At 37.7% G+C, this 1,153,433-nt stretch overlaps 32 protein-coding genes, 9 long non-coding RNA genes and 2 other non-coding genes across 94 annotated transcripts; 24 read left to right on the forward strand and 19 right to left on the reverse strand.

Moving 5' to 3' along the window:
• Positions 1 to 4,741: 4,741 nt before the first annotated feature.
• Positions 4,742 to 9,802, reverse strand: LOC135165101 (uncharacterized). The gene is made up of 2 exons (XM_064126053.1): positions 9,645 to 9,802; positions 4,742 to 9,143 (listed from the first exon to the last, which is right to left on the reverse strand). The coding sequence occupies exon 2, from the start codon at positions 9,130 to 9,132 to the stop codon at positions 7,054 to 7,056; it is 2,079 nt and encodes a 692-aa protein (XP_063982123.1). The 5' UTR covers positions 9,133 to 9,143; positions 9,645 to 9,802; the 3' UTR covers positions 4,742 to 7,053.
• A 100-nt stretch (positions 9,803 to 9,902) lies between these two features.
• Positions 9,903 to 14,780, forward strand: LOC135165081 (vacuolar protein sorting-associated protein 51 homolog). 3 transcript variants are annotated; one of them, XM_064126042.1, is made up of 8 exons: positions 9,903 to 10,108; positions 10,378 to 10,512; positions 10,797 to 10,916; positions 11,066 to 11,962; positions 12,165 to 12,655; positions 13,182 to 13,362; positions 13,628 to 13,740; positions 14,579 to 14,780. In XM_064126042.1, exons 1-8 carry the CDS (start codon positions 10,028 to 10,030, stop codon positions 14,685 to 14,687), a joined length of 2,127 nt encoding a protein of 708 aa, XP_063982112.1. In that variant the 5' UTR covers positions 9,903 to 10,027; the 3' UTR covers positions 14,688 to 14,780. The 3 variants fall into 3 exon arrangements, with proteins under 3 accessions (XP_063982112.1, XP_063982097.1, XP_063982106.1); XM_064126027.1 differs by having other exon boundaries at positions 9,904 to 10,108; positions 10,695 to 10,916; XM_064126036.1 differs by having other exon boundaries at positions 9,905 to 10,108; positions 10,695 to 10,916; positions 13,188 to 13,362; positions 14,579 to 14,779.
• A 5,710-nt stretch (positions 14,781 to 20,490) lies between these two features.
• On the forward strand, positions 20,491 to 23,181 carry LOC135165185 (uncharacterized). Its single transcript, XR_010299448.1, has 2 exons — positions 20,491 to 20,905; positions 21,780 to 23,181. It is a non-coding gene; the product is annotated as an uncharacterized LOC135165185 (long non-coding RNA).
• A 1,259-nt stretch (positions 23,182 to 24,440) lies between these two features.
• Positions 24,441 to 33,196, reverse strand: LOC135165175 (rhomboid-related protein 2-like). Of its 5 annotated transcripts, none has more exons than XM_064126236.1 (5): positions 33,176 to 33,196; positions 27,572 to 27,650; positions 27,087 to 27,275; positions 26,426 to 26,763; positions 24,441 to 26,160 (listed from the first exon to the last, which is right to left on the reverse strand). In XM_064126236.1, exons 2-5 carry the CDS (start codon positions 27,629 to 27,631, stop codon positions 25,659 to 25,661), a joined length of 1,089 nt encoding a protein of 362 aa, XP_063982306.1. In that variant the 5' UTR covers positions 27,632 to 27,650; positions 33,176 to 33,196; the 3' UTR covers positions 24,441 to 25,658. The 5 variants fall into 5 exon arrangements, with proteins under 5 accessions (XP_063982306.1, XP_063982266.1, XP_063982286.1 ...); XM_064126196.1 differs by lacking the exon at positions 33,176 to 33,196 and adding an exon at positions 32,245 to 32,722; XM_064126216.1 differs by lacking the exon at positions 33,176 to 33,196 and adding an exon at positions 29,457 to 29,583.
• LOC135165166 (tectonic-like complex member MKS1) lies at positions 29,512 to 34,355 on the forward strand. Its single transcript, XM_064126187.1, has 4 exons — positions 29,512 to 29,648; positions 30,664 to 31,351; positions 33,118 to 33,473; positions 33,869 to 34,355. The coding sequence occupies exons 1-4, from the start codon at positions 29,569 to 29,571 to the stop codon at positions 34,272 to 34,274; spliced, it is 1,530 nt and encodes a 509-aa protein (XP_063982257.1). The 5' UTR covers positions 29,512 to 29,568; the 3' UTR covers positions 34,275 to 34,355.
• A 1,313-nt stretch (positions 34,356 to 35,668) lies between these two features.
• Smr (Smrter) lies at positions 35,669 to 125,598 on the reverse strand. Of its 11 annotated transcripts, none has more exons than XM_064126119.1 (17): positions 125,408 to 125,598; positions 100,768 to 101,314; positions 89,303 to 89,558; positions 71,480 to 71,804; positions 66,571 to 66,969; positions 64,777 to 65,076; positions 63,370 to 63,789; positions 61,507 to 61,551; positions 60,966 to 61,322; positions 59,223 to 59,674; positions 56,855 to 57,063; positions 43,269 to 43,586; positions 41,880 to 42,505; positions 40,753 to 41,200; positions 38,456 to 40,500; positions 38,106 to 38,299; positions 35,669 to 38,019 (listed from the first exon to the last, which is right to left on the reverse strand). In XM_064126119.1, exons 3-17 carry the CDS (start codon positions 89,536 to 89,538, stop codon positions 37,389 to 37,391), a joined length of 7,005 nt encoding a protein of 2,334 aa, XP_063982189.1. In that variant the 5' UTR covers positions 89,539 to 89,558; positions 100,768 to 101,314; positions 125,408 to 125,598; the 3' UTR covers positions 35,669 to 37,388. The 11 variants fall into 11 exon arrangements, with proteins under 11 accessions (XP_063982189.1, XP_063982154.1, XP_063982207.1 ...); XM_064126084.1 differs by lacking the exon at positions 125,408 to 125,598 and adding an exon at positions 124,745 to 124,886; XM_064126137.1 differs by lacking the exon at positions 125,408 to 125,598 and adding an exon at positions 124,384 to 124,878 and having other exon boundaries at positions 40,753 to 41,197.
• Positions 48,077 to 55,543, forward strand: LOC135165152 (uncharacterized). 2 transcript variants are annotated; one of them, XM_064126168.1, is made up of 5 exons: positions 48,077 to 48,276; positions 49,074 to 49,267; positions 52,798 to 53,027; positions 53,104 to 53,485; positions 54,356 to 55,543. In XM_064126168.1, the coding sequence occupies exons 2-5, from the start codon at positions 49,095 to 49,097 to the stop codon at positions 55,161 to 55,163; spliced, it is 1,593 nt and encodes a 530-aa protein (XP_063982238.1). In that variant the 5' UTR covers positions 48,077 to 48,276; positions 49,074 to 49,094; the 3' UTR covers positions 55,164 to 55,543. The 2 variants fall into 2 exon arrangements, with proteins under 2 accessions (XP_063982238.1, XP_063982247.1); XM_064126177.1 differs by lacking the exons at positions 48,077 to 48,276; positions 49,074 to 49,267 and having other exon boundaries at positions 51,280 to 53,027.
• Positions 112,551 to 114,789, forward strand: LOC135165190 (uncharacterized). The gene is made up of 3 exons (XR_010299450.1): positions 112,551 to 112,817; positions 112,876 to 112,946; positions 114,230 to 114,789. It is a non-coding gene; the product is annotated as an uncharacterized LOC135165190 (long non-coding RNA).
• A 12,773-nt stretch (positions 125,599 to 138,371) lies between the features above and the next one.
• LOC135166119 (uncharacterized) lies at positions 138,372 to 140,939 on the forward strand. Its single transcript, XR_010299627.1, has 2 exons — positions 138,372 to 138,507; positions 139,253 to 140,939. It is a non-coding gene; the product is annotated as an uncharacterized LOC135166119 (long non-coding RNA).
• On the reverse strand, positions 140,778 to 143,857 carry LOC135166085 (large ribosomal subunit protein mL44). Its single transcript, XM_064128059.1, has 5 exons — positions 143,636 to 143,857; positions 142,699 to 143,065; positions 142,260 to 142,344; positions 141,390 to 141,693; positions 140,778 to 141,303 (listed from the first exon to the last, which is right to left on the reverse strand). The coding sequence occupies exons 1-5, from the start codon at positions 143,703 to 143,705 to the stop codon at positions 141,110 to 141,112; spliced, it is 1,020 nt and encodes a 339-aa protein (XP_063984129.1). The 5' UTR covers positions 143,706 to 143,857; the 3' UTR covers positions 140,778 to 141,109.
• A 179-nt stretch (positions 143,858 to 144,036) lies between these two features.
• Positions 144,037 to 145,644, forward strand: LOC135166106 (uncharacterized). Of its 3 annotated transcripts, none has more exons than XM_064128114.1 (3): positions 144,037 to 144,510; positions 144,589 to 144,748; positions 145,314 to 145,644. In XM_064128114.1, exons 1-3 carry the CDS (start codon positions 144,341 to 144,343, stop codon positions 145,365 to 145,367), a joined length of 384 nt encoding a protein of 127 aa, XP_063984184.1. In that variant the 5' UTR covers positions 144,037 to 144,340; the 3' UTR covers positions 145,368 to 145,644. The 3 variants fall into 3 exon arrangements, with proteins under 3 accessions (XP_063984184.1, XP_063984174.1, XP_063984193.1); XM_064128104.1 differs by lacking the exon at positions 145,314 to 145,644 and adding an exon at positions 144,809 to 145,301; XM_064128123.1 differs by lacking the exon at positions 145,314 to 145,644 and adding an exon at positions 144,847 to 145,300.
• Positions 145,645 to 148,285: 2,641 nt separating this feature from the next.
• LOC135166095 (uncharacterized) lies at positions 148,286 to 157,675 on the reverse strand. 3 transcript variants are annotated; one of them, XM_064128081.1, is made up of 5 exons: positions 157,446 to 157,675; positions 156,653 to 156,767; positions 156,055 to 156,192; positions 154,638 to 155,220; positions 148,286 to 153,928 (listed from the first exon to the last, which is right to left on the reverse strand). In XM_064128081.1, the coding sequence occupies exons 1-4, from the start codon at positions 157,456 to 157,458 to the stop codon at positions 155,025 to 155,027; spliced, it is 462 nt and encodes a 153-aa protein (XP_063984151.1). In that variant the 5' UTR covers positions 157,459 to 157,675; the 3' UTR covers positions 148,286 to 153,928; positions 154,638 to 155,024. The 3 variants fall into 3 exon arrangements, with proteins under 3 accessions (XP_063984151.1, XP_063984141.1, XP_063984161.1); XM_064128071.1 differs by lacking the exon at positions 157,446 to 157,675 and adding an exon at positions 157,119 to 157,395; XM_064128091.1 differs by lacking the exon at positions 157,446 to 157,675 and adding an exon at positions 157,200 to 157,387.
• On the forward strand, positions 150,394 to 154,284 carry LOC135166082 (uncharacterized protein). Its single transcript, XM_064128056.1, has 5 exons — positions 150,394 to 150,534; positions 151,619 to 151,753; positions 152,377 to 152,849; positions 152,931 to 153,042; positions 153,599 to 154,284. Exons 1-5 carry the CDS (start codon positions 150,471 to 150,473, stop codon positions 153,955 to 153,957), a joined length of 1,143 nt encoding a protein of 380 aa, XP_063984126.1. The 5' UTR covers positions 150,394 to 150,470; the 3' UTR covers positions 153,958 to 154,284.
• A 2,651-nt stretch (positions 157,676 to 160,326) lies between the features above and the next one.
• Positions 160,327 to 162,351, reverse strand: LOC135166124 (general odorant-binding protein 56d-like). Its single transcript, XM_064128144.1, has 5 exons — positions 162,193 to 162,351; positions 161,909 to 162,073; positions 161,565 to 161,673; positions 161,443 to 161,501; positions 160,327 to 160,594 (listed from the first exon to the last, which is right to left on the reverse strand). The coding sequence occupies exons 1-5, from the start codon at positions 162,265 to 162,267 to the stop codon at positions 160,571 to 160,573; spliced, it is 432 nt and encodes a 143-aa protein (XP_063984214.1). The 5' UTR covers positions 162,268 to 162,351; the 3' UTR covers positions 160,327 to 160,570.
• A 579-nt stretch (positions 162,352 to 162,930) lies between these two features.
• On the reverse strand, positions 162,931 to 164,573 carry LOC135166153 (uncharacterized). The gene is made up of 4 exons (XM_064128202.1): positions 164,322 to 164,573; positions 164,084 to 164,257; positions 163,397 to 163,505; positions 162,931 to 163,311 (listed from the first exon to the last, which is right to left on the reverse strand). Exons 1-4 carry the CDS (start codon positions 164,382 to 164,384, stop codon positions 163,184 to 163,186), a joined length of 474 nt encoding a protein of 157 aa, XP_063984272.1. The 5' UTR covers positions 164,385 to 164,573; the 3' UTR covers positions 162,931 to 163,183.
• Positions 164,574 to 165,121: 548 nt separating this feature from the next.
• LOC135166166 (general odorant-binding protein 56a-like) lies at positions 165,122 to 167,118 on the reverse strand. The gene is made up of 5 exons (XM_064128228.1): positions 166,992 to 167,118; positions 166,191 to 166,358; positions 166,000 to 166,108; positions 165,393 to 165,451; positions 165,122 to 165,309 (listed from the first exon to the last, which is right to left on the reverse strand). Exons 1-5 carry the CDS (start codon positions 167,040 to 167,042, stop codon positions 165,292 to 165,294), a joined length of 405 nt encoding a protein of 134 aa, XP_063984298.1. The 5' UTR covers positions 167,043 to 167,118; the 3' UTR covers positions 165,122 to 165,291.
• Positions 167,119 to 168,775: 1,657 nt separating this feature from the next.
• Positions 168,776 to 171,863, forward strand: LOC135166183 (uncharacterized). 2 transcript variants are annotated; one of them, XR_010299631.1, is made up of 4 exons: positions 168,776 to 168,916; positions 171,216 to 171,306; positions 171,582 to 171,759; positions 171,823 to 171,863. It is a non-coding gene; the product is annotated as an uncharacterized LOC135166183 (long non-coding RNA). The 2 variants fall into 2 exon arrangements; XR_010299630.1 differs by lacking the exon at positions 168,776 to 168,916 and having other exon boundaries at positions 170,822 to 171,306.
• Positions 171,864 to 174,434: 2,571 nt separating this feature from the next.
• Positions 174,435 to 178,976, forward strand: LOC135167193 (uncharacterized). Its single transcript, XM_064130136.1, has 10 exons — positions 174,435 to 174,594; positions 175,146 to 175,227; positions 175,484 to 175,572; positions 175,661 to 175,766; positions 175,861 to 175,928; positions 176,687 to 176,896; positions 177,480 to 177,561; positions 178,371 to 178,459; positions 178,545 to 178,650; positions 178,737 to 178,976. Exons 1-10 carry the CDS (start codon positions 174,547 to 174,549, stop codon positions 178,808 to 178,810), a joined length of 954 nt encoding a protein of 317 aa, XP_063986206.1. The 5' UTR covers positions 174,435 to 174,546; the 3' UTR covers positions 178,811 to 178,976.
• Positions 178,977 to 179,551: 575 nt separating this feature from the next.
• LOC135166172 (general odorant-binding protein 56d-like) lies at positions 179,552 to 181,276 on the forward strand. Its single transcript, XM_064128242.1, has 5 exons — positions 179,552 to 179,709; positions 179,989 to 180,070; positions 180,265 to 180,353; positions 180,441 to 180,546; positions 180,634 to 181,276. Exons 1-5 carry the CDS (start codon positions 179,662 to 179,664, stop codon positions 180,705 to 180,707), a joined length of 399 nt encoding a protein of 132 aa, XP_063984312.1. The 5' UTR covers positions 179,552 to 179,661; the 3' UTR covers positions 180,708 to 181,276.
• A 351-nt stretch (positions 181,277 to 181,627) lies between these two features.
• On the reverse strand, positions 181,628 to 229,217 carry LOC135166132 (potassium voltage-gated channel subfamily KQT member 1-like). Of its 5 annotated transcripts, XR_010299629.1 has the most exons (15): positions 223,705 to 229,216; positions 213,909 to 214,452; positions 202,876 to 202,966; positions 199,552 to 199,678; positions 198,562 to 198,737; positions 197,876 to 198,016; positions 197,485 to 197,595; positions 196,460 to 196,666; positions 194,788 to 194,808; positions 192,186 to 192,415; positions 191,615 to 191,707; positions 189,536 to 189,692; positions 188,361 to 188,483; positions 186,698 to 186,948; positions 181,628 to 186,590 (listed from the first exon to the last, which is right to left on the reverse strand). XR_010299629.1 is itself a non-coding variant. In XM_064128171.1 (14 exons), the coding sequence occupies exons 1-14, from the start codon at positions 224,009 to 224,011 to the stop codon at positions 186,847 to 186,849; spliced, it is 2,415 nt and encodes an 804-aa protein (XP_063984241.1). In that variant the 5' UTR covers positions 224,012 to 229,217; the 3' UTR covers positions 181,628 to 186,846. The 5 variants fall into 5 exon arrangements, 4 of the variants coding, with proteins under 4 accessions (XP_063984241.1, XP_063984228.1, XP_063984260.1 ...); XM_064128171.1 differs by having other exon boundaries at positions 181,628 to 186,948; positions 192,186 to 192,400; positions 223,705 to 229,217; XM_064128158.1 differs by having other exon boundaries at positions 181,628 to 186,948.
• An 11,722-nt stretch (positions 229,218 to 240,939) lies between these two features.
• Positions 240,940 to 262,951, reverse strand: LOC135166161 (potassium voltage-gated channel subfamily KQT member 1-like). Its single transcript, XM_064128215.1, has 4 exons — positions 262,331 to 262,951; positions 252,864 to 253,254; positions 246,525 to 246,701; positions 240,940 to 241,121 (listed from the first exon to the last, which is right to left on the reverse strand). The coding sequence occupies exons 2-4, from the start codon at positions 252,949 to 252,951 to the stop codon at positions 240,940 to 240,942; spliced, it is 447 nt and encodes a 148-aa protein (XP_063984285.1). The 5' UTR covers positions 252,952 to 253,254; positions 262,331 to 262,951.
• Positions 262,952 to 289,408: 26,457 nt separating this feature from the next.
• Ten-a (Tenascin accessory) lies at positions 289,409 to 794,511 on the forward strand. 4 transcript variants are annotated; one of them, XM_064132440.1, is made up of 24 exons: positions 289,409 to 289,478; positions 442,843 to 442,878; positions 474,821 to 474,873; positions 486,188 to 486,427; positions 500,263 to 500,460; positions 500,586 to 500,756; positions 505,599 to 505,625; positions 509,081 to 509,257; positions 611,010 to 611,085; positions 750,470 to 750,744; positions 762,569 to 762,688; positions 763,387 to 764,045; positions 765,357 to 765,570; positions 767,683 to 767,947; positions 772,298 to 772,428; positions 772,584 to 772,730; positions 773,619 to 773,826; positions 778,328 to 778,354; positions 782,160 to 782,279; positions 783,619 to 783,803; positions 784,647 to 784,798; positions 784,873 to 789,066; positions 790,195 to 790,378; positions 790,524 to 794,511. In XM_064132440.1, exons 4-24 carry the CDS (start codon positions 486,199 to 486,201, stop codon positions 791,477 to 791,479), a joined length of 8,715 nt encoding a protein of 2,904 aa, XP_063988510.1. In that variant the 5' UTR covers positions 289,409 to 289,478; positions 442,843 to 442,878; positions 474,821 to 474,873; positions 486,188 to 486,198; the 3' UTR covers positions 791,480 to 794,511. The 4 variants fall into 4 exon arrangements, with proteins under 4 accessions (XP_063988510.1, XP_063988500.1, XP_063988492.1 ...); XM_064132430.1 differs by lacking the exons at positions 289,409 to 289,478; positions 442,843 to 442,878; positions 778,328 to 778,354; XM_064132422.1 differs by lacking the exons at positions 289,409 to 289,478; positions 442,843 to 442,878; positions 505,599 to 505,625.
• On the forward strand, positions 305,490 to 306,555 carry LOC135167505 (uncharacterized). Its single transcript, XR_010299870.1, has 3 exons — positions 305,490 to 305,696; positions 305,954 to 305,993; positions 306,098 to 306,555. It is a non-coding gene; the product is annotated as an uncharacterized LOC135167505 (long non-coding RNA).
• LOC135161605 (uncharacterized) lies at positions 346,606 to 348,337 on the forward strand. The gene is made up of 3 exons (XR_010298837.1): positions 346,606 to 346,766; positions 347,642 to 347,702; positions 348,180 to 348,337. It is a non-coding gene; the product is annotated as an uncharacterized LOC135161605 (long non-coding RNA).
• Positions 767,961 to 771,059, forward strand: LOC135168404 (uncharacterized). 3 transcript variants are annotated; one of them, XM_064132537.1, is made up of 5 exons: positions 767,961 to 768,258; positions 768,380 to 768,548; positions 769,065 to 769,327; positions 769,512 to 769,636; positions 769,883 to 769,898. In XM_064132537.1, exons 1-4 carry the CDS (start codon positions 768,188 to 768,190, stop codon positions 769,519 to 769,521), a joined length of 513 nt encoding a protein of 170 aa, XP_063988607.1. In that variant the 5' UTR covers positions 767,961 to 768,187; the 3' UTR covers positions 769,522 to 769,636; positions 769,883 to 769,898. The 3 variants fall into 3 exon arrangements, with proteins under 3 accessions (XP_063988607.1, XP_063988615.1, XP_063988623.1); XM_064132545.1 differs by lacking the exon at positions 769,512 to 769,636 and having other exon boundaries at positions 769,883 to 771,059; XM_064132553.1 differs by lacking the exons at positions 769,512 to 769,636; positions 769,883 to 769,898 and adding an exon at positions 768,892 to 768,955 and having other exon boundaries at positions 769,065 to 769,236.
• Positions 794,498 to 800,704, reverse strand: LOC135168385 (CD151 antigen-like). 3 transcript variants are annotated; one of them, XM_064132510.1, is made up of 8 exons: positions 800,576 to 800,704; positions 799,486 to 800,515; positions 796,546 to 796,717; positions 796,181 to 796,450; positions 795,726 to 795,908; positions 795,476 to 795,646; positions 794,938 to 795,027; positions 794,498 to 794,844 (listed from the first exon to the last, which is right to left on the reverse strand). In XM_064132510.1, the coding sequence occupies exons 4-8, from the start codon at positions 796,376 to 796,378 to the stop codon at positions 794,581 to 794,583; spliced, it is 906 nt and encodes a 301-aa protein (XP_063988580.1). In that variant the 5' UTR covers positions 796,379 to 796,450; positions 796,546 to 796,717; positions 799,486 to 800,515; positions 800,576 to 800,704; the 3' UTR covers positions 794,498 to 794,580. The 3 variants fall into 3 exon arrangements, with proteins under 3 accessions (XP_063988580.1, XP_063988596.1, XP_063988587.1); XM_064132526.1 differs by having other exon boundaries at positions 794,498 to 794,658; positions 794,725 to 794,844; positions 796,181 to 796,717; XM_064132517.1 differs by lacking the exons at positions 799,486 to 800,515; positions 800,576 to 800,704 and adding an exon at positions 798,027 to 798,137 and having other exon boundaries at positions 796,181 to 796,717.
• Positions 798,097 to 808,079, forward strand: LOC135168366 (proton-coupled zinc antiporter SLC30A1). 5 transcript variants are annotated; one of them, XM_064132463.1, is made up of 8 exons: positions 798,097 to 798,235; positions 802,634 to 802,994; positions 803,130 to 803,243; positions 804,851 to 805,152; positions 805,991 to 806,253; positions 806,355 to 806,533; positions 807,105 to 807,191; positions 807,568 to 808,079. In XM_064132463.1, the coding sequence occupies exons 2-8, from the start codon at positions 802,806 to 802,808 to the stop codon at positions 807,901 to 807,903; spliced, it is 1,470 nt and encodes a 489-aa protein (XP_063988533.1). In that variant the 5' UTR covers positions 798,097 to 798,235; positions 802,634 to 802,805; the 3' UTR covers positions 807,904 to 808,079. The 5 variants fall into 5 exon arrangements, with proteins under 5 accessions (XP_063988533.1, XP_063988567.1, XP_063988547.1 ...); XM_064132497.1 differs by having other exon boundaries at positions 804,854 to 805,152; XM_064132477.1 differs by lacking the exon at positions 798,097 to 798,235 and adding an exon at positions 798,317 to 798,404.
• Positions 808,080 to 811,705: 3,626 nt separating this feature from the next.
• On the forward strand, positions 811,706 to 813,534 carry LOC135163691 (uncharacterized). Its single transcript, XM_064123372.1, has 3 exons — positions 811,706 to 811,854; positions 812,516 to 812,749; positions 813,143 to 813,534. The coding sequence occupies exons 1-3, from the start codon at positions 811,775 to 811,777 to the stop codon at positions 813,456 to 813,458; spliced, it is 630 nt and encodes a 209-aa protein (XP_063979442.1). The 5' UTR covers positions 811,706 to 811,774; the 3' UTR covers positions 813,459 to 813,534.
• Positions 813,535 to 815,508: 1,974 nt separating this feature from the next.
• LOC135160049 (alpha-tocopherol transfer protein-like) lies at positions 815,509 to 822,004 on the forward strand. Of its 2 annotated transcripts, none has more exons than XM_064116210.1 (7): positions 815,509 to 815,574; positions 818,580 to 818,721; positions 819,401 to 819,560; positions 819,753 to 819,933; positions 820,318 to 820,503; positions 820,807 to 820,912; positions 821,412 to 822,004. In XM_064116210.1, exons 2-7 carry the CDS (start codon positions 818,583 to 818,585, stop codon positions 821,570 to 821,572), a joined length of 933 nt encoding a protein of 310 aa, XP_063972280.1. In that variant the 5' UTR covers positions 815,509 to 815,574; positions 818,580 to 818,582; the 3' UTR covers positions 821,573 to 822,004. The 2 variants fall into 2 exon arrangements, with proteins under 2 accessions (XP_063972280.1, XP_063972270.1); XM_064116200.1 differs by lacking the exon at positions 815,509 to 815,574 and adding an exon at positions 815,666 to 816,314.
• LOC135160057 (uncharacterized) lies at positions 819,490 to 823,536 on the reverse strand. Its single transcript, XM_064116223.1, has 3 exons — positions 823,222 to 823,536; positions 822,328 to 823,000; positions 819,490 to 819,633 (listed from the first exon to the last, which is right to left on the reverse strand). The coding sequence occupies exons 1-2, from the start codon at positions 823,244 to 823,246 to the stop codon at positions 822,366 to 822,368; spliced, it is 660 nt and encodes a 219-aa protein (XP_063972293.1). The 5' UTR covers positions 823,247 to 823,536; the 3' UTR covers positions 819,490 to 819,633; positions 822,328 to 822,365.
• Positions 823,537 to 837,685: 14,149 nt separating this feature from the next.
• Positions 837,686 to 838,309, reverse strand: LOC135168174 (uncharacterized). Its single transcript, XM_064132118.1, has one exon. It carries the CDS (start codon positions 838,307 to 838,309, stop codon positions 837,686 to 837,688), a length of 624 nt encoding a protein of 207 aa, XP_063988188.1.
• Positions 838,310 to 848,538: 10,229 nt separating this feature from the next.
• LOC135168600 (zinc finger protein 423-like) lies at positions 848,539 to 852,665 on the reverse strand. The gene is made up of 3 exons (XM_064132976.1): positions 852,416 to 852,665; positions 851,635 to 852,311; positions 848,539 to 851,436 (listed from the first exon to the last, which is right to left on the reverse strand). Exons 1-3 carry the CDS (start codon positions 852,440 to 852,442, stop codon positions 851,058 to 851,060), a joined length of 1,083 nt encoding a protein of 360 aa, XP_063989046.1. The 5' UTR covers positions 852,443 to 852,665; the 3' UTR covers positions 848,539 to 851,057.
• Positions 852,666 to 853,311: 646 nt separating this feature from the next.
• On the forward strand, positions 853,312 to 861,610 carry LOC135168585 (tetratricopeptide repeat protein 5-like). Of its 4 annotated transcripts, none has more exons than XM_064132943.1 (9): positions 853,312 to 853,590; positions 853,699 to 854,049; positions 854,620 to 854,862; positions 855,210 to 855,263; positions 855,862 to 856,047; positions 857,023 to 857,195; positions 857,684 to 857,828; positions 857,919 to 858,042; positions 858,997 to 861,610. In XM_064132943.1, the coding sequence occupies exons 1-8, from the start codon at positions 853,507 to 853,509 to the stop codon at positions 858,036 to 858,038; spliced, it is 1,356 nt and encodes a 451-aa protein (XP_063989013.1). In that variant the 5' UTR covers positions 853,312 to 853,506; the 3' UTR covers positions 858,039 to 858,042; positions 858,997 to 861,610. The 4 variants fall into 4 exon arrangements, with proteins under 4 accessions (XP_063989013.1, XP_063989023.1, XP_063989033.1 ...); XM_064132953.1 differs by having other exon boundaries at positions 859,091 to 861,610; XM_064132963.1 differs by having other exon boundaries at positions 859,809 to 861,610.
• LOC135168607 (torso-like protein) lies at positions 859,411 to 861,570 on the reverse strand. The gene is made up of 2 exons (XM_064132987.1): positions 860,941 to 861,570; positions 859,411 to 860,156 (listed from the first exon to the last, which is right to left on the reverse strand). The coding sequence occupies exons 1-2, from the start codon at positions 861,568 to 861,570 to the stop codon at positions 859,761 to 859,763; spliced, it is 1,026 nt and encodes a 341-aa protein (XP_063989057.1). The 3' UTR covers positions 859,411 to 859,760.
• A 16,589-nt stretch (positions 861,611 to 878,199) lies between the features above and the next one.
• LOC135169987 (5S ribosomal RNA) lies at positions 878,200 to 878,318 on the forward strand. Its single transcript, XR_010300298.1, has one exon. It is a non-coding gene; the product is annotated as a 5S ribosomal RNA (ribosomal RNA).
• Positions 878,319 to 878,673: 355 nt separating this feature from the next.
• Positions 878,674 to 878,792, forward strand: LOC135169939 (5S ribosomal RNA). Its single transcript, XR_010300280.1, has one exon. It is a non-coding gene; the product is annotated as a 5S ribosomal RNA (ribosomal RNA).
• Positions 878,793 to 897,981: 19,189 nt separating this feature from the next.
• Positions 897,982 to 903,325, reverse strand: LOC135160070 (uncharacterized). Its single transcript, XR_010298497.1, has 3 exons — positions 903,031 to 903,325; positions 902,772 to 902,838; positions 897,982 to 898,358 (listed from the first exon to the last, which is right to left on the reverse strand). It is a non-coding gene; the product is annotated as an uncharacterized LOC135160070 (long non-coding RNA).
• Positions 903,326 to 907,597: 4,272 nt separating this feature from the next.
• LOC135160063 (neprilysin-21-like) lies at positions 907,598 to 922,511 on the forward strand. Its single transcript, XM_064116237.1, has 16 exons — positions 907,598 to 907,756; positions 907,868 to 908,124; positions 908,795 to 908,878; positions 908,973 to 909,181; positions 915,984 to 916,151; positions 916,269 to 916,382; positions 916,864 to 917,002; positions 917,064 to 917,139; positions 917,697 to 917,787; positions 918,355 to 918,531; positions 918,603 to 918,700; positions 918,774 to 918,832; positions 918,918 to 918,969; positions 920,326 to 920,393; positions 920,463 to 920,749; positions 921,595 to 922,511. The coding sequence occupies exons 1-16, from the start codon at positions 907,734 to 907,736 to the stop codon at positions 921,793 to 921,795; spliced, it is 2,103 nt and encodes a 700-aa protein (XP_063972307.1). The 5' UTR covers positions 907,598 to 907,733; the 3' UTR covers positions 921,796 to 922,511.
• A 36,667-nt stretch (positions 922,512 to 959,178) lies between these two features.
• On the reverse strand, positions 959,179 to 966,277 carry LOC135173104 (uncharacterized). Of its 2 annotated transcripts, none has more exons than XR_010301248.1 (3): positions 964,593 to 966,277; positions 963,288 to 963,579; positions 959,179 to 959,854 (listed from the first exon to the last, which is right to left on the reverse strand). It is a non-coding gene; the product is annotated as an uncharacterized LOC135173104 (long non-coding RNA). The 2 variants fall into 2 exon arrangements; XR_010301250.1 differs by lacking the exon at positions 959,179 to 959,854 and adding an exon at positions 961,965 to 963,211.
• A 14,747-nt stretch (positions 966,278 to 981,024) lies between these two features.
• On the reverse strand, positions 981,025 to 1,058,262 carry LOC135167256 (ankyrin repeat and SAM domain-containing protein 1A-like). 5 transcript variants are annotated; one of them, XR_010299826.1, is made up of 19 exons: positions 1,058,016 to 1,058,262; positions 1,041,951 to 1,042,031; positions 1,041,024 to 1,041,180; positions 1,040,794 to 1,040,939; positions 1,040,560 to 1,040,682; positions 1,034,598 to 1,034,824; positions 1,034,298 to 1,034,514; positions 1,031,570 to 1,031,782; positions 1,030,937 to 1,031,204; positions 1,029,728 to 1,030,399; positions 1,024,454 to 1,024,628; positions 997,173 to 997,487; positions 996,960 to 997,087; positions 996,079 to 996,453; positions 991,060 to 991,374; positions 989,941 to 990,099; positions 989,373 to 989,510; positions 987,714 to 988,663; positions 981,025 to 984,034 (listed from the first exon to the last, which is right to left on the reverse strand). XR_010299826.1 is itself a non-coding variant. In XM_064130289.1 (18 exons), exons 1-18 carry the CDS (start codon positions 1,058,117 to 1,058,119, stop codon positions 988,085 to 988,087), a joined length of 4,383 nt encoding a protein of 1,460 aa, XP_063986359.1. In that variant the 5' UTR covers positions 1,058,120 to 1,058,262; the 3' UTR covers positions 981,025 to 988,084. The 5 variants fall into 5 exon arrangements, 4 of the variants coding, with proteins under 4 accessions (XP_063986359.1, XP_063986349.1, XP_063986338.1 ...); XM_064130289.1 differs by having other exon boundaries at positions 981,025 to 988,663; positions 1,031,570 to 1,031,773; XM_064130279.1 differs by having other exon boundaries at positions 981,025 to 988,663; positions 991,060 to 991,371.
• A 50-nt stretch (positions 1,058,263 to 1,058,312) lies between these two features.
• On the forward strand, positions 1,058,313 to 1,074,239 carry LOC135167275 (transmembrane 7 superfamily member 3-like). Of its 3 annotated transcripts, none has more exons than XM_064130307.1 (8): positions 1,058,313 to 1,058,554; positions 1,060,238 to 1,060,579; positions 1,062,245 to 1,062,513; positions 1,069,176 to 1,069,347; positions 1,069,425 to 1,069,592; positions 1,070,348 to 1,070,500; positions 1,073,070 to 1,073,330; positions 1,073,412 to 1,074,239. In XM_064130307.1, the coding sequence occupies exons 1-8, from the start codon at positions 1,058,467 to 1,058,469 to the stop codon at positions 1,073,594 to 1,073,596; spliced, it is 1,638 nt and encodes a 545-aa protein (XP_063986377.1). In that variant the 5' UTR covers positions 1,058,313 to 1,058,466; the 3' UTR covers positions 1,073,597 to 1,074,239. The 3 variants fall into 3 exon arrangements, with proteins under 3 accessions (XP_063986377.1, XP_063986386.1, XP_063986395.1); XM_064130316.1 differs by having other exon boundaries at positions 1,060,241 to 1,060,579; XM_064130325.1 differs by having other exon boundaries at positions 1,060,247 to 1,060,579.
• Positions 1,074,240 to 1,076,100: 1,861 nt separating this feature from the next.
• On the reverse strand, positions 1,076,101 to 1,121,826 carry LOC135167291 (paired box protein Pax-6). Of its 4 annotated transcripts, none has more exons than XM_064130346.1 (10): positions 1,121,172 to 1,121,826; positions 1,116,632 to 1,116,872; positions 1,103,069 to 1,103,315; positions 1,099,271 to 1,099,451; positions 1,095,562 to 1,095,838; positions 1,091,821 to 1,091,985; positions 1,089,907 to 1,089,989; positions 1,084,660 to 1,084,886; positions 1,084,297 to 1,084,553; positions 1,076,101 to 1,079,020 (listed from the first exon to the last, which is right to left on the reverse strand). In XM_064130346.1, the coding sequence occupies exons 2-10, from the start codon at positions 1,116,642 to 1,116,644 to the stop codon at positions 1,078,932 to 1,078,934; spliced, it is 1,539 nt and encodes a 512-aa protein (XP_063986416.1). In that variant the 5' UTR covers positions 1,116,645 to 1,116,872; positions 1,121,172 to 1,121,826; the 3' UTR covers positions 1,076,101 to 1,078,931. The 4 variants fall into 4 exon arrangements, with proteins under 4 accessions (XP_063986416.1, XP_063986436.1, XP_063986408.1 ...); XM_064130366.1 differs by having other exon boundaries at positions 1,089,919 to 1,089,989; positions 1,116,632 to 1,116,875; XM_064130338.1 differs by having other exon boundaries at positions 1,116,632 to 1,116,875.
• Positions 1,121,827 to 1,122,064: 238 nt separating this feature from the next.
• Positions 1,122,065 to 1,131,414, forward strand: LOC135161463 (uncharacterized). Its single transcript, XR_010298780.1, has 3 exons — positions 1,122,065 to 1,122,421; positions 1,130,365 to 1,130,469; positions 1,130,698 to 1,131,414. It is a non-coding gene; the product is annotated as an uncharacterized LOC135161463 (long non-coding RNA).
• Positions 1,131,415 to 1,153,433: the final 22,019 nt, after the last annotated feature.

Genomic DNA, 1,153,433 nt, shown 5'->3' on the forward strand with positions numbered 1-1,153,433 from the left:
GAATTTTTCCTAACAGCTTATTGGAAAAGTGCGTAACTTCTCCGTCATTTTCATCGAATTTTATTTTAACTGGCACATTACGGAACAAGCACGTAATTTTTAAAAAATGTTTACTTTCCGTGCAATTTCTGAACTTATTCGATAATTTCTCCGATACTTATTCCCCTACCTCTCCCTGATTGCGCCTACTTTCTCTCATATTATCTAAATACTTTGTTTAATCCTCGAAACAACAAATGCTCGTCTCATCCCGTCTTATCTCTCCAATAACTCCTAAAAATTTTCAAAAAAAGAACCAAGTTGGCAAAATTCAAGAATTATTCACTCTCGTTCAACCTAAAATCCATGCTGACCGATAACTTTATCGTTCTCCAGATATCTCAAGATTGTCAAGAACGTTCTGCACTATCTCGTATCGTATTTGAAAGGGGCTCACAAGAAGTGGAAAAACCTCCGAAAATCCGAGAATACGTATCATCGGCTGTTTGCTCACCCATACGTGTAAGTAGATAGCGCAGTTTTACTTATTCCTCGTACATCCATAAATGTTTCCTCCGCGGGAATAAAAGGGAGAGGCGTTGCATGATAAAGAGCGAGTGGGTTTTAGAAAAGCCACCGACTACCCAGGGATGTCCGATGATCTCTGGGCTTAGATGGACAAGAAAAAAAAAGAAATAAGGAAGATAGAAAACTCGTTTGTGCATAATGGGCTTTGTAGGATTTAGGAGGCATCAACCTTTCCTTACACACATACGAATTGACTGCATTCGAAGGCCATTGACCGGTGGACAGGTACTCCTCGCCGATCGATGCCCCTCTACCTGCCTCGATGGCAGTGTCAAGTTTTGGCTGCAGGGTGGATCTGTATCTATGGGATTTTTATATTTCCATCGGCTTACCCACTGACTGCATTCTTTTGTTCAAGAAATTTTTTTTTACCTAAAAAGTGGGAAAAATAATCCTGAATTGGACGATTGGTCTACCAGCTAATAATAGAATTAGTACACAGGTCAATAGGGGGAACAATAGATCGTGAAAATTCATGTATTTCACGTTAATTATTATGGCGTTGGATAAATAAATAAGCTAGTCATCACAGTTGAATTTTAGCGAATGAAATCGCTAAATTTGGATAAAGATGGAAGCATTTGGTAATAATCGATGAATTTTTCCGGACATGTTCATTAAAATTATGCAAACAACCCGCATAAAGTATGTAGGCTGAGCGAATGGTATTTGTGCAGAAATGCTTGAATATATGAAAAAATTGTAATTTTATAATGAAAAGAGCCGAAGCAATTGAGTGAATTTGATCTGTACTCTCGTGGTTGGAATAATTTTTCGCTTCTGCCTAATACAAGATACACTTTTTTGTTCTATTCGAGAGCGCAGCGACCTCGACTTTTCCCCGGGCCACGTAGTACGTGGACCGGTTGCAATAAAAAAAAATGTATAAAACCCGGTGGGGGAAGGTGTCGAGGCGAGTGAGGCTAGACAAAAAAATGTTTTAGAGGAGGAAAAAAAAGCGAGGAATAGACGTGAGTCGAAAAAGACGGGCCAAAAAAAAGGCGGACGGCGGGGGTGGGGAGAGGCTTATCTGCGTTTGAAGAACGTTAGAGTGTCGGGTAGGCTGCAAACCGGTCGCCCCCCTTCCTCTATTTTACCGCACTCTGCCCTTCTCACCCTCACGGTCATATGGAATGTAGGACCCGCGATGTTGCCACACGCATGCACAACATGTGTTGCCGACTCTACCCCTCACTTTTTTTTACTGTGACTCCTGGCCATCTCGTCTCTTTGTCTCACCGCGGTTTCTAGGGTCATCGAACAAAAAACTGCATCGCGTTGAGAGAGTTAAAACCACTTTTCACCCAGCCATGTTGAATATGACTAAAAAGGATTCAATTTCGAATTTTAGTTTAAAAGTTTTCTCTTGAAAATTTCATCACTCGTATTTTAATTGTCAGAGGTTGCCACTCATGGTGTCAATGGAGAAATGTAACAGATTAGGAATTATTGGGCAATGATTTTGGGGATATTGAGGTATGGGTGATACTGACAATCAATTTTAGTAATTTGGCAGTGAAACGGTAAAATTGTTCAAGTCGATTAGGAGTTATTGGGCCGCTTTCGATGAAAATCGGAGGACTTGAGACAGTGAGAACTGGGTAATGACCTTTTCTCTGGAGCAAATTGAGAGCTTCGGATATGTCACCATTTTAATTTTCATCTCTCCGTTTGTTTCGAAGATATTTAATCGTTTCACGGCTTCATCGCCAATTTGAAGTGCATTTGAAAGATTTTTCGTTATTCGATATTGGAATATTGGCGGTGGACAATTGCTGATTCATTAATTTATTATATTATGACAAGGTCGCAAGCATTTTACCATTTTTTATCGACATATCATCGATCCATTTTCCCCGAAAAATAAATCAGTTCATTGTCTCAGTTTTTTCGAAATGTTTGCCAACGATAAAAACCGAGAACCCCCCAAAAAAAAAAGGGCTAAATCCCTTGGCTCTCCTCGCACCTCAACATCTGCACGAGAAAAAAAAAGAATCAAACATAAAATCGAGTTAAAACTTTCCCCACGAAACTTTCATAATCATATTTTAATATTCAACTTGCTAATGTTACACGGTTCCCCCAATAGGCAAATTTAAACATCCAATGATTGTTGGGCAATATCTCACAAGCCTCTACGCTTTCTCCGCCGCCAAAATTACTCACATTTCGAAAGTCCAAAGTTTGCCCTTTCATTCTTCGCACATTAGTTCCAAACAACTCCAAAACAATTCGATAAAAATCACCGTCTAATCTACTAAAAAATGTAGAAATCACATGAGCCCTAATCACGGTAATTATCCAGACTAATCATCACGAATGGAGTCTCCCATTACTGTAAATACTTCTCTCACGAGTTTGGTGGCTCATTAGTGGCGAAACTTCTCTATTTCCAGACGTCATATCGTATTCCATTCCCGTTCCTTCCAGCAAAATACAAAAAAAAGCAAAGTACATGAATGAAAGGAGTACCGTTATGCGAATCCCCTTGTCCTTCGATCTTTCTGCCCTTCTCCAAAATTCCCTCCCCCCTCTATATCCTAGGGCCAGAACAAAGGGTTATAAATGCAATGGGAGAAAGTTTTGCGTTGTGAAACCTCATCAGAGAATAGAAGACGAGAATCGGCATAAGAATCGGTGCCAAGGTGTAACAGGTGCTGACACAGACAAGTTTTTCCTCGGTATTTTAGTAAAAACCCAGGGGCATCTGAAAAAAAACCCTTCAGGCACATGATCCAACCATTAAAAAAACCTAACATAAAAGGAGAAGGGAATTGACCTTGGTGAGTAGGGGTGTACAGTTTTAGAACGCAATGCCCTGCTAATGCACAAAAATCCTCTAGCTAAGATCGTCCCCTCTTCTTTTTTTTTACTCTCATCTAGCTTCTCTATTCAAGTTAAAAGTCTAGGCAAGATGGACTAGGGGTATAGCTGAGGAAGGAAAGAGGGGAGGAAAATTGTGGGCGGTCACTCCCTTCACAGCATACTAAGATGCAGCTGAGTAGGGGATTCTCATTTGGTGGCTCTTGTCTTGTTCCTTCGTTTGGAAAGAAAAACCTCTCTAACATCCACTTAATGCCAGACTACTGCGATTCCCCCTGTGTCTTTCATTCTCGTACAGTTAAGAATTAGAGAGATAACTCTTTAGATTAGAGAGACTAAAAAATCATTGGAGTTGAAATCAAGGGACAGGATATTGATTATCGATGAATTAATCAATGGAAGTCGTATTTTATATTTTTTTAGGATAGAGAGAAACTTTGTGACGGTTGACAATGAAGAATTAACTTTATATTTTTGAGATAACAGTTTGGAAGATCATTCTTGGGTGAGAGAGAGTAAAATATAATTTGCGATCGAATGGGGAATTTAATCAACAAAATGGTAAATTTTGCAGACGCCAAAATATTTTTTCGGGGTAAAAAATGGGGTTTGGTGATTGAAAATGAATAAGCACTTTGAAATTTTTACCCTGAGGTCAAATGTAGCATTAATTGAACTTCGACTATAAATGTAAAAACGAGTCGACTCGCTATTTGGTCTCTTATCAGTTAACAATTAAGGAGATACCTCGTTAGATTAGACAATAACAGGAACTCATTTCAGAAGATACGAATAAAGTGCCAAATTCTTCCGTAAAAAAATAATTTCTTGAGATAAAAAATATGTTTTAACCATTAAAAACAAATAACGTCACATCAATTCAGGGTCAAGGGGAGCTTTAATTGAGGTTTTTAAATATCACTAAAAATGTAGAAACGCATTTCACATTTTTATTCTATGACAATGACCGATTCAGGAAATAATTTTTTTAATCAGAAACAAAACATTTGATCTCTCATACAAACAGAATATTAATTCACGAAGGCGTCACAAGTCAAATACCAAATTGTGAAAATTAAAAACTCTTTTTTTTAAGTGCAGAAACTTTGTTAACATACAAAATTGAAGAATCAACCTTACGCCTCCAGCCCAAGGTCAAGTAGGGTATAAATTAACGTCTTAAACTTCATGTAGAGACATAGAAAACGATTCCACTTTTGTTTTATTCGTTAACTCTTAAAAATTGAGGAGATAATACGTCAAATTAAGAACAATAAAAACTAATTCCAGTCCCTTCACGAGTGAATGGAGCATTAATTCTCAGGGAAACAATCAATGATGAAATGCCAAATTTTATATTACAAAAATCGTTTTTTATTCACAAAAAAAATCAACATCTGCTTTCATTTCTATACAATTCTCCTGCACATTCACCCAAGTGCTAAGAACTATAAACATCGTAAAGATACCTGCAGTACAATCGGATAAAGCGTAAAAACCATTCGCGTTTAACAGTCGACTTTCGGTGTGTTCGTTGATCTTGGTGTACAGCTCGAGGGCGCGTTTTTCCCTTACAAAAATACATCCACCGGCTATAAATATAGGAGAGACTGCAAAGCCAGGAGGGTTCATGTTCCCACACTCTAACGCAGGCGAAATAAGAAAAAAAATCAGAAGAAAAACGCCACCCTCCCTCGTATACCTGCCTAACGGGTCATCCCCCTTTTTTTTCTTCACATCTTCTTTCATTGGATTTTTTTTTCTTTTCTTAATGCAGAAACCCTTATGAACGGGACTAAGACGCCAACAGCTCGCGAATCCCCCAAAGTTTTCCAAGGGGGGAGGAATAACAGAAATTTTTACGACTTTCCTTATTTATTTCGAATGAGTAGGAGGGGGATGAGAAATCATTTGGCTCAAATGGATATACCAGTCCAGATGGCTTTCCCATTCGCCCATTCTTATCCACATACGGATTTAAAATACCACCCACACACGCGCCATGTCCCATATAAAAGTATTTCGTGTTCGCGATGCCGAAAGTTTCAACGTAAACGTCCTTATTCCGTGTTACCCAATTTCACATGGGAGCAGGGGCAAGGGAAAGCGGAAACGAAAAAAAAAAATACGGAAAATCGTTAAACTCCCCCCCGACGGAAGTTGGCACGCCATTTTGTGATAATTTTCCCTCTTGTTTTTCTCTACTGAGATCGATAAAAAAAAATTGCTGCGTAAAAGTAGTCCCTAAAGCTTCTTAACCTCCGGTATTTTTCTATTACGATTACAATTTTTAAGGCTAGAAACTTCAGAGAAATTAGAAGCAATTTTCTTGCTCTTCAATGCACTCCAACTGAAATTTAACGAGGAAATAAAAAAAAAAACGGCATTTTCAGTGCTTGGTTTTCGTTTGCTCGACAGCTTTTTATTCTTAAGGTTCACGGAAATTGCGGGTGAAAACTTGGAATGAACCACTAGTTGATGTCAAACACAAAGAAAAGTTAAATGAAAATCCCGGGTAATTGGCTAGACAATTTTGGTGAAATGTTCAATACAAAATATGATAGAGATAAGTTAATAGAATTTGATTTTTACTTTAGAATTTCCTGGGCTTAAATTTTCATTGATAAATTGCTTTTAAATTTTGACGAACAAATTTTGTAAAAATCTACCCAAAACGGTTCAACCGAAATCCTATAAGTTGTCTACGAAATTCGGTAGATTTTTCAATTAAATTTTTTCATTATTCCGATCTTTTTTCTTATTGATTTCTCGTGAGCCAAAGATGAGTAAACCTCATCCGGTAGTGTGTGATAGACACTCTGCATTAAATTGTCTTCAATTTCCCCCTGAATATCCTCTTTGCAATGATGACCATTTTCAATTTGTCACTCGTATTCTTCGCAATAGACTCAACAGAATTCCCACGCTGTCCTCCCCCTCATTTTACCGCTAGCGGCTTCCGCCAAATCAATAGAATATAATTTACCCATATAAACGATCATGTTAATTTCCCCGGAGTCGAATTGGCAGACAATTTTATAACGAAGGAAACTTTTCCTCTTCACGTAATCCAGTTACAATTTTTCAGATTAAAAACTTTGTAGAAATTAAAATCAATCTTTTTGCGTATCCTGGTGCGTTCAGTCCTTGATTTGTATTTGCTCATCAAATTTTCGCCTCCAAGTTCCTCGAAAATTGTTTGCAAAACTTAGGATCAACCACAAGTAGATAGATTGTCTTTCCTGTTGATTTCTCGTCGTTCGAGGATGAGTAATCGTCTTCCGGTAGTAAGTCATACACTCTGCATCAAATTACCTTGAACTTTCTCTTGAATTTCCTCTTAGCAATAATTACTCCTATTTCCCATTTCTCCAGCATAACCATCACTCTGATCATCCGAAGTGGACTCAACCGAATTCTCTAAACTGTCACTCCCCTCATGAAGCTCATCATTCCCCCTATCACCACTCCCCAAATCAATAGGGTCGCATTTCTAGACATCATCTCCAGGACATCTTCAACCATCCCCAATTTTCCTGACGTCCTGTACAACATTAATTCAACTTTCCCTTTGCCTTGATCCGTTTGTATTTTCATTAGTTCTTATTACACAGTGTTTCCCTCGAAATCAATTTAAAAAAATGTCTATCTAACAAAATAATTCTAAACTCTCTTAATTTTCGGTACCTTCCTGTTACGATTACGATTTTTAACATTAAAAACTTCATAGAAATTAGATCCAATCTTCTTGCGCTTACTAGCCCGCTCAATGCTTCGTTTTTGTTTGCTCGTCAAATTTTTTCCCTTAAGTTTCTCGGAAATTGCTGGCGAAACTTGGAACGAACCACTAGTAGATGTGATTGTCTTTCTTGTTGATTTCTCGTCGTCCGAGGATGAGTACTCCTCCTCCTCCGGCAGTGTGTCATACACACTCTGCATCAAATTGTCTTTAACTTCTCCCTGAATTTTCTCATCGCAATCATTTCCCCCATTTTCCATTTTTTCAGTATCAGTCTTCTCCTCCAAAATGGATTCAGCCGAATTCTCTACACTGTCATTCCCCTCATCATCTTCATCATCGTCCTCAACATTCTCATCATCCCCCTTATCCTTACCGTTCAAGTCAATAGGATCTAATGTCTTAACATCGTCCCCAACATAACTCAAAGCAACCCGAATTTTCCTAAAGTCCTGTACAACACCAATTCGTTTCTCACTCTCTCCATTAATCTCCCTCGTCATCTCAACTTCACCCAAATCAAGTGTCTCTGTCTGTCTCGGGTTATCCTCAACAGACGTACCCTGATGAGAAAGAGGCGCTTCATATCCCACTGGTGCAACAAAGAACGGCAACTTGCCACGTTGCCAATCATTCAAAACCATGCGGGCAACGGCCCCCGTATCCGGTTCTGCCTTCTTCAATAATTTTCCAGTTCTACGTGCGAGTTTCTCGAGAAAATCAACGTGATCAGTCCACTCCTCAATCTTGTACGTCTTCCTCATGTACTCAGCTTTAACACGTTCAAGGACGGCTTCAACATAGTCCTCAGGATTTTGTACGAGTTCCACACGTACAACACCTTTTAAAACCTTCTCAGTATCGGTTTCAGCTGATGGATAAACAACTCCAGGGCAATCGATCAGATAAATACGTTTCATAAGTGTAATGTACTGCCAAACTTTTGTCTCACCCGCAATTGGTGCAACTTTGCACACCTTCTTAGATCTCAATGTGTTGATTATCGAGCTCTTTCCAGTATTGGGATATCCAATGAACCCTACACTTATCTGTTTCTTGTCGGTGTGAAGTTTGGCGAATTGTCTCAAAAGATTGATCAACGATCCTTTGCCAAAGGGATGAGTCAGAGAAGCGTGAAAAGCTACTGTGGGATATTCACGATTCAGAATGGCAACCCAACGCTGAGTCACCCACGTTGGAACAAGATCTACTTTATTGAGAATAAATATCAAGTGTTTGTAGGCCTTTTCCTGTTTGAGGTATTTCTCAACGGGGGGTGATCGTGTACCCATTGGATCTCTGGCGTCGAGTATCTGGAGAATGACATCTGATGAGTCGATGACTTTGTACAGTTCATTCCAGATCCTCTTGCTTTGACCAGCTGCCATGATCCAGTCACGAGCAGCGTCCTTTACTCCTTCGTCAGGGCGAATCAAATCCGTGTCTTTTGTGTCCTTTTCATTGTTGTAATTCTCCTCTCTCTCCTCAATTGTCTTCTGCAATTCGTCGTAAGATGACACTGTCAAGTTGGGACGCTTTCGGTGCTTTTTGGGACCAAAAGTTGTCTCAAAACTCTCCGTGTCTAGGAGGTGAACCCTCGCCTGAACGGCTTTTTGCTCCAAGAGAGTGACGGGAAGCTGTGTTGGCTTCATCACCACTTGATAGGGATTTTTCATGACTGCACCCAATTCACTTTGAAATTTCTGGAGAGCGTTTTGGGATATTACCCGGGAATTACCAAACCATCGCTGAGAGGGCTCAACACGGGACATTGTCCCTGATGGGTGCCAACCTTGGAAGGGTGCTGGTGTCAAAATTTTACCAGTTTTGTCGCGCTTTGCCTTGGAACATCGGTACATCTGGAGTCGCTTGATGGTGGCTTTTGTACGTACCTTGGCAACGCCTTTTAACCCCTCGGTGGGGCGTTCCGGGTTCATGCTGTGGCCTGAACGATTGAAGCCCTCTTTGCGAGGTCGCTTCGTCGCTGCTGATGTCTTTGGCATCTTGGAGATTTCTGTGGGGAAGAAGTTGGTTACTCGAGAGAATGTGGAGTGAATTATATGTGAGATAGGCTCAAGCAATAAGATGAAGCATTCGGTAGAAATTTATGAACATTGTTAGTGCAAATTCTATTGATGTTTCACAGATTTGGTTGTACGAAAAATATTTAATAACAATTTTTGCAGGGAAAAAATACGGGAAATTTTAGCGTTAATTCTTTAATAATTGAAGTGTTCTAACAATCCCATGCAATTTTCCAGCGAATGAGGGCACGTTTTTAATTTTGTTTTCTTCCAGAACAGAGCTATCAACATGATCACGTAAAAAGTTAAATGTTTAGAAATTTAATGAGAGGACGAGGGCGATGTTAATCAATAAAATTCTAACATGCACTTCTGAAATAATTCTACTTATGTGGAAGTGTTGTGACAACAGGATTCAATCGCCTGAGAGTTTCAGACTACCATGAAGAAATGATTTGCTCGATATTGAGAAAATAAAATTTCATAATTACCTTAGAACAGACGAGTATTGAAATAAAGAATTAAATATTCTTTTTATTCAGTGATGAAGTTCTTCTGTATTTACTCCTAATGGAATAATTTCCCGAGACAGAGGTTATAAACGAATGTTTCCATAGACCTCTTGCTGCTGCACGTGGTCTCAGGCGTGTTAGCGACCTAACCTATATTTATGTAAATTTATTTATCGGCTGAGGGACCGTCGATGCACTGGTAAAAAAGAACTCTGCATTAGCAGTGATGAATATCTCTAATCTGTCAATTGTGTGGTGGGTGTCATCCACTAGTATTACTACTAACCGCTCTAACAGAGTTATTTTGGTTAATAAGATTATTTTAATTAATTAGTGGAAAACGAGATTATTTGGTTTGCACAATGGCCGAGAATACGAATAATCCTTATGATATCAATGGACAGCATTTTAATTCAGAGATGTATCTACAAAAATTAACGAAGGTAGGGGATAATAAAATGGGAGAATGTGACAATATGGACAATTGACGGTCTCTGAAATAATTTTTCCATTTGCGAGATATTTTTTCAATTGTAAAGTCATATTCCACCTCTTCGTCATGGGACAATAATAAACTTCATTGATGAATTCTGTATTTTGGTTATAAACATTTTTTACCAGTCAACACCGCCATTTTTTATTCACATTCCTCTGTGGTTTGTGTTGGACAAATGATTTGTTGTTGTTGATATTCCTGATAATCTAATTTCAGGATTATCGATTGAAACAAATCATTGATCATGAGGAGGAGATAAAGAGAAATACTCAAGTTCTTCACTCGGAAATGCAAACACTGGTGTATGAAAATTATAACAAATTCATCGCTGCAACTGATACGATAAGAAAGGTAAGTTAATGAATGTAGGGGACAACATATGAAATCTCCGAAATTTATTATTTCAAGCGATATGATTTTATGAAAGCACCTATTTTGCGTAAATAAAAGACATCATACACAATTTATAATATTCAGCAGGACTTGTGTACCCCAAATTATTCTGTATGAACCATATAAAATACTCATTGCAGATGAAGAGTGATTTCAAAAAGATGGAAGACAGCATGGACTGTCTAGCCACAAACATGGACAGCATAACATCATTCTCGGATAAAATTTCTTCGACATTGCAGGGCACCCGGCAACAAATATCTCGTTTGTCGTCAATTCATACTCATCTCAAGAGACTACAGTTTTTGTTTAAACTACCAGGAAATTTGAAGGAGAGAATGAACGAGGGGAATTATACACAAGTACGAAACTAATCACATAGATATGCTTCATCACGATGTGGTGACTAGATAAAAATGTTACGAATCTAACGAGTGAAAATTCCAACACCATCATAATCAAATCTAAGGATATTTATATAATTTGGCAATTTGCTCTCTTGCACTTTCAGGCCGTTCAGGACTATATCCATGCTCGCCGTGTCCTGAACCAATACGGAAACATGCCATCCTTTCATGGAATCCAAAAAGATTGCGAGGAGATCGTAAATGAATTGAAAAGCCACTTGCGAATGCAGTTCCACAAGCATGATGCAACAACCAAGACCCTTGCAGAGAGTGTGGACTTGCTCCTGCGTCTGAACGAGCCTGCTGATTCCCTCTGCGAGGAATTCCTGAAACACGCTGATAATCGTCTCTCCGAGCAGTTAGAAATCCTTCAGGATATGTGTGAGAACGACGTCATCGAATTTGTTGACTCAGCAAGTTCAGGATTCATGAGTGATCTCTCCCTCGTTGTCGCCTCGTACAACGATATGTTCATCAACAGACCCATTCCTACCCACCCTCATGACCTAGAGATCCCTGATAACTTGGAGTTCGAGAGAAATGTCACGATCCGTCTCGACAAATTCATTACCAATAACATGGACAAATACTTCAAGCTGACGAAAAAAAGAATGGAAAATGTGTCAGACACTGCAGTTCTCGTTCGTGCACTGGACAAATTCCATAGGCGTCTCCAGGCCATGAACATCCTCTGTGAATCCACAGATTTCAGTATCACTGGAACTGTAATTGTGAAGAATGCAGGCAGAAAACAATGCAGAAGCCACTTGAATTCTCTGAAACAACATTTGAATGAGACGCTCGTCAAAGTTAGGCAGACATTAGCTACTAAGGTGACATCAGATAATAACGATGGAGGATTGGCCGAACTCCAAGCCCATCTGGTGATGCCTATTATTGAGAAAATCAAGGGAGTCTTGCAGGATCTGTCAGCCTTTCTTCAATCGGATTTATCGTTCAACTTGAAAGCCCAGTTTTTCGAGTCTTTCTGCGTTGAAGAGGTACAACTTTCTCTTATTAAATAATTTTATTAATTCTATTCATTTTTTAATGAATCAGAAAGCATAATTTTATCTGATATTACTTCTTATTCCAAAGTTATCTATCATTGCTAGGGCTTTAACGTTTAGTTTGGAAAGAAAAGTTTTAATAAGTTTCTGGATAAAGGAAATTAATGATAAAAGTATTGTTACATGCTTTCAGGTTCGTGAGGGTTTGCTCATTGGATTTTTGCACCACCTGACAGCAGTAGCAGCTGGATTCTGCACGAGTTCCGATGTTCCTAAGTATCCCCCCACATTACTCTTGCTCCTCAGCAAGATGTGCATCGAGTTCAAGGAGAGCAGCATTCATTATCTCCTGGGGACAGTTGACGAGATGTTCAGTGTTCAGGATTTTTCAGCCTCTGTCCACGCTTTAACATCTGAGGAGGACATTTGTGTGGAGTTTCATCGAGCTGCCCAGGATCTTCTCAATCATTACGTGCGTTTGCAGGGGCTTGCGGTCTCGCAGATGCTGAGGAAATCCGTTGAGACTCGAGATTGGCTCCATACAATTGAACCGAGAACGGTTAGGGCCGTTATGAAGAGAGTCGTTGAAGATGTCACGGCTATTGACTCGCAAATTGCGGCGCTTTATGATGATAGTGATGGGCAGGTTGATAGAAGCAGTGATAGCAGTCGAAAAACTCACAGGTACGTGAAGGGACATCCACAATATGTTTTTAGAAATCCACGTGGATTTCAAAATCCCTCATTCAGTAGTGAAGTGTAAAATGATTTAAGGACATCCAAGTATCTGTGATAGTGTGTAGTCTTTTCTTTTTTCTCTACGAAAATTATGAGCCAAACAAACAGAAAAAAATACGTGAGAAATCTGTGATAAAAAAAATTATAGAAAAACTAACATCGATTCATTTTTGTGTACTTACTAATTGCTCAAAACTTGATAGAACATTCCAAAAAACCGAAAACGTGTAGTTTCCTCAAGTTTCCGAGCATCCAAGTAATTTATCGTGATGGTGGATGATTTAAGTATAAATTTCATGAAACATTATTCTTATGAAATTCAATTGACTACAACGAAGGTCTGTTGACCCTCAACCGACCCGTTTCCGCGATAATTAGACAATTAGCTGAATGATCATTTTGAATTATTACGTTATGCCACTTCACTACTGATTTGAATAGCGACGAGGCCAATGGGAGATTAATTTCGCAGTATTAGTGTTTCAAGGCACCAGTATCGTTCCAATTGGTCATCGTACAGTCATCCCAGTCATCTGGACTCATCTCTAGTCACCAACATCCACAAATTATTCTCGGAGAGAATTGAGATCTTCGCACCTGTGCAATTCAATAAAGCTTCGATTATCACTGGAATCATAAAAATTAGCCTCAAGGTAATTTAAAGAGTTTTGAGAGAATGATTATTGGATAGACACATCACTTCTGGCACGTGATGTACTTGTGTAACAGGGTGCAGGTGCTGTACCGTTGTTTGATTCACAATGACAAAATAACTTGGCCATTATTCACTTTGCAACGTGAACGAAGTAATCGCAGATGTAATCTTCTACTCTCATGTGTTGAACCAATTGAATTATTATATTTTATCGTATATAAGGATTGTGAGTATATATTTTTTCTCTTCATGCCTATTTCCAGACGTTTTTGGAGTGCGTGAGGCTTCGAACATTCAGCAAATATGGACTACAGCAGATTCAAGTAGATACGCATTATCTGCAATTATATCTGTGGCGTTTTGTTTCAGATGAAAAGTAAGTTTTTTCATTGATTTAGTTTAATAAGTAATTTTCGAAAAGTTTTCGTTGCTAAAGGGTGAGACAATCTGACGTTATTCAGTCACACGCTGTTGAATAATAGCTTTATGATGCATTAACAGTAATTTAAGTTAATCTAGGGGAATTTTTTTCCAAATATATTGGCCTCTAATGGTGAGGCATTTGTTGTTTAATTAACTGGATTGTAAATGATCGAATTGATTAATTCAGTAGTTGGTTGATAACATAAGAAGATATCAACTTTCATGAGAAATATTTAATGATCTTCGTAACGAGTGATTTTAACGAAGAATTTTTCACCAACAGTGATTCATTATTGGAATAAATAGATATTTTTTCTGTAATGAAGTAGTAATACAACTTCAAATCAATGTTTGCGATTTACAACTTCATTTCTGGATTCGGTTCATTAGCGTTTTTCAGGTTGAGATGACTTTTTTCTTTTGTATAATTGTACTGATGGCGTTTTCTCACAGATGACAAGTTATTTCTTTCGTTTATTCGAATTAACGACACTCTGCATAATTGAGATAATCAATTCAGTAGCGGAATAGAAAAACATGACACTACAATTTACTTTTCATGTTCACTACTTAATCTGCTGGATGATTAGTGACTCTAAAGCACTTTAGTTTAGCACTGAAATAACTATTTTAATAGTGATATTCCACTTGTGAACAAGTAGCAGAACACTAATTTGCATGCAACTTATGAAAGATACCTCAAAATCTAAGAGTAACAGTTCAAGATTGTCTGATTGAGATTCACAACTTTCTTTTTCAGTTCGTTCAATTTCTTATTCTTGTTTTTCTAGCTTGGTACACTTTCTCCTCGATGAAATATTGGGAAGTGCAGTCCACAGATGTTTGGAGCCAGTTCTCATGGAGCCCAGTGTGGTTGACATTATCTGCGAGAGAGGATAAACGGAATGAAAAACCCCTGAATTTATTGGCCTTCAAATCATGTGAATTAATGTACTATAGTTTAAATAAAAGTTTAAGAACTATATTTTGGTGCTCCATTGGTGTTTCCTTCACGTCTTTTACCAGGTGTTGCAAGTTTTTGACATTTGTTATTTTTTCATTCCATTAATTCCTTTCAATAGTTATAATAAGTGATTTCGAAATAATAATAATATTGTTATTAAAAAATGATCAAAAAATCCCTTGTCCCCAGAACGTGATGGAAAAACTCAAATCATTTGAGTAATGAGGATGGAAGCAAATTTCAAGTTGTCCATTACATAGTTTTGTATCTCGACAAGTCCTGAAAAATTAAAAATGGTCAATCTCAAATTTCTAAACGCAGCGTAAATTGAAATATAATAGAATACAAAAGGATATCCAAAATACAAAATAAATTCAATGAATTTTCATCTCCCCCTATATCGATTATAATGATCCCTGTAATGATTAATTAGAGTTGATAGGTCGACGGAGGTTGTGCGTGGCGTCCCAGTAGCAACAGCGTACGTGTCCCCAGTGTCATCGTGTCCTCATCGAATCCGTCCATTCCACTGTAAAATCATCTCCGTCCCTTTTCTCTCGTTTGTCCTCACACCCACGAGTGTGTTCGAATTGCCCGGCCATTTGTACAGACTGGTACATGTCGAGATGAAGCGTGTATTGTGACCCCGTCGGCCGGTGTAATCCGCGGGGTCAAACGGTTTTAAAGCGACCATCAGCTTCACCTACCCCAGGACTCATTACCCTCGACAAATTTTATATGCATTTATTTTTTTAGGTATTCATTGACAGTTCGCTGAATTAAGTTGAACATCTGGAGCATTGAGGATTTCACGTACGAATAAAAAATTGAAAAATAAAGGGAGAGATTCGTATACGACGGAAGATTTGTATTTTATTTTAAATCCAAATAAAAAACTCAAATTTTACCACTGCATTCTCTACTATTTAAATGAAATTTCATGAAATATGGATCAAATGAGTAATAAAATTGATTGAAAAAATTAGGATTTTGAATATACTTAAATTTTATCTTAATTTGTTGCAGCATTTAATTATCGTCTAATTTACTCAAATTGTAAATGGCTGCTAAGATATTACAATGGCAAATTAGCTACTTTAAACGTCCAGCAATTGTCATGTTCACAGTTTTCATCTATTTCTCTAATATTATATTATATCACTTTGCTGAATATTTCTTTCAGGGCTTTATGGTTGATCGAGGGATATTGTTGGGAAATCAGCTCCAACAAGACGAATGACGTGTAGGTCCCCTCCAGTGACTCCGAGCTTGATGTTGGCTCGAGTTAATTCGAACTTCCTCCCACTGGGATGAGATTCATTCGGCGTGTATCCGGCCGGCTATGCCTACGCACCACATTCTATCCAATTTAATAAAATTCGAATCGAGTCCTCTTCTCGGCTACACGTTAACATGTTCTACTTCGGTTCAAATAATTCACCATTCTGTTGATTTTCATGAGAGAATAGCTCTTCCAAGGACGAAGAATTATTCAGGTTGAAGGGGAGAAATTTCTTGAGATTTTATATTTGCTGGGGAGGGTGGGCTACGGGTGATAGATTGGGGCGATCTGGCTGTTTCTACATATGTGCAATTCAATCGGAAAACTTAACAAATTTGATAGAAACTTTTAAGGTCCAAACATTTTATATTTCCATTCAAGTTAAGCAGTGGAAAACAGTTAAATGTAAAATCCTTAAATGTAGGTATCATTGAGCGCTCTCAAGTGGTATTCAATCAAATTCCCTTCATCTATAGCCCATAATATTTCGTCTAATGTGCTTATTAACGCATTTTAAAATTCTCATCGAGTCCGCTCCTTTTTTTTCCACTTCTCTTAAAATAAATTTATTTTTATTTTCCCGATAGAATGACTGAAGGAGGAAAAAATTATTTGGATTTGAAGGAAAGAAGTTATTTGGGTTTCGATACAGTACTCGTGTATGAGACATCATAATATCTGGTCTAATGTATTCATTGACACATCAACCGAAAGAAGCATCTGTGTAACGAACTCCATATGCGATTCTGTCTCACGTGATCGAGCTAAAAACACCTGTGCATGTGTAAACTGATGTAAACTCTGTTTAGTTTTTATTTTTTTTTTCTGTATTTTTTCACTCGCAGTGGCTTTGCTATCGAAGCAATTGGTTTAGTCTTCCATGAGGTACATTTGGATCATTCTGGGCGCCTTCTCAATGCTCGTGGGGATGGGAAAAATAATTATTGGAATTTTATTCACTTCAGTGGTCTTTGAAATACCTTTTACAAGGTAAGATGTCTTTTAGTTGTCTCATTTTTTTGAGGAGTGTAATGTGAAAAGTGCAGTTCAGATACGTCTATCACTGACTCGTTTATTCAGTTTCGATTGTTGTTGAATGATAATTTGATTGTGAAGTGGTAACGAGGAGATGAGTAACGAAAGATTTTAAAAAATTATTTCACAATATGGCCATGAGTCCACTAAATAAAATGAAATAAAATGGTGTAAAGTAAATCCAATAAAACAATCTCATATCTAATGTGATATTAAAAAATGAATTTCTCAATTAAATTTAAAAAAACAAATAAAAGATATTATTCTCGGGTCTGAGGTTGATTATTCGCCTGCAACAGGTTTTATAATTAAAAAAAAAATTTTAACTGTAGAATTTTCCAATAGAATTGACGGAAGACTTTTAATATAAAATGCTAATAAATTCACGTTCCAATATTCTTTTTCGTATGCAGGACTTGAAAAATAGTCCCCAGAAGAATTACTGGATTTATTACACTTGAAAAATTGTTTTCAAAGTGGTATGGACCTTTTATCACTACCCACTAGTAAATTGTAATATTTCATATGGGTTTTGTAATCCCCCTTGTGAGAAATATACTCTGACGCAGTCTGAGATCCATTCTGACACCTCTCCAATTCCTCTCGAATTAGTCCCTGTGTGTTACATTGAGTGGACCCGCATGGTGGTTTTGAGCTAAAAAGATGTGCATCCAATGAAGTTTCTCATTCACGCGAAGGCCAATTGTGCATTCGATACTCCACCCTCATTTTCCAGATGACATTCATAAGCGCATTCTTTGTAAAAGTTTGTCTCATAAGCAGGGGCAGTGGGGATCGGATAAAAGGGATAGTTCTTGTTTATCTTTCAAACCGCATTAACGTGATGCATTATTGATCAATAAATAAAAATAATGCAGGAGAAATTCGATTTTTTGTTTTTCTTTTCTAGAAAAAATGTCGATAATTTTTTCTTTTACTATAGAACCGATTCTGTTAAAACACTTTTTATAACAAATAGTAGTATTTTTTATGGAGTTTCATTGCATTTTTTTTCTTTCAATGAAACAAATTAATGAGATGGAAAATGCTATTCTATTTCAATGCGTTGAAACCCAAACGCTCAAGGGTAGTTTCCCTAAGAATCAGAATAAATTTGTAAAAAACATGCGAATTCGCCGCAGAGTTTCCTCTACGGATTTCCAGATCATTCTTTGATGGCGATAGTAGCTGTTTCAAATACAATTACTAAAATTTTTTGAAGAACTTGTCACTGAGTATGACATCAGACCGCTTCACAACCACGGAATGCAGTTAGAATAGAAAAAACTCTAGTAAAGATAAGACATCGTTATGAAGAACGACAGATAATCAGTTACACAAACAATAATGAGTCAGGAATTTTGGAGCTGTTTCGATTTGTGACCGCAATAATGGGCGATGATTTAGAAGCGCTCGTTGATGTGTTCACAAGTTGAACCTGCGGTTTTCCAACGTTTCTATCGAAAATTTAACCATCGGACTTCGATCATATGACACATGGCGGACTCCGTGCAGAGAGCAATGTTTCATCCAGTGATTCGTCAGCACTAGAAATTTTGGAAAATCCTTATCTCCAAACCGCGGTATAAATCCAGGAGCTTTCGTCGCCCTGTCCAGTCAGAATGTGGATCTGCGTGCTAAGTAGTAGTGCCGTAGGTGATTTAATCAATTGTATTCACCTTGGCACAATTACTTTTCATGTTGGGGCATAATATCGTCGTGATGATGAGGAAACTAAGTTCGATAATTCCATCGATGGTGAGTGTCAAGGAGGCGACACCGTTAAACCGACGATTTTTGTAATTAATATGAATACAGAATTCATTAAAAAATCTGCAACTGTATAAAAATCTATTTTACTGGATTTCAATACATATTTCTTAAAATATTCAATAGCAATGCCACTGGTCCTCTATAATTGTCTCTGGGGTAAGGAGTAAGAAAAATATTCGATCAATTTTTTCGGCACAAAAGACAGGAGACGGATTATTTTTTCACTAGCCTTTAGGCGAAAAGTGCAGTAAGTAATATCCGGGTACATTTACCCTCAATTGCAGATCACAAAGTACCTCCAAATTGATACTTCCGCTTTCATCGTCTCCAATGGTGTATTATCATTGATTTATTTGTCAATAATAGCCACAGGAACTCTCCCAGCCAAAAAATTTTGGATAAAAAAAATCTCTACAACATGTCTTTATGTATCAATCACTGAAGATCTCGATGCAAACAAATCTTGCAGATTAAGACGCAATGCTGTTTTTGTCATTAATTAAATTTTTGTGATGAATATTGGATGTTAAACGACAACTGAGATAGCGAATGTTGGAATTTTGTACAATATTTGTAAATATCCTCCAAATATTAGAAAGTATAAATAAGATGAAATAAAAATTCGAAAATGATTGACATTATAGTTGTATGACCCAGAGAGACCTGTTCGTATCAAATGCAAACAAATTTCTATCTTATTAACTCATTTTTTGTGTCTAATTCATATTTTTGTTGTTGCAGTGATAAAAACTCATTTCCTCCGACAAAAAATCCCCAAAATACAGAAACATTCTTAATGACACTCTTCGCAGTCTCCAATCTCTTCAAGTCCTCACGAATAATCCTCACCATGATACACGAAAAATGAATAACAATACAATAACATGAAAATCACTTCAAGAATCCCCAAAACCTCATCTAAAAATATCTGAAAACCCCACCCCGACAATTGACCCATGAAAAACTGCCAACCAATAAATCACAAGCTACAACAACCTCACCCGATTTAATCCTCCTAATTGTATAATAAAATAACGTTGACAATACACCATTTCATGAACGATAATTTGACGTTTCTTAGTCATTGAAGATCATCTCCCAGCTCCGGAGACTGTGATTTCAATTGGTAAATTGATTTGAAGCCGGCACCCATCTCTAAAAGAAGAAAAAAAATAATAATAAAAGGAACGAGTAGGTATTTGTAATATCTTCAGTGGATGTTTGTGTATCACGGAAGGAGAAGACTCAACACATCGGGGGGGTAAGGAATACTTCAATGTTGTCTGCTCACTCATGTCTCAGTTTGTGACTCTTGTGCGACGATCATATGTGCCTGAACCGTTAATAGAGAGTGAACGTCGTTTGAATGCTTAATGTATCGCGCTGGGCTTCTAGGATTAAATTGACCAATCATTTCCCGCGCGGCTAAGAGCGACCAATTAGAGTAACCGACGGACTATATTAAGCCAATCAAGACTAGTTTATCATTCAGTCGAGTGTCTGACGTCGGCTCGTCAGCGCGATGAATTCTATTGCACAATGTGAACACGTTTTATATTAAATATTATTCGTAATACGACATTTGTCATTTTCCACACCAGCAAATTTTTTATTACCTCATCAGTCCCCTGAATATGCATTTGTACGCGCTCCCCAGTGTTTTGTGATTTTTTTTATTCACTTTTTGTTGAGAAAATATTGAATGCCAACGTGATCTTGAGAGGCTGACGGCCAAGAGTGATACACAGAACAGAGCATATCTCCCCCACCCCTTCATCAAACTCAAGCTCCTTTTTTACACGCGTCTTCAAGACACCCCTTGTACCCCCTCCCCCATCGCTCTTCTCCACCATAATCTTCCGTTGACTTTTTTTCACGAGGAGTCAGTCGCTCACTGTCGCCAATTCAATCCCGTGCTCGGTCAAGTCTCACGTTTTGCTTCAATTTCTATAATTTTACCTGTATTTTTTTCATCGAACATATTTATTTATTTATCACCGGGCCTTTCCCATCGACTGATGATCGAGCTAAATCAGTGGGGAGTGAGGGGAGGATAACAACAAGGTAATATACTTTTATTTTCTCTTCTGGTTCAAAAAGTCGTGGGACTTCCGGTTATTGTGACGTTTTTTTGGTTTTTCGATTTTTATCCGCTCGATTTCCAAATTTTTCAAGATATTCAGGGACACGAATTTGGGATGAAAAATGATTTTTTCTGATGATGAAGACAGATCGATGATTATCTGTAGGATGTTAAGTTGACACCGCAGGTTCTTCAATTTAAAGAATTGAATTTGAAAAGTGATGGTTTCTTGTCGCTACTAAAAATACATTTTGTTATCTCATTGACTTCCTGACCCCTTGGCATTCAATGGTTCACGATAGGAACATATATATTACCACTCAAAACAAGCACTGAGTGGTGTACTCCCGATACATTCAGTAACAAATAATCCCTGTGACAAATATTTTCAATTGTTCCTGGTGAGTGAGAGCCCCTATTCACTTAAAAAAAAATTGCAACTAATTTCATCGCTACTCTTGTTAAACTGTTGAGACCGCCCGAAGATCCGGCGAAATTCAATGGACATTCTCCAGTTCAGTTGTGGAGAGAGGGAAGAGTTGCATTAGCGAGAATTAGTGTTAATTGAAGTTCTGCCTCTGAAAGTTTTTTTTTACTCTGGGCCCACTCACCTCCCCGCCCCTCGACCTCTCACGCATTGGCCTTTTTTTTTATTTTCTCTGCTCTCCATTTCTCGCTAAAAAAATTACAGCAAACGAGGGAGAAGAAAGAAGAGAAGAGAGAACAGAACAGACGAGTGATTACTTAATCCGCTTGTTTTTCAATGACGAATTAAACAAATTGTATTTATCAGAACTTTGTCGTCAGGCTTAAATTGACAATTGGAGAATTATCTAATAATAATTTTTATTGCAGGATGAGGGGATACGGGAGGCAGGCGATTGACTTCTTTGAGAGATGGTGATGAAAAAATTTATTCGAGGCATAAAGAATGCATTTTGCAGTGGTTGCACAGTGGGAGTTACTGAGGATGGGGGTCTCGGTGGTGATGACAGAAGGAAACGAGTACAGAGAGGTCCATTCAGGGGAATATCTCACTGGGTACCATTTACTGACATTCATCACGGGTTATTGCATATTATATTTTGAGGGAAATTGCGGTCATTCTTTTCAATGTTTCATTTATGTTTGTGGAATATCTAGGGTGAAAGAGGAAATTGTAACAGCAGAATTTTCATACATATGAAGGTATTTGGGAAAATGGAATTAGTGAGTAGAAATTAGTTTGTTGCAATAATTGAGGGGCGGATCTTTTCAGGGGAATCGAATCTATTAGATTTATTAATTTTATTGAAAATCATGGTTCCACTGATGTCACAGGTTCTTTTGTGTCTCGGGAATAATTGCCTTTTTGACAGTCTCGGATGATATAATTACTTTTGTGGCGGAAATTAAAAGGAAATATTACTAATAAAGTTATCGTTAGATATTAAATGATTGTAGGAGAAACCGAAATTCCTGGAGGGGGAATTCCACTTGTATGAAATTATTTAGAATTTCAGAAAAATGTACATTATTTTTTCGAAAAAGGAATCCATAAGTGGAGATTTTTCATCACGATTTATTCGTTAAGATTTATTCTATAACATTTTGAAGGTTTAAAATGCAAAATTTACATTAGAATATTCTCATAAATTTGTAATAATGTAATAGTGAGCATAGTATACATTTGATGGGAAAATTTGGAGTGAAGATTTCTCATAAAAAATTCCAACAGATTAAATTATACAGAAAAACAAACCATATAAGCGAAAATCAACTGACGAGAGTGGATAAATGAACGAGGAATAAAATGGTAAAATGAATGAAAAGATGTAGGCGGGTGTTCAATGGCCAGCCGAGGTCGGTTCAATGAGGGCCCGGAGTGTCCACTACTTATTCGTCCCTCACGATTGGATTTCTACCTGCGCACATCTCGTTCAGTATCCATGCCATTCTGGTGACGATTAATCCGTCGATTGTGTCACAGAATATTTCTAATATTCGCGGAGTGACTGATCCTGCCCTGTTCCTAAGTACTAGTGCCGCAGGAGTGACTAGACTGGGCTAGAAATTACCATGTCTCCTGCTGCTCAAGTGCTTATCAATGGGTCGGGACGTGCATCTGTAAACAAGTGGTTGACGTCGAATGCTATCGAGACTTGGATATATTCTTAAAGCGTTACTCACGAAACGATACGGGCTTATTTACTGTCACAAAATAAGGTTTTGTACTTTAATTTTTTTTATTGTTAGGAAATAAAAAAAATACTGAAGATTTTCTAGTACTATTTATTGAAAAGTTGGTGAACTGACAATCTATGTTTTTTACTTTCAAATGGAAGTCGTTTTATAATTAAACTTGAAGTGTTTTATTGTCTGTGTTATGTGAAGCATTTAGAATCCAAAACTCCAAAATTGATTTTTTAAATAGCATCCCGTTGGTAATTTGGTAAATAACAAACTTTTTCTTCAATTTTTGAGTAATGAATAAATGTTAAGCCATTTTTTCTTGAAAGTAGGTACACCGAACCCTATCCATTGTCCATAATGAAAAAGTAATTGATTTACATTTTTTAATTTACTAGATTTTCAAAATTAATTTGTAACAGTAAATTGAGAACGACGTTCAGGATTCAGGGAACAATAGTTTGAAAACTTTCAAAATGACCTCATTCTAATTGATAGAAAATCGGAAATGGAGCAAGAATTCTACTTCTGCTCAAATTTTAGAGAATAATGAATTGGACGTTACGTATGGAGATAGCCAACAGGTGATTGCTTTGCAAAATGAACAAATTCTATCGCTTGAACTAGGGTTGTACCCGTTTGCAGTGCGTTTAAAATTTGTCAGGAAATCACCTGTTGATTATCTACATTCGAATTTCTCTGTGTCGCTGTCAACCGCCAAAATCAATGGTAGCGCCGCCGACGGCCGGGGTCATTACTAACAGTAGCGTGAGTTTACTATAGTGCATTCTCTTTAATCAAAATCGTAGACAAGTACCTCGGGAAACCGTGCGCGGCGCTGTGAGTCACCCCCGAATTTTAGTAATAACCCCGGCGCTGGTAGACGCCACAGTAGATTATCCACAGATCATTGCTAATTTTATCATTTGTACCATGTTTGCACCCGTTTGAGCGTAGTGTTTGATTAATTTCTTATTCATTTTTAAATAAATAATTGAAAATCCCGCCTGACTTCGGCCAAAAGATTAATAAAAATTGATATTTTTTGAGATTCGTAAATTTTTTTTACAAAATTAAATTATTTCTGGGTGAAAGACATTACACGCACTATCAAACAATTGAAAAAACCTTGAGCAAATTATTTTGACATTCCTGCACCTCCTAGAAAATACTTAATTCATTCGAAATTTAACAAATAGTAGTTGCAGGTTAAAATCCGTTATTTTAGCCTGTTAGAACAAAAAACTCATTTCAACTGAATTCTTTATTTTCTAACTTTTTTGGTTTGTTTGATATTTCGTGAATCTTCTCCATTTACGATTTTATTTAACTTCTTCAAACTGTGAATCTTCTCCAAACGATTTTATTTAACTTGTATCATAAAAAACAATATATCTTCGTTGTAAAATAAATACATAACTTAGATAATGAGAGCATTATTAATATGAAATGAATTGACACAGTGTGTTGGAAACTACGATGGCAGTAAAATAGTGTAATTTTTCAATACAACTGATATTTTATAAAAAGTTTTGACAACACCAGCTCATTCCCAACACTCTGTGCATGATTTCTATCCATTAAATACAGTAATAAAAATTGTACTCTTTCACAGTGAACACACCACTCTCAATCTCCTTCCACACCATAAATACGTGTCATAAAAATTCATAGAGAATAAATGCATCTTCTTTCGTATCTTCCGTACAAAAGTTTATACTTATCAAAAAAATAATAATTAATACTCTGTTATACCCAATCCTGCTCGTTGTCATTGTTTCAAGAGAGTGATTAATTTCAGTGAATTCATCATATGGCGTCGTGATATAATTTTGTACTACACTAAAGTATAAAATAAACTTATATAGAACTCGGTTCATTAAATCGAATATTTATTTATTCGTAGCTGCCAATAATTAAATACTGAGCGAATTATGGATTAATTCTAGCCTCAACGCGCAAAAAGTGTAATAAAAATCACTAGCAAATTTGTGGAAAAATTATCTTGGACTCCTATTAAAATTTTAAATAAAAAACATTCAATCTATCAAATCAACGGAATCCACCGACGCTCTATTATTATTTCTTTCGGACACTTTCTACAAATTTTTTTTTTGCTGAAATAACCAAGTTTTTTTACTCTTTTTTGTTTTTTCTTCGCATCAAAAACGTCAAATAAAAGAATAGAATTTTAATCAAGGGAATTCCATAGAGAAGGTCTTGATAAAAGAAATTGTATAGAAAGATCGAATTCGCTAGGTCTTCCTATCAAATATTGTCATCCATAAATATACAGAAGTGATTCGTAGTAAAAGGACGCTGAACACATTTATAGATCCTTTCTGAAGTATGATTGTAAGGAAAAGTCAAATGTATCTGAGAAAAATTGGTCAGGCGATAAGTTGAAAACTTGTAAGCTCTAAAAGGGCGCGTGTTAATATCTTCTACTAACCCTTACACTTTCGAATATATTTACAAAATAGTGAATATTTTAACTAATTTTTCCCATAATCTCCTCTTACTGTTTCCACAGTCATAGCTTATTCTAATGACAAAACATCTGTCCTAATCCATTCCAAAGATATTCCACAGAATGGCAGCTGCCATGAGAGCAGTATACGTAAAGATACTAGCCCACCAAAGTGCTTTCTCCCATGTTTGTACTTCAAGATTACGAAGAACGTTAATCCCAACTAATAGACCAGCAATAGCACCTGCCAAGTGCGCCACATACCCAATTTGATCCTGTGTACCGAGAACGTACCGATTGTAAACAGCTTGGCCGACGTCAACAGTCGTTATAACAACGAATACACATAATTGGAGCACAGCAAACTCCATTTGTTGCCAATTCATTAAGATTGTTGCAACATGGGCTGTTATGAGTGCGTATACACCACCAGATGCGCCAGCGAGGTAGACATTTGGATCTGATACTGATGTCCCAAGAGAGCCAGCTACTACTCCAGCGAGGTAGATGATTAGTACGCGCCACCATTTGTGAACCATCTCTAAAGGTATTCCCAGCATTACTTGCACTAATAGGTTTACCAGTAAATGGAACACTCTGAAATGCATAAAAATGAGGAATTCAATGATGATTGTCACGGAAATATTCCAGAGGACTGAACTTGTTAAATTGTGAAGATAACGTTATGCAAGTGCACATGTAAAACATTGAATTAGTTTTCGCAATATAACTGAATAAACTTAAATTGATTGAATTGAATTCTAAAATCGCAGTGTTGTTAAAAAACTATTGGCGAAATTTTTTCTTTGATGTTTCCTCTATAGATTCTCTTTGGAGTTTTTAATGTAAGTAATAGACTCACCCAACATGTACAAACATATATGTCACATATCTCCATGCCTCGTATCTTTGATGAGGATTGTAAATAAATAACTCAGCGGCTGGTCCCTCAATAAGTGATGCTTTTTTCGGCACTGTGACAATATCGTAAACGTATAAAATAATTTCGATGATTGATATGATGATCATGGCTACTGGAGGGGGTCTACAACTGTACTCCTCCTCATACTGGCCATCGGGAAAGTCCGTAGAAATTCTCGCACTCAATTGAGTCGATAGGGTGGGCCTGCATGGCACCATCGTGTGTACATAGCGATTAATGAAGTGCCCAAAGACACCCTGCATGTCTTTCCTGTGGATCTGTAATTTGAATCAGCATTTCAGAGACAATGCGGGGGACTTTCGAGATTTTTGCTGACCTTGCAAATGGCAGAAGGAATTTAATGAGAACAACAATCTGTGGTTGAGGTGGGATAGGGGTTAATTATAAAAATTTAGTTGTAGTTACTATTAAAAAAAAAACCAAGTTTTTTTGTGGACCTTTTGATGAATCTGAAAAGCATCCTTTTAATTTTACATTAAAGGTTACTTCAGCGTTGTTGTCACGAAAAAACAAACTTAAGATCACTATCAAAATGATTTAAATAAAATTATCACATATTAATCGAAGCCAGTTATCTTACCATAGCAATAAATTCCGGATACTCCAAATACCCTGACTCGTCCAAGTCAGCTTTGTGCATTATGAGTCTCACAACTCTAGGTGGTATGTCATCAGTGCAGCTGGATCCCCGGACCATTGCCTTCAGTTCGTTGTAGGAGATTTTACCATCGCCATCCAGATCGTACTTCTCGAAAATTCCCTTCCAGTGCTGCAAAAGCGAAATTAACGATCAGACAATATTCACTGATTAAGCCATTGCTGGGTAATTGTAAATACCTTGGCCAAAATAGAGCCCAATTAAAAATGGTTCCACACTTAATGATTCATATCATGTTATTAAAAAAAAAACAATAAAAAAAAGAATTGGAAAATTGGAGATGAGAAAATTCTGCAGCACATGTACAGATAAATAAATAGAACACGTTAAATAAAAAATGAATTTACTAGATTCTGCTACCAAATATTTTACTACATATTATTAACAAAAAATTGATAAACACTCACCGCATCATTGTACTGTAGGGGAATTGTCACATGTCCCTCTCTGTCCTGTCCACTGGCCATTCTGATGAGTTTGAAACCTCTGAAACCGGCGAACAAAAAAAAAATTAAATAATGCTCTCTTGACGTGACCTCTTATCTCTCCCCCCATTCGCAGAAATACCTCTACAGAACGTTAACAGGCTATCAACCTGTCGAAAGCACTTTATTTATTCAGAAAATAATCTGAATAAATTCTGAACTCAACGGCTGAACAAATCCCTCTACAAGATCAATGAGCATCAATTACTAGAAATTCCCGGAGATTTTTTTAATCTCAAGAAACCGTCGAGAAAAACGCGAATTTGAGCCAGCGGTCATGCGACAGGTGTCATAACAGTCCAACAGGTGAGACCCGACTGGAATCCCCATTACTCATCGACAAAATTGTAGTAATCCTTGGTTTTTTTGTATCAACTAGCACTGAGATAACAGCAGATAACACGAGGAAATGGTCTGTTCCCACCGCGAGAAACATAAAGGTGCGAAAAAAAAGGGGTGAACACATCGGTGTACCGTTATCATGTGTCTCAACCTGAGGTTCAGGTTAAGGTTGAGTGCATATACCCACTCGTTATCTCGAATAAACACAAAATATTGAGTTTACCTTCGCCAGATCGATGTTTTGTGCGTCTCCTGGAGATGAGGAATGAGGGAACGAATGATTATTACTTGATGATCCAAACGTGAGTCATTATGAATTCGTGAGTGGTAATGGAAAAAGGAAAATAATGTACTTCCCGGTTAGTTGGGGACCGAATAACTCGCGTCATTCCACGATCCGCGTCTCTCGTCCTTGTTTACTGTTATCCTGGTACGCGCACGCGGACTGGTTTGCGCGGGGAAGTAATGACGGTTTGAAAGTGAGCGAACATTTCGGAAAACACCGAAGAGGAATTGGGGCTTTCTAGAGAGTTTGGGAAGTGAATTGTTTTTTATATATGAGGAGTAAATTTATTGAGGAATTTCCGACGCGGGGGCGGTTCGTCAGGGGCGTATTTGGAGTATTGCGGTTGTCCGAAAAAATGTAGGAGTGTCGCAAAGTGAATGGTTGCCAGGTAACGGTATGTGTAAACATTTGGTTGGGGCTCAACCATCATGAGACGTTGAAAAAAAATTCTACCGTCCAACCACAATTTTTATTCTTCTGAATTTTTAATTTTTGATTTCAATAAAAATGTTATTTGTTATACATGATCCTCTTTCAAAGAATTTTTTCGATTTTGGTGGCAAATTGCGATAATTTTTGGTTTTACTTTTCATTTATTTTCATTAATTTTCATTCATTTTATCAATATCTCTCCAACAGTAACCATTCTCATTTCTTTAAATCTTAAGATGTTTAATTTTGACTTTACCGTCAAGCTTGACATTTAGAAGTGCAACATTTAATAATAATACAGGAATAATAATAGAATTATTAAAAAATATCTGGAAATTGAGAAAAAATCCTGAGAAAGTAGTACAAGATCTTTCAAAGAATAAAGAAACCCATTTGAATGTTTTGGTCACACGGTCAGTGGGTACCCTAATTTTTTAGAATCAGGCCCAAAATTGTCATGTATAGAAACACCGTATCAGGGATTTTGTTAATGATAAATGTGAATGGAAAGTTCGATTATTCCTGTAAATTTGCATTTCCGTGAGTGGGAGGTCACATAAAAAAGGAACGCAATAAACGATAATTTCATTTATGAATTCGTCTCCAGAAGACGAACATTTTCATTCAACATTCTAGTTGTATAATTCAATGATTATCACATAGCAATACTCATCAGAAAGATTTGTCCCTAAAATGAAGCTGATAATATTCAATAATTTTTCAGAAAATCAACAACTTCGTGTTCACCTCGCTCTGTTGATATCCCCCGGAGTGAAACCGGTTGCCAAGTAACGAGCGATATAAACATTGCACCACTGACATCCTCCACAGTGTTGTACAGTAGAAAACACCGTCAATTATGTTCATAAGAAATCCTGGAAGATTAAAAATTGCAGGAAATTATCGAATTAATCAACCGATAGAGAATTTCAAATTGAGGTAATTTATCCTTGTTCGTCATGGAATATATCCCCATGCGATTCGAGATCCACAACGATTATCACCAATTATCGAAGTGACTGCCAACGACTAAACGATAATATTAGAAGTTCCCGGACTGATTTCGCCTGATTCACTGCCTATTATTACCGATCCACGTGAATAAGAATAGTTGATACATTTTTCCGGGAAGAGTGGGTGTTCACCAACACAAACATTTAATTTTAAAATCCACAAAACAGTGAGTTTACGCTGATTGACTTTCCTGGGCCATGTGTTTCCGAATGTGCGATAGTCATCCACCGAAAACAGTCTATTTCATTTATTTTTTTTACTTAAGCTGACTTAAGTCCGAAGGTTTACATTATCCAGCTACCAAAGTTCATTACAAATGTCTATATGCAAATAGAAACGGGTAAAAAATAATTTCCAAATGTGCTCGAGGTTTTAGAAACGAGTTGAAGTTAATAAAGACAAAGTGTATTATTTTTTAGTTCTTATAATTTTTTGCCAGTTGTCCACTAATTTTCGAGTGTTACATGCTGGTCATAAATAGAGCAGTGCTGGAGGACATGATCCAGATCTTCATTTGGATGCTTTACGCATAAGGCGACGTTGCTTGACTACTTTTTCTTCAGTAACATAATTTTCTACATGTACAGTCGGACATGGCAACTTTTTTCTAAATTCCATTCGAAGTGAGATCCCAGATCTGAGATCTTTTATACTGATTTCATTTTTGAAACTTGACAAATCTAAATTTAAACCGTGATATAAAAAACTCAAGACTTCATTTGGAGGGAAGTTTAGTGATTAGCGACGATTGAATCTGGTGTTGTCTGTCCCAAAATATAACAGATAATTGTGGATCTCTAAATGGAGAACCTGATATCTGATTCTCGGGAGCTCTGGGGAACCAAAAATTAAAAAATCGAGCCAGGTTCCAATGATTAAACAAAAATCTTTATTTCTAGAATTACTAATTGCTTCGTTCGTCTCATTCATGTTGCTCCAGAGTAAAGATCGTCCAGCAGACGTCCCTATTGTCGGAATTATTCGAGTCAGAGTGCGAAACTAGGGACTCAAATTTTCTGGAAACTGAGGAGAGAACCTTCACCTGGCAAGAGAAAGTCCTGAGTCCCTTTGAAGTTAATTTCTACAAAGAGGAGAAGAATTGCATCAAGGATACCCACAAGAAATATCGCGAGAGAATAATCAAAGATGATATCAAAGGCTCACGACTATTCACCTACACAGCTGATGATTCCTACCATCGAAGTGCGACTCCAACAACGAAGGAAGGATATAAATCTTATCTATCATCAAAGAATGAAACGGCTCTTCCAGCGATGCGAAATCGAAAGCCATTTGCCAAACGATACAACAAAAAAATCATTGAGTCGCGCCCATCCACGAATACGATAAGGACGAATCATTATTTGTACAGGAACATGAAGACGATGTACATAATAGCTGATCTCACCTCCAAGGACGAAGCCCTTGGTATCTGTGAAGACTCCGAGAGTCTTTTGTGCACGATAACACTCGATGAAGCTGGAAAACTCCTCACTGTCGATCCGGATTTCAGCAACGAGTGCTACACCATTGATGCCACTGGAATGAGCTATGACTTCTGGATCGAACACATCTCCGAAGGACAAACAGAGGATGAGAAACAAATGCAGAGAGAGCTGCTTCGTCACGTGAGTAGCAAAGTAATCCTAATCGCGACAAGATAGGGCCGAGTAGTGATAAGGAAATAGCAACAGGTAGTTGCGTATGATGATGAAAATATATTGTAAAAGTGATTTTTTTTTGCTTCCGAGGAATTATATGACTCATGATTTTGTGAAGACACTGAGAAGCGGTGAATCATTGGTTTCTGATACTTCTGTGCAATTTCTTTTTCTATCAACACGTCTTACATTTTTATGGAAAAATCAGCGCGAATGCTCCAATTATATTTTTCCCTTCTTTCTCAGGAAAAATTAGATGGAAGAATTTGAAAATTTTGTTATATAATTAATTGAGTGGAAGGAAATAGAAATTTGGAATGATATTCCACTAATTTTTTTGAAGCTTCTCTCACCAATCATGGATATGTGATAATGATCAAGTGCTGTGAATCACTGGTGTATAATATTTCAGTACAATTTTCCTGGTGGATTATCTGTTACAAAAATGTCTCGAGGCGAATTTTCCAACTTCTTCATTCAATTTTCCTCCTTTTTTCAGTGAAAAATTGCACTGGAACTTGTCAATATTTTTGTAAAAACGATCTCACAATCAGTGAAATTAAATTGGATATTGCAAAGAAAATATAGTCTGTACAATATTTCGTATTGAATATTATTTTTTAAAAATGGGCTGGTAAGCTGCTGATATTTTCGCCAAAGTCGACAAAAACCTAATAAAAAGTGAAAGTAAAATTCATTAAAATATTCATCTTATCCCTTTTCATGACTATTTATTAACAATTCCCTTCCATTTGGAAATCTTAGTTAAAAAAAATTCATGACCGAACCAATATCAATCGCCCACACTTCAACTGAATTAACGAATTCATCTTAATCATAATTAATGACTCATAACTCACCCCACATAGGAGATTTCCGAAATTTGTCTCATCATCTTCACATGAAACATGACTGTAATTTGAACTGCTCACCAGTTCCTGCGACTCTGAATCCCGTCAATTGATTAACAACCCCATCAACTTTCCGTCCATCACAATTTTAAATCACAGAACTCTAAATGAACTGTCCAGAACTACAAATATCTTTTCCCAGGCTCTCGAATAAATTTTCAAATTCTTCGACGAGATGTAAAATTTGATTGTATGACTAGTGCGGAAAAGAATGCCACTGATAAAGTGGCACCACGCACATGTTAACTTCCTCAGAAATAAAAAGACCTATTGCGTCGACTTTCTCGTGTTTGTTCACTTCACCGCACTGGCCCGCAGATGACTGAAATCAACTTGTCTTCCCACCCTGGATTGAACTGAACCAGAGATATGGAAAAGTTAAACGCATGGCGCGCACGCCAATCGCGTGTCGTCTCATTTCAATTAACTCCCGATTGCATGATTCTTTGTGTACAGGAAGAAATAATACGTAAATAACACTGATAATACACCAACAATATTGTATTGCCTTCTTTATGCTCGAATGCCTTGCGTATTGATTGTATAATTACGCAAGTTGGTATCACCATCGTAGCCTTTGAAATATTTATGCGGATTTTAAATTTCACCTATAAACTGCCCCTGGACTTGATTGATTTTTTTTCTCACAGTTGAAAGTGTACTAGTATATAAAGCTAGTTCATGATTTTTCATTTATTTATTTAGTTTATTTATTTATTATTTATCGCTCATGAGCTGATTATGAGGGGGTGAAATCCGACCTCTGCCACTAAAATTACGTCTCTAATGAAGAGAGATAATACAAAGCATATTTTTTTACAGGAATTAAACGAGAAACTACTGTACAAAGAAGCAGAAATGTTTTCTGAAATTAACTTACCACCACCTCACGTACTCCGGCTTTACCTGACGTTGGATATGACAAGAGCTCGTGGTTTCCCGTATGATGCCCTGTTCCTCACCTATTTGATTGATCTCCCGAAATATTGGAGTACGAGTGAAGCGAATAAACTGTCAGGGAGGACACAGAGATGCAGAATGATGAATGGCATTGCTAATTTTAGCTTTGTTACCGAACTGACGCTTGATTTCGATTTGAATTGTTTGGATGATGAAAATGTGATACCTGCATGGCCACAGGTGCTCATTGCTGCTGCGTCACTCGATAAGTGGACCAGGTAACGTAAAAAAAATTTAACTATCCGGAGTTTAAAGATCTGTTCTTCATTTTCATGATGACGAAATGATGTTGTACAAAGTCCGATAAATTTACTGCATTTTTCCGCAGACATTAGTTGTAATGATTTTTGTTCAGATTACAAAAAAATTCTTTATTAAATTTCTAACATGACTATTGAAAAAAATATATATTCAAAATACTGATGGATAAAATAAAATTAGTCTTATAATAAATAAGAAGGAAAAAATAATTCTGCAGGTCTCAAGCTTGAGATTAGACCTTGAAAAAAATCGTATGAGTTTTTCTACTATCTTGCCTTACCGCTTCACTACTAACTATAATCTTGAAAAAAATTATCTAACACCTGTCACATTTGTTATTGATCGATTTCAGATATAGAATTGAAGGATATGCAACTCAAGCCCTATCTCCAACTCCAGGCAGGTATATCTATCAATTAAAAACGTGGCGACCAGTGGCTGGATTTATCAACACTTTGCGACGTTTTTTCACCGGGGGAATAGCGGAATTAGAAGATCTCACCTATTGTGGAATTCCCCGAGGCGAGAACGGCCCGATAGTCGATAAATCACAGTTGAAAGCTGTGCCAGGTGGTTTCATCGACATTGAGATGAACATCGTTCATCAGAGTAGAGATTTTTCGAAGAATCGAAGGATTTCCAGGGATACACTCGACAGATTATCAGCAGGGACACTCATTAACACAGTGGATACTGTTCTCGAGCAGTTTAAAGCAGCCAGGGAACGTATGATTCGTGCAAGAGCCATGTGCTCGTAATGGCAGTGATTTCCTCAATCCTATGGCCCTGTTCATGTAATGATTTTTTATTTTGCTTGTTAATAAAAAAAGTCTAGAAAACTTGTCAATTCCAGTTACTGAACGAACGCTGTCATAACGGAGGTGATTTTATTTCAACAAAAATAACAATTTACATTGAATTATTTTGTTTTTTCTTTATCGATAATAGTATTATCGTGTATGCTACACTTGTAATGTTTTTTTATTTACTGTAGGCATGGTATACGCTCGCTTGCTATTAGTTGTAATTTATTTTATCCATTTGTTTAATCAGTAGTGTATTCATCCACCAGCTGCGTTTCTCAGCTTCACTGTTTATTCATCATCCAAATTTGTCTATTATACAATTCAATTGATTTATTTTCAGTTTTTCTTTATTTCCAAGTGAGGGGACGAGTGCCTCGGTATTATCTTATCTCAGATTTATTTTATCAATATTTATGTTCTTTATTTATTTATAATACAGCCTTTGTTTTCCACGATTTCATGAATGTGAGTTGTCCCAATTGTTCGTCCAGACTCAAGTTTTTCATCGAAATAGGTACATTTGTTTACAATTGCGTCTCTCTAATCTAAGGTATTGTTCTTAATTTGCGGGTTTTTTTTCGTTCATCTCGGTTGGAGAAGTAGCAGTGATCAAATCGTTTTTTTTGTATTCTTATTCTATGATCCAGTGATTTTGAGTGATCGGATGGGCCACAATGACAGGACGTGCATTCAGGGTTTTTATGAAAGAAATAATCGTCTCATTGGGGAAGTATTTACGATTTTTGCAACGATATTTGTTCAATTCAGTCGTGAAGTTTTAAAACAAATTTAATACTATCCTGGCTTCGAGAAATTGAAATTTTCCTGGAGATTCAGAGATGGTGAATAGGAAGCGAGCTTCAAGGAAACAAAAATACTCATTGGTGAGTGTTGCGCCACTGCACAAAGAGACTGTGGGGTAAAATGGGTATTTTTATCATTCTCGATATTGCTGATTTATTCAGTTAGTGAGATACAATCATCTGCTCTGGCGAGGATATTTTTAATTTAAGCTCAAAAATGCTTTATTGCCTAATCCATTTTTTTTAAGATAATTAAAAATCACCATCTTGCCCCACTGACTAGATTTTTTTGTTTAAACTGAAGATGGAGATGATCTCATCTCATATGTTTTCGCGAGTGAAATGACTTCTGTGAGTGTTGAGTCCTGAAAATTGTGAAAATTCGTGAAATAGTGAAATTTATTAAATACACGTATTTAGAATTTGATCAATAATCCGATGTAAAATGGGGGCGGGTAATTGTCAGTTGACAAAGTTTGTAAATATCGAGACGAATATCGCATTAAAAAGTACTGAGTGAATTCGAGCATGAAGAAGAAGGGGTTTTCATGATACACATATTATTTATTCGATAATAATACATCTTCAAAGGCACCGGTCTCCTTGTGTTCGAATTCGAAATGATCCAGCGATTCACAATAATCGCAGTTACAAAAGGAAATAAGCTAAAGAGTTGAAAAAACGACAATTTGATTATTTAAAAATAATCTTGACCTTTACATTTTTCCTCGCCTTCCATTTGGATCTGAAGCCGGAAATAATGATGATTTGAGGCGCATGTCTCCCAGCAATTCAAATTCACGTACAAATATAAAATTAGGCTGTATAAAAAAAAATGAGTGTTCATCCATTGGTTTAAACAAATGTGAATGCACATGGGCATGGATAAATGTTTTTTTCTCTCATCTGAAAAAAAAGAGGAAAATAAGAAATTTTCAGTTAATTTAATGACTCAAATAAAATTCACATTCATTCTTCCATTGATAATTCATATTATTATTATTAATGTTTTCATAATTTGTTGTTTCGTCTGCAATTTGTCGTTTTCAATTATTCATTTTATTTCTCATGAAGAGAACGTAGTCTTGAGAGAAGTTCCCTAGTCAGTTTTGTGAATTATTTTGTTGTTTTTCATTAATTTTTTTTAATTTCTACCTTCTATAATGCTACCTAAACTTTTTTTCATCTTACATACTAAAAACTTCTAGCCACTTATCATTATTAATATAATCTAGTAATTATATAATTACTTGCTCGTCTTAAAATGTAAATATTATGTACTATATACAACGCTTACATATTACAAATTTATCAACCACTTTTACCAAAGAAAATGAAAATTAATTGAACAGAATAGGGATGATTTTCATTTCATAGACGTAAATTCATCACACAATCGTACGAGATCTCTCGTTCTTTCTGTACCCTCAGAAATGTGTGGTAAACCTTCATTTGCATACTCGGTCATATTTTTTTTTTCACCAAAATGTTTGTCAAATGGGATTCTAAAACACAGTATTAACTTTTTAATATCTCACACTGGTACTCATCACAGACTCATTCAAAATAAAAACACACACACCTTTAACGTCGTATCATTTTTTCGTCGTTTGAACGATTCTCCATTTATAATATATACAAAAGAAAATATTATTACCATTCATTTTGCACAAAACACGACAATCCAAATATATCATTATCAACCTTTCACTGTTGGTCAATAACTCATCAATTTAAGTTGTCCATCGGGTAATTGCAAATAAGCGTCGATGCCATGCACTAGCAAGCTGGCATTTTGTTAATTTCATTAAATCTCTTTATCCACATCAATGTTTATCCTCTCGTTGGACTTGTCCACCTTATAATCTTCCTCATTACAAAACAAAAAAAAAAAAGGAATGACTCAGATTTTTAATAATCCACGCACTTGATCATTCCGAGAAAAAAAAATTTCGACACAAAGTTATGAAAATTTTCATCCTAAAATTCAATAAAAAAAAGTGCAGAGTCGACTGGAATGACATATCGATAAAAAAAAATCATGTACAACGCTAAATTTATAAAATCATAAATTTCCCTATAGTCCTTTAGCATTCAAATTCACGTAAAAATGATATTTATAAAAAAGAATTGAAGAAATTATCTTCATTAATGATTTCTTCCCAAATAAGAAGACCCTTGAAAGATTGATAAAAAAAAATCATTTTTAAGCAAGCCGCTAGACAGCGAGACATCAAAGATGGAGATGGCACCAGGTGTTCGGTCAATCCTCATCGGAGAGTGGTTCGTACTGGGCTGAGAGAAGGGGTGTTGACTCCATCTGTTCGCTTTTTGTTACAGTGGTGGAGCCAGCAGTGGGTGGAGGAGGTGCTGGTGGTGGTCCTGTGTGAACTCCTAGCGCACTAAATGGATAAAAGGTCGTTGATGCTGGTGGTGGCTGTTGAGTCTGTGGATTTGGGCTCTCATCGATGACCATATCACCTGAGGGGCTCTCGGCAGGTTTATCATCTTTATCACCAGTTCCATTGCCACTGCCTCTCTCTCCACTACCACCTGTTTTATCGTCTTCGGAGGTCCTCATCACCTCAACTATTTTATTCTTCACGTAGTCCAAGGGGGACAGGTGAGGCTTGGGAGGCGTTCCTGATGTCGTTGTCGCGGTTGTGGACTCATAAAATCGTCTGGCATAGTGATTTTGAGTTGTCTCTGGTGGAGATACAGGTTCTACACTGTGAAATTGCTTTGCAACAGACGATGGGGCCTGCTGGGATTGAGGAGGGGGCTGTGACTGCTGTTGCCCTTGGGATACACGGATTATCTGGCGCTCGTCACCAGGCTTGCCAGGTTCAGGATCCGCCTCACGACGCTTCCATTGATCGTCAGCCAATGGATAACTGGAATCAGAGACATTATGTCAATGATGTGCCGGAGTTTTATGGAAATGATTTTAGGTTTTTAGTTTGATGGAAGTGATAATTACCCTGGGTACGAACGGTAGGATGCATGTGGTGGGCCATAATCCTTCGTAACGATGTGCTCGATGTGTTCGCCAAGGGTTATTGTTTTTCCTTCCCTCGGGGGTTCACTGGGTGGGCCACTGTTGGCCACAGAACTCTCAGCTGCTGGACTGTGGGCTACACCGTTTGGTTCAGCTTGAGTATCACGATGGAATCCCTGTTGAAGTGAAGATGTAATTAATATCATAAGAATTTGAATATGAAATTAGGCAATCAAATCCAATCAACGGAACAAATAAAAATGATAGAAAATCTGGGCGGAGTTTAAAACTTTTGTAGCAATGAATGAATGAATGAAAAAAAAATTTCCCACCTGGAACAGTCTATCACCCGGTCTAGTAGGCTGATTATTAGCAGCAGGTGTTCCACTAGTGCTTTTAAAGCTCTGATTGATCTGATGAGTGATAATCGCATCAATCAGACTGGCTGCAGTGAGTGTAGATGAATTATCTCCAGACTGGGAATTCGAAGAAGCAGGACTAGGCCTCGAAGATGCTGACGGTTGTTGAGAAGGTGGTTGTTGCGATTGCTGAGACCTCGAAGATTGTGAGAAACTACTGCCAAGGAGCCTTCCAGACTCCCTATCAATATGCTGATGCTGCTGATCCCTATAAATCTGAGCCATGTGTCGTCTCTCAGCCTCCATTCTCTGTCCCAGCATGTGCTGTTGCATCTGTTGCTGTTCTTGCATCCTCTGGTGTTGATGGAGATGCACCATTTCTCTTTCTCTCTGCACAAACATTCTATGCTCCTGCTTCTCCCTCATCTCCTTCTCCCTCTGATGCACAGCCAGCTGTTCCCTCTGATGTTGAATCTCCTTCTCCCTTTGCTGTGCCATCCTGTGCTCCTGATGTTCCTTTTCTCTTTGATGCACAGCAATTTGCTCTCTCTGATGTTGAATCTCCTTCTCCCTTAGCCTCTCCTCCTTCTCCCTTTGCTGCATCATATGCTCATGTTGCAATTGCTTTTCCCTGTCTATCCTCTCCTGTTGGATGTCTTTCTCCCTCTGATGATGTTGCACAGCTAACCTGTGCTCCAATTGCTGTAACTCCTTCTCCCTTTGCAATCTGTGCTCCTCCTTCTCACGTATATGCGCCAAATCTCGTTCTCTGTCCCTCTGTTGTTGATGTGCAGCAGCCATTCTCCAACCGTGCTCCTGAATTCTCAGCTCTTGCTCACGATAAGCGCGATTATTATCTACATATCTATCAGCGAGCAATCGATCTGCCATCGTTTTACCGAGGCCCTCGTGGCTACTTCCTGAAGGAGGATGATTATGAGGATGAGGTACAGGTAAGCTGGGTTGTTGAACAGCAACATCAACTAAACTTGAAAAAGCCTCAAGCCCTGCAGGTGGTGGATGATAATGCATTTGCTTCTGGGGATTGTGCCTTTGGATCACACCCTGTCGCGCTTGTGTGTGAGATTGAGGAGGGGCTGGAGGTGGTGGGGTACTCGTGTAGTAGAGAGTAGCTGGTTGTTGCTCTGTTTTACTTGCACTCTCGTTGCTAGCACTTGTGCCTCTACGCTGGTGCATCTGCTGACTCGTAATGTAGTCGTTCATGATTATCTGGCGTGAAGACAGCTGCTGCTCCATTGTATAACTTGGTGGCGGAGGTCTTGGTGCGTAGGAATTGTAATTGCTGTGGGTAACGACGACACCCTGATTGGGGCTCTGAGGTGGAGCATTCGTTGTTGCTGGTGAGTGTCTTATGGGACGGTGATAATCATACATAGAACGTTTCTCCACGGGGAAGGGGAGAACTGGAGTGCCCTGAGTGATGGAGCCAGATTCTTTTGGAGGTGGTGGATTTGCTGATGACGATGATGTACCTGGCGGTGTCATCTGACGAAGGAGACCTTCGTATCTTGCACCTGAGACTGGTGTTCCATGGGTTATTGAACCACCTTTGTGGGGGGTTCCCATATTTGCTAATTTTGGGGAGAGTTTCGGATGAGATGGGGGTACTGTCACTTTGTTCATCTTCGGGGTGATTGGCGCCTGGGGACGAGGAGATGAGACGTACACTAACGGGCTCTTTGCTCCTCGACCCTGTTCGTGAGCGTGCGGATGGTAGTAAGCACCTGGTGGGGGCTCTGAACGATACATTGTTATCTGGGGAGTTTTATGAGGTTGTTGGAGAGCGTGGTTGTAGTCCGGGGGCGGAGGCTGAGATTGAGGTGGAAGAGGTTGCTGTCGGGGCTTCTTTATGCTGAGGTCGAGAGTACCCTCCGTTTCGCGAAGGGCCTGCTGGACTTGCATCACTACGAGACCCTCTTTTGGTAGGAGATCCGCTGAGGGGGGCTGGTTTGGTGGGGGCGCTGGGGGCATTGGTGTTATTGTCGCCTGCATTTGACCTGGGGAAAAAATTGTATTTTTAGTTTTTTGAAATAGAATGAGTCGTTTTCGTGCTCGTTTTATTTTATTTTCAAAAATCTTTGCTCATTTTGGAAAAGTATAAATGGTAAAATCATTGCCTGCCGCTCAAATGAAGGCTTTGATGTTCGGCTACAAACGTAAGACAACAATTCAGGGCTGAGAAAGTCATATCCATAAAATCAGAATTTCTGTCTCTATTTAAAGGTACGTACGTAAAATTGAATCTTTACCAATTTGTTGAGGACTCGGGGCTGATCTATGATGGGGTACAGAAACGACTGACAGTGTTGCCAAATTCGAGTCCCTATTGGACATGGCAGTAGAGGGTAAACTCGACGATGGCTTAAATTCACGAACAAATGTGATATCGTTTCTGTGATCTGTCTTCAAAATACTGGATATCGTAGGTGTCACAGAACTCGTTGATGTACTATTAGGATTTCGTTTGAGCTGCATCTCAATAACATCGAACATAAGATCCTTGACAGTTAGTGGATTGGCATTGCTTGTTGTTGGTGGTGAATGCCCTGGTGGTGGTTGTTCTCGTTGCGTTGGTTGTTGCAACTGTGAGGCCGTTTGTGATTGTAATATTGTACTTGTACTTGTTGATGTTGTTAATGGTGCTGTTGAATTTGCATTTTCCACATCTGCCCCACCCTGACCCTCGTCCGCCGTCTCCTGGAACAATTACCAATAGAAATATCTATCAAGGTAAGGCCGAAAATAAAAGACAAACTTCGGAAAAGAAGGAAAATCATGAGATATTCGCGAAAAAACCCGACATGTTAGTGTTCAATGAATCATTGGATAAATGCGAGTTACTGATTATGTTGTTCTTGTTAATCAATAAATTAATTAGATAAAAATGAGAAATTAATAGAATTTCTTTCTCACTTAACATAAATAATTAATGCTGTTTTTTAGTGTGCAGTGAAATCAATAAATTTAACAACCAAAATTTTGATATTAATTACAAGGGAAAACGAAAATATTTTACGAATGGGTTGAAATTTTAATTATGGGACTTGATCGCGAAATTCCATTAAACAAAAATTTTAGACAGATTATTTGACAAATATCTCGGAAACTAATTGGATTAATAATAAATATGTGCAATTTTTTCATTGAAAATTCAATTGAAATGAAAAACATTCAACCATATGAAGAAAAATTTGAAAATTTATTGAACTTTCAGATAACGCCCAAATTTCATGTTTTATTTTTATTTAATAACTAAACTAATAGCTATAATACATGCTTGTTGGTACCTCAAAAAAATACTAAAATGAATGTTCGGTCAAGGTCAAACAAGAGGAAACTGACCGAATTGATGATGTTGAGATGTAACGACGCTTACCGTAGCAGAACTATCGTAATCCTCTCGACTATTGGTCGCTTGTCCAGGAACAGCCGTGGATTGTTGTGAGCCAGTAGGAGCAGGGGCAGGGGGAACAAGAGAAATTCTTATATCGGCTGTACTCTCTTGTGCAAATCCCCCAACTTTAATTGTTCCAGTGCCCGTCGATGGCCCTACGGGGCCAGGTGTACTGCTTGATATTGTGTTAGCAGGACTACCAGCACTAGCAGTATCACTCGAATCATGCACAGCCATTTCGTCACAGCTGCTTGTACTACTACCACTCTCCTCCTCATCCGTCAAACATGGCCGTCTCTCTTCACCGAGAGACTGATAGTACTCAGCCACTACCTGATCCAGGCCTAATTTCTTACGATAAGTAAGATAGTAATTTTTGCACTGGTGATTGGATTTACCAGGTATTTGTTCTGATATTTTTGACCAATTTGTTCCAAGCTCACGCAGGGCACGTCTCATTTGTTTGAGTTCATCTTCGGTCCATTGTCGGGCTATAGATTCAGATGCTTCATCAAATGCATCAACACCGCCCGACAAATGAGGCGCCAAACGACGGGATATTCGGTTGAAACAGGCTGAACAGCATTTTGTGGTATTGCTTGGTATTTCTGAATGAAAATATGGAATATTACGATAATTATTATCATGTAAATGATAGTGAAAGTCAATGACAATTGTAGCAGTGGTAGCAGATGGATAAATACATAAAGAATGAATTATTCATAGTCAAGTAAGTTTGGTAGAGTCTAGTTTGGTAACGACAATTCACTATTTTCTGGTGGCATTTTAATTACCAAACTTGATTAAATTCCGTATGAAAAATTAAATTAAGTTTTCGTACTGAATATTCATTGGTCATAAACCTAGTACATAAATTTCTGATAAAACTTTGAAGATGAATAAATTCGTTCTGATTATGTTCTGAAAAATTATCCTTTTGGCAAAAGATTTCTGCAATTTTAACTTTGTTCTACTCTTCCCAAAGACTTGTGTTTTAGATTGAAGATAATTCTGATATATCATAAATGTTTAATATCAATCATAGTCCTCAAAAAGACGCGTAGAAGGGAGTGGGATTAAATAGTCACTATCGGCTTTGTTTTCAATCATTCAGATTCATTAAGTTTTTGGACGAGACTGAATAATTTGTGGTGTGCTGAGAAAATCGAATATTTCTGGATGCTATCTTTATCTCTATAAGCTTTTAAGGAGAAATACCAAGTATCCATTTCGACATCTGTGTACATTGTTTGCTGAAAATATAACTAATGTTAAACCGAAAATTAGCTTTAACAGTTCGATTACATTGTGGCATTCAATTTCACCTTTGATTATTAATATCCCTTCACATCGAAAAATATTTAAACTTACGAAATTCTTGAATAACAGGATCCCTTATTTCTGAGGGTAATTCCATCCATTTTGGTGGCAGTGCCCTGAGTCTTTTAACTCTCGTCTTATTATTGGCATTATTGACATTTGGACAGCCCGGAAGGGGACAGGCAGTGTAACGACCCCGGACAGCTTTGCACCTGCATGTGTTGCATACACGTGCACCAGACTGCACCTGATCCTCCCTGAGACCATACTGAGATGCCTGGCTGCGTGATAATGCACGCGACTGGTTGCCACCCTCGACGACATTTTGGCATATTGCACATGCATGAGGACCCAGCTGTCTCCCACTCTCTGAAACGACAGAATATCAACAAATCAAAATTTGAAAGAAAAAGAAAATCAATTAAAATTCATTTGCATAAAAAAAAACACAACGCTTTGGAGTTTTCAAAATCAACTAATCAAGTTGTCAACTCCATACGATTCCTCTACTCGGAATAAACATCGCCGAATTAATGGAGAGAGAATCATTCAGTGAAATATAAATTTGAAAAATCCTCACAAATCTGTACGTCAACGATTGGACCATTACTTTTTATTCCCTTTTATTTCCATAAATGTTCATTGACTGATTACAATATCCATGAAACACCAAATGAAAACAAAAGTAATATGACTCCCTCTGGTCTGTCTATCGCATGAAAATCGCAATTTGACAAAGTGCCATATCCCCATATACACAGGTACCATATACCTGTCGTGAATTGACTACTGTACTTTTAAATGCTATTGCTGTCTACTAACACACGTACGAATAAATATCCATCAGACTGTTTTCATTCCCCTTATAAAAACAGGTTTTTTTCACACATATGTTGTTATGGAGGATTCGACAGTGACGTCACGCGATTCTTCGAGCAGTGATAAAAATCAAATTGAGGTATGAAAGGAGCGAATGGCCTAACTCGCTCGACGATCGCCAAATGCAGGGAAGGTTTCTGACACCAGAGGTTCTATTTTTATTGAAGAACATTATTTATGGTTATACTGATAAAGATGACATGATTTGTATTTGTGGGTATTATTTTTTATCAAATTTTCAACGACACGCATGCATTGAATACTTAATTAAGACTGGATAATATGACTGAGAATACCGAAATCGTTAATTCGCTAATAAAAATGGTTGATTGTTCATTGTTGATTACCTCGAAGCATTATTGATTGCTGACTCACAATTAGTTAGATCATCCAAGATTGATGCAGTGAATGATCTCACTCTCAAACGTCGGATAACAATCATTTTTTTTCCATTATAAATATTGTAATGATATCGAATGTTCAATTTGTCGATCCTCGGTGTTTATATCTGGAGGAATAAATAATGACTTTTTGTTGAAATCATCATTTATTAATTGAAGTACATATACTCGATGTGTAAATATTATAAATTTACCGAAGAATTCCCAATTTTCTAACTAAAGAACTCTAAAATTGGCATGAAGAATACTCCGGATATTGAGATATTTTTTTTGGGCAGTGTCATATCTAATAAAACAAATATAGGCACTAATAATGAATATTCGGTATCAACAAATTGGACGAGATGATTCAGAACAATAAAATAAGAATAAAAAGAATCATGGGGTTGGGAATTTGTAGAAAACGACGGTGGAAACAGAATAATTATGGAGATACTCGTTGGTTAACCAATTAAGGGTAGCCAATTAAAAAGTTCTCGCTGGCTTGTCACTGGCTCTACCGGCAGTCTGTGTGCATGAACCTGAGGGAAAAATGAGTAAAGAGAGAATATGAAATATACTTTTTTCCCCGGCATAATTTCACCTCAATCGTTTAAGCTTATTCTCGTGTACTTACAATCAGCAATTACAATTCTCATGAACTATCCTCGACTTTTTTTTATAGGAAATTATCTCGATGGTAGTCCACACGGTCCAATAATGACATAACAAAATACAGATCAAGTATAAACATTGGTTTTTTAAATTGTGGAGATTGATGGTTGAATAATCGACATTTGTAAGCCGTTAAGTTTGATTGAATGATACGTATGAGGCCACGAGGGCATGGGGTGGGCAATGGAAAAACGTGAAAATCCCATACTGGGACAGTAAAGTGAACAAGCAGGCGTGATACCAGAGCCAAACAATAATTGACAGTTTGATTCGTTCCACCCTTGGGATCACCACATCCATTTACATTCTTTCTATCTTCATTTATCGATTTGGGGAAACGGTAGTGTATCATTCAGCGGTTGTAGGAGTAAGATTCGAAGAACCAGTACCAGAATGAATGACAGTTAATGATGATTTGAACATTAGAGAGTATCATAAGATTTTATTGAATTGATCCGGCGTATGAAATTGTCATCCCCTGTCCGTAAAGTGAAATATTTTCTACACATTGTGACGAAAAATAGGGTAGTATAGGGGCCTGATGGGTAAAGGGTTTTTTGACCCTAGAGAGGTTAAAACTTGATACCGATGGGTAAAATACAATTGCTAAATTAAAATCGCGATTTTCTCAACAAAAAAATTCTTCGATATATTCGATGATTGGAGTGAACTCTCCTATTTTATATATCTACCCTTCCTCATTTTATATAATTTCTATCAGTCGACAATTTTTCAGAAATCCTCAGCAGAATCATCGAAAAATCTGCGAAAGATCCTGATGATCCCAAAAGATTCTTCGAAAAATTTTCGCAAGACAATATTTCTCTCTTAAGCTATTCTGAATTTGACTTTGGACAATATTCTTAAAAAACTGTTGCCCCAACACATCTGCAAACAAAAATTGTCATCAATGAGATCTTGCCAAGATCTTTCGATGATTCATCGGAAGGATTCAAATCCATCATTTCCATATTCTCCATCAAAGAATATTTTTTTGTTGGTCAGAATTCAGGTGTGAAAATGCCCCGAGGTAATCTCGTGCGAATAAGCTTGTTTCATGTCCTCAAACAGCCCCCACCCCTTTCTTCTTGATTCAAAATCTCTAATATACCGCTAATGACGAAACAAAGGAAGTTTTTCTTTACAAAAAATGAGGCTTGTTAAGGGCATAAATGGATGAAGCAAAATGCACTGGGAGATTCTACTAATTAAGCTAGCACCGTTGAGTGCGCGTAGAGTGAAAAAGCACGTCCTAAAAGAGCGAAACGGGGGGTTGAGTAAGAGGGGGTCGGCGGTAGAAAACCCACCACTGCTCTGAATGTTTTATAAAGTAGAAGTGGAGAACTTAACCGGCCTTTGAGTATACTGTATCGTCGAAACATCGACTTTACGCTTACAGCCCTTCGTTAATTAATCAACAAAATTTGTACCCATCAGGAGAAAAAAATTCAATTGAGTTATTTCGTCGACAATTTTCCAAATAAATATGTTTTCTTATTTTTTTAAAATTCGAATATACCAATCGTCCGTAATGTTCAATTGACGAATATGAGAGAAATTCACAAAATCCGTCAATATAACAAGGCTACAGAAAGCTCGACTGAAGTGAAAATTTTCGCTAATTACCAGTGGTAAAAGCGTGAGGATTAGTCGCTGGTAATTGGCGATTCCAGCTGGGTGGAGAGTTTGGTGAGTGGACTCCCTCGATCCCCTCCCCCTCACCAATAAAATATTCCCTTTGACTCACTTGTATGATGTGAAACAAGCGGGGCTTTTGCGAAACATAATGCAACAGTGAAGTCGCAAATAAGGCAACGCTGAGTTGTTAAGTGAATTGATCGTTTGCCTGCGAGGGACTCTTTTTTTTTGTTTCCCCGGGAAGACAGTGGAACCGTAAATTTGATGTATTAAAATCGACCCCTTTTTTCGGTATTTATATATTTATGACATTTGCACTCAGTCAACGTACGGGGAAAATGATTAAATGCAAATACACGTTTTCAGGCTTTTTCGACGCAACTTCAGTGGAGATAGAGTAAATGAATGATATTTTTTTCACTATCTCTGATTTTGTGAACTTTAATTTGAGTGATGAATGAACCAAAGGGAAAAAGAACATCGACGGGTACATAATATAAAAATAAAGATCATACTCCCAATGATCTCTTATATTTATTATAATAATTGCAATTTTTTACTAAATCGTATGAGGACTTTCAGCCAGGGAATAATAATTGGAGTGGATTTTTTTGAGTTGGTGCACCAGTGGAATATTCAGTTTGAAAATTATGAGGAATTTCCGGCTGTTAGTCTGGAAATTGTGATGAAAAATCGGGGTGGAATTTCAACTAGCCAGAGGTGAACCTCAGCGCTTATGGGTGTCAATCTCATGTTGCTACCAAGTGCCACACAGCCCGATTGACCGTTTTATTTTCCAAGAAAAGACACATTGTCTAACAATTGCATAGTCTAACTAAAAAAACATTCTATATAGTTTCGTAAAAAAATAAGAATTGAGTTCCCTAGTTTCGGAGCGAAATTTAGTTGCTGAAAATTTTCCGGTACAATGACGGAATTTTTATCTATAATAGCGGTATTTTTCAAGAGTATTCCATATTTTTTATTGAAGATCTTCCTTCAACTAAAAATGTTCTAATACCATCATTAGGAAAAATTTCAAATTCTGAACGGGTACAAGAACAAAAAGCGGCATAGTAACATTTACATTAATCATCAGATAAATATTTTTGGCTGTGTAAACGTTTGAGGGATGGAAGATGATTAATTTGGGTGAGTGCAGCTAAAAATCAAAATGAAAAATCAACAAAACTGTCGATGAATAAAAAAATTAAATGATCAAACAAGTGAAGTTCATGTTATTCTCATTAATTACTATCTTCACACAAGGCAACAATGTTTATCAATTAATGTTTCCTTGATTACATTCATAAAAATTAATCCTGCAACGCAATTTTGAATGAGCCTCGCTAGTTTAATGTACCATTGGAAGGGCAGAAATAATTGATTAATTCGTAACAACGAATATTGAGATTGAAAATGATGCCAGAGTGTCGCAGGCTGTGTACGGATGGACGAGATTGGACATCGAATGGTTTGATCGTTGGGTAATGCTCTAACGGCTGATTGCCCACTGTTTCTCGCTGGGTAATACCCTTTTCCCATTATACACATGTGTTTGGGTAATACTCAAATAACATCTGTCAATTAGGGGCCAAATTCTCGTGTCCGTTTATCGAGGATCTATTGAAAAATTGTAATTAATTTTGTGGGGATATTTTATATGCACACAAACACATTCAGTATTGATTTTCATGAATAACAAAATTCCAACGCAGTTAAAATTCACAGAGAAATGAATGATTGAAATCAATTTTTAATTATATTTAGCGACAAAAGTTTTGGAGAACATCCAGAGACTTTTTTCAGATGAATTTCAATTGCGAGGAGACAGAATTTTCACCATATTTTTCTGAATCCACTAATTGTAGGAATATTGCAGTAAAATATTTGCGGATTAATTCGTTTGATTCGCATGTTAATAAAATTAAATCTTTTCCTATTTATCGTAATTTTAAAAAACATTTGGTTTTTTTTTTTAATGACTGAAAAAGGAAACATTATTGAAGGGATTTTTAGAGTCCATGAATCCATCCTAGCATGAAACCCCCCGAAAGTTATTAATATTTTCCCATTTGTCTTTTTTCGAAACGTTCAAAAATGCCCACCCTCGGCTGTTTGGCCACATAAATTTGACGTGAATCTGCTCAAATGCTGCCTTTGACCTCCCAAAAAATATAATCTCTATCTCCACTCACCCCCTGCATCCAAACACCATGATTTACCCCAGTTTATCATGTAACCACACCTACATAACCGTTATTTGCTCAATGAAACGCTGTAGGTGAATCCCAAGCTACATCAAATGCACCCGAAACAGCAAGACGAGAGTTGGACCGAGACACTCTGCTTTTTGGGGGGTAGTATCTACACATTGAGTGAGAGTGAGTCAAACTGTAGCAAGTTGGAGGGCTCAGCAGGAGGCACAGAGGGAGCTAGGCTGGTGTGGGCTTCAGCTCGGGCATTAATTGGGATTAAGTAAATCAAGACGCTAATTAGCTCGTCCGTTTCCCTGCCTCTACACCTCTCTCCCTCCCTCCCTCCCTCCCAAAACCATCTCTCCTGAATCGTCCACTACTCCATTTAATTTTCCCACCAATTTGCCACGTTTCCTCTTCCCTCTCTAAATCCTCATATTTATTCCTACCAAATGCCAACGTTAAATACCATACCATCGAACATTTCCACATTCCCTCAAACAGAATAAAAATCATTCCGGGAATTTCTCAACCAACGAAAATTGATGCAGAACAATTTCATCCCCAAACATTTCCTGGAGCATTGCCCTGAAACATGATTGAATAAAATGAGTAACGAATGAAAAATAATTCCTGCCCCGAAAACAAAAAATATGGAATGGCTTTGTTTTTTTTTTTTATCGCGAAAAAAACCCTTCGAAGGCCAGCAGCACTCTGGCCCTGGTAATATCGTGAAAAGTGTTTGCTCAGCTTGTCTCAACGCTGGGGCATTAAACCAAGCGTTCTGTACCCCAGTGCTGGATAACCCCCGGGCACTTTATCCTTGTGTATGCTCACTCTCCACCATCTCCTCTCCTTATCCCTCAATTGTTCCACCAGCTATTCCATACCCCTGACTCCGTAGAAACTATCAAACAAGTTAAAAAAACGTGAAGGAGAAAAAGCATTGAGATCATTAAAAAAAAAACTCATTCATGGAGCTTTATTTGTTAATCCGTCCCAATGCTCTTTAAATCCATTGATCAGCATTGTTCCTTTGTTTTGAAATGGGCAAAGAACAATTGGAGCGACTTGAGGCTGTCATTATCAATAGATAATAGATATGGCTATCTCAAAAGGGTGACAGTGTATTTATGCCACTATTATTGGTGGAATAAGAGGAGGGAGGAAGGTGCATGGAATGGAGTTGAGTTTGAAGCATTGGATTGTCTCCTGGGAAATGTGCGTAATCGCTGGGTTCTATTCTGCTTCCTCCCTGGCGTTTGTTTATTGGCCAATGCACAGATGTATATAAACCCGAGGACAATTCGTGAAATACAAATACATGTGCATTGATAAATCGTCTCTGACGACAGTGGGCTTGTACCTGTTCGATTGGATGTCCCTCATTATCGCTTCGGTACGGTAGATTGAATGGCTAAATACGAGAGTATCTTATGATGCAAGGTTAATTCATAAATTGTATAATCAATAATGTTCTGATGCTTCAGTATTACAAATGGATTTTTTATCTCTGAGGATGGGTTAAATATACTGATCGAAGTTGAAAAACAATAAAATAATTTATGGCTTAAATGTTCCATTGATGTCTACTTAAGGTATATCTGTGGAAAAGACGTTTTTTTAGATCGTTTCTAAGATTCGCCATTAATAATATTGATAATCATCTGCAACGATTGAAACAATTTTATTAAGCTACGCCAGACTGAAAATTATTCGCGGAATTTTCAAGGGTTATGAGTAGAAATTTTTTGCAAAAAGAAATGAATATTTAACTTGATAAGTACTACGATGATTGGAAATTTAGGAGTGGAATTAACAGCTCATAAATTTAAAATTTTAAATTAAGTCTAATTTATGGATAAGACTATCCCTGATTGATAATTCAATGGGGACAAGTTTAATCATTCACTGAGGGAATTCTGTAGAGATAAGTGGAGATGGCTGAGTGGAAAAATATTGAGGATTCGAGTTGATCTAATGGGGGGGTAACAAGAGGGTGAGGAAAATGGAAAAGGTGAGAGGGAAATTGTGGAGAGAGGCTGGTACGTATGAAATGAAAATATTCTTATGTTTGCTGAGGAGTCGAGCTGGAAAGAGCAAGAAGGGGCATCGCTCAATTTCCCTTTTAAGTTGGAAAATTGAGAGGGAGAAGGGGGAAAACGAGTAAAAGTTGAAATCCAGAGAGGAGAAATGTTATAACTGGCTATAACGGTTATAACGAGGAATAAAGAGGGAATGAGTTGAACGAGAGTTGAATTATGAACGATATTATGCAAATACCATACGAGGGACGGCGAGTGAAGATGAGGAGTTTGGAGGTAACGTAGGGGGGAGGTTGAATTAATTTGATGAAAAAATATGAAGAGGTGTAAGGCAGCGGAAAACTCTCCCAGAAAATGTTTCTGTCACTGCAGATTTATTTTCTGCAGTTTTGCAGGAATTTTTTAATTACATAGTTTTTTTTTCTGTAAATATCCTAAAAAGAATCAATTTTTCAGTGAATTATTTGGTCACGACGGTTAAAAAATTTTAACCATGGGTTATAAACAACGAGTGTATAATATCTAAGAATCCCGTGAAAAAATGAACAATGTCATTGATAAATTTAATTATTGAAAACGACTGAATTTAGTCTATTCAGTAGAAAACAGTAAAAGATACTTTATCGGCTCAATATGTGAATGAAATACGTTTGCACATGAATGATAATAACTTCAGAAAAAAAAACAATTCTAAAAATTTATACTGACGCAGACGTTTCGCTTGCCCTTTTAGGGTGGTAGAAGGTCATCGCTTTATCAAAATTCTTCGACAAATCTGTGTTCAAAATTGTTCATATTTTTCACCCTAAAGATACGTTGATCTTCATTGTCGTCTCATACCGATTAATGTCCTTTGATTTCTGAATATATCGATAGTGTTCAGCACACAGAGTTGATAAACCCTCTCGCAGTACAATTTATTCAAGAATGAAAATATTTCCGATATGAGAAATTGAAGAAGATGAATGTCAAATAACGATAGATCGCAAGTATTAACCATGGAAAATAGCTATCGCGTCGTCGGGTACGAGCAAGTCAGAGGGGCACGTGTCACCCCAACTGGCCAATCTGCTTTCATCAGGGGCGGAGTTCTCACCCGCAAAACCGCTGCGCGGGTTTTGCGGCCAACTGGCGCGCAACGGTGGGGTTGAAAATTCTCTATATCGCGAATATCACCTACCCCTGTTCCTGCTTCCACTACCGGCGTTCAAATCACAAACGTCAAAGTATTGCGACGATTCTCACCACTTTGCCGAGCTTTAAAAAAAAATCGGTCCAACGATTCAAAAGCTAAAAACCACGTGAATAATTTGTAATATAAAAAAACATTCTCTTTTGAAAAAATCTACAATCAAAGTTCTCAAACATAGTGATGTAATTGCCAAGAAAAAATTTAATTAAATTTAATTTAACCTTCAACTGCTTAAATAGATATCAAAATTCCTCAAATTCCCCTAAAACAAGACATTCGCACTGATGAAACTAAAATTTTCCGAACGTAGTGGAATCATCGCAGGAAAATAGAAAATGATGTGATTGTAAATTTGAAATTAAGTCAATGAAGTATTGATCAGCAAACTATTAGAAAAATCCTAGGGAAAGCGCATTTACGAATTTAAAATCTCTCAAAGATAACACAATCATTATTAATAAATCCCCAATTATGTGATTTTTTAATTGAAATAATTTCATTAAAACAGTGGAAAGAAATGTTTGACTGCTAACCAAAATCTCCAACGCGATTAAAAACCCTAAAAATGTACAGTTTATACAGAGCTTGGTTCGGTGAAGAGAGTTATCCTCGACTGGAGAGCCTGTCACCCCCAGATACAGTGGTGCGAGTGGGAAACGAGGGTGAGCACCAATTTGTGGCGCACCGAGGTGTTCTCGCAGCGCACAGTGGTTACCTAAAAGCCCTTCTCGCTACAACCGGAAGTACCTCTTCCAGTCGCGAGGGTCCAGGAAATGTGACATCAGTGTCAGTCTCATCAATTGGTAAATGATCTTCCTTTCCCCTCTCTCCACCAACCTCTGACAAATCACCCTAACAAATTACAATATTTTGATCCAGGTGGTGAAGCATTCGCCCCACTCCTGAACTATATGTACACCGGTCGTCTTGAGGTAACCCTGGAGAACATCTACAGTGTCCTATTAGCCACCCACTTGCTACACATGCCGGGTGCCCTTGAGCAATGCCGTGCGGCTCTCCTGAGACTCCGTGGTCCTCCACCACCCCCTCCCCACTTACCCCCAGCTCACACAAATACAACTGTTCTCAGACCAGTGCCCAGCAGACTCGTGGGACCACCAATTTGTTGGCCTCAATCAGGACTCTACTCACCAACCGTCGGACTCACTCATTTGCCTAATCTTCAGTTACCACCTGGATTACCAGTTTTACAAGCACCAAATATCATTCATGAAACAGCAACCTCTGCTACTGTATGCAGGTTTGTTGGATATGTCATTTATTTATTCTGTCAATAGTCCATTAACACAATTAGAGAGGGGAAAATAGAAAGAAAGGTGAGGCCAACAACTCAATTCCTGAACGATTTTAAAATCTATTAAATATTCCTTGAATAATAAAACAAGACTTGTGCTAATTATGTCTCTTTAGTGGGATGAATTCTTCACGTCGAATGAATCGTCGAATACGAATGATCGAAAGATCGAATTGTCAGAGTTTTTTATTGATTTTTAATGAGTTTATGAAATTGTTTCCGATGGTTCTGAAAACAATCAGATCCTGATTGAAGGAATTAATTTATTTTATGTCATATCCCGGCTTAAGTAATTTAGTGGGAAAAGTTGAGAGGACATTAATTGACACGGTTAAAATTTTATAAAGGAAGAAATTGACCAATGATTCTGAAGTTTGATATAAAAATACCTTGGACAAGATTGTTCATTTTTATGCCGTCAAATCAGAGGTTCGATTGTCAGAAAAATAACGATTGTCGATAAACAACGAGGAAAATTTCAAAAAGTATTCGAGCTCTAGAGATGACATTGAGTTCACTTGATAAGGAATAGAAGTCATAATAACTTTGATATTTTCATTATTAATATTCTCATTATTAATTCACTAATGAAGCGGTGAACCTTAATTCATCATATTCGCTCTGGAAATTCGTTATTTCACAAGAGAATGCCCTTACTAAAATAAAACCAACGATTTCATTATATAACCTCATAAAATATGTTTTAATTTTGTTCGAAGTTCTCCACAATTCGGCGAGAAATTTAAGGGAAATATTCTATAAAAAAAGATAATCAATTCAAATGACTATAGCTGTTATTCATCTGATGCATTTCAGAAGGATTTCTCCATCACCGCGACCGCCAACACCCCAACCACTGAAGCATCCTAAGAAGTCTCACGCCCGGACGAAAAGTCCATCAGCAAAGAAAGAAAAGCGAGAGCAGGTGAAAGCAACTGAATCTGAAAAGGAAACTCCCGAGAAGCCCCAAAATCAATCACCAAACGTCTGTCACCATCCTCCAGAGTTTGACGAGAGGACGTCAGTCCCCTCAGTTGAGTCCTTGTCCCAGAGACCCAGTGGAAGAATTTCAGGACTGAGCACCGATCAGGGCTCAACCAGCGCCACAGGGGTCGTCCTGGACATTGCCTGCTGCGATGGACCAGTGAAGTTTCACCGAGTACTCAATGAGAACTACACAACTCCAGTGGGTGATCTAACCACCTACCCCCCAGCCCCCCGAGACCACCCGGAGAGGCCTGAATCAGTCAGTGAGAATGATGAGAATGGAAGGCCAGATCGAAGTTCTGATTCTATCGGTGAATCGAGTGGGCACGGTTGTTACACCTGTGAATACTGTCAACACACCTTCAAATCCCACTATTGCTACAAAAAGCACGCAAGAAGACACCTATTGCCAACTGAAAACGAGACTAATGCGAGGACAGATGGTAAACGAAGAGAAGTTCGTTTATTGGATCTCAATGTGCAGTATTATCCGTGTAAAATATGTGGAAGTAAATTTCCGAGTTACTATTTCGTTCACAAACACAAAAAAATGTGCCATCCAAACGAAGTGGAGCGCAACTCGGAGGGAGAAAATAGCCAGAGTATTCCAGCAACTAGCAACTTGGCTAAAACGTAAATTGCAATGTAATTTAGTTGAATTATTAATCGAAGATTTTAAGATTCGATGGTAGAGGAGAAAATACAACGTAGAAGAAATCAAATTCTGATGAACTGTATCTCGATGAGAAATTTTAGAGCTTCATTGCTGATTAATCTGTACAGATTATTGAAGAATAAAATATTATAGTAACAAAATGTCTTGTCGTTAGTTAAGAACTTAAATTGTCACTCATGAATTGATGAATAAATTGATTTGAATCGAGGCCAAACATCATTTGTCGAATTGCATTGAATATACATTTAATCAACGATTAATTCGTTTGGTAATTTTTTGTGTCTTCATTGTTTCAATATTAAAAAATGGATAACATATCGCAACTACCTCCTCCATATTCGGTAATTTTTGTCCATCGAATATTATGTAAATACATCGAAAATACAACTTGTGGATTTCACGTGAATTATTATTTATTTCGATACAGAACTGGGAATTTTCGTAACTAGACTCGATGTAACTGGTTTTCAAACTGTTTATGTTCTTACTGGAGTTGCAACTTGTATATAAAAATAAAATATAATAAAAATGTATGATATAGCGATAAAATTACAAGCAGCACTCTCATTAGAGTGAATCTGAACACCCAGAGAAAAGTCCCTTTAAAATCTCTTGCTATCCCAGATATTTGGCAAAGTAAGAGGCTTATAAGTTATTAATTTCTTTCTTTTTAGTACTCCACAATAAAAATCATTGCGAAATAGACAAATATAACGTCACTGCAAATTACAACGATTATGAACATTAAATTCGAATCATTGTTAAATAATCCAGCGATAGCCCAACCCTTTCGAGCTAAATCTCTGAATAAAGCTCTTGGAAAGGATAAATAAATAAATTTTAATCGACTATTCGTCATTTTCACTATTGTAATCCCATATTCGATCATGTTCTTCTCCTTTGAAATAATATCGCAATCCCTCAGCAGAAAAATGGCTATCAATTAGAGAGTGATGATGTCAGAACTGGTACCGCTCAACACGTCGATTGCATTGTAATTTTATTGAATTATCAATGTTTAAAAAAATCACTGGTAATAGAAGAAAATATAACGGAGGAGCAAATCGATTTCCAGGAACTGCATAAATGCTGGTTCACTTCGGTAATGATAGATTCTAGAGTTTCGCTACTGATTGAGATATGAAGATGATTGAGGAATAAAATATGTCATTTTTTAAAGCCCCTAATTATCGTTTGTGAATTATCGCTGATGAAATTAAATCCATTCGAAACGTCAGCTATTAAATTAAATCAAATGTGCAGTTCATCAACGATTGATAAGTACCAGTGGCTCCATTGTATTTCTATTGCTTAAACATTGCAAAATCGATAATCCATTGCAACTACCATAATACTCGTTGATTATTGTTGATTGAATATTGTGCAAATACATCAAAAACATAAACTGCATATTACGGGCGGCCTGGGTTACAATGACTATGTTCATGGAGACTCAATGATATTCATTATATCACCTGACACGAGTAATATTGGTATCTGTCCACTTGTCCCGATGAATACTACATTGAACATAGAATCCCAGGGAGCAAAATATATTTCATTCCGATGAAAGTGCAGGTTCATCCCACTGTTTAATATTTCATAAATAGAACATTTCATGCATTGGATGATAATAGAACTGAATGACTTACCAATTGGATCGACTGTCTGGGCCTCCTCGTCACTGGTTTCCATTGGTGCTGCATGATTCTCCTTTTTCTTGTCCTTCGTTCGATTACTCGCGACATTGGCCGTTGCTGCAGCAGCTTGCTTCTTCTTATCCTTCGTTTCAAATGTTTGTACCACTGTTTCATTTGCACCCACCACACTCGCGCACGAATTACCACCCGAATTTTCCACCCTGTGAACAATAAATTTTACTACTTTATATTTACTTTAGTGAAAGTTGACATAATTCTTTTTATTACTTCAATTGTAATGGGAAACGACGTTCTTATCAGGGTATTTTGCCAATTAACGATATGTAAGTGAATCAGATCATTTTTTCTGGGGGAAATCCTATTCAGTGGTAACCGAATAGACTAGTGATCCTTATATCTTCCTCACCCCTGGGTACACGAAAGGGTGCGTATCAGTTTAATTGCATTTTATGATTTTGGGGTTGCTGATTCTGCATTTGTTGGTAATCACCTCGAAAAACTAATGATTTAATTGGAATTATTTGAAATGATGTATCTATTAAACTTCTAGGCAATGAAATTGTTTTCAATGAAAAAGATTTTTCTACAAACTATTCAATGGATCCCAAGACCCATTGACGGCTTTCATTGAAGACTCGATTTTTGCTGACGTCTCTCCCCAATGTAAATAACTCACAATTGAGTAAAATAATAAATTTCATATTTTTTTACCCAGATTCCGGTTTAGTCAATATTGTTATCAATAATGTGATCTAAATATTCATGGATAGATGAAATTTACATGAAGACGACTGATGACAATGAAATGCCAGGGACTGGGGTCAATTAAGATGATGAACGACGAATGGATAACCGAACAAACACAACTCCCACCCTCCAACCACTAGTACCTATCGATTTCTATTACAATCATACCAATAATCGATCAGCCTCATTCTCCAATTCATATTTTTGCCCTCTTAATATCCCTCCGGTCCACTTGAAACTCATCCTCATTTCAGCAACACTTGTAATATTAGAGTGAATTTTTCCCACATTTAATTACAGTGTACTCACAGGTTTGAGTAATGCAATCGTTAAACGGATACCCAAAATGAAAGAGGGTGGTAATGTATGTGACTGTGTGAATTCGGTGATTGTGTAGATGCGAAAACGATGAAGGGGAGAAACTGACGGGGGAGAGAGGCATTGAGCGAGGATTGTTTGAACAATGATTATCTTCCGGTGGTTGGACACGCGGTTCAACCAATCTCGACGCACTTTTATGCCAATTAAAATGGAACCAGTCAATCGATGTATGATTTCTCAACTTCCATGACGAAAATTGGATTGGCATACAGAGATAATCCTATCAGCGATGTTAATCTGTGCAATAGATATTCTCGAGATTATTGAATCTGTTCTCTAATATGATGATCACTAATCAAACAAAGAAAGAAATGAGAAGTCAACACAAAGGTTGAAGAGAACGTTGAAATGAATTGAAAATTCCTACAGCATTCAAGTATTCCAAATATGTCATAATTTATTTCAGTGAATTATTTTCGATTGATTGGGATGAAATCGTTGAAAAATATAAAGATAATGAATTTGGGTGAAATGTGATCTCTCAGGACGTCCAATACTTTTGCTGTTGGATTATTGGAATTGTAAAAACTTGCTAGATAAGTTAAAATGTATCGGATAAATTTGAAAATTTCATCTGCCTTCAGCAATAGATGAAATCACGTTGTGAAAATAATTTTTTTGTATGCGTTACATTCTTATAAATCATAGTGATAGTTTGAATTAATAAGTTAATTGGAATATGCGGAAATAACGAGAGGTTAACTAAATAATTTTCAACTGTTTTCATAATGCACGTAATGAGTTCTATTAGAATGAATTATTGAAAAATGTTTTTCCAGAGCACCTTATAAATTGTTAATTCATGCTGATTTGATAAAATAATTTCACGAAGTTTTAGCTCATAACTGAATTCAAATGTGAACGAACAACGTGTGTGTAACTAAATAATTCGACCGTTTTGTTCTGGATATCTAGGGGAAATATTCATTCCATTCATCGAACTGAAAAATGTTCGAAAAAATTCTGAAATGTTCTGATAAATATTCACATTAGAGCTTATAAACATTTAAGCTCTCAAACTGAATAAATTGATGAATAAAATCAGCAGTGAACTGTTAATGCCTGACTTTCTATAACGCTACAACTGAGATAATCGATAATATCATCCCCTTAATGCCCCAAAATTGTAAGATATTTTCAAATCATTCACTTAACTCGAGATTATTCAAGTCACTTGTGAATCCTTAAATAACGAAAAGTATAAATATACGTAAAATATGAATGAACGTACGACTTGGTGTCCTTCCTCGTTGTAGAATCTCCACTGGGCTCCTCCTTGATGTCCTTCACCACTGACTCCTTGGTGTCATTTTTATTCTCTTTATTCTCCTTGTTAGCTTCTCTCGCCTCTTTGGCGCTCGACGTTGACGTTGTCAAGACAGTTGTCGTCGATGCTGTCGTACTCTGGACGGAGGCAGCAGTTGTCACTATTCCTGTATCACTCGCTGTACTACTACTTGTGGTTAGCGATGTAGTTGATTGTGAAGAACTAGATGCACTGGTTGTTATTGTTGTTGTTGTTGGGGGTGTGTTCGTAGTAGTTGTTGTGGACGAGGTAGTGGTTGACGTTGAATTATTTTGGGGATTTTCTTGGGTCTTCTGTTGCTGCTCACGTTGCAGTCTCGTCGTTACACCTGTCGTTAATATATCTATCGGTCCAATGCTAGAATTACTATTGTTTACCTGTAACAATAGAAGAGAAATTAATTAATTGAGATTGCAAGTAGATTGTATTCTAATAATAGTCAGATAGTAGAGGTAAAGTTCTTCATATTGTTTCACAATGGAAGTTCTGTCGTTCAAATTTGTGTAGTTCAGTAATTACCGTTCTCTAGATTCATCTATTTTCAATTATCAAAGCTGTCAATTAAACTGTCTGCTCGGAATTATTATTTACTTGGCCTTTCGCTGTTTATAAACGAATAACTGACAGTAGTCAAACTTATTTTGTTTAAATTGGAAATTGATTTCGGATCCAATTTTTAATATGAATCTTTTTTTTTTCAATTCCAATCACATGATTGTTATATTGTACGATTAATGGTCCACAAATCATTGATAAAGAACGACCTAACTTTTCAAAAATTACATTTTTAAGGGATCTGTCAATAGCCCTTCAAAAATAAACATTTTAAATTTCTTTTCAAATTAAAAAAAAATTTCCCAACAGTTTACTGTCGAGATTGAAAGGCAGACCTGCTAAATTTAAATAACAAAACCATTGTAGGCTGTCTAAAAACTCAGAGTAAAAGAGGGGTGAAATGAAAAAGCACTTGAGGATAACCCAGAATTCTCGATATTTTTTCTCGTAAAATGTCTCTCGGCCTCACCCCGCTGTCGAAAGTTTCTTTTGAAACCCATTTTTCAGTCACTTTAAAATCTAATTGGGTTGGGCTTTGTCGTATATCAATACTACCATTGGGTAATTTACATAGCTGTGTACGCATACATTGTTTTCTTATAGGCCTGATAGTATACACATCCGTCTTATTACATTCTGAGTTCGTTACATCGGCATTTGGTTCGTTAGAACGTTCTCTATTGAGTCACCGCAGGTATTCTCATTTTTCTCGGTTGATTTTAATAGCAGTCTATTCACAGGACAAAATCAATGGACTTTCAAAGAAATAATTATGAGTTTTCATTATGTTACTTATCCATTAAAATCTCTCACGTCCCAAGGAGAGACGTTTTTTTGTGGCATTATATTTTTCGTCTCAGAACTGGATTTGTCGGAAATAAAACTGAATATTTTAAATTTTTAACTTAAATTTGAATGATAAGCGTACCTCTATTCATACTTGTTCAGTGATTGAACAAATTTTGCTATTTGATGTAGATCAATTTCTATATCATATTTATGGATTTTCATCTCTAAACCATCAACTTTTGATGAATTTAATTGATTCAAATATTGGACAATTTATCCCATTATTTCATTGCATAAAACACCAAACAATAAATAAATATTTACCTTATTGTTAGGATTATTTCGAGAACTGCGCGTTCTCTGTCGCGACTTTCGCAATAATTGTTTATAATTTTCAGCTTTTTTAGTGAGGTAGTAATGATGCACGCAGTCAGGAACTGATTTGTGTTCTAAGTTTTGAGCTATTGCTCCAAAATTCTTGGGATGCTGTAGATATTTTTCTTTGAACAATTCATGCTCAACAGCACTCCAAACATTTATCAATTTTCTCTCGCTGTGAAGTGCCTCCAGCTCCTCAGGTTGTAGTAAACCATTTCTATTTTGAAATGCAATTCTCCTTTGTTTGGCATCGAGGAGCAAGGGTGGAATAACAGCATACGAACGCATCTTCTTATCCTCCATCTGGAAAAATGTCATTGAACAGATTTATTACTCATGAGTTTTTTCATTAATCAGTTTTTTTTTAATCTCTAACCCTGCCATTGCTTCACATCCTTTGATTTTTATTTTTATTTTTTACGATAGAGAACCTTTTTTATTCCGCTTATAATGAAAAAGTGAAAGAAGAAAATAGCACGTTACTAACCTGACGGATTGCAATAGCTTTTTTTAACTCTGCCGATACCTCTTCCTGGGGAAATCAGTAAAGGTAGTAAAGGAATCTTCCAGTGAAGCATTCGCAAAGTGTCATTACGGTAAGTGTTGAAATATAACATAACTATTATGTGTAGAGAATTGACAAACGTGAATAGAGTTCGTTGTGCCAGCACTGATAAACATTTTTATCAACATTTTTTTTTTCGTCAATATTGTGTTACGAGTAAATGAGAAAATTGTTTTTCTTGTTATGTGTCATCAACAGAAACATTGATAATGTCATTCATGAATTTGTTACAATTTTACTTTGGTTTTTCGTCAACGAAAGGTTCCCAGCTGAAGCTCTATCCTCACTCTGATTTCGTCCAGTGGAAATGCAATCAGTGCACTGAATCTCCCGAACATTTGCCAAAAAATTTTCATTAGAAATTATACTGCAATGAACCAATACAAGCCAAATATAACGTGAATTCATTGTTTAGTTTAGTTCTCTCAAACGTCATTTCACACAACTGATGATGTGAACTAATGTTAATTTTAATGTGAACAATTGTGGGGTCAATGTGAAATATAAGCGTGAGTAGTTTGTTAACGAATCGAAAATTGTTATAGTAGCTCTACCCTTAGGGTAGTACATTAAGAAATTGTGGGGAATATTAATTATTTAATGTATTTTTTTCTGAATCTAACTAATGTAATACGATATTAAAGAATGAGTTTTTATAGCAGTAGATTGACAAGTTCAATATCTTTCTTGTCACTTGATAACAACTGTTTAACAAACATCTGTTAGTTATTTATAGAACATAAATGAGTGAAAATTTTTAATATATTATAACATTTAATTTCAATAATATTACTCTGGTGTTTTTTTGTTTTTTCTTATGCAATTTAGTTGGTAATTAAACGAATTTAATGTTCACAGAGAGTGAAGCTCGGTTGGAGGGTAGAGCTACCTTAAAGCAAGTTCATTTAGCACCAGAAGTTTTTCAGGATTGTGAGAGGGGGTAAGGAGGTGGTGGAAAGGATCAGGTATACAGCCAAGTGTCATTAAGAATCAAGTAACGTGCTTGTTTCTTTTCACTTTCTCAAAAATGATCTCTCACCAGGAAAAAAATCATTAAAGCGAATTGTACTAGGCGAAGCAGCTCGATTGATTTTAGTATTTGAATATATTTACTGCTCTGAAGTTATTTCAAACACTTTCGAGAAAAAAATCTCTTCAATTCAAAGTGTTGAGTTCATAAGATTGAATTGCTGAACCGAGCATTATGGAGAAAGGAGAAAATCCCATCTCTTAGTACCAAAATACTGAATTTAGTGAAAATACGAACAACAAAAATACATTCTGGACCCCCATTTACAAAAATCAGTATCGAAAATGTATTGATTTTAAGTGTGAAATGTCAATGAAGAAATTTTTGTATTTCTGAATCAAAAATTTTCAAAATGTCTTAAATTCAGAAATAATTGAATATTAATTTTGCGTTAATTAAGGAAAGTATGTCCGACTTGTTCATATCCATAAGCATGGGCTTTTAAACTAAACACTTTTGCTTGTAATTGAAAATAGCAAATCGAGCTTGCGACCCTTTGAGACCGAATTAAAAAAGCTAACATTCGGTGGATTAAATCACTCAAAAATTGCCAAAACATTGCTAATGGACGTTTAATTTCGTCAAAATTAATGAATTTATCAGAAATCCTTTCTGCCTGACTTAATGAACTCTTCTCAGGTCTTCTCAGGCTCCTCAAAAATATCACCACCCTTATAGAGAAATTGTTATCAAAGTGAGTAGTAAATTAAATACTAAAAACCGAGTGAGCTCTATTATATTGTTAGACCGCATACCTCTTGTTCCTGAAGCCCATCCATAATCTCCTCAAGATCAGCCTCGCTCTTTATACGAGCACCAACCCTGTTGAAACGCTCCTTGTCCTCCCGTTGTTTCCGCAACTCCGGGAATACCTTCTCGAAAAATTCTCGATTTTTCGTCTCCTTAGATTTTCTCTTCTGCGCTGACTCTAGTCGCTCAACCTTGCGATGCCACTCTTGAACAAGTATCGCATAAGTCTGGGCCTGTTGTCGATGGAGTGAGGCACGTTCTGAGTGCTCCCTACGTAATCTAGCAATAAGTCGTGTTCTCATGCACGTCTGATGCCTCGTTTTGTTCTCTTGATAGACATTGGTGTCTGACGGCTGATTGTACAATGGCAGCTCTACCTTCTGCCCTAGCCTATCTAATAGCCGATGCGCCTCTTCCGCTTTTTTCTGTTGAAACAGATAATGCATTAAATATTAGATGACGTGGAATTTTAATGGAACCGATTTTTTTGTAAGTCCAGAATCGGTTTCATGGTTAAATAAAAAGGTGAATTTTATCTCATTGCAGGGCACAAAATATTTGTATAGGGGAACCTGATGAAGTCGATGGAAAATTCTGTTCAATTTCGGCTGAAAATATTATAAGTTTTCCACCGGCGTTATCGAAAGATGGGACGGTATCACTGCAGCCTTTCTTAGAAAATGGGAAATGGATACTATTGATATTGAAATAATAGCAAAATTGCATATTGCCATACAATTTGTTGTATCAAGACATTTTCTACATGAATACCTCGGTATGAATATTTCAAGTGCTTTCAGTCGAATTTTTCTTCTGGTTAAAAAGCGAACAATAAATCTTGAGAATTTCAATGGCAAGCGATTTTCATTGATTTTTATCCGCAGGATATTTGCCATTGATTCATCAGTGGATGTCATATATTTTAAAAAATCGTAGTAATAATTAAATATAAGAAGATAAGCCCAGCTTTCTAGAACTGAAAGAGAGGAGTGATCACAATTCATTCAACACATAAGTTAGTCATGTGTAAAAATGTTTGCACATCCCTATTAACGATAACAGTAGGATGATAATTAATGCCAATATATAGTACCCAGGAGTACTAATAATATATCCACAGAGAATCAATTGAGCACGATTGAGTGAAGAAGACGAGGAAGATATGAACATTTTTCTTTGAATTTCAAGCTCAAAATAACGTAATTCTCGATGTACACCAGGAACACGTCTAAATTACTCCTTCGAAGTGAGATAATTAAGCTCCGTTTCCTCCAGTAGATACAATTTTCCATTTCCCATTTCCTGAGATTGTCTCTTATATCTTAATTTCATTCAACTTGCACGTATACCTCACCATGTAATCCAATTTTCAAGGCAGTTTAATCATTTTCAAATGAAATTCATGAGCTTACTCTATTTTCAGCATAAATTTTCTGGGCCGGTGACTGATGCTTCGGTTGTGATTGCTCCTCAACCGGTCGTTTTAATCCACTCGGCTCGAGGGGTTTATTTGCTGTCTCCTCCAATGTCTTGAGCTTTTTCCTACGCGTCGTTATTTCACCCTCTCGTTTAGCAATTTCACGATCAACTTTGCCAATTTGCTGAAGCAATTCATCCTTGGTAACACGAAATGCTGCATCTTCTTGAATTGTTGGCTCGGGTAGGGTAGGTGATATGGCCTCTGTCTGTGGTGTGTAGGCACCTGCTGTCGGCTAGAAAATTTTTTTAATCGTTAAAAATTTTATTTCATTACCAACTGGAGATAGCATTATATCAGAAAATACACAGATGATCAGGAAGGACTCTAGGCGAACATTGAGGGGTGGAAAATCAATAGAGGGAGAATAGCCAGCGAGGGATGATGGGGTAAACTGTTCTACCGACTGCTGTCGAAGCTTGAACAACTCTGAAACCCGTTGCCAATTACCGTGAACCAGTAATAAACTTTAATATCTGAGAATTGATTGAAAATAATTTTGAAAATATTGAAAAATAAATGTTGTGTAAGGAATCGTCGAAAAACCACTGAAAATTTCCAAGCAAGTGAAGTCTTGACGTCAAATGAAAAATCCTGTGATGAGAAAAGGAAAAAATAAAATTCCTTAAAGAAGCTTTGAAAATGCGATTTCAAGGTACTGAAAATCCCAGCTGATTCTGCTATCACAAATGGAAATTTCCCAGTATTTCTCAATGTCACAGACAGATTCTCCCTTTAAGCTTCAATAAGTAGATTTTTCCCTTCTCAAAAACCGCTTGGAAATGAAAAATGTGGAAATAAGACAACTAGATGCTGTGGGCTATTCAGAGATAAATGGAATAACAATATACTGCCTTTATATTGTTAGAAAATTACTCGTGAAATTTTAGATGATTTTGAATTTTTCAATTATCCCTTACTCACACGAAATTTTGACACACTCAATTTTCAAATAGCAGCTGAATTCTGGAATATTTAAGAGGACAATAACACTCAGATACATATGATAAAGCCAATTATGAAATAATTCGGAAATTCAATAAACAATTTCCTTAAAGTTTCAACCTGAATGAGAATTTTCATAAACGGTTTGATCGTAGAAATATCCAACTATTTATTACGGTTTGATACAGACCGCACTATAGATTCCATGATTTGTTCGTTTGAGCTTTCGGAACCTCTTTTTTCAGGCACTATATTGATTCGTGTTGTCTGAACATGAATAAATTTGTGGCGATTGTGAATAAGTGATATTTATGAGAGACATTTGTATGTTTATGTATGAAATTCACGATGGACCCTAGATCATTCGCTGTAACATTTCTTCTAGACTAAATGTATAAAATGCTAATTCCTAAAATGTCAATATTTTCCTCAAATTGACTAAAAAATTTTGGCTGAAAGTAACGTCAGCTGACTCAAAAAAAAAAACTACTCCTAAATTGAAAAAAATCCAAGTTCGTAATAATGTCATCGGTCTCTTGCTAAATTTTAACTTTATATGTTTTTTGTTAATTTGCAAATATGTTTTAACGGTTCAATATTGATGTTTAAATCACGGCTGACAAATGTTTCATAATAAAACCGCCCACGAACATGCCTAGAACCTTAGAGTCAAGGTCTCAAATGAAAGCTGTAAAGTTCAATTACAGAAGGACGCAAATATTTCATTAGATGAAATACAGTCAATGTAATAATTTCTAAGAGCATATCTAACAACGATACCCACCCGTGTGTCTATCCTGAGTGGTTGAGGCAGCTGTGCATGATCCTGTTTAATGCACACATCGGCCGGTGAAATAGTCTGACACGATGGTTGTTGCTGGGGCTGACCAAGACGTATCTTCTTGAAGGGCGGTGCCTCCTGTAACGTTGCCATTTCCACTTGTCTGCCATACTGGTCAGCACCGAGTATTGGCATTAATACCCGTTGGTTCCTATTACTCGTAACATGATAATCAGCATTTGTTGGTGATTGTGATGGTGCTACTGATGCTGGTGGTAACAGGGATATTCGTGGACGGTCACCCCGGCTATTCGGAGGATATTCATTAGCGCCAACACCAACACCCACACCCACTTGGCTTACTGGACTACTGCTGACACTTATTGCCACCCTCTCCGACACCTGAATAGAAATAATTCATTATCGATTTTACACTTTGAAACATTCATTTGGGTGGAATTTGGGGAAGAAACGGTTGTGGAAGAGCTGACAATTATTCCACTGTCTCTCGTATACTTTTATTGAATGTCGATACTTCCAGACACATGTCTCAGTTATTTCAATGGAGATACTGCAAAGGGACGAAAATAACGATCAAACCTTCATAATCACTGGTGAGACTCTGAACACGCCCACGGAATTTTCGAGGGTGGCGGGAGAGAGAGAGAGAGAGAGGGGGGGGGGGTGGTTCACTGCTGGGTATCACGCGAATTTTGCTGATTTTTCTCTTTTGAAGATCGTTATTTAAATTTTATTCCGAGCAGACACTGTTCCACAATATTCTGAAAGTGAGGAAAAGGCTTCCAATTATGAGGCAATGGAGCATTTGATGTTATCTCTCGGCAGAAATTTACACATTGAATTAATCATCTTGTAGAATTTTAGGTATTAAAATTGTATTTTTATAAGGAAGGACTAATTTATTTCGCAAAATAAATTTTCTTGATGCTAATGGTTGAGTGGGAATCATGGAGGGAGATTAGAGAAATTTATTATTGAACGACATATGTTTCAGTAAAAACGAGAACTGATTTTGTTGTTTCAATCTGATAGGATGAAAAATTGGGTTCTGCTATGGTTTTACATCTAAATTCTTAGTTCATTACTTTTTTTTACAATAAAAAATGAATCCCAGGGAAAATCTCAATTAAAGAGTTATGAATAAGTATGAAGCCAAATATGGGGTCTGAAATATTATATTTGTAATGAATCTAAAATTCATCCTGTTAAACTAATCTTCTTTATAGTAACTGTTGAATAGAGATCTTCGAGGGAGATTTGGGGAATTCATGATTGAAGAAAACATTTCCTTGCTCAAAATGAAAATCCATTTCGTTTTCCCAACTCGATAAGAAATGAAACAGGAATTGTGTATTGTTAAGAATACGTATTATGTTCATTTTCAAAAGAAACTAATTCATACATTATAAAAAATACTGAATTCTTTTCATCTGAAAGCCTTGCACCATTATTTTTACACTAAATGCATTCCGATCCAGACCTCAATTGAAGAATTATTCGAACTTTTCACCAATGAAAAGGGAAATTAAGTAATGAAAATCTGTGCATTGAATAGACGTCTTCGTGTGCTAACTATTGCTCTCAAAATTTTGTTTTTGCTTTGAAGGAGATATTTAAATATTAAAGTAATTTCCTTTATGCTATTGTTCGAACAGAGCTCTTGTCGATAAATTTCCAGAATTCATTATCGAAAAAAACATTTCATCAATTAAAAATGTAAACTAATAATTCATTTTCATCCAAAACTATTGTGTCACCATTTTTTACAATAATATAATTCCCCAAACACTCCCAATGACCGAATCATTAAAATTCCACTTTAATAACAAATGGATCCAAATAAAACAGATGATATTTGAGATAAAAAATAAATGGTAAATACTCAGGGAAAAGCCTCATTATCCGAACAAAGACCTGCATTTATAATTTTCATTCTAACGAGAGAGCCCATCTTTTTTTTTGAGAGTCTATTAACTCAACGCAGAATGGAATGTGAATTGGGCTAGGAATACAGAAAAGTGAAAAAAAACGAGAAGATAGAATTGACTGTGTTCCAGATATGCGAAAAAAAATCTGGTACAACGAATGAATGTGGAGATTCCTCGTGGGTTGAAAGTTACCCCTCGAGATGCTCCAACGACTAGGGATGTCGAAAAAATATCGATACATCGTTATATCGATATAATTTTTTCAATGTCTCGATATTTTTGAGCAATATTTATTTTTTCGATATATCGAGGTATCGATATAATATTACAACTATCGAAAAGGTATAAAAATGGATATTTTTATGATCACGAAATTCTAAATCCTTTTTTATACTAAGATTTTTTAACTTTTTTTTTATTTATGGTCGACTCGATTTCCTGCTTTTGTCATGTCCTGAGCTTGATAGCCAGTAGATGTCACTATATATGATTAATCTTAGTCCGCGAAATTTAAATTAATCTTAATTTTTTAATTTTAATCAGTGTCAAAATACGCAGAAAATAAGTAGATACAATGGACAATGGGCAACGAACAATGAAAACAACACCACCAGTGTGGGAAAAATCGTTACGCATAACTATAAATCTTGACCTCTTGAGTTGAAACTGTCTCATTTATTTACCCGTAAAATTCGTTGGATAAACAGTTTCTCCAAACCCGAAACTTGAGAAGGAAATCATAAATCTTCAAATCAATTCAGTCTAAGTCATAAATACCAGTTCTGTTTTTGCTCAAGTTTTGTTTCAACACATGTGAGGCCTTCTTTGTCTATTGTGTCGAAAGCTGAGGGCCTAAGTCCCTTGACAGAGAAAACGCGATGTCACGTGTTTTCCTTTTCACCGCTTTCCTTATTCTACCCCTCTTTCCTTTTCTTCTTCCGATATATCGACATATCGATATTTTTAAATAAAAATATCAATGTCGATATCGATATATTAAAAAATTATCGATACAATATATATCGATACTTTATTCCATTTCCGACATCCCTACCAACGACCGCCACTGCGACGATTGAGTGTCATGGAAGGGTCGGTTGAGGAGGAAAGGAAGCCGAGGAAGGGGCTAGGGAGGTGAAGTTGAACGTAGGAGAGGCAAAGTAAAGCGAGAAACGTGAATGCAGGGATGGTAGAGAAGTAAGGGGAGTGAGCCACACGGGGAAAGACAACTTTCACCCGCCCACGCGACCGTCCTGAACGTTGTAAACGCCAGGTCTATTAGTTGTAGCCTCACGGCCCACTGTCGTAATGGGTCAGAATTTTACTTCAACGCCGGTTCCGAATCTCAATTCCAATTCGTTTCATAAATTTATTTTCTGAGTATAAAATAGCCATCAATTCACAGTGACACGACATCATTAATTTCAAGTTCAGTCAGATTTAATTTTTTCTGGCTGAGAATTTTTAAACTTCACTGTACTGTGAATGGTACTGAGAGAAAAAATTAACTATGGTTATTTCAATATTGGTTATGGTTGAATTTATTTAATCGGATAATGATTCGGAAACTTGACGTTTATTCGCTTGGTGACATAGGACATAGTTAATGTGAAAAATGAATAATTTAGTTGTTAATTTGATATTGAAAAGGATTTGCTTGTATAATATCTGAACCAGAACTTTCATGTCTCAATGTTTTTTTAGATGAATTAAAAAATTGCGTACGATGAAAATGAAGGAAATTCAGTACAATAAATTAGATCTAAATTTTCTATTTTTCTGTTGAAAGTTTAAATTCTTTTGGGAAACTTTCTGACATTTCGAGCAAAAATTCAATTGTTGTTGAAGATATTTTGAATAAATAAGATTTTTTTTGATCGAATATTCTTATGTCAAAAATAGTTCTTTGGCAGAGTTTATTCTTTCTCTCAGTGTATTCATTAATTCCAAAGTAAATGTGGCAAAGAAATTGTCAGTACTTTGCGGATGAGTAAACAAATGTTTAAAGTTTTTTTTTTCAGTGAAACGACCATTTGCAATCGGAGACGTCTCGAATAAAAAGCGTGGGGGGACAATCACTTTCCTAAGATTCATCGATTTGTTCAATATTCACTAGCATCGATCGAGGTTGCAAAATCTTAATAGATATTCTGTCTATAGGCTTTTTTCAAGGTGAAAATTCTCTGTTTAAATGCACGCTGTCTTTGATTTTTACAGGAGTATTTTCGCGTAACGGCGTCCATGAACTTTTAAACAAATAGTCATTAAACTTTGGAACAAACAATCTCGTGAAGAGACCTTAAAAGAGATAATTTATAGTTGAGGTTTTATGATGCCAATAACGGAAACTGTTTATTCCATCGATTATATCTAGTTCTATAACGGAGTGATGAACTAGGATAAGGAATTGAAAAAAAAATTCTATTGCTTGAATTATAAGTTTTCTCGAACTCTGTCAAATTTTTAACGAATTAAAAATTAACATTAACCTTAACATTAACATTAACTTATCTCCATTTTCATCATATAAGAAAAACTCTCCACTATACGATGTAGTCCACTGAATCTATTGATATTGTTTTCGATATGTCAAATATCAAAAGTTTTGACACTTCAAATTAAGACAGCAATTTAATGGCAACGCCATAGGAATTAGTTAAAATCCTAACAACCCCTTCATGCGATGTGATCGATTATCAGGAACATTTAAATAAAAATAAATTATTATAAATTGTACAAAGTAAAATTATTGCAAAAAAGTCATGAGCTGTTTCAAAAAGTGAATTTGTTTTTTCAATTTTTAGATTTTCAAATTTCGACATTCGTTCTCGCATAGCAATTTGAAAAAAAAATCGAAAATATAGAGAAAATTCAATGCCAACTAATCAGCCACCTGGATACTATAGAGTTCTATCGATTATGATAATCGTTACGAATTATTCAACTAATGAAAAAGTACATACATTAGATGTTGCATTTCTGTATGGATCCCTGGTGTAAGCGGCGGCTGCACCGGGTGGTGGTGGTGTTTGATTGACGGGGGCGGATGGTACCGGTGGTGGTTGATAAGAATGCACATATCTAAGACCACTTGGTACTGGTACGGTTACGTAATTACCACCGCCAGAGCCTGTAACCCCAACAGTTGATCCAGTGCCACTGTTACCTGGTGGACCTACACCAGCAACCGACGGTGTACCTGTTCCACCCTGTCCATAACTACTGACAGCTACAGTGCGCGGTGGTACTGGACTGTTGCTCTTGATGTTTATGTAGTTCTGATTTGGACTGTAACAATAAACAAATTGATCAAAATTATATAACAATAAAAAACGACAACTTACTATGACAATTTGTGAATTCCGTAATTCATGAATCTCTTGAGATATATACAACATATTGCAGATTTTTTAAACATAATATTGAAATAATAATATAGCGTGAAATAAAATATAAATATGTATCAGACATCCAATCACAGGTCCGATACATGTTTAGATTATTTTTTTATTTATTAACGATTAGTTTCGAATTTCCCTGGCGATAAATCTCTGACGGATCACAGTAATTTATCCGAGTAATATAATAGAGTTATTTCTGATCATTCGAAAAATTTTCAACATTTTCATGATTAATCTGGATGATAATGACAAGAAGAACGCCGTTCTCCGAACCTTGAGCTAATTAAATTCCTTCCCGCTCCGTCATCTAACAAAGAAAACAATTTTCGATAATCAACAAGATGAGGAAGAGCTAAATAATGCCTCTCCCAGTGATTTCTTCGCCAATAATTTTCATCATTGATTAATCCCAGAATTGTAAACCGAATATTCTCCAATTAACAAATTCCCTCCAAACCAAATACCTCCCCTAAAAAAAACTCGATAATGAACGAAATAACCCAGAGTTAATAATCAAAATTCCTGAATTCTCAATCGAAAATCCTTCTCACAATAGAACAAACCGCACGCATCATGTGCGTTCCAAACAATGAAAAATACACCCTCAGCCCTCCCCACTCGCCGCCTTAATAACTAAAAAAATCACAAACATGGGCTCATCCCGTTTCTTTCAACGTAGAAATAATTTGCATGACCCGGATAGCGGACAGAACAAAAGGCCAACATGAAAAGAAAATAACATAGGATCCGAACCAGAGCATAAACAAAAATTCCACCCCAAAAAATGAACATCAAAGGACCATTACATGCAAATACCCCTTTCCCCCAATCGCCCATTCAGCTCCTCCTCATCATTGAACCGTAGATTCCAGCGGTGTCAATGATATCCATATCCACTTTCTACAAATTCTTTTCCCTCTTTCTCCAGCCAACCAATAATTTTTTCACGTGGCCCCTGACGCGTGACCTTTATTGTCTATGAAGGTCGCGCCACACCCCGAATATTGTTCCGCGAAGGCGCACAACCGGTGTTTCTGTATACACTTGTAGTATATACAAGCGGCACCTGCGTCTGGCCAGGCAAAGGTCAATGATCGTGATGAGGGAGGTGGCAAAGGGGTGGGGTGGGCGAGGGGTGAAGGGGATATGGGAGGGGGAGGAGGAAAGTGACGTGAAGAGAAAAACTCAAGGGGGAGGTGTAGATAGATCATGATTGAGGTTGTGGTGGGGGTTGGTGGGGGTGAGAGAGGAAAACGAATGCGAGTGAAAAGGTACGAGAAAAATAAGAAAAAAAAAAACGTAATAGCACAGACTGGAAGAGTCCGATGACTTCACCGCGCATTTCACATTGGGGAGTGACTCGGCAATTATCTTGGCAACAGAGATAATTTCACGATAATCGGCCTGAAGCCAGTTGGGGATTTATCGTAACGATGAAAGGGCGGCATTCCTGGTATTATCGTTTGATGACTGCAGATTGGTTTCGATTTCATCGAATGGCAATAGGATTTTTTCAACTTCTTGAGTATGACGGAGATAGAGGTAATTAATCGGAAAAATTGAGAGGGATATTTATATTATTTAAATATGGTTCATAAATCTTTGGATTAACGAAATATAGGTCGCGGATGACAGTTTGATTTATGAGATTTACCAAACAAATGAATTGATTTTTTTCGTTCAATTAGTTTTTTAATGCGGAAAATTTATTAAGAATAATCATAGGATTTGTTTTTTAGATGCGATTGTAGCATCAGAATGTGATTCGAATTCCATTGGGTTTGGACTAAAATCCGCTGAATCGATTTCTCGTTATTAGACTGAGAATTAAAAAAAAAGTCTTTGTTAAACCGAAAAATAGAAATTGATCGGAAAGTTATTGATTTGACGTGTAGTAGGTGACACCCATTTCAGCCATAATTGTATTCCTCCAGGATTTTCGCAATTATCTTTTCCTAATGTGACAGTAGAATCAATTCGCATGCACATAAACAATGATAAGGGTCACATACGATTAAATTAAAAATATATCATCTAATTTTCGCATATAATACCACAAGAGCTCCGAAATTATCGGATATTTCCCGATAGGTTCGTTGCAAACAAATGAACGTGTCAAGTTTTCCAGTTTAAAAATCACGAGCGCGAAGCGCGAGTGATTTTTCTGGAAAACTTGACGAGCTTATTTGTTTGCAGGGAACCTTGAGGGAAATATCAGATAATTTCGAAGTTCGAGTGGTATTCGGGGGATTATTTTTTGCATCCAAATCTTGGCCGATAGAATTGCACCATGAGACATAATTTTCAACGAATTGCCATTTAATCTGTCAGATACAATTGAGGGTTACTTCAACATTTGTTTTTTTTTATATATATCAACATGCAAAATTTCCAGTGAAATTTCCAAGAATATCCGCTGAAATACCGTGTTGACTATACAAAATAACGTCGAATGGTGCAATCCTATTGGCCAAGATTTGGATGGGAAAAATAATCGCATGTAATACCACAAGAGCTCCGAAATTATCGGATATTTCCCGATAGGTTCGTTGCAAACAAATGAACGTGTCAAGTTTTCCAGTTTAAAAATCACGAGCGCGAAGCGCGAGTGATTTTTCTGGAAAACTTGACGAGCTTATTTGTTTGCAGGGAACCTTGAGGGAAATATCAGATAATTTCGAAGTTCGAGTGGTATTCGGGGGATTATTTTTTGCATCCAAATCTTGGCCGATAGAATTGCACCATGAGACATAATTTTCAACGAATTGCCATTTAATCTGTCAGATACAATTGAGGGTTACTTCAACATTTGTTTTTTTTTATATATATCAACATGCAAAATTTCCAGTGTAATTTTCAAGAATATCCGCTGAAATACCGTGTTGACTATACAAAATAACGTCGAATGGTGCAATCCTATTGGCCAAGATTTGGATGGGAAAAATAATCCCAAAAATTTTCCATAATCACGAGTACAACCGGAAATTTCTCCCTCCCTTCTTTGGGATCGCTGATTTCCTGCTTATTTTACAAACGAGTGGTCTAATGATATCCTAAGTGACCAGCGCCTCACCCCCGACCTCCTCGAATATATTTCACTAGCAAAAAGGGTTTGGGAAAAGGTGGCTTATCGACAAACCCGTACATCATGTCCCGGCTCCCGCGAGGTCTGAACTTTGATTAACGTGTGAGTCACGCTCAAATGTATCGATCGGCATTTCTCCAACAAATTTGACCCCCAAGGGATCTCCAGAGGGGGAGAACTTTCAAACAAAAAAACGAACATTGCAAAACAATTTCACATTCTCGTGTTGGAATCACCCCCTCTTTCTCTCTCTCTCCCTCTACCACCCTTGTAGCTAGCGCGCCGAGATGTCTCACTGATGCGCAAATATATTCGGTTGACCCGACCCGATAAACTTTGCACCCAGTTCTCGCGCAAACGCCCAACACGTGAGAAGAATGTATGAGGGGTATATATACCCTGGAAATCGTCTCGTGTTGCCAAACGACTTTTTTGGTGAATTTTCCAAAGAGCCTACCCCCTCCCCCTCCCAACCCTTTCTTCTTTTTCTTCCACGAAAAATGCATTTTTCATTCGTTAATAAAATAACGAAAAAATATACCGGTTACCGCTGGCTTGCGATTGGAAAAATATTCAGATTACTCGGCATATAGAGTATCATCCAATTCAAATAGCTAGAATTACGTATCCCCGGGAGATGTCCCCCCTCGGGGGTAAGAGTTCGACGGCAGCAGTTTTCATTTCTCCCTTTTATATCACCGATAGTAGGGGGTGAGGGTCTGCCTATCGTTTTCATCTGCAACAACAATCGAATCTGAAGCCAAACCAACACGCAAACGTAGATTCCAAATTGGGGATAAGGTGAAATTCGTTGTAATCTTAGTGGTTGAGTGGCGCCTCGACTAAGCCCTGCTGTTTTTACGAAAATGCTCCACGAAATTCTCCACAAAAACCTTTCGAAAAAAGAAAAAAAAATTGGCCAACCATACCCCAGAGTTAGACCCGGTAATTGCCAAGTCATGTGGGGGTAAAATGGTGATAGTGGAGAAAGAGAATTGTAAAATGCAGGGAAAGAGCGAGATGAGAAAAGGGGACTTCCCAACGGTTTCGAAATTAGATCTGTACAGTTGGTGCGGTGGCCGGTGATAGCGGTCTCACTCTGTCTGGCGTGGGAAGTTGGAAAAATAAATAAATAAAAATAAATATAAAAAAAAAAGAAAAAGCGGACCCGGAGGAATCGGGAATGACCCAGGCGGTAGTTTAGCGCTCTCGGCCAATCCGACATAAAATGAGAATTGGGGAGTGGGAGATTAAATAGTAACAACAGACCGACTGAGGATGCGCAGTAATTCTTAAATCCAATTGGTTGAGAATTATTTCAACGGTATAATGGCGGTCGTAGTGTGCGCGCGCATATACGCTAGTAAAGTAGCGCCAGTTTCCCAAGGCACGTGGCATAGTGATCAAGTTCTGTGATGCGGGAGATAGAATGTCTGGTGTGTAGTACGACGTACAACTACCAGTGAAGTCACTTGTGTGCCATTGCATTTTACTGAAGGGATTTTTTTAAATGCAGTGTTGCCAGGTTGTCTGGCGACGTTGCACGATAGGGGCCCCCGGGGGGGAGGGCTGGCCGGTTCTTGTAATGACAAAAATGATGTTGCATGGATGATGGATTTGAATAATGAAAAGAAGAGAAGACTTTTCTTTCAGCTGACGAATTGTTTTATTTCATTGAGACGGGAACTAAAATTTACTTGAAAGGTGAAGAATTCGGGAACAAAGACATGAGACTTTTCGGGCGATCATTGTTGACATGGAAATAAAGAATGTACATATGATTTTTGAAATTTTGGATAGCGTTTGTACTCAATTTTCAATGACACGATTCAAAGAAATGGTTATTCGTATGGAAAAATTTAAGGAAATTACTTAGTTTTGGCAAATTTTAACTTTTTCATGATAAACTATCGATCCTTTTGATGCTGAAAAAATATATTGTTTATATGGTTCAATAATTCTTGAAGTTTTATCGTGCGCAAGCATATCAATATTTTGTAAAAATAGTAAACAATAAAAACGCGCGCACAGGGATGAAACGTTGTCGGATATTACGTCGATGAACATTATGAAATTTTGGAACTGTGGCGGGAACTCAGAGGAATTACAAACACGTTGAACTACAGAAAAAAATGGATAAAACCAATTCATGCTCTATTGCTGTCCGAATACCAATTGAAGGAAATATTTACTTAAATTTTCTTGATTTCTAGGAATTCCCATGGAGCAATTGAACTAAATTCGATAATTTTGATTGGATTAACTAAATAATTCTCTTTTTTAATCCATAAATTGCTTGAAATTTCAGTGAAGCTGTAAAGTGATAAAAAATTCTAAGAAATGTAAAGACTTTCCAAGTGGAATATCACCTTTTTCAGTATTTCTCGTGATTTTTCTGCTGACCTCACGTTATTTCCCACGGTTGAGGTGTTTGCGTATTAATTTTTTATGGAAATATTTTTTCATGTGCAATGACCTCTGAATTTTCCCTTTATTTCTTCACCGTTCATGGATGAATGAGTCAATAACGTTTTAACATTATCAACTTTTCAAATGAATAATGTTGTTTTTATGATTTGTTTCAATTGGATTCTCAATGGATTTGCATGACTCTATGCACTGATATATAAAACAGAGTTAATGCGATGTATGGGCTTGAAGTGAAGCCCATTGAGGTCATTATCGACGTCCGGCATTTCAAGAGATTCGAAAATAGAAGTTATCTGTGTTGAAGAAATCTATTTTTCTGGCTCCCCGACCCGAAAGTGCGGTCTTCCCGGCGCGATTTCGCTCCGGGAACAAGGCCTTTTGTGGCCCGCGTTACCCATATGTTTTTTCTGGCTCCCCGACCCGAAAGTGCGGTCTTCCCGAGGACTGTTGCGAGGACTGTACACAAATGTGACAGGTTCTCTGTTAGAATATAGCCTCAGTTTTCTGAGAATTAATTTTATGATTTAGTTTTACTAACATGCATCACGAACCTGAAAATATTTGATATTAATTCAGTAATTATTTGATGGATTAACGTCATTGTTTCGTTCGACTCTACTTGAATTCCAATGAATTTAAGTTCTAAACGAGAACATTTGGTTAAGTACATGATGCACCTCATGAAGTACATGATATTCCCATTGTTTGAAGAATGTAAAATGAAATTGAAATTATGTACGCGCATTAATTTAACCAATATCTGCAAGAGAATTTTCAGTCCCTGAACGACGTATAAGATTGTAACAAAGACATATCATAAAGAAAAATGAGAAAAAAAAATATTAGTAAAATTGCCTGACAATTTTACTAATATTTTTTTAGTATTTCTCGATGTGATTGTGATAAGGAGAATAATTAGCAAAATAAATGAAAAAATCATATATATTTATAAATAGTCATTTTCTGGATTTCACTTTTTCTGCAGCAATTATAGGAAATTTTTTGAATGCAATTCTCACTTTTCGCCCGCCCCGACCAGCAAAACCTCGGCTTCGCCTCGGTTTTGCAAAAGTCGGGCGGGCTCCCATTGATTGTGTTACCACTTATTAAATATTAAGATATTTATGGTCTACCGCACTTTCGGGTGGGGAGCAAGAAAAATAGTATACGACACACGGCCAGGAAGTCGGATTCACTGGCGTACGTGCTATGCGGGCCTCGGCTTCGCCTCGGCCCTCTATCACGCACGCCAGGAAATCCAACTTTCTGGCCTTGTGTCGTAATATACTATCTATTACACAATTTATCCCCAATCAATAGAAATCTCGAGGAGTGGAGGAATTGAGCTGCAAAACCCTCAATGAACTTTCCATTCTTCATTATTTTCCCTTACTTTTTATACACAATTGTTATGAAATTACTGGACAAAGGAGTGGCACGCGGGTGTTTGATTGTATTCGCCTGAGTGAGAGAGTGTGTCCGGTTTCGTTGTTGACAGGAAAAATACAATTTGTGATGGAAGGTAAATGAAGAATAGATGATTTCATTTTCATGTATTATCACGACAACTCATGTACCAATCCCATTCTAGTCTTTATTTTCAATCAATTTTTATGTGGGCATAACCCAGTTGTATTTTTCTCCATCAACGAAAACTAACTTGACACAATCGATTGGAATGACAAGTTAAGCTCGGGAGATTGTTAAACAAAGATATGGTCGATATAACCTGGATATGACTGAACATTTTACAAATATTAAATATATAATTGAGTGTGTTACATTCGTTTGATCTGACGGGATCTTCATGGTATTTGTACCACCGGAAGAATATTAACGAAACAATGATATATTATTATTATTCTCTCTTTCCGACTGTAGTGTTCATCAAAATCAGGTAGGAAATCGAAAATCAAATCAAAGACGGAGAAAAATAAAAGATCAGACAAACAAACGAATTAGTTGCAGGATTTCTCAAAGTCAATTTAGATTAAATTGATTCATTCGGAATTCTGTTCAGTCCAGAAAAGTGGAATTGACTTCTTGAAAAAAAACTTGATTTCCAGAAAAATTTGCCAGATGACATCAAATCCCATTGCAGTTATACAGAACATATATATTTTGTTATTCAACGTTGATCACAAATCAATAGACTGGACGAAATACGTCATCATGTGTGATAGGAGAGATTACTGAAGACAAAAAAAATTTAAAAAAGTAGGCCAAAAAAAAATCTCCAAATATCTTCTTTGAAATACCCATGATTATCCAAGATAGGGATCTCAATTTGAATAAATGGGAAATATGTTCAACACTTTGATTTGAAATTGAATTCGAGCTCAGAACATTGGAAAATTGAAGCGACACGTGACTGACATTTTAAATAATACATTTTTCGTGTCACAAAATTTTGTCACACGTCGAAAGGAAAAAATTGCTTTCTCGAAAAATTGTAGGTTGCACGTGAGAATATGTGATTTCATCGCGTTCCAGGTTGTTGGTTATTTACACTGCCCTTACATCTCCCACAAATTTTCCACAAAATCCTGACATATCAATCACGAAATTTCTTCCCATTTCAATGAGACTGAAGTACTATAAATTTTTCCAGAAATGTATCGGAAAAAATGGAAAAACTATCTGGACTATCCGTTTCTTCACTAAAATTGTCTTGTAAATTAGATCGAGAATAATACTGGTTCTCTTCCTACCTAATCCAAAAATCCTATCCTATCCTGTCCTATTTCTTGTGTTATCCCAAGATGTGAAATGCTATATCAATTTCCTATCTCACATGTGAAAAATCCACTTCCAAAAGCCACACTTTCCAAAATAAACCGATTCGAAAAATATTTAATCGTTTAATAGAGTATCTCCACAACTGCACTTCGCACATGGTACAACAGAGAATAACCCAGAAATTATTCCCTACAATAACGAGCCATAATCTTCCGACATTCACTGAGACCCTCAAAAAAATTCCAGATTTTCATGCTGATTTTGGCCTCGTGAAAATTCTCCACCCTTGCCGCTATACCAAACACCTGCCTTGACACGTTCATTGAAAAAAAAATCACTGAAAGGTGGAGAGAAAAAAAATGAGGGAATGCGATATAGGCGGCGTGGACGCTCTCGCACCTGTCATCGGAGACGTAATCGATAATCGAAGCTCGTCTTCAAACGTCCCAGGGTTGCCGAGGGAGGGGGTAAAAGTATGTAGGAGCGTTATCTGGGAAATTCCACGGGTGAGAGAAAGGTCGACGTACCCGATCACGAAAGCAACGGATGATGGATTAGTCGTGGCGTTGCTATCCAATTTCGCGTTATTGCTCCGTTACGATTGCCTTCCTCCCTCCCGCCCTTCATCACCACTACGTCTATCTTTTCATTCTTATGCTCCAATTATCCCACAGTACTTCATGAAAGTGAAAAAAAACCAGACAATGAAGAAATTAAAAAGAGCGAGCGAATAAAGAAGGAATTTGAAATATGTGGGAAATTGCATACGGTTTTATTACTCTGGTTAATAAATTAGCAATATGCTGCCGGATATTTATTTTGCACATCATTACCTTTTGCCGTATGTAATTAATTAATTATTCCACTGTATTAATTAATTAACCGACTTCAATCATCGTCATTAATCTTATTATCCTTTTGCTCTGTACTACCTAATGTACTCAGAGGGAAAAGTTCAGTAGAAATTACCTGATCGTTTGGTGATCTTCGTGGTATTTTTATGGCTTTTTGAAAACTACTGTATTGTTCAGTAAAATTTATTGAGCGGTTAGTAAAACACGGAGAGAAATTTTTTTTTTAATTACATACATGATCCATAATCTGCCAGACGAAAAAGTAATAAATAAAAATAACGGAACAGTTACGCATATTTTCACTAAGCGTTTCCTACTTTTTCTGAAACGTTTTGGGCCTTTTCCTAAAAATTTATTGAAGAAGTGCGTGACTGTCCAGTATTTTTGATTGACTATTGTCTCGACAGGGAGATTACGGATCAGGCACGTTATTTTTCAAGAATTTTTCTCTCCATGACATTAGCAAGCTGGTCGGAAATAGTTACCCATAATTTTTGCTGACACCTGTGGTAGTTTTTTCGCAAAAGTCCAGGCACAACATAATTATCAAACGTTTGAGTAATTTCTACACTGAAAAAAAAAATTACTCTGTCAAAAAGCTTCGCATTCGTCTGTATACAATTTTCTCCTCGTGAAATTGTTATTTCTCTCGAAAAACTATTCTTTAGGGAAAAATTGATCCTTTGGAGCCGAAAATTACATAATTGTACATGAGTATGTAAACATATTATTTCGAGTAAATATCCATGATTGAAATATCATGATCAATAATAAGGCGTTATCTGGAAATCAAAAGATTTCTCCCGAAGCTCAAATTTGACCTGTTTTTTCACTTCAAAACAGTTCAGGCAACGAATTGTTTGTTTATATCAAACTAGATGGTGTCTGAACGTATATTATATTACTATAGAAAATTATCTTGATGTTTTTGAACGGAATAAATATACTTTTAACAAAAATATTGTTTATTCTTAGGACATGTGGTTTTTACTATTCCATCTCTACCCTGAATCTCTACCAATCCACTGAAAAATGTCAAACGAGACGTTTTATACATATACATATAGCTAGACTCGTTACATTTGAACAAATGATCTGAAACTTCTTCGGGAAAAATTCATTAAAATATCTGATTTCTCGGCAATCGCCATAAAAAACAAATTAAGTAATATAACTATCATAATCATATCTTAACTTCGACTTAGTGACATTGAAAGAAGTAATTCAAGCTATAATTTTATTTTAAAAATACTAACACGTCAATTTGAACGATAAATCGGTGGTTGGATTGAGGAAGATTCATCACCGGTCATGTGACCTCATTTCATTGACGGTTACATGACGAGGCATTTATAGCGTTTGCAACAATTCGTCTCTCCCTCCTCTATGGACATTATTATTTCAAAAAAAATAGGACAATTATTTTGCATCTATAGATGATTTTGCCCCGTCCGTCGACAAGTCCCACGACAAATATCAATACCTCCTTTTTTCAATTTTACTCCAATCGCCAAAATTGAGCTGTTACCTCCTCAAAAAATTTTCGTTTAGCCCCCGAGTGATGGAAGCTATTTTTCTTTCAAACTCTGACCATCAGTTAGAATGAAAAAATTTCCCCGTGACATAACCATAATTGTCTGGTCATAAGATGTAAATTAAAAAATGAGCGCAATTTTACATCTCTAAGGACAATTCAGTGAGCAATGTCGGGGTTTAACTTATCGTTGACTGTAGCCCGACGCCACAATACCGGCTGCGTGTCGTTGATGACGTAACGGTCGCTGACCCCCACTTGGCTTGCGAAAGCACTGGTGTCCGCTTCCTCCCTCCACGGCCCCCTCAGCCTCACCATCAGTCGCACCTCACCGACCCTTGACTCATATAAATGTGGACACGAGAAAGTGGAAGATGAGGCGACCAGAGACAAATGAAAAAATTATTGCTCCGAGGAGAATGAAAAAGTGAGAAAAAAAATATTTATGCTCTCGATCAAGTCAGATGTACTCCATTGATGTGTCGTCTGCACATGTGATAATATAATTCAGTGTGAAAAAATGATGAGACATCGTGAGGAGAAACAATGACGGCAATTGCTGGGTGGTTGGAATGATAGAGTGAGAGGAATCGACGATATTGTTGGATTGCACTTTTACATGTGCACGTGTGAATAAGAGAGAGGGAGAGAGAGAAAGAGAGAATCGTTGAGCCGTGGACTTGGAGGCCGTGGCTAGGACAAAAGCTGTTGCACGACGATGAGAAGGGCCAATTGTGAATCACATTTGAGAAGTACACACTTCTACACTACTTTTTGTTTACATGTGTGCGCGCATGCGCAGCCCGGGAGAATAACTACATAGGTTTAACTCCGACGGCGACTAACTAAAATACCGGTTGAGAACGGTCTTTTGCTCTAAATTGGTAGCTGAAGTATGAGGATAGGTTAGGGGCAGATGTGACTCATCGTTTTATAGAATTGAAAGGAGAATAATTTCAATCATTAATGGGGAGAAAATATTCTAACTGTCCGACTTTTTTTAGATAAAAAATCGTCAATGGTAGAGGCATAATTACCGGAATATTTTGATATTTTATTGGTACTTTATCGTCAATTCCCTCGGTTTTGTTGAGTGGAAGAGATTGGAATTTACGTCTCTTCATATCGCGGAATTTATTTTTCAACTTTTTGATCTGTTGTTATATGCTAAAAGGTTGACGAAGAGGTGCTTTATTTGTTTTTGTATTTGCCGTTCGCAAATTGAAGGAGCTAAAATATTTAGCAAATTCGTACATTTATGACTTTTTAACCAATGTTATTGTATAATTTTTCAACTTTTTTGTTAAACTGAATTCAATATTGATGATGTATTTCACTTTTAATCTAAAACCTGATTTTCCCCGAAATAATTCAACGGTTGCTCACTATCCAAGGAAAGGCGAGTGATGTGTAGACATGTGGTAAAGAAAATTAAATCCCATCATTATGCCCGGAAAACTATTAAATTTTCCAAGAAATTATAAAACTCGAAAAAAATAACTCATGGAAAACGTAACTCACAGAAAAAATAGCCCATCGAAAGAAGAGTCTGTGGGCCCTTCACATTCTCCCCATCATGGTGGGGGAAGAAAAAACTGGAAAAAAAACCCCACACATCCAAAACCCATTAAAAACCATCCAACTCGGGAAATTTACATTGGTAATTTTTTCCCGAATTCGCTAACTGTTCTATAAATTATTTTTTCCATTAAATATCATTTCATTGTCCATTTTTTTTCTGGACAATTTTTTGTGGGTCGATTTTTTAATGAGCTATTCCTTCAGGGAATATTCACTTCCGCCACGTTTTCATCGCACAATCTAATCAACGAATTCGATAATTGAACATACTTTAATCGAGCGAAAAATCTATACTAAACTGAAGAGGATGTTTGGATATTCCAGAGTTGAAAAGACGTCCGTGTGTGTCATCGAAAGTTCTGGAATTTGAATTTCTCTGGAATTCCCCAGTTTCCATCTATAAAACTCCTTCATTAACTCAATCAAACAGTGATCGAGTCGATAAAACATTTCTATCCGAAAACCATCAATACTTATAGTCGAAAAATATCCTCAAAATTCATTTTGACAGAGAAGCTAATTTTCCTGTAACCAATAATGAATGATTCAATTCACTGATCAACCTGAATATTTCGTCATGACCGGAGAATCCCTCACATGATCCCTACCTCATCTCCCCCCTAAATCCCTTATTTGCGAGTATATTTAATTAGAAAGAAACTCTGGGCAGTTAATCGATGCATGACACACCGAACACGTTGGAGATCTCTCATTGTTATATCGGTCAATAATCCGTGGAAATAATTGAGTCACGCTTCATTAGTATGTAGACACGATACTTTCCCCCTACTAACGGAATATCATTTAATTTCAGCGTAATGATCGCTATTGAGCATTGAATTCGCACCAGAGTGCTCACGTCCAGTCGTGTGTTGATTCACCAAAGAGGAATTAAAAAATGAAATTGTCAACGAGACCGAGTGAAAATGATAAAACGAAAGCGACGAAAAAGTATGAAAAAGTGTTGGAGCTCGCAATATTTTCATACAGGTTCTCCAAATTAATTGGATTGAGGAGTTGTGGAGCAACTCGATAAAGCCATTATTCCACTTCCATCGAAAAATTTCGGGAGTCCAACGTGCAAAAATATAAACAACATAGTTTTTATCGACAATGGAATTGATTTCCGAGTTTAACGAATGCTCCAATAGTTGAAAAAATTAATTTAACGATTAACTTACTACATAATTTGACTGCAGGTGTTGAAACCACAATGCGATGACTACAGGCACATTTCCAGGCAATAATTCCATGCCAATTGAAATGTTGAAGGAAATCCAATCAGCAACATATAAAACAGCACTTTCCGATGCACCGGTTGGACAATGTAATTGATTCCATTGGAGGGCGATTAAAAAATTTTTTTTTACCCCACGAGCACGAGTGAACGAGTTAAAAAAAAAACGGAGCCAACGCACACTCATGAATTTGGCCACGCGATAGGCTAGAAAAACCTGCGCACTGGGATTTGAGGTTAGAATCGACAGGTAGCACTAGTCGTGCTCTCGCGACCGTTATTACGCATGCGCGAATGTGAGGAAAAATAGAGAGAGAGAATAAAAAAAAGTGGAAAAAGAAAGAAATGTTGATCTGTGAGACTTGTTGAGAAACACGATTTGAAAGACACGCTGATTGCCCACGACCCTCAGGGCTTTCCAAGCACGAATTTACTAGTTTCTTTTATTTATTCTTATGTATTATTTCCTTTGTGACTCAAGTCCCGGAGAATTTTATTTGGACAGAGAAGAAGAAGATTGTGACTCGACGTGAATTCAACATAAACAGTGATTCGTTGTGAATAAGCGGACTTTTGAATAGTCGTGGATAAACACTGAGATGATACAAAAATTCTCACTGAGGTGCAAACAGTTTGGTGCTAACATTCCTGGTAATAATCAATAATCAACAAATAACAGTTTCTCGGTATATCGTGCCCTTGGGAGAGTCTGGTGAACATGGATACTTGACCTGTCCATTTAAATTCATTTTAATCACTGTGGGAGAGGTGCGAAGAGGGAATTAGTCTGCGTTATCGACGATGGATAAGGCCATTTGATTTTAATGAAATCAGCAATGTGAATTATTAGGAAATGAAGATGGGTATTGGGGAAATTCTAGGGCACTTCCACGAGTATGAGGAGTGCATGTGATAAGGGAAAAATACCAGATTGTTCAAAGAATATTTACTTGCCTCCCATAAATTGTTTTTTTTTTTAACTGTTGAAAAGATATTATTTGCATACGGGAAACAAGATGGAAAATGTTGTACTTCATGTTTCATTGAGGCACAACGTGGTAATGCTGTTGGGGGATCGATAGTAGTAATGATGATGAGAAGAAAAAAAAAGTCCACGTGACCCCAGGGAAAAAGGTGATTGCCACGATGACCCCTCGCAATGCTTTGCCCCATGAATTCAGGTAGGCCAAGATCCAGACTGTCGGGGTATCAGACAAGAGAGGGAGAGAAGGAGATAAAATGGGGTAGAGGGAGATTGAAAATAATGATAGATGAGGGGAAAAAAGAAACCTGAAAATGAGGCATCTCATGTTTCGCTTCGTGCCCAGAAATTCACCCACACAAATACTGTACAACTATTGGTGAACACATACACAGAGTACGTGAGCGAGGGACCGCGAATATTTCGCAACCGGTGGCCGTTACAAACTTGGTCTGTTTTTCCCCACCTCTTGAAATACGAAATCAGTGGAAGTGGAATGAATACACATATGCCCATGGCCGTGACCACCATGGTACAATTCCCAATGGTACACGGTCATCGACATTGTCATTATTTTTACGAGAATCGATGGAGAGCTTGAGAATTTTCAAGTTCATTAAAAATGCATAAAGTCCCTGATTGAATTCCTCCTATTTTTTGCTCGGAGAGTCAGATATTCTGGGGGAAATTATGGTTTATGTTTCGAGCTAACGACCTCTCACGATTGAAAACCTGAAAATAATTTCATTACATTTCTAATATTCTCGCATATGCTGATGTTAATGGAGTCTCAACTCTTTGAAATTGAAGAAAAGCCTTTGTTCTCTGGGAGGAAATCATAAATTCTAATTTAATCTCAAGATTCGCGAGATACTCATGAGAACCTTAACATTCAGGCATTAAGAATAAACCGTTCATTCTAATGGGCAATAAAAGAGTTTACGTAAGTGAACGAGTGTTCGAAAAATGTCAATTACGTGTCTATCTGTGTACGACAATATTTTAGTGAGTATTTTGTTTAAAACTCCAAAGCCGTGAGTGCATTTCTGTGAGAGACGAGAATAACGGGGGACTCAGACGAGTACAATTAGGAAGATTGATGTTTCAGGGATATTTTTTCACCCACATTCTGTGGTAAATTTGCAGGGGTGAAGGAAGAGTTTTAGAAAAAAAAACGAGAAAGCAACGTCACATATTTCTCCGAGAAATGTTTTACGGTTCAAAGAATTTATTTTTATTGAAAGTTCGCAATCTTCAAGCATAGGAATTCTTCCCTTATTTCTGCTTCCGAATAAAAGCTTTTTTGTATATTATTTTTATTAATTAATTATCAGTTTGGTAGCTGTGAGAACATTGAATATGATATCGGAAGGGGCGTTGAGATTGGCATTTCCAAGTTTAATTAGTAAAACTATTGGATATTGTCGAAATATCTAGAGCTAAAGGCAGCTTGAATGGAAATCATCAGTTATTCTGTCTGACAATGAACAACTTAAATATTCATTTGAATATATCTGCCAGATTTACTATGGAAGTTTTGTAGAGGGACAAGAACATTAGATGAGCCACATGAGCACAGGAAAATTAACGTTTTGGCAACAGTCGGTATTGGTATTTAATCATAAATTCGCGAAGAGGATCCCAATTCCGAAGAATTGCACAGAAAAAAATGTCACGGGAGCGCAAATTGTCAGCTGAAATTATAATCTTCGAAGTCGGCCGTTCATTGATTATTGTGTTAAACCAACTTCGCAAGGTCAATAAGCAAAAATCAACGATGTCCTTTCAAATTTAAGATAAAAAAACTCTTACAAATATTCTGAATACATGGGATCGAAGGGTGCCTTAAATGGAGACTCTCGTGTACGAGGAAATAAATATTTAACAAACTTTACGGAATCCAGAGTTCGCTGATGGATTACGGAATCGATCCGGAGTATTACAGTGACGATATCGTAATTTTTCAGTTCACTCAGGAAAACAAAATAAAACACGTCGGAAAAGTTCGATGGCCTTATCTACGTAATTTTCATTGATTATTTTTCCCACCCAAATTTCAGCCAATAGAATTGCACCATTTGTTGATATTTTGTATAGCCTACCTCGAATATCAGCGATAATTTTTTGAATATTTTGGTAAACAAACGACACTTAACCAAATAAACCTCTTTTCATGTCATGGCACAATTCTCTTGGCCGAAATTTGGATAGGAAAAATAATCCCCTGAATACCACTCGAGCTTCAAAATTATAGAATATTTCCCTCTAGGTTCCCTGTATACAAATGAAGTCGTCAAGTTTTTCAGGAAAAATCACTCGTGCTTCGCACTCGTGATTTTTTAGCCTGAAAAACTTGACTCCTTCATTTGTTTGCAACGAATCTATCGGGAAATATTCGATAATTTTGAACCACTTGTGGTATTATATGTGAATATTTCTGTCTCTGATATCAAGCAAAAATGACGTTATCCTTCGTATATCATCAATGATGATAAACAAATCCAATATCTTTTAATGTTTAATGTATCTTTTAATGTCCTTAAGGTGTACTTTTCACACACATTCCATTGTGAATTTAGAGTGAAATCATAAGTCCACAAAAATCACAGAAAAAAATCTTTCATGAGAATTACCCTGGGTTTCCTCGAGGTTCACGTAAATCGGACTCAACATCACTCCGAAAAAAAATCCTTCACATCACCGTCACTTGATGATGATGACGCAATGGCGTATGTTCTCGCAGGAAATTCTAATGAGGCAACGGGAAACCCAGAGGGTAATTACGTCGCGGAAGTGAAATTTAAGACATGACGAAGTGCTTATCGAATTCAGCCTTGAATCTGATGATTTCGTTCATTGTCCCCGTGGATTTGATGTCCGAAAGCCGCGAAAGGGATTTGAATTCCCTATTCCAAGATAAAAATAAATGATGAATTGACTTACCGGTGCAGCTGTCCGGGTGTGGATCTCGCTGGTAAATGCTGATTGTGCGAGGGCGGTGGCGGTTGACCCTGATGTGTTTGGGCCTGCACGCGAGCGGGGGTGGATGCACCGCCAACTAGGGAGTGTCCATGCCCCCCGTGGGGGTGGGGGTGGTGATGATGGTGAAGATCTCCCCCCACCGGACCCCCCACCCCCAGTCCACTCACTACCTGGACTTGCTTGCCCACTGTCTCCATCACCCTTGGAGCATTATGTACTGAAAAATACCCAACCGAAATATAAAAATTATGTAAAAAGTGCTCAGTCATTCATGACATCAAATCATGCGAGAGAAACATATTAAATTAGTTGTCTACTCTAACTGATTTTTTTCAGGGTCGTTTCGGGTGTTTTTACTCTGTCACGATTGGCTCCGAGTAATTATTATTTTGTTAAATCATTGTTCCAAAATATCTTTCCTCGAGTGCAATTTCCACTTCTTTTTCTACTGTAAAAATCCAGTTCAAACCAGAGACCCTTTACGTCCAAGTGAAAATAATTTGTTATTGTAACAAAGCAATTTTCATCATCTCAAATATTTTCAATATTTTTCAACCCAAGATTCAATTAATAACGCCCCTAATGAGTCTTGATTCAGACTAAATTATTCAGAGCTCAATTGCGAGGATTATTTTTCATATTACAACTGCTAATAAACAGCATCTAGACCAGATTGTTCCGACATTATTTTTCTTTTTTTAAGTGGCTGAACATCACGTGAAACACTCTTACACTGGCGTGCAGTCACTAACTCTTAGATCTAAAGGATGATTGGCCAATGTAGGTTAATGATACGAGTGTTAGATGTTGCACACTGGGGATCCATCGAGGGTGACTGTTATTATTATTTTATACAAGTGTAACGAATGACTGAGGGTATCCTGTATTGCTCAAAACACTCTGACCCGTGAGATCAGATTTACAGGTGAAAATAACCGATTGCCCTCCGGCTTTCCTTCGTCTCAACCACCTGATGATCGAAATGAATCAGTATGAATATATGAAAATGGGTGGAATAACATTGTTGTATGTAATATGAGTAATAGTAGCAGGAAAATTCTTATCAGCTGAAGGACGTGGAAGATTATTCTGTCGTGACTTACTTTGTGGAGTGATAAGCAGCCATGTGATTATGAATGTGCATCGACTTTTAACAAATCCTAATATCTCTGGCGTGTTTATTTATACATATTGCATACGACTTGCCTATTTTTACGCATCGTTTTTCAATGGCAGTGGTGCTGCAATTGTTGCAATATTTGCTATGAGAGCCAACTGCAGAGTAATAACAAATACTCGTGTTTTTTTTTTAATAATCTAAAGAAAAACACGACAGGTAAAATTAAATGTATGGAATTTTCGAAAAGTCGTACAAATGAATGAAATCTTTTGCAGTGTGAAACCATTATTAAAGGACTGTCGATGAAAAATGGGAAGAAATTCTCGTTTTTGAATTGATTTTCCAATTTTAGAATTCATCGACTGATGTTTGGCTCTTTCACTACACAAAGAGAAATTTTAAACAAAAATGACGTATATTTTCCGTAATTTCGGAGAGAAATTTCAGAGGACTGTTACAGATTTTTTTTGGCTATTTCATCATTTTTATCTAAATGTTCGGTGAAAAATTGCAATATCGTCACGTAAAGTTTGTTAGTCACTATTGTGATCGATAAGTGAACTTAAGGTCCGTAATTTTTACTGAATATTTCTCTCTGTGTACCTGTACCGTTAGAATGAAAAAACAATATCAAAAATTACACTTCGTTGTTCTCAATTGAGAATTGACAGAAAGACATCTTCTTGAGTAATTGTACACATCATTTTTCAATGGGACTTACACTACAATGATTGCAATATGTTTCCCAGGTGGCAGCCGACGAGGCGATCGCCAAATGCACAAAAATATACATTACAGGGAATGGCAATACATCGTTGCATAAAACAGAATCGATATATAACGTGTTTCCCTGCGGAGAGAATTATTTCGTAAAAATTACGAGACTTATATTCACTTACCGATTACAAAAGTAACTGAGAGAATTTACGTGACGATATTGTATTTTTTCACGGAAAATGTTGAAAAAAATTACAAAAGGCTGCCTAATATTTATTGAATATTTCTCTTTGTGTGGAAATTGGGAAATATTCACACGCATGACCGGTACTACCTGTGAAAATTGTTTTTCTGCATCTAATGGGTACTTTTTGACCTCAATTCCTCGATCGGCAAATATCAAACAAATATTTTCGTCAAACGATTTTATGAGGTACATTTTTTTGATTCTTCGCTTTCCTAGAATTCATATTTTCAGGTAAGCAAAGTGCCCGGCGAGTGGAATTGGCAATTTATTCCACTTCTAAGCGCTCAGGTTAATTTAAATAGTGAAATGTCATGGATATTTTCATATTTTACGAAATTCAATATTATTTCCAACTTTCTGGAAAGTAACGGTCAAGTTGATGATGAGAATGCTCTTTCAATTCGTCTCTATCGTTTCCTGTCTCGTTGAGTGTAGTTAATCTCGATATTCTCGTTCGACCGGTTGTCGGCAAAAAGCGAATATTCTTGTATACGATTTTCAACATTTGAGCTATGGAATAATTTAGCAGTCCTTTGTAAAATAGAAAATCGAGGGAGTTAATGTTCACCAACAGAGGTCTGATGAATGAATAAAGAATGAAGGTAGAGTGCAGTACATCGAGTGGAAGGAAAATAATTGTAATAATCGATTTGTGTCGTGCGAGTACTATGCACTAAATAACGGGAATCAATTTACGGTGAAATTTATTTTATGCCAAAAGGGTCTCTCTCTCATTCGGGGCTATCTAAAGACACCAGGAGAACACGATCGTAATGAATAATTTATCGTTACCCTAGACCATTGCAAGGTGTACATAAAACTCTATGGTCTGTCTGTAAACTTTGAGTTACCGCATGAAGTAGAGACAAAAAAAATTCAATAAAAGTGAAAATTATTACTGTAGTTTTGTCATGCTGGATATTGAATTAACTAATCGGCAGATAAACGGGTTCGCAAAATTACAAAAAAGTGGACATGACGTTTTGTGCGTATTTCAATCGTGTGTAAGCCAAATTTTACTTTAGCCGGTGAAAAATGGTCTGTAAAAAATTACGGAACTGACAATTCACTCACGCGATTACGAAATCAAATCAGAAAATCTAAGTGACAATCGTATCTTGATTTTTCCCAGGTTATTCAGTTAGAAATTACTGAACGCTTCGGAAAAGCGCATTTTTCTGCGGAAAAGTTATCCCATTTTTGTTAAATGGTTGCCTCAGTGCGGAAGCTTCCGAAAAAGTCGTAGTTATTTTTTTTTTGGCTTTTTTTTTTCTTTTGCTTGTAATTCCTATAAAGCGCAATTAAAAAATTGCGAATACAGATTTTTAAAATCATATTTAATGACTCCAATCCCCCAATAAATGAAAAGGTTTAAGTGTAAACAAATTGCAGAACTTCCATACGGAAGTAAACGAGTCAAGGGGTGGATAACAATGAAATGAGGATCAGCTAAAAATAGTTTTGGTAAATGAAGTCGGTAGAAAGCCTCTAGACACTTGAATATCTTTCGAATTTTTTGGAGATAAAATGATATAATGGAATGAAAAATGGCATGGGGTTACGTGGTTCGTTGATCCAGAGTAGTGAGAACAACTGAGAAAAGTCCACCCCCTCCTTAAACCCTCCAGCGACTAGAGGGCTAGTTAAAGCTGAACTACTAACGGAGCTTCCGCCCCACCAAATCGTATTCTCGCATACCGCAGATCGAATATTATGGATTACCGGCCATTTCCAATGGGCATTATTGTGCACATGTTATGTAGAGTATGTGGATTAATCTATTTCCGATGAGATTCAACATCAATTCCATGAAATGTGGTGATGATGGAATAGTAGGGCAATTGATGGTTTGAATGAAATATTCTAATTCCGGGTGAAAAATCATTGAATATATATTTTCTATTTTTAAAAATAACTGATAAGAAATAAGTCGTGTGAATGAGGCAATCGAGACTGTAATATGTCTCTGAACGCCCCATGGGCAAGTCATGGTGACGTCGGAGTATAGATTTCTTATGGGAATTGATGCCGAGGTATATGCAATGGGTCTCTCATATAATTGGATGTAGTTTCTTGGCATTTCATTATTTTAAAAATAGAAATCGGAGATAACTACCTTCGTAAATGATCTTCTGAATGATTTTATCAATCAATAATTTTGTTAGAAAATTGACCATTACTTAGTCAATTGAAAGTGCTTCATAAAATCAGTTTGAGATTATTTACTTGATGGGAAATTTCCAGTTTCTTATCGTCAAATATTCAATGAATCGGCAATCGAGGATTTTTTATTTTAATTACTATAATATTATGATATTTTAATCAGCGCATTTTTGATGGACAAGATTGATGACAATTTTGTACATAAATTTTTTACATATGAATCTAATTGTTTTTCAAACCCCACAACATTCGTAAAGTATAGTTACATTTGTCAATAAATAAACAATATAATTATGATTGGTCCTGTTTTACGTAATTCTCTCCTATTACGTAAATTTTATTGAATTGCATATGACATCAAAATTCCAATTCAATAAAATTTCGCCCTTAAATTGCATTCATGAAATCTATATATTTTTCCGTTGGGGACGAAGGATTTGCAACTAGAAAAGAGATATATCTCATGCGTGAGATCACCTCCACATCATTCGAAGCATATAAAAAAGTTAAGAGATAAAATTTGAGTCATCATGTAATATTGGTCTTCCCTGCATGTTAGCCAGCTGAAAAGTTATATTATTCCCCTCGAGAAAAAGGGCAAAAAGAAAATAATCGTGACTCGTAACAAGGCAAACTATCCCCGTTGATGTTGCATTAAAATATCGCAACTCCATGAAGAACCGGATTGTCAAGGATAAGAAGTGAGGAGCAAGAAGAAGTCCTATGCATCATAAATATCTTGACAATTTCCGTGTCTTTTTCCTCGGAAACTATCCCACAACTGAGTATTTTCGAATGGCCCATGATTTATCCGTGGAAACGAAAATATCGAAGATGCCCACAAGGAATATGAATATCCCTGTTACATTCGACAGAGAGTGGAATAAACCGACACTGGGATTATCTCGTCAGCGATAAATTTCAGTTTGAAACACCATCATCATCCTCCTCAATCATGCCCCATCCCTCTACCTCCCATCCAACTCCACCCTGAGAGATCGCCCCCTTCCATGACCTCAATCCCCAAAAGCAATACAAAAACAAATGTATAATTGCATTGTTCGTAATTAATACTAGGTACTATTGGTAATTAGGTAATAAAGTGCCCTACCACGCAACCAACCCCGATTCTATTACCGAAATTACAAAAAAATTGCAAACACATTCTACTACACACACTCAAGTCCGCAGGAAGAGGGCTCTTCGTGTTGGAGGGATTTGTTTATTTTCCGAGGCACTCGGGTTTCACTGTTCAGAGCTTGAATTATCATTCTTTAATTTTTCATATGAGATTAGATTAGTCTGTTAAAAATTTTTCTCTGAATTTCGCGTAGTAAATTTTGTAAACTTTTATTGTGTTAGATATCTATGGAAATTTCCGGCGATTTCGGCACTGAAAAATTTAGAATTTCGGGAACAGCTCAGGCCGAACAGGAAATTCGGGCTCCTTTCTTCGTTGACTCTGGATTAAAAGTTCGAAAGTTCTGATAAGCATAATCTTGAATTTGACGGATAGTGGTACTGAATGTAATTTCGCAGGCAAAAAAGACATTTGCAGATTCCCCTAGAAAGTCAACATAACTGGAAATTGAAAATTCAAACTCAAAACTTCATTTTAAAGTCTAGAATTTTACAAAATTTTTAGTGAGCCTTCAAATGTTACGATTTTCACTCCGAAATCGCGTTACATATGTACAAATTATTATTCATCAAACAGCTCCATTAACATCTAATTAGAAACTGCGTCATTCCAAAAGTTTGAAAAACAGAACAAAACCTGTTGTCAAACGCTGAACATCTAGACGAACTACAAACTTCTTACACCTAAGAAGTCAAGTTTTTCAAGCCGCTTGAATTTCCAATTAAAATCATGAATATTCAATCCCGAATTACGCGGAATTGAAGCTCCAATGATGAATTCCCACTGCAACTACAACTTGGTAACAAAAACCAAGAAATGTATAAACAACGACTGATGAATTGAATTTTAATTGGTGTTAATGGATGGCTCATTGACGCCTCCTCTCACATTAAAAAATCATGACATCATTTCTCAAATCCATAGAAAAATTCATACATTCCAATATTTAGCCCACATTCCAGAATCATAATTATCGACAAAGTGCACAGTATTATCAATCGAAGGAGAACCGGAAGAGAACACAAAAAATATATATAAGTGAACAAAGAAATGGCGTGAGGTCTAGTGGAAGCGATTATATATAACCATAACACCGTCACCGCAGCTTGCTTACAAAAGCCCCCCCCCCCTCCCCTTCCTCGCCGCCTTCCCTACCACTCGTGATATATATAGCTCGTATTTATCGATCAGCACACGGGGTGAAACATTCGAGCTATACATTTACGTCGAAGGAGACAGACAACAACACGTCGGATAGACATAGAGGTCTAAAGGTATTGGGAAAGGTGAGAGACGTTGACACGACACAAAGGGATGCGAGAGAAAAATACCGAATAAGGGTGGCAAAGAGGAAATGGCATGGGGAAAGGTTGAAGGAAAAAAAAAAGAAAGTGGAGAAATCAACGACCCCCTTCCGCATTGGAGAGCGTAAAAAATCGTTCGCACACTTTGCAGTTCCCATTTTTTCCCCTTCTTTGTGCCCTATTCTATTCAACCCTGTTGAATTGACAATAATCCTCAGACGACACGGGGGGTATAGGTGTAGATGAAGTCCTGTAATTGAGATGGGAGACAAAATTTCAATTGTAACAGTATCACATTAATTCGAGAAGAGAAAGAGAAAGAGGTGGAAAGGGGTGACGGGGTGGAGGGAGACCTAGGGGATACTGAACTCTGGTGTCGTGGAGACACCCAAATACATTACGTCACCCTGAGTCGTCGTTTTCACTCGATATGTACGACAGTATACGGCGGAGGGATCAATAATTAATTTTAAGGGTAGTTTTTGGTCACTGATTGAAACACTTGACATGTTTCGCATGAAGAAATTGGGGATTTATGGATAATTTGAGAGGATGGGACGTACTCGTAATTTGATGAAGTCAATGGAAACTATATTTCAGTTCGATTATTTGATAAATTGTTGGAGATATTATGCGTTTGGGGTTTCAATGTCAATAGAAAATGAAGAGCATTGGGGTATTCAATATTTTTGGGACACGGGAAAAAAGCAGATGAATTTTCCAGAGAACATTCCTGATTTTTAAAAACAGCTTCTAAATCTGATGATAACAAATGTGAAACATAAGTGTCATTGTTCCTAATATTTGACTCAATATTGAAATTCATGTAAAAAATTGCGATTTAAGAGCTTCTGCAGTGGATTCGAGATGATTTTGCTGACCACTTTATTACCCTATCCTCGAAGATTTAATAAAATTTTTTTCAAATTCCTTGTGGACTTTAAACTAAACATGGGATCATTATGAAGAGAGCAAAGTTTAATCAAATAGAAGCTTATTTTTGTGTTCAATGTGTGACTCAACACATTGCATTGTGTTGTGTGACTCAATTGGGTAAGATCGATCAATCAGAATCAATTCGTTGAAACTCTTCCATGTAATGAAATAATTTCATGTATGAGGTCTACAAATCCCTTTCTGACCGTAGAAACAAGGTTAGAATCACAATTTGTCGGACTCAGTGACATAATAGTACATTATGTCATCATATGATAAAAATATTATCTGACGAGTAGGACTTTCGCCCGAGCCGAAGGCAAGAATTATAATTACCTGAGTCAGATAATACTTTTATCGCCGTGGGACATACAATATCTTATGTCATTGATTCTCAGTTCGTGGAGTTAGATCACGATTTTCGGTCCCACCGACTTCAAAATTTCGTTTCGAAAATACCGATTCTTTTAGCTCGTTGTTCACAGAACTTCTATTTGCTAAATTCGTATAAGAAAAATTCCGAGATTTCAGGACAAAGTTAATTGTTTTGAGAAATCTATCCACAAAGTTTCCAAATAATAATCTTCAAATCCGAATATCATCAATTTACTTAAATAGACGAGTTTTTTAATTAAGAAGAGCCGAGTTTTTCGTTCATTGTATTCAGGTGTCGTCTTCCTCTCACAACAAAGAAGTTATTGTATTCCCCACTATGTCCACGACATCCTTCCGTCCAAGCATCTTTTGTGTCTACCAAATATCTCCAACTGGAGGGCCCTTCTGCTTACGTTTTACTATCCTCTTACAATAAAATTTAGTACTGCAAAATTCAAAATCCTCTCGAATCTACTTGAATACCCTCTCGGTCCCAAAATCTTGATCTCTTCTTTCGTTACATTCCCAAACCCAGAGAAATACCTTGGCTAATCTCTCTCGAGAGTCCTTTAAGGACAACTGCCCCCCCACTAAACTTCGGCATCCATTTTCGTCCTTGAGACTTATTCCCTGTATTTTCCAGCGCCCTAACTCCAACCGTAATTCTTCAAATAAATAAACTACGGGTATTAATAGAGCGTCAAATTATTTTCTCAATTAGTATCCAACATTATAAATTACCTGTAGAGATTCCTGATTAGTGACTATAGAGAGAGACTCCAAAGTTCAGTTTTATGCATAAATTAAGTTCTCAATGGGAAAAAAGCCTCAATGAATGAGATCGTTTGCTCACATTCGTCAATTCAACACTCATGATTTTCAGAAGTTAATCCCAAATTTGCGTTAATTAAGGTCCAATTATGCTCGATTTTCGACAACAATGGGCTGAGAATCGTAATTTGCGTAGCCGACTTGCAAAAAAAAAATATATATATATATATATTTACAATTGTACTAGAATCGTAATAAAAAGGCAGAATAAAAACCTAAAACGAGACATAACTGTTTCCATACCCGTAAAAAGGTTTCAAGTCTCAAAAACACCAACTTAAACTCGAAATATCTAAACACATAATAATTCTGTGGTGAAGTGGTAAAATGAGGTAATTTAGCTTATCTCCAACCTCGTTTCCTGATGAATATCTAAAAAATGACGGGAGATGGCGTCATTCTCATAATAACTATTTTTGCCGGGAAAAATACGGTCGACAAAAAGTTTTCTATGAAATTTGTATCATTGTTTCAATATTTTGAGATATATTCATTAGAAACTACGGTTGGAGATAAGTCGACTTACCCGATTTTACCACATCCCAACGAAATTAAGTTAAGAACCCTTGGACCTCATGTTTTTAACTATTAAATATTGACCACTAGACAACAACCACTGACTACATGGTTATGGACAGGTAATATAATTGAAAGGTCAACTAATCAATAAAATTTTCAATTTCTTATTTATGAAGTGGGTAGTGAAATGCAAAACCATTCAGATATTCATCTGCTCTCCCTAGTTCGTTAATGACCCCATATAGTTATTGAAATTATCAAATGTTTGTTTCCAGAGAAAAAAATAGTTCTGAAAGTCACATATTTTCGCTAGTAATGAGAAACTTTTTTTTCTCTGTGTATTAGTATCCCATTAATTCTAGACACGAATGAAAAAGTAGAGTTGAGGGTTGATTCCGGAATTGAAGGGGAGGTCTCGTGCTAGGATACTGAACTCTAGTGCCGTGGAGACACTCCAAATGTATTACGTCATCCTGAGCCTTCGTTTTCTCCCCCTACCCTCCCGCCACACTGTTACATCACCCCGGAAGGATCCTCGACCTCGGTTTATCCTATAGCGAAAGGAAGTCTCCCATAAATATGTTAATTACCGAGTCCATTCATTTATATCGATAATTCAGTTTACATCGTCGTGCTGACTCTTCCACCTTCGCAATCTTAATTAAAATCTAGAGGAAAACAAATTGCAACCCTGAGCTGGGATATCGCGAGTGAGACATTGAGGAATTTTTTTTTCTTGAATCAGTGAAACGATGGAAGATTGATTCGGTTTTTTTACACTTGATTTTTTTACGGGTTCAGCGATTACTTTTTTTGTCAGAGTTATTTTAAACATCGGTGATGTGGGATGTATGATTCATTCATAATAATCGAATACCTACATCAATTGTACTGGCATATGAAAGTCTGCGACACGAGGGCACATGGTAAACTGAGTTGACTAAGTCACGCTTCGTATGACTAATATGTGCGGAATAAAAAAATGAGGAAAAAAGTGAAAAATTATAGGCAATCCTAGGCTTATTCATGTACTTTAACGGAAACTCAATGTTCTACAATGTCAATTTATAATCACTTGAGTACTGAATCTTTTAATTTTGCAAAACTGAGTGATAGGAGGAAGAATGTTATCGAAATGAGAATCCATTCCTATTGATTAATTAAAAAGCGGTGAGATAATTTTCGAATGACTTGAACTCCTCGAGGTAATTTATTCGGAAAATCCTGGCAGGAATCGAAAAGGATTTTTTTTATGGCGATTTTCACGTTTATAAGATGGGGGAAAAGCCAAAATCGCAATTTTTAATAATCTTCGAAAAGGTTTTTCCTTCGTATAATTGTATTGTTCCAAAAATAGCATGATTTTTTTTTTAATTTTCAAGAATTTAGATGAATTGCGAATTGAAGGAGCGATTCTTCTCAATTTTTTACTAACTTTTCAAGAATAATTCAACAAAAATCTTCAGTACCTGTAGAATTATTTATAAAATTTAAAATTTATAATGATAGAGTTTCTTGAAATTTCAAATGGTGCTGTGGACTAGCCAGACATTGCACGAGTCATGACACTTGTATAACTTTTTTATCAATTCTTGGCTATTCGGCCTGTCCCAACCTGCTATTTTAGCAAACCTAGGGCGATAAGTGGCTACTTATCTTGCTGGAGTAATTTATCGGCTCAATTTTTCTAACGTATTCTGATAATCGGGATTTCCTAACATATCGTAGTGAATCTCACATGGTCTGAACAGCATTTCTGGGATACATTTAATTACCCACGCCAACAGTGAAGTGGAATAATAATAAAATATATTCCATAATATTTTCCAGGCCTAGTAACATCATCGTTCGATAATCCCGAACTTTCTGAGGGGAACATGACCAACTCTTGTGCGAAAAACGATTGTTTCTTGGTTTTTTTATAAAATTCGAGACCATTTCCAATTAAAATGTAATTACAAAACTACAAAATTTAGCATAAATTACTATACCGTTTAATAATTTTTCGGATTTATCATTTGAAATGTGAATAATTCTCAAGGCGCGTATAATTCTCAAAAATTTTCAACTCACCAGTAATGACGTCATCCGCTGCAGGAAGAACACGAATTTCCCGCGTTAAATCCTCCCAAGTCACGAGGATTCACAAACACAAATGAATGCCCACACTGATGCACTTTGTATAGTCACGCGTTTGCACGCGCGTCCGTGCATCCGCACCAATTTTCTCGTGATTACCTGAAGTTGAATATTGAACTGACTTTTGTGACAAATAAATTCAGTTTGAAATGAAGTTGAGAACACTGGTATTGATGAGAGAAGGAAGTTGCACTTTTATCGAGCACGAAAATTCACTTATTTATCATCCCTCCGTGTTATCCCTCTACACTTGACACTTCTTCTCAGCTTCATATACATTCACGTTACATATATAACATCTATACATACAACTTGTAAATCGCCATTAACCTTTAAATTTTTTTACAATTACTCTCCTCTCTTTTAATGCTTTACTCGTATTTTTTTTTACACACGCGCACCAATAAACTCAGACATGATCCCCGTCGTCGCTTTTCTCCCACGTTCTTGATGCTCTACCACGCCTCGGTGCTCAGGGTCTCTGTAAAGAAAACGAGAAAAAAGTTAAACGCTTTAGTAATAATAAGAGACATGGAAATGAAAGTAGAGCGAATGGATTGGACGGGGCTGAAATGACAAAAATCACTCCAATCAAATGCATCGACGTAATCATTAAATTCCGATTCATCGGTCCGCATATTGATGAGAGAGCAGACACCGGCAGGCATTTCATAATTCAAAGTTTAATTGTTGGGTTATAGCAGTCGAAACACGGGGACGTGTTTATCCTCAGGAAACTGTTCAATTAATGATATCGAATGGGGTGATTCTTCCTATAAACATGCGGTACAATAATCATAAATTGGGGGGGACTTTGTGAATTCTTTTGATGAATTCTGGACAAGGATATTTGCACTAGAATTTCAGAGAGTTTTGACGTCGACAAACTCATATCTTCCATTTATTCACTTAATGAACAAGCCATGAATGAATATGATGCGTGAAAGCTCAGTCGATACTAAATAAATATGGCCGACTGAAGGTTTCACGTATGCGCTAATTCGAAAGTGCTGCTCATTAACTGCGAAATTTCCTGTGAATTAATTGTATTTTTTTCTTTCAATGATATTTATAAATGAATGAAACAATTGGAGTTGGAAATGAATGGAGTATTTTTTTAAATTTTTGTAAATTTCTAATTTTACTCAAAATATCAAGAATATATACATTCAAGAAAAAATTTTAAGCGCATGGAGAACAAATGAATAATAAACAATTAATTTTGTTGCGTTTATTATACATTTAGACAAAATAGTAGTCTCTCTTTACTTGAAAACTCAAATAAGTTTTGAAATTCCCGCCTCATCGTTAGCAAAAATCTACAATAAAAACAATAATTAATTCCGAAATATAGAGGAAGATTTGAATAAATATAATAAATAACTCTGCCACAAGTGTAGACATCTGGGTTCTCAAAAATAAATGAATCATTGATCAATCCGGAGAATATCAGAGACATCCACAGAAATTAGCATAAGTAAAAAAAAATTCTATTGATTATGTGTTACATTGCCGTGACACACCTTCACACTCACACAAATAACTAGTGAATAACGTTGTGTATGAATTCGAAAATTGAATTGCCGTGAAATTTCAGTCTATGGGTCGTTGTAACGCCGTGTATCCGGTGAGTGAAAAAGAGTGAGAGAGTTTACAACGAAGAGGAGTGATGTGATTCACGGGTTGGTAGCCAAGGGGGTGATGAAGGTGGGGGGGGGGTGGAGGTGCGCGAGGAGGGAAGGTCAGTGGCTCGGCCATACCCGTCGTCTACTTGACTCCACAACACCGAGGGAGATTCGTAGACCGTAGGAATATACTTTCCCCACTTCATGTTATAGGCCACTAATTGCCACTACGTGACTTTACCATTACACAGTTTTAACCAATACACATAAATAGCCGATGCATTCGCGAAAGTAAAACGTACGTCTGCGGAAATTATTTTCCTGCAGAGGGCGAATACTAAGTGGAGCAACTTATCGAAGGTGAAGCGAATGCCGATTAGAAGGAGACGGAAAAATACCGCAGTAAAGGGCATAAATGTCTTACAAAAACGAATGGATAAATATTTTTACCCCTAAATTGGTCACCCTGTGAGAAAACCCCCCGCAGGGTTTTCTTTTGACCCTCTTTAGGAATTGGTTGATTGAAAAATTTCAGAAGAAAAAATTGGCTTTTCCCTTTAAAGTGTCTAGAAAACTATCGGGGCTTGCGAACAACGTAATTTTCCGAATTATTGAAGAAAAAAATTTATTTTCGAGACGGAAATGGTCCGTCTCGCGCCGAATGAAAAAACGCGCGATGCGACGTTGCCGGAACCTCGCTAAAGGCGCTCGGACTCGGTAGAGTAGATTTGGCAACGTTTTTGGGGAAAATCACACGCGTAACGTTCCACCGCAGAGACGACCAATCGTCGGAGGGTTAAGGAAGACACTTTTTTATGCCCAGACGTGGCGTCACATGTGGTACCTCGCCAGGTGTTTTTCCTCGATTCTTTTTTCGCATTACTTTGCCTTTTTGTTAGGCTCATGTGTACCCGTCCGGGAATACATAATTATCTGCGCACGGAGATGTGAGGTGAACTGCGGTCGCGGGGACAAAGGCGAAATAACGGAGAGTAGGTGTGAAAGCATGTGAACGTGATTTTTTTCCCCCTGTCCATCCACGGTTATTTATCGAGTGGTGAGAATTGCCGAGTTAATGGAGAAAAATCATTCGACAAAATGAGACGTAAAAAAGTGAGATAGAGTGTTTGTGACTGATCAGTTGACACGTCATTTTCGAAACTCAGTTTCAACTCGACGCTCGATAATTTTTCTTGTTTTCAGTGTTTCACTTGTCGCAGAATGTAGTCGGTCCTTTTGACCGGAGATCTCATTATCCTCTTCCTGAGACCCATTTTTCACCTTGTATTTTCTCTTGATCATCCTCGCGTACTGTTCTCATGGAAAACTTTCATCTCATTATTATTCCCTTTAATACTACTTATTACTTTTTTCTCATCGTCCCCTGGCCGTGGGGGGTTTCTCTTTCAAAACTCCTTGACCCCTTCCTCTTGATGAATTCATTTTTCCTTGGGACTCCGTGTAGAGTCACTACTTTTTATCATCAAGAGTAGTGCAATGTGATACTCGGTGAACTTTGTAATCCACGGCGCATTAACAAACTGAAAAGTATATCAAAAACTCGGAAACAACCCTCAACTGCAGTGCAAAAAAATTTGGTCTCAATTTTCCGTGTCAAATGTTTGAACTTTTCATGAAATTACATTTTCGCTAAAATTTCCGACTTTTGAGGACGCATTTAATGTGGCTCCTAAAAAATTATTGCATTAATAGAATTTAAGCTGCAATTGACGGGCAATTTTTGATAAATTTTTCTCAAATGATACTGTTGCAGAAAATTAAAGAAATTCTGATATTAAATATTCATAATTTATGTTAAAAAATCAATAGAAAAAGTCCATTTTCATCCAATTAAATAATGGAAACGGATAATCCGCAAAACCACATAAATATCTTTTTAAATCTTCAATTAAATAAAGGTCAAGCAACATTCGGAGTTGATTATTTGATTGAAACTTCATATAGGGGAATTTTTATCCACGTACTGGTTTAAAATTAGGAATTTCATTGAATTTTCAACCGTCAGAATATGCCGAGTGTTCTAAAATTGTCGATGTTTTTTCAATAATTTTGTGGCACAGTTCCGACCGAAAAAAGGAGAAAAATTTCTCTCAATTGTTGCTGTGCACGAAACCTTTCGGAAAATATCGAATAATTTTTTCACCGTGAGATGTATTTGGGGATATTATTCGTTTCTAATTCAATGTTATCCGTTTTGTAACAATCCAGCAATCGACGGGAGATAAATTTAATTCAAGATTAAATTATTCAAGGGATCTTTCATCCAGGCTATCGATTCAGTATTATTTAATATTCCATATTAGACTATCAATGAAATTTTCCAAAAATCGGAGCTGGAATCTTTACATGATTCAATGATTTTGAGTCATCTAAACTTGAAAATTGTGATGCCATTGAATACTCCGAAACACAACTGATGTTTCACAGGCAAAATATATAAAAAATTTAGTGCAAATAAATGGTTTTCAAAAATTCCATGACTTTTAACTTGAATTATTCACATAATTTGCTAACAGTGTTGCTGCGTTCGGGTGACCCCTTTCACGAAAATGTGGGTCATATTTGTCAAACCCATCGACAATTGACAGGCTACGAGGAAATTATCAGACCGATGATTTCCCTACCACCGGTAAAATTATCAGCGTGAAAGCATGATGTGACCCTCCCTAACGAACTCCAATTGGTTGAGGTCAAATTGTAGGAAATAATTCAAGCAAAACTACCTCCCCCCCCCCTCGGAAACGCACAAACTCTATTTCGATCAATTGACAATCAGATAGAGTAATAATTATAAAAATTCTTAATTTCATAATCCCCCCATCCCAAACCGAATCCACCGCTCTTCACCCGAAAGCAACCATCGAAATTTCAGCCTCCCACCCCCAATTGAAACGGTACAGAAACTCTAAACTCTCTGAGAAAAAAAATGCCTTCATTTACCCATTCACCCCGCAAACTCTCCTCTCGCAGACGAAAAAATGAAAAAAAAAATCGTAGCCACCGGCGAGGACGAGCTCAATGGCTGAGAGAATACAAAGAAAGGGAGCGGCGAGAGAAAGTGAAAAGATGAGGGCAAATTGGTACAAGCATATGGCTTCTCATCATGGTTTTTGGCACTGCTAGCGTGACCTCACCACTGCCAGACGTGAAGCCGAGATAAAAAAAAAGTAATTTCACCCTCCCTTACCCATTCCAATAAAAATACTTCCTCCCACCGAGCGACAGTTCCCCGATTATCTCCATCTAAAAACTTTGTAAAAAAAGTTGAGAGAATTTGCAAATGCATCCGCAGTTTTCATTCAAAGTACTCTCTTCTTGTCTCTCCTTTATTTTCTTTCAAGCAACGCGAAAAAGAAGAAAGAGCGGTTGGGGAGAGACAGAACAGAGAGACGCAAAAGAGAAAGAAAAAAAAATATCTTTTCGGACATTGAGCATTGTGATGGGGGCTATTCAGTCTTATTTTCTGTCTTGCACATATATCTATCCAGAGTGGAGCGACCTACTATCCTTCTGCGGAACCTCGTACACTTTTTTTTCTTTTAATTCGTATCCCCCCCCCCTCTCACACACACACACCTCACACAAAACACACGTCTGGATGGCATTCGCACGTGTAAAAAGCCTCCCCAGCCACGGTGTCTTTAGAGGATTTGTGTGTAAAGAGGGGGGGGGGGAGGGCTCGAGAGGGTTTAAACTCGCAATCGGGGAGAGTGGGTGGTTGCTAACTGATTAATCGATCCCGTTAATTTTCAACATTCCACGATCTTACACGCAAACGATTGAAACATGCCTGGTACACTTGCACCCCTCCGCAAATCCCCCACCACTGCCCCTTTGTCAGCCATCGTGACGATTTTATTTCTTATTTTTAAAGAGACAATTGAAAACTGGTCTCTTCCGCGGTCGTCGAGGGCAATTTTTTTTACTTCGCTCCCTCTTTCCAATTGTTATTTTTTTTTCTCTTCATTGTTATCATCCCCTCTTCATTCTGGGACGATTAACGAAGAAAGGATTCACGATTCAGGGGGACTCGCAGTGAGGGAGGAAATGGGCCGGCTTCGAATGAAAATAAACAACGATGCGATGGTATTTGCGCATGTGTGTGGTAGATCCTAGATGTCCTCCACCCAACCACCCCCCTTCGCCCTTTTTTTGTTGACACGAACGGACGCTTTAGTTTTCTTTACTCCTTCCGTTTCACCCCCCCCCCTCCCCTCCCCTCCTCGCCACGAGCTTTGCCGTTTCAGTTGTCCGCAATTACGCTTTTTAGGATAAGAAAAATAAAGGGGCGATATTAATGTGGTGGAGAGTGACATATACGATAGTTTAACTGTTTGAGTAATTTCAGAGAATCGAAATCATCACTTTCTGGTGGTGATGGCGTGCTGCATCGCTGTGTGCGGTCCATATGGTGGAAGAATTGTAAATAATCGTTTTATTAACTTCACCGAGTGAGGAAAGTTATTGTAATAACTCTGAATATCGTATGTTCGTCTAATTCTGGTGGCTTTATCGCCAAAATCTGGCAGGGACCCCAATGTTCGACTGACAATGAGTTGTTACTAAGTTGCTTTGCAACTTGGTACGCTCCCATTGCGTGTGGGCTGGAGTAGGTGTGATCCATTACAAGTGGAATTTGAATTGTTTAAACATTCAGAAATTATAGGTTTTTTAAGGTATTAAAAATATTTCTTTAGAAGAAATTAATCGTTTTTCGTTTGGATGGTATTTGCGATATTTGAATAGAAAAAATTGTGCAAACGGATGACAATAAATTGCAAAAATACTAATTTGGATTGAACTTGGAAAATATTTATTTGTTATGATTTTTATGACGTTTCCAAATGATTGATGCGTTATATTCGTCATTTGAAAGAGGACATTTCTTACTGATTTCATTAATTTTGATCCACAAATAACATTTTTATAGCATTTCAAATGGCTCCTCTGAAGTTTCACTACAAAATTGAAAAAGGATTTCACTGGAGTAGAAGTTACCAAATATTTGACTGAATTGTTGAGTACTACCTGACCGATGTCCAAAGTAATTGAGACGATTTCAGTTGGTATTTAATCAAAATACAATGGCATATAGATAAATCGATAGTACCAGAAAGTAAATTCCATTATTTCGTGTCATAACTGAGGAAATTTTATAGAAACCCAAATTTCATATGGTTTTCTGACACGTTTTATGTGAATAATGGAGTCGTTCCAGTATTATACGCGAGCAAATTTTTGTCACGCTATGTCAGCATATTCGCCACATTGATAACACGCACTATAACGTTGCTCACATAATATTTGAATATCTTCTAACAAATGACTAACATTACCATTGTACAAAATTAATCAATTTAAATCAATTGACATTTAAATGATTTTTTTTTCACCTGGAAAAGTAGAAGAACAAGTGAAGAAATGGTAATTTTCACTTTTCTTCGTGTTTTTCTTTTGTAATTTACAACGAAATTGTTTTGACAATCTTCACAAATTAATCCCTTCTAGGGTAATTGGAGATTAACCGCCAGAAAAGAAAGAATTTTGTGAATTTATTTGTTTATCGTGAACAATATTTTGCCTACATAAATACATAGACAGAAACCAGATTAATTTTAGGGACTGTAAAACGTCGAAAAATCATAAAAATTGCCCTTTTGATTTTCCTATTAATTGCAACAACTTCCTCTCTGAACATCGGAAAGTTAAAAAAGTGAAAGCTTCATGATATGTACACATGGGGTAACCCTTTGAGAACTTCTCTCATGTTTTTCCAGTGCCGTCTGTGTGGGAATATCCGTGGACTTGTATATGAGCAAAATCTGTACTACGATTTGTCTAGAAGAAACAATGGAATTTAGTGCTCCTTATGCAATGGGTCTTCATGCACTTCAGAATTTTTTTGAGACTTTAGTAGCAGCTGAATATGAGTTTTCAAATGTGGAAAGTTTATGAGGAAGGTTTAGATTTATTTATTGCAATTGCTGCATCTTGCTGAAATGCAATTCTGATTGAATGTTGAGTAAAACAGTCGTTACGGTTTTGCTCATAAATAAATAAAATTTCCAGAGATAAACATTAAACGAAAAATATGAAACAGCTATCTCGTAAACTCAACGAATAGGAAAAACTCGATAAGGTAGGGACAACTCAAAATCCATTTCGACAAAATCTCTGATGACAATGATCTTCTTGATAAATAATAAATAAATTTTATTACATGCAGATCATTTGTTTGAAATCATCAGAAACGTTTCCATATCCATAAGTTTAGAAATCAATTTCTTCTCTCAAAAATGAGATTTCAAATAGCGTAAACAATGTCAATACTTAAATACAATTAAAAAATCATTGAATCCAGATTGCGACACTGAATATTGTTCAAATTAAAAACCGTTCAGTAGAAAAAAGAATTAGTCATAAATTCCTTGATTCGACAAGTAACAATCGCAGCCTAACAAGTACAAGTAATCGGTCTTATTCCTTTGATTCTTCATTCTCATTTGTGTGCGAATTAAGAGTGAATGAGTACCACTGCACATCCAGTTAGGAGACCCATACGGAAAGTAGAACGGTGGGATGAAGTGACGCGTACTTTTCGCGACTAATTAGAAGCGCTAGGATTGACGCTAATAAGTGAAAAAAAAAAAACAAGTTTTGAGACTGAATTATCTGAGTCACGTATGTATGTAGTGTTTTTTTTCTCTTGCACGCGGTTCAACGTCCTCGGTATTTTTATTGGTAAGACTCAGGGAAATTGTTTTTATTTGAATACTGAATATTTTTTGTGCTCACGGAGAAAGAGTTTGTAACGGTGTGCGTTGAGTTTGCGGCTTTATCATTGAGAGTTGCGATTTTGATCGTCAGAAGCGTGGGTAAATACGTAGGTGAACTCCCACGAACGGGAGGAGGTAGTTGGATACGTCCGTCCAACAACGCGGATACGTATCTCCATGGGTATGGGTATGGGTATGGGTATGTTGCAAAACTCAGTATTATGTGCACACAAACACCAGCTGCGCCCCCTATCCCCTTGTCTATTTGTCGTTTTTATTTTGCAATAACATTAATGCTAGGAAAACACACGCACCTAGGAGAGTCGCTTGAGTTTCCCAGAGGATAAGCGATTTGCCGTTGACGTTTATTTTTTGCAATCTCATTAGAGAAAGAAATTCAAAATGCACTATTCATCGTTGATATTGCGAGAAAAAAAAATTGCCAGGGGAAGGAGAAATATTCCGACAATGATTTATTGTTGGGGGTACCAACAAAGAACATATTCTCTGATGTTTCTCCTCAACTTTTCAAAGGAGACACTTTTGACGAGTGATTTTTCGCCGAAATTGTGAAAGTCCACAATCTTTAGATCTCGACTCGATTATACCGGAAATGAGTGACGATCAAAAGGAGGTGAACATATTTTTACCGTGAGTTGATCGCAAATTATGACTGAAAAATCGCATTCACTTGAGAATTCAAGTGGGTTGTAAAATTTCCGTCTCATTTCTACTTCGGACTATGAAATTTTATGAGCTGTTTCGCACAGAATTCAATTTCATTCTTCTCAAAATTACTGTCTGACTGGCCCTGACATTCCAACTTTTTCTTGACACATTTATTCTCATTATTTTGCAATGATCTTATGGTTCAAAACTTGAACTTTCAAATGGAATTTGGCATTTTGCGTCAACGAGAAATATATTTAAAATTCTGCACCTTCACGTGTCAATCCTACACGCTAACCACACAGTCACCGCAGGCGATTGTTTCCTAAATAATGTATAAACGATTAATTATCTATTCTGCACATCAATGACATATTATTGCTATTTTGTTCTGTAAAATTATGACCAATTTATCCATTTCTCCAAATCATCGTCGTAATCTTATTTTTTATTCCCTAATTAGAAATTTCGAAAACTACATTTTCTTCTTATAAAAGCAGCTAGTTTTCACAATAATCCACGGACTTATCGCTCGATAATATTATTTTAAAAATGATTAATTTTTGTTCAAAAATAACCATAAAAAAGATATGATTGCGTCCGATAAACCAATCCCCTGTCGATAAAATTAGATCGAAGGTTCGAAGGTTTTATTAGTTTTTAATTCACCAAAGAGAAGAATTTTCAGAAGGAAAATTACTCTTGAATTTTACGAGCTATTTAATTATAAAATTAAACGATTGATAATCGCCTTATAGCGACTTCTGATACAGTCTTTATTACAAGACTGTAAAGTTAATATGGCTGTCTCCGACACCAATGACTGTCACTTGGTCTTGGCTACTGGCACGAGAAAGGACTGCATAAAAATGCGAAGGGAAAATAAAAAATCTTTGTCGAAAGAAGAAGGCAGAGGAACGCGAGTCGAATAATTTCGTCTCCTCGTTTCCGGTGGATGGAATCGCAGAAAGAACGGGAAGGCTCGGCTTTGATGGCCGAATGAGACGTGTCTGTTCGTGCGACACGTCGTTACGAAACGGCCTAAAATCCCCGTCACGATCACACTCATATCCAATACTAGGAAGTTGAAGCAAAATTTTTTGGCACCCAGGGTAACAATTTTCAAAGAAGAAATCAAAGAATGCCAACAATTGCAACAGCCCATGAAAGCGTTATTATCAACAATGATTCCATTTCATCTCGATATTTGTAGACGGCTGAACCCGTGGTATGGCCATCGTTTGAAGTTTTATGAGCGTGGTGATGTGTGCCTTGGAGGAAATTCTCATGGCTTTTCCCCACGGGCGAGGCCACGGGTTATCGATTTCGCCAACGGCGATGCCACCACCGGAAAGCCGGAAGCCTCTGAATCTGGACGACATTATACGACGGCCTTATTGCCAAGTTGCACACATTCCACGGGCTTGGATATATTTATGACACTGTCGCCTCAGTTCGATTATCGTTTGTCCAATGACTGTATCCATTAACAAATAGTACAAAATGCCATCAGTGTGAACTAATAAATTAGTTACAATGATACCCGTCCCTATATGGGCCAACAAAAAGTTGTACAGAAACCAACTTTTCTTGCAGATATTTTGGTATTCTGTATTCTACAATAAAAATCAACTTCAAATACAATCGATTTACCAATTATTGTTAGACAAGACTCGTCACCTATTTATTGGAATTTTCGAGAAATTAATCTGCGCGGTTTGAGAAGATTTTTTTTTACAGAAGATCTTTTTCAGAAAACGTCAAGAGAATCATTTTAAAAATCTTCTGGTCTCATTGATGACCTAAGGAGAGCATCTGGAAGATCTTTCGGAATCAATATCTGTCGATATGTTTTATTTATCTACACGCATATGCAAACAATTAAACAAATATAATTTTACGTGGCTAGAAAGCTACAGCGACTTCCGAACTAATATTGCATTTGTCAATAACAATATCTATAGAAATTCAACGAAGATCTATAATTATTGAAAGTTTAAAGATTATTCCATCAAAGTTTCTGAAGTACTTTTCGATCAGTCTATATATCGCATGTTATACATATACCAGAGCCGGCTTTATCCCCTAGTTATAAAAGGGTAAAGAATATCCTCAAAAAAGGCAAGAGTGGAACAGCGACGGATTTTCATTTTTTTTTGCTGTACTTGTGAAATATAGCTTTCCAAATTTGGAATTTTCATCTGACCCGGTTGTGCGTATTTATAAGGGTAGAGATGAGTGGAGAAGACTCGGTCGATTTTCGTGGGGGGGCGAAGAGAAGACAGCAAAAGAGAGGGAGAGAGATGAGTGAAACTAGACAATTTCAGAGAACTAACCATCTGACGGTGCCAAGACGGTCGATATCTGCGACGAACCGTGGAAAATCGCGGGAGTTTGCGACTCTTGGAAGTTAACTCCTGTGCCAAACGTGGCTATAAGACCGGTTGTTGTTGTCTCTGAAGAGGGGAAAGATGAGAGACTGGTCGAGGAGGCACGTGAAGTAACCGAAGCGGTTTTCGTGCCCTCCTTACTCCTTTATTTCTCTTCACCGCTGTTCATTCTTTCTCTTTCTTCCCGTGATTTCTTGTTATTCGACCGTCCTTTCATCCACCACCGATGGCCACGCCGTGAGCACAAGATGGCGGTCAGAGGGGCCACAGAGCCCCAAGTAGAAATTTCACTGTTTCTCTGAGCCTAAATCAGTTTTAGATCATAACTGAACGTTTATGAGGAACGAATAAAATGTGACAAGGGGAATTCGGCCTGTTCTAGTTCCTTCACAACATTTGAAATCAATTTTAGACTGTACACTCGGATTGATAATGAAAGTGTTCGTCATGCAATTGCATGATAAATTATTCAGTTGGAAATGAAGAGTGATCAGATAGGGAAAGTATGAATTTTCACAATCCATATTGCAAGACTTATGCTAATACGTGGAAATTTTTTAGATAATTTCAGGACTAGATAATCTCATTTTGATAAAAGACTTCCTTCTCAGTGTGAGCGCAAAATTATTTTGGTGAGTACCAAATTTTTATTATAGTCTGAGCTAAAATATTAAGGTCAAGTATATGTAAATAATTTTCTTTCAAGTAAAATGAAGGGTTGGTATAAATACCTCTTTGACTTGCAAGAAGCTGCAAATACCTTGCGTTTCTACATATCGAAATTCAGATGGGAGAGTAACGCTCATCGTAAGCCTCTTGTACTCTAATATTGTGAGAAATTTTTCCCCAGTTTTCCTGCATATCAAAGATCGGGATAAGTAGGCGCTGCACGCTTGGAATTTTAATGTAAAAAACTTCTCCCTCTCGTTGCTATACAATATAAATTTATTTTCTTATAAATATCTATATTTTTTGCTTCAAAAGTAATGATAATTTTCTATGGGAGACGCCGAATGGTAGAAGAAATGAGAGAACTTTGAGCGAAGGTTATTAAATTTCCGTGAACTAATCTGAAATCAATTGGGAAAATTTTAAATCATAATTTTTCAACTGGTTTTCACGAGGTAAATTTTTCACAAAATTATTTTAAAACATGTATAACCTAATTTAGTATATATTGCACATAAATTAGGACAATTCCACATATAGAATCAAATTTTCGAAAATTTAATTTTAGAAATGTTTCTCCGGACTGAAACTGCTTCCTCTCTGGGTAACATGAATATTGACTACCTAACTGATCTGCATTTCCAGTTCAAATTGAGCTTCAGAATATATTTACCTCAATTTTTAATGAATAATTGAACTGAAATTTAATTTTCATTCATTTCCTCATCAAATTACGAGTAATCGATATGTGGAAAACTGATGTGTAATGAAATTTTCCCCATCAGCATTAGAGAATATCTCCAAGTATAATTTTGCGCTCCTTTTCTGGCCCGCCAGGACTTTATTTAAAAACCTACTCTCTATCGATCCGATTGGTCAGACATCGATCCCCCCTCCGTTATATTTCTGGTCCAAAACTGATGAAAAATCAGTTTTCACCGGTAACTGTCTTATTCTATCCTGATTCGAGTTTCCACTCGGGGATTCCGTAAGGAAAGGAACGGATGGCCACCGGCCAACATCGAGACCCAGGGATTTTCCACATTTCGACTCGAGTCCGCTGTTCCCCTCGAATATGGTTTGAACGCGATCGATCGGCTCCGCGCACCCTGCGGCCTTTTGTCCTTCTGTTCCATTTCCCTTTTTCCCTGTCTCTCTCTCCCTGTTCATTTTATTCAGCTCCCACCTTTCTTTTGCCTCTTTTCTCTTTCTTCATCTTTCAAGGCTTTTTAACCTTCTTCGATAGGACCAGTGTGATGAGGAGAGCCCCGGACAAACATCCGTGCCGATATTGCGGGAAATGAGGGTAAATATTTTTCATCGGGTTTTCCGCGATATCGCTGAGGAAATATAAACCCTCGGGGAAAGTGGAGTTACTTTTTTCTAATTTCAATCACATGTATGACTCCGCAGAAATATCGTCATCAATCCGAAGTGAATACACAGGTGGGTAGTCTGTCTATTTATTTATCAGGGATTTGACAAATACGATTTATATAACATCATGCAGGACAATCTTATCTACCGAAATCAGAATGAAAGAACTAGGTCTCCGCATACCCAGCGACCTTCGAAATTCGTCGGATAATTCCCTGAAGCTCTCCCACATGACAATAATCGGGATAAGTTTCGTAATAAAACCACATGCGCCAGTTAATGCACAAAATTGATCCTTCTCGTGGCTGTGTAACGAAACTATCGAGAGATATTCCGCAATTTTGAAGGTCCTGGGGTGTTAGAGCTGATAATAAACCGGATTATGAGTGAATTATTAAACTGATAATTCCACAATACCCTATCAATTATTTTCCCTCCTTCTCAAACACACATCCCATATTTTGGTGAAAAGCACTAGGTGAGTTCGAAATACCGTATTCTCTTTAACCAAAATACGAATGGGAAAAATGATTAAGTATTGCATCCTCAGCGCATTAAATATACCGGCGCTATTTTCCGAAAGTTTCGTTTCCCAGGAACCAGAGGAGTCAGTTTTGTAGAGAACAATTCTGAATATACAGAAGGTTTTACTGCAAAACTTATCAGTACGGTATATAAATTTAATAGGAAGTTCCCCCTGTGTAATAAATTCCGAACACATAATCATGAAAAATGAGTGTAAATATTTCTCATCGAGGTTTTCTCGTTATCCTCAAAGAGATGAAAACCCCCGATAAAAAATTGGAAATATATTTTTGATGACACCTTAATTCCCCTCTCCTATTACTTCAACAAGAAACATTAATAGTCCGAAAAACTGATGGTTAGCCTAAAATGGATCGTCGAATAATTGAAATTGAATTGATGATTTTTTTTCTCCCTCTCACGTTTCATTCGATTTTTTTTTAACCGCAGAGATGAGAGAAATAGCCAGTAAAAATTACGGAACGCAAATGCACTTATTGGTTAACAAAGTGACTGAGAAAATTTCTGTGATGGTATCGCAATTTTTCATGCAATATTTTGATCAAAATTACGGAACACGGGGAGAAAAAAATCTTGAAAAATTACGTGCGTATTCCGTGATCTGCCAATCAAAACAACATTCAGTAAAAATTAGGGAACAGTAAGGCAGCTTCTCATTAAACGTTCCATATTTTTTCTTGAAAATTCACTGAAAAAGTGCGGAACTGTTACGTAATTTTTCCCGAATTTGAGTTTTTCTCCCCATGAAGGCCTTGGGGCCTTCGAAAACACAAGTTTCGTCAAATTTGTCTCGCTCTATGTCGCTCCAGAATTACGGACAAGATACGTCATTTTTATGGAACATTTTTTGCCTTGCGCGAATACAAAGAAACGAGTCCAAAGAAACGTGGAAAACTTAAAGAGCCCGACCAGCTGGCGAAGCATTTTCCGGTATCTCAAGTGTACCACTTCACTGATATACATATACAACACTCCCTTTTACAATTTCAATCCCTGTGATTACGATGCTCTATGGGCTGTTAGCGGTTTTGGTGAATGTTTGTCGTATTCGGTCATTGGACTAAGTATGGAAAATAATTCGACTCCTGGAGAGGTGAGTCAAGTGTTGGTGTGATACTATCCAGTCGAGAGAAGTTTCAACTTTTCACGTATATAGCAACCACCACGAATCCGAAATGAATTTTCGTGTGCGCATTTTTTTCCCTCGGATTTTCTCTTTTTCTAACCGCGATACGTCTCCAGGATTAACTTTGCTCGTAAATTATTTCAGGGAGTGCTCCACTTTTTCGCAGAATAGAGGAGGAGTTATGAGGAAGTGGCGGGGGAGGAGGGGCTTGAAAAGGATAGGAGATGGCGAAAAAAGTCAATATTTCCACGGCAACTGATAATAGCTGAGGATAATCTGAGGAGATGAAAATACTCTATGAAGATTGAATTTTGACGTCTGACTCAGGCCGGATGTTATCAAGACACCATTGGATGATGAAAAAAATGGGGAGAAACGAATTGCGTGATGAATCCCGAGTGACAAGAAAATACGTTCAATTTTTCAATTAATCTGGTGGAGAATGACAACTTCATGTCAGTTGGTATAAACTTCCAATGGTATTAGCCGTAAAATTTTGTTGGACTGCACGTGCACCAGTGGCAATTTACATTTCTGGGGATTGAAAATGGAATTTCACTCGGTTGAATTTTCAGGATAAAATGGAATAATGGATTACAAAGAGAATAGAATTTCAAGAGATAAAATTTGAAGCTCACTGGAATTGTTGGAATGATAATAGAATGGGTTTCTCTACTTCGAGGATGAGCATGAAGTTTAATTTTAATTTTACGAAAAATATACCGAGTATGAAATATTCACGTGGGACTAAATGTTGACCGTCATTTTTCACTGAAAATATTGTAATGCGGAGGAACGGAAGAGTTTAATTATAGGATGGTTCATTTTTCATTAATGAAAAAAAATTAAATATTTCCTGCTGCTGTCGGTAGTTCCAATAACGAATTAATATTTTATAGATATCGGTTGGAGTATTAAATAAGTAAGCAAACTCGAATCTCATGAAAGCTCTTCGCAATAATTATCAACAATATACAGTCCGAAATGCCCCGTAGAATTTTCCACCTCGGCAACTCGACAAAATTCGCATAGTTTCGACCCGGACCCCCCCGGAAAATCCCTCAATCCTAATAACTCCGACACAAGACGAAAATCCTCAAACTTGCCAAAATGAAAAAAAACCCCACCCCAAACCTGGGAAAACGTCAATGCATTACTCACCAACTGGAGTTACAAGAATTCACATGACCGAACGCAAATGCGTGTGCCCAACCAAGAGAATAGACAAGATAATTTTAGATAGCAACCGTGAATAAATACAAGACATAGAATAGCGTGAATCGTACATCATAGCACTAATGTCAGTCGGTATTTGCTGGCTCATATATCCAGTAAGTAGGAGCAAAGAGACGCGTTTATCCTGGTAACCCACGTGCCAACGAATTTTTCGCCCCAAAAGATTCTCCACAAAATGGCTGAACCAAAAACCCCACGAATTTTCACACTGACACAATATTTCTTTCGCTGGAAAAAATTTTTCCTACATCGAGAATTACTCTGGAATATTCAAAAGAACTAAAAAAAAAAAATAAAACGCACGAAATGCAAAAAAATGATATACGGCTTCCTGGTGGTAGGGATAGGGATCGTAGGTGAAATAAAAAAATTGCTCCCTCAGACTGTGCCCTCACACACCGACAATTTTATGTTCATGAAGGGCTGGTGAAAGTGCACACTTATTCCCTGGAATTACACTGCGTGTATCGTGCAACGTGTTTACCAGGAGAATACTGTACCTGAACGAGAGAAAAAAAAAAAAAAGAACCAGGCCAGAGTCACAGAAGCGAATGAGAACCCACATATATGCTTGAGGGGATAAGAGAGAGAAGGGTACCGGTGAAAAAGAGCGAGAGAGGCCCCAACAAAGCCCTGCGCTCGCTTTCACGTCTAAGGCACATGGCAACATATATCCACGGATGCGCGCAAAAATTTTTCGGCACGTCCATTACTCTAGCTGTTGGTGAGTGCCAAGGTACTACTCTCCTCCTACCCCAGCTCTCTCCCCCTTTTCCTTTCTGTCCACTCCTTTCAGTACGAGTTTGCATGTATTTTTGATCGTCTCGTGGCCTGGATGCAGCTACAAGCCAAAGGGGTATGAGTGCACAATGTGAAATGTTTTCAAGATGACACTTGTGACGATGAAGAGAGAACTGAAAATCATTTTTAGACGTCAATCATTTTCCCTCGAATTCTCTCTTCCTCATCTTCTGTGAGTTCGGGACAAAAGTTGAAGGGAATTGATGGGCAGATAAATCGAGAGAACGAGCCTCGGAAAATTTGAAACGTGGATTTGAGGATAAAATTGGAGAAATTTTGGTGAGGAGATGAATATTCAGGAAAAGTTTTTTTTATGAATTTATAGAGGGGACCGGCCTTGTTGATGGATGAGAATAACTGATTTAAAATTATGTTGTTGAGATGAGTTTGGTCATTCGATTAGTTGATGCGTCATTTTTGTGTTAATGAACTTGTTTTCTACAATCATTTGGAGTAGGGGAGGTAAAAGTTATTGTGAGACTATCAGAATAAAGAAATTTTTATGTCACTGAAAAATTCTCTTCGAGTTATTTGTGAAGTCGAAAGCTCAGGCTGATTTTCAGACGCCATTTATACTTATCCACTGACTCTTATCTCGGGGCTGAAGCTGAAGAGGGTTCATCAACATGTTTTGAAATTGAGTTTGAAATGATAATTTTGAAAATTGATAATTGTGACAATGAGCCCTAAAGAAGATCATCAAGCCTCAATCATATTTCTTTAGCTTTTGCTCCGACTGTGAAGCAAAAATAGAAAAAGATGGCAAATATAAATTCAAAGAATTTGCATTTGAATTATTGAGAACTTAAGTTTGAGAAATTTCCTATAGTTTTTTGAAAAGCAAAGAGCAGTTTAACCTGCGACCGGGCAAATTCTGGAGTTCCGATTCACCGACAGCCATTTTTATAACGTTTTGTGTAAATGTGTCCATAATGTAATTGGGACGACGACCGGGGAACTAAATTATTTTTAGACCTCAATAATCTCCCCCCTCTTCTTCAAGTTAAAGAAAAAAAATAGAGTGAAGTGATTTCGGAAATAAATTAGAACCAATATATTGTAAATACTTCAGGTGATAATGACCATATGGCATGTCACTAGGACAGTTGAAAATTTTGTTTTACGTCAAATACCATATCAATTGACATGTAAATTTTTTCTGAGATATTAATTTTAGGAATGGAGAGATTAAAAATTATTTCTGAACATCAATAATTTCCCTATTTTCGTGTCTAACTTTAGGGCAAGCGTTTGAGTGTATTAATGGACATATAAATCAAGAGAAAGAGAGTTTTGAAAATCTTAAGCTCCGACTTACTGACAAAATTGTAAAAAATCCCGCTAAGAAGACAATGATAAATAATACAGAACGAGACCAGAGTGAAGGGGCTAATTTTACACATTCTTATCAACAATCCTATATTTTTAACAGTCAAAAATCTTTCCAAAAGACCTATAGTTTCCCCTTTTTTGCCATGAAATAAAAAGTTGAAGTGAAGTGATTCCGGACATAAATAAGAACGAATGTATTTTCAATATTTTGAAAGATAGTAGCAATGTGGAATGGCACTAAAAAACTCGGAGAATCTCAGCTAACCCGTGGTGTGGCAATTTAAGTGTGGCCCTAACAATTATTTTTGAGCATCACCCTTTTTTGCGTGATACCGAATTTGTGAATTGTCCAACATCCATCCAAAATCAATGTAACGTCGATTTAGAACAAACATGAAAGACTAGTTTCACCACATTCCTATCGAAAACCACATATTTTTTCAACACCCTGAAATATTGAAATAAAGCGATATTTTTTTATCTTCAACTCAAACGAAAAAATTTGGGGCAAAGTGATTAAAAAAATAAATAAGAATGAATGCATTTTAAATCCTTTGATAGATCATCACGATGTGACATACCATCAGATCAATTCGATAATATGGATTTAGATGTGAAGGGTTTACAATTTCGAAAATGAAGCAGTCTAAAATCTGTTTATAGCATTAATAACTTGTCCATTTCATCGTCTAACCTTAGAACAAACGCGCCCAGGAATTGATATTTCCATAACTTAAGAGAACGAGAATTTCCAAACATCTTAATCGTGAATTTGAGTGTAATATTGTGAGAACGTTTCTCAAAAATAAAATAAATAACCTCGAACGACGAAAACCAAACGACTAGTTTCCCACATTCCTCAAGATAACCACGTGTATTTTCAAAAGTTAAAAATATTGATACGCGACGATAGGGCACTGTATGCGCCTGAGAATGTCGTCTAATCGAACGCCATTTTGATATCAAACTCAGTTACGCCATATTGACAATAGTCTTTCATCGGGTTTGCTGATAAATATAATATTTTTTTTCACCCACTCATTTTACACACTTGCGATCAAAGTACTACCCTGATAATCGGCACTAATGACGATTGTTTCATGTTCACATATTTTTACCAACGATTTATCTCCCCATTTTCCGTTACTCTCAATGACTACAGTTTCAAGGAATGAGTACTAGACTATGTTGCATTTAATCTCTAGTAAGGGAGATAGTTCGTTAAGTCAATTGATAAATTTGATTTTCAAATTGTCCTTCAATACCCCGGCGACAATTTAAATTGCCAAGTAGTTTTTTTTCTCATTTTCGTTTTCCAATCAACGACTGAATTTTGCGAGACAAGCCCCTGGTGACGTGGCCCACCCGCTCCTTCAAATTAAATTCATAAATAAAATATTTCACAAAAGAAACAAAAAAAATTGCATGTCAATTCCCAAATGGATGTTTTCCAAATATATTCGATAAGCACGAAATCGATAATAATTGCTAAGCAATAAGAAGGTCGACGGAGTACAAATAATTGATGACTTGTAAATTACGTGATTATTTAACACAAATTCAACCGTTTTCCCGGAACTTCATAGTTGCACTCAATGCGATGCTCCAATGAATTATCCATTCATGGGTAATATTTGAAAGTAATTTGCTTTAATTGATACCATTGACAGACAAAGGGAATGAAATAATAAAATTTTACAGAAACAAAAAAAGTAATGAGAAGGAAAAAAAACACTCACCACAAAAATAAAAACCCTCCCATGGATGTAAAAATAGTGGAAACACGTCTGTGGAAATGAGCAGTGAAGGAAGGAGAAATAAAAATTGAATTTTTACGCTAACCCGTATTCCCAAGGCACTCCTGACGAGTTGCATCACCTTTCTAACGCTTCCACGTCATCGTGCAAAGGCTTGTTACCCGTTAAATATATCACAAATGCTATCAATCACACAGAGATCCGAGAGAGTAACCGCTGAATTCCCTTGAATATCACTCGTCAATTAAGAATTCCATGACTAACAGGGAAAAACTTTGAATTTCGTTCGACCGTCGGCAAAAACATGTCATCAAGAATTTGCTAATCGCAAAAGTTCGAACTCACGATGGAAAAAAAACCTCCCCACCCACATCCTCACGACATCATTTTTTCCTGCAGCAATTCACCGCGAGAAGAATAAAAACTTCATTCACAGAACAATGAGAAAAAAAAAATCTGAATTCGTCGGTTCCACGTTGAAAAATGAGGACAATCAATAATTCCCAGATGTCACACTAACGCAACGTTCGCAATCGCACCCACAACACAACAATTCATTGCAAATTCACCAAATAGATTTGCAATTATTTCACGACAATTCGAATCATTAAATAATCCCATGAAATACGGCATCAACGATAAACCAATAAACTCATTTTATTTCATCTGTAATCGATGACTTCAAACCAATAACATCACCCCATCACTCCCTCACTGTGTCCCAAAAATTGTTTTCCCGATTGTTTCACAAAGCACGTAAAACCCACCTCAAATTGTGCGATTATAATTCATAAACGAACGAAATCAATTGAAAATACGTTTAACCAATCGGTAATCACGCGACTCACTTGAATGATAATCCTCACAAAATTCACATCTACATTTCCTTCAAATCGCCCCCGATGGACCGTCTCCTCGATTAAACTCCTTCGACAGACCCCGTAAACCCAAAACTCATCACTTTGACTTTCAAATCCATCCAGCTCGAAAAATACCACGTACACCGACGCGTTGGTAACGCACCCAGAGTCTACACAAGCCTTCGCGAATATCAATTCAAACGCAACACTGTGCATCGTCGCACCCGCGTCACGCTCCAACGAGGACGCACCATTTCGATGCATTATCACCATCCCCGAACGCATCTAGGCATCACACCATTCGTCACACTCCCATCATCATCCTAAAAACAAAAAAATAATAATAACTCGAATAAAAACTCTCAAAACACCACGATCAAGCCCCAACGACATCCCAAGAGCCCAAGGGCTAGGTGTAAATCTCCCAACAAAAAAAACCTAAATCATGCCAAGTCCCCTGATTTCGTTGAAAAAGAGATTGTAAAAATTTTCCACAGCAGAAAGAACACGAGGGCTCACCTCATCATCACCCGGATTACGTGAAAAATATGTATCTCTCGCATTATACACCATTGCACGTCTCCAGATAAACCATTTGCAGACATATTCCGCAGAGTACACTCACACACTCGTTAGGCTTCAGCATCCCGCCCCCCAGGCTCAGCAAAGCCCTCGCCGAGGAATAAAAATCCTCAAAACAACGATAAAAAAAACTGCACCTCACGTTACGTTTGCTCAAACAAAAGGACCACGAGCCACGTACACACACGCATACGCACACAAACACACACACACACACACAATTTGATTATTTTTAACCAAGAACAGATTTAGATGCAACTTTAATACGTACACCTCGTGCCTATTAATGCACCGTCGGCTGGAGGGTGACCAAAGTTCACCAAAAAGTCTCCCGAATCAAAGTTAAACCCGAAAAATGCATCGTCCACATCACCAGTAAAAAAGGGAAAAAAAAAATGCCAAACTATTCTCGCTATGTTCACCGAAATCACTGTTCCCCACTCGCGTCTCACTCGAACTAATTTTCTCCCGTCTACCCAACACAAAGTTTTAACATTTGTGCATCATACAACGTATCGAACTCAAACACCAAATTCAGTTCACAGTGACGGGAAACAGGGATCCGTACACGACTGCAAAGTAAACACAATCGTTTGTACCTCAACATTGTACACATTGCGTGTCCCCAATTCTCGGAACTAAAGACAAAAATGTTCAACGATTTTTTTGAAAACACGGGGCGTTACACAGAGAATAACGTAACCATTTTGCCTCGTCTTTCTCCACCACTCTCACCAACACCATTCTCTCCCTCAGTCGGTAAACCCGTACACCATTTCGTGGCACAGAAAAACATTACCCCAACCACCGATACATCATAATAAAGAATAATCAAAATAATTGGAATAAATGGTGATGGTGAAACGTTGCGAACCTGAAGTATTCCATATGATTCCCTAATTAATCATTCCCGTATGTCGTCCGTACACTGACCGATCCAAAGCTCTCTCCCAAATATACGTTATTTATTGTTTAATAAAAAGCGTTACGTTGTTGCTCGGGCGTTCTCGCCGGGTCAACGTGCACTACTGGAGACAGAAACACCGTTTTCTGATGGAACAGAGCTAGTTCGCGCACAAGGAGACGGCGTAGTCGCCGCGTACTACGATGAACAAAAAAAAATTGGAAACTTTATTTTCTTAATTTCCACTGTCGCCGATTCATTCACCATTTCTATTGTCTACGAGCAATGAGAAGAGACTGAGCACTGGATTTTTCATTATTCATCGCCAAAACATTGAACATATTGTTCATAGCACATTGGCGATGTACATTCCACCGTAATTCTCTTCAATTTCTTCCATTAATTCAACTTGTGCTGCTCACCAAACTCACTCACTGATCAGTGATAAACGATAATAAACGTTATGTCCGCGATAGTTGTCCGACTATTGACCTATGAACGAGAAAAAAGGTGAGATTAACCAAGAATCACTTGGGCCTGTGACTTCTGTCTGTTAGAACCGCATTCATGACTCAAAATTTTAATAAATGTTTACTCGCCCCCCGCAATTCCCTGATAATACTCAACGCCAAATCCGAATTCACAGGAAGATAAACCCTGGAATTCAAGATGCAGAATCATCAATGCAATGACTCTGCATGTGTTAGTGATGGAGGGGGTGGTACAGAAGAAGCATCAATCCTTCTGCCACAAGAAAGACAAATAATCCACGAACATAACCATAAAAAATCTTCACAAACACCCGCCCCACCCGGATAATTCATTGAAATAATCGCACATAAAATAAGAGGACGCGCCCAGGGCGTTGAAAATCCTTACCACGTTAACTCTTCCGTCGGTAACACTCACTATTCCACACAAACCACCTCAATCTAAAATTCTCAATAACCACGTTTTCATACATTTAAATTAATTCAGATGATATATCGAACAGTGAGAATAAAATGGAAGGCATCAAACGATCACCAGGGCATTTCAGCACAAATATACAACACGTTGATTTGGGCATTGAAACACAAAAAAAACGAAATCACACACTGTACACGAAATAATACCCGGAGACTCCAGACCGCTCGTACACGACAACTTCGTGTACTCTCGATATATTCATTTAATGAATTTTTAAAAATATCTATTCACAATATAAACGTGTATATTATTCTTTAAAAAGTCACCGTACGTGTATTTCTAGTTGATGGTGGCCGAATTCGGTGCGTAAACGGTCCCGTGGCGTTTTCAGGGCCGCCAGGTTAACGTCACGGAGGGAGAATACACACCGACACAACCATAGATCGAAACACCGTGGACGGACGGACGTAAGGACGGACGGTTGGCCGGGCGCAGAGCGAGGCGCGGTACAACAGAGACGAAAGAGGGGCTAAGTGGGGAGGGGGGAGTTCGTTGGAGCGTCGGCAGGGGGAGGGGGGTTTTGGTGCGAGAGAAAGGGAGCATTGAGGAGGGTTAAGGCTGAAACGACGTCGACGTTGTCTCATGGCGAGGGACGCCGGCGCGGTGGGGAGTGGATGTACCGCTATAGCAAACGAGCACGAGAAAGAGCCATATCGCGGCGGAGGGCGGGCGAAAATGTTGGAGTGCCAGAGAAGGGGAGTTGCGGCAGGACAGGGATGCATCACGACGGGGCCCCCGGTGGGGTTTGAATTTCATGCTTAAAGGGAATTTATTTATGGATGAGGTGGGGTAAATGTTATTTTAAATAATTTTTTGGTGGCTCTTTCAGGGGATGAAGGGAATTGTTTAAGATAATTTTTACTATTTTTGAAGGCGGTGAACGCAAGAGGGATAGAAAAGAGAGAAAGAGAGAGAGAGAGAGAGGGGTATGCACCTGTTTTGAATTCCTGATGAAAGGTTTTTTGCTTCCTTCTGGGTGAGTGTTTTGATGATTTTTAACCCCTCCGGGTGCTGGAGGATGTCGATGATGAGGCGATGCCCTGAGTAAGGTTTTAGAACGACAAGTACCTCGTGTTTTTCTTATTTTTCGTTCTCAGAATTACACCGCCAGGTTTTGAAACAGGTACGGAGTTTAGAAGTTGAAGATGAGTTTCTTTTTTTTTCGTGGAATATTCACCCGACTGAGGTGTATTTGCATCTCGTGTTTTTGTTGTATTGTTGAACACTTGCACGTAACACTGGTTATTATATATTCGTGTAACTGTATTCAGGGGGGGGGGGATTTTAATACCGAGTGGTAGATGTACTTGGATGAGTACATACGTTATATTTGATAAAGATGAATTTGTTCAATTGGTTGTAATTGACGATATTCTTGGGGATAAAAATTTATCGATGCAACACTGGTGAAATCATAAAGCAATACACACACGATGTTGTTTTATGAAGGAGAGAAGTTTTGCACAAGAACGGGTCGCAAGCAACGTTATACCCAAGTACTTCGGCCGTTCGTTCGCTCCGAACGGCCGTGCTGTGTGTAGCTCTCCCCGACTTAAAGGGGATGGATCGTTTGAGGGATATTTCATAATGGACGATGTTTCGTTGAAATTGTGCATTATGACTTGAAACATAAAAAATTCAGCTACATCATTGGACTTTATCGCTTCCCTCTCTGACCAAAAACAATTTTGCCCTTTGGCTGTGGAGTACTCAGATGAATATTTCTTTTTTTATTTCAATTGTTATGCATTTCAGTGTATGCATGAGAGAGACGGACCCTGGGGCATTGCAGGCCACATCTCGTCGTCATGATCAATGAAAAAGTCTCGTCAATGACGATCGACGCTGAATGTACTTTGGCTAGTTTATTCATATAGAATTTTTTTAATTTCTCAATTTTACCATTTTTTTTCATAACGAGCACTATTCGTTATGCTCAGTACAGTCAACTTTGACGCGTAGTTATTTTTTATTAGATTTATACTCGGCTACAAGCCATTTTGCGTGTCCAAGCAAAAATAACCTGCCACGACCTCGAAATCTAAGTGTTTCTTCGAGTCTAGTGTATCCGGATCACTTTGGAGGGAAATTTTTTTCGGAGGAAGTACTTTTTCACGATTTTTTTCATTTATTTATAGCACGAATAACTTATTTATACCTGTGGGCATGTGTGAGTCTAGTTCATGGATAAAATTTTGAGACAGACGATGATTTCGAGATCTGCCTGTCCCGGGGCAATGGGGATAAAAAAAAGAAAAATCATCGAGGGGAGAGGGAAAGGCATTTTGACTCGGTCCAATGAAGCAGCAAAACGTTGCTTCAGTCTTCACTAAATTTTCTCTATCTCCAGTTCCTCCACTATTCGTTTATCATTTCAATGTTTTTTCCTCTCTATCTCATTTCTTTTTTCTTCATTCAAGTTGAAATTTTTTTTCGCCACGTACTCTCGCAATACGAGAGTACGCGTAGAACGCCAGTGGATACCCGGATATAACTTCATCGATCCAACTGCTCGTGTCTGCTGGATATAAAGTCACGGGATCGTGGCTACATACACAAACACAAACACACACGCACGCACGCGCGCGCGCGCGCCAACACACACATACATATTACTCTCCTCTTCTCTACCCCAGTAACCATCCTCTTGTCCTCCTTCATTCGCTCTATATCTATTTCCATTCTATCATGAACTTTCAGCGAAAGTTTTCAAACAATCGAAAAATTTCGTGCAACAATTCATTCGACGATGGGAAAATTGTCCAAAAATTCACTTCCACAATAGCCCCATTCTCATCACCCTGAATTAACCGAGTTGAACAAGCCATACTACCTGATAAAAAAAAATCCCCTCTTCAGGGAAAACTTTTATCGGCCATCGGGGTGTTGAAATTTTTACGAAAAACCCAACTTTCAAAAATGGGTAAATCAGTGCCGCTGCAGCGCTAAAGGCTTTTTGTTATAAAACTTGAGGGGAGAGAGAAAAAAATATTTCAAGCACCCCAGAATGGAGTGTACGGTCCTGAGGCACTCGGGTCTCGTATACAGTCGAGCTGGCAGCGCGGCTCCGTGGGCCATGCAGTGGAGTGAGGAGAGGTGAAACGAGCTGATTCCAGTTCGCGATCGTGATGAGCGAGAGAGAGAAAGCACGAGGGTAGAAATGCGAGGACAGAGAGGGAGGGATAACCTACGCCTTGGAGTTTGTACGTACGCGAGGGGTGCATGGAGGGTGAAGGGAGAGGTGGAATGAGGAGGAAGAGAGACGAGCGAAAAGCGAGGCGAGTAGTGGCGAAATGCTCGAAGCCGAGAGTAAAGGGGTTGCAGAAGGGTCGGTAGAAGGGGGGGGGGTGGCTAGAGGGAGATATATCGTGAGAGAGATGTTGAGCGACGCGCGCAACCAACACAGGGCATGGTAAGCCCAAACGGTGACATGACAACCCTGTCGGCTTTCGAGTTTAAAATCGGCAACACTGCTGAGCAATACGAAACTACCGTCAGCAATGCTGGTTGCTGCTTGGCTGCGGGCTGGCCTGTGCTGGCTTCATGGACGCCAGGCAATCGACCAACACAGAAAACATACAGCGCCCCTGTGAACGGCGAATTGAAGAAGGAAAGAATCCCGTTTCTGATGGTGCGATGAGGATGATGCCAACTGTTTGGGTTTTGAGGGAGTGAGATGGCGCGATGAATTGAGAGACGGGGAGAGAATGAGAGCGATCCGAGAAGATGAAATGGGAGAGAGAGAGATAGAACTCAGCGCGAAGTCTAAGGAGAAGTCTCTGTACGTGAAACGAAGTTCTTCATCGACTCCCTCTTCCCCTTGTCGTGGAATTTTTGAGGATAAAGTTTGGGGGGGAAGTAAATGGAGAGAGAAAATTTTATTTCGAAGATTCTGGCTGACGGTCTCCGGAGATTCTGAGGATCCGGAGTGGAGTTGTGATGATTAGTTTCAGGAATTTATTTGCCGTTTTTTTTGTGAGGGAGTTGTGCGGGGAAAGGTGAGGTGTCTGTCACACAAGCCCGAAGGACACGACAGTGTGATGATAATTGCTGCCACGCACGACGATTGTATTACGATCGTTCTCATGTTCTCGCCTGGCCTCCTCCAGTGTTTTACTCCGTATTTTTTGGCATCATTTTCACAACTGCAATCGGGGAGATGGAGATTAGGCGGTGCTGGCACTTTTGGAGGTGTCTGGTTGGTGGAGGGAGGGCAGTAGCCAGCGACAGTGCTCCCAGTTGAATAGTCGATAGACTCTGGGGGCCGATGCATTATATCTGGTAACTGAGGAAAATAACGATGTCTCGGGAGAGAGAGAGAGAGAGAGAAAGAGAGAGAGATAGAGAAAGACAGAGGACGCCGAATTTCGGTCTCTATGGTAAAATCCTCGTACATCCACACAAAATACAATCCGAAAAATCTCATTCCAGCAGTGGAGGGGGAAAAAATGGATTAAACCGCTGGAACAAAAAGCAAAGTGACGGTATATATTTTTGGATTGGAATGTTTATGCCCAGCCGGAGTGAAAATAAAATGAAATACTGGATTGAAACAGCTGAGTAAAAATTTTTCAGGAATTTACAATGTAATTGTTCATGAATCCCCTGATTAATCTTGAAAAATGAGTATCACGGGAATTTAATTTTGGATGAATTACAAGGGCGGAATAACAATTACGTGAATTCTCTCACTAACTCGGACCTTTCATCCACGCGTCAAATTTAAATTTCCAGTGGAATATGAAATTTTTTTAATGAAAGTTTCTTCGGTGAGAACATTACAATTTCACGTAAATTTTTTTTTTTGCTTCAAAAATGGTTTACAATATGCTTTTGCAAGTTCACGTGTAAATTCTCCCTGTACTAACCATACCTTATGCTTCATTAATAATAAGTAACAAACAATCCACCTTCTAAATTGAGAGCATTACCACATTCAGCATGAAAATAAATTCAATAATCAATATAACCAGCGCACGTTGCACATCGTCGATATAATTATCACAACCATCATACACGTTGCTTGTCATTATTATTGTGATTTATTCGTTTGGGGAGTTGGCGTTGCTCGTTAGAGGTACTGACAAGGACAGAGAAAATTTTCATAGAGACGATAATGTACAAATAGCGTGCCAGAAGGGGCCGCACCTCAGAAAGACGATGATCCGCTGCATCAACTTCATAAATGCATCGGATACGAGAATTGAGAAAGAAGACCTGAGGATAAAAGGAAAGGACATATCCAATTTCTTATCAAAAGGAATGAGGAAGAACTTCAATCAATTGTCATCTGCAATTCCATTGTTGGCAACCGTTTTCAACTTAACTTTATGGTACACTTCTCGTTAATTCTCAATTATTCAAACAAAATTGAAACAATTAGAAAATAAGGGGAATCTATTCCTCAATTTTTTGACCATTTCAAATTCGGCTGCATTAGAAAAGTCTTGTCACTACAAAATCTGATTTTAACTTCACTTATTCCATGCAAAGTGAAGGAAATCAGAAAAATTCGGCTGAATATTTTTTCGAAATAAGATATTGTGATTCGAGAGTAAAAAAGTAGTTTTTTTCGTCCTCGACTGGTGCTATAACCCTTTCACGGGCCCATAACTAGCTTCATCACAAGTATCGAACGATTTTTTTCATCGTAACGTCTGCAAAAAGAACGTTTTCGACATTTGAAAAGGTATTTTCTCGCACAGTAGGACAACAAGTCCCTATTGTTTATTTTCAGTATCGAAAGTCTTTCCGGGCTCGTTACAAAAATCGTACATTAAAGCACTAGACCACACATATCGTTTTCAACCACTGGGAGTTCGACAAACCGAGCCGAAGGCCAGGTCTGTATTCAGATTCATTGGAAAAAAAAATTTATGGTCGAGTGTTCCGCACTATTTTATGTCACTACATCCAGCAAGTCGATAAACGAGGCTCATTGCTCGGTGCGACATAATTGTATTTATTATCTCCTAATCTGTATAGTCGAGCTACTTGGCATTTTTTTCACTAGCTGCGGAATATTACAAGCATGATCCATGAAAAAAAATCTTGGGAAAAATCTGTTTTCCATCTGTATATCTGAAAATCCAACTGAAGCTTGGAATTCTTCTATTTCCACTGCGGAAAAACAGCAATTGCCATGGATTTACTAAGTCTATTCCAAAATTTCACGATTTTCCTTCCTGCATGTAAGGTAACCACTCTGAAGTGACCTCCAAGTCTTCCAAAAATTTCAGTTTTTCCGCTGACCAACGAGTGTGTTTATCAGTCAATATAGGGAGAGAAAAATTCTTGAAAAATCACGTGCCTGTTCGTAATCTGCCAGTCAAAACAATATTCGGTCAAAATTACGGAACAATAACGCACTTTTTCAGTGAACTTTCAGGAAAAAATCCAAAACGTTACAGAATAATTATGGAACACTCATTAAAAAATGCGTAACTGTTCCGTAAATTGTACTACATACTGTTTTGACTGGCAGATTACAAAACAGCTATCCACATACTCTAGACTCATTGATGGCGTTTGTTCTTTCTCGTCCGACATATTCGCTATCAATTTTCTTTTCGCCAGGCGTTCTTGACAGAGCACATAGATCCAAACGATCGTGCGCGGACGCAGCCCCTTCTCTATCAACCATCAACCCCTTTCCCAGTCCATTATTCTCCTAAAACTAAAAGGTTCGTACTCTGTATGCGCCTACGCATCGCGCGGACAAGCAATTCGGTGCCAAAAGCACCACAACATTGCCAGAAATATTTTCCACATGAATAATGAAATGGCCAAGTACTTTTCCGAACCCTTACAAAATTCGATTTCGGGCTGGGACCAAAGACGCTGCGGGGTCCATCAACACTAGTGCATAAACCTACCGAAAAAATACCTGGGACTAGGGCGATTTCACCTACCATTGTTTTATCTACACAAACAACGAATGCTGAGTTGGAGCCCTCCACCAGGAAGTGGAGATCAACTGCAATGGGCCTGGTAACGCGGGCGAGAGCACAACAGTCGTCTTCCGACGATTATTTATTAAAATCAATGCAATCATCTTTGCGTTTATCTTCATTAATATTTTGTTTATTGATATTTTGGAATTATTTCAGTACTTCCACAAAGTTTTATAATATTCACTACAGATTTTAATATTGAAACATTTGTTTTTATAATTCATTTTTTACAAGTTCTTCTCCGTTTTTCGTCATTACTCCTTGGTACATAGATACACAGGTTTACACTTAACATTGGTATATGGTCTTAGGAGCATCGTGTGACTCAGCATGTAGTTCTCGTCGTGGGAGAAGAGTAATTAAATGCGCTCGAGCAAAGAGTAGTTCCAAGAAGGGAGACAGTGTGTGCGTGTGTGTGCGTGTGAGAGAGAGAGAGAGAGAGAGAGAGAGCTTGGAGATGGGGTTTTAGGATGGACAATGCAATGATGATGGTTGGCTTGGGTGTATGTATTTTTGAGAAGCTTCTTCAAAGGAACCTGGCGAAGGCTCTCGAAAGATCCTTGTGTGTATTGAGAAATGTTGACTGTGATGAATTAACCGCAACTCACTTCGCTATTCTATTTCAGATTGTTTTTTTTTCACTTAAATTTTTTTTCATTTTGTTGCGCTTGTGTTGTTGACGCAAATACATGGGTGGATTGAATTAGTTGTGTTGTACTGGGAGGGGTAAAAATAATTGAAATAAAAAGGCGTTGGAGGGGATATGATGGAAATTTATTCAATTGAGAAATTCAGAAAACTAATTTATATTCGCTGCCGTGGGGCATATTCCCCACTCGCATTCCACACTGGCATCATTAATGTTGATTCACGTCTCGTGGAATCAAAAATAGCGTTTCTATCTATCTTCAAGAAGGGATGACCAAGTCTCAAACTCCGATTGGATCGCATGATTCCGTTTGGCCAATCGACCTGTGACCCCTTGTACGTTTTCTATTCTTGTAATAATACAAAAGTTTGTTCTGAAAATGCAATTCAAGTGGAGAGGATGGAAAAGTCGGCGTAAATAAAGTTAAAAGACCATAGTGGAGCATAAACTGAGTCCTTGGAGATTGGATGGACGATATAACAGAGGGTAATTGTTATACATTGGCGTTTGAGTTGATTGGAGGTGATGCTGGACTATAACACGAACTTGAAAGTCAAACAGAGTTATACAATCGTTATCAGTGAAGCGTATGGTAATTCCATATTTAATTCGTTATCGCACGAATTTACGTGATTTAATACATCATCGCGCGATTTATGATACATCAGAGGTGTAACAAATTAAATGAATTCAGGAGTTTTTTTCGTTGGAAATTTTTTCGATGGGGAAGATGGAGATCCGCCATTTCTTTGACGATATGAGCTTCCGGGTGCTGAAAGGAGAGCGGACATGTTTTTAGGAAGTTTTGTTGTGATCAATAAAATTACCCGTTGAAAATTGTGAAAAAAGAATTAGTTGAGTGGCATTTGAACGTCTCAAAAATGTGAGATAAGAATGGAATAGTTGACTTAAGCGGCGGATATTCACCCGAGACGTTGGCTTCTTTGGAAACAAATATTTCGTTCTAAATTACGAGATTGTCAGTAAGGCCGAAACAAAAAGTCTCTATCTTGAACTTTTTTCTGCAAAAGAAAAATATACATCGGAATATCGAATAACGAAGAAGTTGTGCGAAGAATATTTTTTGTGTAAAGAATCCGATGTTTTTCGAAAATTGAGAGTCTACTTTGACGACAAATTTTTCTTTTATTTGTGATATATTATATTCTATCATATTATATAATTAATTTTAATCATTTTTGAGATATACTATCTGGGGAGATTCATGGTGCCAAGGAAATGGCGGACCGATATTTGAGCAATTAGAAATTCATCGAATTGGTTTCACCTTTCATCTGCTCTTTAAGAAAAAATCCTCCAAGAGCAATTTTTTATTGTGGGCAGAACGGTTCTAACTCATTTTGAGATATGAGCCCTATAATTTATCGTGAGTTCATTTTTTTACTCCAGAGGATCTCTTTCTATATAATTTAAGCTGCCTGTTTCTACGCAAACTCACCTAAGTCCTTGAAAATTCAAAAAAAATCTGGAACAGCAGAGAATTCTCCGGAGAAAACGAAAATCACCGGACAAATTCTTTAGCTCTCGAATTTTCTAAGAGAACAGAATTCTACAAATCTTTAGAAATTCTGTGATTATTTTTCCAACTGTGGTTGCTTCAGGTCTGGTCTTCTCAAAGTATTCACGAAATGTTATGAAACACAGCAACGAATGAATTCAATAAATTTCCATTTAATTTTCTGCCTATGGATTCCTGAGTAGGGAAATCATAAATGTTTCCCGTAATAAAATGAAGTTAAAAAAGTTGTGAAAAAACAATTTTTTGGGAAATACGTCTCTATTTATTATAGCGAATTTATTATTCGAAAATTAATAAGTAAGAAATTTATTGTCAGAAAAAAAAAATATTGGCGAAGTGATTTCCCATTGGTCCCAAAGATGAGCGATAATCTGTTCCCACTAAGAGAATGCGCTAAGGAAATAAATGTTGAATACTTGAATATTTATCCACTACAAGAAAATTTACTTGGCATTAGCACGTCGTATGAAAATATTTGCATAGATTTAGATAGATTGTTAGAAGAATTTCTTGTTGTCAGTGTGTCGTCGCGAGTATGTCACGTAGTTTTTGCAATAAAATATTTTAGATTTGATACCAAAACACATTAATACATCTAAATTTGGTTCATAAAATCACTTTATTCTTGTCTTAGAGACAACTAAAAAATTTCTGGCCGCAACTTTTTATCTTCTTAATATGACATTCTCTTTGTTAATTTTCAATCCATGAGTTTCTTGAAACATGAAAAGATGTACGTCTTAATTTTTTTCTTCAATGTGCTGAGAACATCTGTCGTTTTCTCGACTTGTCAAGTCACACTCAAGTGGATCATTCCTCTGTTTAAAATTAAAAAACGCTGAAGGACGTCACTAAATGAGAGGTAAAAGAGCCGCTTGCAGTCAGTCTTTTTGGGGAATTTAGAAAAGATGGGAGAAGACCACAAGCTTGAAGGAACATGACCTTTCTTACAAGCATCGAATTTTCCACAACAAAAATTTCCAATTTCATCGAACGAAAACATTTTCAGCTACCTGACACCATCCACCATTTTGTTGACGGTTTTCATGCATCGCAAAATGGATGCCTTTCCTTCAGAGTTCTTAGTATGAGTGTTTGATAGTTTTTCTTAGTATCATAATTTAGGTGAATCGAAAGAAAGAGGAAAAAATGACGAAGGGCCTTTCATCAAGTGAGTCTCGACCCCGAAAGCTTTGATTGCTATAAATTAGTTGATCTGAGGAGGTTATAAAAGAAGGATTACCTTCTGGGTCGGTTTAAATTATTTTTTACATTATTCAACTTGGAATTAATTGACGCCAAAAGGTGGTTAAACAGTGTTTCTGTTCAATTTGAGAGCAAATTTCTTTGGTATTCGGTAGCTCGGTCGGTAAGAGTGCCAGGTGCGATACTGGGAGACTCCCGGATATCGGGTTCGAATTGAAATTGAAAAAAATGTATTTCCTAAGAAGAATGCCTCCTCTCCAGAATTCGACTTTAACGTTGACCCTGCCTGGGATGTATATGACTGCAGTCACTGGGTAAAACGTAGAAGTGCCCTTGCCAGTCTCGGGTGCTTCCCTATCGTTTGTCCCGCCTCGTCCTATCCTAACTGCGCGCCACAGAACTTCGGACTCAAGGGCGACCAAGTGAGAGCGACTCAGTAATAAAGACAAAGATAGAGTGAGAAATCTCGCAGTGAGGAAGGGAACAAAAATAAAATAAATGCATATTTTGCGTCTCGGAATTTTGTACAAAAAAATAGGGTAAAGTGGACGGTAATACGGGGCCGAGAAAAACGGGTTACAACTTCTGTTATCTATCGTGCTTGTGGCTAAACAAGAAAAAAGTCTCTTCCGGATGGAATCCTCAACCAACACCCCACAAACATTGCTATTTTTTATTACACCCGGCTGTAACAAACCACCTGCATGCTGCAAAGAAAAATGAGACAAAACATTTCCATTTTTATCCATAAATGTTACTTTTATTTGTTCCTCGCTCGTCGACAAACATTTATATTGTTTTTCTGCGGCAAGATTAAAATGCAACAATCCACCGTGCCAATGACAATATTCATTGTCATTTTAAGGGTGAATCTAGAATCTTATACCCTTTAGTCCAGGCTGAACATTTAACGATTTTCGCGTATCAAACTGATCGACTGAATTAGATGAGAAAATATTGTTAAACGACATTAATAAACGACAATTTTATTCGGATTATGTTTAGCAGAAAATTATTTATTTCTTAATTTGATTGTTATGAATAAGCTATTAGAATTGTAAGTCGATTTTCCTTCCGAATGGAGTCTTTGTAGCGGTTTAAATTGAAGTTTTGAAATTCAAACGTAATACTGGTGCAGTATATCATTCAAAATATTTGGGGGAATTTTCCATAACAGGAATTCATTTCTTGTAAAATCCTAAAAATGATTGAAATAATCACGAATCCGAAAGAACGATTTCCGTGTCGAAAAATTGTTTACTTTGTGAATTATTCATAGAAAATTTTCGTAATTTCCAAAAATAGTCTTCTAATTCTTTGCCCAAAGTTCTTTCACAAATAAACCTTTCAATTTTCATTTCATATTTTGAATTTCTGTTAACGATTCAATATCGAGATTCCAATTTAGACCTGCAAAGTTTAACCCAAGCTGGTCAATTGACGTGAACTTCCCCTTGGTCGCCCCCGCCTAGTTATTTAGCCTCCAGTGTTGCCGAATTCATTCGGTACGACTCCGGGCGCGTTTACCGAATTTCCGGGGAAGTCGCGCAACGGGGACTATCATTTAACATAAAAAAATGGTTAAACTCTATGAGCTCTTTAAGGTGTTCAAAAACTTGCGATGTTAAATATTTCCGTCCGAAAATTTTACAGATGTGTACTGAACCGGTAAAATAATCGTTAATGAATTATTTACAATAATAATTATTAGTATCCGCACTTGACGTAAAATTATATTCTCTTTAGGTTCGAATAGGACTCTATGTAAAGCTTTCATATTTATTTATCTTTATTTTTACTGAAATTCGTTGCAAGTTAATGCAAGACTTTGCAATTGGCCATCGCCCGAGGGCCTTTAGCCAAGTTATTTACCTACTTGTATACAATGTATATGACCGCTGTACATGATCGATGATGCGAGTGAGTGCAAAAAAATGTGAATTCACTTTTAGTGAGTAAAGATAGAGAAAGTAACGATAGTGTTTACAAGATTTCCTGTGCGGCGAGATGGTACAATACAAAGGGATGAAATTATGTGAGATGAGTTACAGAATTTTACAACTTATTGTTGAAAATGAACAGGACGTCCAAGCCCCATTTGACTGAAAAACAAGGATGGAAAAGCACTTGAATATCCTTAACCCGTAATCTCCCTGAAATTATAACCATCGTAATATTCGTTTATAGGAATGTTGAAAAACGAGTTTGTTCCTTGATATATTATCGGTGACAGTAACTTCCTATCCTATCCACTCATATTTCCGTGTGTATGTGTGTTTGTTAACCATATCAGCAGTGGTTTTTCACATGCACACGTCTACCATAGAGATCTTTAATTCGTCATCTTCAACGTGACCGAAGCTCATCCAATGTTTGTAGTTATGCTTTACGTTTCCTCTCTGGTAGTCGTTGAAATAAAACAAGAAATTGCTGAGGGTGAGATGCCGAGTTTATTGACAATTAAAATGGACGAGTGAAGTTAGGACGATGGGGATGAAAACATTCAGAGGATTATTTTTTTCATCCCGGTGGATCTTCCTCATAGGGATGAATATCTCTCCAACGTCGGTCTGTCCGAGGGAAAATTTCCCGCTGATCTCATGAACAACAAGCAGAACTGAACCAAAAGTTGAAACAACAATAGCGCTGATTACTGGACGGTGAAAGGGTGTGGCAGCGCCATTGAGTCGTTACATGCAGGAACTGAGGAGGGAAGAGTGAGAGATGTGTAGGAGCATCGCAACGGGTGAGTAAGGGGGTGGATGGCAAGAAAGAGGGATTGAAGTCCGACGGGGATGAGGGACGGAGAGAAGAACATCTGAAGGGCGGGGGAGACGCAATGTGCAGAGCAAGAGAGAAAATGAGAGAAGCGAAGCTGAAATGGTGGGGAGGGTTTTGCACCCATGGGCGAGACGCCGGAGGGGTGGAACAAGGATGAACCCAACCTTAAAGGGGATAGATTCAACCGTAAATAATCAATATATCTATGGCTTGATGTACACTGCTTTCGATGGACCTGAAATTTAATGAATTCAGTTTATATCAAGCTGAATCGATATATTTTTTACGAATTACAAATGACGAACTTACTGTAATTCCGAATGAAAATGAGTTTTTGAGGTGCGTGGAGCAGCACGAGGTCGACGCTTCTTTTATTTTTTTGAATGAAAATCTAGCGGAAGATTCACATGAAATGATTCAGCATGAATGCTTTGTTAACCTTGGTTATTCGTGTGGGTGAACTTGTATGGAATAAAAAAGAGGAGAATATTTTGAGGGAGAAATGGATAAAAAAAGAGGATGAGGTAATAGAGCGGCTGGGCATATGCTGATTATGTTTGGTGGGAATATTGTGAGGACGATGGAAATATGTGTGTAATCAGTTGGTCATGCGAAGATGGGACAAGTGGAATATAGTGGGACAAAAGTGACTTTGAATCTTTGGAGGTCTCAACGATCAAATCAAGATGAGAAAGAGTTGGTTGTCGGGGAATGGGTGGGTTGAACATTTGCCATTTATTTGGCAGTACGAGAATAAAGCTGACTGTGTGTATAAAGCCGTGTGCTGATAAGCTTTAGGCTCCCCTCAGATAAGAAACGATATACCTGGTTGGAATGAGAGTGAGGAGGAGGAGGAAGGGGGTCGAAGTAACTAGAGGTTGTTTTACCTCTATCTCGAGTCACTGGTGAGAAAAAATTTTTGTAAAACGGAACGATTATTTTGTGACTCAACTACTCGGTCTTGTTCAATAGAGACAACGGAATAATTCATTGATGCAAATAAATATGTCGGCACTGTATCCAAACATGAACCTCATGCTTCGATTAAATGAGGGTTCCAATCTACTGGTTGGCATTCCCTGAATATTTCATCGAATTTGAATCGTTATTTGAATGTATCGCCTTTTGTTCATCTGAAAACTTATTGTAGGCGACATCAATGGAATCGCATGCAATAAGATGTTTTCAATGGAATAATGACCCATTTTCAACGGAATATTTCATTATCTACGTTCTGTTGTAAATTCACTGTGAAAATGAAGGCTTGACACGCTTAAGCAATAGAATTCTATATTGATACGAAATAATATGGATCCGACAAAATATATTTCGTCAAATCTAAGATATTTTTCTCTCAGTGCGGAATTATACAGAAAAAGGAAACGACTGAGATGGAGTGAACTCGGTGTCTAATGCGACTATTCATGTGTAATTCAACTCCGGTCTTATTGTTGTTGATGTGAATCTTGATCAATAATAATTTTATGATGTATCGTAAATAATTGTATTTGGTGATTGTGAGTTACAATCAATCAAATCATTGGGTGTAATAACCCAGACGCTGAGGATGAGGAAAAGTTACGAATGGTGCATCTTCGTTGGGAAGATGGTTGCAAGTGGTATATTACCTTTAAGCATTTTTGTTGCCAGGACTGATGGTTGAGCGAGGGGGAGGGACGGTTGGATGAATAAAAAGAGGCACTTGGGGCCGGATATAGGGTTTTTGGACTTAAATGGCGTGCGGTGGTGAGGCTCGATGTTCTCGACTGACGGCCCTGTCGGTTGAAGTCACATGAACTGCTGCCAGTGAAGTTGAAGTGGAAAGGGAACGGTTACTGGGTGAATTCCACGAGGCGATTGAAGCGACGTGATATGGAAAAAATGAGAAAAAAAATACTGATTCCAGCGACACCGGATACTATGAACGTCCATTGGGGAAAGGTGGTATTCGCGGGAGAATTTAAACACGCGGAGAAATGGAGGCGTTTGAATATTTATCAACGTTATTATGTAATTATTCTTGTAACCGCTTCATCGCCGAAGTTGTTAAGCTATTTTTTAGAACATTCGAGTGATTTTCGATTTCTAATGTCATACGGAACAGATAAACACAAGCAATGGCGAGGGTTGAGGCGAAAACTTTTCTGAAATCTCATTTGATTGAAAATTTAATTCTTTGGGATTTTGATGTTTTGGAAGGAGTTGGAAAATTCAAACTTCAAATGACAAAATAATGATTGTTCAACATGAAAACCCAGTTTTCTTAAAGTTTTAAGAGGAATTCAAACCACGTTCGGACTGAAATTTCAAAAAACTTCTAGCCGAGTTTCGATTTTTTTCTATGAAAGTTCTTTTGCAGGTTTATAAATTATTAGTTTGTCCACAAAAATAGTATAGATGAAAGGAGGGGAGAAATATTGGAAGACATCGAATTAAAATACGGAATAGAAACCAACATAATACTCATTCAAATTCCAGAGAGAAGTTTTTGAAAAAAAGAAAGAAAAATGTAAATACGGTGGAGGGCAATTGTTATACAATTCGCAACATTACCCTCCCCGGTGGATGGAAGATTGTAATCTCAACAATCAGTAAAACTTATCGAGAGCGACGGAAATATTAGAAACCTTAATGAACTGAGATGCGAGTTATCAGCCCCCCATATATTTCGTTCTCTCTGGACGTATCCGTGGGAACACATCGCAATATATGTGATAAGTAGGCTTCATATATCGTAAGTATATACACGAATATATGTTATGTAGGGACCACATGCCTCGCTATATAGCCATTCTATTCCAATCATCTATCAATTTTCATGGAGGGAACATGAATTAAAATTATTTTAGCATTCAAACATTGAAGGTGTAAATTTCATGTCTTAGTTTGAAATATATGCACCATTGCTTCTTGAGGAAGACAGCCATTCTTCGGAGGCTGGGACTTCCTTTTAAAATGACTTTCTTTAGTTTACTCAAGCGCACCCCTTGACAAGGGCAGAGAAAATTCCATATTAATTTTTTTCATGCTCACAATTCTATCAAAAGATCACTTCAGGCAAAAATCATGTTTTCAAAAGGTTGAACAGCTTCGATGAGTTAATTTTAAAAAAAGATCTTTGAACATAGAGTAAGATCTCAATTACTTAATGTGTTGTTAATAAATATACTCCAGATTGAATATTCATATTTATTTATTTTAAAATTTATAGTCAATTTACGTCGACACGTTTTGTAGAAGGTAGTGGATAAGGGGTAGACAGTAATTTGGTAGTAGTTGGTGACCGTTCTGACCGGTAACTTCTTGATAAGATGAGTGGTTTGTTCGATGTTTTAAATTGATAATTGTGAGATATTCATTGAAAATCATATAAAAAATTGTATGAAAAATAGCGTAGTAATCGTGTCTATAAGAAATACGCGATGAATATATTTTCTTAATACTTAACCATTTACATTGGCTTCCTTTATTTAATTCTAAAAAATAGAGATAATGCAAGACTGTATATTAATTCCTTTGCATAAGTTTTTCAATATTGGCTGTACACCACTGTTCCAGTGGTAGACATTTCACCTGATCAGTGGATGGATCAATAGTGAGATTGAATTTTATAGGTTTACTTGACTGAGATAGGTCAAACAGATCGTTGAGTGCATTTATCGCTGCAATTTTTACAGCCGCCTCGACGTTATCCTCGGTGCCTGTGAAAAGGGAATATTATTGTAATATCATGAAAAATAATATCGAATTAGGTAATTTTAGTGTGGAATGTAAGATGAAAAATTACCTGCGCCTAAAAATTCCTTTTTTGAATACAACCCAACTTGGTAAACGGGTAATACAGTATTTACTCCACTCTGAGCAATTAGTCGAGGCTCTGCGGGCTCTCTTCCGTCTCTCGTTAAAATCTCGTTTAAAATTTTAAGAGGCTCCACTGGATACCATAGCTCACTGAGATCTCGTTCAGCCAGTGTTGCAATTAAAAAATCTCGAATGAACTTGCTAGTATGAATTTCATCTACACTTCGCGATAGAGCACTGACCAGAGCCAGGAATGTGTTGGCTAGGGTTTCTGTTGATGGTGGATATTCCTGATGGAAAAATAAATAATTTAACGTTGAATATGAGTCTGACGTATAAATAGAAATGTCACCGTCCATTTTCAAGAAATGTTATCATTTTTAAGATAAACTTATTTAGTTATTCGACATATTTAGTCATTTTACACTGTTTACATTAATTGAGATTTGTCACATTAATGACTACTTTTATATTCAATATTAATTAGTCAAAAATTATTTTTTGAATTCCAATCGATCGAATCCCATAGCCGAGGAATGGTTGAACTTTGCACAAGGGAAAACATTTCCTTTCATGACAGTTACAGAATTTTAATTAAGTACGTTAATATTTTTTCTAAACTCCAAAGTGTTCAGAAGAAGACATCAAAGGGTTTCATCGCTACGTAAAATGGGAATTCTTATTTCTGTTTAATCGGCAACCGTTTCTATAGTAAATTCTATGGAAATTGCATGTAGGTTGATTTATGCTGATTTAGTGATAAATTTAAATTTGAAATTTCCCAGAAGAAAGCTCAATCTAAACGGAGAATATAGTATTGAAAATAATTGTTTTCTACATTCAAAGTATACTCTACCTCACTCAAAATCAAGTCTTTAGTCCCAATGAGAGATGCGCTATTTGCCAGCACTTCTTCCGATAGCAGATGATCATGTATAGCTCTGAAACGAATTTTAAAAACACAATTATTTCGATAAAAGTCTGAAAAAAAATCAAACTTCACTTCTCTTCCCCTTTATTGTGGAATCCAATGCAATTCGTTAAAATGATTTTTAATTAAATTGTTAATTACCTCTGAGTTTAAATAAACTAATTAACATATAATATGCAATATATTGAGCAAACAGTTGATATAGGCCGTACACTATTAATCATTTTCAGGTCTGTGCCAGTTGAAAAGAAATTCTTCAAGATTTCTGAAAATCCCTTAATAACCGATGATTCTACATCACTTATGAAACATTAGTTTTAATGGCTACAAATCTGGGGAAGTTTGAATAAAGTTCTCCACTCACAGAATACATTCTTCTGGAGCTCTGGGAAGGGTTGTACTCAGATAAATTTCCACAATTTTCGACGTCAGATGTCTTCCGTTGTCAATCAATTCCCTGTTGTCCTCGATATTCAGCTCAGAATCACCGAGCCCGGCCTTTTCTCTTTGCATTTCTTCCTGGATGACATAGGATCTATGTGTCAAAGCTCGTGTTAGAATATTCATGTCAAAGTTCTCTTTGAGCCTCTGATTGAATGCCCATATCTCGGCCTCTCTGTTCCACTCCAGGAATCCACGTCGTGGCTCTGGGGATGACGGTTCCAACTTACGCTTACGACGTGTGATCTCCTTCAGCATTGGGAAAACATACCGTCTAATACCTCTCTTGCCTGTGAAACAAAATGGGATGAAAAAAAATACTTCGGACCAAGACCCTAGCGGATCAGTCTTCCAGAAAGTTGGTTCAATGAAATTGGATTTAGAACACAACCCAGTGGAGTTACACTCTATATATTATATTTATTCTCCCTATTTATTTTCTTTTCTACCTATGTTCTCTTTTTATTTACTTCATTTACAAAAAACCGACAAAATTATAAGTCCATTTTCTCATTTTTGCAGGATTTTTGATTGTTCATAGTTGATACTCTTTAAGAAAACACATGAGTAAAACTGATCATCATTTTAATTAATGTCAAGGTGTTCATCACTTTTGATATGTCCTCATTGTTTTTCCTCTAGGAGGAATTTATAATAGTTAACATTATTTGTCGTTAGAGAACATTGGAAAATAGGCTCATATTGAAAATATTGGAATGGAAAAATTATTAATTATACCGAAAAACACTAGCTAAGAAAATTGTGACAATGATTACAATGTTTAAAACTATCCAAGAATGTGAGAGTAAATATTACAAAAATACTAACAGACTGAATGCATTCAATAGTTTCAATCTTACCAACAAAAGTAACGGAATTTATTGTCTGCAAATGAATAGCAGTACGAGAGCACGACCTCAACACATTCATTTTGTTCCCTTGGTATGGCACAAGAATAATCACTAATCAGATTAAAAAATCATGAGATGAAAATCAACATTTGTGTTCTGATATTCGTAAATTTCTTTCACCCCAGAAAGTGAGGTTAAGCGTTGGCGTAAAGGCAAACTCCGAATCTGCGTATTCTGCGTTTCGATGGCCGACAATTTCCACGTGCGCGACGACTAATTTTTCTCTAAAGAGCGCAATTCGTTGGCAATCATCTTGTTCTCTGATTGGCTGAGGCAACCCCCACTCCCTCCAAATCGTTGGTCAATGCCAATGGCTGAGTGACATTTCCATTTGCTTTGTTTTTTTTTTTAATACCGCGCAAGAGGTGATGGTCTGTGATCAAAATACAATACAAGTAAAAAAAATGAGATATTGAGTGGTTGAAATAATAAAAGTTCTCTATGTTTGGGATTTCCTTGATTCAGTCGATTGTTTTAAACGCCATTGTGGGTAGTAGCCCGTATCTACTCCGTAGAGGCGTTACATTGTGCACCGAAAAGTCAATGGTAAGACGACAAGTGCGACTGTGATTGATCGACGCAAAACAAGAACAATAGCAAAGAAAATTGACTTTTGAAAGTGCAAGAAAACCAAATAATTTTAATGAAATAAGGATGACGCATCCGGGAATGGCTTTTGTACTCGTTGTTGGAGTTGGTTTAGCAACAATATTGTATTACATGTTTGCGGATTCAAGCAATACACATAATTCACACAATCCTCATGGGGCTGATGTTGGGATACAACCGGATCCACCGAATAATTCGTGGACACCTCGTGACAGGTAAATACGATGTTTGGGATGATATAAATACATTTGATTGTCGCTCGGTCTGTCATTATTTTTGGAATTTAATTTTAGATCGAGATGTAGAAAGAAGGATTCTAGTGCTGGCAATGAAAAAGCTAGGTGCACGATTTGTCTGAATGATATTGGGGTACAACAGATTGTTTATGTTCATCCATGTAGGCATCACTTTCATGAGTCTTGTATTCAGGAGTGGAGAGATCAGAGACAAATGGTAATTTTTATATTATTTATTTAGCTCTATATTTTTAGAATGTCGAATGGTCACTTACAGGTTGGTGCTGATCGCGCCATGTATTCAAATATTTTCAGTCATTCAATTGGACTATTAAGGTGTTTGGCAAAAGGAAATGGCTAAAGATTTGACCACTGATTCAGAGTGATATAACAGAGGGCATGTTGTGGGGTGATACCGCATAAACGATCAGTGAGAGGTGGTAGAATTTTTCTGTTTATTTCCTGGGAGTTAATATCCGTTTATTTTCCAACGGGGGTTCCTGGATTCTCCAAGAATTTTGTCACCGATTTGCCAACTTCACCGCCAAATTCATTCTCAGTTGGATAATTTAAGTTGGATACGTTTATCCTTTAAAAATATTGACACGCGGAAATCACTTTTTTATTTAGTAACTCTGTTCTAAGTGAGATAAAGGAAAGAATTATTGTCTGATTCGGTTTTATTCTTCTTCAGCGTACATAACTAATAACAAGTGTAGAGTAATTGAAACATGAATGAAACTTGAATAGGAGCTAAATCATTCTGTACTTTGTGTTCACAGGAAAGTCACAACCTATGTCCAAACTGTCGGAAAAAGATTGAATCTGTTCGTTGAACACAGGAGTCAACTATTGTATCTATTAATTTTTTATTCAAAGATGGCATCACTTTCATGCGATTAGATCAACGTCATTTTTTATGATTTACACATGCCATGCTATGATTTCAGAATTATGACCTACGAAGCTGAATGTGTTAGGTCAATTGTTAAACAACCTAGTGATTCATGACAAAAAAATCCGAATGATGATATTTGATACTATCAGAATCAGTATATGGATAAGCCTGAGTCAAGAATAAAGTATACGGCGTATACAGATTTTTTTATATCAGCTTGGGTTGTATCAAGTCCTCTTAACTGCAAAATAAATATAAGGCGCTAAAAATCAAAAGATAAATATGAAGGAGTGGAGATTTACAAATGAGGGTCGGGACTTACAAATGTAATCCTCAAAAACTGAGGGCCCGGATGTAAAAATGAAAGGATGAGGGTCAAAATATAAATGTATAAAGTGAGTCAAGTAATCAGGGTTTTAATTGATTATTTTTCCCATCCAAATCTTGGCCAATAGGATTGCACCATTCGACGTTATTTTGTATAGTCAACACGGTATTTCAGCGGATATTCTTGGAAATTTCACTGGAAATTTTGCATGTTGATATATATAAAAAAAAACAAATGTTGAAGTAACCCTCAATTGTATCTGACAGATTAAATGGCAATTCGTTGAAAATTATGTCTCATGGTGCAATTCTATCGGCCAAGATTTGGATGCAAAAAATAATCCCCCGAATACCACTCGAACTTCGAAATTATCTGATATTTCCCTCAAGGTTCCCTGCAAACAAATAAGCTCGTCAAGTTTTCCAGAAAAATCACTCGCGCTTCGCGCTCGTGATTTTTAAACTGGAAAACTTGACACGTTCATTTGTTTGCAACGAACCTATCGGGAAATATCCGATAATTTCGGAGCTCTTGTGGTATTACATGCGAAAATTGAAAACGCCGCTCGTACGTGATTTATGGCACATTTCCACAATCACACGCTGATCATTGAGTTTTAAAATGTCAATCATTCACAAGGTGGTCCTCTCGAATGAGTAGTGTAGACCGGAACTTTGCTCTCAATTTTTAGACTTTAAATTCTATTAAGAAGGGAGATATGAGCAATTCTTTCAATAATGTTTTGACACTGCCTGATAATTTTCTATAATTTCTTGAATGATAACTGTGATCTTTTAATAAGCATAGGGGATGATGGTTTCTTTTAATTTACAGTGACTTCCATAATTTATGGTAGTTTCTGACAGCTCCTGGATTTTAAGAAATCACTGGATAAGTCATTTTTCAACCAAAGTAGGATATCCGCTGATAATCGTATGTGGGTAGAATTTGGAGATTCAAGAATTATACGAGAGCCTTATGCAATGTGATAGTAATAAATCAAGTAACATATTCACAAAACGATCATGGGGGTCAGACAGAATTGTACGAGTGAACTCGAATAAAAATTTGGAGTATCACTAGTGGCAATGAATTATAATTATTTCTGAAGTCATCTAATTTCTTTATGATTTCGGAATGGGAAATAATTGCATTTTTTAGGAATTTGTCGTGATGTTCCTTGATTTCCAATCGATTAGTCCAGTCGTTTCAAGTGTCCAGGCTCTTGACTTGGTATAACCCGGGCTAATAACAAGGAATTAATCATTCCCTTTTCGAGCATAAAATACGTTTATGTGAAACATACTATAGATTCACATAAAAAATAATATATATGAGTATAAATTATTCTTAATTCAGGTACATAGTTTTTTCGTTACCTCAATTCAGAATTTTTTTATGGGAAAAAATTCATCTCAATGGAGAAATATCAGTCACGAGAATTGCTGAAACTGAAAGCTATTGTTCTTCCTTTATTATTTCAGTGTATCATTGTGGCAATACATTATTGTTAGAGGTTTAAAAGTTTGGCTCTACAAGACGAAATTTTTCTAGAAAACATGAAAGAACGGTAAAATTGAAAACAAAAATAATATTCTAAGAACTTATCAATCGTACAAAGTTATAATTATTGATAGACGGAGAAATATATCATCCTCACGATTGATGAAATTGAAATTCACACAGGCACATTCATCATTAGTTCAACGGTTGATGAATTTCTTAACGTTCATTAAGTCATTCCGGCACCATCGTCGGCCACACTCTGGTGCTAGGCGCAATTTGGCGGGCGTACGTTGGAACATCATTCAAAAACTATAGGCTCTTGTCGTTAAGGCATTTCATTTTCATTTTCAGGTATTTTATTTTTCTTTACACATACATTTTCAAGAACAATTTGCTAGGATTAATCACCTCCTATTTCTGAAGGAGTGATTATTGACGATAATATTCGAAGTGAATATTTATCAAAAAGAATTGTTGTTAGTTAATCGATTGGTATTGACAAATACGAAAACATTTAGATTTGTCCTTGGAATAAGAAATTTATTGATATTCATTGAAGGATTTCTTCCCAACTCATTCGTTATTTATTTAGTTGCACATACATCATCAACAATTGAACGATTCGTTTCATCAATCTCAATTATTTTTACAATTCATCGTTATTATTAGTAAGAGTTATATTTCAATCAGATCAGCAATTTTGTTTTGAGATATTGAAGCTCGTGAAAGACGATAATAAGGCGTCCAGCTGTATTTAAATATCCTGGTTACCTATTCCCCCTCCGTGCTCGCACCGATACGTTTCATCATTTTGGTGCCGGAATGAATTAAATCGTAGCTTATGCTTTGATACGAATAACGGAACGAATCGACCGACAATTTATAGTGAAGTGAGACAATTTGTGTGGTTATCACAAGTGAGAAAAAAATCAACCAAGAGACTGACGTGTTTTACAACAAACATAACTGAAGAAAGAAAACAAGAGTAATCACGCTCGTGTAACTTGACCACATCTAGTGGCTTTGTTTTTTTTTTAATTAGAAAATAATATATTTTGCTTGTTAGCCATGGCTGTTAATCTGACATCGAAAACGACCACAGAGACTGCACTTTTTAACAGTCAGAGGCAAAAACAACTGGTCGTGTTGTTAGATATTTACGTTCAATTATACAATAATAATCAAACTGTTCATTCACGCCGTACTGAGAGAAAAACAGCGAAGTGATTAAACGAGTCCTATTTGTACCAAATAAACCGTTTGTTAAGAGTAATAAAATTTCTTTGTACAAAATATGCGAAGCGTGCGACGAGATTGAAAATTTTTACTGGAGAAATAGATTACATTTTACAGAAAAAAATTATTCTTTGTGCAGGCAAGAAACATAACTGTGAGTAACGAATACTCCTTTCTTTGTAAATAAGGAATAGTAGTCGATCGTTTTCGCTATTCAATAACTATTGATTCTAAAATCAATTTTTAAATTAAATAATAATTACGTGGTAGCAATTTTGTAATTCAGAGTTGCATTTTTTCTGGATAAACCTCCCATTATACAAGATATTTTGATTCCGAGAAATGGACCAACTTGGGACATGTACATTAATTATGATTGGCCACAGGAGTGGGGGTGGAATATCTTAATGAATCTAACTTGTATTTTTTCAAAGGAGACTATTTTTTAATTGAGTCACTCACAATTTTGTAATTCGTATCGAATCATTTTTTTTAGTGACTTTCTATTCATGATTTTACTAGTGGAAACACGACTCGTTTGGGAGTTCATTCGTTTTTCTCTCAGATTCCAATCGAAATAAAAGTGGGAGAATGAATATTCCACAGTGATAATAGCGTTGACAATTTTTCCTCATGATTTTTAATCCCAAAAAATCGTGTTTTAATCACTCTTAACGATATTTCTGGACGGATATTATTAACCGAAATATCTGAGGTGAATCGCTAAAGAATAAAACGTATGCAAAAATCAATTCTAATTAATCTAGTTGTACAGATTGTGATTTGTCAAGTTAACAGTACCAGAATCACCTTGAAATATATTCTATGTGACCTCCAGTTTCTAATATAAAGTCTATAAAGGAATAAAAAAAAGTTTTAAATAAAAATAATTCACCGAAATAATCATTGCTTAAATCTGTTACAAATGTTTGAGTGGTAACAAAACGAGAAATAAAAAGGATAACGATCTTGAAGGAATGTAATTGCTATTATTATTCCGAGCATTATTTTCCCGCGTCATCAAGTGCCTCAGAACATCGGATGTCTCGTAACGCTTTCCATGGGCACTTGAGGTACTGAGGTAGTACTAAAGAAATATCTTTGGCAATCACCGGTCCTATTACGGTCCTGTTACGTTCTTACTCGCCTCCCTCATGACTGTCTACATTGAGACATTAGAATATCCTCTGGTTCTTTCGCATGTACGTGCCACATTCCACTAAAAAAATCTTGCATAGTTGGACTTGGAGAACTCGTTCGTGTTGACATCACGCATACAGACTTATCTCGGATTGGTGTCTGTGGCCTCTTGTGGGGAGCTCCAAATTTTTTTAAACTTTAATTTACCGAGAAAGGGGGGAAATTTGACATTGATAATTAAATTCAATGAAATGAATAGAAATAAATTGAATTTCTATCAGCATATAATATAAATATACAGAAGAAAACTATTATAACCGATAATGAATAATTTAATTACACTTTATAATTTAAATTCGGTTTTAATTATAAATAATCAACGTGTTGTCAATTTGGCTGAAGCGAGGAGGCAAATTTTAAGTTATGATGAATATAAGGTGTAGTTAAATGAAATTTGGATAACAATAGGAATGTTTAACACAACTCTTCCTTTTTCAGTCTAAATTCTATCCAAAAATATTCACTACTGTACACGTATGATTCCGTTTAGCACTGTGATGATCGTGTTTGTATCATACACGACCCTAATGCGCGTTCTGCTGGTGAACGGCTTGTGGGAATGTTTGGATACATGCGGTCAGTCACTAGCAGACGTTGCACCCGGAGGACCAAGTCGGCTCATTGTTCTCGTGCTCCTTGCACTGAAGTGTCAAATTCCTTTATATTAACTACAAATACAAAGACAGTGTCCTAAAAATGACTGATCATCATGACATATTATTTTGAAAAATTCAAATTTATGTTAAACGAGCAAAATGCATTTACGGAAATATGCTGCGGCCGGTGGTGATGATTCTGCTGATTGTACAGAGGGTGACGAGCGATGGAAGCGGGGGTGAGTTAATCATTTACCGCAATTCACTGTTTTTAAATTTTTTGTCAATTGCCCTCACATGTTACTGAACCTTCAATACCCTTCGGTCAATCCAATGTACATCTGATAGCATTGAGGATTATTCGGGTCATTGGGTTAGCCGAGAAATCGATTTTTTTCGTCAAGATATTTCTTTCCTTCAACCCGCCAGAGGAAAAAAAAAATGTCAACTCGTCCTCCTTCACAGCACCGGTCTAATGAAACCTGTACGATTGTTAACTTCAACTGTGTATCGAATAATTCACAAGTGCGCCACTTAAATTCTCTCCGGCGTTCTATCAGGGGGTCTTGCAACGGTCAATATCATCGAATACTGTATCGATGAACTCGTTTCATCCAGCCGGAAGCTCATCATTTACCGATTTCCTCAATACCTAATGGGGTTACGGTGTGGAAAGGGGAAGATTGACTTGTGCACAAATCATTGCCAGTCAAATTCATTCAAATAGTTGATAACGATGTCCTGAAATAATAAGATCAATCGATGTGACGAAAAAAAATGAGCAACTGTGTAATCCTCGCGTTTTCGCGATTAGAAAAAAAATGCAACAAATGATTGGCAGTAAAGATCGATTAAAACAGTTGTTTACGATGTCCTAAAATAAAAAGATCAATCGATGTGGCGAAAAAACAAATGATCAACAGTGTAATCTCCTCGTGTTCGCGATTAGAAAAAAAATTCAACAAATGATCGGAAGTAAAGATGTAGATGCAGTCCACCACTTTCATTCCTTTTATAAGCTCCTAGTCTTATTATTTACGTAATGGCTGTAATTGAAGTGAGGTAGAAAGTGTAGTGGCAATGAATTGCGTGCTGCCGAGATACGATAAATTTTTTTTCCATTTTCTTGTCTAACGGTCTTATTTCGGTGAATGCACGAAAGAAAATTGCATGCACAAAGGCGCCAATCTGCACGGCTAATTCAAGAAGATACACGAGACCAGAGAATTATTTACGGTGCATGCAGACACCTGTCTTCCTGCTTCCACCCCCCCCCCCCATCAATCATTTCCAACATATATGAGGTTTTTGATTGTCCTGCAGTGAGAGAACTTGTAAAGTCATGGGCACCATTAGTCTGGCTAGCACCTGGGGAAAGATTCATGCCCCTTGGAGTACCGGAGTTCCTCGAGCACGTGCAAGCCGGTGACAATTACCTCCGCACGCGCACTGATGTTGGTGAGCAATTTCCCTCACTTCCTATTTTTTTTCACTTCTCCAGCTTTCATTGGATGAAGATTCTCATTAAATTTTCGTTGACTTTCCCAAAACGAATATTGAAAATTTTTCCGATGAATGTTTACCGTTTGAATAGTCGATTACTCCTAAATTAAAGTATATAAGATCGGCTGGGCTTCTCTGCATTGGAATATTTACAGTCAAATTCTAGAGAAAAATATAAAAAAATTATACCCAATCGGTATTATCTAAATTGAATTCCGTAAAATATTAATTTTCCTTCAAATATTTATTTTGATTGAATTATTGTCTTACGGCTGCTTCTCTTCCCGCACATTGTGTTGAAAAATAGTGTTCGATACTCGTGAGAAAAGTGTTTTTAGACTCGTGGGAGGTTCTTAGAACGAGCCGAAGGCGAAATCGCATTGAAATGTATGTTAATTCCCCCAAATTTGCTTTATAATAATCTTAAAACCAAAAATGATGTACCTGAGAAATTTAATAGTCGAATTTAGTAGTCAAGGGCAGCATTTTTTTGCAATGGAATGTTATGACCTTTCGCCTCCAATAAATTTCCAATCGAAAAATATTAATTGCGGAAGTAAATTTTCACTTTAAATCAGTGACGTTGCTGAGGAATGAATCATCGTTTTTATACGGAAAGCAGCCGGCTGGTAAAGTCCCAATCTATGCCCTGGTGAAGACCTGTGAGGAGACAAGTGACTCGTCGAACTCCATCGAGAGATCAAAAAGAAGGCGCGAGATATTGTCTTCTGACCTCTACCAATCGCTTCAGATTAATGAAATGCCATTGGGCATTAAGAAAAGCATCATTAAAATGACAACATCAATGCCAGAAGCCAATAATGACGATGGAAAAGTCATTAATAATGACAACGGATTGAGGAAGCGAATGCACTTTCACGTGACCTATTGGATGTTTTATCCTTTCAGCGAGGGAAAGGCCGTTTGCGTTCTGGATCTTGGATTTTTTGGTACGTGGCCTATTCCAACAGTCGGGGGAACTTGTCTAGGTCGGCTCAAGGAGTATGGTAATCATGTGGGTGATTGGGAACACATGAGTCTCTACTTCAAGGTAATAATCCTCGGATTTTCACTCTTGGAGTCACGATTTTCATGATTGTCTTATGATGATTGGTGTTTCCGGGGAAAAAAGGGAGATGATCATCCCGTTGCCATGTACGTGTCCGCTCATGATACTGGGGCATTCTATCGGTATGATGTGAGGACTGGAACTTTCGTTTATGAGAGTCAGGAGACGCGGAAAGGTAATGTATCGTTGAAAATGAGTTCTTCAGGGCTGCGGAATTAATTTCCCTTCCGATTGCCACTCTCAATGCGAATCATTTGGAAGTAAAGAGAAATATAGTGATCGATTGCTTAGAAAAATTGTTGAATAGTAAGATAGGCCAGGAGAATTTAGCTGAACATTTTGCGTAGTTGAAGAAAGTTTCATGGACCATTCACAGAATTTTTCATGTCCATCTGTAATTTTGATGTGAATCACCTCTACAAAATTATGATACCAACACCTTAAATTGTCCTTGTCCCTTCTGCAATTAGTGAGCGAAATTGAGGTCCGCAATTTTTACTGAATATTTCTCTTCGTATGAGTAAATCTTTCTGTATGATACGCAGCAAATATGTAACCAATAGAAACAATATTTCTGGCAACAGCAATGTTCCTCTGTCAAAATCTAGAGGGTCGTTTCCGTCGCCATTTTTCTCTTAAATTTCGGTGTTTAGATTTACGTCACTGTTTTTCCCCCTTTTCTTGGCATCGTTTTGTGAAAATTGAATTTTCATTAATTTACGACGAAACAGGTATCTTCCAAAAGCCCATTTTCCCGGAGTACGTATTCACTTCTGCTGGATCACATCCTGTGTTATTTAGTGCGAAGGGATCTCATGGGCTGTGGACAGCACCGGGTAAACACAAATTTGTTAGACTACCGAGATTGTACGACGAGAGTGGATTTGGAATCGCCTGGCCCACGTGGAAGAGGCTGGAGGTGCTTCCTGATGAGGAGACGGGGGGCACTCCTGCCTGGATGAGCTTCAGAGGTAGATGGGGGAATCCCAGGAGCAATTGCCATCCTCTCGTCAGACTTGGGTTTAACATATGTGAGTTCGTTGATGGGCCGACTGGTATTCCTACCAAAAAAGGACGATTTCAGTGTTGAGCAGCATTTTGGGAGATATTTTGTTGATTATTTCATTAGTCTTTGTTTTCTATTATAATAATGATTTATCAGTCATAGAAAATGAATTACAGGACGGGTTATTGTTGCAAAAGACTTGGCAAGGCAGATGCTGATGTGAAGATGAAGTTCTGGACAGATGTGGTGAATCGACAAAAAAAAAATTGTGCTCAAGAGAGAGAGAGAGAGAGAGAGAGTGTTGAGAGAATTTTTGTTGACTCTTTTCTTAAGTCATTATTTCTATGTAATAAATAGTGATTTTTTTGTCACGAATAATAAATTACAGTCTTTGTTGTTGTTGGAAAAGAACTTGTGCAATTGGAGATGGATTTGAGTGTTTCGGAACTAAAATTTGTGAAGGTGATACAACTTAAGGAGCAAGTTTCATTTGAGAATAAACAACAATTTCCCTACTGAGGCGAATTTGATGGAATATCTGGGCAAACACATGTCACGAAACAATAGCTATGATTTTGATAATTGAATAAATGCAAATTGAATATGAGATCAATCTCTTTTGATTGCTCTCTATTGTTTTTCAAAAATAGTGAAAGTAGTGATGAATAATAAATTGAAAAACAATTGACAGTTACACAAGAAGCTCAACAGTTGCACCAGGAGAGTTTTGAGATTTGGGGATTAATCTTAAGAATAAAAGTTACCCTTTTTATAGACTTGTTTCGATCACTCTTTATTTTCTGCTATAAATAGTGTGGATTTCAATGAAGACTGATAGACTCTCTCTGAATATAATTATTATTTGTTATTACAAAAAGAATGGTTAAACAAATGAAAAAAAATTGCATGACTGTTTTTTACATTACAAACTTGATGTTGATAAGGATGGTGGGTGATCACATCGCCGGAAATAATCGAGACTCATATCTCAGATGCGATTACATCGTGAAAGTGTTTCACTCACTGCATCCCAATGAAATCTTCGAGATAAGATAAAATGCATTTGTATGAAGGCCCCTAGACGCTCTTTCGCTCATAGACACAGCCTATTTCCAATTGAATCACTTTTGATGGGTTTTAATGTTTGAAAGTCACTCAGACATATCATCGTCGTCGTCTGCCTCAATGGCAATACTGCGAACACCGTTTTTGAGGACCGGCGTTCCTTTATCTTTCCCTAAAACTCTTCCTTTCAGAGTAACTGTTAATGGTGCTCCAGATTCACAGCATTTCACTCGAATGGCTTCTCTCAGGAACTCTTGGTAGGCCAGCAATTCCACCTTAAGTCTGAACAAATGCATATTTTTCTTAAGAACGTTGTTTCGCTAATGAATGCAATACTTTTAACAGGACTTTACGATGAGCAGATGAAAAGATATTAAAAAAATAATTTTACTGTATTTATCGACGGTTATAATAGATTACGCAACAAGTGAGGTAAGGATTTTATGAGTTGTGATTATAAAACTCATCTACCACTCGTTTTCTAACTCTCACACTTGTGAATTTCGTTTTGACCGACCTTGTTGCATAATGTATCATTGAACTCTTTTAAATTCTATAATTTCTAGTTCAATCTCTTTATTGAGAGTCGACGTGGGCGGTTTTTGGTTTCGAAGGATTGAGGGGTTTTTGGTTTCGTGGCAGTGTTCCCGTATCACTAAAACCAGAAAGAAGCTTTTTTGCGACCTTGTAAGGGCTTAAGCTAAATAAAAAAGTTGAATAGATGTATACGAAATATCAACGTGAATAACAAAATAAATGAAATACATTTTCAAAATGAGTAAGAAGATGAAAATTGATAATTGGAGTTACTTATATATTATCAATAATAAATAGTGTATTCACATTGAATTTCTTTCGTTCAATTTTGCAGAATTTCTACAGTTAACTATTCACAACAATGAGGAAAAGCAAAATCTATTTAGCAAAATAGGAAAAGACCATTGGTAAGCTGCTATGAAATTATTAATGTGAAACTGATCTGAACGCCTCATGTGACCCAGAAACCTGAACTCTAAATGGTCGAAATGAAAATTGAGGAAATTATCCCTGCAAAACCCCCTACAACCGCAATTCCTCGCTGAATCTAGAAGCAAGAATCCAATAAAAGGTCATTACTTTAGGTCATCTTTTTCCGCTGCAATATCAATGATTTTGCAGTTTGGATTTCCGGTGTCCTCGATAATGGCCGCTGGCTTTGTTTTACTCTCATTGTGGATACACCTATTCCAGGGTATTGAAAACTCCATATGATATCTGAAAACAAAGGAAGAATCAGAGAAAAGTGCACAGGGAAGGCAGTTTCAACATTGAGAAGTTGAGCGAATGGACCAATTGCCGGATGGCTGAGGAAAATTTAAGTTTCGTGATGGCACAAAAATTAAAATAACCACCTGAATGGAGATATGATGCCTCTGGGAGTTTACATTCTATGAAGACGCATATTAATTGTGGTGGACCAATCTTTTGTTCAAAATCATACATTTTTAATAATAATTTCGGTATCTTTGAGAATAATTTAGATAGAAAAGAAACTATTGGAAGTTCAAATGAGAAAACAAATAATGAAGTTCAGTAAAAAAAATAATTGATCACATGATAACCCATCAGAATTACTCTTGAAAGACTGAAAACTGCCTACAACATTCATTTTATGTTTTAAGGATTCACAAAGCATCAGAGTTTAACCCGTTGACTCAATGATTTGACACATCACCTGTGATGGAGTTGAAGAAATCCCAGATGAGCGTCTAAAAATCCATGACGTTGTGGTTGTATCATAATATTGTTAAAGGTGAGGCCACTGCCACCGCTGAAGTGCACGTGATGCTCTGAAAATATTTAAAAATCGCATTCAGTAATTACGTATAATTAAGTTTGAAATAAACCCCTTGATGGTGCCTTGTAGAGGTTCCGAGGGTTCTACTGCATAATAATGTCGTTGGTGAATCTTATGAACTCAATATTTGCTGTCTAAGTAATCCCATGGCAATACAAAAGATAATTAACTCCCAAGAATGTACGTTATCAGCGTTCAATTGTCCTCATTTCAAACATCATTCACCACGTGGTCCTCATCGTTGCATAAACTATTTTTGGAAGTTTTTCGATTCTATTGATCCGCTCAGGTGAAGTACATACTGATGCTCTTAATGAGTTCCCTAATTTCAAACCGTATTTACGAATTATCCGGAAACTCCTCTCAACATCATCTTGAACATTCTTTGGATATTGCCAGGGCCTAAGAGGCGATATTTGCATACGTTCTATTGGGAATTAGTCCAAACTGGAGCACTTTGGAGACACACAAGTGCTGAAACATCTCTCCCTCCATTTCCTGGGTCAAATTCGAACATGGGTGACAGTTATTGGAGTAACTGGACGTCAAACACTTGGATGGTGATACTCAGATGGTATACTACTAGCAGCATGACACTTATCTTATCACAATCGTCGCGAGGATCAATTACCTATGAATAATAATGGATTTATGAGTGAAGTGTACTTACCCTTATCGCCCATTTTTATTGGCCAGAATTTAGGGATTCAGCCGGTCTCATGCTATTGTTCTAGGAATATTATTCACAGGTAAGTGAATTCGTTGCAAGCAGAGTACTTCTAATCGCTGTGAGGTTTATAGCTGAATATTGTTAGACAGGTGCAGCAGGGCGCTGTTGTTGCAGCTGATATGGAAAGATTGTGATAGTTGGGTGGGTTCACACTACATGGCGCCACATGCTTGGTTGAGAATGTCGATGAAGAAGAATACTAGGTTTTTTTAGCGAGACATCGACCATAATGTGTACTGAGCCGTAGGTGGGCTGCAAATGGCAAAACTAAAGAATTTACCTCATGGCACATGCTTGTTAATACATTTATTGATTTTGTTTGTAGTTTCGTGGATAATTAATCATCGTCATTTTAATTTTTTCCGTCAAGTTGACCGGTTCGTACTTGTTCAAGTGTATAAATGGTCAACTGTACACAGAATTTTCAGGCGGTGAGAGCACCACTGTGCAGGGATTCAACTGTCGAGAGAAAAAACTATCAATCTTTACCTTGTCCACGCTGTTTAACCGACCCAGCGCCACATATACAGCCTAGCTTTTTGTCTCGACAGTTGAATCCCTGCACAGTGGTGCTCTCACCGTTTGAAAATTCTCTGTATAGTTGAACAAGTACGAACGGAGCCCCCCCCCGCAATTTTTTTGCGGTGGCGCATGAACTACGATGGTGAACATGCCTGCTGGTAAGGCATTATCACGGAGTACGTGGCATGCCATTCGGGGCAGCCCCTTTGTCACTCTTCTAGCAAAAGAGGCCCGGACTTGCGATCACTCCGTTTTTCGTCCATTCCTTTGGAAATATTTTGGGAATAAATCATTGTGCATTAAATAAGAATTTTTCCAAACATTCAAAACTTTACAAACTGTTTACTAAATTTTTCATTCGGAATAGGGCTCGTCTATTGTAGAGATAGTTAATAAAATACTTGTTAAGATGAACGCAAACAGGATTGTATTGATTTTAATGAATAATCGATGGAAGTTCCTAGGCGAACTGCCTCCATTTCCATCCCGTCATAGAGATGTGGCCAAAGGTATCTGACGCAGGGTTCTGGAATAGCACTGGTGGTCCAGGCGCATAGAGCCGCCTTCAATAACGTTTCGACACTAAGAAAAAGGCCCTGTTGCCAATCCGAAAAAAATTTCCGCCACACAGGAAATCATTGGTTACAGTTCACATTTAAGTTCATTTTATCGCGGCACTGCAATAAAATTATCGCTTTCGAAAATACACACGGAAATAATACAACAAGTGTGTCCACTAATCTGCCAGAGGCTGTTATATTGTTTGAAGCACTTTGATAAGATGGAGTGAACGGGTTATCAAGGAAGATGATGAAAAAGTGCCGCTGTACTAGTTTACGTAATCAATCATCAGTTAGGGAAAGGTAGTCCAAACCGGAGTAGTAGCGCAAAATGGATGGGAACAAATAAAAATGACATTGGCTCGAACAAGCGACCCCTTGTAAATGTCGTCAGGAAATACGGTGAACACTTCGGCCGTTTATGACATAAAGAACCCAACACATGGAGAACTCAATAGACAAAAGGGCCTTGTCTCTCAGTCAGACCTCTCAGCCTGGCCGAATCGAGGGCTAGGGGACTCTCGAGTAAACCACATCGAATTATCCACTCCCCTAGTTTTATATCGAGTCTTTCTCTAAACCGTATATGTTAAAAACAGAATAAAGATCATGTCGTATAATTAAATAGTGGGGGATATTTATGTCTTACAATTCAAACGTTTTGTAGATCGAATTTAATGTCCAGAATGATCATTTGAGATTATCATGTGAATATCACTTTAATCTATATCTTTCTAAGGGAGATCTAAGGGAAATGCCCGAATTTTTATAAAAGTCTGTCTGGGCAGCATTTTAAGGACTATGAACCAGATTATTGAAGAAATAAATTATAGGATAGATAAAAAATATATATTCCTTTGATATAATACAGATGACGTAATATTTATGACAACCTCACTTGTAAATTATCTAAAGGGCTGCAACAAAGTCGGAAAATGAAAAACACCCGGGTAATTTTTTCTGGGCCCTGGCCATCCCCCATCAATCAGACGAAGGAGAGAGTTGACAACCAACCGGGTGTAGAATATTTCTTTTTTCCTGCTATCTTAGTCTGATGTAACTATTACGTCGGATTTCATTTGAATAATCGTATTCTCCCCGCCGACATGTTTACGATATCACCAATAAAATTAACAATTCTTTAATGCATTCAATCGACAGTGAACTTGAACAGAGAAAAATGAATTACTGAAGATAATCCGATTTAGAACCGGAACGTGAGCAGCCTCGAAGGATGTTATGGTCGACTGATTGCGCATCATTAGCAGAACAGCCTAATGGGGATATGAACAATGTTTGAATAAATTCAGAGTGTTTCTGCATAATAGAAGCATCGTAATTAGCATGGATTATGGCACATGTCGCCTCAACCCCATTGTTTATCTTCATTGTTTGACATTTTTCAAGTGAGATTAATGATTTTTGTTCAACTTATAGAGAGGGATAGGTGTTAGTTAGTTTCGGACTTCATGTAGTAATTTGTGGCTGAGTAGAAGAATATGGAGGTAGATTTGTCCCTCCACAAAATTATTTCAATCGTCCAATGGTTGGTAACTTGATATTTGATTCAGTGTACTTCGTCGGGGCTCACCCAATAAAAATCAGCAAGTTTATGATCAAAGGAGTAGAGGTTTTGTAGTGATAAAGCTCCTCCGTCGGTAATTTTTTATATCTATAGTAATTAATAAGACTAATCGTGCGGATTGATACGACGATAATCATCAAGAATAGATTCAGCATAACTTTAAAGGCGGATAATTTATTGTGTGTGTTGCCATGCCAGAAAAGGTTTCCATTCATAATTTGGCAATGTACACGTTTTTGGAATTTAAAACATTTTTCGGCATTGATTGATTAATTGATTGAGGAATTTTCCATTGAGCCATTGCGTTGCCACTGATTAATGATCCTTTCCGTTGAGGAGGACAAAGCAGCTACGCTACTATTTGTTGACATTGAGTTTTGCTCAGTATATTGTTGGTCTTACCCGAAAAGCAGAGTTGGAATCTGGAAAAATAAATATATTCATCAGCTGTCTATTAATACAATCATAAATTGGTACAAGGATAGATGTAGTTTTTTTGGAAACTGTACTTTGCTTGGTAAATAACTTTATAACAACGTGTAGAATGGATTTGAATAGTTTTTCAAGTTTTTGACGACGTCATCTGAGACGATGAAAAACGTCAGGATCTTGATAATTTTTTATAAATCCGTTCTTTGATTTATTAAAAAAAACGTAATCAATCTCAGATCACTTCGGAGAATTACACAAACTACAAGAATTTCTAAAGTCATTAGTTATGCATGAGGTTAAACGTAATGTTAATAATTTCACAATGTCCCTACATTACCGCTGCAATATAGGAAAATATTGGATTTTTACTGTTTGATCTGATTTTATGCATAAAATTTTTCAGTGAATTTGTTCTGCAAAATTATATCGTGATTAATTTTGATTTCCTGGTTGTCTAAATCAAAATCTTATCTAACGATTTTCTGTGACATCACAGGATGTGAAACGCTATATAAATTTCCCGTCTTCTGTATAAAAAAGTGAGGCCCATGCAATAGTCCTTGAAACTATTTTATTTCTATTTTCTTCCTCCTTAAAAATGTTGATTAATTGTAATCAATTCAAAATGTCATAATATTAAATTAAAGTTTGTACTGGAAATTAAATTAAATACCGCAATCATCTGGGTATATTGGAAAATTTACCCGATCTTATTGAGATTTAAATACAGACAATGCAAAATTAGCAAGTTCAGAGGAGAAACTTGTTAATAGTTGTTAATAGACTTATTTTAATTAACAAATTCATGCCAAATTATAGACTGACTTTCATTACTTACATTGTTCTCGTACATGCAGACGAATAGCAAATGAGCTGTTGTGCATTTATCAGGATCTCCTAAAATATGAGAATTTATTTGTACAACTGTCGCATCAAATTTTGATAAACACTGTTACTTACTTCTAGCACTGCACGTTTTGATAGCATCTGTCAGCTGTTGTGCGAAGTCAGCGTCCTGCGGTATTTTAGTTACAGCCAATTCATCATTGAATGAACCATCTGGCTTTAGCTGTGAGATTTCATGTAGTTAGATTAAATTTTAAAATTACTATGCTAGAGAAATATCTATAGAATTGGAATGATTACCACTGAAAAACAATCTTATCATTCCAAAGCTTCAGCTTTAGGGTCATAAAAATGATTTTCGAAATTCTTCCAATGACAGATTCAGCAGAAAAATCCATATGTTGTGTACTGAACAGTGTTCATAGTATTTATCGTAGGAATAAAATGCACATAATTACCAATTGGAATTCTTCAAGGAGACAAGCAGCAAAGCAGTTGAAATGTGGATCATCAACAATTTCTCCATTCAACACACGCTCAAGTACTTCATCACTAACATCCTCACTGATTCTACATTTTTCTACTGCCCTCTGAAAGCGCACGATATCTGCAGGTCTGAAGGCCTGTGTAAACAATAATTATTCCCATTACCCTTCCATTGGAAGACAAACAAAAAATAACGCTGATTTACCGCAATATACAGATTTATTTTTATATGAATTTTAACGGCATTCCAACTCACCCCAGCTGCAAATGCAACGTGAAAGATCAGTAGAATCACGAGAAGTTTCATCTTCACTGTTTGCAATAAGCACATGATTTTCTTGTTGGAAAATCCTTCTTATATACCTGACGTTGGTATTTATCAAAATATTATCCGTCTCTTATTGAACAGAGAATTGATTGGATAACACTCCGTAATTCGAGGGATCATTTTCTGTTAAACTATTTGCAATTTATATCGTCATTTGATGCCCAGACGAAGCGTAATCTCATGATTGAGGCGCGTTTGATTATGTAACTATCAAAGCTAATTGAGTGCACTAATCCTCGGTTTTTTTTCGATTTCATTGAGTACTTGAAAAGCATAAGTATTATGATTATTATTATTATTATGATTATTATTATTATTGTAATTTCTACTTGTATACCCTCTCGGATTTTTTCATTTTGTTCTCCTCCAGTAAAATGTAAAATATACGAAATGGCCCTGAAAAATTACGTAATTTATTGGGCACTATTTACAAAGCATTTCATACTTTGACTGGTCCTTCCGTAATTTTTATTGAATATTTTCTCGCTGTGAAAGCATTTTTGTGGAGCGTTTTGCGCCCAAAAAACCTCAAATTTTATTATAAAAATTCCATGATCTTTGTTTGATTCGAAAATATTTCTGGAATCAATTGAATAAGAGATAATTTAATTTATCTCATTTGACTACTTCGCCACTGCATTGGGGTTTTCCAAAATAACGAATAACTGAGTTTTTTGTGGTTTATTAAGAATGATTACAATATCATGAATAAAATTAGAAATGCGATTCATATGTTGCTGCAGTTAATAATCTTTTCGATGCATAATTATCTGCAGGATACTGTGTATCTGGTTCTAGACGTTGGTCATATCCCATCACCATCAGAACATTCTCCAAGGACAGTTGCTGTATCATCAGTTAAATTATGAGAGGATGTGCATCAACTGGAATACAGATATGCTACCGGATGTTTGGGATCCTAAGCACCATTCACTGTAAATAAAATTCTCAAGATGCAGTCGTTTCTGTTTGGGCAATCTATCTTCTGTTTTAAGCAATCGAGGAGACGCTTTGTCGATTTGCAATCATCAACCCCTTCGGCGTTTCCTAGAAGCACAAGGGAATCCATGAACGAAGGTCGACGTGGAAGAGGAATATTAGATTAATGACTAACGATGATGACGTTACTAACTGTCTTTTGTGCAGGAAATCACGGCGGATTTTAGATGACTGTCTCCTGACGACTCTTTGGAAATCTTCTCAACCATTTCTTTGTCGGTGAACACTCCAGTTCTTGTCAGCTGGAAAAATTCGAAAGCAATATAATTTTTATAGTTTTTTGACAGGTGTGAATATGATAGAGGTCATATAGTGATTCTGGATCGCTCAGCGAGGAAATAATTTTTTTTTGGTGAGCACAAACTCATTTTTATGGGGGAATTCGGAGCTGGAAAGTTGAGAAGACCAAAATATTTTAGAATGAGAGAGAGAGAAAGCGCTGTAGGTGTGGGATAATAATGATCGTACAGTTATTTTTTGTAAATAGCACGCCTGATGTGCTATTCACATATCGTAGAATTTGACCTGTGAAGGGTTAAAGAAAATACAATTTGATTGAATAAAATCGCGAAGAGATCCACAAAAAAGAGTATTCAGTCTGGCATTGACACTTGAAAAAGAGAAACTTGCAGTTCGCTCATCGATTACCGAATCGATTGAGAAATTTTACGCGACAATAGGGATATTTTTGACATACAATGCAGAGAAAAATTCTGAAGCTTTCGGTAAAATTTAAAATTCCAACGGCATTTCATTCCGGAATTCGGGAAAAGATACGCCATTTTTACTGAGTATTTTTCTCCACATCTGCAGTACTTACATTTCCCCGCAATTCTTTGACACATGATTCCAGACAATTAGATCTTCCTTCAGTGACTTTATGATCACTCTTCTTGGCCTCTAATTGATGAGCAGTTGCGTTGTAATTTTGTACGCAGTCAATTAGGGTCTCCAATATATCGATATCTTTGTGTGGAACCTCAGTCGGTTGAGCCTGAAAATATTCAGCAAGATTTTGTCGCTTTCGATAATAAATCACTTTGATACGATGTACTCACAAAAATAGTCAGGAAGGTGAACCCAATAGTTAAGGCCTGAAGATACATACTTCTTTGACTCATGATAATCGCTCGCGAATTATGTTTCGACGAAGAATGAGAGGAGGCCTTCGCTTCGGCGACAGATCCAAATAAAAAATAAATTGTCAGAGATTGTTCTACGTTTCAGGACGTGATCTGAATGGTAACTGTCACGAGTGATGCGTTGTGGTGGTGAGGATGGTACGAGAGAAGTGGCCCTGTGGAATATTTTGTACTGACACTTTGCAGAGAAACACATCCGCACACGACGTGGGCGTATGAAAATTGGTAATTGCCATTTGGCCGTGTCAGTCAATGTTCAATTCAAACGTGATATAAAGCAGTGAAGTGAAAAATTATCTCATCGTTAGAACTATTATATTTGCATCTCTGGAATGATTTCCCTACTATTTTCAACAATAAATTAAAATTTTCCGGATGAAATTGAGTTGAGGGATAGGGTTAACGGCAGTGATACGTCAGCAGATTATGATTACTGCGTTATGATCATCTTTTCATATACTCAATTAACGATTTCCGAGACTCCTCTTCTGAAATTCGAAAACTTTTACCATACAGGCCAGGCTAGCGTATACATTCATACATACATACATACATATAGTATCTTGTCACCTCATATCATCTCTCAGGGTGGGCTAGTATTTCAATCCATAATATTGGCGAGAGTGAGCTCACACAGTAATAATTAACCTAATTGGTTCTAATCCCTCTTATAAGAATGATCAACGTTAGGATCAATAAAAAATTGACTAGTCTGATAAATTGGAAATGCTTATGGGATATGAATTTTATTAGAGATATTTTCTAAGTTATGTACATGTCGAAAATATTTGACACCAGAAAGTTGTGTATTCTGCAACTGTGATCTATCATTTTATATTCAGAGTATTCCACGAGTGACTGTAGGTTACTGTCGTCGTTCAATTCACTAATCCATGGGACCGACCTGGAAAATGGTAAACAATAATTCATCGATAAATTCTTGTCGTAGAATATATGATAGGTTCTTTTATCTATTAATTTTCTTACGTGTTTCTTGTGCATACACATGCCAATGGCGTGGGCTGTTTCGCAATCATTTGCTCCCTCTGCAATGTACCAAAAAATCAGTTATTAGTTTTTCTTCGTCGAATATTCATAGATAAATTTATTGTTGAAATATATAGTAGTTTTTCTTCGAAGTTCGTTATATAAGGTGACGAATATCAATTAACACATTTAGTTTTGTTACCGACAATGAATATGTGCCCTTTTTCGTGTCGTCATTCAGAAAAATGGCGATCGTCTTCTCGAATACGCAAATATCGAGGGATATTTGGAAATTTTACGGAGCGGAAGTTTTCCACAGTTTTGTAATTCCCGAATGAAAGGTTTGACAAAAATTACCAAGGGTTCAGTAAAAATGACGTAATTGCTGGTGTATTATTTCTGAAACATTCCGTAATTTTTACAGGACTTTCCGGCATTTTCATCGGGCTGTTTTTCTCGTTTTCCGAATTACGGAACTCCTACATAATTTTTGATCGAAATCTACTTTTTCGCGGAGCGTAATGAGAATGATTTTTTTCTCGCGACGGGCATAAGGCAAAATGGCAAAAAAATTACAATCTGTTAATAAAAGATATGAAATACTGACTTTCAGCGTGGCATTCTTCTACTGCGGCCAGAAGGGCATCGTGATCTGGAGCATCACTTGGAACAAGGGATTTTGCCTTGTCTAAATTTACAGTCCCATCCGCCGCCATCTGGAAGAAATGAAAAATCTCTTATATTCCTTTATCATCTGTTTGAAGTGATTGATAAATCGATTCGGTTACAGTCACTAACCACTCCAAGACCTTTCATGATACAGGCACCAAGACATTTTACGTTCTCATCAGCATTAGCTCCACCTGTTTCGTGTAGGCTCTTAAGTACACTTGGATCCACACCGGTTTCAATAATGCATTTTTCCACTTGGGCATGCATTTCGGCTTTCATGTCACCCCCCGAAACCTAAGGATATTCCTCCATTAATAATTGAACCATAAATTAAATTTCTTGTTGAAATTTCTTACATAAATTTCACTTGCAAAACGTGGCTTTTAAAACAGCGTTAAAATTCTCGAGGGGAATTGTTACTTGTTTAAATATACTTGATATAATATTGTACATGTATACTTGATCTGAGTTTAAAATATACTTCATTCAAGTGGGGAAAATTTATTAATAAAAATTCGGGAGCTCGACTTCTAGCTCGTGCAATTCAGTAAAATTCCTCAACTGCTCAGTAAAACGTTCAGTCGAAATTACCAAACTGTTAGATAATATTTCAAATTCGTGGATGAGTATCACCACGCAGTTGACAAATTTTGTTGGACGGTACGAAAATTTGTCCCAAGCGGTCCAAGCAGAGCACTATTACCAAAAGTTGGGTAATTTCTGCTGAATTTTTCTCTCCGCACACAGAATTAAAATTTTTAGTCTTATGATAATGAATAATCAAATAATATTTCGATCCTAAAATTTACTCTCATTTCCTAGAACTTGAATTGTCCATTTTCCTGGGCAATTTAGTTATACGGAATAATTACGGAGAAGTGTTATGGTAGATAGATTGTATTTTTGTAAATTGTAAAAATGACTCACGAAAGTGACAGCAAGAGCGCAGAAGACCAAGACGACGGTTGAGGTATTCATGTTGACTTTTCAATTTGCAACGGCACTAGCTAAGAAATCGCTAAATTCTGATCTTTATATACCTAAGAAGAGCAATTCTATTTCAGTTTTTTTAATGTTTTTCGCGATATGAGTCGATAAGTAGAAGGGGAACGTATAATTTTAGGTTTAAGTATAATTGGGCAATGATTCTCACAATCCACCTACTGCCTGAATCGCAGGTATTCTTCTAGGTAATTACTTCCTTCCTTCAGACATTGTTTATTTACAATAAATTACGAATACAGGTGGATTGGATGAGTGGTGAGGTTTATGACAATGTAGTTGATGAAGTTAGTGCCAGAGTGGCCTTCAATAATATTGAAGAAGAAAATCATTAACAATGACATAAAACGTTTCACCACATTTCCGATGCATATTTACATAACAATGAGCCTAATGCTCCTTTTGGGAGTGGACACATTGAATTATTAGTCTGAGAGAAAACATGAATGAAAATTACCTAAAAAATTGCGGCAAATTTTACTCTGCAAGAGGTAAACGTCGAGCGGAATAATTAAAGAATTTAAATAATTTAATCAATTTTAATTTTTGTCACTTGACCGTATCTTGGCATTTATGGACCTTCACGGAAATTTTACAATTGACTAAGAATTGTAATTTGCTTCATTACAATTTTTCATTTTCTAACCCATGTGTATACCCTCTCGGGTTTTTGCATTTTCTTTCCCCTCCCTCGTGACCCTCTTAGTACATATGTCGTAAACTAGAATTACAATTGTTTGCACACGTAAAAACCTATTTCCACAGACTACTCTTAATGTTAATTTGACATTGCGGCCTGTATTTCTTCAGTATCACAGACAACATATGAGTACAACAAAACAGACAAAAATTTTTAAACCTAATTTGAACAAAAGATGTTGACTAAAGTCTAAATGTAACTGCCCCAGGTCATGGTCTTTTTTCACCAGAAGATCCAGGGAGTTTGTTGGGTCCATCATGGTTTCAGCCACTGCTTACCGACCGAAGACCTATACGTTCCATCTTCCGTTGACTGATCAGTTGACAGGGGGTACCCTTAGATCGTGCCCTGGGTCCCGAGGCTTGACTTCCCCGCCCTCGCTAGCCCCCCCCACCCGCCCCAATGTCTTCCGGAGCCTAACCTTCTCCCTCCTGCCCCCTTTACCACCCACCCTTATGAGCTTGCAGCTTCATGCTTCTTTCCTTAATCGATTCGCACCCCAGGATTCACTCCAAGTCCTCCTGAGTCGCTTCATTGCATTCATTTAATTTATTTTTATTCAATTACTTTGAAGAAGTTTTTATTTAATTTTTATTGTACCTGCTCTATGTTTACATAAGACATTTAAACATGTTACCGAAATATTAAAAAAGAATGTGTATATAGATAATACTATAAATGGTGTCATCTCGAACTCTCAAGAGTCTAAACATTTAAGAAAAAAAAATTCAAATATGTAATAAAAAATCAACAATATCGAAGAAAAGTGAGTGAAAAGATGAGACAATTAGTCCAGAATTAACCTCGGATGTACCGAGGTTTTCAAATGCCCAGAAATATCAAGAGAAATCTGGAGAAATTTATGCTTGACTGCATTCGATTTTTTTATAACCGAGGGATTGGGATTGTTTCGAGTATAAGCAGAAGCACATGGGTTGCTTAATGCAACCTTGGGCGTGGACTTGGGATCCGTCACTGCAAATGATAATGACATTCGAAAGATAGTCTCAACGGCGCTTATCTGTTTTTGACATTGTTTATTGAAATGTACAGCAATTGTGGGTTGAAAATCACTGAATTACATGAAGAATAAAAAATAGAATGTGAACACAGAAGTTAAGAATCACACCGGAAGGCTAATTAATATCGGGTAATTTAACGTAATATTTGTGACGTGAAATTTCTTTTCATCATGCTATGTATAAAAGTAACTCTTTACCAACGTTTTCTTTGCATCGTGTCCCCAAAAAGTTTCCTTCCATCACATTTTGATGGAAAGTAGTGTTGAATGATCGTGAGAAAAGGAGTCTTTGGTTCTTGGGATTATTAATGAGAAAACAATATAACTCTGTCGGTCAAATATTGTTGTGATAAGTTTTTTAAGCGGAATTTCGGGCAGTTGGTTGTCCGAACCCAAAATGATTGAACAGAATTAAATTTTTTTTCTCAATATCGTGATCGTCTCGTGCTGATGTACTCTTCCGAGCCCAAAACTACTTTTCTGCACGCGCATCGAACTCCTATCGCGGAAAATTTTCTGAAAACCACTAAAATGCCTCATATTTCCGTTTTTATTATTAAACTTTGAAAACACTGGAATTGTACGGATGTTCCCAGGCTGATTGAATTTTTCTCTGATTAAAAACTTTGATAAACAACAAAATAATGATAGCAATTAGCATAAGTACACCGGAGGACGAGAACGTCGATTTTCAATTCTTGGAAATGATAATTCGTCAAGTTGGGGCAAAAATCACGTTTGACTCAATAAAAATGCAAGTCATAGTTCTGACTTTTTTCCGGGAACCAGAATTTTCTCTCAATGCAGATATATCATTGTCTAATGTGTTTGCAGTACTGGAAGCTACTTGCACCCGGTCATATCTTCCAGAAAACCACTGGGCCGATGAAAAATTGGGGAATTGGGGGGATATTGCTTGTGCATAGTGTGGCAGCTATCGTATTAATGAACAGTCTGATGAATCCCCTGAGTGACTATTATTCCTTCGTAGAATAAATTATCAACGACCTCGTTTGAATAACGTTATGCAACATCCATTGGATACAGACTAGATTCGTCATTATAATATTTCAGTGAATGCACATGATAAAGTCCAACTTCTCGAATTTTCTGCATTTCTGATAACCCCTCATCATTGTTTCCAACAATCTAGTATTTTTATACTAAATTTTCTAATTTGATTACACTATCTTGAGTTCTTGGAAATATGATTTATGACTGAGGCTTCACACTCAAGTAGCGAAGTGGTCAAATGGTTCAAGTCGGTCTCACTCTGCGGGCCATTTTTCCGCAAAGCTCTCTCAACATAAGGGAGACAGAAAAATTTTGTGTCATGACCATTTTAATAATTTTTGGAGCGCATACGCAGGGCCAAATTTATGATAAAAATGAAATTACCGTTCGGTAAAGTCATCGTTTCCTCATGAGTCCTCATATAAAGAAAATATAAATATAGGAAAAAATATAATAACAAATATAAATATAATAAAATATATAATAGAAATATAATAAAAATTAATATACGATTAATAATTTTCATTGTTGGTTAGAGAACTTTGGGTCTGAGCTGCTATTATTTATTATTATTGTTATGATTATTATGATTATTTTTTATAGTCACCTTTATATCTTGATGGTGTTATGAGGCATTTCAAGGAATGTTATTCACAGACGAGGTATCTTTTTGGAAGTCTGGTTGTTATTTAAAAATTTTGTTGGATATTAAATAATTATTCAAGGCTCGTAACAAGTGTAAAACTGGTTCTCGCTAATTTTATTCTTTCCTCGTTTTTCTCTAATCCTTACGCCTTCAGAGGTGTCGGCAATGTCCTCTTAAATTGAGACGTAAGGTAAATGTCAAGGTATACTGAGAGAAAAAATGAGTAAAACGGAACGATTATTTTGTGACTCAACCACTGGGTCTTGTTCAATAGTGGTAATGGAGTAAGTCATTGATGTAACGAAATATGTCAACACTTTTAAAAGACTAGAGGATTAAACGGTATGCTTTAGTCGTTGATTTTGAGGGCTTCAAACATGAACCTCATGCCTCGATGAAGTGAGGGTTCGAGTCTATCGTATATTGCCTATCCTAGGTTTCCTGAATATTTCAGTGAATTTTAATAGTTATTGGAACGGGGAGGCATTAATAAGAGGAAAGAAAATGAAAAAAAAAATCATCAATAATTTCTCCATCTTCACGAGTTTGCAGATAAACTGAAGAAAAATATATGAAAATTGTCTGTAAATATTTGAAAAATCGACATTTACAACTTTCAATCGAATTAGAATATCGGGGAAAATGTAAAAGATCTAGTGTAACATTCATGACAGTGTAAATAACCCATTAGACGTGTTACATAATTGCAAACAAATAAAAAAAGCAGTCTCCAAATTCCCGGGAATAATTAAATATTATTTGTTCAAGTATCACATGAGTCGGGATTTTCATAAACTGGCAGGGACCAGGGGGAAGGAAGGGGAAAGCCGTTGTCACGAAAAAGGAGAGGGAAACTTAAGTGAGTCATTATTCAAAATGATGGTAGTGAATAATTTTTTCCGTCAATTGATTACCGTGAAAAACAGGCAGAAAATTGCTTTTGTCACAACATAGTTTATATGTTTTTCCTAATAAATGAGCAATTTCCTTCCAAATGGATTTTTTATGATCATGTATGGGAAATTGAATCCAATCTTTTATGTCCTTGAGATATCATCGGACCAGAGTGTTCCCCGCATGTGCATACAATAACAACAAAAATGTAATTCTGTCAACTAAATATGTCTTAAGCAGGAATTTATGAGGGAATTATACGGCAAAGGGAGCGCGTGTAGTGATCTTTGTTTCCAATTTTTACCAATCACTCATTGTCCAATACACGATCTATGACATTTGCAAAAATACAAATTCTGCTTCAATGCTCTCCAGGAGTGAAGAACTCATCAAAATTCAAGCTCAGTATTTTGAGAAGGTAAATTCAGGTTTTCTTCTTCTGAATAAAATAGAGTTAATCTATGACGTACGTCTGTTTCAGGACAGCAAGGTCAATGATGCAGTGACAATGGTAAATATATCCACTTCACCTTCCTTCATTTCGATTCACTTCATGATCCACTGCCTCACCATCTTGATTGTTCCGATAAGTCGAGCGATAATATTCGCCATGTTGGGAATAAAAAAGATGGAGAACTTTCAATTTAATTTCCGTGGTTGAGTTGGTGACATTGAAATGATTGCTCTGAGTCAGCGGAGTCTATGAGGCTTCGAGATATCCCAATTGATTAACTGAGGATAATATGATTATCCAATATTGCATGATTCATACCGCATTCAGGTTATAGTAATCCAGATTGAATAATTGATATAATAATCGGTGATGCGAAACGGGAAAATGACGCGTCGTAGTATGGCGGTTCGACGGTTGGAAGTGAGTTAATCGATCGGGATTGACAAAAAATTATCAATTTGTGTCTGATGTGAATGACGAATCGCCAGTGATACTATCGTGGATGCTTTATTTTTGTGAACTATTCACTGATATACAGATTTGGTTGATGATGCCGAATAAATTCTGTCGAATCGGCTTGAATTGAATAAATATCCGATCGATTTACGAGAAGAAAAATTTTCTATGAAAATTCTCGTGGGTTTTGAAAAAAAAATATGATCCCTCGATTGTGAAAAAATTTAATTACTTTAATATAAAATTTTCCTGGCGTTAATATGAAACTATAAAAAACTTTTAGGGGATTTCATGAAAATTCTCAGATAAATTTGGAAAATATTTGCATTTAAGCCAATGAAATTTTCAGTGTCGCAATATTTTCCTGGCTGCAATTTTTGAACGTAGAAACGTTTTAAAATTCCAGTAGAAGAATGTGGTTAGAATTTTTAAAAAAGGCAGTCGGAAACTTCAACGTATTAATTTTTTTTCGGAGAAGTATTTTTTGATATCAGGCGATTCCTAATTTTGGGTAATTATTCGATTTCCGTGTCTGAATTTCGTGAGCTCTCGCAGTCTTTGCAAACTGGAAATTCACTGGGAGAATTTTTCATATTGTGTTTACCACACTGTGCGATTAATACTCATTTATCTCGAGGTTAAAAAATTATCGATAACCTCCAGAATGCAAACCCTAAGAAAAGCCTCATTACATAAAATACCATAATTGATCCATCATCTGACTGGAAACTCCGGTGAATTGTATGGAGCCGACCACAATAAATGGGTCTGATAATCATCATGATGCCTTGATTAGATTTAGATCATTATAGCATGTACTCCCAGCAGAATATGTGAATCCGACACATGGAAACGACTGCATGAAATTTAAAATGCCTGAGTAGGTTGTTACGCATGGACTGTGCACACTTTACACAGACTTAATGCATAGTTTATGTATATTTTACATCTAATTATTCTAGTGGGAATTCTAATTAGTCTATAGTACGGGAATATTTCAGTAGCGACTTGGTAAAACGAGATAAGTCACTTCTGCGTCCTGTTTTTGATGAATATCTCAGAATCTATGAAACTTTGAAAAATTTTCATTATGAGGTTTTTTGAGAGCCTAATTAACGTCTATAAGAAAGATAATTACAAAAATTTTGCTATCTCTCTTAGGTTGATAGATATCTCTCAAAAACTCGAGCGAGAGACAAGTCAACTTATTTCCGTTGACCACTTCATTACTGAATTCATAAAGAAATATCTCGATGAGCTTTCGATGAAAATGTTTTCATTTCATTTCTTCAGTTACTTTTCCAATTTACAGAAACGTACTATTAAATTAGAAAAATACGCTTATGATGTTGCTCTTATAAACTTGTTGTCATCTCCCAGTCTTCCTAATGTGCAAGAGAACATTTCATATAACTTAATGAAGTCGTTAAATATTTCTCTTGGATTTCTATTGAACTTCCTATCAGGCTTCGATTGACTATACTCAATTGATTAATATACAATAAGCAACAGAAGTCGATAGAATTCAATTTTTCAGACTTTTTTTGTGGGGTTTATTTTCTTCCAATTTCAAAGTTTTTTTTCATTTTATTTTCACTCTCTGCTTATGAAAAAACTTGAAGAACAAAAGTGGGACTCACATAGAAGTCTATTGACTTTATTTATAAAATATTTTTTAATAGAAACATTTTAATATAACCGTCCAAAACATTTTCTATAGTAAATTTACTAGATTTTTTCATTTTTATTTTTCGGAGAGACCACATTACATAGAATGAATATTTGTCATATACATCCCTCCACCCCCCTCCAGGCCCAATATCGATCAATGTCTCCCTGAAATTATTTAATTTTGTCACTTTCATAAAGTCTCAGAAGGACGATTTATGGAACATTGGTATTACTGGATATCAAATTATGCTTTTGACTCCCCTTTGCAATTAATTATTTTCTGCAAGTGATTATGTTGGGATGTCATCTGTGACTAGGTCGCTCACTCTTGCGTTGAAATTTGCTTGTATTGCCTCGACAAGCTGATACCGCTCTTGCCACCGGTCATTTCTCATTTCTTTGATGAAAAAAAAAATAATGTTTACTGATCGGACACTGGACGATCCCACTATGTTAGCTTCTTTGATGCGACCTTCACAACATAAAAAATCATCACGTTGCACATGGACGACCACTTCAGTAGAGGTATATAAAGACGAAGCCGTCTGGAGACAATATTCAGTAATCAGTACACTTTTGCAACTTGCTTTATCCTCCGAAAGCTATACAATTTAAAAAGTCAACATGAAAGTATTTGTGGTTATCCTCTCCACCTGTCTCATTGGTGCTCTGGTAAATCATGATTTTCGTCAAACTTTCATGACTTGATGTTTCATTAAAATTTATCGAACATTTGTTGATAACATCCATGAGAAAATTTGATGGAAAATTCGTTTCAAAACTCTGCGGGTTTTGGTGAAGTTTTTATTGTTTTTTGGCCGATTCTACGGAAATTTCTGTAGGAGATATGTGGGAGGAACAGTTTATTTGGACAAGGCTATAAAGATTCCTAGAAAAAATATGCAGAAGGGACAGTCAATGGAAGTTTTAAAAATGTTATTTTGTTATAAAAGATTTTTAGAAATATTTTGAATGGGGAAAGCCTGTGAATAACCTTTGAATGAGGTGAATAGAACAATAGTTTTCAAAACCAGTCAAAAGTTAATGGAAATTCAATTTGATGTTTTGCAAATTCACCTGGTTTTCATATCGAAGTTTTTCATCCATCAATATCAGCGTGAGATTTCTTTCCCTAATTAAGCCGATCGAATGTTACTCTTCCAAGAACTGGCACAGACTGTCTTAACATTATTTCAATAATTTTTATTCATTTACACGTGAAGGCCCAAGAATTGACGGAAGCGCAAAAGCAGAAAGTCAGGGAGAATAGAGACGCTTGCATTACCGAGACAGGTGCTGACAGAGGTAAAATGCATTAATTAACGCTACTTTAAGTCTATCAAAGAGATATGTAAATATTTAGAAACTCGTAATTAAAAAATTGAAAAGACTTAATAGTTTAAACTAAAACGATGCGCATGAAGCGTTAAATAGCGAAAGTGTGAATCCTCCAGCTCTGGATTTCCCGTCCTTTAAATAAATAAGAACTAAAAATGATTCTACCAATGTACTTAAATACTCCAATATAAAAAAATAATGTTTCCTCTTATTTTAATTGCAGAGGAGGTTAATAAGGCTAATAAGGGCGAATGGGCTGACAATGCAAAGATCCGTTGTTTCACCCTCTGTATGCTGAAGAAATGGGGCATGGTTTGTATATCCTCTGCTCATTGAATTTCTCCGTTGATTTGTTAATGACAAAAGTACTTGCTATAACCGTATCAATGGTTCATTACAGATGAATGATGCCGGTGTATTAGATGAAGCTGCAGCTCGCCAGAAGATGGGCTTGCAGATGAAGCCCGAGAAGGTCGAGGAGATCATGACCAAGTGCAAATATCTGAGTGAGTCATCAATACTAAAAATCATTGTGATGATAATATAATAGATCACCCGTTACTTCGATCACTATATTGATTGTTTTTCTGATTATTCCAGAGGGCGATACCGCTTGTGATACAGCATACATGATGATGAAGTGCTACACTGACAACAGAGCAGTCACCGTCTAAGATTAACCCGAAATTTCTACTATACAAACATCGATGATTTTACTGATTTTTTTTTGAGTGCACATGATTTAATCTGTTCAATAAAGTTTTGGATCTCTCAGTTTTCCATTGGATTCTTCAATTCATTGAAATACAACATTTATTGGCGATGATTGAAATTTTCTTGAGCTACAATTTCATCAAACTTGATGTCTGTGCAGATAAATAAATTTTGATTTTTAGAAATATTGTCGCTGAGGAGTTGGCCTCTGGCATAGTAATTAGATAGGCTATTGAGGCCCATCGGAAAAGTTGGTTGAACCAACCAGAGAAAATTCGCCATCGCTGATCAATTTTTGGACGGATAAATCGATATTGGGTTATGGATTTGAAATAATAAACACTTTCTACTTTGAGTTCTATTATTTATTACTCTATTTTTCTACTAGTCCACAAGTATTTTAATGCTTAGATAGGGAAAAAAGAGTAAAACTAGATTGAGAGACAAATATCAAAGATTGTACGAAATACATCTTGTTGAGATATGCCCAAGGATAGCATTCATTATTGCTATCGTTGGGCATGAAAGTCCGGTCAGACCTCTTGATCCATCCTCTGTGTCAAGGCCCCGTGAACTCAAGTTGAAATTTCCTTTAAATGCCTGCATGTAAAGTGACATTTTGCCTCGTCACCGGTCAGTGTTTCTTTTTTCTGAAGAATACTGAAAAATACTATTTCTACTGATCAAATACTGCGTGATCTCATTGCGTTAGCTCTTTGACATGAGACTTGCAATGAAAAAATCATCGCATTGCGTACGATTAGTTCCGGATGCGTATATAGGAGGACACTTTCTGCAGACAATATTCACTTATCAGCACGCATTTGCAACTGGTTCTAACTTTCGGGAGCTCAGAATAATCCAACAACTCATCATGAAATTCCTGGTGATTGCCGTCCTCGTCTGCATCGTTGGTGCTCTGGTGAGTAGTAATTATCATTCAATATTCAATACCGATATTTTTGGGGTAAATGTTTAATACTCGGTAATATCTGTGGATCTGTAATTCCACTAGAATTTTTACGACTTTTGACGGGGAAAATTACCAATTTGATGGAGAAATCCGTGGAACCTACTTGTTCTATGAAAATCAATTTAAATGTGAAAATTTGACATTATTATACTGTTCAATGTTCAATGCATTGAGAAGTTAGTGTAATTCGGTGGTAGTTTTTAATTTTTTTATTACGTACATGAATAACTCGGGAAATTTTTGGTATTCAAACGACTTGAAATTCTTCTCCAAATTGAATCGTAAGATTTTAATTCTAGGGGGCGGGAGGGGGGTGAAAGGAAGGGTCCCTGCTCATCTATAGAGTTATCAACTGGGTCGAAAGGGAGGTTGATGGAGACGGGTGGGACTACTTTACTTTACTTTACATCCCGCAAAATAAAATATAGTACAGTCCCCCTTAGAAGTAGAATTAAGTGCTGAGTGATTTTCAATTTAACTGTTTCGTGCAGATAATATTTTTCTGTTAATTCCATGTCTGTTACTTTTTTAGGCATCCGAGCAGAGAGAAACCCCGGAGGCGAGACGGCAGCGATACAGAGATGCTTGCCGTGCGGAGACAGGGGCTGATCAAGGTGAAATTAGTTAATTAACTGAAATAATGACTTTTCCAATGAATAATTATGTTTCCGATGATTTGGAAGCGACCAATTAAAAAGAACTCGAATATTTTCATTAAATGTCAGTCAAAATTCATGTTCTTCAGATGAGTGCCTTAATTTTTGACTGAATGAATCAATATTTGTTATCATATTAAAATAGTTAATGAAAGGACACTCATATTTCCACTTTTATCCGGTTACTCATTCCATGATTAAGTAACTCCATATGATTGCAGGATGATTGCAATTATTTCACAGATGACTTTCAGCCATTTGAATTTGAATAACCGAAACGGACGTACATACGTCAATTATTAAAAAGAGTCTGCGACTTCTTTTCCTTTATCGCCGCACAGTATCAACTGTGGCGTAAATTTTGCTGGAATTCCTGTTACCGAAAAGGTGCAAAATAATAGACAAACAAGAACCCATCGATTTCATTTAATACTTAATGAAAAATTCTGCTATTTTACATCGAGGGAAATTTTAGGAAAAAATTTGGTGTCAGGACAAAAAAAGAGGTGCAGAGTGATAAAAATTGAAGAAAAAAATCCAGCGTTTCAGTGAAAATTTTTCATAAATCCCTAAAAATTTTAGCAGAAATCTTCAGAGATATTACGTTGACATAATTAGATTTGAAATTTCTACTAGAATTTTTATAAAAATGTTTTCTCTTGGTTGAAAAGATATTTTGCGAAAGAAATAAATTTTTACCAACTCTTCCGGAATTTGTTAGTATCCAGAGCTCCAAATAATTCCCTTGACTTTGATTTTAATTCCAGCTGACATTGATAAGGCTCGCAAAGGCGAATGGGCTGATAAAGAGAACCTTCGTTGTTACACCCTTTGTATGCTGAAGAAAGGGAATCTGGTGTGTATTTTGATTTCTTATCAATCTTTCGGGATTATTTGTTACGGATAAGAATTGAATTTACTGTGTCGCTGTGCCATTACAGATGAATGATGAAGGTGTGCTCGATGAAATCGTCACACGCGACACGTTGGCCCGTAAATTGCCCGCTGAGCAGATCAATGATATCATGGCCAAGTGCAAAGATCTGAGTGAGTTATCGGAACAATGATCGTGATGTTAATTGCATGAATTCATTGTTAATTTGCTCGTTATATAATCGTTTTCATTGTTTCAGAGGGTTCCAACGCCTGTGGCACTGCGCAAAGGATAATGAAGTGTTATAATGAGCAGAAAACACACCTCATGTAAAAAATAATCCTGTGTTACTACAATGATGATCCCTATGATTTTGTTGATTATCGGCCAATGCATATGAACTGCTTTTGTGACTAAATTCCCACCATGTTTCGAAACATTATTTATCGGGGCTTTATCGTACGATTTGATTTATTGGAATAAAAAACTTGAAAATATAGTCACGAGAAATATTTTATGAGATCGATCACCTTTTCAGCCAATTTGATGAAAGTGCATGGAGAGAAAAATATAATTATTAATGAAAGATCATGCCGTCCGCGGTCTTAATGGTAAATTTAAATTGCGATTGATGGATTCCGCTCTTCGCCGCTACCAACATCTCATTATCTACATTATCGACGCCGATTTAGTTACCGTAGTTCGAGATGCGTTCCTGGTATTGTTGTAAATATCATGCATGATAAGGTATCGGGTACCATTTTGGTAGATTTATCTGAAATCATTTGGTGGTAAAATTGTTAAACTTCCGATACACAATAATTTTTCTCCGTAGATGATGGATTCCATATGTCACTCGTAAATAAGTCTTAATCTTAATTAAGCCCGTTAATCTTGACTTTATATTTGCTTGTATCATTTCAACAGACTGATACAATTTTTCCACTGTTTATTTCTCATTTCTTTGAAGAAAATTACAATGTTTACTCATCAGATATTGTACCATCGTGTTAGCTTTTTCGGCACGACCTTCACAACATAAAAAATCAGGCTTTTGCATCCGGACAGCCAGCTGATTGGGCAGGTATATAAACACGTAGCTGTCTGGAGATGATATTCAGTAATCAACACGATTTCATTACTTTCTCTAGCCTCCGGAGTCTATAACGATTGAAAAAAACAATATGAAATTCCTCGTCGTTGTGATTTTCGTCTGTCTCGCTGGTGCTCTGGTAAATACCAATTATCATTAACTTGTTCATAGATTAATATATTCTATCACTAGTGTGTAAAGAAATACTTTTCGCATCGGGCGATTGTAAGAGTATTTCGTATGAATGTGGTACGTTCAATCGAACGCGCATAATTGAAAGATGAACTTCCCCTAAATCAAATTTCCTTTTATCTCTTTAGTTAGAATTATTTCTAAATTATCCATTGATGTTTAGCCAGGTCCGCAATGCTTGATTTCCGTGACTGTCAAATTAATTTATATTCAATTATTTTTAAAGGCCCAGGAGTTAACCGAAGCCCAAAGACGGAGACTTAGAGAGCATAGAGATATTTGTATAAGAGAGACAGATGCTAACAGAGGTAAAATTACTTGACTAACACTCCTTAAAAGATTTTTTTAAATTCTGGTGGTAGTCTCATAAAAGAGGCGCCGATTGGTGGTCAATTCAAGGCGCCAATCGTTGGCCCCGGTGAGGTTTTAAACCTCCAGATCCATGGTATGAGTGATCATTCAGGATTTTAGATAATCTTTTTCATTCTTGCTATGATTACAGCCGAGGTCGACAGGGCTCGTCAGGGCCAATGGGCTGATAACCCTCAAATCCGTTGTTTCGCTTTGTGCATGATGAGGCGGTTACGTTTGGTTTGTACTGACTTCGCACATTGATTTCTCCTCATCATTTCTTACCGACAAGGATTGATTTCTTTTCGTCAATCTTTCTTTTCACAGATGAGTGAAGATGGTCAACTGAATGAAGCTGCGGCTCGGCAGAGATTGGCGTTGGTAGTTCCGCGTGAAAGGGTAGAAGAGATCATGACGAAGTGCAAGGATCTGAGTAAGTCCTCATGATAATTATTGCGATCTAATTGTAATACACCAATTATTGGTTAAATGGTAATATTTCTCATTCTCATTGTTGTAGAGGGCAACACTCCCTGTGATACTGGCTATTTGGTCCTGAAGTGCTATACTGATAACAGAGCAAACGTCGTCTAATACTAATTCGCAATCGCTGCTCTATTAATAATTGATAATTGGAATATCACCAGCGATGGGGATGATGTAGCGTAGGTTCTGCCATTTTTTCAAGCTGAGCAGCATTTATTTCGCTTAAAGTATTCGCCCGCAGGGAACAATATACAGCGAAGATTTTGGGCACATATTACTAAAAAAATATATAAAATATATCTTCCATATGTTATCTATATAGCCTATATATGGGGCAGATCATTTTGGGTTGATTGAAATATATGTCGAAGGATAAATCTCATATAGGCCTCAAATATATCATTTTATGATTGAAAAAGATGTGAAATATATGTATTTCCCTGACTTGTCATTTGTCACATATATTTTACAGATATTTTGCACACCACAGCGACATTATTGGTAGCTTTGTGTTTTCTGTGATGCTAATGTATATAAAATATATTTCGACATGTATTCCTGCCTCCTGTATGGATGTAGAATCAACAAGAGGAATAATGGAAAATCAAAAACGTTCTTCGATGTAGTAAGAAACCACCTAATAAACCTCTGACACCTTATGACAACCATAATAACAAGAGTAACTTCTAAAGTGGTTAATTATGCATGAGACTGAATGGGATATTGATAGTTCTATCTCTTTCCCTACCTTATCCACGTGTAGGTAATATAGGAAAAATTGGGGAAAAACCGACGTTCAAATAAAAATTTACTGAGGAATTTACTGGGAGTATTTCAATTTCAACTCCAATTTCAACATTATCACATTTTTCTAAAGAAAACTTTCGAAATATCACCGATTCCTGAGGCAAAAAAATGGTTATTTAGTTGACAATTTTTCGATTGTTGTGAGCACTAGCGGGTCTTGATCAATACGGGGGTAAATTTCTGTTAACAATGAAGAATAATTTGACAGATATTTCGAGATAATTGATATGATTTATTCAACTGTAAGTAGCTGTTTATAATTATTAGTAATAATTGTGTTTCGTTATGTATAACATGAAACGATGTTCACAAATGTACAATATTATCAGGCATAAATTACTCGGTATGTATAGTTAATTAAAATAATAGTAGCATTTTTTAAATATTAATTATCATTTATATTTATAAATTATTTATAATCTTTGGTCCATCCACAGTACTTACATTGATATCTAAACATGATATTTATCTATTGTGAAGACTTCAGACTGTCGTGGATATCTAAATTTCTCATCATACGGATGGACCGCTTATTTTCATTTATCTGCATGCGTCTTATCGTACTATTTTTGAAAGTATTATTTTTCATCGTCGTTAAATCTAAGAGTATCGTAAACCCTTCAGAGCGCGCTATCACGTTTACAATATTTGGAAGGACACTTGCAAAATACATTTGCTTTCGGAAATTTTTCAATATCATTATCGCAATTGGACAAGTTTCATGTGGTATATTATATATTCAATATCGATTAGTGACCTTCACATTCGATTTGTCGGGCAATGAAAATTGATAAAATTCATAATTATTTAACAATGGATTCTAATCCTTTCGGTCTACTCTCTATTTTCATGATCTCATGGAGGAGAACTTGGAATTTGATGTTCAGTAAATTGCGTCGGATTTGAGATGAATAATTCAGTAGTTAATTAAGTAAACTGGGTCAAGTTCATTTTTATTACATCGGCCAGTGTTCGATGAATAGTCCGGAATCTACAGCAGATGGAAAGAATTTTATCATTATCTTTTTCGTAGAACGTAACGGCAAAAAAGTCATGAAAAAATTTTCTCTCTGACCAAACGTCAAAATCGACTTAAAACAGTTCACCGCTTTGCTGCTGAATTAATTTTATTAATTAAATAATTCTAATTATTTGATAGATTAAGTAGCAGAGTTCTCTTCCACGATACGGAGAAATTTTAAAATGACTGATTTTTTAAATTCTTTAAAATTGAGGAAATTATTAATGCGCCTTATGAGCAGCACAACAGTTCAGTTGATATACTACTAGGTGGACAGTAATATAGGCAACTACGGTGATATGATTGATTTATCCTTCGCATCATAGTATTGATTCTTTCGGTGCATTAAACATATCCGATTGCTTCAGCTTCGAGAGTTTCGGGGATAGAGGATTACGTGCTCTTTACACTTTGACATTCTCCCCATTTCCTCTACATTGTCTGATTACCATCAGTCTCACAGCTGTCGTTGCAATTTACATATTATCACTAAAGATTGTCATCGTTGCGACACGTGCAAGAATTTTTGTATTCGTTATAGAGTAGAGTATTAAAATGTTGAGTTTAATATTCTGTTCAACCTATTTACTAAACGTTCGTGAAATTCTCTCGAAACCAAAGCACTCGTTGAAGCACAACCAAGAATATTCGGCGATGCGCACCGCTTATATAACATATTTATTGTTACTGATTTTCGAGTAAAGTACAGTCTAAATTTTGTCAGATGAGTGGAATTATTTATTCCAATATTAAGGTATAGTCTCAGACGAAATAATCTCTTAAAAGTCAAAGTTATCTCTGCTCGGAGAAAAAAAATCACTTTTTTAAGTCTAGTTTGCTTATTAAGCCATCTAATATAATGTTTATATATATTTCTATATAGGCAGTAGGTTCATGCTTGCAATAGTCGGAGGGAACATGGAATTAATTTGTAGGAGGAGCGTCTGAAAAACATTTTCTGGGTGTTAAGCGACAAGAAAATTTAGTTTTTCAGTTTTTCTGCGAGGAAAAATTTTGTTCAACCCTCGTCATGGAAAATATATCACCCCATGGGCTTTCTTGTAATACACTATTTTTATAGAATTACCTGTCCGATCCTGATCCAATTATTGTTTTTTTTAAATTACTGTGTTGAATAAAAACTTTAGGGTCTGGTGAGAATGACTCTGTGTCTGTTTGATGGTAAAGTCGATAAATATTCATGGTAATTTTTCTGAGGATATACCTTAATAATTTCATCGGGATTAATTTGGTCGGAAAGGATTTTTACAATTTCTCAAGGTGACTAAGTTGATCCACGGTTAAAATAAGGTCGTATCATTTGGTCATGAATATTATACGATTATTCAACAAAAACAGATTTGTCATCACTTTTACAGTTAACTTCGATGTCTCATCCATACACTCATCCTTTCTTCAAAAAATTCAATCCTCATGTTGCATTATTTCGTACCACATTCTTTCACAGAGCTATAAACAGGCTCGATTATATTGACTTTGTACAATATACAATTTAATTAAAATTTTGAAGATATAACGTTGGTCCAAATTATTGAATTTACAATTTTACCAATTCAAAGTGATTGTATTATCAAATATTATCAGATTGATGAGTCAAAGGACTAATGATATATTAAACATTTGGGACCGATCAACAGTAACAAGAAAAAGTAGGTACACAAGAAGCAGCGATAAAATACTCTGATTCTATTAATAATAAAAAATATCTGACCTTATTAAATGAAATATCATTTACAATGATAACAGTTTCATCAAACTTCTTCATTAAATATAAGTATTTATCATATTTGGTACTCAATATTTTTGTGCCCAAGTTGAGAACCAAATTCAAATGACTAGAAATATTATTATATTCGATTGATACAATTCATGGCTCGCACTGTCACGCTTATTTTCAGAAAAAAATTACTCTAAATTCCTAGTTACAGTAATTAAGTGATAGATATGTAACTATGTCAACTCGGAATGTGATTGGCTGATTCATTAATCAGTACTGGAGATAATCTGATAACAACTTTGATGAAATTTATAAATAACAGCCACGTTTTGCGTAGAAAAAGCTTAAGTAGTTTTCTGAGGTAGCTTGGACAAGGAATAATGAACATTTCATCGTTATTCAACAATCGGCTGAATTGAAAATTCATTGGTTCTATATCCTTTGACTGTAATAATATTCGTATGAGTATTTCCAAGCTTCCTCGGATTTGCATGTAATTTACCCGCTTCGTTCCTTTTCCTGTTGAACAATTAGCTATTTAAGGTATTTTATTTCAGTTCAAAATCACCTTCGTTTTTTTGTTTGTCTCGATACAGCAATGTACGGGGGGAGGGGAGTACTAATAAAAGAGGCAAACACGTGGTTGAATAAAAATTATTGACATTTTTGATAACTAGGTCGCGTGATATCACATTCTAAGCTGCGAGTAGCAGATTTTTTATAGCGAATTCTACTTTTACGCAAGTTGACTTAGATTTATAATTCTACGCCACTGTCCTTCCACTAATCACAAATCATTGGATAATTTCTCACCTCTACCAATATCAATTCACCATATTCACTTGAATATAATTTGAATTATTGCAAATTTCTAAATTGTGTTATTACATTTATCGATTCGTACGAAGTGATTCCGTATTTTCAATAATTTTCATAATAAAAATTGTAGTTGACGTTTAATTCTATATTTTTTTTCGGCCGATTCACGAACACTACTTGCCACTCGTTTTATATTTAACGCACGAGATTTACCGAACTTATGGGGTGCAAATTTACAATAGTGAAAATTACATGAGACAAGCTGTCACCTAGTCCAGCATTGGCTGCTGATTATCCGATAATTATTACGAAAAAAAATGGATTACAATTAAAAGTACAGTATCGATAATCCTCCACTGACAAGTGTCTGCATATAATTAATGAACTTTACAAATCTACTAGTCTTGCGGAAATAAAAAATAACTGATCAAGCGCATTAGTATAAAAAAATTCTGAATATTCAAGTTGTGAAACTCCCTTAAGCTATAAAATATTTATCTTACGATATAAAAACGACAATTGTCTAAAATCAATGATTGCAGATTATTTTTATTGGTGCTGAGGAAATTCACAAGCATAATATGTGAGTAATTTGTCAAAAAATTATTACCCATTATCAAGATAATTTATTGTAACTCCTTTAATGTCATCTATGTAATTCAATTATCCCATAGTGAAATAGAATGAGAGGCACCATAGAGTGTGCAAAGATGCACTTGTAGGCTCAAAGCACTGTTATTTATTTATTTATATTACAAGAGTACAATTCCTGCTGCTACCATTGGAAAAGAACAAAAATAATTAACCCTTTCATTATTATCTTTCTCATATGGTTGATCAATCCTTCGGTTCATTCGTCCGGACTATGCGCCGAAATGAATTTGCAACGATGCATTCTACGATTACATTATCCATATTATGGTGTACATCCAACGATCAAATCCACTCGTCTGTTCATTCAATTGAAATCCACACTAATATCACTGAATGACCCTCACGATTAATTTCACCCCGTACTTGTAAATTATCCCGCAGTCATAGATAATAATTTTCCACCATCTGCATTCATTTTGGAGTCCCACAAATTGCAGTAGATTCATCTATTCATTCCTTTATCGTTGAAAATATCCTCGATCGCATGTTTCCGAGAGCCTCCAGCTAATTATAGTTCAACAATATTATTTTGTTCAATGAATGTATTTACACAATTGATGAATTAGCTCACAGTGAATTAGCTTGATTGATTCTATTCACATGAGCGTTAAAAATTGAAAGAAAAATCTCTGGATTGCGTTGGACCGACGCTTCCCGATAACATTATCAAGTAATTTAAAAAATTTATTGGTAAAATATTTTATCGATGGCTCCTGTTCTCTCATAATGCTGTGCGATAAGATCCTATTGTAGTCGAAATATATTGATTTATTAATTTCCCCCTTGGATGATCAATGTATCGTGGAAACAGTCCATTCAACTTCTGATGAGATAAAAAATCATTGTCACTTGTACGTGAGTTATTCCTCATCTCTTGTTTATTGGTTGTTGCATCTCGTTCTGTGCGTATCATCCGTCTCTCAGTAATTAAACAACTTCATTATCGTGAAGCCTGTTAAATAAATCGAAAGAATTTATCGGCGGTATTGAGAGATCATTCATTTATCGGTAATTCAAGTGAGCATGAATCGTTTTATGACGATTATCAGTTAACAATACCACTGATTTCACCTCTCCCTAATTTGTCAGCGCAAGGTGGAGATCAATCAATGAGCTCTACTCAACATTTCTGGTACAACTGTGCTTATGGTTAATCGAGGTTGAGTATGATGACATATTGCACGTAGAAATTCATTGGGGGCGTTCTGTTACACGTCGTCCTCGATGCTCCTCAATGGGATTTGTTGTTTTTGGGCCACTGCGTTTAATACGTACACCAGTTGATCGAGCTTTTTATCCATTACGGAAAGCTGCACATAAAAATTCACGGCTAGTCATGCGTGATTATATAGTCCCGGACCAATGGTTTTTTTTTTATTATTTTGCAGTGTCACCAAATAGTGCATGAATGTGAAAAAATATCAGTAGTGAAATGCTAAAAGGAGATAAGTTGACTTATCTCTGGATCGAATTTATGAAAGATATCTTCGAATCTAAGAGAGATGGCGCAATTTTTATCATGACATTTTTTGTAGCTGTCAGTTCGTTCCACAAAACAGATTCTAATGAAATTTTTTCTAGCTCTCCTCAATTTCGAGATATTCATCAAAAAGTGATCGATAATCAGAAGTGGTTTAGGATAACTTAGGAAGTGGTTCACTTGTGAAGTGATAGCCAGCCTGGGATTAATTCGGATGAAATCAGCTGATATATGGTTTCACATACAATGATCTTGACCCCCACCAAATCTGTGGGATGAGAAATTATAGGTTGAAATGGATAGAAAAAAATATAAATGTGCTATCAAGTCAACGGAAATTTGAAGGAATATTTAAACAATGTTTAAACGATATTTAAGACATTAAAACACTTTGAAAGCACTTTTTAAATCCATTTATTTAAAAGGACTTGAAAACGGGTTTTCATGGTATTATGAGAGTCGATACTGAATAATCAGTCGGGGTTGTAATCATACTCATCAGGTAGAAACATATCTTTATATGCAAATGAAGTGTTTTTATGGTCAAACCGTTTCAAAGAATACACTTTGTGCACTTATGCCATAAAAAGTTTTTTTAAACAATTTTCGACATCAAAACGAGCGAATAATTGCATTGTTTTAGAGTCACTATAGCTGTTATTGATATAGAAAGCAGATGTTAAACTAAATAGGCACAAGTTCAAGCATATGTTTTATTTATTTTCAACTGATTGGTAAAACTACGTAACATTTACACATTTTTTGGATTATACTTCGAGAATTATTGCTTTAAGGTTCAAGGCAAAGGAACAAGAATTGTATATATGTTAATAATCGATTAAACAAATAATTAGTTTTCAGGGAAATAGAACCATTTGCATGAATTTTCTCCTTATTTTAAATGAATTTTTTTGAGTGTAATTTTATAGTGAGTTTTACTCTTTTGATGATGCTTATAGAAAATGTAAGACCTAAAATGAGATGTGACTCAGGTAGAGTGAAGGTAAAAGGTAGCATGAAAAAAGGAATGAAAGGGAGATGATGCAATGGATGGAAAAAGATAGGACACCTCTGGAAAATGAGGTGGTAGTAAAAATTATTTTCTTCCAGGAATAAAGGGGGTGACGAGTATTTAGCAGCTTTTCGCAAAGAGCCGAAGAATAAGATCGTGTTAAATGGAATAGGATGAAGAGAGGAGATGAAAACTTATATTTATCATGATATCAGCCGAGGGTCTCTCACCTGCTGTTCGACTCGATACAGACGGGCACCAATCGTCATGGGTTTTATGTTGCCAGCCCGGTCGATTCCTGCTAGGTAGCTTCCCGGCTTACCGAGGGTTTGATCCAATCTCCTCTGGAGCTCCTGGAAGACAAAAGAACCAATATTAGGGTTGAGACAGCTTTTCCATTTCTTTTTTGTTTTCGCGAGACAGATATTCGAGAGTAGCTACTCTATTTTTTTTACCCCTGGCTTTGTCTATTTTTATTATTTTTCCAATCTTTGTTTCACCTTCACGCCGACGTGGTATGTTGATAGGAGTGAGAGGGAGAAACAAAGACATATAGACAACTGGCTGACATTAAAGTTTTAACAATGGACGAATTGCTGTGGATTGAAGGGCAAAATTTCTCTGTTAATTGAATGGTTCCAGGGGAGTTTCGAATTTTCTAGAATAGCTGACATTCAAATGTCAGTAGTTGCATTGAAAAAATATTATTATCATGACACGAATGGTGGGAATGATGGAAGGGATTTTTTTTATGTGGTGAATGATGAGATTTAATTTATTGATTTCCAGTGAGAGTTTGGATGGAATTTAGAGAGCAAAAGTGCATGAGAAAATACAACACTAGTCATTATTTTCTCTTCTGGAATTTCAAACTTTGGGTTTTTAAACCTCAAAATTGGGGGATTGAGATAAAAATTATTAGAATAGATCCTCAATCATTCGCCTAATGAATGATCGTGATCCTCGACGACTGCACATAAACCACCTAAATATAAATTATGTATTCAAAGTAATCTATGATTTTGTAATTGTAAAATGATCGAATTCGAATGAAATAACAATTCAAAACGATAAAACATTGTGAAGAATGCAATATTTTAATTCTAACGAAAATTGTTTCCTCTTTCAATCTGCGATTTAATATTTTCGGGCAAATATATATTTTTAAAAGCAATTAACTCAACGACCCTGTCGCTTATAAAACACTTGTATTTACCCAATTCGTATTTCTTCTAGGGTGGGGGGTTTTGCCGTTGAATGTTCATCGGTGGTAGAGTAAAGTCAGGTAAATAAATGAGAAAGGACACTAAAAATAAACAGCAACTCGTTTAACCCGTAAATTGGAATTCATTTCTTGCTGCTTAAACATAATTAATTCAGTTCATTAAGGTGGCGCTGAGCTTACCTTAATTCTAACCATCATATTCAAATGCCCCTGGCTATACTGCTCGATTACATCGCGCACATCATAAGGTTTTCTTGCCTGTTGAAATTTCCTTCGTGCCACAAAATATTTTATCTTCCTGATTGCCCTTATCGCATTTCTGTGTGCCTCTGTTAGCCTGGAACATATGGTGGAAAAAATATGTATATCAGATGTATTCATTGGGAGCATTGAGCACAATGACGATTGATTTTTTTTCTCATCCCGAAACAAAGTTTTCTCCTTCTTGACGCAATACGTTAGGATGACGGGATAAAAAGTACGGAGAAAACGCGGACTGTCGGTCTTCACACTCCTATTCGACCTTTATCAACTGAAATTCTCCGTTCTTGCCATTCTAAAGCATCAAAGGGTTGAAGGATATTTTTGTGCAGCCTGAAAACTGACCAAGCGTTCGACAAAAAGACGGGCGTTGGTGGGGAATATTGAGAGGAGTCAAAAGGCAAAGGCCTCTTGGCATAGTTCACCGAACGATTCGTGTTACTATGGATGGTTTTTGTAGCACGATAAATCTAGGGCATCGTATAAAGCGAACTTATTTGTGAAATGCACGCGCGTGCATACGAGTAACAAAGAGGGGTGAGTTGCCTCTGGCTGTAACAATGCTGTGTACATTAATAAATCCAGATTCCGTTAGATGTGTTGGATTTATGGGAATCGGTGAAATAGTTGAGTCAACTATTTAGGGAACTTCTGAAGTTACGATGAAAATCAAGATTTTAGTATTTTATTTTATATTTTATTTGTAATATGTAATATGAAGAGAACTGTTTTACATAAATTATCCTATGGATCGATAGAAATATGTCATAAGTCATCATTATGTCATTTCAATCTTGAAACTTAGTAACCAATTAATTAATTTTTATTAAGTCATTAAATAGAAATGCTTCAAGATATTTTGATCTGGACGATATTCATTGATGTGTCTCTACTTTTTTAAAATAAGAATAATTACGAATTAAAGACTACCATCAATTTCATTGAAAATTCAACACAATCATCTATTTTCCTTCGATGTAATGATAAATAAATAATGTAGTAATATTATTGGTAAAAAAATTCACTTCGTTGGTCGTTGTATTTCTCATTAATATACTCAGAAAAAAATCATTATTCATTATTATTAATTAAAATCATGATAGCGATCTTTCAGTAACCATAGATATTAACGTGAAATTTTAATGGCGGCAATTATTTTCGTACTGATGTCAGTTCTTAATAAACATGACCTCAATATTTGATAACCAATTTGCGTGAAAATTTGAGCTTTCATATGTAGGGCTGACAAATGAGAAATTTTAATTGCCTTCTTTTTTCTAGAATCGGAACTGTTGTATCGATAATAAATTGAATGAGTCATGGGTTATGAGAATGTAAATTTTCATATATTGAACATCGATCACATACGCCTGACAAAAAATATGGCACTGAAAAGATAAAAATTGAATATTCAATTATTTGAATTCAAATTGAATCGTTAATTAATTGAATATTTTTTTTGAGGAACCATTTTTGGGAGAGGAATTCATTATTTTAGGATTTTTTTGTCAGGTCAGCTATTCCCTTGTGGTTCATAATAATTTGAAAAAATGTTATTTGTAATTTTCTTAGTTAGAAATTTTCATAAATGAAGTCATTAAGGTTTTTCTCAATTTTAAATGTTATCAATAGGTTTCATTAAAGGATATATATTAATAATTAAACATAATGGGGTTATTTACAAATAAAATACCGAAGAATGACTGACCCGGAGAAATATGTCAGTAAAAATTAATTCCTCGTTGAGGAAAACGATTATTTGGCACCAAAATTTTAATTAAATACTACTGAAATTATTTAGTGTACCTTAAGGGGAATTTGTATTATGGGGCACCGAAATTTTTCTAATATTAAAGAGAAATTTCATAAAAAAGTGTGGAATTTCCTTCCCACTTCAATATCATTGAATAATATCGAAAGATACAAAATTATCAAAATTCCTTTCAATTAATTTCTGACACAACAATTATCAATTACCATTTAAATATCGGTACTCACGTCGTCACTCGTTGTGGCTCATCGATGTCGATGTCAATTTCATCACTCGCCGCTTCTGTCACAGAGCTTGTCTGCGATGTGAATAAACTACCCCTGCAAATAAAAATATCCCTTCAATACTCCCGACGTTGACGAAGTTTATTCGACAAAATTATCTGTCACTCATTGAAGGAGAACGCACAATTTGTCAGGGAAAAAGTTTGTCAACTGATTGATTCAATCTACAACTATTATTGGAGTGAGTCAGGAGGGGGGGAAAAATATTTATTCTGTAAAATTCATCCCTCCCGTTGCATTGCAAAGAAGTTATCGAGAAATGCCCGATAATTTTGAAGGCCTCAGGACTTGAAAACTGAAAATAACTTCCCTTCCGCATTTCGTCCCTCTAATCCCCCAGAATCAAAAGGAAAATTTTCCCTCCATACAATCGCGTGATTGAAACGATGATTCACAATCTTCCGGTTGAGGTGTCCATCTTCCCCCTGACTCACCCCATCTTTATCGATCCACTCTTTCGTTGAGAAATATAAACGAAAATAATAATCAATACTAAAGCCGGAATAAAACTCACCGGTTATCTCGTCTCACTCGATTGGGTGTTCCCGATTTGGGTTCTTCCATATAAAAAACCACATCTCCTTCATTATCAATTCTACTGTCAGTCTGTGTTCCCGTTGTGCCACCCGATATAGGGACAGTCGGTTGGGATGGTGTTTGTTGTTGATTCTGCATTTCCATACGATTTCTCGATTTCCGTCTCTTCAGGACACTCGCCTTTTTAGCCACCTGGATCATCAGAGACTGAACCCCCGGTGCCCTCCCATTACAACACGTCGAACACAGCATGCACTAATACTACTGTCCCACTTGTTTTTATTTTTTCAATCGACAGAAAAAAGGATTTAACTCCTTTCAAGCCGTCGTTGTTAAGCGTGATGGTGGTACTCCGTCGAATCTCGTTCATATTTTTTCATTCCTCCACGAGAATAAAAAAAAAAAATTCCGAGAGTTTACAATGGAATACGTTATTCTTGATGGCAACAATGGAATGCTCCATTCGGGATAATAGAATCGAGAATTTTTCGCATTTTATCACTTCAAATATTTGGATTTTTCGGGGAACGAATTTATCCAGGGAAATCCCTTCGTTAAATATTTTCACTCTCCGGTCAGATTCACTCACGCGTATGTTGAAAACAATTTGCATTGTTTGGTTAGTGGATCGAAGATTCCAGTGAATATTGGCAATTTCCATTACAAACTTCCGATTTTTTTTTTTGGCAACGAAACTATGAAGCGTCTAAACAGTCTTGCAAAAAACCAAAGAATTTCCAGGTTTTTCATGTCTGTGATTTGAAGTATGCGAGATTGAGATTTTTAATGCTGTTCACACCCAACGGAATAATTATATTAATAATGAGGCATGCGCATGCAGCATAACGCGAAGCGGATACTTAAAACATGAGTGAATGCCGAGCAATTTTGCTGGGCAATATACACTGAGATAAGTATTGAATATCACAGTTCGAATATAATGAGTAAATATGAATTTGCGGCTTTCTAAGATGTAGTAAATGGGCGCCGGAGTTGCGCCCGTATTTAACTAGTTATTTCTAATAGTGAAGGTAGTTATTGTCGATTGAGATAATTTGGATTATCGAATCACACACAAACTGTCTAGCGTCGGTGGATATTTAAAGGATGTGGGATGACTTTCAGTGGAATGGAAATTCATCATGTTGATGATGAATTCTGATGAGTGAATTGGGTTGATCATCTATGGCTCTCATTGTCTATTAATAACTTCAAAGCCAGGCACGATGGATTTAAATGTAATTCACTGCGATGATGATACGGGTGTGTTGAGAGAGGATTTCAAAGTGACGTTTTATCGTGGTCCCCGTTGATTTAATAATAATAGTTGTCTCGTTTACGCGTCAAGAGTGATTTTCGTACATCGATAGTTGTGAAATTAATGTTCTGTATTTTGGAGATGGTTCCCATTCCATCTCCCCACCCCCTGGACGTGGGCAAAACTCACTCTGAGGGATAAACCTGCCCAGAAACCGGGATTAGAGCGCTACAAATTTTGACAGTCGTCCCCGGGAATCGAACCCGGATCAGTCCCACATTAGTCTAGTCCTTTTTTTTTGTTTCACTAGGCTTTTTATTCACAAAGAATATTGCTACTTATAATATTTGCAAACTTGAAGTTCTATAGTATTTTCATTCAATTTGAAAATTTTTGGCTTACGGAGACTCGAGTTTTTGGAGTAGTTGTGTTAACGATATGTTAAATATATAAATATATATTTTTCTTATTGAGATTAAGGTTTAATTTACTGCCTCCGTATATCATATAATAATTATGTATGTGCTAAAAAAAAGTTCTTTAAATGACATTACATTTAAAAAAAAGCACAACAATATTCACAAATAAGTCCAACACTAACTGCACGACTATTACCGTCGGTTGGAAAGTTCACGTGCTTTATTGTTTTGATTTTACACGTTTAAAAGGGATGTCAATTTCAATTGATTGAAAAGCTGTGTAAATCTCTTTGAGAATTCAGAGGCAGTGAGTGGTTTAAAATCGTACAAATCTCTTGGCAAATTTGAATTTAACGAACGGTTAAATGGTCTCGAAAAAAGGTTTAAAGTTTCCACATTTTCCCGGTGTATCTGACATTGATCCTTCATACTATCACGTAATATATCACATCGAACTATATTTTTCGGAGCATTAACTTATGAGAAAAATTCGAGGATGACCTGGTCATTTTCTGAGCAGGTTTACCCCATTTATTTGGAAGCGATTTTCGTTGAAGGCACCCCACGATGACGTTACTATTTTCCAATCGCATTCTCTCTTTTTCACTTAAAAATGAAGTTGCCCTCGTCATCCCCCGATGGCAGAGTCACCCTCAACGAAATTTCTACTCGAAAATTTGGGAACATTCTGAACGTATTTCATAGTATGACATTAAAGGATATTCCATCCATTATGGAGTAGGATGTATTGTCAGAGGATGATGAGTAAATTAGCAGAAATTGTCTCTCAGCAATGTGTTAATATTGAATAAGTTATGGTATTGAAAAATGTAATAAAAATGAAATAAAACATGCATAAATATTTTGAATAAATTTAAATAAATGTGAATCCATTTACATACCATCTTCTTTACACAAATCAACTGAAATACATTAGGGTTCATTGTATAAATACTGTCCTAGCATAAAGTAAATGTATTTAATAAATTTACAGTAATAATGTAAGGAGGAGTGATAATCAAATGATATTGATGGAAATTATTATTAGATTGTTATTTTTAAAAGCTGAACTGTCTCAGTGTTGCACTGTTACACTAGGGAAGTAATAGAAAGGGCTGACGTCTGTCGTGAGATTTACAACTCCTGCATTTATGCAGTATAGTTCCACTCGGATGTCTATTTGTGGATGGAATGAATAATAAAGTAAAGGAAATCACGGAAATCACGGAAAATCGTAGGGAATTTAAATAATTTATCGTTGCAGTTGCAGGAAGAAATGAAAACTTCGTCAAAAAATCTGGCTAAATCAACTTGGGAAAATGAAGGCCGGGTACATAATCAATATTCCTCATTCGGTTTTTTTAAACTTTTTGAACTTCAAATTGTTCACTTTTATTTCGTTACCAAATTTTTTGACCAAGTCACTTGAAAATGGATCCGGTATCAGCATTATTTTTGCCTGGATTGTATTGAATAAAAACAAATATTACTTCAAACGTTTACTGAAGTACAAAAATTTTGAATTTATAATGAAGTGAATAATTATGTGAATTAATCAAACGAAAGGAAGAGGCAGACTGCTTATTGAGTTTTTGAAATGTGTGAAACATCGGTTAATCTTCACATTTCGTATTTTTTCACAATGAAGATCATGAACCGTCGATAAAAATCGATATTTCTTCTACACAAACAATGTCACTCGGAAGATCGGGCCAAAGAAACATGAAATATGCACATATCCAGATTAATACGAAAACAACGAATACTCAAAACACTCAGTCAGGGCCTTGAGCCTGAGCGAGATGGAAATAAGTCATCTCTGCTGAATCAACACTAGCAAAATTGAAACGCCACATCGAGACCCATTAAGAGAGAAACGATTCAATAAGTGCATCAGCTGCAAAAATTACTAACAAAGCAAAGGGGATATTTTCCTAAAAATAACTTGGTATTCATCCACGAATATCAATTTAGGCATTGCACATTGATAAGTCTGTTAACTGAATAGCCAATAATTTTCCTTTTACAGAGGAACTACTGTGATAACTGATCCAGACTCTCCTGTTTTTTATTTTTTTCCCCCGGAACATTATTGCCCATTCGTAGTGGACATTTCTCCGCTGATGTGAGCTTTTTTTATGGTTATTGGCTATTTACCCTGTCGGTAACGATTGTTGCGCGGACAAAATGTAACTCGAGCCTTTGACAATTGCTATTATTTCATGTTTTTAACTCGTCCAATTTGGAAGGAAATAACCGATCCAAGAGAGAACTAAACTTGATATTGATAAAAAAATCCGATACCTCAATATCCATTAACGAAGTGAATGAAAATCTTGGTTGTTGATAAAGTTTAAATTGAAACACTGTCGAGCAATCACGCATTTCCATCAAAATTCATTGTGTACTTGGCAATATTCGTAGGTACGTTAAATTACAGTAGTTTATTTATATATTTTCCTTTCCTCAGTATATCAACGTTCAAAATAACATTGGAAGCAACTAAGGACATTGACAGTCAACAGCTAACGTCTACATTGACGAACGTCATTGACGCAACGTATTGTAGCTCACCTTTCCAAGTGGAGTGGATGGTTGACCCGGTGGTGCTGGGTCCTTTATGTAAATATTCCATGTTGCAACACTGTTGATGGCCTTGTCTGCCGCATAACATCGCCAAAGACATTGGATCAACATTGCTGCTGCTGGTATCTGACGGTTGAAGTGTTTCTGACGTTGTTTTTGTTGGACTTTGAGGGCGAAACCAGAACCGAGGATACCCTAGGGCGTGTTATTATGTCATTCAGATTAATTATGTTAATAGTTGTGGGATTAATAGGGGCTATACATATTTATATATATATTTTTACACAGGACTTTTTGTGGTTTGCTTGGTGGACGCGTGGCAGGTTAAAAATAAAAGAGGGTGAGAAAGGGGGTCAAATTTAGGGTTGAAAATTCTTGTTCCTCTTTGCGGCATGACCAATCACAGCATTGCTCCGCCCACTGGAGTAGTGATTCCTAAATCAATCTTTTCAACTGCGCGAAATGGGAGTCATGAAATCGCGTAAAAGATAAGGTACGTTATCGCTAAATTTAGTAAATAAAATGTAAAACAGTTTTGGTTAATTTCGAATTCTTTAAATTCTTCTTGCAATATACACATCTGTTCTATTTTCTCATACAATTTTCATACAGCATAATTAGTCGGAAAAATGGTAGAACCGCAATCGGAACTGATATTTTGCGCATTGGGAGGAATTTCTTCATCAACTCATTCGAGTGATCAATCTTAGACATGACATAAATTTACCGTAAACTTTGGCCGACGGCAGTACCGGGCTTACTTTGAATTTAAGACTTAACATTACCCCGTCAACACCTATGTTTACCTATATCATAGAGTTCACCAAAGTTTTCAGCCCTCTGACATATCCCCAGCACCCGAGTCCTCCATTTCAAATTTTAGGCCAGATATGCTCGAGCGTTAAAACTATCTTCGACGCTTGGCAAGATTGTCGGGAAGTTTCAGACAGGTGTGATTTATTGATGAAATCAGGTTATTGAAATTCACATTGGGGGGAATTATTGAAACTTACCGCTGGTAGTGCGAAGAACGATATGGCAAATACACTGAAACAGGAGGCGACTATTTTTCCCATCCACGTTTGAGGTACAGTGTCACCGTAACCTATAGTTGTTACTGTGATCTGAAAGTTATTTCGCAAATTTATCCACCGGATTTCCCAGCAAAATGTTCTAAAGATGCTATTATTTATCAACTCTTTGGGAGAGTATCTCAAATTTTCTCAATATTCTTTTAAACAGAAAAACATTAACGTTAATGTTATTGAAAAAAATTTCTTTTTGTTATATACGCTAGAAAAATGACCCGACGATGGGGAATCAAACCCACGATCCTTCTTAAATCTGATTCTCGAACCACTGGGCTATGTTTGAGGTGGACATTTTGAGTATTAAATCACTCACCACACCCCACCATAACGCATCAGCATAACTCGAAAAATCCGTTTTTCCATCGGGCCCAACAGCGTCTTTTTCTGCGAGGTATACAAAGTAACTGCTGAAAATAAGGCCGAGGAAGCCGATGTAGAGGGTTGTTATCAATTCCTGCAAGACAAACCCCCAATAAAAGAAATATTCTCCTACACCGAAAGAAATTTTAGGTAAAAATTAGACCTGTGCAGAGCAAAATGACGGACGAATATTAATTTTATCACAAAAATTAGCCTCTCAAGTCGAATTTTTCGAGAAAACCTTGACCTAAAAAGTGGTTGATTGTCATTTCCAAAAGTGAAAATTCCTTTCCATGTACTGCTGTGTTAATCGTAATTATTCTTTGAACTCGAGAGACATTAAGTTCATGAAAATAAAAAAAATATTTCTTCTAATAGGACCGACACAATATTCTCTTAAATCAATACAAAATTATGCGCTTCAATTTATTGTTATCAATTTTGAGAAATTTATTGCCATCAAATTACGGGAGTTCCCTAATTTTTACGTTCGATTATTCCGTATTATATTTCTCTCTGTATCGATATCGCTGTATCCCTTAAAGGGAAAAATATTTCGATTTAACTGACTATTAAGCGAAATAAATATTTATATAAAAGTATTTATTGCTATTACAGTAAAATTAATTTCTCTCCTACCTGTCGATGAATGAAGACAACAGATCCCAGCAATCGCCAAGTGCCACCCTGACGATCGACGTGGAGCATTCGTAAGATCTGTAGAAATCGAATACCACGAATTGCTGAAGTGGCAAATACCTGTCCATTGCTTCCCACTGACAGCACCACCATGGATGCAACAACTACGATTAAATCTGAAATGATAATATTCCATTGAGAGCGATGAACATTGAAATTTCCCGTGTGCCCATAAGTAGTTTCAATTTCATGGGTATTTGAGCGGATAGAATCTCTATCAAGTTGCGATTTGATTCAGTTTTGGCCCCGAGTAAGGCATCCTTTCTTCACTTTATCCGAGATGTACCACAACTGCCGAGAGGAAGTTATAAAACTTTTGAAATCTCGGTGGAGACGAGTGGAATAACTTTAGATGTCGTCAGGCTGCTTCGAGGGTTCATTTTCACGCGCTTCTGAGATTTCCGGGTTCCGTATTCCTCGGGGATAAACAAAATCGCGGTTTCTCCCTCACCTAGTACTTTGGAGAATTGTCTGGAGACTTTATGTAGATTTGTTATCGATTGAGGATGTGAAAATCGAGGGGACAACCTTTTAAGAGATTTCCTCCACTGCACGAACAGAAATCTTTCAGAAATTTTCGGCTAGATCATCGAAATATCTTCGGACCTTTGGATTTTTCCAAATGTTTTCCAAAGTCAAATGTAAAAGATTTTCAGAAAAAAAATTGCCTTCTGAAAATTTAACGGTTTTTTTTGGGTCACCAGAGAGATTTTTTGAAGACCTTTCGCTGATTCTTCTAAAGAATTCTGAAAGATCTTTGGCGGACAATAATTTTTCTATGAGGGAATTTTTTCCAAAAATTATAGGGCGAGTAGTTACAATAAAATAGAGGCAATTATGTAGAGCTTGTCGTTTTGGGATTATTTCGAAAGGTCAGGGAATTTTCACAGCGATATTTAACTAATCCAGATTTGTAAAATATAAATTTACCTATAATACAAATTGGTTTGCGTATGAATCGCAAACGGCCACAGCATCCCATGTACTTTGATCTGCAGCCGGCGCTCCATAGTCTCACTAAGTATTCGAATCCAAAAAAAAACACCAAACATATTTCCTGGAAAATGAATGAGATATACATATCATTCAAAGCCTCATCATACTTTTCACTTATTATAAATTAATAAGCTCTACGGGACGAGGAAAAAAAAAATTCTCGGTGAAAATGCAGTAGCGAAGTGGTAAAATGAGATACGTCAGTTCTGACTATTGACCAGTTTATGATGAATATCTCGAACTCTGGGAGAGATGGCATAATTTTCATTAGAACATTCTTTATGGAGCGAATTGAGCGTCACAACAATGTCATAATAAAAAGTTCACTATCTTGCTAAATCTTGGAGATATCGTTAAAAAGCTCGAGTCATAGATAAGTCTGAGCGTTATCTGGTTTTACTACTTCGCTACTGAATGATTATCCTTGCATTCATTCTAATATCTGAAGTAATGAAGGGACAATATAAAAGTGATCACTTTCGAGATAAATCGAGAGAACCAATACCACGAAATGTCTCATTAGACCATCTATATACATATAATTTTTTCCCCTGTCATCTCTAATTTCCTTCGATTGCCACCGTCGCCTCTCTTTTTACACTTTTTCTATTCCCTCACATCCCGAATGGACTCCACGTTAATGTTTTTTCTCGGTAGTGAATTGAGATCGATCGATGAATCAAATCTCCACTGAACACAAATCGCGGTAAAAAAATGAAGCAATGAGACTCCGGGGGCCATTGGGCTTCCTCTCTTGTTCCCATTTCATTTTCCAGCACAACTGCAGAACTGGCAGTATTACGCTTCAAGAAAAATCTCTCGTCTATTTTTTTTTATTTTATCGTTGGATTCACGTGATTAGGTCGTCAGACGCCATCGGGGAATATCCTAGAAGGGATTTTTCGAGTGGTCATCAGGCTATTCTCATGTTTTCCATTTCACCGGAAGCGGACTAATGGCAAGAGTAGAAAAATTACTTTCTTAATCTGCTCGGAAGAGAATCTATTCGTTCTTTAATGAGAAAATATACCTTTCACATTAGAAATATTATTCCTACTAACATTTAAGAACATTTTGACATGAGAATTTTATGTGAGAGAGCTTAATTTTTCACATTTGAACTCCCATGTTTGAATGTAGCAAAAAAAATTAAATCCTTTGAGCGTTTCCTTCATAAATTTCATAAATTTACATAATTAAAAATAGCTACAATAGAAAATATATACAGTTATATTTTAGCTGTCCAAACATTCTTAATTAACGTCCTAATTTATAGAGGAAATACTTTCATTTTCATCCACATAATAAGAAAGGAATTATGTACCGTCCAGGTAATTATGCATAAAACCTCACAACATTGCGATCAATTAATTAGTTCGTCAGTCACCATCAAATAATCCGGAATGATTCAGTAAATAATAATCAACAGTTAACACCTCAACGTTCGATAACGTTAGCTCCATCTCATCCGTCGATAATTATCAATTAGTAGCTATCCATTGTACGAGACTCGACGAACTTGATGTGTGATTGATAGTTCGCTAATCTAGTTGCGTTATTCAAATATGAATTAATGCACTTGTGTGTCATGAAATTCATTGGATTAACTTCACCTGTCGGGTGCATACACGTTGAAGGTACGTCCAGTGTTAGCTAGTCCAAAATGTTGAGTGGAACAGACACCACGAATAATTTCAAGAGAGAATACATAAAGCAGCAACACACGATAAGGATTGCGCTGAGGTAATGCCGGTTCACATTAACGCGAAGAACAGTTGATTAATTAGCCGGGATTTCCTGTGCCTTTATCTTTTGCCTGGCTACTACAGGGAGTGATAACCATCGAGTTTATGCATCAACCAAACATGCACACGAAAAACACATATTTTTGCGTCACGAGCGAGGAGAAAAATTAGTTCCGCTGAGAACTTATGTTCTCCGAAGGAGATTTTTTCTTTTCACTTTTAATTCATTTATTTGTGGAGAGAAAGGAAAATTTCCATCAGAAAATGGTCATTTTATTGTCGGAATTGTTTCTCGGTCGAGACTATATTTCTTGGGGGAAAATATCAGAAGAAAATTATGCCAATCATTGTAATGAATGCTCGTGATGATGGGTTACCTACTGGGAACGAACGAAGATCAGGCATTTGGTTTTTCGCTTTGAGGGATGTTAGGAGATAGAAATTTTTGGAAAAAATCCTCGTGCGATTACTGAAAAAAATACAAATTCCCGGGCTGCGAACAAATGTGATGTTATTAAGGTGAAATTCTTTGAAATTTCAGGTGAAATTTACCGCTCAGCCGATGAAATTCTCGCTGGGTAGTATCACCCTTTTCTGATGTTCCCATCAAAATGTTCTTCATAAATTTTTTTCCCTGTTCCCAAAAAATACGTTTTTCTTATAATGGTTCCGATAATTATCATGGATAATATTTATAATAATCCCCGACTGTTGCGAAAACTTGTAAATCGCTGTAGTCCGTAGTTGAGGAGATAATACATATTCAAATATCGGCTTTTAACTCCCGTGGTTAAGCCAAAAGAGGATTATGGCCTCCTCCCCCCAAATCGACGTTTCCATTTTACTATATTAGTTTTAATAAATTAAATTTTTTTAAATACCTAACTAAAATTAATATTTTGAAATAATTTTTCACCGCCAAAATTTAAAAGAGTTCCCTAACTAAAAAATTAGATGCTGAAATATTTTAAACATTTTCAGTACGTGGTGGCAATCGGATACAAAAACATTAATTTTCTTGGGTTTTCAAGTGATCAACGTCGTTAAATTAAACAAAATTGTGCGGGCTGGCTGTTGAGAGTATATTTTACAAAATGAGTGAGTGAAAAAACGGATCATTATTAGGACCCACTTTAGATACGTGTGAAAGAACTTTGCCAGAAAAATTCTAGTGTAAGTCTCTGAAAAGAGGCCTAAGATGCTGGCCAGAAAAAAAAATGCAACACTGACACTGAAAAGTTTATTGACTTAAGGATGACTTTTTCGCCAAGTTTTGTGAAAATTTGTCAGAAATTTTACAAAAAATTCTGGTAAATTTTGGCTCATCCATCCTAGATTTTTTCATGGCTGAGTTATTGCAATTTTTTCTATTACTGGCACTACAATTTTTATCCTAAAGTTTTCTCTGCGTACGTGGAAAATTCATTGTGAGAGTTCATGAGTGACATTTGATGAAATGAAATTCATTTGACAGCGATGGAATTTGTGAAAATTTCTCTGTGAATCTACTTACCATCCAAAACAAAGTTTCGTTTGCAAAATTACTGTATTGTTCTATCGTTGACAAAACGCTAAATATGAGGCACACCAACACCACCATGAACCTGTGAACAATGAAGAAAAGACGACGTGAGTGAGTGGATAAGTTCAATTAGAGCATTAATATTAATTTATATGACGCAGTCTCGGTGGGAGGGTTGAAGGAGGTAAAGTGTACTTTTCAATCAATTCATCTTACTGAAAGAGGTGGAGGCTATTCATGTTCAACGCATCAATCAATTAATTACTCTGAAGATAATTAATAGATGGTATTCATGGGAATGATAAATCTGTTGAAAATATCATCAATTTTTATTGAATATGTCAGAGCTAATGGTAAACCAATTTTCTGATACACAATGGAAGCTCATCATCACAGTCATAAAAAATCAAATCCGGGTCCGTTGTCGTTGACATCTTCAAGAGGATGAGGTGGCAGCAAATGTTGAGTGTTGAGTTATCGATTGCATCTTCAAAATGCACAGGAATACCCGAATAGTCGATACATCATTTACATGCGCATTTAATCTAGGATTCAATTGCATGCAAATAATAATCTGATGACCCTCATTGCAGTTTATAAATATTTATAGTTGTCAAAAAATCGTTATTCCGGAAAAATTTGAAAGTTTCTGTTCTTTTTTGTTAAATATTATTTGCATAAGACTTTGATGAAAAAAAACTAATTGATTTTAAAGCCTGAGAGGTGTTTAGCATTAGATGTTCAAGCGTTAAAATTTCCTCTTATTAATTATCAATTATTCCTATCAAATTAAAATTAACTTGAATTGATCACGCATGGATTACTGGTTACATGGTTTTTTTTCTCCTATTTTACTGCGTCTACCAAACCCGATGAATTTTACTTTCACATTCTCACATTGAATAATAACGATTTTTCGCTGACTCAACCCCTCAAATACCTGATAAAAATCGGAATAAATAAAAATCGGAAACTCCTCGCCAGCACATAATCCCAAAACACTCCGCACGTCCGCTCTAGTAATTGAAATTTAAGAAGTAATTTTCTAAATCCCTGCGTCACTGTTTTCTTGCGTTAAACTTATCCTGAATTGATCGACTACACGATCATTTTCTTAGCTCACGAATCTATTATTTTCCAGCAAGTAGTTTTTCATCTCAGTGTAGTTTGGCCTTGCTGTTGTTGACAGCCTCAAGAGTACGAAAAGTACCAAGGTGCTTTTACCAGGAGATCCAAGTTATCGATTCAATCATCAAATGGTTATACTCAGGCTTTGAAAAGGACTCCAAACATCTCTCTTTCCTCTCCCCTCACCCCACGTAATCTTATGACTCGTCCAATATTTTCCTTCCGCAAATGGAACTCCTAAAAATACCCCAGAGTCCAGAATCAACTTTCGTGAATGTCCCAGAAGACTTTCACATTACCTTCATGCCTCAACAATTCATCGCCGTCACAGCTCGATGTCTCAACAGTACGAAAACTGAGAGGGTCGTCTTGCACACAAGGGGGAGCTTACAACGACATACTAGATAATTTTACCATCATCCAGTGATTGGCTGACCAGTCTCCAGAGAATTTATGACGTGCCCCGGGAGAAATACGCAGGCGAGAGAAAAAGTAAAAGTTGTAATAATCAACAAAATACTTTTTTGATGACTATCAAGGGAGGAACTGTTGCACCTGAGTAGACGAAATTCCCTCAGAAGAGGGATGAATTTATTGAAGGAACTGGAGCCTTCCGGCTAGTTCAATATATTAAATGCGTGGGCTTTTTGATTTTACTGACCAAATATGTTATCGGAGGCAAAAAGTTGAGTGGAGTTTTTGAGCGATATCTGTGGATCTAAGAGAGATATCGGAATTTTCATCATAATATTTATTGGGGATCTTAATTCGCTCCATAAAAAAGGTTCTGATAAAAATTTTGGTATCTGTCCTCAATTTTGAGATATTCTTCAAAAACTGGTCAGATGTGACTTATCTCTTTTTACCCCTTCGCCAGGTATAGCGAATTGCAGTTACAGAAATAATTTTCAATAGATAAAATGTAATTACTGAACAGCTAATTAGTCTAGATTACCCAATGAATGTTAACAAAGAGCAATGCTACAGGTAACTTAAAAAAATCAATTGTTAAACTATGACGATCAATTGTCAATCAAAATATTGGCGGTTGAATTCAATTTCAATTGAAAACGTTCTCTAAATATCTCACTTGAAAAGTAGGAAAATTGGATTTTCAATATTGAATGATTATTGATCTTTCAATCAAACTCCCATTACTGGAAACGACATTTTTCAACATTATTAAGGATGTTTACTGGCCTACAGTTTAAAAAATAGAGCATTATTCTAATATCTCTGAAATTAATCGATTCATCAATGAAGTCTGTCAATTAAATTTCATGTAATTCCGCCGCTGTTAAGAATTTCAACAAATTTCCTTGAAATTCTAAATATGTAATTATATAATTCTGTAGCCATGATGGTCGGCTGTGAAGTAATGGAAGCATGAGATAGTTCTATAATAAATTAATTTAATACTCCGTTGGCTGTCAGTCTCTTCCAAGCGATCGTTAAAATGACTCTTATCGGATTTTCAAATGTGCGCTTCGTTGGAATACAGTTCATCTCTCGTAGAATGTAAGATGACAGAGAGCGTGATACGTACCACCGCCGACTTCATCCCTTTTGCTAATACTGCATACACTTAGTCTCAGTACTCACATGAAGCACGCCACGATCTTCATCTCGGTAATTTCCAGAGCTATTAACCGGTTCCATAAGCCATAACTCTCTTATCCCAGGGAGTGAAAATAAGAGGGTAAGGAAATGGATAGGGCTATACTTTCTATATTACAAAACTACTGATTACATTTTAATCACTTCGTGATTCAAGAAAAAAACCCTCTCGGTGGTGTTATTTATTGAGACAAGTTTGCCCGCTTTTCCCTTCACGGCCCAAAAGTATTGCCCGACACTAACGAAGGTACGGAATTATAAAGCTGTGTGGATAGCGTGTCGACCTACCATAATTCGAGTCTCTCCAGTGTAACCAAGGTACGGGGATTTACCACTGTTGGGTCACCTTCGCCGACCTACTCCCACCATAATTGTCTTCTTCATTTTTTTTTCTCTTCAAGTAGTACCGGAATCGCAGTTCTTGCTACTTTATTATTCATAGGGTCATTTTTAAAATTTTCAATTTGATGCTTTAATTGTCTTCCTCATTTTTTTTTCTCTGCATGTAGTACCGTTATCGCAGCTCTTCCTATTTTATTACTGATGGTAGTATTTTTTTTTATTATTGTCAAAATGATGCTTTAATTGTCTTATTTTTTTTATCTTCAGGTACTATCAAGAATGCAGCCCTTCTTACCTTATAATTCATGGGGGTATTTTTTCATTTGCAATCTGATCGTTTAATTTGAGAAATCATCAGGACTTTGTTTATAATTTTCCTTTCTTTTTGTGCACTCTTTCGGATTTTTAAGATTCACTCCCATTCCATCCTCCAACTCCGCGGTCGCCGAAGGTCAAGGGAAAACCTCACCCTGCGCGAAACACCGATCCAGGTACTGTGAAATACTATTGAAATGTGATTCGGTGATGGCTGGCTAGAATAATTATAATAAATTTTAGTGAACAGTGAACGTTAAAATTTTCAATTTAGTAAATTCTCGTTAGACAGGGCGTCTGCTAAATTTTGCCGTTTCGTTACAAACTACCCTCGCATATAGTAAAATTTACCGAGTCAGCGGAAAAAAAAACGTTGTCGGTCTTCGACTGTATTCCCGATAGGGGATGAATAGGCCTAAAAATGTATTCCACCACACGACTACTTGATTTGTTTACATCATAGATTTGTCTTTAATTTAAGACAGGAAAATATTCAGTAAAAGTTGTAGAAGAACTCTCCTAATGGCTGAGAAATTATTTTCCAAAAATTGTTATGGAAATCGAAGAGAGAAAATCTGAACTGCTGAGTGAATTCCTCTAAATGAAAGGGGATGCGATAGTACTTTTAGAAGGCTGGTTGATATTCAAATTAAGAAAATTCTCAATTTTGCCACAATCATTTTATGCTTGTCTTATTATAAAATAATCTCTAAATTAAAGACGTTTAACTTTGATTTTTATGAAGAGGAAAGAGACTTTCAAGGGATAGCCCCGTCTGTGATACGGACTAGGGATTCGCTTCACGAACACACGAGGAGAAATTTTCTATAAAAATTCTAATGCGAGTACTGAAAAAAATTTCAATCCCTCTGTTGTGAAAATATCTAGTGCCTCAAAGGTAAGATATCCGGAGATTTCTGAAAAATTTTCACAGAACCAACTGATATGGTAAAATCCCGGCACATTTCACGATTAAAAAATTTGTCGATGTACCTAATAAAAATCAAATTTATCAAATTTGCTATTAAATAATATAATAATAAATAAATTAATAACGAATTAAATTCAGGGAAGAGTGTAAAACAACTAGTGTAACTTTACTGATAGTGTAAATACCCATTTATAGGGTCTACATTACATTAAAAGCAAATTGAAAAATAAATAAATAAATAAATAAATCCGAAGAAAAATATTCAATATCTCCCAACATTCTCTACCACCTTAATATAGTTCTTATATGAATCTAGTAACTCGTAGATAATTCAACTACAGCCGAACTTTTATCCGAGATCCAGGTGAAAATTTTTAACAGGGTTAGGGCATTTTTATCGCAGGATCACGAGGCAAAGGGGTTCATCTCTCGCTTCGTGCTATCCACACAGCACGGGCTGATTTAATTACCAAGATTTTAATTGAACTGATAAACTCGGTTGCTGAGCACAAAGAATTCTCCATAACAAATATCCATAGGAGAGAATGGTTGTTATTCGGATATTCCACTCTGATCCCCCCAGCGGGCGAATATTTGCAGTATTCACCAATCTGATATTTTAGTCTGTATAACGTACATATTTGTCGATGCTATTGAATTCCAAATGGATTTTCCAATGTTCAATGGAAGAAAAAAGGATATGGACCACGAAAAGCCCCTCGACTTTGGTTCGCCTGTTCGGCAAGTCGACATTCGACTCGTCTCTAATCTTCTCTAATTTCCCAGGATTTGGTATCTCATGGTAATACAAATCCTGGAACTAAATCCAACCGTTGTCATATACAAGAGGACATGCGCACATGTGGAAATTGACGTGGGAATATAGTGTTGTAGTTGATGGGATCGTATAACGGGAAGTAATCTGGTTTGCAGGTCTATGAAAATTTTAACGAATTACTCTCGAAAGGACGCGATCAACCGTTTTAATAGATTTTTCTTGATTGGCAGTTTCAAAATTTATGTTCTACCCAGAAGTATTTTAAGGACATTCAAAGATACCTTTAATGGTTCGGTACAACGTGCACTATATTTTTAATGACGAAATCGGTCAATTGAACAAAATTGGAATATTGAGAGGTCACAATATTTATTTTTTCATAAATAAATGAATCATCTGTTAAAAAAACAATCAGTCGATCGATTGAATTACCAAATTATTATAATGTATTGTATGATTACGAGGACTGAATCTACATCGTTGATACATATATAATCATCTGATACATACATAATCAGTTAATAATCATATAATCAGCTTCATGTCAAACATTTACAAAACAACTTTTTCTTCAGCTGGAATTTAATTAGATTGTTATCGCCAAATAAGGTGATTTACATATATCCGAATTGCGTGTATTTCAACCTTTACGGAGATTCCTTCCAATTGCGTCTAAATCGACCCGAATAAGGGTTAAATTACTCTTCGCAGGAGTTGAATTACACTTAGTGGTGTTTCTCTATCCCCGCAGAAGTTTCTCACTATATTATATTGTCTTATCTCCTGTATGTATAACTTTGTAAAAACATTCAAGCAAAAGTTCTAACATGAACAAACATTTATCCACGTTTTCCTTTCGTCACGGAATTGAATTGACTCGTTGTCCTCTCATAGGGTGGGATATAAATCCAATTGAGGGAATTATTTTTAATTGAGTTCAACTCAAGAGTTTTGCCTAAAAGGAATTCAGGATTTTTATATTTTTCTGATGTCTTGTATTCACTTCAGTATCGTACAGAAGAGGCACTCGCACTGCAAATTTTACTGGGTTGAGCCTCATTTTTTCCTCAAATTATAGAAAAATTCCAGAAATTCCAATAAATTTTAATAGAGCTCTAAAGAAATTTCATCTCAAACCCTCTAGATATTTTTAGACCCCCGAAATTCAGATTTTGTCCAGTAATCGCATGAAAATAAAAAAAAAACAAAAATTAATCCCTCTAATTTTCTTCCCACAACATCACCTTTCGTTCTATCGAATCACGTTCTTTACTTTACTTCGACCTGAAAAACGAAAAACCTCCCTTCTAACTCACCCATTATTAATGCTAACCCGTGGTTACAGTCCCGGCAATTGATCTGGATGAGTGATACTTTAAAAAGTTATAAAATACTCCCCAGGAAACAGAGATAGTGTACACGTGATTTTGAATGTGTAGAATGCACTCGAGTGTAATCCTTTCATCCAAGGCCACATTGACACCACGCTGGGTTGATAAATGTAATGGACGGTGTTTACCCAGTGAATGCCCCATAAACCAAAAACCCCAGTACGATTTTTGACCTGGCGATAGCTTTTACAAGCGGCAGGGGTTACCTTGAGCTTCTAAAACACCTGTTCACTCGCCTACTGACGTATTACACGAAGCTTACACTATCGTCATGTGAAATTTAACACAGAGATTAGGGCCTCGGAGGGTAATAAGTGAATACATCAAACAGTATAAAATACGAAGAAGAATTGTGGGGTTAGTCCCAACGATCGATCGAGCTATTCGCTTTGCCCGCTGATTAAATTACAGGCTCCTTGCCAACGGCGATTTTCCCGAGTCAACTAATGTAGAATGTAGTATCGGAAATTTGTATGTAGCTGTTAGTTTTGGCGAAATACATTTTTAGAACTTGATGATTTTATTTTTTAAGATTAAGAGTAGTGGGATTAGGTTTTCTTATGTCTAAAGTTCTTAAGTCATAAATCTGTGTGTGTAACGTTAAAATTCATTAAACTCATATATCCCATAATAATGGGGCAAAACCGGAGAGGTAAGAGGTTCACGAAATGGTAAATGATGGAGTCGAGGATGTTGCAGCAAAATTGAATATTTTTGGTGAACGTTGGAGTCAAATAATGAATATTTTCAGTGCAATTTCAGGAGTATCTGACAGCCTCGCAGATCAACATCAAAAGAACGACTTTAATGCTCCCCATTCCTCACCCCTCACTTCCTTGCTTGACAAATTGAAGATGCTGCTGATGTACCTTAATATATATCTATAAACATTCAACTTCGTCAAAGGAAAACGCAAATTAAATAGATGGAGGGAATTTAATGTTTTCATCGAAGAAACATGAGTCCTTCCGTCGCTTTGGAGGAGAAATAGGTAAACTTGTATTTCTGATTCCACTGAGTTGATGTTCAGGGTAATAAACAGTAAAACGAAGAGGTATCGGGGGGAATTTTCAGTACAACCTGTGATGGCATCACAATGGCCTCGTTAAGCAACGACAAGGGCGATGAATGTTGAGAATGTTAGCCCTCTGAGATAAGAGAACTGAAATACTTATTTATTTGGTTTATTGCGACGTTGATGGTGTGGGATGAGAAGAGTTTGTAGAAATTACCGAGCCGTTTGGTAATCGGGGTGTTTTTGGTCGTTCCTCGGGAATTACCGTAATGCGGAGAATAATTCATCGCATGGGACGTAAAAGTTATTTACGTTTGGGAGATGTTACTCAACTGGTTGATAATTTTTCGCACATGGGGAGATGGCTTTTATCAGGTAATTCGAATAATTTTAGCCGGTGGTATGGTAATTTCATTGTAATGGATGGGATGTAACGCGATTACGAGGAGAAAAATATTCGGGAAAAGTTGTAGAATTTGTGGGTCACGAACTGATTACGGATTTGGGTGGAACAGTTTACATGAGGGCATCGTCATTTTTCAATGACGATTTAGATGGAAAAATTCCGATTTTCTCCGGCAGGAAACACTTAGTAATTTTTCTGTAAATTTTCTTTGCGCGCAGTGAAGAACATTATTTTCCAACTAAAAAGTATCTTTTGAATGAAGTTCTTTGTTTTCATGAATGAAATAATGACTCTTCGAGAAACGATATATTGTAGGCAGTTGAATCAATTAAACAATATGGAAATGCGTGTTTTAAGATACCTTTGATTGACAGAATTATATTTTTTCAACGAGTTTGTTTTTTTCCAAAGGGAATCCCCGAAGGAACAGCAAGAAACTGAAGGATAAAATTTTTTATGATTCTCAAGAGGACAAAGGATGTTTCCCTTGAAGTTCCATGCGGATGATTTTTTCATTGCACATTTTACGATTCAGTTTAGAGGAATATGACTGTAATATAAAAATGGCTACAGTGGTAGGTCAGAATGGAGAAAAAATTCAATACCGTTTAATTTTTCATCCACAGTTGACAGGGTTGGTCTTTTAGTTTGAATAATTGGTTGAAATATATGAGCAAGAGGATGCTGAGTCGATGGGGGATCAAACAATGCTCCCGCAGGCAAATATTAGCCAATTGCGGAAACTACTGATTGGGTAGAACGGGCAACCCGTTGGTTGCTGCAGAGTTATGGGTGATTTCGCCCCGTCAGACATAGAAACAGATCCCTCGGGGCAGTTTTTAAATTGCATGTGTCGATTGATTTTATGGTTGGTAAAAGGATTTTTCTTCGGGTTTCTCGTTTTGGAGTTTCTATATGATGTTACAAAATTTTATCTCAATTTTTTGTGATACGTTGCGGTGATTTTTATTGCATCGCAATTTTAATAGAATTCCCGAGCAATTTTTTTTGTAAAAAATTAATTGAATATTTATCGTTATTGAATGTTTATTTAATCAGCGTATGGTCTAATAAAATGTGAAATATTTTACATAGAATATTCAAAATTGACGTGGATGAGATTCTCGAAACTTTAAAAATTGTTTCAAAGTGTTCAACGATAGCCGATCCACCTTTTGCATCCACAGTAGGTCACGAATTTGAAATCCCTACAACCCAGAGACCAAAATGAATTGAAAACTGCAGAGGCTCTTTTTTAAAAATTCATGAAATTCATCAATTTTTCGACAAAGCAGAATGTGGGGCAGCGGGTTTTCCAGTAAAATCAGATGACAAATCGAGGAAAACACATGAAAAATGAATACAGGGCGCACCTAACTTACAGTATCACAACTGAATTTTTCAGTACAGGACAGCACTTTCTCAGTGTCAAGCTCGACTTCCTTATGCTCCCCTCCGTCCGATCTCGGAATTAAAGCTCGCGAATACCCACAGTCTAAGCTCAATCAGACGTTCCTGGGCCTCAAAATGATAATCTTGTTGTCAACTAGAGAACTTTAACAAATCTATAATCTCTCGGTCCAACTTCGGTAACCGAATCCGTTGGTAAGTGCTCTTCCAAAGACTGATTTCGAGGTAAATAACTCATTAGGTGAGGGATGACTTATCAGTCAGCTGCCTAGGTTAATTAATCGGAATGGCAATGTACATAATAATCACAATACTGACGCTAACACATGACCATCCGTATCTACTGCTCACTGACAGACATCCCCAGCGGGAATTCACAGCATCGCAAGGGGATTCATGAAATTCGACAGGTGTACAAAGACACAGGATCCCTCCCTGGGCTCAGCCATAATCTGTTATGGTATCATTTTCCTTCCCTCTTGCCTTCTCGCCACCGGTGGCTTGGCGCGATGAGTAAGTTAGCTGTCTCATGCAAAAAATTTAGATTTGAGAACCCGATGGGGTAGAATGGTCTGATCAAACTGTTTAAAGTTGAGGGTCAACGTAGGATATGCTAAACTAGGTGATGTGATGTGAAATGGAGATGAAAAAAAAAATTCTCTTCCTCGAACTGAAAATTATTACGAAACAATGTCATTCATGAGTAATTCCCTAGGGATTTTTAACTGCGGTTGTTAATCAGTGTATTTGTAGAAAAATAACGTTCATAACTAATGCCCTCCGGATTTTCGGTCACGTGGTATTGTCGCGATTAAAGGATCCTTATTACTCTTGACCTTTCCTTGTCCGGGGATCGGCACTGGCCCTTCCTACAACCCGAAAAAGGTTCACTCATTACGGAAGAATATCATTCATGACTAGTGGCCTAGGGATTTTTAATCGCATGGCATGACACCCCTGGCCTTCGGCTCACACGACAATACCACGTGACCGAAAATCCCTATGGCAGTCGGCAACATGAATTAATTAAATTTGAGTAAACGCTCACCGATTTAATGAATGGAATTGATTTTTGGGATAACTCTATCATCGATCAGGGGAGCAATATGTAAATGGTAATATATTGAATTTTGTGAACGAGCTTTCGTCAGTGTCGTGAAATTAACTATGAGGTCACAAGTGGCATGTCGGCCGTTAATTAATGGTTAGCTGATGAAAACAGAGGTCTGTTTGGCTCCCCTCCGGCTACTCCATATTTTATGCATGCACTCAGCGCTTTCTAAGCCTCATGATGTTGAAAATTCGTTATATTCACATCGCTGATTTATTGTAAACATGGCTTGAAGCTTTCAATGTTCTCAATGCCTGTGTTTGTATATTGTAAAAGTTATTTCAACCCGTGAACATACGAAGAATTACATGATTCACGCAGTTTCGTACTAAGATTTAATATGAAACGGTGCGTTTAATAGTGCTAAATCATTAGACTGGAAAATTAAGAATTTTATGGAGTTTTGAATGATCTCAAAAGACAAGAGCGATGCATAATTAATTTTCTTTCGATAAGATTTATTAAAATTTTTTCAAAATGAAAACGCGATGAAGAAAGCCCCCCTGAGAGGAGTGAAATATCAGTCCATCAATATTTAAAACGAAAAAAAAGTCGAAAGAAACGGTCAAAAAATACTTACACACTGCAATGATAAATGAAGCACAGCCACCCCCCAGGATGTTCAAGAAAAACGTACAGTCTCTCCTGAAATGTCTTCCCCTTTTTGTGATGAAACACATATTTAGCTTTGAATGCCTGATCAATGGGCAGATAAATTGGATAATAAGGATCTGGTACACCAGTTTGTACAGGAATTGCCGGCTCCTCCTCGACCTCATCATCAATAACATCATCACTAATAATGTCACTCTGGCTCTTCTTTCTCCGATGTTTTCTCTTCATCGGTGTTGGTACTCTCTTGTGATGCGCTTCGCCAAATCTTGGCGAACGAAAACGCCTTAAAAATGTGAATTTTGTTGGTGTTTCGGTAGTTGTACCGTTATCAGTGTCCTCGGTCTCACTACCCGGTGTTTTCAATGCAAAATCCTCGGATTCACCACCAACAAGCTCGTCCTCACTTCCCTGAAGTGCAGCATATGCTGCAGCAGCACTGTAACGCTTTTCCGATAGCCTCGTGCATTGGTCCTTACTCCTTGGAAGACTTTCGTTGTTGTACGCGTGACCTAAATGCCCAATTAACTATTGTAAATTGCATCTCTCCCCTCGCTCTCGCCCTTTTCACCCCACAACAATAATTCCCCCCCGTGTAATTACATTCGCTAAGATGGATCATGATTTAATGGTATCATTGAGAATCTTATAAAAAAACGACTCGGAAAAAACACAAATCGTCTGGGTTTTAGCACGTGTTCGGTGCGTGATGTTTTTTCCGATATTTTATTTTCGTTCATCGCTCCCCCACAATTTCGTAGACACTGTACCAGGAGAAGACGTTGAATTATGAAAAAGTATCGGAGAAATAATGCAATAATTATATTCTGATGTGATGATGCTTCGGCTAATGGAAATTTACGCCACAATTTTTCGTCCAAAGCAAAGAGGAAATTACGTTTGGAATGAGAGGAAAGAATTGGGAAATTCAATTTTATGACCTTGAGGTTATCTGTTGACTATTAATTATTTGAAACTGAGTTCAACGCATTAATTTGTTCATTATTACGACAAGTTATGTCCGATAGGAATTGAGTATTTACGAAAACTGTGCAGACAGTAAATTTCTCCAGTAAAAGTAGATCGGAAAGAAGTAAAATTTATAGTATACTATGAAAATTTTTACACAGCACGATTCCTACACTTTTGCGTCATTACGGAAATTGGTGACTGATAAAAACTACCGAAAGTCCTCTAGGAATTGTCTGAACTCTCAGTACTTTTCGTCAGAAACAAATTTCCTCGCGATTACGTAATACTTCTGCAATTTTTTGCCATGTTTTTTCTTCGTGGCGATCGTATTCTTTACGTTCCCGTCTAAAAATTATCTATAAAAGAGAAGTTTTTATTCAAAGACATTTCCCTTTAAGAGTGCGTTTGGGACAGAAATTGCTATATTAGCTTTTAGTCCTTTATTTTTACTACATCTGGGCTCCGGGTGCATCATTTTCATGTGACGATAATTTTTAACTTATTCCAGGGTAGTATTATATTGCACTTGCTGCAAAGTGAATTTTCGTTTTGAAAAACTGTAGGAATTGTATTTGATTGTAGATATTTTTCAGAATTTTAATCCTATTATTTTCAAATTTGGGACAATTCCACAAAAGGTGATTGAAGCCCTTTTCCGAATGACCACATGAGCATTTAATAATAGTTAATAATACAACAATTAGTGCTCTAATAGATATATTTGAAAACGAGAAGAAATTATTCCCGTTGAGCCAATAAATTCTGTATAGATTTGGAGAGCAATAAAAAAACCTGTAGCCCCCATTTTTCGTTGATCACTTCCTCGTTGATAGTCTTTACAAACAAGACCCTTATCAACATTCTCTTATCTCATGTTGATTATTCAATAAAAAATTCATGAACATTACATCTAAATGAGAAATTGATGAAACATTCAAGATTATTTGCCTTAAATTTAAAGTTATTTTCTATTGCGTCGCCCCTACCAATTGATAATTAACAAAACTTCGGAACTCAATATCTGACCCAACTACAAAAGACCCACATCACCCAATATTTTTTCCTATTTTTAATTCATACAATTGCGCACAATAGACTTCTGAAAACTGAAATCCATTTGAAATCGGACTTGTACGGTGCCATAAAAATCCTCGTGAAATCTGTCCATTTCGAAATAACCCACTTCGACTGAACAATAAACCGGAAAATTCTATCAGAAAGTACTTTGTCGATCAATGATTGTGAATAGCCCCATACGGTTCTGTCAAATTTATTCATTTGTGTAATCATTTATCATCCAATCTTGTGTTGACGAATGCTTTCGTCGTTCTCACCGAATTAAAGGGATGTCGAGGGTCAATCGAATGTCGTACACTGGGAGTGCATTAAATCGAAATACCATGTGACATTTCGTTGACTGCTGTGGTGAAGGAGAGTTTTGTGGTTTAGTGGTGGTCTACACTCACGAAATTAATGTAATCACGATAGCAACGGTAATAACTTGCTGAGAAAATTTGATTGTAGCAAGTGGTATTGTGCAATTTACGGTCACTGCCCGAACTTGGATTGCAAGCTCGGTTAAGATTGGCTGAGACGTTATCTTGAATGTGGTATCTTTGAGTTGAAGGAGTTCCTCTCACCCCATCCCCGCTCCATCCTCTCCTTGCCACCCATTGCGACCGTCGAACCACCCCCTTACCATACTGCCAACCCCCAGCGATTGCCAGACAGAACTGTACTCAACTCTTTGGAAAAGTTTTACCCCCAAGGCGACAGCTAACGGTGATGTCGTATTGTCCTTTATGAAGTTAGATTTCAAGGTATAACGAGCCGTGCACTACGACATTTAGGGTAGACTTGTGAGTCTCGTTGACAATGACCTCGGTTATTCCGGGAAAAAATTTTTCAGACTTGTGTTCTCTAGGTTATGAATTTTTTAACGAAAACTGAGGGATGCTGGGGATTAAAAACGTCGAGGATTTTCTTGAAATAGTGGAGAATTCTTTATATCTTCGCAAGGACAAATGGAGAGATCATACGTTGGAGAAAGGAGCATTGCGAAGATTTTGGAAAATTTTTCAAGGTTTTCGCAGAGGGTTTTAAATATTCAGATGGAGTGAGCAGTTTTTGTTGGTTTAATCGATAATAAGGGGCTTGAGAGGGAGAATTTTCAAAGAGCTTCACTTTTTACGCCTGAGTAAAACAACAATTGGCCCAAATTTCAGATGAACAGAGGCTTTGACGTTTTGATTCATGTTTGGAATTTGGACCAATTTGGATTTTATGTAGTTTTTTAGTATCCGAATAAGGCTTACAAATGGTGTGTCACATTCAGACACTCCTTTTTCTGTATTTCGCTGACGGCTCTGCTTTTGGCACAAAATGATAAATTGTATTTGAAAAAAAACAAGAGCTTGGATCATATATTTTTTAATTCTGACCTGTCACTGAGTGTCATAATAGCACCGGAAATGAATGGAATCATGGTTCAAAATTGATTACCGCAATAAATTGATACGTTCAATCATTTTCACTTTCAGGATATCAACATTTCTATGGAGTTTTTTCCGGCGAAACTACTTTCCAGAGTTTATAGAGTAGATCAAGAAACAATTCCTTAGGAATATTTTTGTGGCTTTCATGTCCAGGAAATTTGAGATTAGCAATTGATTAGATAATAACGATAAAATATAATAAGTTGCAATACGTTTTAATTTTGTCGAGATTAATTGGAAAAACTTGGTTCATGAATTAGAAATAATTTTTCTAGTGTATACTGATCCTCCCATAACTTTGGATGTTTCTGCTTCCTGTCATGGCGAGTTCGGCGATAATATCGTACTGTAGAAATGCAGGTACATACAATCTGCATACTATGTCGGAAGCAACGGAATCGATTTCACCACGTTCGACGTTCATCGAATATGTGGGAGATTTTGAATTTAGAATAATGGAAATTGTCACGCTATTGTCTGAATATCAGTACCAAACATGATGATGTACAGAAAAAGAAGATGGATTTCGCTATTGTGGGAAATGAAGCATTAATTTGAGGATTACAAAGCGGCTATTGGCTTTAACTGTTTAGATTACGTAAGTTTAAGATCATTTGTATTAAAAAATGTGCCGACATCCACGTCAATAACAAAATATTCAACACATTGAAGAATAATTTTTTTTAATTGATTTCTTCATTCTCCAAAATCCCAAAAATCTAAATACTTGAACAAAAAAAAAGTACGCCGCAAAAAATTCAAAATAGATCTCACGGTGATATATGTAATTCGAGAATCATGACCGTAAGACAGTTGCCAAGGTGACGGCAGCGGGGGTGGTGGTGGTGGTAAGGGACAGTTATAAGCGGTGCTAAAGTTTTGTAATTGCAAAGAAAGTTGAGGTAACTAGGAAAACGAGATGGGCTCATGCCAAGAGGTTAAACCATTTCGTAAATATTTAAAACGACAACCGAGAGCTGGTTAGCTGTATATGTTGGGGGTTATGAGTCTCTGTGCATTCAATTGCAACTTCAGACAAGAGAAGGAGAGGAAAAAAGGGAGAGCGAGAGAGAGGGAAACGTCATGACCTCGTGGAAAATTCTCGATGGCAGGGATGGCCCACATGGTTCTCATGACTTGAGCAGTAAACTACAAACTACTCGTGGAGAAGTTATATAATCCAATTTTAAAAATTCAATACATTGAGTTCTCGTGGAATTTATTCCTCTGTCGCATCGGTGCATACTTTAAAAGCATATGAAGACGTTTACTGGGCTTCTTGTTACACGTGTTTGCTCTTTTAAAAGATCCATTCTAAAAGTACCATTGAGAGAGAGGCTTGATGGGCACAATGGAGGTTTACACATGCAGCTTGTGCCTCATGATGTGCACTTGAAAGTCAGTGGTGTTTTATTGGGCGAGAGTTGGATGGAAAAAAGTTGAAGAGGGGAATGGTGGGCGGGGGGGGGGAAGAGGGTGAAGTTTCACGCATTATGAGTGTCACGGGGTAGTAGGGTGAGTGAAAGATGAGATTGTGAACATGGGATTGGGATTTTTGGATTAGTGTCGAACGTGTGATTAGATTTTCCGGGGGCTGCGTCGATTATACATATAATCAGGTAGTTCATGATATCGATTGATATGCGAGTGCACTTGTACCGTGGATCGGAAGCGAGTTCGACCGCAGATCCGGATTGAAGATCTACCCGAATGCTGAACAAATCGATTTCATAATCGACACGCGATCGAATCCCAATCGATTAATCTATTAATCTATTTCGACGTATAACAAATAATCGAAAAATTATTGAAGCTCGCATAAAGCTCTGCATACTAGAACCTACATTACATGTCTCCAATCTGTTTAATTTCCAAATCGTCACTTTGCCCTCGTAGTTTTCCATACATCACTAATCTATTCCGTAAATACCTATTCTATACAACTATTGGATAAATTAGTAAATAACAATGTGGATTAATAACTTCATCTTCAAAAATCGTAAATAGTACTGTTCAGCATTAAGTTGCAACGCTATTATTATCGAATAAAAACACGATTAATGACCGAAAAAATAACGAATTCATTAAATTACCAGTGTGGTGAATACAACAATTATTTTTAACGAACACAGCAGATGCATTTCATATTAGCAGTAATGTATATGCCCTTCGTACTAGTCGCTCATTTAATTCGCATGCGTAATCCCACGTACGAGTATCAAAAGTTAACAATGAGGACACGGTTTGAATATGTCCAAGATACCATCAGGATCATTCAAAACTAATAGTTAATTTAACAAAATTCAAATGCTCGAAATCATGGACTACGAAAAAATTGGCAAATGCCGTAATTACATGTTACATCGAAAACCATAATTACATCGAAGAGACATCTAAACTAAATATCTAAAAGCTCGTAAATAAAAAAATTGAGATAGTTAATATTCTAAATTAGTATAATGTGCATAAATTCTAAAATGAAGATAGTGTAAATAACCTAACTCTGGGGTTTCACCACTTTGAACAAATACGAAAGAAAGGTTTGGAGAGACTTTGTTTACTGAGGCTGAGTAACTTGGAGCTGTTTCAAGCTTGATTTCATTGTTGTGTAAGCCATGTGCGAGGGTTATTCATGTGGTTATTAGTGAGGATTAATTCAGGTCTTGCTGAGGGTGAAAATGATGAGGCTGAAGCTGCCAGGGCTGCTCAGGCGGCGGGCGGCGTCGCTGGTGTAAAACCTAGCGAACGCACGAAAATGAAACTTGACTTAAATCCCTCCAAATTGTTTTCTTATTCGGTAATAAATTTCTAAGCTTCTGTTACGAACAGTCAAATGTTCTGTAAAATATGTCCTTCATCTATATATCACCAGAGCCTCCAGAGTTCCTGGAAGCGAGTTTTCAAAATTGGAGAAAGAGAAAATCAGGTTCGGGGGATATTTATTTATTTATTTCAGATGAGGTTTATTAAAGATTAATGATTGGTAGAGTTGAATAGAACCCAATGAATATGCAATAATAGTTAGCGAAGGGCGTGTAAAACATACGTTTTTAGGTCCCGTAAAAAATACCATTGGCAGAGATATTATTGTTTATAAGCCCTCAGAGGGGTGCCCTCCGTATGTTTTTTTTCTTGAAAATTTTCTTTTTTCTTGAAAACACGCAATGAGATGATACTGAGAGGACTAAAAGTATCAGAAGAAGTCTCGAGAGAAAAGACAAACCAAAGAAACTGGGGGAAGAAGTTAATAGGCAGTCGGGCTGGCAAAGTAAATGTACTTCTGCTGGGTGTGAGGCAAACTAAGGGAGAGAAAGGGTGTCGAGTGTCTGTGGCTAAAGCAATCTTTAAACGATTCTCAATTGAACAGCCACTTAAATATTATTGTTGTATTATGATCATTCGTGTAGTACCAACGATACAACAATTTAATTAATTAGATTCAGACCATAAATTCCAGTTCCATTGTTCTGTGAAAGTTAATGGGAAACCAGAAAATTCTGGTACATTTGAACTTTTAGAACAGTAACATCGAATATGAACACTGAATTTCCCTGAGAATTAAGGGGAAATTGACGGTTAACTGCCAGTGAATATTCACTTTTATTTCTGACAGCGCATTTTTATCTGAATTATTTTTCCGGATGTAGAACGTCCTTCGGAAACGTTTATATTATAACCGAGTCACAACGTTTAGCAATAAAAGCTAGTATGCAGGCTTAATTGAGCTACATATAGTTTCATCATTGGTGGGGGTCATTCTCGGGGGTAGAAAGAACAATGTGAAACTCCCCACTCTAATTAATGAACGAATTTAATTTTTCAGTATGCTCTCCTTCACCTTCTCCCTCACCCCCATCCCTTTCCCTAACCCCCCAAAGCAATGGTTGAACACTTTTTTTTCTCCTGAACATTAACAAAAGTTTCGACCCTCTGATTAACTCCGACCCATTCGTAGTTTCGACATGACTCCTGAAGTGAATGAAAAAAAACCTCTCAGTTTGAATATTTGACCTATACGATTGGTAGATTAAATCTTCGTCCCTCGCCCTGACTCGATGAATAGACTAACGTAACAAAAAATCATATTTTATTGATAAATAATGGAATTCAGCGTAGCGTACAGACAGGTTGTTCAGCCACATGTTATTCCCTCGTAATCTGTACTTGTGTATTAATATTTCATTTTCTCATCGATCTTACTTTCTATTCCGAACCTTCAGTCATGCGGCATTGGATTCTAGAATGGGGGTAATCAAACGTATGATACAATGAATCGAAATTGAACAATGTGAACAAAAAAAATGAAAGAGCTGTAGTAGGAAACTTGAAACTTTCACGGCTTTGACAGTCCTTGTCGTCGTTATGGGTCTTGTGTTTTTGGTAAAATCAGAAGAATGGGAAATAGAATAAAAAGAAAAATATAGTATTTTTTACTGATTTTACTTTTGTCTGATGAAAAAAAAGTATTGTATCGGAATGGAAAATTTTTCAACTGCTCCTGAATTTTCGGTTTCATTTGAATAAACATTACTGGACTGGACGTGTAAAATTTACCTTACCTTCAAATTAAGTTTCTTCAATATAGAATAATGTAGTGAGAATTAATAATGATATATTAATGGTTCCTAATTTTCATCGGAAATGTCTTCGCTGGTAAATTTTGTCAACCTCCATCAAATTCTAGTGTCAATGATATTGTGAGAATTTTCTCATTTGGAATTCATAATTCAGTAAATCAAAATAGTATTGTAAGTTTCGATAAATTGTTATATTGTAATTAATAAAAATGAAGGACTTTTAGATAAAGTTACATTCAAATATTAAATTACACGACTCAGGAGAGTTGGAGGTGTCGGTTATTTGTAATGTTTTATTACGAATAAGAAGGGTTTCTCGGATTAGAATGTCACGTTATATTTTCCCTTTGGTTCTTTTTTAATTTCCCTGAATAGTATTCAATGTTCAAATACTTCATAGAAGGTTTAAAGCATTACAACGCAGAGGTGGAAATCCATTTTGACGACGACAGAGAAGAGATATTGAAATTTACGTTGCAGAGTTAGACAACGATTATTAACACAATTTACGATAGGAGGTCCAGTTTACGGTTCAATTTACGTTTAATTAAGGTCTCACCACTACTGGTTCTCATCAATCAGAGATCTCAGAGCGGAGTTAAATCGACTTTGAGATATGTGTAGAGACAATAACACCCAAAAGTTAGTTCGTATTGATTTTGAAAATGTGGTATGACGTTATTTATGGAATTCTCCTAAAATGTTGAGTTGTTGGATTCTACATCGATAAGTTATTTCCTGAGTTAATAAAGCCGGAGCAATCACCACAGCCCAGCAGAATACTGGCGCTAATCGAAATCAGCAACAATTTCTGTATTGGCATTGTTCAAATACGATTGTGGATAAGGACAATAAATTAATCATTCTTTTTGAAAATAATTGGAACATTATGAGAACAATACTATTTCCCGCCATATTGTGCTCCTCCCAGACTAGAACAAATTCCTCTTATTATTAGCCATAAATTTCTAGATAAATGTGCGATAAAAATATGACATTAATGTCACCTAAAGCTCATGTAAGAAAAATTGATTAATTTCTTGTTGTAAATTATACGTTAATTAACTTTGGGAAGTTTAAAAATGCTTAATAACATTTAAGGCAACTGGGGATGAAGGGCGTGAACGCCAGCAGTGAACTCGCCACCTCCCCCCATCGATTACTCTCCTCTACCTATTTATTCACGTGGTAAATAAAACAGAAATTTCGGAAGAAAACCAATAAAATCTGCCGATTGCAACTGTATTGTACATTGGTACTCCCCTAAGACTGAAAGCAAGCAGGGTCAATCGTCTAAAAATTTTAATTCTACCCCTATTTGATAAGTGCACCCTCTGTGACTCGTTAAAGATTCCCAAAGCATTCGCAGATGCTGTTGCCCCAGTTATTCTTAAAAAACCTCTGATAAACGCGTTCAAATAAAAAAACTTTGTTCCCGAGTTGTTGCGATAGTTTTAGTTTGCTCCTGTGGCTGGCCATCTCTCGCTTGTGGCTCACCTGCCAAAGCCACACGATTTCAAAACCTCATCGCGACACCCAACAAAAATACAATTTTCCCAGGTTCACCCCCCATCCCTCAAGGTCACAATCATCTCCACCCAATAAACCCCGTGTCCACAAATGATAGAGTCCATTATATCCATCCACCGAAAAAAGAAATGGAATGTAATTACACGTTTCATTGATCCATTAATCGATCATAAATTAGCCTGCTCTGTACCTGGTTGATTGATGCATCTTTTATGCGTTTGATGTGCTTGACAATTGACGTGATGCTCCTGTGGACTATGGGGATAATGTGAATGTTGAAATTGCGATTGTTGTTGGTTAATGGGTGCCTTGAGTACGCTTAAGACTAAATCCTCCCGAGACGGTACTATTCTCGTCAACTGTCGGCTCTGCCTGAACAGTGTTTCTTGTTCACCCCGGTTCATTCTGAATCGTGAACGACGATGTAAATAAAAACCGGGATAACGTTCACGTCTCCCACCACCCGGTCCACTACCTAGCATAACAGCCTGCAGCATAACGATGATTTTCCTTGTCCCGTTTCCATTGTTACACCGAAATTAAACCGGGTAACAATCGGGATAAACATGACGCCGATCATGGCCCACATTCTCGTCTACTTCGATACTAGATTATTCCACGTCTACTAGAATGAAATTTCCAAAGACAATCGACTTATTCCTCTGAACTCCGAGCCAGAAAACCAGAAAATCGATTGATAAACAATCGAAGGACTCCCTCGTGGGGAATCCCAAATTTCGACTGGAACCTAATCATTGGCAGTTGGAAGTTATAACTTTGAGCGGAGATTGTTAGACTGATAATGAAAAATCATCTCTTCGCGAAAACTTGTTCATCAGCGTCACAATTATTTCTTGGGTGATCCATATCCGAGTTGATTCTCTTTGCTGTTCCAATAATTTGCCAACTCAGTACTTATTCCGGTGATATTGCGAGTACAGCAACTTGCTAATTATGCACACAGCGCCCTCACCACTCAGTTAACCCAGGCCTACGTTAAATCTGGGACATGAGTGAATTAAGAAATTGCATTTTTTATTGACACCGTGAAATCACATTTAGGCGAACTTCAATCACTGCCAGCACAATTCTAGTTATTTAAATATTACAAGTTGTAACTTTAGTCTCATCACTTGTGGATATTTTCAAATATGTATTGATATCACAACCGATAGTGTCCACTTTGTGGACAATTCCTGATGTGAAAGGCAGTCCAATTCTCACCTCAAAACTTTCTTGAATAGCTCGGACCCGACAATGTACCGGGCATGTTTCGTTCTAGTTATTGGCATTCTCAGTGTGTACTGATTATTCGATTGTACGTAATCACCACTGGATAACATCCACTCTATCACTCTACTCTCTTACAGATATTTTTTCACCCCCTATTTTACCTCATTCATCGGTAATTCCATTTGTGGATAGGGTGAACAAAAGTTTTCCTTTTAATTCCACTAACCACCTCGATAATTCTCTATTCATAGAACAACTGAAGTTTTCGAATTGTTGTTTACACCCCTCATCGATATTCTTCACTCCACTTAAGGGTTTGCATTACGTAAAGCTCGCTGCTCTCTATTTCTGAATTTAGTCTCTCACTCGGATATTTACCAAGTCCTATTGCAGTTTAATGTTCTTAAAGTACCTCAAGGTAATTACATTAGCCGATAACAGACCTCACAAATATTCAGATTTATCCGTTGTCATTCGGTTTTCATCAGCCCCTTCATGTTCACCACAATTCAAAACTCCATTGGAGCCTTCGTCATACTCCAGTGACCCTCGAAAATCGGAGACTGAAGAAGGAGATGGAGAAAGTACAAATGACTTTGAGAAAAAAAATCTAGAGCACAGAAATTGATGAGCTTCGATACCCGCATCACATCAACCACAAATATTTTTCACTCAATTTCCCGAATATCCGGGCAAATGAATTCGGCTGAAGGAATCGGTGTCATCCCTCCACTCGGAGTGATTTAAGTGCAAAGGTGAGATCCGCATAGGGGATGACTGTCCGGGTTACTCAGTTCCACATCAACTCCAATGTACGAATTGCCCGCGGATTCTCTTGAATATCCTCTGACCTTTCATACGGGCGCACTATCGAGCCTCACATTCTAAACCGTAAATATTTCACTTCACTTTTTTTCATTTTCAATTCAAAGCTATTTTTAACCCCGGGCTTTTTGAATGATTTAAGATTTGAGAAATTGATTTGTCGTAGGAAATTTTTGAGATCGAGGAAGGACGGGTGAAGCCCGGCGATCCACACAGGACGACAGCTCGCAACCAACTGTGGCTCCTAGCCCTCTCTGTAGTTCCACCCTCTACCGCGATATAGGGGAGGGGGTTGACTATGGGTCTGTGGTCGTTCTCTGCGATTTCTTTCGTTCACTTACTCCGATACTTATGATAATAAATATGTCTACAGTTCCAGGCCAATCCCGTGATTCATTCGTGGGTCACAGATATTTTGTCTCAGGGCGATCTCCTGTGGGGAACGGGGGAGGGATGACTGCGTCATTTGATGATCATAAAGTGCGAATGTCGATTTACGGAATGGGTGAGTGATCGGGGGAGGATCGCTGAGTGAAGAGGGTATCCTGAAACAGTACACGCAAGTAATCCTTGGAGGATCGATGGCTAATGTGCCGGAGGGAATATGACTGTGGAGGGAAAAATGTTGGAATAAAAGGACCTCCTTTCAATTTATAGTCGTTCTCCATCGCATCTTTTTTAATTCAGAGGCAGTCAGAATGGCTGGAGAAAAATGTTGGCGGGATTTTTCTTTTAGATTATGAGATAATTAGGGGGGAAGGAGAGGAGATGTTGGGGGTATTTTGGTGGCAGAGGTTCGTTGAAAGTTTCGAGAAAGACGGTGTTTCGGGAAACAAGTTCGGAAAAAATTGTTGCAAGAATTGCTGTTAGGTTAATTCTTAATAAAAAGTAAAATGGAGAAATGGCTTTGGCAGCTAATTTTTATTTTTCAAATTTATAGTGGTTTCATTGAGAAATCTATTTGGCAAGGGAAGAAGGAGAATTGTTAGTTTAAATGTTACTGAAAATCATTTCAATAAACCTTGGACTTATGGACGTCGTAAAATTAAATTTTCTGACGCGCATTTGAGCGATTTATGGAGTGGTATAGTTTAGATGGTAAAAATCTGAATTTAATAATTTTTCAGCTAGTGGGGAAACTTTTTTTAACTGCAGTATTGGTGTCACTGAATAAAACTATTCTCTCTGTTTCGCAAAATGTTACAAAATGGGAGCCGTCGTCCACAGAATATTTCAGCTTTATTCCTTTTTCCTTTTTCACACAGATATGATTCAGGGTTTTGGAGTAATGGAAAAAATCCTAATCCCGTCATGAATCGTCATAAATTTATAGAAATTTTCCTTAAAGGGTTTTTAAACTATTCACCGGTATGAATTGGAATGCAATTTCAAATTGATGCGTTTACACAAAGTCAAACGCACCTTGAAAATAGAAGGAAATGGGGGTTTTCATGCTAAACAATCATTAATTCTTTAATGATAACTTGAGTTTCTACAGTTGTCGTGAAAATCGAACATTATGTTCCGTAGAAACGGACTATTCAAGACTGCTCATTAATCATTCATGAGAAATTTAAAAATATCGTACACACAAGAAATTGAATTGTCATGTTGTTCTTGTTGTTGAGTCATAAGTAAATAAGTAAATGCGTATACCCTGAGCACAGGAGTTAGAACACCTACAAATTACTTATTGTTATATAAAAACTTCCCGTAAATGCCAGGACCTCATTTTAATTCCTCATCCAGTTTATTGCAGTAAAAATGTTCATAAATAATCGATTCGCTCCGGAAATATCTCATCGGCTGTAGTATTTGCTACAATGATAATGATCATGAGCAATTATTGGATGATTCGTAATGAAACTAGGCTGATTATTCACTGAATTTCCAACTTAGTGTCGTATTCACTTCGATTCCAGAATAACTTCCGAATTTTCCATCTATAATTGTGTGTCGGGATTTCAATAACGAATTTATCAGACAAAATCTTGTCATTTTACACCACCACTGCGATTATCATTGAATATTCATTGCATCTACTGAATAAAAACCGCTTCTGACAATGGTCCGCAACTCGGCCCTTTGTTTTTTTTTAGTTTGCAGATTTTTGCGTCACGTTTTCACTTCAAAACAGCCCATATGGACTTTTATATTACAACAGAGGGATGAAATGACGTCAGTGCTCGGGGTAAGACATATACAGGACAAAACAGAATACTGGAAAATGTGGCTGAGAGTTTTACGGCTTTCGAAGTGACTTCCTCTTCCGCTCCACAATGCGTCTGTCCAGAAATGTCTCGTTCTCCTTTGTTCTACTCTGCCGACCACGCATTACTCACTCATTGCACACATATGCAGTCACCAGTTGGATACCTTACGCTCACGTACCTCTCTATTCGTCCTTTCTTTACTTCTTTCCATTTGGGTTCTTTTCACGCTCAACATTTTTGTCCGCATCACGTTATTACGCCCTGATATCGCTCATTTGCAATATGCCCCATGGAACATGTACGAACAAATTTCCACATTCACATGCGTTCGGTAGCAAAGGTCGATGCAGCTAATCGAATTTCAACTGTTAACGATGTTCATTACTTACGGGAATGCCTCCAATTATTTTCAGAATATAGATGAAATTTCTCGTTGTTGAGACTCTTTCGCTCTCTGCCCCTGGATGATTGATCGTTACACAGTGCGATATTTTTAATAGAAATTCAAGTGCGAGGATTGAAACAATCAATCTCTCGGCTGTGAAAAAATTTGGTAGGGAAATTGAGATCAAAAAGAGTGGGATAATATTTTTCGGGATTGTTGGTGGAATTGTTGAACATATCTGTGAAATTTCCAAGAATTACGGGAAAAATTGACGTCTGGGTAATTAAATTTCCAGGATCAACCTTGGAGTTGTCTTTCTGGACATCACTTTGCAGGTTTTCAGAGACTTAAACTCCGGGAATCTGTTCCCGGATATAAAATATTTTCAGATTTTTTTTTGTTAAACTTTCATTTTATCTTTTGAATAAACACTTTCATAGTTGTAGGGTTTTGGAATTTATCATCCGCATTTCCGACGTTTTACGCTATCAGAGATTATTTTGTGTGTTATTCACCTCCATTTTTAACATATTACCTCTCACACTATATAAATCTTCTCAGAATATTTCATGTTATATGTATCGTCTGCGTGAGAAAACATCGAAAAAAGTTATTTCTTTTAAAAAGTTTTCTGTAAAAGTTTCATTCCCCTAATGGATGTCCTGGTATTTCTCACACCAACGCTGCACCTCGATGGCGATATTCATAATTAATCTTTGTTTCATAATTCACGTCAATAGAATAATTTTCGTCCCGACGATCTGGAAAACGGTCCTTTTTTACGAATAATTTATCCGGGAAATCCTATTTTCGAAACTTTGTATCCAAAAGGATTTTTTGCGTGGGGGAGAGGGGAGGAATTTTTCGGAAAGTTCATTCCAGGAATAATATCCCTTAGCGGCCACTCCGCCCCATCCACCAAAAATCCAAATATTGCTGATTGAAATTTCCAGAAATTTCTAAAAATTCCGAAGCATTTTTTTTTTCTATTCTTTCCACGCACCCGCACTAAGACAAATGATTCTTCTTTCTCTCCGCCAAACCAGACTTCACATCTCAATTCCAGAGCCCCCACATCCCCAAACCCCATAATTGCTCCATAACCCCAACATCTTCGCAAAAAAAACCCCCAACTTTCTCCCCATTTATCCACATCATCACTTTTCACTCCCGCATGAGGAGTTCCAAATGGCCGCAAAAAGGGAAAGTGATGATCTTACGAAACATAAAACCCTCCGCTCTCATATTCAATTTATCCATTCAAAAATGTCAGGGTGTATGTGATACCCTCGAAGGGGAGAACATTGTTGTGGTTATGTCAATGAGTAAAATCTAATGAAAAATCCCCTCCCGAGAACTTGAAAATCCCCGGGGGGGATGTGAGGCCGTTTGTTGACGCTTTGACTTTAAGGTTTCAGGAACACAAATTCCCGGGTGAGTTTCCGAGTTTTGTGGGCTGCAGGCAATTTCCGTACTCCATCTTACGGACTCACTCACGATCCTCGACACTCACCCCTTCAACCCCGTTCAACTGTATTCATATATACCAAGGGCTAAAGTTTGTCATGAAATTCTAACTCAACCCTTTCCGTCCTGATCCTGACTAGCCGCCGGAAGTGCCCTCCCACACCACCCCAGGCCTATCCTTCTCATTTTTGCCATCCGCAGTTGCCTGGCGGATCTATTTATAGAGTCACGAACGGTCGATAGCGCATGGCAAAGTGGCGGCCCTCGCTTATGCATCGTTGCTCGCGTCAATTTCATCTTGCCATTTAAACTACTCAACTTGCCGTGAAAGGGCTGTTTACCCGCCCTTATCGGACGTTCGGGGAGAAACGTAGAATGAGGGAGTGGGGGGAGGAAAGGACCAGACGTATCTCCTTGCACGCGATAATCACGCAGGAGGAATCATCGTAGGAGATAAATAATACGTGATAATAGGTGATGATGTTTTTGTAGCAAAATTCTTTGTACAGAATGACAACATAGTTCAGGCGTCAGGGATTCTTTGAGTTGCAATATATTCGAGTAGAAGGTCTTTCTGTTTGTACGGCTTATAGTGATATTAAGGAAGATGCACAAGTTGTATTGGTGAGGGGGTTCAATGGAATATTAAAATCACTAGTCCGTTTCCATGTATACTTCGATGTTTTAGCTATACAATAATAGTTAGTTAACTAATATCTGGTTTAAATAAATTAATGAATCACTGTAAACCGCATTTTTAGCTCGACAGTTCGTAAAAATTAATATCATCGTAATTTGACTCTGAAATTAATGTTTGTTTCGTAGTTAGGGAAATTGGATCGTGATAATAATGAAAATTAATATAATAATAAAGGAAAATAAAACTCCGAAAAATTGGACTTAAATTTTCATAAATTGAATGAAATTTAGCCGTGAATATTGAGTTTAAATAAAAAGTTGATGTAAATTGGTGAATTTTAATGGTAGATGAAGTCTTATCCACCTTTTCCCTTGAAATTGAACTCAATAATTTTTGAGAATTCATTCAAATTTTATTTCAACTAAACCCTCGATTTAAAACTAACAATGAAGTCATGAGGTCATGTGTATTTCCGCAATCGCTTTCTCCTCTCATGTCATATTCAGATGTTCCTCGAAAGACTACAAGGGGACGACTTGATTTTCTACTCTTCTCTGCTTCAACACCAAAGTCATCCATTTTATTTGTATTTTCTCTTCTTTCAATTCCAGTGATGAACCTCATACAGCCGAATTCGTGGTGAAATGTTGAAACCAGTCCTGATGGAGATGAACACATTTCTCTTCACTCCCTTGAGTTTCCTTCTTCTTATCAAACATCTCGGAGCAAGTTCTGCTGCTATTCTGAATTTTGACGCTCGGTTTTCTCTGGAATAACGAGCCCCAGGCGATAACAAAAAAATAAATCGATTCTCCAGGTTCAAGTGCGTGAGTGACAATGAAATTCACACGGTCGATATGCCCCGACATCGTATGTCAGACAATGTGTCAGCTAGTTCGTCTGACCGCATATAGTATTTTTTCACTGTGACTCAACTATGTGAGCTCACAGACAATGATCTTGAATGCATTTTTATGGAGCCGAGGGACTCGCAGACGTCACATTATTCCTATTCAGATTTGTTTAGTCCTTTAGAGAATGAAAAGGAAAATAGGGAGTTCCTGTTAGTGCTTTGAACCCTAGGATAGAAAACACGTGGTAGAAAAGGGAATGATGTGCGAGGGTGTGGGACAGTAAAACGATATAAAAATAAACAAAAATTTCGCTGATACACTCGGACGTTTGGAGATGAGGAGTTGTTGTGCGGTTAGTGGATAAAAATGGTAAAATTTGTTCAGAATTGATTTGTAATTCGATTTCGATTCTATCAGACTCCACGTGAATTGTCAATTAGCGTCAGCATATTGCGTGGGGTGCGTTTTGTTTTCAATAGATGATTGAAGGATTGGAATTCTCATTGTGGATTGATTTTACGCGTAGTTTATTTTCGTTTGTCATAGTTTTGTGGCACATTGTAAAGATAATCCATTTCCCTATGATATTCAGCGAATAGATAGTACGCTGTTTGCAAAGATTCTGATGATTTTTCATTGGCTTATGAGAGTTTTCAGAAAATAATTAATTTTAAGGTTTCGCTGGGAACAGTCACTTTGGTATGAATTTGTCAAGTCCTATGTGAATTCTGCAGATATATCTATGGACCATTTTGAATAGACCAATTTCATGCAATTTTCGTCGAGTTATTACCGGATCTTTCTATTTTTACGTCATGTCAGATTTCAAAAATGCTAGTTTTGGCCAGTTTTTGAGATTTTTTATTCGACCAGCGGAGATATACCAAAACCTTATCAAAATCTTTAAATTGCAATTCTATAGCATTCCTTCCATCGATTAAGATAAATTTTATAATTGATAACGCCTGGATTTATGTCTGGAACATATATCAAATAACCCTCAATTGGACCCCTGAATTGTCCAATTATCACCTTTTTTCATCGCCGTATGAGAAATTTTAATAAAAAAGTTTCGTGCTTTTACTGGAAAACTTGATTTATTTTTCAATCCTCTGTTACTATCAGTTTGATCCTCTACATCTTGCACGTGTAGACAGCAGATTGTCCGAGGGTTGGCGCAAAATAAATGAATGACGTTGTCATGGATAAGAAGGACATGAGTTGTAACACGAGTGTAAAAATATGGGGATGAGAAATGACTATAGGGGTTTTCCCGCATTTTAACTTGACAGATGGAACGTACTACGTCGTGCAAAAAAAAACTATCGTAGTCGGTCTTCAAACTCTGTACAGGTGCACTCAAATGGCCTTGACCGCATCGTCTATTGTCCAGTCGTCGTGGAATATTTTTATACTCACCAAGTTTATTTCTCCTTCTGTCCCATGTATATCGGTTATTATTGATTTGCGTAACTTGGGGGGTTGTGACAGGGATGGCAGTCAATGTCATCGATAATGCCATGTTTCTTCCATTCGCAAATAATGTTAAGTTGGGTTCAACAACTCGGTTGGACTATCACGTGCTGAATTTATTGGTGTTATTTGTTCACAAATAAAGGGGTGCGTGCGAGGGTCAGTGGAATGGGAAAATTTGCGAAAGCCCGGGTGAAGAGTGCGACAAAGTTTATGGGCTTTGTAGACAGGGGTGAGTCATGCGCAGAAACATCTCGAGTGAAATGTGAACGATTTATTTATTCCAAACGAAATCCGTTAACTATCGACGAGCGAACGTTTGGCGAAACCAAATGGGGCGATAAACTACCACCAAAATTCACTCGTTTGTTGTAACTAATCCGGTTTATCAGTGAAAACTTGCATAGAGGGTAAATAGAAATTGTGGTTCGAGTCATTTCTGTCTGATCTTTCGGTAAATTACGATACTGTCATATGAATTTTGTCAGACTCTTTTGGAATCGTTGCGAGTTCGATTCCAAGAGTGCATTCAATTGCCTGGTAGATCGATTCAAAGGTCACTGATGGTAGCAGAAAAGAGGGAACAGTTTCCTCGATCACTGAATAAGAAGGAAACGCAACTGTGAATACTAGAGGATACCTTATGCTGAACTTTTTCCTCTTAAAGAAACACCACTCAGTTCTGAAGAACCTCCTCGAATTCAAGCAGAATGTTCATTGTTTATCGAGAGTGTCATCCTCCGATAACTTGTCCGGAAGTCTTCAATAGAAAATTTTATACATCAGAGCAACACTGATGACGCCATCAATTGTTTGAGTGAAATGGGCTAAACTTCAGCAGTCAAATGTTGGAGAATTCGAAAGCCATCGGATTTTTTTCATGCGGAGGAAAATAGGTTCATCAACTCTATTCCGTCGCCAATGGGGTATTTTAATTCGTCTAAAAATTATTCCCAATTTTGGGGAACACAAAATCGGTGATATTGAAAAAAGCCGCAACCTCTTAATTTCTAGAAAACATCTTTAACTTGTTTGCGGGTTTTGTTGTTGCTTTGACCTCGCGGTATTAGAGATAGACTTCCCCGTCGATAATAATAATTTCGTGTTTGATATCCAGACATTATAAAATAATTTCTCAGACATTCTTGATTTCTAGACGAAATAAAGTGAAAAAAGGAAAAAGTGATATCACAACGTTTTTCTAATTGACAACTGCCATTTTCAATTTCTTCCACAATGACCTCCTCACTATCCCGACATTGTACGAGTGAAAAAACTCGAATATTCGCCCACACCCCACCCGTAAAAGAAAATTTCAGTGAGGGGAAAATCAACTCAAGTGCAGTAGTTCCTTTCGTGATTCTCGACAATGAAATCATGAGATTTCGAGTGTCAGAGAATTTACCGCCCAGTCTGGGAATAAAAGTGGCGTCGATCCCTCTTAGGTGAATACCAACTCCCCATTTTAACCAGACGACCATTAACGGTTGCAAATGTCCACAAAATCATTATATTTTATGCATGAAGAGTGTTTTTGATATTCTCACGAGGGTTTTCCTTTCGGAAAATCCCGCTTTATCATTTTTTAATGCGTCATAAGAGTCAGTGTTGTCCCGGACCCCTGCGAATGCCTCATAACAATGAAAGTCATAAGCTGTCCCTTTAACGGCTCGGACTCCACACCCTCGTAGACTGAAGAGAATGGACAAACTACAATCGCCCATATATCTCGCACTTCGCTCCAGACAGTCAGCAAAAGACACTTCGGATAAGAGAGAGAGTGCAGGTGCCCTTGTTTTCTTACTGTGTAGCATACATTGTTACATACCAAAACCTTCTCGGGTAATCGATATTCACCGACGGATCGATATTCACCCGACAAGGCCATCGTATGGCCATTTTGCATTATTGATGTCGAAATGGATGGCTTTATATGAAATGAAATATTCTATCCTCGCGCTAATGTACAAATATTACAAACTATCAGAGTAAAGATCGTATGGATAATTTTTTATCGCTGTGCAATCGTCGTCTGCATCAATTACTCGGCAACCACACGGCAACATCGTCTATTATTTCACATTTTTCAGTTATCTATAGTTTTTGTGGGATCAGCTGAGGCACCTGTTTGCAGCGGTCACAATATTACTGAGAAAAAAAATTCATTTTGCTCAACTTTCATTTAGTTGAGAGAAGAGTTCCTTTTTTGTTTGTTTCTAGAGGGAGGACATTCGATGATTCTTGAGAAATGTAAATAGTTATGGAAGGAGTTCACTCGAAGCTATTATTGACACAGTCAGGGTCTAGAGTAATATGATTAATATAAATCAAACCTAATCAGAATTGTTCAGTAATGATTTGAGAAAGACAATAATGAAGTTCTGGAATTTTTATCGAAATTTTTTGTGAAAAATTACGATATTGTCACGGAAATTTTCTCAGCCACTTCTGTAATTGATAAGCAAACTTAAGTTCCGTAATTTTCCCAAGTATTTCTCTTCGTTCATCTTGACACCAAACAAAACAAATATCAATTTCCTTGAGCGCTTTGTGGGCGATTGAGCTCAATTTTAGGCTCTAATTCTCTTTTCAGAACATGGAAACATATTTTGTCCCCAACAAATGGTCAAAGTATTCGGATTTTTTGAAAAGTCGAACGGTGACACAACAGATCGGCCGAATATCGAATTTTTCAAGTTGAAATTTGACGGGTATTTGACGTCATCTGGGGAGTTTCGATGAGACGATGCATGAAGGAATGTAACATTATGAAACCCGCTGGACTGTTAAGGGAAATGGTGAAAGGGTGGCCTGGAGAAGTTTTTACTACATTCAAGCATTTACACTTGAATGCTTCAGAGGAGTTTGTCGTAAAACGATATATCGACTTTTATAAGGGTTTCCGCAAGTTGCAATTTGCGAGAGCACCTGAGACGTTTCTTTATCGCTTCCAGTTTGGAGAGTTTTTCTCTCTTAGTTGATGTTTTTTTTTGTATGAAGGCATGAGAAAGTTGAGGCTATAATTTGAATTGAACATGGGATGGACTTTTGATTTACGAAGGGTTGGGAGGAAAAAAATTTAATAATGCCGTAGGAGTTTCTGCGGTTGTTTTGATGATTAAATAGTTGCTGTTCAAGTATGCAAACATTGCGGTTCGAGGATTCTGAGATAATCGAGTGAGGAATCTTTAGTGGATATTTCGAAAATTCACATAGAATTGCAGGTCCAATTCGATTCAATGATGGCTCGAATAACACATTATGCCAGAGTATTTTATCTAGCTAGTACGTAAATCGAAAATGGAATAATGACTAATTGATTAGAAAATTTGGGTGATTAATTCTCTAGCAAAGTAGTACAACCAAATAAGTGAGTAAATAGATTTGGGAAAATAATTTTTTTTGGTCACGTGTTGTCATAAAATTTCACAGAGTTACAATGAACTTTTTCCGGAATCGTGAACTCCAATCCCTTTTCGCTGAACCGTTCATTTCCATCTGCATTTACCCAGAAAAATTTTTGCGTTTCTTTTTCTCTCGGTGAGTGAATCCATCCACTAATTAATAGTTTCATAGTATTCAACTCTCAATTTTTCTAGAATTTAAATGGAATGTGATTTGTTCAGTTCCCGTGACGAAATAAACCAGAGGCCGGATCGATTGTATCCCAGTTTCCTCCCAAAATAAACCCATACAGGAATACATACTATAGCTTGTTTCGGGCACTATTGTTAGAAAAAAAAGGGGCCGAAGAGAAGAACAGGCGAATTGAAAATTCATTAAATTTCAGAGGCTTTTATACGTCTGTATATTTCATCATCGCTGATGGATTTCTTCGGCCATTGTTTTGCTTACAAAAAAATAAATACTACCCTCCAGGTATTAAACACATGCATTTAAAATCCGAACTTTCCTCGTCGTCATTTAATCCGCTTCCAGTGAAATATACGAGCAAACTGTTGAATTAATTGGTTCATTAATTAGCTGAAGGAATAAATGTGGAAATGGCTTTGTTGATTCATTTCACCCCCTCCCCCCCCCTCCTCCGTCATCCCACAAATTATCATTTCAACTGGATGTATTAGCATTACCAGTGTCACGTCATTGTGCCATAAAAGCATTGAAAATAATAATTAAATGAAACATTTCCATTTCCGGAAATTAGTGCGTGATTTTTCGGTTCATGCATCAACTATTATTCCAGTGATCCGTGGAAAAGTGGGTCATGGGAGTACACAATCAGGAAATAAGGGGGAGGAACGAAAAAAAAAAACATCTGACTGTAAACTTCAGAAATGGTCATACATTATGCAAGCCATTATAAAAGTGAGAAAATCAATAGCACGGTCATGATGATAGTGTTCTTTTTCCCTCTACCTCTCTTATTTTCCTCCATTATGTTCACTCTATCTAAATATGTACAACGTCCAAACTGCTTTTTTGCCAGTCGCATAAAAACCCAGGTATCCTTGAACTTTTACGAAGTCATTAATCGAACTTTCTATTATGAGTTGTGGAGACTATGTTGCGAATGAAGGTAAATAGTGCAGGAGTGAAGGATAGGGATAGGATGCCTGATAAAAAATAGGTCGCCGAAGAAATAGTTCAAAAAAAAAGAAGATCCAGAAAAAATTGTCAAAAATATTCTGATTAATTACAGTATAAAAATCAAATTTCGAAGTAACATCCATGAAAATATATCCTCCATTGAAAACCAGCATCCAAGCCGGATGTTTACTTATCAAAATAATTGAAAATCAGTGAAGTCACAAATTAATTTGTGTCAGGCACGTGTATCAGATTCCCACCAAATTTATTTATTTATAGGTGCAGTTGCTTGGACCAAATGGTCCAGTTCATGGACATCAAAATTATTCAGCCACAGAAGTGAACATGAGGAAATTCTAATCCTTCACAATAGACCCTTGTCGTTGGGGTCAGGAGCTCATTAAGGCAGAATGATGATGGGAGGCAACGAAAGAGCCAAGTTAATTTTTAAGTTTTGGTCATCCTGAGTTCGCTAGTCTCTTCCACTTCACTTATACGACCATTTGGATCTCTTTCATTTGACCTTCATGATTGTTTCACTCATTCCTGTTCCCTGACCCTCATGAATTTTTCACTCATCTCTTTCGTTCAACCCTTAGGATCGTCCCACATACCCTTCCTTCCCATCCGACTATCATGGTTATGGTTATTCAAAATTAAAAGAGAGGGCCTCGGGTGAGCCGTCACTATTCTGTACATAAAACTCCTAAATAATGTATTTCTCACAAAAAAAAATAATGGGTTTTTTCTAATTATTCAAACGCTGGAATATTAAAAAAGATTTAATGTGATTGTTGTAAAAGCTCAAAGTATCCTGTGGTGACGTGAGAGACCGGAAATTTTACGCTGTCCACGAACTTTTTCAATTTTTTTTTAACTCTCAGAACCGAGAATTTATTGTTTGATCAATTTTACGACTGGCACATGTGAAACGAGTACTGGAAACTACAGGATTTTGTGACTTTTTCTTCTACTGTGAAGTGTTACAATTCAAAGAACCAATTTTTCGAATGAAATGAGAACTGCTTTATCAGAGGTCCTTTGAAAAGCGTTAAGGTTATTTCCCTAGTCTTGTGGAAAATGAAAATTCTAGTTTTTCTCAAAGTAACATCAAACATACCTGCAGAATAGAATGTGACTATCATGTGGTAATTTTTAATAAGTTTCGGAATGCAAATGAGATAACAAATACTTGTGATATATTTTTATAGTAGAAGAGATGAAAAATTCTTTCTGCGTAATAACCCTTTGTTTCACTTAAATAACTTAATCATTTTTTGATTAAATCGTGCGCCATCGGTGGCCGAAATTTAGGTAAAAAATCATGTATTAAATAACTCGAGAGGTACCAGGTCAGAGTGAACTATGTGATGGAATTTAATATTCTCGTCAATTGAATGTAATTCGACGGGATAAAAATATCAACTATTGTTGCATACGCTGACGATAACGCGTTCATCACAATGCAAATGAGATTGACCTTTTTAATATTCAAATGTAATTGACTCAACTGTACGGAAAATTGAATGATATTGTGCGCGTCAATGGTACGTTATTCAAAGATCCCTTCTCATGTGACCTTTCGCAAATTTTTTTTACATAATAAATAATTCATTTTGTGTTAAGGAAAGCCACCGAATTATTTCCGATTAGAGGTAATCTGTTCCATATCAAGCGTCTAACTACGCTCGATAAGTGGAAAAGGCAGGATACCGACCACCAGAAAGTGGTGCGAGTAAGCATAAGGGCCGCCATCTATTCGTCTCTGTCGAAGACTGTTCGATCGTCGAATGCGGGACTTCTCCATATATTGCAGTCTGCAATGTAATACAATTGATTCATGCACACTGAGGTGACGTGCGCACGTGTCAATCGATTCATGACTCAGAAGATATCCAGCCGTCAATTAGCCCCTTCAACGATTAATTTTCGTTTACGAGAGAATTATTTAATGCATGTTAAAGTTAACAAACTTGACACGTTTATTTCGAAGTATTTTCCGCTAAAAAAGCGCAATTTCATTACAAAAGTGAAATGGCACTGACATTCACATTCCCCACCTAAAAATCATCATTTGTTCCGGCAAAATTACTCGACCGTCTGATTACACATTAATGTAGAGACATGTCGTTCCGTAATTTGTCCTCAACGAGCGAGATGTTTTACGAAAGGGAACGGTAAAGTCGCTCATCAGATTAATTAAAATTGTGGCAAATTCAACGATTCTTCGTTTTATTTTTGAGTGATATCTTCGGATCTAAGAGAGATAGCAGAATTTTTATCAGGACATTTATTGTAGCTCTTAATTCGCTCCATAAAAATGGTCTTGATGAAAATTTTTCAATCTCCCCTAGATTTCGAGAGATTCATCAAAAACTGGTCACTTGGCAGAACTGACTTAATGAAAATTCGCCAGAACAGACTCTGGCTTTACTACTTCGCTTCGGATTTATTTGCGTGTCTAAAAACTGGAACAAATTTTTGTAGAACTACCTGGAGATGTTCGCAAAAAATCTACCGAAAAAGCGGCGAAAATTCATGTTTTTCCCTCCGTGTAATTATTCGTCTCCACAACAAAGAAAAACTCCCTCACGTAATTCCAAACTCTCCCCATCAATCACTTAATAATGGAAAGGCGCAAAAAAATTCACTGGAAAAGTGTTTCTCAATGCAAACTAGAAATTCATGTTATCCAGGTCAGCATGATCTATCGAGATGGCGAATGGCAGCGATAAAATCATATTTAATGGAAGTTTTATTGATATCGGTGTAGCGTGATTCAGTGCAGCAGATCGAATCACCTTGCGATCCCATCATACAGAAACGTGCATACAGAAGAACTATTGTTCATTGACGGCAAGCCCAACACACCCTAAATATTGATCAATGTATTTCATCGTGTTACGATGCAGGCGACAGCAGTTGATGCGCATTATGCAGTGATGATAGCTTGAAATTTGAATGTGCAAAAAAAAAATGAAAGTGCTTTTTTGTCTCTGGCACTGACATTTTTATACGCCTTCTGAATTCTGGGCTCAATCACTGCATAAAAGCCACCGGTGCTCGGAACTCTGGATTGAGGATGATAAACTGCAGAGAAAGACGATTATAATACCTTTCCAAGTATAAACTCATGAATTGTGTATTGTATGGAAAATTCCGACGATTTTTCTAGAATAGCTTTTCTCCCTGAGCTACGATACATTAAACCATCAATCTCGTCATGATGTTGACAATTACTTTTAGTATTAAACTCGATATGAAGATTGATTGAGCTGGCGGTTGACTGTAATCAAGTCGAGGTCTATGATCAGACTCGTCAGTGAAGATCTTGGCTGGAAAATTGTATACGCGGGGGTGAAAGATGTATCAAAGGAGGTGGAGATTAAAAAAGCTTCGCAAAGCTCACGAGGCAACTGGGGTTATTCAGCTTCAATGCTCGTGACTCAAGAGTGATGTTCAGGTACTGTTACTGTCCAGGTAACGATAATCATGGAGATGCCGAGGCTGGTGTGTTACGCTGAAACCAGTCTTGGCGACATTGTCAAATTAATGTTCACCAAAGATTGTTTATCCAGCTTCTAACCGATTCTGGGCCGACCCTTGGGCGAATATTGCTCCTATAACCAACTGTTTTCATCTTATGTCTATACTCGACTATCTAATTATAAGTTTCCAAGATAGGAATCCGTAAATTGACATTGTAACAAGAATTAGCATTGAAAGACTGGGATTATTGGAAGACAGTGAACATTTTGGTTGCATAAAGGATAAATTGGATGGGTACTCACACAGAGAAGTGATACAGGAAGCACTTCCAGCCAGTTGGTCGCTCAAGGAAGTTGTATACTTGACCCTGAAAAGTTGCCTTTCCAGCTCGGCGATGCTCCTTGACGTAGTAACGGCCTTCCCAGGCGCTACGATCTCCTGCACCACCCACTGCTCCCAGCAGAAGGCGAGGATCAACTCCTGAGGGGGAGCGTAAAAATGAACTATTTTTAGAGTTGGATTTGTTGGATCTACTTATAATACTATTGGGTCATACAATATATTGAGAAGGAATAAACCAATTTTCAAATGCGTTTTGTTTGGGCCCATTGAACGACTCGTTAAAATGATCAGAAATGAAATAATTTGTTGCCTCCTTGAAGCTTTGTCATTTTGAAATATTATCGGTTCTGAAATTTCGAACTAAATCACATGATAAATGTGACAAAAGATATCCCCCAACATTATCTCACACACACGTTACAAAATACTGATATTTTCTTTCAACATTTCTCTCTTTTAATTGAATAATAAGACTTTCTTACCATGTTATCCATTTCTATAAAAAAAACATTTCCCTTTAATGAATTTATAAGCTAAAAAAGCCATTTTTGTAATCGGTAATTACTTCCATTAGACGAACTAAAGTTCCGTCATTTTTACTCAATATTTCTCTTCGTGTGGCTCAATATATGTATAGAAAATCTTATATATGTTTATGTTTACCAACTTTGCAGCAAGATTGGCTAGACCTTGAGCCAAATTTATGAAAATAATTCACTACAGCCACAATTGGCGCCACCTTCGAACTCCGTCTGTATAATGTAAATCTCCGTTCGTAAATCATCTTTCCCCACGACTGGATTCCCTTTTACGAAACCCTCTTTCCATTTATAAAATCATTATTCAAAAAAATTTCCGGTTTATGAAACCTCGGCCTCCCCTCGGTTTTGAGTATATAATATATATTCTCAATGTTCATATGCTCTTTTGACACACTGACCCATATCCATATTACTTTATACAATAAAACCGTCGTTCCATTGATAGAAAATAGCATTCAAGAAAATATTGACGTACACAAGACTCTTCTTCTCTCGCCTCTCTAGTGAGGATCTAATGGACTATCCGTATATTCAGATCTTTTGACCCTTCTCCACATACATACTCGTACCCCCATATTCACAGCCACATACATACTCGTACCCCCATATTCACAGCCACATACATACTCGTACCCCCATATTCACAGCCCCCCACCCTGCTGGGCCACCGAGCTGGGCCATCCCTGGCTTAATGTTGGTCGGTCCTCATCTACCACTGCAGATCTAATTTTTCTGACAAAATTTACCTTGAATGGCCTTTCATCCCGTGTATCACCCTTTCGACGTCTAATTTTTATCCAAAAGTTTGTTCATTGCATAAATAATGATTTCGAAATTATACACTGATGGAACAATTCATTTATTCCAAGCAAAATTCGTTTACTCTTCACAAATGAACGTGTGGTGGAGCCAACTGGATCAACAACCAAAATCCATTCGTTTGTAATAACTGGGCCGTTCTCTTAGAAGAAGTAAAATTTGTAGAATGAATCGCCCAAAAAAATTATTATTGGTCCGTATTGCAAATAATTGGCATCACCAGAATAGTGTATTTCTCAGTCTCAACATTAAACAATATATTTATGTTGCCATTATTACTCTTGTGATCCCAATTATCGATCAATCGTACTTGACCGATTTTTCGATTCTTTACTTTTTTTCTCTCTCTTTGGAACGCTAAATACGTAAAATCAAATACAGACGTGTTGTTATCTCATTGTTATAAAACACGTTCTTTTGAGGGTAAAAAAAATTTCTCACAGTATATGATTCCAGGACGCGCCGAAGGACATTTATGGTATTCACCAGAAGAGTTCCGCCCGGCATTGTACCGAAATATCCCGAAACTGATCTGGAAATACATCGAGTGAAATACTTCAGGTGTTTCATTGAAAGTAAAAAAAAGATAGTGAAGCCTCTGAGGTATAATGGTCATGAGATTTGCAACTTCATTCGTATCATTGACCCTGCACATTGACTATTGAACATAACACTAAGCCTCTTATCAATCGATAACCGAAGATTTGTGGGTTCGTAACATGAAAGACAATGGGTATAATTTCCAGATTCTCTGCAAGTCATAAAAGTTTATTATCTCGGAAGTTTTTATCATCGCTAAGGGCTGTTTTTGGTACCATTGCTGCGCTGTTTCTTCCAATGCTCATCCGACAAACGAAAACGATTCTGCATTTGTTTACTCCGTATGCTCGAATTGCGTTGAAACGTCGAGGATTTACCACTGGACAAATTATTATTTCCATCGCTGTCACAATTCACAACAAATATTTCCGGTTTTTGTAAAAAATTTCGAGGACGCCACGTTCTATTTGATCTCATTTGTGAGTCGGAGTCACGTTGCACCGACATGACAAATCTTTTTCTTATTCAAGAATTATCCCTCATGGTCACAATCTCAAGGTCACAGTTTCAATTCACTTGCGGAAAATATTCGTGAATGCATATCGTCTAAAGGCCCTCTTTATTCTGCAAATCATGAAAAATATTTCCGATGAATTCACAATTTGAACAAATTCACGACCTCTTCGATCCACTGAACATTCCCGATTGTGGGTATCTTTTGACAAAAATCACGATAAATTTCACATGTCACCGCACTTCGGGAATGAACTGAAATAAATAGGATAAAATCCTCGATTGACATTCCTTTAGGTCCACTCCATTTCCTATTCACAATTTTTTGGAGTTGTTCGTCTCCAACGATGGGATCTTAACCTATTTCCGAACTGAACGAAAATATTTATAGTTTAAAGTAGCTCTGTAGTCACGCGTGGTACTAAATAAAACTATGCCGACACATTCGAAGACTCTAGAACCAAGTGTACGTGGAAAGGTAGCAAACAACTCCTATTAATCGGATTAGCTCGCCCATATATATGTTTTGCGGTGACCAGTTTAGTCAGCTTATGTCCAACCCTTCGGAATACCCAGTGAGAAATGTATCAGGATCACATGCGATTGATATTTGAATGGGGGGTAATTTCGGTACTTCCGTGATACTATTACAGTGATAGATCGACATTCACTGGTTGATATTCACCGTTTCCACTCCCTCAATCACCGAAAAATTTTGTATAAATTATCCTACACTGATAGAACGATTTGTTTATTCCAAAGGAAACTCGTTAACTATCAACTATTAGCGAATGGTAGAGTGGAATATGTATAAATGAATATTCGGTAATTGCCAACGAACGACTCAACTGGATGGCGGATGCCAAGTTAAATATGGTTTATTCAATAGATATTTGTTAACTATTAATGAATGAACTTTTGGTGAAATCGAATGAGCCATATTCTCATATAATAATAAATCCGTTATAATAATAATTAATCAGTCCTGTCAGCGTATTCGACATTACCTGAGTTCTGTCTTATTAAATCGTATCAAATACACAAAAGACAGAATGTTTGGGATAATTTTCATTTGGTGTCTGGTGTAATTAGTAATTAATTTAGAACACGATTTTCCCACCTTTCTCCTGCGCTTGCTACTTTTTTCGTCTGCAGAGGATAATGCCTGTCTTAAACCTGTCACCTCTTCCAAAATCTCAAAACTTTTCACCGAACATTCAACTTCCTATTAGACTTGCAAATAATTAACAGTAGAGAACAGAGGGTTGTCTTAAACTCCACTTCTACGAATCTCAGGCCATATATTTGTGTTTTAAGCTATTCCGCAGTTTACATTTCCTCTAAGAATACATAATGCAATTACAAAATTGACGAAAATATTTTTCACAACAAGTAAATTCATTTCTACAATAATTTTTTTAATGGATGCCCAGACATCCTGTATAAGATAATTCGTAATTGTAAATTTCATCCTGACTTGTGAAATTCAGTGGAAATTAAATGTTAAAACAATAAAAGTGAAATTTTATCGCTTCGACATTCAATTCCCATTATATTTTGAAGGAAATGTGAGGCAGAGAGTATTTATGGTTGACTTTCAGAGAAAGGCGAGATCATTTTTAGCGAATTTATCTCTTCGTGCTCAATCAATAAATCATAGGTTCGTCTTCTTTCAGTTGGCTCTCTCTTTACATCTTGTGGTGTTCATCAATATACCTCGTAATCCACACCCCGAAGCCATCTTGCCAGGCATTTCCGTCAGCAGGATGTGATATATTGCGACGGCTTAAAGATGTGTATGAAATAGAAGACATAACCGATAGGAAACTTTCAGATTCCCCGAATATCCTCGGGCATTTTCCCTTTCTAGAACCTAGGATTGCGATACTTATATCCTCAGCCGCATATATTTCTTTTCGCGATAAAGAAATATGCTCTGATTATTTTTTTAAATCGATTCTGTTTAAATAGACAAAAAAGTCAGATCCTCATTCGCTTATTCTGGTGAATGTTTAAAGAGGAATGCTTGATTGCATTTTTCCTACCAAAATTGATTTGTTAATTTTATATCGATATCAAATTATCGGAGTGAGGGAGAGCTGGCTGAATCAATAATTTTTAATTGACGAGTAATTAAGTAGAAAATCCGTTACACCTTGTTGGATTGAAATTAAATTCATGAGTGAGAGAATTTTTAAGCGATTTTCATGCAGATGTCCATGTATTACCACATTAATTGGAATTACCCTTAATGATTGCTCTATTGGGTGCATTAATTTTTGCCGGAAATTCTTTATGAATGAAGTGGATTTTCATCATAATCCTGTCGGATTTCATTGAGATTAATTTTCCAGCGAATTGTCTTTGGATTCAAAGTGTTTATCCAAAATTAATTTTCAATTGGATTGAATAGCTCTTTGTAAGGCTTGTATTTCTTTTATTCTCGAGTTTCCACTTCAGATAGGAAAATATTTTTTATGGATGAAAATTCTGAGAATTTTGGGGTATGATGGATATGCTCTGCTCGCTTGGGTCTAATCAGAGGTGCACGAGTGGGACCATTGTTAATATGAGTCATTAGGTCTAGGGTACGTGTTGTGGCCCTTTAGTCTTTTTAGTTAGTACCTTTCAGGAAACTAACCAGAGCGGTTGTGCCTTTCGAGCGTATAAATAAAAGAGAATAAATAACATTCACACGTTTAGAATCATTATAACTATCCCATTTCAGATACCGAGTGATATTAATTTTGCAACTCTGAAGTACTGCTTTTACTTGACAGCAATAGTTCAATTAAATAAAACTATTGATTAATCTGAATTATACTAAATACGAAACGTATGCTAACAACTGGAAAACAATTGAATTATATTTCAATTGTTCCAAATGAGGATGTAATCAATTATATACAACATTCATTGTGTATAATACATTATGTGTATAAAATTATCACCTCAAAACTTGAAATGATTTTTTTTCCATTCAGAAGTAGATTTTTTTCGAGAGAAATATGAGATCTCGAGTAAAATTTTGCACTGCCTCGGAAAATTAATGACAAGCTAAAATGGACTTCACTATTTTACCTCTCCCTCACCCAATGATTTATCAACGTCACGAAAATCTACTCACCACCCGTGAACGTGTCATTGTTGTCAGATGGTAGAGTAGTGCTGGTTTCAGAGAGCGGTGATGGGACAGGTCTTAACTCTGCCGCGTCCAGCCCAAGATACTCGTGTCCTCCGCCACTACCGTTGTTATTACTACCGCCCACCTGCACAATTGTCACATTCAACGGACCCCGGTTACCTGCGAACAGAACAACAGGTGCATTTCAATGCAGAACAACGGAGAACAAAAATAAATACATCAGCCCCCCACGCGCTATTTGAATTTCCCGCCACAACTATGCTCATCATGGGACGTTTACATTGACCAATGAGGTCAAGAGCTTACTGCCCCTGTTCAACTTAATTTACATGAAGGAATTATGAAGGTGATGAAAAGGGATTTTCATTGTGCAACAATATCGAATCATAATTGACATTTTAAAAATTAGATGAGCTTTGAATGCTAATTAGCCGCCTCAGACGGCTGAACCAATGAGGAATTATCCTGACAGACTTTTGATATACTCATGGTCTCGATGTTTGTTCTTTTTGTGATAGGATTAAGGAAATGCCACATTGGTGGCCATCTCTGGTGCACAGTTTTACGGGAAAAGTACAGAGACTATTGAGAGAAATGACCCTATTTTATTCGACTGTTGATCTGAGTTAGCGCAAAGGTACTATAACATCGCGTGACCCATATACGGAAGTTCCTGGAGCTGTCAGCGGTGAATCGATGTGCCAATGTGCACCACCCTCATATTTCTCCATAAGCCACTAAGGAGAATTTTAATTTGAGGTAAACACGCGATATTATGTACACGTTCGGCCATACAACACAGTGGGGTGGACCAACGACAGAGGGAGCGAGAAATTGCTTCATAATTCAGGTTTCGATTTAATTAGAGGTAAAACCACATTGTTTTATTCAAAAATAGTTGTCATGGGTATCGTAGCGAGTTCTGAAGGGGCTTTTTTAAATTGATTGCACTGAGAGAAAAATTTAGTAGACCTCATGTCTCATTTGACCAAACCATGAGTTCGAATCTAACGGTTCGTATTCCCTGAATTGAATTCATTGATTTGAAAACTTATTGTGGCCAACATCAATGGGATCGCCTGCAATAGGATATGTTTAATGGAATAATGACGCATTTTCAACGAAATATTTCATAATTTTCAGTCTATTAGGAACCCACTGTGAAAATGAATTAAAACGTCGAAACAACAGAATTCTATTTTTATACGAAAGAATAAACAAAATATATTTCGTCAAATCTACGATATTTTTCTCTCAGTGTAAAATTTCAAAAACAATTGCAACAAATATTGAATAAATTGTCAAACGTATTTTTAAGTGAACAGTATCGACAGAGGATGAAATCCACGTGGAAATAGCGTTGAAACTGTTATTGCAGTTCAATTGAAGCGTTCGTTCTTTATTCTGTTTGTGTATTTGGTTCAATGCAAACCAATGGCTAAAATGGGTACAAAGTGTTTGTGAATAAATATGAAATGTCAGCAAGTGAGTCATTACGCGATGTGTGTGACGGGAAATAAACATTCGGAGATATAACAGTTGGTGTTAGAAAATTCTGTCAGTCAGCTCAGTTAGAATGTCAGTTTAAAAAAGAATTGAGTCTTTGTGGTCAATACATTATTGAATTACCCCACATGAAAACAATTTATTCCAAGTTGATTCGTTTTTGTAACCATAATTTCTCTTTTAATGAATTCTATTAACTTAACTTAATAATCCAATAATAGCACTGAACGTATTGTTTTGTTAATGTGATTCAAGTTATTAACTATCGATTTTAATTCTGCTCTCTAATGAACAAACGTGAGATTCGATCTGTGAGGTAACAACTTTATCACTTCCGCCCTACTTCTCTAATTGACTTATATTTCCTGCTTTCGGTTCATTTTTTGTCTCACTGCTCCCTCCATTCATTTTTTACGCACCCTCTCTCTCTCTCCTCTGACGTAATCGTTCTTCCCTTTGCTACTGATAACGTAAACTGAATGAATACGTTCGCCGCAGACATATTTGGTAATATTTGCAGTATTATTGTGCCAATAATTCATCATAAATTAAAAAGAAATAAATCAGTTGGATTATACTTGAGATGTTTTTAACTTTTTAACTGTTTATTTGTGATAGATCAGGGATCCTCTCATGATTGCTATTTTGTTCTTACTTTGGATTATTTAAATTAAGAGAAATCAACAAGGCTCATTATTCAAATAAATAATTCCAGGCACGAGGTAGGAAAAAAGGTCCTCAGTCCTTCCTACAATATCTCATTGTTGAAATAATAATTAGAAGTTCGATCTCGTTGGAAAAAATTGGCGATAATCATTGGAAAACAATTTGTTTTGGCGCGTATCCAAAACAAATATTGATCAAAATCAAGACGTAAATGGATTGATCTAAATGAAAATTGGAATATTGGTCTGATCCTAGTCGATTTTTCTACTCAACTGAGACTTTCACTTTTGGAATAAACTTCTGATCAACCCTTTGTGGTCTGAAATAATCGACCTGATCCAAATTGAAAATTTGCTAGAAGATATTGACTTAGAATAGAATATAATACGTCTAGTTGAAACTTCTCTTGGTACAGTTAATTTGACGTAAATGTCCACTTGTGAGGGTACAACATTTTCAACTTCAAACAGTCCCAGAATTACAGACCTCACCGAAGATGAGATACTCACATTTGTTGAACACAAAGTTTATGCCCTGACGATCTATAATATTTTATACCATATGATGAAGAAAATAACTTGGCCTTATTGAACGGCGTAATATAAAAACTTTGTAATCATACTAACTTGCGCTACAGTCGAGATATCAACTTGAAATTTGAACAGCGAATATATAATCGCCCCGTTTCTACGAACTGAAATATTGGAATTTTTATAGCACCCATGGCACTGGCTGTAAACATCTGAAATTTTAGTTGATAGTTAGCATTGTAAAGCCGTAAAATTCTGGAATATTTCAGAGTATTCGGACACCGGCGATCAATGTCTGATGGTGCAAAAAAAATAAAACACCCCTCTGCACGTTGTGCATCAACCCCAGTCGAAATTTCGTTGGTTAGCATCGATAAAGATTGGGTAGCGGTGAATTTACACGCGGGTTATGCACACGATATCGAGGAAAAATCGATGGTTAATCGGCGAGAAATTCAGAAAAAAAATATTTCGCTATCAATTTATTGCTGTATTATTGTAACCTGACTGCTCCTTTCCTCTCTTCAATCAGTCGTCATTAGTACATTTCATCATCGATTATGATCGATTCTAATGAGTTTATTTGAAAATGACCCTTTCGCATTTCGAGAATATTCCCATTGGCATCATTCTTCCTCATCGCATCAATTACGAACGACTAAGTTTATCTAGAAAGACGAGCTACAATCGAGGTTGATTGCCGACGTTAAAGCTTTAGAGTCTCCGATTTTGTTGCTGAGAAAGAAAATTGAAAAATAGTTTCTCTTTGTACGGAGTTTTCATCAGCATTACTCCATTCTCCGTCTTATTCTCTTTCCCCACAATGCCGTCCACTTTGATATTCCCTCTCGCAATGATGTTAAATCCTCTCAGCTTTAATCCTCAGGAAATACATTTTATTTCTACTACTTTGCTAGAATTAAATCCCCATCCAAGTATTTTTTATTTTCTTGAAAAGTGCATAATTATCCGAGGTTCAGGAGTAACAAAGTTTTGAAATAGTTGGTGAATGCCTACCCCTCTTTATCAAATAACGCCAACAGGAAATGACGTCGGTGATCGTAGAAGAGGGGAAGATTATACGTGTAGTAAGTTTTCCAGAGTTTAAGCATAATGATAACCTCAACTTTTATGTTAACGGGAAAACTTACCCCTTCAATTTATTCTAAAAAACAGAATGCTACCCTCTCACGCTGAACGAGAATATTTTAAAATTCTCTTAAGTCTATGTCGATAATATACGTGATAATGACAAATCAATAATCCGTTGTCGTATCGATTATACACGAAACAACTCTTATGCACGCGTTCATTTATCAAGTGCCATTTCCAATTAGGTGGTAGTGAGACCTATCTACGATACTCGACTGCCTCGTTGTCATTGGCCTGTGCTAATTGGTTATTAACCTCTTGTTTGCGTACTGGATACATTAAACTAATTGTCATATTAATCTATTAAGGAATATTCTTCATTATTTAGATGAGGGAAACGAGAATCCTCACTCTCAGCACACTTTTCCATCTTCCATACTTTATGAAAAAATAGGTGAATCATTTTCACTAGGCAATCTACTTTGCTTCATTGAGGACTATGGAAGGTGTATCTTTGCGTATATCGGAGAAACACGGATTAATATATTAAAGGGATGACGTCGTAATACATAAAGTTTCTTATGAATTCGAAAGCTGAAATTATTCCGTAGATTTGAGATGAAGTGGGAATCGTTCTCAGACAGTTACAAAAATTCCTTACGTTGCACACTTCCAATTTATGAGGAACGAGAATCTCGAGATATAAGGCCCAACTGAGAATGGATGACTTCATTTTCAATATCCTCCGATGGCCAGTACAGCATTGGCTGAGACTATCGAAATTGATTACCGATGAAACGGTAGTTAGTTGAATATAGGCGAAAGGTTGGCTGAGTCGCGAATACGTAAATCTATTCTGGGTCCAATATTGGTCGAGTTTAGCTGAATCGAGAGTCAGTCAATCCATACTAGGTCTAATTTGGCCAATATTGGTTGAAGTTAATTGGTCAATATTGGTCAAGGTTAGCCGAATCGGACATCAGCGAATTATTTTGTGCTGAATATGACGTGAAACGAGCTGAATCAAGGCGCGGGGGAATGCATAGTGGGTCAAATGTGCCCAACCTATTAAAGTAGGAAATCCGGTTTGGCTATAAATCAATACAGGTGTACCGTAAAAGCGATAAATTGTCTTGTCATGCCGATTTGTCGCACTTTATACTAAATCGTACGTTAAATTTGTTGTCACTTCCATTATAACACATTTATCGTTTTTACGCGATTCTGATCATAATTTTGTCATTTAATAAAAATCATGATAAATTCGATCTGATAACCATCAGTGTCATGATATATGACAGATCATTGACCCGTCAGCTCATTTTTTCATGCTCGTAAAGTAAACAACAGAGGGAACTAGTAATGAAAGTGCACCGGAGATTTGATGTGGGCATTCCCATCTCTGACTCATTGATGCCATCTAATGATAAAGTATATGTACATTTCAGTGGGACAAAGAGCAATCACTCCTACAAAGAGGGACAAGAATGATGGAGATCCTCCGAAAATAAGATAGAGAGCAGTTATTATCGATTCAGTGGTGGGTAGTTGCGCATAAGCTGCTGGATCCCCGAAAGTAATTTATTCAGGTATTACCGAGGGAACTTAGAGGGGATTATAATTCGTATTAGTTGGAAGAATGTACTTAACCGCCAATGGACTCGTAAGAAATAGTGGATATGGATGAATTTTTAAGGTGCTTCTGTATCAATAATTGACTATGAAGGCGGAACTCCGAGAATCATTGAATTTTCTATGCCAATAAATAGTCATTGAGAGGGAATGGTTGTGAGTTAATGAGTTTCCAACTGCCGAAATATTGATATTTGAGTCAATCCTCATGGTTCAGAATTTCGGAGCATCATTCATTAGTAACTATCATTCTCGTACATTAATTATACGGAGGAATATTCGATGAATAACTCATATGGAATACGAAAAATTATACTTCTGTAAACTCACAATTTTTGCGAATAACAATTGTAGTGTCTAAAATGTTGATAAAATTGTGGAGAATTGCAAAAGACTGGCCTCAGGTTGGCCCAGGCTGGAGTTACTCAGACTGGGCCTGTCTGAAGCTGTGAGTGATAACAATTTTTCAACCCTGTGACGTCAGTCTTGAAGCAGGGTTGATAGTCAACCCTAAAATAATTCTTGATTAACGTAATTTATAGGGTTGAATCGATTTTGACATATCATCGAAGCAATGTGTTAGTTCGGCTTCAATCAGGATTGTCAATATGTTGCAGCATTATGTGATTAATCCACATAAATTATGTAAAATGGTATTATATATATTTATTGAACCTTATGGCCCTTTCAAGGACTTAAAAAACTGAAAATCACTACGGAAAAATATCGCTCGTCACCAGTGCCCTAGGGATTTTTATTCGTGACCTGTTGTCGTTCAAAGCGAAGGCGAGGAAAAGTCCCTATAGCTATTGTCCTGCAATATCCTACAACATTTTTTTTTCCAATATCAATATCCTACAACGTTTTTTTAATGAATTTTGCAGTAATAATTTACCTGTTCTGGAGGATGGCGGCAAGAGTCCCTGTATCTCGTCCAATGGCATCCCCTGATTGTGTTCGTGATGACGAGAACGATCTTTCATACCTATTCGTCGTTGTTAATCGATGAGTTATACTACTCGTACGGTACCGTGAATGACAGATATTTTTATTGTGAATCAGGAATGGGGATGGGTATGGGATAAGGAAATCGGTCGAGTCCTGAGGGACTCGTGGTGACGACGGCGGACGGTGATTGAGTGTCATCGCCCCGCCGTCTCACCTACCACCATACCCTAATTCACAATACGATGCAACTGGGAAGTCACCCAAAGTCCTTGACACGACGCGTCAGTTGCTTTGGCACTTGGAGTTTCCGCAAAATGTCTCGTCGGGGTTCGGTTCACCTGAAAACAGATGACATTTCATTAGTAGTAATGGAACAGCGGTAAATGGTGGAGGCGAAATTTCGACTGGGAACAATTCTGATGTAGAATATTGGTAAATTTATTATTGAAATAATACGAGGTAAAGAATGAGTAGCCAATCGAGTTTATAAGCGATATCTCAAAATGTAAGGGAGATAGTGAAATTTTTGTTATAACATTTATTGTAGCTTTCGATTCGCTCCATAAGAACGATTCTGATCAAAATTTTGCTATCTTTCCTAGATTTTGAAATATTTATCTAAAGCTGGTCAATAGTCTATTTTATCTTGTTTTACTACTTCGTTACTGAAGTTGGGAGACCAATGAAATGATGACAAACCAAATTACAATAATTCATTGTTCACATATTCAATTACTTTTATCTTCGTTTTTTATTCTGCTCACCCCTCACACCGCCGATTTTTTTTTGAGGAATTTATAATACTTCTATTAGAAATGGGATAGTTATAATGATTCAAATGTGTGAATGTCATTTTATTCTCTTTTATTTTATACGTTTGAAAGACACCGCCCACTCATGCACCTCTATTTAGACTCAAGAAAACCGAGTATACACGTCCTACCCCAAAATTCTCCGAATGTTCACCCATAAAAAATATTTTCCAATCTCAAGTGGAAACTCGAATAGAATAAAAGGAATAAAAATCTAAACTAAACTAAACTAAACTAAAGTAAACTAAGGTAAACTCCAGCTGCTCCAAAGGTTCAACTTTTTTAATTTCCATGAACATGTTTTAATTGTTGGGAATTCCCGAGGTTCGTTCTCGAAATTTTAATGGTAATCACAAATTTCACATGTCTGAAGCATGAAAGGCTCTCAAAATGATTGGACAGCCTCAGAAGACTAATGAGGGCTTTTAAAATTCCCATTGATTTTCATTTGGAGAATCGAAAAATCTTGGGGTAGTCAATGAAAAATTGTAGAACGCAAGTGGGAGGAGTGTAATTACTCGGTTGGAGCAGAAAAACGAAAAGAATTGATAGACGCATAATTGGGGGAGGTGACACACAGGTAGATGGACACCAGGGGTGAAAGGAACACGTTCCATTGCCGCACCCAAAACCGTACCTCTCTCGTTGAAAACCTCTCCCAATGTTAAAATGTATAAACACTCCCTCAATCATTAAACTCCCCATAATTATGATCTCCACAATTATTCTTCCCCTCGAACGCCTCACTATCCGCATAACCGTATCAAGGGAGAGTGAATAATGGGGGTTTTCAGAGTTTATGTGGTGAAAATTATACCTGGAAATCTCATCTGGCGTAACATTTGTGAAGTGACAGAAGAAAAAAACATGAATCTTCTACTTAAAATAAGGCTAATAATATATTTAAATGTTGCATAATATGAAGGTCGAGCTGTGCATTCAGTCGTGCGCTACTCAATGGCGATCAATTAGTCGATTATCGATCAATGATCACTGCGGTGTAGTGGTTTCCTGATGAAGTTTAAGGTGAGGTTGGGTAAGTTTTTGATAACATCTTGAATTTCAGTATACCCCAGAACGCAGTAAAGAAATCAATGAAGTCGAGAAAGGGGCGAGGCAACGAAGGTTTTTGGAGAAAAATTTGAAGCAAAGGCAATTCCAGGCATGAAAATTAGGTTGAATCACAAGATTATTGGGCAACAAATGACCTTTGATAACGATTCAATAACAATTATTAATATTTAGAATTATCCTGAAATATTTCACCCAAAAGAATTGGAAAACTTTGTTAAACCTCAAAAAATTTTGGTATTTATATTTTTGAAGTTTAATATATTTCGAAATGTAACAGCCAACGCTAACCGACTACTGGTACCTTCCGGTGGATCGGGCACGTTCACGTGAGCATGAAATTTTCAAAAATTCCCTGTTGTTTCATCTGCACTATTTTCCCATCTTCATGTTCCTTCCCCCACGTTCTCTCCCTTTTTTTGATTGAATAATTTATTCCTCATGCCCTCCAGGATGGCACGCGCAATTTCTCCGCAATTCTGTTTTCCTCACTACAATGCTCACATCATTCTACATATTTGAAGATCCACATCCATCCACCCACCCCTGGAATTTCATTCTGACGAAGTTATTTGGGCGGAATACATGATTGCCAATAAATGCACAGTATGGATTATTGATTATCCGTCGGAGTTCATTTGTAACAAGTGAGTATCTGCCAGGTGAACATAACGTCACATTGACATTCTTGAAACGAGTCAATTGAAGATTATCACATTGTGGACAGTGTCCATCCACTGTATCTCGAACACGTTCTGTGCAGAATGTCGCGGATGCTGTTAATGAAATTCACGGGTGAAGTATTCTTATCTCTTCGTAATGACCCATCTGTGAAAGACGTAAAGCCTGAGTAATACTCTGCTCATAAATACGAGGAGGATGAGTGACATCCATGAAGCTTTATGCAGAACCATATTTTTCCCAGAAATTTTGATTGATGCTGCCACGCAACCGGAGGGGATTATATTCTGTCATCCAGGTCTTAACGCCCAGATTAACCCACGGGCTCTTGATTTCAGTTTTATGGCTGTCGGTTTTCAATTAAATCGACCGAGAACTGAGAGCTAGCAGGCCTCTACTAAATAATTCTCGCGTAGTGGACATAAGACCTTTATTTCTGAGGCTTTCACAGTAAATTCATCACAATATGAGGTTATTATCCTCTCAATTAAAATTTACTGGTTAGTCCGAAAAGTCTCATCCTTGACTTGCCTTTTCCAGTTATGTTAATTAGTAAGAAATAAATTATCTTAAATGGTAAATCCTAAAACGTACGAACGTTTGGGGAATGCGGGGGATGTCCGTTCAATTTCATTCCATGAACAGTATTAACTTAAATATTCAGTGGTATCGCATTATTTTTTATGACATCGACGAGGGTATAACGAATATCTGAATTCCACCAGTTCCAGGGAAATGTCGGTATAATGTTGGTCCAGTTGAACTATACATGTATATGGGGCATAAGCAGATTATGGGACTGCCTGGTTTTTTGTGTCTATGAGGATGTGTTGCCGGGTTTTTAATTTTTTTCCCGTTGTTTCGCTAGTAATCCACAAAAAAGCTGGGTAAAAATCCGTGGTAATTGTACTTGTTGAGGGTGGTAAATATTTTAAAAGCAGGAGGGAACGTCGACATTATGGAAAAAAGAACAAATCCCTTGTTTCAGGGACAAAACGCTGGGGACAGATCAACCCTCGGTTATGGTATTTCACTTTTTCTCGAAAATATTCGTCGTAGATGTGTGAATAATTTATAACTCTTCAGTCGCAAAATACTTAAGCCCGACAGCGTCGCTTAATTTTTGTTTAATCAAAAAATTTTTTTTTTTGAAAATTAACGGGAGAACAGGATTTGGAAATTTTATTAGGTAATGGTAGAAGGGGTATTATTAAAATAGTATGCGAAAAGTCTAATCTTGTTGTTGTTTCCCACCGATTGATTCACTATTAAATAAAATAGTTATCGATTTATTTCTCCTAATACACTTCAAGTTGAATTAAAATATAAGAAATAGGATTAAATTAACATCTAATTAATTATTCAATTCAATTATTCTTCAATTTTTCATCAATATGAGTAGGTAAACATACAATTGATATCTGTCAATAATATTATGTTTTAAGATTTGGCAATTGATTCCATCTAATAACCCTCTTGTTACGGACAATTGAAGTATTTATTGTTCCCAATTTCGACGAAACGTTTTCCAAGTTCTCGCGAGAGTTGACAACCGGCCATTGCTCGGAGGTCTTCAGCCAATTATTTGCGTCCAATTATTAACTTCCTATGTGAATACTTCTATCTAATCAAATTATATGCTTGATCTGAGCACAGAAATTTTCTATTACGGAATCGCATCTCTTATTAATGCCACCTGAATGATAATTCATTTTTTGCTCCACCCTCACATCAGAAATATTGCAGCAACCGGGTCTGACTACGGAGCGGCTCACCCCCTGCGTCAGTCTCCACTCTTTCAGTCTGATTAAAATTAATGATAGATGCATTCGCTCGAAGAGAGAGAATTTTTATCATCCCCGAAACACGTTTTGTCCACATTCTCATGATTTATTAATTCACAATCGCAAGCTTGAGTGATTAAAACAGACCAAATTACTTTTTCAGCGATATTAGCCGAGTACACACACTATACTGTAAATAAAATGGCGCCTCAATTTAGAATGAGTGAGTGAGAGGGGAATAGAGGGGAGGTCGGGGGAGATTAATAGCACAATGTGTTGAGCGACTACTTTCGCGCATTTTTAAATACTGAATGAAATTCGTGAAAAAGCAGACCAAACGCATGTCAAATTTTGATTGTAGTGCGCCAGAGTATAGTAGACGTGGCAGCCATTTTTGTTTGATGCTGACAATTAAATTTATTTACGCAGACCATAAGAAATATTCTAGAGAATTAGAATTCTAATTCTATTTTTTTCTCGCCGGGGGTAAATACATTTCTTAAACTGTTTCAAGTTGTAATTTCAGTTATTGATTGAAATCAATAAATTCTTCAGTATCTGTAGAGCTGAGATGCTTGTGAGGCCGCCATCTGTTCGATGAAGACAGTCTTCGGCATGCGGTTACCTCTTTACGAAAGCGACGACTCCAGTCTAAATTCCTGAGGTATTGATCGTTGGTGATTACGGTCGGGACGAATTTAGCATTCGAAATTCCCTTGAAAAGATGAGAATGAAAAATACTCATTTAAATGTCATTAACGTCTCATTGACAAATAAAGTATTTAATGGCTGCGTACGGATGGAACATGTCAACCTGTTGATGACTCTCTGATCGAATTTTTTTGGATTATCAGAATGAGAAATGTCCATTATTCGCGTGGAATGAGATAAATTTAAAACTGAGGTTTTATAGCAGAGGTGACTTCGTGAATGCTATTTCAAAGCTGCTCATATAGGAAAAAGCGGAATGGAATGCGCCATCTTCATTCGTTATTCGCTGGAAAACCCGACGCTGGAATTTTCTATTGCGTTATTTTTTTTCATAGTCGAGGTTTTTCTTGCGGGCATTTGTACGGTGAAAAATGTTGGTTACAAATTACCGAACAAGGCGAGTAATTCATTGAGCAAACTCGATTCGCGGTACTTTTTATCCTCAATGTCGAGGAAAAAGTACGAGATTAATAGTAGATTTTAAGCCGATGGCCCGATACAGTTCATTCAATGAAGCCGCCCGTTCCGTTGAAATTTAAAAATGTACATTCCATGGTATTAAAAATCATTTCACTCAACGTCAATACTTAATACAATAGCCATTTTGAATTCATTTTTGGAAAATATGGTAAAAAGTCACTCTCCCCCGTCTTTGCGAGCGAATATCTTTCAGACATTAGAAATGATTTTTCTCCGTGAAAAAAAAATGAAAATTGAAAAGCATACATGCATATATACACATATTTATGGATATATATATTGTACAATTTATCGAAATATTGAGAAAAATAACACGCGAGAATATGCAAATGATTTGCCCTCAAATGCACTTAAAAATAATTAACTAAAGTTTAAAAAAAACTGCCATTTGTTTATCGCACTAAAACCTTCCGGTTTTACAAGTTGAAAATGCCCATTGTACCTTGACTTCTCTTTGAAGTAAAATTCCCTTGTTAATAATTTTCTAATGAAATTTATCCGGACAGTCGCCACGAAAATAGGCACTTCCTCTTTCCATCGCAATTTAATTCGACAAACGCTGCTTTGATTATTCACACATGCAATTGCACACCATCTGCGAAGTGTCTGCATAAAGCTGACGAAGTTGTATAGTTTGAAAACTTCATTTGAAATACACAAAGGAATACGACTCCATCCGGGAGAGTAACTCAGCGCGACAGCTTTTGCATTTTATTCCCTTGAGAAAGATCAGGTTAAAGTTGTTTGCCCCGAAGAACGGGCTCTCACCGTATCCCAAAAATTTGATAAAACCATATGATCCTTTGCATGCTCGAATAAAAGGCGCTCCGCATACTCAATTTTTCATATCTCCTTTCATGATGGATGCTTCCACTCCTGTGGATGTGAATGGAACAATAGTAAGTACCACCTATATGTATATCTATCCCCCTGAAGAATACGACTGACAACATGGATGACTGTGCAAATAATTTCAAATTTATTTATAACATCACAAATGGAGAGGAGGAATATTAAGTAAAAATTACGTGAAAGTTTCGTCATTTTCAAGGGAGAATAAAAGTCCGATAAAAATCGCGAATGGTCGCCATCAGGAACAAATGGACGTTGGTTGTAGATTGGAATCCATTTAGTTCCACCAAATATTCATTCATTCAATAGATAGCGAACGTACCGTGCGAGAAAAATTTAGTATAATGGATTGATTATTTTTTGCCTCAACCACGCGGTCTTGCTCGATAGTACCAACGGGACAATGCATTTATGTAACGAAATATGTATCTTCAATCGTTGATTCTGGAGGCTCCAAACATGAAATGAGAGTTTGAATTTATCATATATTCCCTGAATATTTCATCGAAGTTTAAAAGCTATTTAAATGTATCGTCTTTCGTTAAAAAAAAAACTTATTGTAGGCGATATCAATGGAATGGGGTGGATAAGATATTTTTAATGAAAAAATGACCCATTTTCAACGTAATATTTCATTATGTACGTGCTGTTGGGTATTCACTGTGACAATGAATAATTAAAATGTTGAAACAATAGAATTCTATTCTTATACGAAAGAATATCCCTCTAACAAGATAATTCTTTCGGTGGATATTTAATCAAAATTGTCGTGACATTCGCCATTTGTTAACTATTAAGGCGTATTCATCTGTTGATATTCAACTTTGATGTGATTTTTATTAAACTATTCTTCTGTGTGTAGCACTGGCGTTATGTATTATTACAGCTGTATTGTTGCAACTTGAAATTGCGACGTTGGCCAGTGCGAATCGGAATAATTCATGTCTTGTCTGGGGTGACTGGCTGTGAACTAGAATATCGTGTTATGTGAAAACGTGAAATCGCCAGCCCCACCATAACCATTTACCATATTGGAGATTAACGGTCACGCAAATCGAAGGAGAGAAAATATGGGTCACATCATGTGACCATTAGAAATCCTTAAATCATTTACCTGAGCACTTACATCATCTTGTGGAGAGAAAATCTATGGAAAAATAGCTCGTGCTTCGGGATAAATATCGTTTTATTAGCGATAGTCTTCATAGATTCATTTGACAGATCTAAACCAATAATTGAGTTTATTATTGATATTTTGTTGTGTCTTATTACATCTACAATTTCATCGAACCATATGCAATTAAAAATATTTCTAGACTAGGGCTTTTCCGGCACTTAAACACAAAAACTCTGATTTTTCTATGGATATTAATTTTCCAAATAAGAAACATTTCCAATCATAGTGGAATTGTTCCATTTTCCTAAAAAAATATTAGCAAATTACCGTTTTAATTCCCGTGAAATAAAAAGAATAGATTTTAGATTAAAAAGAGTCTTTGCAATTTTCAACCCAATCAATTCTGGAAAACGAGATTTTACGTTGGATAATTCAACATATATGTACTTTTCATCGAGCGAAAAAAAAACATTTGTGGAGGAGAAATTCGAAAAAATCAGATAAAAAACTCTTTCCTTAATGGAATTTAGCTGCAGTATCACCAAAATGATTGGGGTAAAATACGTCAAATTTCCTTGGCTTTAGTGAGAAAATCCCTTATCTCATGAATTTCTCTCCGATAACGTGCAATTCCACGAAGTTATCTAACAAAAGCAATTTCTTTTCAATGAAAAACCTCTAGGATTCACGACAGCCGTCTCATGGGAATTGTACATATCTCTAATTTATCTCTAGGATTAGTTGACAACAGAGCGTTGTAAGCTACAGATATTGATGTTGTAAAAGCCCAGACAATGAGGGGGAACCGCAAAGAAGACATTTATGAATGGAGTATATAGCCAGAGCTCTGATGGCTAATTCTGAGTGAAGTCAGTACATGTCTCCAACTCTGGTGACAACTGATGCGAGAGGACATTTGTGAATATGATAACGAGGAAACTGAACAATGTTGACTACAGTGTATGAACTACTATTATGACTTAATAGTCATTGTTCCAACGTTTGCATTCATGTACGTAAGTGGGTGAATAAATAGACTCTATTTCAGGATGATGGTTGTACCATTGGCAAATATTTCCTCTCTAATCAATAGAACATGCAGACGATCTTCGATATCAAACACTTTTAGTTCACCTGTCCGATCGATATTATTGTTCTAAATATAACTGTGCATATTTCACATCAGTCCTGCCCAATTATCATTGATGACAACTTAATTAATCATATTCATGGTATACGAAATGATGAAATAGCAAATCTTGGGATAGAAATTCTGTTTTATTAAAATCCTTTTGCCCCACTTGGAAATTATCTTTGAAATTCTCACCTTTTGGTGCAAAAAAATTCTTCGGGCAACTATTGTCCATTAAAATTAGTGGAAACAGACATTTTAACTTCTTTTCGCTCTATTTTGATTTGTAGTTCACAATCTCAGTAGAAATAAATGAGATTGTTCATAGGAAAATATGACGTCTACTGAGTTTTTCCTGTCGAATTCCAAATAAATCAAATTTAACAGAATTCCAATAGAACTTTCCAGCAAATCCCCGAAGTTTGTCCATTAACTTTTAAAATATTTTCTCTTTACATAACTTGGACATACCCAGTCCGAACAATGGACGAGATAATCTACAAACATTCGAATGAAATCACGATCTCCCATATCAAAGTCTCCCTCTAACTAGAATTCCATAAAATCCTGATTCGTCCGCATGCAAAAATTTAGAAGCAGTTCGTGACTGCATTCCCCAGTTTATAAAAGTTTTACGATAGTCGATACTATTGACTCCCCGAACAATGGAGTATTTCTCAGTCATGCCTAAGAAACTAGACCATTCTCCAACATCAAAAAACACCACCAACCAACCACCAAAAACCAAAAAAAATGAAAACAATTCTCACATACCTGTTGCAAGTAATTGGTTGACTCCCGTGATTTTCCAAACCAATCCCCTCTCAAAGCCTCTCACTCCCCATCACATTTCCCAACTCCCCACAAAACTCGATTCCCCACCAATAACTCCTTCCCGCCGCTTAAATCCAAAAACCGTCGTCATCCCCCCTGCACCGCACTCAATCAAAAAAACCTCTCTTCATTTCACCACCAGCTAATGACGACATAAGTTCACCCGAATGTCCGTTGCACACACGTGTCCTGAACTAATCATCGGTAACCGGCATCGACTGGCATTGAAAACCCCCGAAAATTTCCTTCAAAGCTTTCCTTGCACCCCACAACATTTAATCTCTCGATTACCGTCTTTTTTATTTTCTTTTAAGGCTTTTTATAACGGCGAAGAGAACATGACTGGTTGAGCCATTCGGCGGGGTTTTACAGTGAGGCCGAGGTCCTGCGGCGCTCGAGCGGCGTCAGTCCGGCAAGACCTACTACACGCGAGGCCAATATTTACTGCGCAACCACCACTGCGCGCCTATACACTATCTAATGATACCAAAAAGCTGTTGCTAACCTTTCAAGCAATGTGTATGTGCTTTCAAGTCATACCGGCAAATGTTGCACCGCGAAACGTCGCCGTTGTCTCGTCGTCTCCTCAACCTCCTACCCCTGCCATCCATCCACCCCTTTACCTCCCCACGGTTCTTTAGGCCGTCACTCTATCTCTTTTTCAAATGTACATATGCACCTGCATTTAGATTCATGCGCCGATTGCCACCATAAACACTTCTGCCCCACTTGCCCTCCCGGCTTTCCACATTTTGTTCAATTTCATGCCGTGACGTCATGCCTTCTGGTTATTGGGACAATGTTCATGACGTCACGCATGTATATTCCTGTGAACGAGTGATTCTGGCGGATTGAGAGCTGGCGTGACGCCGTTTCATTTCAATATTTTTTTTTACTGTGTTAGTTGGGGTGCTTTACAATGCCCTGATTTTCTTGGGCACAGGGGGTGCTTTTGCTCGGAGCATTGATTTTTATTGGGGAGTATTTAGGGTTTTTAATTGGGGGAATTGGGTGGTGGATTTTGAGAGGGGGTTTTTTAAGGGAGTAATGGCATTGATAGAGTGTTGGTGCGGATTGGGGGTGGGTTGGAGAACATAGGAGGACAGTAGGGGGGTTGGAAAATATTTATGAGTCGGGGACAGTGGAATTGGTGAGTGGTCAAGTACTGCAATTTCTAGTGAATGAGCTGAGGTACAAATAGATGAGATTGATAACGATGTATTGATTCTTGGAGATATTGATGGTTGGTTTGGGGTAATGTGGATAACTCTGTTGACAATTTTGTGTTGGGAATCGCACAACAGTAAAAGAAAAAAATTTTACTGTTTAGTAAAAGTAAAGTTTATGGGACATTCCATGAAAATTCGACCAGTTGAAGCGAAAATGAGGCATTCAAATATTTCACCGCTAATCAACTCTAGTATTTAAATTGTAATATTTCCCGAAAGCTACAATCATAACATCCTCCCAAAAAAATATTATCTTCCCTAAATCTTCAGAAATCTTGTGATGATCCTTCTGAATCATTCCGGAAGATCATTGACCGACAATAATCTTTCTCACAGGTAATTTCTATTCAAATTTTAACGCGTTGAAATTTGTCCTTCATTACAGTTCAACTGCGCTGTGATCAATACCTACGATGGGCTCGGAACGATTGACATTGTCTGATGAACTTATGGCAACAAGTGTATCCTTGTGCTGGTTGTGATAGTGTAGAGGTAGCGTTATGTCGCTGACGTCCAATATCGTTCATTTTTTTTCCCTATTTTTAAGTCTAAAATTCATCTATTTTCGAGGGCAGCCAGGGGTGAATATTTAATCAGGCTATCTAACAAAAATAGTTGATGAGCCTTGGGTGAATTCCAATGGAAATGTCATATGTATTCCAGCTCGTTAATGACATTCGGGATAGAGTACGATCAATCGACATTATCATTGTAATTTCATGAATTGAATTACATGCGGACAATGCGAGGAATTCGGAGAAAAGCGAATAGTATTAGATTTCGTATGAAGAATATTTCGCCAAGTTCCTCAGTTAGAATTGAATTGAGAGTAGGTAGTGACCCCTCGAGGCCCTTGGGAAGCTACTGTAATTTAATTTGCTGCGATATGACTTATTCAGTTGTTGAGGGGAGCCGACTATGAATTTTCAAAGTTTGGGCGGTCGAAGTGAGGCTTTTCATGTGATGGAAAGCGATTATAAATTTGAATAAATGAATAAATAATTATTGATGTTTAAAAATCAATTGTTCATTAGTTATTTCAACGCAATATGAGTATCATCTTTACAAAAAAACGGGACCTTTACGAGGTAGTTTTTTTCAATTCAATTTCTTCATATCATTTTTTTTTTTAATGAGAGAAATTGCATACTGCATATAAAATTGCAGGACACATTCATCTGAAAGAAGGCGAAATTTGTTTATTTGAGAATTTTTGTTGCTATTTAATAACAAACTACAGGTTCCAAGCCATCAACTAATGAGGTTTGAAGGTTTTTCCTCAATTTACCGGAGAAAAACCGATTTTTGATGAAATCCAACAATTCAAAATGTAATTTATGGATAGGGCCCCCTGATATCTGCATTAGATCTATAAAATTTCATTCAAATTCGAATTTCATCCATTAAGTAGCGGTCAATTAGAAGGAACCATTACTAACGAATTTCGTCTACATTTTCTGCGATAAATTGCGAAAATTTTTACTTTTCAAGTCAATTGCACGGGAATTGCCGAACATGTGACAATTCCATCCATATTTCACTATTGGAAATTCCTATTTTGTGTTCCATTCACCATGATTTTTTTTCTCAATAGCTGGCTGCATATAATACAAAAATGCAATTGTTTAAATTTTATTTACTATTCAATCGATAATCTAAAAATACATAACAAATCTATTGACTACAATTTGTCCATGAAGTAATAAACTGGTGAAAAGTTGAATGTGAAAGAAATTCCTTCATAATTGTTGTTTACACTGTCAACACTATTTGCACTGTCTACAGGTGAAGCTAATATTGAACAATTTATTTTTTATACTGTTTATTCATTGTCATATACATTCAATAGTTTTTTAATTGTTAATAATTTATGTGAAAGCTCACTTGAATGGTTTGTGAATTTAAAAATTCATGATGGTCTCCGATCAGGTATTTGGTTGGACAGCGGTAATGGATTCCTCGGCTATTTGAAATCGATCAGACTGGAGGTGTGCTTCAGGCGACACTGACTGTCAATTCGTGGGAGCTGTATCACCTGACGGGTCGTTAGTTTGTCCATCCAACGGTATTAAGTACCCGGATTAATGAATATTAAAGGTTGACAGAACGATGACAAAGCTTATACGGGAGTCATCACTTGGAGTTTTGCATGTGTCTTCTTTGTTATTGAATATGAGTGTATAATTAAAAAATGCTATTTTTCATCCATGATAAATAATTAGAAAATGTATTGTTATATCCCAAGGACGAAAAATCATCGCAGTACCTGATGTAATGCATTTTGCGTGATAAAGTCAGAAAAATTCTTGTGACGTTTGGGATAAAGTCTGGAGAATTTGAGGAAACGGTTACGGAATTTATTTGGAGGGTTTCGTAATTTTGATCTAACGTTTCTGGGAAAAATGACACCGCTGTCACGTCAATTTCCGTAGTCACTTTTGTAATCAGTAAGCAAACAGCTTCGTAATTTTTTCTGAATATTTCTCTGCGTGTGGTACTATTTGGATAAACTCGAAAATTCTAGGTTTGAGTAGTAAATTCCAACCTGAGCGGTACAGTAATTTATATAAAACGTTGGTTAGGTAATTTCTGTCCTATCGATACTGCGATAAATTTTACTATTCTGGACGGAAAAAGTTTACCAACCCAACCCAGAATTTTTTCGGAAATCTAGATAAAAATTCCTGGACTGGAAGGATAAAATTTCCCACATGTGTGACATTATTGATTCTCCCCAGGACGATATTTTTGAAACAAAAAAAAAGATTTTTCCATTCCAAATTCCTAGAAATACACGTTGACCAACCGAAATGATAATTTCTATGAAAAAATTCTCATTACTCTTTCTCTGTCCCTTTCTAGGCCTTCACACGGCGCGGTAATTTTTTTCTGAATTTCTTCAAGAAATTTCTGAAAGTTTTTTCTCTGCGTACAATTCGTGATGGTAAATAGAATTGCGCCCCGTGAAAATGGCAAATTGATCAGTTGGATGAACTGACAAGCATTGAATGATTGACCCACTTACCACCTCCGGTTGTAAAAACAGCTCATGTACTGCTCGCTTCGAACTCGAAGGACTAATATCTGAATTCACTGACGTCAATGTTTTATCTGTTATAATATCCCGTGTAAGTACTTGTAAATTGTAGGGGATTTATCGAAAGCTGTGTTGCTGAGCAACATGTGCATGTAGTTTGGTCTTATCAAAAACATCCAGGAGACTTGCGCAAAAGTTTCGGTGTCAGACTGTCATGCACATGTTGATCATCAAAGTGAACCATGGAAAATGGGGTTACGAAGAACTTCTAATATTAATTTATGAGGAAAAAATGTTTAAAAAACAACAATATTTGGGGAATTTAATTTAGATAGTTTTACGTTTTTTTAAAGCTGATAATATTATTTGGCCATTAATTTTTTTTTTAATTTTCTGCCAGCAGTTTAGGGGGAAATTCTTTTAATGTGGCACTTCCATTGAAATTTTAAGAATTATTGTTATTGAAAAATCAAATATTCTATTGCAACTGACCTCAAAATAAAAAAAATTTTCATCCCTCTGTTCCATTATTCTGCAAAAGTTTGAGAAAAATGAACAAATAATATTATGTCAAAAATGTTAATCGAGATCTGAAATTTTTATATTCCTCCTAACGAAAGAAAATAATTTTTCATAAATTATCTATTTGACATTGAGACCCGTCAGGCTGATCCACTCTCTGCGTTAATGCTTTCCCCATTACGTCAATATTTGAGGATCGACTGCGAGATCGATCACGGCGGAAGGTCTCACTTATTTCGATCATTCTCCTCACCCATCTCCTGAGTCTGACAGAGAAATATTGACAGAAAAGTGTTGATTTTTTTGTCATCCCTTGGAGGCGCCCAGGACATAGTGCTCTTCCCGGTGAATGCCATCCATTAACCGAAAACTTCCATTCCCGCCTTTCTTTACTTTCATCAGTAAGGAATAAAAAAAAACTGGTCATGTTTGCACAGTATGATTCGAGGCACTCGAAAATACAATCGTGTGCACGATGAATCAACTTTGAATCCAGGTCAATAGCATTCGTCAGGGGATTTTTCGTGTTGCAGAAACTTCTGCAGCAGTTTGATTTCATTACGGAAATCTCCAGTGATTGCGAAAAGTTGGCTGCATTGTTTTGAAAGCACGATTTGAGAGTGAAGGAAAAATTTCAATAAAGTCTTTTGCCGGAAAATGGAAATCGATGAAATTTGTTTCTGATTGTGGGTCAGCTTTGGCGGGAGAAGAATACGCGTCATTAGATGATGTCTGATTTATCGTTTAATATTCCGAGTTTTCAATATTTTAGTCCAAGGTTTTTGCAAAATTTTGAAAGATTTTTGTCGGTCATATTTTGTATTTCAACGCGTAAGTGACACTCTGATATATTATATTTGCAGGCATAAAAGTATTGATTGAAATGACGATTTCATGGATAGAGATGATCTGCTAGATTGGACAAATTATTCTGCAAGAAAATTTATTATAACCCGAGGTTAAGAAAAAAACGGTTGAGAGTATTTTAGATAATTCTGGTGTGGGATAAAAAAATTGCTCGGAGACTTTAAATAGAAATATATCATGTACATCTTCCTTATCTCATGCAAAACATGTAATTAATTTTGAAACATGTTCTCTCAGTATACTAAGTCGTCTAGAATATTTTAATCTGTAAATCTGCGGGTTGAAATCCCTCCTAGTAATGCAACTCCAGACTATCCCCGCCATGACCTTATTTCTAAAAATAAATGCAATTTCACTGAAAAAATTGCAGAATTTATGATGGATAAATCCTCACTTTTGATTGAAATTGCTTCCCTAATCTACCACGAGACATTTCTCCTATTGTTGGTTCTCAGATTCCTCAGCTCAACCGACGTGACGTAATTAATAATTGGGCTCACTAAATGTTGAAAAAAGATGAGAACCCCTTGACATATCCTCAAATCCTAATCTCTACTTTTGACCAAATATCAATTTTTGTATTACATCGTATTGGATATAATTTTATTTGTTTTCTTTTCTATAATTCTAATTTCTCTCAAATTTTTTTCTTTTTGTTTTACCATTAAATTTTAATAAATTAAAGATATTTTTACTGAGTATACTATTCAATTAGTGTGAATTAGGTTGATTTAATCCTTTCGCTTAATTCCACCCCATCTCTACTCTCGGTACACTCATCGTCGGTAGCAGTACAGAAGAGTATATCTGTGATTTACAACTGGAGGGAAGGCTTGACTTAAAAAGATCAGATTCAAATTGACTACCACATAAACTACCCGGTACATAATCTCCACTTTACAAGCAGTGTTTATTTATTTTCTCTATCCCGTGTTAAAAAAGACGAGTGGATTGAAGATTAAAAAAAAATGTCAAAGAAAATCAACCGCCATCTTCTAACAATCATCAACATCCGATAGAATTCCCGCTAGATAAAGCAGATTATTATCATCAACCGCTGTAATTCGTCTATCAAAATCCGGAACAACATTCACCGAATCAGGTAAACAACAGTCGGTAAAGCTCTACCCCCTGTGTTTCAACCCCTACGCGCCTCCCAGTCTTGTTCATAGGAGGCAACCTATTCCAACGGCATTAAATCACCCCAGCGAAACCCTCTTATCCACCCAATGACCAGCGAATAAAGTCGAATGAATAATAACATCAATTGAATTACAACTCCTGTAAATATTAATTAATAAAATCGCCATGAGTTTTGATAATTCCCAATGTCCCCAATTTTTTCCATCGAAGAGGCAGAATAATGAATAATTGGAAACGGAATAGCAGTTATAAATTGATCTTGGTACTTTTGAACCATCAATAAGTGATAAAACCGTTGGAATTCACCGCAACTAATGTTCACAGTTAATATTACACGCATGATATTCCATAATTATTGTACATTATGATGTGCATAAATGTACGTGCAGTGCTCTTGTTCGCTCAATACCCGGTAGCAATTAATTTACAATTTTTATTTAATTGTCCGTAGTGGTATACTCTATATCTAGCATTCCGTCACAATATATAACGGGTATGGTAACCGCAATTCGCCCGTTAAACGTCGAAACGACGGTGAAATGTTTCACTCGTGACCACTTGAGCGGTTGATTCAAATGGATTTGTATATACAGCTGTTCAAGTTTCTCCATTCGTCATTTATCTCTAACTTGAATGCACGTTAATGAATAGTTGTTTGATGCAAAAGGCAGTTTTGTGAATCATTGATGAGTGCATCGATTTGATGAGAGCTGGTGGTTGATGCTGATGGAACATTTGCTGCTGCAATGTGAGAGGAACGATATTTTTATTTATTGATTGACATCTCGCGCGGAAAAATTATTCTCCGCGAAAGATCTTTTTTTTCGAGAGATCTCTCCCGAACGGATCTTCAAACAAAAATTTTCTTTCGAAGATCTTCCGAAGAAGCTGTTGGGATTGTTAGGAAGAGGTTCCGAAGATCTTTCGATGAAAGAACGTCGGGGAACTGGGAAATTTTTCTACGCGGGATTTCACTCGTTTCACAGTTTTTGGGAAATTTAGGGATTTTTGGAATTTACTTCTTGGCAGTGCGGATTAAAATACGATTTGAGCATCATTAGTGCTCCACAATTATCGAATATTTTCCGATAGCCCGGTTGCCTAGGAATGATTCTGTCAATTTTGAAGGAAAGTCCTGAATTTTTCTGCAAAATTTCCCCCAATTTGGAATTTTCGGGTTCCAGCTCTCACACTCTCGGACCGATCAAGCGATAAATTAGATAACTTATCGATCGATCTGCAGGATTATTAGTAGTAATATACTTTTGAGTGAAGATTTCTCCCCTCATGGCATCAAAATTAGGATATTCATCTTAAAAAAAATATTTCTTTTTGTATTGTCGGGTTAGCGATACACATCCGCCAGAACCGTAAACTCCTTTCAATCTTCTCGATTATTAATCAGGCTAAATACCGAGATTACCCTCGAAAACAGTCAAAGAATACAATAACCAATGGCCCAACCAATCACCTCATCCAAATGACAATAATTGATCGATTATCCCCAGTACTGCAGTGGTAGCAGTCCCGGGTTTACATTCACAATGATCAACTGATCACATAAATATCGCCAACGCCGATAACGCCCAAACCGGAAGTACATGCGTGCAACATCGGGCCGCCTTATCTTCCATCACTAAGGCTCACGTAATTAGTTACACAATGTCACATTTCCTCTTTTTATTTCTCTTCCATTCGAAAAAAATGACTGCGAAATAAACGCTCAACTACCCCTACACTTTCTCGATGGCATCAGTCGCATCCGAGCTAAACGAACGCTATTCTCACGAGAAAAAAGCTTCCATCGGGAAGCAAAAAGGGGAAAAAAATATCAGATAAGTCCTACTCATGAGCTCTTTGATAAGCCATAAAACATACCCCATAAATTGATGGAGGTGCGTCAGATGGAGAGAGTTGCAGTGAAATCACCAGAACCACTTCATCATTTTTTCCTCCTTCGAGACCTGCCGTCAACTCTCCCACTTCTCCTTCAACTTCCCTTACGGTCTGTGCATAATCGAATTTTCCCCTTGGAGCACGGTAGTCGGCTTCCTGAATCTTATATCCGGTAGTATAATTTTTAGTCGCGTATTCTAGGCGACTCGGAGATGCTCTTCGAGAGTGGCTGACTGGAAAAAAAGCTCGACACCCGAGAGAAGGACCAGATGATTTGATGTTACCTTGATTTTATGACACGCTTTTATACGACAACATGCACTGCTTTATGTTTCCTCCGGGTGATGAGAGGAAGATCATGTATATACTGGTGAATGAACTATTTATCGGATAATTTCACGACAAATTACGGGCGAATGACATTAGGAGGCTCGAGAGTGTCACGGCCAGCGTCGCGTGTCGAAGACGGTAAGAAGCTCCTCCATATTTATTATCGTCAGAAGAAATATGTAGTGGGAAAACCATCGCGGATTGGCTGAGGTGCCCCCTATCCTTCGGTATATAATATACTTGTATCGAACGGAAGCCACTTCTGACCTGGCAATTAAGCTCATTCAGGAAATTTATGGCCAAGATGAGAGCTTTTTTGTGGTTGTTATGACGTCAGAACTATTTAAAGATGTAATTATTGCATGATTGAGTGGATGGGTTAAGTTGAGATCTTTTATTTACAACAATCTTTAGGAATATTATCATGATTTTTTTATTTTAACTTGAGACGTTGGGGGATTATTGATCGATAAGATTATGACATTCCTGCCCTCATCTGTGAAGGTGCCATAACTGGACGCGGATTACTCAGTCTTGAGCATAGCCTAAATTATCATGCCTACCCTACCAAGTCTTGTCCATCGAACCTGACCCAGTCTGATAACCGCAAAGCGCACCAGTTCAGGGCCCGAATGCAAAACTACCCTCGACCTATATTGGCAAATCTCCGGCCAGGTCCCGTTCCCGGCTGACCCATTTGTTCCCTCTTACCTGGGCATTCAACGTCTCCACTCATCTACATTACCCGATCCTCTTCCCTCTCATAACCTCCAACTGCATCCCGAACAATTCCTCTCATTCTCAACCTACCCGAGAATGCCACCCCCTCCCTCACAAACCAACATCAATCGAAAAAACAGTTTTAAACACCCAATAAGCCCAAAAAATCCCCAACATCCCCTACAGACTCCACATGCACCATTATCCTCCCAGCGACCCATTTGTCGTTGAATTCATGTAGCCCCGCGGCATCAATGTCTCGTTAAGGGCTCAACTACCTACGGCAGTTCTTTTTTCCCCCGAAATAAGGGTTACAAACGTATCGGATTTCCTTTGAATCACATTTTCGGCCTCCACCCGCCACGTTCCCAAACCCCCTGTACAGAAAAAAGACACCACAACTGGGGAGCAACCGAATGACAGCCAACTTGTCGTCCACCAGTTTCATCCTCCTGAATTTTATGAACCGCCCACGTACAGTTCTGTGACCCCGCACCCGGTGTATATTCATCGGTGTTGCAGGCACACAGAGACGCTCTCGCTGGATTGAGTTGAGAGATAATAATTCGATATTTCCCAAGGCAACGTGAGGGGTAACGTGATACGAATCGTGATGCTCGATTTGAAGTTTCGATTTATGGCTCCGTACCTCGGATTCCGAGGCGTGTACCTCATTAAGGAGACGAATTGAACACGAAAGGTGGATATACAAGGAGGAGGGGGAGGTGGAAGGAACATTTGATGATGCTACTACTACTATGTGCACATTGACTGTGCAAAGTAATGCGCAAGGTTGAGCAAGAGGTTCAACCATCGTCTTACCTGTTCATAACACAATTTCACAAGCTGTGTTGAAATTTGATCGAAATTTAGTGCCTTTACGGCTCGGCATATGCCCGTAGGAAATTTCTCGTTAATAGGTGCATGGCGGCTGGTTGAATTTATACTACGTGTATATATGCTCCTGGAATATTATTCACTGGCATATACAGGGGGATAGCGTAACGCAACACATACAAACGTCGTGGCACGCGGATAATGTTGCTAACACAGCAGACATTCTGAGGTATATGTATATGATATCCCAATGGAAAATACATTAAGAATGAACTGTGAATAGGACTGACGGCTATTTACTTTATGTTCAATGCGTTGGGGGAGGTTGAGGTTCAATGGGAGAGGATTGAGTGATTGAGAGGTGGGGGCGGTGTTTAATTTATTTGTTTGATTTCGTTGGATGAGGGAGGGTTTTACTTAGTTACGATAATTATAGGAAATAATGAGGTTGATGGTAATGAGGGGTAAATACCTGTGGGGTAGTTCTTATGGTTGTTCCAGTGAACGGGATTTAATGAATGATTTTTTTTTCGTTATTAGCTGGCAAGTAAATAGGGGGTTGTATACAATAAAAAATAAAAGATGAATGATATATAGTTGTGGAGACAGTTTCAGAGACTAATCATATCTTTTTTAAGATAAAGATTAAGATTAATTAAAGATAATTAAGAGTCGTGGAATTAGGTTTTCTTGAGTGTAGCGATAAAATTATATTGTAGGTATAGTAATAGGTATTTGTGGGGAAAGCCCGCCAATAGAGGTGGATAGTAAAGAGATGTAAGTCTGTAAAATAGAAGTACATAGACGGTGATATTTTGGGGGTTTGTGAGAGGCCCACAGATATAAGGAGGGGAAAATCGTTTTCGGCCAGCGAGATCCAGGGACGCTAGGATCACGTCACGCCGCTAGGGCCTACCCAGGACTGGGGTCGGGCCTAACTAAAAAACTGCCCTCCAGGGAAGAGAAAAACTCACAGTTTAGAAGAGAGAGTTTGAGTTCAGACGAGAGCCAGTGTTTAGACGAGGTTTAGAGTTTACACCAATGTACAATATTAATCCACACAGAAACACTCGCTCCTCTTGGAGATCGGATAATTCTCAAATTGTGACAGATGAACCAATTCCGTTAACGTCATTCAAAAACTGAATGTAGCAGCAAAGTTGGCGAGTAGTTTTAATATCATAATTGTTGGAATAAATAATATTGGCATAGAACTGGCGGATGAAATTCAAAACACATAAACTCGGATAAGCTACGATGTATTTATTTGAAACAACAGCTCGTGCTCCTTTTATTCAATTCCAGAGGTAGAATTTTCATCTCTTCGATTTTCAGGGAAAATTGTTAATTATAACATTGATCGCAGTTTTGCAACGTGTTTACTGTGTACGTAGAATGTATGGAGGAGGTAGCATGAGTGAAACGGGTGGAAAATCGAAGGGGTCGATGGGAGAATGAAAAATCCCAGGGAAAAGTAATTAAACGTTTGGAATAACCAATCTCTCTTGGATATAGAACTGATTGTTGAGAGTCGAATTTTATATCAGTGAAAAAAGAATCTATCTACCGGCTGGAGAAAAGTTTATCGTTTTTAATATAACAATGAAGTTGAGGGAGACTTTTACCACCGAATATTAGTATATTTCGGTCAAAGGGCGAATAAATGGTCGTTGAAATGTGAAATTTTAACTTCACCCGTTTTTATTTTTCGAATCATTGCGGAAATTAATTTATCCTATTTGTTCAATCAAATATTGAAATTTTACATGTTAGTCCAATGCACCCTCGCGGTAATATTCACATGAAATGAAATTTATTGAAACGAATAATTATAATCCGATACTGTTTATCCTTTGAGTTTTCAAATTGCCCGGCTTTAGCATATGTGATGTTGTAAACTATTGATAAACATAATTGATCGGAAAAAAATCAGCATATTAATTAAGTTCATTATTCACGGTTTATTAGAAAAAAGCGAAAAAGAATTGAGTCAATAATTAAAGGGGAGTAGGCCCTAGCGGCGTCACATGATCCTAGTGTCTCAGGATCTCGCAACAATTTTTTTTAAACCCAATTATATTATCCTGACTGACAACGTCAGTTTCATCGGAGGTAAATTAATTCCAAATTCACTTTCTCCTTCAATTAAATTCCTCCGGGGTCAGTTATTATTTTTCGAAATGGCGGCAGTCTCGGAGTGTCTCGAATAAGCAGACAACACTTTACGGTCCTGCAACATTTGGCAAGGACATGCTAGTCCCGAGTACTCTCTTACGACTGCAGCCCCACCTAAGTTAGCTTGGTATACTGCCAAATTTCCTTCACTATTATACAAGGATTAGCGCTAGCTCCACATTCACTGTATTCTGGTATGTAATTACGGTTTCCTACCCTTCTCACAAGTTTATAACCAGTATACTCGTGTATTTCAATCTTTATTGTCCAGTCTCTCGTGCAAGTATGCGCAGAAACGTGGAGTATTCATGGAGCAAATTCTCTCTCACTCTCTCAGCTCTTGTCCATCGAGAGAGACAGGCATTCTCGTGTGTCCCGTTGGGCCTCGTAAACTTAACCAGGGGATGGGTACAGTGTACTCCTACGTGTCCAGGGGGCTGTGCGTCCTCGTTGCTATCAATATATACTTCATTTACTGGTACGAATGCGGTTATCCCGATGTACTGTGCAGACTTACTGAGCCCAACTATACGACCACTTTACCCCGGTAATCAGCCAAAATAGGTCTGACGAAATGTTGAACAATACTCAATTCATGTGGAGCTTATGTGGAGCGTGAGGGTGCTGGTTCTCGGACGAGGAGGGATGTTCCACAAGTAAATACCACGTGAATTCATATTTTTAGGATAATTACGAAGTCAGACGTTAAAGGAGGCAATTATTATGCGAATAAATAGGGAAAAGTCTATTTTCTGCTGCGCATTTTTGGTGGTAGAATTTGTTTATAATAAAATTGGCACACTATTGGAAAAAAATAAACTTTCGTTGATAATTTACTTGCAATTTTGGGTTGCACTGATTTACGGATTTAAAACTGGGGGAGTCCCAGATTTTGCTGACAATTTTATGAAATTCTAGAGTTTTACGCGGTGCATGAATGATATATACTTACTTTATTTGGATTCATAATTTAATCTTATCACGTGCCATGAAATTATGTTGAATTTTCAGTGAAATTGGAAATCTCATAATCTTTTCCCCTTAAACTGCAGTTGATGTTACACTGTTGAGAAGATTTATTCCGTCCAAGTAAAATTTATTAACTTTCAATGAGTTGTACTGTTGAATATGACAAAACGAACATTCAACCAACATCCATCCATTTATAATAATTAAAAATGAATGACCTGAATTTTCTGGTGTCTGGAACAAAAATTTGTTGTTCTTGTTAATTTCCCCACGATATCCTGAACTTCCAGTGCTATTGACACGATAAAAATGTTCAGTAATTCCCAAAGAAAATAGAGAAAAATATTTTTGACGGTGGCCCCAATGAAAAATACTCTGCAAAAAAGTATAAATAGATTCAAAGGATATATTTTTGCTTAAACTTGAAACCGAAAATAACCCGGAATTCATGTTCGTGAACATGCAGAGAGAATTTACCCGCCATCTTAGTTCTACTCCCTCCAAAAAGTAAATTTGGAAAGACATATCTACTCTCGATGTTCGCTTTGTTAATGAATTTTCGTTGTTTTCCTTTCGCGTACGAAGTCACTTCCAAATCCCAAACGTAAGTGCGTACGTCTTTTTGCGACGCTTCCCCTATACGATCCCCACGTCGGACTTTTTATTGCTTTCCTCCACCATAACCTTGTGAGTGAGAGGCACTTCGCCTTCATCCACGAAATGAAAATTTACAGCTCCCCTTAGAATATTATGCATATGTGGTTATTTATGCCGTCGACGTTCTTTCTCTCCGATGGAGACAGTATTTTCGGAGGTTTCGAAAAAAGTCTGCAGATAATTCATTTGATAATAGGTAATCAATTATCACATATGCCAATAATAACTTCGACAGTGTCTGAGAATTCCTGAGCGATAATGACAAATTGAAAAATGAATTATTTTTAGAGAGTGATTAAATAACTGACATGATCTTCTTTGACTCTCGAATTAATCGTTGGAATCCTATGGTGATTTTCAATTTCAAGCTTCTGATATCAAATTTAATTAAAAATACACATTTCATGAGAGAAAAAATCTAGCGCAATCTTATTGGAGACCACGTTCCACCAAAGTCTAAGAACTATAATTGTTTAACTTTTGAATGTTGATTTAAAGTAATATAAGGAAATATCGTCCTCATACAAAACTACGGAGATGAACTGGAATTTCGTGATGTACTTGATTTTAGAAATTAATTGATTTGTCACTACCGTATCCTGAGACTGACGACGACGAACTGACTCATTTGAGCTTCCGAGGTCTGCTCATTCAACTACTGACCGTTAATTATCCACGTTTCAAACAATGTTTCAGTAAAAATTTTCCTATCTCCCCTAGATTTTGAGATATTTATCAAAAACTGGTCAATACTCAGAAGGGGTTTTTCTCTGTTAACCACATCGCTACTGAATTCTAATGCTCCGGTCTCATCATGTTCCTAAGGATGTCATATACTATAGTCGCATCTAATGCTGCCAGATATATCACAGTATTCATGAAAATACTTGGGGATGATTGATGCACCAAGACAGTGGAAATGATGCAGACGTAATTACACGCTCCTCTGAATGTTCTGTAATAACTCGACGCTATCTCTCGAAATGCAAATGCAGATGGTCCTTGTAAAAATACGACATCATTTATCAGCAAGACTGGATCACTTCATTCTTTTTCCCTCCGTAACTCTTAAATTCACTTACATCTGTACCAATGAGCGTCTTATGCTGTAGCACAGAACATCCAATGAATCTCCAAAATATTTTTAAAGTTCTTCTTGTTGGGTTGAAGATAAAACAGCTTCTGTAACATTTTTTTTTCGGCATAAAACTCGTTCGCGAAGAAGGGAAAACGAGGTACTTCGATCATCTCAAGGTGAGGCTTTACCGCCAAACGCGATAGTGATCGTTCATTCGGTTATACGTGCAAACCCCCACCGTACTGCAGTTTTTCATTTATGCCGGTACTGGAAAGCTCGATCTATAGCCCTGTTAGTCAATAATGGCACGGAATATGGCCCTCAACAAATAACGATCTTGGACCCGTTCGGGGTTACATCCCGCCGTAAATGGAAGATAAAAGGTCTATGTTCCCCTACATTATAATAGTCCCATTATCGAAGTTGTCAGAAGTCGCCTTCATATTCTTGCAGATTTCGAAATAGTTATGACAACGGATGTATAAATAAGTTCTCAAAAAATCAGAGTATATTGAACTGCAGTTGTCATTGTCACTGAAGCAAACGACACTTGTTTCTTAGAATTAGTCATTCGTATAAATAATTGGAGTAAATTCATTCGAGTTCATTTTATACTTAAGTCAAGTGTATTTGATTTCCGACGACAATATCGAGAAAAAAATCATTTTCTCACGAGGTGATTGTCTTCTACAAGTCTATTCAATTATGGAAATTATGGCGTATCAAGGTATTACTGAAAATCCTTCATGGCAAACGTTTTACTGATATTTTATTCGAAATTTCTCCGTCATCTATAAGAGATTGAGTGCACATACTAATGATAACCATTTCTGTGTTACTTGATCTATTCATACTATAGAATACAATGATGTGAAAACCAATTGGTTATCGATTTTACCATTAAAAATGCAATGTACTATCCTCAGGACTCACCGACTCTCATAGGTAAATTCAATCGATCATCCAATTATTACTTCAACTTTCTGACAAAAATCCTCTGACGTATCTACATGCCTCTGAATGATAAAATAACTGCCCCATTGGTTTATCTCTTCAGGAATATAAATTTTCAACGAAGGCGTTTATCATACAACGGATGAGTTAGATAAAATCTGTCAGATATCTTCAAGTAATAATTTGTGGACACAATCGAGGGAAAAGCTGGTGTGCTCCTGTCTTGTGTATCTACAAATTGGGAAAGTTGCCATGGGACAATCTTCACAGTGTTGCTCCTATCCATACACAATATGCAACGCTCCTCTACCCACGTACCTTTGCATTATCATCAAAACTCCCTGACATCTTCCAAGTTTCACAAAACTTTTGTTATGTGCACATTCAAAACTTGTCCCCACTACTCAAACCGTGCGGTCTGACGTCCCAGTTGTCATTGAATACACTTCATACATGTTACAACCGTACACAGAAATTATGTTAACATTTACTCAACTCTCTTTCACTATCACAACCCCACTCTGTACTCTCCAACCGAAAATATCGACACGGCTCCATTGGTAGTTTGTTAAACTTAAATTGAATTAGAAACTTAGTGTTTAGATTAATTTCGATTTATCTACGTGCATCCTTCGAGAATTAATGCCCACATGTGAGATAGAATTGAAATTGAATCAAATTGGATTACATAAATTTTGATAAGTTGATGATGATGAAATTGTTGCTAATCAAATATTTGAATTTTACTCAGTTGATGTCAGTCGCTGATACAACGTAGTTCACTCCCACACTCAATGTCAAGTTTTTTGATCAATTAATAATTTTTATAAATGAGTTTATTCATAACATCACGTGAGTTTTATCAATCTTCAGTCCTCGGGTCCTGTTATCCTGGGAAAAAGCTCGTCCCTGATTCTTTATGTCCAGTACCAACCAACATAAATCAATCGAACTACTTAATTGTTATTTTACTTGAAAAGTCGTTCATTGTGATAGAGCTCTTTCTGCAATAAAATACTTTAGAATAATCGAAATCATTTGTTGAATAATAATCCAATTTTTCGCCCACCATCGACTTTTATTGAAAACGTACAACTTTCAAGATTGAACTTCATTTATTTATTTCAAGGCGGGTTGCCCGCACCCCTCCCGCCACTCCCCCACCATCTCCCATACCCCCATCCCAATTATTTATTTATCCAGACTGGAGTATCCCCATTGCCGGCGTTTGCCCAGTGATTCCAAGTTGCGCTACGAAAATTGCGATGGGTTCGAGCACCAGAGAGAGAGAGAGAGAGAGAGAGAGATAAAATGATTTCGCTATGTACACAGCTATTCTCCGCGTTACTGCACGGATTTCACCCCATCCCTCGGTACTCCCTTCTTTCACCTACTCCACCCCTTGTCAATCCTCGGCCCACGGGTCCAAGCCGATTACCTTCTCATTGCAATACCTCATACCACTTTATTTCCGGGTTGGGTCACACGGAATTATCGAATTTATGGATATTCTCTCGGGTATTGATATGGAATGTACCTCATCGTCATCTAACTGGTTAAAGGCGCATGGTGAGGGGTGGCTGGTGGATGGGGGGTTAATATAAGCCCATGGGTTGCATGGGGGATGAGAAAGATGAGGCGAGAGCAGCATGAATGACAGGATAACGAAGACACGTATAACGAAAGCTCCACTGTGATACATCATGCATAGCAAGTACCCCTTCCCCTTCATTCCTCCCCATGCCACCCACCCTGGTATATGTGGGCCCATGTGCAATCACGTCATCCTGGAAATATACTCCAATAAATATAAGTTTAGTGGGGTACATGAGGATCATTATGATGCGATGTTTGAGTGGTGCTTGAGCTCATAGCGAAGAATGTCGCGAGGGCGGCGAGGGGGTGCAAGCATCGCTAGCTGCAGCGATGCTTGCTGTCTCCGGGGAATGACTCTTCGGGGATTATTCATACTCAGGTGCAAATGGACGATGGATTGAAGGTTGGGTGACGTTTGGTTGAGACTTGACCAAAGTGGATCGAGCCTATACTCTCAAGGTTGAACCAAGCTTGATAAAGTTTGGAAGCTTAGCAAGTGTCCAACCTGGTATTTTCAACCTCGATCGAGGCTTGACCGACATTCATCGATCGGCCGTTCGAATCGGCCGATAATTCCCCAATAATTAATTATCATTGATAACTCCCTGAAGTATTTTAGTGGGATATAATTGAGTACATTGACGTACGTCATTTACAAACCTAATAACTATATGCTCTGAATGGAAGATTTATGTCTGAGTTTGAATTAGTTTTGGATTTGACAATGACGTGAAGGTTCATTCTATCCTGGGCCCTCCAGTCTGGACGAATAAGACTCTTTCAAAATTAGATTGAGATTTGCGGGGCCATATACGGAACAAGGTGGATCAATATAGGATTCAAAGATGGAATGACGATTGCTTCGGCGCTGAATCTCATCGTCAGGATGGACATTTCTCATTTGGGTATTTTTGGGCACCGTTTTGGGGAGTTTCGCTGGTTCTAGTGGTTAAGAATGAAACGGGAGAGCACTTGGAGGGGGGCGGGGAAATATGAGGGATGATGAACGATGAACTGAAGGATGTGAAAAGGTCTTCAATTTTTGGGGTTTTAAAATAATTTCGGGAGAAGACTTGGTAGTGATTTTAATGTGACTATTGGATAATTATTCATAGAATACAAAGATGGAATGGTATTTGAAAATTCATGAATTTCCAAAACGAGTGGATTAATATTGGATGATTTGATGGCATTTCCGAGGAACTCAGAATAATGTACAGTAAAATCATGTCAATTTGAGATTTTCTTTCCATTTTGCCGGATTCTCCGAAATTGTCGAGCAACAATTGAACCGCAAAATCAAGAATTCTATCGTTTTCGTGAATTATTAATAGATGTTAGAGATAACAAATATTTCTGCAATTTGGGAGGAACAATTCATATTCTTATAAACATTAAATTTGAACAAAAATCATTGAATGTAATGGAAAAAATAAATAGAAGACATTGAGGTGAAATAGTTGAATATTTATCATTGAAATATCCATTTAATCCTTAAAAAGTGTGTAGATCTCGGTAAGTACAGTTCGTGTGCGATCTTAAATCGAATCTCCCAGTAACTGCCACCAATAAATAAGATGCCGCGAGATACGTAAGAACTCGAAGTAGACAACATTCATTTCCAGGTAAACTCCCGGAAAATTCGCTAAACTCGACTCAGTGAATTTTTTTATGTGATTTTTCTCCTGTTTATGTCTCCTTTATCCGGTCGCCGTTTATCTCCAATTCCATCACAATATTCTCAACACCGTCTGACCAAACTGCGGCGCCTCCACTTACAAAATTCCACCCATTCTATCACTGGATATTAATACTTTCCTCAGAGAAATTTGAACGAATAAACATTAACAATTGACGAAGGCCAATTCGTTTATTCCGAGGAGAGATAAACACCGATTTATTTGTCAATAATGAAAAAAATTTACTGAACGAATCTCCAGAGGGGTTGGGAATTCAGTAAATGAAGCAGAAATTCTCGGGATGTGCACACACGGATTTCCCCTCGTGGTAATCACAGCTTGCAGAGGAATACAAAAACAAAACTCAAAGATACGGGTGAGCAGGTAGGGGAGTAAATCGAATAATTTCAAGTCGAGTCACGACACTACCACAAAGTACAATAATTGCTTTGGAAGACCGTAAATATCGATACAGAGTGTAATTAGGTGCTGGGTGAAAACGTTTTCGGGGGGAATTCCAGTATTTCTTTTTTATCTGTTTCTTCCTCCTTCGATTATTTCAATATTGGGTCATTATGTTCATTGGTTTTACCCATTTATTTAAACTAATGACTTTTCATTGGTTTTGAATGATAATTCAGATCCTCCCCTTGTGTCTGGTACAATAAAATTTGTGATATCTAGTCAATAATGGAGTATAAATTTACTGGAAAAATCTGACACGTTTCCCTTCAAATACCGATCAAACATCGAATTGTAGGATGACATATTGACGCTAGCTTCTGTTCCCGCTTGCCAACCTGCCAAACTTTACCCCCATTACTCCATCTTTTTCTCCGGTAATCCATCGCGATAACTCGGTTCATCGCCCATCGTCGTACCCCGAATTCACTCAGGCACATTCACCTATTTGAGGACGTTATTTCGACGGAGTGCTGACCTCAAACTTGTACAGTAAAATCGGTGGCAGGGGTGGGGGTAAAACATGGTGGTAAGTACATACAGAGAATGTACTTTTCTCCAGTAAAGTAGGAACGACGCCCGTGGGTAGCCAAGGCCAAAGCGTATCCGCACGTATGTCCGTCCAAAGAGAGAAAGGAATATGTCTGTTTAGCCTTGGGAGATAGAGAATAAAGACGAAGATAGAACAAGAGATACAGCAAGGGATTACACCACCGGGTGATCAATGTTTCAAGTAGTTGACGGTACGTGGGGTGTTTTACCGGACAAAGGTCACTCCCGGGAGCATTTGAAATAGCTCATATTCAACGTTTATGGTGTAGCTGAAAATTTTCATGTGCAATTAAGCGATTCATGAATTTTACATTGACAAGAGAAACGCCCTGTGTAGGGTCGTATATAATGGCCACCCATTGGGCCAAAGTCCGCACCCAGTGAGCGGATGATCGGCACCGATGATTGGCCGATTATATGCCGGTCATTGGAAGGTAATCATTGATATTCGGGGAATACCATCAATAAATAATATAATAAAATCAATAAAATTTGTTTAATTACGGGTGATTTGAACGATATTTCCTTATTTTTATATTCATGAATGTACAAGCATGTCAATTAAATTAGACACCTAACACATGTGCTCAGTTCATGCGTAAGACTTTTTACTCACTGGTCAGTGTGTTCGAGGCGGGAAATTCAAATAGGAGGTGCGGAGCGCGCATTCGGTCTCATGTTAGATTAGAGTTTATTATCCATAGACCTGGTAATGAACTCATGATATATGCGACTATCGCTCTTCATTAGTGGTTAATTTTTCAAAAATTAATGTTGATATTAATAAAAAACCAGGATATCTTAGTTTCTTCTTCTTTTTATATGATTTTTTGCTTTTGTATGGGTTTAGATAATAGTATATGTAGGCACACGTACATATATCATTATATATCGACAATGTATATTTTTTAACAATTGAATTTCCTTAGAGTTGGTCCCAAAATTCAAAGTCAAAACATTTGGCCAACAAAACAAACATAAAAATAATAAACAAAATCGATACGCTCTTTTGCTAAATTTCCTACTTCTCCGATTACCAATGTTGGCCAAAAATCGGCGTTTTATCGGGCCCCGATGATCGGTGAAAGCATCATCGGCCAACGAACGGCCGTTCATCGGTCATCGGCCATCCGATTTGGACCGAATGATTAATCGTGTTGTCGAGGTCAGCCCTCTATGGTTCACTAATTCCAATGATCTAATATGAATTAAGTGGAATGTGGAGTATCATTCTGCTGGCACCAGCGTATTTACTCTCGTTTTACTGGGTCTTCAACCCTCTGGATAACAACTCTAATATTCAACAATTTCGATATATGACTTTAGACCGACTATTCAGGTACTGCACTGGTAAAATCTGTAACTACGTTGGGTGAATATACCGCGTAATTTAATATGGCGTGCGATACTGGCGCATCGTTTGTGGTTGTGTCTCTATAGCTAATGTACGTAGCCGTGAAAATAGATCCGTCCGGTTGGGGATGCTGGTGGTTAAACATTATTTGCGCCTCATGTCTCACTTTACGAACGAGTAATTGCACCAGTGTACTCACGTATTTCTAGGAATGGAAACTAAAAATAAGAAATAATTGGTCATTGTTTCTGGGTTATTACGATGGTATTGTGGTAGTGGTTTTCATGGTTTATTCGGGGCTCCTTTATGGTGCTTTATTCCTTTTTATTGAGCGTTGTAACTGGCCCTACGTTTGAGTTGACTAGAGTGGTATATTATTTTTTTTTCTTTCAACCTCTTCTGCATATTCGCCGCCCTCTCTACACCTTGAGGCCAATGGAATTTTCGTATACATTTATTTGTTACTCTCGGGCCACACGGATTTCGAGATGCCTTGGGGAACTTTTCATTCCTTCCGCCCCGTCGAGTTGGCGGATTATTAAATAACTTTGCGAAAACCCCCGTCTACAGCTGTACTCTTATTTACTTCTACTACGGATAACGTCGAGATGTTATATCCTTTTGTCTTGATCCCATCTGCATAGTTTTTTTTTTCTTTCTCGGTTTCTCTAGTCTATTTTTGGCTGGGTGAGACTTGAGAGGTGGGTGCACTGCGTCAAGTGGGGGGGGTGGATAGGGTTGTTAAAAATTCTGTAGTCATTTCAAATATTCCATTTAGCCATTTCACGTAATTATCGTTGATCGGTGTTCGAATTGTTGAGGAAATGAAAAAGAAAATCATTTTAATAAATGAAAATTCTTATGATCGTTCTGGTACTATTTTTTGAATCAATTCAACCCTAATGCAGAATGTCAGAGTGTTAAACGGGAGAAATGCTCTTTAAAATCATAATTCGAAGTACAACCAAATGTAATTGAGATAACGTTTTGTAGATAAAAAACTGATAATTTTCCAAATTTCCATTTTATTATTGTAGAGGAAAACAGGATGATGTAAATGGTTTTAGCTCTTCATTTATTTATCATTCACTTGTTTAAAAATTTTCTATCCACAACGTTCCGTTGTAGGTCCTAAAACGTAAAATTTCCAGGATTGTGATTGACAATCGAATTCCTCATTTTCCTCAATCAAGTCATTGCATCTATTCAATTAGTATTCGCCAAAACATGTCAAAATTCTCGGAATAGTCGATAAAGCGTTCTCACCCTCAAACCTCAAACATGAAAAATTAATTTGAAATAACGAGACAACTTTCCCAATTGAATTCCCCCCGGATTTACTCTCCAGACAGTCCAATAATAATTTATCCGGTCCACCGCCGGGAAAATCTTAACAAACCAAATTTCACCATTACCCGTCCATTCGCAATAAAAGAAACGTACCTAAAACGAGGGAAAAAACCTATTAATACCAAAATGGTCAGCTTTGAGGATTTTTATCTCCGGGAGCTGATTAGCTCCAGCGGTATTTTTACCAGGGGCTACGGGTGAGATGGAAAAGTGAGTCGCCGGTCGTCGATTAATGGAGCCGGATTAGATTCATGCCATACCTCTATATACAGATATATCCACCACCCTATTTTCTCCATCCACTGCCTCCTCTCTCAAGGGCCGGTGTGAGACAACATTTTCGTTTTCCTCGAATTTACCTTGGATCCATGGAGTTAATTTAATGGTGACTGGATTAGCCCCAGGAATATTCATTTCGTGGATAACGGCTGCGCTCAGCAAATCGAAGTCGCTTTTCCTTGACGACATTAAATAACATTTATATACACTCTCTCATATAATCCATCTCAAGATTTTATAGTGCTGCCACTTAAGGTGCAGCGAAGCTGTTCCTTTTGAAAACATCGGGAGTAAAAACGGAAGAACCCATTAAACTTATGCCGTGACCAGTGGAGAAAAATCATTAATCGTATTGGAATTTTCAATTTCTTATCTAGAGAGGAAAATTTATATCGTCAATATTTCAAAATATAAAATATATATCAAAACAATATCGTCATCTATCGTCAAAGAACTCTTATTATTTCTCTTTACGAAGTCATTGTTTATGTTTATATTAACTCTCCGGCTCTCTCCAATAAGCCCTATAATTCAATAATTTCACAGGAAATCCTGAGTAAATCCATCATAACCGCACTTTATTATTTTAAAACCGCGGAATTGTGATTTATCCGGTACGTTTTCATACTACAATTTTCATAGAATATTCCTCTCCCTCTAAATCGTTTTCGAAAAATCATACGAAACTCTTCCAATGTTACCGGTACCCACGGTAATTCTCCCCTAACACCACCTAAAAATAAAATTCATCTGCGAATTTTTCTCTCAAAATCATTTCGCTCCAGACTCAGCAAAAATTCGATAAATTTCTATCGACCTTTCCCGGTCCGTAAACGTGTACGATTACGAAGCAACTATTCTAACGCAAAAAAGAGAAAATCCTGTGAGGTTGTGAACCATGTGACAGTGAAGCAGAAACATCACGTGAGTGCGAGAAACTATGTTGCGGCTTCTGTTGTTCATCCCCATACACCACGTACACCACGTTCTCCACCAGGAGCCCAAGCAAGAGTGAAACAGCGAAATAGTTTGCCACGAGGGTGGAAAAAGGAGATAAGGTGAAGGCAGAGGGGTTAGTTCTGCATTTCCGCAGACACAGAATTCCATGTGCGACTGAGAGAGATATAAACATAAAAGCGAGAAGACGTATAAGCAGGAGAGAAGTGAAGAGAGTCGATGTTTTCCCCGGCGCGTTGGTGCGACGGCAGTGCCCGCGCGTCTATACTTTATATCCGGTAGTACCAGGCAACTCTCATCAGAGCGCAGACTCGAGTTTCACCGGTGTCGCTCGTCTAGCCAGTTACATTCCGCGATCCGTCGTGAGCGCACTATCCGGACAATAGATACGCACATTCTCACCTAAAAACCCCACATCAGAAGGTTAAATAACAAACAAAATTCCCGGCGACCAATCGTTATTATTATCCACCAGATTAACCGCATAAAAAGCTCCTCCAAAATATCACTAAACCATATTCGATTATTCCCCGGAGATCTCCCAAGATCGCGACAAAAACATTGCGCATCGACGTTTGGATTCTGTTGTGTCAACAATACCCCTCGACAAGTCCCGACAAAAGGCGAAAAATCAACAAAGGGAGGGGGGTGAAAAGTATCGGGTGAGGGAGCGTGAAAACCCCAGTGCTCAGGGATTTGAAAGAATATCCCCACGTGAGTGCTGCACTCGTTTGACACCTGTCTTACAGAGTTGAACAATCCGACCTTTGTCCTCATCATCCCACACCTCCATTCATCCCCGTTGAAGACACTTGACGAAGGATAGATTATTCGTCATTCACAGTGAGTATTAAAGTACAACTCCTGCGAGGCTGTACTCCAGTCTTTGGGCTCTCTTCTCCTCTTCCCCATTCGTGAACGAGGCAGAGAAAAAGACAATTGCAGAGAGGAAAACCAGGGGATTCTTCAATTTTAAATCCAACCTGGGGAGAGTGAGGAATAAAATAAGCAAGACGCCTTGGAAAAGGATCAAGAATACAACACGCGTTTCCACTCTCTCGTGAGGAGGCACTGTCAGTCGTGAAAGAGAAAGAGGGTATGAAATAAGGCAGTGGCAAAAGCACCAGTGCACACGCCAGTCTGTTTCTGAGTTATCCTCGTGGTCGTTTTTACTTTTATCTGGGATAATTTTTTTTTCCTCTCATTCCACCGCTTTGTTTTTTTTTTCTTTTTTCGTTTTCATTGTACTCTGAAGTGGGTACAAGAGGGCCAGTGTGAGAAGCCTCCAGTGGATTTGTTGGAAGTGGGTAAAGGGTAGGGGGAGAGAAAGGGAGAGGAGAGAACAAGGATAACAACATCTCGCGCTTACCTTGGAAGAGAGATTGATTAACGAGCTGTTCGAAGGCCGTTCAAACGACGACACGATAAACCGTTTGGAGATGCTACTTGGAAGTTAATCAAGAGCCGAAGGACAGAGAAATAAGTTCTGGCTCAAGTTTTTCAAGTCCAATATTGCGCCGAGGCGGAGCGTCGTGGAGGGTTGGGGTTGTGAGTAACGAGGGAGGGGATAATAAAGATTGATAAATAAATAAAGTACAGTTGGATATAAATTGTCAGAGTAAACTCGCACTACTACAACGCCGTGCTACATCGTGATTTAATGCTGTGTATGTGAGTTTATTAAATATAAAAACACCAGTGAAACGGTGAAATAATTTTTTTTATCGTCTGAGTGTGTATAAGCGCAATTTGGTGCGTTTCGGAGTGTTTCAGGGCAAATAGAATAGTCGATATTGCTTCAGAATTGGCTTTTGGATACACCAAAATCCTAGTAGCTATCTCTCTCTCTCCCTCTCTGTTGTACTCACTAACAACTACCAATAACATCGAATAACGAGGCACGTCGTTTCGTGATTGTCACAGAATTACGAGTTGGAAGATCGATGCTACGGGAAAACTATCGAATGCTGTGCGACGTTTGATGAATTCGTGAATTAATTGGATTTTATCCCGAGTTTGTTAATTATTGTTAGTTGACGAGATTTTGTTTTTTGACTTTCCAAATACACAAAACAGACGGGAAAATAGTGAAATATAAATAACTAATAGTATCAGCAAACACATAATTGTTTGTTGAGTCAGTTCCTCTGGCTTTGCAGTGATTTGTTTTTTTTTTTTTGGAAAATCAAACCGAAGGAGAATACTGCAATTCGTGATTGTGATAGATGCAATATTGCTGCGTTTTTCAGTGGCTGGCTATCAGTATTTTGTATGGTGATTAGTCGGCAGTGCGAATTTATCGCAATATCTATTTGTTAAACAGTGAACATAACGCGGCAAAGTGACTTCGACAAAGTGCAACTCCGACAAAACGACTCAACAACAGTATCCCCGTGACGTAATCGTCAGCATCAATGATAAGGGAAGTCCGGCGATCGAGTTGAGGTTCGTGCAAAGATCAAATAATTTTTATGTATTTAATTTTATTTATTTTTAACGGAATTTGTTGTAAAATCCTCGAAGAATTTGCCACTGGCCATCGCCCGAGGGCATTCAGCCAAATATTTTTCATTTCTGGATAAATTACAGACCCAGTGTCGATCTAATATCAATCCTTTTCATTGTTCCATCCACTTGTTCAGAATCACCCTCCCCCGACCCCCTCTGAGCTCTGACAGTGTTGCGAAAGGCTCTCACTCGACGATTAAAATCCGATTTGAGTTCGGGTACGATTTGATTTACTGTTCGCTGTACCTCCGGGGCCCTTCCCGGATTGAATATCAATTGTTGGGCAGGGGTTCTTTCCCCATGCTTCAACCACGTAGTCAGCAAAATTCTCCATGAAAAAGTGGATGAGCCTCTTCAACGGTTAGAATGAGTAATTAACGAGATTACTTCCCAGAAATTTCAATGATTTTGCCATTCAATCTGTTACAGTCACAATCTCCTCGTATTATTCGTCATAATTCCATCGGAGATATTTCAATGAATATTTTATTTCCTGCACCAGGAGGGGAGGGGGAATTCCGTGACGGTATTCAATGAACTTATTAAGGCCGTCATTTTCGAATAAAAAAGGAGTTATGGCAAAAATTTATCGTAATTTTGATTTAATTGTACGGTTTCATGTGACGTGTATTTTTTAAATGTATTTGTATCATTATTAGGGATGAAATAAAGATATTAAAAGGGGTGGGTTGTCTTTGCAACCCCAACCAGATCGAGAATTTGAATATCGCGTGAGGGAGTGAGCTAATCGAATTATAATTATGTTAAACCGTAATTGTTCACAATTATTTCCTCGACACCTGTTGAATGAATTCACTCCAGTGTTTTTGATTCTTGTAATTACAAGAATTTATTTATAATATGCGCGTTGTCAGTCAATTCTAGACATGAAATCCCGTGAATTTACATGATTGAGTTGAACTAAAATCACAAATTCCTCCCGGAGTGATTCATTTTCGTCCATTGAAAGCCCATTGCTACTTGAAAGAGGAAAAAATCGTGCTATTTATCGTAATGGCTGAATAATCTATCCATTTTCGATTCATTGGACATTTCGTTTCAATACAGTTAAACGATTTATACGCGTTTCGAGTACCAACGGAAGAGACGAGTGCAAATGCTATAATTTTGGTACTATCTGAACGTAAATGGTGCGGCGGTAGAGGGGATGCTGGGGGTGGAGGGGGCCGAGGAGGAGGAGGAAGGGAGGGATTATTGAAGGGGCGCAAATTGATGTGTGTGCGTTGTGTACGTGAAAATAGGGTAGAGTAGCTTTTCAGCATCTGAATTCCATTGCAAGCGTAGGAGCTATCAGATATGCCGTAAGCATACTTGCCCTCCAACCGTGGACGAAGAGAGAGTTTTAAAGCGCATCCGATCGTTGGGCATTAGCCGCAGCGTGCCACCACACTGCAAGCCCCATCTACCAACCCCCTCTCATTCCTCACCGAAAATGCCCCTGTCTCTTCTTTCCTCTTGGACTCGTTACATGCTTCGCTGGCTTGACGGTTTTTTTTTCCTCGTTTTTTTTCCAGCCAGTCGCACCCCGTCAGAGGAAGCTGCATGGGGGTGGGTGGGGGGTGGGGAGTGAGAGAGAGGGGTGGAAAGAGTTGCGGGTGAATTGATTATCGAGCCGCCTTGGCCCATGCCATCGGCCCGAGCGCACTCAGGATCGAATGCGTCTTGAGATCTGTTCGATTATAAATGACCGAATGCTAATTCGAAAATGGTAGTTAATGAATTTGGGGGGGGGGGGCAGGTTTTTTCTGGATTTTTAGGGATTTCGAGGGGAAGGTGGGAGAGGTGAGTGAAGGAGGATTATAATGGAAGAGCGTGAGAAGGTCCTCAAGATGCTCGCGGAGGCGGGTGAACATTATTTTTTGATCTCTGGGGGGTGAAAGTGATTTTTCGAGGTTAAGTTTTAGGGGGGAATTGTGGGGGAGGGAGAATTACGGGATAGGAACACGGAGGAGAGTATATGATCATATTTGTTTTGGGTAAACAAATGGCATAAGTTTGAATGGGAAAATGCGCGTTGAATTGTTGTCAGGAGAATGTTTAATTGATGAATTTGTGTTTTTCTGTCGGTGTATTGGTTTCGGAGAATTTATGGGGTTAGTTAGGGATATTGGGGTGTTTAGCGTAAGTTTCTGTTTGATTGAGAGGTTGATTATGTGATATGGTATTAATGGATTCGGAGGAATAAATACTAATGAATAAATAAATTGACTTTTACCAGAATTTTCCAATTTTTTGATTATTTTTAGAGAAAAATAAAAAGGACGTTGATCGTTCTGTTTTATTTTTCGGTAAAAATCTGAATTTTCAATGTCAAAATTCTCTGAAATTTCAGTGGAATTGAGAGAAGAGATAAATTTCGCGACTTCACCAGACGAAATTTAGACAAAATTGGTTGACAGAGTAGTGGAATCCAATAGCTTGCTGGTATTTCACTTTTTCCATTGATTTCCGATTTTCCAATAATGAGATGGTTAAATTCACCGGATTATTGTCTATGTGTCAAAATATACGGAGTTTTGCTTAGTATAATTCACGGTCGATTGAAGTTAATTCACATTTACAGCCAATATGATGTGGGGCAGCTGTTTTCCGTCATGCAAATGGGAGTGTCAGTTTCGAAAATGTGCCTTTTTACGATCAAAATAAAAACGTAAATTACGTTCAAATAAAACGTCTTTTATGTGTCACTATGGGTATTGCAGGTTTAAGGATGACCGGCCATGGAATAGCATTCAAATGGAGACGTATCCGTATAATCAATAAGGCCGTAACATTTTCCCACAAATTTTATTTGATCCACTTGCCTCTAATTGGTATACGCAGATGGGCCTTCGTGTCAATTTCATTCCATTAGCAAACACACTGAGGAGTCGTAAATTTATCTAATCGTAATAAAAGAGTATTTTACCATTTACTTGTGCTTAACTTGGGAAAAATAATAGTGTATTGCAGGCACAACGACAGTGTTGTTCACATATTGCAAAAATTATTTAGGATCTTCGGTAATTTATAGCATCATTCATTTCTTCGAGAGTAGCGAGTTTCACCCCGGATTAGAGATTAGAATCTTTAAGAAACAATTTAGACAATTTTGCTTATTAATTTTTGTAGGATCAAAATCAAGTTAAAGGATAAATGATTAATTTATTTTACGAAGGTTACAGAATAATATAAAATCAAACACAGTAAAAATTATCTTAGGAGGATGAGACGAATATCCTCACGCGTCCGCGGTCAGGTCACAACTTAAACTAAAAACACACTAAACTCATACCGCAGCTCACACCCGAAAATGCCCTGTCTTCTGTCCTTTTCTTCTATTGCGCGTTTTCTTCCCTGAGTCCTTAAACAATACAGGGTCTGTCCCATGAGTGATCCCACATGGCTGGACAACACTTCACCATTATCCTAGAAGAAATCCTCAAAACTCGAAACATAACTAACATAAATCTCTCATGTTCGAGACACGCGTCTCCATTTTCTCCCATTCCTTATTTTGAACAAATACATAAATTACACTAAAATCCTTACGTCTAAACAAATCTTAACGTCCACTAGAGTCATATTCTTTCACACGTGCACAAACATCTAATATAACAAAACACTCACTCATTCATTCTTTGTTTATTTCACACATTCCACATTTTTTTCAACATTTTTCACTCTTCAATATTTATGATTGAATTACATCCCCTATATCTGAACGTAACGTTATCCAAAAAAATGTTCCTCGCTCCGTGTGGACCTTTACTCACCTCATCACCGAGGTCAAAACAACCCTTACTCGCCAATTATATCACAGAAAATTTAGTTTTCCCTTCTCTCAAAATACTCCTCCCAACTGTCACTCTATTTCGGAAATTTTCTTCCTCACAACAGTTCAATTCAAAAATTCATTTAAATTTATGTGACAATCTTCTCACTGAAACATTCAACAATATTCAACAATCAAAACTAATCAATTTTATAGTTGTGATCTTCAAAAATATTTTGAAATCGTACAAAAATAACTCGAAGTCATCGAGTTGCTGAATGAAATAATAAAATTTTTTAAAAACAGCAAAATAGATGCCCAATTTCCAAAATAAACTCGTAAAAAAATTCGACACACAGTATCGATCCAATGAGGAATCGTCGATACATCCTGGACATCTCAGCTTTCAATTTTTCCCCTCATTGATGTTTTTTTTTCTCCACCGAATGCACTCTCCATGTTACATCAAGGAGATCACGCGTTCGAGTAACGTAATCCCTTCGTCGATGTTTCAGTATCGAAAGACGCCTTGACAAGCCCCCTCTCAGCTCCGGAAGATCCATTACTTTCTGTAATATCCGTTTGTCGAAACATACAAACTCGATTTCACGTGAACTTCTAGTCTAAGTACAATGGCACTGGCATCACAAGAGCACAACGTATTTGATACGTGTATTTCTTCACGAAAGCCAGAGTGAGGCCTTGTACTATATTCGGTCTTTCACTCGTCATCTCTATCTCGGCGGACCTTCTCCATTATTCAATACCCATTAATCTTAATGGGTTTCGCGGTCGCTTCAACACGTACCGTCCCTGGGATCCTCGACAATGGAGGCTTTCGTCTCGACAATTTAGCCATAGTAAATGTTAAGCACATCACTTTGTTCTGATGTTATATATATTTCGTTAACTGAATTTATGATATTTGTCAGGGAGGAGATATTTCATCCCAATGAAAATTCATTATTAAATCATTGGTGGAGGGGGGCTCTGGCTACGGCAGTTGGTCGCTATTTTATGTCATGAAGATTTACGAGTGATGCTTGTAATAATTAATGTGTGATAATACAATAAATTGCACTGCATCTGCAACAATAAATCAATTAAAATATTATATTAATGTTAATTAAACAGACTTCCTTCGAAATAAAGTAGTTGTGGGGGTGCAGCGCTTGGTCCTTGATTCGGATGTTCCGTGCTATTGTTGGATCCTTGTTTAATTATGTCGGGTATATTTCTAGAATGTGGTAAGTCTCTGTTTTCAGAGCCGAGGAATTCGATGGTGAAGTGGTTAAGCGAGATAAATTGACACATCGCTCAATCGAGTTTTTGAACGATACCGTCGAATCTAAGAGAGATAGCGAAATCTTTGTCATGGCATTTATTGTAGCTTTTAATTCACTCATTAAAAAAGGTACCTATTAAAATTTCGCTATCTCTTCTAGATTTCGAGATATTCATTGAAAACTGGTCGATAGTCAGAAGTGGCTTATCCCGATTCACCACTTCGCTACTAAATTTATGAATTAATGGATTGATAAATCATTTATACATTAATTTATTCATGAACAATTATTCATTGATTATCCCAGAGCTCAGCCAAGTGGTACAAAATCCAATTTTTCTGTTTTAAAAAGGATGTGAACCATAAGACTAAAATTTTTCGCAGTTAATAGACAAATTATAGTTGATTTGTGTCCACAACTGAGTCCAATTAATTATAATCATGACTCCTAACATTCTTGTGACTATTAAAATAGTCACGAAGTGATGAACTCATGATATCAAACGTTCATTTCGGTTCTCATAGACCAACTAAATGACTGAAAAAATCAATGATTGAAATATTCTCCAGTTGCGAAATTATGTTCGATTTTCGAAAGGTGATCTCCGATTTTTAATCTGTGAAATGTAGGGCAGCCTTTATCGGTGACTCCTATCATTGGAGGGTATACTGATGCCCTAGGAATCCCTTGAAAAGGTACGTCAGTTACTCGATCAGCACTGGACCGATAAAAGTTTCTCACTTTTCCCACGTATCCTACCACGATATACCGAACTCCTGATAGCATGACGTTGGCTTTTCCACTGGATAGCACTTCATGGCTTTTCCTCAATTCTCACTCGCCAGACGTTATTACGAGAAAAAAAAACGAAAATAGGGTAGAATAAGACACCCTGAAAACACTCGAGCAGTTAAGCCGCGTTATCAAATTTCTACAGTGTGGGCTTACGTGAAAAGAAAAAAATAATTGAATCAAATATATTTCATTATATTTTATACTTGATTTGAGTATAAAATATATTTTATTCAAGTAAAACCTATTTTGCTTGACTTAACAATATCATCATTTTTATTGTGAATATATTGGGTAGAGAATCATAATATATTGGATTTTCAATTAACATCGATGAAATAATTTTTCCACGCTTGTATTGTCTATTATGAATAGATTGAATAACATAAAAACGTTTATTGTCAATATGTGCACTCAATTACTAATAAATTATTGAAAAATTTCCAATGATTTGTCACTAAAAGCTTTTACAATTCATTCATTCATTATATTCGTAGTTGTTTGTGGTTTTGTCCATTTATTGCCAATTTAACTCTGCGCCCTTAATGAGTCTTAATAATCATTCCACTAAATTCAGTGATCCACAAAAAAATGATAAAAAAAAAAGGATTTTGTCGAGGAATCGTGACATTGAAAACGGTATCAAGAGGCTTATGAGGCTCTACGGTTCCTCTGGTTATTAGGAATCAAAATCCATTACAGCCATCTTGTGATCCTTTTCAACGTCGAAGTGTTCGATATTTTGTCGTCAGTTGTATATGCAAAGTATGTAAAAAAATCCACTTTTCGACACTTCGTCTTCGCCTCTGCTTCGGATCATTTTATCAATCTCCCCCAGCCCTATAACCACTTTGCCCACAAGTATTGAACACTATCTCCCAATACAATGTGCGAAAAACTCCGGTTTTCACACGTTCCGAGTGCGTAAAATTTCACTTTACGCATAGGATATAAATAAAAATATACGAAAATCGAGTATAAAATATAGTTAAACCAAATTTAAACTTATTTAACCACTAACTTAATCACGTGTAAAATATACTTGATTGAAGTATTATTTTTATCAATATCCGTTTCCCTGATATTTTCCAAATTTTTCGTAGTTTGTTCACGATGGTAACTGTCAATTGTCACCTGTCATTTCAATTCACTACAGTTCACTAGCATCATTCGTCCAATACCCATTAATTTTAATGATGACTGTGGTCAGTTTAGCACGCTTCCGATTTATACTAGTTGAGGTGGTTCTCACTATTGAATATGTGGACTGGGGTGAAGAGGGGGAGGGGATGGCTGAGGTATTATATATCGTGTTGACACTCGAGCGAGTACATTCCCGATGCAAATCCGAGATTATATTATTACCCCGTCCGGTTTTTCCTTTCCCTCATTAATGAAGGAAAGAGCGAATGAATTATTCAATCAATTGTGTCGTTTCAGGATTAATTATGAGGTATTTCATAGCAGAAAATGAGAGAATTATCAATCATGTAAAGGTATATTCAATTAGCATATTCATGTTTTGGAAATGGAGATGGAAGGATTAAATTTTCGAACATTCGTGTGTTGTGAACTCGAATGAATTCAGTTTTATTTCAGAAAAGAGTTTCATCCGGTTGCGTAATGGATAAATTTGATTGATATTAGATAGACTGAGGCGAAAATATCGTAGATTTTATGAAATCTGTCTTATTGGATAGATATTTTTCGTATAAAAATAGAACTCTATGGTTTCAACGTTTTGATTGAAGCGAGACGAGATCGAGTAGTCGAGTCAACGAATAGTCGCACCGTTTCACTGAATTCTTCTCTCAGTCTAATTAATAAAGGAACGTTTATTATTATTTATTCCATCATTGAGTAATACTCCACACCGTATATTATTATAGTTACTCAAGATTATAACCGCCATGATCATGTTCAGAATAATACAATTAACATCATGCAAAATTAATCAGAATTGTCTAGTAAGTACTAGTAAAGTCTAGTAAAATCATTTCGATAAAAATTATTGTGGTACCTTACAATCTCGGCACAAACTGCAGGTCTGAGAAAAATTACTATGAGACTGCTGCAACATTTACCATGACGAAGTGCAACGTCGGTAATAATCCGCTATATTCGGTGGTCATCATTAGCTATCACAATGAGTTACCGGAAAATTACTGTATGGTACAGTATGAAATGAAGGAGGACTCAATACAATCAGCTGACCTACATAGGAATTTTTGAAAGATTCCTACCATTTTTTGATTTAACCTCAAATACAAAATGATAGATCTTCATATTTCATAGTGCCGTTCAGTAAATTTTACCAAGCCCTATATCATTAACTACAAAATTTACGGTATTGATAGGAATTTTTATGTGTTAATAAAACACATTTCAGTATTCTAACATGTTGCACCTCGATTCTAGTGCCCAGCACAGTAATTTTTCATAGACTTTTTTCTCCGTTTCCAAAATTCAAAAAATAAACGTCTCTCTAAACTAAATCGAGATATGGCAATACCCTTTTTTTCTCAGTGTATCCTTTGGGTCAGTGTTATTAGACTCGATGTGTAGAGAAAAATCCATTTAGTAGAACAGCATGATAAAAATATTATCCAACTCATCTGACTATAATTGGAGCCGAAGGCAAGATGGAGCCTCGTCTCATGATACTGTTTCGTGTCGAGGAACTTAAAAGCCCCCATTTTCGTGGTGTTGGGCAATAGAAAATTAATATACACATCTCACCATGAACAACACATCACCCTCTCCCACATGCTTGCCATCCTCGCCTTCGTCTCGAAAAGCAATCTTAGATGTGGGGGACGGGTATCTGTTTTCCAAGGCTCAGACCTGTAATGTACTGTCATCACCTAATGACATTGCGTCACGCTACTGCAATAAAACTTCTCTAACGCATGGGAGGTATGGAAACCGCGGTGAAGCTAACACATGCAATCTTACGAGGCCGAAAACTTTTCTTCGGCCGAGTGAGGAACAAAATTTTCCTTCATAAGATGCGTAAACGGTGTTCGTTGGAAAAGAAGAGAACAAACTTCTCAGGATGAGATAATGTTTAAGATATGGAGATGTGTAGGCACATTATTCATTTCTGTGATAGATTTTTTAAATTGTTAGTTCTAGCATTTTGCGATACATTTGTGGAAAATGTGGAATTATTTAGTGCTCTCAACGTGACTTCTGTCATTGTACTTCAGCCAATCAATTTGGAATTTACTGCGATCATGATTGGAAATACTAGAGCCGTCAATGGGGCTTGAAATGACTCTTTATGTTGATAAAATTATCGGTTTGATTATTGGTTGACGCAATTATTGGTTTGATTGCTACAGTAGACATTCCTCAAATTATCGCATGTAATGTTGCCCCCATTATCGCGGATAATGTTAGGAAAATAATGTCAGCGAATGCTGTGATATTTAGATAACTATTGAACAATTCCATGGCTCATTAAATATTCAAATTCTATTGTCAATGGCTTATAGTCATACCATGCAGTGGGGTCAGTGAATTGAAGGGGAAAAAATAGGTCAAGTTTGCAAAGCTTTGATGCGTGAAAAATCCTATATAATTTTGTCATTATTGTAATATTCAGTTTTTTTAATCGCAATGGAAATTCCCTGATATGTCATACGATAACCCGACTACAAATAACATTCAGATGGTCTTGGTCTGGATCAGTTTTAGATCCAACACTTGTCTGGATTTTCTGAACTTTCTGAATTTTTAGAGCTCATCTCATCCTGATCAGTCAAAGTTGTTAAAATTAGATATAACACTCGAGTTCCAAGTGAAATAAAAAATACTAGAGTTCAACTTCGAGAGGATGTTTTAAAATATTCATCAGTTGAGAATCTAATCGTAGTATCTCAGGTTATTCTTGAAATTATGAGCGTTTTACCTCTCCTTTAAATTCAGAAGAGACTGAATGCGCACTCCACGGGCCCATTTTGTATTTCCCGCCTCGAGTGTGAACATTTCACCATTAGATTGATCAATGAGGAAAAAGTGTTAAACCTGGAGTGGCCTGATGACCTATGAGACTAAATTAATTAATGGACTTGTGCTTGTTTGAATAAGATTATCTTGAATGTTTAGAAATGTCTGAAATGTCGACTAATATAGAAAGAGAGGAAAATCTGATCATTTGTATAGTTTTATTTCAATAGAAATTACTGTGCTCCCTTACAATCTCGGCGTAAATTCGGGGCCTGAGAAAAATCAATATGAGACCAGAAACAGCTCAACCAATCACCGCCTTAGTCCCCCCGGATTTGAATTCCTATTCCGGATGCGCACTGTCCCAATATTTAATTTCCGAGCAGTCAATCAAATCCTATGATTTATAATTTCTTTCGTCGCTCCGAACCCGCTGAATTGTGTATGTACCAGCCCCAAATACACGCCGACAATTCTCCCCGGGTTATTCCTCCTGAAATTATGAAAAGCACTGGAAGGTGGGATATTCCAGTAGAAACTATGGAAAACTATAAACTTTCGTTAGTAGAATTCGCGACTGGCGAGGTGCACCCAAGGATTCTCAGCATGGCTTTGGCAGAAGACAAAGCTAGTGTGGAACGAGGGAATGAACGCTCCGGGGATGAGACTGTAGAAGGGGGACGGTGAGTGGTGAAATTATGAGGGGGTGGGTAGGCATCGTATAAATTGATGAGAGCTCCACACCAGGTGGCACGTGGACGAAAACGTTACGTGAAAAGCAAGCACGATACTCACATTATCAAATTAATTTTATCGTTATCAACCAAATTATGATTCTCCTTTGTCAATTGCAGAGAAGTCTACGTTCAATTATTCTACTTGCATGTGACAAGTAGAGACTGTTGTATAATACAGTCTATTTTTTGCAGACAAAAGACTATTGTGAGGGTGGAAATGAGGAAATTTACCGTGACATCATTGAGAATAAGGCCATTTCAACTGAAATTCTATACCTTTGGAATTGTTCATTAACCCCTCGTGTCCGGTCCCCATTAAATCTATTAATAGTTCGGTTGAGAATTAATTGTCTATGTGATATAACGTGTTATTTTTCTCCAACGTTCGAGGATTATTTGGAATTCCAGATGAGAAGTCAGATCATTGGCGAGGGGGGAGGCTACAATTAATTGATTTTTTGGGCACTTTTCCAATCGTTTTTGGTTCTGGAGTCATTTTTCATCGGTCATATGGACTATGTAGGGGAGTGGGGTTTGATCTTTGAGGGATTTAGCGGGGAATTGGAGACTCAGATGGTGAAATTTTGGAGGGGGGACTTCCCGGATTGATTTCAGAGGCCCGATAGTGGGTCAATGGATATTATTAATTTATTTACAGGTGTTGGTATTTTTGTCGGAAGGAGTAATCTCGCAGTTCATTCACTGATTACGGAATCGACTGGGAAATTTGATGGGACAGTATTGTAATTTGTCCCGCGAAAATTAGGACATGTTTTCACTCATTGAAATTTAGTTTTTTTTTTCAAAATTCAAAACCGGGCACCAATCCTAATGTATTAATTCGCGGCAACTCGTTACCCCGATTTCCCTGATGTTAGGAATTCTCCAGCAATAATGAAATCGTTATTCCCATCTACATTAACAATATTTTCCATCAAACCGTGAATTCCTAAAGAAATAAATTTTACAAATTGCACTAGAACCGCAAATTACTACAAAATTTCAAAAAGAGATCCTCACAATCCCCTATAGTTTTTCTCTATCACCCAAATCGAAATAAGACCTTAACGAATATAATATCAGAACCTAATTACAAATAAAAAATAATGATCATAAAATAATGCATTCGAATCCTCAAAATGCCCCAAAGAAATATCATTTCGATTTATCCAACGAACCGTGATAGGCCATAAGAAACGTATGTTTGACTTTTCATCGAAAAACCTCTTTCTTTCAATTCCGAGAATCAACCCCGATCATGATAAAACGAATAGGACTTGATAACATAGATGGTGCCACTGATAGTTGAGCTTGGATAGGTGAAATTGAAGGTGCGAGGTGAACCAAAAGTACATGTACGTTTCGTGCTACTGCTAGATTGGTGGTAAGTCTTTCCCATGGGGTTGAAGAAGGGGTGGGGGTGGGGGGTAGGGACAACTGAAAGGAAGTCTCAACGTTGTCGTTGTTGTCGCTCTCTCTAAGCCGACTATATATATTCCACCTCAGCGATGAGATCTTTAGTTTGTGTATCCAGTCCCACTGGTGAATTACGGCCAGTTTGATTACGACACGCTAGCTCCACTTTGAAAATGGCTGTAGATAGATACACTAGCATTGTGGGCCCGGGGGTGGGTGGTGAGGGAGGGAGAATGAGGCTTTATACGCAAATTCATGGCGATTAGCGAGAGTGCCGTTAGAACATGGCTACAATCAAGACGAATGGCTGTGACAATATTCTAATCTGAGTTTCGATTTTATGCTATTAAAAATCACATTATTCCGGTGCTATTGTTCATGACTATAGTCTAGGGTGCAATTTTGTACGTGGGGAGAAAAATTTTGAGAATAAAAACACGGAATTAAAATGAAAGATCATTGAAAAATGATTTATTCTCTGATCGGGCTGGAGTATAGCTGTTAATATTTGAGGATTTTGATTTTTTTTAATGTGTTGACTGAAGGAAAAAAATTCCACGTACTCAGAAGGGTCTGAAGTAAATTTAGCCAAATCGAGAATTTTTGTTTGATGATTTAAGTGGACTGTGCTAATAATAACTCTTTTTTTTAACTTCTCATTTCCAGGTTTATCTCCACCTCCCAAAAAAAAATCACCAAATGTCATTGTCAATTAGTCCGTCATGTAGAACGATGAACTATGATATTAATTGGTGAAATCAAAACTTACGTACTTCAATGTACAACATGTTCCAGACAAATATTCACTCATAATTTCCTTCTCTCTTTCATCCCGTCATGGTTTGAGTAATTGAAACTCTCGGGAATTGTAAACCAAAGGTACCAAAAATAATTCCATATCAAAAGCTATCTGATATTACACCGATTACAACCTCTGTACGTATGTAATCTGCTGTAAAATGGGAATAGTTCTTCTGTACAAAAATAATTGCTCTGGAAAACAATCACGAATGAGAGAATGGAATATAAAAAGCCGGCCAGATTTAATGATGTTTCCGTATTTTCAGTATTGTTGTATTGTATTCATACACAAAAAAAAATATTCACGTGATGTATGTCTGACCCAACAGCATCCGCGACTATTAAAAATATTGCCCCGCTCCATTGTTCCAAGTTCCGCAATTCATTCAAAAATTTACCTCACAAATATGCCAATATTCCCATCAAACAGGAAACCAAATTGATGATGCAAATCTCTAACAACCCCCCATCCCCCTCAAAAAATGATTTCTAATTCCCCCGAAATAATCTCCAACGTGAAAAAAGAATTTCCGAATTAATCCCGATGTGTATCGAGTACAAGAATAACGAGATACCCTCGAGGGACGATACTCGCGAGAAAGCTACAGCGGGGGATTTAACGAGACTATGAAAATATACGACAGAATCAGGCCAGGCAAATGCTATTATATATACTCAACCCGTTGGCCATCCACCGAATGCAAAAGTTTTCAGTGCATTCTGTATCACGAGAGGACTTACCATTAATTTTGTGAGCCAATAAAAAAAAAACTACCAAATGCACCTGTTAATATCCCTAATGCGCCAGTTGATGTATAAAAATCCTTGGAGTATAATCACAGCAACGATGAAAGATGTCACTTGAATATTAACAGGAATTCCTGAACATGAACCAGGTAAAAATAACCATGAATAACTATTGGTTCCATAGCCAGACTCACTCTAAAAATGGCAGAGCTGGTGTGGTACCATGAAACCAATCTGGGTGACATTGTCAAATCAATCTTCACCCAAGATGGTTTTATCTTGTCCATCAAGCCTGGCCCAGTCTGCCAGCCCCAAACTGCCCCAGTTAAGGGCCCAAATTCACAACAACCAAATCTAATTCCGATTCTGCTCATTTGTTCCTGTCCACCTAGAGAGACTCTTTCGAAAAAATGCCCAGACACAAAAAATGATACATCAAACATATTCGCAAGAGCCCCAGTATAGCAATATAAGCATGAAAAGCGTCACCCTATTCCCATCATCCCTCTCTCCCACAGATTAATTTGAGAAAGCTTCGTCTGAGGGATCAATAATTCCCGAGGATGGGATTCGTTAGTGCTTTTCAGGCAATGTGTTGCCCTGTGCACACACCTGAATTCATAAAAAGCCAAGTAGAGACACTCTTTTGGATCTTTCCCCCGACAAACACCGTTTATATTCATTTCCGTGACATTTCCAACGTGTGTGTCTTATTTTCAGTTGTCCCATTCCATGTTTCTCTATCTCACACACTCTTTCTGCCATCCAACTTCACTGACTAACCGTCCATTTCCACCGTGAACACGCACACTCGTGTATCGTTAAGACTGCTATTCCTTACACCCCCTATATTTTCTTTTCCATGTCACATCCCCACTACCACCAGTGCACGCACAGGGGTGTAGCGACGAATGTCCGTGTTATCATGGTTGTGTTGGTCGAGCTTATGACACAGAGTAGCTGGTGGGCTCATAATTCCCACCCCCTTCGTATGTAGGCCAGTGCTGTGGGTTAAGGAGAGACAGGGCAGAGGGTAAACTGCCCTCACCCCATTCCAACCCAAGACTACGCCCGACTTCCTGCAGGATAGATCACCGTACAAACACCTAGGCGATAAGCCTTACTCACATACACAAATCCCTCTCACGTCTCTCTTATCCACCAGACCACTGGCTTTTTAGACTTACTACGGTGTTCATGCGTGAGGGGTTGGGAAGGGTATCAAAAGTTTTAACGTCTTTTTGGCCCGGGATTATTATACTGGGAACTATCGATTTGACAGGAATAATGGAAGAGATTCTTTCAGCTAGTGATGTTCTATTTAGAGTGATAAAACGACGTTCAATGCTGACATTATTTTGGGGTTTTTTGGACGCTAGTGCTTGGAAACCACTTATGGACTTAGCAGTGGAAAAATGAATGGGGGAGAAAAATTATGTGCCAAGGATTTAAATAAATTTTCCGGGAATGATGAATACGTGTTCGGATTGGTTTGCGGGGGGTGTTTCGTGTTATCGGGAGGAAATCGCAAATTCCTCGGAGGGGGAAGTAGAGATTGGGGGGTAGACAGAGGGTGGGTGAAGAAAGAAGGGTCTAATTGAGAGTTGTAGATACAAAACACTTTTGTAACACAGCTCCAGGGAAAGCTCGTACTTTGGGGGGTGATGAGCGGGGACAGTGATTGCTTTTCACACGAGGACGGAAAGTACTTACTTTGCTTCCTTGGCAGGTGAGCAATTATTTTGAAAGTTGAAGTCCTGGGATTTTTTGGCAATTTTAATTCTGATAATAGACATGTTAAATATTCGTGAATATATTCTTTAACAGGAAAGAAAATCCTTATTTAGAACTCCATTACTCAATTTCTTGGCAAAAGCAATTAGAGTGCATGCACTTGCAAACACAATTCCTCACGTAGTCACCCGAGCATCTGAGTTTCTTTTTGTACGGGAACCGAAATATTCAGTAAAAATTACGGAACTCAAACTTCACTAATCGATTGCGAAATTGAATGGGAAATTTTACGTGACAGTATCGCAATATTCCACAGATGATTCATCTAAAATTTATGAAACTTTCAGGATAAATTTTGTGACAATTTCGTTGAACTTCCTACTACCCTTCACTTCAAAATTACGAAAAATATACGTAATTTTTATTGAATATTTCTCTTCGTGTTTCCAAAACTAGTTACGGAGTCTGCAAGTATTGAAAAAATTGAAATGAGGGCGAAAAATGTCACGTGAAAGCTTTGACAAACTTCTCAATATGAATACGTATTTACCTCATTTTTTTCACACGAGTTTTTATCTCACCCATTGGTACGCAGCAATGCCTCAAAGTGGGGCAAAAGGAGACTAGGTGAAGGACCATGAAGAGAGGAGAGATTTGAAGGCACATTTACGGGGGAATCAATACATATCTCCATATACAGCGGGACTTTTTATGTTGACTGAGGTAACAGTCGAGAGTCAAAGCTAACCAATACACCAGTAACTTTTTTGTTTTCACACATACACCATCCGCATCCCGTCAAATCCACCGCCATCACCAGTGAACTGGAGAACTTCCTGACAGGCAGTTTTATTCCAACGAATTCTGAAGAGGTTACAGTCTCGTACAATCATTCTCCACCAACTCGGGGAATAATGTAAGTGTTACAATTATGGATGAACACAGTAACACATATTCAGTTACTGGGTGATGTTGCTGTGACCCAGTAGAAAATCGTGACAAAGGGGAATAAACATTTCACCAATTACCGACCTCATTTTTCGGTTCCAGCCACATTCAAATAATCATCATAAGTTCAATCCACATATATTGCATCAATCCCTTCAATTTCGGGAATATGAGATATTCATTGACGTCACAAGCTAATTGATAACTTTTCAATAAATTTTTCAGGATAATAAAAATTTCAAATTCCAGTCAACCGATGGAAAATGTACGTGAAAAATCGATCAAAGTTGAATTATGTGATTCCAATATTAATGAGGTTTATCATCCACTGAGTGACGACATAAACTCCCTTTTTCGGTCAATATATAGGTCACCAGAATCATATAATATTGAGAATGTATCGTCTGAAGTTGGTAGAAGAAATAAGTGAAAAAGGAGAGAAGGAGGCAAAAGTTCAAATATTTGTTTTGGGTTTGACCCAAGGGATGGATACAATATTTCGAGTGAGCATCAGCCGAGACCCCCACAATTTCTCCCCAGACCTTTCTCCTGAACTTTCCCTCCTCTCCCTTTCTATTCTACTGTATGTGTAGAATTCACAAGCTGACGAGGACTCTGATTTATCTTTTATTTTTCTTGAGAAGATCTGAGAGAAAGACGACAAGGGATGAGCAGAAAAAACCCAGTCAGGAGTACAGTCTAGCGCATCAATCCTACCCTTACTATTGAGGGATGATTCAGTGTATCGTAGCTCTGACATTTGATGTGGCGATGGACTGCCCCCCCCCCTCAATACCTCTCATTCGCGACCTCACACAGAGATCAATATGGCGAACTTTGTGATTGACAATTGTATTTCTGTAAATGCAGACGAAGAACAAATTTTGTTAAATGAGTTGCTTTGTGTTGCATTTATTATTATATAAATGTTTCATAAAAATGTCATACAGATGACCATTGTACTGTTCGTATTTCCATAATGTACCTTTTCAACATCAAAAACCAACCCGATACACTCCAACATTGGCTTATTCTCCCTCGGAATGAGATGGTTTCTCGCATCGCTTGTGAATTCAAATTATTCGCTCCAAAAAATCCAACTGACCTCCCTGAATTTACGTTCCCCAATGTATTACCACGCACACGCTCGTCCATTTTTTTTTTCATTCTATACAAAAGTACTATTGAACATGTGTACCATGAGGATTAAAATAAAACTCGCTTGAAAAAACCCTTGAATTCCTCGGGACTGACCAGTGTAGCGTATGATGAAAAAAAAACACTTCAAATCAGTGTAACAGGAAAACGAGATGATGAATTGATACAGTATTTGATGCTGAACAAGCAAGAAATATTCAATATATTGGTGTTCGATCTCGTGTTTATCCCAACTTTTCACAGTAATACACGTCACAATACCACTTTCCATTACCCCTCACTGGTCTATCCGATGAATCTGGGCTTATCTCGTGGAGTATCGCATTTCTCAGAAATTCCCCAGTTGGTGTTACCGCATCGCTGCATTCTGCGATGCCTCGAGCAGCCTCCTCCACCCTAACTCGTCTAGCATCACTACCAGGAACCACAACCAGATTGATTTTCACTCACTTCATATCCTCAAGGAGATGAAGAATGTACAGTCGAGTGGTTGGCAAATACTGAAACACGAAAATATGAGTTTTTGGGATAAAAAAGTTTAATCAGAAAAACAACGATAGATTTATTGGGAATGAGGGACTTTCTCAGGAGATTTACAATTAGTAATCACGGAAGAATAACTCATCTGTCGATTTGAACGGTCTGTTGACTTGGTGTAATATTTACGAATAACAACGAAGTAATAAAACAAGATGAGTGAATGGATTTCAGAGTTGAGTTTTTAACGAATATCTGCGAATCTAGGAGAGATACCGTAATTTTTGCCATAACATTTGTTATAGTACTTAATTATTTTCATAACAAAGGTTTGTTTGAGGAGTTACTAAGTTTAGGGTCGATGTGGGATGGAAAAATCAGAGAAGGATGGAATATATTATTCCCTAGATTATTATCAGCTAAGTAAAAAAAATAATAATAATTCATCCCCCTCAGAATTTCTCCCTCTATTCCCTCTATTTGACTCCCCGACAAAGAGGAAATATGAAACATCTTGAACCTCAAGATGGATGATCGAAGCTCTCCAAATGGCGCTCACACTAGTGAAAAACTTCTCGAATCGATAATCGTTGTCCCCGAGAAAAAGGGAACCCGAGATGAAACGAATGTGTATACTCGAGGAACGAGTTTGGACCTGGGGAATAGGGTGTAGTGTGGTAGGGGCGATTGGAGCTGGTCCCCAGGAATGCACTGGGTTTGGAAATAAAAACTTTGGCAAACGGCATTCGGCGCCAGGGACCACGGTGAGTTCGGTCGAAATGGTCCGGTGGAAAATAATGGCAGGAACGTTGGTAGCGTCCGGGAAGCTATAATGTATCCTGGGTAGGTCACGGGGTTTTCCCTTGCTAGTTATTCCAGTCACATGCATACATCCCTCTCATCCCCCTACCCCATCAGCTTTATCCCATCTTGAGAACCCAACAGTTCGCCATCTGAAGGGAGAATATGACGTGAAACAACGACTTGCGATTGAAGAAGAACCAGATAGATAGCGAGAGGGATAAAAAAATCGATTCTGCAGATCCATAATGTTGTTGAATGTGCGGGAAAATGGAAATTGTTGATTCTCGCCATTGGCTCCCCCTCCCCGATTGCTCAGGACTTTGATACTAGAGCGCGTCCAAATATTTTGCTGAATTTCTCATTGAAATAATATGAGGAAAAAACTAAAGCTTATATTTTGCACTCGATGTTTATACTTGACAATGACGAAGATTTTTAATGAAGGAAAATCTGATGATATTTGTCTTTTTCGAATAATTTATGTTTCCCTCTTTAGTCTAAACAGAACTTCTGACATGAATAACTTTGTTGACAATCCACTCCGACCAAAATAGCCACATCGAACAAATTTTGAATAAATTAGAATTTCAACTCTGAATCATGTACTATTCCTGCCTCATCATTCAGTACACCACATGAATTATATAGCTAGCTACAGAAATATCTTCAAGGTTATCATACGAATTTATTCAGCAGAGCATAAATTTTCAATCACACAAAGTCCAATTATAATTGCACGGCAAAATGTGTATGTGACAAACGGGTTTATATTGGTTATGGGATAAGTTAAGAGAAGGAACTTGGGAAATAAATGAAATTATACTTTATTAGATGACGTGATGACTACGCTTGGAAGAAACATCCACTCAGTACGAATTCCCTAGCAGAACTGAATAAATAACAACGGGATGTGAGAATCTGAACCTCTTTCGCATATATGCACTTCCCTCCGGAATTACGGAACAAATACTTCATTTTTATTGAATATTTCTCCGCGTACCCTTCGAAATTACTTCGTCTATTTTTAATACCACTATGGCCATCGAAAAAGGAATATGTTGAGATGACCTGTTAAATATACTTGACATAAGTATTAAATGCATTTGCTACAAGTAGATTTTTTCGTTTAGGAGAAAGAGGAGGAAAAAAATGTAGACGTTTTCTAGTACCTTTTCTACGGGTTGGAGGGTCCTGCGGGAGATCGTAAAGTCCCTGATATCCGTGACAAACCCATGACCCTATTCTTCCCCACTCCCATGACCCAACGTTTCCCATAGGAGTGAAACGAACACCTACGAGTTGAGAGGTCACAGACTGGTGTGATACATGACTTGAACTTCAGGTAACTGTTTGTTCATTTCAAGGAACCTTTCAGGGGTCAGGATTGAACAGGGTGTAGTTGGGAATGAAAGACATTTGAGGTTCGGTGGGGATCTTTATGTGAATTTTCAACAACTGAGGGATCCTGTGCGGAAAGAAATATGTGGAGACTTATACATATATATGTATAAAAGAGTTGCCTTCTAAGCATCATTAAGATGATACCTTAGACAATGCTGTACCTCGCAATTGTATACCAGCATTTGTTTAGTTTCACCCCAATTTCAGCTGTGAAGTGCTAGTATTCTAAATTATTAGGGCGAATGGGGGGTTTAAGGATCAATTTGATCTTGAATCGGATTAGAGTAAAATATTTATTGTCGAAATAAATTGTAAGTATCTGTGGAACGGATTGGTGATTTTTTGCCGGGAAAGTCCCATATTTTTTATTGTTCACTCCACATTTAAGGCGATTCATCATGGAAATACGATATTCAGCAACCAATTGAAAATGGGTAGCCCAGATAAATAGACATTCGAGGTTCTCTGGCCAACCGTAGATTCATTTTAGGGTATTAATCGTCAGTCCAGTGCAACATCACAACATTGAGAACAAACATCCATTATACTGAAGTACTTAGCATAAGTATTCAGTCGTAATACCTGAAGAGCTTCAACATTATCGAGTATTCTCTCACAGTTTTGTTGCAAACAAGTGAGAATGTGAAGGTTGGCAGGTCAGGAAATCCCTGGGAATTTCTCTGTAAAATCTGGAGCGATTGTTTATTGACAACAGAGTTTAACGCTCGTCAGTGTCCGTCTAATTTTAAAGCATTAAAGCATTTGGAAACATTGGATTCATCAGATTATTTCAAAATTCGATTGAGCAAAAAACCTTTTGGGAGAAAGAATTAATGTCAGCTTGGAAGTCTTCTTCTGTTAAATTCTGCACAATTTTAGAAAATTGAAGTGAAAAACGTCGCCAATTGACATTTCGTCGATAATTGTCTTCTTAATTTGGATTGACCATGAGTTCAAATTGTTTATTTCAGTCAGCTTTTTAGCACTTCGCGGGAATGTTACAACGTAATTCTTTTACAGAAATTTGTGTTTGAGCAACTTCGACCTAGAACCCATATATATCATATAAAGAACTTATTTATTATGTATTCTTTGGCAATCGGCGCACATATGATCTTCGCGTACATATATATGTATGTATACCCTTCCATCCAGGGAGTTTAGTGCTCCTGAAGATGACTCTCTTGCGCATGAAGTTGAACGAGCTCTATTAACGTCTACTGATTTTGTCTTATCATTCATTAGGATGCCAAATGTAAAAAATTATCGGCATGTGACACAGATTTCCGAAAGCATTCATATGAAAACCGGACCCCGAAAGTATTGATCCAACCTTGTAATGCAACCAGCTCCGAGTCATCCCCCATCACAAGCGAGATGATTCGCTACCCTGATTACCTAGCACCCATATCCATCCTTTTGTGATCATTATCATTAAGCCCATTGGCATCATCCCATTAGCTACTCAATCATTCCAACAACCGCAGTATACAAGCCATGTTAAATAGTCCTCTCTGCAAAATGGTACCCTCATTATTATATTTACCCCAGCAGTACTATCCCAATTCTGGTGGTTTTACCTCGGACAACATTTGCAGTGACTCTTCATCTGGTCCATTTTCCATTATGTACCAGTGAAATATACCATTCACCAAAGGTAAATAACAATTCTTTGCAGATAAAATTGTATCGGGCAAACGCTGTAGATTCAGTTTACCGTACAACGGGTTATCGGACTCGAGGATTGATCGTTCACTCTCAGAGTTCTCCACATTCAGAATCAGTTGACAATTCCCTCGCCGACACGTAAACTGGAAAAAAAATATATTCACTGACCGAGTTAAGAGGAATAAACAGAAGAAGTAGAATTAAAAAAAAATGATCGCTGTGAGGAAGTCAAATAAAAAAGTAAATAAATTCAACTTAACATGAAATTTCCCAGAACGAAAAAATGTGTTGAGATGCATGCGCTAATTTTTTAAGCGTGCACCAATGAGATTAATTTTTTTTTTCCACCATCGTGATATTGTGACTCCGTAACGACCGCCGTATAATTACCACAAAAGTCTCCGACAGCACTACTGGCTCTCCCCCTTCCGCCAGTGCCACGCGACAATCCTACAGGTGTAGATGTCCAAAAAGATTTTGTAATACTTATAACGTGACTGTTAAGCCGCCATCATCACGCAAGCCAAGAGTTACAATACACCACTATGAAAGCCAAAACATGTAAACCCGTTGTAGTAACTTACACAGATGATCAAGTATCAACAGCTCGTGATCGCTGGCAACTCTCCATGTATATAACATTAATTTTCCTATGAGCGTTTTCATCGGCTTGTCATACGCTCCAGATTATCAAAATTGTTGATGGTGTGACGATAACTCTCGAAAACATCAGATATACCATCGGTATTTTGACTTATCCCTCACTCAAAACTTCAACAACCGGAGAAAACAAATTATGAGTATTCTCTGATGTTGTGAGTAGCTCTGAATGCTCGAAGCATGAGAACCCTTTCATCCCGAACTTCAGACCTAATTTACCCGCCTTTGAAGTTGTGAATGTTGTGTAACGGTTGAATTAACTCCTCATTAGCAGATCAAGATTCACTGAGAGAAATCTAAAAGCTGTCCATGCGTCCACAAGGGATCTGTAGTGAGACAGTTTATCGCACGATGTTACATCACAGAGAAATACTGACATATATGTATGTATATATATGGCACTGTCACTGTATTAGCTGATACACAGATGTATATAAATTCACACTAAATTCCAAGATCCATATTACCATGAACCACGTCATCTGTATATCTTACTGCGGCACAAACTCGAAAGGTGCAGAAGCCGTAACGGCAATGGGATGACCATGGAAGCCGCTTAATTTAATCCAGTCAATTATCGTTCTAGGTAATTTAACAGTCGACAGTCCCTTGGAGCTTTGGAGTACAGTTCACTCCCCCAAAGGATCTAGAACTGAAACTGGCCGTTTCCTATCTCTGTCTCACTTTATGTGAATAGAGATTACAGCTCCTTCAGATACCGAACTTTGACCCTTACGCTGAAAGCAAGGGCTCGGCAATTAGCCTTTTTGGGTGTATCTGGTCCGCCGGTGGAATTCTCAGAGTCAAAGTGAATTCTCAAGTGCCAATGAAAAAGATGGAGAAATACTGGTGAACACGTTTCTCGTTTCGTACATTGTTCGTGACGCGCATATTTGTCGATGAGAGGCTTTCATCTCGGGGGACAAAAAACATAACACACACTTCGGTCTTTCTATTTTATTCAGACAACGATTCGGGTGAAAAAATATGGAAAGGACGTACTCGAATTTCGTCGGAGGGACATTTCCATAATTATGGAGGCGCTACTAGGGGACCATTCATGGGAATCAATCATGGGTTCAATTTTAGGGGACAAGATTGCAAGATATTTTTGTTTCACGCTTTTTTCACTATATCTTTTTTAATAAATTACTTTGTCGATAATTTTTCGGTGTTGAATGATGGGGTCTCCTCGCATGTGCTAGTTTTTTAGGTTTCAAATAAATACCAATCTTTGACTTGTCAAGTTCGCTCACAATCGCTTTCTGATATTGTAAAATGTTTTTTATATTTTATGGTTTTCCATAGCCTTTGGATTTTTTTCACCCCGGTTTCATTTATCTGGACAGCGTTCATCAACCAGTTCAGTAGCTCATGGTTTTTTCTTTTGACCGATCGTTTGCCTGTTTTTTCTCGTTGATTTGAGCCCCACAAGGTTCAAGGGATCATTGATTGTATCCGTTGTTAGAAGTTCTTTGTAATCGTTCAGGTGCATTGGTCGGAATTTTAGTAATTTTTCAGATCTGTGATATCATCAGCTTTGAGAGAAGTATAATTGTGACAATGGAAAGTCAATGATGATTTTCTAGGAATGACTCGATTAGAGGAATGCAGCGTTTACAAAGTAAAGAGTTTACTGTAGTAGATGCATATTTTGAAGAATCATTTTTTGTCATTAAGTCAAAATTTTCTGAAATACGATTCTGTGAATTGTCGATTTTGCAATCTTTACAGAGTGTAGGTGTTGGAATATAGCCTCAGTCTTTTGAGACTTGATTTTATGAGTCTATGCTTTCAAAAATGCATCAACATGAAGAGAGAGAGAGAGAGATCTCTAGACATAAACATAGGCCATGAGATCATGTGGCAAGGGAACTGGGGATGCTTTGTCACATTATGACGATCTTTCTTTTTGGCCTGGTTGACCATTTTAGTCTGCTGTGGCATGTCGTAGGGCACAGACAGTTTTTCCTCGTGGTATTTTTCTTTCAATAAATAAATTATAAAAGTTAAGTCCACTGCATTAAAAGTTATTTATCTGTCCCCCATATTCCATTAGTAGGGACCACCGATAGTAATTATTTTTACATTCCATCAATATTCACAACGATTTGGAAGTCATATTAACCATAACATCGCGATTCCCATTAACGTTAAAAAATGATAAAATATATGATGATCTAAATTTGAAATTAATAAGAAATTAAATTATCAGTACGTCACCGTTAATGCAGTCCGAGTAAAACTAGCGTACCGAATTGATTTTTTCCAATTACCAACGACTAAAATATGTAGAACACAAATATGGAATCACTATGGCGCTTTAAATTTTATTGGTGATATTAATAATTCATAATTTGATTATAACATACCGGTATTTCTGATCACCGAATACGGCTGCGACACATAGAATCCATTTATTCGTCAATCTCCCAGGTAACTCTCGGTACTTCGCTAACGAAATTGCCAAAAATTCCAGTCGAAATATGATTATCTAAAAATTTCCACAATCGATTCGGAAACATCAGCCAAAAGTTTTCATTGATCTTCCCCAAGGTGTATCACGAAAAACTGACTCAAAGTATTTCCGTCAAAAAACACTAAAGTAAATACAAAATACTGTCCAAGGTGAACAGGAAAAATCTACCGGACAAAAGGTGGTGCTGGTACCGTGAAAAAGCCCGAAGCCAGTTATGCATATCCCGTATTCTCGCATTCTGTTGGTGCTTACCAGTGAGCTGGTAAGACCCGTGAGAGCAGACGCATTGCAGACCGGTGGGATTGTCCAACGATGGTATTCCATCCCCGTGGTATATCCAAAGTCGAAGGGATATGAAGCCTACCATCGTCAACGCTTTGTCTCCATCCCGTCGGCGATATACCTCCTCCACAGTATTTTCATCCCTCCCCCCCTCGCATCACTCCCGCAGTTGTTCTCATCCAAAAGCCTATTCTCATCCCCTCTCACCGGATATACATTTTCGTCACGTACCAGAAATGTCGTATTTCGACTACACTTAACTCCACAGCATTGAGAGATTATACGTCTGCCTCATGAACCTCTACGAGAGCTATTGTCTGTTCATAGTTTCAATTTCTCGTTTTTATATCATCTCCACCGATGTCTCGAGCACTTCAAGTATTCATTTCCTGGATTATTGGATATTTTCTATTGTCTAGCTGGAGAGATAGTTGCCCTTTCAGCTGTGGATTAAAAAATCGCTCTACCACCCCTCCCCCCTTCCCCCACTCGGGGATCACGATGAGCATGTGAAGAGATGAATCGTAAATTTTTCAGACTGAAAATTTGCATTTTAATGTCATTTCATGTGCATAAGTCTTTTTCTTTGATTAATGAGCTCTCGTGATAATTGATGCAAATCTCGGATTCGTTTAATTAAATATGTTACATTCGTGGGTGCGGAGAGAAATAGTCGGTAAGAAGTACACAGCGAGAAGTATTCCGTAAAAATTACTTATCCGTCTTACGATTCAGGGGGGGTTAGAGGGATTTGACGTATCTGCTTCGTGGGCAGATCTTTGCTGCGCCATTTTTATTTAATCAAAGAAAAACGTAACATGATGATTGCGGAATAAAATAGTTTTATTTGTACTTACCATTTTGCACACAATCCCTCATTACAACTTAAATTTTATTTGGCCATTTTCTTCTACATCGCACAATCCGATTTCCCGCCAACAGCCCCAGCGGTCAGGGTTCCCCCTCCCCTCAGACAGCCCGACAAGACCCGACGAGGGACTCGGTCCCCTCCGTTCGTGAAAATCTACCAGTTCCGCAAAAAGTATTCAGTGTTTGGAAATTTTGACATTCGGCGCCGCAACAATTTCCTAACTTCCAATTAAATTTTCCTCGTTCCGTAAAATTACGTATCCATTTCGTACTTTTTCCGTTATAGACCAGAAACATTTCCATAATTTTTACTGACTATATTTATCCTAGTAATGTTTTAAATTCAAATCGGATCTGCTCAGTCTCTTTGTTGATGTTTTTTACACTTTCGATCAATTATATCTTGTTTGGGAAATGCAATCCGCTCGAGGAAAATAATAAACGTGATTGGATAGCGCGTAGCGTAGTGGAATAGGGGTAGATAGGGGGGCGAAATGGGGGATCAGTAGCAGCGCATCATTCAGTAGTGGGAATTTTATATGTATGTGCAGAGGATACGGTATAAAATACGGGGGTTGCAGGTGGTTTTGTCCGACAGGATGCACAGCGGTTGTGGCCCGATGTCATGTTGAATTTTCACATTGACCTGGAATATAACTCGGAGTTTGGGGGGCGGGGAATGGTGGAGGGGCTTTTGATCGCCCGTCAGTATCATAGACGACACGATGCGGTTGTGGGTGATATGCTTTTTAAATGTCGCTTAAAAACGTTCTATCAATCGCTCGACGGTTCGTTGCCTATATTACTACTCGGTGTATTTTTTTTCGTGTTTTTCCATTTCTTTTTCCAGTGGGAATTATTATTCTGGTGCGCACTGGATGTGGGGAAAGTTTGATAGAAATTAGATTGATTGTGGGAAAGATTGGAAGAATTGACATTTACTTGATTAACTTGAGACGAGCAGCTCCTATTTAAATATTTAAAGGAAGGGCCATTGCGAGACGTTTTTTTTGAAGAAGAAAAAATATGTTAAATTCAGACGTGAAGTGGGGTAATGAGATAAGTTGACGTTCCTCAGTCCAGTTTTTGATGAATGTCTTCGAATCTAGGAGATACAACGAAAAATTTGTGGTGACGCTTGTTGGAGATTCCAAATCCCAGACTTAATTATAAAAACAGGAAAACATTTCAACTTAAGGCTAAACAGCTAAAAGATGCAATTGTTAAATTTGTCGATAAAAATTAAAAGTGGAAACTGGGAACTGCTACCAATTTTTAATGGTCTTCACCCCATCTTATTAAATAACAGTTTCACTAAAACTTCATTTTAGGAACTGCCTAATTTAATGCAAAATCATTGGCCCACTGATTTCTTGATGAAAACAAGAATCCAGCATTTTTCCAAGTATTTCTCTTCATTTTGCAGTATAATTCTCATCAAACTTTTCTCTGCCTCTATTGTATCTTCTGAATACGTCTTCAGTGTATTTTTCCTTCAAATTTTTCCATCTCCCGTGAGCCCATTGCCATCCTCTCTTCTTTATTGGAAAATTGAGTTGATGAAATTCTTCAAGTTTCCTTGGCACCAGATACCAATCCTTGGATATCAAAAAAAAAAAAAATGCGAAGTGGCGTGGAATAGAGGGGATTGGGCAAACAGAGCGGTAGTTTGGAGATTAGTTTACTGGTGCGGCAAAGTGTCACGGGTGGCAATAATTGTAAATTAAAGTCAATCACCCGAAGCCATTCGTGCAGAGTAAATAGTGCGCTTGGGTATTGGATGAAAACCGGTTTGATGCCCTCTAGTCTCTTGAGAGAGGTTGGTGAATATCTCCGATCAACCTGGGGAAGATTCCAGGAAATGAGATAGAGAGAATTGATAGGTGCGAAAGAGGAGGTGAGGAAGGTGTATAGGCATTCAGTTCACAGAGGATTTGGGGATTCTCTTTTACATTTAATCGTGTGGTGTCACCCTGACGATGGAGAAGGACAGTTGACTATTGAGGAGTTGCACGCCCCACCAACTTCTTGGTCCAGGTTATGCCAGAATTGCGGGGGCATCTCTAGAATTTCAGGCAGATGGAGAAGGAAAAACTAGCAATAAGAGAAATGATCTTACGCTTGTTTAGATAAGGAGCACATCAGCGGTCCAATATTTTTGATCGAAATGAGCCTCAAACTGGAAGGAATCAAATTGAATAGTAGATGAAAAAACCTTCAGACTTCGAATTCACTTATGTTATTTAGCATGAGGTGACAGCGATGTAGTCAATAGAGTTCAGTCAATTCTGATTTCCAATCATTCAGGAGTGAAGTGATAAAACTAGATAAATTGACTCATCTCAGAGTCTAGTTTTTGAGGAATAATTTCAAATCTAAGAGAGATAGCGAAATTTTTGTAATGACATTTTTAGTCGTCCTCAATTTGCTCCATAAAAAATCTTTTAATAAAAATTTTGGTATCTTCTATAGACTTTGAGACCATCAACGAAAACTAGTCAATAGTTAAAAGTCACTTATTTCTGTGACTGTTTCTTTTCTGTCACTGAATTCTTTGTAGAATTCATCAAGTTATTATTTAAAATATAATGGGGCGCAGAATTGAGCTGTCATTGGACGGTCCAATGGTTCAACAGTAATTTTCATCGTAAAGTGCACGAAGTATTTTCTCATCAATGTGACTTAATAGTCTGAGTTGAAAGCGGGACCAATTACATTCATCGAAAAATACTTTGTGGATTCCGTGGAGAATGTAATCTAATAGAGCGAGATCAAGGTAGAATCGCGGTTTATCGGGAAATGTGATAAAAATAATTCTTTTCATTTATTGAGTTCGTTATCAGTTGATGAACAGTCGCAAATGTGAGCGCTTGATCAATCCCACTTACCTTGAGCCCACCCACCTGAGAATTGGCTATTGGGTCCAGCTTCAACCACCCTGACGAACCCATCGATTATAAAATCGAGTAGTTCAGTACCTTGATTAACATTCGACTCAAGTTCGAATGTTAATTGAGTAATCGTCCATTAGGTATGACTCGACAGAAGATGTAAGTTCTATTATTCAATGAAAGGATGAGTTTCATAGTTTTAAACTTCTAATATATTATGACGATTGTTAAAATAATCAGAATGCGATGTAAGAAAAAGTATGAGTATAAGGGTATTTATCTCAGGGTGCAATCATCCGCTCAGACATATTTTCGCTGCGGAATCTCTCTCCTATGTAATGAAAATCCAATTCACTTATCACCTACCATTGACTAGCGCCATTCATCCATGAACAAAACTCATTGAATCGGGAAAAAACTCAAACCTTAAGTATTAATTCGGCTTGAATTGTCACGAATGAATTTTTATCTTTCAAATCCCTTTAATCCGCAATTAATCGTTGAAAGCGCACCAGAGAGGACACAAAAAAAAACGAGGAAAATGAAGAGTGGCGCCAGTTGCAACACTATTACAAACTTGTCTGTATATGCAGTTGCCACATGTTCCATTCGCATCAGGAGTTTCAATAAAAAAGATATTTTTTTTACTTTGTTCATTCCACTCGATCAACTCCACCGCGAGTTGAATGTATTGAAGGAAAAGGGGAAAATCGATGGATGAAATGAAAATAAAAAAATGAGTTTGATGGAATATCGAAGGGCAAATGTTCTTTATGCTTGAAACATTTGGATTTTTTATGACTGTAAAGTTTAACAATTCGTTGCGAATGGCAAATTCAGTTTTCAACATGTTAACTTACAATGAACAACTCTTAGGATAGTCCTGGCCTCTAGCGATCGTTAGCTTCCGAGACTTGAATAGTACGAAAATGACAATTTGGAATAGTTTAACGAGTGAAGGAGGGAAACAGTTATCCATCTCCTTTCATTAATAGTTTTCATGAGTTATAAACTATTGGTGACATTAATTGTCAAGAAAAATGACATGGCATGTATAGTATTAATATACCATATAATATCTGCCATATATATAATATACATAAAATAATATTTGGAGCAAAAAAAAGTGGAAAATCATAGCTCTTTAAATTTAATCTCATGATAACAAATCGATAGTAGGAAAAATTATTTATTTATTTATCGAATAAATTTACGGTTGAAATGAAAATTAAGACATTTCATGTTCACAAGAATTAATTGCGTACTTTACAGTGCGTTTATTTTATTATTTGATAGAACATTTTTCTGAACTCGCAGTATGAGAACTCCGTAGACGAATGTTTAGGCATTTACCTTTTCAGTCTAAACATAGAGATGAATATTCAGTAAAAATTATGCAGAAGCTCAGTAATTCGCGAGTGAGAATAAAGCGATCCGATAAAAATTACGGGCGGTCCAGTAAAAAGTATAGAACGCTCCGTAAATACTAAGAGCGAGTTACGTAATTTTTACGGAGCATTCTATGGGTTTTATTGAATTCTCCCCCTTTTTTTATCGAACCTTTGTCCCCACTCCGGAATCACAGAAGTTTCGCTTAATTTTTATTGAACTATTTCTCATCCCAGTGCATCTGCAAAATCCCACACACTTTTGTTGATCTGTCACCAAAGTCTCACATCTGTGATCATCATTTCACTCATTAATCCTTTCCATTATCTCGAAACCCGTAATTGTAAAAATAATTTTCCCCAAAAAAAGATCCCATCTCATCCCGATTGATTTTCCCTCAAAATCCCCCATTACCACCGAAAACTTTAAGCTTGACAATTTAATTTTAAAGCCAACTAAAATTATACACCACCTGCCCTCCAGTCGACACCCTACGAGCACCTAAAACCTCCTAAAATGAATAAATCAAAAACATAATTTATCGGAACATTAAAGGGGTTGCGACTTTCGGATCCTCAACAACAGGAAAGTTTCGCAATTAACTGCCGGGAATTTTGATTTTAGTTTCAAACCCGTTAACATACAATACACAACTACACCTTCACCTGTCCATCCGCGATCGTTTGTCTTGTGAAATACTTCAATACAACGAGAGAATGACGATATCAAATAGTTTGGGGGATGAAGAGAGATGGATAACTCATTGTCAAACAGTCGTCGTACTGGGAGGCCAACACCTTTGATGGCCAATATTATTCGTGAATTTCTCAATTTAAGGGCGTCAAGTTTGTCTAACCAACGTCGGCACTCATGTACATTCCCGATTGCAGAAGGGTGGAAGGAGTAATGGGTGCGGGAGGACGGGCAGCGAGGGATGCTTGAAAAGGGGTGGGGAGGGTGGGTAGATGGGGGTGGATGGGATCTTACCGTGAAACTACCGTGATAACTTTAGACCGAAGCTGCAGCTACGTTTCACGAACATATTCCGTGTATGTACTCTGCACTTGCCCTAAGCCTCGATCTCCCTCAACTGTATCTCTCGTATGATACCCAGCAGCCAGTATCAAACTGCTGCAGTATTCCCCCTGCCTTCAGGATAGATCCCTATCTATGGGAGTGACGCCAACTACCTCCATAACTCGATCGTACCGTTGATCCCTCCATTAACTTAAAGCGCACACATGTAACCGAGTTAACCCACCACTCTATGTAACTCATAGGTAGAATCGCATTATCGATACTGGCCTCTGTGCGATATTTTTATACATGCAAAAAAAGGGATGGGGGCGGGGGGAACTGGAAGAGGGTTTATTTGGTTGTTTTGGAGACAGGATTGCGGTAATTATTTCAGGTTCAAAATGGAGGCGGATTTCCGGAGGGATGCAGACGTTGATCCTGGGGGAAAAGCAGTAGCGAAGGGGTGAAAGGGGATGGGTAAAGTCATGTCTGAGTGGAGGATGTGAGGAATATCTTAAAATGTAGGAGAGATAGCGCAATTTTTGTTATGACTTTTGTTGTAGTACTCAATTCGCTTCATAAAAAACGTTGTGATGACAATTTTGATATCTTCTGTAGAATGTGAGATATTCGTCAAATACCGAGGGGTAGTTAAAAGTGAGTTATCTGGTTTGACCACTTCGGAAATGAATTGTCAGAGCGTTCGGTAATTGAGAGACATCTGTGGAAACTATGCCCGGTGAATAATTACTGAGAAGGGCGAGAGTGAGATTATGAGTTTGAACAGAACGTGTTCCAAAACTGTAGACCATTTGATCTGGCAACGGTGCGAAAAGATGAAATTATTTTACGTTGAAGATGTGAAATAGCCGAAAATACCTTTTGAACAAAATCCTTTCGAAGTCAATTTTCTTCGGCCAAAAATATCACATCTCGTCTGAACTAATGATATTTCAGTCCATGCGATGGTCTCCCACGGACCTGTTAAGTTTTTCTCTTCAAATATAAAATATCAGATTGGCATGGATTAATTTAACTGAAAATATCTCTCATAGAACTGAAGAAAATACCCTCCCATACTGAACTATTCCGGTCTTTTCATTCCAGAATCCGTTACCAATTCATTACAAATTGAAGATCCACGGCAGCCACCTATTGAACTTCATCCAAAACTGCAACAGTTTCGTCGAAAAATCCTGTCACCATCCACTCGCATTTCAAAACGGGAATCGGTTCCCGCCAAACACCTAAATAAACAAACTTATCGCTTTTCAGAATCACACATGGAAATATAAATCATTTCATATTGCCCGCTACGGTGACTATTGATACATCACGAAGAATACATAGAAAACCCTCTAGAATTTGTGATTTCCGTAAAAAGGATGCAAAAGCCCCCGGGCCATTACCTACTGTTCGAGCATATAGAATCTATCAATAAAAAAAAATAAAAGTACAGCGAGACTTTCCACCCAACAGCCACACGTGAGCGCACACATATGAGCGAATATCAGCGACTTATTGCTGATGGCCAAATGGGTGGAGAAGGGAGATGGGACTGATCGGAAAGAAAAGAAGACGCCTACCTTTTTTCTCTCTCTCTCCGCGATACACATATAAATGGTTTCGGGACAAATTTTATCGAGTGTAAATTTTAGCCCTGTCCTATATTCTCAGTGGACCATTAATCTTGCCTACCGGTCGCCAAGGTACACCCAGTACCTTGGTTGGACTCGAAGTAGTGAGATCCGGAATGAGAGAATACATGGGGGAGGGAGTGATAACGCGACATATACATGCCAGTGGGACAATGGAAAATACCGAGAAAAAGAACAGTGGTGAGAGAGAGATGCATAACAGAAAAAGATCGCTGACAATTTTGAGAGATTTCTGGTAGACAAAAGTCCTTTCTTTTCTCCGGTTCTCATAAACAACTGTACACGAAGGAAATTGTGCTTTCATTCTCATCCTCTGGCGTGCACGTATTCAATTTTCGTTTTGAACCCCCAACAATTCCCGAATTATATCCACATATTGTATTTGAAAGGGGTGAGCAGGAGCAGCTCGAATTCTTCCGGGGGTTAAACTGTAGATAAGGACGCCCGGTAGATCCGAATATTCCAGATGTTGATGGACCATGGAAGGAAGACTGGATCAAGCTTGAAAATGAATGGGCTGAAATGTGTCGATCAAGATCTTCAATTTTGAGATATTGAGGTGATGATCCAGCTGGGGTTGGGTGTTCCTCGAGTTCGATAAGAAACAACAGCTTCTTGAAATGATAGAATTTGTGTAAAATTCGTTTTTCCTGATTATCTCAGCAAATTGCCCGATTATTTCCCAATAATTAATTATCATTGATAACTTCTTGAAGTATTTTAGTAGATTATAATTGGGTACATCGAGGTACCTAATTTATGAACCTAGCAATGATATGAACTGAATGGAAGATTTACATCTGAGTTTGAATCAGTGGTAGAATTGACAATGAAATCAAGCTTCATCTTATTTTTGGCCCTTCAGCCTAGAAGAACAAGACTCTTCCAATATTGGATTGAGATTTGAAAGAGCATATACGGTTTACGTTGAACCAACATAGGATTCCGCGATGGAACATTGCTTTCACCTTGGGTCTCCCAGGCTCGATCTCCAACCTTAGATCCAGCGAGGACACCACCCACGACGACCTCTATAATAAATGGTCTGAAAAATGGCATCACAACCTGGAGACAGATATTCCAGTTCCCCCTCGGTTTTCATAACGTTTCGATAGCTGAGTTGTGTTGGGGTGTGTTCCAAGTCTCTCACCAGGCTTTTACAGTGAACTCAAATGCAATGCGACTGGGGTGGGGCATCAGTAAGGGGTTGAATAAGCTCCAGTAAGCTAACTAGGCCCATCTCCACGCATTCACCGCGGATGTTTCATTCCCTTTCACTGTCTCTCTCCCCCATCCCACCCATCCTCCCCATATCCTGCCCTATCAGCATTCGGATAAGCTTCATCCCCAGTATTATGTTCTCCAGCATCGCCAGCATTGTGGCTCTCCACTGGTCTAAAAAGTCCAATTGTGGTGTAAAGAGAATTCATAAGGGCATGAGAGGAAAAGAAAAAATCAAAAACTTTTCCAGCCCTCCTGTGTTGAATACAAATTGCCCTCCTAGTGGTATTCCACGGAAATGGTTGGGATGAAATGAGAGATAGAAATCGCACTAGGAGTGAACAGTTGACTGGTGGTCTATAACTTTGAACGTCTATACTTTCACCAACTACTCAATTGCCAAGGCACCTTAGCTTGAGAGTTCGACGTTGAATTAATTGGTTGAAGGGCAGAGATTAGTCGAGTTGGTACGAATCATTGGCCCCGACGGGACTTGCGCACTTGTCCAAATCACCCTGAGGGAGATGAATAAATTCACCAGATTGACGTTGCTCTGGTGAAGTTCATGAAGCCACTCACATTGAAATGCCAAACGTTGAAAAATCAATGGCGTTCTATTTATTCGTTAACCCTTTTTGCACTCTTTCAATATTGCGGCCGATGTTTCGATAGAGTCTCCACACGAAGAGACAGGGCAAAGGCGCATTGAATGCGACCCCATTCTGTCAGACAACGTTGCATCCCACTGTGTCCCATCTTTTTCCCTTTTCCCCTACTTTTTTTAACCCCCAAGCCCAGGGGGAAAAACCTCCAAGGAGAATTACTTAAAAGACGAATTTCTATCGTATCTCCTCCTGTCAACAGTATCTTTCACTTTACCTTGTTCCTCCCCATTCATTTTTCTTCAACTTGTGGCTATGGAAGGGCCAATGGGCACTCCCACCCCATCATCCCTTCGTCTTTCGTATGCATCTGGCAGGGTTGAGTGTTTCAGAGGTGAACTTTATTGAAATGCGATGATCGAAAACGATACAAGATATGACGACTCAGATCGATTTCCTCTGGAAAATAGTTGCCTTGGGAAGCCAACGGAGATCTCAAGCTTTTTTTTTCTTTCTTCATCCACTACCCTCACCCTCACGCGGCTGAATACAACAACCAATATCACTAGACCCCGAGGAACGATGGCTTTTCAGCCATCACTGCGATACTATCGTCGATCGCTATTTATTCTCACTTTTACTGAAAAGAGACCAGATCTGAAGGCAATGAAATGAGGAAAAAAAATGTGTCTTGAACATTCTTTTTCGTTGCACACAAAGAGAAACCGAGGAAAAACCAAAACTATGCACAATGTGTGAAATCGAAATAGAATTTTCGATGGAATCCAGTGATAGAACGACAGCTACATTGGATTTTGTGCGATGCAAACACTGGGAGATATCGTGGAAGGCAAAGTAATAGCACTGCAAGTCCGGATTGTGGGTGGGAGGGGGGGGGAGGAGGAAATCCCTGGGTTATGTCTCTCAACTCGGTTGCATTCATATGGCGCACAAATGAATGCGACCCAGACGTTCAAACGACGCGATTTTGGGAGATACGCTCAAACACGTATACGGCATTCCTCTCCAGGGTGTTGTACAGAGATGTGCGGTTTTCGGTGGAGGTAGATTAAAGCCCTCCCACCCTCTCGCCCCTATCCTACCCGTTAGAGCCAGTGGTTTCCAGTGTCCTACCATTCATGAAAAGACAATGGTCATCACATCACGGGGGATGTGCTAAATGAAGAGCATTATAGATACCGAAACCACACCATTTTCACATGTCCAGTGGAGTGGCAAGTCAAATCTGTTTGGAATTCTCATCTTATGGGGGGGGGGGGGGAGTAAGCACTAGCATTGTGGAAATTCATCAGTCTTGTTGGAGTACTTGGACCTGTCAGGAAGATGAGGACAGAGAGGGGAATTGCTTATTTGAATTGGGGAGGATTGACGTGAATATTGAGAAATGAAGGTTGAAACAATAAGATCAATAGGATTAGGAGGAGAATCTTTAATTATGTCAGCTGAACATAGGATAAGGGACTTGATTAATGGGTAATTGTGGAGGGGAGAATAGTTTGAGTGTTTTTGGATCGAATCATCCCAAGATGTTATAAATCTGACATTGGAACATATTCTCAAGGCACTCTTTTTTCGATATTTTCAAACAAAAATTATCTCTCGAGGATCTTTCGATGATTCTTCTAACGATTTCTGGAAGATCTTTGATACACTGACACTTTTCTATGTGGGAACTCGTAAAACTTGTAGAGCTTTAAGTGAAAAGTACGCTGGGGAACGTCCCGATACTCAATTTCCCGTAAATCTTACGCTACAAATACCGTTTGTTTTACGGTTCTGAGTATGTAAACTCGCCAATTGTGTTGACTGCTGTCAGTCTGTTGTGGTGATTCGCAACGCAGTAACAATGACGATAGTTAAGATCCCGCTCCCAGATGCCAGAGGTCGTTGATTCGAATCTCGGTGGGGCAAAAAAAAACGGTTTGGTAAATTTAACGCCACCGATTGGTAAAGTTTCCAACTCGTCTAGTATTTTATCCGATACCACATTTCGCCCCACGTCACGTTTTGGACGGTAATTTTTACGGAACTTTTCGCGTTTCTCTTCTAGTCTTTTCCCTCCGAGCGAAAAAAGTATTTTATTCAATTCAGATATTTTAGAGCTCAAACTAAATGAAAGCCATCAACACAAATAAGTTCATTATGACGTCATGTAATAATTACTGAGAGCTTTATAGGCATTACTTGAGACCTTTGAGGGAGGAAAAGAAACGGAAGGAAATCCGATTGCATTATTCCATTATCACCCTCGCCCAAATTTGATGAAATTCATGTTTAGAACGTCTTCTAAGGATTGTCGACCAGTTTTAGAACTAAATCCCATCCAAAACTCGTCAATCTGTTCTAAATTTTCTCCCGGGGAATCGATCAGCCCACATTGCAAGACCGTGAGAACCGGATACGTCAACCTCTTTCACTGTGAACTCATTCCAAGAATCAAAGCCCACCCTGAAAGTTTTCCAGTCCACAGTAATTTTACTGGATTCTCTTTCTTCGTGAGCGAAGATTAAACTGTCCCTGGATTTTATAACACTCAAAGGACATCTGGATGATTCAGCATCCCCCGGAGCACACCCACCCAGAGCATATATTTCGAAAATCCCTCACTATCACTGCTACGTTATCATTCCTTTGATAGTCGAATTGTAATTATCCTTCAAGTCCAGGCTCATTTCTCCATCACTAGTGCGCATCAATACCAGAAATAAAAAAGGGGACGATAACTCCTGATGGTTTGAATTATTTTTTCTCGTTCCATCCAGTACGAACCATGTCCACTCTGGATTCATTCTCCTGTGCGGAACTCAGGGATGAACTGAGGGAATGTGAATTTTCCCTTTGGACGGTAATCCCAGTACGTCAGATCAGAGACAGCGCACTCCGGATATCCCCTGCTGAGTGCGCTCGTCTGTGCTTCTCATCCCGAATCCCTCTTTTCTCTCCCTTTCCCTCACACCACTCCATCCTCTCCTGACGGGGGTGAGAACGTTGTTGGCCATCTTTTGGAATATTCTTTTTCCCCTTTCCATACACCTACATGAACACACTCACACCAGCACCGGCACGTCGGGCCTCCTGCGGATCTCTTGAAGGGGTTGAAAGCACCGAGGCAACTTGGGGTTAGAGTCGAATGAAGGAGGGGTGAGTACGTCCTGCTGAAATCCAACTCGCACACACCGATTGCCTGGAAGTCACGCACGAACACCCACGTTGTATGTACGGTTACGCGATATCCACTACAGCGTAAAGGACCTATCCTCGGGAATCGAGGCATTTACGGGAATTTTGTTTCAAGGTACAAGAAACTCCCGCTTGGATTTTACCAGGAGAGAGTACGAGTGAGTGGGAAACGAGTAAAAAAGGGGGGATGAAATGCTCGAGAATCCGATCGCCCTCACTAGCACCCGAGTGGGTTGAAGGGCGACAGGCGTAAGCGAAATTAGAAATCCTTCCGCCTCGACTATTTGGCGTGTCGAGAATTGAATTTGAACTTCAACCCCACCGCTACTCCACCTCCAGACTTTCAGCTTCTCTCCACTATCTTCTTCCTTTGGGAAAATATATATTTTTTCCATCCCCTCTGTCCTCCTCGTCGTGCCTCGTATACGTACACCTTTTACGATTCAACGTCACATGCTGTGCGCGCCCTCTGTATTTCATAAAATTTCTACGATATTAAATTGATCCTTCTTCCTGCCTTAACCCATAACTGATTTTCTCTCTTTTCTGTTGGGAACAAATCTCACCCTCTCCCTGGTCCCTCCTATCTGTGATCGTTGAAATGTCAGAAGGGTACTTACCGGTAAAATTACATTTTATAATGCTTGGCATTTAGTCGAATCGAGGGGCTAGGGGGAGGGAGAAATTTTTTCCATTATTGGGACGCCTCCAGGAGACGCTTGGGCTACCTACGGGGGAGGCGAACAGGGAGAAACGAAATGAGAGATCCAATGCCTAGGGCAAAGAGATATATTGTACCTCTGCAATATTGGAATATTGGAAAAGCATATTTCATTACCGCGTCAGGTCGCTAAGGCGTGTTTCACTCTATATATTCGAAAATTACCGATTGCATTTCCGGTGAGGAAATAAAGAGGAGTGACAATAAAAGTAAGACGAATTATGGTAAATCTTAATCGGGTGATTTATTGGGAGTAATGTGACAATGACGATGATGGGAGGGAAGTGATTATATCGGGAGTTTAATTGTTCTGCCGAAATGGACGTAAAGATGATGTGGATTTGGTATTTTACAGAATTCGATGACTACGATGTTAAATTAATCCATTCCATTCATTTCAAGTTTCACTCGTCGATTTGAATTGTGAATGTCTTTTTGTGTGTGAGGCGGGGTGTTCGAAGAGAAATATTCAATAAAAGAGACGTATCTTTTCCGGAATTCCAGAGCGAAGTGCAGTTGTAGAAAATTTTACAGAACTGGTACCGAATTGTTTCTGAACATTTCAGAATTTTTATCTGAATCGTCAGTAAAACATTTTGAGGCTGTCACGTAAAATTGGCCAGTCGATTCCGTAATCGGTGAGTGAACTGTGAGTTCCGTAATTTTTACTGAATATTTCTTTCTGCGTGTGGAATAAGTAAATGTGCATATGTATTGATATTGAAGAAATTGATTTTAAAAATTATTTACGATGGAGAATGAGTTCCCTCGGCAATATTATATAAAATTGAAAAGCTATTTTCGGGTATAATAGAACGACCCGTTAAATCACGAGTGATTATTAACTATTAACGAATATTCCTCCATCACATTCGACTCTACCATTCGTTGCAAATAAATCGTCTATCAGTGCAGTGAGTGGCTACCGCATAAGGCTTTATAATTTAATGAAAAAATGTATATTCCCTTCGTCCATATGATTCTACATTCCCCTTCACTTGGCGGTCCCCACAACGACGCGATTCTCAAAACTGTAAAAATGATTAAAATATGTGTTCACTTTACCACACAATTTTCCTTTCAATTCCAGGGGAATATTTGTTCCCCGATGGTCCTTGAATTTGTATTCAGAGCCGTCTCACTTACTTATTCGATAATTTTAATGACCACTTGGACCAGTGTAGTTTGATATACAACCGTCAGTTGCCCCGCTCTCCTCCACTCGTGAGATATATTCATGTACATGAAGAGAGAAGTGCGATATAAATTCACTCAGACGGTTGGGTAACGTACCTTGTGTGCATACGAAATTCCTTGGCCTTTCAGCCGCAGGTACAATCCACGAGTTCCTTCACCAACACACTGTACATTCTCCATGCATTTCACTTTCTCGCATATTCAGCAGAGACTATCCAACAGAAAAAAAAAACTCCCCCTCTCCCCACCCCCTTTCCTTTGCCACCCACACCTCACTCCTCTGCACACCCGTGTACACTCGCTTAAAGGCATACGCGAGGAACACGTAGCCCACGAGGACGAAGAGAAAAAAAAAAGCCAACCGTCGCGACTTCCTCGGTCTTCGTCAGACTCACCCCCTACCCTTTTTCCTGTGACTTCCCCTTCTCCAACGTCCTGTTTCACCGCTGGTGGTATTTTTATGTGAGCAAAACTCTCGTCGACAGAGTTTGCTATTTCTGAGTGTTTAGATAAAGCTCAAAGTGGCTGAAAATAATGGAGGAAAGGGACAATGTTTTCTGCGGCTTCCGAGGGGTAAGATCCACGTGTGATACGACAAACCAGGAAATTTCATTTGTATGAGGTGAGCAAGTGTTCGGGGAGTAGGTAATGGGGAAATACTAGGGTGTTTATGATTTATTATAAATGTCGGCGATAATGTGGTGTTTGAATGGAATATTTTTTCAAATTGATCCTGCTGTATTCGATTTTCAAGTCCAATGTTTAGGAAATAATGATTTTGTATTTGAAATTGTGCAATTGTGTACAAAGACAACCCTGCAGGTTATGGTTCTCGGATAAACCCCCTGCAGGGTATCCTCAGGTTGAAATTTCCCAAAGTCTCCTTGGTTTTCTTGCCTTTTGGGTTCTTCACCTCTATTATAGCATACAAATTGAGGTGCTATACTTCACATTCAAGACGAGACATTTCTATAGCATTCCACGTCTTCTGACGTCGCAGGATAGTGTTCAATAGGAGTTTGGATTAGGTAGGAAGGAAATCAGGATTATTCTCGATATAATTATGGAAGCAAAGTTCCCCAAAACACATTAGCATTGCTTTATCGTGTGATAAACTAGAAATCCCAATTGTACTATCAAGCCTCTCCCAAAGAAAAGGCGCGCCGAACTATTTAATTTTAAACTGACTTCAAATTCCCAGCACTCACGTGCAACTATTGCTCAACTAAAAAAAAACCTACCATTGACTGGATTTATTTTAACTCCATTGGGCGCGTAGTAGAAATTCAATCAGGAATTTTTACTACGTACAGTCTGTTGACAGTTTTTACGAATGTATCCAGAGCACCATAATCCCGGATATGATCGTGGTGATGGGGGTGGTAAAGAGTAAAGTTGGAATGAGGTGTGGGAAAATCATCACTTCGTTCATGAATTTCTATGATTGATCCATCAGGCCAATCACCAGAAACACTGGTGGATGAACGTGTCCACGAATCAACATGATCGTTTTGGATTTGGGGGAAAGATCTTCCGAACCAAGGGATGAATATAACTTTGTTCGGTACGTATCCCAAGTTTCTGGTTGGATTACAATAATCCCGGATTGAGTGAACCCATTCCTCCCTCCTCGACCTCCTTCCAGTACCACCAGTATCTGAGGTCCTCAGTTCATTCCTTCTCCGGCTCGTTCTCACGGGTATTCATATAGGACTCATGAGAGAATCAGTGACGGTGGTCCAGCCGAATGTACGATCGGGTAATGTCGATGCCAATGTTTGAACGTTTATGGGGCGGAGCGGATCCTCATAGCTAGCCGGGAAGTGGAGCCCCGAGGATTCGATAATGAGTTATTGAATGTCAGGCTTTGGCCAGGGATAACCTCTCCGCCATATCTTTCCTACGATACCAGCAGCCGAACTCACTCCGTGGATTTCGGGTTTCAATGATCCCGAGGCCCTTTTTGAATTCAATTTCGACAATTAAGATTTTACGATTGCTCGGGGGAGAAATTCGGGGAGAGTTGGACTTGATTGAGTGAGATAAGTTTCCAACGGGTGAATTAGTGAGTGAGAGGACAATCTCAAGTGTGGGATTGGGGGGAAAGAGGTTATTCGGATAAGTTGTCGGTGGATATTGAAAGAATCCACGGACGTTTGAGGGGGGGGGGTGGCTTTTGTTCCATTGTACAGTGGAATGGAAGTCTTGCAGTGAGTGAGGTCGTTGCCTCACAGCGGAGAGGTTCCAGGTTTGATTCCTGGGGGGGGCAGAATGATGAGATCTAATCATTTTTAAAGTCTTGATCAATCGCTACCTAAACATCATGGCTCGAAGCAATGTTTAATAAGTATAATATAAAAAGAATATGGAAGATGTGAATTTGATAGATTCGCCGCGTCGAGACGCCCCGTAGGGCATCGGCCAAGAGAAAGTTAAGACTCTGAATGTTCATCAGACTCAGGAATAGTGTTTAATAGAAATGTCAGTTGAGAATATATATGACTGTATTGAAATAACTTGTTAGTCTAAGTTAATGAATAAATGCCACGATCCTATAAGAGCAATTGAGCTATATTTTATTGAGATGTGTTCTCACTGCGAGAGCACTTGCCGAACTGAACAAGAGTCCAAGAAAAGTGATCTCATATTAGGATAAATTAAATTTATAAGAGTCTGTGATAAGATCGAAATGTTTTTGCCCCTTTCAATGCACATTAATCGGTAATGTCCAATCGCAACGTTATTTTTGGCATCGTCTCAATGAAGATCGATGCAGCTATTCTCAAATGAATTAATTTTTCAAATGATGTGAGACTAGTTTATACTGTTATGTATTTTGCTTGCGATTCGGCGAACGCGACCACAAATAAGCTCTCAGGGTGGACTCCCACAGGTAATGAATCAACACCTACGAGCTCAAATGTTCGGGTTCGAGATTAATTATTGTTATGAATATCAAGGCTGGCATTATTTCCTAGGATAATTGATTTGCCAATAACCTAAAATACCCAGGGAATCAACCCCCTCAAGTTATCTTTGAATGACCCGATCTGTCTCTGCCCACGTCCCGTCCCTATCTCTCAAGCTCTTCTCCAAAATTAAAAAAACAACGATCATGAATCGTAACAAGTAGTGGTCAAAATTACATAATCGATTGATTACCAATTGTCTCAATTACTAGAAAATTACTTTCAATGAGCAGTTATTAAATTGTTCTCGCAAAGCGTTGACTGAGTGGTTATCACGTCTCAAATAATTTAATTAGAAAAGGAAATTTGGTTAATTTAACAATATAATTAAATTATTAAACATGCTATTGTTATTCTTTTTCTTCGGTTAAACGGGTTTCACTTATGACTCGTTTCTCAGCAATATCTCAGAATTTCAAAGAGAATTTAATTCAGGTTCGCATCCGCAACACATTTTAGAAAACTTATGACTTTTTTAAGTGATGATTTTGTCTATTTTTATCGGATTCCAAGATATCTGACATTGTCTGTCAAAATATTATAACAGTCAAAATTAACTTGCCCCAGCTCACAGGTTCGGTATTGATCTCACCAACTGCACTGATGGAGCGGTTTAGCTGCACTAAATGTGGCTTCTCAATCATTACTTCGATTTATTAATAGTTCATTAATAGTCAACGAATTATTAGGACAGTTGAGTAGCGCATTCAAATATTCAGTTGTGAACATTCGCCAACTAATTCAATTTTTAATAACCCACGTACTTTGGCTGTTTTTTTCTCAATTCACTGAGAAAAAAAGTTTCTTTAGTCAAATATATTTATTTGCCACTTGTAAAGCTTTAGAAATATTTCCATAAGATGTGCTAAAGCTAAGTAAATTTACTTATCGTTAATAGTAATAAATATCCTTGGCGTCAGAACTTTTTTTCAGTGTTGAATGCTCGTCGATTTTTGGAATCGAGCGTTGGAGTTCATGAAAATATTGAACGTTGGAGCCTTCACTTGAGTGCGATTAAACTTTAAATTTTATTCGCACTTTACAAGTCTAAATTTGCATCTGAATATTACTCTCTCGGAGACTTCAGTTATTGATGCCATTGAAAAGCTTCTGGGAGGATGTTATCTAAAAATTTAATTCCTCACATTTACAGCACTCTAATTTGTATCTAGGCTTCAGCTAACAGACTTTGTACATAGGCTGCAGTATTTAATAAAAACAACGTTCAATAATTTTTAGCGAATGTTTATTAATTATTGAAGCCATACGGAAATGCGTCTAGAGTTAATAAACTCAGCAAGGGTTTTTTCTCTCTCGATTCCGCGGTTCGCCCTGGATCTTTCTTATGCTGCACGTTGCCATTCGATTCACGCGTCTGCGCGTGAAAGCGCAATGTCCCGAATCTCATAATTTTCCGAGTCATTTGTTCAAATAACTTCCTTAAAAAATTCGATAAATACGTGAAGCTTATAGGTGTCCCCAACAACGATTTATTTTATCGTCGACTATTTTTTTTTTCAGCAGTTGATTTTCTTTCGCTGCCATGGATATTTTTGTAATTGAAAGTAGAGTCGCCCGGAAATTAGTTGTGAAGACGAATTTTCTACAAAAATTCTAGTACAAGTACCGGAAACAAATCTCCATCTGTTGGCTGTGAAAAATTCAAGGGCTGTTAAAGTCAAATTGCTCATGATTTCTGGTCAATTTCCCAGGGGTTCCTGTGAATTTTAATAAAACTATAGGGAAAACCTGACGTTTTCTCGAATAAAATATCCAAAGTCAGTCGGGGAAATCAGATTACACCTTTTTCCTCGTTCTATCATTTCACGGAGACAAAATTTTGATAAAAATCACTCAAAAGCTGCATAAAACATATCATCAATCATCGTTATCTCATTTCTCTCTCAAAATTCAATAAAATTTAAGATAGAATAATCTAATTTTATTGGAGGTGGGAGAAATTATACCCTGATACCAACGAAAGCTCTGTTATCATCAACCAATGGTTCCATAATTTTCAGTCTAAAATTTCTCTAACTTAAAATATATCTCAATCATCACATATCAATTTTGACTGAATGTCAGGATGATAATGAGGCATCGCTGGTTCATGAGGAACTTTCATCGAGTCGTAGGATTAATTTTAAGAATAATTTCTCGCCACGTATAATATTTCCAACCCTTTTTCCTCGTTGTTAGTGGAGAGAAGTCTGAAAAAAATCAAGCGGTTGTGGGTAAAATTAGTTAAGCAGTATTGGCTGCTGAGCGATGCGGCAGTGCCCCTCCCCACCCCCACCCGTTGTTAAAAACAGAGAATTTCGGTACGAAAATTGAGAATGAAAAAAAAACAAGCTATATAGCGCAACTGCACCACACGCCGGTTTGCCGACGGTGGTTTCGTATTGGTGTAAAAAAGTTTTTTTCAAAGTTTTCGGATTAAAAAGTTTGCGAGAAGAATACGGCAGTATACCGTGACCTTACTAATTAGGAACCGTGGTTTTCCCATGGCGTACCAACTCTCCTCGTTCCTTCCACCAGTCCTGAGGGGGTAGAGAAGCTAGGGGGAGGGGGTAAGATGGTATTACCCGTTGGTTTCTAGTCCAGTCGGATTATTCTTAGGTTGAATTAGGTGGTGAGAGAGTTTGTGCCAGTGAATACTGGTCAACTATCTCTCTCTCAACTATAAATTCTTGAAACACGACAGGACTTGGCATCATTCTTTTATCCTCTCGGAGATCTGGAAGTGAGGCAAATGGAGATGATGAAAAACTACGTTTTGTGAACTTTCGTATTTCCATTGAAATGAAAGAGAAAATCCCAAGTAGCTGTTTATTTGGCCAAGTTGCTGCACAGGCTGGCTTTCAAAAAACTCTATCTCCCCGGACGGTCTAGGAATTATCGTCAACATCTACCGTAAACTAAAGACTTGTTTACGCTAAAAAAGAAATGACGTGCAGAGGGGCAGGTGGAGATTCGCAAATCTCTCTTAATGCTTCCGTAAAGGTTCTGTCGTGGCTCTCCGCATTTGAACTATCACAAAGTAATCCAAGTGAAAATTCAAAGTTTTAACAGACTCGAGAAAGGATGTCGAACGTGACAACGTTTCAAATTATAGCAGAGGCAGGCAAAAGCCCCAGTCGATTCGGATCGACGCCTCGAATAATTGCTATGGATGATGCAACCATACTCTTGCCGTATACTCGGCACCAGTGGCACGTGATTTTCACCTCTTGTCTGTATCGTCAAGCCTTGACGGCTTTCCACTCATCTGTCCCACCGCATTTTACAGCGGTCTATTCCTCTCTCGTGCGCCTCTTTTCGCTCACTGGGCCACATCCTTCATGCTTGTTCTTTATGATGAATAACGCATTCGTGTGCGATGTTAATGACGGATGGGGAGACGTTGTTAGTGAAGTGACGGTTTAACTCGAGTGAGATGGCTGGAGGACGATTGAAGGAGATGTTTTAAAGAGATGGGGATAATTGCAATCGTGGGGAGATTTTTACGAATTTTTCACGAGATTTTCACGTGGTGATGCCACTTTGTCGCGCATGTTCTCATGTTTTTAATCTCTAAAAAGTATGTCCTGAGTACCGTAATCTGCTGGTCAGACCAGTATTCAGTAAAAATTATAGAACAGTTATAGAACGTTTTGGCCTTTTTTCTCGAAGATCACAGGTCAATTTTTGCCGAATATTGTTTCACTCGTAGATTATGAAAGAGGCACGTAATTTTTAAAGAATTTTTCTCTCCGTGTACGAGACCAAATGCACGATGTAATTGTAAATAACATGTTTGAAAATTTTAAAATTAAATGAGTTTAAATCAACCGCCTCAAACGTGTAAATCAATAAGGAATAAGAGGGACAGACGTGGGACGAAGGATAATTTCATCACTCCGTAATCGGTGAACGAACCGCGAATTCCAAAATTTTGCCGGAACCCCTGTCTCTGTCTCTCTACGCGAAATATCTTGGGCTAAAGTTGCGGCTGATTTAGTCAACGAAGTTCCAAATATTCGTCAAAATTACTTCAAATGTATCGAACTATATGAAAAGTAAAAAACTCAACGTCGCCGCACCCTAAAAATTGTCCAACAAGAGAATAAAATCTCATTTGTCTCCAAGATTCAACAATATATCTCCAATAATATTTCCCAGGATCAACGACGAAGTGCAACGACCCAGAAATTTTCTAGCACCAGCACGAGACTCTTTTTCGTACTTTTCTCTCCGCTTTTAAAGTTCATACAACCAATAGTTACCTTCCCCAACAATGGATCACCAGTGATTGAGCTTTAACCTTTTAGCCTATCGAGGAAAATTGCGTCTATCAATATTTATTATTAATACAGAGTGAGTCGACTCGAAGGAAAGTTTCTCCATCGAAGAACAGGCAATTGCCCTCCCCCCCTAGACTTGACCAGCCACATTATCGTAATGGATAGGCGGATGAAGGTGAACAATCTGAGGATGTATAGTCAAGCTTTAGCGCGATATTGTGTTTCTAAGTGGCCATCAAGACCAAGACGTGCTTGCTTCGCCTTTGTTCCACCTTGCCCTGTCATAGACGAGTAAATCTATTGGGTTTATCCATTGTTGTGATAAGCGTATCGACATTTTCATACACGACAAATAACGTATAATACAACGGATATACAGACTTAATGGCATTGTTGAGATTGAAACTTTGTGTTTGATGCTAACAACAAACATCTCTCCCTCATTCATGAGGGACAAAACTTTACGAAATGAAAATCAAAGCTTTCAACTCTATGGGGAGATGATTAAATTGTAAATTTCATTAGTTCTTATGTGTATTCCATACATTTTCCATGTATGCAGAGTGGATACAATCATCCCGAGAGTATTTAATATTGTATGCCACCGGGGCCAAAGGGGCTTTTGATTTTACACAATCTAAGTGCTCTATTTTTCACATTCTTTTTTACCTTCGAAAGGATATTCATTCTTCCTGAATGATGTTTTAATATTTCAGCGTTATAAAACGTGGCTGTTAATTCGCGAGGGAATCATTCCACTGGTGCACTCTCTAAAAGACATTCCTTCACAACTATGCGATATGGGATGCATAAATGGGGAATACATTAATTGGTCTATCAGTGCACAAATAATTGATTCCATTGGCTTCAAACTGTCGCGACATTTGTCATCTCAGTGACGGAATCAATTATAACTGTACCACTGGATTTTTTAACACGTTAGACGGATGATGTTGAAGTCATCAGCAGTACCACTTATTCCAGGTAAATGTTGGATAAGCGTGAAGTTTGTAGTTGACTGCTCAGAGGGATCAGACAGGTTTGGGCAGTCCAGGCACTTCCGCCCTTCCTCAAAAAGTTGGCTTTTCAGTGGTGACGCTGAGACAGGTGTAATAAACTACTCGATGTAGCCAGAACATAAATGTAACGAAACGTGGCGGTGAGGTTTCCCCAAGGACACCACACCAACTGTGATGTAGAACGACACTGGTAAAAGTGAATGCGACACAAAACTCGTAAATACAACGATACTTCCGGATGCTCTTTTCTGTTTATCTTCGTGAAAAAATATAAATGCCGAGGGCTGAGGTAATGGTGAGAGGAGAAACATTTGAATGTCTTTGCAGTTATCATGTTATTGTTTCTGAATGGTTGTGGAAAGTTCAATTATTTATAAATAAATTCTGGGAAACTCGGTACGGGAAAAGTGGAATGAAGGAAAGTCTCAAGTTTTGAACGCACTCGATTCCAGGGGACCTCGAGGAGATGTCTGACTGAATCGGGCAATTGCTGAAGAACTTACTTCATTAGTTTAATAGGACGCGGTTAAATATTTTTTACTAAAGTTGATGGTGCGGTTTTGGGAGCGCTCTGGGAGGTGGCGGTAGCAGTGGAATTTTCAAGAATTTTTTACTCTGCCAAAACTCCATGAAATATTTACTGACGCTGAGATGTTTTAGTAAATAATGGCAAGCCCATATAGTGACAGAAAAATTGTATTTTGAAAAAGGGGTGTGTTGTGTTGAATTAAAAAATTTAGGGATGAACGAAAAATCGGGTCTCTCATCGAAAAAAGAAAGTTTTTATTAGGAAATTCAATTTTATCTTTATTGGAAAGGGCACGAGGAAGAAACGTCTGTTCCCTACGGATCTCTCGATGAGACTAAAAACTGATGACAAAGACCAAAAGAATATTCATCACCTAGATGAAAGAACTCTCTGTTCTTTCTCCCTATGAAATTATTTTTTATGTTTATATATAAATACTCGGGCGGCACTTCGCCGCCACCCACGTTGATTCGTTTTTGTAACCGTCATTTCTCTTTTAATTAATTCTATGAACTTGACTTAATAACCCAATAATTCTTTTTTCTTTCACACCTCATGTTACCCGATTTAAGCGACCACGGAAGCAATATTGTTTAATTAATTATGAATGAAACCGTCCGCAACTGACTTCGCTGATTGGATAAAAAAACCAACCGGAAGTCCTACGAGAAAATAAAGTTCGATCGAGTCTCCGTAAACCGGCCATATAATTGAAATATCCCTAATTGAACTAAACTACCACGAATTCCGGAAAATTATTTAATTAGCAAGATCGTGGGCAATCCAAAGTACCTAAAAAAAAAACCCCTCTTTAATAGTCTCCATGTCCTATAAACAGCGACGCTCACAATTTCCCCGGTGCTTATAATTTTTTGCCCCAGTGTCCTCTCATATGGGCCCATTTAGCGCACCCGTCGCGGTGGCGCAGAGAGAAATGGCTCAGCGAGAATTAGTTCTGTGGTTTCGAGCAGAGATTCAAACCACCTCTCATCCCCCTCCTTCAACTCCGAATTCCCACAACACGCAGAGTTTACCCTCAAGCTATATTTATATATTTTTACTGCGTTTTTTCCTACCCCGTTTCAGTTCACCCCTCGAGAATCGTATCTTACGTGGAGATTCGTCTGGACCCTAGATTGTGCTGAAGCACCAGCCCCGAAGCCCACTTTAGTTTCATCCCTTACCACCCCCTCTCCCGTCATCCTCCCACACTGTCTCCACTGTCTCAATAACCATTTTGTCCAGTCAACTCTTCTCAGTTGACCCTCAACGTTAAAGAAAAAATCCAGACGGAAAGAAAACATATTTATTTTCTCTTCTAAGTACAAGTCAAAATTCTTTTTCTTAACCCAAACGTTCTCTGAAAGTGTAACATGGAGAATCGTTACCTTACTTCCATCCCAATACTTGGTAAAAATAATACATCATAATCAAATTTCATCCTGGATTAGAGAAATATTTTTCTACGTTTAAGAAATTTGATCGTGATAAAGCAAAAAATGACTGTGCCGGTAGATTAAAAATTAATCGTCACCTACCATTTTTAAATAAATGTCGACGCACAGAATGACCTACCAATGACTCATGCTACGCTTTTCCGGACCAATAGGCTAATCATTATCAAAAATTTCTCCCCATCCTCAGCTCCCACAACAAAACATTTTCAAGCACCTTCTCCCCCCCCCCCACATTGACCTTCCAAAAAACCCCACATATCCAAAAGAAAAAACCCCGAAAGACGAAAAAATCAGTGAGATGATTTCCATAACTAAAAATAAAATGAAAAACCAAAAAAACATGAAAAACAAACCCCTTCTGACGAGATAGCCGTTAATGGTTCTGGTTGAGGTGCGAGGGATGTTAGCGCGGTTGTGGTTTTCACCAGGAAAAGGTGGCGAGGGGGTGGGAAAGGGGTAGGTCTGAGCCTCCGGTAGAAGATAGAGAGCGAGTTATGCGTTAACGAGGGACACCTATAGGACCTATAGGTATAGATAACCATGAGACTGTCATTTGGGGTTGGGGAAGGTGAAGGGGTGCGATAGTCGGATAGAACTAGGGGGTTTACTCCCGGTGAAACAAAACCCCGAGTGTGGGCTTTCTCTTCCCCTCAACTGACAGCTTAATTATGTGTCCAACGGACACGTTGCTGTCCAGAGTGTGGCCACTCTCGGTGCGATACAAGTGGGTGAGAATACTCAGGCCATCAGTATTGCAGAAAAGAGAGATAAAATCGTGCGAGGGTGCAACTAGAGATTGTACAACGTATACACCGTACTATGCAAAAGAGGGAATTGGAATTGCGCTTCTACATTCTCGTGTGCTGAGCCGTGTTAAACGACTAGAGTCAGTGTGTACTCATCTCTATCAACGTTGGCTTATATCTCCGCAAAACGTGCGCAGCCCTCTATATATTGTACACGGATGATTGACTCACTTCCCTCAAACACGGACAGTACTTATTGCTTGTGGAGCACATGGATGCCAAGGGGGAACACAAAGGGCTCATTGGAATTTATATATAGTACACACCAGTGCGTTTTTAATGTGGTAATTATTCACTGCATAGACGGGGAGTTCATTGGGGGGTTAATGGAATTTTTCTACTCGTCTTGAAAACAAGATTATTTACTTATTTTTAGACAGTGATTAACGGTTAATTAGACTGGTGAGTGGTGAACGCAGTTTTTAGGAGAGGAATGAATGGGGCAGCCAAGTGGGAAAACGAGATAAGTCACTATTGATCGGTTTTTGGTGAATAGTTTGAAGTCTAGGGGAGATGGGAAAATTTTTATTGAAACCGTTTTTGGGAAGCCAATCGCGGGTTACAATAAATGTCATGATGAATATTTCGATAGCTGTAGTAGATTCGGGGATATCGATTAAGAAGTGGACTTCGAGATGAGGCAAGTTTTGTTGGTGTATATTGGAATTTGTAATTAAATTATGGTTAGATTATTGGAGTTTGTCAAAAACGGTGATAAAAATAATTAGTGAAATTGAAAATTTCCTGACATAAAATAAAAACAGTTTGAAATGTAAAGTCGAATAAAAATTAAGGGCAAAAATTGTAACAGCAGTTGTCGTGCACTACATTAGTCGATTTGCGTTGTCTTTTGCAGAAAGAGAATGTAGCATTACACCGTTATTTTCATCCTGTACGGCTCAGACTCGGGATTAGCTGACAAATTGATAAATGGCTTTTACATAACTGTTTACTGGAGGGAATTAGGAACATTATTCCTTTGATGGCAACTAAGGTGGGGGTAATCTGGGTTCTTCCAGCGATTGGACTCCAACACAGGTGCACCGAGGCAGTGATAAAGAGAAGTAGAAGGGATACGGCACAGGGTACAGCTGGTTTTATACGTGAAGTTGTGTGTGGGTTGCATAACGGACGGTGAACGAGGTAGTTGAGAATGGCTGTTTATTCCACTCTTCTCACCCTTTCCCTTTTGCCACAACCACCAAGATGTCGCTCGGTCGACTGACTCTTGGGTCTTCGTCGAGACGTTGCAACGCCTCTTATCGTTGCCCGACGTAAGAGGCAGACCCAAGACGCTGTTCACTCCCTTTGGCCATCGCACCGAGACAATTTAACGCTGTTTGTAGGTGGATAGGATAAATTCACGGTTCGCCTGACACTGACGAACCCTTTATTACGGTGTACAACTTTACTGATGGACCAGTGCGGATAGGCTTAGACAGTACAGGCTTGTTTTCTATTTTTGGCATTGCTTCTGAGGATTTTTCTCGTCGTCGTTCGGGTGGAAATGTGAAGCTTCGTATTAAAAACTATACTCGAATGGTGCACTGAGAGAAAAATATAATTTTACCAATTAAATAATCTTCTGACAAGAATTTAAAGCGGATTTTTCGATGGAAATTTCGGACATTTGTTGGCACAAAATAAATATGAGTGGTCATTTATATGAAATAGGGGTAAAATCAATCCAAGTGTTTGAACTCTTCTAGTGATTTAGTTGCGTTGGATCATGAGATTAGGTTGTTGTAATGTCTGATAGAGTTACGTATATTGTTATTAAAAATTTTCTGTTTAGAAGTTGGGGAATTTACACTGTCAGTTTAGTTTCGCACACTTTTGCATAATTAAAGAAGACATCGATTGTATATCGAATAGGGTGGGTTCATCGAGATGCTCAATTATTTCGTTATGATCGATCATTTGATAATCGATCATTGGTTAGTGAAGACATGAGGTATTTTCATGAGTAAAAAATGTGTGACAATAAGAAATAGTTACTGATGGGCATTAGCATGTTAAGAGAATTTTATTTTCTCTGTATAATAACATAATTAAAAGATTAAACCACCTCGTTTTTGCACTCCATAAGGAGCTTAAGTCAGATATTCATTGCGCATTCAGTGTTATAAATTATGAGACAAAGTGCTGAAGACATTTGTATCTTCATTATTCCACTTATCGATGAACCTCCGCCTCAACATTGTGTATTAAAAATTTAGAAGAATCGGTGGAAAGCATTTAAAAATCCATTTTCCATCCACGGAGGGAAAACGCAGATCTTATTTATGAAAACCAACCAAATTAAGACAATTCTGGTTAATAATTTCATCGACCCATTGACATTCAAACGAATTTTATTGAGAAACAAAATTGACTTTCGTGGAAAACAAAAGAAATTATTAAATCCCACAGATGTCACGAACTCTCCTCTTTGTTCGGCTGATCGAATTCGAGTCATGCGAGCTCCTTCTATTGTTCTCAATGAGGTTGACCCCGTGGCTGACGGAGAAGTCTGCACGAGCCAACTGTACCAGAAAAACATCAAAATCGAGTTAAAAATGAAATAAAAAATAGAGAAAGACTGTGGAAAAGTTCACCGAGTGAGATTATCCCCTTGTACACACGTGCCAGTACCATATTTTTAAACTCCCGGTCTTTCCCTGCACACACTCATCTTTCCCACTTTTCGCACTCTATGAATATTACAGGACTACATGTATAGCACAGTCTGGTTGTCTGCCGTATACATACGATTTTGTGTAACCAAGCCAAAGACTGTATATTTGGAAAGGCAAGTATAAGTGTTTGGTGAAATTGCAACGTGGTTTGGCCCACCGAAAGGAGGTTAGATACACAAGTTGTGAAATGTTATTTTCTTGTGATAGACGATATATGTATACAAGAAACGAGGTAATGCTTCGTTACCTTTGAGATATCTACTCCGGGTATTGCACTCCACCAGTCACTTCACTGGTACATGATGCACAACTCTCTGAGCAAATGATATCTAATTCACCAATGAATGAATCAATTAAACCATTTGTAAAAAGAAATTAAATCATGTATATTTTATAGTTACTTGAAGTATATTGGATTTTCAACAGTAAAATTGATAACCAATTGATTTTAACAGCATTTTATTACGTACTGTGAATAGATCAAGTAACACGGACCGTTTATGTATCAAAAAAACAATTTGCACTTCAGCTTTTATAGATAACGAACAAATAAACTCGAATAAAATATTAGTAAAAGGGTTTCTCATGTTTGTCTTAAGCGACTCGGTGGAGAACATAAATTATTGCAAAACATATAGTTTTTGTTATAAGTATAAATATAAGATCACAGTAAAAAAAATGATAAAGAATTATTCTTAAATGGAATTCTCCAGTTTAATACTTTATAGGAATTTAATTATTTTGTCGGCACCCTGTTGGGTGGCCAAAATTTTTTTCTGATCTTGGGGAAGTGAGACTGCTCTTCTTTCTGAGTGGAGTTGATGACCATCTAGGGGTACATATTTGATGGAGATGGCTTTATTACATCTCTGGCACTATTTTGGGAGTTCCTTGGACATAAGATGACTATGACGAAGGTGCGAAGGTCCTATTCTGAATCTTCGAATAATTGATTCATCGTTCCCACCGAGAAGCAACGAGACAGATGATTGAGAGTGTCTATTCTGACTTGATGGAGTTTTGAATCCATTTCATTCTATTGTGAATCTAAGGAAACGAACCCGAGCGGTTGTCTCTTTCGAGCGTATAAAATAAAAAGAAATAAATAACATTTACACGTTTAGAATCATTATAACTATCCCATTTCCAATAATCGAAGTCCATTCTTTCCGCTCATGACCCAACGGCTGTGCGATTATGGCAAATGAAATAATTCACAGGACTGTCAGAGAATTTAAGATATAATTTCCCCTCACCACCACGAAAAGGGTATTATAACTTATTGTTCTTTCTTATCAAGTGCCAGACGAATTGAAATATTAACTTCCCCGGAAAGATCGTTAAGAAAATTTCTCCCCGCGAGACAAGAAAGTAGGATTATCAAAACTTTTATTCCCTTATTAGATCCCTCAAATTTTCCTCCTTTGAAAACAAAGTTTTTCATCATTAATAATAATTCCTATTCTCATTTTTATGATTGCAGGTAAGAAATTCACGGAGCTCTTGCGTGCGCGGTCCAGAGATCAAATGGTTGCGACTATTTCGTGTTGAGAGTTATTCTGTTTCGATGAAACTGAGGCCAAAAGACACGAAGTTTCACATCCCTCTGGAGATGTGTGTTAGGAGTCCTCGTGACTCTGTTATCTAATTTCGACGGCTTCTCCAATTACTTCACCAATTACACGTAAGAGAATGAGGGTCTTGCTGGTGCATGTAGAGGGTGAAAAAGTGAGCTGTTTCAGGTTAAACTGGGGGAGAGAGCTTGCTATGTAGGTCTTTCAAAGCTGCACGTGACGAGAAATTATGTTGGAAGGAGTATTTCCTTTATTCTAAAGTTAATGCTACCACTCTGAGGGTGCAAAACTTCATTAATTTGCCATTTTATGATTGACTAGCAGTGCAGAGTTGGTACTATTTTTAACCCCAAAAAACTCTCGTCGAGTGCAAAATTGTCGTGTAGTTTAGCTCCTCTACACATCTCTTGGCCAACTATTCAACCCAGGAAGGAAGTAGTTACGTTTTATAACCTCTGGGCAATAATCGTTTCCACACGGGTCTATGACACCGGATGTCTACATTTCAGACGTCTACGTGTGTAACCCCTTCTCATCCCACCATGTTCTCCATTTTTGTAGTTTCTCTGGTCTTTTGTCTTATACGACAAAAATGCATAACTTTCTGTAGCGGCACGCACAGTTTATACGACTGAACTTCTACCCAACAGTAAGAATATATTGGTTATAAAAACGATATATAAAAAAAACTCATGTGATATTGCTCTCGGTATTGCATGTTATACTGGCGTTTCGTGAGGGAAAGCTCCCTCGTTGTGCGACTATACGAGGGAAATTAATTTTTTTTTCTTTTCGCTAACATAGAGGAGAACTGAGAAAAAAGAAATGACAGAGTGGTCGAACAATACCGAACGAGATCAAAAGACTAAGCTTGGGGCAATCTTATGGATCGAGCCCGCTATGACAGGAAGTCAAAGTTTCCTGCGACGCATACATGTATATGGTTCATTAGGAGGCAGTTGATTGGCAATTTGAAGTGCTTTTGAAGTTATGTATGAAATTTCATATCATGTCTGGGTCTGGCGGGTGTAAAGCGCATAACCCGAAGATCACGGGTTCGAATCCCGGTCGGGAATATCAAGTTTTTTACGAAAAATTTCCTGAATATCTTACTTACATCTCAATGCCTGGCGATGTATCGGCCGATATTTTCGACTTTTAAGCGATTATTAATAGGGTAGAATGGAAATCGAACCCGGATCTTTCCATTTATGCATTAGGTGGCTTTTAGTTCGAAGCGCACTGAGAGAAAAATATAATTGTGTAAATCATATTTATTTTGGATAAAGAATTCCTGAAATATTCTTTGGAAAATGTGCTTTAAATTCATGTCAGGAGAATATTTATTTCACAAAATTAGATTTTTCCTTCTTCTTGTTCTTAAATTATATCGTTCGTGGTAACAAGCGCCAAAAAGTAAATATTCTAGATATAATTTTACGAACCAAAAATAAAATTTTCGAGGAGATAATGATGTTTCATTCCTGTTTAACAATTTGTACTTTAAACTATCTCAATTATATTGTATAGAATATCATAAATGACGTAGAAATCGATAGCATATAACATAGCACGCTCGATAATATTCCACAACAGGCCTTATCATATGTACAGTTCAATTTCCTTCATGCAGCAACTGGAATAACAACTCAGTATACTTTTTAATTATTATAAGGGGAAAAAATCATAAAATGACGCGATTGCTCATATTTTTTTACCGATTGCACGCAGCGAAGAGGAAAATCAGAAATATTTACGTCGTCTGTTTAATCAAGGTGTGTAAATATTCGGTTGAGAAAGAATGAAATTCGGTAAAATAAACTTTGCAATTAATTATGAAGAATATCTCTCGTATAAATTGGGCTCCTTCTTTAAACAGTCATCACTCGCATTTCAATTAATCGATTCTCAGAGTCTAGCTGCAGATAGAAAATTCCCTCATCATGAAATATCTTTATATCTTCACCGTAATTGCTATGGTCCTGGCGGCCGTTAGCGGTCAACGTTGCACAGGGCGCGGATTCCGGGTGAGTTTTCAAAATTAAAATATTGAAAAGTTATAATTTCATTGCGATAAACCTGCTCAACTTATGCACGAATAAACTTTAATCAATGGCCAGTCGACCCTGTTAGTGAATTTCATAGCTTTAGTATACATTCCACTAATTACAAAATATTGTACACAAAAAAAATTAGTAGATTTTTGCCACTCGGGATAATATGTTCTATCAAAATATTTTCTGCTGGATATTTTAAACATAATTTCGATGTGTATCGACTCGTTGATACTTCGTGTCTCATCGAAAATTAATTTGCGCTGATTAATTTTTATCCCGAGTTAGAGAAATTTTATTTTGATGTATAATAAATTTTTCTCTTCCAATCCAGTAGTTTTTGTGCAGGTAACAACTAAAATTTCAGATCTATGCGTACCTTGCATTCTACCGGTAGAGTAGTTTCCGTTTTTCTCAGGATAAGTTTCTCCAACCTAAAATAAATTTTTCCTGTTCTATATTCATTTTTACTAAGTGACTTATTCGAATAAAGTGTTTTATTAGATACATTAATTTTAATTGAAAATTTATCGGCGCATAAACATTATTTCCTGATGAATTTTGTAGATTTTTGTATGAAATTCTTTCGTCTGTGGATTTATAAACGTACACATTTCCAAAGAACTTCGATACACTACAAGATGAGTAACAAAACATGAAAAACGTATGATTGAAGATGAAAACTATAATTGAGATGGACTTTTCACATGAACGTGGGTGAATTATTTTGACACTCGCAAAAATCCCGATTAAAACTTGACGTAATATTCTGCATATCTGACACAAATTTTGTGATAGAATACGGAATGATAAATTATACATTATTAATGTGATTTATGTGGGTTCAGTGCTCTTCCAACCGACAGTGTTGCTCGCGTATCTGTAATGCTTGGAGGAGGAGATGTACATGTATGTATAAATAATCTCATACTACACTGTTAAAAATGGTTGTTTGAAATTTTTGCGTCAATTTCCAGGAATTTAAATCATATCTAATGTAGGCTGCTATTCGAGGCACTTTGATCATTGGAAATTCAAATTGATTCCCTGTTCATATGATCGAAAAATCAATAAATTACTTAATTGTCCCTGCAAATATTACCCAAAAATTTAAAAAATCCTGAAAATGCAGGCAAAACAGACGAGCTAATATAGTTATACTTCTAAATAGTATATTATATTGCATGAACTATACTGGGACGTCAACAAAACTGTTAAATTTCCCTTTCCACAAAAAATCATGAATTTAATTAAATTCTATCTAAATCGTGACTTTTTTTCTCTCGTGAAAGTGACTACCACGTTTTCCAGGAAATTTCTATAAATTTCTCACAGTCTAATGATAATGGATTAGTCACTATTATTAATCATCCGATGGATTTTCAGAAATAAATGTCTGGCAGATGACCTCGACGTTGCTAGAATACTCGAAGACAGCATTTTTTAAGGCTCTCATTTGGTATTAACTGGATCGTTATGTTGTACAAGTGCTCATTGTTAATTTGTATATCACGAATACAAGAAAATACAACTATTCAAGCATACGATTGATTTTTAACTCTGACTCTTCCTTTGGCGTTTTTTTTTTGTAAATTCATAATTTCTTCCACATATTCCAATTGAATATTCGAATATGTACAATTTTACATATTCCAATTGACTCCTTAATTGCATTTAGTACGACTGTTTTTAAAGTGGATGATTTGCACTATCATTCATGTGAAAATTAGGTATTTTATTTTTTTTTTGAAATATTTTAATTCAATTTAAATTTGTGAATGGCAGTCCTCTAAATATTTACAAATAAATTTGGTAAGGTTGCGATTTGAAACATCACATAGCGGATCGTCTCCTGCAGCGCGAATAACAAAATCATCTGTTCCAAGTGATGCGGTTTGGTCCGGAATTTTAATTATATTATTCTAAAAAATATAATATCGCCGAGGACTCAATAGAAAAACTGTATTTTTGGGGATGACATCATTGTTGTCGGTAGATCTATATTATATATTCCCATATATTCCCACTTTGGATCAGTGTAACGGCTATCGATCTCACGAGTTGAAATATGCTATTTTCAGATCATGATGTATGTACGTATTTACGTATGTATTACATGGATGAGCGTATGAAATCGATCGTTGGTCGACGGTTACTGAAAACTTAATTAGTTACAGAAGTTAAACTGTCATTCCAAACGTTCTTCCCAATGTGGTCTAGAACCAGATGAATTGTGAAATAAAACTGTTTCACCTGTTTCTGACAGAATTTAGCTTTAATCACGTGGAACTTTTTCTTTTATTTTAGTGCTGCACGGATACAAACATTGTTTCATCGTCTAGTAATCTCGTTGTAGTTAGGACATTCCCAGGCAATTACTGTACTATTCAGTAAAAGTCGTCGACTGCGTAGTAAACATCTGAAAAATATTATCCAAAATTTATTAGATCGAATATAGTTAATTAATGAGTTCAATTTATAATATGATAAAAGAAATTCCATTCCGAATCAAATTATTAATATATCATTAAAATTATTTCTGTGCTACGACGAAGACTATTTTTTATGTATTTCAATTACTGAAATCAATGCACAGAATTTATTTAAACTGTCCCCATTATTACACTCTGCGATATATTTTTCAGAATGGTGACTAATCCAGGGTAATATTTTCACAGTACATTAAATTAGATCGAAATCTGCTATTTTATTTAATCCACTATAATTACACAAGAATTAATTCGCAAGGTGCGATAATCTGATAGTTTGACATCAATTTTCTCCAATTATTTTTGGCTGCTTCCCCCAACGATAATTCAACTTTAAAAATATTTTATCTGCGAATATAGAAACGTAATTTGAATCTTCGACCCCTAAGTCTTCCCTCCCCCACCCTATGTACATAAATCACTCCCTAAAAAATTTGCCACCCCCCACTGAAAAAATCCAATTTTCAAAATGAATTCTCCACCTGTCCATAAATAATATTCATTCAAATTGACGCATTAAAAATATTCACCCACCAGAAGAAAGAATATTAATTGTTGAAAATCTATCGCCTGTACTCGTTGAAATGTTTCCAGCAAACAAGAATATAGTGCAAACCTATACATCGAAATTTCCCAACCACCCCTCTCCCTCCCCCAATCCCTTCACCCCTCGTTCTCGATTCCAAACATTGGCAATTAATTCTGGCCGTGCACCATCAATGTACAGTGTACTATACACTATCAGTTCCGTGAGTGCTCGAGGGAGTCGTGTTTGTGACAGTCGAACAGTGCTGCTGGTTTTCGGTCCACCCCTACCCCCACCCGCCCATTCCTTCCATCTCTTTTTCACATTCCCTCTACGTCAGCAGCCTCCACGAGCCCCAGCTCTCTCCCTTTTTCCTCCCTCCACCTTTACCCCTGAAAATCCCACACGAATTGTCGGGGTGGCACGGAGTTAGTACAGCGGTGCATTTCTGTTCTCGATAAAAAAAAAAAAAACTCCCTGGTCCCTCCTGAAACCCTCCACCCTTTGCCGCACTATACCTTTTCTACGCTCCTTCATTGCCCCGTGGTGCGGTCCCATTCCAAATGCCACCGTAGAGAATGCACGTCTATCATAACAAATGACTGCAGTCGTCGAACACATACACACACATACTCATAGAAAAATACGTATCCCTGGCCTCACACCCTCAACTCTACTCAGTATATCCTGTTTTTCCTCTCCTACCGCGTCCCCCAGCGTCCAAAGGTTTTTTCAATGTACATGGCTCCGAGAGTTTTTTTTTTCGGTGGTGTGAGGGTTGAAACAAAATTCATTGCCCGTTTTTTCTACCAATGTCGAAAAGTTGTTTCGGCCTGGCTCCCTCCCCCGATAAAACTACATCCATGGATTTCTAACGATGGTTATGTATCTGCTTTCTCATTCATCCGAATTTTCTAGCGAAGAAATGCTGAGCCACGCACAGTCCCCCCCTCCCCCTCGACGAACTGACTTCCGGTGGGGGTGAATTGGCCTTCGCCCCCTCCATTCGTATGTGCATCGTCTCGTGAACGATAGTAAGAAATGATAATGGCACTGTGAGATAGTCCGTGGACTCCTCGGTCAACTCCCTTAATGGCCCATTACGCCCGACCATTGAATGAATTTTCCACTAGTCACGACAGTAGTGTTGGACCGCCTGTGGTCAGACCGACACGCAGATTTCCCGGAAATTCAGTTTTCAAAGCAGTTGCAGAGTCCATGTACTCACCGGCCCCTCCTCGGACTTCGCCTGACTGTTTCATCCCCTAAATTTTCCGTACTTCCAAAATGTCTGGCACGAGGGACCATTTCGGACAATAAGCTGGAAGACATTGGCAGAAATGCTGTACCTTTTCCTCTGGAAATCATATAATTCTCGTCGATCCAATGCGGGGGGGGGACCTTTCCGGTTTGAAGAGTTACTCGAGACACCCCTAGTACTTATCTCTTTCGTTGGTTAACTGCGCTGAGGGGGAGGGGTTGCATTTGGGGATAAAGAGCACTGACAAAAATCCAGTCCCTCAAAACATTTTTATCCCCAATGGCTTTTACTTTCCACATCACTTCCTTTTGTCTGAACTCTGCTATTTTTACTTCAGCCATCCACTTTCCAGGGTCCAAGTACATAATTCACGGTGAAGGATTTTCTTACTGAGGATGTGAAAAAAACTCGGTGAGTCTATTCGCGATTGGAAAGAATCTCTGTCTCACTTCAAGCTGTAGAAGCCACTCAAACTGATACAGAGTAATCGTCATGGGGTCTCCACCTTTACCCTCAACCACTCCTACACGTATCAAGTCTTCTCCTTTCACCTGGTGGTGTACAACAGGGAGAAAGGTCGATAACCAACGGAGTAAAAGTAAGAGACTCCGATACTCCAGTGAAATACCTTTTATATCCGAGGTAAGAGGTTGAAGCAATTTGACCCTTTGGTGAAAACTAGCACGATGCTGTCGAAGTAAAAGAGCTGGCTTTTCACTGGCTTCAATGCCCTCTCTCTCATCCTCATCCCTGGCCATCAAGCTAATACCCATCCATGCCTTCTGCATGTGGGGTAAACAAAAAAAGTTGGGGGTGTAAAAATGGGATAAACTTCATGGGAATCATCATACGTGCTTTAGGGAAGAAGAAACTATTTACATAACATCACCAAGCGATGGCAATGGAGTTTGGATATTTTGGAACACTATCACAGGTCAGAAATGTCAATTCTGATGATCTAGCTAGTGGAAGTAATCTTGATTCCAGAGTTGAATCCAGGATTACTGGAAACTTGGTGAGTGTTAGAATTTTATCGAAGCTTGGTGCAACCTTGAGAATCTAGGCTCGATCCACCTTGGTCAATTCTCAATCAAGCCGGCTCACCTGGGGCTCTCTCATATCTGAAGAGACTACATGAAATCTAAATATAGCTCGTGGGGTAACGACTCTCTGAGCTTTATCTCCGTAAACGGATGAGAGAAAACGAGAAAAAAGGGTACGTCGAGGCTAAACGGAACCTCTTAAACTGTCGTTCACATAGCGATCTCGGTACAAAGTTTACGCCTGTGGAGTACATAATGGTCTTCTATTTTTGGGGTGAGTGGAGGTGAAGTTGGGTGGATTTTGTCGTTGAAATACAAAGGCGTTTATCAGACCCTGAAGCGAATGAATTTGAAAAAAAATCCATCGATTTTCAGGTGATTGTAATAATAGTTTCACGAGGTGGAGTTAATTTTCAATTAAGCCCTTCCCTCTGTGGTTACATTCTGGTGTGTAACATGGAAAAGAAATTTGAGGGTTTATCGAGAGTATTCAGGCTAATGGGTGGGGATGCATTGTTGGTTAGTCAACACTGGGCGAGTGTTCGTTCAGTGGTAATATTGGGGGATACGCATGATTACGTACGTCGTATTGTTCTCCATCGTGTATTCTGCATTAGGGTGGGATGTAGGCACGATATACGATGAAGTGAGGCTTGGTTCGTACAGTATAATTGAACATATACCTGGCTTCGTATAGTTGGATTATTCCGGTGGTATTTGTTTCGTGTTAATTCATTAATAATGACATCAACGGAACTCAGAATTACTCATCATCCCCATTCTTGTAATAGGTTTGGTGATCAGAGGAACTATTAATGGAAATTATAATCAACTTCAATGGTCATCATTGGAAAGTGTTAAGGGAGCCATATTTTCTCTTTAATTGTTCGTAATATTCAGTAGATTATTTGAAAATTTCGGACGATTTATTTATTAGCAAACTTCGATTTTTGATTTTTTTTGTTCGGGAGAATAAGAATAGAACATGAAATATGTTAGGGATTTTAATGTTCTTTCAAAGAAAAATCAGTTGCATATTTCATTTTCTTTGCAAGATGAATCCAAGTTCCTTAAGTTCGTATTTTGCATAATGTCACACTCAAAAAATGATGTTTTTGCCAGTTATTGAGATTTAATACTCACCCTGTGGGGATATATTATACGTCAGTTCCCGCATCACATTGAAATTTGCAAATTACCAGTCTTTATACCCCATTCCATTTTAGCATGTCACGTTTAAAAAATTCTCAGTTTTTCCTCTACTTTCAGTGAACAGTTCTGCTCTTTCCGATGGACATACATTAAATTATCCCTAATTTGACCTCTGAATTATAAAATTATAAGCATTTTTCATCGCCTTATGACAGATCTTAATGAGAAAATGAAGCTTCGTGCTTTTATTGACCACAATTTTGGAATCTATCACGTCCAATCGATTCAGTGCACCCCAACGCCGCGTCTCTCTAGTAATAAAAAATTTCGATGTGACACTTCGTCTTCATTTGCCGCACTGGCAAAAGCCTCGAATTAACCCGATATTCAGACCTTTAAAGAATGACTTTATGAAACTTTCATCACCTGTTTACCATAAAATGAGAATTCTTTTTCACCCGAGACAGAGGATTCAGCACTTTCAACTGGAAGATGCACGCTTTATTCCCTGAATTTTACCCCTCGGCAATATGGGCTTTTCACGACAGATGTATTAATCGCAGGAAAATTACGAGTAGAAAGTCTCGGAGAGTGTGTTTGAAAGTGGGACTAGCTCGGCGCTAGGAAGTTGGCCCCGAGACGGTGGGATAAATTTCCCGAACAGGAGATTACCCCCAATAGCAGTTCTCACTGCGTACCTACTACGTTATTACTGGACCAACCGTAGTGTAGCCCCCAAGCGAGTTCACCCTCGTCCTCTCCCTCTCTCTCACTCTCCATCGCATTTGTGCCGAAGAGCATAAATTCTTTTATTTCATTATTTATTCGTTTTTTAATTTACTCCGGGAGGGTGGGGACGGTGGCGAAGGGGAGGAAAAGAGGAGGAGATTGGGGGTTGCACATTAATCTCAGATATTGCGAACATATGCGAATTTCGCGCGACTGACAAACTTCGTAATTAAATGAAAGATTTTTTTTTATTGAGGCCCTGTTGAGGTCGTCTGAGGTAATTTCGATATTTGGGCATACGAAACTGTAGAGTGTCCAAGTAATTTTGACGACTTGGAATTGATGGTAAATATTAGTTGATATCTCCCCTAAATAGGATATATCATACCGTACCTGACATTTTAGGAATTAGTTCACGGTTGGAAATTCAAAAGGTGGATCGTATTTAGTCGATCGTGTTCTTACAATATTCAATCAAATATTAATAACATTTGAGTTTGAATTCAATTTAAGATAGTGTTGTTCATAGACTTCCGCACCGCTCAAAGTTCAAAATAACGCGATTTTCCAATTTCCAGAATTATAATTGGAATTCCAGGTCAGGTTGAAATGAATTTTCAAATAATAGGAAATTCAGAATAATGCCATTATCGTGTGAATCCAAAAATAGCAATTTGATCTATTATTCAATCAGTTTTTCCGTCCCAAAATCATTCAAAATTCTGTATAAACAAGTGCTTGTGGCCAATTCCAAAACATTTTAATCACAGCCACAACATTTCAACCACATTTTCATATTTTAGAACTTCAATAAATCAATAAAGTCACCAATAAATTAATTTGATGATTCTCTTTTGTGTTTTCCCCACAGCATAACTCCTTTAACTTCATTACAAAATCCATTTTTAATTCATCCATCTGTTCGTAAAGATTGGAATTTGTGCATTCACCTCAGACGTTCCCGAAATATGTAGATTTAGCAATGATTGACAAGCTTAATAATCGAATGGAATACGTTTGGGGACTTCATATCCCGCCCACGCGGATCTATTCATCCCTTACATAGATCACACATTGTTCGCTCCTTCGCATTCGGCATTTCATCCCTCTATCACTCAACGGATGTACCGTCACTCCAGAGATCGATCCAATTAACTTTTCTCTGCCACTGGCAAGCACAATTTTTTTTCCCACCACTCGTTCTTTTTTTTCATTCACTTTTTACCTTTTATTTTTTCCCCTGTCTTTTCCCTTTTTTTCCCTTAATTTGACTCCCGTTCGTTCGCTTCGGCACCTCTCCCCTACCAGCATTGGTTTAGATTCTAGAAAAGAGTTGTTACCAAAGTAGTGAGAGCGAGTGAAAGTGAGAGAGGGGTGCAAAAAGCGCTGTTGGACGCTTGAAAACAATTACGATGACAGCGCGGCATATCGGCTATCAGCCCTTATACTTTAACTCTCACTTCTCGCTCGATTAGGTTAATCAACCGAGCCAACGTTGCGCACCAATTATTTCTACGCGTCACACCAACACATTTTGTCACAGCGTCCAACACAAGTACATTATCGCCACACCTCTCTGTATCCCGTCACTCCCCTTTCCCTTTAGTAAATGAAGTTACCAAGGGTAAGAAAATAAAACAAGTGGAAAATAATGATTTTATTTTCACCAGTAATTCAAGTATCTTTCGAGGACATTTTCGGTAGGTGAGTACGACTGAGAGAAATTGTACAGTGCAGTGAGTTACGTCGTCATATAGTTGAAAGGATACTCAAGGTGACGGCGTTGGGTGCTCTTTTGGTGGAGGTGACGATGCCCTGAATACGTCCCGTTAAGTTTCCAAGTACCGAGAACTAGAGAGTGAGAAGCAAAATGAACAAGTGTGTGGGATGGGCTTTGCCGACGGTTTAGGGGTTGACGACGATGGAGGGGCGGGGGGGGGGGTGGACCTTTGAGAATGAAGATCTCACGATTGTGTGGGAGACCTACCAAGGCACAAACTCTGGAAAATTGTGAATGTAGGTGGAGAAGAGTCCCTAATTGTAACAAACAACCCCTTTTATCCATGACGTGGGTTGTACAGTCCGTCTCCCTTCCTCGGCTGTCCTTTCGTCCCCTCACGTTTTCAGGGAGGCAAGTGCACAGTTGGGGATATAGTTACATGTGCGATAGTTGTGTATGTACGGGGGCAAATGGGAGGTGAGTGGGAGGGGGAGGTATGGAGCAATGGCTTTGGTAGTGAGCTCTCAGCATTCCTCTTGGTTTTCACCATTCTACGGTTTGCCCCCTGGCATCGTTTGCCAGTCCTTTCTCTACGTAATGTTATTCTTCTTTTTCTTTTCTCCTGAGTCGATCTATTTTTTTCCCCTGTTCACCTCCTCCCCCCCCCCCCCACTTCATGGAGACATGAGAAAAATCGTTGACCCTGTATCCAACGACAATTTCAACTTCATTTCAAACTCCAACGAGCACACATCCTCAATGCCACATGTGGACGAGAGTTGACTGTGAAAAATATTAGATCGATGAAAAATTCAAACCCCTCATCCCTTCTGGCCTCCTCCTACCACTTGTTTTCCATCTTGGCACAGAGCTTTTGACCCTACGCAAGCATCCCTCAGCTTGTGTCCTCCAGGGGATTTCACCGGATAAACATGGTCCGGATTTCATTTCCAAGACACCTGTACCCAAGACTACGTTCGATACTACAATCTTTCATACAGAAATAAAAAAAAAATATGTTTGTGTATGGGAGGTGGGGATGAACATCTGTGTGAAGAATATACTGGGTTTTGTGCTTTATTTTGAGATACTGGGGGGTACCCAACTCTTTGCGCTTTCATATTTTCCTTAGCTCAGATTGCCTTGTACGAGCGTACGACAACGGCACGCGCAAAAGGTAATGCGAGACTCTGTCTCCCTGAGTCTGTCTACTCTTCTCCACTCCACTTCCATCCACTTTTTTCAGTTTTCAAGACCCTCCTTCTCTCTCTCTCTCTCTCTGTTTCATTCTGCAGGCCATCTTCAAGAGGACCTCGGCCCCGGAGCACAGACTTTGATTCAACTTTCATTTACTTTGTCAACCCTCCGGACGGGAAATATAATTATAATCGTAACACAAAAGGGGTGGAGGGGGGAGAACGAGGAGGAGGGGTGGTTAGGAGTTCGGCAAGAGGGGAATGGCTGAAAATAGAGGGGAATAAGAAAAGGACGAGTGGCTTTCGTGTACGTAACCGGGGATGCGGTCGTCGGCCTCTCGACGCTTTTGGATACCCTACGAAAAGGGGTGGGTTTTTTGTATTTCCCTTTTCTTCTCTCTTATTTCTTACTCGAGAGTTGAGACTGAAAGTAGTGAGAGTCCTTCGATCCACTTTTTATTCTCATTTTCTTTCATTCTGTGGCACGTTAAAGACTGAATGCGGAGAGTAGTTCAAAACCACCCTATCCACCCCCTTCTATTTTTCGTGGATTATTTGCAGTCCAACGATTCTTTCTACCCCCGTACCTCTCCCATCTTTTTCGTGGGCGGCATGTGAGAAAAGTTCTAATGTGTTTTAAATTATTTTTCGAATTTCGACTGTATGTTGCACGTTCGAATAATTTTCCCGGCGAATTTCTCGTTTTCGTGTGGGTAAAAGAGTGGAAAAAAAACCACCGACGCGACTCATTTCCCATCCACATACTACCTTTGGAGGGCTCATCTTTTTACTTTTTTTTCCCCTCATTTCAACCTCACTCTCGCGCCGTACAACCATTTGGCTCGAGGTCTTGTGGAGAAAAGTTTTTTTTTTTCGGAGTCACCGCTAACCGAAGAGCGATGCTTATTTATTGCCAAAGCTTTTCCCAGCGCAGTGCACAAACGCGACTGTGTCCCTTTCTGAATTTATTTCCTCAAGAAAAAAAATGTTCGCTGTTGAAAAAAAAAGGAGAGAGGAGAGAGGTAAGATGAAAAGAATGAGAAAAGAGATGGAATATTCGGTGAAGCTTTGCACTCAGAACTTTGCCTATATCCGCCTCGAAAGCAAATCTCTCTCATAATCTCAAAATTACCAAGTTCCACTTGGAGAGAGAAACAAAATAGAATTAACATTTCTCGCAGTTCAAATGTCCGCTTTGAAAAAAAATTCTCAACTATTCCCAAGTCCGGGATAACCGTTTAATTCGTTGATTTCGTTTATCTCCACGTCTGGACTTTTTCGTGAGAAAGAAAAAGGAAAATGGGTAAAAAATGGAATTCATAAACCCGAAGGGATGATTCCTTTTTTCTCCCTCATTGGATTAAAAAATGTTCGTGTATTCTGGGGGCAGTTTTTGCGTACACAATGGCAGACAAAGAGATGTCAGTTATGGGGGTAGTATAGATAGAGGAAAAAAAGATAGTAGAGTCGAGCGGTGGACGGGGCGATATCAAGGGGGTGGGGGTGGGTGAGTAAGAAGATGGTATGACAGTGGTGTGGCGATGGAAGTTATAGAGTGAGAACGAGGGACAATGGTTTGACATATCGTCCTGTCATCGCCACAGCGTCGACCAGTCCCATCTCTGAGAGCAATCGTCTTTCTCTGTGCTTACCTCGACACGCGAACGGGGAACGACGCGGGATCGAGTGAGAGATGTGCAACGAGCGGTGACGGGGTAGCGAATGGAGGGGGGATATACCTAACCCTGTCCTTACCTTATACACCACTTGCTCCCCCGACGATTCACTGGTCGTAAAAAAAAGAGACGTGTCATCGTTCTCCCGGAGACCGTTTCCTAAACGAGTCTGTGGGTATGTGTGGGTGTGTATGTATATGGGTGTATATGTGTGGAGGTGTGTCCAGGGGGTGAGGAAAGAATGTCTCAACTTCTGGATTAGACGCCATAGACATTCACATGTGCAAAGGACAAGTCTTACCCTGCAGACTGGTCGTTTGATTTGCAAGTTGAAAGGTTCAACGTTGGAAATTGTTCTGACCTTAATTGTCAAACGAGAGTGGAATCGTAAAAAAATTGAGTTTTACACTGTCACAGTTTTGGTGAATTTTTTTTTCTGGTTCGAGTACCATTCAGACAATTGTTCAGTCTCAATTTGTGGATTTGGCCAAATTGCTTGGATTGGATTTTTTTTTATTTTGCGGGTTCGGAGGGAATGGGAGGAAAAAAATCTGGGGATTACGAAATAAATAGAATATTTTAGAGAGAGGTACAACAATGCAGATGTATCATTCCCGAAATATCAATTTGACCGTTAACCACAATGCCGTGACAAGATTCAAGTCGTTCACATTTATGCATTCTCTTTCGATACAGTATCGAACATTTTCTTTTTTTTTTCGCTTTCAACCATTTATTTTTATTTCTTTCAAACATCAACCATATCGATATGTGGAGGCTTTACAACACTGCTCATAAAATTTTATGTTTCCGTGGTATTCAATTTTCATATCTCTTGTCCAACTCGTTTTGTTTTTTTTTTTATCATTTTTTGTTTCGGGTTTTTATGTCTCTCTGGTGGAACAATGTCGAGGGCATGAAGAGTGCCATCAGACCGAGGAGTAAAGCCAGATCTGAGCTTACCTATGATGATATCTATAAAGCTAGTGGCTCTATAAACACTAGTCCTTTGAATTTATTTTGAGGCGCATAGAATGGAACTTTAAGTTACGGTTTAATTGAATTTATTGGAAATGTGATTCACACTACTAGTACTATTATTATTGTTGTAATTTTTTATTATAAAAAGAAAGAAATATCGGTACTATTGACACCTCGAAAATCTACCTTGATTATTCATCATTGGTTCAACCACGTCTGGCGGCAAATTTAAATTCAAAACTTTTTAATTTTGTAATTATCAATCTTGAATGTTATAATTACAGCGCAATATCAAAAAAATATTTCGCTCCACTGTTACTTCATCAGTTAAATTATCTCATTCCTATCGTATTCCTGGTAATGTATGCATTACTTTATCTATTTAAGCTTTATCATGCCAATCGTGAACTGAATTTTTTGTTCTGCTAATAGTAAATACTCCCTCAGTTTTTTTTTCCTTTCTCTGTGCGACCTCCTAAAAGACGTTGTATATGGACTGCAAATAGAGGTATGAATGCACTCGGGAATGAGAACAACTGCATAAATGTTTTTTAAGCAGCTCGACTCCATTTCAATTAATATTATCTCCTGTTCAATGGATGTAAGTAAATGTAAACTAGTTTGTTTTCTTGTTGTACTTTAAATCGGGGTTTCAACTGCGCGAATTTTTATACTTCACGGAGATACCTGATTGACGTTGACTTCAGATAAGAATGTTGCAAATAATAATGTCAGCATTAATTATAGATATCAATTTTACATGTCACGTATGTGTACCCTCAGATCATTCTCAGTATAATAATTCTTTCATCAAAAATTTAAGTTACAGTTCACATGAATTTTCCAATATGTGAAGACTCCTGTGCATGTGATGTTTAATTATTCAACAAAATCGAGAGTTGTAGATAGAAATCATTGAAATATCAGCGATAATCCAATATGCGCAGTATCTAATCTTCATTCATTTTACCGTGACGCAGGCGATTTTTCCATTCCCACACGTCCTTAAAAAAAAACTAAAGAATTTAAAATTAAAAAGAAATAATTTCCGCTTCACCCCAATCGGGAGTCGAACCCCCATCTCCCAATTTTGCGCTGGGTATTGTTTTCTTATCTCACCAGCTTCTTGATAAAATAATAATTCTCTCCCACTCGTGTACACCGGAAACCACCCCCGCCATAAATTTACCCAAAAGTAAATTGTACATTTGACATTAATGATTCTTGCAGTGAAAACTCTTTCCAAACACTCGGTATAACTACCGCAGGTAATAAGAGCCCGCGTAATTATTGAAAGTGGTATTCTATAGGGCGGCTAGCGGGTGGTGTAGGGGTTGGATTGCATGCAACGCACAGTTCAAACCCGAGAGATCGGCAGGTAATGGTAATTGAAGAGAACCGTTGGTGGATAGGTCAACGAGGGCGTGCGCCCTCTTTCCATTTCTATGTATACATTCGAGGGTTAAATGTGTTGTTGTGGATGTGTTACAGAGAGAGGGAGAGAGAGAAAGAGAAAGACGGAGTCCTCAGCTCGATTGGAACTGGAACGATGTTGTTCACTGGGGGTATAATTAACATTATGAATTTACCGCTGGTCGACGAGTTTGGATACGTCTCGGGTACTGGTAAACATCCGTTTCGGAAATGGTTTAGCCGTTGGCTCTGCCCTTTCCCTTCTGCCCAACTTCCCCTCCACATAGAACGTAAACAGGGTGGGTACAAGGGGAGAGATGGAGAGTGGTGAAACAATGTGAGCATTACCAGCGAGGATAGATAATTGAAATTAGTGGACTGGGGGATTTAGGTGTTTCAGGGGTAATGTGTATATTAACAGGGATATTATACGCCAGTTGATTTACAAATGTAATACAATGTCCGGGGGTAAAAAGAATTCATTCCCAGATATCGGGGTTTATTAACTATTTATGACGAGGGGGGGGGGATTAATTCATTGACTCTTGATCCTAGATAAATGATTCTATCGAACGATTAATTCCCCACCCTCGGTTCATGCATTCTTGATCTAACGAAGTAGCCAGTGAGATATTGTACCGGAGTTCTAGGGGTAATGGGTGTCAATAACTGCTTGTGGTGGGGATGGATAATATGAATTGATGATGGGGATAAAAGTGGTGAGAGATTGAGGCGAGCATCAGTGGAAGTTGAGAGAAATCTGAGGAATTATTTTTGGAGCATCTGGTGGGACATTCGATACACTGAAATGACTTTCACTGTTACTGACCTTCACTGTAACACCCAGGCGCCTCCTGGCGTTTTTGTCGGCCAAACCATTAAAAATGGCAAAAGATCTGGAAAATATAGTGAATTTTGGGTGTTTCGTTATGGAGTATTGGAGTGTCATAATCATGGAAACAAAACCATTGAAAATGGTACCTCACTGAGTCCTGAATGCCATTAGACGTTTTTGATAATAAAACATCTGTCGTGGTCTTGGAAAATAGACCATTGAAGAGCAGTGTTCAGTGTTGTGAGGTCCTACACATCTGGGCACGTGCCCTGGACTGGTTCCCCGTGGGTGCAATGTCGGCATTTTGGAAAATGGTGGCGCCATGTCGGCGAAGGGTCCTCCCGCTTGCTGGCAGATCTGGATTCTTCCAAGACCGAAGAGACCCTGCAAGGGTATCATACATTTAGTAGGTTGTTTTCATATTCAAATTCAACTGCTACTGACTCCCGGTGAATATTCATCGGTTTTTCCTCCCTCACTGCCCCCGTTCCAATCATCGGTGGATAACGGGAAACATACAACTGAATACATTTATTCCTCACGGACGGAAATTTCACTCACCATGAAACTTTCCCCGGTTCCCATGATACGGTGAATGATTCAGGTGTTCAGTGGATGAAAAAAATAATCTCGGATAGTGGTATTTGATTCGAAACTAATACGCACTCGTCATCATTCATCTGCGATGTCGAGGGACATGAGAGTGTCCCATATGACGGGGTAAACTGAAAAAAAAAAAAATACCCCCGGATGATGTAGAGGCCATTGATCGCAAAGTATCAAAGTTGGAGGACTGTCACACCAGCGGGAGACGTCCCAACCGATACAGTACCATTCGTAACTACTTCCGAGTCTTTCGGAAAAGCCACCCAACCTCCCAAAGGGATATCGATATAATCTTCCGGTGTCACGTAACCCACCAGCGTGAAGGAGAATTTATTCTCACTCCCCTGCAACACGTAGACCTTGGAAACATTTTCCTGGATCCTTTGCGATATACAAGCAACCTGCACCTACCGTTTCCATAAGTTACAGAGACCAGTGGTGGATCGAAGTTTTGGCCAAGTTGCCAGCAAGTTGGATCGACCAGATCTCCGCTCTTGCTGTTATCCACCAGCGTTTCGTAAACTATATACAATGTATAGGTAACTAAACCAGTATCTCAGATGTTGGGGATAACTCATGGAATCGATAGTTGGATATATTTTCATCGACCAAAGGTGGATAGAATGATGTACGTTATATCTGTATTTGTTGGCAACAACTCAGTATCCTACCACGATCAATTGAATTATATTCCCAGTGTCAAAGTTCAACGGTGAAAAACTCACAGTTGGACGACCAGAAAATGCTTTTTACTTCTTTACGTACGTCCGTCGGGACGCGACCCTGATGTTGTTACATTTGGTTTATGATAGATTCAGTTTACTGGATAAATGGATCAAATCTGGGACTCGAGATAAGTTGAATATCGTGTTCTGGGTGGATTATTAAGGCCAATGGACATAAGGTGGAAAGTTTGATTGCCATGATGGTACAGTATTATATGGAAACTTGTTCGGTCCTACGGAAAAGATCACCGGAACAGTGTTGCAGACTGAGATGTAGGGTATTTTCAGACTTCAGAAGGTCTTAAAGTTACTTTGAGAGATCGCTCACAGGACTGAATGGTCGTCATTTATCAACGCCCTGGCGAAGTGCTTGCTGATAATCACTTGAGAGCTGCAATTAGTTGGTTATATTTAGGACGGATCATCCGGTTTTAATCCATTTTCAGTCGTGATCGTGTCCATCCTTTTGATATCTAGGGAATTTCTGAAAATGGGAGCTGTCCTTTGTCAATCCTCGAAGTGCTGCTTGGCAACGTATTGCTATATAAATATATAAGTATAAATATTGCTGGATAACTTATTTCTCGTTGGTCATTCTAATCCCCACATGTTCCTATTCAAGGCGGGCAATTCAAACTACAAATACAAACAACATGAAGTTAACTACGTTAGGAAAATAAGTGGATTGTGTAGATGTACATTGTGTACATTCAATCCCATTCATCTCAAGTCGTCCACGTCGACTTGAATCATGAATCTTTATTTGGGTGCAATAGGCATTTATGGATCCATACGTTACTCAAGTCGTTATCGGACTACATCTGTTTTAACGACTCAGCCTATAGCGTACACGTAAACAATAAAGGGAGTGTATCAGGATGGAGATCTTCCCGATGCAAATATTCCGCCCATTAACCGGGAGGTTGAAAATCGTTTTCTAAGAAGTTATTTCATATCTCGTCATTGATACATTCAGTATTCATGAATTTTCTGAACGAATTATTTGAGAATTAATGGACTGGGAGAAAATATTATATTTGGAAAACAATTTCCTTCTTTTGAGAAAAAAAATATTGGAGTCATTAAGTAGTTACGTAAAATTATTTTCCGGAAGAAATGACGGTCACAAAAAAGTTACAAAAAAAAGTAAACCTATTGCTGTTTGTGTTCAATTTAATCCCATTTCCAATAAGAAATTATTTTCCAGGTCTTTCATATCCCGCCTATATTCTCCAAATTAAGTTCCACGTTCTAAAATTACAAACTATTGTTAGATCTTATATTCTGCATAACCTGGAAGCAACTAGCGAATTTAGAGAGCTGTGAAATAATTTTGAGGCCACTGAACCCTGGAGCAGTACGAACATTGGCCACTGAGTAGAGTGCTGATCTTGGAAAGAACCTGAACCAAAAATTCTTTTCTATTATCCGGTTTTATATTAATTTTCGATGCAATACTAGTGAGAGCTTTTTTATTAGACTCCCGAATCCTGATGTGTTCCTTCTGAACAGAACATTTGACTCCAAAGTAATTGAGTGAATTTCACCTCTATTTTCATCAGTTGAAATTTAACAGGATCCAAACCGGATCCGTTCGAAAAATTACGTTAATTTAATTGGACAAGTGGATCCCACCGAACATGATATTTTCGATCCAAAACTTCTCGACAATAGTTTTCACCGATCACTGTCCATTTTAGTCTATCGCTAAGTGACCGAAGATTGCTAAGAATAAAAGGTTCGTGAAATATAAAACCCAAAATCGGCAAATATTCACAGCTATCGGTATCGAATTCATTACCAAAAATAATCTGGATCATTGGCAACATTGACATTAAATTGAATACTCATTTATTTAATCTATAAAGCGCAGTAATTCCAAAAATAATTAGCGTAACGGTATGACTGGAGTTTTTTGAGAGAAAATTTTTCATTGAAAAGCGCGCTTTTAGCAACGCTTTACTGGACGATGATGTCACAACACAATTCGGAAGTTACTGCGTTTATCACTCACTCTCCTAGCGGTGACTGTCGGCAGTGACACGGACCGTCTCTCTCATATGTTGGTAGCTTAATCTGACTGACCTGTCGTGACATATCGTTCTTGACAGCATATATCGCAGCATTCAACTTCGCATTTATCATCCACATTTGTAATTCATACAAAAAATGAAACGTAGATTATATTCATTAAAGAAAAATTACATTAGTCGCACAATTAATTAATTAATCTACAATTAATAGAATTTTCAGAGATGACGGATTTTTTTTTTAGTATTTGCGTTTGAATTTTCCTAAAAAATGTGTTTCCTTGGACAAAATTGGAAAAATCCTGATTCTCATTCTATTATATTAATAAAAATAATAAAACAATATTATTCTTCTATAATATTATTAATTGTAGAACCGAGACGATCCTGGGGTCACATCTCGGTCTGGACTATCGATTTTTATAGTAAAATTATATCGAGATTAATCCTGGTTTCCTTCCTATCTAATCCAATATCCTGTTCAACAATTTCCTGTGACGTCACAAGATATAGAAGGCTGTATAAATTTTCCGTTTTCCATGTGAATAGTGTTCACCTGAAAATTGTTACAAATAATGTCCGAAAGTTCTCTCTGAGTCTCCCGCAGGAGTGGTAAAACGGATCGTATAACTGAAGGGCTCGGCAAGCACGACATCCGAGCAATCTTCGACAGGATCCGATCTAAGAACACTCCTGAGCATATCAAGGATCCTTGTTCATGCAGAAAAAAGACATTTTACGGTGGCAAGATCAGTTCATAAGTTGAGGAACACCAACGGTGCTTTGAATAGCATCACTTAGACCAGTCTGCCTTGGTTGAATAATGGGGATACTATTCAGTACGATCAAGCTCGAAGCTCGAAGATTGCTCAAATTTCAAGGATATTTTGAAGGTAAATATCGAGCGAAGCCGGAATTTTCGGAGAATCCTGAGACCCTCAATACGACAGAGGATAAACTCGAGAAAATTACGGTGAATCTCATGGAATATCGTAGATCAATGTTTAATTATTGTTCAATAATTCGATGCTCTTTACGGATCAGTGAATGTTGTTATCGATCACCTGGAAAATTGTAAAATTCACTGAGATATGCGGAATCACTTGTCAAATGATATGATTTTATTTCAACATCTAGTTGCTCCCGGCATGCTCACGTATTACTCGAGAACGAAGCATCAATATTCAATCAGAACTCGGAAATTCATGGAAGCCTTACGTTTTATCAAGTCCTCTCTAGAAATTCTGCCAGTGATCCAGCGCAATTATGTGATCACAATCGGTTGCACAGGTCTCATTACAATTCCTTATTTCCTGTAGGATAACGATTCCACCGTTCGAACTGGTTTAATAATTGAACTAATTTGTTTATTCATCGTAGAACAAATGCTCAATGCGGTGAAATAGAAGTTTATCCTTTTTGGAAATCAATTTAATGTTCATGAAGTCGACGAGATGTAAGGTAAACTTTCTTAATTGCTGAATCTGGGTCTTTCGATCATTGACTCGGTCACTATCGATTCTTATTCGTTGGAATGGTGATGAGATGGCTCTGAATAGAGAAAATTATTTTGTGAATTTGAATGGAAAATGTGTTTTTTAAAGTTTTAAATGGAATATTACAGCAGTCGCTGAGGAGCTACAGTAATTTTCAAGGATAAATAGATCCATTTCATCCATCCCATATACATTTCATAAAATCTCCGATATTTATCTCTCAGTGTGATTCCAGAAGTCGTTGGAATTCACCAAATAACTTGTTCCCGTACATCAATGTTTGAATTCCATGTCGATTCATTATCATTTAGAAACCCAATTTCCCAGCGTACACAATCTATCTCCAAAGTGGAATTATGTTGGAATTAGGGTCAAAAGGACGATGCGCTGTTGATACAATGATGTAGCAGGGTTTACCTAAGAACCCTTAACACGCATTTTGTTTTTCTCCTTGTGCACTCGACTGATGACTCATCACAAGAGGCACTAGACACGCCCATTCCCTTTATCTTTTTCCTACCCCTCTCAACTAATGTGTAACACCTTTTTCTCTAGCATGCGATGTCACACATCTTCACACACGAGTGATTTACAGACTGAAATGAGAAGAATTTCTGAATATAGTCTCCCTTGTGATGCTCATTTCAAGGTATGCAAACGATTTCCTCTCTATGGAAAATAAAAAAAACTCTTTGCCGAGACAAAAAAGAGTAAAAAAATGGCGATTGTGAAAAATACAGCACAGGGTGGATTCACTGAAGCGTCAATATCTCTCTCGTTGGATTTTACTGGAGAACATATTACAGTAGAAAGCTGTACAGCCATCGATTCTTCAGAGATTTTTCATAAAGCTCAATGGAAATGCGTTCATATTATCACCGTATCACGTGTGTGTTGATTCAAACTATTGAACAAACCTGATGATTAAACGATACAAATATTGGTTATCAGTGGATAACTTTTATCTCGTTGCAGTATTTTTAAAAATTCAATCCCTCTGTGAATCAATTATTTGCACAAAATGAATTTCATCGGAATCAGATAATGAAATTCACCTGATTTTCATTGCAATTATCAAAGGAATTTCCCACCAATATCACCACCCCAGCAGATAAAAACGATTATTGAATGGCAATTTAAAAATTATCCCCCGGCGTGATTTATTCTCTGTTATTACTCTCCAAGATGATGGGGAAAAAATTATGAGAAATAGAATGTTTACTTCGGTCACATCGCGGGAAGAATATCAATATGTCGGTAGGTCTTACGGCTATTGGGGTTGGGTTGCCATCGTGAGGAAAATATTGTGACGGAACAAGTGGACGATCGATCGTACGAGACTGAATTGAATATCTTGGAAAAATAACGCATCAGAGGTAAAGTGCAGCTACGACAGGGTAATAAAAATACCTGAGAAGAATATCAAACGAGAATCATTTGTTCAAACGTTTCTTATTTTATTCGGTGTACAAGTCTTTTGTCGGGACTTTAACGTATCAGATGTATAAATCATTGTGATTTGATGGTAGCTGTTGGAGGAGGAATTGTAGCTTCAATTTCCTCCAGTCAATTTCCTAAAAATTTCTCTAAAGAGGAGAACAAGAATGAAGATAAACGGGTGACTGGAGGGGTGGATGGGGTGGTGGACTAGTGGGTTAAGAAAAGTCTGGCATTGAAGTGCTCCAGTGCAGTTCTCTCATTACTTTAGGCAACCCATCTCCTCCACCAGTGGCACGACTCTTGCAATTTTCCCGCAGCTTCGGCAATTCATGGGCTTGCGGTTGGAAAAACTGAGGGGAGAGGAGATGAAAAAAAAGGGAGAGAGAGAGAGAGACCTTTTCGCTTGGGCACGTCGCAGCAAAACGCCCCCCGAGAAAGCTCATTCTCAGCCGGAGAGATTCAACGAGTTTCTTGCTTCAGCTACGAGAATACCGGGAGGGGGAAAAGGGTTGATATCACATTAAAAATAGAGAGGCGTTAAAGAGAAGAAAAGATGAGGGGGAGTGACGGTAAAAGGAGGTGAGCAACTTCTTACTATTCTTTTTGCACCTTGGATTCTAGGGGGTTGAAAAAAAAACTGAGTGGAGTTTTAAACTGAGCGATTGAGAACGACGGTCAGAATTGAAAGAGACAAATTTCGCCCGGGCATCCCAAAGCTACAGTGGGAGAAAAATTTTGGGTGGGGAACGATTATTTTTTGACTCTAGTGGGGGTTATTGGTCAATAGTGACAATGCAGTAATTCATTGATGTAGCCAAACACATGGAGGGAAATTTCTTTAAAAATGGTCTTTCTATTTTGTAATCTGCCAGTCAAAAGAATATTCGGTAAAAATTAGGCAATATTTACGAATTTTTTCAGTGAACTTTCAAGAAAAAGCCCAAAACGTTCCAGAAAAAGTATGGAACGCTCAATGAAAAAATACATTCAAAAACCGTTTGTGAATACTGTTTTGAATGAGAGATTGGGAAACAGGGACGACATTTTTAAAGAATTATTCTCTCCGTGTATTGTATATCGGTAGCTCTAGAGGACTACTGCGTGATTAAGATGTGTAATTCAATCGGTGAACTTGAGGGTTCAAGACACGAACCTCATGCTTCGATCAAATGAGAGTTCGAATTCATCGGATATTGGCTTATATTCCCTGGATATTTCATCGAATTTTAACAGTTATTTGACTGTATCGCCTCTCGTTGATCTAACAAGTTATTGCCGGCGATATCAATGGGATCATATGCGATAAGATATTTTTAATGGAATAATGGCCCATTTCCAACGGGAAATTTCTTTATCTACGGTCTATTGGAAACCCACTGGGAAAATGAAGAATCGAAACGTTGAAACAATTGAATTCTATTTTTATACAAAAGAAATTGTGAAATCTACGATATTTTTCTTGCACTTTACACGGAGACAATAAAGATCCGACAAAAATTACGAAAGATCCAATAAAAGGCAGAAGATTTTGCAATAATTACGTAATTCGTTTCGTATATTTTTCCAGGACCTTCCGTAATTTTTATCGGATATTTCTGTCTACACATACCATGCACTCTCAATATTTCTACGTAATTTTTTGCTGAATGTTTCTCTCCGCATCGTGAAATACTGAAAATTTTTATCTTCTGTTTAGGATTTTTTTATGTTTTTCATTACCAGCATTCTCCGCAAGAGTATTTCACCCCTCCTCCCGCCAAGGTTTTTATTTCTTCTCCCTCCCTGCCACCTTCAATAATCTGTCTCTCACTACATCCACTTTCCTACGCTGCCGCCCATTTCCCAGTTTATCCGGAACGGAAGACTGCTACTCCGGATTCGGATCTAGTCCGTAAGATCGTGGCTCCCAAGAGACCGATGGGCTTCTCGATAATTGACTCTGTCTTCGACTACCAGACTCGGACCACCCCTGGCAGCATCCAATTTATCTCTGCTACGTGCTACCACCGCATATTTTTTCCCTCCCCACCCCCTAGCCAACCCGACAGACAACATTCGTGGTCATTCATTTTTTTTCCTCCTCCAGCCACATTCGCCTCAGGTCTTTCCATAAACACCCCAAACAAATTCACCTCGTCCATTTTTTACTGTTCGCACCACATGTGTATCAATTTATGCCCCCGAGGGCAGGGGTGGTGAATTGACAGGGGAAATAATAATTTCACAACATTGGAAAATTTGTCGAGTAATTCTCGCTCGATTTGCTGCCGACGATTTCATGCACGATTCGAACGTGTTTGGAAAGACAAATTTGGAATGATAATTTTTATGCAATAATGCGTTCGGTAGTGAATTGCAGTGGAGACTTGCTGCAAATGCACTCGGTACCGTGATGACATCCACGGATGTCGGCATTTCACACACCTTTTTAGACACTTTTCAGACAATCAAAAACGGGTGAATGAAATGAACCTATCTATCTGTCTGGTATTTCGCCGGATTTTAAATATTAATTTAAATGTTTACGCAACTGTTCAGCGAAATCGAAAATTCCCTGGACTGAATTCGTGTCTTAATACAAAAATTGTCGCCCCGTTAATTTCGTTGTTACTTTCAGTATTCGGTAAAAATTATGGAGCAGTTAACTTCCAGGAAAAAGCGTAACTGTTTCACTAAATAGTATTTTGACTGGCATATTACGGATCAGGTATGTAATTTTTAAAGAATTTTTCTCTTCGTGTACGATTACAATTCCAATGGAAACGGTGCGAATCACGATCCGAATAATTAACAACCAATTTTTCCCACGCATTCCGTGCATGACACACGTCAGTAATTATAATTTCATGAAGTCTTGTCATATCTGCTCAAACAACCGCATTCCATGACGAGAAAAATGCGGGTGCATTCGATATATCGCCCCGTTAATAAGTGTATATAGAAATACATAGGTAAAATGCGTGGCAATAAATATCGATAATCGATATTCCAGCACACCCCATTGGTTCTCTAGCGCCGCAGGCAGGGGACGCCCTTTTCCTGTGTTGTGAAGCTATCAGAATCAGTTGAAGCAACTTCTCTCATTTCAATTCAGGGGTCAATGAAAAAAAAAAGTCAACATATCCAATTGATTTCCAAATTTTTCCACTCTCTGTTCCTCACTGTCGAGTGTTCACTGCCTCTTTTTTCAAACTCAACTTAATTAATAAAAGCTGGAACCAATTTCACGTACATCTAACGGCTTTGAATATTCTGCAGTGAAAAAAAAAAATTTAATTTTCCCTAATTAAACTAGCACATTGGAAAACATCATGTGTTCATTATGAGCATGATTATGAGTCACGATCAATTAAGATGTAATTAGTTATTTGGAGGTGATAATGAGCTTAATTATGATGGAGGAGTGCTGTTATAAATGCCGTATAAAAAGAGAGAGAGTGCAGTCGTTTGGTTCATACGATATTCACTTCTTATCCAATTTTCCTCGTCTTCTTTGCTCTCTAATACCTCGATTTTGATGTTGACGGAGGATAGGGTTACAAATTACAACTCGCGACCGTGCTTTTCTCTTCCGCCCATACACGTGTATTTTTCTTTTCGTTACGTCTCTAATATACGTCTCTTTTCTGATGAAGTTGAGTGAAAGGAAAGCTTGGATTACAGCAAGTTAGCAGCCCCCTTTTCCACCCCCTGCCCGTCATTAATACACTCTAACGGTGGGAACCCTCGTCTCTTGTCTATTCAGTCGGGCTATCTGATGCTACCGACCGAATGTCCAGGATCCTCAGACTGTTTGGTTTTGAATTAATTTAATGAAAAGATACGGTACCCACACCCCATTTCCGTATTGTATCATGAACTCGGAATTGTGCATTTAATTAATTTGTACGCGAATCAGCATTCTCCAATGTAATTAAATACGTTTTAATTAATTTAATGAAAAACTTTCGAGAGAATTTTTGTGCAATGTCAATAAAAAGTACTGAGCCGATTACATTATGAGCTGGAGGAGTTAAAACTATGTAAAAATTTTAATGAATATTATGACTTTTGATATTTGATCTTAAATGATAAGTCTATAAATATAACTATTTATCATAATTTAATGAATACTTTCTTTTTATTGATACGAGTTTCAAATACTGCAACATCATTCGTGGAAAACAAATTAATATTTTTCGATTAATAGAAATGGGTCAAGGAACAATTATTTTAAAAAACGCAGTGAATTGAACTTTACTTTCTTTTATTATTAATATGGCGCGAGCAAGTGATGTCTGTACTCTACGGGCTGCTGAAGCAGACACAATACCGATTACTACGACCAAAAGAATATTGTTATCTATTGATAAAGAACTGTCAGTTCTTTCGCTCTATGAAGTTATAATTTATATCAAATTTATATCAAAATGTTCCGTGAAAAATTGCGATACCATCACGTAAATTTTCTCAATAACTTTGGAAATCGGTAAGCGAACTTACGTTCCGTAATTTTTACTGAATATTTTGACCCCTCGCAGACGTTGACTTTCACTTTTTGGTATGATTACTTCGCAAAAGGTGATAACAGAGCTAGACAAAGCTCGTCATGATTCTCATGAATGTCCCTATAAATTCGTAAAGTACATTAGTGAAAGTAAATTTCTAAAAAAAAGACTTTTTCACCGGCCCTCGGGGCTCCTGTAATTGTCACGATATTTGTCGTTTTCAGTCGCGCCCGGACAGCTGGCTTTGTTCCGTCGGGGGAAAGTTTTTAATTCCCTTCATTGTAGTTTGTAAGTTCTAAATCAGGTCTGAATGTTATTATAGTCTGTTCAAGAATAACCACAATAAAATATTATTATACGTTTCGGCATTAATTGTTACGTAATACTGATGTTTCCGTATTTTCCAAAGTTGCCTGTGCAATTTTCAAATAAATGAGTACATCGCGTAATAAGATATCATAGCTATGTATAACATCGAGTTATGTACGAAAATAGAGTTTTCAGGAAATTGGTATAATACGAGAATGGAAAATACGCCCCTTTAGTTCATACACTTACTCATCCCACAGTAGAAACGACGAGGAAATTTCAGTTAAATTCATGCAGTGGAAACATCGGGATGATACGCAGTACGTGCGTACGATGAGTTTGGTACTTGTGTGCGGAAGAGCAGTTGGAAATGAAGAGGGGAGGAAGTTGAATAAATACTGCGGGAGCGTAAGCTTTGTTGAAGAGGTAAATAAAAGATACTTCGTGTAATACATTTTTCAAATTTCCATGAGTGGTAATTACGCTGATAGAAGAATTGGTTGATGAAAAACGAAATAACAAACGAATTTCGTTAACTGTTAATGAATCGGCCAGTTGACTATGAGCAAACGAATATTCGTTAATAATTAACGAACGGTGCGGTTGCGAAATGGAAATTCAGTTAAATATATTATTCGTTAATCGTTAACGAATGACTTGTTGAAGCGATTAACCGACTTATTTTACTCACAAATAATGAGAATATTTTCAGGATATTATGGTAACATCTACTTCAATTGATTACAGCGAATCATAATTCAATGAAAATAAATACTTGAGGGGAATATCACCAAAAAAGGTCAGTAGTGGGATGAAGTGTGATCAGTGGTTACTGATAGGAAAGAATTAATACTCACATCGAACGAGTCTATAAAAAATACTCAGCAAAGTCGAATTCTCACTCATCAATAAATCGTCCTATCAGTGTTATAGATTGTAAATGAACGCTCATCAAATATCCAAGTGAATAGTTGAAATTTTATTAATGAAAACAACAACTGATGGATCACAACTAAGTCTAACACAATTGGTTACAAGTTTATAGTGAACCATTCTCATGTTACGCTACTATTAATTAAATATGGGTCGATATAGTATTAAAATTAGACCGCGAATTGGTCAGTATATTACCACCTGATGGGAACTGCCCATATGTCCGTACATCAATGAACAATCTCCCGATATTTATCTTCTTTCATCGCCCGAGTGATTATTGAAAATCCAAATATTCTCTCAGTAGTCAACTTGAATGAAGTTTTTTTCCTCCATTTTCTTGCAGAAGAAGGACAGCAGACAGCGGAAAAGTAAATAGAATATGGCGAAGCGGAACGAAAAACTTTGTTTCATAAAATAAAATACTCGATGAGTAAACATTACCCCACAGTTTGTTATATCGTATAAAAGAAGTAAACTGTCATCAGGCAGTTACGTAATTAAATGAAGTACTTCAACGTTATTAAGACCGAAGACAAACTAACTCGCGTGGAAAGTGTAATCACGTTACCTCTCGAGGAATAAACGTTTTTTTGGATGTTCATCTTTATTTGCATCACCTAATTCTTCGCTTGAAAATTAAAATTTACGGAGTATGGATTAAAAATGTCATGGACTGTATGATGGTAATTATTTAAAAAACAACATTTAATACCATTTGGAAAAAATAAATAAAATTTCTAGTTCTTTTGACGATTCCATGAAATTTTAGATTTTTGCGTTCCAGATAAATGAAAACTAGAGACGTGAGAGGGAAATACTGCACCCGCTGAAGCACAAACAGTGGATGCGTAGTAATGAAAAATGATGAACTGAAGAACTAATTACTAGGAATAATAAGAATTATTTTCAGTGAACGGTAATAACAGTTTTTTGCAATCGTTATGTCAATACTTCAACTGATTTGGTATACTCACGACAACCGCTGCAATTGAAATGATAATTTCCACTGCCTTTGTGAGCTTCTCATTCTCTTACAGTCAATTTTTCTAAAGAAGAAGCTCATTAGGCACAATCCGGGCTAAATTAGACCACGAGGTGAATTGAACAGCGAAACTGAAATAAGGACATTTTAAAATCTGCAATTTTAGGCGAATGATTAACTTTCCTGCAATTACCAGATGAAATACTCTGTTATTAGCAGATTTAAAAAAGTATAAACATAATTCGAAATCAATGATTACAATTCACGATAATGCTAATCAGCAGATGATAAGAATAGAATTCTGGTTAAGTTTGACAGTCAATTTATTCAATTGTTAGTCAAGCAATAGATAATAATCAATGAATGAGTACTGCAATGGTACAACATTTTATATCAATGAAAATTTGGTAGATTACACATTAGAAGAAAGACAGTTACTGCTGTTATTCAAAATAAATAATGAATCATTAATGACTGAATGAAAAAAAAATCAGTGCAGCTGTCATTTGACTAAACTTTTTCAGACACACATCGGAAATTATACTAAGAAATTATCTCGAGTGTTGAACATCTTCTATTCATCCATTCTGTCACAAAATTATTAAAACCGCGAAAATAATAATGATCTCAATATTTTCCTCTCACTCCATCGCATCCATTATTCCGAATGCTCGAAATGATCTCTCGGTAGGAAATTTCAATCTTATTTTTTTTCTTCATTTCCTTCTGAAAGCATCATTTCTAGGGAAGTCTGACATTAAAATAAACATTTCTCGTGAATGATTTGTAAACTCAACGAAAAGCTTGCAGAAGGGTTTAAAGGTATATGGGTGATGGTGAGATGGGGTGGGGGGGAGGTGGTGGTGGGATAAGGAGGAAGAAAAGGGTAGGTAAAGAGATGAATTCTGCTTTCGCCGCATCCCATTTAGAATGAGAGAGCTTGGATCTTGGATATCGCGTGTTTACTCACGTCTTCCGGTAAGTTGGGTTGAAAGCTACTGGCGCGATAGTGGACACTCCACTTAGAAGGGGGCTCCATCAGAAAGGGAAGCGGGGGAGGTTGGGGGAAAAAAAATTTAAGGAGCTTCCAGTGAGTAGTCGGCGGGAAGGAGAGTGGCCTGACACGGAAATCGCTGACGTCGGTTCTACTTCTTTGTATGAGGCTATTGTTTTGCATGAGATTGGGGACAAATGGAAATTCAATTCAATTGTTCGATGGTGGAAATTCAACAGCAGCAGTTGGGGAGAATTGCAAATCAATAATATCGGATTATACGATTTGCTTTCGTGTCTATTGATAAGTTGATGGAAGATTGTCAATAGATTACTCGCTACATCCGAAAAACGTCAGCTGGGATCGGACAGAAAATCGGTTGGAATCGAATGGACCTGAATCATCACAGAAATCGATTGGTTTTATATCGCATGGACAGTGCAAATCGAGTCGGACTCGGACAGATGTAAATCAAAGTGTCGAATGTGGGTCGCTTTAAGGCAATTTTTTCATTTTTTGTGTCTTCTCCTCGTCTCGAGACGTAAATTGTTGAAATTGATATATGAGAGAGACATCAGCTCCTGCCTCTTGTCACTCTCTACGTATTCTAGTTACAATCTTGACATTTATATCGCACAAAGGTGAGAAATATAAACTGCGTGACCGTTGCGTGACGTTTCACATGCGAACTTTGTAAATTTTCCCTCTCTCACTCACGAAAGTTCTATAAAAGCTATAGTGAATAAGCAGCCGTGCAATGTACAGTAGTTTGAAGGTGGAATGAAAGGGATACGTAAAATAGATGAGAGCACGTCAGCTGACTAGAGAGTAACTTCCACTGGGTTACTATCAGTGACTCGAGGAATGCATGAGACGAAGTATAGATATAACACAGTATGAACCGGGGGTACTACACTGGGCGTACAAGATTGGCAATTCGTTAAAAGTCCCGCGCTCAGCCAATTCTAGCTTCAATGTTCCTTTCCCCTCCAGTTCACTCTGGCCTGGGTTTGTTGGCCAGACTTTTACTTCAACTTCAATCGACCTCTTCTCATCAGTCCTCAAGCACTCCAAGTTAGGAAAATGAAAAATTGAAGAGGAGGAGAGAAGATAGTTAGTTACAGTAACACATTGACATTTAAATAACATTTTGCGAAAGATTTCTTTCGCATTATTTCCATATCACAAATTTAAAATTATTGCATCTCTGACTATTTTTTATCGATACTTTACATATCGGGTATAGTACACTGCGATGTTAATCAGGACATTGAATGATTAGATCGCACCATTATCATCGCCCGAGTTTGGCTCTCGGAACGTTTTGCATGTCAGGCAACGAACTTAGCCCTTGGCTAATTCCGGCCAACTTGGTTTATGATTTTCCATGAATGAATGATCTGAACCAAATTTGTTTTACTTCGGTAATTTGTGATTACGCCAATGAAATTTATAAAGAGACATAAAAGCGAAGAATTTCTCCTGTAAAGCTCGGAATGCCTAGAATATTCCATGTACTCGATTAATTCAATTAAAATTTGAACCCGTCAGGAGTATAAAAAACTCTTTCTCATGAATAATATCGGATCAAGGAGCCGAATTTTCACTCATGCCATTACCGATGACCATCTATATGTATATATGTATGACGATAGGTCAACTATCAATAGTAATAATAATTTAATTGTATGCTGTGATACTCCTTCCCTCGAATTTCAACTTGAAGTAAACTCAGGGTTTCGACTTGAAACAATAGTACGCTGCGATATAAAGGCGATAAGTGGCAGGTTATGACGAGTGTGAAGTTTGCTGCACGAGCTGAAGGCAAGTGCAATAAACACACGAGTCATAAACTGCCACTTATCGTCCGAATGTTACATACTATTTTATGTCCAGGCTGAAGTCAAAACAACCTTTAGGGGAAGGTAATATGGGGTTGCGAATCCAGGGAAGTAGATCCCCCTCCCAAAGTGTCCCTGGATATAAAAATAATTATTTTTTCATTGCCATAATCCTGTTAAAAGTACATGATTAAATTGACTGGAACAGAGTAACTCCATTGACATTTATTAATAATTTTATATTACAGAGATTGATTGATTGATGTTGGAAATGGGGCAATTTTGAACGATTGAAACGTTTGAATAAATGTTTTACTTCCTTTAGCAACCGCTCTGCTTATAGTTCAAAATGTAAACTCCAATAATTGATTTATACATATATCTATTAATTTATATCTAGAGATTTTACAATCCACTATTTTCCCCTTTTGTCTCTGAATTCAAATACAAACCGTTTGACTGAAGGGCAACTTTTTCAGCTGAAGAAAACAAAATTTTTCTCAGTGAATAGACAATTGACCCAGTTGTTGGAACAAGCAGGTCCGCCCAATATTGGGCACCACCAATCCCACGCTATCTGACAGCAAGCGACTGCCCTATCCATTCCCATCCCATGGATATCCCATTGATCCTTCATAACAATAAAGAAAAATTCAAATGATAAATCAAGGAAAGAAATATGCGAAATGCAGCAATCCGCTCTAAGATAGTGTAACATTGCGGGATGAGAAATGTTGATGGGACGGGTAGTGGGAGGTGCTCTCTTGTAGAATGTGGCGGGTCCCTGGTACCGAGGTCGAGATTGGCAATTTGTTACAGCTCGCGGACTCACAGCGCTAGGTAACTTTCCTTCCCAACTGAAAGCCCCACCAACCCTCCGACCCCCTCACCCGCGCTTTTACCTCCTACCGAGGGTCACATATACATTGTCATATGTGCTCTCATACACACATGGGCCAATGCGCAGCACCGCTGGTGGAGAAAACGGAAATTTATACGCAACCCCCGAAGTAAGAGTGTTACGATGCAGCACGACCTAATAGAAGAATGGATTGCGATGAGGGTTGGACTTTTGTGTATGGAAAATGGGTGTGGCTGGGGGTAAGACCCTGTGTACCATGAAAGTTAGATCTTGTAATTGAGACGAATGAAAGTATTGGCGCGCTTCATCCATGATATATAGTTGTGCCAGTTACCGTGATAGTTGAACTAGTAGAAAGTTTTGAGAACTGTGTCATCTGGAAAGTTGATGTATGAATTATGCTTTCGAGATATTCACCTTTTATGAAGTACTTGGGACCTATTACCGTGAACGACCTTTCCACGGTGCCGCTGTCACCGGCTCTCAACCTCTTCGTCCATTGACAAGTCCTCAGTAAATATTTGATCTTTTAACGTCCAATGGTCTGCAGCTTTCAGCCGGTCCTTTCAATCACATTTGGATTAGCTAGCGTTGGGCTTACTTAGGTTCCTCAGTAGTGTCAGGGCTCATCGGTGTGTTTATTTATTTCTGTGTTGTGATAAAAGTGTAGAATCTTAAAGGCTAGAAAATGGGGGAGGATTTGGAAAATTTCAAACTCCGATACCCGGGCGCCTCTTAGCGTTCGTGAAATGCACTTGATAATATAACGACGTTTACTTCGGTATCTTCTCATGGCTAAGCCATTCAAAATGGGTGCTCCATTATGGAACATTAGGGGTGTTATTAGAATCACGAAAACCAAACCTTTAAAAGTGATACCGCGCTGAGTCCGCCATCCCATGACATATCTTTGATAATAACACATCTGTTGGTTATGGGGTATATAAATGAATATAAAATGCAGTGGATTTAACTTTAACTTTATCTTTATTCGTAGGCGTGTGCCGGGGGCTAGCTCCCCGAGGTTCACCGCGGGTGCGATGTCAAAGAGATCTTACAAGCATTTCATAGATTTTTCCGAACACCATAATCTCAAAGGTTGTTTTCATATTCCAATTGCACGGACCCTTCTGTGTCACTTTCAAACGTATAATCGAGGGCGTATGATGGTATTGGTGTAAGGATGACGGCGAAGGAAGACGTTATGACGACACACGGATAACGATAAAGCGAGTGGAAGAAATCGAATGGTGTAAACCGAGAAAGAATGAGGGCGAATGGAAAAAAGGACACTCGAGGGTGTCGTTAACGTAGCAATCGAAAAATTTCTCACCCAGCCATGCAATCTTTACTGCCGATCGGAATCCCGATATATAAAATTCCTCCATGGCAATGGTCCAGCCGCTTGATAATGTTATTGAGAAGGTGACGGCAAAAAAATCTGAGATTTACGTGATTTTCAAGCGCTGTTATATCCAATGGATCCATAAAACAGAACTTCCAGGGAGGGACGAAAAATTCGAGTGATAGGATTTTTGCCAGTTGTGAGGTTTGGATTCTGATCAATGGATTTGAATAGTTGGATTCAATTCCCGGGAGGCGGATGGACGGAACTCGTAGAAAATATGTGGGAATGGACCCAGACACGAGAGGCGGATTAGCTGCAAGCTCGGCACAAGGTCACGACCGGCCATACCAATGACTGCAATCAAGATTTTGGACCTCTGGTATCCCTCGAAATTTCGATATAAAATTTTTCCGCGATCGGTGATAATGTTGATATTGATATGAGGACAAAAATCGGGAGTTTACGCGTTCATGTGTTGTGGTTTTCAAGAAATCCATACAATAGATACCTCGGGGTTGAAGAAAATTGGACTGCCAGGATTTCTTGAAGAAATGGTGTTTCGATTCTACTCGATGGATTAAAGTGGTGGGATTTAATTCCCGGGGAACGCAGAGACGCTCTGATACTCTTAGGAAATATCTTGATGCACGGGGGTGTATAAAGTTTTAAAACATTCTTGATCGATTGAATTTCAATTTCATTGAAAATGTAGCGGAGTGTTTAGTATAATTTGAAAAGTAGAATTGTTCAACATTACGAGTATCTCAATAAAACAAAATACAACCGTCAATTGTTCTTCAATCGGAAGCCCACAATTTTCATCCAAAAATTCTATTGAAATTTTTGTTAGAAGAATATTTGATGGGCAGGATTATTATTTTTATCATCAGGGTATGAATGTATTTATATTCAAAATCCTGTGAGGAATGCATTTCATGACTAAAGACACAGTATTCATGAGTAAAAACATTGTGTTTTTTCAATTGTCAGTACCGAATGGAAACGGATTTTATAAAAAGTAACGTCAATGCAACTTTGAGGTAAAGAAAAAATAATTCCGCGGTATTTCAATGATAACAAACACTGTTACTGATTTTTCAACACTCTTTCGAAGCCAATGTAACTGACTCATTTGACGATTGACAATTGAAAATTAATAAATGAAATGTTAGGTTAGAGAAATCCTCATATTAAAGAAAGTGACTCTACCGGTGGATCAAGATCTACTGTCCCGCCCGAATTAAAATTCCCTATAATCAAATTACAATTTCCTTGTCTTTGAATCAAAACGACTCATTATCTATCGATTTCTACCAACTTTCACACTATGAAATTAACAATGACTCATACTCCATCTTTATACGCCGTTAGAGTCATTTTCATCCCCTTTTCTCTTCATCTAGCCGCCAAGACCTAGATATCCTCTACGATTTTCATTTCTGCGCATACACCGGCAGTTCCGTCGGTCTGATAAATGCCTCTCCATATCTCCTAATTATTTTAATTCTCAGAAAAATGATAAATAAACTAAAGCCCAGTCTTCCTCAGATAACTTTTCTCGACTCCCCTTAAAATCACTCAAGGCCAGTACAACGAAAGGGAAAAAAAATCTTGACGCATGTGTTAGGTTGATACACTCTCATCGGGTAACTGACACGTTTTCCACCCTCAAGGCAGCGTGGGTAACGATCCAGGGGAAAAAACACCCTATGGGCTCTCACGCTGGGTTATGCTGCGGCACTGTTGCTGTTATACTACTGGATGCCTTCAACTTGGTTACTCGAGAGAGCCACGATAAAAATATTTTGATACCAGCCCTAGCCTTCATCCAGATTCATGAGACGCGTTTTACGCGGGGGTGAGCGCCATTCTTCGGGGTGCACTTTGCGCTGAAAATGGAAAATGAAAAGAGAGAGATAGAGAGCAACCGAAAGAGGAAAAGGGATAGTAATAAAAGCGTGACGCGAGAAGAGAGAGAGAGACGGAGTGAGAAGGGGAGGGAGCAAGGGGTGGATGAGGATAAAAAAAGAGGGGGAGGGGAAAAATACAGGCGCACGATAAACGAATTTATTAGTTAAATTTATTCCGCTGTTGAAATGAATTTTTCGGGGTTCATACCTTTCATTTATTATACATTTTTTTTTGTTCTCATTTTTATCCCCATTTTTGTTTTGCTGTCCTCCCTCAGCCGTATTTTCCACACGTTCTTTCATTAATCTAGGACAAAACGAATGCGTGTAAAATACGTTTAATATAGTTCCACGTATTTTCATTTTATCAGCACGAACGTTCTCTCGCATTCGGACTTGTGCCGACTGTGTGCCTTGTATCAGCAGGTATAAATTACTCTCAGCCGTTGACATGAATTTATGTTGCACGATGGCAAAACAGTATTTAATGTACGTTACACCAAATGTCTCGTTATGCCAGTCTAGTCGTAAGACACATTAGGTATTAGGGGATCTCTCTCTCTCTCTCTCGCTTTGTCACTACTGTTTTGACTCTGTTTGCTTGGTCAAAGGTGTTGACAAATGCTGAATGCTGGGGGTGAATTTTGGCGGATATGAGCGTGTGTTATGTGTTGTATGAGGCCGTTCGCTTAACAAGTGCGTCAGTCATTTTGGGGGTGAATTGAGTGCATTTGGATGGAGCATCAACTCATTTAATTAATGATCCGAAAATACTCAAGATCTGATTCCACATTTGCTTGGGAAAATGGTTGTAGAAGTTCTGTCGAGGTAAGTGGGCGACAGTGATGTAGTAATATTTTATCTTCGTAGACATTCATTCATGTATTTTTGGGAACCATAATTTTAGATCATTTATGTTATTGGATTCATTAGATGGTGCATACGAAATTTTTTCCCAAATTACTCAGATCATTGTCTTTATTCGTTATTACGAAACTCGGAACGATAATTACGTGAATGGATAAATTTAACTAGATTGAGCGTTCTCGGTTGAGTCAAGCGCTGGTAGACTGATAGAGCGATTTATTTATTATTGGGAAATCGATTTTGTTGAGCATTTTTTAGCGGTTCGTTCGATGGAATGCTAATGCTGATCACATTTAATTCAACTGCTAACCTTTTTTGGTGGTATTCTCCCCAAGTATATTATTTGTTTTCATTGAATGTAAAATTCGTGCCAACCAATTGAAGTAGATGTTACCATAAAAGGCCGCGATTCTGACTAAAACTCGCACATCGGTTCATGCGAGAGAGTTAGTTGTTTCATTCAAATGACCATTCGTTAATAGTTAGCGAATCATCTATGACTCGATACGCCATGTACTTGGCGCCAATCTCAGCCAATATGGCGGCTTCCCTCGGTGCGATAAACAATCAATAGAGAACATTTGCCAAAATCGGATAAATTATTCTTGATTTTTATCAGCATGTTTCCACTTCCAAATTGCGAAAGTGCTCCGTCTTTTTTATTGAATTAGTTCTCTCGCGGTGGTCTTTAAATATTATGGATTTTCAATAAATGCCACTCACGTTTCAATGGATATCAAATTTTATCAAATTGAAACGGAAATACACGCTGAATTAAATATTTGATAATTATATAAACTCAATGACACTCCAGCCTTGTTCGAAATAGATGTAAGTCCGGGATTTCGCGGGATAAATTTCCATGACCTCTTGATCATGTTTCAAAATTTGATTAACAGAAATATCATTTTATTAACCTCCTTCTAAATTATTTTTATACAATTAAAGAGGTTACCAGGTTTCTCTCAAAAGACATAGCAATGATGTTTAAATCAAGTTTCCAACTTTCGAAAATGGTGAAAAACAAAATCAATACGTCATACAAATCGAATCAGTAAGTTCATAGCCCCCTCCCACAGGTTGTGTTTGCCGAAATTTTCCCAGAATAAATCAGTTTTTTTTCTTGTGTCTGAAATGCACATGAATTGCGATAAAAAAATACCAACGATACGAGCCACTAATTAGATATTCACTCAGAATAAAACGAAAGTGCTTAGGTCGGAGAGCGAGGCTGCACAAAGAGAAAAAATTATTTTTGCCACATCTCCATTTACTTCAAAGGAATATTTATTGTTTCATAAATGTATTTCTTCGGTCTAATTACACTCGATGGCGATCGACTTAGGTTTAAATTATGATAATCATACTTCTCCAGAGGATGAGTATTTTGTACATGACCTTGAACAAAGCCCATTGATAATCATTTCGTTTTTTTATAGTTTTGATTTCCTTGACAGAAAAATTTCGATGGTTTATTTAATGGTTATAACAATTACGGGAGTGGAGTCCCCGTTATAATTGACATGATTATATTATTGAACCATGAAAATGACGTAGTTCAAACCTAATTACAATTGTCAGAGAATTACTCGATTTCAGAGATGAAGAGTTGAAAAAATCAATACTTTTCTGAAATAAATGGGTATTTGGTAAAAAAAAATTTTCGTGGACATAATATTGAAAATAACATTCCACCTCGACTATATTTACCGGTAAATGTGCTAATAGTCCCAACCCAGTTAATTTCGTCGACCCTCCTAATATAACGCTCAATATCCCCCAAGATTTATGATGAGTACCAACGAACCCGAAAGCGAAAATGTCATATAGTCCCCGTACACAAGCCCTAATTAAGACCTACCATGTGCAATTTAAAAACCTCCCACGTCTTGACAACTGACAAATTGATAAAATTGAACGAAACAAACTCTCGCTACAGCCCCGTACGATCCTGTAACCAAGAATTAGGGAATTAGCTCCCGCTAATTATCAAGTTCCCTAAATATACGAACTAATTTGCAGTTTAATTGGCGAAAGGCTACGATGAAATCAATACCTGATAGATACATCGTTCGCCGATTCTTTTCCATTAATATTTCTTGTTCATCGATACTCCAGGTTAAATTCGTTAATAGAGGATATCATTAATGACTAATTTATATGTTGATATTTGCACCCATTTATGCATGTTTGGTAGTTATAATGACAAGAGCGATAACAGAATAATATTTCACATTTCGGTGATAATGTTGCAATGCACATGGTCAATCCCCTAGCATCGGTGGGGTTATAGCAAATTTATTGGTGGTTGAATCCTAAATAATTCAATCGCTTGTTTACACCAGCTTCATTTGAGTCCAACGTTTGAATGTTGAATACCATGGGGCTTGGTAACTCTGGCACATCATTACTCCCTCATTCCCCATGAGAGTATGCCAGACCTCTGTCGTCCACAATATTACAGAAATTCTATGTGGTGTTTCTGCGTCTGTTGGCCCTTGTCTCTCCTAGTTTCCCCCTCATACTGCGTATCTGTGTACCCCCACGTGTATCACCACTCCCCTCCCCCCACTCCTGTCCAATATCATTGGGCCAACATACATGACCAATTGTATGGATCCCTTTTACCCCACTCCGTTTACCATCACTCGTGCACTAGGGACCTAACACGTTTGCATTCTGATATTGGTTCCGGTTGCTGCTGGGGAAATTGCATTGATGATGCTAATTAGACTGGCTTCGGTAATCGCTTGCATCGGTTGGAAATTTCAATTCGATGAACGTCTTTTGAATATTGAAGATGACATTTCAAAGGATTCCGAGGGGGAGAAGACTTGTTAAGGAATTAATTAGAGAATTTTGTTCACAACACTAATTAGCTTTAAACTATTCCGAGTTTTCAAAGTTGACGGGATGTTCGTTATGAATTTATTGGATGAGAGAAAATATCACGCGTGTACTCCGTGTGCGTGGGTACTGAGGAGAGTACATGATTGTTGAATTTTATGAAATTATTTTCAATAAGAATTGGCTTATCTTTATTGTGATTTTTCGTTTGGTTTTGTGGGAGACCATGTGGAATAAGAATTATTGAAAGATAGTTGAGTGATATTTCACTTGTTCCTAATGGGGGATTATTGATTATTTGGATGAAAATGTCATCTCAACAATGGAAATAATTCAATTTAATCAAAGCTCCCAAAAGCGTAAGATATAAAATAATCAAAAAGTTTATATATACTATTATCTTTTCCCCTTCTAATGTAAAAATTCTCGCCATCTGACATTTAATTGTGGAAAAATTTTGGTGATAAAAAAATGGCCTTTTTCTACATTTTCCATTTTACATGGTTCAATTTAATCTCTTCAATGTGAAGGAATACTGTCGTCCTGTGTCAGCTGACGTTGAGAAAGCTGAGAATATTTTTATCGCTGCAATTTCTTTCTCAGATAAGATTGCTAATAATAAAAACTAAATTTCCACTACAACACGTTGATTTGAAAATGGACCATTTCCCAAGTCGGTAATAAAAAAAATCACTTATATCGTAGCCCCAGGAGGGAAGGGGGTGAGAGCCAACGATAGAAATGATACTTGAAGCTGTCATAACGTTGAAACTTGTCACAAAGCAAACCCGAACTGCTGTGCACAGATAACGACAATTTTACGGGAAAATACATGAAAAGTCGTTGCAGCAGAGACAATACAATGGTTGACCTCGTTTTTCCTGAGCATTTGTGCTGTAATTGTACTTGTGAAGATGTTCACTGAGTAAATCCGCTATCATTCTGCTTGTGAAATTCGATATTTTCGAGTGCATCATCTGAAGAATAATGAATCTCTAGTCTGAGCGTTTATATTCCACTGAATTTTCCATTCATAAATTCAAACGAGTGAAATAGTGGAAAGCACCTCGTTATCGGAATTATTAAATGATAATTAGAAGTCATGCAAAGCTTTGAGTTCCTCGATTTATCTCAACGAGGACATTTTCGAAGAAAATTCAATTACAGCAGTTGTAACATTTGCTATGAGACTTTAACTAAATAATTTCCTTACGTCAGATGATAGCCGTTGCAATTCCTTCAGAGGGTACAATTTACTGTTGAAGGATGTTTCACCGAGTTGGCATTTTCCATCAAAACTAAAATCGTAGAAATTCACTCTCATCTCCACAAGTATTTTACGAGCAAAACGTGTGCGGTGAAGGGAGAAAAACTTTATTGAGAGATGAAGATTGGTGGCATAAAAGCAGGTGAAATTTTCAGTTCTAAAATTTACAAAAGTTGAAAGCCTAAAGAGAGAACTTTGCTGAAAAATACAGGGAAAAAAAAGTCTTCTCTCGCACGAGAGAAAAAGGAAAATGGGATTCTGGTTGAAACAAAAGTGTCCACTTTTGAGGTATTTTATCTTAACTACCCACAGGTTTTCTCGACTCAGCTAGGTTTGTTGGACTCAAGTTGGGGGTATAGAATAGGGGAAGGATAAGAAGGTAGTTAGTATGAGGAGACATTAGTGGTGGCAACTGGGACGAGCATTTGCTACGTTCAACGTTTTCGTCTCACTACGAGTCTTCGGGTCTTTGTCTGTACCGACATCAACGCTTTCAGTTCCCTCCACTCTTGGAGCTATCATAGCCACTCACAGAACGTGAATCAATAGTGAAACATGCGGGGATTATATGTATGTGCCGAGTTAGGCTTACTTGATTTTATTGTAACTAGGCATAATCGGTCGTATTTTATGGTATTTTATGATGCGTGGTGATGGATAAAGAAGTGTGGAATTGTTTTTCAAGAAATATCTGAGAAATTTCTCTTTAATGAAATTTGAAAGTTGAAAAAAAGTGCTTTGGTCAATCATCAATCGAAATTGATCCAATTTTTATATTCCTATATTTGGGAGTTTTTAAGGACCGCTGAGATGAAAAGCACTGAGTCTACTTTTACATCCGTCTCCTCGAAAGCTCGAGGATGGGAAGAACGCAGGATATACAGTGAGGCAGCAACGGACAGGTGAATGTTGGCTCGACGTTGAGCTAGCATACACGGAAGCCTCATGACTGCAAGAATGTGCAGTTGTTGGGAGGAATCAGTCAGTCTGAGGAACAAGTTTTTTTCAAGACTGAATGCGACATGTGAATTTTTCCGCTGAAGCTACCACGATAGCGCACAAACTCGCGCTTGCAATTTGATGGGCAATTTTCATTTCTCATTTTAAATTATTCAACTTTACGAAAAATGTTATCGTGCACCTTCTCATCTTCTGAAATATTTAAATTCTTGGATTCTGGAGGGGATCCTAGGGCATCAGTTACATGCTCGTATTTTTCTGCACGAAGAAAAAAATATTCAAAGAAAATTACGAATTTTTTTCGTAATTCCGGAGAAATTGCAATACCTCAGGGAAAGACAATTTAAATCAAGTATATTTTATATTTATTTCAGATATATTGCTTTTTCAATGGTAAGCTCGATACCCAATTGACTTTCTCAAAATTTTATGATCTACTGTGAATAGATCAAGTCACATAGAAACGTTTATCATTAATATGTGCGGTTGATCTCTTATAAATGACGAAAAAAATCGCGTGAAATATTACTAAAAGGGTTTTCCGTGGAGGATTTCCAGTAATGTTCAAATTTTGTTGATTGACTTTACATTTAGCATCTTCAAAATAATTCTGCTTCGTAAATTTTAAACTATTCTGTTACTACTAGTATGAACTAGTTCACCAAATTTGGTGACCAATTAAATAAACTTAAGAGTAACAATATTATTGTGGCATGGTGACCCACAAAACATGGGGAGGGGGGAGAACGTAATGAGCGATTAGAATTCCTCTGGTTATCAGTAAATAAAATCACACATATTGAAAATTAAAATCTTATTGAAAAAAAAATCAGCAGACAATACCCTCGTGAGAAAATGATTTTTTCTCAATATTATCGTTAAACATCGAAGATACTTGAATTGAGTATAAAATACACTTTAAACAAGTACATTATTCTACTTATTTTTATTATATAACCTTACTTAAATCAAATATGCAATGTACTTGACTCAAAAATATTTTTTCCGTACACTACATATATTTTCTTATTCACTTTTTCAATCAGTAAACGAATCACAGTTCCATAATTTTCACTGAATATTTCCTGCCGTGTGAACCTAGTAAAACTTCCTCATGTATTTAGTATTTATAATTAACCTCGTGTACACATATTGAACATGCAGGGATCATTTCAAGTTAACTCGATTGCTCGATTTTTCCGAAACTCTTCCCCGACTCACTACATGTCACATGACGCAGGAGTGAGGATCAATGCGTGTGCAGACACGGCGTACGTGTTGCAGTTGGTAAACAACGGAATCGACCTGTTGGCAATGTACTTTCAATCCATTAGTTACAAAATGCCGTGGAACAATCTAGAATATTCACAGGATGTGAAATTTTCCGGGCCACAAATCGTATGAGAACGTACATTGAATTTTCATTGGTGAAAATAGCAGGGGTGGAAGGGAGGAAGGTTTTATTCATCGAGTGGCTCGCAAAATTGCTGGAAAAGCATTTCATTTTGAAAAGTACAAAATGGTGGAAAAGGTTTTCACTGGTGATATGGAAATCCGCGAGGATGGGGTTCGATAATCGATGCGAGACTATTTCATTTCGCGTTATTTTTGTTTTATTGCTGTTCTCACAAATGATTCGAGGGTAATTTGATCATTGCGAATACCCAAGGCATCAAAAATTTATTGGACCTTGCGGAGTTCAAATGGAACTTTGTGTATTGAGGTATTAATATTTGGGTAGTCAGGTATTTATATATTTAGATTCAGATATGGATTTAGAAATTGGGGAAAGTGTTGATGAGACGGGCAGACAAAGGGGAGGAGAATTTAAATATTCGCGTAGTTTCTCGTTTGGTTTTACCTCGACTTATCATATCTTGTCAATGTAAACCGATAAGACTAAACAGGAAAAGAATCCAGAAGTATAAAAATCTCGTTTTTCCACATTTCTTCGATTTACATTTCAGCTGCTTCTCTTACTTAAACCTAAGAATTTTCAATGATATTTCTTATACCGTCCTACTCTAAAAAAAACAAACTTCCATACTATCGAGATCTCGAAAGTCCGTCACGCTTATCCCTCATTGGTTTAGACACTCAAGGCGGCTAAGTTACATTCAGAACTCATTTAATTTCCAAATTTTCATTCACGATTTATATAATTACCGTGCGCTACAACGCACGATCGATCTCGCGTCGAAAAAAAATGTGTTCACCACGTGAAAAAGAAAATTTAGTGACAATTGTAAATGTCGATGAGCTGTGTCGAGTGAGATAAATCGCTTGGGTCGGGGGATTTTAGGTTAATCATCGGTTGGCACGCCATCACGTTTACGTAGTTTGATGGTACCATCTATGGCTGGTGTTGCCAGTGTTTGGGTTATACCTTTTACTAACTGGACATTTTAGCACCTATAACAGTGATATGTATATTTAGTACGGCAATTTGTTCTCTTCAGCGTTATCAAACTATTTTTAACGAGCCATTATAAAGTTTTAGGGTTATGAGAGTGTATGGTACTTCTTGAAAATTTAAATTCACCTTTTTACTCTCCTCGATAGCCATTAGCTCACCATTACGTAGATATTAGAGAATATCTATTGAAGTAAAACATGTGATGTTCAGTGGTTTTATTCACAATATATTTCTCGAATATTTTAATTTGCTTATTAAAAACTGGTGACCAAAATCAAATTCGTGGGAAAATATTTTTTCGCCTGCAATTTTCCCTATCCTTCGCTAACAATGTACACTCTTATCATTTTTATCACCATTCAGATCGAAAAATTACCTAAAAATTATGAGGATCATACAAGTCTAACCTGCACCACTCAGAAGCACATAAGTAGCACCACTTTGTGATCGATCCCCTTTCTGAAACCATCATTGGGAATGCGACTAGTCCTATTTCTGTCTCCAACCCCTACCCATTCATGAATTCTCCGTGATTAAGCCAGCTTCCATTGACCGCAGTCCTATAAGCTCTGCGGTTTTCTCTCCACAAGGTGCCCCGGCATGACTCCAGATGTACTGCTGCTCCACGATTATACCCCCAGAGGAAATTACCTTCCATAATAACCCCAAAAATAGCTAAAGCTGATAAGCATTCACCTCAACCCCCTCAATTCTCCAAACTATCCCCAGTAATTATTCCAAATACTTCCCATCTCCCAATTTTAATTAACTATATCAAAGCTTGTAAATATAAAAATCCCTCCCCATGACTGCAAAGACAGTATTACAATACCCCACGGTATAATGAAATTCGTATTATCTCTCATCATCAGTGGTCGCCCCACTACATTTTTATTCCGCTAAAAAAAAATATGTTCAAGATGTGGCTGATGTTACATATTTCAAGCTCGGGAAACAGTAATCCTGCTGGATTAATCTTCCACCCCCCCCCTCTCTGTACATATTTCCACAGGGGACTAAACTCTTGGCAGAAATCATGAATAATGCAACAATAAAGAGGAGGAAAATACTTTCGGATGATTAAACACAGCGAACAAATGGACATCTGGATACAAAAATGTGACATTGAATTGCACAACAACTGGGCCAGTGTGTCATCGATTTTCTCTCGTGTATTTTTTTTATAATAATTCTAGAGTAAAATGGGGAGACAATCGGGGATTGTCTTGTGCATTTTTACTCGTCTTATTTCCAAGAAATGTCTCTTTCAATTTCCCCCTGTGGCTCACCATGACGCAGTCCCTCGAGTTGGAGATACACAATACCGTGGATAGATGTGTAACAAGTATGACTATATGATCGCCATTTTACCCCCTAGACTAGCGTATTCAACGTGTGCAAAGTGTATCATGAGGGTGCTTTACAACTCGTGTTATATCAACCGTGTATACACTGTTTCGTAACACAGACATTTGCGAGGTGGATAAGGTAGAGAACAGGGGAGGATGGTGGAAACCACGCGACCAGTATAATATATTATTCTCTCATTCAGGTAAGAGCACCATAAGCTTTGGACTTACTTACCTCGGTGTGGATGCTTTACCTGGAGAAACTCACTAAGCAACGATTAATTAATTTTCGAAGAAATAAGCCGGGAGTTAGTGCTATTGTGCAATACTATATTCCACGGGACCAATCGTCTTGCGTAAGATTATGGCTTTTGTGGATTATTGCAGGGCTTTGGGGGAGGGGGGAGGGAGAAATGTGCTGTATATTCTTAGCTTGAGTGCAAAGAGAAAAATTCAGTGGAAAGTGCCGAAAAAGTTCGGGAATTATTTTGGAATTAAGTAAGACCCGTAGGGAATTGTATGGATGCGACGATTATGTGCCCAGATTACCGAAGAAGATATAATATTCAAGTTATATATGTGATATATATGTAACGTGTATTTGTGACTCGAAATGAGGCATCGCCGACAGTCGGCCGAGGATCGGCCAACATTGTTCGAGCCTCGGCCCACCGTTGGCCATTCATCTCCTACTGAAGATATGGGTCCTGAAGAAGCTTTGAATCTAACTATGGTTTTCAGTTTCGAAAATAATGTTTTTTACTGAAAATCGGATTGTTTATTGATTGCTCATAATGAGGGATTTCATGACTCGATCAAGATTGATGAAAAAAAAGATTGTAGTGAGATAACAACCGGCAACAAAATGTTATGGAATGAAAGTTCATTCTCTTTATCACGTCGCTATTGAATTTCTCGTGTTTAAGAGGCCTCCGGAGTTGGGCAAGAAGAGAATGGGCGTGGGAGTAAGTAGAGTGTTAAATGTTTGAGATAGTGGGGTTTATTTTCGAAAGAGATGAATCGTTAAACGCGGCATATGTTGGATAATGGACATCACGCAAAGTGTAGGGGAATAACACTTTGTAGACTTAATGATAAGATTATTGAAATAATTAAAGACGTAAGGAATTGTTTTTAAAAAGTCTGCGGAGGGATCCTTTTGAGCGAAGAATAGAAGAAACGCGAAATAAGATTTTTACTATTAATTTATTTCTCATATTTTTCAACAATTTAAATGTTCTACTAATTGGTATCATCTAGGCGGAGTAGACTATAGATTCATTATTCCTCAGTGGTGAAATTTCGTAATTAAGTTGAGCAGGAAAATTTTTGGCGGAAATGACGAGTTTCAGACGTAATCCAAACAATATTTTCGATATAACTACGTTCGGAATAAATTACTATGCCGCCTAGTCAAATTTCTTTATCGATTTAGGAAAACTTCTATATCGGCCTCGTAGAAATTCGAGGTCTAACGGGCGACGAGAAGATGGACGCTAAATGCAACAGATTCCATGATGGACTGCAATGTCAGCAATAATCGTATATACAATTCGGTGCTCATCATCAACCAATGACAATGAGTTAACAAAAAATTGCTGTGTGGTGCAATAAAAAATGAAGAAAAGCACAATACAATGAGCTGATCTAAATAGTGAATTTTAAAAGATTCCTATCAGTTTTTTATTTAAAATCAAGTTTGATAGTACTATTTTATAAATTTTCCGAAGCCATACATCACCAATTACAAAATAGATCACAAAATTTATAGGAGGTTTTGCGTGAGAATAAAACACATTCCAGTATTCCAGCATTTTAAACCTCAACTCTAGGACTCGGCACCGTAATTTTCGTGTGACTTTTCTCTCCGTCCAAAAGTTGAACCCCATGTCAACGAAGTCAAAATTAAAAATCTATTAGCATTTGTAAACCCACTATTAACCCACAAACTTTGATACAACGACTAAGCTAAGCCCAACTCCGCTTCCAGCTGCCAATTCCGTCAAATTCACGACCACGAGAATTCATTCTGCATTTGATATGAGTTCTCCATCAGACATCAACCCTCTGGACCACATTAATCCCGGATTAATGGAATCAGTGTCATTATGATACCAATAACGGCAATCTCCTAGCCGAATATCAAGCACATGACAAATATCCCATCCTCCTCTCTTTATACCCTCAAAATATCCCTTGAAAATATGATCTCTATTAATATATGACAGCAAATACCCTACAGCATATTCTCTTAAATATTCCCATAACCACGCATTTACCTCTGACGCAAACAGCCTGGAAATTGAAATTAGACGTTGATCGACAGCCTCAAAGTCGCTTTTACCCAAAGCTTTGTATTTCATGTTTAGTAAACTAATGCCACTAACATGTACAGAGTTAGAAGATTATACATTCCCCTGGTAAAGCTCAACTGGAATAATTAAAGCCACTGATGGTATAAGTATTGGCGACATTCAGTTACCCCTGCGTTTACCTGTGATTACCGCTTAAACATAGACTTCGCAGAAGGGGCGCCTCTCGATAGTAGGCGTTCCACCCCCGCCCTTGTCCACCCACCCCTATCCGCCGACCACCGCTAACTGGAAAGGTCTGACCGCTGCAAACCTCTACCACTGTGCATGTACACTGTGGAAAATAGGGCACGTGATGGTAGTAGTTTGTGCAGAGCCTGGTGAAGGGTCACTTAACTATCCGACACGCGATTCCCTCCCACTTTTCATCGTACTCACACCCTCAAAAAATCTTCTACGAAACTGGGAAAGGTCGTGTTCGTTGATCACTGGAATGGGCCAAGGTACGTTGCACCGCAAAATGTTTAACCAGTGGAGACCCTGTGGCGCCTGCGTACGACACCACAACCAAGTTCACTATTCCGTGAAAACGTCGTCTTGCTTAATTAACCACTAATCACCCTACTTTTCATCTCTCACTGCATACCACCACTCGTTACATTTTCGCCTCGTGAAGTTCTCGCGATGAGACGAAACGACGATTTTTTCAAAATCAGTCGATTGTGAAATATAATTTAAGTTAATCATAATTATTTGAAGGGAAATGGCGTCAAGTTGGGGGATGCAGATGGGTGGGAATTCGGTTGGATTATACAGTTTTATTTTATATAATTTTGCGGTTTTTTTCGGAGATTTGTAACGGTAAATAATTTAAGAAATAATGGAGAGAAGGAAGGTGATCAGTAAGTATCAAGTGACAGCTTTCGTTGATGAAAACGAAATGAATGTATAAATAAAATTAACGAATAAATATCTAACATAAATAAATGAATAAATAGTAATGGACAAATTCTGTCTCATCTCACGTTAAATTCGGCCTTCCATCGAATTTTCCCGCCACCAACTGATGAATTTTGAAAATCATTTAGCACCCGAAATATAGGATACAATTAATTATTCAAATTAGCTCGGAGAATATCTAACGACTCGCCAGAATTTCCATTGTTCCCCTTTTTCCATGGTGGAAAACTTTTGCAATTTACGTGACAATGTGCCGGGCTTCATTGACTGAGAAGTGCTCCACTGCAGTGCGGAAAAGGGTTTAAAAAAAGCTACACTACCCTCGCTATAGTTTAGTATTTACACTGGCACTTATCCGTCAGTTGGTGCATATATTGGTAGTAAATCATGTGCGAATTTCCAACGTTAGTGGTACAGCACAGAAAGGCCCTGAAGTGTCCCACTCACCGTACCATATTTTTCTCGTATAATCGCTATCGTAAATAACCGGAAGACATCTATACATACGCGGATACGATGCTCTCGTTATTCTCAACTTAACAACGTTGGCATCTTTGACATTCATCACTCAGCTCCTTTTTCCCTTATTCCAATTCTATCGCGATGTAGATAGCGTCAAACAACGGAGCTCGTCACTCCTGGCAAAATAAATTAATTGCACATCCCTTGAACTCTGTTGATTTTTTTTTTCTTTACAGAAAAATATTTTTCATTCTTCACCGTCTTCACGAGAAAGCGTTCTCAGGTATCTTTGAATTTTTCATAAGAGAGTTTTCTTTATTTGTAAAGTTACATTCCTCCGAAGATTCTGAGGGTGCTCGTTAATTTCAGATGATTAGTGAGCCACACGGACAGAACGCCGAAGGGCCAACGCTCGATTTAGCACGAGATTATTCTCGATTTTAATGGTCGAAAGTCAATGTGAGGAATGAGCACGAAAATAAGCAGAAGATCGCCGCCAGAAGGGAGATGGATGAGGGATGAAAAAATACGGGTGAGAGAAAGTGGAGGGATGAGTGGAGGATGAAGAAGAGGAAAAGTTGAATAAAAAAAAATGTCCAGCGCTAACGAGGACGTCGTTGGAATAAGATCCGATTATCGATGATGGACGATATCCGAGTGATTGTGCCGACTGTTTGAGAGTCGCGGGGCGGGGGGGGGGGAGTCAATGATGATAAAGGAAAAAGTCGGGAAAACATAATTGCAATGGCTAAAGACTAATGTCGTTAGCCCAACCATTAAAACGATATGGTGGAGAAGAATGAATAAAAGATCGGTATCTCTTGACGAATAGCTGGATAATTATGGATAATTATGGATTGGGGTGTGAACAGTGAATGAGAGTTGAGATCACAAGGGCCCAAGAAGGGAATAAAATCACATGGTGAGTTAAAGAACAAATTGAGAATGAATTTTTTTTATAGATGACCATGTGGATTGCTGCACAAAAATTAGAAATTTGCTGCGAAACGATTGTTTGTAATGTGTCTAGGATTATTGACAAAAGTTTGTTTTATCTTTCGATTATCGATTATTATACGATCGATTATGGCCATTGACTAATCGATTATCTAGCATCAACAAACGCGATTCGCGCCCCACGCACTCTGAAGCTTCTACTCGATATGACGTTCGAGTCGAAAAAACAATCGATTCTCAAATCTCGAAATTCGATATTTCCACAATACCGCAGGCTCTTAATTAATGATATGTTTTATGATCTAGTTTACTAAAAAAAAAACAATGAGACCCTGATTGTAAGGGATTATGCTTCTATTCGGGAGCAATAGCGCAGAAGAACAGAACAAGTCGACTACAAGACAAATGATAGAATAAATATCTCTGAAAGCTTTTGGAGAATCGCGAAGTTTCTTGTTCATGGATTCTGCATGCAGAAGCACTCAAGAATGTTATGCGTGGCAGGAAAGGATAGGGGCTGGAAGGGACAGATTTGAAACGAAGGTTATCCTTGTACTTTTTACAAAAACCTCACAGGACAGCGATGAATATCATCTCATAGAGAATAAGAAAATACAAGATCAACTGAAATAAAAGAAAATGAAATTATTCATGAGAAAAATCGGCTGATGCCCGATGCGATGCTTTTCTCTCCCATTTCGATGTATTTTTACAAATCTCGTCGATATACGCGTTATGCTTTTTCCATGATCTCATGAATATATCCGGCGATATAAAAACGGATGAAAAGTAGTAGAATTGTATCCTTTCAAACTGAAAACTCCATTTTCCAAGGGACTTGCCCTTTCCCATCGACTCCGACTGGATTCAGTAAGAATATGTATATAAAGATACATCAAATAACTTTAATGAGAATACAAATAAGATTTCCAAATCCAGTTTTCACAGAAGCGGTTTCCATCGATTCAATCACATTACAATTTCTTTTTATTCACCCGGAGGACCGTGTTTCTTAAATTTTATTTATTTTCATTTTTTTTATCTACCACCGAGGGCAACAGTGGATTCGGGGATGTTCGAACCAAGGAGTTGGCTTCCAACGACGATCGATCAATCCTCTATGTGACGTACCCCACTTGATTCTTTTCATTCTTCACCAGGGATACCTAAACGGTACAAAAGTTGATATTTTTCATCGGATAATGCTGTTTATACAACGCTGGAAAATTCCTATGAAAGGTTTATGTACACAGACCCAACCCCCCGCCCTCCTCACCACAATGACAATGGATACAACAATATTGAGTCAGAAACCTTAAACTCGGAATGGGTTAGTGTCTGGACGTAGGAAGCGACTTTTCTCTGTCCTGTGGAAACTCTGCGGAGAAGTTTAAATTGACATCCCGTGACTCAAGAGTCGACACTGGCCGGACGTTGGGTGAATCAACGGTAGTCGACGACGATTCAGTTTCCACGTTATAAATCCGTCGACAAAGTTTCACTGGACTTTCTTGGTGTGTGGATGTATGTGTGTGTGTGTGTGTAGGTGCGGGTGGGTGGATGGGTGGATGTGTGCGTGTTGAAGAAGGGGAGGGGGGTCAATGTACTGGAGCTTCGAGGACATTGATGAATTCATTTTGAATCAATTGGGTTTGGCCTGTGAAGAAGAGATTTATCGTTAATGAGATTGGATTATTAATATTGATGAAAAATGGTTCTGACGAGGACTGTTATTGGAGATCAATGGGCTATTCAAATGAGATGGCGTGTGAGAGTCGCTGGATGCAATGGGTAAATCGGGGGATTAATTGTTGGAGAATTACGTGGTTATTACGTTTTGAGGGACAAATTTAATCAATGACGGGTTTTTGTTACACGCGATAATGTAATGGTGAAGGGGTGAAACTGATTTGAGGGAGGAAATGATTGAGATTTTGGGGATGAAAGCGTCAGCGTTTAAAATTTTCGAATAGGAATTTCTGAGTCGTGTTAGGTGTAATAAAAAAAGAATAACTAAATACCCAGCTTATAAAATGAAGCCGTAAAAAATTTTGAGGGAATTTAATTATTAGCCCCAAAGTATCGATCCTATCACGAATAGTCAATACACTTCCCCTCTTCTTCATTTCACCAACTGACAGTGATCGTGGTTATGGGGCATCGTGACACTAGATTTATGTTTTTACTTTAACGAATTACTAATGAATTCTGATTCTCCTGACCAGCACGTCGGCCTAATGAGTTGAGTTAGTCAGAATTCTTCACAAGAAGTTTATAATAAGTTTAATTATTTTTGTTCCACTGCGAAATGAGGATTGGCATTGGGAATCAATGGATCATTCAAATGAGATTGAATTTTCGAGTTGCTGGGTGCAATGAGTAAATCGGGGTTTAATTGCTGGAGGATTACGTGGCTATTGGACTTTGAGGCACAAATTCAATCCACATTTGCTTTTTTGTACTGTAGAGAATGCAGCGAATCGATTGAGTAAATTTTCCGGCTTTTTGTACGAGCATTTACGCTGTTTAAAACTTTTATTTGTGTGTTTTGGCCTTCCGGCGTTGGGGGTTACTTGACACCGTCACATTGATTCTAGTTTTATAATTCAGGGAGCAACTAGTGACATTATTTGATATCCGCTTCAAAATGATTTTGACATTGCATTTGCGTCATCAATAGATAAATTATTGAATTGAAATTCTCGAATTCTTTTCCAACGAATAAATAAATGTTAATTTTAATGATCAATTCATTTTGGATAGCTCTGGATTGCGATTAAAAATAACTTGTTTTAGTATAATTTTAGTAATGCGGAATACCATAATAAATTTATGGAAAGAATATTTAATTTATCATAAAATTAAATACTGTTTCATCTCTTAGTTTGAAAAGAAAAAGAAGAAATTAAGACATCGATTAATCCCCTAGAAAATTATAGTCAAAATTGAGTCTCCATTAAAATACAAAATTGCTAATTGAAAAACTCCGTGTTGTGTCTTTTTTCTCTCATTTAAAGATAATTAATAATTTTATAAAAATTTTAATTCAGTCCTAATAGTCTTTCGAGTGAAGTTAATTTCAACAGATCGAAAAGTGCATGTGATTAAACAAAAAATAATCATGGCATGCACAAATATTTTTCAGAAATTAAAAAAATACTCAAGACAACTGACGTTAGCCTAAAATAAAAAATACTAAGAGGTTTAGATACCTCTACAGATAAAGTTCCCACTCATCGTTATGTTATTTAAACTTTTTAGTCCCTATAAAATAACTGCGAACCGTGTGCTAAATTCGTACATCTCTAGTCACAGTATTCTGAAAACAACACCAGTTAGGAAAATAAGTTCACTGTTTTTACTTTATGATATTGACACTGCTGATGCCGCTTAATTTTCCAGTGAACGAAGAAATGTATTCTTAACAGAAATGTATTTTATGAGCTTTTTACAATGGTTTTGCGCCAGAAACGTTGTGTTTTACGCTCGCAATAACTTTCATTTCCGCATGGTTGACGATAGATGAGTAACCGTAAAATACAGAAAAAAAATACTGTAATTTACGAATACTAAATCGTAAATTACGACTACATAGTGATAACTTACCGCGATTTTGACCGTAATTTATCCTTCAACTTCACCCATAAAGATGCTCCAGCTTAAAAAACGACTTCGTAAACGTAACGTACGTTCAGGTTTTTCTGTCTCATTTTTCATAATCGCCAAAGTCTTCCGCATTTTCGGACGCAGTCGCTCGAGTATCATCACTAATGATTTAATTAAAGCGGATATATCCATTGATTACAACGATTCCTCTTCACGATATCGATGGTATTTGAGACAGTTCGGAATCCCTCGGATTCACTCCCACGGGCCAGGAGTATGACAGCTTTATGAACACTTCTATCCGGAGATACTTTATCAATTTGTCCCCCCGCCCCCCCGTCTTCCCATTTACTTATTCCACCCCCATTTTTTTCTACACTGGAGTATACTCCATTTAGCTTTGCACAAAAGTGTACAAGAAATCCTCACAGGCTGAGTGCATTACTACCATAAAAACCACAACTCCGCAACTTATGTGCTGAAAAAAGAATGAACGAGTGACGTGAGAAACCCAGGGCCGAGCCAGTGGTGCACTCATCCAAGTGGCTCACAATGAAAACGACAAAGGAAATAATATTCAACCCATTTCCAATACTTAATTCACCTACTGTACCTCTGTGCCATGCGCTCAGGAAGAAGAACGATATTTCTGTGTATATTGAACGGCCAGAGGATGGGGTGTGGGGTGTGTTTGCGTGTGCATGTGGGGGCGTCACAGAAAGTGCCGGGTGTAAGTGATGTATTCACCGTTATAAATATCGCCGTTCAGCGTTCATACCCGAGTGCCGTTGTGCGTTCTCTCTGCATCGTATCCGTTAATGCTACCGACGTTAAAAGAGTTTATGGTCCAAATTTACTGTTAAACAAAAAAAAAACAAATTTATAAACAAAAAAGGGGGAGTGGAATATTTACGCTTCCACGTGTCGATGTGTTCGCGGATGGCGCTCTCTGCACTTTTCCTGGTTGTATTCTATTCCAATTATAGTCATAATTTTTACACTCTAGTGTTCTACTCCCGGAGGAGCCCTGTTCATGATACATAACATTGATAAATTGGGGTGAAAGGGAAAGTATATAATTTTCGTGGTCCGCAGTCGGCGAGTGGACGGAGAGGCAACGATTTAGGGGGATGCGGTGGGGTGTTTCGAAATATTGGAATTTCGGGGATTGGAATGGGAAGAATTTTTTAAGAATAATGAATATTTAAAAATTGGACTCGTTTTGGGGGTTACTGGGTCTGAGGTTAATTGAAGTTGGTTATAACAAATGGCGAAAGTAGTTCTGGATTATACAGAAGCCCGAAAGTTTACACTCAGAGAACTACAATTTTGTCAATGTTATTTATTTTGGGCAAACACTGCCCGAAATTTCCGTTGGAAAATCTATTTTAAGATCCTATCAAAAGAATATTTAATTGGCAAAATTATAGTTTTTTCCAGAGTAAGGGCACATTTTGCAGCAGGATGGGACCATTTTTTTTTGTTTTTACAAATATGGCAGATTAAAATATAAAGCGATAAACTGTTAATGCCGCTCGGAATAACAGGAGAAACGTTTCAGAAATCCAACATTTATTTATTCGTTAATTATTGCAACACGAGTGAAATTCATGAATAACTTTAATGTTTGGGGTTATCTCATAATTACCAAGAATTAAAATTTTGTAGGATAAGGGAGTTATTTCCAATAACAACCCTCAGGATATGTGAGAGAAACAGAATGGAAACGTAAACATACTCTTCGCCAGACCAGCAATACATTCAACCTTTCAAAACCATTCTCCTGGGTAAAATACTCACATAAGTCTAATTTACTATTTTCCATGTACACTAAAATCCACAAATGTGTAATAGACTGCATTACTATTCATTAAGTCAAATTATGTATTATGTAAGCATTTTACTAAAACTTGTATATTCCCTTAAGCAAATAATTCTCAAAATCATGACAAAAAAATGGCTCAAAATAAATAAAATGAAATTAATAGTGGAATATCAGCAGAAAGTGTCGGTTAAATAATTAAACTCATAAATAAACAAATCTTTTGAAATCAATTATAAAACAATTAAAGATAATTATAAAGTCCTCAATGATCTGAACGAACTACTTTAGAACCTCAGCAGCGTCGATATATCAGTTATATATATTATATATAGTCTATATATCAGATATATGTTCTCCATATGGGTACCATGCCCGAGATTTATAGGTCTTTAATTTATCGGAACGTGGTTGCCAACTACCAATTGAAAGCTCTTTGGTGGCACATAATATAATGATGTCGTTACTCTTGAAACGTTCAGAGCTTTTCCGAACTATAAAATAGAAAAACCCCCTTTCTCCCTCAATTTTCGCATACACGAATAGAAATATCCCTTTAAAATTTCTCCAGATTCCCTAAATTCCTAGATAACGGACCCATCCCCTCTCACCCTTTCGCCCTGATTTTCCCCTCCTCTCACCCGCCCCGGAAAACCTCTTAATTTAATTAAGCCACAAGGAAAAATATTCGTCCGGCCATTTCACCCCATCTCTACGAATTCATAAATATTTCGTATTCGAATGCTGCCCCTGCGAATCGATTTATCGTATCCACCTCACTCCCCCCGGGAAGAGGGGGGGAGGATATACCAAAATTACTATGTTCATCGAAAGAGAAATGATAAAGGAGTAGCCATTGCAATTATTTTCTTTGATACCTTAATGCCACTTGTATTCTCAACTACATCATCACATATGTTATGAAATGGCAGAACTTTGTACATCTAGCCATATAATTCTCCACTTTGTCCTCGTTATCTTTTGTTTTAAATATGAATAGTGCCCTATTCCATTCTCCCCTTCGCCCAGTGTCGTGTATACTTCGTCGTACATTATTTAAAAAGAGAGTTGCTCATAAAAAAAAAATTGTACGAGCCATTTTCTGGAATGGCGAACTAGCCCCAAGCTCTCATCCACCGCAGACACGTTCTTTTTCATCATGATTATTTTTTTTTATATCTTTAATAAGTAACGTGATATGGCACAACTCCGAATGAACAATTCCCCCCCCCCCCACCACACCCCACCGTTTTATGTAATGAGGAAAGAGAAATTTCCGAGGGAGGGTGGAGGCAAGGGAGCTTAATCGATGTCACAGACTGTTCCGTTACGATCGTATAAATTTACATAAACGATGAATAAGCAATCATACCGCAATACTCACTATCGATATACGTAGTTGGCCGTGAAGGGATGGGAAAGGGTGGTGAGAGGGATGAGGGGTGCAGTGGCGACTGTAACGATAAAGTCCATGGCAAATATTGCTAAGTGGTCTGTCTTTCCCTGTAAGAACGCAGAGTGGTTCGTTCTCGTACCAGCATTAAGAGGGCTTTACCAACCCTCCACACACCCCCCCACAACCCTTGGCCATCCTATCCAACTGTAACACCATTTAAACCACGAACGATGGAGTGAATAAATATCGAATGTCTCTTTGTGCCGTCGTGTATTCCTATGGATTTACTTCTATCTTGAAATCAGAAATGCTGGAGGGGGAGGGGGCGGGCAGGTGGAGGAACTGCTGTTATCAGCTGAGAGGGTTGTTCAACATACTCCAAATTTCGTGAGTTCTTTACACATAAAATCACGCAATAATGCCGGAGGAAATATTCGTGTTCCAGCATAAATTATCATTAATTTATTGTTTAAAAAACGGGGGATTGTGTAGATTTTTTTATTTTAAGGAGGCCTTACCCATAAGTTTCTCAGGTACACGATATTACATTTTTGTTTTGTACATTAATGTTCGAAATTTGAGATTTCCAATTTTTTTTAGATATCTATACAAATATTTCTGCGATATATTTAAAGTCTTTTGGATCTGTATTTTTTGTGTGGCGAAAGGCGGCGAAATCTTTGAATTTTTGAATGAGTCGAGCGATTGTATTACTTTGGATTATGTTGGGAAAAATTATACTGGAGTGATGATGAGAAAATTGTAAACACAGATGTTAATGAATAATTTGGTTTATTAAATTTGTTTTTTTTTCGTCAGTTTCTGTAACATCTTAATTGGAATGAGATGTAAACTTGAAAAACACCTGGTATTTTTCATTCTGATTCGGTGAAGACCTAGGATTCAGTTAACTTGTGATGTTAGATGCATAATTTGTTTCAACATTTTCCGTTATTTGAAGTTCCTCTACAGAGGGGTTTCTACCGTTCTTCTATGTAAATTCACCGTTGGGAAATTGCACCCGTAATATTGGTGCTGTATAAATATTTGCGCTTGGATGGAAGACGATGAAACGATGTATAAATATATATGACGATATTTATCAGGTATACGGGGGAAATAATTATGGGCGAAGAGTATTTCTGGAATATCATAATCTATTAATGCATCGCTGAGTAATGTAATAACTGTCGGGCAAATCCAGGGGATTACTGTAATTTTTTATACATTTTTTTTGCTCCAGGTTTCAGGTCATTTCGCTGCATCGTCAAGACCGTCTTTTTGGTCCCTCGAACGTTCGCGTCGTATCTTCGACAATTGGCTTAAGCGTTGGCTCACTCATTCACCCAATTTTGTTTGTAACCGACGGAGTGCATCCCGTATGCTGATGCCTCATCTGCATTTTTGTCTTTCAAGAGGTAGTTCACAATATTCACGGGAAACGAGTGCCTGGAAGAGAGAGAAAAAAAATCAGCAACGAATCCAGCTCTCAATGCCTCATTTGCATATTACTGTATCGATGAAAATTCAGGAATACTCTTGTATAGCCCCTCAATGGGTGCATATTCTGCACACGATGTGAATTACGCCTGCAGAACAAAGATATTTAAATTAGAAATTTCGCATCAAATGAACGGAGAATATTATATACACGATACGGTGAATTGCTTGAAATCTGGGGCACCGATCATTAGTGAAATTGGATTAATATGCTGAGGAGCTTGTCACGGGACAAATTATTCTCACAATCGTTCCTGGAAGAATTAATATTGTAGATTTTTTTGTGTCTTGAAGTTAGAAAATTGCTGTAAATGCAAATGTAATTCACCCACAATGTTTCACCCAGCTTCTAACCGATTTTGGGCCGAAGTTCGGGCGAATATCATTCTTATGATCACCGATATTTCAGGACCTTCCTCACTCGGAAATATTTCACGTTTCGTCTATAAGGAGTGGCAGACCCTGATGCTCTGCGGTTCGGATTTAATATGTTATTTCTCTACGGATTAACCCTTTTGACTAGGAATTGAGGATTTTGCAAATAGTTCATGGGTTTCAAGGAATAATTGGAGGTATTTTGGGAAATTTGAATTATTATTGTCGTCAGCAATCTCCTGAACAGTTTGAAGTTTGTTTGCGGGGAAGCCGTTGAGCTCCCACTCTCTGGGATTTTGAATTGCTCGGAGGAGTGCTCAGAGTCACTGCACGAGATGGAGATTTCGAAGGTCCCAAACTTGCATTTCATCGCTCTTTAATTACGATACTTTTCCCATTTGTTTATTTATTTTTGCTTCGGGTCACCTTTGACGTGCCTTATCATAGAACTATGAAATTGATTCCAATATGGAACGAGAATTTATGTAATAATTATATATAAAACTCCACTGAGAGAAAAATATCGTAGATTTTACGAAATATATCTTATTGAATGCAGATTCTTTCATATAAACATATAATTTTATTGTTTCATCGTTTTAATTCTTCTTTTTCATGGTGGATTCCCAATAGATCGTAGATAATTAATTACGGTGAAAATGACTCATTATTTTATTAAAAATGTCTTGCGGCATGTGATTACTTTTCAGATTAACGAAAGGACCAACGATACATTCAAATAACTAGCAAAATTCGAATGAAATAATCAGCGAATACGAACTAATATACGATAGATTCGAACCCTCATTTGATCAAATCATGAGGTTCATGTTTGGAGCCCTCATTACCCTTAATTATTTTTATTCAGAGAAAGAAACGAAATACTGATATAAAGCTGTATTCGAGTAATCAAAATTTTCATTTCCGTTCTACATTCATTTCCACTGAACACAGTGAGAAATTTTCTGCGAAAATACCAACTCGGATTCTGGATATAACACAATATACTGGATATGAAGTATTTTAAGACTGTTAAAAACAAAATTCTCAGAAGTTCTCATAAAAATTCTCGAGATTTCTGTGTAATTTGCACAGAAGTGCGGGAAGAAAATTCACGTTCTCCCTCATAAAATTTCCAGCAGTAGAATTTTCCACTGAGAAAAATTCTCACCGCTCCTACAGTATATTCCATAACATGTGACCGGGGTGAATTGCATCATATATGACAAGGTAGCAGTATGGTGTGAGTCTAATACACAGCTGAAGTAGAAAGTCCTTGTAAATATCACTCACGCTTAAGTCGCATGATGTGAACAACGACTCATCAAATCACGTGCCTGAGAAAGAAATTTAACTACTTTATCACTAAGACCACTCCACTCTGAATATTTTGCTACATGTACAGACGTTTCGTTCAAATTAGTAATTGGACTGAACAAATTAACCCGTCAAAACAATTCCCTTTCAGTTTATTGTAAAATTTGGATTTTTTCGGCTAATTACCTGATGCTTTCACGTTAGTTGAAAAATTTAATTAGTAGAATATGCCGTAGTATATGAAGTGCGAACATTTTGTTGTCCTTTCCGCATTGTAATCGTCAACGGGCTTATCTTCAAAACTGAAAAACTCTCTTAAAGAATTCAAAATGTACTCTCCGAAAACTTGTCAAACTTTGAATGTTTCAAAAAACTTCACTTCATAGAATCTTGAAAGTGCTTATAAACTTTCATCACTATAAAATTTCAGTACATGATTTTCTCACCGGAGGAACGATAATCGGTAAAATTTCCCCAAAAACTTTATAATCTTTTCGAATCCGTCGAGCCGATGGAATAAATTATATTCTTCTATAACTCTCTTTCCCCTCTGTTTTTCGAAAAATTAAATGATGGTTAATTTTCGGGGAATGAAGTTTCTCACACCGTTGAAACAAAGTCACTCTATCCCAATGAAATGTCGCTTGCAATTACTGCAACTATGTTCCACCCAACTTCATCAGTTTCTCCGTCCGACTAAAGCGGACACTGAATTTTCTTCGAAAGACGGAACCGGGACAATCGTAGCCCAACAAATGTCCTTCCTGTCCCATGACCATAAATCTCAATAGGCCTTAAATCCGTGATCTCCAGCGAAAGTTGAATAAGCCATTATCGACTATTTATTTACCTCCAGACTGACTGTGAAGTCCGGGTCACTATTTAAATCACTCCCAAAGTCTCCACCACTTGCTTGCCGCATTTACATCCCTCTCCCGCCCTCCCAACACGTGATGTATTTCCAGATAACTCTCCAAGAGAATCCCTCCAAATGCCACGAATACTCTCAGAATAAAATTCCCCCATTTTCCCTGAATCCCTCACCTCGTCCAATCCCTCTGTTTTCTCTTTTACGCTATCCCACTTTTGTTTTTCCTACATTTTCTTCCTCTCCCTCCCAGAGTCCCCCTCACCAAACTCATACAGAAACCCACTAAAAAAATTTCTACCCATCAAGACCGGTGTGAGAACCGAATCGTGAAAATTAAAATATTAACGAATAAAATATCGACAGACTCCGTATCGATCTCATCATGAGTCTGTGTCACGAGTTCCGAAGATGAAGTGAATGCGGCACCAGCTGAGAAATGGGAAAAGCCGCGGTGAAGAGCAAGAGAAAGACAGACTGTCACATCGACTGTTGGGAATGTAGGTTTGTGTGTGGTGTTAGTATGGTTAGAATAGCTCGAGTGAGAGAACTAAGGTGTGACGACCTCGAAACGTGCCCCATCGGGACCACCTTTCTTCGTGACAAGTATATACAGTAGTTGAGGCTTCGAGGACATTCGATTTTATCTCGAGATTGCCAAACTCGATACACCCACAGAGTTGAAGGTGCCTTATCAAGATCTGACATTGATGAGGTAAAAGAAATACTAGACAGTTGTTTTTGTTTTTTTTTTTTAAACCACGAGAAACGACGAAGAGAGAAAATCAATTAACACTTATTCACAACTTTTTTTATGGGCTCTACGAGTACATTCAAAGTTTCCCTCGATAAGTGCGTGATAAGAGGCCATAGAAAAAATATGCGCTCCTCACGTCCTCTTCCACCCCTTCTTTTTTTTTTATTTCCCACGTTTTATGAAGCTAAACGCAGGTGAAGGAAGCTATACACCAGACATATGGTGAATTGGAGAACGATTGGTTCCCTTATTGCACAAGTTTTCTTCTCACACTGAAAGGAACTACGCCAGAAGTTTGACGGCGAGGGGGGGGCGATGGGTTGTAGGGAGTTCCTGAGTGAAGGTATTACGTGATATAGAAGCCCCCAAGAGCAAAAGATTCATATCGCAAGTAGGTCAATGCATTTCAAGTCCATAAAAATCGATTTTCAATAAATATTTTTACGGATGATTGGATGCTGATTTGTACTACTTACTCGTGATACTGGGTTGCGTGATAAAATGAATACAGTATCGGAGATAGTGCAACTGCAAGTTTTGCACGACTGAACCTCTCCCCCTCCACTGTCTCTACACCCTGTTTTCCTTCCCCCCCCCCCCGCCCCCACCCTTCCCACCGTTGATTCTCGTCGGGTAATTCGGTTAAAGTGCCCTACGACAGCAACGCAATGGAGGCAAAATGGATACGTGAGTTGAATATATATATTTTTTTATTCATTCAACGGAAATTGAAATAACGAAAAAGGAAAGGAGCGGGAAACCTTTGAACATTTTCAAGCGGTTTATCGATAATTCAAACTGAACGTGTTTTTCCTGAACCACTGATTGTAATGTCGTACTGGTGCTGGTGTACATATAGATTGTGCGTTTGAGCAGGAAAAAAAAACAATGGAATTGGGAGGAAAAAAAAAATTAAAAGGGACATTTGGAAAAAGAGAGAGTTGTACAGTTGGCCATGATTGCACCAACGAAAAGAAACGAATGAGGGAGTTTTTTTTTTATTTTGAATGAGACCAAATCCATGCAATGGTCGCGGCATGTATGTGCAATCATTCCGCGACGTGCCTGTGAAAGCTTATCATTGGGTGTAGCGGAAAAAGGGGACGAGGGTGAGGGAACAAAGAGTGAAGCGAGGGAAATGATGGGGGTGGCACGTCCACAGTACCACAGTGGCATCCAGAGACATTTTCAGGGCGCGTCAACTGGTTGTACACACGCGAGACAAGCGGTCATTTTTATGCATGGAATCACTCACACTGCTTTAAAGTCTAGTCATCTCTGTCTCTTGCCCATTGCCGTGAAAACATATAGTCAGATGTGGAAAATATTGAATGTAAATTGTGGATGAAAAGAGTCGCCTGTACTTTCGTGCATTGGGCCGGTACCAGGCTTGCACGGCACCCGATACCGCCGATAAATATTTACCCATCACCCGGCCACCCACTGACAACGTTTCCTGAAAACGCAAAGTTGCCCGTTCCATCTTCTTTATTCCTCGTTTTTAGTTTATTTTCAATTCAGTTTCTTTTTCCGTTTATTTTCGTGCTCGGGGGCGCTTAGTTGCTTTGGGATTTTCATATTTTTTATCCGTCCGGATGGTGACATAAATATTGCCGCTGTCCTTCGAAATGCGGTGGGGAAAATGTCAAGGAGTTGACGAGGGGGTTGTAAAATATACCCGCTCGTAAATTCAAGTTTGGAGAGTTAGTTTTAATTCCTGGAGAGGGAATGAATTTGGATGAGTAAACGGGGAGATCAGGGGGTTTTTAATAATTTTGAAGATGGAGGAAGATTGAGTGAGGTGTCTTGAGTCGTGTTATGCTGGTTCTAGGGGATATTTTTGGGGAGTTGGGCGATGGATGAACTGTCCGCACGTGTGGCACACGACTTTTTCCGACGCTGAGGGCGTTATGAAAGCGGATGTCACCTAATTTTTGGATATACAGGTTTTATCGAGAAAATTGCGTTTTTTAGGGGAAAAGTTGAGTTATGTGAGGGATCTATGAAAATGTTATACTGAATTCCAACGCCGATGAGTCTATGTTAAATCTCACTTCTGCAGCGATCGACCATGAAAATTTTTACTGAAAAATTTTCCTCTAGATAATGATCCATGTCCGCGAAGAAAGGTTTTTCTTTGATGTTTGGGCTCAAATTCGTTTCCCTATGGTATGATATGTACATATCTGGTATAATAGCTGGAAAGTTTATTGGATGGGTTTGAAACTGGCCCCTAACGCATTCAAGTCTGATCATTTTTGACTGACTTATAAGATTTTTAAGCGGAAAATTGATTTTAAGGTTTCTTTATTGATCACAAATTTGCAATCTATAACATGCAATCAACCTGCCCAACACTTAAAAAGTTCCACCTAAAAAATCGAAAGTGATTCGTGTTCAATTTTGACAAAAATGCGGAAAAGACAGACAATTTTAACAAATAAAATTCCCTAAACTAACATAAAAAAAAATTTCCCTACCCATCACCTTACCGTCTCTTATCCGCTGCAATCACGAAATTTTTTTCAAAAAGCTTCTCTCCGTGTGGAATTCATTCAGACGAGTAAATGGAGAAACAGTGGTGCATGCTTTCAACGTTCTCAACTCCGTTAAAAGTTTAACGATGGATCTCAAAACCTTGATCCTCAAGGCTAGTAACAGCTGGTCTACCGCAGTGGCAAAACCCACAGGTTCTGATTTCATTCGAAAAAGATTTTGTTGGGAGAGCGGCCGGGGGTGGAGAGGGAGGAGGGAAAAAAAGAATTTAGTAAGCCCGCAGACCCCGGATAATTCTCATAGCGTCCGTGCGAAAGCTTGCCAGTTGTAATGCGGTAACGGCAAACGTTGCAGGGAGCTTTGAGGCGCACCAAGCAAATAATTCACTCGGAGAGAAGCTCAACCTCTTTGCTGAATGATATAAGGTATAACTTCACCGCTGTGTGTTAAAGCACAGGAATAGTTGATTGCCAGTGGTTGACGATGAAATGTAGCGGTGAATTTTCCGCAATGATTGTTGATAACGAGAAGAGTTAGAATGAACGAAATGGATGGAAAGTTCCTTGGAATTCAAAAGAGATAGTTTTCACGAGGGGGACGTTGAGCGCAAATAATGTACGAGGATGGACTGAGCAATATGAATGTCCTGTAAATCCCTTACACGAGTTCTCAATCATCGCAATGTACAAGACGACTTGGAGACCGAAAACCCGAGGCGGGTGGGGGAGAATTGAAGATAGATAACTCGTGAATCAATTGGAGGGGTTGAACTCATTCGATGGAGATAGGAAGATTTGTTGAAAAATCTACAATACCATGTGACTAAAAATAATGAACCACATTTTTTCGTAGTAATTTTCACTTTTTCGAATTTAAGAATGGGCCAGTGCCGAGCTCCGCACGCGAAAAAATGAGGATTAGTATGGAAAAATTATTAAAGAAAAGAGAATTTTTAGTAATTTTCATGTAATTTGTCTTCTTTTATTGTATTTTTCTTATCACCTTGAGCTCGTGCGACAATGCCACGCGACCAAAAATCCCCATGGAACTCATTCCGGAATATCCTATTCCCCTCAGGGTGAGGTTTTTCCTTGCTCCATCGGGAATACGGTACAGCCGGGAGGGGGTAGCGGGTAGAGAGAGTGAGATGGAAACAAATCGTGAAAATCTAAAAGGGCATATGAATCACCCAAAAGTAGTTGGTTTATTTAAAATAAAATCATGCACCGTGTGCGAAAATTCTCCTATTGTGACGTGAATAAACTCCCTGACTGACGGGTTAAATGCCAAATAAGATATTTCATTCAATTAAATATAACCGGAGTGATGAAAATGATTAATTAGTTATCGTGAAGTGTTTAATTTATGTGAGATATGAACATAAATGAGTTTCTTTCACACACACTGACGATATGTGAATACATAAATTTTACTTCCAACTCGCTATACAGAATTTATCTTTACAGTAATCTTAAACAGGAGAAAACCTCATTGGAATGAATAATTAATACAATTTCTCAAGCCTTCAGATGACAAAATGATAAGAAAATAAGTGACCGATTGGTCATGTCAGAAGCTGGGAAGCAGGAGAGAGTGCTGTCGCGCGTCAGATGAGAAATTACTCGGCAAAACATAATTTATTAAATCATCTCAATTCTAGTTAATGAATCAATAACAGTATAATGAGCATCGTAGCACCCACTTTCGATTTTTTTTATGCAATGAGAGACAATAAGAATATCGAAAAAATAACCAGAATCATTCTCAATTGAGCTGAATTCAGTGGTAGGAAAACAATAAAAAATTCCGATCGATAGGAATCTTCGCGTCTACCCCCTAAAAATATCATTTAGCTCCAAAATCATATTGAATTTGACATTACATTATCTCGCTTATTCATTATTACCAGCCAATACTTCAAAATGATGTGAATCAAACAGTCGATTCACATCAGGACTTCTTCGTCTTCTAAGATGCAATAAATATTCTACATTCACTCGTTTCAATTTCAAGTCCATTACGAATTTTCGTGAGGTTAAAAATGGTTAAGAAGTGGATCACATAACCGTTGAACCTTTTTAACCAGTCCTTTTGTTTTGAGAATAATCGGGGCGAAAATAGACGTTCAGAAAAGGGACCAAAGGGCGATGGGGGCGAGAAGTAATAACGTGGATAAATAGATCCCGAGTCAATTGGGGGAGTTCAACTAATTGTACGAGACCAAGAAAGTTCATTGGGAGGCCTATTAATCGTTAAAGAGGACTGGATTGTCCCGAAAAGAAAGGATCGGTCAGCACTAGGACGACTCAGGGATGATATTATGAACCATCACACGGTGAGGGGATGGAAAGACAAATGTGAGTCTTGTCCATTTCCCTTTTCTTTTATTCACAGAAATTTTCTTGAAGGTAAACTTGAAAAATTTCAGTATTTCGTAATGAATTTTCCTGTATTTTTTCCCAATTCCTTGTTGATCGGTCCGAATGAATCGATTTACCCCTCCTTCAGATTAATCTTTCGTGTATTGTTCTCTCTGTGCACCTCAAATGACTTCTAAATCCATTACACGTTCTCTATCTCCAAATCGTACCGGAGGAAATGGAGTACGAAAAACGGAATTAGATGTTAGAGAGTGGAGATGAGGTAATATCGAAGATAAACCGTTTCCAAATCAATTGGCAGAGTTCAACTAATTATTCCCAATCGGGAACATTCGATGCTGAATTAATCGTCCAAAACTGAATGGAAGGAATGTACAATTGTGTTGTTCCGTATTAGGGAATACTGAAGTCACCGTATGTACAACTAGTCCACAGGGAGATATTAATTAGCCACAAATTTCCAATAGACCCTGGTGCATGGCAATCCTCCTGGACCAATAGGGGATCTGCCAAGTCGGCAATCTGTCACAGCACCCCCTTTGATCCAGTTAAGGGCCTCTTCGAATTTTCATTATTGGTAATGTGGGGGAGAAGATTTTTTATAGAAGTGATTCATACGCAGAAGCTAATACCAACATTGTTATACTGTAACAATAGAGCAACTCTGCACTATTTAAAAGGAAAGTTGAATAAGTGAGTATGGTATGGAGCTTGGATGTTGTCAAATCAATAGCATTGTTGTAAAATTAATAGTTTAATAATCGGTGCAATAATGAAAACAATAAAAGAATTTGGCAAATAGTTAATTGAATAATTTATTGATATTTACCCATTCGGTAAATGTTGATTGTGTTCAATAGAGACTCATAATTTCTAGGGAATAAATTGTAATCTCGGAAGGAAATTGTAATATTAAAAAAAAATTAGGTTGTTCACAAAATTAAAGAATTTGCTGACGGATAATTTTTTTTATGAAATAAGAATCTTCTCAATAACTCTGAGAATGCGGAATTGGCGTTTAAATTTTTTTACGCATTTTAAAGATTCTTTTGTTAAAAATGCGAAAATATGTGGATTTTTCCGACGGAAGAAGATTCACTTTTATTAAACAATTTCTTCATTTTCAACGAAAACTTATCTCATTTTGAATCACATGTTCAAGTAGTTTATAACAGTTTTGTAGGAGTCTATCGACTAAATTATCGGATCAACAAGATAAAAATTTACTCCAATCAAATGTCTCTATCTCATCATTTTTCAAATGAATTAAAAATTGCAGAGAATTTTTTTTTGTTGTACCTTATACTTTAAAAAAAAATCTGTCCTGAAACCTAGAGACATATTTTCTCTTAAAAAAAAGCCTTTCAATGTCGGCTAAAATTTCAGCGAGAAACACGAGACAAATTATGATGTTACCCTGATATTCCCTGTACTCTCCGGTATTGTTCACAAACTGTTTGAAATTTTCTCTTTGAACGTTTCGCGAGATTTTTTTACCACAACATTTGAGGTATTTTTTCGTCTAAATTTCCGTCTCCTGCACTCAACGAAGGTGAACAGGGTTTATTGCTATGATTGTTAAGCAATTTCCCTCGCAATATAACAGGGACTATGAACGAAGGGAGCTTTGTTGCTCTCTCATCGTTTCATCGCGTTTCCAAGGAACAAGTGGAAATGGGACAAGGAAATTCCGGTGCCCAACCAAGCGAACAGATCGGTAAACCACGAAGTGGTGAAACGTAGCGAAGGACTTGATGGATACGATGTAAAAGTGAGAGAAAAGATCGGATTATTCAGCGCTGTCAAACGGAAACTCCCGAAAATTCTTGTGCTCATCGAAATGTGAACATATCTGATCCATTACGCGCATTATTTCGTGGTGGGGTAAACGTCTGTTAAAATATTGCAACAAGGCCGCACCTGTGAAATCCGAACCTACAATTGACAGACATAATTTAATCTACAGGATTTTATCCCAGAAAGGTTCGATATTCGCCATAATAGAGCGTATGACGTGCCGCCATATTGAGCGTTTAAATCTGCACCATCGCGGGGTTGAATTTAATCCGTGAAAATTCCGGCAACACATGGAATATCCCGACGAGAATCGCCAATGGATAAAATCAATTTCCCCTAAATTCCGTGATATTTGATAAATTTCATAATTGATAATTGAATATCACTTCATTCCAACCCTCAATGCCTCTCCAATCCGTCATTGTCATGATAATATGCAATCAATCAACTAGTTCGATGGAGAATAGAGAAATGAATAGTTGAGCCGACCGCAAACAATATATATTGTTCAACAATTTATCACCCTTTTTGGTGCCCGTCTGTGGCCAATCTGTCTCTTACTTATTCATTAATGCCAGAGGATAATTCCGGTTTCATAATATTATCGACTAGGGAAATGTTGGTGAGAGGAAAACTAATAAAACAATCGATATGATGAGGGTCTTATGATCTAGGTGATAAATTAGATAAACAGGATATTGTTTAAATAATTGAATAATAGTGTGACAAGAAAATTCAGTAAACGGTCGCGATTATTTCAATAGTGCCAATGGAAAAATTAATTAATGTAACGAAATATGTCGGCACTTCTAGAGGATTGGGTGATTAAACCATATGCTTTAATCGATGATTAATATCAAGTCAAATCAAAGGTGTAGTTTTTAGAATATGCCATATATTAAAGTTTTGCGAAAGAAACAAATCAAAAACTTGAGAAATAAAAAGCATTCACCCCTTTTCGTAAACGAATTACGCTCGGTTTTTTCATTCAATATATTCCTTATTCGAAAGTTCTTGAACATTCCCAGTCATAAATTTTCATTTAATATTTAATTTCCAATCTGTAGAATGACAAAGAGAAAAATATTAGATCCAACGGTGAGCGTCACACATCGTTCAACAATTGCTGACTAATATTTATTCCAATCCCCAACCAATCTGTCTCCTATCCATTCATTAATGCCCCTCACTTTCCACATTTCCATCGACAACACCACCGAACGTGAAAGTATAAAAAACAACAAAAATATCCAACATATTCACACCGAAATACGAGAAATATAAATTTCTTGTCAGCCCTATCCGCGATCCTCAGCTCCAAATATTTAATATCCCAGAAAATTGATGCACGAAGATAAAATTCATCCTCAAAATTCACCCCATGCACTATTCAAACCACTCGTGTGTATCTGTGTAGACTCTCCACTCCCAAAAGCGAAAGACTTGAAAGCACGTGAAAAATGTAAATCACCTAAAATTGTAAAAAAACCTCCTCTAAAAATTCAAAAGTGATAACAATTTACCATTCACCAAATTGATGGTACAGCCTATTGGATCATCCCACTTTATATACAATTTAATTCTCATTTCACTGATTGACAACTGGGTACTACAGGTCTCAGGAAGATTGGAGTAGTGGCCCGGTTAGAAGCTCTTGAAACGTTAAAGCAGAGATTGCGCTGGCCTCAGCTAGATGTCTCAACTTAGCGCCGTAAACCTCGGCTTATCTGGAATTCATGGTAAAACGAGTCGTTTCTTCGAGGTACTTCTGAAGGACTGAGAGCTACACCGATACCATTAGGGGCGAAAGGGAGAGGCTGTATGTGGAACTAGAGGTGTAGAAAGAGAAAGAGAGGGAGTGAAATTCTCTGGTGCAATTCGCTTCGTGATGAAGGGGATGAGCAAGGGCGAGGGACATGCTTGCTGTGTTGATGCCAAAGGGTAAAAGAAGGGAGACATAGAAAAGCTTAAGACTGAATGGAAAGGGTTAGAATGGTGAACAAGGGAAGTCAGTTCACGTGGAGAATGCCCGTGTGAGAAATACGACAGGTATCTGCATACCACGGACTCTACACCGTGGGAGGTCTTCCCCTGCATTCCAAATTCCTTGGAAACGGGGTTACGTAAATCAAACGGGAGGGGGGTAGAGGGGGGAATTACTTATCGGTTGAGCTTGCTCGCCTCTGAACGGTTTACACAAAATTTACATGGTGCAATGCGGCCACGGGCAAGTGCATTCAGTATATCAAGGACATTTGAAGGGCACAGATTTCATGGAGGATGGAAGGGGGTGGGGTTTACTTATTTGAAATGGACTGATGGAAAGACAGTGGCCCATTGGATGTAGATGCTTTATTTCTGTGGTCTGATAGAGATATGGGACCTAAAAGGGAGGTGCAGGACCTAAAACCTTCGGCACCGGGATGACTCCTGGGGTTCGTGAAATGTGCTCTATGACGTAACGATGCTTCGTGTATTCCGTTGGGGGGTCTTGGCACCTTATGATGGCCAAACCATTTAAAATCACGCTCCGGCCACGTGACACAATTTCCATAAAAGATCTTGAAAATATACGGGATTTTGGGGGTTCAGGTGTGGAGCGTTGGGGGTGGTATTATAATCATGGAGCACAAACCATCAAAGATTGTACCTCGCTGAATTCTGCATCCCATGGGATGTTTTTGATTTGCGGAGAGGAATTTTGGATATAAATTAGTCCTTTAAAGAGTGAAACGTGGGACGAAATGATAATCAACTACTATTTAGGTCAAGTTTCGATGGAAAAGGTGGGCTGGGGAGGCTTTTTTTTGTGATAAAGCTAACCTTCGTCCTTCCTTTCGCCTCCTGGAGGTCTAATTTTTACCCAACACTTCTTTCCGTGTAATAACACATCTCCTGTGAATTGTGGAAATGGACGATTGAGGGGTGGTTTTCACTTCTGTGAGGTCCTACATATCTGGACGTATGCCACGGATAACCTCTCCGCGGTTTCCCGTGGGTGTGCTGTCGGGACTTTGGTAAAAGTGGTGACATCGTTGCGAAGTGTCCTCCAACTTGTTGGCAGATCTGGATTTCTTTGAGGCCATAGAGACCTCGCAGGAGTTTTGTGGATTTTCCTGAAAACCACAATCTGCGAGGTTCTTCTCGTACACAGAATATGATAGAAAGACAATTCGAGGTGAAGAGGCAGCAAAATCAAAATTCATGCATTACAGTTAGTAGCGTCATCGCAGTAGGTGGCGTTGATATCGGTTTTTCCCGGACTTTTACTCGTGAAAACGTCTCAAGTTTCCAGTAATCGACCATAAAATGTCTATCTAATCCATTATGAAATCCAGTAATTAACATAGATTTTCTAATCTCTTGCAAAATCCAGTAATCCATTATGACTATGTAATAATTAATTATCTTCACGAATCCGATGTCTTCGGTTAATCGCTTTTTCCATAGGACCAATATTATTGATGATATGACCTCATGATTCCTCTAAAGGATTTCAACTTTATTTTGCAGAGTTCTATATTAAAACGTTGAAAACAGGCCCCTTCATCTAATTGGGAAATTATCGAATGATTGGCCTCTTTCATGTGAACGTTTCCATTCCCACTTATTTTCCTTTAATTAATGATTTTTTTCCTTCTTATTCTGTCTTTCTCGGGGCTTTAATTCGGTGGTTCGTAGATAGCGTAATGAATAGTCTTGAGTACCCGATATTCATCGATTTCTCTCTCTCTCTCCAGAAATTAATGGATGGCCATGCAGCTATTATCGAACGCAGACAATTCTCCATGTCTACGTTCGTAATTGGATCGGCATTCCAATCGAGGTGTTTGAAGGGAGATGGAATAAGGGAACCACACCACTGCGGTTCACCATGTTATTTGCAATGGGGCATAGGTGAACTGATGAATCAATCTATTATATGTATATGCTTTACCCCATATTCCAAATGGCAACAAAATTTCCTCTCTCACTGACCTTTCACACTGATTGAGATGGTAATTTAATTCTCAATTATTCGAGATGCGAATAGTTTCGATAATTGTATCATCTGTACGTGGATTGTTCCTGAAATGAGGTGCATCTTCGTGCGGGCAATGTTCTCAGAATTGTTCCCTCCGATCAATTGACCTGATGATTACTTGCACTGAGAGAAAAATACAATTTTGCCAATTAAATATCCCTTCGACAAAAATTTAAAGTGGATTTTTCAATGGAAATTTCGGGCTTTGGTTTGTCTAAAACAAATATCATTTGCAAAAATTATATTTTTCTCTCAATCTACAAAGATGTTTGCAAGAATTCTAAAAGTGGATGACACCATAACATTTCAATAGACAAAATTATCGGTTATTTATATAACTAAAAGGCTCGAATAATTTTAGTCCAATCGAAATTTTCAATTTCAATAAAGTTGATTAACAGCTATGAAGATACACTGAAAGAAAAATATCGCAGATTTCACTTAATATATCTTGTTGGACACATATTCTTTCGTATTAAAGTAGAATTTTATTATTTCAACGTTTTAATTGTTTATTTTTACAGTGTGTTGCCAATATATGATATAATTCATTATTTACTTAGTTGATGAGGCAGAGGAGAGGTGGCGTGCTCAGGTATTTTTTTAAATGAAAAAAATCAGGTCAATGCAACCAGAGAACTATTTGGGCGCAGATGTACGAATGGCCAGGTCCTATAAATCCGGGGGGTCGAGATAACTGGGCCAGAGTAGTATCGATGCATTCAGCTGAAACCGCGTTCTCTTCCAGTTCAACTAACATCCTTCACCCTCTCTATCCTGTACCATTCTCACTGTCGACAAACTGCATACATCTCCTGTACTCATGACTCACCTTATTTCGAAATCCTTTTGGCGAAGATTGCACCTATCACGATAACAGCATATTCGGCTTTACAATGTACTATACACAAAGCTGTTACAACATTCTTCGGATAACATATACGTATGTATCTTTGTTGAGAGCTCAGTCGGTAATCTCAGTTTTTGCTTCGGTTGTGCGCCGGTCGAATTCGTATTTCATACCCTCAATTCAATTTAACGTGGAATTTCGGAGATGTTACAATGTCAGGAATTTTCGCGTTGGTTTTACCCTCGAAATCCCGTTTCTCGGAATTCTTTCTTTTCGTATCAGTTGTGTCGAGAGATGAGTTGAGGTGTTAGATAATACATCAGTTATATCCGGGGAGAGGAGGGGGGGATCAACGACAGAAATGATCGAATTCGAAATATTATGATAATATCTTGTGTAAATTGCATTGCTCGCGGTTCTACTGAAAACTACCGACGAATGTCCCTGAAATTTCCGGAGTTTTCTCTAACAATTCATAATGAATTTAGAGATGCATCTAACTGTGAAATAAAATTAGTCCTGACATAAATTTATTCCGAGGATTTACTTTGTAAACAGGGCTCACTGCAAACGCCCCGTTACCTTCAAAATTATGGCCCGGTCGCTTCAAGCCGGGTTAAGAAAATCCTGAGCTTAGAATCGCTGTAACTAATAAGGATCTACCGATCAATTTTAATCGGAAGTTCATTGATGTTATGCATGGAAAATCTTGTGTAACGATTGTAATAAATTCTTTCTATTTTCAATCCACTATCAATCAATTCATCTCTGCGACTTTTTGAGTAATATCTCCGAATCTAAAAAAGATAGCGATTTTTTTATAATAACATTTAATATAGTCCTCAACTCGCTCCACAAAAAAGGTTACAATAAAAATTTCTCTATCTCCTTTACTGAGATATTTATCAAAAACAGGTCAATAGTCAAGAGTGACTTATCTCATTTTAACACTCCGCTAGCGAACTATGTAGAGTCCAGGCTATAATTATGATAATAAAACATTTTTTATGGTAATTCAAAGATATATCCATAAATGAAAATAAACAAATAAATAAATGCATAAAATGAATAAATAAAATCAAATATAATACGGTATTCGGTTATTGTTTATCATCTTGTTTTGTTTCCATTGCGCACAAAAAAATGATTGGGTTAATAACCATTTTTTATCGATCTCTCCTCCCACATTTTTAAAATGTTTTTCTTATCCAACAATCGCCCAGGATACACGCGGTCAAATTTAATGGGTGTAGCCAGAGAGAAACACTTATCTTATCGGGCGCAAGTAGAGACAAGAGGCGGAGTCAATGTAGTAACTCTTCTCCTGGCCAATTTCCATAATTTGCGAACGCCCAATAAAATGAATTTTCCCTTCACGAAAATTTCTGTCAGTTAGCAGTAAAAATAGTATACCTCTCGCAGCTTATATTTTTGGATCTTGGCCTCTAATTTTTATTCATTTCGTCTACATCTTTATAAAAACACTGCTTTACTGCAGAGGTACCTTAATTATTCGCCCTGAATACTATTAATTTGAAATTTTTAGTGAATATTTACGGCTGAATAGCAAAATGTAAGCACTCAACAACGAATACCTAAAATTGTCTAATTGTGGAATAAATTAACTCGAGACATAAATTCATTCTGAGGATTTATATCTTTAACCGAGGCTGGTGCAGCCGGTGCTAGATGACGTGCAACAAAGGCTAAGTAAATATACTGGAATTTCATGATGAAATAAGTGGTTCCTCTACTACAACAATGACGCAATTTTTCTCATTGTTTTCTCGATGACTTGCGCCAATTGTTTCCTGATGTCGATTGGGTCGAGAGATGACGGAGGTGAGAAATGTTGATCCTGACGATGGAAACAAGATAGATCCAGGATTGGAAATCTAGCCTGAGGACCCAGGGTGGCAGTAAATCTTGATTCCATCGTTGAATCCTATATTGATCCTATATTCCAAGCAAATCTTGATTTGAGTCGTGTTCTTCCAGGCCCAGCATAGAAAGAAGCTTCATTCCATTATCGATTCCAAGACTGATTTAAACTCAGACATAAATCTGCAATTGAGCCCGTGTAATTATTAAGTTCATAAATTACGTACCTCAATGTATCCAATTCTATTTCACTAAAATATTTCAAGGAGTTATCAATGATAATTACTTATTGGGGAATTATCAGACAAATCGAAGGGTTGTTTCGACCTTCATCCAAGCTTAATGCAACCTTGAGAATCTAGGCTGGATCCACCTCGGTGAGTTCTCAACCAAGCTTGATCCAATCTTCATTCCATCGTCCATTCGCACCTGGCAAGTCCAGGTATCACAGAGAATACATCAGAGATATCAAGATGAATAAGAAATTGTGGAAAGGAATAATATGGGGTGCAGTGCCGTCTGACAAGGGTTTGCAACGCGAAGGGACATAATTCAGTCGAAACGTTGGCTCTGATATATGGAAGCCCGGGACAAACGAGATAGTCGTTTCCTCACCGGCCCCAATGGGGTGCCCTACAAGATGTGTCCAGTCTCGCCTTCGACGCAAACAGAAACAAAGCTGTGATTTATCGGGGGGTAGTAAACGCCAACGGACTTATTTTGAAACCCTCTCTGTAACCATTTGTAATGTCGTATGTGCAGCAAATTATGGTGGTGATACAGTCAATTGGCGAAGAATTATAAGCTCTGCTCGATGCTGCAGTCACTGTCATCGTTATTTTTATGCTTCGGAAGCTGCCGAGCAAATGTTACGGAATGATATCTCCATAAATGGTACCTGAGGGGTACAAAACAAATTGTTATCGTCACTTTCACCAAAGTTGTGGTGATTACTAATTTATTTTAATGACAAAAAGGAAATTGTTCATTTATTCAGATATTCTGGGAATATTTTTCAGTCAAAAAGTTCACATCAGTCCATTAGTTTTGAAGATGTGACAACCTCTCGTTTATGAAGATGTGAAATGTGGCAAATATGAACTATACCATTAGTTTCTATAGCAAATAGCAAATATTGAACGGAAGGGATATTTTGGATCGAATGACAATTCATGTTTATAATTACCTTTGAAATTGTTAATTCCGTCGACATTTGCTGATACTTATTATTTAATTTGGGTCTCTGTACAATAAATTTCAATGATTTCCAATTGTATTTGGATTTGCACCAATATTCCTGAGTTATTAAATAATCATCCGTAATACTAATTACTGGCGAATTTCCACTTTATCATTCCAATAATAACGAAATAACCGAATGAATAATTAAATTGACAGAATCGATCAATTGGCAATCGCTTACGGTTGTTAAACATCCTAACAAGTTTGAGTATTTCAAACAGGATTTTTATTTAATCGAAATAAATCAATCGGATCATAATATTGTAATGAGAAAAATTCTTGTGAAAAGAATATTTGATTGGCAGAATTATATTTTTTCTCAGTCTACCTAGAATCCTGATTTCGAATGCCCCGGATGAAAAAAATGATTAAAAAATCAAGATCGAATACAGTATTTCACATAAAAATGTTCAAGAAGTTCTAAAATATAAATAAATAAATAAAAATCCGAACTTTCCATCGTCACATGACCTCAATTTTAGAAGAATCGTTCACCACTCAGCAAACAAATTTGTTCATTCGCACGAAAATAATAAATATACGAAAAGTTTCAAGCAAATTGCAAATTTTCAAAATTTAATTGAAATAATACTGATTGACTACGAGTTTATAAAATAATTCCTGATGAAATTGGATTGGCAAAATATTAAAAACTAATATAGCCTCTGGACAGATCTGCCTTAAGTAGATGAAGACAATCTATCGTCAGACTACACTAACACAGTTCTTATTCTCGCTGTCGGTGAGTATGATCCCCAGGAAGATTTAATATCCTCATAATTTACCTATCAGCTTTTCGGTAATCAGATTACTAAATTCTTCATTCGACCTTCCCCATTCTCGCCATCCGATAATTCATTCGATCAATTGTTCTCATTTCGCAATCACTTTAAGCCGCTGAAAATCGTCAATCGATCTTGTCCCGAAGTGACAAGTTATGGAGAGAGAAAAATATCGTAGATGTCACGAAATATATGCTCTTGGACGCATATTCTTTCGTATCAAAATGGAATTTTATTTTTTCAACGTCTTAATTCTTCATTTGCACTTCAATTCCCAGTAGATCCTAGATAATGAATTATTCCATTGAAAATAGGTCATTATTACATTAAAAAATCATATTCCCTGACGATTTCATTGAAATAACTATTAAAATTTAAATGAAATCATCAGGGAATACGAATCAATAGCCCATGGATTCGAACCCTTATTTGATCGAAGCATGAGAGGTTCATGTTTGGATCCCTCAAAATCACCAATCGATGCACCCAGATTAATCACACAGTTCTCCGAAAGTCCCGATATATTTCATCGAATCAATGAATTATTTGGTAGCCACTATGGAACAAGACCGAGTGCTTGAATGAAAAATAAATCGTTTCCTTTTACTAAATTTTTCCCTGAGTCTATGTATTCCCATACTGTTGTAGTACATTAGCCGAAGGTAGGGCCATGGGAGAATTCAAAATGTCCATGTGAAAGCGTTTGAAACATTCTTGTCTGCTCTCCAACGCGACCAACAATTATTCCCGTACCTTCTGGGAGGTTGAAAATGTCAGTGCTGACGTTACCAGGCGCCTGTCGACTTTGGATTTTCTGGCACGAAGCGAAAATTCCACCTTTCCATGGCCTCCACTCTAGGTTGAAACACGTCTGGAAAGAAGCGAGGATATTAACTCCAGGGAAGACTTTGAGAGGGTCAGAGCACATTTGTTTAATCGATCCACACGTACCTTCACCTCTCCATTACTCTCCATTGCATAAGCACAGCGACCCAGTTCACGAAATAGTGAAGCACCTTGCAACCTCAAATCCCTATCTCTCCCTCCAAGATATGCATAATGCGACAAGCTGCTGCCATTGATATCAAGGTGAGATGGGTTTTATCAAAATAGATGTTTGATGCAGTAATTACTAGAATACCTACCTACTCCATAGTTAATTAGCCTAGGAAAGAAGGGAGGGCGAATTCTTATTAAAGGTGTCTTGATGTCGCTGAAAATGTCAAGTTAAGTATTTGAAAATAGTAACCAGAGCATTGGATAAAGTTGTGATAAAGTGTGTGTTAGGATAAAGAAGGAAAGTCTCCGAATCAACGGTCATCAATAAACAAATTAAAAATTAATCATCGATAATTTCCATTCCACCTCAGACCAAGAACCGCCTCCTGATCTCCACTCCGGACATTATCGAGCAGTGATTATCCCAATAATCATCTGAGTTGCGCTTGATCCCACATGATTTACCACTCGATTGGTAATTTTGCAAGATCTCCCTTCACCACACATCCGTCTTGCATCTGCGACACATTGGGTGGATTACATATCGCTCGAATACATCGCTGACGGACGTCTCACTGGGGTTCATAGTCGCAGCACATCCTGCAAGGCAAGTTGAGGCAATTGTCTGTAAATGATGGATGCCCCTGTTGGAGGATGAGAAGCGACGTAGGCACAAGCGAAACTACGTTGGAGGTTAGTCGGGATCAAATGACAATTACCACCGCAGAACGCCCGGTCGGACAATGATGTATGTACCAGGTTCACGTTCAGCAAAGAGGTGATGGAACAGGCGAGAAAGGTGGAAAAGCCGAGGATAGTCGGAACAAGGAAAGGGCCAACGACAGTGAATATTCCCCGGGTACTACAAGGGAATAATGAGCGTGAGCCATATGTTAGAAACTCGAAACTCTTGGAAAACAGAAAGCACCCAGTGGAATAACCAAGACGGTGCTTGTAAACTTTGAAGATCCGGTTTATTACGCTTTTGCAAATGACACCAAATTCTTCGCTCCTCCGATCTTCCAATTCCTCTGGGATGTCTATAACGAAAGGAGCTGCGGGAGTTAATTCGATGAATATCATCAATTCAATATTGAAACCCTTTCACAAGGTATGATTGGCCCGCGGCCGTTCAAAACCAATTAATTCTCAGAACTGTCTCCGCTCTTCCAATCCATTTGCAACCCCATCTCAATTTCCATTCAAACGAAAAGCTCTTATTTACCCGGTAATTCATTTTCACATTCTCTTCATAATTCGTTATATATAGTTTTGTTGATTTTTTTTCTTTTTCTTTTTTGTGGTGACTGCTTTATTTTTCATCCCCCGGCGGCGCGGCGTCTCATACATCAAGCGCTATTCAATCAAGCTATCTTGTTCTAAGCCTGGGCTACAAACCTGCCCTAAGCACCAATCATGTCGAGTCGGCTTGATAGATGGATTCAATTCACGTTAAAGCGATGGCCCTTCGGAGATCTTGAAATTCCGATACCATGGCGCCATGCTCAGTGAACGTAAAAAGTACATAATCCCCTCCCCTCGCCCCGTTCTCCTGACATCAATCAATTCCATCGATTCGTATCGCGACGTCGCTGGTCGGAGCATAGAAATGAAATAAAAAAAATTGTTGGTATGGAGTGTGGGGTGGGCTATGGTACAAGGGGGAGAAAAATGCGGTGGTAAGCGACAGGACAGACAGAACAAGCCATGCGACGATGTGTGACATTTCCGTTTCTGGGAATTCACATTGGCATTCATGCCCTGTCACATCAGCTGATCGTTTACCACTCCGAGTTATTTCCATCCTCTTTCCTCGATACTTCTGGTTGATATCTAAAGGGAATATTAATATAATTGAATCAATTCTTCAGAGGCAAAAGGGGTTGTGGGGATACTTTTTTGAAAAGATGAAAAGGTTTGTCGTCTAGACATCCGGATAATTCAAATCCAAGACTATATTAAACTAGAGGTGACAAAGTACTTAAGGCCCATTTAGAAAGGGCAACATCATCATAAATAAACTGTTGAAATAATGATTTCATTACAATCAAATGGAATTATCAGCGTGAGGGAACATTAAGGGTGGAATTGGCATTCTGGTGGCAATCTCTAATGGCACTTAGTGGTTATGTATCGATAATTCAAATTTGAATTCTTGGGGGTCTACAATCAAGTAAACAATACGTCTAAGTCCTAACAATCTTGGTCTATCGTCTACACGTCTATCTCCTCGACTATCTCTTTCTCTCTCTCTCAATTTTTACGACACTGACTGGATGTCTTGAGGCCGATGTTCCAAAGGGACTTTTCAATTTGATCACAGTGGTAGATAATTTTTTCCGAGGAGAAATACTGACGCGCTTTCAGTCCCGGAATCCCTAACGAATTATTTTTCTTTGATGAGAAAAATTGCCGAGAGCTGGACTCGAACCGAGTTCGCTTCAACCAACTTGTTTTTGAAGTCACTCCTCTAACTCAACTCAATCTCATCTACTTCCTAATTCTAACCATGATCCCTCGACACACCCAACTCCTTCCACTCAGCCCCTTTCCCCACCACTATCAGTGGGCCCTGCTCGTCAGTATACGTCCCTGGGAAATTCCCTAGACTTGGCGAGGCGAGCCGGTAGTGGCCGGTGCGTCATCAATGCGAGTGATTACGTTTCACCTCAGTAAAGTCCTAAAACTACGTCCTAAATTCAATCCTACATCATGTCCTAATCCTACCTTAATAAAATATCGCTATAAAGCCGCCATAAACGTAGATATTTCTCTGCTATATATAGAAGGTCACTCAGACTTTCATTTTATACCGGAAAGACTTTTACCGAAAGTTTGCTGCGAAACTACAGACGTCCTCAATGGGTTCATATCAATTGCTAATTGTTCCACGAGGCTATTCCTTATTTTGACTGAGTCTTGATTACAAAGCAATTATGGTTAATGGCGAGGCGTTGGTCTTCATCCCTATATCATATCACCAACATCAACGCCATATTTATCTGCCAACCATTTGATCCGACATAACCCCTCTGGCCCTCTCACGTTATCAATCTAGCAACCATATCATGCCACCCCACCCTTCCCAACTACTCATCAATGTAATCTACTCACCTAACCATTGCATATCCATATGGCGCAAACATCACCATTGTGTATATCTGTTAAACTGGTATTGCCCGATCCACTCAGGGTAACAGCATTGAAAATGATTCCATATCTCGGTAATAACGATACACAAACGACTCCGTGATATTGACCACGATATGAGGCAATCATCAAACTTTTCATAGCCACCATTTTCTTACCCATAATAACCAAGACCACAGTGGAGTGTGATATGTTATGGTCAGTGGAGAAACTGAAAATTAACGATTCGTTACACGACCAGTATGTGAGCAATATAATGCACCAGTCCAACGCCTCCATCTTGGCAATCTCCGTTGGGGTAATTTTTTTTCCCCCTCCCATCTGACCACAAAACTTACCTACTGCTTTATCCCCGACAGAGGGTGCCAACAATATAAATGGTTTTTGCTCACTCCCTTTATCCACCAAATGTTTCCTGCGTTGTGCAGTCAGCTGGTAAATTGTTTTGAGATCGTTGATGCGTTATTTGATAACCAGACCGATGAAGAAGATGGCCATGTGCCACGATAAGTGAATAATCGATATTAATCGAGTTGAGAATATTCGAGAAATTATTGGACTGCGTTCTGCAGGAGGGAAATTAAATCGGCAATTATAAATTCAAAAGATAAGGGGGATTAACTTCATTAGCAAACAAAAGTGAATACACAAGTGAATTCAAACAATATTTCCAAATAATTGTACGAATACATGGGTGAGCACGTACAATTCACATTTCATTTTGTTTCGGGGAAATGGTAAAGGGTAACAAGATTATGAACATTAGCTCTTTCTACCGACATTCAGTTCTACTGGTGTTTCCACGTACTTTCATTCCTTTACGCGCCATCTAATTTTGTGCTGCAGAATCATTCTCGTACTTTTTTCCTAGTTGTTAACAAGACAACGGGGTCATTGGATGAGGGATATTCGGTTCTAGTTTATGTTTCACTACGCAATAATGCTGCGAGTTATACGGACATTTATTTATATAATCGTTCCATATTTTTTAGGAGACACTGGAGAGTTCAATGGCATTCAGCACCCAGAGGAAATTAGTGGAAACTAGTTGACCCGATTCGTTTGAGCGACACTACTCACGCCATTGTGTTTATATTTGCCCGGCTCTCGTTTTTTATGCTATTGGGGACAATTTGGAATTCATTTCTTTTAATGTTCTGGGAAATTTATTCATTGAAAAATTTGCTTTAAGGTGAATTACCGTTTCTTTGACTGACGCCTGACACTCGATGTCTGAATAATCGATTGAGATGCACTTTGAGATGGCACCGGGAGTGTGAATTTAATTTACATTCAATGGGGATGAGTGTTTCGTTTTCTTTGTGTTGGGTGAACGCTCAGAGAGAAAAACATTGATAATTAAATCAATAATTCCTGATATTATGAGGGGAGAGCGGATACATATATTTCGAAGGAATGACTAATGACTTATGTCGATTGTTAATGAATCGTAGACTTTCTGTCACTTGACAGTTTTCCCTTCTAGCGATTCTCGTCTGACGTAATACTACTATTAGAGTTTACATTTCCAACTATTTATTCAAAATTAATTTACAGTTGGACTGAATAGGTTTTTGTACGCTTTGTATTTCTTTTATTCTCATGTTTCCACTTGAAATTTGAAAACATTTTTTATGGGTGAAAATTCTAAGAATTTCTAAGCAAATTCTAAAAGAAGCAGGGTAAGGAGGTAAAACCCGAGTGGAACTCCTGGTCAGACCACTTTGAGGCAATGCGCAGTAGTTGACGTCAGAACTTGATCAGACATGTAACGTACCAGAAACGAATTTCCGGTCGGGCAACGGACATTTCCCCGGGTGAAATGTGAGTTACTCCCCGAATTTTTCGGAAAATTCTCCAAGCATCAGCAACAATGTTACCAAAAATTCATCTTAACAATATCCGTTTCTGCCACAACCGAGCGATTCTGATTTTATCCAGCCTGAATTTCAAAACTTCCGTAGAAAATTTCTTTTCAACCAACGATATCAGTAGCGGACTGATGAACAGAGAGAAATTCCCTGTGAATTTTGTTAAGTTTATGGGAGAATCTTATTTGGAAATGGGGAAGATAAATGAATACTAAAAGAAGGGGCTTAAACGTTATTTCTTTTATTCATTTTAAATGTCACAAGAAAGAAACTTGTACACTCTACGTTTCTCTCCAGGCGACTAAAAGCTAATCCCAAAGACCAAAAGAAAATTTGTCACATAATGAAAGAACGCTCTCCTTTCCTCCTCAGGAAATATCGTTTATGCAGAATCGTGAGTCGATTAGTTTTCGTAACAATTATTTGCAATAACTCATTAAACGCAACAATCAACCTATCTCGTTTTACCACATCACTACCGCTATATTTGGCCCAGCAAAAACTGTTTATGGTCCCAGAATGTTTCTCCCGATGAACCATTTATCATGAGGATTATGGCGATTGAATTCCACACCGAGGAATTTAATCCCCCCGATTGATGTCATGGCGGTTGTCATTAAAATTCCAATGCCACGCAGTGAAACTGGCACTGTCCATCGAGTTTGACACACTGCCACGATATCGTGTAAACGTGCCGGCTCAAGGTGCATCAAGCACCGATTCCACAGTTAAATCACTCAGTATGTCCACATGACAGAGAGAAATCCAGGTGAGGTGGCCAATGTGGCAACAGACATGGTACAAGGAGGTGGAGATTGAGACGACGTTTGTAGTCAGCACACAGGGGAGTAGAAGCTAATGAAGATGTTTGTCAATACTGGCAGCTTGCCGTATGCACTTCTGTTCACCAACACTCCGAGCTACCTATCCTTCCCCCTCTAGTTCTCTATCCGGTCTAATATAGACCTCATTCGATGTATCCATGTGTTGGATCTAATGGGCAAATTCAGGGCTGTCTGTGTGGATCGCTGAGATGTATGTACACGATCTCAGACTAAAGGGGGCCCTTGGTTATCATGGGATAGTCGACTCAACACTGAGCAAGACATCCTTCGTTAAGCTTAATATCCCGTTATAACCGAATCATGGACACCTGAGAGGTTTGGGTCGAACCTTTCTCAAAATTTATGACGAGAGAGGTGCCAATTGAGTGTGAAGCCGGCGAAGATTGTCTAGCGTCTAATCAGTTTTAATGATTACGATAATGGAAGTCAATATTGAGGTTCGAAATTACTTTGATGGATATAAAACCATCAGGGGGTTATTTTAAGGATAGCAAGCAAATAGAGATGGCTGGGGAGGTACATTCATGTTTGTCATTTTTGGGAATTCAATTGATTAGTGTTCGCTGAGCGAAACGATTATCAACCGCGAACTGTTGAAAAGGCGAAAAGTCCTTGGAATTAGATTAAAAACACAGATCACGAAAAATTATACTTATGAGACTAATTTTTGTGATAAAACTAGCCTTCGTCCCTCGTTTCACCTCCTGAAGGTCTAATTTTTACTTAAAATCTCTTTCCGTCAACGATTTCATTTTCCATGAAAAAATTACGTATCAATGGGGTGTCTTTATCGAAGAGAAACTCGAGAAATGAATGAACGTTCGAGACTTCGTCTCTTCAATTCGCAAAAAAAAATCTGAAAACGATTCCGCATTGGATTTACGGGAAATTATTCCATAATTTTTTCAGAAATATATCTCTCCATGTGATGTCGGATTTAGTATTTTCCGTGGAAATTCTCCTCTTTCATCGAAGCGTAGTTCAAATAGTTTTGATCTCGTATGTGAAAGATTACCTCAATATTTGAAGGTTTTTCCCACACGGTGACTGTATATTGGCGTCAATATAAAGCCCACAGACTCCACTGTATTACCACTGCGGATATATTCTTGTGTACGCCAGCGATCATCAATTTCAAAGTTACACAAGTAAAGTTTATTTGGAGGGCAGTGAGGAAGAAGTATGAACATATATGAGACTGGAGCGGTAGTGGTAGCTGAAAAGTCGACTATTGTGAAGTTGTTGAACCTAGACCTCTGTCTCTCTCTCTCTCCCTCTCTCCATCTCATTCCATCCCCCGCGCCACTTTCTCAATTCATAGGGTGCTTTTAGGGGTGTTGCGCGTGCCCCGTAGGCGGATGGCAGGAAATAGAGAAAGATGAAACGCGGAAAGCAAAAAGAAGTACAGAGCTATGTCTCATGCATAGTTCACTGCTTCGTGGATACATACATCAAGGAGGAATGAGAGGTCCAACGGGGACAGGTCACCTCCGGGTCGTGTGTCTATTACTTCCGGAAAATGGCTATCCCAAAGTCGTCGGCCAAATTCCAGAGTTCTCCGCCTTCGTTTCCACGAAGAAAAAGCTACAAAAAATACTCTTGTCATCAAATGTAATTCATTTTAAGATTTATTTCCTTCGTAATGGGAGGTTTGGTGGTCGATTTAACTTTCGATTGTTGATCATTCAAAATGCTGGGAAATGGAGGGGAGTTATGCTTTTAAATGGGATGGAATTTGTGGTTTGGGATTCCTTTAGTCCGATAAGAATCAACAGCTTCTTGAAATGAAGGAATTTGCATAAACTTGTTTTTCCTGATTATCTCGGCAACCTTTGTAGTTAAGTGGGAAAATAAGTTGACTCGAGTGACGGAACAGTTTGAAACATAACCGAGTGTGACTGTGAAGGCTCAAATTCCCAGTCTCGTAATAATTACAGATAATTTCCCAATAATCAATTATCATTGAGAACTCCTTGAGGGGTAATATAGTTAGGTACATGGAGGTACGTAATTTATGCTTCATTCTATCCTGGGTTCTCCAGCTTGGAAGAACATGACTCTTACGATATTGGATTGAGATTCGAAAGAGCATATGCCGCTCAAGGCGGATCAATATAGGATTCCACGATGGAATCAAGACTGCTTCCAAGCAGAGTCTCTCAGACTTGAGCTCGAATCCTGGATCGACCTTCTTTCCATCGTCAGAATGAACATTTTTCACCTGGGTAGACTGAGACTTGGATTGAACTGCAAAATGTATTCGATGTGAATCAAGTCATTGTATCAGTTTGGAATCTTTTAAGTTAGACTTCATCCGAATCTGTGATCGCCTGGTAAAAGAAATCGATTCCACTTCCTTGACTCGAACCTACCCATCGCTGGTCGCAGTGTTCGATTTCAATTACATCTTTTTTGGGTACCAGTTATTAATAATCCCGAAGATTTTCTATTCTCTGATACTTTCTATTAAGAATTAATACAAAACACTTGTACATCATGATGATGAAACCAATACCCAATACTTCAATAATTCTTTTATAATTCTTAAATCCTTAAATTACCAATTTGTCAATTTTTCTGGTAATTTTCTAACAATTAATACTGGTTATGAGGATATTGGCGTGCGTTGTCTCATAAAAAATTAAGTTCTCAGAATCCTAGGACGAACCAAATTTCATCCGATCCCCCTCTTCCGTGTGTTATTTGCCATTCCTTTCGTGCCTCCCTTCGCTCTCACAACGTTTCATCTCCAGAAAAGTTTCAAGTTGAGGAACAAAAAGAAGCGAAACAATTTATGAGAAAGATGTGCGGTCCATACCGTTCGTAGATCACCAAAGATGAAAATATAAACGGGGATAGGAGGGAGAAGGTCACAAGGGGCTGTTGAGAAATTTCTCAACCCACGATATTACATTTTTTTCAAAGCGTAGGGGCGGGGGGGGGGAGTGATACAGAGGGATATACCGAGCATCGTTTGCCTTACCAAATATAATGGTTTTTAGGACGGGATCTTCATTGGGGTGAATGTGCAGAAATTTGTTATACATTTTTTTTTCATTTCCCTCTTCACAATACGCCACTCTCACCAAACCACTTCTCCCACGGGCGCCTCTAAAAACAATTTTGCTTTAGCTGAAGTTCTGGATGAGTCTTCCACTTTGACGTCAATTCTTAAAGAAACGAAAAAAACGATGGCTTCATTTTCTGAGACGTAGGATTACCCTCAAGTACAACAAAATGTTAAAAAGTAAACATCTGGTTACAAAGTAATAGGTCTGATTGAACGAAGGTTTAGGTGCTTAAATAAAATAAATATAAATAAATAACTGTCGTTGTTGAATTATAATTCTTCAAAATAGTCCCGCTAATTTTGACGGTGGAAAATACTTGAGCGATAGAATGGCCCTGAAGTTCCCCAATGAATTGATAGAAATACTAAATAACAAAAAAATGTAGATAAAATGATGAAATTGTTAAATACAATGAATTTGCATCATATTATTTACAAAACTCAAGCCACATATACCAATACTAATAAAGTCGCTAAAGACCTTTTTGTCCATACGACTTAATAAATTAATTTTAAAAAATGGTGATTATCTTTTGAAGTAAAAAATCAACTGAAGGACTCAAAAATTATTCAGAATTTGTTGAACATTATTTCATCAATTTTAATTGAAAAATGAAATCAGTCTTTTTATCAGGTTGAGGCAAGACTCAAATCACAGCTTTGAAATTCAAGTACAAATGTTAAAAATTATCTTATGAAAATCTCAAAGTCCTACGAATAAATGGGATCAAGTTTTATTGATTTTTCCTATCGAATTTCATGAATTTTCATTTCAAAATGAGCCTAACGTTTTATTTTATGTTGGAACATTCTGGCCAAATGATCAAAAGTTTTAAACTTATAAAGCAGATAAGTTTCAGACAAACATTCCCATTCATTTGGTTAATTTCCATTATATTTTTTTACATAAAATTTTAACACTTAAATTATCAGTCGAGGGAAAACTTCTACCAGCATAAAACCAATGTAAGTCCATTCTTCAAGGGAAATTCATAAAAAGCCATTAAAAATTCATGAATAATCGATTTTATCGATGCAATAAAACCGGTAGTTATGCGTCATTCGACGCGTAAAGCCATTGCAGAGGCTTTTCATGGTGGATTTGGGTGGGCAACAAACACTTATTATTCCAACATTGGCACTAATGTACACCGGACAGGGCCAATAACACTGGCCACCTGGCTTTGCCCTATAATGCAGTCATTTCACAGGATTACGATTGATCCATATACACGACGCGTTCAGCTTACAGTCCACATTCTGCATCACATTTGCATCGTGTGTCGCAGAATCCTACTGCTGAATTCACGCCACTTGTGAACTTTGCTTCCGTTTATAGTGAAAGCCAATTCCATGGGGGAGTAGGAGAAGGGCTGAAAATGCTGTAGTACTCCAAACGCCATGGGCATATAATGGCTCGTGCCTCTAGTACACCCTCCTCATTTGAATAGAATATTGACACCGATACTAACCCTTTGATAGTATTGAAAATGTTGCAAAACAGGAGAACAGCGTTGGAAAATAATAAATTATGGGTTTTTCGAAAATGCACTGGAATATTTCTTGGATATATTTGTCCGTGTATAATATTTGTATCAACATCACATATAAATATAGATCGATTTATAATATAAGACATTTGTAAATGTGCAATGTAAACAAAGTATTTATAATCAGACATGAACGAACTTGAAGTATTTTAGTGGAATAGAATTGCTTCCACGTTGCGTCTCCCAGGCTCGATCTCCAATCCTAGATGTACCGTATCTCCATCGTCAGGATGGACATCTCTCACCTCCAAAATTATAAAAAAGCATGAAAATTCCACGGAGCTGCGCATTACTAGCTAAATTACATTAAAGACGTTAACTTCACATGCAAAATTAACTCAACTCAAATCGATTAATCACTGTGCTACAGAATTTTATCGCATGTCATCATGTTTTACCCGTACAGACCAGTTTTTCCCACTATCCCATATTATCCCACTTTTCCCTGTTAACGCTAAAAAATTTTATGTTTGTAGCAGCATGAATATGGCGCATCGTCCTGGGTCTTTATGATTTTCATTACTTTTTTATGCTCTCATATAAAAAAATAGTTTCAAAGCCGAGAGGAAAAATAATATTTATTGTCCCATGTGGTTCTTCACTTTTGCATGGTTTTCGAGAGTGGAATTTCTGATTAAAATTGTTACCGAATAGTTTCGTCATGTATATTTCATGGAACATAGCTGCTGAATAAGCAGACAGGGAGCAGTGAATCATTCCTGGCAGTCACAATTTGTCAAGCTTATTATCACTAATGATCGTCATAAACGATATAGTTCAGAAGAATGACGTGGAATACAAAGTGTCATTGATCGTTTCTTGTTACGTCTTAGCGTTATATTGAGGGTTGACAGCTTGTTAGAGAACGGTCCCGAGGGGCGTACAAACCTACCGACAACACCCACTCGCAGCGATTATTCAGACCATCCAATTTGTATCAGTACGATAAGAAAGGCATGAAAATTCTACCCTCGGGACATGTGACTCCCTCGAATTAACCGGACACACCCTAAAGGAGTACTTTTATCCCGACGATTCAACCATTATCGTTACTGTTTGTCCAGTCGTTGCGATAAGGATCGATGCTAAAAATTTCTCATCTCTCGGTTTTGTTTTGCGACGATTAAAAGTGTCTGGAATCATCCCCCGCCCCTGTGTCATTTTGCTGGTCTACCAATTGACGGGACGAAGGGTCTTTGAGCGGAGTATCGTTCCACCTTACGGCCACTAGACAATTTGTGTCTATCTTGCAGTAACTGCAACTTCGGGTATTAGCATTTACCTAGACCCCCGAAACACCCGAAAATTGTGATTGTTGCCACAAGTTGTGATTAAAGTTCCTCGCAGGACGGTAGATCCTTTGAACCTCCCTCAGAACTTTTATAGCCCATTAGAATCTCTGACAAACAACAAGAAAATGGCTGTATGCAAATCTTACATTGATCTCTTTTGCATACTCCAATTAAGAGCCATATAAATCAATCTCATCCATTCATTCTGACATTTGGGGTCATTCGAAAATGTATGAAGCACAGTAACAGAATGACACTGGTCTCAGAGCACACTCATAGAATAACTCATTTATTCCAAAGAAAATTAGTTAATTATTAACGAATGGGTCATCAGTTGAACATTAACACAGGCATATTCGTTAATGATTAACGACTGTGGGAATTGCGAGGTGAGAACTCAGTCAAATATATCATTTGTTAATAGTTAACGAATGACTAGTTGAGACAATTAATTGACTTCTTACTCACAAATAATAAAAATCATTTCAGGAGAAGTCGCGCCAGTTTTTAGGTGAATCTGTCAAGTGAAAGAGGTTAGAGTAGTAGTTGATGTCTAGTGGGGCCGACTGATTTAGATTTAGATCCTTCCTCTAGTAACTCTTTCATATCTGTGAAATGCTGATAAAAATCAATAATAATTGATCCGATTCTGGCGCATGTTCACTATTGGTTGTTTATCACACCGAGGGATGCCGCCATATTGGCTGAGATTGGTGCCAAGTAGATGGCGTATCGAACGTTTTGTGCTGAGGTACCTTGACGCTTAATTTCAGGGATTGGGAACCTCATGTAATCTCTGCTACATCACCAGAATTAGAATTCAATATATGTCGCTCATAAGCGACAATATTTTCACATTTTCGATATGCGAGTTCAGGTCATAGAACATCAATAGCCCCACGCTACAGTATTTAAACTGTAAAATAGTTTTTTTTAACTTTGACATTTATATTGGATAGTTACTGGAATGGCTTGAATTGGCAAAAATTGAAACTGCCAATTTCGTGATATCTGCGCATTTCATGGTCGCTAAAAGTTTCTGTAAAATTTTTAATAGGACGGTCTTGTTTATGGATGTGGATGGTTATGTACGAGAAATATGTTCGCTCATTGATTGCTTCGGAACGACGAGTTCGATTCAATTTATATTTTAGTGACATTCCATCACTGGGTTTTTTTTAGTAATTCGTAAACTTAGTGAAAAAATCTCAAAAGAAGTACAGACGATTGGAAATTAGTGTAGTAAAAGTGTAATTAAATTTTGAAGAAGAATTATCTCATTAATGGTGGAGTTGGAGTCAAATATTAGTCGAATGTTAATGTTCAAAGTTGGGTAACTTTTGGCAGATAAATGAAAATCAAAGAGATAATTAATCGGGAAGTTGTTGGCTCGAACTGTAATGGGCCACACCTATTTCAATTCGCCTCTTCCAGTCACACCCTGGTCTCCGATTTGATATTCTACGGTAACGGTTTCATCAATAGAAAACTGATGGTGGTATTATCGGGGGAGAAATATCATTCCTTCCTTGTTACCTTTCCTACAACATCGGCCAAACAACCTATGCATATCAAATCAAAGTTTTCCTCACCAGGAAGTTTGACCCTCGTGACTCTTGTAAACACTTGGTCAAACTTCTCGAGGGGTAATATGATCGTTTTTTACGTTTTTACAAAAATCGATACAAATTATTAAAGATCTTTTATAAAACTGATGTGTCAAATGCTTCTAATTTCAGTCCCGCGAGGACTTTCGAGTAAAAATTACCCCACCATAAAACGAAGATCTCGCAAAAAACAAAAATCCTTTGAAACTTTTGTAAAGTCCTCACAACATCGTGTGGGTAAAATATGATTTTTATTGTGATGATAACATGGTATTTTTTCTGATCTAATAAAATCGCAAATTACTATTCTAATACTTTTAGACTTCACTCATTATTTTTCCCCTTTTTTTGATTTATTGGAGTCAAACTAAGGTTTCATTTGATGAGATAAACAGTTGTAGTCACGACTTTTCGGCTATTTAGAGAATATCATTTGGGGAGAAATTAAGTTTTTAGTTTTTTCAAGAGAAAGCATTTCATAATATTCCATAGATAACTTATTAATTTCCAATGATTGATTTTTCCAATAAAACTAGGAACGATTTATTTATTGCAAATGAATAGTTCCACTATTTTAAGAACCTCATATTTTCATGTATTATATAAAAGAAAGAAAAAGACTTGAGATATCTGGAATCATTTTTATCTTTTTTATTACATCTTTTATTGCAGCATATAAAACCTTTCCTACCTTTTTCAATATTCTTTCAATATAAGAAGCCCATTTATTTTACACAACGAAAAAATCTCCTTCAATCAGATGAACCATTTACAAGATTTATTTGATCAAAAAAAGAAAGTTATTGAATAATAAATTCACTAAAAAAATTTTAAAATATTTTATAAATATTAAAAATTAAACGAGATATTGGCTAAACCTTTTCCTACATTTGCACAAAACGAGAAGTTTTAAAGCCCAATTATTATTTTTTTAATTACAGTTTATTATTTTTTTGAGTGAAAAAATCATCTGTGTAAATCCGATTGACAGGATCTCACCGCTGGCACGTCATGATAGTCAAACGGAGATATAATTCTTTTTCGATATTTTTATACTGTCCGTTATATCCTGACCCAGTTCCACTCAATTATACAGTATCGATCTTCCCATGAAAGGAAAGAACCAATTCCCGGGAATAATGTAAGAGTAATCGTGTGAAGTGATCATCCCCCGGTTGCAGGGTGTGTTCAATCTACCAGAGTCTTCTTTCCATGTGGCTCCTATGTATATTACGTATGGGCATGGATAATTAATTATGCACGTACCTGAAATTCAGTGGAGAACCGGAGGGAATATTCCATGGCTTGCGATACTCTAGAGCTCAACGGATTTGTGAACAGATACGATGAAATCCGTAGCTCATATCCCCTCCGAAGGTATATTCCCTTCATTTTTTTCAAACCACCCACGATCGATAAACAGCCACTTATTCATTCCTACCGTTCAATAATACCCTAATGTTGACAAGTGTACAGGCACCACAAACAGAAGGGGGTAGACATAACTATTACGGTGGTGGACAAATAGACGGGGGAAACTACCGTACGATGATGAATTGAAAAGTGAATGACTGGCACTTTAATATCTCGATTGAGTTTCGATGAAATTGTTATTGCACGAACCAATCCCTCGGGGCATAACTCAGTGGTTTTCGCAGAATTTTTTAATTTATTTCCTTCGTTTTATTCAGCCTCGGTTTTTTTCATATGTGCGGAGGCGAGTGTATTTGCTCATTTGAGAACGACTCGATGCGCGTCAACGTATCTACCGCTTCGTACCATTTGTCAACCCATACATATACAGCTACTGCACAAACGTATCGAATAAACAAACGGGACTAATCATTCTGGAAATTGAATAGTTGGCTCGACGACCGTTTGTTTCATTTCATTCGATTTTTGGTTTAGTTCGAGAAGCCGGACGGATGAATTCATTCACTTTTATCGAATGCAATCTTAATTTGAAAACCGGGGATTGGGGAATATTTGAATCGTGAACGTGAGTTGAATAATAGACTGCGGAGAAGAAATATTTTTAGGAAAAATTTATGATTTTTTATGCAGTATTGGACGTACGAGATGACAGGGATATCTTCTCGGAATTCATTTCTTCGGGCCAGTTATTTCCAGATCGCCCAAATGCAATTTCAGGTATCAGAATTATGTTGAGAGAGAAGATTATTGTTGTGGATGCACATCATTTGTTTTTGTCCCTTTATTTCGAGGTTTGTTTTACGTTTATCGAATGCAATCTTCATTTGAAAACGCGGGATGGAGCAATATTTGAATCGTGAGGAATGAAAATAAGTTAATGTGGTATATGTTATTCTTTATTCAAGTATATGAATTGCACTTAAAGTAAATTAAATTATACATTGACAAGAACGATATTTTTAGAAAGAATAACTTCTGATATTGTTTTGTAAATATAATCAGAACGAACTTGAAGATTATTATTCAACAAATATTTTTGGATAACAATTATTTGTATGTTGAATTATTCTGAAATATTTTAATCCAGAAAATCTAATAGTCGAAATCTCAGGAAAATAATATGGAGTTTATGGTGAAGTTCCATACAACATGGTAATTAAATCATTTAACATAACTACAATATTTAAAACTGAATTTGGATCATCTGAGAATATCTATCAATACTTGACTAAAATAAATGTGTGGATCACCGTATAAAGGAATTTTAACAAATCTTAATGGTAACGATCAAAATTTCTGGTTCAATGGGTCAATTAACGTGAAAATAACATCCTAATGTCAATATTGTTACTTGACATGATAAGCCCGATGATAACCTTCAATCTTTCAATTCACTTCCTATATTTATCGTTACTATGTATAACTTCCTTAACGATTCTCTTGTGATTCAAATTTCCAATGAAATTCTTTTCAGTGCAGAGATTACTGCATGGACTAGATTCCTTGGTAATTTATTCTACAAACATATGAGCATTTTCATTTATAAAATGAAAATTCTGGAAGTACTTCATCATGCGATTGATTCAATAATCCCAACAAGAGAGTCAAAAGCAATGCATTATATTTAGAATTTCAATTAAAAATACTGGGGTGAAGGCTTCTGAACTAATTCAACATCGAGACAATTAACTTGATGAGACGATAATTATATAAGTCTAATTACGTAATGCAAGAAATTCATTGATAATTCGCGATCCTTGAAGAACTTCGTGATTAACGAATATCAATAACCCATGCTTCGTGAACAACTCATTATAATCCACTAGAAGGCATTTATTTCGGGATGCATAAATTCCCAGAGTAATAAACGTTCACTGAACTGGCACACAAATGAGCAGATATATGCGGTAAATATTCAATTTTTTTTAACAGACTGGGTTCCATGTTTATGCATTTCTGGAAGGACAAAAATATTGTTTTATTCGGTAAAAATTCAAGTTACTTCACTGCATTTCATCCTAATCATCTCGTTAATTTTTTAGATGAATATGGAAATGTGAATGCTAACGACTTGACCGACTTAATGTTGCATAATCAAGTCTAATTGAAATTTTCATCCTGGCTAGTTACGCGAACATGACGGTGTTTTGAAATGTTGGAGTCGATTCATCGGTTGAGTTGGCTGCAAACAAGTACGAGATGGTGTGTCACTCAATGTGGTGGGATCTGGTGTACCACGCACGAGGTACTCCCTCGTTTCTCTTTATCTCTCTGTACACTGTGATGCTCTCACCAGCGAGGGTTGGGACTGATATTCGTAATTAGTTTGTTACGCAAGCCATATTGCCGGCTAATTAAATTTACTGAGTTCGGCCGTGTGTGATTAGCGCAGAACAGCGAATGAGTGAGTGAGCATGAGGGAGAAACAAAGGGATGACTGCTATTGCTCATTTCCCCTGTCTTTTTTATATCGCTGATGTTATTAAAGTAGTTCACGATTATTATGAATTTTATGATGAAACGTTTTAAGGAGATTATTTCCTCGCGAAATTAACTGATTTTTCCAAGGCACTTGGGTGGAAAATTATGGGGATTCAGTTGTAATTGCCCTTTGGGTTAGGTTCGAACAAAATACTTACTGATGGTCTCTCTTTCGGGTCAAAGGAACAATATGCTATTTACTCCAGGGACTGAGACCCGGGTCTCATCTTCTTCAGACGCGTTAATGCCTTTAGATGATCCCAATTTATTAAGGTGGAATTGGATGAGTATCAGGTTGGTTGTAATGAAATTGCCGAAGAATAAAATATTTTACGATTTATTAATTAAAATGCTTTGCAGAATTCTCCGTTTGCAAATCGGTATATATAATCTCTTTGTCAACTGCGTATATTGCTTGCCCCTACGCATGTTATGATGACAACCTCCCTTGATAATCGATGAACTCTGTTTTTAACGTTTCTTATTCTTCTTCTTGTCCTTATTCACACTCCAACTAATTTGATTTTAGAGAATTGATTTATCGTTTGACGGATTTAATCGTTTCATAGAATATTTTCGCGATTAATCCCAGGCTTTTACGGCCATAGAAGCAGATTTAAATGTATTAATTTTATCAAATTACTTTTATTGAATTTAGTCGCTAATGGGGGTTGCAGACAATTCGTTAAAAATTTAACTGAAAGTGACGTTGCTTGTCAGATGCGCTTCCTTTTATAGACCTAATACAAGGTCGTTCGTAACCGCGTGATGTGGTGATCATGTCTAGGAAAATATTTTCTAAGAATTTTCCCAGTGTTCGCTATTTTAAACTCTGGTCAGTTTGTCGCGATGTGAATAAGACTCATCGAAAAATAAATAAAAGCAACAACAAGAAAATGAAAATGTATGTCACCCTCGACAACGGCGCCCTTTCATTCGTACTTAAAACAGTCCCATATTTTCTGCAAAAAGTTGCACAATTATGAGTTTAAAACTGGAAACAATAATTCGTCGAAAATTTCTACATAAAAAATGTTTTTTTCCATTCGATGTAAAAGCGACAAAAAAAACTCGTACAATCTCCAAAAATTGTTCAACCCCCTGATTATCGCTCAACAAATAATGAAATATTCTTACTCCCTGAAAATAAAAAACAACCCCCCAAAACTGACATTCAATCCAACCATTTTGTCTATACGCCCCAATAAATCATCCCCCATCAATCACACCATCAAGTTCATTCATCAATATTTTTTCTTCACTTTGTTTCAGGACAATCGCTGATTTGTCCTCACCCAACCTTGACGGGTGAGTCTCATATCCATTTTACAAAAGCAGAAAAAAAGCCGATATCATCATTCCATATGCACATGAAAACCAACAAGGTAGAAATTCACACGTATAAAAGAGTAAAATATTACAGAGCGGAGGTGCATGTTATCTTTTGTTACGCCAGGTAGATTACACCATCCCGTCACCATGTATATTTTTCACATCCCATCGTAGACACAACGAGCTTCATATTTTTTTCAACAACTAATCCATTTTCCATTGTATCAAGCATCATTTATTTATTATTATTCTCATCCCGCATTCATGTTTATTCACATGAAAAAAAAAATGGAGCAGCGAGACAGGGAGTGATGCAACACGATCCTCCTCCCTCCCACCCACCCCCTTCAACTCTTCCTCATTCGTTGTCGACGGTAGCATACAGATGCTTCACTATCGATGCTATCTTTTGTTCTCCTCATGCATCTGTACCAGATAATACATTTTTCTTCGGTTCACATTTGTACTCACAGTTATACCTCCCTTTCCCCCCTTTTTTTCCCCCTCCCTGAATTTCACCTGTTCGCAGCCCGAAGGCTACACTGTAGCTCACAGTCCACTGTTTATCTTCAGCTGTGAGCTTTTGTGTTTGAACAATTCTCTGTCGTTTTCTGGATTCTATGGGGCACCTTCTCTATCAGTCCTTCAAGGTAAGATGCCCTACGGCGATGGCCCAACTTGTCTTCAGACTTTCACGTGAGTTTAGAGACCTTTTCTTTCTCTGTCCCTTCTGCATCGTTGCAACCCCCTCTGACCATCTATTTATTTAGTTTTTACACACAGTTTGTGGATTGCCTACAAACCAGTTGTTTAATCACCGCTCCCTTGCCCTCTGCATCGTTGATTCACTTCCTCGTACTGGACAACTGGCTCGTACTCCACAGTCACAGAAAAAACCGGATGGAAGGAAACGAATAAAGTAAAGCTGGATAAAGGATTAAAAAAAAATCGTATCCCTGTGGACACAGGGGTTTTCAACCGGAAAATTCGATGGCCAAGTTAACCTTCGTTTCCATCAGAGTTTTTGGTTTTCATGTCGTTGGTTTCATGTCTTTTTGATGGAACAGAGAGGTTTTAATCTGGGATTCATTATATTTGCACAACGGTACAATTCGGTACGGGGATGTTTAAAAAGGGATGGGTGCGTGTAAATATTGTAACATCGTCTATGATTCAAGGGAATATTCGTCCATCGCCGAAGCCACAATCAAAAGCAATTCCCTGGAAGCTGCTTTGGGCCTGTTAGAGGTATCGACAAAAGCTCATGATGTTCTGTCACGTATTCAGGGGATTATGGTAAGGCAAATGTCATAAACCCAAGGCCTGATGGTTCTCCATGAAAAAAGTTCTGTTCTTGAATTTGAACAACTCAATATTCGTTAATGGATACCGATTCAGTCGGGGAGTGACGTGTTCACCCCGAATGAACCGTTCAGTAATAGTCCTCGATAGTCAGTTGGCATGAAATATTCCTTGATTTTTTATGATTCATGAGGATTACATGGAGAATTTTGGGTTTCGAGAGAGATTTCAACTTTCATGGAACACCGAGGTACCGTAAAACAAGAAAAAAAGTGGTTGTTTAACGTTACGAATTCATTAGATTTTTTAATAATATACTATTTTTGGAAGTTGAACGATTGGACTTTCTCACCTTTTTTGATAGTGGGTGTGGTTATTTTTTTTACATTTTTACTGCCTGTCAGTTCATCGAAAAGAACTCATTAAACTTGACAGTTCAGGAGAGAAACAGATATTTTAATCACTGCCAACGGGGACCGAGTTAGCTTTAAGTTACGATACTGATATTACTCTAGAGGATGAGTATTTTGTATTGACCTTGAATGAACTCTATTAACAAATATTTGATTTTCTAAATTTTTGTTTTTGTTGAAGGAAGAATTACAATGAATTATTTAATGCCCTTAATTGATAGCAGGAGTTCACTCAAAGTTATAATTAACAGGGTCATGTTCTAGTACAATATAATTGACACAATTTCCACTTAATTAGAATCGTCAGGAATTTACTCGATTTCACAAAAATGAAGGATCCAAAAAATAAAGGCTTGCCTGATGTAAATCGATAGTTGGCAAAAATATTTTGTTTTCAGTACACTATCAACAACTTATCCCCTACAGTAATTCAATAATTTCTTCTCCACCACCCCCCGCCCTCCCACAAAAAACAAAAAAACCCCAAAAAAGTGGATTTTAAAAACAGCGCAGATCAAAAACGGCCCATTCGCGAAAAAGTGTGAAAGTGCCACTGAGCCACGAACAGGGGTTCAAACGCAATACATTGAACCGAGGGGCGCAAGAAGTCACAGCAGGGGTGAACAATGCTAGAAGGGTAGATCGCGATGTGCAGTGTTTGCACGCTGGTTTTTGCAATTAGCGATATCGGCAACGTCACCTGACACCGGAACCCGACCGAGCCCAACACCAATACACCCAACTACTCCAGTCAGAAGGATGCGGGGATGGTAGTGGCCCTCCCCAGAGGGGCTTACTACCGTCGAAACAACGTCAGAGGACCCCAGTGTACCCCACCAGTAACCAATATATATCGTCGTATACCGCTTTGCCTGGCGGTCTGAATTGCTGGCTTCCACCCAAATTTCCCTACAATATATCGACGCCCCGGGGGCCCGGGGGTGGGCACCACTGCCATCACGAGTCACGGGGAAGGGGTACGAGCGGGCGTTATCAAACGATTTATATCGGTGTTTTCGTAAATTTGTGGAGGGCCAGGCGGGGGTGAGGTGGGTGTCGAGCTCGATTGTGTGGTGTCACACTGACTACCTCATATAGGTGAGAATACCGGTAAAGCAGCCACAATCAAATAGATAAACCATAAGAGAGTCTCGTCGTGTGAATTTTGCCGTGTGTGTTTCAACTGTGTTCGACTATGGTGTACATCCACTGGTCGAATATCCAACTACCAAGTGGGGGATGATATTTGCTGGTGCGATTTCACTGGGGTGCGCCAGGTGGTGGTACACAACCGCATCGGTATCCAAAAAGATATTCACCGACGACTTTAATCTTCTGGGGCGGGGGGGTGGACTGCATAGTGTTGGCATGTTTTTAGGTTTTTTTTTTTTTTTGTTTGGGTTGTCTGGTTTTTTCGGTCTCGTTGCTTTTCTTGGGGTCTCCATTTTGTTTTTTCCTCGTTCCGGTGACCCCGAGGGCATACAGCCGGCTTTGACTATAATGCATCGATGCTACCAGCCGGTGTACTCGACTAGATTGCACCGACTAAAATACAACTCAGGTTTCTCATTTTATATTTATTGTATTAGGTATCTTGTTTTCGTTTGGGAGCGGCTTTTTCCGGTGTTCGGGGAGGGCATTGTTTTCCTCGTTGGGGGGGGGGGATTATATTACTTGGAGACCTGAGGAATTAATAGGCGCGACACCGAAGGTGAATGGGGAAGTGGAGTTCTTCCTTTGTAAGGTGATGTTTGAGAGGATTTTTCGGTTGTTCGAGGAAAGAATTGTGAGTGCAGTGATGTCTGTGGAGGGATGACATGAAAATTAGAGGGCGCCGGGGGAGGCAGCTTTGTTGTATGCTTTGAAATTCAAGATGATGAGTTTGGCTTTTGTTCTTATTTAAAGTGGATTCGAGGGACTTTGGGAAAAGCGAGAGAAATTGGGTTGCACTGAGTGAAAAATGTCATTTTGTCAGTGACATTTATTTTGGAAAAACAAATGCCCGAAATTTGCATTGGAAAATTCGCTTTAAATTCTTGTCGGAAGAATTATATTTTTCGTTCAGTGTGGATAACTGGGTTTGGCGATGTATTTGGGAATAATTGGTGAACTTTTGATTTTTCAGGTTTTTTGGATATGGTAATTAACGGAAATTGGGAAATGTTCGGAGGCGAGGAATTCACAGATATTTTCAATTTTAGGTATGAATTTGCGATAATTTTCTGTTTTGAGTGGGACGTGGAACCTGGAACGTGGGGCTCAAATTTACTACTAGTTTCTTAATTCATTGAGATCTCCATCACAATGCAATATTCGCTATTGGTGGTGAGCTGCGAAAAGTTAAATTCTTTTGTTGGCCCGTGAGTTCAAATAATGCATCTTGCATGACTGTACTCCATTCTCAAGGAATAAATTCACGAATAGCCGCCGAACTTCGAAATTACCCAATATTTCCTCTAATCTTTCCTTCAACCAAACGAACGTCTCAAGTTTTACCACAAAATCTTAATTCCAATTTTACCACAAGCACTGGAGATTTTTCAAGCCACAAGAACCAATAGCCTCGTTCGTTCCTTCACATCGAGACTACTGGAAAATAGGCGATGAATTCAAATCGATATTATTATCGATTATTCCCCGAAAACAAATCGCACCAAATCTACCTATGGCAGTTAGAGTCACGTGATGAGCTGAAAATCTATTCATCGACTCCCACGAATGAATTTATCCAAAGAGTAACGGTAATTATAATTCTCTAAAAGCCCCTTGAGCTTGAAAATCAATCCGAGTAATTCCCTCAAACTTTTCCGGCATCAAACGAATGCATCAAATTCCGCATGAAAAATCCCCTGTCCAATCGTTTGGGAATTTTTTAATCTCTGAAACTTGACACCATCATTTGTTTGTACCGAAGCTTCCGTAAAATATCCAATAACGTTGAAATCCTCGTGGTATTACAACTGATGAATTCCAAAATTCAAATTACAATGGAGGCTCTGGAATTCCTTTGAATGCGAAAAAAACTCAATTTTCATGGGCCCTCAACACGAATAATAATTTCATGAATAATTTGATCTCGCATCCAATTTCCGGCCTCGACCAAGCGTCAATAAAATTTTAATAAATCTCTATCAGTGTAATTCAATCCTTTTCATCTCCATTTGAGTGTCAAGTGTCGTCGAATGAATCTCTGAAATATATTGAAAAAAAAAATATTCTGTGACGTACATTGTGCTGTGCAAGCGAATCCGGAAAATCTCGAATACAGGGGAGTGTACCAGGGCGTGAAGAGAAGAATGAGAATTGAGGGTGTTATAAAAGACAGAAAATTCCACGGATTCTTTCTGGAGAATCTCGGGCACAATCGTAGACAATTGTATGCGGCATTGTGAACAAAGCGCCAAGGCGACTGGAAATAATTGGCAATTATACCGACGGCAGTATGATATTAAGGTTATCATGGTTTTTTGACCCAGCAAGAGCATGCCGCGGTAAAATCGTTAATGCGGGAGGTGATATCCACATCCGCACCGAAGAAAAACATACGTCAAAGTATATGCATCATCCTTTCAGGAAAAAAATTCACCGAAATTGAATTATTATTACTATATTGTAGACTCGAATGAGCGAATACAGAAAGAAGATTTTTTCAACGTCTCTTGGAAAATGTCCCTCACTTTCCTCCTAATCAACTTCCACTTTCGTCAAAATTATTTCTAAATATCATGCAGTCACATAACTGTCATCGTGTGCACAACTTTCGAGGGTAAAAAAATTCCCTTTAATATTTTTTACAACTTAATTCCCTACAAACCGTCCTCAACTTTACGAATCGTTCACAGGGCCACGTTTACCACACCACAGGAGGTGATTTGCGCCTTAAATCCAAGGAGAAACAGAAAAGTGAAATATTAAGTAAAAATTACGGAACTTAAGTTTGATTACCGCCTTCGAAAGTGAATAAAAAGAATTAATGCCACGGTATCCCAATTGTTCACTGAAACTTTCCCTAAAAAATACGGAACGCATTGTAAAAATTCGATGACAGCTTCATAAAATTTTCCTCCCCTTCATATCACTCCGAAATATCGAAAAAAAAAACATAATTTTTATCCGACCATCAGCGGAAGTTCTTGTTCAATAATTTCTTTCCTCTCTCACTCCTCTATCTCGCATTATATTTCACATTATTGTCCAGGCTTGTTTTATTACCAATGGCATGATACGCTATTGGAAACTGAAGTCGTAGATGTCGGTCATGAAATTCAATGCTACTATCACATTGTGTTAGAGAAACGAGATATACCTGTGTAAAGAGGAAAAGTCTGTCGGAGTCATCTGACATTTCATTTACTCTCTGATAAAGTTCTGTAAATGCCTTGTGCGCCTGATTTCTCTTCAGTTGAAAGAAAAACGAGGAGCACGAAAAAAGAAGGAGCGCAGGGGGGGAGGGGGTGGGAGAGGTAGCAAATAAAACGAAGAAAAGCAAGTTAAATAGAAAAAAAAACAGAAACTCCGAAGGCCAGTTTGCTAACCCAATTTCAACAGCTCCCCCGGCTTTCAAGTTCTCTACGTTTACCCCGTGATCTCATCTATACCGATAAATTATCCCTTCCCTTTTTGTTTTCGTATTCACTGTTCGTCATTCTATCAATTCTAGTTTTGAAGTGGTGAATAGTGAATTAAATTTATCAGGAGAAAATGCTGTCAAGTTTATTCTCGACGTGAATAAAAATCGAATATAGTAAAAGGCCGCGATTGTATTGTTGAAAATCACTAGGGGCTGACATTTTTTTTCCCCCTCACCCATTCCACTGAACGATCTCGTCTTACGCGTACAATGCGGCCATGTCGGATTTGTATTAATTAGGAAGTGATTAAACAGTATTAAATTGACTTAAACGCCAGCGAATGGAATGCAGATTTTCCCGACAGTTTTCCGGTCCAATGAATAATGCGCGTTATCTGAAGGAGACTGTCAATATTCAATCGGGGGTGAGTTCATTTCGAATGGGGAGGGTAATTAAAATAGCTCAGTGCTGTCTAGGTCTTGATGAATTAAAAATTGTAATGACAGTTGAGGGCTCTTTGGAGTTATAATTATGTTGAGATGATTGAAGTGCAAACAATCCTTTGCGCAGCTCAACGAAGGAGTGGACTGATAGAAATGAACGTAATTAGATGATTAGATGATGGAAGAGGACTCCTCGTTGATTTATTAACGTGGGGCAGATGTCAAAGTTGAGGGTGGTAGTGGTGTACCGTAGACGCCGACTTGCGAAGTTGTGAATGCGAGTGTTAACGAACATTATTGACGTCTATCCTGGAGTTTGATGGCCACATTTTTACTTTTGGATCTTGATTTATACGGAGAGAGAAGTTTGGGGGGGGGGGCAGATATAAGAGGAGAGACAACGAACGGGTAATTTCGTTCGGTATTATTTCAGGAAAATAAATCATCTGTCTGGCGGGTGGAGCATTTTATGGTACCTCGGGCTCTTGTTCTCATCTGAGAAATGAGGAGCTCAAAATAAACATCAGGAAATAAATAATGAGTAATTAAGTTGATGATTTATCATCTTATTGATGTCGAGTTTATACAGAATGATGGGAAGGCTTTCGATAAATAACGGGCTGAATGCTGCCCAATTGAGCAGTTGGTGCCTTTTATATTATAGAGAGAGAAATCATGGAACTCGCAGTTCGCTCGACGATTACCGAATCGATTTCGAAATTTCACACGATAGCCAATTGATTATGAATATTTTTTTTAATATAACTGACAAAAGGTTTCTTCTATAGTTATTATTAGAAATGGGATAGTCATAATAATTTAGACATGTCAATATTATTTCATTCTCTTTTATTTTATACGCTCAAAAGGCACAACCGCTCTGGTTCATTTCCTTAGGTGAACTAACTAAAAATACTAAGGCCACAACACCCTGGGCCTGATGACTCACATTAACAATGGCCCCACTAGTGCACCTCTGTTTAAACCCATGAAAAAAGAGCCCAAACTTCTCAGAATTTTCACCCTTAAAAATGTTTTCCAATCTCAAATGAAAACACGAAAATAAAAGAAATACACATCGTACAAAGACCTATTCAATCCAACTGAAAATTAATTTTTGATAAACAATTTGAAATGTAAACTCCAATAGTTATCCTTCTAGCTTTAAAATTTTCGTTTAAAATATATTTTAAAATATTTCAATCAGGAGATAATCTCAATTCGAATGAGTAATATAAATTTAATGAACACTGTGCGAATCATTAAATCAGATGTCGTTAAATAATATCAATAAAACAATCGCGCTGGAATTGGAATTGCAAAATCGACAGTTACGAAATGGAAAAATTTTTCTTTTACTCATATTTTAGGTCTTGTACTAGTACAGTTTTATCGGCTCTAACTTCGTATACTGTGCCTCTCCTATTATCTTATTCATGTGCACCCCCATTGGCGATACTATATTCAAGATCCTATAGGACTGATAAGGGACCTATGGAAAATTCAGTCGGTAAGACCTAACTTACCATCAAGATTAACTACAAAGGACTTGAAATTTTGAATAAACTAGACGAGCCACTAGTTCGACTACTCCAGGTCTACTCTTCTATATCTTGTGAATTAAAAAAAAAATATATATCACTGCTGTCATTATCAGTTCGGGTCGAGAAGTGCCTTTTCGTTTTCTAGTACAGGAAACATGAAAATTTATGAACGAAAAGACTTTTCGGCTACTTAACAATGAAGAAGGAAACCGTTCGTAACAAAACAATTTAACGTCCGGATTTACGTGCAAGGGGGTGATAACGAGTGTGAAGTTGGTAGCTAGTCATCAAGATAATATCATCTGTCACAATTCAGTTTTGATAAAGTAATTTATGCTAATAAATAAATTATCCATTTCATATATCGTTGAAGGGAATTTGAAAAAATTTCAAGGAAAGGAAAAATTCTTCTTTTTCAATTTTTTGGTGACTTGAATACGCCATTTATTAGATGTAATTTGTGTCAGAGGGAGACTCAGGGTTGTGACCGATGGTTAATAAAGGAGATGAATGACTTCCAAGTGTACACTCACGATGAAAAATGACTTTCGTCGAAAAATCATTTTTTGGGCAGAACAGCTTCTCTTTCTTCTAGAGCTTATTCTTCCGTGTCAGTAATACCCAAGTGGTCCATGTTGAATTCGGAATATTACAATTCTGTTTAATTAGTGATATGTAAACGCCATCAACACGTATTACTAGTTAGAAATATTCTAAAATATTTGAGATTCAGAAAATCAAAGGTGAAAGAATGAAAAAAAAACGAAATTCATTTCCATTGAAAGTTCAGCCTTTTTTGTTTTTAAAAAATCTGAAATACCTGGAAATATGATAAACATGAATTACAAATCCATTCTTTCGTGAAAATTAATGGAAAACCACAACATTCTAATACATATTGACTACAATTCCTGAAAAAAATATGAAATTCTCATTTTCATGCGATTTCCCAGAATCCCTAGTGACACCTGAAATTTACCGATTTCCCTCTCTAAATCCTATTCAATATCCCACCCCCCAAAATTATTATTCACTCGTCTGTTGAACTGAAAATGAATTTTTTTTTCTACCAGTGCAGCAAAAAAAAACTAACTCCCAAAATTAAATTTGTTCTCAGTGCATAATTTTCATTAACAACAAATGACGATTCGGAATAAAATACTCCCCGTTTGGCACTAAAACAGAATAACAAGATTTCCTTGACAGCTCGCCTCAGATCGCAATTCAAGTACCAGTCGGTGGTCAGGGGTAAGAGACCATGAAAATTAAATCCCAAGCGGTAAGTTTTTGATTAAACGACGGACAAAATCGGTGAAATGGCGGAGACATATCTTCCCCCAACCGGGCAACATCGAAAGAAGAGGGGCCTGGCAGGGGGTTGAAAATTAATGGGTGCAAAGTGTTGGGAAAATCGAGGTTGAGGATAGCAGTGGATAGAGGGGGAGAGAGAGAAAATGAGAAGGGTTTAGCAAATGGAGCGTAGCTGGGGTTGCGCTTCTCGTGTCGCGAGACACTCGAAAGGCTCTCTCGCGAAGCCAAGTGTTTCCTCGTTAATGACGAGACCAACCCCTACCGGTACAATGGGAGTTACGTTGGTATGCCGCAAACCAGTTGGACAAGAAGGTCGTGTTGCACGGATGCTGGTGGCAGTGGCTGTCGGATAATTATGCAGGAGTTTCCAATTACGAATAACACCTAACACCCACCCGATCTCACCCTCTTTACCCTTGCCCCCATCACCTCCCTCTTGACGTTCACCTCCACCCACTTAAAATCATCCCATAGGTGTCCTATTTGGAATACATTTTCCGTGTAATGTGCGACCTGAACCTCCCAACTTCATGACACTTCATGGGATCCTCTGTGCAACCGATTTCGCTGAGTTTACATTTCACCCCCTTGTGAGGACCACTTGTCATATCAGATACGCCAAGTGTCGAAAAAAATCAGTCGAGGGAATTCAGAATATCACTTACAGTCGGACAAAAGTTGAGCCTTTAAATTACTAATTAATTTTTTAATTCCTCATATTGATCGGTATAAATTATAAATTATACTTTGGTTTGGGAATAATTTACCAGTAGGCGAATGTTAATTTTTTATCATCATGGAAACGGTAGAGAATTTTTTACCACACGAAATTTGAAAATTTCGCCAGAAAACCGTCACGTCCAGGAAATTCTTCAGGGCTGACGGAATACAGGATTTACTACTTATTTGTCGGTTGAGAAATACAGATAAATTGATTTACGTAAATAACGAAATAAATTTTCTAATCACAATTGCGCATTTTTAACATCAATATTCAAGTATCTAGTGAGGTGCACTCTATTTAGCCTCTGGCATCTAAACAACATATTTCAAAGGATCCAGACTACTCAAACTATTGAGCATCTTCAACGGCACAGGCACTACAATCACCATGTTTAGAGCAGCGAGTTACCCGGGGCTCATTGTATTCAGTTAAACTGTCGCGACGTCGAGTAGACAAGAAATAGGTACAAAATAGGGGGAAAGAGGGGAAGGGGGCGGCTGCGAAAGCAAAGTCTCGAGGTATTTTACTAAAACACACTATGCAGCAATAAGGCGGGCTAGTGCATTCCATTGTACGAATGCATGATATGAATTAAATTCCCCATACTTCCTCGAGTTCTCTGGATATTTACGAACAATTGGCGAAAGGAGCAGATGAGAATAATCAACCGTGTTCAAGATCTTTTAATTAAATTATTTGCCGTCAAATAAACATCGCAAATCCTCGACTCAGAAGTCCTCTGTTAATGATGAAATTGCATTTGACTGTACATAAAGTTGTTTCTGTTTGAGATTCCATGGATTCATGATGATAATTCAGTAATTTCAAGTGAATTATTATTAAACAAGAGGAGAATTTTTGTATTTAAACAAATGAATTCCATCCAGTCATTTTGGAGATATTCTATATAATTATTTTACATTAAAAACTGATGGTTTCAGGAACTAATTATTTAATTGAGCTCGACGGACGGAAGACGACGGACAATGTTTTTTCCAAAACAGAAAAATGACAATAACTATGATTTCTCACAGGGTTCACTTTCCAATTTTTGATCAATTCCAATAGATCCAATCATGATGAAAAGATAAAAAAAAGAAATAACTTGTTTAGTTTTCGAGATATTTCGAAAAACCATTTATCAACAAATACCGATGTTTAAAAAATGGCTGGACCGATCGAGTTGAAATTGCGTTCTGAGTTAGCCTTCATTCTTAACGACTATCTGCCGATATTCTAGATTTTTTGGAGTTTTTTTCCTCACTTAGATCTCTTTTAACTAAAAAATAACTCCTGGGTAAGAGGGATCACTCTGACATCTTGAATAATTTTCGTATCTTTACTTTTCAGAACATTTTACATCGTTTCCACACACGAATAAAAATTTTTTTAGATCGGGATTGGACAATTGCAATGTGTCATATGCCCTCCATTAAAATGGTTTCAATCTGCACCTCGACTTCTTCTCAATTGTAAAAAAACATTTGGAAATTCTTAAATGCATAATTAACCTTAAATGGATAAATAACCCTCAACTGCAGAAAACAATAATTTCAATTAGAAATTATGATACCCATCAGTTGGACAACTATTCGAAGTCTGGAGATGTAGGCAAGTGGAAACAGTCTGTTCGTGACAGACCAGTTCATGCCAAACGGATACTCAATGCACTAACCCGTCTCCCTTGAGCGCGTTAAGAGACTTTCCGGACCTACGAAATTCAGTTGAATTGCAAAGTAAGATAGTTGAGTCTCGAGTTTGGACAAGGAGTTGGCCGTAGTCCAGCTCATTAAGGTGGTGGGCATTATTTTTAGTGCTGCGTTGGAAAATTTCATGTGCTGTACGAGCCGGCCCGGTTATCTCCCCTCATTCACGCTGTATAATTGTGGTGTTCATTTAACCGTCCGACGGTTTGCCACTCTGCTCACAAAATGTTAATGCAAAGCGGTAATTCACTGGTAAATGCAAAAAAAAATAATGAAGTGTATACCCAGGAATAGAAAAAATTATGTTCATAGAGATGTCTTTCTCTACTTTTAGCGGGATAAAATCTTCTGTTGAATATGAATTACTTGTTGAACATATTTATTTAGAAAGAAGTAAATACCTCCGGGTGATTACTCACATGTATTCACGACAAAAACGGAAAAATTCTCTTTTGGTAATTTTATGTAATTGTTGGATACCGCCTCAACTATTTATACAAGTAATCAACGGTATTGGAACTACGTATGAAGACATACCGATTCTTAGTAAATAATCTTTATTATCTATCAACCGAAGTACATTAGTTCTTCGATATTTTCAAAAAAGGAACACTTAAATGCTCTTAGCCTCTCTCTACGATTTCCCAAATAAATATTCTAATAAATAATTATTCCAACCATGCAAAACAACATAATCTTTATTTGAAAATTTTCCGGAAATAGCCAGAAAATTAATGAGAAATCTCCAAAAATTTCACCTCAACAACATCAGACTTTTTCTAATTCCAATTCGTTTTCGATACTTTCACCAGAATTTTGCTAGACGTCACCTGTGCCCTAAAAGTCGATATGCCAATTGGAAAAAAAAACAATTTGCTTTTAAGTTAAATACCTGAATCACCTTAATTCCATAAACAAAAATCAAATTCATGGATTCGATTTTCAATGAGGTATCCAATTATACTAGTAACATACAAGAGCATAACATAAATACCATAAAATGATTCTTCTAATAAAATTACCGTTCATTAATGCACTCGTAGTGCAATCAATCGAATGAAAACAATAGACTGAATCAGGTCAATCTATTTATATTGAAGAGATTTCATTCCCTAACGAAGAGGCTTCTTAAGACCTTTCAAGTTTTCTCCAATACTTGAACTTTTCCCGTGGTACACTCAAGTGTACAACGGACAATTCAGGATAGAAGCCAGTTTCAATAGACAGAGAGTGGCAAGGAAAATAAGAAAGAGAGAGGAAAAAAAATAAATGAAATGTATGCTGAGTTGTGTGTGAAAGCTCGAGTGAGAAGTGAAAACGAAAGAGGAAAAAAACTAGAAAAAAGAGGAGAGGTGAGGTTGAATTGGAGGAGTGAGAAGAGGGAGGATGAGGAGGGGTGGAAGCTGGCGTAGATCCGGCTCTTCAAGCCATCTAGGGGTTGGAGAGCGTAAGGAAGATCCAGGGGATACATAACGCAAGGGATGGACAGGTAAACTAAGGGCTGAATAGGTAAGGCTATACCATGAAGCTAAACTACTTTGGCCTGGAAGCACACGATGGGCTTTGGGGGTGAGGCTTGAGTGCTACCCGCTTGTTCTGTAATCCAATAGAGATCCCCAGAACCTTTTCCATCTCCCATCTCTCCTATTCCCTTCGGTTTTCTCTATTCGATGAATCTACACATGGGTATTCCACAGTTTACCTGTATCACGTGCTCGATAATATGGAAATTTCAATATGGTGGGTGATGAGAGGTGAAGTTGGGAGCAAGTTGATAGGCGTTTCATGACAGAATGTAGGGAAAAAAATATTTTTGCAGAATATTCATTTTTTTTAATTTAGAAAGCTAAAATCCGCTGATTAGGTTATTCACACTCTCATCGGGTAGTTAATATTAATTTCGCTTCACATTAAAAAAATCTCTTAACTATTTCCTCTCACATAACATTTCTCACATAGAAAGATGATGTATCGTAAAAATTAATTGTTCAAGTGCATAATTTTCGATTGAAGAAAAAAAATCTTGGTCATATATAGACACCTGTCGAAATGGCTTTCATGTGTTACGAAATTGTTCACATGGGAAATTCAATGAAAACAGTTGAGTTGTGAGTGAGGTGGGAATAGGGGTAGTTTGTTTTGACATACATTCATTGGCCTCTTTGGCTACACTCATGCAAATTTCACAAAGCTATTATGTTCAAAACCCCCTCATCCCCAACCATCTCCTTCGGCATTTGAACGCGCAAACGTAATTACCGTTTCGTTAGTGACATGTCACCCATTACGCTCCAATAGGAGGTAAATGCAAGGATAAAGCGACGTGCGGCTGGTGGATGGGGGTTGAAGTGTGTCAGTGACACGAGTGATTGTCGTTAGTGTGCACATGGTGATTGTTTTTTTTTCGGGAGTTTCAAACTGGTCGTTCGTCACATCATGTTCAATCCCCATGTATTTCCCATTTCTCAATTTTCAAGGGGGTGGACGAGGGGCGGGCTGGGGGTGGAGGACGGCTCTCTGTGTCCAATACTTCGCATCAGTTACTGGGAGCGATTCAACTTTTCAAAGTCAACTGGCTTTTCAGTTATCCGTGATTTTTTATTAACAGCGGCGTACACACAACTATTGACGGACAAAGGGTGGAAATTTTTTAGGTAAATTTCCCGAAAACAAAAATTGAGGTCCATTCAACTGGGAAATGTCACGAGAGTCGGAAGTTGGTCTACAAATTGAGGAATTTAATAATGAATATGATTTAAAAAATTTTTGCTCAATTTTCTGGGTTGAAACTATACGCGAAAATTTAGATTTTGAAAAATATCGAAAAACATATTGAATACCCGTAATTTTGATAATAAAAATATAAAGGAAATATATCTGAAATTCTTTTATTGTTTATCAGTATTGGCAAATGTTTTAAAAATAATAAATTGGTTGACTTGAAGAATATATGGAACTACCCCAGTTATGTATATTAGTTTATTAATTTTGTCATGTTAGAAGAGTCATTTTTAAGAAGAATCCAATTGTACGGACATAGAAACACAGAGTATTGGCCAGAAAAAAAACAAGGGTTGTCCTGGACAATTTAATTGGCGTAAATATCCATTTTTCATTTCCAATATCCATTTTAAATGAATTACAGGCAACAGTGTTAATAATAAATTGAGGAATCCGTACATATGTGGAACTTGGTTGAATTTACCGGAAAATTTTGCATCGGTAAAACAGTTTCTATGGTTTTGGTTACCACCGGCCAGTTACGATTAGCGGTCGATATTGTAGCTGCAGATAACACCACTTGTTGTCGGCAAGGTAGAATTGTGATGAACATGTAGAGCCTTATCAATCCAGGGTACCCCTTCGTCGCAACTCTTTAATCCCATGCGATCAAATATTTCACGAGGATCTAAGGGATGGAGCTAGTAGTAGTAGTAGTAGTTCCTCCAACACTTAAAAATCGTTTTACCACTTGCAGAGTGGTTTTATTAATTCCATTGTCTGTTTTTATAAATATTTCTGAGGGCATATCATCTAGAATATTCCTTACCCGCACAAGTGAGATTTTTTTAGCTTTTCTCATTAACAAAAATACTTTGTAGTACATAAAACACTCTGAAACTGACGAAAACCAAAACTTAAACACGAAAATGAATTCGGTAAATTTTTTGTTTTCATTCAGGTCTTTATTATTTATACAAAAGAATTTAGATCCGAAGGGGCAAATGCTCCAATTCACGTAAATAAAATTTGATGTTCTCTCAGTCGATGATGAAATGTTGGAAAAACTTTCGTTTTTGTAAACAGCAATTCTGTTTATCGTACGTTAAAATACTGCCCATTGTACTTTGTAGAAGGTTTCGTACACCAACAAATAAATTTTCATTAAAAATTACATCTCTAATGAATGCAATCTGAGACGAAATGACATTCAGTTACCTTTAGGTCAAGTTTTCTCTGAAAAAATCGACCTCGGAGTCGAATTTGGCGGTAAAACTGACGTTTCTTCGCCCTTTGGATGTCTAATCTTTATGCAAAAGTTCATTCCGTACAACAACGATCAATATTTTTTTCTGAGGTAACAGCACACCCGCAAGAAACTTCAACCGATTCTGCAAAACCTTCTTTACAAAAGTTGTCAAGAACCTCAAGAATTACACCGATAGAACGATTGTAATTTTCAATAAATACACTTGAAATGATTCTCACGAAGATCATGGGTATTTTAGTGAGAGACAGGCAACAATCGGCAATACCGAACAATAAAAGTACCAGAAATCCAACTAGAATTCCATCAAAGAGATAGTTCATCCAACATCGAAAAGTATCCGCTAAACTTTCTCGCGCTGAAGAATCTTCTCACCGCGTCATCAGAGCGCAAATTTGATCTTTAGTGCGAAATCAACGATGAAAAGGAAGGTCTGATACCGTATGCTTCGGGATATTTACCTCGAACTTTCCTCCCTTGAACTTCAAGACTTTGTTTCTGATTTAATTGAGGGGTCTCAAAAGACTTGGAAAATGAAAGGAGTTACTGAACTAGAATCAACTACACTCGGCTTGTACAGAGATTATCTGGGATTTCCTCAATATTTATTAAACCGATATGAGAATTGTTCTGCACACTAATAAATAAACTACAATCCTGTCGATCAGTTAGTTCCAACAAAAAAACGCTCCAAATTCCCATTTAAAATGAATGTGCAAGAAATCCACTTTTCCGTAAATAAATAAATCATAAAAGGGAATAAAAGTCAATTGCTTTATTTCGAATATTCTCTGTTGCTGTATTCGAGATGAATATGATTTTCCTGGTGATCAGGAAGCAGGACCGTCGCAGACCTGAATTTCTCCACAAAATCTCTGTAATATTCATAAATTTTTTTTTACGGTATACAAAACAGCAACAGGACTTACAATTAAATATGAACGAGATAAATATAGTCCGCCCAACAATTTCCTTTCATAAACTAAACTTCCCCGTGATTCCCTGAATAATTTTTCCTCTATTTTTCCCTCCATTCAGGAATCGATTTTTCCACATCCCTCTATGGTTTACGTGTCACCTCACACGGTCCGTCGAGTGGTTATATTCTCGTCGACGAATACCTGACGACTATTGTTATCGCTCTCCTCGCTTGATTAACCCACTGCAGTTTTAACGCCTGTATTTCCAACCAGTCAACCTGTGAAAAATGTTGAAATTCCCCCCATTTTTCTTCCTTTTCAACTCTTAATGTACCAGATATGAAGCGTCATTTTCTCAAGAGTTACAATAAAATTTTACGACAAATCAATAACTCGACTGGATGTATGTGCTGCCATTGTGGGCCGTAACTACCGGGTATCGATCAAAAATCCCGAGCTTCTGATAGTTTTCCCCTTCGACCCCTGTCTGGAGTTTTTTTTTTTTTTTCATCTCCCCTGCAATGGAGAGTGATTAAAAAAGTTGATCCCTTGGCATGGTCTCACCTATCGCTTCATTTCTCTGTTTGTCATTCCTCAAGTTCTTGCGCAACTTGTTCTTTTTTTTTATTTCTCTGTTTTTCCTACCACGATGGAGCCGGACAATATGCCGGAGTAATTGTTGTGCGAGGGAGACAAGCGTTCGTTGAGGGATTGCCGAAGAGGAAAAGAATGGAGAAACAAAAAGTTGAAGGGAGAAAAAAAAAGGACTTTTCCAGGGGAAAGGAAGACAGAGGAGGTGAAAAGAAAGCACGCAGTGCACGGACCGATAGTGTCGGATTACCATTGGCATTGTGGAGTGCAGACATGCGGAGCTTGCGGAGTGAGAAAGTGGAGAAAGTGAGGATGGAGAATCAGACAGGACGAAGAAGTTATTAGAAATACCGAATGGGCGTCCAATACCGGCTTCCAGTGAAGTGAGGGTGGGTTAGTGAAGGTGAGACCGAGGCCTTTTCCTTTTCTTCATTTCACCTGACATCGGAGATATCGAAACTGCTGGGAGAAAAAAAAATGCTGGGGGTATGGGACAGGGAGAATAAATAGGCTTTCCGGAGGTTAATCACTCTCACGATAAAATTTTGCAGTGGGGTGGTTCTGCCCTTAAGCCGATATCCATAACAAAACAGCAAATAATTTCGAAATATATCATGAAACCAAACAAATTGTCGAATTCGATAGATTGAACCCTCAATCTTCTAGAAAGGACCATAATGTTCGAGAAAATTTCCTAGTGAATTCCTTTAACCGCTCCCAGGTATCCTGTAGTTTATATTAACAAAATTGAACAATATTTAGCGTGCAAATTTGCTGACTCAGCTCCTACAGTTCAACAGAACTATAATTTGAATATCGTCTCACTTTACGTTGCGCTTTAACGGGCCATTACTAGTTAAATGCCAAAATCAGGACCGTTATCAGGTCGTGGCCACTATAACTACCATTTACTGATTGTCGAGCAGGCCCTTTTAAGACCACTTAATGAACTTAACTAACAAAAATACTTTTTCCCCGTCGGTTTTCATATCTCCCCGTTTTCCAAAAATTCAACCTGTCTCAAAAAACCCCCGAACCACCCCCAGCCCACCCTTATCCCTACACTTACCCCTCCCGGAAATATCTCAATACTTCACATGCTACACAGTCTTATTATAATTGCGCCAACACCGAGACTGTCACAACCACTATTTTCTCCCCAAATCCCTGGCAAATCTCATTGCTGGAAATGTTTCAACAAATGCATATGATTTACAGCGGAAATTCCCATTATACTCATCTCTGAATAATATCATTACGTCTGCATTTATCTGATAATCACCGGTGACGTTACTGGAAAAATGAATCAACTTTAATGGGGAACTCAATATCAAATTTCCTCGATACTCGACTTGAGCTATAAAACGCAACAATAAAGTACAATTTACTTCGTAATTTACCTTTATCCATGTACTGAGATACGGTGAGATGAACAATTGAAGAAAATATTTAACGCAAAAACTGTAAATCACTTCGTGGCAGAGTGATAAATGAAAGAATACAATTAGGAAGTGGAGTTGCCGGTGAGTGCAGAACAAGGACGAAAAGCTTTGTGTCAATCCAGCGTGACTGACAGAAAGAGAGGGCCTGTTGGCGGCAAAGGGAGGGGGGGAGGAAGGGTGAGTTGTAGGGTAGGGCCGAGATATCGACGAGTAGATACGAGCCTCGATGGTAATTGTTAGCCGATAAACTCGTGGAAAGGCTTGTTGAAGGATGGATGTGACGTCACTAAGACAGTTTCACCTATAATTGGATCGAGGGTGGATTAGGGGGGGGATGAAACATTGGGTTTCAAAATAAATCATTTGGGTTTGAATGCCGCACATTCTTGAGGGGTGAAAGACTGTTCGTGATAGTTTCCTTTCCTCATCTTGTGGATAGTTATCTACATCGTAATGGCTTTGATGATAGGTTTAGGTGATCTAAGTGCCCTCTGAGGGGTCGTGATGACCGCGCGATTGGTTTTGAGATTTTCCATTATTAAATTGTTCAAGTTAAGGGAAGACTGGGGTCAAATTTAGGGGTTTTTGGCAGTGTAAGGACGATTAGAACAGACAAATATTTTGATTCAGGTATTTTTTCTTTATTGTTGATGATTTGTTTTTTTTATTGTTGATACCCTGATATCGATTCCCTTTCAGATGTCCGTAAAAATTTCATCCATTTCGGAAATTTGACGCGTTGGAGAGGGGCAGGGGTCCGTAGGCCCTGGAGAGGATTGTTTTATGAGAATAAAAATTATTGTACAGATGGGCTGAAATTTACGAAACGTTTGAGAACGTTCGGTGTTACATGCAAAAAAGTATTGGACTGAGAAAGTGAATTTGATTGAGACAAAAAAAAATAATCCAGCTTAGAATGTAGACTGGGGAAATTTTCCAGCCGAGAATCTAATCTAATTGGAACAATATTACATTATCGTACGGAAAGGATCTAGGATTAAGAACCAACTCCTGCCTTTCGATCATAATTTTTCCCCAAAATAAAAAAATATAAAGTTGACGTTTTTTTTCATTTCTATACTATTTCTATTTTTAATGAAATAGTAAAATAAATCTCTAACTTGCGATTCTACCATAAAAATACTATTTATAATATTCTACATTGGATATCAGAATAACATTGGCCAAAAGCTGATGGAAATCCACTACAATTGTCCAGAAAATTCATCGACCTTTTATATTAACATTGTTCATCTGCGGAAAAACCAAAATTTCGTGACTCTCTACTATACAATGGAAGCAAATAAGGTTCTGGTCCCAGTGCTGTCATTTTCGCGGACTTTCTCATATCGGAAGAAATTCCGATATTTCTTTCCACTCGAATTATCCGATTATCTCCAATTCTCTTCACCAAATTCATCATAAGACTACGATAATTATGCAAAACTTCTCATCGCGTCTGAATAAATCCGAAAATGTTTGAAAAGTCGACAATAGCATATTGAATATTTTCTTACACCAGACGCTATTGAGAAAACTTTTAATGGCAAATTACCAATGCGTGAGAACAGTTATTTCAACTATCTGACGTAGCCAAATGAAATTTTGATGTTCAACGGCTGAAAATATCCAATTTTGTGAGGTCGTACCCTCGCCAACTGTACTTCGCGTGTCAAGCATCGGTGTCATTGTACCGGTAACTTTTAATTGCAGATTGCAACTGCGTTAGAAAAAAAAAATACCACGATTGCTTTTTCATGAAAATTCACCAGCCTCTGTACGTGTCACAATTCATCTCGTATATCATGAATGCCAGAAACGCTTTTTTTTTATTTAGTTGTGTGTATTTATATTTTTGTTTGTGATCCGCTACCACTAGAGGATATAAAAACAACGCAGTGGCTGTTATCCGATAGGGAGGATCAGTCGATTTTTTTTCTCCATTTATAGAGGAACATTCTATGCATCAATGGTTACCGAGCACATTGTCTACTGAGGTTAATGAATGAAGGAGATCTCGTTTTTTGCATGACAATTATAATGAACGAACAATTGAGTATTTATTTCATGGATAACCAGATTGAATCTATTATTCAACGGGGAGAGAAAAATGTGGGAAAACTCGAGTATTTGGCACTGACATCAGTGGAGAAATAGTCTCTCCCTGAATTATATCAGGGGGTGGGGGCCGAGCCTCCGGAAGAGCCCTCGAAGGGGGCTTGGCCCCCCTCCCCCTGAAAAGAAAGTAATAAACCAAATTAAAAAATGCTGAAAAGGTGGAGCCATAATAATTGCTTAATTTTATTCCAAATGGGTAGACCATTGCCCCTGCACTGATAATTACTAAAAGTGATAAATTTCCGATAAAAAAATGGCCTCATTCTTTTTTTTTATCTTTCATTTTATCAATCGCAACAACGAGATATGTGAATTTATAACAATTGTAACCATCAATATCACAATTATTTTAGTAATTTGTAAAACAATTTAAATGAAATACTAAAAAGAGGAACTGTGCCTTAAATAAAATTATAAAATATGGTCTTTCGTTGAAAGATCTTATATTATCTTAGGATTTGTCCTTTGAAATACATCATAACCGTTGAACAATATCTTCGTTGCGTTAGCATAATGCAACTGCCGGTTTACGCAACACTTACGGCAGTCTCCGTTAGGGGCGTGTAGAGTCTCGTTTTGCGGAGGATAGGTAGGCACTTATGGTCCTAGGAGTTATAACGTGTCTCGCTGAAGTCCAGAATCATTATATTTAACCTATTGTCGTCAAATTAGTCGCCGTACAGACGCTTCGTGTAGCTCAGTGACAGAAATTTGAAAAACGGGAAAAAATTATGTTTTACAAGAAGAAATTTCCTGAGAGCTTATCACACTGGGAAAGAAATTACTTCTGTCAAATATCGATTCCCTTGAAATTCTATTCTTCTCTCGAATCATTCAACGCCTATAAATTTAATACCAGTCGTCAGCTCAATGGACGAAGATAAATTAGTTCATTCATATGTTCGACATCAACAACTTTTTAAGTAACAATTTTTCCCCACCCGCCCCACACTCATCCCTCTCACCCTTCTTTGCCACAACCCCAGGCTCCCAGTGACTGAATTGCACTGATTGTATTCTCATGCAAAATATGTCGCCACGTAATAACCAAGCATGACTGGACGCAACACATATTCATTTTCGCCACGCTCATATACATTCACATTCCCCGTTATAATTACCATCAGCTGTTATTTAACTTTTTACATATTACGTTGATTAATTTCATTCTAAATCAACGCTGAATTATAAATTAAAAATCATGAAAAATATCTCATTAATCATTCACACCGAGCCAACGTCATAAATAATTATTTCATGATTTGTTGGGTGGGTGCATTGGCGAGAGGGTGGGAAGGAGGGTTGAGTTTCGCGTAGGCAGTTTCAACCCGATAATACATTAAAATGAAGTGAATGCCAGCCGATGCCGATGCAATTAGGACAATTCATATTGGATTTCGTTCGTGGAGGGTTACAAATTCATTTTCGTATATCAGCATTTTGGGTACGTCAATCTACCCCTTTTCCCTCTTCACATCCCCGCACGCTCTTCACCGAGTGACGAGCCACCAACACCTCTCCATCCACTGTTTTTCGATGATGAACATAGCTATTCGTTGTGTTCGTTGTTGAACTCAATGCAGATGAAAACAGAGGGTGAACGCATGTGGGGGAATATTCCTTGAAATATTTAACAACCAATTTACGGGAAATTTTGATCGATTTTGGTTGTGGCCATAAAAAATTGATGTTTTTCCCATCCAGAATGTAAGGGATGAAATGGAAATGCAAATGAACGATCGGCAAAAGAGGGGATAATAATAAGAATAATGATGATGATGTCGTACAGTGAAAGTTGTTGTCGTATAAAATCTTTAATTAAAATTTGATTGTGATCATGAGATAGAATTTTTTGAAATTTAATGAATTTTGAAAATTTGGGGTGAAGTTTTAGGTATTTAAATAAAGCGTCACGAATTAAATTTTTTTTTAATCGACGGCTCAACAGTTTTCCAAATAAAAACTATGTCGGGGTCGAATTCCAATACAATGCAAATATTTAAACTTTACCGCGCCCTCGCCTTCAGTAATTGAACGATTGAAAATTTTTGCCAGTGATCCACATAAATCTGAAAACCGCATTTTGATATTTCAAAATCAAATTCAATGTAACAACATGTTTATTAAATTCCAATAAATATCTACTAGTACCTTGCTATTGCTCCAACAATTCGTCACGTGTGATAATAAAATTTGAAAGTTAATCAATCAGTTCTCGGCTCCAATTACCGCGTCATTTTTTGACAGTACTCATCTTTCTATGTTCACTTTCTCCACTCTGTAAAACTATCTGACAGCCTCAGAGGATCTCCAACTTGGATTTCTTTAATCAGTCACTCCTCTCCAGCAATGAGAAGAGTGGATGGATGTTGAAAATAGGGGAAGAGGGTAACAGACACGAACGGAACCGTGAAAGGTGTAAAGCAAAATGAATCGCGCAAGTGAGGCTGACAGGTGATTTTTTAATAATCGAGAATTCATGAAATATAGTCCTGCCGCCATTGGATTCCAGAATATACAGTTTTTTTCCTTTTTAATATAAAAATTACAGCGCGGAAATAATTAATTTCTTCAATTCCGTCGTAAAAATTTTTACGAGAATTTTTATCATCGTTATATCATGCTCAAGATAACACAGTAGCAGTAAATTTTTTACAACTCCGTTGTCATCAATGATAATGCTTTTTAATAGGCAGTTGAATTATTGGAATTTCCTGGGATTTAATCTTCATAAAAATTTGCTAAACATTTTCAACAATATTTTTCCAATTCATTATCATAATCTCCTTTAATTCCACAATTGTTGAGTAACGAAAAAAGGGGGATAATCAACACATCTTATAACTTTATGAATATCTTTGCATTTAAATGAGATTCTAATGCTCATTCATTTGATACTATAATCTCCCTCCCAAATCCAAATTTTATATTCTCAAATCGGTATAAACTCGATAAATGCGCATAATTCCGCACATTATGCTGACAGTATCCAAATTCAGTACAGAATACTCCCATTACTGGTATATTGCAGCCATTCACTCATTCACTATTCTAGCATTATTCCAAATGCAATTATCCCCACAACGTGAAATGAATGTTTTCCAAATATTGAGTTCTCATTCAACACTGAATTAAATCTCCCCCCTCCCTTACTCCCCTTTACCGAAAATCCACCGAAGCTACACCAGCCACCAAAATCCAAATTTACCACATTTGTAATTCAAAGTTAACACGAAAGACGAAAAAATAGTGAAGCAGATGAAACCATAGGTGGATCAATATTGCAATTTCCAAGTGGAAAGCTACCGCAGACAAAGTATCCAAAGTATCCAACCTACAGAGTGAAGAAAAACGAGTGGAAAAGTTTCATGGATTAGGCTCTTAGGACTGAAGAACCAAGAGCTCACAACTCCTAAATGGGATTTGTGCCATTACCCTTAAATTCTTCTCAGTTCGCCCCAGTTACCATCGACTAAAGGAGTAGCTGATTTTCTCTTTTTCCTCGTAGTCTCGTTCCGCTGAAGCAAATCAGGGATGAGTTCTTATCGCTGATGACCATAAATATCTTGAGAACATTAGTTGAGAAATATGTCTGGTTTCACAGGGGTATATAAAGGGTTACTTTCATAGGATTATTTCATCCGGAAGATCAAAAATTATTTGTTTTTATTCGGTTCAATGTTATGCTGTTGGTCCATCAATTTCTTGATTTTTTTTTATATTCATTCGAATTTGCGAGGTTATGATTTTGAATTCACTTTTAAATGAAGTAAAATCAGATATTTTTCTTTCAGTCAGTCAACTAGTGATATTGGTCACTAGGATTTCAATAAAGTTTGTTGCTGAATCCTCCCTAAAGAGGTTCTCATTCACCACCTCACCACCTTCTCAATCGCATCACCATTTGCAGTTTCTACACCTTCCCTCCTCCTCTTCACTCCCAAAAATTATCCCCCTTCATCACCCTCTCCCACCATAAAAATAATCAACTTATTTTCATTCTCAATCCTCCTCAGTCCAGACAAATGAATCCTCGAGTCGTTGAATTCGAAAAAGTCCCAATAAATCAATCCAACGATTGGGTTAACGGATGCCGAGAACGGAAATACTCTTGATCATCTCGATTGCCAGGAGCAGCAGTCGGTAAGTCCGGTGGCAATAGTAATTAAGTGTCGGGTGCTCTCTTCAAGGGGGAATACGTACTACTAAATTCGGAAACGAGGGTAGATGTAATTAGGATGAGTTGTGATGCCTCTGGCTAACCCCTTAGCTAGTCCCAGTACAATCTTCCTCTAGATCCCCTTTGAAGGTCGTCGAGCAGGTGGGGGGGGGGGGGTGGAGGGATGAGTGAAACACCGCCCCACCCCCCATCGTTGACGACCCATGTATATGTACCACTTTGGATAGCACTCGTGTGTATCTCCTCAGCTAAATCCTAATGTGGGGGGGGGGGTGAGGGGGCTTTGATTATTATCGTCGTCTAAACTTCGCTCTGATTGTTCCTATTGGATTTCAGCATTACCTGCTAATAACCCCCATGACTACAATATAATGTTAGTGCGCTTTAATTGTTACTGTTTCTATTCGTACACTGGCACTGTTACTATTCATCTGAATGATTACCATGGAATTAACGATCTTCGTGTTAGGTTTAATTTCACGTAATGCTTCTGAATGTCACAGTCATAAGTTCACTGTGATGTACACTTTGACGATATACACACATATCTTTCCGATACACTAATACTCAATTTGGTTAATTAGTTCTAGGTATAATGAACCATCACGAATTTAATGAACCATCTGACTTTAATCATCCGCATCGAATTTGATGCCACAATTTTCACGAAGAGGGAAAATGAGGTAATCGTTAAAAGGAATGAGTCACGACTTCGGAGTTTAAGTTGTGTCAGTAAAACTTGGGATTATGATGATGTGATGAGTTTTAGTCTAGTGAGATTAATTTTTGCTTTGGAATGGAATAAGGAATGTGGGAGGTCAGTGTTTGCATTGCTTAATTTTGATTGGTGATGATGCGGAATTATTTGAAATGTAGAAATACCTTGTTTGAGGTCTATGTCTGTTTTCCGAAATTAACTGTGGGAAACTGGAACAATAAATGGACTAAAAAAATTTTATAAATCTCAAATTTTGAGAGATTGTAGGTCTTAATGGTTCAAAATCAATAAACCAATTTAATTTGTTTTTTTTTTTCAAAATACTCTGAGACGGAATGCGAAGTCGTAGTTTGAAATAATGTGCAATACTTTTAAAAATAGATTGGGAGTTTTGTAGTTGGAACATTAAACAATATATTTTTTAAATGTTTCAATCACAACGCGAATGTCCAATCTCTCATTTTTGAAATCAAGTTGGTGTGTACCTATTCAAAAGCATCCAACCAATGGAGTTGGTCAAAATGACAGAAAAATCGCATCACCTCTGTCGGACGGCGTCAGTCACTGCTTGTTTTTCAAGTAATTTATACCACTCAGGCATTGGTATTGGCTGCAATCGCCTTCCCGGTGAGTTTGTATCAGTGAATAATTGGAATGCCTGGCCAGCATCCGTTGAAAATATACTCAGCGTAACTCACACTGAGCCAGTGTATGAAAAAAGAAGGGAAATCCCGGGTGTTCGCTCATACAAGACCGAGGGCGGGACTCGGGAGGGTGCAAATGACGTGTCGCTGAAGTCATTAGCAGGGATACCATGGGGCGCTTAATCCAGTTACGCAGAGCGTATCGCCCTCATGCTTATACGTGCTAACCTTATATTCTAATCGCTAAATGCCACCCCCTCCAAAGCTCTCTTGAATTGCCAGCGAGTTGGATGTTGGTGTTTGAGTGAAAAGCCAGTTTACGGAAATTCCATTGGCGTTGGATTAATTGTGTTAGGTAGATGGTGCTTTCTTCAGGGGTTTTTAGATTTGTTTGGTGGGAGTATTGATGTATCAAGTTTGGGTTATTAGGGGGGGTAACAGGCTTTTTCCTATCGTTGAAAGTTTACGATCTTCTGAGTGGATTATGAGAGGGGTTGGGAACATCTGGAGTCATAAGGGTCGCAGGGGACTGGAATCAATATGCAGTGGCTAAGATGACTGAGATCGATGGAGTTAATTCTATGGATCCTCGAATATAATATTCGATGGATCATGAGGGGACGTTGAGAAGGAAATATACATCTTCTTGGTTTAGTGTCTCTAGTCTTCTTGGTGGTGTTAGCTTATGAGTGCATTTGATAGACTGATAGAATGATTCATTTATTGTTGACAAATCGATTTGGTTTGGAAGTATTGACTTTCTCAGAGTCAACAGTAATCACAATTAATTCAATTACTAATCTTCTTTGGCGATATTCTCCCCAAGTATATTATTTATTGCTTGATATGACAGAGTTGATTGGTTCATTCAAATGACCATTCATTAATAGCTAACGAATCATGTTTGACTCGATACGCCATCTACTTGGCGCCAACTTCATCCACGTGCACTTCACGTGGCGAAATCGTCAACTATTTACAAATTATATATTCAACTGAATTCCCATGTCGTAACCTTATTACTCGTTAATTGTCAACGAATATTCGTTTGTTGATATTTGATTAAGGAACGATCAATAGAATTTCAAAATCCATGATTTATCTACCCCTAAATTCAAATGTGATCAAACCGTTGTTAGAACATCCCTTTTATTAATCCAGATTTTCATCAAAGACTGACCAAATATAAAAATCCCTTGAAATTACTTTCACCACGAATTGAAAAGACAACAGTTTCTCTTCTCTAATGAAGAAAAAATTGAAACTGCAAAAATACCCATCAACTTGTGGATAAAATTCTATTTTTTTCCCCAGAAGTGTCACATATTTTTTCTTTTCAATCATTGAATTGGATTTTCTTCCGGCGAAATTTACTACGATGTGCATTGGCCTCTAGAGTATCCCTGGAGTGTCTCACCGGATCTGGCAGAATAATTCAAGCGAGTTACTCACTCGGATATTCGGTCCAGGACTAGCGCAAGTTGCAATAGACACAACAGCAACCAGTTGGGAGCTCCGAGAAGATGTGGGAACTTGAACATCGAGACTAGACTTGTGAAAACCAGGGTAATTTCGATAATTGCGGGTTAATGTATTTAGCGAGTGGTGCGCACACAGAATAGAGAAGACTTCAGGTACGTGAGGTACCTGCAAATTAATTAAGCCAGTGGCTAAGAACGTCCATTCCCAAGGAGGTATATCCCCTGGGTTGTCCCACTGACTATCAGATATATTTAACAACGAGGTCTTAAAAAATAAGAAAAATCTGCAGAGGAGAAATCTTCATCATTTCTTTTACTCACATTTTTCTTCCCTGACCACGCGGTTCCACAAGATCTGCTCCACTTTCGCGCCTCATTTTTATTTCTCTTGCGTTTCTCTTGAAAGCGTTTATTCGGCCTTTTTATATCGTGGCAAAATCCGAGATTTTTCCGTCCACAACAAACCCTGAAGAGTCTTCGTCGCCAGCATAACCTCCACCGCATCTGCATTCCCGTTTTCAACGAGCCGCAAAGGAATTCCAATTTTAAACAAAAGTTTCGTGACGTCGGTAACCTCATCGCTTTCTCTCTATGCTTTCACTGTACTCTTTACTGTCGTCCAGATTCTCTTGGTCTGTTCAAGCACAGAACATTGCCTCTTTTACTCCTGTCCTTTATTCTAAAACAAATCCTCGAAAAGTTTCTGGAAAAGAAGAGATTTTTTACCTCTGGAAGATGGTTTAGTTCTCAAGTGCTTGGGTTGGGTTGGGAGTTATACACTTTCACATTGGTCTTTGTTTACACGTGATGTTTACTCGGGTGAGTATTTTGGATGAAATTGAGAGATGATAGAGCATGGAGGAGGGTGAAGAAAAATGGTGAAAGTACGGTGGCAACTAAATGTACATAAATGGTATGATAAACAAATATTAATCCATAAATCCTTTGGAAAGCAGTGGACGGCACGCCCTACGACCTCTGGGCAGAGACCACTGGATGCGTCTGTTACGTTATCGATAAAACATTGATCCTCCATTCGTGCCTGAAGCGCAATGTCTAGGATTGGTGATAATGATTACAGACAGCAGTCGCTCCCGTTGTCCATATACCACGACACTTGGAGGGGTGTACACTCGAAGCTACTTGGGTTGTCTCGTGGACTTGTCACGGCGATTACGTTTCATTTCCATCTATTTGCTGTCGATGGGCAATTCGAGTCAACAAAATACTGGAATACTCGATGAAAATGAAACTCAATCACGTCTGTCGTTCACTGCTTCTCCTTTAATCCCGGTATTTGTAGCCACTCAGCGCTGAATCAGATTCTCGGAACGACAAGTCGATGTTGTAAATCTTCTTCGCATTGGGGATGAATCGACGCCGGGGAGGAGATATGAAGTGGAAGTCTGAATTTTTTATTTTTGATGATCGACAACTTTTCGCTGAAGAAATCAGCAGCGAAGTGGTAGAGCGAAATGGGCTAACGTCTCTCCCAGTGCAGTTTTTGAGTGATATCTCCGAATCTAAGAGAGATAGCGGAATTTTTATCATAACATTTATTATAGCGCTCAATTTGCTCCACAAAAAAGGTTATGATAAAAATTTTGCCACCTTCCCCAGATTTTGAGATATTCATAAAAAAAACTGGCCAGCACCCACAAGTGACTTTTACCACTTGGTCACCGAATTCCTCTTTAGAAAATCAGCTCCGGCGAATCAGAACCACTTCGGACATTAGCTCCCCCAAATTCTTCGATTATTACCCCAATGTTGAAGCCTCATCATTCAATGTCGTCGCATCTCCCTCGACATTGAGAAGCATCATCCGTCCACACATCAAAGTGCGGATCGTCGCACGCCGAGGCGATGAATTGGCAAACTCAGGATGCATGGAAACAGTAATTATCATGCCAGGGGTCTCATCCCCAAGCCACCCGCGGTATACCACAATATATATATGACAAAGCAGAAGGACACTAGACAGAGATGGAATGAAAATGTCTGAAACAATGGTTGAAGGTGGCCTCAAGCAGCACTGGTGCAAAATTTACAATCTAATCCAACTAAGCAAATTACACCAACTTCTCGGTCGGATGGCCCTTGTCCCTATGACCGTTTCTGCATTCCCAGAAACTTAGATCAAAGGGATCTCTCGTCGGCATCCTTTCAAGTACATGTATCCACCACTATGTCTCCACCAATTGCCCTCTCTCCCACTCATCACATCATCGTGATAGAACGGCTTGTTAACTTTATATCTCATCCAGCATTCAACCTTCACCAATTAATAATACATTCTACAACTCGTGTATTTCAATTGAAGTGCGCATCATCATTTGCAATGTGAACCACTAAAATCTTACGATATCACTTCTCCGTTGGCCCAAGCACAAAATCTCCTTGACCAGACGAAGGAATGCACCGTGATTGTCTGGAATTTCCAATGCACTCTATCCATTTATTCCAAATATCAAGCCAACAGCATTAAATTTCAAACTAATTTCACCGGTGAGAATTCATCAGTTTCCTGATAGCCAAATAATTATACTGCTGTGAAAATTATCAAAAATATTATATCTTGAATAGCAGAAATATCAGAGATAACTCGGTTTGGAATGTACAATTTGAAGCTTCTGGTGGAGTACCTCATCAGCATTCAGATCAAGAATCTGTAGCCCCATGTTATTTGGAAATTACTTGGAACGTTGACATTCGACATTTTGGAATTGAGAAATGCTACTACCTCAAAGACACGACGAGAAGCCAGAATTGCCAGGAGAGCGATGAGAATGAGCACAGGGTAAAGGGTGGAGATGAAGGAGGCGCGGCGCCTGGTTGATTATCCAAGCGGTAAACAGGGGTGCATTGTTATCGATTGAGGCAACAATCTGCCTGATTCTCACCCCCTCTCCTCCTCCCCTACACCCCTCAAGTTTCCCTCCCCCTCCTCCTTCCGCCATATTGACGCAATACAGGTTCGCAGTTGCATAATGAATGGTTTGCTAATGACCCAACGGAGGTTGCGGAAACCACAGCGAGAGGTTGGCGGGACTCGGGGGCTCCAGCACTTCCGCCATCAAACATACAGGGTCGGCTGGAGGGGGTGGGGGTTTATATGGTTTATCCGCCCACTTCCCTAATGGTCACGGGGTTTCAGCGAATTATTCGGAATTTTAATGTTTCAGCTTCTCATGTTTTTATTATTTTAGTATTTCGGTCTGTGCGTCCGGTGGACGAAGGTGACTTTAGGAGTTGTTAATGCGTTGAGCAGATTTGGAAACTTGTAGTCGGATTTTTTTGAATTTCAGAGGTCACAGAAGTTTCAGGGAAATGAAAAAACAATGATTTTTCTCCTGGTAAATCGCGTTCTAAAAATTGATAGTCGATTGTCGATGAAAATATATTTTTTTTTACCTTTACCGATTCAATTTTGAAGAAAGTTTTTTTTACTGAGAGTCATTCACATGTCACCTCAGACGTTAAATTGCAATCGATGATCTCTCAAACGTAATTCACTAACAAAATAGTAAATCCAGAGGAGTTGGCTTATCTTTCAGTCAGTTTTTGAGCAATATCTCCGAATCTAAGAGAGATAACGAAAATTTTGTAATAACATTTGTTGTAGCATTTAAGTTTCTCCATAAAAAAGGTTATAATAAAAATTCTGCTACCTGCCATAGGTTCCGAGATATTCACGATTGGATTTCTCTAATTTCCTACTTGTCACTTACCCAACCATAATTGTCAATTTTTCACTATTTTCTCGATAGGTCCGACTCCTATAAATCCATATTAATGTGACTTTTTATTCTTCTGTTTCAGTTCTGCCAACTACCCGGAGCCCGATCGGCTGACCACTGCCCTGACGCGTCACTGTGAGTAACACAAAAAAATCATCCCAAAGTACTTTTGAATGAATGGAATCGAGATTGTGATACTCTCATAAAGACGGAATGAATGTTTTCAATGGGTGATTATAAACGCGAAGTAACGTGGCTCGTTAACTGCAGAAGTCTTGTAAAAGTTGAGGGAAGCAGTAACGTTAAAGTTTTCCATTGAAGAAGAATGAGTAGTACCACAATCCTCGTGCCGGTATACTAAACTCCCTCGCAACCGTATCTCTAAAGTTGGTTTTTCCTTCTAATGAAAACGCTGATGGCGATGACCGTGCCCTCTTTTGAGGGACTTTCAAGGGACTTATATACTTGTAGAAAAGCGGCTTTACTGTGCAACTCAATATAAAGGATTGTACTCTTTGACATTCAAATTGCAGAAGTCTTCGAATAATTTGTTCTTTATCCCTCTCGTAGACAATATTTTTTTTACTCTGATCCTAATTTATTATAAATTGTAATTAAAAGGATGGTGAGATAAGTTTTAAACAGAGTCTGGTGAAAGTTGAGAGCTCGACTGTGCATAAAACGTGATACTTTCAGGCATTCTCTTTCATTGTTTCCACAGAGAGTCTTTCAGAAAGGGGTTTGCATAAGCGTATCTCCGGTAAACGGATGAGAGAAAAGTACATAACTGGGATGGCTTCTGCTTCATTGCCATCCTGTGATTAAACATACTTTTGTGTACTGAGTCAGTAGAGTATAAAGTGTACAGGGAAAAATGTATTACTGAGTACAGAAGATTATTTGATTTTAGATATTTTTGGTTGTTGAGGATGAATCTTGGATGTGTTGAGTAAACAGTGAAATTGATTTATTGCACTTCGGGGGTGGCAAGAATATTTTGGAACTTTAGGTGTTGCATTATAGCAAAATATGGAGGGGAAGTTAAGGGTAATTTTATTGGTTGATGTCAATAAAATCATCGATGCTGTTTATATTGGACTCGATAGTCGAGTCGAGTTGTTAATGTTAATGATTATGAAAGAATTTCAATTGAAGCTCTTTGATTATGAAAAAAATTGCATTTCCCTGCAGGATTCAGTAACCGGAGATCAGTCACTCTTGAATATTGGAGAGGTTTTAATTAATGTCTAGAAATCGAGGGAAGATGGCAAAATTTTTGTTAGAACCTCTTTTGTCGGGGGATTTGAGAACTACGATAAATGTCTTGACAAAAAATTTGATTTCCCTCTTATATTTGGAGATGCTGAGCTCACAATGCCCACAATAAATTTTCACATCATCCAAAAGTGATACATTCAATTTAACTATTAAAATTCGATGAAACCTTGCGGAAATACGAACCCATATACGATCCATTTCACCCCTCAGTTACATCAATGAATCATTGCATTGGCCTCATTCAACAAGACCGACTCGTAGAGTTAAAAAATGCTCATTGCATTTACCCAAATTTTCTCTGAACGTCCACCCTCCCCAACCAGGTAACCTTACCTCACCAATGTACACCACAACGTTCCCTCTAAACTGAAAACATAATTTTATTATGTTGAAAGTGAATGAAAATGCCCAGAGCAAATATTTCAGAACTGGCTTTACATCGGCAGTTAATTTAGATCGTAATACCCCATCCCAACGTCGCTAAAATCCGTCTCCTCACCGAACTCTCGGTGTACGGTTGACGCACCACGCGAAGCGGATTTATCGACCATTTGCCAAATGAAGATGAAACTACCCCGTACTATATGCTAGTGGATGTCATCCTGGATCTGTGCACAGTGGGCAATGCCGACCGGGTTTTCTTCCTTGCCTCCCTACATCCTGGCATTCGTGCCCGTAATATCTATATATTCCAGCTCATACGTACTTAGCTGGCTCTCTCCTCCCTCCACCACCATAACCCCGCACCCCCTCCTCGTATGGCTTAACATGTAAACCAACCCCACGAGACCACGAGCCAACCAACGACCAACTTCCAGACGTTTGTATCTCATTAATTTATGTTCGTCAACGCATGAAATTACCTTGACAAGCGTAATTCCTGATGTTGTATTGTTGTACGAGCAAATAGTGCATTTGGATTATTTATGATTAGAATAGAATCACAAGTTTGATTGTTTGTTGGGAATTTTTACGCAGGCATTCCATCTCGTAATGAATTGTCAAATATTTAGCGGTGAATAGTGAGTACTGGGGTATTACTGGATTTCATTTAATTAAAGTTGCGGAATTGTCTCGTCATGATGTGAAATTCCACTGGTGATATGAAATTCTGATAATACCATTTGCCCCTTCTGATGGTTATTCAGCATTCGATGAAGGTGAAACGAAAAAAGTATTGAAATATTTGGGAAGATCTTCGCAGTAAGTTTTTTGTAGATTGTCAAGTTTTCTAATTCATTGGTGGGTCGATTAAAAATCCCCTTGGGTTTTTTAAAGCCTAGGATATATTTTTATTTTAACATTTGAGCTTTTGCACATGATTTCTATTAAAACTTAGGGATTTTTAAAATAGCACGATCACAATGCTTCCATTGAAACGTAAAAGCCAGAAATTCCATTTGATGAAAATATCTGGTATTCGACAAAAATTTTCCACAGCGCATGAAACAATTTTGAAGCCGTAGAAGAGGAGCAGTTCCCTTTCAGCCAGGAACTTGACAAAAAGGTCGTGGATGTCGGTAGTAACATCGGAGGGCTGGGCGTTGAGGTTTTATTAAAAAAAAAATCAATAACCCAGCATCAAAGTTTTGATCATGAAATTAAAAGCATTCCATACCGATGGCTATGATGGCAACACACTAGTACTAGTATTGGAATCTATGGGATAATAAAACATACCGAGCTTTCAGACCTAATGGTATTATCACTGAGAACAATGGGATTGCGATTTTTAAAATTAATTTTCACTGCATCGCAGCTCAATCAATGGTACTAAAATTCATTTCAATCATGACACGTGGGAGCAATTTTACAAAACGTACCAACAATTCACTCTATTCAAAATATTCTTCAGTCCGTCGAATAATTGTACTGAAAAATCTCATTATAAATTTCGTTCTCCCTTCACATGTTAATGTGATTTTCAACAGCAAAACTTTCCCCATTATCCAGTTTCTGCAGAAATATCCAGTAAAAATTGCGAGACTCGCATTTCACTCATCGATTAATTTTCAACAATGTTAATATATAACAATGACTTCTATTTTCAATTTCTTTTCTTAAACTGTTCGCATAATTGTATTACTACACCGAAAATAATTTTTTTTTGTATTTTGTTATCGTGTTTTTTTTACTAGGGCTGATCGGTAAATAATGTTATTTTATTTCTGGATGAAGGGGTTTTTATATTAAGTTATTTTAGTGCAGGTTATTTTAATCAGATTTGTTTTATCGGAAGTTTATTTGTCGAAGTTATACACACATGGACCGCAAATTCCATCACTTTCCTCCAGGATTACGAATAAGATACGTGATTTTTATTGACTATTTCTCTCCCTGTGAATTTTTCACCAGCAAAATACAGGTCATGTGCTAGGCATTGGAGAATGAGAGGAGGTAGAGAAGAAGGAATCGAAAAAAAGGTAATGCGAAGGAATCCGATAGTTGATTCATCGAAAGCACAGTTAACGAGCTAAATCGAGATTCGATGGGCCATACCCGAGGACGATGATGTGCACAGGGTTCACGATGTCGTTCTGAGAATTTCAAGAGGGATAACGACTTACGTGAGGTTTTTCCATCGCCCGAGATCACCCAGAAATGGGTATCTCAATGATGTCGAAACGATGTTGCTTCACCAGAATATAACATTTTTGTCCATGCCACTCGGTTACCCACCGATCTCCACCCAAAAGAGTGGAAAAAAAGCCCCCAACATGTGGACACACTGGAAAAAAAATGGAAAAATTCAATCGATGAGAGTTGATCGTTAGGGTTTTGGTAACAAACGGTGAATTGTCCATGGGGTCAGCGAAACAAGGAGACACGTGGTTAATTGAATTCCTGTCGGCGTTTACTATCGCGTTTGAAAATCGAACGAGCGTTTGGCCATTCACTGGTGCGAAAGAGCAGTTTCGACTTGGATATAAAACCATTGAAGCCCATGTGCTGAGGCCCAAGGCCCTAGTACCCGTAGAGGTGATCGTTGGTCCTTTTTAACAACTATTGTATACCTCTATGTACTGTGCGTTTATATACCAGTCTTCACTCACTTCATTCCATGGTAACACTCATGGTAACTTTCCCACGTGCTTTCATCCCATGGACGGGGTGTATGAACCATAGGACACACCTATGTTCCAAGTTGTGTCAGTGGTTGGTGTGTAGTGGCCAAGCTAGCCCCTAGTTCAACCACAGTGGAAGGACTTATTACACCCAAGGGAATTACCATATAAATTATCGTGTGATGCACACCGTCAGTGCAATATATACCACAAGCTACCTCTCTTCACATTTCTGTATCGTAGGTCGGCCTTTGTCGAGGCTTTGGTTATGATTAATCGAGCGTAGTGTATCGGAATGTTCGATCCTGCGGAAATGCATCAGTGGATTTTCCCCGGTGTAATTTTTTTTTTCACTTCTCCCCTTCCCTCACCCGTCACCTCATCCTCTTCACCAAAATTACGTCATCAAACTTGCCGATGGAAATTCTCCATGGGAGCTGTATTATATCCTCCCACATCAAATCCCGTGGTATACCTCAATTGCATCGTGTGGTCACTCACCACTGTCTCTCCATTGTCATCAAATTATTCATCATGCCCACCACCTCGTTTATCCTACTGCAGTGGAGTTCAACTTGTAAAATACGAATTCAGGATATACAGGGGATTTTCCCGAGTACATTACCATCAGATGGTACATTCCGAGATCGTACTTAGTGATAGTCTCTCTTTTGGGTAAAAGGAAAAATATGATCTTTACTCCGGGGACCGCAAGTTGGGTCTTATGTCCTTCGGATGAGTTTATTTCGTACCTCAAGAGAAAATGAATACAGGACGGTGTAGTTGTACTCAGTAAATAATTTTAAGTTCATCGAAATTGAAAATGAAAAATCTAAGCAATTCCGCTAGCGGGAAATATTCGCTCAATTGTCACTCTATTGACAAATGTTTCCTCTTGATCAGTTCAAGTCCTTTTTCCTTGGTAGCAACATCATTGTCTAAATCTATACAGCAATCAGGTGTGAGATACTCGAGACTATTTAACTGTGAAACATTTTCAATAATTTAAGACAACAGTAAATCACTGTTAACAATGTAATAAAAATGAAAAAAGGTTGCGAAGAAATATGTAATAAATTGAGACGTAATAAAATACATAAACAGATACTAAATTAATTCGAGTGAATTTAATTATTCGCTCAACGGTATCGAGCATGTACGGAATCACACCTCCGACAACAGGACACCCTCATTCGTCCCTAAAAGAGCTCCATATTTTTTCTCAAAAACCTCCATAATTATAAATCTAAAATCCGAAATAATAATTCCTCGAAAATATAGCCACATACATGTAATATTTTTATTCTATTTAATCTAGACATACCTCAGGCTTTCATCTTCCGTCCATTACGATAATATTACTGGGCAATAAAAGTGAGATAACTTTAAACCTTTTGATCCTCCCTTGCTCCCTCCATTTTTCGCAATGTTGCCAGTGGATACCACTTGACATTGCCCTCTAGGTGTTCAACCCCTATCTCCCTCTCGTCCAACTCTTCACCAGAATTGGCGCGAACCCAATGAATATGCAGAAGTCTTTTCTACAAGCATAACCGTGTGCCCACACCGAACTTCTATGTTCCATGCATTCAGATGTCCTTCTTACCGTTTAACTGTTCCCCAACCCTCCCTCTCCCTCACCATCTACCTCACTCCACTCCCTTTGATATTGGTGAGAAAACGGCCTAGAGATATTCAACAGTATACTGCCAACATTCACAGGCTTCTTCCACCATTATATTCACCATTTAAAAATCACATTTTTACCTCCAACACTTTTCTTCAGGGATATGATTCTAACGTTGGTAAACGTGCTCTATGCAAATCTCGAGTGATACCCGTGGGGACACGTAGAAGGCATTGTCGTGGCTTTAGTAGACATACTTGTCCTCTGACTTTCTGACATAACGAAAGCTCTTCCTCCCCCTCCCCCTCCACCACTACCGCCCACCCTCCCGCTTACCAAGAGCCGTTGTCTTATCACAATTTCTTGTGGTTAATTTTTTTTTTACCACCCAAAGCTTTTGCACTTCCCTTCAACAATCCACTTCGTTAAAAGAAACTGACGGAAAAAAAAAGTTGCTCACCTCCTCTCCCTTCTGGCCCTCTCTTACTTTTTTCATTATTACATGAAAGTGAAGAAAGAAGAGGGAGAACTGACAAGCCCTCCTTCACTATTCTGATGACGGCAGTGGGGAGATAAAAGGAGAAAGGCATTCTCCACCGCGTAATACATTTATTCGTCCACGAGAAGCCAATACCGCCGACGTTTTGGCTTCCTCCCTTGCTGCGCATTTTGCCCACCGGTTCTGCGATGGGGTGAGGGAGGTGGTAGTGGTGGTGGTGGTGGAGCCGGAACCTATATTAGAAAACTTTTCCACGCGTCGCACCATGCCCTTCTCACAAAACCCAAACCCCTTGACTCGAAAGAAGCAATCTCTCGGCAATAATATACACGTGCTACCGACCTCGATAATAACGGTAATTCTTTTTTCCGGGAGTTTTCGCTGTTTTCCTCTAGCAGGAGCTTCTTCACGTTTCGTCCCTTGCGTTTCTTGGATTTTTTAAGACGTCTTTCTCATATCGCTGGAGGATTAATGCGCTGATAGGATTCAGTTACTCTGAGGGAATTCGATGACCGTTGATGACGGCGACAGTTGAATATGGACAACTCAATATTTGTTAGTAAGGAGGAGTGGGACTATATTCGCAGCTCGATCAATACGATTCGAGCAATTTTTTTTTATAGTGAATAGGGCGGTCGCGATGTCAGGATTCAGGGAAATATGTCATTTGTTGATAGTTAATGAATGACTAGGTGGGGCTATTGATCGATTTAGTACTCGTTCGAGTTTTTAGGTGAATCTGTCAAGTGAAAGAGGTTAGAGTAGTAGTAGACTCTCTAGTAATTTTCTCATATATGTGAAATGCTGATAAAAATCAATGGTAATTTATCCGATTTTGACGCCGCCATATTGGCTGAGATCGGCACCAAGTAGATGACGTATTGAGTCAAGCATGATTCGTTAACTATTAACGAATAGGCGTTTGAGTAGAATAATTAACTCCCTTTTGGTTATAACTAATCATAATTTACCGAAAATCCATAATATACGTGGGGGAATGTCACCAAAGAATGTTAGGAATTGAATAAATTGTGGTTGGTGTTTACTGCGAAAAAAATAATCATTCCATCGATCAAACCGACAAAAAATACACAACAAAATCGACTTTTTAATAATAAATGAACCTCTATCAGTGCAATGACGCATATTCACAGTTTATTATGTGCATCGAGTTTCTTTTAATGGCGATGTTTTACGATTTTTCGTTGTTGACTCCGATTTTTTAGGGGAGAATTGAGCTTCACTGAGAGGGGTGAGGGGAGGGGTGGTCTTAGGGCATCTCAAGACGACAGAATGTTGGGGATTGTGACACCGGAGAAATTTGGCGCAACATCAAGTCGCGTAAGGAGATTTATGATTCCTCAGTTTAACGTACCAGTTACGGAACATTTTACGGTGGTAAATGCCAGTGCCATCTCGAGAATAGTAATGGGTGATGACATTTACGACTCGAGAACTTGAAATTTGAATTTGTAATCGCGGATGCTCAGCATTATTCATCGCATAGCCATGAACATTCAGCTTATTTTGAATTTCATTTTTCCTTCTGCTCAGATTTTTTGATAAGAGGTCAGAGGGTAGGGAGGAGGGGTGCAGATGGGGATACTTTTTGTGGGAAATATAATGTGCTAATCACTGCATGCCAGTCTGCATCCGTTTACTCGGAAAAACAGATCGACGATTTTTGGGTAAAAAAAAATGAATTCGATCCAGTGAATTTTGAGATATTCTCCGTATTATTTTACACTAAATATTAAATATCTTTATTCCAATTATGAGATATTTTATGGAACTGCCGGAATTACTACTGAATATTCCGTAGTTTTTATCTGAATCATCTTCGAAAAATTACGTTACCGTCACACCAAATTTCCCACGTGATTTCGTAATCGCTAAGCGAGCGAGTGCCGTAATTTTTACTAAATATTTCTCCCCACGCAGTCCAGTCGAGATTAACTATTGCCCATTTTTTCTAATAAATATTTCATACTATAAAAAGAATGAGAAAATAATCAGATGATAAAACACTTTGAACGCACCGTAAAGATTCGTCGCATTCGTTCTTTCTAGAATTCTCATTATCAATTGTTGTAGGCGAGTAATGTGTGCTTGAAAATCAAATATTTCTCCTTGAGAACATTCTTGTTGAATTTTTCATGTAACATATCATAATAAAACATCCTGATATGCATTAAAATACCAGGAATGTAGTAAAACCCTCGTCAAATCTCCCTTCACAGGGGAATCTCAAAGAGAGGCGAGATTATCTCCATTCGAGGAATGTTTTTGCGAGTATATGTTACTCCACAGCATTAATGTTAGTACTATAATTTGGAATTAATATAAAATTATGATGGATGCATAAGCCTAGAAAGCTTTCAAATACTTTGGACGTTGCCATTTATGTTGACCATTGCCTAATAAAACTAAAAATGTGAAGAAACACTCGGTATTTTCCTGTGTATGACATCCGTGGTTTTATGTCCTGGAAGGAAGCCCTTGGAAATATTAATGGGGTTGTTGCACAGCCACGCAGAGTCAGCGGGTCTTTGTCATGGAGAGACCCTCTAAATCTAGGATCATTTTATATTGTTCCGGGTTATTATATTATCGTGCCTTAATGTCGAGTCAGGCAGAATTACGAGTATGATAGTTTACCAGTTGTGGAGCATGATTCTCACTGTGAAAACTATTTCTGGGGGTTCATGACTATTTGTCTGGCACCTCCCTGAGGTTGACTACTTGGCCAGAGTCGTCAAATGCATGTGAAATGCTCGGCATTGGAGGGAGAGAAAATAATTAGCCTCTGAATGCATATCAACAAACGGCTATTCTGTTCATTCTGCTCTTCATCGGTGCGAGTCAACCCTATAAAAATGACACGGAGGGAAATATTCAGTAAAAATTACGGAACTTGAGTTGGCTTTGCGATTACGAAAGTGACTAAGAAGATTTACGTGACGGTATCGCCTATTTTCAAGGGAAAATTTTGGTACAAATTATGAAACGCTCTGGGAAAATTCTGCGACTGGTTCATAAAATTTTAGGGCACTAGATGTTGCTCGGAAATTACGGAAAAAATGCGATTTTTTTATTGTATATGTGTCTCCGTGTAGACATTAGTGAAGACATCGGTGTCTACAAAATAAAATAGCCCGAAGATTATAATTACCTAAAATACTCCCCATAAAAATTGGAATGAATAATATAATTGATAAAATCTCGTGAGATTTTTCATACTCAGTGTTACCTTCAATTAAATCAATCTCAAAGTTCCCATCCTTTCCTGAAAATTCATCTCACACCCGGCTCACGGCGTGTGAATTGTCAAACTTTGAAATCGAAGTTATTTAAATTTGGCCACACAATACTCGCAGCGTAACCATCAATGGCGTCTTAAAACCCGTAAACCCAGAAAATTGAAAGCAGAACAAAAAATCATTGAATAAAATCAATTAATAATAAGTTTGCGAATTACTGCCACGACGAATCGATACCAATTACCCATTACTTTATCGTTCGACTTTCAATTATATTACGAAACTTAATAATGCTCCAGGATTGGAGAAGATATCCTGGATAATTATACCAAGCACTCTAGGCTCCGCAGTAGTAAACCGTATTATTTGCTTTCTTTAATTGAATTTTGCCTCGGCGTAAGCTTCTTGATACTTCTTTACGACTCCTAAAGCGCGAATATCCTACGACTCTGCTGTTCTAGTTTTTTCCCCCTCTCCCTCATTCCAATACTCTATATCTCTTACCGACCACTTTTCTCTCGGTCATCTCTATCGGATATCGGAGATTCCGTGAATACCATAGTTTGAATAAATGTTGGTGAAGCAATTAAGGCCAGGGATAATTGAAAAAAGTATTAATCCCACTAAATCGATAATCACCAGAGGATTCTCGGGTCTTATGAACTGATAAATAAGGAATAAAAGTGGCTAGTCCGAGGGGGCGGGAAATTCCATTTATTCAAATGAAATTGAATGTGATGATACTACACTCGTGTGAGCCTGAATTAACAATCGAAATTTAATCTGTAAATAACAGTCTCGAGTACTTACAGAATAACAATAGTCACAGGATCTAAAGCACCTTCAAAGCATCAATCGACTGATTCCCCATTGGTTTCAGGCGACTCTAATCGAGTATGTCACCCAAGGAATTTGGAATGGCATTTGACTCTCGAAACTATCTCAAGAAGCCTCAGCTTCCGCTCCACTGGATTGATTCTCCCAGTGCTATCTCAGCTATCGTAATGATAACAGACGAGAAAAGATTTTAATTAAGAGTCACTGAGGGCTGGAGGATCATCACAATCTTAGTAGTTAATCCAGTTTTCTAATGATCCAAAAGTTATTCCCGTATTCCCTGGCGTAACTTAGTGGTCGATTTGGAAGTGGGTGAACGGAATTGATTTGAATCTAAAAAATGGAATTACTGATTACTGAGGTGATTGGAGAAAGGTGAATGATTCGAATGTCTAGATTAATTTCCGAGTAATGTATTGTGGTTATCAGAAATCTACTTTTAGGAGTTTTTCATTGTTTTGATAGAGATTGTTTGATGGTCTGGAAGTTAACGGGAAATATCAACACCGGAATAGTCGTTAACTATTAACGGATCCTGGTAATAATTGAGAAACGACGTTTGTTACAAGTGATTCATTTTCCAGTGATAGAACAGATTAATTATGACAAATTAAAGGATTGTGTTTGTAGGTTGGAGTCCGTTTAGTTTCACCAAAATTCATTGATTAATAATTAACCAGTCGATTTTTATAAACTTCATTTGAAATCACATTCGTCATCCAAGTGAGCCATTCATCAACTATCAACGAATAACAACTTTCATGCAATAATATTCAGCTCTATCATCTCTTAATAGTTAACGAATTTTGTTTGACGGAAATGAATAGTTCTATCAGTGTAATAACGACCGAATTAAATACTGATTTTACTTACAATTTTTTAGATGCCTCAGTGATGGATAGTGACGGCACTCTGGGCCGTGGTCATGCCAACGGGGGCCGTGGCTTGCGCCGTCAGCGGTCCCTGGAGTGGCGAGAACGGCGCGGATATGGAGCTGGTGCACAATCTAGCAGTGACGAAGATGACAACACACGTCATGCCGTCGGTCCAACTTCAACTGGACCACGTGGTGCACGTAGTCCAGGTCATGTGTTTGCTTCACTTCTAGTTCAGCAGTACAACGGTGAGTGAAACTATATCTTCCCTGAATTTTTCCCCAGCTATCACGAAGTACGAAAAATTTCCCAAGAACGTAAAATACGAGCCATTGGAATTTTTCGTCATCATCGAACACCACAGAACGGAATTTACTCCCCTTTACGAGTGAATAAACTCACCCTGTTTTTCATCCAAAGACATTGACAGCATGAGTGAGCTTTCGCATATCAAGTTTCCAGGCTCGTGCAAAGCAATTGTCTCTGAGCTACCAGACATGGCCCTTTGTGGACGTTTGAGTGAGTGTTTATCGACTCAGTGATGCTCTGAGCTAAAGATGAATATCTCTTAGGGCCATTTGCGATTAATATAATTGGAGAAAATTGGGGGGTACGTCTTAGGGTGGGTTTACATTAATTTGAGTCTGCAGTAGGCTCACGAAGAGAAAAATTTAACTTTTTATAGTGTGATGAGGATGACAATTAAGATTTCTTTATCGACTTGGAGAACCTTTTATATTAACCCCGTCAAAATTCAGTCTAATGGACGACGAGGAAATGGAGGTTACATGGTTGATGCCACAGGTCACATGACGGAATCCAACGTCGGTAACAGTCGGATATATTCGGCGCTCATCTTGGACCAATTACAAATGGTTAACGAAAACTTGCTTTAAAAATTTATTTAGATATACATTGTTAAAGGATTTCTATCAATTTTTCCTTTATAGTTAAATAAAACATGATGGGCAGTCAGCAGGAGAAAATAGTATAGAGAATAATTTTGAGCGCTTGGCAGGATTAATAAAAGGACTATTTGGCAGAGCTATAATTTTTCAGGTATACACCAATGACCATCTTGTTACTCAATTCAATTGAATGTCACTCGCATGCGCATTACCGCTCTATTCTCCATAAAATTTCCCAGGGTCTCATATCAACATCAAAATTCCAAATATTAATATTCTTCAAATTACATTGGGAATCCCCTCCGAACAACAGAATAACCATCCTATTTTGACCCGGAAGTCTGGCCCAACATCAACCAATAATCCGCCAACGCTGTACATCAACCCCCTGACAATGATTCGATGGATGTGGTAACCGATGGCAATGAGTTATACCCACTAAAACTCCTCCATCATATTCCATCAAACATCTGGACAAATTCGCACACTCGGAAAGATCAACACTTCTCCACTTCTTCTGTTTGTCCATTCGTTCTTTCTCCACTGCACTCGATCTTCCCAAGTTCTCTTTCCCAACTCTTTATGACTGTTTCTCTGGCATCAGCTTGCTTCAAACTAGCCCAGGATCGATGGTACACTTGATGAGTAATGAGTTCCATCGTATTCATGAATTAAAAGCATCTTGCAATTCCATATTTCATACTTCAACAAACTTTTTAACAACTTCTGTGTTCCATTACACGTGTGTACACATCGATTTACCTTATCCCCTTCCCTTCCACGTACCCATCCCCAGAGTCGTCTTCCTCTTCAATTCTCTGCCCAAGCCTCCCCTCTCATCTTCCACGTCCGTCTGCATTTGTTCCAATTCACTGGCCACCGATTACCACTCCCTCTCGCTACTATTCCCCCAAAGCCCTTTCCACTTTATACTCATTCCCGTTCTTATTTTCCGTTCCTCCTTCACCATGACATTTTCTCTCCCTTTCCTCCCTCCTCACCGCCCCTACCCCCGGCCAACAACTCCCTGCACACCGGCTTTTCGCGCTCGCGCCAATGCACAATGTCGTGTAACCACATCCGAAGTGTATCGATAGACACTATCCGACAACGACAACAACTATGTCGTGTACCTTGGTTACAGCACACGATAGCAATCGATAGTCATTTCCGGGTACAGACTGAGTATCTTTAGAACACCGCGGGGATATTCACTCGAAAAATAAAACGTCTTTGTCGATGGGCCATGCTGGCAACAGTTTTTTATTATTATAGATCAATTACACGGAGAGAAAAGTCGCAGGAAAATTAGTGTCAAAACCATAAATTATGGAGTACTTTTTCTAATTGATGATGTGTGGTTTCGTAAAATTTACGGAACAGGACTATAAAATTTGGAAGTCCATAATTTTTTATTTGACTTTAAATGACAAATAAATTTATTTATTTTATTGATTTTTTTAATTTGTTTATTTTATTGTGCCTTTCTTCATTTTTTACTGTGCCGCATAAGAACGTTTTGTTAAGTCATTGTGATTGGGTAACGATGAGCGCCGACTATATCCGATTATTACCGACGTCGTACTCCGTCATGGGACCTATTGCATCTCCATATTGTCGTCGCATAAGACTTTGAATTTTTACGAGGTCGATATAGAAGATTTCCTGAGGCGATAAATAATTATGCTGAAGATGTGTCCTATGCATCGATGACCCTAAATTGTTAACGTAGGGAACGAGAATATTTTTCATTATCCCATATCCTTCAATCGCGGACGAAAATTCCCGAAAATCTCATCACCCAGACAATAGTAATTTTGATGAAACTCTGATGACCATCGAGCTATCAATGGTTCATTGATGTTCCAGGCGTGAAGTATTGCCACCCTCGGAGCTGTCGCGGAATGAACATAATATTACCATCAGCTCATTACCCCACCGATGGTTCGTATCACGCTCAACTGCTCCCTCGTTTCGAAAACATTGAACGATATTTTCAACGGGGAAATTTCCACTTTCCCTGGACAACCAACGTGTGTCAGGGCCAATAATTAACTATAAACCAGGTTTGATTATCGTCACAATCACCTATGGCCCATTAATGTTTCTTTTATGGAATTTTATGGAGGTAATGAACTGGGGGTCGCTCGATTGGTTTCATACTTTATCATGACAATTTCTTCTTTCTTTTTTTAATGAAACGATAAAAAAAATTCATTTGCCTGAGAGAAGGATTTCATTTTCAAAATTATTTTTCTACGTTTGAGTCAATCCCAGCGGGAGTTAATTAGTTTTCACTTATGATAATCTTATGACTTTTGAGGATGGCCAACTTACGCATGAGATTGAATAAACTTTGAGGGAAACTTCAAGAATATATGTGTCATCATTATAATTCTACATAATTATTGTAATTATTAGAAATGGAATACGACTGTTCGGGTTGATAGACCCGGAGAGAGAAATTAAAAAAAAAAATTAATTCTTCTCCCAAAAGACTGATTTAAAAAAATAAAAGTCATTGTTTATTGGGAGCAAAACAGCTAAAGATGAGCACAGGACGATTCCAGATTCTATTACATGCACTATTTTTATAATGAAATTTAAATCACAGGATTATAAGAGTGACTTATATATTATTATTTGAAGGAAGACACTCATTTTAGAGTAATTACTATTCGATTTCAGTTCTTGTTGAATTGTGTGGTCTAAGGTGAGTGAGAGAATGCGTCATTGTTTGTCATTGTAGAATGAATCATGTCCCAACAAATTTCGTAATGGACATTTCTTACGGAAAAGAGGGCTGATCCACCCTAATGTTCCTAAACCGTTGGCTCGACTAAAAGCCACAACTTTGCTGGTTACCCAAGGTTTGGGATCTGAGTGGGATGTTTCAATCCCATGCACTAGTCCTCGGAGTTCCCCCTCTGAACGTCTCAGAAGAACCAAGAGGAAGAGATCAGCGTGTGTCCTCCACTAATGGCCTTTCTCCAAGGCAGACATCGAGTTGTAAATTTCTAAGAGTGAGACAAACTCCCGTACCCAATTAATCTCTAATTCTTTGACGAAAAATCATCAAAATCCAGCTGGAAATACATATGCATGTGTGATTGCAAGATTTGCAACTGGTTCAGTAGCCATAAGCGGCTCATGGAAACACGATGGTAAGCGGGTTTCTCGTCCCGGCATTGGTCCACTATATCGTACACCAGGCGCCACCGCAACACGGTCCGACACAGGATGCCAGTACATACGGACTGTATATTATGTATATCCTCGCGTGCTACTAATAAATTTCACAGACATAACCACCAACACATTTACGAAGAACCTCCTATCCGCCACTTCACACCACCTTACGGGGGAAAATATGGTGGACGTTGAGGTGTACAAAATGCAGATAAAAACCCTTTCTTTATAAGTGCAGTGAGAGAAAAATTTAGTAAAATGGAACGATTATTTTTTAAGTCAACAAATCAATGTTGTTCAATGGTGCCAACGGAATAATTCATTGATATACCCAAATGTCTCGGTACTTTTGGAGATTAAACTGGCCGGGTGCTTCAATCGTTGATTCTGAGGCCTCCAAAAATGAACCTCATGCTTCGAAAAAGTGAGAGTTCCAATCGATCGTTTATTGGTTCGTATTCTGAAAACTTGTTGGAGGGGTTGGCAATGGAATCGCACGCAATAACATATTTTGAATGGGCTAATAAAAAATAATCGTTCTCTTCACTAAAATTTAACACATTCCTCAACGCGAAATTCATCCTTTATTCCCCATTAATCCTGAAAAATCACCTCAATTTTTACTCAACTAACCATTCAATACCCATCACCGATCATTCCATCCTGACAAACGCTCCCCAGCTCAACAAAATCCTTAAATCCCCATAACCCAACATCGAGTATTTCTAATTCAATACCACCCTTCCCTAACAGTTACCGCGCCTCATTAACATCCACCAAATTCTTCTATCATCAGCCCAGTATTTTTTCCCTCTATAATATTCATCGTCCTGAGATAGGATACGCTGCAGACACTGAACAACTCGCCACTCAGTGATCCATTATCCACGATAATCACTTCAGCTCGAGAGGCGTTTATCAATTTCATACGTAATATCATGCCACGAGCATCATAACTGATATCAAAATCGAGGTAGATGAGATAGAAAAGCACCAATGTGCATGGACCGATGTTGTCGAGGGTGTGCACCGGTGTTCCAGTACACAACAAGGCGGTACTGGAGACGACTGAATCTCTGGCATCACCACTTGCCACTCAAGCCAGGCGATATCATGTAATCGAGTTGTCAGGCAAACTACCCCCTTACCGTTGGGGTATGCGGCTTTCGGTATATGGCCAAACTACTCCTTCTCCCTGGTACATGTAAGGGGAGAATGGCTTGAGAATGCGTGTACACCCCCGTGACGTAAGCGTATATCGACGTAGACGCTAAAGGCGCGCCACATAGCCCCTAATGCATGCGTTATTGCGTTACGACCATTTAAAACTCCACCGCCCCCTTATCAGCAATTTACCATCGTCGTTGGCTTACTAAAGATGGAAACGGGTTGAAACAGACTTCGGTATATGTATGTACACGGGGTACTGTCATTATGCCTGTATGCGTGCGATATGGAAACCCTAGGGGGCTTCTTACGTACCGCGTTCTCGATCGATTCCCGATTCTGGTGCAATTAAAATCGAGAATTGTTTCACTCGCGGGTGGAATATTCATTATTAATGGGGATATGTTGCGTGTGCGGGGATGAGGGCTAAAATGGAATCCAGGGTGGGGTCTGGTGCGGGGGAAAGCGGAACTGCGAATTTTGATTTTTTAAATTAGAGGGGGGGAATTTTTTAATGAAAATTATCTTATTGGATATCGAGGTCGAAATAAACAAACACTTGGAGTGTTTTGAAGACGGAGAATTATTACTAAAAATTATAAGATTCTAGACAGTCAAGAGGTACTTTACTGAACGAAGACTTACAATCGACTGACTAAACAGTACTAGTAAGGCCCACGTTAAAGTCCTCTCCAGAGGGCAATATAATTTCTCCTCCCACACTTAACCCTTGGACTTTTCTTTCCTAACCATCCCTGGTCACCAGATGTATTCTGGGAAAAACCCGCAATGAGAAAGTCCCTCTGGGACTTTCCTCTTTTTTGTTATAACATAAAGGAAAAGTCCCACAAGAAAAATTTATGATAGACTTATCGAAATCAATAGGGCACATTTCGTCAAAAATTGGTTCCATCCACAGAACTCTGTTTGTTTTTAATCGCTTGTCCCAATATTCCAATACTTTCCAATAAAATATCAAACTAATCCGTTCGAAGCAGATCAAATTTTCCTCGCGAATAAACAATTCATTAAAAGAAAATTAACTGTCAGGTTAATATCCTCTTCCTCGAAAAATCCGAATCTTGAAGAAATTAAATATACATCTCTCCCCAATCCACCGTAAATGAACATCAAACCCATAAAAAAAAACTGAATTTTCAACCCCCGGTGTATTGCCTATCTCGTACAAATCTCACTTCTCATTCTATTCCATCTTTAATGTTCAATTTCTCGTTTTTGTTTATTACACTAACAAAGTACCGGGCTTATGCTTTTGGGAGAGCACAGTGACTAGAATATTCGTTATTTCCAGGCAGTGGGTAGACGAGCCTACCATCTGTAGTATGAAAGCGCGAGGAGCTACTTAATAATTCAAGCACAGAATACTCCCAGTCTCGAAACACCATGTGTAAGTCTCGATTAATATTTCAAACGTCAGCAGGCGCAAGAATGGGTGGTCTAGGGGGAGCCAGTGCAGGGGAGGAATGGATTAAGGTGGTTTTGGAATGGGTGGGGGGCGGCGGGGCGATGAGGGACAAGGGGCAAGGGGGAGAGGCAACAGCCAGAGAGTGCAGAGAGCTCGTAGCGACTGACCAGTGTGAAAGCTCCGTTGGACTTCTGAATGTGAACCTCATGGTTACACTATCCCAAGCGTTAATTATTCGCAAAGGAAATTTCAGATCCTAGGGATAATTCATAATACTGGGTCGTACGAATGAAAACTACATGGAATTATTCAAGTGAATATGAAAGAAAAGAAAAAACATAAATGTGAAAGTACAGGAAATCGAGCTAATGGAAACATCAAAGACGCAGAGCTTTTTTTTTATTACGTCTTTTTGTTCTCTCGTTTTATTTGTTATTTTTATATCCTACTTTTTTTTATATAGCGAGTCCTCTCGTTATTCGGTCGTTCCGAGAATTATCATTTTGAGGGGATTATTTCCGCAACATTTTCTCTCGTACTGGATATCCAACCGGCGACAATAGACAAAACATAAAACAGTCGGTTGGAGAGAGAGAAAGAGAGAAAAAAATATAGTGAAATGGGGGAGGAGAAGTATACGAAGTTTTCACGTCGTAGGAGATCCCCTTTGCGTGATATATTGGAGGGGGTGGGTACGGTATATGGTCGCTTATACGGTTGGCTATCGATATGAAATTCGATGAAAACTTCTTCTATCGTATCACATAACAGCCCTCAACTCGGTGAACCCTGTGACAAAAGAGAGAGGGCTTGTGAGACAACTATTGCAGGGAGGTCGAACGGTAGTTTCGATGCGATGAGACGTTGCGTAAGGGGTAGAAAGGGTGGTTGGGGTACTGAGGCCACTGACCGGTGTGTCGCCAGTGGTAAGTGCTCGCATTCGATGCAAATCGATGACGTTGATAATAAAATTCTATAAGTTGGTGGGATAGTTTTTTGCAAAGACTATTTTCGACCTTTAGAATGTAAATTGGGGGATGTTTTGGGGGTGAATTTTTTTTTGCGAGGGGAGAGAAATCGTGTGTTCTTATTGGTGGGGTAAAGTTTCGTAATGAGGGTCATTTTGTTGTTGACGACTTGTAGGGAAGTCATTTTTTGGTTTAAGGTCGTAATTAGTTATTGAATTTTATTGAGAAGTGATGGAAAATTATTATATCGTAATCATTATTAGCCCAAAATCTTCAACAGCAGTTCATTTGCGACTATTGAAACTGGAAATTATTGATAATTATTTAAAAATTAAAACGCGCATTCAATTTTGTCAATCTCCGAAACATATTATTCATAATTTTACTTGAGTAAAATTAACTCAAGATTAACTTGTGAATCGATGCAACACAAGACTCAATTCCTATTCAATTTTTGATCCTAAAATTGTAATGATATAAATTGAAATAGAAAATGAATATCAATTTTAATTCATCACAATGAAAGCCCTCATTTAATTCACCTGAAAAAATGCTTTGTAATTTCACTTTTTTCCATTCAAACGATTAAAAAGTTTGCAATTTCAACGTATCATTTTTTGTTAATGGCCCTGAATAATTGGAGTCCGTTATCATCATCCAAATGAACGCTTCGTTTTTTCTCACAATTTTTTCTATCGCCATTTGTTCTTTATCCTACAAGTTCATACAGCAAAGACCATATCTCCATAACATTTGCCTGTCTCCCGTGGAATTAAAAATGGTAATTTCCCGGCTTTTTATCTTTTTATTTTCCCCCTCTGCCACCCATGGCGACGTTGCCAGTGACAGTAACTCTGTTTCTGATCCGACATTTAATTTACGTCAGCATGGAAGCGAGCTTTAGTTTTTTCCTCTTTCCTATATGACAAACATAGCACCTTCTGTTTTATATTTTACCTTCTCTACCTTCTCCCTTCGTTCGCCTATCGATGAGAGCATAAAAACATTGAATGTCAGTACTGGGCTGGCCCCTTGTTATAAAAACATCAAGGGCACTCGAACCAATGGCAACAATGTGTGGCGTTTCGAGGAGGAACAATGGACGTTTATAGAAAATGAAGACTTTTTGATCAAAGAGATTAATGTGGTTGGACGGTACATTTTTTCGTTATATCACTCGCTAAGGATTGCACTTGTAACGCCCCAGGTCATTTCGCATTTCAATCCACTTTCTCCGAAAACAAAGGATGTTCCTGATATTGTCCTCCAGAGATGTCTTTGTAATGGCTACGGTTTTTTTTGTTATTGTGATTTCGTTATTACAATATCGTTCTGCAATTCTGAGACATCTGAACATGCGACTTGTTAAGGTTATTAATGTACTTGGTTGAAGATAGAAATTTTTCCATATGCGGAGAGAAATAATGAGGAAATATTACGGAACTCGCAAGTTTCATCACCAATTACGGAATCGATTGGGGAATTGTAGGTGATAGTATCGTAATTTTTCATAGCTGATAAAAGCTTCAGATAAAAATTACGAAACTTTCGAGAAATATTCTGTGGCAGTTCGGGATAGTTTTCTCAAACCGCATTTCGCTCCGGAAATTACGGAAGAGATAAGTATTTATTTTTTGGGACCAGTATTTTATTCAAATTTATGCTTGACTGATCTCAGTCAGATGAAATACGAGTGAACTCGACTTTTTAAAAACAAACTAACCAAAGATTCGATGCAAAACTTTTCGAAATTAATTTTTAGATTGCAAGTCCCCTAGAACATTAGCGATTAGAAATGTTCTTTTGCTCTTAATCCTAATATATTGTAATTTTTTATTCCTAAAATTATACAATGGTTCTTTAAAATTATTCATGCGACAGAGATTTGGAAAGAGTGTTTCTTATAAATATGAGATGAAGACGGAATGTAATGGGAATAGATGTTTCCCGGAAATATGAGGAGATCTGAATACAAATTCTTTGTTCCGCACGTTTTGTAAAGAAGCGACACGCTGAACGGGATAAAAAGGATATAGAAGATACACTGCGTGGAATGCTCCTCGTCACCTTTTGTGAAGTCGATGTTTGAATGGTAAATGTCTCAAGCACGCGTAGCAATACGTTCCGTCACTCACTTGGGATTATCAGTTCAAGTATTCACGGATGAGTAATTCTATTTTCATTTCAACGATAAAAATGAATTCCGCGTATCATTTCAATGGGAAAATGTAAGTAGATTCTATCAGATAACTTCGATTTCAACTTCTTGTGAGAAGACTTTATCGAAGAATTCTGTAATATCTTCATGAAAAAATTGAAGTTCTTTAGCAAAAGAGTAGCAATGAAAGGTTTGGCTACAGCATCTCAAAAATCCATGTATTGCTTTTTGTACTTATCTCACATCACTTTCAGTCATGATAACTATGTGACGATTGATCGAGCCAGGAATTGAACCTTGAATCGGTTTGCTGTGAGATTGGGATATGAATCTATATTTTAAGACTTTTATCAGTCATCCACAGACGTCATATATGAAACATGAATTTTAATTCAATTTTAGTTGTAGTTTTTACTGAATATTTCTCTCTGCATACAGTAGTTAATTCTTACGATCCTAACACCAATTTTGGGTGAAAGTAAAGGTCACCAGAATAACTCTGGTCATAAGTAATTTCTATCGCTGAAAATTCACATAAATTATGATATTTTCATTTTTCGACGTTCAAAACATTCGAATTTTATTCAAACCGTAGAAAACAATTGACATTTCATAAACCCTATTCCTTTCAACTGAATTTTGTCCAACTTTACTCACATTTTTTATTAGTAGATGCCCATAAAGTCCGACCAATTCCGCCTTAAATCCGGAATCCCCTCAAATTTATCAACACCGTCTGTCCTCTAAAACTAAACCACTAAATTCTCTATGAATGCTCTCAAAGATAACAATAACTACATGAACGCCCATACTTACCTCGAACCAAAAACAACCCCCCGCTCCTCCCCCATTTCCCCCCAAATTTTCAATCTCAGAATCCCCTGTGCGAAAAATCCCCACCCAAAAAATCTCTCCCAACCCGCACCATTTTATAAACACAACTGAGCGTTCAAAAAAACGAACTGCGTACCAGTGAAACACTTTGTCACCATGGAAACACGATCCCCACGGCAAATAAAATATCCGATGGCTTCGTACGGTAAGACCACCCACCGACCGTTTAGCCGTCAGACGAAGAAGCCGTTTTCGTGAAGAAATGCTCGTGGACTGGTTGGTGAGACTGTAGCAGTAAATTTTGAGGCAAAAGACTACCCCTCTCTTTCCATTCGTATACTTTTTCAAAGATAAATTGTGGGACTCGGTTACGTTGAAATGGAAAACGGAAGCTCCTTTGGAGGAGTCCATCGTGATAAAACGAAGTGATACGAAAGCGAATTATGTATAGAGAATGGGAGAGCCATAAGAGGCACTCAAAATCTGATTGAAGAAGCCCTGAAACAATCTCCGAAAAACCCCAAATCGAATTCATTTTTTTTCTCCCCCTCCCCTCTCTCGCACCCGGTTGGACGATAAATTCAATTGACAGGATGTATCTGACAAAAGTTTTCAAGACCATATGTATTAGAAAATTCGATATATCCGGAGCTTCTTTTTTTGTGGTCTAGAAGGCAAGGGTTGGAATCCGAGGAGGGACTGTCTAGGTGGGGTACTTTGAAAACAGACAGAGTTTCCGAGAGAATTCGCAGCGGAAGGAGAGAAAACCCATTGGGTTAAGTGTGGGGTAAAAGAGGCTGAGGGGTCATGAAGAGAAGAGGGCATAACACAATTACATGTGGGAGTTGATGCTGGGCTTGCTCTCAGCCTAGAGTGTTGGCCCTCCCAATGGTGGATGGGAAGATTGAATATGAAAGTTTAATGCGAGCAATATCACCGCCACTGGGTCTGCCCTACGGCCACTCTCTCCATAGTCTACATCTATATAAAGTCTCCACCATTGGTGTAGCCGAGCATCGTTTGGTTTTCCTTCATATGATTTTTGATATTTACTTATCCTCCTTGTTTCCACAGGTTGAGAAAACCTTTCTCAATTTTCCTTTTCCGTCCAGTGATACTTCAGACGTTTGATGATGCTTAAAGAATAAACCAGTTTCTCATTCCAATATTTTCTCATTTTTTTTCTGGAAAAATTTATTGACTCCTGAAATGTTGGAATAGAATCATAGAGAGGGGTGGGGTGCTTCAGGAGATTATGGGGTACAATAAAGTAACTTCGTATATTGTGAAAAATACGGTGATTGATATCCTCACAATGGAAGAAATCGAATGTCTTGGATTTCCGCTTCGAGATTGATTCGATAACGGGCCAAAACACAGCGGATGGTCGGGGTTTTGTTGCCGAAAGAAGTCACATTTACTTTGGAAATTTATAAATTATGCCCCGAGCTATTTATAAAACTTTCCTCATTAATTAGCAACGTGATTCAGTTCTCCCTCTACACTTTGGTACCGTTGGTTGTATTCCTGTGGGTGGCCCATCCTCTATTTTCATCCCTTTCAGGAGAATATCTCGTGAATATTCTTACCACCGGCTTACTCCCTTTGTTATCAGACGCGGAGAAAGGAAATTTAACAGAAAATTAGAACCTCCCCAAGTCCTCTTTTACTCATTCATGTCTAGTCAATTCTCTCGCCTTCTTCACCGCGGTGAAATTCTTTCATTAATTAATAACGGAAATAATCTTCACTCTGCTCATCTCTGGGTAAGCAGAGATGATTATCAGACTGATTCGTTTAATTCAATGGTAAATATTGAACGACTGAATCCAGATGATTTTGTCGTTTCTACACTGTGAATAACGCACGAGAATTTTCGTCTGAATTTACCCTGAAAATTCCGGAAATGTTCATCATTTCCCGATTTTCAGAACGCTTCGCCATTGAAAATTCAGACGTTCGTGAAAAACTCGAGCGGAATTCCATATTTATATTGCATTTTTCCCTGGAAATAAGCAGAAAACCAGAAAATTGTAGTACATGAGGAATTGAATTTGATTAAATGCGATTGACGGCAAAAAACATGAAATTTCCAATCTCATTGAAGATTAAATGTAATTTGATACCGAATATTCCTACTAGATAACAGATGTGCATAAATTAAGCCATTATTATCTTCATGCGAATTAAAATTTTAAAGTTTTACTGAACTTTCAGTGAAACCTGCAATTTCATGATGCAACTTCTAAATCGCATTTAGGGCCACTATCCTGGGAATTAATAACAAAATATCCATGAAATTCAATGTATTTTTACATCAACGCACCGGAATTAAAGGGGAATACAATCATTTTCTAAATCCTCTCTTTGTAATTATTTGTAATTTACTTAATTTGGTTGTAAATGAAACTCATACTAAGGAATCATATTTCAGGTTTCAGTACTGCTTTAACTCTACAATTACAGAGAACCACATTATCTTGAAGGTTCGACTAGAGAGTTTCTCGGAATTAATGAAATTTATCCCCCAAATTTCTACCGAATTACCACCAAAAATTGAGACCCTCCGAATTTTTCGGTGCCAGCTTTACAATTTTTTTCATGGTTCTGCTAAAGAATTAATGAGTTTACTACAATTTCTTCTCGCTAAACTCGAGTTTCCTCTCTTCTGTCGACTGGAACCCAGAAATTTGTCAGTTTGCGACTCATTTCTGAAGTTTCGCCTGACAATTCTTTCCTGACTTTTCTCCCCGAGTAGTTTGTCTACCATTTTTTTCATTCCCCAGGGTCTGTGCTGATACCTCCACAATCCTAGAATCGATTTGCTCGGTGCATCGACTTATCCCTACTCGGATCAGTCCAACGATCTATGACAAAGTCCTCTGGATTTGTAATGGTAAAGCCAGAGTCTACGCGTATCAAGTTGTTCTGGTGAATAGCTAACGCAACGGTTTGAGCACAGTAAAGGGGGATGATAGCCACGTTGAAGGGGGTAAATCTAGGTACTCTTGACATCACTCCAGAGGCTAGGGGAAATTGAATGGATGCATCATGTATGCACGCATGTACACGGATTTGTGGTGAAATGGTACTCGAAAAAAATGCGGAAACGAGGTCGTTCGCATTCGAGATATCCAAACATCCGATAACTGAGAAAAAGTCTTCTTCAATCAGTTGTTTTCTGCGAGAAATATTGTCATGAAATTAAATAAAGGGAATATTTAATCTTTAAAAATAGCATTTCTCGACTTTTGAAATACTTCTTGACTTGAGGGTCTTCATCTCCTCAAATCAAAAATATTTCGAAAAAGTTAGCATTACCATTTCAATCTCAATGACATCAAACAGTTTTGCTTCCTTCCCCCCAAATTTCCTATAAAATTTCACCCCCTTAATGTGCAATACTTCATAAATATGAATTGTCAATTTCCAGGGGATCGAGCATACAGAACAGGCTCAGATACCGAGGGTGCTGCAACTACCGACAATCCAACGACACCATTTCCAACTCCACCACCAACACTAACTCCAAATCATCGTCAAGCATCACCATTTCCCTTGGAGAGTACAAATTCTCGTAGACATCATTACAACGGCAGTGTATCCTCCGATCGTTCGCGAAACGGCAACGGTAATACTTCACCACTCCCCCAATAATGACAATGTTGTATCCCAACAACTCCATTATTTTTATTTTTTAACCAACCCTCCTCCCCCTATTTATTCTTTATTGATCGTTATTATTGCTGCTGGCAGGCGAGGCGATTTACGCGGCGCCCACCAAGAAAACCAGCAATGGGGGTGGTACACTAGGTCGTCGTACACGTCGAGGTCAACACAACAGCGCTTTGAGCTCTAGCTCAACTGCCAGCGATCGTTCTGAGACGATTTTCCCAGATGAACATTCCCGCATGCATCTCAACAATGGTACGTTCTTTTCATCAGACGACTGTCTACTGCACTCATACCTCCCATTCTTTTCTCTATTCTATCATCACGCATTACTGCTTCCAAGGCATTCCTCATACTCGTACTTTTATTTTTCATCATTCATGTGTTAAAATCATGCTGAGTCGATATACTCTCGCCCCAGAGACTGGAAAACACGAAAATTCGGATTATCCACCATCGCCTGATCATCCTTCGCTTGTTTTTCTCATCTTCATCGTCCAGTAACCGAATTATCCTGCAGGGAAATCTCCAACGCGATAAGTTAACGAGCTACACCGCCAATGCGATTAACAACGATAATGCATTTATTCGGTAATATTGAGCCTGGTCAAAAGTTGAATAGAGTTTGTCGAGAGGATAAGCAACTTTGTATCATCGAACACGATATTAACGAATACAACTATTTTGGCTGAACTGAGTTTGCCAGTAGGATCATGAAAGGAGATACCATCGAGACCTCCGACCGCCGATGACTTTCGTCTTCTCATCATTATATCGTAATTAGGGAACTCCCACAATAGTCGACTCGAAAATGGCCGTCAAACTTTGCACTTTGACGGATCTTCTGTCATCAGGATCAGCCCAAATGGTTTGATGTTTCAATTTTTCTCACAAGCTCAAATACTTCTCTTTCACTGGCGTCAGTTGGTGGTATTCTCTGTCCCCTTCTGTTTGCCTCCTTCGCTATACTATACTGAACGTGTATGGCGTAACCGAGTTAGTAGTTACTCGTGGCCCAGCTAGTTAGCGAAGCTCACTGTAAAGTTAACGGACAGTACTATATTGTTTTGGAGTGAGTGGAGCTTGAGCCCAGCCGAGAGTATTTAGGCCTGGGGACACCCTCTATATTCCATGGTGGAGTACTGAAGCTGTATCCTGTACCCCATCCTCTCATCCCCCTTCAACTCTTACTCACCCCTCGCCGTGGTTAACGCAGTTTTGAAACCACGAAATGAGAAAGTGTATGGAAGCTTTGTTGGTGACCTGTTCCTTCACTCACTGGGTTCTACGGACTGTGGTGGTCCACATAACTTTTTAATGAACTGACTAGTGGATCTCGTTTCATAGGGGGTCTAATAAACGTCTCCCAGTCAGAATAGTTCACTGGTAGGGAGTACCAAATTTTTGGACTAATCGAAAGGTACTTTCTGCTCAGGATCAAATGATGAAATTGTCAACATCTTGGATCCAGTGGGAATGGGGAATGTCTAGCAAATATGGATCAGAATGATTTGTTGTTGGTTAGAGTGATGATGGAGATTAGCTATTGTTGGATAATGAACTTGGGTTGAAGTGCAGCATCCAAATGGTTATGACAAGGTTCATTAAGTTGAGTCGATAGTTGTGAGGCAGGTGCAACAACGGGAAAGAGTCTACATGTTCATCCAGGATTTGTCAACTGAAAAGAATGGATTAGTTATCACAAACAAATGGATTTTGGTCGTAGGTTGAGGCTCATTTGAATATATATTTAAGTCTCCTTGTTTGACTTGACATTGGGCTTTCAATTAAGCCATTCGTTGACGATCAACGAATATTCATTTGAGCTCTTTCACTTCTACTATTCATTAATTGTAGACGGATTTAGTTGGGAATAAATAAATCGATCGATTAGTGAAGTCTGGAAGTACTAAATCTGTCACATCACACAAACACTTTTCATACCACGATTTCTGCTCTAGAATTATTCCGTTGGTATTAGTGAACAAGACCGAATGGTTGAATCAGAGAATAGTCGCTCCATTTTACAAAATATTTCTCTCAGTCTATTCACTGGAGTCGAGGTATTATTGTAACCAAAAATTCATGTTTGCACTCCCTCGAATTCTCTAGGACGACCAAGAAACGTTATCTAGTGCTACTCAACTGCAGAATTCTCGAAAATTCATAACCACTTGACTATTTGACGTTGCGAAATCCCCTCTGTTCACGGTTGACGATGATACTGTGTCATAATAGAGTAAATGTGGTTCATTTCCTAAGGGCTGAGGGTCTCCGAGGCTCGTTGAAATTAACAGGATCGGCCGAGCGGTAATTCCCGCTCCAAATCTCCGATGGGATATTGCTCGTCGGAATGTCCCTGTGGTCTAATGGCTGGGATGTCGCGGCATCTATTAGCAAATGGTTCCCAACGGTCAGGAGTTTGCCCGTGTTAACCCTAGTGCACAACCGCTACACGTCTGGCCGTTTGGAGAGTGCCTAGAAACGCCTTATCCACTCACCGAAAACTGCCACCCTGTCTCGACAATATTGAAATAGCATCGGACTTGGCAATAGTGCTACCGAACCCTGAGGAATCCCTTATTCTCTCGATGCATTCTATTTACTCAGTCACGGGTGAATTCCGTGTTACTACCTATCAAATGAAAGTAAATTTATCCAGACAATTTACGGTATTTCTGGACAATTTTCCAAATTTTCCGGGTCTTAATCGCAAGTGTGGATGGAATGTCTTCAGTTCAATTTGGGAATTAATTTTTTTCTTTTAGGTTTTATTAGTTAATGGGATTATTTTGAAATCATTACAAATGAATTGAAAGTAGTTTCGAAAGATTTTAATTTAAATTCGTGTAACTTTTTATTGATTAATTTTTCATTAATTTTGCATAGAGTTTCCATCGATTGTTATGAAGAATTGGCTTCAGGGCTCTCCTCATTCATAATTTACATTTTTGGTTTCACATTGAGAATAAATAGTTGGGGAAAGAGATTGGAAAATGATAAAGGATTTAATCCATAGCTCCATATATTTTCGTCACTTGTATGCGAAATGGAATTTAAATTGACAAAAAATAGATTACAATTAGTTTATAACAATTTCCAAGACGAAATATTGTCATCTTTTAAAGGTTTTTTGAATTGTTTTATTAAGCGGAATGAAAAATCTTCTGTGTGGTACGGTAACAGACAATTTTGAAGTCATCAAAAGATTTCTGTGTTTAGATAATTATAAATTGAAAATTTGAAAATTATCCGAGTATCGGGCTTATCTGTGAAAGATTCTGTCAATCTTTACAGTAAATTTTCGGTTTGATCAAAAACTCATTAATTTGGTCGTTCTCACTCGCTCAGTGTCGACCTTGGATAAATCAAAAAATATATTAACGAGAATGTTCCCTTTCTCGCTTCACTCGAAAAAAAAAGAAACGAAAATTCAAAGTTCTGATTATTCCATGGAATTTCCAATAGCCAAAATTGTAACAGTTCACCAATGGTCATGGCACCATATTTCCCAAAATACATATTGCCTCTATTTTAGAATTAATCACATTTTTCAGTTGTTAGAGGTGAACTGGCGCATGTTCATCAATACTCATAATAAAATCATTCAGACGTTTCAGTGAAATTCTCTTTTCACCGGTTCAATTTACAATGATTCGACGAACCGTTAAACCAGAACGATACCACCCGAGATCTCCTCGGTAGCAATATATCACCGGGAATAATTCATATTTACATGAATATTGAATATGTATTTCTGGAGTGAAAGCGTTAGTCCATTAAATCCAATTACCAATGCCAACCGCTAACCGCATCAAGTCACTGTCGGCCACCTTCCAATTCTGGGTCTGCGTCTGACTCTAAACCGATTTCACTACTTGCACTTCAGCCTCTTTTGCCTCTCCCGAATGGTAATCGGAAAATAAAATATGAGGGAGTCGATGTGAAATAAATGGTTTTATCAACGGATGACCGTCAATATTTTTCACACAATTGCGTTTCAATGTCAGTAGAATGATAATAAAAAAATTGTACATCAAACATTCGTTTTTATCAGCAAAAAACAGGGTAGATTTGTTGGCGTGTGTAAATCGAGGATTATGAGGGGCAATAACATAATTTTTTATTCACATCGAGGGGTAATAAACGATGGTGATATCGACTATCCAATTATGCATTACATGTGCTTTCCCAGTTTCGAATCCTCGGGCGGGAGCCGAGAATTGTGTCCGATATAACTGAAACGAATGTCCATGTACATTTATTGTACTATAACAGTGAATTGTGGGGGAGGGGGTTTTTGGCTAGGTTAAAGTTATCCCAGATACGTGGATGGACACGGCTGCTGTCGACAGAAATACATTGCCACGTTTCACCGCTACGATTTAATTAAACTATTACTATTACGTTGGTACATTGTTAAATTAGAGAGTCATCAGTATTCGTATGTATATTGTCATATTTCATGGTTTTTTTTCTTTTTATCCTATCATTGGAATTCATCTTCCTCAATTTCACCGCTGTTTCGATGGTCATTATTGTCAAGTTAATAATAGATTACGTGGTTTTAGCACTGGGGATTTTATTCTAGTAATTGATGCACATATTTGTATTATGATACACTGATGAAATGATTTATTTCATAATAAGACTATTCATTAACTATTAACAAATGGTATGAGAAAAATTGTGCTTGAGACTTTCAAAACATTTTTTTTATTCATGATTTTATGAAAATTCCGAAGCTTTCAAAGAGTTCCCTGATAAATTCGGTGAATTAAAAAAATCTTAGTTTTCATATTTGAAAAATTAACCTTGGACAAACAACTCAAAATCCCATCAAAGTTAGTTCTTCTCAAATTCAATTTAAAGTATTCTCTGGTACATTCCTCTAATATTATTCACGTGTAAAGTTTAACATGACAAAATAAATATTTGTTAATAGTTAAAGAGTGAACATCCGGTGAGACTAAATAAACTCGAGCCTCCAGGCAAATTCATTTGCTTACAGCAACTAATCGTTTCTATCAGTGTATTTGATGTATTCGGGCAGCACTGCACTAATGCTTATTTTCTGCACATTCGGGACGCAAACAGGTTTATTTAACCCTCACTTCCTGGCAGGTACGTACGTACCATTTTGAGCACTTCATCTTTTACGAAAGGGAACATGTTCACAACAAAATATTATTCTATCTATGAAATTAGTTCCAGTCCAATCCATTTCTGACATCTCCAAACCAAATGTTTATATAAATTTTTATTTAAAAAATATTTATTTGGCAGAATTGTATTTTTTTCCTGTGAACGCAAAAAACCCTCAGGAAATTTCTTGTAGGAAAATTCTCTGAACAACCTCCATTATCAATTTTAATTAGTAAATTCAAATAATATTGTGCGAAGGGTAAGTTTTTAATTAATTTTTTTTTGTAGAAAGACAAGAACAAAAACAGATTAGCGTGTTATATCGCTAAAAGGCGTCCCCCCCCCTCCGCCGCTACCTAGCCTCATCCACTATTTGTTATTACTGTTAATATTATCATTATTTTTTTTGTGTTAGTTAAAAAATATAGAAGTTATTTTCAATGTCAGAAATAGAGTTTTCAAAAAATTATTCTAATGGAGGAAGATTATTTTAATAAATGATAAAATGAATGAAATTCTTTCAATATCCCAAATACCCTTTCCCACATTTATTTATAAGCAAATAGTTGATTTCTATTGATTGTTCATTCTGGGAAATTTCTGAGTGATGTTATATAGTTTGTTAGACAATAATTGCACCAGTTTCTGCACTGTTGATAGGGACTCAACTGAGAGCCATTGCAATTCAGCAAATTAGTCCATACGTATCATTATGTGTGATTATTTGCAATTAAAGTTCAATGACATGCAGAAACACACTGAGTTAAAGTTTCTGTTGTAACAAGCGGAATAATTTGAAATGATTCTGGCAAATCACGCCGTTCCATGACCCCTCGATTCACGGAGGTGCGCTGATATTGGCAACGGTGTCGATTTAACAGATTAATGGTCACGTTACTCGGAAATGTTTTGGATGATAGGTGAAACGTACAGAGTATAGAGTCTAGGAAAACAGTGTACTGATGGGAGAATCGATGATTACAAACGGTTCAGTAATTATCAAGGAATATCATATATTGAGAGAATAGGTTAGCACCAATTTCCTCAAATACCAGGATAAATTTTATTAAATTACCATCACCTCATCAAAATCATTTGATCACTTTTTGATCCATCGTCAGGTCTAGTTTGATGGGACTTTGATTTGAACCCGAGCTGATTTTTCACTCAGGAGGTCATTCGACGGTATCAAAAGGGTGCCAACGTTTAATAAACAAGTAAAACTCTTCTGTCCTAACAAAAATTCTTCTATTGATGACAAATAATCTTCTTTCAACCTCATTATTCTATGTAAATAAAATTCTAGCTAAAAAACAATTATTTCATTCGGACGCACTAAAAAAAATTTATGTGGCGACACCAGAATTGTTGGTTTATGTTACAAAAAACAGATTTCGAATTTACCGTGGAAAATCCTGGATTTTACAAAAAAAATTTGGGGATAGTTCATCATTTTTTCCATGTACGTCAATACGAATCCATTTTATCATATTCCAGAAAATTTATTTCTGAACTTTATCGTGAATTTCTCTCTTGGAACATTAATAGAATTGCATTATTGATCAAGTGACCCAGTTCAGTTAAAAATTATTGTGAATTTTGCCATGTGATTCGGTGAGGTTTTCAGTGAATATTCACAGTAGTGGACAGTTTTAATCTGCCTATTTCATCGGTGTTGGAACCTGAATGTGAGAGAAACTACGTAGGCTAAGCTAACTTCCATTATCGAATATCAGAGAGTTACCAAGAGAGGGGGAGTAAGTTACGTTGGCGAAAGCCCACGATAGACCACTGGGTTTGTACTTAACGTTGATTTACAGTAATGCGCTGTACAACATTAACAATCTGTAATGGTTATATATTGGTCTAATTGTATATACATGGACTTGGTGTCGAAATCCATTGGATTTATATCGCGTCTATAGGAATGGAGAAACGAATAAAAATAACATTTAATTGGGACTTACCAAGACTTTATTTACAAAAATGAGCGAATGATTTGCGGCAGTTATTTTTACGCTGATTAAAAATGCGCAAATTTAGAGTGAAGTGGACCCTCTGGACTCTTACAGACTCTTTTAAATAAATTATCGATTTAGTTCCGTCTGCGCCAAAATCTAAAATAGTCAATGAAAACATTGTCAAATTACCGTATTTTGTTGGTTGAATTAATCTCCAATTTGGCTCGCGATTTTTCACCTCATTAGTTTATCTCAAAACGACACTCCATGTTTTTGATAAATTTTTCTTTCTTACTAGATTATTTTCAAATTCACTCGAAATGCCACGACCAGAAAATCCGAGTTTTCTGAGACTTGACTTTCAGGGAAAAATGTTCCAACAATTTCGTATTCTATCCGGTAATTGACCCGACAATTAACTGGACATTTCAGATTTTTTTCCCGCAGTCTTCGAATATTAATTCGCTGACGAAAGAAAAGCGTGCGCACGAATATTCAATTATCTATGTTAAATTCGGAAATAGTCCTGGAATATTCACTTGGCAGCTGATTTCGACCTCAAGCACTCTAAAACTTAATTTAGTAATTTATGACTGTCGTCGGGTATCGGTCGCTAAAGTATTTTTGGGCATCCAATTTGGTATCAATGTTCGTTTATATAAACGTATCCCGAACTTAATGGCTTTACTCATATTTACGGCAGGACCTGAAGTCACAATTATCCTCCACAAAGAAAAGTTTTTCAAAAAAATTTATCTATTTGAAGAACTTTGAAGAAATAATTATTAGTACAAATGTACATGATATCGGTCTCGTTATGACGATGACTATTCTTAATATTGAACTATGTAAAAGAGTGAATTTGTTTGTAAATTTATTTCCTAAATGTCACAGTGTATCCTGCGAGTCACTAGTTTATCTATTGCATTCATTAAAAAAGCAGATGCCTCAATTACTTTTTGCAGCTTTTTTCCGTTATTGAATATATATTATAATAATATATAATATAATATATATAGTATATAATATATGACTTATACATAATCAATTTAATTCGACAAGAAATGGCTCCAAATGGGATCGAACCCCGAGTTTTTGAGTTATGAACATGAGAAGATTTGAATAATTTAAATTTTCAACAAATTATTTCCAACGAAAAATGAAGGGTCATGAAGACCTTCAATTTACAAGAATATAAATTAAGATTCCAGCATTACATTGGCAGTGTAAATAAATCTTATCCTCACATTTCAACCCTTTAAATACTATTCAAAAAAACTTTGCAGTTGAGACCCAGAGAATTATGTACCATTTTCAATTTAATAGCAAACGATTCATCAGTACTTTATCTCTCGTGTGTACGTTAAATAGTCTGAAACTGTCTATCAACTGGTCGGTTTCCCCTAGATCGACGAAAAATCAAAGAAACAATGTATTTGTTTGTATTCTACATATCGTTTCCTCTTTCTCCAGATAACGGCAGAGATTCACCCCCCGAGCCAGCACCCCCAGAAGTACCCCCTCGTGGCCCATCACTCCTGGCAACTCATACAATTCGTGTTGCTCAACAAAGTAGAAACGGATGTCCACCAAATGCAGGTGGTAATTTCAATCTACAGTCAGAGGATGTACAGTCAGAGCCATACTCGGGTGAGCAAAATTCATTATCTCATAAAATCTCCAAATACAAGATTTCAGTTCACTTAAAAGGATTTTCACAATTTAATGCATGTAGCATAACATTGTTCGTAGTTGTGAGGGTAACCAACCTGAAACGAAAACCAAAACGCAGTTGGTGGAAAAGCGCTCGGGGTTTTGAAATCCGTTTAATCTAATGGAGTGTGGAGCATATGAGAGTCGGCGTTAGAAGCCCTACACCGAATTAATTCGATGTAATTATATGTGTGTACAGTATAATTCCGGTTCCCGTTATTCCCCCGTAAATATCATCATTGCATTATCAATAATGCAATAATCACATTTCACATTTACTCGGGCATCAACCGGCAGAAATATAAATGCCCTTCGCAAACTTCCATTTTGCAATCGCGTGGAGCTTGAATTATTCTTTAAATTATTTTAAAGTTTGAAAGGTGATGAGTCCATTCTTAACTGAGTTTTTCATCTGCTGATATTGGAAAATTAAGTGATAGGGATTAAATCTCAAATATTGAGGAGTGAAAGACGGTCAAGAGAATTAAGCTATGAAATTGTCTCAATGTTCAGGTGCCATCAGAGAGCGAGTTGTTCTCTCTAGAGGGGGTTAAAATTGATACGACCTTCAATCAATATTATTCTTCATCTTCAATTCAAAATGTACCAGAGATAAATACGCAATTGCATTTTTCTGTAATTTCTTCGACACTTCGTGGTATCTCTTGCACTGGAGAATTAATTAAAACGAAGCTGGGAATGATAATCGCTTGAAGGCCGAAATTGTTATACTCGCAGACACCAATTCCAGTTTTGCATTTTTAATTAACATTTCTCATAAAATATACAATGGTATATATCAATCTCAAGTTGATTAAGAACTTGATTATCACATTTAACTGCATTTAGAGTGAATCAAAAAATGACAAAAATCGTGGAGGGCCTTTCAAACTAGATCCATCCCTTACAATCTCTTTTAAAAACTTCCGGGTTCAACAAGACGTTGCCGAATCTATCCTTCGAAATTTTAAGATTTCTAACTCGCAAGTACAGAATCAATTTTGTAGCAGGGAAATATAAAAGATATTCGATTCATCGGGGGGTCTTATTCATGACCTGAATCATGAGCCTGAGTCATGAAAAGCTCTGTCAAGCGTCACACAAGGGTTCAAAGTGTCATGAGAAAAATTTTCATTTACAGATAAAATTTTTCCCCGAGTTACGAAAAACTTCAAGTTCGTTTCATTATTGTTGTCTGACAGACACTTTGCTCCACAAATAACCGACTTTTCACGTAATTTTTATTGAGCTTTTCTCAAACAAAATCATAGCTTATATATTCTAACCACAAATAATGTTTTTCTCCAACGTACACATTAGCTTCGTCTTATCAGCACCTTTTTCTCAACTATCTTCGTACCCTCCACACGATTCAATCCCAAATTTTCATAAAAGTGTCACAAGGGTGCTAAAAACCGACCCCAAGCTCACAATATCAAAACCGGTCCATTCCCCCGAAAAGACCTCTCCGACTGCCTTTCACTACCAAAGAGCCCTTACGAACCTCCAACTATACACAGGTATTATCATCCAGGGATCCTCGCCTTCTCTCGTATTTTTGCATAACCACAAATTAGAAATAATTACTGTTACACCCACGGGAAGTGGCACCATACCATGACAAAGATAACCACTGCAATTTGAACAGTCCCACTGAGATCTGGTCTCTCCACGAATAAACCCACGAGTGGATTCCACAAAGAGAGTTTCATTGATGCCATATCCTCAAGAACACCAATGGCCCTAATGATACGAAATGGTGTATTGTTGTTGACTTTCATAACTTGCCCACTATGTCCCTTTCAAGCAACTGAAATTCTGAGAAGCTGAAGAAGAAGTAGCCCATTATATTTGCTTTTTATATAATCTTTTATGGTGAGTGCTACTCAAGCATCGTAAAGCGATGGAAACTCACCGAAGAGTATAATGTCCAGTGTGTGCCCTCCCAGGAAAAGACTGACTGAGGAATCGAGCGAGGTATATCCAGGACGTTTGTTGAGGGATAGGCAATGGGCACATCCATTAAACCTTGTAACGATGGAAAACAATGGCGAATGGAAAAAAAAGGGAGAGAAAACCAGCGAGAAATTCAATTACATTACGAGACGTTTTTCCGGAGGCCATTAAGGGATTAGAATCGAGGAACCAGTTCATGGTGACCAGTCACGACAATGAAACCAGTCTTTATCGTTTATCCATGGAATCAATGGGTGAATCGGATAAATGTCCACCGTAACATGCGAACTCACGAGATTATCAGACTCTAATTTTTGGTTTATTCGATTTTCATTGAAATTTCAATTGGATGAAGTTTAGTTTAGTCTTTTATTTTTCAGTGGAAATTGTCTGGTGAATAATTGCTTGCGGGATTTCAGATGATGAGGCTGTGTTTATGATCATAATTAAAATGCCATCAAGTGGATGACATAGAGTGCTATTGACAACGATAATTATGATAGCAGATGTTTGTGATAAGTCATTTGGTCCTTGTGGATTTTGTAGGGTTTTAGGAGCGGAGACAATATCATCAAGTGGGTGGACAGGGATGGGGAGGAGGGGGTGGTGCTGCCTTTGATCTTGAAAAAGCTCGGGAACTTCATTTATGTTTGATATATTCTCGGGACGGCACTCTCGTTACATTGAAAATAATTATTTCATGACTGACAGTCGTAGGGAATACATTGTTGCAGTTTGCGGATGGTAGAATGGGGGTGACCGCAATGAAAGCGTGAGAGGACTGCAGAGGGAATAGAATAAAAGAGTTTTTTTTATGGGAAAATTATTTTGTTGAGGGATGAATCCAAATTTAGAGGAACGATTTTTTTGGCGACACTTCAATTACAGTGAATAAGTTAACTAATAACAAATGAATTATTGAACGATCTCATTTTTTTCTTCTGTTGTTTTGAGGGATAAGATTTTAACATATTCGTGATAAAAGTTTTAGAATTTTTGGAGGATATTTTTTTGAAAAACGAGACGATTTTAAATTGAAGTGACATTCATGAGGCAGTACTGGTATTGATAAATCTTCATCATATGCAATAAAGAATTTTTTGTAGTCTTATCAGTCCATGAAAAAATAAAAATGAGAATAGTTTCGTGGGAGGATAATTTTATTAATTTCAGGAATATTTATTTTTTGAAGACAGCTCATGATTTGTTTTTTTTACAGATGTTTTTAAAGATTTAACTATATTGAATAAACATGGTATTTGTCTGGAATGAAGAAAATATTTGTTTTCGAATTTTTTACGGCGACATTTTCATATATTTTATGACAGAATGTCGAAAGTATGTTTCACCTATGTTTCATGAGTTATGTGAAAAAAGATCGTATAAACTTAATACAGGAAACTCGAAATCTGCACGATTCGAGCGTTCTAGGATTACTTTCATCTATTTTTACGATTATCCTTTTTACTTTAGAATATACGGATTTTTTTCCATAGGACTTGTCATAATTATTGCATACTTGGATATGATGAAATTTTCTTAATCATATTTATAATTAGTAAGTGAATTCAACTTCTGTAATTTTTACTAAATGTTTCTCTCCGTGTAATTTTTATTAGCCCTTTTCTCTCCGAATAAAATTCAACCGAATTATTTTCCCGACTACAAAATTTCGTTAAAATCGTCATAATCTTCTCTCGAGTGAAATTTCCGAGAACTCGGAGGTGTAAGCCGGGCTTATATATCATACCCGATGTACACTACAGATGTGTACATTGCGTACTTTGCATTTTGATAGATAACATCATTCCACCAATACCGCTTCCTCTGTTTACACCGTAACAAATGGGTCGTCTAAACAGTCTTACGTTAGTCCGCGAGAATGATGAACACGAGCCTAAACATGACCAATCGATAAAGAAACTCTCCAATTTCTCCCACCCAAAATAGAAACTTTTTGGAATACTCTCTCCACCGTTATTCACTAATATCTCCTAAATATTATCGTTTCCCCTCACTTTCCCACTTCGCCCATTTCCACTCGCAATGTTGTAAACCACTTGAACCGAAAAATTACAATAAAAATTTTCAAGTTTATTTTCCATCTGCATGATGTATTTTAATCGCATCACTAGCTCACGAATACGAATAAAAAAACGCAAACGAAGAAGAGAAGCAAATGTTGACTCACCGTATGGCGTTTACGAAAATTTAGCACAACGTCGAGAGACGCGAGAAAGATATATTGCTGCGATGATGGTTATACGGTGATGAAAATTTTATTAGTATAATCGTCATATTAGCGCCAACATTTCGCGGCACGCACGGTACAATGAACATACCACCCTCCCCATCACCACCACACGGTGACAGTGTATTCCTGTTTCTTGTGAATTCAACGCACGCATTATATCAATTATCGTAGCACTAATTATTATTCATTAATGTTTGTTCACACGTGAGAGGGTGGAATTGTTAGTTTTTATTTTTCTTTTCATTTGTGCTTTATTGTTAGATCGTGAACTTGGATTACTTTGATGCTTGAACAACGAGCCGTGAGCTCGGTATGAGGCAGTTAGAGGGGGTGGAGGAGGAGGAGGTCAGAAGCTTTTGTGACCCTCGCACTGTTGCCTCTCACATCACAAGCACCGATTTCACCTGTCGCTCCTATCGACGGCTTCTTTTTTTCCCTCGATTTATCGGCAAAAGTTTACGATCCTCGTCACGGCGCTATAAAAAGTGAAAACATGGGGCCTGCTAGCAAATGAAACGAGCCAAGCCATATACACCAGACTATGTACGTGAAGAGAGACAATGAGTGAGACAGAGAGATACTGTCCAATGAGAGTTTCGTTGGATTTAACGACTGTGCCCCATATTCCTTTCACTGACGTACCCTCTGACATTGTGTGTGTGGACCATTTCATTAATCCCATGGATACCGTATTTCTTGGTTGGAATATAAACGACAGTATTGATTTTTGATTTTATGTTGTGTGTAAGGTGTATGAGTAATAATCTTAAGCTTGTGTTGCTCGTCTATTGCTGAGGGAGGAGATGAGATTTTAGGGGATGAACACGATATTAGGCCATTGATATTAACTAAACGGGGGTAGTGGCGAGACGACTTAAGAATTTATCCAATGGCTCAATCGGATTTAACTCGTATGTCGAGAGAGGAATTTGGGATTTAATTTAATTTAAATTGTCCTCTCCTTTGTCGATAATAAATTTCATATCATTTGAACGAATTTCTCATAATTAATCTTTCAATTTATCAAATATTAATTTACTACCAAATGTTTAAGTTCTGTTTGTATTTAAATGTGATTGAGACAATAATGTGACGAAAAATGATAAGAAAATCATGAATATTTCATAGTTTCTGCACTGAGACAAAAATATCGTAGGCTTTCTAAAATATATGTCGTTGGATACATATTCTTTCGTATAAAAATAGAATTCTATTGTTTCATCGTTTTAATTCTTAATTTTCTCAGTGGATTTTCAATAGACCCCAGATAATGAAATATTCCATTGATTATGGATCATTATTTCATTAAAAATATCTAATTACCTACGATTCCATTAATAACACCTACAATAAATATTCAGGGGATACGAATTAATATACGATAAATTCGAACCCTCGTTTGATCGCAGCATGGGGTTCATGTTTGGAACCCTTAGAATCAAGGATTGAAGAACACAGTTTAATCAGGCAATCTTCTAAAAATGCCAACATATCTCATTACTCCAATCAATTACTCCATTAGCCCTATAAGTAAGATCGAGCGATTGAGTCAAAAAATCATCGTTCCATTTTACTAAATTTATCTCTCAGTGAATTTCATCTGAATTAAATGAATCACCCTATTTGCGGGCGACTAGAAACTTGGTATCATGCGATTCCATTGAAATATTAAGCACAATTATCTCTAAAAAATGTGCATTGCAGAGTATCCGAGCTTCCGGCAGGCACTCGGGAGCCCTAAGTGTTTCATATTTTCCCACGTCGAAATAAACTACTCCCTAACCCTCTTGGAAGCGTACGTTAGACGCTCTAATCCCTCTACCAGATAGAGGACTCCACCGGAGCTTCACGCTGGAATTTTCGTACCCAGGCATCCAGTATCACCGCTGATTACCCAGCCACTGTACTAGGGTATACTAATTCCTGTTTCGCTCATTTTATGTACTCCTCCCCCTGCCTTTCCACCCTTTGGCTCAAGCTCAGGACAATGACGTTCTCCTAATACCCCGTAACTTGTCGAAAATTCTTGACATATATTTACGCCTTTAGGGGATGAGTTTGAGAATGAGGAAGTGGGACAGACCTACGAGAGGATTGGCTTCCAAGAATTACATTACTTGGAATTTTTCAAAATTAATGGTTAAAATAAAACTGACAAGAATTCCTACAACTGTGGGGTCAGGAGACATTTTTTCTTGTCGGCTCCATCCCCATTTCACTAGTGGTAAAAAAAATTATTACCGCCAAGGATTCAGTAGCGAAGTGGTAAAACGAGATAAGTGAACTCATGTCTGAGTTGAGTTTTTGAGTAATATCTCCGAATCTAATGGGGATAGCGAAATTCTTGTCATAACATTTATTGCAGTATTCAATTTCCTCCACAAAAAAGGTTCTTATGAAAATTTGTCCATCTCTCTTAGATTCCGAGATATTAGCCAAGAACTGGTCAACCTCGTTTTATCACTTCGCTGGGGAATTGATTTTCTGAAGGTTGTTGACGTGCGACAGTCCCTGTCAAAAGTTTATGCACTGCGAACCGACTCAGATTAAAGCATAATATTTTGACAGCAGTCAAACTCACGTGATCGATTGCCTGGCATATGGACAGTTTACACAGAACTATATATTTTCCGTCGTAACTAGTCTCAATTATGTAAATTTACGAATATTCTGTAATTCTCGAAAGCTAAATGGTCAATCGATTTTATTTTTTTGGGCTGCATTTAATGAAGCTACCCTAATAAATTTTTATTTGAAAAATTATCTAACCCTTGATTTTTAAAAAATTCTAGTCCGTAACGTTCCATTGAAACTCCTGAAAATTTCCCCGAATTTCAATAAAATTTCTCAAGTTCAAAACAGACAATCTCCAACTGAAACAAACTATTTTGTAGCTACATTTTTGAATAATTCATCATAAAAATTTAAACAAGAGCTGTCCAGCAGTTATTTTACACTACAACAATCCTAATAGGAGGACAATTTTTTTTCATATTTTTTAATTTTTTCCTGCCTTCGGGTTAGATTAAAGAACAACATTCATCAGATGGTACTTTATCGTTTTATTGCATAACATACTTGTTTGTAATATAATACTATTATTATTATTATCATTGTTATTTCCATGACCTTTCATCATAATTTCTTTTGTAAAAAATTTTTCACAATCGCCGGCAATTTTTGAGATATTGTGAGTGAACCGTTAATTCAAAAGTTAACGACTTTTGTCATGACATATTACCCCAATAAACTGGAACTACATAATAAAGATGAAAGCCCACCAAATGACTCGAATAACATGGCAATTGAATAACTGTTAGCCCAGACGTGAACTGAATTTTCGGAATTATTCGGTTGTACCCATAAATGGAGAGTAATACTCATCAAATTGATTACTTTTAGTTGGTTATATTCAGCTGAATTCATCGCTGTCCATCGGAGGAAAAAAACAAATAAAAGAGAGTCCATGGATAATGGGTATTGGTTCCATCCCAATACGAAAAGTTTGTTCTCATTAAAAAAAATATCCATCTGCTAATCAAATAATCAGTGGAATTAATTCGGTCAATACACCACGCATCGCGAATCGTCGAGGTTTTGATGGTTACCATTATGTAAATTGCCTGGCGATGTCAAGTTTCAAGATAAAGAGGAACTATAGGTTCCTATTCTGGTTCGGCCTATCGAATTGTACTGCCCGATAGACGAATCATAGACATCGAACAACGACCTGATGATGATAGTGCACGGACGATCTAGTTGAGAAAGCCCTATTTGACATGAATATCATTCAACAAGGGTTGAATTATAGTTCTTTATGTTATTTGAATGCGGATTTTGCGGAGAAAGTTTACCAGTTAAATTTAGAAATAAAATTACTGGGGCCAGTAACCAAAAAACTGACAATTCAAAGAATTATGAATATAAAATGAAGCAATTTTGATATAGAATTTCCTCGATCAAATGAACGGAAATAAATTACGATTTTTTTAATACTCACGGAACGCATTAAATAACAATATTGTAATAAAACAATCAGTTTAACCTCAATGTTGATAAATAAGTATGTTCCATCGCGAAATATGTTTTGACTGTCCCACTTGAATGATCCTAAATGAAACGTTTTGTAATTGTTTTCAAAGTATTTATCATTCGATGACACTATCCAAGTGTAGATCTTCGTTGATGTAAGGCGGCCGGAACGAGCTGAAAGTTAGGGATCACGAATGGGGTGCTAAAGTTCAAGCTGCATTCCAAAAAATCCGTTTTGTAACGTTAAGGTCTATCTCGTGTGATTAGTGAGCGTCGCGTGATACGTTTCGACCCATAAATCTGTCTTGCAACTTACCCCTTGGATCTCCCCCTAATGCCTGTGACCAACGCTACATACCACGATGCCATATGTATATATCACAACCGACTGACTCGAATTGTCCACACTTTCGATGTTTTTTTCAAATTCATCGACAAGAAAAATGGAAATTATTTTCCAATTTAGCGAGTTACCAGAGAGTTTTGCCCCCAACTTACTTCACTCGCCTCCTCCCTTGGAATGGTGTGCATTTAATCGTCGGACGGCCTACATTCAGCCGTTGGACAGCCGACATTGAGCCATCCTTCAGCGTCACCTGAATTTTAGCATCGTCTGAATTTTTCTCCTCATTTTTTTTATTATATGGAAACAAATAAAAATTATTTCCACCATTTTGAAAACTTTTGGTACAGAATAATCATATTCGTGTGAATTAAAATAAAGTTCACATGTTTGGACTGCAATTAATCCATTTGAATTTAATTGTGAAATAAATCTAGAGATACTGGAGGGGAAAATGTAATGATTAAACAACAAAAGTCAGTTTATGGTAGCTCGCACGTTTGAATGTCTATGAAGCAGTTAGTACAATGTATGCGTGCAGGAGTGACAATTTTATTGCGAGGAATTGTCTTTCCATCCGATTTCACTTTATGGTGAAGGAAGTTGTAACGAAACTATCCCAGTAATGATAGTTGGCAACCATTATTTGCTCGTGACCATTTCACCTTTCGCCGTTACCTCTACATTTCCAATATTCTTGTTCTCCAGTTTCCACGTTCGTTCCAATTAGCTTGGAACGACCAACTTATTTTCTCGCTGGTGTTTTCAAAGCTTTTCTTTCTCAATCAGTAAACATTTCATTCATGGAAACACAGGTAAATGGTCTTAATGTCAATACCGAAGATTGGCCATTAGCTGGGATGGAATGGCGAGAAACGTTTGGTTAAAATTACTCTTCATTTGATAAACTTGTATTTCGAGAATTTTTTTATACATAAAAATCCAATCTTATTTTACGTTGGGGAAACGTCGTCCTTGTCACAGAGCTGTTATATAAAAGTGAATGATAAATCATCATTGACTTGTTTTAGTCGTGTTTTTGTCGGTCAGAGAAATTCCTATACTTTCGGGATAAAATGTTTTAACGAAATCGAGAATTTTTATTTATTTTTTATCGCGTTAGAACTCGGTGGAGAATTTATCCGCTCACAATTTCTATTGAAATGTAAATGGAAATGACTTTACCGAAGGGGTAGAATATGCGATATTTTTTAACCGAACACTAAAATTTCGTATTTACAAGGAAAAAATGTCTAAAACTACTCATTTACAAAAAATTACTATTATCTATCATCCAAACGGTCATAGAATATTCTCAAAAATAATTTCCCCCTCCCACCCCGACATTAATCGCTCCACCAACTTGAACGTTTCACTCTAGATGAAGTTTTCGCAATAAATTAACTCCCAGAGTTCAATTCATGAGAAATCATTTACATCCCACTCAAGGACAACTCCTCATTTTCTCACTATCTACCATTTTGCCAGACGAATGGTAAACAAACTTTACGAAGTGGAATGATTCTTCGTGAATTATATTAGGAGAACGTCGGTGATGAAACTGAGCGTGGTAACGCTCTATTCAGCTAGAATAAACTCTGAAACACCATGAATATTCAATCAATTTTGTTTATCGTGAGGGTTTTTTGTTGAATAATAATAGTTATGAAAGTGAGTTAATATCACCCAAGAAATGACGAGGGAATATAAGAGGGAGTTTGAGCAGATTCGTACGACTTTTTTTTTTTAATAGATTAGAGTCGAGTTAACAGGGTTCCTTACGATACGGAAAGAGCATTTTAAATAGCGATTAGAGTGAACTATTATGCGCTTTATCGGGGTTTACATAATGTGTGGTTGGTAACGATCATAAGTTGGTGCACGGCACGAGAAATACGGATAGAATTCTAGCGTGACCCCAGTACTCAGATGGCCAACGGTTTAGTACATGTCTCATTGTATGCGTCACATGGGTACATAATTTTCACAGTATATGTGCATGTGCTGTATATGTATGTACTCACGAGGTATAAATATATTCCATTAATTTGGAACGGGTGGGTAAAATCTTGCATTAATTTCATGCTTATCATCCACTTGTGACGCCTTATCACTGACTACCTGATGGTTAATGAATTAAAAAATGGAATTGATAATTAAGCAGAGTATTTAATTACAGTGCAGGGGCTTTACCATTGAGGGCTTTCACGACTGGAATCCTTTGCATTCCGGAGATACTCCACTCACCCCTCTAGCCACCCCCTCGGGCCCGCCGTTAATTTTTTTTCTTTCTCATCGCATTCTAGACAGTTTCTGTGTATTCGACGTACGTTCATATTGAGAATTTCTTGGGGCGGGGGATAATCAGTTGAGGAGCTCAGGGAATGGCCAAAATAAATTGAGAGAAATATGACGAATTGTCGGGATTCCATTCTCGAGGATTTCATTTCATGAGGGCATTATGATGTCTTGAGGTTCAACGGTCTGTTGAGGTAATGATCATTATCTTCATTCTTTATTGGGAGAAATGCGGAGGAACGAGCGTCAATCGGGTGGAGAAATATTAATAATTTTCAGGGGTGGATTTAGGATTGATGAGGAGGTATGTGGTTTCATAAGTCTCATTGGTATATTTTTGCGGTTGAATTTAAACTTTTTTTTAAGGTGAGGTAAATTGAGTTCCCCAACTAAATTCATTTATGTGATAATTACTTGTTCGTTTTCAATGAAAATAATGAGAACCCTTGTCTAATCAAAATTTTGAGGTATTTATTCCCTTTAGACTTCTTAAGAATTAGTTTTTCAATTTAATTTTTTCTGGAATACAAGTGCCTTCATTTAGTAGTGAAATGGTGAAATGAGATGAGTCGATTTATTTCTCAGTCAATTTTTCAAGAGATATCTCTGAACCGAAAACAAATGGAAATATTTATGTGAGAACATTTTTTGTAATACTCAATTCCTTCTACGAAGAATAATGAAAATGTATCTACTATTTTTATATTCAGTCCCATCCCAGAAAATATCGAAACAATTACTTGAAACCATCATTCAATTTATTTGATTAATTTTTTTAATTATCTGAGGGGAAACGATTTCTGGAAAAAACTGAAAAATTCCAAATGTCAATCAGTGAATGAAATTTTAATCGCTGTCAATTGATGTCGTTAGGGCTCAACGATACTTTCGTAAATGAAAATTCAAATCCGGCAATTGGTTGGGGGATAATCAGGGAAAAAGGGGCCAGAAATATGAGCACATGCATACCTATGCTGAGAAAAAAATTTAGTAAAATGGAAGGATTATTTTTGGACTCAACCATTTGGCGTTGTTCAATATTGCCAACGGAATAATTAATTAAGGTAACGAAATATTTCTGAACTATTAGAGGACTGCGTGATTAAACTGGATTTTTTAATTGTTGATTCTGAGGGCTCCAAACACGAACCTCATGCTTTGATCAAATGAGGGGTCGAATTTATCGTATATTGCTTCGTATTCCCTGAATATTTCATCGAATTTCAATAGTTATTGGAATGTATCGCCCTTCGTTAATCTAAACAATTATTGTAGACGATATCAGTGAAATCCCATGCAATAAGATATTTTAATTAAAATAATGACCCATTTTCTCACTTTTAAAATGAAGAATTAAAATGTTGAAATAATAGAATTCTATTTTAATACAAAAGAATACGCATCCAACAAAATATATTTCCTCACTTCACGATATTTTTCTCGCAGTTTTTGTACTTTTTGAATCACAATAACAACATTATATAACTCCGAAAACTGATAATTTGATTCATTCAATGACAAACCTCAATTCGGAACGAATGTACATTTGATAAACCACCTTTGACTTGTCTTTCGTCAATCCCTAACCATCAACGAATATTGATCTCCTCATATATATTCAACTCTACTATTTATCAATAAATAACGACCATCATTTCGACTAAATAAATCATTCTATCACCACACACCCCCCGTTTTGATTCAAAAAAGTAGATAACAATCGCATCAATACACACCTTTTACTCGAAAGCATGAGCTGCTAATATGCACGAACAATATAAACAATTTTCAATAAAAACAACTTCCAAAGCCGATAACATTTTTTATTAGTCCACTTCCCCCCAAAAAAAACTTCAACATCAGTACGACAAAAGTCGACGACTGAGTTGGAGATGAAAATATTACTCGAACGCATGGGAAATGCAAGTCAATCCCAGACACACAGAACTTAATAAAAAAAAAATTACCCACATGATGTCCACCAGGAGGGAATTCAACTTTGATTCGCTGCCAGCCTTCCAGGAACTCATACATATTTTCCCTACTTTACATGTCTCCTTCAACCTACATATTTCACTTTTAATCCCCCATCACATCTATTTTTAGCCTCTTTGAATATTCCTTGAAATCGCACACAAAAGGTGAATTAGCCTGGTATTCAAAATGCTCAGGACACAGCGGATTATTCACTGGGATTCACTCGGATTCAAGGTCTAAACCGGAGATATCGGAGACTCCAAGTTGTCCCGACGACGACGGCCCGACTAACGAAAGTTTCTCCAGCGTTCGCCTTCCTCATGGTAATGAGAAACAAGAGCTAATGGAAAGGTGTATGCGAGAGATAAAGACCCCGTACCTTCGAGTATAATGTTTCATTAGTGAAATAATTTTAATTCACGCACGTATTAAGTGTATTCATGTGAGGAAAATTCATCATCCCCTTCTCCTCGCGGAGAATATTGATTCGGTGGGGTCTTCCAAGGCGCGATAAAATTGCTTAACGAAATTCAAAATATCTGGAAGACGGTCTGTCCTCCAAATAGTTGGCGAGGGTGTTTATCCGCACATTTGCGCCTCGGGGTACCACTGTTGGGAAATATATTTTCTTGATCATATAATAAATCTTCTGGGTAAGAAAGCCGTGAAATCACATCTAGAAAATTTCACTCGAGCCGCCGACTCACTCGTTCACGTTGAAAATCTCGAATTGAGCTTCATAACGTCGCAAACTCGGAGAAATTCAGCTGAAAAATGACGCAGGGGGAAAATCGAGAGACAGGTTGACGCCTGAATGTTTTATGAGACGAGTTATTAATAGGCGGAATGGTCTCGCTGGTAACGGGACTGATTAATTATTAAAAAATGGCGAAGGTAAATAGAAGGCTTATCGACTTATTTCCCGCGTCACAAGTCCCATGAAAAAATAAGAACACGATAAATTTCCTGTGATGGAAATAACATCGGTAAAAATAACCGCACAACAACATTTCTACGGTGAAAATATCCTGCGCTAAGAACTTTTATCCCAATAATAATTTGTTAATCACCAGCTGATGGACTCGACGCGGGATTTTCAAGAAAAATTGATGAAAAAAAATATAGGAAATTTTCGTATTCGCGAAAAAAAATTTGGATAAAAAATGGACCCTCAGAGGGTAGTAATTAATATTAATCAATGGGCCCCGAAATTTAATTATTGTTCACCTCAGAGACATCGATTTCCCAGTAAATGACGATAAAACAGTCAGATAATTTCCCCTGAAATTCACTCTCTGCCTCCCATTGACTAAAATCTACCAAAAATCTAAAATCCATTCATCACCAATACCGAATCAGCTCCATCACTGCACGAATCACACGAAAATACTTGTAACCACCGAACTTTCTCCCCTAATTTTTCCCCCGTAGCCACTCTCGTAGCGTTAAAATTCTCCAAAGACGTCTAAAACTTGTTAAAATTGTATTTTGATCTCATCTGAAGTTTCAACGTGTTAATTGGCTTTCGCCTTGAGTGGGTATGTGCTTATATCCAAAGTGCGAAGACTACGGTTCAAGTCTCTTGAGTTAATGGTAGGTTGAATGTGCATATACTTTGAGGTTTCACACTCACCATCCTAGGCCAAATGCTGAGAAGCAAAGAGCGACGAAGGGAGATGATGCTGAAGGTGGTGAGAATGGCATAGGTAAGGGAGGGGGTAGGAAAGGCCAACCGAGTCAAGTTCACTAATGGGATTTACATCGCAGCGAAGCCAACGGAGATCCGTGACACGAACACGGCTGCCAATCCCACAGTTTCCACGTAGCTACCGAGAGAGATCATTTGACAAACAGGGTAATAATTATTCTACTCCCCCACCCTACTCTCCCTCATTCCACGAAATTTTCCCATAAATTCAGGAAGCCTGATGCTGCTTATTCGTCAATCCGACTGTAGAAAATTCCAACACATCTCTTATGAGATATCATGAGTATCAAGCGAATCAGAGTCAAGATGATAATACTGTTGGAAATATACACTCGTTGGTAATAACCTACAAATGCGCGTCGATGCGATCAAACTGGATAGAAAGTTACGGTAATTAATACAACTGACTGACTCGATAACAGTTGATAATACTCCAGGCAAATATCTCATGGGTATTTTCGTCTCAGTGATTATCCTTCAGTGTGCACGATATCGTCGTGCAACGATAGGGAAATATTAATTGCAATATCTACGATGTATAATGAGCATAATCCGATGATAATGAGGAGGACAAGTGAAGAATAACGATAAGCCGGAGACGAAGGATGTTGAGTGATCGCTGAGGAAGTATCATGTGTAATAACTCGATAGAAAGTGAAAAAATAATAATTCAGTAGCTTGAGGACGTATTCAGAGTCGTGCACTGTCCGTAACAATTCAACCCCCCTCCCTCCCCACGACCCACTGCTGATTTTACTCTCCCTATGGTCCGGATTTCTGCAACATATAATTCCCCCTTTGGCCGTACATCATACACTCACTTATTTTCGCGCTAGAACGAGCCAGTCGGACGAAACCGGCATTTTCACTGTGCGCACATACACAGAGGGGTAACCAGGGTGGAGGGGTAGCGATGTAGACTGGCAACCCCCATGGTTGAATCTACGCTCCGATAAATTATAACTCTGGGTTCTTAGTGAAGTAATATCTGAGCTAATGGGAAATCACGAAGGGCTTTTCACCCATCTCTCATTCTTCTCATATGGTATGCATGTGCGTGTGTGTGTGATCGTCCTTGGTAACTTAAATTATTTCTTTTTGAGTTAACATCTTCTTTTGACCTGGTGAAGCCAACCGGTGTGGTTTATTCTGTGGAGATGGCTAATTTGGAGGATTCATGGGGTACAGTGATGGCGAAACTGGGTTAATATTAGGGGATGAATTCAGTTGGATCTGTTTTTTGCGCATTCGTTAGAATGAAGTGTTGTTGGAAAGTAAAGCGGGGAAATTTTACGTTGAGTCGGAGACAAGTGAAAATCGAGGCTGAAAGGGAAAGGCGAGAGTTTGACACCCCCTAGTGATGTGAGGCCCAAAACAAGAAAACCCCAGAGGATGAATGGACAGAATGAGAGGACATGGAGGGCATTCGGGTCTTGACCTTACAACTGGGCACTTCTTCAGTCACCTTCGTGTGAATTGATGCGAATATTCGGGAATAGTTAGAATGATAATTAGCATAAAGTGAATTGAAAAGTTAATTGCAACAGATTCATCGCATGATTAACTCAGCTCAGAAGACGCTCATTAATGAGTGTCTTTTAAGCCATTTTCGATTGTTTTTCGATGAAATGAGAGGTAATAAAATGTCGAAATAATAACCGTACTCACTACCAAGTCTTCTGAATTTATCAATAATCTTTATTTCAATCACTTTCACTCTGATTGAGAACGAAAAGAGTTTCCATCGATTAGAATCACCGAGTTCAACCCCTGAAAATGTCATTTTATTCCAAAATCGAATGAACTTTCAACGTTAAATCACTGCGTTTTCCTTCGTTCTATGGTCATTTTTCCTTCACGTCAAATTAAAGCCTTCCCCTCACTCCAAATTCCCTATTAATTCCCCATTAATCATAAAAAATCACCTGATCATTTTTCACGGCAACTAACCATTCAGTAACTGTCACCGAACGATTCATTTGGACGAACACGTCACCGCTCAACCAAATCGTTCTGTAACTATTAACGAAAATTGAGTTGTTATAATTCCATTGAGTAACAGTTACAAAACCTTGTGAACAACAAGTGAATTTTTCTATCGCAGGATGAAGACCACGGATCACTCATCGAGAGTAATGAATATCCGGAGCATTTAGAGTTGGAAAATATGTGTGAAAAAACCCGCCAGCGGAGGAAAAAAAACCTCATAACCGCTTCTTCGCCCGCCGCTTTAAATTTTAATCGAGTTATTACGGTGTTCCTGTTTTTAATTTTCACGGACATATACCCGCCCTCATCATAATTATGTGGCAATTTTTTTCCCCCAAGCGAAAACGTAAAAACGAATGGGAAATAAAAATAGTAAATCCTCGCTCAGTGAACGTGGCAACTGAAATTTTCAGGTTCAAATTCAATTACGTCATTTCTGACATTCTCCAGCGGATGTTTATTCAATGTTTCTAGGTTGAAAGGGAAAAAAATAAATGGAGGGTGTTATGGGTTATATTTCAATGAATCCGACCTTTAAATTCCATTGGTTACGCATTGGAATTGTGAGTCATGGGGAGAGGGAGTTATGGGACATTGCCGACGACAAATTAAAATCGTTCATGGTTTAATGGACGATGCGCACCCTATGACTGCGAAAGAGCGTTGATAAAATGGCGTTAGTGTTTAACCCCCGGTGAATTGCAACAATGGAATGAGTGTTTTTACTACATATATCGAGCTTTATTTTTCATCGTCAGAAGGGGTTCGCTATAAATGACGCGAAATGGTTAGAAATTTTCAAATTTTATGGTTTCAATTTTACATCGGAATTGTCAGAGGTTTAGAATCGCTAATGGGCGAGTGATTCGTTTTCTGCACCACGCAATGAGAAATTTTCTACCAGAAATTATATGGGTCTATAATTTTATTAGACTTATTTCAGGTACATTGGATTTTCAAGGGTAAAATCGATAACCAATTGATTTTCACGCCATTCTATTATTTACTATGAATAAATCAAGGCCAATTGAGTATAAAATATGCTTAAAATAAAAAATCTACTACACTCATTCCACGCATATAATTATCGAAATTTTAAGCATAATATATAAATATACTTAAATCAAGCAGAACATACACTAGATCCTAGTATATTTTTTCCCCGCATCCACTATATATTTGACCTCATCATTCATTCCCCAAATGAACCGGAAAATCTGAAAAACCTAACAAACCGTAATCTCAAATAGCATCTGTGTTTTTCGCATCAAATAATTGCGAGTTCCCCGAAATTTTTCGCCCCTCAACAAAATATTTCAAGTGCAGTCTTTTATCAGTGTAAGAGCTCCTTATTTTTTATTCAAGATAAGAGCTACCCATACGAGTCGAAGAATCGATTGAGTAAATGCGGACAAAGGCGAGTGAAGAAGGGCCTTCCGAGGTAATCTTCCTGAATGCGACCGCTTGTCAGATGGTGAAATGACGCGTGTTGAATGTTGGTAGGTAGCCTATCCCTGACTGTATGTAAGTCGCGTAGATTTACGGTAAAATTGTACTCGTCGGGCGTCACATAAAAAAGGAGTAAATGAGGGTTGCATTGAGAGGGCGCTGGGCGCGTTGGCTTGTCTCAGTGTAAAGAATATAGGCCTCAGAGGGCTGTGTAACCTCTCCCCATCGTAAATCTCCCTTGTATTAAAAATAATTGCTTTAAGCCACTCTGTTCACCTGACTGCGTCTGCTTGCAGCGCTGCAATGCCTTTCACTTCCTTTATTCTTTATACTTTAACTCAACCCGTCGCTCCCTTTTTTCTTTCTCTTTCACCTCACTCCTCCCCACCCTCCCCGTAATCTGTCTCACTCACTTTTCCAACCCTTAAACGTCGAGTGCAAATGCAGGCAGATAGTGGCTAAAGCTGGTCAAATGCTCTTCTGCGTTGCAAAAATGGCTGAGAGCCGCTCTACATTATCTGCTCGACACGCTAGCCACTATTCGCGTTAGTCGTTAACGACTCCAAACTGATTCGCGCACCTCTATGAAAGCCACTCCCCAACAGAACAGAGAGAAATATTGTTGTTGACCGTGGGGGTTAACGAACTTATGTGCCTTGTCTCTCATTTTTTCCTCCTGAATGGCAACATTGTATTCGGTCATTTTTCATAATTCTAATTTTTATTGGAAATTATGTAGATGGAAAATGATTTTTCATAGTTGGAATTTTTAGTGGAAATTGTGTCGAATGGTTTGAAACGCAAAAATACGAAGTTTGATGGGCCATGATTGTTGGGACTCCCCCCTCTGCCACTTTTCTGAAATCAACTTTTAGAGAATTAAAAATAAATTGACTTCAGAAGTTCAAAGAACTGCCAAATTTTGGGAGATGGTAGGTCTTGATGGGGACTTACTCTGTGCAGAAGGACAGGTTAATCGGTCGAATAGTTTTCGAGAACATATTATATTAATAATAATTGTACACCCGTTCTTCCAAAGTTTTGTAGATTTTTAATTTTTTGTCAAATGCATTTCATAAAAATATTACATATCTCCTTTCAGAGATGCTGCAGAATACAAGTGCCTGTTTCAGACATAAATTGTGAAGTCATATGTTGAAATAATTTTACAAAATTTTGAAAATATAATGGCAGTTTTCTACTCGAAACACTGAGGAATATATTTTTAAAATTTTCCAACCACATCGTGGTTGGAAATTTCTCATTTTTGAAATTGAATTAATGCGGATCCATTCGGAAGCAGACCACAAATGAAATTGCTAGAAATGACGGCAAAAATGACTAATTATGCGTTAAGTAACGGTCACATCACTTCTGTCGCATAGTGTCGGTTGTTACTGTTGTTTTTTTTTTAATAACAACTTTGAATGAATTCACACCATTGAACCTGTTAAAATATTAGGTCTTTTTCAAAGTGCCTCAACGTGGCCGAACCACTTCAGCTGGTTATGATGTGAAAATTATCTTTAAACGCTGTAATATCAAAAGTTTGAGCGTTACGCATACCATCTTGACGATAAATACAGTCCTGCCTTCTTCAATAATTGGGGCATAACTGGTTAGTAATAACGCGACGAATGGAGCCATAAAATTGGCCGAGTGCCTCTTAATTACAGAATTATTTTTTAAGGCTTCATTAACGCGAAGGGTCTTGTTGTGATTCAACTATCAAACAAATATCTCCCTTCAATGGGTGACTCATTGTATCGTTATTTACTTGACGAGTGTGACATCCCTTTGAGCAATTGACAAATGACTGTCATTTTTCTTCGTACAGTCTGGTTCCTGGCGGCAGGGAGGGGGGGGTGACAGCGCTCATAAACGCCTCGTCATGTAGAGGGTCATGTGACGCCCTTTTATTCTTCGTTCATGTGCACGAATTGTTGAGAAAAATTGTCTATATCTTCGGCGAGATTGTTTTATCTTTTTTTGATAAATTGACCAATAATTTTCTATTTTTTCCTGTCCAAATTCTCGGAAACTTCACTGCACATCTCGTGTGTTGGTAAGAGCTCAACCTCAGTCAACACATCTCAACTGATTTTCAACGCACCTTCTCATTCGTCCAATTTTACTCTGATAAACTTGATCATTTATTACAAACGAATGGATTTTCATTCGCGAATGGAAGTCTGTCATTCATTAACTAACAGGAATAGTCATTTGTTCACATTCAAATCTATAATTCGTTAATAGTTAACGAACCTCGTGCTGAATAGATAATCTATCAGTTCAGAAGGGAAATCTACAAAAAAATTCCATCATCTTCATCGTGGTATTCACATCTAAATATCATTTATCCCGATGATATTTCATAAATATTAATTTCACACAATGACTAGTAAATATACATGCATGCACATATATCTCCAGCTGTAGCGCACTCACCGGAGTCTTTGTCACCGTTGGTTATTGACCGTGAGGGCTATCTGTCGCCCTTCCCAGTGGACCCTTTAAAATATTCCACCTCTAATACTGGATCATAGTGGCCCTGTTCATGTAATTACCCACCCCTTGATGCCCATATCCCGTTCAGCAACGACACGAAGACCGTAAAATTAAAAGGCCCTCTGGCTGTTTATTGCTAACGTCAGGGCATCGTCTGTAACACGTTGTTAACCCATAAATCTGCAAGAAGATGGACATGTGCGATTGGAAAATGGACTGAAGTTACTTCGTAAGGTGTGGAATACACCTCTCCACTGTACTCCCATAAAGTTCACCTTATAAAAAATCAACCAGTAAAGAACATTGGAGGGTAAAAAATATATGGTAAATTACAGAGATGAAGTGGAAATCGATCTCAGTTTACGATGAAAATAATATCCACTGCTGAGTGAATTTTTATAGATGGGGGAGGGTGAGTGTCTAGTATGATAAGCAAAGACAGGTGTAGAGTTGGCGTGCCAGTGGTTGGGAAATCGTGTGAAGGTACCCGATACCGAGCAGATGCAACGATAACGAGTCCTTGTGGGTCTTTTATGGCCTTATGTCCTACACGTGCTTGGAGCGACGGGGGAGGGGGGGGGGGGCAAGGGGTAAGAAAGGGGGAGGAGTCCGTACCTGCATTAGGTAATAGAAATTTATGCAAAATTCGTACCAAGACAACGGTTATCGATGATACCAGACACGTGTTTATCGAGAATCCATCAAGACGGTATTGATCGGGCTCGATTTTGAATATTGAGATGTTAGATGGATTTTCTGGGCGAATATCGACGGTGTCAAGGGGGTGGAAACAGAGATAACTGAGGTGTTAATGGGGGATGGACAGGGTGACAATCATGTGGGGAATTTCAGTCATTTGTTGGGGACTTTTGAAAACTGATTGAGTCATTTATTTCGAACTGTTACTGGGGAAGTTATGGAAAATTTAATGTGAAAAGAATTCATTTAGAAAATACATGAAGGTAATTCATGGCCTTTATGGGGGTTTAACCCTCATCCCGTAGGGGATAAATTACCCACGGTTGTGTTGACTTGGCTTTTCATAAGGGGATTTTATCATTTTAAGGATATTTCTGCAAAAAAGGGGTAAAATACGCGGAGAAATTTTTGTTTTTAGTCAATGGATATTTTTCAGAGAAAAAAATATTTTTTTGGAAGTTACTTATTGGAACTAATTCGGAATCATTTCAATACAATACAAATGAATACAGTTCTCATGTAATGAATAGATTTCGAATAAATTTGGAAAATAATTTAAGAAATTTGTTGGTTAATATTTTTTAAAATGAAAATATTAGTCACTGAAATTCACTAATAAGTTGATGAATTTCAACAAGTCGTTGATTAAATTGCACCGAATAATTTTCTCCCTGTATCATCTGACGGAGTTGAGAATGGAAATGATTAACATTTTGAAAAGACGACAGACAAGAGAAGGATGAGGGGGAGGGTAACGGAGGGCAATGTACATCTAGGGTGGCAAATGGACGAGATAGAGACGTAGAGAATTTCTACATTGGCGAGGGTCGTCAAGGAGAAGGCTCTCGCCTCCGATTCCGGCTTCCACAGGCCTCACCCTTTCATGATTAATACGACAACGTTCCACGGGATTGGGATAATTTGCGTAACATCAGACGAAATGGATATGGCAGGGCTCAGATGGCACTGGGAATAGTTTCAACGTCGAATATTTATCACTCAGCGGATATGTCACCGTTGTCCTCCTGTCCATTCTGCTAATTGACGGATAATTTTTTTTGTCCTCGTGGATTTGTCATATCGGTGTCCACCATGAACATCCCTTCGGACGACAGAAGCTTGATGCGCTGCGGAGTTAATTAATTGTAAATGTAAGAATATTGATGATTATGATTTTTTCGCTTGAGTTGCTTTTTATTAATTAATTCTCGTCCTTCGCGTTCTTGTTTCATTTTAATTACCCTTGGGGAATTTTTTAAGCTTTAGGTTTAGTTAAGAGTCAGAGAATTTTGCTGGAAAATTCCGGATAAACTTCCGGTGCTAGACTTAAATGCAAATTGTTGATATGTGGAAATTTTCTGTAGGATAATATTTATATTTTATATGCAGTAATAACTTCAATCATTCGTATTTATATTAATGTAGCAGAATGTCAAGGGAAATGTGATCGAAGAAGAAAATAATGTTTATGGAATTTTTAGCCATTATTTGATGATTACAAATCTGGTGAATTACATTAATTAATTTTTGACACCGGTTCTGTTCACATTATTTTTATCACAACTACGACTCATTACATGTTAACAGAACAAAGAAGAAAAATTCATTTCTCCAATTTTCTACATTTTCCACACAATTAACTCATCGATAACTTCTCTAGCTGCAACTCGAGAAATTTACTCGTGCATTAACGTGGGGCATCATCAACTGTTTCAAAAACTGTTTCCTTCGACCTCACAAAACCGAAAATTTGACATTTACCAATCAAAATGGAGATTTGCGAAAATATCCTTCGACTCTTGTTCCTCTCACATCCGCTGAATCAACTAATCACGAAAAATAAACCAATTAATACCCCGAGTGAATTAAAATCCATTCAGCTTGAGTCAGGCCAGCCATTCAAGTCCCCAATGATCCTCCAAGCGCCGCGAAATCTTATATTCCCCGTAATTCTCTAAGTATGAAAGCTGGTTCGAAAGTTTAAATTGGATACGATGCGGAGAATGATGCGCAAGGGCAGCGAGTCCCCTCCCCCCGGATTTTAGTTCGATACTCTCACTCATGTTGTATAAAGTCGAGGTCGAGCAAAGTCAGACAATTGAAGACCCAGTAACCTTATCGACCAATATCTGTTATTTAATTACGAAGTAACGCTCATTGTCGTTGTGTCACTCAGCATTATAAACAAAATAAATTAAATGAAACCTCAGAAACTTCACCAGTCCCACCGTATTATTTGTTTTCATTGAAGCTTCATGTTGAATTGCCATTCATTGACGTCAATCATTGGCTCACTCAATGCTCCGGGGTTCAATCGTAAACGCACTCGTTGCGTAGACATATCAAAGTGAGAGAAGGTAGTTGGGAGGTACCACAAATGCTATGGTGCAAATGCCGATACTATACACGAGGTTGTGACCACGAGGCACTCACTGCAATGGACGTATGCGGTGGCAAATGTCGATTCCAAAGCTTCTGACTGACGTGTTCGTCTGCGGTGGTGGACTATATGCGTAATGCTATTGATTGTGAGACTTGAAACGATAGTTGGTACCGGAGGAAAATCAATTAATGATGACAGAGAAGCTGACGACTTCTGTAGAATAAAAAAATGAGATATCCGGTCGTGTCAATTACATGTTGAGTAGAAATGCTGGGACCTGACGGATTTGATTGTGGTGGGTGTGCGATCATGAAGATCCAATCCTGTCAAGGGTTCACGGAGAAAAATTAATGATAGGGGTTTTTGGATAAAAATTAGACCTGCAGAAATTTCTTTACGTGTATAATGTGGATTTTCGGATACAAAGAGAAAAAACTGTGAATTCCTTCGATATCGGTATCAGAAACTTCAGAGTCTAATGGGCGACGAGGTGATGGACGCTTAATGGCTGATCCCGGGTTCAAATCCCGGTCCGAACTCTCCACTTTTTCATTGAATTTTTCTAATAAAATCCTCTCCAGATTAATCCCCCCCTCTTCTTACCTAATCAACAATCCTATCCACCAGGTGAACCGCTGCATAAACGTCTCATCTTACGTCTCACATAACCTACTCTCAATTCACCTGCACGATAAATGGACATTGATCAACAATTTTTCCGCGAATCTGCATTCGCGCCTATTACATTTGCATCAACCCCTTCATCGCACCCCTCTCCCTTGACAGCCACCCACCAATGTATCCGCCATTCACCGTCATTTAAATATCCACAACATTGAACGGATTGTATTGACGGTCTAGATCCACCTCATGGATGTCCATCACTCGCACATGGGATACCTGTGGAGTTTCAATGTAATTGAGGAAGCCCCACTGAGGAAACAGGAACCCTCTGGTACACGTTGTTCAATCGCGTAGTACCTGGTAACCATAAGTGAATACAGGATTTCAACATCCTAGGATCATGATCCACTGCTTTCCACATCATGCCAGGATGCCAAAAGGACATATGGGGCTGCCAGTGGAGTGAATGTCTCTGCAGTACCGGTCAAAATCACTCGCACGACAATATCACAATATCAGAATGAACCATGGGGAGGGGATGAGGGTGGGGGAGAGGATCCACTGATGGTCATAATACATGAGAGATCCAGTATGTTCACCATATACTGCAGTACCTCAATGGCCTCGATGACCAAAGGAATATGAATATTGTCTATTACATAACGGACGAGTAACTTCTGCACCAGAGGCCATATTACTTTCCCTTAATCAACTCCAACCCCTCACGCATTTTCATTCTTGTATTCCTCCGGTTCACTTCAATACGTATAATAAGCTCTTCAGAATTTCCATATCAGTGCCCGCCCGCCCCCCCTCACCGCCCAACCCTTCACCATTCTGTCGTTTCCTTTCACCCTGGTATGTTATTCATGAGATAAATTTTTTTTCTCCCCAGTACTCATCCTCTAGGTAGTTTTCATTCTCACTAATACATCTCGCGGGAGTACTGAGCGATTGAACTCATCATGACAAACATAATAATGTCCAACAATGCATTCCACTTTTTATAGTCTTCGGAATATCAGTGGAACCTTCGATATTAGCGAGATGAAATTGCTTTTTGTGCATGAGATATTCTCATAAAGATTAATTCATTCATTCTTTGAGGAAAATTCAAATAAATCAATCGCAGAGGAGGATTTTCTGGAAGATGATATGACAGATATTTCAATATTGTGAAGTCTGGCAGGGTCTGATGAAGTTTTCAATAATTCAATGTGAGTAGGAAAATCAAAGTTTGGTAATATTTGATGGTGAAATGATTCATTGAAGGGTGGAGGTAATTTGGGAATATGTGGGAGTGCAATTGTTAATTAAGAATGGTATTATATTGCGGAAGATATAACAGAGGAGACGATTTTCTTGGCCCAGTGGTACTCAGCTCCGACTCAGTTTGGGGTATCGCGTCTTTTTCTATATGTCTGTTAAAAATAAAAAGATCGAACATAAAAGTGATATAAAAGTGGAGAAAATTCGATTTACCTTTGGGACACAAATGGATTGAAATATTGAAAATCCTGAAGTGTGTTCTCCGGCGTTTTTGGATATTTTCAGACAGAAAAAAATCCATTTGGGAATGTTTATCTTCAGGGAATCATTCAATCGACTATGAATTAGGATTGAATAATAACTATTTTATTTATTCATTTGAATCGCCAGATATAGCCTATTCGGTTTTTTATATTGTTAAACTAGATTAAAAATATAAACTGTAACGATGAGTAAATCTCAGTTATTTGGATCGAATATATAAATCTTGATTCAATAATAACTATTGACATTGGGAATTATTCTGAAATATTTTATCTAAGAAAATCTCAAATTCTGGAAATTTGGAAAATGGTGAAGGGTCTTTTGTCATCGTCATATACAGTGTAACAATGATATCGTTGTTGCCAATTTAAAACATTCAACAACAATTTTTTGTTGGCCACTGTTCCTTATGCAAATTACGAGAATAGTTTATAGCACAACAATTAATTGAATTACTTATATGTGGACGTTAATCTAATTTGCTAATTACATACTTTTGCTTATTGATATGCAGTTGTTCAGTGGAATCGCCGAGCATGAATTGGCATTTAAATAATCTGTCTAAAACGTTTCAATTTTCGGGCAGCTAGAAGAGAAAACCTGGCTCAATATATGCATGAATAACTAAATAAATAAATAAATAAGTAAATAAATATACACACATGTGATGTATAGATATACCTTTCACCATATTTGTATTTTTTAATCTTCGTTCAGAATGATACTCTCTTGTCCACAACTACTACAAACAAAATGTTGTCGCACATAAACAAATATCAATATCCATCATATTACATTTCTTGCACAAACAAATAACCCGCTATCCACATGGAGCAAAATATTCAATAAAAAATAGGTAGAAGTTCCGTAATTTCCGAGTGAAAACAAAGGTCCGATAAAAATTATAAATAGTAAGTAACTCATTGCTTATAATTTATGAAGTATTACGTCATTTTTATCGGACCTTTCTTTTCAAAGCAAACAAGAAAAATAATTTTTGAAAATCAATCCGTGCGTCACGTAAATGAATATTGGATAAAATCATTTCTTTCTCTGACTAGATATTTTTTCGAGAACTAGATAATCCCATCAGTCTCAGTAGTTAGTCAATTCCCTTCAGCCATTGCGAAAGTTTCTAGGAAACTAGAACCAAAATCCTTGATAAGCAGTATTATCATATTCTCCTGGATCCGGATAATTCTGGTGATCAGAAGGAAAACTCAAAACCACTTATAGCACGTACGGATAGCAAACCTGTCTATTATGTGGTTTTTATCCAGCAATAACAGTGCGAAAATGACTCAGAAATTTCTACACCAGTTTCACAACCATAAATACAAACTCCTTGTTGTACTGGTCATTTGGAAAACGACGAATGAAGTCAAGTTGCCCCATTGACTACCACAGATTAGAACCCAAGATACATTAATTGTTCAGCAATTCCCTCATCTGTACAATCCACTTGACTAAATTTTACAGTGAAAATAGATCTTCACCATGATCTTGTAATAGTCTCCCAAGAAACCACAGCACCAAAACACCTCAAAGTTGAACCAAACAATTCTTGATGAAACGATAGAAGTTGTCGTGTTACTGGCTCCAGGCGATAATAAAATGGTGAACTGGTGGTGGTATTTTGGTATACGAAACGACATCGGAGGTATAAGCCCTCATAAACAAGCTGATACGATCTACGTGTAACGATGTTTCCAACAAAATTAGAGGGAAACTGCAAAACGACACCCCTCTTGCCAACAGTCGCCAACCCCCGGCGCTTGTACGTCTCCCATTGAAGGACATGTCCATCTCCCTCTGCATTTCCTACGACAGCGGACAGTTTTGGGAGGATCAGAACCCGGCGAAACCCTTCATCGGCCCTGTTGAGAGGAGTTTTCGGGGGGACATCCGATGCCAAGCTGTAATGAAAGGCCTAGAGCAGCGCTTTGGGCGGTATTATTTTTACACTCCCAACGCCAAAGGACAAAAATAATATTTGTCCCCGGAAAGGAGTTACTGGAGGTGCTGTCTTTGATGATTGATTCGTTTGATTTCCATCACCAAATAAATTCATGCTAATTCGTATTGACTTATCAACAGCCAATGAATCATCATTCAACACATGCTGTCATCTAACCCTTTCAGTGTCACTCGCTATTATCGTAAAACGCATTCCCCCGTAACTAAACAAACGTATCTGTATGGAACAACAGTTGGAAGCAGTCGGACGTCGTGAGACAGTCGTTAATTAAAGTGCCCTCCTTTGTTCGACTTAGATCGATCGATTGTTGCCTCTGACCGCTCCCCGGAACCAAGAAAAACAATATCGCCCCACGCTCACACCTTTTCCCATTTATTCTCCAGACATTTATCCTTTTTTTTCGTTTTCAATTGCACTCCAGTGCAACAATGTGTTCACTTTCGTGGAGTCTTTTTTTTTCGTTGTTTTTGGTCCTTCGGAGCGACAAAAATATGAGATCCAAGCAAAAAGGGGAATCGTGGAAAATCAGGATAACTAAATTATGGTTGATGTGTTGTCGCTGTGAGTATGATTTACAAACAGCCCAGTAACTCCAGTCTGATGTTCCCTAAAATAGATTAATGTCGTCGTATATTTGTTAATACGTGTGGAGCAGTGGAAATCGGATGGCATTTTGCGTTTTCCCGTGCAATATTGACAGGAATATCGTTGACACCGGGCAAACTAAAATTGCCGTACGCATGTCACGCTGTCAGATGGTCATTCAGCGGTTGCATAGGACTGAGGTACTGTGAGGTCCTTTGTTTGTCGGGATTAATTCATAACCATCGCAGACAATTCTTCGTTTGAACGGACAATATCACGACTAATTTCACATCAATCGTCACGACTGGAGGAAATCCTGCGTGAGGAATATTAAGCAGGGAGAGGGTTAGTGTACACTGCATATTCCGACTGCGTCGGAGCTGAAAGGAAATGTCGTGGAGCAAAAATAAAGGGGATAAATAAACAAGCTGGCGATAGTAGTTGGGCGGTTGGAGACGAGAGGGTGAAAGGCAATTTTTTGTTCATAAATGACGAAAAAGATGAAAAGAAAAAACCTTTAATCACTTAATTTTGGGGATATTTCGAAAAAATGAATTATAAACAAATTACGATTTCTCAAAAACTGTTTCACCGATCGAGCTCAATCTGGGACCAGAGTTAGTCTCGGCTCTTACCTACTATATGACGAAATTTCATTTTTTTTTAAATTTATTTACCCACTCAGATCCTTTCCTTAATTAAAAAGAACCTTGTTAGGAGGGATCATGTATAGACATTTTCAAAAAAAATTGTATTTTCACATTTCGGACCATTCTGTATCGTTTCCAAGCAAAATTGAAGTTTTTTAGTTCCAGTCCGGATTGGACGATTGCAATGATTCCAGTTGGAAACGCAAAAAATCCCCCAGATGTGGTGAAAAGACTTATGAGTAATTACGAAATTTGAAGTGCATTCACGAAATCCACCAACAGCTAAAGAGGATAATGAATACAGTCCTATGATTTATTTTCCCCTCATCAATGCATCTCCACCGCACACTCGCCGCCTCAATACAAACCAACCCTCGAGTAAAATTCTATCGACCGCCACCTGAAGCCCCTCCGGACATTACAAACAAACACCCTCGCCATCATCACAGAATCCCAGAGTGGCTGCTGCCCATGACCCCCCAGACTAAAAAGTAAAACCAGTCGTAAGTTAAACTCCATATCCTACTACTCACTCTCTCCCTCCCTCGCATACCCCTCAACATTCACCTTTTTAGCATGCATTCTCCCTCCGGTCGTTTTCCCGTCATACATGTTCCATCTGCGAGAACGAGACACACGACCAAAGGCATACGTTAGCACACGGCTTTTCCGAGTTTTGTTTGTACAAATATGTGATTACAAAGTTTCGCATAACTCAAAATTCTGCTTTAAACAAACAAACAATTTATCGTGCAAACACTCCAATCTGCACAAAGCTGAAGCTGGCAGATAGACTGATAGAAAATTATTGGAAATTGGTTAATTCTAAATAATTCTAACTTATGAATAACTATTGTAAATATCGTAACTATTTTTGGCACCACCTCGAACGATCGATCTGTTGTAAACCTCTCAGGGAATAACGAAAAACACCCGGGTTGTTTATATCCTAACCGGCCCAGCACGTGGACAACCCCATAGACAAGCGAGCCTTGTCACCCTGGACGAGCCAAGGTCAGGGGACACTCTCGAGCTGTCTCTTGAGCAGACCACATCGGATTATCAAGAATTATATCGAGTCCTTGATTAGGAAGTAGATGTTAAAAACCGAATAACAATCAAGACATGAAATTAAATCGCCGGAGATAATTATTTACAATAATGTTTTTATTTATGCGCTCGGAAAGGCACAATCGCTCTCCTTCGTTTCCCTGGAGGAACCAACTGGGATGACACAAGGGCTGCAAAGCCCCTAGACCTGATAACTCACACGAACAATGATCCCACGCATCCAACTCTGTTTAGACCCAAGAAAGCAGAGTTTACATACCCATCCATAGAAATGTTTTTTAAATGTCAACAGGAAACACGAGAATAAAAGAAATGCAAATTGTCCACAGACTTATTCAATCCAACGGAAAATTAATTTTTGATAACTAGTTCGGAATGCAAACCTCAATAAAACAAATAAATATATATCTATATTGATCGACCAGTCGTGAAGAAATGTTTATATTGAAAATCGCATCACGTTAAGAGTTCACATGTGCCAACGTGACCCTTACAGGTGCTGTCTGAAAACTTTTGCAGATAAGGTACCTTCGTTATCATCCCAACTGGTTACCTTCGCTCGGTCGGCATAACGCACAATCGCGCTTGAAAAGCTGCTGAACACACACTGGACGAAGCAAGCTTTACTTACGACCTCTCCCCCTACTATCAACCACTTCGCCCCCTCCTCCCCTGCCCGCTATCGCCACCCACCCCCCGACGAGAAACTGCAGTCCACCGGTGTTCTGTGCACAGTCTCCCACACGGCCAAGCATAATTCGTGTATTTGCATGTATGCAATTTATATATAAATTCTCACGAAGCTGGGCTGCATAGTGAGGTATGGAGAAGGGGGTGGTGGCTCTGTACTGAGGCAACGTGAGGATCTGGAGGGTGAGGGGGAAAGGGTGGGTGTGCGGGCACGTGTATCCAGACTATCGCATACATACTGACTGAATACAGCCCCTGTATATTGGTTCAAACCCTGCGCACTCAGCGCTCATGAATATGCCGGAGCACGGTGGTTCAACTCCAGCTCGATCTACCCCCTCACCCCTATCGTACGATTTTCAGCCCCATACCCTTTTCTCGGTGGACTTTAAGCCGAGGTCAATCGGTTGTTTCAGGTGTATTATAGAAAAAGGGCGAGAAGTAATCGTAGATTTATAGTAGTGAAGGGGATGATGCGGTATTCTAGAATAATCGAATTTTGAGAGTTGCGAATCGATTGTTTTTTAGTCGACTTGTGAGAAGGATCGATGTTTGTGAATGTTCTGGTCATATTAATGGAGGGGTACTATGGAATTATGGAATTATCTAGTGTAGAGAGTCGATTGTTTGTTAGTCGATTTATGAAGATAATCGATATTTGTGAATCCCGCGACGTGTTTTATTACGCTAGTCCTTAGGTTAAGCGAAGGGAAAAATGCTTCAAAAATTATATACCTGTTCCGTAATCTATTAGTCAAAACAGGATTCAGTAAAAATTACAGAACAGTTACGTATTTTTTCATGAACGTTTTGGACTTTTTTCTAAAGGTTCACTGAAAAAGTACAGAATCGTTCCATAATTTTAAACAGGCACGTAATTTTTTTAAACATTTTCTCTTCGTGTAGAAAACATGACATCCGAAATCGATTCATCGAAAATGGCGGACGTAATGGAAACATGGCGGGCGGCATTGAGAGCGATTTGAGCGAGGGACTTTGTAACTGAAAAAGACAGTACTCATGTATCGAACCCGGCGAGTTCATGGAGATATATTTTTCAACACAATAAAGTGATTTGAAAAGTCAATTCGGAAGTGGATCACAACAGATTGATCAGATGATTAACTGATCGCCTAACCCTCCTGAACTGACGAGTTTAACGCGCATCGTTGCACCTATAGTTTCGATTTTTTTCGGAGCAATGAGAGACTGTAAAAATATCGAAAAAACAACCCTATTCACTCTCAACTATCTTGAATCTATTGATAATTCTCATTTCAATCACTTTCACTCTGATTGAGCACGAAAAAAGTTGAAAAATTTCAATCTATTAGAATCACCGTATTCAACGTCTGAAAATTCCACTTAATTCCAACCCGAATGAACTTTTATCATTAAGTTGCTCTAATTTCCTCCGTTCGATACTCATATTTCATTCACTGAATGTTGAAACCTCCCTCTTATTCAAAATTCATTATTTTCCAATAATCATAAGAAATCAACTCAGTTTTCAACCTTCAACGAACCATTCAGCACCTGTTACCGACTGCTTCATTTGGTTGAACACGTCGCCGCTCAACTGAATCGTTCCGTAACTATTAACCAATATTGAGTTGTTCTAATTCAATAATGCTGTTCGATATCAGTTACCGACCCCCATTAACACCAGCCAAATCTCCTCCCGGTGTAACCCTCAAAAGACCAAAAGAAAAATTTCAAAAATTTATTTCTTCAGTTATTTGTGCAGAGTCATCGTCGCCATGTTTGCCCTGCAGATAGTTCAACACATTATGGTAATAATATGCAACGAGGATGCTGACACACTGGGATTTCAACTGGCGCAAGTGGATAGACACAAAGTCAAATTTTGACACTTATTAGCCACATGACGATGCTTCCTCTAATCGAGCTATCGTGACTGGGTACTTGGGTTTCATCCTCCACAACTACCTACATCTGATTTTGATGCATTTGCACCCGACCAATGATTTTGTCCCGGACAACTATCTCCAGGGCATCTACGTGGTAGTGATTAGGAAACTTATAGGAGTGTACGAAGTCAGGGTAACATATTAGGGGTGTAACTGGGGAAAACCAGGTCTCCAGTCACGGACTACATAATCTCAAGTCTCTTCGTGGCTTGCGTTCACTTCCATCCCAGATGTTCACAACTGAATTCCATATCTTGTGCACTGTCACTCTGAGTTCGCATTACTCCTGCGATTTGTGACTTTTGTGTAGAGGAAGAAACCTTCTCCTTTTCGGTCACAAATGTCTCCATTTTCAAACTCTCTTGAGGTAAAATTTAGTGATGAGAAAATATCTCTCTATGAGAATAAAAAAAATGAGGGGAAAAATTCAGGAGACGCTAAAATTCAAGAGATTCTGAAGGACCGCTCAAAGTTGGCTGTACAACGGGGGGAGCCAGTGGAGTCGGCGACGGCCCTCGAGGTTAAAATGTTAGAATTTTTTTGATTGAAGAAGTTTTCTATTGTAATCCATCGCAAATTTGCCAAAATTTTACGGAGACTCTTGCAGTTTATTCTATAGATTTCCTCCTCACCCAAACAGAAGAAAAGCATATTTTAGATTCCCAAAAAAAAATGACCAGAAATTTTTGAGTGAAGACCCACGATAGCTAGAATTTTAGACACCACAACCTCGAAATAAAAATAATGAATTTCTGTAAATGGGCTACATTCTCCTGAAACCAGAAATTCGTTGCTCTCCACGCCCTCAAAGCTTGAATTATCTCCCGAATTAGTAGCGTCGACAGCCCCATGATTTCTGGCCGATTTATCAGCTATTAAATGTCCTATGACACTGCACAACTCAATTCATGCATAAGAGATGCCTCGATGTAAAACACTGTTGCATGAGAATGAAGATACAGGCGTGAATAAAGTGCTCATGAAATCGTTCATGCACAGCTAACTCATCGATTTACCAGGGAAACGGTTGGTAGGACAAATGTCCAAGCAAACATTGAACGAAGCGTCCACTAGGCGCCAATACTCAAGCCTCGTACGTGTTGGATGATCAAAGTTCACTGTTGTGTCAAAGGGTTCTATTTTTACTTTCTCTCTACAACATCCACTTCACAGTGATTTTCTGCAGGCATTCTCTTCCGCTCTGCATTATTCAGAACACCAGCATGACATTGGGTATTTCGTACAAGCTTGACAAACACGTTTAGACAAGCTGATTCTCTTATCAGTCTCCTTCCGAGGATGATTCTACAAACAGGATTAACTGATTTCACCCCGAAAAAGAGTAATTTTTACAGTTACGGTACCTGGAGGATCAGCTGAACGTGATGAAATCGACAATTAACGGGATTAGAAGAGTGGTATCATCCCAATGGGAAATGGATGGGTGAATTTGGCAATTTGCACGGTGGTTTTTTGCCCTGCGGTGAGATTTAAATCGGGCTAGTACGCAGTGAATTAGCCCTTGGGGTTATCACTCACTGGGGTAAGTTTTCAACACTAAATCCCAGCCATCTGCCTGGTGGCATGGATAAACGATTGGAATCGGGTATAGTTTGACATGCATCATTGGCTATGAACTCCATCAAGGTCCTCTTTCCCCCTCGTGCAATTAGATTTTCACGGGATGAAGTACATCAATCAATTTGCTGTTTCAATTTTAAGTTAGGCTTTTAGCAAGTGCTGGAGTATCAGTGATGTTCGTGATCTACTCGACGTGCATGGATTCAGTATTCGGTGTGTTTAGTGGTGTTGCTTCACAGTCCAGGAAAAAATAACCATGAATAACCACTGGTCCACAGCCAGGTCTAGTCTGAAGATGCTGGCTGAGGCTGGTGTGTTATCAGCCTCGTGTTATCAACCCTGGTCTTCCCCCAGGTCTCTTTGTTCCCTTTTACCTGGGAACGTAATTTTCAATGGTATACAGTCTCATGAAAACATTTGTCCATGAATTGATTACCATGTTTACCCGGAAACCATAAGCTACGGGAAACATATATGTGTACACCGGTGTATGTTGTTTTCGGTGAATGCAATATCTGTCCGGATCTATGATAATCATACACACAGAGCTCTATTTTATATGGGCCTTCACATTGTACCAATGAGCAATCAACTGGTAATCTCAGTCAACGTTGACAGACTCAAATTAATTAATGATGAAGGGACAATGGTAGATGAATTATATATAAATTACTTTGACTGTATTTACAATGAACGAGTGGTGAAATCCTGCGAATTTAGATAACGTTTTTGATCTTAAAGCCAGGGGGTGCCCTCAGTGAGTAATTACACGAACGAGTGACGAGCCTTCGAGAAACTCGTTAAGATAAAATGAGCGGGTGGAGGGAGTGAAAAAAGACAGAGACAGTGGTAAGTGATGGTAAAACGAAAGTCAAGTTCCGCTGGGAAAAACTAATTTTCTACTTGCTTTGTCAATTTTACAGAACTGATCATCCAACTGAGTGTATACGCTCGACGTTGAGGTGCATGATAGTGAAATTGCGATGTTAATCACGGAAATTGATTGTCATTGATGAGAGATAGATCGCGATAACGAGTCAGTTGCTGCGGTAGATCGAAGTTGGATGGCCTGTTTGATGTCACATTGAATTGGTAGAAAGGGAGAACAAGACAGTGTAGGAAGTTGTGTCTGATTTTCAATGTCTATCAGGCGGCAATTTTCGAATGCATTCCATTTCGAAGTTGATGCAAGTTTCAAGTTGAACCAGAGGAGGCGGAATTGTTAGAAATTATTCGGAATTAGATGAAAAAAGTGGTAATCACTTGAAGGGGAATAACGGTGATTCTGGGCTGTTAGGAAAGGTCTGAATTATCTGTAGCAAATTTCGCAAATTCTCGTCGTGTCGCAATTTCAGTGGAATTTCAGAATATCTTGACTCTAATATTTCAAAATTTCGTGGAAAAATCACTTAAAATTCCATTGTCGCTTCATTCTTCCCTGGAAGTGAATGAAATACCAAGAATTTTGGTAATTAGAATCTCGAATTCGGAGGACAGTTTCACTGAATCGATTTACGCGGGCAAAAATGATAAAATTCCCGATTTCGCTGGGAATTCATTGAAATTTAACGTCGATAATGGAAATGTAAATTTAGATAAATTAAGGAATTCTCATCTTCATGTTTCTTACAATTCTGGGATTTTTCTCAATTTTTACTGAAATCTGATATATTATGACATTGAAAGATGATATGAAATTCAAAGTTATAAGTCGCCTTCGACGATCTTCCATCGTTTTCCACAGAATTGAAAGGGAAGATCTATTCTCTGATTGAATTTCAAATGGAAAATGAATATTAAAAGACCTTCTCCATCAAACGACAGGAAAGTTCAATCTTTCCTCTACAATTTTCGCTATTATTGATTAATTGATATGAAATTATCCAACTATTTTATCAATTGAATCGTATAGTTTTATATCGCGGGAATGAACACTCTCATCGCATCCTCCTCCTAAATACTCACTTGACGTATGTATTCTATTCAATTTCTCTCAATTTCCTGATCATCTGCAAACTAAAATAAATGGTCAACATCTGTCATCTCCACCTTTCCTTCAAACAAAAAAAAAATATTCCTTTCCAAGAAAGCCCACTAACATTAAAAACAGCATTTATTTGTCCATAAACAAAGTTTCGCCTGGAACGTCCCGTGTCATTTCCTCAAACATATTCATTTTCCTTCAAATGATCTTTATTTGAATCAGATAAATCTTTTTTTTTAGCGCATGACACGCCGATTAGTCATTTCATTTCGTAAAACTCCTAAATCCGGAGTTATGAGAGATATATCTCCATACCCATGTGGATACCCATGAGAATCCATACTTGATGTAAATCCCATCACGTCCTTGCGATCCATAAAACTGAGAGTGAACACGGTCATCGAGAAGCCGAATATTAACGTAATATGAACCATACTGGAACACGTAGTTCTCGTTCCTCCAAAACCTAAAAGCCAAAGGGATAGAATGGCCAAGAACCGTAAAATATGGAAAGAAAGCTCGCACAATCATACTCAAATCCATTGACGCACTGATCCCACATCTAGACGACATATTAAAAATAATAATAATATTATATTTCCCCCGAATTATTATTTCTTGGCGTTTCGCGTTGTCAAGGACGCGGTACCTCGCACATCGAACCAGTAGCTTCACTTCGAATTAAACTTTTACTCAGACATCTGTGATCCTGTCAAAGTGCTGAAAGGTCCAATTTTCTAAAAAGTAAGTCGATAAAAATAAAATATTTAAAATGCGATTCTCTGGTGAATGAATTGAATGAAAGAATAAAAATCAATTCTCTAAAAACAAACCGGTTGGCACGTGAATACGCAAATACAAAAAAAGGGTCATCAAGAATAAAGTGCATCGATTATCAAGTGTAAATGTTAGCTAACATTCGTGAACGAAGTTCATAACGATTTGTGAACGAAAAATTTTTTAAGGCATTGGAACAAATAAATTGATAAATAAATTGAAATCATTCGAAGGGCATTAGACCTAGGTCTTGCTCCCTGATGTAAAGAGCATATTTTTACTTTGACCGGAAACAGAGACCACCAGTAAGTATTGTGCTGGAAGTAACACTGATGTTCGGTCTTAAATATTTTAGAATTTTGGAACCGACCGTTAAATATTGTTTAAGCTGTAAATCGACCGTTACAAGTCATAAATTTCACCATTTCTGCTATTTATGTTAGGTCTGGCACGTAGATTTAAAATAAACAAACAGGGAAATACTAAACTAATGAAAGAAGCTCTTGTGTAAGATAAAAAATTAGTCAACATTTTTATGGAATAGAATTTGAGAATTGCCAGACCATGCCAGCCTATTCTTTCTTCACTTGTTTTTATGGCCGTAAGAAAGGTCCAGAATCTGTTACAAAGACCCCTCATTGTAAGCCATATCCTCTCAATAGTTTTTCCACAAACCCATTTTCATCCCCACTCTTTTGGTGTGAAAACTTAAAATTAAGACCACTAGTTTTTAGTCAGTTCAACTTTGGAAACTGAAGAGATTAGTCGAGACAGCCATTCGTCCTGATCTCGATCCTCCAAGTATCACATTTATAATCATTTGTTAAATATTTTAAATATAACAGTTTTTTTTTTAAATCTCTAATCACTGTGAAAACATCAATTGGTGTGAGTGCGATTATTTATTCCCTCTACATAAATTAAGAACATCGCTGCTCTTGGGTCACTTTTCATCAGCAGCAGTGCAGGAGACAGTGTTGCCGCACCAAGGGTATACCTGCGATTTACAACCGCAGGGAAGGGTTAAACCAGGAGACAATCTTTTTTCTTTGTTTAATCATCACGACAACTACCCCGCACAACTGATACCAGATGATGTCAATGTAGTTCTCCGAACGCCAATAATAGGAGAACACAGCTGTGCGTCGTCCTCATCGAACAGTTACCCATCGATGTGACGAATGTGTGCGTCTGATGAGGACAAGATCTATTGATGCATTAGTGTTCATACCATTGAAATACTGTGAACGTGCTCATTAGAGGGTTAAACGCTCATAAATGACCATCGTTCGTTGGTCCGAGAAATCCTCATAAGCACCCCCCAATATCCCTCAATTATGTGGTCGTGATTTTCGGGGTAAATACGAAAAGTGATTCTCACGCACACTCATCGCAATCATCGACCATTCGCTCATGGTAAATAGGGGAAAAATAATGTTGTCAGAGTAGCAAATAGTTATTCGCTTGGTGGAGAGGAAATTTCTGTAATAATTATTTAAATATCAAACCAGATAAAATCACACGTTAAGACTCCAAAGAAATAAAAATTTTCCATAAAACAAAAAATCAAATTTCCTGAAACTGACTGAAGGTTTCAAACGTACAAAATTTGGAATTTGAAGATTCCCCTGGAACCCAACGATTCGACGAACTTCACATCTTTCCATTACCTCTTCAACCTTTATTTTCCCATTATCTATATTCAAACTGAGACAGAAGGGATCGATCAGTGCTCGTATCTACTGCATTCCCTGAAAGTTCACCCCTCCTCGCTTGATCCTCCAATATCGATCACTACGTGGTAAAAAGCACCTGCAATAGCCTTATCAATGTCACCCACTCATCGGCTTCCCAAAACCCCCACCTCATTCATCCCATACCGATTCCGAAATTCGATTCCCCACACACCCGTCGAATAAACTATTTTTCCTTTTGTCTCCTCCCCCGCCCATTTTTCCACCCCCGATTAATCCACCCGAGCATCATATGACAGAGGCATCGATTGCGTGTTATTTGAGAATCAAGAGACATCGGATTGCCGATCAAGAATGTAGGTCGAATCCCTCCGGATGAACCTGGCAGACAATTTTGAATAAACAGAAAAAATAAACTTGGTCAATACTTTCAAACCCCCTCAACTCGTCATAATTTACGTGGAACGGTGTATAAATTCTCATCGAGCATGATAACGAGCGATAGAAAGAGAGAGGGAGAGAAAGTTACAGTTTAATTGCCCGGCGGAAGTTGCGTTCTTAGGGTGTACAAATGCAACCAATAAGCCAACCCCTCACTTGCCAACGTAGCATTACTTCCGCACTAATATTTTTATCGATTGATGAAACTCGCTTGATTCACCACCGTCAACTTTTCAAAAGCACTTTTCCATTCAATCTTCCACGTCGAACAAGTCTCACCCCCATCCGGTGTGTCGAGAAATACATTTTTTTCACTTCATCCCCTGAATTGGCTGTCTCTCATTTTCTCCTTTTCAAGACTCCACTGTGGTCTTCCTTGCGAATACAGGGGGTTGAAGAAAGTCTCATCTCTCTACCTACTTTACCAGTCTAATTTGAACGGTTGCACACAGGTGCTCAGGACTCGGAAGGGTTTTCTCCAGGGGTACACTCCGGGCAAATAACATCAACTCGGTGGATAATGAAATTAAAGTTGCGTCCCATTTGCGAGACTTGCGTTGGCAATATTCTTCAATTACAGGTAAAGCAACGTTAGGAGAGTAGAAATGTCAGGTATAGTCGAATAAGGAGATCTGAAAGGGTGGAAATGTCGCTTCGGTGTATACAACCACTTTCCGTGAATGGGTGAGTGGTGGGTGGAAAGGAGTGAGAGGAGTGGCGGTGGGGGAGGGGGGATTTTACAGCGGGCTAGAGGAAATGCGTCCAGATATACACGGGCTTATCTTTCCAGATGGTATACACTGCATAAGCAATTTCGTATTCTCTATCGGGCTTCACTGATATCAAAACCGCTTTACCGATCATCGTGCAATCTTCTGTCTCTAGTATTCTGTTATTCCTCCTTGAAATGAGAATTTACGGAATCGCATCAGCATAATATAGGGATGCAGTGGATAGGAGTTTTCTTGGATATGAAAATTCGGAATGTTTTTATTGAGAAATTCAGACTAGAGTGTACACATGGGAAAAGGAAAATATAGAAATTTAGATTCATGATGTGGAAGTGGCGATCGGAGGGGTGGATTTGGCGATGATGGGGTGTGACGGGTTATTCGAGGTGTGGAGAATTAATACTTGATTGAGGGGGTCAGTTGGGAGGTGAGGAGAGGGAGTAGAAATGGAAAATCAGAGGGTTCGTGAGGGGCTAGAAGAGACATGAGAAATTATTGAAATTGAGGATCTTCAGAATTCTCACGTCGAATGAGGTGATTGGGAGGGTAAATCCAACATTTTTTCATTTGAATGTCATTCAGGAAGACAGCGATGAGGAGAATGAACGAATGTAAGTGGAAATGTAGTAAGTTAAACCTAGTGACCTATTTTTAATGAGAAAAACAATTGAGGAAAGAACAGCGGAAAAATTTTATGAGTCGGTTGACCCGCAGACAAATGCTGTCCGTTTTTCTTCATATTTGAAGGTGGAATGCAAGTCGAAAGTCTCATTTCGAGGGAGATTTCAAGAGCAGACTATATTCCCATGTCTAGTAGAAGAACAACTGTATTTTACATAGACCCTTAATTCGATAAAAAAAATTGTGGAGGAGGGGGGGAGTAGTTCCTTCATCTAAACGAGTATTTCTCAAATTACCCTCAAGTTTTTCATGGACTACGAAAATACGGCACATAATCACTTTTAGGAGTGTATTGACTCTTTATTGTTGTTGATTATAAAATTTCAAAGAACATCGAATGTTTCGAATGCTCAAGACATTTCCCTTCAGATGCATTTATTTAACAAGAACTGTAGATTTGTAAAAATGTAAAGATTCTTTACGTGGATTGTTAAGGCTACGTTCCATGACGATTATTTCATAGTCATGACCGAATAAAATGGCCGAAACTTGTCAATTAAGCAAACGAATTTCAAATTAAAGTTAATTCTAATTGAAATATTAATTAGAGAAGTCATAACATGATTTCCAATTTTTTCTCCAAATTGATACCATAATAAATATCAATTAAACTGAAAATCCTAATTTCTTCAGTTACGTCGTCAAATAATCGTTGTCCCATGAGAGAATTTTCTAAAATTCCGGTGAAACTGTCACTTTCACGAAAATTCAAGATCTATACTGAAAATGATAGCCTTTTCACAGTACCATAAATTTTTGACATATGCAATCGAGCCAAGGTTCATTACCCGACAACACATTTTTTTTCTCCCCTAAATCTGTACTGTCAACAATATGACTACATCTTGCAGAAGATTGGTGTCCTCCATTGCAATCGTTTGCCGTACAGACATACAAACGAGTTCCATTCTCCCGCTCATAGGGAGATTCTTCCTTTCTTCATGCCCGATTTTCTCTGGAATTTCACGACTACACTATTGTAAATTCAACAATTTGCATGCACATCTACCCTCGCATATTCCATGCGAAAATATATATCTTTTCACCAAAGCAAAGTCCTTGATACTCGGTGAATTTTTCGTAACGCCAGACATGACAATATCAAGTATCTCCTTTGGCAAAGATACACTCATGTGAGTCTATGCGCAAGTTCAGTGCCCTTCACTCGGATATTCGAAGCGATTCATGTGATAAATTGGTGAAAATTCTTGTAAATATAAACATGATGGGAGTCAAGCGGATATTTTTCACAATTATTCAAAAGTTTATGATGAAACGACGATATGAAAGACCCGGGAAACGATTGAGTTGAAAGACTTGCTCTCACAGTCACTCAAACACATGAAGTGCACGAAAAAAAAAGTTACTGAATTTTTCTGCCTAAAGGACGACTGCAATAATGTCCCTTTCTACTTTCGTCGATACATTTCACAAGAAAACACTATCCAAACCCACTTTCACCACATCAGGACAACTCTGAGAGCGCGATAATGTGTCTCGGACTTTTCTATTCGTCTACTCACAAAACTGAGGTGCCAGCCGATGGTACAGCAGTAGACCTTTGGGACAAGGGCGTAGGGGCAGCCATGGTAGGACGAAGGTATGGCGTCATGTCCCAGACTGAAAATCCTCCACATACTCAACGATAATATACGTAAGCGTAGCACGTAAATCCACCTCGACACTGGTAGAATAGTGGACTGATTGGTACGCTAGATTTAACACGAGATTCCTCATATGAGTCAAAGCCATCGAGCATCAAGCGTAGCATCGCTGCTCAAATCCGTGCGGTTTTACAATAAAACGTATTCCACGCAATGCCACGCACATGAGAGTCAACTATTGAGGTATTCACACAGTTGTCAGAGGGACCGACTAGGCAACTGATATGATTAAATCCTATTCATCCTGTGGTCACTGCAAAATTGGTACATCCAAGAGGCAAATTGTGGCGAACTAATGCACCATGAATCCCATATTTTTCTCCATAAAACCATTCATTACACATTCACACGATTTTCATACTGATATAACTCAACTATTCACGACGTAATAGCTGAACAGGGTGAATTTTTTTTATCAGCAAAAACACGTTTTTAAAATCTTTTTGCGCCTAATTGTTTGTATTCAGAGGCGAGCCTACTCCTCACAATTACTCGAATACGTATTCAGAGGAGTTGGTGTGCGTGTGACACTATACGCCGTTATTCTCTTCATCCCTAAATGCAGAATAAATCGTTGATGTCTTTTTTTTTTCATGTCTCTCATCCCTGATCCACCGACGCCTCTCTCCTCTCCACTGTACGCATCCTTATCCTTTTATATCCTCGTTTTTGTGAGCGTCGGCTCATTCTTTTATTTTTTTTCTCCCTCTGGGCCATTCCTAGGCACGCGCAATTCAGTTTTAATTCTTTCCTCAGCTCTGGCCAGAGTTTTATCCTCCATAATATGCATTTGTGTGTGTGCAGCGATATGAAACGGCAACCCGTCATACCTCTGTATCTGTGTTTCCCCAGAGCTTTTTCTAGACCAGCTCTCGACCACCAAAGTCGTCCATTCATACAGGGATAGAAAAAAATACTTGAATCAAGTATATTTTGTACTTTATTTTATTATATTCGATTTTCAATGATAAAGTCGATGGAAAATTCATTTTCTCATCATTTTATTAGTTACTATCAACCGATAAAGAAACACAGAAATGTTCCTCATCAATATCTGTACTCAACTCCTAATAAATGATAGGTAAATTTCGAATAAAATATCGTTATTAAATAAATAACATTATTAATGTTTTCTTTCTCAAATTTGAGTGAAGACAAGGAACGCTTCTCCATTATGAACTTTTATTTATTTTCCCCCTGAGTAATCGATAAATAAATCAAAAGTGTTTAAAAATCGATTACCATGAAAACATTCTATTCATAGAACTGTCATAAAATCAACAAACCTCAACAAAATAAAAATCCACTTGATACTTTACCTGAAGCGAAAGAGAAATTATGGAGTGGCTGAGTCATAAAATATTTTTTGACAAAATGATTTCTCTGAAAGAACCCGTCTCCTCGATAATTTCCAATCGAGTAAACAAATTGAATGGAGCTCACAACCAGGCGATGGAGTTGGGGGAAAAATAATCTCTATGGGCTCATATCCAGGTGCGCATGCGTGTGCGCCAACCTCGACTGGGATTCCCCCCGACAACTGATCCCGTTGTCCACGCCTGATTCTTAACATCAAGCTGGCTCATTACCGAAGGGCTTCATTTTTCGCCCAGATCACTTGGGGTATTCTTCAATCTCCATTATATCTAAAAATGTGTATTGCCGTACACGAGGGTGGAGAATTTCATATTTACTTTCACTCAACCGTAAGGAAAGCGACTAAAGAGCACGTGTGTAACGAGGTGTATCGTGTGTCTATTGGGAGGTCCCTCATAGCTTGCTATTGTCTGATGGACAGGTGCAAATGGAAGCAGAAATTCGATAGTGATGGGTGGCCAGTGTCATTCGAGCGAAAGAGAGCTTTTACCCAACCGCAATTGAGAAAATTATTGACAGTGACAAGAGACCCCACACGAAGAACGAAAATTAGAAATCAATTTCTTTTTAAAATATTATTTTCTTTCAATGTTTAAAGGTCGGGAAGTAGTAGAGGTAGAAAGGATTTAGAAATCTAGAGATCTGATTCAAGAGAATTGGGACGAGGTTGTTATTAGAATATGGATTGGAACTTGAAATGAAAATGGAGATGTAAAATTTTGAGGAAAAGTTGGATCTTTGTTACAACGTCCTCCTCTCCTCCTGAGAAACTGACTTTTTCGGGAAAATTGTATTACTTCTGTCCCTCTAGCCTTTGAAGCTTATGATGTTCCTTTGTTACTGTTTTTGCGAGAGTCTCTTGTTTCTGTCACAACTTAAGATGAAACATAGGAGTGTATCTTTATACACATAAATATCTCGCGAGAAAAAACCCAGAAATTTGTAATGCAGGACAGGAATAAACAAGCGGGTTCAAAGTTCAAAGATAATTGATAATGAGAATTCACAAGGAGTAGGTTTTGTATATAAAGATCTGTGGCTTAATAATTTTTGTTCATATTAATACATTCACTTATATACTTTTTTATGAAATTATCAATAGATTTGAGGTTCTATGATTACGTTCCATGTGGTGAGACCACGTTTCTTCTTGAAGAAACTCTATTTTTAGAAGAATAAATATTACTTACAAACATTCTTCAACCTATTCAATCTATTCACATTATTATGTTATTGTGGACCTGAGACGTTCAAAACAATACCAGGGACGTACGACGTAATGAGGGGCTACGGTCCCCTGGTCATCAGAGACTCAAATACAGAAGTTTTTAAAAAATTGAGTGCATTAATTAGATCAACATTTTCAAACTATTTAATCGAATTACCGTACATGATAGGCCTGTCGAAAAATCATGTATTTCTCAATATTGTTATCAGAAATCGAATATCGAATTATAACCCATCTACTTCAATTACGTAGGAAATATATTTCATTGAAGGCATAATAATTCGGTCATTGATGGTAATCATCATCCCCCTGATATTTTTTTCGGAAATATAACTATGAGAAGAGCGCACCGTGTCCGATGGAAATCCTGGGGCAGCGGCAGGAGGGGGGGGGGAGGCAAATGAAGAAAGGGACATGCAATTATTAGAGAGAATGCTTAGCTTACCGAAGCCTCAATATAACATTCTTTGATGGATCTATATAGGGGTGCCCTAAGCTACCAGGGGCACGTGGCTAAATTCAGCGCACCACGCGCGATCGTTTTCTTTCGTCACGGATAGGCCCTGGGGTGCAAAATCCTCTCCACATCGATTGAGTTTTTCGGTCTTTTGTTTGGGATGATGCGTAGGTCTATAAATAGAACGCAGTTGCAGTTGGAGAATTGACATTCAAGTTTTGCTACCCCTTTTACAAACGGGAGATCAAATGAATTACGGTCGTGTTGGTTGTTAATGGAGTTGTTTCTTTTTTTCTTTTTTTTTTTTGATGAGCACGTGGAGATCGTTATGGGGATGATATTCAGTGATGAGAGAAAAGTGAAATGGATATTTTGAAGGATTCTTAGATGCTTGGATTCCAATTATTTCAGGCGGAGATGAGGAGCTCTTGAAATGCGAGAGGTTTTTCCGTCTTGTCGGTCTAATTATTATTGCGATGACGGGATTTCAGGGCTTCACGGATCACTATAGCAATTGCCGAATACGACGATAACAAGTTTGTGTGAAAGGTGAGAAGCTTGTTGGGGATATCATTTTTCAAGCTCGATATCTTTTACTTCATTCTTGTTTTTTATTCGTTCATATTTCTCGGCTCCTTTGGATCTCAGACACGCCCTTTGGGGAGGGGGATGAAGGAATATATAACGCACGGGTGAAGCCAGATTTTTCGGATGAAATTATTCAAGAGACAGTTGGACCCTTACACTCGGAACTGGCAGAAGATGAATGACATTTTTTCGGGATTTCGGCTTTTGACGATTAAATTATTGTCCAAAAACCGTCAGAGCTCGCTCTCATTTTTCTGGACAGAAAAATAAATGCACTGAAAATTCAGTTGCAAACATGTTCCGTGCTCCAGACTGAGGAAAAAATTTAACTAAATAACTAAATTATTTATTCGACTGGAACAGCATTTTCTTCAATGGAAATATTTGTGAAATGAATAATATCACTTGCGAGACAATTTTTTAATCAAGTTACAAGTGATTGTTTCGGTTTCAGGCGAACATTTCAAAATATAATTCCCTATTCTGAGCGGGTGATTTAAAATTCCTGGGAGAATAAATTAATACCTCAGTACTTTCTCCCTTCTGTCATCTGCGACATGCTTTTATACTTTTGCGGTCGAACATCAAACTTTCCGTTTAAACCCCATTTGACTCTAAGTTTCCGTATATTTTACATCGATTTTATTATTCAAACTTCGAAGGTCTACTTTTTAATCTCAATATTACACCGCCAGGACACGACGTAACTGTCAAATCTCAAATTCAGTTCTTATAACTTAGTCCCCCACAATGAACGAATTTTCCATGAATTCCGTGGAAATCTGTAGCAACAACAACAAATCTTTATCGAATCTCCACTGCACATTTCCGCCAACAATAGAGCCATTTCAATCACCCATTTTTCCCCATTCATATTCGTCCCATCAAAATCCAACTTATTCCCCTTCGATTTCGCAAACCCATAAAATTTCCATGAATTTTTAAAAGTCTCAGGGTCACTGCTAACTCATCCTTTCTCAATGTCAAAAAAATCCAAACCAAGCTCGCAGGATTCGTCCTGACAGTTCCTCAAGGCATGACATCCAAACCCGAGCGTTGTCTCGTACCTCGACAGTCTTTCCGACATTTTGATGAGGTAGGATCTGGCCGAGGGCCAGTAGAAGTGCCCCTCCATCCTGCTCTCTCTCCCCCGCACATAATTTTGAAAGGTCATCTGTTCTTTTTCGTTTCCTCGTTTTCCAATTTTCCCGGAGCTCACGAGTGTGAGACCAAGCCAACGAGTCCAACGAATCGTAGATTCTCCTCTCATTCAAAAAATATGGTCCCATTAAGCCCTAATCTTTTGAAGTAAGGGATTAAATGACCGTTCGATATCCAATCGTTCCTCAGTACACTCAACATGAAAGCAATTATGACGATTGACGTATTCCTAAAAAAAATCTAAATAAATATATATAATTTGACTTATTCAAGGTAATCTTGTAAGTAACACCTTATACTTGGATTTAAAGACGTCCTAAAATTGTCTCCTCTCTATTTTATTGTGTCATTTTTTCACGTTTTCTTTTTTACCACAGTACATTTTTATTTCAAATCTTCTATAAAATCTTTTTCAAAATTTTCTATGAATAACCCAAATAAGTACCAGAACATCAATAAAGTTTTGAAACACTCGATTCGTTTTTCTTCTCATTACCACAGCAAAATTAAATTCTTCAACTTGTACAGAATACTATCTGTTTAATTGTGCATAGCTGATTTAAAAAAATGGCTCCACTCAAAAGGAAAAATTCGAGCTTATTCAATGGTGTTTTTGCTATGCCAGGCACTAGTTGAAAGTATTTGTCTTCATCGATTTTAAACTGGTCTGTGTTTGTGTTTATACTGCGAACTAAAAGTACAATGTTAAATCGTAAAAAAAAAACAATCCCGTTCTCCCTAATTTAAACTATTGCACTTTTCAATTTTATTATGCTCCGTACGAAATTTTTGTAGTTTTGTAATGCAATGTGCCATAACAATTGTTACTGTGGTAGCATTTTATAAACAACTAAATTTCCTTCCGTGTAAACATATACTGCAAAACCTTATACAGCAGAGTAAACCTATTGGTTGATAATGCATAGATAAAAAAATGTAAACAAATGGATCAAATGACCCTATTCAATTTCGGTTAATACCATTGTCATAATTCATCAAAACCCATTAATCTGATTATATCAATCATTGATAATGCATAAGTCTTTAGATTATTTGATACAGCCTAACGTGTAGTGCGTCACGTGCGTGAAATTCAAGTTGTACTAGTGCATGGCAAATCGTTTGGTGTTATGGAAATAGCAGTCGTCGCATTCACTAATACATATGAACTAACGGACACATTAGTCCTACCACACTCGTACCGCAGGCCAGGCACAGCTTGGGGTTGAGGGTGGAAATCCCCCCGGCCATTTTATTGCGGCTTGAACTTTCTCGGCAAACACCGATGGGGGGTTCCTGTGAAATCTGACCCCCTGCGTTGAATACCTCACCGTGTTTTTGATACACACGCATGTACACACACGCATTACAACATTAACGGTGTAAAATCATTTTTCATGAAGATTAACATCGCTACACACGCGACTAGGTCTCTCCCTGTCAGCGTTCACTAAATATTCAGGAAAACATTTTCACAATTTCTGGGACCGCGGGAGCATCAACGAGATTTAGGTCATACGTGGACTCTTTTTCCCAACAGTACATGAACTTGATTCATGTAATGAGGTTAATCTGGAGGATGGACTGAAATGTGAGTTAAGGGGGTGGAACGAAGTTTCGAACATATTTACACGTGATGGGGGGTAAAATTCTATTTTAAGGTTTGTTGTGGTGTAATGCATTTAATTGACAATTTTTGGTTTAATTCTTGTGATGAACGGGGAGAAAAAGTTGCGGTAAAGTCATCACTTTCTGGTCGAGATTGTCCGCTTTGAAATTGGGGGAAGTTTTTACGGGTTTAAATGGCGCGGGGGGATTACAATTTTGTTTCATCAACGGCTCAATAGTATTTGGGATAAAAATGGTTTGAGGTAGAAAGAGTGTCATTGAGTACAAAGAAATTAAATCGATTGATAGTTTCGTTGTCAGGGAATAATTATAGTAAGTTCATAAAGTTAGATAATTAAAGATAGTTACAGTGGGAATATATAGTTATATATGAGATGGGTACATAATATATACTGTTGAAATCTTGTGTTTCAATGTGGGCAGTTTTACAGCGCATAAACTTTTTACGGAGACTGTAGGACGACAGCAACCTTAATGGAGACTGAGACGACGGTGCGATCTCTCTTCTGAATAATGTGGCCTGCTCTCTTTCAAATCAAATTAATAAAATTAATTATTGCGGTTTGCAATTGGGGGGAATTCTGGTTTAAGATGTACAATCAACCATTCATTATCGATGGAAGTAGGGTCACGATGGAGATTGAATCGAAAAGGTGAGGGTGTGTGATGATAATTTCGTGATAATTTCTCGATGTCTATTGAGAGTGCATGTTATGTGTGGACAAAAATCAACTGTCTGTCCATAGCTCTGGTTAGTCCATGTCAGTATTTTATACTTTCTCTCAGAACAGTGCAGGAATGTTTAGAATAGTTTTAATCAACTGAAACAGAGAAGGAAAAGAAAGAAATGAGAGACCAAGGACCTTTTGTTGAATGGGTCCAGAGTGTGAAAACTTTGGTCACTAAGGGTTAGTTCCTCTGGAGACATCATAGGAGAAAGATATGCCTTCTGCGTACGATAATACAGAATTAAAATTTATAGCTCAATCGTTTGATGTTATTTATTAAATCCCTGACCGTAATCCAATAATATCATTCCGTAAAATCGAAGGAATATGATGATTGAACGTACGTCAGTGTCGCTCATGCCTAGTTCTGTTAGTGAAAAGATGGAGGAGGTTTTTAAACGTAAATTTTGTCAATTCTCTCCTGACTTTCACTTGAAAATCTTGAATTATTCGCAGATAAAACTCCTTCCTATAATAATTATTTCTGAATCTAGAACATGCATCGAAATGTACATGAAGTCAACCGTGTTGAAAGGGTAGAATATTATTCTAATAAAGACTGAAACCCGAGAACTACCCTCATTTCAAATACGAAAATATCAGTTTAATATTAGATTCAACAACCAGCGTTTCGAAACTATTCCAAAGTCATTATTTATCCAGAAGTTTCGATTCACGAACCTCTCACCTACAACATTCTCTTCAATGAATAATAGTTCGACACTGCCCTTATTATTGACTCAGACGCTACTCATTTACAAAAACTTGTACAACATACCATAGATTTAGTCTATTTTAATTAAGCAAAACCTTTGAGTTGATGAACAAAATAATAAACGCAATTCAGCACCAAACTGGTAGAACTAAATGAATCACTTTTGATTGGTGACCAATTTTCGATGAATATCTTGAGACCTAAGGGAGACAGCAAGATTTTTATTAGGACATTTTTTATGGAGGAAATCGAGTACTACAATAAATGTCATAACAAAAATTTTGCTGTATCGCTTAGATTCGGAGATATCACTCGAAAACTCGCCTTAGAAATATCTCACGTTATCTCAATTTACTATTTCGCCACTGAATTAACGCAGACTCCTTTTTATTTATTTTTTAGTAGATTAATAGTTTATGCATTTATATAACTGTCTATTATCATTACATCTCACATCTAAAATTCTATCCATTCACGATGCGCTCAACAATGGGACCATCTAATTATTCTAGTGATTGCAATCACGATTTTTAATAATTCATTGGTAATTCGAATCCAAATTCAAACGTCGCAGCGAAATTGTAGTCTATCTAGTGGATCACGATCTAGATTCAAAGGTCGAAAAATCTAAATCTCCGATCGTATGAATGCAAATCAAAGACCCAGGGGGGGTTGCTGCATAAGGGCCACCCCCCGATATCGAGTATCGACTGGAGAATTACGATGAAGCTAGCTATTATCGTGGGCATTGGACGAAATAAACGATACATGTTGGGGGCCTATGTACCAATGTATGTAAAAGCAAGAGGTAGATAAAATATACGATGAATAATGGTTCAGGGGGTAGGGAATGAAAGGGGGGATGGAATAGTGTACGCTGGTAGGTTTGTTGCTGAGAATGGACTGCGGTGATCTGGGTCACGTGACGCGGTAAACCGTCCCTGTGAAATTTATTATCGCACACCTCACGAGCCAACGCTCGTCACCCGATATGGGCTTTCGACACTCGATCTATCTGATATCGAATGATATTTTAATACAAAGAATATTGTGTTTTTAAATTTTTCGCGATTGCTATCGAACAGAGAATGATGGTATCGTTGATGCACAAAAATGGTTGTCGTTGTACTGATAGAACGATTCATTTATTATCAGGAGATTGATTTTGTTGAGGTTTTTTTTTGTCAGTTCGTTCGATAGAAATATTTATTTTTTCACAGTAAACAGTACTATCCTTTTACGTAATATTCCCCTCAAGTATATTATTAGTTTTCATTAAATTATGATTCGTTATAATTAATTGAAGCAGATGTTCCTATAAACAACCACGTTTCAGGCTGAAATAGGCGCATTGATGGATGCGAGAGAGTTAATTGGTTCATTCAAACGACCATTCGTTAATAGTTAACCAATAATGTTTGACTCGATACGCCATCTACTTGGCGCCAATCTCCGTCAATATGGCGGCTTCGCTCCGTGTAATAAACCATCAACGCGCCAAAATCGTATAAATTATTATTGATTTTGATCGACATTTCACCTATATGAGAGAGTTATTCGAGAGTGAATCTAAATCCAAATCAACTGGGCTCACTAAATATCAACTACTATCCTAACCTCTTTCACTTGACAGATTCACCTAAAAACTGCAGCAACTGTTAATGAATTTCGTTTCGAATAAATTCAAATCCAATTAATATGTTTATCCGACTGGAGGATATTAAAAGTGTCCTGATTTCTCTGGGCCCAGGATGATTTGTTTCCGACGTGTGTTCTGGAGCAAGAATTTAGGATGGAATGAATTGTCTGAGGCGAAAATGGTAATGCATTGTTCTTCGGGAGGATTAGTCCTCGGGAAATAGATATATCATTTGAAAATGGGCGGCAACTGAAACGAGATACTCGTGAAATTCTTGGCCCATTGTGTTATATGTCCCTTGATCTGTTGATGAATGGGATGAGTACACATAATAGGAAAAAAATGAATGATGTTCAAGCCGAATGGGATCAAAGGGATTAAATAACGAATAGATCAGTATGTAGTGTTTATTCTCCTCGTTGAATGGAGAGGGTTCATCAGGGCTTGACATTTAGAGTAAATACTGAGCAACGGGGAGTACATTGGTGTTATTCGTGAAATTCGGTGGACAGAGTGAGATGAAATTTCGGGAGATTTCATGTAATTTCCAGGGATCGGGTTCCTTGAAATTGCGGCCAATGGGAATTGCATCGTGAGGTGAAATTGATGTTAGAATTATTCATGTTACAGTTGACAGGGTCACACTGTCAATTTTACTTTTAAAAATTGGAACACTTTTTGGGGATAATGTGAATAATCTGTCAGGGTTGACTTACGATTATTCCCGTCTTAATTTACCGTATTATCCGATCGATGGTCTACATTTCCTATTTGAAAAGGTAAATTATTTCTGGATGTGCGAATGCAGCTCGGGCCAAGGACTATTTAAGGAGTTATTATCAATATCTTTTCATTTTTTATTTTTTTTTTAATTTCTGCGAAAATCTGGAGCAGGTGGACGTGAAAAGAAATGTAATCTTTTCTGCAAAACCCTTGAAAAGAGCCTTAAAAGGAGGCATAATTGTGAAAGTTTACTGAAACCCTAGGAAATTTGTTTACAGTGATGACACTTCATAATTGAGTGAAAAAATTGGTGTAAAAATAAAGAAAGAACATGAGTGCGTTTTCGGGCCTGGAAAATCGGGGTGAGTGCAGCTCGGACTTGACTGGTTGGGCGCGATGATGCTCTTCCTTTTTCATTTTTATAAGTTAAACTGTATTCTGTTTGGAACAAATCCAGTTACTTCTTTAAAATGAAAAAATCCTATCGCATCATGATCTTGATCCTACAATCGAGTATAGGAATGAGATGAGAAGGCACCAGCCTCTGCATCGTCAAACTGGGCCTCGCTGTGGATCAATGAATGTTCATTGCTATTTTTACCTGACATCTATTTGACTCTGTAGTTCTGAGAATTTCCACGGCTTCAGAAAGATGGCGGATGCACTTTTTTCGGTGTACTCCTTACAATCACGTGAAAAATCTTCATCACAATCAGACGAATGTCTTCCAGGTTCCTGAGCAATTCGTAGCTAAGTTTGAAAATAGTTATTTTATGTACAGTACTGGGTTCAACTCATTCTTCTGAGTTGCTCGTTAATTGAATCACTACGACTCCCAGAGCCTCACTCAGACTCATCTGTGGTTTTGGACAAAAAGTAGAACTGAGAGTGAACATTATTCGACATTCGAGGCACTCCCTTGTTTCCTTCTTCATTGGGTACATGAGCGAAATAAGAAGAGGAGAGGGCCGATGGATGGGAAGTAAATGGTAGAGTGCTTTTTCCTGTGAATCAAGTGTGTGGCAGTATTCTCAAATTTCTCTATCTTCGGTAAAAGTTTTTATCTCCTTACCAAACTCCCAAGTCAATGACTATTCCTAATGCTTTCCTTTCGTTCAATATCCCCTTTACATTGAATGAAGAGAGCTGTACGGTGAAAGTTTGGCAAATTTTGAGAAATTTATGTGGAATATTAACGTAGATTGTTGGGAAAAAAAATCATTTTCATGGACAACTGCGGATTAATGTTCAGAAGCGCAACACTGAATATGAGTTTGGGAGAGAGATATCATGATATGTTGAGATTTGACTGAACACTCTGTGAAATTTCAAAATTCTAAATTGCATGAAGATCATAATTCCTCAGTGTACTGACATATCCAGGAGAATTTAAGTATTCAGTGCCAAATTTCTCTGAATTGTCCAGATATTTCTGAATTTCCGTAACGTAAAATATTGAAATCTCAAAGGAAATTAAATGCGTTTCGTAAAATTTACGAAAAGTGGAACGGAAAATTCAGTCATAAAATGTTAATCAACACTTTTTCAATTTATTTTTTTATTTATTCCAATAGAGATATTTGAGATATAAAAGGATTAGAATTAATCAATTAAGATTAGTGCGGTGATAAAAAAATCCGTGAAAAATTGATGCCATATATACATATATATTAATTTTAAAAACTCAACTACAAATAGACGGAATGCTGGTAAAAAATTTTCATGCTAGAAAATGTATTTATTTATACACAACGAATGCTTAAACAACAACAATTATACGAAATATTAAATATTAATGACGCTGAGAATGTAGATAATATCCGTGACAAATTGAATATTTTACTCATTATTATTATAAGGGATAATTGGATTGCCATGAATCCATTTCTTTTAATTGACAATCACAGTGAGATAGCGATAGTGAGATTACCACAATGAAATACGTTGCATTTAATAATTAATGTATTCATTAAATTACTTCCATGGTACGTTCGGCAGAGTGCCCATTGCAGGACCAAATAATTTCCGCAAACATACATTTATTTAAAGAACTGGCCAAAATTAATATTAACGATTAAATATGTACAATATAATAAGACATAATTAATTCTTTTAATAATGATTCACTGTACTATTATTAAATACAAAATTGAATTATTTACAGTTCTTAAATTCCGGAAAATGCCTTCAATCCCGAACGAATTAACGAATTAACGAATTTGTATTGTTTAAGCACAAATTATTAAGTAATTCCATTTTTAGCTAAAAAATAAATCTTTTAAATCCTGTGATTAATAACACTCAACCCCGGAAAACGGTTTCTTCCTTTGAAGTTAATGTTAAATAAGTATAAATAATTTATACTTGGATCGAATTTATTATGACAGTATTTAGTTTTCAGTATTGTATTTCTTTTGTTAGGTTTGAATTATGTTAATTACAGTGTTCTCAAAGACAATCGTGTCAGTAATAATCTTTAGTGAACTCCTTTAACAATTATGAAGGGTCAACTAAACCTATTTATTTACAAAATTCATCAAATTTCTTCCCTCTAAACAATCAAAAATTTCACAATGAAAAATTTTAAAAAGAAATCATTAACATTTTTTTCAAATAACTTTTCAATCATCTGAGAAATTCCTCCACTTCATTCCTTTCATATTAATTATTTCATATTTTTATCAGTTCCAAGTTCATTCTATCAATCAAAATACCCTTAAAAAACATTGGAATATTTTTCTCTATTTTTACCGTAGAAAGATTTTGGCGATAGCCGAGCGCTTTTACTCTTATCGATTGCATGCAACTGTTCAACGGAGGATGAAGAGAAATTTGAGTTGTGATTCCGTTCGATATATTGGTAGGATCAACGCGAATGAATATGAATGAAGCGGATTTATACGCTCTGGTTGAGATCCCTGTTTTTTTCAGTATATTTCCCGGTCAGTTTTAAATATCTGTTCGAACGCTACCCTCACCGAGGAATCTATGCGAAACTAATTCATCATTTCCCCCGGTTTCCTATAAATATAAAAAAATCCATTGTAACTTCCGGTTTTAGCGTAGCAAAGAATTGTGCTTTAACATTTCAACATTTAACATTTGTATTGTGAATAGAAAAAAAAATACTTGAATTGAGGATAATATATGTCGGAAACTAATTTATTTGCTGTACGAACGGGGATGGATATTTCAGTTAGCGGAATTACCATATCTATCAAATCGGATTATAAGAAACGCTATCAAGTGAACTTTATTATTTTCATTATTTCCTTTGCGATAAAAAAATGTTAAATTGCATTTTCGTATTAAAATCTCTCATAAGGGTATAAAAAGGGGGATAATTGGATCATTCAGGAATCAAATTAAAGGTAATTTAATATATCCCGATCTCCAATGGGAATATTTGCTAAAATTAGAGTAATAACGTCGAAATTTGAATATTTAAGAGACCAAAATGAGAATTTTTTTAAGCGTGAAATGCTAAATTGCAATAAAATAAATATCAATAGAATAAATAATATCGACTATCAATTGGAGCCTTGAAACAAAAAAAAACAGATCGTTATGCAGTGAAACACTTTAAGAATTTCAATCCTACCTTCTCTCCAACCGGAAGTATATTATGTCTATAATTAATCGTACCATATAATTGGAACCTAATTCATATATTTGAACCTCTCACATAACTATTTGTAACGAGATTATATTCCATTCTGAATGTCTCATAATGAAATTAACATATTAAATGAGCGCCTGGATGATATTGATCGTAAATAATCAAATTGGAATTGGACTCGTAATAATTGATGAGGTATCATAAGGATAGACCAATAGCTCAAAAGGCAGTTGAATTATGTCTATTTGATCCGTATGAAATTGGAGAATTCATACTCCATAAAATATTAACAAATTCATTAGCTATGATTCGATTAATCAATCATCACTGGCTGACACTTGAGAAAAATTGTCGTGTAATTTCCATAATTATTCCACTGCTATTTTCACTATCGAACTCAATACAAAACAATAAATAATTTATTTGGCAAATGATGATCAACATTCACTGGTCTATTAGTGACATTACAAAATCAGCTGGATTGATAATGCTTTACAATATTGAAGCTCACTACTCACATATTCATGTCCTCAAATCACTGACGATGACAATAGCCTGTCTCCATGAATATCACCTGCGTGAGCTGTAACGGAGATCAAAAATGAAATTATTTTTGGACGTAAAAGTCGATTCAACCGGTTGATGAATAAATTATATAATGGACCCGGATGCTGGGATAATTTTACCCGCATTGGATGCAGATTTGAGGGGAACAAAAGGTTGAAAAGAGAGAAGTGGCCGGAGATAACCCGCAGGGCCACTGACACACGCAACGAGTTGCTAAGCTGATCAGTTCAAATATGTCTATCATCTGTCCAATGCAGGTTCAACTGATTCTTTTCAATTTCCATTGGGATCATTTAAAATTTTGCTGTCAACTGACTCCGCATCACTGAAACAGTAGAATTATAGAGATAGAAATGACTGTCATAGGGAGAGTCATTCTCGTTATTAATTTTTCATCATTTTTTTCGTAATTGATTCGGTTCGCGATTTGAGGGGTTTCGAGTGAGGAATATCCCTTCTTCTTATGGCCGCTGTCAAGTTAAATTTGTTGAGGTGACGGACAGAAGCTCAATCAATACCAATTCAGTAGGAAAATGGTAAAACGGGATAAGGGAATTTTCGGTATCGACGACTTTTATGAATATCTCGGAATCTAGAAGAGATAGTGAAATTTTCATTATAACAATTTCCGGGAAGGGAATTGAGTATTATAATAAATGTCATGATAAAAATTTCGATATCTGGTTCAGATTTAGAGATATTGTTCCAAAACTATTAGTGAACAAATGAATGATCAGAGAATTCACGTTGCCTTCGTGAAGAATGAGACCGAAATTCTCATTGTTATTATTTCTTTCTGTCGAAAAACTCGAAATGTGTAAAACATAATTTCCGTACAAGTGTAATTATTAATTGAAAAAATTAAATCATTCAATCAATAATATAAAATGAATCGAATATTAGTCGTTAAATAAATTGCACGTTTCACAGTTTCAATGTATGTGCATTGATTAATTTTCTGGCATTTTTCCTGGAAAATAAAACTGTCAATCGATTCAATTATATTGAAAAAACTCTGATCGTTATGCAGTGGAACACTTCAAGAATTTTAATCCCACCTCCAGTCCAACCGGAAACATAATAGTCTATAATTAATCGTACCATATAATTGGAACCTAATTCAATTCATTGGAACCGATTCAATTATTTTTGCCTCCATCCAGTGAAACAGTTTTTACTCCAAACAATTTTTATTTAAACAATTATCGAGTATATAAACCCGTGAATATTCACTCAAATTTCAACAATGTCTATCTCCAGTTCAAAGTGGACAATTTCAACCCAAAAGTGATCATTTACCATCAAAATCGAACCAACCCCTATCGAGTAAAAATTCTACCCATCAGGAACCTTAATATTTCTGTTCGATCTTCCCCTTATTTTACCTTCAATACTCCTCGCAGTAAAATAATTCAGCTACCAATAATCTCGTAATGAAATTCTTAATTGGGTTATCCCCGTCAAACTTTTATTCTCCAATCTAAATCATTGTCTCCCTCCAATATATTCAATTATTCCGGTGTTTACCTGGCCAATATGCCGAGCCCTGAAATAATGTAAAATTCAAAGATCAAGAGGGGATTGTATACCGAGTGTCTCGTGATACTCATCTTTTACGACGACGTTCAGATTCAATTTGCTTCTCAATATCAAGCGACTCCTGCAGTCATTCTTTCTCTTCTCCCCCTGGCATTTCTACCAACTTCATATCTCCTGCCCGTCGGATAAACCATGCGGACCGTCTTATGCGATCATATCGCACAGGCCTCCCCTCCTTCGTTGTTGGTGTATAATTTTTTTTTTCAACCCCCTACCTTTTTCACGATATTTCATTTTGGTCGACTCTAATATCATGCTCGATTTCCGTTGGCGAACTGCCCGAGTAGTCAAGAATTTCCACAATCGGAAGTCACCGGTGGAAATAGAAAAAAAAATTATTTGAGGGCTTTCGCGCCTCACGTTATAACTCTGAATTTATAATTTGAGATAAAATTATTGAGGTATATTTTTCCGTCACATATTCATAGGGAGTAGGACTCGGTAGGACCTTCCATTTGGCTTTGTCCCGAAGAAAAATGTCGGTAGATTTGCGTGCGACCCTCAAAGACAGCCATGCAGAGAAATTGCGATAAAGGGAATGGCCTCCCCTTGGGAGAGTTAGGTCAGGATCGCCCCTCTAATGTCACGTAGACGATAAATATTCAAATAATCAGCGAGAGGGATATCTGGGGAGGACAAAGCACGCTCCGGAAATTTCCCGAATGTTGCGCAATGTTTCTTAAAGATATTCAAATCCTCACAAGATTTTTCTTTCTCGTTTCAATGCTTCCCAACATTTTTGAATATATATCAATATTTTTGCTTCTGAATGAAGACTTTTTTGTGTGGGTGATTGACATCAGAGTATTACATACTCGGTGATTGTTCAGTAGCGAAGTGATACGTCAAGATAAGTCACTTTTCTTCATTTACCATTTTTCGATGAACATCTCGGAATCTAGGGTAGATCTGGTTTTAGCGCTGAGCCAGTGACTTTAGTTTCATGTTGGACAGAACAGTATTATATAAATATTTAGTATTGAAGACTGAAAGTTCACAATTGCTCTAAAACAATCATCAATTCTGCATAGATGATTAACATCATTTTGAATTTGAAAGACTCAACAGATAAACGTCCACTAGTGAATGAATGATTTATTTTTTACCTTAAAATTCATAAGTCTATAATTCATCAGTTAATTCAACCACAAATTAATTCTATTTTCTCATTGAAAATACATCTAGCCACGCAGTTAAATATAAATATCTTCATCGTTAACACCCAGTTAAAGTAGTAAATACAGGAATATTCGGTATCTGATGATCTTCAAGTAAATAACTATTAAGATAGTTCCATCTATTATAAATACTAAACATTTAAGTAAATTCAACTTGAGGACACCCAGTACTGATTTATTCATTCGAACTTTCTGAAATCTGATGTTGATTTATTATTTAATTTGAACTGTTGAATACTTTTTTAAAATTGAAAAAGTGTGTTTACTCCTGGAAACGTTCATTAATTAATTGTAAAAAGATGAAAATCTCGCAATGAATTATTGATTAATTATGAGTTTTCTGCTTCGGAGTTGGGGAAAAAATTTGTAATATTTATCTAATATTTCCGTCGAAAATGGAATGACATTTCATCCCGGGGTGAACCACCCGGAGACTCTAAACTCCTCTTGCCATTTCTTTTAATAATTTACATTGAAATTGTCGCAACCGTCACAATGCATAATTCCCCGTACTTTCCACACCCGTTCAATTCAAACATTTCCCATTTATGAGAGTCTGTTTCACCTGACACAGATGCGCAGGGCTGGTAGTTAATGTACTCAGGTTGAAGTGGAAATCTGCGTAAAATTTACAACCCAATGCAAACGCAATTCACCAACAGGTTAAAATGAAAGACTATTTTTATTTTCCCCGGAGGAGTGAAAATATCGTCGGCCCACCTTCCGTAAAATCTCTTTTCGTCGGGCAGTTAACATGCCATTGGATTGGAGTGAGAGTGATGGAAGACGTGGAAGCCAGTAAACCGAGGCAAGTCAGACGGTTGAAAAGAGACTAGTGGTGGTGTTGAAATACTTCGTGAAGTAGAGTGAGAAGTACTTCACGCAATTTCCAAAGCATTTAACTGCTAAGCACTTTACTGGCGCTCCAAGTTACACAGCCTCCCAATCTATTACGTTCCATTCAATCAGCCATCGATTTCACCGATTTATCGGCCGCCGGCTGGTGTACATGCGAATGGATATAAACTTTAGGAGATCGTACCATAAGGAAAATGTATCGCTAGTGTCCCCATAAAATAGTCGATTCTCTTTTTTATGAAGAACAAAAATATTTACGATCGATCAATTTATCTAATTTATCATTTGCTTTCGTGAAAAAAACATGTCGACAATATTTTTTCACATTTTCGATGTATTCAGACATGAAAAATCGATACACATGTCGATACGATGTACATCGACTATCAATAACAGTGAATTGCCATCCAATGGTGTGCAGTTTCATCTCGACAATGGAAAGATGAGTTTTTTCTCGTTGGGGTTGAAAAATATGAGTTTAAAATCTTATAAGTCAGTTCTATACGAGACACGCAATCTTTCACGGTCAATTTCCTTGGCTTAACTGATTTTTCTTTTTCGTTCTCGTGGTTGCGGTAGAGACCGGCCAAATTTGTGGTTATTGCCCGACTCGCGTTTCGTGATGGAATGGGGGAAAAGCACACGGTGGTAGTTTCCGGTTCAATATAAAAATGCTCATATGGAATATCGTATTTGAGGGAGCGTGAGGCACGTGGATGTTAAAATATTCGATGAGGAGAAATTCCAATTTTACGCGGGAACTACCGCATAAATTGTACGATCGAATTAATATAAGTTTGGCGACGATATTTGAGGTGAAGAAATTTTGGAGGAACAAATATTTCACGATGATTTTTATTGACGATACAGGGGGAGGTAGATTAATTAAGAATTATGGAACTTCAGCTCGATGGGCGAATATAGAAGGGACTGAGAAAATTAAAGGGGGGGTATTGTAATGTTTCATTGAAAATTTAGGTAAAAAATACAAAATCCGGGAAATTTCCTTAGGAACTCGGTAAAATTTTTTTTTTGTTTCATTCGCCTCGAACTATTGACCAGTTTTTGACAAATATCTCGAAATCTAGCAGAGCTAACGAAATTTTTATTGAAACCTTTTCGGTGGAGCGAATTAAGAACTACAATAAATCTTATGACAAAAATTCCGCTATCTCTGTTCGATTCAGAGATATCGTTGAAATATTTTATATATATTGCTGCTAACTAATTAACTGTCAATCTTCATATAAAATTGTCATCAACAATTATATCAATATTTCTCTAATCCTTATGAAAACCAATTAATCTGTATCGAGCTTACAGCTAAATAGCTTGCAATCCAACTAATTAGGATCAAAATATAGAAAAAATTGATCAATACTATCAGGCGCTATGGAAAACTATGGAACCAGAAGGAAACCAACAATTTCCGGGTTCACGAAGATCGGAACAATTCCACTACAGTACTGTCTCGTGAAATTTGTCACGACAGCAGTATGGACGACTCTTTCTTCCTCTTTTCATTGCTCCAAAAATTGAATACTTGCACCAACTTCAAGCTGCCAACCCGTCATACTGAGTGAATCCCCATTTTTTTAACTTTCTGATCCATCATACAGTTATTGTCATGACCCCGAAAATCGAATGGAAATTTTCCCATATCTGCACATTTTACGACGCACGGAATCAATCTACGTAGTTTTCCAAACGATTTTGTGTATCTGTGAGTGTGGGGTGTGGAGGTGTATGTAGATACTCAAAATTTTGTTCAATTCCTCCCCATGAATGAATTATGTAATCCAATTGTTTTTTGGTAATAAAATCGTTCTAATGGAATTGGAGAAGATGTCAAAACCGACTGACCTAGTGCGGTTTCGTAATTGTTCAGGTGAAGCTCGCGAACAGTCGGAGAAATTACGTTGTTTTTCAAAATTAATAATTCCGTTGGTAAAAGTGCTATATCGACGATACCTCATAGTATCGATACATTCGAGTTGATGATTAAACTAACTGGAATTAATTTACGATTTTATTTGAAAAAATTGAGATGAATTTTATTGGTTTTTGTTTTATTACAGATTTTTCATTTTCTTCATCAACTCCATAAATTCCAGTTATTTTTATGTGATTTCAAAATATTTTTGAGGAACTACAAACAATAAAATTGATACATATTGATTGGTGAATATTGTCGACTCTCTCACACAAGTTTGCCGCGTAAATTTGAAAACGTTGTTGCTGTCAACAATCTCAAAAATTTGAAATCATCCGAAAACCCTAAAAAAACGTTTGTAAAATCCCATGAAATCACCGAAATCACTTTAAAATCGGCGATCGCTCTATCCGTTAACGATCAATACATAAAATAAATTATTCATTCAAAAATTAATTCATCACATAGTTGCAAACACTGTCGAAACATAGGGGAAATCGATAAATACGTATCAGAAAATCCAGACCAACCAATACACCACTAATACTCCTCGAAATATACACCTAAATCGTTAGAGTCACAGTGGTTTTGAGCTTTCTGTTTTATTCCCGAACGAGTAGTAACCGATGCGACCGTTGCCATGCTGGAGCATTTAATCGCCGTTAAATTGGACGTTCGACAATTAACGTCCGATCCACCAGAAATTTATGGCTCATGAAGGAAGGCCTCACCTAACGATCCACCCTCTCGTGCTGTACCATTTTCACAGAACAATTTTGAGTATTTTGCTCAGTGTGATGGAAATTTTCGAAGGGTTGACACCACCACCTGACTTTAACCATATTTCCATTGTCACGGTTATATTAATCAATTGAATATAATGTTTGAGTGCACGAAGTATATATTGGGTAATAAACTGATCATTTCCATAAATATCACGGCAATTGTCACCTCATTCGATGATACTTATGATTATTACAATATTACCGCTTTTCATTAATGACTGTGTCCATTTATTCAACTGGAATGGAAAGTTTTCGAGGGATAATGTAACCCTCCGGTGTTTTCATTACTGACGTAAACTAATTAATTTATTGAGAGGGATTTTTTTTATTTTATGGAGGGGAAAGGTAGGGCAAAATGGACGGTGAGGAAAAATGACCACTCGATGTTGTTTTCAATATAGGGGACATTTTTTCTCGTCGATAATTTGTGACAGTTAACAAACAACGACAATATCTATGATTTAAAAAAATTAATAAAAAAAACATTCTGAGCTACGAATGAGGGGAGATAGTTAACAAGTCCCTCAAGTCTACGTCACAAATGCAGCAAGGCAACCGTCCTGGTATTGATCTAAAGAACAGAAAAATGGAGACAGGAAACAAAGAAATGGACAAGTGCAAGTGAGCTCGATGTAACCACAGGGGCGGGTTGCAACAGGGGTGAGGCACGAACACCCGAGGGTTGGGGGAGGAGAACAACACAGTGGGGAGGGCATCTACTTGATGTAGAAGGCCACAGGGTCTGGCTCATACCGTTCCAAAGGACTCTATGTAAAGATACAATGGGGGGGGGGTGGAATTGCCGAGGGGGTGGGTAACCCCTATACAGGGATTCAGAGATGTCATTCTACGACATACATATTTGCATGCGAGTGTACATCGAGCGTTGGTTGGACCACTAGGCCTTCAGATAAAACCCCAACCCCGCGAAATTCCACCCCTTTTTCACAGATAACCGCGCCAACCCCACCAACGATACAGAAATATTTGGCCCCCCTCCCTCCCCTCCCTCCAGCATTGATTGAATCACATGCTCTCTCATTATTGTTCTTTCCACCATAACTACACGAAAGAACCAAAAAAAAAAAAAAAAAAAAATAACAGAAATAACACGTGAAAAAATATTATGATGGAACAAGTTGGCAAGATAGCCGTGGGGAATTATTCTCCTGAAACAAACTCGATCTGACATTGTATATACATTCAACATTAGTCCCAACCATCCACGTGGCATTAACTTTTTAAATCTCGTTGGCATAAATAAGTAATGACATTCCCTACGGTCCTTTTCTCCGTCTCTCTTACTTCAATTTTTCGACCCCCTTGCCACCCCACCCCCCTTCATCTCTACCCCTTCCAGCCTCACTCTATTATTCCACTTTCCTCCACAGTCTTGCCGAGTTGTTCATGCAGCGCAAGAGAAAGAAAGAAAGAAAGAAATAAAAAAAAAAAAAAAAAACTGAGGGAAGGCACACTCTACGTCGCCTCAAATTTCAATCCCGGTACATCGGGGAATATTCACCGGGGCGTAGCATTATTCGTGCGAACATCTGCGGCAAGTTTTACACTCGTATCAAGATCTTAGGTGGAACGACTCCACGAATATCATGACGATGCCCATCAGGATCAGAAGACCCCACCCCTCCCACTCTCTCTCTCTCTCCCACCCCCCGTTCGGCCCTTGGGGGTGTATGTGTCACACGAGGTTGAAACACGTCACCGCGAATCACGGTGACTGTGGAATGACGTTTATCGAGATTTATAGTCGAAATCGACGTAAACACCCTTATCCAGTGTACACAGATGTAGATGGTTGAAGTCATCATCATCCTGGGTTACTGACACCACATACACTCTGTCTTCCTGTCGTCCACAGTCAAGAGGGTTGCGTTACCTCAAAATTCATCGGGTTATATTGAGTTATCGTGGTGTGATAATCTCTGTTGAAAATATATGTATATATATATCAGTCAGTGGTGTGTACATGAATATATTTGTGTGGTGAGAATTGGATAGTGGGAGATTGAGAAGAAGATCGACGTGGAGAGTTGTGTTACAGGGTTTGTCGATAGGGTTGAATTTCCCCGGGGAGTGTATCCCAGTCTCGTGAACATGAAAACAGTCTCTACGTATTCCCCGTAGTTTTTCACTGGTTCATTAAAAATTTCGTAATCATGATAGCAGTGTGCATTGGTTATTCCGGTAGGCGAACGACTCTTATTAAAGTTGGTGGATTATTTAGGAGGGTGGTAGTCGTATGGGAAGACTGTCGAGGTATGAAAATAGTCGGTGAAAAGATTTCGATGGAAATTGGAATATTTTCCGTATTTCGAATGGTCTTTTGGTCGTGCGGTGGGGGGATGCGATGGAAATAATGGAAAAATTGTGGATGAAGGGGGGGGGAGAAGAGTGCGCGAAATTGTAGTTGTGAGGGAAATGAGTGTCTAGTGGAAAGGGGGTTGAAGAGATGGAAATGAGAAGGAGAATTGTATTAAGGAGGAGTTACGCGCTCCTGAAATATCGCGAATTCAAGTCATCAGAGGTGGCGCTGGTTACGGGTTTAGATCATTCATTATTTATGGTATTATAATTTATTCTGGGTAATAACAAATGGAAGTTGTTTGTTTTGACTTATTTCAATGTACTGGCATTGTATTTAAAAAGATAAGAAAAAGAATTGCCATAATCTTTTGAGTTAAATCTGGCAAAGATTCCTGAGAGATCTTCGACAGACGGACAATTTGTCGACGCCGTAGAATAAAAAATGTAGAAACAGAATCTGTAAATGGCTTTTGCTGTTGGCTAGTCTTTGACAAAACCGCGGCTTCAATCACCAAAACAGCTCAATCTGAAATTGGCAAATTCATCCGATTATAGGCACTTTATTTTGAGATTGAAACCCCGGATAACGTCAAAGGATATCAAATTTTAACGAGAGTAGTTTCGTTGAGCCGAGTTTGGGAATCTCTAGGAGCAATTAACGTGCAAAGTCAAGAGAGACAACATTAAGTCAACTAACGTGCTGTGGAAAGTGCTCAACGGATTTGTTTGGAACAATATACTCTACCGAAGAGCGTTGGAAAATGAACATCACTTAAATGCATCCTCGTCACACCGAAGGTACGGCAAAGCCAAAGCAGGAGAAGCCCTTATCCATTCTGAAATTATCGTTTTCGGTGCTTGAATCCATAGGAATCGAGATTAAAGCCCTTCAACATTCATCTTCACTCGGATTTTCACGATGTACTTCTTCGTTGTTGATTATTTTTTTGTCTTTCCTCGTGAACAATCATGAACAACGTCGGGGTAGCTTGTCAAGGGAAGACCAGGGATGTTAACCGGTTTACATAAAACTTTCGGAGCGATTAACCTCATCCTATAGTTTAACTCAGGAATGATGCATTCAGGGGGGATACAGATCTAGTCTCCGTAAACCATGTTCGTTATTCATCAGCACTTTCTGGTACATACTGCATACTCGGAAACAGCAACGGATTTGTTATGCAAGAGGGTTTATCTCAACAGCTAACCAATTATTCTCACTATAATCTGACATCACTCAACAACAATTGACATAATGCCGAAACGATGAGAAACATAATAATCTTCGTCTCCGTAGCAGGATTCAGTACCAAATCGACTTAGTTATTCTAAATGAATGGATTTTGGGTACGGGTTAAGGACTATTTGGTTGCTGGTTAAGGAATATCTATTTGATATTGGGAAAGAAAGTATTGGAGTTTACATTTCAAACTATTTATCAAAAATTAATTTACAGTTGCGCTGAATAGGTCTTTGTACAATTTGTATTTCTTTTATTCTCGTGTTTCCACTTGAGATTGGAAAACATTTTTATGGGTGAAAATTTTAAGAATTTTGGGGTATGATTTGTATTCTCTGTTTTCTTGGGTCTAAACAGAGGTGCATAAGTGGGACCATTGTTGAGGTGAGTCATCAGGTCCAGGGTGTTGTGGCCCTTTAGTCTTTTTAGTTGTTCCTCTCAGGAAACGATTCAGAGCGATTGTGTCTTCCGAACGTATAAACTAAAAATAATTTTTGAAAGATGAAGAATTCACTGCGTCTGAATCAGTTTCACCCTCGGTACCTTCAACTGATATTTTAAACTTTTCAATTGTAGGCTTACAGATTATTATACATTTCAATTATTTACACATATCTTCGATGTATTTGTGGTCAGCATGACCATCTGATCACTTTTTCGTAATACACGGTTCTAGGCAATTGAATTTCGTTAGATTATTCATTAATTTTGAACGTTGCTGCTGGTATTTTGGATAATACCACAGTATACGATCAAAATCCTGTACCTCTGAGCCGCAAGTACAACCAGGATCGCTAATTATTCCGACCCTTTCCAACGAGGCGGCAAGATGGTAATCATTAGCTCCAACTCGGTTATTACATTGCGTTCATATAACCAAATCCTTCTATCAGTGCACCATCAAATATTTGAAAATTATCCTCTCAGTGAATATTCTACTATCCTCCATTAACGATCAATATTCACCCCCAAATGGTGAAAAACTGTTTCATGCGTCCCATGTTCTGACGAACTTGTAATGAATTAAAGCCTTCTACGAGAGCAAATGGTATTTTTTCGAGCAGATAAGTAGATGCTATCAAGTCCTCCAGAACTCATCGACTTTTGGCTGAGCTCCATTAAAGGAATATGAGAGTAAAAAAGTCAGGTGGAGATAGAATGCAATGACTCTAGGACTTCTGCCGCACGTTATTTCCAGCTCTCCCCAAAAGTTGGAAGATGAGTTTTTATCAACGGCCCAAAAGTTCGTCAATAGCCTTCAACACAGGTCTTCAAAAACTTGGGAGTTTAAAGATTGTGGATGGGGTGAACAGTGGTGGTGAAAAAATCACTTTCAGAATGATAAATAGCTGTATGGACCCGTTAAAGGATTCCAAACTGGCCGAAAAAAAAAAAAAAAAAAAAGACTGATAAATATCTACTGATTTTTCCAGCCCCGTTGTGAATCAATGTTTCTCGGTGGCCATTTAGTTATAGTGGTAAACGCCGGTGGTTTACTCAATAGGCTATATTTTCACCCCTCGGAAATAACTCAACGCACGTTACCACAAGTGCCTCATTCTCGCATTTCCACACGCCCGATGTTTTCCGTTAACGTATGACACCGCCAGTATATTCAGTCGATTCCGGGGAAAACCGTGAGCATCCCCTCGAGAAATTCACCCCCTCCCCCATTCCCCTATTGGCCTGCATCCTGGGGATAATATTAGATTCATCATCTCACCATATTTGGATGACTCCCATCGCTCATCCACCAATTTCATCAATAACGAGTGTCACATATGCTCACAAATGTTCATCGGAAAATATTCACCTTGAAGAGCGATAAAAAATTGGGATAATGGATTCTTCATTAATGCCGGCTGACGAAAAAAGGTTGACTCGCAATCTTCGTGCTATGGTGGGATGAAACCCCAAGTGTCGAATCAACGAAGAGCCGGGGGTTGGAAAAATCCAAACGAGGCCCAAAGACGAGTCCCCAGAGGCACATACGAAGACATCCCCTCAATGACGAATCGATCTCATCGTCCGATCAGACGCATTTTTTTTCGTCCACTCCTCCTCTTTGCGAGGGTGGAAAATAAAAAAAATTCCTCTTTCACCGGGTCTCGTCCGTCTGGCTTGCACCATTCCCCTTCGCGAGTCTCTCCCACAGTGGCAATACATTTTCGACGATTCATTAATTGCCGACCTTGTTAGCGGAGCATTGTACAAGCCGTCGGTCCCGCGGTAGTACTCCGAAGCGGGTATAGCGGACGAATAGAAGTACGATGCCCTACCCCCTTGGCATCTCCTCGCATTGTCATGCATTGGAGCACCCCTGGCTCACATAATAATGCCCGTTGTCCTTTGTCACTAACGCCCTCACCTCAGCTCCCTCTCAGGCCATTTTACCTCCCATATTCCAACTGTGCGCATCGTCTCTGTCTTTCTGGAGTCCAATATAGTCCAGGATCATCCCCTACAGACGCAAAATGCCCCCACATACACACATGCAAAAACCGTCCGGCTGAAACTTTTGGCATTCGCCCGGTGAATTCCGTGAACCACGGAAATATATACCAGTCTGCAGGTGAAACATATATTTACGTCTCGGTCTGGCGCGGACTAACACCGAAAATAGCGCAAAGGTGCGCCATGAAATTATTGTTCATGGATGCTCGTAAAGTTGCCAGACTTCACCCACGTGCGCACCACCACCGGTTGACCATTGTCACGACTGACGTGCCTTGTGGGAATATGTGCTCATGATATTAAATGTGTGGGTTTAACAACGACAGACAAGACAAAGATGAGGTAGTTAGGGGTGACATGAAATTTACAGTTAATACCTTTGCAATTAATTATCATCTTCATTAATTGTCAACTGTCGCATACTTAACTGTGCTTGCATGTCTGGCATTTATGATGCATCAATTGTTGATATTCACACCTGGGGGTACGGGGAGGTACTTGAAACATACGTGAACGGATTTGATTGGGGGAGTCACATTCACCACAAAAGATCTTGAGAATATAGTAAAGTTCAGGGGTTCCGTTATGGAGCATTGGGGGTGGTATTATAATCATGGAAGACAAACCATTTAAAATGGTACCTGGATGAGTTTTAAATGCCATTAGATGTTTTCGATATTAACACGTCTCTTATGGATTTGGGAAATGGACCGCTGAGGGGCGATTTTCACTGGTGTAACGTCCTGGTGTGGTAACCGGTCAGCGACCTGTGCTTTCCATAATTTTTCCCCGCCATTTTTCTCCATATGAGTAATCACATGACCACTCACTCCTGTCAAACACATCAATCCCCCCTCCCATGAAAAATGTTCCTGAATAAACGGCGCCATCAATTTGACAATTTTTTCCCTCCAAAATTTTTGCTGTTCCCCGATAATCAGTCCATAAATTATCATAAATTGGGTATGCACTTCTATTCAGTGTGATCGGTATGGAAAATACATCGGGTAGTATACGGCTCGGATACGAAGTGAAATGAGATTCCACTCGGGAATGCCTCACTGACAATGACAGTAGCGTCTCTGTGTCCGAAATGGTTGAGTCCCGAGATGTAATCACGGGTATCAGACACGACTATGCTGTCTGTTTCATGTTACGGAGAAGTCCTTAATTATTCTATCCGAGAAACGCGAGACATACAGATGGATCGGGGCTTCTGTGAGCATGCAAACGGAATTCGCGATTTAACATTCGCATCCTATTTCGAAAGCGCAGCTGACATTTCCGGAATCATATTCATACGTCACATCTTTTTTCCATCATTTTCCGTACATAATATTAAATAAGCTGGTGATACTCTGTGATCCTATCGCTGCTGAAAACTCTCCCGGGAATATAGCCGAGTGTTTCTGCCCACGGAAGCTAAAACTACCCCTGACATTCCGAAATTTGAATTCGTCATTCCGTCAAAGGGTTTTTTCACCGCTTTCATTTGACCTCGTCCGCGAATTCCCTTCCCGTCCCCGGAAATACTCTTTTTCGAAATTCCCCAAAAAAACCTCCCCCCTGGGCGTGACCCAATCAACTCCCTAAAATTAAGTAATTAGACTGTTGAAGTTGAGCGCTAGTGATGGGGTTAAGTAGGTAAAAGTGTTGAAAGGGGGGTGGAAATGGTCGGGCAAGTTGGTATGTTTTGGATGATGGAACGACAATGGTGCTCTGACGAGGGACAACTGGGCCAATCGATATCGCTAGGCAGTGCGATGGTGGTGGCGACGGTACCGAAGTTAGGTGGTGGTGAAGTTGGCGGAGGGGCTGTGGGACGAGGGGGAAAACGGATTCGTCCGAACGGGGTAGGAATCATGTTGGCGATGAAGAGAAGCACCGCGGCGCTGGTGTCGCTCCCTCTCATCCCCGGTTTGTCCTCCAACACAGCTGCAGCTGGATAGGGTTGGAAAGTATCGTTGACCTGCGCACTAAATGTCCGCCTTGTGTACATCTGCACCAGGAAGTTAAATATTTTCCATTGAACAATTCAATTTTTCCCGGTGTTTTTTCCACCCCTTCCAATAGCCGCCATTGTTCTGCATTCGTAAAGCTCTATGAGCGATATCGCCCCAACTTTTGTGAGGACTGTTTGCCCTATGTTTTGACACGTGATCTCTCCTGACGTCACAACACAGAATCGACGCGCGAATCAACGACCTGGACCACCTCGCGCCCCATAACCTTAAACCAGAGTCACGAGGATTCATTTCCTGGATTTTTCAAAAACACTTGCCTCCACGTAAACACCATCGACAGCTGTTGTCCATCAAATTTGGAGTCAATCTGTGAATGGTATTGACATTATCGTGCAGTGATATTTTGAACTCTCGAAGTCTCAACCGAAAGTGAATAATATTTAACAAGTGCAGATTGATTTTTTGTGTGATGTTTACATGACACCTGGAAATTTAACCAACTGACTCAGTTAAAGCCCAGGAGGTATCAAAGCTCAACAGTACTGGTATCAATATCTCTCTGTAGTCTCTCGGTTGAGTGTGTCTGAACGTAAACTCGAAGACAGTTTGATATTACAGAAGGCAACATTAACAGCTTTGATGCTGTAGCATTCAGCATACAAACCCGTGTCTCTCCTCATGTTTGAATGCGTCCACTGATGATTATCATAACAGCATAAACCAACACACCTGCACCCCCTGTGCCCTCTCCCAAAATGTTTCATCATCAATATTATGCTCAAGAGGATGTAGACCGTGTTGGTAAGTACAATAATCAAGTGACCAAATCATTTACTTGCCACGAAGACTGTACATTATCATTGATTTTCCAAGATGAAAGGACTGTTGGCTGTTTATATTTGGGACAAATTGCTGTCAGGTGATACTGGCACCATTGATTTTATGGTGGCGAGAACATTTCGACAAATGTACACCGCCCTCATTAACTCATTACAACCATTGACCATTTATTTGTCTATCTGTGGAGCGAGGGGTTGGGGGTGCGAGGGGCTCGGGCTTTACGGGGTCTCGTGTAACGCGTGGTTAGACAGACGAGACAAACGGGAAAATCATCATTTTACAAAGGCTAGAGTAACGAACCAACCGGGACTTTGTGATACTTGAAGCTTTTCCACTGGAATTGCAAACGATGGAACATCCTCTTCGGGGAATGCAGTTTTTCTGATCGTATTCCGAGGGCGGAGGGTCAAGGAACGACACGAAAAAATTTGGTTTGGGGTTGGGACATTGGAGATTAATTAGAATGTTTTTGGAGACTAGGGAATTATTGCTAATTGCTTTTCCAATCATTTTCTCATCATATGTTCACAGATTTAGTGAGTTGCAGAATTCCAAAATCCCTGTTCCTTTGCAAATTCTGTGAAGTTGTGTCTCCTTTACATGTGGAGTTACTTTTTTAAAAAGATAAAAACAGTTTATCATCCATGCAATCTGTATAATTAATATTAAACACTTCGTCTACACTGGGTTTAACACAACACTCAATACAAACTTGAGGTCTTTCGACTCGAATCAAATAAAACGAAACGTCCAATAATCAAAGTCGTTTAGCTACGCCTCTGTTTTCTTTTGCTCCTCAAATTCAACTGCTCTCCTACATTTAAAACTTATCCCTTGGCACCCCCCATTCCTCCCACTTAGCCTTTTCCCCCACCGCTCTTATAGGGCCCTGCTCGCCATTTTCCGTTTCTGGGAAATTCCTCAAACGCGGCGAAGCGAGTCAGCTAATGGCCCAGGTGTCGTTGGTGAGGATGGTTGGGTTTTCATTTCAATAAAGTGATAGAACTACATCAAAAATTTTTGACTTACATCTCTTTCTAATCCTATCTTAACAAAATACCGTGGATATCTGTCTACTGTCTATTTTTCACAATACAAAATCAACCAATTCTTCATCCCCCCCTCCCCCCCCCCCCCAATGCCCCTCGACCTTTCGTACTGAAACCCCCAAAAATAAACGATAGACACCCTCAACATATTTACTTAACACTCCAGACTATCTTTTTCCCCACGGAGGATGCTAATAGGTCCTTGTACCCATATACTCCTCCCTAAGACGTGCCTATTTAGAAAATGTATGCAGCTCAGGATCCTTGGACAGTAGCGCCACCGGAGTATGGTGGACTCTTGTACCCACAGGATTATATTAAGCCCTATGAGTTTTACGCTCCTCTCCCACCTCTCCTCATGCCCCTGGGCGCCTTCACTCCATCCCTTGTGTTGAATCTCACTTGGAATTTAAATTGGAAGAAAAGTATTTCGTGAAAGAAATGGAGAGAGAAAGACTTGAAATAAAACCTGAAAAAAGCTCGTTTGTGTGTCATAACCTCTGGTAGTCCAAAGATTTCAACATTGAATTAAACGTTTAGCTTGTTCCACTTTCCTTCACCACTGAAATAGAGAATCACCTCGTTATAACGCACCCCCGGTCGAGTAAAATATAATTAACGACAGATGACGAAAAAAAAAATTAATCTCTTTAACAATAAAATTCAAATGACTGAATAGACTTCCAATCGTCATCAAGTCAATTGTTCCTTTCTCCTGTGCCCCCTGGAACCACTTGATTCCCGGCATTGACACCATGAATGTACCTGGCTGCACTTCAGCCTCGTACAATGACCCAAAAAAAAAAAAAAAAAAAAAAAGTAGAATGTCCGCAACACTGAGAGTGAATGCATGAGGGGGAAATGGATGGTTAGGCGTGTGGGTGGAGTATATTGTTAGCCTCAGCCCAATAGGTCCGTCGCCGAGGAGCATTGTGCTTTAAGCCAGCAGCTCGTAAGCAAATTAGAATGGTGCACGTGGCTCGCATAAGTCGAGTATATAACAGTACGTATGTCCTTGCCTGTATATATCTTCGGTATGGAGCCATGTGTGAGTTAAGTTTAGATTTGTATGCGGCATCCAACCCCTTCTGCACCCCATCCACCCCCGCCGTACAAACCCCATTCCAGCAATGTAGACCGCCCGCACAGTCCAACCAGTGACTATATACATGTGAAACTGGACTGATGCCTCAGCTCTGTTTGCCCCGGAGGCACGGAGCCATCGGCAATTACGACGCTTTATTGGCTAGGGTTGCGTGTCGTCCATGGAATTAATGCAATTCGCAGGAGAGGCCTCCAACGCCGTACAACCTTCGCCCGCACAACTTCCACGGACACGCGAATCTCACCCTCCCCCCACTACCCCTTGTCGTTAGGTTTTTTTTCTCTCTTGTTTTAGAAATTCATCCCCTGGATTGTCTGGCCGTTGGAAAGGCATTCGACCGAGTTTACCCCGGCAGCGGTGAACATTCAATTCTAATTACTCGGGGCATTGGTAGAGCCAAGGTAGCTTCTGGACTGGTGAAAGAAGGTATAGGAAATTGGCGAGGTGGGGGTTGAGCAACTCGTAAAAAGTTTGGTATGTAGTTTGGTCGGGGGTGGGTTTCGGTGCCTCGTCGCGACAGCTTTTGTCCTTGGGAGAGGTTCAGGATGTGCGGGTGGGAGCGATGAAATCTGATGATTTATCAGTGACTTTCTTGGTCTCGAGGGGATGAAGGGGTGTTTAGGAAGGAAAGGTTGTCAAGTCTGTAGCATTTTTTTTTGTGGGATGGGGGAGGATTTTGACGGGTGTTGAGGAGATTCGGTGAATGGTACAGAGTTGGGGAGTTAAATAATTTGCGTGGGATGAACTGTAGTTCTATCAGGAAAATCACACTCTAAACATTAATTTCCCCACAAAATCAACCCCAAAAAGTCTTTGATTGTCATTCCATCCCACATTTCACCCTCTGAATATCCATTTTTTTTTCAAAAGTTCAGTCTCTGTATCATGGTGTCGTCTTCCCGGTAGCGAATAAGTTCTCCCCCGTCTGTCTACCCCATCCACACCCCACAAAGCTCCTTACAAAAATACTGAGACTGCAACGATCGCTAAGCAAGAGCTGTAGGTGGGTTTTAGATGCGTGACAGCCGATCGTAAACGCATTCGCGTGAGAATGCCCACAGTACAGCCAACAAAAACCGCGTTATTCTGGGGGCACTATCCCCCCAGTAATTTTAGTTTTTCTCGCGTTTTTTTCACTCCCCTTCTCTCCTGAACGGAAATAACGGGTGATGAAGGGAGCGGGGGGAGGGAGGGAGGGTGAGGATAATGGCACCTTGAGTTGACTGAACTCGACAATTTTCTACTTGGCAATTCAATTACACTTTTCGTGTTATAGCCACAAAGTGTTTAAAGCGTTGCTGTTTGTTATATCAAATAACGAAGTGAAAAATGCGTTAAAAAAATGGGAAAAATGTGATTTTTAAGGGGTCTTTTTTTGTCATTTTGTCTGGAGAACATTGGGCGGAATAAAATGATGGAAAAAATTCTTTAGTCTGTGTAAACACGTGACAAATGGAACGGGGAATACTCCCCCTTCGGTTAAACAAAGTTTGTCGCCTTTTTATTTATATTGTTGGCCTGGTCGGGGGAAAATGGAGGATGAGTTCTTGAGCATTGTCACGATGTCATTCGTGCTCTATCGTGCTCATTAGTGGAACTACCCCCTAACCCTTGGCTGGGGGCTGGCGGTGGTGGCAGGGGGGCACATCGAGTGTGGCTTGTAAATTCAAAAATTATTCTAATCACTTGTCGGGGGTGAGAGGCCGCGGGGTGGGAATCTTGAGGGAGTGACGTTGTTTCTGGGGTAATTTAGGAGCATCTGCTGAGGGTGCGGGAGGAAAATGTGTTGGACGATAGTCCATGGGTCGTATCATCAAAGTAATTGGGAGCAGACATTTTTTTTAATGGGTATGGTATTATTTAATGGGAGACTTCAGTGGTGATTTGAGGATATTTGAGTGTTTTTTTTTATTAGCGTACTACAGGTCAAATTATTTTTAATAATCAAATTGTTCAACTATTGTATGAGAACAAAGTCCTGGTTATCGCCAATGTTCAACTGTATTTCAATTACGGTTTTTACAGAATTATTTTTGTGCTGATTATCAATTGTTGTTTATAAATTGAATTGAGTTTTTTGGTATTTTAAAATTCGGAATTAGTTGATTCCAATTTCGACCAAACGATTTTTATTTTTTTAACCATTTTATTTATTTGTTTAAGATTCATAACATTTTATATTCTCTAATTAACCATTACCAAAAAAATTGTAGTCTGGGCATTCAAAAACCTAGATTCAAATTCTCATTTCTGCATAAAAATTCAAATGTTGACCCTGCTGCGAAAAAATGTATTTTTTTCAAATTTCTTGAATAATATTTATCAATCGAGGCACAAATTTTCTTCACAAAAGCACATGTAACGCCTTCAAAAATCCTCCTGCCCCTCAAATATTCAAAAAATTCTTTCTATTTTCACGATAATCGAATAACGCAACCTCAGCCTATCGATAAACCTCCTCACTTTCCCCAAGATGTTGGATTTTCCAAGGACCTCACTTGGTAAAAAAATTTGAAGAACGACCCGTTGTTCGGGTAAGAGGAGCGTAAAAAAGAGAGACCGGATAACAAGAAGAAAAAAAAACACACACACACATACCAGATAACAAAAAGCCTCCCTATCCAGACCGATCTATGATTTTTTGTCCTACTCTTGGCTTATCAGCACTCGCTTTGCTCGCGCATTAATGCGGTAGAGTGCGCCGGTATCTGATTACCCGGGAGGCACTGACTGAGGTCGGGAAAAGAGCGGAAGTGTGAGTTTTTGGTGGGCCAAGGAGTTAAAAAAATCGAGTCGTAGACGAATACAATTTGGCAGAGAGTCTGCTGAGCCTTTATTATTAACACTACCGGCAATTATCTGTTTTACCATTACCTCCACCCCCAACCCTCCCTTCCTGTCCTCCTTCCGCCATTTTTTCTATCCGGTCGCAGTGCCAAAACGAAAACTGGAGCCAATTTAAACTACAGTTACGGTATTTCGTGGGGTGAAGTGTACACTGGGAAAAAATTATTCTGGAAAATTCTATAAATAATGAAAACAGGACTTTGAATTCCGTAGACATTTTGCAGTTCTTGAAACCCCTATCTTTGTCCTTCGAGTGCTGACAATGCTGACGATACCCCGTCTCTGTCACGACGTCTCGAGTTGTGGATATATACGAGGTTCCCTTGTTCTTCTTCTTGTGAACTCATATTCACCAACTTTGAGTAAACTTAATAACGGTTTTGTTATAATAATCACTGAAAGTCTGATGAAACTTCAAAATTATTGTGGAATTTTATGCTGAGGGAAAAACTTAGGAGAAGGAACGATTATTTTTGTGTTAAAAAGTGGGTCTTGTTGAATAGTGGCAATGGAATAATTAATTGATATAACGAAATCTGTCGTTACTTTTAGAGTCTCCAAACCTGAACCTCATATTTCGATCAAATGGCGGTTCCAATCTAGCGAATACCAAGGTAGGAATTAATAATTGGACGAAGCCTGGAGCAGGCTTGGGCAAAGGGTGAGGCCCAATATGGGCCCACCAGTATAAAGCAGGCCTGATCCAAGCTAACTTAAACTGTAAATCAATTTTTGATAAAGAGTTTGAAATGTGAATTCTAATAGGATTAAGTAGACTGGACATCAAAATATATTTATTTTATTTTTCCTTCATGATATTATTATAAAAAATTGCTATCAAACACTTAAACATAATGTATAAAAAACTTCATATTGCATACATTAAGTCATGCAAGTAATGTCTATTTAATTGATCAACTTGAAATTAATCAACCATTAACATAAGGCAGTTATTAATTTTTTAAATAAAAGTAAAAGATAATCAACTCCAATCAATTGTCCATAATTTTATGGTTCCATTGGTATGACCATTGGTTGGAGCCAGAGCCATCCGAGGAAATGCCAGGCTTGGCAGTTCAGAGTTAACCAAGCTTAGCTCTGTTGTCAATGCTTGGCAACTTCTTCTGGGGTCTTTGTTCGTATTCTCTGAATATTTCATCCATCTCTGATAATTATTTGAATGGTTCGTTGATTTGAAAACTTATTGCAGGCGATATCGCATGCAATGACATATTTTTAATGGAATAATGACTCATTTTCATCGAAATATCCATTATTTGCGCTCTAGTGGGAACTCGCTGGTAAAATGAAGAAATATTTTTCCTTCTAAATCTATACTTTTTATCCTCTAGGAAAATTAGCAAGTTTTCTTCTAGAAGTTGACTAGAAATTTCTCACCTCCGCATTATCACCCACGAACTAATACACTTCCCTTCCAGTCTCGTAAAAAAAGCCGCAGTACGAAATTCGTGTATTATCATTGCGCCATTTGACTCTCAGTTTCCTCCGTAATATCCGTCAAAGCAATTACCAGTAAGTGCAGTCTGGGACTGTAGCTATGGAATTCTATTACACTCCGCAATACATAATATACGATGTCTATAGAGTAACTGCACAACTGAATTTCAACCATAGTCAATGTTTCTGCGTCACCGATAAAAAGTTACGAGCTACCATTTTCTCACGCTATTTTTCTCGGGGAATATGAGCTGATGGCCTGTAAATTCACATCGCTCTACTATTTCCCCAGTTCTCCTCATTCCAAATTTCACTGGTAAACATTTTTTTTTTCATCTCTTTCGTGAAAAATAAAAACGAAGAAACTGAAAATCTGTCTCACAGAGACGCTCTCATTTTCGTGGCATCAGCCTTAAGTATTACAAGAATTTGATATCAATGGACTGAAATATGAAAAATTCTATGAAGGAGCAACATTGCAGCCAAAAATTATTGAGATATATTGACAGTGAGTAAATATAAATTGGCGGTATTAATATCATTGCAAATCCAACATACTTGAAGTATTTTTTCACTTCACGTACAAGTAACATCTTCCCCAGTAGTTGAAGAACTTTCATCTTCTTCTATAAACAATGTACTTGTAATTATAATAAAATTGTGTGAAAATCAATAAATTATCGATTCTACAATTGAAAGTTCAATATACTTGAAATAAGTATAATTTGTTTTAAAAATGCACTGAAAATCTATTCTCTGTTGCAATACTTCTGTAAGATGGCACTATTTCCCGTAATATTTTCTCCAGTAAGATTTAGAGATGTAATTCATTTTCATTTTCTCCCATTTCTCGCAAGAAATTTGGCCCCAATGAAAAATTCAAAAGCGATGTAAAACAGTGAGCCGCAGTTGTGGTACTGCAGTTACTACCTTACTACGTAAAACGAGTCTGGACCTCAACGTCAGTCCGTACTTGCGATATGAAAACCGGGCCGTTTCCCTTTTCCTCCCTCCCATCCACCCACCCCCGTTCCCCCGGGGAAAGAGAATACGGTAAAACTATATCCAGACTTCCCTATACTGAACATTCCCTGTAACGCTATTCACAAGATAAACCCGAGCAACATTTGAAGGGATATGCGTCCGGTAGATGGCACAAATGGGGCACGAAACGTCCAAGGACCTGCCCCATAACCCGGAAATGCACATCGTTTTAACGGCGTGTACCGCCCAACTTCATTCCCATAACCGGGATACATTTTATGATGTATTTACTGTTAATCTCTCGTTCACATGCCTATGACACTCTCCAGCTCTTAAAAATAATCACCCACGGAGAGAAATATTCAGTAAAAATGACCGAAGTCAAGCTTGATTGCTGATTACCAAAGGGTTGAATTTTAAATTGAAATAATTCGAGGAAAAAATATAATCTAATATTTTTCGTTTTATATTTATACTCAATATTATCGAACATTTGGATTGTCGAAAATTCCGAGAAATAAGGGCTATGCTATCTATGTTTTCTTTTTGAGCTTAAATAAACTCGCTACTTGAGTTCCAGGGTATTATCCCTCTTTGTTACTTATGTCAGTTCTAGTAAGGAATTGGTGACGAGCGGATGTGTCCTCCGAGCCATTAATGAATAAAGTATTTCCAGTTAATTATTTTACAGTTTCGTTATTTAAAATATCCTATTTTTAATAGAAAGGGAGCAGAAAAATTTAAGGGGCGAGATCGTAATTTTTCGCAGTGAAAAAATACGGAATGATTCGTTAATCATCCTCAGTGAGTTACGTAGTTTTCATTGAACTATTTCTTACCCTGAACTTGAGATAAAAGAGTCCTGGAAATCAAAGTTGGTTTCTCATTACTACTCTTGTTTCGTGATTTCGTCCAATCTTTTCTCTGCATGTGATGGATGAAAGTGGACTTCACTTGAATTATTTTTTCAATTAATTAGACTGATCTAGATTGTCAAAAATTAAGTTTCAAGCATCGCGCGGCGCATCGCAGAAAATCCTCTTAAATTACTTCGGAAGAATCCGCTCGAACGAGCTCAGGAAAATCATCTGAAATTATGTCAGAAAAATCCTATAAAACTACCTGATGAAAATATAGAGAAGTTTTGTAAAGCTATATATTGTGAAATCTACGGGTGAAGAGTCTGGATTTTTCCAGGAAAAAGTCGAGAAATCGGTAGCAGGGTAAAACGAGTTAAGTCGACTTAGCTCTTGGCTGAGTTTTCCTGGACTGTCTTCGAGTCTGAAGAAGCTCGAGAAATTTTTTAATAATCTTGTTTGTACCTTGAAAGTAGATCTGCACAAAATATTCATTCGAAATTGATGGTAAATTGAGATGCCGATTGGGGAACATTGCAATTGCCAGGGATGAAATGTTGAAGAACTTAAATTTTGAAACTAGAGTCGAGGTGAACTTTACCCTGGGATATACGTCGTGGGAGTTCCAAGGGTCCAGTATTAAATTTCTTTGTATATTTCATAGAACCTCTTGATCCTGTGATGATAATAAACACCGATAATACGTTTGATAATCTCTTGAAAATAAATTGATTAATAATTTTACTGTTCAACTCGATTCAAATTAAAATTTAACAGAGAATTTCTACTCAAACTGAAGTTTTTCCAATTTTCTTTGCGACCCCTCCCTCAACAAAACCCTTCTCAATATTTCTCCCTTCAAAAAGCCCACTCCAGTCAGATCAACGACCCAAAAACCCGCACCGAATTGGCACATCGCGAGCCCCCCACCTCCAAAAAAATCGAAAATTAATTAACAAAGTCACACAGTTTCTGTTTGACCTATTTGCAAGGCACTTCGAGCCCCGAAAAAAAAACAACACCTCCCACCTCGTTAATCTCCTTGATCCTTCCCCAAACGATGACAATAATTAACGAAATAATTCCACCGTGACAATCATCAGTTACGTAACAAGCACTTTAACCATTAATATTTCCCAACATTTCCAAAGCTCAAACTCAATAACTCTGTGCAACACATCGCTAGTGGTATAAATTTTCTGTTCGAACAATGAGAAAGGTTTAACACCCCGAGAATTTCCCTCTTCTTCCCACTCCTCTGCATCATCCGCGTTTAACTCAATTTCATATAAAATGGATTCACGCTAATAAGATTCGCGCACCGAACAAAAGCACCAGCGTTACGTAAAACAGGTTACGTGACGCAAATGCACAATTCGTTAACCGTATGCACCAGGAGCTGTGCCAATTCGTTCAGGAACGAAGTGGTGGGAGGGGGTATGGTTGGGCCTCAGCCCCCTGGACCACGTGAATTTTCGATGGCTCGTTCTCTGTTTCTTTCTCCCTCTCACTCCAACACTGGTGCACTCAACGCAGTAATGCACCTTCAAAATCCATTTATCAGATTCACTATCGACCCCTCTCCCCATTCTACCTCCCCCCTTTTTTTTCGGCAATACACAATCCATATTCGATCGGTTGTCCGCACGATTGTATGTTAATTCCGGGTAAATTGCAATTTGGCTCCATTAGCCACTTCTTCAATGAGATAATTTGGATGGATGGAGAGAAAAAAAAATTACTGTTGACCTCGTTTACGGTATATTTCCCACGTTAACGCTTATCAGAGGCTCAATATTGTACTCTCAACCTGTCGGTGTATTTTACCGAATTTTTTTACTCGTTTCCCCTTCGTTTCTTCCGGGATTTCTGTTTTTTCGGGGGAGGCGGTCTTTATCTGAGTGCAGTTTAAACCTCGACGAAAATTCGTGGATATTCACGGGGTGGATTTAAGCGGGATATATGCGAATACCGGGTGGTATCGCGAGGGAGGAGGGAGGGAGGCATAATGGGCGAGGGGGTGGGATGTAATCTGGACGGGGGCCAGAAGCTAATTCCCCGCAGTTTGAGTTGATGAAGAGAATGAGACCATTTCCACGTGAAGCTAGTTAAACTTCGGCCACTTCTATTTCCGGTTTGTTCCTAATAGTTGGGGGAGGGGGCCTAGGGTAGTGTATGAACGTGTACTCGGGGAGACATTTTAGGGGAGTTGGTACGGAGGAAGTTGAATGAGGAATATTTTTTTTTTTAGGTCAAAAGACTGGTCTTGCATGGAAAGCAATGTTGTTATTATTTTTCCGATGAACTGTGTCGATATATAGAGAGGAATATTGAGAAACAATTGGGGAAGAATTCGTTTAATTAATGATGAGGGATCGATTTACGGAGGGGAAGAGGCGAGATCTGGAAAATGCAGTGAATTTGCGGCGGCAGAAGCGAATAGAAAAGGAGATTTTTATGTAATTTCTCCAGGAAAATAAAATTTTGCAGATATTCACAAACTTTTTATGTGTGAAAATTAAATAATTCTTGAAGGGTCAACAATATCTATGATAATATATACGGAAAAGTGGGAAAAGTGCTCCGAAAACAGCTAAAAATTGCAAAACAAATTGTAATCGTCGAGTGAGATGACAATGATATGAAAATTATTATCAATTATTGTTAATTGTGGGCACATTAATTAGTAGTGAGCTGTTGGATCGATATTTCTATACATCTTGAGACAAAAATGATTTTTTTTCAGTGGAATAATTCGATACAAATCAGACACTTTCGATTCACCTACGTTATGATCACATTGAACCGCCGGGAATGAATCTATTCTACTAAATACGTTAAATCGACTTCTAGACATTGCTGAACTCATCCAAATTGTTCTGTGACGATCTTTACCAATTGTGGTAAAAAATTACCATAAAATGTTAATGGTATTATCGAAACATGAAGAATTTCCGGGCAACGAAGTCGACTTTTTTTATGTAGATGATAACAATGGACGTACGTTGGAAAATTCACGTCGAAACACCGTTGCTCTTTCCACCAGGTGCTATTGTTGATTTTTTTTTGTTTTGATGAAGTTGTTTTATACCTGAATTTTTAAAACATGCACCCAGTCATAAATAATAATAATATTACATCGAAGAAAAAAAATGGATTCAAGTAAATGGAAAAATCGTGATGAGTTTCATAGTGGGAAGGCTAATTATGAAGTCAAATGTAATTCAAGGGAAACAACGTATTTGGTGAAAATATTTTACAACGTTTTTAGTAAATAAGCGGAGAGTTGTTCATGCAGTGCGACCAGTATTGTTATTTTTGCTAATATCCTTGAACTATGGTCGTTACCTTCATCAAAAAAATGTCCTTAAAAAAAATATCCTTAGCATTATAACAAAATTCCTGATGAGCTTTAATTTGAAAATATAGAATAGAAGATGAATATGAGCAATGTTGAAAATGTAATAACTCTGTGGATACATATACATTTTATGTGCCGTACTATATTCTTTAAAGTCCGGTGAGGAATGTCCATATTGATGATGGAAACAAGGTGGATCCAGAATTGGAGATCAAGCCTGGGAGCATGATACCCAGCATGGTAGCTATTTTGATTCCCTCGTTAAAACCTATATTGAACCAACTTGAGTTAGAGATGCTCCTTCAAGTCTCAACCCAATCTTGAAAGAATCCTGTTCTTCTAGACTGGAGGGCCCAGGACAGAATGCCGTTGATTTCATTGTTGAATCCAAGACTGATTCAAACTCAGACGTAAATCTTCCTTCAGGTCATATAAATTACGTACCTCAATGTACCCAATTATATTCCACTAAAATAGTTCACGGAGCTATCAATGATAATTAATTATTGGGAAATTATCGGGCAATTAGAAGGGTTCATCGAGGATTGTCGGTCAAGCTTCGATCGAGGCTGCATATTCCAGCCTGGACACTAGTGGGTTTTCGAGTTTCATCCAAGCTTGATTCAACCGTGAGAAGCTACGCGCGAGCCATCTTGGCCAAAAATTAGCTCTTAAGTCAAATTTTTCCACCAAAACTGGACCTAAAAAGGAGTTAAGGTCATTTCGTCCCACGTTTCACCCTTTAGTGCTCTAATTTTTATCCGAAATTTCTTTCCGTGAAAAGCACACTTGATCCTCTCTTCATTCTATCGTCTATTCGTACGTGGGAGGTATCAACATCAAATGTAATGGCTAAAATATTTTGAATGACGCAAAAATAATAATAAATGGCTGGATGGACGGATGCGTTTCAATAGTTAATTTTATCATTATCTTATTCTATTAATGACATTTTTTTCTTCATGTCATACTGTTTAAAGATGAAGTAGGAGTGACAATAAGTTGATGCCGTGACCAATGAATAGTGAGGAATGAGTGTGACAAATTTGAGGCTTAAACTATACGAATATGACGATTTGGTTTTTATTTTGAAACTACTCACAGGATTGAGTAATTAGTAACGTTTACTGGATTAATCTGTGATAATGTAGAAGGTATAGTATATAATTGCATCACAAAATGGCCTCACATTCCCTAATTTTTTCTATCATACGGGAGAAAAAATCGGGATTGGTCCTCGTCTTTTTCCCAATATCGAATGAAAAGAAGTGAAAATTGCGTTCGCTTCATGATTACTTGACTTGTTCTGTAATTTTTTCTTCTTTTTCTCTGTGTACCTCCCTATTGTTACACGGAGAGAAAACGTGAATAAAGAAAACTGGAAAATTCCGGACAATTTCATTATTCAAACGATAATTGTGGGGGAAAATTGTTGCACAATAAAGAATAGTTTCGAGAAAATATTTCACTGTGCACTCAATAAATAAAAACGCCTATAGATCTAAAAATAATTGTTCCTCGGATAGTAAAAAAAGTAGGAATTTTACGTAGACGAGGACCGAAACGTTTTCACTCGGATTTTAAATCCAGATAAAATTCCATTTTACTCAGAAATTTGATTTAATTATTTTAGTCTTATGTGACAACTTGAGTAATTATACAATTATTTTCGGCAGACTTTTGACGCTTTAGGAAAAATTTAATAGTTCAATTAACATGTGGAGTGAAAAGGTGAAATATCGACCGATTTAACTAGGTCATCCGACATATTTAATAACATTATTATCAATGTTCCCGAATTATCTGATGGAAATAATTTCCATTAATTCAATTTAATTATACAAACCATTAGTATACTTCGATGATTATTTGAAATAAAATTACTGACACTGAATCCTCATTGAAACATAATTACTTACAATGTGACGAAGTGAATGAAAAAAATCGAAAATTCAGTTGGTCACTGAATAAAATTACGTTTATAAAATGAGGCAACATTTTGTTTCGTTTTTTAATCTCTTCATCCAATCAGCTATAAATGAAAAAAATTATAGTCACCCTTTTATTTAAGTTTACCACGTATCATTGTAGTTTGGATTTTATTGTTTCAACAGTTTTGAGCTTCGCAATGCTTTTATTGATTCACATTCCTGATCCATTGATGCAATTCCGAAAAAGACAGAGAAATTCGGGCAGAAAAATTTTACTCTACCGATTATCTCCCGGAAATCTACAGCAGAATTATCGAAAGATTCGCGAAGGACCTCCCTGATGACCAAAAAAAATTCTAAAACATTTTTGTGAGACAACATCTTTTGAGATGTTCTGAATTTTACTTTAGAAAATATTCTTACTGAATTTCTTGTCTATAAAACATAACTCTAAGCAAAAAGTATCTATGGAAGGTCTTCGAAAGAATCTTTTGCGATTGCCAGGGAGATTTCTCAAGGATTTTTCAACGATTCCTCTGAAGATTTTCAAAGGATCTTGAGCAGACAAAAAAATTTCTACGCGAAAGATCGAACGCTAAATACAGACCTCCACTATCTAAGAATATTATTGAGGATGACGTATAAGATCGATGAAGTGATTGAAATCTAGAAATGGAAGAAGTAACTCTGTAAATCTGAGAAAAATTGTAGTTCGAGTTCTGACATTTTGAAAAATCGAACGTCACTCCACTTGAACGATCCAGTTAACCTTACCTGTCAGACAGATTTTCCTGCGCCTTATCATCCTTTTCTTCATCAAAATACCGGTCTGAGGGATTAAATTTATTGTTTAATCGGTTAATGATTGATCGATCACAGGGGAAAGTTAGAAACGCGAAGGCAGCTAAATTACGCTGTAGATAAGTTGGAGACATGAGTGGCAGTTCTGAAAAATTCACCGTTCCAGTAGTAAAATTTCGCTCGATTTGTTAATTAACCTTCACGAACATCCACAAGTACGTAAATTGTCCTTCAAATGGATTTCTCCCTCTACAAATAATATCGAAATTTCCAAAGAATTAATTTTGTAGCGCTTCAACCCCTGACTACCGACAAAACAAAACTTCCACTGCTTAACCATCTCTACCCAATTTGATAATTTGTTATTCAAAGATTGTTACTCCCACTATAAACCAACATAATCATTAATCCTATTGGAAATGGGATAATTATAATGATTCTAAACGTGTAAATGTTAATTATTCTTTTTATTTTATGCGCTCGAAAGGCACAATCGCTGTGGTACGTTTCCTTAGAGGAACTAACTACAAAGACTGAAGGGCCACAACAAGTGCTACAACTACACTTGACGACTCACATTAACAGAAAGTGTATACACATCATACCCCAAAATTCGCAGAATTTTCACCGATAAAAAATGTTTTCCAATCTCAAGTGGCAACACGAGAATGGAAGAAATACAAATCGTACAAAGACCTATTCACTCCGACTGTAAATTAATTTTTAATAAATAATTTGAAACGTGAACTCTAATAAATTCTTTCAATTAAAAACTTCAAATAAAAAATTCAATTACTTCCAGCAATTTTCCGACAATCTCAGATAAATGAATTCCCCATTCATCACCAAAATAACAAACTTCTCCCGGTCGGAACGTTAAAAACAGAATAACAAATTCAATTTCCATCGGGAAAGCAGTGCTCATTCTAATTGATTCCCCCGTAATTCCGAAATGAACTCGAAAATTAAACAAAATATTGAATTACCCAACAAAATCACGTTTTCATTGTAATCGAACAAACACGCTTGACATCCCCCGAACACCGATGCATTTGTCACTGAATAATCATTCAATCAATAACAACAGTAAAAGATAATATCCAATCGATTCGATTGATTTTCCCACCTCCCCCACCGCCCCTCCCCAAATTACCCGGGAATTTTCATTGATGTCTATTCTATCACGACGATAATTATTCCAATAAAGTCCAAGGGGATAAGTAATGTCACAACCCCCTGCTGCCACGTACGAGGTATTCCACACCGGATGAAATACATTGGAGGATAGATGGACACGATGAAGGATCGTTCAAAGCCAGGATCCTTTGACGTGTCTACCATCCTAATAAACATTCATTATGTAGCCGGTCAAGTTAATCAAGACAACCGCTTGTGTGTATTGGCTAAGAGAGAACTGTGAGAGGGATAATATCGAGGGGGTTAGACAGACAGAGACAGAGGGAGCAGGATCAACCCCTCCGGAACATCATCCCCCTCCACCCCCTGCGTCGGAATATCGATCGACCATATCTCTGTGTATGTCGCACATGAAGTAAAATACTGAGGTATGGTGGAGGGGTGCATATGGGGGCCGGAGGGGTGGAAGGGATAGTATGTAGGATGAGGCGTAAAGCGCTCGAAAAGCGATGAGCAGCGTTATCAGTGTAGCAGGGAATACGGAGGAGCAGTAGGAAAAGAGCATGTATGGTGATGGGGGTGAAGAGGGATGAGAGAGGGGGAACATGAGTATATACTACCCTCAAGAGAAAACGTAACGTGAAACTCACGGATTTTACGTGTTCGCATTTCAACTTCTCTCTCTCTTGTCAGGGGATGGAGTAAAGTCAGAGAAAGTCAGGTAGTGCATACAGTGCACTCAAACTGGTAGCACAGAGTAAAGCCAAAAACCACCCCCGGTATATTTCTCATTCTCCAGTTGGGGGTGTATGCAGCGCGAGATTGCTACTGTCAGATTTCGTCGTATTCTATTTCACTGGGAAAACTGGTGAGTAAAAAACGATGAGACGAGCAATCGTCGGATACAATGACGTACAAGTAACGTATTCACCAGTAGTTCAAGAATTTTTCAATCTCCGTCTGGAGATAATGTAGTTAGGATTGTATTGTGCAACCGATGACGGGTAAAAATGTACTGGAAACAAGTATATCTTATAGTCAATTAAAGTATATTCGATTTTCGACGACAATATTGAGAAATAAATCATTCTCTCAGGAGGCTACTGTCTTCTGTGCTTCGATCAAATCGTTCAGAGACCTTCATTTTCAAAAAAGACCGCAAGATGGCTCCACTGAATTTTATCTCCTGATGACCAGAGGGACCCCAATCCCCCATTCCATCGTACGCCCCTGATATTGTTTTGAGTGTCGCCATTTCACAATAATATTGTCACTATTAAGTCTCTTTGATGGATCAGTGAATTTCGTGAAATAGTTCGTACTAATTAGTAATAGAAGAGTGAGAAATTGACGAAGCAGTCATTTTAAAGATTTTCAATGTAAAGTGGGTCGACGAAGAGTGAACAAGCAAAAAAGACTACAAGTCTACTGAATTGTGGAAATTACGGCGCATAAAGGCACTACTGAAAATTCTCCATAGTAAGCTCTTTCAGTGATATTTTATTACGAAAAAGTTTCCGTCATCTGTAAGAGATACCTGATCTATCCACAGTAGATAATAAAATGGTGTGAAAATCAATTGCTTATCGATTATACCATTGCAAATCCAACATATTTGGATTATTTTTTCATTTCACGTACAGGTACATCATTCCCAGTAGTTGAAGAATTTATCAGGATTCATCTATTAATAATCTACTCGCAATTATATCCTGCAACCAATAGACATTTGAAGCCATGAGAATTGAGATCGATTTCTGGGTAACTGGAGGGGTTGGTTGAGGGTGGAGTACGTGCACTGTTGCCATTGGTAAAAGCCACAATTATGCGTTATGGGTCTCAGAATGAGGAAACAGTAGTGAGGGAACTCATGATGGTGAAACTACAGAATTATTTGCAATAATGTCGACATGGTTTGCTCACATAAGGGTCTGGTGGGTGGGATGGGGTTGATGGGTGGGCTTTATTTGCAAGCACACGAGTGACAGACACTTTTGGACTTCCTGGAATAGCCATCACTGCATAACTGTGGCATCCAGCATGTGTCAATCAATTTTACCAAGTGGAGGAGGGGTGGAAATACAGCGGGAATTGAAATGTTAACGCTTTGAGTATCGTCTCAACACCTCACCCAGTTGTGTCTCCATCACTCCCTCTTCTCATCCCCTCTCATTCAACCACCGGATGTAGTGGAATTCAAAAGCCCCTCGTCTAGGTACGTTTACGATTGGATGCGTTCAATCGTCAGTGTAAAGACAATACGAGAGACGGTTAATCCAGGGTAGTGGAAGGCGATATCAGGGGGTTGGAGGGAGGGAGGGAGGGAGGGGGCCTTCGGGAAACGCTTGGCAATTATCGTACCCTGAACTAGGCACAAAGCATCGCTTCAGGGAAGGTTACAATGGAGTTGCAGAGAGGTGAAGAGGGAGAATGAGAATCCGAAGGCGAGAGTGTTAACGATAATAACGGATGGTGGACAAGGCCATAAGAGGTGAGCAGTGATCAGGATGCCTAGTCACGCATCTGGGATTACGTTCGATCGGTCATTGGTATAACAGTATGGGTATAGCCTCTAACCCTCGATAGTAACATTTCGAGGAGTGGGGAGTTATCGTAGTGTTTGGAGGATAGAGGCCGACATCAGTGGTAAATGTACCAGGGGCCACTCACTTTGCCTCCTCAATCTCTCTCGCACCCGGAGCTTTCCCCTTCTCAGGGAGCACTCGAGTTTACTCGCGATTTCGCACTGGATCGAAATTGACAGACCTATTCGATATCACCGGGGCATTGTCATTAATCAAATGGTACCGGTGCTGTTAGGTACTCTTAACAGCGCCCCCCTTCAACCCCCAACCCCTATCCGCTAGTTGCTGGACACGTTCTCACCAGACTGTATTGTAACCGGATGAAATATTTATGAGGGTGGAAGACGGATACTTTATCCCGGGGCGGGGAGAATGTTTGCTTCGATGAAATTAGCGCTCGATTGATGTGAAATGACTTTCGAATGATTGATTATTCGGGGGACGAAGATGATCAGCATCGTCGGGTGATAGTGGAAGAGATTTTTGGATTTCAGGTGTTGGTTTGATGATTTTGAGTTGATATTGGATTGATTCTGTTCAGCATTTTTATCGAATGGTTTGATGGAAGGATGAATTTTTTCCTAGTTGACAGTAATCACAGTTAATTCAAATGCTGAAGTTTTTGGTGCTACTCCCCTCAAGTGTATGATTTGTTTTCCTTAAATTATGATTTTTCTTTCCTGCAAAATATGTACAAATTAATTATTTTTCGATTCTTCAATTGTCTCCACCTTTTGAGTGTTATCACGAGGCAACCTTGATGCATTTGACACTTAAGGTTATTCCACTTTTTCGGAAATTTTTTGATCCTGAACAGTTCGTGTGCCAATGAACCTTCGAGTATTTGGGGTTTTGGATATTTTTCTCTAAGATTCTGGCATTCATGAATTGGAATGAGGCATCAACTTGACTCTTAGAATCTACCGCTTAGCCCTTATAATTTCTCAACATTTTTGACGAGATATTTTTTGTAATTCATTTCCATCCCCTGGTGAAAAATGAAAATCAGAATAGAATCCTTCCCTAAAGCCATTATTTTCGTTCTCCAATGTTACCTCACACACATTTATTCATGATATTTTACCGTGATATACTTCACGTAATTCTTCAAGAATGTCCACCATTCTCGCGTGTGCGTCAAGGTTTCCCAAGGACAAGGCTTTTCCAGCCAGGACGATTGAGGCAGCCGTTTTGCCCGAGAGATTCTCTGGCTTACGTCCAAATGCCCAACAGCCGAGAAAGCCCCCAACTCTCCAACTCCACCGTACCCATCCTACTGATTTAGACCAGCTTCCATTGTACACCATCTCGACGAATATAAAAAATTTTCCCTCCGTTATGATGGATATCTATCTATCCTGCGTAGATTACGTTATCTCACCTGCATCGCTCTTGTCTCAGATGATTCATAGATTCTCTCATTTTTTTCCCCCTCAATTTTTGCTGAAGTACTCAGTTCACGTCTTACAACCTTTTTTTTAGCTCTTGATCCCTCAATTCAGTTCGAGTATCGTCTGAGCTCAACGACCCGATAAATGTACGGGATCTTCTTTTCGTCATTCTCGTCATCAACGTCTCCGCGCTGTATTTTTTCCATCTTTTTCGTTTACCTTTTTCTCCTGTCCCCTCGGAGATCATTTCGAAAGGGTGATAGAAAAAATACGATATCAACAGAAGTGAATCAATAGTGTTATCTCTATTTTTTCGGACACAAAAGGTCAACAACTCTACCTCCCGCGTCTTTTATACTGTCGGCCATCGGAAGGTGGCGCCACTAGTCATTTTGGCGGGAGTTAAAACGGTACTATCGGTTCATAACTAAGCAAGATATTGATCGTGCATCGAACATGGCGTATTCATTGAGGTAATCGCTTATTTCATAGTCACGAGGGCCATAAACAAGCACTCGATTCTAGACTCTCCAAGTTCGAAAATGTCGTATCTCCTCTTTCACTGAGACTAGGGCGTTCATGTTTGTTTTGCCTTTGATTTTTCAGTAATCGATCATAGATTGTGGAATGATCGATTATGATTATGACTATGATTATGATGGTTACATGTTCTGAAAATTAATCACCAAAAACTTAAAATCGGAAAACCTCTGACATTGAGGGCTTCCATTCTTCAGCAAAACCCAACACGAAAAAATATAATCAAAATAATTATAATAATATAATTGATTCAAGTAGAACCTATATACAGATTCACGTATATACACTTAATTAATTTTGTTTTCAATGCATCGCGTGGACGTACGCGAATCAAGGTACGAAGAATACGAGTACTTTAGTTACCCAGATATTCACAAGCGAATAAAAGTACTGTCGCGAATTCTACGATTTTAACGGAACGGGATTACCTAAGGGCAAACTGTTGTACTATCACCCCCTTTTCCACACCCGGTTATTCATCCCATCGCACTTGTCCCCTCAGTGACTCTACTCTGGCGTCTTGTTGGCTGAATCGAGCCCTCTCCCTCCCTTCCACCCTAATAAAATAGAGGGAAACGGTGAAATGAATGCCCTCCTTGATTGTATCCCACGTAGAGATACATTGAAGCAAAGACCAACATCCAACCTCTCACCTCCAGTGCTATGGGATCCTCCTGATGGCCGGTTCACCCCTCTGGATCTAATCTACTTGCTAAATTGTCCGTTTGTTTGCAAGCTATTAGTTAACATTCTCCAGTACTCCTTACGCCTTTCGCACTGGGTTTCGGAGGACTCACCCCACAAGTTCACCAGTCGTTCAGCCGTTTCAATGCCTCACAAACACGACCAAGTTTCCCAGCAAGTGTCTGAAGACCTCCCTCTCCACCCCAGTGATTGCTCCCAAGGGCAAAAGAGAGAGAAAGGGGTCCCGTAGTTTCACTTGCAGACATCTTCTCAGGTGAAAGGGAACAAACGGGCCGGACCAGAACGAGACCTGGCCAACGACTCGTCAGTCTCGAATCGAAGCTACTTTTGAATTCGGGGCCTGAACTGGTGCAGTCTGGACTTGTCACACTGGGCCGAGTTTGGTGTACAAGGCTTGGCCGAGGCATGATAATTCAGTCTAGGGCCCAGACTCATTTATTACTCCTCGCCCAAAGTATTGAATTTCTGACTGATATGATGGAATACAAATTAATCTTATTTTTTCTATGTTCACACTTGAGTAGAAACTACGGCATTTGTTGTTAAGTGATTACCTTCACCTGGTATAGCACTGTCACCTTGCATGGGTGTAGAAGATGATCATATTTGAAATGAAATATGAACTTGATGTCTTATGGCCACTATATTTTAAGGAATTTATTCTTTATTTTCTGTAAGAACTTGACCACCCTCAAGCACTTAAACAAATACATAGATAAATACATTTAGCGTAGACCGTAAGTTTAATCCTTACAAAACATTTATAATCCCCAAAAACCTTAGGGCCTCAATCCCTCCAATACCCTCACTCCTCACTTTTCCAAAAAACCTCTCATTGAGACGTCCCTTGATTACCTGTCCAGTTCAGTTCTAAAAACACGCATCACACAGAATCGGTTAGAAGCAACGCAAACAATCTTGGGTAAAGATTAATTTGACAATGTCACCAAGATTGGTACCATAGTAACACACCAGCTTCGGCATCTTCAGACTGGGCCGGGCTATGGACCAATGGTTATTCATAGTTATTTTTACCTGGATTCAGAAAGCTTCTAAGCTTGCGACATATCCGATGGCCGTTCAATTCTCCTCCAGTGATAAAAGAAATAATCCTCCTCTTCATTTTTATCTATGCTCGGGCCAAAACCACTAGGAGGTTGATGACAACAAAACAACAAAATTACTCACCCCTCGTTTTTGAAAGCTCCTGGAGGACGTGACCTCATCACCGTTCACTGGCTCTTTCTCATTAATCCCGAAAGACTGTTGCGCTCTCGTTTATTTGTCTATGGGTGTATTTATTTTCTTCCAATAATGTCGCCACAATAACAACCCCGGGGGACACGTCTCTCGTGCCAACTATATTTTTCATCTCATACTTTACGAGGGATTCCCACGACTGTGCCCACTCGATTCTCATGGAATCGAGGGAAATTCCGATTGTTTACTGGCAGAAGTCGCTCGCCAATCGGTGAAATTAAATTGAACTGGATGGCATTTGTTTTTGCTTATAAATGTTGGAGGACGGGGATCGTTATTGTATTGGAAATTCCAGGAATTCATCGAATATCGAAGTATTCCAGTTCTGTAGAAGAGTGAAGGGTAGAACGATTCATTATCTTGAAAATTTAATATTTCAAATTTGTGTTTATTTAGAACAAATTCGTTGATGGTGTTCTTAGCCGAATTGGGACTTCTAAACAGTCTTTTCTATTCTCGCTATTAGATTATCGGGTTAAATTTTCTGTTTCAAACCAACAGTTACGAAAGCGAATCGACGTTGACAGCGCCGGAGACTCACCCGAGCGTCTACATAAACATAAACAATAATTTATGAGGAGTAGAGAATAAATAGTTAGGAGACGAATTTCCTTTTGGTCGTTGTGAGCTTCCAGTCTCCTGGAAGACCCAGAAAGTCCAGACACTTCTTTCTCGAGCGATTTTAAAGACACAAGAAGCAGAAAAATATCCGGATCCCCTCAACTCTCATTTCGATAAGAAAATCTGAATGTCCCGTTGATTTCCTCATAATTTTCAAAGGCATCAATGGCTGCCTTCCGTTAGACGTACTCAACTAAACGATATCCCCTATCTTTCCGGTAACATCGGCCAATAAAAAATTGTAACAAGTATCGTGGGCGGTGAATTGAGCATCAGATTCCAAGGGGAAAATTTAAGGGTGCGTATGACACGAAACGAGTCGATGAATCGAGGGTACTTCGACGTGAAGTTACTCAACAGGGGGATAAATATCAAAGACACAATTTCTCTCCCTCAGTTCTTCATCTTGTGATCACCCTTCGTTGATTCTGTATCACTGATGTCGCATTATCGTCACAACGACCCGCCCAATGTCTGAATGTCGGCGACCAAGTGAATTAAAAATCTTGGAGACTGCAGACCGTGAAAATAATTACGGAACTGGAGATAGACTCACAATTACAGGGAATCCAATTGAAGCATTCACATAATGAATTATGAAAGAACACTCTTTATTGCCACTATAATCGAATAAGTGTCTGTGTTGGAGTCGGTAGAGGACGTAAGTCCTATTATTTTCCGAGGTATAGCCTGTCATTTACAGTACTTCGAGGTGAATTGAACCTATGAGTATTGAATTTTTCAACGATGAGAACGAATCGTTCGATGAGTTCAAATTATATTTCTATGGATTCAGCGGAACTACAAAGGACTTGTCCAAAAGTCCGTCCCATGGAGGGAATAATAGAGGCTTAAATCGATGGATGAGAGGGCTTAATCGGATTCACATTCGATTTTTATGGAAATACATCAATTTTTTAAGCTAAAAGCGCAGGAAATTTATTAAATAATTCGTGGATTTGGCTGAAAGCCTTCGGACAATGGCCAGGTATATCTTGTAACGAATTACGTTAAATATAAATATGTAATTCGAGGATTTTTATTCTACATTTTATGGAGAATTAACTATTGTTGTGTGCGTATTTTCTTAACTATGCGCATATTTTTTTAAGTGTCGATCTGCAAAATATGAAAAATGTACCATTGAAAAGAGGATAGACGATTTGCACAGTGTAACAAAGGGCAGTAGCCTAATTTATTGGTTCCTCCTCCAGATAATTATTAAAAATCATTTAAAAATAGCGGAAACGCTAATTGTAGTTCCACAAAACAAACCAAAATATTGTCAAAAATGGAATGAACGGTTTTTTCCACAATTAGAAGTGTTGAGTCCACCTCTTAAATTTTGTTATGTTGCCAACATGAGTGTTCGCTTCTCCGGTAAAATTTTTATAAATTCACCAGGGAATGTATCACATCTTTGGCTATATTGATCTAAACCACAGCGACTCCCTCTGAAAGTTCATCCCAAAGAAATCTCTTCGTAAACTTTATTTTAACCCACGATCAGTGGTGTAAAAAAGTTTGCTGGTAAGAAGGCAAAGCTTTCAACTTGCCAGCACCAAAATAAGCTTTTAGCAGTGAAAAATTAATTAGCTGTGAGCTGGCTAACACGGTAAAGGTTATGGTACGCAAAACTCAGTCGCAGGGGTGGAAGACGTTAACGTCGACAGAGAGTATAATGACCCCTCTGAGGTTCTCTCTTCATCCCCAGTATTCGGATGATAGAAACGCCACTTTAATAGATTTTCGATGATTTATCCATGTAATGAGCAAATCTATTCACGTTCATTATCTACAGAATTGAGATTATCTTGTGGTCAAGAGTTGAACGTGTCGTCGTGAAAAGACGAAGATAGTGCTCAGGGATAGACTAATAAGATAAAATTTTGATTTTCGAGGTTGACTCGAAGATGTAGAGCCTCGAGCAATGATAGCCAACGTCTCGACGATTTCGTTAATTACCCCATCAGAATCCACTGGGAAAAGAGTCCGGATCGATTTGAGGACAGGGAAAAGAGAGATATCGGTTTGGGATTCATTAAAAATTGATGCTCCAGGGGTTTCGTCCATTAGAAATTCAGAATCTCATATGGAACATGTGGTGGGAGCTAGTCGATTTCTCTGAGCAGATGAAAACCGCGAGACAGACTGCCAGACTCACTGACTAATGAGGGAGAATTGAATTCATAATGAAGATTCTGGTGTCTTGATATGAGTTTGGCTTCTTCCATTATTCACAGCGCCTCTACTGACAGGTGAAATCAGGGGTATATTCAATTTTTTCCATTTTTTTCATTAGTTTTTCAGAAGATCTGGGTTCAATCCACTTTGGTGACATGTGGGAAATTTGCAATGAGTTTAATGAATTTTTAGCATTGAATATCCCTTGTGGGAAAAAAGTATATTTTTGCACTAGGACGATAATTGTATAAATGATGCGACTTTCGATCAGGTTCAATAATTACATGACTGAAAATATTAATAACAGTTAAACTGCGGGAGAAGACATGCCCTCGATGAGGACTAAATTCCTGTCATTTCTTGAACAAATTTAACTAAAAATTTGAGGTAAACCAATTGAGTGGCGAAGTGGTAGAATGGAATAAGTTGACTTATCTCTGGGTCGAGTTTTTGAGCGATATCTCAGAATCCAAGTGACATAGCGAATTTTTTGTCATAACGTTTCTTATATCTCTTCATTCGCTCCACAAAAAAGGTTCTAATAAAAAATTTCCTATTTCTCCTAGATTTTGAAATATTTATCAAAAACTAGCCGTTAGTCAGAAGTGACTTTTCTCATTTTGGCCCTTTATTACTGAATTAGCTTTTGGAATAACTAAAATTTTGAAAAACGGGGATAGGGTCAGAGACGCTAAGGATGCGCTAACTAAGGATTAAAAAATGGCTCAAGGCTGAACAGCTGGTGTTCGTGTGTCTATGACGTCTTTCAACTTTTACTCTGTGGGGTTTTAACTTTTGTTCGATATTGACAATCAATTGGGTCAAAAATAATTAATTCCCTTACAACTAACGCAGAGGTAATATTTTTTCTACCAGGGTGTATTAATTACAAAGTTTATGCAATTGTATTTTAAGTAACAATATTCCAACGCATTTATTTTTAGCTATAATATTTTAGTTAGACCATTTCATTAGCTTAGATCTGAATACACGCCATATAGACGAAATTCTTTGAAAATCTATCCCCAAATCTTCCGAAATGTCAGACAATTGAAATATAACAATAATGTGTTTACGAATTTCACATACATACCTGCGTGATCCAGTGGAAAACGGGAAAGGGAATAATTTTTACGAATTCCTATTTTATCAATTCCCGAAGGAGTTGGGAGGGAAAACTCCACACGAAATACAAACTAATCAATTTCGTAAGTCAGAAAAGAACTTTTCAAGAACAACAGAAAATATTCTTTGAAAAAAATCGTGGAATCGGGTTGAATTCCGTTGTTTATTCATTACATGAGGAGGATTTGAGGATTGATAAATTATGAAATTCCAAGTTTTACAGAGTATTCATCACAATTTCAAGATTTTATGCAACACGAAGATGAGAATCTCTACATTTGCACAAATTTACAATCTAATAGAGATATTCGCTATCAAATTAAAGTGAATTTACAATGAAATCTGAAATTTTAGTTTACCCATCCTCTTAAATCGTATTATGAGTCTTAATTCTGGAAATTACCAAAATTTTTCGGTTTTTTATTCATTTTTGGAGAAAAATGGAACGAAAATTGATAGCTCTATTTGATTTTTTAGTCAAATTTTGAATTCTCATTCCCGAAATGTTCCGTACACCGAAATTTAATAACATGAAAATATCGGAAAATCGTGAGATCAGTCACTCTTTATCGCTGAAGCTGACCAATAATAACGTTATTAGGCGCCAATCACTGACGTCCTTGCGTTCCAGTTAAAATTATTTTCCTGATAATTAAATTGCTATATTAGGGAAGGTATAATGACGAGCAGCGAGGGATCGGTTTCGAACTATTTAGTTAATCCAAATCAGTTTAAAGGGCGCTGATATCCATCTCGAGGGAACGGTTTTTCTCTCTCACTCGCTCTTCCTGTCCGGAAGGGTCTACTCATTTTCACTTCTGACCCACCACAGCCGTCATTTTTTAACTTTACCAATTAATAACTAATTAACTATCACCTGCAACTAAAAGTTGCTGAACAACTTCGACGATTCCACTCAAAAGTTGTGGAAAATCTTGTGTACCAGAAATAAGTTTGAAATTACTTGACCCACGACTTTTTTCCGAGTGATGCAAATTGTCGAAGTCTGTGTGGCAATAATAATTTTGTCTTCACGGAGAGAAGTTCCATAAAAAAGTACTAGAAAATTATGGCAATTTTACACCGCAAAATGTGATCTTCAGAAGAAATTGAAGTTCAATAAAAAAAATAGTTTGCAGATGATGTCTTACTAGTCGATCAATACGAAATTCAGTGTCATGAATTTGTTATATTTATTTTTGTTAAGGGCTTAGTGCCGATATCCTTTCATTTTTCAATCTTTTTATAAATTTCGGAGAGACAGTTAATATAATTTAATTGACAAAATTTACCGGTTTCAAGGTTTATTATTATTCAATAGCTCACGAAGTTTCATTACACCGGAAGTATTTACCTAATTTATCAGTGAACTTTTGCAAAAAAAACACAAAACTTTACCAAAATTTTAACCAGATTTCATGAATAAACATGAAATTTCCTAAATTTATCCCAATTCATAATTTGAAATGACGACTTGACGGTGAATTATGTAGAATTATCAATCAAATTAGAAATTTCCGGATTGAGGTAATGAGATTTTTTATTTACCAGTATTTTATGACTATTTATTTACTTCTCGATAAAGTAGTCATGTGATAACCATTTCCGAAATTTGTCACCGAAAAATAAGACAAAATTTCTCCATTTCTTTTAGTGTCATCCATTCAATATTGTAGCCCAGTAAATAATTAAAAAATGCAGACGAACCTTTTCGAATTTTTAACCCGATAGATTATCGAAAATATTCAGAAATAGAATCCCTCCAGGACCACATGACTTCTTTGGTCATTTTTCTCCAACTTCCGCGGATCCGGTGTCCGAAGAGAGGGTGTGAGGTGCTCCCCTTCGGTTTTAGAACATTTAATAAACTCAATTACTTCATCGTCCAACACGGGTCGGGTTCCGTCGGTAGCTGTCAGGTAGCACCTGTACCTTCCACCCCCCCCCCCATATACTGGTATCAAGTTACCTGTCCGAGTAATTAGGTAGTAGTTACTGGCTCGTTGGAGAGGAAACTTGGGAGACGACAGGGTGGACGGAGCATGAAAAATGTACAGCAGTTAATTTTTTTATTCATTTGGTAACGAGAAGAAAATGTACAGAATAATGAAATCCCTTGATGAAAACAATTCTTTCATTTCCAATCAACTTTATCCCCTCTATGAATAATTGCAAAGATTTGAACGTCCAGCAGAAATGAAGTTTGTCGAATGACCTGAGAGAAAATGTCACTGACTTGAATTGACATTATGCAAATGGTGATAAGTTCATTGCATGTACTACGTGAGCATAAACGTAACCCATTCAATTATCCAGTGTCATCGGTTTTTCTTGGTATTCACACAGACTTATCAATTTTTTACATACGTCATGAATATATTACACGTATACATAAAATAAGAAAATTCAAATATGATTTCTTATGTGGGAAAGATTGAAATTTTCACATAAAAATAGGAATTCGATCCAGTCAATTGACAGATGTTCAATGTAATCATTTCACACTGAAAATTGAATGTCTTCGAAACCAATAATATGATTAAGTTCATTTTCAATATCCGTTGTAGTGATAAAAGAAAAGACATTGTTCGAATTTTAAGTTAATAATGCGACTTTTGGGTGAGTGAGAGGGAACCAGTTTTTTTTTTCAAAAAGAGGAAAGTGACATTAACTATGATGTCTCCCCGGCGTCACTTTCCACTTTTTGAAGAAAATAAACTGAATATTTCGCTTAGTTTTGAAAACAGTTCAAATAATCGATTTAGAAACAAGTCACGATTTCTCGAAAACGGTTGAACGGATCGATCTGAATTCGGGTTCAGAGTGGGCTTCTACTTCTACCTTCTATCCGAAAAATATTTCAAATTTTTTGCATATTTTTACCGACCGATATCCTTTTATTAACTAAGAACTTTCATATTTTCACACTTCAGATCTTTCCACCTCGTTTCCAATCAAAATTTAATTTTTTTGAGTCGGGATGTGAGGACCCCATTCGGAATAAATAAGTCTGAAGTCTGAGATCTGAATAAATCAGTGAGATCCAGTAATCAACCGGTGTATCAGGCCCATAACCCAACCCCTTTGTTCTCCTCTCCCCCAGCGACAACATCGAATCCGTAAAAAATCCGTCGTTTTTTTCTCTCACCTCTATAGCGCGACGTAAATTTTGGTCAATGCATTATTCATAGGGCTCTAGTCCACGGTATGTATAGGTACATTAAAGTTTCGAATGGGAGAGAAAACGCGAGAGCGTCGAGTGAGGGCCAACTTTGAAAGGCTAGTTACCCAAAAACCTTGTAAAACGAGGAGAGAAACGTTTCGATGGATGGGATGGCAGTAAAGAGGGTGAGGGATAGACGGTGGAGACCTGGGGTAAGATAGAAAGCGCGAGGTTGGCTAGCAAACTTTTAAAAAATGCGAACGCATTTGCAATTTCCGACGTAAAGTGACTCTTTGAAGCACTATAGGGGGTTTGAGGATAGCTTGAGTACGAGGGGGTGGTGGGGAGAAAAAAGGTAAAGTGGACTGAACAAATTTCCATCGTATACCTAATGTTGACTGTCCAATTGCATTCAAATCAGTGGACTGAATTTTTCATCGATGAGCGCACGTGTGTGAGGCCCATTGTCCTAGAGCACCTGAGGGAGAGAGGGATCGAATGATGAAGTCGATCGTGCAAAAGGGAATTTTCTTTCATCTCGACTACTGCTATTGCTCTCGAAAATTGTCAGCGATTATTTTAATACTCGCTGGCATTTTTAATTGAGTTTTAAAAATTTTACTCTTCTTCGTAGCAAGTGTAGTTAATCATCTAGTGACACTTCAGCAAATTTTTATCAAACTTCAGCATCAATTTATCATTCTCCTGTACTCATTAAAAATGTCGAGTAAAACTAATTTAATAATTTCTTTTTTCTATTTTTTTTACAGAGTACTTGATGTCGGGAAGCCCTCGATCTTACCCAGCTCGGTCGCCCGGAGTTGCTTCAACACCAACTGTAACGAGGTAAGTTCGTACCCGATCCTCAGACCAGATGCTTCTCTCATTCTTTCTTCCTCATTCGAACACGCCTCTTGGGTTGAAATGATGAAACTAAAAAAAAAGGTTAAGGTTGGTGTCGTGGGACAGTCACAGTAAAAAGTTTATGGGGTGTAAAACAGCAGATTAAAGCACAATCTTTTGACAGTATATGTAGAGTCTCAGTTGATTGATTGTATTGTATATGGACAGGTGAACTATAACCATATATTTTCCACTGTACCCATTTTTAATTACGTAAATTTATGAATTTTCGGTGGAATTATTCAATAATGCGGCTTCTCCCCCCGACAATTTTTATTGGAACAAGTATCGAGTCGGTGATTTAAAAGTAATTATAGTCCATTTGAACATATAAAAAGTTTCTCTAAATTCAAAATTTTCTATCTCAAGTTCAAAATGGACAATCTGAAACGGAGAATGATCATTGTGGAACGGCTCTTTTGAACTATTCACCATAAAATTTTAAACGAAAACTGGGGAGTAAATATTTTACATGACAACCCCCTTAACAACAAAAACAACGAGATCACAATTTTTCCGCTGTTTGGAATTCCTCTGTATTGTCCAGTCCACGCTCTGAATGTTTTCATGAAACGACGGTGACTTTGAAGCCTCGTAAAAATTCCCAGCGCGTGGATGCGGATGCGTATGCGGATGAGCTTAAAGGCTGTAATAATTTTCTTTTGTACATTATTATTTTCCACTGAATTCTACGAGAAAATCTGTGGCATTTGAGTGAAAATAATTTCGACGAGAGTTGAAAATTAAAAAATAAATGACGAGGTAAAAGCAGCGATAGAGACCTTTCAAAAAAATTTCAAATTTGATTGTAATAAAACAACGAATTCTTTCAAGACTAAACGGGACAGTTTGAAATGAAAATATTCTAAAAATAATCACAATTTAATTATAATTCAATACTCACTCGATCCCCACATTTGCTTTCTTCTTCCTTCCCTTATTGTCCAAAACTTATCGACAATTCTAATTCCTATGCCTAATCTGTCACTCAACATAACATACCCCAAAACCCATTAATTTTTCTACTAAATTTCCTCTTAGAACTTCTCCTTCACAATCGTAATTAAAATACCAGTCGGCCACACCCCCTCCCCCCCCCGTCTTTATAAAACATTTTGAATCCATCCGAATTAGGAAGACGTTAAGCAACGAGACCAACTTATCTCAGCCATTTTCCACCCCTTGCCAACAGTCTCATTGGCTGAACCCAGGGTTGCCAACTACCCCGGTATAGCTATACATCCCCCACAAACTTACCTGACAAACTTTAACCACGATGCTCGTTTTATGTGCGACACTTTAAACCAAAAAGGTCTTACACTTATATTGGTTTACTCGGTTTTCCTCCCTACAAACTCACCCCCTTTATCAACTGTATATCCCCCTCATCGCCAGTGTCTTCCCGACGCCGTTACTTTCCAGTTTACCAACGAGTCTCGTCCACCCACAACTGTTAACTCATTTTTCCTCCGTCGATAAAACAGATTGCGCGGTCACACGATAGAATGAGAGACTAAAAAAAATGACAATAAATGAGAAAAATGAGAGAATGAATTGGGCGGGCACGTACACTTGATACGCCCTGGGAATAGCCAGTCTTGCCAATACTCCAACCGGTAATGGAAAATCGTTTGGAAACAAGAACGTGAAATATAAAAGATAAAAGCCATTGAGCAAAGAATCGAGGATAGTGACACTCTGGAAAATTCTATAGTTTGCAGAGAACGATGAAAAGTCGGTGGATTGGTGGATGAAACGGAGGGGGGGGGAGGGAAGAGGTGGTTGCAAGAGGGAGTTAAGGGTTTTGGTACGAGAAACGTGAAAAAGTTTTTCAAGAGTCATACAAATCGATTGGTCGTGAAAGACGCCCAGGCATCGGGAAGAAGTGATAAGTATGAAAGAGAAGTTTTCGATAGAAGAGGTTTACACCTGACGCTTGGATTCTCCTACAATTCAAATGAGTTTGACTTTTGATGTATTTTTTTTTTCTCAGAGTGAACTGACTTTCTCTCACGAAATCCATTTAGATGAAAATAAATCAGTCTTACAGCGTCATGAAACGCTTGGTTGATATAAATAAAAAAAAAGGATGAGAATAGATGGACGTAGAAATGAAAGGATTGGGATTGAATCAAGATGGAGGAACTTTTGGTTTCGATTTGTCAAGGGCTTGGGTGAAGGGGAGGGTGTTGCCGGAAACATTGTGTCAGCTGGTGGGAAGGTACTCTGTTGCTGAGGCAACGGGGATGAAAAAGACTCCGGAGATCTGCAGGTTCTCTCTGCTGGACTGCGGTGATCCAAATCCCTTCCGGCTTCTTCCCCTTTTTTTATTGTTTATTTTTAACTTTGTGTATCAACATCAGTATGTGGAGAATATTTGAGTGGGCCTGGGGGGTGAAGTAGCAGAAGCGGATGAGTTGACTTCGGTTGGAGATGAATAATCAGAGAGAGGATCTCTGGGGCGATGGAATCATTGAGGAAATGTGGGTAATTAAGTGGAAAAATATCGAGATGAAAAGGCTATTTTGATGTTTGATTAGAAGAAAATGTGAATTAAGAATTGATGGGGTGTCCAACTGTAGGAGAAACAAGTGAATTGTGTGAAGATGACAGGAATTTTAGACTCGATTCAGGTAGTTTTGTCCATTGAGGAAAATCGTATAAAATTAAAAAATTAATGTAGTTGGTAGTTTTTGGTTGGATATTCCTACCTTAACGGTAATTACTGTGACCGCATGGAATTAAGGGGCACCAAAATACAGAGAGAATTGGATAATATTCCCTTCGATTGATGCATCATTCAGTGGATCCATTAGCGCTTAGAATTATAGAGTTCTGACAGCTTTAAATGGGAATTTAACAGCAGAAAGACCGGACTGTCAATTTCACGACTTGCATTTATCGGATTCTCCTGAATTCAATTAATGAAACTAACCCGAATCCTCGATTCAGCGATAATTTTCTATTGAATAAAATATAACTCAGTCTTGGAGCTGAAATTATTCGAAATGCAGTCCAACCTTCCTAGTTAGGCTCATTTAATAATCCATCGCCGTCGAGAAATTCATAAACCCCTGGCTCCTTCCCTCACAACCAATTTACAAAATTTCAATTTTTATTTTTATTTTAATGGCTCATCCTTTCGTACGAATATTGCTCTCAATTACAGAGCTTGTGGTATTGACTAGAAAATACGAAACACGATAATCATGGAGTACAGGCTTGGGGGATGGTTGGCTGAAGGGTTGAAAGCAGTATCCCACTCGGTTATCCGCCCACTCACTATCGAAATATACTTCGTCGATGGAGTTAGTTTATGATAGACGGAGCGATAGTACCAAATCTATAACCAGACACCCTAATTTTCGGTTATTTCACACGCACTTTTTCAAGTGTATTTCAAATGACTATTTGTGGATTTTATGGAGGCACGCTATCAAGCCGCTTAAATTCGGGTTTATCACGACATTCAGTGGATTTCTGTTTACAATTTTTGATAATTTTTTTTTATCGCAGAGAGTAATTTTCTACCCAATTGACAAACACTCTTGACAATCACTACTTTTATATTTCGGAATTTTCACTGATTATTTTTTCCACTCTTACACGAAGAGAATTATTCAGTGGAAAATTTCAATATTGTCAGGGAACTCTCCTCAGTCACTTTCGCGATCGGTAAACGAACTTAAGTTCCGTAATTTTTACGGAATATTTCTTACCATGTATGGAATTTTGGAATTTTTTCCAACTGCCCTTTATTGATTAAAAAAAATAACTCTGCCAATGAAATATATTTTTCACAAGATCCTGAAGCGAGTTTTTCAATTAGAGGCATCTGCAATTGGTACGATCACTTGACTTGAGGATTTAATCAAAAGAGAAGACAATTAGAAAGATAAAATAAGTGAGATGCTGACAGTGATTTCGATCTCTCTCGACTCAATCTTTATTTCCCCCTGTGCAAAAATCCGTCCCACCAGTGCCTTTTCAAAATCCTTTCTCCTGAATCTAGTTGAGTCGGCTGATTCTGCGACTTTCCAATAAAATCATCGACTGGACGGCCGTAAAATGGACAAAGGAGCTGATGGAGATGACTAGAGTGTCTCATGAGACGAACGAATGAGAGGGCGTCCCTATATGACCCCATCATTCCAATATCTATGAATAAAATGAGAAGTGAGTGCTCTGCTTCCTTCCTCCTTCTCAATGAATTCAATTATTGATTGATCCACTGGATCGATTAATATGAAGGTGGAGTTAAGCACTAAATCAAGTGCTAGTCGATGGTATTTCGATTGGTCGATTATCGATCGAATAAAAGTTCACCAATGATCGACTAGCATCGGCCTACATGTGATGATAGATCATCAAGAGATTAGTAGGCGACCAGGAATCAATTAATGATCGATCGATCATAGTGTGTGAAAGAATCTCGAACAATCGAATTTAAACACGATAACAAAATGGCTTTAGTGGATTTTTAAAATGGATTGAAGGACTCTAATCCCCTATAAATCATTTAATTAGTTACATAAAAATCTAAAAAAATTAATTCAACTAAAATCGAATCCAGTACATTGATCTGGGTAACATTTAACAAGAACCTCACTTACATATGAGTTAGGGTCGTTATTTTTGTGTGTCATGTAGCAATCAGTCATTTGATTGAATTATTGTTGAAATTCTAGTCAATACATGCAAGAACATATATAGCATGTAATATATATTTTTTATTATAAATAAGCCGATTTTGAAAGTCCAGTAAAAAATTCCTTTGCAATTTTTGAATGACACTTATATCAAAAATAATTTCTAATACACAATAAATAATATATTATCGACCTATTAACGACGAAATTGAAATATCACCAGACAGAACATTGAAACAAAACGTCACATCCATCCGTAAGCGAGTGTTATCAATAATCATGGGCGCGAAAGCCCCAAAGCTAAGCCGAAATCATTGATCATCTATTTACTTATTTGTTTTATATACGGAATTTCCGTTATGTCCTATTCCCCAGGACTCGTTGAGGTCTAGACATCCCGTCCTGAAACGAAATTATCATTTCAAGGTTTAACGAGACTTGATCCAAATTGTGAGCATTTCCTACCCCTCATTCAGGGGTTGATAAGCCCCATTCTCATCTTCGATTCTTACCTGGGAACCTCTTGAAAAATAAAACCGACGGATATCGTATAAATTTTAATATCGAAATTGCAGTTGCTCGTGCTGCAATCTAAAGGTCAGAATAGCCGATGAATTCTCCGGCAATTGTCGTTCATCGATTGTTCAATTAGATACAGAAACCAATATAGGAAATAAAGGAAATTGGCGGCGTTTAAACTCCCCCGTAGCCATTGGTTTTTTTCCCTTTTGTCTCTGGATCTCTTTGTTGCTTTGTTTTTATTACGACTCCCTCCATGAAGAATATTGAACCTTACTTTCACTGGGAATCACGAATAGAATCGTACAGAATAGACCAGAACAGAGTAGAACAACCAGTCGCGTGAGAAGTTAAAATAAAAGGGCGTTGAAAACAATGCGAGGGAAGGGGGTGAGACATCGTGACGATGGCAATTAAAATAAAACCAGTGAATGATGGGGTATGTACGCAGTCAGGTTGAAGCAAGAAACAACTGCAGTCTATATTGCTGATGGCGCTGAACATAATGTCATCCACGTGGGCCTCTGGGGGCTTGCACGTGGTCTCACGAAATTGTTCTCGGGATTTAAAGAGTTCTGGGGGATGAAATCACACGTCAAAAGGTCTGGAGGATAGAGTTTGTTCGCTTCATGGGGTAACACGATTGAAGATTTTTTTCATTATGGGAACAATCAGTGCCATGCGGATAAAAGAGTCTTCATTTTTTGTGTGCTCTGTGTTGTATATTTTTAGGAAAATTGGGGATGATTTTATTCCCGTAATTAAGGCTATACAAAAATTAAATATAAGGAGAGATTACTCAGCAAATGACGGAAAATTTAAGGGAATTTCTAGATGTTAACTGATGACAAATTATTTCTGAGTAGTGAACTTTGTTTATTTTTAATGAAATTATTTAATTATTACTCTACAAGTATTTAATCACTTGTGGCAAAGTAAAAATGACGATTCTTCAAGATTTGAATTTGAAAAGGAACACATGACTCCAGGAAATGTCCTGAGGGATCTTAATTCCTCACTACGGCCCTGGTATTATTTTGATACCTTCACAATTTTTTAAAAGTGCTCCAAAGCAAAATGAGAGGCATAATTTGATTAGTTAAAAGCTCGTCTCCTGACGGAACCAATTCGTAAGGGAATCTTAATAATTCAGAAGACATATAAATTGATATAAATTGCTGGCCCAATTCTAGTAATTACGTGGATAAGAAAAATTAAGTATTTTATTATATTTATTTCAAGGACAATTTATATAACTAAATCAGGAATAAGATATATGTAATTCAACGTATTTTTTCGTATGACCTCGTTCAATCAACCGAAATTTCCACTTGTCCTCACTCATTTGAACACTGGACTATTCACCAAATTATCATAATTTTAAAAAAAGGAGAGCAATATGTCATGTTGGATAAAACATCTCGAAAACAACTGCACACGTGCACACACCATGAAAGATAAATTCTTTTGATACCTCCAAACTCTTCTCTCCATAAAATCTTCAACTTCTCAATTTGTAGGTAACATTTTCATAATTAAAATGTGCATTTGTAACTCCTCTCATCTCTCTAATAATTGAGACACTCCCGATTAACCAAAGTATTCTCCACACCACAAATTATAAATGCACTCATTCTTCCCTCCAAATATCGTTGAATACATTTGCCGAAAATGGTAGGAACTGAAGCTTGAGACGGGTTACCGCAGTTCGTCTGGCTTAACGTGTAATAATAGTAGCGCGCGGGTGCAACATCTTGTAAGACGAAACGGATCATAATGCTCCCACCGTAATAACGGTCATTCATCTGGATTTGCGCATTACAATTCGGATGGTTAATTTCTCAGCAACGAGCACACTCCAACGAGTCTCGTGTAATCCATTTCACCTGTGAAATCATTCCACAAACGTACGTTTTATCCGCTTGACTCGAAATCGTAATATACAGTTCATGTTCATTAAGTGACAAATGTCTGACAGGTATTTTCGTCAAGACTTATCTCTATAAAAGTCCTATTAAAATTTACGAACTTCGAGACTTGAAAAACTGGATTAAATGACCGGGACAATTTTAACCGGTGAATTGAGTCATAGTAGACGGTAAGTGGCGGTTTGGGAGGAGAGTGAAGTTTGCAGCACGAGGTGGGCCGAGTCGGAGTCGAAACTCGCCGAAGGCGTGCCGACTCGGAGTCGAGACTCACCGAAGTCAAGCCGCGGCCCACGAAAGCCCTTCCCCCCACTGAAAATGCACACGTGACTCCGTCCGAAAGTTCATCGGTCTAAGCCCTAGACTCTCGACTTAGACACGACGAAAGATGTTCACTAATTTCTATTACTTTTTGCTTTCGAATGGATTGCTATCGCTAATCATCGAATCCCCACAAAAAATAATTTTACCTCCCCCCATGCAATAACATCTCTTATTATTAACAAAACCTCACGCAACTGGGCATTGTCAATCTGAGTTTATTGAATTTATGAATTATACTTTGGAATTACCATTTTGCGCTGTGATCCGGCAAAAATGGAGCAATTCCTTAATTAGATAGGGTGATCTTGCGCTGAGCCAGGCGCCATAGCAATTCACATTTGATTTACAATTCACCTGTTTTATCAAGATGCAATTATGCACCCCTCCATTCATACAACGATGGGGGGGAATCCGTTAGGCGGATTATGCATAGGCTCCATGGGCTCATCGGTCCTGGACCAAAGGGAAGCCACACTGCTATATCGTTCTGCAGCTGCATATATACCGAGCTATGGCTTTGGCCGCATCCCCCTTTCTCTATTCTATACATCACCCCCCCCCCTCCCTCCCTGCCCGCCCCTCACCCCTTCAATCTCACTAAACCAGCTACGCTGTATCGATCGAGGGTGTACCGAGGATATCTCTTTTTCTGGATCATGAATTCAATAACTGAAAGTAGAAAGGGAATGATGGAAGGCTTGTACTCTTCCTGAAGATGCTTTCACAATCAATTTTTCATCTCCCCTGGGATTCTGATAGATTACGATTACGATTAAGTAGTGGCTGGGTCAGTTTCGATGTGTATAGGGTATTTGGGGTACGCTAAATTAATTTTTTTCTTCTGGATTTCATTCTTGTTCAATCACTCCGGTTCAGTTCAGATGAGTTGCATTTATGATATTTCAAAATTTTTTTAATTTCCTGATCATTGACCTGAATTTTTTGACCAGAAATGAACGGTAGAGATTACTATAGTGAATACGGGACTGGTAGAGATTCTCTGATGTGTGAAAATACAAAATTGTTTGAAAATGTCTGTGTACCTCCCCCCCTCCCCCCGGCCGCCCGTCAAGGGCAGGGATTGTTGTTCAGTGAGAAAAATATATATATGAGTAAAAGATTTCCAAAAAATTTGCAATTTTGCCACATAGTAAGCAAGAGTTGAAGATAACTCTGGACCCAGATTCAGCTCAATGGATCTACCTGTTTTTGAGAGATCGTGATTGGTTTATAAATCGTTTTATTGAAATATCATCAAAACCAAGCGAAGCACTCAATTTTGTTTCTTTTCATTTTTTTCGTCATAATTGAATCTAATGGAGTCATTCAAAAATTGGACAGTGAGCCATGGAAGAAATGATTTGTTGCTATAATTTTTCTGTTATTAAACAAAATTGTTGTTCGCCCTCTCGCCCGCACAATAATTTATCGATTAACTTAAAATTGGGATGACAACCTCTCTTCATAACTGCGATGGATGCTATTAAGAATGAGTTTAATTGAACCATTAATTTCGGAAATATTCATTTTTGGTGTAAAATGATTATGTGGAATATCTCATTTTGTTATGCGAAAATTGTCGTCTTACGTCTGAAATTGTTTTCAGTTGCAGATAAAATGCCCCTTTTTTGCAACACTCATTACAATACCATTGATAATTTAGCCTGAACATTCCAATTATGCTGTACTGTTAACCTGAGTAAGACATCACAGGAGCAATTTTCTTAAACTGAATTCAACCCACGACAATTGAGACTTCAACTGCAACCCTACCTGAATCTTCAAAAAAATATTGCTCCTGTTCTATCAGTCTCCCGAACTTATTTTCGTAGATTTCATAAATAAATATTACGACGTCAGGTAATTTAACTTACCGAAGGATTTCTGAAATTAAAAATTACATAATAACTCGAGCATTATCTTTCCCTGGAAGTTTCTAAACGGCGGAGTGGGCGTTTGTAACAAACTGGAAAAGATGAGAGGGTGAGGAAAAGTTTTGATGCAGTGAACTCATGCCTCAAAGTAGAATGTAAATGACGGTGACTCGACATACAATTGAAAACTCAATATAATATAAGAAACTAGCCCCAGGGTGAATAATTTCTCCCCTGAACTTAAATGTCACAAAAAAACAATATAACGCTGCACGTCAACGACAGGGTTCATGGTCCTGGTAGAGCTTTTCTATCCGATGCACGTGCAAGTTTTCAGTGGGATATATTTATCGAATATCCCGGGCCCCGAAGCCCCTCGATGAATCAATACTGTTTGCATAAAATGTGAATTTTAATAGCAGAAAATCCCCTCTATTCTTCCCTGTTTTTTTCTGATGAAATCATTGTTTGAACTTGCTCCACTTTTCATTCAACAAATCCCGTCCAATTATTGCAGAGAATAATAAACAATTGAATGCTGCAATGGAATATAATCTCTGTTGGATGATGCGCATGGGGAATCGATAGAGGCTAATTATAAATCCCTGACAAAAAAATTCATTAAATTCAATCTTTTATGGACAGCTAAATATAAATAATCTATGGACGGAAAGGAATTTTGAAAAAAAACATGTGGTGTTGATATAGAAAAAGAGGTGCAAAGTGGTGGTTGGAAAAAATTCTTCTTTCATTGAAATTTTGGTGGTTTAAACGCAAATTTTTCCTGCAGTTTTGTGAACTTTTTTTTAGAAATCAACGGGAATTTGATCAAAATCCCGAGAGATTTCACTGAAATATTATATTCTCCTCATTTTTGTTAAAGAAGAGATCAATTTCTATTGAACTTCTAAATACAAAGGAATTTGTTATAAGTCCGAAAGAATAATATTTATATTTGAAAATGAATTGATTGTGAATTTTCATTTTTGTCCAAAACCCCGTAAACCATATAAAGAGCCTCAATAAACCTCAGCTTTATGAAAAATCTAGATAAACCCCACTGTTAGTTACATGAACAAGTTAATATTAGATATTTTAAGGAGCTTCATCTAAAATAAGATGACATTTTCCATCAGCAAACCGGAAGAAATCTACAAGACTGAGTGACAGGGGTTTGGGAGTGATCTGTCGCCAAGAGGATGGATCAGAACAATAATTGTTCCGTCGACTCGTAGCTCCAGGACAAGAGGAGATTTGCGCTTAACCCCGGAGAAAATGATTTCTCTCTCGGTATTTTCTCCGACTCGTCGTCCCTCCCATCTCCAGTATTATCTTACTTCCGTGACTGATCGATCTCCCAATTACTCAGATACAAACGAGAGAAAATAAGGAACTGATTGCGAATTGCCGAGAGGCTTGTTGATGATAAACTCAAGATTCCAATTATTTTCATAAAGAAAAAACAGCTCCCTACAACTAACCGGGAGAAAGAATCATGATACGCAGGGAGGAAAATGAGAGGACTTTTAGAGATTATTTTTTAAAATTTTAAACATAATAATGCCTCAAAATATTACTATGCCACTACTATGTCTAAAATTAGAAAAATTATCGAGAATAATTCTCTGATTTTCTCCTGTGTGTATCAAGATCTCACAGTAATGCATAGTAATGCCATAGTAACACTTACTATATGCTGTAGTAAAGCTTACCATAGGGCATGGAATATAGACAAATACCATTTCACATGGGAACGTTTACTATAGTCTACACTAAAGGATCTCATAGTTAGCTGGGAAAGTTTTCCACAAGTACATGGGGAAAATTACTATGTGCCATAGTAACAAAGCCTATATCATTAGCTAAACGATGAACCAATACTTTACAAAGTGAGAAAAATAATAGAACGACTAGCTCTCGAACTATGGCAACCGTTATCATATGTTTAATAGTAGCCACGATCTCGAGTATGGTAAAAGGCCCAATTAGCAGATAGTAGCCTCTACGATTTCCACAATGTTGAAGCGCTCCATCGTAATTCGTCACGATCACTTTGGCAAGTAGTAGTCTTTACTATTCACTGACCGAACGAATTAGTTACTACAAAGTAATGTATTTTGCTTGTACGTGAGAGTTCACTTGCTTCCACCAAACATACATTCGTTAATAGTCAATGGATAGTTCGCCATTCATTAACTATTAACGAACATTCATTTATTCCCATTCATCTCTACCATCCCTTAATAGTTAATTGTCAGTAAAGAGGGAACGATTCAGTTGCATCAAACGAGGCTTCTTAACTATTACCATAATTCGTTAACTATTGACGAGTTGAAGAAATAGTTAATAGTTATTGATTAGTTGACTACTCATTATCTTTTCGATTACTAGTTAATGGTTAACGTTAATAGTCAATGAATCATGGTCATAGTTAAGAAGCCACATTTTTTCATTACTATTACTATGAAAGTCAAATGGAAAAATCATTTACCATATTCTAATAGTTAAATCCCCCATGTTATAGTAATTTCTACTATTCAGTTTTCTCCATGTGCACCAAATTTTCTGTCGCGGTATAAAAATTTTATTTTTCTCTCGATTAAAATGCGGAACTTTGACAGTTTCCACGTAATTTCACCACCGAAGACCAGAATTTTCCCTTGAGTTGTCTCCACTTCTAGAGCCTCCCACTCATATTTCCATGGTAAACACCTTGTTACAACAAAAACTCGGAGAAATGAAGATATAATACAGTGAGAAATAGTGAAGAAGTCACGTGCAAGTGCCACGCGATGCATCTCATTGTCTTCAGAAGGCTGAAGAGAGTGGAATTTCAGACAGCGGTGGTGGAGGATCAGACGTGGACCTCGTTGCCATGGTGTACGATGCGTTACCTAGATAACCTGCATCCAGGGGCCGGGGGTGGGTTGCTAACTCGATGAATACACACGGTGTAACCTAGCCCTCCCACCGCCTTCCCAGTGGGAGTCGACCTACGATATCCTTTTTCATCTCGCATAATGTTGAGCGGCTCGTTCGTCACTCACGTTTCACCCCATCAACACTTCGCTTCATTGCCCACCCAATCACGTACCATTCAGAGTGTCATAGACTCTACTGAAATACATGAGCACACGGGGAGGATCAATTACGATAGCGTAAGGGCTGTGTATGATATATCATGTAAAAATAGTGACTAAATCAAGGGGAATATAGACGTCAATAAAATCGAGTTCAGTGCTTCATTTTCATTATTTTTCATTGTTTGTGTTAGCTAATCCCGATGATTTTTTTTTGCAGTCGGTGCTACTGTCCTTCAAATTGAAAAATGTGTTTAATAGAACTTTTTTGTCAATTTCCAGGGAAAATTGAACAAAAATTTCGTAGTTTGTTCGAGATTTTCTCGAAATTCTGAATATTCGAGGGAATTTTGACACCATAAAAATTTATGAAATTTTTCACAGTGAATTTACTAAAATGTCCATTGATATTTTTTAGGCGCTAAAAAATTCAGAGAAATTCAAACAAATTTTGATTTCATCAAAATATTTATTGGTCACCAAAAACTTTATGAAATTCATCGTCTAGCATATGCTATATTTTATCATCAATTATAAAACCATCAATCAATATCGACAATATTTATTGGCCCATATAAATACAAATAATATTTTGGAAAATTGAAATCCTTACTGCAGTTTTCGTTCTATTATTTAAGGCACATTCAGTGAAAGTTTAAAATGTTCATAAACTGACTCTCATGCGGTACAATAATTTCATCATTAATCAATAAACTTTGCATTAGTTATACATCAGTCCACCTGATCCCTCCTTTAAAGGTGAACAACTCCTTTATCTATCAATCAACACAGTTTCGTTTAGTTTATACGTTAGTCTTCAATTTTTAATCATTTGTTCATTGGATAATTTTCTGGTTTCATTTAATTTCCACAGAAATTGATATCCACCAAAATCTTGAATGTTCTCCACTCACAATTTACAATATATTCCTCGACATTTTTACAGTTTCATTTTATTACCTTTAAACACTTATGAGGTGTCTAAATGAATGCAAATGTTGCTACCTTCATTGTTGAGTAAAAAATATAGAAATAAAGGTGATAACTGGCAAAGAATAAAAAAGGGTCCGCGGTAACCGTCGATACAATTTTATTACTTTCCTCGCGTCTCGATTGAATGGATCGCGTCGCGGCGCCAAGACAAAATGAGACGAAATCAATTTACAATGATAATAATAAAAAAAGTAAAATTGATTCCTCGAGGTGAGGGAGATGTATCGTCTGTTCCATTTAAACTAAAAGTATTTATTATTGAATTATTGGCGGATTCTAATGCACTTTGGAGCTTTTTCGCACTACAAAAGGCGATAGTCTTGTTATCTTATCATATTTCAAGAATCGAATCTAATTCCATGACTCAGATAAATTCAAACTGTCACATGAATTTTTCGCTGATTTTTTTTTTCCTTCCAGTAACTCGAGAAAATTGTATTTTCGTAACAATTTTATTTTTCACATCCGCAAACGTTGAGGTAGTGAAAAAATTTGATTTGTACCTTTCTATCGACTGTGAAGTGCATTTATTACAGTAGCACGAGAGGCAGGAAAAATGATGGAGAAAATACAGGAGCTCAGAAAGTAGGAAATTCAGAACTGTTGGGTGAGGGAAAACAAAATTGTAAATAAAAAGAGGTAAAAACGTATTTATGAACATGGACTTGCAATCCAGTCGTTACGCAGTGAGCATTTTTAATTCTCTCCTTCATTCATCTCCAATTCTCTCATCAAAAGAAAAACTTCTCAGATATTCTCGTCAGGGAGAGCATTAAACAGTCCGGAAAGAGTAAAAATAAAGAAAAAAAATTCTGTAAAATTGTATGAATTGAATCTGAATGATATGAAAATTTGTCAGACTTTTACGAAATTATTGATGATGCGGGGGAGGAAGTAACAAACTGCGAGCATTCGTCAGATTTATGTATTCAACTTGGAGAGGGTGAAAATTTCAGTGAAAATGCTTGTGAGAGAAAAATATATATATGAACCATGATGACGTCGTTATCGGTAACGCCACGTGTGGGCTATCGCTTTCGTGATCGTCTTCGTTCTACGGTGGTGGTGAAGAGGGTGGCAATGGTGGACCCTCTGTCAATGTGGCCTGACCTGAATTTCGAGATACCAAAATATCTAACGTTTTTACTGATATTGTTCGTTAGGAACAATGATATCGCGGTTTATATGGCCGTGAGGATATTTACGTTGGTGTCATTGATTCTATTTCACCCCCATAAACATCTCAACCCCTCCAATAATTCAAGAAGAAAATCAACAGTTTTGTCCAAGAGGGCGAGTTTGGATATCACAAGGCCATTTGCTGGTGTAATTGTTTGGGAATCGCGGGAAATGAGAGAAATTATGGGACCACTCTGAAAAGAGGAAGATTCTCGAAAATTTACGGGAGGCAACTGATGTAGTTTATGATCAGTTAAGCCCAGACAACGGCGGATTAAAAAAAGTCTATTAAATTCCATGGAAATGTTTTCAAATTTTAACTGTGGAGATTTATAAATAACGAAAGAAAATAAATGATTTATAAGGCAATCACTTATTTTCTTTTGAAGAAATCACTGAAAATCATCGATAATAACTTAATCATTAAAACTCCTACTTACAAACCCTCGATTTCATCCCTGCTTCAGTCGTCTCTGATCGTGCCAAACAACTTGACAAATTAATCTCCCAAAAATCGCAATATCCATCGAAGAAATAGACCACTCAATTTACTGCCTCGTTAGCTGGCGAACGCATCATCCAAAGTTTCATCTATCTAGAGCCATCATCTAAACCCCTCACTATAGTTGTTCATAAGCCACTATACATCGTGAGCCTATTCAATTTTACTCAATATATCTATATTGAGGGGTTTACCACTGGGGCTAGAACCCGTCTATGAAGCTCATTATACACGAGAAAGTGAGCACGAATGAGCCCCCAAAATCCCCTCCCCCTCCCCTCCCGCGACCCAGCCACTCGCCTTTCTCCGTCACAACTGTGAAGTAACAAAAAAAAAAAGAAGAGAATAAAAAAGTATACATGCAACGAATGAAAAGGTGCACACAGCCAGCTGATTTCAACCCCTCTTCAGTGCGAAATCTACACACGCCCCTTGTCCCTTGTCATCACACCACCGACCAATTTATAAATCTCAAATTTCCATCCACAAAAATCAGACCAATCGATAATACAGTTTCAACTTCATTGTGTTGGATCTCTATTACCGTTCTTTTGTTGTAGATATCAATAGGTTTTTTTTCCATTTTGTCGTCAACGGATCGACAAAGTGGAACGAGAACCCGAGGGGACATTGGAATCAGGTACCCTGAGTTGGGATCAGAAATTGATTTGACTGAAGTCAGGTTTCAACTGATCAGATCGGTTCTTATCAAAAATTGATGAGGCTGATTCATCAGGTTTTGATTCAGTAAATTTGGTGAAAATAATGGCAGCAGTAGTGAGGACATCCTGATCAGTGTCAGCCGATTCAGCTCAGACTCGCATCAAACTAGACCTGATGATGAATCAAACAGTGATCAGATCAGTGGATCAGGTTCTGACCAATTGTGTAGACAAATTGATTCGATTTCGATGAAATCATATGATCTAGTTCAAAGTGAAACAAATAGAGGAGTGGTACCCGGATAGTCATTAGCAAAGGTGGAAATTTACGGTTAAAATTATAACGAACCGCTGATGAATCCGTCGTTCATAATTACCATACATCCAAATGAGCGGGTGGAAATAATGGGGGTCGAGATTTTTTTCCTGAATTTTCCGGTTCAGCCGCTAAAAATCTTTATCGTGTTTCAAAGCCACTAGAATTAAAAAAAATTATCATTGGAAGATGAGATATACGATTACTATTATCTCCATCAAAACGACGTGCAAAATTACGGAACTCGCAGTTCCCTCATCGATTGTAGAATCGCCTTTAAATTCCAAACTCAGTTAACGTTGTAATTCTCAATCATGATTTTACTAATTGCACCGCGCGTTGGGTCTCGTACTTCTAACCAAAAGAGATCATTTCTGATGATCTAAAAACCCCCAATAGCGAGATCGATCCAAATAGAAATAGAAAATAGAAATTCCGCTGTTCAACGTACCAGCCAACCGCGTCTTCTTTTCCCAAAACCCCCACAATTCGAAAAAAAATCTCTTCACCAGCGAAAACTATTAATCCAAATCCTTCAATAACCGAATCTGCAGCTTTTATTGTCGCCAACTGTCACGACAGTCAATACAAATGAACTCGCCAAAACGTCAAAAACCCCCAGACTATTCCTGCACCCAACAGATTGATCAGTCATCGCTTCCAATTCGCTACAATTTCCTCGTATCCCATCCTGTCATAATCCAGTCTTTTCAAACAATAGCTAATAGCCATTGAAAATTTTTCCCCTATGAAAATCTCCATCCCCATCCCCCTCCAGATTCGCAACGACTCCAAAGAACAGAAGAAAAGTCCCGAGCCCTGGACAGTATTTCCCTGAACAAATACCCTCTAGTTTAATAGGCGTTCGGGCAAATGAATCCGATGAGATCCGCCAGCGAAATGAAACGACGCAAACATTTCATGTCCATACAGACCAATCCACACTGCAATAGCAAGTTATCCGTTAATTGTCGAGCAAAAAGCATTCCCTACAACTGTTGTTAGGAGTGGTGTGACGTTGGGTGATATGGACCAGTGTGTACCACCAATTGTTTGAAATTCTAGGAGGATCAATTCAATCGGCAATTTCTCACAACAATAACCTCACCCAATACCCAGGAGAAATTGAATATGATTTAGAAATCACACCATAAGGCCTCTGGGGTGAAATATAGGGGTTGGGGGGAGGGGTGGAAGGGGGTGAAGGGGGTTGAGTGTGTACTTGAGGGACAAAATCATTGGGCTTATGCGTGTGCTATATAGCCCTCTTTCAATTTCCAATTGGCCCCAAAACACTCGAACCCATTCAAAGCTCCAGCACTCCCTCAGAATATTTTGTTTGTGTGAAACTACAAATGTCAGCTCATGTTCCATATGTCCTCGTTGAACACCTAAACCGTACGTCTGTACCAAGCTAACACTACGTCTACCCCAGCAACCCCTTTGTTTTCATTTTCAATCGATGTCCAAAAATGGTGGCTCCATTCGTTATGCACTTTCTGGTGAATCAGAAAAAAAAATGTCGATCTGCCATTTCTCGTGTGACTCAGACGCTCTCAGAATGTCCTCTGCCTTTCCATTTTTTTTTAACGCAACCATCCCCTTCACAGTTTCATTCCCACTTATCTCACCGACATGTACGTCGCACTTTTTTTTTACATACAGTGAACACACTGGCGCTCCTGTCGCGTGTCACTTTGGTGTTTTGCTTCTTTTTTTTCGCCGACTCCCTGAAAATTTTTATCCCGTCGAGCACTCTTTGAAATCACTCTGGGATTTTTTTTCTCTCAGGCGTACCCCATTGGCAGGGGAAAAACACTCGCGTTGGTGTAATGCAACTTCCTTCGGTGGTTTTTTTTTTCATTTATGTTGGTTGGCAGTTTGTGTCAATATTGTGGTACTGAAGGCCTCGGTTACATGTTATTACGATATTTTTGCTGACAGACGTTAACCTCATTGGCATTTTCACACCTCTTTTCTTGGGTAGACTAACAATGGGGGAGAAATAATCGGAACAGATGTTGGAAGGATATGAAGGGGTTGGGGGATTCATCAGGGATGTGGGGGTGAAAAATCTGGGCTGAGTGAATAAAAATAAAAATAAAAATCTAAGAATCGGTACGTCTTCATACTCAGTCGCAATACCGTTGATTATTGGTATAAAATAGTTGAGGCGGTATCCAACAATAATATATGGATGTGCCCTCGCCCTCATTGCTAGACCAACTGCCTCGATCTCCATCCCTTCATGGAGATCGTCAACGCTGTATTCCTCATGAAAAACCCTTCGTTATTTGTTTAGACAAAAATCTGGCTAAAGATATCTGATACCCTTACGCATGTTGATGGGATAGGTTCAGTGATCCAGGCGCATGGAGCTGTCTTGATTCCGATCCCAAGGAAATATTTCCCCCCACACTATCAAATAGAGTAAAAATACAAGAAATTCATTCTCCTAAAAACTGGAGCGGTTGTTTCATGACTAAAAAACATTCTGCCATCGATAGTGACTAACTATCCAATATTCCCCAAACTTCCTCTTTTAGCTCACTACACGAGCGTATACCGAGTGAGCGTGAAAGGTGTTAGGGTATGAAATAGAGTAGCGCGGAGCACACACCCACCCCAAACCCCTTTCTCACCCACCACTCCGCCCCTCCGACCCCCTGAAACACGTGGAAACTAGGCGCGAGATGGCAAAGCACTAGGAATCACATTACCGATACTCGATCACTCTCTGGGTATCCCCTAGGCTAATCGAGTCAACCCCAGCTAACCCAATTTCAAAACAATGTCGTTTAGAAGCAGCAAGTGACTCGGTATCTGGTACAAGGGGGTACGGTACAGGGAGAGGGGGTGGAAGTGGGGTAAATGGTACACAGTGTGAAAAGGGCAAAGTGATGGTGGACGGTCTGGCGCGCGGTAGCCAATGTCGCCAGAAAAATTAGACGAGGCTTTTAGCTCTTGATTATATTAGCGACGTTTTCAAAGCGCGTTACACAAGCGAACACTGTGTGTGGCCCTCCCCTCTGTCTCTCCACCCCCTCGAGTCAGCCGTTTCCCTGTCATTTTCAGCGGTCCAAAAACCGAGAGAACCTGGAGATGTGTAGGTGGGGTCACTCTGCAAACTGAAAAGCCGAGGCCTGGCACTCAAGCGAGGTTTTCTCCTCCTCTTCCTACCCCCCTCCCTCCCCAGAGCACCCCTACACTGTGTTCGGTCTCCACGACTGGGGTACCTGTCACGACAGAGTGTGTTCAACGTCAAAGTGCCCAGCGGATCTATTGAAGTTTCATTCGAAAAACCGAACTGAGTAAGACGTTGAGGATCTGGCGGGTTGAGATGATTCAGAAATTTTTTTGGGACTCTGGAGGGGATAATCAGGAATAATAGAGTGGGAAATTTGGTAACGCCTCTAACTCCATTTCATCCTTTCATATTGTACGAGACCGAATGCCCGGTCTATTTGAATTTACCGCCTTGAGGACGTTGACCAATTAGGACAAAGTTTTGTCCGTGAAGTTAGCATATGTCTTACGTATAAAACCCAATACTAATTTTTTTCGTTTTTACTCGCAGCACAAGGCGAGAAATATTACGGAACTGTTCGTTCTTCGATTACGGAATCGACGGGGACATTTTTGGCGACAGTATCGGAATTTATAACATTCGGGTCAAGCAAAAATTACGGAACTTTCAGGAAACATTCCGTGGTAGTTCCGTAAAATTTCCGATAATCACATTTCGCTTCAGAATTACGGAAAAAATACGTAATGTTTCTTGAATATTTCTCTCCGTGCAGCTATCATGTATATAATATGTAACTATTTGTCTGTGGGACCTCGGACGATAGTCAGTTGCAAATTCTTACACAAACTTGCAGCAAATTCCGGTAAAAATAAAAAAAATTAAATATATATAATTGGGAGTGGAAAACTTCTTCCGGTCTGAGGTAGTTGTGAGGGAGTCTTTGTTTTGGTTTTTAAGTAATTGACGGTGAAGAAAGGGAGGAAGTTGGGGAGTTTTGGAAGTTTTTAGGATTTGTGTTGAGGATGTGCAGCAGGAATTTTGAAAAATTTTTTTCGCTGGAGAACGGAATTTCGATATTTTGATGTCGAATGTCAGGGGTTTCATTTGAACATTGGGGGATTTCATAAACTAGGGTTTGGATTGATTTTGATTCGACTGATTGGAATCGTAACCAAATTAACTTGTTTAGATTTCATCAAAATTGATTCGCTGCGTGGAAAATGATTTTCAGTTTAAACATTTTTCGTTATGTATTCATGAATAGCTAGAAAAAAATTAGTTCTATTGAAAAAGTCATTAAAATTGAGTTAACCCTTCAAAAATTTGAGAAATTTGTTGGAATTTTGCCAAAATTCTAAAAGGCCCACCTAATTCTAATGAGACGAATTTCTGAAAATCCCACTCAATGTTACTGATAATAATTTTTAATAATAACTTTGCATAAATTTTGAAGGTTCCACCTAAGATTTTTATTTGCACTAGCACCTAAAAAATAATAATAATTGCGGAGCCTATGAAAAAAAGGGGCACAACAGTATTTGCAGTTGGGACCGGAAGAATCAGAGTACAAGGAATGACGATCGAAAACAGATTGGTACGAGCACGAGGGGACTCAGCAGGGAGTCCTGAAAAAAGGTTGAGGTACAGGACACTCGACCCCACCACATGCCTCGCAGATGTAGACCCTTGTTAGAGAATGCAGTTTTTCGACTCGTGGCTGAAAAATGTTACGATATTTCGTGCCTAGAAATGTAGACACGCAATGCTCCACATCTGTATTGTGTCAGTCATGAGTTGCGGAGAGAATTTTAATGTTCTTCGGTGATGTTTCTGTTTATTTTTTGTGGCTGAAGGGAAAATAATTGTTTCCGGGAAAATAGAAAAAGGGAAGGAGCTTCCGTTTTGCCATTTGAAAATTTAGGGAACGGTTTTTGCTGAATTTTTTTTTTCCTGGTTTTGATTGATGTAATTATTTCTGTCATTCCGGGCTTCAGGGAACGATTCATCGAGGTCTAGCCTTCAGCAGTTGTAACAAAATACTGTATTTCACTGGGCAAAGCTGTACGAGAGGGAGGGGGCGAGGAGGTCTAGGAGTGTGAAGTTGGCAGCCCGCGGCGGAGCTGAGGGCTGACAATCACACGAGCTGAAAGTGCCCGTCTCACACGTGTTGCAACAATATTTTTTGACGGTGATGGCACGTTCAGCCAGTGGCCGAACTGAGAAACTACACAAAGAAAAATTTTGTGGAAAATTTTCGTTCGACACACGGGAAACGAAGTGTCAACTAGGAAGAGCGAATTTTTCAATGGAAATTACAGTACGATTTTGTAGAAATCTATTATTAGTCGCTGTGACCTCAATTCTATGGTAGAAGTTGATAGAAATTAATATGTAATGGAGAGACTTTAATTTTGGTTTTAGTAATAAGGAGCTGAGACTTTTGGGGGGAAGGATGTGGATGGGTAAATTTCATCTCCGTTTTCGTTTGGAAGTGAACAGAAAATTGATGCCAATATTCTTGAATAACATTTAGGAAATGAATTGGATGGAATGACGATTTTTCGATTTCATTGATTATTTTTTGCCGGTAAATTTCAGCCAGAGTTACTTAGTATTTAGCTGATAATTATGATACTATTGTCTCGTAAATATATATTTATGAAACGGAGAACTGTTGAATTCGGTCAACCAGTGACTGAAATTGATAAATAATTATGCTAAAGAGAAAATATGAATGAAATAAAAAATACAGGGAGAGAATTTTTTACGGAAAAGTTCGGTGGTGACACGGGTAGGAGGTGCGAATTCGTGACCAGGAAAAAATTCCGGTGTTGGTGCTGATTAGGTAAAAGGTATTAAGTCAGAATTTGTCCCGAATTCCGGTGAGAACTTACAAATAAATTTCATGAAATTCCACAAAAAAATTATGAGAAAATTCACTTCAAGAGAATTTAATTTGTTCACAATCGAGAGATTACCATTATCTTCAGTGCTCGTTCTAGAATTTTAATGGAGATTTCTCTTCACATGAAAATGTGATCGAATAAATAATCCTCCGAGGGTACTTCTCGTTTCAAAATTAATCCAATATTTTTCTCTAAATGTGGAATTTTCCAGAAAAATCCGCATTCGCAATTTCGCTTTCGTGGTGTCTCAACCTGGAAAAACTACCAAAGTTTATTCGTTACAACGGACCCGCAGAGAACAATCCAATGATTTCAAAGCTCTCGTGTTCTCATTAATAGAGATGCGATGTAATTGGACCTCGAATACGCAAATTACATTCTAAACATAAAAAAATCAACGACTTCTCGTCTTCATGGCCCTGAAAATTCTGTAATTTTCCTGAATTTGTAATCAAATCTGCAATATCGTGGCTGTTCAACCCCTGAATCCCCCCCACCATCAAAAATTTAATTACAATCATGACGGAAAATTACTCAAATTTCCAAGCGTCCAGGGTGATACAATGACCCCTCAAAATAATTGCACTCAATGAAAACTCCATCACTCCATATGACACAATATGTTGAAATAATCTTTAGTGCATAACATTGAAATAATCATTAAAATCGATCCATTAAATCACTTCACCAAAATAGCTCATTGTATCAAGTGAATTGATTGCGCGTACTCGTCATCAATATAACGATTGCAACAACATAATTATAACCAATTGAGTTGCTTTCACGCTCATTGTGAAGAAAAAGTACTTCCAACAATGGCCTCTTCATATTTTGTTATTAGCACCAATTAACCACTCGATTGTAGTGTCATAACCCGGTCACTCGCGACCAAATGTCGTTGTTCACGATGAAAATCCATCTGTCGTGTTTAATATAAAATTTCATTTTCCGTCTCTCATTTTTTCCCCATTTTCAGTGGATCTATGAATGGGGGAAAAAATTGCAGATCTGAATAATTCATGTAGACACCGCCACTCTGGGGTCAGGAGAGAGGGAACTTGTACTCCCTTCCCCATGTATTTCCATTAGAGTTTACTAATTTGATGCAAAACTCAACCCCTAATCCCTTACATCTAACAATCAAACTGCAATTAGCCAGAAGCAGGGATGAAACTAATCTCTAATGGGAAACATAGAAGAAACATTGTGATTAAATTGAAACATTATTTTTTATACCGAGCAATTTCATTATCCACAAATTGTTATATACGATTGAACCTTTATAAAGTTACTGTCAACGTCTTTGGTATCTCAAGAAAAGAATTTCATTCACTTCACGAGTTTTATTTCTGTGGAAAGTACGAATTGGGGATTTCTCGAAGAAATGATCGCCCAAAGGGATGACTGACATACAAAATAAATATATAAAGATAATTTGTCAATATTTGAAACAATGGAATTTGAGAATTTAATATTTAGTGGACAGTCTAAACGGATTTTATATTCAGATTTCAACAATTTAGATAATAAAGAGAGCGCACCTGAATGGAAATTATATATCATTTAAAAATTTATTCAGCATGTCTAATGGCGACTTAAATAATTAATTGAATCGAAATAAATAAATGACTCTCCGTTAAACCGTCAAGACAACAGCATCAGAACGTATCGATCGAAGTTTTTATAAATATTGAAAAATCCGTAGAAATTTTCCGTTGTTAATTTTCCCAAGTGAAAAACTTGACCTACAAAGTGGTTGAATATCATTTCGTCTCACGTGTCGCCCTCTGACGCTCAAATTATCCCCCGAAATTTCCATCTGCATCCAAAACGAAGGCACTTCCATCCCAATTTCTGTTCCTCTCTGGCTGTCAAAAACCGAATCCCCTGAAAAATTTACCCGCCGATGCATTTACGGAGGGCCGGGTCATGTATTTAACGTATATGGAAAAGAATCGAGGGGCTGAGTAAGTGCGTTGTGTACGACCGCGCAACCTTTTACTGTCTCCCCCTGAGCCGCCATATAGCATTCCGCACGCCAACGAACCGCCGAGAAGCTACGTTGTCCGTAAAATTGCTTGCCACCCTCTCTCCCATCTTCGCTAACATCCCCCCTCCCCCACCCCCCCGGCATCGTGTGTCTCGGCAAGACTAGTCCTTTCCCCTTCGATTTCACCTTGAGCTCACCAGGGCTAAGATAAACTGGCCACGCTTGGCTGTGATTTTCCCGTGTGGGGGAGGAACAAGCGAAGCTGGTGAATAAATAAAAAAAAAGTGAAAAAAGGCCAGGGCAAAACAAAGAAAAAAACAGAAGAAGGTAAACAAAAACATTCGACAAAAGTGGATAAAGGAAACATGTTTTGTCGGACTATGAACAAGTTCTGGTCTAGTTGCCAGAAAGAGTTTTCGGTTGTTCCGAGAAGGTTTTTCTAGAAAAAAAAAATAGCATCAAAAGAGAATCTAAATGAAAGAGGTGTGTTTCATAGTATTTTCTCGACGTAAACAGTTTTGCAAGGACAAACCCGAAAGATAATCTCTCTAACTGTGGCTTGACCGAGTTTCTCTCGGAGAAACATTGAAGTAGTTTGAACCCTGTGAGTATCCTCGCAATGGTCAGCAACCACAAATGAGTGTAAAAAATAAAGAAAGTGGAGAGAAGGTGGACGAAGAGGTAAAAAATGTTAGTGGAACGAGTACAACGACTCCATTCTCTTGTGGGTTCACTTCAGTTACGGCATTTCTCATCGATCGCCTGTTTACGTATGAATCCCAACCCCCTAATGGACGTCTTGCGTGTCACTATGGTGTACCACTGGTATAAATCATTTTCAAGCCCTTCGTATTAGTGCTGGATATATCTTGAGTAGATTTGTAACGAAACTACCCTTGATGTTACCCCAGATGGTAACAGTGTGAGTGGTGCAGAGCACACGATGGGATGCACATAAATGCATTGAAAATAAAGTTACTGAATTCGTGATATTTTTCGTCTACGGTACGGTCTGAAGACATGCACAATGTTGGTTGCGAGGGGGATGAAAAACATCGGCGATCAATCATTCTGAAGTGGAAAATACGTTGGCGATTATCAGTGATCTTAATAGATCACTTTGATGTGAAGCCAGTGGACCGATTGGGCAAGATATGTTGCAGTAGATTATGGCACGAGGACGATAAGTCGACGTTTGTGAGGAGTGTGAAGTTTGGAGCACGAGGCAAGCCGAGTTGAAGTCGAGGCTGACCGATGAATGCCGAGTCAGAGTCGAGGCTCACCGAAGTCCTCCCCTCCACTGAAAGAAAGTAATAAACCGAATTAAAAAATGCTGAAAAAGGACAGCCATAATTATTGCTTAATTTTATTGCAAAAAGGTAAACTGCGGAAACCCTTCTAACCCTGCACAGAAAATTACACAAAGCGATACATTTCTGATAAAAAAAATGGTATCATTATTTTAGAATTTTTTGATCTTCAATTTTATGAAGTGGAATAATGAGATATATAAATTCATTACAATTGTACCCATCGATATCATAATTATTTTAGTAATATTTTGGACATAAAAAATGAACACTGCTTTAATTAAAATTATAAAATACGTTCTTTATTGAAAAATCTTTTTTTATCATAAGATTTTTCGTTTGGAATAAAGCATAACCATGAAAAATATGTTAGTTGCGTTGCTATCATCCAACTGTTACGGCAGTCTACGTTAGAGGCGCGGTAAGTCTTGTTTCGCGGACGATAAGCAAGTACCTATGCTCCTAGGAGCTAAAGTGTGTCTCACTGAAGTCCAGAATTATTATGTTCAACGCGTAACAAAACTTCATTAACGAGAATACTTTTTTTGGAATCCCAAAGAGGATTTTAGTGTCAGACAATATTTTGTCGAGCCTTCTTTTTAAATTGTTAATATTAACAAGGATCGGTTCATTCATTGTTTAATTCCTGTGATGGATCTAGCATCTGGATGATAAGGCCGGGGTCGATATGGCAACGATCCATGACCCAATCACTAGAATCAGATAGGCACCAGTACTGGCTCCCATCCATCCGCTCGAGTATTCTTCTCAATACTTTTCCAATGATCACTTTATTAATATTGTTTTTTTGCAATATTACGTCTACGTTAGCCTAGAACGAATCTTTTTTTGCATTATCGGCTCCAGCTCTTCATTTATCCTCCAAATTGTGATTTCAAATACTCCACCCTGACTGTCTGAAATCCGTTATTGGGAAATAATCTGACAAATACCCCTCGAGCTTCAAACTGGAATTTGTCTGGTATTTCCCCCAAGCTTCCCGGTAAACAAACGATCGTTCCAAGTTTCAGAGGGAAATCCCGCTCTCAACCGCTCAGTATTTTTGAATCCACTAAACTAACACTCTCCTTTATTTATAGCAGAGCTATTATGAATTTCGCTGGTAATAATGAAAAAAAAATGTTGCTGATAATAATGAAAATTCCTGAAGGGCTGGTAATTTAATTTTACCGATACAGTAATCTTCTTCTTTGCAAGTATAAAAATTCATCTAATCTAGAACTGAATTCCTCTAACCTAAAATAAAATGTGGCCATCAAATGTCAATTCTTATTGAATCATGATGCAGCTTTATAGACCGATTGAGGACCTTTCTTTTAATTTTTCTTCGTTTACTTAGCCGAAAATTTCAGTTTTTCACATAGTATGACATATCGAAATTTGAATCACTGAAGCTGGAGGGGTGGGAAAATTCTCGACATTCGCAGGGTTCAACTAGAAATACTTACAGAGATCAATGAAATTGAATGCATTGGACCATCATGGGATGCTGCGTTTCCAAAATTCACAGATAGCAGATTTTTTACGTGTCAAAGTGCAGTCCTGCTTTAGTAGAATTATTATCAATTTTGACTAACAGTTGCATTAGTATTTTCAATATTATAAATGACAATTTTATCCAAAATTAGATCGTGCAGAATCAATTGACATCTTAGTGAAGTTTTTACCCATCTTAAGACCTTAAAAATATCCAGTTTTTCATCTTTACGATTTGAATTAATCCCTCACGGTCCATTTCCACAGGGGATATTCCAAATTTTATATTTTTATAAGCAAGTAATTGGGCTTTCATGGAAAAGTAGAGTGTTCTGAGCCACCATTTGTCATCTCTCTATTGGAACACGAAATTCCATTAGCTTGCAACCGTTTCCTGCGCATTTTTTAACCTTTTCAGAAATTCAACATACATTAATACTGCGGGTGGAAAAAAGACTCAGGGAGAATATCCCACACCCCCCAAAACGTGTTAAAACCCAGCCAGTTTAACATATTTACTTTGGCCTATTTTTGCAGTGAGTCCATTAGTACAAATTCGGTATGTGAGTGAAGAATGACAGAGTTTTGAGTGTTCACAAATACTGAATCCCAAAAAACAATCTGTTAGTAAAAAAAAATGGGTCAGGGATGAATTTTATTTGTAACTCAGGTAGCACCACTAATTTTTTAACACTAGAGTGACTTAAAGAGAAAGCCAAAGAAGAAATAGTAATAATAATTGCTCTAGTGTATGATGATTTGGAATTAGAATTAGAGAGAAAAATTCTTTCACGGAGAGAACTATTCAGTAAAAATTACGGAACTTCAGTTCACTTACTGATTACAAACGTAACTAAAATAATTGACGTGACGATATCGCTATTTTTCATAGAAATATTTAATAAAAATTACGGAACACTCCGAGGAAATTTCATAACATTTTCGTATAATTTTTCTCCAGTAGATGTCGCTCCGGGATTAATTTTTGCTGAATATTTATCCCCGTGTCATACGAAAAACGAGATGTAACTAGAGTACGAAAAGTTTTGGCTTATGAACGATTAGTAATTCCGTAATTGTTCAGAGATAAAGGCTAATAATCGTGAATGATGCCTAGATTAGGTCATGAATGCTCGATCGAGTTCCAGAATTGTAGTGCAGTAATAGAACGGATTAATTATTGATAACGAATGGCATTAGGTTGTAGATTATAGTTATCTCGGTCTACCCTAATGATCATTTATTAATACTTGACGAATCTCGCTTGAAATACATAAATCATTCTATCGATGTGGAACACTGGCATAATTTGCCAGCCGTTGTCCCAATTTTTATCATTCTCATCGTGAAAATTTACTATCTCTTCAACTTTACTAGGCTTCACACTAATTTTGTCTTCTTTTTTTTACGAAAATAACTGACGCAGCAGAACTTTGCTCTGCAGGAAAAAGAAGGTTGGAGGGAAATTCCCAAAAAAGATGAGGCAATTTCGATTTACAATGGCTGTCCACCTTAAATAGAAAGAAAAGTACGTGATACGTAATGGATTTTACTCCATTTTGAGTCTCCATTAAGCGTTAAATGAGCTTTGGTAGGTCCAGCCTCATGATTTTTAACTTGAGCCGAACTGGAGTTGGTCCGTGCCAATAGTTTCAAGGATTACCCTCAAATTAGGGTCTAGTCAACAATGAAATCAAGCCCGAAATAGTCTTAATCTACTCAGTCTCAGAGAAATACAATTTGCAACATCGCGTTCACATCATCAGCTTTTCATGTTCCTTCGGTTATCAAAGAGAAAGATGTTATTTCATTCATCAATATATCGTAATTCATTAATCAGAGCCACAGAAAACGTATGATTGCGCAGCACGTGATTGTCTGATTTTCTGATTCTGAAGAACGACTAGAGACTCAATAGTGACTTAGCATCAATGAACTACAATTTGTAAAATTATATTCTCACCGTCAGATTTCCATGTTCCAAACTAATTATTTGAAGAAAGAGATTTGATTTGATTCATCAATCGTAGTTATAGAAAATGTATCACTCCGCAGCACGTGATCTTCTGATCTCTCGATGCTGAAGAATAACTGAATACTGAATAGTCATTCAGCTCCAGTAAATCCCAGCTGCAAAATCCTGGTCTTATCAGTCTTTCATGTTCTTTCCCGGTCAGAACGCACTTGACTGTTCCTACGACGAAAACTCACAAATTTATCAAAACTTCCATGAAATAAATAAAAATAAGAATCTTCATGATTTCAAACAATTTTCATGACAATAATAACCAGACAATAAAAACTACTGAAATATTAACGGATCACCCTCAATCACTTTTGAAAAATTCAGTAATTTGCCCTCGAAATTTCACGCACAATTTTCGAAAACGAACTGCCACTCTACCATCCCAGAAGTTTTCAACGCACCCATTCGCCGAAAAAATTATCAGTTTCGCAGCAGTCTGTCTCGATTTATTTCAGTAGCAACATAGCTGGCCCCTCGTCTCGTTATCTTTTTTGTACCTCTGGCGGTGAAAAATAATAAAATACACTCGTGATTCTCTGCAAGTGCTCTTGAGATCAGTGAAGACTACTCCTACGCCTTTCAACGGACCGCACACAACTCTCAGCTTTGTTTTCTATTTATGAACTCTGGCTTGAGTACCAATCTGCTGGACTGTGAAAAACTACAGATGGTGTCGGACAAAAACAGAATACAAGAAAAAAAATAACAAGACCCTTCAACAATTTACCACTATTTACTGACGTAAATATTGGCTGAAGAATTCATTATTCATCCAGTCAGATGAAAATGTTCAATGTCAATGAATATTTTTATGATCGATGAGGCTGGACGTGAGCCCGCCCACTCCTGTTGTATTATTTTTCATTAATTAGTAATGGGGTGCTTGGCCACCGATTATGTCGACTATTTAATCGTAATTACAGGCTCACAGAGGATCGTGAAAATATTATGGATGAAAAATAATTAGGGTTTTCATACAAAATGAAAATTAACAGTCATTAACGAAACAAAAAAAAAATGAATGGATGGAAAATTATTCGCTGTATTTATGAACCAGAAGGGTCACTTGAATAAATATATAGATATACTCCTGAATTGTTGATTATCTGTACAATCGGTATTTACATTAAATAATCGAAAATATTCATCTGCTTGAAATGAAAATATTCACTTCCCTCGCATACTACTCACCTCAAACAAGAATGAATTGTACCAATTCATTTCGATTAAATGCCGTGTTCAGTTTTCAATAGAAAAAAAAATTGAAATGTACCACCTGCTGTTTTTATGAATTTATCTCGGTAGCCGAGTTGCAATGAAATAACGAAATTACAGAGACGCCTCATCACCAACAGACTCTGTAAAATCAGGTCTCTCTCTCTCCCTCCCTCCCGGGGTCGCCCCTCAACCCCTCGTTATTTTTTACGTTCATCATCTCACTCCCACACGAGACGGTAGATCCACATGGACACAGGTTCGTTGGGTTTGTGCCTCTCAGTGCCAAACAACCCTGTAATCTACAGAATCTATGATTCAACGCCACTCACGTGTCTCCAACATCTGCCTCCCTCATCAGTGACAGGGACATACACTAGCTTGTGTGCCGCAAAGGAAGAGAGCCGCTTTTCGAATAATATTTTCTTTACTGACCTTCCATTCATGCCACCAAGTAAACATTAATAGGCGTCAGGGGTTTTCTGAGTCGAGAAATTTCTGTAAAAGGTTCATCTGCTTCTAAGGCTTGTATCAATGTTAAGAAAGAAAACGGCAAAAAAATCTCCCCCAAATTCACCCCAGGAGTATTATTTAAATAATTAGAGTTTGAAATTTTATCGTTACTTCATATCTCGATAAATATTGAAAAAAGAGAAAAAACATGAGTACAAAGTTATTCCTTATAAAATTACACACAGAAAAGAAAGTCTGAACATTTTTTTTATTATCACAATCGGATTGGACAAACTGAAGAATTCCTTTATTATGATTTGTTATGGAAATAAGTCACCTTATCAATTAGTAATTAATTGATTAATAATTAGTATCTGAAAAATTGTAATATTAACCCCCACATGGAACTGTTCAAAAATATTGAAAAATTTCAGAAAATTATAAGTTCTTCTGTTATAAATAATCCATAAATAACTGAACTATGGAATCATTCACTGGAAATCCTCACAAATTGATTTTCTGACTTTTTTAAAAAATTTCTGAGACAATTTAACACTTCATTGATCGCGCCAAAGTTACGAATGTCATTGATGGCATCGCAACCACTGGGCCGTACGATCGTAAATCACATAATAATAAATTTGACAAACACAGCAGCACTATTTCAAACAGATAGACATTCTAATAGTCAACATACGTATTCCGAAATTTCCCTGCATCGGCTCCCCGATAAAAATCCCCGGAACTCACCCCAAGAATTTCCGACCAAATTTTTCCTCAGTCAAACTGAAAAAATTTCAATTCCATTCCCCTGATAATATTTCAATAATAAATATTGATTATTGTGATTGAAAAAAGAACGATACTCTTCTCGCTTTCATCATCCCCGTCTGACAATTCAATAAACCACCCCCTTTGATCTTTTTCGAAGAATTCTAAAAACAGAATGGTTAAAGATCGGATCATAAAAAACTACATTTCCTCCTTTACACCATCCGATCCATTTCAGTTTCACGCTCTCGCGGCTTCCATATGGATTATATATCCTCCCCGCCCCCCTCCCCACCCCACCCTTTCCATTCCACGGTCAGAAAAACCGAAAAGGCTCTCGACTATTTCCGGGCCTGCGTCATTGTCTTTCCACGAAGGCCGGAAAGGACGGTATTTTCCTGGGGAAAGCTGAAACCATTTCTCGTTTGCAGAGATAAATTTTCCGTCGCATGTGATCAATTGGACACCAGACTCGAGGGCTTTGTTTTTTCATTTTCTTCCCTAACACCTCCCTCACCCTTCGCTCCTCTCGTTTCCGTCTGCACACCGTATTTTTCTTTCATTACCGCCGTACCTTCAGTCTCATTACAAAAGGTCATACACATTTATCCAAGGGAAGGTGAAATGATAGAAATATCTCAACACAGTGAGAATCCAGTGAACGTCAGTCAGAGAAATAAATAACAGTAAAAAAAAAAGAAAATCTATAGAAACAGTTTGAAGAGAAAATCTCATTCTTTGTTCCATCGTCTTTTTCGAGGACAGAGTAACGCAAAGTCTTCCCTCACTGTTCACCAAATTCACTCAACGTCGCTTCCCGGACGATTGAGACAGTTGAACTGGGTCAGGGCTTTTATTTCTTATCTACTCTCATCTTATTTTTTCTCATCACTTGTTTTCCAGGAATACGAAGTTTTGGTGCACTAGATTTTGTTAAAAGTCAGTCATATTTGGCACCATTTTTCAGTTCCAGTCACTGACCCATGAAGAGAAGAGCGAGAAGAAAAAAGGGTCAGGGGCTATTCACACGTGCGACGGCAAATCTTTACCGTAAATTTGAGGGAAATTCTGGGCTGGATGGGACAGCGCGTTGGGCCCATTTTTAATCGTAGATGTGAGGAAAATGCGACAGTTTCCGATCAGCTAACCTCAGGGGTCTCAATGAAAGAACGCTAAACATAAAGAGGTCGAATCAAACCCCATTGAAATGGGTTTCAAGTGGAACTGTGGAGATTTATTGATAATAAGCAATAACTTTCTTGAGTTAGACATTGGATAATCAATTTAGGTCACAGTTTTTAGTCTGGATGAGTTCCTGATTACAAAGTGAGACAATTTCTGATCACGAAAACAAGACGATTAAACATTCACACGTAGAAATTCTTGTTTAATTCATTCAAGTTTCATTTTCTTTTCAACTGCGGGCGATAAAATACCGATCAGAGAATAGATCTGTAATTCTCGGTAGATTTTACCGGTAATTTACAGTAAAATCCACCCCCACGCATGTGAATAGACCCTCCCCCCAAAAAAGCCGGCGGGTCAAATGTGTATCCATGTTTGGCAGAGAGGGGCGGATGAGCACGAGGGTGAGAACTGAGGTTTTAAAAAATTCACTCCACACACCCCTCGTCACCAATGTCTATCTTCCTCTGCATTATTGATGTCATCCAGTTAAAGTTTATATGGATTCAACAATTTCTTCCTCCACTCTCGGCAATTTGTCTTACCTCCAACGATTGTACAGGTATCCATTCACCAAGAGGGGAAGAAACTTTTACGAAAAGATTCTCAAGTTAATAAATTGTCCTGAGGAAGCACTCCAGACGTACACAAGAGTCAGAACGTGGGGAGTATAAATCTCATGCTTCGTACGTCTGAATGTACATTCCAATGGTACTATAATGAAGCTATGAATGTCTCACATCGTTGAATTGATCTTACCTTTACCTCCTCGAATTTCCAGTATTTTCCGTTGATAATTCAAGAAATAATAAATACGAATTCACTCACCGACATTCCCATCACTCAGATTTAATAAATTTCTCCTGAATTACGAATTCATGAGACTGAAGTGGATGCCGTCAGAGACGAGATGATAGAAAAAAATATAATATTTCCATGAAATAGAGGGACGTGGGAAATAAGAGGAAGAGTCCAAGCGGAAATAGCCGTTAGACGTAAGAGCGATCATAAGCCAGTGGAAACCTTAGCGACGACATTATTTTTATCGCAACTCGTAAATCTCCACGTGAAATGGCATGCATCGCATGTAGAGTGATTTAAACGTTATAATAAGCCATAAACTACAAACCACTGGATGGACGACATGAGGCAGTTGCCTGTACCCTAGTGTGACCCGTTGACAACGATCAAGTGGGAAAGCACTCTGGACTGATGGTTGTGCATATATGACCCTTCCAAACTGGCATCGTTTCATTTCGTTTTATTAGGGATTTAGCACGTGATGAGCAATGAAATTCATCAGGGATCGTTGACGGTGCATGAATATGATGAAGATTGGTTATCTTTGGGGTGTGTGAAAATAGGGTTTCAACCGCATTTCATTGACGGTATGAGCATGTCGGAGTGCGCGGAGAGAAATACTCGGTAAAAATTACGCAACTAGTGAATATGCCGATGAAGGTGGGACATTAATTGGAAAATATATGCTAGGTGTAATCCCTACCCCGCTTATCACCTCACAGCACTGATTGTTGGTGATAAGAGAAGGGGTGAGGAGATCACGACGAGTTTTGGAAAGAGATTTTTTTATTTTTTTTCACGGAGCTGACTGGAGATAAATAATCTTTAGTTGTTCTCTTACTTATCAAATGTATAATCTTTTCCATTCTTATGTGCCTATACCATTTTTGACCGAATATATGTATCTTTGGTCAGTTATATTAATTCAAATAAATATGATAATTTGACTTTCTTATGGTGTATCATGTGAATGGGTTGATTTCGGACGGTACCATTTTTAATCTAAGAAAGAGAATTTGTGAGTCACGAGGCAACGCCTCAGTATCTATAAATCATGAAATTGTGACAGATATAAAATAAATTATTAAGGGGTAATTCCTTACAAAAAATATTCCGCGACGGAACACTGATATCGACTGAAAACAGCTATGGACATGCCAAGTACTCCCAATAAAAGTAAAACACAATAATTAAAATCTAAATTAATGATCAGTTGGCTATCCTCCAGTGCCCAGCCTTAAAAGAAACATTCGACTAGATTAATTGAGGAGAGAATGAAAGGACCGGCGACTGGGGTTCAAGGGCATTTTCGGTGAAATAGCCCTGCACCACGCCCCGGTGATTGCTCCTCCCTCACTCACCCCCTGTACACCCGTCACTCTGCCTCTTCTACATTCTGTGATTCGGACCTCGTTGGCACTGAAATTGCTTCTCGAAGAGTCACCAGTCTAATCTGAGGACACAGCTAGTGCCGTTTTGCATAGCAAAGGCCCACCTCTCTGCGATTGACGTGAAATTTCGTTCGTACAATGAAGCAACAGCCGCTACACACATACCCACACTGAAGTTCTTCCCCCAACGGTTAATGAAATATAACGGTGAAAGGAAGTCATAAATTTTTCCCCAGCTCCACTCCGAATAACACGGATTTACCCCCTCGAAATAGCGTATAACGGAATTGATGACAAAAATATAATGATTGACTATAACTTTATTACTAATCTTAACAAAAGATATGATACCGAATATGGGACAGTAATGAGAGCTGCGTACGTTGAATGTCAAAAATGAATTCCACCTCCGTTACCATTTAAGCGAAGAGTGCGTTACATGGAAAAAATATTTGAGTCTAGTTTATACTTCATTCAAGTATGTAAGTTATAGTTAAGATATCGATAATAATATTGAATTTTGTGAATAAAGACAGAACACAATAAATAAATGCCTTAGGATGGTTTAGTAATTATGGGGAGGGAGTACAAGATGATGAAGAGTAGTCGATCTACTATTACTATAGTGACGTCAATATAAGTTTTGTTTTGACAAACTACCCCCACCAAATTAATTTGACATGCCAACCCGTGCATCCCACTATTTTCCTCCAACGAAAAATTGGTTTTCAATATAGCTCCAGGAAAACTCTTGTTATAAAAAAGTCACTCTCGGAACCAACGGCCTCATGCGCTATCAAAGACAGTTTGAAAGTGGAAAATTGGGAGGGGGATATGTAACAATAATGTACTTATTACAACTAAATATTATACTCAATTCAATTATATTCGAGTTGCAATGACAATATTGACAAAAAAACAATTACTCACGAGGCTATTGTCTTTTGCGCATATATTAAATCGTTCAGAAACGTTCATCTTCAATATATGTCCTCAACGATTGAAAAACTACCGCAAGATGGCTCCACTGAATTTTAATTTCTAATAATCGGAGGATTCCAATCCCTCATTACATTGCACGCCCCTGACGTTGTTTTGAGTGTCGCCATTCCACAATAATATTCTTACTCTTAAGTCTATTTGATGGATCAGTGAATTTCGTGAGATAGTTCGTACTAATTAGTAATAGAAGAGTGAGAAATTGACGAAGCAAAGTTATTTTGAAGATGGTAAATGTAAAGTGAGTCGACAAAGAGTGAACAAACAAAAAGATCATAAGCCTATTGAATTATTGGAATCATGGCGCATAGAGGCATCACTGAATATCGTCCATAGTAAACTCTTTTGATCGGTCCATCAAATGAGTGACTGTTCACCCAACAAATCGTATAATTGTCGTCGGTAAATTTCCCCAGTCATCTCACAATTTTCTGGCTGATCATTTACATTTTCCTCCTTCCATTAATATTTTTAACAACCTCCAGCATCGGTCGGTGCCCAATTCACCGTCCCCGGGAATCGCATTCCCTTTTTTTTTCGTCATCAACATCCCCCAGCCCTCTACTCCACTCGATTCAACCACTCTCGTCTTTCATGTCACCAGCGGTCTTGGCAAAAACCAAGAAGAGATTTTCATCCTTGACACAAGCCGCAAAGGTGGTCAGACGAGTTTAATCTCACTCGGATTAATCATAAGCTTCCAATCTTTGCTCCCGCGTCAGCCGAGCTACTGGAGAGCCCGGCAGTGGGCGCGACACCGGAGAAAGGAAGGGGGTTGCTCGGGCTCGAGGGCGGGTGCAGAGGGGCAAGAGAAAATGTTGAGGCTTGGCGGTTGGTTGGAAAAGAAATGAGCAGGAGGTGGAGAAAAGGAAATTCCATAACGGAAGGAAAGTAGAAAAGAAAACTCGAGGGGTTGCCAGGAAAGCTCGTAGAGTTGGATAAAGATGGATCAAAGTAGAAGAGAGGGAGAGAGGACCAATGGAAATGGTAGAAGAGGTGCTGCTTCTTGGGGAAGGCCAAGAAGTACTTTCAACCACTTGCGTTCAATTACTAGTCTCGAGGTTACGGTGGGTTTCCTTGTGTTGGAGGCCGTAGGAGTGGTCTATCATCCAAACACCGCCATCATCATCCTCAAACTTGTGTCCTTCGTCAATTCATCAGGATGCGATATGTACTTTTGTGCTTCTGCTAACTATCGTCAACGGAATACTACTCCACTTATGCATTATCATTGTCACTTTGGCATTGTGAATCCAAGGACTTCACGTGGAAGGCCGCCTTTGTTGTAATTTTGGGACAATAAGCATTGTTCAAGTTTGTTTGGACGTACCGGGTATCCTGGTATGGGTGTCTGAATGACCATGATCTTAATGAAACTTATCCGTCAGCTGAGATATCTGGCCATTGGATTTCTAACTGAAGTGCTATTTGCGATGCCCAGACCAGCAGCTGATTCTTCCGGGTATGAGCACTGAAAATTATGGGTCGATTAATCGGACTAATTGTCCAGTAGATTCAGAATCTGGGATTAATTATCCTTGCCACGATGCCGTAGACAAAAATATTCATTCTGGGAGGAGGGGGAGGGGAATTGAATGCACATTTTCGTTTAGTCTGAAACGGTTACCACCGCTTAACCGATTGAACCACCGAATCACGATAGGAAAGCACGGAAACCGTCTGGTTTGCCAATAACGCTGAGTGCATCGTGGCAGTCCACAAGCGACTCCCACCGCCTCTGTATTGTCGCTAATATGATCCAATCATCGATTATTGCGGGTAATCGTTGGGGAAAATTATGAAGATACACGGTTACGTCCATCAATGGACATGAGCTTAATGATGAAGGGCTGGGTGTTGTGATAGATTGGGGCTGAAGGATTGAGAGGTTTGTAAGGGATGAGTGGATAGATCAGTTCAATAAAAATTATCAATAATATCGATTCATTAAAGACTCATATTTTTCTTCAGCACAATAAATTGATTATCCCTTGGCTCTCCTGACCTATGAAATTTCATCAACAGCGTCGGACCCATTTTTAATTTCTTAAAATAAAATGAGAACCAATAAAAATGTCACAAAAATAATCGTACTTCTTATCAACTAAACTGACTTTATTCTTAATTTCAATTTCAATCCCTTGTTACTCTAATTAATCAACGCCATTTGGTACCAGTTACCGAACCTTGTTAACATCAATTTAATTCCCTCATCACTGTAACGATTTTCCATAAGAATAAAATTGCCAAATACATCAAGAGAAATAAAGCCCTCAGCGGTCCTTATATGGAAACTAAATCGTCCCTCTGAACACTTAATCCTCTCTGTTTCCGGGAAATTCTCCATCTGTTGATGTCTGTTGATCGGTTGATATGCGCCAAGTGGTTGAATTTAATTACACAAGATGTCAATGCTCTCCAACCAATGCTGCTACGGTAAGAGCGAAAGGGTTTTCCCCACCATCATTGTCCTCCAGCAAAACAAATCCCTTCACATTCCCCTCCCCCTCGTCGACGAAATATTGAAATCCCCAGTTTTGAAGAACCACTCGAGATTTGTGCGTATCCTGTCGTCTGAGCTGAATGTGACGGCTTCTACTTTCCCCATCATCTCCGTTTCCTTTTGTCGAAGAGTACAACCCCCACCATCAGATTTCTCCTCATCATCCAACAGCACCCAGAATCTCACTGGTCTCTCCTCTTTACAATGACTCCACGTTATCATAAATAAAGAGCGGCTAAATTAGATTTCCGAATCAAGATGGCGCCCGCATTGTCTCCGACCGAGGCTGAATTAATTGGATTTCAGAGCTAACTTTACCATAGCGCCTACGTTTCGTAGTTGTCGCGTGTTGTACCTTTTACCCCCTTATATTCCTCGGTTGTCATCGTCTCTGGCAGATTTAAACTGTCTATAGAATTTTGGTCCTAGAGACATCTTCCCATTCTCTCATCACTCGGCTAGACTTTTATTTTTTCATAATTCTTGAGTTGTGACAAAGCTGGTGGTTATGTGTATGCGCCACTACTGAATTTGTGGCTTGAGAAGGGTTGCTGAGGAGCTTATTACGGACCTTCTACCCAGACAGATCAAATGGGAATATAAACAAACAGCAGTTGATGAACTGGGTACAGAGAGCACAAGCGAATAAGCCGGTCGAAAAGCCACCGCGATGCTTATCAAGGATATGGGCTCTTGAGTCTGGGATTGGTTTGCATCATACAGTTCTATTTGGGGAAGAGGTAATGTCCTGTTGATGGAAAATAATTTCTATACCAGAGAATAAACATTCAATTTCATTGACGATGGCACGGAGTGAAATAGTCGGTGAAAATTACGTAGCTGGTCACGTAGTTGATAGTTCAATTTAACTTGTGTTCAGTATTCTTGTTTTTGAATATGGTTAATAAATGCCAATTAATAAATTATATTTCTACTGATTATTTATATATTCTGATGTTTTGCACATTCCTTATTAACTTTCACTCAATAAAAAAAATATGAGTCATTTTTGCGGACCCTTACGTAAAATTTACAACACGAAAACGTAAAGCTTCCCCGCTGATTCAGAATTCTTATTGAATTCTACGCCACTTATGAGTTACGTCTGGATACGTAATCTTTACGTATGTTGATGATAATGATGATTGCACTCACCAGCATAATTACACCGGCATTTCCAATCTGTGGATACATTAGAATTAATCAATAATTCCTTGAGACCTCGCGGGGCATGTAATAAGGGATGATTTTGGGATTAGACTGAAGGGGTTACGCCTCATTACTCACATACCCAAACTCGCATCAACCTCCTATAAAGGGATACAATATGAGGGACAGCTGACTGATGTGATCTGTAGAGTGAAGAGTGAGATAGATAGTTATCAGGGGGTGGTTGGAAGAAAGGAAAGATGAGGAGCAAAAGATCAAACCACGAGGAGCGATGATGGTGTATGGTTGGGGTCCCGCATGTACCACATTGCTACAATATAGATGGCAAAGGGAAGAGTGACGTGAGGCAACAGGAATACGCGGTGGAAGAAGGGGGTTAGGATTGGGTGGTTGTGGGAAGGGTGGGATAACTCAAGAGGTGGATGGTATGCTGAGTGCTTGAGAGTGGCTCTGCTCTTGCTCCGTTTCGCTCTCTAGGCCGCTCTGTGCCGCTTTCGTGGTATTAAGATTAGCACAAAGCACACCACTACCACTACTAGAGTCACCCACTACCATCATCAATTTCTCATCGTACTATGGTGTCTTGGTGTACCCCTATATTTCTGCAATTCCTCCTTGGACGGTTATCTCACTCATACTGATTCAACATCACTCCTGACTCTTCTGCATGAGTCATAATACCAAGTTAATACGAGCCCAAGGCATTTGCTTATCAGAATGAGTAACAGAAGTCGAAGAGGCTCATCTTGTCTTTTGTAATTTGCGGTGTTTCACAATGATTTTCGTCTGGTCCAGGTGAACCTGTCTGTTAATTCAAGCTGGCTCTCAATGAGTTATCGATTCTGATAGAAAAATTGAGAGGTGGAAGGGACTGTAATCAAACTGGTTGCCATAAAAAGAGGAATAACCCTGGAAGTAAAAAATATAAAAGTGAAATACGATGGTCGGAGATAAAGGGAGGAGGAATGATGGAAAACAATATTGTCTAGACACTCTGGCGCTCAGTCGGTAACCGGATATGCGTGGCATCGGGTTCGTAGTAACTAGTTGCTGAAAATTTAGTTTAATTTTCTCTAGCCACCCCCGGTGTGTGAAACGGACAATTACTTTTTGGAGTTGTGGAAGACGGCGCAACGAGAGAAGTGGATATTCTCCGGTATTCATCCACCCCTCACGTCACGGCTACACGCACTTCAAACTGCTATGGGGATTTTCTGAATTCACCCGGCGATCTTTTAAACCTGCTTAGGAGGACGTGAAAAAAGGTGGATGAGATCAGGAGTGAGGCATTGAATTCGTCTTAATCCCCAGTGGAGAGACCACTAGAGTTCTCGGGGCTGTTCACTGGTGAAATCATCACCTCCCGGGGCAATCCTCGGGCGCTTTTTTTTTCAATTCTCTGTTAATCCTCAATGTGCTGTAATTTTCGCTACTACAAGAAACCAAAGAGCTTAATCTGTCGTCAGGAGGGTTGACTGGGAAGGGTTGCTTTTCTATATCAATTCATCACATTCACCAGTTCAGTGAGAGTAAATAGGAAATCCATGTGGGCTTGCGAGGGGGTGGGTATCTTGAGCCTGATGAGCTCGTGAAGCTGTAACCCAAAGCTGATATTACCGCCAAGAGCCTTTTGTCGAGAATCGAGGGAGATCGCCCAAAAGAGTACATAATGCCAACGAGATTATACTGGATTAACAAAAATTATCTTTCTCAGAAAGAAACTCATTTTTCAATTTCAGAGCATATAAGAATATTTAATAAGAGTATATTATTGAATATGTCAAAATTAAATGAGTTCTGAATTCAAATTAACCGCCTCAGACGACCTCGCCAGTGACGAATAAGGGCGGACAACTTTCGAGATATCGATATTTGTCGTTTTTGTTATAGGCTATCAATCTATCATGATATAATTGAAAAAATATTGTCAAATTAACTGAACAGTTGGTAAAAATATTTGGTTGAGTATTCGTTGGATCGAATATCAAGGTGAATTAAGATGATGCACTCAGAGAAGCAACCAGTGAAAATCAAAGAAATATTTCTTCTAATAGTACCAAAACAATATTTATCAAATGCAAAATATTTCTTTGATTCACTCTTTTTTTTACTCACCGTAGCATTAATCATCATGAATTTTAACAAATAATAATTTTGAGGCTTTCTGCAGGCTTTACTGTTCAATTCAAATGAATTAAATCGTAAATGGGAATTTTTTCAACAATCCGATTTTAACGAACTTGAAAACTTATTACGGTAGCTAAAGTGACTGATTTAATTTTCCACCGATTTTTGCGTCATTCGATTTTTTATGAAGGTTTCGATATATTAATGAGCTCTTCAATCATTCTCTATAAATAATTATCGAAAAATTATCGAAATAAAAATAAAACATTCTGTCTTGTGACATTTCCTTTAAGTCGCATTCCAATTCACTAATAATATCTATTATACAATTATTCATTTCTATTGACCGGGTTTTTCTTATTTTTTGTTGCAAGCTTACAAAAATCTGATGTGAAAAGATCTCCACATATGAAAAATCAATCCGTCTGACGATGACGAAATCTCATTGGGATTTAACGACTCAATTCTGTCATTGAAAAAAGGAAATAAATACGCCCATCATGAATTTCCATTTTTTGCGGTCTTTTTTCAAAGAATTATGAATACATGGTGGTGTGTAGCTGAGGGTAGAATACTGGGGGAGGCATGAGGAATACAATACTCGGAATAGAGTCGTGTCCATTCACCGTGAAATGACGGGCATGGTGCAGCTGTAGCTATGCAGCGCACGCCGAAAATCTCAATTTCCCCTCCCTCGGTAAAATGTTGCCCGCTATTTTCCCAGTAAATTATTCCATGTGCATAACAGTAATGGGGAATTTTATACAGATTAATGCCAATCATATTTTACGCATTGTTATATATTTCTGTGATAAAAATTGTTACCCTGGAATTTCTCTTTGTGTTGCAGGTATGTTTGAACTTCACTGGAAAATAAAAGGATCGACCTACGAACATTTAACAATATTGAATTGATTTAGCCAGACATCCGATGGGATCGCGCTACCGGAAGGTTAAATATCTTGCATGTTAACCCTTACGATACACTGGTACTCTATCAAACTGTAATTAAGTTCTCCCATCCTCTCAATCAAATTATCTCTCGGGCGATGCCCAGCTTCCGCAGTTCCGAGAAGATAATCCCCACCTCCTTCAACCAATAAATGCCCTCCAAAGACACTCGACTGGTGGAGTTTGAATCCATCCAGGGGGCATAGCACCTTTTATTTATCTGTCATAATAGAGGTGTAGAACCCAATATGCGAGAAAATGAAGAAGGAAACTACAAAATTCCAACCTCCAATACCCGGACGCCTCCTGGCGTTCGCGAAATGCACTTTATAATACAACGATACTTCGTGTATTCCGTCAGTGTACCTCGGGGACTTATACTGGCCAAACGATTCAAAATGGCGCATGGAAACCAAGCAATTAAAAATGGTACCTCGCTGAGTCCTGAATTCCATTAGACTTTTTTGATAATAACACGTGTATTGTGGATTTGGGAAATGGGCCATTAAGGGGTAGTTTTTACTACTGTGAGGTCCTACATATCTGAGTGCATAGCGTGGAGTACCTCCCCGAGGTTCTCCATGGTTGTGATGTTAGGAGTTTGGACAAAGTGGTGACTCTCCTAGGAAAATGTCCTCCAGCTTTCTGGCAGATCTGGACTCTTCCAAGACCAAAGTGACTCTACAGGAGTTCCATGAATTTATCCAAGATCATAACCTTGAATGTTGTTTTCATATACAAATTGTTGGAGTGTGATTGTTAATGTGGCACAGTCCTGCTAACCCTTAATAATACAATTTCGTCATAATCAATCCTTTATCCGGGTGCAATGGACTCCCTTTGGATAGAAATTCAATGAAATCGGTATTACTATTGAGCCTATTAAACACGAATCTGAATTGATCAACTGAAAGACTCCAGTTTATCCAACCGAATGTCAAATATTGAACAACTCCACGAGCAAATCCGCATACAATCGGTGAACCTCCACAACTACTACTTTATATGTATCTAAAAGTTTCAATCCTCACCACCAGTTCTCCGCAAAACTTTTCCAAGTTCAGCTATCCACCATTGAGTAACATGAGAAAGAGAACTGTATGGGCTTTAATACAAGTGTGAAAATACGCACACCATGAGCGGACTCGTAGAAAATAGATCCCAACACATCCCTGACTGCGCGCGAAATCGATTCCCTTTCCGTAAAATACGCGTAAAAGATTCAGTCGAGTATAGCATCAGTGCCCTTACACAACCTTTAGCTATCTGAGGAACGCCCTTTGATCGAGAGCCCTTCAATTCATACCTTTTCTTTCCCCTTCCACCAACGTCACCCCCGCTGAGATCTCTTTCAACCCTCTGACAAGTCCTGCAAATAGCCAACTTTCAGAAACAAGTGTGTCTGTGTATATCCAGCATTTCATCCACTTTGACGAAAAAAATTTCACCGAGAGAGAATCATGTCTTGTGTTATACAATGTCACAAACAGATTGAGAGAATTTACGTCGTACGACAGATGTCAAAAAATACGGGATGAGACAGAATCCAAGATAAGTCTGCGAACGGAGAACTTAACTCCGAATTGTTCCGACCACCGCAGTATCTCCCTGAAGGTCCTCAACCCCGAAAAAAAAAAGAGGAAAGTAATCGTAGAGAGGAGAACTCAGTAGGTAAAGTAAATACACCATGAAAGATCCTCTTAAATCCCCAGCTACGCGTGTCCCTCTCATCCGAGTATTTTTATATTTCTGGAACTACACAATTCAATCGCTCATGATTCTCTCTATTTCCATAATCTTCCGGGGGATTTAGCGTCGACCACGACCGGACCAAATTCGTTTTGTCCTGCCGTAATAATACAATTTTCCATCTTCCCCTGTCGCTTGAAAATCGGAGCCGTCCCCGTATGGCACTTCAGACGACGTATAGCCGTCAATCAAGATGTGGATTTGAAGGAGATGGGTACGAGGATGTGGGAGAGGACGTTTAGTTCGTGGCTGAGGGGAGATGGCCCAGCCAAATCCAAACAAACCGGTCCTAGGTTGACGCGCTGAGCATCCCCTCCATTATAATTGAGAATAAATAGTAACATTATGCTTGGCCTTCTTCCTGAGTTTGCTCACGAATTCTTGTCTGAGTTAACGCAGATAAACTCACTGACGTTCCACTTCAGTCGCTTGGACAAATAAATTTAAAATGTTTATATGTCATTATCTGGTTCCTTTCAATTTTTTTGTCCACTCATCTCACGTGTGGCCGCAGCCTCTTGGTGGGCTCTTGGAAAAACTTCACACCAAAACCCACGGTTGGTGGACCATAATTGCTCGAAGGATAGGGATATGAAGTATGGAGATATCCGGGAGGACATCGGGGAAGATAAAGCTTTGAGCCTGAATGTCCCTTCCTCATTGAATCGAATCCTCATCGAATATCTACACACGACACAGCTACCCCCTCCAATGGGACAATTAATTAAAATATTGCCCTTAGTTAGACGGCTCTCTTCAATGGTACATTTTTCATATTTTTCGGATCGATAGTTAACAAAATTAGTGCATATCAGTAGTTTCATAGTCCCATTTTTCTGATTTTACATTATAAAATTGCCAGAATCAGTTCGTGGCGTTGGGAGCACTGACCCACCCGAATGGGAGCCGCAAATATACGTACGACATTGAAGGATAACCAAAAATGGGTTTGAATATGTTGCAAAAATTCGAAAAAGTCAAATGGAAAATCTTCTCTACTCAATTGAATTTTAAATTCAATTTTAAAAACCATAGTCCACGAAATATAAAAACTTTTTCTTTTATTTTGACAAAATCGAAAACGAAAATAATTTTTGGTAAAAAATGCGACAAGAAAAAGCTTTGTGTAGTGGTTTTCCTTGAAAGTTATTGAAAAGTAAATAGAAATAAAAAAGAATGCCAAACAAAAAATTAGTTGATGTTCTGGAGTTTGACAGAGACAGTCAGGTGGAAAATCCTCCCCAAGACCCTGGGATTCCCTTCAACAATTTTTTTCAACCACCCAGAACTTTTATTTACCCCTCTTTTTTATATCAATTAATTTTTCAAAAATTTTCAGCCTAAACCACTGCACAAAACTTTTTCCTGGCGTATTTTTTACAATTTATTGTGTCTTTTTTCACGATATAATATAGAGAGAGAAATTTGTATAATCCATGGAACTCATCTCATCGTTATGGTCATGTTATGCGTTCACTTAGTCAGTTTTTAGTCGAGTCACGTCGTACGCACCAGTCTAGAAAACCCAGTTTATTCCACAAACTGACGGTCTCAACGAACCCCGTCAAAGCCTGCCATCCGGTATAGCTTTGCTTTGGCACGTTTGTCCGACACATTTGTTCACCAACATCCAGTGCCAACTATATTTCAACCTTATAATACCGCACTTCATGCATTTTCACCGAGTAAACACCGGTCGTATACAATAGAGGTGGTGCAGCAGAACAAAAGATATTCTGAAAACGGTGAAAATGAGGTGAAATAAGGGAGAATAACCAGAAACACGTGGCTGTGACAGGGCCAGATACTCTTATCCCATTGTGTCCGACATTTTCGGCAACCCCTTTTCCCGTTTACACTCCAACGCCTGCCGGGGGTGATTGTTGACAATCGACAAGTCCTTCGAGTTCCTCATATCGAGCCAATGCAATCGTTCATGAGCATCAAGATTCGGATGTCTATTGAGAGACAACAAAAATACGAAAAGATCGTGAGCAGACAGTGATCGATACGCTGTACATTTCTGGGCCAGATTGCATTAACTGTTGTAATGACTACAGTTACAGATTATATCGAACACTCGAATAATTCAAATATCCCCAGTCTCACAGTTGATCGAGCGATTGTTATCCGCATGGATGAGATATTGGGCGATCCTTATCTCAGATTTAAATCGCATACTCCTGGCGGGCATTGTTGTCCACCTCGAACCATCATCAAATCCCATTGAGTCCTCAGGCACTTTTATTCTTTCTCTTTCTTCACTCATTCGTTTCACCAGTACATGGAACACCACTTGGTTTTTCAACTAGTCCTTACTTTTTTCCTTGAGGGAGTCACGAAATCACGTTTTCCCGACTGGTAACTTTAGCTTTTCAAAGTTGTTCAGCACTGTCCGTCTTGGTACATACGATGAACAAATTCAGGTAGAAAAGAGGTACCTGCGAACCCATCTGGGAGAAGAACAACAAAACGAGGAGATGGAGACGTAAAATACGATGAGAATGTAAAACGAATGTTAGAATTGCTTTGGATAAATCACGTCGGTGAACGAAAAGAGATGATTTTACTTATCCTAAAGTTAAACTTTTCATCAAACTCGATCATACCATCTACCTATGTCTGTATATTATTTCTGGTGAGCTATACCTTCTTTTATAACAGCTGTCTGTTCCACATTTTCATGTGGAAAACGTTTTTCGTGATCTCATTTCATCGTTCTCCTGGTATACCTACAATAAGTTTTCATGATGCTTTGAAAATTACTTTGGCCACATATTTTCTCATGTGATTTTCATTGTGGAATGCAGAATAACCGAGTGAGTCATGCATGTACATGTGTATACCATAAATATCCGGGTTTTTCTCATTGCTGAGGTAAACAAGGTAGAAAAATTTCAGATAAGATATGCAGAAGTGTTTACTTTCAGTCTCATCTTATTCAATATTTTTACATTTTACATTTTTCTCACGTAAAATGAGGTAGAAGAAATTAACAACGGTCCTACCCCCCCCCCCCTCCACCATTTTGACTCATCTCCCTGTCCCTTCAGCACGGTTGCTTCGCAAATCGTTCAATACTTCTCGTATCTGGATTGATCAAAGGGCCTAACCCTCCCTAACTACGAGCATCCTTCTGGAATTCCAAAGAGCTAATACACGCAAATAAAAAAAAAATGATCTAATCAAAAACCTTCGTCGTACTCACTTCCTCTCGTAGATCAAATGACCACTTGTATTGCAATATTGGAAAGCTCGTAGTACAAAGTTTTGAAGCCCTCGAGGTTGAAGCTCGCCGCTGGTGAGTACCTCCTTGTGAGGCGCGTTGAACTGGAGTATCCAGAAGTAAAATCTTAGCTACCATTCTCAGGATCCTTGGACACTTCCCTCCTTCCTTCCTTCCTTCACGTACCCACGGCCTCGGGGTGCTCGAGCACCACGCGTTCCCATTTCAGTTGAGTGATCAAAGAGTACCCGGCAGTGCCACAAGATTATATACCCGTGTTGGAAACTTGTTGCCAGCCCAGTGCTCTGTTTCAAATTCAACGTGGGAGGGGGGAGGCAATCTAAGTCGAATATTATATTCCATACTGATAGTTGGTGATCGTCGAGTTATCTAAGACCATCTAAATTCCCACGAACCAAAGTAATCACAGAGGATGTAATAGAACGGAACACTATCAGACCAATAACCATTTCAGATGAACCAAAACTTAGTCAAAATTTTCATTCACTTATTTCTAAATGAGTTGTTTGGGTTCAGTTTGTTTTGGCATTTGGTTCATTAGCTCACGCGTCAGTGGTTTTTGGGTCAAAAAATTACTGTAAAAGGATTTTCGGTTGTTATCACTTCGGTTTCTATTCCATACATCGAAAGATATTGACAATAGAGAAAAAAACATGAATAAAACATTTTTTTTATTATAACAATTGAATCGGAGATACTAGCGTGTGAAAAACACAAAGTTGAGCGCAGGCTTTAGCGCGCTTATATTTTGAAAACTATCATCAAAATAAAAAATAACGTAGATACCTTTTATATGTGGAATTTCATAAGAAATTATGTTGTATAATTGGTTTTTGTGCTGCGAACAATATTTGCGGACATATTCAGGAAAAACGCCAAAACCACGACTGTAATTTGTTTGAACAATATATCCGGGACAAATCTGAGAGTGAATTTTTCCCATCCCCCTTATTCAGCACTAAAACTAGCGATAAGAACAAGGAAACCTTTATAGGAAGCATTCGATCAATATTGAAGTGTTCCCTCTCTGACGTCTGGACTACATACACACCTCGCTCACCCTCTCACTCATATTTTTCATATCATCGTCAACTTGCCAAAAACTCTTCATGAGATTGGGAAGCTGGCTAATATACATAAGAACTTTTCCCCCGCACTTCTACAGTTTCCTGAAATACTTTGAAGTAATCACGTGGTATGCACTATTATATCAAGAGGGTTACTACGGTTAAAGGCCACCAAGTTCACCCCTCATACATATACCCAGTTCTCCCTCATTTCGGCATCTAAATTTCCTCTCATTTCACTGAAAACTAATGGAAACCTGATATGTTCTGTACCGCCCTACCCTTACCCCTCCTCATTGTATTTCATATTGAGGCAGTGAAAATCGTATACTCCACCACAATTGCAAGAAAATTATTTCGAAGGTTTCGATACGTTCACCTCCCTCAGTTCTGAGCCACAGGCTAACGGTTTTCCGTGATGCTAAGGCGCCTCGAAGCTTCATCTATGGAGCTGAAATGTAACTTGATGACCAAAATGAGGAATCTGTAAATCAGAGAGTCATTCATCTGCACATCTACTGATCTAATCGATAACTGTGAACACTCCTGATACTCATCATCTAGTCTCATTGCACTGCACTTGAAACAATCGCTTCTCAATGATTCGACACAGTTTCCAATCTCATCCATCTCTGGTTACCATCGACCTCGGTGTCCTGAGGTCTAAAGAGATGCCACTGATGATTAAAAGCAAACAAAGTTTGTAGCTGCAGTTGAAGGTGGAATGAGAGCTGCCTCAAAGGAACGTATGGAGTCACGTAGGACAGCCGGAAAGAGGATGATAAGCTACTCTCACTCGTTGGAAGACCCCTTTTTCCCTTTCCACGAGTGTCAACCCAGCAGCATTTGGACCTGGCTTTGCGGTTCTCTGTCCTCCAATCCTCTTTTATCAAGCCATTTGGTCCCTCAACTCATCCTCTGTTAAACTGCATTCACTGTATCCATTGGCTGGACTAATACCCGAGTGGTATATCGAAGTAGAACACTGGACAGCAGGAAGTGGCTGGTCTGTAATTAGCGTCTTCATTCGGTTGCTTTGACGATGGGTTGGTACACGCCGGATGACTTTTCCAAGCGATTCACTGAGTAACAGGATGTGAGGTGGAGCAAGTCAAGAGCCGGAAAATGGAAATGGCTGATGAGAACAGATATCTAATGTTGCCATCAGCGTCTCATCCAGACCCGTTTGGGCTTCTTTGCTATAAGAGGATCACATCAAGGACTGTGTTTGCTGCCCTTTCCTTGTACACGCAACCTTCTCGTTTCAAAGTACTCATGTACTCAATTTCTCACCCCCTTTGCCAACGTATTTTGTCGGAACAAACTGGGTCGAAGGCACTCCCTGTCCTTCCGGTGGTGATACCTTTCCTCGATGGAATGATAGAGACTTCCAAGGACGAATGGCGGAAATCTATGGATTCAAGGGAACTATCGTTCCTTGGGCTGTTTGACCTGGCGTTATCTATTCCGTCATTGTGACGACGTGACTCTAGACACAGGTTCATTAGAGACGCCTCGCCTTTGTCGTAGCAGGATCACTCCAAGTTCAACTGAGTTGTAGACAACTTATTCAGAATAGCTTCGGTATCTATTCCATTGGTGTTTGCTGATCCACGTGGCATGTCTGCCAAGTTTACAACATTTCCTTTTGGATTTTGATGGTATGTGTCGTGGATATATGCTGGAAAAGGCTTGACGGTCGGCTAAGGAGACGATGGGGAAGGGGATTCACGGAGTCAAGTGTTACACCGTAATGCCTGACATTCCGACCACACCGCCTGTGGTACATCTGGTGTGCTGAGTTTGACTTCACCCTACGTTTCGCCTATTTCCCATATATAGTTTTGGGGATTCTTCCTCCTTTCCGTTGCCAGCGGAGTTCGGTGTACACTGACTTTTGCTGTATTCGTCGTTTGGCGTGTTGAGGTCTATCTTAACGTTCTGGGATCTGGATGGTACTATCCAACATGTAGAAACGCCTCTTTCTTACAGTACCCAGAGGATTGTGTGCAACGAGGGAGAGGAGAAGAGAAAACTGCGAAATCTGGTCGAACGTAATAAAATTGCCTCGTAAATTTTCAAATTCACCGTGGTATATGCACCACTGAGATGCCGGGAGTATGAGGACGATAGAAAGAGAGACGAATAAATTTAACACTTTCATGCGGAAATACGGTAGGGAATAAGAGTTTGTGCTTTATTCACGTGAGCGCATAAGGAATGGAAAACGAGCTTCTAACTGCCAAAGAATTCAGGACATTTTTTTTTTAATTTCCTGTGAAGGGGTAACGATGAATGGAATCAGGCTTTCTCGTAGTTCAAATTTGAATGATTTTTCCGGCTCTAATTTCCCACAGTGAACAATACGAATCTCCAGATTTTCATTCATTTTATTCTCCCGGGGAAAGAGGATTTTTTTAATTGCGAGATTCCGTAAACTCATTCGACAGCTCGTTAAAAATTTCATTAGACACAATCACTGAAGCCTCTACCAATCCCCTTTCACCTCCGGACCGCTTCCGTTGGAGTGAGAGGAGAAAAAAAAATCTGCTAATGAGAGACATGGATTTTTCACTCAAACTCCAATGTGGGGGAGGAGGAAATGTCAGTGGAATAATAGAAAATTTATCGGCGCTTCGTGGTCGTTATTCCGTTTGATGATAGCGTGGGATTAAGTTTTGTGGAATTGTGGAAAATAAAGAATGAAAAATTCTCTTCTTGTTAATTGAAAGGAGCAGTCAACAATTTGCTGAGTTGCAGATGTTAAAAAAGTTTTCTGGCATTAAAATAGTCGGATAATTTTTTTTAGTTATCGGGACCTCGTCAACTTGGCCAGTCGGGGTACAAGAAATGTCGGTGAGTTTGCATTTGAGGGCTGTCTATAACTCACCCCTCTATACTCATCGACAATCAGATATTATCTGATGTCTCTTCTGGTGAGAGTTACCCTCATCGACGTTCCCTCGGCCAGAATTAATGAAGCTATCGTTCCTGATGTCTGTTCCTCTCTCACACAAGCCTCTGCACCACTTCTTGACATTTCAACCCCAAATATATTTGGTATCACGAGATCCCATCACATTTGACGTACCCCGGCTCTTCATATACCAGAAGAAAGTGCGAAAAAAAATTGTAATGATGTATAATAAAGATACAGGGGAAAAAAAATTCATAAAAATATTCAACGGATGAGGGTAAAGCGGAAATTATTATTCACGTGAATGCGCCAGTATTCACCCCCTCCCCTTGCTACTCTATATATCCCACTCCCCCGAGTGCAATGACCCGTGGAGAAAATAAATTAGTAGTACCAACATTGTGCAAATAATCCGGTAGTAAAAAACGGCGCAGACAAATCACTTTGAAAACTGGCCGCACGGGAAATTTCAATTTTCTCTGGATATTTATTCATTTTTTTGTATCAAACAAAAAACACATTCGAATTAAGTATATTTTGTGTCGAAAATAAATATAATATTCTTGATTGCGGTATAACCGATTGATCTCAGCATATTTTATAATCGAGTATAGTCAATTTTTGGCCATCAGAACCGGAGAACAAAATTTATTTATTTATATTTGTTGTAATTGATAATGAATTTTCAAAGACAATAGCTATTTGCTAGCTAACCTCATGGACTTCCTCCCTTTTAATAAGATGTTTTATTATGTCTTTGAAAATATTAACCATAGAAAAATTAATTAAGTCAGAAGAAAAGTTAATTAATTTCCACCTGTGATTTTAAGGCTTCTAAATATCTTTGAGGGTCGTGGAAGTCTCAGGGAATGAAACAAAAACAAAGGAGTGGCGAACTAATTTAATGATAAGGTTATTTTCAATAAAAAATTTAAACTTCTTCGAAGGGGGACGATTTGAAAAAAATCTATTAATATATTCTCCTGAAAAGAATTATTATCTCTCCAAATAATTTACTCATATACGCCCCTTTTATTGGCATATGTCCCAACCAAACCTTCTGTACCTTTTCATGAAAAAATTAAAAGAATAAGCGCCACTTGTAAGGGCTTTGCAACCCCCTTTAATACGACGGATTCATCCGACTAATTGGAATAAACATCCCCAATTCAAGCATAAAATATACTTCATTCAAGTACATTATATATACACTGAGATCAAGAATAATATCAATATATTTAATCCGAGTATAAAAGACACTGAATGAACGACCATTTTCCCCAAAAATCCGCGCCTCCGAATTCTCGTCGGTCATGAATAATTATCAGACCTATTTCGGCAAATAATTATCAGGTCAATCGTTGGCCTGATTAACAATTTATAAAATCCTCGGCAATCAATGCAGGTCAATGTGGGTCATGCCCGCATCGAAAGCGTTATCGTGATTTTCATGTACTCTTGCATGGTAATAAAAAGTTGAGGTGTGATTTAATTAATGGCCCGACGGCGATACAAGAGACGATTGTGATCTAACCATGAGGCATTTTGTTCGCTACTCAGTTTCACACAACACCTGGGGGGGTTGCTTCATGATTTCCCACTTAATAGGTGACACGTGCCTCAACTTGACACCCAACAACTCGTTCTCATGCTTCTTTTTTCATCAGTTACTCACCTCTTTTTTTTTTTCATTTCGTATCTCATCATCGCCCGAGTCATTTCCCGGGGTGTTCCACTTTCAACGTTTCCTTTTTTTTTCTCACCGGCCAATACACTCCACCCACGAATGGCGAAATGTAATCGTACACCACTGGTACAGAAAATCGATTTTAAAACCTGTCAACGGGCCATCTGCCGGTAAAACTTAAATTGGAGAAATAACACTTTTGAAAGCCAACGATCATAAAATTCAATATTCGATTGAACTGAAAAAATCATCAATTAATATCCTTAAAACTGAAATAAAGGAGCAATATCATGCGTGTCGCAGTGCAGTACCACTGTTCACATAAAGTCAGAATGACATTAATTTCACGGGACATTTAGTGGCTCGTAAAAAAAAGACCAACGGGAAAGGAAAAAAAAGAGGGCACAAATCCAGAGTGTGAGTAATTATTCGTTGCATTGGATGCGCTTCGACGCGCCAATGCCGTTGTACATTCGCTCACATCAGTCTTCAGACCATCCATTTTCCCCGCTCGATTTTCCCCGAAGAATTTCCCTCCCCCCTTCGCCATGCAATCTGTACCCAACCGAAAAAAATGACATAAAAAAAAACTTCCATTCGGAAATACTGAAATAGGAAAGCCTCCCCCAATGTGTGCTCTCTCATTCGTCGTTAAAAAAAAAATAACGCAAGAAGTTCCTTTGAGGGCGCCGACCAAGGGGACAAAATCAAAGCAACGAGTGTAGGGGGTGGGGGATGCAGCGAAGGGTAACCAAACAGTTCACCGCAAACTCGAAATCCATAACAAGTACTTTCACGAAGAAAACAATAATTTTCATCCCCCATTTTGCTACTTCTGAATTTTTCGAGTGAATAAAAATGAAATGAAACCCTCGAATTTGTTCTCTCTCCGTGGTCATAAATATTCAGGGGTAAATGGAGTGACAACGGTGAAAACCAAGTGAGGAAGTGGAAGATTGATTCAAAATGAAGAATAAAGAGGATACGACTGGATGAGGGGAATGAAGGAGGGCTTGAAGTGAAAAAAATAGAACAAGGGAAGAGGGAAAAATTGTTAACCGTTTCATAACGCCTCGCAGTGCAGTACGAAAAGTGACCGACGAGTGTAAAAGCTCGTATGTATGCATGGATGCCAGGAAACGTGGTCTATTACGTAAGCCCTCTCCCTCTCTCTTGTGAGGGTTTCTACTTGGTGGCAGCTACTCAGCGGATTTCACTCTTCTCTTTCATCCCTTACCCCTCACAGCCCCACCCACCCGTCCCTGCGCTTCATTGTACTATTATACAGACATTCTGAATACGTTCATTTACTTTAATTTTGAATTCAACGAATAGGAAAAATGTTTTTATGAAGAACTTGGAGAATGTAATTAACAGTAAAAACACGAGATTAAATGGGGAGTTCTAGGAACAAGGGCTTTGATGTTTTTTAGATGTCGTATGGGTCTGCTTTCATTTTTCGGAGGATACGGAGAATTCGACTTTTCTTGCGAAGGGGTTTTGGAATAAAAATCGTTTACAAAAAAAAATATGTCAATGAATGAAGTTCGTTTTATGGTTAATTCAAGTATATAAGTGATACTTGAAATAAGTGCAATTGTATAGTTGATGTTAGTGTAGTAATATACTTATTTTGGGTATATTTTAGACTCAATTCAAGTATATTCTGGTTCGATATAAAAATAAACTCCAGTCGTTATGTCTGATGAATAAATTTATTGATTTATTTCTAATTTCCAATTTCCTTGAACTTAATCCAAAAATAAATTCTTTTTCAATCAAATAATTTATATAGTAGTTGTTAATCAGCTTCTGAAATGCTTTTTGTCCGTTTACTTAACATTTCTTTCGAATAATTCATTAATTTATCACACTCGGGCTACTTTTTCCGCAAGTCCAGCGAGAAAATCAAGCCGCGGAAAATGGAAAATTCGAGGTTAAAAATGCCACTCGGCATAATTTTTCTCCTCAAAAGAGAAACTCGTATTTTTCTTTTCCCCATGGTTTTTTTTTTCTTTCAGTTTGTACACTTTTTTGTCGTTTCTCCACTGAAGATCCCTCTCGGCTCTCTTCTTTTTCAGTCTCTCGTTCATTCCCTCGAGGCGTCGAGTCAATTAATCCCTGAATTAACACGCAAAAGGAATAACAACGAGACAACCTGGCAAACGGCTTTCCTCGTCATCCTTCCTTTCACACGGATGTGTATCATCGTTACAAAGAAGTTGAGAGTGTTTAGCCCTCGAGAGTTGCCAGAATGAGTGGAATACGAATCGAAGATCACAGAAAATACAACGCACGCCATGATTGGTAGAAAACGCTTGGTAGGGTTTGGAGAAGGGATGAAAAAACCCCTCTCCTCCTCCCCCATCCCGCGTGGGATGATGTGTGGCGGCGATTGAGATCGGCTTTCTCGATAATCGGAAACAACAGTGGCCACCCCTCGCCGATCGAATTCTCCCATTTCTATGTATTCCCTGTGTTGCGCAACCAGCGGCCAAATTCAACCCTTCCACAATATCGAAATGCGCTTGTGACTGCCATTCGAATCAATCTCAACGTTTCCCGTATATTTAGATCCACACGCTACCGTAGAAATATGTTGGATATGCGCTACATTTTCCGCCCCTTTCTACCCCTCGCCATGTCCTTGTCGCCTCTGGGCGGATTGTTTATCGCGAAATTTGTTTTTTTTTGTGGTTTTTAATTTTTGTGTGGATTGGGGGAGGGAAGTTTATCAGGTCGTTTTGTTTTCACGTTTCCGATGTACAGTGGTGTAGCTTTCACGGAACGATTTCAGTCCCCTGGACATTTTTATCCGCGAGACAAAATCTCAGACAGCGAAGGGATGTTAAAAAGCCAAAAAATCAAACTGACGGTTTTGGAGAGTCCCTCGGGGGAGATCGTTGTGAATACTGAGAGAAAAAAATATTTAGTTGAAGTGCGTTGCTATAGTTATTTCAAGTGGATTGGACTTTCAATGGTGAAATCGAGAACTAATTGATTTTTACGCCATTTTATTTTCTACTGTGAATAGATGAAGTAACATGGAAACGTTTATTATGAATATGTGAGGTCAAGTTATTAAAAATGACGGAAAAATTTAGAATAAAATATTACTAAAAGGGTTTACCATGGAAGACGTTCAGTAATGCCTCGATGCCCCATAATTTCAACAATTCAGTAGACTTGTAGCCATTTTTATTTTTTGTGGACTCACTTTACATTTAACATCTTGAAAATAACTTTGCTTCGTCAATCACTAACTATTCTATTACTAACTAGTATGACCTATTTCACCAAATTGACTGATCCATCAAACAAAATTAAGAGTAACTATACTATTGTGGTAGGACGACACTCAAAACATGGAGTAGGGGGAGAACATAATGAACGATTAAGATTCTTCTGGTTATCAAGAAATAAAATCCAGTGATTTTAAGACGAATTTCTCCAGCATTGAAAATCCAACGCACGTTCCTCCTAGATAATTACAATCGATACTAAATCAAGAAAATTAAGGAATTCTAATCTTTGTGTACTAGTGAAAAATTGGGAAATTCCCCTGAATTCTCATCAACCCCAAAAACTTCATAATTTTTCAAGTCCAAAATGGCAGTCAGTCCCATTGTCATAAAAATTGCTGGTCCACTTTCCAGGAAATTCCCTATTTTGTCCACCAGTTCATATGAGCAAAAATATGGCGATGGCTTTTTGCAGTTCTCATTATTGTTTCATGCAATTCAAAATAGACCCGTGCGATCCGCGCTGTATTATGTAGGATGTGACGTATGATGGATCGTATCGATATCATTGGAACAACGCACACCAAAATCGAATATAATACGTGTGCAGTATCCGCAAGGTGCAGATGAAGAATAAAGGGAATAAGAGATCCCGAGTGATTCCTGCGGTTGCATCCGTCTAAACAAGTGAAAGAGAGACGAACCCACCCCTTGACGAGATGCTGCGTCATGCACCAAGGGGGTAAGATTCGATTTGACCTCCCGCCGGAGGCATTTCTTTCTCCATTAAAAAAAAAAAAAGAAAGAAAAAAATCGAAAACGAGGAGAAACCGGGTTTTGCACCCTCAGTGTTCCCTCCCCTCGTTGGCCCCTCGTTGGCTTTTTGCTTCTATATTGGAATACAATTATGTACCGGGGGAGGAACATGCATTTTTGCCGACGTCATAACCACGCTCGTACCGGAGTGAAGGGTGAGAAGAAAATAAAAGAGTGCGTGTAAATAAAAAAATATTAGCATTTTTTCATGAATTTTTTATGGTGTCGGTACGAAATAGCACGACCACCTTTGAGTTAACCCATTCTCACATATATTTCCGATGATAAGGGGTGGAATAACCCCTCACTGTCCGAAATAAATCACTAAACAACTCAATAAACTAAAGCTCAGAGATAAGGTCGTTGTTATTTTCACACCTGTCGGTAAATGGGGTCACGTTTTGGTGAAGGTCCGATTCTTGGCACCTGTGGCCTCATTGAGGGTTCGACTTTATCGATAAGACAGGGTTGAGTCATTGTCATAAATGAAGAGATTGAGCGGAGAGGAGAGGGCAAAAAGGGAGTTCAATGTAGTGGTAACCAACAACATAAGGAGAAATAAATTTTGGGAATTTAGGGAGAACTAGAAATAATGACCCGCGTGTCGCGGGGGTGGTTAGGGTAATGAGGGGTAAATAATTGTTTAATTTGATAAAGTAATTGTTTGATAGGGTTTAATGGGAAACATGGAGTGAGGGCCTCGAATTATTGAAAGATAATCGAATTATATTTCAAGTGCTCTGAAAAGGTCTTTCACTAGGGATAATCATTTATCTGGATAAAAATGGTCTCTGAAACTTAAAAAAAATTTTTTAATGGACCATATTATTGTTCCAATTATTTTGTGGATCGGAATATGTATGCATACGGTTGTAAGTGAAATATAACTATATACACAGGTATGGATAGTTTATTTTACCTATTTCCATGTATTAAATGTTGATTGAACTTATTTTGTTATGTTCTGAAACTTTTGGGGGTGGGCCATCGGGAAAACTGGAATATTGCACTGCAACCAAATATGCACCAGGTAAAAATATTTTTCAAGGTTCGAGATACACACGATTTATTTCATAAATAGTGTTCGGGTGAACTGAAAAAATGAAACCATAAAAAATCCACGTGAAGCAGACCCAGATAGATTACCACCTTCTGATACCCCTGTAAAAAAATTGTTTAAACAAATAAAAACTGATATTTATAAAAATTTCCGTTTTTTCCTCGTTTTTTTCAGAATTTCGATATTTCCCGTATCACGAATCCAATTCGAAATATTTAAAAAATACATCCCAACGAGAGACGAAGATTTTCTTCGTTCAAAAAAACCTGACAAAGAACTTCAAAAAATCATATCTCCCTATTGTCACCGCTAAAAAATTTGAAAAAATTTTGAAGACACCTCTGCACATCTCTTCACCCCCAAAAAATCGCCGTTAACCTCCCCCAAACCCTCAGGGTCAACCACCCCTCAATATCTCCCGAAAAACCTCCTACACCCTCCACCTTCCGCTAGGATAACATCCTCCGCTGTTTCCCACCCTCAAAAAAAAACCTATTTTGTTTACTCTTATCACGTACTTCTATGAAGTTCTGTGACACAGCATGTGATGTGACACTCACACGGGGACCGCCCGCGGTCTCGATAAACGTCGCCAAGGTAAAGCTTCGCGATAGGCGTCGCAAGTGAACCCCCTGCTTTAGACGTAAACAACAGCCTCCCCCGCCCCCTCCCCCCACCCATATCGCCCTTCATACACTCTTGAACGAATATATAGAAGGGAGGCCAAACGGCGTCTGTATTCATAGTTCATGGGGAATGACATGTGCACAGCGGCGCGTACTGAAGTGGGAGGTGGGAGAAAGCAAAGGAATATATACACTGTACTGGTAAGAGGGGGAGGGAAAAGGGGGATTTTGCGACCGTAGGACCGTAATCTGGTGTGTGGGCGTTTGATGTCTGCAGTGAGATGAAGAGAGAGAAATGGCGAGGAGGGAGGGGGAGTGAGAGTCTAGAGGGCGTGCAGTGAGTGCATTGAGGCCCCTTTCTCTCTCAGTGAGGGGGATGGGGGTGGGAGAGGGGTGTAGGCATTGGGTTTTGTATGTAAGATGGCTAAAGGGGGAGGAAGTGGGAGGTAGTGGAGTGTATTTGGAGGAAAAGAGGCGGATGATAATTCGTACGGGATATAAACCTTATGGTTGAGACTCTGAGACGATGTGGTACGTGTGGTACGTGTACGGGGCGCCCTGTGGATTCTAGAGCCCGCGGGTGGTGGATTCATGAATACGTAGACGAGGTATTTTTGGTAGTTTTTTTTGTCTGATGATTCTTGAAACCGCAGGGGATCCGGTGGGGTTTAAGGGGGTAAAGGGGGAGGGAGTGGATGATTGGGGCGGGGGAGGGGGTAATTCGTGGGTGAAGTGCGAGAAGGAGAGGAGGGTGTTGTGAGGGTTGACCAGGGGTTAAGAAATCTTGGGAAATGTAGTAATTTTTGATGAGGGAAGTGAGAGCTACACGACATGTTATGATGAAAATTTGGATATCTGGGGTCGATGAGGTGATATCGCCTGAAAAGTCGACGGGGTGATGGCTCATGGGATCTGCATTGGAGGGTGTGACGGGTGGTGAGAGACTCCTGTTGGAATATTTGGACGCAGGTCTTTCATTGTCCGAGAAAAATCACTCGACATCGATTTACGATGTTCTGGGGGTTCTGGGAAAGGGAGTAATTTACGATCGGGTGTATGTCGCACTCGAGAACAATTTTAATCCTAAACACATGCTGAAGTTTCAAGAGAACGCTGTGAGCCATTTTAGCCATAAAGTTGTGTTACTTTTTCACGTTTCCTGGGAAGGTTTTACCCTCTGTCAGGGTCTTCAGTCTCTGGACAACAATCCTGTAATAAAGACATCCTCCGGATGAACTATATTTTATAAAATATTTCGCTGCCTCGACGAATCATTTGTTTATTCACTTACAGTCATCTTCCAATACCTTTTCTGGTATAAAAAAATTTCTGTCTGTCGAAGCTCTTTCGGAAATCTTCAGAATCATGGAAAGATCTTTGGAGGATCTGCCTGATGATCCCGAAAAATTCTCCGGAAGATATCGAGAATACATTTTTTTGCACGAAAATCATGCAAAGAATGTTTTCTTGGATTACCAGGTAGATCAGCCGAGGATGTTTCGACCATTCTCTTGAAGTCTTCTGGAAGATCTGTGACGGAGAGTAATTTTTCTACGCGGGAACAAACCGAGAACTCGTTCGATTCATTAACTAATAGAACAATTTATTTCCCATCACAAAATGCCTTTTGCTAATGGTTTCAATCAATTTGTGCTCTTCCAGCAAGTATCTGTTAATTAATAATCCCAACTCAATGATTGCCACCATATTATCCCCAAGCAAATGTTTAGTGTTGTATAACAGAGAGTAGATCCATTAATCCAAATGCGGAATTTTCATTAGTGCGTTAATTGGGATTTTCCATTCTGAGATTGAAAATATTTGAATATTTGATGTCGTCAGCAGGAAGTTATTTTTATTAGATTTTTAGGAGTATTTATATGACTCACGGTGATGGATGAGAGGTGCATGTGCGTCGTGAGAGGAGTTTGTGGATGTTGGGTATGGATATTTTACAACTCGTAGTATCGTTAGGTTCAGAGATACCCCGGGGAACCTGTCATCACTTAAATTCTTGCATAACGCCGTAAAACCACCTGCTGAGAGCGTTCATTCACATATTTCATGTGCCTGCGAGACCTTTGTCGTTGAATATGGACATGTAATACTACAATGGACTTCGTAAATCCTGGGAGATTGGCCATTTCGATAGATTTTTATAGACTTTCCATTCAATCTAGTGTTGTCATGACACGAGACGTCAAAAGAGAACTTCAGTAATTTGGTCTCTCCGGAAGGGACGTTAATCATCGCGACACGCTATAATCTAAAACATCAAAATATCGCGGAATATGGATCATTTACTTGAATCAATTAATTAAGAAATCGTTTTTCGTTTAAATCAAACTCACCCTTCAAAAATAAATAGCCAAGTGATAAAACGAAATAATAAACTTCGGACTATCGATCAGTATTTGATGAATATCTCAGGATCTAAAAAGGATACAAAAAATTTTATTGAAACCTTTTTTGTGGGGCGAATGGGGTTCTACGAGAAAGGTAGGAACAAAAATTTTGCCATCTCCCTTAGATTCAGAGATATTCTATGAAATTAATGGAATATTTCCTCTTCCTGAAGGGTTTATCGCCTACATCTTCGGATTTTTCAATTCTTTTCCATATTTCTGAGAACTGGTGGATAAAATTGTCGGAAAAAAACAGTTTTTAAGTTTTATTACTATCTAATGGCTCACGAAGTTTCATCACAGTGGAAGAATTTCCCTATGTTCTCAGTAAACTTTTCCAAAAATTCCCAAACCTTTACCAAAATTTTTAGAAAAATAGAACGTACGACTATAAAAATATTTGAGTGATTAAAAAATGAGAATGAGTAATGACATTATATTTTTTTATGCCCATCTGTTCCACGGCGTACCAGAAATTTACAAAAACCACGAAAAATGAGGAGATGCCAGCGATCACTCGTTAAAATACTTATCTCACACGTCGAAATGAACCTTGCGAGCTATGATACTCCAAAGTGCGATCCTTCCACGATATGATCTTTATACGGCGCCTTCATATGACCCTCGTAACAGTATAACCCGTGGAAGAGTGAAAATTAAAGTAAACAATGGAGTATTCGGAAGTTCAATTCCCATAACCAAAAAAGTGTTAGTCATTACGGAAAATCGCGGTGTCTCCCTTATTAATCGCCTCAATCCATAGTCCGTAAAAGTATAAAAGCGTTTACTGGCCTGGTCAGCATTCTTAGATTTGCCGAGCTTTAACCCATTCCAGCTCAGCATCTCTCAACTCCCCCCCAACAGCACCCTCCACATCCCGATAAAATCCCATTAGCTTTATCTGCATCCAACATTTACCCTGCATGCGCACGAAGATATAATTTTCGACTTTCCAATGGTTTTCCCTCCACCATTTCCTCCCGGAAAGAATAAACTACTCAAATCAACTGAAAAATATACTTAAAATGAGTATATTATTGTACTTATTTCAAGTATCTTGGATTTTCAATGGTAAAATCGATAAACCATTGATTTTCACATCATTTTACTATATACTATGAATAGATAAAGTAACACAGAAATTTTTATCGTTAATATGTGGAAAAATTTCGAATAAAATATTAAGGGAGTTAGGATTCCTCTGGTCAACAATGGATCCAACTTGTGGTGGTTTTTAAAGCATCGAGAACACGTATTGAAGATGAAACGTTTGTGAACGTTTCAATCTAGACGCAGAAGCCAAGAATCTCGTGGGAAAATAATTTCTTTCTCAACATTGTCTTGAATGAAATATAAAATAACTACATTATCAGACTCATTTCAAGTACATAATTACACTTATTTCAAGTCCAACATATAAACTTAAATCAAATATAACATATACTTGATTCAAGTATATTTTATTCCTCGCATAACTCCATGAACCCTCGAAGGTAGAACAAGAAAACGATTAATGATCCGAACTTTCCCCACCCACTGCGACGACATCAAAGATTCCTAATTATTTATTCCATGTCACCATAAAAAACACATGTAATACTGCATTCCCACGGATTGTTTACATATCTCAAAACCTATTACCAGTACCTGGTGGTCATTCAGTAAGGAAATTTTAGTTTTTCAAGTTCCAAAAAGATTTATTCCGAAAATATGTAAATTGGAACTACCTGCTATGTCTTCCAGCCATTCGGTGGACACATGTTATCCAGTCATAAACATTTTGGTACACTTTCCCCAGAAGTACTCATTGAGTACAAATAAAACCGTAAATGGTTTTGAAGGCCTATTCTTGAAACCATTTGGGCTATGGGAGTTTATACAGCTAAAAGCCGTCCCTTCCAAATGACCGTCAAACGTGACGCGGAATAATCGAGCATTCGGTATTTCAACCTCCCCTCATCCCCACCCCCTTAACGCTCGTTCGTGTCCGAACATCCTCACAGAGACGACCCGAACATATGCCATGTTGAACGTCATCAAGCGTTTAGGTAACATCGTACAATTCACCGAAAAAGCCAGACGGCATAAACCAGAGTGTCACCCTTCGAAAAATTTTTGTGTGGACACAACTCAAATCGATCTCATTCTCTTCATTGCTCTTGTCTCCTTCTATCAACCAGTTCTTTTCACCGGTGAAGCCCATGTGACCAGGAAAATGAATGACATCGAGTGAGAGAGACGACATTTTGTATTATACCACAGAAACACCCGATGGTTCAACACACACCGGTGGCTAAACCAAAACTCCTCTATCTTCCCGCCATTATTTTCCGCACCCCCAACATCGGACCTTTTCAGGGTGGCCAAAAAAAAATATGGCGCCTATGGCCACACCGATACTATTTATCAACCGGTACTGTCCTTTGTATGTAACCGTAGCCCCTCTTCATCATTCGCACTCGTTCTTTTTTTTCTCTCGCCGCCCTTTCGCGCCTTTTTTCATCTCCCCGAGGGAGGCATTTGAATGCAGCCGTCTTTTTCCAATTAAAAATAAATAAAAAAATAGTCTGACTCCTGTGAATTCTGGATGCATTGGATGAAAGTGCAGTTTTTTTCCTCGAGACGCGATTATTAAATCAGGGGGATGGCTAACGAGTTTACCTCCGGGAAAGTGCTGGGTTTATGGGGTGGAGGGTGCAAGACGACAGGGGCCACTTGACTTCATGAATTGAGAAGGTAGACGGCCTCGGTGGCTTCAGCTGGAGCGCCTACTGATGCTCGATCGACTCGCAAATGTCTGTGTTTCACGTGTCTGGGGGGAGTAGGGGTTCCGGTGGGGGTGGTTCTTCAGCATTACGACCAGCTTTTTTGTCATCGTTTTCATTGAAGGAAATGGACGATGATGGGGCCGGATTTATTGTTGGAAGGTCATTCAGAAATTATTCAGAAAATTCGAAAATTCATGGGGATTTCCAGTTTATTTTTAGTCTTTTTATTTTACCTTCAGCGGCATTCGTTGCAAGTTCCTGCAAGAATTTGCAACTGGCCATCCCCCGAGGACCTTCAGTCAAGTATTTACATGTTGTATACGTGATAGTTGATAGGAGTAACTACGGAAAAATTTGAATACAGTTTTACTGAGTGAAGATAGCGAGTAACGATGGCTTTTCCAAGATTGTGCGTGTGAAGAGGTGCTACTCAACCTAAAGCTGTCCGATCTTTAATCATTGGAGTTTCATAAGTCTTTTCATGGTATAAATGATGCTTCATTTGAAACATTTTCGTTTTTTTTTTAAACTGAAGTTAGAAAATTTTTAATGAAAAATGAAAGAAATACTACTTATTGACTATTGACCTTTTTTGATTGAAAATAAAACTATTTTACAACGTTTACAATACACTTGCGTTTGGTAAACGTGTATTTTCGAAAAGTTTGAATGCCTGAAAATCAAATCTGATTTTTTAGGTGAGAAATCCTCTCACAAAACTATCTCCATATGTCAACGAACAAAAACCATCAAAAGCCGTTACCCGCACCTGACCCAACACCTAAATACATTCGACCTAGTCCATAGTTTTCCTCCATAAGAAACCCCTATAAGCACTAAGAACATCAAAAATAGCGCCAAACGTTCCCTGAACCTCATGACCTTTATATCCAAAAACCTCTCCTCGAAGACATACCTAATTACCTCATTCACTCCAGTCTTAAAACTCCCCAGAGCATCTCACTCCTCCCAAATAACCTCCAGTTCTACCCATTTCCCCACCTTCCATGAATCCAAAAACACAACAACTCCTTCCACACTCTAATCCCCAACTTCCGATCCCCCCACTTCCCCCAAAATTCCCCAAATCCTAACCAAATTCAAGAAAACCCCAACTAAACAAAGAATTCCCCCATCGTCGCTCCTCTTCCCATTCGGTCCACGTTCCCAAAGTGTCATTTACGTATGATATTAACACCTCACTGGTATGCGTCGGCTCCAACAATAAGGTTTTTATAACCCACAGGCGCTATGGAATGTACCGCGTTTAGAAAAGGGAGAATCATCCTCCCCTCCCCCCTCCCTTCTCCCGTCGCCCTCACCTAGACAGAAATAGGATGAATGAGACTGTAAACGCACCGACTGTCTTCACAACCCCCTCGAGTCATCCCTTCCACCCACCCCCACCCCCACCCCCCAAACACGTAATAACGTGGCAAGATACGACTCGTAGAAAGTGTGTGCAATGTGACACACCAGAGGGGGTTGGGTGGGTCTTCTCGTTCGCACTTACATTTGCGCCCTTGGTCCAATTTAACTGGCGCCAAACGGACGCGACAAAACTTGCCTCGGAGAACACTTGAAATTCTTTCACCATAATGTGATTTTCCTAACACCACCCCTGTTGTATAAGAAAACTTTACTCCTTATTCTCGTATTTCTCGGCTTTCTCTCTCCATTCGTCTCCTTCGGTTTTCATGAGATAATGAATTTTATTTGCCAATTGGAGAGGTTAAAGTGTAGATCCCTCCCCTCCCCCCCCGGCGACAGTAACAATCGAAGGGGGAAACTAAATATCTTTTCTGTTCATTCGAGATATAGTGTCTCATCTACCCCCTCCCAGCCTCTCGTCATTGATCAACGAAATGTGTTTGCCGAACGGTTTTATTTACACCGGAAAATCGTCTCCAAGTGGCCAATATATACGTCACTATCTCCAGTATCAATTCATGCGAAAGTTAATTTTATTGAACCTTTGGCGTTCCCCTCGTCGTTTGTCGGCCAGATATATGGACAATAAATGTCGGGACATGGGTGGATTAATTAATGTATTAGTTCGATGAGTGTCAGGAATGAGAGAATGTGAAAAGGAGAGGAGACGAGTGGATGGAAAAATGATGGTTAATGCTTTTTGCTGGGATTGGTGGAGTATCATCGATTAAAAAAAAATGAGAGTAACGTTAATCCGATTAGAGGAAAATACATTGGGAGGAGAAAATGATGAAGACTTTGACGACCGTCTGGCACTGGTGCCTCATCTTATGTCACTAAAAGTGTATAGCTTATATACTTCCGGGTAATTTGATATTGGCTCACGTCGGGCGTGCAATATGGGCGAGTCTTGAGAGTGAATGGAATCAAGAATTTAGTGGTGATAAAAAAAACGATGAAAATGGATTAAAAATACAATTCGGTGAAATTTCTCGATGGGAGGAAATTGAGGGGAAAAATTGGGAAACGAGAATTTCATGGACTGATTGTACCTGTCGTAAGAACACGGTCAATGGGATCTTATCAAGATAAGTTGATTTATATTTAGATGCTGGAGAACTGGAAGGAATTTTTCATTTTTGGTTTTTAAGGATTAAGTTGTTTGGTTCGGAAAATCTGACGCGAAGAGAAGTTTCAGTGCTAGAGGAAGGAAAATAGGGACAAAGTGTTGATCAGCAGAAAATGTCCTGGCAAGAGAACTTTTAGGGGAAAAGTCGAAGAAAGACACTGCGATGATGATTTAATTTTTAAATTGTTCGATACAAAATTAAGGAAATTTTTATTGTATCGCAATTTGACTTAATTATCAGAATAACTCGGGATTGAGCATTCCGAATTTCATGGAAAAGTTCGTGTGTTTCCGTATTTCCCGATGAAGTTTACAATGAGTCGCTTGTTCGAGCTAATGTCAAAATATTCCCCTCAACAGTATCGATGAATTGCAAATTCCTGACGACTTCGAAAGAATACCACTGCGAAATTAACGCTCAAGTGATTTACCAAAGACACAAAGATTTTCTGTTTTTCAGTAGAGTCGCTCAGTAACCGCGTAACTCCTCCGCCCGGTTAAACAACCGACGTTTGCTCAATGTTTCAAACAAACCGGGTGGGTGAGGCTTTATTTGCAGTTAGTCGACGCAATGCTCGCTCGACGCACTCGCGCGCATTCACCACTTCCCTTCTGTTACTCACTGGCTGACTCTATCCCTTCCCATTCTCCTCTCTCGTCTCTCTCTTTGGGTCTTTGGCGCACATGCACAGCTACACGAGTCCAATGGTTTTAACTTGCTCTAGTCCCTTTATGCTTCGGGGGGCTCAGTACACAGACGAGAAAACGTCTCCTTCTGTACTACCCAATGCCGAAACAGCTTCACTGCCTAGTGGAGATTACGAGAACAAACTCTCGGGAGTTACCACGCCAAGTGGAACGCCTTTACTTTACCACCAAGTCGGATGATACATTCTCATCCTTATGTTTTAGGCAATTAAAACCCGGAAAAGTGAAGATATCGGTATTGAAATTGTTGTCATGACGTATACCGTAGTTCTCACGTCGCTGTACAAAAAAGATTCCAATGAAAATTTTTCCATCTCCCCTGGATTTCCAGATATTCATCAAAAACTGGCAATAGAAGTGCTCGTTTACTAATTTAAGAAACTCCCACGTTTTTTTCCACTTTTTTAATAATTATTAATTAATTATGTAATAGTGTACTATTAGACTTTGGACTTGCTCAATGTCTCCATCAATTGAACAGGAATATTTAACCCTTCACTACACAACTCGTCCTATTCGTCAGGAATTGTGGATCGAAATTTCGAAATCCGAATGTCTGTGGATATATCAAATTTCTACCTCTACTGGAAATTTCATGAATAATTGAATGAAGATCATATTAATTACGTAAAATTATACCTTTAAATAATATCATTTTCCAATACTGAAAAATTTATCATTCACGTCAGTCTGACGTTCCATAATTTTTTTATGTTCCTCAACATATAATAAATTAAAAACCTGCCTTCGCCCTCCCGAAACCGAGACCTCAGCTGCCATAAATAATATTTCAATTTAATAATTCTAATTTGATCGTCACTTCACGTGATTTTTTCTGTCATAACCGAAGTCTTTTCGTAGTCGTGAGAGCCTCTGTAGTCCCACCTAAAAGACAAAAAAATAAGTCCCATATGTACCACAAAAGTTGAACCGATAAAAAGAAAACTGAATTGATAATAATTGAAAATTCTGTTCGATTATCCCTCATTGTACTCGATAAAATTCTCCTGAGGAATGTACCCCTCGTTCCCGTGAATCGAAAAGAGATCGATGTCTGGAGGATCGCCTGTGTGAATGCTAAGCACCTCAATTTCTCCCTCCACAATCGTCTACACCGTGATAAATCCGAAGGTAAAAAAGAGACAGAGGAGAGAATCCCGTCGTCGCAGTAACGAGCTGTGATTCTTTTCTCCGAGCCGATTACCGCTGGAAGACTCCCGGGGTTTTGATTCGCTTCTGTTGTATCCTCCCTCACCTCCACCCCCTCCAACCCCATCCCCCAACATTGGATATAGGAAATCCGTGATATCACGGAGTTGGCATTCACCCCGACAGGATCATCCTCCCGACGTTATTTACAACCATTCAACAATTGATGTAACGACCAATTCGCCGCAGTCTCTCCGCCCCTAAAAATTAAAATCACGGTAAACATTCTGAATAACGAAGTAAAAAAAAACAACCCCGCATTTTCAAATAAGAAAACTCACGAATGAAGTTCAATTAAACGACTTATTCGTCCGGAATAACGAACATCAAAGCAAAAAAAAAAATCCCGAACTGAGAGGACAAAAAAAATGTCATATTCTTCATCTTCATCTACCCGACATCCTCAAAGACGTCAGCTTCCTCACATCTAGATATCATAAACATGAAAGACTGTGTTGTGGCATTATCGCAGAAGACGTGAAAAAAAAACCTCCAAACGAAATGGCAGAGAACGCGAAAAATTTTCCCTTCAACCCCTGTACGCGAAAAAATTCTCTAACCCGACTGATGATGACAAAGAGATTTTAGATAAGACACAGTCGGGCTATGTTGGTCCGCGGCATAGGTGACACAAGCATACCCCATGGCCCACAAAAAAATCCCCAAAAATGAAGGAAAAATCACGGGGAAAAAACCACGAAAAATCCTGGTGTGTCGGTGGTGACACAGCCGCGAGAGCACACACACACACAAGGAAAACGTTTTCTGTTTAGTCGACATCAAAGGAAGCGAGACAGTGCACCGGGGAATTTTCCCCTGTACACGGAATGCCAGTGGAGGTTTCAGGAGAGTTTCGTAGTTTCGGGGCCAAAACACGAAGAATGGTGTACATCTCCGTCTCTCTCTACCACCCCCCAAGCCACTTCCTCCACTTGTGAGTCTAACATCGGGCGCAAGAGCATACATACACGGGATCCGGTGGGGTGGTAGGGGGTGAAAAGGGGAGGGGGTCTCTTACTAAAAGGGTAAACGTTGTAGGCCAACCCAAGTAGGTGGATTTCAGTGGGTGAGAGAGAAGAGGGGAGAGGGTGAGTGACGAGAGAGGGATGAGGGATGAGGGATAAAACAACTTCTCCATCCATCTTCTCTTATACGTCTCCGGAGGTGGAAAAATACGTGTGTTGGGGTTTCGTGTGTGTGTGGGGGATGTTTGTGAGAGCATCCAAGAGTGGCAAAGCCGACCGGGGGATAATTAAACTTCCCTTCGATCGTTTTCAAGGGAGTACGCGAAAGATGTGAGTGTAAGCAAGAGGGTAAAATTGCGCCCTTATTGCCAGTACCGACAATGGATCGATACTTTGGACAGTTGTTGTCCCGGGTGGGTGGGGGTGGGAAGACTCCCCGTTCATGGGACTAGTCTCTCTTCATCGTTAACCGGTGTATAACCCGGTGTTTGTCACCCACCAACACATACCAGGTACAGTGTTAGTTGCTCCAACGTTAGCCTTTCGATGAGCATCAAGTGTACGGTTGATTTACCGATGCCATTAAATATGGATACGATCGGTCGAGTCGATTATGTCGATGCTATCCGATAACCGGACGGTGTAATATGGTATACGCGCGTGTGTAAGCGATTGAGTGCACCTCGTAGGAGGTGAATGGCCCCCGCTGGCTTGACTGGATATTTTGTTACAAGGTCAGTTTGGTGTAGGGGGTGGGAAGTTCGATATGCCGAGTATCGATATCGTTGTAATTTTGGTTTTGGCGAAGCTGGGAGAGAAATAGTCGGGAATAAGGTGCAGAAAAGAAATGGAAAAATTACGGACAGAGTCATTTTTCATAATATTTTAGTATATGCGAGGAGTGGAAAATATTATAATCACTCAGGTGTAAACAAATTTAATATTATTAAGATAAAATTCCGGGGATTTCGGAGGAATTTTCACATGAATTCGGGAAAATTCACGGTTATGCTAATAAAATTTCCTCTGTCAACCCTGAATTTTTTCCTGAACAGCATTTTTCACCTCATTTCCTGTGCTAACGCACTGAAAGAAAAATATAATTTTACCAATGAAATGTTCTTCTGACAAGAATTTTAAACGGATTTTCCAATGGAATATTCGAGCATTTGTTTGTCTAAAATGAATATCTCTGGCAAAATCATATTTTTTCCTGAGTCTATCCTAATTTTTTTGAGAATTCTCTCTCTATAGTTAAGGGTGATCCGAAAGCGAAAACGAATTCGATAAAAATTAGCAAATCAGAATTGAAATTTTCCGTTTTCGTATCCGACATATTTCGGCACATCAATGAATTATTGATGTTGGGACTAAAAAATAATTGTTCCGCTTTCCTAAAATAATTCTAAAATAATTTGAGTCCAATATCTGACGGAAAAATTGGTAGAAAGTAAATGATGAGATCAATTATTAGACTTGGTAAATTTAAAGTAAATAGGAGTTCAATTTTCAATTAAAGGAACATCTTGTAGGGCTTTTATTTCAAGAGTGGTTACTCATAATAAGCGCCGACAATGCAGTTCTAACTAATGAAAAATCAAGAGAAAACAGAAAGACTATTCTCTCCTATGATAACCCTGTAGAGTCTCTAGGTCGTCTAATAGAATTGCTCCGGCAGTTTATTAAGTCTGTGCAACAAGTAAAACATGAGAAAAAATAATTGTCTGCGTTCATTATCTTCAGTATTGTGAACCGAGAGTCGAAGGCTACCAGAGGACAAAAAATCATGTAGCTTTATTATCTGAATCTTCTTAAAAAAATAATTAATAAATATCTGTTGTAGTCTTTATTACAGAAGTAATTGTCAGTAGAAAAAAACATATATCTTTCCAAGGTAGAAATAATTTCACTCAAGTCTTTCTAAAATTCAGTGTATTGTTATTTTAACATGACAAATATAGCTATAATTTTAATGGATTAAATTCAATGGAATGCTTACAAAGAGGTTCGAAGACTTTTTCAATCATACTGTCAAAGTTTTTTCCTCATTTTTCCGTGGCAATTTCCGGATGTTCTTGTCGTCCCCTAATTCCAACGAAGTTTAACAACATCTTAACATTGAAAATTCCGAAGTTCGTGAAAAAATCCAATGAAATTGTAAATTTCCCATTCGTTTTTTCCTGTACAGTCGGGCTGAAGGCAATTCAAGCACGAAAAATCTTGTACTTTGACACTGAATATTCTAATTAAATTGAAAATTTAAATAAATCGAAAAATCGTCATGACCAGATCTCTACAAATTCGAGAATTTCACAGAATTTTCAGTGAAACCTGGAAAGCTTATGACGTTGTAACTCTCCTCCCGTTAGATTCAGTGCTACTGTCCTAAAAATGAATAGTTGATTGTTCATGAAATTTCATATTCATTTCCACCCTTGCAGGGATCAGTATAGATCAGTATTATTTCTTATCGATTTTATTAGTGTAAATTTCATATACTCTCATCAATCCCCAAAAATTCTTTCTTTACCCATTTTTTCTCCCGCATTATTTCAAAAAAGATAACCTATCGTCCATAATGACATTAAAATCACTAATGACTTCTTAATCAATATGTTTGAATACACTGAAGTTACTAAACCTTCCCAACCTCCACGAACCACCTCCCTAATAACAACTAATTACTCCAGAATTATCGTTATGTCAACGTCCCATTTGTTCCATTAATTTTCCTTTTCCTCCAAATACCGAGAATATTTTCCCAAGTGGATCTACTCACTAAAATTCAACGCATATCTTGAATATAAGAAGCAATGAGTTTGCACATGAAGCTTGTACACTCACTTAACCCTCAACCCTTGATGTTCATACGAGCATCTTTCTCTGTGCATCAGAGATTCCATTGAAGATTTTTTTTCTCTTTCTCCACGGTATAGCGCGCCACGAATAGTTTCCACTCAACTCTACATCTCCACCCTCTCTTTTGATATCATTGTGCGCGGTAAGGAGACAAGCATAGTCGGTTGAAAATTAATTTTGTCTGGGAAAATTTTACGGTACAAGAGTCCCGACTCCTTCGACCCGTGGATAATGATGATGAGGTAGAAAATGAAAATGATTGCCGGTTTTAACGATAATATCGGCGTCAAATGTTAATAATGTTGAAATGGATCGAGTGATCGTTCAGGGGGGTTGAAAGGGGTAGGGGAACATCGTGGATCGTCAATTTTTTTCACGACTTTATCAGCCACTAGTGTTTTTACGGTGTTTTATTATTTCCCCTTTTTTTCTTCTCTCTCTCTCTTCTCCCTTTATTTTTCTCTCCATCCCTTATTTTCCAGTTTTAAAGGCTTTTCTGCCCTCGAGAAGAATGCGGGATTCTAAAAGTCGACCCGATGACTCCTGAGTCCCATGGGATCGTAAAGCGTTCTGCGATACGCTGAAAGTATTTCTCCTCTCGTGACTCCTAACCCTCACCCACGATTGCCTCGGCACTTTGAGTCCCTTCCTCCTGCCCTTTCTTTTTTTTTTTTTTTTTTTTTTTTTTATTTAGTCTCACTCGTGAACTCGTAAAAAAGAGAAGGCGCAAAAATCCTTCCACGTCATTAGACCGAGTGTCGACGGATTAAAAAGTGCAGTGCGTTGCAAGAAGTGAATACGGAAGGGGCGGAAGGGGTGGGGGTGGGGGTCGTAAATAAGATGTAGTCACCAATTTCACTTGAACGGGATTCACTCTGTTCGATGATCCTGTGGTAGACAATATTTTTTTTCAGCAATGGTTGAGAGTATTGTTGACCAGTGGTTTGGCTCTCGTCGAATGAATTCATTTTCATTTTTACTTCCGCCTTTTATGGGTTTATTGGAGGGGTTGATGGGGCGGCGAGGGGAGGAGGGAGTAGGGTGGACCGGGGTGGAGTTGACGCTCGGGGGAGTATTTTTACGTTTATACACGAGCGTAAAACTGGCAGTATTTCAGTTCTCTTTTTTATGAATAGGTGATGTGAATTAGGGAGAAATATTAATACTCAGGGATTTACGGATTCTGAACATTTCCGATGCTGAATTATACACGAATGTAAATATAAATATTTTTTGAAAAAGGGGAGTTGTGATGTCTGAATGTTATCATTCATTTATGGAACCGTTGTGATTATGTTGTGAGGAAGCAGGAATGAAGAATAATTCAGGGGGTGAAGAGAGAAGATCAATAAATTGGGTTGGACAGTAACACTTTTTTTGACTCATAATCAACGAATTTAACCGATGCAGAAGAAGCCGAGCTCACAGTTTTCTTTGTTCCAAAATAGTTGAGACAACAAATTATTTATTTGTGCCAAACGAGATGTTTTTTCGGATTCTGTTGTGGACTGATAGGAGTTTCCCTTCAAATCACCTGGGAGAAATCACCAGGGTAAACTAGTTATTGACCGACGGTGTAACCAGCTATGGTCACGTCACAGGGACCACTATCACAATCTCTCATCACTCAGCAATGTGATGGTTTTGCAATTATGTGCCCCCTACATTGTATCTAATTAATAGTATCCCAGCAAACGCTACTTCGAAATTAGCGAAGCCCTTGAAAGTCTGGTTGAGAAAAATTCCCTGACAGTTCGCTAATGTTTTCCGAACGTTCACATAACCGTCACTAAACAATTGCAAAATTTGACTAGACTGCGCTGACAGAAAGATCTAATTTTGCCAATGATATTTGTTTTGAATAACCAAATGCCCGAAATTTTGATCAGAAAATCTATTGGGTAAATGGTTAAATTATATTTGTCTCTCAGTCTACGGTAATTTCTGATAAATTTTTCCCTCCGCGTAACCAATAACACCGAATTGCTAAGAATTTTCAACGATGTATTTCACTTCCCCACAATCGACGAAAATAAAAAGGCTCAACTGCAATTCAATTACTCGTGTCAGTGGCTTTTCCAAAAAAATCTAGTGCTCGCTACCCACTGGTGTAACTGACAATCAAATTCCGATAAACTTTGACGTAGAAATTCAAGATTGTTTTAATTCCATGAAAACCCGTTCAATCAGAAATAAACAATGTCTGCAATCAAATCAATACCAGGCAATCTCTTCTCTCTTTACAAACGAATAGAAAATCGTAGCCTCCGAATTGATTTTTTTTACAGAACACAATCTTCTTTATATCTCCTGCAAATGGCTCCTGAAGACAGGAATATTCTAATATATCTAAAAAGAGAGAGAAATCACGAACAAATCCTAACTCGTCCTGGAAAATAGAAACTTTTTATTCCTGTAAACCCTCTACCCTAAAAAATTTTCTTCCGGAAATGCTGCGCTGAAAGAGTATAAATAATAGGCAAACGTTATCTTGAATCTATTCGTGCAATAGATGATTTCCTGGACAAGGTTAATCTCACAATCTAAAAACCTAGCTCACTGTCAACAACTTTACAACACTGTTTCCCTCTGTAAAATTATAAATTATTGGAAATGTGGTAATTTTACGTGATTCAACCTTGTGAATATATGTTTTAAGTTGTTTTATTTATACGCTCGAGAAGGCACAACCGCTCTGGTTCGTTTCCTTCGAGGGACTAACGAGAGTGACAATAAAGGATACAACACCCTGAACCTGCGGATTCACATTAATAATAGTCCCCATGCAACTCTGTTGGGACCCAAGAAAACAGAGCACACCCCAAACTTTGCACCATTTTCACCCGTAAAAATCTTTTCCGATCTCAAGTGGACACACGTGAATGAAAGAAATATAAATCCTACAAAGTCTTACTTGATCCAATCAGAAAACGATTTTTGATAAATATTTCGAAATGTAAACTACAACATATATTTGGTTTCTTGTCTATTTTTATTAAATTTGCTCTCACAGTTATGTAATTTAGTAGAATGAACTTCAACGTTCGAATGCTTTGAAATAAAGGAGAAAAATAGGGAAACGTTACCTATACTAACTACATTATGGTTGTGCTTGTGCCTTGGCTTCGTCAGTTTTAATTAGGCCCATAAATGCTAACCTTGATCCCGACGTATTGCGCTGTGAAGGGCTAACTATAAATTCCAAATTTATGTTCTTGTTGCGTTTCAATTCTTCCCACGAGAGAAATATTCCGCAAAAATCACGGAACTCGGATTTCGCTCACGCAATTACTGAATCGACTCTGAAATTTTCCGCGACAATATATCAATTTTCCACAGCTGATCAGGTAAAAATTCCAGAACACTCAAGAAAAATTCTCTGACAATTCCCTAAAATTGCCTGCAACCGTAAAGAAACCAAATTTTTAACGATCATTTCTCTCCTTACATTCTCCTAAAAAACTTCCTCCCAATTCCCCCTCATCACCCCTAAAATTTCCCCTCCCTAACCAGAACCTCATTTCCCTCAAAAAAAACCCCCAAAATCTCAAAATATCCTCCACGAAAACCCTACAATTTTTGCAACAGAGAGTTACCATATAAACTTCCAAGTTGTCTGCTAAATGAAAAAAAAAATTTCAAGAATCTCCACCCCCACTCTCACAAAGTGGCCCCTCCAAGTCCCCATTATTTCACACATTCCCCATTTCGCATATATTTAACCCACCGTGTAACACACAGTACAGACGAAAACGACAAACCCCAAGTCCAAGAGAGCGCGTTCCTGGAGGGTTGCTGCCACCATCGAGGTAGAGGGCAATGTAACAACCCCCCCACCCCATCCCCTGCACTTCCTCACGCACAAGTGACGCACACAGTTGCAGTCTGGCTCGGTTGTCGGCCCTCTGCGATGACGATTTGTTGCACAGTGAGGAACGATAAGGACAGTGCATGGACCAAGGGTGCGTAGCGGGTTGCCCCGAACGGTGTGAGGGGAGGGGGGTCGACGATGGGCCGGGGGGTCGGCGAGGGGTGCAAGGCACACTCCACACTGTAGAAAGACGCGAAAGGACGGAGGGTAAAAGGAGAGCCGGACGTGCGCACGCGCCCAAACGTGTACCATAGTAGTGGGGAGGTTCCAGTGTCACTTTGTGCCGGGCATTGCGGCGCCGTGGCCTCCAGTCTCTGATCCGCTGTCACCGCGGGTGCATATCACATCGTCTTAACGTATAAACAACCCCTACTATCCTGCTAGCAAGTGTGTTATCATCGACCAAAAAGAAAAAAATTCTCCGAATTTTGTACAACGAAAATTAATAAAAATCGATAAACAAAAATAAGAGGAATAATCATATGCACCATCAACATCGAGGAAAATTATTTTGAATTTTTAATTTTGTGACGTGACTATTGTGTGAGTGTGATGTATGTTAATTGAATAACAATAAACTCACTCGTTCAGTGGAGGATTAAAGGTTTCGTGAAAATAGAGACGTAGGGGCTGGTGTCTAGTGTTCAGTAAAGTAAATAAAAAAAAATAGACAAGAAGGTAGAAAATATCTTTTTCTCCAGTCATTACCCTTAGTGAGGGGTAGTAAGGATTCCCATCGTATTTGCCAGTCCGCGTGACCCAATTAGGTTTCCCCAGCGTACACCAACCAGTGGCTCCTGGTTTAATCGCCGGTGACACTCTCCAGGCCGCTTACACGTTATACCACCCCCTTCAACCCCCTTTTCCAACGTTGCACGTTGAAAATTGGGTTTCCGTGTGCGCGCAAACCCAGTTGCCTTCGAGCTCAACGACCCGACAGAGAGATATTCCCCGAGGGCTGACTCCATCAGTCGTTGTGAGGCTCACTCTTACCAGGAAAAATATCATTCCGGGTGGAAATTTTCCACCGACGTAAGACGTAAAAAGTGGTGGCTGAGGTGAATATCGCAGCACTCGAGTGCAGTGAGGGAGAAAAAAAATTTCGATAAAAAAAATATAACAGGATGACAATACGGTTTTGAGGGTAGCGAGGAACTCGGTGAATTGGAGGATTTCAGGGACCAGAGTGTCGAGTGGATATCCAGGGGAAGATATTCACCGGTGAACGATTCAAAAGTTTTCTCACTGGTGTTGACAGATCGATAGGGAACTTTGGAATCCCTGAATTTTCCGGAGCCCTTCCCATCGCTCTTCTGCCTACCCTAACGCTGTTTTAAACTTCTTCAGCTCGTGTCAGACACTCGTTTTCCTTCCTCGTGATATCGTCGGGAAGAAAAAGGATAAAAATCGTTTGTCAGGCGCTTGATAGGAGGGATAATTCTCCGCTGTTTTATCGACGATTGAATTTTTAAGTGACGGCTTTGCCCCATCGTTTGTTTGATGACAGTTGTTTTTTTTCATTGAGTGAAGTGATTGAAGTGAAGGGTCGTTAGCTGTGTGTGTTATCAGTGTGTTCCGGCGGTGAATTTTGAAATTTATTAAACAAGTTGAATGAGAGATCGTAACTCTGACGCCGTTTCGCACAAATAGGAGTAACATTTTTCCATTTTCCCTGTCGTTGCCGTCACGGCAACGTACAAAGTCCAGTCATAAAAGTGAAAAGGATAATCACGAGGATATCGTATTGTCATCACCGCGGGGTCTTGTACCCGTGCGGTTTGGTGACACAACGTTGCGTAGAAAATATAAAAAAAAGGGGATTATTAAAGTTGACACGGTGAAGGGTAACGGTGGATTTGGTGATTACTCGGCGGCGGGTGAATTTGAAGTTTGGGGTGACGAACAACGTCCAACGGATGGTGAAGACCATCAGGTTGTCGTTGGGCCTGGGGCCCCACGTGCCCATTTACAAACACAGCAGAGATGTAATGATGGAAATGTATCGTCACTCAGGCCATTGTTGCATGTAACACATTGTGAATTACATTCACCGCGTGAGGCTGAATTACTGAGATTAGATCAGCTGGAGAGTTTGGATAGAAAAACTGTTGAGCGTGATCCCTATTCTATGATGGATAATTTTCACAGCCCTGTACCACCACCACTGCCAAGACGACATGGCCGGTAAGTTAATGAAGCTTTAATTGTTGATACGAGTGAATATTTTGGGAAAATATGGATTTTTGCGGTTGAGAGGGGATTCTTTTTGTGAGATTTCCTGTGGGCAGAATATGAGGCAGAAGTTAATCGAATATTTTCTGTCTGTGTTTATAAATGGGCCTCCCAGGGGAGAAATGCCTGTCCTGATGATGGAAAGATAGTACATTCAGGGTTGGAGACCCATCGTGGAAGCAATCTTGATTCCATCGTTGAATCCTGTATTGATCCAACTTGAGCTGTATGTGCTCCTTCGAATCTCAACTCAATTTTGAAAGAGTTTAGGTCTTTCGGGCTGAAAGGCCCAAAATAAAATGAAGCTTGATTTCATCGTCGAATCCAAGACTGATTCAAACTCATACCTCAATGTACCTAATTACATCCCACTAAAGTACTTGAAGGAGTTATCAATGACAATTGATTATTGGGGAATTATCGGGCGATTCGAAAGGTCGATCGAGGATTGTCGATCAAGACTCGATTGAGACTGGAAATTCCAGCCTTGGACAGCCTTGGAGCTTGGTTCAACATTGAGAATCTAAGCTCGATTCATCTTGGTCAATTCTCAATCAAGTTTGATCCAATGTTCATTCCACCGTCCATTCGCACTTCGGCTGAAGACCATTTTAGATTTGGTTTTTGGGTCCCAACAGAATTGAGTGAATGGGATCTATTGTATGAACATCACCAGAGGGTCAGACTGTTGTAGCCTTTTGTCATTCAGGTAGTTCCTTTGAGAAATCGGTATTGAGTGGATAAGTCTTCCAAAAGTATGAGTGAAGTCATAGAATTAAGTATAATTTTATGTAATTACGAATCTCTGTATTTAAAATTAGCTCATGTCAACACTTTCGGATCAGTCACTCCTAACTGGGCTATATTCATCTTTAAATGTTTTAATTATGTTGACTTATGAAATGATATTATATTTTCTTTTGAATGGATATTTCAATAGATCTGATTTTTTTTCGTTTTTTTAAATAGTTGGGAATAATTTTAATAGGGGGAATCGCCATCTGAGATTGCAGTTGGCACAATCACTACATAATTAGACTCAATATTCACGATTATAAGTATTTTTAAATGGATGTGGACTGTGTGAAGACAATTATTTGATGAATTTCATCAATTAGTTGTTAATATTCATTAATTAGAGAAGGAATTTCAACGATTTCGCGATAAAATTTAACAATCAAATCAATGAATTCGTTAATCAATCTGAAAAACTAGTTCATTAAATGCCAAACCACGTTGTTAAAATAATAGTTCAATACTTCTTTCATTTATCGGAAAATGGGAGGTCTAGAACAGGTCAGAATTCCCCCTAGAGAAATGAATTTTCCTCCCAAGAAAATAGCACCACGGCAGAAGCAATTTTTATTCTCACGGTTCCTGGACCTAAATTGATTACTATTCCAATCAGGTCAGAACTTGTTGGCCAGATGGTCTAGGCTCCGATCAGTGTCTGATAAAATCCGATTGAAAAATCTCATCGAATGCTAATATTGGGATCCCGCTGCCACTCAGACACGCATTTCGTGGCTGATGCAAAACTGATTACGATCAAGTTTTATTGAACAGGCCCTGACCCCAAACGTATTTTGATTTCTATGCGGGTAAAACTACTATTGAGGTATGAGTAGTTTCTCCTCAAGTTCTAGATTGTTTGCTCCCCTGAAATATCAGCGAAGACTCAGTGTTTCACGAATCTTTGATTAAATTTCCTATTGAACGTACTTAACAAATCGTAATTTTTTTATTAAATTTCCTATTAAATGTGCTTAACAATAATTGTTAAGTAATTCTATTAAGGGATAAGCCCAGCACTTTTGCGGTTACCATCACCATTCGATTTTGAAAAATGTCAATCACTTGGCACCAGAAATTCAACTGAAAATTTGAAGAACAGGCAGATTTCGCTTTTATTTTCATGAAAACTGTGTTTAAAATAGTTAATTAATAGAGGAATGTCGACAAGTACTTGATGAAATTTAACACAGTCAAATGGATTTCAAAAAACGGTCCAATGAATTTTTTAGGAAAATGATATACTCCCTAATAATTAATTGAAAATAAAGTTATAATTAAATTTTTAATGTTACAATTTTGTTAAAACTCGATCCAATATTGAAATCTAATTTTAAACCCAATCATTTATGTCGTCTGTCATTCAAATGGGAAATTTCAGATAAACGAATTTTTTATTACAATTTAAAAAATAGTTTTCCCTCATCCGGATTCCAATGACATTTAGATTATTCAAATTCGTGGAGGAAATTGAATGCTGCACGCAGGAAATTTTGGTTTCAATTTTTAAATTAGTCGATACTTTCTATCATCATGTGAGCCTGACAATTATAACTGTATTGAAATTATTTTTATTCCTACTTTTTCGTTTTCCATTTTTCCCGGAAACTGAATGCTCAACTGTCCATGAAAATTAATTTTTATTTCTGATACCGTAGCTCACGTCAGGATTGTACTTATTATGGTAAATCTTTCGTCTATTCTAAACTACTTTCTGTAGTTTAGAATAGATTTCTTTCTATAGGAATCATCGCAGCTCCCCCATCATTTCTCCCCAAAAATAAGAATTTCTTGAAATCATTTGTCACTCGATTCAAACGGCATAAATTAATAAATAATTTTCCGGTGGATTCGATCGATTGTTGATGTCTTTGTCACCAACAAATGAGGATAAGAAACCCAGTGACACCCAACAATACCCTGAATTGAGTCATTCAGTATTTTTCCAGAAATCCATTGCTGCCGACTTTTAGGAGGTATTGTCCCGGACCATACCTCAATTTTCCCGAGCAAGCTACGTCACGTTTCTTCATCCGGATGTATTTCGTGCAAGTGTCCCTTTGTTACTCCATTCCGGGTCTTTGGCTGCAGTATCTCACTAAGGAAGTAAAACCAGGTTAACATTTGTTGCAAGATTATAACTGAAAAATCCACAAACTCGCAAAAGGTACCCAACTGACGGTCCGCTCCGCGGAGGTAGTGATCGTATTTCTCTGCTGTAATGGGCTGGAGAAGTTAAAATTCAAGAAACTGAAGGAGACTTTGGAAAATTCCAGCGTTCAACACCCGGGCGCCTCCTGGCGTTCGCGAAATGCACGTCACAAGATAACGATGATTCCGTCAATGTCCCTCCGGCCCTTATACTGGTTAAACCATTCGAAATGGCACCTCACCCCCCAAGAATCACGATTTGCACAAAAGATTTTGAAAATATACTGGATTGTGTGCGTTCCCTTATGAAGCATTGGGGGTGTTATTAAAATCCTGGAAACTAAACCATTAAAATGATACCTCGTTGAGTCCTGAATGCCATTTGACGGTTTGGATAATAACACATCTTTTGTGGATTTGAGAAATGGATATGGTCCTACATATCTGGGGGTATGCCATGGACTATCTCCCCAGAGTTTGCAGGGTTCCCATGAATTTGCCCAAGACTATAACCTTGAAGGTGGTCTTCATATACAAATTGTTGGAGTGTGATTGTCAAATCCAAGTTCCCCAGTCCAGCTAACCCTTAATAACACAATAGCACCATAATCGATCCTTTCTCCACATACAATTAATCTTTAGATCGATCCCTTCTCCAGATACATTGACAGGACTGATTGATCCCTTCTGCTGATACAAATGACTCCCTCCAGACAGAAATTCAATTAAATCAGCATTAATATTGAGTCCATTAAATACGAATCTGTATTTATCAATTGAACCATTAAAAAAGGTACCTCACTGAGTCCTGAATTCCATTAGATGTTTTTGATAATACTACATGTTTTATGAATTAGAGAAATGGATCATTGAGGCGCCATTTTCACTGTTCTGAGCACCTCCCGGAAGGTCTCCATCGTTGTGACATTAGGAATTTGGAAGAAATAATCCCCCCTCCCTCCCTCCCTCTTCCTGGCAGATCTGAATTTTCACAATACCGAAGACATCCTGCAGGGTGTCCATGAATTTCCCCAAAAACCATAACTCAGAAACTTCTTTTCATATACAAATTTCACCGAACCGATTGTTTAACTTGCCAACCTCCCAAGAAATAAATAAACTGATTCACATAAATCATAAGTCCAAATAATCAATATCTCTTCAGCAAAATGTCAATGAATATTCAATTCTGTCCTGAAGAATTTATTTCTCCTCAAACATCCACAAAAAACTACCCGATTGAATGAATCCCCCATGAAAAATTCACCTCTCTCCAATCAAATTGTCAACGACCTCCAACTTTTGATATATCGACAGCAAAGTCCGCACCAATTGAAATTTCATTCGATCGCATACCACACCGTGAATTCCTCGAAAAAGCCCAGGGGGTTTATTGAAATTGAAATTCAATCAATAGTATGCCCTATTCGTTAAGTGCGTATACCTTTTTCTCTTCTATCATCCCTCACTTTGATAAATTATACCTTCGTTAGGCGTGAAAATATCGCCTTTATGTTAATCCTCTCTTCCGTTTCTTCCCCTCTCCCCTGGCCCCGTTCAAGACCTGTTAAAATTCGAAGAACGCACACTTTCACCCTCGGTAAACGATAGTACATCAGTGAGGGTGGTGGATATTCAAACACACAGACAGTTCGTGAATGTACCCTTAGAATGAATATGCATTAGAGACAGAGCAAGAGAGAAAGAGTGAGCCAGAGACAGAGAGGGTGAGAGGGATGGGACGAACTGGATTCTTATCTCCATGAGCCAACCTCATCCAAACCTCCCCTTTCCCCCTATTTTCAGTGCCAGGTTCCGGTACGTCGCAAAACTTTGCCAAGTAACGGGTTTCTGTAACGTTAAAGGGGGTTTGAAAATAGCAAACTATCGGGAGATAGAGTTTTCTCTTCTTCCCTTGAAAGCACTGCTCTTCTCTATTCGCTCGCTATTTTTTTTCCCTCCCTCTCTCTTTTTTTTTTCATGTACTTCGGTTGGATTCGAAAACAACCCAATTCGATTGAAGACAGAGAGGAATTGAGTTGGTAATAAAAAAGAGCAGATTGAGTTGATTCTTTCGTAAATGTGCACCATTGGTTGAATTAATGGAGACAGAGGAGTTTTCACAGAAGTATCTGTCAGGAAGTTGTCTGAGGGCTGATGCCTGGGACAAAACTAATTGACCTCTGTTAAAGCTGGATTCACTAATTGGATGGGCACGCTGGTAATAAATAAGTCGGGATGAAAATTTACCGGCAGTGAGGAAGATGACTCGAAACGGTATGAAGGATTGTACATTTCGGGGTGGTAACAAATTGTGAGGTTATTAGGGGGTTATCTCATCACTGGGGTCATTAGTTCAGGAGTTCGGGAGGGAGGTTTTGGTAATTGATGATTAATTCGGTGTTTTGGGGATTTGATAATTAATATCTTAATTCAGTGGGGCAGTGGCAAGACGAGATAAGTAGAGTTAGGTCTGAGTTGAGTTTTTTGTCATATGTGCGAATCTATGAAAGATAGCGAAATTTTTGTAATAATATGTATTATAGGACTTGATTTGCTCCACAAGAAAGCTTATGACTCAAATTTTACTATCTCCTCTAGATTTCGAGGTATTCGGTGCAGACAAAATTTGTGTCATTTTGATGGTTCAACTACCGAATTTCGGTAATTTTAATGAATTTTGTTAATCCCTTGCCGTTGCCGAAGTCACTCTACGGTTTATCATGATATTTAGGTCTCAAGTGTCACGTCAATGTCAGTGGACTTTACTAATTCATTCGTGCCTCTGGAGTCGGTCCCCATGTGTAACAGAGAATCGACGAAGCACGATCGTTCAATGATTGAGGTGTGTGGAATGTATTATTTGAACTAGCTACCTGAAACGTTCTCAGAGACGCCAATCACGGCTCGGAAGAGAGAACGGGTCAAAGCTGGGCTTTGGCAATACGAGCTTTACACCATTCCCTTTTCACTTGGCGTGCCAGTGGTCCAAAGGAAAGCCACGTGCAATCGAATATCGGTCTACCCCGTTTCTCCTTTGGACGTTTACTCAAAGCCGAACATGTGTTTAATATATTCTGGTTTGTGAATTTCAATTTAGAAAGTGGTAAATTTTCCTGTTTTTACTGATTAAATACTCACTTTATTTATTAACAATGGTGTAGTGACTTGTTTATCCTTATTATGGTGCAAGGCTTTCCAAATTTTTGATAGAAAATCCATTTTCGGGGGCCTTTGATTATAAGTTTTCGGGAGCGTGAGATTGAATACGATTTAGGGAAGGGAAATCACAGAATTCGGGTTTTCAGAGAAAATTTGGTCAAATTCTAGAAATTTTGAAGAGCGTGTAGACGAGAATCCCAGAGTACTTTGAAATTTCCGAGGAAATTAAAAGATTCAGCAATGAATTGTTCTGAATTTTCACGAGAGAAGTGGTAAATCATAATAACTTGGCTTGTCTTTCAGTCAAGTTGTTTAGTTACATCTCTAAATCTAAGGAATATTTCGGAATTTTTGTTATTACATTTATTGCAGTGCTCAATTCGCTCAAAAAAGATAATGATCAAAATTTTGATATTTTTCCTAGATTCCGAGATATTCATCAAAAACTTGGCAATAATCAAAAGTGACTCGTCTTATTTTATCACTTTTTTACAGCGATATACCAGAATTTTCTGGTTTTCTGTTAGTTATCAGAGAAGAATGGACCTGGAAATTGCTGTTATTCCTTATGTTTCGAGACATTTCCGAATGTCAAATGGTTAAAAATTTCCGGGAAGTTTACAGAAAAGTTTAGACTCAAATTCGAGTTCTCCTGGTAATGTTTTTCTGAATGGCACTTCGCTCCAGAATTACAAAACTTTTTGGTCGGGTTCGCAACAAATTTATTCGTCTGCCAAATTTCATTCGAGACGAATTGAACCTCTTAATAATTAATGTTGAAGTTAAATAATAATATTAATAATCATTTCATGCCGATTCTAAAATATCCAATGAAATTGCGAGTTTCACATCCATCCAAATTTTTTAAAAATGATGAAATAATTCGAAAATCAAAGTAACAGTTTTCCTGAAGCTCTAATCTATTAAAACTTCAATTACATGTCATGATAAACCATTAATGACAATCCAATCTAAATAATTAAATAATCACAACCTCTCACCCCAACCCAGACATTCGATAAACAAATTGATTGTAAATTAAAATCAAATTCCCGAAAGTCCTCATTCACCCATAATTATTATTTATTTCTAAAAATGTTTATTAACGCTAGAAAATACTCAAATATTCTTCTTCTTAAATCATTTTTTGACTCAATGATGATTAATGCCTGCGGATTTGTAGCCGTGTGAGTTGAATTATCTTTCACTTCCAGATTTACCCATGAATTCTGGATGAGAAGGGGTGGGGGCGGGGGCTTGCGAAAGGGTTTGGTCTTGTAAAGGGGTTCACGTTGAAGGGAAAAAGGGACCATAGAAGTCGACCGTACCGTGGTTAAAGCAAGGCCACCCCACAAGGTGGCCATATATCAAGCTGTCTTAAACTGGCAACTATAACGTATACGGATCTCACCTGAACCCACGACTATAGATTCGCACCATAAACATATATGTGTGTAACACTAACTTACATAGTATTCCACTGTTCTGTTGGCTTTAGTTTCACGTTTGCTCTGCGTATTCGAACGTGCTTTCACCCAATGAGTTTTCGGTTTATCCAGTGCTGCAATTTCTAATAGTTGCGCAGCACGTGAATCACATCTCAGTGATATCAGTTCATGTTCGAATGTAATTCGTGAGGTATTGCGTGATACAATCGATTCTGCTTCATATGGATTTGATGGCAGAAGAGAAATTTTTCTCTTTTTCAAAACATTATCTAACGTTTTTGCCAATTTTTTCTGTGGACGTACGAGGAAAAAAATATACTGGAATTGAGTATATCTTATACGTGTTTCAAGTATATTGTATACTTCATTCGAGTATATTCAAGCCTCGGTCGACTGTTGGCCAACGTTGTCCTACCCTCGGCCGACTGTCGGCAATGCCGGGCTTCGGATCAGCATAATTGCTTTGAATTTCCACAAAACTTTCACTGATTGATATTTTCCCTAAAATTTATTTTTAAATAAACCCCGGTCGTCTCCCTGAACTACGACATATTTTCCTCCAAAAAATTGACTGTTGAAAGTTTCTAAACCAAAAAAGCGTTTTTTTATCGAAAGAAAATAACAAAAATATTTTATTCCCACATTGATATTGTCTATAAGTACATAAAATATATTATTATTTTACTCATATAACTCCAAATAGCTCCAATAATTATATTATATCGCACTACTACTGCACCAAAAAATAATTCCTCCTCCCCCATTAATTACATCACAATCACATCCCTCGCAGACTCGAAAATTTTCATTAAAAAAATTCCTCATCCCTTCAATAACATACTTGGACAACCGCCAATCTCCCACAACCTTAAAATGTTATCTCAAGACCGATATTTTCAACACAAGAAAATTTCTTTCACCTCCGACTAAAACTTCTCCACTAAATTCTCCCCAACCCCAATAATAATTTTGAAAAGTGTGAAATTTATTCAATTTCAATTTCAATCCATCCTCTTTATCGTCACTTCATTTTCACTTTGCAAAATTCACGGGTTCGTCGTCTCTCTCTCTCTCTCTGTTCTATCCCCCCCGCCCCCGCCAATCCTTCCTTCATGAAACGATCTGAAACGAACGAAAACTATTGTTTGAATTGTGAAAAATGATGAGAACTTCTTATGTGACAAGTGGGTAAGAGAAAACGTAAATTTCAACTCGCTTAATCCACGATCACGTCCTGAATGTGAGTTAGACATGGCTTTTCCGTACAATTGATAGGCAGTCAGGGTGAGGTTGACCTCGAGGGACATTGGTTTGAACAGGAGGTGAAAATCGTTCACTCGCTCCCGTTGTCCCTTGTCTCCTCTATTTTGCCACCTCCTCTCATAGCTCTTTCACACCACTATCCAATCCTCCTGAAGTGTCTCCTTCCTCCACTTGTACCATCCCCCCCACAACCCTCTCCCCACACGGATTTACCCCCAACCCCGGGAGCTACCGCCGAAACTGAGGGCTGCTAGCTTCCGCCTCGTATCTTTCACTGAATTTCCTTTTTCGTTTTTCCCTCATGAGCCACCCCCTCGGCCTCCCTCACTACCCTCACTCACTGTACCACGTCGCATCATCTTTTTGTGAGGGACATGGCGAATAGATATCGCACTCTCCCCCTATCCACCCCTCCCCCGTGAACCACTCGTCTTCTTATCATTTTCCTTAATATTTTTTCTTTTTGTCCTGTTTTCCGCATTTTTTATGATTTTCCTCTTTGTTCTTCCTCATCGTCTGCGTCTTCTTCGCCCTAACTGGCAGACGATTCACCCCTTGGGTGTAGTCTGTACGCAATCCTGTCTGCAGGAAGGGTAGGAGACCTCAAACCCATCCCTTGTCTACGTTTCCTTTTTTTTCAGTCTCCTTTTTCACCCCTGCGCCTCTCAACGGCTTTTGAGATGCTCATATTTTGATTCTACCCCTGACTTTTTTTTATTTCCTGTGTAACACGGCACTGTGACCTTATATATCTCAGGATGAAAGAGGGGAGAAGGAAAAATGGGGTGTCCTCGTTGAAATATAATTGCTGGAGGTTGGTAGCATGATAGAATTTACGGTGGAGAATTGCGTTTAACCCCCTCACTTCGGAAAATGTGGGTAATATGAGAATAGGGAGGGTGAAAAGGGGGTATGCACACACGGGGGCTTTTCAATGAGGTGAGGTTGGAGTGACAGAGGGGCCACTTTTGCTCTGGACTATCTGTGAATAGTTTTTGCTTATGAATGGAAGCGATGGAATAGGTCAAATTTGCTTTTGGCTTTTTCGGGGATGTTTAGTCATCACGTTGTTTGAAAATTTTATCAGCATTTTCCGGATAAATACGGGAAATTTTTTTGATTTTTTTTAGGTTCTAGTGACATTTGAGGGAAACTTATCACTAAGAATTTCATATTTCAGAATATTTGAAATATTCAAATGAAAAATTGAATATTTCAGTGATGGCCAATAGAATATTTTATTTTTCTATTGAATTAGTTCAATTATCCCATGGGATATTCACCCGTTACATTTTTAGAAAAATTTTGTTAGAACAGTCCGTGACAAATACTGGAAATTTTTTATTTTTTTTAGTTCGCACTGACGTTTGAGGGAAGCTCCTCACTGAAAAATCAAATATTCCATTGGTGAATAAAATACTTGATATTTTCACTCAATTATTCCATTAGAACTTGGAGGTTTGGAAAAATCGGAAAAATTCAGGGGAAAATTAAGAACTCGGGTTATTTTATTTTTTAATTCTTCCAGAAAAACAGATGCAAAGGGCACGCAAGGGATGCGCAGGCCTTCGATTATGAAAAATTTCAAAAAACTAGCTTTTTTTTTATTAGTTCAAAGTGCACGAAAGCAATTACGCGATCAATTTTCAGAAAAAAATCTCAGAACTTCCTCTGATCTTCACTTTCAGCCCTCCCTACCTCAACCTACCCCCCACTCAACTGTTTTATCCCCTACAAATCAATCGGCGACTAAAACTGTGCCTTTCAAACGAAAAAAAGCGGGAAAAAGTGAAAGACAACACGAAGATAAAAAAAAATTAATCTCTGGTATTTAGTTTTTTTCGGTCGTTAGAGGACCACGTGAATTTATGTGACGACTGAGTGAGAGGAAAATTGAGGCGCGTCAAGGGATGCATACGTGTGGACTCCACATGTACATGCTAGTGTGATGTACTCTCCCCAATTTTTTTTTCCTTTTTCCTCATTCGTGAAGAGAAAAAAAAAACGGGAGACGAGTGTCGACGCGTCGTGAATTTTACGAAGGTAAAACAGGCGAAAAAAAAAATCTAAAGCTCTCCTTCTCTCTCGTCGCCGGTGGCTCTTCTGCCGCGTGTGGGTCCGTGTATATGGAATGGGAATGAAATTGAAAATGGAATGGACGTGGCTTCGTTGTCAGGAGAATCCGAGGACCACTCTCGAGACACCCGGCGTTCCTTCTTTTCTCTCTTCTCCTACTCCCCCTTTCTTTATTTTCGTTGCGCCTTTTTTTATTCTCTCATTCTGGGTGAAGTCGACCCCGAAGAATCTCAATAAATCTCACCCGCGGCTAAATTACTCCAGCCCTAGACATCCCGCACGCGTCGATGTAACTTCCCTTTTTTTTTGTTTCATCCCTCCGCAAAACTCCTTTTTTACGCTTTCAACCGTTAAATCAGTTATTTGTTTGTATTAACGTTTTGTGTAAACTTCAATTCCCCATCTCCAAACTTTCCCTGATGAACTTTCTTTTAATTATATTAAACTGGGATTAGCCCGGAGTTGAATTGCGTTTGAAGGCATATTTATTGTGGAAGTGGATGGGGGATGCAGACCTGTTCAATTGGAACTGGTTCGGGTTCGCTGGTGAGGATTCATTTACCTCTGAGAGGTGTTCAATGCGTCGTCTGCAGGACTTGAGTAATTTTAAATCAATCTTCTTCGGTTCGGTAATACGATTTGTTCGGAGGTTTCGGCGAGTTCCCTTCTCCGTTCCCTTCTGGGGAACAAATCGTCAACTAGAGCCGAGAAAATATGACTGAGTTTACTAAGTAATTCATGAACGATCACGGGGCATTCACTAAATTTAGTGATTCGTCTATTACTGATAACAGAAAATGTTATCAGTTTGGAGAGAATTGTCATTTCGACTCTTTTTCATCCCGATACCTCATGACTGATGTCTTCCTTTCAGACGTTTTTCCATGTTTCATTCATTCTTATTTTGGGTTTTGGTAATCGTTATTTTGAATCGTTAAATCGTGCAGACGTTAGATTGTACCTTTCTACCGGTTCGCAATTGGAACCCGTAACCTTTGGCTTGTGAGATCATTAACTTATTGCATCGCACCATCGAGCTAGAGTGCGATACAAAACTATATTTGTCCAGACTATATAATTTCTGATGTCACTCTGGGTTTTTTATTTTGATTTTTAATGAAGTTTCTGTCCTGAGAAGAAAAATTCTTGTGCCAACAATATTTGTTATTTACAGATAAATTTACTTGGCATTAGTGTGCCTTATGGAAATATTTATGTTGATTTACTGGTGAAAAGTAAATATATTTGGCAAAAGAATTATTTTCCTCAGTGAGGCCATCGCCCGAAGGCCTTCAGCCAATTTCTATAAATATTTGCGGAAAAAATTAGTTTTTTTTGAACGAATATCGTAATTTTTATGGATTAAGTGATCAGAATTTTTCAATGTTCGTTCATTTTTGTTTATAACCAGCGTAATTGTCACCGATAACGTGTAATCATTGTATGGAATTCTCATGAAACAGAATCGCACTCGCTTCTTGCCTGCGTTGCTAAATGTTCTGACACTTTCAATTTCACAGTTTCATTGTCGAGGAGGAGTCTCGTAAAGGGGATAGCAGTACTTGGACAGATTTTTCCCCTAAGTGCGGCTTTTCCTCGTCCTTCAGTGGATGTGGAACAGAGAGTTGTAGAGCGAGATGAGACAAAAATCGTAAAAACTTGAGAGGTTATAGAGCAATTCCACGTCAAATCAGTAATCGAAAAGAATGAACGCTACTGATTTCCCTTTTGATTTCTTCCCAGATTTTATGTCATCGGATAAGTCATCAGTTGAAATTTCATCTCAAAGAACCATTACGGAAGCTACAATTTTTCAAAATTTTTGTTTTTTACATCTCCACCAACAGAGCACTTTTAGGTCAATAGTGAAATGCTAAAACGAGATAACTGACTTTCGACCATTGATTACTTCTTCATGAATAGTTCAAAATCTAGGGCAGATATCAAAATTTTCATAATGACCTTTTTTGTGGAGCGAATTGAGTGCAACAATAAATGTTATTACAAAAATTCCGCTGTTTCTCTTAGATTCCGAGTTATTCCCCAAAAACTAGACCGAGATGAGTGAACTTATCTCCTTTTACCACTTCGCTGCTGAATTCTTATCGTTTTATAAACAATTCCCTTTATTTGCTCAACATGTCATTCTCAGCGAATATCTCTCTCAAAACACTTCCTCCCTCATGTGACATTGCGTCATCGATCACGACTTTGTGACAGCCACGTTAACCGGAAGTAACAACGACGTTAGCCAGCTGACGATAAACTAACGCCTGTCCATTGGGTAGGCGTACAGGAGAATGCTCTCAATAAGTTAGAGGCTCATCGGCTATTTTTCACCACTTCAAGTGACTAACACAAGGAAACACTGCGTTAGAATGATAAGTCTCCTCCCCAAGTGTTCGGTATAAATACGTGTGTGGAGTTGGCAGAGGCGCGTTATAGCCAAATGCGTGCAGCCGGTGTACAACTGTTGAGGGGGTGGGAGGGTGAAAAGACATAGGTGGCAATCATAAGTAATTCATCGGATCGTACAGCGAAATAATGCTGTGGAGATTTATAAATACGTAATGTCCAATGGCATGCAATTTTCCTTCACTTCTCCCTCTTCGTCTAATTTTCCCGCTTTTTTTTCCTCCGCCTCTTCAACATGTCACTTTGCGGCTTCACCTACCTAATGTGAATAAATGAATGTGTCAGCAGTTGTTTCGTTCGTTAATGACGAAGGGAGAGGAAAGAAAAAAGAGATTATCACTTCTGAGGGGAAAAATGAAGAAGCAACTTGGTTCAGACAGACGGCCAAGATGGAGAAGAGGAAATGGAGGATGCGGTGAAGAGGGACAAAAAGGGAGTGGAATGAAATAGTCTGGTAAAAATATTTCAGACGCTGAAGGTACTGAGCTGGTGGAAGGCTCTTGCAGAACCTGAGACTAATATTTTACCGCACACGTTGAGAAACTTCCGCAGTAAGTTTGGAGGTTATCACGAAGAGAAAAGGCGTGGAAAAATTACTGTACCGGGGACTAGAATGAAAGTGGAAAATGCTAGAACACTGGAATAGATTTTATTCCCACATAAAAATTCCTATCAATACCATAAATTTTGTAGTACATTTTGTAATTAATGATATGTGGCTTTGTAAAATTTACGAGACAGCACTATAAAATTTGAAGGTCTATCATTTTTTATTTCGGTTTAAATGAAAAATTATAAGGGAACTTTCGAAAGCGTCATAGGATACATAGCATAAACATACCGAGACAATGCTTGGGACTAAGGTGACGTCGCCGGAGATTGCCCGGATTGGATAATGATTCGAAAATATAGGAATTTCTATCGGGATCAGTTTTTCGGTGACTAATTGTGATTGGCTAATGATCAGCGCCGAATATATCCGATGATTATCGACTTTGGATTCCGTCAGGAGATTGTTGCGTCAGCCATGTAACGTCCATCTTGCCCTCATGTCCTCGACGCCATCAATATTTCTTGTATACATACATGTACTATTAGAAATGTGATAGTTATAATAATTCTAAACGTGTGAATGTTATTCATTCTTTTTATTTAGTACACTCGGAAGGTACAGCCGCTCTGAATCGTTTCCTCACAGGAACTAACTAAAAAGACTAAAGGGCCACAACACGCTGGACCTGATGACTCACCTCAACAATGGTCCCACTCATGCACCTCTGTTTAGACTCACGAAAACAGACCATACACATCATACCCCAAACTTCTCCGAATTTTCACCCATAAAAATACAAATCGTACAAAGACCTATTCACTCCGACTATAAATTAATTTTTGATAGATAATTTGAAATGTCAACTCTAATATGTACCATATACAGGGTGTCCCAGAATTGCACGTCCAAACTTTAAACTTAAGTTGGGGGTGAAATTCTGGATCGAAAAGTCCTGAGCGACTTTTTGATCAGATGCACCCTCTTCAAGTTATTGAGGGTTGAAGTTGGACGAATCAGGGGCGTGGAATACCCAGTCGCACGTCGGTGAGAAAAACATGCGAGTGTAGTGGTGTCCCCACCATACCGTACTACTCCCCTGCCGCGGCAGAAAGGGATGACTGGTGGCGGAGGGTAAGAGGAAGGGGAGGGAAATAAAAAAAATGAACACCCGCCCGCTACATAATAGTAGATTATGACATGAGGACGATAGGTGGAGGATTGTGAGAAGTGTGAAGTTTGCAGCACGAGGCGTGACAAGTCGCAGTCGAGGCGAGCCGGAGGCTTCGCCCCCCCCCCCCAGCGAAAAACAGAAATAGACTTAATTAAAAAAAAATTATTCTTTAGAAAAATACATAAACAATATCAACTAAAGAAAACGAATCTTAACGTTTTACTTAGGTTCTATTGTCCATGGTTGTGTTCATCGAAAGAAGAAATCATACGATTGCAAAATTGATTCACCAAAAAACATTTTATAATTTGTATCAATTTAATTTTATAATATTTTATAATATTAAAGCATTATTAATCTTTTAGTATTTCGATTACATATTTCGACACCAGTCATCTCTTTCTGCCGCCGCAAGGGAGTAGTACGGTATGGTGGGGACACCACTACACTCGCATGTTTTTCTCACCGACGTGCGACTGGGTATTCCACGCCCCTGATTCGTCCAACTTCAACCCTCAATAACTTGAAGAGGGTGCATCTGATCAAAAAGTCGCTCAGGACTTTTCGATCCAGAATTTCACCCCCAACTTAAGTTTAAAGTTTGGACGTGCAATTCTGGGACACCCTGTATATGTACATGTAATTTTCCTCGCGAATACCGTCGATTATTCATATCAAATTAATTATAACATATTTATATCACGATTAATTTAATATTATTATCGTCATTATGAATACGCGCATAATATCAGAAATAAAAGAGAAGAAGCAATTTCGTCGAGCCAGCTTGGAAAGATGAGAAAGAACTGGAGAATACGAGGAAGAAAAAAAAAAGAATACAATAGAAGAGTCTGTTAAAAATATATCAGCCGTTGAAGGCATTGGGCTTTCCGCGTACAAACCATCACGAGGAATACACAGAGGCGGTTTATCTGTTCCAATTAACCTCTTAAATTTCATTCCATCAGAGGCAACCAGGGGAGGCCCGATGGCAACCGTAGTTTCACGTTTCGAATCGATTCTTTTGTGTGTTACTTCACCCGAAACCCAAGGCCCTGGCTGGGGTAAAAAGAAATAGAAGAGCAGGGGGAAGGGGGAGGGGGGTAAGTTAGTGAAGATGCTTGGGCTTTTTCTGGTAGTCTAGTAATCGAAGCTTTTAACGACTAGCCCATTGAACCTGGAAATAAAGAGGACAAGAGTGAGGAGAACGAAGCTAGGAAAGCTCAACACGAAAAACAAAAGACATTTTCAATTAAATCATGGCATCAGTTCGTCTCGGGGTTGTGTTATGATTCAGATGCCGTAAAATACGAGAAGAAAAATATAAAGATAAAGTTATTTATGCGGAGAATTTTAAAGATGATAATTACTGGGATGGGAATGATTTCATTTTGGAAAGGCTTTTCATAGAGATGTTCGGTAGGGCATTGGCCAGGCAGACCATTTGACTCTGAATGCTCGTATGTAATTTAACTGACTTACGCCGAGAGATAATGGGTGTCTATTGACAATAAAGCTACCCCCGAGACTGCCTCTAAATAATTTTTATAATTATCGTGAGCAGAGGATGATGGTAGGTTAAGAAAATACGCGCATAGTAACGGTACCATATTCACATTCTCAAGATTTCACATTAGAAAATTGCCAGAATCGATTCGTGGGGTTGACAGCACTGACCCACCCGAATGGGAGGCTCGAATGTGCGTGCGATATTCAAGTATTACCAACAGTAGATTGGAATGTGTTGCGAACATTCAAAGAAGTCAAATAAAAAATCAACTCTATTCGATTGAATTCTAAATTCAATTTTAAAAAACAAAGTCCATGAAATATAAGAGGTTTTTTTTATTTTGAAAAAATCTATGAAATCTACTGAAAAAGCGACAATAAATTTTTGTAAAAAATGCGATAAGAAAACGTTTTGTATAGTGGTATGTTTTTGGTGCGGATTGAAAAATGAAGAACGGCGGGGGGGGAACCTCCCCATAAACCTCGATTTCCCTTCAAACATTGGTTTTCATCCTCCAAAATTTTCATCTGCACTTTTTCATTTCTACTTATATTTAAAAAATTATCAGGACAACGCACTGCACAAAACCTTTTCTTATCCCACTCTACAAAAATTTATTTTTGTTCCTCGAATTATTATCACATAAAAAATTTCACCGAACGGTAAATACGAAATCCTTTATCCTCGCAAATTTACAACTCGTAATTTTCCTCCCTCAAATAAGATTCTCAAACGCACATGTTTTATTTTCATCTGAATATAATGTCTCGTTAAATACCGCCAAAAGAATTTTAGCTTTTTTTTTGTTACCACAGGGTTATCACCACATTTGCGCTGTATAAACACCGGGAGTATGACTTCGTAGAAGTCACGTAAAAAATGAAACATTTTTTTTTCTCTCCTGTTCCCCCATTTTCTTGGCAAACAAAATTCCTAAGGGAGAGTAAGTTGGAAAGGGTAACAGTCCCACGAAAATTTCTGGCTCTGGAATTCTAAGGCTTTAATACGGCTTTCGCGCTATTTGGTGGACTGCCCAGTTGTATACAGTTGGAGAAAAGTACATAATCCTCTTAGACGAATATGTGTGTCTGTCCATCGGGTGGATACAGGCGGTTCCATACAGCCACAAAAAATATACAGCTCTATTTTTTATTTGTTATACATTTTTTTTTCATGGATGTGTACAACTACAGAGTATAAAGTAATAACGGAGCGGTACTGCCACGTCGGATCAATATCGGCGGGAGGGGGGGGGGAGGGGCGGCGGGATGGAGGTGGCGCACTCGTGTCAGAGGAGACCTGGGGGGTAGTTGGGTGCCTCCTCACCGTTGGGTGCAACGTCTGGGTGATGGACGAAGGAGCGAAGGAACCTACCCCCGAGAAACTAGACAACTCGACAGGCGCTACTTTGCCACGATTTTCTCGAGCGACTTCATGCCACTCCCACTCCACCCCCTGCCACCCCCGTATTGCCTTCGTCTCCCCAGAGAGATTCCAACCCTGACAGAAAACTTCCTGCCGGGTTTCCTCGCTCCCTGACAACACCTTGGATTAAGACTATTTTTTTTTTCTTCAAATTACTCGGCTGTTCATTTTCGACTGTTTTATTTATTCCCTCTGGAGGTTTAATTTTCGATGTTTTTCCCTTTTTTCGTGCACACACGGCACCAGTGATGCATACACTTTTCCTCAATCACAGGATTTACTTTGAATCTCGCGAAAATATGAGTGAGATAGAACATTCCAATCTGGATAACGGTATGTTATACCGGAATCAAATGTATATGTCAATACATAAATGTTTGTGTGTATTTTATGTTTCATTCAGAGACGTGTTCGTTGGTTTGAATATAAAATGCAGTCGAATTAAGTACTTCGATAGATGATTCGATACGTTAATGGGAACTGCTAGACAAAAATTGAATTTAAGTCATTCTTCGCGCCCATTTACACATTTTTTTATCAATTTTCTGTTGTAGCGGCATTAACGATGAGAAATATACCGCACCCTTTGTGGGGATTATTATTGTTCAATATACCACACAAAGTTTCACCATTGTGCAAATGCTTCATTGAATATTTTCTAAACTTTTGTAAATCTTGAGGAAAGTTTTGAGAAAATGTATAAAAGTGGCTGCACAATGATGAAAGTTGGTGAATTATTGAATAATGATTGGGGGCAAATCCGATTGATAGTTTCACAGAAATCGGGCAGAAAACGTGAAAGTTGGTTGAAAGGCTGTCGAATATCCTTAATATTATACGTGAGGCTCGTGGAATAAGTTTTAAAAACTCCTGAACTCAATGTTTCGTCTTAAAACTGGCATTTTTGGTCGATCAAAGGACAGGAATTTGCCAAATTTTTGTAAAATTCAAAGAATTAAACACTAAATCATTATTATATATTATCTATTGTATGTAATAATCACTTATATTGCGAGAATAATACAAAACATAACAAAAAAATATATAACAATATTTTTTAAAAGACATTCATCAATTTTTTCACCCCCCAAACATTCGCATTTTCACTTATTGTTCTGATGTCCGCAATTGTAAATTCAGCCCTCGTCTTTCGGTTGAAGAAGTGAGCGCGGCAAATTAGAGTCATAATTTGTGGGATGACTAATGGGGCGGGATGGAAACAGAAGGCCCATAGAATGCATGACACATCCATGTGTGTTTGTGTGTGTGTGTGTGGGAAAATGAGAAAGAGGGGTGGACATTGACAGTATCAAATGAGAAAGGGAACGCGCCACGGCCGGCGTGTGCGGGTGGATGTGGAGGAGAGTGCAACGAGAAGCAAAAAATGAAGAGGAAAAAAAAATATAAAAATAAAGTGTCGCTTCATTCGTTCAGTTGACAAACGACCTGAGCCTCTCTCTCCTCGTAACACGCCACGCGTGGTCTGGTGTTCGTAAAATCGCTTATTGCGCCTGACTGACGCCCCATGCACTCCTGGCCATTCCCAGCAACTTGGTCTTTTTAACTTTCAATTTATTTATTTATTTTATTTTCTGCAGTTCGCGGCCCTCGAGACCCGTTGACAACGGCTCATACGAAGTGACAGAAAATACGGACATGAGAATTTTCACTCAACAGACGATTTATGTTCCTCCCTCTGGACTACCCCCCGCCCCTGGCGTTGAGTAGGTGCGCAATCTCCTTGGACTTAACGTACTGTCTCGCTTCTTTATAAATAGATAATATGGTGAATAAATGAGGCGACTAGAGAATCTGGAATAGGGAACACATGAAACTGCGCATTGGAAGAAACATTTAGTGAAACAACACAATTATTTTTTAAATTAAAGAATCGGTTTGTCTGCAATAGCGCCAATGAAATAATTGATTGGAGTAACGAAATACGTTGGGACGTTTAGAGAAATGCGTGATTAAATTGGCTGCTTCAATCGGTGATTCTGAGGGCTTCAAACATGAACCTTAACCGTCGATCAAATGGAGGTCGAATCTATCGTATATTGGTGGTTCGTATTTCGTGAATATTTCATCGAATTTTAATTGTTTAATAGTTATGATTTTATCCCCTTCCGTCGATGTGAAAACTTCGACGGCGGTTCAAAGCACTTACATGCTTCAATCATTGATTTCTATGCTATCCCAGTCTTACCGACTGAGCTACCGAAGACCTGAGTTCGATTTCCGACTGGGTAAAACCGAAATTTTCTTCTCTCTAATTGTAATTCTCTTTGAATTAATGAGGTTAGGCGGTCCTTCTCTTGGATTCGAGAATGGACTTCTTTGTTCTAATCCACCGCCGCCATTCTCCTATCACTGAATATCACCCCCCAAAACTCCCTTTCCAGAAGAAACTGCCTCATTCTAAACCTTTCCCCTCCTTGAAGCCCCTTTAAAACGTCTCCCAGACGTTAATAAACCCAACAATATCACCAAAAACATTTTGAAACCGCAGAATAAACACACGGCGTTGCCACAGAAGGGAGTAAAAACTCTTCAATTGTGTATAACCGAGGTTGTATGAGAAATGAAAGAGCCGAGTGCAGGAGAAACGAGCGTTAATAAAGTCGAAGATTACGGTAGTTTTCGCTTCGCCTGATCTTTATCCATGCTCGTTATTTTTCCCTCCCCCTTCATCCCTCCCGTTACACAAACCGCCGGGCCATCCCCCACCGCCCCGCCACCAATTTTTTTTTCACTCTTCCAGGGTGTGTATTCGTATCTCGAGAAATATGTGTCACACTTTATATCTCTCTCAGTGTCACTGACACACCTGCTCATCCGCGAAAAAAGTGTTGAACAAAAAAAAGCATTAAGCCAGGAGAGAATTGGGGTTTATTTGCGGAGGATAAAAATTATGACGATAACGGGTTCTCTTGTCCTCTCTATTTCTCTCCCCCCCCTCCCTTACTCTGTATTTTTTTACCCTCTTGTTTCTGATGTGAGAAAAGTAAAATCGAGGTACCAGAGGGATGAATAAAGGATCCTGAGGGGGATTTCAAAGTCTTCGTTGTGCTCTCATGGCACGAATACATATTGACTTTTTACTTCATCCTTAAAAAAAAATTCAACCCCCTCTGGTAGGGTATAATGCTGCCAGTGCCTCACTCCATATGGTCCACGCAGCCAACCTATTCCCTGGTATACTCAATACTACGTAACATACACTCAACACCTTCTCTCTCTCACCTCTTACCTATTCAACGTCACTGAGAGATGCTACGATGGTTCGGTGTTCACGACTAACGCCTTTTTTACACCTTTTTGCTACGTACCTGGTAAAAAGGTACTCTCTCATACCCCAGTGGCAACCCCAGGATGATCGATTATTCAACTCCCTCGTTTTTAACATCAAATAGTTACGCGACACTATTCATACGCGTTAGCCCCTAAACTGGTGAAAATTTTGATTGAAATTTCTGCGGCTAATTATTGTTACGAGGCCGATGGTTCCGCACCCTATTTGTATTTCCCGCCTCGAATGAGAACGTGTGGTGATTACATGGACCGATGAGGAGAAAGTCTTACGCATGAAGTTAGCAAATGTCTTACATAACTAACTTAATTTATGTGCTTATGGTTTCATGAATAAAATTATTCATTTTGGGGTGTCATGGCGGCACTTCCTCTCTAATCGTGTCCCATTGTACCTCAGAAGCTTGTACCACATCTACAGAGTCTCAGTGACCACGAGAAACCATGGAAAACTCTGGTCGTCATGGCGTCCATCAATTGGGCTTTATGGGAGATCTTTCCTACGACTTTGCGATTATTATTGATGTCGAGGAGTATTGTTCGACGGTTTCCGAAAGATTAAAAACGCCAATGCCTTGAGTCGAACTCAACCCCAGGATGTGGCTCGGGTCTGTCGCCGTGTGGCCTAGAAGTACTCATTTTCCTTCCGTTCTTCGGCCAGCAAATTACAATCAATCCCTGGTTCGTTTCGAAAAATATCATGAGCTAAGCAATGATCAATACCTTAACATTTAATTTCCCGTATCAAAAAATGTTGTAGGTTCAAAATCAGTCTGTAAGTCACCGAATCAAAGAGACGTGAATATTTTTCTGGACTAAAAAACTACATTCCTCATAAAATTAAAAACTTTGACAATATATCAAAACTTTTCTGATCTCTCATCATAAATCGCTGGAAACTTTGAAATTTGATGGCTCATAAATACCAGATAAATCTGAATTTCGCCTTTATTTACATTATTATCACAAATGAAGGGCTCGAAAAGCGTTCAAGTTGTCCACTCCCTACGGCATTATTCCTCATCACCCATTGACCTACATTTCCTCCCCCAAAATACGAGGGTAAAAAAATCCTGTATTCGTTTCATCCATTTGATAAACAAACCACATCCTCTGCCCCTCACCCCCAAGAGACTCGTCCAATTACCTGGATTAAAGTTGAATTAATATATTTTTCAACTCCGTAGTCTTTGCTCCACTTTCACCTCAGTTTTTCCACTCCCCAGTGTCACACATACCCAGAAATTTGGGATAAATTCACCTAGTAAAGTCCGTAGTACAGATATGAACACATCATAACACTTTTTTTTCTCTCTCTTCAACAAGGTAGAGGGGCTTGTTTCCAGGTTTAAAAGCAGAAGTTAATTTCACGCAGTACGACTCCATGAAACTGTATTTCCACATGAGAATACCCGAGACCAGTGGGTACTCTCCTATGTACTTTGGGAGGGTAAAACAAACTCTCTGATATACACAATATATTGGTAGCTTTTGGGCATATCTACGCGTGAGTATGCGTGCGTAATACGTAATATACGATCGAAATTGGTGGGTGAGGGTGAGGGAGGGGGTGGAGGGTTATATTGGTGCGTATATCGTGCACCAGAAGGCTCAGCATATTTGGAATACGAGATAGGGTTTTGTACATTGCCCTGTTGTCGTAGATATTAACCCCGGCAATCCAATAGAAAACTGGCCCACCATTGAAAATTTACATATTTTCATTGGGGGAACAAATAATCGAATATCTCCCGGTTGTTGCAGCGAGTGCAATAACCAATTCTGAGGACATTCCATGGTTTGCTGGATTTTTATCACGCATTTGTTTATGAATGGTTAATGTTTATTGATGAGAAATTGCATGGGAGGGAGAACATTCATTTACGCGGAGGGTTGCTATTTTTGTCGGTGGGAGATCGGTTTTCGGGGTGGGTCAGGTGAGAAATGTCCATCCTGATGATGGAAATAAGGTGGATGACGGGTTGGAGATCGAGGCCGGGAGACCCAGTGGAGGGCCCATGATAGAAGGAATTCTCTCGTGGGCCCTCCAGCTTCAGCTTGATTTCATTGTCAAATCCAAGACTGATTCAAACTCAGACGTAAGTCTTCCATTCAGGTCATATAATTACTGGGTTCATAAATTACCTACCCCGATTGATCTAATTATATTCCACATTTAAAAAAATATATTTTTTCCAAATATCCATTTACTTCAGGGAAATATTTATTGTTTGAATCCTTTATTTCTGAAATCGAGTAACTCCCTGACTCCCTGATTAAGTTCAAATTGTGTCATATTCTTCTAGAATATTAACATGTCTAGAATAGTAACAAATAATTCATCGAAATTTTTCCCTCAAGATAATCAGAAATTTAGAAGAATTAATTAATTGTTGATAGAGCTCATTCAGGGTCACGTAGGAAATTCTCATCTTCTAGAGTGATATGATTAAATGTTGGAAGCCTGCAGGGAATTACTATTGAAAATTATTTATTGAATCATAATCTTCTAATTGAATATTCAGAAGATTTCGGCATTGAAAATTCCGAATTTCACGGGAAAATTGAAGAGAACTGTAAATTGTAATGACTACATTGAGGATTTTTTACGAACGGTGTCATTAAATATTATTAGAGAGGGGAGAAATCCTGCAATTTGCAATTTCATGGGAAAATCCCTGTAATTTCACAGCAAATATTTATAAATATATATTAAGAGTGAAAGGATCAGAATTTCACGGAAAAATCAACTACAACTGAAAATTTCTCGTGCATTTTCTGCTGAAAATGAGCCGAAAAGCGAACAATTCTAGTGAATAATTCTGCAAATTTCCCATTTCGTTGAAAATCCAGTGTAATTGGACAGTGAATATTCCCATTAAATTGCAAATTCAAATAAATTAAGGAATTCGCATCCCCATGCTGCTTCAAATTCAAGAATTTCATTTTTTAATTCCCAACTCGTATTCAGTGCCGCTGCACTGAAAATTCGCATTCAACTCCCCTCTGAATTTCATTTAATTCTACTAGTGAAGACTTAAAAATCATATATTCTAGAGAAAAAAGTTTTTTTTCCATTTTTATTGATCGGTGAAGAGAAAATTCCTAAAAATGTATTCACCATTCATCTTCTGCGAATACAACAAAATAGCTGAAGGCGAAGATTAATTCACGCTTTTGATGGGATTGAGGAAAATATTTTGACACTTGGTGTATATGCACGAGTGATGAGAATGACCGATCGATCATTCACTGAAATAACATCGTCCTATTTCCTATCAGCATCCCACACTCTCATCTGACAAAGAATATTAAATTATTCGGGAGATATTGTGAATAGGAATTGGTGAGAATGTTATGAAAATCCAGAAGAGAGGGAACAAAATGATGAGAAAAAGTGGGAGGGAAACATTAGCTAATTTGCCTGGTAGAATATTCTAACAGGATGGACGTAATCTCTTTCGTTGGAGGAGACTGAGCACAGAGAGTCGAGGGGATATTCCAAGCCGAGGCTCTCCTGGATACTCGCCAGAGGCTGCCACAAGAGCTAATATTACCTTTTCCCATAATGCAAGAGAATATTAAATAAAAATACATCGTTGACGACAACTACAGAGAACCATAATTTTCATCAATTTTCGGGGATTGGGGCCTCATCAGTTGATTATTTAGCACCTCATTTACAATTAAATCATAATTGGCTTCGTTATTTTTATCTGAGTCTCCTTTGAAAAATTACAAATCTCACTCACATTTTCTGAATCACTTCCATAATTTTCCGTAATTTTTACTGAGCATTTTCCTCGATCCACCGAAGGATTAATTACGGAAAAGAATAATTGTCAATCTAAAAATTATGTTTTCAATATGAGAATTCGGGTATTCTCCATTCAGGAACAGTGACGGCTGTGAATTCAAACCTCAAAATTTTCTAAGATAAAATTTCCGGTTGAAGTGCCATTGCACTGAATAATTTCCAGAAATTTTTGGGAGCCAAAAATTCATTGACCAATTATTCGGCTCTTAGTCGAGACGAAAGGTTTAATTGTTGGTTTATTTGGGTGACGAACGGTCAAATCTGTAGTCCGTGATATTTTGCGGATGAATAATGACCCTCGCTATTATTTAGATGATTTGTGCTCTCGTTTAGAGTCCACTTTGGCTCCATTGAGGATAATTTATAAATCAATGCTGCATACGAGGCTGAACTGACGGGACTCCGGAGAGGCCATTGTACTGGACATGACTTTGTCAATCGGTCTATTGATGTCTGTCGACGTCATTAGGGGATACAATTAAATATGAATATCACTGAATGATGTGAATGTCTAGTAACTTGTCAATTGCAATTACGAATTGTTGCTTAGGGTGGAAAGGGAGCAGCGAATTGTGGGGGATAGTGCGGATAATAATGAGGTTGTTATTAATTGCGACTGCTCATTTCTGCTGTTGAGTTTTCGGATGAATTTAGCGTCGTTGAGGTGGGAATTGAAAGTTGGGTTGAGAAAATTGTGGGGTCTGCACTTTCGCTCGTTAATGGAGATGAAGTTGATGACAGTTGAGTTAATGTTGAAGTTGATGGAGTTGAAGAGGAGAAATCGTCTGTCCCTGGAGGAGAAAACTAACCCCTCCGTTGATTAAATAAAAAGGAAGACCTCACTTTGATTACTTGGTAAGCTCGGTATATATTTGCTAGTTTTACTCGTCGAACGTGAAACTAATTTTTAGGAGAATTTTTTTTTGGGGGGGTTTGGTGAAAATTATCTCTGTTCGATACGTGGAGAGAAAAGTTCTTGAAAAATCACGTGCCTGTTCCGTAATAGTTACGCGCTTTTTCATCGACCTTTCTGAAAAAAGTCTAAAACGTTCCTGAAAAATATTTCATAATTTACGGTTTATTAGGAACTCACGGTTACAATGAAGAATTAAAACTTTATTACATTGAAATTCTATCTTTTCTGGAATTGAATATGCAGTCAACACGATATATTTCGCTAAATCCTTACCGATCGCCAACTCACGACTTATTTTTTCATTTTTACTGTATACGAAAATTAAATTTACTAACCAAAACTGGATTTTTAAATTTAAATCCGGAGTACTTTATCAGAAAATGTGATAAATTTCGGATAAAAGAGGGGGAATTAAAACATTTACTTTGCTTTTTATGAAAGATTCCACTTATTTGCTACATTTCTCGCTGGCTCGATGTCAGACCACGAAACTCTGAAATTTGAAGAATTTCACTAGGAGTTAGAAACTTTTCTCCTCTGTCGGTTGTGGAAGTTGCAGAAATAGTTTGAATGTTTATGATAGAGATTAAGTTGTCCGGAAAATTTGAAAAGGCGGTGTAATTCATGATAATAAAACCGATGCCAATCGATGTTATATTAAAATTTAAAAAGTTGAAGTGGAGTAACCACATAAAGACAAATTTCTAAATTTTTCATGACAAATCCCAAAAAATTATATCTTATTTAATATTCACTGATACTTCAAGGAGTTATCAATGCTAATTAATTATTGGGGAATTATTAGTCAATTCGAAGGCTTGACCGAGGTGTGTCGGTCGAAATTTCACACATTTGTCCTGGGAGTCAATAAAAAACTCGATTCCTCAGTTCAATTATCCACCGACTCCTGAAAAATCAGAGGAATCCCAAAAACAATTAAAAATTCACGTAATCGTATTTAAATCATAAATTTTCGATAATTCTCCATAAAATTCAATTTTGTCCTCATGAGAATTGTCACCAGATTTTTAATATAATTTTGTAAAACATCCGACAGTCTATTTCAACATTGAAGACAATCATCTGCCTAATGACGTTAATATTCATGAAAATTTATTGAGCCCTTAAAAAATTAATGGCATCCCCTCGCTGTAATCTCCACGTTCTTCGTCGTCCAATCCGCCTTTTCTAATTGGCTCCGGCTAGCTCCCCCGAACCACCCCCATTTCCTCAATTTTTACAACTCCATTATTCAGTTAATTGAGTCCCTCTAGGATTAATCAATGATGAAGACATTTGCGAGTAAGATTGAAGGAGATCGCTGTATACCCAACTCCATTCAAGTTTCTATCTCCCTAATTAAATGAATTATTATCGGCCGCCATCCACCCCATCATTATCATTTATTTCATTTCTCTCCTCTCCCCCACCGACAAAAACAAAATATGAAAAAGTGACAATTTTTCACAGAGATCAGAGCAATTTGTTGGGAAGTATTTGGGGATGAAACATTTGTCGTGGGATTGCCACGTAGATTCATATATCTCAACTTTTTGGTAATAGGGGTGGGTGGGTATAATCTTTCCACCATTTTTTACAGCCCCACCAAGTCCCCCCAAGCGTCATTAACCTCTTGACTTGCCTCCTTCACCCTTATTCCACCCTCTCCCACCCCTTCAGCATCGTCACCGCGTGACCCGAATTCCCCTCATTTCCTCCCTCTTACTCTTCATTCTCCAAGTGTCTCTCTTCAACGTACTTCATGACACTGCGAATATATCTCGACACATATTCACTCCCTCCCCCCCACTCGAGTAAACCTGCCAATCACATTATTTATATTAGAATAACGAAGGGTGTAACGATGAATTCTCCTTGATTACAATCTCCAGGGGCTGGAGAAACCTGAGTGAGAGATATCTGAACCATTTGCTTTTGTTCAGCTTTCGTAAGGCCAAGTCGATTAAATTTTCGTTCTTTTCAGTCTCTTTCCATTCACCCCAACCTGTCCCATCCGGGGAAAATGAATTTTGATAGTTTTGGGTTAAATCCCAGAGGGACGTGGATTCGTTTACCTCCTCTTTATGAAATTTCGTACTCCCCATTGTTCACAGTGAAGATTAAATTATCCAATTAAACTCGTCCGACATTTTTTTAGTTACATTTTCACGTGAATTATTTCCACGTTTTTCCTTCTTTCAATTTCCAAAATAACATGTTTTGCGGTAATTTCTCTCTGGAATACATCGAAATGCGCTTTGGAAAATGAGATTTCTCGGATATGAATTGAACCTTTCAACTGTAAATACCAATTTGATGTGTCTGTAGTTCAATTTATATTTTTTTCGTATACTGAAAATATCCGTCAGAGATAACGCAATTTTTTTTCACTGACAATGGTAAAATGAACAAAAAAATTGTCGTGCAATCCAAATTCGACCCAGTTACTCCAATGTTCTTTTTTTATTTTTTTCATTTTTTTCACGATTGGTTGAATCGTCATGGGCATTGAAAACTCAATGGAGGTATAAACACCGAAGAAAAATAGCAGAAATTTTGCTCGGAGGTGGCTATCGATGGGACTGTGGAAATGGACGACGGGGGATGGAAAGAAATGCGGAAATAAAAATCAAGGGGATGTGGAAAATTCGATATAAGGGTCCAGATAGAGTCTTTAATACCCCCCCCCCTCCCTTTTCCTCTTCGCCTGACCGCCGCCATCAATTATCGAGAGAAATAAAGCTACGGGGGTGCGCACTACCCTGAAGTAATTAGAAAGTTCTAATATTGTTTACAGATCACAGTATTGATTTAATGATTTTCACTCATCGAATTTATTGATCGGACTGCATAATAAAATTGGGAAAACAGTCAGGAGGAGTCAGCGTCATTTAAATGATATGTTGTAGGTAATTATCGCGTTTCAAATTAAATATTTATATATAAGGGAATTAAATTGTTGAAATGTTTAGAAACCTTCGAGAGTGTCCCTCGCCCTTGGTTCCTCCAGGGTCAGAGGTCTACTCCAAAGACAAAGCCCTTTTCTCCATGGGGTTGTCCACGTGTCGGGCTGTTTGGGGTATAAACAACCCCAGTGTTTTCCGTTACTCCCTGAGGTGGACATAAAAAAAATCCGAACATTTATCCCTCTCTGTTCCTTCCTCATTTCTGTTTTCTTAAATTATTCCGATTCTCCTAATACTGCTCTAAGACAAACTATAAAGTACTGACGAGGACTGAAAATAGTTATTGGACTACTATCAATTTTTGTACACTCATATCAAGTACCTTCAATAGTGAAAATTCGATATAAGACTGTAGATAGAGTCTTTAAAGAGGAGTCTGATAGGTGGGCATTACATCTGTCGATATCCCTGCCGCCCTCCCCCCCCCACCCCCCCCATCAATTATTGAGAGAAATAAAACTACTCGAGAGCGCACTACCCTAAAGTAATTAGAAACTTCGTCGATTAGATCCCACTGGAACGTACTGCCCGTTGGAAGCATCAAACCCCTTCTCAGTGTACAATCACCAACACGTAAGGGGCAGTACGTTCTTCGATGAGTTGTCTGTGTTGGATCGATCGTGTTGGTGTACAGACGTCACACCAGCATCTAGATATCGATGCGCCGAGAGAAACCGGAGACGTCTGCAGAGGCCAACTGATGACTCCAATGGCAATCGAATTACAACGCATCTTGATAACAGTAGTAGATGGGAGAACTGTTCTTGGAAGATAATCTAGGACAAGATGATAGATATTCTTGGATTTTTCATTTTCTCGGTTGAATACTTGGAAGTTTACTGTGGCAAATATTCGGAGATTGTTAGAGTAATATTTTTCCGAGATTTTGGCTTATCTCGTAGATCTTCTGTCAATTTTTGTGTTGCAGTATAGCCAAAAGATTATTGTTTTTTAAAAAAATACAATAAAGGGAGTACATATGCTGCATAGGCAATTTCAGAACATTTTCCACTTTCAAAGAATTTTTTAAGACATCAGGGAAATCTCCCGAAAATCATTCGGTAATTTTTCTGGAAAATTTTGGAAGATAGATATTCTTGGGTTTTTCATTTTTTCACTCGCATAATCAAAAGTTTATTGTGGCAAAATTTCGGAGATGTTTGGAGTAATATTTTCACGAAATTTGTGCTTATTTCGTAGTTCTTTTATAAATTTTTGTTGATACCTTAACAAAAAGGTTATTCTGCTTTCAAAAAATCCGAAAAAGAAAGTAGAAATGTTCCACAGTCCAATTCACAACAGTTTTCACATCCAAAGAATTTTTTGAGTCACCAGGGAGATCTCCCGATGATCCTTTTGACGAATTCTGAAAGATCGTTGGCAAAAGACCATTTGCAGGTAATAACGGAAAAAGAACACATTGCTAGAAATTTGTTAATACTGATCGTATGAAAAAGAGTTTGAAATTTACAAACATTTTAAGCAGCAAAAATGCGTTTTTTCTGAATATAAAAAAAATCATCCGACTGATAGATCAGCAAAGTTGACGGTGGTTTTGTCATTAATCAATAAATTTGACAGAACTCTTCGTTCCGATTCGAAATTAATGACGTGTTTCTATAAATCGCTAGTAAGCACTTCATGAAATTGCATTTCTTTGACGTTAGAAAAATATTTTTTCATTTCAGAATTGTATTTTCTCTGCGCTCCTTTGAGTAAAATGATAGATTTTACGATCGTCATGCTCTATCATTATGATTAATGATTTGTCAGAACTTATATTGTCGCGGGACTTAACATTTCCGGGTGACATTTCTCTCAGTGGAGCTAATGCTGATCCTGAGCCACTGCGAGTGAAGGGGATGGCTTCAGGGGGGGGGGGGCAATAATTTATGAAGTCCCTTGGCCGAAAAATAATAATGACATTTGAAGCAACCAGTTGATACTCACAAACCAAATTCCATGAGATCTTACTCTTCAAATGAGTCGGGCTCTAAATCTCGTTCATCTCCAACTGCCTCGACTTGACTCATCCACTTAAAATTCCAGGCTCTCCACACCTCGACCAGCTACCAATCGTGTAAGCGGACAGATAAGATAAGTTTCAGAATCAATTCAAGGTAACGTTTCAATTGCGGGCGAATCTCGGATGATGAATGCTGATTGAAATATTATACCGGGGTATGTTGTCAGGCCTTTTCCTGGGTACGAAATTGCTGGAGGGTAAACTACCTTAATTTTAAACTCAAGTGATCATTTTTCACGACTTTTTTATCGTTACGGAAGGCAAAAAGTCATATAATATTGTGTCACTGATTTTCTGGAGTTTACATTTCAAACTTGGGGTAAATATTTTGCAAGTATTTTCAAATAATTTTTTTCATTCAGAAGAGAGCTCGCATATTGTAGAGTTGAATAATAAAATATTAGTAAAGATGAACGTAAAGAGAATTGTAATAATTTTAATAAATAATCGTTGGAAGACATTAGTTGTGCTCTCGCCCGCGTTTCTAGGCAAACTCAAGTAGATCTCCACTTCCTGGTGAGAGCAAATTTCAGTGGTATCCGGTAGATCAGTTGGGAAGAGTGCCCGGCGCGATACTGGGAGATCCGGGGTTGATTCCCTGCTGGGTTAAAGCAAAAATTTTCTAATTCTAATTCTAATAAGATGTCGGCAAGAACCTCATACACCGTTTTTGTTCCAAGTCCGAAAATGTATCCTATAGCACTTCGAAAAATTCCGTCACAAACTGTTTATCAAAAATGAATTTTCAGTTGGATGGAATCGGCCTTTCTGCAATTCGTAATTCTTCTATTCTCGCGTTTCCACTTGAGATCGGAAAAAGATTGTTATGAGCGGAAATTCTGAGAATTTTGGGGCATGGCGTGGACGCTCGGTTTTCTAGGGTCTAAACGGAGTTGCATGAGTGATGGGGCCATTGCTAATGTGAGTCATGAGGTCCAGGATGTTGTATTCGTTTTGTCTCTTTAGTTAGTGCGAACCAGAGTTAGTATGAACCAGAGCGGTTCATTTGGGTTCGAAAAGCCGATATTTTACAAATCAGATCGTTCTTCACTGCCATTCTTAATGAATTCGAAGGAGAATTTGTAGAAAAATTTTATTTCACTGAGAAAATATTAATTTTGATTCGCTGTCTGATCTAATTTTCAAAGTCATCTACAAGTTGATTTCTCCTGAGATCTTTCCGGCCAATCCTTAATAAAATACCAGAATGACATTCAATTTCATAAAATCCAAGACTGAAATGCCGTGTCAATCACTCACTCGGGTATTCTACCCTGATTGCTTATTGAAATATTAATCGTCCATTGGCGGTGACTTGGAAGTTTGGCCCACGGCGATTCAATTCACCGCATAATTGGTGTCTATCACAGTGACAACGCGGTATCGGTAATAAAAGAAAACTGTGAGTATCCATTCCCTCGTGTCGCTATTCTTCGGGGCATGAGGCAACTTTGTCAGATTCCTCACGGATATGCCTTGGAATTTTATGAAGTCCCTTTTTTCCCTTACCCCTAACCCTAATCCGTGATTGCTCACCATCTTCTTTTCTCTCCATCTCTCATGGCTCCTTTCTTTCAACAACTACGACTTTTTCTCTCAGGAAGCTCAAGGGAAATATCCGAGAAAACATGTACACCACATACTTTTCTTATTTTCTACGAGAAAGACTACGACATTCCACCTCCTCCTCCCTCGCCCCTCTGCCCCACTGAATATTTCTTCAATTTATGCGACCTCAACCCATCAAGTCAGCAATTATTCCGTTTTACATTGATTAAGTGACCGTAATGAAACAGAAGATATGAATTACATCGTGACGTGACAAATGGGCGTGACAAAGTGTCGGAGTTGCTCCCATTGATATTGATAAATTATAGAACTATCACGTCCTATAGAACTTAAGAACGAATTTTCTAATATTCGAATTTTTGTGTGTTTGTCGTAATCTGTTCAATTATAATTCATTTGAAAAAAGCGTAGAAACGTATAATAATAATTTTGGTTCTCAAATACAGAAAACCAGTTAAAAAAAAACAAAACTTGTGGTCGAAATGAAATCAAACGCTAGAGTCAAAGAAAATGATTTAAACGCGGATATAATGACTCTCACACGTTTAATAATGTTCCAATTACCAGGAAAAAATGAAAGAGAATATTTTTTCATTTATTAAATATCGATAATTAGAAAAATTAATTTATCCCCTCATTATATCAGGCTGATATTACCGCAATAATAATGAAACATTCAGTACAATTCGCGCTTCATTATAGACGAGACACATTGCGCCCTCCGCATGATGAATTTGAATTTCCCGCCTCGAATGTGACGATCATATGGCAATTAGATTGACCCATAAGGACAAAGTCGTACAGTTCGCAGCTGCTTAACCCCGGTAGGAGATCATCAGCCCAATATTGTGCCGAGACTCGGCCAATGCTGACCTACTCTCGGCCGACTATCGGCGATGCATAACCTCGTACCAATGAACGCGGTTCATTTAAATCCAGAACTCATTTAATGTACAAATTTTCAATAATGATTTTTTTTACGTTTTCAGAAATGTTCTATGGAAGTTAAAATCCTTCGGCATCAAATCCCTATCAAAAAATTAATCTCTCCAACTTATATTTCCATCATTCGAAAGCACAAAGGGATCCCTATCACACAGTTCTCTAAACGAGATATTTTCCGCGAAAAAGAGTCCCTCCCGTGCAGTCCAGACCTTCCAACTCTCGCCGACGATAAATATTCTTTTTCAAGGGCCGTTGAAGTGGTGGGTTGGTGGTGGGGGGGGGGAGAGGCCAACCGACGACCCGGTGTTTCTGAATTAATTGCCACCACGTCGGGACGCAACGCACACGTGGGTACATCTCGCCCACTGACTACCACTCATTTTTCGGTATGAAAGACTCCCATTCACTAAAATCCAGACGAGTTCTTCACGCGCATTTTTATATCCCTATTTTCACGAAATATTTTCAAGAGAAAGCATTTTCCATACGAATCCCCGAAAATGTATTTTTCCCACGGGAGAAGCACGCCGAAAGCCGAGTTGAAACAAATAAAAGAGGATTGGAATAAGCGTGAATATGTAATAGAATGTCTAACATAAGGAAATGCATTTTGAATCGAGCAGACTTGCCCTCCCCCTCCCCCTCCCCCCCCCGGCACCATCCGGATGTATACGTAAAAACCAACTAAGGTCCAAGTGAATAATTAATGAACTCCCTATCGCATTCGCATTTTCATACGGATGCATTTCGGGAGGGAAAACATTGGCTTTCTGCTGGTGAAGGGAGGGCGAGAGCCAAGAAAATAAAATGGAGAGAGAGATGATGGGTATAAATAACATTCTTGGCCCCCACTAGTTTGAATGTGTATACAGACTGATGTTGAATTATTGAATACACTCGAAGGAATGAAAAATTTATCGCTCGAGTACCCACCACCAAATTGTGCGTCTCCCTCCCCAGTGTGTCTGCCCTTGTACGACATTGTTTCCCTTGTCGATGGTATATTTTTTCACATTAAAATAACATTATGTTTTCGGTATTTTCATTCTCCGTTTCTCAAAGGTAACATAATAAGCACAAAGGGGCACGTCTATATGGCCAATCCATATATATGCATCTGGTTGTGAGTTCATTGTGTTCGATGTGAGCCACTCAAAACTATTCTCCGTCCTTTCTATCCTCACTCGCCACTTCTTATTCCCTTTCATTGAATGCCGGACGAGAAAAGAATTCACCGAGACGAATGACATGACAATGCTGCGCTCAATGCACGCTAACTAACGATCGTGTAGTAGTTTGGTAAAGGCTCATCGTATCGCCGCTTTGTGACCTCATCCGTAGCGATGTCAACCCAGTAGTGGAAGAGAGAGAAAGAGGTGGTTATGCTTCTCCTGGAAATGCCCACCAATGTGTACACGTTGCACTCAAATTTCCCTGTCGCAGCCCTCGGCTGCCGCCGCTTGCGTTTTGCTGATTTATTTTGACTGTTATACTGAAGTTACTAATTTATCGCCACGTGGCCATAGCCAAACCTGAGGCATTAATAAAAATTGGACTGTGAGGGGAATAAATGTTTTACTTTTTTATTCCCACTAGTGTTGCCGCGACCGCGACGTTCATGTTGGTTTGTTGTGCTTTTCCCTGTTTTTTTTTATCTCGTCGATACTATTTTAGGCGAGAGAACAAAGCCATTTCTACGTTTATAATTCTTCATTTTACATTTATAATGCCCTACATATGTATGAGATAATGTATGGATTGTGATATACGCATTGGATTTTCGCTCCAATTAAGAATATTATTTCAAATTAACCGCCATTGTCATCTGCCGTTGATCCTAGCGATAGTCGAGGTCGACTTTTGGATAATCGATCCTTATTCGAGTTCTCATTCGACTTCTATTCGAGATTCGTCGTGATTCTTCTTGATATATAAGGACCAGCATAAGAAGGTGCGCCCTATACGACGTTCATAAACATCGATTATTTTAATGGATAATCGATTAAAAAACAATCGATTCTTGAATCTCGAAATTCGATAATTCGAAAATACCGCTTCTCCTCCTTCCGTCATATGAATTGGTATATGAATTAAAAACTGACGGCCTCTGTTTGACTCCCGCGAGAGCAAAAGGTCGATTAAATAGAAACGAATATTCTTTGATCGAATGCCTTTTTTTTTTCTCAGAGTTCTGAACATTCAATTAAGTTTTATGAATAATTCGAACTTCGTGAGGGAAGTCTCGGATATCTCGATGCTGATATTGGCTCTATCGGCTCTTCCCCATCTCCATTGAAATTATAATTAGGCACTTGGTTGATGCTAACATTCATGGGTTTTCCTACGCAAGAATATTTGAGATGTATATCTGTAATGTCTATTGCCATCCGTGGGGGTATGCCTTTGTGGAGGACTCTCCTACAGGCTTCCGTATAATACGATGTGAAGAGGATGGTAAAGAAAAAAAAAGAGGTATAAATATGGGAGTGATAACGACCGTCCGATGTGTCTCGAATGCCACGTGAGAAACGAAAAGTGGAAAATTATCAGTCATGTTGATCGTTTAAAAAAATATTCCAGTTGACTAATGCAGATGAATGGGATTCCGTGGACAGTTGACTATTAATTTTCAGGGCAGTGACACCGAATACGATTTAGGGGTTAGAAAGTCATGAATTTCAACGAAATTCTAGAATTATAAATGTCACGAAGATGAGAATTCCTTTATTTATTCTATTGAAAGTAGCTAATTGATATTATTGCAAGTTATAGTCCTTCTTCTTCGAATATGATGATATTCTTTGTCACCCTAAAATCCCTTCTTTGAATTTAGCGCTCCCCTTTTATTTTCATAAGAAGTATTTTAACGTGTCATCTTATCTTTCACATTTTGTAATCGTTTCTTCCAATAAACATGATTTTATTATTTCCACGCACATTTCAATGTAATTAAACCAGCAATTAAGTTAAAAATTTCATCGGTTCTTGACAAATTCCATAGAGGAACTGATTAGTTGGACTTAGAAAAATTACGGGACTTTAATCCACAATTTCCTGATTTCTTCCAAATTCTTCCAAGAGTTCCTTCACAAAATTGTTTTTCCCGTTCATCCCCAGGGAGCCATTCGAATGGAATTTACAGTTCTGTCTCATTTTTCCTCGGAATTATGGATTTTCACTGTCAAAATATTTGAAAATTTTCCGCTAATTGCAACACCATAAAGTCGGACCCACTGAGACTCGAGAACGAGAAAAAGGTTTTTAAAAAATGTAAAAGTGCGTTTGGTCAAGCATTTTCAACGTAACACTTAATCACAATTAGGAAGAAAAGTTTAAATGACCTTTAAGAAAGTTATAACGATGAATTTCGCACTCAGCCCTTTTCCTTTTACCCACCCAGTTTGGAGTAAGAGCCATTGCATCCGACTGCATCACCCTCGCCTCTGGCTAATTGCAGTGAACGCACACGAGTGTAGCTGGTAAGATAAAGTACGAGAGCCTGAGTTTTCTTCACTCGTTCTATTTTCCTTTCAGACTTCTTCTCCCTTTTGCCTCTTACCAACTATGGACCTCACTCCAGCTACGATTAAACCGAACTCGATTTATTTTTTTTTGGCTCTCTCTTGTCCTTTCCATACCTTATTCATCGGGAAAGAAACGATCGCGTTTTTCCTCCTCCTCGAATGTCTCTTAACTCGACCTTATCTTTTTTTTCTGCTCTCCTCGAATGGACTCGAGTTGTTTGCTTCCTTCTTCTATTTTTTTTTTGCGCCCGACCCTAACGGACCAACATAAGGAAACGAGGAATTGGACAGAACTTTGTGGAAGGATTACAATTCAATTAATATCAGACATGAGGAGCCGACTGGTGCATTCAGGGAAAACATCGTCGAATATGACTGCAATCGTTTGCTGTGAACGATTCGATAAATGGCCATCTCACCTCGATTCGCTTCATTCAAAGCAGAACTTGGAGGGTATTTTTATCTTATGAACGATTTGTCTTCAAGTCATGATATATTTGGCTGAAGAATTTTTTCGATGAAAGCACGAGTGCATAAATTGATAGAGAAGTTGTACAACGTAAATAAATTTTTTTATGATTTTTACTGAATATTTCGGTAGCGAAGTGGTGAAGCGAGATAAGTTGACTCATCTCTGAGTCGAGTTTTTGAGCGATATCTCCGAATCTAGGAGAGATAAGGGAATTGTTGTCACTACATTTGTTGTAGCTGTCAATTCGTTCCAGAAAAAAGGTTCTGATAAAACTTTTTCTATCTTTCCTAGATTTTCAGATATTCGTGAAAAACTGGTCAATAGCCAGAAGTGACTCATCTCGTTTTACCCCATCGATACTGAAATTCTGTTGGTCACTCATAATATTTGCTAACTTTATGGGAAGATTGGTTCCTCATCGGTCAATACAATCGTCACGTATTTATATTCAAATCGATAAGTTCAAAGAAAAGAAAATGTATGAAAAATAATTTTTTCTTTGTTGAAAATCATGAAATCAACTTGTTGCCGGTAAAAAAAATATTTTAAAAATATCCGTGTACCAACCGGAAGTTGTATCCTGACATTCTAAAGTCCTGTAATGATAATCCGTTATTATATTAAGCGATAAAATTTTTTCTCCCGAAAATATATTTATTCTACTTAAAAATATCGAAATATTTTCGCCTGGTCGAATCGTTCTTCGGCTGACTCTGAATGAAAATCACCCGAAACAATTTTTTTTATCATCTAAAGTGTCTACTTCAGTGGAAAAGTTTTGATTATCAAACAGATAAATTGGTTTTGGAAATTAAGGTTGGATAGGGTCCCGTGATCACAAATAGCCATCACAAATAAATTGTTAAAATAATGGTTTGATTAGAATCAAACATAATTACTAGCCTACGGAAACAATAAACGAAGGGCGATAATTGGGTTTGGTAATGATGACATAATTATTTTAGCTGCAAGCTGTAATGGCGGTTTGAGGTTATTTATCAATTTTCAAATAATTACAACTAGACCTTGATATCTGCATTTTCGCACTGTCCTCAGGAACCACCGTATTCATCCCATTATCATTTTTCGCGTAAAAATTGAATAATAATGATTAAATTAATTGACTAGATAGTTAAAATTTCGCTGGTGGAAATTTTCTTCTAGTAAACAATTTTCTTCAGCCCAATTTAGTTCAGCTGAACATTTATCTTTTCAACAGAATAAGTATTTTCTCTAAGTGAACGTTTAATAGTTTAGCGAAATTATTCCAATCGATTATTTATATCGCAAATGGTATCGAGAGAACGGCTGAATCTAAGGCGTAAAATACGAATGTACGAGGCAAGAGGCAACTCATGCCTACAATTAAGGTTGAAATAGTGCTTCCGGTGGAGGAGTTCGGTCAATGTACGACCTATATATACATAAAGCTTATTGCTCATACAGAATATCCCAACGGGTATAAATGCTGTATAACAAATGAGAGTCAGTTATCTATGGGACTACTATGTAATAGATAATGAACACTGCAGAGTCTGCACACTACTTCCATCATAGATTATTTCCTTCTCGTTCTCTCCCCCAACACTGTACATGATCACGGAGATTTGAGATACTGGGATTCTGAGAGATTCTGGGTATCCATGACTGATTTCTGTTGAAGTGGGATAAATCGTCGGGAAGTTGGGGGAATAAATGAAGGGGCAGGTGATAATTGAAAAACGTCGGGGCGTCCGGGACGTGAAGATATGTCATTTGTTGCTATTATTATGGAAGGGGCATCGTCACTTTATGGAGGAGGGAAATAATAAGTTCTTCTGGCGGTGGAGGAAAATGCCGGGAACTGGATTATTTATGGTCATTTTTCGATTCGGAGTCAAGATGAGTGCCACGAAGAAAATTAAATTTTCGTCCATAGTTTTCCTGTACAGAATTCGAGAAGATCCATTAGGGAAAATGTTGTAGACTCTCGCAATATTTTGAAGGAGATATTAGTAATTGAGACGGGGATTAATAATTGAGGCTCAATCGTAGGCTAAATTATCATGCCTCGGCCAAGTCTGGTACAGCAAGCCTGGCCCAGTGTGACAAACCCAGTTTGCACCAGTTCAGGGCCGAATTCCAAACTAGCCTGGATCCGAGACAAGTCAAGTCCTCGGCCAGGTCTGGTTCCAGTCCGGCCCATTTGTTCTCTTTGCCGCAATTAAGTCGTCTTAATCCATATGGACCCATTTCTAATCACCAGAAACATCTGAACTTCGTAAATTTACTTTCCAAACAAATACTACGAAGTGTTCCTCGAAATAATTCCACTCCCTATCGTTTCCAAAATCCAGTCCTTAATGACCTTATCCAATTCAGTCTTAAAACTCCGATAATATAATACCTGACTAAAATACAACAGCAAAATTATGAAAAAATCTAATGTAGTTACCTTTTCTCGTCGAATCTAAATCCTTTTCGCACCAACTCTTGAAAATTTTAAAGCACAAATCACCTAATTTAGTTTGATAAATTACAATAGTTATGTTTTATAAACAAATGGCTCCTCGAAAAATGCCAAAAAAAAATGGGACCAATGTTATCACTATTTTTTCGCGAATACTGCAATGTCCTTCGACTGCCGAATCCCTCTTCAGCACCAGATGTAAATTTGTCCCATTATCGGATTCGACCATTTCGTAAACATCGCCATGACAGACATAAAATAATAGACCAAAAATGAAAAATAAAATCGTAAAAATCGAAAGCAACGAGCGCGAAAAAATAGAGACGTTATTATTTTTTTTTCTCATTTCTTGCCTCGTCCCTTCATGTTTTTTTTCTTCTGAAGAACCCCGACAGTGGTCCATACCTGATGTGCGCGCCACCCGCTCTCTCAAAGCGGCTACATCCCTCTCACCCGTATTTTTGCCCTGTGTTGTTTGCGGAGGACTGGACCGCCCGTTGGTACGACGCTTGCCATCATGAAACAAGCGTGAAGGCTTCTTGTTAACCGAAATACGAGAACCCAGTGAAAATACCGCCCGCGTTTTTCCTTCATTTCTTTCCTCATATTTTCCCCCCACTTTTTCGTCAGTAGTCTGTATTTCTATAGTTTCTCTCCTGTTTTCAGAGCATTCCTCACGCTTCACCGGGAATTCGGTCGTGAAAATTTGACCACAAAAATGTGATCTCTCTGCAAGTGTAAGAAATTATGAGCTTCATTACTACAACATTTCTGAAGAAAAAAAAATACCTAGACATCATGTGACCCTCCCGACACTATATGTCGATGGGGAATATTTATAAAAATATTAATTATAAATTTTTAATCCCAGGAGAGAAAACGATCGTTATTAGTACACAGGCGATAAACATAAAAATTATACGATTATTTGTCGGAGAGATATTTCAAATGCAGCCAAATAGTTCCAAAATAAGCAGAAACAGCCATTAACTTAGTAAATCAGCCCCGCAATCGTTATTTCATATTTTCATAAAACTTCATTACAATTTTATAAAGTATATTGTCTGATTCCAACAGACCCGATGCATCTTCGTAGTTAGTACAGCAGAAGGATACAGTAGGACCCTGCACTATCGACCGACGGTACAGTGAGGGGTTTTCCATGGTCTCCCTTAGCCCCCTTGCAACTGCCGTACAATTGGGGATAATATCGGTCCCATGACACCCCAGGGATAAGAAACAAAATGGCAAAACCCAAAAAGATATACATGTCAACATAAATAATAATATTAAGTATATTTTATACTTGATATCAGTATTTTTTTTTCTCTCCTTACGCCTACAGAGACTCCATATCTGTTCTTATCTTCATTACCGTAAATATTTGCTCCCCCTATCCTTACGCACGACAAACCTTTTTTTATGCGCTTGCGATGTGACCAGAAACTGCGCAAAATATATTCCAATCCATAACGATCAGCGGAATACCCATCCCCCCAAACTAACCCAACATTCTCTCTCACACTGGGCACATCCGCACCAAAATGAAATTCAATCTCCTTGTCTTCCAACTCACGCATTGATCGAATCAAAAATTTGGATACATAGGGGTAAAAAAAAAGACGCAGAGCGATATTACGAGATTTCCCCATATATCCCCCGCCGACGTGGCGAGGGGGTGGAGAGGAGGCAGGAAGGGTAATCGAAGTGTACGTTTATGTAGGCAGTAGACAGCAGGAAAACCCCCGAAATGACATTTTCATTTGATTTTTATTGCTTCAAATTCAACCGTAATCTTTAAATTTATAAATCATTTCCAATAACGCTTTCCCTCTCCTTCCTCATGCTGATGCAATTCCGATATTTTTTTTTTATTTCTCTTCTGCCGGCAATTTCGTCGAGAGGATTCAGACACGTGACAAATAGAGTTAACGACACCGTGACGTTAATTCAGAAAAACATCCCAGCAATTATTGGACACGTCCTTTGCATCCCGTCAAGCCGGTAATTATCACCGAGCAATTTGAATTAAAACTGACAATTCGACATTTGTCAGAAATTTAAATTTGTAGTCGTTGGATAACGATCTTCACGTTGGGGGGATGGAATTATCCGAGACAAGGGTAATTATAAATGAGTTGTAGAGTGCAGGAGAAAAAATAATTTTAGCAGAGGAGTGATAGTCTTAAGAGAGAAACAAATAGATTTTTGAAAGGTTTGAAATATATTTCTTTAAGGAAGATATTTTCAAAGAATCAAGAGTCAGTTCCATAGATTAAATTTATATTGAACGATCTAAATATTTTACTGCATATGACCTTGGCGAAGGATTTTTCCGAGTCCCGCTTTCTAAATTTTTCATTTTTGCCTCTTAAATATAGAAATTCTGAAAATTTTACTCTGATCGGCAGAAATATTTTTTTGATTTTCACTCATTATTTCTCTCAATCTACTAATCTGAAACTCTCATCTTTGTTTCACAAATTTTTACACAACATAAAAATCCCAAATTTGGAATCTATTATTGCACGATATTGGCGATATTACTGCACTCTCCGAAAAAATTCCGTAATATTCGGTAAAATTTTCCACCACTGGCTGTCGCTCCAGAATTACGAAAAAGAGACTAATTAATTCTTTAAATGTAATTTCCCTTTAGTATTTCTCTCCGTGGAACGTGGGTGAAATATATCGTTCAGTTGTGTGTGGATTTTCAAATGTTTATATTTAGAGTATGAACCGGGTGTACATATATATTTATATATATATCGCCAAAAACACGAAGCAGTTCTACTGTACCCCAAAATAATAAATCCCCACCGGGTGTATCCGCGTGTGTCGGCGCTACACGAGAATGGATTTCCGGTGTCTTTTCACCAACGACTATCTAATGATAAACAAGTAGAAGTTGGAGCCTATCCGACAGAACGCATGTGACCCTTACTTTTTGCGTCATTAGTCTCTTTCTATTTTTTATTTCTACCAATTCCATTGGTAGTATGTCACCGGATGAATCGGGAGCTATCCGCCGCCCTTGTGACGGGGGATGCTAGGCGACAAGGGAATGCAGGGAAGCGTTCAATCTTTATATAAAAGAAAAATTATACAAAAGATTTAATATCTGAGAAACCGGTCAACTGATTCAGTTGCGAACTGGTAAAACGCGAAAAGTTGACTTATCTCCGATCCTAGTAGGGGATGAGGGAAGGCCAACACTCGGTAAATGTTGGCCTACCCTCGGCCGACTGTCGGTGATGCTTCGCTTTGGACCAGGCGAGCTGCGTTTTCCAGCAATATCTTCGAGTCTAAGAGAGATAGCGGATTTTTGTATATTACATTTGTTGTAATACTCCATTCGCTGAACAAAAAAGGTCATGATAAAAATTTTGGTACCTCTTCTAGATTCCGAGATATTCGCGAAAAACTAGAGCATAAAGCGAGCCATTTCGGAACCTCGGTGTTCATAGGACTTTTTAGAATTATTTTTCTCCCGCAATTATTATTTTCTATTTGTAAAATAAGTTACACAATTCAACAATAGAATCATCGAATCGATAAAGTGGCTTCGTAGGAGAACATTAATAATTATGGGCTATACAACAATTTGAAATTTCATGTGGACAAAGTGGTTCCGATTCGTCGTAAAATTTCTTACAACTGCACTTCCTTCCGAAATTCCGGGAAAGATAGGTAATTCCTCCTGAATTATTTCCCTCCGCGAATTATCCAATATTTATTTTCAATTATCCTCAAGCACTCGTGGAAAAACGAACGGAAAAACCATAAAACAGTTCGTGAGAAGGAAAGGATTTGGTAATTTACTCAACCGTAAAGTATATATTTCCGTCGACTCGTTGAAACGTGAAAAAGCAAACGAGACATTCAGCCATATATTTTCCAACTGTACATCTTTCTGTACTTGCTTCATCTACCGTAAGACACCTTCCGAGTCTAACACCAGGGGGATTATAATTTTCCATCTCTTCTTTCACATTTCTTATCCTGCGGATGTATTTTTTTATCTTTATTTCGGTCGTTGACGCATTCCAGCACGATCGACAGTGTACACAGTCCTTATATTAATGACATTGAGTCTCACCGATCACGCCTGAGTGCCCAATGGCCCCGTCATTACCCCCCCACTCACACCCCCTCATTTTCACAACCGCCCCTAGCCTTTCAGGGTCATTATACCCACGTACATGACATAATATCCCTATAATGATCTATAGCCTGATACATATCTCGTACCCGAGCAGAGGCAAACGAAATGCTTCTTCATCGCATCCCCCATCAACCCCCATCCCCTCCCCTAATTCTTCACCAACCACTTTTGCACTGACGATTTTTCTTCGTTAGGAGCATTGCGTTGAAGGCGCCCTTTTGGACTAAATTGAGTTCCTCCGGGAATCTGTGAACTTCACGGCAGAAAAGTTATCTTTCGTCTAAGAACGTCAAAGGACGTCGCGACGATGGTCTCCTCACACCTCTGCCCTTCCACTTATTTCTCTTCCTCAATTTTTTCTTTTTTCGTTATTTTATTCCTTCTTTCAGGCTCCTTTCATTGCTTCAATCCATCCTCAATTTTTCCAGACCACCGTCAACTCGAAAAATATACGTTCGCCCTCGGGATACATTTTTTAATTAATTCTTCGGGTTGCGAGGGAAAGGGCCCGAGTGCTCAGAATGGAATTGACAGGTGGCTCAAGGTTGGTCGAGGGTCGGTGCAGTATAGACTGCTTGCGGGTCCAAAATAAGCTCCTGAGGTTGGGTGAGGCTAGTGGAGGCCTGGAATGATAACGCTGGGGCATTTCCTGGTTTTACTGAGAGGAATATTGAATAAAAATTTGGGAAATTTAATAAAAATTACGGAAGTATTAACGAATTTTCGGGAGCTGTCTGTATTTTTCATCTAAATTTTTGGGGAATAATTATAATGACATTATTGTAAACTTTCCAAGTCATCTTTTGACTTCCATAATTTTTACTCAATTGTTCTATCTATGCACCAGAACTAGGCCCGATTGGATCGTCAGTTGCAAGATCGGTCAAAGCTTGATTGTGTCAAAGATTTGAAAAAAAATCAATTGTTGACGATCAATATTTTATTTGTAGAAAAATTCCCTAATTTTTTTTTTAATAAAAAATCATTTTTGAGGTAATATCCACATTATTCCGACACTGGTTTTTAATAATCGAATTATTAATAACGCATCAATCAGTTGTTATGAAACACATGAATGAGAGTTGATAAATCATTTTTTAACATTATTTACGCCACAATTGGGCAGCAGCTGGCCATAAACGCCAGCGCTTGGCCCGAGCTTCAACTAGTGCTTCTTCTCTAGGTCCGAATTTGCGGATAATACAGTTTGAATCAATATGTGCAGATAATCAAGCTCGAAACAATGGGCCATTGCCACCTGGGTGGAAGCTTTGTAATCCTCGGTTTCGACGATGTTCTAATTTTGCCTGGACATTATGTGGAATGTAACAAAAGGTGAAAACATAATATTCTTAAAAAATATGTATGTGATGTTCGGGCGGATTTATAAACCTGTCAAATTACTTTCCTAAACACGAACAAAATACTTGAATCAATCAATGAAAACCATATTTTATAGTTGTTTCAAGTATATTGGATTTTCATTGGTAAAATAAATAACTGGTTGATTTTCACACAATTTTATTAGCTGTTTAAAATTAAATTTAATTAAATGTCTATCATTAATATGTGATCTCAACTTCTTAGAAATGATGCAAAATTTTGCGAATAAAATATCACTAAAAGGGTTTACCCTGGAGGACGTTCAGTAATGCCTCCACTTTCAATCAACTTGGAAATTAAAAGCGATTTGATAACTAAGTTTCATTCACTTCAATCACATGACCTCAATAATAGTTTCCACATGGTACACCGAAATCAATTGTAAAGGCTACATTTGGAAAAACATTCCTCATTTATCATAAAAAATAAACGTAAAATTTTCCACTTCTTTTCATCCCTCTCACTTCTCAAAGAAAAGCCTCACGCACCGTCATTTCTCACCGTACGTGACAGCTGAAAACTAGTGAAAATATTCTCCTCCCATTTCTCACTCTCATTTCTTCATCACCGAAATGAAGACGTTTCGATAATTTCACTGGGGGGGATGAGACAGACCAAAAGTTGCCGCGCTCGAGACTCTAAAAAAGCTACACAAAGAAGACGGAAGACAAAAAAAAACCAACGAGATAAGCCGACGGATCGGCTCCGAGCACGTCGCCTCCCCCTTGAACCCCTCACCAGCGCCCTCCTCACTCAACCACCCCGTCACCCCTCCGCCACTTCTTATTTTCGAAGAACACCCTGAAGTTCTCTGTGGGCGTTGTCATTTTTGCATTGTTGTCACGCGCGCAATCTTATTACTGGCACACGTGGTGTAATATTCCCCCTCCCTCTATTTTTTGGTCGCCGATATACTCTACCCCCTCGTCACTCCCTTTATCCTCCTCACACGGCGTCTCTCGCGTTCTTTAGTCGGCCTCTTCCATCCACATTGTTGGAAAGCGACAGGCGGTATCCGGTGCAGAAGAGGGGGTGAAAGAGGAGCAACGGGGGATGATCGAATGTCGCCAAAGTTTGCAGAGTCCCTGGATGATACATCCCATTCAATCCCACCCCCTACACATCCCGCCCCCTCATCATGGCGGGGTAAGGCACCCCCGCACCAACAATTTTGCGAGGAGAACTCACCCCCTACCCTCACAGCGTGTTCTCCCATCATTGAACGATACCAGCGACTGGAAAGTCCTGGAAAATGGAAGGGGAGAATGCAGCTTCTCTGTTACAAATCCTCACCTCCTCCCCTTTCTCCCCCCCCCCCCCTCTTTCGCCTCGCTCAATTGAGGGGCATATGTACCCGGGCTTACACCTCTCTCCATTGCTTCATCTCGGGACTTTCTCAATCTCTCCCCTCCCCTCGAGGGATTCGATGTTCATCCCCTAGTTCCCTTTGTTTTTGCATTTCAGGGTGAAAGGTCGTGTACATTAGTAATGTATGAATATGATAAAAAAATGGGGTTTGTCGCGGGGAAAATGTTTTATTAAGTTCTTAAGAAGAAGGACATGCATTATTTATGGGTCATTTGTATGGAATTTTTATGAGGAATTTTAAATAGGAATTTTCTTGGGAAGTTAGGGAGGTATGGATTTACATGGGGTTGTTTTGTATGTTGGAGGGATGTTTTCTGGTGGTTGATTTTAATGCACGTTATGCAGTTTTTTCTGGTTTCAGTCGGGGTTTGAGAGGTGGTGGAGGTGGAGGTGGGGTTTCAAAGGTTTTTGTTTAAATTTACGGGAGGTGACTGATGAAAACAGCTGTCACCGTGGAGGATGGGGTGGGTGGTTTTTTGGGGTGTTCACGTGGTTGGAGATTTAGACGAGCGGGAGAAGAGGAAAAGGTTGGTTTGAATAGTTTAGAATGGAGACGAGCAGATAGATTCCAGATTTTCTCAGAAGTCGGAATGGGGAGAGAAAGATTTAGTAAAAATTTCGTTTTTTGCGGGGGTTGGACATTTTACGAAACTGTTCCGGATTTTTTTACGAAATTTCCGTAATTTTTGTCTTCATTGAGTAATCGGTGAGTCAAAGGCAAGTTCCATAATTTGTCCGGAATATTCCTCAATATTTTTATCATATTTAATGATGATATTTAATGATAAGTGGCTTAAATGAAATTTTTTTTTATTAAATTAGCTTTTTCTGTCAGTGCGGGTCTATTAAAAATTGTGAATCGAGCGAATTTAGCTCGGAATCGTTCCTTCGATTATTATTGTGTAAATAATGAGAGAATATTCTCGACTGCAGTCCAATAGAAATCAATGAATATGAAAATAAATGAAATCACTGACTTTTCAAGTTCCCATGCTTACTTAGTAGTGAATGGGATTCTCATTTTACGTAGAAAAAAGGGAATGAAATATAAATTTCAGTGATAAGGTCATAAAAAACAGATAAACGTAGATTTATTGCTCCATGAGAAATAGTATTCTGTTCGTGTAGACTTTTTTCCCGGAAAAATTTTCCAACATTTGGCCCTCAATAACTCATGCTAACGGGAATTTTTTCCCCTCCGATTTTCACAGTAGATTTTAATTTGAGCGCACGAAAGTTATTTAAATATTCAATTTTCTTTCTTAACAATTTTTACGCATTAAAGACACTTATTTTTGCCAAATATTTTACGAAAGATCTACATTTTCTCGAAAGAAGTCTTCATTTTTCCAAAATTATATATTGCGATCGCTTCATTTCCTTACGAGATTGACGAGGTTTTAATTATGAAAATTTGATTACTCTTACCAATAACTGTAGTGCACATCATCTTAAATTGATTCCATTAATGATTATTCTTCTTCCTTCCATTCGTGATGACGAAAAGGTAAAATCTTTTCTTCAGGAAATTCTCTCCAGCGATTTTTTCGAATAAATTCCAAGGAAAACAGTTTTCGCAGCACAATAAAATCTGAACCATAAATTTTTACGAGAAATGCAAAAAAAAAATTGTGACACTCAGAGACAAATTTTTCCGGTACTTCACCAGAATCCTAGAATCCGTTTGTGCATTCGTTAGATGCCGCTCTCTTCGTGTCCCCTCCGCATCCACGAAGATCAACTTAACGTGACCAGATTATTTATTCCGTCGCCTCTGGTGTCCTCTCACATACGTCCCCACTTGAAACTTCAGGTCAATGTCTTCCATAAAATCGATTCAATGAAATATTAATTTGCGTAACAGACGAATACATTTGTCTGCCAACCTTTTCCCACACGTTTCATGCGCATTGCGTTTTCAATATGCGAGAGAAGTGCTAAAACCGAGATTGAGATAAATTAATGTGATAATATGTTGAATATAAGTCTTTGCTTATTTCAAATTATTGAATGGAATTTATCATGCGGTGGAGATCAAGTTTTTATGATCGAATGCGAGAATTTTTACGCTCCAACACCCAATTTTCTCTGAATTTCTCCATAAAAATTCGGGAATTTCTTCCCTTCTATGTACCGGCTACATTCAAAATTTACTGTTCAACGTAATAAAAATGGTGAATCGGTAAAATAGAAATTGGGTGAATAAAAGTAAAATTTAATTTCAGTATCAAACTGGTAAAACGAGATAAGTCACTTTTGACCATTGACACATTTTGTATAAATATCTCAGAATCTAGAAAAGATAGAAAAATTTTTGATAAAACCTTTTTTGTAGTGCGAACTGAGTTCTACAACTTATCTAATGACAAAAATTTCGCCATCTCCCTCAAATTTGAAGATTTTCAACGATTTATATTCGCAGTCACCTCATCTGAGTTCCCCCTTCGTTACTAATTTGTCACGACTCAAAATTCGGTCCAGAACATTCTAATTTCACCTAAAAATTCCATTCGATATATTTATATATTGTAATTATACTCTAATCTGTAAAAATGTCGGAGTCAATCTACTCAGAAGAAATAACGTCAGAAAAGTTGACGTGTGGCGACTTTTCATTAAAACAAAATTAGCGGTTTGAGGGAAAATATCGGAAAATTGCTTTATCTCTTGGCAAGTGCCAACTAAAATAGGAGTCCTGACACAATTAATGTAATTACTCAGCATGTGATATTTATAAAAATAATATCCACCTGTGCAGCGACTCAATCAATGATCAGTACATAAAAAAGTAAAGTTACTTCAGTTGTAAAATCAACATAGCTCATCCGGGAAATCGGCTTTACTTTATTCATATGTCCTATTTCCCCCCAGATATAAAAATTCTGGTGGAATCAGAATGAACTTCCTTGCAACACGTAAATACATAGCACCTTTCTATCCATAATCGATAAAATCCCGGTATATGAGAAATGATATTCCGTCCTCCCAATGTACGTTATACAGAATTGCTTCTATCTGTTGAGGGCTGATGTGCCTCTCTACCCGTCCATTGCATTATTCAATTCCGATCGTTGGCAATAAAGTTACCAAGAGGAATAAAAGAATCTACCATCACATACGCTCTTTCATCCCAGCTCCCTGCAACCAACTGCGTCATTCATATTTCTGGCGGGGGGGTAAAGGAAGAGGGGGAGATTTTTCGAACCTAGATTTCCACTTTCTCCATGTTTCTGCGTCATCCATATCACCTTTACACCGCGAAAATTTTTGGTAAAATTTACCCTTCCGTCTGGTGATTGTGGATTTTCAGAAATTTTTGATTTATAAAAATCGAAGGTTATTTTTCATTTGAGAAATATTTTCCTGGTGAAAAAAATGAACTCTCGCTCTCACATTTTTATCTATATATCAAGATAAATTCGAGGATTGGGTAGTATAGTGTACTCTTTTCGAAGAGGAATAATAGTTGTAGTGTACTGTTAGAAATCACGATCAACAATATTTTTAAAATTTATGTACCAAAAATTATTTAGTAATTTAAAAACAAAATATTCACAATATTCCACACTTTCAGGGAATTTCTCTAAAATTCCCTCCATAATCACCGAAGACCTCCCTAACCCCACTGACCATGTGCCCCCCAATTTTCAAAATCCTACAAATGACCACCCCTTCCCCTCTCCTTCCCACACCCTGTACATACCTCCACCGAATTGTTCTCCCCCTCGAATCAAATTTTATTTTTCATCTTCAAAAGCGCGTTAAACCCCCTATACCAACTCCCTCAACTCCAAGAAAATTCCATCTCAAAAAAACGTGGACACATAAAAATACACGCTGAAGTTTATATAACGTTGGTGGATTTACGGTGCGGACAAGCCGGCTGGGCGCAAATCCGCAGCGGCCGGTTTTATATGCTCTTTCCGCACTTCCGCTATGTTACCAAGAGCAAAATTTCCAGGGAATGGAATAAAACGAATACGAGCCAGGGGTACCATTCTATATTTATACCAAAGCGGTCATGGGTTCGCATTTGCGAGTGAACGTAAATGCAGACTCTCCTCTCGTCAGACGGGCGGGGGTTCGGTGAGTGGGGTGGCAAGGGAGGAGGTTCATGAGGAATATAACCACAGTTGCCATTGGTACTGGAATAGAGGAAAAAAGGATTTACGCAGAATTGTATTACCTCGCGAGTGAGTGAGAGATAGAGGGTGGGGAAGGGGTTGGGGTGGATTGGTGGGTGGGTGGATGTAGAGAAGTCTCACACAAGAATCGTCTCGCAGCTGTGCGATGTCACATTTTACAACGTCCTCTCTTAGTTGTGTCTTTTTGTGCGTTACTGACGGTGCAGATCTTCTCGGAGACCCACTTTACTGAGAGTTGTATCGTCTCGAGACGCTCCAATTTTACGACACCCTCCCTCCCTCCCCCTCCTACTCAAGGCACTGCCGCCCACCAGCACCCCCCTGCCTCCCGCCTCCACCAATAGCCGAACAAGTGTGTTACCCCTCTCGACCTCATTTTCCAGCAAACGAACACAGTTTCCGGATGAATGTTGATGAAAGCCCTTCGGGCTGTTTCTCCTTCAAATCATTGCAATTAATATCATCTCGCTGACACTCAACGTCATCCCCAACTACTCACTTTCATACCTCAAGGTATTTCAGAATTGCAATTACAACCTTTCACGATCGAGTCTGGTTTAATGGTTTGGTAAATGACTTGTACGTGATACGAGGATATCAGTGTCGCAAAATCACCATCGAAATTGCGGTGCTATAAACACTGGGGGAGAGGTGATTAATATTAAAATATTCTAATTAATTGTGGGGTTTTTTTCGGTTCTTGGGTGAGACGATAAATGTGGGTAAAGTGTGGTGAGTGAGATTCGAGAAAGATGAGGATAATTTATGGTTTCTCGGTTGATACTGATGGAATGGGGTGGGAGAGGGAGGAAGAAGTTGGAGTCTAGTTGGTAATTTTTCATCCTCACTTGTCCCTTGGCATCAAGATTCGATTTCAGGTTTCTGGTGGATGTCTCCAGTGATGTGTTCTCCTCTTACATTTTGCCTTTGTAGGTTTACACTTTGAGCTGGTGTCTCTTCTTTGTCGAGGGAGGTATTCCTACGTGACGTCATTGAATTTTTATTAACATTCTTGTCTCGGTTATTTTCTGGCGTCTTTAATAGTTTGTAACGATCGGAGGAGTGGAGATGGTGGAGAGTAAATAATTAAATTTCTTTATGGTAGGATGAAAACTGAGGTCGTTTCTTGATTCAACAGGAGCGGAAATGTGAAGCTATTTTATGGGATTTGGGAGGATAATTCGGATGAGGGGTTTTTTGAGGCATATTTGGGATATTTTTTCGTTAAGAAAAAATGTAATTTGCTTGTAATTTGATACAGAAATTAGAGCTTATTTCACTTGAGAAGGGGGAAAAAGTGATGTCACTTTTGACGATTGATTGGTTTTTTATGAAGATTTTTTTGGGAATATCTCTATTTGTATATTTCAACAATTTCAATAATTTAAAAACATATTAATAGAAAATCCAAGAGAAAAAAGAATAAAAACTCAATTTTTTCCAATTAAAATTCAAATGATATATAATATATAATATAAAATATATAATAGCTATGCGCCCACAAAGTCGGACAAAAAACGTTACTTACATTTTTTTTTGAAAAAAAAAAAGAAGTAAATCATATTTTTTCTGATGCGATGACATTTTATCGATTAAAATTGTATTACCGCACCTTCAATAGCTAGAGCGAGTGTAAAACTATTTTCTAATGAGAGTAACGCAATTTTCTCCCAATATCCCCGATCTTTCTCGATTCATTAAAATACTCAAAGTACTTGTCAATCACAAAAACCATTAAATCAGATTTTTCATCGACCTGTACAACTCAATTCATCAGGGGGCAGTACAAAGTCCCCCATAACCTCGAGCCTCATGGACACGCCATCGAGTATTGCGTTGTACATTCGGCCCGAACTCGAGTAATTGGATCACACGATAGAATCGAGGCAGCGCACACCAGAGTGGTCCAATCTTCCACTCAGACGATATTCACGCTTCTGGTTGGCACTGTAGACCACTTCAGCTCAACATTTATCATTGTACAATGATGCCCTTACTTTGTCTTTGGCGTGTCGTTACCACATGAATGCCAGGCTAACACGTAATGTTGAATTTTATCTCAAAACTCGAAAAGCTATTGATTTTTTGGGAAAAGTTACTCATTTTTGGCAATTTATCTTAGATGATCTAGAATTCCAGATAACATATTTCACTGACTGTAGACATGGGAGAAATATTGAATGATGATAGTGCTTCATGTCTGTAATTGCAGAGTGAAATCTGGTTAAAGCAAATTTTTTAAAACTGTTACGAGATTTTTTCGGAGCATTTCGTTATTTTTTGTGGAACATTTCTTTTCGTGGGATTAAAAACTTCACGTAATTTCTCAGCAATTTGCACTTATGTTACTAGGAATTTTCAGATTAATGTTGTTTTATTATATGCGGAGAGAAATATTCAATAAAAAGTACCAGAAAAGGAACATCCAAATTACGTGTCCAAACGCAATCCGCAAACAAAGTCAAATTCAATAAAAATTACGAATCAGAGGTGCAATTTTACGTTTCAGTTGCTAAAAATTTACGGAGTCCTGTAAAGATGACGTTAAGTTGAGTACCTCATCTTGATTATATATTTTCATGTGGTGAATCTCTCGTACACAAATATTATCCTCACCATGATTACATGAACTGTAAAAATGAAAAACAAATAATAAACGATTGGACATGACGGCCAATTTCTTGCAGCACAGGAGAACTTGAGTTTAGAATCGAGAATGGGAACGTTTAACAAAACCAGTAATAGGGTCGTGTCTCGACTTATAATGGAATTATTGCTGTATAAAAAAGTTTGAATTGCACTTCGAATAATGCACTCCATCTGTCATTACAATTTCAATCTTTATTTTATTTCGACATTTCCCGCCACTCCGTACAGTTCGATTTACCTCCAACAGCGATCATTTCCCCCTCCACCTAGACAATACCCGACAATACCCGAGAGTCGCGAGTTCTGGCGTTCGTGAAAATTGACATATCCTAAGACGTAAAAATCCCACACGAGTTCCGTAAAAAGTATTCAGCATCTAGGAATTTTTATTTTCACACGGAGGGAACAACTATTTAAAAATAACGCACTAGTTCCGTATTTTGCCAGTCAACCAATATTGGGTAAAAATTACGGAGTGGTTTTGCACTTTTTCAGTTTAGAAAAAATATGAAACATTCAGTAAAAAACAATGCGTAACTATTTCCTAATTTTTACTGGTTACTACTTCGAATGACAGATTACCAAACAGACACGTAATTTTTAAATAATTTTTCTCTCCATCCAGCACCGCAAAAATGACAAAACTTCCCGTTAAATTTCCCCCGTCGTCATACCTCCATAAATTTCCCCATGTTTTCAAAATTATTTCCTTCTATTCCTCCAAAAACCACCACGAAATACCACCCCCTTACGAATTACGTGACTAGTTACGTAATTTTTACTGACTATTTCTCTCCGCGTGCAACGTCGTTCCATTTCCCTCGTAATTCATCACCGCTGGAGATAAAATTTCAATTAATATCCCCCGCTGGCTCTAGCAATGTTTACATCGCCTCCTCAAACCAGTGCTCCACTTGAACCCCAACGATTCTCCCATTGTATCCTCATTTCGGAAAATTATTACTTGCTCTGCCAGCATACTCATCGCGGTCCAATTCTCGTCGTTGAAAATTGTTGGGGACTCGGTACTACGTGGCCTACACCAAATGCCAGCGGAAGGAATACGTGACTCCAAAGTGAACTAAAGACCTCTGCTGATACAAGACAAGACACACACCACCTGCTTCACTGAGCTCAGCTCCAGCTTCAGCATCGCAGTCCTAGTCACCCAGCGAGCTCGTGACTCGAAATGCCGATGTTCATCCCCCCCCCCTACAACGAAACTCGAGCCCCAGAAAATTCGGGGGGGAGAGGGGGTACCAACCTAATTTCAAATTATCGATTAGTCAACGTGTACAACGCAATTCACCCGTAATTACTCCATTGTAACGAATTTAAGGGCTGGAAAAGTTGAACTTTTGACCTCATTCTGAATGTTATTTTTTCTTTTTTAATTGTTTTTATTCACTCGGCACTGCAGCATTGTTCGGTCGTTGGCAATCATGTGAATGCTGTTGGACTGTATTATACGAAGGTGTACGACACTCGTTGCACGCCTCATCGCGTACTAATGTCCCCTGTTTATTTTTCCCTCTCTGTCGTGTCTGTCTCTCTCATTCCGCGCCTCATCGACGCGCCCATATCTCAATGGGTGTGTTTTAATATCGTACATCCTCTCCTCTTACCTACTACCATTTTTTTTCATTATAATTCTCATGCATATTTTTATCGATCCGAACAATTCCAGGAGGTGAACAAGGAGGGGGGAAGCACACAATCGTGGAATGTATATTAGAACGCGCGTGTATTTACTATGAATTATTTATACCGGCTATCGGTCTGATGCGACACGTGAGAGTGACGATATTCGTTGGTGATGTATTCTATTGAATTAGAATATGGATTTATATTTATCGTTTTTTGAAGGGCCTCCCAACTCGAGGAATTTTAGTAATGAAATTTGAGAGCATCTTCTGGGACTGAATGTTCGTTGGTCGCTGACGAATCATTCACTTGACAGGTCAAATTAAGTGAGATTTATGAATTGGGTGATTGTGAATCGTTATCTATTGGAAATGGGATAGTTATAATGATTCTAAACAGTTGAATGTTATTTATTCTTTTATTTTATACGCTCGAAATGCACAACCGCTCTGACTCGTTCCCTTAGAGGAACTGACTAAAAAGACTGGAGGGCCACAACACCCTGGACCTGATGACTCACATTAACAATGGTCCCATTCATGCACCTCTGTTTAGACCCAAGAAAACAGAGCATACACATCACACTCCAAACTTCTCAGAATTTTTACCCATAAAAACGTTTTCCAGTCTCAAGTGGAAACACGACAATAAAATAAATACAAATGGTATAGAGCGCTATTCAGTCCAACTGTAAATTAATTATGGATAAATAGTTTGAAATGTAAACTCTAACATTATCGATCTGGTTAAGGTAATTTTTTTCTTTATTGCAAATTATTTGCTCCGAAACGTCCACGAGCTTTGAGCCCCTCGAATGGGTTAACTGAAGAAACAAATACCCTACACTAGAGGGAACAAATTTCGAGTATTTGGTACATGTTTTTTAGGACAAAATCGATTTCATACAATCCAATGTCGGTTCGATTCAAACACTCCGGTTTTGGACCGAAAAAGAAAATCTTTGCGACAAATCTGAAACGTCGGAGTGAAATCAAAATTGAACTGCATGAAATCGATTTTGTCACGAAAAATGTATTTACCAAATGTTTGAATTGTTTTTTTCTCGGTGTAGACGTCTGACGTTGACAACATGGAGCGGCTAAGGTCTTCATTCTTTCACAGATGTTGAGACTGAAAAGGCAAATGTACTAACAGGTCGCTTTTCGCCGAATTTGGGATCAGAAAAATGTTCTCTTAAATAATGACATAAAGCTATTGTGAATTTCATAGGGAAACTATGTCGAGGACATTCAGCGCTTGTGCCCTCCTCAATTCCCATAATAGCGACGTCTTTTTGAATGCATTCGATCTTCAATCGATTCATTCAATAAATAATTTCGTGGATAACATAAATCTCAGAATTTAAAAACCTAGAGCACTATCAACCACTTCACGAAACTATTTTTCGTAGTAAATCTTGAATTTTGTTTTCTTTCATTACTATTTTTATCAAATTTATTCTCACATGTATGTAATTTCGCAGAGTGAACCTCGAGATTCAAATGTTTTAAATTAAAAAAACGCGAATTATGCAACACAAGATGTGAACTTCCCAAGTCCTGACAAGAGATCATTGAACATTGAAATAATATACGTCAGATATCACCGAGGATAATGGCCACGTGATTACAGCATCAAACTAAAGGATCGTCTGTTCGATTCTCGGTCACTGCACTAATTTTTCTGGCGTCTCTAATTTCTCGGTTTCATGGTCGAGTGGGGCTTTAGTAAAAGAGATAACTGTACCCGACTAAAGGTTTCCCCCTCAGGGTGAAGTTTTTCCTCGTTCTATGGCGAATGTGGCGTAGGAAAGGGGGAAGGGGTAGATGGGAAGGAAACAAATGGAAAAAACCGGAAAGACTGTATGACTGAAGAAAAATCCAATTTTCACCTAAACCACTTGCAAACGAATAAAATTGTCCTTTAAATATGAATTCTTTGTTTTTCAAATTCAGTAACTTAGGTCGAGTTGAACAGTTATTGGAGTCAAGTCGAAATTGTCGACTTGCAGAGGAGAATACCGGATAAGCCAAAAATTCTGTTATCTCGCCAACTGGGCCAAGACACAATAAGAAAAAAACCCTAAACTTTCAAGACATGACAAAAAAACAGATTTCTTGGTTTGATGTTTAATAATCAAGAGAAACCCCAATTATAATAATGAAAATCAATGATTTGGCATAACAAGAAGTCGTGTCAGTAGAACATAGTAAGGATCCCCGGTGGTTTGATATATTCCTTGTTTCACTTGCAAAAGGTTCCGAAATCGAAAATTGACCCTGCAAAATAATGCAATCGAACCCTTTAAAGGAGAGGGTTATCGTAGCACATCCTAAGCCGTCGAAGCGATATAAAATAATTAAAAAATATAAAGACATTACCCTGCCCTGTGACATTACTCCTCTTTGAATTGCATCTGCCAATTATGAACTAATGAACTTTCGGTAAAGTCTTATAACACCAACCCTCCATCCAAACCGATATGTTAATAATAACTAACGTTTTCTATCGCCACATCAATAATTTCAATTTTCTTTCGATTTCATCAACAGAGTATTGCCCCCTCTCCACCCTGACATAGATTAGCAATTACTAACGGCGTCCGATCTCCTCGTAGGAGATGAAGAGTGGCCAACAGCGAGCCAAGACTCAGCCTACTGTTGGCCGAACCTCGGCCGGCTGTTGGCGATTTTTTCCCTTCTCCCAGGGCACCTCTACATGTCATCCGCGATTCCGTCAACATCTCCAGTAAAATAATAGGGAAAAGACACTAAAAAATAGACTGAAAAGTCCATTCCTGAAACGAGTAAAATTCATTAGCCAACTTCACCCTCATTTAAATGTTGCGGTTACATTGTCTGTCGGACAGACGCGGCCCCATCAGTCCCGTAAAAGAAGAAAAATCGAAGTACCAAGCACCACCCGACTGCATCGTATATCTCCCACAATTCGTGATACCACGCTATGAGGTATATCACTGGCGATTCTCCAACATTTCAGACGAGTAAAATTTGGAGAGCATAAGGGGACAAAGGGATGAATAAAAAAAGCTGGGCGACTGGGGGAAATATACCTACCATTATTTCGCTATTAAACTTTTTCAGGGCTTTAACCATTTGATAACCGCAGACCCCTTCTGAGGCGTAGGAAGGAACCCCTCTATCCTACAGCCCCCCGCCCCACCCTCACCCCCATTCCCGCCCAATGTGTCCAATCGTTTTGGTGAATTAATTCCCACCACAGTTTCTGTTCTTAACTTAATGACACCCCAGGCTAGAGGGGCAAGAGCAGAGAGATAAAAAGTTATTTGTCGTACGGTTCAGTCGTTCTGTGAACGCTCCGAGCGTTCACCCCATCCCCTCGCAGTCTCTCTTTCGTTATGGCAATTCGGATCGCTGCCAAAAACAATATTACTGTATCCATCTCGATGTTCCAGATCCAACTGTCGTTCAAAGAGATGGCGAAAAAAAAAATAATGAAAATAAACTGAAAAAAGTGGTTATTACGGTTAATCAAGTGGATTCGAATTCATCAAACAAAACCACAATATTTTTTTTTCCCTACCGAGGAGAGAAAAAAAATATAACGTGTAACCATTCTCTGAAATGAATATATAGCCACACCAGGGTGTGTGCCATATGGGTCCCCCAGTTATTATGGTTTTGGAAGCGGGAAAATTCAATATTGACCCAAGGCATTGTTAGCTGTGTAACGGACGCCCTCCTCTCTCTCTCCCTCTCTCTCTTCTTTTTCCCTCAATTCCGGAAACTTTCAGCAACAGAGGAAATACCAGTGGGGATAGCTCCAACTCTGCTTCTCACTCCTCCTCCCACCTCCCGCCCCTCAGTTTCTCTCTCTCTCTCTCTCTCTCTCAACAATTCCCTCATTCTTATGGAATTTCATTTTCAAAAGTAGACTTCAGTCAATGTACCTTCCAAAGGAGTCCCATTGTATTCTCCCACAGGGTTAATACCATTCATTGAGTTCATCCGATTATCAGAAAATTATATTTACTTCGGCTTCAGACCATATTAAATGTCTTCTTTCATGAAAGAATAAAAAGACCTGACCCTCAATACCTCCATTTCGATGTATAAAGTGCAAGATTGTTGTATATGTCGTGGTTGATATATATTTTTTTTCGGGTCATAAATATCGACGATGACGAAGATAAAAACGTTGACACGGGTTCGACGCAAACTTACCCTCACCCCTTATTTTTAGTGGATGCCTTACTTGACGCCTTTTGCAGGAGACGCCGCATGCACTCCCTCTTGCTGTTTTGAAAGATTTATAAGAGACTGAGGGGGTATATTTTTTCTTGATCTTGTCTCACTCCCCCCAACCCTTTTTTCCTCGTGCCACCGGACAAAGGCATACACTGCTTATACACCGTCCAGTGTTATAAACACGATAGACCCCTCTCACCCCCTCACCAGACACCCCCAGGCTCGCGCACCTACTCCTTCAGCCGACATTCTCGTTATATTTCATCTTGAACATGTTAAAAACTCCACGAGATGTCTGGGACATATTTTATCAGGCACCATATACCGGCGATATACTGCATCGCGTGCTACGTGGCAAAAGGTCGTATTGGCCATTTTCACTCGGGAGATGTGATGTCTGGAGGATTCGGGATTTTTGGAATTATTTGAATCAATATTTTGAGGGCTTTTTAGCACATATTAAAATTGCTGCTCGTCAATGATTTTTTATCATGATGTGCGATCAAAATCATACAGGGATAGGATTTTCATTTTCAAAGAATTACAAAATCTGTTTCAAGTAAAATGCAGACTGACTTATCATATTAGTGAAAGGGCACGTCCTCGATTAGTCAAGGCCGAACAACCCTCACTCCAATTTCCCCAACTTGAACACACTTATTTTCTTTCTTCAATTAAGCCGAGGTCTTCTCACTCACTCTCACTTTCTATCAAGACTTGTTTGTCCTAGTCATGACCTCATATGCCCCTGACAAAGACCACCCTCATGTGACAAAGAAATTCTCAAAAACATTAAACAAAACCGTAATAAAACTGTCACGCCACGCAAACCCTTTTCCTTCCACACTTAAATTTCTTACGCTAGGGATAAATATATAAAATAAATTTAAAACTTTGCGTCTCTAACATTCCCTCCGACCGTATTCTACAATTTAATCGCTGTCGTCGTATCGCCCTCTCACTCGTGCATAACTAAACACACAAACAACAAACCATTCATTCTCTATTTTTGTCATCAACCCCACAATGATTTAGACAACATACCATAAATAATTTTTCAACCCACGATTACATGACTAGTTGTCCTTACATACAGACTTTTTCCTGTATTTTTCTCTCCGTTCGCTACGTGAGCCGAAAAATCCCGAAATTGTTGATACGACATTTTCCCCCACAGCAGGCGATATAATAACCATATATTTATTCCCCAATAACAATGCGATAGCATGTCACACATGAAAAATTTATTCATCACACAGCACGAAATTGGAAAAGACTAAAAAACTGGCGAACGGGGGAGGAGAGGTAGAATGGAGATAAATAAACAGGGACTGGACAAAAGAGTAGCCATGAAAATAACATGGAATAAAATAGAATCACAGCATGGTACATTTGGTAATGCAATACAATAATCGTTTGTCCTGTTTGATGTTATTTTTTTTTTGTTGCAGGCTACCACCTCCGCAACAGCAGGTGACCGTTGGTTCATTGGGCGGTGGCATGGGCACTGGCAACGGTGGCAATGCCGGCAATGGCGCTCAGGGTCAGCCGTTGGTCATGCCGGGATTCCCCCTACGTGCTGCTGTTGTACCACATTATTCACCCTATTCACCATCACGTTTTCACATTGATAAGCGCTGCCATCATCGATGCTCGTGGAAGTGCTTCTCGGTTGGGATGATACTACTTTTTGTCGCACTCACTGCCATGCTCGCGTATTTTATAAGTAAGTGAATGAACAATTATTTGTTTTGTTGATGACGGGAGGAGGGGGGGGGAGGGTCCATTGGGGATAATGGGCTTTATTTGGAATAATCGAGTTTCTGTGTGATTTATCGTCATTGAATAGACTTGTTAGTAGTAAAAATTGGTATAGATGAGAGGTGTTTTCATAAAAAATTCACAGTTTATGTGGAAACGAAGAGAACGCGATCAATATGGGTGAATGAATGGTATATCAAAATATTTCGGATACTACTTCAAGAAATTAAATGTGATAAAAATAGAAATTGATGGGAAAATGAATAATGCCGGTCATTACTGTTGACAAAAATTAGGTTTCATTGATTCTTGATCATCAATTTTCAGGGAATGTCAGATTTCAATGAAAGTTCGGTGAAATCTGTGAGTTTTAAATAGCACGAAAATAAGAATCCAACTTGAAATTCATTATAATTTTTGAAAGAATTTAAATTTTCGGAGCTGAGATGGTATTCAATAAAATGATGATTGACGTGATTTTTGGTGTGGACATCGTAATTTTTCGGATAAAAATTGTGCAACGCTTTGCAAAATTTCCCTCACAGTTTCGTTAAATTACGAAAATTTTACGTAATCCCGGTCTGTAATTATGATGTAACATCTTACGTTAATTACTACAAGATGATAGTCACACAGATTGTCTTTTGGATTTTAGGAATTTCATCATTGAACTTCAAAGAGAACAATTTTTGAAGTTCAAGATCTTCCAACTCTTAATGGCTGACAAGACCACTTGATTTTAGTATCTCTTTCCTGTTAAGTTTGACAAAACCGCAGATTCACGAGAACAAACTTTCGCTTCGCTCTGATTATTTCTCATTTTTTCATGACCCGGTTTAAAGTTGGAAACAGTGGCATTGGAAGAAAATTAAAATTTAATTTTTAATTATACAAAAGGTAGGGCCGTCATACTGATAGGAGAGACTAAGTTGCTCTGAACGAATCTTGGGAACTGAAACCGCCATTTGCTAATTATTAATGAAAATTGTCCCATCACCTCTATCAGGATAATTTCTTTGTCATTCAAAGGATGTTCTCGTGTGGATGTCTCTTCCATTTGATGTCATTCATCAATTTTTAAATTGAATGGAAGTTGGATCGATAATCGCACATGTCTGTTATGGGATGTAGCAAAGGCACACATATATTGATTTCGAATACTATGAAAAAATGCTACTTGTAATCGGTTGCAGAATCGAAAGCAAACAGGAATAATAGGGTTAAAGCGAAATGGAGTGATCGATTAATGGTGGTATCCAGTAGTCGATATGAATAAATTTCACGGACAGTTGGTCGTCGATTCACTTCTATATCAAGTGACGATTTAACTTGGGAAAATATAATAAATCCACCTGATGTAACAGGATGCCGCGACACGGGCAGAAATAATCAGTAAAAAGTACCGATCCGTCATTACAACTTCAATTTTTATTTTATTTAGACATTTATTTGGTCAATTTTCCCCCTCGACCAAGATGGCCCGATGATACCCGAGAGTCTCCTAGGACGAAAAATCCCCCACCAGTTCCGTAGAAAGTATTCAACGTCCAGGAATGTTTACATTCAACTCCATCATAACTGTGAAACTTTTAGTAAAAATTTCCTCTCTCCGGAAAAATGACGTATTCATTTACGTAATTTTTCCTAATTATTTCTCTCCATGTGATTCCCCAAATTTATATATTAATTTCCTGTCACTAGTTATAGACATTTTTTCGAATTCTTGCGTCCCATAAATTTGCGTACCATAAATATGACTGGCTGACTAGAAAATCAGGTCAAAAATTTTCCTCTGGACGAAATCCATCTCTAATAAAACGACCGGAGTGAATTTTTCACGGCACTGAAAATTTGTCATTCAGGAGCAAATGGTCCAAGAGAAATGAATGACCACTTGAGTGTCTCCTGAACCACCGGAAATCTGTTGTACGTATTCCAAGTGTTGTAGTTGAGGATTTTTGGGATGGGAATCACGTACGTTCTCACGAGTCACTCGCAAGGGTGTGCAGTACTGGCGATGTGTGTGGCCAATGGTGTATGCATAACTTGAAGCACTTGCCTACATTCTCGCCTTCTGAAAATTCCCACCCCTACCCCCTCCCCATCTTTCATCTCGTGTAGTTTATCGCAATGAGTCTATCGGCTGTTAACAGCCCTCCCCCCCCCCGGGCCGCGATAATGATGCTCCATCCACCGAAGTATGCCGTGAGTGGAATATTTAAGCATTTTTTCCGGAGCGTAAATTCTCCTTTTTTCCCATTTACTGGGTTTAATCATACGAATGCCTAAATGATTAGAGGGAAAATTGAGAGAAATTCAGTATGGAATATTGATTCATCTGGCCTAGTTTTTAATTGAGAGGATCGATGAATTATAAGAGAGAAGAAATAAATAATTCTCCGGTAAATATTGTACTATTGATATTCTTAAATAGAATTGAGAAGTCAATTTATATTTTTATGTCTCATTTAGTGGAAACAAACGGCTGTAGTTTTGTATTTTCAGGGGTGAATGAAGTTGTTGTAGATTTGGGAAAATCGAATAATGGTTGAGGGGCTGTACTGGGGTGGAATATTAAAGAAGTAGTTTGATAAACGATAAATGTCTATTATGGTGGGTGGAGTGGCTCGGTGGATGGGACAGTGTCACACGTACATGGGAAGTGCTTACTCAGGGTAAAAAAGACTGAGGGCGAAGGATTCACTGGAGGGGGGAGGGGGCCAAGATCGAAGGAATAAATAGAGTCGACGCGGGACACGACCCCCATCACGACCGTGTGCCAGAACGATTGCCCAAGTGGGTTCGAGAATGAAACTCCCCGATAATCGTTACGCTACTCCACCCCCATTCAGCCCCCCTCCTACAACACCCCTTGTCTGTCTCTGTCCATTTCATGATGCGAATTTCTCATCCTCTCTTTTCACCGATTTTCGTCACGAAGGAAATCGCCGAGACAGGAGGGTACAATGAGTATATTCGATCAGTCGTATTTCTGTGCCAAATTGATTGGCAGTAGACGTACACCGGGAGTCGGTGCGAGTAGTGTTCCTCGATGAAAATGTCTTCATTAGAGGAATACAAATTAAGGGGAAAAAGGGGCGAATCGCTTATCTAGTTATACATTTGTGGAATTGTTTTTAATTGATTTGATGTACTCGGAGGTGATTTAAAAATGAAAATTAGGTAGAAACAAGTTTGGAATTTTTCACGTTGACGGATTGTTGTAAGTCTGAAGTAAAAATTATATTGGCAAATGATATAACAAATGTGATAATACAAGAAGGTGTAAATTCCCTTAGTCTACCGGGGCCAGTAGTTGGGCCTTGTATGGAAATTCGTAAAGCCCATCGCTTTCGTCTCTGTCGACATAAATTACCCTGACGCACGTGGTCTTGACTCCTTTCAACAAATCTCGTCCAGGTCGTTGAATCTTGATATAATATAATATATCATACATAGTATATATATGCAAAAATTTTCTCAAAATGAACGTTTACCAAACGCAAGGGTAATTTTTCCCCCAAATTTCACTTCGTCCAGTACCAGACAATTATATTCCGAATTCGCCTGGAGCCTCTCATTTCATATTCCGTATCACACACCACCGGAAATCCTGCACGATGGTCAAGGTCTCACATCCCACAATATCGCAAGGACCCTAGTCTCGGGGGTGGAGGGTTGCAGCAGTGAGGGGGTAGGGGATAAAAACCTAGGATGGAAATAAATGGGATTCAAGTGTTTGGGATGTATAGCTCGAGGCGGCACATCCTCTCTAACACACCGGAGTCGGAAAAGAGGGTACATACAAGAGGCCCGACATATATGTCGTCGTATTCTTCTCGCGGAGGAGATTGCAAATCCAAAACGTCCCAGAGTATAGATCCCGGCAGCTGTTATTCCTGCATTCCGGTAAATCGACTCGGGAATCCAATCTGCCTGTTTGCCGTGTTGCATCCGTCGAAGTTCCGTTTTCTATAGCCTCGTTTTCACCAGTACTCGTGTGTGTGTGGAAGGCTTTTCAAATCCACTCCATTTTAACCCTCTTTTCCTTTTCTACTTTCTACCACTTCTACACAGCGATATGCACACACCTTCATGTCCTTAACGTTTCTACATGAGATCCACTCGGGCACGTCACACAGTAGAATGACACAAAAGCAGAAGTTTATAATATTTCCGATGCCAATAGTACGAGTTCAACTGCTATTGATACGCGGGAGTCAATATAAATCTGTCAATATAATTAATTTTATGGGGGGATTTATTTTTATTGGATTAATGGGAATCGAGAGATTTTTTTATTGATGGATTTGGTGGGTTCTGATGGAAGGGATTAGTTATTACGGATGCGTGGACTTTGGTTGTATCACTTTTATTGAAGTTTTTACACGGAAAGAGAACAATATGAGAATTTTTATACTGTGATTCGGGTAAAAGTTACTGTGCTGCATTACAATCCCGGCGCGAACTGCAGACCTGAGAAAAAATACTATGCTGCGTCGTCTAATTTCTTTATCAGCAGAGGAAAACTTCTATATCGACCTCGCGCACATTCAAAGTCTCTAATGTGCTAAGTTCTCGGTGCGGAAATGAAGAATTAAATTGATGCTATCGAGTTTGACAGAGACAGTGAAGTGGAGAAATCCGCATTTTTTACCAAAATTTATTTTTGTTTTTTTCATTCACATTTTCTAGTGAAATTTGATCGGGATCTTCATCTAAAATGTTCCCTATTATGGAAAATATTTGTCTCGAATTGTTCATAAAAACAAGCGCATTGTGTTTATCTTATGACGTTGAAGTATTATACAGTTGATTTACATAACAAACTGATAATTGACTCAGAATATTCTACCATGGATCTCCACGTTTCTATAAGAATGAGAATTTTAAATGGTTCAAGCTATTAATATTCAAATCGACTCACAAAATTGATGCATCAGGTAATGGAAGTACAGAAAACTTTCCGAGAGAACTTCGTATTTTCTAAATAACTCCACATGAATATTCAGTGCTCCGTGGAATATATTGATGCATCAAAATTCACAGATTTTGCTGAAATTATCCTCAGAAAAGAATTACGTACGACTTTAAGCCCTATTTACGTCACAGTATTAAATCCTGACCCGCGTAACCCTATCGTTTGTACATTGAAAGCTTTTGCTGACTTTCCTTTTAATCAAATAAATTATTCTGTTATTATCTCACTCAATTATATCCTTTTAATGATTGCTTTATTGATTGCCCCTCATTGAAGATTTATTATTCAAAACGATATACAAATTCAAAATGCAAATATTATAAATTTGAAACGAGTGGAATAACCCAACGAATAGGCAGACATTGAGCCAAAAAAGAACAATTCCAATTTTGTTTAATACTCTATAAATAATATAATGGAAATTATATTACTAATTTCCATTATCATTTTCCTGTATTATGTATGATATATTGTATATGACATACCATCCTTTATTTATTATACGAGACCGATATTATATCATCACAAATTTGAATTAAAACAATTGAGTTTCTATTCTCTTCTCTTTCGAATTTTTTATCAGCTTTTTTGTGATAAAAATTGCGTAAAAACCATGTTTCCCAAGATAATCCACACGTTGACCCTTTAATACAACGATTTCCCTACAAAACGTTTCGACTTTTGGAACAATATTGCCGATGGCCGTACGCAAATTCTTCCGAACCCCTTCGTGTAAAATTTTTCATGGAGATGGTAATTTTTTCCGTATTATCCTGTAATTACTGCCATGTCCAACATCATAGAGTATGTCATGGTTCTCCATTATATGCCATTTAATACTCTCCGTGCAGAGAGTGTAATGAATAAAGTCGTATATAGTTATGTGTACAAGAAAATGCTTTGAAACTGTAAACTAGTGGATTCAAAATGGTGCTATTTAGCTCTTATGAACGTAGTGTGTTGCATTTCTGTTTGAAAAATCACTTTCTCGAAAAAATATTCAGAAACTAAGGATTATGGTACCTCTAAATAGTCTTGATCTATTCTGGAAATTCTGCAAAAGTTTTTTGCGAGTAGAAATCGCTCAAAATCCTTTGATATTTGCTGGAGAATATCAGTTGTGAAATTAAGTTCATTTCTAATAATGACAAATCTTGCTGAAGAACTGAATCAATTGATGATCGTCAATTTTTTTTTAATTAGAGAAATTTTATTCTGTTAAAACGGAAATGACTCTGCTGATAGCGCAAAAAGTACGGTATCGATTGGGTGAAATTTACCAATCGTTATACAGTGTTCGTGGTTATTGCGATAAAAATTATAAAGCTGGAAGAGTAAAATTATACCATACGTTCAGAATAATTTTTTTACCCTCGAATAAAATTTAATCATCAGATCGTTAAAAAAAAAATGAAATTTCACGCACACTGGGTTATGAATATTCAGGACAGTAACAATGACTGTGCATTAAAATTTTACAAATCATGAACTTTCTAGTTTTCATGAAAATCGAGTCAAATTTGAAAAATTTTCTAAAATTTACATTGTAATATGAATATGTACTTGAAAATGACCTTGCATTTTCCAGGAAATCACAAATTTCATAATTTTCTCTCCCCACATCGTATTCACTTTTCCTCTCCTCCAAATTACGACCATTTGTATTAAATCTTTGAACTTCGGGCACTTTCGATTACTTTCCGAGGAAAATAGAATGAAAATTCCCCCTCCCATTCGATTTCTCCCCGAAATTTTCGATTTTCAATATCAACCGCTCTTCGAATTCCCCTGGGGAACTCCGTTACCGTAAAAATTCGCAAAATCTGTCAAGGAAAATTCTCTCAAAATTTCTTGAAGCACATACTCCCATTTTTATGAACTTTCTCGGTAGAAATGAGATGGCGACAGCTTATGATCGATTTAGTTAAACTCGCAGGGTAATTTATATGGAAAATTTATCTCCGTATACTCTCCAAGAAGAGCGTTTTGAGGAACCATCGGAGCCAATCCATCTAATTAAAAAACTATAAATTTCCCGTCAACAATATCTCGAGCCCCACAACCCCATTTTATTTTCAAGCACGATCCTTCAATACTCCAGTATCGCGAAAACGTGCATCGAAATCGAACGATGTAGCATAAAGCCCACCTCATCCCCACCGTAGAATGATCCTCAGCAATATCGTATCAATGTTTCAAAATGCCAGAACTGCCAGATAGTTTCTACCCAGTCCCTCACTTTACTCCACTTCCATCCTATGATACACAGGCCGGATGAGTTCTCCAGAATACGAGGAAAAGATGGTACGTTGCAGAGACGGAGGATAATCCTGACGATAATCCTGCGAATATAACCCAGGAATTTGAGTTCTGGCATCGATCCTCACTGGTGATATAATTGAAAAAGTTCCAGTGGCTCCCGTCTTACTCCGTTGCATCCCACACTCATCTACCCCTTTCCCCTCTTTACTCTTATCGCATTTCTCATCAGACCATTGTATATCTGTATACAGATTGTAACTCTAGTGTGGCTCCATCCGTTGCACTCCCACTGGCTTCCATTCTCCCACTTTTTTTTATTGATGACGCTCACCGGAAGCCCCATTGCATCGCCAGCGATTTCGAATTTCGGCGCGATCTAAAAATTTCGTGATTCACCCGCTTCATGAGAAGGACGCCACCCGTTTTAGCTTTTATTTTAAAATTTTGGAGGTTAGGGAATGTCTGGGGGCCTGAAAATACGTCGAACGATCTTGATTTTTTATTTAATTGGTTGATTAACGGTTCATATGGTCCCTGGATTATGGATTTTTTTTTCAACATGTCGGTAAATGCGATTTCAATGTTTTTACTTTTTGGCGATCAACCATTAGACATTTTTTTAGTATTTTTAGTATTGGTTTTTTTGAATTGGTCTTTTTACGATTTGTATTTGCAAACTATTTTGATGCGTAAAAATTCTGAGAAGTTTAGGGTATGATGTCTATGCTCTGTTTTCTTGGGTCTAAAAAGAAGTGCATGAGTGGGACCATTGTTAATGTGAGTCATCAGGTCCAGGGTGTTGTAGCTCTTTTTAGTTAGTTTCTCTAAGGAAATAAACCAGGTTGTGCCTTCCGGTCGTACAGAATAAAAGAGAATAAAATAACATTCACAGGTTTGAATCATTACTATCATTTAATCAGAACTATCCCATCCCATTTCTAATAGTCAAATAATCGATGGATGAGGATGAAGTTGACTACCGTCTTATAACAGAAAAATAATTAGGGAAATTTGGGACTTTGTTGAAAATGGATGGGATAAGTCAATTGAATAGGGAGCACCATTGCATGCTGAGCCTGGCTCTGATAGAAGCGGTGACAACTTTGTTTATTTACCATTCAAATACTCAATAAATGAATTTAAAAAAATGGAAAATGTAAAAAATAAAAGGGAAAATTGTGACCCAAATCCAATTATATTTGTTTAAGCCATGTGTTGTATTTGATTTCATTTATTTCTCTTTTATTTTTCAACTGATTTTTTTTAACGTCTACTTTTATAAAAAAAATATCGTTATTTGCGTGGCGATATTTTACGGTGGCAATGCAATTCGCTTCAATATCAAATATCACTATTTTCGGGTTTCACATATCCGAATCAAGCGCTTGAGCCACAGTATTGCAACCTTCATTGCCGGACCTGAAACGTGCGCGTAGTGGTAAGCTCCAGTACGTGGCAATAGCGTACTCAGTTTAGTTCATACGATGCATTAACCATAAGCTGGTGGCCGATGGTAACCCAACAAATCTTTTGACACCTAGCAACACTGATCGACGTATTTGAAAAACGATAAAACAGATGATAAACTGTTTTTCCGGCTCTGAATGTCATAAATGCAGAAATTTTTTATTGGTTTACGGTGATGGAACCCATACATATGATTATCACACTTTCATGTAAATATTTTTCAACATATTTACATACTTCTCCTATCTATTTAAAGTCTGTTGCGTTGGGAGTTTTGTTTTACCACTTTGCTACTGAATTTTTGCAATTTAAACATTCGATTTTATTTTTTTCCTGAAAAAGTTTACTTTTTAAATTCCTCAAATTACGTGGCATCTTTAACCCTCAGAAGGGTGACTTTGACCAAAGAAATTCTCTCCCGGTACCATCTACTTCTCTAATTTCCGGTTCTCTTGAAAAATTCTCTAATACCTCAAGCATTGCATTTGTATCGAATTTGTCGTCAGTCGATTTTGATCGGGGATGATGAGGAGGACGAGATGTTGGCGGGCCGGGGGGGGGGGGTGGACCAGCGGGTTGACGAGGTGGTTATACCCTGTGACGATAACGCTAGATTGCGAGATACCAATGGCTTGAGGCACCCTTGGGCGAACCACCGAATAAGGTCATTCACAGTCCACTGCAACTCAATTTCAACGATAGTTACATAACGACTGGACATAGCACACGGATATTCCCCGTGGGGGGAGGGAATGATCGTGCTGTGGATTTCTGCGAACCGATATATAACGTCCATGTTGAAAAGCGAATGAGGACATGGTGGAAGGGTTTGTGGTCCCACTATCTTAGCGAATGGGGTTTTTTTTATTTCACTTAATGCTCGAGTTCGTTCCATTTCCTCCGACATGGCGCGAGTTTGGAGAGAATCCTCATTCTTACTTCTGGAGGAAAGTTTTCTACCCAGGGAAGTTCACCACGTTGGTAAACATGAAATATCAAAGCCCGGAAGTTTTTTGGGAATGTGAAGGTGATGTGTGTGTTTTGAATTCAGTGGTGAAGGTGAAATTTCATATTCAAGGGATGAATTACCCCGGCATTTGGGAGAATAAAATCTAGTGAGAGGGTTTTGGGAAATGGGAAAAGTTCTTTCGAGTGAGGTAATCAATTTCATAGGCAGTCAAAAACTACTAAAATTATGGAATTATGAATTTTGGATTTATTTTTTCGTCAAGTAATTGGTCAGTTTTTAGGAAAAGCTCTATAAAAATAGTATTTTCATTTAATGGGGTCGGAAAATTAATGCAAGGTTGTGTTTATGGGAATTTTTAATGAATTATATGATTGAGTGAAGTGATAAATGTGGAGGTTTTATTTTTTTTTTATTTATAAAGTCCAAGTGGATGTACTGCTCATATTAAATGCGCTGAAACAGGAATGAATGTTAGAAATTCTGATGAGACTGTCAATTTTAATGAATTTTCAAAGCTGGAGGGCACATAAATCTTGGAGAAATTTATTCTACTTCCAGTGGAAAGGATATTGGCAGAATCATAAATTGTAAGTTATTGTAAATGTTCAGTAGGTGAATTCCTAATATTATTCATAAATTTAAATAACTACTAATTAACTAATTATTCTACTATTTTCCAAACTTCAGTGAAACTAATCAATTTAGTTGAACAACATTTTGTCACAAAACTATTAAATGACAGTTCATACGAATTTCGTGACTGAAAAATAAACATTGAGTTGTGCTTCGCGAACTCCTCCAATCCAATAAAATTCCGAATGCCTCATTTCAATACAAATAAAACCGATCTAATCATCATAACCCAAAGAGAACTCAACTCATAAAAGTCCATCATTCTCTGTATCACGAAAATAAAATCCCCTTGATAGTCAATTCGACCAAACGTGGAATTAGTTCATCACTCTCGTAATTCCCCTCTCGTTTTACATTCTCCATTCTCTCATTCAAACAGACTATTACATAAATGTAATAAAATCAAATTGAATCGAGTGAAAAAATTTATTCAGTCCCACTGATGGAAGTGAAATGGAAATAGAGTGCAGAGAAAAAAAAACTTCGAGACAAACGGAAAAAAGAAAGATAAATGCTGAGTAAAAAACGAGTCAGTCAGGCAAATGGCGCTCGAGATTGACAATTTTATCGCGTAAAAATTTTCCAAATGGTCCAGTGAGAAATAATTGAAACAGTCGGATTCTCACGCGTCGACTGAAATGTGTAGCTTTATTTCACGAATTGTATGCTTCGCAAAATTCACGAGTACAGTGGGGTGATTTTTGTTTTTATTTCCTCGTGGGGTTTTTCCACTCTTCAGTATTGGCGGCAAACGATACTGTACACAATGACCTTCTTTTGGTGGGTTTGAACGATTGGATTTTTCGATTGACTGAAGTGTCAAGTCCAAATGATTTTTTTTAGTCGAGGGCTTTGGTTAGAGTCAAAAAGGAGGACCGGGACTGGCGGGTCCAGACGTTTTTGAGTGGAAGAGACGGTCTTTCACGTCACAATCCATTAGTATAAGGACTAATCTCCGGAATTATCTTTACTTAGTCATTTAAGACGTGTTCTGGGATGCATCAGTTTTCCCCAGTCACTCGACGAACGGTGAAATTCGATATGATTGGGGGGAACATCTGATTTTTAAAATATTTTTTCCTGTCATTAACTATTTTACATTTTTACTTTACGGCCAAATTGGGTTTAGATTCGTAAATCAGTCTTTCAAATATTCAAAAATAAATTTGGGATCTTTTTTATCAGTTGCATCTGCAAATTTTTTAGACGTAAAACGTCGCGTACAGTTCGATAACATCTGAGTTGATGTTTTAATCTTGAGGAGATTGACGAGATTGGAGGCATAAACCAGAGATAATTTTCTTGATTCAACCCTTTCAAATGACTAATAGTTTCATCACGATGGATGTACGGAATATTCACGTATTCGGTGGCTTTGATACTTAAAATAAACCCTGTGAGATCGTCTAAACATATGGCCTCAATGATCCCTCGACGAGATAACCATCCCCTTTAATCACTAATTTATATTTACAGCCGTGAGCTCCATGCGACCAATCGACAACGCCAACTGCATCCTAGATCAAGATGTGAGAACAGTAACTCATGAGAACACCAACATTCATGATCCCATATCCACTCAGATGCCAACTGAAGGTGAGTGAGATGTCACAAATTATGATCGATATCTGCTCAATTTTCGAGGTTTTTACAAATTTCTGAGAAACAGTTGATAAGATGGACGTGTAATATACATATACATTCTACATTACTCATCAAGAAGCCATCGTATCACTAATCTATTTATGACCACCAGATCAATAATGAAGTAAAACGAGATAATTCAGTTCTGACCTCTGACCAGTTTCCGCTCAATATCTGAACATCTAGGAGAGATAGAAAAATTTTTATCTGAACATTTTTTCTGGAGAAAATTGAAAGCTACAACAAATGTCATGATAAAAATTTCCCTATCTCTGTTAAATTCCCAGATATCGCTCAAAAATTCGACTCACAGATAACTTCACTTACCTCCTTTTAGAACCTCACTACTGAAATAATGTAAATTATATTTTTGCCGCAAGAAAAATTTAATTTAGAAAAAATCATCTCCATCCAACACAATGAACAAATTTGATAATTACAGAAAACTATTCAACCACTCTGGAAATATATGAGTCTCCGTTCCCATCTCATTTCCAATTTTCCTCTCCAGAAATGCGATCTCGCAAAGATATCAAATTTTCTCAACAAAAGCATTTCAATGCATTTTGCTGTACGTTACATCCACAAAAAGAGTCCCAGGAAACCCAATCTCCCCGAATAGACTAAAGAATGTCATTCTCGTATTCCAGAATCACTGCCAACGAGTACAGCAGAGCACTCAAGTGCATCTGACAGTAGTGAGCAACAGAGTGACCCGCAGACCCAGCAATCAGCCCAACAATGGCCCGCTGTTCTCGAATTACAAGCATACAATGTTGCACATTCAGTTGTTATACCGGCATATCACTTCTGGAACTCAGAATTCCATAACAAACAGCCAGCCTTCATAAGGCTCAATCTTACGTTACCCTGGGGTGCCAACTTTGCTGTATACGGTAGACGAAATGTTGCACCGAGTGTAACGCAGTACGACTTTGTTAAATTTGTACGTGGTGGTAGAGTTGATCAAAGATTGAAACGTGAAGTTGTACCTGGGGCTGTTAGCTTCATGGAGGAATCAGTCCTACATTCTGAGGATATCGATGTGAATCATGAGAACGATGGAACAGTTTACGAACATGTGCTGCTGAAGAGAACAATACACGAACCAATGTTGGTTAATGTTAGTTTACTTCAATATCTCGATACTGGTAGATGGTTCCTGTCTGTTTATAATGACGAACTTCAGCCGTACAAAGTTACCTTAATTATCACTGAAGCCGAAGGCGTCTCCACAACTTGTCCAAACGACTGCTCAGGGAGAGGATCGTGTTACTTGGGCAAATGCGACTGCATGGATGGCTATCAGGTGTGTTATTTCATACCTCAAGAATTACTCATTTGTGGATTACGTTACACTGCTGGAAAAAAACATTAAATGTTGGGGGGAGTTGGTTATTGATTTTTGAGTTAATGAGACCGAATTCGCGCTGTAACGATGAATATCTTGATTGTATAGTAAATAGTTTACAAGTGATAGTAGTACATTTAATATTATAATTTCTTTATTTTATTATTGGTACGAGGAAGAAACGTTTGTACTCTCCAGATTTCACTAGAAAATAAGAAACTGTTTACGAAGACCAAAAGAATATTCGTCCCATAATGAACGAACTCCGTTCTTTCTTCCTATAAAATAATTATTTAGGTTTATATGAACTGTGTGGAGACTCTCTGGAGCCTTCTATACCGATTCGTTTTTATAACCACTATTCTCTCCGAAAATAATTCTACGAATACATCTGTAGGATCAATATCAAATTAAAAGGATAAGTGATTAATTTATTTTACAAAGGGTTACAGAATATCATAAAATCACACAGTAAAAATTATCTTAGGAGGATGAGACGAATATCCTCACGCGTCCGCGGTCAGGTCACAACTTAAACTGAAAACACACTAAACTCATACCGCAGCTCACACCCGAAAATGCCCTGTCTTCTGTCCTTTTCTTTTATTGCGCGTTTTCTTCACTGAGTCCTTAAACAATACAGGGTCTGTCCCATGAGTGATCCCACATGGCTGGACAACACTCACCATTGTCCTACAAAAAATCCTCAAAACTCGAAATACAGCTAACATAAATCTGTCATACCCGACACACACATCTCCTTTTCCTTGCATTCCTTATTTTGAACAAACAAATAAAATACATTAAAGTCTTAGCGTCTAAACAAATCTTAACGTCCACTAGAGTCACATTCTTCCACACGTGCACAAACATCTAATAACAAAGAGTTCACTCATTCATTGTTCATTAATCTCACACATTCCACACATCTAAATACTCCAACAGCTTTCTCTGATGACAATCTTATTACTCTCGAGCATGACATGTTCCATAGAACGTTAAATAAAATCCCTTAATGATTTTTGATTTTTCAAGATACTACATTCAACCGGAAAATTCACGCAAAACTTTTCACCCGTATTAAATAAACAATCTCTTATACATTCAAATAATCATTCCATGTGACTCACCCCTTGTTAACGTCCTCAATGCCCTGTAATGGAATTGAAAAACAAAATTTTCCATCAATGTAACAAAAAATCGTAGAATGAAATTTCCTTTTATTTAATTTCGTTCCTCTTTTTTATCACGTCTTGTTACACTCCACAGGGAGCCGATTGCAGTAAAAGTGTCTGTCCGGTGCTCTGTTCATCCCATGGACAGTATGGAGGTGGTGTCTGTCACTGTGAGGAAGGCTGGAAGGGTGCCGAGTGCGATATTCCGCTTGGTGATTGCCAAGTCCCCGATTGCAATCAGCACGGACAGTGCGTGAGGGGCTCTTGTGTCTGTAACCCCGGATGGAAGGGACAGTTCTGTGAAGAACGTGAGTAACATTCACTGGATATTCTATTTTCGGGAAGTTTCCCTGACTAGCGAAAGCGAGGTGATGAAGAGGAAAAAAAATGAATGAGTCTCGGGGTTAATTAAAAGAATTACCTTTTTCCCTCGATTAATTTTTTTAATCCCACCGATAGTCCCTGGACATTGAATTGACGAGATTGATGGTCCATCGATGGGCCTTCACTTGCTGTACCGTCGCTGTGAGATCTATTCCCGCACCGGATATCATTCCGCCACAATTTGGCCCCGAGACATCATTAATTATCTCATAACTCAAGCGCACGTCCTGTCTCGTCGTCGTCGTTTTTCCCACTTGTACTGAGATTTCTTCGGTGAATAACGCCGTGTAGATTCAAAAGATATTATGAGTAAAGGGATAACTGCAGCCACAAGGGTATACGCCGTTGCTGTAGCACAGTTGTTGTCTCTGTGCAACGTGAAACCTATAATTAATGCTTTTGGCTAAGTGGAGAGGGCTTTTGCTGGTAACGTTGAATTTACATATGGCTACATGGATATCCAGGATTTTCCACCTTCAATTACCATAAATATTCCGTAAATTCTCCTCATACGTATCACTGTTCCTCGGATGTTATCCAGAAGTCACTTTTTACTGGTACCTATGACCCCGAAAATGGTCCCTGCATCATAGTTTATCGATTCTATACAAAGGGAGAGAAAAATCGCAGAGAAATTACTGTGAGGGGCACTAGAATCGAGATGAAAAATACTAGAATACTGGAATGTGTTAGAAAATTTGTAGGTTTATCATTTTTTAAAGTTTCAATGAAAAATTGTTAAAAATCATTTCAAAATTCCCATCTAGATCAGTTTATTTTACCGTGCCTTTCTTCATTTTTTACTGTGCCGCACAGCAATTTATGGTCGACTGTTTCATGATTGGTTAACGATGAGCGCCGAATATATCCGATTACTGCCGACGTTCAGCTCCGTCATAGGACCTGTTGCATTAGCTATTTAACGTCCATCTCTTCGTCGCCCATTAGACTTTGAATTGTTATGAGACCGATGTAGAAGTTTTTCTAAGCCTCATTTTTCTCAGACCACAATTTGTGCCGAGATTCAAAGGCGTCACAGTAATTTTCATCGGTATCACACTATAGCAATTCACAGATTTTTTCTCTCCGTGCAGGATCCATGACAATGACGAGAAATTAATGGCACAGATACAACGATATACCAGAATTACCTACTGAGCCCTCTTCAACTTTACCTAAGAGATACTTTGATAATAAGTTTAATTCATGTCACTGACAGATTTAGAAATTGTGCGCTCAAGAGGGAGAGAAAACACACGGGTTTGTGGCTCAGTCATAATTTAAAAAGTTGGCCCATTCATTCGACTCGAGACCTCTCTGTAATCAGCATGAGCACCGGCTCCAACGGCTCTACAGCACGAATACTCAGCCGTGACAGCAACTTTTCCAGTTATCTAACTGTATGAAACCCCACCACCCCCATCCCCCACCACCTCCTTACAATCCGATGGAATAGGTTCTTGTGGCTCGGCTTCTCGGGGATGTAACATATTTTCAAATAGGAATTTTAATTTTTATGTTGTGAACTTTTCCTACTTCTCATGAGACATATTAACCCAAAATATACTACACCGTCAAGTTTCAGTAGAAGAAGTTACTTTTGAAGGGATTAAAATGAAGGAAGATGTTTGGCTTTCTCACTTGGGGAAACATAAATGAGAAACTTTGCCAGGATATGATCACTGCGGATCATGTGTAAAGAAATTTTTGGATTGTTAATTACGGAAGTTTTGGGCAAATTGTGGTGGAGTTTATCCAGATTTGAGATCAATAAAAGCTATTGATTTGCAATTTAAACTCCATTCATAATAATTTGTTTGATGTAGATAGAAATGGAAGGAGAGATTTTAATGAAAGAAGGAATACGAAGATATTCGAAAGGGAAGGATTATAATTCGTAACAATATTTTATATGTCAGTGCAGTTGTCTCTCAATATAAAATACCCCATCATCTTGTGACATTCTCGGTCGCTCTCTGGAGATTCTGGAAAAATCTCTTTACGTCGTTTCATAAAAATATTTTCATTTTTCACAGCTGACTGTCGCGATCCATCCTGCAGTAGTCATGGGGCCTGTGTTGCTGGAAAATGTTACTGCAAAGCCGGTTGGCAAGGAGAGAGATGTGATCAGGTGGACCAAAGAGTATACAAGTGTCTTCCAGGATGTTCTGAACATGGCTCCTATGATTTAGAAACTGCTCAGTGCATATGCGACGATCACTGGACCGGTCTCGACTGCTCTCAGCCCAGATGTGCACTTCAATGCGGTCCACATGGCTCCTGTGAGCAGGGCCAATGCAAGTTAGTATCAATGTCCTATTATAAAAAGGAGACCCGTGTACAGATCGATATCGATATTTCTCGAAGAAATATCTCGAAAATGCGTAAGCGTAAGACAGAAACCGAAGCGACATCTGTCGATTATATTAGTCGCACATTGGGCTGGAACAAATGAACCGGTAAAAACCATCACATTTGGCAACGTGTTTGAGTGTTTTTATCCTATTATAAAAAGGAGATAATTTATAATCGTGAAACATCATGACATCTCCACCTATTAAATATACGACCAACAGAGCCATTGATCATTTCAATGTTGCAGCTACACTCATGTAAGTATTCCTATTATTATTTTTAAAAAATGAACATATTTCAAAAATTTATTATGCATTCAATCATCATAACCTATCATTGACACGTGTTCGGAGAGTAATTTCATTTTTTTTTTCTTAGGAAAATCATCGGCTACGTCGACTGCATTGAAGGCCTGAGAGAGTTGCCAAAGTCTCCATCTAAGTGGATTTACAAGTGCATTTTAAATAACAATGATGGCAGAAGGGTTCGCATACTTTGCTCGGGGGATGATGCTCTCAAATACAAGGATGAGATCAAGATGTATCAGGTACAGGTGATTTCCATTAAAAAAGAAAAAAAGTGAAATTGTCACATATAATACCACAAGAGTGGTAGGGTACCTAGAGGGAAATACTCGATAATGTTGAAGCTCGAGTGGTATTCAGGAGATTATTTTTCCTATCCAAATTTCGGCAAAGAGAATTGTGCCATGAAATGAAGAGAGGTTTATTTGGTTAAGTTATCGTTTGTTTTTTTTATATATAGCCTACCCGCAGAATTATGAAAAAATTATCGCATATAATACCACAAGAGCTCCGAAATTATCGAATATTTCCCGATAGGTTCGTTGCAAATAAATGAACGTAAGAACGTACGTTATTTATTTGTAGGGAACCTTGAGGGAAAAAAAATATCAACGAATAAATAACATAAATGCCCAGTTCAGTTTTCTAGGTCAGTTTTCTGTTTTGGAAACAAAATGAATATCTATATGAATATCTATGCGAATATCTGTATGAATATCTATGAGAATATATGAAAAATTTGAAATTTTACTTTTTAGATAATAAAAATCACTGGAGGGATTATTAAAGCGGCCAATCCACAGTATCGGCGATCAACGGACACTGTGAGCGACAAAGAATTTCAATTTGCACGTAGGAGCACTTTCGACATCTTTGGCACATTTAACATTACGAATGGAGCTGACAATGGAAGGTCGAAGGTCATCTCATATAAAAAATTGAGATGGAGAACGTTTGTGCTGCTCGCGGGCCAGTCCAGATCACTGGATGGCTCAAAGAGCCATTCAGAAGCATTACCACGGTAAGTGGTTCGAGTTATGGATCTGGCATGTTTTGTACAAGGGTTCATCGCATGACCATTCATGTGGTAACATACATCCCGAGAGAAGATTTGATCGAGGGAATCAAAATGACCATTAAAGGTCGAGTTGATTGTCGTGGGGATGGTTTTGTTCTGAATATTAACAGCATGGATGACATTGCAGTCCTGACTGAGGATGTAGCCCTCAATGAAGATGAGTTGGATGATGCTGTCGAAGCACCTCCTCTCATTCTCAAACGAGGGGCAGCTGAATCTGCATCTGGAGAGGCGATGGACGTCGCGAATAAGGTACTTTTTTTTATTAATGGTTATGGTTATCCAAATTTAATTACTTTTAATTTTTCACTATTCTCCCTTCAATGCAAGAGAATATTGCAATATTTTCATCTAATGTTGGCTTAGTTTCAAGCAGAATTCAGTATAATATTTTCATTAGAACATTAATAAAAAAAATTTTCTATGGAAATATAAATGAAAATGCATTGAATCATTCATTAAACAGTTATTAAGAACAGATAATCTTTTTTGTTTCAGAAACTGAAAGCTGAATAGCTTTAATGACGGGCTATTTACTCTGGAAGTTCAATTGCAAAATTGAAAATTTTTTCTATAACAAGTTCTAAACTGTTATTTTTTCACACAAAAATTGAGTTCTATAACAAGTTTAACACTGTTATTTTTTTACGCAAAAATTGAATTCTATAACAAGTTTAATACTGTTATTTTTTTACACAAAAATGAAACATTGACAAGCTTGAGCTCTTTAAGAATCTGATTTTTTACTTTTAAAGACTGCCAACTTCATAGCAGTAACGTTAATACTCATTTAGCTTTAACAACCAAAACAGATGGAATTATAATAATCTATTCATGAACATTAGTATTTATTCAGAATTTATTTCAATATATGGCCCTGTTTTTGAAGAAAAAGTATTACTAAACATTTGTATTTTTTATATATAACAGAGAAAACTGAAGACTAATTAATTTTATGATTAAAGTAGATAAAGCTCTCCGGAATCACAGATAAGTGATACAAAGGATGTATTCATGTTAATGTTTGTTCATAGTTCTTAACATATGTTGTAATGTCAATTATAATTGTTGGAACATTATTTTTGTTTTCATTTCAAAATCCGTCCCACTCCTGTAAATGTTTATTGAACGCAAGTGGCATAGGTTTGGAGTTAATGGTTTCATTAATAAAAATTTAAAACGCGATTTTTTTGCAGACATTCAGTTTGAACCTTCCCTACGGTTGTAAGTCGCAGGTATACACCTTAGTGCGGCAACAATGTCTCCTGCACTACTACTCACGAAAAAAAATTCGCAAGCAGCGATGTTCTTGGTTATGTGAAGGGAATAAATAATCTCAATCGCATAATTTGATGTTCACAAATAATTAGAAAATCTTTAATTATTAGATTAGATTATTATGAGACTAAGAACGCCCTCTTCCTGACTTGACTGATTGCTGTCGCTATTATAGCTAAATCTCGAATTTGCGGAAATGTTCTCGATTCTGTATACCGTATGCTGCCTCGCACTGTATAGTATATGCAATCTTAGAGCAATCGAAATATATTAAGATTTTCCCAATTGTCTTTTTCCATGAGTTTTAATTTTAACTTCGAAGATAGAATAAGAGCATTCATTTTCTAGAGTTTTCAATTCTTATGATTTGGAAAAGATGGCGCGTGCGTAGCACGCGCGGACGATCTCGTTTCATAAAAGCCAAATGTCATCTCTCCGGGGAGAGAAATAGTCAGTAAAAAGTACCAGAAAAGAAACGTAAAAATTACGAATCCAAGGGTAATCCGGATGCGAAGTAAAATTCAATAAAAATTATAAATTTGAGGTGAAATTTTACGTTTCTGTCCTATAAACTTTACGTAGGGTTCCGTAAAAATGACTCATCTGTCTCATGACTCAGGGGGAGGAGGATTTTACGTACCTGCTTTTTTTTATAGCAAAGAAAATTAATAAGGAATGAGCAAAAACCTGAGGATATACGAATAATCAATAGAAGTAAATTTTTTTAATTGCCATTTAGAAACAATATGCAAAAATAATAATATCGAACACAAGTTAACATGAATAACTCATCTTAATTATATATTTTGACGCGGCGAGTCATAGGGTGCTGCTCATCTCGCGTAGACTAAATCATCCTCATTATAGTTAACTGAACTGTAAAAAACTCAAAACAAAAAAAGAGACCAATTAACGACTGCACTTGAAAGATCGCAGGTATTGGAGACAAGTCAAACACAAGACACATGACAAACAGTTTCTTGCTACACAAGAGAATGGAGGATGAGAATGTTTGATAAAGCCAGCAATAGGATTGTGTTTCAACTTAGAATATAATTATTGCTGCATAAAAGAGTTTAAATTGTACTCATAATTTAGCACTCGATCCGTCATTATAACTTCAATTTTTAATTTATTCAAACGTTTCCTGACACCCCGCAAAATCCGATTTCCCGCCAACAGCCCCAGCGATGTTTTCCCCCTCCACCTAGATAACCTGACAATGCATGAGTCGCGAGTCTCGCCCGCTCATGAAAATTTCCGCATCCTAGGCCGTAAAAATCCCCCACCAGTTCCGTAAAAAATATGCAGTGTCCAGAAATTTCCAGCTAAATTTTCCTCGTTCCGAGTAAATTACGTGTCCTTTTCGTACTATTTCCGTGACAGTCCAGAATATTTCCTGATGGTTACAGAACTATTATTTTCTGTTCCTCCAAAAACTACCAAAGAATACCATCCCCTTATGGATCACGTGACCAGTTCCGTCATTTTTACCGACTATTTCTCTCTGTGATCCGAACATCGGATTTTACCCGATAAATACAACCGGACGTCTGCAGATTTCACTAAAATTATCTCAGAACCATCTCATTCTTACTCCATGATTTATCCACGACCTTTGAATTCTTTTTTCAGATGCCACGACGGTTGGACGGGCACCAAATGCGATCAGAAACCGTGCGATTCCCGCTGTGCTGAGCATGGACAGTGCAAAAACGGCACTTGTGTCTGCAGCCAAGGCTGGAATGGCCGCCATTGTACTCTGAGTGAGTGTATAAAGGCATTTTAGAGTATTATAAAGTTCAACATGCGAATGGCAGTCACTATTATCAACTCGTGGTTACAGTTTACTGCATTGAATATATTCATTGGCATCGTAACTCTCGATATACTCATGATTTGTTTTGCTTTATTTTTCTAGCTGGTTGTGAGAATGGTTGCAGTAGACATGGACGATGTACACTTCATGATGGCGAATGGAAGTGCGATTGTGCAATTGGATGGGCCGGCAGGGATTGCAGTATTGGACTTGAGATGGAATGCAGTGATCAACTTGATAATGACAATGGTATATGTGTTTGTTGTTACAATGGTATCATTTCAACGAATAGTGATATTCATTTGAATTGAGGGAATTTATCTGTTTGATATTTACTTTGCTGATTCAACCTTGCTGACATTTGAAAGCTAATGGAGTTCGTTGGTATTCAATTGAAGGGAAATATCACCTTTAAACGTAAACGCGCTGGTATTTTTTTCAGCACTTGACAGTCAGTGTTTGAATGAACAATTGAATTAACAATTTCGGTTCAAGTGTTTATCCCTTGGAGATCGGCATCCTCAGGGAGTAGTGATGAGACAATACATTTTTTGCTATTTTTTTTATCAAGTGCTTAGGGTCATCATGTGGTAATGGGTCAGAAACTGTTGAGGCTCACAGAGACTTTCATATTCATTGCATTCTAGTCTAGAAAATAGTTCATTAATGGTTTTAGTAGAGTTTAATTGATAAGGTGAGCTAAATGTGGGAGATGATTCGTGAGAAACGGATAAAAACAGGGCAATATCAAAGAGGAATCCGTTAATCAATTCGAGCTTGAAAAATTTTAATAATAAAATCATCGCGAATTATCGGAAGTCCTAAAGTCATAGGATATCAAATGGAGCGTCTAGTCTTTGATTACAAAAGACAAGCATCTCACTGGAGAAAAATGAGTCAAAGTATTTGGATTTCCTGAACCAGCAAAAATAATGAAATACAGTCTGAAATTAATTAATTAACAAGCTCCTTGAGTTTATTTGTTACTTCAAGCGTAGTTCCCCGTTTATAGTGATCCTTTATATTTATTTAACGATCTCCGTCTGGCAGATATCACAGCAAGACAAAGACCCCATTAAATTAATCTCTCTGACAAGAATCTTCATGCAGTCATCTACAATGTCAATTTATTCATAGATGGTATGGTGGATTGCTTCGATAGCGAATGTTGTTCTCATCCAACGTGCGCCAAACACCTCATGTGTCTGGTCAGTAGTGATCCTGTTGAAGTTCTCTTCCGTAAACAGCCACCGAGTGTAACAGCCTCATTTTATCAACGAGTAAAGTTCCTCATCGAGGAGAACAGTGTCCAGAGTTACGCCCACACAGACGAATACGGTGAAAGGTAGGATCGACTATTCACATTAATTCAGATTAAAAGTAATAACACGAGTAAGGAAATAAGTAGGAAAATAATTTACAATGAAAAGCTTTTTTTTAATCGAGGGATTAAGTAGGTAATAATGCTATGCTCAGAAACATCTTGTGCTCTAGGAGTTGACGGTTTTAATTCTGGGAGAAATTTACATAGTTCTCCTTCAAGCCCAACCCAATTCCTTGAAACGTTTCTTTAAAGAATTTAAAAAAAAAAACCTCGCGTTTATGTTGTTAAAACTACTTTGGAACAGTTAAATGTTCGAGACACGCGACGTTTTACGACGAATAATACCTGATAATTCATGGGATATTAACAAGATAATCAAATTATGCCGTCGTTTATACGTGACTCAAAGCACTCACAACGGGAATACGAGAATAAAATTTTATTGTAAAAATATGTTAAAGAGTTAAGTATTTATTCGTGGTTCATTATTTACGTGGAATAAATTCAATGAACATTTTATATTGATATAGTAGAAAAGTGATAGACCTGAAATAACTCGTGAAGGAGATCACCCGAGAATTCAACTCGAGGTTAAAATTTATTCCACCAAATATACCACGAGAAAATGCAAAAGCATTAGTACGATCTCTGTGTGGCATTGAATTCCTGACTGATAAAATTGGGTATCGAGTAAACAGGAAATCTCACGAACCAAATACGAGGAGCTTTTTCATTCTCCGATATTAGCCAATACCGTCTCTTCGTCGACTCATGCATCCGTCCAAAGATACGAGGATCGAATTGCCACAGCGATTGAATTAATCCGTGAGTACGAAAAAGGGATGGAGTGAGTAAGGGCCGGGGGGGGAGGGGAATCTCTTTGATAATCGGAATCCGTCTGGGTGCCAATATCTCTAAGCTCTTGAATTTCGTTGAAAAAGGTAAAATGAAAAATGCCAGGAGTGAGAATAGAAGAAACGAATGGAGGTAATATAATTCTGGAAAGAGAAAAAAATATTTTATTCTCATTTTGAGGGAATAGAGATAAATACGTTAAATATGAATTAATTAAATTTCCGAGGAATAACCGTTGTGAGTGTAACAGTCAGGTGACAACGACGTTCATTCGGGTGATTTTTAATTTGATAAATTTTTGAAAAAACAAATGTTAAATTGACAGGTTTCCCCTTACCACCACTCGGTGTTCCACACGTCAGTGGTTGGTGACAGTATAAAATCTGAGCCCCACCCCCCGGAGTCCACTCTTTTGATTTCCCAAAATTTTCCTGAAAAAAATAATCCAATTCCCAGTGTTTTTTCACCCAATCCTGGATAACATCCCCCTCCACCCCCGAATGTCAGGTGCATCGATGTCGGCCCTCGGTAACACTGCCCCGAGCAAAGGACCTATCTCATCTCTGGTCATTTATTATGTTTAATGTTATTTATTTAACGTTCGGAGTAGATGCGTTTTACGTCTCGTTTCTCGGTGTTCACTGGCACTTGTGGAGCTGAAGAATCGAGTCGCAAGACGACAGTCAAAGTCAAATTCGATTTGGACGTTACATTCCTGTTGAATAAAAGGAACTTGAAAGGGGGTGGGAATGGAATTAATTGAAAGGGGGGTAGGGGGGAGAGAATAACACGTACGTGAAAATTAATTATTTTTTATTCGTCAACGACGATAATGAGGGTCCTTTCATCAAACAGACTCTCACACACGAGTTAAACTGGTGATTTTCAAGTTCAAGGGTGAGTAATGAGGGTGGAGATCCAACGAGGTGGAAAAAAAAAGTTTAAAAAATTGAGAGAGAATGACAGATGAACAAGAGAAAAGAGGGAGGAACCATGATTCGAGGGAGACGGTTCTTTACTTTCGGCATTGGTTGACGAGGTGGCAAAACCTTAACCCCCGGTGGGATTTTTTTTTTTCATCATTTTCATTGTATCAGTTTTTTGACTTTTTTTATCATCCCACCGCCGGTCACTTGTACTCTTTGCCTCCTGCGTTCGGGGGATTCGTGTAATTTGTCTAGTGTTTGACCCTATGTGTGTACCCTACCATCACCAAGACCACCATTCACCCAACAGCCGAGTTATGGCTCTGTGTTACGTACAAAAAGAGACAAAAAGTGAATGACAGAGGAAAGAAAAAAGCTATTGAACAGAGAAAAAAAAATGATTAAATTACAGTAATAATTTCATGCTCAACGAGGCATTTGCTTTTGCGTAACAATTTCAATATTAGCTGATCAGTTAAAAATATTCAGTATTGAGAGAAGTATCGATAAGGCAATATAAGTGGTAAAGAAAATATAGAAAAAGGCCTAAGCATTCCTATGTGCACATTAAATCATCAAATTATCCATGATAGATGCTCGGGACAAATACCGAAAGGATTTTTCATGGTAAATTAGCTGGATTCGAGGCAGAGCAGACACATCAATCAAGAAAAAAAATCTGACCATTCAATAATCACCGAATTAACTCAAGTGAAAATTAAAATATTTTAATAATACATTTTTGGTTAATTTGTCAGCTCTGCAGTCAATCAAACGAGTACTTCTAACATGGTAGACACAAGTTTGAAATTAATCGATTCATCATTATTTATTATTTATGTATAATGTCGTGTATCTGTACCGCTGCGTGTAACAACAGAAGATTTATCAATATTATTTAACATATGAATATTATATTATATACTTATGTATATCAGTGTGCATTATCTGTACATGGTGTTGGTAGTACCGCAGTGAAAATAATATAAAATAAAATGAAAAAGCGATACAGAAGCTCCAGTTGTACCGTAGGTATATACAATCGTTTGTATATATCGATCGTTTATGTTGTTTCCCGGGGTAAAAGACAGCTTCGACGCATTCTATTTGTCAACACGTCGTGTTATCGTCATCGGACTGCGTCTAGTCGAATCGATTCAACTGCTGGGTCAATCCCGGTCATAAGCCTCCCCCTCGACCCCCTTTCCAGCCCCCCGGTAGCCCACCATACGCGTATAGTTTATTTATTTATCTCGCTCCCCTTCTCCAACGCTTATTTCCTCAGGTTATGTTAAGCCAATTGAAATGTCAGAATCAATCAACTGTACTCGTGAATTTTAATCAAATTGAATGGATTAAAGGGTACGGTGGGCGGTGAAAGTTTCTCCGGGGATTTGAAATTTGAATTCAACAGTTTGAAGAAAATATAAATAAAGGAAAATTGTGGAATATTCACGGGGCTTTTGCAAACTACCGTTGCGCTTGACGTTGCACTGGGAAAACCCACTTACAGATGCATGGAACTTTTCAATTGTCGTGGTACTATATAAATTGAAATGGGGGAAGAAGAAGTTTTTTTTTTCTTTCGTACGACGGAAGTTGAATACCGCGGGGGTGGAATTGTAAATGTAACAACGTCGTTATCGTTAAATTCAATTCACACGTTGGAATTATCTCGTGTGTTGCAAGAAAGGGAGAGGGGGGGGGGGACATTTGAAATAGCGGAGGGATAATTTTTGGTGAATGGAGGAAGTAGTGGGGTGTCGAGTTTAGTCAGACTATTGAGTGGTGACGATCGATTGGGGAATTGGTGCTTCAGTATCGCTTCTTCGTTTGAAATTTGTTTTTTTATTCTCTGGTATGTTTATTTTTCGTCGTTTTTGGTTTATGAGGGGGTGAGGGGGTTGATAATGTTGACTCGTGTTGAAGTGTTGAGACGGCGAGGAAACCCGACGGGAATTGATTGACAACAGTTATGAATATTGAAATTTGCGAATTTTTCTTTTTCGTTTTGTTGTTATTTGACAAGAAAAGATGGCGCCTAGCTACTTTCATTGTATGTTGCGTAGTTTCCAACTTGTGTCTGTCATTATGTAACCACTCTATGTTGAATGAATGGTAAAACGAATGAGTGAGCGTTTATGTGACTGATTGGAATGAATTTCGGTGGGTGAATAGAGCAAACGATTTTCGTGTGTTTGAATGATTGAGTGTTTGGGAGTATTAAAGTGATGTTGTGTGAATATATTTGTGTATGTGAATGTGTGATGGGAGTGAGTGAGGTGTACAGTGAGTACGCTTGATTAGTGTGTCTACGTCTATTGTTTCTGTAATGACGTGCAGAGCATTGCAACGAGGGAGAATAATACGATAAAATTGATAAATAAAATGTAAGAGAACTTTTTGATTCTCGTATTTACAAGAATATATTAAAGGACATGAAATAACAGCTCCAGAAAAATGAAAAATATCTGTTATTGGCGGGAAAGTTGAAAAGGGGGAAATTTACGGCTCTAGTCGAAGTTCGACTGGAAATTAAAGAGCTAGAGTCATTCTTGTAACTTCAATTATTTCAATAATTATCATTATCGAGGGTCGAAGAATAAAATGACGAATATGTTTATTTTCCCACGCGTGCAATGTTGTGGACGAGCATCGTATAATTTTTTTTTTGTCCGCGCAAGCGGATTCTGTGACCGTGGTAACGCCCTTTCTTCTCGTTGGTTTTTTCCCACACGTAGTGCGTTCTGGAGTTCCTTTACACCGTGGTAAGTTGCAGCTCAGCTCTCGCTAAAAGAAAAAAAAAGAAAAACTTTCCAAAAAAAAAGAGAACGAATCACTTGAGAAATGCAAAAATTATTTTACGTTCATGTCCATTCTATCTGCATCGTCGCTCGTTAAAACCTTCATCTTACATGTTTTTTCGTAATGGCTCAACAATTCCTTTGGCCTGCCTCTTTATTTACTCATCATTTATCATTTCTGTCAAATGAAAAATCATTATTTTCCAAATATTCTTGTTCTTGCTCTATTCCATCGATTTTTAGTTTGATATCATTTGTATTGAATCAACGATTTGCAAAAATTGATTACTCTTGTTTTGCTAATCTTCGAGCGCTTGTTATTTTCACAGTTACAATTTAATTTGGCTCTCGGTCTGTCACGGGTCCCCGAGGCTCCGTCCGCGTTGCACAATCACTCACTGAATTTCGGTTGAACAATTAAAGTTTCATTCATTTGATTTATTCACCGAAGCATTTACCCTTATTTCTCCGTCCGATGATATCACATTCGGTCAATTAATTCAGTCTGATTGGAAATAAAAATACAAAATTTACATTTTAATTAATCAATGTGGCCGGAGCTGCGGGCCCTCACGCGTACACGTTCATTACGATAATTGTACGAGCTGTTTCTCTGTGTCTATCTGTGATATGTCGTCAGATTGTTGTTTCTACTTTGTTATTATAATTTTGTTATGTCTTGTCTTCTTGTCCTCTTAGTGCGTCTTAGTCCTATTAGTAATGTTCGTATAAGATTCTCTGAAAAAATTACAAAAAAAAAAAACTATGAAATTAAGAGAAAAAAAATTCATGGTCTTGTCTGTTTTATGTTGCGAGGCTTGTAATTCTGTGTAATAATACCTCATGATACCTTGTCTATAGTGAAAAACCTATTTTATTTAGCATTTAACTATTTATTTAATTACACACCGCTGTCATAATTGTATTGCGCGCCAAATAACACTCAGATCTATTCAATTTTCCGTTTATTTCGTTGGTAATAATATACACGATTATTACGCCACCGCAATCAGTCTGTGTTAAATTATCAGCAAAAGGAAGAGATGTTTTTTTTTTAATTCTACGAATCGGCAGTAAAGTGGAAAAAATACTAGATGAAAATATCGAGTATTCAAAGAGAAAGAAGGAAGAGAGAGAAAAAATATATACATACAACCCCTATTCACCCTCAATCCTTGTCCCTTGTCTACGTCTGTATCACCGTCTATAATGTGCCAATTAACCCTCTCCACTCAAATCAAAGACTCAACCAAAAACAAACAATACCCCTGTGTCTGTCTCTCCCATGTCTATTCCAATCCGCAGCAAAACCGATTTCAAATATTAACAAGTAAAAAATCAACACCAAATTACCCAAATAACCCAATTACCCGATAAATTACCCGTATCTTATTGACAAATTCCAAATTAACGGAGAACAAGGTTCCAAGCATTATCTCTAATTCGATATAGACACGAGACCAAAAAAAAAATACAAAAAAAGACGTAAATAACGGAGTAGCAATTTTCTCTGCTTGAAATAATTCCGAATAAAGGAATGAGCATGCCGATAAATGACTCCAATTCAGCGTTCATTTTCATCCCTGAAAAATAAAGTAGAACTGCCTCAGGGATGAAAATAAGCGAGTGGGAAGATTTAATTAAAGCACCAACAAACAGAAAAAAAAAATTATTCAACGAGGCATGTTGCGCCTCATTATCGGCAATAATGAAACTTTTTTTTGTAAAATTGCTGATGACATACGTCGTGTTCGTTAATGGAAACAAAAAAAAAATATTAAAAACGGCTGGAACAGAGAGAAATAAAAAAAGTAGCACATAACGAACGAAAAACGTCACATTTATAACTATGAGAGACACTGTTGATTTTCGTTTTAAATTTTTATTCTAGGTTGGTGTCTTTTTTACAAAAAAAAAATAATATGATAATCTCAATGTGGTTTTTAATACTAATTATCAGTTGTTAATTTTTTTTTCGATTTTTTTACTGTTCATTATGGTTTGAGATTATGATTAAAAGTAGTTAAAGACAGTGCCTGCCACTTTGCTGTGCTCGTACTTGGAGGATCAGTGCCCCCTGGCCTGTTTTGATCTCCAAGTTTAATCGGAGGATAATTAGAGCACAGTTATTCATCTCCGTGAATGGCGAAAAGGATTTGCCGATGAGTTTATCGATAAAAATCAATAAAAATTTGGTGAAATGAATTTATTAATGGGAAGATGATCAATCAGTGGGGAGTATGATCCTCCAAGCAGACCGATATCTCCCCCACATGCCCTAATTTTTTTTATCAAGCCCCTTAGGGGCCAATCGATATTCGAGAATACTATATATTATATATATTTCTACATATAAATGCATAATGTTTGTATAGCTTGTTATGTATGCAACAGAAAAATTATTCCACGAGCTCGGAATATTCGTTAACTGATTCTCTCAGTTTATTGTTTTCATAATTTTCCTCATATTTTCATTTTTTTACTTTTTCACATTTTATTTACATGAATCCATTTTTTATCAATTTTTTCAGAGTCAATGTATCCCATTGCACCATGAATTATAATCACCCACAAATTTATTTAATTGCATATCATATATAACAAACTCTACAACTGCAATATATATTTATCAATTTATGATCGCCTACATTTACATTTATTTTTATTATATTCAGCATACACCCAAATGATTGCTTAAAATATACCAAAGCTTTTATATGAACATTCTAATTTCATTTGCCAGTTATCCAATACTCGTGAGAACATACTTTTTTTTTCATTACATAGAATTTTAACATTTATATACATACCTACATAATATATATGCATGGAAATTCTACTTCATGGAACTCAAACTCACTCCACACGACCCTCTCACCTCTCGAATCACCCCCCCCCCTCGACCAAAGCCCTCTTCATGCCCTCGGGATGAAGAATTTTATAATTCATACGATTGAATATTCTCACCGACTGGTTGGTACAGTGAAAATTCACCCCCAGCCCGTGTATTTCCCCTGCGTACACCATCCGAGAGGATGAGAATTTTCCACCAGAGAAAATTCGAGAATAAAATTTATTCAGATATTTCAACTCGCAGTGGCATTACCCCACAATCGATTGTTTCCAGTTGTGAAAACTATTTATTCCGATCACCTAGCGTTGATTATGTTCGAGTGTCGTCTGGTTTCAACCATGAAAAACATCAGGGAGATTTACTCACCCCTTCGAATCAGTCATTTTTACCGCCAGTCAGCCTGAGAATATTGAATCACATCAGTGAAAACCCATTTCACCAAAAATGCCGATTCTCTTTGTACCTCAGTCTAATTTTGGAATGACGAAATAATTTTTCCTGAATTTTTTTTTTCCGCTTGATTAAAAATAAATCTTCACTTCTCTGGTCTTGCGCCCCTTCACAAATAAATCCCTCGCTACAGTGAGACGAAGGAAGGAGGCCCTTCACTCCAGCATCCTCAGTCAAAACTTAATAAACTTGATAACGAGATCACAAGTGCATCATTAGAAATTTCAAGTGCCTTCCTAACAATTTGTACGCTGAAAATTTTTTCACTTATCTTTGATTCAAAAAATGTACAAATCGAATCGGCATTCATCCTCCAGTACCACCCCCTCAGCCTCGTAAACTTTGCTAATTAAATATTAAATCATAGAAATTCGATGTTGGCAAATGCAAAATTTATATTATATCAGACTAATTTTTAAAAATTTATTTGTGTATCTGCGATGCTATATCTGAATTTTGTAACAGCCGAGTAGCCGTGATGAGGGGCCAAGTAGTTACGGAACAAGGACTTGGAATAGTCGGAATACGAGTTTCAGTCGACAGAAATTCACGTTTTGGATTTACACTGACACGAGCTGGCGGATGGTGAGTAATATCGTATTCATTAAACTACAGATAAGTCCTTTTTTATTTATGTATCTATTTATTTTTCTATTTAATGCATTTAAACCGTCAGGTTTACACTGCTGTATTAAGTAAACGTACATTTCGCATACATATTTACAAAAGACATCTTAGCTTATCTATTAAATTTATCTCCAAGGAGAAATAAATCTATTATCTTAATTACACGAATATTTATTGTGCTGAAGACGACCCACATCATAGGGAAAGCTAATTCATTCTGTCAACAAATCTCAGTGATAATATTCTCCTTTCACCGTCATTTTGGAGCCCATCGGTCGAGTTTTGATGATAAGATTGTGGCTCCATTATCATGTGATTAGTATTTGAGAGAAAGATCTGTAATACAGTCGCGAAAGCTACGGTAAACGTCGTCAAAAGCCACTGGATCCGATTAATAGCGAAAGCTGGTAATTACCACTGTACTAGCAATAAGAGTATTACCTGGATATTGTGGTGGTGTACCATAAGTCTGGGAAACTGGTGCACAAAAATATCTTGAGCCGATTAAGTCCTTTTGGATGTCTTCGGGAAGTTAAACCTTGGGACGACGGTCTAATGTGCTGGCCGTAGCTGTCGTGATGATTAGATCATTAATGTTGATTGAGAAATTACGAAATTCAATACTTCGTGATTTTATTATTATGGGAATCTCTCGAAAAATGTATTTATTTCGCCATTGAGAAATTGCCTGGTTTCTCAAAGTAGTTCTATTTTAGTAGTTTAATCATCAACAATTCAGATTTTAATCTTTGATAACGAAAATATGTATTTTCTCATAAGACACTGCGTTACGTTCTGACTAAAAAAATTATTTTCTATTTTCTATTTCAACAACGGACAATCTCAACCAAAAAACGATCATTTTGCAGCTGCTTTGCCCAACTATTCACCATAAAAATTTAGGCAAAAACTGCCCCAATAAATATTTTATTCCACAACAACATTAACCACATTTCGCTCTAAAATTTCGGATAGAAAATACTTTTTCTCGAACATTTCTAGTCTCCAAGTCATTGCCCTTACTTCCGCCGAGACATAATCTTGCGTTCAAACTATTTTTCAACCCCAATCCTCATCATGATTCCCGTAATTAAAAAAATCCCCCTCGAACCTCATTTTTCCCAATAAATCGATCGTTGCGTGCTAACCATTGGGATTCACTCAAGTGCATCCTTCCTGTTAATGCGTCCACTCGAAATACTCCCCCCCCCTCCTTTCATCCCCCAAAATCCAATTCGTGGTTTGATCATCAATGGCTTCTAACACACTAATGCTTGAATTGCGTGTCTCAATCAAGGTTCGACATTCTCGTCAATGGCGGAGGAGCTGTGACACTTCAGTTCCAACGCAACCCGTTCAAGCCCCTGACGAGGACTGTATTTGTACCGTGGAATCAAATAGTCGTACTGCCACCAGTGGTAATGACTCTTCCCGACGAAGGCGAATCCTATAAATCCAGTCAACCGCCAACTCCAGCTGTTGGTAAGTACCCTGAGCTTTTCTTTACTCAACTGTCTTTAATATAATTTATTTTATACACTGATTATGTTCCATCATCTTCTAAATCGAGTCTTAAACCAGCCAAATGACACCTAAAAATGTTAAATAGTTAATTAACTCATTTATTCCTGTGCAATATCATTCTATTTTATTTTTAACTCAATTCGTTGGAAGTTCCTGCAACAATTTGCCGCTGACCATCGTCCCAGGGCCTTCAGCCCTATTCATATAATATTTTTCATTTATTTTTAAAAAGTTAATCCTCTCAACCCATTCAAAATAATATCAACAATATTCATGCAATCAATCGTCATTTATGCGAAACCATTTCACGAGCACAATAATATTCAACCGCGTGATCTGAATTAAATAAATCTATAGCATCTTCCCATATCACATGCAACGCATTCACCCAAAAATTATTATTAAATCGTCAATATAACGATGAATTTTTTGAATATACGATAAATTTAATAAATTCCACGGGATATACGAGTTTATCAAAAATATCCGATTCGGTGAATAAATAAAATGTTGGCTTTGTTCGTGACAAGGACTATCAAATGATCAATATATATGTAATACAGTGAAATATATAAAAGGGAGGAAAGCACTAAGAGACATTTAGGCTTATGGTAGCGGATGAATGTTTGCAATGCTACAATGTTAATTATTTGAATATCAATTACCGTTGCGGTGGTTTATTATCAATGAACTTACATCATCACAACTGCAACCCTTAATTTCAAAATTTATCCAGTCAATGTTTCAAAATACATTCACTTTGATTTTTTTTCTATTATTTATTAAATAAAATATAAACAGGATTTCCAGGGATATCAATGGGACTCCTGGGGGATCATGGCCCTTGTATGGAACATGATCACGAAACAGTCAGACCGATTATCGTGGGTACATGGATGCCGGACAAAGTTGGCGGTTTGCCAGGAAAGAGCTTAGTATTTGCTGAATCACAGGTACAAAAAAAACGAATCTCACCGCGAAAGCAGTTTCCAAACAATTGCTGACTAAATATTTTCTCTCCCATCAGATCGTTCAAGAGAGCATCTCTATTCCGGGATCGAATGTCTACTTAATGTACCAGAGCAATCGAGCAGCGGGATACTTGTCAACTGTCAGGATGCAGCTGACAGGCTCCTTCATTCCCGAATCATTGACTCATGTTCACGTGCACGTTGAAATCGAGGGATCAGTTCATACGAAAACGTATGAGGCAGATCCAAATTTGACGCACACATTTGCCTGGAACAAGCGAAATGTCTACAAGCAAAAGGTCTACGGAGTGGCCCAAGCGAGAATATCAATTGGCTATCAGCACTCAACATGTCCCTCAGTGATCTGGGAGACACAGACAGCAGCACTTCAAGGTTTCGACGTCGACATATCAGATGTGGGAGGTTGGGGCCTTGACATCCATCATCACTACAACTTTCACGAGGGTATTCTCCAGAAGGGTGATGGTTCAACCCTTCATTTCAAGCAGTATCCGAGAGCAGTGAAAGTGGTAATGGGTACAGGACTTCAACGAGGTCTTGTCTGTCAAAATTGTGAGGGTCGAGCCACTGATGCACGCCTGTTAACTCCAGTTGCCCTGGCGAGCGGACCAGACGGTAGCATCTACGTTGGTGATTTCAACCTCGTTCGCCGAATAACACCGGACGGCAATGTTCGTACAGTATTGATTCTCAGTGCTACACAAGTGGCGTATCAATACTATCTGTGTGTCTCACCAGCAGATGGACATCTGTACATAAGTGATCCGGAGAAACATCGTATACTGAAAGCCTTATCCCTGGATGATGTAACAGATCCGAGTATCAATATTGAGCCAGTTGTTGGCAGTGGTGAGAGATGTATACCAGGTGACGAGGGACACTGCGGTGATGAGGGTCCAGCAATACTAGCGAAATTGGCGCATCCCAAGGGGATAGCCATTGCTGCTGACAAAACAATGTACATCGCTGACGGTACAAATATCCGTGCGGTCGATCCAAATGGAATTATTCATACATTAGTTGGACATCATGGACATCACAATCACTGGTCACCGGCGCCCTGTGTTGGAGCTATACCAGCTCATTTGGCACAGCTCCAGTGGCCAACTGGTCTCAGTCTTAGCCCTCTCGATGGCTCCTTGCATTTTATTGACGACAGACTGGTCCTGAAACTCACGAGTGATCTTAAAGTCAGGGTTGTTGCTGGAACACCTCTGCATTGCACAAGTAGCGCTAACAATGCACTGTCCAAAGTAAATACAACGAATGTTGCTGTGAAGAAGCCGGACGAAGTGCTTGGATCTGTTCTCGCTGTTTCCTTCAGTCCCACTGGAGCACTCTACATAGCGGCGTCGGATTCTCACAGAGTCAACTCCATCAGAGTTGTCGATTCGTCCGGTAAAATGTCACATTTTGCTGGAAAACAGCAGGAGAGATTGCGATTATGTGAGTGTAACAATACCACACCGAGTTCAAAGAATCTTGACGCTTGTGCTTGTAGCGATGAGGGAAACAATTCGGAGACTCTGTTGTCATCAAATACGAAGTTTACGGCTATTTCAGCACTGACTGTAGCTCCTGATGGAGTACTTCACGTTGCCGATCAAGGAAGCCTTCATATTCTAGCTTTGAAACCTTATTTACCTGTCCATGATGAGAGTGGAGAGTATCACATTCCCTTTCCACCGTCAAACGAAATTTATGTCTTCAATCGTTATGGACAACATGTCGCTACTAAAGATTTAACATCCGGTAAAACAAGATACTCATTTCTCTACAGCAAGAATACGAGTTTCGGTAAATTATCAACAGTTACCGATAGTGCTGGAAACAAAATAACATTTCTACGAGACTATTCAGGAGTTGTAAGTTCAATTGAGAATACCCAGAACCACAAATCCGAGTTGAAAATCTCAGCAGTTGGTTTCTTGGTTAAATTATCTGAAACAGGTAGATCTGAAATAGCATTCGATTACGATAGCGGTGGTACTGGTCTATTGACATCAAGGTCTGGTGGCGGTGAGACCTTCATTTACAACTACGACAGTTTGGGAAGAGTTTCCGAGGTAATTCTACCAACTGGTGAGAAGATAAAATTAATTTCCGGCCTGTCTGACGACGAGGGACTATCAGTTAAAGTTGAAGCACCACTTCAGGCACTTGCTAAAACAGGAAAAAATCGTGTGATTGAGTTTAAAATGAAAACAGATAGATCAAACATACTTACGATAACTGATGTTGCCAAAGTTAAAAAAGCAACGTCATTTACTAACAGCAGTTTGGAGATACTTTTGCCAGGTGGTGGTAGAGTCTTGAGTGCAGCAATGAAAAAACATCCACTGTTGGAATCAACGTTACCAATTGAAGCGGAAATGCTGCCAATGTGGAGTTATCAAGTTTTAACACTCGGTGAATTAACGAATACAATGACAACTTCGTATAATCTTGTTGGTGACAGTAGTCACCTACAACAAACGTTGAATCGTGAAATTTGGGTCAATGATTCACGTGTGATTGGAGTTGAATTTGAACAGGCATTTAGCCGTGAAACGTTTTACGATAAATACAGAAATCCACTGTTGACCGTGACATTTGATCCAGCTGGTTTGCCACTGATTTGGCAGCCGTATGAGCATGGACACAGTGTCAATATAACATACGATAGATACAATAGAATTGAGAGATGGAGATGGGGTGCATCAGATGAATCGTACAGTTACAATGATCTGGGTGGTCTTGCTGCCATCACCAATAGTCAAGATGGTACTCGTAAATTTACGTACAATGAATTTAATATGCTATCAACAATAACACTGGCTAGTGGCCGTCAATATTCATTGGAGTATGATGATAATGGTGGTCTTAGACATATCATTTTACCAGCTGACACTAAACACTCATTCTCGTGTCAAGCATCACTTGGCTTTCTTCGTGTTACTTACACACCACCGGGCAGTACACGAGCTTATTTACAGCACTACAGTCACGATGGCAATTTACTGCAGACGGTGTTTCCTGGTGATGGAGCAAGAATAGTGTACAGATATCATCCTTGGGGTCAATTGTCGGAAATTGTCCATGGGGATGGTAAAAGTGAGATTAGATACACGGAGAGTGGTCTGCCATCAGAAGTTATACACACGGAAAAGGATGTTGAGTACAGATGGGATTATCAGTACAGTGCTGGTCTTTTAGTTGAGGAGAGAATAGACTTTGGTGCTAAAACTGGTCTCAGTAATGCCAAATTCACGTTTGATTATGACTCGAATTATCGGTTAATTGCTGTTCAGGGGAGAATTGGAGGGCAGACATTACCGTCTCATACAATGGCTTACAGCCAGTTGACTGGTGCACTTGAACTAATTGGACAATTCACTGTGTCTAGGCCCTCACCTAATGAGACCAAAGTTTATGATGGTACTGGGGTATTCTCACGTATCACTGATAAACACTTTTTGGAAACCCAAGTTACTGTTATGATTCATGGCCTCGAAGTATTCAGAATGGAATTTACTCATGACTCTAAAGGGAGAATTAATCAGACGAGAACAGACACGAGAAATGTGGGGGTCAATAGTTATACTAATGTGAAGAATTATACTTGGGATTCGGATGGACAGTTGACTGGGGTTGAGGCGCAGGAGCCCTGGGGTTTTAAGTATGATGGCAATGGTAATATGTTGTCGTTGACTTACAGAGGTAATACTATTCCCATGGAGTACAATGCTATGGATAGAATCGTCAAATTTGGGGATGGGCTGTATAAATATGATAATAGGGGTCAGGTTGTGCAAAATGCTAGAGAGGAGAAATTCAGTTACAATGCCAAGGGTTTATTGATTCGTGCTGCCAAGAAGGGACGATTTGACGTACATTATTATTACGATCATTTGGACAGACTCGCTACGAGGAAGGATAATTATGGAAATGTCACCCAATTTTTCTATAATAATCAGCAGAGACCGTACGAAGTCAGTCAGATTTACAGCCCAAGGGATGGCAAACTCATGTCACTTGTTTATGATGACAGGGGACATTTGATATACGCACAGATATATCGCCACAAGTATTATATCGCTACTGATCAGTGTGGCACACCTATTATGATATTCAATCAGTATGGCGAGGGCATTCGGGAACTTATGAGGTCACCCTATGGTCATATTGTTTATGACTCCAATCCATATCTCTACTTGCCGGTCGATTTTTGTGGCGGATTGCTCGATCAGGTTCGTATCAGATAATAGAGTACTTGCATGATAATTAGTTCTTATTGATTATCGTATTCACGCAGTTCTTATCACACGAGACCAGCCGTGTGCTGTTATTGTAAAATTATGATTGAAAATGGTAAAGTTAAAGTTCTGCTGTCAAATTAGCACCTTCGGATGGCTGAATTAATGAGAAATACATGAGACAGACTTTCGAGGTATCGATCGTCTCGATGTTTGTCCTTTTTATAGTAGGATGGATTCGTATCGTATAATAGAATACTTTAATGAGAATTAGTTCTTCTTCATTATCGTATTCACACGGTTCTCATAATACGAGACCGAGCGTGCGCTATTATTGCAAAGATTATGATTGAAAATGTCAAAATTAAAGTTCTGCATTCAAATTAGCAGCTTCAGATGGCTGAATTAATGAGGAAATAATATCCGCGTGACAAACTTTCGAGACATCGATAGTCTCGATGTTTGTTGTGTTTATAGTAGAGTGGATAGCTGAGTGGCGAAAGTCAGGAAGAAATGAACGTCTGATTATTATGTTATTATTACTCGTATGCACTAATAATGTGATAGAATTGTCATCTCTGGTATTTATTATTTTGATTTCATTAAAACATAAGGGGAAATGAAAGTTATGGGTATTCGTCTATTATTAGAAAAAATAATATCGATTTCCCAATTTTTCAAACATTAAAGACTATTAATTTTATTCATATTGGGGAAGGAAAAATAGTGATTTGAATATCCGTCCTTACAAACAAACAAAAAAATCTGTTTTCTGAACTGATTGTCTACTTTTGTTATCTTAATTTTCTTTTTATAATAATAATTGGATCATAGGAGTTCAAAGTACTAATATTTCTTTCGAATATGAAACAAAAAAACTGGGTTTTAATATTTTTATAAATTCGAGAAAGGACCTTTCCGCCAACCAACGGCGATTTCGACTGATTTTCACTTTGAATTTTTTTTCCGATCTTTAACCTTTTTGGGATTTTTAATATAATACATAATGTATTTTACATTGGATTCGAAAAAAATCTCTGTTCTATCAAACTGCCATAGGATATCAAGATTTTCCAATATCAACATTTCATTAATTCATACATCATTGACTCGCATTTATAGGTAACATCGTTAGTCCATATGCCGAATGGAAAAGTATACGATCCACTGATTGGACAATGGATGTCACCCCTCTGGGAGAACATTCTTGACAGAGTTCCAACGCCCACCCATTTGCATCTCTACAGATTCAATGGAAACGATCCCATCGATGCTCGACACGCTGACAAATCGAGTCAACCAACAGGTCAGTTTGATCTCCATATTTATAAAATCCTCCCCAATTCAACTCATTATTTTAATGAAATAAAGAAGCCCCCCCTCTATTTTCACTCTCCAATCAGTAAACCAACTAACCATTCCATTAAAAATAGCTATTGATTTTATTTCAGATCACATATCGTGGTTATCCCACCTCGGCTACGACCTGAAGTCCCTCTCCCCTCAGCTGTTCCCCACGGAACTTCCGGACAGTCTGTCCCCACCATCTCTCAACCCAACTGGTCTCATCTTCGGAGGAAAGAAGAAGACTAAAAACCTCGGAGTTCAATCAGGTTTCCTAGCCCACATCGCTCAGCGTCACTCAGGTGATGCTCCAAGTCTCTCAGCCCCTCCTCGATCAGCCCTGAAGAAAGATCTCAGTGAATTAATTCCAAGTCGTTTGGGTGCAGCATCAGATCCACCATTTGGCCAAGGTATTCTTGTATCTAGAACACCAGAGGGTCAGGCTGTCGTCTCCAGTGTACCAGCAGCCAACACAATATATCGTGATGTTTTTACAACTGTATTCAACAGCTCCTACTTCCTGCCATTTACATTTGTCGTTCACAATGCTCAGCAGGATGCATTTTACTTCGTTAAAGAGCAAACTTGGAAATCTGGCCCCGATCGTGAGCAATTGAAACGATTAGGGGGTAATGTTAATACAACATTTCATGACAATGAGAATGGCAGTGGTAGCAGTATTGATGTTAAAATACATGGAGCCAGTTACGTTGTTAATCTTCGATATGGGACAACAGCGGATAAAGAGAAACAGAGACTTCTTCATCATGCTAAAGCAACGGCAATCAGAAAGGCATGGCACAGAGAGCGTGAGGCATTGAAAGCTAACACATTGACAATTGTTGATTGGATGGTTGCTGAACAGGATGAAATAACTAAACTTGGTTATGCATCAAATTACGAAGGTGAATATATCCACGATGCTCAGTTTTATCCAGAGCTTGCTGAGGATCCATACAACATCAAATTTGTCAAAAAATCAGCGGATCCATCCAATAAAAAACGACGCAGGAGGAGAGGCACATCTCCTTGCAAACTCTGGCGACTCGATGAGTTGTGCTAGAAGTTGTAGATTTTTATAATCGCCGCTGTAACGCGACAAATTGAGTGGATTACTGTACACGTACACAACAAAACCATTGATAAGGATACTATCAAAAAAATTTTATACCAAAGTCTATTTGTGTATTTCAAAGATGCCAAAAACACTATGAAAATGGAAATAATAACAGAATGATATATTGTAAAAGCCATAGGGTCGTAGCAATTAAGAAATTCTCAAAATCGATGGAGCCATCGTGATAACGAATTTTACGATGAAGGATATTTCGACTGAATTATACTTGTGGTTAATGGGCAATTTATCTTGCACGTTGATCTTATATTATCTAGATAAATTGTGTGGGTAATGTTGGTGTAAGTGATGGAGATAAACGTGAATATGACTGATCATTGAGATCTTAGTGTTATCGATGCTCTCGGTGTTGCGTTAAGACGTAACTGTTTATGGTGTATCACAGAGGTGATAATGAGAATGTTAAGTGTGTATATGAGGTGATAATGTAGAAACAGTTGGTGAAGACGTCCACAGGGTCATTCGTTGCTGAGAGTTCCTGATTATTTGAGTGGCTGAGGGTGTGTAAGAGCCTAGTCAATAAATTAGCTTTACATCGCTGTGGTTGAGGAGAATTATCGAACTCACGAGTGAAATGTGCATTGAGACGATAAATTCAGAGTGACAAAGTGATATGTTTTGGTGGCTTTTTTTTACCGTTTTTCCGTTTTGGAGGGATCGGGAGATTCGGTACTGCCATCTCGTTGACAGTGTCGTTCTTCATTTGGACAATTTTTTGTTGAAAATTTGATGAATTGGAATGGGAAATTGATCAGACTCGAAAGTGAGAAAATTTTATTTCGTGGAACATCAGGATAAAGAACTCTTGGAGGATGATTGATGTTTTTTATACATATTTCTTGTATTTTTTTTCGTTTTTTCATGAATATGGAATATTAAATGTATCATAGTGGTGCTTTCCCTCCAGAATTAATGAAAAAGTGAATGAGAGACGTTAATTAAATTCTGGAGGTGTCAAAAATAAATGGGAGCTGTATTTTTAAATTTATTCATTAACTGTAAATGTACGAGAGAATTATTATCGGCATTGAAAACCGACAGGCTGATCCAAGGACCGTAATTGTGTGATGGATTTATTCGTTGATACTTGAAATAGTACACGAAAGTCAAATAACTGTGCGTATAAAATACACATTAATATTTGTGCTTGCTGGATATGAATTAAAACCAAATGAAAATACAAAAAAAAACTTAAATACACGACGATAAAAAAAATATGTTTCTTCACAAATAAAAAGACTAAATGTAATATCTATACTGATGAATGTTTTCTGTATGAAAACATGATTATCCAACAATTTAAATTCCGTAACCAGATATTAGAGGAGAGAATAAACATCTGAGATTAATCTTTTTCCTAGTCCCTTTGACTGTCTTTGACATGAATTCTGTTTTTTTTCAATGAGAATATGAAATGTCAACTCATTTTTCCAAGTACATGAGCAACATTTTGATAACTTCGCGGTTGAGTGGTGAAGTTTTAATGAGAATTTACATGGCGCCCCCATTGCAATCTAGATAGTTGCACATTGGACATTTAAAATGTCGCATAAATAAATTACTCATTAAGTGTATTATAATAGCTAATAGGCAAGCTTTACGTATTTTTCCGAGCGAACAATTGCCTAGACGTTTTGGAATATGTAAAAATCCATTAAATTCACGAATAATACAACAGATAAGTTGCGTTAACGCTGACAATATCGTAGATCAACTAATCAGATTCTCAATGACGTCTAGATAATTCGTTACGCTGAAATCCAATTATTCGTTCGTCAGCGGGTTTCGACGTACTGACGTTCAGAGAATAAACTATTTTTTAAAAAATTGATAAAAAAAAATACCAAAAAATGTCAAGTGTCAAATTACGATCCCCTGATTACCGACATCACTTCACTGAGGGGAGAAGCATTAATATATTAATAACAGACTAAAAAAAAATCGCTTTTCTAACTTCCATGAAGTTTTCTCATCTCATTTCTTTTTCTACGATTTCGTTATTTATTCTTTCATAGAAGAAATATTTCATTGAATTAAAGTGGGGTTAAAAAATTGGGTAAAAATATTAGCTGGAAATGCTGAATAAGGGGTGGCCTGGTAGCTAGACCCTCGTATACTCAATTATCGTGGGGCGAAAAATTAAGGAAAATTCCAAGCGCGGTGTAATGGTTCACGAAAAAAGGTTAATTCAATGAATGGAAATAAAAAAAATGAAAATTATGAGCACAATTTCAGCCATGCTATAGCTACGACCACTACCTAGGGTAGAAAATTATGCTATTTTGCCGCTGATCTAATTGTTTACTGTCACCGTGTTGCTGTAAACCTAAACTATAACGATACGATATATATTTTATTTATATAATATCTAATCGACTGTATTTATTGTAAATAGTCACGATGTTTGCTATGATATAATATATCTGTAATTGGATGGAAAATATGCCTGACATACAAAATGAAAATATGAGAATCCATGAGACCCACTAATTCCAACAACCCCTTTGCCCCCTCACCCTCTCCCATCAACCAGACATTCACCATATTGAAATAAACTCATTAAATTGGATATTTACAAGTTGAAGAACAAACACAAATGGAGATAATGCATGAAATATGCAAACAAATTGTCAATATTTCGTATTTAATATGAAAATTTCGAATTAACTCTAATACTTCAAACGAAAATCATTTTTTTTGTCATTCTCAAACTCTTCTCGATCAAAATTCATTTTCAATTGAACGATGGAAATAAAAAAAACATTAATGATAGTCGGTAGTTCCATTGAAAACCACTCACAGCCACATTTTTCTGGCACAATGGTAAATGGAGTCGAGACCCGATTAAGGAATGTCCAATAATTTACGATATTTATTATTATAAGTGCGATATATTAAGTGTTTTCAGAAAATATATGAATCTATATATGATAATAAAAAAGGGAAAACAGTTTTTAAGACGTCTTGTGTTTTTTTTTGCAGTCATACGATATTTTTTATTATTATTTATCTGGTTTGTTTATTTGTTGTCATGTGGAACCGTCCTCTGCGTAACGAATTGCCCTGAATTTTCTCCTCATTCCCAGTGCAATGAACAAACTCGCTCCCTCAAAAAAAAAAAGAGAAATCATGTTTATGAGGTTTTCTGGTGAATTATGTACCTCGTGCCTTACTGAGATTATGGATACGAATATTGCGGAAATTGCCACTGTGTCAATATGGGATTTTAACATGAGGTAAGCACTTTTCAAGCAGCCGACTTCAAAGGCAACACTTCCTGTCATATGAAGGCACTGAAAAGCGTATTTTAAGGGAAATGAGGAAATGTCGTTTTAATTAATGGTATTTAAGGTAGGGATTGGAGTTGTTTGCTTGATGCTTTGAACCTGCTCGATCGATTTGGCACAACAACTCTGGGGTATATCCTGGCGATTGTCTTCCCAATCCTTGTAAGACCGGATACCGCAGCATTCCAACTACAATAGACAAGAGGAGCTTGTAATTTCTAAAGGAATTAGCAGTTGGAGTTGATATCCTGAAGCTCATCCCGGAGTTCATGAGGTTTTAATTGCTATTTTTTTTTCAGTCATTGATTGTGGATCTGTAGACTTTTTTCGGAACATTCGGTGTCTTTTGTCGTTGGTGTTTTTAAATATTTGAATTGTTGGAGCCTTCAAAATCGGAAGGTATCAAAAAAATGCGGAGGAGAAATTATTTAAAATTAAGTGAGAAATCAATTTTGCTCTAAAAAGGAAGTCCTGTGCGATTTTCAAAATTTTTGGCATTTGCGAAACAAGCAGAAAGTTTGGAAGTGAAAAATGAAAAGTATGTCTCTAACAATAAAATAACTAAAGTAATTGGATATTTTCAATTAGAGAAAAAAAATCTCTCCCAATGAAATTATAAAAATAATGATTGTTATACGTATTGTTGGGTGTTATCCCAGGCCTCCGTAACCCAATCCAACGATCGATACTTAATTATCGTGCTCTTCATATCCTCATGAATTTTATTCGTAATACGATCAAACATAGAAGAGCTCAATATCGAGGTGAAGAAAATCGTCGTCAACAACATTGCGTGACAAATAATATACTGAAAAAATCGTAAAACATCACAATTAACTTAGAAACACTCAAAGGAAATGAAAACATTAATTGCAATAATTACACACTATATTCAATAATTTCCTCCGTCTCTTCAGGAACGCAAAAATTCCAACTGAAGAAACACAACTCGCAAAGATTCCAATAACAAGAAGAACTGAGACAAACAGCTTTTGGCCGGTCAATCTCAGCATCAATTTGCTGTCGGACAGCATCCACACCGATATTATTATCGCGGAAATTCCTGTGAACTAATGCTATGATTAATAAAACTCATTCAGTTCTGCCGATCAATACAGTTCTAGATCGGGATTTCTCCAACATAAATTTCTTGAACAAAAATTCTCAGACTTTATTTCTCAAATAAAAAATCTTCAGTATAAAAATTTCCCAATTGAAAAATTACAAAAAAATATCTCATTCCAAATTTTCTCCAGTTTTCACATATTGGTAGGGAAAATTTATGTAGTTCCAAAAATTTCCATCTGATAAAGAAAAGCTGTAGACCATCAAATCAACTCACAAAGGTTCCAGTGTTCAGTGTGAGGAACGAGAATTTGAGGCACTTTCTCGGCAGTCGGTTGTACGACAATTTATAAAATGGTATCCCAAGTAGCTGAACCTTTTTGCTGGTAGCACTGGAGGCCTCACTCTCCGTAACCCCATCATCGACGGTCTCAGTCTCCGTTTCCTCGTCATTGGTGCTTTCCCCACGTCCCATGATATTTTTTAAAAATTATAATCATACTCTCCACCGAATTACCCAGAAGATAAAAACCACAGAGACAATTTCCTGTACTCACATTAACCGTAAAATGTGTTCCGTGAAAATTTGACAGAGAGAGAAAATTTGAAAAAAAAATGACTGATAAAAACAATCAACTCAACTTTCTTCGACAGAATGAATGCCAATTTTATTCACCGGATAATTGACGTATCGCTCGGCGAAAGGCAGAGTCCCAGTCAGTGGAAAAGAATTTTCTGCTGTCTTACATTATTACAATTAACTTTCCTTCGTTACGTGCCGACTAGTCACTTAATCACACCAGTTTATTCACCGCTGTGAACAATTGGCAGAGAAATTAAATTAAATAAACCACTCGTGATGTCTCACAATGAGGGAGCTACAACGCTTTTATAAAATTCAATTGTTAGCGAGTCAAAGTAGATCCGTTATGCCCACCCCCCCTCTCGTGGTGGAGAGAATTCAATTTCAAGTAATTAAAGAACAATCCGTTTCAAATAAAGGTTAATCTCGGGGATTGGTGGACAATTTGATTAAACCAGAGTTTTATTCTCGTCTAATTATGATCAATTGGCGGTTGTTATTTTTTCACGACTGTCTGTGAGGAGCCAAATTTAGTCCTTGGCAACTGAAAAAGTGATGACCAATAATTAGATCGAGAGGGGGAATTGGCTGTCTCGGATGAATTTGATTTAATTGATAATCATTAGTAGCGAAGTGGTAAAACGAGATGAGTTATTTTTCAGTATTGACCAGTTTTTGATGAATTTCTAGGGGAATTTCCCATTCTAGGGGACGTAGCAAAATTTTTATCATTAGATTTGTTGTCGAGTACATTGAGTGCTACAATAAATGTCATTAAAAAATTTTTACTATCTTTCTTAGATTGGAAGATATTGCTAAAAAACTCGGATCAAAGATAAGGAAACTTATCTCGATTTAGTAGTTCAGTAGTGATTCGGCAGATAGTTTTAAAATAAATATAGTTAGCATTGAATATAAGTTGACTCAAAAAACCCCTGACACCTGCCCTATCACCAAAAACGGTCGATCAATCAGCGGTATTATTGTTCTTCATCCAACCAAAAAACGTAATTAAAATCTTACATAAATTGCGTTAATGAAAAATGACGGGATTGTTTGGGGGACCTTATCGTGCTATTATTCAACATCATCCAGCAGTCACATATAGACTGAATCGTAACAAGCATTCACCAGTCAACTCTGTGCCACGTACCATAATGGACTACCTTTTGTTCTCAATTTAATCGATAAAAATCGTATTTCATTCGCTAAGCGGCAGAAACAAATCCCTTATCCAAATGACAGTTGAAATAATAGCGAATTTGTGTGTGAGAGAATTTTGATTTACAAAATGTTGAATTGGCGATTAGAATCCGTCATAATGGCCTCATTGGAGATATCAAAGTGGAGTCCCGAAGATAAAATGGGAAACCTTACTATCTCGCACGAAAAAAATATAAAAATACAATGCAATTGATTACGTAAATGTGAAAAAGTGGTATAATTTGTGATGATTGACACGAAAATTCATAAACATTTTCATGCGTGAGAAAATGATGTTTATAAATAATGAAAATAAACGCAATGATATGAAAATAACCGCTCTGTGTAAGCGTTGACAGCCTCGATGATCAGAGATGAATGGTCTGATACTAAAATGTCTTATCTCCTGTCGACCAACAAAGTAGTCGCCAGTCCAAAACTCGTCGAGTGACGGTACAACACTCACTGATATATCACTTGTGAATTGAGAGGAAGAGGAGAATATTCACATTGATTTGTCCACACGAGGAGAAGAGAGGAAAACAGGTACTCTTTATTTGTTTTTATAATTCACTTGGTTACGTATTATTGCCAAGTACATCATGCAATAGTCAATGAACAGCCTCGCTCGACATTGGCCGGATGTGACCAACTAGCCGCTTTGATAGACGTCCTTCCATCGAGCAATAGCGAGAGTTAATCGGTTTCACCGCTGGTGCGTGATTATCCATTAATTTTTGGTTGAGTAATCACGGATTCGTGACTATCATTTTTTAATTTTTCGTGGATTTCGTGCTTAAATAAATGATGTTGCGATGCCTTGCGATGAAGAGGAGTCGAAAATTAAAGGCGAATGTCAATGTTTGCACGGGGACAGAGAATTTGGGGAAAAATTACTAAACGAGACTTTTAATTACAGAGTAATTTCGATTTCCTGTTGTTCGTTAGTTTAAATGGAAGAAGTACGCATTGTCTGGGGAATGTCGCCCCTAGTTCATGATTACCCCTTATTTTTTGGTCGGTATTCACTGATTCGTGATTATCGTTTGTCAGTTTTTTATGGAATTCGTACTTTGGAGGATTAAATAAATGATATTGAGGTCCCTTGCGATGAAGAGGAGTGTAAAATTTCCAAGCGAATGTAAATGTTTTAACGGGAAGAAAAAAATCGTGGGAAATTTGCTAAAGGAGACGAGTAATTATAGGATAATTTCGATTATCAAGACTTCTGAATCTTAAATGGGAGGGAAAATACGAATGGTCTGTGAAATCAATGAGACGCGCCCTTTGAACGCTAGTTGATTGGACGTGATAGATTTCAGATGTGCGATTTTCATGTTACGTGGAGGTTGTTGACCATTGGTGATTGGTAAAAATAGGAAATGTAGATCACCATAAGATTTTCAGATTAGCATATGGTACATTAATTGTTCAATGAAAGTACGAAACATAATTTTTTATTGAAAGCTCCCATAAGGCGATGAAAAATGGTGATGATTGGATAATTCAGGGTTAAAATTGAGGATATTTTTATGTATTTTCATCTAAATAGGAAATATTCACTAAAATTAGAGCAAAAACTTTGGAATTTATGTCTTTAAGAGAGAAAAATGAGAAATTTTAACGCGTGACATGCTAAAATCTTCTCACTATGGCTTATAACGTAGCGAAGCTCTCAATAAGATTTTGGGACTGACATAAGGTCTATTCCCACTGGTCGAGTACAAAATCTCAGTACCTGCCAATAACTATCATTTTTCAAGTGTGACATAACGTAAAGAATTAAAATAACTTACAATTATTCAATTGAAATTGAATGGAGCTGGATATAGTATACGTCATTTTGAAGATTTATTAACCTCCTTCGAAATGGTCTGCAGATATCTCTGTAGAGTGACTGTATCAAACGAAACCGGGAAATTAATTTTTCGCTTAAAACTCATAAGTAAATAAAAAATCCTCAGTAAGCTGTCATTTTAAAGCTTATTCACCAAGTTTTCCAACTACTATACCACATGTATGTTTCATACCATAGAGAGACGAATTTGACCCTCTTTTTTGAAGACACGGGTCGTTATATAGCTAATAGACAATAGTTTACGTAATCAACTAAAATCTACGAAGTTTTTTCTTTGCCTGTATCTATGATATCTCTGAAAACTCAATAGAATGACAGATAATTACCTGATTTCCATAGGTTGAGAGGACGACAGTCTTCCTAAAGTTCAAAGCCTCATGACTGAAAGAGTTATTACCGACATCTTCTGACTTTTTATATTTTTTTGTAATTTTCTGGGAAATCATTGAGTCTACGTTGTAATCGACAGTGCGATAGACAATGTTCATAATTAACGATGTACTAAAATTAATTTCAACCCACTGCTAATCTCTGGGCAACCAAAATACTGAAGAATTATTCTCAATTTTACCATGAAATATCGAGCTACCGTTATTTATCTTCTCCAAAATGAAGTTTATTATTTCACCACCTCTAATCAAAAGATCGATAATTCCCTATCAATTAATACTCTTCTGCACAAAAAAATAAATCTACTAAAGGTAATTTCCATCTCATTTAGACAGAGCAAACTAATTATAGCTACAATATTCTCATTGAAATGTGAAATTACCTCATCTCTAATTCCCAGATCGTTCCAATTTAGTCCCTGTCATTTTCAAAATTCTCTCTCATTCACATCTGACTCACGACCGCTCTCTGTCATCTCCATCATCTCCATCATCTCTGTCACCACCAGTTAGTGTTTCTCCACTTTTTAACGGAAACAACGCTAACTTCTTCTTCAGCTAATTACGGCCACATTATATCTGCAACGAAAGAGAGAGTAAGACAGTTACCACAACAATGCTGACTTCTGTGTTACTCACAGGGTCGACAAGCAATTTATCTTTCCCTTGTGTAATTGACCTTCACACCGTGGTTATCTCCCTAGACCCGTTCGCACACGAAATCGTAAGAATGACCCCAGTAATCAAGTTCGGTAGTTGACAATCGGACGTACATGCGGCATCACTCCTGTCTATTTTGTCCGAGCTCATTAAAAATTATAAATATATTCAACGCACATGCATTCAGTAATCAATTGTGTAATCAATTAAATTTTAATGTTCGCGGTCTGGGCGGTTCTGAAGGTAATGGACACGAGCAAGTTGTGATTTCATTTTTTTCTAGTGACATGGTTCCATAAAACGTAAAACAAAAAATTCTATGTAAACATTGATACGTGAGAGGGAAAAATGAAAATAGTGAACTATAGATGAATTAAAATAGTGAATCAATTATTTGAACTGATGGGGTACGTTAGTTTATCGTCGGGTGGTGAGTTCTTAGAAATTGAACAAAGAAAATGATTCTGGAAAATATGATTTTTTATATTGGATTATGGGTATTAATTAGGACAACTGTTCGAGTAAATTTCAGTTCAACAGACCCAGCAATTTTTTAAAATCCTCGCTTGTTTCTACATCGTTGTGAGTTAATATCTAGAAATTAATTTTGTCGATTTTATTAGAACAACTCAACTGATTGGTTTGAAATATTCGTCTTGGTGCTCCTCATTTCTATTTCATTTCCGAATATATTTCCCAAAAAACTTATCTTCTAAGGAATTCTGAGAGATCTTTCGCCGACAATAATTTTTCAAAACGAGTTATCGTATGGTTTATCTGCTTGAAACTCGTGGAAATCGCTGAATCGTGGAATGGCTCAATTTTTTAAAAAACATTATCGTGCAAACAAACAGGTAAATTTCAATGAGCGAAGAACGATTTCTAGTAGTTTTTCAACTAATTTCCCAATGAATATACTCCTGTACTTCAAACGGATATGGAGAGGAATTTGAATGCCAATGGAGACAGAAGATAGACACTAGACAAATGGTAATGGCGGAAAGAGATATTTGAAGGAGAAAAGATTGTACCATGTCGATCCCACCCGGAAGTCCATCATCAATTCGTTAATGGCGGGGAAAGCATGAATAAATCCTCATTGTCACATACTCGCTGTCATCTCCTCACTGTCTGCACGTTTTTGCAAGTATTTTTTCGAAAAAAAAAGGATCATGAAACGAAATCTGTAATAGGATATTGAAATAGGATTAAAAATTAGGTAATTTGTATGTATTATATAGAAATGAAAAGTTTTTTTTAATAGGGTCAATTATTCCATTGACCCTATTAAATAAGGCCGAATGGTTAAGTCAAAAAATAATCGCTCCGTTTCATAAAATTGTTAAAATATATGAAATATACGAAAAATACATGAGGCTTACCAATACCATGAACTACCAGTACTCATAATGCAAATTTACGTGTCACTTGCAGACTAATTTTTAGAAAATTACCATTCCATTTAGTAAATGTTTATGTTCTCAACATCGGACACATCGTCCCACTGATTTGCCTTAAAAATTAACTAAACAAACATTAATCATAATGAACAGATGAAAAAATTAATAAATATACAACAGTAAATTTTCCAACTAAATAAAATAACATAATTTGTTTTTGGAATATCCATATTCATTTAAGTCAATGTTTACTATCCATCGCAATCCTCTGCACTTCCATCACATTCTCTTGACGTACTGACGACTTCTCCTCTCTGCAAAGCCATCAACCCACACTATGTTAAATAAATTATTAATCTACTAGTATCCACACGAGATATTTCAAAGCAATAAAGCAGGTGATCAGTCCTAAGGAAGTTATAATTCATCACAATCATGAAATCCGCTGTCATATCGGCGAAATACAAATAACACGTCAATAAACGAAGTAATAGGCCACGTGTAGACGGCTTAGCGCATAAAAATAGATTTTCATGAAGATGAATGACTTCCACATATGTAAATCCAGTCGTCGTGGGTCCTCCCAATTTTTTTTTTTCATTTATACTTTTTTTCACATTCTTTCTTCTCATTTCAGGTCCCTCCAAGACACCGCAGAGAACTGGTCAACGGTTGTGCTACCAGAGTGCGAGGTGAAGTCCGCAGTTTTCATTTCTCGTTCCACCAGGGGCCCAAGGCAACCAGATAGACGTCCGTGAGAGCCAGCATTAGTAGTGAGCTAGGAAAAATAAAAAAAACCATCCAGGGTCATGGCTGTTAAAGAGTGGTTCAGACGACTTCAACCTGTTCAACTGTACCTAGTTCTCTTCTTCACAACAGCTTTTTTCATCGTTGAAATAATAGCAAGTCATGTAACACACTCGCTTACCCTGTTGTTGAATGCCTATCACATGCTCTGCAACATAGTAGCTCTACTCGGGTGCATCGTATCACTGAAGGTGAGTGAACTGACGTTGTGTAAATCCAGTGATAATGAACTTAATTTGGGAAGTGAGTCACGGCTGGGGGATTAGATGTTGCGTTGGCCTCCAGCACTTTCACTCCGATTTATTTATGCGTTTAATTTTTATTAGTATGGAAGCCAGGAGCAGTGTCGAACGGAAGAAAAGGCCGGCTTCAGGGGTAGCTCTACTCTTGCTGTCTGCGAGGACAGGGGATCCTCCAAGTCATTGCCGACAGATCCAAAGGTATAACTGAATCAACAGGCGAAGAGAAATTTTCACTAAAAATTACGTATCTTTTCTGATTGTGAATGCGAACTCGAGGTGTAGAAAATTTTAGGAAACTGTCACAAACTTTCTTCTTCATATCTCAAAATCTAGGGGAGATAGCAAAATTTTTATTTAAACCTTTTTTGTGGAGCCAATTGAGAGCTACAACAAATGTTATGCCAACAATTCCGCTGTCTCTCTTAGGTTTGGAGATATCGAACGAAAACTTTATCGAGAAACAAGTCATCTCGTTTTGCCACTTCGCTACTGACAATATTATAGATGCATAGTTGAGATCGGATATCACTGAAAAGATTAGTAATTTTTATTGAACTATTTCCCACCGCACATGTAAAGTAGGAGAAATTACATTGCCCTGCAATAACTAATGCTATTCAACTATGATAAAGATTACTATGCGCTAAACGCTTTACCACAAACAAATCAATATTGGATAAAAATGAGACTTCTAAACAGCGAAACGTGGGACAACATGACAATTAATTATTTTTTAGGTCAAGTTTTGTCGAAAAAATTAGACTTGGGAGTTTAATTTATCTGTTCAAACTAATCTTCGTCTCTAAGTTTCGTCCCCTGAACGTCTAATTTTTACCTAAAATTTCGTTCCGTGCATAGTATAATTTCAGATTTTTTGAGAACGAGAATTTCTAACAGAAGATTTGGAAATAGTTTCTACGAACGAAGTCGGTTTTGTATATATTCGTTGCTACTTTAACGTAGAATTGTTGCCGGTCATTGAAATGATAGTATTTCCAAGACGGTGATAATCCACTTGTTGAACTGAACCACTGCTGATAAGTGATCGAATAGATAAATCGCAAACTGATAACTGCCAAGATAAAATAATTTTGCATTTATGAATATCTTCATTCTCTCCGCAATTACTCCGGAATTACTTTTATCAATGGTTCGAAAAACAAACCGGAGAAATTGTAATTTAAAAACAAAATAATTTGCAGTACAGGAAAAGTAGACAAAAGTTGAGGTACCCTGAGCCATATATTTTGATGGCTCATGGTTCATTTTAAATTTTAATTAAATCTAAGGGTTTAACATCAAGATTGTAAACTAAGAGAAGTAAAGAATCACTTAGTAATTTGCAGTTATTTGTTATTGCTAAGCTAAAGTAGATTGGGCTATTCATATTTATATTTTATTGGTTTGTTTTAATCCTCATTAAATTCCAGTTTTCAACTTTTCCATCTTAAATTTATGATAAATAACATAAAGTATTTAAACAAGTCGGTTACAACTCGACTCACTACACGTTGTGTTCAATCTGAAAAAAGGGTTTGATTTAGACTGCGTATTGTCACTGCGGACTGTCAGTACGATTGAAGTGGTTTTAAAGTATTGCAAACAGCTGATCACCATGGAAATAAAGAAATGCCATCTGACCTCCTGAAAATAATCCTAAAATCGCCTAAAAATAGGCATCAGTGAGGAAAAGTGTTGTTGACTCGTGGGAGAGTTATAACAAAAAACAAAAAAAAAGTATTCTTTAGTTCAGTCGTTAATGTGTCATAATTAATAATCAATTTTTTTATAATCTGTGTATACAGCAGCAAGTGAGCCCTGACAACAGAATGAAGAACACATTTGGCTGGGCGAGAATTGATATTCTCACGATGATGGTATGTGGTGTGTTTCTGGCGTCCTTCTGTTTCACACTTCTCCTAGAAGCTGTCCTCACACTCGGTCATATAGGACATCTCGATCAAATGCATTTGCCGGTGATCGTGATGGGAATTGGCGCTAGTGGAATTATCCTCAACCTATTTTGCTATCTCATCATTGGAGGATATACTTTCAATCAGAGCCTCTATCTGCATGTTACCAAAGATGGAAGTATCGTTCTTCAAAGGTATGAATACGCTTTTTATAACTTTTGACGTTAATTTTCGGATTGTGTCTAGACAGTGTAGTCAATGACGAAATTGGAAGAAAAAGATATTTGATGTAATTGAATTATTTAAAAATTTAAGGTCGTTTTCAACAATCTCAATCAATAGATCTCATTAATATATTTCTACCAAGACTCAGCCAACCATTGATAAACATCCAAATCCAATATCTTAAAACCACCAAAGTCAGAATATTACTTTCCCTAAATACCTGAGTTGTATCGGATTTAATAAATCCATCAAACGCATAAACTTATGTTTTCATTTCTTAGACAGAAATGTACTCATCAAGTCTGATAACAAACAGACTACCACAACATTTCCAATGTTTAATTTAGTTTTAAAAAAAGCAAGTGTTCTATCAATTTCAATTTTTATAATTTTATATCACTCAAAAATTGCAATTTTTGAAGAGAACAGCCGAAGAATTTCGTTATATCTTCTAATTAGTTCCTATTTCTATTAAGTAGTTTTATCGTGAATTTTGGCACACATTTTTTGTTATTTATTGCAAATATAGTTGAATTTGCATATATATTTCATCTTCCAAAGCTAGCACACATACATGTGAGTTGTGTACCATCATAACATTGAATCTAAGTGAACAGTTATTAGTTAGTTTCATATTGTTAAGGAACATTTGCGGGAAAAGTCATTAATTATTAACAAAAGGGTTTCATATAGTCTGATTAGAAACTACCGCATTTGGTATGGTAGAAACATTCTCTTCTTAGTGAGTTTTTCATCGATAATTTGTTATTTATTTCATCACTTGATTACAATGAATAATTATCCCAGAGATGTAGCCGATGGTGAACAAAAACTGGCCCCCACCAGAAGGAGTCCAATCGCGATGCCGAAGAGTCGAAGACTGATGGAAATCACTCGAGATGTTTTTCCATGTGTTCTCGTTGTTGTTGCTTCAGTACTAGTTCACTTCACATACGAGGAAAGCACAACGACACCGGGCAAACCGAGTGAGCACGATATATCGAAATATTTCGATCCAGCTATTGCCATTATCTCAGCGATTTTCTTGTTCACACTCAGTTACCCCTACTGTGAGTCGATTAAAATAATTACTTTATTTATCCAGTTTTGAAACACAGAAAATGCGTTTGGTTTATAATTTATTATTAATTTTTAACTTTTTATGTTACAGTGAGAGACTCTTGTCTGATACTTCTGCAGACAATTCCGAATCACATAAACATTGATTCACTCCAGAAAGAATTGCTCGCTGCATTCCCGGGGATCGTGAATGTCCATGATTTTCATGTCTGGCATCTTGCTGGCACCAAAGTTGTTTCCACGGTTCATATAACGTTTTTAAATCCTAAGGTACGTAACGATTTTTCCTTCCCATCGGAAAATTTGGAATCATCCAACATTTGGATTTTCTAATTTTCTTTGAAAATCATACGGAATGATCTGAAAGTGAAAATACAAGATAAGAGCACGTGGAGAGAAAAATAATCAAAAAATTTGGAAAATTTTACAGAATTGTAGGGGGACTTTGGTTGTTGTAAAATATTACAGCTATAGAAAAATATTTAATAAAAGTTGTTACATAATTTTTGTGGAGCGTTCGGTACTTTTTATTGGATATTTCTTCATTTTTATCGAATCTTTGTTCTCATTCTGGAACTACAGAACTTGCGCGTAAATGTTATGGAACTGTTTTTCTTCGTGAAAAAGTGTGACAAACGTTTCTGGCCACTAGGACAATTTTCATGAAATTTTCAGTAATTTTGACCCGAAAAGCACTACCCCACGTTTGTCGTAAGCAAGTAAAGCAAGGGTTATAACATTCCAGAGATCGAAAACTGCAAAATATTAACGATAAACTCTCCCGTCCCCCTCTCTTTTTTACTTTTAACTTTTTTCTTCTGAAAACATTTTTTACTTCTAGGTTTACGCAACAATAACGGACCAAGTAACTGCGTTTTTCGTGGAGATGGGAATAACACAAGTGACGATACAGCCGGAGTTTCACAAGGTAATATAAGGGGTTATCGTCAATATCTCCATATTTTCAATTTTTTACAAATTTCGAAGAAACGACTGATAAAATTAAAGTAAAAAAATATGCCATTTTAAAATTTTATTATTATTCAAGGACTCACAAACATTCATCCCTGTGAAATACTTTTCCCACATTCTCAGAAACTTTTGCAATACTTCACGAAACTATACCAAAAATTTATAGAAATAGACACATAAATAGAATATGAAAATTTTTGAGTCACTTATAATAATAAAACCTAAAACTTTTCGCGACGAAAGTGCAGACGAAAATGCAGACGTAACTCTATTTTGATGATAATAAATAAATAAGCCGCTAATAAATATTCAATTTGATTTATTATGTCCAGTCAAATGTTGACAAGACAGACTGCCTCATTCGCTGTCGAGGAAGACTCTGCATCCAGTCTCAATGTTGTAAAGGTGAAGATGTTCTTGAAGAAATCATCTCATCTAATTCTGAACGAGAACTACAAACGGATAACAAAAGTTACTTGAAGAAGGAAATCATACCCGTTTCTTCGGAAGTTGATTTACGAAGATTCACCCTCAATAAAAGTGATGACGAAAAAAGTTTCGAGGAAATTAATGTCCAAGTGGATGTTGACGTGTCTCCTGAGTACAGCAACAGCACCGATGAAGAAATCATTGCGGAGGTGATACCAGGGGATCCTGAGACATTCTGATTTTCCATATACTGAACTTCATTCGATTTTATGTATTTGTAACAAGAAGACTGTATGTTAGTATTAAGGAAAAACCTTTTGAAACTACGGTAATGACAGACGAACAAAAATGACGATCAAAATGATTGGAACAACAGCATTTACTGTAAATAATGGTTAAAGACTTATTGATTTTGGCTCTCATTTTTTTTTTATTTTCCGGTCCTTCGTGTCCTGCTTTTGGCTAATTGGCCCTATTCAACCCTGTGCGTGGGGTTGACAATCGTACACTGCATCGCATTTGCAAAATTTAGTAAATCGGAACGATTATTTTTCGACTTAAACACTTGGTCTTGTACAATAGAGCCAGCCCAATAATTGATTGATGTAGATAAATATGTCGGCACGTTTACAAGATGGCATGATTAAACCATATGCTTCATTCGTTGATTCTGAGGGTTCTAAAGGATCAAATGAGGGTTCGAATTTATCGAAGATTGGTTCTTATTAGTGAAATATTTCGTGGAATTTTAATAGTTATCTGAATGTATCACCTTTTGTTCATCTGAAAACGTATTGGAGGCGATATCAATGGAATCGCATACAATAAGATATTTTTCATGGAATAATGACCCATTTTCAATGGAAGATTTTAGTATTCACGCTCTGATGAAAACCCACTGTAAAAATGAAGAATTAAAACGTTGAAACAATAGAACTCTATTTTGATAGGGAATAATATGCAACCAACAAAATATATTTCATAACATCTGCGCTATTTTGCTCGCAGTTTGTACATCATAGGAACGACAGGGGGGAACCCCAGAGAAACCATGTCGGTATAGGCGATTACTCTATTGGCAGCCAAAAGCCTCCTCGCCCAGTTATCCACGTAGTTCATGCGTCATCGTTACAAAATTCTGCGGTTGAAGCCGCTCCAAAAGCGGCAGCAATTTCCACTATAATCTCGGCCCGTGGTATAGATTATTGCCGTAACCGGTGATAAAAAATCAATTGTAATGCTACGGTGATAACTTTGTCGGTACCTTGACCTTCTCGACAATTTTCTTTCTTATCCGGGTGACCCATAGTCGGACGAATTTCTCGTATGGTACATGCGTTCATGAGTGGAGAAGTGTACTACCTCCAGTCACTGTGGTAGTAACTTACCATGTGTGAGCAACTGAAAAAAAGATTCCACATTCATATATTGAACATTAATTATGTGTACTTCAAAACGAATAATAATTACGAAAAAAATATTTTTCGATCGCTCATCTATTCTGTACACGTTTAAAATTTTAACCATAAACTAATGTGCTCGAATTTTGAACTACAAAGGTCCTTTATCTTCCAAAATTTAGCAAAAGGGATGCAATAATAACTACCAATAATTCTTTCCGAATTCACCTCTCATACAAGTAATTTTTTGTGTTAAAAAACACCAAAATTCATTTGTATACAACAATCGAAAAAATATCTTTAAACAACGAAAGTGTTCCTTAAAAATCTCAACCGGTAATGAGAATTACTATCGAAATAGAAATGGAATTGCAGTTGTATTCGATGTCAGGTGTTTATTTAGCAAAGCCCATCTACTCTTGCATCACAATCTTGATATCGGTAGTGAAAAAATTTGACTTTCGCTGAAATGCTATCTGATGACAAGTAGCCTTGGAATCCGGTTTTTACTTCAATGGTAAGTTCCATTGCCTCTTAAGGATCGTATTGCCGCTTATTTTACTCGAATGGGGAAAATTTTTGCATCCAGTAAAATTAAATTAGGTAAACAGCGATCGAATTTGAAGTAATTCAGTCGCAATTATTATTCGTTATTTTGCAAAAATTCAAAATGAAGCGGTCATTGGAAAATGGGACCTCCTGAGTTATTTTTATAATTACAACATTAACGGGACCAGCAAATAATAACAATCTTTCATCATTAATAATGCGCTTTTGCATATATCAGATGAGTTTTCACTGCATGAGAAACGTCATTTCATAGTTGAAATGAAGAAATGAAACGATTGGTCATTAATTGAGAATTATATTCTCAATCGAAGGGCGTTCGTTCTGTCTGTCCATCGTTATTAAGATAAGAGGAAGGATGGAAGAGGAATAATCATTTCATTGACCGTAAAAATGACCGATTATATTATAAAAAATGCATATGGCTGAGGTGAAATGGAGACCTCGAAGGTCGTTGTCGGAGACGAGGGTCTTGGTCTACAGTCTCGAGCGGACGATAGGGTGAAGATTGGATGAAGCTTAATTGAGAAGTGACCGAGCCTCCATTCTCAAGGTTGACCCAAGTTCGTTGGTCCAAGCTCCGATGAAGTCTAAAAAGTCACAAAGTGTCCAGGTTGAAATTTCCAGCCTCGATCGCGGCTTCACCGACAATTCTCGATCAACATTAATTCATCAATAATTAATTATCATTGATAACTCCTCCAAATATTTAGTGGAATATAATTCAGTACATTGAGGTACGTAATTTATGAGCGTAGTAATTATATAGGCTGAATAGAAGATTTACGGCAGAGTTTGAATCTGGAAGATCTAGACTGTTTCACGATTGGAGTGAGATTCGAAGGAGTATATGGGGCTCAAACTGGGACTGCCAATCCCGGATCCCTTGTTTCCATCGTCATGATGTACATTTCTCACCTGGAGGCAGCCACTGGGCCATGTTCTCTGGATGACCCTGTCCTGGTTGGTGGCAGGAACCAGAATTACCTTCAAATTATTCCTTGCTGGGGATTCCCTGTCGAGGGTGTCCCTGGTCGACTTTGGAGTCTCACAAGACCATAACCTCAAAAGTTTGTTCTCTTAATTACACACTGAACAATTACTGGTTATAGTGATAACTTATTTAATTCCACATAGGAATTTCCACTCTCAGCGAAGTAAAAAATCTCTCAAAATTTCCCAATTTCCTAAAGCACCTGACTGATTTTGTTAATAACATAACAACAATTTTCATAAATCTACCCCGATTAATATGTCCCGCCCTGGGTGGCGAATTATCCAGGACTTAAAAGTTCAAACGTCATCACAAAGTATTACTAAACATTATGAAACGACAAAAAATGCGTAATCCATCATATCAAAACGATATTCTCAATATTCGTTGAGGAAATAACAATATAGTGTTCTCCCCCCCCCCCTCTCGTTTTCATCGCAGCCTCCTCAAAATTATTATTTCTATTATTATGTGTTCTATTATCAACATTTTAGCATGTGCGCTCAAAGGAACATCCCGCAGGGTCTCGGGTCTGAATTCAATTTTGATGTCCCGCTGGGCCTTACTCCCAGCTACCGATGGATGCACACCCGACGATCGATTCCACAATTTGTCGTTAACCTCTCTGAACTACCTGTCCTATTTATTTATCCCCTTAACCGACATATCCGAAGAAAAATGATGGGACTATTCAGGTCATCCGTAAGCTGGTGCATGGAAAGAAATAGTTCAATAAAATTTACGTGAAAGTTCCTTAATTCACGAGTGAGAACAAAGGTCGAATACATATTAGGACGGGTCCAATAAAAGGTACACAAGGCACCGTAAAATTACGTAACTCGCTTTGTATTATTTACGAAGCACTCGCTAATTTTTACGGACACGTATATTGAGAGACAAATTGAGTAAAACAGAACGATTATTTTTTAACTTAAAGACTACGAGGTTAAATTGTAAATTTCAATCGTTGATTCTGAGGGCTCAAAAGAAAAACAAATTTTTTTTCGTGCAAAGAGGAATTTTTGTCTCTTGTCAATTGATTTTTTTCTTTCCTCCATTTTGGAGACAATTTCACGGCGGTCGGGCTGCAAGATTTTGTTTATATGTTTTGGTTGGAAAAGTCATGTGAAATTTTCTGCATATTTTAAAATGTTTGAGCCACTGTTAATGCTTACATTTTTAAATTGCTTTTTTATGTTCAGTACAACACTTACAACGTGCGCGTTATGGTAAGTCGATTGTAGTTGTATTTCTTGATTAGAGGAGAAATTCGCTTTTCTTTTTTGCTGGAAAGTGTTGACATGATTCGAGGGTAGTGAAGTCTGTTGTAGCAATGGATTATTTTTTTGAGTCAGACTTGACGAAGAGAAATGCTGAATCCGTCAGAGATGTTTGAAACCGTTTGGTAATGACGGAATTATTGCTAGGTCAAGCATTTTATCCGGTAAAATATTAGAAAACATTAACATAATTTAAAGCATTTTCTATTAAATAGATTATGATCTTTTTCTTCTCAACATTTGAATTTTTTAAAGAATTTTTCACCATAAGGTGCGATAATTGCATCTCAAATGCTAAATTAGAGACAAAATGAAGAGCTGCAGAATCGCAAATGAGGTTTTTCTAAATGGCGGGAATTTTTTCCAGTAAATATTATGCAACTGTCAATTGCTCAGTCCAATTTACCATTTTTAATAAGAATTATCCACACGCTAAACTACTTTTTTCAGGAATAACCAAATAATTTTGTGAAACCAGTCACTAAAGACCATCTGCACATCTCAATGACTTTACTTAAGAGTTGATAATTTTAACTGAGCCGTTAAGTAATTTTTACGAAACTGTTCTCAATTGCATTATTAATTTTCCAGTATTTAATATCTGTTATAGGTTGCAGCAAAGAAAAAATGGCGGCTGTATGCGTACGACGAAACCCCCCTCAGCAAAAAGAGAGAAAATCAAAAAACGACTCAAAAATGAAATTATCAGGAGCAAGATGAGTCTCCAAAAATTGGGAAACAAATTGATGGAAAGTAAACGAGAGATTTCTACGCCGAAGGATGAACCGAAACTAACAATTGACACGGGAACAAAACCATCTGAATCAGAGACTAAATCATTTGGGTAATTCCTAATGATGTTTTAAACATCTTTTCTTTCAAATTTCATTTTTTTATATTGTAATCACTGGTTGATTGACTAGAAATCTCAATACACTGATAATTTGGTTCGAGAGATAGTTTGATAGAATGATTAGATCGAATGATTTGGGCGGACCAAACGTGGCCATTTAACTATTATCTCGATCCGTTAATAATTAACGAATAATAATAATTATGAAGGCTCATCCGATATAACTGAATCCTTCCACTTTCTCTAATAAAGCAAAAAAAATCCCTTAAATGAAGAGATTTAATCAATAAAAATTGAGGATCTTCCGGTTACTCCGGAGCAAAATTATCTAATCTCCCCCCCCCCCCTTCTACCTACTGATTATTTTAATCGATTTGTTTTTAGAGTAATGGCTCAACCGGCCCGAAAAGATAATCATCAGCAGCTGGAGTCCACCTGCTGCGGAAATCTAGCATCGACAGAAGATTTGACCCAGAAATCTCGCACACCAGAATCACGAGGATCCAATCGTAAATCCACAGTAGTAATGCAGGTTTCCACGATTCAAAAAGTTGTCCAAACGATCGATAAGGAGAGGAATCCATCAAGGCGCTCAGTACCGAATGATTGCGTATCATATCGAGTTCCACCTGATGCAGAAAGACGAATTGAATTTATCGTGCAGAATAAATCTGATGATAATTCAGATTGCAATGCGTAATCCGGGAATCGGGTCAGGTTACCGTAATTCATTGCTGCTGATAATGTGAAATTAAGTGGCACGATAATAAAAATAATTACCGGTCATTGTTGCATCATTTTTAATTCGGAAATCATTTCATGAGATTGAAGTTTGGTGATGATATTCATTATCACGGTGGACGCAGAATCAGTGATTCACTTATTGCAATTATTTGTCAATTTTTTTTGCATTTTAGTGATGAAGGGGTTTTGGGAAACACGTCAGGAGATTGATATTTGTTGATTCAATTGTTATTACTATGAATTTCCTCGTTTTTGCGGCCGATACTTCGTCTAATTTAATGTGGTAATTTTTATATTTTTTACGAGACAGCATGGAGTGTGATAACGAAATTTAAAAAAATAATCTTTACAATTATTCTGTACTGTAAAAAAAAATTAATTTTCATAGACGGCCATCATTTTTCACATTTCATTGAAAATGTTACGAAATGTCAGAATTTCGAAGAACAGCAAGACGAGACTGCTACAGATCTTTGTCATTTACAAGAGAATTTAAATGTTTAGTGCCAAAAAGCCAAAAAATCAGAACTTAACACAGTGTCTTATGAGAAAATCGCCATTTCCGGTTCAGTCAATTTAAAGCTGAACTTTTCAGGATTAGACGTAACAAAATCAAAAAAGTATTTATTAGAAGGAAATGTTTTTAAAAAATGTCAATACTTTCTGAAATTTAATTTAGATAATACTGACTATTGATGATTTTTTTTTATTTTACTCGCGCAATTAGTTGGAAAATACAGGAATACAGGAAAATATTCAAAAGCAGTTGGCTTGTTTCTACAGATTTCATTGTTGGAAGGTTCCAAATCGCTCCTTACAACCGCAATTAAACGCTCCAGGATTTCTACAAGAAAATATTCAACATTTTAATAAAAAGGATTGATTCAATAAATTGAATGTGTCTGAAATTACCTAGACAGTTGGGTCTATCTAAAATACCAACGTTTACTATTGTAAGACTTCTGATTGTACTAAATTTCAACTTTCTATCCCCAGTTTCTCTTAAGTCATCGTGCGTACAAAAATTAGAAAATTTTTAAAACGAAAAAACGAAAATATCTAGGGACCTTCGTATGAACGGATATATAGTTTCACCAATTATCGACTCACGATCCATTGGTCTTTTATTTGACTAAACCTTTACCACATCTAATGGACATCGAAATAGTTCGTCATCACAAATTTTTCGGCTTTTATTTTGCCCAATTCACGGATAACACCCAGTTTTATACTTTTAAGAAATCGATTTTATTAGATTTTTTCGAAGCTTAAAGCGGCTTTCGCGAATAGAAATAAATACGCGATTTTGTCAAGAGTATTTTTGGATGTTGTAAGTGTTGTTGTGAAGGTGATTGAATAATTGAAAAGTCATTCAATCATAACTTCATTTTCCACTGAATCATCAGAAGATCTTTGGAAGACAATTTTCATCTGAAAATATTTTCGGGAGAGAGTACTTTAAGACCGTTTTTTAAACTAAACTTCACAACGTCTTGAGAAAAAATATCGCCTTCCGAAAATTTCTGGAAGAATGATTTTAGATCACTAGAATGATATTCCAATGATCTTTCGATGATTCTTCTCAAGAAATCCGAAGCACCTTTCTTAGACAATAATTTGAAACAAAATTCTTTTTAGCTCATTAGCTCAAATATTTTAGGCTCATTCTTGGAACAATTTTTCATGACCAATGACGGTAGAATATATTTCATATTTCATGTTCAAATTCCCGAATGTACGTCCTGTTGTATCTTCATTCAATAGAAGAACCTCTCCCTTTTTAGTCAATTCAAAGATTATCGAAAACTACGCAAAATTGTCAGAACACTCGATTACACTCGCAATCGTTATTTTTCCTCAATTTAATTATTATTTTTGTGTTTCAAAAAATGACGTATTTTTTTACATCGTATATTTTTAACGAAGACATTAAGTCGTGAATAATTACGTCGTTTTGATGACCTCACACACATTCATCATTGCAGTACAAAGATACCATTTCTTCCAACATCATACCCGCTGAGTCAACGAATGTTTCGATTGTTAATAAAGTGTCGAAACGGTTCAATGAAGTAAGTTGCACTCAATTTCACATGTGAGAAATACTTTCTCACTAGAACAACCGACCAATAAAATTTCAAAGCCACCGACCAACCGGCGACTTTTTGCGATCGAAATTTTCCAAAATATACTCTAAGAGTTAAAGTGTCTCATCGGTGGACGTTCCCCCGGGAAAAGTGCGTCGGTTTGACATTCTGTTCATACAAGTAAAATTAAGAATAATTCATGCTACTGTACGTGTCTACGATAATAGTAGAATTTGGAAAACGAAAAAAAAACGTGAAGTGTAATCGTTTGTGTCATGGTGAACGTGACGATTCAACCGTAGATCATCGTCCCACTTATCCGCGACTGAGACACACGACGGGAAAAACTCTCGATTTTTAAAAAATTAAATGGCAAAAGCAAACGATAGAATTCCTCACACGACGAGAAATCATCCGAAATGTTAACAAACTTTTGAAATTGGAGAATAAGTCACATAATCTCGAGGCGTGGCCACACAATGATCTTTGGGTCTGTTGTTAATGCATTTTACGTGTATGTATTAAATACAAGTTTTACGGAATATGGTAGGGGAAAAACGTAGTGTTTAAGAAACAGAACCGACGCCGTTCGCCGGGCTGAAAAATTCCGAAGGTACAAGACTTAAGAGTGTGCAATTGGTAACGACGGAATAAACACGATTCGAGTGACAGTGGAGGAGAGTTTCGATTTTATTTCCGTTCCGACTTTGTTTTTTCATTCAAAAGTGAGTAAAGTGTTTTTTAGTTTTTAAATAGTGGATTTATTTAGTTCTTTTAAGATCGAATACCATTTTTTGGGGCGCGATGTGATCTGTTCTCGAGTAATTTTGATAATCAGAAGCTGATGTTGAGTTTTTAGAATGAATTTTTATAAAAAAAAATAAAAAGAGATTTATTGGGAATTCGAAACGAGATATTTGAAGGCAATTGATATTTTTTTGAGTCAATTGATTCTGTGGATTATGAAAAATGGAGATATGAAAATCGCTAAAGTGAGCGGGAAATTGAATATTTTAATTTTACTTTTCCGAAGATTTTTATCTTATTGATCTCATCTGTGCAAGTTTTATTAAATATGATAAAGAATATTATGTTATAATACAACAAATATCACACATCAATAACACAATAAATACTTTTTTCCTCTCTTTGAGGGATGAATTTTCTCAATTGGCAAAATTATCTGATAAGAATTTGTAGATTTTCTATGAGTAAAAATCTAATTCCGCATCAACAATCTCTCATCACGTGAATGATATCGAAAGTCTCGATCGTGAGATCTGTAACATCTAGAAAGGATACGATAAATTGATTGCGTCAATGCGAAGTCATTAAACCTCTCCCTATCAATCAGAAAATTTTAAATCCCATGAAACCTCAATCGGTTCCATATTTTTAATTTATTTATTTTATTAAGTTTTGACTTTGAAAAATCCCAACTACAATTCAGCAAACCAATAGAGTAGATCGAATCCATACTGATGTAGATCTACAAATGAACTAACTTTGACCAAATTTATTGTTAGTTATATTGACCAATCAATCGCATCGTAAAAAATTTGATAAGATTTGATAATCAAGGGAGTAACCATATAAATCGCTGCATTTAGTCGTTTCCCTCGTCACTTGGCCTTCGATATTGATAACTGGGTGATCGAGGGGGAAACCAGTTCCCCTTCTGTTCGATTCTCAGGGGCCATCAGGCCCCTTCGTATCAAAAATACATCGATTAATTACGACAATCGAGGGATCCTTTCCCGGTACATTCACAGAATTTCTTCATTGATCCGTTCCTTGACGGCGATTGTGAGAATGCTTTCCTAAGATAGAACATTCTTCTTGTACACATATTGCTCATATTTGTACTGCACAAGTAAAAACCTGTTTCGAAGCTACGGTGATCGAAAATACTAGGCCATAACCCGCTGCAAGCAAACGCGGTGTACGAACACTGTAACTTTCATACGTCATTTGGAGATAATAAAAATAATTCTTTATTTGTATTTAAATGTCATGAAAATACGAATATCGATTGCTTATGATAATTGTGACGAATTTTGTATTCATGACTATCTCATTGTGTCCCGAATGTCCCAGTGAGTAAGTGGAAACACCTCTGGTTGACAGATTTTCGCGAGGGATTTTTAGAAAATGACTTGGGTACTCATTTGAAGATTCGGATGCGTTAGGGAAGCTCCTAATGGGGGTGAAGACTACTTCATTAATTGTTATTCCAAACAGTGAGAGCCCTGGATTGTTAATCCCTACGTCATTGACGTGGAAAAGTTATTGCCTGCGAAAGATGTTGTAGAATTGTTCAAGATAATTATGGAAAGATCTGCGGAAGATCTTGCTGATAATCCGAGATTTACTTTAATTAGGGGTTTATTTCCTTGATTTCGTTTCTACAATTTCTAGCAAATTTTACGGTGGATTATTCTCGAAAGATATCAGATGTCAGGGATGGAAAACACAATTTTCTTAATTTTGTAAAATTATCTTCGGTAGATCTGCAGCAGACATTGTCTTCTGGAGATCTTTTCCATTCGTTCAAAATATCTTCAAATGAATCTTCAAAAGTTATCGGGAAGAACCTTCTGAAAATCTCTGAAAGAGATTCGAGAGATCCATATTTGTTTATTTGTTTATATTTTGTGTATCGTTGAACTCTGAGCTCGTTTTAAATACAAAAAACGTGAAGACCGTCTCATTGGAGAAACAAAGGCACCGTCTAGTAACCCTTTTGGGGTACATTCTCATTCATGAGAACAAAGTTGACGGTGTAGAACAAACACAAATATAGGAAACGGCATAAATAGCGAGTCAATGTTGCACCTTAAACCTCTGAGTCAACTACTCAGCTATTTTCATAAACGTATATTTTTTAATGAAAAATGGACTGAATGTTTTAGGGAATTTTTTGTTTGTCTTGTAAGGAAGCAAAAAATGTTTTCTGTTTAAAAAAAAAATATTGTCTGGCTTCATTTCAGGAAATGACACTTTTACCACCGACTGTCAAGCAGCAGAAGGCGATTGATGACGAAATACCGCCAAATCCTGAGATGAGGAAGAAGGACATCCAGGCGATTCGAGAATGGCTAGCTAAACAACCACATTTACCAAAAGACATGGGTAAGTGTATTAAGCCTATGTAGCAGCATTGGAATTTTTATTTTTGGTACAAATTAAATTTCTGACAGAATTTCTGTTTAATTAAAAATCAGGAATTCAAAAGACCTATTAGCTAAATCAGGTCAAGTTCAAATTTTTTTAAAATTAAAGTTATTTATTTCATCTGTAATTTGTGATAGATAAATTCTGGGCAAAAAAAATTTTCTTGGCTGACAACGATCTTTCAGAATTCTTCAGAGGAATTATTGAAAGACCTTTCGCAGATCTTCCTGCTTACCCAAGATTCCTCTAATGAGTTCATCTGATTAATCTCATCTTTAGAATTTTCATTCAATTTTATGGGGGCGCATTCTTTAATGAAACGTATCATCAATAATATAATAAAGGAATTCAATTCGATGTTTGGAAATATCTTTCAAAAATTTCTGAAAGATACATCTTTTTCTACGATTCTTTCAAAGATCTTCAGAAGACAATATTTTTTTTGAAGACGCTCTGAATTTATCATAGGAAAATATTTTTAGAAAACGCTCTTCCAAACATATCTTCAGATAAAAATTGTCTTCTGAAAATCTTCCAAAGAATCTTTTGGGTTCACCACGGAGATCTTCCGATCTTTGATTTCTCTGAGATCTTCAAAAAACGCATTTTTTTACTCAAATTCTCTCAAACTTTTCAGATGACGCTAGACTGGAAAAATTCCTATTCGGTTGTAAAAATAGTATCGAGCGTTGCAAATTAATTCTAGAGCGTTACTTCAGTGCCCGATCAGCTCTACCCGAATTTTTCGAAAATCGTGATCCTCTCGGTCATGATATCCAAGATTGTTGCGACGCTGTGTAAGTATTCATTCACCGGAAATTCGCTTTCATCTACAGCAAACACTTGTCTGAAGAAAAAGTCTTCAAAGCCCTGAAAAAAAAAAACAATTACTCACATCATCTAATAATGACCATGAATTTATGCCTCATTAGTGTAAAAATATAATTTTCATTGCTCATGTATTTTTTTCTTTTTCCACCTGCAATTAGGCAATACTTTGTTTTACCATCGTTAACTGACGAAGGCCATCGTGTGACTGTTTTACGACTAAAAGACAGATCGATTGATAGATTCTCCATCCAAGCAATCACGCGTCGTATTCTAATGGTAATGGATTCACGTTTAGTCGAGGAGTCATGCCTCTCCAATGTTATGGTCTTAGATCTTCAGGTAAATGTATTTGCAGAAAAAAATAAATAAAATTAATTCATTGAATGAATCTATTGAAAATGAAATGAGGAAATTCGATTCATTCAATGAATTAGTTAAATGCATTTCATTTTTACTCTAATTAATTCATTGAATGCATTTATTAGAAATAAAAGGAATTAATTAAATTCAATCAGTTAATTGATTAAATTCATTTTCCATCCTTTTGTTGATATTTTCAATAACAATTTTGGATACAGTAATTTTCATTCTTGAGATGAATCTTATTCAGACAAGTTTACATTGACACTTAAGAGATAAATTGAAAGACCATTAAACTTAATTCCTCGGTTTATGTGTGTAATTTAGTCATTAATTTTTTTCTCGTCAATTTATGTGATACAGGGATGGACTGCTGCTCATTTTGCAAAGTGCAGTCCGACACAATCGATTGTGAGAAAAGCAATGCTTGCAGCCCAAGATAGTATGCCACTGAGATTACATAGAGTTTATTATCTTCATGCGCCTGCCTTCATTGGCAATATCCTAAATATTTTCTATCCACTTCTGAAGGAAAAGCTAATACAAAAGGTAAAGAAAGAATTTTTGTCAGGAGACACTTTGTTTCAATAGCTTTTAACGGTCGATTTAATGATCGGAAATTTTCTTATAAAATCTTATTAAAATCGCTCATAGGACAATTAAAAATGGTGATTAGTGGATAATTGAGCGGTTCAATTGAGATGTATTTAGTATATTCTTATACAAAACAGAACGATCCACTAAAATTAGAGTAAAATCTACGAAAGTTTCATATTTTTAAGAGAAACAAATGAGAAATTTTTGGAGTATAAAAATCCCTGATCTTGCGTAAATCTCTCTATTTACTTTTAGTTTCGAATACATACGGGAGGTGGTGAAGAGCTCGCCGCTTACATGAATAAAGACATTTTACCGAATGAGTGGGACGGTAAAGCCGGCACATTCGATGAACTGAATGGTGAGTGATCAACAACTTGTAATTTATTGAGAGAAATTACGAAGAAAAATTACGGTGTTAGCATACGCGGAGGGAAATATTCAATCCCAATTACGTATCTTTTTCGAAATTCCGGAGCGACATCTAGCGGAGGAAAATTTTACCGAACAGTTATGAATTTTTTTTTGGAGCGTTCGGTAATTTTTAACTAAATTTTTCGTTAAAAATTTCGTTACCGTCACGGAAAATTTCTTCGTTCCTTTTGTAACCAGTAATCGAACTCAAGTTCCGTAAATTTTACTAAATATTTCTCTTCGTGATGACATAGGGAATTTTAAAAGTTGAAGATCAAAGTCAAGGTAAAATTTCCAGAAACTTTACCTTGACAATATTTGATTTGTTCACATATTTCCCAGTACTTGTACTAGAATTGTGATAATGAAATTTCTCAGTGTCTGGTTACAAATAATTTATAATTAATACAATCATGTTGATAATTTATTAATAAATAAATAATTAGACGCGTGGAGAAAGAAAATTGAGAGGAACCGGGACTGGCTGTTGAGAGAAGAGAAACTCAGTAGAACAAACGAAAAAGTCAGGCAAACAACATCATCATCATCACTCAGGACCGAGTTAGGAGGTATTCAAGGGTCTTTCAGACAATTAAATATTGATTAAGGTAGTACATTACAATTAGCATAGTTTTCTACGTATAAAATTCAATTTTCCCAAGAAATTAGAGATCACTTACCGGACAAGGTGTCTCACCTGAAAGAAAATAAGATTTTATTTAACTTCAGGACGAATATATCATCAAAATGAATTCTATTATGCCACTGAATATTCATATTCATGTTTAAGGCGCCTTGGTGAATATTATTATTCCACTGACTCGCTTACCAATCGGGCTTACCAAATGTAAACAATAAATAACTACAAAAACGAACTAAAAAAGATTCTATCCTGTTGAGAAATAAGTACTATCAAGTGATTTAAACATCGAAAGTAATATTTTATGAATAGGACATAAATGGCAAGTTATTGGACTTCAAAAATTATTATATTATGCGGAGAGAAATAATTAATAAAAATTACATATCTTTTCTGTAATTCATTTAATTCATTTAATCTGGTGCATTGCAAAGTGACACTTGATCACCACTTCAATTCAATTTTTTTAATTCCCAGGGTTCCAGACATTTAACGGTAAGACTAGGGTAATGAAAAAATTTTTAAAGAACAATATTTTAAAATAATGCTCTATGAACCCCTTGAAAAATCAATTACCGGTAATGCCACATTAGGCATTACCGCCTGTATATTTGTTGTAATTATCTTACCATATAAATAAAAATGGCCGGGCTCTATGCAGAACTGCACGAAAGTTGCATTCAACCGAGTCTTAATTAAATTAATTTAACCTGAAAATTCACCTTTTTTCAACGTTTCCTTTTTCCGCCAATCAATCCGTTCATTTCCGTTTGCCCTTCCCCTTTTTCGCCTTCGGCGTTTCCTTTGCCTCATTCTTTACTTCCGGAAGATTGACAGGTGGAGGAGGAGTAGGAGGGGGTGGTGGAGGTAAACTGAATGGGGTAGAAACCCTCTCGGGTATTATCGGATAACAAACTTCCAGCTCAACATTCCGATTTTTCCGTTCCTTGGCATCCGATTTCTTCTTAATCTTCATCATGAAGATGTTCTGATTGCCGACGGTGATATGATCCCTCTGAATTTCCTGGCTGTCGCCGCCGTCTACCTGCGAATGGACGACGATGGTGCGACCCTGAAGTTCGTCCTGATGATCTCCTAATTCATAAGGTTTTATTTCCGATATGAGGGTTGGGTCAGGGCTCTCCACATGTGATTTTGAATTTATCTGGAAAATAATCTGATTGTTGCTTCCAGCATTTATGATCTTTGGCCCTTCACTGTCCGATGAGAGTCTTATTTCAGGTATTTCACAATCACAAGGTGGATCCCACTGGCTTTTCACTTTTTTCTTGTCCTTCTCCACCCGGATTAATAGCTGATTGCCAATTACTTCGGCGCCAATTTCGTGGTAGTTCTTCTTGGGAAGTTTGGTCGATGGTTGAGGACATCCACAAGCTGGCAGCGAATGGAAATGGTTTTATTAATTCATAAATTCGCAAACAGTGCGAACAACAAATTTGTTTGATCCCCCGACGGACGGTATTTTGTTAATCATAACAGTAGTGGACGATAATAATCCCTAGCCGTCTTTAAATCACCATCAGAAAGTCAGGATAACAGAAATAATATTGAACGAGAGGTGAATTATCCGCGATGTGTTTACGGTAATTACTCACTCGAAAGTTGTAAGGTTTCCTGCATTTTATTTCACTGAATAATTTTTCAAAATTTCAAGGTTATCTTTCTATACGAATTTACACGTGAAACAAAACAACTAAACAACTACCATCAGTTCGTAGGAAATTCCATCAAAATTAATGCCTCTGACTTTAGGTTAAAAATTCGAAAATATATATCAATTTGCATAATTCCTGGTCCACGTTATGAATCCGGTTCACTTTTTATTTCCCTCGGTTGATATTTATTCCTCTCACAATGATGAGACCGCGTGCGGATGCACGGGATTTGATCAAGAAGTGATTGAGTGCGGTGAATTTGAAGAAGAGGAACCAAAGGTTTGCTGATAGGAGATTAAATAATCTAGAAAATTAAACATTTTTCATGAATACGTGAATTTTTGGAATTTCTTATAATTAATAATTATCTACTCATTAAAAAGTAAAATCAGTGCATGAAATCCTAAACAAAGAAACTATTTTCCATTTTCTGATCTCTCGAAGTGTCCGAAAAAATTCGGCTCAATACATTTACAATTATTAAACAATAACTCATGTCGAAATCATTTTACCCTTTGATTTAGTAGATAAAACACCAAAAACGGTTTTAAAAAATGCAGTCGTTCGAAAAAATTTGATATTTTTAGCCGCAAAAAGTCGGCAACTGATAAACAAGGAATTTCACATTTGCATAGATAACTTCTGAAATTGTGGAGAGCGGAGTTCCCTACAAAGAGATTGAAATAGTCATCAATGACAATCGAATAGTTCTGAGACTTCAGCGTCTCCCATTTGCTCCGAAAGAAGAGTGGGAACCGCCCTGTGACTGTCTTCCCGACATGATCATCCCCCACACTGACCGAGAACCCCAACCAGCTATTGCAGCACCCCCGTTCCCGCCACCCCCGTTAAAATCCGATAAACTCTCCTCTCTACAATCAATAGATACCGCTGATAACCCCAACCTGTTCCTTTTAAAAATCCGCAAACGTTCAGAAACAAGCGATAGAAAACGAGAAAACCTCGATTTAGAATTCAGAACCCCCAGACCATGGATTATGGACTCTGAGCCCCCCCTGAAAAAAAGAAAATCATTTCATGAGGAATCCCAAGAACAAAAGGCGAACAAAGTTCTCAGTGAAGTTGATATGGTACCAACAAAGAAGAAAAAAGCGAAAAAGGGAAAGAAATAAAAGTTCAATCCGCCAATGGCCTCATCAATAAATACTCAATAAACCGTCTAATTCTTCAATAAATTGTTCCGCAAATATATTGACTATATTTTATTTATTATGTACATAGACCCATACAGATATATAACTAACGAAATATATTTGTTTATGCAAACAAATGTATTTTTTATAGTTTATTCTTAATCATAATAACAACAATTATGTGCAAAGCCAAAATATCCATCAAGTTTTTTCTACTGATTTGTTTCTTAAAACATTTCTTAAACAATAGTTGCTCTCATATAAATGCTCATGTTGGTAAAGAAGAATTGTGCTGTCGATGGGAATGATTCCTAGGGTACAGTTATAGAAACTATAATCGGTAAATCAGGCTTCGTGAAAAAATATTCATTTGAGCGATCTCCTATGATAATTGTGAAATGAAAATATTTGGAAAATGTCTAAACACTAATTTGACATTATTGGGCATGGGCTGATTCATCCGGAAGTCAATGATATTAATAATCCTAGCCCTGCGCCATCACACAATAATTTTTACGGTGTGATGACACATAAACTACAATGGCGAACGTACCTGTCGATAAGTCATAAGTTGTGGAGGGGAGGGGGGGAGCTTTTTGATCCAGGAAGTCCAGGAGCCGAGAAAAATGTGAAAAACAAAAAAATGTATTTTAGAATATTCTTGGAGCCGTAGAAAAATCGCAAATTGTCTGACGAATTGAATGCCACGTACTCCGTGGTAATTCCTTACCGACAGGGCGTTTATGACGGTAGTTCATGCGCCACCACTACTAAATTTGGTGGTTGAATTTTGAAATTTAGGGGGAGGGGAGGATTTTTAAAGGTTTTCTATGAATTTTTCATTCAAACTCAGATAAAAAACGATAGACCTTCAAATGTTATAGTGCTGCCTCGTAAATTTTACAGAGCTACATATTATTAATTACAAAATGTATTATAAAATTTATGATATTAACAGGAATTTTTATGTGAGAATAAAATCTATTCCAGTATTCTAGCATTTTCCACCTCGATTCTACTGCCCGGCATAGTAATTTTCCTGCGAATTATTCTATTTCGAAGGATTGATGAAAATTCCAACAAAACTCATGCGTTCAAAATTTTCATTGTCAATTTTAATAAGTCGTAATTGGAACTAAACGGAAAAGCTTTCGGAACACACAGAATTAATCTTCCATATCGCCGCCAATACATGAGTTAAACAGCTCCAGTTGCACTCATTAAAAGATTTTTAATGAATCTGGAGAAAGAACATTCCAAATTGTGAAAGATCTTTTCAAACAATGGCCGAATTTCATAAAAAATAATGAAGCGATCTGATTTTCCATTCGATTATCCCCGGAATCGCATCAATACTAATCCGTATCTTTTTTTGCCACTCAATTCCCGACAATGAAAACCTATTAAATTTCGACTATTGTGTGAAGTCAAAACCCTCGGAGTCCTTTAAGGTGGGATCAGCTACTGTACATCATCGGAACAACAGGTGTCAAACACGTCGGTAGACTGGGCGTTTTTCCTGCCCCTAACCCGGAACACTCAACGAAACAAAAAAAAATCCTAATGTATCACAATAAACATTCCACTTCTTCCAACGAAACATACACAATAAATATCTGCTTATAATACACATATATTTATAGATAAAATCTTTATGAAATGATCGATACTATTGCGGGTATGGGATCCGTTCAAATAATGAAATTAATAAATAAATAAAATCGAACTTTATTATGTAACTACTAACCACGTTTATTAATCCACGTGGAAGACACATCCACTCAGTAAGTAAGGAATGTACTCACGTGCGAATGGACAATACAATGAAGATTGGATCAAGTTTGATTGAGGATTGACAGGGCATCTCGATCAACCGTTCGAATGGCCCGATGATTACCCAAAAATTAATTATCATTGATAACTCTTTGAAGTATTTTAGTAAAATATAATTGACTACATTGAGATACGTAATTTATGAGCCTAATGATTATATAGATTGAATGAAAGATTTACGTCTGGACATTACACAATGAAATGAAGCTTCATTTCATCCTGGGCCCTCCAGTCTGGAAAAACAAGACTCTTTCAACATTGGATTAAGATTCAAAGGAGTACATACAGCTCCAGTTGAATCAATACAGGATTTAATGATGGAATCACGTTTGCTTTCACTCTGTTTCTCTCAGCCTCGATCTCCAATCTGAATCTACCTCGTTTTCATCGTCAGGATGGACATTTATCACGTGGATAGCGCTCTGAACCTCTGGTGACCCACATATCGTAGGTCCCATCCACTCAATTTTGTTTAAACACTAAAACCAAAACATATACATCATGGCTCACACCCCTCGGGATTTTCCTCCATAAAAATGTCCTTCAAACTCGTCTGTAAACACAGAGAGAAAAATATTATATGAATTCATTAAAACTATTTTTTGCTTCGTATTAATTCAAGAAGAATCCAACAGATACACTGGCAGTTCGCTAGACCCCACAGTTACGTCTTCAAGAGGTTCATCTGAAAATTCCAAACATTTATCAGGCTGGAAGGAAATTTTCTCACGAGTCCATGCAACTCTGGGGTCAGGTGCTGCGCCGATGTTGAATGGTTGTGCACTGATCGCGTCATTCATTCTTCTCAGGAGTTACCCGCCTACTACGAGCCTCATTTTTAAGTGAGAATAGCACACCCTTACATTATATGGACTCAATAGAAAAAGGTGGCCAAGTCAAATAGAAAATTTTAGAAGAAAAAATTGTGGTGTGAATGGAAACACTTTTTTTTGCTTTGGGTATTGTACTTTGGACGAAAACGATTATGATTATTTATAGTTGGTGGTGTTATTCATCGAAATCCTGTAGATTATACCGCATCAGCAACTACCAATATGGGCATTCAGTTTATAAAATGTTATAAACATGGAAAGAATTCGTATTAAAAAAAGCTGCTTATCAATTTTTTGGAATATCAAAGTAGATAAAGTCTGCAGAGTTGAGGACTTAGGTGGAAACAAATTGCATTCAGTTGAAATAGAACGATTGATAATTTCGGTATCAAATATGAAAGATCACAAGTTGTTGAATCAAGTTATTTCTTGGAACATTAGACCTGGATGAAGAGAAGTGGGAGGCAGTTTTGGAAAAAGATGGAAAAGATGTTTTGGTAAGATGAAAAATAGTATATTTCGGTACAAGTGCAACAGGGTGGCAGTGAATGTGAAGTTGGTGGAGGCGAAGCTAAGGGTTGCCAATCACACGAATGAAAACATCCCATCGCACGTGTATCCGAACTATACTTTTTGTTAGACATGTTACGTTCAGCGAGTGTCAAAAAATACCTTTTCGTTAACTAATACATAAAAAGATACTTTTCGACACGGGCTGAACATAGCAGCAGTGACCTTGACAATTCATTCTCTGGGTACTTTACATAGCTCGTACCAGGGGCTTGAAGATTGCCTATAGTATAATTCCAAGTAATTACCACCATTTTTCTTATGGTTAATTGCTTCTTCTAAAATCGGATTTATTGTATTAGAACATTTCTCTGTTGTAACACGATTTCGATAATCTGTGCGGGAAATGGGGGATTTGTCCGATGAATGGTGGGTTCGGTTGTTAAAATTTTTGTTATAATCTTTCAAAATGACACATGATTTTTCTCGGAAATGTTTTCTAAAAAGTATTTCCAAGTTGGATAGAATATTGCCGTTGTGGCATTCGATAAGGAGGACAAGGTCAATCTCAAGCATTTGGTGAAAATGTGGTTCAGGCAGAGGAGACCCTTGACGCAGTCTCAGGTTAAGGGAGTCCCTGTTCGACCTTCCGTAATTTCTACTCCAGTAGCTGCACCACCAGTGCTGGCATACCCCACCGGTGTAGTTCAGCCTCAGTGGGTCTACCCTCAGAGACTGGCCCACTGGGTTAATCCTCATAAACCAGTGCAGGGTGTTTACCCTTATATAGCCATCCATCCAGTCGGTTTACCATCAGAGACCAGCGCACTGGGTGTACCTGGTTCTGGTCAAAGATAGGAAACCAAACGGATATGTAAGTGATGATTGTTTATCAGGAGATAATATAATGGTATACTGCAGGTTGGTCGAGTTATGGGATTAAAATACCATCGATATATTTTTTTTACCTGTTGCACGTATTATGGAAAAATGAAATTATGATGCTATGGATTGGTTATCAAATATAGAAATAGTGCGGGGAATGATGGACAGTTAAAAATTAAAAAAATTAACATTTTAGGGGGTAAGAAATTCCGATACGTTCAAGATGGTGTGTGCTCATCGTATAATGATGGTGATCATTATATGATGGATCGTGTACTCCTCGTGTGGTCGAAGTGGCTAAACCGCTGGGTAATTTAATAATAATCCTAACATTCCTACAATTCGATGGACTAGAAATAATTTACGTCCTAGTAGTCAATTTCAGTAGCCAATATATTGATTAATATAAAGTGCAATTTTGTTAAACATAGTTAATTATTATTAATCTTTTAAAAACACGTTTAATTATTAAATACTATTATACAAACTCGGCAATTAATATTCTTTTATTTTCTTTGCAAATATTGTTGTGTTTTTTTTTGTATTAAGCTAATCTCATGGCAAAATACGTAATAATAATATTAATTCATCATGAAAATCGTAAATAATTCAGAACAATGACTGAATCCACTAGCCCATTCTCATAATATCTGACCAAGTCTTATTTGTAACAATAAAATATCCTATATCCCTCTAAAATGAATTGAAACTGATGATTTTTCGTGATCATAGAACTGTTTCGATGACAAACGATTGATCCATTCACCCTCCCCGGGAAAATAAATTACTCTAGAATATCGTAAACTGTACTAAATAGTATAAACGAGGCGAAGAAATTATAGTGGGATATTGCAGAGACCAAACGACAGGACAATAGGGGCCCCAACAGTGTCACACAGAGCAATGTCCCCAAGGGGTCTGTACGGTAGTCTAAAATTTTAAAGTTGCGAATGTTTTTGTTGTGATGTCGGCCCAACATTAGAGTGAATAGGGATTTATGATTGTTTTATTTGACACTGCCCATAAACATAGAATCAGAGTAAAACCACAAGAGCTTAACAGACGGCACAGGGAAAGAAATTTTCGATAAAAATTAGATCTTCAGAGGGTAAAACGTAGGATGAAACCACATTCAACCATTTTTTAGATCAAGTTTTGTCAGGTAAAAAAAAATTGAGTTAATAAATAGTATTTCTTAGATATTGCAAATACTTATTATTTCCACAATTATTATCAAGGAATATATTATTGTTGTGATTGTTATTGACATTTTTGTTATTATCTCCGCTATATATGTATATACGCTGCTGTAACTACCACCCTCTTTAATAAAATTGAGTTAATAAATATTTCCTATATATTAAGAATAATTATTAGAAAGATGAAACTTTGGGGTCTAATTTTTTCGATAAAACTGACCGTCACCCCACTTTTCGTCCTCTGTAGGTCTAATTTTCACCCAACATTTCTTTCAATAAGATCATTGGTATGTACACGATCACTGAATGAGTGGTGATATTCTGGTTGATCATTAGTGAATTTTTAACAAAATCTCATTCCCAGATACATTTGATTAATAAAATAAAGACTTCAACGCAGTGAACGGATCATAAATCCTACTAATTTAGGTGTTCCAAATGTGGCTTCTTAACTATTATCCGGATTCGTTAATAGTTAGCAAATAATGTCAACAGTTAAAAAACCTTGATTAACGCAACTAAAATATTCCTCCTGTGCTATCAGTGTATTAAGTCAAATAAAGTACGCTGACACAACGACTTAGCTCTCTTCACGATCAGCCAATGCTGGTCCACCCCCGGTCCACTGTCGGCCATTCCTTATATATTCTGCCACGGCTCCCATGCAGTTCAAACTGATCATTTTACTCCGGAAAAATTCTGACATTGAGGAAAAGTCACCATCGAAATTTTCAGCGACATATTTCCCATTCTTGACGAGTGTCGTCACCCACGTTAATTTGAAAAAAAAATCTCATGCGTTTTTGCTTATTCATCTCATGAAACATTGAAAAATTCTTCGAATCATCGTTCAAAGTTTGGGAGATCGATTTCATTGAATTGTGAATAAAAATTCCAATATATGGAAGTCCCCCAGGCGCTTCAGGTGGTCCTGTACGATAAAAATGTTTGCCTAACGTCATTGTTGCACATTTGACACTCGACCAGTTATTGTTATATTTTAAAAAGTGTTTAGGCCCTCTAATAGACGCCCCCGTGGGGAGGCTTGCGTACAATCTCTTTTACCTCAACTAGGGACTCCACGGCGATTTTCACATTTTCTTTCCCCCTCATTCTTCGACTATGAATGCCAACAGTTTCTGACAAAAATCCACTGGGAGTCCACATAGATCAACGCGTCAGCGCACGCCAGGACGTCCATGGGATCTGATATTCTTCCTGCGTTTCTTTGATTTCTTTATTACCATTGAGTAAAAGTATATGCGACAATGGATCAAGCGGAAACTGTGATCATTTTCTGGTGTTCTGTGCTGGAGATTGGAGTTAAGGAGCGATAAATCCTTCAGGAAGTTTAGTAAACATGTTGGGCGCCGCTGGAACCGAGGGACAGAAGAAATTTCTAGTGATTTTTGTTGGCAAGACATTTTAATGTGAAGATCGTACTTTATTATGATGCATTATTCATTATAAACATTGTTCACTTCCATTGCATCGTCATTTTTATTGAGCAGTGGCAATTATTATGAAAATATCATTATAATAATTAGCCGATAAAATTGTTAATTTCCAATTCTATATTTGTGTCGCTTATCATTGTCGTAAATTTTATCTAAAGAGGAAAAAATCATTTCAATTTATAGGAAAAAAAGTTTTTTGCCATTGTAATAAGGCTTCCGGGGCTGAAGATTTATGGTCAAAAATTGACAAAAATTGTAACGAAACTTGCCTGTCACTGTCAAACTCGATGGCATCCATTTAACTCTCCATTTTTCAATTCAACTTCAGCATTCTTTTTTGTCATAAAAAACTTTGGTTTGACAATCTTTTGCATTTCTATTTATTTGTTAACAATTTTTCAGGATAACCACTGCACAAAACTTTTTATGGCGTCTTTTTTACAAAAATTTATTTTTATTTTTTTCAGCAAATTTCATAAAATTTTTTAAAATAAAAAAAAAGTTTTTGGATTCCATGGACTTTGTCTTTTAAAATTGAATTTAGAAGCCAATTAAATCAAGAGGATTTTCTATTTGACTTTTTCGAAGTTTCCATTCAGGAGGGTCAGTGCTGCCAACGCCACGAAATCCTGAGGATGTGAATATGAGACCGTTGTTACATGCCCTGCCGACATCTCGATACACAAAATACATTTTCACATGAATTTTTCTTCCGCGGGGGCACAAACCACCCCGGCGCATGGGTTCCATATTCACCGTCTCGCCCTGGCTGGAGATGAGGGATGACCGACTATCGGCCGACATTGCCAGCCAATGCTGGCCCATGCCTGGCCGACTGTCGGCCTTTCCTCTTTGTTGTTATTCATCACTTCAATAGTCAATTCTATTCTTAATACATGCGACTTTAGTTTTAGGGGTTAAAAAACCCTTAATATCAACAAGAGTATAAAGTGCGTTAAAAAAAATCAAATAATCCCTCAGCAACAGATTTCGAGCATCACTTTTTTGTTGATTCGTTAATCCTTTGTAATCCATTTTTCCCCTGGTCTCATACCTGAAGCGGCTAAATGCCGATCGCTTAGGAGGCGGTGGTTGAGTGAGTTGCAACGATTGGGGTGAGTCGAGGGTATTAGAGTCAAAGTACGAGTCGAGTGACAGTCGGCAAAGTGTATACACAATAAGAAGAGCCATTGAGGGAGAAATGTACCATACGAATAAAGCGAGGGAGAGAGATAACGAGATTTGGTGGGGTAAAACTGTCGTATATCTGTTTGACAGTAGGGGGGTGTCAGCGAGTGAACTCGAATCCAATGTCCCAGCAGGGTTGCCTCTCCGTCCCTTGGTAATAGCTATTTTTCTCTTTTCTTTTTACACAAGAGTCACCCGACGCGCAGACTACCGTACCCGAACAATGAGTGTGAGAAATTTTCGCCTTATGTAGTAATGGATGAAATATATAATTCCTTATTTGCGGATATTTTTATTAATCACAAACGTGCAATGTTGATCAATATCGGTATTTGAAGGGATGTCATGGGTATTTATGGCGGATTGCACATTCATTGACAGGATTTTTTGGGGAAATATTGGAAACATTTGGTTTTATGATACATCACTTTTACTGTTTATTTGTTGATAATTGTTTTATGTCTACTTATGTGAGGAGAAAGACTTTTAAGACGATAGCATCCAATAGAGTTTTTGTATTTGGCCCAGACTTTAATTCCATGAACGTAAATATTCAGTAAGAATTTCGGAAACAGCGGAATCAGTTCTGATTCAATTTCATTATTTAAGACGGTAATTTTAAGGAGTGGCCCTCTTTATTCCAGAGAATTAGATGTAATGAAGGGGAGCTATGTAGGGATTTTTAATATGTCATGAAACATTCAAAAAGGTGGAAACTTTATTTAATTAAATTTATTTTCTTGCAGATCTTTATTTGTTCATGTTCTGTATTGAAAATTCTTCATAAATCGGTCTTCATTCGATCAGTTTATTTATTTATTTTATTATTATTATGTTTTATAAAATCTATTATTTCCCTCTCAATTTCTGATGAATACAATGACAATCAATTTTGGATAAAATTGTTTCATGTGAACCCCCATCAATTTTTAAAAAATGGAATAATAAATTGAGTAAAATAATTTAAACAAATATAAAATTTTCACAGACCATAAATCTTAATAAGGGCTAACTCTGCGCTTAAGAACAATTTGATCCGTTAAATCGTTTTCGAGAAAAAGTGATTTGTTTTTCAATGTTTTTTCTTGAATATCGTCACAACTAATAGATCGATTTGATTTTTTTTTCAATATATTGGTCTTGATTTCGACATCATCGATATAGCTCGATCCAAAGCTATATATCAGTCTTCACAAGGGTTCGGAGATATTTCCAATTTTCTGTGCTTTCCGACAAAATTAAACATTTCAATAGAACTGATCAAAAACTAACAAGAAGTTTCGTCAAAATCTTCTGAAATTTTCAAACGAAATTGCGACATTTTTCTATGAAATTTTTACACCCATGGTGTTATCCCTCCCCAGTAGGAACAACTCACCGCAGAATCGACCACAACATTCATAAGCAAAAGCCGCAATTTCCCCTTCGAGGGCGAGTTAGTCTAGTAAAAAAAAAGTACCCAGCGAAAAGGCTGATAGAGGCCCTCCTGTCGACCAAAGTGTTTTGTTCCCGTTTGCTCCTATATCACCCGAAGGGTAGAATCATCCCCTAGCATTGCGTGTGTCGCATAATTGAAGAGGAGAGAGCGGGGGGTGGCCTCGTCGGGCAAAAAGGGGGTGAAGAAGAAAAGCTATCAGGCGACCCCTCGTTTTGAAAAAGGGGCTAGAGTGATCTGCCAATAAGGGGGAGAAATACAAAACGGCGCCATGTTTGATTCAATCGAGAGGAAAATGGTGGATGCAAAACGCATCCTGTCATTTGACATTAATTTTTTTTTCTTGTTAATACTAAATTGCTATTTATTGATGATGCTGACATTTATTAATGTTATTATTGTATAAGGCCCTTAAGTTTAGGTCCGTTTTTAATTGTGGCACATATTTCAGGACAAATCACTCGCACAATTTGCGCTCGTGATTTTTTAACCTGGGACAACTTGTCAAACATTTAATCACATGTAGACTAACGACAGGCGTTACACCGAGAGAAAAATTCTTGAAAAATTAGGTGTCTGTTCTGTAATCTGTCAGTCAAAATTACGAACCAGTTACGCATTTTTTTTACTAAATGTTCCATATCTTTTCCGGAACGTTGTGCATTCTTTCTTAAAAATTCACTAAAAAGGGGCGTAACTCCTCCGTAATTTTTCAAAAATTTTTCTCTCCGTGTACTTGACGATGTAAATAAACCGAACTATACGGGACCTCCTATACCAAAAAAATTTGCAGATGCAACTAATAAAAATTTACCGAAATTTAATTGTAAATATATTTGAACGACTGTAATTTACGAATCTAAATTGAATTAGACCAAGGGGAAAATGTAAATTAACTAGTAACATTTATGACAGTGTGAATAACCCATTTTTTAAATGAAAAAATCAATTTTTTCATTATTAGTATACGGGCTATATTATTGTAAATAATAATAGATGTATCGGGAATGGCTGATGATTTTGGAGCTGTTGTGGTATTGTAAGTGGACAATCCACTGTTCATTTCAATACCAGGATAACGTGAAAACCATGTAACATGAATATATGTTTTTTTTCATTTTATGGAAATGTGAGAAATGAGAGAAATCCATTTCTTTCATTCTTTCCAGTTGACGGTGATTCCTGGTTTTCAGTCACCGGTGGAGGCCGATTTGGTGAGTAGACCACCCGACACGTTCACATTTCTCTTGATGCTTTGCCCAGCTCCCGGAGAAAAATAGTTAATAATAATTATATATGAAAATAATATATATAAAATTTATAAATTAAAATTGTAAAAATTGAAACAAAAAAATTTAGTTGAGAATGAGAATCAAAAAAATTATAAAAATTATTATTTGGTGGTTTTTTTCGTTATATGTATAATTTGTATTGAATATTTCTCTCAACAATTTAATTGCCGGGTCGAACAACAATTATCTGCATACTTTGAAGTCTTATAAGCATCGGGAAAATAAAATAATTTTTCTAGATGAAAATTGTGATGAAATGATGAGAAAATAATCCCTCGGATCGAATGCTTGAAATCTTAATTTCAATGACAGACACGAATAATCAATTGGCAGTCTCATGAGATACAAAAAGGTAATTCTTTGGTCAAAAATTTAAACAATTTATTTTCTGTAAGATTAAAAAAACTATCCATCCAATCACAATCGAAAAATCTTTCCATTGTGCTAAAACTCTCGTAAATTATCTGTTATTTACAATATTTACATTGGATGTTATACCTCACTCTGCATATATCAACAGTATTTTATTTTCCATCTTTGTCCCAGCAGTGTTTCTATTTCAAAATGTTTACTGTATAAAATATTTATCAAAAATATGATTTTCGCAGTTTACGTCATCATACTATTAAAAAATTTAAGGTACTTGAATTGTCTGTAACTTATTTTACGCATTTCAATTATCAAAATTCTCCCTTAAACCTATTTTGTTTCTATCGTACTTAATTTATAATAAATTTATAATCAATTCATATCATAATGATTTCACCGGTATATCTACTATCAATAGGGTCGCATTTCAATTGTGTACTAGTCTAGAGTGGTGTGCATTGAGCCAACAGTTAGCAAACTTGCCCATTTTGAAAATATAGGGGCAATATTTATTCCATTGACTAATAATATTTGCGAATATCACCGGGTGGTGTGCAAACAATTTTCACTGGCGATTATACAAAAGTTAAGGGTTGAAATGCGACTATCACGAGAATGCATTGTACCGACGGCAATAATGCCAGAAGGGACTTCTTAGGACGTTTTTAATTTTTCAACATCTCACTCTCTCATTGCGGTTTTATTTCCGCATCGAATAGAAATAAGATGGTGGAATGGTAGCGTCGGGATAATAACGTGAATATTGAAGTAATGCCAGTGGAACGGGTATACGATAGGTTTCATGCTTGCCATGAATCCTCGTGTGCTTCTTCAGGTGATCCTTTCGCCCAAATTTCTTTCCACAGATGACACACGCATGAGGTCTTAACCCAGTGTGAATTCTCTTGTGGCGTGTCAATTCCTCGTTCCTGGTAAAGCTCTTTCCGCAATTCTCTACGTTACAGTGATAAGGTCTCTCTCCTAAAATTAATCCAATAATATAAAAATTAATAATCAAGCTCCAGATCCAAAGTGAAGCAGAAAGTCAAGGAGAGACTTCCTGGAAGGCAAGTGTTCTGGAACTTCTAGATGGGAAGTGTTGTGTTCAAAAATAATGATGGAAAGTGTAGTGTTTGTATCTCTTAAAATATCTATAAAGAAGGAAAACTGGAAAATAATCAATTGTACACGAAAACATAAATATTTTTTTATAACTAATTGTTTATTTCCTGTCATTAGTGTGTTCGAAGTCAAAGACCAGAACCTGATTTGTTCAATAAATTTACAAAGATTACACAATAAAACATTCTTATAAGAAATTTTGAAAAAATAAGAATTCCAACGGATTTTTTTTTTGTAAAAAGTACTTAGAATGAGGAAACATCTTTAATAAAATTTTACGCCTAGAACACACAAGACTCCAAGGTTGTAAAAATCATTTGACATTTACTTTTTCAATTAAGCAAAAATATGAGACAAATTAATGAATTTATGAAAACGAGCCAATTTTTTGTGTGTTTAACAGTAAAATATTACAGATATTTGATTAGATGTGTGTTGTGTGTGTCATGTGTGAATATATATGTTGTTTAAGGTGAAAAACTACTAGCCCAGTTTGGTTATTGATTCTACATAGTTTTTTTGAACAAACTGTGGCTGATAAATCATTTAAGTTATCAATCAACGAAATATGTGTAAAAGGGCGCCGCTCGAGTCGAAAAATAAGTCGTTTCAAATGTTCTCTATTTTCAACCCGACCAGTTCTATTGTTTGCAAATTTTTTGTCGTTTTTTGGAATATACTTTGTACTTTAAGTGTTAACGTCATCATTTATTTTTGGGGGACACTAAAAGTGCTCTTTCCCGTTTATAATCATTTGACGTCAGCTATTAGTTTTCGCGTTCGTACACTGAGGGAAAAGTTGGCAGTTATTACGAAATCTATTTTGTTGACATAGTGTACGACCCTATTGCACACCCTCCCCCGAATTCGCCCTTTTTTTACATTTTGCAAACATTTACCGAAGTCTACAATACCTGCGATGTACTAAAATCGGAAAAATCATTATTGAAAATTTAAAAATTAAAAGAATTGTGAATACAAATTGAATGCGTCAGAAGCTAGAACCAGTGATATAAATTGGTGAAAATTAGCTGCTCTTTTCCCAGTATGTCAACAATGAACTATAATTACAAATTTAAAAAAAAAGAACAAGCAGGGCTTTTTTTTATGTAAAATAACACAATTTGTTATTCACCCGTGTGGATGCGAAGATGTCCTCTCAGTTGTCCTTTATTGCTGAAGGCGACGTTGCAGGTATCACAGACGAATTTCTTAGGTCGCATTTTTTTCATCTCCTTGGCCGCCATATCCTCTTGATGAACCATCGTGACAGCCGCTTCCATATCTGACAAGTACTCCGCAGGAGCATTTGCATCATATCCATCTTTATTTACACGGTCCCAATAAGCTTCAATTGTCTCCCTCGTTTCAGGACTCGCAAACTCCAAATAACTCGGGTACAGCGGTAGAGGAATTGGAGCAAAAGGAGCAATTGGAGCAAAAGGAGGAAATGAAGGCGCGGGGGTTGTCGTAACAGTCAACGGACCATTTAGTTCCATCCTCGAAAGATCCACGGGAAATAGCGGTGGGTCACTCATGGTCATATGGTGGCCGAAATGCATAAAATAGAAAACTCCACGGCTCCGAAGATCATCAATATATGATAATGCTGGAGACGCACTCGTCGACGTCACCACACTCTCGGTATCCTCTTGCCGTTCATTCCTCACATTCAAATCCTGAGGAGGCAGACGCCGGCCAACGCACTCCCGGTCCCAAGGACGGAAAAGTCGGTTTTCAGCGTTATCCATGTTTGATAATAAATGATACTCAAGAAACCGTTGATTATCAAAAAAGTTAATTAAAACACTATCACTTTCAACGATAAATGTTCAATGTTCAATAAATGTTCAATGATAACTGATTCACTTGAGGTACTGGTGGTAAAAGGTACTTGTTAATTTTAATTTTTGAGGCACAACTGTGTGACACTAGACTGCTCTGTATCCCAGATTGGAACTGAATAACTCGGGGTGACCACAAGGGGATTATATACACTGAAGACGACAGGGAACGCCCCTCCCTCGGTGGGTTCCCATTGGGGCAGACGAAGGGCTGGAGGAGTAGGGAATGGGTCGATGGTGTGGGGGATTGGAGGACGAACTAGTCATTCAGAACCGAATGTTCGAGGGCGGGAGAAGGGCTGGGAGAAGGGGGGGGGGGAAGGTTATGGTGGATCGGGTGTGAATTAATCGACGACCACAGAAAAAGCGTTCTGGGGTTTAGGGTGAATTTTTGGGAGGCATACGTGCCCACATGGAATGGGGTGAACGGGGGGGTGGGACGTGGGGCTGATCGGCAACTTATTTGATTTGAATTTCGCGGTATCAAGGGGGGTGGAGGGCTTCGGTTGTTCGGGAGTAATGGTCTGCATTGGGAAGGAAAGAGATTTTTTTTACCTTTCGTTTTTACAATTTTTTTTATTTGTTTAAAGTGATGGAATTTTTTCGTTTTTCAATTTATTTTTATTTTCGGATATTTGAGAGACGAATTTAGAGGTAGGCAAGGGTGGGAATTTAAGGGAAGTAATTGTTTAGCGTTTTCTGATGAATAAATGTTGGGTATCGTGTGGTATTTGGAAATAAAAGTCGGTTTGATTTTAATTGGGGAATAGGAAATTTGGAGAATTTGAATTCTCCTGAAACATTTGATAGGAATTTATAGAAATTGTTAGGTGCAATTTATAAGAATGTATTTTATTATTTCTCAGATACAAGTTTTGCAATACATAAGAAAAGAAATTTAATGACAATTCATTGAGAAAAAACTGACGAAGGGAAATAATCAGAATTTCTTCAGTAAAACAAAAATTTTCAGCCCCAAAAAATTATCTTTCTTATTGTATTCAATTATTCATTTTGAGAATTGTGACGATGAATAAATACGCGGAGAGAAATAGTTATAAACTATGCTACAGTTTCGTAATTTCCGAGGGAAATGAAAGGTCTGATAAAAATAACGAAGGGTTCAATTATTATGATTTTATTAATGAATTACGTAATTTTTATGGAACATTTCTTTTTATTCGCTTCGCTATTCCAATGATACTAGCGTTTTTTTAGTAAACATATAAAGCTGCAACGATCACAGTCTCAACAAAAGAGACCTCTCCAAAACGACCAGTATCAATAGCCTTGAGAGGCTATAGGGCACAGTTTTGACATTCATCCGAATAAACTGTGAAAACGTACACAGAGAAGTCCCCACACATGTCCCAGGGTTGTAAAAACGGAGGGTGGAAGTAAGAGGCAACGACTAGACAGTTGAGAATCGTACCATTTCGGCGGGTGAGTCGATTCCAAGCATCACAATAAATCACGGGGTCGGGAAGCTCCACCCCCACAACAACCCCTCGGATATCCACACACGGAAAAAATTACTTTGGTCTAGAAATTTGTAGTTTCCAAATTTTCAAAACTTCTTTTAGGCTTTATTATCACTGGAATGATAAAAGCTATGCAATTTATTGTTTTTTATTACAAAGATTTCAATTCATAAAAAGTTCTTAATTTTTGACGAATTTTAGATCGAATTAAAAAATTACGCTCATGGACTGAATAGTTATCGAACAATAGAGTTGGGAGGATAGCGATTTTTTTTTTTAATTAAGGGAAAGTGATCCCCACCCCAATCCTAATTTTTACTGGACGAGACCGAATGCTCGATGTGATGATTAAAATAATTGAAAATTTCAACATGAAATGATTTTTAATTTACAATGAGAAGCGTTAGCCAATTTAACCAAGAAAGAATAATCGATAGTATCAATGTTCATACTTTTTATAATACGAAAATGAGGTAGAGGAGGAGATACGTCCTTCGCAAAATTTAAATAAAAACCAATTCGATGTTGTAGATTTGCAAATAGATTTTTTTGTTTAATTTCCTGACTAAATTTTCGATTTGTGATCAGTGTAATAAAATATATTAAAAGAAAAATTTTGCAAAATTGAATTGGAATTATTTAAAAAAAAAGAAAAATCCGAATTTCACATTAGTGGCGACATGGGGAAAAATTTTGGAATGTTGAAGGGTTCTTTTATGATTTAACCCCTGGGCCCGCCATATCTGGGGAGTCCCTGTTCTAGTAGATAATCAAAAATTCTCCTGGTACTTTCACAACAGCTTATCATGCAGATTATGGTAGACGATAGGCGTGACTGTTCATTAGGAACAAAATGTTTCTTAATTTCAAACACGGAATTACGATGGTCATTAAGTCATTAGAGACTTCCATAGAGGATTATTTTTAATCGGTTTACACCAGGAACAGCACCAACTGTTGTGACGCCTATAGTTAGCATCAGTCTCCTGTTAGGGTGGCCCTATTTTCATTTTAAGTTGGTCCCAAGATTATCGCCAAACGACTCTTGCAGTTTAGCCGACGGGTGGATTAGTGCCTACCAATTTAATGAGTTTTGCAATTTACAATAGTACAGGTATGTCGATACAAGGGCTGCCGATCAGAGAGAATTAAAACACCAGTCGCACGTATATTCGAACTATACTTTTTTCTTATTTTTAAAATTTTTTTTACGTCAGTCTTACAATTATTTAATATTATAAAACTCTATGTTTCACATCTCATCGCAAACTACTATCGTCATATAAATCGTATCAAGAAAATTTTGAGTTCCATGAGGTACTTGAGGGTAATTTTTTTATAGCATTTTTTGTACAATAGTTATGCTCCTGTACCTGACCCAACGGTCTTGGATCAGGCCCGTAATGATCGGCGAATATATTGCGGGCCAGTAATCGGGGATCGTGCCCTTATTCGCAGCGCCAATGCGAGATATCGGTTCAAGAGCGGCTGTTTATGGCGCCAGTAAATCCATGAAATACCTTGGGTCCTGTCGTCGTCTGTGCTCTAGAGACTGACAAACCCTACAGGGATTATATTATTATCTAATGAGAAATATCTACAATAACCAAATGTGCTCACCATGCAGGAATAGTTTCGTTTGTAACGGCCTTCGAGAGATTCATTAATGATTTTGAGTAGCTTGAATAAAAAATCGCTCTTCAACTATAGCGAAATACCCATTAACGAGGTCATTAAGGGATGCTAATAATAATATTTGAGTGAGGCTTCGTTGCTGCATTTGTTTGGATTAAAAAATTGGGGACTCCCCACGACCGAACTCGCGACAAAAGCCTCAACAGAGTTCGAAAACTACGAGTTCTTGAATACAAATGATTTTTGTATTTTGGTTAAATATTTCGCCCGTCGACCGACTGTTCAAGGCGATCAAAATAATCCGCGACGTCTTCGGGGAATTTTGTGACCATTGCGGACATTCTGTGGTGAAATGGAAACATATGTTTTGAATAGGTCTATTTATGGGTCAGGATTTTTTTGCCTCTGGGGCAAATACTCACATCCCCCTTCCCTCCGCGTCTGTCCGATGGAATGATGAATTAGTCGATCCACGTGAATGAGATTCAATTTTGCCTCGACTTTTTTATCTTGATTTAATATTGTTTTTGAAGAATTTTCTGGATTTTGGAATCGAGTTTTTTTGTTTATTGTGAGTGGGGGGAAGGTACTGCTTATTTTATGATGAATGCGCTGCTGCTGGGTTGATGAGGTGTCCTGTGAACGCCCTCGATGAACTATAAAAAAGGGCACGTTTGTCGTTGCGATGATCGATCGAAACGGATTATGGAGTGGCATTTGACGTCCGGATGATCCATCTTGAATTTTGATTTGTAAAAGTTTCCTTCAGGATGTGATGTAAGGTTTGACAAATTTTCTTTATAATGGTCAATGTTTGGAGAAGAAGGAAACGTAAATAAAGTCAAAATTTGTATTTACAGTTGGAGCATTCGTGAGTGGATCGCTGAATGGATAGGGATATCCATCTCAATGGGGGAGGAATTGGAGTGAGGGATGTATGGAGCTAGCATTTTGAGAATTCAAAGCTTTATAGTAATGATTGTGGGGGTAAATTTAGAATTAAAAAAAATCCAGAACTAAAATGTTCAATACCAAAAAATGAAATGCAAGAATATCGAAAAAAATAACAGAATAAAAAAAATAAATGCACACAGAAAAACGTATTTGTAAAATACGAGACTTAAATCGTAATTTATGTGATTGTTTAACATGTAAATTGTGATTTCGAAAACCTAAATTATGCCTCAAAAAGATTCTGTTTTTTTAAATCATAATTTACATTTTGCAAATCGTAGTTTACGTTTTTTGAAATTTTAATTTACGTTATTAAACCCGTAATTTACGGGTTTAAAATATTTGTAAATCACGTTCAAAGTCTTGTATAATAAAATTTTTATTGTATCACAAGGAACAAATGCATTAAATAATAATTAAATCAACCCATCAAATGACGGAACGCAAAACATCCGCAAAATTCACAAATACATAAAGTAAAAAATTAAAGGGTTGCCATGAAATCTAAAATCCAATCCAATAAGTCATATAACAATAAACCTATTAACAAAATAAAAATAAAAACAAAAAATCATAAAACTTCATCCCAAAGTCCAGTAATTTTTCCCGAAACTTTTTCACCGCGTTCCCTTTTTTTTCAACCCTAGTGTAAAACGCTCTCGTTCCCCCTCTTCGAGTTCCCGTTCTGGGGGAGACCCTTACATCGGGGTTGGGTGCCCACGCCCCATTGGAGAAGCCCCTCGTATTGCACGCTTCTCTCCCATGCCCTTCAAATGCAGATGGGACCATGGAAGGGAAACCAACGTATCCATCAACTTTTGATCTCGTGCTCTAGCTCTCCAAGGGCTTCTTCAGGGCGCGGACCACAGCGAGCCCCATAAAAGCCCTTTCTCACTCTACGCGCCTTTTTGCCATGGCACGGTCCTGTTCCTGTGACAACAATTGCCATGAGTTCCTGGGATTCTCCAACAAAGGAATGAGTTGACTGTAACCACATACAGTTGACGCCCATCGAATGGCGGGGCCAAATTTTATTATGTCCCTTCCACACTGATGACTTCGACTGCCTCCATTGACGCGAAAAAAAAATACAGATTGAATAATAATTCATCGATTGGGTGGAGGTTGAATAAAACCAAAATTTGTTTTTGCAGAATTTTTGGAGTCCTGGTGAAATTTAATGCGTCTTTAAATAATTATTAATTAATAGGGCTCGTTCTAATCACCATAGCCTGACTGAGTCTTTAGCTCAGATTAATATCATTGAACCTCTAAAGTGCAAATGTGGACCCACGTCTTTTGGAAATGCCCCATAAATAATAAAAAAAATCATTTCTCTACACAACAATAATTATTGCCCAGCGTACCATATAAAATTTCTTCTACACACAACCGATCTCACACTTGTGAAAATCATTGATATCTTCATCATTAATTACCAAATTTGTATTTAAAAGAGATTATAGAATATCCCATTGTATTATACTATATCACTAGTTATATACATCCTGAATATTTGTGTATTTGTTATAAAATAATAAACCCATCGTTTTCGAAATGTTTAATTAAAAAAAACATCATTAAATCATGACTTAACTTTTCCTATATTTAATGTATATAATAATTTATTACATAATAACCATAATTAATTATGGTTATTATATACTCATTATTTAATTATTATAATACAACTCATCGCTCATTAATTATTAGAGTTATTTTAGAACTTGGGTTTCCTCATGCGACGTGAGTCAGATTGAACTACGACACTCTGGACCTCAATTGAGGTATTTTCATTTTGCCCTGTAACATTTTAGAAAATTATTAGGGTTATTGTATAATAATACTAGTTATTATATTAAATTGTTATTATTATTATATAAGTCACAAATGATACATTTCAGCATCTCAAAGTTTCCAACATGAAATGTAAATAAATATCTGCAATCACTTCTTAACATCAAAACATTAACTCAAATCTCAATAGAATTGTGCAGTTGAAGTGAAAATGACAGATAGTTTTTTTCCAAAAGATATCCAAGTAGTTAATCAAGCGTTGACGGTGTGGTATAATTGATTTTCTTGTACCAATTTTTTTGTCCTCATACTTGACTCAATTTTTTTTTCGGGTACTAAATGAAGTCTATATTCAGCTCTTCTTTGTGGCTAAGGGATGAACTCCACTAATAATGGATTACACAATAGGGCGAAGCCTCACGCTTTTATTACATTATCTTTTGGTCCCTCGCTCGACTCCTTAAAAACGTAAATCCAGGTATTTAGTCTCGCTCCGTTACGTGTCGCAGATGCTGAATATCGTGATGGACCACCAGGAATTTTCAAAAAATGAAATTTGTTATGCTTTCCCGGGGATCTGCTAACCACCGAGTGGGGCAAAACTCCCTCCCGCTCATCATATATCTATGGGGTTTTCGTTTACATTATTATGAGGGTGAGAATGTTGGGGAGGAATAAAGTCCTGTGACGAATATTAATTCGTCACGATGTACCTTGATACCTCCAGAGCACTCAATCTGTTTCCATTTACCTTTGAAAGGGCTTGAAGGCCCCCAGGGGAGTTTTCATTCAGTAAATTGAATGTTCCATTCAGTTCAATTATTAAATTTTCATTGATGGAATTAATTGCATCTCCTTCATTGTAATTTCGAACAGAAGCTTTGGGAGAAATAAAATTTAATTTTCACATTTTTCGTGTTAATGCCCGATGCGGGCCTGATTGGGTCCATCGGCGAGACTAAATACTAATTATTAAATTTTTATTAATAGGATTAATCACATCTTCTTCGTGGTAATTTCGAACAGAAACTTTGGAAGAGGGGAAATTTAAACTTGACATTTTTTGTGTTAATCTCCAACTCACGGGCCTGATTCGGCCCATCCCAAATTTTTGCGACAATCTTTTTTATAGAGCGAATTGAGTTCTACAACAAATGTCGTTACGAAAATTCTGGTACCTTTCTTAGATTTGGAGGTATCGCTTAAAAACCGCTGAACTCACAGATGAGTCATGTTATCTCGTTTCACCACCACCATTAAAATTGATCAAATCAATTTTAATTGATTTGATTAATTTTAGTTTTTTAATTTGTCAACTTGAAATTTAAAATTTTGATAAGTTACCGTATTTCTTCTCGATTGAAATAACATTCCTCTCTATGTCACCCCATTTAGAGAGAATGTCATCCGATGTCGATCGGATGAAATTCACCCTCTACTCCCTCAAAGTCAATAAACAAAATGGAGCTCTAAATTTTCCGCAAATTTTCTGCCAGTCACGAGGCTAAAATCTGGAATGACATGCAGATGAAAGGATATTTACTCCCCAAAAAGGTTTTAACCCGACAACCCTCAAAGAAACTGACCATTCCTCCCCTCATAATACAAGTCGCGCTCTTTACGATTTTGTCCCTGAAAAGAGTTGAATGTAAATTTTGAAAAATGTCAGTATAGTTTACCTGTTCGGTACAAATTTTTGCCGGTGAGTAAACTTTACAGCATCTCATTCGGCTCGTCCCTTCGCCGCTTAGTCAGATATTTTGGTGGTGAACACCGGGTGGACCTCTCTTCATCGCGTATGAATTCAATGTAACCGCATCGTTGTCCATTAATCAAAGAGAATTTTTTTTCCAGGCGAATGATCATGCTCCAGCCGACATTGGGTTCAAGCCAGATGGCCCGTGCCCGATGGAAAAATCCAAATGGAAAATCGTCACCATTTTCGTACGCACGTGTTTTTCGTTATAGCGTCACTCGTTGGAAGAACAAAGGAGACAGATACGAAAGCGGAAGGTAAGAGGGTGAAATAAATAATTCTATATGACTTTTTTTTTATTGAGAAGAAGAGAAAAGATTCAGAAACTATTGTGTCTGCCCTGTGTTGTGGTCCAGACGACAGTGGGTCTTGGGATTTTAGTTGTAGGTGAGGGCGAGGTGACGGCGCATCCCCTCAAGGGGAGGAGATTAATATTTTTTTCTTCTTTTTTTTTTTCATTTTTTATGCGATATTTTTCCTTCTTCTTGGTTTTCCTTTCCTTCGATTTCGACTTTGGTCGCGGGATGATGGTCAGGTGCCTTGTCGTCCTTTATTGTATTTGGGGATGAATGAGGGAATGAGTGAATGAAAATTCTGGGTTTTGAGGGTTTCTGAGAGCGCGTGGCTTTTATTGGAAAAGGGCATTGATAGCTTCGTGCCTCTGGATATTCTTCGGGTTATAAATCGTCGAGTTTTTGGAATCGAGAGAGTGGATAATAGATAGATGTTGGGGGAGTTCCTCGGGGTGTGAGGAGGAGGAGGAGGGTTAAAATAATGTCGTTAATTCGATGAAGAGGTGATTGATTGGAAAAATTCATTCGAAATGGCCCGATATTGTGGGATTATCAGATAGAGATTGACGATGTAAATGAACTGAGGATCTCAAATCAGAAATGTCCAACCTGACCACACGTACACGATTTGTCATATAAGGCTAGTTGTTCATAAATTTTACGATGTAATATAATGAGGATAGACTTGACGATGGGACGGAGCCTCCATTAAAAAATTACATCTCCGTTCCTAATGATTATTAAGGGATGAAATCACTGATCGTCGAAGGAGATTTTTCCCCTCGATCAAGCCAACTTTCACCCCTTAATCGCAAAAAATAAAAATAAAAAAACATGGGAAGCTTGTTTGATGTCCAAAAGAATAAAAAAGATTAATCTATTCATTTCATTTGATATTTATTTAGTCATTTGAAATATCTCAGATTTGAGGTTGCTTCACCCCATTTCTATGGGGTAGCATAATATGGGGTATGTAAAATTAAAAAACCGAAAATTCAACGAAAACTTCGTTTCTCTTCGCAAGCGAAAGCGACGGATATGAAAAAAGAAGTCGCAGTACAAATGATAAGAATTTATCAAACTGTTTCACAAATATCTTTAACGACGTTTTGGAAGAAAGACGTTAACAGACTTTATCATTCCATAAACTGAGAAAATTAATTTTATGGTATTACATTTTTCTTGTTAGTCCAATTGTGCGTTTCAAGCTCATGTTCATCCTTCCATTAATTCGCGATAAAAATAATTCATTAATACAAAAAATATTAGTTCTCATTCCACATTGTACAAAAAACAAACTATAAAAAAAATACGCGCGAAACTTTCTTGAAAACGCAATTCTCTAGATTATTCTCCCAATTAAAAAATTATCACAAATCCGACAGCGACACGTGGAAGCATCAAAATCACTTCCAAGTATCAAGACCACTTGAAGCTATTGAAATTGACTGAAAAGAGCGAAAGCAAAAAATTGTATCGAACCAGTATCGCAGCAAAAAAAAGGCTGAAAAGTCAAATGCCAACAATGGGATCACGAGCCACGCCCTGGTACGCCAATCGAGTGGATTTACTTAATACAAATAGTCACCAAAGAGGCATGAAACGCACCGCAGATACAAAATTTTATATATATATATATTCAGGAAAGCCCGGGAAACGATACCCAAACGTTACTGGAGTAAATTTGACGTTAACTAAATAAACACATTTTACCCCAAAGTATCAGGGGTACCGGCTACTTTTGAAGTGGTGATGATGCTTGACGCCAATACCTCACCGGGTGTCTTTTCATCTCATTGTAGTTGAGCTGCTGTCGGCACCTTTTTTGTTAACGCTGTAGAACATATTTTTCCACACTCGCTTTTTACATGAATTCTGTGTCAGCCACTGTTGGGATACCCATGCTCGATTCAACATTCGATGATTTTTTTTTATTTTGGATGAGAATAAAGACGTGTAAACCAAAAATCAAGAATTTCTTTGCCACCTTACGAGGACAATGCAACCGTGAAAATCAAAGCCACCGCCGGAGATAGAGTGACTCGTTCGGAGTTATTGACATCAATACATTTAGCATTTTGGCAATAGATATCGTTCATATTGAAGAAGAACTCAATATTAATTATTAATTAATATTAAACTGTAAATTTTGTTAGTTTTGAGGACTTTATTGATGTCATTGTCGGAGTGATTAGTCAAATAAAGTTGAAAATTAATTTTTAATCATATGAAAATTATTATTTGTAGCTAAATACAGTCGTAGAATGATCGTAGAAATTTTACGTGGTGTAATTCAATTTATGAGAATTACAATGAAATATTAAGTAAAATACACAATAAAAAAGTTACAAACTTGCGACACACTTGAATTAAAAATGGAGTTGTAAGAAATAAATTGCCAGGGGAAAATTGTGAATCTATTGAGTAGATTTTTTATGATATTATATTACTCTTGATTTAAATAGCTCTTCACTGACGTACAGGCACAACAAAATTTTATTGATAAAGGTAGCAAATTTTTCAGAAAATTTAGTTGGATTTTAAAAATTAGGTGGAATTTCGTTTTGCTAGGTCAAGTATTTTTAATGTAGACCTTTCGCGGCTAAATTTACAGAACTGATAGGTTTTTTTGATTCAATTCAAAAGAAAAAGGGACAGTAATATCACAAAGATCCCATTTTAGGAGTGAAAAGGCTATGATTGACATCAAACGACAATGTCATTCAATCCTACAGTGAGAGAAAAATATGGTAGATTTTATGAAGTATATTTTGTTGAATCCATATTCTTTCGTATGAAAAGAGAATTCTAGTGTTTCAACATTTTAACTCTTTATCTTCACAGTGGATTCCCGATAGAACATGGATAATGGCATACTCCGTTGAAAATGGGCCATTATTTCATTAAAAATATCTTATTGCATGCAATTCCATTGATATCACCTACTATAGGCTTTCAGATCGACGTAAGGCGATACATTCAAATAACTATTAAAATTCGATAAAATATTCAGGGAATACAAACCAATCTACGATAGATTCGAACCCTTATTTGATGGAGGCATGAGGTTCATGTCAGGACCTCTCAGAAACTGGGGCAATCAACGATTGAATCATATTGAATGAATTATTCCGTTGGCACCATTGAACAAGACCGAGTGGTTGAGTGAAAAAAAATCGTTCCGTTTAACTAAATTTTTCTGTTTTTGGATTTTTTAAAATCACGTCAAATCAATCGTTTCAAGTAAACTCAAATGCACTAATTACATTTTTATTAGTTCATTATATTTTTCTGTTTCCAACTGTGTCCAAAGTAAAATCGTTCCATTTTATTAAATTTTTCTCTCAATGTAGATTGGTCCCTCCACGATCCGTTTAGTATATATTTACACTGGCGATTCCTCATTATTTCAAATTCAGTTCTTACAGAGTTATTCTTTTTGTTTCTCATTACACAACAAAATGTAAAGGGCAAATAAAAAAAAATTGAAGAAATTATTTTCGAAATATACATTTACGTAAGATTTTTCCCCCAAAAATCTTGCGCAGGTTGTTTCCTCTTGCTGCATAAATAATGATAGAAATTTGAAATTTCTACAAAATAATCATTACGATCATTATAGTACATACACTTTTCATTCATTTAGCGAAATTTTATTGGCAAGTTATTAACAGTCAGACTCATCTTTATACTCGATCGATAAGAAGCGATCTTTATACTCGACCGATAAAAAGCGATTGTTGCTGAAGATTTAAAATTGATATATCATCCCGTTGCCATCAGAAAAAATCCTACAGTAATTGCAGATCGATTTCATCATTGACTCTTTTCGCATAAAATACGGAATAATGATTTCTTATGAAAGATATTAAGTTAGCCCCCTTTCGACTACAGTATCGAGTCTTCTCCATCGATATCGAAATTTCAAGACAGAAAGGTTCGGCTCATTCCCCCTCTTCTTTAGCCAAATGCTAAATACTAAGATAATCAATTCCTTCATCGGGAGTTGGAACCAAAAAAAACAGTAGAATATATTTTTGTTCTAGTAAATAGTTGACATTGATCAATTTCCTCAGAGATCTATATTCATACACTTTCATTGTCTAAAATCATGATTTTTTATGAATAATGTTGCGAACCCCCAAATTTGTAAAACTCGTGGTTAGATTTCAATAAGGGCAATCACGTTATTCCAGAGGATGATTGTACGACCTGAGAGGCGAAGCAACTCAATACTTATTTGGTAAAATAATTATGTTTCCCATTGTAAATTGAAATTGGAAATGAATTTGATAAATTCCATCGGAATTCAATAAAATAGTCCGACAATAAAAATTCGGAATCTCACGATAAATTCATAAACAGTCTGCGATTTTTGATTGTTTGAACTCCAGTAGAATAGTCATTAGAATACTACAACTAATGCCTCAGACTATTTTCAAAAAATTCTTCATACATGTTTCATCTTCAATCCTACCTTTAAAAAATATGACATGGGCATTTACAAGTTCATAACTAAAGACTCCTATCACAAGTTCAATAAAACATGACAAATGTAATCTGGCGTTTATTCATTCGAAATAATCCTATTTTGAAAGAAATGTTAAGAGACTCTTATGATTGCGAGAACTCTCCAGGAAAAGGTTCCCACTTATGAGATTTTTTGAGAACTGTTTATTCGCGGTACTTTACAGAATAACAGAATGAGATTGACCCTCGTTATATTTCATTTTCCCACCCTAAACGATTACTGTAACCACTGACGAATTATGATTCGTATGAGTCTTCACGTGACTCAGCAAGCTGGAATGGTTGGCAAATATTTTTTTGCACACCGTACAATTATGAGTACCTGAAAAATGACTGGCAAGATGTTGATTTAAGACCTGAGTATTATCGAATTGTTTCTTGCAGATGGAGCATATCTTAGATAATTCCTCGGGCGTCGAAGATGAACAAATGTGAGTCTCTGCTGCATCTGCTGTATTGAATGTCTGAGTGCAAATGGTACATGTCAATTTGAAATTTCGTTGGTCACTCAAGTGCATATCTGAGATTTTCTCGGGAGGCTGAAGAAGTGAATTAGCGACATTCATTTGATGGAGTACCATGTGATTTCTGGAAAGATAATGGAATAAACAGTAAGAGATATTGTTACTATAAAAAAGAGAAATCTCCCATTATATTTTTAATTCAGTAACAAATCAAATAAGACATATGTCAGGTAGAAAAATTTCCCTTTTTGTGACAGGATAAACAAAACAATCACCCGGAAAATCGTAAATTAATTAAATGTGTGATAGAAATAATAATTACCTGTAATTCTCATCGCCCTTCACGTTAATACTACAGATTCCGCACTCATAAACTAGCCTATCGATGACTTCCTTCACCTCATCAGAGTCAGCATTCCACCCGACATCCACAGTCTCCCAATGGCTCCCCTTGACGTGAATCTTCAAATTCTTCGAACAGTCATAGCTCTCCTCACACAAATGGCATTTGTAGATGAGCAGTGCATCATCTCCTTGATGAAGAACTTCATGTTTATCACAGGCTACTTGAGACACAAAAGGTGCGTCACACAATTGACAAACAAAATGCTTCAACTGATGATGAGTAAAAAGTGCTAAGAGCGAGTCCAAATGCTCCTGACACACTGGGCACTTATTCCTATTGTTTGATTTCTTTTCGCTGCACTGAGGTCGAATCTCCCCACGATGTGAATTATTTATCAGCTTCACATCTTCCTGGGGACGATTTCCAGACCGTTCATCAAGTATTTCCCTGAGTTTTTCCATTTTTTCACGTCTGCTCGATGCCAAAAGGGCCGGTTTCTTGCATTTGGGTCCTGGTTTGGCTCTAATTTTATCGATTTGTATCATGAGCTTGTAAACCTTTCCTTTCAACTCGAATTGCTTTGAGTACTCACTGGCGATGCCATTGTGCTTGACAAGAGGAATTTTAACATTCACATGATTTTGTTTGGCAATCTAAAGGAAAAAAGTAGATTATCAGAGACGTGTTTTGCTTGCAATGAATTTATCGATATGAGAATTATGGATATATAAGTGCAGGAATATTGTTGACCACTTACCTGAGCTGTAACTCCAAGTGGTGTCATGTTTATCGAGAGATTATGGCAATTACAACAACGTAATATTAGTTTTTAACCTGTTAGACACTGATATATGTGGAGTCGTGTCCTGAAGTAATAGGCGATAGGCCTTTGTAAATGTTTTCGAGGTTGTGACGCGTTACAACCATTTGCATCATAGAGGATAGACTAAAGCAGAGGTTCAAATCCTGGGGAGTCAGACAACCCCACGCCAACGTTAGTGATGACCAAAGAGGATAGGAGGCTCGGTTCTGGGGGTTTGAATGACGCCAGGCACCAAAGAGGATAGACCAAAGTAGAGGCTCAGTTCTGGGGGTTTGACTGACGCCAGTTTCTCCACGTTACCGACATGATTTCACCCCCGAGGAGACGGGGCGCCACGAGTCCTACTGGAGTATCTCCATATCGGCCAAGCGGGGGAGCTCCGTTCGTACTTGTTCAACTGTACAAATGATCAACTGTACACAGAATTTTCAAACGGTGAGAGCACCGTTTGAAAATTCTAAAATTCTAAAAAGCTAGGCTGTACATGTGGACCCAGCGCCACATGTACAGCCTAGCTTTTTCTCTCGACAGTTGAATCCCTTCACAGTAGTGCTCTCGCCGTCTGAAAATTCTGTGTACAGTTGATCATTTGTACAGTTGAACAAGTACGAACGGAGCCCCCCCGCTCGGCCGATATGCAGATACCCCAGTAGGACTCGTGGCGCCCCGTCTCCTCGGGGGTGAAATCGTGTCGGTAACGTGGAGAAACTGGCGTCAGTCAAACCCCCAGAACTGAGCCTCTACTTTGGTCTATCCTCTTTGCCAGGCACTCCACGTTACCGACGTAGTTTCACCCCACGGGAAACGGGGCGCCACAAGTACTTGAGCCTCTACTTTAGTCTATCCTCTTTGTACATCTGCTGACACGAGACATAACCTCACTTTCTACCAATACTTTAGTTTCAGTATCTAATAAATCTACGTTTCATTCCAGTGTTTATGAGAATTGTTCTTTTTATGGATGAGAGAAGATTGAACAACTCCTTAATGAACGAAGTGCGGTGATTGTTGCTGACACAACAAAAATGTCGGCGACTATCGATGATAAAATCGTTGCCGGGGCAAAGGGCCCCAGTGAAGTCAAGGAAGATCCAATTGTTGCTCTTACTGTGAGTTATTTTCATCAAAAATATGGTTTCTGATCTATCCAATTCCTCTCGTATTGACAATTTGTCCTGATTTTGACTAAACGATACTAATTTGTCAAAAACTTCTAGGAGCGAGTGGAGGTATTGTACCGTTTTCGTGATCGCTATTTCGAGAATCACTCCATTGACAACGCCATAAACAAAAACAGTGACATTGAACAAGAGATGAAAGAGGCATTGGGGAAGTTCGATGAGTTCAAGGGATATGAAATCGATGGCTGCAGAGCCAAATATTACTATCTTAAAGGAAAAGCTTACAACGTTGTCGATAGATTCGTTCCCCAGGCTGAGGAGCTGCTTAGTAAGGCTGTGAAACTGGAGCCCAAGTTGATTGATGCCTGGAACGAGCTTGGAGAGTGCTACTGGAAAAATGATGACATCAAACAGGCGAAAAATTGTTTCGTGGGAGCTTTACCTCATGTAATTAACCTCACGAAATACCAAGTGGGAGAATAAGTTCGAATATTGTTGCGTAGTTTCATAAAGAGTTCAATAGTGAAATGGTAAATCAAGATAAATTGACCTTTCTCTTAGTCGAGTTTTTCAACTATATCTTCGAAACCAGGAGAGATAGCGAAATTTTTATGATTATTTGTTTAATACTACTCAATTTGTTTCACAAAAAACGTTATGATAACAATTTGGCCAATCTCTTTTACCTTCCGAAATATCCATCAAATACTGACCAATACCCAGAACTGACTTATCTCGTTTTACCACTTTGCTAATGAATTATCAGGAGCAAGGTCGGCCTCTTTTGTCGATATTATGGCGATGTTTTATATTTTTAAAATTTTTCGAAGACATTTTCTTGAAAGAAATGGCAAAAGGGTAATATAACAAATTTTCGTAATGAATTAATTTAATTTAAATATACTTTTACACAGAAAAACATGAGAAGCTCAATCTGGTAGATAAAAATATATGGTTGGTCCTTGAAAATGTGTGGATCATCTTGTTCAATAATTGTTTACTGTTATTTCATTCCAGGGTAGAAACAAAACATCCTTGAGGAATTTATCAATGGTGCTGAGGCAGGAATCAGCTGATAATCAGAAACAGAGAATTGAAAATATCAAACTCGGGGTGGAGTATGCAAAAGAAGCTGTGGGGATGGATACCAGTGATGGCATATCATGGACGATTCTAGGGAATGCCTACTTGGCATCTTTCTTCATTATTGCACAAAATCCTGCCACCTTGAGGCTTTGTATGTCAGCTTATGCCCAAGCAGTAAGTTCCCTCTCGCTTCTGCATCAAGCAAGAAATCATTCCTTGATGAACCATTAATATTCACCCACATTGAAAAAATCATCCGAATCATTGTATAGATATCCTCCTAACTGTTGGATTCAGTAAAAAAACGTCATTCAACTTTTCACAATAAACTTTTGAATTTACTTTCAATTTATTAAACATTTCAATTCAGCACAAAAAAATATTACTCGGTAGTATTCTTACTGCCAATTATCGTGATATACCTTCCCTACGTAATCAATGAATGGGTTTTCAATTTATTTCATTCAATTACTTCACAAGATCCAGCAGAATTCTTATTTATATAATTGTTTCTATTTCAGGAGAGAGATATCGTAGCCAAGAGTCAACCTTATCTGTTTTTCAACAAAGCTACGGTAAAGTTACTTCTTACAAAAATTAATTCTGCCATCATTTCAAAATAAGTTCAACATGCCATTTTAGATTTTTCTTAAATATTTTTGAAGAGGCGGGCTGACAGAAATTTATTAAAGGAGAATTGTTATGAATTTTTCAATTCACAAACTATTACAGGGCAAGAGTTTGTTATACACTGAAGATCGATTATATCCTTCCCCCACATTTCCTTCCCGATATGTAATCCTGGATTTTTTATTCTCATGCCATTTTTCCCCCGAAATTTTCTCTCCACAAATAAACAGAGGCAATAATGCACTTCTCAATTTTCATTGTTTATTTCGTAAAAAGAATTGAACAACTCATGGCTTTGACAATCTGTAAAACATAAGTGGGAATTTTTCGACAATACGGAATGCTCGGGCGCACATGGTTACAATAAACCTATTGCAAAGCTCTTGATATTGATTGATAAGTTCTCCTTTTTAAACGATTTTGGGATAATTATCTCTAGAAGCCACGGATATTTGAATTTATTGAAAAAAAATGTTTATCGTTCTTACCCCTTCCCTATAAAATTCGTGCATGCTCTTTATCTCATTTAATTTCGTACAACAGGCATTGAAGTATCAAGAAGAATATGAACTAGCACTGGAGGCATTTAAACGTGCCATGTTGCTAGATCCCACCTGGGAAGTGCCAAGAACAAAATTCGATGAATTACTCAAATACCTTAGAGACGTACAAAATTCCATCAGTACCAATGGAAGATTGAAGCCAAAAAGACTGTACCAGATGATTCAGGTAAGGGGTTAAATCCAATGCAATAAAATAATCAGTAATAAAATAGAAGAAATCTTTACTAAAATAGTCAGTAATTGGGTCACAATCGGTTGATAAGTAATACATATTTGGAAAATTCATCGGGACACGAGAAGATCCACGTCAAATCGATGGATAAAAAAAGTTTATCATAGGAATTTTCATCTCATTTACCGTCTGAAAAGAGGGCAATTAGACGAAATATAAAGCGAGCAAGCGTTGTACACGAAACAAAACATAAGAGAAGTTAGTAGCGAAGTGGTAAAACAAGAAGAGTGCCTTACGACTATTGATTATCTTTTATGAATATCTCGGTATCTAGAGAAAATAGGGAAATTTTCATTATAAGTTTTTTTGTAGACCGAATTGAACGCTACAATAAATTCTAATACAAAAAGTCAGCCATCTCTCTTAGATTTAGAGTTATTGCTCAAAAACTAGACTCAGATATGTCAACTCATTTCGTTTTGTCACTTGACTAGTCGAATGTAATGAATGACTATGAGAATGAACTCCCCGCTCAGAAAAATCGATTTTTGATCATTTCATCTTTTGTTAGCTCCAAGTGTTAATGTCTAAATCATAAAGTTGATTTGGGAGCAAGCAAAAGGACAAACACGTATCAATACGGAAAATAGTGGGTAAAAGAAAAGGAAGGGAACTGAATTAATTAATGAAAAAAAATGAAAAATGAAATGCTTCAAGAATCAAAGAAAAAAGTAGAATATGGAAGGAGGTTGCAAGGGATCCATTCGGCGGCTTGTTACCAATAAAATTGGTGGAATAAAAAATTTAAAAAGAACTAGATATAAATAAAGTATGTAAATAAAAATAATATAAAAATAAGTAAGTTGCCTGCACATTCCGAATTACCTCCTTCATAGTTTTTCTGTACAGCTAACGTCTTTCATTTATATTTTGCGGCTTCTTATTATTACGAATATCCTGCTTTTTCAGGCCCTAGACAAGAAACATTTGGGTCCATACAAAGAAGGCTCATACACTTCCGGAAATAAATCGGTAAAATTGGAATTATCCTCTTGCAAAGACTTGACCCCTGGGATTAATGTTGAAAGAGTTGTTTTTGGAAAAGTCGTTTGCTGGATACGCGATTCAGATGCTGTTCCATTGTAAGTACTTAAGAGAAATCTCAACATTACGGAAATCAAATTTAATCCCAATATTGTTGTCAAGTTTTACAGCAAATGAACAAATGTGCCAGTTTTGTGCCAGTTTTGCAGAACTTGACACCTTTATTTGGTTGTAATGAAGTCACCAATAAATATTCCGATTATTTTGAAGGTCTCCCGGTATTATAAATAGGAGGTAACATTGGGTAATAAGATTGGATAAGAAGGACGCAATGCTAGATCTTTTTCTGCTCTCTACATAGATTTGATTTGATTAAAAACTTGAACAAATAAATAACTAAAGACCAATAAGTAAATAAAAATGTAGAATTCAAGACGAGAATGGTCTTGTGATAGCTTCGGTGACAGTTACTCATTTTCAAACTATTGGAACAATTAATTTAATTTTGCGATGGATTTTTTGCTTGTATAGGTCATTATTACTGCTGAATTAATCTACTAATGTAAAATGTTATTTATCATTGCAGTTCTTTTTGTATGGTCGACGAAGACAAAACTTGTATAGCAGTAACTGTTTATAATTTGGCTGAGGGTCGTGGTGTGACTGTCGGGGATTCAGTTGCGATCCCGGAGCCATTTCTGACTCATCAACAATTCTCCTTCTCTGGAAATGTTCGTAAACCGTCATCAACAAATTTTATTGCTTTCCTTGTTTGCCATGAACCAAGCAACGTCATAATTTTTCTCAATTTTTCCCCCTAGGAATTTGATTTCAAGTCCATACGCGTTGAAACACCTGTCCTACTAGTTGTAAATGGTAGAAAGTTGGGTAGAGATCAGCAGGCAGGCGCTAAACTTTCGAGCCACAAGAGACCCGACTGAACTCGTAAGTCAAATGTGTATCAACAATTTTAAACTATTCCATTTGCATCGGGGGAAAATTACACAAACTCGATAATTCGTCTGTTGAAACTTCGAAATGTTAAGAGCTGAAGCAGAATTATTCTAACGACAAACATCGATTGGATAATTATATAGGTTCTATGGTTGTTTCCGAGGTAGGCACGCATGAAAAAATTTAATTCGAAAATGTAACATCGGCTGGAGAATTCTATTCAATTTTTAAATTATTTACGACTAAAGGTTTTTGAAGAAGTCACATTGTTTTAGAATTTTTTTTTGTACAATTTAATCAATTGCTATATTTTTTATTATGGAATTTTCTGGGCCAAATTTTTTTTGTAAAAGTGTTTTGGTGAAAAAAGAAAAATCAACTAAAAAAATGAAGAAAAATTATGGTGTTTTTCAAGAGAAAAGATATAAACAAAATATTTAAAAAATCAAACTCCACAAAATACATTTTTTTGAAGATGTTGTCAATTCAATAAATTCATTTATTTTATTTCAATATATTTTGTACTTCAATAAATTGAATAGATTGAAAACAAATTCCTACCAAATGTATTTTGGTTTGTAAAATTGATTGTGCGCCAGTTTAAGGACATTTAACAATTGATCAGTCTGTCAACGAAGTGGCAAAATCATAGAAATTAAATTACTCAATCACCTTTATCAACTTCTACGTAAGTGTTTGAAGCTAAAGAAAACCAAGGAATTAAAATTAGAACTTCATATCCATGAGACATTGAAGAATTATTTTGAGGAAAGCTCGTGGTTTCCTTGAGATTTAAATATTCCCTAAAATCTGTATTAATCGGAAGCTATTTAGGAATCTTTCTGATGCATGATCCATAAATATAAATCTCAGTTGGCCAATGAACTTACCTCTCCCCATTCTGACACTTCACTGTCTAATTTTCATCGATGATGATTTTATTAGGAGGGACCCAATGAAATTTCAGAATCAAGTAACCAAAATCTTAAAATTCTATCTTCGAGGGAATTAAATTATTCAACTGTATTTCTAAAACTAGATCATCAAGAGACGACATTAACCGAAGAACACCAGACTATCTGTGAGTCCTGTCATAGGAAACGAAAAAGAGAAGCTATCTATAGGAAAACAATTATTAAAAAAGCTAGGAGAATAAATTAACGAGTGGAGTGATAAAATTAAGTGGGCGTATCAGAGAAACGAATGTCCTCTCGTGTTATTTCCTGAGACTCTTAAATCAAAACAAACACAATCGCAAAACTCATCGAATTTCCCTGACATTTTGCCACTTCACTCACGAACAAATTCAAAATAACGAGTAACGCTTGTGATATGGAAAATACTGAAATAAATAAAACGTTTGTATAAAAGGTTTTTCTATTAACGATTACATAATAAATACTTATTTATAACAATAACAGATTACATTTTCGTTGGTAATTAATGGAAATGAGGAGAGCACTTGGTGTTTGTTTCTTTTTCACATAAAAAATATAAATGAGCTTGAGTTCATTAATTTCATTCAGTCTGACACCGAGATCACCACAGAGTAATAATCCTTGAGTTCACAGAATCACTGAAGTTTCTCAATGAGAGAACCTCGAACGAGTCACATCATAGCCATCAATACTCCTGGAACACAGTTGATTGGCGATGATACTCACAACGAGGATAAAATCCATCGTATCACAGTGATAAACTCTATCACATCACATGTTGACCTCCCACAGTTTGAAGTAATTATCGATTACTTCCAGGAACCAATCACGTCTTTCAGCGTCCTTGAAATGTGGTGCTAAGGTGCGCAATTGTAGTTGAAGTACAGCTTCATTATTCAACAATCCGTCGAGTTCACCCAACAAGCTGGCATCACCATGAAGCTTCAGGAGGCTTGCATATGTGAATATGTAATACTCCACTCGGAGACTGTCAATCGCCCATGCCTCCACTGATTTATTGCCACTCGCTGATTGTATGGCACCCATGTGGTTAGCGTACCAAGGTGAAAAATAATTACGTAGTTCGCGACTCGATAGGTCAGCAACACCATGTGTCTTCAGTCGTTCTTTTATTCCTCGGTATACTTGAGGAGTGTATACGAATACCTGAAATTTAGAAAAATATATCAATATTTTTGGTTCCCAATGCAAGCGTTATCTATAAGCAATTTTGCTAATTTTCCTTTTGGTAAAAAATGCAAAATTTGTTGAAAATGTGCGAAGTCTTCGTGAGCAGAGGTGATTTTTTTATTTAAGAAAAGATATAGATGGGTAAAAACATTCCAAAAAATTTGAAATTTGGTGAGATATTAGGTAAGAGTTGAAGCTAACCCTGGACCCAGGTTCAACTCAATCGGTAAAGTCGTTTTTGAGAAATCGTGATTTGTTTACAAATCGTTTTTTCGAAATATCTCCAAATCTAAGCAATGTATTTCGTTTTTTTTCTTTTCAAGCATGTTTATTGGAAAATACGTACTTTTCGAATAACCGTACAAAATAATAATAGTTTTTGCATTTAAATTTTTACTTTTAAATTTAGACTTTTACAAATAATTTTTCTATCACTGCACGCAATTTCGTGTCTAAAATTATTTGAATATTGAGCACCAGGCGAGTGAGTAATTCACCGATTTCTCCGATTGGATTGTTATAATAAAAAAAACGTTAAGACATTTTTTTTTCGTACTTGCATAAGGAATAATTTTGTATTCATGTTTTTTTTCTCTATTGTCAATATTTGAGGGAGATTTTTTTATCTTTGTCTTCTTCAATATTAAGACAAACTATAGAATCAGAAAACAAAAAACTCCTGATGGCTGGACTAGTAGATTGATTATCGTTGTGAAATGGTCACAGTGCACCCATCGTTAGATGTTAAAAAAACCCTCACCTGATAAAGGGAATTGCCAGTGACGAAAGACGATATGTAATGTGATCCAAAATTCTTGATAAACGTGATAACACTGACAGTATCCCCAACAGTAATATTATTCATTTCCCTAGCGACACTTTCATCAAGAACAAGATTTTCCGACACTCCAGCGAGTTTTTCCTGATCTCTGAATCTAGCAACTCGCACTAGCACATAACAATAGTCCCCCGAAATGAACGACGAATTTATCCCCAAATTTCTGGCCATTGCTGACGTTGACCAACTCGCTGTAAATGCCCTCCAGGGTCTGTCCAATGTTTCAAAGGAGAAATCACGAAAGTAAGCCTGCAAAAGTTGTCTGACATTGTCACAAAATTCCATGTGAAAGTCTCCTTCGAATACCGCTGCACTCTTTGCACGTTGTCTTGGTGGTGCTGGTTGGGGATTTTGAAAGACATCCACTGTTGGCTCACGAAATATCCACTTGTTTGTGTCATTTCGTGGTACAACTCTCATACTTATGCTCAGGTAACCGTAACGAGCGAAAATATTTACAGCACCACCGAGACGGGGATTTTGGGCACTGGTTAAGTGAATCCTAGCGATCACAACTACCGCCAGGACGAGGAAACGCAGACGTTTCCACATCTCAATTGGCAGTTGATGTGGCGTCTCTCAGGGTGAACCTGAAACAAAAAATTGAAAAATACTATAGTCAAAGGATATAATGGAGGAGCTTTTTATTATGAGGGAGTGGGGGATTGTGGACATATTTTACTGTTATTTTTTTTCTTTTTTATGTTAACAATTTCGTTAGCAGCGGACCCTTTTAAATTGCCTTCTGTATTCCAATTTTATGATACTATATAATAAACTACTTTGAGTGGAGGGATAATGGTGGCATTAGCAACGAATAGAATCCCCAAGATTGCTAAAATATTAACCAGAATAAATATTTGCAATATTTACAGTCTAATATTTCCGAGTATTCCACTTCTTTCCGCACAAAACTCACATTTTTTACCATTTCTCCACCAGTTTCTGACGAAATTGACGTTAATAAAAAAACCCTTTATCATTATTTAATAATGCACGAATTAAAATTCGAATTCTCAATTAAAACAAAATGAAAAACCCATATCCATAACTTACTTCATTAAGCGAATCAAGTACCACAACAAAAGCCACCACAATAATTTCGCTGTTTCCCTTAAATTCCTAGATATTTCTCAGCGATAATTTAACTTATCTCCTTTCCCACTTTGCAACTCACCTCACTAATTTCCCAATAAAAATTCAATCGATTTTTATTTAATGATCACAACAATAACAACATACCTAATAAATTGTTCGTTCCTTCATAATGTCGCTATAGTTGAAAACTACTACCGCGACTACTAATTAAATCTTTGATCACGTAAATTTCATGGTATTCGTCTCATTAATCACTGATACCCCTTCGAAATTTTTTTATCTCCCTCGGGAGAAATTACTGATGCAAATAATAACATCAAGTTCAACACTCGTTGCAACGTGTACAACAAAAGGAAGACTGTAGCATAGTTGCTGCGTTTTAAGTACTGCATTCTCAGAGTCTTGTGGCCTTCATCCCCACTACCTGTTGAAGAGGGTAAGGTGGAATAGTGAGTTGTTCGGGGTGGAGGAGGGGTTTGATATGAGTAGACACTTAAATCCGGAAAGTAAGGTCGAAGTAGTTTGATTTGCACGTGTTGATTACGAGATATGACAGTTTGAACTTGGCGCTTTGTGCTAATGCTAAATCAGGTGATTGATTTCATGATTAACTCAGGTAAAGGGGAACAAACGGAACGATTTGCCGGAGACTTGTCAGTCTTGGATCCTAGGAATTATTCTTAGTCTAGTCTTATGACAAAATGATTGCTGATTTGAGCCGACTTCGAAGTGATTTTTTGCCGTTTTTTATTTCGAATAACTTCAATTGATTTCGAATTGCTTACTTCAGTTATGAGAATAAATCCGAATGATGAAATGGTATCTGAGAATTAGGAGAGGAATTTTTAAAAATCATAGGACTGCACTGGTTTTTCATGATTTCAACTCAGAATGACTCGCTGACTACATCAATAGCTGTTGCGTACTGACATTTATAAATTTTTTTATTAATTAAAAGGAAATAGAATTTCATTAATCTGCGGACGCGGGAAAGTAAGTTCACCTTTCCACTTTGAAACTAACACAGACTTTGGCTAGGCACATAAAAGACAACAAGTCATAGGAAATTCTTGAGAAACAAAGGGTTCGCCTGGGAAGCCTCGAGAAAATCACGAAGGAAAGGGAATTTTGGATAGTAGACATTTTTTCTTATAGCGTTCAAGTCTCTCGGAAGGGGAATTCCCCATTTCTTGCCTGTTATCCCGGTCGCTGTATTACTGGACACCGCAGGTGTTCTCCGGGTGTGGAATATTCGTCTTGCGTCCCAAGACCATATTTCTCTCCGATCCTTTTTTCGCCTTTTTATAGTCATATTTTCCTTTATCGTTTTTCTTGACTAATACCATTTCCGAAAACCCTTCTCGCTATTCCCAATCAAGGCAGAGTCCTATTACGAGCCCTAAGACGCTACCCAATCGATATTGAATCATTACAAAATATTGAGAAAATATTTTAGAATTAGAATGATAACGTCTGGAGTTTCATAAAAAGATTTTGTTTAAAATCTTGAACAAAATCCATCCTCCGGATTCCAGAGATGCATTTCATACATAACAAATGAGCATTCCGAAGGTTTAACCAGTTGACATTACTTCTGAGCAAAGAGAAAATATTTCAAAAAATTACGTGGAAAATGTAATTGGAGTGAAGTTGAATACGTGACTTTTCGACCATTTTTTCCCAACAATTTAATTAATTAATTATTAAATTTCACGATTAAAATACTAATTTCTGTCGAAAGCCTGAAAAGCATTTTTATGATACCAATTGTGTCGAAAAAGTCGCTCAATGCAGCATAATATGGCTTTCGGTGCCCATCACAATGGAATTTGATTTAGCTATGAACGCCAAAAGCTTAAAAAAACAGGTTAGGCCATGCCATATGATAAACATTTGCTTTAACTCTAAATATTTAATCCCTCGTATGGGAGACATTAAGTTGCAGTTCTTTACTATACATTAATCATAGTTAAAAGTACTACACTGGATAATTTTTGACAATAAATAAAAATGGAAAATTATTGAGAAGTACTTTCGACTTACTTCTTACGAATCATATCCTGGAGAGGATATGTTGGCGGGACGTTGTTTACAGTAGTTGCTGAGGGGGGATGATGAAGACGATTTAAAAATTTTTTGCTGCATATACTGGTTGGCTTTGTTGTCAAATTTTTGAAATTACAAGAACCGTTGTATCTAAATTTTCAACGATGTGAAGTTCAATCCAATTTCACTTGAAATTGTTTATAAAATTCGTTATTCACATGGGAAATCTAGCGAAATTGAGTTAATCATATTTTGATGAATATCCTGAGATAATTTAAACAAATATGAAAAGATCCCAGTGTTCCGCAGTTTTTAAATAATTACTCCCACTTCTCTGACTTCTCTGATTTCAAATTTTCACGGAAAAACATATACTTGAATCAAGTATATTAATAGGGTTACTTTAAGGCCCGGTTGGATAGATTAAACTATTTGGAATGGACTCGTTTGTTTTTTTATTTTATTTGAAATTTTGGTGCAGTCCTGCATCAAGCAGAGAAGCATAAAAAATGAAAATATGCTGAAAAAAAGTAAAAAAAGGCATCAAAATATAGGGCCCAACATTTTTATTTCTATGTAAGGATAATTGCAATAAATGAAAAGCCGGAAATGTTTGATTTAATGGGGGAGAGGAGAGGGGAGGGCTATGAAAGTAAGCGATTTCTTGAGGAGTTCAGAGAGAAATTATTTTAGATTCTATTATCGTTCTCTGAAAAATGATTAATTCTTTGCGGAAATTATTTAATTCAAGTGTATGGGCCAGCTTTAAAATAAGTATATTATTATATACTTGTTTTAAGGATATAATTATGCTTAATTAGAGTATATTCGTTTTTGTGTTGCTTGATTTATTTATAGTGCACAATAAAATGGTGGGAAAATCAATTTCTTATGGATTTTACCGGTGAAAACTAAATATACTATAAATATCCATATAAACACTAAAAAATTGACGTCTTTAATTAATAGAATACTTAAAATAGCAATAACTTTCCTCCACATTTTCCGCACAAAGAGAAAAAATCAATTTACATTACTGGAAAAGTGTAATGAATCGGAAGTAAAGTGTCATCTAGGAAAAAAGTACTGAAAGAAATCAAATTTTCCTACTACGGTAAAAAACATCCTGGAAAATTCAGTGAATCAGGGAAATTTGCAAGGCGAATCGTTATTCGTCCATGGTTACCGTAGCCCAATTTATTAAACGTGAGAGAAATTTACACTAAAACATTAAAATCTTTCGCGCGCTCCATAAAAAATTATCTCAGTGAATGTAAATAATTATTCCCCAAAAGCGGTCGGTAAAATTTCACTTCAATTTGTCTCCGTGACCTTGAGATTGGAGAAAAAAGAGAATGATTGTAGTCATAAACCGCCAAAGAACGACGGAAATTCCATTTGTTATTTTTGGAATAATTACAATAACTTTCTCCCTTTGGGTCATGGAAGTTAATGGTTGAGAGAGATTAACTCCACAAAAGGATAATTATGACATCCATCGGTACTTTTTTTCCCCGAACAGATCGTAAAATATTCTCCATAAACAGGTATTTTTTCATTGAATTACCAGAAGATAAATTTTCTAGAAAACTTCTAATACGAGTACTGGAAAAATATCACAATCCACCATCTGTACACGGAAAACAATATTCAGTAAAAATTAGATAACTATTCACGTAATTCATAGGCGAGAATACTTTGTTTAGTTACTTTTTGTAGGAAACGAGGAGAATAATTATGAAAGTGTCTATAAATTCTCTAGTTTACCAGAGAATAAATTCCATTACCACTGTTTCATCGCGCAATAATGACAGTCCCGATGGGAACTGCCCAGTATTGATAGTGATGGTGACGCCAATCTAGGGCCAACGTTACTCCGATAGTGAGCCTAGTTCATATCCTGGCTTGGAACTTTCTAGAGTGGTTCTGTCTTCACCCAATGGTCATACCAATGAAGTCATAAAATCATGGAAAATTTATTGGAGTCGATTATCCTTTATTTTTATTTAAAAAATCAATAATTGTCTTACGTTATTGGTTGATTAATTTCAAGTTGATTAATTTTTTGCAATTGTCCAATTGTCTTTGCTGATTTTTCTATTATTCTTTGCGGTGTACCATTTATTTATTTATAAGGCAGGATTGTCTTATGTTAATGGTTCATTAATTTAATGGACATCCCCTGCACGACTTAATATGTGCAATACACGGTTCTTTATACATTATGTTTAAGTATTTAATAGTAGGTTTTTACAATAATATTATAAATGGAAAATAAAATAAATATGCATTACTTGGCCTATGTTGGGCCTGATCCTGGGACCAACTGAGCATTCCCAATTTGATCTAATATTCAAGAAAAATTACATGTCCTTTCCGTAATTCTGGAGCGAAATTCGATTGTCGGAATATTTACGGAACTACTACACAATTTTTCCTAAAAATTTCGGAATCGATGAGCCAACTGCGACCTCCGTGATTTTTTCGGAATATTTCTCGCCATGTATGATGTTATTGGAGAAATAAGCTTAACTTGCCTTGCTCCAAGCCTGATTCAGGCTTGCTTCAATTGTTAATTCCTACCAGGGATGTATCTGTCGATCAATTAAACAAAGTCCTTGCCAGCTAATTTTTGGTAGTTTATTATACCACAGTTCCAAAAGTAATTCATGACCATTTTCACTTGGGCCATTCTCATGTCCCCATCCTTGTCCCAGTTCCCTAGACCGAGCCACTACCGTAATTCGAAAATTGACAATAACATTTGCGGTGAAGTGTCGTGTCCCGTGGTCGTAAGAATAAATGGTACACCACAAACGATAATAGAAAAATCAGCAGAGACGTTGGGAATTCACGATAATAAGAAATTGCAAGAGAAAATCACTTCTCTTTTTCAAATCCAACATTGTCCTTCCTCTCCCGGTTCCCATTAATATCTGTCCTATCAACATTGTCAAGGGACGATGAATTGGCTGAGAAAGTGTGGCACCCTAACCGGATAATTTATAAATAAGTAGCGCGACAATTGTCACGACGCAAACACATGTTTTTATTGCCCACTTATCGAGGCAGTACATTTTGATTATTTTTTTATTCCTCTCTAACTGTTTCGTCAAGCGTCTATTGTAGACACGTTGCCGTGCCGACAAACCGTAACTAGCATTCCACAAACTGCTCCCGTCGTCCCAGTAACATTTAGAAGATACAACCTGCGATGGTTCAATGTATCACGTTTATAGTAATCTTCTTTGTGCATGCGATACCAGACATGTCCAGAGGAGATATTGACGATTTTATGTAAATCAATATTATTGACAGTTAGTGAGGTAAAAACGATTTTCCAGTCACTTAAAGTTTGCTACAACGATCAATTATTGGGGCGAGCGTTTATCTTTCCCTGGTTTTATGTTCATTTTTATTTGTGTCTGATAAATGGAACCAACGTCGATTTTTGTTATTCATTTTCATATTTATTATCGATGGGATGCAGGTCACAGGCGGTGAGACAAAATAGTTATGCAATACCAGGGAATTTACTGGCAAGGAATTTGGTCTGAATTCCAGACATTAATTGTTGGGCTTTTTGAGTTTAACTGGAAGCACTGGATCAGCCAATGTCGATAAAAAAATGTAATTGTAGATAGAAATAAATTGAAATCGTCTGAAATTAAAAAAAAAAACAGATTTCTTAGTTAAGGAAAGATATAGGGGAATTGAAAAAATTTGAAAAACTTGAAATTTCCTCAGATATTAGACAAGAGTTGGGGCTAACTCTGGACCCAGATTCAGCTCGATCGGTCAAGCTGTTTTGGAGGAATCGTGATTTGTTTATAAATCGTTTTTGCGATATATCTGTAAACCTAAGGAAGGTATTCAGTTTTTTTTCTCATCTTTTTCTTCATGATTGGATCTACTGCAATCAATCAAGAGTAAGGGAGTGAACACTGCGAGAAATCATAGTTATTATCACTTTTCCGTTTCTGAAATAAAATTGTTATTTGCCCTCTGATCCACGCAAAGATGGAGGAATAAACTCGAAATTCGGATGAGATCTTCTGTATCTCACAGCAATAAATGGTATTGGAAAAGAGCTTAATTTAACGATTAGTACCGGAAATATTCAATTTTTAGTATAAAATGATTATATGGAATATTGCAAAATTAACTGAATCGAATTCGTTGATTTTAAGTAGGAAAAAATTACGAAAACCAATAAATAAAACGTGTTCAATAAAATAATTAGATGTGGTGGTTCATTTTCCTGTTTAAATCCTATTGTCCTGTTTAAAAAATAACATATTTTAAAAACTATTTGGAAGTTCAATATCAATTTATTTATGTCAATGAAAATCTACTGATACATTTCAATAACTCATTTGCAGTCGCATAACTGCTGTTGCCCGATTGTTTTAAACAATTTGCGCCAGCTTTTATGCGTTTGTCCGATATTACCTAATCTTGTGAGTCACAAAATACTTTTCCATTTTAACAAAAATGCCCAGTCATTTGTCAATCATTTTAAATTGGCAAAATTCCTTCAGAAAATGTGATCATAAAATTCCAAGTTCAATTTCAATGCATCGTCAACGTCGTAGGGAGACTCTTGGGTGATTTATAATGAAAAGTTTAATTAGAAAAAATTTCCCTTTCATCCGCTTGCAAATTAATTTATGATAAAAAAATGTGGTGGGCACATGCTCATCAAGTAATCGGCATATTTATGGTTCATTGATCAATGTTTCAGATACAAAATGTCATGCAATTCAAGATCGTGATCAATCACTCTCAATGCTAATTTTCTTGTTGGCTGGTAATGACCATGGAAAATTATCATCATTGCGTGTCCTGATAATATTCTTCAGCAGTAATTACTAGCAGAATAATTATTTCTATCGTTGTTATAATCAGAGAATGAAAATTAAGTAAAAAAAAATCACACACGAACAGGAAATCTTCAATTTGTGAAGAACAAAAAATACCAAAGTTACTGAAAAAAATATGAAGCCACATAAATTATTTTTTTTTTTATTTCATTATGCACGTGGCGTCAATCACATGTGGCTGATAATACATTTCCTTCACAATCGTGCAAATGTACGTTGACTAATTATTATTCGTGATAATTATCATGGAAATGAGTAAATATTACCATTCAGAAAAAATTACTCAAGTACTAAATGAATTACAAAAAAATAAAGCACAATTTTTTTGAAGCTTATGGAGAATTTCTACGTTCAGTCTATGTTTCGTTAATTTCTCAATCGTTGAAGAAAAATTACGGAGCGATTTGCTGTTTTCACAGCGGTGAGCCCTCAGACGTGCGGTTAAATTTTACGAAACAAATCGTAGGATTTACGTGACGACTCGTATATACAATTCCGATCCACAATTTGTATCGAATTTCATTTTGCTCGTAGATTATGTTTTGAAACGTCATTTTAATGGTTCGATGTCGGTCATTTTTATGGAATTTTTGGTGAAACTTTCTAATAATAAAAAATAGTAAAGCGAGAATAGTAAAACTTCGAAATAGTAATAGTCAATGATAGAAGTTAATACTTTTAAGTAATTAACGCTTTTAAAAAACAGTATGGTTATGATATTAATAAGATAGTAATTGATAAAAAAATAATTTACGATTAGATGTTCACAATTTAGTGGATTATAAAGTTTTTTTGTCTTTTTGAATACAAACCATTGACAACAAATAAACAATTCTGGTTCAGCCTTTCCCACAAACTAATCATTTTCCTAAAATTTTGAATACAAAAGTCATCACTAATCTTGACTTTTTATGTTATCATAGTTTTCTTCAGTTCTCATTTGCTCAGGAAAAAATTAAGACAACAATTCTCCATCACAGTTCTCGAATTTTATTGACTTTGTTCACCTGTTAATGTGACAGGGATTTGTTCATGTTTTTCTGGAAATCTTTTCAGCTTGAAAATCCCATGGCAATAAAAAACCAAAATACTTTCCGAATTGTAAAATCAAATCAATCCATAATTTAAATTCATCAAACTTCACTCAAAAGGTCAGGACTATAAAGACTCTTTCATAATGATTTACTAATGGAAGTTGTCAATTTTCAAACAGGCGATTATCCGAATAATAGAATTGACCCCCATTTCCCCACTAATTTAATCTCACCTATTAATTAAATTATTCTCCTCGTGTTGGATCGAATACGTCATGTTTCACTCCATCAGCGGGGAAACATGCAATACCAAAACGGTTTTCTGCATTAGAACCTGGTAGATGAGTTCAGCTTTCGCCACTCACTTTCCTAGAATATTATCACGTGTACGCGAGAGTAACGAACAGTATTGAGTGATTTCAGTGAAGGTTAAATCTCAGTATGAATTTTTGCCTTCCCATGAAATTAATTATGCTGAAAAAAATAAAAATAAATTTTTGTACGAAATGCGCCAAGAAGAAGTTTTGGGTAGTGGTTTGCCTTGAAATTTTTTGAAAAATTAGCAGAAAATAAAGCGCCAAATCAAAGTTCTATCTGATGAAAAAAAAATACTTTTTACACAAAACTTTTTGTTGGCACATTTTTTATAAAAATTTATTCACGTTTTTCTTTCAACAGATTTCATAGATTTGTTCAAAATTAAGCAAAAGTTTTGATATTTCATGGACTTTGTTTTTTTAAATTGAATTTAGAATTCAGTTGAATAGAGATGATTTTCCATTCGACTTCTTTCAATATACACAACACATTCAAATCCACTGTCGGTAATACTTGTCGCACATACATTTGAGGCTCGTATGCTATGCATGTATTTTCTTAATTATCGATCCGAAAAATATGAAAAATATATCTTCATAAGAGCACAGACGATTTATATACTTTAATTCCGGGCAATATTCCAATTAATTGTTCTCTGCTCGAGATGATTATTAAAAATCATTTAGAGGCAGTGAAGGAGCCCATTACGCGGCATTTCGATTCTCCGAATAATCGGGAAAATCGCGAATTCCAATAGTTTAAATAATACTTCCGGGCTGAATGTGGGGGAGGAGATTTTTCGACTTTCTTTTCTTCAAGATTAATCTAAGAAATAAAAACAGAAACCCCCTCTGTAGGAATTTTTCGACTCAAAATGCCCCAACACCTGGACTATTTTGTCTCTCGGGCGTTTTTCCTTGACTTTACTCGCATTCGAATATTTTTGTTGTCGAGATTTTTTATTTGATCCTCTTTCCATCGGACATTTTTATAGATTATTTACTGAATATTGAAAGCTAGACTCCTGTGGTTATTTTGCAGTCAATGGGATTATGCAATTGACTTGTGTACAGGGATATATGGGCAGGGCCTTGGCACCGATAGTACCTAGATTCATTGAGGACAAAAATCCGATGCTACTATTAGAAAACGGTCAAGACATTGTCAAGAATACTGAGTCGAGGAAAACGTGTATTCATCGACCGTGAATTTCTTTAATCGTATGCGCATTGATTACAACATTATCTTCACAGATGAATGCAGGAGAGAAAATCCTAGGATAAGAATCTAACGTCCGACGAACGATAAAATGCTAAATTGGCCCAATCAAGATATTAAAATGATTGTGCAAATGAAATGTCGAATGGATGGAATATTTCTCGGATTTTATTTCCTTGTGAAATATCATCAGTTCGGTAGTAAGTGGTTTCTTAACTCGTTGAAGACTATAATATTTCACAATGGGTTTTCAATGTACGATTCGTTAAAAAAATTAATTATTAGAAGGTCAACCTAGCAAAAACTTGTTTACAGAGCCCAGGTAGGAATCAACAATTGGAAAGCCTGGACCAGACTGGGACCAAGACAAGCCAAGCCTGTTTCTAGACTGGCGTCATTGCTTGGACCTAGTGTGGGATATGCTGAGAATGAAACATTGGACCAACCTTGGGAAGTTCAACTTGGTCCAAGGGTGAGGCCCAACATAGGCCCAACAGCATAAAACAAGCCTGATCCAAACTAAACTAGACCAAAGCCTGAGATAGACTGGAAAACAAAATTAACACATATTCATTTTATTTTCCATTTATAATATTATTATAAAAATCTGCCCTTAAACATTGAAATATAGGGCATAAAAAACTGTGTATTGTATATATTAAGTCGTGCAGGAGATGTCTATTTAATTAATCAACCATTAACATAAGACAATTGTTGATTTTTTAAATAAAAATAAAGAATCATCGACTCTAATCAATTTTCCATAATTTTATGTCTCCATTGGTATGACCATCGGTTCAAGCCAGATCCATCCTAGGAAATGCCAGGCTTGACAGTTTAGAGGCAACTAAGCTTTGCCCTGTTGTCAATACTTGGCAATTCCTACCGAGAGACTGGTATCAGAACTAAATCACCAAAATAATTTTACAAAAATATCCGCGGAATAATTAACATTATCATTAGCACGGTCTATGGTCGAGGGCACGGTGAGTAAAATTCTTCAAAAATGACGTCCCTTCTTCGTAATCTGCCAATGAAAACAGTATTCAGTAAAAATTATGGAACAGTTACGCATTTTTTCACTGTTCCATACTTTTTCTCAAATGGTTTAGACTTTTTCTTAAAAGTTCACTGAAAAAGTGTGTGACTGTACCATAATGTTTCACCGAATATTGTTTTTACTGGTGGATGACAGAACAGGCACGTCTAAATACAGTCTACATTATTTTAAACAAATTTCAAAAAAGTTTTAAAAAACTGTAAATGCCAAACTTCGGCAGGCCGGCTAATGCTTTTGGGGCCACCAGTTTCTCTCCCTTTTTTCCATTTTTCCAGTTTCTTTGGAAGTGAGGATTCTTTTGAAAGAATCCGTAGCAATACCCTCTCATCGTGATAGGCCTACAATAATGATCGCATGCAGCAAAGAGTCTCCATGAAAATATTCAACCTTTTAATGAAATGGATTTACGCAAAAGGTTAAATATTTCCGAAGCTCCTTTTTCCGACCAGTTGCATCTACCCTGAGAGGCCTGGTAACCGGGTGGTACCCACTTTCCGGGCCCAGCGTACGTGCTCTCTTTTGTTATCCTTTTACTTTTTTTTAACTCATCACTAGGACAATCACGCACGCGATTGCGCTTAATTAACGCTCTAGCATTGTAAATAAATATTGTTATGGAATAAAAATATCGTAGAAAAATTATTTTTATTACTATTTAAAAGTATTACAGAAAAACGAGATTATGCTATTCTTTTAACCATATGAAAAATCGATTAATGCCACTGTCGACATTAGGTCAAGATCAACTAGTATGAATTTCTGATAACTAGTGATGATTGTAAAAAATGAATTAATGAAAAGAAATGTGATGGGAAAAGAAGAGAGGAAAGAATGTTTATGTTATGTTTGAAAGGATGTTCCTTTCATGCAAAATTTGTAACTGCTATTCGGTCAACCAAGGTGTCATTGACATTTGGAGAATAATTTCCGGAAGGTTAGTACATTTTTGAACGAAAATTCGATCATTCCTGACGCCTCTTGGTGAAGTACCGTTAGGTATCCGTTAAGTGCTCTCGTTCTGCATTTTGTGACTGCAAATTTGGGAAAAAAAAATTTGTGCACCAGAACTGCTCAAGTCTTAATATTATTCGCGCCGATAATGGTAATGCCCTTCATTCATTTAAATAATTTATTGGATTATTAAGTTAAGTTCATTGAATGAATTAAAAGAGAAATGACCGTTACAAAAACGAATCAACGTGGACGGCGCCGAAGTGCAAGTTTATATAAACATAAACAATAATTTTATAGGGAGAAAGAACAGAGAGCCAAAGGGATGATCATCCCTTTAACAATATTTTCGATCAGGAAAACATTTCAATGCCAGGAAAAGACTCCCCTCAACTGGAAGCACTTCCACCGGAGATTGCGATTCATGTTTTGACGAAGTCTCATTACATTCATTCAGTCACTGACCCACAACAATTACTTTCATCGCACTCAGGAGGGAAAGACCATTTACAAACTGTCCCTATCATAACACTGGGGGAAGACGATAGACGGAAATGGAATAAACTTATGTGATCCGGTGGCAGGGGAGTTCATCTCTATAGTTTTGAGTATTACACTAGACCGATGAAAACAAATGATCTGATTTTGCGTTGGGAAAATAATTTTAAATTTTCAATGAAAGATTAACTATTATATGCGATGACTGGAAGTAATGGGAGTTATTAAACGCTAAAAAAATCGGTTTTAAGACTCTAAAGTTTACAAAATTGTCAAATCTTTTCAGCTTCGTCGCGAACAAAATCGTAAATTTCAAGGTTTTCAAGCGAAAAATTGTTGAACCGCTAAATTCACGTGATAGAAATTATGTTGAGGTATTAGATGAGTCTTTATATTGTGCCCTAATCAGTTGATTATCGAGAGGGATTGCAAAACTTCCGTTCGGAAGAAAAAATTGAGAAATATTTATTGTTCGTGGATTCTGACCCAGTAACATTTCCTATTTTATTTTCTCCATTTAGATCACAAAATTTTCTATATAAAAACGCCCCTTGACATTTTCCTTGAAGCCCTTACCTCCAAAGATAATTAGAAAATAATCTGTACAAAAAGTGTCTGACTCATCTCCGGTTATCCCCCATCACAGTTTTTATCTTCGTACAGTTCATCCGTTTACTCGTCTCTCATCAAGACAAACGAATCGGAATTTCTCTATTAACTTCCAAATTATCAGATAATAATGATGATGAATTAGAAAGAAGTTATCGGTTATGTTTCTGTGATGATTATCCTTCAATGAGTTTGGTTAATGTTTACAATATTTTTCTTCCTCCGCTCGTACTTCCTTGGATAATTCTTTCCGTAAAAATAATTTGTGCACGAGAAAATTTCCCTGACATTTACTGGTTATGAATTCTCAATATCTCGGAAATCAGTGGAACGTGCGGCTCTTCAGGATCCCAGCACCGGTTATAAATGAAGAGATAGTGATTGCAAAACTAGTATATTTCCCAGAGCATTGAAAGAAAAAGTGAAACAAGGTGAGTCAACAGGTCTCGGGGAATACAAGAGGAATCTTGAACGACAGGTTCTGCAGAGATCTTCCCCATTTGATCAATTCTTTCTTTTTTCCCCAATGAAAGCATTGCAAGCGTCCAATCCCGACTCAAAAAAATCTAATTTTGCTTAGAAACAATGTCGAACGGTCTGAAACATGAAAATATATAATTTTTTAGAAATGTCTGTGCGTGGAGCCCCACATCCAGGATCTTTTCTAAGTTAAAATAAGATCTAAGTGGTTCCAAAAACTCAAAAAAAATTGAAATTCCGTCAGATATTAGGTAAGAGTTGAGACTAATTCTGAACCTAGATTCGGCTGAATCGGTCAAACCGTTTTTGAGAAATCGTAATTTGTTTCTAAATTGTTTTTTTGAAATATTTCTAAAACTAAGGAAGGTATTGAGATTTTTTCGCTTCATGTTTTTCATCACAATTTGGTCAATTGGAATCACTCAAAAATTGGGGAATAAACCCTGGGGGAAATACACAGTTATGGTTACGTTTCTGTTTTTGAAAAAAAAATTGTTGTTCGCTCCCTCACCCACGCAAACAACAACGTATTAACGTAAAAGTCAGACGAGATCTTCCTTTCATCGCTATAAAGAATTGCATTGAGAAGGAGATGAATTGAATCATCAGTTTAGGAAATATTCAATTTTTAGTGTAAAATGATTAATTAAAAATTTTTGTCTTGATATCCTCTATCAGAATCAATTGAATAGAATAGGCGCAAAACGATATAAATAAACAAATAAAGATTGTTTAATTAAATAACTAAACGTTTTTGTTAATTTTCCCGTTTAGATCTATATACATTCTTAATTGTTGAAAATTAATAGAACAAAATAATCTTTTAAAAACCATTCGAAAGCTGGCCATCAGCAAAGAAAATATACCTACACATTTTAATAATTCCTCTACAGTCACATAACTGCTGTCGCTTACTTGTTTCATTACAATTTTGGCTCCATCTACTCCCGGTTGTAGTATTCACATATAATGTGTTTAATCGGCGAGTCTCGTCTTGTTATCAAACAAAAACATTTTGCAATCCGAGTGGTCTAAAATCCACGGATGGGTCCATTAACCTCTAGCTGTCCTTGGAGAAGGGGAGACGTAAATTGAATGATGTGAGTGGAATTTTGTTGAATTGGCTGAAAACTTGCGGATTGATAAAACAAAACTAATGTGCGGATAACAGAATCGCATCTGAAGTGTTCGTTGTTTAAATGAATTGAAATTAAATCGTAATTCAAATTACGAGAAACTTTTGGATTTGGAAGATTTCCCAAAGTACAAATGCAGTCTCGTAGGTTTTATGGTAGGAAAAAGTTTATCGCTATGGGGTCTTGAGAAGGATAATGAACAAATGTTCTTGGAACTTTTACAGAGACATTTGTCAAAAAATGGATTTTTCCCGAAGCGTGTCGTTAATACGAAATCGGCAATGAAAAGAAAAATTCGTTACATCAAAAGAAAACAGAACTGAGTGGTCCATTTTATTATTATTATTTATAGGAAAGAAGAACTGAGTAGTCCATATTATTAATTTTGTCACTTAAATATTCTTCTGACAAGAACTGAAAGGAGATTTTCCAATGGAAATTTTGGGCTTTTGTTTGTCAAAAACAAATATGATTGACTAAATTATAGTTTTCGTTCAGTGTAGTCTTCTCTACACTAATGTGTCATGAAGAATGATTTTCTAAAAATTTTGACAGGAATGAAGAAGAAGAAATCTGAAACATTCACCAAATTGTCACGCAATTTTTTCCAAAGCAGTACAATCTTACAAAACCTCCTGAATAATTATGTTTCCAAAATAAAAAATTCTTGAATGTTTTACAATGTTTATGAAGCTGATTTTCTACGTTCAGTTCTATAAAATTTCTTAATCGCCGGAGACAAATTACGGAACGACTTCACAATGCTGAGTCATTAGACGACTGGCTAATTTATACGGAACAAATCGTAGACTTTACCTGGTGATTCGTACAATTTCCATTTCAACTCACGCTCTCATTGAATTTAACTTCGTTCGGTAAATACAGTGCCAAACATAATTTTTATGTCTTTTGTTTGGTAATTTTTATTTCTCTCCATCCAATGAACTCAGAAAAGAGCTAAGCCCCGGTCCTCCGCTAAAGGACCAAAATCAACAATATTTCTAAAATTTATGTAACAAAAATGATTTCATAATTAAAAAAAAATTTTTAGTTTAGTAAAAACAAATAAACGTTCATGTGTTTTGAGTGATATATTCTTAGCTGTGATTTATTTTGAATTTAAATTGAATCAGAGGTTTTAACTGTGAGATAAACTAACAAAACTAAAGAATTACATAGTAATTTGCAATTTTTAATTATTGGTAAGTCAAAGGAGACTGAACTGTTAATATTTCGGTTTTTTAGGTTGTTCCAATATTTATTAATTCCCAGGTTTCAACTTTTACATCTTAAATTTACGATGAATCACATAAAATATTTAAACACGTTTCTAATAACTCGACGCACTTCACGTTGTGTTTAGCCTGAGAAACGGGTTTAAATCAGACTATTGGCAACTAAAGTGATTTTTTCTCACTGTAGATTGTTTAGGACTTTAGGTACAGGATTTCAACCTAATTAAACTCCATTTTTTCATGCATTCAAACCTATTGGTTCAATCTGCTATAAAAAAATTCACATTTTTAACAAAAACATACATAAGTTGCCTTCTTGCTTCTGCAGCATTCACTAGTATTTAATAGCTTTCAATATTTAATTTAGACGAGGTGCGAAGCGAGCCAATTAACAAAATAATCTTTATCATTAACGTTTTAAAAACATAACGTATTTCATAAAGTGGAAAATAGTCTTCACTTTATTTGCACTCCATAGATCGCGCTGAAGAAACGCGTTTAGCTTTATTATTGATAATTATCAATAAGAGTGATAATTAAATGTCATAAAATCATATTTTCGATCCTATCGTGAATTCTTAAATCAAATTCAGATTTTTTTTCTAAAAAATATCAACCAACGTTCAAATCACACTGGGTGCGCCAGTTCTCGTCCGATCACTGAAGCTAAGCAGTGTTGAGCGTGGTTAGTACTTGGATGGGTGACCGCCTGGGAACACCACGTGCCGTTGGTTCTTTACTTTTTAGTTTTTTATAATAATTTTTTAATTTTTTACAATAATTTGTTTGATTGTACCATAATTTCTCAGTCATAAGATCCAACAATATTCCTTATGACATTTGTTTCTATTGATTTCTCCTCCTGTTGTAAAGAGTTACTGTAACTTGTTTATCAGACTTAAAAATTGTCAATTACAGAAGTAGATAATGCTCCGTGAAATTATTCATTAGACTATTTTTTCGTGGTAATATTACATTACGTAATTTTGGATAATTTGGTTCACTGCTCAAGATTTTTGTTTGGCTTTGATAGAGAGATGAGCGTACGGTAAGTCGTTGAAATGGCATATTTTTTTAGTGGTTTTTCAAGCCAACGACCATATCACGCTGAACACGCCAGTTCTCGTCCGATCACTGAAGCTAAGCAGCATTGAGCGTGGTTAGTACTTGGATGGGTGACCGCTTGGGAACACCACGTGCCGTTGGCCCATTTTTTTTTTCAATTTCTGTTTTTCTTTTAACAGTTAATCATGAACCCAATGTCACCAATTGATAATACAATTTTATTCCCTTTCATTAATTTCCTGACTCATTGACAGTTCATTTTCAGTATTGAAAACTGGAGTATTCAATGGCGATATCGACAATTTCAAAAAAATTATTAATGGCTTTCAATGGAGGTTCTCTGCAGCGCAGTCACTCTCAGCAATAATGAGATTGTCCTCAGTGAAACCTAATTAAGTTCCTCTGGGAATGACTCAATTAGAAAAGTATAATTTTGGTTAAATCAATACTTCTCTGAAGCAAATGAATATTTGTGAAGTTAATTTTTTCTTCCAGGGGACATTGGTCTTCATTTTCTTCATCATAATTATTCAGAACATGAAAACACTTTGTTTTAATGTTAAAGCCTCAACAAACATCGCTGATGTAACAGGTTTTTCGATTCAATACAATGTGAACCCCGACAAATTTATCTTACTTTATCGACCACATTTATTGCAGTAAACGGTGCCACACGGACTTTCACACCATTCTATTATCCATGTACTACCCAACTGGCGTTTACATTACACGATTACACACAATTTCAATTTCATTGAGTGGAAATTAAATAAAGCAGTTATGCCACTAATGACAATTGTACTCATTAAATATGAGGGTAAATTTCATGATTCAGATATCTACTAAAATGCATTACAATGGTATTTCTTCCCACTGATTTTCAACTGCTACATCAGCTGTGGTATTTCTCAAGTCAGCGAGTTTCATTGTCTGAATTATTGACCCGTATTTATCGTGCGATATCGACGAACAGAACGCAAGTTTACGATGGATTTTCTCTCTTTTTGCTTTTGTAGTCATTTCGCTCAATTTTCCCTCATTTTTATTAATTATAGAACGATAAGGAAATTAAATCTGGCAGTTCATTTGCCAGTTACTTTCATGTGTTTCGATTCAATGACTCGACTGATTTGTATCAGTCAAAAGAAAAATAAGCGAAGGGCCAATTTCGTTAGTGTCCAAATGAATTCGTAGAAATTATATTTTTCCATTGAAAAGTATCAATTTCTATTGCAAAAAGGATCGAATCGATCGTCTGACATTTTACATACGAGTACATCTTCTTAATAATGATTGATCTTCGTCGTCTGATAATTTCACCACATCCTTCAATTATGTAATGGAATTTCAAACCAACTTTCAGACAAAAAAGAATGAAAATCGTCGATATCTCGTAGATTTTATCTAGTCAGGTATATAAATGTTGAAATGCCTACAGAGTGGATTTTCAAACTACGACTGTGACAAAAATTGAATCGGTGACTAGGAGCCGGATAGCACAGTTGGGAGAGCACCTGATGCTTCCAGGAGGAATCCAATAGATCAATACTGTATCACATACTGAGACATTAATAAAATAGGATATTTCCAATTGATGATTTTGAGAATAGAAAAGTCCTCTATTCAAGACAAAAATATAATTTTCCCCATTAGATATTCTTCTGACAAGGATTTTTTTTCAAGCATTTTGATACCGATGGGTTTATTATGCTACAATAAATACAAAAATATTCAGAATATATAAAAATGATGATATAGTAAGTTACAATGAGTTATTTTATAATCTATTTTAGATACCACTTTGGCAATTAACGATGAATCTATCAATGATTTTCACAAGTGTGAGATTCATTGCACGTAGGAAAAGCTTTATATGGTATGATGGAAAACAATTGTTGTTGGGTAGAGAAATGATCATCGTGATTCATTCATTATATAAGGGGCATTGCCAGAAGACGTGGTGGCGACATTTGCACTTTAGAGAGTCAACGATATTTATCCGATCTGAAGATCCAGCCAAGCGATGGTGATTAGAGCGAGCCTGACAGGAATTTAAAGCGAATTTTCCAATGGGAATTTCAAACATTTATTTATCCAAAAGAAATATGATATTTTCAAAATTATATTTTTCTGTCAATGCGATCTGTTCGATTTCGGATTTAGGAAATATTCATTTCTTTGGTACTGTGGGACCTTTCCTTTGTGTTATAGCAAAAAAGGGGAGAGTCCCAGAGGGACTTTTTCATGGCAGGTTTTTCCCAAAATACGTTTGGCGACCAGAGATGGTCAAGAAAGAAAAGTCCAAGAGTTAAGGGTGGAAGGAGAAATTTCATTGCCCTCTGGAGAGGTGTTTAACGTGGGCCTCACCAGTAATGTTTAGTCAGTTCATTGTAAGTCTTCGTTCAGTAAAGTACCTCTTGACTGTCAAGAATTATAATTTTTAATAATAATTCTCAGTCTTAAAAATACTCCAAGTGTTTATTTATTTTCACCTCCGTAATTTAATACGATCCTTAAGTTTTTGTTGAGTTAATAAATAGTATTAGCGGGTAGACGATGATCCCAGATATGTTGAGGAACTCAAAAACCGGGAAAAGGGTTTAATTTTGAACGAAAAAGTTCTCTGACACTTTTGTATCGGAAGTAGCCGTTTCACGTTATTCAAAGTTGAAGTTGCGCCAATCAGGAGCCTGGGATGACCGGGCGCCTATCGGTGAGTGATATGCAAGTGTTGGTGTTAGCCCCACCACACGATGCTGCGCCTCTCAGGTGGGCGAAATTGACCACTGCTTTTTTGATTCAAAAGATTTTGAGCTGGGGTGTAAGAAAGGACTGGGAGAAACGTCAATTTTCCCACTCCTGATCGCGCCCTTCGACCGAAAAAGTCTTTTATTTCCCCCGCCTCAGGAGAGTAGAGCCGTATGGTGGGGGTGACACCAACACTCTTGCATTCCAATCACGGGTAAGCGGCCGTCTATCCCGCGCTGGTGATTGGCGCAACTTCAAGATTGAATAACTTGGAAAGAATCCTTCCGATTCAAAAATTCCAGAGGACTTTCTCATTCAGAATCGTTCCCTTGACTTTTTCCTGCAGTTCAGACATTGATATTGAATAATTGCAGTGCAACAGACCAGAACAGGGGGGATTACATTTTAAGAATTTTTTTTGTCGAGCCGGCGAATTTTTAGGGAGATTGTCAATATTATTTATTTCCCGAAAAAATAATAAAAATTCTGAAATTCTCGAATCGAGAATTCTAGAAAATAGTATGAGTTCGTTGGCGTATTGAAAGATTGGTCATTCGTTATTTAATCGCGCAAGAGATAGAAAAACGTCTTTAGTGAATATAATCACTCGCCCATCATGAATGGGGCTAAATCGAAGAGAATTCGCCGTGCAACACTCAAGGCCTTCTTGAAAATTACGTGCACTTGTATAAAAAAATAAATTCAGTCAGTTATTCAACATGTATGTTACGGTGTTAAAGTCGGCCTCGAGAAATTACGTGAGACGATTTTTCATGGGTAACGTGATTACGTTTTTTTATTATTCAGATTTTTTGATTAAACCTCTCAGATACTGGGGCTTCCGCCAGACTGCATTGATTTCGTTGTTTTTTTGCTGGTACATTGACGATGACCACTCTTATCGACAGGACGAGATTCTTCTCGAAATTGATTAGTCAGGGTTTTCACAGTCGGCGAGCATACTGCACGTGACTTGGAATTTTATTCCTGGATAGCCGACCCACATACCCATTTTCTTGTAATCACTTCCAACGTCTGTTCCATCGATGCTTCAACTGCGATTGCACCCGAATAAAAAAATACCAGTCTCAGAAAAAATGTAGAAAATATCATTGAATTTTCATTTTTCCGCTTCGATTCATTAGAAACAATCGGTAGCAGGAAATATTAAATAAACTATACGCGGTTCCGTTCAATGAGGAGAAACGTAATCCAATGAAATTTCAGTCAATCATCAGTTTTGTGATGAACAAATATTAATTATTTATTCACAATTTATTGCATCATGTCATAAGACATATGAAACAGTTCAGGTGAAATTTAACAAAATCGTCCATTGAGTCTATTGGAGTTTTGTCAATATTCTATTTCTTTCCAGCGAGTGGTTTCTCCAGTTAAATATTTGTGTACGTAATACTGTTACTAAAATGAACTAAAAGTGATTACGAAAAATAACCGCACTTCCTATTTTAAATTGAATAAAATCCTCTGTTTGTCGCAGTCCAACTCTAAATTGTATTCAATTCGATAAAAAATTGAAAGATTTTTGTACTCACCTAATTTTCGTCAGGTTGGCAATGAATATATCCCCTGTTGGCACCTAATTTTTTGTAATGTCAACAGATTAGTGCAGCTTGCTACCCAGCGCGGTAATTTTTCTCTGGATTAAAAGAGAAAAATTCTAGTATTATTTTCTTCGTGTGTGTTGTCATCGTTCTCTCAAAGCGTATTAATACCACAGCGGACCCTCCACTCTCCTAACATCGACATTTCTCGTGATCTCCCCGCTGAAAATGAACGAATTATTTAAAAATGTACATGCCACTTCGACCTACATGTTCACTCGTATTTCTAAAATTATTTTTATGACTTATTGTCAGAACAAGGGGGTGAGAAGAAAGTTCTCAGTAGCAAAATCTTGTCGATAAAATAATAAACTATTTACTTTAATTTTTTTTTAATGTGAAAACAAATTTTAAAAATGATATTTCAAAACTGAAAAGTTCAGATTTTAAAGTTTAGGAGATGAGGAGCATTTAACAGTAAAATTACCCCCAGTTTCCAAGTGCAAAATTATTTCTCTTTACAAAGTACTGCTCATCAATTTTCTATGAAATTGCCTATGAAAACATGGATAAAAGGTTTCCCGTTAGCAATTAATTTTGCGAAGCCTGCGCTAACCTTTGAAGGTTAAGCACATTTTCTAAGTGCTTTCGGGGGAAAAATATTCGATAAATCAGCGTAAGAGATAATATGAATTACTGGGATAAAATTAATGAATAGTCAGACATATAAATATTCTGAGGGGACGGGATATAGTGGACACTTTGTTTCTCGACACCGACTCACTCTATAACGCCTAACAGAGAAAAATCTGTGAATTTTTATAGTGTGATTCCGATAAAAATTACTGTGCTACCTCACAATTTTCTCTATCGGCGTCATAAAAATTTAAAGTCTGATGGGCGTCGAGGAGATGAACGCTAAACGGCTGATGTTACAGGTCATGACGGAGTCCAATGTCGGCAATAATCGGCAATATTCGGCGCTCATCGTTAACCAATCACAATGAGTTAACGAAAAATTGCCGCGCGGCATAGTAAACGATAAAAGAATGCCCAATTTTTTAAAGGATTTCTATCATTTTTCTATTTAAATTTTATAGTGCTGTTTCATAAATTTTACGAAGCCACATATCAATAATTACTATCAATATTAATTTATGGTATTGATAGGGATTTCTATGTGTGAATAGAACATTCCGATGTTCTAGCATTTTACACCTTTGCTCTGGTGCCCGACACAGTAAATTTTCTGGGACTTTTCAGTCCGTGTATGGACCTACCGTCGAAAGGATCTAAACGAAAGAACATTAGCTCAGTCGTAAGACGAGATGATTGATTGCTTGAAGGCTGAGTATAATAAAAGCGTAAATTTCGGATCAAACGTCACCAGCATTCACTTGTAAACAATTAAAGAAATTGAGGAATTGAATAAAAATGTTACAATTAATTTTCTTTGAAAAATGGGGTGTTTATTTCTCTTTTTGAGCATTCAAAAACTATTTACCAACTCCCAAGTATAATAGGGTCAATGTCGATAGCCAATTCGTTATATTATTCAAAGTTGGCGGTCATTTTACCCCTCCCTCGCATAAATCAAAACTAAAATATCGTTGATTCAGGAGTTTTCCATGTTTGCTATTCCCTGTATCCATTAAAGAATTGCCATTCTATTCAATATAATTTATTTTCAAGTTTTTGTATTTTAAATGAAAGAAAGACTCATTTAATATATTCAATCCTACTTTTATGTTCGGGCAGCGAAGGGAAAACCTCAATTACCGCGATGAGTTGAAACTGTAATTTTCCTCGAAGGAAATTTTCCTCATTCTTCAAATGAACCGAAAATTCCAACCAGAATATGTGAATTTTCTGAAGAATTTGCTGGGGTATTAGTGAATGATTTATTGGATAAGAAAGAGAAACAATTGACCTAGTCCCAGTGTTGACAGCAACCCAAGACGCCTTTTATTTCCATTCTCTTCTCGGTATAAGCAATCAGATAATTAATAATGCGGAAATAATGTTTTTCATTCATCACCGACCGGAGTTATCCTGTCGCCTCATTCGTCAGATATTATATCATTTCCATTCTCTTCAATCACTTGTCCCCTCCTTCCACACTCACGAGTTGTATTCACGTAATCGTGAATGTACACTCTCCTGTATCTTGCCGTGAATTGGTCAAGTCCGATGTTACGAAGTTCATAAAAACATTGATATAGTGATAAAGACGCTGTTATCATTAATTTTTGTTGTGTGATTTCCAACAAATACAAGAATAGTTTAATCAGAAGAACATCGTGCGAGAAAGAAATAGTGTAGTGCTAGAAAATGGCGCCTAAAAGGGCACACAAAAAGCTTAAAATTTGCGTTGTTATTCAAAAATTGTTCAAATCCTGGAACATGGAATAGAACTCCAATTTTTAACTACAAATAATAACAAACATTGAATAATTTGACATTTTGCACAATGGGATATCATTACCGCCATATATTCATTAATATTCATTAATTCGTTGACAAGAAGGTGATGGCAGTTCTCATTATTTTTAGATTTCAGATAAATTGCGAAAGCTTATCAATTAAGGATGTACATATTTATTCCATTAGCCTCCGGATGGATTCCACGTTTTTCTTCAGGGTTGTCCTGACTTTTCGCTGTTGGATTCCAATAAAATGAAGAAGTCTGATTCTACGGAATCTTTATTTTCTCACTAACATAGAAGTGCTTTTTGGATATTTTCCTGAACGATTATTACTTAGCGTATTGCCCGATCAAAATTGTAACAAAAATGCGGAAGTTCTCAATTAAAGTGTTCGTGGTTTAGGTTCGTTGGAGGGTATGTTCTCTAGTAAGCGCAGAGCCCTGTCATCTGATGGATATGCAACGGCAGGGGAGCAAAAAGGGTATCTGTTGAATTGGAGTTTCCTTGAGGTCCACCACTGATTTTTAACATATACAATATATAACATACATATGTCTGTAGGTCACATTGCGAACCGTGTACACGGTATATAACATTGCTTCCAGGTGCCAATGGGTCAGCTGATCAACTAAAAAAGCGGGAGGACGGTTATCCAAATAGGGTTCACTTGATATGCTCTGTCCCTGTTGAGGTTTCTAGCATTCTTATGGATTTCGAGGTTCTCTTGATATTTCCTTTCCGGAAGCTAATGATATAAAAAATCGTCATCATGAAGACCTCAAATCTAACATTAATTCTGGTATTGTTTATTGTATTAGGTACATTGAACGGTGAGAGCAGTTAATGAAAAGGGCAAAAATATTGCGATCTTATCGCTAATTTATATAAATTGCATTTGTTATATTATGAGGTCAGTGAGACGTAAAAATACAGCAAAATGTTGAAAAAAATTCGGGTATTCTTAGACATATCCTGACGCCCTCTACGGAGGTTCACATCTCTAAATAAAGTCGTTCCAATTAAATAAATTATTGAAAACAGCAATTTTAACCCGCGTTCTCAGAGCAAATGTGGCAAAATGCACAGGCCGAGGGCAAAAATGCAGTCAATATCATGAAACTTTATTTATCTATGGGAAATTAATAAACAACCTTTATACGAAAATAATAATATTGTTCCCATAATAATATTGAGCCCATAAATAATATTCAACCCATCCTTAAATCCATTCTGAACATGGAGAATTAAAACATTATTCAACAATAGAATTTTATTTGATGTACGAAAATTAAAAGAAATATTGATCATATTTTTCGCCTTGTGTCCCGAGTCAAAATTTCACCGAGGTTTTCAACATGGTTCTAACGTCCACGGGCCAGTTTGCGACGTTGAAATCAGGTTGACCACTGTACATGCTCAATTCACGAATCAACTTACTTTCAACGTGCATATCGTCACTTATTTCCATTTATTCCGGATTTTACGTTGAATGTAAGTTGATCTTCGACCTACCCCTGACGTTCTTTCAACTTATTAGGTTGTAGGGGCAATTACCTTCCCCTTTCCCCCTTTCCGCCCTGATCGTCACTCCCTTCCCACCCTTCCTTCGCTAATTTTTTTCTTTTGCGCCCAGTTATAATTAATAAAAAATCGAAGTTTCTGTACTTGGTGGTGGTGGTAGAACCTGTTCCGAGTTCGGAATTGGCAAAATTGCAGATTTTGCATATATTGCACTGTGCTGATTTCCGGACTCGAAGGGACCTGATGTGTTGGAGGCTTGAGGATAGGAGAATGAGAATGAGAATTTTAATCCAGTCCTAATCTAGACGTTGAGAATACCCAATGTAAGTTAACAATATACTCAACTTACTCCCAAAATTACTGACGTTGAGGGTAGGTTGAGTATACGATGGGAAGTTGAGGGATTTTTGACGTACATGTATGAATAAGTTGACGTAGGTTGGAAATATGCTGAAGATTCCGCGGAAAAATTGCAGATCAAAGAAAAGTAAGTTTAGAACGTTAAGGCTATGTTGGGGGACCCGGTGAAATTTTGACTCGGGGTGCTGCTACTAGCGTAAAATCCAAGAAAAATGAAAACTTCTCTTGTGTTTTCAGTGAATTAATTTATTAGTACTATTGGAAAACATTAAGCATTTGCTTAAAACACATTCAATTTATATTCATATATTTTCCTCTAGGTGTAACACTCGATTGCGCATTTATCTCGTCGCCTTCTCCTTGCAACCGCAAACATCAACTCAACGTAATCAGATGATTTATTCCCTAGCCTTCTCAAGTCTCCTCTGACCAATCCTCCTCTCCTCAGGTTAATGTTCTCCATAACATCTCCTCAATGAAGTAATAATTAGTTTGATGATAAAAGGATCAATGAATAAAATGAATTTCCTTTATTTTCTCTCCATAAGAGAGTAATCCTGCAGTGGTACATTGAAAAGGCTAAAAAAATAATTATCATAATTTGTTGAATAATATTCGTTACTCGTTTTCTAACTATTTGATTACATTTATCATGTAATATAAAACAGTCAAGAAGGAAATTTGTACCATGACCTTTCGAAATTTGTATGATGTACAGTAAACACTGAAAAAAAAATTCAGTTATGGATTTGCATTTTTGACAGAAGAAATTTTTTTTTTCGAAAAGGTTTCATGAAAGTTTAATGAAGGGACATAAAACCCTTCATTAATACCGAAATTATCAAAAATTAATATTTTTTCAGGTGATATAATTGACATACCGCTTAGGACTTGAAGGTTTGCAGATGCTACTAACAAAAAATGTGTGAAATTTATTGATAAATATTTAAAAGGCTGTAATTTATAAATCTGAAATGAAATAGAATATAAGAGAACAACTGCAAGAGATAGTGTAATATTAATGACTGTAAATAACCGATTGTCCGGCTTAAATTACTTTAAACAAATAAAAAATGAATTAATGGAATAATTCCTAATACTTCCAAATGCCTATAATCAAAGTAAATGTTCATCCAAGATCATTTGTTGAATAATAATTTTCTAGTTTAATCTGTATTTGGTTCACATCAGAATGATTGGCATGAAAATGTTTAAAAAGCGATATTTTCACGAAATGATATCAGAAGCACATGTCCTTCACAAAAATAATATTTGTTCTCAGTGTTCTAATAAAGTTCCCGGGAACTAGATAATTGCACAAATACTAACCCACCTCCCCAGATGATACGGTAATTTGAGTCTAAATTTTACCAGAAAAGAGGTAACTTTTACACATTTTATATTTAGAGATTGCCAGGACTGACGATTATTGATAAACTGATTTGGTCGAAGGTCGGAGTTTATTTAAACCCACCAAATGAATGGGGGCCCGAATGTTCATTCGTCGATAGTCAACTAATTGCAGTGAATAATTTTAAAACCTGGAATCATTCTCTTTTGTGCCGAATCTTCCAAATCAATGTGGACTTTGTAACTGTGGAAATCCCTAACAAAAAGCGTTGGACAGTTATTCCTACAAAAATAATGTTTGTCAAGATAATCTCATATCTAGAAATGTGAAAAATCAACATGGTTGCTGCGCTTTATCACCCCATGACAGACCCCTGATATGAGTTTCCATCTTGGGCGGTCCATTTATGAGACATTTACGATCGAATATTATTTTGAACTAAATGAATTGGAGCCACACAGGGACTCAAATGAGGCTGAACTTTATAGAGATCTTCATTTTCGTCTACTTTCGATGACATGTCTATGAAATGTCTTGCTGCCTTACCCCAAAGCGCAATTGTCTATGAAAACAACCTTTCCGGTTATGATTTTCGGACAAATGAAACTCTCTTCAGGGTCATCTCAGTCTTGGAAAAATCCAAATCTGCGAGCAAGTTGGAGGTCACTTTGCTACGATGCCACCACTTCTTCCAAAGTCCGGACATCGCACTCATGGAGAACCTCGGGGAGGTAGTTCATGGTATACCCCCACCCAAATATGTAGGACCTCACAGCATTGAAAACTGCCCCTCAATGGTCCATTTCCCAAATCCACAAAATATGTGTTTCTATCAAAAACATCTAATGAAATTGGGAACTCAGCGAGGTACCACTTTCAATGATTTGGTTTCCATGATTATAATGCCACCCTCAATGCTCCATAACGTAACACACACAATTCAGTATATTTTCAAGATCTTTTGTCAAGATTGTGAGTCTTGGGGGGTGAGGCGTTAGTTGGAATGGTTTGGTCTGCAAAAGTTGAAGCCTTTTTGCACAAAAATAAAGTCTAAAGTAATATTCACAAAAAACGAGCTTCTCCAATGATTGGACTTCGCCCCTCCAATTAATGACAAGTAAGGAATTTGTGGATGCTACCAATCCTATACGCATGACGGAAATTTATAAATTCCTAAAAGTGTGTAAAGTAAAAGTATAAGGCATGCAATTCTCGCTTACAAACACACTGCATAAATCTTTCAACATAACGACTAATAATGAGTCAATGGGATCGCCGCTGCGAATGAATCTGATGTATGCGTTTCAGCACTTGAAATAAATGGAGAACTAGAAAATTACTTCTGAAGTTTTCTAGCCAAAAGACGGTGAAATTTTTAACAATCACTTGTGCAAGCGATTTTTCTTTTGTATTAAAAAAAATAGTAATAATAGTTGACTCAAAATAATAAACAAAATAATAATAAATAATTTGACTCACATCTGAGCTCAGTTTTTGGGCGACATCTCCGAATCTAAGAGAGATAGGTGGATTTTTTTCATTACATTTGTTGTAGGTCGTCATTCACCCTACAAAAAAGGTTCCAATGAAAATTTTGCTATCCCCCGTAGACTTGGCGATATTCATAAAAAACTGGCCAATAATCAGAACCGACTTATCTCGTTTTACCACTTCACTATCGATTTGATCATCAATTGAACTCAAATTTGAGATATTAAAAAATCAAATCCAACATTTCCTTCATCTCAATATTTCGAACAACAACAGATGCCACATTCAAAAAACTCCAATGAAAATGGCCCACGATAAACATTTCGAAAAACTGATAAAAAAAATTTTCTCTCTAAATCAATATCATCGATTTCTTTTAACTCACGATAAACAACGATGTCAGTACACAAACTTCAACTGAACTACATTGCAACACGTACTCACCTCTAAAAAAATTTAACTTCCACAGACTTTTACTCCTGCGCATAACTTGATCAACGAACTGCATTAAATTTTCAAACCAAATGATGTCAAATAAACTCGAATGAAAACATCACAAAAATCACCAAGAACACGATATAATATTCACAATAAAACCATTTATGGACTAAATCTATATCTGTCACGTTGTGCGCGGTGTATTGAACGAGTATCGGCGTTGTGGCTTACCGAGCGGACAGCCGGTGACTGCGGTAAATCGAAATCGTTTGGTCCCGAGCGAGTGTCTCTCGGCGGGGGCTTTTGCGGCGACGGCAGGGGCTAAGCGCTCTCTCGCCCTCCACTTTCAAAACCGGTGGCTCACTGTTCCTCATACATGTGTGTCTGATCATACACGGGTTACCGTATCACGAGACTGAACTACTCTCAGTGTGATATCGCAGGGATGCCCCGGGTGGAATTAAGCATAGATCATGTGTTATTGTTTTGGGGATGATGGGAGAACTATGCGCACTGGTGATTCCCTTTTACGAGCTGTGCAGCTCCTGTTGCCCCGATGATAATGTACTGGAGATTCAATTAAGTCACGGACTTGTCCCGGAATTCTGGGTATGTTGGTTTTGTCTGGTCTATGGGAAAGTAATGAATGTTGTCGAGGGTAATAACTGGGATGGTATAGTTACGCTGGTGGCGAATTACAAAAGACAGTGGTACATTTCGGGATGAGTGCCATAATCATTTTTGGTCCCGTGGCGGTTCGGTCCTCGGCTTCGGTTCGACATCGGCTTTGATTCGGGTCACGTGGCATTGTCCCAACACTTTTTTTCGGTGGAGTTATTTGCATATGAAGTCTTGATGGAGTTTTGCCCGTTCAGATAGTTTTAGTCGTTTTGTTATTGGAAGTTGTTTTTTAGAAATAACCTGCCCACAGAACCGCAACGAAAAAACGATTTTTTCGAAATATTTGTATGTAATTCTTTGAGAATAAAAGTCTCATCGGAGTTTCTCAGAGTCCTTTAACGCTGATATGTGGTGAGGCTGTCTATTGTTGGACAGTTTTCCGGTTGATAAATTGTGTTGAGGATGTGGATGGTAGCCAGGGGGAAATTGTGGTTTTACATTTTTGAAGGATTCATTAATTTCGTAAAATATTTTCCTCATGGGTTTTTGAAAATTACGTTTAATTTTATTGTAAATATTTCAAATGCAACGTTTTAATTAAAATACGTTATTCTAACCAATTGAAACCAAACTAGGTAAATTCTATTCACCTTTCGTACCTAATCCTGTGATTATTTATTACCGAATGGCAGCAGTACAATTGCCATTTTATTCAATTTTTAATTTTCATTGCATTACTCCGAGTTAGACATTAATTGTAGGTCTCTAAAAAGGGCACCTGCTGTTGATTTGGAGCCATACCTAGAAGTCCGAGGTTGCTTCCCAGCTGGGTCTCCCAGGGCTGATCTTCAATCCTAAATTTAGCTTATTCCCATCGTCAGGGTGAACCTTTCTCAGCTGGGAAGAATGTGAATAGACTTTCCTGCCTGGCCAACTGACATGTCCTAGACAATAAATTGTGAATTCGGGAAAAAACTAATGTTATCCAGAGGAGACCCTCAGCAGGCCCATGAGTCAGGTCCGGATCGCTAAAATTCTCATATGGCCCTAAACCTACGTTTGCCCCTCAATCCTGCTACCGGGTTTCGGCCCCGGCTCGTCACCGGGTATGATGAGGTTTCGATAATTAAATACCGGCCAGACTTCTTGCATCACGTAACCTTATCTGGACTTGACGGGACCGATTCACGAATTTCTAATTGGACGTTAGTTGCCCTATCGGCGACCTGCCCGTTTATACAAGACTTAGACGACTCCGGGGCCTCAGTCAGACCTTCAGACTTGGTCGCCTCACGTAGTCGCAGCAACGCGACCAAGCGGGAGACAATTCCCCCCAATTGAGGCTTTCAGTAAAAAATCGATCGCTGCGGGAATCGAACCCGGATCCCCCGGGTGGTAGTCCAACACCTAACGACCTGAGCCATTGTACGTTGGTTGTGATGTTGCTGTTTGTTCGAGTAAAAAACTGGTATGAATCGATTGTTTTCATTCAACTGTCAGATTCTGTTGCTCCGGTCAAATTTCCAGTCATCGAATAACTTTCCCGATAAGTGGAGTGTCCAGTTTTTCAGTAGATTTTTTTTCTCTTCAAACGTTCTATATTTCACCCGTCAACACGTCGAGTGTTCTCCTCTGCTTTTATGCCTCTCGTTGCTCACAACCACCGGCCGAAGTGGATGATAATCCTCACGCTGCCGAAAGCGCTCGCATCGTTTTTACAGCCCACGTAGAGCACACAGGGCCAGTGGAATGACGAACGCCTCAGGATTCTCTGGTTACTCTTCAAACTCTCGGCTAAATCCACCGGTCGAGTACCGGAAATTTTTTTCTGGGAAAGTGGAGAACCTAAGTGGTATACTGATGAGAAAAAAACACACCGTGAGAAAAGGTCCAAAGATATCCCCGACGATCCTCAGAAAGAGGAAAATGTATTCGGAGAGAATGGAGATGGGAAACGGGCCAGTGATGGCCTATGGCTGGCAGAGGATTGAGTCAAGACTGCCAACAGTGGGATAGCCCTAGCCCGTTCGTCATCTCCTACCGGGAGAATCTATTACCCAGCTTTCAGAGAATGATCCTGAACAAATTAATCGTGAACCAAAAGAATCCTAGAGTATTCAATCCTAGTGGAAAATATCCTAATAATGTAAAAAAATAAATTATAAATGCTCATTAATTATGACATTATTGACAATTCCTATGAAAATTAGAAGATCAAGAGGACTCGTTCACAAACGAGTCCCTGCAAAGTTTATAATCTACAGCAATTGTTTGTTATTTTTCTCGAGACGATACGTATAAAGAAATAAATAAAATGGGCGATTTACCTAGGCAGACCCGCAACTTTGGCATCCTGTGGTTCAATTCTATTCTGCGTTTGCCTGATCTCCAAATGTGCCTGACTATGACGGACGACCACGATTTTGCTAACAACTTGGGCCTCATAGAATCCTAGAGTATTCAAAGAAAAAAATCCTGGCGTATTCAATCCTAGTAAAACACCCTAATGATGTAACCCGAAGATTTGTAATTACAGGATTGCATGACCTGCCACCACTTTCACAATACCTGAATGAACTTGGCCTTGATTCCGCTCGGGAAGCGCGCCCCATGAAGATCCTGTCTATTAAATTCTCCATTTAGGAATCAATTAAAAAGTTCAAATATTAAGAATTTTGGTAATTCTGTTAGTTTTTGGAAGCAGTATCTTTTCAACCTTTCAATTCAATTTAAAAATAATTTAATAATCATAGCGAAAATCTGGAGTGTCTTTTGGAGGTAGATTAATCATATAAAAGATCGCAAATTGAATTGGAAAGGTCGAGGTCGACTTGGCTGGGAATGTCTTGCATATACATTCCGCCAGACGCGGTCTAACAATTGCATTTGCCGATTTTTTCAATCATAATGAGTCCCTATCATCCAAAAAGTCTCAAAATACTATTGGCACGACTTCAACCCCTCTTCCGGAACAACAATAGCCTTGCAAATCGAAAAAACATATTTCTCCAAAAGTTATTGTCCGATGTTTTTTTTCTAAGTTCCTTAATTGGACCTTCGGGAAATTTGACAATTTTATTTACGATTCCAATCCACCTCCTTGGATTCTTCTCTTTTTAATTATTTAAAGTGTTGAAATCTGTACATAAAATTTATTGATACTGTCGATCTCATACTAAATTCTTCATTTCCATTCCTTTAAATATTGACAAATTATTTCTAGGTATTTAAAGTCTGTTACATTTGCAAATTTGTGCGTTGCATAAGGAGGAATAGAGGCAAATCTCCTTAGTCGAGTTAACAATGTGTTCCTTTGTACTTGGAAATTTAGGCAGTACCACAGGATGTGGTCAAAATCTCGAGATTTAGCTTCACATGAGTTGCCCGGGTCATTGATAATTCCAACCCGGTGTAGTGACACTCCTAGACGATAGGGGTTTGCTCTAAAATACGATTGACACTGACAACACATTCTCTGGATAATTTACGTTGCTTGTACCAGGGGCGTGAAGATTGTCTAAAGTAGAATTCAAAGTATTTGGCGCCTTTTTTCTTATGGTTCGTCCAATCATGCTCATTCTACTAGAAAATTCATCTGTTTGAAAATAATTTCCTTAATCTGTGCAGGGAATGGACGCCTTGAACTTATAATAAATATCAATTCAAAAATAATTTTCCGATTTTCTTCTAGTTTCCTCGATTGGAATCCTCGTCATTCCCATTCACAACAATCACCACACTTATCCACCACAAACCATTGACTTTACCATTCCATATCATCAATGACGCAAGAAAAAAGCCAGAATGGAAAAATTATAGTCGCATCAGCACACGCAAAATCACCACTTGCACTCAACCCAAGTGCATGACCTAAAACCCTCAACTTCGTGATTTTCTCAGTCGTGCAAAACAAAATACCTGAAAAAAAAAATTTAATGCAGCTCCACTAATTCCCAATCATTAAAAATAATAATGCACCGATATGTCCCGATGAGTTGAGACGAGTGGGTCAAGTGTACTCCGCAAGATTGTTTTCATGGTCCCGACAGAGAGATTTGCAGATGTAAATAAAAAAAAACTGGCGAACCACTTTCAATGAATGGGTCATGGTTCCTCCAACAGTATTACGAAATGATCTTTTAAAAAACGAGTTCCAGGTAAATTTTTTATTTACAAGAGGCTGACGACTCGTTGGAGCTGTTTTTTTTAGTTACTAAATTTATGACTTGAAATGGATTGTATAATTTGCGGGCATCTACACTGATTATGTAGTTACCATCCCGCTATTATTGCTGCACAATTGATGAAACCGGTTACCGAAGATATCTTGTGGTTTATGTATCCAATGTCCTTGACAACGGCCATCGATAATGTTAAACGTAAAACTATCCGAGTACTCTCTTGTTCCATTTATGCTTAACTTCTCTGGCTTTGTGTTAACTACGAATGTTGTAAGATAGTTGTAAAGGGGCAGGTGGCATTGGTCTTTCGCAACCAAAAATCGAAAGTTATTTGATCGACGATCCGTATTATCTACAACGTGCCGACCCTTTATTTTCATTTCCAGATCAATGAATTTTGGTTCCAATGGTTCATTGCAGCGATTAACTTGAATACAATTGTTGTAAATCAATGGTGAATGATTTTTTTATTCGTGGGTAATTGGATAGCAGTGGGGGGAGGGTTTAAAGGTCAAGGCGAGTGTTGGGTAAGAGGACGGAGGTTTTTTTATTGAGATTTGCTTTTCTAAATTCGAATGTCTAAGGTTGTTGTTGCGGAATCCTTGAGGTGAGTATAAGTAATTGAAGAGTCTAAGGGATTTTTTTCTTCAGCGAATATCGGAAGTTCAGGTGTTGGGGGGGTAATTAAATGTTAGAGGTTCATATCGGTCTTGAATAACATCGTCGTGACTTTCTTACCATCATATGATTCGAGAAATTGCAGTTTAATATGGAAAAAGAGGTTTATTTTTTGAGGACGATGGTAAGGACTATTTTTCTGGATTACCATCAGAGGATACGAACAAAGAAGTTACTGAATGTTCGTTTTAGACGAATTGATACTTTGTGGAATAGTTAGTAATTTCCGATCGCTAGAGATGGCGCCACGTTGATAGAAACTGTCGAATTGATTTCAAAATTGAAATAAATAATTGGATATTTTTTTTACGAGGGATCACGACACTAATCTGGATGTCCAATGAACGATTTAGACAATCGGTGAATTGTGTTGTATTTTATTGATCGCGCGTGGAAAGAGATTGGTAAGGATGAATTGAACACAGAAAAATTCTTGAAAAATTACGAAAAATTCTTTAAAAATTAATTTTTAAACAATTTGTTTCTCCCTAAATGGTGACATTTTGGCAGTGATTTAATTCGTCAGTTTGAACTAGACGTAATAGTAGATAGAGTATTTCAATTTTTATAACATTTGTCTGTATCATAAGCCAATGCCAGACCGCACGTGCTCTACCGCGCGTTGTAATTGTACAAAATTTCGAAATCAAATCAGTTCTGAATTCAAATTAGTCGCCTCTGACAGCTGCGAGCCAATGAAGAATCAGGGTGACAGAATTTCTTGAACGATTTAATTACGATTCTCGATGGACCCTTCATTATGGTTCAAATTTTCTAAATTTGGAATATTTTTAGGTAACGTAATTTGCACCAATTCTAAATACTAAAAATCGTTTTTAAAGTTTATTACAAGTTATTTCGTCAACAATAATTTCCTATAAATAATTACTCTAGAGAAATACATTCCAAAAACGATATTTTTGATCACCTAAAATATTAAAGAAAATATCAAAGATATGATATTCGTGACCAAAATATATTTTTTCTCAGTCTGAGGAACAGGGTTTATAGTCTGTAATAGAAATAATAGAGTACCGTATTTTTTTAAAAGTCACTGATTGATTTTATCCACTTCATTCATTTTGTTTTACTTCAAAGAATGCAATGCTAAAATACTCAGATCGAACAATACCCCAAGGACCCGAATTATTTACAAATCCATGAATTACACTGTATTCCCCAAGCTCATTATATCATTGCATAATGGCTTATCAATTAGGATTAAACATAAATCCCGTAGTTCAGCACATATCCTCGTAATGACAGAGAAATCGTGAATACAGATCAGTGGGTTGACGGTTGACGCTCGACCGCAAGTAATTTCCATTTTCATCTCTATCTAAACAGTCCACTATTTCCATTGATGACGCAAATTGATGCTACATATCAAATCTTTGCATAAGCATCGTAATTGTCTGTCTAAATCCGCGGTTACCCGGGTTGGCGTTGATTTTCTATACCCCGTGGGGCTTCTAAATCCATAGATGTTGTGTAAGCTCAATCCAACGAGATGAAATGATGATTGGAAGTGTATGATGACATCATGATGACTTGTGTCTGATTTTTACTTCTCCTTCCCTTGGAAATGGTTCATGAAATTATTCAACGAAAAAAATAATTGAGAATTGGCATGAGATGAGTGACAATTACCAAAATTAACTCAAGAATAAATATCATTGAAAAGTAACGATTTATAAATAATAATAAATAAATCTAATAATAATTATGAAATGGATGCAAACGAAAGGCGTTCACCAAGAGAATATCGGTCATTGTAAAATTCTTTTTTTCGGAAAAACAATATAAGAAAAAATCAAGAAGTTGATCCCACTGGAAATTAAGGTCTAGCTCAGATCAAAATCAGATCAAACCAGACTTGAGGATGGATGGAAGGTGATCGAATTATTGGATCAGGTTTATTACTTTATAAAGAATATTTTTTGTACTTTAAACACTTTCATAGGACAATTTTATTGTAATAAGTCAACTTCATATTTACAAAAACATTTTCCATGAATGATTAGACAGAATGAAAACTTAATTAAATTGAATAGCAATTGTGCTGTGATATCATACAATTCCGAAATAGATCGTTTGAAAAATTTAGTAAGATAAGACTAAATTTGGATCAGAATGACTTCAGGCTGCCTGACCTCAGACTGAGTTTAACTCCACTCCATCAGATTCTCCTGAGCAAATTTACTGCATCAAAACCTGATCAATTTCTGATGAGGACCGACCTGATCAGCTGAGCTCGACTAAACCGAATCAATTCCTCAACCTCACTTAGGGCAGCCGGCCAGAATTTCCATTCAATTAGTTTTTAAATCTGAAAATAAAATCAAACGTTTACGATTTTTATCAAGAGCCTCATTCTCGCCCCAAATGAAAATTTCGGGCTTCTGATTGTCTCAATCAAAGATAGTTGACGAAATCACATTAAATAATTGTTCTTCGTCTCATTAAATCAGTTCCAAACATCAAATCCTTGTCCCTTTGAGTAAAATTTTTGAAATTTAGTTAGCACAATGTTATCCATCAACAAGAGCAGTAATATTTTCATGTATTCTATGACTCCAATATTTTCCGGGCAAGTAAATTATCAGTTATAGTCCCTGGTTATAGTCGACAACGAATTCTGTGCAGTTCTGTACATCTATTCATTGATGGCTCACTCCCTCCAATTTAAACTCTCTCCAACAATCCACCCAAAGATTTTGTGATCTTACCCAACTGAAACTCTCAACTTCCCTCCCAATCGTAACATCCCCTCCAATTCCTTTCAGTACAATATATATCCTTCTCACTTGGACATATCCTCATTCCAACCAAAAATCCACCTTCTCTCCCTCTGCTCGACGTCATTGCCAAGCGAGTTTATGACCCAGACCAACGCCCATAAACTGTACAAATGGTAAATCTACCGTAAGATCATTCCAGCCGAAAATGATGTATCGCTGGTAGCCACGACGACATTGTGTTATGGGATTTCGACTCAAAGCTGACCCACGAGTCCTTTCACTTTTATATGGACAATTGTAGTTGCCAATAAATTGTACACTGAAATATCGAAGGAAAATTTACACGTGTCTGGGGGGAAAAGTTCGAGATGTGGAATTTTTTAAATTTTCGATTATTGAATATTCTTTCATGGAAGGGGTGCAATTATGTGGAGCTGGTGGAATTGTTTGTTAAAGTTTTTAAATGAATGTCAACAGAAGTTATAATCCATGGGCTGTGGAAAATTTTGGGATTTTTGAGTCATGATTGTACTAGAAATCATTAAATTTTCTGAGGTGATGGTACTAGAATTTTGCACAGGCTATGGATTGTTTTTTATTGCATTCGTACTAACATTTTTAGAACAAACTGATCCGTGTAATCATCATTTTAGGGCTTGGGATAACGATTGTCGACATTCTAAATTTTGTTTGTTTCGTTATGGAGTCTTGAGGGTGTTATTATAATCATGTAAACTAAATCATTCAAAATGTTCTCCAGCTTTCTGGCAGATCTGGATCCTTCCAAGACCGAAGAGACCCTGCAGGAGGTTCCTGCATTTGTACGAAAACCATGACCTGGAAGGTTGTTATCACATTGAAATTACATTGTACTCCTCTTGAACGGTGCAAATGCAGTACAGAGTAGAAAGTCGGCCCATGCAGCTGCACGGTTGGCTAGAGCGTAGGGCGCATAAGCCCAAGGGGTAAAAAGGACGGGAATATAAAAAAAAAATCCTGCCTGGATATACCTAACTGGAGATGAATTACTAATAATAAATAAAACAAATGTAGCAAAGTTACCTGTATATTGTCGAGTGTTTCTATATCCCTTCGTTCTGTACCGAATTCCGTACCGATGATGTAAATCGCCCTATCCTTGCTCTATCCAGATGTTAAAACGAGTGTGTTAAAATGATTAATGTCTCCAAATTCATCTTTAATCCCATAAAGAAAAACTGGCGATGAAAGTATTTTACAGGGAGAGAAAAATTCTTTAAAAATTATGTACCTCGTCCGCAATCTATTCATCACAAGAATAAAATTACGGAACAGTTCCGCACTTTTTCACTAAATTTTCAGGAAAAAGTCCAACACGTTCCACAGAAGTAGAGAACGTTTAGTAAAAAAATGCGCAGTTGTTCCGTAATTTTTACAGAATACTGTTTTGACTAGCAAATTACGAAACAGGAGTGTAATTTTCAAAGAATTTTTATCTCAATGTAAACCGACCTTTTTATAAATTACCCTGTGCCCAGATCAGAATCACGTTAAAAACATTAAAAATTGAGAAAGACAAGCAATTCGTTAAATTACTTTTCACCCCCTACTTTCTTCTACATAGATTATTCACCCATAATTTAGATAAACGGCTACATCACTCGAACCTGACCCTTATTTCATAGAAATAATCCCGCCATAAATGATATTGCACCTACGAAGGGGTTGATGTATGTGTAATTGAAGAAACTACCCTTTTTTTCATCTCAACATGACAAAAGTGAACCGTGAGCCATAAAATTTTAATGTTCTTACATAAAAACCGAAAATCCCTTGTAATTCGTTACACACCGAGGTGAATCGATTACTCTCATCTCGATGCAGAGGGGCAAACAGTAGAAGGGATAGAGATGAGCCCAGACCACACCTCCTTCAGCCCCCCATACATTCCCATCTCTGTGTGTATAACCCATCAAGCGTCGACAGATTTAACTTTCCGATATATCCCACCACACACCTGTAGTTACTTGCCGACGTTGAAGTGAGATGAACCATGGGTAATAGTATATAGCCAAAGAGGGGATATAATAAACTCTACAGCCATTGTGAAAAATCGCTTGCAAGGAAAGCCGAGGAGTTAATAATGGCCAGGGAGGCTGCAGTCTATCTCCTTCGCATCAATCTTTTGTTGCTGGTAAAAGTAAAAAAAAATCATCCACCATATTGCGGTGTATTATGGCGCTCTCCGGTGATGAAAACCGGGAAGACGCTATTTAAAGACAAAATCCAGACATTATTTTTGTTAAATCAATGTTTTTATGGTACCTCGCAGTCACTGCCACAATTTTTTAGGCAGAACTAGATTTATAATTTATAGGAGTAATTGCCATGTCTGTATTGTGGTTGGTTAAAATGATTCTTTATTTGTGGAAATTTATTTTAGAACAATTCATACGCTTGCGTTTATTGAATAGATTTATTAGAATTAATTATCAAGTCACTGTCGTTAAATAATCAAGTAATTTCGTTAAATAATTCCATTGGAATTAAGTATCTATAAATTCAGGGGGAAGAGAGGTTCCCCGAGTCAAAATTTCACCGGGTCCCCCAACATAGCCTTAACGTTCTAAACTTACTTTTCTTTGATCTGCAATTTTTCCGCGGAATCTTCAGCATATTTCCAACCTACGTCAACTTATTCATACATGTACGTCAAAAATCCCTCAACTTCCCATCGTATACTCAACCTACCCTCAACGTCAGTAATTTTGGGAGTAAGTTGAGTATATTGTTAACTTACATTGGGTATTCTCAACGTCTAGATTAGGACTGGATTAAAATTCTCATTCTCATTCTCCTATCCTCAAGCCTCCAACACATCAGGTCCCTTCGAGTCCGGAAATCAGCACAGTGCAATATATGCAAAATCTGCAATTTTGCCAATTCCGAACTCGGAACAGGTTCTACCACCACCACCAAGTACAGAAACTTCGATTTTTTATTAATTATAACTGGGCGCAAAAGAAAAAAATTAGCGAAGGAAGGGTGGGAAGGGAGTGACGATCAGGGCGGAAAGGGGGAAAGGGGAAGGTAATTGCCCCTACAACCTAATAAGTTGAAAGAACGTCAGGGGTAGGTCGAAGATCAACTTACATTCAACGTAAAATCCGGAATAAATGGAAATAAGTGACGATATGCACGTTGAAAGTAAGTTGATTCGTGAATTGAGCATGTACAGTGGTCAACCTGATTTCAACGTCGCAAACTGGCCCGTGGACGTTAGAACCATGTTGAAAACCTCGGTGAAATTTTGACTCGGGTCTAGTGAAATTTTAGGTGATTTAAAAATTTTCTGCTTAAGATCCTATTTATTTAATGCACATCGCATCATATATTTGGTAATAAAATGGTCAATAGATTTCTACTTTTCTGTTGTAAAGTTTTCATTCACTTCCACCCTCTCAAGAGAGCGCAAGACCTGCTACCGGGAATTTTCGAGTTTTCCGCTTTTTTTTTCCTCAACTGTTTCTTAGGTTATACCCCTGTTCACCAGGAGTTACCTCTACCAGGCTTCACCCTTCTAATTTTCAGGGAACAATTTCGTCTGCGAATCTTTTATGAAGTCCAACTTTTATCGGAATATCAACCAGGAATTCCGTTTAGAACTTAAATCTCGTCGGAATGTCGAGGGCTGACTTTTTTCCGCGTCCCGCAAGAATTCCCGAAGAGTTTCGAACGTGCGGGGGTCAGCGATCGGCGGGGGGGGGGGGAGGTTACTATATGCTCTCCAAAAATTGGTGCAATGAGATCCAAAATCACGAAAATCAGTAACGAAGTAGTAAAACGAGATAAGTGACTTTCGACTATCGCCAGCTTTTTCATGAATATCTCAAAATCTAGGGAAGAGACCCCAATTTTTGTAATAACCTCTTTTATAGTTCCACTTGAATACTACAATAAATAATACTACAATAAAATTGTGCTATGTCTCTTAGGTTCGAGGATATTCCTCAATAACTTACCTCAGCAATGAGTTCGCGTACCTCGTCCTACCACTTCGCTACTGAAATGTCAATCATTCCCTGTAAACTAAATAAAATTTTGAATTGATGAATATCACAATAATAATATATTGCTTGATACTAATTATGAGAATAATAATTATTTCTAATACATAGGAAATAGTATTTTTTCCTTATGTTCAATTTTATAGGGTTTAAAATTAAAAAATGAAACTATAAAATGGACAATTAAAAAGCTTTTTATTGTTCTAAGTTTTACCGCTGAAATTAATTTTAGTCCCACCACAAGGGGAGCGAAAAATAGTTCCAAATAGTTCAAACCTACGTATCGGCACTATTCAGAGGAGACATGTTCACTGTGATGAGTTAAAAAAAAGGATAAAAGAGAAATATATACCACGAAGCATCTGGCACAGTGTTGAGAGAAAAACACGGGTATATCCATCTGCCTCGGTATGATTTCTCCTCTCGTTTCATCACTAAGGCTTTGGGTATGAGGTGAACACTGCCGTTGTCCCGACGTTACTTCCATGACGGTGAGCTTCAATGCACGCCGATAGTCGCGGCGGAAAACCAACGAGCCTATCCAAAGTCGTCCCATGGTTTCCACGCATACCCTTCTCTCACTCTCTCTCTCTCTCTCTCTCATTCTCTCTCTTGAATCCGAGCCTGCGGTTACCACATACTCTCTATGAGCAATCGCCTATGTGTATCAACACCAATACAGAGACATTCTCGCTGAGATAAGAATATGAGAAAAAAAATTGAAAAACGACGAGGAAGATGGAGTGAGATAGTGAAGAAAAAAAGAAGTAATAAAAAAAGTGATAATCTCGGGATCTTTTAAAATCCATCGAAGCAGAGCGCGCCGCACCGGATTGTGCGCTACTCTCTGTTGCGCGAAAAACTATCGCATTCTTCTATTTCTCTTTCACTTTTAGTCCTCATTTTGTTTTGTCAACTGATGCACTCACCTTCTCCATCTTCAATTCAGTGAGAGAAAAAAATTTCCTGTGTTGAAAAGATGCAGCTTCAGCTGAACAACATTTGTTGGGCTCCAGAAATTGTATATTTCTAATAATCAAACCATTTCCACTCAAGGAGACGCTTTGGATGATGACAACATTTTTTTGGGTGATGTTCATTTATAGTGAGCTGATGAATGATTTTATTAGTGTAATTTGTGTATGAAAAGTATTTTTAAGGTTATGGTGGTCGGACAAATCCACGGAACCTCTTCAGAGTCTCTTCGGTCTTGGAAGAATCCAAATCTACCAACAAGCTAGAGGTGGCCACTTCGCTACAATAGCACCACTTTTTCCAAAGTCCCGAACCTCGGGGAGGTACTCCATGACATACGCCCAGATGTGTACCGCTTCACAGCAGTGAAAACTTCCCTTCAATGGTCCATTTCCCAAATTCACAAACGATGTGCTATTATCATAAACATCTAATGGGGTTCCGGACTCAGCGAGGTGCCATTTTAATGGTTTAATTTCCATGATAGTAGAAATAGAATAGTTATAATGATTCAAACGTGTGATTGTTATTTTATACGCTCGAAAGGCACAACAGCTCTGGTTCATTTCCTTAGAGGAACTAACTAAGAAGACTAAAGAGCCACACCACCCTGGACCTCATGACTCACATTAATAATGGTCCCATACTCATGCACCTCTGTTGAGGCCCAAGAAAACAGAGCATACACATCATACCCCAAACTTCTCAGAATTTTCACCTATAAAAATGTTTTCCAATCTCAAGTGAAAACCCGAGAATAAAAGAAATACAAGTCATACAAAGACCTATTCAATCCAACTGTAAATTAATTTTTGTTAAACAGTTTGAAATGTGAACTCCAATACATGATTATAATAACATCCTCAATCCTCCATAACGGAACACACAAAATGCAGAATATTTTCAAGATCTGTTGTGGAGATTGTGATTCTTGGGGGTTGGCGCGCCATTTTGAATGGTTCGGCCACCATAAGGTCTCGAGGCCCACTGACGAAATGCTCGAAATATCGTGATATTATCGAATGCATTTCGCGAATACCAGGAGGCGCCCGGGTGTTGAAAGTTAGATTATTCCAAAGTCTCCTTCATTTTCATCTCTTCAGGATCCTACACCTCTATTATAACCCAGAAATAAAGGTCTTCTGTCCGCTAGGCGGCAGACGATGCCATCCACCGGCCATATTCCAATATTTTAGACCAGAATGATTACATTTTCGGTCCAAAAAATTGTTATCTCGCTCTAAACGTCAACTTCCACCCAAATACACATCAGTATTCTCCCATACGAAAGAAAACCATTGGTATACGATGATGCACTTCGCAACAATTTATAATATTCAGTTTCATAATACCATTCCCCGGTGTATTTTCACACTTTATTGCCAGTCGATACACTCCCGTGGAGGCATAAATAGAAACGACTAAATAAATACAGAGATGGAAAATTTCTGCATGTTTATTTTACGCTCAACTGAACAGAATAAAAGTTGAAAACACAAAATATTAAAGTGAATTATATACAGTTTAATTTTTCTGCTACCGAAAATGCACGTCATTGTAATAAAAATAAATGACGATAATAATGAAATAATGATGAATAAAAAGCGCAGCATGAGATCGAATTGAACAAAAAAAAACTGAAATACAGAGGCATGAAAACGAGAGAGGCTGGAAAAATGAAAAAAAAAAATGTATAAAAAATGGTGATTTTCAGTCGTTACGCTGGACGTTACGCAGTGACGCATTAACACATGCCCACCACGGAGAGTATATTCGATATTCGGTGTGTGGAATTGTTGGGGTGTGTGGGAGGGTACGTGGCACTGAGCGTTGAGTTGTGGATGGAGAGGGGATCGTTCTTCAAAGAGGGGGATGAGGAGGGGAGTGGTGGTATGAGAGGGGGTGGAGGTACAGGATTTTACGGAAGGCTGATTCCGAATGGACGCGTCTCCCGCAGCTCTGCCGCTGACAGCCAGGAATTGGAATTGCATCGGCATCGCTCGATAGCCACCCAGCCATCCAGTTGGAGCTCTAGGCCTGACTGTATGTGCTGTTATGGGCGCCTGTTAGGCCGTTCGGCTACTACGAGACTCCCACTCAACGACTCACCTCTCGGATAGTCTTTTACGTTTTTTTTTCTCGGTACAACTGAGAGTTTATAGCTCCTGGAAATGGTGAAATCGGTCACTTTGGGGAAAGCCAGGATTCACCCGGAGAGTCTCAGTACGGGAGAATGGATATGTGGACATTGGCAATCCGATGCGAGGGTTGATAGATCTGAAGGGTAGAAATTTTAGAGAAAAATCGTTGTTTTTCCTGTTTTACGGTGGATTTTAAGAGTTGAGGACATTTGAATGGCTCGGGGATTTTAATGGAATGTGCAGGTCCCTCAAGAACGGGTGAGTTGGATGGAGGGAGGGAGTATTTAACGGTTTCTGAGCTTTTTCATTACTGCCGGAAAAGGATATTCCGAAATTTGGGCATAAATATGGGAATTCGGAGGGAGGTTTTGGTGGTCTCAGTCCATGGGAGACATAAGCGAAATTAACTGAGTGGAAATTGAGCTCAGATGAAGACCAAAGTCTCATTTAGTCAGACCTGACGATGGATCCAAAAGTACTCAAATAATTGGATCACATTGACTGTGAATGATGGTTGGTCAATTTTGCTGATCCATTTCTGGTCCTGCCTAAACACAGGCAAGTAATGTCGGAGATTCTAAATATTAATTTGAAAAAACAAACATCATTTACAAGCACGTCCTCTTAGATCGTATGTATGTTACATATTGAACATCTTTTTTCACCAGAACTACGTTATCCTGATCCTTGTACCGTAGTTTGTAAGTCATCTAGACATCACCATCCACTCGACATATATATTGTTCGTTTTGGTGGAATAAACATGTTTTCTTTAAAAAAATTGGTAAGTAAGGTGTTAATCCGATGGGCATCCAAGCTGCCCAGGCTGATGAACAAAAGGTAAATCCAGTATGGGAGCTCGATCCTGGGAGACCCAGCGTGGAAGCTATCTTGATGGCATCGTTAAAACCTATATTGATCCAACTTGAGCAGTATATGCTCCTTCGGATCTCAATCTAATCTTGAAACAGTCTTGTTCTTCCAGGCTGGAGGGTCCAGGATAGAATGAAGCTTGATTTCATTGTCCACTGCAACCTGATTCAAATTCAGACGTAAGTCTTCCATTCAGCCCATATAATTATTGAATCATAAATTACGTACCCAATTATATTCCATTAAAATACTTCAAGGAGTTATCAATGATAATTAGTTATTGGGGAATTATCGGATAAGTCGAAGCGTTGATCGAGGATTGTCGGTGAAGCCTCGATGGAAACTTGAATTTCCATCCTAGAGACTGAGCTTTTGGGAGCTTGGTTTAACCTTGAGAATCTAGGGTCCATTCACCTTAGTCAATCAAGCTTCATCCAATCTTTCTTCCATCGCCCATTAAAATGTTAACTTTACTTTACTTACTTAACTTTTCGTTATCAACACAATTTGTCAAGTTTTGTAACTTTCGTTATATCAGGAATACCTGGAAGTACAAATAGTTGATTAATCGTCATTGTTTTCCTCTCTCTTTTAATTAAACCGTGATTATTCAATTATCTTGCAAGTGAATTGTCATTCCGTACAAAAAACTACATTCTTTCAACACAAAAATGAAGTCGTGTGATTCATGAGAAATACCTTCCACTATCTTATCGGTCTCTGACTCAGGTGCTACGAACATTTGATTCAAAGTGAAATCTATATATAATACATTTATGATGCTTCAGTCGTATTAAGCGTCCAATCAAGTAAATGTTTCCCACCTTTGTAATTTAAGAGTCATTATCCTCCGCACCTCACTCTTCAGATAGTACCTAATAGTCGTATTTCAACGAGCGTTTTGCGTGGTTTAGTTTAGCCGCTGAAAATGTTGATCCCCACTGAATTTTTGTAAGTCCATTAATTTTACCTCTAACACCAAGTCCTTTGGCTGCTCACTATAATCACTCGACGATTCAGTTGAATAAGACATCGGGAAAATTAAATTTTTATTCAATTCAGGATACTATTGGGTATTCTTTGGGCCTCACCGGTGAAAGCAGATTCATGGAAAAATCGTTCAGGTGTATGTTCAACGAATGATTGTATGCAGGTGGCCCACATATTCCGCCCGACCATGCATCAAAATTATGATCCATGTGACAACTTTTATGGATTTATATTTGGTGCATCGCAATTTACAGACTTCGCCTACAACATTCCGTACCAAAGACAGACCGTCTCTAATCTGACATTAGATGCCGAAAAACGTTTAAAAAGTACAGTAGAATTATTTCAAAGCTAATGTCTAAATTTTTCACTCTCTTTGAAGATATTTTTTTATACTGAAAGGTCCTTTGGCTGACATTCAGACAACTACTTGCGAAGAAGTGAAACTCCTTGGTGGTATTGCAAGAAATGCGTATCATTTTCTATGAGAGAAAAATAGCGAGAGGGAAAGGATAAGAATATGATGGAGTAACCAACACTTTTATAAATTTATCGTTCTGCAAATTCAAACTTAATTATCATCGCTGGGCTCTAACAGATTAATATCTATAATATTTGCAATTGAATTGTGATAACTAAAATACGATGTAAAATGTTTATTTTATTTATATTTCTGGGGAATAGTACGAGTTCCGCATAACTAGACGCCTACGATTTACTCTCTTGCTCTCACTCGTACTCTATCCTTCTCTCTTGTTCTTCTCTTTAGGAGTGGCGTTAAACATTTAACGCTATTCCCGCTGACGCGTCTAACGTTTAACGCAACCTTTTAGGAAGTCGCCTATGGAGTTTAACTTGAAAAATCTTATTTTTTTCGTATATTCTTTAGCGGTCGAAAAATATTCATGACGTGTGCATCAAAAGCAGAAATTTACTTTTGCTGTGACGTAAGTCTGATTAGTTTTGATTATGTTGAATACTGTCTTTTCAATAATTCAGACATGGTGGAGAGCTCGAACAATGAGAGTCATATTCCTTGTGTTCAAAAAGCCAACAAATTCTTCAAGTCCTGCATGAATAGTAGTAAGTTCTCCAGATTTGGTAATTGAAAATAATGTTCATCTGAGTGAACGAGATGAATTTCACGACTGATTTTTCCTGATTTCGTGCATTGTAGATGATAAGGCGGAAGTGGACTACATTATTTCCATTTTAAAACAAAATGGTGGATGGCCGATGATGATGACCGTTGAAGACTGGAAGCGGAATGCACATTCGTGGCAGGATGTTGACAGATATTATTGGAATTTAACTAATCGTCACGCGTTCTTCGATATAACGTACAACGTGTCGGCGTCGCGTGATCCCGAAGACCAACAAATTTTTGTAAGTTTGAAGAAATTTATTAATAGTGGGGGGGTCAGTACGGGAAATGAGGGACGGAAGGGTCGGATAAAATGAGCCGGGGAGAGCAGAATCGACGATTAGAATAATATTAGAATTTTATGTTTTTCAAAGGCATTTCAAAGGCATAATTCAGGCTAGGGCCGAGGCTCAATTATTAATCCTCGTCCAGTCATGACAACATGGTTTGGCCCAATGCCTGATTGAGTTCTGAGCCAAGATTGATGGGTCCATTGAAAGTGTTGAAGTTCTGATTGCAATAATGCAACAAAAATTAATCTTATATTTTCAATCCTTAAACTTGAATGAGAACAACGGAATTTGTTGTTAAGTGATTGCTTTCAGATGGTATAGCTCTGTTGCCTTGTATTAGTGGACAAAACATGATCATATTTGCAACCAAATATGAACATGTGAGTCTGTCATGTTTAATAAATCTTAGTGACAAGGACAATCTACGAATTTGTAGCAAGGAAACTTATAATCAAATACTCGAGTATAGAAATAAAATGGAAACTGTTGGTGATACGAGCAATATTGGTCCAAGGATCAGCCCCGAATTGGTTAGCATCTAGATAAACAATCTTGAGTGAAGACTAATTTAACAATATTTAATAATTTTGGGTAGAGATTGAGGCGATAATGTTACAAAAATTCTGTCCATAAAATAATCGCTTCGAGATTCGGAGGAATATTGGCGTCTTAAAGCCTGATCCTATTCCAATCTAACCCAGCGCTACACCCAGCTACTTCCTGATTCGATAGCCTCACTTGACTGTGATTGTGAATATACTGACTGCAAGCCCCACTAGACGGTGTGTACCGATGCCTCCCGATCGCGTTTCTGATCGTATTCAGATTTTGAACAGTCTCGTATAAAATTGAATACAATAATCCAATAGTAATGCGATAATCCACACGCAGATGTAGGATCAGGGTACAGGGGACAGTAACTATTTCAATTAGACTTAAAAATATTTATTTTAAAAAATGAATAAAAATACATAAGGTAAAATCTACGATCTTCACTGCTCAAAACGCATCCTCGGACTGACCCATAAGTCGTCCTCTCGCACCATCCATACACATTTGTTTATTCTATTTCTCTTTCTCACTCTGTCACACTGTTTTCTCTTTTACACTCATTCCACTCATACGAAACACATAAACACAAAAAAAAGAAAAAGGCATACCTCACACGTCACACTCATTCCCAAAATCACTTCCCTTGTTCCACTCAATCTAACAATGGTGCATTATTCCCTACTACGCAACAGACATCCGATACATTCATATAAACATTCAAATCTTTAAAAATACTTGGAAAATTACCGTCTAGGTTTACATTTTGTGGCGACATTCTCTCATCTCACTCACACCCGCATTTGCCCTTTCACTCAGGTCACACCATAAATCAGTCATCCTACATCCTGCCATCCTGCTCTAAGTATCGTCCTCGATACTTCACCTAGTCATCATCTTCAAAGTCGTTTACTTCATCTTCAATGGCAAAATCGTAGTCGGTTGCCTGAGACCAAAACTTCATATGGTCTGCTGATGAGCTCGTGCTGTTGGGACCTTCATGATCGCCAATTTTCTCCACTAAATACCTGTCGTTTCTCAATACAGTTGTTACTTTATAAGGACCAAGGAACTTCGGATATAGCTTGAGTCCTCCACCAAATTGTGTGCGTTGTATTGCAACAATGTCTCCCACTTTATATTGTACTGCTTCCTTTCGTTTACGGTTATAATTTCGCTGATTTTCTTGCTGAATCTGCAGAATGTTGTTTTTCGCATTTTCTCTTGCTTCCGATCGTTTATTTTCAAAAACTTCAATGAATTCGTCTTCAATTAATTTCTTCAGCTCTGGATCGTCTTTCAGCTTCATCTTCACGCCAATCATTAATTCATATGGTGTTTGTTTGATACTTCGGCTGTATGAAGCGTTGAGCTGTTGTTGCACAACATCAACATACTTGTGCCACTCCATCGGATTTGACAATGACAACTTAGTCAACATCGGGATGATAATGCGATTAATTCGCTCAACTTGTCCATTTCCTCGTGGTACTCCTGTCGTGATTAACACATGTTCAATATTTTCTTCTGCGCAATATTCTTTAAACGCATTCGAGGTAAACGCTGAACCTCGATCGCTAACAATACGTCTTGGATTACCAAAAACGAACGCCTGTCTCTTTAATCGCGTAATTACTTCTTCAGCTGTCGTTGACTTTGTGGAATATAGCCACACAAATTTTGTAAACGCATCAACCACCGCAAAAATATGGTTGTACGACTTCTTTGTCGAAGGCATTGGACCGAGATGGTCAATATGGAATGTGTCTAATGGTATCGAACCCTTATCAATTGAATTTAGCCAACCGTCATTTTTCCCGTGTTTTTTCTCGGCTAAAATACATTGTACGCAATTCTCAATTAACTTTTGAATCTTTTGACGCATGTTTGGAAACCAAAAATCTTGTTTTAACATATACTCGGTTTTTCTCCAGCTAAAATGACCTCGTTCATGCGCTTGTTTGATAACGTCATATTGCATCGCTTTCGGAACAACTAACAATTCAGCTCCTTCGGTTTCTCGATACAGTACACCTCTTTTGTTTACAGTAAATTCGTTTTTTTTATCTTTTGCTACAGCATCAAAAATCTTCTCTAATTCTACATCTTCTTTTTGCGCCATAATAATTTTTTCTAATAAACCGCTTCGGCCTACCTGCACTGATAACACTTCTACTGGGTTTCGGCTTAAAGCATCCACGTGACGCATAGCTGTACCTGGTCTATGCACAATTGTATGAGAGAACTGTTCAATCAAAATAGACCAATGAGACACGCGTAGATTTAATTCTTTCTTTTTCATAGTTAACGCAAACGCTTGACAATCAGTGACAATCTTTACATGGGTATCTATCAAATACACTCTGAACTTTTTTAACGCTTTGACAATCGCGAGTACCTCTTGCTCATAACTCGTGTACTTTTCCTCTGCTGGACTGCATCGCCAACTAGCATAATAAATTGGATGCAACATCCCATCTTCCGCGTTTTTTCTGAAGCAAAATTGCTCCTAGCCCAATTTTACACGCGTCAGTGTGTAGTTCTGTGTCCGCGCCAACTTGATAGAGCTTTAACACTGGATTTGACACCATCATATTTTTTAAAGCTTGAAAAGCTTCTTCTTGTTTTGCTCCGAATTCGAATTTAACATCTTTTCTCAATAACTGCGTTAATGGACGAGCAACAATCGCATACTGCGGCATGAATTTCCGAAAATATCCGGTTAATCCCAAAAAACTTTGTACCTGCTTAATTGTCGTTGGCCTTGGGAATTTCTCTACAGCTAAAGTCTTTCTAGGCGAAGGGTAGTATTGACCTGCCTCAACCACGTAACCCAAATATTCAACGCGTCTTACTAGGAATTCACATTTACTCCAGTTAAAAATCACACCGTACTTACTAGCAACTTGAAATACAACTTTCAACTTATCTAAACAATCATTCTCGTCTTTACCTGGTATTATCAAGTCGTCTAAATAAGCTAACACTACACCATGAGTAATTAACTTACGAAAAATAACTCTTACATGTCTTTGAAAAACGGCTGGTGAGTTGCAAAACCCAAAAGGAACTTTCACAAACTCATACTGTCCATCTGGTACCACGAACGAAGTGTACTTGATGCTCTCCTCTTCTATTGGAACATGAAAAAATCCGTCTTTCAAGTCCAATGTCACAAAAATTCGCGCACACTGCAAACGGTCCAATTGATCCTCGATTAAAGGCAATGGATTCCGATCTCTTATCACCTTTTTGTTTAAAAGTCTGTAGTCTACACATAGTCTGATCTGTCCATTTTTTTTGCTCACTAACACCACTGGACTTGCAAAATCTGACACACTGGCTCTTACAACACCTTCTTGAATCCATCGGTCAATTATTTCGTTCACTACTCGTTTTTGCTCAGCTGACAATCTCCGGGGATTTTGAAAAACTGGTTCCTCATCTTTTAGTAAAATTTTCATTTTAACTCCAGTATCTAGCTCTGCAGTCGGTTCATATGATTCTATCAGCTGTTTTAATTCTTCTTTTATTTCAGGACTTGTGACATGATCGAGCGATATTACTTCTTCTTTAACTTTATTTGTTTCGCATGCATTAATGTTTAAAACTTCATTCCATCCCGCGTCGTCAGTATCAATGGAAGGAATTTCTTCATTTACTCTTACCAACGTTGCCTGCCTGTTGTTAAATCTCACCTCCACATGCTCGGATAACTCAGCACCAATCAAAAGGTCGTGTCCAATAAAATCATCTGGCACTACGTCGATATTAAACTTAAAGTTCATCTCGTCAATAATCACATCAACTGCGAATCTACCCAATGTATAATGGGTAATCGAGCCTACCCCGCAAAACGGAATAATCTTCAGCTTCAACTCTGGCGAACCAATCTTTTTGTATATACTTGATCGCATCAGGTGCAAATCACTTCCAGGATCCAACACTGCATTAATCACCTGATTTAACACTTTCACATTCTTATGGGTTTTCTTGTCAAATGACGTCAACACATCAACACGCGGCTTGGGAGCTTTAGAGTTATCTCCAGTCTTTATTAATTGTCTCTCATTAGTGCACTTAGAAGCAATATGTCCATACTCGTTACATTTAAAACACTTTGATCCTTTAGCTTTATCTGGACACTCTGGACTCATATGCGACGGACTGCCACATACATAACATCTTTTCTTTTTCTCAACACTTTTCAGCTGATGTTTTTCTCCTTTCTTAAATTTTTCACCACCTTGGAATCTCGATTTTTCACCTGCGTATCCTTTACTCTTGGTATTGCTCTTTTGTAATTCGTAGTAGGACAGTCTTCTTCTCAAACTCTTGATTGATCTTGCACCGTATAGGATTGACTTGTTTACCTCATCATCCTGAATTCCATCGATTATGTACTGTACTACTGCTTTTTTTTCTAAATCGGCGTGGCTTGCGATTTCGAGAACACGGAACACATATTCTTGATAAGATTCGTCTGCTTTTTTCCTGATACCACTCAGCTGCTTGTGTATCTGCTTACTATTACTCATGCTGGAAAATTCTCTGGTCAACAACTTCTTTAAGGCTTTCCACGACTTTATTTTTTCTTCAAAATTAACAACCACTTTGGCCGATCCAGTCAATAATCGTAGAGCATAAATCACTTTTTCCACATCTGACCACTCACACATCTCAGCATTTTCTTCAAATTTATTTATCCATCTACGCACATTCTCGTTCTTGTCACCACTGAATTTTTCAAGCGCGTATTCCACATCTTTAAATGTTAATGCGGTTCTCCTATGACGTCGACGTCTCGGTGATGGTCTGCGTCGTCGCCGATTTCGCTCTTCGATTTCATCTTCAGTGTCATCACTACTTTCATCGGAATCACTCTGATCTTCATCACTTGCATCTGATTCACTAGAATCATCACCTTCATTGTCATCTTCATCGTCAGTCATCAGAGCTGATTTGAGTCTCTCTTGTAATTCTTTTTTCTTGCCCTTGATCGACAAGCCCATCTCGTTCAATCGTTTCTGCAACTGTATCACCTTTAATTGATCCACGTCAACAGCTGCACTCTTATGCTCTTTTTTGTTTTCCACTTCTTTGGATTGGCTATCTGCTGATTTTTGCCCACTTTTTACACCTTTATCACCTTTTCTTCCTTTGTCACCTTTTCTCGTATTAATACCAGAACTACCTGGACTTTGCTCGTAATGTTTCTTCAGTCTCTCCAATAGGACGTCGCGTACACCTTCTGTAGGTAATCCGAGCACTTGTAATTTTGCTCGCAATTCCTCTTCCGACATCGCCTCGTAAGTAGCTATCAGTGTTTCACCTGTCATTTTTATGCTTCGTTAAATGCTTCCACAATACGCAACAATTTACTCGTGTGGCCGTCTGCCTATCACGTATTGTATCCACAAGAATCACGTTAACTCCTTTAGGTTACTTCACTAAGTCGCTAAACTGGCTGTTCTCACTTTAATTTTTCAACTTTATAAACGCTTCATTATTAAAATAATCACTGGCCTGATCTGATCCCGGACGAGCCCCCAATTTGTAGGATCAGGGTACAGGGGACAGTAACTATTTCAATTAGACTTAAAAATATTTATTTTAAAAAATGAATAAAAATACATAAGGTAAAATCTACGATCTTCACTGCTCAAAACGCATCCTCGGACTGACCCATAAGTCGTCCTCTCGCACCATCCATACACATTTGTTTATTCTATTTCTCTTTCTCACTCTGTCACACTGTTTTCTCTTTTACACTCATTCCACTCATACGAAACACATAAACACAAAAAAAAGAAAAAGGCATACCTCACACGTCACACTCATTCCCAAAATCACTTCCCTTGTTCCACTCAATCTAACAATGGTGCATTATTCCCTACTACGCAACAGACATCCGATACATTCATATAAACATTCAAATCTTTAAAAATACTTGGAAAATTACCGTCTAGGTTTACATTTTGTGGCGACATTCTCTCATCTCACTCACACCCGCATTTGCCCTTTCACTCAGGTCACACCATAAATCAGTCATCCTACACAGATTACCATGGAATGTTTTCATCTCCAATCACACGCGGTATTTTCGGACTCCGGTCCCAATATATTATACGAGACGTCCGGGTATTTGCGAATTTAAGTGAATTGTAATATAGAAGTAATCATAATTATAAAATCCGTGTAGCTTTCAGAGCCATACTGGAAGCCACTTAGATCCCATCAGTTACTATCTAGATCAGCAGTTGAAAATACAGTTCAGTTACTCATTCGTCATACGGCGGCGAATGTTTCTGATGAGCAATTGAATAAGGACATTATGGATCTCTTGAACTTCACGAGTCGCCTACAAAAGGTAATTTGCGAGGATCTCTGAATATGATATAGTTCTCTATTGTCATCTGTAAATGTTGATTAAATCGGGTAATTTGAAGAAATCATCCTACACGTTTCAATAAAATCGTTCTTTCAGATTCGGACAATGGATTATCTTACTAATGGCTACATTATGAACGTCGCAAATTGGGTTGATGATTGGGATTATGGCAATCAATTTGGACCGAATGCAAATGGATCTAAAGCAGCGGTAAATATCATACCGAGAAAAAAAATCATTTTGTATTTACTTCAGGAAAGTACTTCTTTTTTCAGCCCGATATTCATAAAATTAAGTAATTCGTTGACAATTCTAATTAGGGCTGAATAGCCTCAATTATATTGTTCTGGAACATGATCATGTTAGTCATAACCTTGAGGGAACTTATTGCAATAATTATGCACGTTAAATCATTCATCGAAATTCTTCCCTCAAGAGAATCAGAAATTTAGAAAAACTAAATAATTATTAATGGAGTTCATTCAAGGTCACGTACAAAATACTCATCCTCTAGAGTAATATGATCATCATAATTTAAACTTAGTCCGAAGAAATACAATTTTGAAAAAATAATTATTTTTCTGAAGTAAACGGACATTTGGAAAAAATAATTTTTTATCTTTGCACAGTTCCCAATTAATATTGTTGGATTATGAAAAATCGAAACTTTATAATTTTTTATGCGATGCAGGTGAATTGGAGAGAGATTTTCCGGCGCATACTCGCTCCGGAAAAAATTGAAATACGAGATCATATTCAGATGGACATCGATAGGCCGTACCTCTTATCATTGCAAACATTATTGAAGGAAACTGATGAGCGGACAATCGGTATTGAAAAACACACTTTATTAGTTTTTTTTCCTGTAAAATATAATTTTTTTTGTTGCAGTCAATTTCATTCACGCAAGATATTTGTCGCGTCTATTGCGAAACGCTGCGTTACCGGGCAGCAAAAGGATGTCACGGTTAGCCATAATAATTATCCGATGGTGGCACCAATTTTCGAATGATTAATGATCCCCCGCAGGACTGAATTACTATTCCTATTTTAATCTTGAACTTTCACGGGGTAACTGAGGTGCCATTGATTGTGTTGATCGGTGTAATTAATGAAATTAATTCGAACAAAACAGATTAACAAATTGTTTAGATTCTGGTAATTAATCGAGGTAATAGAGTAGGTCCTTAAATATTCCCAGTAAATCATAGGAAGCTATGGTAACATTAAATAAATATTTATTTTACAATTGAATCACTTTCATGTACTTCGTTGTCATTTACTTTTGGAGAAAACACAAATTTTAGGACAATCAAGTAATTTCGAGTAATATTATAAATCATAGAAATAAGCATACGTTGCATGGAAAAGTTTGAAAATGATCTTATCTTTCTACTATCGTCAACCCGTTTGAAATAATGCTCCAACTTTGCTCCAAATTAAGTTAATTAGGTTTCATTCGAATACTGGTGCCACCTCAATATGAAAGAGGAGTATAAAAACGAATTATTTTAAATTTCATAGTTGGAAAGAATGTTTTGATGAAGGCCGAAGTTTATACGAGGATATTCAGTTGGTGGTGGGAAATTACTTTAATGTGACTCTTAAAGAAGCTGTAAGTATGTTTAAAAATATTTCATAATTGCATACTTTATTTTTGAAGATGGAAGGAGGATGAATTGGAGGCGGAAGTGCTCTTTCAACGTTCCTATTAGAAATGGGGTAAATTTAAATAATTCAAACTTGTCAGTGAGTAAATTGAGCGATTTTTTGTACGCTCGGAAGGGACATCCGCTCCAATTCGTTTCCTCAGACGAACTAACTAAAATTACAAAAAAGGGTACAACACCCTGGACTAGGTAAAAGGGAACAAATGGGCCACAGCAGACTCAAACCTGGTCTAAGACTTGGCAGTCTCGGCCCTGAACTGGTGCCGGTTCGGGTTTGTCATACTGGACCAGGGTTGGTGTACAAGACTGGGCCAAGACATGATAATTCAGGCAACGATCGAGACTCAATTATTAATCCTCGCTCAGTCCACTTACCATTCATCAGTAGCTAACAGATTTCCTTTAGAACAAATCAATCGTTTGACCAGTGCACCCTCCTTCCACCCTTCAAATTAAAGAAATCAATCAGTTTTCTGATCTTGTTCATAATGAAGTAATCATCTTGCTTTCAGGCTCGAAAATTATTCCACGACTTGAAAAATGAATTGGAGTTTGAAATTGATGATTCCAACTGGATGACATTTCAGTCTAAAGAAGCGTTAAAACATAAAGTTAAGAATATATCCTATTCATACGACTATCCATGGTTTGATGATGTGGAGAAGTTCATGAACCATCGCTATGAACACGTACGTAAAATTATCAATATTATTGTCGAAATATTAATTAATATTTTATTACGTGTTATTTATATGCACAGCTCACTGTGGGGGATAACTACATGAGCAATAGATTGGCGTTTGAGAAACATAAGAAGTATTTCGATCCATTGGAGTCTGCCAAGGTTGTTTATAATCGGTAATGATTATTGATTTGACGTTCCTAATTAGGCCGCAAATTCTAATTTTGATTGGGATGATTTCTGTTTTAGCATAACGATGTTCCCATTTCTGCTGATGCCTACGTACCGCAGGGAAAGGAATTCAGTCCGTAAGTACAGATGCCATTTCTAATAGGACTAATATGACAATTTATTGGAAAAAGTTTCCACTGTATCTGAAAAATTGTATCCTAGGAATTCCTGCATCTCTCTTCCAGCGTCCGATATTTGGTTCTGGAATACCTGAGTAAGTACGAAACTCTAATTATTAATGAGGCTGAAAATTATAGTTATTATCAGGCAAATTATCAAAAATTTGCCTGAGTTGATGATTAATTTTGAGGGAGTTTCTGATTGACGTTTCATGTGTGGAGGAGTTTCTGATCGCGAGGTGAGGTAGTTTGTAATTACCGAAACAAAGCGGTTTAACATTCACTCTTGTTTGATCTTCTTAGCCGATAGCTGATCAGTGATAGGTAAAATACTGCTGATTTTAAGTAATTCAGGAAATTTGTTATGATTGACCTGTTAATACATTATTTATATTAATCGTTGTTGTTACTGTAGATCAGAAGAACGAAAAAAAGGTAATGAAAAGTCACGTGAAAAAGTTTCAACCGGATATCTATGTATGAGATAACTACCCCCTCCTTCACCTCTAGAGGAGTTTTAATAATAATTACCTCGAGCAGGAGACAAAGAATTGGAATATTACTCTGAGTTATCCTATATAAATTATTTCTGCTCTTTTCAATGGTACACTTTAAACGCATTTTCAATGGTACGCGAAGGAACGGTCCCATATTCACATTCTCACGATTTCACATCATAAAATTGCCAGAATCAATTGGTGATATTGGCAGCACTGACCCACCCGAATGATATCTTCAAATGTAGGTACGACATTCAAATATTGCCAACAGTAAATTTAAATATGTTGCAAACATTTAAAGAAGTAAAACCTTACTTAATTAAATTTTAAATTCAATTTTAAATCACAAAGTCCATGAAATATAAAAGCTTTTTATTTCTATTTAAAAAATGTATGAAATCTGCGGAAAAAAACAAAAATAAATTTTTGTAAAAAATGCAGCCCGAATAAACTTCGTATCTTGTTTGCCTTGACTTAAAAAAAAAAATAAATAGAATTAGGAAATGAGCGTCAAACAAAAGTTCTGTGTGATGAAAAAACAAAAGTTTGAAGAAAACCAAGTTTTTTGGTGCGGACTGGAAGATGGAGAGTTGAATTGATACTGTGGCATTTGACAGAGACAGTGAGTTGAAAAAATGATTTATTTTCACGGTCTTTCAAGCAAATTAGTTGTACGATTCCGACTGAGAATTAAGGGAGAAGCACTCATTTAAAAAAAACTCATAAAATCCCCACAAGTGCGACTCATGATCAGAAACACCTGCAATTACTTTAGTTACAAATTTGAAAATTCGCAATGTCGACACCCCAAAATTTGCTAATATTTATGAACCTTTTTTCCTCCACACAATGAGAAAAATGGTTTAATCACTATAGGTAAATAAATAATTTAAAAATATAATGAAAATTCATAATAGTTGATACCATAATCCATATTCTCTTTTTTTTTAGTTACGTGTATTACGCGATTATAGGATCTCGCGTTGGTTCTGCAATAAGTGATTCGCTCAGCCTTCACGGTATGCTAAACTAAACAAAATGAAATGAACTATCGGGTGATATTGTTCTGTTATTATTTCCTTTTTCAGAAATGCGGGTAAAAGGAGATCGTAAGAACGAGCTGCTGAGTGAATACCAATGGGAAGAGTACATGAAAAGGATTGGCTGCGTTAAGGGACAATATGTGGAGTATTATGCGCCTAAATTTGTAGATCCAGACCAATTAAATAACCATATTGCCGAAACACTTGGAATTAGAGCAGCTTTCAATGCTTACAAACGTGTGAAGCAAAATGGAACAAAAATTGCGCAATTGAAGGTTCCTCAATTTGAAAATTTCACTGATGAACAAATGTTTTTCATCATTTCCCTTGGGGTGAGTATATTATTGTATATATTAGAACCTTGGATTATCACAATTTTCCTATCGAAACTCGTCGCAATAATGGTCGTCCGCCATTTTATGAATATGAATTCATAATATTGATATTGTTTCGCTACATTAATTAGGCTTTTTCAATATTTCATAATCATGAATCAGCCGTTCTTCTCCAAGTCAGGATTAAAGTTCCGGTACCCTCAGGTCGGTAACTTACTTGATGCGCTGCTTTTGAATATTTTCAGTTGCGAAATTTTCTGACTAATTGTATGCGTGAAATTCGAAAAAAATCGTAGATAAACAGCGTTATCTAAATTTATTCCGGAAGGGATTGATATTTTTTTCAATATTTCTTTCTTATAAACAAATTAGACAACTTATTTTATAATCCGTGGATTATCTTTTATGAGGTGTTAAAAAGTTGTTGATTTTCTCATAAGATCTTGCTCTAAGTTCTAATTTTTTCAAGTATTTTTTTTTGAAAAGCCGAAACGATAATTGAATTGAGGAAAAAATTACGATTCTATATGTGATCTAGTTTTGTATCCATTTCCTATGCTAAGGTTTTACTAAGGTTCGAGCTGCCTTAAGCTTTTTTCATAATATTCTTCCGTAATAAAAACTATTTAGAAGGTCAAAATGAACTTAAAAATAAATAGGAATAATATTTGTCACTTATAGCCAATAATTATGTGGAATTTTTTTGTTTTGTTTTTATATTATTGAAGGAATGTTATGTGGAAAGTTTGTTCACGCTTCCAGATATGAAATGAATATAGAAGATGACAAATGACTTTTTTATAAAATGAAGTACATAACAATTTTAAACGAATTGATTATAGAGCCTCTGCAGGAAATTCGATTGGATGTGGTCTGAGGAAAGCGCATATAGAATATCTCTGGAATTTCAAGTTAATAATGCGGCCCGGAATATCCCGGAATTTGGAAAAGCTTTCAATTGTCCCGCCGGGAGTGCCACGAATCGCCACCACAAATGTAGTATTTGGACAAACTATGACGCCCCATCGCGGCATAAAATTTAATTACATGATTTGGTCGAAGCTATTCGCAAGCTGGCTTCTAAACTAAAATTTAATCTGTCTGTACACTTTTGATATATTCATGAACAATCAGACTAGAAGTCAGGTATTACATGAGAAATTTTTTCCATCGAATTATTATTTCAATTTTGGCAAAAAATAAGAGACCAAAATTCCTAACTAACGAAAGTCCTATATAAGTATACCAGTCACTAATCCAACATGGTGGCTTTCACGGAGATGATTGATAATTGATTATGTCGTAGTCACAATCGATCATTTTGATAATTGATAATCACTGGCGCTAGTGTAAAATAACATGAATCGTTTTTTGGCCAGACAGTGCGAGATATGGACCAAATTTTCTAAATCTGGTGGTATATTACAAAAAAAATGTAATTTAGACAACTATTCGTCAATTTTTATATAATATTTTGAATATCATGTTATGAAATCAATTTGAGGTGGGAATTTTCCGAAGCCTCTTTCATTTTCAAGGACGTCTTGGGGCTCCTCGTCAGTCGCTGGCCCTATGGCGAAGCGTCCCAGTAGGGCAGATTCGAGTCCCAGTGATGAAAGATTTTTTCATCACCGGAAATCGAAGTCAGCGCATGTGGAGTTCGTTATACGTACGTGGAGTTAGATATAAGTTGATATGTTAAATATGAGGTGGAATTTTGTGATTGGTTGGAGATTAATAAATGACGACTTGATTAAAACCCTGATGCAATATCGATATATTTAACAAACTCCTATTTACACTATTTGACGATAAGTTCACAGTAAATTTAATAGCGGACTGTGTGGTTTTCGATCTATATTATAAGAAATCACGAGCACATAAATTAAGTTAGTGGCATAAGACATCGGCTAACTTTATGCATAAGACGTTTTCCCCATTGGTCAATGTGTTCGAGGTGGGAAATTCAAATGGGGCGCACGGAGCGGGCATTGGGTCTCGCATAGTACACCGTGGATATCAGAATTAGCCCCCGACGCTTTCCTGATTTCGAACCTGGCAACGAGGAAATGGACGTTAGATGGTTCATGCAACAGGTCCCCTGACGGAGCCCAACGTCGGCAATAATCGGATATACTCGGCGCTCATCGTTAACCAATCACAATGAATTAACCCTAAAATGCTCTGTGGCACGGTAAGAAATAAAGGAAGGTAAAATAAAATAAACTGATCTAAATAGGAATTATTAAAGGATTTCTATCAATTTTTCATTTAGACTCAACAAAAAAATGATCGACCGTCAAATTTTATAATGCTGTATCGTACATTTTACGAAGACATATCATTGATTACAACATGTAGTAAAAAATTTATGGTATTAATACGAATTTTTATATGTGAGTAAAACACATTCCAGTATTCTAGCATTTTACACCTCGATTCTAGTGACCGACACAGTAATTTTTCTGCGACTTGTCTCTCCAGGTACCCCCAAGACAAGTCTCTCCTTTTTACATTCCCTTTTCCCCCGAAATGATTTAATAAAGCTAGTTTTGCTATTACTAAACAGACTCAAATTTTACAATACAATAGAGGAACATTTGCCCACTTGTTTTCATTAACCACGAGGACGCGGCTGTATGCACACACCTGTCTGTTACTACTACGAGGAGAAGAGGATGTTATATGTATCCACCATTGTTCGTCTCCGGGTTTTTCGACATCCGAGAGATTGGATTTTTTCAATTTGAAAATACAACAGCCGACGAAGCTCTGCGGTTTTTGTGTGTCTGCGACGAAAAAGAAAAAATAAAAATGGGAAAGAGAATTTTGTTTTTTTTCTCATTTTCCATCTATATACAAATGCACGGCACACTGTGTGATAGTATTTCCGCAATAACCGGATGTGACGTAGATATGACGAGAACGTGTGGTCTGGGTTCGAAATATAAATCTGGGAATGGAATTTTCTGGCGAATGATGAAAAGTCACTTTTGATATTTTTTTGTTCATTCCCTCTCCAGGACGAAATCTGGTTCAAAAACTGATGGAAGTAGTAGGCGAAAATGATTCGTTGTTTTGATGGAAAAAAAAACTCTCGAATTTCATGTGGAATTATCTAGAGGGAGATGGATTGACGGATAGAAAGAGGATCAGCATTTATGTCTGAACGATGTGAATGGTACCACTGCGTTGCTGTTTTGAGGTGAGTAGGAAAGCCACTGACTGGGCCGATAGTCTATTCTAATGGAAACAAAATCCAGATTACCAAAAGAGACGATGCGGTATTCTCGAATTATCGAATTTCGAGATTTGAAAATCGGTTGTTTTTAATTGATTTATGAAAATAGTGCATGTTTATGAACATTATATTTTATCGAACCTTTAGAGTGTTGGATGGGCCACACCTTCTTATGCCAGTTCTATCATGAATAGAACAAACATCAAGACCATCGATATCTCGAAAGTCTGTCCAGCTAGTTCCTTACTGGCTCACAGCTGTCTAAGGCGATTAATTTGAAATCAAAACATTTAATTTTCACATTTTCAAGAATAATTTTTACAGCTACAATGCGCGTTCGGTCTCGCAATCTACAAAATCACAATTCATACAGACGTTATTGCCAATTTGTCATAAAAAATGACTGTAGCAATGCAAGTGCCATTTGCTAATTTTCAATAATAAACAACTGATAAGAAAAATATAACCAAATTCAATTGGTCTCATCGTCGAGTGCATAAACACGGGTCAGGTGCGACGGAGATATGTAGAATGGGGAGAGGCCATGCGACAGGTACATTCGATTTACGTCGGCGAACTACCTTCGCCCGGTTGCTTCCTCGTTTGTTCCGCATGACATAGTACGGGAGCCGAATGGGGCCAGTTATACGGATGATCTGGTAGAAACGATCGCTACACGGCCCATCTCTCGGTGTTCCTGTATACTGGAGATGGAGGAGGATGCACTGAGGGCGAGGAAGTGCCAAGGCGGCTTCCGTTACTCTCTGAGATGGTAGGAGGGTTAAGTGGAGAGAGAGAGAGAGAGAGAGAGAGAGAGAGAGAGAGAGAGAGAGAGAGAGAGAGAGAGAGAGAGAGGGGGATGGAAACTATCGTCTCATTATGTTCGCTTCAATTCACGATAATATTTCCCTCCTAGTCAGTTAACCATAATCCATTTGGTAAATACGTTGCAATTTTAGGACTGAACGCTGGTGATTACCGGTGTCTTTATTTTGATGTGAATGTTTTATCGTGGGGTAATAGAAAATATGAGGATTTTCATGTTGAATGAGTAAATGGTAGATTTTTACTGGAACTTTTTGTACAATAAATGGTGATTTATTGAAACCATGTTGGATACGTTATCTGCACCCAACAAAATCCCTGGAACTTATCGCGAAAAAAGACTATAAGCGGGACCATTTATATCTAGACTTTGGTTGACTCCTGCTGTCGAAATTAGGTTTAGAAGTTTTTTGTTTGTTTGTTTTGGACGAAATACATGCCAATGTTAAATTGATATTACGAGTAGTCTATAGTAGTGAGATTTTATTTGCGCTAACAATTGCAATTCTATGTAACAAGATATGTACTAAAAGACGATAGAGGGAAGGGAGATGAAATATAAAAACCCGAAAGGGTATAAATATGGGTAATAAAATTTAAATAAACAATTGCCATTTCCATTATTATTGAAGGGGAAAGGGGTTTGGTATTTCTTTCGATTTTCATGTCGACGATTTTCACGCACACATCAATAGACTCACCATAACGCTCGCGTTTACAAACAATTAACACTGGATGGGTGAAAACTAATCCGGTTATGGAATAAAAATATCATACAAAAACGGTTTATGATATTGTTTTTGTTATCTGATCGTAATTTGTAATCTGGGGAAGAGAATGCACTTCAGTTGCACCTGATGGTGCACTAATGATTTTGGGTAAACCTGACTCACTCGGTGGCCCTCCAAATATTAGACTTCTGATAATTCTTTCAACAAGTAATTATTTAATCAATCAATAATAATAACAGTCCACGTGGACATTTCGAGGTGTCTCTCACCCATAGTTCTTTTTTCCCTCTAATTAATTATTTCCATAAATTCGAGAGTCCCACATCTCCCCTAGAAATCCCATGACCGTACAGAAGTTGTTTTTGGAGTATGCGGGGTGCCCTAAGTAGATTTCTCGCCTGCCGCGAGCTTTCCCACAAGGATTTTCTTCAGACGGCGCAGGATGAGTCTGAGATGATTCGTTCTACCCCCACACAAGGCCCTCCCCTAAAAAAAAAAGAAATAACTCGATTAAACAATTTCCATGAATTCCCTGAAGATCCATTCATATTTATGATTATACCATTACCCAGATAAAAACTTGAGAATCACAATTATTCTACCCCTAAACCCCCCCCCCCCCACTGCCGCAACAAAAAATCCCACGCTATTGTTTCTTAACCCACTTTCATCCCCAAAGTTGAAACATAACGACTAAAAAAATATTAAAAAAAAAGAAGACGAGTATCATTGAACTGATGGAAAAGTTTGCTGAAGAGATGCAGTAACTACCCCCTCTTCCAGTCCTCCCCTCCTCACTCGTGCACTCCTCGCAACTCTACGTAACATTCAAGTGGGGTGTTTTCCATAAAACATTCCTTCTCACCCCTTCGTCACTCCTTTTCATTCCTCACAATGAGCAAAACGAAATTCCCAAGTTGTTACGAGGTAAAAGTGCAACACTCGGAGAATCGTAATTACATAGCCAGCCACCCAGATCCAAAATCTCGAGAGATTCTTACTCATTTTCCTCACCCTCAATGACCAGCCAACTCGCGACCCTTTTCGACAGAATCTTTTTGATTCGTTCTACCGCATTAGAATAAAAAGCCAAAATAAAATAATGAAAAGAACCTCGGTCATTTCTTCAAACGTGACATATTTGTATAAACACTGGCTTATGTAGAGATTGTACGGGAGATGAAAGGAGTGAGGGTGAAAAAAATGTGAGCAAAGAAGAGTCACAGGGGAGGAAAAAAGAAAAATGTGAAAACTCAACTCCTGAAATTGCGAAACAGTACAGCAGTGGTATCAACTGTGACCATACATATACTACTGGCGGTTGACTCTCGAGACACCAAACATGGAGGGGGTGGTGGTGGTGGCGGTGGTGGATAGGGGGATGAAAAAGGTTTGAGTAAAGATGGTTGTACCGTGTACTGAAAATGGGAAAGAAAGAGCAGAAGTGAGTGGGCACAGTGAGGAATAAAGGAGAAGAGAAACGTGAACGAGAGGTGGATTATATAGCGGTTGGATTTCATTTCGTCTTGTCGCTTTGATGTCTCTGATGCGTGCGAACGCTGTCCCGCTTCTGTCTTTTTAACAAACTCATCTCCTCTACCTCCTCGGCCCTTAATCTCCACCCTTCGACCTCTAGCCCCAACTTCTCCCCCGTCCTGTGACCGTAATTTTCCTTTTTCTTTTTTTTATATTTTCTCTGGTTTATTTCCTCGCAGGAGAGAAATACTCCGTAAGAATTACGTAACTAGTCACGTAATCCGCAAGCGGGTGGCATTTCTTATTAGTTTTTGTAAGAACAGAAGGGAATAATTCTGGATATGTCGGGAAATTTACGGTAAGTTAGCTAGAACGAGGCAATTTGACTGCAAGTTTCACAATTTTCATCAACAGATGAGACTCGGGAGTCATCGGATATTGTCGGGCTGGCCAGGTGGAGGGGAAAAACTGATCGGTGGGACAGTTGGCGGGAAATCTGATGGTGGCGTGTCGCAGGAAATGTCGAAATGCAATAAAAATCGAAGTTGTAATGGCGGATCGAGCTCAAAATTGTAAGTGAAAAATTTTCCTGTGTTGCAAGAAACTGTCTGTTATGTGTCTCCAATGCCTGCGATTTTTCAAGTGCAATTATTTATTGGTTTCCTCTTTTCTTTTGAATTTTTCAGTTCATTTAACCATGATGAGGATCACATTAATTTACGAGTGATGAGCAACTTAGGACTCCCGGCGTCAAAAAACATAATTACGATGAGGAATTCAGTTTAACTCGTGCTCAGTATTCTTGTTTTTGCATATTGTTAATTAATGCCATTAAAAAAAAATGTCTCTATTTATTATTTATATACCCTCGTATTTTTGCATATTGTTCATTTAATTTTCTTTCAACAAAAAAGATCTGCTGCGGTAAACGCTGGGTCACGGAACAGGTACATAGAATCCCCCTCTCCCTGAATCTTGGACCCGATGAGTCATTTTTACGGAACTTTACGTAAAGTTTATGGAACGGAAACGTAAAATTTCAGCTCAGACTCATAATTTTTACAGAATTTTATTTCACTTACCGATTACATTTCGATACGTAATTTTTACGTTTTTCTTCTAGTACTTTCCACCGACAATTTCTCTCCTTGACGAGTCCAGTATATATCCGCCCATCAAAAATAAACTGATCCATCTCACTACGAACTATTTTCCCCGCCGGTTCTCCTTAAAAGTCCATAACAAGGACCTGAGCCTGACGTATTGAGCATCAAATAAATCGCCCCCTTTGCGTCATTTGTAATAATTTTTTCTTCTTGTTTTGGGGAAATTTACATGAGGGTCAAACCTTTTTCTTTTTATTTCCATTTTATGCAGTCGTTCTTGGGTTCTTCATTGGGGAAAGAGGGAAGATTTATCGTTGGGTCGAGGGTCGTGCGATTATCGTGAAAACGATATAATGGGTTATAGACATAAGTCATACAGATGAGGTGTCGTAAAAGGGTGGAGAATAAACCTAGATTGGGGCGAGGGGGTTGAGGGGGGGGGGCAGAATGAAATGGTAAAAAGGGTAGTTGTGTGAGAACTGCCGCGTGCAGAACTATCACCACGTTATTAGCATGAACCCAAAACGTTTTTGAGGGCCATCGATACTCTCCCCCTTTTCACGGCAAGGGGGATGAAGGGACCATGGGGGGGAGGACGAGTAGGCGGCTGGAACGTGGCCGGTGAGCTGCGGGGGGTTCCTTGTTAGTGCGCAACCCTCTCCTTTTCTTTTACAATTTTTTTCAAGGTTTTTATGGCGGAGGTAAAGTGGACGATGATTATTATGTCTTCACGTGCTATTTGAGTTTATTGGGGGTTTGGTAATCAAATAGAATTGGTTTATTGGGGGTTTCAGGGGGGGAAGGGGAGGGTTGGGGGTGCCCGAGTGGGTTTTAATGCGGTGGAAATTCTCATGTGGGATTTTTTTGCGGCTTTTTCTGTGGCCACGTGGTAATTCATGGTCATTTGGGTGAGGATATTTGGGTTATCTGGGGTTAATTAACAAATTAAAAGACGCATGGGCTGGAAAACGAGTTTCTGGGTGCACAGTACTCAAATAATAAATAATATTCATGTAGGAATGGACAATGGAATGAAGGTTGGCTCAAGCTTGATTGAGATTTCACCAAGGTGGGTCGAGCCTAGATTCTCAAGGTTGAAACAAGCTTGGATGAACTTCGAAAACTCACCAAGTGTTCAGACTGGAATTCCTAGGCTCGATCGAGGCTTGACTGACAATCCTCGATCAACCCTTCGAATTGTCTGATAAGTCCCCAATAATTAATTATCATTGATAACACCTTGAAGTATTTAGGTGGAATGTAATTAGGTACATTGAGGTACGTCATTTACGAACCTAATAATTGTATGGGCTGAACATATACGGCTCAAGTTGGATCAATACAGGATTCAACGATGGAATCAAGATTGCTTCCAGAATCTACTTTGTTGGCATTGTCAAGATGGACATTTAATCGAAAGTCGAATATGCTATAATATATATTAAGTACAACGTATGTATCTGAATCAACCACAGAATCTACGTGATATAACTATTATTTTCATTTCACATAGTATTATATTTTAAACGTAAATATGACAACTCTATCGTACTCTTCATTTATCATTTCATTTTAAACGTCCAACTCGATTGTTATTTTTAACTTCTAATTGACAAAGTGCAATTCTCGTCGCATCGTCTAAAAAAAGGATTTTCCGTTGACAATTTTTTTTTCACCTCAGTAATATGCTCAATGAATCGTAACGTCTAGTGAACAATCTTCTACCGGCAATAAAGGCGCAGACGGTACACGTGTAACATTACAATACGCCCATTGACCAGTCTTGTGGAACAGGTTGGATGGATGAGGTAGACTATCTATATCGTCGACCCGTACTACTACGCCATCTGTATTACCACTTTGCACCTTCCACAACTTTTCAACACAGTCCCCCCTCTCCTGGAATTTCTCTTAGAAGGTGCCACCAGTGAAGGCGTCTCTATAGCAACCCCTCCATTTCTGCAGACAATGGAAAGCGCCGTCGAACATATTCCGAGACTACTTATAGACCCCTTGAGATACGACGCCGGTATCACCCCACATTCCCACTCACTTTGCGATATAAAACCCAAGCAGAATCTCCGATATCGTGTTTGCGATCACGAGAGAGGTAAAAAATTATTATCAGAATTGATGATTCCTTCAAATCCAATTTTTACGATTTTTTTAAACTTCTGCATGGAAGCGCAATTCTATATGACAACAACTTTTCAGGTTATGGTTTTCGGACAAATGGGGGAACCCCCTGCAGGGTCTCTTCGGTTTTACAAAAATCCAGATCTGTCACGAAGCTGGCGGACTTCGCTACGAGGCCACGACTTTTTCCAAAGTCCCAACATCGTACCTCGAGGAAGTACTACATGACATCCGCCCAGATATGTAGGACATCACAGCAGTAAAAACTGTCCTTCAATGGTTCATTTCCCAAATCTGCAAAACATCTGGTCTTATCAAAAACGTCTAATGGGATTCATGACTCAGCGAGGTGCCATTTTTAATGGTTTGGTTTCCCTAATTATAATAACATCCTCAATGCTCTATAACGGAACACACAAAATGCAGTATATTTTCAAGATCTTTTGTGAAGATTGTGATTTTTGCGGGATAGGGCGCCATTTTGAATATTTTGGCCATCATGAGGTTGCGAGACGCACTGATAGAATAACCGAAATATCGTTACATAATCAAATGCGTTTCGGGAACGCCAGGAGGCGCCCGGGTGTTGGAGGTTGGAATTTTCCAAAAGCTTTTTCATTTTCGTGTCTTTTGGGTTTCATATTTCTGTTATAGCACTGAAATTAAGGTGCTGTATCCGCTAGGCGGTTGTGAATGGAGACATTGGAGTGGTCACATTTTAGGAGACATTAGGGGGGGGGGGCAAGTGGACCTGCGCGACAAAATGGAATGCGAGGGGAAGTTTAACGTAGGGCAAGCTGAAACAGTATTACGAAGTTTTAGGCGAAAGATAGCCTCGCAAAAAGATATTCGATTGTTTAGAAGAAAGATGATGATAAGTGGACTAACGATAAAGACATCCAATCGCGTTTGAAATAGAAAATTAATAGAAAAAACTGTTCAATTTAATATAATGGAGTAACAAATTACTTATTTATACTAGAAGGAAATTACGAGTAAATTATTCACAACATTATTGTTGACTTATTACGAATACTAATTACTAATTATAGTTTATGCAAAATGGGGAAAATTTTTCATTGTTTTTTTTTAATAAATTCGCAATATTTTTATTTTAATAAATTCCCTCGTTAATAAGTAAAGAATAAAAGACTTTGTTTTTGAGATTTTTTTGATTATTTACCGATGACACTAGTGAAAAACCAATACTTTCCCATTTTGCGAAAAAAAAAAATCACAGTGCAAACAAATGATTAATACTCGATGTCATGAGTACACCGTAACAACTCACTCGGGAGAATGAGTGGGACACAGACGCTTTTATACCAATCGTGTGTAACACGTGTGAACGATGAATGGTGGAGGCAGTAGGTCGTATTAGACAGAGAAGCGAAGAGAGAGAAAAAAAATCACCGTGTACACCCTTGATGAATTGTCCGCACGTGCCTGAGCAGCACGCACGCCTAATTATACGGCTATCAGGCGCGATCATCGTACCTCCACTTTCATGGTATTTTCATCTAAATTTTTTAGGTTTTTTGTACAACTCAAAATTATTCCCCATGTTTCGTTCTTTTACACCATGTTCATATCGCCAAAATTTGTGTATAAGGAAACACAATAAAAATTATGCACACAATCTTCCCTAAAAAATTGTATTTCCGCCAAAAAAAGGTAAAGCTGATAGACGAATTCCTAATTTAAATAAAATCCTTAATTTAAATTGTTTATAATTTTTAAATGACTAATTTATTGTAAAGTGCATACTGATTTATAAAGTGAAGCTCCTTCCGAAAATACATCTCATCCGCTGAAGCCCCTCGGACGAATTCTCACAAGAACTTTAACCAAATTTCGTTAAAAATCAAATAAAAAATGATAAGTAGTTCATTCAGTATTGGAAATATTGATAAATTAATGAAAATAACTAATTATTATTTCACAATCTCTAGTTCCATGGTGCCTTCCCGTAAAATGTAAGATTAATGGATGAGACACCACCATTTCATTGCTTAAAATTTCACGCATTTTTGTTATCCCGGGAACCAACAAATAAACAAAAAAACATGAGAACAGAAGACTTCATTATCGTTACTCGCGCTCTACATGATCCGTCATATCCACCAAAAATATGTGTTCTTCTGCAATTCCCCCAGCAACAAATTACTTCGAGCATAAAGCTGTCCTGAAAACATAACTAGGAATGGAAATCTCCAAATTTCATATTTGCAGTGAATATATCCGCAAGTTCTACCCCACGTCGGACTATTCGTAGAGATTTTTTTTTTCGTTTCATGACATGAAAAGCAGTTTGCGGCTCCGCTATCCACTGGTAAATAAAGTGTGGATCTCACTCCCTTTATCGGCGAGGGGATATCGAGTTAAAAACAGAAAATACATCACCGAAATAACGAATAAATGTATACCTATCACTTCTGGTACATAAAGCTGTACGCGTACAACATGGTGTCCACTGGGGTCAACAAATGTCCATTATATTGTACATGGAAATAAACGTATGAGAATAAAGTAGGTTTTGCATGCGTGACAAGCGTTTTTTTTACTATTTTTGACGCTCGATAAAAAAATTGGGAGGAAGTCGAATTTCATTGGGGCTGAATTCAAAGAATGGAAAAGATATTTGGAAAGGGGAGCACATTCCTGGCTGTGATAGTGTAGGGGAATGTGTAAATGTGCAACAAAACTGACTTTTCGCTAGTGTAAATGGAGCCCCTAATGTTCAAACATCTCCAGTTATTTAATTAATTTATGGAGCTATAGTGTAGTCCTGGTGAGAAACGTTCATCCTGACGATCAAACCAAGGTAGTTCCAGGATGGGAGATTGAGCCTGGAAGACCCAGTGTCGAAGCAATCTTGATTCCTTCAATGAGTCCTACATTGATCCAATTTGAGTTGTATATTCTCCACTTCGTGTATATTTTCATGAAAATAGGCGATTGTCATCGTAACTAAAAGCTGTCCTTTGTTTAAAAAATTGGTCAGGATTGTTTATTGTGTCGTAATTCCACTGAAATTACAGAATATCTTGGAAAGTTAGAATTTCGTAGAGAAACCAAAAACAACTACAAGTTCCCTGTCATTGTTCCTTAAAAATAAAAAAACAGGAAATTCTGATAAATATATCCTTGATTTCTGAGGACTACGGCACTGACTGAAATTTATACAAAAAAAAAATCATGACATTAGCGATTTCATTGAAATTTTTTGGCAAATTATCACCGAATATTTATATTAGATCGTAGATTCAAATAAATCATATTCATCTTCATCCCGTTTCAATTCAGGCATTTCACTGAATTTTTCGTGAAACCTGAATATTTTTTTTACTTCTAAATTGCATTCGATATTCCGAAAATTAATAGTCATCTGTCCATGAAATTTTATTGGATTATGGATAGGGATTTACTAAATAATATCAAACGATTTGGCTATAAATTTTAATTCTTCATTATCGCACGCAGAAGGTATATCCTTCTCCTACGATGTCTCCAGAGGAACTAACCCTTAGTGATCAAAAGTGTTCACACTCTGGACCCATTCAACAAAAGGCTCTTGTTCTCTCATTTATTTATTTTCCTACTCTGTTTCTGTTTAATAAAACTATTCAAAACGTTCCGGCACTGTTCTGAGAAAAACTATAAAATACGGACATGGATTAAACATACATACAGACATTCGGTTAATTTTTGTCCACACATACCATCCACCCCCAATAAATTTCTTTCTATTTCCAACAATGCACCCCCTCTTTTCCGCAGTATAAGTTCACTTCCTTGATAACCTCTTTACTCCGTTTGTTTCCCAGAGTGATGTGCACGACAATTCCCTCCTCTGAACCTAGAAATGTTGCGTTTTACCCGCTAGGAATAAATAAAAAAAAAACAAGCAAAACATTACACAGAGGAGACCCCATCAAGTAGCTGGGGTTGAATAAAAACTCGAAAGAGCGGGACTGGACTGCCTAATATAATTCAGTAAGTTTATGACTGGCCTGCGGGTGGGGTAGGGTCGGAGGGGGGTGGCAGTTTGCATATAACCAGGGGTAAGTTCGCTGGCAGTACAGAGGCGAACTCTACTACTCCTCATGGTGGAGTAAAAAGAGGGCGAGAGAGGGAGGGAAAAGGGGGTCGGTTGGCCGTATTTCTTGTCTGGTGAGCTTTACGGCTGCTGCGCTATGTTATGACCGCCGAATGGATTATTGTTCCTCCATGTTTCACTTGCTTGTTTCCTCTTTTCATTCTGCCCCTTCAGCTCATTTTTTTTTTATCCCACTTTGTGTACATCTTTTTCATTTCAAGAACAAGACGATTCTGTTCCAAAGGCATGCAGAGGAGGACGATTGACGATGGATTATTTTTCCGACGCAGATATCGCTGGGATATTGTGTGGGGGTTGTAAAGGGTAAAAATTGTTGAAAACTAGGGTATGAGGCGCCGTACGTGGTAGTGTAGGGTATGAAACAATTAAAGTTTAAGGTTCAGGAAAAACAGTTCTAATGAATGGATTAAAATTTGCTGTGTTAGGGGAAAGTCTGTAAAGCTTTAGGTATAATTTTATCTAATTTTGGAATTTTATAAGGTTCATAGAAAATATGGTAATGATTCAGGGAATGGAGTTGAATCCCAGGTAAGAATTAATAATTGGATCAAGCCTGGACCAGGCTTTTTTTTTCATTTATTCCTAGTGGGTAAAGCAGGCCTGACGCAAGCTCATCGGAATCAAAGCCTGGGGTCAACCAGGCCTTGGAATTAAATAGACTAACAATCAAAATTGACTCATATTTATTTTTTTTTTCTATTTATAATATTGTTATAAAAATCTACTATCAAATACTTAAACATAATGTATAAAAAACTTCGTATTGCCTCCATTACGTCGTGTAGGTGACATCTATTTAATTAATCAACTGGAAATTAATGAATCATTAGCATAAGACAATTATTGACTTTTTAAGTGAAAATAAAAAATAATACACTCTAATCAGTTTTTGTCTATTTTATGTCACTATCGAAATAGCGTTCGTCCTAGATTTGCATCGTCATCAGTTGATGGCAGGATGTAATCGTGAGAAATGCCAGGGTTGGCAGGTTAGAGCAAATTAAACTTGGCTATGTTGTCAATGCTTGAAAGTTCCTACCGGGGATGTGCTCGATACGAACGAGGGTTAGATAATTGGACGTTTTTGGTAAATTTCGAATAAATTCATGAAGTTGCAGTGGGAATGGAACAAAAAGTTCAAAAAATTAATGAACTTTTCATTTTTCTCCTGAAAATCCAGCATTTTTCGTTATCCTCTCAATTATTATTGACTGGTCGACTAGAAAAATCATCTATTCTATTCATTTGCAGGTGATCTGATTACAGAATGTGAAATCGCATTTTTCATCGAATTTTCTTGGAGGTCCACTCAACGAAAATTTTCCGGGAATTGATGCAACCCCTTCTGATAAAAATCTTATACCCTCCACGCACCCCTGACCGATGCGGAGTCAGATGCCAGTGCTCGGACCCAACGACGCACTGAAAAGTGCAACATCAATTCTCAGAATTATTATTGACAACGACGTGTGAGGACTCACACGTTCCGAAGGATGAAAAGTATATAGAAAAATGATTTTTTTTCTCTTCCAAAAAATCAATAAAATGCAAAGGAATTACATAATGTCTTTAGACATTAACCTTTCCTCCATTATTCTTCGTCACGAAGAGAGAAACGCCTATGGCTGAAGGAAGAGTGAGGTATTGGTGCTCGGGTCTTATGTAAACTTTTGTCATACCCAACGCTGACTGTCCTCGGGCCATGCGAACGCACGTGCGTATATATAGCGTAAATGTATATACAGTGGTTTATATTGTATACCAGTACGAGGCTCTGGGGTTGTACCTCGTCTTACGTTTTGTATATACAACATTGGACGCCATCATTGAAGTCACCAGAGTGGAATTGATTCGAATGTTTTTTTGAGCGGCACTGCCGCCGGCCATCTCCATGCAGTCCAATACATAATGTCTTTGTGTCTTTGTCTTCCTTTTTGACTGTCTGTGAACTATTTAACCGAACCTCATCTCTATCTGTGGACTTCCCTTTTGTCCATGTAATCACAAAGTTGTCAACAGAAAACTGATCTGTTTAGACGTTACGTGGAGAATTGCATTTATTTGTGAAATTCTGCATCCAATCTGACTAAAAAATGCGTCACTTTGTTCCAAGAGATTTGTTTTGTTTAAAATTTCGTTATATAAGTTTTTATCTGCTTTTTATGGCACATTATTTTATGCACTCAGTACTCAAGTACTCATTCCCCTCAGTACTTCTGATGTGATTTCTGAATCGTATCAAAATTACTTCTGAATCACTTCTGATCTGATTCCTGAATTAATCTCACATCATATTAGAAATGAGACCGTTGCAATGATTCTAAACGTGTGAACATTATTTATTCTCTTTTATTTTATACGCTCGAAAAGCACAATCGTTCTATGGTTCGTTTCCTTAGAGGAACTAACTAAAAAGAGTAAAAGGCCACAATATCCTGAACCTGATGACTCACATTAACTCATACACCTCTGTTTAGACCCATGAAAACTGAGCATTCCCATCATACCCCAAACTTCTTAAAATTTTCACCCATAAAAATGTTTTCCAATCTCAAATGGAAACACGAGAATAAAAGAAATGCACATCGTACAAAGACCTATTCAATCAAACTGTAAATTAATTTTTGATAAATAGTTTGAACTGTAAACTCTAATACATCAGATTCCAATCAAATTAGAGTCAAGTATTATCTGCGATCTGCGATCAAGTATTATCAATGCACATATTCAGAAAGAACATTTTTTGCATTTTAAATATTTTTATAGAGCAATTTTATGGTAATAAGTCAACTTCATATGTCTACATACATTTTCCATAAATATTATTTTGATCAGAAGGAACGAAAAATTAATTAAACTGAATAGAAGCTGTGCTACAACGTCAGACAACTCCAAAATATATCCTTTGAAAAGTGTAGTCAGGTGAGTATGATCAGATTTAGATCATAGTACTTTCAGAATATCTGACTTCTGAGTTGAGGCAGGGGAGCCTGACCAAATTTGGATCAGGATGACTTCAGGCTGCCTGACCTCGGACTGAGATGAACTCCACTCCATCAGATTCGAATCAGGATCTCCTGAGTGCTGCTGCCATTATTCCTGATCAAATTTACTGGATCCCAAGCCTGACCAATTTCTGATGAGGACCGACCTGACCTGATCAGATAAAACCAGACTACGCTCGGATGAATTGCTGATTCTAACTCAGGCTCGCTAGCCCGAAGTTGCACTCAGCAATCTTCTAAACATATTATGAAAAATCTCACAGATTTTTGAAAGATATTCGAAAGATCCACATTTTTTATTTAAATGTCACGGAGGTCTTGGATACACGCACACACAGTTATAGTATATTTTTTGCAATAGGAAAAATCACACGCGGTTTTTCCTGTTTTTCATGAGAATGATCCAGAATTTTCGTAGTTTTCCATCGTTTTTCGACCGAAGACTGCGAAGAGACCAAAGAGAGCGCGGAATGGGTTATGTATAGGCACTGGATAACATGTTTCAGTTCATTACTAAATGCAAATTGTGTGTGAGGGTTGATCGATGAGTTTATACGGTGTCCCACGCGGTGAACATTGTGCGTAACGCCGTTTAGCTGGTTAGGGGTGAGAATCGGTCACGAGCACACATAGAGGTGACACGTGCCTCGTTACTTGGCAATTTCCGTTTTTTTTTTGGCAGAATATGTTAATAATTCCGTCAACTCTTTGATAGCCAATATTGGCAGCCCTTTATAGGTAATATGGAAATATCATTGATGGTTCGAGAGTTTTATGGAGGAGCACATGGAATTTATAGAGGACACATTTTCCGGTAGGATCTGGAAAAAAATAGGGAGTGGAAGGCATTTTGATATGAATTTTTCGAAGAGGGAACATTTTCTGTGACAGAGATTTTATACATTTCAATTACGAATGAGGAATGGACTTAATCCGTGGAGAATTGTTTCGTATTTGTCTACAAATTCCGGATGTTATTACTGACGAGTGACATAAAATGAGGGTCAATATTTTTTATTTGAAGAGCTTCAATTTTGGCGGCAAAATCCATCCTTTCTGAAAGGTAAAATTGTCCGCAGGATTTCAGAATTACATTTACGTATGATAAACAATGATCATTGATCCTAGAACACTAGAATAATGAATATTAATCACGTTTGAATGGTGAAGTAATTCATTGGTTCGACAATACTACTATCAATGTTGTTTTTATGGAATAAACATGTCATGAAAATATTTATTTTATTAATGTTTGACAGTACCATAGAAAAACACAATCATGATATTATTCGGGTTTACTATAAAATATTTACATTTTACATGAAATGGTGGACAAAGCGATGGACAAATATCAACATATTCATCATTATATTCATAGTATAATGATGGTAACCATTATATGATGGATGGTGTACTCCTCTTTTGGCAGTTAGAGATGTTCTTTTTACTATATGAATCAGGATCCATTATTTCGATTAAGTTAGAAGACTCTTTTAATTGCTTATGGGAATTGGTTTCTAATTCATCTGAAAGCATTCGTTCTTTCCCTGAATTAAAGAAGGATTCTTTCCGGAATCATTTACTTTCTTGGGACTTAATTTTAATTACGAAGGTCTGAAAACCTTCACATAATCTATCTCTACCAAAATTAGAACTCAATTTCAAGGAGCAATTAAAAGCTACTCTTAATTTGATTGAAAAAGTAGAAACTCATTCATTCAAGAAGAAAAACACCTCTGATTTCAAAAAGATGCGACCCTTGAACACATCAGCATTAAATTTTAATAATGAATTTGAAATTATGAGAAGGTACGATGAGGAGCCTCTTAATTATTCAAAGAGAAACGTTTGACTGCTCTTACATTTAATATCTACAAGTCATTCATTTGATGGAAGACCACCAACTGAGTTAAGTTTACTCAAAATCAGTGGTGTGCCATCAGCAATATCTCCAACCAAAAATGGCCCACACTGCCCCATTTGCCTGAATCACACACATACATCAGCATCATGCTATTCACTAATCAATCGTTCCCTTCATTTATTTCTCAATCACCTGTCTATCCCCTCCCCATCGATAACTTCGAATAGATGGACTTGACATCATCAAATAAAACTATGACAACATTTTATTTTCTTTAAACAATATTTTCCACTCCAGTATTTCCTAAACTCACATAACAACCCCCCCCCCCCCCCCTATAATATCTAATTTCCACGGAGACAGTGCATCAAATTGAATTAGACCCGCCATTCGATAAAATAAATCTCTGCGTCGATTGCACCATATCACCCTCCAACAACTTTCCTCAAATGTGATCAGCAAAAATTAAGTCATCCGTCAGTGATCCCTGGCAAATCGGGCATCATAATTGCCGTCGACACTACTGCCACGTGTCCATTCATATTTCCCATCTCTCTTTCGTATCAACAGTAAGACCTGCTCGTATATTATTGCCAGTTGGAATCATAACTTTAATTCACAATATCGAATCGAATTACATGCAGCGATCGCTCGTTATCATTGCCCGGCTTGAGTCAAAGCGGGCGTAAGGCATTTCCCTCCCCTCCCTCCACCCCTATTTTGGGGATGAAGCCTGATCGTTCGTCAATCCGTCGCACATTTTCTACGTATAAGCATCGTTTCTTTTGTAAGCACCCGGCCAGTCGAGACACGAGCCGTCACGTGTCGGAGAAACTACCCTTGTACTTTTTTTTTAGCCCAGGACATTGAGTGTACCAGGAGCGTCGACGAATCCACCCACTTCAGACACCCCCAGATAGTATCATGAACGCGTTGACATTTTTTGTATTTTTTTTTTAATTTTTCCAAGTACTTAACTCTAATTTGAATTATTGATACAGTCGTTTGTTGCATTTCGGTTGGGCGTTAAACGGTTATGGATTTTTATATGACTTATAATTATAACTTCATATTTTTCCGGCATCATTACCCAGGTAGAAATTAACAAATGGACTGAGCCTGACTCCGGCTTGGACCAAGGTAAGCCAAGCCTGTTCCTAGGCTGGGCCCATTGCTTGGGCCTAGCGTGGAATACACTGGGAGTGAAACATTGGATCAAGCTTGAGAAGTTCAGTTTGGCCCAAGGGTGAGACCCAACATAGAGCCACGAGTATAAGGCCCAAATGTTCATTCAGTGTATAATCACAAGATTTTGATGATATTTTATGAAGCTGTCCACAATATCATCAACAGAGAACCAAAATTGAATAGAAAATTAAAAGCCAAGAACTGTTTCCTCTCCTTACACCACAAAAAAGGGTGGAGGCTAAAGAATACAACTATGCAGGACTGATATGTAATTATCTTAAAGAGTACTATCTCAAAGTGTAAAATGACAGAGTAAATACACTTTAAAATAATTTTTCATTGTCCATATTTATGAGAGGAGCTACACAAGTTTAATAACAATTTACTAGACGACAAACAGCGAAAATTTACATTCGTCACAGTTTTATTTGCATTCTTTCCAATTATAAAACGGTGATTAAAATTTCATTTTATTTTTTATTTGTCAATTTGTAGGAGAGATCATCCGTAAAACTGCTAATTCTAATTTACAAAAATAACGAGTGGAATAACTGTACCATAGACTGTAACACGTAAACTGACAAGAGGGAGTATTGGAGGTGGTTCGGTGGGGATGAAGTTCACGTGACGTTCATTTGGTACCGTTTATTAACCGTCGGATCACAATGCACACATACACACGCGCACATCAGCAGTGTTTTATTTTTGTTCGTCACGAAGCAGAATATAGCCGTAACAGGGTTTTTTTTTCAAATATTTTTCCTCCCTTTTTCTCTGTTTATTTCCATTCATTTTTCACGTTCGAAAAAATATGTTCGGTGATACGTGACAGTTTTATTACGTAAAAAATAACATTTTTGGATTAATTAGAAAGCCTGACATCATACCCAGCGAGACGCAAATAAAAAAAATGTACAAATCAATCGGATATGAAATTATTTTGGAAGAAGTTAATATGTGTTGGCGATGAAAATGTAGAACTGGAAACTCGATATCACGATTCTATTACGGCTGAATGCATAATATTCTAATTTTGCATTCGTATAAATACTGATATGTGACGGTGGCGGCGACTCTTGACTGTAAACAATCCTCGTGATATTATATGGCTCATCTGCAGGAAGTTTTTTTCACGTGTCTGTACTTGAAAATTATGGTGTATTATCGTAGAGAGCAGTTATTTGAATTTGTATGACCGTAACATGAATTTTACAATGTGCCCGATCCGTAGTGCAGCCTCAACTCCCTAAAAATTGATGCACAACCTCATTAGGCCATTGGATAAACGGAACTAAATCTTCAGTTAAAACTAAGAAGAAATGACAATTACGACATCGAAGAGAAGAGATTTGAAATACTGGATAAATTTCTAGATTCATCCTTGAAAATTGCAAGATAGATGTGTTTGGACAAGAGCTATTTAACAACATTTTCCACAATTAAATTCCAAATATTGTAAAAACTATTCTTTCGAAAATCCTGAAAAGAATCGCCTGTTTTATTTACTAGATATTAACTCGCAATTCGGAAAAACAAATAATATAAAATCATTTGAATTGATTTAAGAACTGGTGTTCACTATTTTTCGGACACACTTACAATCTTGTTAACTTAAAATATATTTCTTGTCTGAGTTATTGATCGCTTGATAATTGTCAAACCCCAATTGGTTTCATCCAGTTAAAAAATTCCTCTGAAAAAGTCATGTATCCGCTCAGTGTGAGTCCCCTCGAGAGAACAAAAATAGAGTAAAAAATATCACAACAAATTGAATTGTTGAAAGTCGATGATCTCATGTGGACAGACAATTGAATTACGTGGTTTGAAGTGAAAAGACTAAAAGCCAACTAGTGGAACCGCTCAATCAGTTGTCCAGGGATACTCTTTCCTTATCGAATCCCGAATGAATCAGTGAACGAGCGATCACGCGAGGCACATACACTTCTCTCCCTCGTCTAGGGATTGCCACCGACTTTGTTCGCCCCCATTTTTTTTTCTACCCACAATCCTCATCGAGCCGATGCTAACAATGTTTGCAGATATATTGTATCTCACGCATCACTTGGTCCGCAAATTGTTTTATAAACAGATTACGGCGACAGCCGCTCGCGCACAACGGGGTCGCGATGCACCCCAATCTATCCGCTTCTCTTTATAGTTATATGTTGTGGAGTACATGACGACCAGAGGTTGAAGGGCTCCACCTCCATGGGTAATATCTCATTCGTTGCAATAAAAGAGAAAATACATGCAATCTTTCGAGATCTCCGGGATGTGATGCTTTGGGACGGGGTTCACTGCACTGACCTGGAAAGCGACACGATAGCTCTCCTTCTTCGACTTTATACTCTTGAAATAAAGATTGAGTGAAAATAATTTAATGGCCAATTAATTTTTTCACTCAAAGATGAATATTCGCATGGGATAAATTACGTCAAAACAAGACTATTGATGTCAAACTCATTCTATTGGATATTATATTTAGTTCAGGCGTCAGAGGGAAGAACTTCACTATTGATCGACTAATTATTGAATTCTTGCGGAAAGTTTTGTTGGTTTTATCGCTAGTTTCATTGCAAACTAATAGAAACCTGCAAAATCCCCCTTGAAATTTGCCCTGAATATAGCATTTAAACAAATTACAGTTGCGGTTTTACCGTTTTTGCGGAGTATCTCTGTAAATATTGTTAGCGGCACGAAAACAAATCAATACAAAATTATTCCTTATAAAATTCCACATAAAAAAGTTTTGTTGAAAACGTGAATTAATAAGGGCACTGGGTAAAGGATGACAGGTGACCAATGCCCAAAATTCCCGAGCGACACTTCGGGTCACTTAGTCTTCGTCAATCTCAGAATGCGATAGTATTGAATCAATCAATAGAAAATATCTCTTCTTAATTCAAGTACATCACACAGTACATCACCGAACTTTAAGTACATCTTCGTAGCGAATATCCGCATAGTTTATTCTGATATTCAATCATTAATAATTTAAGTTACTGAACTTAGAAACAATCAACTCAACGTTGATTAGAAGCTTAACCACAGTGAAGTAACTTCAATTATAATTATCTGGCTTTGGTGGCACGTGGCCTCGAATAATCATTTTAATTCAAAGAACCTCAACCAGTGTAAAGTGTCATTAAATTTTTCTCACCGCCTACCCCTAATCCTTCCTTTAATTCATCATCCACAAATGGAGCATCTCAGCGTTTTTCTAATTCAGCGAATATCTTTCAACGATCAAACAAAAACATAAAATTTAATAATCATAATAATGAAACCCAATGGTGGACATTGCAGGTAAATAGAATTACGTTACATTTCAAAAGACCGGAAAATGACTAGAAACGGGTAAAACTCATTTCTAAAGAATTACGAAAGAAGTCATTACAATGAGATAACTCACCCAGAAAACCAACGAAACATTTTCTATTTCGTTTCAATAACCCCCCATGTAATGCAAAAGTGTTAATGGACTTCCGTTACCCGAGAAATCTTCCCTGAAAGCGGCTCATTGGTTGCCTAATAGCGGTTTACCCACTGGCGTTGTCCGGTTTGCAGAGAATCGTGTGCTTATTGTGGTGAAACGCTGGTGACTTAATGGTCTGTGACCTTAGGTTTGTGTGCGTGCACTTCTTGACGTAAAATTGCCCGTGGCATTTTCAGTGTAGCACTGTATTAACCTAGGGAAAGACAAAATTTAGTTATTCGTGAAGGGACGACAAAAGAGAGAGAGAGAGAGAGGACAGAACCCTCGGCGTCCCGACGCTGTGACGCGCCTGCCGGGCGTCTCCGGTCGCGTGGCTTTATGGCTTTTCGTTTCTCCATCACCCTCTTCTTAAATTCTAAATGGTTGAGCGTCCCGTTGTGCCCCCCTCCTAACGCAGGGCCACCGCCACCCCGTGGCTGACTTTAAGTCACGACCTCCAATGGGTAGCACGCGCTTCCGTTTAACCCGCTATAACGAGTCTTCTTCGTCGTTCCTTGTTTCCGGAATTTTTGTTCGGTCATCGGGTTGACGGATGGATATGCGAAATCGGAGAGAACGTTACGTGAATTGCCAGTCTGAGTCGAATAATTTAGTGTCTTTCAGTTGTTGAACTGATTGCTGAGTTCCATATGAGCTATTCCAATGTCAAATGAGTGAACAACTGATGCTCACTGTCCTAGAAATCAATGACGACTTTTTTTATGATTGAGAGCGGCAAAAGTCCCAGAAAGAAATTTTTGAAAAAAATTACGACGGAAGATTCAGTTGGGGCAAGCACATCTCCATGCAGGTCACCAAGATAACCACAACCTACTGCCTAGACAGGAACTAGAAGGGTCATGCGGCTATCCTTGCTGCGGACGGAGACTTCAAGAGGCCGCTGTTCTGGGTGGGACTGTCTGGTAACTGTGATGGCGCTACCATCAGATCATCCTCGGCAGTGAGGATACACAGACAGGGGCGATGGCAAGTGGAGACCACCTAAGGGACTAGTCTGGTAGGGAAAGGGGCATTATAGGCACACGATTCGTGCCTAAACATGCTTTTCTCTCCTACAGAATGATTAATATATATAAATTGAGCTAATAAATAGTATTTGCTATGTATTACAATGGGGACTCACAGTAGAGGGTCCGCACCACCTAAGCACTTGATGCAGTGACCAGGACCACTTGCATTACGAATATAAATATTGATAGAGACGGGATAGTAGGGCTCTACGAGATGCTCGAAGGGCCCACTTACTGGCACCTATGGACTAAGTGACTGCCAAGGGCCAGAAGGCTCATTGCACCTTCTCAGATTTGTGAGTAACGCCACCTCACTAAAAACATATTCATCACAAATAATTATTATTTACATTATTATTATCAAGCAATATATTAATACTGCGATTATTATTGTGATCTTTATTATTATCTTCGGTATATATCTATATGTCTGCTTCTGCCAGCTTATGAGTGAACAGGAGAACACGGAAAGGATGAGCGGATAAGTATCCTGCGAAGATAGTGGTACGAAGACCAAGTCGAATAAAGCAACCTCACTTCGCCCTATCCGCAATTTTTCCCGGTAGACCTCTCTTCGCTGAAGACGAGTGCCCTCGTTCTTTCATTCGCCTCACTGACTACAGACCACGGAGTTGAATCAATTAAACTTGAATCCGGAAGTTGGATGAAGGAGCAGAGGGGCCAGGTAGTCGACAGGGGCCGTTCCGTTCATGGCAATATTGTGTGGAGCCACACGGGTAGTTGACGAGGCCAACAATAAAGAAAGCTGTAATGGACTAAGAAGGATGGGACAATTGGATTGGGGGGTGGGGGCTGTATCGCTTACGGTAGGGGATGCGGACACAGTGGGAGATCGGCAATCGGTGGAGAGAATAGTTGTGAGTAATATGGGGTGACGCGTGCTGATCAACTGAACCGGACACGGTATCCTTCATCAATGGGATCACTTTGCATCCAGTTTTTTAGGTTTTGAGACGATTTAGTTATTTTATCGTTGCCTAAGAGAAATTTGAGGGCATTTCGTATGATGTACTAAATGCTGTGGGCCTTAAATGGTAAAATTGAGCTTGAAATAATGGTAGAAAAGGGTGATGCGGAATTTAGGAGCTGTAAGATGAGTTAAATCATCATCGGAATGAGTCATATTGATGAATTTCTATATTGTTGTGAGAAATGCTAAATTTTGAAAATAATCTGTATTTTTCGGCGCTCTATTTTGATTCTGGTTATTTCTTTAAAATTCTCAGCGAAAGGTTTTGGTAGACTACCAAAACCTTTTTTTTGGAGCTTTTTTTTTCATAAATTGTTTCTTCTGGTTTTAATAGATTCCATTGATTTTTTTAAATAAAAAGAAATGTGTTTATATTCCATGGAGTTTATTTTTTAAGATTGAATTTAGCATTCAATTGAATAGAGTGGTTGTTCATTTAACTTCTATGATTATTCCCAACACATTCAAAGCCACTGTTGGTAATACTTCAATGTCGTACGTACATCTGAGTCTCTCATTTGGTTGGTCAGTACTGCCAGCGCCACGGAATGATTCAGGAAATTTTATAATGTGAAATCGCGTATTTTCTTAATTATTGATCTGGAAAATATAAAAAATGTATTATTGAAAAGAGCATAGATAATTTACATAGTGTAACTAACGCTAATATTCTAATTCATTGTCTCCTGCTCGAGGTAATTATTAAAACTCATTTAGAGATAGTGCAGGGGGTAGTTGTGTCGTGTATAGATACTTCGTCGCACTCGGCTTGAGTCATTTAAGGATGGACATTGAAGTTAAACTTTTTTTGGCCAATACCCTGCTCCCCAGTTTTTTAAATGTCCGATAGAGGAATAACGAAAGACAATGGAGTCCGTTTCTTAAAAATCGTATCATCATCATCATCAAAGTGATGAATAAATCGAATGAGTTTTACTATTAACTCGTCACTGTTGACTCTTGAGTTGAAACACATGCCAACTGATACTATTTACTTTGATGAACAGCTTTCGTTAACTGACGTGATTTGGTCAACTGAAGGGCTGTCTTTTCCCCCATTTTTGAAAATAAAAATTGAATTCGTATGCGTCATTCTCCCAGTCCAGAAAAACCACCTGAATGTCTTTTTCCCCAGATATAAATTTTTCCCCAAAACCCCCGACCTCGTCCGCCGCGAGATACCCAATCACGTCGGCATCTGGACAATTGCCAACATAGCTCGAGGGTGACGATCCTCCGGATCGTGTCGAGACTTTTCGACAGTGAAAGAGGACGAAAACACCGTAAAATTCCCTCGCTGAAAGCGGTGAAACTAGAATTCCTGGTGATTTCCTGGTAAACTGAGGTCCTACATGAACCTCATCAAATGCCTCTAAGGCCTCTGATGCCTCTGTTTACCCGAACCGCGAAAATCAAGCTGTGAATACCTGACTCGACTTCAATATCATCAGAATCGAGAACGCAAAATGAATCCAATCGTCCAAGTTATGGCTTAAACGAACCACATCCGGATATCGGCGCCAAAAATCTCGAGATATTTATTAAAAAAAAAAAAAAATTCTCCGGTGAAACATTATTCTAGGGTGACAATGTCACTCAACATCCCCTTCTCTCTTCTACTTGCTCTCTCTCTTTCTCTCTCTCATCACAAACTCGCGGCTGAATCGTCGACCCGTGATCTAATTTCTCATTTTTGCTCGAAACAAAAGCGCACTGAATCTTATTGTTCTTTTGCCGGTAATTAAGGGAACCGAATTAGTTCATGATTGTTCCATGTCTTTTCCCCCCTCCCTCCCACCTCTCTTATTCACTCTTTCGCGCATTTTCCATCCCCCCCACCCTATGTTGGATAATAAATAAGATTCCTGAGAAAATTCCAACGACACTCGTTTGGCGCAACTACACTTTCATATAGGTATATACTCGTCTATTTTCTGCGTATATATCACGGTAGAGTGACCACGGAGAATTAATGAGAACGAAAGGACACGACTTTGGAGTCCATTCTTCCTTCTATTTATTTTTACAGTAGTGAGGAAGTGGGAAACGACAAACCATTTTACTGTTGACAATTTGTAACTTCATTGTAATGAGTTCTGGTGTATGAGAGATTTATATTTTAGTCATCTTGGTAGAAATTATCAGGCTATGAAATTAATGTAAAGGGGGCGCTGAGGATTGTAGTTATTCGTATGTGCAGTGAGAGAAAATATTATAGGAATTGCCATATAATTATTGTTGTGAGAGATCGAAACTCTTGTTCCTTCGAACAAAAACTGTTTTCCATAAGTATTTCTTCATTTGATATCTGATGGAAAGTCAACATCGCCGAAAATATGATCGATCCTAGGTGATGATGAGATATGACAATGTGCTCCTTGGCTACTGGGTGCGGAAAACAATTTTTTTCCCGCGGTTTTTGACCGACGGAGGGTTTTGTTGGCGTCCAGGAGAAAGAACTTCTTTCGGCTGAAAAATTCGATTTTCCTCAGGAAAAATCCAGGATGAGACCCAGATGAGAAATGGACATCCTGACGATGGAAATAAGGTAGATCCAGGATTGAAGATTAAGCCTGGGAGACGTAGTGTGGAAGCAATATTGATTCCATCATTGAATCCTATATTGATCCAACTTGAGTTGTATAGGCTCAATCCAATCTTGAAAAAGTCTTGTTGTTCCAGGCTGGAGGGTCCAGGATAGAACGAAGTTTGATTTCATTGTCCACTGCAAACTGATTCAAACTCAGACGCAAATATTCCATTTAGCCCATATAATTATTAGGTTCATAAATTACGTTCCTCAATGTATTCAATTATATTCCACTAAAATACTTCAAGGAGTTAGCAATGGTAATTAATTATTGGGGAATCGTTTGTTGGGAAATTTGAAGGGTTGAGCGAGGACTGTTGGTCAAGCCCCAATCTAGACTGGAAATTCCAGCCAGAACACTTTGTGAGTTTTCGAACTTCAAGCTTGGTTCAACCTTGAGAATCTGGGCTCGATTCAACTTGATCATTTTTCACTGTAGCTTGATCCAATCCAATGAAAAGAAGAAGAGAATTTCACAAAGAAAAATTTATGCACGAAATAAATCTAATATCCGTGATGTTTATCGATGAGTTAAAATTAATTTTGTATTTTAATTGAAAAATGTTACCAGAAAGAATTTGCTAACCCATATCACGATCTTTGTACAGAAACTTTGTAATATATCCTTCCAACCTTCAAAGATTATTATCCGGAGGAAGACAACTACAAAATTACATAGATATTCAGTAATTTGTAAGCAACAATAAAGATCCGATGAAAAAGAAAAAGAATCAATGGCGTACAATGAGTTACGTAATTTTTCTGGATTGTTTCCTACTGTTGATTGGATCATTCGTAATTTCCATCCGCCCTACATTCTCACTTAGGAATTACGAAACTTTTCTGTAATTTTTATTGAACTATTTCTCTCCGTGCATGGTAAAGTAATTGTAGTGGCCAGAATTGGTTAAAATGAACTGACTGAGGAGAACAAGAAAATGCTTTCACTATCAATTTCTTCTCACTTGTCGAAGCTATATTAATTTACCTCCTTTTACTCGTATTTCATTGTACACCCAGGAAACGTCCGATAGCCGTTACCGCATTTCACCGTAAGAGGCAAGGAGAAACTTGCGATAGCAAAAACTTGTCTGGGTGGAAAACAATAAAATGAGAAGTTAGGATATATACACTATATATCCAGTAAAGCGAGGAAAACTGGAAACCAGTAGGGCGGTGAACGAAGAAGAGGGAGTGAGCGTAGGATACGGAATATTCTAACCCCACGTCTATCTACTTCGAACTTTTCTCTGGCAACAAGAAGCAGGGTTGGAAACAAAAAAAAACAGTAAAAAATATAAAAACAATACGTACTTCGCTCTTCGGCAAATTATTAGAGCATCGCTTACTCCGAGGGATACACTTTACCCGAAGGGAAAATAGTAGAAACGAATTTCTTGTTAGAAGTATTTCCTCACATTTTTAGCATTTTTTGTTCAATTGTTTTCTCAATTAAAAAAATTCTGAGTGACTCATTCCCAGGTTGGAATCACCAATCGGATCAAGGCTGGACCAGGCTTGGACCAATGGTGACGCCCAACATAGGCTCACGAGTATAAGGTAGGCCTGATCCTAGCTAATCTAAACCATTTAACACATATTTATTTTCTGTTCCATTTATAACATTGTTATAAAACTGCTATCAAATACTTAAACATAATATATAAAAGACTTCGTATTACGTACATTAAGTCGTGCAACTGATGTCGATTCAATTAATCAGCTTGAAATCAATCAACCATTAGCATAAGACAATTGTTGATTTTTTAAATAAATAAAAAGTCATAGACTCCAATCAATTTTCCATAATTTTATGACTCCATTGGTATGACCATTGGCCAGAATCCCTCTAGAAAGGTCCAAGCCAGGCAAGAAGCTTGAACCAGGTTATGAACTAGACTGACTACTGGGCTCCGGAGTGACTTACCAAACTAATGTTGGCCCTAAACTGGCATCACCACCGGTTGCAGCCAGACCCATCCTAGTGTAAGATATTCTCATTTTAAAATTTCGACTGGTACCACTGGGTGTATAATTTTCATGAATTTATCGATCGACTATATTGCGGACAATGTCAAGGGTATGAGGAATATGTATATTGAGACAGTTTGTTCACGAGCATGATCGTTCCATCCATTCCTGGCAAATACGTTGGCGACAATTTATTTTAAACCACGAGTTTAATACCCTACACTAGGCACTACCAGATTCGGCAGTTTAGGATCAATCAAGCTCAGCCCTGTTGTCAATACCTGCCAATTCCAATCGGCGATGAAATCGAAGAAATATCAATCACAATTACACAAATATTTCAAAATCATATCCCCCCAATCTTAAAAACTTTTATTCCATAAAATTCCTCAGGGGTTGAAAAGTTACCCTATAAAATTTGTCGCCTTTCCCCAAAACTTCGGCTTCCGTCGTATATCAAATGGTTGCAGTTAATTCCGTTATGGGCAATCGGAATCGGCGGAGGGCGCTGGAATGAAATGAAGTGGCTTCGATAGAGGAGTTTACGTATATCAACATTCACTGTATCACGGAAAAAAACGTAACACTGGGGGTCATGGACAAGAGGGGACGATGCGAGACGAAAGAAAGGAAAAGGTGATGCCAGGGGGAGGGATGGAGCGGCAACGCTGATTGCAGCGTAGTAATGACAACGAGGGTGAGCAGTAGCCTGGAAGTAAGTAAAAATTTTAAATTTAGTTACAGTAGCATGGTTCACGCGAGGGCAAAAGAGAAAGAGCTAGGGAGGGGTGGAGAGGGCCGCCGGGCGTGTTTGTGATGTGGCCGTGGACGCGGAAACGAACTGAATTGGGATGAGTCATCGGGATTTTGTTTCATAACTATCCGACGGAAATTTAACGTTTAAATACGCAATGCATCAGATGCATGAAGGGAAAATTTTTAAGTGTCACTAACAGGCATATCAAACGTCATCCGGGGACAGTGAATTTAATTAAAAAATGAATGGAGTTATTTTTCTAGAGATGAGTTACCACATGTTTTGGAGCAGATAGATAATGCTTGGACGTTGGGTAATGTTCAATAACAATAATGTACCTTTTCCGTGATTCCGGTGCGAAACCTGCGAAGGGGAAATTATATCGAAGTTTAACGAAACTGAAATTATTTTGAAAACAGAAGAGTTGTCAAGTAGAATGAGCATGATTCTGGCACAAGCGACGAACTATAAGGAAAAAGGCGCCAAGTACTTTGAATTATACTTTAGACCGTCTCCACACTTCTGGCAATAGTAATGTAAATTGTCCAAATAAACCATCACGATCATTTTGACCACATCCTGTGGTACTGCCCACATTTACAAATACAAAGAAATCAATTGTTAACTTGACTAGTAAGGTCTGCCTGCACTACTCCTTATAGAACGAACGAATTGGCAAATGGAACAGACTTCAAATTTGCCAATATTCAAAGGAATGTGAGTTAAGAATTTAGACCTAGATCGAAATCTTATCACATTTTACCACTTCAAGTGATTAAAAAAACTGGAACAGAATGTTTTTTGGGAAAAAATGACACTACTCCCACGTGAATTTTCTCAGTCTATTCCGAAATCAGTGAGTGAACTTCAATCTGATAATTTTTATTAAGTCAATGAATTTTTATTGACTTTTTATTGAAGTTTTATAGAACTACATTCAACGTTTTAGAATGGAGACAAATTCGGGTGATCCCAGGTAGGAAAAAACGAATGGGCCAACCTTGGTACAAGCACGGCCGCCGAGCTGCCGTAGCTCGGCACCCGGGCTCCAGCCAAACTCGCGCCGAACTTGGCTAGACCCTGGGATGATAACACGGGGCCAGGCCTGGGACCGAACTTTGGCCAGACTTCGGTCGCCGTACTTTGGCCGCACTCTGGGCTTACCATTCGGCCCGAAATTGGCCCAGGCCTGTTGCCGAACTTTGGCCGCACTCTGGGCTTACCATTCGGCCCGAAATTGGCCCAGACCTATTGCCGAACTTTGGCCGCATTCTGGGCTGACCATTCGGCCCGAAATTGGCCCAGATTTACGACCAGAGCTGTGGCCAGGCTCCAACCGTTGCCTGTATTGGGTTCAGAATCACCAATAAATATATGAACGGTATATCTGATAAGCAGACATGTATTTATTACCTTCAACATTATACAGAAAACAGTTTTATTATGTGACAAAACTTATATTTAAATTTATTAAATCTATTGACAAAAAAACTCAGCCAATCAAAAACTTTTTTCCTCCTATCGACATAGTACATGTTTTCATCCGATTTTGGTTGAACAGTTAAAGATATGCAGTGTTTGTATCTCCAATTTTCATGAAAGATAATCACAACTATGAGATTTTTCCGCGAACAGAATATGAAAACTCAAAAAAATGATTGCAGGTATAAATTGTAGAAAAATCTTTTGTGGATTATTTTCATCCGCTTTTAAAATAAATAATCTACGTAGATCATTTGAATCCGAAATTTAATACGACATACCATATTAAGTCTTAATAAACTCTCTCTTACAATCTAATAATATTAGCAGTCAGTCTTCAGAATTCGAAGATTGTATTAACAAAATATCCAACAAAATAACGCACCAATGTTATTTTTTAAATTAGTAGTTTAGAATTGATAAATTATCGTGCTTCAATTCAAGCATGAAAACAGTCATTATAATAGCAATATTATGGATAATTTATTCCGCTATGGATGATAAGAATTAATTCTTATATCCATAGACAATTGCTGATACGAATTATCCTGATAAGAATTATTTTTTCATCTCGGAAAGACGTCCTTTTTTTACAATAATGTCTTCTCCATCTGCAACTCCGGAACACAGAATGATATTTAGTTGCATTGATTGTGTGCTAGTTCTATATAATATTGCTTATTATATTCACTCTTTCAAACAAACTTAGAAATATAAAAAAGTCTTGGATAGGATTACATATAACTAATTAATTTCAACCCTTAAATTTGAAATCTTTGGGGAATATGGACGCAGTCCGATTGTGAAACTTCAACCTTATAAATATTATTTGACTTGAATCACCAAATACTGAAAACAGCTCTCAATGGCTGAAATTACTTTCATTAATTAATGAAAGTAATTCCATTCCATCCATCCATTCCAATTCCATCCATCCATCCATTCCATTCCATTCCATTCCATTGATTAATTTTTTGCTCCATTCCCCGCGGTTCCAATTTGTCCAGAGTTTGTGTATTCTTGTCTCCAATGCTGTCAGTGAATACTTTGTTGAAATCATTGTCAATGTCATCTGAATCACCATCACAACCTGAGCCCCCAAGAATTGGTTCATCCCTGTCTCCAACGCTGCTATTGGATTCACTGATGCAATCATTAAGATGCTTATACGAGCCACAATCACCATCACCACCCGACCAACTATCACCACAAGCACTAGCATTATCATCGAGATGTCGAACATCGACATCTCCACTAATTTGATCCACAATAGATCCACTACGGATAGTTATTTCATTGGCTGTTGGCAAACTAACCTCTTCCTCATCGGCATTATTGCGTTCACTGTAATCCGGAGTTTTTTCTTTAGCGCCTTCTACGTTTACAGATTCTTTTTTCTTCAGTTGATGAAAATGTCTGTATTTTTTAACCCGTGAATATGAACTCTGAGACATATTACAATAGTAAAAGAGTAATATTAAAATAATAAATTGCCGCACACGACACTCATGTCTACTGCCACAATCAGACTACTCAACACGCCATCTTACGGGCTGTTGTCATAGAATGTGTGGTATACGGTGATATCCACGCATATTTTCCCCTGAAATAGTATGTTCAGAAGAAATAATGGTACCTTCGGAAGAAGGAGAATCAAAGGACGAAAAATTTAGTGAAGGAACATTCCCCATGAGAATTCAATTTTTGGAATGCTGTTCCATATGGGACCCAAGCCTGGCAAACCATGCCCCTTGTCTGCCTGGCCATGTCTCGGGGCAAGCTTGGTGACCCAAGCCTGGCAAGCCATGCTCTTTACCAGTCTGGCCATACCTCGGGTCAAGCGTGGTTGCCCAAGCCCGGCAAACCGTGCTCTTTGCCAGTCTGGCCATACCACGGGCCAAGCTTAGTGACCCAAGCCTGGCAAGCCATGCTCTTTGCCGGTCTGGCCATGCCTCGGGCCAAGCTTGGTGGCCCAGATCTGGCAAGCCAGTCTCGTGCCAGACCTGGCCCGTTTCGTGGACATTGGCATTTCCTACCTGGGATTTCGGTCAATGTGCTGTGGATTGATCGAATTCAAACTCTATTATTTTTCATATTTAAATGTCAGTCTCGTCTCAGCATCGATTAAAAGCGTACAAAGGAACTAGTTCCCGGATTGCTGATTACCTGATTCCGGAACCAGTTTAGCTACCCCTGCCCGGCGTTTACCAGTGGTTTGAGTATATGGGGTTAGTATTGATCACAATGACGTCCACTTTTGAAGATATCAATTCCCTATCAATTATCCAAACACTAAATCTTGAAGATAACTCGCTATGATTTATCCCAAAGGATTCAATGACTTCAGATATCCCAAGCGACTCCTTATGAGGTCACTTTTCAGGGTAAATGGTGTATAGTTTAGGAGCAAGTGGAAGTGTACAACTTCATAGAAAAACTTAATTCCGTTTGCGATGAGACAATCTCAAAAAAATATAATTTAATTAAATACGTTGTTATCTTTACCTTAATTATATACGTCCTATTTAAAATAAGTATAATTATGCACTTGAAATGAGTATAATAATATGCTTACTTTTATTATATTTTATACTCGATTCAAGTATAGTAATGATAAATGTTCCTGTGTTACTTGATCTCTTCATAATATATAATAAATTGGTGTAAAAATTAATTGATGATCGATTTTACCATTGAAAATCCAATACACTTGAAATAAACAGAATACTGCACTTATATTAAGTATAAAATATACATGATTTAAACATTTTTCTCTTTCCATATATATATTCACAATCTTCTGGTAATTAAATATCCGGTTTCTAATGGTACAGCTCCTCCAATTTCCTCCCAAAATCTCATTCACTCGATTTTACCAATCCACACAATCTCGAAATGAATCTCTCCGACCTCCAAACTCGATAAAGTCAGATAAAAAAGAGGCGTGTGTGATCCCCTAAAAAAGAGAAATATATCAATAGTTCACGTGAATAATATTCGCAGTGTACGGTCAGAAAGGGATCTGGCGAGGGTCGGGTGGGCTTTAATAAGGGCTTCGCTATTTGAATTTCACACTGACTTGGCGCAGCCGAAATATCCGACCATTGCGTTACATCACAGGAGGCCCTTCCAGAAATGAAAGAAAGAAAAATGGCTCATCGACGGACACGAGGAAACTACAAGAAGGGGAAAGAATGAAGAATGGTCTATGGAAGGAGAATAAAAAAAAAATTGTGGAGATGTGGAGGCGGGCGTGCGACTGATCGGCTCGAATAAAGTTTGTGGCGCGCGTCACTGCGGGGAGTTAGTCCTGAACACGAACAATCCGGGCAATTGGTATATCCCGATATTGTGTTGTACCAGCCAACAGTAACTGCAGCCGATCAACAGCTAGGTTATTAGTGTATTAGAACTTGTCTCATAACTCACGGGCCTAATGGTCTAAACCATACGCTCTCCTTTCTTCTATTCGACTTATTTCCTTTCTATTATTAGGTTTTTTTTTCTCGACATTGCATTTGACGCGAGATATAACTCGTGGGCGCGATGATCTACCACCGATTTTCTATCTCCTTGGTTGTAACTGGTCACGGTTTACTCTAGACTGGTTATTTTTATTTTATTTTATGAGAAATACAGTCATTTTGATGAGGGGGCGTTGAAGGTGATTTAGGGGAAGAACGGGGAGGAAAATTGAAGTTTTGGGAAGATTTCGGGGGAATTCAGTTGGAAAACTCAAGAATACTTTCCGATTCCGATCGATGCTTGACCGATAATCCACGAATAATCCTTCGAACTGCTCCATAATTCCTGAATAATTAATTATCGTTGATAATTCTTTGAAGTATTTTAGAGGAAGATAGTTGGGTATAATGAGTTACGTAATTTATAAACTTAATAATTATCTGGGCTGAATCAGTCTTGGGTTTGATCGTGAAATCGAGCTTCATTCTATCCTGGACCCTCCATCTTAGAATTTCTGAACAATTACGTGCCTGTTCCATAATCGGCCAGTCAAAACAATATTCGATAAAAATGACGGAACAGTTACGCATTTTTTCAGTGAGCTTTCAGGAAAAAGGTCAAAATATTCCAGAAAAAGTATAAAATGTTCAGTGAAAAAATGCGTAACTGTTCCGTAATTTTTAAGGAATTTTTCTCTCCATTCGTCAGGATGAACTTTACCCACCTGGGAAATCCAAAATTTCTGAACACCCGATGCAACGATTTGATGATATGATCTCATCATTCTCTGCTCCATCATGAGCTCTGTTTTTCTACGACTTTGATCCGAACAAGTCTCAAATCTCCACTAGGCCCGTATACAGCCTGTATACTTCACAACTGGTTACAACCCGAAATAAAATAAAATATTCATCCAAAGAAAATTCGCAACTAACCCCCGGCATTTACCCACCATTCATTCACCCGCGAATGGCACGTGCGATGATCCTCCCGCATACCAACGCGCCACTTTTCGCGTTCATCGCAATGTAACCCACCACTAGGGGCGGGGGAACGGGGGATACCGACGAGATAGTGAATTCCGATCCCTCGCATTTTCCGCAAGGCCACCTTCTCCCCATCTCCGAAGCATCCCACCGTATCGATCCTTCCAAAAGAGCATCAGTATTCCCTGTTTCCGTTAAAAAACTCAACAATAATCCATTTCTCACTGTGAAAAACCGAATTTTCTCTAGATTTTAATGTACATCTGTATGAGGAAACGGTTTTTTCTCTCCTAAAATTCCAAATTATCACAAATGTCCATCGATTTTCCTAAAATTCTAGCCGGTAATGTAGAATTGCAACTTGTATGAACGAAATATTTAATACATATAATATAAAATGTATATGGAAATTAAACTCTCTTACTCTAAATGTCAGTGACTTGCATACTCAAAATTTATATTTTTGCTACGTTCGGGGTTCATGGTTAACCAATCACAATGAGTTACCAAAAAGTTGCTGTGTGGCACAGTAAAAAATGAAAGAAGGCCCAGTACCATAAATTGACCTAGATGAGAATTTTTCAAAGATTTCTATCAATTTTTCATTTAAACTCAAATAAAAGATAGACCTTCAAATATGTTGTGCTGTTTAGTAAATTTTACGAAGCCATATATTAATTACAAAATTTACCGTATTCATAAGAATTTTTATGTGTCAGTAAAACATATTCCACTATTCTAGCATGTTGCACCACGATTCTACTGTCCGACACAGTAATTTTTCCCTGACTTCCCCCTCGCATCTATGACAACTTCAAATAGCTCTGGAATACTAAAATTTACCATAATTTTCAAGCACTGGAATGTAAAAAAAAACTTTCTGCACATGTGCCATAAATATCGACGATTTTTTACCTCCGAATGTATCTCAGCACTTCTGTTTATCCATTCTGCTAACCTGCTGGATTAAAATCATCAAATCCTTCCTTCACCTCGTTCCTTTTTCCAATCCCAATGAAACAGCTGCAACGAGACGCACGTAAAACTCCGAAGGGTGAGCATTTGCCGTTGATGCATTCACCGATGAATCCCCGGGATTGTTTTAATGCCATTTAAACTAATCGAATTAGAATGAATCAATGTGGACGATACGAATTCTACGGACACGTCTGCTGGATTCAACTATATTCCATTGGGATACTATGCGAGTGTGATAAAGAGCCGAGATAGTATCGAGGAGGAGAGAAGGGTGAGGTTGACAGGAGGGAATTTTCGATGTGAAGAGAAAAAAAACTTGAAGGGGTGGCCGGGGGGGGAGTGAGGAGGGGGGAAGGGGCATTCGTGTGTGGATGTGCCAAACCTCTTTCAGCCCCCCCTCCCCCCTCCTCACTCTTTCTCTCTTTCTCTCTCTTTAACGCTCCTTCCGCAAATCCGCAGCTGCCAGGCGCAGTAACCACTCGACCGGAAGTAACACGACTACTGCCTAGCACACGTATATATCTGGTACATTATATCCCCCTCATACATTTTTGTTTTATTGAATTACTTCAACCCATAATTTTATTAATTAAACAATGGTACAACAGAATTTTTTTTCAATCCCGATAGTTTGCGGTTTTTGTTGGTTTTTGTATTAAAAAAAAAGGGGAAAATTAATTTTTTTAATATGCAAGTTATGTTTTCTTGTGCGTCATATGAGGATTTCTTTTTTCTCTCATCCGAGTATTTTATTCTCATTTTTGTTTCATGTTATCCGATACAAGGGTGGCCAGCGCGCAGGGAACAGCGCGCCGTCGACCCACCCCCCGAAAAATAGCAACCCTTAGTGTATTTCACTGGCAACCCTCCCTATTGGCATCGCTCCGCCTCTACCGTAAACCCACCGCAGCGCTGGGGCTTGAGCATCGCCACTGGTGGCACAGAAACGCGGCGCAGGCCTTTCATGTTATAACCAGTTGGATTGGTATTTTATATTAGAATGTGGGGTATTTGGAGATTGAGATATATCAGGTTCAAAAGTTCTTCACGAATGGTCACCTCTGTATTGCGAATGGTATTTTCATTTTCAATATTGAAAATGTTGGATGTTTTCTTGGATTTTTTGGTTTATTTTTACTTGGAGAGTGCAGTCAGTTCCTGGAGGATATTCAAGGATATTTTCCGGTTGAGTAGGAACGTATATGATTATTTCACCCAACGATTCTTGATGGGTGAATTTAACAATTACATAGCGGGAGATAAACTGAACAAATTATGAATATTTAGGGGTAAGGATATTTTCAGGAAAAGAAGAAAGGAGGAGGGGATAAGTTGGGTATATTCAAAGTCCTTTCACTGATTTCCGAACACTGTTCTAGTGGACATGGACATGGACAAGGACAATGGGGTGGAATACTTGGAAATATTGTTTAAACAATTGGAATTTGCCATTTTATCGTTTTTATTCCATATTCTGAGAAATATGGACAATAGAGATAAAAAACATAAATGCAAATTATTCCTAATGAACTTACGAACAAAAAAGGTCTAAATAATTTTTTTGTTATAACAATCGAATGGAAGATACTAGCGCGTGAAGGCGCGCCCCGCACTCCCTAACTTGTGTATCGGCTAGTACAGGCGGGTCGCTCATTCCTTTGGTACTCCACAATGCAAAAATCATCTGGAAATAATATTTAAAAAATTTCAGATACGAAATCAGGTGGAATGATAACAAACATATTTGTAAAAGTTCCCTATCTCTATCGTTACTAATAGATTGTTGTCATCATTGTTTTCAAAAAACGTTAGTAAAAATATTCTGACGAAATCCATGAACGATCAATCGAGTTCAGGCTCATCAAGTTTTTCTCTAATTACTTCCGTAAAATCAATTTTGTCGACCAAATCATCAATGTCTCCACTATATCCGAAGTAACCAATAACATCCGCACCTCAGAATCTTTCAAAATTCAACATTTTCATATTAATTAAACCAGCAGATAAATCCCTCCCATCATTATAATTACTACAACTTGTCTCATCGCAATAATTAAAATGAAGATTCCAATTTGTATTTTTCACGTAAAAATGGTCTGCCATTACAAAGATTTGACGTCAGCAGGTATGAAAGGATTGCTTAATGTATCTCTCAAAAAGCAAAGAGTAAAAAATTAAAAAAAGCTTGAATACTTCGAGTCTAAAGCAACCCCCTCCCCCTCGCCGGCTGTGCAAAATTCACCGAGTTCTCTGGGCAAGAGTTTCCTTTCATTAGTTGGAGTAGTACGAAGCCGCGGAACCAACCAACGGCCCTGTATATACCATACCGTCAGTCAAGCTACGAAACCACCCCATTTTGTGCCTCATCCCCTTTCCCACTCTCATCATCCATCTCTCTTTCTCTACCTCCGTGTGCGCTTCATGATCCACTCTTGTGCCGGCGCGCGGACTCCTCATCTTGCGTGCGGTTGACTCGTTTTCAATGAATACAATGGCGAGCAGATCATATTGAATATGAAAACGGGAAATCAACGAGCACCCGCTCTAGAACGAGGCGGATTTCCACGGTCTGCTCTTTGTTGGATATGAAAAAAATATGAAAAAAAAAATGAAGTGAATGGGGGATGAAAAAAAAGAGATTGTGAAAAGGATGGAATAACGTTGGATTGATGGAAAAATGAAGAATCGTATCAGGTGAATTAACAATTAATTGCGATAGGAGAGACTGGGTGCCATGGGAGCACTGGACAATATTTGACATTTTGAAAAATCAGTTTTTTTTTCATATTTTGAGGGTGCGGTAGCTGAAGAAGTCGTTCGGCTCTTGTTAAAACGTTGGTGGGGATGAAGAACTCGAGGGGGAGGAAATGAAAGATCAAAAAATTGAATAAAATATGATTAAAAAGAAGGGAAATATGCGAATGGATGAGAGTTAAATGAAATAAATAATATTAATTAGATTAATAGCGAAGTGGAACAGTGTAATAAGTCAAAATTAGAATTTTCTGTTATCGAGTATTTAACTTAACGAAATTTAACTGCTACGAAATATATTTTTACATTTTACAAAATTATTGATGAATTCGGTTTTGCCTTATTACAGTTCAACACTTTGCGACTAAAGAAATTGTGGATAAATCAAGGTTAAATCTCATAAATGATGGAAAATAATTTAGACATTGAAAACTCTCTAAATATATAAATATACATCAGTCAATAAAAAAAAATCTTTTTAGGGCTTTATCGTGCTCCGAATTGAACTATCAATACATTCAACCCTATCTATCGATTAAAAATTCCTTTTTTTAACATATTGAGGACAATTAAAACTAAAAACTCGGACAAATTGAATTTGAATTTTTTCTATTTTGTTAAAGCTACCCTACTGTGCCTCCCACCCCAGTATATAGTACACACGGCTTAAACCATTTCAGGATTGAAAAATAAAAAATTGGAAAAGAAGATTAATTTGCACATCATCAATGAACCAACCAGTGGTATCCTATCATGCCCCGGGCTCCACCACAATAAATGAATTGTTCAACTTTATGGTTATTGTCCTTGATAATATTTCCAATATTGCAATCATATTCTAGGAATGTTAGTATCAGTTTACTGAAGCGACAACAATCAGGGTCTACATCTGTTTATTCATTCCCTATCGGCTAATCATTACGTCTGCTGTTATGAACTTGTGGCGATGTATATCTGCCCCTTTTCCCGTGATTTATCAAGCAAAATAGCAAAAGTACCATCTCCAGCGTGTTTACCATCACTACTTGAGGCTCCACAGGCTGTTAAATTCACGGGGGCAATATTATTCGTCGAGTTCGAGGATACTCAGCTATCGGTCGATGCCAACTCTCGAGGGCTTGAGTGGGCAACACGGCATAAATCGACAGATCGTTTGTTTTTTGTTCCAATTTACCTCATTCTGGAGTAAATGGAAATACCAAACATTCATTCGGTACACTATTTGAGTTGAATTAAAGCATTGCTATCGATATAGAGAAGATAGAAAAAAATCTGGAAATACTTAGATTATTTCTGAAAGGCCAACAATGTTTATTTTTGGAAATAAATTAAAACAATTACAAGTTATCGAAGGATTCGCTGCATTAAAACCAAAACACGTGGGCCCTTAACTCGTAATTATTTCATTTTCTGGGAGTTACTATGTCCTAACGTGGATTTTCTAGAAAATTGTTTCACGATGAATTACTTGATAATTAAAAAAGGAAGAAAATGATAAATGCAAAATCAGTCAATTCCGCAATTTTTGCTGACAATTTCTCTCTATTGGTGGAAATTCTTCGGGACTTAAAAAATAAATCCAAAAAATCTGCCTAACGAATTAAATTGGGCACTGGGTCTCAAAACTGGGAGATCCGGGCTCGATTCCCGGCTGTAATAATACAAGGCAATGGTGACATTTGCAGTTTCAATCAAAGAAATCAACACAAAAAAATTTAATACATGCAAAATTCAATAGATCAACTACTCCCCATATTTTTCAACAAAAAAAACCATAATCAACTTCCAGATGACCATGTAGCTCACATGTGTAGGTCACATGCAATACGAGACATTTTTATAGTGTTCGACATCTTATGACGTCACAGGCACTTGTTTAATATGATTTTGAGATGGGATAGGCATCAAATTTGGATTAATCTGGGTTTACTTTGACAAGAAAATTTTAGTGAAAAAATGGATACTCCAGATTCGAGTTCGAACCCTGGACCTTCCGGCATCAGGATTCGTCTCGATATAATTTTACAAGAAAATTGTACTCAAAAAATGGATAGTCCAGACCTGGATTCGAACCCGGAACCTTCCGATTATGCATCGGGTACTCTCTCACCTGAAGGACATGCGTTTAAATTGTTTTCGTGAAATGTCTCCGTTGAATTTGTTTATATGAAAACAGTATATGTTGAAATTAGTGCGTGTTGAAAATGCAAGCGGTGAAATACCGTCTGTTGAAGGCATCTGTTGACTTTGCTTGTGCGACGAGACATGGTACCGCCTATAGTACCCCCTTCACCAGCGAAAAGTTGATAAACCAAAAAGTCACTTGAATTCCTACAAATTTTCGTATTTATACTACTAAGTACCGGTGGGACAAGTATCCTCGATGTTTCGACAGACTGCGTAGACACACGAGTACGACATCCAGATACTCGGAATACCAAAACCGAGAGAATTCACGTAGTGCATAAAGCTTATTATGCTGACTTGATCCTCAAGCCCTTGGGGGAACCTCTTGGCGGAAGCAACTAGGCCTTGGATGGAGAGAGATGGAGGATGAGTTAAGTCGATGACACTCGAGGATCCTAACCCGACATTCTCAGGCCCCTGAAGATGCCTCTCGTCTTTGCCTCGAGCTTCCAGTCTGCATTGAGGAGACTGGAAAATTAATTCGTCAGTGCCAAAGTGAATGTTCGCGGAATGATTAATTCATTCTTTCAGCACAAGTTTGCATTAATTTTATAATTTCAACGATTATGTTTTCTAATCATGGGAAGATTTAGACAAATATAATGGGATATCTGCTTTTTTGTGTAGAGAGATTTTTTTTTTGGAAAATCAGCACATGAGGGGAGAACGATTATCACTAGGATATTTCAGTGATATCGACAATTTCCAAATCTTTACTAATTTTTAGTTTGTCTTTCAAAGGTAATCGACTGAAATCAGATCTCTGTATGGAATTTTCAAAGATTTCTGTCAACTTTCGGATTCATACCGGGTTTTGGTCATATGAGTTTTCTAGAAAAATTCCTTCAAATTTATTTCATCTCCACAATGTACTCTCAGTGTAAAACTCGTGTAAAATTCGTGTAAAACATAAAAATAATATGATTAATCGATGGAATATAAACTAATTCACAACGTGAAAAACTTTGTTTGTTGAAAATTTAGAAGGAAAATTAAAGGTCATGTGCCTGCAGGAAAAATATAATTTATCAAATCATATAATTCAATTCGAACAACCACAAGTCCGAGATTCCCAGTAGAATTGAATGTGCTGTACGCACACTAAATTTGAATGTGTGGCCAACATTCAAAACAGTAAAATAGAACTCAACTCGGTTCAATTGAATTTTAAATTCAATTTTAGAAAACAAAAATAAATTTTTGACGCCAATTGAAAAGTGGCGAATTAAATTGATGTGATGGAGTTTAATAAAGTCAGTGAAGTGAAAAAATCCGAAACAAGAATTTTGGTTTTGAACCCATGTTTTCAAAGCAAAAGCCCAATTTTTGATGCTGTTAAAAATAAATTCAATCGAATCCGAGGCGAATTTAATATATTTGGCTCCTATCTCTCATCATCAGTACAACCCAGCTATTAACAGTAATTTTAAAAAATGAATTCATGACATGAATTAGGAAATATAATTTTCCACATTATTTACCGTGAATAATAGTTGAAGCATGTACTCCTTTATGGAAACCTAGAAGACACTTGCCAAATATCCTTCCAACTTTGTTACACTCCCATGCTGAGTCTTTCAGCAAGTTTCATTGTCCACCATTAATCACCACCAACAACCGAGTAGATAACTCGTGGCTCAATATTATTAGTAGAGTTGTGCACTGCCAGAGGATGAGGAGAGAGATCGTAGAAAGACGAAACAAATGCCGTTATCCAAAGTTACGAGTGCCTGTGCCAAAATATTGCCTTTACTTCACCGCCATTCCTCACTATAACTGCACACCATAATTTTATTTGCCGAATTTTCACGACGTTATTCCCATTGATTTGCACCGCTGACAATGTGGAATAATTATTCCCACGAAAATATTAGCAAAAATTACTCAACACAATGGAACCATTTAACAACATGAAAATGGCAGAACGTCAGAGGAAATTTCACTTTCCCATTGAGGGAAAAATGACAAATTTGGGTATTCTAATTTTTGCCATCACTCGTTACGCAGAAAGGAATTTTTATTAGTTAAAAAATGCTACCATAGTAGATATTTCTAGGGAATATTCCACTACAAAAGCAGACGTCATTTATTCAAAAATTTTATATGTTACATAGTAAAATTCAAAAGTACTACAGTTTAAACTTTGAAAAATACAAATGCTCTTTTTCCTATTCAACATCGTACCTTTCATTTTAGTTGGTACTTTAAACACAGACAGAGAATTTGCAAACAAACTGCGAATTTAATTTTGCAATGGTAATAAGTGAAAAAACGAATCGTGTTACAAAATTGAAATTTACGGTAGTAAAAAGAAAAATTATAAAATAACAATAAAATAGAGAGGAGACCATTTTAGGGTGTCTTTAACTCTGAGTATGGTCCGACACTATAATGTTAATATAACAGTTTTTACATTAAACTTCTTTCATTTGGTTTAAAATCATAAATTAAATCACCGATGACATCGCACCCTCCAATTCATTCAGACATAATAAATAAAATTGAACACAATACACTTACTGACTAATTTATCGATCTTACATATTATTATTTCATTGAACGTTCAGTTACACTTTATTGGACTGCATATTATCCAATAAACGGAAAAAATCCACTTCTTATTGTATAATTTTCACTCTTTCACAGATTAAAATCGTCTCAAAAACGTATTCTATTACACTCGCGCTAGTCAGGATTATTTTTATTTGATAAATTTTATTAATTAACTAAGGTAAATGACGTTCAACCACTTTCTAGGTCAAGTTTTGCTGGGACAATTGGCCTAATGACCCTCTGAACTCTAACTTTTATCGAAAATTTTTTTTCGTTCATCTTCAACTTTCTAGATGCGTTGCAGAGGAGGATGATGATGAGACTAATGCCATGAAATCCTCGAAAACGGCTTTATATAGTCGGCTCGTCGATTTTTGTGGTCCACTTAACTAGAAAACCACCGAGCTCTTGGGAAAATTACACGCTTGGAGTTATCAACCCGTAATAAAAATGGGTATTTAATCCACAGATGAGTGGATCCGTGCTGATGCGAGAAAAAAAATTAGAGCTATCCTCTTGATCTTCAGTCAATCTTGTTTGGGCGGGATTTCTTCTTTCAGTTTCATGCCATCTGCTTTTCACCCTTTCGTCCGCAACAATCGAATCACGCGCATTCCTGGTCAGTGAGTTTATGGTTTGAGTTGACCTTCACTCGCAACTTTTGTTTGGATTTTCTGAAGGTCATTGAAGCCACTCAAGTGGAGAGTTGAATCATAAACGCACTATTGAACGAAAATTCATTTGAAATAAAGGAATGCGATAAGAATGAAAGATCTCGTTAATTCTTTGTAATATTAAATTCTTTTTGGAGTGTAAGGAACATGCGAATCGCATTTTATCGGCCTGATCATTACTGATTATTATTAATCGTTGCTCCGATCATTGCCCAAATGGAATACGATTAGCGAACAGATAATTTCGGGTGTATTCATCCCTCCGTACAGACATTTCTGATCAGCCAGTAATTAATAAAAAAATTATTTTCTTCTAACATCGTGAAAGTCAACGGTGATTAGTCACTTGAAGCATCAACTTGTTGTCGCTGTTTTGCTTGTACAGATGATTTTCCGCACAAATCAGACGGAGGAATTTCCCCGATCGAGCGTGGACTCCGAAATCCCATCGGGGCGGGATTCGAACCCATATCCTCCAGTCGGTAGACTAACACCCAATTGACTTGAGCCATTCTACCTGAATTTTTATTTAGCAGTTTTCAGGTACTTACATTTTTGTTCAATTTATGGACTTAATATTTACTTCTTTCACGGTCACAGCCTATCATGTTTTTATACGTTTAGAATACGAAGTGGTTTTATACTAAATTAACGATTTAACAGTGAGATGCGGAGGTCTACAATAGGAAAAAACATTCTGTGTGAAAAAACAATCCATAGTAGACTTGAGTTACTCTACGCCGCTGACTTGAAAACTTCTTCACTATTTCTGTAAGACTGCAGGGAAAAAAATACTCGGTAAAAATTACGGAACTCGCAGTTTGCTCATCGACTACGGAATTGAATGGAAAATTTTACGTGAGAATATGGTAACTTTTCACAGACTATTCATATTGAGCATTGTGCGTGTGGACATAAATTAACGGTTTGTCTATAGCTCTGTTCAGTCCATGTCAGTATTTTATAGTTTTTCTCAGAACAGTGCCGGAATGTGTAGAATAGTTTTGATAAATGAAAACAGAGAAGAAAAAGAAAGAAATGAGAGAACAAGGGCCTTTTGTTGAATGGGTCCAGAGTGTGACAACTTTGGTCACTAAGGTTTAGTTCCTCTGCAGACATCGTAGGAGAAAGACATACCTTCTGCGTGCGATAATGAAGAATTTAAGTTTATAGCCAAATCGTTTGACATTATTTAGTAAATCCCTGTCCACAATCCAATAATTCAGATAAAAATTACGGAGCTTTCGGGAAAAATTTCGTGACGTTTCCCTACGCGGAAAGAAATTTCAGAGAACAATTAGACTTCCTGGGGACAAAGCTAGGGACGACGGTTTGATTTATCACAAAAATTCCCTTCTCGAGTCTAATTTTTCCAACAAAACTTGACCTAAAAAGTGATCGATTCTCATTTCGCCTCGCGATCCACCCTCCAGAAGTCTAATTTTTATCCACAATTTCTTTCCAAGTAAAAGTTTCTACAACGCGAATTTGCATCGGAATTACGGACAAAATGCCTCATTCCTATCGAATCCCCCTGTGAAATCTATCCCCAAATTCGTAAAAAAAATAAATCACATCTGCCTGATAATAACAAAAATTAATATCAGTCAGTTAATGTCGTTTCTTTAACCAAACAACTGTTTCAATCCTCGTCAAAAAATCATCGAACCCTGGAGACGTTCAAATCCTTAAAAATCAACTTACAACATAATATTCCCCCTTCTCCCTTAAATTCCCCAGTAGAAAAAACTCTAACTGAGACAATACAGTCTCTCCCGCAAGTGGAAACTTTTCATTTTGTCTTACACTTTTGAAAAACGAGAGAAACGAAGGCTGAAGCAACCGCCAGATAGGGGCGGGGGGGGGGGGTCTGTCTCGCAACGTTATATAGATACATTGAGAGGGGTGTAAGGTGAAGGGAGAAGGGGTTGGGTTTTAGCAATAAGGCGGATGAGAAAACGGGAGACAGTAGCAGATGCCGGAATTCTTCCTGCTTGGCTTCTTTCTCTCCCACCATCCCCCTTCATCCCCCTCTTTCTCCGGCTCCACCATTCCCGTATTTTCTATCTCTGACTGACGTCTATGCTGAACTCAAGGCATTGCTGATTGTATGGAAAAGCCAGAGAGGCAGATTTTACTTCGTGGAAAAGGTTTTCGTCGCATCCAGATATCCGTCACGACGTCGGCGCCTTCGACGCCCAGCGTATAAATCAATGTCGACTCTTTTCTCCGACTCTCATATCTGTTTTCTTTTTTTATATTTTTTTTTTCTTCCCTTTACTCCACCCTTCACCGCCGACCATTCGTTTCTTCTCGTATCCACTTCCATCACGTTTCCCTGAGTTTTTTCGGTCTCTCAAACGACGTATACATTCATTTTTACCTCGATTTTTATACTCAAGCAACAGACGAGAACAGAAGAAAATAAATGATGAGAAATTTTTATTTTGTTCCATACCAACAGTTACTTTTTTTTTTCTTTCCTTTCATTTATTTATTTTTCCTCATGTATCACGGATTGTTTATTTTGTGTCATCAGAAACGATAAACGAGGAACGAGACGTCGTTCAGAGCAAATGAGAAGTTGAGTATAGATATGTCAACTCAAGTGGAAAGAGAAAGGAATAGGACCGTCGGTGGAAGGGGGAAGGGGGCAGGGGAAATATATAAGAAAGAAGAAAATTCCATCCGGAAATCCTGTACGGATGATCGCTGAAACTACACTCAAGAGATGAAAAAGTTGGATAAAAGTGGAGAGTTAGAACTGTTTTCATCATATATTTGTTCAATCCCTCTTCTCATTCTTAATATTATTTTTCCCGGGTTAGGGAATAATTTTAATATTTTTTATACCCGGAGAAATGACACGTGAATGCTCATACACGTGTTGAAAAAATATTGAAGTGTTGGAGTGTGTGATGATGATGGTGGTGAAATGAAAAGGAAAAAAAAGGGGAGTGAAATGTATCCGGGTGGACCGATATGTGCGAAAGAGCACGGCTGACGGCGATTTCTTTTACTCTATGAAAATTACGGTTGGTTAGATTCTCACATCTGTCAGTGGACGAAATTCAAATTGAGGTTTTTTTCATTCAATATTTTCGCCGTTCGTTTTTCGATGAAATTTAGGGGGAGATGGAGATTCATTTAATATTGTGTGAACGAAGTAACGGATTTTATGCATTTGTGTAGTATTTATTAATGTTTATAAACTGCTTTGACGTCAATGTATTGCTGGAAAAAAGAGAAATAGATTTTTGTAAAAAGAAATTAATTTCATGGTGTGAAATTTGATTGAGATAGTGAACTGAAAAAATTTGCAGCAAAATTTGTTTTCTTTCAACGATTTTACTTTTACAGCAATTACTAAGGACCAAATCTGTGCCAAAATTCAGCTCGATCGATTCAGTTGTTTTTCATAAATTTCCTTTTCGTTCTAACACGGTTTAGAAAAAATTTATTTTGTTTTTTATTGGTATTACTTATTCTTTGATGTTTACATAGAAATTATCTTATATCCAGTATTTCCCGAATTATAAATAAATAAATTTTCTATAAATATAATTTTAATTTTTTTCTATTCAAAATTACAAAATTAACATAATTATGTTCGAGCTTTGGTCAAAGCTCTGTATCTCTATCTTTGTTGGTTTTCCTCTATCACATCTAGAAATCTGTCTGAACCGTAGTTGACTCATACAGGTACATGAGCACTCATTAATGCGGATCAAAGTGCAATTATTTCTTCGAGCCCGGAGCAATAAAGAGCTTTGACATATTCCCTCTTCCAGACCACGATCCCACACCTTGGAACAAAATGACTCTCTCCCTCCCCGTCGTATACAATTTTCCTCCTCCGATGGCTCGTCTAGAGAGGCCCTCGAGGGCGTCTTGTGTACGCGTGTGGCATCGATTTCACCCCCACGACAAACAATGGAAACGACTTCGGCCCACCATCGAGTGAGAGACGATATAAAAAAAAAATGCAAAGTGAAACCCTTGTTTCCACAATACCCTATCAAGTGCATATTGTGTGGATTTTGTAAGCACCACAACGACAACAGGTCGAGTCAAAAGCAGTTGAGAATTAAGGGAATGAATATAAACGGTTGTAATTATATTGACGAGTGCGCTATTATATTTTTAAATACTTCGAATGCTTATTCGTCTGGACACAACAGTGAGAATAGGAGAAATTGTTTTCTAATGATTTGACAAGACCTCATGGCTTTATTTGTAAGTATAATTTGGGAAGCGAGCCATTGGGGAAATGTGTAAAGAAGAATTCTATTGACAATTTGATAATGTTATTGGCACTGACGACTATTCGAACGTACGTGCCATCCTATCATTCAGTAGTGTAGGGTCAAGATTGTAAAGAGACAGGATTTATTTATTTTAAAGAGGTAACTAAATTTAATCCAAATACTCTACAGTTAAATTGATAAAAACGTAAAAGAGGAAGAGTGTCTTCACACGTAACTGGTCAAGTCCCGACTGACTTCATCCCGCTTTTCCAGACCCGAAAACGCACTAAGTTTCCTTCTTTTTTTAACACTAATTTTCTCCCTGAGTCTTCGTCAATGAAACGTCTATCCTAAGGATGGCCCCATAACGCCGGATACCGGCCTCCTCTTTTTCGCATTGCTTATGCTAAAAACAAACACATAATTTAAACTGAAATCTTAACGTCTAAATAAATCTTAACGTTCACTGGTGTGACATTGTTCTCTCACACGTGTGCGAATATTGGAAAGAACAAAAATCGGAGTGCAACGTCGTCGCGGTACGAGGCGCATCAGGATCATCCCCAGATGTGAATGGACGATGGAATGAAGATTGTATGAAACTTGGATCAAGCCTAGACTCTCAAGGTTAAACCAACCTTGGGTGAAGTTCATATACTCACAAAGTGTCCAGGCATTTTCAGCCTCGATCGAGGCTTCGCTGACGATCCTTGATCAACCCTTCGAATTACCCGATAATTCCCCAATAATTAATTATCATTCATAACTCCTTGAAGTATTTTCGTGGAATATAATTGGCTACATTGAGGTACGTAATTCATGAACCAAATAATTATATGGGCTGAATGGAAGATTTACTTCTGAGTCTGAATCAATTTTGGATTCGACAATGAAATGAAGCTTCATCCTATCCTGAACCTTCCAGCCTGGAAGCACAAGACTTTCAAAATCGGATTGAGACTCGAAGGAGCATTTACGGTTCAAGTTGAATCAACATAGGATTTAACGATGGACCTAAGATTACTCCCACCTTGGATCTCCCCCGTTTCCACCCTCAGGATGAACATTTCTCACCTGGCAACTAACTACACTAATCACCGACTCATATGTGTTACCCCATCCCCTGCACCCCCGAATCCTCCAATTCTCCAATGTCACAATTACCAGACACCCCACGCATGGCCATTTGAATTAATCCCTGCCCGCCCCATCCCTCCTCCAATCTCATAACTCAGAACCCCGGAAAAATTCTTCGTATCACAAAAAAAATCGCCTCCCTCCCCAACTCTACTCTCAAATGAATACAAAACTGTTAACTTTGATCTACAGTCAAATTCCTTTGACCCGCCGATACTCTGTCAAAGGACAAAATGAAAGAGCGTCGACGGAAGGTCCTCGGGACAAATTGAGAAGAGAGCGACCTGAACCCGCGAGTAGAAAGGAACCTCTTGCCACCGTCGCTCTCTCTCCCAAACGACGTTACACCCCCTCATCCCCTCGCCCTCTCTCCATTCCCTCGATTTACAAACGCATACCTCACACGGCAATAGTAGTTCCAAGTACTTTTAGTTAGTGACTGCAAGGGGAAACGCGATTGCCGGCACAAGCCCAGAGACTCTCTGCCACCCTCGTTATTAATGGCAATACAAATCTCAAGAGTCATCGAGCGCTCTTCAATCTGAATGCCTTCTGCTCGTGACGTCACGTGGGGACACCCCCGTTTCATACGTTGAAAAAAAAAAAATCCCAAAGGTTTGTCCGTGTTTTTGTAGGCAACTGAATGACTCAATCGTTTCTGCATATTGTAAAGGGAACCGAAGAAATCCAATGGGATATGCCACTTGAGAGCCGCCCTGTGGATACACCAGAGAGAAAGAGAGAGAGAGATAAATGAAAAGGGGGAGAAGTAACCTTCAATTAACTCCAGTGATTACAGTCAGACTGAACGGTACTTGTACCCCCGAAAAAAAAGACGAAGGAGTCACCGCCCTAAATTATTTAATTGCGGTGGTGCGTTCTTTTTTGTTCTAGGGTCACGGGACTGAGGACCCTACCCCTCCGCTCCTTGGAGACGGGCCAGTCGATCGAAGAGTGACTGTATCTCTTCGGTGGATTATTATACTTGTTGTGATGGACATGTTATCGCCGGTGATAAAAGGAATTAGATATATCTAATAAACCTTGTTTCACTTAACGTTCGTTATTTATCAACCATTACCGATTATTTATTTCTTCACATTCAACTCGATCATTCATTAATGATTGACGAATTTTTGTTTGGAATATCGCATTTCTCTTATCAGTGTTTTATCGTTCGAGAATTGGTTGATCACTAGACCAATCCTTCTTTCTTTTTTTTTATTGCAAATAATTTTTTATCCGGTCAACAAACAATGATCTCATACGTACGAAAATCTTTTCATCGCACCCTGGATTCCGGAGACGATTTACGATTTTCCAGTGCTCCATTAATAGCCTGACATGCCACGTTTCGAAAGGCTCAACACATCGTTCTTTGCGGATATCTCGAAAACTAAATGAGTTAGCGATGGACTCTAATCACACTAACAATTATAATTAATATCACATCAATTGGTTAATGAAGATCACCCTCCTCTGCTCGAATGACGCATTTCCATTTCGTCTCGCGTTTACGAAACCACTCGATTTCACCTCAAAATTCCCGTCACTTCATTTTTTTCCTAAACCTATAATCATCCCAGCATAATCCATCCCTAAAATTTCTGCACTCATCCCTTCTATGTCACATCAATAATCCCCCTCAGATACCGTAACACTCCCTCACTCTCACCGCATCCCAGCTATTCGTTTTCTCGTTTCCAACACTTCGCTCTGGTGACTTTGTGGCACGCGCTCGTACGCCGGCGATCCTATAAAAATCACAGCGCATCCACGAAGATTAATATAGAAACGTCCCATTAATAACACCCTTTTCGCGTAACTACCCGCCGGAAAAAAATACTGCCATCGAGCCGCAACCCTCCGGCGTCCTCCGGCTTTCCAATACCCGGTTAATTGCTTCGGGACTGCGGAAAAATGTCATTCATTCCGAGGTTATGAAAAAAAACCAACAAAACCGATTGATCTCGAGATGTTTATTCTGGCTTGATACATCCCTGATTGACAGAACTTTCGGTTCCGCCTAAAAAAAATCGCACAAAAGAAAAGACACAAACGAGTTAGAAACGACGGAGACGATCCCAGATTAACTACATCTTGTTCAGTTGCACAACATCAAAAAAAAACTGTGAGTCTCTCTTTTTACTTCAAGAAAAGCCATTTTTTTTTTCTTCAACGCTTTTTTTTACATTTTATTTTGTTCTTCATCCTCCACTGCACTTTTCTCCCGCATTTGCCGGGCGTTTGGGCGGCGAAGCGTCACAAATGCCTGCGCAAACCCAGGGCTTATAACGGTGCGTGGCCGCGAGGCTGTTGCGCGACGACATTGTTATGAGGGCGTCGCATGGGATTTCCATAGGGTACAAGTTAGTGCGATAAAGATGGTGAGAAGATGAGCGACGGAAAAGGAGAATGAGAGAGGGAGCCACGTGGCAAAAGGACGACCAACGGGGGGGGGGGGGAATCCCCGTGTTTTATTTCGTGATCACTCGAGCGATCCATCGGCCTCGGCTCGTTTGGGCTCGTCAAGGCGTAAGTGCGGCCACGGGACCGATGACAAAACGCCCTTAAATTCTTTTTTTTTCTTCTCTCATCCTCTCTTTACTCTCGCTCTCCGGACCCTTCGGCTTTTTTACTTCTTCAGCTTGTGCCAATGAAAATACAGAAAGGAGAATAAGCCCATCGATGTGATCTAGGGGGGAGGGGGCTGCATGAGGCAGTGACAAGGACATCCATGGACGCCTGCACTGAAATGTCAGTCAGGCTTAGTAACAGAGAGTGTAGAGTGAGAATAGCGGGGATCTAGATCACTATCGTATTGAGAATCACTATGGGACTATCCTGTGTTGCACCGTTACCTAATTATTCCGGGCGTTCGACTTTCGTCCTTATTCACGTCCTGGGGGAATTCGGGGGTGACGCTTTTTGAATTGTAACATTCTGGCGAAGGGGTCGGGGATCGTATCCGTCGGGGGAAAATACCTTAATTAAATATTTTACATGAGTTTTGTAGAATTTTGGAAGGGACTAGTGGTGCACTTTGCGCGCAGTATTTGAATTTCCCGCTTCGAATGTGAATATATGGCGATTATGTTGATGAAGGAGGAGGAGTATTACGCATGAAGTAAGCAAATGTCTTGAGGGGCTAACTTAATTTATGTGCTTGAGCGTTAATGATTAATAAAAAATTTATAAAACGAAATCTGTTATCGATTTATTTGATCTGGACATGATTATACGTATTATTTATATATAATGAATATATTATAATCGTTTATAATTACATGATATATTTATATTGATAATATATTTAATATAATTATATAAAAGATGTAAAAATGAAAAGAAAATATTTTTGTTTTTTTTTTATTCAAAAAAGGATTGTCATATCTTCCTTCCACTTAAGGTACACGAGGGAGCTAGACACGCTCGACGTTTTTTAGTGTTGGAAAAAAAATTGAGCAGGTGACTATCAATTTTCAGGGGGGTGGTACTGAATGTAAGGGCTAATACACGTTAAGATGGCAAGTTTCACTGAAATTTTAGGAAGCTTTCAGAATTTTGAGCAGCATAAGGACCTTCACTGTCATGGAACCACCTTTTCCAAAGTCCCAATCTCACACCCTCGGGGAACCTGAGGGAGAGATAATAGTCCATGGCATATGCACAGATGTGTAGGACCTGACAGCAGTGGCAACTGCCTCTTAATAGTTCATGTCCCAAATTTACAAAAGATGTGTTATTATCAAAAACATCTAATGGGATTCAAGATTCTGTTAGGTCCCATTTTGAATGATTTGATTTCCATGATTATAATAACGCCCACAATTCACAATATTTTCAAGATCTTTTATTGAAGTTATGACTCTTGGAGGATGGGGCGTGATTTTGAATGCTTTGACCGTCGGGGGTCATGTCAGGCCCCCTGACAGAAGCATCATTATATTATCAAATGCATTTCGTGAACATGAGAAGGCGCTCGAGTATTGGAATTTGAAATTCTTCAAAATTTCCGTCATGTTCTTGCCTCGTGGGTTCTCCACCGCCATCATAGCTCAGAAATAAAGGTCCTCTGTACGTCGTCTCGCCGGTTTTCCCATCCAAAATCCACAAAATCCAAAAAATCCGACAATATTCGAAAATTCATTGACCCGATCCCACGACAACAACAGCATCTAGCTTATTAATATACCTGAAGAGGCTCAAAGCCCATACACCATGCCATCACATCCATAAACTCGGATGACAGACGTTGAATAGATGCGAACAGTAGCGCTGAGAGGTAACCAGATACCCGGAAGATCGAACCGCCATGTTGACGAGATAGAGTCTACCCATCGTCAGGCCAACTGGTATCACACGTTGAATCTCTCCATAACCGCATACACAGAGAATCCAATCCCGACTAGTCTCTCGAGAGAAGCAGTGGCATAACGTGGTGAGTGGTGTAGAGCAACTCACCCTGTGGCTGACGTCGAAGCTGGTCGTGCTTCGGGGTATCTATCGGATAATTAGCCGTTGATTACGCGACAGTCATTCGGGCGGATATCATCGCCCACGGGCGTGTTCTCTGTTCTCTCTTGCAACCGGGCTCTATGTGCATACACTCACCCCAAAGATAAAGAGGGGTGGAGGGAGGTTAGAGGAGAAGGAGAGAGACTATTGATGATAGAGTGAAGTGAGTGTTGCGGGGTGTGTACCTGACTGAGGGCATCCTATATACACCCGTCCATCCGTTTCCTACTTCAGAGTATAGAGTCTGCACCCGCACTTCCTGCATCTCGTTACTGACGATCCAATGCACCGTTGGCCGGCGTTTCTCTCGCATTATAGTATCCACTATCCCCGCCCCCCATCCACCCACAAGCCACCCCTGACGTTAGAGTATTGCAACATTGTGGTACGACGTGTATCCATTCTGCCTCTTCATTTTCAAACTGATGTAGGCGGTGGGTGGAAAGGGTTGAGAGTAATATCAGTGGATCCATACGTGTGTAGAGATGGAGCGATGTTACATGCCAGTGCAAGTCCATCGAACGATGAGGAGTATATGCAAAGGCTCCGGGGGGAGAACCTCGTGGTACTAAACAACCTCATTATGATTCGATTCACGATAATAGAGAGGCGATTGCATTGTGATAGAAACTTGATTTATACATCTGGGGGGAGGGGGAGGGGGGAGGCAACGATAGGGGTCTCCATTGTTTTGAGGGATGGAGGTTTGGGATTTGTAAAAATGTTTGTTTAGGATTGATGGACTTTGCACTGAATTAACGAGCATTGTAGGGATATTATTGTGGGGAGGAAAATGTTGAAATATTCAAAAATAATGTTCTAAATATAATACTCAGTGTCGTTTATCAAGAGTGAGGTGTTTAGTAAATGGAAGAGTTGATGTTTGGGAAGTTTGGGTGACTCCGAATTTGATTGTTTATTAGTATGAGGTGACTGATCTCCTTTATGGCCTTCGTTACTGATCTCGATATTACTCTTTTCACTATTGGAGTCTTGATTGGTTCCTTGACTGCTCTCGAAGAGGCAAGACCTAAAATAAATAAGTTCCTGTATCTCATATTCCTACAGGAAATGACGGCCGATATTGGCTGAACGAGAATGTATTGGATACGAGTCTTTAAAATATTTACTAATTTGGAACGAAATATAGGGTAAATCAGTGTTAAATTTATGCCAAGCTGGGATAACGTGACAAATATTATTGAACAACTGGCGCCTAATCAGAAGCTGCCGGGTTTGAATCCCGCTCAGGAGTATCTATATTTTCAATAATTTTTTTTGTAGAATCATTCTGGCTCATCCAAAATCCTGTCCAAGAATTTGCTGTAACATCACAAGCTGTGGAACGCTATATAAAAGTCTGGTTTTACATGTGAAAAATGGACCTTGATCCACGCAAAACATTTTCGGCTTATGTTCTACTAATGTCAAGTACAGAAGTTGGTGGCGTTGTGTGGTGTAATCGGGATACCTGGGATTTGCAAGCCCCACGGAAGAGGTCTATAAAACAAGAGGCCGGACGGAAGTAATACTCCGCACAGAGAACGGGGGTAACAGTCAGAAATCGCAGAGACAACCGGAAAATAGTCGGGTAGTAATTCACCTGTGAAGAATCGTTTACTGAGTAAGACTTTGTCGTGAGCTTCCGACATGACTCATAGCTTGTGCAGCGTAACAAAAAATTCTACGTGTTGGAAAATTAGAACACAGCTCTTCTGTTTATCTTAAAAAATCACTCGACAAGGTTTATGACGTGTTTGAGAGAGTCTCCAGAAAATTATGATCTGCTGTGCTCCGAACCTGCGAGTGTTTTGTTCCTTACCACATGTGGTATTCAAAGGAACGGATTCTGTCCTCTGGAGTCATAATCGTTCCCTTGTTTTTTCCCTGAGTAAAGGTTACCTTATGGGGGTACCTTATGATGGCCAAACCATTCAAAATCTCCATAAAAGATGTTGAAAATATCCTGAATTTTTTATCTTCCATTATGGACCACTGAGGGTGCTATTATAATCATGGAAACCAAACCATTGAAGATGGTACCTCGGAGAACCCTGAATCCCATCAGGTGTTTTTGGTAAAAATACACGACCTCGTCAGGCGCTGTAGCACCTCACAGGCCCTGACTTTGAAAAAAGTGGTGGCATTGCAGCGAAGTGTTCTTCAGCTTGTTGGTAGATCTGTATTTTTCCAAGACCTAAAACATCCTACAAAGGTTTCGTGGATGTGTAGGAAAACCATGACTCAGAAGATTCTTCTTGTCATCAGTCTCATATTATATGATAACACTATATTTATCTTATAGAAATAGACAATAATTGAGTCAAGGAGCTTCGTCGAAATAGGAGGAGCCCATGTTTTATTTTTTCTGCACTACTGAATTCCACGATTCATGGCAACGTTGAAATGGAGACACATGACGATGTCAATCAGCATAAATCTGTCATCAAGTCCGTTGAGAAAAGCCCTCCAATATTTTATATTTTATTCCTTCGATGATAGTAAATTTAATATGATTGATGGGACTCGTTTTGCCGCCTTTCCCTACGATTTTCTCCGTTTCCGGTGTAACAAATTGGCTGCCTCTTCATCCGAGTCCCTAAAAAAAGTGACATAATTTGTTCAGAAGAAGAATGAAGAGAAATAAACGCTGAATACGATGAATGAAACTTTCATCATTCGGTTTTGGTAGATAGAGACTGAAGAATAGGGGAAATGGGGGTGAGTTATATTTTCGTTCTACGTTATTCTGTATATCCTTACCACTGCCATCAGTTTACGATTCCTCGTGAGTTTTCCATCCAGACACGTGGTTTTCTTCGCCTCGTCGGCAATCGTGCGTACGAAAACCCAAAAGAAGGTCCCGTTTGGTACGTTGTTTGCACGCACTTATATAACAACGTCACGCACAAACCGCGCCCTCGTTTATTTCTTTTGTTCCGCGCCGTAGCAAGGGGTGCCACTGATCGTTTCTCCACTTTGTATTGTGTGGTATGGTGAAACTAACGTTGCCAATCGCTTCTCCCTGACTCTAACCATTCACTGACAGGATCCATTATCTGGCTGTTTAGCCAGCGATTAGTTTTACTGGGAGATAGTCTCACTGTAATGAACTTGAAGTTTCCGATGCCATATTTTTCGCTGTAAAGTAACTGCTGCAGTTTCTGATCGGTTAAGCCCACGGGTGGGAGTCAAAGGCGGATAAAAAAAGGTCAATCAAACCCGATGAAAATTTTCGTCAACTTGAACTGTGGGGGTTTATTATTAATTATGAATAAATTTGTTCGAGGTGAATGTTAAATAATTAATTGAAATTACCGTTTTAAAGAATTCAATTTTGAGCCAATGGCTGATCACCGATAGATTAAATACGATTTATTTGAAGAGTTAGTCATTACTCCTCTGTTGATATATGATTTATATCAATCGTTATTGTCACTGTAGCCGATATGATCATCAGGACAAAAGACAACTGTATCCCAGAGTCTCCCAGTTGAATAACACGGATTAACAACTGGGGCACTTTAGAATTTTTTAAATATTCTAAGATATTTATTATGAATTCAACATGTGATGCCAACTATTATCACACTAATTCGTTATGTTCATGATGAAATACCACTGGTAAAAGTGCACCTGCGTGGCAATTTCACTCGACAACGAAGCATTGTAATTGGCAGCTTGTCAGGTTCATGGATTTTCATGATTTTCTTTAGGATCGTTCAAACAGATTCGTCATATGATTCCGAAATCGGATGAGTACATGGCTTCCTTCCAAAAGGAACAATCGTACCATAAACATACTGATATATAAAAATTGTTCAATTCGAAAGAAATTAGATAGAACTAGATTGAAAAAAATCCTTTTCACCCCAGCCAAGGGGATGGAAGAGTCAAAGTATCTAAGGAATATTGATCCTCATAATAACCTGATCTGGAACCCAATCCTCCTTGAAAAATCAAATTAAAAGTATCGAATCAATTCAGGAAATTTGATCCTCACAACAATGACCTGATCCGGAATCACCTCACAAAACAACAAATCCTCCCCTCTTTCCCCTCTTTGTAACATCAAACTAAAGGATTTTGATCGTCATAATGTCACCACCTGACCAAGATTCTGTTCGGAAGAAGAAAAATCTTGAAATATCAAAAACGACCATAAAAATACGGAATCATTAAAATTTTCCAAACATCGAAGCTCTCGGAGAGCCACAAGATTTCCATCAAATACCGTTCAGAGTACAATAAAATTGACTTTCCCAGATCCGCAATGAGCGCATCAAGTGGTCCTCAATATCCCATTACATGTTATTCCTCAAATTTGACTATTGTACAAAATTCAACGTCGATGTAGCCTCATTATTTTACCTACCCAGTCCTCATAAACGACGTCCTTTATGCCTTCTTCTCGATGAAAATATAACGAGACGGGGAGGAGGGGGGGGGGGCACAGTACTGTAGAAAATGAGCGCCCGCATCTTGTAACAATCTACTGGCTAATCGAAAAACTTTGTTAACATCAAAACTTGGTTAATTAGCATCTTTACCGAGGGCAATGATGGCGTACTCACCTTGGGGGCTCACTTCCCATCAGCTTGTAATAGAATATTGGCTACAAAATTATTCAAAATACCAACACAATGTACTAATTTTCGACAATGTTCTGATGACTGATTTTCACGTCTCGTTGACGTCTAGCGGTCAATTAGCAACTCACCTTTATCCCTCGGCAGTTGCAAACTTATCAGAAATTGGAGGGAAAACAATGAAAAAATCACAAATTGTTGTATCTTATATATATATTTTTTTTCATATATTCATATAATTCTAATAAACATGAACAATAATAAATATAGTGTATACAAGAACGTAGGAAGTCTGCGTATAACCAGGCTGCGACTTTTAATTTTTTTTTCTTTTAAAATAGTGCGTCTATATGGCATTCGTCGACGGTAAAAGCTTCTGAACGGAATATCATATCTTTCATCCAATAACCATTAAATTTCCTCTCGTTTGATTACCCCCAACCATCATCATCATCAATATTACTACTACGCCACTAATAATTACACTAATTACGTCTATAAATTTTGAGGTTCGTAATTTATGTGCCTCAGCAAATTTCTCATCGAAAATACTCAATTAAATCCTAATAATTATTTTGATGATAATACCAATCGACGAATAATGAAGCAAAGCTGATTATACGAGTTCAATGAATCAGGAAATAAATTATACAAATATCATGTTCGCATAGTTTTCAGCGAGTGAGTAATAAACAATGGAACAAACTGAATATCACATTAGTTTAATCATAACTGCACCGATCAAGACACGTTATGTCATACATGTCGATCAAATAATCATAAGCAAATTGTATACCTCCATTCCAATGCATTTAATTTTCACCAGTTATTTGTTTGAATATTATCATTCTCCCTGTGTCTGCACACTCATCCGAACTCCAATCGAGAGAGCACTATATTCAAAAGTGGTAAATAATAATTTCAGAATTATCATTATCGGATCTAGTTATTAATCTCACTATTTCCGAGATGATCAGTTACCGATGGAATATTCCATATATTGTTACCACTATGCAACACTGTGCTCCTCGCCGAGTCGTCCATTAGCTTCAATTCAATAAATATAGGGGTTTCTATGCAAAATCAGTCGACAGCTGAATCCCAGTCACTGAGAAATCGATGACGATGTTGATTTGCGAATGGGGGCATTGCATAACTATTTCGCTTTTTTTTTAATTTTCTGGGACTTACCCTCACTTTTATCCCCCTGTTTACGGCTCTTGGCTCCGAACTGATCGTTAGAAATATTTAATTTTTACCAACTGGATGAATATTTAAGGTCAATGATTCTAATTATAATAGACGTTTTGTATGTGTTTTAAAGGATGAGAAATGGGGGTGGGGCGGGGGGGGGGGAAGATACCCGTCTGAGTGGAGATTCGGAACGTTTCTGCACACGGACAGGAAATTGAACTAAACATAAGCCCCCGAGAAGGCTAATCGTGAGACGAAGTGCAGAGTCATCAGTAATTCACCCTGACGAAGACAGAAAAATAGTCCAAGATAACGAACAAAGTATCTTACAGTTTAGCCTAGATAGGACTAATGTTTAGTTTTATTTATTTTTTACGCTCAATTTGAATATCTCACCTTCTGCTGGTATCACTTCTATTTTTTCACGTTTTTCTCCTTTTTTTCATTGGGGAATGACCAGGGGTGAGCAGGTAAAGGGTCAAGAAATGCACAGGAATTGTAGAAATAGTAAACTCTTCGGGTAGTCCAATTTATTAACTACCATGGAAACTAATTTTTCACCTATCTGTGAGTTCGTCCTCAGATTAGTCCTCGGCATCGCCTCGGCCCGCCTATCACACGAGTTAAAAGACCCCGTCGCACGTGTATCCGAACCATACTTTTTGTTAGTGATGTTACGTTCAGGGACTGGCGAATTGTGTCATTTTTCGTTTACAAGTTGTTACATTTCATTTACAAATAAACGAAAAGTCACTTTTCCACACGGACTGAACATAGCAGCAGTGACAAAAATATACTTTTTTTTCTGTGAAACTTTCCGTCGACGATCGTGCCGCGAGCGTCCGGCAGAGTCCACCATTTACGTCGCCGAGACGTAATGGCGGACTCCCTATCCCTTATGTTCAATTTGCACCACTTGTGACAGTGAGTTTAAGTGGTTCAAGTGACAAGTTTCCTAATGAATATTGCAAGTATTCGTGCAAGAGATACTACACAGAAAACAATAGAAATAATAAAAAAAATCTTCAGCGATTTCAGCGAGGGTGGGGCCCAGCCGACGACTTATTCGGCGCGCGATACCGCACAAGGAATAATTACAACATATTGCACATGAATTAAACGGATTCACGCTTATCTTACAATGCGTTCAATCCACCCTATGTACACGCATTCCTATTTTCTAGATTTTTATCGTTAGAAATTCGCTCCGTTATCCTTCTACATTTTGTCAATAGCTCTCATTATATTCTCTTTTCATAATCCTCTCTCTTTCTTACCCTCTCACTTCATTAACTCCAACTCTCTTCATACATTTTCTTTTCCAATCATTTATCACATTCGGCGTTCATCGGCGAGACGAATAACTCTCACATGAAGTATTTTTTCATCGCTAAGTTCTGGGAACAATTGTTACGCTTACAATTAGTTATACCTCAACCGTCACATTTTCTAATTACGTTGAATGATCATTCGTATAGTCTGATAAAACCGAATCTCGATAATCGATATCCCATCTTAGTGTATATTTTCCAATTTGTTTACCACTAAATGTGATAATTCACATGTTAAACATTATGCAATTGTCACGTATGAACAATTTTCAGTAATTACATGATACAAAGAACATCAAGAAGTACAGATATTGTCACAAATTGTTTTTTTTTTCTGAGTAGAGAATAGAAAGTGGCAAGTTTGTCCTATTTTAGCATTTCTCCAGTTACAATAACTTTTTAATGAATAATAAGTTTTCTACTACAATACACAATTTTTTAACGCGTTATGCGCGACGAAGGTGGTGAGAATATCTTTTTATTAATCATACCGTCGTTCTATTCAGTTGAAGCAAATATAGGGGTGTGACCCACTCAAAGAGTCACCGAGTTAGTGTAACCAATACTACCCCACGTACCATGCGCCTGTATATAAACCTTGAAAATGTTTCACTCACTGTTTCCTGATGCACACTACAATACTGCATCCGCACCCTCTTGAGCTGTCGTTACAATAAACACTATTGAAAGAAATAATCATCGATTTAGTTTTTTTATCTACACATGACTACACGAATAGTTTTGCTTTTCCTCCGTATGACGCTGAGGGTGGAAATGATTTATTCTGAATTTTTACAGCAAGCTCGATGTATAACCCATGAATTATGATACACTGCATTTAGCCATTTGAATCAGCTCGTGAATACGAAATTTTTTCAATTAAGGGTGTGGGGCCTAAAACCATATAATTAACTAATTTTTATATTATTTAATATCGAATTCAGAGTTGAGCCATGTGTTGTATATTTATGGAACAACCCCCTTACAGAAGGCAGAAATATCTGTGGTGATACAAAAATTGGATTTCACAATTTTCGTCATAAAACAGTTCATTTTGTCAAAGTGATCGTATTTATTAAAACATAAGCACATAAATTAAGTGATTAGGTAAGCCATTCGCTAAATTCATGCGTAAGGTTTTTTCCTCATTGGTAAACGTATTTGGTGCATTAAATTCAAATAGGGCTCACGGAGGGCGAATTCGGTGTCGTGAATAAATACAGTGGAACTTGCGTAAGTCACCAGTGTCGGGGGTTTGGATTCTCCGGAAGAGGAGTTGTGAAGGTGCCCCTCTCCGCCAGTGGGGTTGCGCGAGTGTCCAAAATCGGAGAGAGATGCGCAATGAACAGTAGTGGTGGGAGACCCATTGAAAAGTAGAGAACGATAGCCGTTCTACAGAGACGGTGACCGGAGGGGAAAGGGAATGGTGGGGGGACGATTCCCCTCGTGTGTTAAAACTCAGAATACTTACGTAGTCGGACACTTAGGGAAGTGTATGATGAAGAGAAAATGATTGATAGATGTCAGGTTTCGATTAAAGTATTGAGCATATGAAAAAAAATATCTTGACGCTTCACCCGACGATTGTTTAAAATAACCAGACAACTAGAAATTTATTTCCCATCGATTAAATTTACAATCACCTTGACAATGAACACGATAACATGTTCCCAATTTTTTTATTACAATTACATGTACACATGAGAATACCATGAATTCGTCTCCACTTGTCGGTTCTAGAAGTTGTCTGGCAAATTCACAAATTTCTGCGGGGAAATTTTATTCAATAATTCATTCAATCATTATTAAATCATATTCAGAATCAAAAGTCATGATTTCAGTTTAAAAATATTTCAATATCAAAAAAATATAGATAATGTAATACATACAACAACATAATAATACATACATGTATGTATACAATATAATATAAAATATTAATTAATTAATATATATATTTCATTAATATATACATGCAATAATTAAATATTTAATAAAATATCAATATTTTATTGTATATATTAAATTATCGGTACTATTTGCACCCTCAAGGTTCGACGAGAAAAATAATTAATCAAGTAAGTTATCCACTTGATGGATTAAATATATTTCTGATTGGGTCATACCTAAATTACTTATTCATTTACTTTTGACTTCTGATATATTCGAATCTCACTAAAAGATTAATTGAAATGATGAATGAATGTTGAGTGAATTCACAGAAATATCTCGAAACTTGTGAGTTGAAGGGTTGAAAACGCTGGTGAAAGAGTTTTTGATACGAGGAAAATTGAAGTGCCCGGTTTTGACTTTTCATTTCAATAGCATATGCGACGGTGTTAATGACGTTTTCTTTACGTTCGTGAGTCAAGAACATCAAAAGACGATGTTTTACGAGGATTCGGTGATCCGCGAGGAGGCCAAGGGTATGAATGGAGATGTCTACTAAGAATGCAAATGGCTCTGGCGGCTTTTAGGCAATTTCGTGTAAACGAGCTGATCCCTCCGGCTTTTTGGTGAAGTTTTAGCTATCGCATAGCGAATCAATTCATTACCTCTAAGTAATTTTTACGTATAAATTTTTAAAGTAGTCGAAACAAACTTGCTCGCAAGCTTTTTGGGATATGAGTCGCCTGGTGCGTTTATCAGTATTTCTAGAAAACCTGGAGAGGAATGAAGAAGAAAATCATCACCGAGATAATTCTTTAGATTCTTTAGATTATCTCACAGCGAAATAATAAAAAAGAAAAACAATAAAGAAACGAAGATTAAAAAATGGATTCTATTTACATCAAATTTTCGCGAATACGAGATGTTTTCAATTAAAAGTGTTTAGACAAAAGCCATATCATTAACCCATGAGATTATTTGATAATAAAATTCAGATTATCTCATACCGAGTTAATCGAATGAAGATAAGATGAAATGATGTATTTTATCTAGACGAGGCCTGTTATAAATTAAATAGAATATTGCAAAATCGAATGTAAAGCAAATGGTCTCCTGAAATCGTATTATTTTATCGCATTACTCTGATGCTACAGCACAATCATATTCGAAGTCGAAGCTTGTGAATAATTTGGACTTGAAATACTCTTCGGAAATATATGTCAAGTATATTGATACATTCGTTCCATCATCCCTAGTATACAATTTCTATGAATGTTTTGGTAAGTGCTACAATCTTATCCTAAATTACCTCATCAAACCCCAGTGATCCTCAAAAAAATTATCTCTGATGTATTTAATTAATGCAACATGTGTGCGTATGTTCCACAATTGTAGGTGATTGATTATTTGGCAGTTTATTTTTCTTTTTCATGTCAATACTAATTACTTAATCAATATGTTCTGAGTACCTGACCCGTCTAACGTGAACATTTCGATTAAATGTCTCGAATACACCTCTTTGGTTTCTAGAATTATATATTCTAAATTCATCAATCTAAATTGCTTGATTTTCCCTCAAATGTACCCTATACTCCTCATCTCATTTTTTGGTCACAATAATAAGTCGTAATCATGCTCCAGTGTCTATTATATTCAATGCACATTCGCTATTTCTGAAAATCGAGGGCTGTTTATCTAGATTTATCTTTATGAATACAAATTTACTTTATCAGCTGGTCAAATGGAAGAAATTTTTACATGAGATACACTACTGAAGCCTCATCGTGAACTCTAGCTGCATTTTAATTTTCAATGATTTTCATTACTGCCTCCACATTGTCATTGATATCGATAATCATCGATTTTCGAACATTAATCTTTGGATAATACTATATCGCATCGAACCTACCATCCACGATAAATTTAGGGGGGCATTTATCAAAATTGAATGCAACCTAACATGTAGGAAAATTGTTCAAACAATTTTTTTCATCAATATCATAAATTATTGAATATCATAAATTACGTGGACTTCGTTCAATAGGATTCTCAGTCTTTGAGGATTAAATATCGAAAAGTAGGCTGGTTCTTATGTAAAAATCATCGAAAAGGTTCATTGTTACGAATTAAAAACATTCGCTTTGAAAGATTGAGAATTGGTTTTTTTTATGAATTAATTATTTAATTAATATCTGAGGATTATTCATTTATAATCTAGTAATTAAAAGAGTAATATTGAGCATGATGCGAATTTCATTCGTGTTCTATATCTTGAATTGTCCAATTATCTGGGAATGTTTACGTATTTATCTGAATTTATTTAAAAAATGTTAAACAATGTATTTGGCAAAAATTCAACCAGTTTGTCCCGAAGAATTGTGATTTTACATCGGAATAGCATTCCACATTTTGGTATACAATAATCATTATCAATTTAGCGGATATGAATCTCAAGTATCTTCCACTTACCTCGGGTTGATTTATCTGAAAAAAACTCGCAGATGATCGATTCTTGAAATGTGGAATTACGTAAAGCAAAGATATCCATAAAAGAGCCATAAAAGCCCGTTAGGTCCTAATGTATTTTCATCCTAATTCATGTAAATGGAAAGATTACTCCTCAAATATTTATAACATCTCAATAAAACACTAGAAATAACTCGTTGCATATGACCATGAAGACTTCAATTTTCAAGGTTATAAATAATTGATCACAGCTTGGCCATTGAAATCCAAATATTACTCTCAGCAAATTAAAAATCATTGCTCTTCGAGTAGGTAATGCTTCTCTTTAGGTACAAATTTCAGCTGATCAATGATCAATGTCATCTCAACGAAATTTACAGCTCTTCGGAGAGCGCAATTGGTGCACGAGATCCTGCCTTCATGTCCTTAACACCCACACTAATGTCATCAACTGGAGTCGGTGCCAGTTTCAACTGATTTCCATTAATTTTGATGTCGTTCACAGAGTGCGAACGACCATGGGTCACCAATGGTTTCGTACTGGCATTGGAATTTCCCGTAGTGCAATTACTGGCAACACTGATGCTTATCCCGTGTGAATTTCCGTCGTTTCCAGGATTAACGTGAGAGATGTTATTTGAATTTGTTGATTTTTCCAACTGTTTTTGCTTTGATTTGGATTTTAGAGTATTTGTGATTGTATTTTGGGTGTTATTTCCACATTTTGAATTTTTTGAATCTTTTGTGGTGATTGGATTTGAATTTGGAGGATTTTCATGGATTGACTCTGATGGTGGAGCTTTCACAGCCATCGTTGTGCTGGTGGTGACAGATGCCAATTGATTTGCTGACTGAGATCTCATCGTCTGGCTTCCCAATTTGTCCCTCAAGGCCATTTGATAGGCCACCTCGAAGGCTTGGCCTAGAGTTAGAATTACCTCGGTCGCTTGGTCCTGGAAAGAACAAAGAGGATCGATTTTTTTCGAAGGTCTTGATGTTTCTGGTACATCAGAAACCAATGATTGAAGTTCAGGTACATCTGGGAGATATTTACCAGATATTAAAAAACGTCGGAAGAAAAAAAAGATAAAATTATCTGAATTTCAAATGATACTTATGCCTTAATAACCAGTTTATCAGAATTCCAGATAAATTACGCTATTCTGAAGTTTTTGAATCTGTTAAAAATGTATACGAATGTGAATATCAGATATTTGTTTCTGTCTTAATGGAGCTCACGTGTAGGGAAGAAAACCCGTCTTTAAATACTCTAGTAAAAAAAAAAACAAATGCACTCGCAAACAAGTTTTCATTGATTCAACAAAATCTCTGGTTCATGTGACAAATTTTTTCACCCCTGGAAAAAATGCATATCTAACACAAAAAAATTATTTTTTGATAATTAGAAAAACACTTGGCTGTTGGAATGAGTAAGACTTGTTTGAGAACTCTTTAGTTGTTATCTCAACGTATTCCCACCATATTTCTTTGATTACATCACAATCAATGATCTAATATCATAATCCGTAATCATAATTGATTGTAGCATTGCCATAAAAATAATTTTGCTACAACACCTTTTCCAACAATATTTTTTTGTTAATCAGTAACTGAATTCTGTATACTGCATAAGCTATTTACATTAATATAGTAATGTTTTACCATTGTTGGCACACAAAAGACGTGACAGAAGTGGGTACGACTCGCATGGTCCTTCGTGATGTAGGCAAAGTGAGTAAGATCATCTGCATCTTGACAAGCGCAGTGGATGTTCCGAATTTCGTGGTCACAGATTGGTTCCTATTTAGCAGGTTTGAAGGACCAAATTTGTATAAAATAATTCCTTTCTCAGTGGATAGATACCAGAGTGACATAAGTTGCAAAAAAATTGCTTAGAATCAAATGTCATGAAATGAACTGACTGGTATCTAAATACTGAATTGCTAGACACACTAAGACCAATCCGAAGGTTTTATTGCCGGTCCGAGATGTTTATAAACAAGTAATGTCAAAGATTTGAGTAAAAATGGTCTTAAATAACGAATTCATTGATAATTTGTTCGAACAGAATTTCAGTAGTGAGTGTTGGGAAGACAATCAACGAAAGCTTTGGAGGATTTCTGAAGTTTTTTACTGTTCTGCAGTTTTTTGGGGAATTTCTTTGAAACGTGAATGTGCCCTGGATTTGTCTCAGTGTATCTGTATCAAGTAGAAAAAAAAGACTTCTTACATTTGTGACAGAGTCCAAGAACCGAACGCCCCTGTAAGAAATAGCTAGAGTGATCCCTAAGCTGACTCGTGGATCTCGACAAGTTTTCTTCAGTTTCTGAATAGATTTTTTGGTGGACTCTGTGCCGCGTAGTTCTTTCACAACAGTGGAACCCAAGTACTGTCATGCAAAACAGATAGAAAATATTCATTCTTTGGTTATGTGGGAGACTGTGAGTTCAGGAAAGTGTGTTCATTAGCAATATTGTTGAGGGTGAGGGCATAATTGCTCATAAAGTCTAGGACGTAGATGAGATTAAAAAGGGAGAAAATTTATGAAACATTTTAAAAACTTATGATCTACGAATTCCGCGAAATTTCAGGAAATTGTGATCATAAATTCATGTGTTCACAGGGTTCTCTAAATCGTTCTCCCATCAACTCGATCCAAAATGACAATCAGAACGATGGAATGGGGCAGTCTACATAAACATTAAACATGCATCAATAAACATAAAATAGGGTTCCTTGACTTACTTCCCGAGATATAATTTTCATACAATAATCGAGTGCTATTTTCTAATAATTTCCCAATTATTTCTGTCTTGGAAATTTTTGGCGCAGGATATTTTTCTCATGGAAATTTTATTGTGTGGTTTTGGAGTATTTCGGTATATTGGTAGAATTATTTTTAGACAGAATAACTGTCACATAAACAAATCGACGTAGACGGCTCCAGAGAGTCTCCATTCAGTTGACATAAACATAAAAAATGATTCGATAGAAACCGATTATTGCTTTGGTCTTTATGACCAGTGTCTAGTCTCCTGGAAACATCCACAAGCGGAGTACAGACGTTTCTTCTTCGTGCCAATTATAAAATAAAGAGATTATAATAGTAAACCCACTGCATTTAATGTTCAATTAAATCCCCTTCCCAAAATGCAGTTATTATTGATGTTATTTTGGTCATCGGAAATTTGTCCCGATTTTTTTTTCATAGCGATTGTATCGCTATGACAGATCCCTTTTCTCTCCATCGAAAATTTCTCCCGATTGTTTTAATGGGAATTTAACGCAGGAAATAAATCGAGGAACTTGAAATAAATATGTAGCTCCATAAAATTATCAATTGACTTACATTGGCAACATACTGCACATTGCCAGTGACTAGAGCCTTGGGTTGATGTCGCCACTGCGTCTTAAGCGTCGTTGGTACACCAAAAAGCAGCTCCGAGGGTGCGCGAATCTCCAACTGTTCAGGAGCCACATTACCATTATGTGAAGAAGGACGTTGAGGTGGTTGAGGCGCTGGTCTATTTTTCCTGTGTCTCAACGTACCCGAAGTGGTTGCATTCGTTCCCGTAGCAATTGTCTGACTCACATTCCCATTATCCTGCGGACTTTCTGGTAATTTTTCCCTAATTTCCTCCTTCAACTGCTGAATATTACTCTTCTGAAACACATTCAATAATTTTCGATTTTTTTTTCAGTTTAGCATTAAAATATTGGGAATAAAAATTGTGGAGGCCCTATGTGTGCGTCGAATTGCTCCGGTTGAACGATCAAACCTGTTTGAGACCATTATTTATACCTGAATGTATCTATTCGAGAAATCAGAGCCCACGATTTCAAGTAACGAGGGACAAGAAATGGCTGGGGACCCCCTTCAACAAAAATTACCACATGGAGCCCCATGAAACCGGATACGGATTGAACGGAGGAGAATATAGAAAGGATTACTCGATGGTATTTTTTCAGAGATCGGTGATCGTATCAGTGAGGATTTCACCAGAAAAAAAATGCCACGTTATTTTAAGTTAAAAAAATATTCAAATGGGAATACACGTTAACGACTGATGATTCGCGGATTTTATCATATCTAAAACAGTTTAAATATTGAATGGAGGAGCAGAATTTTTCGTTGTTATTGATGAACTTTTTGCAGTGATAAATAATAATAACCTATTGTAATTAGCAACAGACAGGCCTGAGGATCCAGGTAATTTTTGACGAAAATAATTAGATGAAAATCATATATTATTCAAAATTAATTTGTTAAAGACAGATCAATGGAAACAATTCAATGAACAATTGTAATTAATAATAGATAGACCAGAAGATCTTTATAATTTTGGGCCAAAATAACTAGATGAAAATCATGTATTATTCAGAATTAATTTGTTGAAATTCAGATGAATAGAAACAGATAAATAAACAATGGTAATTAATAACAGACAGACGTGGAGATCTAGACACTTTTTGATGAGAATAATGAGGTGAAAATCGTGCATCAACTAAATTATGTTGTTAAGGAACACGTCAATATGGTAACAATTGAATAAACAATTGTAATTGACAATAGACAGAACAGAAGATCCAGACAATTTTTGACGAAAATAATGGGATTCAGGTGAAATATTTGCAACAAAATATTCACATTTTGTTGGTATACTCTCCGGTATATTCTACAACTCCTAGAGAAGTTTACGATTCCTGCACGGAGACAAACATTCCGTAAAAATTACCGAGAAGTTTCATAATTTTCGAGCGCGAATAAAGGTCCGATAATAATTGCAGAAGGTCCAAAAGGTAGTACCCAGCGAATTACGTAATTTTTACAGTGGGTTCGGTCTTTTTTATTGACCTCTTCGTAATTTTTATTGAATTTTTGTTTTTACTGGGAATTACGGAACTTTTGCGTAATTTTCATTCAACTATTTCTCTCCGTATGAAGAACTCAGTTCGAATACAATAAATTGCATGAAAAGAGTCATTTTAAGAGGCGTTCTTATGGCAAAAATAAACAAATACAGAGCCGAGCGTGAAGACGCATTTAATTTCATGAAACTTCCCTCATGTATAACAAATTAATAAAAACACGCATGAATTCGTACATAGTTATTCGTTCACTGCACAGATGTGGGTAACCCATTAATCATCAATTGCAGTATAATTTTTTGAACGATTCTCATTGTTTTTCATCGGTTAACGAACGAATATTCATCTTCGTTATGGGAATAATCAAAATACCAGACACTCTGCAGATATGGAGATAAAAAAAAACAATAACTCTGTCGCTCTACAGAATTACGAGGCACTTTATCTGTGAATTAGACAGCCGTACATAAAAATCTCATTGACTCTCCCCATCTCCCAATACAAATAACATCCCCGAGGGGTGCGATGTTACCGAAACCCAGAAAGAATAAAATGAAAACAAAACTATCTCCGAACATTCCGAACAAATGAGTGCCAGGGAGAGAGACAAAAAATGTCGATATATCAATTCCGTTGTTCGATCAACAGCAGCAATTTATCAGATTGCCGGAACGTCAATTCCCCTCGTTCCCTTATTTACCCTGAATTTACTGAGGTAATCAACAGCAGTAAATGAGAATGAAAGAGGGCCCAATAAAAAATAAGGTAACTGGTGCAGTTTCTGATCAACTAAGTCCAGTGGTGGGGATGAAAGACTGTTGAAAAAGGTCAATCGAATCCGATTAAAACTTCTTTCAACTTGAACTGTGGATAATAATTATTAACAAATTTGCGCAAGTTGAACATTAAGTAATTGATTAAAATTGCGGTTTTGCAAAATTCAGTTTTGGGGAAATTACTGATCAGCGTTTTACGCAGGGGGAGTTTTTGATAACGAAGTGAGGCAAATTTTATCACGAAAACAAGACGATTTATCATTGACGTAGAAAATCTTGTTGAGCTTGTTAACCGGTAGCTGATCACTGATAGATGAAATACTATTTATTTCAAGGCATTTAGGAACTACTATCTCTCAAAATTTCCTATTTTTCGGAATTGTTTAGCCCACCTATGTTTTCCCACAACTAAAGAACGATCCCTAAAGGAACCACGCACAGGTATTTAAAAAAAAAATTAGTATTTTTACATTTCACACCATCGTTTCGAAGGAGAATTAAAATTTTTTTTTGAATCATCAGTAGTAGTAGTTGCAATACTTCTATTCCAACGAATGCACGTTGGAAACAAGGCTTCCATTTGGAAGCAAAAGATATCACATTTGAATGATGAAAATGTAAAGCATTGTAAAGTTCTGAGTGTGGAACAATAACTGAGTCTGCAATTAGTCGCATTAGTTACATTATACCATCATCCAATGGGGTATCGGTGTGCGCATAATACACGAGGAGGAAATTCTAAATAGAAAGAGATCATTTCCACTTCCCAGAACTGATTATGCCCTGTTCTCGAGACAACTGCAAAAACCGTTCGGCGATTGTGTTTGAAATGGCACCCCATTGTCAATTCACCAGCCCTACTTACAGCGTTACCTCATCATTCAGCAGTATCATTGTTGTTGACTACACCCCCAAGTATTATTTGCCATCATCAACATGTCCAATCCCCATGGGGACTCGTCTTTTCATCACTCTTGTCTCCACCCTCTTGATGGAGAGAGAGAAGGGTGAGCATTGCAGGCGCGCAATAAACTGCTAATTTGATAGAAAATGATTGCCGAGGGTGGTCATATACCTGGTTATATCTTTCAACGCAGGGGAAACATGAAAAACGACGGATGAGTGATACTTTGACGATTCATTTTGGAACAAATTGAACACCCGGGGTGTGATGATTGGTGCGGGGAGGGGGTGAATGATCGACACTCATCAAGGTATTCGGAGCCGCACCTGTTAGGGGGACTACGTGAATTGAGAAATTGGTTTGAGGGAGGATTTCAGTGAAGTGTTGAAGTGTTTGGAGTATTATATATTGACATACGAAGAGATGAACATGAGAAACATGACAATGACATATTGTAAACAAGGCGCCGAGAATAAATTTTAAGCAGTGGTTTGCCCTGAAATTTTTTGAAAAATGAATAGAAATATAAAAGCGCGCGAAAACAAAAGTTCTAGATGATGAAAGCACTAGTTGAAGGGAATTCGAGGTTCTTGGTGTCACTGGTTTAGTGAATGTGCCATGAAAAATAATAATTTGACGAGAATTAAAATCTGAGAGAAGGGATTTCCGCTTTAACCCAACCGGGAATCCAACTCGGGTCGGTCAGTATCGCGCCGGGGATTGTTATCGACTAAACTACTGGATACCACAGAAATTCAATCTCAAGTTTAAGTGAAATGCCGTCGAATCGCCCTTAGCCATCAAAATAATTCGAAGGGAATTAGAATTAGAGAGAAAAAAATTCCGCTTTAACCCAACCAGGACTCGAACCCGGGTATAGCATCAATTGAATTCTCCATTTTCGAATCCCAATAGGTGCTGACGAATGGGAATGATCCAAGACTACTCCCAAGTACATCAAGAGTATGCGACATCACTTGGTCGTGTGGAAAAGTGTCCGTTGGAGAAAACGGACGAAGAGCAATATACGCATCAAGGAACACCCGCGCTGTTCTAAATAGAGTACCTGGCAGTGCTATCCAGTACGAGAAAGCCAGAATGTAGGCCAAGTCTTCAGGATATTTTCAAAGAAAATATCCACAGGGTTTAGAGATCTAGGGTGTCCCAAAACCCAACGTCCAAACTTGAGCTGCAAGTTAGGGGATTAATTCTGAATCGAAAAGTCATCTGGAACTTTTGGATCGGAAGCAGACTTTTGAGGCTATCCAAATTTGCAAAATTCTTGTATTCTAATCACGGATAAACTGACGTTCATCTCGCGCTTGTGATTGGCGCAGCTTCAACATTAAATAATTTAAAAAGGATACATCTGGTCCTAAAGTTCCAGAGGACTTTTCCAGTCAGAATTGTTCCTTTGACTTTTTGCTTCAGTTCGGATGTTGAGTTTGACAACACTCTGTCTAAAAACACCAATAACCTCAACGAGGACAGACAATATCAAGTGAACCCTATTGGGAAAACCATTCTTCTAATGTTTTAATTGACCGGCTGGCCAATTAAAACCATGATTGGCAGATCAATTAAAAATATGATTGGCTATTCCTCCCTCTCATGATCTCCACTACAGGGAAAGGTAAACAAGAACGACCTTAAAATACCAGACCTCTGAGTCCTGAAGATGCCACAACCAAACGCATCCGTTCATCACAAAATTTGGGAGCCATCAAAGATGATGAAGGACTCGGGCATATTTATCTCAAATATTACAAGGTATCTGTTCTATTTTGAATTAGATTGATCGTAAACGGGCAATACTTACCAAGGTATTCAGATCCTTGTTGAGATCCTCGAGATTCGGACCGGTACCGTTGCGCGTCTGGCTTCGGGGACTTGGACCTGTCACAGAGGCTAAGATGCGTTTTCTGTGACCTGGTTTCTGCATCTCGAGGACTGTTGTTAGTTCTACCTCCCAGACACGACGAACTCGCTCCATGTCAGTGTAAAGGTGCTTCCGGAAGGTCTCTATGTAGTTTTCGAGGTGTATTGTTTTCAGCCAATCTTCAACGGTCCGTGGAGTTGAAGTTCGCTGTTCTATCCGATTTGGGAGATGAATCGACGCATTCATTATCACAGCCCGATCCTTGTCGCTGGTTATGCCCAATTCCTTTAGGTCCGGCTCATCCAAAATTCCGTTCTGTTCAACATAAAGAGGAGTGACTAGCATTCATTGACTAGCATTCATTGACTAGCATTCAGGTCAATTTTTCATCGATTTAAAATTTAGAAAAGAGGTTGTATGGATAGTGGCCATCCTTCATTCTCTTTATTAGCTTATAAAAATTTTTGTAACAGAATGTACCTCATTCTCCAACCGAGTGGGGTATCGACTTGTCCCAGTGGACGCTATGAACCTCTCGCGGAGAATTTTTCAAGTTCGATTGAGAAATTGGCTAATTGTTCATGTTATGAACTGAGCCCTTGATAACGGGTACCTCTTATTGTATTAAACCTCTTATTATAATAAGTAAACCGTCTTAACCATTTAATCAATTTGTGCCGACTCCTTCCTTCACCGAACAACAATATTATTATCGAATTAAATTATTCATCTAAACCATCCCCTTACGATTATATTTTAACGAGTTTAAATCGCCTCTTCTGTGAATATCATAATGGAAATATTCAATCGTTACAACTTACGATAAATTCGATGTCGTCGAAGCCGTAATTTACGAATAGCGATTCGTAATCAGCAAAACCGAGACTCGACAGCCATTGGCCAACACCTGTCGCTACGACCGGACTACAACTCGTGTCTGAGCTAAATCCTGTAACACATGAATAGAAATCATAGCCTTGGGATTAATGTGAAAACAAGAAATGAAAGACGGGAGGAAAAAAGTCTCTAATTACCGAGTCGTGATTGAAATTCCTGTTCAAGTTCACTGACGAAAACTGATTCTCGAACGAGTCCTGTGCCAAACGAGGCCATAATTTCCGAAATTTTCGCCCATTCCTCCTGCTCGTCGAATGGACTCATTATGCTCAGGGATTTTTCATCACGCTCACGATCAATGTGCTTTATTGATGCATCGACATTACCATCATCGAGACGTTCAGCAGTGCTGTCTGCACCGGTGCCCATTCCGCAAGCGATCTGACCGTAAACGTTTCGTAGACGACGTAGTGTGCGAGGTCGCTCGGCCGTGACCGAGCCTTTTAACAAACCTGTTGACATACAAGAAAAAATTTACGTCATGGAGTGTGCAGACTATATTATGCAAAATGGATCATATACAGATATATTCAGGATTTGAATACATGACTATTTTGCTTGATTTGTCCATTAACAAAAATGTTTTTAGGTCGCTCTAGGGTTAACGGATAACGTGTCCTCCTTACATCTTATTTTATTTGAAACTGTCTCATCAAATTTGGTCAAAATTCGATATATTATATGAATCTCTTATATACAATAAACATGCAACGTGAATCAGGAAATCAAGGGAACAATTCTGAATCGAAAAGTTCTCTGAAACTTTTGGATCGAAAGTGCTCACTTCAAGTTATTCAACGTTCAAGTTGCGCTAATCACGAGCGCGAGATGAACGGTCGCTTATCCGTGATTAGAATACAAGAGGATTGGTGTTACCCCCACTATGCGGGTCCTACCCACTGATAGGCGCCTGATCATCCTGCGCTCCTGATTGGCGCAACTTCAATATTGAATATCTTGAAGTGAATACTTTCGATCCAAAAGTTTCAGAGAACTTTTTGATTCAGAATTAACCCCCTAATTTCCAGCTTTAGTTTGGATGTTGGGGTTTGGTACCCCCTGTATATTATACATTATAGTGATATTATATTATCGTATATTACTGTCGAAGTATGGTTCGCATTTTTTATTTTTTTAAATTGAATTTCTATTCTCTTCTCTTTTGCTTTTTCTATCAATATCCGTTTCATACCCTAGATTACCCCGGAGATTTACCCTAAATTAGTTTACCAAAAAATGAGTTTTAAAAGTCATGAAATGTATGGCCCAAATAGAGGGAGTTTTGTGTAAAAAAATCCCCAACCCCAGGATGGATTTGCCAGAAAGGGTTCGCCGATTCTAGATACATTGGTACCCATATGCAAACTTCTCTTGAAAAATGGTCTATAAATACTCTGGGGACCTTAAAATGTGAATATATGATGAGAAATGGACACGAGAATATATGGTGGGACATATTCTGATATATCGAACCTCTTTTTATAATTACTCATATCAACGAGAGGTTTTCCAATCTCCCTCTGGTCCTCCCTCAGAGAAAAAAAAATTATTTACCACAAAAAATTCAAAACTGAATAAAATTTCAAATATATCTCAATGAACTTTCAATATATTCAGCCAATACTAGCCCGGTAATTTCTAAACCCGGAAACAATGTAAATGTGAATAACTCTTGAAACCTCCCATTCTTCTCCCCCCTCCCCTGACATTCCCATAATTTTTTTCTTATTCCCATCCTCCAGGAAGATCTCTTCGTCTCTTCTCTTAGTATCTTATTACGTCGGCATTAATTCCACCATCCTTGACAATAATTCTCGCACTGTTTCGCAAACATGCGCAATCCTTAGTTAGGTTGATGGAAATTCTTTCAGACTGTACATCCACTCTCAGTGTATGAGAGCCTGGCACGTTGTGTTAAAAAAAAAATTAGGGGGATACTTTCGTGAGAAAGATGAATGCGAGAAGAAGAGTATGAAAAATAAAGAAAAAAAATTATAAAAAATAAAAGGGTAACGAGTAAAAGAGGGTAGTAGTGGCTATGCCTTTTCAAAGATGCTTCTGTGCATGTTCGTATAATGAAAAGCTCATAGAAAAAGGAGAAAATCCTAAATGGAGGCTCGAGTTACAAGCGGAAACGTACGTAATTTTAATTAAAGCACCATGATGGAGGGTGGCTCTCAAATGGCGACGTCCACACTTCTATACTCATCCTGTACTTCACTTCATTCTTCCCTCATTTTTCCTCCATTTTTATTCCCGCCGATTCTACACCGACAGAGAAATTCGGTTGATGCTCATGAAGTTCAGTAACTGTTAGTGAATGACGCCCGTTCGAATTAACGGCCATTAAAACTGGTTAATAGTTATCGAATGTTATCACATGGACAACTTAACAGATAAAAGGGCCTTGTCTTTGGGTCAGACCTCTCACCCTGGACGAACCAAGGGCTATAGGGACAATCTCGAATGGTCTCTTGAGTAAACCACATCAGATTATCAGCTCAGCTAGAATTGTATCGAGTCTTTCACTAAAAGGCATATGTTAAAAACTGAATAAAGATCATGTCATATAATTAAATAGTGGGAGATATGTATTTTCTACATAATTTTTTTAATCAAATTAGTTGAGTTCTACCATAACAATGAAGAATCATAGATATTCCTCAAAACCTCGAGGGAAAAAGAAGTCAACTCATCTCGATTTACCATTTTGTTACTGAAATTTCCCTAACTATAATGAAATTAATTATCATATATCAATTTTACCTAATTTTGACTCATGATAAACTTTTATAGAACCCCAGATCAGCTTTTATTATACATTTCTCTACCGTCTGTCAATTTGTCTTTTGACATCGCATCCTAAGGAATAGCTGTCCCGCGTATTGTGTTACCTCCGATTCCGATGACGTTCCCAGCACAATGACATTTATCTTTTATTTCTATTGTCACTCTTTTTCTGAGTTACTGGCAGGCCGAGACTGAGGTCTCTAAATATAATGCCCCAGGAATAGAACCCGTGGCCATCGAGTTAGACTGTCCAAAGGTCAATTATTTCCAAAGACACCGATCCCGCGATGCTGTCAACCACTAAAAAGAATTTTTTATTCATAAATCTATTTCGGGGAATGAGCTATCAGATTGCCTTATCGTGTGGTATTAACAGGGAACCCGAATGAATTACTAAAAGATCCGATGACTCAATGATCACTGAAGGGGTAATTCTCGGGTGAACGTCTTCGTTGTATTTTCAAATTGAAAGTTAAGAGGATCGTAAGGAGAGGGACATAATTGTACCTCGTAAATATATCGTCGATCCGAGAAGAAATTACGCTCGATGGAATTCGAGGTCAGAAACCACGAAAGAAGGGAAAATAAAATTAACAAAAATACTGGTCAAGGAGGAAAGTCTCTTCTTGTCTGTGAAAACTACATGGAGATAAAAATCTGTAAATTTTTATAGTTTTATCCCGAGAGAAATTATTATTCTGTTAGACTCTTGGCGCAAACTGTAGGCCCGAGAAAAATTGCTGTGCCACAGAGTGAAATTTCTTTATCGTCTTAGAAAAACTTCTACATATCAGTCTACATACATAGAAATTCCGCATAAAAATTATTGTACGCGTCCTGAAAATATTACAATCCCTCTGGTGTAAACAAATCTGATATTGTTAAGATAAAATTTCTGGTGGATTTTCACTGAGGTTGGGAAAAAATTCACGTTTATACTAAAAAAATTTCCTGTGCCAGCACTGGAATTTTTTCCTGAACAGCACTTTGTGCTTCATTTCCTGTGCTAGCACCATAATTTTTATGAACAATTTCTCCTCGTGTAATGAGTGACGAAGACATGGACGCCAAAAGACTGATGCAACAGATCCGATGACGGAGTCCAACGTCGGCAATAATCGAATATATTCGGCGCTAATCGTTAACCAATCGCAATGAGTTATCGAAACATTCCTCTGCGGCACAGTAAAATAATGAAGGAAGCCACGATAAAATAAATTACACCAGAATTTTTAAAGGATTTCTATCAATTTTTAATTTAAAATTAAAAAAATGATAAGTTTTCCAATTTTATAGTACAGTTTCATAAACTTTACGAATCCACATTTCAGTAATTACAAAGATTATGGTATTGATAGCAATTTTTTTTTTGTCAATAAAATACTTTCCAGTATTCTAGTATTTTGCTTTTCGATTCTAGTGCCCGTCACAGTAAATTTTTTTGCAAATTTCCTCTCCGCGTATCGAAGAATAAATGATTGAATTTTTTTCAATGTTTCACCGGAAGATGAGTGAATTTTTGAGACGGTTTAAGCGGATGTCTACGAAGACAATAAGATGTTTAACATTCTAAGGCGTCAGCGAGTGCGCCAAGTGCTCCTATAAATAATTCATAATTTTGCAGCAACGCACGAGGCCCTGGATTATTCGGCATTACGCACTGAAAAAAAAATATAATTTTGCCAATGGAATTTGTTTCAGACAATTAAATGCTGAAAAATTCCCAGTGGAAAATTTTTTTTAATTTCCTGTCAGAAGGTTATTTGATTAGCAAAATTATATTTTTCTCGCAGTGCGATTGTATTGGACTAGTGACACTGCAAGTGTTATTGCAGTAGCATTTTCTAAAAAATTTGAAAGAGGAAATAGTGCGGAGGGTCATTAACCGAACGGGATCATTAGCCGATATACTGCCAGAGCGATGAAGCGCGACCAACGAACGACCTCGGGCTCCTTCTACGCACCAATGAGTCTGCAAGTGAATATAGATTTTTTTTATGAGGTTCGAGCTAAATGGAGCTATTGTGATTTCTTCAATTATTCGTCGTCGCTCTGAATCAAGGACTAGGGGGATTTCCTTAACGAGAATTAATGGTTTACGACTATTTTCGTGGATGACTTTTTTCTGAGAAAATTACTTTAACGGTTGGGAATACGATGGAATATTAATATTCATTGTCACTTCTAGATGACTGAGGCATCGAGAAAGTATTTAGTTGAGAATTTTCCGGACAAAATGGGGAATTAAAATTATCTGATTAGAAATAAGTTACTGCGGTCATTTGAGGAGAGAAAAAATTCTCAGATACGAAATCCTCCGAATGCTCATGTGATCTGAGAATCAGGTTCACATCAAAGTCACTTCGAAGAGACCTGATGGTGGACCAAGCGGGATGAAATAATTGGATCAGGGTTTGGTCAATTGTGTAACATTTTTCGGTGGAATTTTATCAGATGGAATTAATCAGATATCAACAGCTGATCTATGAATGAATTCCTTTATCAATCAATTCTTCAATTGTTTGGATTCAAGTATTTCTTTCTGCCCTTATTTTTGTGGAGTTTATATATGTATATATATATGTTATATCCAGCATTTTTAGGTGATATTACGGAATATCCAGTGTCAAAAATATTAGTGAGAGAACACCGAGAGAAAAATATGATTTTGTCAATGAAATATTCTTCTGAAAAAAAATTAAAAGGGATTCTACGACTCACAGTGGTAGAGTGAATATTATTTTGATCTAGTTAATGGCTAGTTCCTCTGAAAAACAACATGTCATTGTGTCTTCTAAAAACAAAATTTTTCAAGAAAAATGAGTCCGTTCATTTTTTCTAAGAAAATAATCTTTCTAAATACCTAAGCAACTGTGCCATAAAAAAATCAACCGGAAAACGATGAAAATAGCGTAAAAACTAATGACCAACCTCATAAATAAAATAACCGGAGGAAGTTAATAGATGTGGGTGTATACAAGGCGGACGTTGAAGAACATAATAATGTTGAAATGCGCATTGTGCACACCTGCTATTGTTGAAAAGTTTTCCGATCAGTTGAGCAACAAGCCAACACTCGACAATACCCATAATTCTATGGCACTCCACCCCCTCTGCATAAACAAACACATCGCAATGCTACTGCAGTAGGGAAAAAAAAGAAAATATGATTTTTTAAATACATAAATAAATGAGGGAAAAATCAGTGAGTTGAGCATACTAGGAAAACAGAAAATGAACGATGCAAATGATTGGCTGCACCTGGACGAAAAGCCCTGTGAATATCTCCGCGATGAGGTTTCAACGGAAAAAACTGAGTTTCTGGATCTACCGAATGATAATAAAATTAATCATCACATATCAATTGTACGTAACTTCGAAACAGAAATGAGATAACAATAACTCATAAAAATTACCGGAAATGTCAAATTTACTATACGTTAGACTAAAATCAGTACTGATGTGGTAAAATGAGAAAAGTCACTTTTGATTAGGGCTCAGTTTTTGATGAATATCTCAGAATCCAATGGAGCTAGCGATATTTTTATCATAACCTTTTTTATGAAACTAATTGAGCTCTACAATAAAGATAATGACGAAAATTCCGCTATCTCTGTTAGATTCAGAGATATTCCTAAAAAACTCAAGTGAGAGATAGATCAACTCATTTCCATTCACCACTGCGTTACTGAAATTTCCTTAAACTCGCATAAGATTAATTATGATACACCAATTATAACGAGATAATGATGACTGATGGTACACTTTAATAGAATCTTGAGTTAGCTTTCACTAAAAATTCCCCCTCCCTCTGCATTTGTCTTTTGATACCGCATCCCAGGGAAGAGCACGTCACTATGCCACTGCAGTGGCGAAAGAAAAAGAAAATATCATTTTTTAAATACATAAATAAATGAGGGAAAAGTCAGTGAGTTGAAAATAGTAGGAAAACAGAAAATGAACGATGCAAATGATTGGCTGCACCTGGATGATTGTGAATCTCTGCGTGATGGCGTTTGAAGGGTATAAACCAAGTTTCTCTATCCACCGAATGACACACCAGACACAGTACAGAGTGAGTGCTCAACCAACCCGAATAGAGCGTCAACCATTGAACACGTTACTTAATAGACCGTAGGTGCAGTGCACTCAGCCATAAATTAATGGCCACCACTGGTTAGTCATTCATTATTCCGAGCTATCCACAGAAGTAAAAATATCACTTCGTTGGTGAAAAATATTTCACTCATCGCACTCCAAACGTCCTGAATTTTTTCATCTATAAAAATTTAGAGGATTCGGAGTAGCTGATAGTTGACACTGTGAAACGATAGTTGATACTGTAAAACGAATTTTATTGAAAATTTGTTTTAATTTACAACTAAACGAATAAACTAGGGGATGTGAAATTAAAAATGGAGCTGGTCTCAATTTGGTTAATGGCTAGAAGGGGTGATCAGGTGATGTTATGGAAAGCTCATGCCAGGGGTGGCTGGTGGTACCTTACTACACATTGAATTGATATTTAATGGAATTTTATTGGGATTATAATAACATAGGCGGGCGTGAAAATTGAAATTTCCGCCATTTCCGAATTTTCGCGAGTAGAGAAATGTAATATCATACTGATGTAATAATAAATAATAATAAATTGTTGCTAGTTTTTTTTTATGAGGTAGGAGAAAACCAGGATTATTCTCGATATAATTTTACAAGACAATTTTCCTGAAAAAATCGATAGTGCAGACCGAATTCGAACCCAGGACCTTCCGATCATGCCACAGGTGCTCTCCCAACTGAGCTATTGGCTCCATAATTCAAATTAGAATTGAGTATTTAAAAAAAACCGCTATTACGGAATGTGCCCCGGTAGAGGAATGTACTATTACGAGTAGTCTCTGTATCGTATGACATAACGCTATCAAAAGGAGGCGTACGATTACCAGACCACATGCCACATGACCTCGGTTGCTCGATGCTGGATAGAGAGCACGTAACATCATCTAAGTGGTTACATTAATAATCATTGTTGCCCGTGAAAATATATCGTATGAACTTCAGAATTTCTTGGCTAGACTCTACTGTAGCAGAATGCTTGATATAAAGGAGGTTTCGAAAAAATGTTTAAGGAGACCCAGATTTGGAGAGAATCACGTGATCATAAATCGCAAATATAAATAAACTGTTGAAATAATAGTTTTATTATATCCAAATTGTAGTTGTAGATCCAAAGAAGAGAGGCAAGTGCCAAAAATGATCAGTCAAATTGCCATAATAATCAGGCTGAGAACGTGACGATATGAAATATAAAACGACTGAATAGCTTTTCAGTGTTAAATATTATTCATATAGATAGCTCGCAAATTTTAGTACTAATCCAGCAATTTCCATTATCAAAAATGAGAGGAGTGGTATTGCGGTGTCTGTCATGGTCACATTGAGTCACTAGTTTCCACAAAAAAATAGTATAAGAGTAAATATACTGAAGTATCAGTCCTTATTGGACTGATTTTATCGTAAATGGACTGACGGAATTGTTCAAATATTGAATGCTATCTCATCAATAATCTTTTACCTTCGATAGTCACATAAAAATTTGATTGAACTCTTTCAACCAATCAGTTGTGAGAATGACCTAAACTGACTGCAAAAATGACGGACAAGCTACAGTTGTAGAGACGTTTGTTGTCATTGTAAGTCGTGTTTGACGCACATTGATGGTGACAGCAATTTCGCATACAAAATTCTGATTGTTTACCATCCATAACAACATTGTTTAACGATCACAATTTCAACTATCGAGTGAAGGCATCAGAAGATCACAGTCATAAACACGAAAAAAAATCTCTTTCCACCGATAAAGCAAAAAAATAGCGCGGTCCATTTTGCCGTACGGTCTGTTCTGCCCCCTACTCAGGCGAAGATAACTTGGAACATCTCATTTTGTACAAATTATTCCATCAATAATAGCCAGTAAATCGACCAGGATGCAGCATTTCCGCTCCATCTCCCCTCTCTACATTTACTCAATCTAATTACCCTCAATTTACGTACATCCGTGAGAATTTACTCGCCAAATAATCATTTAAATTGTCTTTCGAAAGTTGGAAAAAATGGAAAATCCACCTTTGCACCAATGTCCATCGGTTCTCTTGCCTCGACTTCAAGATTGCAGTCGTTGCGAGAGATTGAGATTCTTGCACGCGATTTCTATTACCGTAAACATCACGGAGATTGTGAAAATCGCCTCTTTTTTTTATAATTCTATGCATACCAGGTGCACCGACGACGCTTAACTCGTGTCTTCCTCGTAGGTATCAATACCTGCTGCATGTGCTGGTAATACTTTCGATCGGCATTCCATCAACTTCCTCCAGGCTACGGCTCGATTCCACTACTTTTTCCTCCATTTTTAATACTTCTGAGACACGAGATTTCTCGGGGTAATTTGGATAATAATTATTATCAAATTTTAAGCAGGGAAACATTCCTAGGAAATTCTCAATTCATTTAGTAGATAGTTGCTAATTAGCGAATTTCTGAATAAACGCCAGAGAGCCCGATAGGGGCGCTGGTGATGACGGAGACAAATGGAAGCGTTCAGATGGTAGGTGAGGAAACCACATTTAGTATTTGCTTCAAAAATTGGAAAATCTGTGTTAACGGAAGATGTCACAGGGGCCTCATTACATCATGCACATGTTAGCCGAGTAGAATTTCCATCGAGTTGAAGTGGGGCCCTCATCGGGTCTACCCGAGCGACATGATCATCGGGGCATTATCGGGTAAACCCGACATGGTCCTGATATCAGCGTCAGACAGTTGTCTGATAGGGAAATCATTCGGGATTCTCCGATCGAAACCCGACCGAGTAATATTATTTATAAGAGTTCCAAAAGAATTTTCCATTCCGAATTGTTCCCTTCACTTTTTGCTCCAATTCGTACGTTGAGTTTTGGGACCCCCTGTGTCTGTGATATACATATGCATGCCGTACATCATGTTTGGCTGATCTACATATAGGTCAAAATACATATCTCATATGTGCCTCAAATCCGTTATTGTCAGGTTGAAAAATATGCGAAATACATGTTCCTTATTTATATTTTGTGACGTATATTTCATATATGTATTTCATACCACATTTACTGCCGTTTTATGCCATATAATTAAGATATAAGGAGAATATATTTCGACATGTATTTCCTTCGACGCGAGCAGCCAATTGACTCTCATGATTAGTGGAACCTTGTGTCTGTCCTTCCTGTTCCCCCATTCGCCTCTTCTGCCGTTTGACCTTTGAGATTGTCCTACATACATCCATTGTTTGACATTGCACTATTTGTTCCTCTCAAGGTGTAAGAATAACAATGTTTGACTCTTGTGAGCCATGACCATGGCGTGACCATGGCATGACCCTTCCGGAATTTACGAATGGAGGCTAGAATGAAGATTGGATCAAGCTTTATTGAGCATTGACCAATGTGTATCGAGCCTGCATTCTCAAGGTCGACCCAAGCTTGAATGAAGTTGAAAAGCTCACAAAGTGTCGAGGCTGGAATTTCAATCGAAATTCGGCCGACAATGCTCGATGAACCTTTCGAATGGCTCGATAATTTCCTAATGATTAATTATCATTCATAACTCCTTGAAGTATTTCAGTGGAATATAATGGGTGCATCAAGGTACGTCATTTATGGACCTAATCATTATATGGACTGAATGGAAGATTTATGTTTTAGATTGAATCAGTCTTGGATTCGACAATGAAATCAAACTTCGTTCTATCCTGGACCCTCCAGCCTGGAAGAACAAGACTGTTTCAAGATTGGATTGACATTCGAAGGAGCAGCAAGAGACTCAAGTTCGTTTGATATAGGAATCAACGATGGAATCAAGATCGCTTCCACATTGTCTTTTCCATCCTCGATCTCCAATCCTGAATGTACCATCTTTCCATCGTCAGGATGGACATTTTTCACCTGGGACGACATAAATATTTGTTAATGATTAACGAAAGGCCCACTTTCTTTGCGAATATCAATTCAAACGAGGTTAATCGAAAATACGTTCGTGAACCATTAACGAATGAACCTTTGGTGGAACCAAATTCACTCCAATGTACCACTAAAATCCATTGGTGTGTAATAACTAATCCCTTCTGTTAGTGTAGATAGCACCAGTAGTTTTTATCGTCATTGTTTATAGTTCGGAAGCACGTGATTTTTTTATTATAGAGACTTGCATACTCCACTGAGTCTGGAGTAAACAGAATCGCAAGAAAAGCGAGGGGTTCCAGTGCTGGGCAGACAGTGTACACCCGAAAGGTGACAAGTACCTGGATGCGCACGTTTGCAGCATTAACTTCTGACTCCCTGTCCTCTTTCTATCTCTTGCTCCTTCTCCTTCGGAGTACCCTCTCGCTCGCTCGTTCACAGAATGACGTAACCATCGTTGGGGGCAAGGCTATTATTACTTAGGGCGTAACGAGAGCAACAAGTAAGCGTTCAGCTCGAGGTTTTTGCACGTCAGGAACTTACGGCATGTGAGCAAAAGACTGTCGTACTCACCGACCCGATATGAGACTGTAGTATTTGTCTATCGTAACTGATACGTGTATAACTATATATGCATTGTTTTCATAGTCACCTTGAAGTCTTCATGACCAGCGGAACACGATAATTTAAAATCTGATAAAAATACGGAAGCAAGACTTGCATTCAAATTTGCTAAAGCATCAACACGGAGAGAATTATTCGGTAAATATTACGGAACTCGCAGGTCACTCGCTGATTGCGAAATAGACTTGGAAATTTTACGGGGCAGTATCGTTTTTTTTGCCGATGGTTCAGATAAAAATTACGTAAGGGTCGGGAAAAATTCTGTGTCAGTTTTGTCAAGTGTTCTTTAACCGCACCCCAGGCAGAACTATCAGTTGGGTTTGCAATGTTGAACATTCGGGGTAGGTAGGTCTTGGCAGAATGGCACACGACAGCTTGTTGCATATGTAATGTAACTTTTGAGATGTATCGGTTGCTAAATACAAGTTTGAACAAAAAAAATTATGCATCTCCGCAAGTCGTGTTTGAACTGAATAAGTTAGGTGAACATTAGTTTTACAAGTCAGCCTTATTCGAATCGAATAATCGTGGGTGTGATCTCATTTTAACTGCAAGGTATTATTTTTACAGGAACTAATAAGCAATTGTAGCGTAAAAGAAGTTGACTAATTATTGAGAGATAGATCTTACTTGTTTCTTTTCACTCTCATTAATGCAATTCCATATGATTGAATACGGTACGTCACGAAATGATCATGGGAAGTTGGAATTTTAAGTGAAGCCAAGCAGTGTATGAGTTAACTAATGTTAAAATATTTAAAAAATACATTTACATCCTCATTTCAGTTAGCTACAACGCTCAGACAATAATTAGAGGTACAACCGAGTGTCGTGTTGAGGTTGTGTACAAGTGCTATTAGTAACAGGACATTTTGATTGAATTAAAATCTCTCATCACTGTATTCTTGTAATAACCTCATCAATAATATATGCTACAAGCTTATATTATTAATTAAATCAACCGCAAGGTTTACAATCGCCACCATCAGCGTACCTATAGACATTCTATCCTTGCAACCTAGCGCCGAGTTTGACTCCCGCAAGGCAATGTTGCATCAAGCTGTACTCAAGTTTCGATTTCTACCTGGGTAATAAAACCATTATTGCAACAGTTTATTGATGTTCACAATTTATGATCACATCACTCTCTCCAAGACCACCTTAAAGTAAACGATTTCCTCCAAATTAATCACGATGAATATTCGCACAAGCACACCCGGTCGACAAACTCTCGTATTTCCTTCCTCATTTATCGTTTATTAATGACCGCAGCAATAAATTCAACAAAGAAACAAGTAGATGGCTGCATCAGGTGCATTTCCCCCGGTCCGCTGCCGCCCCTAATTTTGACCACATAAATTAATGAAAAGGTGCGTATGCGACAAACAGTGGCACATGGCACAAACTCCGGCACCTGCATTTGAGTTCAAATTACAAGCCCACGTCCCATAGCCAGTTGTTGAATTGCATTTCACCTCCCCTCGTGGTTTCACCACCACTAATGCCATCCACAGTGGTTCCTTCCTTCTTTTCTACTCTCAACAATGCACTCGAAACACTATACTCAGGTTTTATAACACTGTGTAAAGCCCACAAGTATTTCCCAAGTATTAGCTTTACAACGTAACAGAACATAACGGAATAAAACCGAAATTCAACAATGGCAAGTCCCCCCTATCCGACATTCGATACTTCGAGAGGAATCAGTGAGATTTTAATCTCGAGTATTAGGCCAATAAAACCATGAATATCTGGTGGAGGGAGAAAGTATAAATATTTTAGGGAAGACTAAATGCCTTGAAGGGGGTCGTATTGTGTATTTTGCGAATATCTTTGAAGGACAGAGATTTAGAAGAATTAAGGGAGCTCTACCCTTTTAGTTAATTTAAAAATTAATGAAACCTACGCAACATTTTGAGACGACTCGATCACATTTGGATTTGTGATTGTTTCCTCAATCTAATCAGCGTTTAGACTGGTTAAAAACAAAAATAAAAAGACCAGAACTTAACACAGGGTTTTAGGAAAAAATCAGTATTTTTGTTGTACTTAAGGGCTAAAATCTGAATGATTCATCATTTGGTAAATAAAAAATTGAGGTATTCGCAAAAGATAATCCATCTGTTAGAAAACAACTTTGATTATTCATTTATAAGAACGAAATGTTTTTAAAAACATCGATACTTTCTGGAATTTAACTTAGGTAATACCGATCATGTACGAATTTTCTCATGCAGTTATTGTTATTATTTAATTATTTAAATATGATGATTTCCATTATTATTTTCATTTCATTATTGTTACTATTATTTTTATCTAGTTATTATTATTATTATTTAATGCAAAATTTGGCAATTAACATTCAAAAGCAGTGGACCTGGTCGGTGAGATACTGAGGGTAGAGCTACTTTAAAGGTGTTAATCGTAATTTGCAAATATTTATAACTGAATTGATTATTTATGATTGATGATAGGAAAATTGTGTTGAAACATTTATTTAAAGCGGAAAAACGACCGATGAAAAAAGGCAGACCAACAACTTCGATATCGACATTTAATTCCAGGAAGGACTTCGAAATGAAAAAAAAACATTAAATTATCTTGATCTGGCTGACCGCTTCGTAAGAGTATTTATATTGGTCTAAAATATGGAGGTAATTACTTCATATAAAGAAAACAAGTTCTCGAATCAACCGAAGTGGTTTTCCATTAAAGTATGTCAAAATTTAGTCTAAAGGACTATTTAATGCATTGAGGTAATTTTAAATGCTTGTCTGTCATCAGGAATTTATTATCTGCTTTGGGAGAAGACAAAATTTCATGATAAAAATCTTTTTCTCTTGATGAAAGATATTTTGTTTTGGAAATTTTTGAGCTACGAATGAGACAGATCGACTTCTAAAAGAATTTGTTTTTTTTTCTGAGTGTCATGTCATCTGCATCGGACTGAAAGCTAGACTGAATGGAGAGATATATTCAGTTGAAATTATAGAGCTCAAGGTCGTTTACCGATTACGGACGTGACTAGGAAAATTTAAGTAGCGGTATCACATTTTATCACAAAAAATTCAGATAAAAATTGCAGACGATTCTGAAAAAATTCCGGAACAGTTTTGTAAAATTTTCCGAAATTTTGCTCTAGCATTACCGAAACAAGAAAATAAATTTCATCTAAAATAAAAGAGTTCGATCCATTCAATTTTGAGGTATTCCACATAATCATTGTACATTAAAAATTAAATGTCCGAAACTAATAGTTCAATTAAGAAAATTTTCAATACCGATTATTGTAGTGATGAAAGGAAGATCTCGTCCGAATTTCAAGTTAATAGATCGGCTTGTGCGCGGGTGAAGAACAATTTTCTTTTCAAAAACAGAAAAGTGATAACTATGATTTTTTCGAGAATTCATTTTCAAATTTTTGATTGATTCCTATTGATTTCATACAACTCGATTTTTATTTACTTTGAAAGCTTCAAATTTGACGTAAGAAATTTTTTTGAATGAAGATCTGAATCAGATCAACTCAGCACTTGTCAAATAAAGGGGAATTTCATTGTACGAGAATAAAATTTGTCGTGGATCGTGGTAATTGATATGAAACAATCATTTGTTTTGATACAACAAATGAAGATTCCATTGCTCCGATGAATTTTGTTTTGAATGACCGGGAGGTTGTGGCCGGAAATAGTGACACTAACCGAAATGGATAATCATGTTCTAAGTCATTGTTGATGAATGTAAAAAATTATGTATTCGGACCCAATCTTTCTCCAATCCAAAATATAAAAAAATCATTATTTCGTGATTACATCATCTATGACTTTTCAAATCGACGAGCAATTTAGATCAATTATAATATGTCCATTAATGAGAATTTTCAGTTCAATATTTTTGGATATCGTTAAAACCCTCAAAAAAAAAGTTGAAAAATAACTCCCCATTTCAACTTAAGTATTAGAATATTTTTTAAATAATGTCAGAGCCCATGAGCACTCGTGAATTCCGCGGGAGCGAATAAAAAACAAAATTTTTCAAAGTAAATACCGCATACTCTCCACAACATTCACGAATTATCTAATCCACATCGCAAATCTTCAAAAATTTAAATGGATGACCGATTTCGATAAATCTCAAAATATTTATTCCTTAGAATTATTCTTAATGAAGTTGCATGTGATCAAAAGACTTAAAAATGATTGAAAATTAATTTCGCCTCCCAACTAATTGATAAAACATTTTTAAAACAATATCAAGCCCTCGTAATTTCCACCGGAGTTTCTAAAAACCAAAATTTTCCAGACTAAACGTCACAGTCTCTCACCAATATTGACGGCTAGTCTAGTCAGTCCTCGGAAATCCTCAAAAACTGCAAACAACCACTGCACACTCGTTTATAATTCACCCAAACAATTCCGAAAAAAACCCACAAACATCCACCCGAATGCCGTTGAAAGACCGGGAAAAATTGGGCTTTCAAAAGCCTCTCGATGTAAAACTAGTGTTCAACTGTCGTCCAAAATAATTCCACATTACCCACTCGTGCACACACAACTGTTGCAGTTATAGTTCTGACGTGGGACAGATGATGGCGCGAAGCCAGTTAACTATACGACTAATTCGTTGCCGGGGAGAGTTGCCGTCACTTGAGCACTTCCACGAGACTGGACCCACACTAACTCATACGATTTGTAACTAAGGAGGAGAGACCGGAGTGACTCTACTCACTCAACCAATTCGTGAGTGAACGGAGAATGCGATGAGGAGTGGAGTGGGTCAAGTTGTCGGTTCACTAGGTGTGAAACTCCTATTCGATTTTGAAATTTTTTTCCCCGAAGAGACCGGTCGGTACTGTCGGTGGAGTGGCACGATACCAACTACTGTGCATTGGAGATGACCCCAGACCCGTTCAGGGCCCGCAGCGAATTATCGGGGACTGAGAAGGGGGACTTGGGAAACAGGTGGTGGGGGAAGGCCACTTGCGCTTGTGGAAGAATTCAGTGTTTTCCTGATGGGCACGTGATGCTTTCGGAGGTTGAAATAAGGAATTTCATGACTAATGGGTTATAGTGGTAGAATAGTGATGTTCTCCTGGTAGGAAGTACACGGCCAACAGTCGGCCGAAGATAGGCCAGTACGGCCCAAAGGTGGGCTGAGGTAATACATTGGCTGGAGGAGATAATACACTTTAAGGGCAATCGGCCGAGCCTCGGCCCACCGTTGGCCAATGCTGGCGTATCCTCGGCTGACTCTTGGGTATTCCTCGCTTGGTATGAGTGTACAAAACAAATTAATTGAATTTTGTTTAACATTTAAACATTTCCTCAATGTACGAATAAAATTCTGATACCAAAAAAATTACGTTACAGTAATGCCAAATATTTTACTATAGAAAATTCTATAACAATGTTATATAGTTTCTATAGACTCATCTATTCTCTGTAGAATTTTCTATGGAGCATTCTAGAAAAATAAAAGAAAAATAAAAGAAAAATAAAAGAAAAATATTTACAGCAATCTAGCGTCATTTTTTTCCTGGTGAAAATGAAAATGTCTGAACAACTCGAATTTGGAAATATTTGTAAAGCCGTCTATTTTCTAATGTGTGACTTCCTTTTTCCTTTTGGTCGTAAATAAATTCCTTAATTTATTTAAATACATTTCGGCAAATGATCTGTTAATTAAAGGATATAATATGGTGGCTTAAGGATACCCCGCCGAAAGTAGGAATAGGTGTAATTGAATTTCAGTCCTAAAGTGGTAAACCGAGATAAGTCAATTTGGATTACTGGCCAGGTCCTAATGAAAATCTCGGAACTTAAGCAAAGATGCAAAATGTTTATTATGACCCTTTTGCTTCCGAATGAAAGCTTTTTTGTGGATACAATGGAGGGCTACAGCTAAAGAAAATATAAAAAATCCTATATCTCCCGTAAGATTCGGAACCATTGATCAAAGGTAAATCAGTAGATCGTGACGAGATAACATCAGAATCTATTCAAGAACACGATTGAAGAGCGGTCAGGGAGACTCATTTTGCAAGAATTTTAGCGTTCGATAACAAAATTCTTCTGCGAATGAATTCATAATAAAATGCACTCGATACATAAATCTTTTTCTTTCGATTGCGCTGTCAATTGAAATGCTAATGTAATACTTCGCTATTTACAATTCTGGCAACGGGAGGATATAACGCGCGGTAGGTCAGGGTTCTCTTAGATATCCCAAACCAATCATTAAATGAGACATAAATTGGAAGATCTGGGAAAAAAAAAATTTGTAATAAAACGAGACCAAATTCGCGCTGCAATGGTAAAAACCTTCATTACGAATTTTAAACTTAAAATTAAACTTAATGAGTTTTGAATTCAAATTAGTCGCCCGAGATGACTAAACTAATGAAGAATAAGCGGCACAGACTTTCGAGATATCGATAGTATCGAATGTTTGTTCTTTTTAGAATGCGGTGAGCACCACTACGGCCGTGGCCTTGATGTCTGCTTTGTCTTAACTTTTCCACTAATCGATTATCAATTATCAAATGATCGATTATGACTATGAATCAATCGATTATTTCCATATATCCGTTGTATTCGATGTATGACCAATGGCTTTTTTAATTATGGAATTTACCACTAATCGATTATCGATCATCACTACGAATTAATCGATTACCTCCATGAATTCGTCATATTCGATACATGAGTAATATCTTTTTTTAGTTACTAGCGCCACCGCGCGTTGATGCCGGTTATTAGTAATCGATTATCGATTGTCAAATGACTGACTCTGTCATAATCGATAATCTCGCGACCGCAAGCGTTGTTGCCGATTTTGTTCTTGCTTCTTCACTAATCGATTATCAATTGCCAAATGGTCGATTATAACAATGCCGTAATCGATTATCTCCATGAATGCGCCATGTTCGATATATAAGCAATATCTTTTTTCTAGTTCTGGATCATTCCCTCCTCCAAAGAGCTCTTTGCACAATTTTTCAAAACCAATTTTTCCGGAATTCGTTTATTCACCATATTTTTTGGTGGAAAAAGTATACTCCGTGTTTTATTTGCTCAACTCGTTTCACAAATCCATACGCATTGTTTGGCGCTCTCGGTGTGCATCAGGGCACTGACGCTCGGCGACACTGTATCTGGTAACAAAGAATTGGATGTGGTGTTACGATGAATATACAGCTGACGAAGCGAATCGCCCTGGGTACACACACGAATATAAAAGACCTCGCCACTGTCTACAGGAGGGGGAAAACGGGAAGAACAACTTGAATAACCATTCTCTGATTCAATAAACTCATGAGTACAGCCCACATATGTATTACAATACGTGATGATAATTCATATCATTGCACAAAATGCCATTGGCCCAATGATTGAGAATAATAAAAATATGAGATAATTGAATTCATCTCGGGTATGTTACAGTTGATCCCATGGAAATTCAGCCAATATTGGGAGCAAATATGACGGATGTGAGGAGAATTCAATAGAAGTTTTATTGACATTTGTTATCGGAGTTCATTAGACGATTGGGGATAATCTACTCATGAAAATCCTTTTCAACATCTGTAATTGAACAGGTCTTTTCTTTAAGCCCCATTTGATCAAATGTTACTGAATATTGTGTTACATATTTCTTTTTTTGAGTTTTTGGGGGGAAAATTTTTCCGGTTTGTCATGAGAGATATTTTTCTCAGTATTAGAACAGAGACGGTTCTGTGCGCGCGGCCGTCAGAGTTATCCTATAAACATGCGAGAGGTATCGAATACCTTTGACCACGCAGAGTGAGATTTTTGTTTAAACAAATGGTGGATGCAGGGTTTTTTCGTGAGGAGATCGAGCCAGCTCGCCTAGCAACGAGGGCGAGAGGAGATCGGACGTGGAAAAATAAATATACTTAATTCAAGTATATATATTATACGCAAAATAAGTACAATAATATAGTATAGATAAGTTCAATAATGTACTTGTTTTAAATATATTTTTTCTATTGGATTCAAGTATATTCGATTTTAAATAATAAATAGGAGAAACATAGTATGTTTCACGTCTAGGCCGGAAAAAGTTATTGTGACAAATGCGGTTTTATAGCTCGAGCCGATGGCGGGAATTATAAATCGCATGAGTCAGAATCACTTTTTTTGGCCGCGGCTGTAATGTTGTTTTACAGTTGTTTCGCTCGGTTACAAACGCGGTTTATCGGCCGCAATGACATAAAATCGTTTTCTCACGGGACTATTGTCTTCGGCGTATAAATTGATTGTTGAGAAAATTTCATCTTCAATATATGTCTTCCCAATGGTTTTAAAACCAGCGCAAGATGGCTCCACTGCATTTTATTTCCTAATGACCCTCCCCCATATTTTTAGTGTTGCCATTCCACAATAATATCGACATTCATAAATTTGTTTGATGAATCAGTTAATTTGAGGAAAGAGTTCGCACTAGTTATTAATAGAATAGTTGGAAATTGACGGAGTCATTTTTAAAATCCTAAAAGTAAAAGAATCGAGCAAGATTGCTACTGAAATATTTTGAATATTATTTACAAATGATTTTTACGCACGCACCTTCACGCGTTAGTATCTCCCATTCGATTGTTGTAACAAAAAAAATATTTAGAACTTTTTTGTTCGTAAGTTCATAAACATTAACTTTGTATTCATGTTTCTTTTCTCTATTGTCAATGTTTATCGAGCTATGGCATAAAAACGATAAAATCGCAAATTCCAGTTGTTTAAATAATACTTCCTGGATGAATGGGAGGGAGAAGGGAGGGTTTTTTGTCTCTTCTCTTCCTTGACATTAATATAATCAATAGCAAGAGGAAAACCTTTTACAGAAATTTTTCGACCCAAAAAACCTCTGACGTCTGACGTCTGTTCTAATCGCACGCTCAAATTTTCGACTTTCCCCTGAAACTTTAGTCTTTTTTTGATGTAATTGGTTGTAAACATCACAAAATGAGCCCACACTGTTCGATACACGTACAAACATTTACAAAAACATCATATCTTCACGTCTCACCACATTTCAAATGGTTTCCAAGCAAAATAAAGAGATCGAAAAAATGACCGGTTACAAGTTTTTCATTCGGAAGCAAAAAAAACAAAAAAAATTACAGAACAACGAAACATCTCTCGTTAAGCGGATAATGCCCCTCTATAAATATAAGACACATGCCCTCCCACATTGCGTACGCATTTGTTAAGCCACACTTATTTTTTCATAATATTTTTTCAACCTCACATCGTCATCCTCAATCAAGAGATCAACACAGTCGGTCGCATTAGACACAAAACGAAGGAAAAAGCGTTGGGAGGGATGAGAAAACGAAATAAAATTGCATGAGTCACGTCCCACGGTTCACGCATTCCATCGTGATGTCACCACTGCACGACCACCAACTGGAGTTCACGTGCATGAAAAATTTTCATGTAAACAATGAAGAACAAATAATGTGTATAATTTACCGTTTTGAGAAAAAAAATTGCTGTGGCAGATTGAACGGGAAAAGACTTGTCCACTGATAGGTAACTGTCAACTAAACGCACTAAACTCTCATATTCCCCAACAAAGTGATACGTGAGACCTCCCCACTTCTTCTGAACTGATAAGAAAACTGTCGGCTGTTGCAAGCGATTTATTTATCACTTACTTGCAAGATAAACGCGGGAGGTAGTGTTTATGCAAAGGTGGTTTCCTTCTTGTGGGACATTTCTATTTTTTCGTTGCTAGGAACTTGACAGTTAACCACTGGCTGTCAGGATAATGTACTGGTCAGTTTTTGTTATCATGAGGATAGGAGCGTACATGGAGATGATCGGATTAACGCTGTTGAGAGTAATCTTATCTGCGTGGTTATTCAGCTTTCAATTACGGGTTTGGGTTATCGGAAACTCATTACGAAAGGCAACGTTTAATTATTTAGTTTAGATATATGTATTAATTGTTGGAGTTGGTTAGAAGTGCTTATGTGGGGGATTACGTACTCGTAGAGAGTTTGCAGATTTTTTTTTCAATATGGCAGGGACATGCTGGTGGAAATTTTCGGAAATTTAATGGAAAATGGGACAGCACTTCCTGGGGAAGAACATTAAATTGAATTCGGGAGAATAATACATGAACAGAAGGCTTGAATCAAGTCTATTTCATACTTGATTTGAGTATAAGTCATATAATTGAAATAAGTATATTTATTCTACTTTCACATATTTTTGTTTTGATCTATTGATGTCGGAGCACGTTTCGATGTTTTACGTCAAAAAAACTTTGTCAAACACTTGTTTATTGTTCCAATTACGTTTCCATAAAGAAAACGTTTTTTTATGAAAAACTTCTCTTCAAGACAAGAATTCGCAATTTTAACTTTTGCAAGGAAAAACTTTTTCCTAAGAAATTATTGTATAAACAAATTATTTATGTCATTGTCATTGCGGCTTTATAATTCAAGCCAAAGGCAAGACACCGCCCTTTTTCCGGTCTAGGCGTGAAATCGTGTATTACATACTTAGGCCAGAAAAGGAAGAAATGTCTTAGATCACGTGAAGTTGTTCGTCAAGGTCGCGCCGAGGCTGTCAAACATGTAGTCTGAGGCGTTGTTTCAGCCAGGAAATGGCATATGTGGGGCCACATAGCGGCCGGAAAGTCGCGGCTTTCGGGCCGGAGGCCAGAAAAATACTATTTCCTCACTGGTGTCCATTTTCAGACTTTTCTCAGCCTATTTTTAGGAGACAATATGGCGTCTTTTCATCTCGACGGCGATCAGCCGTTTGCAGTACAGTAAAACCGCTTTAAACGTACTGGCACTGGTGCGCAGTGACAGTGCGCAGTCTGAATCAAACACTTTTTATCGAACTGAACACAACGTGAAGTGAGTCAAATTATAAAAGACTTGTTGAAATGTGTTATGTGATTCATCGTAACCGTAAAATGGAAAAGTTGAAAACTGTAATTTAATGAAGGTTGAAACCAATCAACAAAGAGAAATATGAAAAGTTCAGTCAACTGGAAATTACAAATAATAAAACTACAAATTTCCATGTGATCCTTGAGTTTTGTTAGTTGACGAAGTCGAAGTTATAACCTTTAATTTAATTGAAATTTAAAATGAATTATAATAAACTAAAAATATGCCACTCAGTACACTTCAACTTTGGTTTGTTTTTACTGCACTGAAAGTTATTTTGTATTTAAATTACTAAATACTTCTCGTTACATAAATTTTAATAATATTGTGGATTTTCTTTGTTTTTAATTGGGGGAGGGGGGGGGGCACCCGCAGTAAATATTTTTACACAAAAGACGGGGAATTAACGTGCTATCTTTCATTCGAAAGAAAATGAAAAAATCACATTTTTAATAAATGGAAAATTCCATTTTTAAGGGCAGAGATAATATCCAAAAGATATCATCGGTGTGTCTAGAATGTGTTATTCACCTGGATTCCACCAAAAACTAATTTCTAAAGAATTATTAGAGAAATCGTTGTCCGTAAATAGAATATGCAACGTCTCCGTTGTGAATGAAATTTGAGTTATCCTCCTTTTAACACACGTTAAACCCTGATGTGAAAAAATTATTACGAAAGTTCTCGTTAGTTGAGCTAATCACATTCATTCATCTGCGACTGCTTTAATTGCTCCAACTTTCACAGTTTTTCATCGTCATGTTTTGTCTTTCTAGCCTCGATTCAATAGACTTCCACGACAATTGTGGGAAAAGACGAGTTACCAGCTCTCACCTTGCTCCATATCATTCTAATTTCTCATTGTGACACTTGCGAGTAATTTACAACAATTACATATCTCTAGTTTCATCGCTAGTTAATGGAGAAATTGAAATTAATCAATGAATAATGTATAACTCCTCTTACCTTAATCATTGTTAAGAAACGTTGCATGCAAAAAAAGGACACTCAGCTAAAAACAATGTAACAAAAACAAAAGGTGATAATGAAGCCATTGGAAAAAGTCAAAATCCTTTTTTTTTGCTGGCACTTGATGTAGTGCTGGCACATCCTCATTTTGTCGTGCATAAAATTTCAATCACTCGAGTAATGAATATATTTATTAAATTTCATATCCTCATAATTATGGTAAAGATGCACTCACGCCGAAAGCATAAAACAAAAACATGGAACGAAATTAAATATAAAGCGTAAAAATAAATTAAGACAATTGCATACATGGCAATAATATTTATTGGATGAAAAGAAAAAAAAACAACAGTGTTATATATAATGCACTATAAATCCCTTAAAAACTATAACAATTATAATCATTAAATATCTGCCCAACTCGGCGATAGCCTGATTTATTCCATAACTCGATAAATATCAATATTATTTTGTGCTCTGTCATAATTTTATTTATTTGAAGCTCGTAAGATCTATTGGTAATTCATTTCGTTAACGATGCCAGTTAATTGATAATTAATAGTCATCTTTAATACCTTTTATTTAATACTTCCGCTTCTTTCGCATAAATTATGTGAATTCTAACGATTATTGTCGAGTTAATTTTTGTGGCATTCTTCCTACGATAAAAAATATATGGAAGTGCTGTACTTATGCACTGAAAAATAAAAGACAAAATTTTTAACAATAATTTTCAATAAATATGTATAAAATTTTGAATGATTATTAACACTACTGTGAAAACGAATTGCAGAAGAAAAACAATTCATGGCATCAATCCGTCGGCGTTACTTAACGTAATAAAAAATATATAACATAATAACATGATATGAGTAATGATTACCATCACAGATTTATTTTTCCAATTGTGGATAATATCCTAGAAAGACTATTCATTATATCTGAATGTCAAAAAATTTGTCACGCGTATTTTAATACTTTATTGAAAATGAATATTAAAAGATAATTTTCACAATATTAACAGTCTGAATTATGAATATCAAAATGTGGCAAACGAAACGATAAAATGAACAATAATTGGAAAACCCATTGTTTTTCCGCAAATAATAGTACGGGGGCAACAGTAAAAATTATGAAACCAGCAATTAATGGTTATTAAAATCACCGACATATCCGGTGAATAAAAGTGAATTAAAACGCCCAGTTCACTCCAGAGGGAGAGATGTATATTCAATGATATCGATGGTATAATGTTCATTTGCCAGAGTAAATATGTACGATACACCCATAACATTTTTATGTTTTTCATATTTGCAACCAAAGATGAATATTAAAATACATGAAAGAGAAATTTTTCCATTCAGTCTAATGGCTAATTTTGTCATTATTCATTTGTTCCTGCGTTTTTAAAATGAATAAAAAAATTCAATAAAAAATTCATCACAATGCAAAGATGATTAAAATTGCTCGTTAATAAAATTTTGCAACAAAGTGGTAGAACGAAATTCAGCAAATTGGGGTGAAATGAATTCTCTGTACTTTTTTAAAATGGAGATAACTCATCGCCTGGTGGGCGAAATGAGAAGAAAATAATTGGGTGAAAAGGCTCGACATTTCGTCGAGGGTCGAGTTTTACGGGTATTTTGATTCATTTCTCCCCATTAGTCCCCATTCTCAAAGATTCAACTGAGAATTTCGAGAAAATATCCAGAAACTAGTGAATTTACGAGACATGCGAAGTAGCAAACCGCGACAAGTTGACTTATTTCTCAGTCGAGTTTTTCAGCAATATCTTCAAATCTAAGGGAGATATCGCAATATTTGTAAATACATTTTTTGTAGAATGCGATTTGATCTATAAAAAAGGTTCTAATAAAAATTTCAATATCTGCCGTGGATGCAGAGCTATTCATAAAAAATGGTCCCTAGTCAAAAGTGACTTATCTCGATTCATCACTTCACTAATGTAATAACGGACGAAAGACTTGAATACAATTAAATGAATATTAGTTAATAGTTGATAAATTATTTAAAAGCGGAAGTTGCAGAGAGCAGGGCATCACAAATATGCAATATTTGCGGACACCGAACAGATCTGAACTTCAATTGAAAATAATTTTTTAACAATAACTATTTCTGTCATTGCGCATTGAGCGAAAAAACGGTCTAATATCGCAAAATTGATTTGTCGTGCTTAAAATATAGAGAGTTCAATCATTTATGAATTTCATAAAGTATTTTTTACGTGAATTGGACCCGTCATGATGATTACGAAGCTCGACTCTTGATTTTATTTGCAGCGGGAGTTGAGAGAATCGCTAAAATTAGTCAATTCTTCGACTTAATTAGTGATGAATCAAGAGTCTTCTCATTCACTAAACGCAGAATACATGCAAAGGAAAAAAAATGTTCTGGAAAATATTCTGATCGCCATTTGTCAATTTTCTAACATGAAGGGAGGAGAAAAGGACTTCGCGTTATGATCCCGAAAATCGAACGCGGAGTTTTCCTAATTTCGTGAGATATCTAAACAGTTAGGATCATCCTGATAGGAATAGGTGTGCGTGTATATCTGACAAAATATTTTCGGAACGAATACAGCGATTTATTATTGTTAATTAGCTATCCCCGGTAGGAATTGCCAAGCATTGACAACAGGACGAAGTTTAGTTGATTTTAAACTGTCAAACCTGGCATTTCCTAGGATGGGTCTGGCTGTAACCGATGGTAATGCCAATCTAGGGCCAACATTATTTCGATAGGTCACTCCGAAGCCCGGTAGTGACCTCAAGCTTGTTACCAGGTTTGGAACTTTCTAGAGTGGCTCTAGCTTCAGCCAATGTTCATACCAATGGAGTCATAAAATCATGGAAAATTGATTGGAGTCGATTATTTTTTATTTTGCTCGATTTAATATACGCAATACGATTTTTTTTATATATTATGTTTAAGTGGTTGATAGCAGTTTTTTATAACAATGTTTTAAATGGAAAATAAAATAAATATGTGTCAATTTAGATTTCCAGTCTAGTTCATTCTAATTAAGACCTGGTTCACGCCGGGCTTTGATTTAGATTGGCTTGAATTAGGCCTGCCTCATACTGAGGGGTTTATGTTGGGTCCACCCTTGGATCAAGCTGAACTTTCCAAACGTGGTCCAATGTTTCACTCCCAACATATTCCACGCTAAGTCCGAGCTATGACGCTAGTCTAGAAATGGGCTTGAATTGCCTTGGGCCAAGCCTGGTCCAGGTTTAGCCACATTGTTAATTCCTACCTAGAATGTGTTACTATCAGTTATACAAGTGATCAAATTCTGACGACGAAAGTCGTCGTGTTCATTCAATTATTCACATCAAAAGTACGAGAAAAAGAAAGCAAAGAATTTTCTTTGAAAATTCTACGATTTTAACGAGAATGACGATGAAGTTGGATTTATTGTAGCGTAATCTTTGTATCTAATTCTTTTGAATTGGTATTTCACATCGTTTTCATCGGCTTAGGATATGCTGTGATGGACCTCAACTCTAAACGATTAGATCGGCCTAATCTACTCCACTGGATTTTTAATTTAAAACCTTTTGCATGTAAAGCAAGGACTTTACCTACAGGACCAAGTCACTGTGACTTTACTTTTCCGTCAACCGAATGTAATTTTATATCGATTGAATCCTACCAAAATCGTTTCATTTGGTGTTTCGTTATCCGACTAGAAATTTTCCATTTCGATAGAAAATACCGTTCGATACTCGTGAGAAAATTTATTTTTCCTTCGGCTTTCACCGACTTTGTACTAAATACTAATGACGTCTTGTTCGAATTTTTTTCAAAATTCATTTTTGATATTAGACCACTCACACGCTCAACGTGGGAACTATTCTTTCAAATCATTTCCTAAAGTGAAAAAATACCTTTAACACATCTCGATGTCACTAGTTATCAAGATATTACCAAAATGGGACGTGTTGTTTTATTTAAAATCATATATATCTGCTACAGCACTAATGATTTGCACCTCGACAATTGAAAAAACGTCACAAAAATAATATGCATTTTACACCAGGATCAGAAAAGCGTCATGCGGTGCAGCCAAGCGTATGTTGTCGTTTACCTGCGAATGGCACATCGCCGAAGTACTCCTCGACGTTATCAGTGGACATACTCTTGTCTGACAATGATACACTGGAGAGTGAACCGCTCGATGCATCGAGAGAACCACCAGGTTGGAACTGAAGGAGGTCCTCCTCGATTTCTGTCTCCATATCACGAGACCGGCGCTTATATACCTGGAACAGGTTCATAAAAACTGCACTTTAACACCTTTTCCACAATGTCCATATCCAATACTGACCCACAGTAACAGACACTAGATTTTATATTTATTTATTCCATGTACACCCGACTCAAATTTTTACATTGTATTTGCGGTATCATAGACTCCCTCTTTAACTGTGTCGCATTTACCCCAGGAGCTGTCCGCCACGTACAGACACTCCTGGTGACCACGGAAAGCCAGGGAACACCTGGGCAACACAGCGTCCATCAGCCGAACTTCATCGGCAAATAATATTTCTCGATGATTCTTGGTATCTAGACTTCCATTCGACGGTTTCCGAAAGATTAAAAATTCCAATGGCCTGAGCTGGCTAGACCCGGGCCTCACGGGTCCCGTCGTCCGGCTGAACGATTTAACCAATTCGGTCATCGTCGTCGGTGACTAATAGACACGATTTCTATCTGGTGAAAATATTCACGGGCGGATCTTCAAGACATGCAAGAGAAAGACCTGGGGATTTTTATAGTGAGATTCCGAAGGACATTTTTGGGCTCGCCGTCAGCATGTTGGTCCTATGCTATGAGCGCAGGTTCGAGTCCCGGTGACAAATGTTTTTTTCATCACCGGAAAATGAACGCAGTGTATGTGGAGGTACATATGAGCTAGCTCAGAGGAAAGTGCGGGTAGAGAATTAGGTTGGGGTGTTCCGTAGGTACTCGGAGGGGTAGGTAAAAGATCACAACGGTCATACCAAGTATTGACAACAATGAGAGATTATTTGAAAAAATGTGAACTAAAGATATAATTATTAACATGTAATTAGTAATCACTTTAGGCAGATATATTCGCTAATAAGCTCACAATAGGATTTCTAAAGCACTGATAAAAAAAAATTGTGGAGCCGAATTTGTTGTGCTATGAATTTCTTTGGGATGAGTTGTCTGGGATGAATTCATTTAAAACAACAAATTAGTATGCCGTCTAGTCAAATTTCTGTATCGCCTCCGGAAACGTACATTGACTTCGTAAATATTCAAAGTACAATGAACGAGGAACGGGAGATGGACGTTAAACCGCTAATGCAACAGGTCCTGTGACATCGTCCACCTTCGACAATAATCGGATACATTCGGCGTTCATTGTTAACCAATCACAACGAGTAAACGAAAAATACTTGAGGGGCGCCCTAGAAACTGAAAAAAGACACAATTCCCCAGTGACAAAAAATCTATTTAAAATATTGTCTTTGCAGGCAAAAAAAATTAATTTAAATAACATTCGAAAGAAAAGAGTCCTCAGTACCCATTCCTTGAATTCGCAAAACTAACCCAGAATAAGAAAAAAATAAAAAAAATATCACCGTTAGTATCGTCATCCATTACCACAAACTCTTCCAAGAAAACTTCATAAAAATGCAAGCGCCCTACATGCTACGTGGAAATGAGAGCTGCAGGGCCCGGAAAAATTCTCACTCAATTCAAATTTATTGAAATGAAATTCGCGCCGATCTCACGCGACATTGAGAGACAAAAAAAAATCATCATAAAACCGGAAACCTCAAGTGGATGTATACACATAGGGAGAGAAATATTCACTGCGTGTCTTTCTAGCGTAAATATTTCACACAGCAAATACGTCAGGTTTCCTGTATGTGCACATAGAAGATGTACATAGATGAGGTGTGGGTGGCGAGGGGGAGAAAGTTGGTGAAATTTAACGGTGACAGAGTGAAAGACGCATTTGGAGTCGTTGATTTTAATTGTACCGTGGATTTAATCCTTCCCCAAATGTTTACCTGCACATGGAAAAACCACACCAATGATACTCGTCAGTCATTACCATCAAGAGTGATGAGACGACGGTATTTCAAGGAAAACCACAGGTACAAATTTGCGAGAATTTCTCAATGTGCTTGGGAGGGAGATAGAAAATCGTATGGAGTTGGATGGAATTCTATATATCAGTTCAGTTGCCTGAGAAATCAAGACGGATGTTCTCCATGGCCCTACGAATTTGGAAAGCTTCATTATTCAAAGGGTGTCTTGCGTTCTGCCGCTCCGTTGAAGCCGCAAAAGTTGACGGGTTGAAGAAGATTCAACCAAGCGTCGGTGTTATAGGTGGGTGTTTACCCCTCCAACCTCTTTACCCACTATCTTCTGGTCTTTACGTATTATATCTATATCATGAAACCATTTTCGTCTCGTTTTACGGTATTTTCCCCGTCTTATTACGGCTACCCTACCTTCAAATTATTTCTATGTCGTCACCTTTTGTACACGTCAGTTTATTGACGTTATCAGTTTCAGGGTAATTGAGAGATTATCGTAGGGGATAAATATGAGATGCTTAAGAAAACAAAGATTATTTTTTTTAAAGAATGTGTTATGAACAAATTTTGGGTAGTGATTGGCTCGGAAATTTTTTGAAAAATAAATAGAAATAAATGTTAACAAAAATGGGTAAATGTTGGCACTACCTTGATGCGTTGTACGTTCGCAAATATTGATAAACCCCAAAAATGAGATATTTTATACAGTAATTTCATCATAAATTTGCCGGAAAATAGAAAAAAAGTAAATGTTTGCGAAAAGGACGTAGAAAGTTCTTTACAAAAATTATTTTCCATTCCCCAAACCGAAGATTGAATACAGAATTTTACGATTGATTGAATGTGCTAATCACACCCAGTTAATCCATCGTAATAATCATATAAAAACTTCTTCAACATCTTAATTTTTCCAACAAAAATTATACCACTTTGCATCATCTGTGATGAAGGTCTGCCAACCCTGGTAGGAGATGAGGAACAGCCGACAATGAGCCGACTCTGGGCAGTACGTCGGCTGACTGTCGGCGATCCCTCTCTTCGGCTTACGGAAGACTGTTACAGTAATGTCGCGACTGATTTTCTAACTTGAATCTGAGCTATCCAATATCTCCATCCCTCACACTCCAAATGCGAACCCTTGCCTTCGGCTATAGCCTACAGAATAGTTCCTTGGCACCGCTTCCAAACATCCTTTCATGAATCAAAAAAAATAAATAAAAATCCTGACAATTGTGACAGTAACCCCCGCCCAATTCCAATGATCTCATCTCGAATCTCATCGCCCACATCAAGAGTTCTGTCTCCCCCTTCTGAACTCACGAACCAACCCACCCATAATCTTCAAACAGAACCATCAACAGAAGATGCAAACACATCGATGATCATTTTACGTTGTGTGGAAATGGCACACACGTCCTTAAGGATAACCCCCGGTTGAAGCATTTGGTGAGCATCAAACATATTCGATGTCATATACTCCCTCAGACACAGAAAGATGAAATAGGCCCTCCGTTGAAGGGGAATAAGGTGGAAAGCCAAGGAAGGCGAATATGGCAGTTCCTGACAGAGAAGAGACCGGGGGAGGTTATATTCACTGTGCAATATTTCGTGAAGCGTGTCGAAGGCTCAACACGAAAGAGCAGGATTGCGGGAATGCATATATGGAAGGAGATGAGGTAAAGGACACAGTGAAGGTTTCTATATAACGACACAGGGATATACGGCAGTCTGATTTCAAGGGGATGTGTTATGGATATTCAGAGGAGTCAGTGATGCCTCTTTTAGGATATATCCATGAAGAGCTACGAGAAATGTAGAGAAGACGTTGGCTCGAGTGGTTGGATGTAGGATGGGGTTATATATGGGTTGAACACACCAGAATGATCACAGGGTGACACGGCAAACGGGTGAATCCAACCGGGTTTCAAGAAGAAGTGGGTGGTAGCTTGAGGGGAAGGATGAACCTCCTTGTAAATCGCATCACAGATCAAACACGATGCTTGTATATTAAATGCAAAGCTCCATCCCACCAAAACTGATGCTTATCTGATGTCCAACTACACCCCAATGCCATCTTTTACTTTGTTTTTTTATGTCAAACATGATGGATCGCTCGATCATTAAAACATCATTCGCTGCTCTTCGGAATTCAATCATGAAAAATTTACGGTCATTAATTTTATGAGATTTATGTGAAAAATTCCCGCCAAAATTTTCCTTCACCAAATTCGGATTCGAATATAAAAAATACATGTATCAAAAATCTTGCATCCAATTGATATTTTCCAATGTTGTCTTCATAATCCCATCGATCGTGTCAGTTCTGGGCACCAAGTTCAAACGAAAACTTATTACGATTCAGGAAGTGGTGATATAAGTAATGATTCATTACCTCTGGGTCAAAACGGACGTTAGTGTGCGGTTGATAAATAAATAGAAATTGGAAATCGAAATTAATAACTGACGAGGGAATAAAACCGAAGATCGATTGATCGGACATCTCTTAATTCATCACACCGATTTCGCAAGCATTTCATTTCAAAAAACTTCAGTGCTTTTCTTACCCCTGTTCATCATTATGAAAACAACCATTTTAGATTATCGTTTCCGAAATTCACTCTTCGCGACCATTCCAAAGTCGATCCTCGGCACCGCCTCAGCCGAGAGTACTTTGAAGCTAATTTTCATTAATACCACCGACCAGGACGGGGTTACCTGACGAAAATGACTAAGTCCCTACTCCAAGGCCCCCGTCTCTGACTACAGTGGTTGGTTGGTCCCATTCAAACTCTCTGTCTACAACTAGGTCGCTACTCTCGATGACCGCGTTCACATGCACTCCCCAAAAGCTCGCAAGCGCGGCAAATGACTTCCGAGATGACACACGAGCTTGTGCCACCTGGAGCCATTGAAGATTTCCGACTATTTCCGCAATGAATTCCCGCTTTCGTGCATATATCGGACAGTCTATAATAAGGTGATGGACTGTCTTCGGCTAGTTCGCAGTCGCGGTATTTTTCCTACCAGATGATGACGGCAGTTTTCGTCGTGGTGCTAGTGAAGTTCAGTACAGTGTTGAAGGGTACATGTGCACCAAAGTCGAAAGTCACCCGGCCGAGATAAATTGAGCGCCGTTTGACGTTTTACGCTTCGCAAAGCATTTCTTTGCATCTTACGAGACATGACACTGAGAGGGTAGATAAAAAAAAACCTCCAAAAGATATGAGAATCTTCCTCCCCTTTGTTGAATAATTTGTACTCGAAGGTTTAACATTACTCACTTGACTCAATGGACGAATTCTTTCGTGAATTGATTTCTCAGCCTGCAATGCGGACGGAGGTGGATGATCCGGGGTTGGGGGTTGAATATAGTGAGTTGGACTTGTTGGAATTAGCATCTGAACGCGTTTCAATCGTTTGTCAGTGGCTTCAGTGAGCATTTGAGCATCACCATCGCGTTTATCATCCAACAAACTCTCCTGCGATGATTTTAGTGTCAAAAATGCATTTGACACGAATATCTGGTCATGAGAAACTGCACTCTCACTGCATGGAGATACATCAACACCTGGACTGCTCTCGAAGTCATAATTCTCATAAGCTCGTTCAGCATGTCGGCGGAGTTTTCGTCGTGGATTTTGTAGTTTGATGAGCCTATCACCGTAGACTGCTGTCACTGCTACTGGCTCAACCTCGGCACGTTTGCTACCCTCACTGTGACGAGCTTTCATGTCCACGTATTGATCGACACTTCTTGTTACGTGACGCAAATGGTCCCTACGGGATTGCAGGGTCTCCAGATCTATGTGACTTCTGGCTCCACTTCTTGCCAAGAATAAATATTCGTAGTTACTTGGACCCAATGAGCAATCAGCGGACAATGACATCTGGGTCTGGAGGTGTGTTGGTGATACTGATAGATTCCTTCGAGGTGGCTTTTTTGGTGGAGTTGGCTGAAAAAAAATAATCACTCGATCGTGAAATTCATCGAAAGGGTGATTTGTATGTTGTTAGAGGGTTTGGGAAATATTTGAAGGCAATATTATCAAAGAAAATCGGCAATTCAACCTTATGCGATGGAAGAAATTTTTTGCTTTAGCATAAGAATATCATTTCATTTTCGAATTTCCTAATTGATGTTATAAATAATGTAGAATGATGCCAAACGTATGGATACAACGGTCATTCATTTCGCTATTCACCTGGTGGTGGTTCACTTAAGCAACCATTAAATATTCATGGGCTAATGTCCATCTTCTTATCAATCATCTACTTATTGAATGTTTCGTCTCTTTTTGATTTTTTCCACAAGTTAACTTCCTCACGTCATTCATCAATTTCTTTGTGGCCTATTAGACTTGAAATTATCCTTAAACGTTTGTCAAAGAAGCAAATCTTTCGAGTAAATTCTATGTTGGACTTGATGTCGTAACACACTTCATCTTTACCATTACCATCAGAGCTCCACAATCTTTTAAAAAAATACTCACAGAGACTTTGCTATTAGAAGCCGGACTATGAAGAGAGCTCGACAAAGGTGCCATCGGCAAATATATTCCCGGGGTGCATGAATCACTCGGCAAACATCGTCTGTCTCTTCGACATTGTCCACCGATGCTCGATGAGGAGGAGATGCTCAATTGGTCTGATTCCCTAGCACTCAGTCCCTGGGTCAATGTCAAGGACAAATCCTCCGAGGCATGACCCTCTGCGCAACGAGGTGCCGGTGGTGTTTGATACAGACCGCTGTCGGAACCCCTGAACAATCAAACAATCAGAGAAAGACTGTAAACGTATGTTTAAACAATGAGCATTTCTATTTATCATCAAAGCGCCCTAATCGACATCGAAGGCTAAAAACGCAGACGTCAAGACTCAAACAGCTAAATCGAAATCAATACAAAAATTGGGTGCGTGGAGTCCCTACGCGCGGAAAAAGTGAAACTTCTTAGTGATATTCCAAGAAATTACGTATCATTTCGTATGAGAGAAAAATAGCGAGAGGGAAGCGATAAGAATACGATGGAGTGATTTTCCGAAGTCGCCTAAGAAGTTTCACTTTAAAAATACTGACGATGATCTGTAACAACGAAAAAGCACTTGTTTGATGAATGTGTTCATACCGTAGTGTGTCACCAGGTGATACTGGTGTTGTGTGAGTAGATGTGTTAAACTCTCTTTCATCGGGTGTGCGATCGGAGCTTGTGAATGTATTAAGTGAGGTCATTGTATCAGACATTGACAATAGTACACTATCAAACAGCGAACTTGGATCAGAGTAGTCGTCATTCATCAGCCCAATTCCTTTGGCTTCCAGTTGATCATCACTGAAATGCCTGAACATTTTCTCCATTACTCACAACTACTCAAGACTACTCACTAATTTTATTCTTTATTTCACATGACAACGAGTCTCAACCTGAGTACATTTACAAAATTTTAATGAATCCCACGGAACCAGAATAAAAAATGAAATACTCTTTGGACGAAGGGTTATGAGTTTTATGCTGAGACGGGGCTAACATTTACATTGTTTAACATGATGGATTCATCTCGAGGCGGGTGGTACCCCGTCCACCAACGTCAAACATTCAATAGTAACATGATGTAGAGGGGAGGTATAAGAGAAGAGAGAGCTTTCCAAGCTCCCTCTGGCCAGTGAGGTTTCAAGCAGTGGCAAATCGAGAGAGCCCCCATAGTTTGTACCAGTGCAAAAGGGTGACCCCGAGGCGAACACCGACGGACTCCAACCATCGCCCTGCCTACATCAGGAAAATTAAACCAAGCCAAGCGGTGCTTAACGCGCTGGAGCTATACCACCTTTTCACCTCCTCCTCCTCCTCCCCCCCATTTCTCCTCTCCCATCCCCTACACCTCTTCAACCATTGGGGTTACCCTTCCTCTACCTCCAGCTCCCCCTACCCTTTTTGAACCCACTCACCCAATCCAGAGAAGCGTTATGCCACACAGTTATTCCTGCACCTTCCAGCATTCACCTTCTCTCATTTGGATATTTCCATCCCCCTTGCACCCCTCGTCTACTATAGACGTGTGTTCGGTCTACATCTGTGCTTTTGTTTGCTCACATCTCCTGTATTAAACGTGAAACGTCCGGGATTTCAGGGCGTCTATATCGACATGTTGCAACTCGCCAAATATCACCCTCACAACCCGGTCAGAATTTGTAGTTGAAGAAAGAAGAGAATGCAAGGGGAGAATGAGAAGAAAATTTTGCTTGAAGATGGCTGTTGGCCTTTGTTAGGAGAATCCACTGTTTTTATTTTCTTGTCCATTCTTTTTTTGTCTGCTCTAATTTTTTCAGTATGTTCAGTAAGCGTGGACTTCATCAAGGGAGGAAAAATGGAAATGAGATGGGTGGGCATTTGGTACTGTCGTTGTGATTGTTGTGATATTTCTTGATGCATTCGTCGTAGATGATTCTAACGTGAGGTAATAGCATTGTTCTTAATTACATTCTCGCGAGACTCGAAATTGTAAACACCCTCCGCGTTATTATTATTGTAATGAGAGTGATTTATGATGATGGTTCGTACTTGTTATGCAATCTTTGGGGAGGATTAATTAATTTAGGTGGATAAGGGAGATTGTATGGAACGTGAAGCTTATCACTGTACAGAGTCAGTTCATTCGTTCAGAGCCTGAACCGGAAAGTTCTATTATCTATTGACTACTTTCTGAAGTTCTCCGGAGTAAACATTAAAGTATTAACAATTGATAGTTATATGTAGCGCATAAGATGCATAAGATATAATTTTCTGGATAATTTATGAATATTTATTGTTCGGAGAATAAGCCAAACCGTTGGGATGCATTAAATAAAAAAAGGAGATTATGAGTTTATGAAGTTGAGGATTGCGTTGAGTTGTTTCATTGAGAAGACAACAGTCTAGTTGTAGATAAGTGATTTGTTGGGTACCCCAATGTTTTAATTAACATTTTTACATTAACTTGACCGTCCGGAGAGTTCTCCAATTGAATTACTTGTAACGTACATTCCTCAATTAAAATTACCTTCAATAAAGTCTCATTCACGTTGTCTCTGGGAATTCCCAACCATCGTAGACCCTACGACACTCATTGCAAAACCTTTCCCTCCACTTTCCGTAGATACTCAATTACTCAGGCGAATAGAACTGAGGAGTTCTTTAATTGTAAGTTTAGTATTAATTTAGCACATCAGCAAGCTAGTCGTCTGAGCTATGGAATTCTCTCACAATTATATTGTTGAAAAACTAGTGTTTCTCAAATAAATATATAATCAGTTTTATTTGAAGAATAAATCTGGGTTAAGAATTTTAGTTATTAAGAAACCAACAGTTTGTTGAGACACGCAAATGTTTCCCAAATACTCCATGGTGGAGTGTAATTAATGTGTCATGTCTTATGGAAGGTATCGTATCTTATTATGATTGCGTCGGACGAGGTGATGAAAAAAGGGTTGGGGAAGGGTAAAATCATTTGAAGAGCTGATCCTATGTTTTGAGCGATTGGAGAGACGGGAAAGTCTCTCCAATCGCCTAAGGCCTATTTTTCAAAAAATAGTCTAAGCCCCAGTACCCCAAAAAGTTATAAAAATAGGTGATAACACAGATGTGTAAAATAAACTGCGAAATATTTGCATTAGAAAATGTCTCGATCACGTTAGTTACGGAGACCAATTATTGGTGGTCAAGGGAGAAAATGCAATCTCAGTAGAAATGTAGTTACGAATAATAAAAGGGATGAGATTCTTACCTTCTTCAGAGCTCATATTTCATCTGAATGTGAATGTCCGTATTGTCTAAATTATTACGAGTATAACATCAATGACGTAAAAGTTTCAAAACTTACAAAGACATGACAGATGTACCGGAAACTCGACGATCCTCGTCCCGAGGTTTGTGGTAAAATTGCCATTGTGTGGGCGACGATCCTTCCCCGGGGGATAAATCATCGCCGGGACGAACATTCTCATAGGGGCTACCCAGCGAGTCATTGCCCTGGACTGGTATCGGTGGGAGATTCTCACTATCTGCATCGCTCTCCACTCCGGAAGACGATCGATGACCTGAACAAAATATGAAATTGAATAATAAATGATAACGACTGATGTTAAATCTCGGTATCCATTTTATTATCATGAGCACATACGTTTTATCACTGCAGTGATATCGTGCGTAACATGAGGTGGAAATTGTCCTAGTAAATCCAAAACTGTGTTATGCCGCGAATCACGAATGCCAAGGTCTACTCCACGATCCAAAAGTGCCCTCACAACTTCCATTTTACCGCAGAGGGCGGCTTCATGCATCGCTGTACCCGCTGAGGTTCGCGTGTTGACGTCCACCCCAGAAGCCAATAATACCTCAACCACAGCTCTGCAAACATAAAAATATTTTATCGTCAGAATCGTAATGCTGAAGGAAATGAAACCTTTGGCGAAGCAATCAAATTGATCAAAATTGTTGCATTAGAGGTCTCGAGTATTTCTATTATAAGAGTTAATTTTCAGAAAATTCTTGTAGTTTTAAAAGTGTTTCACTTTAATTTGTGCGTGTGGTGTTGATTATTTTTGGAAATCGTCAATACTTCGCACTAAAATTTAGAAGAAAATAACCAAAGTCAAACTAGATGGCATCAATTTAACTCTGCATTATTCAATCTGAGGTAAGACTTTCGGTTTTCCTTCAACTCTTTGTTTTCATCAAACAAAACTTTTGTTTGGCGCTATGTTTTATTTCTATTTATTTTGCCAAAATTCAGGGCAAGCTACTTCACAAAACTTTTTCCTGGCGCATTTTTTATAACAATTTTTTTTTCAGCAGATTTCATGTATTTACTCAAAATAAAAAATGAAGTTTTTAAGTTTCATGGACTTTGCTTTTTAAAATTGAACTTAGAATTCAATTCAATAGAGTTAATTTTCCATTCGACTTCTTTGAATATTCACACACACACATTTAAATCCACTATCGGTAATACTTCAATGTCGTACGTACATTTGAGGCCCCTTTCGAGTGGGTCAGTGCTGCCAACGCCACCAATTGATTCTCACAATTTTATGATGTGAAATCGTGAGAATGTGAATATGGGACCGATTCAAAAAATATGAAAGATGTACCATTGAAAAGAGAATATACTGTAACTAAGGACAATATTATAATTCATCGTCCCCTGGTCAAGGTCCTTATTAAAAATCATGGAGGTGTAGCGGAGGGGGTAATTGTATCGTGTATAAACACCCGGTAGCGGTCGGCTAGATTCGGGATGGACATTCAGAACCCAAACTTTTTCTAAATCTCTAATAAATTTCCGCATATACTAATCCACCACAATTTGTTTTATTTTTCTATCATTATATTCTTCTGATAACTTATCACATTACCCATTTCTGTATAAACCTGCAAATTTAGATAAATTTAACTGCAAAAACTACCCGACTTTTCTCCTCTCACCGAACATTTTTTTATTCACCACTTGCTATTCATGAAAGCCCAGAAGAATTATTTTCAAAAAAATTTCATATCACGAAGACAATCTGACGTTGTGATAACGTGTCCTATCCAGGATAGAATCAATTCCTCGGACAATTCTATATCAAAATACGGCTGGTGTTATGCATACAGAAATATTCTGGTTGCCAGGACCATTCCGCCGTTGGGCGAAGGTACCGACTGCAAAGGACAGAAACATCCTATTTGTATTGCAAGCCAGTGTGGAAGGGAGAAATTCATGGAAAATACACGATATATATCGCACATGGGAGAGTTGGAATATAATGCCACAGGGATGAGCCATACACAGGGAAAAGGGAGGGAATCCAGTGAATCAAGCAACGGCAACGGCAGCCATCCATCGCTAGATAGGATTGGAGCTGGGGAGATCGGATTCGCAATGCACCTATGTTGTTATTACCGTACCATAGGGGTATTTGTACTGGCTTACCGAGAGCAGAGATATTGAATCCGATAATTGACATTACCCCGCCTGATCGTGTTCACCATCCACCATCACTCCCCCATATATATTTTCCCTCTCCCTCTATTTCATTGATGAAATTTTCCTCCTAAAAATTTTAATTCTCCGTGAAAATTTCCGAGACGAGAAATTTCTCGCTTCTATGCAATTTTTTTTTCATAAAAGTCCTGTTACGTCACACCTACACCCGAACGAGGATTTTACAAATGCGCTTTTAACAGAATTTACCCCTTCGTTATTTGGCAGAAAAAAAATCCCATGTTTCCACCGTTATTTAACCAAAATTATTTAACCGGAAGGATAAAATGTCAGCGGTTTTGGAATTGTATCACGGAGTGGGGGAGTTTTAGCTCTGTCTCACTCGGTATCAGACTGGGAAATGCTCGGGAATTCATTCGACTGTAATGAAATGCGATCATAGCATTATAGTCGAGGCGTTGTTGAAACGATTATTGGCATTCGACGTATAGAGGCAAACGCGTTATGACGAGATAAAAACACTGTGCGTGGGAAAAAAAAACATGAAGGTAGAGGTGGATGATATGGTGAACAGAGAGAGAGGGAGGGGAGGGGGGTGATTACAATGTAACATTGTTGGTAGTTTCGCGGCAATTTCAATTCACAACAATTTAAATTTCTGGTATAACCCGAGATTATTCTAAAGGATTAAAATGGAAGATTAAATGGTGATCCAAACATAACACGGCTATGTCGTTTATCAGGGTGAGGGAGGGGTGAGAGAGGATTTTGATGGTCATGTTACTGTGAATTCATGAGGCTTGGGGATGGGGGGAGGAAAAAGTGATTTTATTTTGACTCTTCATTTTGCATGATCAGGGGCGGGTTTTTGGTGGATTTTTAGGCGGTGGAAATTCAAGGGGAGTTTTTTAGGGGTGGAATATTAACGACTTTAATGATGAGAGGATAATGGTAAATCGAGGGGAGATGAGAGGAGCGAGGAAAATATTTAATTAAACATTGAAATGTGATGAAGGTAATCGATGATCATAATCACGATATTACTCTGGGACAGAATCAATTTCAAATTTTCTAAATCTTTTTTTTTTGGTTTTATTATTTTCGTATAATGATCAGGAAATATAGTTAAGCTGAGGAAAATTGTGAGGGTGCGAATGTACTCATAAAATAAATTTGTATAATAGCCTCCGTAATGTGATGATAATTGTCAGAAGTGAAATTCAAACTTTTCTCTCTAAAAATAAATATCCAGGCACACGTTGCCAATTTGATTTCTTTAAATGAGTGTACAGATATTGTTAGGTGAAATTGGATGTATTTATGGGAAAAATATTGAAAATTGTCTTTAAGGAAAGGAAGGGAAATTTTGTAGTGGAAGAATTTTCAAGAACTTTGAGTCATTTGAAATTAAAAGGGAGATTCCCCTAATTGTTGCAAATATTTTGGGGATTTCTAGGAAATAAGTAAATGAAGATAAATATTTATGCTGGTCATATCATACTGACTATATCATGAAATTATCAATTGTTTAATCAAGATTTCATAATATTAGAGCGTAAACTGTTGAAATGTATAACTTGTAGATATTTCTAGACGGTTCGCGGAAGATTGAACACAAAATTTTTAATAATATTCTGAGAGAAAAAAGTTTTTTGAGAAAGGTAGCGAAATTTTCAAGAAGATGGTATCTAGTACTGAGAGAAGAAAACTTTAATAAAGAGACTTTGTGCTGCTTCGAAAAATAATGAGCAATTAATTGTAAGCATTGGGCCAGACCGTACCCCAAGGCTGACCCAGTATGACAAACCCATATCGCACCAATTCACAACCGTCGATCCAAGACTGCCAGGTTTTCGACCAGATCTGCTTCCGGTCCGCCCCATTAATTCCCGTTTACTTCGACGAACAGCCCTTCACACAATCCAAGTTCAAACTACCCTCTACTTAAGACCCCCAAATCAAAAAAATCGCCTAATTCTTCACGAAAAGAAGCTCACACACAGATAAAAAAATAGATAATTTCGCCAATCAAATTTGTTTTCGACAAATAAATGGCCGAAACTTTCATTGGAAAATCCGCTCTAAATTATTGCCAGAAGAATATTTAATTGGCAAAATTATATTTTTCTCTGAGTGCACTCAATTCCCAACAAACACCACAAAATCGTCTCCAAACGGCGGATAACAAATACGCTCCCGAAAATTGATATTTGATAGGTTAACAAGTTACCTTACGAAATCTATCAGCGTAATAGGTATGTCGTTGAGGCAAGTAGGGGATAGGGGGGATTAAACCCTCGACGGAAGATCTGCCCATCTCCTCACCCCCTTTCACCCCCTTCATCAGGCAATATCTTAGGTCGACAACATGCAACGTCTCGTGGCTAATACGATTCGCGTAATAGGAAAGCGATCAGGCATTCGCACGGATGGCTGTTATAGGTACATCTATATAGCAAAGGGCTGAAGGGCAAGAGGGCGATAGAGAGAGGGAGTTGTACGAGAATAGGGAGCGGTTGATACGCAGGAAACTTGGGGGTGACCCCTGAGCGGTTGCCGTGGCCATGTCAATACCGTAGTATGAACCGACGGACACCAGGAAACCCACCCACTCGTCGATATATATATATATGTATGTGAAGGCCCAATGTATATCGAACTGAAACGGGATTATGCAACGGTGTGCTCTCTGATTGGCTCTAATCGGTGGGGGGAACACTGCAAATGGCTCGTCGTCGTTATACGAAAGGACTCGTATGGGGTTAAATGAGAACTGACGTGGCCCTCATCGCATAACGAACATTCCAGGCATTGTAATTCAATTGTGCAGTCGGGAAAATGAGGTGATAAGTTGGATATTATTTGTATGAACTGATACAGGAGAAAGGCAGACGAAGGTTCCATGAAAAGTTCGATGTTGACGATTTTTTTTGGGGAAAATTGGGGATTAGACAAATTTTTTGGAAAAAAGTCGAAATGTTTATTATTGAAAGGAGTTGAGAGTTATTGAAATTTCAAGGATTTTTTTTGAGGAATTTTGGGTGAGAGTAGAAAGTGCGTGTAGATGACGTCATGAGGCGTAAGCAATTCTTAAATTTAAAGAATTGTTTAGTGTGCATTACTCGAAAGATGAAATTAAAACATATGACCGAATTATATCAAATTATATTTTAATTAAAAGGGGTATTATGGTATAGAGTTGATTATTCGGGGAAAATGGGATCGGGGAATTGGGAAGCATATATATAATAATTTGGGACAACTCTAACATGTAAGGGCGGCAAGATGACTGTGGAGTCGGGGAGCGTTGCGATTAACTCCTGTCCGATGTAGCAGACGAAGAGGTCAGTCACATAAGTAGTTACAAGACTAACGATATCGGATTGGTTGATACTCTAGTGACAACGCTACGGCGGCATCTGGAGGAACTCCAAGTTGTGAACGAAACGTGAAACTTTTCAATGGAAAATACCTCTTTGTTACTGCTGCTACGTTCAGCCCGTGTGGAAAAGTGCCTTGTCGTTTACTAGTAAACGAAAAGTAAAAAATTGTAAACGAAGAGACTTTTCGTGTACTAGTCAACGAAGAATGACACACTTCGCCACTCCCTGAACGTAACATCACTAATAAAAAGTATTGTTTCAGTTCGTGTGATCGGCAGCCCTCGGTTTCACCTCGAGTCAACAATCTCACACTCGTTATCACGTTGTCGCACTTGTATCGAAATATACTATTTCGTGGAAGTAGTAGTGACGAAAAGTGATAAGAGCGAAAAGAGACTTTTCCAAGCACATGTTTCAAAAATCCTTTTTTGTTCAATTGAGTTGACTGAAGTTATCAAGAGAAAATTTTGGGATTTTATGACTTGTAAGTTCCTGAAGTGAACTTGCAGATATTAACAATTCATCATTCTGTTACATTGAAAAAACGAGATTGACGGGGTTTAGAAAAATGAAGAGATGTCAATGACAGCCTTAGATATCATTACACATATGCGGCCAAACAAAGTAATTTATCACTTGATAATTGAACTTGCCTCGACCCATTGCCGTGTTCATTTGAAGAATATTTGTGATTTCTTCCCAGTTACAAATAACTACCTTTCATCCAGGAAAAAATAACTTCGGAGAAAAATCAACAGGAAAAGTTGACTCACCTGTGGCCATTTCGCGATGCCAAGTGCAGTGGGGTGTGGGGGAAGATCAGGGATGAGGAAGAACATCTCAGCGGTTCAATCAACTCAGGATGAGTTCTCACCAACAGTTGCACAGTCTCCAACCTACGAATCACCAATTTATAAATCTCCCAATTTGTTCATTAATCCTGATTGTACCCGCAATTTATTCCAAAATTTATTCATCTCTTGACCAGACTTTTTTTGGATATTTACCTGCCATATTGAGCGGCGAGATCGAGTGCAGACTCGCCTCGGCTGTTACGGATACTGGGATCACATCCGTATTGCAGCAGCTGTGACACGACTTCCGTGTGGCCATACTGTGCGGCACAATGGAGAGCCGTTTCATTGTCTTTTGTCTGTAAAAATAAGAGTGCTCATCAGTGAAATATTTTTTTCAAACTTTGTAAAAATATATTAATGGATCGGTGAATTTTACGTACTGCGAGATTAACGTTTGGTACAGATGGCCCTTGACTCAGAATTAATCGAACGATATCTGCGTCCCCTGCCCATGCGGCCAAGTGAAGTGGTGATGAGCCCTTTGCATCGACGACATTCGTCGAAGCCTCGTATTGAAGAAGTGTCTTCACAACGTCCCTAGAATTTATCATCAATGTGTGAATTATGTTTAACATAACAAAAACTATTGTTTCACAGCGCACACGAAGAGAAATAGTAAAGATTACGTAACTGGTCACGTAATCCATGGGCGGAGATAATTTCTTGGTAGTTGTTATGGGAACAGAAGGGAATAATTCCGAATCGGATACGAAATTACCGCAGATCGAGGAAAATTTAACTGGAAGCTGGAAATTATTGCGATACGGAATGTCTTATTTTTGAAGATTTTTAATGAATGGCAATTAAAAAAAAAGATTTCTATTGATTATTTATATATCCGCATGTTTTTACGAATTCCTTAGTCATTTTTTTTCAATAAAAATATAGTGCGGCAAAAGCCCGCTCACAGAATAGGTACGTGGAATCCCCCCCCCCCCAGTCATGGGACAGATGACTTATTTTTACTGAACTCTACGTAATGTTTACCGGACGAAAATGTAAAATTTCAGCTCTGATGCGTAATTTTTATTGAATTTTACTTCGTGTGCGGATTATGTTTGGAAACGTAATTTTTACGTTTCTTTTCTGGGACCTCTTACTGACTATTTCTCTCTGTGTACTAAATCAATACTCCCTGCATAAATTTAAGACTAATTTAGTATAAAAATAAATTCTAAATGCGCTTTTTAATCGAAAATATTACTATTAACAAAGTTTCTCTTTCAAAAAAAATGTCCAACATACGATAACCACTTGATTATTGGATCTTATTAAATTTAGAGATTTTTAAAATTACGATTTCTTACTTGTGACCGTTCAATGCAGCATGATGTAGTGCTGAGTAACCGCTAGCATCCTGCACGTTAGCTCCTGGTCCACGTCGTAAACTGTAATAATAAAAAATCCCTTGTTAATCCAACAAGAAATTCGACTGAATTGTTCCCAACTTCACTCTCTGTTATCACATGAGGGAATTCAAGAAAATTGGAAAAATCAAAAAAATTAAATTGATCTACTTTGTTTCCATCGTCACGATGGACATTTCTCGCCTCAGTGGGAAATTTTACCTAACACATCGCAAGAAATATTCATTCAAAATTCCAAACCTCAACTTTTCTTACCAATTACAAAAATAACTAAACAAAATGCCGTCTCGGTAGAGCAATTTTTTCCTAAAAAATTAGATAAAAATTACAAAAAGTTTCGAAAAAAATTCGTAAAATTTTCCTCCACTAGATGTTGCTCTGGATAAGGTCCATAATTTTTATTCAATATATCTGTCTGTACACAAGTCCGATCCGTTCCTCCTCTAATTGAGCTACCGCGAGTCTTCCACCTCATCCCCCGAATTTATCATCCCTTAAAACTCATATACCCGCTTCTCCTTCAAGAATGGTAGAATTGTTTCGGCTCTCTTTACCTCTGAACTCATCCACGCTCCGTCCAATTAATTCAACGAGCAATGGTCTCATTGGAGTATTCCCCATTCACCCCTCAACCCCTAACGTCTCCTCTACACCGTGTTCTCGTCGAGCGCTTCATTTCCGCAATCAAGAATTCACGTTTACTCTCACGTCAACATCTGCGTATTCAGGCCTTTGCTCTCTCATCCCGTTGTATATCACCTTCTCTCTGTTTAATCGGGTGCGGGCCAAGTTGTCAGTGAGCTAAAGGTTATTGTAGACCGTCCTACCCCCGTCCCAAGTCTTCCCAAAATGATGACGCGAGGGAAGTCAGATGCTTGTGGTCATGAGGAACTAGGGAAAGAAATTTATAGCAACGATAATCTTCATGGGATAATCCCTCGTGGTCTTGTCTGCGTTTTGGTCTAGGATACATGCTCTCGTTAAACGCCATTGTTGCATACCCCGCAACGGTTTCAGACTCGGTTATGCGAGAAAATATCTGCATACCGGGTTCAGACGTGTTGAGGGTGCGTGCGGGCGACATAATAGCCATTTATCCACCCCTTCCAGAAAAAAAAACCGAGAAAATTTTTTGGAAAAATTCTAGTCCAAATATTAGAAAAAATCATAATCGCTCTCGGTTGTGAGTAAATCTAACGCTGCTGTTGATTTTTGGAGGTTTTTCTCGAATACAAAATTCACCCCTCTGATAGTTTTTGTGTTTCCATCCCTCAGAGGGTGGGCTACGGTTTCATTGGAGGAGGGCCAGGGAAAAAGCACAAGAGTTTTTCTACTTTCCAGTGCTGGTATATAAATGATGAATATATTTACAAGTGCAAGGCAAATGAATAATTTCATTAATTCAATAGCAAAGTGGTAAAATGAGATAAGTTGACTCATGCTTGAGTCGAGCTTTTGATCGACATCTCCAAATCTAAGAGAGATAGCAGATTTTTTATCAGAATTTTTGGTGTAGCTCTCAATTTGCTCCACAAAATTTTGCCATCTCCCCTAGGCTTTGAAATATTTATCAAAAGTTGGTCAATAGATGTGACTTATGGCGTTTTACTACTTCATGACGGAATTAGTGATAATTATTCCATAACTAAGCTTTTTCACTCTATATTTTGTTATTTGCAGAATTCCTAACAGACGCAACAGCCAAAGTTATCCTGCAGTTTGTCAAATGTAAAATGCAGTTTGCAATACTGTATTGAAAAGAAATTCTACAATTTGATGGTGTCTGTAAGTGCAAAAACAATTGTCAATGGGCACGGTAGAGATTCTATGCAGATTATTTTAGAGGTTTCTTTACCGATCCTGCCCTGGTTTTTTTTTAATTTGATGACAGTCTCCCATCAGAAAATTTTGAGTAACATGAACAACAGAAAGCGCTAAAGAAATAGCAGACTCTAGGAAACTTCTTGTGACCACATATTGACTTTCTAAACTCTAAATTTTATCTGTCAACTTTTTATGGTTTAGGAAAATTTCTTCGAAAATATTGCACAAGATTTAAGAAGTTACGAGGCTGATATAAAAATTAGTCTGAGCAGGGAGCTCTAGGACAGCGTTATGACTGATTATTGTCTGATATTGTTTATTGATTGAAACACCCTATTAATTTCAAACCATTTACTATAATCACATGATGAATCGTACGAAGTGTATTAGATTGTCAGGAGCATAGAGTGCATTTTCGAATTTTGATGTGACTTTTCTTCCTCCGTAACTACCAAGAAGTGAGGAAAAAATACCCAGAATACCCGTTAGATATGGCAAACCCCAATCATCCCCTATTGTCCCGAAAAAAAGCACTTCCATCCGGTTAGTACTTCCCCCCAATTACGAGAATCCTGTTTATTGCTCTATATTTCCCAATGTTCTGGTCACCAAACCTCGACAACATCATCAATTCCCCCATATCAAACAGTCTCCCTCCCGCTGCCCTCGCAATATCCTCCAAAACATATATTTATTGGTTCCTTCAATATCACAATATTTCCCAAATTCTGACGGTCTTGGGGTTAATATCGTCTCTAAATCAAACAGATCAGAGTAAAGATACCTTGGCTTTTTCAACAACTATATTCCCCTAATATTATCACATATAATACCACAAGTGGTTCAAAATTATCGAATATTTCCCGATAGATTCGTTGCAAACAAATGAAGGAGTCAAGTTTTTCAGGCTAAAAAATCACGAGTGCGAAGCACGAGTGATTTTTCCTGAAAAACTTGACGAGCTTATTTGTTTGCAGGGAACCTTGAGGGAAATATCAGATAATTTCGAAGTTCGAGTGGTATTCGGGGGATTATTTTTTGCATCCAAATCTTGGCCGATAGAATTGCACCATGAGACATAATTTTCAACGAATTGCTATTTAATCTGTCAGATACAATTGAGGGTTACTTCAACATTTGTTTTTTTTTATATATATCAACATGCAAAATTTCCAGTGAAATTTCCAAGAATTTCCGCTGAAATACCGTGTTGACTATATATAATAACGTCGAATGGTGCAATCCTATTGGCCAAGATTTGGATGGGAAAAATAATCGCTGATATTCGAGGTAGGCTATACAAAATATCAACAAATGGTGCAATTCTATTGGCTGAAATTTGGGTGGGAAAAATAATCACAGGAATTAATTTTTCGTTCACCTCCGATCCGAACTAGTATGAACAACAATGATAAATAGTTCTGGTTACGCAAAATGTTTAAAGAAAAACTGGATCAATCGGATCTGAAGTCTTCTTGTGTCGTGGACGTGTCCTCACGTGTGTTTGACAATTGCCAAAAGCATTGCCCTAATAATTATATATTGAATAAAATTTCCCCAGTGAAAATTGCCTCAGGCCGCCCTAAAGTTCGATAAGTATTTCATCTGCTAGGAGTCAGGTCTATCTGACCAGCCGATGTCTGATGAAGACCTGATCAAATATGGATTCGGTTATTCGGAACCGTTGCTGTGCGAAACATTTGAGATAAAGAAACAAATTGAAAGAAGTTTTTCAAGTAAGACTCAAGAAAACAGATCAAATTAATATTCACGAAACGGAAATGGCACTGAACCAAACAGACTTGATCCAGTCTGAAGCTGTGCGCTAAACTTCAATCCTGGATCATAGACTTGATCCAGTCCAGACCCCTAGACATGATTCAGTTCAGAATTACCGACTTGATGCAGTCCTAAACTACAGATTTGATGCAGTCCTGAACGACAGTTTTGATGCAGTCCTAAACTACAGACTTGATCCAGTCTGGAACTATGGACTAGACTCCAATCCTGAATCATGAACTTGATCTCTTCCAGATCGATTCCTGATTATATGACTGATCCATCTTCGATCCAGTTACCATATGAGATCCTGATGTATCATCAGGCTTGGACTGATCAAGTCCTGATCTGAACCTGATTGACATGTCTCCTCAGGATTGGCATGAGACTTCACAAAGTCTGAGGAGACTTCACCGAGCTTTCAGAGCAGAGCAGAGCAGCGAACAAGTGGGCAAATTTTACTGACTAATGTTTTATGACGAAAAAGACTAGAAAAGTGATTAAAATCCGCAGTTAACGAAACAAAAGTGTAATGATTCGAAGAGAAAGATCGAACGCAGAGCCGTTCGACTGAGAGGCGCTGAGCTTACGCTGGAGGCCATCGAACAATTACCTCAATTCCCAAGAAAATAAAATTCCTCTCCACATGAAAAACATTAAAACTGATCACATCCCTTATCAATTATCATCTAAAATTTTCACCCAGTGATTCTCGTCCCGTAACAGATGGTAATCACCAACAAACAAAGAGATCATTGAAGAACTGCTACCGTAAATTTAAAAAAACGTCACAAACCATCTCAGCCAACGAAAGCCTTCATTTCCAAATTATTTTCTCTCTGAAGCTACCGTCAAAGCCCACACCGCCCTCTCGATCCATTGTATCAAACATCAAAAAAACATGAGCAGTGGATACTGTTTTTTCTCTCGAGCATCAGCACTCAAGGAAAAAACAGAAAGAAATAAAAGGCAAAGGAACCGAAGGAATAAAATTGAAATGACTCTTGCGGACAGGAAAAAAGCTGGCACGTGCTTCCCGTTACGTTTCATCCACAAGTCGAGAAGACTCTCGACTTCCTTCCATTCCTCTTTTCTCTTCCGATCATCCGCTACCCTGTGTTTATTCTCCTCGCCCTCGTGAGAGGGCCGTCGGGATGGTGACACTCAAAGCCAACTACTCACTCATTCGTAGATTCTTACCCCCTAGTCGTCCACCCACTTTTGTGTGTTAAACCACCACTGAGTCTACACCGTCTTTCTGCATGTATTTGTATCACTGATCCTCGTTGAAAAAGGGGGTGGATGGGAGGGTTGAAGCAGAAGAAAGCGCAAGGGGCAAATAAATGTCACATGCCCATTGGGAACATTTGACTCCTCCATTCATCGTATTCAGTCCACTTGTCCAACGTTCCTTTAATTAAACCTACCCCAACCCTCGTCGTTTGCTCCTGAAGATTCCTAGCAAAAAGTACATCGACATTTTATTTCTCACATCTCTTTTCCTTTTCATCTTGTTCAAGCCCTCCGGGATCTCGAGCTCTACAAGGAGACAGTTGGTAGGATACTTTGGATTACTAGTTTTTCTGTCTCTGTTTATCCTTCGAAATGTGGATAAAAAACAGGAAGGAAATAGTGAGGATTTTTTCCCTTTCGGTTTCTCTTTTTTTTCAAGATCTTTTTGCTGGGAACTTAATTAAGAGTGCAACGGAGGACGAGATCAGAGTTACGGAAAGGATTTCTCGAGCTACAAGTGGAGATAGAGAGGGGGAGAATGGCCCTTTGACCCGCAATAATTTTCATTTTTTTCAACTGAGTTTCATCATATTATGAGAGAGATTTTTTCGGTTTTATTTAGGATTAGCTGGTCTCGCCCTTCAGCTCAGCCTTTCTTTGTAGATAATTTATTCTTAATGACGATAATTTGGGGGAGTAGTTTATTCGTTGCGTAAAAGTAATAATAATATAACGGGAAGCAGACAGCTTATTACAGATTTAGATTGTATTTTGATTAATTCGATTTAGCGGCGAATGTAAGGATTTCAGGGATTGATAGTAGTATTGTTTAAACATGGTGTTATGCTGAAAGGGCGTAACGAATTACTTGTTCATATGTGCATTTTATTTTGCACTTTCTACTTCGTCATCGTCAGTAGGAATTGCCAACCATTGACAACAGGGCCAAGCTTGGTTAACTCCAAACTGCCAAGCCTGGTATTTCCTAGTATGCAATTGGCTTCAACCGATGGTGATGCCAATCTAGGGCCAATGTTAGCTGACTAGGTCACCCCGAAGCCCAGTAGTGAGGCTAGTTCACGGCCTGTTTCAAGCTTCTTGCCAGGCTTGGAGCTTCCTAGAGGGGTTCTGGCTTCAGCCAATGGTCATGTCAATGGAGTGATAAAATTAAGGAAAATTTATTGGGGTTCATTGTTTTTTATTTTTATTAAAAAAATCAACAATTGTCTTATGTTTATTGTCGATTAATTAAATAGACTGATGCCTATTTCCACTTGCACGACTTTATGTATGGAATACGAAGTTTTTTATACGTTATGTTTAATCGTTTAATAGCACATTTTTAATAATGTTGTAAATGGAAAAAAATAAATGTTTTAATTTCGATTTTCAATCTATTTAATCCCAAGGCCTGGTTAACGCCAGTCTTTGGGTTACATTAGCTTGAATGAGGCCTGCTTTACACTGGTGGGCCCATTTTGGGCCTCACCCTTGGATCAAGCTGAACTTCCCACGCTTGCCCCAACGTTTCACTCCTAGTATATCCTACACTTGACCCAAGCTATGACACCAGTCTGGAAACCGACTTGGCTACCCTTGGTCCCGGCCTGGTCCAATTGTTAATTCCTATCTGGGTATTTGGTTGGATCATGCTAAGTAAACAATCAAGTTCGGAGTCATCGAACCTCTCCAGCATCCACTCTTTCATATACTAACTACGTCACTCTTGACAAATAATATTAAGTATCGCATTTAAAATATTATTTTTGTATATTTCAATATTTTTGCGCCTAAAGTTCATTTCCTACCACTGCATACCACTCCATGTCCTCATTTCCAAACTATTGTTTGTGAAAAAAAACCCAAGAAATGGAGATAAACGGAAAAGTGTCTTGGACTTGCGCCTGTCTCGCATAACTGTACTCACAAGCTTGTGGAAAACGAAGCGTCAATCGATAGTTTCCTCCCACGAAGAGTAAAAAAAATATATGAGCCGGGACGTGTATTCAACCCTCCCAGATATAACCGGTATAAATGGCCGTCGACAAAACGAAACCAGTGGGTTGCACCCTCTCAATCCTCCTCTCCATTTCGCACTCATTTTTTTATAGATTTTCTCTTTTTTATTTCCTCAAACATCAAAGGAAATACAAAGAAATCGACCGGAGTGGGTATGAATTAATTAGCAATCTCTAGACACGTAGGATGAAAGGAAGTGGGCTTTGTAGTTATGCGAAATAAAAAAGTGAAAGCTTAATGGGTTGGACGAGTGGCAATTCACTGGGATGTTTAGCAGCGTTAGCTGAAGTTAAAGTGTCACACATTACTTTAGGGTTTGATAAATGAGCAGTTAGAGTGTAAATAATTCTGAAGGGGAGGGAATTGAATTAATTGCTGTAATAATTCGTATTGCCTTAATAATACTTTTGACGTCAACAAAAGCCTCTTGAATTTATTCAGCTATTGCTTTGCTATTTTTGGACAGATTTTTTTCTAAATGTCCGTATCAATAAAATGAAATTAAGTTTAGAATTTATCATTAGCATTTTGATAATTGAAAAAAGAAAAAGGAAATTCTGCACCGCATCAGATACCTCGGGGCGAGGTTGACTATGAACAAATGGATATTCGCTAATAGTTAACGAATGTTGCTTGACTTGACAATCGCCATCCAAGTGAGTAATTCACGGAAATATTCGCATGTAATACCACAAGAGCTCCGAAATTATCGGATATTTCCCGATAGGTTCGTTGCAAACAAATGAACGTGTCAAGTTTTCCAGTTTAAAAATCACGAGCGCGAAGCGCGAGTGATTTTTCTGGAAAACTTGACGAGCTTATTTGTTTGCAGGGAACCTTGAGGGAAATATCAGATAATTTCGAAGTTCGAGTGGTATTCGGGGGATTATTTTTTGCATCCAAATCTTGGCCGATAGAATTGCACCATGAGACATAATTTACAACGAATTGCCATTTAATCTGTCAGATACAATTGAGGGTTACTTCAACATTTGTTTTTTTTTATATATATCAACATGCAAAATTTCCAGTGAAATTTCCAAGAATATCCGCTGAAATACCGTGTTGACTATACAAAATAACGTCGAATGGTGCAATCCTATTGGCCAAGATTTGGATGGGAAAAATAATCACTAATATTTATTCATACCATTGTTGTTCGACATTAATTTTTTGAATAAACCGCGTTTATCTCTACCCAACAGTCAAGTGCAATGTGGTCGCGACTTTGAGCTGCGCGCGCACAAAATTAATTTTGTACTTGTTTTTTGTTAACTTCGACTGAAAAACGTTCTGAACGGATGTTATTATTTTCGTAGAAAGTGTGTTTATGAATTTCTTTTAGATGACTGGAGAAATTTCATGATATTTTCTCCATTTTCTTGTGCGACTTATGCATTTTTCTACATTAACGGTAAGAACGCGGGTTAATTCGGCTGTTTTCAACAATTTATTGTATTCGACCCACGTTCTTCAAGAATCTGACACTTCGCACAAGACTTTAGAATATATCTAAGAATGTCTAAAAAAAATTTTAAAAATTTTGCAGCATTTTTATATCTCGCCTGAACATCCTTAATGAATATTCATTTGGCCATATTCAACTCGACCTTTCATTACAATTATAGAAGTATATAGGTATATTTCTTAAAGTTATTTACAGAAAAAATAACTTACAAAAAAAAATCAACGTAGAAGATTCCAGAGTGTTTCCACTCAGTTTATATTAACGTTTCTTCACGTTGCTTCCTCGTACCAATTACTGAATCAAGAAATTATCATAGTAAATCCACTGTTTTTTATATTTAATTAGACCCATATCCAATAACAATTATAGAGCTTCGTTTGGAATCAATCAATCATTCTATCAGTCTAAACGTGTCACCAGAGGAAAAATTAGAAATAGCCAATCATCTTTCCATTAATATTACAGTTTTATCCAAATTAACTGGCTATTCACAGTGCAAACGTAACTGAGCACGTGAAAACTGATGACTGGACTAATTAATCCTGAATAAGACACATGGAGAAGGCTCAATTATCGAGTGCCAAGGCTGGGAAGTGCAGAGTCGATGTAGCTGACACAGCGTTGAATTTGCTCTTCGATTTTCATCGTCAAATTGAATGGGGAGTAGGTCAATGGCTGTGAACTAGGTGCATTATGAAAACGAGTTTTATATCGACGTAAAACTTGACATTGTTCATGAGATAATTAGTGACAGGGGAAACAATGTGGGAGAAATTGGAGAATTGGAAAATAATTCGGAGTTGATTTAGCATTGATACAATCAACGTTTCATGAATTATTTAACGAGTTGTCTGTTCGACGCTCACAAATTCCGGAATCACAGCGAAACATGTTGTCAAATTGGTTTACAAATTAGTGATATTGAATGAAAGTGAAAAGATTTATTCATGTCAATTTGAAGAAGATTAAGTTGCAATTGATTTTCGAGTACACTGAGAGAAATAATTGATTTTATCAAGAAAATTTTATTTGGATCAAATATTATTGGGAGGCAAAATGTTCAAACGAAGGTGATTCTGTAATGAGCACTGCTTATCCCTCCCCTGAGATAGATTTGATTGAGAGAAATAGAACTTCTCTAGAATTGAAATTCCTTTCATTTATCGGATTAACAAGAGTATTTGATTTCTGGCCAACCATACGTTTTCGTATTTCCGGAAATTCTTTGGTGCACTTGGGAACCAAAATTATTATGTTTAAATATGTGGTTATAGTAATCAACACGTTTCTACGTTTTTTCAAGTAATTTATAATTGAACGGAGAAATTCATATAGTGAATGAGAGAGGATATTGTTGCATGGAAAAAGCTTTGAGATTGTAATGAGATATGGTCAAGTTGGCAGACGTTTATATTTCCTTCCCAGAGCAACAACATATTCATTTGCAATAACGGAATGACAGATTACAGCAATCATACACTAATTTGGATATTACAAACTTCGTTCAATGTGATGTATGAGAAGGTCAATTCAAAGATTGGCATCATTCCAGGAAACAACAATCAATTTACTCATCGAAGTATTTATTTCTTGAGTACAAACTGTTGATTGATTCAGGAAAATGAAATATTGTTTAGCTGGCGATCATATTATGTTTAAAAAAATCAACTTTTTTATTCTTGTGATGAATGCATATGACTCGTCTCCAAGAGCTGTTTTATTTGATTCAAGTAAATACGACAAGAAATGATCGATATTGGACTCAGATCTTATATATGCATTGCAATTTAGGTCTAGTAATTAACACTTGTCTCAAGAAAACAATATCTCATTAAAAATAATTGTTTTCTATTAGTGTACGTTGGTAAAGATCGGGAGAATGACGGCTTCAAACAATTTTAATGAAAATCCTCACATATTTCGAATTAGTTTTCATAAATGTAAGCCCTTAAACAATCGTATCTTGAACGTGACAATAATCATAAAGAACAGATGACATCAATAAATAAACAGGAATCATTCAGTAAATATCGCAACGCAGATAAATAAATTTGTTAGTCCAGCGAAGACTCGTTTAGTGGAATTTCCCAAAAAAAAAAATCACATCCAGTCAGCGTTATGTGAATTGAATTTTTTAAAACATCGATATTTTTTTAAACAATCCTGTTTTGCAAACAAATCAAAGAACGTGGTTAAACTTTTGCACAAACAGTGCATGTTTTTGAAAGTTAAATTTGTTGATTTTTTCATATGAACTGATGAGGAAAACACATTTCAATATTGCTATCAAAAAGTGGATCTTTATATAACAAATGTGGTTGAACAATAATTTAATTCCGAAAAAAAATACGATTCTGATTCTGATGGATGTTTTCGCGTATCCAAAACGTTTCTTTTCACACGTTGTGATAGAAAAAAACATTTAATACTCGAGAAAAAAGCAGGTTCCACTTACATTAACGTCAATTGACTCGTGGGAGAGTTACAGTACGAGCCAAAGTTGGGTTCAACAAACTAATGAACCAAAAACAACTTTAAAATGCATCTGCACAGGGAGTTCATACTTTACTTGATGATCGGCAGAAAATCGTCTAGACTATCCATTTTTTCAGGAAAATTTTCTCGGAAAATTATATCGAGCATAATCCTGATTCTCCCCCTACCTAATCCAAAATCCTATCCAAGAATTTCCTGATCCGTCACAGGATGTGGAACGCTATATAAATTTCCCGTCTTACATGAAAAAAAAAAGCTTTCCCCCAGGTGTGAATGGACGATGGAATGAAGATTGGATTAAGTTTTATTGAGAATTGATGGAGGTGGCTCGAGCCTAGATTCTCAAGGTTGAACCAACCTCGAATGAAGTTCGAAAACTCATAAAATTCCGAACTGGAATTTCCAGCCTCGATCAAGGCTTCGGTGACAATTCTTGATGGACCCTTCGAACTACCCGATAATTCGCCAATAACTAATTACCATTGCTAACTCCTTGAAGTGTGTTAGTGGAATAGACTTGAATTATGTTAGTGGAATCAGACTTGAATTCGACAATCGAATCAAGCTTCATTCTATCCTGAACCCTCCAACCTGGAAGAACAAGGCTCTTTCAAGATTGGATTGAGAATCGAAGGAGCATATACAGCTCAAGTTGAAGTTCAAATCAATATAGGATTCAACGATGGAGTCAAGATTGCTTCCGTTCTAGGTCTCCAAGGTTCGATCTCCAGCCCTGTATCTACACGGCAAGAAATTTTAGGTAAAAATTTGATCTCCAGGGGGTGAAACGAGGGACGAAGATGAGTTTTATCCCAAAAATTACCCTCCAAAGTCTAATTTTTCCAACAAAACTTGACCTAAAAAGTGATTGATTCTCATTTCGCTCTTCAGAAGTCTAATTTTGACCCAAAATATCTTTCCGTGTGCCTTGTTCCCATCGTCAGGATGGACACTTCTCACCTGGGAAGACCCATCTAAGGACGGGAAGTACTGACCTTCCTGCCACTAGTCACACAGCAAAATCGAGCTAGAAAAGATAACTTTTGAACCTTGATGCATCCCATGGTATTCCGCACGCATACGAAAATATTAATATACCCTAATAGCACTTCGCATCGCCAAACGATTGATTTTTCTATCCACCCGACACTTCTTATGACGAAGTTGCGAATTTTCTCGTTGAACCTCTCAACGTCCTATATTCAGCCCTCTCGAGACCATCAGTTATAGCCGACACTGCAGAGCGTTTCATCTTATCATCACACCGAACTGACCCCAAAAATAAATAGTCTCGAATGGATTCCATTATCCCCAAGTCGAAGAGAATGGACAAGAGGTCGATGAAAATTTTCTTCGACAAATTCAAGCCCCTGAAAAAAGCATCATAGCGAGAACATTGATGAGCTAACGAGTGAATATTTTCCTCTAGACCAAAGTGTCGAAAACAGGGTAAATAAGAAATATGTGCTACTGCATATAGTAATGCACTATATGGAATGGAATAGTGAGAGTATTTTCGATTGTGGCACGTGCCCAAATTCCAGAATCACGTGAGAAAAGGGATGAGAGGTGTAGGAATCGATGATTGAGTCAACTTTAGTTTTGATTTACCCCAAAGTAACTACGGATTCGTTTTGATCGGCCCATCCATTTATGCTGTATGGCTCATTAGTCACGATTTTTTTTAGTACCCACACTGAGAGAACATTTTAATAAATTATTAGTAATTATTTTTTGACACGTGCTCTTGGCTGTGAGTCAAGAATGCCACTGTGTTGATTAAGGAGATTCTACAGTAAATGCAACACAGACTTGACGCAACAATTGTACTTGTCAAAATAATTAAAAAACTGTACGATAATCAGTTCGAAGAATTCTACATTGAGAGAAAGGTTAACTAAAACGGAACGATTATTTTTTTACTCAACCAATCGAGTTTGTTCAATAGTGCCAATGGAATAGTTAATTGGTGTGACGAAATATGTCGGCACTATTAGGGGACTACGTGATTAAATTATATGTTTCAATCATTTATTCCAAGGGCTCCAAATATGAACCTTATGCCTCGCTCAAATTAGAATTCGAATTTATCGTACATTGGTTCGTATTTCCTGAATATTTCATCGATTTTTAATGGTTATTTGAATGTATCCCCTTTCGTAGATCTAAAAACTTATTACAGACGATATCAATAGAATCGGATCAAATAAGATATTTTGAATGGAATAATGACTCATTTTCAACGGAATGTTTCTTTATCTACGTTCTATTGGTAATTTACCTTGAAAATGTCTTCATTTTCAAACGTTGAAACAATAGAATTATATTTCGATACGAAAGAATCTGCATCAAACAAGATTTATTTCGTAAAATCTACGAGATTTCGATTTCAGTGCAGAAAAAGCGCATGCGCGCCGCGTATGTATAGTCACGAGGTGAGAGCAATTGTTCAATTTAATAAACCAATTGTTTAATATGAATTATACGTAATGTTTCAGTTGTTCTTGACAGATGTATCATTGCGTAGAATAAATTCTTTAAATGAAATCATCATCTCGAAAGTCAAAGGGATTCAAATTTTAAGCTTACAAAAGATTAAAATGTAACATAATTGAAATATATATGTTACTATTAATATATAATATTAATAATGTATATTATTAACATTCTACATTACAATATATTATATATTATTATATATTATTTGTTGGAAGTGGATGTTCACACGCACCACGGTAAATTTCACCCTAAATTCACAGAAGTTTTTACCGTCAATTTACGGTAATTTCGACCGTTGATATATGATAATTTTTGCTGTGGAGTTGAGGTAATTCCCGGCGTGGATATAATGCAGCACATTGGGCCCCTTTTTACCGCAGATATACGTGAGATTCTACCGGTGTAATCTGTAACTCGCAATCACATTCTTCCTGCGAGGAACTCCCCATCTGCGATGAGTGTTTGAAATGGCATCATTTGGTGTGCGAGGGTTTAAAAAAATATCAAAGTCCGATTATATTGATCCACAGTGACAATAATGATTGATATAAATACTATACCAATAGAGCAATAATGAATAAGTCGTCGGATATTTTAAAATGAAGAGTATTTCAACGATCAGTGATTTGGACTGAAAATTTTGAATCGCGAAAAACAGATCACTATGAATTTCCTTAGTTGAGTGGGTTTAAACACCTTTTGAATGTGTGAGACAATTTGAAGGCTGAGAAAAAGAAATTGAAGGAAGAACGAGATGCAGTTGAAAAGAAAATGATACTTGAGGGGCCTCTAACTATCAAGAAGATCGAACAAGAATTTAAACCGCCTTGTTTTAGTGATCAGAAATTGTCTCACTTCGTGATCAGAAACTCATCCCTATCTTGAATTACAGGCAGAAACTCTCAAAGACCTAATTCTTAAAAACTATGATTCTAATTAATTATTTTCTGCTCAACTCAGAAAAAGATATTGATAATTCTGAATCAATGTGCGCGATTGAACTTCAAAGAACTGTTAATTGGATTTGATTCGCCTTTTTATTTTTATTCGTCTTTCATTCAGACCACTGGGTCCACCTGATCAGAAACAGTCGCATTTACCTTATATCTATAGCAAAAACAGGGCCCAATGAATTGACTCATATCCACGCCAGAAATTACTTGTAATTCACGGTAAAATCTACCGGGGATTTAAGGTGACATTTACCCTGACGCATGTGAACAGTCACGGCCCTGGTTAATATATATTTGCAAGAACATTTTGACACGAAAAAAATTAATTAGATGACATAATTCATTGAATTGTAGCTCAATTGATTTTTTGTTTTATAACGTAACTCTAAATCTAGGCGAGGCGAAATAGATCGGTAACGAAAAACGTAACACTGATTTTTTTTAATAGAGGAATAGAAGGTCGGAGGGTGGGTCGTGAGCTCGATACCATGACACAGCTTTTGTACACATGCAATGTTACCACTGCAGTATCACCGTGACTCATTCTCAACTCAGTTTGAAATTGTTATTGCCTGGCCGGGTGATAACAAGGAAACCCATGAATTCGGCACGCTTCCTCGTTACAACTCAACTCTAGATTCGTCACTGGTGTTACAATTGCGCTGGGAAAGAATTTGTAACAAGTGCATGCAAATGACTCAGATTAAATAATATTTCTTGTCAGATAGTTGCAATATTTAAAGTCAAAGAAACATTCGGAATGATAATACACGGAATAATTTGTTGTAAGAGCCACAGAATTACTGTGAATCGATGAATCAGCGAATTCTTCAATAAATGCAACCACTTGTTGATGACTAAAGTACTCTACTCTCAGAAAAAAACGCACTGAAAGTAAAAGAACTGAATATTTAGTTAATCGTAAAACTTGTTGCAAGAAATGAAGAACACACTGATTGGAAAAATATCTTGAACGGAAAGAAATTTAGGAAAAAACGCATCGAAATATTTTTTAGAATATTCAATGATGTATGAAAAAATATTTATTGATATTGTTTTTGGCAATGGACAGGAAATACTGGACTATTACACTTGAAAACAAACAAATTAATTATTTCACAGATTGTTAACTGGTCTAAAAAATTATCATGGTATTTTCCCCTGAAATTGTTTACATTCAAGATATTTCCATAATTAACAAAGACGTCGTATCGACCTTGTACTTTTCCTCAACATAAAATTGATTCTCCTCAATAATAAATCGACATAAAATATAAAAAAAAAAAAATTGGACTGCGCGTGTTATTCTCTTCACGATTTGATAGTGAAAGGTCGCGCACTCAGAAAAAAAATAATCAGAAATTGCACCAACTGCTGACCCAGGGACAAACCTGCTCAGGAGGATCGATCCCCCTAACCTCAATCACCCAAAATCCTCGTAATTAATTGCCTCCCAAAAATTAAATTCGCCAATTTACATCACCTCAATTATTTACCCCCTCCCCCTATTTTTTAGTTACTGCACAAATACTAGAAAAATCATTACAGCAAATAGAAAGAGTACAATCTGATTCTCTTTTAATTAAACGTCAAGATCCCAGGTGATGATCACCATCACGTTGGGGAGATCCGAGGATCAGATAAATTATTTGAGGAATTGTTTATGACTTTGAAGACGAGATAATGAGAATGAAATATATTTAAAGGATTTATTATGTACTGGTTGACACCCACCTTGCCAATGGACCACTCCTTTTCGCTCGTTGTCCAAGTATTTTCTCCACAACAGTGACATTTCCACTTCTCGCTGCCTCCAGCAGCTCCTGATCCTTTCCCATCTTCCATTTACAAACAATAAACCAACCGACACATCGAGACACACCTGTACAGTACTTGATTTTTCGGATATTTTACTACGAAATTTACTCGAGTTTCATTGATCCAACGTGGCCATCTTGGAGACGACTGAACTGACATCTTGTGGCGGAGACTAGAGGATCAGTGGGAGATATGCCCGTTCACGTCTCACCCCGCCATAATCGGAGGATTCACAGCTGTTGCGCCGTAACGTACCGGATAGTGGAGTGAGTTTGAGATGTTTTGAGAGTGATACAACACGAAAAAGTCGTACGACCGTTCGTTTGGAAGAGTTGATAGAGGACTTATCGGTTTGAGGGCTGAGAGGATGGGAGGACCATGGGTGGTGGTGATTTGGTGGGTTTTTATTGGGGGTTTGGGGGCGTCAGGGGGGAGTGTGATTGGCGGTGCTCCCGGTAAGCAAAACATAACCTCTTTTTTCGTGGTTTTTGTTGACATCGGGATCGAGGGCTTTATTTACGTTCTGTGCCGCACAATTTCTCGGGAATTTTGATTGTGTTGTAGGGGTTAATTATTGGTAGGCAATTGTTCTGGTCATTTCTCGGGGCTTAATGTCAGATCTATAAAATATTACGAGATAATGACACGTCTAGAAGTATTAAATATTTAAATATTGCAGGACAAAGTATCTTAAGGGGAAAATTAACTGACGTGAAAATATTACAAGTGATAATATTGTTAATTAAATATTTTCTATCTTGTGTTTTCACGTTAGGTGGGGGAACATTTTTGTTCTAACTACTGTCATTAGTTGACGACTACAATTTGATTTTTGTTGAATTTTTTTTTGTGGAAAATAAATAACTGAAATTAATTTTCTATTGGGTTGAATAAGCATTTGTTCATTTCATTTATATATTTTTTTATTTCTCGTGATTCCCTTCGAATTGGAAAACATTTAAATTTATAGCAAATATCCATTGCCATTAGTTGAACATTTCCACTTGATTTTTGTTGATTTTTTCTGGTGGGAAATAGTTCATAAAAATAAATATTCTATTTATTTGAATCAGTATTTATTCCCTCTCATATTTCTTCCTTTATTATGTTTCCACTTCAGATTGGAAAACATTTCTATTTATGTAAAATATCCACTTTTAATTTGATTTAAAAAAAATTTTTTGGCACAAAATAATTGATAAAAATTAATTTTCTGTTGGCTTGGATAAGCCTTTGTGACTTTTATATTCTGTTTCGACTGCGCTATTACGTTTTTGTCATAGTTAGAGGAGTCTTGAGTTGTGTAAATAACGCATACCTTAATATAAAATTAAGATATTTTCAATGGAAAATATATCTGAATAATCCCCAAAGTGTATTATTTTTGTTTTTCGTTATTCTCTACAGAGTTTAAACTTATTTCGAGATTATTGAACGAAGATAAATGAGAAACATTTTTAAAGGCATTAATCCAACGACTAATAAGTCTAACATCTTTAAACGATTTTCTTTCAGTCATTATAGTTACAGCATTTGTATAATTACAGCGCACGGTAGCGCGTTTGGTCTTGTTCTATTGCAAAAAAGACAAACATCGACACTATCGATATCTTGAAAGTCTGCCACGCCGATTCCTCATTGGTTCATAGCGGGCTAACGCGACTATTTTCAATTTAGCACTCATTTAATTTGGAAATTTTCAATCATGATTGTTATAAAAAATACGGAACGTTCCGTAAAAATTACTGTCTATGCGGGTTTTTCTCCAACAATTGGTACAGATTTTTTTTTATAGAATACCCCATAATGAAGTCTCGAGGAGATATCTATAACGTTATTTCAAAAAATTGATCGCTCGTGTTATCGACTGCATTCGATTGATCGTGACATATAAAATCAATAAAATTGTTTTTCAATCGCTATTGGGCCACTCTGCGTAAAGGGCCAGAGGGCATTTCTCTTAAGAATTTTCTGCTGATATGGAAAAAATCTCTTTCTAAGATAATTATCTAAATAATGCGATATACCAAAGGAAATCGAATTTGATTAATCAATGTTATCCCTTGCCTATTAATTTCAGTTCTTCGCCATTAATCTTAATATAGCCTCCTGTCTTACAATTATTTTTTATTTTGTATGAGTTCCAGGCTATCCAGCTATCAATATTTCAATTTCCAATTTCAATGCTTCCGATGCCAATAGTTGGGTATTTACCAATAAAGTACAATTGAAGGCCAATACAATTAGAGTTATCGATGTCATAAATATTCCGTCGATTGTCTCCTTCATGATTGTCCAAGTACATACCCAGGAACGAAATATTACACTATCATATACCGATGAGTTCAGCAATAAAACCCGAGTCACTGGATCAAATGTGGGACTGCAAACTGATCCCAGGAGTCATCGGGTTTTCGTCAGAAATGATAACGAGGCTGGTGTGCCAGCACTGGTGGCTGTTGTGGTGTATTCTGGCAATGGTTCGTATGTCACATTCTTCGGTTTTTTTATTCGCGAGTGCAACTTATATCGATGAGGCACACAGATGACATCAATACGATGATAATCCGATAAGATTAAAATTCCTTGAAATAAAACCATTTTCCATCTCCCACTTCCGATTGATCTATTCCTATAAATAATCTATTTTTTTACACTTTTTCTTCCTAATGGAAAGTTTGTAATCATCCGATGTTAGGGTTTTCTCATTTTGCTTAGAAATTATGGAGAATAGTTTGTTGGTCATTTTCGCCCGTTTCCTCAAAGTGTTTTTTTTTAATTTGTTGTATTTGGATAATTTGATGGCCCCATCAATATTTTTGATTTTGGTGAACTGAATGAAATCAATTTTTGACAAAATGTGAAGGTATCCTGGGGGGCATCGTTTCGAGTTTTCCAGAAGTTCGGTCTATTACTCTTCATTTTTTCTCTGTAATTCTAATTCGTATTGTTTAAACTGAAAATATTCCTGTTTTTACTGAGAAATTATTGAAGAGATATTAAAAAATTGCGAATATTAATGATTTATTTTCAACGAGTTGAACTAAGATTGCGAATAATGATGAGAGCAAAATATTAGTAATCTCGGCGCACGAGAAAAAAATGTGAAATTGTATAATATTGGGAAATGATAATTAATAGGAAAAACTGTGATACGCGGAAAATTATAAGTGGAGAAAAGAAAGAGAATCGAATAAATCGATGGCCCAAAATGAGAAATGAAATGTTCGAAGAGTTGACGAAAAAATTGTAATACAGTCGGCGATAGGGAATCCATTCGGAAAATTTTTATTAATTAAATTGGTAGAATGAAAACCAAATTAAAAATTAGGGGAATACCTTAGGACGTAGATCTCCAGATCAATTACTCGTCGGCCAATAACACCCAATTCCACGCATGAGAATTACGTTGAACTAGAAGATTATGATTTAACAAATGACTTGGAATAACGATTCAATAAGAATTACCAATATTTCGAATTACTTTCCATTATTTCACCCAAGAAAATGACGAATTGGCAAAATTTTCGGAATACTCAGGAGTTTTTTGTCAATATCATCTACAGTATAAATAATTAAATCGTTCAACATAATTATAATATTTGGAACTGAACCTTGACGACCTGAAATATCCCTCTTGGAGAAATATTTTTTTTTCTGTCTAAGAATATCAGTCCTTCGCTAAAATATTTCTTTTCTAGTTGTAATAAATTCAAATTAAAAAAGTAAAGCGAATTATACGAAGAATTTTCTAACACTTATCCGTATTTGATATTACCATTCAATAACATTGAAACTCCAACTGCAAAATCAATGCACATTTGGTCTAATTCCCAATTATAGGAGAGAAAAAACATTCTCTCGTACAGATGCGCACTAAAAGCTAGAGAAAATTCTAAGTTTTTTTTTTTACAATGTGCTAAGGTCTAAGGTTGATTTGAAAGCGAAATAAGAGATTATTATATTGAATGGTGAAAGATTAATCCATTCAATTTCATGTAATTTTAGGCAATTTTATTGGTTAGACGGCAATTCATCTGAAATAGTCTCGATATGATGGGCAATCGAAATTTCTCTACTCGTAATACGTGATAATATCCTAATTTTTTTGAGTTTTATCACTTCATATAGCATTTATCGTTTAGCTCCGATTCCTGGAGGTTGTAACATGGAATTCAGCATTGAGACCTCACCATTCCTAAGACTGTCTGCTAGTGATTCGATGATAACGGTAGATGCCCAGCCGGCCTCGTCGATTGGACCGAATGGAAAACAACTGCCTTGTGAAAAAAATCTTGTCACTTATGAGACGTACCGCCTTTACGTCCCCGAATGGGATTTCACCAGTGAAACTTATTTCGCTACAATTCCCAAAATGCTGACCGTGGAGTCTATCATTAAGTTTGGGAAAAGGGTAAGAAATGAAAATAGTTTCAAATTTCCATCCGTTCCTTAAGATTAACGGCAATTAGTAAAGCTAAATATAAACATTTGAGCCGACTAATAATCAATTATATGATATATAGCTCCCCGGGCATATCACCCGAATTTTAGTAATTTCCGATTGTTAGCAAAAATATTGCAGGGCGATTCTCCTCTTGGGAATTTTTTCACAGGGGAATTTGAGTGAAGGGAATTTTTTGAGCGGGAAATTATTGGATGGAAATTATTTCGCAGGAAATAAGTCAGGTCACCACAATCATTAATCGTATGATTACCAAATCATTACACGGAGAGACAAATCTGCGAATTTTGATACTGTGATTCTGATAAACTATGCACTATATATTACAATGCTGCCATCCAATCTCGGCGCAAACTGCAGGCCTGTGAAAAATTACTATGCCGCATAGTAAAATTACTTTATCGACTTAGGAAAACTATATCAGCCTCGTAAAAATTCAAAACCTAATAGGCGATGCGGAGATGAAGGCTAAACGGCTGATGCAACAGGTCCCATGACAGCGTCCAACGTCGGCAATAATCGTATATATTCGGGGTTCATTGTTAACCAATGACAATGAGTTAACAAAAAATTGCTGTGGGGCACTGTAAAAAATGAAAGAAGACACAATAAAATAAACTGATCTAGATAAGAATTTTTAAAGGATTTCTATGAATTTTTCATTTAAACTGAAATAAACAGTAATTGACATTTAAATTTTATTGGATTATGGGGTTTTAAGATTAAATTAAATAACACCTTTTATTTATAAAAACTTTAATTGAAAGAACTCTAGACAGTCAGAAGGTACTTCACTGTACAAAAATCTACGAGAGACTAACTAGGCAAGACAAGGTAGACCCACTTGCCCTAAAGAGGGTAATATAATTTTCACCCCCTCCCCGGAATATTTCCCCTTACTATTTACTATACCCTCTGCCCAACAGATACACTTAGAAATATCCAGAGGAAAATAAAAACTAATAAAGAAAACTGTGGGCATTTCCCTTGATTTTATAACCAAGGGAAATCCCCAAATAATATGGCCATAAACCATCACCACTTAAAGTAATAAAAATTGAGAAGAGTGAATTTTGTATATGGGGAAATCCCCAAAATCCAACACACCCCCTCAAAATTCAATCCTCCTTATTCTAACTCAATATTCAAAATATTAAACTTCCATATCTTTTATCTATTGTGCCTTCTGACTGTTTCCTGGGGCAAATACATATGGTTCAGCATTTACTGCATTGGATTAGGGAAACCCAGAAAAACCTAATCAAACCAATCAATTTACAGAACATTTATTATTATATTATTTTAACCCTATTTCAGTCCTTAGTTGTAAGAATCTCGGTGCAGGAAGTGGTTTTGTCAGTATGTCAGCCAATTGTTCACCTGTGGGAATATGTAATAATTTTACTATATTTTTCTCTACTTGTTCTCTTGAAAAATGATACTTTATATCAATATGTTTGGAACGCTTGTGACTAGCTGGATTATTAGCTATACTAATGCAGCCATTATTATCTTCATATATTATTGTTGGATCTTCAATCTCAATATGTATACTCAGAGCCAATGATCTGAGCCAGATTAATTCTCTAACTGCTTCAAAAAGTGCCATGTATTCAGCTTCTGTGGATGAAGCAGCCACTGAAGGTTGTCGACGAGTGTTCCAACATATTGTGCATTTGTTATATAATGTAAATAGATAACCGGTAGTGCTTCTTCTATCACTACTATCACTTCCACCCCAATCTGAATCAACGTAACCTGTCAAAACATCATGACTTGTGCTTCTTTCATAAATTAATTTCAAATCTACTGAACCCTTTAAGTATCTAAATACTCTCTTTAGGCATTTCCATAATTCTTCATTGTTTTTATTTGTATACCTGCTTAGAAGATTTATTGCCGTACTCAAGTCAGGTCTTGTACAAACCATGAGGTACATTAAACAACCGATGGCATTTCGACAGGGTGCGTTGAACTCGTCTTCTACATTTAATGCTTCATAATTCAATTTTGTTTCTAATGGCGTATTTACTGCATTGCATTCAGTCATTTTGAACTTATTTAAAATAGTTTGAATATATGCACTCTGGTCTAACGTTATTGTATTTTCTGTCCTATTGATTTTTATTCCTAAAAATAATTTGATATCTCTCAGATCAACCATCTGAAAAGTTTTCATTAAATATGATTTCAATTCGTTCAGAGCCTCTTGATCGGCAGTTGCTATAACTAAATCATCTACGTATAAAATTAAATAAATATTTTTCAACACATGACCTCTGTCATGTATATAAACACATCGATCTACTGGAGAACTTTTAAATTTTCTTTTCGTTATTGCTATATCAAATTCTTCAAACCAGCATCTTGCTGCCTGTTTGAGTCCATATAAGGATCTATTCAATCTACATACTTGATTATTTTTACTTTTAACACCATCAGGTACTCTCATATAAATTTCCTCCTTCAATTTACCGTTTAAAAATGCTGTTTTAACATCCATATGATGAATTATTAAATTGAATTGATTTGCGAATGCAATTAAGAATCTAAAACTTGAAAGTCTCGCGACAGGTGCAAAAGTTTCATTGTAATCTTCTAAATATTTTTGACTGAAGCCTTTTGCTACTAATCGTGCTTTATATCTTACCGGATTTCCAAATTCATCATTTTTTAATGCGAATACCCATTTACAGTCTATTATATTTTTTTCTTTCGGTTTTTCAACCAATGTCCACGTTTGATTAATTAATAAAGAATTCAATTCGTCTTGAATGCCATGTTTCCAGAGTTCTCTGTCATCTCTGTTTTCTATATCGTGAAATGAATTGGGAATTTTACATACCACTGATTGAGCGCACATTAAATAATCAGGTTGTAAATTTTCTTCGCTGTAAGAAAATTTTGGAATATTTCTAATTCTATTACTACGTCTTAGTTGTGAATAATCTTTATTGCTATTATTACTATTTTCAATAGGAGGTGCTCCATCCTTTTTCAAATCATTGGACTCCCTTAAAATATCATTTTTGTTTCTTAAGTTTTTCAAGTCGTTGTCATGAATCTTTTTCTGCAGCCTTTGTGTTATTTCTCCTGATGCTGACCATGTGTCTGTAGCATCGATTTTATGATTTTCACAGTGAGGTATTTGGCTTTGGCTACCTTCATTGCTAGGTATACCGAACCCCCTCCATTTTGGCTTTCTTGCTGTGTTTGACGTCTCGTCAGGGACTCCAGCTTTACCAAATTTGTATTTCTTATTTAATACTTCGCTATCAACTTTAGTATCATTTATTTCTGAATTTGACCCATTGTCAGTGATTTCAGTTTCTTTACATACTGAGTTTGAGCTGTTCTCAGGGACTCCAGTTTTACCAAATTTGTATTTCTCATTTAATACTTCGCTATCAACTTTAGTATCATTTATTTCTGAATTTGACCCATTGTCAGTGATTTCAGTTTCTTTACATACTGAGTTTGAGCTGTTCTCAGGGACTCCAGTTTTACCAAATTTGTATTTCTCATTTAATACTTCCCTATCAACTTCAGTATCATTTATTTCTGAATTTGACCCATTGTCAGTGATTTCAGATTCTTTACATACTGAGTTTGAGCTGTTCTCAGGGACTCCAGTTTTACCAAATTTGTATTTCTCATTTAATACTTCGCTATCAACTTCAGTATCATTTATTTCTGAATTTGACCCATTGTCAGTGATTTCAGTTTCTTTACATACTGAGTTTGAGCTGTTCTCAGGGACTCCAGTTTTACCAAATTTGTATTTCTCATTTAATACTTCCTTATCAACTTCAGTATCATTTATTTCTGAATTTGACCCATTGTCAGTGATTTCAGTTTCTTTACATACTGAGTTTGAGCTGTTCTCAGGGACTCCAGTTTCATTTTCTATCACCTGTGGTCTGCTTATATGAAAGTTTGATTCATCGACAATTACATCTCTTGCAATGATGTATTTTCTATTTTCTACATCCCATATTCTGTATCCACTTGGTTCATATCCTACTAGTATTCCTTTCCATGATTTTTCATCAAATTTATTCTCATTTGTTTTGATAAGAACATGAACCGTGGAACCAAATACTTTCAAATATTTTATTTGTGGTTTCTTGCCATGCCACAATTCAAATGGTGTTTTTGTTGATTTTTAATGCTTTTGTTGAAGTTTTGTTTATTAAATACACTGCTGTTAGAACAGCATCCCCCCAGAAAACTTTATCTAACTTTGCCTCGATAATCATAGCGCGAGCTCTCTCTAATATTGTACGATTCATACGCTCAGCGACACCGTTTAACTGTGGGGTTCCCGGTACTGTCAAATGATATGTTATTCCTTTTTCTATGCAATAATTTTTCATATCGTTTGATAAATACTCTCGACCGTTATCGCAATAGATATTAACTACTTTTGAATTAAAATGGTTTTCACTTTTAGCTACATAATCTTTGAATTTAGAAAATACTTCGGATTTATTTTGCATTAAATAGATAACTGAATAATGAGTAAATTCATCAATAAAGGTTACAAAATATCTTTGATCTTTCACGGTTAGAGGAGTTACCGGACCGAAAAACATCCGTATGTATTATGAATAATGCTCGTTGCACATGACTTTTATCCTTTTCTTTACTGAATGGCAATTTCGCTTGTTTACTCTTTATACAAGCTTCGCATAGTGTATCGTTTGGCTTAATTTTGTTCAACAAATCAACATCGCTTACCATTTCTTTATTTTTAATTCTAAAAATTTATTTTTGCCAATATGGCCTAAACGTTGGTGCCATAGATTGTAATCTATTGCTTTTGCTATGCATGTAAGAAACTTACCCGTGTTGACGGTGAATTTGACGATGTTTACGTTGCTTCGTCTCTTACCACTAATAACTACCTTACCGTTGTTGTAAATTTGGAATCCCTGTCCATCAAAAACGTTTTTCAAACCTGATGCCTGCAATTTTGGTACCGATAACAGATTGTACGGTACTTCCGGTACATAAAGAACTTGGATAAGTTCGCCTTCGATTCCGATGTTGCTCTTCACCTTCAGCGTGCCTTGCTTGGTTGCATTGACATATTTGTTTCATATTCAAGTAGTCGGTTTTTTACTTGTTCCAACGTTGATTGTTCAGTCAATCCAGTTTCAATTGACGTCGTAATTGCCTCATAAGATTTGGGTAGAGTCATTAATAATCTTGCTATCTTCGTTATCTCGGGCATTGTTCCACCGGCTCTCACATAGCGTCTGACCAGGTCGTCGAATGTGGTGAAGTGATTAATTAATGAACTGTTCACTTTGATTTTTAACGTGATCAGTTGTTTATCCAATGTCATCATAGTTGCAGCACTTTTACGTTCGTACATTGTGTCCAGTTTCACAAAAAGTTGACTTGAAGTAAGTCCTTCTCCATATTCGAAGAGGGTATCCGAAAGATGATTTGTTATCACGTCCTTCGCTTGTCTGTCCGCGTCTTCCCAATCGCATCCGACTTGTTCCGGACGGGCTTCATCTATTACGTTGATGATTCCCAAATCAATTAAAAAATTTCTAATTCGTTGCTTCCACACACTATAGCCTTCACCATTGAACCGATCGATTTTTCGTTTCATTTGACTTATCGGCGGCATTGTCACTGTTATTGTTAGTTAACTGTAACCACTCAATTATCACACGAATTTGAACTTTAAAAAAAACTTGAAGACAACACAAAAAATTGTTTTTCAATTCACGCACTAAATATTTGAAAACAATACTGGGCCCATAACCTATTGGATTATGGGGTTTTAAGATTAAATTAAATAACACCTTTTATTTATAAAAACTTTAATTGAAAGAACTCTAGACAGTCAGAAGGTACTTCACTGTACAAAAATCTACGAGAGACTAACTAGGCAAGACAAGGTAGACCCACTTGCCCTAAAGAGGGTAATATAATTTTCACCCCCTCCCCGGAATATTTCCCCTTACTATTTACTATACCCTCTGCCCAACAGATACACTTAGAAATATCCAGAGGAAAATAAAAACTAATAAAGAAAACTGTGGGCATTTCCCTTGATTTTATAACCAAGGGAAATCCCCAAATAATATGGCCATAAACCATCACCACTTAAAGTAATAAAAATTGAGAAGAGTGAATTTTGTATATGGGGAAATCCCCAAAATCCAACAAATTTTATACTTTTTATACATTGTAATTAATTGTATTAATTACACAATCAATTACAAAATGTGTCACAAAATCCAAGCTAGGGATAGGAAGTTTTGTGTGTTAATCAAACACATTCTAATATTGTAGCATTTTGCACCTCGATTCTAATTCCCCCCAGTAATCTCTCTGCGACGTTTCTCTCTGTGTAGGTACCAAATCATGCTTCAGCCTCCCCTAATTTTAATTACAATATTTGCATCATAATGAGATTAACCAGGAAGAATTTCACCCAAAGACATGCATGATAGTTAGCCACAAAAGCAAATCAATAATCAATAATAGGGTCTGTAGATGTAGGGTCCTTAGACGTATCCCGACAATCCCCCAACTCTGCCCGCTATCCCACCAGTATTTGTGATTATGAATTTTACGAACAACCTCAGGTACCACCAAAACTTTCAACATCCCAAATGAGAAGAGTTTTCAGTGCCTATCCAGGCACAGGCTCAGCGTACGCGATGATCGCCACGTTCAAGAATTCATCATCTGCGTACGTTCCAGTTTTCTCGTACGCCTGCAGTCCATTATCAAGCCTTAAGTCTTGCTCACTTTTGAGTACGTATACAAATTAATTAAAAAAAGTAAGTGATCCCCGACACTCACTTAATCACAATACCTCGATTAATTTTCAGGCACAACAATTTCTAGACTTATCTGTGCGTTAGCTCTCTTCGTCGGTTTTTTTCTCGTATTCATTGGTCACGTCTGTTTTCGTGCGGAGATGTTCTTCCTGGGGACGATCTCGGGCGGAATTATTGGACATATTTGTCTCGTGGCTGCTCAATATGAAGATGTTACCGGTAAGAAAAACTCAACACTTGTTACCATAAAATACCTTAACAGTTAACTCATAAGTTCATCTCGGCTTAGGAAATTATCCAAAAGATATCTGTGAGGGTTCAAAAGACCTCCATCAGAGCTTTCTGTTCAACTAAAAATTCGTATCTTCGACTATTTTCGGAACAGGAAAACTGATTTCTTCTTGAACAGTCTAATTAGCACTCATTGTGATTCTATAAACAAAGAACTGATTACCTGATTTTTGAGTCCCTCAATTGCGGAGTCTTCTATGTCTAAACGGGGCGGGGTCAGCTGATGGGTCCATAAACTGAGCGAAGAAATTAGTGAATTAAAAAAATAGTTTTTAGAAAGAAAGGACCTATTTTCCGTTTCGATGATACCTGTGGTATTTTGAAGCCATAAATTTTTGAACTGCTAACAATAAATCGAAGCAAACGACTCTAGATTTATTCAGGAAAATATTGTTTTGGTACTATTGGAAGAAATAGTTCTTTGATTTCCACTGGTTATTTCTCTCAGTATACAGCCCCTTCAGGGGGTAAATTCCGAAAAATAACAAATTCTAATTTCAAAAAGACACGAAAAATATATTTTTTTCAATCTTGCTATGATTTGAAAGATGAAAACGTTAAAATATAAGTGAAATCTTTAACGTATTAATCCTATTGTTCCCTGTTTACTTTATTTTGCGTTCAAAAAGTATTTATACAATTTTCTTTCATCCTGTGAAGTCATAATTTACGATTTATTCCAGCACAACTCGGACTCTCTCTATTAATAGGGATACTGGCAGGAATAGCATCGATAACTCTGTGGTGTACGTTCGGAATGCCATGTATTGCTATTCTCCAGGCAACGTTATTTGTTGGTGCTTTGGTAGCGAGCATAACTTATTTTAGCATACCAGGTACGCATTCATATATCTCGATTTATTTTTAACGTTTGCACGATGAAGTTATGGATTGAATTGGTTGTTTAGTAATTTCAACGAAGAGTGATTTCCCATCCGATTAATTTCATATTTCGATTCCTCCGGCTGATCTAGTTGGTTATAAATCATGTTGGACTGTGATCATAGGGATCATGTTTGAAAAAAATTCAAATGAACTTCTCTACAAAAAATCTGTCACAACAACGTAAAATCTTCGCAAAAAGCGAACGTCGAAGTACTTCGTCGAAGAATCTTATAAATAAAATCGGGATAGTAGTCCAAGCCCATTGGTTTATTTAGTAGGCATCGGCAATAAGGGGAGAACAAATAAATGACTACAGTTCAATTAGTACAGTGATAACTACGGTTCAATATTCGAGACTCGAGACTACATTGAAATAAGAAAAAATCTCGTCGTAAGATTATAATGATGCCACTTTTTATTTAACCCAACTTTCTGACCCTTGATAATCGATAACATATGCTCTCAGGATAAATATTTACCGCTTACTATAGAAATTTCCACAATTTTTTACTTACGTATCAATTCCCTCTTCCCAAGAAATATCGATTGTTTTGTTCGAACAAACACCAAAACAAAGTCCCTAATCCATAACCCACTCATAAATGCATAATTATAAATCTTCTGAAGAAATTGTAACAAAATCCATCAATAATTCGCAATTCCTTTCTGAATAACTAATAATTCTCGCGACAATTTTCTATTTCATAACTTTCACAATCCCGTATATGAATTGCACTATAATTACACTTAAACTATTAATTCCAACAACATGAAAGAACAAAGAGGATGATAAATAAAACAATCGGATGATATCACCCCCAGGGAAACTAGTTGCAAATTACAGTATAATAATGAAAGTAAGGTTTAAAGCTACAAAATACGAGGGGAGAGAAAAAAGAATGCCAAGTTAGTTTGAATTCTGTGAAGGGATGATGAGCATCCCAGAAGCAGCTTCCTTCTGTATTTTTCCCCGGTCGGCCCTTTCTATCAATGTTAACCACTCATGTGGAAACTGCCTGTTGAAATCCCCCTCCTGAGAGTGAGAGAGATAGAGAAATTTGCCTCCCGCCCTTTCTCACCATAACGCAACTCAACCCACCCCTAGGTTCATAGCCACCCTCGTTTCATACACAGAGATTTTACGCAGTCATTTTACTGGGGGTTGGGGGGAAAACCATTCGCCGAAAAACTTTGGGCACACACACATCAAACTCCCACGGAGGCTGTAACCAGCTTGAAGGATTCGACATTTACCTAATTGTGTACCCAATATTTATTTAGTACGTAACCTATTTAGATTACACGCTTAGTACATGGGTTATTGCATAAAGTACAAATGTTTGATGATATGGGGGTTGGAGAGGGAATTAAAATCTACATAATTATGCGGATTTATGGGGAAACGTGTAACTATTTCGAGAATTTACTTATTCATCGGTTTATTGAATTTCGTTCAATTTTCGGGATTCTGAGCCATTCAACTGTGGTCAAATTTAATTAGTTTTTTCTTTCAAATCTGATTGAAAAATGAATTTGTTCTTCATGTGGAGGAGAAGGGTTCGATGAGAATTACACGGACGTACAGTAATTTACAAGCGATAATTACTGGCTTTTTAACTGATCAACGGCAAGTGACATTTATTCGAAATTTGATCTTATTTGGGGATTTTGGTATGTTATGTATTTTTGATTGAAGTATTTCTTTCCATCTATGGAGTCGATTCCTGGCTGATATGCATCGTTGCAATTGAGATTTTTTTTATAGGAAGACTTTTTTATGAATTAATTGAAGCGGTCGCAGTGTTAGTCAGGTTCTCATTCGGTCTTCGGTATTCTGAGAGAAATTTGATGTTTTTCGCATTGAGTAATATATTCAAAAACGTGGAACATGTTGAATCACTACTAATCGACACTAATCAGCTAAAAATCTCAATTCAAATAAAATTGGAAAGACCTCCGAGGAATTTCAGATTTCAGATTTTCAATAGATAACTGAAAATTTTTGAGTCACTGAATGTACTCTAAAATCGATATATTTTTTCGCGTCCAAGAGCAATGGGAAAATATCGGCCATAACTCCGCAATTCTATCCGAAAATGGCTAGAAAGAGAGATGAAATGAATGAAATAAATCAGAGATCAATCGTCAATTCACTGAAATAAAATAACTGATACCCCAATTTCCATATGGAGCGATATAATTGATGCGAATCACTTTCGGTGTAGCGTCTAGGGATGTCCGGATGGATTGCAAAAAAATTATTCCTCACACTATATATTTTTAAATCTACTAAACTCCTTTATAACCACTAATTCCCGCAGTAATTAGCAACTAATGATGTACTAATTTTGCTACTGATTTACCATTTCAAATTGGAGATGTTAAAAATATAATTTCTACTATATAAATTACTATATAAATTTTTTAATATGTAAAACTATCTATCAACAACAAAGTCCAGGAGTGATTAGTAGGTACGGATTTCTAATTTTCATACTGATTTACCATTTTAATTTTCAGATGGTATTGCCCTATTCGAAAGCGATGCAAACTTCTGGGTCGTTTATGGAGCAATTATGATAATGGTACCTCTATTACTCTGCATGTTTCCATTAAGCTCAAATATCGTGTGCTGTGCATTGGTTGGTGCTTCAGCAGTAATTCTATCAATCGATTACTGGCTGGGATCCAATCTCAAGTACATTGTGATCAACACAGTGCGTCGAATGGTAGTTCCTGGCTTTAATGTTGCCACGATTCAGCCACCATTTCAGGGTGAAGGTAGGATTGATGAACAATTTGTTGAGTAATGTGATTTTATTATCATATTTATGATTGTACTTCTCTTTTACATCATGGAAGAGATATCGCTAGTGATAACTTGGCTGATAATCGCTCTATGCGGAATGCGTGTCCAGAAGAAGAGGTTGAATGGACGACCCCCATTCCCCAGCCCTGTTAACTACACTACAATAAGTTCTGAGAGATCTCCACTCCTCATTCAAGTGAGGAATGGCACGACAAGTGCTCGTTTTGAGAGAAAATGATCAGATTTATCGTAATTCCTCATGCTGTTGGCATTGAAAAGTCAATTGAAGTCTTTTAAATATTTTATTTCCATTGTGATACATCGATGTAGACTTAAGGCTTTCAATCGACGATTATCTGTTATCTGAAGAGAATATAGGCTTATAAGAGATTATTAGGAGGGGGAGGGAGGGGAGTGAGAATTATGCAGATGTTCGTCAGTTTAAAATGAAATAACATTTATTGAATGAAGACAGTGACACCTAACAGTTGGTACTAATTATTTCATTAATTTTTTCCATTTTTTTTTTGTGGTTTTTCTTTTCTTCTGCTACTTACAATCTTAGAGGTAATCACAGCAACAATATTATCTCATTATTCACAACACTTACATAGATTACTGCGGCAATTAATATATTAGAGTATTTTTCATTGATAATTTTTTCTTACTTTTTTTTCGTTTATGCGCATACACTGTATTCTCGTACTGATTTTTTGTGATTTTTTAAATCTCTCGGTTTTGTTTAATTACTACGTATAATAAGAATCGTATACCACTCCCGCGCTCGGTTTCGATCGGGTGGTGGCTGGTACTGTTTGTTATATCGCTGAAAATTATGATTTTCGATGGTCTTTCAATAAAGTTTTGTGGTTATTGAGAAATTCTGCGAGTTTTTTTATTTCATATTTGTACAGTTGTTAAGTAATATATGTTTATAAATAATGAGAAGATGATTGATTGCGTTTTGGGGTGTTTGGAATGAGTTGACGAGGAACAATAGAAAATGGGAAACAAAATTTTACGCAAATTTTTCGATAATTTATCTTAATTCAATAGGTTTACAGGAAAATTTTCACGAGTCTTTTTTTGTTAACAATTTGATGGATTATGGTAGACACGTGACAACATTTTTATCTGAACCTATTGCTTTCAGACATTTACAATATTTTATGAAACAAAATTTTACATCGAAGTAACAGATTTTACACCAAAATTAATTTGTAAAAATGTCTCTGGAATTAACAGCTGTCGAACAAAATGTGGGACGATAGAATCAATTCTCAGAGATAATATTTATTTTTGGATTATTCCTGACTCGGATTTTGGAATTCTTCATATAAATAAAAATTTTGGTGCAAAACTCATCTTTATATCTTTCCAAATTGCCGATCTCAATGGAATTGATGATGGTTAATTTTTCTTTTCAAGATTCCGTTTTTTGTTTCATTAATTTTGAAATTTATGTATTAATCATTGGGAATTGATTTAGGGTTTGAAACATAATGAAATCATTTCGCCTTAATCGTCACTTGAGTAGTGAAAATTCACTGCATCTTTGGCTAAAATACACGCTGAAACAAATTTACATTAATGAGTGCCTTTTCGTGAGAAAGCACTTTCTAATTATCACGTTCAACGAAACGTTAACACGGAAGTGGCATGGGCAGGTTCAATTTTATGTATATACATATATATTCTGTATATTCTATATAAATGCGCGTCTTCAGCTACCCCTCGAGTAGTTTTTTCCAACGAGGGTATTTTCATATCTGCCATTCACCGAATATTTTTTTCTTTGTCTCAGAAACTGAATTTTAGAAACTGAAAAATTATTCAATTTCATTTTTCGCTATATATTTATACTGCTATAATATTTTTCATTCATTTAATTATCTTTCATCAGTACTATTAATCAGTAACATTGTCGTTTTTTAAATTTATTTCACGTGATTTTTTAATCTTTTCATTTTGTTCCAAAAATATAAATTTAAGAATCAATGTACATTATTTTTTTTCTTTCGCAAATGTATTTTCATCGTTTTTGTGATTTATTTATTACGTGGCTCATTAATCTTCCTCCCCTCCCCCCCCTCTCTCTACAAGTTATTTTTCCATAAAAATTTGTTAAATACTTTTTGTTTCCTTACTCGACAAAGTCACCACCTACTGACTTTAATTATCAATTAATTGGTACTAGAGTTTATAATTCTTACACTTTATGATACACAGTTGTTATAATCGCATCGATAATTTAATCTCCCAATTAATTACTCTGCTGCGTTAATGGATAACTATTTATTGACTGCAACTATGAAATCGAGTGCACATTCGCATGATCATTCACATTTTTTATTTCATTCGTCAACTCTACCAGTCTACAGTGATTGTTGTGAAAAATTTTGCTGTCATTTTTTTTAATCCTTACAAATTATCAATGGTTAGTTATATACTGTTGGACGTTGCAGGGTATATCAGCATATTTGCCAATGAAATTAAAAACATACCAAATAAAATCAAAAACATGAAATTTCACTCAACGTTTGAGGGTCAGCCAATTCGTGAAAAAAAACACAAAAAATTTATATGAAATCATTGAATCATACGATAGAGTGCGAAAAAAGACCCGATAAATGCAACTCGCTTGCAAAATTAATACCGCTTCACAGGTGGTTGATTTTTCCACCTGTGGTACTTCATTATTTTCGTCAACGCATTCTACACACTCTCAGCCCCTTTCCCCTTTCTCCCCCTTCCACCCCCTTTAGTCGTATTCCCGGATAATTTTTATTTCCAATAAAATGCTATTTCATCAAACAAAAGTTTTTTCAGCTCACTGGATGCATTTAATTTGCAATTTATTACTGAAAAAAAATAATAATAAATGAGGAATCAGTCATGGAAGAATAATAAAAATGGCAATGAGCGTGAACATAAATTTGTTTTGTACAGTGGATGGTGAAGGGGGAAGGCGGGGGGTGAAAACTGGATAAAAAAATGTCTGAATGATCGTTACTGGTATGGACTATTTCGGCATGAGGATATAAAACACCAATTACGTAATATTACTGTTATTTTTTTTTCATCTGTTGAAAAGTGTATTTTTTAATGAATATTATACAATCAACCGGCCGAAAAAAAACACTCCTCATTCTCTATATACAAGTATCAATGCGATTAATATACATTATATCACCTAAACGATAGTAACAAATTGTATTTTACAATATTTTTATACACCAATTTCATTAAATTCCATTGTCCAACTTTTTCATGGAAATAAATTTTCTAAGAAAATGATATACATTAAGAGTGCGCCGTAAAAATAATATTCCAACATAAAATATTCGTGAATTGACTTAACAATTAATTAATCAATTAATTATGAAAACAATAAATTTCATAGGCACCAATAAATGAGAAAAATAAAATTGCTGAAGTGGTTTTTTACTATTTTTTTTTTGGTTCTCTCCAAAAATGAATGGATGATAACACCGATGGGATATACAGCAAGTACGACAGTTAGGATACGACGCCATATCTCGTTTGGAAGCGCGATGGCCGACCCCAAGAAAACCACCCTTAGAAGGCAACTATCAAACCCTCCCCCTTACCACCCCTCGCAGACTGCCTCAGCCCTCTTTCTCATTCTATTCAATTCTCTACTCCCCTCCTGCCATGCCCCCTCTCTCTCTCGTCTCGCCGAAAACAGCTCATCTCAGTGAGTAGAACTCACCCACCCATTCTCCATCCCCTTCTCCCCAATGGCTACTACATTTTTCCCTCAAACCTCGCGAGAATACCACCAGCCGTCAGTAGAAAACTTGCGATCCAAACCTCTCTGTGCTCTCTTTTTCCTTCAAATTCTTTCTCTATTCAAGGGATTCCCCCCCCCCTCTCACCCTTCCCCACCCCGTGGCCCAACCCTCTTCCTAACATCCCTCACATCTTTGACTCTGCAATTACCATACCATACCACCCTGCAGCCGTTAAATTCGCCGCAATCGATCTCCCAGTTTCGTACAGTTATTCCCTCCAGTTATACCACGGAGATTTCGGAAAGAAAGAGTTGGTTCAAGTTTTACGACCGACTTGATTGTGAACAATTTTTTATTGAAAAATTTTAAAAGCGTGAACGTGATGAACAAGGTTCGGTGAATTTTGCTTCGGCGTCGGTTGAGGGTTTAGAGTTTCATTCAGATTTTTTAATGAATTTGTCTGGTGAAAATTTCCGAGAGTTAAGCGAAGGTTATTTGTACTTAAATCAAGTTGCCACTACAATCCAAATCTCTCTCTTTACTTCAAATTCTTGTCTTCTGCGTAGCTTTGGATATTTCTTCACTCTGATTATTCTGAAGATACTTTGGTGATAAAGAATTGACTCAAGTTTTGAAATCGAACTGACTTTGGTGTGAACCGCTTTTCAGGGGAGGTTTTAAGACCGCCTGGGGTTGGATTTAGCCTCGATTGAGTCTTTGTCGTTGATTGGACGTCAGCTGAGGGTTTGAAGTTTGACTGAAGTTTTTCGTGGTTGATTCAAAAGTTAGGAAGGTTATTTCAGTCTAAGTCAAGTTGGGTGATATTTTATTTAGAATTAAATGACAAGATAACTCAAGTCCAGACGTTCTTTGATTCAACTCACATTTAATTTCTTTGTGTGACATGAAATCATGTTCGAAGTCCTAGGATGAATCAATGTTCAATTAAATTAACAGATACTCTTTGAATGTACCATCTTATTTGTTATAATTACGCGGAATATGAAAATGTCCATAAATTTATATTAACTCCCGATTAATAAATCTCCCGTTATTATTTTTTATTTTTCAATGTAAATAAAAGTATTAAATTACTCGAAAGAACATGATTTAATTCAAGGTATGATACTTTGACTCGAAGCACTAGACTCACATCCAAGAAAATCTCAATTAAAATTTTGTCCAAATCAACAGTTGAATGCAGTTCTGACACTTAATAAAACCGAATATTATCGGCTTAAACTGCCTTTGTATTAAAAAAATAACCCATTCCACCCCCAATGATTCATCCTCATACTTTAATCCTCCAACTTCATAAAAACTTGAGTCAAACCCCCTCCCCCCTCACCGCAACTCTTCGTGAAACCCCGCTAAAATTTGCTGAATTAAAAAAGTAAAAAAGAGAGACTGGACAAGCCCAAGGAACAGTACTACTGATTGAGTTTTGCTTTACTTATGGTCCATCGGGTTTGACCTTTTCCTACAGAACCCTGCATGACCCGGGTGGTCTCCAAATTCTCCTAGACCCCGTCTATACAACATATTTAATTTTTCTCATCGGAAAATCCTACGTTCTCTCTATCCTCATTAATTTCTCATTTTGGTTCACTCACTGGCATCGGAATTGGTGACTGGTGTTGCTGGTGTACTCGCGTGATGTCCACTCTGTGGAATTGATGTTGATGAAGATGGCATGGACTGTGGTAGACCGAGTGAAGCAAGAAGCGGTCGTGATACCGCATTAGGGGTTGATGGTCCTGGAGGCGGGCTCTCCTGTCCTACGAGTAGGCTCGCGGGCGGGAACCCGAATAGCTGGGATCACTGAAGCCGTGGCCAATAGTTGCCGGCTAAATCCGGTGTCTGTGATGGTATCTGCACTGGCACCGACACACCCGCTGATATAACTCCTGCAAAACCCATAGGGAAAACAACAAAAACAAAATATTACTACTGTTTACCTCAAAAATAACAATCAAAATGGGAAAAAAACCGAACAATATCCAAGAATTTTTTGAGCTTAGAACACACACAGAGAAATTTTCTAGAAAAATTCTATTACAGGTCCTGGAAAATATTATAATTTATGTAGTGTTGACGTAAAATTTCAGTGATTTATAAAATAATCGATAAAAAGAGAAATGATTGATTCAATCAATTTCACGCGTCGCGTTAATCCCGCTCTGCGTTGGATTATAAATGCTCCCTTATGTCGCAGAATCCCTTCAAGTTTCTGCTAAGGAGATTTTACAATGAAGCGCAACACAGGATTACCCCGACACGTGCAATTGTCTAAATCAAGTATTCCACTGTGTTGATAAAGGAGATTCTACAATAAATGTAATAAACACAGACACAATGCAATATTTGCACTTGTCAAAATAATTGGAGAGCCCTACGATAATTGGTTCGAAGAATTGAGAGAGCGACTGAGAGAAAAATTTAGTAAGACGCAACAATTATTTTTTAACTCAACCACTCGGTCTTGTTCAATAGAGCCAATGGAATAATTCATTGATATGACGGAATATGTCGGCACGTTTAGGGGACTGTGTGATTAAACCATATGCTTCAATCGTTGATTCTGAGGGCTCCAAACATGAACCTTCGATCAAATGAGGGTTCAAATGTATGGTATATTGGTTCGTATTCCCTGAATAGTTCATTCGAATTTTAATAGTTATTTGAATGGATCGCTTTTTCGTTGATGTGAAAATTTCTTATAGACAATATCAATAGAATCACATGTAATGATATATTTTTAATGAAATATTTCAGTATCACACTCAACGTGAAAATGAAGACATCAAACGTTGAAACAATAGAATTCTATTTTTTCACACGAAATATAATAATAAGATAGATTTTTTAAAATCTATAATATTTTGGTCTCAGTGTTTCCATCGGTGGGGTAAACATTTAAATTTTAATCTTCACAACAATCGTGAACGAGCATTTCTCTTCTCACTCTTTCTCAATTATCTCAATTTCTCTATTTTCTCAATTATAAATTGGCGGAAATAGGAAGAAAGTAAATGAATGAAGATGAAAAGGTATAATAGGGTGGTCACGTGTTTCATCAACTGAATAAGACAACAAGAACCACATAAAAAAACTAAGTCACCGTCGTGAAACACGTTCTACGTAGTTTGCAGTAGTAACCGCCCCAGGAAAAAAATGCCATTACTATTTCAGACGAAATTACATTTTCATTACGATAATTTTAATGGAACAAAAGCGTAAATGTACCTTTTGTTTTATTTCTTTTATTACTGACAAATTAAGAACATATGGGGATACACGAAGAATAAAAATTATTTTCGAAGAATAATTCATTATTGAGGAAGGATTTATTTTTCCAAAATTGTATTTCTGGGGTCTAATGACTCCCAAGAAGGACTAATTCCAGACAATTGCGAAATGGATTTGGTTCTGAAAAGCCACGAAAAATCGTTGGTTATGCAAAATGATAAAATCCAAAAATCCCACGATTACAACTTCCCACACAGAAGCAAAAAGCCCACAAAATTCCACTCGTTCGCCCAGGGAAGCAAAAACACCACAAAATTCAGCCACTCATTCGCTCACGGGCGCGGCTATACCTCATACTGAATCCATTATCAGCACCCCCTCCCTCTCCCCCCGTACATTATGCCGTCTGTTTACCCCAGAATCAAAGGATCAAGATCAAAGAATCAAACTCAAGAAAAAAACATTCTGTGTGTAAAAACCTTAAAAAATCAATGGGCCCTCTCCCTCGAGAGCTTTAAAAAACCCCTTTACCTCTTTCTAGAAGTGCCTTCGCAATACATCCCTTGTAATAACACCCCCTTTTCCCTCCTCTGTGAGCATTTAACGAGCGAGTGAAAGTTTTGTCGCGTCGCTACGCCCCGGCGTAAAGCGATTATGATGGATAACGTTTGTGTGCGTTATACACGGAGGGAATGGAGTGTACAAGGAGAGCTGAGGTACAAAAAAAAAAACGGTAAAAAGGTGGATGAAAAAAAAAAAATACACACAAGAGGGTTTGCACATGCAGTGTAGGAGTCACCGCAAGAGGGTTTACTCCAACGTACAAATTCTTGTGATGAAAAAAAATGGAAAAAAAGTAAGAGAGGAGTATGAAAATGCTCCGAGTGACATGATGGGACATACGAGGCTATCACATGAAGGGGTGGGGTGGGGTGCATGAGAAAGTCAGTGCGGGAATACGTAAATAGGGCTAGCCCTGGTGTTCCCGGTTCTGAGGGGGTGGCAAGGGGGTCTGTCCATCGCTATCATACGATATAAAGATATATACGACTTTTTACCACCACCATAGCACCAGCCGTTCACTCCATTCCAGCCGGTACACTATGCCTCCCTATTTCCACCCCTCCTCCCTCCCATCGGCCCCCGTTTATCCCTCCCTCTTGCCCCCTTTTGGGTTCGCACGTTATTGAGCGCTCGCCCAGCCGAGGCGAGACCCAACCCATCCACATCCTCCGTTATTTTCCTCCCCCCTTTTTTGTCTTTCTCCCTCTATTTCTCTCTTCACCCCCAGTCACATAGGCTTTTTCGTTGAATGAGAGGGGAAAAGGGTGGAGGGTAGTTTCCGAGGAAAATGGAAAATTCAAGGGGAAAAGAGGATGATAGAGACACAAAGAGAAAAACCACACCAAATACGTTTCAACCAACGGGGGTGGGAGTGGTGAAGGGGGTAGGTGCACCCCTTTTATTCTTCGATTCAGCCCACGGCGATTCTATGCGAGATTTGTTTTAAAATCCTTTTACAATTCCAGTCGTTTGCGTGTACCGCACCCCCAGTAGCTACGAAACCCTATGTAGATTGCGTGCAAAGAGGCAGTTGTCTCACTCAGTTCTGTTCATTGCTGGTTGGCCATTGGACAGAATTCCATGGGGTAATCCCCGATATTCGTTGCCTCTATTTTACATTTTACCTATGTGATTCTATTGGTGGATACAGGTAAGTGAAAATGAGAGAGAGTTGCTTTGTTAGAAATAAAAGGGGAAAACTAGGAGGAGCTTTTTGGATTTATTCTGGGGGATGAAAAAATTATTGAAATATCTGAAAGGAGTTGAGAGAATACTGAGGAGTTTTTAGAAAAGTTCAGGGGATTTGGGAGAATTGGGAAAATTTTCAGGGCCAGAAGTGGAAATTTTACCGTGAATTTGACGTAATTTGTACCGGGGATGAAGGGTAGGTGGATAGAGGCGTCGGGCCCATTTTTTAACCGTGGATATATGGTAAATTTTGGAGGTGGATATCATGCAGCACATTGGGCCCCTTTTTACCGCAGATATACGTGAAATTCTAGCAGTGCAATCTGTAACTTTTAATCACATTCGTTCTGGGAGGAAGTCGGAGTGTGTGTGTGACGATTCGAAGGTTTAGAAAAGGAAATTGAAGCGAGAAAATGAAAGTTGCGAACCCTCTAACAGCCACGAAAATCAAACAAGAGTTTCTATGTGATCAAAAATTGTCTCACTTCGTTATCAGAAACTCATTCTTACTTAAAACTGCATAAAAAACCATGATTTTAATTAATAATTTTATGCTTAGCTCAGAGAAAAATCTTGATAGTTATTAATGAATATCCACAGTTGAACTTGAAGGAACTTTTAATTGGATTTGATTCGCCTTTTCATTTTTATTCGCTTTACATTCAGACCCCTGGGCCCAACTGATCAGAAACTGGCGCATTTACCTTATATCCGTGGCAAAAAACGGCCTAGTGAACTGCCTGATATCCGCGCCAGCAATGACTTTTAATAAACTGCCACTTGTTCCTTTTTTTCTGGCACCAGTACAAGAATTTTTCTAATAAATTTTCCTCCTTGTAAAGCTATTCGCAGTGGAAATTGGTGAATTTCATACGCTAAAAATGTTATAGCGCCATAACATCTCTTTTTCAATATTTGGATTAATTTCGGTGTTACCGAAGAGCCAAATAGTTTCTCTCAACTTCGGTTACACGATAATTGAAATCTGAATAAAATGACTGCAATTTGGCACCGCCCTGATACACCGGAAGGCATTTGAAGACAAATTGCAAAGTGAATTTCGTTATTCCCCAGTTTATAAGGATTTTTCAAAGTTAAATAAATGATAATGGAACAGAAAGAAAATTATTCACATCCGGCGCATTAGTGTTTTCATACGTTCTCTCATATTCTGGATGGTAGACTTATATACCACTGGGGAATGAGAAGTTCTCCATGTTGGATGTAAGCCCTCGTCCAAAGCTCACGTGGGACTTTCTCCCCGGGTAGTGGAATGTAGTTGATTTTATAATGACCCACCTGTTTTACATTCGACAAATCCCGCCACTGTAGTTTGACGGGACAGAGAATTCCATCAAAGAGGTTTATCGTGTTGTGGAATGAATGCATAGGTGTAAATGGAGAGTGGGAAATGATGATTTTCGAGTCATGAATGAGGAGATTAGCTGTTTCTGTCTCGTAATAATCCATTCGAAAGTTACAAAATTATACGCGAATGAATGGCTTTATTTTCGTCATTTTGGTGAGAATGAGAGCATGTAATGGCAGTTTAGGGGAAAAAGTTGAGGGGATTCATTGAGACGATTTTTTTAACGGAGTTCAACCAATCAGAATTGGTTTAAAGGTTCTCAACGTACATGAAATAAAAAATACTTAAATCAAAATTATTTTATACGTGATTTTGATATTCAATTGTAAAATCGATAACCAATTAATTTTCACATCATTTTCTTATCTCCTACGGGTAGATCAAGTACCACAGAAACGTTTATCATTAATATGTAAAGGGGAGGATTTTCAGTGACGCTTTCAGGCGCCATAATTTCATAAATTCAGTAAACTTTTAGTCTTTTTTGTTTGTTCACTCTTTGTCGACTCATTTGACATTTGGGATCTTCAACATAACTCTGCTTCGTTTATTTCTAACTATTCTATAACAAACTAGTGCGAACTATTTCACCAAATTCACTAATCCAACAAACAAAGTTATGAGTAACGATATTATTATGGAATGGCGGCACTCAAAATATCGCTTGGCGCGCCGTATTTGAATTTCCCACTTCAAATACATCGACCAATGGGAAAAAGTCTTACGCATGAAGTTAGCAAATGTCTTACGTCCTTGACTTATTCTATGTACTTGTGATTTGTTAAATAGTAGTAGTACATTATGGCAACTTACCAGTGGCCGTGGAGGTAGTTGGCTGATAAGGCGTTGCCCCTGGTCCAGTGGGTTGTCCTCCCGGTGTACTCGGAGTACCACCATGAGACGTGGGTATGCCCCGATGAGGTTGTGAATGTGCTGCTGTCGTGTGAGCGTGTGAGTACGACTGCGTTAGACTATGAAGTGGTTCGTGAAATACATAGGCTGGATATCCTTCAGCCCGTTGCTGAAGACAACTGCTCCCCATTGATCCGCCCAGACTACTCGTCATCGAACTGCAATGATCATCAAAATGGCGTCTGAATGGAATCACAATGTCCAGAATCACATGCTTGCAAGCAGTTTCTCATTTCTCATGATGCGATGAAAATATTAACTCACCTGTAAGTGTCCGGCATTGTTGCTATTGGCTGTGGTATAGATGAGTACATAGCATTGAAGCCAGCATTCAACGGTATCCTAGGTGTCGCTGGTGTTGCTGCAGGTGGCGCTGAGCCATTACCACCCCCACCACCACCACCACCAACCACTTGATCCACAGCGGCGCGTCGTTGATTTCGCAACTTTTCCTCTCGTCGCCACTTAGCCCGACGATTACTGAACCAAACCTACAAAATCAGAAGCACTCCAGTGAGCCAAATGTCAAACTCAACCAACAACTCACATTCCATACACTCACGATTCACACCCTCAACTTTTTCAACAACCTTGCACTCAGAATTATCGAGGAATGAGGAAACCGGAATCAACTTTTTCCCCCAAAACTTTACCATCAAGTAGTAACATCCAATTTCGGTCAGACCGGAGTGAAACCCTATAAATATCATATTTCAAGATCGTTCAAGGTGTCCCCGAGTTTTCCAACTAAGGTCCATCTTAAAAAACATGTAAAAAAAATCCTCACCTCTCACCCCTACCACCATCGACTATTTTTCCATCCCCCAGATAATCGTCGTTCACCCCAGTAAGACCCCGACGAGATGCAGAAGAATTTTTCCGGTATAAAACGTGTGGTGGTGAATCGTCAAGTAGTTATACACAGGGAGGTATAAAAGCGCCAACGGCCAATCAGAGGGCAACCTCCCCGGGGACGTAGCGTTGCCATGGTACCGTCCAAACCCTCTTAGGCTTTTGTACCTCTCCTCTTCACCCCAATTCATCCCCTTTCACTCAGCCGTCCATCCCCCATAGTTTTCATATACTACCTATCTTGTCTCATGTTTTCCCTCCGTTTCTCTCCGACAGGACCAGAACAACCCCTCCAACCCCTTCAATCCCAGTCCACCATTTGCTTAATAAATACCATTCCCTAGATCACCGGATGTACACCAATAACTATACACAACTATCGTCACGATTGGGTGTGAACTATCGAGGTCGGTATTCATCAGCTTTCCAGACATGTGACAAAACCAAAATTCAACTCTTGTTCATCGTGGCTTGCTCTCCTCTTTCATCCCCCTCTTGGGCATTCCTTGTGCTTCACATCGTGTCTGTACCCTAGTCCATTCAACCCTCTCACTTCCACTCTCACACTGGTTCCTCCCGGTTTCCTGCACTTAGCAAGATCAATACCAGCCAACGAGGCTTGAAAACATGCGTCAACATGGTCTTGCACTGTTTGTACGTCCACATAACGCTTTCCAACCCCTTTCCCTACCTCCTCACTGCTTTTCCACAACTACCCCCCTTGCCATCCCCTCTCCCACTGGCTCTTCCTATCCTCTTTCCCTCCCTTCTCCCAACCCTATTCGGTCTGCTCTCGTTCTTGGTCTAACCGGCGTGAACAAGAAGGGGTTTGCGAGGGGGGGGGAGGAAGGGAGCGAGGGAGGTAGAGAGACTACCGTCCAGGGAGAGAGTGAAACGTTATTGGTTCAAACAATGTACAACAAGGCTGGGCACATATTAGCTTTGGTATATACTCTGCCCTTGTGAAAATTTATCCATTTGGCCTTATGGATTAATTGATATCATTATAATAATGTGTAATGCGTATGGGGATGGTTTGTTTGATTTATCTTGAATTTGACTGATCGTTTTTTTGGGGAGAGGGTGAAGGAATGGGAATGGGTATGACCTTGGAATAAAGATGGAGAATGGAGAACGGGGGCGGAGCGTGTGAGTGGTTTTAAGGGAAGAATGGAAAGGAGATCAGATCGGAAATATCGGAGGTAAAGTTGACGGTTTGGGAGGTCTTAGGATGACGATGTGGCGAGAGGGGGCTGATGTTGTTGAGTGAGGAAGGGTTTAGGGGGTGATTAAAAGGGGGAATTAGCGGGAGTTTGGAGAGGAAAAATAATTGGAAAATACGAGATTGGGAGAAAAATTTAGGAGATTTTTGAGCACTTAAAATTACGATTTCCAAAATGGAAATCATATTTTATGAAAATGTGGATTACGATTTCGAAAACGTGAATTACGAATTTCAAAACTTTAGTTGTAATTTCTCAAACGTAAGTTACGACTTATGAAATCCCCTAAAATTAACTAATTGATTTATAAGAGTTTATAACGATTACCGGAAGTAACTAAAAAACTTCAGATCAAATTTGTAGTGAAGTGGCCAAACTAGCGAAGTTGTCTCCTTCAATCGTATTCTTTGATGAATATTTTATGTCAGGAATTGGAAAAAAAAACAACAGAATTTCCATAATAACATTTTTTGTACGAACAAATGTCGCTCTCGCGGGTTCTGAAGCTCTACCTGACCAACAGGCAATCACTGTTGCCGAAGTCTTCGTTGAGGACGTCCTCTCTCGTTCGAGTTCACTAGAAATACATTCCGACGTGTACACTCCCTGCATACGTCCAATCCTCTAAGAATCAGCTCGATGTGATCCATCGTGAAGTTTAAAATAAACTTCAGACGAAGAGCGATCGAATGAAATCGAAATATGACACTGAATCTCAATGATCCCAATGATCTTTTTTTAAACCAATAATAAATTTGGTTTTATAATTCTCCTAAACGTCAATAAAAATAAAATGAAAGATGTTGTTTATCGTATTATAAAATTCCACTTCTGGCGCCAATTCAAGATCTCGTGAGTTTTAAACAGAAGTTTCTTTTTGAAAACAACATGACAAGATCAGAGACTCGGAATGAACGAAGAATTGCGAGATGCTCACTTCAGAGGCGAAGTTTAAAATATGAAGGAAAGAATAGATAAAGAGACTGCTATTGGAGAAATTCAAGATTCATTAATGAGTTCAACAAAAGTCTCCACGAAAATGCTTCCATTGCTTCTATATATTCAGGAATTAAACAAAAAGCTGAGCTGGGAACAACTTCACAGTCCTCGTTTCACAATTCCAATGCGGAGAGCATTGGCAGCTCTGAATTTTATCAACGCCAGAGGGAGACAAATCATAAATTTCAAGTTAAGAGAACTGATGCCTGTATTGTTCATCTGAACAGAATTATCGATAAAAACGTCATTTGGCCAGTATTCTTTACCCATTGACTCGGATATTCTGACTCTTAGCAAACCTTATTGTTCGCCTAGAGCCAATACCGCCCATCTTCGCGGTTTGATAATTTACCATACGTAATTTTTATTCAACTAGGGGAGGGGGGCACAGACCTCCCTCTCGATCTACCAATTAATTGAACGTAATATAATACCGTACGTTTTCTTTTCAATACCGGGTTGGATTAGTTTTTTTTTCATTGAATTAATAGCCCAATCATCAGATTCCACCCCAACCAACTCCCTACACATCGCGAGTATCCAACTCCTTTTCCTTGACCTCTAGCTTTAAGTTTTATCTATCTTTAAGTTTAAGTTAAATATTTCGGTTTCGTTGACGTGATTTTTCCCTTCGATTAGGTTTTTCGGTTTGTTGTTTCCGTCGAGAAAAAAAACAATTGGCGTCCTTTTGCGAATATTTTTCATCCCCACAAAAATTTACCGCGTTACAGTGATAACGTGGACAGGAGGAGGGGGCGCTCGCTTCGCTCCCCCACCCTTCTACGCGACTATATGGGAAGGGGGGCATGGCCCCCGTTCCTTGCTCGCTTCGCTCACCCGCCACCTCCTCTACATTGCTAGATGGCGAGGGGGGAGGGGGGGTTAGCCCGCCCCCCGCTCCCTTACTGCATGGTTATGCGGGAAATTTGCTGCAAACTTTCGTTATTCTAACTCTATTAATTAAGCTATGCACGCATGTGTATTCTTCACTAGAATGATTTTACGCCCACATTCCATTGATCCTTCTAAAAATTCAATCTGCATGGCGATGCTCACTTTAAGCGGTGCCACAGACTCGCAGTCGGTAACTACCGCACACTGACGAGGAGAACGCACCCTCGGATTCTCGCGGCGAGACTGATGCGAGATTTACAATCGTGATTAAATGTCTGACCCTATAATCTGCAATCGTAATGATAAAAGTCTCTTTTTCCTTTCTCGTCCAAGCGACGTGATAAGAGAGAAAGGGAGAAAGGCCGGAAATGGGGGAAATTATGAGGGGAGAAATGCAATTATGTAAAAAATAGTGTCGTTAATACACGGAGAGAATAGTTGCAGATAAATTACGGTGTCCGGCACTAGGATTGAGATGCAAAATACTTGAATACTGGAATGTGTTTTATTCGCACATAAAAATTCCTTCGTAGAAATCCTTCAAAAATTCCTATCCAGATCAGTTTATTTTATTGTGACTTCCTTCATTTTTTACTGTGCCGGACAGCAATTTTTCAGTATCATGGGACCTGTTGCATTAACCATTTAGCGGCCATCTTCTCGTCACGCATTAGACTTTGAATTTTGACGAAGTCGATATAGAAGTTTTCCTAAACCGATGGAGACGATTTTCTAGGCGGCGCCGTAATTTTTCTCATGCCTGCAGTGTGCGCCGATATTATACTGCAGCACAGTAATTTTTATCGGAACTGCATTATAGTAATTCACCGATTTTTCTCTCCGTGCAATAAAAAATATCAATAACGTATATTTTGAGTATCACATATGTTGTTAGTACTTCAAAGTATCATTTCCGTTAACTAATAATCTAACTGTCGAAATAATTATTGATTTTTTAGAAACATTTAAAATTTACAAATTTAAAATTTATATAAAAAATCCACCATCGCTTTTAATTACATTCCCAGTACATCGAAATTCCAAGGAAGCTATTGCTTAAATTTATAAATTATGTAATGAATTTCATTTTTAATGGGACCTGACAATTCCAATTACATTGAACACACCAGAATTCCACTAATTTTTCAGTAACAAAATACATTAAAATTCCATGTAAATTCGCGACTAACAGAAATTCGACGATATTTTACTTGAAAGGTTATTTTCCACCCCCGATCGTTCGGAAAGCCCCTCTCAGTGACGTAGTTTCAATTAAAAGTCATCGAAATCATACGGTGGTAACTGAATTCTCACCAATTCCCTCCCTCAAAAAATAACCTTGTAATGAGCATGTTCATTCATCACTCCATTACTGAATTGATTGTTAAGTTCTCATTACTCTCTTTCAAGTATTTGACTTTTTCAACCTTGAGGTAGTCCTCGTCTACAGGAGAATTAATGAGCAAAGGAATGAGGATGAGGCGCACAAGAAAAGCTTTGAAGGCACGCTGTTTTCACACACTCACGGCACATTCACACTCACCTGGATACGTGCCTCAGGCAATCCAATCTTCTCGGCGAGACGCTCCCGTGCAAACACGTCCGGATAATGTGTCCTCTCGAATTCTAAAAAAAAAGGTAAGAAAGAAATATATAGACAGACTGCAACAAGTGGTGACTCATTAGGGGTGAATTTTTTACGTATCCAATGAGAGTTACTTTGAAAATTCGCTGATTGATGGACATTTTGGGGAGGGGATATTTATATCTGAAGCTTATCGAGGTTTTTGGTAATTTTCGGATGCGCATGAGGAGCTTCTTAGCTTTATTGGTTGATTTTTTAAAGTAGCTCTGACCTATTGGAGTATTCAGGTGTTTCGTATAATTATTTACAGAAAAAATAATTGTTAGAAAAACGAATCGACGTAGAAGGCTCCTGAGAATCTCCCCTCGGCTTAGATAAACATAAATAATTATTTTATAGGAAGAAAGAACACACTGGGAAAAAACTATAATTTTGCCAATCATATTTGTATCGACCTTTTAGCAAATTTCGATATTACCGAAAATTCCACAGGCTTTTTATAAAAATCGATCACATTTGGAATCGTAATTTTTTCCGCAGTGTAATTATTGTTTATGTTTTTCCAAGAAAACGGAAAGAATCCGGACTTAACACAGTGGAATTTATGGGAAAATCAACACTTCTGTTGTGATCTGAGATTGAAATCTGAATTTTTGATAATGAGACTCAAGACATTGAAATCAAGAAATTTTCTGATTTGATCATTCAGTTGGGAAACAAATTCTATAATTTATTTATGAGAAGGAAATGTTGAAAAATAATATCAAAACTGTCCAAAATTTAGTATATGTAATTCTACCTGCATATAATTTTTAAAAGTATCTTGCTCATGAAGTTAATGAGAAAATTTGGCAACTGACAATATTTAAGAGTGATCGGTAAAATATTGACCTGCGGGTAGAGCTACTTTAACTCAACTCTACCGTCAAATACACGGACAGAAATTTCTAAAAAAATTCTGGTACTAGTAGGGGAAAAAGAGTCAAAGTGCCGACGAGGAAAAAATTGCGCTGCTGTCGGTGCAAATTTTCTCGGTCTAAACGCGATTTTTTTTGTGAAATGCTGTGAAACTTTTTCCGAAATCGCTGGAAATTTGGCTTCCACCGCATTACATTTTTTTACAAAGGCGCGATTGTAATTTTTTCATTACTCATGTTAGGATCTTTTATAGAAGGTTTTTCTCCACGAATGCTAGCCCCTTTCACAAAGAAGGAATTTCTAGAAAAAATGAAATACGAGTACTACAAATATCCCTATCTATATAGGCAAACAAGTACAATATTCCTGTCTATTTTTTATAATGAAACCGAGAAAAATGGGATTATCACTTCACAAAAAAATATTCATAAAGATACGCTCAGGATTTTTGAAGGCACAACAATTGCTAAAATCGTCCATTTATGGGTGATAGAAAACGATTGACTTGCACCATAAAACTTGAAAAAAAATGGCGCGGAAAAGTGTTCATCAAGAGCGCAACGTGATGGCGTCCCGACCGAGGTGTGAATTGTATTTTACAACACGCCCGAGGGTGGAAAGTCAACACTAGAGTGAAAACCATGACTTTTCGTCCGAGGGAGTGACTCTCCATTCAAGGACAGAAAAGTGCTTACTTTCCTCTCACTCATCAACGACCAAACTACAAACTCTCCCTCCCGGTGTCTTGAAATATACTATTCTTTTATCACTAACATCAATATTCGGGAGAAATAATTTTTTGTCCGCGTAAATAAAAATCAGAAAGACAAAGTTTCAATTATGAGGTTTTTGTGCCTACAAATTACCATGTGCCATCACGAAGGGTGCAATCGACCGTAGACAGTAGAGGGATTTTTCGGACGGAGTTGGGCTGAATTTATTCAAAAGATTTACCTTTTTCCAGGGCGTCTATCTGTTCATTGGAGAATGATGTGCGATTGCGCTGGAGTTTGCGCTTCAGCCTGAGTCGTACTTGGGAATCCTCATCCCCTGATGAATTGTGTTCAGAATTACCGTCCGAAGTTGTCTCTTGCTGATGGGACAATAGAGATCCAGCATCTGTTAACAAAAAAAAAACGAGTAACTACTCAGTAAAAAGCCCTTTTGTTGAATGTAATTTAATTTTGGGGGTTTCCGGGCTGTCAATGGCTTTTTGCTACAGTGCGGCGAGCATTAAAATGATGAACCATTAAAAAAATTAGAATGTTTACATTCTCGTTGATTGTATATTTCATTCCCTAATAAATAAATTGTTGAAATAATTCGGGGTGAAATGGAAATTTTGTTACGTAGAACGAACAGTCCTTTCGTGGGCCTTCAAATACTGATTTTTCGGACGGCGGTTTTTAAAAAAATATTCTATTTTCAATTTTGTATCTTCAATTATAAAAACATTAGATTCATCTCTTCCATTCACCCCTTTATCTCCCACAGGACAATACATCCCCCTAAAAATAAAAAAATATTACGATTCCATAAAATCACCTTCGAATTCACGAAACCCAAAATAAGGCATTCGAGCTATCAAGAAATTATTGAATAGTGTGCGTTCACATATACAGCACAACGCCGTCAACCACCCCCAGCGAGGGCCAGCGATTATCTTCCGCCTCTGCGCACCGAACCCTCGGGTTTGCTCTCTCTTCCACCCCGTCTACATCTCTCCCATCCGGCAACCCCAGTCATTCCTTCATCTCTCCCTTGTCCGCTCCGGCATTCTATCCAGCCGTCAGCTGTTCACCTTCTCGCTTGCTCACCCTCTAACCGGACGACGGCACCCCTCACCGCCCGGTAAGCCACCCCCCCCTCCGCTGGGCTCATCTCCCGCCGTTTCAAAATCCTCCTCACGAAATACCAGCACCCTCCTCAGGGATTCGACACCAACACACAAACGCAACGATCACGTCTTTAAATTAGTGTGCGAATTTGCTAGTGGTGATGATGTTCAACCAATCCAACGCCCTCCCACCCCCCGAGTCCTGTGCTGAGGGACTGCCCATCGTATGGTGTAACTACTGAAACTAGTCGGATCATAGGACCTCCCGATTGCAATTCATCCGATTGCACTCGATTCCGTTCCGGCGCGCTTTCCTCTAGTGCGTCAACTCCTCTCTGTATACGACGCGTCAACATGTTGTACTCTTTGATGATGAAAATGTGACAGTGATTGGTAGTATTTGATTGGAATTTCGTTCTACGATGCCGACTGCACGGTACTGGGTGTTATAATTATGGTTGAAAATTTTGAAATGAGCTTTGAATTTTAATTAATCGCCTTAGATGAATGAATATATGAGGAATAAGAGTGACACACATTCGAGATGTCGACAATTTCGATGTTTGTGCTTTTACTTCCGAATGAAAGTCTGATATTTACCCGATTTTTCAATTCTCTAATTTCAATTGCAAATTGTCAAGAATGTTATAAAAGACGATAAGACTCTGTTTATTGTAACACGCTTATGTGTATGTGCAAAAAAATTTCCAATTTTAAAGATTAATTTTCTGAAAATTACAATTTTCTCAAAAAAAAAAAAAAATCTGGTGAAATTTGCAGTTAAAAATTTGAATCTTGAATTTATAATTGCTATTGTTAAGTAAGGATTTCAATGTTTTTTTTTTCAAAATATTCTTCTCAGCGGGTCCTACCTATATCAATCGAAATATTCACATTTTCTCACCAAAAAATGCGAGATATCGCTGTTTTTAGGTTCCATCATTATAAACGTTGTGAGCATCATAAATTACAAAAAAAAAGAGATGGCTAATTGAAATTTTGTCCACATGTAGTTCTTATAACATAAAAGCCTACTATTTTGGATGAGCGCAATCGACCAGGCGGTTCCACAGATATTACACCTTCTCCGTGAATATACTTCCTTGAATACCTCATTCACCACTCAACAGACTTCAATTTTTAAAAATACATTTCAAACTGATGAAGTGAAGCGAAAACTCGCCTTTTCACCAACCAAAAATGACCTCCAAATCATGAAGCACTCTGTGTAACGCACTTCCAATCGAGTGCCGACGTTCCAAGATTTTTTTTTCACCCCCGAAGAACATTCCATAAAGAGCCACCTCCCCCGCCCCCAAATTGTCAAATCCCATCAAGCATGAAGTGATTCTGTAGGCGCGCGCACAGTTAATCTGCCTATTGAACGTTTTTGGAATAAGGCAAAAGCAAGAGGAAGGTTCTCCTCTCTCCCATCCGCATCTGGAATCGTCATCTGCGGGCCAATCTGCGCCCGCAATCTGAGCCGCTTGGACGATTTCGGTGATCCTATTATAGTAAACGCCAGCAACATTGGGGTAGAGATGAAGAAAACGTGGGAAGAGAAGGAGTGGATATATTCAGGTACACTCGAAATTCAACTTCATACTGGGGCTTAACTCTCAGTGATACACCGTTGCGTCGGTTACAAAAAAAAAATATGAAGACTCCATTGTTACGAGGCGAGAAAATCCGAGTGGGAGTGAAGAAGGCTTAAGTTCAACAAAAGTCTCGGCAATGTAACAGACAAAAGTGAACGAATGAAATGAAAAAACAGAATAAAATCTGGATCGATAGATTTTTCGAAAATTATGGTGAAAAAAAAATGTTCAAATGTATTTTCATGGCCCTTTTCCTATACGATAGATGTAATTCAGGGAATAAGGAGTAGAAGGAAATAAGTTGATCAAATAAACCGGCCAATTGTTGGGCTGAGGTCGGCGCGGGGTCGGCCGACCATTGGAGTGTAACGTCGTGCCGTGGAACGGCGATATTCGCCCAATATCCGGCCTGATAATCACCAAAACATTGTCTACTCCATTCAATCAATGAAACAAAATTAATAAAATTAGTTAAATGACGAGTAATTGGAGAATGTTCAACTCGTTAGTAATAATTAATCACAGTTTATCGTCCATGCACCTAGTAATATAGTAATGGACGATGCATATAAGACAGATCATTGAAGGTCGATTACGCAAAAATAAATGTATCGTCGCTAATTAAGTCCTTTCTTAAAACTACGGATATAAATTACACCATTCTATTTCCCCTTTTCATATCGTTATCAGCTTGTGTGTCGATCTAATCATTGCCATAGTAAGTGAGGGACATATATATGTATAATATATTTGTTTCCTATCAAATTTGTTTAAAAATTACCAAAAATTTTCATATAAAAACATTTCAAAAAACAAAAAAATATGCAAATAATAACAAACAAAATCGATATGCTCTTCTTCTACAATTATATTTTACCGACTACCAATGTTCCACCATGATAGAGCCTTTAATCGGGCCCCCTATGATCGGTTAGTCCATTTGGGCCCGATAACAGTCAATCGATTTGGGCTCAAAGATCGTCCCGCCAATTTAGGCCCATCATCGACCAGCCGATTTAGACTTCGATGACCAGTCAGCTGATTCGGGCCCAATGATTTATCAGCTCATTTAGGCCCAATAATCGGTCGTGTTGTAGACGCCACCCCCTACCCCCTACACGGATATCTCCGAATGTAAGCTCGATCATGAACTTTTCAAATTTCTACCACTGCAGCAGCCAAAATTATTTCTGAACTCATTGCAATACCACTCCATTAATTGGGCTGACCAATAATCTCATAATTGTAAGAATAACTTACCAGAGCGTTTGAGAAGCGCATCATCACGAGCGTGAAGTTGTCCACCAGGTAAAAGTGACTGTCCTGATCCAGGCCCCGCTGTTGTTGGCATTCCAGTAGCGAGGGGATGATGAGAGGGTGTAGCTGAATACCACGCTGGTGGCCATCCAGTTGCTTGCCCATTAAACATTCTCAACTTATCATAGACACTCTCAGCACCCTGATGTACCTGAACAGCAGCTGCCTGTTGCTCCTTCTGAGAAGCCAAATTTCTAAGCACCCTGTTGATCGAGGACACCTGCAATAGGATGAAATAAAAAAAAAACACGTTAACTTTATCGATATAAGAATCAATCCAGAGGATGGAACTTTCCTGCTGCATTATGATTCCTTTGAATCGTGTGATTTAATCCTCAGATAATTTTTAGGTTTGAGGAACGGAAAAATGAAGTTTTTCTCTTTATGGTTTCAAGATGGGACAATGGTAGTCATCGAGTAGTTGGAGTGAAAAGGTTTGGTTTTTTTTTTCATCTTGAAATGCAAGGAGGGCGAGGAAATGCCCAGGAGGGATGAAAGGACACCGCCATCCAATTATTACCTAAAACGCTTTCCTTGTGATTTTTTTGTTGATAGTTGTACCTTCGCTTATTATCCAGAAGCCGCCGTCTCTGTGGGCATCTGTCGGCTGAGATTCAGCTGAGAGCGAGTAAATTCGAAAATTTATGACGAACCAATGCCTGTCTTTGAGGTACTCGAGGGATAAACAGTTCCATCATGCAGGTCATTACGTAGTCGAGGGTTTGGATTGATTATTGGACTGGTGACAGTATGCGAGAACGAAGCCAGGTAGGAATTAAGAATTGGGCCAAGCCTGGACCAGGCGTTATATATCAGGTTTAGGATATGCTGGGAGTGAAACGTTGGACCAAGCATGGGAAGTTCAGCTTGATCCAAGGGTGAGGCCCACCAGTAAAAAGCAGACCTGATCTCAGCTAATCTAAACCAAAGTCTAGTGTCCACCAGCCGTTGGAACCAAATAGACTGGAAATCATCTTTTATTTATTTTCCATTTATAACATTGTTATAAAAATCTGCTATCAAACACTTGAACATAATGGATAAAAAACTTCGTATCGCATACATTAAATCGTGCGGTTAATGTCTATGTAATTAATCAACCATCAACATAACATCAATTTTTGATTTTTATCAATTGTTATAAATAAATTTTCCCTCATTTTATGACTCCATTGGCATGACCATTGGCTAAAGCCACAGCGACTCTAGAAACTAGGCTCATCACTGGGCTTTGGGGTGACCTATCATCACAACATTGGTCCTACATTGGCATCACCATCGATTGGCAGTTCACAGTCAACCAAGCTTCGCCCTGTTGTCAATTATTTTCAATCTCAACAACATATATTTTGAATCTACAATCTTTCCCTTACTTCTTTCACTATTTTCCTCTCCATCTCTTCCCTTGCGAATTCCACTTAAAATATCACCGAATTATTTAAACCCCTTTCGAATGCACTAACCCCCCCCCCCTCCCCCCAACAAATCTATTCCAAAAAACCCTCTAAATAAGTCATCACATCTGTGTCTGATAGCTACACAAGCGGGGATAACGCAATCCCTTCAAACTGAGACCGTCTCCGAATTGGTGGCAAGTGATTTGGAACGAATAATGAACATAAAAAAAAACCTTCCCCTCCCCCTGCCCCCCCACACACACACACATTCAACTCCGCGAAATATCCCCAAGGGCTGTTGTATACAGTGTGCGGTATAATTTCTTGGAGCTTAAACCACGAATGTTGTACGCGCATTTCGCCCTCAGTTATATCCCATCCAGTTACAGGGCGCACACAACCATTACACGGCCGACCAGACACGAATAATTGTCCAACACGCTTAACTGATTCCATACAACGTGCCCTGATTTCTCTGCCCCTTGGTTGTTAACCATCACCCCAATAAATGAAAGTACAACTTTTAGTTGTAATAATGTCTCTGGCACACAGTGAATCTGCCATTGATGACGGAGGAGGGATTTTCTTGGGCGGTGAAGAAGAAAAAAAAAAATCTCATTGATTGATCAGAAACCATTCATTCTCAAGTCCCCGTGAATCCGGCGGATAATGACGCGTACGCGTGCCACTCTCAACTTGGCACTGGTGGGGATGAGGAGGGATGAAAGGAAATATAGACAGTTGGACAGGGCGTAAATCCTCAGTGGTCCACGTCCGGTGCCTTCACCAGAGTGGCAGTGACTTGTACTACTTGTAACGAACTACAATATTTTTTTCGGAAAGTTGTTTTGGGGGAGAATACGAGAATTCCGAAGAACAGGAGACTGTAATGGAACGATTACCCCTCACCCCATCCTTCTATGAACTGACCCTAAGGGATTGGGTTGACGAGACTTTGATTGGGGTCGAGTGGACGAATCCGATAGGTAAGTGCGTTTGGTTTGGCTTATATTGGAAATAGTGGAGGACGGAAAATATCGGCGATGTTTTTGGAGGAGGGAGATTATTTTTTGGGGGGCTAACGGATTTTTTTTAGATGTTAGATTGGTGTGGTAATGGGTGGATAAGGAGGATCGTTCAACGAGTGGACAACGATTATTTACCTATGGCTGTATATTATTTACTTACGTATGTGAGTATATGTATAAAGCGTTAAAACTGAAACAAAATCAACGCTTTCTTATACGGAAAAAGAAAATAATATAATATAATAAAAAATTCAATGGATAATTTGATGGAAAAATCATTCTCGTCGAATACGATAAGAATATGTAATAAAAAGAGAACTTATAGGAAATATTGTTTTGAAAAATATGTTATTCGATTTTTAGAAAAAAAGGAAAAAAATCGAGTTGTTAAATAGTATTTTCTGTGTATTACAAATAATAATTATTGCCCCAATTATTATCAAGCAATATATAATTATTGTAATTATTCTTGTTATTATAAAGTAAAATGTTTCTAGTCAAAAATATTGTTAATCACAGATATTTTTCTAAAATAGCTTTTTTCAAGATATTGTGGATAAATAAATTCTCATTTGAATTTTAATTTTAGAGGAAATAGACGAGACGTCCAGGAAAATTGAGGGGATGACATGCCAAATAGTTATTTTTTTTTAGTTTTAGCTATTGAATGGAATTTACTATGCACTAAAAAATATCACGGATCAAGTTTTTATAATGTAATACTGAAATTTTTTATGTGGGGCTGGAATTTTATGGCAGATAGTAATTTTGTTCTGAATTCCTTGAGAAAAATTCTGGAATTTTTTTTTCCCGTATTTCAAGGCGGCCATGAAATATTTCAATATATATATCAATACATAAATATCTTAGGATGAAAAAAAAGGACGATAACAATTGGACTTATAAGCCTCACGTCTGGCTGTCACACTCGTTTTTTAGAACACCTCTGTATGCATGACAATATTAAAAGTGTGCGGGTTTTCACATTTATTAGTGTTTAAGAGGAGAAAATTCGATGACTCTTTCTGCTTTGAAATTCCGAAAATTTTCATACATATTGCAAACGTCAAATCAATATTTTCCACTGAGAGAAAAACATAATTTTGCAAAGATGATATTCATCTGACAAATTTCGGGTATTTGTCTATCGAAAACAAATATGATTGGCAAAATCATATTTTTCTCGCTGTGCATGAGTTATAATTATATGTCTGTGGATGTACTCACACTCGGTATATTATCGTTGTTACAAACACCCTCTTGCAAAAGTCTGTCCCGTATCTCCCAAGCAAAAATCGAGGGACATTCACGCTTGTAATCCGCTATTTTGTTCACCACTGGGGTCGTTGCGACTCGCGGTTTACTGCCTCCAATTGCTCTAGGTTTTATCGAGCCAGTCTCATAATATCTGAAAATGGAACATCAGAACAATAAAATGAGTAAAATTATTAAAAAAATACATACTATATCGATGATTCTGCATATACATTCTTATTTCGAGAATTTTTGTGATTATTTCAGTATCATTTTAATTATTTATAATTCCAGATAGAAAATGAAACTTGAATACAACTACAACAAGGATAGAATACCTATAGATGAACTGGTGACGCCCGAAAAACTTGCAGTTGGTTTAACTAATAAGATACCCGTCTATCCTTATCTATAGTTACAGACGAAACCTCTGCATAAGCTTGCAGTGTTGACTATTGGGAAGGTTATTACAAGAATACAGTGATAAGAGATATTAATTCAATCGAAAGGTCCTGTCACCAATGGCACTTGTACTTGACCTTAACACGACACAGTTGTCCTGAATCTTTTTAGTCCTATAACTATGAACCAATAATTTCTACAATTTTTAAATATAAAGTTAAAGAAAACTGACTTTTAATTATTGCCTGAGCGTTTTAATCAAATGAAATCAAGATGTGAATGTAGATCATAAATATTTTAACACCAAATAAACCACACACAGCTCGAATTTACTTAAAATTCCAACTCTCGATGATCATTTCATGACCTCCTGTATTTAATAACCTGGAATTTTATTAATAAGAATGAAAAGAGATATATTAGCTCCTATAATTGCTTATGAGTTCCCCTAAAAAGAATGCCACGCGGTTAAAATGTGATCAAACCTACAAATATCCGCTTTAAATAAGGTTAACTTGTAAAACTAGTGTTCACCTAACTTATTAAGTTCGAATATGGCTTGCACGGCCAATATGGGGGGGGGGGGACATATTTTCGATGCATCCCAGTAGTTACATTACAAATGGTAAGAGACCGATTTGCAAAAAGCTGTCATGTGCTATTCTGCCAAGACCTACCTACCCCGAATGTTCATCTGATGCAACTCATATTTATACCTGATAAATGTCGCTCCGGAAAAAATACCTAAATTTTACATTTTACATAATTAGACTCTTAAATGAAATAATGTGCCACAAAAACAGACGAATGGATATATATATATATATATAACATTAAACATTAAGCTTATACAACTGAGTGAGACACTGTAAAAACGGTACATAATAACCAGCTCGATACTGTAGCTAGATGGTGTTACAATAATTCCAATGAAACATGAGTCTACTCTACTCATGATATTGTTACGTGTCCCCCTTCGAATACTCATTTATTTGTCTATTATCTGAACTTCGTCAAAAGAACCATTGTCTTTTGAATAACATTAGTCTTGGTGGGTCTCTCTTCGGAGCTCTTAAAACCGCCCCAACCATTTACCAACCTGTGTCATCTTTATTCTTCGCTGGACATAACAATATGTACATGCCGTGAATTGGAACTTGTCAAAAGATTCTTTGACATAAATAGACGGTTTGTGGTTCGACATATCTCATAACAGCAAAATCGTAGTAGGGACGTAACGATAACAAAATGGATAACGCACCACAAAGTGAAGTACGTAAATATAGGGGTAGAGTAGACTCATTGTATTGTAATTATTGTATTGCTTCTTCATTGGATATATGTATACATATGTATATATATTGGATATTATTGTAACACCATCTAGCTACAGTATCGAGCTGGTTATTATGTACCGTTTTGACCGTGTCTCACTCAGTTGTATAAGCTTAATGCTCACCCTCTTGTACCTTGCCCTTGGCAATTATTTCACGTCATAGCGGCACCGAGAATGGGTGATTGTGAATGAATTTATTGTAATTAATTTGGACAAATTGTTTGACATGTGAGGGGAAAATACTCTCGAATAATTGAAAATTTGTGGTTTTCGGTGATTCAGGAATTATTAAGTCTGACGATGTTCGATGGTTATGATTACGGTAATCAATGAATTAATAAGGGTGGAGTTTTCAAGTTAATTGGATTGAACAGAATGAAATGGTTTTGCTGTGATTCTCGGGATGGAATTACTGGTACATAAGGAAAAATATTCAGTAATGATTACGTAACGTAGAGAATTCATTGATCGATTGCGTTCGCTGTTGAATTCACAATTTACCTGAAGCTGGCATAGAGTATTTTTATTCGTATTGTGGAATTATAATCGGTACCATAACAATACGAGTGACGTCGGTAGCCTACGATATGACGAAAATTAATAAATTATGGACTGAATAAGTATATTATTATGCTTATTTCACGTATACTGGATCTTCAGTGGTGCAATTGATAGCCAATTGATTTTTACAATATTTTATTATCAACTACGAATAGATCAAGTACCACAGAAACGTTAATCACTAATATGTGCACTCAGCCTCTTATAGATGACTGAAAAATTACGAATAAAATATTACGAAAAGGGTTTACCATGGAGAGATTTCAGTAATGCTCTGACGCGTTTATAATTTCAAAAATTCAGTAGACTTGTCTTGTTTGTTTGTTCATTCTTTGTCGACTCATTTTACATTTATTCAAAACAACTGTGCTTTGTTAATTTCCAAGTTTATTCTATTGCCAACTAGTACTTCACCAAATTCACTGATCCATCAAGTAAACTTAAGAGTACGAAGATTAACATTTCTGAACGATTTAATCTACACTCAGAAGACAATAGCCTCCTGAGAAATAGTATATTTCGACGTGGTGGCAACGAGGGTGAAGTTGGCGGCCCGAGGTGAAGCCGAGGGCTGCCAATCACACGAGTTAAAAAACCCCGTCGCACGTGTATTTTTGTTAGAGATGTTATGTTCAGCGAGTGGCGAATTGTGTAATTTTTCGTTTACTAGTTACCGAAATGTCTTTTCGTTTACAAGTTTTGACTTTTCATCTACTTGTAAACGAAAAGGCACTTCTCGACACGGGCTGAATGTCGCAGCAGTGACAAAAATGATTTTTTTCTCTATATTGTCGTCGAAAATTGAATATACTTGAAGTATCGAACATAAAATATCCTTGAGTCAATACATTTTTTCCTGAATAATGCTGTCTAATGTTCGTTGAGCGAATTCGGGCTATTCACCAGCAAATTAATGTGGGTTTTAAGATTTTTTGATAAATGGGACAATAACTTTTAATATTAACAAAAGACTCTTAGGAATTAAGACAAGGATTTTCTGTCAGTTAACTAAGTTCATTGTGGAACGTAGAATTTAGCCTATATGTTTATTTTGTAGTTTTCCCTAGTAGCTTTTATAGTTTTTCCTAGTGGTAATAATTTAGCGTGAAGTGTTTATCGAAATTGAGTGTTAGTTTTATGGCATGCATGCCTTTTTTGGGGCTTTTGTGTGAGATCCAGTGGAGACAGTGTGCGGACAGATGAACAATGGATGGTTTGTTCTAGTGCAGTGAAGAGGGGGGAACTATAGATGAGAATAAGTGAGATTTGGAAGACAGTTAGTTCATTTTGAGTTTTTGGAGAGAATAGACTTATTTTAATCGCGGCATATTTTTACCTTTTAATCAACATTATGGTATCAAGTTGATATTTTCTTATTATTATATATTTTTTTTAAATAGACTTTTTCGCATTTATTTCTTGCCCACCACATTAATCCTACATTAATAATTTATTGACAAACATAATCATACCTTCCAAGAATTTTGGAGACACATCCGTTGCTGACTTGCAGTATTCTCGATATGTCACACGGTCTCGCACCACTATGTGCCAATTCTACAATCTTTTGCCTCGTTGAGTCTGGCAATGGTCGGCCATTGACGTAAACACCACCAAGCTGGTTGACCCCACTGTGTCCCGCTGCCGAGCACCCAAATATTGAGTTCTGACCGACCATAGAACCCCCGCCAATACCGCCCCCGTGCATCAAATCCTCCTCTGTGAAAATCAGAATTGTACAGTTTAATCTGATCGTTTAGGCTGAATTTACCAATGGTAAGCACATTTCAAACTATTCCCGTGTTTTCCACCTCTGAAAAACGTGACTGACGGTCAATATATAACCAGTCAACTTGGGCAAATAAAGTGGGGGTATTAATTAACGTGCCATGTGACCTATTAATTAATACATATTGGTCAGCTTTGATGACTCGGTTTCTTTCCGCCATTCAATTTTATTTCCAATTTCAATTTCGTTTTCACTCTCACTTCAAACTCTTGATAATTGTTTTGTGAAATGCCAACGGTTAATTGAATGAAAAAAAAGTCACAAGTTCTTAAACAATTTATAATATTATTTTACTCGTTTATTTCATTTTTTGTCAAAATTATAGAGTTATTTATAGAGGAAAAGCCAAATTAATAAATATGATGTAATAATTAGTAAACATATATGTATATTAATTAATATTATGTCATTATATATTTATAGTAAATTATTGATGAAATTGACACAAAAAAAATCTGATGCCAAAATATTACAACATAAAACCCAAAAAAAATTATATTGGTGGTAATTCTATTCGATTATATTCATTAATGGAGAAATCAATAATTACAAGAGTAAAAGCATAAACAGAATGAAATGCTCTGTAACTGTATAAATTCATCCCATTCATTACATTTTCATTGTACCATAAGTAAATCTCATGATGCCTTTCGCTTGAGGAAAATTCAGCAGGTCGAGTAAATCGCCAGGTAAATGTGCTTAGTAATTAATGAATTGAATTAATATACTTAAACGACCTTCTTCGTCATTTCTACGACGTTGAATTACAGTTTCAATGCAATTTACCGGGTCTCAGCGAGTTAAATATTTCAATATCTCCGAGAATACTCGCAGCACTGAACGGCTTTCAGTGTTTACAATTTCCTCGTTTTATACCGTATGTTAAGATATAACTCCGTCAACGAACGTATTCATCATCTTTACAAATAATTCTATAGAGGATTAATTGAATTTCATTGCAGAAGACATTTATTGTTTTCGTGCAGTAATACATGATAATTCATTCAGTTAGATTTTAGAAGAATAATTGACAGAACTTTTTTGCCGTCGGTATTATTCCATTTTTTTTGTACGGCACAGTAATTTTTCTGGAAACGTCTCTCTATAGAAAAATAATAGAAAGTGATGGAGGATTGAATTATCTAGGACACAACAGCAAAGTGAACCTCTCGACGAAGAACTTATCAATGTTCTTGTTTGAAAACATGAAAACCGAACTGAATAATTAAACATTAAAAATTTTTCCGGAAAAATTTATTCTTGAGTAGTGGAAAGAGATGATTTGCCCTGGTAGATGATGGGGAACGGCCAACAGTGGGCCGAAACTCGACCAATGTTGGCCGATCCTTGGCCAACTAGGGTAGCAGAAAAATGGAAGGTATTGAGCATTTTCCCATAGGTTCGTTGTAAGGAAACGAAGGAGTCGAGTTTTTTCCGTTTAAAAATCCTGAGCGCGAAACGAAAGTGATTTTTCCTAAAAAAAACTTGATGACTGTGACTTCCATAATTTTTATCGAAAATTTTTCTCCGTATAAACTGCTATTTTCCCAAATCCAAAATTTGTGTCTTGACCACCGAAAAAAATTTTTAAAAATAATCTTCGGACTTTGCCACCGAAATCATCAATACCTTCACCTCTCTCATCTCAACAACAAAAAAATGTCAAATCTTCAAATATTTCGAAACGAGTTGACGGAAAAAATGAATTTAAAAACAATATCATCATTGACAAGTTCATCGCACGGTCGTTCTAGCGTCTCACACCCAAGGCAGAAAGGAAAAAGCTGAAATTAAAAATAAAAATGATGAAAAAAAAGGGGTAGAAAACGTAACAAAGAGGCATAAAAAGCCCCGGGAAAAGAGAAAAGGCAGAGGCCTGAATTGTGTCTGTGTTAGACCAGCGGCTCGCACTTGCCGTACACCACGATCTATACACACATTCTTTATTTATAATTTCGCGTTAATCTACGCGACGACCAGGCAGAAGCGAGTCATGCCGCAAAGTGAGGCAAAAAGGTTCCACTTGGCTGAGCGTGAAACGGGACACAGATTAAATCCCATCCTCCTCTGGCTGTACTCTCTCTCCACCAACGGGGCACGACGTCGCGGCGCTTCGTCGTTACACTACCCTCCCTACTCTCACCCACACACATCACCAACCCCCTCCACCACATAGTTTTCTACCCACCCACTTGTACCCTCCTCAATTTCCCTTCTTTCTCGTTTGCCAACCAGTCACCAGCCTCATATTTCCCTTCACGAGCTGTCGTCAAATTATTTGCGAAATACGTCGAAAAAAAATATTTCATGTCTGCAGAGATAGAAAAAAGTTAAAATTTCACGGATAGTAATTTTTAAAAGAGAGATGTTCAGTTTGATGAGATGATAAAAAATCCCCCCGCCCTCGGAGGGGGGGGGGGTCTTTAGCTGACTAAATAAGGTAGAATGTGCCATTCAAAAAGATCATAATTGAACACGATTCTAACATTTTTTTCCGAATTAATTCGTCAAAGGAGAAGGAACCACTTTTTGGGCGATAAAGACACGGACTTTTAGAGAGACAAGAAAATTATTTAAAAAGCTGTAAATTTGACAGATTTTAAACACGTGAAACAAATACGCAATTCATTAATAAACTTTGAAATCCAGGTTTAATGTAAATAACGTGGAATAATAAGATGATGTATTTGAATTAAAGTTAATTAATGTATGAAAGTTTAAATAATCTAGTGTGTGGGTTTCATAACTCTGGAATGATTTTAAAAATTAAAGGACAATCGAAGAGAGAATTGGAAATTACTTGAAGCAAGTCTATTTTATATTTAATTCGAGTGTAATATCACTGGTAATTTCAAGAGATAAACTTGTCGTCTCTTTGAAAATTACGGCAACATGTCTAAATATTATGATGAAACGGAACATGGATCAGAATATCATACACTGAGATAAATATCCAGGAAAAATTACGGAATTTAAGATCGCCTACCGATTATAAAAGTGATTAGGAAAAATTAGATAATGGCATCGCAGTTTTTCACGCACGAAAAGAAATTTTAGATGATAATTAGGCTTCTAGCGGGCGGAACGTGGGGAGGGGCGGGGCAATGATACATTCGATTAACAAAACGGTAAAATCAATAAGAAATTAATTTTGTTAGCCCTTTATTATCTACTGTAAATAAATCAAGTATACAACACCGTTTATGATAAATATGTGCACTCAGTCTCTTATAAATAATCAAAAAGGTTGGGGTACTATTCAATTACTAACTATTGCCAACTATTTCACCAAATTCACTGATCCATCAGACAAACTACAGACTAACTACGGTGTTGTCGAACGGAGACATTCAAAACAGTATCAGGGGCGTACCGCGTAATGAGCGGTTAGGATCCCTGTGGGTGTCAGGCACTAAAATAGAGTACAGCCACCTTGCGGTCGTTTTTTAAACATTGAGTACACATATTGAAGATAAACATTTGTAAACAATTAATATCTATTTACAGTAAATAATAGACCAGGGGTTTCCTCATTTTTTGGAAATATTTTTTGCCGACAATCGAAGGTACTAGGATCAACAAAAGTACGACACAAATTGTCATGTACAAAAATCAATTCGATTCAGTAAATTTTGAGATATTTCGCATAATCATGTTATACTAAAAATTGAATATCTGCAAGTTTCGAAATTTTTTCTAAATATTTCTCTCCGTGTACTTGACTCAAGTATAAAATATATATTTGCTTCAAGTATGAAGTATTCAAGTGTAGTTGGTGTAATTTTTTTTTGAATACCTATAATGCTTGCCAAAATTCGGAGATATATCAATAATATATGGTGGAGGCGTGGGTAACATGCGACTAATCGTTATTCGATAATGGAAACAAAACACGATACGAAGCGTATATAATGCCCACTCTAATTCGCACGCGTTAGCCAGTGTTGTGTATATGTATATAACACAAAGTTTACGTCTGTGTGGAGGCAATACAGGAGGTTTAGCTCGGTGTATTTGTCAACGGGGGCGCGATAATGGCCACGCAGGATAATTAGATCGGCATTTTCCACGGGTGAGCATCCGGTGAACGCCACGATGCATTTTCAAGTGTTTTAACCCTCCACCCCAGCCCACCCTCACCCGCTTTCATTGTTTAATGTTATTCGATCAAGCTTGCATTTATTCCTTTTTTTTATTTTCAGTTGACAGTGGAAAAATCGATCGACTCCGCAAAAAGGACGCGCTCGGTTAATGAGCGTTTATTGTGTACTTGAGCAAGTGCAATGTCCATCCGAGGGTAGTTGAGGGCAAATTTTATGAGCAATGGAGATGGAGACTCATTAAGAATCCGGCTAACACGTTCCTGAATGCATGGAATCCTTGAGGGCGGTCTTGAATCCCTCTCTGTGATGGGAGTTTACGGGTGGAAAATCAGCTCGGCGATATTGGGAGGATTAATTATGCTCGATTGGAGGCTCCTGTGGGGATTTTGAGAAGCAGAGCCGGAAAATCCGATGGTTTATGCAGGTGTCGATGGATGGAAAGAAAAATCTGTGAATTTTGGGTAAACTGCAGGACAGAGAAAAATTACTGTGACAACTTGTCAAATTTCTTTATCGATTTAGGAAAACTTCTATATCTATCTCGGAAAAAAATCGAAGTCTAATGGACGACAAACGGCTGATGCAACAGGTCACGTGACGGAGGCAAACGTCGGCAGTAATCGGATGTATTCGGCGCTCGTCGTTAACCAATCACGATGAGTTAACGAGAATTGTTGTGCGGCACAACAAAATAAAGTGATCTAACTTTTTTCTTTCTGTGGATAGTGGACAAAATTGTTCATATGAATTTACTAAAAATATCGTTGATGATATTTAGGAAAATATGAAAATTTTGAAGATTTACTTGAGGAGGTTTTACTCTTCGTTATGGTCCGGATTTGAGTGATTGTGGTATTATTGAATATGTGGACATTCGGAATTGTCAGTGTGACACTTGCCAACGTAACTGGATTATGCTGACTAAGTAATGACGTATAAAAAAACAATTTATAATTTAAGAAACAATCAAGTCTGCATGGAACAGACGTTACGGCTGAAAAACATGATTTTTTGAACAGAAAAGGGACAATTACTGGGATTTCTTTCACGGTCTCACTGGCAAATTTTGATTGATTCTAATAGGTCTAATCAGAGCGACAAAGGTGTGGAGGAAACAAATTGAATACCTTGTTTAGTTTTGGAGATATTTCGAAAAAATCATTTCTAAACAAATTAGGATTTCTAAGAGATGACTGGACCGATTGCATCGACTGCACCTTTTTAGATTTTTTCATCTATATCTTGTCTTCAATAAAAAAAAATGGCCCCTTGTGAAACGAACCACCTAGACATTTTGAAAATTTTTGGATTTTCACATTTCAGATAATTCTACAGCGTTTTCAACCAAATTAGATTTTTTGGATCCCTCTGTTGACACTTAATTAATCGAAGCAACAATTTCTCGACGACCATCGCACTACAATTTTTATTGTTTGTAATTATATTGTATTATTCACCATCTAAAAACCGTCAAAATTGAATTAAAACGTTCGTTCGTTTCATTTTGACGATCTACATTCCATTTTCGGCCACACTAAATAACAGATGAAAGCATCGATTGATAATTTCCGTTCATTGCACTGGTTCAATTATATTCCAGAGCCAAAAGTGCATTTTAAAAATTTTATATTCCATGAAATATTCTGTACAAAGTACTCAATTTCCTCCGCTTCTATTATAAATCGTTCTCACCACGTGAAGAGACAATTTCTGATGCTTTATAATTTTTTTAGCCCAATTGACACGCAAGCGCGAGAGATTTTAATGAAGACAGAAGTGAAAAGCGCTTGTAAACAGGAGAAAAGGAAAGTGAATGGTATATCGTGCCGCATGATACAGAGGCGTTCAACGGAAAAGCTGTACACCATTGGGTAAACCGTGGAAAGCCCCCGCGGGGTAACCCGAGGGAGTTTCATTTCACGCTACAACACATCAAAGATGGCGCGAAGCACCCCTAACCCTTCAACAGTATATACTCACGCGACTCTAATGAGTTGAATCAAGGTGAACGATGCACAGCTCTCTGTATGTACTCATGGTTATACGTTCATCTCTATTTCACTGAAATTGTCGAGTGGGGGAGAATTCATTTTAAGGAGACACTTGTGGTGTAATGATGATGTTGAAAGTGTCGTTAACGAAAGAATTAAAATCGTTATAGAATAGAATTAAAGTTGCAAGACATGGAAAAATTACTTTCATTTGATTTTTTGTATTGGGATGTTACTTTCCTTTTCTTTTAGATATCATTTTTTTTTTTGTAGTGAAAAGGTTCTCATAGTTACCCAGGTAGAAATTGAAACTAGAATACAGATTGGTGCAAGGTTCCCTTGCACGAGTCAAACTAGGCACTGGGTAGCAAGGATTGAATGACTATAGGTGAACTCGTGAGGGTTGAAAACCCTGTGGTTGGTCTAACTAGTAATATATCCATACGACTATATCTGTAGGTACAGAGGGAACCTCCGCGTAAGCTTGCAGCGTAGGTTATTTGTAGGGTTATTAAGAGAATACAGTGATCAGAGATTCTAATTCAATTAAATCAGCACGACACTCAGTTGTTCTGAATCTTCTTAGTCCTATAACGATGACGAAATAGCTTCTACACTTTTAAAATGTAAGGTTATCAAAAACTGACTTCTAATCACTGCCTAAAAGTATTAGCCAGATGAAATGAAGATGTCAATGTATATTTTAAATATTTAAATACCAGATGACCCATACACAGCTCGGCTTTACTTGGAAATCCAACTTCCGATGATCATTTTATGACGTTCCGTATTCAATAATATGTAATTTTATTAATAAGATAATTGTTTATTAGTTCGTCTAAAAAGAAAGCGTACATAGATCGCCATAGATATGGGATGTACAGTTTTTTCGTTCAGACTTGTATTTAGCAAACGATACATCCCAATAGTTACATTCCATAGGCTGGCAAGAGACCGATTTGCAATAAGCGGTCATGTGCTATTCTGACAGGACCTACCTATTCCGAACGGTCTTCTGATGAAAACCCAACTTACATTTATACCTGGGATTCTTCACTCACTAAAACTACCCTCAACATTTTCCATATCTCGGTATTTAACTGGTGAATATAAATATGGTTCGACGATGATCCACAATGTCAATCCCCCGACAAGTAAAAGGGGGAAATCAGTCCGGAAAAATATTTTCCAAGGAATCTAATGGAATAAAAAAATTTCTCAAATCGGAACAATTCAAAAGTTCTTATTGTACTCTAGTGAACGATAAATCACAAACGCATGTGATGAGAAAATAATTAACCACAAGGAGTCAGTGATGCGGTATCGAGAGTGTGAACACCCGATACCTGAAGGAGAGAGCAAAGTTACTCGTCCGTATGGCTTAGGGGTCGATTGAGGGCGAGTGGGTGTTTTAGATGTAGTCGTACAGGTATAGGTAACTAAGTAGTGAAGTTATATGGGGGGGCTGTTGCCCCGACAGAAGCCAACTAACGTGCGTATAGGGTTACGAAGTAACCTAGGCCAACCACCGAGTAGAATGTAGCGTTAACAAGCTTAACACTATCTTTAATATTATCTCGTAATGAGATGGAATTTTCAGTTCAATTATAATACTCATTTGGCTTCATAATTACCGATAACTGTTTGTTTCATCAGATGTTTATTGAGTGGAACTAACTTTTTAATTTAGTTGTCACTCGGAGGGACCCCTAAAAAATCAATGTGCGTGGAAAATTAAGGAGAATATAATTAATTGTCTTGGTAATTTGCTGAAAATCCCGACTCCCGTAATTTTCTCGGTTGTTTCCACTTATCGGGAGATAATCGGTTAACCGCACCCAGATCTCACCCTCACTGACCATTTTAAGCTGTATAAAGGAGTTTTAGAAAAAAGTTTGACGTGCGTAACCAAAGGGTAAAATGAAGGACTTATTCAATGGTCTCAAGAAAAACAATTAGTACATATTCAATTATTGCTCTATAGCAAATGGATACAGAAAGATGTGATACACCTTTACAAGTCTATATGTATACATACGTACATAGCACTGTAAAAAAATTCTTACTCATTTTAGTGTATATGTTGAGGAAGTTTGTTTCATTCGACAGCCCTCTAAAATAATACTACGCCCTGGCTCTAATCCCCGACATGAATTTTGATTATGTTTATTTGCAACGAAGTTCGTTAAAAATAAACTAAATAAATCTACAATAACGGAATAATAATTCTTTCCAAGAAAATTCTCCTGAACCCCTTCATTTTCCACAGATACACCGACCAATTTATGCATGAATTTTTCATTTATTTTTCTTTTTGCAACAGCATAACAGAATGAATTTTTTAAACAAGTGTTTTCATCACTTACGAGAAGAATATGTTGTTAAACGTGAGCGATTCCTTTGACGTACTCAACATCGACCTAATGAGCATAAAAATGAATTCATAATTTTTTTTTGCTCCTCAAAGCCTCAACGGAAACCAGCAACACCAGTGTTTTCTGCACATTCGATAAAATTAGCATACTCTGAATTCTTCATGAGGCCTTCGGATATTCCGCCACTAATCTACGAGATTACAGCATTAACCCGGCCGATTCTTTTGCTGGAGTTTTTCTCGTTACCACAGGAGGCCAGAGAAAGAAAAAAAAAGTATAAAGAAATTTTTAGGGGAATATTTATGAAGTGGCCCCTGTGGGATTGAGGGAATGAAGCTGCTGGCAGATTAGCGGCAAACCCGGTACACGAATCATCGGACGGAATGCCCATTCCCTACACAGATTACCGAAATCATTTTAAAACAGACAAATTCTCTAGTACAACAAGCATCATTCGAGCACAAGCGACGAACCATAAAAAAAGGCGCCAAATACTTTGTTTGAATTATACTTTAGACAATCTCCAGACCCCTGGTATAAGCAATGTAAGTTGTCCAGAGAATTGATTGTCAGTGTCAATCGCATTAGCGCAAACCACTACCATTTTGACCACATCCTGTGGTACTGCCTAAATTTCCAAGTACAAAGAAACAAATTGTTAACTGGACTATTGAGGTCTGCCTACACTCCACGTTAAACAACAAACAAATTTGCAAATGTAACAGACTTTAAGTATCTAAAAATCATTTGTCAATATTTAAAGGAATGTACACTAAAAAAAAAACTTTTGTCAGATGTTCGTTTACGCAAGAGAAGTATTTATTTTCCCAAAATTATATTTCTTGAATTGAGTCATTCCCGGAGAAACTTAATTAGGTTTCAATGATGACAATCTCAGTATTCTTAAGGACCGTTGTACAGAACCGTAAATGACATTCGTTGATGATTTTGCACTTTTCTAAATTTCTGTTCAATCTTTTTTAATGGTCCTAAGCGTTGAAGGAGTTGACTCACAGCAATAACCAATAATCCTCGCTTAGAACACTCTACTTAACATAATTAAAACCGAATCAGTATGGCCCAGTAATGATCTGACTGAGGAAATATTCCTGTACAAACCAATATTCTTCTTGTTTGTTTCTATTGTTTTCTAAGTGTAAATTAAAAATTTAGGATTAGATCGACAGTGTAAATAAATCTTATGTACAAATTTTGACACTTTAAATAACAAAGGAACTTGTTTAAATTAGCGAGCGGTACATTATCGCATTGAGTAATTGGGTAATAACTAACATAATTATCTTTTAAAACATTATAATTAACATAATTAGAACTGAATGTCAGGATGGTCTAGTAATGATCTGACCGAGGACTTGCAATATTATAAAAACAAATATTTATCTGCAAAAAATGTATATTTACTAGGAATAATGTTTTTTCTAAGTGTGAGTTAAGAATTCAGCATTAGATCGACACTGTGAATAAATGTTATGTACAGATTTCGACACTTTAAATAATGAAAAAAAAAAAAAAAAAAGTGGCCAGCGGTACATTATCGCTTTGAGCTACCGGGCTGTGCCCTCGGCCTTTCTGGGTTTGTGAAAGGTGGTGTTTGGGAGAATAACCGAGGCATGCATATTGCGGGTTGAGGAGCCGGGGGACCCCTGCCGTTCCCAAAACCCTGAGACCCCCCGCGTTCTTCGTAACTCGAGTTCTTCGAGGTTAGAGACGTCAGGAGGATCCTCGTCAATGCTAGAACGTGTGACGACACATGAAGATAATTTTGGATGACCTGTCAAGGGTTTGTTTAGTTTTTTTTCACTTTAACATTCGTACGTATTCATTTAGATTGGAGATTTTTTTGAAGACATCGGAATTTCTCCGGGGGTCTGAGTTTGTGATTGGATTGTCGGTGTCTGAGTGAATGACGGAATCAGTTTCGAACGGAAAAATACAGGAAAAAGTAGGTGACTCGCTATGTAATCGTGGATTGAATAATCATTTTGATCGTTTTTATGAAAAATCGAAGAGAAAAATATAATTGTTCCCATTAAATGTTTTTCTGACAAGAATTCAAAGTGGATTTTCTAATGCAAACTTTCGGCATTTATTTGTCCAAAACAAATATGATTAGCAAAATTATATTTTTCTCTCAGCGCGGACCGTAAATTTTATTATTTGGTTCGAAAAATTGACGGTACTGTCAGGTTTTTTTTCCGAATCCACAATGATTATCCATCAATTACCCGATCCTGTAGTGCCCTGTTGATAAAAATGACATAGCAGATCGCCCGGTACAGTGAAGAAACTTTATCAGAGCGGTTCCGTCTAAAAGTTTTAAAAAAAGTGTCAAAAAATGACACGTATACGTTTTAAAAAAATCGCAGAGGATAAAAAGTATTAATAACCAGTGAAGTGTTAAAATTTCGTAACTTTCGTCGATTCCCACACACTGAGAAAATGATAAACCTCAAAGCCATTTGCTCTAGCAAATTTATTAATTTTTGAGATTAATAAACTTACTCTGCCAAAGATATATTTATTCCTCCCAAATATATCGAGATAATTGTGTGTAATAATGAAAGATAGGTACAACCAACGTGTGGTTTCTTGCAGATAGATAAATAGTGTGTGGTCTAAAAATCTGTTTGGACAAGAATAAACAATTAATTCCCACCTCTTCTTCAGAAAAAAATTGTTTATCTGCAGTCAAATACATTATTATTGACCTTAATATGTTCATCCTGGCTATTTACACGGAAGAATGTGTATTACTGTGTTTATCCATCATTATCGGATTCGCGAGTGGAAAGAATCGGGTTTTTGCTACAGAATATTTTTTCGCAAAACACAATAATTTTGAGGCGCATGAAGAAAAATTTTTTCTATAAATTCTTTGAGCGTTTTATGAAAGTGTATCATGAGTTATTGCGTCATTTTCAATCCGTAGGGAGAGGAATATTTAGTAAAAATTGCGGAATTCAAGTGCGCTCGACAATCACAACAGTGACAAAAAAAATTTACGTGACGACATCGGCATTAAATATTTCACTCCATGGGATACTTAGTAGAAATTATTATAATGATTTAAGTCAATTTAACCTTAGAGAAATTTTATTCTAGGTTAGAGATGTGTTATCCTGATAAAAACGAAAATTACTGTACCCGCCGAGTAAAATTTGTCGATCATCCTAGAATTTTCGCTGTTATCTATCTAAAAGTTACTGAACTCGAACGATGACATTTTTTGTAGTGTTCGTTTTCATCAGTATAACATATTTCGAACTCAGAATAAAAAATTTAGCGAAAAAAATGAGGCAACGATGATTCATGATGAACTTTTATACTACGGTAGGGTCATTTTTATCAAGAATTTTTTCCCGGATCAGAGATTTTTTACAGGTAAACTTATTTTTTCGGTAAAACTGATTTTTTTTCTATTCAATTATCAAGTAATTTTAAGAGATTATTTCAAGAGGTTTTTGGTCAATTTGGAACAATTTATTGTCATTTATTTTTCTTGATATGAAGTGGTTGAAATAATTTTATGTGAACCATATCACTAAGAAGAGAATGCTGGATGAAAAGTACTCAAAAAATGTTAAAAAAGTGCAACGGACATTTTATGAAAAAGTATTATTCGAAATTTATCCTCAAAATTCAGGAAATTTCCATTGAAATTGTAGTACAAAATCCACTCCTTCAATCGATGGAAAAATACTTTTCTACCTCGTCTGATTGAAGTTCTCGACTGTGCGTCGGTCTGCAACTTTCCGATTTGCTCGAAGAGTTTTTTTGTCATTTAACCCTATAAACAACCATTTAACCGAGCGAAGCTCAAAGAAATTGAGTACATCAAATAGTCCACAAAGTATTTTTTGCTTTTAGCTCTTGTTTTCACAACCCTTGAATCCCTTTTCCGATTTCATTCAGCATTTCCTTGTGCTCGGATAATAAAATCAGATTTATCAAAAAATACTTTACTAATTCGGTGATAACTTACCAATAATGATCTTGTGATGAGAATATTTACGCGGCTTTCATAATTTCTTTTTTTTTCTCTCCATAAATTTCCCGGAATTTTCAAGCTCTAACAATAATTTTTCCTCCAAAAAACTTCTAGAATAAAGTTTTCTCCTGAAATATCACGTCCAACAATTTTCCACTAAAATTTCTCCGCCCAAAATGGCTCATAATTCGAAGTTCCGTCACTAGAAATAAATAAACAAATGACTTCTAAAAAAATTTTTGTGATATCGTTGTCAATATGACAAATCTAAATTGGAAGACTATTTTAAAAATATTAGAAATTTTTTGACAGTTTACTGATGCCCTATAGGTTTCAACACATTCATCGAAAACTGCTCGATAGTCAAAAGTGCCTATTTTTCATCAAATTTCACACAGAAATATTCAGGAAAAATTACTAGATTTGTTTTCGACAAACAAATGCCCGAAATTTCCATCGAAAAATCCGCTTCAAAATCTTGTCAAAAGAATATTTAATTGGCAAAATTATATTTGTCTGTCAGTGCAAAAATCACTTCATATCGATATATTCGCTAATAAACCTCCCCTATAATTTCCAAAGCCTTAACAAGGAAAAAAAGTGGTTGGGGATGAATTGTCAGGGAGGAAATGGTTCGGAATCAGTTGTCTGGGATGAATTTATCCAGAACCATAGACCCGATAACTTATTCCCCTAAATTTGGCCATTTGACTCCCAAAATTTTCGCCTGACCCTTTAAAATAAAATCACATATTTTTCCAGCAATACCTTTGTGCGGCATTTTCCAGAAGGGCGGCTCGGGGGTGGGCGAGCAAGGGTTAGCCACCCCCGCCCCCAACAGCGTTCTTGCCGCGTGCAGGGCCGCCGCGGCCGCTTCTCTGCTCCTAACAGCCGCAGCGCTCGGCTGGTAATCAGAGACACGATCACTTCCGCCACTCGGTAGATTCAGACTCAGCCGTGAACCGCCACCGCTGACACCTCCGCCGCCACCGCCGGCCACACTACCGCACTGCTGAAAATAATGACAGCCAAATAAATATCGCGTAATCACCTGAGATTGTGTAATCACTTGACAGTTGAAAAAAAAAATCGTCAATTTATCCGAACAAAACCCATTACCCGACTAATCACATTTGAATAAACTCCGCATTACCACGCATTAAAGAAAAACACGCGCTCTGGCAGCATTTGCATATTTACCCGCGGAAAACATTAAACCCACGTGATTTGAGTCAAATTTCATCTGTACGAGTTGTCGATTATAATGAATTTTCCCCCCCGTGCATATTAAATTATTTAATGCTGTCTGTAAATTTACTAATGCTTTTTCAACGTTCAATTAACTGTTATATGAGCCCTGGTCAAACTTTAGTTTGATCATTGAATTATTGATGTAACGGAATTGTACAAATACGCAAATACACACTGTCATTCCACCCATCGGATCTATCTATCGGATATCAAACACATCATCGTCAATTGTTGATAAGATTGAATTTTCCCATTCGTTTTTATTCTTCACAACATTCTCATCCTCATTTGATCCCTCACTTAACTTCAAATATCAAGTTTTCCAATAAACGACACTTTTTTCTTCCAAATAGGAGCCTTGTATTTAACCGATTTTTCGAGATGTTGATAGTCTCGACGGGGTTGTCCTTTTGCTTGTAAATGGAAGCCTTGTACTTGACCGATTATTCGATTCTCTAATTTCCATTGCAAATTATCTAGAATGTTATGAAACGAAGAAAAAACGATGTTTTTTATAACATGTCTGACTTATGTGAGGGAAAATTTGCAATTTTGAAGATTAATTCTGAGAAAATTGTCAAAAAATACAGTCAAATTTACAGCTAAAAATCTGAATTTTGAACTTATTATAGCTACCGTTTACTTTTAAAAAATCAAAACAATATTCAGTAAAAATTATGGAACAGTTACGCATTTTTCCATTGAACGTTCCATACTTTTTCTAGAACGTTTTCAACTGTTTTTCCGAAAGTTCACTGAAAAAGTGCGTAACTCTTCTGTAATTTTTACCGAATGTTGGTTTGACTGGCAGATTACGGAACCGGCACGTAATCTTTACATTTTAATTTTTTCTCTCTGTGCATATGGCAACTTTTGTAAATTTCATTTTTCCCCAATATTTCAAAAACAATTGCAAGGATTTCAATTTTTGTTCTCAATACTTGTCTCGGTGAGTCCTATCCATATCAATGAAAATATCCACATTTCATCAGCTAAAATAGCGAAATATCGGCGTTTTTAAATTTTATCATCATAAACGTTTTGAGCACCATAAATTACCAAAAAATATAAATAGCGAGTTGGAATTTTGTACACTTGTAGTTCTCATAACATCAAAAGTTGCTATTTTAGATGGGCAGAATCGACCAGGCGGTCACAGAGATATTACAGCTTCTACGTGAATATATTTCCTTGAATACCTCGTGAATCACTTGATAGATTTTTAAAAAATATTCACTTGAACCCCTCCCCCCTCTCCATTCGTCGTTTATTTACCCTATTTATCCCTCAATTTTCTTCTCGTAACGAGAGACGAATTTTTGTACAATGATTTCGTTCAATTTGACGGCATTGTTGAATCACCATCAAACCTAATCCGCCACAAAAGAGAGTGAAGTCGAGCCGTCGGCGCTTTGTAACTCGGCTCAGGATCACTGCGGGCACGAGTGCACGAAAAAAAAAATCTTTTCATTCATAATAATCATCATAACTGCGTCGTAAATCCTGAAGAGTTAAGCCCCGTGCGCGTACGGCCTCGCAAGACTTCTATTTCTTTTTTACCACCTTCTCACCGAGAGCCGCAACCCCCGGCGAAGCCCCCGCAACCCCTTCACCGTCGCTTCTCTTGTGCACTCGTTTCATCACGCTGCCGTGAATATAGTTTTCGTTGAAACGGAAGAGTAATGAGTTTTAACCGGTGTACTAACGAGTTTTTCCCTTCATTTTCCAGACGCTTTTTACAAGTTTAAGGATCTTTTTTTAACGAAAATTACAGTTGCATACAGATGTCTTTATGGAAAGAGTTGTTGAGGGTTTAACTCATTGTGGAATGATTCTGATGAATGAGAATTTGCGGAGAAAATTCGAGATGTTGGAAGAGTGAATCGTTATGCGGAGAAAATTTTTTGTGAAAAATTATTCGACCGTTTTGACAAGTTTTACGTCGTCACAAACACGGGAGAATTGAATTTTTTTTTTCTTTTTGGAAACCTACGGGTTCTAAATTGTAATATATCGCAGATTAAGTTGTAAAGTTGTTTGCTTTGAGAAACAAAATTATTTGACAGCCAACCAATAGAGGGAGAGGTGGATTTTTTTTAAATTAAATTTTCTCATTTTTAAATTTGCAATCTCGATATATTTTTAGATAGAAAATAAGTTTTGGTTGGGAAATGGATATGGCGGGGGGTTCCTCAGAATAATTATGGTCCTGGTAGGGGAGGGGCACAAATAGTTGGTCACGAAAAAAATCGTGATGCTACTGGATGGTTTATTGATTTAAACGCGAATTTTTCTCGAAATACTGCGGAAAATTCTGTAGAAATAATGAGGAATTTTGCCAGAAATCCAGGGAAATTTCACTTCAACAACATTGGACTTTTTCTATTTTGGAGTAGAATTTTGTTAAGGCAAGGTCTCTCCGTGGATACTCAATGTTAATAAATATCACAAATTTTATAATATTCCTACTCATATGAATGAAAAATTAGAAGCTCTAAAAGGCGGTTCATTCTACCCCAACAATTTCCAAAACGTTGGACACGAATAATTTCATAGAATTAAAATTGTTTTATTTATCTATTAAGAGGACTGTTGCCCCAAAATAATTTCTGATTTTCCTGATTCCTGATCTTCATTAAAATTATGAAGATTCCATCATATTCGGGTGTTTTGGAAGATACATTATTTTACAATGAAAACTAATGTTTGATTTCACATCTTTGTCACGGTTATTTAGACACTGACAAAGCTTCAAATAACCTTAGCAGTTAAGCAGTAAATAAATTTAACTCAATGTAATTTATATAGTAGTTCGTCGCTAAGTTATCGAGACATATTTTCCATCTAAAAGAATAGTAAATTGTTCATAATTTTCAACTTACTCATCTGTAACCAGATAATTATAAAAGAATTGCTATTCCCCTGACAACTCTACATATTTATCAAAAACATATTAATAGTTCTATTATTTAGCATGAATGGACTTAGATGTATGCACCGCTTTCATATTGAAATTGACGTTTGTCTGTATTTCAACTAAAAATAACAATATTGAAACCTCCATTCGTCAGAAATCCAACTAAATTTTCACGTTATTCGACATTTTTTGGTGTCACAAGAAACCTTATTTTCCTTATTTCTCCGCCGAGTTTTTCAGCAATATCATCGACTCTATGGCAGATACCGAAATTTTCCTCATAACATTTATTATAGAACAGACTTTGCTCTATAAAAAACTTTCTAATGAAAATTTTGCTATATTCCATCGATTTCGAGATATCCCTAAAAATCAACAGTTAAAAGCCACTCAACTTATTTTACCACTTGGCACCTGAACGCAAACGTTCGCTTTCGTTGTAATTAAAAAATAAATTATCCACGTAATAAAAAATATTTTCATTCAGATTCCTCGTAATCGATGATGAGATAGTCAAACGAGAAGGCTCGCGCAGTAAAATTGTCGTAAATTCACTATTTCACAATAAATGAATGACTTCGACAAACGAATTAGCGATTCTGATTGCTATCGTACCACTTCAAGTTTCCTAATGACACAAAAGCTCCCCCTCCATCAGAAAAGCTCCTAAAATACGTTCCGACTAAAACATCTGTACCAACAAAGCTTAACCCTCTCTGTATCCTCCACAATAAATACAATTGCTTTCATAATCCTTCAAGTTCAAACCGACCCCAGTGCCTCTCCAAAATGACATCCATACTCCTCACTTATATTATACACACAAACCAAGAATATCCGATTTACCCGTATTATCCCTGATAGAAAATTTCAAGATACAAAACCCCCACTACATTCAAACCCCCTAAAACCAGAGGGCTTACGCACCACAAATAATTCTACTCATCACCGGAATACCCTCAAGAAGTAAGGGGCCCCCATCAACCCCCTCGATGCACTTTACGACAAGTTCTCTTTTCATCCCCCGCCCCCTCCCTCCCACCCACCGCCTCATCCCAGCCCAATCACTCACCCCCCCCCCCCAAAAAAACTCAAAAAATTCTCAAACCTTCAATAAAATCCCCCAAAAATCCAACGTACCGTGTCGAGAATGGCCGTGATCAGGCCGGATCCTGTCACCAGAAAAGAATCACTATCGTAACCACACGATCAAAAAAAAAAACTCGATTCTTAAAAAAAAATTCCGCGAACTGAATCACTCAACAGAAAAATAAAACTGCAAATAACTTTTTCACCAGAAGTATCACAAGTCTCAGAGAATCCCTACACCATTGGTTATATCAGCACCACTATTATCCGTCGGTGTCACTGATATCATAAAAAAAACTCCCGATATAAAACTCCCTCTCGAACTAAGGACCAGCCGCCACTCAGATGTTTACCACCAGACAGTGCCCTCGGGTACCAAAACAAAAAAATCCCATTAATTGTTCGATTAATAGTCCGCTGGATAAAAAATAATTGTCTGTTTATTCTCGTATGATTGGTTGATTGAGCGACGGTGCGTTTTTCAATTTTGTTATAATTCGAGTCCACGTGTGCGGAGCTTAAAACCCGGGGGTGCAGTGACGCGTCGCTTGGCTGTGGTGCGCACCGCCCGATTGACCATCAGTGTCTGCTTTTCCCTTAACGCTGTACTGGCTATAGAACTGAGAAGGCTCCTAGCGCAACGCAAAACGTCAGCCAGAGGCCGGATTTCCATCGGCCTCCTCCTTCCCGACCCCGAACCACCGCTTCACCGGCCCCCCACCAGCCGCATCTTTTTGCTCCCTTCACTCCCGCTACGCGACGCCGTCGCTCCCTTTCTCCACCCCTTTGGATTGTTCAGTGCGTTTGTCTCGCTTCTGCTGCCTCACTGTCTGAAGGATGGGGGGGAGTTGGTGGTGGTGGGAGAGACGATGGGTCGACAGTGGAGTGAGTCGAATCGGCTCGTGAGCGAATATGGGCGTGGCCAGTGGGGAGCGCAAGGAGTGGGGATACAGCAGCGCAACGTGAGCTTAACGGAGCGGAGGAGTGGGGGTGAACACGTTAATGTGGGCGGTGCCATTGCTCTCGTTGGCGGTAAATTCCCCTTGACGCCATTGTTACCGGTTTCTGTGCGACGGCGTGAATATACCCTCTATCCCTTTCCCTATTCTACTGACTACGTGTTATACACAAAACCCGACGATTCGGCGAGAAAACTGAGTTTTAACCCTGTGATACTCGTGAACTATTCGCAACCCGACGCCCGATAACTTGTGATTGTTTTTATCTAAATTTTTGAGTTGACGTGACAATTTTAGAAATTACCATTAATTATTTTGTTTGGGTGATTCGATGAGGTCTAGGTAAGATTTTTATAAAAAATTTTAATGCTTGTCTCGTTTTTTTAAGACCAAACTATTTAATTCAGTAATTGGGAACTCCCACTGAAGCCGTGAAATTCGAAAATTAATCAGAAGTACAGATTATTTTTGCATGCGTTATTTTGTGGAGTTTGAGAATTTATGAACAAAAATTAAATATATTTTGTCACGATTACTCATAGTCGAGTAGAATCTGAAGGTTCCCTACGGCTCACAATCGCAAATGAGACTCATCCGCACGTGCGTTTCTTTCAGTAAATTCATAACCGAAACTTTTTTTTTTCAAATAATTTAATCGGCGTAAAGTTACGATGTAGTCCTCACTTTCGTGTTGAATGGGAAGTGCGGTGTGAAAAAGAGGGGCGGGAGGGGTGGGGGAGAGAGATAGGGGGTAGGGGGGCTAGGGGGATGGAGAATGAAGAATAAAGAATATGAAATAAGGGTCTTTGGGATATGCGTGTTGTGTTTACCGCAGAACACAGGTTCCCTGGATCTGACGCGTATAAAACCTCTGGGCCATTGTATTGGTTTTTTATTCCGGGAGAATTAACAGACTCAATATTACGGGTATTGTGCCAGTGAATCAAAAATACATGTTATAATTTACGATGGCGTAGGGCAGGATGAAGGGAAATGGTTTAGTAAAAATTAAACGGAGAAAAAAAAATTCTTGTGACAAGAATATTTACTAAGTACGTGGAAATTTAGTTGACTCTAGTGTACGAAAAAATACTGGAAAAATACGGAAAAGTTCTGTAAAATTTAAGGGTTGAAATGTAACTGAGGGGTGAAAAAATATTGTTATTGCCAAATATTCATTTACTAAAGAGAAATATTTGTTTATTTTTATTCGTACAGTAAAGTCATTACGGTAAAACTCATTAGGTTAGAGTTATCGTAAGTAGATTGTTCTAGAACATTATCATGTTAGTGATAACCTGAAGTGAACTACTTTAACAAATATGAGAATTCGAAAATTTCTCAAAATTCTTCCCTCTTGAAATTTAAACAAATGATAAATCATTAACGAATTTCATTTAAAGTTCTGTGCAATACGTCCAGACTCAAGAGCAATGAGATTGTCATCATTAAAAGCTAATTAAGCTCATCTGGAAATGACTCAATCGAAGAAGGATAATTTTGGAAAAATAAATACTTTTCTCCAGTCGGGGGATGTTTGGAAAAAATAATTGGTTGTTTTAGTGTCCGCATCAGTTCCGGCAATTTTACTGTACCGGTTTTTCTGTTCAGCCGCCATTTGACGTCATGATCTCTGCCATGACAGGAAACGATCTTAGCGATACGTCAGAGGTTTGTTATTGTTAATGTGTTGATCATCACCACAACGCACGACGATGAGTAAACACGACTGAGGTTACGTATTTAGAATCGTAAAAAGTGCAATTATCGTCACGTAAAACTACGAGAAATTGAGTAGCTTTTGGATTTTTTGGGGATTTTTTACTTGAAACTGTGTAAGTTGTGAGTTTGGGGAAAACACCAGACAGTACCGTAAATATTAGTAGAGCAAATACTAAAATAGTAAAAATGACTGAAATAATTTTTCAGCCCATGACTACCTGATTATAGTGATGTATTTTTTGTTGCATTTTTCTCTTCTTGGGTGTTTTGTCAATAAAGAATATAATCAGTAAATAAATTTTGTTGGCTACAGGTCCTCCGGCGATGGCCAATTGCAAATTCTTGCAGGAACTTCCAAACAAATTCCGTTGAAAATAAATAAATAATATAGTTCGCAGGAAAATTTTGTTTCTCAGCGTACGGAAAAGTTCCGTAATTCCTAAGTAACGACAGAGGTCTGATAAAAATGGCGGAGGCCGAAGTAAAAATTGCAGAATGCTCGGTAAAAATTACGTAACTCGCTACTTTTCATCGGACCTCCATTCCTCGCATGCAAATTATGGACTTGTCACGTAATTTGTTGTGAACCTCTTCCGAGAGATAAATTTCTGGGAAAAATTCTCATTCTAGTAGAGCAATAAAAACCGCTTGAAATTTCATTGACTTGAGTGTAATTTTTCACGTTATTCTGAGAAAAGTTACCGGAAATGCTACGATAACAATAAATAAATTTCTAAAAAACAGAAAAAATTAAATTTGCCTGACGAGTATTAAATCTGTTTACACTCGAAGGATGTCATTTTTTCCATGGCTCATGCTACAATTTTTACGGTACATTTCTCTTGGTTTTCTCTCTGTTACTTGGGAACAAATGAATTTATGAGTAATGTGCTCCGTTCCAATAATTTTCACCAGAATGTCATAGAGCGAGAACTGTTTTAATTCTCGCGTGATTTATAGGCGAGAGGTAGACGGTGAAAATATTCTCTCATCTCCTTATTTTTACAATTAATCTGGGGTCACTCTGGAGACTCAGTCACTAAACGTTTTTTCCATTTCTCCCCAGTATTTTTTTCCCCTTCAGAGGAAGTCCTTTTCAGGGCACAGAGGAGAGAACAGGTGGCTCCAATTAAGCTCCAATTACCTGTGTACCTAGTTCTTACGTTCATCTCACACGTTCTTCTCATTCACTCGGTGCGCTCCATGTGACAATTGAGGGAGACCCACCATCGTGCCAAACTAGAGGCGTTGAACTTAATTACGAGTCGCTCGGGGTGGGATATCCTGGAGGGAATTGAGGATGGTTGTTGAGCTTGCATCCTACGGTTAAATGGTTTTTCCTTTTTCTCATTTTTTAAAGAGGGAGGATTCAGCTGAGTTGTAGAACAGAGGGAGTTAAAAATCTATATACCACGATGAAAAAAACTGGGAATTTCCCTGGGGAGAAAAATATCCAGTAAAAATTACGGAACTCAAGTTGGCTCACCCATTCGAGAACTGACTCTAGAACAATTTGAGTTGGAGTATCACATTTTTTTTCAGGAATTTCCCATGCAAATTCCAAAAGGGTTTGAAAAAAATGAGTTAAATTTGTTTAAACAATATTTCCCTCAGGAACTGCGCAAAGAAATCATAGTTTTTATTGAATATTAGAGTCCGTACCTTTGAGGTTAAGATTGGATTATATGACTTATTATTGAGAACAGATTTAATCCATATTATTGGTGCCACAAACGAATCGACGTGGAGAGAGCCAGAGAGTTTATACAAACATAAACAATGACGAGAAAGAACTGAGAGTTCTTTGTCGATAGATGACGATATTCTTTTGGCCTTAGTGACCGGTACGTAGTCTGCTTCAGCAGACCGTAGAGTACAGACGTCACTTCCTCGTGCCATATTAATAATAAAAAAAAAGTAAAGTTCATTTCACTGCGTTTTTATATTATAATTATTTCTTGACCCATTTCCATTAGTTAAAGAAGCTATTATCCCGATAAAACCGAAAATTACTGTATCGGTAGAGTAAAAATTACCGCATCAGTTGGATAGAATTTACCATTTGTTTCTGGAGTTTCTCGTTATTGTATGAATAGAAGGTACTGGACTAGAATATTTACTTAACCTAGAACGGAAATTAATCATCTGAGGTACAAATTGAAAATTGAATACAGCATGAACCAAGCCTGGAGCAGGCTTGCACCGAGGCCAGCCGAACCTGTTTTTCGCCTGACGTCATAGTTTCGAACTAGCGCGGGATATGCTGGGAGTGAAACATTGGAACAAGCTTGGCGAGTTTAGCTTGGTCCAAGGGTGAGGCCCACCATAAAGCAGGCGTGATCCAAACTAATGTAAACCACAGCCTGGTGTCAACCAGGTCTTGAAATTAAATAGACTGGAAATCAAAATTAACACATACTTATTTCATTTTTCATTTATAACATTGTTATAAAAATCTTCGGATGCAGACGTTAAGTGGCGTAGGTGATGTCTATTTGATTAATCAACTTGAAATTAATTAACTAAGAACGTAAAAGAATGGTTGATTTTTTAAATAAAATTAAAAAATAATCGACTTCAATAAATTTTCCATAATTTTATGACTCCATTGGTATGACCATTGGTTGAAGCCAGAACGAATCAGACTATGAACTAGGCTCACTACTAGGCTTCGGGGTAATCTATGAAAATAGCGTTGGCCCTATATTGCCATCACCGTCGGTTGAAGGCAGACTCATGCTGCGACATGCCAGACTTGGCAGTTTAGAATCAACCAAACTTGGCCCTGTTGTCAATGCTTGGTAATTCATACCAGGGCGGCCACAATACTCAGCCTGACATCCCCAAATCATAATATATTAATTTCCGTGAAATTTGTAGACGGAAATGAAGGAACGATGGACTTTCACAGAACGATACAGTAATTTTTGCCAAAAATTTCTCTTCCTGTATTCCTATTGTTAGAATATAACCAATAAATTTTAGAGCCCAAGCAGCCACTTCAAACAATTACAAAATCCTTCAAATATATTTCCTCCTCATGTGCACATATCACTTCTATTATCTCTCCCCATTGACTTTATTCATTTCAGGACGTGTTTGAACGATCGCAGAATTCGATCAGTTCTCTCGTTCTGGTTGAGTATCAGCCAATCCAGTTTTACATTCCATTGACCGAAAACTCGAATTGCCACGGTGAAACAAAAATGACACAGTGGATTGTTTTTTTTTCGTCAGGTCGAGTTTTACACGCGTGACACGAGTCTATCCTCTCGAAAAGTTTGTTCCGATATCACTCGCTCCATTTCGCAGCCACTGAGTTCACTGGGTCGATGAGGAAACTCCGGTCGAACATTAGTAATTTGGCAGAAGATCAGACGGCATTAAAAATTTAAAATTCAATTAAAGATGAAAAATTCCCCTTCTAATCAATTCTCATTCAAATTTTCCCGATTTATTTCCTGCGTAAATATTCCCGGGTCATAATTTCCGCGCAATAATTTCTTCTTCAAATATTTCTTTTCGACAAAATTCCAAGAAGAAATCCTTCATGAGAGAAATTTATAATAATAAGAATTTCCGGTTCATATTCTGATGATATTTTCAATTTATTAGAAATCTCATCAATTAATTTGCTGATTTCAATCTCAATTTATTTGAAAACATTATCCATTACAGCCTTTAAATTCAGACTGACACATTCTCGTATCTTCCCTCGATCGGTGTTTTTATACGTTACAATATCCCAGCGTCTGGAAGGACCACCGTGCGTGAAAAGGTCGGAGACTTCTGAATGTTGCGCAATACACTGAGGGGAGATAAATAAATATTATATGCGTGTCATATGACACGTGTGTTCCCATTGGAATCGCCTGGTCACGCGTCCACGTTATACACTCTCTCACTCAACGACTGGGGCTCCAGTCACGCCCATCCATCTCACTCGATGCTTATCCATCATCAACGATTCCATTCGTTCCACCTTTTTGCCGTTCTATCCCTGTCGTCGACATTTTTTGCTCGATCCTTGTCGTTTTTTAATCTCTTTATTCGCTAAAGGCGCGTTCAATGTATTTATACCGAAGCAGCAGTGATAGAGGGATTGATTTATAGTTAACAAATCAATTGACCTGCGTTTTTCAAGATTTATCGCTCCGTAATAGTCAAACTCAGGTCGACTTCTGGTGATTAAAATTCCCCTGGGGGATAATCGAATTCGATCATTGCTCGGTACAATACCGAAGTCAACTTTGCTGATTGCTACAACCAACTTCCGGCTGCGCAATCGATGATGACGCCCAGTCAGTTCATAATTACGAAAACAATCATTTAAGATTATCGTCGTCGGAATTCACTTTCTGGGAACACTCCAAGGTCGACCGCAGCACCTCCCGCAACGGCCCCCCAGACCTCAGCAGGGAGTGAAGCTAATTCTCATTCATACCACCGACCAGGACAAGATCACCTGGAGAAGTTGACTAAGTCCCTGCCCCGAGACCCCCGTGTCCGACAACGGGGGTTGGTTGGCCCCATTCATACTCTCTCTCTTCAACGAGGTCGCCATTCCCGATGACCACGAAGACAGGTTCACACTTCAGGTACATCCTCTCTCTACAAAATCGCGCGAACGCGGCGAATGACTCCCTAGATGACATAAGAGCATGTGCTGCCTGGATCCAGTATCTATTAGGTCCTCATGGGAACCAAATAAATGATACGAACATACTATCGATGAATCGAAACTCGTCAAGCCGATGGTGAACGATATATTGGCGGCATCCGCCAAGTTGGCGAATTCCATGTGGATTGGTCTGTTGGTGATTTCTAAGGTATTAGGGCACGATCGTCACGTCATAGGATAACGAAGGGTGAAATAAGGGCTACATGGGTTATAACAAAGGTCTAGAATAAAGATTTGAGTTAGTGGTTAGGATAAATGTTTAAATTAGTTTAATGATCCCAAGATAAAGGCCCAAGGGCAATTATATGCTAAGGGCTAGTAGGGATGGAATATATTAGTATCATAGTGTCATAATAAGAATCGAAATACGGGTCATATGGGGATCATTTGGGGGTCATATGGTCGTTATTAGGTGGTTGGCGAACCGCCCGAGTAGGGGCGTAGCCCCTTCGGGTGCTAGTAATTCATACGAATCGTATTTGATCGGGCCGACAAGGATGCAATGACATTGTCATTTGTATGTAACCGGATTTCGATTTTTTTGGACTCACTAATTTTTTCGATACATTTGGATAGAATACGCCTTTTGCTCAAAGTTATTTTCATAAGTTCACCTTTTTGGGTTCACGACTTCGTGAAACTTAATGAATGGGAAAATTGATTACATTCTCAAAATGAAGTGGTTGTAATACCTGCCAATTTACCATGTCATCTATATTTAGTCAATGACTGAGCATAATTTTTCATGACTGGAAATTCAGGAGTCGAACGTGAGGGCTTCGACGCAGGCAGAAATATGAGTTGGGTTCGCAAGGTTGAATATTCTGGGTAGGTAGGTCTTGTCAGAATAGTACATGACAGCTTGCTGCAAGTCGGTCTCTTCCCAGCATATGCAATGTAACTATCGGGATGTATCGTTGGCTAAATACACGCGTGAACGGAAAAATCGTACATCACTATAAAAAATTAATTCCCACACATATTTATCGTACACATACCTTCCAATTTGATTTTCTTTGTCTTTAAATCTAAACTGATGGCAATGTCCCCTAATTTTTGTATATTGAAGGGCATAATTTGAGAAGGTCACTGCAAATATAGTATGTTCTACACAAAAAATGATGGAGACTCTTAATTTCTTCAACATGTCCACTAATTCTCACATATTGCTACAGAATATTCGATTTATATACTTTGAATCATCACTGACTAATGGTATGGGACGAATGCATTAAAAATGACGACCTAATGAAGAGGATTTATCTGACATGTTGTACCACAGCGTATAATTATTGAACATCAGTTAAAAATTAGTATTCTGTATACAAATAGTTACGCTGGATGTCATTTTCACTGACAAGTCCGATAATTATCGCGCGTTGCATCTTAATGTTTCACTTTCTGACTTTGAATTATTAGTGAATAATAACAAATGACATGCCAATTTGAAATAACTTCCGGAGCAACAATAATGCAACAAAATTTGAACGGACGTAGCTCAATAAAGCGTTCGGCAGGTCCTTGAAAAATTCATCCAACGGCTGTTAAAATTCATGTAGGGGATTAGAGCCAGGACGTAGTATAATTTTCGAGGACTGTCAAAGGAAACAAACAAACTTCCTCGACATGTACACTAAAGTCACTCAGAATTTTTTCCAGTGGGCCTAGTTTGACTCACCCAAAGAAGGCTCCCATGAAGTTGCATTCAAGTTTCAATTTCTGAAATGATTTAAATTTACTGTGTCAGTTTGCTTCATGGTAGTTCTGCAACAGTCGACTCTAAATACATCGATACATTTGCTTCGTGTGCTGACACATCATTTACTGTTTCAACCGTAAATATTACTTGGGCCATATTCAAACCACTTCGCTTTATTTTCAGGGAAAAAGCTGTCTAGAACTGCAGTGAGAGAATTTTGTTGTTTCACTGGCTATTTAGGAGGACTTGTGTACAGTCAGTCTTCTGGTGGTATGTTAATAGCGGAAGGTATGTCGGTACTGCTTGATCCAGGAAAAATATTCCTTCTTAATTTCAAATTTGGAGTCAGGGAAGAAGTGTCGTGAATTGAATAATAATATTTCTTACTTATTTGCTCCCCAATTTGATAAAAAAAAAAGGATTTCGGCACTTCACATTTCGTTGTTTACTAGCAATTTAATTATTTACCTTATTTATTTAATAGAATTTATAATATTCTTCTGAAAATTGTTGCAGAACATGTGCAAGGAGAGAATGGAAAATGCAAAGTGGTAGCCAGGAAAAAATTCCAGTGCTGAAACTAGATATTTCATCGGCTTAAATATGAATTTTTCCCCGATTTCTGTGAAAATTGCCTCGAAATCCCCAAAAAGTTTGATAAATTCTCCCCGAATTTTACTAGATTTTCTCACAACTGAGACACACATGCATATATTTCAAATGAAAAGACGCGTTATTGTTTTCACAAATTTGTATTGTTATTTCATTCAAAGATTCACGGCGCAGTGAAAATAATTAAATCTCGATGAGAGATATCCGTACACATTTATAAACTTTGAAAATCCACAAACCCGACATCTCGGTGTAATCAGACACCGGAGTTAAAAGGGAATGAAAAAAAAAATGGAGGGGAAAAGAGAAAAAAAAGAGAAGCCGTGTAATTGAAAACATCCGAGAAGATCGGCGTGTCCTGTGATCCGTCTACGGCCGCACGCGCGGCGCCTTTCAATCTTAATAGACGTTTGATTCTGCACGTCGTTTAACCTGATTTTTTAAATGTTTTTTTAATTTCCGCAATGCGAAAAAATATGGTAATGTGATACAGGACACCGCTCTATTATGTGACCTGAATAAATTGACAAATTCTACCATTTTTATAAACAATGAAAATACTGCTCTTGTATTGGATATAATATTGTCCTTTTTTCAAATAAATTAATAATACAATAATTACTTTCTGAGCAATTTTGTGTACCATCTCCTTGAATCGAGCAACAAATATAAGTTTGTTAAACATATTTAAACATATAAACTGGATTTAACTTGTTGTCCGAAAAATATTTGATTGGCAGAATTATAGTTTTCCCTCAATGTGTATCACTCTTGTTCCATTGCTTAGTCATTTCACTTTATTAAATCAAATAAAATGTTTTTTTCAAGTGATTTTATCGGATTTTTAATTTGTTAAATTGTGTCGCCGTCAGTTTTCGTATGATTCCCTGATTCCGCACAATTTAGTGACTTTTGTCACTGATTTATTCATTTAAAGATCATCTGAAGAGGTTGACAGTTGCTCGATCTATTTGCTGATGATCATGACGCGATAGTAAAGATGTGATAGTTGTCGTAGCAATCCCCAATGACCAGTAATTTACTGCTTTAAGAGAAAGAGAAAGAGAGATGTTGCTGTTGGACTGTTAAAAAATTTTATTTGAGTTTTTCTTCGGAAAATTCTGAATATTTGTATCGTATTGTAATGGAACTGTAATATCAGATCATCTCTTGGCATCTTCAAAATTATCAATTTCATGGAAAAATGGAACAGAAGCGTAAACTTTCGCTCTAGTTTTCCCTGAAAATAAACTGAAAGGTCGCAGTCACTGTCAGGTGAACCAAATGCAAGTGCAAGAATGAGAGTCATGTTGAACGAGAAAATTATAATTCAACAAATAACCGTTCGATAATAATTATTAACATTTGGAATTAGTCTGAATTATTTCAGTTGCGACGTGGCAAAGCGAGATGAGTCACTTATGACACTTATTACAATATTTTTTGTGGAGCGAGTTGAGGACTATAATAAAGATAATGACAAAAAATTCGCTATCTCTCTTAGATTCGGAGATGTGGCGCAAAAAGTCGATTCATCAAAATGCTAGAGTACTGTAATGTGTTTTATTTATACAAAAAAAAATCTTATCAATATCATAAGTTTTGTAGTACATTTTGTAATTAATGATATGTGACTGCGTAAAATTTACGAAACAATATTATAAAATTTGAAGCTCTATCATTTTTTATTTGAGTTTAAATGAAAAATTTGTAGAACTTTTTAAAAAAAATCTCAACTAGATTAGGTTATGGCGTTACCTCATTGCGATTGGTTAACGACCAGCGCCGAATATATCCGGTTATTGCCGACGTTGGACTTCGTCATCGGATCTGTTCCATCAACCCTTTAGCGTTCATCTCCTCGTCGCTCATTCGATTTTGAATTTTTACGAGGCTAGTATAGAAATTTTTGTCGGAATCACACTATAAAAATTCACTGATTCTCCTCTCCGTGTATGAGAAAAGCCATTTTGGTTGAATTATATTTCCTATCGGGATGATGATAATAAAATCAAGCAATAAATTATGAATTGTAATCGCTGATACTAAATTTTATGCCCGGAGGATATTATGACGCACAGATGGACTCGCTAAAAATTTATTCCCTCTCAATATGGGATTGACCGCAACTTGAGCGGAAGAAAAATCATGAAATTGCGTATTTCATTGAAAATTCAATCCGTATCGGGTAATTTAAACCGGAATATTCATATTAAATTGTAAATGTGAATGAATCAAGCGATTCTCGTCTTCACATCGTTGAGAATTCGGAAATTTTACTGAATAGCAGTGCCAAACAGAAAAGGCGTAAATACTTCTAAAAACTACCCTGAAGTTGGAAAAAAATCGTGTAAAAAGAGCCGCCCCTCTCAACTCAATAGTCTCAATGGGAAGATTTTTCTCACAGTATACATATCTTCACTGTCTGTAAAAAGCCGCAGTATACACCGCTCTCCCCACAAAAAAAATCAGGGTAGAAAAAGTGGTGGGGATAAAAGGGAAGCGCCCACAGCCTTTCTCCGATGTCCATCGCAACGAGTGGTCGCATACTTTCACATATCCAGCCCCACTTTGGGCTTTATGCCTACATCACCAACCCCCATGGGATTTTCCCTCTTCGGGGGCTCACGGATTTTTTATCCGACATTTTCATGGCATTTATACTTTTATCAATGGATATTTTCAAAAGAAATTAATTAAAATAATTAACAAAACACAATATGACAAATAAATATGGAGAAAGTTCCAGAATTTTATCTGCATTGTGTGTGAAAAATTACGATAGTGTCTCGTGAATTTTAGGGAATGTAATTTTTGCGGAATATTTCTCTCCGGGATTTTGATGAGGATTGACCTGATCGGGTGAAACCTGACTACGGTCCGATCGTCGGATCGATTTCTGATCCTAACTCAGGGTATCTGAACCGGATTCAGGAGATTGATCGGTTATTGGGGCTGAGAAAAATGCCCTCAACTGATTTTATCGTTCCATTAGTGAATTTAAAATGAAGAATTTAATTAATTTGATTAAACTGATTTGAAAATAAGAAATTCAGAAATTTGGTAATAGAAAGATCATTTGAGGACGACTGAGGATTTTCAATCGCGTGGCATTGCCATCCGCGCCGAAGGCGAGGACCGACCTGACACGCGAGTAGAAAATCCCATGGGCGAGTCTCGTAGCCATTCTGGGGAGAATCTTGGCGACATTGTCAAATTAATCTTCATCCAAGATTGTTTACCTAGTTTCTAACCGTTTCTGAGCTGACCCTTGGGCGAATTTTGGTGGTACGATCAACTGTTTTGTTGTCGGCGACTCCTCATGCTCTACCAGGGCTGCTGTTTACACTGAGAGAAAAAAATACAATTTTGCCAATTAAATATTTCTCTAACAAGAATTTAAAGCAGGTTTTGAACTAGAAATTTTGGACATTTGTTTATCCAAAGCAAAAATGATTGCCAAAGTCATATTTTTTTCTCAGTGTAAGCTATATCGGAGTTCCGATATTTTTCCGCAGTGATTTTCAAATTTTTGACTCCAATGACAAACCCTTCCCCACTCCCGACCGAGGCAAACTCAAAACTACCCCACGAAAATAAATGTTGAATAAAAATTAGACTTCCAAAGCACAAAATGCCACTCACCCCCTTTTTAAGTCCAGTTTTATCAGAAAAACGAGACTTTGAAAACCCAAATCGCGATAAACCCACCCTTCGCCCTGAGTACTTTCACCAGAAAATCCTCTAAACTATTTCATGTCCCCAAAATTAATTCATTCATGTTCGAATAAATTGAACCTACCCAGATAAGCGAAAATATTATTCCAAAAGGTGCCATAATCACCCCTTGAACAAGACAACTCTATTAAAAGCAAAAAAACGTGAAAAGAGATAGATGGGTTCATGATGGGAGGTATATTTTATAGACATAAGTACCGCAGCTGGGGTATCACCCCTCCCCTCTCCCCTTCCTCCTCGCCCTGGTGCCTAAAAACATCGAGGATCCACCAGTGGTCTGTCTTGCTTTTTGACGGCCCGATTTTTAAGGGATGCAACCACCTGGATCACATAGAAAACTACAGGAGCGTTCCGCGGCCAAGAGGGGTGGTGGGATGTGAGGGGCGAGGGGGAGAGGAGTGAGGCATTGGGATGCACCGAGCCGTGCAACGAGACGCGCCGCGAAAATAAGGGATGTTAACCCCCCGGCCTCTTTTTACATTCCCGTATCCCTCTGTCCTACGCCGCCTTACCCCTCCCCTGTGTCGGCACGACTTAAGCACGAGGATACTTACCGCATGTTGCTATAATGAGTCTCCCCCCTCTCCACTCACTCCCCATCGTTGTCTGGTATCGTTTTTTTTTTCTAGTACACAATTTTTTTCCTTTCATCGGGATTCACTTCCTGGGGAAGATTTTCATGCCCCAGATTTTTCGTCAATTAGTTGCTAAATTCATGAAATATTAAATTAAATATTAGTTAATTAGTTAATAATTCATCGGAAGTTCTTAAATTTGATAAAATCGAGTTCTGTTAGTGGGAAGAAATTTTTTGATGGAAATTAGTGGATGATATCGTACGATATGAGCTTTTTCCTGAACAGTAAAATTACCGTACGATTACCAATGTTGTAGTTGGACTGGAATTAGGTTGTTTAGGAGACAATTATCTAACGCTCGGGATAATTTATCTGATGGTTTAATAAATATTGGACGTACGTCGACACATTTTTTACCGATCAGTTAACAAATTTTATCGAGCGGATAATTTTTTTTGGACAGTGAAATCATTTTTATGAATGAAACATGAAAAATTATGCACTCTCTTAAATAATATTTATTGAGCTGTGAGGAAATTTTAATGAGCGATTGGGTAATTGTTCTCCAATGTTTAGATAACTGTCAGATCCAGAATTATTCTCTTAAATTTCTATAAGAATTACCAGGAAATAATTCTCGCATCGGGATTATGTGACCAGTTCCTAATTTTTACGGAAAATTCGTGTAGTTTTACGTAAAATTAATATTTGTATTAATTTTCGGGAACAAATATACTTAAATCAAGTATACTTTATACTTTGTACTTGATTTAAGTGTAATGTATATACTTATACTAAGTATATGGAATTTCGATAACGGTAAAATCGATAAAGAATTGATTTTCACACCATTTTGTTATCTACTATGAATAGATGAAGTATCATTGAAACGTTAAATATTGACATATGCACTCAGCCTCTTATAGATGACGAAAAAATTTCAAATAAAATATCATAATTTTAATAATTCAGTAAACTTGTAGCATTTTTTGTTTGTTCACTCTTTGTCGATTCACTTTACATTTAGCATCTTCAACATAACTCTGCTTCGTCAATTTCTAACTATTCTATAACTAACTAGTACAAACTATTTCCCCAAATTCACTGATTCATCAAACAAACTCAAGACTAACAATATTATTGTGAAATGGTGACACTTAGAACATTGAGGAGGGGGAGATCCTAATGAGCGATTAGGATTCCTCTGGTCATCACGAAAAAAAATCCAATGGAGCCATTTTGTAGTCGTTTTTAAAACATTGAAGGCACATATTGAAGATGAATATTTATGAACAATTCCATCTATGTACAGAAAACAATAGCCTCCTGAGAAAATGATAATTTTTTCGATATTGTCGTCGAAAATTGAATGCACTTGAATTAAATATAAAATATAATTAAAATAAGGATATTATTACACTCATTTCAACTATATAATTCCACGTATACATATACATGTATATAATTACACTTATTTAAAGTATAAACTATCCTTGATACAGTTACCTTTTTTTTCCTGAATCTTGAAATCCTCGGCAATTTCAATAAGTCCAAAAGTGACCAAAAAACCCGTCGAATAATCTCCCATCGGGCGGCACCATAAGAAGCAACGATACCACATGGTATAATAAGCCCGTAGGCTGGCTCGCGCGCCCCGAGGCCTGGATTTCCCTCTCGGTACCGGTGCGAATAACGTGCTTACCGGGCGATCATCCGACCGCCGATTTTCAATGCCGCCTAGACCGCAGCAACTCGCTCCTTCTCTCTCCCACTGCGTAGTTTCTTCAAAAACTACCGCACATAAACTACAACATTGTCATAATGGCTTCGCCGTATTAGCCTCTGTAGCGAAGGCTTAAGAAGCCCAGTGTTTGCCTCTCTCCTTTAAATCTAAACGTCCTGAGAACCCAAAGGGACCCGAAGAAAATGCACGCATGGATGTACACGTGACAATAAACCGCCCGCTCTCTCCTCTCGTCATTGCCTGAAAAAACTCCGGTGTATATTACTTTTCAGAGTGGGCGGTGTGACGTAAACGCCGCTGCATTTTCTTTTTTCTTTCTTTTTTTTTTACTTTTATTTTTTCCCAGTTGTTCAGCTATTTTTCCTCCTCAACAATGTACTGTGTTTGCCGACACAAATTTTCTGGGATTATATCCTAAAAAGATACTGTTCGATGAGATCAATCAAGCGGAATTGATGACAAGAAAAATGAAAGTCTTTGATGTCATTCCGATGAATCGATTATTCAATAGTGATTTTACTTGGATCAACGCGCGTTCATTTTCGGCGGCTGTTGGAAACTTTCGGGTGGCTTGGGGGTGAGATGGGGATAGAAATAGTGGAGAAAGATGTTGGAAATGAAGGTGAGGGGAGTGATCAGGTTCAGGTGGGTAATGAAGGGGAGACAGACTTTATTGATATCGGGTGATAACTGGTATATTGCTAGACAAAAATATAATGAAAATCACGTTTTGTTATCTAGGATAGAGGGTCAAAGGATAGAGTGACTATTCAGGTTCGTCACCCTGAGTTGGGATCAGTAATTGCCCCGTTGTCAGGTTTTATATGATCAGGAATAATGGCAGCAGCACTGAGGAGGTCCTGATCAGATTCTGATGGAGTTGATCTCAGTCCGAGGTCAGGCAGCCTGAACTCATTCTGATCCAAATGTGGCTGTGCTCCCCTGTCTTGACTAAGGAGTCAAATATGCTGAAAGTATTATGATCTAAATCTGATCATACTCACCTGACCACAATTTTCAAACGATATATTTTGAAATTGTCTGACATTGTAGCACAGTTTCCATCCAATTTAATTAAATTTTCATTCCTTCTGTTCAAGTTGATATTCATGGAAAGTCTATTTAGAAATAATGAGTTGACTTATTACGATAAAATGGTTCTATGAAAATGTTTAAGATATAAAACAAGTTCGTTACAACTATGCGCATTGATAATATTTGATTATAGCTCATCTATTTTGTGCTTTACTGTGATCGTCTGACTCTACTTTCACTGAAATCTGAGCTGGAATTCATTAATGAATCCGTCGTTCACATGAGAAGTGAGTATGTACATTCTGAATACATTCGAACTGGATCAACTGATTTCATTAAATTCGGATCAATTTGAGTTAATCAGATTCTGACGGCAATCGCCGTTACACAATTGGTCAGAACCTCCAACTATTTGATCATTTTTTGATACATTCTCAGGTCTGATTTAATGCGAGTTTGATCTCAACCTGAGCTGAATTTCCAAATTTCGTCCGGGGTGTCAAGAGTTTTAATTGAGAATTGAGTTCTAATATTCATAAAAGTACATTTCGTTATAATTTGGAAGAAATCTCCTTAGAGACCTGAAAAGATTCTTTCCAAGTTTTCCGGAAAACAATATTTTTTCTGCAGATCATCTGAATTTGACTTTGAAAATATTTCTAAAAAGCTCGTCTCCGAACATATCTCCAACCGCAAATGATCTTCCAGAGTTCTTCCAGAGAATCTTTTAAGATTACCAGGTATATCTTTCGCTGTTTCTCCTGAAGATGGCTGAAAGACTCTCAAAAGACAGAATTATGCCTACGCGGAAGTTGATTCAAACCAAATTTAGGACTTCAAATTCGTACCGAAAGTCAATGACAGGTCCTTGAAAATATAATTAAATGATGACAATGCTCAGTAACCGCTTTCTCAACTTTCATCTGAAATTTCACTACATATTCTGACAACAGTTATTAGAAGACTGTCACAACGAACGATACGATCATTCGCTATTGACATTTAAAGCATATTTTTCTTTGATGTCACCGGAATATTCAAAAAGTCCACCTCAATTCCCATCGGACGAACGCGCCTTAATTTTTATCTTTTTCTCCATTTCGTGTTCTTTCCTCTAATTTGACCCGGACTAAAGTCCATGGAATAAATAATACGTCTCAAATATCCCGCCCGAAATAGATCCATCATGAGGTAACAGAGTAGAAGTTAGATAAAGCCCTAATTAATTCCGAATATTTGATTCATCCTCGAGAAATTGATGGAAAGTCGTGCCCCAACACGAAATCATCATCTGGCGTTTGTCTTTGGGGCGCCCTGTGCCGCCTTCCTGCCACTCTCAGAGCCATTCCTGCATTCCACGACGGCTTATAAAGGCTCTCTCTCTCGACTGACAGCTATCGGGATCCGCCATCGCTCTCTCGGCTTCTCTCATATCCAAAAAGGTGGCGGATTCGTTTCTCGTTCTTATCCGCTGCTGCCCAGCAGGAATTGAACATGGGGAATGGGCAATTTTGTGTTCTACGGACTTATGGATGCACCTAAAAACCATCAAACCGTGTAACTGCGTTACCAATTCTAAACCGAATGAGGGTTTGAAAGGAAGAAAAAAACAAACGGATTTTCGAAAGGAGACCCTTCACGTCTGGAATTTTTCTCGGCTACTGGAGTTTTTTTTCAGGTCAAATGAATTGGATTATGAATTCTCAAAGTACGGGTTGAATACTTGACTTAATATCAGAAATTCAGATGATTGATGTCAGACCTTAAGGGAAAAATACGGATCGCGTACGATGCGGAAAACATCATATCGACTATTTTGACATTTTTAGTCCGAATATGAAATTCGAACGATTTGAGATTTCTGGAATCGTTTGAATTCAACTTTGTTTTGTTCAAACCTACCCCAACTTTCAAGCTTATAGTTAGGTAGAAAATGCATCTTGATGCAAGATTCCCTTGCGCAAGTGAAACTAGAGACCAGGTAGCAAGAATAACATGCCTTAATTGAGTTTAATTAATAACATATCGGTGTGACCTTGTCTGCAGGTACAGTAGGGGGAACATACACCTAAGTTCACAGCGTAGACTATTGGGAAAGTTATTACAAGAATACAGTGATGAGAGATTTTAATGTAATCAAAAGGTCCTGTCACTAATGGCACTTACACATGATCTCAACATGACATTTAGGTGTTCTGAATCTTTTTAGTTCTATAACGATGACATAATAACTTGTACAATTTAAAAGTCTATAGTTAACGAAAACTTACGTCTAATTATTGCCTGAGCGTTTTGGACAAATGAAATGAAGATATAAATGTATATTTAAATATCAGATAACCCACGCACAGCTCGACTTTAACTTCAAATTCAACTTCCGATGGTCATTTCATGAGATCCGGTATATATTCAATAATATCGAGTTTCATTAATAAGACATAAAGAAATATATAAGATCTACCACTCAATAATTAGTCAACTTTTTTTGAACTGCAATTGTTTATTAGTTCGAACTTACAAATATTCACGTCAAATAACGCTGACTTGTAAAACTGGTGTTCACCTAACTTATTCACTTCGAATACGACTTCCGGGGAGTGCACATAGATCGTTATGATGGATATGGGATATACGTTTTTCCTTCAGGTTTTTATTTAACAAACGATACATCCCAATAGCTACATTGCAAATACTAGTAAGAGACCGATTTGCAACAACTGTCATCTGCTATTCTGATAAGACTTATCTACCCCGAATGTTCATCTGACGCAAACCCAACTCATAGTTTCACCTGGGAATAGTGGAGGATAGTTACACCCCACATGCGAGACGATGATAAAACGAAGATTGTCTCAAACTTGATAGAGAATTGACCAAAGTGCATCGAGCCTGAATTCTCAAGGTTGAACCAAGCTTGAATGAAGTTGGAAAACTCGCAGAGTGTCCAGACTGGAATTTCCAGTCTCGGTTAAGACTTCACCGGTAATCCTCGATCAACGGACCCTTCAACTTGTCCGATAATTCCCTAATAATTCATTATCATTGATAAGTCCTTGAAGTATTTTAGGTGAATAGAATTGGGTATATTGAGGTATGTAACTTATGAACCTAATAATTATGTGGGCTGAATAGGAAATTGATTTTCATTCTATCCTGGGCCCTCTAGCCTGGAAGAACAAGACTGTTTCAAGATTGGATTGAGATTCGAAGGAGTACATACGCTTCCAGTTGGATCAATATAGGATTCAACGGTGGAATCAAGATTTCTTCCACACTGAGCCTCCCAGGGTCGATCTCCAATCCTGGATTTACTTTGTTTCCATCGTCAGGATGAACATTTCTTACCTGATTAATCCCTGAATAATCAAACATTAAACTAAAGATCACCTCTAAACTAACAATTTTTAGTGCTAATTTTAGTGATAATTTTGGTGATAATTTTTTCCAGTCATCTTTTATATTAATTGAGATCATTGTGACACAACTTCCGATTTTAATTCTGTGTTTCGTATTGTCACTTGACGCTTATCAATTATTTCTGCATTTTAATGGAACGAACCGCGAGTTAAAAGACGAACAAAAGAGAAATCATTACAGGAAATGATGAACGATATTTTTCATAGTGATTGCCACTTTTTCAAGGTCGATGAAGGCCCAATGTCAATTTCCGGACGGAAAAATGTAATTCACTTTTCTCATCAATAATTCATTAATGAATAAATACATGAATTTATTTCCATTAAATATAATTGTTTTGAGATGAACATTTTCGATAACTTTGTGTTGAGATTTCTTTATCTGTGGGAAACGTAAGAGGCGTATCGGCTCAATTCTCGTAATCGCTGAGCTTCCCTTCTCACCCCACCCTATACACTCTTCACTCAAAGCGAACAGTTGCTCGTCTGACGGGTCATCCGAGTTGGATCACCCACATCACACGCAAGACCGAACACATCGCGATATATAGCAACGAGAGTAGGCCTTTTATTTTTCCCCTCTGTGTATTGCCGAGAAGAGAGGAAACTGGGCCCTCGTGAAAATCAGCCAATCAATTTCTCTGTGATGGGGGTGCACGATCAATATAAACAAAGATTGGGGATGTCTCTCATTGCCTTGATAAAAATCAGGCAACTGCCTTTCAACTCTGGAATTTATGGTTAAATTCGTGAGATGACCTCCAAATTAGGTAAATATACAATATAAAAATGTAGTACATATCATGCACATAAATCTCATATATACATGTAATTATTCCTATCTATTTTTCGTAATTAAATATTTAAAAATCTTAGAAGTTCAAAAAAAATTTTCTCAATTTTGCGATGAAAATCTTATCTAAATAATCTATTATACGCAATGATGAACCTATTAAGGACAATTTGATGATATTCCGACTATGTTTCAATTATTCATGGTGCGTAATCCATATTTTCTCTGAACAAACCAATTCGAAAATTATATTAAACACATGTTTTCATTTTTCTTCCTTTTCTACAGAACAATTCATATTTAAAAAATGTTTTACGTAATGAGAAAATTGTTTACATTTCATCACTCGATGTGAGTGCGCGATTGCCTCCAGTTGACAAGAAAATTCGCGTGATATTTTAGCTATCGGGATTAGTTTATCGTTCAATTTATTTACTTAACCTGTTGGGATTGGTATTGTGGAGTATTTAGACTATCAATAAATTGCAATGTACGATTTTTCACGTTTGGTCTCGTAATAATAAAAAGCGAGGGAGAGATGTCATTGAGCGGTACAACTTGCCGTCGGCCAATACCACTCGCTCCGATTGTGATCCCGCCCATCCAATATCGGATATATCCGAACCAAAAAGTGCGGGAACCTCGGTAAAAATCACGTAATCCATCGCATATTATTCACGAAGTTTTCCGTACATTTTACTGGATCTTCCGTAATTTTTCGTGAACATTTTTCTCCGCGCAGACTATTTCAGTAGCGAGGTCGAAAAACGCGACAAGTTGACTCACTTTCGAGTACCTTTTGCGTGCAATATCTCCGAATCTAAGAGAAATATCGAAATTTTCTTAAGGACCTTTCTTGTAGCACCTGATTCGCCCCACAATAAATGTTATGACAAAAATGTTGCTACCTCCCCCCAATTTCAAGATATTCATCAAAAACCGATCATCAGTCAAAAGTGACTCGCCTCGTTTTACCACTTCGCTACTGATGCGAAACCTCAACAGCCGGACTGACTGTACCACTGGATAAATCAGGATGTTATTGTTTGTTTATTTGTTGTAGTTTGAAAACAAATTCAAGGAGGATACGAGTGGATGTGAGTAAAGCTGACACCAGTAGCACTATCGTGTTATTTACTCAGCCAAAATATAACGAGAAACGACGAGGCAAGGGCGAGTTGAAGGGCCGCAAAGCATTCCGTGTGTCATGGTATGGCTGTGAAGATCCTCAGGTGAAGGGAGTCGAGGTCACGACGGGACGTCTCGAGCTACTGGTCTCCGGTGTTTGCCTCTCTGCATATTCACTCAGTTACATTCTGGAGACTTGGCCGCCTGATTAACCGCAAATGCAACCCCTCATTGGACGCTCAGCGTGTGGTAGCTGTCTTATTCATATTTCTAGAATTAATGAAGAAAGGGATGAGAGGAATAATTGAAATTGGAGATGTATATTATATCTGGTGAGACTTGACTGATTAAATCTAGGGACTTCATTTTGGTCTCTCGATGATTGTGTACTACTTCAACTGCTGATGTGGCAATGGAGAATCATTTGATCAAATGATCTTTTCTTGGACAAAAATAAATTTTGAATAAACATTAGTCCTTCAGCGGGTGAAACGTGGGGTGAAATGACACTCAACGATTTTTTAGGTCAAGTTTTGTTGGAAAAAAGAGACTTCGGAGACTAATTTTTATGATTAAACGAACTTTCGTCCTTCGATTCACCCTTTGGAGTTCTGATTTTCGGCAAAAATTTCATTCGATGTGGGTTAACTTATATGAGGGGAAATTTCAGCTCAGATTCAAATCATAGTCACATTAAACCTGTAGCGAATATGTTGATAAAGGTGGGACTGGCGCCATGCTCATGAACCCCCAGACATGTTCGCGCTATTTTATCTCTTTTATTCGCGCAAGGGATGCGAGCAGACTTCACCTCCACGTGGTGCATCCTGGATCACGCTAAGAAAGTCTGGACCTTCAGTTTGATACCCAAATTCATTCATTTTCGTCGCGTTTTCGCCTCAAAATATTTCCTGTCACTCACCCCTCCACCCCTCCCTTCAGAAGATATGTAGGTGGATTGTTTTAAATGTCACCCTGAACACCACAAAAAAACAGTTTTTAAGAAATCAAATAAATTTCATAACACTTTACTTCTCATATTAAACATTAATCCTTTAATTTTCAAGTCAATTCCATGATCCCAACCGAGGAAATCTATCCACTAAATCCTGGGACTTTTCTTTTACCTTTTTTTCAATTATTAGTTTAAAGTGATGGAGCCCGTATAATGCGTTATTTACACTATCATCAACGTTACACTATCTATTTTATATTCTTCCCTCATGACTTAATTTACATTCGTAAATTACAGTCTTTCAAACATTCACTAATAAAGTTGGTATATTTTTTATCAGTTGCATCTGCAAATTTTTTAGTTATAAAAGTTTGCGTACAGTTTCTCAAATACTTAAATCGCCAACTCCTAATGCTTAAAACAAATTGATTAACAAATGAAGTAAACGGCATAAAACTGAAAAATTATTATCGAAAATAATCAAAGACACTATTTTAATCGTTTGTAAAAATCGGCTGGACGTGAAAAAAAAATCAGAGTCCGGCGATCAACTTGGTTTTAATTCTTTGATTGGCACTCTAATGTCCGAGAGTGAAGAAGGGCTGGGGAAGAAACCCGGCGACTGGCCTATACCTATACAGCCTTATTCGAGCAGCGCATGTCCACGAGACATGACAACGAGATCGCTCACCCGGTGACAGCACCACGAAGGTGAATCCTGTGGGATATATTCGTGTGCGTGACGATGAAAGTAGAGAGGAAAAGGGGGAAAAAAAATGTGAAAAGGTGAGGTGGACGGAAAAAAATTAAATATCTATGAGAAGTTGGGGCACACGGGAACAGGACAGACCACCCCGTCCGTGGACGATCATGTCTGGATCACATAAACTGGCCGCCCCCTCATCCATCATGCGCAACCACCATCGCTTGTCACGTTACACCGTCGTAAACTATAATCGCAAAATATGTTACCAAGTACGCCAATCGTGATTAAAATAACATCAAAATTATTGTAACATTCAGATATGAATAAAAAAAAATTTTGTTTAATTAATCGTTTAACTTGAAAAGATCGCTCAGGGCCCACTCTTGTGGCTTCAGTGGAGAGAAGAATCAGTTATTTAATAGGAAAAAATATATAAATTTTTTTTTTCATGTATATTATGTATTAGAAATTAAGCATAAAGAAAAAAATTTTCCTGGAGATATTCGAAAACTTTAATATTTGGAGAATAATAGGGGAATGTGAATATTAAGTCAACCGATTACAAAATTGACTGAAGGGAAAAATAACACGATAATAAAAAATAGTCTTCTATGGTAGAAGAAATAAATAGATGAACAAAAAAATTGATCAGAGAAAAAGCGGACGAATGCAATCGGAATGAAAAATTTTAATAATTCATGATGCAATAACAATGGAAATCAGGTTGGGTTGCAATGGTTTAAATATAAGGTGGGTTGTTTGGAGTCGGAAATAATAATTATTGAACAATTTGTTTATTCTCAGAGCATCTGTATTTTACGATCTAATAAAGCCCTTACGACGCAATCAGCTGTATTCATTACCTTGATATATTAAATAATTTTTTAATATGTTAAATAATAATACACGAATTCCGTATTATATAAGTTCTCAATACAATTGACAACACAAGGCTCGAATTTTACTAACAACAACTACAAAAAAAAGTCCACCAATCAATTAAAACAATTACCCACCTAAATATTTGATTGAATCCAATAAATCTCAATCAATTTCCCCCCTACCTGAATATGATTAATTATATGATGTCATTTTAGTACTCATAATGAAAAAATAACAATTACTGAAAAAACTATTAATACTTAAGAGAATTTGTACTTTACAATATACTAAAATGTTTACAATTCAATCCAATATATTTATTATCTTGAAATAATGATCGATTATTTAATTTATTCAATAGTATGAATAATACTATGAGTTTCGTATCGTACATGTTGACAATATAATTACCCAACGCTCAAATGCCACAAATCACGTCTAAAAAAATTCCAACAATCAATTAAAAAAATTACTCACCAAAATTTTTCATTCAATCCAATAAACTTTCCCCCAATTTCCTTTCCCATCCGAGTATGATTAATTATATGATGACAGTTTAATACTTATAATCCAGCGTCATGTTTTTAAAATGGTCATTTCAATGCAAAGTTTCGATTCGTCTCTTTCCACCGCTGTCCTTTGAAAGCCACAAAGAGGGAACTGCAACGCCCAGTGGTTCTTATCATCACAGTACACAGCTAATTGCTGATTGATCGTCCCTGAATAACGCAATTAGACGTGTGTGTAACACCACGAAGGTGTGAGGGAACGATAGAAAGTTTCCCCTAGCCCATCACCAACAATAAAATACAGGACCGAAGATGTGAGAATGAAAAATCCATTTCACTGGAGTTGAAAAGTTTCTTCACTTGTATTGAATGGTAGCGTAGCATAACGAAGTGAGGATGAGACATTGTAAAGGGATATGACACGAGTGAGTGAAAGGAGTGAAGCTCAATAAACGGCACGTGCGTAGCCCCTGGCAGTAACCACAGGCTCAAACGTTATTGTGGCTCGACGAGGCAGGTGGGCGAGGCCAGGGGGGGCTCTAACGAGGATCGGTAATTATTACCCACAAAACTTAAATGTCAGTGACGCCCGCCCTAATCCAGCAGCCTATTAATGCCCATTGTACTCACAATCTTTACTCCCTCTCACTCTAGCCCCCGTTTCCAGGTAGAAAATAGAAATTGGACCAGGCCTGGACCAGGCTTGGAGCAAGACAAGCTCAACCTGTTTCTAGCCTGGCGTCCAGTGAAACATTGAACCAAGCTTGGGAAGTTCAGCCTGGTACAAGGATGAGGCCCAACAGAGGCCCACCAGTATAAAGTAGGCCTAATCCAAGCTGATCTAAACAAAGTCTGGTGTCCATCAGCTTTTAAAATTAAATAGACTGGAAATCATCATTTATTTATTTTCCATTTAAAACATTGTTATAAAAATCTGCCATCAAACATTTAAGCATAACTTATAAAAAACTGTATATTGCATACGTTAAGTGGCGCAGGGAGTGTCTATGTAATTAATTAATTAATCATTAACATAAGACAATTGATGATTTTTATAAATTTTTATAAATAAATGTTGAATAATTTTATGACTCCATTAGTATGACCATTGACTGAAGTCATGGCCACTCTTGAACTTCCAAGCCTGGCAAGAAACCTAAACCAAGCTTACTACCGGGTTGCGGGGTGACTTGTCGAAATAACGTGGGCCCTAGATTGGCATCAGCATCGGTCGAAGCCAGGACCCATTCTAGGATATACCAGGCTTGGCATTTTAGTCAACCAAACTTGGCCCTGTTGTCAATGATTGGCAATTCCTACCGGGGGTGCCTTTAGACACAAACTTTCGAAGGCATTTGCACCCCAATAGAGCGACACTATTTGTGGATTTTCTCAAGGTAAATCGGATCCAAATGTTTTGTGTTTTTTTTTATTATCACATTACCTATTATCGCATATGTATATACATATGTATAATTATGTCAAGATAAAATCGATCGGTGACGAATTTGCAAATTCGTTCATTGAATAAGGAGTACAGGCAGACCTCCTCAACCTGGTTATTGCAATCAATTTATTTCTTTGTATTTGGAAATTTGGGCAGTATCACAGGATGTGATATAAATCTTGATATTCCGCTTCGCATCAGCAGACCGGATCATGTATAATTTCAACCCAGTGAAATGATGCTCCTGATGGTAATGGTTTGCATTAATACAATTGACACTGACAATCGATTCTCTGGATAAATTACATTATTTGCATCAAGGGTGTGGAGATTGCCTATAGTATAATTCGAAGTAATTAGCACCGTTTTTCGTTCGGTTCGCTGCTTGTGCTAGAAACGTGTTTGTGTTACTAGAGTATTCCTCTATTTTAAAATGGGTTCGATAATCTGCGTAGGGAATGGGAATGTTGTGTGTTATTTCAAATTTTACGGGGATATTTTGACACCGAAACCCATCTCTCCCTTCGGTTTATTTACTTTGTGATGGGGAGGGGGATTTTTGGGGATTATAATTAGGGAATTTCAAGTGGAGAGGAGAATTGGTTTGTGCATGATCTGTTGTTATTAAAAAATTCTTAATTATTGTTGAATTACTTCCTGTATAACATAAATTATTTAATATTGTCAACTATTATTATGAATTATCATTGAAGAAGAGTAAGGGGGATAAAATTGTTAATAAAAATCCAAGGTATTTTGAAAACTCCAACCAATTTTTAAACTCTGTCCCCACATGAAAACACAATTATCACTATTTATAAACTATACTTTCCTACCGTGAATATACGATACGTGTCTTCAAAACCATCTTATTCAGTCCAAATAAATATATGTGAAAGATAAATTATTCGTATCTCAAAATTAATTCAACAAGGAAAAGACATCTCAATAAAAATATTTTTTTTTATCAATGTAGAATTAAGAGTTAGATATCTATAAATTTACATTTACATTTTGTATCTCGACGACACTGGGGCGAACGTAATCCATCATCCAGTCAACGGGGCATTATACTGAAAGAGTAGAATATGCCGCTGTTGTTCGTCCACCTACATCTGAGATTATCATTCCCTCATATTGTTACTTCCAAACGATCATTCTCATAAACTCGAAATCATTGGAAAAAGAAAACGATCGAGAGGGTGAAGCCATTTGGCAGACGGAATTTTACTGTTAATTTTTTCCCCCTTATTTTATCTTTTTTCCTTTCAACCGACTTCTGTATTATAATTCATTCTTTGAGCCTTTAAACACTTCATTTTGCCTGGATATCTTCACCTCCAGGGGTTATCGGTTATGAGGAAACGATCGATTCACCAGAAAAGTCACTCTCACTGTTCGCGTTCGTGATGAAGCAGTGCAAATTCCTTTTGACTTCCGCGAGGCGTTTAAACCAAAGTCATTTCAAAATACATAGAATTTACATGGCGTGCTGTTGGACAGACCAAAGAGGTAGATCTCTTTCATCATTTTACTACACAGAAGACAAAATCCTGGTTCAAATGCAAGAAGTTATCTCGAAAAATTATCACGTGTGACTAAATAAAAAAAACATTACTTTTCATTTTTGTTAATTGATTAACTTATTTCTCTTTCTTTTCTTCGATTCATAATTACCTGATTTAAACCAACTGCAGTTGTGGTTTTAGCGTTTCTCTTGAATATCTTCGTAAATATCGTTTGCAGCCAGAAAATAAATAAATACAAAATTATTCCTTACAAAATTCCACAAAAAAAAAGGTTTTCTAATTTTTTTTCAGTTCGATGATAGTTGAAAATACAAGCGCGGTCGCCTTGCATTCATTTTTGGATACCAAGGGAAGTGCAGCGTATTTACCAATAAAAATAATTAAAATCACAATAATAATAGTGACAATCGTAATATATTGTTCGATAAATATTGTTACAAAAATGTGTACTTTCTGAATACCAGTACATAATAATAATAATAATAGTTTTAGTAGTTTAATTTATCTGCTGTAAGGGTGGTGGGACATGAATGATTGAATGAGCCGTGGTGCATGGTATGCAGTATATAGACTTTTTCAAATAATTTTTCTATCACTCCACTTGATTGCGCATCTGGAATCATTGGAATATTATTTATAGATGATTTTTGCGTGATGGAGTACCAAGCGAGTGCACGATTCGCCTGTACTGGCCAACACCCAAATTAGCGCGTGTGGCGCGCGCCTTCACACGCTAGCATCTTCGATTCGATTGTTATAACAAAAAAAATGTTCAGACCTTTTTTGTTTATAATTTTATAAGGAATAATTTTGTATTTATGCTTTTTCCGCTATTGTCAATATTTACCGAGATATGGAATAAAAACGGTAATATCGCGAATTCCAATTGTTTAAACAATACTTCCGCGGTGAATTCAGGGGGAATTTTTCTTCTTAAACATTCATATAAGCGATAGATGTGCAATAAACTTTTGTAGGAATTTTTCGAACCAAACAACCCCCGCCACGCCGACTATACCATTCTACATAATTTCCAAGAAAAATGAGAAACTAAAAACCACAAAAACCTAGACTTTTTACTTAAAACAAATCGTAGGATTATCAGTTGTTTCTTGTATATATCTTCCGGGTATTAAGTGGTATACACTTGCGCCTCTCATCACAATTATTCAGCAAGATAAACGCCTCAAGAGTTCTCGAATTAACCTAATCCTTTTTAAATAATAAGCTCCTCGTTAAGTGTAATGAATCCGTTGGAAAAGAGGCGACGGGCATTGTCCGAAAATGTAAAGCATTCTGAGAAGAATAAAAAAATAACAATTGGACTCAATAACCACAAAACTACTTGGACTTTCAACTCGGAGGGGGGGTACAGCTTGTCTTTGGTTGGGTAGTTTGTGTCCAGAGGACTTGGATATTTGGATACCCATAATCCCCTTCAACTCTTCTCTTCTCTTCTCTTCTCTTCTCTTCCTTCGTTACTCAAATGCCCCGATCATCTACCTGACTCAGTGGGTGACAAATAATATCGAGTTGCCTCGGAACGGGATTTACTGACCCTGATGCTATATCTGATTGTGCGAGAGGTAAAATCACTCTTTGGAGGACCGCAAAAATTTGGAAAGGGAAAGAGGATACTGAAGATTGTCAAAGAGATGCTCATCAAAACGTGGTTAACCTGGTGGACTTTTAAACAGCGATTTTGTTCCGGGTTGGAAAAAATAGACAATCAGGAATTTTATTGTTTAAAAAATCAACTTTTTGCCTTCAGAATAAAATGAAGTACTTAAAAGAAAAGCCTTCACAATTTATGAAAAAGAGATTATTTTGTTAAATATGTTGTGATTATTTTTAAAAGGATTCGTTAAATGGATTTTACACTTAACACGCGATCAAAATCAAATAAATAATTTTATTTTAGTGGCATCTATTTGTTATTTGATGTTTACTAACTTTGATATTTATTTATGTTATTTAATATTCATAGCGTAATATTAGTTTATTGCATTCGATGTACTCTTCTATTTTTAATCAAATTTGATTCGATATAAACCATTTTTTTGTGAGTGTTTTTTCTTATTATTTATTTATTGTGATTGCTCCCATCATGGGGGATAGTGACACTGGCATTGTGTGACATTGTCCTTTCTATGTACATTTGACTGTATTTGGCTACAATTTTTTAGAAATTGACACAGTTTTTCTATAAATTTGGAGTCATATGCGTCAGTGAATTTTTTTGTTTGATTTTTCCAGGTTTTGCAGCAGATATGAGTTGTAAGTTTTTCTGTCACTTATGACATTAGTAAAATACTATTTCGAATTTCTTTCCAAAAGTACTTGAGTACTTTAGTGCCTCCTTTTAATATTAACAGTAATTTGTGATATGATTAAATAAATTGAAAAAGATTTTCTTTCATTTTTTCAGAATTTCATGTGTTGTGTTCATGTGTTTAATGTGTTGTGTTTTAAAATAGTTTGTTTCTCTTTTGTGAATAATTTTCGTTCATTGCATCGTATCACAACGTATAGATAATGAAAACCTGAAAGTTTTGAAAAAACGAAAGAAGCGATCTTTCAAGCGTTATGTATTTTTTCATTAAAACAAATTGCATGATTCCTGAATTTCCAAGAAGTATTTCGAGCCCCAATAGAAAATGTGGAAATGATCCCTTCGATTTTTTACTCAGCTTTCGATATTTTGAAAAATCCAAAAAATCGGATTTTCGGTAATTACTTCTCTGTTTGTCGAATACTGATCTTTTACATTATTTTCGTCATTTTTTTACAAGTTATTGAATATTGGACAGGGCAATACGATCTACAAGAGTGATGATAGGATCATTAAGTCTACAATGACCTAAATTATCCGGAAAAAAGAAGAACAGATTTAAAATCAAGTGAAGGCCATCGCCACTAAAATTTTTCGAGTCACGTCTGCAAATTCACATGCGTTATTTCAAGTAAACAAATTTGAGTTTTATAATTTTTACTGAATAATTCTGCTCACACAGTTTAAAAGTTCTCTCCCAACAGAGTACAGTCTTCATCTACAATTTTCTATCTTCTTCATTAATACAAAAAAATTCGCCAAATTAATTATATTAATGTCATACCGAAAAGTAACTTTGCAATGGTCGCAATCCACTCGTCCTGTGACTGGTCGGAGGCTCGTTACAAAATGAATGCACCAGAACGTGTGTGTTATGAAGAGAACAGAAACCGGCTATGAAAGAAACGAAGGGAGTATTTGCCGACGACGATGGTGGCTTTGGTCTTCGGGATGCCGTCAGTGAAAGAGGCCGAGAGAGAGAGAGAGAATTGCGCCTTTGATGTCTCGCCGGCGTCTTGGGTGCGTTATCCGAGTGTGTGTCGATAGCGATATACATGGGAACGAGTGAGTGGTGCATTGGCTCCTTCATCGAGGGTGTATAAAGTGTTTTGCCCGTCAGCGTTCCGCACTGTACACACACATGAAAATAACGTTTCCACCTTATCCGCAGGCGCTTTCGAACCCCGTTGTATGCAACCCCACTACATGAGAAAATCCTGATCCTCTTTTATTTGATTCGGTTTATAATTCGTCGTGTTGGTCAACAAAAATGACACGTAATATTGGATAAATTGATATTTAAAATGTCCTCATAGCAATTGATTACTTTTTAAAAATAATTTTTGAAGATCGGGAGATTAATTTGCTTTCATCAAACTGATTGCGATGTAGAATGTCGCAAATTTGACATAAAAACATTACGGCAAATACATATTAATAAATATGTTCGCCAATAACTCTTAATACAACTTAAAAATTATTCATAATCGATGCAAAATGACGGAATCAATAATTGATACTATGGTTTTTATTAATCGAACAGAACATTTCTAAATTAATTGCTCTTCACCATTTTGTTAACGAAATAAAAGAGCTTTAGTATCTCTTTGAGGTAACGCGGTTCCATTCCGAAATAGTAGATTATGGCATGGGGTCGATAAGTGGAGTGGGTAAAATATGCCGAGCTGTCACTTTTTTCTCACAAATTAATTATTTTCAATTTATTATTAACACTGGAATTAAAAATGTAAAAAAATTAAATAGCGATAAAATTATTGCACCCATAGAAAGTGTCAAATATACTGTAAACGTTCATTGGAAAGAGGCCAATTTCTAGCGCTCAGGGAT

The sequence above is a fragment of the Diachasmimorpha longicaudata genome, chromosome 1 (genome assembly GCF_034640455.1).
Source record: "Diachasmimorpha longicaudata isolate KC_UGA_2023 chromosome 1, iyDiaLong2, whole genome shotgun sequence".
NCBI classification, from domain to species: Eukaryota; Metazoa; Arthropoda; class Insecta; order Hymenoptera; family Braconidae; genus Diachasmimorpha; species Diachasmimorpha longicaudata.

Bases quoted from the DNA above. Each gene is read 5' to 3' on its own strand.
- LOC135160057 (XM_064116223.1), bottom strand. From the start codon at position 823,246: ATGCAGGAAACCTTACAACTTTCGA. The intron at 823,001-823,221 runs GTGAGTAATTAC...ATTCGCTGCCAG, and splicing joins GGAAACCTTACAACTTTCGA to CTTGTGGATGTCCTCAACCA.
- LOC135165101 (XM_064126053.1), bottom strand. From the start codon at position 9,132: ATGCCAAAGACATCAGCAGCGACGAAGCGACCTCGCAAAGAGGGCTTC.
- LOC135168585 (XM_064132934.1), top strand. From the start codon at position 853,507: ATGTCGGCGACTATCGATGATAAAATCGTTGCCGGGGCAAAGGGCCCC. The intron at 855,264-855,861 runs GTAAAGTTACTT...TTCGTACAACAG, and splicing joins TGTTTTTCAACAAAGCTACG to GCATTGAAGTATCAAGAAGA. The intron at 857,196-857,683 runs GTAAGTACTTAA...TTATCATTGCAG, and splicing joins GATTCAGATGCTGTTCCATT to TTCTTTTTGTATGGTCGACG.
- LOC135168174 (XM_064132118.1), bottom strand. From the start codon at position 838,309: ATGGATAACGCTGAAAACCGACTTTTCCGTCCTTGGGACCGGGAGTGC.
- LOC135166132 (XM_064128158.1), bottom strand. From the start codon at position 224,011: ATGCTGCAGGCTGTTATGCTAGGTAGTGGACCGGGTGGTGGGAGACGT. The intron at 202,967-213,908 runs GTAAGTATTTTT...CATTGTTCACAG, and splicing joins TTCATTTATCATTGCAGTGT to GTTCATGGTGGTGTTGGTGT. The intron at 188,484-189,535 runs GTAAGCTCAGCG...TTTGTCTTCCAG, and splicing joins ATATGATGGTTAGAATTAAG to GAGCTCCAGAGGAGATTGGA.
- LOC135167193 (XM_064130136.1), top strand. From the start codon at position 174,547: ATGAAAGTATTTGTGGTTATCCTCTCCACCTGTCTCATTGGTGCTCTG. The intron at 175,767-175,860 runs GTGAGTCATCAA...TGATTATTCCAG, and splicing joins GACCAAGTGCAAATATCTGA to AGGGCGATACCGCTTGTGAT. The intron at 175,929-176,686 runs GTCTAAGATTAA...TCATTGCGTTAG, and splicing joins CTGACAACAGAGCAGTCACC to CTCTTTGACATGAGACTTGC.
- LOC135166172 (XM_064128242.1), top strand. From the start codon at position 179,662: ATGAAATTCCTCGTCGTTGTGATTTTCGTCTGTCTCGCTGGTGCTCTG. The intron at 179,710-179,988 runs GTAAATACCAAT...TTATTTTTAAAG, and splicing joins TCTGTCTCGCTGGTGCTCTG to GCCCAGGAGTTAACCGAAGC. The intron at 180,547-180,633 runs GTAAGTCCTCAT...TCATTGTTGTAG, and splicing joins GACGAAGTGCAAGGATCTGA to AGGGCAACACTCCCTGTGAT.
- LOC135167256 (XM_064130268.1), bottom strand. From the start codon at position 1,058,119: ATGGGAAAGGATCAGGAGCTGCTGGAGGCAGCGAGAAGTGGAAATGTC. The intron at 1,031,783-1,034,297 runs GTAAGTTTTGAA...GAAAATGTTCAG, and splicing joins GGTACATCTGTCATGTCTTT to GCATTTCAGTGATGATCAAC. The intron at 988,664-989,372 runs GTAAAACATTAC...TGTTCTTTCCAG, and splicing joins TCTTTTGTGTGCCAACAATG to GACCAAGCGACCGAGGTAAT.
- LOC135160063 (XM_064116237.1), top strand. From the start codon at position 907,734: ATGTTGATCCCCACTGAATTTTT. The intron at 916,152-916,268 runs GTAATTTGCGAG...TCGTTCTTTCAG, and splicing joins TCACGAGTCGCCTACAAAAG to ATTCGGACAATGGATTATCT. The intron at 918,970-920,325 runs GTAAGTACGAAA...CTTTTTTTTTAG, and splicing joins TTTGGTTCTGGAATACCTGA to TTACGTGTATTACGCGATTA.
- LOC135168385 (XM_064132510.1), bottom strand. From the start codon at position 796,378: ATGGGACGTGGGGAAAGCACCAATGACGAGGAAACGGAGACTGAGACC. The intron at 795,909-796,180 runs GTGAGTTGATTT...TCATAGCATTAG, and splicing joins CACTGAACACTGGAACCTTT to TTCACAGGAATTTCCGCGAT. The intron at 795,647-795,725 runs GTGTGTAATTAT...CGATTTTTTCAG, and splicing joins GGAGGAAATTATTGAATATA to TATATTATTTGTCACGCAAT.
- LOC135165166 (XM_064126187.1), top strand. From the start codon at position 29,569: ATGTTCATAAGAAATCCTGGAAGATTAAAAATTGCAGGAAATTATCGA. The intron at 29,649-30,663 runs GTAATTTATCCT...ATGTTGCTCCAG, and splicing joins ATAGAGAATTTCAAATTGAG to AGTAAAGATCGTCCAGCAGA. The intron at 31,352-33,117 runs GTGAGTAGCAAA...ATTTTTTTACAG, and splicing joins AGAGAGAGCTGCTTCGTCAC to GAATTAAACGAGAAACTACT.
- LOC135168600 (XM_064132976.1), bottom strand. From the start codon at position 852,442: ATGACACCACTTGGAGTTACAGCTCAG. The intron at 852,312-852,415 runs GTAAGTGGTCAA...TTTTTCCTTTAG, and splicing joins CACTTGGAGTTACAGCTCAG to ATTGCCAAACAAAATCATGT. The intron at 851,437-851,634 runs GTAATTATTATT...TTATCTTTCCAG, and splicing joins AAGGGCGATGAGAATTACAG to AAATCACATGGTACTCCATC.
- LOC135165152 (XM_064126168.1), top strand. From the start codon at position 49,095: ATGCACCCGAAACAGCAAGACGAGAGTTGGACCGAGACACTCTGCTTT. The intron at 53,028-53,103 runs GTAAATGATCTT...ATTTTGATCCAG, and splicing joins AGTGTCAGTCTCATCAATTG to GTGGTGAAGCATTCGCCCCA. The intron at 53,486-54,355 runs GTTTGTTGGATA...GATGCATTTCAG, and splicing joins ACCTCTGCTACTGTATGCAG to AAGGATTTCTCCATCACCGC.
- LOC135168404 (XM_064132537.1), top strand. From the start codon at position 768,188: ATGACATCTCCACCTATTAAATATACGACCAACAGAGCCATTGATCAT. The intron at 768,259-768,379 runs GTAAGTATTCCT...TTTTTTTCTTAG, and splicing joins AATGTTGCAGCTACACTCAT to GAAAATCATCGGCTACGTCG. The intron at 768,549-769,064 runs GTACAGGTGATT...TTTACTTTTTAG, and splicing joins ATGAGATCAAGATGTATCAG to ATAATAAAAATCACTGGAGG.
- Smr (XM_064126119.1), bottom strand. From the start codon at position 89,538: ATGGAGACAGTGGGCAAGCAAGTCCAGGTAGTGAGTGGACTGGGGGTG. The intron at 71,805-89,302 runs GTAAGTCAATTC...TTATTGTTACAG, and splicing joins ACACCCGGACAGCTGCACCG to TCCAAATCAGAACTACATAA. The intron at 61,552-63,369 runs GTATGCGGTCTA...TGATTTCCCCAG, and splicing joins ATGGGCTTCAGGAACAAGAG to GAAGAGGTATCGGCAGAGTT.
- LOC135166106 (XM_064128104.1), top strand. From the start codon at position 144,341: ATGACGCATCCGGGAATGGCTTTTGTACTCGTTGTTGGAGTTGGTTTA. The intron at 144,511-144,588 runs GTAAATACGATG...ATTTAATTTTAG, and splicing joins TCGTGGACACCTCGTGACAG to ATCGAGATGTAGAAAGAAGG. The intron at 144,749-144,808 runs GTAATTTTTATA...GGTCACTTACAG, and splicing joins GGAGAGATCAGAGACAAATG to GTTGGTGCTGATCGCGCCAT.
- LOC135166161 (XM_064128215.1), bottom strand. From the start codon at position 252,951: ATGAAAGATCGTTCTCGTCATCACGAACACAATCAGGGGATGCCATTG. The intron at 246,702-252,863 runs GTAAATTATTAC...TTCTGTTCGCAG, and splicing joins GCCGCCATCCTCCAGAACAG to GTAACCGGGGTCCGTTGAAT. The intron at 241,122-246,524 runs GTGAGTAGATTT...GCTCCCCCTCAG, and splicing joins CAATGACACGTTCACGGGTG to GAGTTGATCCTCGCCTTCTG.
- LOC135166153 (XM_064128202.1), bottom strand. From the start codon at position 164,384: ATGAGTCAAAGAAGTATGTATCTTCAGGCCTTAACTATTGGGTTCACC. The intron at 164,258-164,321 runs GTGAGTACATCG...GAATATTTTCAG, and splicing joins TCACCTTCCTGACTATTTTT to GCTCAACCGACTGAGGTTCC. The intron at 163,506-164,083 runs GTAAGTACTGCA...GAATTTTTCCAG, and splicing joins TCAAAGAATTGCGGGGAAAT to CTGACAAGAACTGGAGTGTT.
- LOC135160049 (XM_064116210.1), top strand. From the start codon at position 818,583: ATGACACTTTTACCACCGACTGTCAAGCAGCAGAAGGCGATTGATGAC. The intron at 819,934-820,317 runs GTAAATGTATTT...TATGTGATACAG, and splicing joins TTATGGTCTTAGATCTTCAG to GGATGGACTGCTGCTCATTT. The intron at 820,504-820,806 runs GTAAAGAAAGAA...ATTTACTTTTAG, and splicing joins AGGAAAAGCTAATACAAAAG to TTTCGAATACATACGGGAGG.
- LOC135163691 (XM_064123372.1), top strand. From the start codon at position 811,775: ATGTTTGAGCCACTGTTAATGCTTACATTTTTAAATTGCTTTTTTATG. The intron at 811,855-812,515 runs GTAAGTCGATTG...TATCTGTTATAG, and splicing joins CTTACAACGTGCGCGTTATG to GTTGCAGCAAAGAAAAAATG. The intron at 812,750-813,142 runs GTAATTCCTAAT...ATTTGTTTTTAG, and splicing joins TCAGAGACTAAATCATTTGG to AGTAATGGCTCAACCGGCCC.
- LOC135166085 (XM_064128059.1), bottom strand. From the start codon at position 143,705: ATGAATGTGTTGAGGTCGTGCTCTCGTACTGCTATTCATTTGCAGACA. The intron at 143,066-143,635 runs GTAAGATTGAAA...TTTGTTTCACAG, and splicing joins AAATTCCGTTACTTTTGTTG to GCAAGAGAGGTATTAGACGG. The intron at 141,694-142,259 runs GTAGAGTATACT...TTTTTCCATCAG, and splicing joins AAGACTTGATTTTGAGTGAG to GAATATCCACCATCAACAGA.
- LOC135165175 (XM_064126196.1), bottom strand. From the start codon at position 32,294: ATGTTTCATGTGAAGATGATGAGACAAATTTCGGAAATCTCCTATGTG. The intron at 27,651-32,244 runs GTGAGTTATGAG...CGCCGGTTTCAG, and splicing joins TCGGAAATCTCCTATGTGGG to AGGTTTCAAACTCATCAGAA. The intron at 27,276-27,571 runs GTGAGTGTTTAT...TCGCTTTTGCAG, and splicing joins CCCTACAGTACAATGATGCG to CACTGGAAGGGAATTTTCGA.
- LOC135167291 (XM_064130346.1), bottom strand. The intron at 1,099,452-1,103,068 runs GTATGATTATGT...TTCCATTTTCAG, and splicing joins GTCTCCAAAATTCTTGGAAG to ATATTATGAGACTGGCTCGA. The intron at 1,084,887-1,089,906 runs GTGAGTGTGAAT...CTGATTTTGTAG, and splicing joins TGCCTGAGGCACGTATCCAG to GTTTGGTTCAGTAATCGTCG.
- LOC135166082 (XM_064128056.1), top strand. From the start codon at position 150,471: ATGCTGCGGCCGGTGGTGATGATTCTGCTGATTGTACAGAGGGTGACG. The intron at 150,535-151,618 runs GTGAGTTAATCA...ATTGTCCTGCAG, and splicing joins GACGAGCGATGGAAGCGGGG to TGAGAGAACTTGTAAAGTCA. The intron at 151,754-152,376 runs GTGAGCAATTTC...ACTTTAAATCAG, and splicing joins CCGCACGCGCACTGATGTTG to TGACGTTGCTGAGGAATGAA.
- LOC135168366 (XM_064132463.1), top strand. From the start codon at position 802,806: ATGGCTGTTAAAGAGTGGTTCAGACGACTTCAACCTGTTCAACTGTAC. The intron at 805,153-805,990 runs GTATGAATACGC...TAATTATCCCAG, and splicing joins GGAAGTATCGTTCTTCAAAG to AGATGTAGCCGATGGTGAAC. The intron at 806,254-806,354 runs GTGAGTCGATTA...TTTATGTTACAG, and splicing joins CACACTCAGTTACCCCTACT to TGAGAGACTCTTGTCTGATA.
- LOC135166095 (XM_064128071.1), bottom strand. From the start codon at position 157,197: ATGCAAATATCGCCTCTTAGGCCCTGGCAATATCCAAAGAATGTTCAA. The intron at 156,193-156,652 runs GTGATGTGTCAA...CTTTGTTTTCAG, and splicing joins TTTCTTCAACTCCATCACAG to ATATCATATGGAGTTTTCAA. The intron at 155,221-156,054 runs GTAATGACCTTT...GCATTTGTTCAG, and splicing joins GCGGAAAAAGATGACCTAAA to ACTTAAGGTGGAATTGCTGG.
- LOC135167275 (XM_064130307.1), top strand. From the start codon at position 1,058,467: ATGGGAGGACCATGGGTGGTGGTGATTTGGTGGGTTTTTATTGGGGGT. The intron at 1,069,348-1,069,424 runs GTACGTATACAA...ATTAATTTTCAG, and splicing joins TAAGTCTTGCTCACTTTTGA to GCACAACAATTTCTAGACTT. The intron at 1,073,331-1,073,411 runs GTAGGATTGATG...ACATCATGGAAG, and splicing joins GCCACCATTTCAGGGTGAAG to AGATATCGCTAGTGATAACT.
- LOC135166166 (XM_064128228.1), bottom strand. From the start codon at position 167,042: ATGAATACCTCAACCGTCGTCTTGGTCTTCTGCGCTCTTGCTGTCACT. The intron at 166,359-166,991 runs GTGAGTCATTTT...GAATATCCTTAG, and splicing joins GCGCTCTTGCTGTCACTTTC to GTTTCGGGGGGTGACATGAA. The intron at 165,452-165,999 runs GTCAGTATTTCA...GGTACATTGCAG, and splicing joins AGAAGAATGCCACGCTGAAA to AGGGAGCAAATGATTGCGAA.
- Ten-a (XM_064132440.1), top strand. From the start codon at position 486,199: ATGGATAGTGACGGCACTCTGGGCCGTGGTCATGCCAACGGGGGCCGT. The intron at 762,689-763,386 runs GTGAGTGAGATG...CTCGTATTCCAG, and splicing joins CACTCAGATGCCAACTGAAG to AATCACTGCCAACGAGTACA. The intron at 772,429-772,583 runs GTGAGTGTATAA...TTATTTTTCTAG, and splicing joins TGGCCGCCATTGTACTCTGA to CTGGTTGTGAGAATGGTTGC.
- LOC135168607 (XM_064132987.1), bottom strand. From the start codon at position 861,570: ATGTGGAAACGTCTGCGTTTCCTCGTCCTGGCGGTAGTTGTGATCGCT. The intron at 860,157-860,940 runs GTGAGGGTTTTT...TCTAAATTTCAG, and splicing joins CTGGCAATTCCCTTTATCAG to GTATTCGTATACACTCCTCA.
- LOC135165081 (XM_064126027.1), top strand. From the start codon at position 10,028: ATGGCCGAGAATACGAATAATCCTTATGATATCAATGGACAGCATTTT. The intron at 10,109-10,377 runs GTAGGGGATAAT...ATCTAATTTCAG, and splicing joins ATCTACAAAAATTAACGAAG to GATTATCGATTGAAACAAAT. The intron at 13,741-14,578 runs GTAAGTTTTTTC...TTGTTTTTCTAG, and splicing joins CGTTTTGTTTCAGATGAAAA to CTTGGTACACTTTCTCCTCG.
- LOC135166124 (XM_064128144.1), bottom strand. From the start codon at position 162,267: ATGTGCTTATTGCAAACAGTGAAGATGAAACTTCTCGTGATTCTACTG. The intron at 161,674-161,908 runs GTAATTATGTGC...GAAATCTCACAG, and splicing joins TCCTTGAAGAATTCCAATTG to CTAAAGCCAGATGGTTCATT. The intron at 161,502-161,564 runs GTAAGTAACAGT...CTCATATTTTAG, and splicing joins CAAAACGTGCAGTGCTAGAA to GAGATCCTGATAAATGCACA.